The 1,033,334-nt window shown below is 42.0% G+C and overlaps 6 protein-coding genes, 11 long non-coding RNA genes and 1 pseudogene across 90 annotated transcripts; 10 read left to right on the forward strand and 8 right to left on the reverse strand.

The window, feature by feature from the left end:
* Positions 1-1,697: 1,697 nt before the first annotated feature.
* Positions 1,698-176,967, reverse strand: MAP3K20 (mitogen-activated protein kinase kinase kinase 20). Of its 7 annotated transcripts, none has more exons than XM_077883138.1 (21): positions 176,886-176,967; positions 176,477-176,662; positions 162,080-162,272; positions 95,221-95,308; positions 83,566-83,667; positions 79,219-79,284; positions 74,850-74,878; positions 74,585-74,722; positions 68,327-68,413; positions 62,549-62,623; positions 57,038-57,144; positions 49,714-49,849; positions 37,745-37,789; positions 35,894-35,924; positions 35,654-35,793; positions 30,755-30,817; positions 29,672-29,764; positions 13,737-13,853; positions 11,161-11,235; positions 8,131-8,281; positions 1,698-3,934 (listed from the first exon to the last, which is right to left on the reverse strand). In XM_077883138.1, the coding sequence occupies exons 3-21, from the start codon at positions 162,236-162,238 to the stop codon at positions 3,234-3,236; spliced, it is 2,403 nt and encodes an 800-aa protein (XP_077739264.1). In that variant the 5' UTR covers positions 162,239-162,272; positions 176,477-176,662; positions 176,886-176,967; the 3' UTR covers positions 1,698-3,233. The 7 variants fall into 7 exon arrangements, with proteins under 7 accessions (XP_077739264.1, XP_077739262.1, XP_077739265.1 ...); XM_077883136.1 differs by lacking the exons at positions 176,477-176,662; positions 176,886-176,967 and adding an exon at positions 175,901-176,031 and having other exon boundaries at positions 1,698-2,158; positions 3,317-3,934; XM_077883139.1 differs by lacking the exon at positions 176,886-176,967 and having other exon boundaries at positions 176,477-176,784.
* On the forward strand, positions 4,401-30,962 carry LOC144304631 (uncharacterized). The gene is made up of 5 exons (XR_013371556.1): positions 4,401-4,853; positions 13,229-13,420; positions 18,530-18,651; positions 29,749-29,801; positions 30,558-30,962. It is a non-coding gene; the product is annotated as an uncharacterized LOC144304631 (long non-coding RNA).
* On the forward strand, positions 34,112-42,083 carry LOC144304633 (uncharacterized). Its single transcript, XR_013371558.1, has 2 exons — positions 34,112-35,872; positions 39,838-42,083. It is a non-coding gene; the product is annotated as an uncharacterized LOC144304633 (long non-coding RNA).
* Positions 51,372-60,183, forward strand: LOC144304632 (uncharacterized). Its single transcript, XR_013371557.1, has 5 exons — positions 51,372-51,495; positions 52,672-52,785; positions 53,341-53,581; positions 55,861-55,939; positions 60,044-60,183. It is a non-coding gene; the product is annotated as an uncharacterized LOC144304632 (long non-coding RNA).
* Positions 62,559-74,837, forward strand: LOC144304630 (uncharacterized). Of its 2 annotated transcripts, XR_013371555.1 has the most exons (5): positions 62,559-62,665; positions 67,111-67,183; positions 67,615-71,217; positions 71,972-72,646; positions 73,226-74,837. It is a non-coding gene; the product is annotated as an uncharacterized LOC144304630 (long non-coding RNA). The 2 variants fall into 2 exon arrangements; XR_013371554.1 differs by having other exon boundaries at positions 67,615-72,646.
* A 16,045-nt stretch (positions 176,968-193,012) lies between the features above and the next one.
* On the reverse strand, positions 193,013-477,022 carry RAPGEF4 (Rap guanine nucleotide exchange factor 4). Of its 11 annotated transcripts, XM_077883030.1 has the most exons (31): positions 476,863-477,022; positions 429,076-429,218; positions 425,687-425,775; positions 410,929-411,075; positions 316,560-316,632; positions 312,552-312,571; positions 277,970-278,023; positions 277,557-277,663; positions 273,676-273,797; positions 271,449-271,632; positions 256,663-256,747; positions 254,788-254,848; positions 252,823-252,899; positions 252,236-252,382; positions 250,250-250,365; positions 244,481-244,569; positions 240,374-240,452; positions 227,354-227,504; positions 225,580-225,668; positions 224,840-224,870; positions 224,551-224,629; positions 223,230-223,376; positions 221,387-221,484; positions 215,766-215,891; positions 215,169-215,347; positions 211,929-212,019; positions 208,267-208,317; positions 207,398-207,485; positions 206,922-206,986; positions 197,243-197,297; positions 193,013-194,300 (listed from the first exon to the last, which is right to left on the reverse strand). In XM_077883030.1, the coding sequence occupies exons 1-31, from the start codon at positions 476,925-476,927 to the stop codon at positions 194,173-194,175; spliced, it is 3,036 nt and encodes a 1,011-aa protein (XP_077739156.1). In that variant the 5' UTR covers positions 476,928-477,022; the 3' UTR covers positions 193,013-194,172. The 11 variants fall into 11 exon arrangements, with proteins under 11 accessions (XP_077739156.1, XP_077739157.1, XP_077739158.1 ...); XM_077883031.1 differs by lacking the exon at positions 277,970-278,023; XM_077883032.1 differs by lacking the exons at positions 312,552-312,571; positions 429,076-429,218; positions 476,863-477,022.
* Positions 223,718-250,985, forward strand: LOC144304503 (uncharacterized). Its single transcript, XR_013371451.1, has 4 exons — positions 223,718-223,854; positions 240,872-241,107; positions 246,590-246,779; positions 247,070-250,985. It is a non-coding gene; the product is annotated as an uncharacterized LOC144304503 (long non-coding RNA).
* LOC144304506 (uncharacterized) lies at positions 447,667-449,522 on the forward strand. The gene is made up of 2 exons (XR_013371453.1): positions 447,667-447,726; positions 449,043-449,522. It is a non-coding gene; the product is annotated as an uncharacterized LOC144304506 (long non-coding RNA).
* LOC144304499 (uncharacterized) lies at positions 460,990-674,720 on the forward strand. Of its 50 annotated transcripts, XR_013371405.1 has the most exons (28): positions 461,009-461,128; positions 467,005-467,241; positions 478,509-478,616; positions 481,355-481,418; positions 487,918-488,018; positions 516,158-516,311; positions 522,555-522,707; positions 544,267-544,369; positions 555,061-555,139; positions 558,915-558,941; positions 560,888-560,941; positions 561,225-561,257; positions 564,907-565,023; positions 566,137-566,202; positions 566,315-566,529; positions 571,152-571,765; positions 583,465-583,577; positions 595,549-595,977; positions 597,325-597,397; positions 597,622-597,709; positions 598,538-598,614; positions 600,903-601,000; positions 630,092-630,154; positions 645,365-645,502; positions 650,696-650,906; positions 653,620-653,719; positions 658,652-658,790; positions 667,612-668,514. It is a non-coding gene; the product is annotated as an uncharacterized LOC144304499 (long non-coding RNA). The 50 variants fall into 50 exon arrangements; XR_013371435.1 differs by lacking the exons at positions 597,622-597,709; positions 598,538-598,614; positions 600,903-601,000 and adding exons at positions 479,731-479,823; positions 485,968-486,090; XR_013371419.1 differs by lacking the exon at positions 630,092-630,154.
* On the reverse strand, positions 528,490-540,218 carry LOC144304490 (uncharacterized). Its single transcript, XR_013371393.1, has 2 exons — positions 540,142-540,218; positions 528,490-531,257 (listed from the first exon to the last, which is right to left on the reverse strand). It is a non-coding gene; the product is annotated as an uncharacterized LOC144304490 (long non-coding RNA).
* On the reverse strand, positions 567,289-596,701 carry PDK1 (pyruvate dehydrogenase kinase 1). Of its 5 annotated transcripts, none has more exons than XM_077883042.1 (11): positions 596,482-596,701; positions 594,202-594,343; positions 591,252-591,323; positions 588,684-588,868; positions 588,287-588,382; positions 587,175-587,252; positions 585,574-585,650; positions 583,673-583,771; positions 574,904-575,014; positions 572,463-572,576; positions 567,289-569,891 (listed from the first exon to the last, which is right to left on the reverse strand). In XM_077883042.1, exons 1-11 carry the CDS (start codon positions 596,684-596,686, stop codon positions 569,751-569,753), a joined length of 1,320 nt encoding a protein of 439 aa, XP_077739168.1. In that variant the 5' UTR covers positions 596,687-596,701; the 3' UTR covers positions 567,289-569,750. The 5 variants fall into 5 exon arrangements, with proteins under 5 accessions (XP_077739168.1, XP_077739167.1, XP_077739169.1 ...); XM_077883041.1 differs by having other exon boundaries at positions 583,673-583,804; XM_077883043.1 differs by lacking the exon at positions 572,463-572,576 and having other exon boundaries at positions 583,673-583,804.
* On the reverse strand, positions 607,652-610,283 carry LOC144304505 (uncharacterized). Its single transcript, XR_013371452.1, has 3 exons — positions 610,188-610,283; positions 609,530-609,561; positions 607,652-607,779 (listed from the first exon to the last, which is right to left on the reverse strand). It is a non-coding gene; the product is annotated as an uncharacterized LOC144304505 (long non-coding RNA).
* ITGA6 (integrin subunit alpha 6) lies at positions 654,037-735,716 on the reverse strand. 2 transcript variants are annotated; one of them, XM_077883029.1, is made up of 26 exons: positions 735,471-735,716; positions 698,493-698,617; positions 696,955-697,034; positions 695,086-695,341; positions 693,221-693,352; positions 689,850-690,060; positions 688,921-689,114; positions 688,687-688,775; positions 687,885-688,003; positions 682,779-682,877; positions 682,447-682,508; positions 677,639-677,799; positions 677,322-677,465; positions 675,654-675,769; positions 675,357-675,546; positions 675,186-675,269; positions 674,994-675,073; positions 674,767-674,844; positions 674,577-674,679; positions 673,008-673,181; positions 671,235-671,333; positions 671,032-671,142; positions 670,835-670,933; positions 664,043-664,168; positions 660,940-661,069; positions 658,611-658,759 (listed from the first exon to the last, which is right to left on the reverse strand). In XM_077883029.1, the coding sequence occupies exons 1-25, from the start codon at positions 735,650-735,652 to the stop codon at positions 660,962-660,964; spliced, it is 3,222 nt and encodes a 1,073-aa protein (XP_077739155.1). In that variant the 5' UTR covers positions 735,653-735,716; the 3' UTR covers positions 658,611-658,759; positions 660,940-660,961. The 2 variants fall into 2 exon arrangements, with proteins under 2 accessions (XP_077739154.1, XP_077739155.1); XM_077883028.1 differs by lacking the exon at positions 660,940-661,069 and having other exon boundaries at positions 654,037-658,759.
* LOC144304502 (uncharacterized) lies at positions 735,400-788,233 on the forward strand. Its single transcript, XR_013371450.1, has 4 exons — positions 735,400-735,619; positions 773,367-773,415; positions 777,979-778,135; positions 787,935-788,233. It is a non-coding gene; the product is annotated as an uncharacterized LOC144304502 (long non-coding RNA).
* On the forward strand, positions 761,917-765,208 carry LOC144304577 (protein MIS12 homolog; annotated as a pseudogene).
* A 65,379-nt stretch (positions 788,234-853,612) lies between the features above and the next one.
* Positions 853,613-999,752, reverse strand: LOC144304532 (uncharacterized). 2 transcript variants are annotated; one of them, XR_013371484.1, is made up of 12 exons: positions 999,651-999,752; positions 976,116-976,305; positions 975,452-975,643; positions 974,006-974,094; positions 970,837-970,978; positions 962,744-962,867; positions 933,202-933,307; positions 931,959-932,063; positions 886,409-886,557; positions 858,684-858,905; positions 856,787-857,531; positions 853,613-853,997 (listed from the first exon to the last, which is right to left on the reverse strand). It is a non-coding gene; the product is annotated as an uncharacterized LOC144304532 (long non-coding RNA). The 2 variants fall into 2 exon arrangements; XR_013371483.1 differs by lacking the exons at positions 886,409-886,557; positions 931,959-932,063.
* Positions 999,753-1,011,503: 11,751 nt separating this feature from the next.
* On the forward strand, positions 1,011,504-1,014,977 carry DLX2 (distal-less homeobox 2). The gene is made up of 3 exons (XM_077883126.1): positions 1,011,504-1,012,278; positions 1,012,790-1,012,974; positions 1,013,488-1,014,977. Exons 1-3 carry the CDS (start codon positions 1,011,864-1,011,866, stop codon positions 1,013,893-1,013,895), a joined length of 1,008 nt encoding a protein of 335 aa, XP_077739252.1. The 5' UTR covers positions 1,011,504-1,011,863; the 3' UTR covers positions 1,013,896-1,014,977.
* A 9,694-nt stretch (positions 1,014,978-1,024,671) lies between these two features.
* DLX1 (distal-less homeobox 1) lies at positions 1,024,672-1,029,846 on the reverse strand. Of its 2 annotated transcripts, none has more exons than XM_077882984.1 (4): positions 1,029,695-1,029,846; positions 1,028,550-1,029,230; positions 1,027,651-1,027,850; positions 1,024,672-1,026,441 (listed from the first exon to the last, which is right to left on the reverse strand). In XM_077882984.1, exons 2-4 carry the CDS (start codon positions 1,028,860-1,028,862, stop codon positions 1,026,187-1,026,189), a joined length of 768 nt encoding a protein of 255 aa, XP_077739110.1. In that variant the 5' UTR covers positions 1,028,863-1,029,230; positions 1,029,695-1,029,846; the 3' UTR covers positions 1,024,672-1,026,186. The 2 variants fall into 2 exon arrangements, with proteins under 2 accessions (XP_077739110.1, XP_077739111.1); XM_077882985.1 differs by having other exon boundaries at positions 1,029,691-1,029,822.
* Positions 1,029,847-1,033,334: the final 3,488 nt, after the last annotated feature.

Genomic DNA, 1,033,334 nt, shown 5'->3' on the forward strand with positions numbered 1-1,033,334 from the left:
GGAGCCCGACGTGGGATTCGATCCCGGGTCTCCAGGATCGCGCCCCGGGCCAAAGGCAGGCGCCAAACCACTGCGCCACCCAGGGATCCCTATATTTATTTCTAAGGTAGTCCTTGATAACCTCCAGTTTTCCTTTACAGATTTTGGGATTTTCGGACTATTCTTTAGAGGGGGCACCTGGGTGGCTCAGTTGGTTAAGCACGTGACTCTTGATCTCAGCTCAGGTCTCAGGTCTTGATCAGGGTCAGAGTTCAGGAACCCAAGCCCCTCATTGGGTTCCAGGCACAGCATAGAGCCTACTTAAAAAAAAAAGACTCAGGTTACTTCTATAGAATTGCTAATTCAGTGACTTTGTAAGGAGCAAAATATCTTACTTTGTCTGGGCTATGCTTGGAATAATGACTACCTCTGTGGTAGCAACCAACATTGATTTGGTGGTTTCAGATTCTATCAGAAGCCTACTTAAGGACCACTAAACCCCCACATCTAGAGATGCCCAACTTAAGAGAGACTTTAATTTGTTTCTACTGTAATTTTTTTCTTTTCAAATATCCGTTGTTTTTTTTTTTTTTTTTAACTTTAGTCTCTTGGAAATTATATAGTTGGCAACTTAAATCCTATTAATCCTAGTTGTATTCTTATATTCATCTTTCAACCTGGCCAGCAACTCCTAATGATGTTTATTAGAGGAAAAAAAAAAAAAGAACATCCAACTCTTATTTTTGCTTTACAACCGAGAAACAGATTCCTGATTTTGGTTTTGACTGGGAGCATTGATGCTGACAAGTATTTTTCCAAGAGACCTTCCAAAGTGGTCAGATTTGTGGGCTGTTGGAATAACCACTGTGTGGTCGCTAACTAGGACTGAGCTCATGAAGTGATTTCACTACCAGCCTGGATTCTCTAACCCAAAGCCCAAGAAAGCTAGAAGTGAAGAAAACAGCCTGTAATGAGCAATCATTTGCGTAACACTTTTTAAATGAGTCTTAAGTCATTCTCCAGAATGCCTTTTTTGTTTAATAATTAAAGCCATACTCTGTTCCTTTCAGAGTGACTTAGCTAAGCCTCTGTTCTGTGTTCAGGCACTTAACCAAAAGTTCTAATCAAAGAAAATATTTTATTGCTTATTTGGAAGCACCATGCTATTAAGATAGCATACTTTCTATTAGTCTATTTTTCTTTAAATTTGAACTCAAAGGACAAGAGGAAAATAATAATTGAAAACAGACTGTAGTTGCCATAAGCTTTGTGAGAAAGGATCACTGTGGAGCTTACCACCCTAGAGACATTGGTTATGCGGATGGAAAAGAGTACTTCACCCTCTGATTTTACCACTCCCCATTGCTCTTGCTTATAAATGCAGATGGCAAACGATACGACTTAAAAAACCAAGTTGTCGAATCAAGAATCACCGTTTAGGTTACAACTTCCCTCATAAAACAAAGGTCATTTCCTATAACCTTGGCTTTAATGCTTCCCAAATAGTTTCCCCCACCAGGCCCCAGGCACTGTATTTGAGCAGGGCAGCTGCTCTGGGAGTATACACTCCAACTTGATGACCGGTTTCTATCAAAGAGAACTCAACCCCATGGAATTACCAGTGTGGCACTTGAATTTCTACAGAGCATTGAGAAGCCTGGGCAGGGCAAAGGACACTTGCTATTCAGGGTTAGTGAATATTGAACAGAATCTCAGAATATATTGAAAGTCAAGTTTATTTATTTGACATATAAGGCTGTTACCTCTGGACTTTTTGATTTGTAAAATATGAAGCATTTCATAAAGTTGGATCTCACAGTTCCTGTCCCCTACTGCAGGCAGTTTCCTCCCACCTGCACCAGCCCTTTGCCCCCAGCTGCTTAGAGCTTTCTTGCTGCAAGGATGGTATTTACTGTCTTGTGCTAAAGAGGATGTTGGTGATTTTCACATTTCTTTGGCTTATGGCTTGTGACGTTATCACCCTGCCCTGTGTCTGCTTTCTTTCAGATTTTAGATTTCTGACATTCCAAGAGGTCTTTATGGACTGTTGTTTTTCCCTCTTTGCTCCTCCTTTGGTAAAATGTAGAAGAGAATATTCAAAAGCAGTCCCTGGAGAGCTTTGGGAAAGCAGTAACCACACATCTCCTAGGCAATTTTAGATCTTTGGTTTCTGATGAGCCTTAATGAAAGAGATATGCGTCATAATCAACATTAAGTTCAATAACTTTTTTTATTGCCTAAAAATGATAAGCCAAATCACTTCAGCTCTGACCATGATAAAAATCCAAATGCATTTCTAAAATAAATACTAACCAACAGTGTCAGGACTAGACTTGGGTAAGGAGAGGCACTTGCCTCGGGCACAGAATTTCAGGAGGCCTCAAGAAAAACATCAAGAAACCCCCAACACCTCAGTAATCAAGATAAATTATATTTTAATGCAACATTTTTAAAATTAATGCACAAATTCACGATGAACAAAATATCAAAATTTTAAATAGGATCAGTAATAGTGCTTTGCCAAGCCATATTGGAGCCTTAGACAAGGGGAAAAATCAGTAATACCAATCCTATATTTATGTAAAATTTTGATTTTTTGTTTATTAGAATTTTTTTGCATCAATTTTCATTTATTTAAATATTGCATTAGGATATTATGTCTCTTGATTACTGAGCTTTCTGGTGTTCCCTTAAATTTTGCACTCAAGACAAGGGCCCCACTTAACATCACCCTAGTTCAGACCCTGTTAACCAGAATGGCAGTGTTAGGGAAATAAAGTGGCGTAGCCCCTCCTCTCAAAATGTCAATTCAGGGGTGGGGGGATATGTATAGTTATGTTTAAAGTCTAGTTATCATCTTTGGGGAACCACATCCGTAATTTTGGCCCTGGTTTGGCCAAAAATGGTAGTCTCCATTAGAAAGCATTTCCTAAATCCAAAAATGGAAAAGTTGTCTTTTTGTTAATTCTGTCTGAAGGTATCATATTATCAAAATCCATTACATCTTAAAAAGAAGAAGAAGAAAGAAGAAGAAGAAGAAGAAAGAAGAAGAAGAAGAAGAAGAAGAAGAAGAAGAAGAAGAAGAAAAGAAGAAGAAGAAGAAAGAAGAAGAAGGAGATGAAGAAAGAAAGAAAGAAAGAAAGAAAGAAAGAAAGAAAGAAAGAAAGAAAGAAAGAAAGAAAGAAAGAAAGAAAGAAGAAAAAGAAAGAAAGAAAAGAGCAGCCTGTTTAGGAAAACTCCTCTAGTTCAAGTCATCAAAAGTTTCTCCTTCCACGGTAGTTTCCTCTGGCTCTTTCCCTGTTAGTCTTGGCAGGAGAGGGCCTGTGAGGTTTCTTACGGTATTCCACTTTTGTCCATCCTCCTTCGCTGACTTTGCTCTCCTCTTCATTGGCTCTTGAGTCGGTCTCCGTGTGTAAAGGCATCCCTGGTATGGTCCTGGGTTGGTGGCAGTCATTTGGGCTTCTCTTGAGGTCAGGTGACTGCTGCGTATTGAGTGCTGACTGAGAAACCCTGTAGAATTTTCCAGAATATCTTTCTCGTGAAGGAGTGGAATGCTGACTCTTCCCGCTATACCTTCCCCTAGGAGAAGAATTGAGTGATACGCTGCCACGATCATATTTGTTCTTGCTCCTACCTGAGTATCGACCTCTCTCTAAAGAGCTGTCAGTTGGAAGACTGGAAAAGCTACTGTCCCTGGAGTTGAGATGTAGAGAAGAGAAGTTTTTGGTTAGTCCGTACTGAGTAGGAGAGGAGCTTCTGGATTGGTTGATGGGTGTAATCTGTTGATACTTAATGGGCACCTGGGTCCGCCTGACAGCAGCAGCGTAGGAATCCTGATCATTGAAATATGGGAAGAATTGTGACCCCAGAATGGGGTTGCTCTGGGAACACTGTAGAGAAGTATTGGAAGCAATCTGCCGCATCCTCAGAGTATCCAGCCACTGGCGATCAGCACCTGCAGAGGAAATGGAAATGAGCATCTTTTAAGCCACAGTAAAGCTGCATGCCTAATTCATAAGCCTGTCTCAAGAGAATTCAAGCCTGCTTGGGATGCTCCGTGCTTTCCCATTCATAGAAATCCTAGGCGAGGGATAAGGACATATCCTTCATTATTATAAATTCTTCCTTAAAAATAAGGGCATTTGTACTGAGTCTATGCTTGGCATCGTTCCAGAGGCTTTACTGACATGATCTCATTCACTCCTCTCAGTAGTCTCAGGTAAGTGCTAATAATTTTACTCTGTAAACCAGGAGACTGAAGCTTGGGGAGGTCTGGTCGCTTGCCCAAGGTCACTCAGCTAATAATTCCAGGTCCTTCTGCATTTACAATCCCATCTTCTTCCCACTTAGCCATATCCTCACTTCTAGAAATTGCTGCTTGCGTGTGTTTGGATGGTAGGGGCATGTTTAGTAAACGAAAAGCTTTTTGCTAACGGGAACTTTTAAATCCTCAAGAACCCTAAATGCAGATAAAAGAAATTGGATTCCAGGGGTTGAGACAGCTGGGGATTGTCTGGGAGAAAGACAGCTTATGTCTCTAGAAGAGAGATTGTGAGGTTCAGGAATAAGATATGGGTTTTTTTTTTCCATGAAAAATGAAGCCTCATGGCAGACAGGAAGAGAAGGTAAAAGAAAATGGTAAATAAACAAGAACCATTTAGGAAGCTCTGTTTCAGTGGATAAGCAAGTCACACCTTGGATCTTTACTGTCTTCCCCAGGGCCTGAGTCACATCTTTGAGTTCCCTCCTAGTCCTCCCTGAGCTGTCCTCGCACGCTTGCCAGGAGGTTCTAGAGAGGAACAGAGCATGCTCACTCCTGTCTCCAGCAAGAAGCCCCTGCCTCACTGCTCCGCACAGGGGACCGCATCTCGGAGGTGAGTGACTTGTCCCAACACAGGTGACCTCTTGTGTCCAGACCCTCCTCACAGCTTCAACCAAGCCACAGTGCCTTCTTGCCTTCCCCTTGACTTCTCTAGAATTTTAGCTACTTTTTTTTTTTTTTAAGATTTTATTTATTTATTCATGAGAGACACAGGCAGAGGGAGAAGCAGGCTCCCCGTGGGGACTCGATCCTGGATCCAGGGATCATGACCTGAGCCAACGGCAATGCTCAACCGCTGAACCACCCAGGCGCCCCTGAAATTTTAGCTTCTACTGGAGCCTTGGCTTTGTTGGTGGTCCGCCCCCTCATGGGGGCCGAGGGCACAGGGGGTGGGGGGGTGGGGGGGGAAGCTGCCCATATTCTGGCCCTCATGGCCGACTTTGGCCTGCTCAGATGCAGAGGTGTCGTGGTGAGGTACGGACAAGTTGCTCAGTTTCTGGCCAGAGCAATCTGAGGGGTCGTCTGCGGGGTGGGGGGGGGGGTAAGTCTCTCTCACCCCTCCACACCAGAGCAGGAAAGGCATGGGCCCCTCCTGTCCTCTGCTCATTGCCATTTCTTTATACGATGGCTATGACTGTGGAGGAGCGAGGCCCAGGTAAGGCGACATAGTGAGGACGTCAGAGTGGAGGCAAGGAAAGGTTTGCTCCTCGCCCTTCATGCGGGTGAGCCAGCTTCTCTCCCTGCACTCGAGCCCAGCCGTCTTCGGGGCGTCTTCTCCAGGAGATAGCACATTTGATTATAGTTAAAACCCGTGGTTTCAGAACTTTCGACTGCCTACATCGCTGGTCCCTCCCCCCAGTTTCTGACTCTTCTGGTCTGGGGTTGGACTTGAGAATTTGCATTTCTAACAAGTTCCTATTGGTTCTGAGGCTGCCATTCCTGGGACTACACTTTGGTCCATTTGGGAGAAAGCTGGTGGAAGTTGGATTTCCTGTTACTTGCAGCTAAAACATATATCCTAACTGATGCAGGTGGTATCCTTTGAGTTTTTACATCAAAAGGGAAAAAAAAATACGAGGAGGAAGGAAGAGGGGAGGCAAACCAGGTAAAACTGGGGTAAGCCGAAGGGAGGTCACTCCCTCCTTCTATCCTACAACCTCTCCTGTTCATAATAATCAGAGGGAAAGGTTTGTCTAAAGCCATTCCACTGGGAGATTGAAGGCTATTGACCATTCCTAACTCTTAGAGAAATGATTTGCTTTCTCGCCTAAAATTTAGATTTCAGAGAGGTACAGAACACCTGTTAGACATCTGCCCATTGTCTTCTTTGGGGAATGTCTAGTCTATTTCCACTCACATGGCTACAATTCACTGCACACTGTGTCCTTACTGCCTGCATCCCCCACTAGGTACTGCCACCTACCACCACCTCTTCCTGCTGGCAGTGTTAACTGATACAGAGGAGAATGCTTGGGAAAAAAACAGCACAAATAAGTCGTACTCCAGGGAATCTGGAGTTGGGACTGATAAAGTATTTGGTGATTCTCAAAGTGGTGGGATTTGTTTTTTTTTTTTTTTTAAGATTTTATTTATTTATTCATAGAGACACAGAGAGAGAGAGAGAGAGAGAGAGAGAGAGAGAGGCAGAGACACAGGCAGAGGGAGAAGCAGGCTCCATGCAGGTAGCCCGACGTGGGACTCGATCCCAGGTCTCCAGGATCACACCCCGGGCTGCAGGTGGCACTAAACCGCTGTGCCACTGGGGCTGCCCAAAGTGGTGGGATTTGAACCATGTCAACTTCAAGGCAGCTGGCACCTATTTTGTGTCATGTGGGTTGGAAAACAGAAAACTAGCTTCTAGTCAAAGAGAAATACACAGCAGAAGTTGAGAGAGAAGACCCCCACAGATTTCACAAGAGTGTTGTAGGGATCAAATAGGATCATGGCTATGAAAGCCCTACAGAAGTAAAATATGCCCTATAAATATTAATTTACTGGGAGGGGGAAATTAGTACAGTAAGAAGTTCTTTTAAGGCATGATAGGAAGACGCATGCAAGACAAGATGGTTGAATTAGCAAATAGAAGAACTTAGAAATGCAGTGTTCTGAGAGGGCAGCTAGTGAGAATCAAGACCTGGGTTAGTCACGTATAGAAACAGCACGATGTAAGGGGTGTCTGAAGATGCATTTCGTGGCTGAGAAGGCTTGGTAAAAACCCCGGTTCAGTCATGGTGGCCAAGAATACCTTCTCATAATGAGTGTGAAAGAAAACAACTTAATCAACTGTGTTGACAAAGGCAAGCAGGTCCAGCATGCTGTCAAAAATTTTGAGTTCTGAGTACTGCCCAGGATTCTCAGCCCCCTGGTTGGTGGACATAGAAAAAAATCCTATTCTGCTTGGCAAGCCAGTCCTACAGTAGAGGACATATTAGGTAGGGTTGCATAACTCAGTGATACTAGCCATAGGGCTATTTTGTTTCCATGCTACCAAAGAACCTTCTGATATGGCTTTTCAGGTGTATTTTCTTATTGGGAAAAACAATGCACTGATCAGAAAACATGTACTTCTGGTTCATTTGGCAGGTGTAATTCTCTGGGTAAAATTGCATGGGGGTTTATGCATCCAACTCTCACGTGCCTGTTAGCTCGTTGTAGTCCTGCAGAGCCTATCTCTGGGCTGTACTAACTTTCTGGACCTGCCAAGGTGAAGGTCAGGACCTCTTCCCTGAGTCTACCAAATAATGACCAATTTAACAGCAAGTCAGCTGGCTTTCCCCTATGTAATTTCTAATTTGGTTCAGTGTAGCATCTGTAATTACTGTCACCACTGTCCATCATACGCATTTCATGTTTTCTCTTTCTCTATCCTTCCTCATCTTTATTTCTCCCCTCTCCTCTTCCCCTCTCTTCCTCGGGAATCTCACTTCCCCCATCATTCTTATACTTTGATGTATCCATGGTGTTCAGGACTCAAGAAATTGCCCCAGTCATACCACTGGCTTCATAGGAATGTTTGCTGGACCAATTTTGGAAACTAAATATATATGTGTATAAATGTACGAATATGTTCTTACTTACCCATATAACATAATCATTAATTTTCATCTTCTATCATAGTTATCCAAATACTGAAATTTACTGTACTATATTCCTACTTATAAGGCCATAAATACTGCTGTCCATACAGTCTGTTTATAAACCAGTTTCTAAAGATAAAAGAAGGAAGTCTTATAATATTAGAAATCTATGTCTATTTACAGACTGGCACTTATCCCTGGTATGAGAATTTAATATTTAAGTTTTTGGAGTCTGGCATATATCTAACTTACTTGAGTCAGACCTGCTTCTAGAGTTGCCCTCTGAGTTGGGAAGTAATGTCTGAATGGCAAGTTGGACAGCTTTCACTTCATCCTGAGGTTTCATTGTATTCCACTGAATAGAGTGGATGTGCTTCGTACTTTTTGGAGCTCTAACATCACTCTGTTAAAAAAAAGAAAGAAAGAAAGAAAGAAACTCACGACCAACAGCTCATGTTTATAAGATAGGAAGGAAATAGAATCAAATTATCACGCCACTTCAGTTTAACTCCTTAGAACACTATTATCATAATGCATTAGGTGAAATGTTTGTACAGTTTGCCTAAATATGGTAATTTGATTAAAAGGAAAGTTTTAACTAGTTTATTACTTAGCGGATTATAGTAGTTCAAAATGTGGTTGTCTTCTCTCAGAATGTATTCTATTTGGCAAATCTCTACTTACCTTTCTGTTTACTGAGCAATGAAAAACAGTTGTTTCTTCTGCTTAAAGCACTTGAAAACAGATTTGAATACATAAATACCTCACCACTATTTTGCCCACGACTGCTTCAGATCATCTGGGGAATTGGGGGACTGTGGGCAGCTTGGTGGACTAATTATCCCTATGGAGGGTGCACAGTAACAGATGCAAACGTGAGACAGGATAAGGAGTTAAAAATAAGGACTAGAAAAAGGAGAGGACACCTTCTCGTCCTAAAGCCCTTCATCACCAGGTGTTACAAATCAGGTTCAAAAGCTTCTCAGGCTTCAATATAGTTATGAAAATATGTTTTAAAAATTCTGAAGTGACCATTATAGACACAAGTAGCACATCATCACAGACCATGAGAAGAAGGAGGAGGAAGAAGAAAGCAAGGAGAAGAAAAGAATTTGGTGTGGTATGTCTCCACAACTGAGGCAGGCAGAGATGAAATCTGGCTGTTAGAACTGTCCAGTTACTAAAAAGAAGGCTTATCCTGCAAACTGGAGACTGGTCAACAGATTCCAGAATAGTCTAGATACCAAGTTCCTTAGGACCAGTCAACTGTTCTTAGTTAGGTTTTATGTCCTACAGGCAACACTTTTACAATTAATGCTGTTTTTCAGACACCTTCTCCCTGATAACCTATGCTCCCTGGCTGGTGAGGATAAGTAACTGCTCTAATACTCATTGGCTTCCAGCATCAGGTCATCCTGGATAAGTGAGGTGGCCAGGGTCTGGATTTCTAATGCCAAATAAAAGCTAATCTGGCAGCTCAGAAGATCGTCACAATGCCACAGTGCATGGAGTCCAGTTTGAGGCTGAGTTCCTTCATCTTTTATTTTTTCTTAAGGATTATTTATTTATTTATTTATTTATTTATTCATTCATTCATTCATTCATTCATGAGAGACAGAGAGAGAGAGGCAGAGACACAGGCAGAGGGAGAAGCAGGCTCCATGCAGGAAGCCTGATGTGGGACTCGATCCCAGGACTCCAGGATCATGCCCCATGCCGAAGGCAGGTGCTAAACTGCTGAGCCACCCAGGGACCCCCGAGTTCCTTCATCTTACTGCTGGGAAGGGAATGAGTAGGACAGCTGATCAAGAGTGGAAACTGGATTTATAGTCAGAGAATCCGGGTATGACTACACTGACTGTCACTGACTACCCCAAACCTCAGGGCTTCCTTCCTTCTTCCAGCTGCCAAATGAAGCTGATGCTATCTGTCTTTCAGTATGTATACAAAGTTAATGAGATAAAACAGGTGTAGGTTTTTATTACAGTGCCTAGATCATGGTGGATTCTTACTAAATGCTTCCTGAATGAATAATTGAATGAATGAATGAAATGCATGTCCTTTTGATGGCAGATGCACACTGATATCTCCATGTGTAACAAGACTGTGCTCTGTGTGTTCCCCTCCACCCTGTTTCTGCAGGATTTCTCTACCTTGTAGAGCATATGTCCCACCAGCCATGAAGATATTGCTGATGTAAAAAACATATTTATGTTTTTTTTAAAGGTTTTATTTACTTATTCATGACAGACACGGGGCGGGGGGCGGGGTGGGGGGAGAGGGAGAGGCAGAGACACAGGCAGAGGGAGAAGCAGGCTCCATGCAGGGAGCCCGATGTGGGACTCGATCCCGGGTCTCCAGGATCACGCCCTGGGCTGAAGGTGGCACTAAACCACTGAGCCACCCGGGCTGCCCTAATTACGTTATTTTAAGCAGTCTACTGCTTCGTGTTGGCTTTGTGCTGTGTTTTTAGTAAATCCAGATGCATTGCTGTGACCCTGTGAAGCTCTGTGATCTGGCCTGTCCACGGCCCAATATCCTTGTCATTGTCCTCCGTGCCTCAGGAGCTTGGGTTGCCTTTCCTCTGCTGTTTCTTGCCTCCTCCTCAGAGGAGTCTTTCCCTAACCACCCAGTCTCATGTCCCAAGTCTCACTATTTTCACTTACCACTCTTTACTTATTTCCTATTTATTGTCAGTCTTCTCTCACTGGACTATAAACCTCAAAAGAGACGACAGATTTAGTATATCCTAACTATACAACAGTAACTGTCAGTAGGTATTTGCTAAATATATGAATTTTAATTTTAATAGCATATTTTCTTAAAGTATCAGCTTTTCTATTTTTCTATATATAAAATATATAGAATCTGCTTGGAATAGCAGACCTCTCTGCCTACCAGGTAATAGTAGAAGTTGTGCTCTATCCTTGTGAAGAATCACTGATGTATCCTCACCCCTACACTAAGCACCAAGAAGGCAAAGCTCTGTTTTGGTCATGATTGGTCTCCCCCAGTACCTAACATGTGGTATGGCATGTGGAAGATGTTCAGTATTAACTGATGAATGGATGAATGACTACTTCAGTCTTTATCCAGGTGAGAATATCCTGTTCTCTTTCCTTACCAACATTTTGTTAGAGTAATTATGTTAATCTTCCCATATTCATGTTGGTTAAATAGTTTCTCTTCTAATTTTAAGCCCTATGAGGGAGCAAATAAATTCCCACTGAGAAACTGATGGTAAAGCCACCAGCACCCACCCCTCCCCAACACCAAGCTTACCTCATAGGTGACGGTGCATTCTACGGTCTGATTTTCCATTATCCCTACAGTCCACTTCTCCATTACGAATGGGGGCTGAAAAACAAAAAGTGAGGATGGTGTAGAGCCTGCCCTGCTATAGCATGTATCTTTGAGGCCAGCTGTGCCATATGCAATTGGCATATAGGCCATTATGTCAGAGTATCATGAGAATCAGGTTGTTGGTTCACATGTGATTACTCACAGCATGCTAATGTTTTGGATGCTGGTTTTCACAAGACATCTTTTTCTATTATTATAAACAGCTACTCTTAGTCCCACAATTTTCTCTTCTCTGATACACCACTCAATCCTATCATTAGGTCATTATTCATGCTAATGTTTTAAAGCATCAGTAGAAAGCTTTCTCATGTATAAGAGAAAGCCTTAACAAAATATAGACCCAGACATGCCTTCCTTGGGTGCAAGTGGCTGGGTTAGTGGCTTCTACAACTAACCTGTATGCGGGGCCATCAGGCTGTGTGTGCAGATGAAACTGTAGTGACATTTCCCCACTGTATTAAAACAAAGGATTAATGAAGAAGCCTTTCAAGGGGAGAAGATGTCACTCCAAAACACGTCACTTTGGCATGCGAATTGTATTTTCAGCTGAAGGTCATCAAAACCCAACAGACTCAAGAAAAACTTTTACCTCTTCTGTAACTGCCTAAAAGAATTTAGATGGGGCACCTGGCCCCGAAAGAGAGCTATTATCAGAGATAACTTTTTATCTGAAAGACCTATCTGCAAGGCAAGGCAAGCTTCTAATTACCAAACATCTGCTCTTCTTATCTTCCTGTGAATTGCCTTCCTCCCTTTTGAAGGCCCAGGCCCCTGGCTCATTCTTCAGCTCAGGATGGCATAGAAGCCTCAACTGCCCTACTTGCCCTTGAGTCTCATATCTTTGGGGCTCCTGTCTGTACGAAATTAAATTCTTCTATTAATCTATCTACATCAATTTAATTATTAGACCAGCAAAAGAACTTAGAAGGAAACTTTTTCACTCTGACACCTTGGATCCTATTTTAGTCTTGATGAAAATGGTCTTTATTATAAGTGAATCTCCACTCTCTTAACCACCCTCCACCCCTTCATTCTAGTTTTGTTTTTTTTTTTCCTTCATTCTAGTTTTAAGGTTGAAAATGACTGACTGGCCTTGAGATGGGTACAAAGCACGTGTGATAGAGATTTAGCTGGGGTTTTTTTTTTCCTCTTTTTTTTTTAATTAGGATTGTTAACATTCTAACAATGTTAGAATGTTAGTCGATGTTAAAAAGTCTGCAGATTTTAAATGGTCTGCCCCAATCCTATTTTTCCTATGAGCCCAGTTAATGTTGGGGTGTGATTTTGCGGAAGATGTGGTTCTTAGGGAGTGCACATGTGGCATTATACCAGAAACACCTGTATTTGGCTTTACAACTCTACCCCCTCATTTTTGCTGTGAGCAGCTTCCCTTTGTTAGCAGGCAAAGACTAGGATCTTGCTTCTAAATGACAGAGGTTGGGGGGAAGGAGCAAGTATCCGTCCAGTCTTCAAGACATCAGAACATAGTCCCAACAAATGAAAGGAAAGTTAAAACCAGAGCATAACCTTTACAGATAGATAATACCATTGAAATAACTCTCGGTTACTCAGAAGATTCCAACAATGAATATCAAATCAATTGACTTGATGAATACACTTGTAAATTAAAAGGACTTGGATGCTTAGCAATCTTGTGCCTCGGAAGGAACACATTTGCAAGTCTAATGCCGTGGCTTTGAAGACTCTTCACTTCCCCACTTGTGTTTATACCCAGGTTCTTCTTTGCTGCCACCCCATTTTCTTTACTTGAACCAAACACACAGTTCCCAGTGTACTCAAGAATGGCTTATGTGAAGTTGCGAGTGACTGTCCAGTGGATATCATGGCTAGTTACCTGAGTTGTTGACCTACTACTGAAGTCACCTACGTATTTTTTTCAGTATTATTAGGGCAGAACTGAAGTTTTTTTTTCCTTTTTGAGGAGAAGCTAAGCATTTCTCTGAGTCTGTCTTTTGCATTTTAATAGGCATGCTTCTCCCACTGACCCTAAAGTAGTGAGATGTTCTCTGGCCAGAGGTGTGAACTCAAGAAAGCCAGGAAGATGTCAATACGTGCCTCAGTATATAACCCCGCCTCAGTCCATCAAGAAAGTGAAGACAACCAAGAAAGCTTTCCTCCTTACAAGTTTTTCAAAGTTTAAAATGACCCCAAGTCTGAGGTAAATATTTTCATTATTGCCATTTTCTTTCCTTTAGTAAGTGATGGAGTAAGTGTAAAGAAATAAAGAAGAAAATTAAAAAAAAAAAAAGGACACTTTTTGTAGTACTTTTTAGTTCACACAGCATACGTGGAATTTTAACAAAAAACTATTATGATCTCAATCTGCTAAATAAAATGTGCCTTTCAACAGCCAGCTTGAGGCCGAGCTGATGTGAACATCGACAAGCACAAAAGCACACTGCTGGGGGATTTTAATGTCTTTGTTTGATATCTGTGAATTCAAAAAAGCTTTTAAGCCGTAAATAGAACCCTACCTTTGTCATCTTTAAAATCTCTGCATCGGGTAGGTTAGTGTTGAATGTCACATCTTTGATGTAGGTTATTGCAATTTCATCCCCATCCATCTCCATATACATTTTCCACTTACAATCCTGGAATTAAAAGCAAAATTATAAAATTTCAAAAAGTAAAACAGTTTGTTTTAGTCTCAATGTTTTATAACACATGAAGTTTTCTGAATGAACTATTATTGAAGCATTTTTTCCCATTTTCAAAAAAAGGACATGAAATTAGATCTCTTTATATATCTAAATAACCCCCAGTTAGTGCAGTCTTGAGACATAACTCATCAGTATAAATGTTCTATCATAGGAGTTGCAAACTCAAAATCCTAATGGAGCCAGGTGGATAATAAAAATGAGTAAAGCCAGGCAGTTTCATTATAGAGCCCTAAATTGTAATCTTTCAAAGTAGACCCATTTAATTTACATATTAAACATTGTCGGAATATTTTTTCATTCACACAAAGAAATGTGGACTTGCCACTTTGAAATATAAGGCCCTCTTGATCTAACTTTCACTTATTCAGTATTGATAATAATACGGGCTCAAGAAATAGCTCCCTTTCCTCTTAACAGGAAGGAAAACCGCAAATGTGAGATATGGTGACTGATAACTGGCCCATGTGTTGAGGAACTCCCCGCATTGGGAGAGTTAGGATTCTGGGGATCTAAAGGGCATGCGCCCTAAAGGGACAGCTGCCGCTCAGCCTCTGTTGATTGTCCCCATGTGGGATTATGAACTCAGTCTTGCTAGGTCCTTGATATTTCACGAAAAGCTGGATATCTGGATTTTTATGGGAAACCTCTAGATTTTTTCAGTGATGTTAATTAAATTTTCAGTAAAACTACCATGTAGTGAAAAAGTATGCTACATCATTAGTCACCAGGGGAATGTAAATTAAAATGTCACCACAATGAGATACTACTATATGCCCACCAAATGGCTAAGATTGATAACATCAAATGTTGGCCAGGATTTGGAACTACTGGATTGCTGGTGGAAGTGTAAATGGTACAATCACTTTGGGGAAAGTTGTGGCAATTTATTGTAAACCTATATCTGTATTGTATACACATAACATCTATTTAATGGCCCCGAAATTCAACTCATAGGTTTTACTCAAGAGGGATGAAAAATAACTTGTACAATGTTGTTCTGAGCAGCTTTATCATAATAGCCAACCCCTCCCCCCAAAACAAAACAAAACCCTAGAAACGGGCTGAGTGTTCATCTTTAGGAGGATGGAGGAACGGTGATACATTTGTAGAATGGAATGTTACTCAGCAATGCAAAGGAACGAGTCACTGATGCATGCAACAACATGGATAAATCTCAGAAACATCATAGTGAGTGAAAGAAGTCTTATACAAAAAAAGAACATATTAAGGATTCCATTTATATGACATTCTAGAACAGAGAAGACCAATCTGTGGTTTGGAAAACCAACCTATGGAAAACATTGAGAAAAGTGGTTGCCTCTGCAGATGGGGATTGAATGGAAAGGGGCATGGTGAGACTTTCTGACAGTGCTAATACTCTGTTCATCGGGGTTTGGGTTACATAGGCATATGCACTTGTCAAAACTCAGCAAATGTATACTTAAGATGTGTGTATTTCTTACTGAACTGTAACATATTGAGGTATTTAGGAGGAAGTGTACTGATGTCTGCAGATTACTTTGAAATGCATCAAAAAGCAAGGACTGATATATGGCTAGAGTGATAGGTGGACGGATAGGTGATAAGGCAAGTAAAATAAAATGTTAATGGCTGAATCTAGGATGTGGGTATAGGAAATATTGTAAATATTGTAAATATTTTTTAACTTGGCTGTATGAATAATTTAATATTAAAATTATTGAGGGACAAACATGGTGTGTACAATTAAAAGAAAGAAGCTATGTCTTTGGACCAAATTGGACTCTTGGACCATAAATTCACCTCCTCTTATTTGAAGAATGAAAGATTCTGAGAGGTTAACGATAATGTGCCGAACACCTTACATGCTGAAACTAGAAAAGACTCTTAGTGGAGTAGACCTGGAATGTCTCCTGAGCAAGCTCAGACAAAATTCTTATGGAAAAGCACTAACAAAGAAGCTGTTGAAAATTGGTTGGCTTCAACAGAAAGCAGGGGAGCTCAGTGTTTTAGGAAAGCTTCTAGACAAACTGCAGAACCAAGCAGGGCCCAGGCCTGAGGGGAGTGACCCTCTGGCCAGCCACAGTCACAAGATGGAGAGCCAATTAGTGAAGGAAAAGGTCTATTCAATAATGTGAAAACTGGGCTCTTGGCTAACAGAAGTCAAACGAGTCGCTAAGAATGGACAAATCTCTCAGTATTTTTTTGTTTGGGAGCCACTGCTGCCCGGCAACGTGGGCCCGGAGATAACTGGACAGGATAATGACTGGAGTCATGATCGCTCTTCTCTTGAAATGGCAAGAGCCTCCTCAAGCAGTGGCTAGAATGAAAAGCCTTAGAGAAGAGGAATTTATTTCTATCTTTTGCCTGTCTGGTTTTTGGAATTAAGTTAGTCAAATCACAGGTGAAAGACCTCAGGTTGTGTGTAAATGCCTGGTTCCCTCTGCTCCACTGTTACCTCACAGCCCCAGAACTTGCCTTGACCTCACACGCCTGAGATCACACCCTCCTGTGCACACGCTCAGAGCAGATCTCTGTGGAGAAGGGGCTGGCTGGTGGGAACTCACATTTGTGGAGTGCTTAATCTGCTCCAGGCATGCTGCTGGGTTACTTACATTGTGCTGTTTTGTTTGATGTCCACAGTAAACCCTGCAAGTTAGGTTTATTTTCCCCCTTAGGTGAGAAACATGAGGGTCGGATAAATAAGGAACTTTCCTAGGCTTTCCTGGCCAGTAAGTGGTGGAGGTGGGATTATAATAGTGCAAGGCTGTCTAGCTCCAAAGTTGAAGGGGCCACCCTTAGGGAAGGGCTGATGTCCTCACTGGATGGTTTTCAGAGCTCCACAACGAGGCCAGCTATCCACAACAGGCAAGTGGAGAGAAGGACCAGAGAAGCTTTTGCTAATACAACCAAAAAAGCTAATGGCAACAGCTCTTTCCCTGTAGGAACTGCTTCCCTGTTCCCCAGAGTCCAACTTGGCAAAACAAGGATCCCTGTAATAGGGTTACAGAGCTTTTCCTTGTCAAATTTCTTATCTGGAAGAAAGGCTTTTACCTAAACCATAAAAGATAGCACAGAAGCAATAAAATGATACTCAAAGGCATTATAAGACAAGGGGGGCCTTATCCATTTCATTAAATTAGGAAGCTGTGTGGGAAAGGAAAAGAATATGCAGCGTTCACCTAAATTATTAACTTAAATCTGTCAGTGCCTTGCCATCATTGCTAGGTGTTTTTCAGGGCATCTATGATTTCCTGGTTGCCTAGTTAAGAAAAGTAACCCACAAATAAAGTCATGGAGTTCTTTAAATTCTGCTCAATTTCTTATTACCCTCAGGTATTCCTGGCATTTTTGCTGCACATTGAGTCATTAAGTTGTCAATGAGCATTGCTCACAACTACCAGGAATTAAACAAGGTATTGAGTTCCACAGGACCCAACTGAGACGGGATGCCATGTAATGAGTTCTTGACCAATCGATCATTGAAAACCTTTTCATAATAGTAAGGTGAATTAAATCATCAAGCACATCACTAAAAGCAACAAGTCCACGTATTTAGGGGCCTAATATAGAATCTTAAATGGAAAATTGCTACCCTTTCCATTTCTTGGTAGCAGTTGGGACTGGGTCATGGATATGTGGGCTCGGATTCAAAAAAAATTCACTAAAAATAAAAATAAAAAATAAAAAAAATTCACTTTTGCCAGGGTGGAGTATTGATTTTGGCTTGATGTGAGTGACAGAAATGTGGGTATTGATTTCTGAATCGGAAACATTCAAGAGTCACTTTGGACGTCTCGTGAACAGCTCTCAGTCCTGAAAGACAGAAGTCAAAAGCAGACAACTTTGTATCTGAGAGCCTGTAGGGGCCCTCCATGGACTCCCTTTCCAAACTATTTCACCCTGGCAGTCTGCAATGGCTCCATTACTTTCTTATTTGGTTTAAAGTGTTGATGACTATTAAGATAGAAATAATACAGAAAAGAGATATACAGAAAAGAGGTATGCATTAAGCCATTACTGGAGGAGTCGGGGGGATAGCATGGAGTGAGGTGAAAGCGGACAGTTGGAAGTCCAACTCCCTGAGTTTGAATCCCAGTTTTGTCCCTTCTCTTCTTCCCAACCTTAGCCAATATACAACCTGTTTAAATCTCAATGTTTTTAATTCACGAGTGGGTTGTTGTGTGAGGATGAAATAATATAAATAAAGTACTCAGCACAGTGCCAGAGCCAAATGAGCAATTATAATTACTGTTACTAATATTAGTTACCAACACAGCTCCAATGAGTATCAGACTAGCGGGCCCACCGTCTAGCAGCAATCTAAGGTTGGAAATGGGCCAGAAGTTGAGTGAGCTTTCGTAGGCAGGATGGTCCAGCGTGTTTAGAAAAGGGATCTGGCCAGAGCAGAAAGGCTGGATCAGAGCATCCTTCTTGGGTAGGAGTTTAGGGATCCAGAGGGTACTGAGTAAGTCTGGTGCCAGGGAATTATCAGTGTTGCAAAAAGGAAGAAGGTGTGGCCAGTGGCAACATAAGGACTGGTCTTAAGAGATAAATAGAAGGAAGAAACTAGTATGTTCTTACAGAGATGGATTATATCACACCAGTTCTGCTCTTTCTCGTTTCAGCAGATCCTAATGGAGCCCCACCAGTGGGAACCACTGGATGTCTGGAGGACAGTGGCTATGAGATGTGATTGACAGCCTGAGTGCCCTGTCTTGCCAAGGAAACCGAAGCATAGAGAGATGAGGTAATTGGAGCAGGATGACACAGACAGCAAGACGTGGAGTTCAGAATTGATCCTAGGTGGTCTCTTGCTGCTGTAATGAGCAGGTTTCCAAACCCTCAGTCTTCTCTGAATCCTGAACTTTTCCTTGGTACGGGTTCACAAGAGTAAGAATTACAGTACAGAGGAGTCCCATCTTCTAGTGTCAACAGACAACAGTCCAGACTGTCGTGGTGAATTCCTTTGTAAGTCCCCATGGCAGGGACTGAAATACGGAATCTCTGATGAGTCCAACATAGCCTATTTTCCCTCCCTTATTGACAAAGGTCCTTGTTAAAAGTGCAGATGGTGCCATTCCACCGTCTGTATGCTTCTTTTCTTGGTTTATCTGGCCAGTATTTGGAGTCACACACATTTCCCTCCAGTCCTGGCTCAGGCCGCGTGGCTAGGCATGACTTCTGCTTCCACTTCCATCTGGTTGCACAAGCCAATCATGGGGACAGGTCTGAGTACTGTGGATTTTTTTTTTCATAGCTAGATACCCACCCAAGAGGACATTCTCAGTATTCAAATTTGTATCTTGATGAACATTTCAAGGGAATGCTACTACTAAGGAGTAGGAAAAAGACACTAGCACAGGAGTGGTGCTGGGCCCTGGGATGTTCTTTGCTTTCAATAGCAACAAATGATTATCCACACCTTTCCACTCACTGGATCATCTGCCTCTCAATGCAGATCTACAAGACATGAATGGAATTTTGTTGGGAAGAGGGGAGTTTTTGCATTTGCAACTGATGAAAAGAATGACAGTTCTGTTGGGTGCCCAGGATATGTACTATTTATCTGGGCAGCTGCTGAAATACCTGGATAATTTTAGAAGCAAGTGTGTGGTTAATGGAGGAGGAGAAAGCATTCCATTTGCACCGCTTCTGCATTGCCAATTATGTTAAAAAATTTTCTGAATTAAGATTACTGGCCAAGTAAAACAGAAACTCTTAACACTGTGAAGATAAAATCCTAAACAACACTCAGTTAATGCTAGATTAAGTATCTCTTTGTGAGAAATCACTATTACATTCTTTGCAAGCTGTTTAAAATTCTTTGGAGTTCCAAGCTAGTACAAGTGATGCCAAACATAGACACCCCTTCTCCCTCCCACTAAAAAAAAAAAAAAAAAAAGGGAAGGAGGGAGGGAGTACAAAGAAATGATCCATATAGAGGTAAATTTTACAAATAGTAAAAGGGATTGAAGATAGCATTAACTTAAATGTTGTTTCAAGTTCTGGGCAGTTCAGAGACAACAATCAATCGATTGCTCACACTCTGTCTTGCTCTCACTCTCTCTTTTCCTACCAGTTTTATTGCAAATATAAAGAATCTAAGGCCAAGATTATTCAGGACATTTCAGAGGGAAACATATCCCACATTAGGCTGTTAGGCTCCCACAGCTTACTTCTACCTGAAGATTACAGGCAAAAAAATTTTTGATGTGTTTTTTATTGAGGTGTATACTTTGCAAGCAATAAGATGCACAGATTTTTAAGTGCACGTTCAATGAATTTTGACAAATGTATGTACCAGTGTAACCACTCAAACTAAATATCCCCACTACCCTAGAAAGTTTCCTCATGTCCCTTCCCAGCGGATCCTCCCCGCACAAGTGGAAGTGGCCACTCTTCTGTTTCTATCACCATAGGTTATTTTTCCTGCTCTAGAACCTGACAAAACTGGGACTTTACAGTATGCATTTGCATTTGTTTGGCTTCTTCACTTGGCATGATGTTTTTGAGAATTGTCCGTGTTACTTAATCCTTCCATCCTGACCCTGTTGTTGATAGCCCTATCTCTATTTTACAGACGAGTAGACGGAGACTCAGAAAAATGCAGAGATTTGCAGCAAGTTTACTACATTTAGGTCCTGGGCATGCCTGGTCTAATGGTAAAGACATCTGAGTTTCAAAATCCTATCTCCATCTCCTCCCACCCCCTCCCATGGATGGAGAGAAAAAGCGAAATCACCAGGGATTGCTCAAGATTCTAGCAAAGAGGCCCCTCCACCTCAGAAAGGCCTGTACAGAGGAAACATTTTCAAGTATGAAACAGAGGTCGGAATAAACTTTTTAAGATTCAAGAGGGGGGAAGAAGGGAAAACTGTCTCCTAGCAGGTGACTGTTGGAAAATATAAGAAGTAACATAAGATGAAATAAAAATGCGGTAGAAATGTTGGTCATGCTGGCATTAAAAGTAGTAAGATGTTGATGATTTAGGCTTCCGAAGGCTCCTTTACAGGCGTTGCTATTATGTAGCTCAGCTGCTGAAACCTGCTGTTTTAAAGGCAGGAGAGTGGAACATCCCGTGATAGCACCTGGGTTATTTATCATTATGGATAACCCCGCTACTCTCTATTTTATTATGCTGGCTTTAAAAAGAAGATAATGCAAGTACGGTTAATTTGCTTCTCTTCTTTATCTATACGGTGTCATGACCCATCACGGCTTTGTCCCACGAGATTTGTTTTTCAACCAAAAAGAAACCCACAAGAAGCTCTCCCTAAAAATTCCATTAATAACCTCTTTCAGCGCGTATAGGTTGCAGGGTCTGGAACTAAGAATGTTTTAATCTCTTCAGCAAAACAATGTCTCATAATGATGTACAGGACTATTGCTGTACTGATGAAGAATCATACATAATTCAGCACCTTTCACTTGGCACCACTGTGATGTCCTCATTAGCTGTGGCTCACAGTGTCTGTCAGATGGTGTCCATGCGAACGCAGGCATTATATTGTCTTTGAGATGTGCAGCTGCTTCCATGACACTGCCAGTATATAAAAACATGACGCCGGTTTGTTTTATTTAGTGCTCAACCTTCCAGTTTGTAAAAACAAGGCTGACACAGAGCCTGACATGAGGCAGTGAAAATAATTAGCTCTCATTTTCTCAGCCTTCTATTTCCTTCTCCCCGCTGTGTTCTCTTTCCACTAAACCACCACATGTCAGTCGGAATGGGAGGCAATTAGCGGGCTCATTTCAGTCCCCACAACTGTGCTGAAAAGAAAGTATTTATGATGGCACAATGAACAGCTGAAAGATTAAATAACATTTGCCTTTTGAAAAGAAAATGACTTCTAGCTAAATGGGCAATTTTTGATTATTCTCAAACAAGCTTAGAGTAGTTGGTTTTTAAAATACAAGAAAGGAAAATGAGTCATTTTTAGGTGAAAGAATCAAATAAAACTTGACACAGTAATGCAAATAACTGATGTTTTATTGCAAAATATGTAAATGCGTTATACCCTTAACAATGGCTTGTGTCTAAGGCCAGGGCAGATTGGTGCCAACTAGACACCAGTAGAGATAAGGTTGTTATATTGCCTTTTGGGGGGTTGCTATTGGAGTTACGTAGGAAAAAGGGACTTTAGGGATGATGTTAAAATAAAATGAGAGAAATCGAGTGAGACATACTTTCATATGATGCATTACACACTTGACTACCTGAAATGGTTCAGATGTTAGCTGACATGTTTGGAAAGGGCTTTTTAGTTTTAAGGTTTAGTTTTTTTTTTTTTTTAAACGCCATTTAAAATTGGAAGGTACTAGGTATTCATCTTGGTGGGGTGGGGGGAGTAAGTCTTGCTATTGATTTTTGAATAATTAAGAATCTATTCTCAAGACCAGTTTTCTTAACCAATATAGACGGTGTTCTAGCTTACCTAATTAGTGCTTAAGCTTTTTTAAATGCTGGTAAAAGGGCTGCAAATTGACTTTTACCCAGGACACTCCAAATATAAAAACAGTTCTTCTGACTATTAAATTCTCCTCCCTTCCCATGATTTCAGAGGTGATGCAAAAAATTATGACTTTTGGGGGAAAAAACCCCCACACACTGGCCTAGTTAGTAGGCATTATTTACAAGATGAGCTGTTCTCAGTCCAAATCCTGATGTCCAGGATTGATATGGTTGTCCGACATCTTTGCTTTTCCGATGCGGTGCTTTTAATTTCATTTCAAATAATCAGTCCCAACTATAGTTGGTTATTTTCAAGACCTAATTTTTGGGTCAGAAAACACAACTTATTGTGACTTATCAAGGTCTTCTCTCTGCAGTGATCCTCAATGGCTTTGGAAAATCTGCTTCTAAAAGCAAAGATGTCCTCTATTATGATCAATTGCGCCTGTCATCATGGAGCCAACAACTATGACTGTTGGAACATTTTAAAAAGACAATCACAAATTTAAATTTTGTTTCTCTGCCTCCATAAGTATATTCTTAACTCTTTACAAACTCAAATCCTAATCTTTGATTCATAGAATATGGTCAGTGTATTTGTATGAGCCAATCAACGGCAACCCAAGGAAATCTGAGCCAACTATGGATTCACTAGGCAACTGGAGCTCTCTGAGCTAATGACACATATTTTATAACTGGAAACCAACAATAATGTTTGTCTTGTGGTCAGACCTATGCTTTATCATGTATACTTCCTTGCTGTTCACTATTTTAAAAGAAATTCAGGGTCTTGATTAAGAAGACCATGAGTGATCCAGTGGTGTGTTGGAGCTCCCCTCATGAACTGGTTGCTCACACCTCTCCTCAGCTTTAAGATCAGTGACATCCGATTGGTAACTTGAAATTGCCCGTGGTGAAAATATCTGTGCTATGGAGGTCTGCAGACACTACGAGTTCAGGGCTGTTTTCTCCCATCATTAGACATTTTCTGGTGTGCCATTCCTACATGTGGCCATCAATCTATCAGGAAGTATGTGCTGAGCAGTTCTGCTCTTGCTCTGTAGGCAACTGCTTGACCTGTTTGAGAAAGTATAGCCCCATTGTGATTAGAAATGTGCAGCAAGTCATGCAGTCATATTCTGAGCTGCATTTGTTCCTTCACAGTCAGTAAGAAGTTGTATTTCATATAAAACCTTGCCACTGCAAGCTCATATACTCAGGCACACCAACATGTATGTGTACATAGGTTTTTCCTCTGAAAAATAGTTGATCATGGGGAATAAACTTCCTTACACTGCATTTTTAATAAATGCAAGATATATCAAAGTAAAGCTCCGTGTGTATTCCAAAATTTACAAAAAGTGTTGGCTTTTTACTTCCTTACAAAATCCTCTTCTTTATGCCCTGTTATTTTATTCATGTTTATCTATCCATTTATAAAAATTACACAAGAGTGGGAAAAAAGGCCCTATTTGACAGTTTTTGATATTTACAGTACTCTGAAAAAGGGCCTGGAGATTCAATTAAGTTTATTAAATGCAACATTTTATAAGTGATCCACTAATAAAGACCTAAAAGCACAATAGTAGGTGGGAAGTATTTGTAAAAAAAAAAAAAAAAAAAGTGCTTCTAACCTCTAGATGAAACAACCTGAGAATGAACTACTTACTGACTGCATCGCTTCTCGTGAGGTGTAGGAGAAGGGGGCCAAGTGCTGCCTGTGACCTGTGTGGAAGGGGCCAAGGGGACAGGGTGGATGGAAAACTCCTTCTGCTCTGATAGGGGCCATCATTCTGCTTCCGCACCTTCAAAGTGCTCCTCTTAGTTTCTCTTCCCCATTCACTTGCTCCTTCAGAATTCCACTCAAAAGAAAATCAGAAGTGACCATCCTCTGGTAGGAAGTACCGCAGTCCAAAGCCTGTCTCTGTCTTGGGGTCTGTGTAGCCAGGGTGTGTTGGTTCCCAGGCTTCTCCCCTGACCGTCGTGGGTATCAACTCAGACCCACAGGTTTTCTGTGCCTCATTGGAGGGAGGAGGGATTAAGGACTTGGGGGGTGAGGGGGAGTCTGACCGTCCCGTACGCACATGGAAGGCACAGTGCCTCAGATAGTTTCTTCATAATCCCGCTTTTGAATTTTTATGACACAGTCTCAGAAAGTTTCTTGGTGAGAAAACTGCCAGGTGACTGGAGAGTTTATTCCTTGGCAATTGGAGAATCAGTATTCTCGACTGGCAAGTTTATACAAGATATAATAATAAAGTCTATGGAACTGAGTATGTCTGTGAAAAAGGGTGGTTGCCACCCTAGGGTGGCGGTGTGTGGAGCTATCTGAGATTCTGGAAGCCTTTCTCCTTTTGTGCCAGATTGAAGGCCTCAGATTACAAAACACAAGGCATTCTCCACACAAAATAGAAAGTGGTAGTTTAGTATTAGATGACCCCACACACACCAAATTATCTTTTCTTTTCTTTTTTTTTTTTTTTACCAATATGCCTATTTTGAGGGGATGATGATACTTTCCAGAAAGGAGAGTAAGACACAGTGGTTGAGTCATTGGATTGGATCTGCCCCTAACTAGGTGGGGCCTCTGGGTAAGGAATTTTACCTCTCTCTTCCTCAGTTCCTCTTGGACATGAGAGAGGGATAACGCTCCCTGTGATGGTGATTGTAACAGTTACATGAGAAAAAGGTGAAGTACTTATCACAGTGTCTGGCAGAGGTATGAAATAATAATAATTATCATAAGCATCTCGGGCCTGAGCACGGGAGAATTTTGAGCTGAGGAAGACCCAATTTCAAACAGTTCCATTGTCACAAGTTCAGGGTTGCCTCTTCGCGTAGCATTATTTAACTTAGTAACTTACTTTTTTCTAATTAATTAATTAATTAATTAATTTATTTATTTATTTTTAGTAACTTACTTTTTAGAAGTACGTCAACTACATGAGTAAAACCCATTCTCATTTATTGTTAATTTAAGTGGTCAGTGAAACCTCTGGCCCAATCGTATTTGCCCTGCCAGTTTGTCTCACAAAGGAAAAAAAATTCTTCCATCTGTGCAAGAATTCTTAAGGTATGTATGGGGCTTCAGCTGGCTGAGGTCCTGGCCCTCCGGAGGATGTGGCAGTAGAGACGGACCACAGCAGGGCCACACGCGGCACCTGGCCACTCAAGCCAGCATGTAGGCCCTCAGATGTGAATGGCTTTCCTCAGTTGAGCAAAGCAACCTCCCTTTTGTGTCAGAATGCATCTGGTTGTAAAATGAGGCTAAAACATAGAATGGTATCTGAATTCTTAGAATAAAAGGCTGACGTGACAGGTCTTACAACAAAAGGCCTTTTCCTCTACGTGTATTGGTTTATTTGTGTATAAGATCATATTTTCTTTCTTTCCTCTTAGTAGGCCAGTTAACTGAACCAACATACCAATTTGAAGTGGTCGTGGAGCTGGTGGGCCTTCTCAGATGCAATGGGAAAATGTAGCTACTATTTTCATGATACAGTCCCTGTCGTCTGTTATTCCCAGTGGCTGTAATTAGAACCTGTCTTTCATTTTCTTTGTAAAAGAAAAGGCGGAATGGTCAAGCAGATCTCCCTGCTATGCAAACCCAGGTTTGGAGAGAACTTGCAAAGCACCGATGTCCTCTTATAACATGTTCTAGTCACGGAGAGGCTTCACCTTTTCTGTGAAGATGGGTTTATGAGAACTCAGTTAGTTGGGATTTTGAGGATGTCTTTTTTTCTTGGGTTGTACCTTTAAAGGTCAAGGTAACAAGATTTTCATGAGGGGCATTGGGATTGCAATTCAGAGCACGTTTTTTTGGAAAATGTTTCGTAATGCTGGGGTATAGGCTGGCATAATGGGGTAGTTTAGAACTGGACGGTAATTTATTCTAGGATTATTTTATGAAAATTTATGGACGGCTTAAATATCTTGGGTCAGGTATGAGATCTAGCACATGTTTAAGAAGAAGGTAATGATAAAGATGTAATTTCCAGTCCGAGCTCTGTCCTCCCCTTGCCCAAGGCTGCTCACACACTTCCTCTTGCTCTGTTTCCTGATCAGTGATGACAATACTCTACCTTATGCATCTCACAGAAATGCCAGGGGGATAAATGAGATGACATTTATGAAATAACCTGAACTCTTTAGAGAGAAGTATTCTCTAAGCATAAGCTTTAAATACTATATTCAGGAAGTTATCTGCAAATGACCATGAACCTCTTCAAGCATCGTTTCAAAACTCAACCCTTCCAAAAAAAGGTTTTCCTGGTTAACCTTATCCATTCCAGTCCCTTCTTCATACTGTTAGCACCATGGCATTATATCCACTTTGCACATTGCACTCTTGATCTGTTATATCGTAACATCATCTATCCAGCTGCCCACACTAGAAATCTCTATCTTGGCTCCTCTGCCCCACCCCACCACCCCATTTCCAGCTGGTGACGCAATCTGATCAGCTCCATCTCCGAGTCCTTGGACTTGTGGCACTTCCATGGCACTGCCATAGCCTCCTCTCCTTGTCCCCTTTAACCTACTTGTCTGCATTGCCTGCTCCCAATCCTTCTCACTTTAGCCTGTGCATCTGAGAGATATTTATTTATTTATTTAAAGATTTTTAATTTATTTATTCATGATAGTCACACAGAGAGAGAGAGAGAGAGAGAGAGAGAGAGAGAGGCAGAGACACAGGCAGAGGGAGAAGCAGGCTCCATGCAAGGAGCCGGACGTGGGACTCGATCCCGGGTCTCCAGGATCAGGCCTTGGGCTGAAGGCGGTGCTAAACCACTGAGCCACCCGGGCTGCCTAGAGACCTTTTAAAAACAAATCTGATCCTATCTACTCCCTGCTGAAAACTCTTCAAACTCTTTAGCACCTAAGATAGCTCTTTTACTGATTGCCAGCCACTGCTCTGGCCTTAACTCTCACCACACTAGTCCACTCGCTTCACGCTAAGTTCCAGAGGCAGTGCTGTTTGAGGTGAGTTGTGAGATCCCATAAGAAGGGTTCCCCGTGTGTTCATTTTGGCTCCATGCTTCTGAGGCTTTGCGCATGCTGTTCCTTTTGCCTTCCATGTCTTCTCCCTTCAGAATAATTTCTAATGGTTTTAAAATTTTAGCCGAAGCATCACTTCTACCAAAAAGACCTTATGATCCTCTCTGACCCCTTTCTGCATCTGCTTTCAATGCACATCCACTGTGCTTCCATGGAATGATGTGCTGCTGAATGCATGGTTGAAATTATTCCCCTGTAGGCATGACCAAGGATCAGCAGACTGTCAAAAATTGCAATGACTATAGGTCTTGTGAAAACTTACGGCTCAAGAAATTTACACAATTGTGGCCCAAAACAGACCGCTGTATTCAGTCTCAAATATCACTTATACTACCCAGATTTTTACAAAAAGATGTATTTTTTAGTTTTCCACGTTAACAAGTCATTTCTTTGTTAATGGAAAATTATTTTCTTGGTTGAGACTGCTTTCAATAAGTCCCTCTCAAGAAAATCCTTCCCTCTTCTTTTACTACCTACAAGTCATAAAATGGTTTAAACAAAGAGTACTAAGTGCCATGGAGTTGAGGATATCAAAGAAGCAAATTAAAATATATAACGTGTTTACCATCAGATGGACTTGGGAGTGCCCACAGCTACAGAATCTCAGGGTTAGAAGGGCACCGGGTTGTTGGAGGGAGAGGATCTTACTCTCCTGCCCCACTTTCTGTAGCTGCTTCTAACAACAGGAATGAGTAGACAGTGACCCGCTCCCAGAAAGAAAGGAAAGTGTTCGTATACAAGAAATGTGGAGTCAGAGTTTTCAGTCAACCAGTTTCTTTGGCAAAACAAGGCAGGTAAAGATACCACTCAGCAAAAGCACCAGTGTACCTGCAGGTGCACGCAGGATGCTCTGTCAGTGTCTAGAAAGCCTATCTTTTGAAGCCCTGGGTGAAAATCAACCCCTCATAACAATTTCCAGTCACTCCCAAACCCTGGTTCCAGGAATGGCCTGGGGTAAGTGTGGTGTGATCCGTGACAGGCCAGTGGGCCCGCTGAGCCTACACTAGCCCTACAAGAGCAACCGGCTGGGGGTTGTAAGGAGTTGTACTCACAAGATCTCTTGTCTGCCTCAGGGGAAGGGTACAAGTGGTACAGAAGGTTAGAGCTTGGTTCTGGGGTCAGAGAGGCCTGCGTTCAAATCCTTATTCCGCTACTTGCTGGCCTGGTAATCCTTGGGTAAGGCATTTACCCTACAGAGCCTCAGCTCCCTCATTTGTTACATAGGGGGAAGTAGCATCTACACCTCAAAACTGTATGCCTGGAATGCAATAAGCGGTCACTTAACAGAAGTTATTGGGCGCCTGGGTAGCTCAGTCAGTTAGGCATCTGCCTTCACCTCAGGTCATGACCCCAGGGTCCTGGGATCAAGCTCCATGTGCGGCTCCCTGCTCAGCGGGGAATCTTCTTCTCCCTCTACCCAACCCCCTGTTCATGCTCTCTCTTTCTCTCTCTCTGAAATAAATAATCTTTTAAAAAATTAATAGAAGTTATCATTATGACTACCTATTTACGGTGGTCCAAAGTAACATAAACTTATTGTGATTCTAGTTCATATGCCACCTAGGTCAAATAATTTTGCCATACTCTAAAATTAACATAAAGTGAAAGCCTGATGGAATGAGTGTCAGTCAAATGCCCTGCTGTCCTGTTTATTTTATTTTTAAAGATTGTATTTATCTATTCATGAGAGACACAGAGAGAGAGAGGCAGACACACAGGCAGAGGGAGAAGCAGGCTCCATGCAGGGAGCCTGACGTGGGACTCGATCCCGGGTCCCCAGGATCAGGTACTGAGCTGAAGGCAGCGCTAACCACTGAGCAACCCGGGCTGGCCACCTGCTGTCCTGTTTAGAGCTGACAATCAGGCTTTCCATATTGCCTACATGTCTACTCTCAGTGTCATTTTACTCTCAGCATTGTGAAACAGGAGCAGGAAGATGGGATGCTCAAAGCCCAGCAGCATGAACAGCATGCTGGTGCTCCCCCGCCCCCTGTGCTTTGCTGGGAGTTTCCTTGATGGTTTGGGCGGCCTCACACAGGACTCTTCAGGAGTAAGATTCAAAGACTGGATTACATAGGGAGCCGGAAACCTTTCAACCAAATTCTATTTTATAAAGCCCATAAATTTACTCAGAATTGAGTTTTCGCTGGCTGGCCAGGGGCAGGAGGGAAGTGTATGAAATCCTAGAGTTCTGAGAGAGGAAAAAAAAGGGTAAATGAGCTTGAAATTTCTCCAAAGGATTTAAAATGCGACTTACGTGTGGGCCGGTTCCTGGTTTCAAGTGAAAACCAAAAACAAGTTCAAGGTTCACTATTTTTTCCTCATTTTCTTTAGGTTCATCTACTGAGTCCTAGAACAGAAAAACCAAGCTCCATTTATCCTCAATGGTACGTTGTGTTTTTACTTTTACTTCTCCTATAAGAGACGTGATTTCTCAGCACTAGTGTTTCCATTCTTACCTACTGATTCACTTTTGGTTATTTTGGATTAAGCTCCAAATCACAATTACTCAAAGCAAGAGAAATGATATCGTAGGCCTTTGAGAACATCTCTGCGTGCTTGACCTCACGTGCTACCAACCGAATGTCACCATCTTACGTGTTCCACAGTGCATCTTGCATGGTGCAGTTTTACCCTAGAAATGCACTTAGCACCTGGAGATGCACTGAAACTGCACTCTGAGAGTCTCCTAACACATATTTATGAGCTATTCCCGGAGAGCAGCTCTGTGCTTGCTATAGCAGACGAGGAGGAAGGGCCAAGCAGAGGAACAAAATGAAACTTCAGGAGCTTAAGATGGAAAACTAAAGTTAGTGAACAAGAAGAGTTCTGTGCATTAATTGCAAATATCTACTCATAACAATATGCCATATACCTTTAGACTATATTCAAAATAATATGTCAAATATACTAACATATTACTCACACGGTATGCCTCCCACCCCCCCCCCCATGCTAGTGATAGATAATCCAGAGCCCTAGCGTGGGAATCCCTTTAATGACTTATGTGTGGGACAAAGGTCTCCAGAGCCAGGTGGGAGGCCACCGTACTAAGCTACAATGTTCGTACCTACACCCCCTAGCCACTAAGGTAACATGTGTTGTTCTTATCACATATATATTGTTAATATTTCAACTTGCAGGAATGAAGCATGTTCAATTTATGTACATCTGAAGCTTCACTCAAAGGGCCTTTTGTGAGACAGATGATGATTAAATGTCACTTCAAACAACAGTTCCCGACATTGGCAAATTTAGGTGTGGATGTGGCAGGTGCGTACATCAATAAAATAGCACATTCTCGGTAAGACAAAAAAACAAAACAAAACACCTTACTTACCTTAATTAGTGGTGGGAAGTGAAACAAGTTTAGGTAATCATGGGTTAATTTCTCAATGGCTGACTGTAAAGAAAAAAAAAAAGCCAACACGTGATTTTATTAATGATCCGATAGTGCCATGAGAGTTTAAAATTATTGTGCACATATAAAGGCATTCTTTATTTATGTAGCCCATAAAATATCTTGGGGATGTTACTATCCAGCATCTATGGAGAATGAAACTGATTGTTCAAAATATTATAGGTAGTTTGTAATTATTTACTGGAACAGGAAGATATTTTAAAGATGTTAAATCTCAGACCACACAATAAATAGAGCCATTCTTCAAACCCTGGTTGAGTGTCCTAGTGACAAGTTAATGTTCTAGGGTACAGGGTGCAGTTGTTGGCCTCAGCAACTGGGGAAAAAAACAAGGAACATGAATATATCACGAGGGACTTTCCTCAAGGCTGGGACCTCGCTAAAGGGTTTCCCTGCATTGTAAGGGCTCTTCTCCGGGTATGTGTCCAACACTCCCTCGCCCGGGGAAGCACAAAGAACCCGGAGAGGAAAGGAGAATGATTTAAATCATGATTTTTTTTTTTAATACTCATCAGGTATAATCCAGCTTTTCTGTGAACTGAACATCTCACGTAGAGAGTAAAAAAGTGCCAATGTGAGAAAAATTAGATGCATTTTTCAAAGTGAAATGAAAGCTGTTGACACTTGACAATGTAATGAACACTTAGGGATATTCAGCTCTATTCCTTCCACGCGGCCCCTCCACATGCAGGCTTCCGGGCGCAGGGAGGAGGATGCTGAGACAGGCTGAAAGGGACAGCCGGGTGGCAAAAGGGGTAGACAGAAGGACTGTTCACTTTCATGACCTCCCGAAATGGGCTGAGAGTCTCTTGAGAAAGCACACGGAAATGACTGTGCTTTCCTGGTGAGAGAGCAGAGAATGGGGGGCACATTCTCACCATCGATGTGTGTATGACACATCTGACAGGTACCAGGAGGGCTCCTTTAGTCTGGAGGTATTCTTTTTTTTTTTTTTTAAGATGTTATTTATTTATTCATGAGAGACAGAGAGAGAGAGAGAGAGAGAGAGAGAGAGAGGCAGAGACACAGGCAGAGGGAGAAGCAGGCTCCATGCAGGGAGCCTGACGTGGGACTCAATCCCTGGTCTCCTGGAGCAGGCCCTGGGCCCAAGGCAGGTGCCAAACCACGGAGCCACCCGGGCCGCCCAGTCTGGAGGTATGCACCTGGTGCCCCAGCCCCAGAGGCCCAGCACAAAGCGTCATCCTCATAGCCCCATGAGTGTGTACAGGATCTCACAGAGCAGGCTTCCATCATCCCCTTCCCTCAATCTTTCTCTGTCCTATGAGCTTATTGGTTGGAAATACCTATGGCCCACCTGAGTTTAATGGAATAGTGCATGTTAGCTGAGTGGTGACCCACCCCCAGGAGTGGCCAGTAACATAGCCATGCCTTAGACAGTTAGGTGGACCATCCAGATCCCTGACTTTGGAGACTCCCCTCTTTGGGGATGTCTTCATGCGCATATGCATTCTCATCCATTAGTTTCAGGGGAGTCTTGGGTACCCCCCCCCCCCCCCCAGGTACTGGCCTGCTCTTTCTTTTGGAGCTCAGGGCAGACACTGCTTCCTGAGCAGAGGCCCTTGCACTGACCCCATCCCAACTAGTAGCTTCCAATGAGGAAGCTTTCCTCTATGCATGTGTTTCTTGGCTTCTCCGTGGCATTAGACTCTGTTTTTATAAAGCTTTTCAACATTTGGCTTCTGTGACACCATTTTCTCCCCCTTTTCCTACTTCCTGGGTGGGCATTCCTCCTTTCGTCCTGCCCAGGCTTCCACGACCTCTCCTTGCCACATCCATCCTTGAAGGCACTCTGTCCATCAAATGGAGAAAGCTTCCCAGCTGGAAGACCGTTCGTGGTCAGGCGTGTACACGGCTGCACTTTCCTTCTTTTTATTTATTTATTGAGGTGAAATTCACTACCATGAAATTAGCCATTCTAAAGTGTGTTGAGGGACGCCTGGGTGGCTCAGCGGTTAAGCGTCTGCCTTTGGCCCAGGGATCCTGGAGACCCAGGATCGAGTCCCACATCGGGCTCCCTGCAGGGAGCCTGCTTCTCCCTCGGCCTGTGTCTCTGCCTCTCTCTCTGTGTGTCTTTCATGAATAAAAAAGTAAATAAAATCTTTAAAAAAAATAAAGTGTGTTAAAAGAACACCATTTAGCATCTTCACGGTGCTGGGCAACTACCACCTCGGTCTCGTTGGAAAACATTCGAGGACCCTGTGCCCATTAGTAGTCACTGTCCATTCCCTCCTCCACCCAGTCCCTGGCAACCACCCATCTGTTTTCTATCTCTGTGGATTTACCTATTTCCTGGATATTTCATGTAAATGCAGTCATACAACGTTTGACCTTTTGTGTCTGGCTTCTTTCACATCGCAAGATGGTTTGGAGGTTATTCTGTGTCGGGGCGTGCGTTCACTATGCTTTCCTTCTTGAACCTGCAAACCGGTCCCTGATCTGTGGAATCCTTCCTTTCTCTCTCCACATTTTCAGGACACTATGGCTGGGCCTTATCACTTTGTATCATAATCTCCGAACTGGTCTTTCAAAACCCAGCCTCTCCTTTCTAATCCGTTTCACAACTTCCAGAAGCAAGGTTTTAAACATGTCAAGTCTCAAAACTTCCAACACCCTCCACAGCTGGCCAAACTCCAGACCCCTGGCCCGAAGCCCCGAGCTGCCCAGGGTCTGGTCTCGTCTTCCCTCCACTTTCTGAGGGCTTGAGGCCTACGCCCCACTTCGGCTTCCTTCAGACAGAGCCACCTGTTGCTCCTTGCATTGAACCACCTTGTTCTGTTCCTTCACACTCTCTTCTGTTTCCTTCTCTCTTTGCTCCTTATTCTGTCTGGATTCATGCTCTTGCCTCTCCCGCTCCTGTCTACATTCCATATCCTGCACTTTTCCAAGATCCAGCTCCAGGGGGCACCCCACTCCATAAAGCTTTCCCTCTCGATCCCCGCCCCCCCACGGCCCCTCCCAAGCAGAGGTAGTGAATAGCCCCTTTCCTCCCAACTGCCAAGGCTCTGATGAGCAGCTGTATGGACATGTTTTCTCTCTTCTCCAGGACGTACACGCCTCAAGGGCAGGGTTCTTCTCTGTATGCACACAGGCCCAGTCTTGCAGTTAGTGGGCATACACTGATTTTGTTGAACAATAAGAAGTATGGACATTCCTTGCCCTAATGATACCAACCAGCACAGAGGTGGCACTTTGTCCCAGGCCCACTCGGGATATCTAAGTCACTACGGTTTTGTGATTAAAGCTTGCCACCACCAACCCCCCCCCCCTTTCTTCCCAACAGCTCCTTAAGGAATGTTGGGTCCTTATTGAAGGACAGCAGAGGGGAAGGGGACGTGGGAGCATCTTATTTGTCATCTGCCAAATAGGACAAGATTTATCATGCTGCTCTGCTGGAACCCTGAAACTTCTCTGCGCTGAAGAACATAATTTTTCCTATCACGGCCCCTCTCAGAGCTTTTCAGGATGGATGTGCCCATACCCAGAGCTCAAGATTAAATTACTTGCCAGCCTTTGAGAAGTATGTTTATGCATGAGGTTTCCTACCTGTATCCTAAGAGAGAAAATATATGGTGAGGTTAAGGCTAATCATCCAGCAGGTGCTGATGGGGCTGTAAGGATATTCCTTGCATGGGCTCAGGAAACAGAGAGTAGATGGGTTCTCTTTGGACCTCAGAGGGGATTTCTTTAGAAAGTCCACATCAGTGGCTCTAACTGAAGATGTGGATTTGGCTAAGAAGCTGCTTTTCCAACATTTCCTTTGATTTCTTTCTAACCCATGCCCACTCCTCCATCTACCCACACTGGGGTGGAGGAGGTTTGGGGGACAAACTGATTTTATCCTAAGATCTCGCTCTGCCTAATAACAATGTCCACACAGATGCCAGCAATTATTTGCCTTGAATAACTAAAGAACAAGACAAAACAAACAGATCTGGTTGCTAAACTACGGAAAAAAAAAAAAAAAAGAAAGAAAACCAGCAACAAAAACAGGTTTAGCTTTGCAACTGTTCAAGACTTCAGTTTGAGGGGCACGCGTCAGGTTTTTCTGAGAAAACGAAGGATTAAACCCCCATGTGGTGGTGTCAGTTCCAGGTCAGAATTACAGACACTGTGAACTAAACTCATGTCCTCATGATGTGAGATGATCTCATGGCTCTGCTTTTGCTCAGCCCATGGACAGGTGCAGCATCCGCAGGGATTCCCGGTGGATACCTAGCCCCTCTGGCCTTAAACGAAGTCGCCTCCTTTCCTCCTGGTGGATGGCAGTCCTGCGGGCACCACACAGCCATGTTTCCAGGTCCTCTGTGCACTAAGCTTTCTCCCACACCACAGCCTTGTCGCTGGCAGTGCCTTACCCACCCCCCAGCATCTCTTCCCCTGTGCCCCCTTCACCTGACTCATGCCTGCTTATCCTTCAGCTCTCCTTAACTTCTTTGCAGAAGACTTTTCTCACCCCAACCTCCCTTCTCCTTTGTGGCATTTCCTACAAGCTGTCATTTTACCCTCATTGCATGATTAACACCTGTCTTCTCCACTAGTTTGGAGACTTCCTGGGGGCATAGAGTGGTATTCAGGTGTAGCGAGGTGACTTCTGCTGTGCTGGCTGTTAACCCTTTTGCTGTTGGACTATGAGGAGGGAGTCATGGTCCCATGGGGATGGCAGCTAAAGGTCTGCTGGTATGAAAGTGCTTCAGTACTGGAATTTGTGTGTGTGTCCTCAGGCTCTAACACCAGCTCTGCTATAGAGCAGGGGCTCAGGAGAGATTGCGGACCACACGTCCTCCCTCTGTGAGGTACCTTCAGGTGAATGATGTGCCCCTTGGAGACAATGCCCATGTCTTTAAAGTCTTCTTCCTCCAAAAGAAGCAGTCGCTTTCCCGTAATGTTGTTTTCCTTAAACAAGCTCGCGTATATGCTCATCTCGGTTGAAGAGTCCCCTGAAGGAAGGGATGGGAAGGCAGAACAAAATTAGATGAAATCGTGTCCAGAGCAAAGTTAACTGCATGAATTAAGAAGGTAAGTGATTCCACTACTTGCCTTTTCTGACGAGCTGCTGAACCCAAAAATACTGTGAAAGAGAGGACATACATGGTTTTGAAGATTCACAGCTGCTCAGTGGCCAGACTTCACAGTAAAACACATTTTCAACAGATGAAAATGTCTGTAATTCTGCACTTTAACTTTTTGACTCAACCACAAAGGTGAAATGAAAGACATTCTCTTTATTGTTTTAAAACTTCAAGCTTTCCAGTTGGAGATATCCCTCCCTGAGGAAGTCTTGGGACACTTTAGGGAATGTTGGTTTTCCTCCTCATTTGTGAGATTTTTCAAAGTCCTTCAAGAAGGCTCTTACTTATGATTTTTCTTTACGTGCTGGTTGTCCCCGGGGTTGCTGAGGCTCACTGATATACCCAGGAATTGTATGAGGAACAGGAACCACACAGCGGTAGACAGAGGAGAGGGTAGAGAATGTGCCCTGTGTTCTAGGCCTGGTCGGGAAGTAGCTCTGTGACCCGAGACACGTTAAAGCACGGAGTTTCCTGTATAGAGTGAAGTTGGACCCAGTGACCCTCGGTCCTTGAATTTCACTTGGCACGTGTTTACTGGTAGCCTCTCACACAGATAGAAGGGGGGGCCAGACCCAGTCCCAGGAATTCTCTGGGGAGCCCTTGACCCTGAGATTTACTTACATGGCTTAAAAAAAACCACTCAACCTCAAAGACTAAAAATAACTGTTAGAGCTCAGGACTTTTTAAAACATTTCCTCACAAATAGGATGAGCCAACTTTGCAGCAGGGGATAAAGGGATTCTATCCAGGCCCGTAAACAAAGGAGATCCTAAGTTCTTTTTCCTTGTGAAGCAGGATGGTGGGAACCTTATAGTCAAGGAGGCCCAATGGATGGGAAGAAGTGGAGGCAAGAGGTACCAAGTTCTATAGGGTAGTTCTCACCCTATAGAAGCCAAAGAATCTAGCTAACGTTGAAAGCAGTCTTCACCAGAAGACAGTAGGCGGAGAGGGATAATGCCCGTGTCCAGAAACCAAGTTGAGGTGGGTACACAGACCCTCCCAAGAGTTTCAAGTAGTGAGTTTGTATACTGGGCATCTGGTCTGTTCCCTGGGATGGGAGCTTGCTAAAGCTGGCATGACAGCTGGCTTTCATTCAAAGAAACCTTGAGCGTATAAGATGGACATGGAAAGGCATAAGCCCCCGAGGTCTCTGATCAGGAATTCTCTGGACCTTTCACTAAAGACAGAGAGATACAACAAGCTAAGAAGGATTGTTCCTTAGGGTCTCTACCCAAGTGTAAGGTATAGTAGAACTTCCTTTGGGCTTAAGGAATCTGTCCCCACCCCTCTGGCTCCAGCTGCAGAGAATGTCAGGGAGCCCATAGCCATTCCCCCTTGGGAAGGCCAGGATAAGGATGAACCTGTCACTTCCAAACAGTCCTAAGGCAGGAAGGAAACCTTGTTCAGCAGATTCTCAGCTAGCACTGCCTTTACCAGATCTTTCTCCGCTGTGGTTCAAGTCCATCCCTGGTATTTTAGGAAAATTTAAGATCAAATTTTTTTTCATGTATGTTCATTTGGTATCCTGGATCACTCCTTTAACGTTGTCATTGGTATTCATGATAGTATTCTGGAATACCTTTCAGAGCAAATAGGGAGGTGGAATCCTCTTGTAAGATTTGAAGAGATACTTGCTTTGCTCTTGAGGCCTTATTTAAAATCATTACTGCATTAAAAATAGAAAAACAAGGAATTTGTCAACTTCTCCTAGTTTGACTTTCCTAAGGCCCAGACCCCTCTGGCTGCGTTTTTAACTTGTGGACAAATGTCTGAACCACCTGCCCGGGGCCAAGTGAGGCGTTAGCAGAAGCGGGCTTACCACGTCATCTTCAGTCCACGAGCCAATCTCAAAGGAGGGCAGCAGCTGCATGGGAAATACGAATGCGGTGAAACACAAAAGCAAGATTGTCATTGCCTTTTTGGTTTATCCCTTGTCTTCCCATTTTAGCTCTCGGCCGCTGCTCTGGCTCGGTTCCTCCTACAGGTTACGTTGAATGGAAAGCACCTTTCCTGACCTTATGGGGAATTTCTCAGTGCTCCAAGCACTGTGCCCACAGAAGCACGGGGCACCCGCTTCTCTTTAACAATTCACTGCGCTCGGCGAGCTGTTGCAGCAGGCCTGTAGGTCCTGAGATCGTCCTCTCTTGGTATGTGGCCCACCGAGAGGAGTCTTACCTCCCGCAACAGGGCTTGGCAGTCAAGAAGTTTCTGACGTTTTGCCAGATACCAGAGCCTCCCTTGGAATTCTCCATCAACAGGAGAATCATATGATTATGAATGAAAATCCCAAAGCAACCCTTTGGTAATCAGATGACTTACATGCTTCTCAGTGTTCAGCCAAATGACTCACTTGCATTAACCAAATATTAGGACCCACGGATGAAGAAGGACAAGTGAAACTGGACTTCGTCGCAAGAAACTCAGGTTGTAGAGTTTCTTCTAATGGAAACTCAACTAACCTCCCTATCAGGTGGAGACAGGAAAGGTGACTTTGCAAAAGAACTTTGGCCTGCATCATTTTCAAAGCCAAAGGGCTACTAGCCTCAATATATGCCCATGGCCATAGGCTAAGTGATAAATGCCTACATAATCTGAAAAACATTGATGTGTCCTGTGTCTTGAATTAGTTTGCCATAGCCATTAGCTTTAACAAACTTATCTTGCTAGAATGGTTGGATTGCTCATAAGAGAATCATGGCCAAGTGTCTTTCAACCTTTGTTATAAGTAACATTTTTTTTGTGCATGAGTTGAAAAAAAGTTGAATTTGGTTGCTTTTACTATTACTCTAAAAATGAGAGGGTGGGAGAGTTAATCCTTCTAATCTGCAAGTATTTTGAACTCACATGCTCAAAACCCCAGTAGGAGAAGTACTGGGGTTGAAATAGATGTGGATTTTAGATGCAAGAGCTCAAGGCTACCTTCACGTTGGTTTACTCGGTGCCTGGCAGAGAATGCCTGGCCTATAATCCCGGGTTAACTTTTGTTGAACCGTGTTGTTGGATGAATACAACTGCAAGGTACATTTACTAAAATGCTCAATTCTCTGGTATAGAATTCAATATCTGTGAGGCATTCCGGGGAAAGAGGCGGGTTTCATAGACTAAGATGGGGAACAGAAGGCGTGGTGGCTGGAGGTGGGTACTGTAGGGCAAGGAACAGAGAGGTAATTCCAGATGAGGAAAAGCAAGTAGGCCAAACACTGGCAGTAGTGTGAGGGAGAGGAAGAGGGAGGGCATGTTGGCCTCACTGGATGCAGTGTGTGCATGTCCGAGAATAAAGGGGAAATGCTTAACATCTTTGCTTAAAATGCTCAAATTCTCTGGCAATGGTTAACACCTCTGGGGAGCCAAGCAGATTAAAAAAACCCACAAGTTACAATATGTTTGAATGAGTAGAGTGTGAATATTATTGCTAAGTTGCAAAGGTATGAATCACTACTGTGCTACCTGCATCCCCCTGTGCCCTGGTTCCCTCAGGATCGCCCCTCTCCTCCTCTGAAATACTTGATACATGTAGGACTCGCCACACGCACTCACCTGCTTCAGTAATGCAGAAAGGAAAATGACTTGAAGAAAATCTAAAACTGAATTTGATCAAAGGAAACACACGACAAGTTTTTGTCTTCACAGGGCAGCCGAACACAGCTGCAGAAGCATGCCATTTCCTTTTCCCATCACGCAAACAAATGTGAAATAAGGAACTTTTTTTGAAGAGTTCAAAGAACGGCAGACTGAGTTACAGAAATATTTCCCTGCATCAAGGCTAAGCCTCTATAGAGAGTGGGGGATGTATGGTGTTTTGATTTGTATACAATTCCCAAATGTTGCACTAAACATAATGGATAAATAAGTATTTCTTGTATAAAAGTTGTAAACGAAACAACTAATCAAAACTGACATATTTGGTTTTAGGGTCAAAAGGAGGAGGGAAGAGTTCTGTAGCCCTCCGAGGGTGCTCATCAAGATGACGCCAAGGGAAAGGCACAGATTCACTTGGATAATCACTCCAGCAGGATTCTTGCATCAGGCTTGCAGAGATCAGTGAGAGGAAGGCTGGAGCCAGGCACCGCTTCAAGACGGTTTGAATTTGGCAAGACGGGGGTAAGAGGTAATGATCTCCAGCCACATCGTGGTTTACCATTTCCTTAGCACGTCAGTGTATCTGCTGTAGGGTGAGTTCTAAGCATTTCGTTCTTTGGGGATTAAAAAAAATTCACCTCATGACTGGCCCATCACGTTACAACTTCATTATTTACACTCAACTGATTTCGGGAGAGAAAAGCTCACATTCGTGTGCACGCGTGTGGCAGTGTCCTTCCAAGGAAGTCGGAATCCAGTCTAACAAAGATCTGATATACACAGCAACACATAACAAAGGGATTTACTGTCAAAACGTTTATTGCAAAATGGAGTCTTAAAACAAAGAAAAGCAAAGAAAAGTTCACATCAAAATGAAATGTATGACACCAACTTGGATTTCTGAATACATCGTGGACTTTGTGCTGGAGTATCAGATTCCAACTATGAAATCAGTAACCGAGTAGTCTTACCACACACGAGTGAAATGTAATCTTCCATACAAACATTGTACAAGATATTTGGCATAGGATTTGCTCAGAATAACATTGTAATAGAATAGTTGAGAAAAAGGTTCCATTAAAAAAAAAATAAAGTGATAATGCCATCATCTATTCAAAGCTCACACTCAAAGAATATAAATATTTTCTAGTATTTAGTACAAAATTTTTGAAGAGTGCAAAAGCAGTATGTGCAGTGTCTTGTAGCTGACGTTAAAAGATAAACTATTCTGCACATTCTATAAAATAATGTAGGTGCTTAAAACTCTAGTTTTAAAGTCAGTAATCACATGCCAGAAAGCTCCTCACAGGCAATAGAATGCAAGTAGGTTGAAGCCTGAAGGAACACTGCTAGCCCTCCAGATTCCCTGCTACACACTCATTTTTCATAACAGAAATGCTACAGCTTGCAGGCTATGCCACAATCAAAAGAACAGAACAGATTCTTCTCTCTGGCAATGCTTAGAGTCGGAACAGGATAAAAGTCTTACTCAAAAAGCAGCAAAAGGTGCCTGATTATAGAAAAATTATGCTCTATTATAAATGTGGTATGGTGAGACACTGCTAGTTTGTAAAAGGCCGCAACAAGTCTAGTGTTATCAAAAACCAAAAAAAGTATCAATGTTATTTAACTCAGAATAGCTTTTAAGATGTTCTTTTATGAAACACTTACTCCAGGGAAAACTGAAAAATAAAGTTATGTACATCATAATGCTATGAGAAGTCATTCGGGATCTCTCCCAAATCTTACCTCCCATTCCTTGATTTTAATAGGGATCAGTTGTGAATACCTCAGCTGTTGTTAAAGTCTAACAGATTTGCTGCATGTTAAAAAAAAAAAAATCACTGCCTAAAAACTGGCCCTCAACATTTTCAGAGCATCCAAAACAAGTTGTGCTACGTGTCTCCAACCCTTTCCCCTTGGTTATTAATGTAAAATATTAAAATGTGATTTTTCTTAAACAAAGAGTCCTTTTAACCTGCCTGCCCTGCAGAACTGTGGCTCCCTCAGTGATGTTTTTCTTTTTTATTTATTTTGGAATTGGTGTAATAAGAGTGACCCCCTCCCCCAGGTAAACTTTGCTATTTTATAAAGTTTCTACCAGCATTCTTAAAGGGAAAGAAACCATTTCCACAAGTGGAGATTCAAGATAAATGTCACAAACCTATAAAATTCAGATTGTATTAGGTTGTGATTTTTGAAAATGCATCTTTTGACTTGAGAAAGTTTGTTTAAGGAGAAAAAAAAATGAGATGTAGAACTCTAACCGCCAGGCTTAGCAAGTTTCCCAGTGAGGGGAGGGACCAGGCTGTGGGTTTTTTGGATGGAGTTCTTTACTGGGAGGGACTGCCTCAGGCGTGTAGGCTGTTACCATTTTTGGCGCTGGGCACTAAACACACCCCCAGGCACCCTGACAACCAAAACTGTGCCCCAGCACTCTCAAACACCATTAGGGCCCTGGATGAGAGTTTCTGGTAGTGTCATCGAATTCTATATGATGGACTTTATGAATACAGAAAAAAAGATAAAAAAGAGTAGTTGTATTTTCAGTTGTATGGCTCTGACAATTACTACCACAATTTAGAGTTTCAATGATCATTTTGAATCTTTAAATTTATTAGTGTTACTTTAGTTATCCTCTTTATAAATGTACATTTTTGTAAGTCAAGTAATTGGCAATAGACCCAACGTCAGTATATTACCATTTCAAAAACTGATCTGAAAAGTGAATTAGAAGCTGCACGATTCACATCAGCTTTAGAAATTCTGTGTATTAAACAGTTCTTTGAAAAAATAATAGAATAATGGAGTCTAAAGTATTCTAAATAATCGTCACAGATAGAGTGAGACCACTTTAAAATTTTGTTTATACGATTCAGATTTTAGGGATGTTCAAAACCCTAGAAAGACACTGATTTGGAACAGAGTAAAATGATACCGTGCGGTAACTACAATACAGATCCCGGTGGAGAACAGTTTCAAGCTTATCACTGAAGCTTTCAATTCTGCTGTATCCTAAATCCCTGACATTTTTTCTTGGTAGAGTTCTGAGCTACAACCATCTCTGGAATACTGGTGAGGAAAATGGTAGCAGTTGAGAGATGAGGGAAATGTTGCCTAATTCACAGTAAACCTAGCTCTGAGCATAAAGTCCTATGACCTATCTCTTTTGGCCCTAATTGGCTACTTTTATTAACGTGCCAAACCTTTATTGCAATTACAATAGATTTATATGTAAATGAAGAAAAAAATGTCACTTTCATCCTGTTTATATGTTCTAAATTTGATGATGATTCTTAAATGAGAGACAAGGGTTTACATCCTGACGTAAAGTGCACAGATCCCAAAATGAACCCACAGAGATCCCCTTATCGGTGAGACCTTCTCTGGCCACACTATAAAATCCACAGCACTCCTCTACACGTGTCGGCCTCCTTCCCTACTCCCTTTCTCAGCGTGCACTTAGCATACGTTTACATACCCTAGAACGCATTTGTTTATTGTAGGGACCTCTGTTCGCTAGCACGTGTGCTCCAGGAGCACAAGGGTTTCCCTGTGGCTGGTCCCTGGAACAGCACCCGGCACAGAGACAAGGGGGCTCCGTGAGCATCTGTGGAATGAATGACTTTATCTTTACCCAGAAAGATGTGCTTCCCCTTTGGCTCTGCCTTTCACAGTGTCCCCAGGACATGCTGCATAGGCAAGGGCTGAAAACCCTCTCTCTGCTCTGCTCCAAGATGTTCTGCTTCAGGGACTCAACTGGAGTCACGGAGACCTCCCCGTCGGTGTTTGTGCCCGGGCTAGCACTAGGCAGTGGTGTGCGTGTACCTACATACGTTGGCATGGACAGCAGCTGTACCAGATTGGATATGTAGGGAACCCATCTTCTAGGGGGAAGGTTTACCTAGAAACGGGCGGCAGCAGGGCCTGCAGACACCCCAGATACAGTCTTCAGAGAGCAACAGATTAAATTTGTTTGTATTCTAAGAATGTCCTCTGAATCTTTCCTAAAAGCTATTCACTTTAACTTCCGTCCCATACTACTCAACAAACATTATTGGAAATTGACAATTTAGTTTCTCAGGTTACTGTAACCGCTTATTTTTTAGTGTCTTTTCACTGGCATAAATAATAGTAGCTAAGATTAACTGACCACTCACCATGGGCCTGGTATTGTGTTAAGTGCTTTACATGTATTATTTCATTTAATCCTTACAACACTCCTTTGAAGTGGGTACTCTTATTATCCCCATGTCAGAAATGAACAGACAGACACACAGAAGTTAAATAATTTTTAACAGATTGCACAGCAGTTTTGAATCATAATTTGACTCCAGATTCTTCTCTTTATCACTGTAGTATATAGATCGTTCTACATTTCACACCCAGAACATTTTAATAGTTATTTTTCTCCAAATAAAGCTGGCCCAGCATACTGATCATTTTGTGATATTTTTCAGCTGTTAATAGGGATCAGAAGCATGTCATGCTTCAAATTTCAAGAGGCTTTTTATGATTGAATATACTTGGAAATAGTATTAGATAATATCTATGATGATATCCTTTCTTAAATTTCCCATAAAAAGAGCCACCAAAAGTATTTTAGTTTAATAGTCAAATGAATGGCACCTCTTTCCAATACAGGCTAAAAAAAAAGGTTTTATTCTTTTGCCTTTCTGTATGTGTGTGTGTGTGTGTGTGTATATTTTGATTTTTTTTTATATCAATGTTTTATAGTTTAAACCAGCTTTGACAAAGGTGATAACATTCTGAGAATATTTCTCTGGCTGACTAGGTTTTTAGAGCAGCACCTACATTTACTTCCATTTAACACCAGCATGGCTGAGTCAGGGTTAAAATAAAAAAAAAAAAAAAAAAAACTCTAGAAGGCTGGATTTGATAAGAAAGACCCTTCATCCTGTACTTCTGTCTCAGTGAGTATAACTTATCTTTGCTATCCCTTTCATAATATTTAGTTCGCTCTTTAAAACATCAGTACGTGTATTTTGAATCTAGGTTTATCACACCCCTCTGGAAAACAAACACGTATACGCCTTACTGGAAGTGCAGAGCAGGTCTGAGTAGCACTTGTGCTGCCTGGAAGTATCCCTTTAAGACCACGTCCTTCTCCTTTTATAAACTAAGCCTTAGATGCTGGTGTGTTGTGCAGAAGCTTCCAGGGCTAGCACTGATATGAAAGCCTGCAACATCTGCTGCTGGTTTCAAATTAGAGTATTTCTTCTTCCAGTGTACTACTGAGAACATCTCTCAGGTTTTACTGTGAGTAGTTGTGCCATAAGTATTGAAGGTCCTTGGCGGGCAGCCCGGGTGGCTCAGCGGTTTAGCGCCGCCTTCGGCCCAGGTTGTGATCTAGAGTCCCAGGATCGTGTTCCATGTCAGGCTCCCTGCATGGAGCCTGCTTCTCCCTCGGCCTGGGTCTCTGCCTCTCACTCTCTCTCTCTCTCTCTGTCTCTCATGAATAAATAAAATCTTTAAAAAAAGAAAGAAAAAAGAAGATCCTTGGCATTTAGGTATTTCTGAAGAAGCATTTGTTACAGCCTTCTTTCATCTCCATTTTTTTATTGGTAGATTTTGTAGTCACTGTTATTTCTGAAAGTACAGTGTATAACCATAAGAAAAAAAAAATGTAGTGTGTTACAAGAGAATCAGTGTCAAAGAAGAATTAGGAGGAAGAGTGCTTTTTCAAAATGTATTTTTCTTAAGCAATTAAATAAATCAAATACAAACTATAAAGTATTCATTAAAAAAAAAAGCCAGAATGTAATTAGTTAAAACTACTATAATAGAATCACATATTTCTAAAATCAGGCACCACATTTGCTGACTCATTAAATATACCTTTCTGGCTTAATCCCCCCACCCCCCACTTTTTTGTAAGCAGGAAAAAAAGAAGTAAAATCATCAAAGAAATGACTGTCATCGAAATGTGATTGGCCTAAAAATTCAGTGCTCAGTTTTCTAACTCCTTACTGGTTTTTGTACAGACTGAGATAGCAAGTTTCTTTCGCTTTTCCAAACATTTTCAATTTTATCACTTTGCTTTCTGCTTTCATTCACTATTATTATCCATGTCATTATCCTCCTCATCACCGTCATCATCATCATCGTCACCTTCTGACAAGTCAAAATCACTGAACCCCAGGGCCATGTTGACCTTCTTGCCCCTTCTCTTAGATGTGGTTTTGGAAGAATTCTGCTTGGCTTGCATGTTTATCTGCATCCCAGAATGCAGCACAGCTCCTGCTTTGTTCATTGAGAAGATATCCCCAAAGCCCATCAGCATCATGGCCTGCAGACTTTGGTTCATGCCATGGCCCTCCCCGTTACTTGCTGCTGTGATCTGACATGACATCTCTGCACTGTTTGACTCCTCTGTCTTAGATTCAAAGTAAGACTCCTCAGACATTCTTGCAGCAAGAGGCAAGAGAAGCTATCAGGAGGGAAGAAAGGACAGAAGTAAAAAGAGAAATTAGGACCAATTTAAATAAAGGAAACAGATACCACAAAATTAGTGGGTGCTGCGCAGAAGGTAAATGATTAGTGAAATAAATGAATGTAGGGAATTATGTGAGAATTTATTTAATGGCAGGTTTGGCATCAGCATATTTGCCATAATTTATAAATGACAGAGTAAATCACAACCAAAAGTTTGCAAAGCACCATAGCGGGACAAATTTCAAATGGGAAGGAAGTTGCAAGTTTTAAGCCCTCATTTCACTTAAAATAGTTTTGAGGGTTGCACTTAATTTTTCCCCATTTCTCTTTCACAGAAACGTTTAGCTAACTATTAAATTTAAAAAAGAAATTAAATAGAGATTAAATCTCAAGTAAAAATTGAGAAACCTTGTACCAAAGAATAAAGCTTAGAGGAAGTTTGAAACCAGTTCAGTAGTCAATATCCTTCTAAGGAAATCTAAGCCATTAATCTCCTTTTTACCTAGATTACTATTCGACTCTAAACTAAAAACGAGTCTGGAATTCACTAGTTTCCATTTATTATTTATTACAGCCAGATATAATACTAATTATTCAACTTATAATTTACATGTAAACAAATTCTAGATCTGTCTCTAATACTTAAGTTATAAACAAGTATGTAACTACAGATGAAAAGTGGGAGGGCAAATTAGTATTAATTGTTTAGACCGTTGCCTTTTCACTCTATTCTCTAAGTGTCCTTCTTTTAGCAGTTTTTTTTTTTTTTTTTTTTTTTTTTTTTTTTTTTTTTAGGAATTCCCCCTCACAGTGGATACAGATATCAATTTCCTACCTTATGTAATTATTTTGAACAGCTAAGCTATTCCCATAAATGTCAGTCACATTCATTTCAGAGGTAGAACTGTCAGGATCTTAAAAAGTGTTACTGCCTCTTCTTTTGAGGACTAATTAGCAAACTGAGGTTTATATTTTTGGTATTGATTAAATATTGATAAGTTTATGATAAACAATGTACAGGTAACATATGGGATGACCTTTACATCCTCGGTGAAAAGATATTTTTTAGGGCCAATTTCCTAATTTTTAAATTGAGGTTGGGGGACTTGTGTGTGTTTTTAAGTTTTGGTTTTTTAAAGTAATCTCTACACCCGATGTGGGCCTTGAACTCATGACCCCAAGATAAAGAGTCGCGTGCTTCTCCAACTGAGCTTGCCAGGCGCCCCCTGGAGTCGAGTTTTTTTTTTTTTTTTTTTTTTAAATATCTTACTCTATTAGGAATAGAGATACCCAGAGCTGTTAGTTCAGTAAGAACCTCATATGCTTCAGCTAAAAATTAGTACCAGTTATATGGAAGAAAAAAATCGCTTAGATCCTTTATCACTGGAAACAGGATTTTACTTTCCTTGCAGTCCAACCTCCCAGCTTTTCAGATTTGTTTCCAATTGTTAGATTCTCTTAGCACTTTGTTGCTGATTTAGTATTTCATGGGTCCTTCCTCACAATTATGTTAAGTTCTCAACAGAAGCCTCTCAAAAAAGTTTATATGTTGCAAAGAAATTGAATTCTTATATCAAGTTACAGCAATAAAAATAATAAACATTATAACTTAGGTGTGGAGAATTCATCTTCCCAAATACCTTCAATAATGTTTTAGTTTCAGGAAAGAAAATAGTGTCCTTCCTTGAAATAAACCCAATAATACTATCTTTTATGAAGTTCCATAAATGTTAAACTTTTATAATTAAGATGAGGCTACATACATACAGAAAGCCTAAGCTTCCAGCTACTTCCTTTAAAAAGGTTCATTTTATCTTTCGCTCAGAAACTTCATTTAAAGTCAACTAGAAACTGATGTGAGGATAAAAGAAAATACCTGAGCACAAACTTTCTTTCCTCAGAAACACCAGCTCTAAGCAGAAGAGACATTAAAAGCAAGTACTGTTAAGAAAGAAAACTTAGCCTTCATAGAGGAAAAAAAAAAAAAAGGGAAGAAAATCTCTGAGATCATGCTTCATGCTGTCCATTGTTAGATGGTAGCCTTCAGAGCAGTTCCTTTACAGAAAGTTTTCTGGAGTTAAAACGCAAGCATACAACCTACTGAGCACTCCTACTGTTTCATTATTTATTATACAAGTGTCTTACTAATAGCAATAATGTGTGCAAGGCAGCCCATGATTTCTTAGCAAAACGAATGCCAAAAAACCAAAGAAAGATTCTAAGGCATACTGTAATAAGTAGTTTAAAGTTTTTTTCTTACAATGCTACATTTAGAAAGAGTCAAGCCATGCAGTGCTTTATAGCTTAAGATTTAAGTGTACTTAAAAAAAAAAAAAAAAAAAAAAAACCACCTCGCAGCCTTCAGAAGACAGCCGTATTTCTGCCTCTTCTCAGCTCTGGGAGAAGCAGTTCTCCTTGTAGCCCCTCAGGGTAATGTTTTTTGAGTCTGCCTGTTGGTACCAATTCAGCCAGAACAGGAGACTTCCCTTGACTTCCGGCCTGAGAGCCAAGTTAAATTCACTGAACTTCTAAAACGTGGTACCTTTTATTTATTTATTTATTTTTTGTAAAATGTGGTACCTTTTAATGTCCTACGGCGGTCTTATGTATAGCAGTTCAGTTCTGACTTTGGAAGTTCCTGCACAGCCAAAGTCATTTTGGAAAAAGCTAAATCTGATAATAAACATTTAACTTCACTCTATTTTCCTTTTTTGGATATCAGGTTGCTTCTCCACATAAAGTAGAAAAGAGGCAAAGTCTTCTATTCTTTAGACACTGGAAAATACTTTGCAACTGGGCACTGGCTGCTTAAGGAAGATAAAGGCTTATAAAAATAGGAAAGGTTTTTGAAGATCACAAAGAGAAGGGCATTTAAGTTTTTTGTTTTTGCATAACTGCTATAGCAACTATTAAAAATGAATTTAAAATACATAACAAGTTTACTTGTAATCTTATCATTACTTGTGATTTTAGAGTGGACAAAAATTACCCATTAAAAACCCTGAAAAAGCCAATGATAAACTTCTACTTAATTCCTGAAATGAAAAATCATTTCAAAAGAGGGAAGGCTCCTGAACTTCTGATTAGATTTTACTATATCATGGCAACATATAGACACAAGCTAAGAACATAAATAGTGAAATCCTTAAAAAGAATTTTTATTTTCTCCTAAATAGAAGACTTGGAAGAAAACCAAGGTATTTCCTAGATGTAGTTAACTATCGGAGGCTGGTCCCAAGGGAAGCCTTTTTGCATTCTTTCGCTGCAATGATTCTAACACTAAATTGAGCGAGGAATATTAATGCTTGTCGTTTATATGTCACTAAGTTCACTTTCTTTTAGAAGGAAAACTTGGTTAAGTTCTGCTACACGAAGACTCTTAGACAGCTAGCTGCCTCCGTGTTACGCTTATTCATCACGGATGGACTCCGTGGAGTTAATCGGCCTTTAGACGATGTTAGAGCCCCAGTGTTCTGGGGATCTAACAGATGGTGTGCAAATACACTGCATTTTATTTTTGTGATTCTAATACACAAACACTGACAGTAACCGTTCTTTCTTAGAGGAAGAGCCAGAAATAGGCTGAATAAGCCTTTCTTTTAAATTTCTGGCATTTTGTTCATTGAAATGAGAGCTGCGTGCTCCCTGAGTGTGCACATGGGCCCTTCCCCACAGGGGCAGGAGGCAGGATGGGAGGAGGTGGGATTGCACCTTCTAAGTGGGGGGCCGAGTCACCCTGTGGGGAGCACTCACCGGGGTGTTGGACTGCTCCGTCAGCTTTTGCTCCCACATCTTCAGACGTCTTTCCCGCTCTTTGAGCTCCTGCTCTTTACAGCTGAGGTCCCGTTCTAGTTTCTTCAGCCTCTCGAGAGTTGCTTCAATTTCGCACCTGCCCGGGGATGACTGGTTTAGGTCTCAGCTTTGCTCAGGAGTTAGCAAACACTTAGCAAACACATTGTGGCTCATCAGGATGCTTACACCTTGTAAAAGGCCAAAATCCGCGCTTTTATTTTTCACCAGTTTTACCGAGCTATGGTTGACATAGATCACTGTGTAAGTGTAAGGTGTACGGCACGCTAGACTTCCACATAGCATGGCATGGTGACCCCTATAAATTCCATCAGCGCCCATCATCTCATGCAGAGCAAGCCAAAAAAAAAAAAAAATTTGTGATGAGAACTCTCCAGATTGACTCTCTAAATAGCTTTCACATATATAATACATTAAACTATAGTTCTCATGCCGTCTGTTACATTCCTTGGTCTTATGTATCTTATAACTAGAAGTTTATGTCTTTTAGCTGCCTTCCTCCTATTTGTCCCACTGCCGCCACCACCTCTGGTAACCATAAATCTGATCCTTTTTTTCTGTGAGGTTGGGAAAACTTGTGCTTCTAACCAAAACAGTCAATTATCAGAGAATAAGAAATCTGTCGGAGCCTGCAAGAGCAACAGGTTTAGGAAAAGCAGCTCATAATATTTCCTTACTGCAACATTGAGGGCCCAGTGGGGTAGAGCCTGAGCTGTGGGGCTGTGTCCTGGTTCAGCTATTTAGTGAATGCTGATGTTCCAGTAGCCCTTTATAGTCTAAAAAGCACTGTTACATAAGATCTCATCTTATCCTCATGACAACCCCAAGAAACAGGTACTAATCCCATATATAGAGATGGGGAAAATGATACTCCCGTCAGGTGATCCACATCTCACTGCCAGTAAATTCACGTTGGCTTCTTCCCTCGCTGGGTGCCCCCACTCAGCTCATCAATCTGATCCCATTTCCTCAGCTGTAAGGGGTGATGATTATCTTACATCGGGTTCCACAACTTGCCTGATCCTAATAACTACCGGGCAGCTTGTTAACCAACAGATAATACAACACAGATTCCTCGGACCCTTCCTCAGAGCTCATGATTTAGTAGGGCTGGGTGGGGTCTAGGAATTTCCATTATTTAATAACAGACCCAGGTGACTTATAATCAGACAAGTGTGGGCCAGATGAACTCTAAGATACTTTCAGAGTCTAATAATTTTTTTTTTGGAAGTTCCTTCCTTAGTCCCTTTGGCCAACTTGAAATCTGTCCAGTTCTAGGAACCTGTCCTTTGTAGAAAGTGAACTGTGGACATGGTTCAACATAAGCTTGTTTTCTTCCTTCAGGGCTGCGACAGTGTGTAAGTCTCAGTTACGCTCTCAGAGCTCGAAGTCCCTTCCTTGGGCTTCTGAGAGGCCCAGAAACAGGGGACTGCTGGAGGTTGGCTCTGAGGGCTGCTTCCACGGCTGCTTCCAGGTGCCACAGGGACGGAGGCGGGGTACACACACTGCATGAGGCTGGCCGGGGCCCCAGACCCAAGTCACTGGGTATATGTAACCAGCATCTCCCTTTCTATCACCAGGGAAAATTAGGAAAAAAAAAAAAAAAAAAGGAAAAAAAGAAAAAAAGGACAGCTTATTCCAATGCCCTTGTGGACGAGGACTAAATGAAAACCAAAGAGCTGCGGGCATTAACTGCAACATCCAAGACAGGGAACAGCTACTGAGGTGGGTCTGGGTTTGGGCCCCACACTTTCCCTCCCTGGTTGTCTGAAAGATGCCTCAGGGCCAGGGAAGTAGCAGCATCTGCTGTCAAGCCTCCAGCCCCTTTACAGGCGCCATCTGAAAGTAAGAGAACCATATAAGTAGACTCACACTACAGACCCTAAAGAAAGGCACTAAATCAGCAATCTTTCAGAATTACGACTATCATTAAAAAATCCAGATTTTATGCTTCTGGGTGTTTCTGACAAAGGTATATCCTGCCCATTCATAGATAAGTTTGCATTTGTTTTCCAAGTGGAGGATTGAGTGGCGGGAAATCACCGTGGAGATGCTTAGAGGTTAAACTTTTGTAACAAAGGCAGGCAGGATGAGCCATCCCGGCAACGGAGGGTGACAGGACGGTGACGGGAGGGGCTCCCGCCAGGCCACACCGCACCCCTGCCAGGGACACTGAGCCCATGGCCGCTCTTATGTGGCCAGGGTACCCGGCCAGCACCTTCCAGTTCACTTGTAATTTATTTATTTATTTTTATTTTTATTTTTTCCACTTGTAATTTAAACCACGTTTCAGTTCTGGGAGCCGACTGTGATTTTGAGCCCTTCGGGAAAGCACATAAACAGTCAAGCAGGCTGAAAGCTGTGACACGGAAAACCAAACACTGAGTAAAACAGGCCTCCTGGACCCAGCTCCTCAGGCTCACCCCCAGGCGCCCCACACTGGCCGGACCATGGGAGGTTCTGTGCCAGGAGGGATGCCCCGCAAGCCCCAGGGTGGCCCAATGACAGCGGCCACCCTCACTGTCCCCTCGCTGTCCCCCATGCTGCTGATGCCTTGTTTTGCATCACATGCATCTGTTGATGTACCTATATAACCTTCCCGTTCTATAAATAAAAGTGTTTTAAAAACAGTTTTAGTTGATGAAAACTAGGGTTTGTCTCTTAATCCAAATCCAACTAAGGCTGACTTCTCCTAGTATCAACTTCCCATATGCCAGAAACAGGCAGTGAACTGGAATCATCTTTTCAAGGTCAGTTTGTAAAAATAGCCCTATTATATATAGGACGATAAACAGGTAACGTGTATATTAGTGTTATGTGTTAAATGATCTGTGCTAATATCCAAATTGCAGAGATTACATTTTTTTACCTGTTTTTTTGTTTTGTTTTGTTTTTAACAAGGCGTGCCACAGCAAGAGTATTCTGATCACTAAGGGGGAACACAACCAGCAAAGTATTCGGCCAAGAAGCCCAGATCCGAACTCGCCGTCACAGCGCACCACGCAGCTTGCTCAGGTCTGTAGACAGTCACGTGGCAGAATGAAAATTGCCGACACCACCAACAGGGTGACATACTTCCTATTCTGTAATGCTCACTGCTGTTATTGCTAATAAGTCAATAAAAGGAGAAACAAGCTAAAGAGATGGGTAAGAATATGCCCTGACAGATTTCTTTCCTTTCATCTATTAGGTCAAAGGGAAAAGCGTAGTTTCTGTGGTTTTTAATAACCTAGTTTTATAAAGAATTTTAAGAATAACCATTTAATTCTCTAAAACAGGGTGTTTCATCTGGTCTATGTTTAAGGAAGCTCTACCAGAAAACAAGCGTTTACCAGAAACACCACAGATTTCCTACACATGCTTTCCAACCCCACAGCCACATGGTTTCAGAGCCCAGACAAAAGTCAGGGGAAAGAGAAGAGTCTGAATGTGTTGTTCTTAGAAATATCCAGACAGTCTGACAAAACATTTAATTCTTTTTGGTGTGTGGCACAGAGTAGGATGGATGTTTTGCCTTGATCATAACTAAAACAATCATGTTGTGTAATATTTCTCCTAATATTCTCAAAGGAATCAAGTGTACTCTGCATGCTAATGAGTGGAAGGCATGGCACTGCCCACAGGTCCAGCAACAGCGCTGCGTAGACTCTGGGACCAGACCACATGGGTTCTAGTACTGGCTCTGTCTTACTCCATGTGATCTTGGACAGGTGACCCAAACCTGTCCAGGCCTCAGATTCTGTATCTGGGATATAAGACCGGATTGCCATGTGGATTAAAAGAGATGATGCAGACAAAGTACAAGCATCTGGTAAGAATATAATGACTGATAGCTGTGTTCATTGTTACTCTGATTAATATTATTATTTTTATCCCCTATGCTTTTAGCCAATCGCCAAGTTCAGTTAAAACAGCTCTACTTCTCAGACTGGGTTAGTGGTTCAGGTAAAATAGGTATTTTCCCACCGGCTCTCAGGATTAACTAGTTCCTGAAAGAGAGCCAAGAAGGAAGCCAGGAAGGCAACTGTTTGCTTTTTACTAAAATACATTAATGAATTACCAATGTTATTTCCCCCATCTTTTCATCATGAAGTACTTTAAAATGTATTTTTCAACTATCCAGGTTTGTAGGAAATAAAGCTATCCAGAGAGAAACCACTCTCTCATAATTTCATTATCTAATGGTAACACTGGCCTTTTGATACTTTTCTGTAGGTTCACATACCCGACACAGGGACCCTAGCCTCTATTTTTTTAAATCATCCATCGGATCTGTGTTATCAAGAATGGCTCCATCTGTTCTGTATATGGAGACATCATCAGTTTTAAAAACCTGACAAGCACCAAAAACCAAAAACCTTAATTGCACTTTATGCCATTTCTAGTGTACAATTCTCAGTAATGCTGTGCTAATAAGCAGGTGTACATTCTTGGACAACTTTTCCATCTGTTTTCTTAGGAATAAAGCGGGAGTGGTGGAGGGGTCTGATCTGTATTGCCAAAGTGTCCTCCCAAAAGGTGGTATTTTCACTAGCAACATATTAGAAAATTTATAATGCTGGATATTTTCATAATGTAAACTTTTGCCAATCTGATAAATGAATTCTATTCCCTTACAGTTACTTGATTGGTAAATGAGGCTGTTTTTAGTGTGTTTATTGGCCATTTGATTTCTCCTTTTGTGAAATGCCTTTCATGTCCTTCAGAATGAGATTATAATTAAAATGTTATCTTAAGGACAGTAATTCTGTCTACTATTAGTGGTTTTCAGATTTTTCAAAGTGTGCTCTGGGGACCCATGAGAGCTTTTCAAAGGATTCCAGAGCTTTAAACTGGTTTTCAGAATAACATTAAGACTTGATTTGCCTTTTCTACTCTCATTCCCTCATAAGTGTGAGGGAAGTGTGAAGACTTTTTCAGAGACTTCATGATATGTGCCAATGCCACAGGCTGAATGTAGAGGCAGGATTTATTTTCTTAAATGAATCAATAACTACATATTTAAATTTTTTCTCCGTTCTCATTTTGAATGTGGTAAATATTGACAGATGTAATTCATTTAAACAAAAGCTCTTTGTAGTCCTCAAGAATTTTTTATAATGTAAGGGAGTCCTGAGACCAAAAACTTTTAGAACTGTTGAGCTATTACATAGGGGGGAAAAAAGCTGTAGCAGTATGGCATTTGTCCTGGAAGTTTATCATGGGTATTGCTTTGGGCTATATGGAGGTTTTACATTTCTATATAGAAAACTTACCAACTCCCCTATATTCTGACATTGTTGACATACTTTTAATACTGTATCTCAAGAGTAACAATAGTAATGTTAAAATCCCGCTAATCTTTTGGAGAACAGATCAAACAGCATCTCCTTAGGAAATCCTTTTATTACTTTGTCTGACTAGATGAGATTTCCTGGTTGTATACTCTCAGATGCCCAGTATTTGTCATAATACTTATCAAAGTAGTAATAAATAGTTACTTGTATATTTATATTTAGTAGTTCAACATTAGGTACTCCATGTGCGTTAGGGCTGTTCTGCTTAATACCATAGCACAATACAAGAACACATTGCCCCAGCAGAGGTTCAGGAAATATCTGAATGAATGAATGAATGAATGAGTGAGTGAACGTAAGAAGCACACTTGTCATAGTCAACAAATTAGTTTACATATTTCTATTCTCTTGTGTAATATTGTAATACCTTTTAATATTACTACTACCGTGGTGTCTCCTTCCCCTAGTTTTATCAAGCAACTGCTGTGTTCAAGGCACACTCTAGATGCTGAAGGTATGTATAGTAATGAACAAAAGAAATCATCTGACCTTTTTACATTTCAGCCAGGGAAACACAGATCAAACAACAAGCTACAGAATTAATTAATTCCAATGGCAGTAGAGGCTATGAAGGAGATGCTCTCAGGGCACATAAAGTGGAACCTCATCTATCTAGGGTCAGAAACACGTCCTTAAAGACATGTTATTTCAGTTGCTGTCTGAATGATGACTAGGAGTCAAGCTGGATGAGGGTGTCAGGGGAGGTATGCCGCTGAAAGGGGTGAATTTTATACAGAAGAAACTGCATTTGCAGGGACTCTGAACGAGGAAGAAATATGCATCTGTTGAGGAACCAGAAGCCAGACATTAAGAGGGAGAACTATGCTCTTAAGGTAAGGCCACCGAGGTCAGAGCCAAAGGGTCTCATGCGTCTCGTGAAGTGCTACAGCCTTTGTACTAGAGCAGTCCCTTACATGGATTCAAAAGAGGACTCATCTGATTAGATTTGCACCCAATATCTTACAGTAGGAAACAACATTATTACATGTTTTGTTAATTATTGAAGTCCAGAACAAAACCCCTCATACCTACACTCAGGCAGACACTGTGACTTTGGTTTCCCTAAATAAAAATCCATTTAACTCACTGGCCCTGGAGAGAGATTTCAAAAGAATACAAATAAAGAAGGTTATTGTAAAGCCCAATCAAAAAGAAAGGCAAGGAAATGTCTAGGTAACAGGAGTAAACAAGTCCATCATTTCCAGAGTGCCTGCAGTAGGCACTGGGCATCAGCAGGTGGCGTAAGGCGTCGCATTACCGCCTTGGCTCTCAGGAGCCGAGATAAGTTACTTAAATCTCTGCTGAGTCAGGGAGGAATAATGTCAGCTCCCAAACATGCTATTTATATTCTTGCAGCACGTGACCTGGCCCAACTGTCTCATCCCAGGCTTGCTTCTTCCCCTCACACAATACAATTCTCTCATTACTAAGTTTGTTTTACACTTGACAAAATTTAATAGGATTTATAACATCAAAAGTTTTCTTTTAAAAGTGTTTTTATAGTTTCCCTACCCCCTCCATCAACAGACAGAGTACTCTGCAAATCCCTAGGCAAACAGGATTTTTATTTCTCACTGGACAGACGCCAACGCTTACTAACACAGTGTGTATGGTACTGAGAAATGTCTGGTAACTGTCTTTTGTCTCCAAAGAGATGATTTCAATATTCTTACCAAATACTTAAGACATATGCTAAGGCAACAAGCTTAGAGGAATGCTTTTTTTTTTTCTTTTTTTTTTGCTTACATGTGAAATGGAGGACTTATTAGATCTCCAAAAAGAATTTAACATTAAGAAAAAAAACCCCAAAACCCTCTTAAGTTATGCTTAGAAGTCAGGACTGTCCTCTAGTTTCCTGATTGTCTTCTTCAGTGACACTGGTCACCGTCTTTTAAAGCCAGAGGCCATGACTTGGTACAAGGCTTACCTACCTCCACTCTGCCTTGTTGTGCAGGAATGAGTTACACTGGTCGGGAAGGTTAGTGTCATTTGACATGGACTCCAGAATTGAAATGATTTGCTTAAAAGATGGCCGTTTCTGAAGAAGAGAAAATAATCACTTGTTGGGATTTAACAAAGTAGGTCTTTAAGAGAAAATTCACAAGCACAGTAATAAGCTCGATGCACCACAACAAAATAACTATCATGCACATCCTGACTGAGTTCCTTTACAACTGTCAGACCACTCAGGGGGAAGTGGACCATATTCCTTATTTTCAATAAATTATAAGAATAGACACAGATGGGCAGCCCCAGTGGCACAGAGGTTTAGCACCACCTGCAGCCCAGGGCGTGATCCTGGAGACCCGGGATCAAGTCCTGCGTCAGGCTCCCTGCAGGGAGCCTGCTTCTCCCTCTGCCTGTGTCTCTGCCTCTCTCTCTCTCTCTGAATAAATAAATAAAAATCTTAAAAAATAAAAAAAAAGAATAGACGCAGATGTCATTTTTCTATCGTGTGGCCTAAGGTTAGAATAATTACAGGTTTTCTCCAGGTAAGGAAAATACTAATTCTCTTTTGGGTATGATTAAGGATTCCTAAGAGGGAAAAGGCAGGTGCTTTAAAAATCTAGGGGATACAGCAAGTTTAGTAAAAGTTAATGGTAGAATGTGGGTGGTAGGTACACCGGTGTTCACTGTAAAATTCAACTTTTCTGTATGTTTCAAATTCTTATATTAAAATGTTGGGGGAAACCCTAGTTAATCTGTTAGAATAAAATTTCCTCAACCACTTGCTCAGAGAAAAATCCCCCAATTTTCAAGCCATTATGACTCATTGTCCTCAGTGTTTATTCCACATCATAACTAGTTTTGGGGCTAGGAAACTAAGGTACTGTTTACTAGAAATTGAAAAAGCAGTGGTTAGGTGGATTTCTTTGGCTACCAGTAGCTGTACTTGTCTGTTTCTTTAGACTCTAGCCAAGACTGAAACAAAAGGTTAAAACAAAAATGGAAGAAAGATAATAAAAGGATGATGCACATTCTCTCTTCATCATGCCTCATAATTATACCATTTCTGAGCAAATTACAGTTGCAGCAATTAAAACATGCATTTTAATTTAGGAGCACAAAACAAGAAGGAACAATGTTGAGGTGGCTTGCTCTCAAGACTTGAGTGCTTCCTACATTAAGAGGGACAATTTTTCCATTTCTCAGGAATATAAAACTGGGATATTTATTCTGAGTTGTGCCTTTATTGTACACTTTTAAGGAAATGTGTGCCTGTGTGTGTGTGTTTTAAGAAGAGGGTATAAGTAGCTAAATGTCACCGATCTACATTAAGCCTTCTAATCAGCAAAGAAGAAAATGCCTGAAGTACGAAATTTGAAAAATATTTTGTCTTCTTTTAACTTTATTCCTATTTTAATTCCTCCTACTTTGTGTCAAGGTGTAAAAGGAAAAATGTTTTAATTGTTTGCACAGGAATTAATTATATAATAAATATAGGATTTCCATTTTGCATGGAAAAGCAGCAGGAGAGGGTATTGAATTTTTAAAGAATAGTTTTCCCTACATTTAATCATCCTTGAAATAAAGTAAAACTCTTGAAATTAGGTGACAAGTATTCCCAGGAAAACCTTAGTTTTATACATAGAATACACTCTCAGATGTAAATGATCAAAGCAAACATTTAAAAAACAACAATGGAGCATTTTGTGGTGATGGTATTTTTTTTTAAAGATTTTATTTATTTATTCATGAGAGACACAGAGAAGAGAGGCAGAGAGATAGGCAGAGGGAGAAGCAGGCTCCCCATGGGGTGCTGGATGCGGGACTCGATCCCAGGACCCCGGGATCATGACCTGAGCAAGGACAGATGCTCAACCACTGAGCCACCCGGGTGTCCCAGGTGATGGTATTTTATGAATACTCTGGTTGCAGAATCCAACATTGTCTGGTCTGGGCTTAGGATCCTTTTAGTATTATATGTTTTGCTCACATTAAAAAAAATTTTTAACTAGGACCATTTATTAAGCATCTACATACATTATTTGCCATCTTCAATTTATAGATAAGGAAAATCCATCTCAGAAAAGTATGGATTTCCCAGTATCACACAGGAAGCAAATTTCTGAATCAGGGGCAAGGCTCTTAAACCCTTCAATCTGTTTTATCACATGAGGGTAAGATGTTACTTCCTATCAAACTCAGGGCTTTATTTTTTTTTTTCCTATTTAGAAATACCATTTTAGAACTGGAAATAATTCCCACTTTTACTTCCTTCTTCTCTTTGATAAAATACTTTGAGCACCTGATGTAAGCTACTGGCATGATTTGACATTTACCCAACACCAACTTTCTCTTGTATTCCCTTCCTCCTCCTCATTGCAAAAGAACATTTTTCCTCAGGTGAGCTGAGTATTTTAATCTGTCTTTAAAGCAGAAGGGCTGGAAAAGAGAAATAAATTTTTAGCCCATTATAGCTCTCTGTATGCACAGGAGTGGCATCCATTTGTGGCTGAACTGCTACATACTTAAAGCTGGAGAACTAAAATGTGCCTTGGTCTGGCTACTTTAGTCCACACATGGGTCTCTACTTACTAAGTGTATGTGAGGTGCTAAAGGCAGCTCTGTTCCTCAGAGACTGTGGTCCATTTAGGAAGAAGAGATAATTAAAAAATACACCTGCACAAGGTAAGGTAGTGGCCTGGACTGTGGTTTAGGAAAATGAGGGACTAAGTATGGGCTGGCGTAAACAGAATAGCCAGCGAAGGCGTGACAACAAAGTGATCAGGAGAGGAAAGAAGAGAAGAGGGCATGCCTAGGGAAGGAAAGTGTGTAAGGCACGTCTGGAGAACAGCTGCCAGAGAGCAGGAAGTGTGGGCTGCAGTTTGGGGTGTATAATTAAATACTGAGGGGACGTATTAATTGTATCAGAATAAGTTACCTTGAATTTAGGAAATAAAAATCAATCTTAGACTTTCTTTATACTTCCCCAGGGTAGAGAACACAAGATTCCACTCATCCTGAAGAAGGGTAAGCTTACTACTTTATGTTAAAGACATGCCAACTTCATAGCATCAGCACCAGGCCTAATGTCCTTCCTGTGTTAGGTGTTTACACTGTTATTTAATTAATGCACCATAAATAAATATCCTTAGTATTTTAATTAATGAAATACAGAGTTTCTGATTAAGAAATTCAAAACCTGCTTTGCATACTGAAATAGAATTGCAATTATAGAGATCTAGTTGCATTAATCTAATTCAGTGCAAATAATTTCAGGTGAAATTTTTATTTAAAGAGCAGAAAAACACTGCCAAAATGACTACAGATGGCACAGTGGACATAGAACTGGTAGAAAGAGTGAGGAAAAGGTAGTACAATAGCATTTTAAAAACATAAATACTTCAGAGGAAGCCTGCAAATAGCTGCGTATATTTTCTGCTGGATTAGCTGCAAAGTGCAGGCATTTCTCTTAATGCATAAAACCCCCATATTCTGCAAATCACACACTAAAATAAAAGGACCTAAACAGAAGCAGGACAGACCATGCCAAACCTATGCAGCTTTGTCATGGAATGCTAATAAAAACAGTAATTCTAAACAAAAATACGAACAATTAAAAAATGTTAAATTCTTTAATAAAAAAATAATGCTGGGATCCCTGGGTGGCGCAGCGGTTTAGCTCCTGCCTTTGGCCCAGGGCGCGATCCTGGAGACCCAGGATCGAATCCCACGTCGGGCTCCCGGTGCATGGAGCCTGCTTCTCCCTCTGCCTGTGTCTCTGCCTCTCTCTTTCTCTCTGTGTGACTATCATAAATAAATAAAAAATTAAAAAAAAAAATAATGCTAAGTAAATAGAAGACTCTCCTTTTACAAAAGGGTAAAAGTAGTTTATGAACAAGAGTGAAAGCAAAGATGGAAGGCTGCTGGCTCTCAGGGCAAAGGTGCAAGGTACAAGTCCGGGAGGCCCCCACAACACGCCTCCGAGACAAGGCACTGGGGTGGAGAGGCCTCACAGATCCGTGGCTCTTGCTGCTTTTCTTTGCTGCACTACTGTACAAACTACTGTACTTGGTGTTCAGCTGTTCTCACTTAGTGGTGCGGAACCACGGGCTAGGTAACATGTGTGATCCTGCATGGTGAGGACTCAGAACTCACCGGTGGCTTATGCATCCTTTCTGGAGGCCAGATTGGAACTGGATTTAAATTAAGGAAGAAATTCCATTCTTAAGTCTTTGTTTTTAGATCTCTATTTTAAAAACCAGTTTGCAATATATCTATTTCCATGAAAACATGAACAAGTTTGAACTATAAAATTACAGTTCCTTTCTTGAGTCTGTCTCCTTTCAGCATTTAATCTGTGGACGAACCTTTTTTACTTTCTAACTTATCATCATGAAAAATTTCAAATATACACTAATGTAGAGAGAACAATGTAATGATCCTCCATATACCTATCACCGCTTCAAAAATTATCATGGCCAATCTTGTTTAATCTATACCACCATCTATTTCCTTTCATTTTATTTTGAAGCAAATCCAAGACTCGCCTATCATTTTATCTATAAATATTTCCGTATGTATGTGAGTCTTTTAAAATGATCTTTGCAGGGAAAGGAAATGGGCCGTCATGCTCCAATGTGATAACCACATGAAAAGTCTAAATTTTGGAATGTCTCCAACTCTATTGTGATAGCTTAAAAACATGAATCTGGACAAGGAGTACATATCAAGTTTCTCTAGAAGTGCTACTTTTGCCTGGAGTTGGGTTCAGACTGCTTGAGTTTATTCTCCAGTCTCACCATGAACTAGCTGTGGCCTTGAGCATTTCTTAACTTCTGTGTGCCTTGACTCTTCACCTGTAAAATCAGTGTAATAATACAACCTATGTCATGGAGATCTTCTGAGGAATAAATAAGCTAATGTTATGTTATGAACTAACATAAAGTGCTTGGGACAGTTCCTGGCATATAATCATTTTTTTTTTTAATTTTTTTTTTTATTTATTTATGATAGTCACAGAGAGAGAGAGAGAGGCAGAGACACAGGCAGAGGGAGAAGCAGGCTCCATGCACCGGGAGCCCGATGTGGGATTCGATCCCGGATCTCCAGGATCGCGCCCTGGGCCAAAGGCAGGCGCCAAACCGCTGCGCCACCCAGGGATCCCAGTTCCTGGCATATAATAAGCACTGTGTGTGGGCCATTTTGTGCAGTAGTTCTTATTAAAGATTAAAAACAAAGGAATGTAATTCTTTCTATTGAATCAAGAATGCCAGAGTGCTGTAAGAACAGCCAGTAATGAATTTCTAAGGATCAGGATAAGCAGCTATCAACAGAAAGCCTTAAGAGTCCATCTGGGACTCAGGGGAACAGCAATCTGGCTTTGCTTTGTAACGATTCTTATTACTCCAAGTTTTAAAAATTCAAAGCCAAACAAACAAGTGAAATTTCAGAATTCTGAACAACCAAAGAAAAAAAATATATTTTTACTTATATACCTTGGCATCAGCTTCCCAACACTGACGTAACAGCTCAGCAAAACTTCTGGGGCAGCTGCTTGGAATGGTTAATCTCTACCACAGAGAAAGGAAAAACAGAAGGATTTACTCATTAAGGTAAGTAGATATTCACTGCAAGTTCATAAAAGAGTTACTTTAAGGGCACAATCATGTCATTAAATTTAAAACTTCCATCAATTGATATATGGCAGGTGAGAATTTATGTTTAGATTCATCCTATCTAATCTCTAAAGACACTTTTAATACTGTATTTCCAAAAAAGCATCCCAGTGTATGGAGAAGTCGGGTTCAGCACAACAAATCCAACGAAACACAGACTCAAGTCTAAGAGAAACTACATTAAAAATTTTTTTTGAAAAAAAAAAAAAAAAAAACTATAGTAGGAGAAGGGCCGGTGGAACAGAAATAGGAACTCTAAACCCACAAATCTATCACTGTTCTTGCATATGCGGCTATGAAATACGCAAGCAGGCGAGGCAAGTAGGCAACCAGTTCAGCTTTGGCAGTAGGTGTACACCTCTGAAAACATCTTCAGGACAGACCATCACAGAGATCATTTGAGAGAAGTGGGCCTTTTCTCAATGGCCAGTAAGATATTCTGAATGGATGACTCATGGCGAAGCACAAGGGCTGGATACAACAAAGATTATACTGTGAGCATCAGTTCCATTCCAGCATTTTACAGAAGTGGTTCTCTAGAACTTGTCATGCCACTGGAGGCTCTTTAGAGATCTATGGAGGCATTTTTGTTTGTTTTAAAGGCTGGAGAGTTGCACCTGGAGCAAGTGAAGAATGCTAGACACCTTTCACTATGTTGTAAATCCCCAAGTACTCCCTTGCACTCCACCAAACTTAATGCCCCATGTGCAATCAAACAACGAGGTGTATAATTTTCTGGCCCTAGACTCTCTGATTTATAATAATGTATATTTTGAGCACACTTAAAATGCAATGAACTGAGAATGCAACTACCAAATAAAATAAATCAAGGGCAGATTGATCTTTGTATTATTCATAACCTTACCAAGATTTTTGGAAAGTGTCGCCTACAACAGCATTGTTCATGCTGCTGCTTCAATCTTTGACACAGTTCAGCTCTAGCCTGCATTTGTAGCTGTTGAATCCTATTTATCCATGGGGACAAGGCCCTAAAACTTCCATTCCCCCCCTCTACTGTGGTCATGCCTGCGCATTTATATGCCGTGATACAGATTTCATCCATACCTTCCTTATATTACAGTTAGAGCATTATGTTGCCTTTAAAATACAATGTGTGTGGGTCTGTGGTCCTACATCTGAATTTCATTTTAGGGGAGGAGAGGGAGCACGAACAGAGCCGTTATGGCAAGAGGCCTGCATGTGACAGAGCTGAAAATCACTGCACTGTAGCAAGATTTATTCTGCAGTTTTGTTTAGCAAACAAGTTTGGCAAATAAAAAACTTAAACTGAACTTAATTGGATTTGGGGTAGGCTACGTATAAAACCAGAAAAAAGAGTTGCCCTGGCAAGAAAACAGATGATCTATGTTTAGAATTACAGATAACCTTAAAATCAAAATAAACCAAAATAAATAAAACCTGAAAGTTTTAAACAGAACAACCCTCGCCAAGTTGAAGGCTATGCTGATTACATAAAATAGAGGAGATTGGGTAAGCTGTACCCATTTTACTGTAATGTGAACTGGAAGCCTTTTGATGAAGATCAAAAGGAAAATCAGGTGTTTACTTTTTAAAAATATTTATGTAAGATGGTTGGTTGGGAGTGGTAACTAAGAAAAACAAAGTGATTGCAATTATTCAGCTGAATGCACTCCATGGCAAAGTAATTTCTCATAAAAGATAACATTTTCGATATAACTTTTTCACATTTTTCTGAGAACTGAAATGTGACCTAGATGAATATGGGTGTTAATCTTTTTTCTTATTGAAAAACTTAGCTTACTGCATCTGAGACATTATGAAAGATGACATAATGATCTTAAATTATCTGATATACTCAAATATAAGTTAAATCTAGACTCAGACACTAATGTAAGGATTTATTTCAGTACATTAAAAAAGTACCTTAAAAGAGAATCCAAAGTATTTAAGTCCTGATTACAGAACCGTGGGCATTTCTAATGCATGAAAACATCTTAAAATAACTAGATTTTAACAACAGATTAGCCACACTACTTAAAACTCAAATATTTTAAAAGTTTCAAATTTAAAATGAAAATGTTTCCCACTATTAAATTAGGCATGACATTTTTTTAAAGATCATATTCTTTTTCTGCACCTTCCATCTTCTACATAAGATGCAAGAAATTATATTTTGTCGATTATTTATTTTTCCAAAGCATAGTCAACAATGGATTAAGTTTTTTGAAGATTTCTATTAAGAAAAATTTTGGATGCCTGGGTGGCTCAGTTGTTAGGTGACCGACTATTGATTTCAGCTCAGGTCATGATCTCAGGGTCGTGAGATACAGCCCCATGTCAGGCTCCATGCTGCTTAGGATTCTCTCCCCGCCTCTGGCCCTCCCCCTACTTGCACACCTGTGTACATGTGCATTCTCTCTTAAAAAAAAAAAAAAAGTTTTTCTTTTGCTACATAGAGAACAAAACATTTTATATGAGAATCTAAATACTTGTAAAGATAGAAATTCTGTTTTAGAATATTTTGAATGACCACTGAGTTTTATAGAAATTACAAAATTTATTAGTAATACTCTCCTAATTTCATGACTTCTGTAAGGGCTAGTCTTTGTTTTAACTGTGCTTTATGCATCTAGATTTAAAAGAATTTAATATTAAAAAAATATTGTCTGAAGGTCTTACTTCATTATTAGGCATTTAGAAGCAAACACTTTGAGATATTTTTAGAAAGTACTCATTTCCCTACAGACCCAAAAAGCAGTCCTAAATGGTGAAACCGAATAAGGTCTAGAGTCTAGTTAAGAGTAATGTATCAATGTCAACTTTCTGATTTTGGTATTGGCCTATACCTGTATCTCATCAATGGGGGAAGCTGGATGAAGGATACACAGAATCTCTTCTAATATTTTTGAAACTTCCTATGAGTCTATAAGTATTTCAAAACAAAAAGTTAAAAAGAAAAGGTAACTCTAATATTTGGCTTTAAGTCCATTCTAGGGTGACTGGCTTACATTTAAAATGTCTCCCTAAGTTAAACACATCATTCTTTATTTAAATGAGGCCTGTTAAAAAAAAATACAGGTTGCTCTTTTCAACTCAAGAACCTAAATTATTCCAAAGTAGAAATAAATGAAATAATTAGAAGTTGAAAGGATTTTGTAAATTATTTTAAGTCAAAGTCTCAATTTTATCATGAAATGAAATAAATCCTTGGCAATGTTTTCAGGTTTTTAAATTCCAGTTAACATACAGGATAATATTAGTTTCAGGTGTAGAATTTAGTGATTCACCACTTAAGTGCAACACCCAGTGCTCATCACAAGTACCCTCCTTAATACCCATCACCCATTTAACCCATCCCCCGCCCACCTCCCCTCCAGCAACCCCCTCAAGTTTGTTCTGTATAGTTGAGACGTGGCAATTATTTTAATGTTATGTCAACAGAACTTGTTTTGGGAATAAGTGTCTACATTCATAAGATGAAATGAAGACTCCTTTTTGAATGATGACAGTGAAAAGTACACTTAAACTTCATTTCCATATTTTTGACAGATATGCAGAGTGAGAGTAGATAAGTGAGTAGCCTCGCAATACCCAATTTTCCTTAAGTTTAGTAGAAAGCTGAGAAAACTTGTTTCACCTTGTGGGGGGGGTGTTCTCTGAACTTGCTATTCTCTGTACAGAATGGGAGGTATCTGAGTGGTCTCCATCAGTTATTAGCCGATCATCAGGTCACCCCATGGATGAAACATGGATGTTTCACCCCATGAATTCATTCATGGATGAATTCTACCCTAGGGAATCCCTGAGGGAAAGGGGGGTGACTGACACCCTCCTCCTGTATATGTTGAGGTTCTAAAGGTTATTTATGGGTGATTCGTAGCCCTCAAGCCAGCTATCCAAAGACAGCGTCTAAATTCATTTTTTTTATCAGCTTTAATCATCCTTGATGGATATTCCAATGTTTTGAAAGTGCTTTAGATGCACACCTCTTCTGCCATCCTTTAAATGAAATACTGTAAAATACTGTTTCCTGTTACACATATCTGGAGGGTCCAGTTAGCTTTTAAAAAACTTTTTCTAGTTTGCCTTGGAACAACGTAGAGGGGAAAAAGTTACATTGAGTGTTCCGCTCCAAAGTCAACATGAGGTCAATAATTTTCTTCACTCTCATTTGTAAACCCAGGACCAAACATCTAATCATCTCACTTGCAAAAGAAACAGAACAGAAGCAAGTGAGTTCTCATATCATGAACCTATCAGTTATCCTGTGTATGAGGGTCTGATTTAATAGCACACCAGGAATAACCAGGACATTTAATTAAAACAGAACAGCTCCTGTGAAACACTGAGCAGGACACATTCTTGAATATAACTCCTTTTCCTTTTTCTTAAATTGGCAGCTCTCTCCCATCAAGTTCAGCTATCATGAACATTTCATCTGTTCTCAAGAGCTCAGGAGGACAAATTAATAAGGTAGCTGGGTTATATGATCTAAACTATGGAAACTTGGTTTCTCCTTGTCAATAGCAGCTGTTTGGTTAATCTAGTCTGTTCCTGCACTCTCATGGGGAGCAGATCAATCTAATTCTTTTATAGCCTTAAAAAGGGCATATCTCCATGTATTCACCTTTTTGCAAATTATTTCATCCCGAGGTTGCACTCTTACCTTTCGAGGAGGGCACAGATAAGATCTGGAAATGAAGCTTTGTGAACTAAGGTTGTTTTGCATTGCAAAGACAACCGCATGCTTCCATTACTGGATCTAAGTTCTCATAGTACCTTGATACTGGATGCTTCAGCCTTATGCTGAGGATTTCCATGCCTGTGCATTTCAGTCACAATTTTAAACCTTTCAAAATGTAGTTGCTCTCTTTGATATGAATGTACCACGTTCTCTGATGTAGGCTCATAGGTCCAACTAACTGAAAGCCTCAATTTGTGGGAAGAAGAAAAGCGAGGCTGGGGACACAGCACAAACGGTGTTTACGCCACTGAAGTTCTTTTGAAATGGAAAGGCTCTGCATGAAGAAGGGAACAGTTATGCCACTGCCTCGCCAATTCCAGTGAGGAGCTCATCTTCAATGTAGTGTTCAACGTAGGTGGCAAAACTGTAATTTTTCCCTTTTTTGAAACTATTTTTTCTTCTTTTATTTTTGAAATTCTCATCTAAGCGACAGTTTCTTGTACTATAGTGACTCCTGCTGGGAGAGGTAAGTTGAAGTAGCTGAAGGTCTCTTACAGATATATCAACTCCCGGCCAGTAAAAAAGATGTCCTAAACGCAGGAGATGGAGTTAAACTGTTCCCCTACCTTGGACGCAATGGCTTCTTTCATCACTAAGAACAAACCCCTAGGTTTTACAATTGAGACTGAGAAACTAGTACAGTACTTGTACAATTTTTGATCTACAGCATCACGACGTGAAGCTGCAACAATTAGATGTAAAGGGTCCATTCATGAGGAATAACATCACTTTGACCCTTTGTGTTAGCTCCTACTGCTAATCTTTCCATAAGCGTGAACTTACTTTCAATTTGAAGAAGATGAAAAAGTCTTTTGCAAAACCCCAATACTGTTTTCTGATCTATGTACCTGAATGGAGAATCGTAGTCTTACCTCGTTTTTTTCCACTACAAGCCAAGCTACTTGTAATCCTTCCAAACCTTTAAAGGGGACCTCCCTTGTTAGCATCTCCCAGAGAACCTGGAACAAAAAGAAAATGGAATTTTTATTCTTGTACTTTATATTTTTGGTATATTACTGAAACTTTATCTAACATTTAACTGTATCCAATTACCAGACGAAACCAACCCCACCTGTAGAAACTTGGACAAAACATATATATTCATGCACAGGACTTCTTCCAAATATTAAATCACACACACACATTTTATATATGTATACAACACACACACACACACGCATACATACATTTTTTTTGCTCATTTTTACAAAGTTTAGAAATCAGGACATTTAGAGCCAGACTTATGAAACCAATGGGCCTACATAATTTATCTTGTAAGTTACTAGAATTCTCACAGATTCCTACAAATTAGGTTTTATATTTTCTTAGTCAAACTCTTTCTACCTTGAATCACCAATAAATTTCTCTGTAAGATAATAACTGGGAATTCAACCGTATTTTTAAAGGTTCAGTAATGGTCTGATAAAAAATATTGAGCCCTAAATCCAAATCACTGTCTAAACCATTCACCTCATAATGGTAGGTACTTGCAAAACTGTAACATTTAAATTTTGTGTTTTGGAGAAAGTCTCTCAAAATGAGTTGGTCTAAGGGAGTCATTTCTTCCACCTATAATATAATTTAATATATATCCTAAAATGTAATAAATACTTAATGTCATGTACATAAGCTACGGGTGTGTGTGCGTGCGCATGTGAAACTTACGAGTGTGCTCATCTCCCTGCGATCCTTGAGAGGATTTTAAATCTGCACTGAAATGCCCAAAGAATGCAAACTGATTCTAGCAATGCTGAAAACAGCCAAGGATTTGGGTTTTATTTAAAATACTAAGTAATGGTGACTTTTTTACATTCAGTTAATTTTCTCTATTTATACAAATGGGCATCAAAATCGGAGTCTATCAATATTTTGTGAAGTGTGACAACAATTACAATTTTGTCAATAATCATAATAACCACTCATTCGCCGAGTGATTATGTTCCAGATGCCTTATTAAACTCTTTACACATGTTACCATGATTAATATCAACCCCCCCCAACAGATATTACCCTCACTTTATAGATGAGGAAACTAAGGCCTAAGAAAGTGAAATAAACTTGCCCAAAGACACTCCATTATCAAGTGGCAGAGCTAGAATATGAGTTGCTACCTTCCCTAACAGTCAAGCTCTTAACCAGATGTAACTCGAGAAAAGGGAGGCTGCCTTGTGAGAGAGAATGTGACATGCCACATTTCAGGGTGGGGAGCCAGGGCAGAGATGAAAAGCAAATGAATGCAACGGTTTTGATTTCGATTGCTCTTATTCTAAAAACAAAAAACAACTGTTTCTAAAGAAGAATGTAGATTGAGAACATGCACTCTCTTCAGGCAGGTCCTACAAACCTTTAACTGTATCCGCTGTTTCCTCAGCCAGTGCTCAGTCATATTTGACTCAACATGTGAAATGAACTCTGGCTAATAGGAAGATAATTAGCAGGAAAATCAGGGAAATTGGCAGATGCTGCTCAAGCAGGAGGAAAAAAAAATTCACTGAAGCCTCTTTGGGCTTTTAATCAAGTGTGTAAGGTACTTCTTTAGAAGAGCTACTGAATAATTCTATCTGAGTCCCAGAAGTGATTAGGAAAAGGTAAGGGGCAACCCAGAAGGGGCCGCCTGTAGCAGGCACTGTCAGTAAAGGCAGCGTGAGGGCCAGACAGGTATGCGTCCCCCAGGCCCCACTTGCACCTGGAGATGGGGAGACGGGGAAATGGGGAGATGGGGAGATGGGGAGATGGGGAGATGGAGCAGCCCGAGGCCTGGGCAGGAAACGTGCAATTCCCACTCCCCTGGTGCCGAGGCTGGGGAGGGAAAGGACACATAGAGCAAGCAAACTGGTGGCTTTGGCCCTCCTGAGGAGAAAGGGCACAGTGAATCAGCCTCAAATAGATGGAAAGCTCCAGACCCCAAGGTGTCCAGGTAAGCGGCCTCGTGCCCCCTGCCTTCTGACCCGGCCTGCACAGGCGCACACAAGGAGGCTGACTGGGTTTGTCAAGGCCAAATGCAAAACCAAGAGCTTGGGAAGTGACACACAAAGAAGATTTATGTCATTCTTTGTTCCAAAATATTCAGTTGGAAGACATCCAACATCAACTCAAGTCCAAGTTCTATTTCTCCAAGAGTTCTGACCCTGGAAAAATAGTTTCATTCCAGTCCCCCAGTGTGTCCCGGAAGAGCTACTATAGCCACGGGGCCATCTGCGGGTGTGGACACGGCCCCGAGGCTGCTGCGCTGCGGGCCCCAAGTGACTCTTCAGCTCACGTCCAGCAGCGGTGGCACATGCCCACGTTCCCTATTACTGATTCGCCAGGTGGAGGCACGTATCAAAGAGTAGATGGGGTGAGACTGGACAGCAGCTGCTTCTGCACTAAACCTGGTGACGTTCGGCACAAAAAAGTCCTTTGTGGAGGAAGTCATTTGGAGGTCTAAAAATATATCAAACTATGCCTGAAAATATCAGTGATGGGGATGCAGGCCAAACATTATTGTGATCTTTCCCCTTAAAAATACTTTCCAACTCATTCTATCTTGAGACGTGTTCACGTTTCAACTGTGCTCACAAGGAACAATTTCTATTTTCAGTTTGCAGAGAAACTTGGACAAGGCTGTGTACTTTTCCTCCCCTTTCTTTTACAAACAATGGCAGGCCATTACCTGAGCTGGGCTTGTTCTGGAACAGGGCTCACAGACAAGTGACGCAGTGATGCTCGCTCTTAAGCCACTCTACTTTCAAATAGTGGTTCTGGCTCAGAAGCTTCTGAGAAGGTAATCCTTTCTGCATTGTCATTAGGATAGCTTTGTTTTTAAAGAGTGGCTAGGCCTCGTGTTCTCAGAAGGCTTATTCTTTCAATGATTTTTGCTTTCCTTTTATGTGGATAACATACTAAACACTCCTCTGGTTCTGTCCTTCAAGGGAGATCATCATAAGGGGGTAGCACAAGCTCCTTTCTTGTAATATGGGGAGAGAAACAATTGCCTGTCTGGCAAAGTTTATCAGCTTAGAAGCAAGGATCACAAGATCCACTTCTGGCATTTGCAGCACATTTATTTTAAGGCTGTCCCAGGCTGGATAGTCTTGCTATGTGTTAAGAAGCGATACAGATTTATCAAGCTATGGGTTACTAGGGACTTAAGTAATATTAGAGCAAGTCTGAAAAAAACAGAAAAATGAAAGCAAAAATGAAAAGCAAAAATATGTTAGTTTTTATTTTTTTTGAGGTGGGTTTCAAAAAAGGACAACTCTCCCTTACAGTCTTATTCATCTGTATGCAACTATTAAGTGTGTACGTGTGTGGAGGCTCAGTGAATAGGACAGACTTTCAGTGAACTATAGGATGTTTTGTGCAGAGACACTTTACAGACAAATGGTCCTGGCTACTTATCTATTTCTGAAAGGACATCAAAAATCCTAAATAACCACATCACTTTCCTAGATAGCTATCATTTTCAGCCTATGGACTACAAAGTTCTAAAACTAACATGCCCCTACCTTAGTAACCATTCTCTCCTGCTCTTTTAGGTAATACCTACTCTGACCATGTGATGCCTTCTTCATTTTTAAAAAATGTATGTTTGTTTAAACAAAAAGCTCTGGAAAGCATGCCTGGTACCATTTCTTTGATTAAATGGTGTTTATCTAGAACATAATGGGAAGAGGTCAGAATTCAATAAAATCTTGAATTCTCACTTGTAATTAAATTAGTTTATGTACAACCTTCGGTATGGAACTCTGTTGATCTAGCTACGGGTGGAGCCTAACCAGAATTCCAAGTAAACCTAAGATACTGTTTTCAGAGAAATAGAGTCACTGTAATGGCATTCTTTGTTTCTGCCCATCAAAAGAAGACTCTAACATGAACACAGAGTTGATATTCAGAAGCCTGTGGCTGGGGCGGACAGGTTCTGAGCTGCAGCATCTGGTGTGTCAATATAGAATGACGCTGGAAATGTTCAGCGATTGGCTATCAAGTTTGCTACAGTAAGTGAAACTACTTGCTAGAATGATTTAAGCATTTGTTAAATCCCTTGGACCAGAACAAGGGAAGGGTTAGCTCGGCAAACAAGTAGACAGGAAACCTCGTTCACCGAGAGAGATGTTCGAGCCCATCTACTAAGGAGCAGTGCACCATCACTCAAAGGAAGAGCTTTTTAACAAGGTAAACACCATTTGCAGCCTCGGAAAAGTTGATTCAAGGTATGTTGATCATGAGGGGGTTGATGAGGAATGAGCAAAAGGGATTTAAAAAGATAGAGGAAAAAATCCTAGGTGCCGCACAGGGAAGTCCCTAATCTCTTGGACAGTTTGCATGTGAAAAGACATCGGTCCTTGGTTACCAGACCGAGATTCTACTTCAGCTCAGGAAACCCCATGGGTGCACTGCACCCAAAACCCCCTGCTAACTGTAAGGTTTTGGAAGGAGGCAGTGTGAGGTCTGTTTTCATAAATGAGATAATACTGAAACCAAAAGTTCACTCTATTTGGAAGTCATAGTTGTCTTTCAGATCAAACATTTCTGGGACAGGGAGAGTCCAAGGCTTGGGGAGAATTTTCAAAGTAAAAGCACTATACGAGAGGTTGGGGGGCAGTGCTAAGGTGAGCCTCGAGAGTCTTCTAGTTCATATGCAAAAATAATTTAGAAACTCTAACTGCCCGCATCTATGTGTGTGCAGCTACATGCACAGGCTAGTGAGAGTGAGAAGTGTGGGCTCTTGCTGGCTCGCCATGAACGACTCCAGCCCTGATGCTTCCCTTCCCCTTCCTCTTGCTCCACAGAACTTCCTCTGCGAACCGTGGCCTGCTGCAGAACGCACAGTGGTTTTCACGTCTGTGAAGAGTTGTACAAAACAGAAGAGCACGCAGTGGGGATTATCAGTGAGCCTCAGGGTAGAAGAGATTCACTGTCTGGTCCTTTACAGAAAGAGTTTGCTGGCTCCTGTTCCACAGGACAGAAGGCGGCACTGGTCCCGATGAGCAGGCAAAGGACAATTTAACTCTCCCCACGCCGGTGTCGAGTACAGTGCCTGCCACAGTAAATGCATTCCTGCTTAAACATGAAGCAACATAACTTCCTAAGAGAAAAGGATCTCACAGAAAGTCTGAAATTGCAACACATTCCCCCATTTTCAGACCTCCCCAGCAGGTGATTTGTGGGAATGGTCAGAAAGTAAGAACTTATGACCTAGGGAAGGAGTTTTAGAATCGAGTCTCTTCAGGAACTTGGGTTTTTCTCCATCTTTCGATGGGGTTTTATTTGATCACTGTCTACAGTTTATAGCCTTCATTCTTCGAAATACCCAGAATTAAGGAAATGAGATATGTAGCCTGAAGCTATTGTTGTCTTTCAACCTTTAAAATTCTAGCCTTTTGCCAAAAACACGTATTTCATTCTTGTAATGACTTTTTTCAGTAGCCAACAAAATTCATCTCTATTATATTAATTTGATGTACATAAGATGTATTATAATTTGGAAAAGGCTTGGCTGTCTGCCCCCTCACTAAAGATCCTGTTCTTATCTGTGCTTTTCCACTGTGATTTTTACATGATACCTTACATTCATGCTTCCGAATCACACTACTGTATAAGACTTACTGTGGGCTTGGGCAAGGCTAGGGGCTAAAGACCAAGTATGTTTCCCTCTAGTCATTTTAATAGTTAACATTCAAAATTCTCCTATAGTTAATTAAATCCTGCGGCAGACCGACTGGTGTGTTTTGAGCAACTTACTACAGTGAAGTCCCATTCCAGATGACCCACATTTCCACTGAGTTACACAGATACACCACAGTCCTGCGTCCAGCCCAGGAAAGCACTTGTCACAAGAGTGCATCTGGCCTGGCATTACTTTAGGTTCCATCTAATTGCTCTTTGGAAGTAGTGTTGGTTTCTTCTCAACATAAGACAAAATAATTCAGATGCATAAAGGTGACCAGAGTAAACACTCTAGCAATTAGGAAGTGTTCTCTGTGTGGTCACTGCTCTAGGCATTCCACCAGAACCACCACTGTTGTCTTAAAACTGTGTTAAATTGCTGTCCCACTGCTGGGGGTGTTTGCTTTTTTAGATCTCCTTGAGTAACAACCAAAAAAAAAGAAAAAAAAGAGAGAGAGAGAGAGAGAGAGAAATGAACTCACCACACCATAGGAATATGTGTCACAAGTTTCAGACACAGGGAGACTTTGGATAACTTCTGGAGCCATCCATGGGAAAGTCCCAACCAAGGACATGTGTGTTGTATGGTTATGGAACCGAGAGGCACCAAAATCACATATCTGAGAAAAGGGAAAAAACAAGTGATCAACCTTCTACTTACTGATTTATAATAGAATTATCAGTCACAAAAATGTATATCCGAAGTTAACAACCACTTTTGAAAAAAATTAAAAGAAGCAGTCCTACCTTCAATACCCCATCAGCAGCTATAACAACTAAAAAAAAAAAAAAAAAAGAAGAAAAATTATGACAATCATCTAATTTATTTGAGTCATCTCAGATTGAAAAAACCCTATAAGCTTCTATCTTTCATATGACATATGAAAGGTAAAACTGAAGTATTTACTGCATTGAAGATTTTGCAATAAGAAATTCCATGAAGTGCTGACTCAAAGGCTTTCGAAATATTTGTTTAAATAAATGTAATACTGTCCAATAAAAATGGCGTATGTTAGTAGTAAAAAACCCCCAAATTTTTAAAAAAGATTTTATTGAGTTATTTAAAAGAGAGAGAAAAAGAGCACAAGCAGAGGAGAAGGGCAGGAGAGGGAGAAGCAGACTCCCCGCTGAGCTGGGAGCCTGATGTGGAACTTGATCCCAGGACCCTGAGATTATGACCTGAGCTGAAGGCAGACGCTTAACTGACTAAGCCACCCACCCAGGCACCCCTGAGAACCAAAATTTGTCCTTGGGTCTGCCACTAGACTGCCAGCATGATATTGAGGAGGTCACTAGCATTGTTACTTCGTGGTATATGTTTTTTCCTCCCAATCGAAGAGTAATCTTCCAATAGGCAGAGACAACATTCACTCACTCACTTATTCATATATTCACTTACTTAACAAATATCTGCCGAGCACCTCTATGGGTAAGGCCATGTACTATGTTCTGGGAGAGGAAGGTGAGCAACACTGGCTTATCAACGCTCCTGTGGAGCTTACAGTCTAATGAAACCAAGGTCTATTAACCAAGTGGGATAACACCTGAACCTAATATAATACTGTATGTGAATACACTGGAATTAACATTAATTTTTTAAAAAAATATATAATTAAATGGGATAAATTCTATGATGAGAGTTGCAGAGATTGCCTTGGAATCAGGAGTTTTCTGGAAGAAATGGTGATCACACTAAGACCCGAAGAACAAGCTGGAACGAACCCAACAGGACCACTGGAGGAGGAAAGCATTTTTTAGGCAGAAAAAAAGTGCCCTGCAGAAGGTCAGGAGCAGAGGGAAACATGCACAATTTTGGAAGGCAGGGGCCTGGTCCCGAAGAGCCTCTGTGAGAAATGGACGTCCAATGAACAACTTTAAGCAGAGAAATGAAATGGTCAGATGTGCAGAGGGGAGAGCATATGAGAGAAGAGCAGAACTGGAGGCAAGGAGGTCACCATGCACCCAAGTGGCTGTAGCCCAAGAGAGACATGACGATGCCCACATGAAGGCTGTGGCACAGGAGAGAAGTGGACCGAATCAAGAAACACTTAGGAGGCCAAATCAGGGGCACCTGGGTGGCTCAGTTGGTTGAGCACTAGATTCTTGGTTTCAGCTCAGCTGTGACTGCATGGGTTGTGATCTCATGGGTCATGGGATCAAGCCCTGTGTCAGGCTCCACTCTCAGTGGGGACTCTGTTTCCCCTCTTCTTCTGCTCCTCCTCCTGCTCACACACTCTCTCTCTAAAATAAATAAAACCTTAAAAATAGGCAGGGAGGGGGCCCCTGGGTGGCTTAATCACTTATGTGTCTGCCTTCAGCTCAGGTCATGATCTCAGGACTGAGATCGAGCCCCACATCGGGCTCCTAGCTTGCTGGGGAGTCTGCTTCTCCCTCTCTGTCTCCCTCTCCCTCTGCTGCTCCCCTGCTTGTACTCACTCTCTCTCATTCTCTCTCTCAAATAAATGACTAAAACCTTTTTAAAAAAGAAAGAAAAAGAAACACTTAGGAGGTCAAATCAACTAGGTTTGAATAATGAGCAGAGGGTGGGGGGGAGGATGAAGAATTTCTCAAGGATGAAATCAAATAAAGGGGTAATACAGCACAACGGTTAGAACAAGAGCTCTGCAATCAAATTGTTCCTTTTGATCTCATCTCTGGCTTAGGCAACTGGTATTACCACTCACGGAGAAAAGGAATACAGAACTCATTTTTTAGGGGCAGAGAGGAAATGAAAAGATCAATGTGAACATGATAACCTTAGGGTCATACAAATATCTATGTGGCCTCTCCCAATCAACAGACTAGACAAGGGGTTCCGAAGCAGAGGTCTGTTTGGGAGTATTAATATGCAGATGGGGCTTTTATGGGAGTGGGTGAATAAGAGCAGAAGAGGCGAGGAGGTCCAAGATAGACCTTGAAGAACTGTTTTGGCATTTCTTCCATTTTTTATTAAAATTAAATATTTTATTCATTTTAGAGAGAGGGAGGGAGAGGGAGGGAGCAGGGGGAGGGTCAGAGGGAAAGTGAGAATCTCCAGCAGACTCTGCACTGAGCGTGGAGCCCGACACAGGGCTCCATCTCACAACCCTGAGATCATGACCTGAGCAAAAATCAAGAGTCGGAAGCAACTGACTGAGCGGCCCAGGTACCCCTGGCATTTCTTATGTAAGCACACAGCATCCTGAACACAGTAGCTGATCATTTCTTACTAAGCTGTTATTAATGACCTTGCTAAATAGGGAAAAGATAACTCTTTGCATGAAATAGCCTAAGGGTAAATGTGATTTATACATGAACTATAAATTTTTTCAAATGAAAATATAAATTGTTAATAGCATAATCAGTTGCCTTTTAAAATACCTCTACTTCTTTTTTCTCATTAAAAGATTGACAAGTGACTTGATGGGATGAGCAATGGGTGTTATACTATATGTTGGCAAATTGAATTTAAATAAATTTTAAAAAATATGATTAAACAAGTGTTCCATTAAAAAAAAAACTAACATAAAAATGTAGAACATGGAAAATAGAGTCTTGTTATTCCGTTTCAGAAAAAAACTGCTAAAAGGTCATTATTTTTTCAATGTGTGTTTTCCCATCAAGTAACTTGTGAAAATCCAGATAGTCTCCATAGTTATTAGTTTTCATAATGAGCATAGATAAATCCGTAACTTAATCATTCTCATCTCATGAGATATTCAGAATACACTGATAAAATACTGCTTTTAAAAAGAGAAGTCAGAAAAAGAGAAACTCTTTTTTTTTGACTAACTTTCTAGACTGAAATTCTGAGCATGAACTAAACTTTCTAGACTGAAATTCTGAGCATGACTAACTTTCTAGACTGAAATTCTGAGCATGAACTAAAAATCTACAGTCCTAAGACTAGTATTTCCTACTAGATTCTAGATTATTTCCTAACAATTTCCTGTTAGCCGACCCTTCTTAAAAGTGTTTAGCTCCAGGAAGTTTAAGTCTGTGGGGAGTCAAAGGCTAAGTAAGTGATGACCTAGACAGTGGAGAGAACAGCCTGCCACAGCTGACTGGCAGGGCCGAGCTGGTGGTCCAACCGGGACTATTGATGAGTGGCAGTGGCCAGGGACTTCCGTTTGTCCGTCCTCACAGATCTCACAGTCCTGGAGTCCCAGCAAGGGCAGCTGGCCGATCCCCTGCTTCTGTTCCTCCACTTACCTGACCATCCAATGCAAGGATCACACTCTTAGGACACACCCATTTTAACTGCAGTGAGCTAAAGATTTTAAAAAATAAGTAGTTTTCCTCCTCTTTACTTAGAAAGCATATCCGTAAGTAAAGCATGTAAATGAACTGATAGCAAGATTTTTTTTTTTAAGTTAGCAAGCTCTAACATTTACTTTAGTGTGGGCCGGCTAAATAATCCCAGTCACTGCCTTAGTCCATTAACTTTCAAGCGACATAATAGAAGACGCATTGTTACCTTCTTACTGCAAGGTAATAACGTCTAATCCTGTGAGACATTTTAAAATGCACACGTCCCAAATTATAAAATGTAGGATCATAAGTAAACTTTAGAGAGTACAGAAGAAGAGAAGGAACAAAAAGAAAGCCTTTGCTTTCCAAACTCTGAAATGTGTTGATCATTTTTGGGCACTACTCCAGGTAATATGATGGACATGAAAAAAGTTTACACCAGATAATTCAGAAGTAACAAGAACAAAACTCAAAACTGCCAGTACAGAGAACTATCTAAAAATAGAAGACCAGAAGTATATGCTTTGGTCTAGTGATACCTCTTTCAGAAAACAATTCTAGAGAAACAATTAAGGATATGTTAAAAATTTTTGCTGAGAAGTATTGAGCTCAACATTTTTTTATCATAGAAAAAAAATGTAAACGGCCCCGATGTCCACACTCCATGCTATTGATACAATGGAATATTGTGCAGCTTCTTGAAATAACATAAATAATTCTGATGTTTATTAACACTGGAAAGATTTTCCTGGTACCAGTGATGAGTCAAAACATCAGGGTACAAAAGATACGAAAAATATGAAAAGATCTAGAAAAACTATTTCTATAACAAGGCGTATATATTTCATAGTAAAATAGTTAAAATAAAAACACAGGACTACATTACCATTTCTTGACTTGAGATCTCTGTGAATCACCTTGACAGGAGCCTCCATATGTAAATAGTGCATTCCTTTTCATACAAGAAGGAAGAAAAGCTTTAATATCATTTTCCAACACTGCATTAGTACTAACTTTCTATTTTAAAACATCAGTATTACCTTTCATATTTTTGCAGAGGATTCAATAGCAGGAACTAAATTCATGTGTTCTGTTCTTACATGATGGATGAGATAGAGATAGGATCTGTCTGCATTAGGAAAATTTATATGCTAAGGAAAATTTATGTGCTTTAATCTCTTAACGTTGGAATTTGATTGTGGGTAAAGCTATTACAATACCTAATAAGGACACCTTGATTTTCTGGAGTCTGCACAAAAATAGCACAGTTACAACTGGAAGAAGTGCTCCAATGACTGAGGTATTCCACTACCAGTTGCCTTCTAGTTCAGCCAGAGTTCCGACCGAGGCTTTCAGCTTTCATTTGGATGTCTGCAGCTACCCAGCTGCAGCCTGGTTTATTTTCTCTGCACTCATTCCAGTAAGACCCTGGGAGTGGGGCTGGGGGATGGGTGGGGAAATCTGGTTGGATTCATTAGTTGTAGTTGGTGAAGGATTCTATGACCCTCAGAAAAATTTACAATAGTTACAAAATACTCCTTTTACAAGGATGAATCTTTGGGATAGTCTATATTTAAGTACACTCTAAAATTCTCTCCAACATACTCAGAATGTAAATCATGTTACTTCAGTAAATTGAATATATAGAAAGTACAATTTCATTATTTTGAATAAAATATTATACTTTTTAAAAATTATACTTTAAAAGACACACATTTCACAGTGATCCTCTTAGTATTTGACTCTTTTTCTGTATTTATGTATTGTCTACCCCCTTAGAATACAGAAAAAGAACATTTTCTACTGAAATATAGTATTTCCCTTCCCTTCTCAAGCTCTTTTTTGAAATAAGAGCCACAACCAAATAAGCTCCTTTTGTTAATGAATGTCCATTACATGTAATAAGTAGGCTTTGGTTCTTTAAGTACAGAAAATTTCAATTTTATAAAGGTGAATTTTTAAAATAATTATTTTTCTACCATTCTGATTAGATATTGAAGGTCATGCAAGAACAAAGAAAATTTAAAAATTTAAACTCCTGTGATACACAGATATTACTGAGAAGAGTCAAGTTGAGAAAAGTTATCAGTAATTTAAGCGCTTAAACAAGATATAACTAGAAGACAGAAGAGCATTCTTCTAACGTGAAGTTCTGCATTCTACACACTGAAAATTCAATAGCTACCACTTGGATAACTTTTCATGATTTTAGGACTGAATTTCATAGTTACCCCTTTCTTGCTTTAAGAACCAAATTCAGGTAAAATCTGTTTAATTACCACTAGAGGCAGGGCTAGATAGTATCTACACTGGCCGACATGTAAAGATTTCCAAAAACACCACTCAGGTACAAAAAGCTTTAAGTATAGGTATTTTCTTCCTTAAGGCAGATATTATGAGAAAAAACACTGTAAATTAGTCGTGCATAATGTTTTTTAGACATTTTGTTATAATTTATAGGATATTTGACATTTTTAGTGTAATTTCTAAAATATTTAGTGTGCATAAGCACAGTGGTAAGCACAATCACAGAAACACCTATTTGTTTTTATAGAGCCATCCATAATTCTGAATTAATTTTATTGCAAATAATGAAGAGACCTAAAAAAAAAATCATCAGTTTTAAGATTCAGGGTTCTTAAAAAAAGATCTGACTGGTGTCCTTCAGGGGAGATCTGGAATGAGTGAGGACCACTCTGCGACTGGATCACTTTGACCCGCTTTAACTGCCTTCCTTACACACCAGGGAGGGGCTTGCAGATGAACTCGCTGGCTGCCCTCCTGGCTGCCTTCCGCATCCCTTCCTACCCAGAAAGAAGAGAGGCTTTGAGGAGGGCTTCTCTCAGCAGTGATGTTAAGCAATGCCTACTTCAAAATGCATGAATCAACTCTTATTTGAAATGAATTATTCATTCTTTGATTTCTCAACATCTTGTTGCTTCAGTGTCTTCGATCATGGTCACATGAAAGGTACGGCGCTGAATCTGAAACAGAATCGACACCGATGAAGCTCCCTATTTAATCTCCAAGTCCTGTGCGTGGCTTTTAACCAGAGAGAGTTGAAGTCGATCTGCAAGCACTGATTTCTTCCCCCTTTAACTGGCCATTTTAAATATTAAGTAGGATTTGTGATTATAAATAAGTAAGTCTCTTCTCTGCAACACTCTTCTCACCTGAGGCCAAACACATACGAACCCGCCTTTAGGAGCAACTCACCAGCCACAAAAAGGTGATCTGATTGGGCTGCAGTTTGGCCCCCAGCCCCCAGTCCACTCTCATTCCCTCCAGCCCTACCCTACCTCGCCTACCAGCCTGCCACTTAATTAGCCCCGTCCTGTCTCTCCTTTGTCCTGATACGCAGTGCCAGCGGTTTTGAGAAACCCCGGGAATAACTGGGCTGATCTGGAGCCAACAGACAGTGACTGTGCTGGGGAAGGGCCTGGAGGGACAAGTTTGCAGGGTTGGGGCAGTGGGGGGTGGGGGGGGACACAGAAGGTTCAGGAGCATCAGCACAGCAGGAGGCTGAGTGACAGATGTCACTTGATTTGTTTGCTGTCTATCCATCCTAAGTGTCATTAGATAATAACATGGGTGTAATTGGCTGAGCACCCTAAATGCAAATGTCTATAAGGTGAAGTGTTTTAAGGCACAGGCTGTTTGGATATACATTTATATTTATGGGAGCGTATTTCCACAATGCTTCAGGTGGCTCCCAGTAATAACACATCACCCAGCTTGCAAACAGGTGGTTCCTGTGTACTATTGACATATGCAGAAGTGACTATGATGTTACATGAAAACGTCTTGAAGAATGTGAAAATTCAAGGCTGATTTGAAATGCCTGATGCATGAATACACAATTAAGTTAATTAACACAGCCAAAGCCTTAAGTACACCATCCCAAACATAGAGCTTATTATTCTTATAAGGTAATGAAGTATCGTTCAGCAGCAGCATTTTGCATGAAATTTAAAAAAAAATTTTTTTTTTCACTTTCCCTATTTGAAGGATTTGGCAGGTGTTGATGAAACTTAAAACTGACAAGAAAATTCCCCAAAGGAAAGACTGTTACTTTTGGATATCACTGTATGACTTCCCAGTGAAAGCCAAGCATGAGTTACTCTCCATACTAAGTGCTCAATATCTTTTGATTTCTTTGTAAAGAGATGCTTGTAGAGATTGGAGTCGCAAAATGCAAAGGAGTGAATCTCCCTGGTAAAATTTGGACACACTTTCTAGGGGTTGCTAGAATACAAATGTAACTATCAGTGTTCATTATTTAGATTAAGTTGTTTCCAAAGCAACTTTGACAGTTATAAATAAAACTCAGAAACCTTCAGTTAGGAAAATGGAAAAAAAAAGAGATAAAAATAAATGGAATTTAAATTGCTTTAGAAAGCATTAGGAATTTATGAGGGAAAAAGAACTGGGCACCTTGTTTAGGGGTTTTGCATATTAAAGATCTTTCATTTCCAAGGGTGATTTCCAAGTTTACATTAAATATAAAATAAAATCTGAATTGCTTTCACATGGCAGGACAAATAAGACTTTTTTTTGAACGTGGTTACTATTTTTAGCATATTATTATGTATACAAAATGAGTAGAACTAATCCTACAATAAATCACGTTTTCTGGATACTGAGTCTAAGTGGAGACTTGTGGAACTACAGAGTTAGGAGCTTTCCATTTACTGTGTCAAGTAAGCTGGTCAATTACAAAGTCACGAAATGTGCCAAAAAAAGGCTGCTCTGGAGTTACTGATTTTGTTAGAACTTAGTTTTAGGGAAAGAAATAAAGTAAAGAGAGAAAGGAATACAGGAGTGGAAAGATAGTGACTTAGAATATCTATACAAAAACCAAAACCAAAGAAAGACGAACCAAAAATCAGACTCTAAATACTATAGCGAACAGATGGCTACCAGAGTGAGGTGGGTGGGGATGGGTGACATGGGTGAAATAGGTGACGGGGATTAAGGAGTGCACTTGTCGTAATGAGGACTAATATGCAGAATTGTGAAATCACTATATTGTACACCTGAAAGGAAAGTAACACCATACGTTACATAACTATACTGGAAATAAAATAAAAATAAAACATCTGGACAGTTGCAGAATTCTTGCTGTCGGTAATCTGAAAAAGGAACACCTAACAAATCTTATACCTTAAGTCACCGTGTCACCATGGGAAGACATGCCCCACCAATTCTGTAGGAATACAAGAAGCTTTATTACCTTTGGCTACATCAGTGGCCCAGGTCATAATGTGATCCATGTCCATCTCTTCACTTCTGTTACTATTAATGTAATCATAGAGTGATCCCAGAGAAGCATATTCTAGTTTCAAAGGAAAAGATAAGCATACAATTAAAACCAACATGCATTTCAGAAATAAGACTCTGTGTACACCTGAAACTAATATATGTCAACTATACCCAAATGAAAAAACAAACAAAAAACACAATAAGAAATGAAAGGTAAAACTTCAACTGAGGTTGAGTTCAAAGGCCATCTGGATGGAACTGACACACACAGTGAGGAGTTGAAGAATGCATCCGAAACGAAGGCAGGCAGGTACATAGGTATTTCGTTCAAAACTGTCATTTTAATGAGGTAGAGAAGATTAAATACACAGGTCAGAGCACTTATGTGAGAAGGTAAATCAATCCTTATGCATCAGGACTTTTAGAAGAGCCCTCAAAACTTAAGCACACACACAGAAAACCCACAAGAAAGTGTGAAGAAACCTTTAAAAATGGCTTTGAGATGTAAATTACATACCAAAAAATTCACCTCCCATCAGTGTATGATTGGATGATTGTCAGGAGACAGGGCTGGGCAACCACCACGACAATCCAATTTTAGAACCTTTCCACCATTCCGAACGGTTCCCTTGTGCCCATGTGCAGTGAAGCCCCACTCTCAACCCCAGCCCTGCAATCTGATTTCTGACTCTACAAATGTACCTTTTCTGGATATTTCATAGAAATGGAATCATACAACATGTGGCCTTTTGTGTCTGACCTCTTTCTCTTCACATGATGATTCCCAGGCTCATTCGTGCCGTAGCACGTATCACTACTTCCATCCTTTTTATTGCGGAATAATAGTCCATTGTGTGGATTTACCACAGTTATTTCATTCATTCACCAGTCAATAGACATTTGGGCTGTTCCTGAGTATGTCCTATGAACACTGGTGACACTCCTTTGTGTAGAAATAGGTTTTCATTTCTCTTGGGTAGATTCCTAGACGTGGAACTGCTGGGACATATGGTAAGTTCATGTTTAACTTTCTAAGAAACTGTCAAATTGCTTTTCAAAGAGGCCATCCCATTGTATACTCCCACTAGCACTCTGGGAGGGTTTCGGTTTCTTCCCATCCTTGCCAACACGTGGTTGCCAACGTGTTCTTAGTCACAGCCGTTTCAGTGAGCATAGTTCTAGCAGCATCTCTCATTGTTAACTGCGCTTTCCTAGTGACCAATGAAACTGAACATCTGTTCACGTGCCTATGAGCTCCAAGTATATATATATACACACACACTCTTAGGCAAAATGTTTATTTAAATAGTTTGCCCGCTTTAAAATTTGGTTGTTTTATTAATACTGAATTGTAGGAGTTCTTGGTTTATTCTGGAAGCTGGTCCTTATCAGATTTATGACTTGTAAGCATTTTCTCCCAGTCTGGAACTTGTCTTTTTTTTTTTTTTTTTTTAGATTTTATTTATTCATGAGACACACACACACAGAGCGAGAGAGCGAGAGAGAGAGAGAGGCAGAGACACAGGCAGAGGGAGAAGCAGGCTCCATTGCAGGGAGCCCGATGTGGGACTTGATCCCGGGTCTCCAGGATCAGGCCCTGAGCTGAAGGCAGCAGCGCTAAACTGCTGAGCCACCCACCCGGGCTGCCCTCTGGAACTTGTCTTTTCATTCTCTAAACAGTATCTTTCAAAGACCAGAAATTCTTAATTTTGATGAAGTCAAATTCCTCATTTTCTCCTTTACAGATTGTGCTTTTGGTGTCGTATCTAAGAACTCTCTGCCTTACTCAAAAGTATGAAGATTTTCTCCTATTTTTATTCTGCGAGTTCTACAGTTTTAGCTTTCACACTTAGGTCTATGACTCCTGTTGGGTCTATAACCTATTTTTTGTGTGTGATTTAAGGTGAGGATTTAAGATAATTTTTTTGCATGTGGATTTCTAATTGTCCCAGCATAATTTGTTCAAAAGACTATCCCATTGAATTTTCTTGGCACTTTTGCTGAAAATCAATTATCAGTGTCAGTGTAAGATTTTTTTTCTACTACATTCTTACTTTTGTTCCACTGGCCACATGCCTGTCCTTAGGCACAATATTGCTGATTACTACAGATTTATAATAAGGATTGAGATGAGACAGTCTAAGTCTTCAACCTCAGTCCTTTTAAAATTCTAACTCTTTTGCATTTCTTTGTGAATTTTAGGATCACCTCATAGTTTCTTATTTTAAAAAAACCTGCTGGGGTTTAGATAGAAATTGTTTTGAATTATAAATCAATTTGGGGAGAACTGCCATCTTGACCATAATGAATCTTCCAAACCATGAACATGTAAGGTTTCTCCATATTATTTAGATCTATAGTTTCTCTCAGCCATGTTTTATACTTTTCATGATAAAAGTCTTACACTTCTTTATTAAATTTATACTCAACTATTTTATTCTTTTTGAAACTACTGTGAGTGAATTTTTTTAAAAGGTTTTATTTCTAAGTAACTTCTCTGTCCAACATGGGGCTCAAACTCACAACCCCAAGATCAAGAGTCACATGCTCTACCAACTGAGCCAGCCACATGCCTCGAATGAAAGTGTTTCTTGATTTCATTTTTAGACTGTTCATTCTCAGTATATAGAAATACAATAGATTTTTGACTGTTGGTCTTAGATCCTTGTGACCTTGCTAAATATAGCTTTAATAGTCTTTTGTGGATTTTCTACATACAGGATCATGTCATATTAGACAGTTTTATTTCTTCCTTTCCAGCATGAACTCCTTTTATTTATTATTTTGTCTAATTTTTTTGTCTAATTGTACTGACTAGAACCTCCAGTATAATGTTCAATAGAGGTAGCAAGAGCAGAAACTCTCAGGAGTTTCTTAGGAAACTCTTAGGAAAAGAACATTCAATTTCACCATTACATATGACATTAGCTATGGGTTTTTGTAGATGCTATTTATCAGGTTGAGAAAATTCCCTTCTGTTCCTAGTCTACTGAAATTTCTTATGATAAATGGGTACTGTACTATGCAAAAAAATTTTGTCTTTTCATTCTGTTACCTAGTATAATACCTTACATTAATTGATTTCAGATGTTAGGCCAACCTTGCATTTTTAGTATAAAGTCCGTTTGGTAATGGTATATAATCCTTTGTACAGGTGGCTGGATTCAGTTTGCTAATACAGATCTTCCTTGACTTACAATGGGGTTACATCTCAGTAAGCCCATCATAAGTTGAAGATATGGTTAAGTTGAAAAATGCATTTAGAGACACCTGGATGGTGCAGTTGGTTGGGGATCTGACTCTTGGTTTCAGCTTAGGTCATGGTCTTAGGGTTCTGGGATAGCCTTGCATTGGGCTCTGTATTCAGTGAGGAGTCTGCTTGAGGATTTTCTCTTTCTCTCTCTGCCCCTCCCCCTCAAATAAATAAAATCTTAAAAAAAAAAAAAGAAAATGCATTTAGTACACCTAACCTATCAAACATCATACCTTGGCCTAGCCTACCTTAAACTAAGTGCTCAGAACACTTAGATGAGCTTATAGTTGGGCAAAACTGAGAGCTGTGGTTCGTTGCTGCTGCTGCCCAACATCACAAGAGAAAACAGTACCACATTACTATTAGCCCCAGAAAAGATCAAAACTCAAAATCTGAAGAATATGTTTCAACTGAATGCATATTGCTTTCGCACTAACATACAGTCAAAAAATTGTAAATTGCACCATTGTAATTTGGAGACCTTCTGTATGTAATTTAGAATTTTTACATCTATGTTCATGAGGGATATTGATCTATGGTTTTCTTTTCTTACTATGTTTTTGCCTGGCTTTGGTATTGGGATGATACTGACCTTATAGAATGTATTAGTAAGTGTTCCTCCCTCCTTTATTTTCTGAAGAATACAGGAAGGATTGGTGTTTTCTATAAGCATTTGATAGAATTCACCAGTGCAATCATCTGGGGTCTGGATTTTTCATTATGGAAATATTTTAAATTACTAATTCAAATTTCTTTATTTTCTATAGGTCTGTTCAGATTTTCTGTTTCTTCGAGTCACTTTTGATACTTTGTATCTTTAAAGGAATTTGTTTATTGCATCTAAATTGCCTAATTTGGTGGCATAAAATTGATGACACCATTTCCTTATAATCCCTTTAAAATTCTGTTGAGGCCATAGTGCTGCCCTCTTCTTCATTTCTGAGTTTGCTAATATGTATCTTCTCTCTTTTCTCTTGGTCAATCTAGCTAAAGGTTTGTAAGTTTTACTGATCTTTTCAAAGACCAAATTTTTAGTTTCACTGATTTTTCTCTATTATTTTTGTTTTCTATTTTATCATATTCTGCTCTCATCTTTATTATTTCCTTTCTTTGGCTTGCTTTGTGTTTATTCAGTTGTTTTTTATAGTTTCTTAAGGTTGAAACCTAGATTTCTTTCTCTTTTTTAAATATTTTATTTATTAAAAAATTTTTTTAAAATATTTGATTTATTTATTCATGAGATACAAAGAGAGAGGAGGCAGAGACATAAGCAAAGGGAGAAGCAGGCTCTGTGCTTGGAGCCTGATGCAGTACTTGATCCCAGGAACACGGGATCAGACCTGAGCCATGCAGATGCTCAACCACTGAGCCACCCAGGCGCCCCTAGATTTCTTTTTTTGACACTGATGTTTAAAGTCATAAATTTCCTTCTAAGTATTTACCTGTCTCCTATAATTTTATTTTGCATTTTTCATTTCCCTCTGTCCAAAATATTTTAAAGTCTATTGTGATTTCTTCTTTGACTCACTGAGTATTTAGAAGTGTATGGTTTAATTTCCAAATATTTGGGGGGGGGGGGTTTCAGATTTCTTTCTAGTGTTGACTTCTAACTTAATTTTACTGTAGATGGAGAACAAACATTTCAGATGCATCAAGATTTATTTCATAGCCTAACTTATACTCTATTCTGGGGAATATTGGATGTGTACTTGAAAAGAATATGTATTTTTTATTGGGTGGTATATTCTATGTCTGGTGAGTTAGGTAGACTTGATTTTTTTGTCAAGTCTTCTATATACTTGCTGATTTTCTGTCTAGCTGTCCTATCAATTACTGAGAAGAGAGAACTAAAATCAAGTACTGTTGAATTGCCTATTTATCCTTTAAATTCTGTCAGTTTTTGCTTTATGTACTTTGAGTACCTGTTATTAGGTATTAGGTATTACCTTTACAATTGCTATATCTTCCTAATTTATTAGTCCTTTTATCATTTATGAAATGACCCTATTCATCTCTAATAATATTTTTCTCTTAAGTCTATTTTGTCTGAAATTAATATAGTTACTTCAATTTTCTCATTGTTAATTTTTGCATGATATGTCTTTTTCCATCCCCTTACTTTCAACCTGTGTCTTTGAATCTTAAGTGTGTCTCTTAGAGATAGCACATAGTTGGATCTTGCTTTTTTTAGCTAGTCTGATTATCTCTGTTTTTTAACTTGAAAGTTTAGACCTTTCGCATTTAATGTAAGTATAGATATGGTTGGATTTGATTTTGCCATATTGTGTTTTACGTGTCTCCTGTCCTTCTCAGTCATCTCGTCCTCCTTTATTGCCCTCTGTGTTAATTATTTTTATTTATCATTTTAATTCCTCAGTTGATTTTTCCTGTATTTTTTAAGATTTTATTTATTTTTTTTATGAGAGGCAGAGACATAGGCAGAGGGAAAAACAGGCTCCCTGCGGGGGTCCTGATATGGGACTCAATTCTAGGACCCCAGGATTACAACCTGAGCCAAAGGCAGACAGTCAAACACAGAGCCACCCAGGTGCCCCTTTTCCTGTATTTCTTTAGTGGACTTTCTTAGTGGTGGCTAAAGGGAATATAAAATGCATTTTAATTTAGCACAATCTACTTCAGCTTAACACTAACTTAATTCTAGTAAAATACAGAAATTTTTCTCTGATACAGCTCCATCCCTCCTTCATTTTTATACTATTACTGTAAAATATATCTACATTTAAAATTTTTATTTGAGAGAGATAGTGGGGGGGGGGAGTGGGAGGGAGAGAGGAACAAGCAGATTCATGCTGAGTGCAGAGCCTGACTGGCTCATGAACCTGAGACAAAACCAAGGGTCGGACACTTAACTGACTAAGCCACCCATCCAGGCACCCCTATCTACATTTTTTTAAGTAAGCAAAATAGCATTCTAATTATTGGTTTATACAATCTTACGTTTTTAAAGATGTCAGGAGAAGAAATAAGAACAAATATATCTATAGAGTCTTTTATATTTATCATTTCCAGTACCCTTTATTTCTCCTTGAATTACTATCTGTTGTCGTCTTCTTTCAGCCTGAAGAATCAACTGCTTCTAGTATTTCTTGTAAGGCAGAACTAATAGCAACAAATTCTCTCATCATTTATCCAGGCACATCTTTGCTTTGTTGTAATTTTTAAAGGATAATTTTTGCTGGATATATTTTTTTCTTTCAGGATTTTAAATGTCAACTGCTTTTGGGCTTTATTATTGTAGATGAAAAGTTAGCCATTAATCATACTATATTGTTCCCTTACAGGAGGGAAGTTGTTTTTATTTACTACTTCTAAGATTTTCACTTTGTCTTTAACAACACAGTTTGACTATGATGTGTCTAGGTGTGGGTTCTTTTGCATCTATGCTACTTAGAGTTCATTGAGCTTCTTCACTATGTAGATGAATGCATTTTATCAAATTCAGGAAATTTTTTTGGCTGTTATTTCTTCAAATAGTTATCTATTTTTTCCATTTTCTACTTTTCTACTCCTCTACTATTAAACATTGATTCATACACTTGATGTTGTCCAAAGGCTCTGTTCATATGTATTCAAATTTTTTCTCCGCTTCAGAGTAGGCAATTTCTATTGACCCAGTTTTAAGTTCACTGACTTTTTTTCCTCTGCTATCTCAAATCTGCTGATAAGTCACTCTAGAGAATTTTTCATTGTAATTATTGTCTTTTCAACTCCAGAATTTCCATGGGGTCCTATATTTTTTTAAATTCTATTTACTTGATGTGAGTAAATAGGTGACAACCTGAACTTGAAACTGGCATCTGTTCTGAGACTGAACCCTAGCCTGTGATATCTGACGCTGTCTCCAGGTAGATCCTGTTAGAAGTGAGTTAAATTAAAAATGGATTCAGATAATGAAAAAAAAACATCGATGTAGAAGATACATTATGAAATGAAATGGCTTCATGAATGTGAGGCTGCAAGAAAAGCAGCACTGTTACATTATTTCATATAAAATATGATCTTTAAATATGTCAGTGGGTAAACCATTTTAAAAAGGCATATAATTATTTCATCCTTTTGGTCTTCTCATTGGAAATTAAGGACTCATCATATACACACATGATTACATGTTTGACAAACCACTTCACTTCTCCATAGAACACAGTTTGTTGGACTTTGGTATAAAGTATTTGTTTTAATTCTTTTAAAAAGGGGTCATTAGGAACCATATTAAGCAAACATTTCCTTTTCATTTCTTTTTCTTTTCCTTTTCATTACTAAGGTAGTTTTTCCCTTTTAGTTTTATGGCAACCATAGCTGGCTTTGAAAAACGTAAACATATAATCAGTCTTGTCGAAATAAGTAACATTATCAACCAAATTTCTTTATAATAAAATATTACACCAAGCAATCTTAGTTTGGATTATAACTAATAGTACAAATGAATTTAGGTAAATATCTGGAATTTGTTCTAACAAGACATGACATTTGTTTCTAATTGGCTAATAAGAGAAGACCAACACAATACCAAAACATGCAAATTAGATTCATCTGTGCCTAAAGTAAATCAAGTCTGAGTTCAAGGAAATGAGATCAGGCACTTAAAAATTAATGTTTTCCATGGTTGAGTTAAATGAGAATTTGGGCCTATCGAAGAATCATATAGAACTAGTATCCTCTCTTATTAGAGTAGTGATAAGAGGTCATGTACCATCAGCAGCAAATTTAAGAGGTGACAGCAGCCCTAGAACACAAATACGTAATTCCCCAGGGCTCAGAGACCCTCAGCTGCCCTCCTCTGGAGTCCTGGGACTCAGTCTTCCTCTGGGTCCTTTGTGCAGCTGTTCCTGGTCAATCTGGCTACAAAGAACTACATAACCCAGACTCTAACAGCCACAGACTCCCCAGGCATTATCTCACCATTACACTCCTAGCCATCAAGTATTTGTGTAAATACTTGTAAAGGAAAGAAAAAAAAAGATAAAAAAGAATGGGAGTAGTACAGAATTAAGAGGTTTCCAAAGATCAGAGAAAATCTGATCCATTCCTGTTATTGTATTGTTTCTCTTGACTTTGGAATCTGAGGTTCTAGTCACTCTATTTCTTCGTAGATCTGGGGGAAAGATGCTCACCTCCCCTTCAAGGGAAATCAAGCGGTGGCTGCCTCTTGGACTCTTCCCCGGGTCCCCCTATAAGCAGGTTTTCTAAGTCTGTGATGAAAATTTCAATGCACACGCACACACAGTCCCACACATACACACGCCCAGCCCAGAAACCATCTATTCCAATCCCTTCATTCACATGGGAGAAAACCGAGACACAGATCATCAGAGACCCATCTATGCAGCTTTGGCAGAATCATGACAAGACTCACATCTCCCAATTCCCATACCAGCGTGCATTCCATTCCAACATGCCGATAAATCATTCTTTCAAGTGCTCCGTCTGAGTGACAACAGCTGCTTGCCGCAACAACCTTTTCTATTAAGGAACTCAAGTGGAATGAATTCAAGCCATGCAAGTTTTCCCTCTCAGAACCCCAACATCTGAGGAAGATGACAGAGTTCAAAAGAAGGGGAGCCAGCTGAGCTGGGTGATCAAGGCCTTTCGTGCCTCTTTGGCCCTCCTTTCTCTCCGAAGCTCCCCATATTAAGACTTATTTGTGTTCATTTCAAGAGGCAGAATGAGTGCTATCATCCCCAACCCATCTGATCTCCCAAACTAGGCTCTGTTGGTAAAGAGACTGCTGCTACCCATGCACAGAACTCGGCTTGACCTTTAAGCTGCAGAAAGTTGTTTGAAGAGTACAGATATTTCTTTGAGAGATACTTGTAAATAATTAAAACAAGTTTCTCCAGGGGAAAAAATAATCTTATCAAATTAATAAACACCAAAACTTGGCTAAGAAGTGTCTTTAATAATCAGCCTTACAAGTCAATAAAAGAGTTACAAATACACAGTTTACTATTACCTGACAGTTGTGAAACTGGTATTTTAAAGAAATGTTTAATGTTAACAGTTGCTTATTACTGGCTCTACAGGGAAACAGCTATAGATCTAAAAAGAACTAATCAATTATAAACAAAGATCTGGGGTAGGTATAGGTATGAGCAGGGAATGCCAAAGGGGTGCATGAAACAAAGGACTGGCTAGGCCATAAATAAGTAAAATCAAACTTAGTCATCCAACTCTCCTTGGATCCTTTCTTTCTCTTTTGAATAAGACCTGGGTTACGTATGCTGGCTAAAAGTGAATGAATGTGTTTCACCTCCTCCTGGAACTCAGAATAAATTCTTGGAAAAAAGGAATGCACACCATGACTTAAATCCCTTTTTCTATTTCTCATTCTCACCTCAAGAAACTAGAAAACTTCATGAATAGTCCATTGAGTTCGTTAAAACTAAAATGACTTCCACTCAAAAGCGTTAAAGGCCAGGGTTACTAGACAAGAAGCACAGTTTCTAATCTCTTTGGAGTACCACACTTTCATCTGCTAGATAAGAGTAACTTAAGCCACAAACAAGAATCAGACAACTAGATTTAGGGGCGCCTGGGTAGCTCAGTCAGTTAAGCATCTGCCTTCAGCTCAGGTCATCATCTCAGGGTCCTGGGATCGAGCCGCATGGTGGGCTCTCTGCTCAGCAGGGAGCCTGCTTCTCCTTCTCCCTCTACCCCTCCTCCTGGCTCATGTGTATGCTTGCTTACTCTCTCTCTCTGAGTCTTCTCTGAAATAAATAAATAAGATATTTTTAAAAAAAGAAAAGAAAACTGGATTCAAAGTTTTTTAAAATTTTATTTATTCATGAAAGACACACACAGAGAGAGGCAGAGACGGGCAGAGAGGCAGGCTCCATGCAGGGAGCCCGATAAGGGACTCGATCCTGGGACTCCAGGATCACGCCCTGAGCCAAAGGCAGATGCTCAACCACTGAGCCACCCAGGCATCCCTGGATTCAAATTTTTAAGGTAAAACTAACTAGTAAAAGTAAGTATGATGGACTAGGAAATGGTAAGTGAGTCAGAGACAGGATTTAACTTTAAATCAGGAATAGGACTTAAAAGATGAATCGTGGTTTATACCCCCACAATATAACCGATTCTTAGGTGTTCAGGTTAATAGGAAATGTACAAGCTCCAGAACGAAAGCTACCACCTTACCCCGTTTTAGGCACAGATCTAAACAGAGCTGAATGGGGATAAAATTCCCTCCACGTAAGAACTTAGGTACAAATGCTATTTACCAGAATAAAAGCATGTTAAACTGCTTGCTACCTGAAAATGGAAAATAACAGCAACCATGTCGCCGTGAGGGTAAGAACTAAGGCACTCAGCTTTCTGGACTCTAGCCTGCGCCTAGGAAGAGGAGCTTCTGTGGAAGATCAACCTGAGAAATTTATACTAGTGCTTCTACCACTAGCTGGATGACCTTGGGAAAGGTACTTAAAAGTTAGGGTTTTAGTATCTTATTTATAAAATTTATAGAAATTATTTTACCTATCTCGTGGGGTCCTTATAAATATTAGATGAGATCATTTCTAAAGGGTACCTAAGCCAAGGCTCCTTACTGAGGGTGTTTTGTTGTTTCTCTCTGTATAGTCCAGGCTGTTAACGCTGCAGCAGAAAAAGATGGAGTTAATCTTTTAAGGTTTTCTTGTTGGTTTTGTTTTAATCAAAGAACTGTCATGACAAAGAACCTGACAAAGTTACTTCTTATAAATTGAACGTTACACTTATTATGGACCTAAAGCTACTCATTGGATTGTACAATTACAAGCACAAAGTATTAAAAATATGTGTCTTTCTTTGTTGTTATATGGCAAAATTTTCTGTGTGCTCCTCTTTGGAAAGGGTATTCCCATCAGTTATAAACTGCTGCTCCACATGTGATAATTTAGATCAAGGTCATTACCAACCCAGATGACCAAACCTGAAAAATACTGTCCTCACGTCAGAGACCTTGAAGAAAGAATGCTCTAATGGGATTAAAATACCTTGCAAAGAATTACACCACGAACAGCTCAAGAAATCTTAATTTGTAAAAGGTCACAGAGTTACAAAAAACATCGCTCATTTCAGCTAATTAAACGAAATTTTAGTTAAACGGCACCTTTAAATATTGGTATTGCAGCTGCGAGTGCATTTAAATAGCATTTACACAGATATAATTAGCACAATTAAACATGGGTAGAAGTGGAAACACCATTCTTAATTATATTGATATAATCAGTTTTATTAATGCTTTATAGCAACAAAAGTGACATCTGACAGTAGCACACAATTCATGACTGAACCTAATATTAAGCCTTTTAGCATATTAAGGAATCTAAAGCTACGTAATTGGGGGAAGAAAGAAGTCAAATAATGCGTGCCTACCTGTGACGATCCCATAGTTGGGAGGTTCGAGAATTACTCCATAAAACTGGATGATGTTTCTGTGACTGAGGACACTGAGTATTTCTGCCTGTACGAAAATCAAATACAGAGTTACATAAAATTTCATGTTTATGAGTCTCCTAAAATAGGCTTCCCATTCAATTTCCTTTTACATACATTTGCAGAGATACATGTGTGCTCAACAAGTACGTGATGCTGATGGAAGGAACGCTATCCTTAGCAGCATTCTGGAAAGTTTAAGAATTTCTATTGAAGCCTTCTGACCATTTACAAAGGAAATGGGGTTGAAGTGGCTGCAAGAGAGGGTGCTTCATGGCAAGCCAGCACGACAGGTAGAGGAGGAGGGTGACGACGTGGGGAGAGGCCGTATGTGTTTATAGAAGAGCCTTCTTCCTAAGAGTTGAATATGTTTTTTTTTTCTGTATCATACTCCTTGTAGGAGAATCAAGACTGGATGGACTTCTATTGGTTAGATGAACAGTCGTGACAAAATCAACAGATGATTTAACTCTTACTGAAATAGGTTCAGGTCATACTCATTTATATGATTTATCTAATCATTCAGAATATATTCTTGCTCTTGTACTGTATGCAGCAAGGTACTGGGAAGGCTATAAGTAGATTCCTGACCTTCAGTAGTGATTTGGGAAGTAGAAAGCCATACTTTACATGTGAAATGTATTAAATACCAGAAAACTGTACTGCAGAGTGACATCATAAAAAAATATTTATTAAACTTAGTTTTTTAAATGAAAAAACAGAGATACCACAGTGTATATCTGCTAATGTCTACAGAAGGACATTTTCTAAATTAACTAAATCACATGTACTTATTACTTTTGTGGAGCTAAAACATGGCTTACCAGGAATTATAAATACAGTTAGTTACAAAATCACTTAGGTACAAAAAAAATTTAATATTTTTAAATGAAAAGGATGTTATTGTCAGTATGCAAATAGGAGTTTCATAATTCCCCATTCCAGAAAGGGTATTCATCAAGATGGTAAGTAATTAAAGAAAAATAAATAAGACCTGGGGAGAAAGGGGACTTCTCTTTGGGAACCAGCACAATGTAAATTAGTATTATTTGTTACAAATTTTTTGTCACAGGATAGGAATTGGGATTTCATGAAAAACATTGTTTTTAAGGTGGTATAGCTAGGTACAAATGGAAGCTTAAGGGTTTGCATAGGGTCAATATGGAATCAAGAGAAAGGAAAATTGTCATCAACTGGATGAGACATTTATCAAGGTTTCTTTGACAGTGTTTCTCTTTTACTAATACAACTGTTGAAGGAGGCAATCAAAACACTTCTCTCACACTCACTGAGTGCCTACTGTGTGCAGAGGTTCTATGTTCATCAAATGAACTTCTCATAGTTTTCCAAGTAGAAAGAAAATGCATTAACTAAGCAAGACAATTATTAATCCATATGGCAATTCTATTAGAAACAATAAATGAGGGCGCCTGGATGGCTCAGTCAGTTAAGCGTCTAACTTTGGCTCAGGTCATGATCCTGAGGTCCTAGGACTGAGCCCCAACTTGGACTCCCTGCTCAGCAGGGAGTCTGCTTCTCCCTCTCCCTCACCCCTCTCCCATGCTTGCTCTCTTTCTCTCTCTCAAATAAATGAAAAAAAATCTTTTAAAAAAGTTCATGTGAGGTTTGGAAAACCTAAGTACCCCCTATTTTTAAAGCAGAAGAACTCTTTCTGAGTAAAGCATTAGAATTTATTGCAAGTAAAGCATTAGGGTTTGAACCAATATTTGTCAAAATAAGGGAGTGTTATCCTTTGGTATGTTTGGGTATATTCTTTGGGGTATCTAAATTCTGTGAACATTAAAAATGTTTGTATCAAGGGGTGCCTGGCTGGCTCGGTCAGTAGAGCATGTAACTCAATCTCAGCATTGTAAATTTGAGCTCCATGTTGGGTGCAGAGATTACTTAAAAAAATAAAATCTTAAAAAAATATTTGTATCAAGAAAGAATGAATACAAGAATATTCTAAGGGATGCATGGCTGGCTCAGCTAGTAAGTAGAGTTTTCAACTCTTGATCCCATGTTGGGCACAGAACTTAAAAAAAAAAAAAAAAGGAATATTCTAAATCTTTGGATGACCATTTTATAATTCAGCACCACAGGGGATTTTCAATGTTCCAGCTAATTTTCATGTTTACATTTAAGATATTGCCAAGTGATGCCTTGGAGAGACAGAATTTATCTTTCAAGTGCTGGTAAACATTTGCTGATGTTAAAATAACAACCATTATTTTATGTCCCACTGTTATGCTCATTTAAAAATTTTTTAGCGTTAGGAAAAACTAAATTCTTGAGATATAATTTCTAAGTAAAAGAGATTTTCACAGAGTAAGTAAAACTTTAGGTTCTAATTTAACAAACTAAGAATTTGATTTAACATCCCAAAACAACATACTACTTTAGAGTGCTGCACTAGTTCCATGGAAATGATGGTATAATAAGCAGAGATAGACTAAATAAATAAGTGGCATTTGCAATAAAGGAAGATCAAGTGATATTATGATGTTACCAACTCAAGCTGGCTCCAACAGAAATAACTGTGGGATTAACCAAATGACTAAAGTCTGTGCTGTAGCAGTCAGTATCTGACAGCAGGTGGATGTCTTCTGTAGGTTTGCCCTTATAGACACTGACTTGCCAACAGTTCATTAATGCAACAGTTGTAGTAACAGAAAGCTTTTCTTTAAATTGTTGTTTTCCAGATTTATTATTTTGGAATACTCTAGCAAATAGACTGGCCATCAAAATAACAGATTAGTGGTCTAAAAAAGTTCACGGTTATAAAGAACCATAATAACAATCTTTTTTTAAGATTTTATTTATTTATTCATGATAGACAGAGAGAGAGAGAGAGAAAGTAGAGACACAGGCAGAGGGAGAAGCAGGCTCCATGCAGGGAGCCTGATGTGGGACTCGATCCTGGGAGTCCAGGATCACACCCTAGACCAAAGGCAGGCGTGCTGAACCGCTGAGCCACCCAGGGATCCCTAAAGAACCATAATAATGATAAAGGCTAAATATAATGGTCCATGGTGACAAAAAAATATCTTTTTACATTATCAATGTCAACAAAAGTCATTTATTTTCAGTAAATGTAATTTGATGAAAATTGTTCATTTTAGTTATACTGACTTTATAGCTTTATTTTTACTTAATTGAAAAATTGGTTTTGATTTTACAAGAGCTATAAGCATGAAGAGTTCTGGGGTGCTTGGCTGGCTCTGTCAGTAAAGCATGTGACTCTTGATCTTGGGGTTGTGAGTCTGTGCCCCATGTTGGGTATAGAGATTACTTAAAAATAAAATCTTAAAAAAAAGCAGTAGTTCTTAGTTTTATATTGTGTATACTTAAGTTATACTGAAATAATTTTGATCAACATAGGAAATGCAGATGACTTAATATTCTACATAAAAAAATCTGTGTATTTCTCAGATAAGTGTGTGCCAGTGTTTACTGCAGCATTATTCATAATAACCAAAAGGTAGAAGCAACCAAGTGTTATCAACTGATGGACAAATCAACAAAATGCGATATATAAATACAATAGAATATTAATTTAGCTACAAAAAGGGATTAAGTTCTGATACATGTTACAACACAGATGAACCTTGAAAACATTATGCTAAGTGAATAAGCCAGACACAAAATGACAAATTTTGTATGACCCTTCTTTTATGACATATCTTGAATTGGCAAATTCAGAAATAAAGAAAACAGACTAAAGGTTACACCAGTACTGGGGGAGGAGGGAATTGGGGAGATGCTGCTTAATGTGTAAAGTTTCTGTTGGTGTGATGAAAAAAATTTGGAAATAGATTGTAGTGATGGCTGTACAACACTGTGAATGCAATTAATGCCACCAAAGTATACACTTAAATATGGTTAAAATGGCAAATTTCATTCTATATATATTTTACCACAATAAACAATGTTTTAAAAAATCCAGTCAGAATGGCTAAAATTAAAAAGTCAGGAAACGACAGGTGTTGGCAAGGATGCAGAGAAAGGGGAACCCTCTTACACTGCAGTAGGAAGGCAAGCTGGTGCAGCCACTCTGGAAAACAGTATGGAGGAGGTTCCTCAAAAGGATGAAAATAAAGCTGCCCTATGACCCAGCAACCGCACTACTTAGGGATTTAACCCCAAAGATACAAATGTAGTGATCTGAAGAGGTACCTGCACCGCAATGTTTCTAGCCACGATGTCCACAATACCAAACTATGGAAAGAACCTGGATGTCCGTCAACAGATGAATGGATAAAGATGTGGTATATATACACAATGGAATACTACTCAACCATTAAAAGAAAAAAAAAGGAAAAGAAATCTTCCCATTTACAACAACATGGATGGAACTAGAGGGTATTATGTTAAGTGAAATAAGTCAATCAGAGAAAGACAATTATATGATTTCACTCATATGGAATTTAAGAAACAAAACAGGAGCATAGGGGAAGGGAGGGAAAAATAAAACAAGACGAAATCAGGGAAGGAGACAAACCAGAAGACTTAACCATAGGAAACAAACTGAGGGTTGCTGGAGGGGAGAAGGGTGACGGATGGGTAACTGGGTGATGAGCATTAAAGAGGGCACGTAATGAAATGAGCACTGGGTGTTATATGCAACTGACGAAGCACTGAACTCTACCTCTAAAACTAATAATACACTATATGTTAATTAATTGAATTTAAATAAAATTAAATTTAATAAATAAAATAGGAGAGCTCTTAAAAAATTCTATTCGACTGTTATATATATTTATATATATGTATGTGTACATGTGCATACATACACACATGACAGTCATCTCAAAGTTACAGAACTCAAGGTCTAAATATCCTTGGGTAAATAAGTAGTTTTCCAGATTAAGATTTAATGAAGTAAGGGAAGTCTGTGACAGAATACAACAGTTTTAACTCAGCTCAAAGACTCTCCTTAAGGGTCCCAATCTGATATAGAAAGGAGGTAACCACAGTATATCCATAAAAATGACCTCATCACAGTACAAAAATGTCTATACAGATGCTGTGTTTACAGTAAGATGTGCAGCTGCTCCCACTGTTTCCAGCCGGCCTGTTTTCTTCCCAATTCTCTCCCCCTTCCCTCCCTCCCTACTTCTTTTCTTCTTTATTTTTGGGAAGGAATACAGGAGTTTTAGTTAACAGATCCAGGGGGAGCAGGTATTTTGTTAGCTTTATTTTATCTGGCATTTCTGTATGTTTATATGGACAGAGGAGCCATTAATTCAGTTTGCCACGTTTAGGAGTCGACCAACATACCAGTTCCAAATGCCCGATTCAGAGAGATTAAGAGAAGTTAAATATTATAATTTAAACTAAATTTAAGTAAATATTATAATTTAAATAAATTTAAGGGAATTTGAGTTTTAATCCTCTTCCTTTAAAGTACTTCCAATAGTCTTAAAAGAAGATTTTAAATCGATTAGTATTTTCATCTTTAGAGCAGTCCCTTTCCCTCAATTCAAAACTTATTTTCTATTTTGGCAAAACTGCCTTTTTGAAAAAAAAAAAAAAAACCCTGAGATATATTTGACACATAACATTGTATTAGTTTCAGATGTAAAACATGATAACTCAATATTTATATATACTGAAAACTAATCCCTACAATAAGTCATTAACACCCATCACCACACACAGTGACAAGTTCTTTTTTCTTGTGATGAGAACTTTTAAGACCTACTGCCTTAGCAACTTTCAAATATACAATACAGCATTATTAACTGTAGTCACATGCTGTATATATATTATATCCCCATGATTTATTTTATAACTAAAAGTTTTTCAACCTAATCCCAAGTTTAAATTTGTTTAATATTGGAGAGCTGCCATAAAATCCTTAAAGATTGTTTTTAAAGCTTGTTTTACAGTTTCGCGTTCCACTGATACAGGCTATATGTATTTGTGTGACAAATATATATATATATATTAAGCAGGCTCCAAGCCCGCATGGGGTCCAATGTGGGGCTTGAACTCATGACCCTGAGGTCAAGACCTCAGCTTAGATCAAGAGTTGGACACTTAATGGACTGAGCCACTAAGTGCTTCTGTCATAAATATATTAATAAAATTGAGTTGACTTTCTTTTTGAAAGAAATAAAACTACCGACAGCACTCTATTGATCTATAGACAACACTAATGAAAGAAATCAAATCGTTTATGAAGACCCACATCATTAAGCTGGCAGTCTCTACATATTATCTTAGGAACAGGCTTTCCTCCCTGGTTGTCAACAACCATTATCCTCCACATGACAGCAGGATTGTATCCTTCTGCCTATGACGTGATATGACAACAAAGATAGTAGATGTATAAAATCCAAGGTTCACATCTGCTGTCCACGAATGTCAGCTGCTCCTTCTTGTCCTCTGGTGCATGTGACATTTAAAACATTCCAGGGACCTGGCTCTCTGAGGTCCTCACCAATCCTAAGATTCTCTGATTCCCTCAGAATATGATAGTAAAAAAAAAAAAAAAAAAAAAAAAAGAGTTGGCTCATTCGACGCTTCAAAGGAAGTAGTGTCCTTCCCACTGTGCATTCAAGGTCAAAGGCTTTTTCCAAATTACCAATATGATCCAACTTCAGGATATTCCCTCAAAACTTAAGAAGATAGGAGACCATCCCACACTTTTAAAAAACAAATTATGTAAGAGAGACTGAGAAGAGAGAAAATATTAATTATGGTCATCTCTAGGTAGCAGAATCATAAATGATTTTAAATTTGTATGCATTTCTAAAATTCTTTACAATAAACCTGGGCAGCCCGGGTGGCTCAGCGGTTGAGCGTCTGCCTTTGGCTCAGGGTGTGATCCTGGAGACCTGGGATCGAGTCCCACATCGGGCTCCCTGCATGGAGCCTGCTTCTCCCTCTGCCTGTGTCTCTGCCTCTCTGTGTCTCTCATGAATAAATAAAATCTCTAAAATAAATAAATAAAAAATAAAATTCTTTACAATAAACCTATATAATTTTTAAATTTCTAAAAAAAATTTTATTTATTTATTCATGAAAGACACACAGACATAGAAAGAGGCAGAGACACAGGCAGAGGGAGAAGCAGAGGGAGAAGCAGGCTGCCTGCAGGAGCCCGATCCCAGGACTCCGGGATCATGACCTGAGCCGAAGGCAGATGCTCAACTGCTGAGTCACCAGGTGCCCCAATTTTTAAATTTTTTATAAGATTATTTATTTATTTATTTGAGAGAGAGCACACAAGCAGGGGGGAAGAGCAGAGGGGAAGGGAGTAGCCCCACTTTGGGCTCCCTGCTCAGTCCCAGGACCCTGCGATCATGACCTGAGCAGAGGGCAGACACTCAACCTACTGAGCCCCCCAGGCAGCCCTCGGCCTATAAAAGTTTTCAATAACAAAAAGTAGTACACATACATAATATATATGACCAGGAAACACAGATATAAACTGAAAAATATATACTTGCATGGAAATTTTGATTTTCTCCAGGATTGAATCAGGAAAGGGTAAAATTCTTTCCTTACCTTCCCAGAACTACCCTAGACCTATAAAAACTAGTTCAGTTAACCTCTGAGCTGGGAGTTTCGCCTGACCTGGGTCTGGAACAAACTAATATTCATCTGGGCCATTCTTGAAGCAGGCCACAGGTCCTGAGAGGCCTTGAGACCACAGATGCGGGTACAGGAAACTGATATCTAGACTGATTTCAACCTACTAGGTATCTGGCACTTTTATTAAATGATCTCCTCTCCCTTCTTACATTTGCTCTGTGGCCTGCTGCCCTTCAGGGAAGCCTTTTCTACATCGCTCATCTCCCAAAATGGTCTAGGACAGCACCGCAGGAGGTCAAATGCTTTACACGTAGGAAGCACTCCAGCTTTTCTGCAGATCGAACACACAGTTTTTGACGATAATGATAGTTAGTGTGTTTAAATAACTGCTATAGAGAGTCCGCGTTAGTAAATGTTGACTCTGAAGAGCAAAGTGAGAAGAGTAAGATGCCAGCGGGTGTAGACCTGCTTCCTTTTGCATTCCGTTCTTTCACGTGCAGAAGGGTCGTTACTAAGGCTGTGATTTCCTAAGAATGACAGTGGATCAATTACGCAGCCTACCCAGCCGCAGCAGAAGTCCCCTCCGAGATTCATGCTCACCAGCTCACTGCTGATTTAAACTTCCGGAGTGAAGATCTGTACTTTACCTCTGCGGCCTCTGCCGTCCAAAGCTATCACATGAGCACAATTTCTTGAGAGTCCTTTCCTGCTCTGCCATTCTCTCAGCACGCCCTTGTTTGACATTGTACTCCTTTTCAGATTCGGAATGTAGAACCTTGCTTGGTCCTGTACCTTCCATTTCCAATTTTCTACCCAATATATTTGACCATATACAGCCATCCGGATTTGAGCTGCGTGGGTCCACTTATAGTTGGATTTTTTTTTTTTAGGATTTTATTTATTTATTCATGAGAGACACACAGAGAGAGGCAGAGACACAGGCAGAGGGAGAAGCAGGCTCCATGCAGGGAGCCCGATGTGGGACTCGATCCCGGAACATCACGCCCTGAGCTAAAGGCAGACACCCAACCGCTGAGTCACCGAGGTGTCCCAAGGTGGATTTTTTAAAATATAAATACGGTATAGTACCTTAAATGTGTTTTCCCTTCTTAATGATTTTAATAACATTTTCTCCTCTCCAGCTTGCTTTATTGTAGAAATACGGTATACAACACAACACATTCAAAATGTGTATTAATCAACTGTTCACATGATCGGTAGGGTTTTCAGTTAACAGCAGGCTATCAGTACCTAAGTTCTGGGGGAGTCAAAAGTTACAGAGTTCTGACTGGCCTTGGGGCAGAAGGTGATTGGCTCCGCAAACCCCCACACTGTTCAAGGACCAACTCTAGTTCCAAAATCACCGAGGGTAAGCCAGCCTTTTGCCAAGCCCACACACTTTCCGCACCCACTTTTCTACCCGAACACTGTGCTAGGTGCTCCCCCCTCTAGACTGTTTGTATCCTCCCAAAATTCATATGCTGAAATCTAACCCCCAGTGTCACGGCAGGTGAAGGTGGGGCCTTTGGGAGATGATCTGGTTGTGAGAGCAGAGCCCTCGGGAACGGGAACGGGACTGAGCCCTTACAAAAGGGACCCCAGAGAGCCCCCTTGCCCCTCTTACCAGGTAAGGACTCATTGAGAAGATGGCCACCTCTGAATGGGGAAGCAGGCTTCACAGGCCCAGGCCCTGCTAATACCTTGATCTCAGACTTCCCAGCCACCACAACTCTGACAATTATAAGTCACCCTGTCTTTAACGTTCTGTTAGGGGAGCCAGCTTGAGCTAGAGTCCTAGAAGTCTGCAGCGCTTCAACTGGGTCTCTTATGAACAGGACAAAAAGATGCAGCCACTGGTCTTCGTAGTAGAGAATACCTCTTCTCTTCAGTGCAGATCTCTTCTCTTTATCACCACAGACCCCAGAACTACTGCACTGGGCAGCAGGTAAGGGATGAGGGGAAACTCTTGATTTGAAAAGTCCTAAAACAGTATTTACAAATCTATAAGGTCACAACACCTAGCTCTTCCAGGCAAGGCACAGGTAGGACTTATTTACTGAGAGACACAGAGAGAGATAGCAGGGGAAGGAGACAGAGGGAGAGGGGGAGAGAGAATTTCAAGCAGACTCCATGTTCAGCACAGAGCCCAGTGCAGGGCTTGATCTCACAACCCCGAGATCATGACCTGAGCTGAATTCTAGTGAGTCAGATGCTTCTGAGCCACCAGGGTGTCCCAAAAATACTGCTTAATTAACTGCATTTTTACCCCAAGAGTATCATAGTTGGGAGCATTTTCCTCAAATAAAAGCTTTGTTTCTTATATGTATGGCAAGATGGAAAACCAGCCCTTCTGCTCCTTAAAATGTTTTGCCACAAGAATAACTTATAAAGCAGGCCTGGATGATTTTCATATTCAATATTAAATCCCGTATTTATTTAACTGCCAGACGGTCATGCACGGGTCATGCTCTCTGAGTCACCTTAGGTTTAATCAGACCCATTCAGTCCCAGTCATGTGACAAGGAGCAACTCTCACCGTTCTGTAGGTTCTCTTTTAAATGCTGTCCTTTAGAGTAAGTGTTCAGGGAAATAATGCAGGATGAATGCACTGAATTCAGGTTCTATAATATCATACAGTCTATCTTCCTGACAGTGTTTGACACCATGAAGACTTTCCTTTGGAAGGAAAATGGCTAGAAGCACTAAGAAGAAAAAATAAGCCAATCATTTTGCTCACTCATGGTGAACCAACCCAAGATGAAGCCATGTGGGATTTATTACAAACATCAGCAGTGCTGGGAAGCCTGTTGCTCAATGGTTTTCCTGGTGGGTTGCAGCAGACTCGACATGCGGCCGTTGAGACAGCAGCCTGGGCTCCTATCCAGAGGTCAGGGTGCTCTCTGGTTAAGGACATACCCCACTAAGGGCGGGCTAACCTGGCAGGCTAGGAGGGTAGCTAGAACTGAACCAGACAAATAGTGAAGATTTACGAACAGGGATTTAAGAGCGCTTTCCAAATCATCAAAAGGCTATGAGATTTCACATTCTTAATGCTCACAAGAGAGTGTCGCTGTGATGGCATGAAAAGGTCAGGGAAATGTTGTAAACAATCTGCATTCAGTTTGGGTGGCAAAAGTTGCATGTGGTCCATTTCTTCATCCTGTCTACGCACAGTCCTACCCAATTTGAGGGCCCGAAGCACCCTGCTTTTCATAAAACAACTCCTGTAACTTGGTCACTGAGACCACGTGGTGCTAAAATTATACAGAACCTCCCCTCCTCCTCCCTAAAGAAGGGAGGCCTTGAATAGGCCTTGAAGTATGAACTAATGAAGGATTAGGCTTTCAAAAGATTGAACAGCAATATAATTTAATCAAATACTGGGCCAAGTGAGTGGAATTTACATTCTAATTCCAAAATGGGGATGGCCCCAAAGCTGCCTGGTCACTGTGGACCTTGTTCTCTTTGTAGAAAATGACTTTGTCGGACAGAATTATTTTTCAGATTCCTTCCTGCTTTAAATTTCTATCCATTTTTTTTTTAAGTTGATGTCTTATTAACTACTTTATACAGAGTGGGTTCTCAGTAAACATTTGATCAACTGCACTGAGGTAATTAGCCCTGGTGTGTTAGGACAGCCTCTACAGTCAAACAGGCTCGAGCATGAGTGGTGGCTATGCCACTTATAACGTGGAGGCTCTGACGGAGTTGTTAAACCGTTCTGGGCCTCAGTCTCATCATCTGTAAGATGGGGACAGTAATCCCACTCCCGTGCCCTGCAAATGCCAGGTGTTCAACGCTAATTCCTTTCTCTGACAGCTTTCCCCTTCATAATCAATTTATCCTTCAGACTCAAGTCAAGCTTCTGAGCAAATTCAGATCCTTCCCAGCAGTGGATTCTACTGTCATAATGTGCTTGTTTTAATTAGCTTCATTTATTTTACGATGTGTGATTTTCCATGTTCAAATAAAAATATTTCCATGCTTTTCCCTAATCCCTAAAACACTTGTCTTATCTAACCCTCACAAGTAAGTTAGCTACTTTATTGTGTTTGACAGTGAAGAAAACTGGGTCTTTGACTTAAGTTCACTTTCCATAAGCTGAGTTGAAGTCTAATATAATTTGAGTCTAGATCTCCTACCTCTGCTTCTTTTTATATCTTTCCTCCCTCTCTCTCTCTCTCTCTCTCAAAAAAAAAAATCTAATAAAAATATGAGTCCTTTCAACTAAACATTTTTTATTAGAAGCTGCCCTTGCTCAAAGACATTCCAATTTGCAGACTCCTCCACAATAATAGCTACCATTTACTGAGTGCCTACTATGAGCCAGGCCAAGTCACTGGTGCAGATTGAACCTTCCATTCCCCACCGCATCCCCAGAGCCCAGGGCCTACACTATGATCACTCTCACTCAGGGGAAGAAATCTAGGCACAGAGAAATTTTTAAAACTTGCCCAAGGGGTACCATAAATGGCAAAGCCAGACTACACAGGTGGTCTGACGTCCTGCTTAAAATCCCTAAACCATCTCATGTTATTTCATAAACCTGATATGAATATGGAATGGAATGTTAGTTTATAGAACATCCAGAAATTATGAAAGGCCTAGAAAATTCCAACGTTCTCTTTAGTTAGTGACACAAGTGTGAGAAACAATTCCTCATCGACTCCCTCTCAGGGCCCCGGCTGCTGCTCCTGCTACAAATCCCCGCACCTTCCTGACACTCGACTGTGCAGAAGCAAGTCAAAAACCAAGATCCAGTTCTCCACAGGCACCAGCCTGTCAGGCCAGCGAGCAACAACCAAATTTATAGCTAATAAAACCAGTTAATTGCACAGCATGAAGTACCCTCTCTCTATGCAAAAATTACACGGTTAGGAATTTTGAGCGACTCTCACAATCTGATTAGCTAAGTGCTTTATAATATTACTCTACAGTGCAACAGAGTTTGATTATTTACATCCCATAAGAGAAATGTTTGCCACATTTATTATGGAAATCTGCAAAATAATTTAGAAGAATTCAGGCAAATTTAATTTTAAAATAGTCTGAAAAGTCCTTTAATATCTTGTAGACTCCACTTAGACAGTATCTTGAATACCTGGATCCTTCAGCTAAATTAATGATCTCACTATTTGTGGGTTGTGTCAGCATACTCACACAACAACTAATAACAAAGGCATGTATGTGACACCTGCTAGACTACTGATCTTTTTTTTTAAATATTAAACCCTAACAAACATGCGGTAAAAATAAACTGGAGTCACAGACGCCGATGAATGGAAGGAGTTTGAAGTCTTCTAGTCTTTTCTCTCACTGCCCCTAACCACAAGTCCCACCTTAAAGCAATTCCACTTTTAAAGGCAAAAGATCATCCTCCCCTAAAGGTTTAATGAAAAGAGCCTCAAATACCTAATAACCATCAGTAGCAACCACGATAACCTTTCTTTTTCTAACCTTCATGCTGAAATCTAAGTCTGTATTTGTGCTCAGTAGGAGACAGTGAAGAGAACCCCTGAAGGCTACAGTCTACTTTACATGATAGTTTCTCCCAAGCCTCACAATTCTAATTCTTACCAATTTTCTTGACACATTTTATTTTTCAGTCTTTTGGTTATTTACCTACATCTATGCAAAGACAACAGTCATTACGCAAACACAGATTATTGGCTTTAGGTAGAGCCGCCCAACCGTATTCACTTTTTACCCTGATGTTGGGGTATGGTGTAAACTTGTTTATTTTGTTTCTCCCAAAAGCTATCTTGATATTCTCCCTCCACCTAAAGAAAAAGTTTGATTTCTTGTGTTTTGATTATGTAATTCAATCATATAGTTATAATTCAAGTAAAATAATCTTAGTAAAAGAAATATTTCTAATTTTTCTGAACTGACTTGTTTTTACCACTGTTCCTGTGATTATTTTAACAACCTATCGTGTTACATTTTTTCAAGCTGACTGCTGGAAAGCTTATACGAAATTTGTTGCCTACATCTAAAAACACAGAGAACCTCATGGGTGTGTTTTTATCATATTAACTTCATTCCTGCTTCCGTTTTGTTTTTTCACCATGTTGGCTCTCTCTCTCCCATTTCCCTATTTTTAATTTTTTTAACCTCACAATTTGTATTTTTATTAGTTGCTTTAAATCATTTCGACAAGTAAGCATCTCAAATTAGACTTCTTGGTTCCTGATCTACAGACAGATCCTTGGTGACCCACGAAACCAAAATTCAAAGATACACTGGTCTAATTGAAGGGTTACCTCTCTGTGTATAAAAATACTATTTCCTTGACTTTCTCTTCTCCAGGAGACTTCAACAGCATTCTCTTGTCAACCTATGACAATACCTCAGACTGTTTCATTGTCCACCCATCTCAAACGTAGAAGCCCTGTTCTCATCTCAACCTCTTATCCCTACTCCCATTAATACTCCTCTTAGTTGACCCATTGATGTCTCTTATATCTTAATTCTTTTCAATTTTTCCTTTCTAATCCACTGTTCTCCTGAAAGAAGCAGATCCAAAATAACAGCAGTTTAAACAAAACAGTTTATATTGTCTCAAAATAAGAAGGCTGCAGGAAGCCTAATATGGCCACTCCACAACTATACTCCTTCCCACCATCTTTAGCACTGGTTTGCATCCTCAAGGTTACCTAATGGTCACAGTATAACTCCTGGGGTTCCAAGCCATTATATTCACATTCCAGGAAACAGGAGGGAGGAAAGGACGGAACAGTTTCCTCCTAGGTCAGCATCCTTTAAAGAGCTTTCTCAGAAATCTCATCTTATTTTTGGAGAAGGCTGGGAAATGTAGCTTTAAGCTACAGTAGCACATCTGACATTACATGAATCCTAAGGAAGACAAGGAGAATATATATTGGGTAGACAACTAATAGTTACTGCCATATTGACCAAGCTATTGGTGATCAAGTTCATCTAATAAAAGGGTCTTCAGGACACTACACATAACTTTACACTCTTTGGCCAAATATTGCCCAAATTCTAAAGCTCTAGTTCTCATCCTACCAATTTCTAAGTATGGAAAAATCCAATAATTACCTTTCTGTGTTTCTCAGTGCTTTTAAACAAGCTTTTATGAAAGAAATGTCCTGAGACAATTAACATGGTATACCTATAGTCTGTACATTTATCGAAAACTAAAAGATGAATCACGATCATTTCAAGTATCTCCAACTGGCTCCCCCTTTCATCCTCCATTCGCCCAACAAATACTGTCTATGTATCAGGCACAATTTTTGCTGCTGGGGATAGTGATCAACCAGATAGCAAAACCCTTGCCTTGTGGAGCTTATGATCTCCACAAGGGGAGATCTTCTTATGGGGGAAGACAGACAATGAGGATATCAGGAAATAAACAAGATAATTTTCATGAGTCGACTACAATAAACCTCAAGTCTTCTGTCCTTTGGCTAGTCTAACCCCTGTCATCCTCAGATTACTATAAGTGTCCTTCACTGGGGAAATAAACAGGCATAACTGCCTCCAGCTATCCTACCTTATGCTTATGGTCTTCCTTTCTGCCTCAGAGAAAAAGATACCTTCCTTCCCCCAGACCTTAACCTAACACATGTGCTCTTTATATCTCCCTCTCTTCCCTCAGGATATGATACACCGTCAATTTTATCCATTCTGGAATCTTTAATCTTTAAGTCTTTCCTTTAGGTTTAAAAAATGCTTGAGTTTCATCTCTCTAAGAAACAAACAACTTTCCTTGACTCTCATCTCCTTCTCAAGCTACTTTCCTAAACATCAAGACTTCTTGAAATAATTCTTCACCCTAAATTCTATTTCCTCACTTCCTACTCACCCTTTAATCCCATAATACTTGGCTGGGTTTTTCCCTTCTTAAAATTTCCCTAATAACTGAATTCTGGCCTTTTCTTTTAAATATTCTACATAGTTTCTATTCTGAGTTTTCTAGCTAAATATAACCATGCTTCTTCCCCTTAACATTCTGATCTTGTCTTTAGCTTCTATATTTGTGTTATATCCTGATATGAATGAAAACAAGGATGAGACAGGCATTGTAAGTCAAACAAAAATAAATAAACCACTAACAAGATGCAAAATAACCACCAGAAGAACAAAGTGCTGTGGAGGATCCATGTGCAGATTTGATGAAGGTGTGGGCTAATGGAAAGCTTCAACTGGACCATGAAGAATGATTTAGATTTTGATTAATAGCTGGGAAAGGTCTGCCATTTCAAGCAGAAGAAATAGCACGAGCTTTGGTGGAGAGGCAGCATGGGGCAGCAAGTATGAGGAGCAGTAGCACCTCCATTTGGTTGTGAACATGAAGTTTACATGGGAAAACAGAAATAGGTATTGGAATTGCTAAGACACAGCAACATGACAACACATGCCATGCTGACCTTCATGTTGCATTTCACTAGGAGTAACTCCTAAAAAGTGAAAAGACTAATACAGAGAATGTAGTTTCACAATATATTCACATCCTGTTACTAACGCCTCCATGCTCTGAATCCACACACTCGTAAAGCAATGTCTTTGTAAGTCTGTTTCCCATATAACTCACCTACAAATAGAAAATTTTAAAATTGGCAAGTTGGTTTTATTCTTCAGTCAGAGTCAAATATGTTAGTGTGATTTAGCATCCATCCTAGGTCCACCGAACACTGAAGATGAAATTTCTGAACACATAAAGCAAATGCTACCTTACTTGGGAGCTATTTGGATAGCTAACAGCTTTGCCTAGGAGGTACCTTTACTATATCCTTGGGAGCCTTAAGATCTCCTATAGCAGGAAACTACTTTTCATGATAGCCTATTCTAATCGTTTCAAATTACTAGAGCTGACTCATGTAACTTCCTGTGTTCTTGAATTGAACTTGCTTGCTATATCCATTTCAGTTCAGATTTTTATCTCATTTCCAAACACTGCCTCACCCCAAATTTCGATTTTTCTCTTTGCTGGAAGAGTCAGTTGGTGTCCTTAATCTGACTGTGACTCTACTTAATACCTTAATACCTCTGAACAGAAAGGAAGAGAAAGAGCGCCTTTAAAGGCATTTGGTAAATGGTACTTAATGGTACTGTAAATGGATCCATTCTTCCATGCCGGTTGACTAAAGCAGTGTTTGTGTAACGGATTCCTTTTATTTCTTCCAGTGTTGCACAGAACCCTGGAGAGATCAGGGACAGGCCTTAGCTGATATTTGGAGTTCTCCAGGTAGAACTTTTCTCATGTAAAAGACTTCATCACTCAATATCCCAGAGAAAATAAATCAAGATTTTCTGTATAATACTATTTATCAACTACATATGACTCTTAAGAGACAGGAATTGTTTTGCATGTAAATAAATAGAAACCATTTAGAGGATACCATATACCATAGGAGAGGACTGATACCATATACCAACCTGCATCAGAGCAACCTTTTGGCAGCTCAAGGCATTTAACAAAACACACAGAAAGTCATGGCTGAAAATGGCTGAGATGTAATAGTGGGCCCTGAGATAAAGAAGAAAATATATTTATTATAACACGACCATGTTTTAGAAGACAGATAAAATACTGTGAACTATAAAGCATGGGTGTACAGACCCTATTAAGAGCCCCCTAGAAAGCTACACAAATGTCTTTAAGGCTGAGAGAAAGGGATTTCATGCAAATGAACCACATCACAGAAATACTATCATTATTATAATTCTTTTGTAGTCAGTGAATGCAATAACCATGGAGTTCCAGAAGCTATAAGCTGAGTACATCCTTACTCATACATTACACTCCCCAATGCTTACGGAAAGCTTCCTGTGTATCAACACTGTCTCATCACTTTACATCCATTTGCTCATTTAATCCACAAAGTAAGCACTACTACTATCCCCAGTCTACCTCTAAGAAACCAAAGAACAGAGAGATTAAGTAGCCTGCCCATGGTCACATTGCTAGGAAGCAGTTAAAGCAGAATTCAAACCAGGCAGTCTGGCCGGAAAGCCTACGATTTCAACCATGATGCAATATTGCTTCTCTCACAATGAGTATCAATTTCCAAAATCACATAGATGTACGTGTATATACATGTACACAGATGTACAGGCACACATTTTTCTAGATATTACATATGGATAAATAAACTCACCTATGACTATACTTGTGCTTAGGACTTTGTACATAGTAAATACTCTAACGTATTTATTTGGCCCCAAATATGGAAAGAACTCTAGAATCAGAAATCAAGAGATCCTCATTATTCTAGTTTTGCTTCTGACACTTGACAGCTATGTGATTCGGGGCCAGCTTACCTACTGATAAAATGTCAAAATATGGAGGTTATAAAGGATAGAATGAATGATTTAAAGTCTCTTTAACTCTAACATTCTGTCTTAAATCTGATTTAATTAGTATGGGGTGAAGTTCAGGCCGGAGTGCTTCTTGGAAGCCTCTCAGGTGAGTCTAACATGAAGCCAGGATTTAGACCTACTGGCCCAGAGGGTAGTTCTGGGGCCAGGCGAATGGTAGTCCAGTCACTCTGGAGTCAGAAAACCCTGGGGTTAAATATTAGCTCTATCATGTATGAGCTGTGTGGACCTGTGAGTCGCTTAATATTGCTGAGCTTGGTCTTTATCTGTAAAATTAAGAAAACTGATATCTACTTAAAAGAACTATGAGGACCAAATTTAAATGGAAAGTACACGCCAGGCACACGGTTTCTCCTCAATAAATGTTAGCTGCTAGGAATTGTACCTAGAATGAGTCAAAGAAAAAATGTTTAAGATACATGGCCCTGGACTCAGCTATATAGAACATCAGCTAGAACTATGCATCGCTGAAAATAGATCCAAAGACTGACAGCAACAGCACTGTGAAACTCATAAAGGAAAGAGGCCACGAGGGAGGGAAAAAAAGAAAAAAAAAGGAAAGAGGCCAAAATGTAGGTCTGGGCAGGACACTGAGCACAGACCAGGGTCCAATGAATACAGCATCCGTACAGAGTGAAGGCCTATGTCATCCAGCATATTCAGGTAATAATCGTACCCAGCAGAAGAACCTCTAATCCAAAGACCAAAAATACAGCAAGATGACCAAAGGTGTTAGGCCCGATTCTTTAAGCCTCACAATAAATCTCTTAAAGTCTCCTACTATTTAAAACAAATAAAGTGCCAAGCTGAAAGAAACTGAACATTACTTGTCTTTGCCCAAGCTTTTTCAAGCCACCTGTCATCACTCATCATAGTGAAGCTTCTATTGTATTGGTTTAATCAAATAGGCCCCCAAATATGTACTGTATTCTTCATTCAAATATGGAAGGGCCACTGGCTCAAAGTCAATGGCAAATATATTTTTTGAGTTATTTTCCCAGTAGTGAACACAGGTCATAATGACCTATCAGCTGTAAAGTGAAGAGCTTATCCATTGGGGAGGCTGAGGTGGGAAGCAGTGTGCTTTTTTTTACTGAGGTGGCAATGAATCAACTGAGCTGGGAACTTGTGGCCCGGGGTTCCAGGGTCCGGCTTCGCCACTCCCCGGGGTGCTGGACAGCAACCCAGCCTTTCAACCTTTAGAACTCTGTGGAGTAGGGAACAGGAAAAACTTCTAAATAGGATTTAGAATTTTCAAAAATAAACTTAGTATTCTGGAGCAATTTTTAGATTCAGAGAAAAGCTGGGTTTTAGACTGGGTTGTTTTTGTTTTTGTTTTTAAGATTTTAACTATAAATTTATTTATTCATGAGAGGCACAGAGAGGCAGAGACACAGGCAGAGGGAGAAGCAGGCTCCCTGCAGGGAACCTGATGCGGGACTCGATCCCAGGACCCCAGGATCACGCCCTGAGCCAAAGGCAGCTGCTCAACCACTGAGCCACCCGGGCGCCCCAGACTGAGTTCAGATTAAAAGAAGTAGAGACACGTGGATAGCCCTGGCTCAGGGAACAGCTAGGTCGCCGCAGCTCGTTACCAGGAACCTAGCACTTTGGATTTCACCAGGGTCTCTGCTAAGGTCCTCTGTGTGTTTGGGGACCTGCTCCAAGGCGCCACGTCACATGTAGCTGTCACATCTCCCTCGTCTCCTCTGGCTGCATGTCACGGGATTTTGCTAAGAATCAAATAAATATGAAAACCCTTTATAAAAAAAAAAGGAGCATTAGAATATAATTTACTGTCGTTATGTAGTAAATGAGTCCATGCATGTGAAGCACCAAGAAAACTGCCTGGAACGTATGAAGCTCCAAATATGGGTTATGAACATTATCATTATAAATATTTAGACCTATTCTACACTGGGATCAATTCTATGTGTCTTCCACAGTTGCTTCGGGCTCAGAAAATAAAATTAAAAACATAATTTCAGGGGCACCTGGGTGGCTCAGTCGGTTAAGCGTCTGCCTTCGTCTCAGGTCATGATCATGGGGTCCTGGGATCGAGACCCACATCAGGCTCCATGCTCAGTGGGGGAGTCTACTTCTCCCTCTCCCTCTGCCATTCCTCATCTTGTGCTCTCTGGCTCTATCTTCCTGTTACATAAATAAATAAAATCTTTAAAAAAAAATGTTTTTCTGAGTTCTATTAGCCACTCTAGCAAATTAACTGAATCCAAGAAGGGGGTCATGGAAACCTCTGACTTACAATCAGTCAGTCAGAAGTACAGATAACAACCTGGGCTTAGCCTGCGTTATCTGATGCTATCTCCAGGTAGACTGTGTCAGAATTGAGTTAAACTGTAGGACACCCTACTGGTGTCCAAGAACTGCCTGCAGTATGTGTGGAAGGAACCCCTCCCCACACTGGAATTAGGTCCAGGAGCCTATTTAAATAGATACACCCTATATGGATGAGCCCTGAAAACATGCTAAGTCAAAGAAGCCAGTCACAAAAAGCCACATATTATATAATTCTATTTATATGAAATATCCAGAAAATGCAAATCTATAAAAAAGGAAATTATATTAGTCGTTGCTTAGGGCTAGATTGTGGGGGAGTTGAGAGAATATGGAAAATTACTGCAAATGGATATGTATTTCTTTTGGAGGTGAAAGACTCTAAAAGTGATTGTGGTGATAACTGCATAAGTGTGAAAGTACTAAAAAACCATTTAACTGTACACTTTAAATGCACGGGTTATATGGCATGTGGATTATATTTAATTTCATATTCAGTTTTACATATGTGAATACACATGCATATATTTATACATATGAAAGTATTGATTGGTGCTTTGGAAAAAGCCCTTTAAAAGGCAACAGACTTGGCTTACTCCTTTGTCTTTTTTAAAAAACCTGAACTTTGTTTTTTAACTCAGGTAAAATTTATATATCATAAAATAAACAGATCTTAAATAAATAAGGTAAAAAACTTTGATACATGCAAGCATTTGTTTCATCCCAATCAGAATATAGACTTTCTATCTCTCCATGTGCCTTTTTGTCAATATTACTCATCAGCGTTGTTCTGCCTTTTGTAAAAAAACAAGATTTTTAAAAATAACAGATATTTATTTATTTATTTGAGAGGTGGAGAGAGAGAGCGAATGAGCTCACTCACAAGCAGGTGGTGGGGCAGAGGGACAGGGAAAGGATCTCAAGCAGACTCCCTGCTGAGCCCAGAGTTGCATAAGGGGCTCAATTTCATGACCCTGAGATCATGACCTGAGCCAAAATCAAGAGTGGAACACTTAACCAACCGACCCACCCAGGCACCTCAGAATTGTTCTGCTTTCTAGCACCTCTGATTAGTTTTGCCCTTTTTTGAAATACACACTAATGGAATCATACCACATGTTCGATTTTTTTTTTAATTTTTATTTATTTATGATAGTCACACAGAGAGAGAGAGAGAGGCAGAGACACAGGCAGAGGGAGAAAAGCAGGCTCCATGCACCGGGAGCCCGACGTGGGACTCGATCCTGGGTCTCCAGGATCGCGCCCTGGGCCAAAGGCAGGCGCCAAACCGCTGCGCCACCCAGGGATCCCCAACATGTTCGATTTTTTACTAAATAGTATGTTTTTGAGATTTATCTACGTTGTTGCATTTATCAGTAGTTCATTTTATTGCTAATTAAAATTACATTTTATCAATATAATATTGTTTATCAATTTTCCTATTAATGAGTGTTTGAGTTATTCCCAATTTTGAGCTATTATAAAGATGCTATAAATATTCTTACACCCAGTCTTTTTTGAACATACGTTTTCATTTCACTTGGGTAAATACCTATAAGTTGAATCACAAGATCATACGGTAGGGTAGGTGTTTAATTTTTGAAGAAACAGGCAAAAAAACACCCCAAACTAGTCATACCATTTCATACTCCCCTAAATAATATGAGGTTATGAGGTGTTAATCCACATTCTCACCAATATTTGGTGTTGCTGGTTTTAAAAATTTTAGCCATTCTAATGAGTGTGAAATAAATCTCTCTGTGGTTTTAACTTGCATTTCCCTGGAGGCCTGGGTGGCTCAGTGGTTAAGCATCTGACTTTGGCTCAAGTTATGATCCCAGGGTCCAGTATCAAGTCCCACATTGGGCTCCCTACAGGGAGGCTGCTTCTCCCTCTGCCTTCGTCTCTGCCTCTCTGTCTCCTCATGAATAAATAAATAAAATCTTTAAAAAAATAATTTGCCTTTCCCTAATGACTAATATGTTTGAGCACTTTCACATATGTTTACTGATTATCCATATACAGTTGACCCTTGAACAACACAGGGGTTGGTAGCCCTTGTTTGACTCCCCCAAAAACTTAACTACTAATAGTCTATTGTTGACCAGAGGCCTTATTGGTAACATAGACAGTCGATTAATGCATATTTTGTATATGTACTATATACTGTATTTTTATAATAAAGCTAGAAAAAATGTTGAGAAAATCATTAAAAAATACTTTAGAGTACTGTATTTATATATATAAAAAAAATCCACATATAAGGGGACCTGCACAGTTCACACTCCTGTTGTTAAGAGGCAACTGTGTATCTTTTGTGGAATGACTATTCAAATCTTCTACTTTAAAATGTTATTTATCTTTTTAATATTGAGTTGTAGGAGTTTTTAAATATCCTGGATATAGGTCCTTTGACAGATACATCTATTATAAATCTTTTTTCCCCAGTCTATGGTCTGCTTCTTTATTTTTTAAACCATTTCTATTCATGAGCAGAAATTTTAAATTTGATGAAACTCTAGTGATCAATTTTTAATTTTATTAGCATTTTTTGTGATTTGTCTAAGAAATATTTGGCTACCATCAGATTGTAAAATATTCCTTTTGTTTTCTTATAGAAACTTTATGGTTTTAACTTTTACATTTCGGTTTATAATGGATCTTGAAATAATTTTTGTGTATAGTGTAAAGTAGGAGTGTTAAGTTTTTAAAATATGTATACCTACTGTTTCAGAAATATGTACTAAAAATATTTTCCTTTCTGCATTTAAATGTATTGACATGTTTATTAAAATTAAACTGACTTTAATATCAGGGGGCTAAATCTGAAATTCTGTTGCATTGATCTATGTTTCTGTCTTTACCCCAATACCACACAGTCTGAATTACTGGATCTTTGCATTAAGTCTTGAAATGAAGAAGTGTGAATCCTCCAACTATGTTCTTACACAAAATCACTTTTTAGGGGAAAATGACTTTTGAACAACAGTGTCTTTTAGAATCCATGGACATGATCTCTGTCTTATTTAGATCATCCTTAATTTTTCTCAGCAATATTTTGTAGTTTTCAGTGTGGACATTTTTTCATATCTTCCATTAAATTTATTTCTCAGTATTTTTTGTTTGATGCTATTGTAAATAAAACTGTTTTCTAAATTCTTTTTAATTGTTTGCTCCTAGTATATAGCAATATAATCAACTTATTTCCTGTAACTTTGAACACTTGATATTTTCTATGTAAATAATTATCTCATCTGCAAATGAAGGCAGATTTACTTCCTTTTCAATGTTTAGCCTTTTGCTTCTTTTTCTTATCTTACTGCTCTGGTGAGGACTTCCAGTACAACACTGAACTCAAATGGTGAAAGTAGGTAAAATGACTTATCCTGCTTGGGGTTTGCTGAATTTTTTTGGACTTAAACGTTTTTCACCAAAGTTGGGGAATTTTAAGTTATCATTTCTTCAATTCTTTTTCTGCCCACCCTCTCTCTCTTTTCCTTCAGGAACTCCAATTTTATGTTTTAGACTGATTGATATGGTCTCATATTACTGACTTTTCAATTTTTAAGTCTTTTTTCCCCACACGTTCTTCAGATTTGATAAATTCTATTAATCTGTCTTCATATATATTGACTCTTCCTTTTGTCTCCCCTAATTGCTATTAAGCCCCATTTAATAAAGTATACATTTCAAAGAGTGCAATTTTTCATGACTAGAATTCTTAGTTCCCATCTTTCTGCTGAATTTCCCATTCTGTTCTTTCATTATGGCCGTGTTTTCCTTTAAGTTCTTGAACTTGCTAATAAAAGCTCCTTTACATTGTCTGCTAATTGTAACACCTGGGTCATCTCACAGTTTCCAGTGAAACATTTTCATGTTTCTCCACATGTCTAGTAATTTTTTATTGTATGTTGGCCAAGAATATAATTTGCTATAATAAGTAAAGGTAAACAAATACTATTTAAACACAAAATACAAAAGTTACTAAAAGAAATTAAGGGGCTCTCTATAAAATCACACAGTGCCTCAATATACTAAGTTAAAAACCCAAGTTTTAAGATAGTATATACATATGATGGCATAATCCAAGTTTTTAACTTTTTATTTTGAAATAATTATGCAGCTGTAAAATCCCATATGCTCTTTACCCAGTTTATATCCTGCATATAACTACAGCACAACATCATAATCAGGAAATTGACATTGATATAATCCACAGATCTTATTCAGATTTTACCAGTTTTACATGCACATATGTGTGTGTATTTAGTTTTAGAGAATGTTATCATGCATATATTCAAGCGATCACCACCACAGTCAAGATCCAGACAGTTACATCACAAATTTCCCTCATATTACCCTATCCATATGATCCATTTTTATGGAGGGAAAAATATTAGTACAGTTCATACATGCAGAAAGAAAATCAATCTGAAAAGTTACTCATAAACAGGTAAGTTTTAGAGTATAAGATTACAGGGAGGATATGGACTGCTCTAATGTTTGATTTTTTTTTTTTTAGAAAAAACGCATCATTTTTTTATAAGAAAAATAAAATCTGGGAAATAAATACAACATGGAAATATCTGGTTGTAAGTACAGCATAGTGAACAAATGGATAAAAGTAGAAGTTTAAAAAAGAAGCATGATACTGAAGTGTATCAAATAAGATATTTATTCAGAAATCTATATTTCTATTGTTAGTATACTATACCCAAATTATGTTCCTTTACTTATGTTAAGAACTGGTCACTTTTAATACTAGGAAGAGATTTCAAAAAGAAAAAAAAAAACTTTAAAAATTTCACAGAAAACTAAAATGCCACAGTAAATGGAGCTATAGTACTTATTAATAAGAATTAGGGGACAATTAGGCACTTAATAAATATCACTTGGTAAGAGTTTCCTGAGTATAATTTTAATGTTCTTTTTAAAAAATCACATTAAAGTATTACATTATTCCTTTAATGCTGGGCCAAAGATGTACTGTTAGCATGTGGTAGAGACTCAGAATAATTTAGAGAAGAGCTTTCTGATGGTCAGTTTTCCAAAGATGAAATGGATTGTCCCAGGAGGTTAATGAGTTCTCCATCATTAGTAATCAGAAATCAAACAGAAGCAAGATGCTTATTTGTAACAGGAATGTTGCAAAGGAGATTCGGCCATCAGAAATATGGTCAATTAAGGTCCTTGCCAAAGCTGAAGTTCCATCAAGGGTAAACAGCACTGGATCCAGAGCCAGAAAACCCAAGGTTAAGTTCTGTTTTCTCCAGTATAATTTTGGGAATTATACTAAGCCTGTTCCATCACTTATAAAGGAAATGATATAAGTAACAGTCCTCTATAAATGGTAAAAGCACCAGCTGGTTAATATTATCATTTGAGGATAATGCAAGGGATACTGTATTAAAACCCCAACAGAAGTTATTTAAGCCAGTCATTAAGCAGAGTTCTGAATGGTAAGATTTTCCAGAGGGGCTGTCGAATTTTAACAAGAGATACATAATTTTCAGTACCTTCGATGACTTAAATATAATCTTGATCTAGAATAAGAAGCTCAACTGTGATTTATGTGGCACTACTTCCCTGGCTGCTAGAAACACTGTGAAGAAGAAAAAGCAAAATTACCTTTCACTATTTAACGTTCAAGTGTTATCAATGCCTATCGATCAAGCATATTTAACCTTCTTTCTTATAACAAGCATAGGGTAGGCAGCTGAATGTCATTTAAAATATAACACACACAATAGGAACTTAGCAGTGTGCTCTTGACAAGAGCTCCAAACTGGCAAGCCAAAGACTGGGCCCTACAACTGAATTTATTGCTACCCAACATAATATGCTGCACTTCAAATAACTGGTTTTTAAAATGGAGGTTTGGGATTGTTGGACTAAAACAGTTTGAATAGACCTTTTCACAATTATGTGAAAACCTACCCATTAAGCAAAACACCTACCACAATATCAATCCTCCATCATCTTTCCAATCTCCTTTCTCTTATTATATTGATGTGACTACATACAAAATAGTCAAATCTTAACCCATCCATAATTAGGAGTTCACAACACACAGAGAAGAAAAAGTCTCACAGTTCCATAATGAACACTTTTGGATTTTAAATATTCTAAAATTACAAATATTCATTAATTTCATTAATGTACCTAGAATAAATAAAAACTGTTAAAGTAGAAAGAAATTGCTGAGTAACTGTTTGTTTGTTATTTTCTTTTACTGAATCCTTGCTGCCCAAGAGCCAACAGTCCTACTATTAGAAAATTTTATGTGGGTTACAATTTAAGTCACTACTGTACTTTAGACACTAGACAAAATCAAATTTCCTTGTTTCTGCTCATAGACTCTCATTTGTTTCTTCAGACCCACAGATTTTTAAGAATATAAAATGAATAAGAGCAACATATCTATTCACTGAAAGGAAGAGAGCAAAAAAAAAATCCACACACAGTTTTTTACTGCTATATATGATTACTAGACAATCTCCCTTACACATAAAATTACTCGCCCAGAAAAAGATCTTCTCAAGCTGACATTTTAATTAAAATGGATGCTTCTGTCTTCTTGAGCCTGCCTCCCCAAACAGAGAACTTGGGATATTTATAATTCTCTTCTTTACACACCTGCACCACACTGTATGCCTCAATGACAAGGTGACTATCAAAATACAAAAGATTTAATACAGTCATAATCACTTTATTCTTTAGGCCAAGTGTTTTGGCAGATTCCAACTCTGGATTCTGATAGTAAATGGAGAATTCTGCATATAAATTTTATGGCGAATCATGATTATACTTAAAATATTTTAAAAAATGTAATGAAGAGCTTAATAAAATCCAACAGTTTAACACTCCCTAGCAACAAACACAAGAAATCATGCTTTCCCATGCAAAGTGCACAAACACAGCCATGATCCTTTTCGGGTTGAGAGAGAAACTGGGAAGACCAATCTGAATATTTTCATAGCTACTGCTCCTGAAAAGTGGTGCCTCTTGCAAGAAAAGGATAGAACAAAGATCTTAATGTTGCAGGTCTGAAAGATATCCACATCAAAACCAGGTATAGTGGTCCTAACCTAAGCAGCTGGCAGGCCGCAGGACGGATGTGGGCACTCTTCTGCCTAATAAAATCTGAATCAAACACTTTGCATCTGATTCTCCATGTGAGCTTTTATGCAAACTTCTAAAGTGCAAGGAATCCTGGGGTGGAAGAGCTATTCTGAGAGATTTCACATAGTTCATGTAATTAGGGAAACCACTTCCTTTGATTGTAAGTGTTCAAAACAGCTGAATTTCTCCTATCAAAGGCACTCTGTGATTTGGGTCACCTCTTTTACTTTCTCTTTCATGTTTCTCAGGATGAGAGGTGAAGCTGGAGAGCACATTATTTAGGGGAAAGAAAGATCTGCTTTTTGTTTTAGGGATTGAACTTACACTATTCAAAAGACCGTCATTTAGAATCTTTCTTTCTCACCGTCTCTTTCCTTCTCTACCGAGGCTCTTCAGTAGTTACAGAGAACACAATCCAAAATGCCAATTTAAGGCTGATGGGAAATGGTCATATTGTGTGTAGAAGGATTCTAATTTTCATGTTTGGGTTTTAAACATAATTAGAATTGTAGTCTACAGGATCTTGATCTCCATGTTATGAATTTTTGTTGTTATAATAGTAGAATAAGAGAAAAAGACAGAGGGAGAAAGAGAGAACTGGAAAAAGGACCCTTTCTTGGCCCACTCCCGCCTCCCTCCCCCATAAAAAGCACAAGTCACCTGCAGCAGAGTGTTAAAGAAACTACCACCCTGTTCTCTTCCTATATTCCTAGAGTATCCTTTTTCCCCAAAAGTGGAACACAGGCTTATTCAGTGAGGTGGTTCATGCTGCTTCTGCTATAGCTAATCTTAGCACAGATGCTGTTAAGGTATTCAGTTCAACTTATTCTAAAATATCTTGGTCACTTTGGCACAGTTAGGTTCGTCAGTGAACATACAAACTAAAAGGTAAAAAATAATTCATCATTTACCAACCACTTTGATGCTCCTATTTCTACTGAATGTAAAGCAAGATGCACAATAACGTATGTACTACAATCTCTAGGATTTCAGTTAACTTAAATTTCAGTTAATTAAAACTCTAGATGGTTAATAAAAACTAGTGAGGTCAGTCACGTCAAGGGACAAGGGTTTTGAACCATATGAGTAAAATTTGACAGAATTCTCTAAAGCGGCAATAATACTGCTTGCATTCATTGTATTTGATCTTTACAATTCAAGGGAAATATAACAAAGCCAGGAATTACCCCCGTTTTATAGGTGAAGAAATTAAATTCCAGTTAGCTGACTTGCCTTACACCATGGTCAATAAGAGCAAAGTAGAAGTTCTAGAAGTTTAAACAGAGAAGAACAGGGCATGGTCTCCATTGTTCAGGATCCTAACATTCTCTTGTCACAGTCTGAAGATCACATGAGCTTCTCCAGCTCATCACCCTTGAACTCATAGTAAGCCAAACAGAGAGAGTCCTTCCATTGAGCCACAGCTTCCTCACCATCTACTTACACTTGGCTTTTCCAGCGTCTATGTCTACGATGCTGCATTCCCTTCTACTGGCTCACGGCTGTCACCTGTTGAATTCCCTTCAGATTCTTGATCTTATTGTGCCTTATACAATGTCAACTACTCTTCCTACTATCATACTAACTGAGTCAGGTGCTACCTAAATTATGAACGTAAGTGTCGAACAGGCATGAGTAAAATCATTTAACCGCCCAAGGATTAGGTGTTCTTTACATACTTTTAAGAGTCATGTACAAATTCAACCCAATTTGCACATGGAAACTTTATTTCAATATTTTTCTTTCAGCAGCACATAAATTTTGCTTTCCGCATAGTAATCCGTCCTCTTTGTTCCTGTCACTATCATAATCCTTAGCATGATTTTTAGCTCATTGCAATGCACTGAGCACTTGCATTGCACTGAAAACCTATAACCCCCCCGAAGGTCCTCTGAGGTAGGTCCTGTTAGTGTCCTTACTTGAGACACGAGGAAACAGGGCACCAAGGAGCTCGCCTGCAGGGATTCCAACCCAGGTCTGACTCCGGAGCCCCACTTCAATCTGCTGCCTCCGCATGGAAGGTATCCATCTACAAGTTTCTCTCTCCCGGTGCTACCATAAGATGCCTGTGGGTCTCCAAGGGCCAGCGCAACTCTGGTATATATTCAGTCCTTAATAAGAGGCTTGTAAAATAAGGTGAAATCACAGCACAAGAAGGATGGAGAGAGCACTATGGCCTACACAAAAGAAAGTTTTAAAAGGGCATCACATGGGCCACCTGGGAGGCTCAGTGGTTGAGCATCTGCCTTCGGCTCAGGGCGTGATCCTGAAGACCCGGGATCGAGTCCCACATCGGGCTCCCTGCAGGGAGCCTGCTTCTCCCTCTGCCTGCGTCTCTGCCTCTCTCTGTGTGTCTCTCATGAATAAATAAATAAAATCTTTAAAAAAAAAAAAAAAGGCATCATAGCTGTCTCCAGATATCTGAGGGCTGCCAGACGGAGGATGTTCCAGACCCAATTTATGTGGCACCAGTGGACAGTACTGGAATCGATGGGCTGAGGTAAAGGGTAGCAAATTCTCACTGCAACCAACTAAGGCCTTTAAAAGAGAGCAACACAAAAGAAAACTATATGGTTTTCTTACCAGAAGGTTCCTATTATCAGTGGTTTTTAAAGTGTCTAGATGGCCAGATGATGGAGAGAATAATCCCATACTGAGAACCTTAGGTTAAGGAAGACCAGTGGTTCCTAGATGCCAGTCCACTGACCTGCTACATCAGGGATACCGGTTTCTTCACACAGACACACACACACACACACACACACACACACACACACACACACGCCTGCCTAAGCTCTGTGGTGAAACTGCTAAAGCAGAATCGTCCCAAGGAGGACCAGGCTATGTGTATGTTAACAGGCCCACCAGGTCATCCTGAAGACCAGACTCGTGAGGTTCTTTCCAACTTCAAGCTTCCATAATTTTACGGAGATGTGCTTTCGTTTGTTTCTTCACCTTATTATCACTGGATTTGAACTTCTGAGGTACTGCAGGCATCACAGGTCCCCGGCTGACTGTCACTCTCAACATCAAACTCTAGGCACACCTCTCCTTTCACTTTGTCCTTTCTGTTCCAGTTGTCCCGAGAGAGCTGCTGCCAGGAAGTCAGTGTCCATTTGGAGTTTCCCAATTGCCTGTCATCTTTCTACACGTTACCCAATCTGTTTTCAGATCACACCCACGTTTCTGACCAAGCACAAGAACAGTGACATCAGCCTTATGGGTGAGGGACTCTTAGAAGTTTACATTGCTTCGCTGCTGTCCTCTGAAATTTAGAAGTCACATATAAAATATGTATTGTTCACCATACTTCCCCCTCTTAGAGTATACATTTAGGGAAAGCATTCAAAAATAATGTTCCCGGGGTGCCTGGGTGGCTCAGCTGGTTAAGCGTTGGAGCCCTCATTTCTTTGGCTCAGGTCAGGATCTCGGGGTTGGGAGATGGGCCGGCGCAGGGCTCTGCACTTAGCAGAGTCTTCCTCTTCCATCTCCCCCTCCCCCTGTTGTCTGTCTCTCAAATAAATATATCTTTAAAATAATAACAATATTCCCTAAATTTTACATAACTCCATCACCTACGTACCAAAAACTTACTGAGGACTCTATAGAAAAGAGCAGTTTTTAATCAATAAATATTTTTGAGGGTCTACTATATGTAAAGTTCTACTGGGAGGTGGGAAATGGAAAAGATCAAAAAGTTATCCATAGTGCCTTTACCTAAGATTGGTTTAATGCTTACCATGTGCTAGGCACTGTGCTAGATACTTCCTGTGCATTCTGTTTTAATTCCTCTAACAAGCCTATGAGAACTAGCAAGGTTCTCTCCAGCTGGCAAAGGAAGAAGGTGAGACCTGGTGGTTAAGGAACTTGCCCTGGGTCACTAAGCTGGTAAGTGGAATAGCCAAGAGAGACTCTACCCCAGGACGACCACTTTGGAGCCCGTATTTCCAGCCACTGCACTAGGCCAACCCTACTTGTAACCACTCCATCCACATCCTGAGGAGGGAAGGGGAAAGAACGTCTTACAAGAGCAGCCTAAGACCAGTGCCCCACAGAGGTGTAAAGAGAGTTCTATGAAAACACAGAGGGAAAACTGAACTCTGCTGCGGGGAGGGGAGGAGGGCCGGAAGAGCTCTTAAGGACGGGTATTTTAAGGACATCAGGCTCCGCACAGCCTGGGAGCCAGTAGAAACGCTGGAGGCAGGAAAGCGCACTGCCCATTTGGAGAACGTTCTGTCCTCTTATGAAGCTGATACACAGCCTGCAGGAGGAGGAGAAGGCAGCCAGAGACAGTTGTAATTTTGTTAGAGGGCCTAATGTCACATTATGGAGTTAGAATTTATGGATAATGGAGAACTATCAAAAGTTTCTGTTGCAGAAATGACATGATCTGACTTGTTTTTCATTTTCTTTGTTGTTTTTTAATTTGGTATCTATATGGCAGATTGATCAGAAAGGGAGAAAATAGCCAGATGCCGGAAGGAGACATAATAAGGACTTGAATTAAGAGAAGCAGAGATGGAGAGAAGGGAGGACTGATTCAAAAAAAAAAAAAAAATCTTTCCTTTGTCAACACAATTTACATGGCTGAGAATACAGCTAGACAAACACCCATTTCCTCACAAGCTCCGTCCTTCCATTCCAGGGACTTTGTTTTGGAATCCATCTGATTAGAGATGAGAATTCCACAGGCCACGGGGGAGGGGCGTGAGATCAGGGCTCGGAGATGGAGGAACCGGAATCATATGGGTGGAAACTATTCTCAGCCACAGGGGAGGACGTGAAATCATCAAGCCAGTTAGCTGCCATCCTTACCACTGCTTCTACAGTGTCGTATTTGGTCTGAAAACTTGCTCCTTTCCCAAATGATTGCTTTGCAATAAGCCCCCAGGCCACGGAGGGTCCACGATGCGGACTGCACCCGAACAGATGCTCCGAGGACTTGCCTCCTACTGTCCTACTGCCACCCTTCTGTACTTCTACGCTTGAGTTTTTGAGTTTTATTTATCTGTGATTAAAATATCTTCTCTTAAGAACATCTAAATGCCGCATCACTTCCTAGCTGAAATGACAAATTCTGCCCCAGTTACAGTTGTTAATTGATACTCATTTTGAAACGCGTTTTTCTTTTCACTGATAATTTCGAAAACAACAATTTATATTTGTGGCTGATTTAATGGTTCTCCTCTCTGGATGCTTTAGTTTTCAATCCACCTCAAAATGAAATTGTCGAATTCCTAAGCAACTCTTTCCCCATCTCCATCACACTGGGTATCCATGGCAACATGTCCTGAAGACCTGGTACAAGGTGGCATTTCGTTGTTTAATGGAGCACCTAATGTCAATTACTATACATGGAACTTTATATGTGTGTGTGTTACTTAATCTCCTTTATATTCTATAAGGCGCATAGGATAGCCTCTGGATTCACGGGAGATGGTGCATTATCCCCTCTAGCAGGTAAAAGCTGGAGCAGAAAACCAAAATGAGCGTATGCACAAAGATGATTTAAGATCTTTGGACTGCTGCTGGCTCTGCTATTTTCACCAAGTTAGAAGACGCAGCTAAGGGTTTTATCCAGGCAGACAAAAACTCTGCACAAATGCCACTACCATGTGAAGTAATTATATCCCTAAAATTGTATGCACATTGTTTTCAAAGGTGCTGAGAGACAAGTCTTGTTTTAGCCATTGCCACATTTCAACAGAATTTTGGTAGATTCTAAAATCTTGTCAAACTCTGAATTCTGGTACAGTTGAAGTTTTTGTTTTACACTGATACAACAGATACGCCAGTACCGGTGACAATCATCAGCCTGACTATCCCGCTCTCTCACTGCTCATCTCATTTTATCTACTAGACAGTCCAGGACAGAAATGGAAAGCCCACCCCATGCAGAGCACTTTCCTAGCTAGATGTTCAGCTAGGAATCGGCCCCATCACACCTTAGCTGGGCACCACAGCTAACTAGCACACTCTGGATGTGTTTGGATGGGATGCAACACATTCTCCTGTCATATGCAGTTCTGCTCTTTAGTGAAGGTGTATTTTAATTTCAAAACTGGAAAGATGCTCATCATTTTTACCGTTCTATTTTTTTTAGGATTTTTATTTATTTCTTCATGAGAGATGCAGAGAGAGAGAGAGAGAGAGAGAGAGAGAGAGGCAGAGACACAGGCAGAGGGAGAAGCAGGCTCCATGCAGGGAGCCCGATGTGGGACTCGATCCCAGGTCTCCAGGATCACGCCCTGAGCTGAAGGCGGCACTAAACTGCTGAGCCACCCAGGCTGCCCACCATTCTGTTTTTTAACCCTCTCATTTTACAGAGAAGCGAAGTAGAGTGGTAAAGGGACTCCCTCTGGAATCTAGGATAAAATATAAATGCTACTTTCTCCTTGACAGCATAGAAATACTAGTCTCGTGGTGCTTTTCGTATGGTGGTTTTGGTTTTTTTTGTTTTTTTAATAGTAACAGAAATTAAGTGGATATCATCTCAAAACAGTTCTTCACTGGGGCACCTGGCTGGCTCATCGGTTGGGCCAGCTCTTGATTTTGGCTCAGGTCATGATCTCGGGGTTCTAGGATCGAGCCCCATGTAGGCTCCATGCTCAGTGAGGAAGGAGTCTGCTTAAGAGTTCCTCCCCCCTCCCTAAAAAAAAGAGTTCCTCCCTCTCCCTCTGCCCCTCCTCCCACTCCTGCTCTCTCTTTCTTCCTAAGATAAATAAATCTTAAAAAAAAAAAAAGAGTTCTTCATTAAACAAATATATATTGTCCATAAGATGCTTTCTTAGCGGAATCCCTGGGTGGCGCAGGGGTTTGGCGCCTGCCTTTGGCCCAGGGCGCGATCCTGGAGACTCGGGATCGAGTCCCACATCGGGCTTCCGGTGCATGGAGCCTGCTTCTCCCTCTGCCTGTGTCTCTGCCTCTCTCTCTTTCTCTCTCTGTGACTATCATAAATAAATAAACATTTAAAAAAAAAAAAAAGATGCTTTCTTAGAAAAAAAAAACAGTGATAGACTATGGACATTTTTCCATGTCAATAAATATGGATCCAGATTGTTGTTTTCCTTACCAGCTTAATTTTCATTACATGGGAATACCAGAACTTATTCCCTGGTCCTCTGCTGCTGAACATCTCACTTATATCTAATTTTCCATGGCTCTAAAAACATCACTGTACTTTTATCAGAGGCATTTGTTTACCAATAACGTCTGAATATATTCTTAGTTGTGAAATGCCTACTCAAAAAGTATGCACAGTTGATACATAATGCAAAGATGCACTTTAAAATTATATCAACTTATTTTCTACCGACAATTTGAGAGAGTATCCATTTGCCCAGTCCTGAACAGTAGTGAGAATTTGCATTAGTTTTTATCAACAGTGAATGGTCTATTACTTTGTGAAATGTCTTTTCATGTACTTTTTACATTAGTGTGTTTGGCCCTAAGTTCTTGACTCCACTTAAAGCGTGTTTCGACTCTAATTTCTGGTTATGGATAAATTTTCAAAAAGCAATTTCAAATGAATTTTAATAAGTCAAATATAGATAAATCATGCAATAAAGTTTCACTTCAAAATACTCCCAAATTCCTTAAAGAAACCATTTGGGAAAGCACAGATGTAACGGTTATGAACATAACACCCATCATCAGACACCTGGGCTCCAATCCCAGGTCTGCTACCCAATCACCTAGGGATCAGAGACAAGTCATTTCTTTCTCTGTGTCTCAGTTTTACCATATGTAAAACTGGCACTAATGTTGTATTCCATGGATTCTAAGATGTGCGCTTATTTCTCCAGGTATCACTAGCCTTAAGGTTGTATTTAAGTGGGTGTCCCCTTACAGCTTTCAACAGCAGCCTTCCTTCTTTTGTAGTGGCGCATATAGTAATGGCTCACTTTAAATGAAAAGCTTTGGGCAGCCCAGGTGGCTGGCTCAGTGGTTTAGCACCACCTTTGGCCCAGGGCCTGATCCTGGAGACCCGGGATCGAGTCCCACATCAGGCTCCCTACATGGAGCCTGCTTCTCTCTCTGCCTGTGTCTCTGCCTCTCTCTCTGTGTGTTTCTCATGAATAAATAAAATCTTTAAAAAAAATAAAAAATAAAAATAAATGAAAAGCTTCTTAGATTTGGTGAGACATGGTAGTACCAATCTTAAAGGCTTGTACTCAGAATGAAATGAAATGAGGTGCCTATGAGCTTAGCATAATAAACACTGGAGGAATGTTACTAATTATTGATACAGTATTAGATAGTTCTATAATTGTTTTTAATGCTTAAGACTTCTAAAATTGAGGGACACCTGGGTGGCTCAGCAGTTGAGCTTCTGCCTTCAGCTCAGGGCATGATCCTGGGACTCGGGATTGAGTCCCACATGGGGCTCCTTGCAGGCGGCCTGCTTCTCCCTCTGCCTGTGTCTCTGCCTCTCTCTGTGTCTCTCATGAATAAATAAATAAAATCTTTAAAAAAAGAAAGACTTCTAAAATTGAGTTAAAGAATGTTTTTTAGTTCCTTGAATCATATTTTATTGTAAAACAATTAAACATTTTTTCATTTTAAAATTATTACAAGCCCGTGCTAGTGTAATGCAAATTAAAGGAAATTCTATTTGAGCAGGAAGTGATCTATTATTTTGCATATTTAGGAAAGAATCAGCTCAATAATATCTTAGAATTGTGCTCTCACACAGTCACTAAATAACTATGGGAAAAATAATGCAAAGAACAGTATGGAAACTTCAATTAAAGTCAGTGTAACCATAATGTTTTCCACCTGCTGCTCTGTCACAGTGTCTTTCTGCAGATGCACCGCCTCACACAACACTGCTTTTTGGGCTTACAAGCAGAGGGGTACCATGAGAAATACTAGGGAGGGCCTCAAGCAGGAATGTGAGACAAAACTAGGGTTAGAGGGAAAACTTTCCATTGTTCTTTCAATAATTTTCTTGAATTTTTTTGCCACAAAATGAACTCATTGTATCTCTCATTGGAGTCCAAAAGAAATGTATAACCAGGTGTGGGAAGGCTTCCAGGAGCGTGCTTCAGCTAACAGAGGTACAGTTGAACATGGGAGCCAAGACGGTCTGGATTCAAGTTCAAGACACACTATGTGTCTTTGGGCAGTAAGTTCACTTCTCTGCATTTCTTCACCTGTGTATTGGTAACAATACCTAAGTCGCTAAGCTGTTACCTATGCACAAAGAGTGCTGGCATATGGAAAAAGTTTAATAAAGGATTTTGAGTATTATCACTGGTTGTTATGTGCAAATTATGGGGCTTCTAAGTTCATCTCTTACTTCTTTTGCCCTAACTTAAGATAAATTTTATTAACATTGTATTCCAAATCATATAAATATTTCTGGCTAGAACCTTCCTCCCCATCTTCATCTCGTTTAGAAATTAGGCTATTTTTTAAAAAGCTGCCCAAGAAAGAGGGTCTGGTTTATTTACTAAAATATACATTTTAGCTTTTTTCCTATTCATACCAACTTTCATCATTTTTCTTCCCTATCAGAAACTCTTAAAAATATCAACATGCTTATTTTCAGCTGGGGTCCTAAATTTGAAAGATGCTAATTTCTAAAGGTCATCTTTTTAATGGCATCCTCAGAAGAGCAAAATTCTGCTTCTAAGCAAACTACTTACAAAGTATTTCTTCTCTTTCCCCTATTTGGAACAGCTAAACAAGTCTTAAAAGAAAGGGTGAAAGTGTAGTAAATTGTTAAATTATTTAACTATGAACAGAATGTTTAAATGAGGTAGGAAATGAGTAGGAAATGAAATGCAGAAATGGGAGTTTATAATCAGTGTATGTCCATACATCCACCTTTTCATTTTTTCTTAGGCTCACTGAGGTAATCAGAAGGAAATGACCACTAGGTGATCCTCTGCCATGGAAATTTGCTTTCTTACTCCTTGTTTTATTTGTTTTGTGATCAAAATCCTGGTGTTTACTGAGTGGTCAAAATGTTAATCCCTACTTCCTCTTGCTGTCCCCCCCCAAAAAAAAAAAACCCACAAAACCAACCCAGATAGGATTGTGGTTTCGCAAGAAAATAAACGTCCCTTTCAAAACCACATAGCTGTCATGTAAGTGAACAACACTTGCAGGCTCCATTTCACTTTCCCAAATCCAGAAAACACAAACTCCTACTCGTTGTAGTGGCTAATGTCAGAGTTACTGCCTATCTGAATATTTATCCTGCTCTTCCAAGCAAGCCTCACTGTCCAAAACAGTGCAAATGCAAAAGCATTCTGCAACTGGAGTTCTCACTCTCCTTTTGGATTGGCAAAAGAAATAGGAAATGAATGTGCTCTTTGTAAAGAAGCATGCTTTGTTACTTTGGGCACCACCCTCCCCTCCATACCACACTGGAATACCATAGCATTATCTCTTTCCTGTCCTATGTCACTCATTCTTTCCCCTGCTATACAGCATGAAATTCAAGACTCTATACTCTAATTTATATAAATCTTACGGAAGTGCCACGGGTAAAAACATCACACAAAAAAGCCCTTTTAGAACATACATATTTAGAGACGATGTCTCATTCTTTGGATTAAACGTATTAAAGTTCCATAAAGAAATTTAATTATATTGTTTCAAGGCATTTGTTTTTAATCATGCTAGTGGTATAATTTTCGGCTCACTTATAATGTACACTGTACTGCATAATGCACACTGAACTGTATAATGCACTGTAAAACTGAAGTGAAAGCATACATCCCTCAATTTAGAAAATTAAAGGAAGAGAAAACCTTTTGAGAAAACTCTCTGGAATGAAATGCATCTTCTCTTCTCTTCTCCAGCATACTGGTATTTTTAGTGTTTTGGTCTGACACGCTAGTACATTCAATACCATAAGGTTCTATTTCTATATCTGAAATCTGATTTTGCTTTCTATTTTCAAACTATGAGGCAGAGGATTCTAGGCAGAAAAGCACGAGTAACTGAGGCTTCTATCAAGATAATCTGAGATCTTTGTTTTGCTGTGATGAGAGCTCCCACCCAGCTAAAAAGCCACAGACAATATACATTCTTTAGTTATAGTCCCAGACCGTGTGGGGATATTAGTGACTTGAGACTGAAATACATGGATGAGAACTTATTACACTGAGAGGCTGCTTTCTTTTAGGTGGTAAGATGCAGGAGATTCTACAAGGATCTATTTAAAGGTAAATGAAACACGCACATCTTCCACAAGATAAACAAATGACTGGGCAGTTGATTTTTAATGTAGGAAGAAAAAAACAATACATCCGTTTCTTCTCAAAATGCCCAAGTACTTTATATATAAACGCGCCAAGTATGAATTATCTGCCTCTCAGTTCTGCACCTACATTTTGCCCTCCTTTGTAATGCTTGAGCTGGACCCCATAAACATTTCCCCTCAGTCAGTGGGTGTACTTTTAGGCTCGGTTAGTACAGGCCCTGGAGGGTCACTGCAAGGCCGATCAGGGGAAGGGGCTTCTCTTTTCTGCTCCCCAGCTTTTCGCACTCTTACGGCACGGCTGACGGCGGTGTGCGGGAGACCCAGGGGTGCTCAGCCACCAGCAAGCCCCGTCCCCAGCACCCTGGCAGCTGGATTCTTGAGAACGAGCTCTGGCACCGTGACGGGCAGCTCCCCGCTTGCCGACTCTGGCCGCTGGCACCCTGGTAGGTGGCTCTGTGTCCACCAGCTCTGGCCCACAGGTAACCAGAGGGTGGCTGCTTGTGGAAAAACTGGAACCGATGGCACTACAACAAACTTAACCCAGCACCCCGGCAGGCTTGTGGCCCAGCTTTGGCCCAGGGAGCCACAGTAAACGCTGCTGTCACCCGTTCACAGCTACAGCCTCCCCAATGAGTCGGGATCACAGCCTGGGGGGTGGGCACTCGCCAAGCCTGTTCCATCCCTGGCTATCCTCCCTCACCTCCAGGGAGCCGGAGCATTTGTTATTCCCATATTCCTGAGTCTCTCTCACCCCACTTAGCAGTTGGCCACCTTTTAATAGTTAATGATGGTATTAATTTTCCTAATACAGAATTGGTAGTGGGTGTGGACCCAGGCTACAGACCCCCAAAAAGTAGGATGTTAGGGTGTGGTCATGATCTTGGGCTGGAATGCAGGGCTCAGTTTCCTGTCGATGGGAAATGGGCTATTAATAACCCACAGCCTAAAGTGGCATCAAAATCAATCATGCTATCACCTGTGATTAAGTGCATGGAAGTTCCAACTGAAGCAAGGCTGGAAGGTCAAAGTGTCTGCTGTCCTCGACCGTTATGGCAGTAACGGTGAAGAGAAGGATTGTAGGGAGGGACGGATTCTTTTGAGAGCAAGGACATATTTACCAAAGAAAATGACAAGTTTAGGTCCCTTAAGCCCCAGGCCAAGTCATAGTCTAAGAATCTCAAAGCTTCCATGGCAGATCTAAAAGAATCTTTTTTACCTATAGCCACAGGGCTGGGGTTTCCAGAAATCAAAAACAAAATTGATCTTGTGCGTTGCTGAATGACAACATCAGTTGAATTTACAACCTCACCAAGTTCCTTGTATGAAAATTAGCGTACTGACTGGGGAAGAATGGGACCTGACACCTGGAAAGGGGTACCTCTGCATGGATGCAAGACAGAACTAACAATTTCAAACCTAAAAGTCATCCTGAGGCTCCCTTACCTATGGAAATAGTTTGTCCTCCTGTGTCTCAAGAGACTAGCTTTCTCTTGTTGGAACACTTTTGCTGGATAGCCTCACGTGGAGTGGCCACTTTGCAAAGGTATGCTTGTTGTCCTCAAGACCTGCCATAACCACTCATCGTTCTCAAATCTTTTTTTTTTTAATAAATTTATTTTTTATTGGTGTTCAATTTGCCAACATACAGAATAACACCCAGTGCTCATCCCGTCAAGTGCCCCCCTCAAATCTTAACATGCTCCAGAGGATCAGGTACATAGTATACTACCCCCAGAAGGGAGTAATTTACAGCCAAAAAACCTGCAAGATTTTGATTTATATGTATTGGAAAAACTCAGGGAATATGTAGGGGAGTAAACATCAAAAGGTGTTGGAGGATGATGGGAATAAACAGATCACACTGATCTCATGGATATGGATGGATTTCCTAGAGATTCCAGATTAATGTATTAGCTCCTGGCTTATGAAGCCAGGAGTGTCTTAAGAGCTTACTTGGTTCACTGAAACTTGAGCCCAATGGCAGCCTACATGTAATAAGTCTGAGATGCCAGAACTTTCCCGGCATGGCACGGAGGGAGGAATCTAAGGCTTAGCAAGAAAACAAAGTTGGAGTGGATTTATCCTGTGCAAACTGCACATCCACCCACCTACCCCACCAACATCTCCCAAGAAGGACCAGAGACTCTCCCTTCACAAAGACATCTAAAAATACATTAGAAAGGAATACGGCATCTCCAAAAAACTCTGTGGCCATTCTCATTTGTAGACCAGGTATGATCACAGGAGATGCTACTACTGAGAAAGGCTTCTAGAATTCCTTGGGGATGAAGGGATTACAGGAGCGGCGGAGGCCAAGTAGCAGCACTTAATGCCAAAGACAAGGCTGGTGCATTTATCATAAAAGGCAACAGGGACATTACTGATACTCAAAATGCTTTTTTTGCCCACAGAAATCTCCAGTGGTAGATAATTTATCTTGGCGTCTCTAAGAATGAAATCAGCGTGGAGCCTACTGAATATTACGTGATCTATAAAACTGAAGAAATTCTAGATCTGGTGGCCACTAAGTAACACCAGAGAGAGTCACAGCTTCATACCCAGTCTCTAGGCCTGGCCTGGTCTTATAGATCCTGGGCCCTTTGATGACGTGCCAGGTTTCCTTGAGGAAAACCTGCAGTTCTGCTACAGGTCTAGAAAGTCTTCCTCTAAGAGCACATCAAAGGTACCTGCTGCCATTTACTAGATGGAAAGTACATTGGGGAAAAGGAAATACCTAGTGGTTTCAGATGACTAAACACTCGCTCTGAATTGATGCTAAGTTCCCCACCAGTTGACTGAGAAAGAAACCACTTGAGCTCAATTTATAAATGGTTCTGTGTACTATATTGGTACAAACTAGATGTCTGTAGCCCCAGTCAGGGGTAATCCCCGAAGAACAACTTCTCAGGAAAATCCTCCCAGGAGGCAGCACTTGGGCAGTACATTTAGTGACCCACTCTATCTGGAATGAGAGCTGTCCAGAAGTGTGGATTTACACTAATCCATGGATGATCACATATGGTTTGGCTAGATGATCAGGGACTTGAAAAGAACAAGATGGCAAGACTGATAAGAATTTTGGGAAACAAACATGTGGATGGACCTCTCAGATCGGGCACAGACAGTCCCATAAGCAAGCTCATCATCGGGTATCTACCGCAGAGGAGATGCTCGATAATCAGATGAACAAAATCATCCTCTCTGTAGGTATCAGACTCTTTCTTGGCCCCCACAATGCTGGCTCAAGTGGCCATGGTGACAGTGATGGAGACTGTATGTGGGCCCAACAACATGGACTTTCCCCTCCTCAAAGGTGAGCAGCAGTAATGCTTGTAACTGACAGCATCTCCATCAGTTACCCATGGCATGCCTTCTTCACCATTACAGCATTCCACGCTGCACGGCTTCCGAGGAAGAAACCATTCCAGAGCACACAGAAGTGCAGCAATGGGCTCGAACCCCTGGGATGAACTGGTCTCACCACATACCCATTCATTCAGAAGCCAGCCTAACCAAAAGGTGGAATGGCTTAGGAGGTCTCTGTTATATCATCAGGCTGGGAGACACATCCTAAAAGCACTTCTGACTTACATGATGAAGCTTATAGCTTATGCTTTGAACAGAGGCCACTGGATCTGGGAATCAAAAAAGGGCAAGAGAGAGGCGCCTGGGTGGCTCAGTGGTTGAGCATCTGCCTTTGGCTCAGGTTGTGATCCTGGGGTCCTAGGATCAAGTCCTGCATTGGGCTCCCCACGGGGAGCCTGCTTCTCCCTCTGCCTATGTTTCTCCTCTCTCTCTGTGTCCCTCATGAGCAAATAAATAAAATCTTAAAAAAAAAAGGGGGGGGGACAGAGAGGTGTCTGGAGGGGGGTTCAGTAGGTTAAGCGTCCAACTCTTGGTTTTGGCTCAGATCATGGTCTCAAGGTCGTGAAACGGAGCCCAGAGTTGGGCTTCATGCTCAGTGGGGAGTCTGCCGGAGATTCTCTCTCTCCCTCTCCTTCTGCCCCTCCCCCATCCCACTTGCATACACACAAGCACAGGTGTACACTCTCTCTCTCAAATAATTAAATCTTTAAAAAAAAGTGGGAATGGTTCCCCTCACTACTGTATCTAATAATCTATTTGCAGATTATTATTATTATTATCCCAACAACTTTGAGCTCTGCTGGTTTGGAGGTCTTAGTCCCCAGTGATGGAAGTTTTCTACCAGGGGACACAATAATGATTCCAGTGAATTGAAATATGATACCGCCACTTGGCTATTTTAGCCTTTTTATGCCACTGAGCCAACAAACAAAAAAAGAGGTTCCTCTACTGACCAAAGTGATGGATCCCAATTACCGAAGGAAAGTTGGGTTGTTGCCAAACAGTGGGTGCAAGGAAGTCTATGTCTGAAACCCAGGAGATTCTATGCCATGACTCCCAGTACTTCTATGCCCAAGAATAAAACTTAATGAAACACTATGGCAACCAATAATAGGCAGGGCTACTGAGGACTCGGAACCTTCAGGAATGAAATTCAGGTCATCCCAGCAGGTAAAGACTCCCGGCCAGCTGAGGTTTTAGCTGCGGGGAAAATGAAATAGAAAATGAGCAGAAGGAGGAAGCCGGAGATCATGACTAATTACAGAAATGAGGACTGTAAATAAGGATGATAGCAGCTTGGTGTATTTTCCCCTTTGTTTGATATCTGCATATCCATATCTAAAAATGTACACTTATTTGGGTACATCAACTATTTCTTCTTTTTCTTCCCTTTAATTTTTTTCCTAGTTTTACTGAGACTGACGAATAAAAACGGTACATATTTAAAATACACAGCAAAATAAAATAAAATAAAATAAAATAAAATAAAATAAAATAAAATAAAATAAAATAAAATACACAGCATACTGGTCTGATATACACAGGCACTGTGAAATAACCACAGCCATGCTAATTAACACATAACTGTCACCTCGCATACTTGCCTTTTGCATGTGTGTGATGGGACCTCTTAGTAAATTTCACGCCGGCATCAATTATAGTCACCACGGTGTATATTAGGTCTCCAGGCCTTATTTATCTCGTAACTGAAAGTTGTACCTTACGTACCACATTTTCTTTATCCGTTCATCCATCAACTCCACTTCTTAGGTTGTTTCCATATCTTAGCTACTGTGAATAATGCTACAATGAACAGGGAAGCACAGATTTCTTTTCAAGATAGTGATTTCATTTCCTTTGGATATATACCCAGAGGTGGGATTGCTGGATTACATGCTGGCTCTATTTTTAATTTTTTTGAGGAACCCCATATACTGGTTTCCATGAAGGCTGTACTAATTTACAGTCCCACCAACAGTATATAAAGGTTCCTCTTTATCCACATCCTTGCCAACACCTGTTGTCTTTTGACTTTTTGATAACAGCTGTACCAGCATGTGTAAGGTGATACCTCACTACGGTTTTGATTTGTATTTCCCTGATGATTAGTGATGTTGAGCATCTTCTCATATACCTATTGGCTAGTTGTAGGTCTTCTTTGGAAGAACGTCTATTTCCACCATAATTTGTGTACAAGTTGTTAGAGGTTAATTTTATGATTTAGATTTTGGGTAACAGAATATTCAGTGGGACTCTGATGGAATTTGAAGAGAAATTAATAAAGTCAGCAATGGATACAATGACTATTGGGATTGTGTCATTGGGGAAAATGGTAAGAACTTCATTCGTACAAAGGACAGCTGATGTTTCCTGGTAAAAGCACAGAGTTGCTTCATTATGATATGGAAGTTCAAATGTGTGTGAAGGGCATCCATAGACGCTAAGTAGCCAAAGGCATGAACTGTCCCCGTCAATAATTTGCTGCCTCTCAGCACTGTAGCTACTGTTTTTTTGTTCTGCCTTGTGATATAGGAGCTAGACAACCCTACAAGCGTTTTTTTCTTTGCCAGCTGGCATAATGTCAGGCTGTCAGTAAAGGGCACTGGAGGGACACTGCAAGGCACAGCAGAGGAGGAGACTTCTCTTCCTGATTCCTGTGGGATTTTTTCTCCAGTGGCCGTGGTAGCCAGCAGCATGCACGAGATCCAATGTTCCTCACCCTCAAGTGTTTTATTTGCACCCCCAAGGGAGGATTCTTGCGGACCAGCGTCAGCCTACCACACCCCACCAGGTGGCCTCCTACACATCAGCACTGGCCTATGGCATCCCTGAGAACTTCACGAGAATCCCAGCAGATGGCTATTTGTCAGCCAGCTCCAGCCTGTGACACATGGCAAAGCCCTCCAACATCCAGTAGGCTACAGCCGGATCCTCTCCAGGGAGGTCTACCCTTCAGCCTTGTGGGGCCTTCCCTGAGTCTGTTCTCCCTCAGCTCTAGAGGTGCTGGTCGCCCCCTACATTTGCTATTCCTATATTCTTTAGAGACTGTTAAGAGTTAATAGTAGTTGACCTTTTGCTAGTTAATAATTTTATTTTTTTAGTTAGTAATTTTAATATTAAATTTTCACTGTTTAAATTGTGGTTTCTACATCTTGACTGGATCCTCGCTGATATAATCTACTCTTTTGTACTGAAGCATCTCCCATATTGGGGAGAACTGATATACCCCTGGACTGGATTTACTAACTGTACAAACTGCACACTTTCAAAACTTACTTACAACTACTTTAAACAAACCATCATTTTGATAATATTTTATGTGAATGACAGGAAGTTGTACATTTTTTAAAAGATTTTATGTATTTGAGAGACAGAGAGAAAGAGAGCATGAGTGGGGGCTGGGGCAGAGGGAGAAGCAGACTCTCCACTGAGCAGGGAACCCAATGAGGGGCTCGTTCCCAGGACCCTGAGATCATGACCTGAGCTGAAGGCAGACGCCTAGATGACTGAGCCACCCAGGCGCCCCAGAAGTTGTAATTTCTTGAATGAAAGAAGATAGTTTAAAATCAAGTCTAATATGCCATGATGATGCAGATGCAAACAATGAGGGTGAAGTGGCATAATTACTACCAACGTCTAAAACAAGCCCTGCCATTAAGGACTCTCTCACCTTCAAAGAATCCAGTAAGTCTCTTTGTCGAATATATTCTCTGTTTCATACTTTACACTCCAAAATCACTGCATGCAGAACAGAGTCTTGTAAAAAGCTTAGGGGGAAAGTGTGTGGGTGTGCTTGTGCATCTATACGTATGCCTGTGGCTCCTGAGTGTTCACGGCCACAAGGATCAAACTGAGATGCTCAGGCAACCCAAGTAACCAACACATGAAGTACTTTATAGGTTACATTTTTTACTTGCTGCTTGTCTAAATTGCTCTACCACCATAAACCCATCACGCAGGGACAAGAATCTGGAAGTAATTCCGAAAAATTAAGAGGGCCATAGAACTCTGTGGTTAGTTCTTGCTCCCCCAACTAGACTCATTTACGTTACTAACTTCAGATCTTATTCTTTCAGGCCCATCTAGTTAAAGAAAGGCTATTATCCCCTTAAATGTAAACAGGACGATAAACTAAGAAATATTCTGACTTCAAGGAAAATGGCATTACAAAGGGAAAAGAAACAGGACATAATTAATCTTAAGGTGTGCTACGTGGCTAGATCTTTCCATTTGTAAAATGGAGCAAAAATAGCTGGCCTCAGATAATATGCTTTCAGGTCCAAAATTTTCTGATTAAAATTGTATAAAGAACAGAAAATCCCCTGAGGCAAATCCCCTGACATACCATAGACTTAGATCTGTATTCTTGTCACTTCTCTCTCCATTTATCACTCTCCCAAGCACCTGCCATTCCGTCCCCCCTCCTTACCTTGACTAAAGGCAGGTATATTGCTCAAACTAAACAGAGAAGGTGTTTTTCTAATATACCTTAGGGGGAAAGAGGACAATGTCTCATTATCAGGTGCCAAAAGAGATTAATAAAAATTTCTGTAGCCAAAAATGATTTATGTCGGTTTGCCTCATACAGATACATTTTCTAGATAAGCAATCCTCTATACTATCCTAATATTTGTTCTGTACTGTATAAGCTTGGAAAGTATTAATCATTTTTTCTGTACAATTAAGGAATATTTAGGTTACAATCTAAGCAGTGAAATTTTATTAAGAAAATAAATAGCAAAATAGATGATGTGTGTGAGTGCCTTGGTATTACTTTCATGTAAATAATTCAAGTAAATTTCATGTAAATAATTTCATGTAAAGCCAATTCATATAAAATCTTATCTTTTTATTGTTACAAACTTCATCATTAAAAAACTCTTCAATTAACCAAAAATTAAATATGCCAATGCATTCAACATTCCTTATATTTTTGAAAAAAAACTCCTAAAAAGAGCTGTGGGTGGGAGAAGCCTTTCAACGGAATAGAAATGTCTGCTAATTTAATATTCTACTATATAGAAAACGTTATTTTTTCTTTCGCTGTCATAGAAGCAATAAAAACAAGAGGAATGAATATACACAATCTGATCATTCTAGAATTTTCAAAGAAAGATTTTTTTTGGAGTAGCTTTCCTCACAGAGATAACAATGGAGGACAGAAGAGAGAGCTTCATGTAGAAGAAGAAAACGGAAAAGAGACAACGATCTTTTCTTATCACTGGTCTTGGTTTTTGTCTCATTCCTTTATTGCCACTCAAGGACTGGAACAAAAGAATCATTGCATTAACACTTTACTTATTATTAAAAATAATTGCCATGACTGTAGTTCGGGAAAATGAACAAAGGTAAAGAATATACTGTTATCAAATCAGAAATAATTCAGCAAATGTGGACATGGTATTTGCAGTTCTCAAAAAGCTGCTGCTTGCTTAAACGCACATTCCAGCTTTTGTTTTTTACACGTTGCATTTTTTGTAGTGGCACTTACACTTTTTGTGCTACCATGAATTCCAAGAATAAATTTCAGTATGTTTTATTAGGAAAAAAAATAATGAGGAAGTTTAGAAGTTTACAAGAACATATTCCTACTTCATAAAAGAAACTCTTTGGGGCATTCTTAAGGGACTCAGCTTAACGCTCCCTAGTCTTTCAGATATACTTCATAGATAAATATTTTTAAAAGGCCAATTCTTTTATTTTTATTTTATTGATTGCATTGTTAAACGCTAATGAAAATTGCATCTTATTATAGGAGACTTAATTATAAAATTATAGAACCGAACTTCACTAATCCTTTAGAACTGATAGTTCCAGGGTGCCTGGTGGCTCAGTCAGTTGAGTCTGACTCCTGGTTTCAGCTCAGGTTGTGATCTTAGGATTATGAGATCGAGCCCCGTGTTGGGCTCCGTGGTCAGCGGGGAGTCTGCTTAAGATTCTCTCCCTCCGCCCCTCCCTTGAAATGCACATGCTAATAAATAAATAAATCTTAAAAAAAAACCCAAAGACCTGATGCTTCCAAATGACCAATGAAGTCACCAGTGTCACCACTCAACAACACAGATCCAGTTTGCTTTAAAGGAAGTTAGGAATCCGGATTTTTATCTAAAATCATCAAACTTTTAAATGTTGACCATGAATTTTTAAACATTAGACTACTGTGGGACATATCTGCAGGACAGACACCCCCATGAGCTACCAATTTGGACCACGTTCTGAATGACAACCCAGGAGGACTGGCACACAGCTAGCTACACAGCGCAGAGGCTGTGTGATGCCTCCCACTGTGTGATGCCAGGCCAACTTCACTCCCGCAGGTTACTGTGTGTAGATTCTAGAGTGTGCAGCCCTCAAAGTACAGACCTTGCAGTTCTGTTAGTTAGGGTCCTTGGTGGCGTAAATATTTGTCCTCTGATGGTAGGTTTATTAAATTCTGACACAGCCAAAAGTTACTGAAACTCAATCTGTGAACACATATGTTAACATTCACCTGTGCATTAAGAAAAGAAATTCACACTGTTCAAGGTGATGCACAGATGCACTAAGCCACTGCCTTTGTCTTCAAAGAGTAGAAGGTCAAGGAGATGAGGAGAGGGGGATTTAACAGGATTAAGAGGTAAGCACTGAAATAAGTACGTGGTGGGAAACCTGCAGGCGTGGAGGCAAGTGAATCCAAACGGGGGAATCTAGGCAATAATACGGTAGAAACTTTGTATGGTGACAGATGGTGACTACACTTACTGTGGCGAGCATTTTGGAACATACATAACAGTTGAATGACCATGCTGAGGACCTGAAACTAATGTAATACTGTATGTTGACTCTACTTCAATTTTAAAAAGATATTTAAAAAGGGGAGTGCTGAGTTTGAAGAACCCGGGCCAGATGTCATGATAAGGGTAAAGAAAAGCAGAAATGTTGGAAGACTGGATAAGATAAATTATGGGCAGAGAAGGGAAGCTCAGGCTTGTTCTTTTCAAGGTGAAGTAGCAGTTCTAAGCTGTGAGAAGCTGTGAGATGCTGAGGGGTTTACCCCTAAGTGGCTGCAGGACAAAGAAGTGGTGGTGATAGAAGTCTGCAGTCGGGCTCAGAGGGCCGTAGGGTGGGTACCAAATTGACTCAGGATGATGGTCAAAGACAACACAGAGATGTTAACTGAGGCAGGCACTGAAGCCCAGTACAGTGGGAACATCTGCAAGATGAAGTGGTTCAAGTGGTTATATGGAGAGAGATTCAGGGATGAGACATGGTAGCAAATGGAAAAATAGACTAATTTTCTTATATAGCTTATGAACTGATTTAGTCAAAGAGGACATCACTTATTTTGATTTAGAAGTTGTATTAAAAAAGACTCTGGGTTTTTTCTTAAAGTTAAAAAGGTATTAACTTATTATATCTTACTTATTACAGAATTGAATTAATAATATCTTTTTTTAAAGATTTTATTTATTTATTCATGAGAGACATAGAGAGAGGCAGAGATATAGGCAGAGGGAGAAGCAGGCTCCCTGTGGGGAGACCAATGCAGGACTCCATCTCAGGACCCAGAGATCACGCCCTGAGCTGAAGGCAGACGCTCAACCACTGAGCCACCCAGGTGCCCCTGAATTAATAATATCTTAAAAGAGGATCATCAAACATTCCTTTAGAGGAAACACATAGATCACACCACACCTCCAACAAGATTTCCTAAAATACTAGGATGAGAAAGATATTTGCTATATCAATTGGGGACCAAAACTGGGTGGCTCAGTCGGTTAAGCATCTGCCTTTGGCTCAGGTCATGATCCCAGGGTCCTGGGATTGAGCCCCACATTGGCTCCCTGCTCAGCGCAGAGGCTGCTTCTCTCTCTGCCTTTGCCCCTCCCCTACCGCTTGTGCTCATGCTCTTTCTCAAATAAATAAAATCTTAAAGAAAAAAGTGTATTTCTGAAAATGTATTATAGAAATATCTTATAAACATAGATAGATAATTCAGCTAGATGAGCTGAAAGATGGACTCAAAGAGAGAAATAAGAAATTTCGGAAAGGTTTTTGTGTGTAGACACAAATGGTGGGTCCCTGTCTGGCTCTGGGTGCTCTTATCCAAAGCTGACATGGTCGCAGGACACTCTGCCTCTTTTCTAAATTGCTCTCTGGGTGGAAGAGTTAATGGAGGATCTACCTCCCCCCACCCCTTTCTGCAGGCCCTGCTAAGATAAACAGGTGTGAAATGTTTTTCTCTGTTTATATACAGTTCTTAAAAAGGACAATTTCTTCCTAACTCATCCTGACAAACGGCTGTGGGTAAACATTCCAGATCCTTTATGAGTTTGCTAAAACAAAGAGGAAAAAAATCCACAATGATAAAGGAAAAGCCGTATTTCGAATACCACCCAAGTAGTGAGTTAGAAGTTCTTTATACATTTTCACCTACAGAGCAAATACAGATTTCTTCCCCTTATAATTACCAAATCTGGAGCAAGCCAGAAACACAGAGTTCTACAGCCTTATTGGTTAACAAACAAATGTTCTATTTGTATTCCCAAAGAATACTACAAAGAAGGTGCCAAGTGCCCAGATAAATGCAAATTACACTTAACTTAAAATGTCTGTAGTGTTTCTCCAGCTATCAACTAAGGCCTGGAGAAACTCTTAAGTAGAATTCATGTTTACTTTATACCATATGTATGCAGAGCCTCATGACAGCAAAGAAATTGGAGGGAAAAAGAAAGATAAACAAGGAGATTAAAATTCTGGGTCATCAACAATACTGTGGGAGAGGTGAAGCAGAAAATATCAAAAAACATATAAGGAAACTTCAAGCACTTTGCATGATTCAAAACAAAACAGGAGGTGAATTGCCGAGGTGTACAGAACAGGCCAATTATAAAGATATTTTCCCTGTCTCCATGCTAAAAGTAAGATTCCATGCAATTGGTCGGCTCCGCTTTCTTTTATTATTATTATAAAAATAGCACATGCTCACTGTTTCCCATTTTTCATGGCCATACACAACTCTGGATACATTCGCCTGTGCATTTTTTCCAATTATTCCCTTAGAACAAATTCTCAAAAGTGAGGGTTGATGGGTCAAATGACATTTCATTTCCAGACCTCTGTGAATCTCCCAAACCGCCCTCTGGAAGGTCATGCCTGCCATTTTAGACTTCCACTGGAAGTCTACACTTCTCTGAACCCTGCCCGGCTCTCCTCTGCAGGCCTCTCTCTCAATGGCAGCTAGCAGGTCTCTTGCAGCCCTTTTTCCATCAGGGCCTGGAGGTAAGCAGGGGGCCCTCCTCGCTCATTACCACTTCCAGACAGCCCTCCTCGCCTCCTCCCTAGAAGCTGAATGCTATGTCATTCGACTGCATCATCCATAATCCCTCACTGCTGCCAACTGACACCAAGAGATGAGTGTGCCCATTACCTACCCCTTCACCACTGTAAGTGACATCATTCCTTCCCACCTCCACCAATCTTGTATGGGGTTGGTGCGGGGGGGCGGGGGCGGGGAGGATATCTCCATATTGTTCTATGATGCCACCATAAGGATCCTATATGATAAGGATTCTCCACTGGGGGGAAGATACCAACTTCTGGCAGATAGGGAAAGGGGAAAGAACAGGTATATAGTATCATAGAAAACGTGGATTTTAAAAGTTTGGGAAACACTATACTATAGGTATGTAGCTAGTTACTGGCAGCTTTTTTTTTTTTTTAAGATTTTATTTATTAACTCACAAGACACAAAGAGAGAGAGGCAGAGACACGGGCAGAGGGAGAAGCAGGCTCCCTGTGGGGAGCCTGATGTGGGATTTGATCCCAGGACCCTGGGATCACCCCCTGAGCCAAAGGCAGACGCTCAACCCCTGAGCCACCTCGGTGCCTCTCGACAGCTCTTAAAAAAGAAAGCTCTGCTGAAATGTGCTCAACAAGCCACAGAGGAGAGTATAAATACTGGGTGTGTTCACACTGTAAGTTGCTGAACTAACCACTATCACAGCAGTCACAAATGCTGAAAGTGGACTGGGTGCCGGGAAGCGTGCTGAGTGTCCTCAGGGGACTACCCCACCTGGCCCTCATGATCACCCCACGAGGCAGGCCCTCTTATTATCTACATTTCACAGGAGAGGAAACTAAGATCCGGTTAAGTAATGACCAGCGCAGCCTGGAGGTGAGCGTCCACTGCCCGAGTCCGGAGCGCAGGCTCTGAAAGCACTTGGCTCTACAGCTTCCTAGGGACTAAAGCCTCCATCTTCAGCGAAAGACAGACGACTTGGTTTAGAACCGGCAAATGAAAATTCATTCTAGGGTCTTCATAAGTATTTCGACTGCCATCTCAGCCAGCGGACGGATTCCCCGTTAAGGACATGCTGCCAGAAAGAAGTTTTTCCTGGTTTCTCTCGAATGGCCTTGATCTCAGATAGTTATCTCCTCAGAGTCACAGACAATTTCCAGACGACACGTGTCACGCACCCTGGAGTCCAGGAAAATCCCTTCTGTTGTCTCTGGCGGCCAGGCCCGGGGAGCCCTCACCCCCAGCCCTCCCTGCCTCCGCGGCCTACTGGAGCGCCCCGGGCCTAGGCCCCCTGTTCGGGTCTTCACCACGAGACAAGCCGCCCCGGGTCGCCGGGCCCCTCTCCCACCTGCTCACCCCTGTGTGACCGCGCACAGTCCAGCCGGACCCCATCCCCAGGTCCCCCACTTCCTGAAACCCTTGCCCTGGGCCCTCAGGCCAGCAGCTGGACACCCTGCCCCTGAACGTCTTCCCTAACCTGCGCATCGCCTTCCCCGACGGAGGCCGGGCTCCGCTCCACAGGCCGCCCTCTCTCCAGGGCAGGAGCGGGTCCCCCTCAGCACTTGCTCCGTGGGGCCTGGCGGTGCGCAGGGGTCCTCCTCGCCGCTCATTACCTCCTCCTGACCGCTCGCCCCCTCCCTAGAGGCTGACTCTTGCGTCCTCATCAGGCCGCACCATCCCTCATCCTTCACTGTTGCCAACACACACCAACAACTCCCAAGAGGACTCTTCATTTCTTGAGGGTTTTCGCTCCTGGCTCACTGACATCTTCCCCAACTACTATTCTTGTCTCACAGTGTGGGAATGTTCACATGCACGTAAACGAGGCTCTGGCACTTGTCCCCTCAAGCCCTTGAACTCGGCTGCAAGGATCCAGTGCTTCCCCACACCTTAGTCACGCATTCCTTTGCTCACACCCTAGACCCAGTAGTTTCAATCACTGCACACACACCCCCACCCCGCTTCTACTCCCGGCTCCTCCTGTTAGCACCTGGGATCCAGTGGCCCCACGGCCTATGACCACCCGCACTTCCTTCCCAGCTGTCTTACCTTCCTTCCTTACCTAGCTTAAATTCCTTACCCTTCCTTTGGGTGCATCCTCACCTCCCTCCTTGTGCTTTTAACTGCCCTGTACTCAGGAAGACCACAATCCCCCAAAACCCCAGGTCTCGGTCTATTCCACCCCTGCACCTGCTGAGCTGAATGTGCAGCTATCACTGCTCGGCAGCCGTCCTAGGCTTCCTCAGTCCCGTGGTTCTCAGGGTCTTGCACACAGATGCTGATTGTTTCAGCCCCTTTTGTTGAAAACGTGACCCTTGCCTTCGCTGCCTTGCCTTGGTACCTTGGTGCCTTGGTCAAAAATCTACTGACCAAATATGGATCTATTATTTCTGGACCCTGTTCTGTTCCACGGTCGATCTGCAACGTGAACACCACCGAGGCTTGGTGTTGGGGCTTTACAATAAGTAACGAAACGAGGTAGGACATCGTGGAAGGCCTCCAACATGGTTCTTTTTCAAAACTGTTTTGTTTGTGCCACGTCCTTTACGTTATCACACAGGTCTTACAACCTGCTTGTCAATTTCTACCAAAAACTGGCTGGTGTGACAACTGGGCTTGTACCGAACCAAATGGCAAATCCATCTCAGGAGAACCGGCACCTTAACAGCACGTTCTGACCATGAATGTCGTGTACCTCCCCGCTTACCGACGCCTTCTCTCGGTTCTCTCAGCAGCACTTGACAGTTTGCGGTATAAAGATCTCGCATAGTTCTCTGGTTACATTTATCCTTTAGTATTTCATATTTCTTTTTAGAAATAGAACTTTATATTTTAGTTGTGGTACATAATATAAAATTTACCATTTCAACCGCTGTCTGTAAGTGTACGACGCATGACGCATTAAGGACGTTGTTCACATTGTGGCACAAACGTCCCCACGATCCTCTCCCAGAATTTGTTCATCATCCCAAACGGAAATTCTGTATCAACTTATTGATGCTCCCTATTCCCACTGGCCGCTGGGTACCACTGTCTGCCTTCCGCATCTGTATTTGCCTACCCTAGGCACCTTGTATAAGTAAAATCATGCAGTATTTATCCTTTTTGTGTTTGGCTTTTGCTTAGCATGCCATTTTCAAGATTCATCCATGTTCGGGGATCCCTGGGTGGCGCAGCGGTTTGGCGCCTGCCTTTGGCCCAGGGCGGGATCCTGGAGACCTGGGATCGAATCCCACATCGGGTTCCCGGTGCATGGAGCCTGCTTCTCCCTCTGCCTGTGTCTCTGCCTCTCTCTCTCTCTCTCTCTCTCTCTCTCTGTGTGACTATCATAAATTAAATAAATAAGTAAGTAAATAAATAAATAAATAAATAAATAAAAGATTCATCCATGTTCTAGGGTGTACCCCAATTTCATTTATTTTTTAAGGGATGAATACTATTGCACTACCTCCATATACAATATTTTGCTTATCCTTTCCTCTGTTGATGGATATTTGGGATGTTTCCAACTATTTCATAGTTTTATTGTATTGTAAATGGTATTTCTTTAGGGTGCTGAATCAAATTTTTCACCGCTTGTATCAAAAATGAACTCCTCATCTTCTCTCACAAATCTGTTCCACCCACAATCTTCCCTATTTCACAAGACGGCAAATACATCCTCCGTGCCCTCAGAGCAAAGCCTTTGGGCCTTCTGCGACTTTATGCTCACACAGCATGTCCAATCAGTGAGCAAATCTGGTTAGCTCTATCTTTAAAACAAACCCCAAATGCAACCATATCTGAACTGCCTCCATGGCAACCTTCCTGGTCCCAGATACAAATACCTCTCACCAGGATGATAATCCTAACTGGCCCTACTGCCCCTGCCTCTGCCCCATATGGTCTTTTCTCAACAGTTTATCCAGAGTAGCCATATTAAAAACACAAGTCAAATAATTTCACTGCTCTAACCCAAAGCATTCAGTTGCTCACTATTTCCCACCCAAGTTGAAATCAGAAGGTCTTACAGTTGCCTACCAGGCTCTATGCCATTCAGCCTTGCTCCGTCTCCGGCCTCACTTCCTGTTCCTCCTCCCCGCATCCACTCCACAACAATGGCCTCCTTGCTATTTCTCCAATCCAACAGCTATGCCCCCACCTGGCATTTGCCTGTCCCTTTGGGGAGTTTTACCTACATATAAGCACAGGGTTCTCTCTCTGTCTCTCTCTCTCACCTCCTTCAAGTTTGTACCCAATATCCTCTGCCCAACACACCTTAATTTGCAACTCTGACCCCACGCTGGCCCTCCTGGTTTCCCTTACTCTGCTGTTTTTTCCTTATATTTTTTATATAAACTTTTTTAATATAAACTTTTAATTTGGGAATAATTTCAGATCTACAGAAAAGTTGAAAAGATAAGGCAGACAGTCCCGCTCACCTTGTTTCCCCTAAGTTTAACATGTTGCACCACTCAGACTTGTTAAAGCTGAAAAACCACCACTGGTACATTACTAATAACTAAACTCTAGACTTTATTTGGCTTTCACCATTTCACCATTTTCTCCACCAATGCCTTTTTTTTTTTCTCCCCTCCTATTCTAGAATCCAATTCAGGATACCAAATGTTTGCTCTCCTTGCCTCCTTAACCTCTTCTGGATTCTGACAGTTTCTGCCAACAACCCCGAGAGGCAGTGCCCAGGCGTTTTGTAGAATGTCCATCAATTTGAGTTTATCTGGTATTTTCCTCATGACTAGACTGGCATTACAGGTTTTGGGGAAGAAGACCACAGAGATGAGGTGTGTCTCGTCACATCACATTGATGCGGCTTATCCCTAGTGATGCTAACCCAGATCACTTGGCACCTGCCAAGTTTGTCCACTGTATAAAGTTACGGAGCCTAAAGTTCTCAGTTTTTCCTTTTCTATACTCCAGTCTTTGCAACTGAGTCACTAAGTTCAGCCCATATTTAAGAAGGGGTAAGCATCTTATGCTTTAACATACAATTTAATTAATGTTTTATTCCCACATTTGAAGGTAAGCTCTAAAAGGACATGAATTATTGTCTATTTTATCACCGGTATGGCTCCAGTATCTAAAACGGTACCTTGCATGTAATAATATTTGTTGGACAAGAGAATACCAAAAAGGAGATTTCCTAGTAATCTGTTCAGGTCATAGCTTCTTACAACAACAATTATATGCCCCCCACCTAGAAAAGTACATGCTTAGGGGAAAAAATCACATATGTCATTCACTGTAAGGTCTTACTAACATGTTGAGTTACCTTTCTCAGTGGTATGTGCAGTTTTATCAGGAGAAACTTTTTTTTTTTTTTTTTTTTTTAATGATAGTCACACACAGAGAGAGAGAGAGTGAGGCAGAGACACAGGCAGAGGGAGAAGCAGGCTCCATGCACCGGGAGCCCGACGCGGGACCCGATCCCGCGTCTCCAGGATCGCGCCCTGGGCCAAAGGCAGGCGCCAAACCACTGCGCCACCCAGGGATCCCCGAGAAACTATCTTAAAGAGTGGAATTATCAATACCAAAATTTTAGGCATTAGTAATAGGATTAAATAGAGAATATAGGTCTACTGCCTAAAATAGTGGCCGCAAATAATGGGAACTCAAGAAATGCCCACTTTCTTCTATTTCTTTGCCCTACATTTAGGAGAGAGAGATTCTGGGGGCTCAGAGGGTCTTCCCTGGAACCTCAAATATATACTTGTTCTACCTGCCAACAATTTTAAATTATTTTTGAAACAAGGCAGAGTATAAATTTTTAACATTCCACATTCCTGAATCCAGTTAATATTAATCTCTGAATCTCTTACTAAAAGTCTGTTCCTGGTCTGTTCAGCAGATGAGGTAAGTCTACCTAGAAGCAGAGTTTCCCACATATCCTCATTGTTCCGAGACATGTACCCTGGCCCTAGCCACAATTCCCAGGCTCTTTGGAGTATAAACTCTTTCCCAAGGAAGAATGCAGATTACACTTAGGGCCTTAGTTTGTGGTTAAGAACCTGTCCTGAGATTTTAAGGGGAAAACGTTGTCCCAGTTTCATGACTTTAAAGATTCGCCCACAGTTGAACTGGTTTAGGAAAAGTCAGTTTAGATGCCAACAAACCTGTGTACTGTATTTAAAAATACCCATCCGATGACATAAAAACGAATACCTGTTGCTTATGATCAACTGTACAACTACAGTTTTTTTTTAATGTATGTCTTTTTTTTTAAGATTTTATTTATTTATTCATGAGAGAGAGAGGCAGAGACACAGGCAGAGGATCCCTACAACTACAGTTCTAATAACAGAAGCAATTTAGTTTCCCACTGAAGGAAGTGCTGTTCTACATGTTTTAAAAATTTAATGAGTTAAACTGATTCTGTTCATTAATTGCTTAATATAATCTCTCTTTAAAAGCAGAGCAGCCTTATAGTCCCCTCCTCTTTTCACAGAGCCTGCACACACACTCACCAGACATTTCCATCCTTATCAGTGTAGCTGATTTTACCAAGCACTATTTTCTGACAACCAGCAACAGGGATAAAAGTCACATTCTCAAGTCATTAAGATTCCGGCAGTCTCATTTCATTTAGGACACCTTAATTTTTCTCAGGTCATCGATCAATGAACATCTGATATTAACAGAGCTAAGAAAAAAGCATCTTGGATTTCTTTTTTGGAAACACATAAAAAAAAAATGGGGATCCCTGTGTGGCTCAGTGGTTTGGTGCCTGTCTTTGGCCCAGGGCGCGATCCTGGAGTCCCGGGATCGAGTCCTGCATCGGGCTCCCTGCATGGAGCCTGCTTCTCCCTCTTCCTGTGTCTCTGCCTCTCTATCATAAACAAACAAACAAACAAACAAATAAATCTTTAAAAAAAAAAAGTAAGAACCATGGCCAGGAAAATCCTCCCTAGCTGCTATAGAAGCTTTCATTCAAAGACAAATGAATTCATTAAGAACTCAAAAACTCAGCCAAACATGAAGAAGGAAAAGCTACAAAGTAGACTAGGAATGGCAAATTGTATTTTTTCTAGAGTCAGGAATACAAGACCTTTCTGTAAATCTTACAAGTGAAAAAAGCTGAGGTGTGAACACCAGGTTTATTATTTTGTTTACTTATGCCCTATAGATGTACAGATTGTTTACAGTGAGCTCAGGAAATACAAAGATCAGTAAGATCTAGATCCTGTGCTCAAGCAGCTGACATACAGAAGAGGGTAAGATTTGTTCTATGTGGCCCCAGAGCCAGAGCCCATTATCAATGCCTAGAAGTTACACTATAAAGAACTTTCTAAGAATTAAACTGTTCCAAAACTAAACAGCCTGCATCTCACATGTCTTCAAAGGCAATATTCAGACAGGAACTGGGTATCCTAACCAGGAGCAGGAATTAGGCATGAATAAAAAAAAATTAACAAGATGGTCTCTATCTTGGGTAATTTCGTGTGACTTCCTGCCTTCACTAGAAAACAGAGAAGAAAATTCTAGATACCTATTTATTTATTTTTAAAGATTTTATTTGAGAGAGAGAGAATGAGCAGGGGGAGGGGCAGAGCCACAAGGAGACTCCCCACTGAGCTTGGAGCCCAGAGCTCAATCCCAAGACAACAAGATCATGACCCAAGCTAAAGTCAGACACTTAACCAACTGAGCCACCCTGGCACCCCTAGATACCTTTTTGATACCCAAGTGACATAATCCTATTGTGAAGACTAACAGCCAATCATATCTATTTTGAAACTGTCTGAAATACTCATGGATGGCTCTTCTCCAATTTTTCAGTTGTTCTCTCTGTATCTGGCTCTGAATTTCTCAGAAATTCAATTTGTGCTTCATACTATTTTTATAAAGAAAGAACCTACCTTTATATTACACCAGTCAAGATACAACATTTTTATTGGAATACATTCATTGGTTTGATTTCAGCACAATATTTAGAGCACGGCTGGATATTAATTAACTGGATAATATTAACTAACCGAAATGCTTATTGCTTAATATACCGAGATCAATAATACTTTAATGAAGAGTTGAAATAACAGTTTGCAATTAATGTTCCTCACATGGCCAATCAAAAATAACTTCCACATGCAAGTAAACATGTAATCTAACAAAGTTTTGAAAGGACTGTAAAAATGTAAAACAACTGAGCAGCAAAGATAAGGAGGAATAGGGGTTTTTGCAGATTAAAGATTTTTATGGTCACATCATTAATCTGAAGAAAAGCCAAAAGTGATGCTCGTCTGCATGTAACTGCAATTCACAGATCATGATAAGAACATTATTTGTAATTCAGGTGACTTTCTAATCAAATTCAGTTCTAAACCCCCCTGGTTCTAGGAGAAGCCCTTCCTATGGCTTTTCCCCACCTATGATTGATTACCTCTCCTCCGAGGTTTGTGCAGCCCTCAGAAACATCAGCAATACGTGCTTACTCGTTTAACATATACATTTGTTCAATATGTGTCTAATTTCTTAAATCTCTTTTGAGTAGTTCACCTGGGGTGGGGGGGGGCGGGGAGGGAAGGTCTTAAATTATCAGCACCTAGTAAGGAAACTGCCACGCAGAGACAGGCTGAGTGATGGATAGCTGCTCAGTATACCCTTTGTGTGACTTCCTGTCTTCACTAGAAAACAAAGAAGAAAATTCTAGATACCTATTTATTTATTTATTTTTAAAGATTTTATTTATTTGAGAGAAAGAGAACATGAACAGGGGGAGGGGCAGAGGGACAAGCAGACTCCCCACTGAGCTTGGAGCCCGGGGTTCAATCTCAGGATGAGGACTACGTTAATTATGAAATAAGATGAGGGATCCCTGGGTGGCTGAGCGGCTTAGCACCACCTTCGGCCCAGGGCATGATCCTGGAGTCCCATAAGATCGAGTCCCATGCTGGGCTCCCTGCATGGAGCCTGCTTCTCCCTCTGCCTATGTCTCTGCGTCTCTCTCTCTCTCTGTCTCTCATGAATAAATAAATAAAATCTTTTAAAAAATATGAAATAAGATGATTTATTTAACAGTGCTTATTCTCTAAGTGATGATTTACACATGGTGCACCAAAGTAGAAGCATATGACACTCTGAAATGTTTAAAATTTCCTAAGCAGGAGTGGCAGGGCAGCCTGAAGCGTAGAAAAGCTGGAGCATTTGTAAAAATCACACAGCAGAGACCTTACAGAGAAGGCAAGAGCCGGGCGCTCCGGCACCACGCAGCTGAAGGAAGCCACCCACCCCCCTCGGGAGCTCAGGGACAGAGGCGGGGCTGCGGGTGTGCCCACCCAGGACCCTTCCCGAGGACGAGGACGGAGCAGAGGTCAAGGGGCAGGCCCGGGCTGGCCGAGGCGAGGCGGGCAGGGCGGGAGGCTGCGGGTCTCGGGCGGGCTGCCACCCGGAAGGACGGGGCCCAGGGACCGCAGCAGGGCTACCCGGGACAGTGAAGATGAAGATGGTCGGGACGGCGACAGCATCGGGGAAGGCAGAGCCCGCCCCGGCCCTCGGGGGCTCGCCCCAGGGCTGGGGAGGCACCTTTCCCCCCACGGAAGGTTCTAGCAAGCCACGAACTGGAGCTTTCACCAAACGTGACCCCGATCGGCCAGCCTGACCGCAGAGGACGGCTGTGCCGTGCACCTGCCAGCGGACCGTCGTCCCGCGCTTGCGACGAGTCAGCGGCTCTTCGAGCCCCTTCTCTGTGTGTTCTCCCGCGTCACCCTCCTGCGAGCCCAGGGCGTGGGTGCTGAGAGGCGGGTGAGGGCCCGGGACGGGAAGGCCTCGCTCTCGTGCTCGGGGACACGGCCCGGCGGGACCTGTGCCCGCGGCCGGGGGCGACCGCGGGGATCCGACAGCCTCTAGGCCACTGCCGGTTTGACAGGGTCACCTGAAATTCCAAACCACCGCTGACACCCTGAGCACCCGCACGTGCCCTCCAGTGGGCGTCGGGCAGCTCTGGAAGGCTCGGCCGCCCTGCCAGGCCCCCGCGGAGCTTGTGACCCCGCAGATGGGAGGCCCCGGGAGGCGGCTTCTAACAAGCTCCCAGGGGCAGCCTGACGCTTCGGGGCCAAAGGGCACACTTTGGAGGACCACTGACCTAAATGGGAAAAGTCCAGAAGGGGCGAATCCTGCCTGGGGACGGAGCAGCTGTGCGGGGGCTGCCTCGGCGGAGCGCCCAGCGCAGGCCTCCTGAGCGCAGGGGAGGCGCCCAGGCTGGCACCCGGGGCGCGGGCACTGGAGGGCGCAGCCGCGACGGCCCGGCTGCCAGCTCTGCCACGGTGAAGTCGGCCCTCGTGCTGGCGGCAGGTGCCCCGCGGCCTGCAGACGCACCATCCCGGATCAATGCCACACCTGCCAGAACTCCGCGGCGGCTGCGGGCAGCCACAATATCTCCGCTTGCCTCCGTCCTATCAACGTACTTAAACACGGAGAGGATTTACCAAGGAGACACGATGCCGTTTCATGCTTCCCTGCTGTGTTCAGAGTCAGGGGAAAATAAAATAGCGTTCCCACAGCAGACGTCCCACAGCAGACGTCCACGCAAACGACTCTTTAGTAAAAGGTCAGCCCCAGAGCTGCAGAGCAAAGGAAGACGGGTCTCCCCGGGGCTGAGACAGTGATAAAAACATTTGCCAGCCTTCGGTGAGCCACTAAATGCCGTGGTGTTGGTGAAGTCCGTGTAAGAGAAGCTTTTCCTTTTAGTTCTGTGTGTCGATTTCAAGAGTGTATTTTCTGTTTCTCACAGGCATTTCCCCCTTTATACAAAAGCTGCTTGGTAGTTCCTCTTCTTATGTCCTGTTTTGACATTTTGATGTTCTCTCTTTAATTATAGATACAGCATGGGACAGTTTCAAAACCTGAATTTATCTGGATTTCAACATTTCTACAACAAATTTGGTAAGTTTGTTGTGTGTGTGCTTTTAAATAAAGGGAGTGGTGCTTTGCAAAAGGCAAGGCAAAAAATCCTCATATTTCACCTCTTGAACACTCTGTTTCCTTTCAGTTCTTTTGGGGAAACAAAAGGAATCATTTTCATATCTCATACTTAAGTCTGGTTTCCTACTATCAGTAGGATACCCACGGATGTCAAGGTAACATAAATGCTCGCAGGTCTCCATCTCTTGGAAAAACATATCATGTGCAGACATGTCTGGTTTAACATATCATTAAATATACTGCAAGAGCAAAATGAAGCTGTTGTGATTAGCCTTTCTAAAAGGGTCGTGAAGCTGATGAACTAATTATCTGTGCTGTGTGAGGTCAGTGCTTGGAAAGAGGACCTTGACCTGCAATGTCTTTCCCTGCCTTCTCCACTTCCTGCTTCAATTTCTGCCTAAACAATACTGTTCGATCTCAACTCATCTGAGATTTACCAAAAAGATACGATAATGACTTCTTTCCTTACCTTTATAATAATATCCTTCAGATATTATTTTTTTCCTGTTGAAATTCTTAACAAAAATAAATAGTGCACCGTAAGTAAATCTGCAACTAACATAAGCTAAATTATCACTGAAGAATTCTTTGAAAAAAATCGATAGAAAAGTAAACATTAAACATTTTAGGCGCACATATTGAGACAGGAAAATTAGTAATCTGTGACATATTGAAGAATTTTATAAAACTCCATTCACTTGAACATCCTGAGAAAGTGACATAGACTGTCAGAGCTATAATTTTTTTTATTTTTTTCCAATTATAAAAGTAAATATAAGGCTCACGCAGTGTTCATATTTGTCAAAACTGAGTGATCTGTGCACTTCATTGTATGTAAATTTTACCTCAAAAGGAAACAAAACAGTAAACACCTACGAAACTCTGGTAATAATATGCATGCTGAAGTATTTAAGGGGAAAGGTACTGATGCATGCAACTTATTCTGAATTGCATCAAAATGGATTGATGGATAGAAGGACACATAGCTGAATATATATGTGATGAAGCAAGTATTTATGTTAATGACAGACCCTAGATGGTAGACATACAGATGTTCACTAGAAAACTCCTTCAACTCTTCTTTATGTTTGAAATTTTCACAATAAACTGTTGAGGGGAAATATGAGATTATAGAAGAATATGGAAAACAACAGAAGTATAAGAAAAACATAAAAACACCAAACAGACACCAAGCAGACACCCAAGACCTTACTATGTATGTACAATGCTTTGTAGCTTGCTTTACCACTTAGCGACATAATAACGTGCATTTCCTTAGTTCTCTAAATATTCTTCCAAATGCAACAGAATTCCATCGTACAGGTGTAGAATAATTTTTTGCAGCTTTACTGAGGCATAATCAACAGATAAAATTGTAATATTTTAAAAGTATAAAACATAATTTTACTACACATATGTACTGTGTTACTTCCACTGTGTGAATCCTTTCATATCTATCACCTCCCATATTTGCCTATGTGTGTGTGTGTGTGTGTGTGTGTGTGTGTGTGTGTTTGAGAAGTAGCATAATTTAAAAGATAATTTGTTACAGAATACTTGGGTTGTTTCCAGCTCTTCACCATTTTCCATCTGAGATGAGCAGCCTATTCTATCCATCTTTCTGCATATCTCTGATTATTTCCCTAGGATGAAGTCATAGAAGTAAAATTGCTGGCTTAAAGAGAGTAAATATTTTAAGACTTTTGATACATTTTGCTAATCTCTTTCCAAGTAGTTTACCAATTTACATCCCTAACACACGATCACAAATCATAGCTAGCCATATTAATGCTTCAATTAAATGCTTGTATAAGTATAATTTATCTGTAATCATTCTTCCTCCCAAAGAACAAAGGCTCTTTTAATTTTTTTTTTTTTTAAGATTTGCATATCTGAGGAAGAGTTAGTATAGGATAGGGAAGGGCAGGGGAAGAAGAGAATCTCAAACAGACTTTGCACGTCACTCAATCCCACAACCTCAAGATCATGACCTGAGCAGAAACCAAGAGTCAGATGCTAAACCAACTGTGCCCACCCAGGGGTCCCCAAAGGCTTTTTTTTTTTTTTTTTTAAAGCAAGTCTACATGAAGCCAAACGAGTATCCAAATCTTGGTTTCTAAATATCATGGTTTCAAATCAGGTACCCTGAACCTGGGCTTCTTGAAGAAATGGCTGATTGCAGGAACGAGATCAGCCTGGAACATCTTCTTGTGCCAGGAAATAAGGAAATGCTAAAAAGTGATGGAGACATCAAAAGGACACAGGAACTAACTTGAAGGGACTCTTGCATTGGGACATTTTCAGCATGAAAGGGAATAACGACAGTAATATAATGTAACATTTTGAATTTTAAAAAGAATCTAAAAGTCTACAATGAAACAATGAATGAATAGGTGAATAAATAAGTGAAGAAAGGGAGGCTCTCACTTATGCTAGACCTTTTTGCTTTATAATAGTATCTCATTCAAACAAGAATTGCCAACAGATGCTTAAAACATTGGGTAACTTTTGTTGAGAGAAGATATTTACATAGCCTCAGAGTATCTTCCAGCAGCTTAATTATTAATTACAGATGGAAAAGAGGTATTTTTACTATGGAGAAACTGGGTGAACCCCTCTTAGTCGAGGGTCAAAATTAGTATTACCAGTAACAAGACAAATGGACATTGTAGTTTCCCATTAAGATACGCCAAAGGCATATGATCGGTGAAGTATTCCTACTTCAAAACTGCATAACCTTAAACTAGGCAAGAGGAAGAGGAAATCAGATAAACCCAAAAAGAGGGACATTCTACAAAACAGTCCTGCACTCTTCGAAAATGTCCAAGTTTAAAAGACAAAAATGGAGAAAACGTTCAGTTAAAGCAAACTAAACAGATATAGCAATTAATGCAATATGTGATCCTGATTGGATCCTGGGTTGGAAAAAACTGCCATAAAAAGTCCTTTTTTGGACACCTAATTTCTGAATGATACACATTTAGGTTAAAATCAACTAATTTCTGAATGATACACATTTAGGTTAAAATCCTACACAAGAGCAGGACTTTGTAGTTTCCAATTCCTGTTTTCACCCCTGTGCTTTCCTATGTCATTTTCTTAGCTTCTCAAAGATAGTTTAAAAAAAAAAAAAGTATTAATGGGGAGGGGACAAATAGGTTGCAATTACTGTTTTCCTGTCAAAATTTGTTCCATGACTCAAAAAGTCTTTCTCACATTCAATAACCATATTAGAGCATGTGTGTTGTACTGAAGCTGCAAGACCTAATGCTTATAAATATTAGCATGCTTAAATATTTTGAATATAAATGGGATAGAATTGGTTTATTTTCTCCCCAATCTGGTCAACTATAGATTTCAGAGTTAAGAACCACAGAACAGGGGTTCTGATCTCCTGGATTTGAACTGCCCCTCCTGAGGCACCTTAATATATTTTTCAAATCTCTATTTTCCCATCCATAAAATGGGTACAATAATGCTTGCCTGTAAAGGGCTTAAAAGTTCACTAGATAAAAGAAGCTAGGTCCATCCAGAGTAAGAAATGGTTTTACTAATTGGCTACTATTTTTCTACCTAGCACCCTTCTGTATAGTGCGCACACTGGCACTAAAAGCTATCGCTCCATAATGCTTTCCACAACCTCCTGGTACCCCAAGGCAGAAATATCTTAGACCTTCTCATCTGGCTTCAACAACTGGAAACCCAGCTGGTGATCACACAGTCACACAGCACTGCTGGGAGGAAATGCCACAAAGTGCTGCCATTTGGGTTTCCTTCTCTAATCAATTGCTATGGTTCACTGACAACAATTAAGAGGAAAAAAAAAAAAAGAAAGAAAGAAATCATCCAGGGGAGATTAAAAGATATTTATGGAAAGTTCACTTTAAAAAGACATGGGGAAAAAAAAAAGAATAATTAGCCAAAACAGGACATAAATAGAAATGACCAAAGCAAGCTACAGAGGGTAGCTGTTAAAAGCTATCACTGCCACTGAGCCCCTGCAGGTCAGCTCCACAATTAGCTTTACTCTCCAGGTACCAAACTGAACGTGGTGACCAAGCTGTGTCATATTTCTAAGGAAGATGAAGGGCATATGTACCGAAGATGAAGGACCAGCACAAGTCCCACACTCTGGAAGCCAAGACTCTTTTCTGATTTTATGAATAGGGCAGCTCTTTGTCTAGCATCTGTTAATTCTTTATTAAACAAAGTTCACCACTTTTGGCTTCGAGGTGAAATCCAAGAAACTATTATTGTGTATATTTCAGTAGAAAAATAATGCTTTGTATTTTTTAAAAGACAATTCCTGATGGCCACAAAATCACGAAACCCAAAATAGAAAGGGAATAAAATTTTCACACGTTACTCTTTACTGACCCCTCTCGGCTGACCTAGGGAAAAGAAAAGCCTGAAGCCTAAGAAGGGCTGAAGCCTCACCTTCCCCCTCGATGAGAGCTCAGAGAACATTCGGTCTTTCATGCCATGGAAAGAAATCCTCTCAGTTCAGATGACCCCTAGGAGAACTCAACCCTAACACACACGTGGCAGTGATTTCTATTTATGGGGCTCCCAGAATGGAAATTGGGAAACAGCCTCATGGATCAGCCCCAAAGGCCTCTCTTGCTAGGTCCCTGACAGCCTGTGACCTCTGACTCGGTTGAAAAGCTTACATAAGTGCAATCACGACCATTTCTGAGAGCAGAAAAAGACCTTACCTCTTTCTCTATTTTGAGCAGCTTCTTTACAGCCACCTCCTTGTCCTGTGATATCCATCTGGCTCGATATACGCTCCCAAAACTTCCTCCACCGCAGTTTTCAAAAAACTGCAAGTCATCAAATTTAATTTGCACAAAGGAGGTACCGAGAGACGACATCTCATAATGACAAAGTATTAGACTCCCACAAAATCTGCAGAGAGAAAGAAAAAGAAAAGTTGGATTATAAAAATACTAGAACAAATCCTCCGAATCCCATGTTAGGGAATGTGTAGCCAGTGCTGTGAAACTTCCAGAAAGAACCTGGATGACTTAGGAGAAAGGAAAGCAAGGCTGTAAACAAATCAGAAGGAAAACACGTACCCTGGCAGCCCATGCAAAAGTCAACAGCAACTTGTCCAGACTTTGAAACACAGCTGTTCACAGAGAAATGGCTCGGATTTCCCCCCTGACAAAACCTGTAGCGGTGCTTCCTGCACATCGAGAGCAGCTCTGCCTAAAGGCTACTGTGTCACCAGGTCTATCACGAAGCCTGACAAACCGGAGGCATGCTTTCAACAGCAGCCTTGCATAGCTCTTCCGGCATCCGAGGCATGCCCGCTCTCCACGCTGTGCGCACTGCACACAAAATATACATCATAACCTAACCAGCTGGGCATTCTGGCACGAGCAGGGCCACGATGCTGCAGACTGAACGCCAATTTCAGGGTTTATATCCCAAAAGCCAAGGTTCCATTTAGGGATGATAGAGAAGCCGGCCAAGTGTTTTCTACAAGTGGCTCCCTGGACTGTACACCGTAGCAGAATTTAATTAAAGAGTAGAAAATTTGCCCCTGATTACAATATATTAAGTCATCCAAAGAACTCTGCCAAGAATGTTTAAAAAAAAATATTATGTTTGTCTCCAGAGGAACAGATTACCCCTCCCAGAGATTATTACAGTGATAGTCTTCTGCGGTCTAAGGAGTTTTACTATTATCTGGGGAAGTGGTCATTCCTTACACACCGTGCCGAACCACAACCAGCAGGAAAAACAAAATAAAAACATACAAACAAGAAAACAAAGGACTAAAATTTTGAACCTGCATAAAAAAGCAGGTGGATAACAAAAGTGTGTGTGCATAGTCTTGCCAAACTGTAAACCAGAATCTCACAATGAGGGAGCAAAAAGATAAATCCGTATGTATACAAAACACCTGGGGTGGGGTCCTCCTAACTGTCAATGTCATGAGAGTTTATTTTAAAAAGCAGGAAAACTTCTAGCATAAGGAGACAGAAATAAATGTGATGACTAAATGCAAGGCATGACCACAAACTGGGTACTGGAGTCAAAAAACAAAATCTATAGAAGGTATTACTGGGATTTTGGGGAAATTTGAATACCAACTATCTATTAGGTACTATTATTTTATCCGTGGATATTAATGGTATTTTGCTTTGATAAGAGGATGTCCTTATTCTTGGGAGATCTACTGGGGGACACACTTAAGCATTATGCCTACAACTTAATTTAAAATGGTTTGACCACCCCCTTCCACCTCCAAAAATAGTTCATGGGTCTAGAGGGAAAGGAAGCGAAGGTGGCAAAAATGTTCAGAACTGGTGAATCTAGGTAAAGGTTGTATGAGTGTTTCACTAGTCTTTCCATTTCTCTTGAGGTTTGATTATTTTCAAAATAAAAAGGTGAAGGAGGCAGTTTGTATCTATATAAATTGACAAAATTTCTTCATAAACAACTGGAAGGTCTGCTGAGTGATGTACACAGTTGGCTCAGAGATCTTAATGTGCAGCTGACGAGCAATCCCATTTTAGGAACACCATGTCACTGAGGAATGCCAATTTCTTCTTCTTCTTTTTTTTTCTTTTAAAGTAAGCTCTATGCCTAGTGTGGGGCTTGAACTCACAACTCTGAGATCAGGAGTCACATGTTCTACCTACTGGGCCAGCCAGACACCCCGAGAATGATGATTTCTTACACAAAGTCAAACTCTGCTCTACTCTGGGGGGAAGGCAAGAGAGAGAATTGTTTGTTTGTCATATAAAGTTTAAAAGTTAGCTCACTGTCTCCATAAAACCACAGAGGAAAAAAACTTTAAAGCTATACACATATGTGAGTCAACAATTTACCTTACTAACTTTTGCTTCAATTCATATTCAGTTAATTACAGAAAAGAAGAAAGTTTGGGGGCACTTGGGTGGCTCAGTTAAGTATCTGCCTTCAGCTCAGGTCATGATCCCAGGATCCTGGGAGAGAGGCCCACATCAGACTCTGCTCAGCAAGGAGCCTGCTTCTCCCTCTCTCTCTGCCTGCCACTCCCTCTGCTAGTGCTCGCTCCTACTTGCGCATTCTCTCTGTCAAATAAATATATAAAACCTTTAAAAAGAAGAAACAAAAGTTTGAATAATATTTAGGAATGTGCCAAAGGTAAAAAAAAAAAAAAAAAAAAAAGGAATGTGCCAAAGGTAGGAACATAGAATATGCAAGCTAAAAAGTTTGTTCAACAAAATGCAAAACACCACTTTCAAGATTCCCTCAGTGTTACCAATGCTAAGTCTATACTGCTAATCAATCATTTTTATTTTTATCAAAGTATAAAAATAAAATAGGACTACAAAGCTTATAATAAAAAAAAAAATAGAACTCTCTTGCTCTACCCCTCCCCACATCCACATCTCTCTCCAGAGGAAACTAATTTCAACTCCTTTAGCATTTTTTCTATTTACTTCCATATTTCTAAAAAAATGTGCTCATATTGCTATTTCTTGATGTTCCATTACAGATATTATCTATTCATTTCTCCCTGTGGAAGAAAAGGATTTAGTTTCCATATACTCCCATTACTCCTTGCATAAAAATATGTCACATTTGCCCAGTCCTCCCAGCTTCCAACTATACTGTAACATTTAGTTAAATCAATTCAGTAGTCTAACTATTGTAGACAAAGTAAATAATCCCAGGAGTACTGTGTAGAATTCAATGATTTTTCCTTTCTTAGATAACTTTTTGTTTCTCCTAGAGTTATTAGTTTCTCTGTTTTTGTTGTTGGCTTAGCTTCCCACTCCACCCCACCCCCCTGAAAGATTTCATTTATTTGAGAGAGCACGAGCAGGGGTAGGGGCAGAGGGGAAAGCAGACCCCCCACTGAGCAGAGACACCAACACATGGGGCTCAATTCCAGGACCCTGGGACCATGACCTAAGCCAAAGACAGATGCTTAACAGACTAAGCCACCCAGGCACCCCCCGGCTTAGCTTTTTATATTCTTAGCACTTACATACCTCATCAAACTCTCCCAAGAACTGCAAAAACTCCTCTAATGAAATAAAAACATCAGGTAATTTGGGGGAAAGTGTTCTATTGTTTTCTTAGAGACATTCTCCCTGTACTCTTCATCTTGATTCTCTCTGGCTGGATGGTTGCTATCTAGGCCTGACTTGGACTGGGACTTCTATTCACCATCATCCTAAAATTTCCTTCACCTTCTCCTTTGTGAGAAGCCCTGTCCTCGAATCCCCTGGTTTCTCTTTCCTGGTTTATTCGAGACTCTGTCTTAAAACGTCTTCATTCACCGGTAGCCTGGCTGGGTTTGCAATTCTATGGAGGAAATAATTTTCCTTATAATTTCAAAAGTATTATTCATAGTCTTCTAAGTTTCTAATGTGGCTATAAAGCAGCCTGATGCTGCTCTGGTAACTAATTCTTTTTATACTGTTACTTCTCTGAAAGCTTTGAGAACCCTGTGTTCCTTTCCAGAAACCTGAAATTAATAGGACATGTTGAAGAGTGTTTAGAAGTCCTTCCTACCATTCGTTGGTAGGACATTCAGTGAATCCTCTCAGCCCGTACTCTCAGTGAATTCATGTCTTTTAATTCTGGCAAAGTTTGTGTTACTCTTTTACCACTTATAGCTTTTACTTCTTGTTTTCTCATTCCCCATACATACATGAGGAACTACTTGCAGTTCTCAGTTCATGCTAACTTCTCTCACATCTATCCCCATACCTTTGCACAAGCTAGTTCTACTTTGAATGTCTTTCTCTGCCTGGGAAACTCCTGTCCTCAACTCTCTACTTCAAGTCTCATAAACAGAAATAGATTCTCCTCTGTGCCTTAGTGCCTTTCTTTATTCATTCATCTTTCCCACTTACTTCCCACCAGACTATAAATCCCTTAAAGGCAAAACTTTTTTTCTATTTACATCTGGATCTTCAGCACTTAAGTACACAGCCAGGCACGTCGCACATTTTCCATTCAAAAATTGCTGAATGAATGAATAAATGAATGAATAAATAGTTTCTGGCTGTCCTTCCATCATACCTTTTGTAGCTAGAAAGATTTCAAACAGGCTAAGGAAACTCTGAGCTCTGTAGTGTTTACAAGTTCTCCCCAGAGGACTGTGAAGAAAATTCTGATTTGAAAACTGCTGTCTAGGCCTTTTGGGAAACTGAGGAGAGTATATTTGGGACTCCAGAATTGGGCGTCTATGAGTCTAAAGGATAAGGAAGAAAAAGAGGAAGAACAGCAAGAGGGGAAAAAAGGAAGTTCTTTTCAAAACAAACCTAGAGATCTGAACCAGGATGAGATCAATAAATCTAAACGTTTGGTACAGAGCAAATCCAGGGAACATGGATGAATGGAGGCAGGATCAGCTACAGTTGAAAGGGACCTAAGAACACCAGAGGAAGGCTGACCACTGAGAAGTATAGTTCTCCAGGACCTTCCCTCCTTGAGGTGAGGCAACTAATCATGTTCTATTCATGTCCTTCCCAGAATCACTGTTACTCACTTTGTGATACATCCTGCCATTTGGAAAATGGCTATGTGTGAATGGAACTCTGTAATTACTTGAATGTTTTATTAAGACCATAAAAAATTTAGTCCCATCTTATTACTGAAGAGACTAACAATTCCGGGGTATGTGAGTACAGGTTTTAATTCCAGTGAGCTTGGCAAACCATCATGGACTTAGCTGAAAAACCTGATCGAGATTCCCATTGCCATCCGTATGGGTGTCAGACCACATACAGGTTCCCCCCACCATCTGAAAGGAGAGTCTTCCTATGAGACCTTTTGTTACCCAAAATGGTATTAAGCATAAAAGCAACTGCCATTAATTTACATGGAAAAAAGTTTGAGTATTTCCAGATGCCTAAATTGACAATTTTAGACTTTTCTGGTATTTTAGACATACCTTGCTAACAGATGCACAAAATAAGTCAAGATAAATAAAGTACAGATGCTCTCAGACACGGTTTAAAGCTACAGCAGCTGCATGCTGAGATGCTGAGTGTGGTAGGGGAGGGAGGGGAGAGAAGTTTGGGGTGCCTACCGCCTCTATATCAGCTCACTGCAAAACAAACACTGAAGGCAATTTCCCTTCACACCTTTTTTCCCTAAATGTGTAAATCCTCTTCGGATTTCTTTCAGTTAGTAAAAACAGGCACCGAGGTAGGTCTTTCATAAAAGCAAAGTGGTGTGATGCAAATTTTCAAAAAGTGGAAGATACCTGTATATTTATTTTTCCCCTTGAGCTATCCCCCTCTAATTTAAAATCATTATTCTAAGAGGATCAACTTATGATCAGAAGAATGGAAAATCTGAGTTGCTGATTACTTGTACTTAGAGCATCTTGGGGAAGACTACCAGCTAATGAAATTATATTCTCATTTTTCAGATGCATTCTCCAGTGAATAAAGCCGAATTTAACAATGAGTAATCTATATAAATGTATTTAACCTAATATGCCCATCAAATTATGTTTACATCCCACCATATTAAAATAATAGCTTTTACCCAAGAAAGGCAATTTTTCTCCATGTAACATTTCCCAGTCTAATTTTGTAGCATTTTAACTTTTGTTTCATAAACTCTCACAGCTATTTTAAGTATTAATAAGGATCTACCACACAGCGCAGAAAGGTAAGTTAAAGCAGAAATACTACAAAAATCAAAGCTAACAGGGTGTCACAGCACTGAAAATGCTGAAAATCACTAATGTGGTGGAGTCCAATTATTTGAGTACTTGAATAGTAAGACAGACTTTTTCAATTTTTAAAAATGTTAAAATTGAAATTTAAAAATGATTTTTAACTATTAACTAAATTGCTGAAAGCGTATATATACCACCATCAGCAGGAACTATCAAAAGTGAAAACGTGTGGAGGCAGGAAACCTTAAGTGGAGTATTATTTGACTTTAAAGTTTTCAGCTTTCTAATCCAAAAAAAGAAAAATGGACTTTTGTCCTGAATTTAAAACAACAAAATAAAACAAAAAAGACCTTGCTAACATTCTATAAAAAACAAGCAAGATTTAGAATTAGATAGATAATGGGTTTTAACTCTGCCTCTACCTCTTGGTAACCTTAAACCAAACACATTTTCTGACCTTGACATTGCAAATGTCTAAAAGGCCCAATAAATAAAAAATCTGAAATCTATTATTTTACTAAATGACTCACAGTTGCTAGCTCAAAAGTTTGCAGAATATTATCTGACTTGTTTAATGAGTTTTATTTCCAAATAACAGCTATCTCAACACAAAAGCAGCACGGTCCAGGGGAAAGACCCAGCTAGAGCCAGTAGCAAACCTGAATTTACTAGCTGTTAGACCTTGGCCCCGGCACTGTGCCTCTCTGACCTCAGTTTTCTTTTATTTTTTTCTTTTTTTTTTTTTTAATATATATATTTTTAATTTTTATTTATTTATGATAGTCACAGAGAGAGAGAGAGAGAGAGACAGAGACACAGGCAGAGGGAGAAGCAGGCTCCATGCACCGGGAGCCCGATGTGGGATTCAATCCCGGGTCTCCAGGATCACGCCCCGAGCCAAAGGCAGGCGCTAAACCGCTGCGCCACCCAGGGATCCCTGACCTCAGTTTTCTCACTGGCAATAATACCCATCCTGCCTGGTGCTGGAAAGTGGGAGATGCTGTGAAAGTACCTTGGGTAGTACCAGCACCCAGTACACAATACTCAATAAATGGAAATGATGATTGTCAAGGTATCTTAATATTTCTTGTTTTCATATTTAGCCATTTACCTCTTTGGCTTTCATCGTCAGGTATGTTTTCCTCAATAGTTTTCTTCCCTCTGTTTTCAGATCATTTTACACCTCCAGTAGTTTTGCAGAGCAATGATATATAGATAAATGTACTATTTGTTCCCAAATCCCTCTTATCTATGAATGTTTTCATTTTTTCTCGCTCTTCTGTTTGCTGCTTTTGCTTCTGGCCATTTTTGCAAGATCTTATTAGTGAGTAATTATAATTTTCTTTCAAACCTTTTCACAAGAATAAGTTACTAAAAGACAATACTTTTTTTTTTTTTGCACTTTTTAAATAATAGTTTCTAGGCCTATTTATTCAATTATAGTATTCACTTTGGTAGGTTCCTAGAGTTTACCTACTTTCCATGCTGGCCACTGTCTTCCTTTATTAAATGATCTAAGAAACTGCAACCACTTTCATTAAATACCTGCAAATCGGGATCCCTGGGTGGCGCAGCGGTTTGGTGCCTGCCTTTGGCCCAGGGCACGATCCTGGAGATCCGGGATCGAATCCCACATTGGGCTCCCGGTGCATGGAGCCTGCTTCTCCCTCTGCCTGTGTCTCTGTGCCTCTCTCTCTCTGTGACTATCATAAATAAATAAAAATAAAATAAAGATTTAAAAAAATAAATAAATAAATAAATAAATAAATACCTGCAAATCATAACTTTTTTTTCTTAATTAAATCCACCATATAAAAGAACTAACTTTACTAGAAAATAGGTCTTTGGGCTTTTTTAAATTTTTCTTTTAGATTTATATGGGCTTATAATTTCTGAATGCAGATTCTTCCTCTTTTTCTATCCCTAATTTACATTTTCCTTTTTCCCTTCTTCACAAAAGTTACAAGTTTATTTTTGATGCAATATAGGAAAAAAACAAAATTATTTTAGAATGACCTGAATAGGACCAAAAAAGCCTTTTAGAAAACAGCCCTCAACAAATTCTTTTGCCAAACTTGCCGCTCTAATATTTATTTATGCTCGTATTGTTTTTCAGCCTCCTTAACATAGATTACTGAATAAAACAAAAATATGCTTTATCACGTGTATTGAAACAATACCACTTGGATTATGGTTCTAATTATTGACTTGGTCTAATTATTAATATGGTGCTAACTATTAATAATATGAATTCTTTTTTTTTCTACAGGTCTTATCTTTAAAACATGGGGAAAGCTTGAGTTTGGCATATTTGTTCACAACAGCAAGCGCAAAGATTCTAAGATTCTATTCTAGAAAAGGACTGCTCTTCCAGTTTTTGTTTTTAAACCACTCAAAAGGGAAGCCTGGGTGGCTCAGCGGTTGAGCATCTGCCTTTGACTCAGGGCGTGATCCTGGAGACCCGGGATAGAGTCCCGCATGGGGCTCCCTGCAGGGAGCCTGCTTCTCTCTCTGCCTATGTCTCTGTCTCAGTCTCTCTGTCCCTCATGAATAAATACATAAAATCTTTTATAAATAAATAAATACATACATACATACCACTTAAAAAATATCTGTAAGTCTAGCCAAAGGAGATTAGGTATGCAAATAGAACCAACTCATATTGTGTCTACCATAGATATTCCTTCCTTCCTTCCTCCAAGGCTGCCACTGAAAAGCAGCATGTAGAGAACAGGTTGGGCTCAGTGGACAGGATCTTTAGTGATGATGGACAGCAGAGAGAAGTAGACTTTAAGACTCTAAGAAATAGAACAGCTACTGTTTTATTGTGTGTGTGTGTGTGTGTGTGCACGCACGCACGCTTCACCATACAACAAATCCCTCTAATTATAGCTAAGGTTAAAGTAAAAATGAGTTAGCTAAATGCAACATTCTTATTTGTACTGTAATATTTTAATTAATGGAGACAGACTTCTGCAACACACATGTCCATGACAGCAATGTTGTCACTGGAGGCAAAATAGGAATGTAGGAGGCAAGGGCACTTATGCCACAGAAAGACTGTGTGGAAATACGTCTGTGCTCAAACAGAAGCCCAACGAGGCAACATGAAGTAGGTACAATTCCGTGACATGAGGTCACTGCAGAGGGCCTGGTGTCCAAGGACTAGAGGCATGGGAAGAGAGCTGGACCAGAGTCTATGAGTCAAGGAGCACTGCGAGGGCACATTTCCATGGGCCCCCTGGAAGAGGAATCCACAGACGTTTGCAGGTGGGAGTGGTGGAGGCGGGAGAAAACAAGAGTAAACAAGGCTTACTTCACTCAGCAGACCTACCCATCCCTAATGGTGCTGCTACTTGGCTCTTGTTTCTACCCTTGAGCCATTTTCTGTCAAACAGAAAGTATCTGACAAACAGGTACCGTCTTAGACTAATTACCTAGAACAAACGTTCCCTGAAAAGGGTCAATAGGACAGTTAAAACCTAGCAACCCTGATGTAAGATGAAAGCAAATGGGGATTGTTAAAACCAGGGAAGACCCCATAGTATGCGCTGCCGATGTAAAAACCCCAGAGAGAATTCCTGGTTATTAGAGTTGCCTGCGAGAATATGCCAGTCTGTCTAGTAGTGAGCTGCCTATCACTGAGAGGGTTCCCTGGGAGGTGGGTATGTGGGACAGGAGGTTCTTGCAACAGCCAGAACAGCAACCCTAAGAGTATTCTATGACTAATCAACCTACAATAAAGTATGGATGGTCTCCCTTCTGAGGGATACAATCATGAACCTGACCTAAGAGTCCCTGGCAAGGTGGAGGAGCAGTGATCACAATCAGCGATGGGGATGATGGAGATGACTGGGCCATACTCCTCAATTTCTCCTCCCAAACTGGCTGGGAAGGTGTGAGTTCTATTCCAGATTCCTCTCCTATAACCATTCTTTCCCCTCTCCCCTCTCCTCCATTTCCAAACACTTTATTTACGCTGAAAGCCACAGGATAACCACAGAAAATAAAAACTCTTTGGATGATGATCTACTGCTATGCTTTTCTCAGCAAAATGGAACTGCATGACCGCCTTGCGATGGGCGGAGTGGCAAAGCCTAATGGTGCACGTCCCTTTATCAGAACCAGGCTCATGCCCCTCCACACGGGGGGTATCTGGCACTGTGAGGAAGGTGTATAAATAAACCCACGTCCTACAAGTCCATTTTACCTGAACATCCAGGGGAATAAACATGTCATCTGTTTGTACCGGTTGGTTCAATAAAATGAAACAGCACGGCAGAGAATGCAAAATTCACTTGATTTTTAAGATTAAATAAAAGTGCTTAAGGAAAGTGCTTGCTTAGATGGGGGAGTATCTGTGGCTAGGTTTACAGATCCCTGGAGAAATACATTCTTCTGGGGCACCTGGGTGGCTCAGTCGTTGAGCATCTGCCTTTGGCTAAGGTGGTGATCCCAGGACCCTGGGATCGAGTCCTGCAGGGAGCCTGCTTCTCCCTCTGCCTATGTCTCTGCCTCTCTCCGCGTCTCTCATGAATAAATAAGTAACTTAAAAAAAAAAAAGCTTCATAAGAAAAGATTCACTCCACAATCTTTAGATAACGATCCTTGCCTTCTCTTGGTTTTCCTATAGAAGGTCCAGAAAGATGTTAGCCCCTGAAGATAAGCTGTGCTTGAAGCCTTGAATGGATCCAAGTAATTTTGGTTTTGGTCTTCTAGATCATAGCCTTCCCCTACTCATAGAACTCATAGAGTTCTTTAAAATCCGCGTATAGATATTTAAATGCAATAACTTTCAGATTCTTTGACCAAAATATCATAAAGCTGTGCACAAAGCTGTTTTACAAAGAATAAGGATACTCAAAGCAGGAGAGTAGCTAAGAAAACCTCCCAGGCCTGTAAACACACACGAAGTACGTTTTGGGAATGGGGCCAGCTACCAAGGGCAAGCTTTACCTGAGTACAGGTGAGACAGGCAGCTTGCTCTGTGTCTAATTAGAGAATGTGGAAAAATACTCTTCCTACCGCTCAGTCATGGTGGCTGTAGTTTCGGGGGCTGGTTCTTCAGGCATTTCCATGTGCTGCATCACACGCTTATGCAGCAAGCAGGTATTATGGTGCCCAGTTTACACATGAGAAAACGGAGGATGAAGGGGATGAAAGTTGCCCAAGCCAACTACCTAACTTACAAGTAACATGACCAGGATTCAAACTCGGGTCTGACTTCAAAGTCATATCATTTTTTTCACCACGTCTTTTTTTTCCACTCTATCATTCTGCTCTTTCCTTAAAATCTGTTTTTTTTTTTTTTTTGGCCTTAAACAAACCGTTTCCTTAATACAGTAATCACTAGATTGCTTATTATCCACCCAAAGTTCAATTTGAGGCTTTAATTTCCTATTAGCATTTGTGATGCGAGGTTAGGGTGTCAATGCAAGGCTGCTTTGTTCTCACAGAATCTTCTACTGTGCTGGGATTATTTAACTGCTATTAGGGCATAATCGATGCTTCAGCTGTCTGTAGGAGGGTCTGACACAAAAGCACCCATGTATCAGGCAAACCAATCTAAGCTCTAGCATTTACAGTTCTCTTTCCTTAACAGGTACAGTTTTCTGGTCACAGCTGGAACTCTGCTTATTTGTGTGTAGTGGGGCAAGGTTAATAGCCACAAAAGAAGTAGCCTAAATCTTCCCTGCAGTAGGACCAAAAGGTGCCTTAGCTATTCCCATTACATTTAGATAGACAAGACACCCTCCCTGTCAATCTGTCCTGGGTAGAATAAAATGGAAAAACAAATGATCCAAATTGATTTTTATTTTCAATATCTCTGGATACAGACACAAGGCTATCTTATTCCAAGAAGTACTGTGTCACCACAAACATCTTTTTCTGGTTTTTTTTTTTTTTTTTTTTAAATCATTGATTCTCTCCTCTCTTTTCTCTGAATCTAACAATTTCTAAAAACTGTCCATTTTTCTCTTTTACTCCACACAAATAGCTTCACTGTATGTCTGACCTCCTTTCATGAAACATCACTGTAATTTCTCCAGTGTTTTCTCTGACTAGATTAGTCCTCCAGGCTCCTCATAACTCCTGTTTATAGTTTTGTAGCCCTGTCAAAGTCAGTTTCACTGCTCATTCCAGATAGGCTCTCAGCCAATATATTGCCAATAACACTCACTCTTGTGCTAACTTAAAATACACAGTGCAGCTTGCCAAGTTTCCTTATTTGGCAAGAAGGTCCCTTAGTTCCCAAGATCTTTGACCATCCATTTTTAGATCCAAATCCTCCTGCTTAATATCTGGATATTTCTCTCTCCTTTTCTCTTTTTAATGTGTCTTATGTGTTCCGTAAAAGAGTAAGACGAAGAGATCAGTCATCTCTTTGCTTTCCTAGACAAGAAAAGGATCCTTCCCATTGCACTGTGGTCATTGACTCTAGAATTATCACCACTGTAACTTTTGATTCAAACAGTATTTTCTAGGTCAAAAAAAAAAAAAAAAAAAGCCTCCCAGAAAAGTTATAGTAGGAATTCTGTTGTGAGAGACTAAACTGTACACATTGCTTTATGAGGCCTTTTTCTTAATTTGCTCTTTCCAAACAAACCGGATTCATGTTCATTTGCAATCTCCCAAATCTCTCCCACTGGCCGTAGCAGGAACTTTAAACAAAGGCTCTGCAAACGACCAAAACCATAATTAAAATGCATCCGTCAGACTTTTTTTTTTTTTTTTTTTGAAAAATCAAAAAAACGACGTGAAATTTCACTGTGGAGATGGGCCTGTACTGCAAGCAAAAGTCATGGACTCTCTGGAATCACTTGCTTTTGTCTTTCAACACGTCTGTAGGTTTGGATCCCCTGGATCCCGACTGTTCACTTCAGCCGAGGTCAGCGAAGCAAGAAGGGCTCTGACCTCACGCAGCCTCGGAGCTGAAAGCAGCACCCACGGTAGCAACCACCTCGCACGCTCCTGGACGTGGATCCCGCTACATTCCCAGCCGAGAGCGGCCTGCGGCGGATCCCTGGCCCGGGCCCGGACGCCGGCGCTTTCGTTACTGAAGAAACTAACACGACTACCTCCGCACGAAGTCCTCCCCACCCGGGCTTCTGCGGGCCTCTCGGGGCGCGGCGGGAACACACGCATGCAGCCATCTGGCACGGACGGCGCGGTCTGCGTCCTGCGCGTGTGTGTGCGCGTGTGTGCGCGTGCATGCATGTGTACCTGTGTGTGCGTGCATGTGTGCGTGTGAGTGCCTTGCGTGTGCACGTGTGTGCGTGTGCATGCATGTGTGCGCGTGTGCGTGCATATGTGTGTACGTGTGTGTGCGTGTGCGTGTGCGGCAGTTCGGAGCCGGGTCGCCGGCCGGGCGTGCTGAAGTTGGTCTGCGAGCTGTCCGGGCCTCCGCGGGGCCTCCGCGGGGCGGAGGGCGGGGGGCGGGGAGCGGGGGGCCGGGGCCGGGGCCGGGGCGGCGGACGGGTGCGGGCCGGGGGGCTGCTCGGTGTCCCGCGGAGGCCCGGCGGCGGCTCGCGGAGGCAGAAGGCGCCCGGGCGGCTCCCCCCTCCCCGCAGCCCTCGGCCCGGGGCCGCCCGCGCCTGCGCCCCTCGCAGCCCCGCGCCCCTCGGAGCCCCGCGCTGCGCCTCCGGGGCCGGCTGGGCGGCGGCCAGGCGGGCGCTCGGCCCCGGGGGCGCGGGCCGGGCCAGGGGCCGCGGCGGCGGCCGACGGCTGCGCCCGCCCTTCCGGAGGCCAAGCTCGCGGGGCCCTCGGGCGGCCGCCGGGAGCGCGGGCCCGGGGCGGGGCGGGGGCGGCCGGCGGGGCCGGCGGGGCCTGGGCCGGGTGCGGGTGCGGGCGAGCGCCCCCCGTCGCCTCCGCGGCCCCGCGCGCTCCTTACCTGGCTCCCGGGCGGGGCGCGGCGGCGGCAGGAGCGGCAGCAGCAGCCGGGGCGCCGAGGCCCCGCGCGGCGAGGGCAGGGGCGGGGGGGGACGGCGGCCCGCGCGGCTCCCACGCTTCCGCCCGAGTCAGGAGTTGAACATTCCGCCTCTCCGCCCGCGCCAATGAGCGAGCCGCCGCGGCCGCAGCACCACCTACCTCGGAGCGCGGGCGGGCTCCCGGCGGCTCCCCCGGCCCGGCCGCCCCGCGCCGCCCCGCCCCGCCCCCGGCGGCCGAGCACCTGCCCGCGCGCCCCAGGCCCCGCCCCGGGGTGCCCTGCGCCCCCGGCAGCCGCCCCTCGGGCTCGCGAGGTGCCCCCGCGCCCCGGGCCTCGGCCGCACACCTCGCCCTGGGCCGCCGCGCGGGGGAGCCGGGCCCAGGCGGCGTCGGGCCCCGCGGCCTCGGGCCCCAGGTGGGCCCGCGCGGACCCGGGGGCGTCGCTGCGCTTAGGGCCGCACCTGCCCCGGCGGGACCGCCCGCAAACACCTGGGGAAGTTGAGGAGGGGTCCTGGCCCGCCTCCCTGGTTGCTGACCTTACCTAAGCGGAGGTCGGACGAGGACGCTAGCATCGTTCCGGGCGTGAGCAAAATGTGGCACCGAGTCTGGGGAAGAAAAGTGTTGACTGGGCGGGATGGTCCTGCGGAGGAAGAGTGGGGCGAGGGTCGCCGAGGGGCTCACGGCGTCATCCAAGGGTTTGAGTTTGCAATTGGGTCATCTACGGGCACTGCGGGAAGTTAGAGTCAAAGGGTTAAAATAGGTGTTTGTGTTTGCCCAGTGGTGGGGGGGGGGGGGAGAGCGAGCAGGCCACGTGGTTGCAGGATGCGTTGCTAGGACGAAACTGGGAAGCAGCGAGGGAGGTAAATACTGTCACCACCCGGTCAAGGGGTTCTGCGGGCCTGAGCAGCGCAGGAAATGGAGCTGGGAAAGGGGGGATGGAATTGAGAGACCTGTCCCAGGAGGAGGCCACAGAAGCTGGGGGTGTGGAAGAGAAGGAGGAAAGAGTCAGAGGTGATGCCAAGGTTTCAGACCTGGGTGACTGGAAGAGCGATGGTGTCATTGACAGAAATAGGGATATGTCGGGGAGAAGCTGGCTTCCTGCTGAGTCCGAGGTCATGGGAGGAAAAACAGGTAGAGATGCAGCCGTGGAAATATGAAACGGAGACTCAGAAAAGAGGTCATGGGAGAAAGAGCATCGTAAATAGTCGGTTGAAAACATGAAAGCGGAGGGATGGGTGAATATAAGCTAGAAACACCACTCTCTAGTCTGTTATTTAAATTATCAGGGATCCCTGGGTTGCCCAGTGGTTTGGCGCCGGCCTTCGGCCCAGGCCTGTTCCTGGAGTCCCAGGATCGAGTCCCACATCGGGCTCCCTGCATGGAGCCTGCTTCTCCCTCTGCCTGTGTCTCTGCCTCTCTCTCTCTCTCTCTCTCTCTCTCTGTATGTGTCTCTCAAGAATAAATAAATAAACTCTTTAAAAAAAATTATTGAACGTTCCCGGTGGTGAGAACTAGCAACTTGAGTACTGATCGATTCTGTATCAGTAACTGAAGAACTAGGATTGATGGAAACTGTCATACTAACAAAATTCCTGGTCAAATAATTCTCAAAATCACCTAAACAAGAAACAGTAAAGTAAGACTCCAGGATACACCCACGTAAAACGTGACTCCAGTCATGCTACCTCACAAGGCACAGACGCTAGGCTAGGAATCAGAGAACCCGGCTTCTGGTCTGTCTTCTGCCTCCGACCAGCTGGGGTACTTTGCTAGACCAGCCTCGGCTTCCTCCTTTGCAAATAAGTGGGCCCAATCGGATGTCAGCCACAGGCTCCAGCTTTAAAAGTGTGAATGTATTACTTTAAATTTGGAACACAAGCCTTAAGAGTCTTCATATTTTCAGCACTCCCCCCCCTTCCTTCCCATCCGTTTTTTTTTTTTTTTTCCTTCATTCTATTTCCCCTACATAATTAGGCAAAGAGAATAACCAGCAGGGATGGAGAACACTGAAGAGCAGTTTCACAAATGTGCTTAAATGATAAACTGGTAGGCATTCTCTTATCTTCCCAAATAGGTTGCAAGTTCCTTGAAGTCATAATCTTATAGTGTGTCTTATCTGCCCACAGCTGAAATAAATGCATAATTATGTGATAAACTGGTTGCCTCAAGTCTGACTCTCTGGTCAAATGGCCCATTTCCTTATGACTATACTGATCTCTTTAAACCCCAGACCTAATAAATATAGTCTAGTGCTTATTCCCATGGTTGACTCTGGTTTTTCAAACTTCCAAATCTTTTTCGGAGGGCCCATTGGTTAATTCTCACCTGCATAGGTTTACCGATGTGAATAGCAATAGCCAAAAAGACCTAGCCAAACCTCTCTTATCAAGCCTTTCTATTCCTTTACTTCAAATGTCTCCACACTAAAAATAGATGTACTCTCAGCAGTGGGGTGGATTGGGAGTCCTTAGCACCCTCTTATATCCAAGAACACCCTCCAAAATAAATATGCAATGTCAGTAAAAACAGTGTATTTGCTATGCAAATAGAGCTTTAAAAAAGTCTCCTGGTCCCCCATTCCGATTGCTGTCCCTAAGCTCCTCTCGAACAGAAATTCTGGAACTGCCACCGGCTATCGGTGGATCAGAGAAGTGCAGACATAAATTCTATTAAGGATAGAAGGAAAGGCAATTTACAAGGAAGAAAGCATTCTGATTATCCTTCCCTCCCTTTGTGGTGATGAGAGCTCTGAGGCACGCTGGTACCCAGGAGTATTTTCTCTAGCCATCTCCGTCCCCCATGGCAGACTGTGAGTGGCCTGTGTCTAGATCATAGCTAAGAATTACCAGCTTTTACACAAAGGTTGGTGTTCTCCCTCCTGCACCACGCTGGATCCCTGAGAAATGAAGGCACACAGTCACACATCCTTTAAGATAAGCAACCATGACCTTAAAATGATGAATAAAGCCCGGGTCATTGTTTGAACTTAGCTTTCACATCTAACTTAAGGATGGAAGACTTTATGAGAATATTTCAGGTGCCAAACTTGCTTGGATGTTCCAGGGCATGAAAGGAGGAATAGGGCAAGAAGAAAAATTGGGGACTTTTATTAAATTTGTTCAAAAAGCATTTACTGAATGACAGGCACTGCGCTGAACTGTAATTATGACAGTGACCAAGACGTGGTCTCTGTTCTCACAGTTTGCTGAGTGCAATGGAGGGTATTATGCTGAGTGAAATAAGTCAATCGGAGAAAGACCATTATCATATGGTTTCACTCATATGTGGAATATAAGAAATAACGAAAGGGACCATAAGGGAAGGAGGGGAAACTGGAGAAAAATTAGAGAGGAAGACAAACCATGAGAGACTCCTAACTCTGGGAAACAAAGGGTTCTGAAAGGGGAGGTGGGTAGGGGATGGCTTTAACGGGTGACAGCATTAATGAGGGCATGTGATGGTATGAGCACTGGGGGTTATACTATATGTTGGCAAATTGAAATAAAATAATAAAATGAATAAAATAAATAAAATAAAATAAAAAATAAAATAAAATAGGGACGTCTGGGTGGCTCAGCGGTTTGGTGCACGCCCTTTGGCCCAGGGCGTGATCCTGGAGTTCAGGGATCGAGTCCCGCATCGGGCTCCCTTCATGGAGCCTGTTTTCTCTCTCTGCCTGTGTCTCTGCCTCTCTCTCTGTATCTCTCATGAATAAATAAAATATTTTTAAAAATAAATAAAATAAAATAAAATAGAAAGGCCAGAAAAGACACAAGTGATTATTCTGTGGTGTGCTTTTAAGAAGGCAAGGATGTGGGGTTACAGCAGGGCATGGAACACAGTTTTGAGAGGTCAGACAAAGAACCTCTATGTCCACAGGAGAAGAATGAAGTGAATTTGCTGGATAGAAATGTGGGAAAGGTATTATAGGCAAAGGGAACAAGAAGTACAAAGGCACAAGAACATTTAACAAGTTCAAGGAATAAATCCTTCAGATATCTGAGTAAAGGCATTGCCGGGAGGGAGTAATTGTCCTCATGATGGTAGTAATAGTAGCCTACTACAAGAAGAATAATGATCATGGCAATAATAATAGTGATGGCTTCTATTTACTGGGTGCTCACATGCTATGCACTGAACTAAGAGTTTTATACCCACTCTTCATCTGACCTTCACCATGACCCCAGCAGGGAATTGGAATCATCATCCCACGCTGTAGGGCAGGAAAAAGTCCTGGAAAGCTTTAGCAACTTGTTTCCCTCAGGGAGCAGGAGGTGGACTTTAGGGCTTGTTCTTTTAGATCAAGCAATTTTCCAACTTTTTGGTCTCAGGATTCCTTTACGCTCTAGAGTGCTTGAGGGTGCCAAATAGTTTTTGGCCAGGTAAGTTATACCTCTCAATATTTATCACAGTAGAAATCAAAACAGAAATCTCTTTATTTAAAACTCACTTACGCCAGCCAAAATAATGCGATTTAATGAAAAACAAATACTGTGCAAACTAAAAGTAGTGAGAAGAAAGAATGTCATTGTTTTATATTCTTGCAAATCTCTACGTCTGGCCTAAAAGAAGACAATTGGATTCTCAAATCTGCTTCTGCATTCCAAGCATTCCAGTAGGACACCACACGTTTGGGAGAGTGGACTGTTCACTCATAAGAGAGAACAGTGAAAATAACACCTTAGTATCTTTCTGAGATGAGTTTTGACCTCACAGACTTGCTGAAGGGGCTCCCAGAGTGCATTTGGAGAACTGGTATTTTAAAAAGTCTGAGGTGCTCCTTGAGCTGAAGAGAACCAATTGCCTTGTGTCCTTCTTGCCTCAAGATGCAGCGTCACAGGGCAGCCGCCCAGAACAGGAAAGAGAGCACTTTGCTAGACCTCAGCTAATCTGGGATGTGGTGCCAGCCCTGGCCCTAAGCGGCTCTCCCGTAGTTGGGACCATACTGCTCGATGGTCCTGTGCGATGATAAAGGCCTACTCGCCCAGCTCCGGAGTCCTATGCACTCCTTACTCTTTGCTATTGTTTGCCGGGCTATTCTTTAATGTCCCAGATCTAAGATGTGACTGAGGGACACCTGGGTGGCTCAGTAGCTGAGCGTCTGCCTTTAGCTCAGGGCGTGATCCCAGGGTCCTGGGATCGAGTCCCACATCGGGCTCCCTGCATGGAGCCTGCTTCTCCCTCTGCCTGTGTCTCTGCCTCTCTCTCCGTGTCTCTCATGAATAAATAAATAAAATCTTAAAAAAAAAAAAAAAGACATGACTGAATCATCATTGAGCTTGTCATACCCTTTCAGCAGAGCCTTGCCATCTGTCCTATTTGCCCTTAACCCTGCTTTGTTGCAAGAAACTCATATGCTTCTTCCCCAAATATATAACAGTTGGTATGATATTCTGGCAAGATCCTAGAGTAATTACTAAGTGCCACAACTGAATGGAAAGCTGGTAATTGCTTTGACTGCGAACACCGGGAACCAGCATGGATTTATTGAAATTAAGACGCACGAGACAAACCTGGTTTTCTCTGCTGGAATCTTCGAGGACAATGAGGACTTCCTCAGTGAAACATGACAAAGTTTCTCATGATGACTTTATAAATCAGAAGGGGATTTTAACGAATGACAGTACAATACGGTAAATTGCTATTAGACTGAAAACACGTTCAAAGGTGCACCCCCAAAGTGCTGGTGTCGCTCGGGGTGCAGTGTTCCCTTACAAAGGGTTTCTAATGGTATCTTGCTGGGCTCTCTGTTCTCTATCCTGCCCTGTTCAACGTTTCTGCAATTTGGATGAAGACCTAGGTGGCATGTCTATCTAATTAGCGAATAGCATGTATTTGGAAGGAGTATCTAACACAGAACATAGAAAAATCGTATCAAAACTCAAAAACCTTCACTCAAACACTTTAACTGACACGTCGCTGCCTGCTGAATAAACTCCAAGATCCTTAGGGCCATGATCTAATCTAGATTTTCCTCACCAGCATTAATCCCCATCTTCACCAGCCTGATTCTGTCCTCCTCCTAGCACCTCCACCTCCTTCCCTGGATTTTCCTCTATCAGTTCTCATCCTCAGTGTCACACCTGGCCACTGGGAGTAGTCTATCCTCTGTCCATCACACATGTGGCAGGGGCAGATTCTACTCAAAGGGAGCATGAAATCTTAAGGGAAATGGAAAATGTCATGAAAATAGTCATGTTTCTGAAATTGATGGTTCCGCTTTAACGGATCCAATGAATAGACCCGAGCTTTCAGGTAACTCTCTGAGCCCCAGGTGAGCTGGTAGGACATTGGAGATACATCTCCAGAGCTTCTAGGTGACACAGCTTGCTGTTCTTCTGGATGCAGCAAATGCAGGCCGGAATTTCAGACATTCTAAGAAGACCAATGATAGTAGCTCATATGGCGTTCAGAATATCATAAATTTAGTAGAGTTGGGCACCTGTGAGTAAGAAGGAAACTCCTTCTATCTGTTGATCTCTGGAAAAGCAAGAACCATACTTCATAAGGGAATTATTAGTTCCAATGAATAAACGCTCCTAAATAACCAAGTGACATCAACCACCTTTTATATACACATTTCAGGTACCTGTAGATTTTTCATAGCTCCTCTTCATTGTAAACACTATTGGATGATGATACCGATATGTAATCGTGTGTGTCTTCCCTATTCACTCGTCATTCCTTTCTCTTCAATAAGCAATTTTTTTTAGAGATTTTATTTATTTATTCATGACAGAGAGAGAGAGGCAGAGACACAGGCAGAGGGAGAAGCAGGCTCCATGCTGGGAGTCCAATGCGGGACTTGATCCTGGGTCTCCAGGATCAGGCCCTGGACTAAAGGCAGCACTAAACCACTGAGCCACCAGGGGTTCACTCAATAAGCAATTTTTAAAAAATGATTTTACCTGCTCTGGTTGCTTTGTTTTGCTTGCCTCCAAAAGTCTGCAATAAGCAATATAGTTCTTCAGGTCTGCCTATAGAGGGGCTAGATGAGTCAAGGAATGAATGCCTCCTTCCCAGTAGCAGGCCTAGGACCTCTCAAGAGTGGATAAACCAGTTTATCACACTGGAAATCCTGATCAAATTTCAAAGTCACTTTTCCATCCACACTTTTTTATTATTGTTTCTCAAGTTGAAAATTTTTCAATGAATATTTTTTATAAGTTCTATATGCCCCCCTTTTTTGCCACCATTGGCTTTCCCTAACTTTTTAAAGTCCATTTGTATTAAACTCCTGTCCACACTGTTGTTTGTAACACCTTCCAATTTAGTATCATCTGCAAATTTCATTAACATGCTATTTACTCCCTCTTCCAGATCATTAATAAATGCTATTTCTTATGTATTAAATTTTGCGGTCGAATAGATTTAATTTGCTGTTGTAATTTCAATGCATGTTTCCTAAAGATACAATGCAGTTAAGAATGGTCTTAACATAGGCTTAAATCCATCCCCAGTTTATAGTTATTTTACTATTATGCAATCCATTTGTGTTCTCTAATCAGCACTGTTGTGAGCTCCATTGAAGCAATAATCTATTGATTTTCTCTTCGTTCTTTTTCAATACAGTCATCATCTTGACTTTAAATGCACAGCAATAGCAGAGTTACGACTATTGTTGTACTCTAATCCACAGCTATTTATAAAAGGAAATGAAGTCTTTTTTCTCAGTAGATATTCTCCCACTGATATAAGAAATATTCTACATTTAAAAATTATAACCATAGTACTGCATATTCCTATAGTTTCAATGTTCTAAAAAGAGGTAGGTTCTAGATATTGTTTTAAGAAAGCAAATGTAATATGTATGTATATAGTATTTATATATTATATATAGGAAAAGATAATATGTGTATTGGAGAGTGTGGGTGTGTGTTTTCTTATAAATATACTCACTGACTTCTTGACTCCTAGAGAATCTGAGGTGACTTTGTTTTTTTATGATGGGCTTAGCTTAGACCTATTACCTTCAGATCAGTGAATGAGGTTCATCAAGCCTTTGCTTCACTTTATGTCATATCATCTGACTTATTAGGCCTTCTGTAGTGCCAGCGTTCATTTTCGATGAGATGAGGCCTCCTATGTGCTTCATTGCTTTTGTCCACATATTGCAATTTTAAGTCATTATGCATGAGGTTAGTCTTTGTTTTCCTACATATCACAATTCTCCTCATCACTGGGTATCAGGTAAAAGTAAAATAGTTGAAATAGCTGGATAATTGTGTTAGTGTTTTACTTCATTAATACAGAGCAAATCATACCCAGTTGTTATGGCAAGCATTTCAAAATAATTATGTCACATTTGCAAAATCCAACTGAACTATTTCAGTTGAGTAATCAAAATTCAACCTCATTTACCCAACCATGGCCTGTCTATGAAACCAGTTTATCTGGATCATTTTGCCATGCAAATTAGTTGCATAAAGCCCTCTAATGAGTTTCAGTGGGTTAGATTACACAGCTTGTTGTCTATGACCAACATCCCCAGCCTCTGGAGGAAGTAATGTCAGCTGTATCGTATCTCCAGATGATTCAGATTATTTCCGGTCCTGACAGATCGGGATGCAACAAGTTTCTGTGCTGACATCCTGTGAATGATGCTCTTAGGTATTCTTACTTCAGTAGTCTTAGCTCCAATATGTATGTAGGTGGGGATTGACTTCAAGCTCTCACCGTTTCCCAGACTCTTAGTCAGGTTGAAACTTGCGTGGTCTTAATACATGAGAACTTGAGGACTTGATGGATCCCTCAAGACAGATGTTAGTGAGAACTTTGAACTATCTAAAACTCAAAGATGAAGGCTCTCAATGCACCATAGCATAGGGACTAAGAACATGGGCTTGGGAATTAAATAGACCTGGACTGAGGTTTGCTGTTTATGAATTGTGTGACCTTGGGTATTTTATTTAGCTTCTCTTGGTCTTAGTTTCTTCATCTATAAGATGGGGACCATAATAGGTTTTTTGTTTGGATTGAATAAGTAAATATATGCCCAGTGTTTAAAACAGTACCTGGCTCAGAGTTGGTGTTCATTAATGCTATATATTATTACCATTATTATTGGTCCTGTTCCACATGCTAAACATTTGTTATGATTATTGCTGTTATTATTACCATTATCATTATTATTCAGTTACCGGAATTATTTCTGTTTCCTCTAGAGTCAGTTTTTCTCTTTATTTCCCTTTATTTTTCTCTTTTATGGTACTAATTTCCTTGGATAGCATGTGATCATTAGTTATTGTTTAAGAATGAAAAATTAGGGGCCCCTGGGTGGCTCAGTCAGGTAAATGTCTGCCTTCAGCTTGGGTCATGATCCCAAGGTCCTGGATTAAGCCCCACATCAGACTCCTTGCTCAGCGGGGAGTCTGCTTCTCCTTTACCCTCTTCTTGCCACTACTCCTGCTTGTGCTCTCTCTTTCTGTCAAATGAATAAATAAAATCTTAAAAAAAAAAATAAGGAGGGACGCCTGGATGGCTCAGCTGTTAAGCTCTGCCTTCAGCTCAGGGCGTGATCCCAGAGTTCTCAGATCGAGTGCCACATTGGGCCCTCTGAGGGGAGCCTGCTTCTCCCTCTGCCTGTGTCTCTGTCTCTTTCTCTGTGTCTCTCTCATGAATAAATGAATAAAATCTAATAAATAAATAAATAAAATAATTTTTTTAAAATAAGGAAAAATAATATTGACGATTAGCTGGCATGGATTTTCTCTGCTGTTGTAAAGTAGATTTTTCTCCTTTAGGACACTTCCCTGAATGGAAGGTTCAATGGAACCTCTAGTACATAGAGGGACAAGTTGACGGCAGGCATGCTTTAGGATATTTTCGTAGTTGACTCAGCCAGTACAGTAGAATTGGTGCTATCATGCCTTGGATTTTTTCCTTCTCATTTTGTGAAGTTATAACCCATGATAGCTAATGAAAACATATGAGAGACTGTGCTGGAAGTGTACCCAGGAAGAATATCTAGGAAGAGTAACTCAATTGATGAAAAGTTTGCTACAACTTGAGAGGCCAGTTATCCAGATGGTTTAAGATCAGGAAAAAATTAGGAATTGGTAGAAGTCCTTGGATATTCTGAAGGGCATCAAAAATATCATTGCAGCCTCTGAGGACGTATCCAAAATAGCAAGGAGAAAACTATCCCCTAAGCTTATTATGACTTGGGGGACTTTAAGAGAAAGGAAGAGTGATGTCAATGTGCATCTTGGAAAATTATCTCCACACGGAAAGGTAATTATTTTCTTAGGCTCCTGTTGCCATGGATGTATGTCCATGTTGAACGTGAGGTAGGGCACAGCAGAATTACAGAAGACTTTGGCATTTCCCTCTTTCCTTCTTTCCTTTCCCACTGGTTTCTGAAGTGGAGTGTAAGAGGAGAGAGATTTACTGTCCCGTACGAATTAGGACATTAACCTTTAGGAGGCACAAGGAGCTTAGCTAGCTTGGGTTCTAAATGAGACTATTTTATTGATATTATAATGATAAAAAAATTAAATCTTTTATTCTACCTTTCTAAAGAGAATGACCCTGGTAACAGGAGGGTCTTCTGTTTGCCAAGGACAAACAATATCTTCATCCTCAGTTGGAGTGGAGATTTTCACGTTTGGATCTAGGGCTTCCGGGGTGGGAGGGGTGGGGTCTGGGAATCAAGCTGATTTGCATAAAAAAGAAAACATGACTTTGGGTCTCTGAGGATGATCTGCAAACTAGAGGGGTGGAGAATATAATTGAAAAAAAAAAGAAAGATTTGGAAGACAAGATATGTCCTGTGAGGATTTTTTTTAATGAAACACTATGGGTTTCTGTAATATAACCCCCTTCTCCATCTTTTCTATAAAAGTCTCAGTAAATCTACATCCTTTAAAAAAGCTTCAATTTCAGCAGAGTCAATGAAATAAGGCACCAAGAATAATATGAAAACATTCATGGGACGCCCGGGTGGCTCAGCTGTTTAGCGCCTGCCTTCAGCCCAGGGTGAGATCCTGGAGTCCCGGGATCGAGTCCGCATCGGGCTCCCTGCATGGAGCCTGCTTCTCCCTCTGCCTGTGTCTCTACCTCTCTCTGGGTGTCTCTAATGAATAAATAAATAAAATCTTAAAAAAAAAAAAAAAAAGAAAACATTCAGCCTAAGAGATTGTTTCAAAGACAATAGGAGCCCCTTCCTGAAATCAGTGGATTCTTTATGGTTAATGCAGTTAAATGTTATATCCTCTTGTGAAATTAAAGATTTCCCATGGCACATGTATGATACATAAGATATTTATAAAGGGCCCCGCCCACATACACATGAACAGAGTTCTATTTTGAAGACAAACTTTAGAGAGAAATACACCCAAATTTCTTGTCTAAACTCCACTTACAATATTTTGGTAAAAATAATGTCATGCTTTGGTTCCCCAAACTCTTTTCTGTGATTTTTAGTTTATGGCATCAAAAGCCTGAATAACCCGTTCTCCTGGGGGCAAAAAGAGAGGCAGACAGTATGGCCTCATAGTTAACAACATATGCTCTGGAATAATTTAAGCCTGTGACCTCGAGCAAGATAATTCCTCTCAGTGTTTCTTCAGCAGTAGACAGACTATTCATCTCATAGGTGTTTAGAATAAAATACTGCGTGATGTAGCTGCAGACAGTAGGTATTCAATAAATGTTAAGTGAAGCGACAGGTGAAAGGCACTGATTACTGAACCAACATATCCAGAAAATTCTCTCCTAAAGTCAGCAGAGAATCTTGTATTTAAAACCCAATATTCCTTACTGATCTTGCTTCTCTTCTAATTTTAAGTGGAAGTACAGGATTTCCTCTTTTCCCACCCCAGCAATCACCTGCTCTTGGTGCCCAAAAGATTCCCCTGCCCCGTGTTACACACTTTATTCAGTTGCTCCAAAGATGCTTTTTCTAATGCGCAAGTGAACTCGGCACATCGGGCCTATAACACAACTGCATTGTCTCGGTGATTCCCACAGCCCTGCCCCGTGCAAGGCTTTCAATGTTGACTTAATGTTATTCATTTGCTTGTGTTGTTAGTGAAAGCAAATTCTTAATTAAAAGGACCGAGCATCACCTGGCTCACCTAGAGTGCCCCAAGCACTAATCTCTAAATCCAGAATCCGGGGATACAAGCCCAGTGGACGCCGGCCTGTGAGCCTCGGGTGAGAGGAGGTCGGAGCCACTAGCAGGAACTCCGACCTCGGGAGGAAGCTCCTCGCAGCGGCCGACTGTTTGCAGGCGATGGGGCCCCAACATGTAAATGAACACCCAGGTGAGGTTAAAATCTAGCTCCTGCTGTGATCTGGACTCGCGTCGCCCTTGGGCTGGCTTCTGATCCGCTCCTTCGTCCGCGAACATTGGATGTGTTGGTAAAAAGCCGGAGTCCTAGTCTAGCTTCACCTCGGCCCTCTTTCATCCGTAATTTGAAATGCATTCCAGCTCGCTGCACGTAAGTTGTTTCTTAAAAAAAGATTTTATTTATTAAAGATTTTATGTATTTATTCATGAGAGACACACACAGAGAGACAGAGAGAGAGAGGCAGAGACCCAGGCCGAGGGAGAAGCGGGCTCCATGCAGGGAGCCCGATGCGGGACTCGATCCCGAGTCTCCAGGATCACGCCCCAGGCTGCAGGCGGCGCTAACCGCTGAGCCACCCGGGGATCCCCTGAATAAATATCTTTAAAACAAAGAGAAAAAGAAAGCCCTCGGTCATCGAGCGGGCCTCGGGCCTCGTCCAGTTTGGCTGAAGATCTGAGGCGACCCGGCCTGGCCCCCTCAAGCATGAGGGGGTCTCCCCCGGGGGCTCCAGGGCCCCCCCGGAGCCCCCGCCCGCGCACTCGGCAGGTTTCCCTTTCCCACCACCACAGGTGCGTGACCGGCTCCTCAAAATCACCGCCCCCCCTCCCCACCCCGCATAGAGGCCGCAGTGCGGTCTCTGGAGCTGCTGTGGAAGCCCCAGCAGCTGCCACCCTCGCCCGCCCGGGGCACTCGCCCACCTGGAGCAGACTCGGCCTCCCGGGGCACACTCGGCCTCCCGGTGCACACTCGCCCACCTGGTGCACACTCGCCCTCCCGGGGCACACTCGCCCTCCCGGTGCACACTCGCCCACCTGGTGCACACTCGCCCTCCCGGTGCACACTCGCCCACCTGGTGCACACTCGCCCGCCCGGTGCACACTCGCCCGCCCGGGGCATCTCTACAGCCCGCGCGTGCAGCCCCGTCCCCCTCCCGCCGCGGCTCCGGCCGGCTGGTGCAGCCCCCCAGGCCCAGGGCCGAGCGCCCCTCGTCACCCGCGCTGAGCCAGTGGCCTGTGCGCCCGGGGAGGTCAGGGCTCGGGCGCCCCCGCCGGTCCCCGCGGCTTCCAGCTCGGACGCTGCCCCGCCCCGGAGTCGGCCCTCCCTCGCCGCAGTGACCCTCCGGGGCCCCGACCCCTGGGCCCCCGGACCCCGGGCCCCGACCCCCCGACCCCCCGACCCCGGCGAGGGTCGGCGGCAGGGTGGGGGAGGAGGCTGCAGTCCCCCCCGGTGCACACCCGCCGCCGCCCACCGGGGAGCGCAGGCAGGGACCAGGGACGCGGGCGCCGACTGCCCGCCCAGGACGCGACCCCTGCTGGGGGCGGGCGGCCGTGGGGCGCGTGGCCCGGGTCTGGGGGTGAAGGCTTGCGGGAAGGCCCTTACATCCAGGAGGCCTGGGCTCGGAAAGGGTTACAAACGGTGAATTTTTTGTCTCTTGGAACAAAACGTTCAACAGTGGAGCGGAGGGCCCAGGCCAGGAGCGGGGCTGACTGCGAGTGTCCGGGGCACCACCGCTTTCAGGCTGCGGCCTTGCCCACCTTTCCCTCCGCCTTACCTTTGGGCCTGCGAACCACGGCCAGTAAGGAATTGGGGGTGACACCTCGCGTCCCTGCGACGGGTGACCTAAGGCGATGACCCTGCCCCCCAAGGGCTTCCCTCAGCAACGCCAGCCCCTGCCCCAAGCGCTTCGGTGGCTCCCGCTGCTCTTGGTAGAAGGTGAAGCCCCTGGAAAGGCCGGTATGGCCTTGGCCTTGGCCTTGCAGCCCGAGTCTCCTTGGGTCCCCAGCTCCCCGGGGAGCCCTCCTCCCTCAGCCACAGGACATAGTCTTCCCCCTCTGCTTAGTTAGGCCTGCATCCTCCAGGGTACGGTCAACTGTCACTCCCACAGGAAGCATCTCCTCACCTCGGCTTTAATCCCCTTATCACTTGTCCACCGACACCATATCCCTCTCTGGACCGGTTTGCATATTATGTCTGATTATTTGATTAATCTTCGGTCTCTAAGGTGACAAGCTCCAGGAGGACAGGGGCCCTCTAGTGCTCACCGTGGAATCCCGAGCTCATAGCCGGCCTGGCATTATTTGCTAATGAATGAGTGAATAGAAAGTTCACTAACAATGTCTAATTAAGTTAAAGTTTCCTTAGATTAAGTTGAAGGATTAGAAGTCCGTTTAGAAGTAACCCGTCCATCCACCACCACGCTGGTCTCCATGGAGGTGGAGGGCCCCAGGGCAGGCTGCCCATCCAAGATGGGCAACTTCAGCATGAAGAGGATTTTTGAGCTAAAAGCAATCAAATCCCAGCAGATGGGGAAAAAGCTCTTTACCTTCCCCCTCAACTGCCTCAAAGAATATAGATGGAGGACCTGCCCCAGGACGAGGCCTAGCACGGCGCCTGAGTACAGCGTGATACCTACCACCTGGGTGGTGGAGACGGGGAGAAGGCCCCTAGCAAGACCCGTTGGATCAAAGTCCTCTCTCGGTCCCACGGTTCCGAGGGGCCCCGCAAACGTTTGTTTACCAAACATTCATTTTTTTTCATTCTTCCTAAAGATCACATCCCTTCCCTTTGAAGACCCGGCCCCCTATTCCCTGTGCCTTAGTTCAAGATGACATCTGGACCTCATTTTGCCTGACTGTCTTTCAAATGTCCACGTCCGTGTGGGTATTCCCCATAAGTATGCTGCTAAATTTAATTTTCTCCTTTTAATCCGTCTCACGTCAATTTGATTCTCAATCCAGCTAGAAAGAAGGACCCTGAAGCACAGAGGAATTCTTCTGCCCCAACATAAAACAAATAGAGGAAATCAGGATCATTCCAAAGCAAGAAGTGGAATACTTTTTAGATTGACAGTGTAAGGAAAGCTATTCAAGGCTGGGGCCCTTTTTCTTTTTTCTTTTCTTTTCTTTTTTCTTTTCTTTTCTTTCTTTTTCTTTTCTTTTTACCACGCTGTGTAGTAGTCTATGCTGATTTTTTTTTTTTAATTAGAAGCATGTTTTGAAACCAGAATATATTTCTTTTAATTTCCTCAATGGTGGTCATTGACACTGGTGGTCATTGATCCACATTCATATTTAAGAGGAAATGCCACTGAATTCAGGAGAAATCTATTTAACCAGCATGGTATTCAACAATTGCTGGAAAGGCTTAGCTCTTGTACACTGCGCCAGTGTCCTTGCTAAGCAGGTATGTTAAACACTTAAATGTATAATTTTCTACAGGCACTTTGGGTAAAAACAATCTTTCTTCACGTCTTCCAGCAAACCTCATTATCCTTCTTGTGACCCTTTGGGCCTCTTATTTTCTTTTGGCTCGTTTGCAAGTTGAAAAATATTAACTGCATCTCCTGCTTCAGGAAAGGTTGCCTGGCTACTGCTCCCCACTTTTAGAGTGAGAATTCTTGTACTTTGCCATTACTACCTTATTCTCATTTGGAAGACTAAGAGGAATGCATGGAAGGGCATGTGTATTAATTTTGAATAACGTTGAGCCTAAATTAAAAGGCCAAAAGATGTCATTCACCATGAAATTGGGAGAAAGAGGCTGTCAGACATAGGATTCCAGCTTTTAAGTAAGGTAGGGATAAAGAAGAGTAAACAAGAGCAAGAATGCCCAAGGGATAGGCTATCAGCTTCATTTCTCAGCTTTCAAAATTATCAAGAAAAGGAAAACTATAAAATGGTAAAAATTTGCAGTCAATATTGAGGTCTATATCTCATAGACCTCATGGTGAAATCCTGAAAAATAAAGACTTCAAAAAAATTTATTCAGTGACTTTTTTTTTTTTTTTTTTTTAAATCTCTATCTCTAGTGAATTCCAGGCATTCTGATCCACTAAGTGGGAGGCATAACACATGAGACATCCCTGGGGACCTTGAACTAGGAGATGAATGAACACAGAAAGGCATCTGCCTGCTTTAGCATTTCTCAAAGTGAGCTTCTACTGTGTAATGTTTGGAGGGATTACAGTAGGACTTCTCAGAGCCTTCAATATGTTAGTAAACACTGGGAATCATTTCTAAGAATGGGGTATATTATGCAGTGGCTCCCAAATTTATCTGAAGATACCATCTTGGTTTTGTTTTTCGCTTCGCAGTTGTGTGTCTGTTTTTGGAGGAACAGTTTGTGACCTTGCAGACTAGTATAGCCTGGAACACACTCTGGAAAATGCTAACATGAAAAAATAGAGACATATTTGGACTTTAAAGAATTTTAGAAATCTCTTCATCAAATATTTACTAAGTGCTTCAATGACCGAGAAATGGTATGAGGCCCCATCATACCAGGCAGTTCTAAAACTGTGCTTTTTCATAGCTGCTAATAACCAAAAAATGGAAGAACCCAAGTGGCCATCAACTGACAAACAAGAGGTGTGATAGCCCCATGATCAAACACCATTCAGCCATAAAGAGAAATGAAGTACTGACACATGCCATTACATGGACAAAGCTTGAAAGTGTTATGCCGAGTGAAAGAACTCAGACAGATAAGGCTACATATTATATAATTCCATTTATACAAAATGTCCAGAATAAATGCTAAATCCATAGAGACGGAAAGTGGAGAGTGGATAGTGGTTTCCAGAGCCTGGGGTAAGAGGAGAATGTTCTGGCATTAGTGATGATGGCTGAACTCCCTTGTGCATATACTAAAAACCACTGCATTTTACACTTTAAAAGGGTGATTTTTATAGTCTGTGAATTTTATTTCGATTAAAAAAAGATGGAATCCCACCATATCAAAAAGGTTACCCCTCCCATATTTTAGGAATTGAGAACGCCACCACCTTTTCTGGTCAACAGTTATATTTAATGAAGATACTAGCTGTTATTTACAGAAGATATACATACATACAATTCCTACACATGAAAGGTAGCCTAATTGTGAAAAGAGGAAAAAAATGTACTCCAAAATTACATACTAAATAAAATAAATAAAAACTAATCATTTGGCACAATATCTATTATATAGCAAATAAATAACTCTATACCATTGATTGAGTGAACTATTTACAATCTATTTGAAAGTGCAAAACAATTGCTGAAAATCAAGATATTTGTAATAACAATTATGTCCAGAAAATACGCGTGTGTTTTATTTTTAATCTGTAACAATAATTAGCCAATAGTAAAGGTTTTTAATGCCCAGGAAAATACTTTAATTTTGAAAAATGTTTTGTGCATATTGTGCTCTTTTGAAATGTTTTGTTTTGTTTTTTAATCTGAACGCTGGCAATTTTTAGAACCTTGGAGTTTCTTAGTGGAATTCTTATGTATGTAATCCTGATTTGTAAGTTTAAAAAAGTTACATTGTAAACATAAATATTATTCTATATATCATTCAGAAATTACAGACCAGTCCTCCCTAAATTACATAAGTAGTCATCATGTTTTACAGTAATGTGGTCGGGTTTAATTCCTTCAGAGGTAAGATTTAGAAGATGCTAGAACACAGCTTATGCTTTGGATTTATATGATTCCTCAACACTTTCCAAAAACCCCATGCTCCAAATCAAGGTGTTGAGGTAAAAACTGAAACTATGTCACCACAGATGTAGCCAAATAAACCCTATTTGTAGCACATCTCACCTTGTGAACTCTCTGAGAAAAACTGTCAGGGGCTTCTTACCGCTCTTGACAAAGGTATTTCTACCAAACCTTCCAGGTGGGATTTAATTTACATTTCAGCAAAGAGGATGGCACGATTGGGAAATAAAAGTGTGACTACAAATTGGAGATTCCTAAGCTAGAGTGTGAACGCTTTATGTAAGTCAAAGAATTTCTTCTCTTGTCATGACGCTGGTAAGCTGCAGCCCTGACATGTCTCGGGGGGCCTTTCTGCTTGTTTTGCAGAATTTTCTAGTGACAATACAGTCAGTGGTAGAGTACATGGCATTTCTGAAAGATTGTGGACTGGAGGCAACCATTGTTCTGGGCACTTTAAATGTCTATGGTCGGCGAGGCTCTAATCTGTGTGACATCTGTGATAAAGTTCTCTGGTTGTCAATCACATTTAATTGCCGTACATAACTCCGGACGTCCTGATGGTTCTTATTAGCTTGAGCTGCATCAGGATCTGCGGAAAGAGAAAAAGCGCACATTGGTGTTGCCCAATATATGCATATACGATACAGCTTTATTTTCTCCAATTATTTATTCTATCCAATTACTTATTACATCTATCGTGGATCCCAAGGTCTCATTGAAACCTTTCCACATACCATATTCATCGAAATGTTTCCACTTGTTCCCTCTCTCCCACCCTTTTCTTCCCTGGGATCACCTTTTTGATCACTTTCCTTTGTATTATATGTTGTAAAAAAAAAAAAAAAAGGCAGCAAATAAAAGTGAAAGCATCACTTGATAGCTCCTGGTTGTACATTAAAGTCACTTTCTCTGTCCCTCCCACTCGCGTCTGACACTCAGCTCTCCGCCCCCCTTGGATAGGTGAGGACTGATGAGGACTGATGGCAAAAGACACAGTTTTCGTTAGGTCCCAACAAAAGGGCTTAACACCTGGGCTGAAATGAAACAAGGCAGGGCCATCAGCAGGTCCGGCCCTCCAGACGCGGGGTCGGGCACCGCTGCAGCCCTGAGCCCCTTCCCAGGCCTCGCTGACGTCACAGCTGCTGCTAGGCCTTCCAGGGATTCCCTGGCTGATGGGGCCTGTTCTGAAATGCCAGCTACTGCTCTTTCCTCACCTGCTCCCCCACGCACGTGAGTGCCGGAAATCTGAAGGTAACAGATTTCTCTGAAACCAGGCTGAAAGGCCCATCAAGTAAGTGCCCACAGCCCTCCACATGTGTGTGAATGAGGAAAACCAAATGTGAGGGTGATAAACTGGAGACATGGGTCCCCCGGGAGGTGACTTCCCAGCTCCTGCACGTTGCTGCCACGGGCCAATGTGCACCCCGAGTTGCCAGATCTTCCCACTGTTCTAGAGAAACGAGAAGTCTGGATTTCTTTCCTGGGAATTCTTGCCATTTCTTCATGGAGACGTCATTTCCAAGCAAGAGGGGGAAATGGTCTGTTTAGACACAGCACCTCTGCTGCTGGGTCTCCCGTGGGTCACCAGCGGAGGACTCTTATCTAGCGGGCACGGGGAGGGCCGAGCCCGGGTCTAGACTCCCGGCCAGCGTCCTTTCCCTCATAACACCCTGCCTCCTGCAGGCCATCCGCTCTTCCTAGATCCACGCATCCCTCCCAAAGACAGTTGGGCTGCCATCTGCATATGGGGTGGAGAGGAGCCTTGCAGGTCTGAACGCAGAAAAGCAGAGAGAAGATACAAAGGCCCCTACGCACTCCCAGAAGAAACTCATCAGTGTAATTATCACATATAAATAATACCACAGCGCTTAATTCCTCGCTTTTCCCTGGCAGTGTACTCTACATGTACAATATACTGTAATTACATTGTACATATTCCCACAGTGTTTACGAATCTATTCCTATAGCTTTATCTATAGACTGTTGACTTCAGCACTGAGCAGCTGCTGTTTACCAGTAGTTATTGATAACTTCCACAAATGCAGTGGATATTTTATGTATAGATATATAATTCACCGCCCGCCCCCCCCCCCCCCCCACTTCTCTAGGAGAAGATGGAGGAGAATGTAGGATTTACGCTTATGGAACAAAACATATGACAGTTCCTCTGTTCTTAGATCTCATTGAGAACCTTCTCAAGGCTATGATCCCTCTCAGGCAGACAGAATTTGGGTTTCATTTCAGGAATTTCTTGGACCCCATGGAGGGCCATGGATTCATGGGCCTTGTTGTAGACCAACATCACTTACATATTCTCAAATTCACGTGTATAACTGCTTTAAGACCATGTCTTTACACGTACAGTAAATGACTAGCTGAAGAGATGTGAGACACTTTAATTCTTCTAGAATCCTCACAGGAATGGTTGACGATGCACAAGACTATTCTCATTTTGGAAGGACGAGGAGGCACAATCATTTGAATAAAAAGTTTAAAGGTCTACTTCCTCCCCAAGTAAAGATTATTTTTCCTAGTTTTTTCCCCTTGTATATTAAAAAAAAGGAACATTTAGCAGTTCTGGCAGGCTGTGTTAGCAAACTCTCACTTTGGGTAAGTCTTGGGCTGGGAAGGGTAAAGATAGCTCTGATCAGTAAACTGAGAAGCTTTTAGTCTCTTAGCACAAGGTTTACGGGAGGGGATGGTACTGGGAGCCCCACAGTCATGTCCATCTCAAATTATCACATTGGCTTAATAAGCCAAATGACTTCAAGTGACTCATACAATGAATTTAGCAAAGAACTTCATAGGGGCCACCTTCTGACTCCCAACCCTGCTGGAGGTAGCCAAAGCTCCACCCCCACTGAAAGTCCCAGCCCAGGAGACAGTCGCACTGGTCTGGCACGATGATCTGGTGCTGTGATGCAACTCAATCCCAACCAGTTTACAATTGCTATTTATTAGCAGTAATAGTTTTATATTAAAGCATTGTTTAGTACTAGTTATTGTGCTACGCCCAGATTTAGGAAGAACATCTTAAATTTGCTTGGGAATACTAGGAATATAATATGAATTCCTGCTATGGGGCCTTTTGCAAATGTGTTATACACATCAATGCATTCTTGCAACACCTCGAGAGAAAACAAATATTATCTTTCCTGGTTTGTAAACGAGAGAACCGAGTCATCAGGGGTTGATGTGAGTTTCTCAACATCAAGCAGTGAGTCATAAAGAGAGTTGGTTTGAGGCGGGATTTGCTGGCAATCATGCCTTCGCTGTCTCTAGCCACACTAGAAAGAGCACATGTATTCTCTTTAAGTTCATTCATAAAATAATATTCTTATGGTTACTTTCTAGTTTTACGACAGGAAAATCCTTCCACTCAAGGCCTCTATCCCATGGGAAATCAGGGTTCAAACTGTCCCCGACACGATCAGATATTGTCCAGACTTCTAGAACGTCTCAGTAGCCTCGTTATAAAGGACTCAATCACCCAGCTCTCGAGGATATAGCACGCAGCAGCGTTTGACTTACTGAAGGGCTGGCTCCTGCAGAATCGCACTGTTCTGGCAGTATTTGCAATCATGCGCTAGAAAGAATAAAGAAAATAGAAAGAATGAAATGCAGGTAAGCTTAGCATGTAATCCATACAGGAGAACAAACCATTATTTATTTCAGTAATAATTGGGCCCGTGAAAAACAGCCTGTGCTGAGACACCGACCATCTGGAGGCAACGTGGATGTCTAACCGGTTTACTCACATGGAAGAGGCACCTACAGTCACCCACACAAGGTGCCTCTCAGAGGAGGGGTACCAATGGGAGAACTCTAGTCCTACTGTTCTGCTTGTGCCTCTGACATGAAAATCAGTCTGTTGTTTCTGAGACTGTGCGTTACTCCTCGGGACTGGTTTTCACCATCCCTTCTGGAGGTCACTGTGAACGTGTAAGAGAATCCGTGACGATCGGAGATTCGGAGAAGGGTTAGCTTGTCACCTTCCTCGCAGGCAACAGGACTCGGTGATGAGGAATGAGATGACGATGCACAAGCCTATTCCCATTTTGGAAGGAAGAGGAGGCCTGAATACAACCAAAATATCCCACTTATGTGTTTTTGTAAACCCTGTGCATTACTGACCCTTCCAACCTTCCAGCAAAAGTGTGCGTTTTAACGTTAATCTTAATTATTTTATTTCCTCCCTCCTCCGTTTTTCTTCCTTTCTGATTGTAACACTAATGCGTGCACATTGTAGAAAATGGGAAGATGCAGAAAATGTTAAGAGCAAAGTACAAATCACTTAGGATATCACTTCACAGGGTCACTTCATTAATGTTTTGGTGCATTTCCTTCTAATGCCTTAAGAAAAAATGTGCAAAAGCATCTTTTTCAAACAACTGAAGTCATAGTTTACATACGTATTTCTGTTTTGATATAAATTTTTTCACATGGCCTTGTGACTGTTTTTCATGCACTTGCATTTTAAGACATTTAAAAGATGAGTAGGTATTCAGTCTTTCGGGCAGATTGTAATTTATTTGACCTTTATTACTTTTGTCATCAAGTGATCCTCTTAGTTTCTTTGTAATGTTTTGGTTGCCATAAAGATTTAGAAGGGAATTTTTTTTTTTATATATATTGTGTTCAATTTAGCTTAAGACAAAAGAAGAAAGGAGGAAAAAAAAAAAAGGGCAGAAGCATGAGGAAAAACATCAGTAAGACCCAGGCACCGTTTCCCAGCCAGGATGTCCATTTCTTGCTCAGGGTATTTTAAGGGTAGCTGGGACCCCCAGGCTCTGTGTACTGTCTCGGGACACCGTGGCTGCTCAGACTCTAAAGGGGGTCCCGCAGAGACGGGGATTAATTCTAACACTAGCAGAAAATTGATAAGGCTCCAGCCAGGAAAAGAGATTTTCTTATCTCCGAGTAGCTATGTAATGCCAGTCCTTGCTTTCCTCTCTCATGGACCCTTGGCTGCCAAAGTATAGAAAATGACTTCGAGAAAGCGTCTGTAGTGTTAAAACAACAAAAAACAAGCAAACAAAAAGCCCCAGCCCTTTGGCAGGAAAAAAAATTCATAGAGGAGCCGAAGCTTCACAGGTATGTACATGTGAACACTGATAACACCCTGCTGGATACTATGGCTTTGAGGACTCCGGCAAGCATTAAGTGACACGTGTCTGCACTGGATAATTTCTCATACACAAAGAGGCAATCGGAAAAGTTATGAACTTTGTTTTCATAAAAGATCCATGTCCGTTGATCAGCATGAGAAATATGTTATAAATACCTCCAAGAAGACGTAACATACAATGTATAATTAGCCTCTGGTATACGGAGCCCTGAAATAAACAGGAACTATGATAATTTTCCTGCTAATTTACTTTAAGTTGTTTTTTCACTTCTCTGGGCTTTGCATCCGAAGGGCACAAGTATATTTTATGTAGAATTATTGTAATTCTTCAGATATTGAATGGAGTGTAATTACTGAAAACCCTGGGGAATGCTGCCAGTGTGCCCCTCTGAAGAATAATAAAACAATTAGCAGGGGTCAGAAACCTCTTCCTATACCATTTTGTAGGGAGCAATTGTTCTGCGTTTGAGTTTTGAAAGCTAAAACATTTCATTCTGACTTTGGTGGAGGACTACTCTTTACAGCTATACTCGGAGGCTTCGTAATTTTTAGCTCATTATGTGGTTTAAAATGTGAGAACAATTGTTTAAATCAGTAATTTCCAGCTCTGGAGTTCATTCTGCCTTTCTAAATCTTTGATTAATTTCAACAATGGTTTTAATTTTGACGTATCCTTTTTAATTGCACTCCAAGGTAACTTCGGTTTAACTCTGAGATCCAAATCTGGCTTTGCCAACGAGGCCCACTGTTTGCCTTGTGAGGGGGCCACGGTGCAGCTGCCACGTGGGGACCCTGGCCACGGTGCCGCAGTGTGTGCGACCCGCCGCCCGGCCAGGGGACGCTCGGTCCCGGGCTGCCCTCCCGCGCACCAGGGGCACCTGCGGCATGCTGCCAGAACCGCGCCCGGCGACAAGCACCCGGGGGCCAGAGGCTTCGGACGTCCCCTTCCTCACGGGTCTGCAAGGGGCACGTGCCTTTTACAGCCTGCCATCCACGGCAGCCTCCCGCCCGTTGGGGACACCGGTCAGAGCTACTCATCCCCGCCGAGAACAGTCCCTTTCATTTTAGACATCTCTGACTGTTCAGAAATTTCTTCATCGGGGATCCCTGGGTGGCTCAGCAGTTAGCGCCGCCTTCAGCCCGGGGCGTGACCCTGGAGACCCGGGATCGAGTCCCACATCGGGCTCCCTGCAAGGAGCCTGCTTCTCCCTCTGCCTGGGTCTCTGCCTCTCTCTCTCTCTAGCTGTGTCTCTCATGAATAAATAAATAAAATCTTAAAAAAAAAATAAATATTGCCAATTTCTTTAGCAATTTCTCAGTCTAACCATGTAGCAGTTTCGGGTCTCCTCAGGGCAGCCGCGAGCATGGTGCCCGAGATGAAGCCAATCAGGATGCAGAAGAATGATTATTGCCTTCCTTGGTCTGAGGATGCTACGCAGCTGAGCCCGCGTGGGGAGCTGCCGCGAGCTGAGGCCCTGAGCCTGCCGCACGGCCTCCCGCTCCGTAGATGCGCGTCCCTCTCTTGACCCGAAGTGGAAGGTTCTGCATTTCTCTAGAGTCCTCCAGGCCTTCCGCAGACTTGAGCCTTACGTGTTGTTTTGGGCGGCGGACGGCCAGTTATTCGCCGGTGTTGGCAGTTAGGGTTGAGGAGCCACGGGCTTTGCTGTCCAGCGGCCCGGGGCCGGGACGGAGCCACCAGGGCGCCCAGCCCGCCCGATCCCGCCCGATCCCGCCGAGCAGTTGGCCTGCCGGAGCCGCCGGGCAGCTGTGCTGTGACGCGGGGCCGGTGGGAAAAGACCAGGTTACTCCAAGGCAAAGCTGCTCGTCCTTTTTCCCATCTCAGCGGACCTGAGTTCACGACAAGCTCCCTTTAGCGAGTGGCTCATGCGAACAGCCCCTGTGATGTGGGGGTGCAGAGAGCGGGGAGCGTTCCTACAGGAGGCGCCCTGGACCAGCGTGGGGCGCCCACCCCCCTCCTGCCCTGACTTCCCCGGCACGGCCCCCCCCAGGAAAGCAGGGCGCTTAGAAGGCAGGACCTGGGGGAGCGTCTGCAGCCGCACGCAGCCGCCGGTTTTCCGGGAACCACCTGCAGGCCCAGGTCTTCCGCGTTCCTCTGCACAAGCGAGTGCGTTCCCAGGGCGCCCCCCTGCAGGCTGCGACCCAGGGAGGGAGGCTCAGGAGGAAGAGAGGAGCTAGCAAGCCAGGGACTCTGTAACTGCCCTCGTGGTTTTGGTCCCTGAGCTGAGAACAGGGCGACGCAGAAGCAGATGTCCTTCCTGGGCCTGGCTTCCAGAATGCGCAGGACAAAGATGCTGCCCGCAGGACGGGGCTGCGCGCACCCAGCCTGGCACAGGCCACAGCCCTGAGGCCACGGTCCCAAGTGCAAGTGTCCCTCCAGCTCCGATGGTGAGGAATTCGCCTTGGAGCCCGGGAAGGGTCGGAGGGGCTTCTCAGACCAGGCCCTGCAGTCTGGGCCTCCCTGGTGGCCTTCTGTGGCCCCTGCCCGCAGGCCTGGGTTGGCCAACTCATGCCTTCACGCCTATCCAGGCAGGTCGACAGCCCAGCATGCCCTTGCAGCTGGCTCCAGCTCCTCCGTGATCTCTGTACGGATTCTGGCCCCTGGCCAAGCCTTGCCTCAGCTCTCCTGTCCCTGAAGAGGAGCAGACTCCCGAGCCTGTTTTTCCAGTTCAGACCAGCGGGCCCCGCAGGCAGTGCCACCTCGCACGGTCCCACTTTCTCGACCACCCTCCCTCCCACCCACAGCTGCCAGGACAGCCTCCCTCTTGGGCCGTGCTGCCTCTCTGCTCTGAGTCCTGTGAGATGTCAGGCCCCTTCGACGTGCCGCCCCTGAACAGTTTTTGTCTTTTGAAACTTCTCTTGCCCCTTGAGATCTTTGCCAACCTTGTTCTTAATGTTTCCCACATTGCCTTTTCTTTTCATATTTCTGCCCCTACTGATTTGACTCTGCCCCCATCCATAGGCCTATCAAAGAATCACAGTCGCTTTTTCCTTGTGGAACATGTGCAAAACCACACCTACATCACCTGATTATTTTACTCAGATCCTCGTATATTTAGGACAGGAATTTTTGTCCATAAGACCTAGAAATATAGATAGTCTCTCACGTGCAGAGATCATGCCCACGATAGCAACCAAGTAGAATTAAGTGCACGGTAAATTAAGTGCACCAGACATAAGACAAAGCTCCTGGCCCAGGAGCTCAGCCAGCCTCCACTATACACATCATTGGGGAAGAACCCTGAGCCCTGGCCCCTGGCCCTGGATCTTTAATATTCAAGAAGAATGTGACATACAGATATACACAGGTAATGTGCATGATGCTTGTGGTATATTGTACAGATCACGGTCATGGGACACCGGAGCTCAGGTGTCCAGGCACATGTCTAAGCACAGGCTGCGTATTGTTATCTCTGCATTCAGGAAAGGACAGTGAAGGGCAGACACAGCACCACGGAGAGGAGGGAGACAGAAAAATGTCCAGCCCAGAACAGAAGGCTAAGGGAGTCATAGACTATCAGTAATGCAAAATGCTGCTTAATCAAATTTTCTAATAAAATAGAAAAGATTCTTGGGGGCAGCCAGGGTGGCTCAGCGTTTTAGGGCTGCCTTCAGCCCAGGGCGTGATCCTGGAGACCCGGGATTGAGTCCCACATCGGGCTCCCTGCATGGAGCCTGCTTCTCCCTCTGCCTGTGTCTCTGCCTCTCTCTCTCTCTCTCTCTCTCTTATGAATAAGTAAATAAAGTCTTAAAAAAAAAAAAGAAAACATTCTTGGATCAAAGCTTTGATATATAAAATCCGTTAAAAATGCTTCAGTGTATTGTCACTCACTAGGTCCAACACTGGAATATGACTGAGTTATTCTTTTATTCAACAAATATTTCTTGCATACTTATGATGTGCCAGACACCTTTTTGGGTCCTGGAGAAATATCAGTGAATAAAACAGATCAAATACCTGGTCTAGGACACTTACATTCTAGTGGGGAAGATAGACAATGAAGAGGCAAGTAGAGGTTGTTTCAGATTATGAACCCAGCTGTCAGGGCAAAGTGATCTGTCTGAGAATGCTGGGTGTGGAAAATAGGAGAATGTTTGAAGGGTAGGCCACTCGGAGGAGGGGACACATGAGCTGATGCGAGAGAGTCAGACAGGTGAGGACTAGCAGGGAGACAGTTTCAGGCAAAGGTAACAGCTAGTGCAAAGGCCCTGAGGCCAGAAAAAAAAAAGAGAAAACGCTGGTCTTGCCAACTTGGACTGACTACAGAGGAGATGAAGTGTGAGGTGAGGCTGGATGGTGCTCAGGGTAACAAGTCTGGATTTGATCATATTATGTTGTATTTAACATGGTTTTGTTTTCCTCTTGATATAGCTGCATGAAGTTACCTCTCTCTGCATTTTGCTTTCGGTTATCTCCTGTGTTGCGATTACTATCAATATTTCATGTGTTTATGCTTTCACCTTCTTAACTGTATACAATCTCCTAAAGGCCAAAGATTATGTATTGGATTTCTTTATATTTCCAAGCAAAAGCGTTTGCCTGAACAGTCAACACAGATTGCATTGCTTTGAAACATATCTTTTGGAGAATCTGCATTTAGCCCAGTGTGTGAGTTCTATATAAAGAAATAAACTTTCAAGGTCCTCGTGTAGATTTCTGTTGTGTTGGAAAGTTCTGAGAGTTGGATGTATTTGAACATTTCAATTTTCACTTGGAGATTCTTTTATCCACGCTTGATATAAGCCTAGTGCTTTCTCCATGGATGTTGTAATAATATTATCGGTGATAGAAAACATATCGTTACTAATTATGTAATGCCATAATTAGTGACACAGAAATAAAAGGATTCAAAGCTTTTCTCTTTCCTCAATGAATTAGCTTCTGTTAATGTTTCCAGAAGTGAAGAAGCTGGCCCCATGCTTCTCATTCCAAATAAAATGACTATCTTAAAATAATGTTCATAAATAAATACACCTAAATATGGGTATGTCTGAAATAGAACCAACCTCCTAATACAGTAGCAACCGTGGCTATCAGCATGCTTTATGCAGCCTGGGATATAGTGGCAGCCAGCCAGCATATTATCCTCTAATCCATTGCTAGTCTACCTCCTAAATGTTATAAATATTCATGTATGCCATAGAAAGCTACAAAGGGCTTTATTCAAACATTTTTTTGAATACTCCTTTATGTTTCCCCCAAATGAAAGAATGTCTGCTTTTTTTTTTTTTGCATAAGGATCAGAGTGTGAATTCTCTTTTGTTCATACTCATAAATCCTGAAAACCAATATGCAACAAATTCTCTAATCCTCATTTCATACCTCAAGGGTAAAAAGGTTCAAAATAAAAATACTTAGGGCTGGCACAGTAGTCAGTAGTTTGCTGTGTCTGCAATGCTGCCACCAAGAACAGGCATCTGTGTTCCTGGCTACCCTGGTGACTTCTGCCCCTGGCAGGGGCTCCCTCTAGGGAGACCGCCGAACAGCCCCACAAAGGCTGCCAGCTGTGCTCACCACCTCGGCCTTGTGATGAATGATTGGGAAATGGCGTGGACATCAACCTGAAAAGAGAGATGTCTCCTTCCCTAAGACACACAGGGGCAGCAGCAGCCACTAGTGGGAGTTGTAAGTGGCAGTGGTAGTGTAGGGTGGGCTCGTTTACGGGGAGAGAAGGTAGGAAAGCTGACGACAAATGCCAGGTTGGCCAAAGCCAGGTTTAAAAAATATAATCAAATCTTCTCGAAATTCTGTTTCATTTTCTAGTAACATCGAACTCACAAAAAAGGCAATTTTAAAACTAAACTTTCTCATGGTGTATGAATGAATAAAAGGAGTGAAATAAAATTTACAGTTGCTAGAGTGGAGGACCAATAGTTCTCTTTCAGTATCCTTTCTTCCTTCTCTTTCATAGGAGTAGAACCCCTTAATTTTTAGTGGGATACATGGATACCCCAATAAGGGTCACATCTTCTAATTTTCCTTGCATGTAACTAAGTTTCCAGTCAGTCGAAGGTGAACCCAATGGTGAGTGCCACTCCAGGTCATGTCCTTACAGGGAAGGAGCATGTCTTCATCTTGTCCCTCTCCCCTTCCCTCCACCTGACGTGGCGTGGTGGTGGTGTGCCATCTTGGACCATGTGGATGAAGGAATGGCAGGAGAGGAGAAGCCTGGCACCTTGACTGCCTCGTGAGCCATCACGCTCGCTTGGACATTCACATGAGAAAGAAATCCACTTAGCGTGTGTAAGCCATTGTTAATTCAGGTTTCTGCTATCATGGCCAGGTGTGTGAGCGCACACTGCTGTGGACACAGAGTGGACCAATGGCGAAGGGGAACTCTAACAGCCATTGGATACGACTCTTCCTTTGAAGGTTATGGGTATGACACCAAGATCTAAAAGCCCAGAGGAAACAACTCTCATTCTCCTTGACAAATGTTTTTGTTATTCTTGTTTGTCCTGTTGAGTTCACTTTAATGATCAAAAGTTCTAAAGCTCACTCAAGTCTTTGGAGACTCTGTCTTCTACGCCTCTGTGCACATGTATATTTTAGAGTCAAATAGTTGGCTTAGCTATCCCTTAGTTTGCATTTCTGCATAAGTGATCTGGAAGGTTCTTTACCTATTTGCTAAATCTTTCATTTCTGGAAAACAGGTTTTAAGAAATCAGGGAAATGTGTTTAATTCTCCATACTAATAAGTGAGCAAAGAATGTTTTTTTTCCCCCTTTGATCAAAGAATTATTAAACTGACAGTATTAGAGATGCTCGTACTCTGCCGTCAGAGGGGAACACTGCTGAGGGAATCTTTGCCCTCTAGCACAGCGTGTCTTTGAGGAGTGTGGACCCATGGGTTATTTTCTAACGAGCTTAGGGCATGGAAACCTTTTCCCCAGCACTTGCTATACTTCTTTACCAGGCTGGGCTTGCATTAAGCTCATTCCCAGAGCTGGATGGTGTGATCCTTCCAGAACCACCACAGGATGTTTCCAGCTCTCCTGGAGTTGTGTATGCCAGCTGAACTTCAAGAAACATTTGGAAGAACAGTTTTCTGAGAATTCTATAGCACTATATATATATGGCTTAAGGGAATACTTATGGACTTTGGACACAACCAGAATCTCCAGACATACATGGAGTAGGCGTGATCCCCATTTCTGCTGGGGAAACTGACCCACAGAGAAGTTAAGGGATGGCTACCAAGGGACAAAGCTGAGAACTGAACCTCAGGTCTCCTGAACTCCCACGTCCTGAGCTTTTCCTGCAGTGCCATATTCACCACTGCAAACCATAACCCCAGGCAGATGCTTACCCACACGGAGATAACACTGTAACATCCTATCCATCCAGGCTGCAGCCAAAGGATTTAGAAGACAATGGAGCATTCCATTAACATGCACTATGTAGCTAAAGATAGGTTTTGGCATGACCTGCTTTATTGCTTCACGGAAGATAAGAAAATAAACTGCAAAGTAACTAATGCCAGATAACAGCTTTTTCTTGATGAGGGGAGCTGCAAAATACCAAATGTGTGCCAGTTCCACATCTGTTGTTTTTTAAAAATTTTGTTTTTGGTTACAAAGATTTTCAAGTCCCTTCTCTGAACTTGGGCGAACTTATTTATTTATGCATTTAGATGAATGCTCCATAAGAAAGGTCTGCTATGGAGTTGCCTTTTACCTACATGCACTAAAGTCAGGCTCAGCAGATAAACAACTCAAAGGCATCCTGGGGAAGTCTAGCTCTATGAACCTTACAGCAAAACAACAACATGGAAGTCACTCTGGAACATTCGTGCATTTTAGCAACAGGCAGCCAAGGACGAGGCACACAGCATAAAAGCTAGCTGCTGCTGTGAACTGCAGCACAAATACCATTCAATTTTACAAAAGAGAACTGACAGCCTAAAATAGGTAGCCGATTTGAACCAAATATTTCAAAACTCCTTTATGTGTAACTAGTTTTTTTAACACGGCAGCATATATGGAAATTATTTCCTTTATTAGTGCAAATGCAGATTTTATTTTAAAAAAACATTGTGGTTAAGGTTATAATACTGTACGTACCATTTTTTCAAAGTTTACTAGATTGTCAATGAACGTCTTGTTCCCCTCATGAGTAAATGTCATATCTGCACAGAAATAAAAGTCACATTCTAATCACTAACAGAAATATGTCATACAAAGAAACCACAATAGCACCATTAGATTATGCTGGAGGATTTGCATAACACTGCAGTTGAAAAAAGCTGATAATAGTTTCTTTTATGTTGGGTGTTTAACTTTTGAAAGCGCTTTACCCGAGATTGGTAAAATTTCCAAACTAACCCTCTGTTTCACTATCAAGTCTTCCAAATCATAGATCCCTCCTCCTCCAATAATCTTCCCAACCCTTTCTGAAAAGTCAAGGGGGAGAGGAGGTGATGGAGAAGGTGCGGGGATGGGGCCATTCTTTCCAAAGAGATCAGTCTAGTTAGGCTCTTGTTCGTTTTCTTCCCCACATACTCATCCCTGGCTTGACCTGTGTGTTTTCTTAGAATTACCTTTAATGAGCAAAGGCATGAAGGGGATGAGAGGAGGCTCCAGCTTAGCCACTGTCAGCCTGTAGGCCCTGTGGTTTCTGGAAGGATCCTTTAGAGAAACAGAGATTTGGCTGGTTAATGACTAATGACACATATACCACCCCCTCTACCTCCCAACACACCTAGACTTGTTATCCCCACAATCAGATAGTTTTCAACGAAGCGTAGCTATACAAGAAAGGCAGACTTAGCTGAATTTTTATCTTAAAACAACTTCCCGTCTGACATGAAAATGATTTGCTTTGTTTCCGTTTTTGCTCCAGGGGCAGACTTGCCTGCGGGGATTGAGGGGAGAGATTCCCTCTGAGAGCAAATACAACCGGAGTAAAACAAACCCCAACCACGAGATCCCCCTCTCCTGAAGCACGGTCTCCTTCCTGGGAGTTCCAACTCCCCTCTCCCTGCCATTGCCTTGCCAGCCCCTTGCACCCTCTCCGAAACCACCTCATCACTCCTACCAGGTCCCATTCACTCCTTTTCTGACTGTGAACACCTCCCAGCCAATGGGGAACAATAATTTTGGCAAGGCAAGGAAAATGCAGCTTCCAACCCATAGCCAACCTGGGCTAGGCGGAAAGGATCCTATTACACAGCTTTTCTTAGTTACACAAATTGACCTTATGTGGGACATAAGTCCTCTTTAAGTTAGCTCCTGAGGGTGCCTTTCATTAGTCAGACATGCTTGTTTTAGCAGCACTAAAATGGGATCATAAACTTCTTAAAGTCATACAAGGACAGGTAAAATTTCTGAAATGAGAACTTCAATTCAGCTAATCAGAAATTGGATTAATGCAGACAGTGAACAGAATAAAGGAGCCACTGTCACTTACCATTAAACTTTCAAACTCTGCATAGAACTTCTTGAACTTGCTTGGCAGTTTCTGTTAATGAAACAAAAATGCCACACTCATATGTCAGGTTCAACATTGAGATATGTATCCTGTGTTACCATATCTAGGGGGAAAAATGTATTTCTTTGGCTTTTAATCAAACATCTCTCTAAAAAAAAAAAGGCCAGACTGTAATCTGTCTTCCATTTGAGCATAATCTGGAATATAGAGAATTTACCTTTTAAGACTCTGTGAAACAAAAGTAATTACAGATGCTTTGGTCTTACTGTTTTCATAATGTTTTCTAGAAATTCATACAGAGGACTGCGTTCTCAGACCACAAGTGGTTTGGAATTACCTCCTCCCACACCTTTTAAACTCTCAGATTCCCACAATTAGCACATTAGACCAAAGAATATTAGGATTAAAAGTTTTAGAAACTACCTATTTCAATCCTCCTCTTCCCTTACAATGTAAATTACACGAGCACGGAAATTTTCATCGGTTTTGCTTATTGCTATATCCCCAGTGCCTGAATAGTGTTAGGTACGTAGTCAGTGCTCAATAAATATGTATTTGAATAGATTAAACATCTCCTATGGAAGAAATTAGGTCTCACTGTTTAAATGACATACGCAAAGTCGCACAGCTGATGACAGTCAAAGCCTCTGGGATTCACGTCACCTGCCTCCTTTCTACGGCCATTCTCACATGCTCTAGGCTTTTCCACACTAGCATTTCCCCATGTGATCTCTCCGCCCTGCTGTCCTACAAACACTGCTGGTTCTCCTGATGCAGTGCCCGATTTAGGGCCGCCCGCCGGCTGTACCCACATTCCGACACTACTAGGCCATTATGGAGTCCTCTTTCCATCTACTGGTTCTCACTTTGCTTGGGTCCTGAGATCTTCGTAACCCTCAACTGTTCTCTTCTGATAGGGCCACACCAAGACCTCTAGAGCAGCATGATGTGTCTCCACTCCCGACACTAAGTTTTGACTGAGTCCCAGGCCTCAGAGATTCCCAGCTCAGCTCTGCTTCCCGCACAAAGTCTACCGGCTACGACGCATTGACCAATTAGGCCTCTGCAATCACAGAAAAGCTCCTCTCCCTTCTTTATCATGTCTGAATTGGTTTGTCATATTCTCATTTAAACACCTGTAAAAAATCTTATTTTGTTTTTTGGACCAGTCTCCTACATATCCTCCAAGCTCATTCTCCTAGTACCTCTTTTCCGGTTCAGTTTTGGGGAAATCTGATATCCCTGCTCAGGGGGGACGTCCAAAGGGATGAGAACCAGGATGGGCACCAAGGGATGTGAGGATCTCATTCCCCATGTAGTATCCAAATCACCATGGTAGGGGAGATCTTGCCATGGACACGGACCACTTTAAAAATTAGACGTGAATTATAATTTAGGTTAGGTCTATTGCTTGACTTCTCTTTATGTAGCTAGCTTTTGGGTCAAAGGCAGGACGGCATATGGTAATACAGATCTTTGTAGGTCTTAACACTATTATCTACATACATTCTGTGCTTCCAGAGCAGTGGTTCTCAACTGGGGTCAGTTTTGCACCCCTCATCCCACATCCACCAGGGGACGTTTGGTGACATCTGCAGACATTTTTTTAATTGTCACAACTGGGGTGGAGCAGAGCGAGGGGTGCTACTGGTAGATAGGAGGTTGAGGCCAGGGATGCTGCTAAGCATCCCATGTTACACAGGACAGCCCGCAATGAGGAATTATCCTGCCCGCGGTGTTAGTACTGCCAAGGCTGAGAAGCTGCTCTGGGATCTTATTCCCATTTGCTTGCGATCAGATGGGTCTTTCGCTTCCAGGTTGAATGGTTCCCTTTGCCACGTGCTGGAGGTTTCTTTCCCTGTTTCACTCATGGACAGTTTCACTCGTGTTCCATCATTCCTGGGACTTCAGGCCCTGAGTCTCGCCCTGCTCACGTCGGGGCCATGGTGCTCTTGGCCCAAGCTGGATGGGAAGCCCGTGGAGGTTCTTGGCAAGTTCAGGTAGAGAAACCCGAATCAAAGATGCTTACGAATGAAAGTTCTTCCTACAGGACGGTATAATTACATTTTGCCTGGCAGAGCAGAAGCTTCTACACCAGGAGGGGTTAACCTTCTCTTTCAGCATCACGCAAGGCTGGGAACCATAGCAGGCCGAAGGCTGGGCCTCTTCACGTTCCGTGAAAATGAGGGACTGACCAGTTAACTCTTTCTGCTGACTGCACCCTCCTGCCCCCAAGCAGCCTGATTTTTCTCTTTAGACCAAGAAAGGACACTCTGATAGTGTTCCCTGGCATGCTATGGCCTCATGTCTGGCTGCTGTTCTGATCCTTGCACCTGGCCTCCTGGGACCCCTGGAAGGTGTTACACCCTCTTTGATCATCCGCACCAAATCATTTGGTCTCCATCTGGGCATCAGTAGTTGGAAACAGGCCGGGGAAGGCAGACTCTCTGAGGGGAAACCCTAGGTTTCCAGAGATTCTAGGAGCCTTGGGCTCCAAGACAGGGGAGCCTGAACTATGGCTTCATCGCCTCTTTTTTGTGGCAGCCCTAACTCTGTCCGTTTACCAGCTGGAAGATGATACAGCTGCGTGGCACGCAGGCCTCACCAATTCCCTCATTCCTATATTCAGGGGATGAGCTGCTGTGTGCTGCATCTGCCTGGAATTTTAAGAGAAACCCAAGACAGAAGAACTTGTGCGGACCTGTCCTATAAACAATGGAAACATTTAGGAGGGGCAGAGAAAGAAAACAGTTTCAAGAGGGAAGTGGGGAAGGAAATGTTTTAAGGAAAAATATTTAGAAATGCAAACAGCTGCCTTTGGTGCCTTTTTAAAGCACCCTCGCAAATTAAGTCTCTGTTATCTACTCCTTGACCTCTTTTTGTGTCCCACTTACACATACTTTTTTATTTTTAGTAAGAGTCTATTTTTGTGTGTATGTTCTATTAGAGATTAGTATTTCTTCAGCTATATACCACATGTAAGGGGTCGGGCACATTTTGAGTACTTAGCTGATGAAAAATGAAGATGTTTAGCACAAATAACAAACTGTCAACAAACCACTTAATCATATTTGTTCCAGAAATTCACAACACACCTGCACGACTTTTGCCGCAACCTGAATATAGCCAACTGTTGTTCCTCCATACACAGAGAGGTCGGCCAGGCGGTTAAGAGATACTTAGTACTCAGCTGGGCCAAACAGTTGGCCTTTTGGCTAATTTTCCCCAGAGCAAAATGACTACTTGGATAAAAATGGATCTTCTGTCCTCTTTTAATTATAGATAAGGCAATAAGCAGACATTCCAAAGAACAACAGCATCTATGAGCAAAACCTATGAAACCATGCAAGCCATGTTGTTGGCTCATGTTCTACCTAGGAACTAGATGTATTATTATTTACCTTGTACAGACCAAGAAGCCAAGACCCTCACCCGTTCCCCCCAACACGAAAGGACAATACCTTTTTAAATTCATACTCTCAGGCAACTGGAAAGAGGAGACAGGTCACTTCCCTCAAAGTGTCCCACCTTTTCCATTGTTATACCAGTGTGAGTGATATTTCTATTAAAAAAGCTCACTGGTGAGCCTGTGTTTTTATTCTTAAGGTAAAAGTCACAGCTGGATCTCAGCTGAAGCTTACCTCCCACGTGAGTGCCAAGCGGCTCACAGCAACATTACTTAGTCCCATGACGATGGCAAAAAAGGAATTCAGATTTTTGTACTCCTTACAGCTGAAATACAAGAGGCACATGGCTGAGTAAAATGCCACCTTTGAGTGAGATTTAAAAAAAAAAATTAGAGTTCTATTTTCTGATAGTCATTAATATTCGTCAGGACTCTTTATGAGAGCAGGCAATGATAGATTTAATGCACTGTATAAGTTCCACTTGGGTGACCACGTTTGGCTATCTGACTTCCCACTGTAATTTTAGAAAGGTGATGGTTCTGGCCATCTAGGTTCAGGTTTTGAGAAGGAATTTAAAGACCCCTACCCTAGGGATTGTGATGATGACCTCAGAGCTTCCTTAAAAGCCTTCATAAAAGCCTAAAAGCTTCCTAAAAGAGCTTCCTAAAAGCCTAAAAGCTTCCTAAAAGACCTGGACGGAGACATCCCATAGGATAAGACAAGTAAGCAAAATGTCCTTGAAGACTTTGGGACATTGAGCCTGAGACTGGTCACCTCCTGGCAGCCTGAGAGGGCAACGGGATGTCATATTGCTGCAACCGCCATGGCTTCTGATTTGTTGAGAAATAGCAACTTACAAGTCATGATCCCTATAAAGCTGACAAAGAACCTAAACAACTGACCAAAAAAAGTAACCTTAGGGCAGCCCCGGTGGCTCAGCGGTTTAGTGCTGCCTTCGGCCCAGGGCGTGATCCTGGAGACACGAGATCGAGTTCCACGTCGGGCTCCCTGCGTGGAGCCTGCTTCTCCCTCTGCCTGTGTCTCTGCCTCTCTCTCTCTCTCTGTCTCTCATGAATAAATAAATAAAATCTTTAAAAAAAAAAGTGACCTTATCTTCTCTGTGTTTTACTGATGTGGATGAGGCTGGTCATTTTGAATCTGTACTTATGCAACTATTAACCTTAATGAATGTTTATTTGGGAATAAGAATATTGTGGAACAAGGTAAAAGATTCTTACTAGAATGGCAATATTTAGCCCAGGTACGTGATTTCACTTAAAAAAAGAAAAAAGAAAAAAAAAAAAAAAAGAAGGAACGCCCAACTTCTTCATGCCATTTCCTTGAAAAGGGAAAGAATTATTTTGCAACAAGTGCAAATCCTTTACCCCAAATCAGTATAGTAATCTAAGTCAACTGCATCATAATTAAATCCTGTTTGGATGAACATTTTTGCAAAAGGCTAAATTGTTGCTTTTGCTGCCTGGGTTCTCTTTGCAGAGGAAGCAATGAGCGATTCTTAAATGGTCTGTGCGCAAAGAGGAAAATAGATTTCAGAGAAGCTATCGTGTGTCTTATCCCACTGGTGAAAAAGCAAGCAAGGCCTTTGCTGTGCTGGGGCAGTGGCTCTCAGGTCAAGGACTGAAAGCAGATTCAGAGACCCCCCCCCACCCACCCCCGGCCAGGGCTAAAGGCAAGGGGGATCACGTTCCTGTGTTTGCCTTTGTCCTATCCACGTGATCTTGGACTTGCAGGAACACAGGCCTGCCTTTCTGGTCACTGCTCTGGTCACTGTTACCAACTAACTTCATCACCCTAGGTAAGTCATGAATTATCCCCATGCCTCAGTCTCCTCATCTGCAAAAGGAGATGATAGCACTTGAATCCCCCAACTTCATAAAGCTCTGGGCAGGTCGAAGAGCTTACATGGAATTTGTTGAAGTTCTCTAAAAACACCATGTAAAAAATGCTATTGCCACTGGGTTTTGATCTCGTCCTTGTAGATCTTGGTTTATGAGAGTCTACAATCTTCTCCAACGGGGCTGTGTAAACAGCTCCAGTGCAGGACCACACGGCTTAGTAAAGGTTAAATAATACAAGCCAATTTATACCAAAGGCCAAAGCCACCTACTCATTCTCATAATCAGAAGAAAGATAAAAAAGGCAAAAGCATTACAAACAATTCCTGAGTTTTTGAAAGGCTCCCTTTTGTTGCCACTGTAAAATAATAGGATTAGGCCCCGAAAGGCTTTCTGATTCCCCAGCATTGGTGTGCAGATTGCCTTTCTCTTCTCCTTGTGCCATTTAGCACTGCCAGGCTAAGGTGAAGAGAGAATGTGCTCTTTACAACAGGAAAGCATGTATGGTCACAGTTTCTGTAATCCTCTCCTTCCGAATATGCAAAGACACCTGTCCCTTGCAACCAGGGTGCTCAGTCTCCTAGAAAAAAGTGGCTATCCTTTGAACCAGAAATTCATAAGCATCATTTTACCAAATCTTTCTTCAAAAAGGCAGCTTTTCCAAATGAAGAGATACCAGCATTTGAATCTGCAGATTTGGATATCCAGTTGAACCCTCAAATTTTTGGCAAAATGATTCGAAGCATTTGGCAAGTGGATATGTATGAAATGTCAAGCAGCATTTACCTCTTTGTTTAGCTCTGGAAATCAGACTCTGTATGGGATCTAAACTATTTGGCTCAAGAAAATTGCTAGCTGGGGTCACTTGGGCTCCCCACCTTCCTATGCTAGAGCTCCCTGCATTTAGAAAGAAGTCTCCCAGCCATGGGCCACATTTAGCATTTTATTTTTAGCATTGTGGTGATACCAAAAACATGGAAGTAAACAGGAGGTTGTCAGGCATATCTAAGTAGCAGGAGAAGATTAAATTCATGTCAGGGAGAAATCTAACTGGCCCCTGCAGTAAATAAATTGTTTCCCATGAAGTGCTATTAAATGGAATATTTATAAGTTGCTCGCTTTTTCTGATGTTGATGGAGATGATTTTCATACCAGGTTAGCTCGCCTTTATGCATTTTACTGATTTTATTCTGGCTGAGTTGGGTGTGCAGATGTACGTGCATGTTTCCACTGCCCTCTACTGGCAAGAGGGTGTCATGTTGGACATTGACTTGAGCCTTCTCCATACAACTTTGCTACAACACAACTTTGTTTGCCGAAGGACTCTTTAAATTGGAGAAGGCACAAGGCCAGGTAGTACAGAGCAAAAAGAGGTCACGATTTTGACTCCGGCATCAGTGCTCTAAGACGTTGATTGATTATATACTGATGTCCAGTATTTCAAAAGCCAAATGAAACGAATCTTTTACAAGTTCAGTTCTTAAGCCCCTGTCATTGTTCCGTGTGCATAAGGAGATCCTGTATCTTGCCTTTTTTTTTTTTTTTTTAATGTAGCCTAATGGAACAAAATGAAAATGCAGTTCAAACATTCTTCTCTTCCCAAGCTAATGATACTTACTGGGCTGCTATCTTAATAAATTTTTTTAAGAGCTGAACACGCTTGCTGGGCTGGGAACAAAGGCAAATCTCAGTGACAACCCAAAACTGAATTTCATTAAATCTCCTCAGGAACAAATCCAAGTTTGCTGTGGTCTTTTTAAAATTATGCCTTCCAAATGTGTGATAAATTAGCTCCAGCTAGAAAAGAAAAGAAAACAATTTTATTCCTTTGTTTTTCAATCAAAACACCAACGAGCCTTCTCTATTTGTCAAGACAAGTTGACGCTGGTCAGCAAATGTGAATACAATCACTGGCCAGGATTCAACTTGTACTACAGAGTGAGAGGGCTTCGGCGGGGCTTCTTAAATATAGAACTAATCACGAGGTGCCATTGGCTTAACATACTCAGGAAGACATAGCTTACTGTCACTCATGAAGATTTTTCTTTAATACCCAAAGACTTTGTAACAGGCTTTATTAATAAACTCAATATTTACAAGGACGGTCATGTGGTTTCCACATTGCAGCACATACCAACATTTGCAGGTGAGCCATCTGGCAAGCCCCATCCAGAACTGCCAAGGTATCTCTAATGCTCTCAACCGAGCACCTTACCTCATGCACACAGTTGAAGAGTTCCCAATCATAAATTGTCATCTGGTATGCCAAATCTTTGGAGCTCATCAGTTCAAAAGTTCCTACTGTTCCAACAGTTGGGCCTTCTTGCTCTGGCAAGGGAGTCTATGAATAATAATGGAAAAATATATCAGAATCTCAGAACAGATAAGTACTTCATGCTGAATGCTTTAAGGGGAAAGGATTCTGGAGATGCTTTCAGGAATATCTTGAAACTTTGATTTTATCCAGAGGGGAAAGACGCCTTTGTTCTTAATGCTCACTTGCTTCAGTGCCATCCTTAGAGTCATATCATCATTATCATCAATTCCACTGACTGAAAAATGTGGACCATAGCAAATAAGATTAGGGGAGGAGTGACCTATGGAGGTTCCCCTGTGCTTGGGGCTGGGAGATCCCTGAAAACAATTCCTTTTCTCTGGTAGAGATATAAGAAGTCCTTGGAAGTGTTTTCCTCCTATTTTTCACTGGAGCTGTTCCGGAGCAGGTACTGGCATGGGTAGTTTTGGACATTTAGCCACAGCACCACTTACTGTTGTAGGGGCTGGTGACGTGGTGACGCTGCTGCATGTCCAGCTCTTATAACACATGGCCTGAGCTTACTGGGTGGCAGAGGGCTCTGCATACTGACATTGCATACGCTGGCCCATCCCTCCACTCTCGGAGAGAGGCTGAGCAGCAAATGATATCACATGGTCATGGTGTTTTGGGCTTAGGGCTTCAGGAAACCAAATTCTGCTACTTTCTGGAAGACCCTCATTCAAAACTTTCTGATTTACTTATCTCATTTGTATATTGTGAGAAGTGACCGAGAGTGCTTTTCCTTAGTAAAAGGAATGATTTATATACATTGGAAACTTATGTGTAATATATGAACATTTATGGATCTGTAATACATGTCCAAAGCTACAAAAGGCACATGAATTGAAAGAGAATTTCCCTAATGTCATGCTCACCATATTAAAATATTCAATATTTATGTTGGAAATACTAATGTTGTGCAAGTAATAGCATTGTTATTATCAGCATCATCCATAACCACTTTATTCCAGAAATGCTCCCTGCTTTCTGGGTGCTAAAGAAATGACACATCCAGGATGTAAGTGGTCCCTGCAAGTTTACAGTCTAAGGGAGGCTCAGCCCTGACCACGGAGTCCCTCTATATTCAATAAACAGTCAGCTGCTGGCATTAATTTGTGAGTATAAAAGACAGACAAAAGCATCAACACACACCTGATGCCCAGGTACACGGATAAACATGTGGGAGAACAGGAGTAGGCTTTTTTGAGAGTTAATGGGCAATTCAAAGGAAAGTGCAACCTGAAGAGGTTCTTGGAGAAAGAAGCCGGGCTGTAAAAGATTAAACAGACAAACTTGGCTGGGTTAGAAGGGCAAGGTTTTCCCTGAGCACCCAGGACGGTCTGTAGAAAGATGGCAAGAGAGGTAGGGAGGCTGGAAAGCTGTCGGGAGACCTGTTCGTCAGGAACAGAGAGTCTAGGGGAACCAAACAGACAGCTCAAACAGCTTTAGAAAATCTGCGAGTGCCAGACGAAAAGCTGGGTTTTGCAACAGACCAGCTTTAGAGGGCAACAGACTTTAAATGCAAATCTCACTCTAACAACACAGACTTGGATGCTTTCCCTTGTCTCTTGACTGTCTGTTTCCAGTTCTGGGAACTTGGTGTCGCAGTAGTGGGTATGCAGGCTTTTTTTTTTTTTTTTTTTAAGATTTTATTTATTTATTCATGAAAGACACACACAGAAAGAGAGGCAGAGACACAGGCAGAGGGAGAAGCAGGTTCCCGGCAGGGAGCCCGATATGGGACTCGATCCCAGGACCCCAGGATCATGACCTGAGCCAAAGGCAGAAGCTCAGCCACTGAGCCACCCAGGCACCCTGGTATGCAGGCTTCTTAACATGACTGACTGGGAATAATGTCAGTGTTATCAGGTAAGCACAGTCCCCGGCACGGAGGAGGTCCCTATTCCCACCCCCTCCTTCCATAAAAAGTCCCCTCCCGAGAGGTGCTGTGGCAACACAAATGGACAGGAAAGTACAATCTGTGCAATGCCTGGACGTAAGAGCTAAGCACTGTTGTTCCTGACTGGCTCTACACAGGGCATACAGAGTAGGGAAGAAAAACATTTATTCCAATGCTTTGAAGCTTGGGGAACTGACCTGAAGCAATGGGCAAGTAGCTTAGGGAAACAAGTAAGGAGAATGGCTTCAAGCAGGGTAGGTCTTAGGTAGAAAGTTGGGGACACTTTTTAAAAAAGATTTACTTAATTAATTTACTTGAGAGAGAGAGAGAGAGAGAGAGAGTGAGCCAGTGAGAGCGCCTGCAGGGGGCAGGGGTGGGGGAGTGAGGAGCAGAGGTAGAGGGACAAGCAGACTCCGTGCTGAGTGTGGAACCCAAGGCAGAGCTCCAACCCACGACCCCGAGACCATGACCTGAGCCAAAATCAAGAGATGGACACTCAACTGACTGAGCCACCCAGGCGCCCCTGAAGTTGCGGACACTTAAAGTCTGGGTCTGAGGACTCCCTGTCAGGCTCACACAGGCCCCCCACATTCTCTCTCCTCCCTCTTGCTGCTGCTGCTGTGTGCACAGCCCTCTGTTCCGTGCAACTGCCTTCTTGTTCTTCTTCCTTCCCAGCCTACCAAGATCCCATCTCTTTCCGTTGAGGCCTTATGGCTTTCCGTAGAGGGGATAAACGCAGCAACTACAGGGAAGATGCCAATACTAAGAAATATATAAAATTTTTAAGTCACAGATGCTGGTCTATCATTCTTGCATCCCTTTTGAGAGAGTAATAGAATAGTAATTATTTAGAGTGGGCAGGGCTCACCAAAGCCCTCTCCCTCTTTGACATGCTGACCCCGGGCCTCCACAGGAAGCATCCTCTTGCTCCACTTCCTCATATAGTCCTGTGGAGATTTCCTGTCACATGAGGTGCTTGTAGGGTCTGCAGTGCCCAGGCAAGTCTGAACACTGCTTATCCAGAGGCACAGAACTCCCATATACTCTCCCTCTGGGAGAACGGCATTATTACTCTCCCGATTTCCAACTGAAGAGCCCAAGACATAAAAGGATACACTGGCTAATGGAAGCTGCCACCCCAGCATCCCTCTTTCCCCCTCTGTGCCTGGGTCTGCAGTGGCATTCGTCCCCTGTATTCTCTTTATTCTCTGGAGTCCCTCCTTACACTGTGACTTCCCTGCGGCACATGAAGGATTCATCTTCAAGACCATCCCAGAGGGGATCCCTGGGTGGCGCAGTGGTTTAGCGCCTGCCTTTGGCCCAGGGCGCAATCCTGGAGACCCGGGATCGAATCCCACGTCGGGCTCCCGGTACATGGAGCCTGCTTCTCCCTCTGCCTGTGTCTCTGCCTCTCTCTCTCTCTCTCTGTGACTATCATAAATAAATAAAAATTTAAAAAAAAAAAAAAAAAAAAAGACCATCCCAGAGCCAGAACCATCCACAACACCTGGAATGATATAGTAAGCCCTAAATAAAAGTCCAAGAAATTAGGGAATGGATAAGAGTAGAACCAAATCATAGTACAACGGGATTTTTTTATAATTTGCTCTGTACTGACATTTCTGCTCAAATAAAATGTCACAAGAGTAAAGCTCCAGAGACCAAACAACTAGGATAAATGGCTGGCCCTCTGCTATTTCCAGGCAACACAGTTTAGCCCTATAATTTGTTTTGTTCCAGGCCATCTGTGTTAGTCTCGTCTCCCTAACATGACCGTAACCATCATAAGGACAGAATCCCTGGGACGACTGGTCTAGTGTCACACAGAAGCCAGCGTAGCACTGAGTACAAAGCAGACACTTCCTAAGTATGTGTTGATAGATCAAAGGGTTTGGCCAACATTCTGCACTGCAGAGTCATCCTGTGTGTGATTCTTCCTAGAAAGACTGTCCTCAGAGAAATCTTTGGGAAGCTGGAAGAGGTTCCATGTGTCCAGTTTTGTGAGGCAGGTAAGGCTCCACCATTCCTCGGTGTGATGGTGTAACCGCGGCCCCGTGGGCGGCACAGCACCGAAATGGAGGAAGCTAACAAGCTCACACCCCCCAGCACTTGCTGCAAAGTAGCCTTTCAATTGCTTGGGCCTTAAAATGGAAGACTAACAAGGATGAAGAATTCGGAAGGCTGCAGGGTGACGTGCACATAAACAGAGGCTTAAAAGGTTAGTGTCTCCCCTACAGGGAGCTGGAAACAGTCCACACTCTCCCTCCACACACCATGTCATTCATTTCTTGCTGCGGCCAAGGACCAGGTGGCAAGAGAAGCTGAAGGCCGTGTGGCAAACAGACGGCGCGGCACCTGTACTAGGGCTACAGCTAAACTGGCTTTTGATGGTGTTCATTTCCAGGAGAGGGCAGCACGACTCGTTTACGACATCCCCCCCCCCCCCTTCACCCCACCCCAGCCCCTCAGTGTTGGGAACTCTTGCTCTTTTAGAGAGCGCTGCATGTAGAGGACTAAAGGTACAAATGAAAGGACCGGGTACAGACTGAACTTCTAGCACCAGTGGTTGAGGCAAGTGAGAGTGCTCATGGGCCGAGACGGCTGAGGGACAGTCACAGAACAAATGCCATATTTGCCAAGTTCCCCTCCAGCCAGACTCAGGATATGGCAAAAATCCACTTCGCTGCACTGGAGTGAACAAAATGGCTCTCCCCAAACTAGAACAAAGAATTACCAGAGGCCAAACGTTCTTGAGAGGAAAGGAATCTTAATTTACTTCTAATGTCTGATTTGATGACACTTGAGTGCATTTATACAGCACTTACGTGGTTAAACTGTCCCCCTGAAATGTGATGCTGTTCACCTCTGGCTCTTGTGTTGCACTTTTCTTAGTAAAATCAGCCCTTGTGTGTCCCAAGATGGAAAAAGCTGGTTCCCTATCCTCTGAACTGGCCCCACAGGCTTTCCGAGACAGCTTGAGAGCTACTCACCAACATGTCTAATTTTTATAGGATAAATAGAAATGAACCCTACCACCTGCATAAAAGACAGTAGACTACTCAATTGTTAGCATGGGCTGATTAGTCCTTTACTCCAAGAGAGCTGTGTGTGGGCTGGGAACAAGAGTTTTAGGGATGTAGGGAAGAAACTTGCTGGCCTCTGGTATTTCCTACACAAGTGAGAGCACTTTCAGGGAACTGCATTTTTCTTAGATGGGAGAGTAGCTTTGCCCTAATGCCTCTTTACATCCCACAATGGAGCATGATAAATCGCAATGTCTGGTCTTAAATAGTTTTTTTCTCTCCTGGTCTAAGCATTCAGATTTTTAATATTAGTATCTAAATTGGGGGGATTTCAAGGAGGCGATTTACTACACAGTTCTAAAAGCTGAATTATGCCCCAATAGTGGCGCTACTTGGCTAATTTCCACAAAAGAAAATCTAAAGCTCAGAGCATATCAAATGAACACCTGAGGCTTACCTAATAGAGCACAGAAAAAGAAAAAGCCAAGTAGCATTCAAGAGTTTTTAGCAACTAGGTTCAACGTAACTGCAAAATTAAGCTCCAGACAAGTTTTTCTGATTGCAGACACTGCTCTGAGGAGGCCATCCACACCTACCAGTGAATCGAATTGCTCTCGCGGGCAAGCAAATAGGCGTCCATTAATGGTGAGCGTCGTAAATACTGAAACATCATTAGGTTTGAGCACCACCTTTTCTGTGAACATAAAAAGCATGAGATTGCCTATTAAATGCATCTGAGATTTGCTGCACTGCCCTAATCACACCAACAAATTGTCAGCTCAGTGAATTACTGGAACACGCAGAGCGACTGCATAAAATACAGGACTGGAGGGACCCACTGAATAAAAAAGACACAGCATTCACGCAGCCACATGACACTCAGGATGCCGTCGGAAAATGACCACAAAACAGGAATGGAAATACCCGAGGGTCAATTCACCCAGTTCTGCGCTGCAACTGTAATTATATACAAGAACCACACTTGCTATTTATATAACAAATTATCTTTCCAGATGGCAACAATGCCCAGCACTTTGAGATGGAAAGATCACTTTTAGAAAACTTAGGGGGGTTCTGACATCCCAAGTGACTTAAGATGCAAAATTCATTATTCTTATTTTTTTTTCTGATTCCCTAATTTGGAGGGCAGTTGCATGACTTAGATTAAGCCTCCTATATTTTAAAAATTAACTCATTCAACAAATATTTATTTAGCATTTACTATGTGCTGGACACTACTCTAGGCATTGAGGATATAGAAGGGAACAACATGGGAGGAAAAAATATCCCAGTCCCAAAAGAGCTTCTATCACTGTGAGGGATGCAGACAGTGAACAAGACAATTATATCAGAGAATGAGCAGCCATGAGGAGAGAAACTGGCAGGAAAGGAGGCTAGGAAGTGTACGTAAGCAGGAGAGGATACAATTTTAGGAAGGGGATCAAAGAAAGGAAGGAGGGGGCCTCGGCTGGACATGGACATTTGGCTGAAAACCTGAAGGAGGAGAAGGAGGGATCTGGGACAGCTGTGGAGAGAATGTGCCACAGGGATGGGTGAGGGCAAGCATCCTGGATCCGTGTGACTAGGACAGAAGTGGGAGGGGGTATCTTGGGAATCCATGATGCAATTAAAAATCCTGCATCAGTAGAACCACTTGACTTCAAACCTGATCCCGTACCCTCGTGGGTATGAAATCATTTCCTGGTAAATTAGCCTTACTGCTCCTTCTTCCGGGCTCTCGCTGCAATCCATGCTGACCCTCCCAAAACTCTTGCCAGCATGGATTTGTAACTGTTCATTTACTCCACCTCCTTGCCGGCCTAGCAACAGCTTGGGGATATGGCTACACCCAACACATCCCTCCCGTCCCAGTTATACTAAGTAGCCAGTGAATATATAGAGAAAATGAACAAATGACATTTCAAGAAAGCATACAGCAATTGAGTAATCCCATGGGGAAACTATTCCTCATTTAATTCGATGAGTTGGGCTCCTGCCCTCTCTAAGGGGTAAGGAACAGAACCATCATTAGATGGAAAGATCTAGTCTACAATCACCTCCAGCTTCAGACTTTTGGAAACCCATTGCCTATAGGGTCCACATTTCAGAGGCCCAAGTCCTTAAACTTTTTTGTTTAGGGTTTATATATAGAAAGAACTCCAAGCTGACATCCACACTAGAGTCCTCAGCTCTGGCTGCCTCAGATAGATCGCTTCACCTCCTTCTGCTTTATAGTGGGTATAAAATAAAATAGGGCATATTAGACACTTACCCAGCCCACTTCTAACCATATTATTTTGTTATTTGTGGGAGCACACACAGCACCGATTTGTCCCTTTGGATCCTCTTGGAAGTGCCATGCTAACTCCTGGCAGGGTTTCTGTTTGGATGGGATATTCCATTTTGCAGGAGCTACAAAGGGCTAATTAAGGCTGTTACCTCCTCCGGAGCTCATCTTGACGATGATCAGGCCTTCCCCAGAGCCCAGTTTGTCAGCAACTGCACTGATGACTTCCTTCACCGAGGCGGCCACTGGCACCCGAATGGTTGTGTAGGTGTGGTCCATGCAATAGACTTTAAACAGAACTATTGGGAAGGCAGTAACAATATGGTAAATTAGTCTTGGGAGTTCTTAAAAAAAATCAACAATGAGAAAAGTTTAGATATCCTCCCAAATTTGTGCCATCTTCTCATTCTTACTATTGTACCTATTTGTAGTCATTTATGCCTATGCCTGCCCACTTCCAAAACTCCTGACGTTCGCATTGGTCTAATAGGTACACACATGGCTGCCATCTCCAATTCAAGAACCACAGCAGATATTTGTAAAAAACCCATACATAAGTGATGGGGAGCAAATGAAGTATGTTCAGGCCTGTTTGCTGGGTCTGCCCTTGCCTGTGAGTTTCTTTTTCATAATCCAGGAAGTGCTGTGAGGTAGGCTGATTGCTAGACTGCTGCTGTCTGGGGTGGTGGTGGGGAGCCAACAGTAATACCTCGGCAAACCGGAGTGCTGCTGCCTGGGGCATGAACACACGCTGACATTCCTGCTCACTGTTCACAGGTTTGTGTACTTTGGGGCTAGGCCACAGAACTTGGGCAGTAGTGAGCTCAGCAAACCCATATATGGTATGTATATGCTCATCTCTGAACACAAATCCTGGAAGCAATTCCAGCTACTGTAACTCTTGGGTTTAGAGGTGCTCCTAAATGACAAGATCCAGTTGTGGCTTAAAATGAAATTTTTATCATTAATTTTATTTTGGTTGTGAGTCTTTAGACTAAACTTGAACAATGAAATGGTGGTTGTCAGCATGTGCACCTTCTTTGTGGCTGTGAACACTTGTGGTCAGGCCAGAGCCCTTTCTTTGGGCAGGAGTCCTGCTCTGCAGATGGCCCTGGCACCTCCCCTCTGCATGGCATTGCAAAGTGCCAGCCATCTGCTTGCCAGCTCTTCCCAGAGGTGGGCAACCTTGACAACTACTTCCTGAGATAATCTTTCCTTCCTTCGGAGGAAGGTGGTAGGTAGTGAGGGAGAGGGAGAGTCAGGGAAGTGTGGACAAGCCTCTCCACTCCAGGCCCAGAGTTCGAGGATAAATAATTGGAAAGTAAAAGGGCATCTTCAAGCAAACCATCTGGAGTGCAAAGAGATAGTCCAAGAGAAGCTATTCTGTGGGTCCATGTGTTCCCGGGGGTGGGGGAGGGGATTTTATTGACTTTGAGTACTCTACACAACCATGGGTTGGAAGAGAATTCTTACCTTCATCAGAGCCGCGGATGGGCTGGCGCTTCTGGGCTCTCTCATCGCTTGTGTTGAACTGTTGCAAAAGAACTTTGTGCTGTAAAAATAACCACAGCAACCACCATTAAAGGGAGAATGACTGATGCACATTTGCAACTCAGAGGAAACACACTCGAGAAGCAGTCACAGGCAAGAAATGAGGAACATGTATGTATTTTGTATTCACAAACACATCACTTTTATAAACTGCACTGTAATATTTCTGGAGAACTGTACAATTAGAGAATCCCAATCCACTGTCACTTACCTTCTTTTGAGGAGCCTTTGCATCTTCTGAACTACGAGAAACAGAGAAAGCACATTATTTAATACCGTTGGTACTGTTATTCTGAATTACTTCATTGGCGTATAACTTAATCTTAAATTACAAAATGAAATGACAGCAATTCTTGAGAAGCAGTATGAGCCTCGTCATTTTAATACCAAGAGGACACACAAAGAGATCGGCTCTCATCCCAGGCAGACCCCTGCCAGAACAGATGTTGAAATCCAAGATGTCTAGCTGTCAAGGCCTTTCTAGAAGCATATATTCTTTACGTTAAGCTCAGAGCATAGTGTGTGAAACCTTCCATGTTTTCACTGAGGTGATGCAAACATTCACCAGCAACAGCTTTGGTGGCAGAAAGCACATTTTCCATAGAAGTAATTCCTCTTAAACTTTCTTTAAATACTACTGACTTTTTTATTACTGGATTCACTGCTTCAAACCAAAGGGACCTGAGTTTACTGAGTTGGACACCCTACAGGAGGATCTTTCTGCTGGTAGCCGTCCAGCACAGACGGCAACTGAGCAGAATGTCCCCTCTTTACCTGGCCTTATCCCACCACCCAGGCCCGAGGCCCCATCCACTCAAACCAGAACACTGTGTGGCTGCTGACAAACCAGGTTTCACCTTTTAGGGGTGAAGGACTTTTTGGAAAATGTTTTGACTGAGAGGCATGCACTTACTTGATGAAAACACACCCCAAAGCCAAGCCCTTCCTTACATTTGTTTGACAATCTTCTCTAACTCGGGCAGTTGCTCTTTGAGGGCAGTGATCATCCGGGCATCATCTGATACAGACACATAAAACTCCTGTAATTGGCAAAGGGCACAGGCTTTTAATAAGAATTGCAAAGGCACACAATTCTGTAAAGAGCAACAAAGATGGGTCCCTACGTCGTCCGCCTTACTAGCATCACCAGACCATGGTTTCATGACTGGAGACAAACAGGAGAAAGAAAATGTTACAATAGGTCTAAATTCAAAATTGCAAGTGAGAAAAGGTTTTGGAAATAGATTGTAGTGATGGTTGCCTAACATTGTGATTTAATTAATACCACTGAACTGTATACCTGAAGATAGTTAAAATGGCAAACTTTATAATATTTTACCACGATGAAAAAACTCAAAAACATTTTTTTAAATCGCAGATGAATTGTTCATATGATATTTATATGAAAGGCAATGTAATGCAGTGTTTTAGAAAGGAGCTCATACTTTAAGAACATTTTTTCACCTCAATATTTTTTCAGGGCATTTTTGACATTTATTTTGAAAATTATTTTAGCATTTGTTGCTTATTTAATGTTTCCCATTAGTTGTGGTTGATTATTGGTGGTAAAATGCAGGCATGGTCTTCAGTACTGTGCTGACATTATTCTGAGTCTGTATCAACTCAGGACTCTTTACTGACGTCCTTGGAATGATCCTGACCACCAGGCAGCAGCAGCTTGGAACCAGTGGCCTCCACAGCAGAAGGTGACAGCTGTGGCAATGTCAGCTTAACCACCGCTCTGGTTTATCTGCAAAACAGTCCTTATTCAACTGGTAGAAGCCAGGAGTCAATGTACGACATGAGCTACTATTATTCCTTAATATTTTCAAAATACTTCACTCCATAGCCTTGAGAGACACTCATGGTTCCCTTCCCTCCCTTTCCCACCTCTCTGCCGGCCAAATTATATGATTAAAAGAGAGAGAAGGGGTACTTTTCTTTTGGGTAATTCATTCTTGAACATATAGGCTGATAACGTTTGAAAGAGAAGCCTTTTGCCTACATAGAAGATCCTCATTGAAGTTTCGGAGGACAGAGTGAGTCATCAAGGACTTAATGCCAAGGCCAATGCTCCAATGTGGGGCTGGGAAGAAAAAGGGAAGTTCAGCTTAAAGCAGTGTTTATGACATAAATCATGTCCCTTTGGAACTACCTCATGGTCCTAGAAAGTCCTCAATCAAATGTTGTTTCACTCCACCCTAAAAGAGGTACTAATGGATCTAGTAATCCCACTTCTAGGAATGTAACCAAGGACAGACCTGCTTATGCAAAAATATTCACTGTACTATTATTTGAGGAATGCAAATACTGGAAGTGATGCAAATGTCCAACACTATTGAAAATAAGTGTATCTCTGGCAGAGCCACTCAAAAGTCATTAGGAACTTTTATTAGAATGACTGTACTGACACAGAAAAATCCTAATATAAAGTGGAAGAAGCAGCCCACAAAATGATGGGTACCATGTGATTACGACCACAGAAAATATGCAAAGAAAAACAGAGCAAATGAAAATACATTAAAACGCTACCAGTTATTGAATGAGAAAGGCTGGAGAGTGGATGATCTTGTTCTTTACTTCTCTCATAGTACCTTCCTGATGAACATGTTAACAAAGACTAGAATTTGCAATCATAGTCTTTCTGGGGAAGCTGCCGTGCTTTTGGGTAGTCCTGGTAACTGCAGGGCAGAGATATATTCTTGGAAGGGATGACTCCCCATACCTCTAGGAAAGCCACAGCCACGTCATCCTCTTGGAGGACGTCTCCGTACACGGCGGCCCACTGCAACACCAGGCGGATGACTCGCCTCTTATTGTTGAGAGCGTAATCCATTTTTTCTTGTTCTGTTCCTTGTGAAGGCTGCGCGTGGTAAGTGCCGCGGAGTTAAGGAAGACATGTGGTCATTTCACTGAGCTACTTGCAAAAGCAGAGGATGATAGATCCCAGTTTCAGAAAGACAGCCTTTTGGACTGATAGGATCCCTTCCTTGGCCCCTTAAGAAAGCCCTACATACATAAAGATTCTGGACCAAGTGCACAGAAACCCTGGTTCATGTCTGCTGACTTGGATAGGATTGTTGTCCAAGGAATAAAACTTGCACGGCTCCACTGGGACTTGGGTGTTGACAAGGGTTCCTACAGCATCTAGCTCTAGCTCTCGTCACACTCCCTGCCTGCCCTCCGCCTGGACTTTCACTTGTAGGGGAGGCAATGCTTCCGACTGTTGCTTGTCTCTCGGTGCCTTGCCATCCCTTTTTGGTTCCCACAATTCTGCACACATTTCTATAAAGCCACTCACTTCATTGTCTACATTTCAGCTAAACCCTTCTTTGTGGGCATCCAAAGTTCCACTGGAGCCGTGACCAATACCAAGAGTGCATGGGGAAAAGTAAGGATGGAGGAAGACAGGCTCACCTAGAGTTAGGAAGAGCAAAGGTTCCTGCTCTATGGATCTGGTGAGGTACTTAAATACACTATATCATAACTTCTTCTCCTGTCTAGAACCACAATTTAACTCATACTGGCTTTTTGTGCATTTATGGCTAGTCATCTTAACAAAACTATAAGCTTCTGGAGCAACTGGGATGATTTATTATTTGCCCTGTCTTCTGTACCATGCCTAGCACTGTGACTTTCAGCTACCGATTGTATTTATCCACTGATACAATAAATACTTAATTGAGTGCCTTACTGTGGGTCAGGTAAAGGCTTCTGCTCTGTTTACAATCATGTGTGTATTACAGTAGAGAGAATATATTATGTGATTGAGAAAGATTTTCGAGGAGACACACCATTCCTTTTCATTGATTTATAGTGGTTCATGCTGCAGACAATTAGTTCATGGAACCATTTCCTCTTTGTCACTTATGCTTAACCCCAGAGTACCTTAGTGAAGTTCTACTTTATCGTCTTGTGGTGAAAGCATCCTTCCCTTTCTACCAGTGAGCAAACTGACTGTAAAGGAGCACAAATGGCCAGGATCACATGGTGAGAGAGAGTATGTAGCTGGTTTTGACCAAGACTCCTCATTCCAGCTAGTTTTCTTTCCCAGTGTGTTCCCACAACACTCCTGTGCCTCATAGTCAGCTATAAGACCAGCTGTGCCTTAGCTTACGACCATGACTTAAAAGGCTCGGTAGAAAATCCTTGTGCCAGTGATGTGCTTGAGAGCCAAACCAGTAAAGGGCCTTTTCTAAAGGGACTATAAATAATCATGATCAAGGTAAATGACAGAACCTTAAAGCAAAGGTTTACTGCATGTAAATGGGTTGCAAAATGGCTTTCATAAATTGAGCACGGGATTCATAAAAAAGAAAATTGCTCAACTTGTATTGCTACAATTCTCTCTGAACTTACAATAAAAAAAAAAAGGGGGTGGGGGAGAAAGATCACTTTATGTGAAAATTATTTCTTTTCTGATTAACCCTTAGGCCTCTTGCTTATATGCACACATGATTTTTCTTTCCAAAGAACTGCAATGTGGGCACTACATTTTATCACTATTTTTATGGTACCAAGCAACACAGGCACCAAGTGAGTTATTCTTGACTGATTGAAAAACATGTACTGGTTTACCTAAGAGGCAGTAGAGAGAGGGAGAGAGAGAGATTGAGTCTTTTACTTGCATAGACTAAGTTGGTTGGAACTATCAAATTTGCTATCAAGTGCTAACTTTCCAGGTTGTCTTTTTTAAAAAATATTTCACTTATTTATTTTTAGAGAGAGAGAATGAGCAAGCGGGGGGAGGAGCAGAGGGGGTGTGGAGGGAGGGGAAAGAATCTCAAGCCAACTCCATGCTGAGCACAGAGCCTGACACAGGGCTTGATCTCAAGATTCTGAGATCATGACCTGAGACAAAACCAAGAGTCAGAGGCTTAACCGACTGAGCCACCCGGCACCCCTCCAGGTTATCTTGACTTGGATTCAGGAAGCAATGCAAACTCTTGTGACTTGGATACAATGATATCAGTTGCACACCTGTGGCTATTCTACAAGGCCTTAGGGGAGGATACTTAATTTACATTATCTCTGTGGGTCAGGACAAAGATTTTTCCCGACTTCTATGGAGGAAATCTGCTTTTTTTTCTACAATGAAAGATAGAACACATGATTGGAAGGATTAACATAAGAACGCTATAAATGTGTGTGGAGCTTTATGGTTTATAATAAATATGCTCAATGTGCTCATATGATCATATAATGCTCTCTATAAATATTTACAGACCAGAGAGAAGAGATCTGCCCGAGGTTGTTCAGTGAATAAATGGTAGGGCTTATAAATCCAGACATGGCTCTTTCCATAGTCATTCACACCCCTTCCCCCCCAGCCCCCGACAGTGACTATAGTGACTAGATGTTAGTGCTTGGGTTCATGAAATTATTGAGAATGATTACATCTGGGAAACAAAAATCATGATGAGAAAGAGATTTCTTCTTTTTCTTTTTTTTTTTTTTTTCCTTTTTTTTCCCCCCTGAGTTCTAAGTTTCCCAGAGTTGACGAGTACCTAAGTCAGAGCTGAGAGTCCTCTGCCTGAGCATCCTCTGCTTTAATGGGTAGCTCTACAGGCTCCCAGGAGCCAGCAATGACCAAATCCAGAGGGACTAGAATAAGGCTTGCTTTCTTTTCTCATGAAAGTTAAGTATTTTTACCTCTGGAAAAATAAAAGGAAGCACTGATTTGTTTCACAAAATCTCCTTTTCCCCTTACAGATGTTACTGGAGGTGGGGGTAATAGTACTTTTATAAGCTGAATCCATGCATATGCTCAAGGATTCTGTTCCTCCATAGGCAACATATTGTTCCATATCTGAACAGTCGGTTGAATCAGATTCTCAAGGAACACAGAGAAGACTTTTTGTAATTGATTCTACCTGAAATGGTTATAGATGAGGTGTTGGGGCATCTATTGATTTTCATAACACTTTCCCTAGGATTTTAAGAGATTTATGTGATTTATTTTTAGATTTTATATACCTCTTACAAAACAGTGGAGAGAGGGAAAAAACTATATTCCCTTTGGACAGCAGCCAAAGCTGTGTGTGTGTGTGAAGGACAACATCCCACCAGGGCCCTTGTCTCAATATGATGTAAAACAATGCAACCGAAAAAGAGTAACATTTCAAATATAGTTTGTTCATAAATTCAAACACATCAGGAAGGTTGCAGAAACCATCACCTTCTTTGGCTAGAACCAGAACAATACATTAACCATTTGATGGAGAAAGTCTTAAATGGAATATAACCTCATCTCTTCTTGAGGACAAGTCATAATTTAGAAAGGATTGTCAATGGATACCACACACATAAGATACATCCCCCCCCCCCCATTAGATACTTTTAACAACACTATTTGGCTAACTGCTTAAGTGCAGTTAGCAGAGAATATAAAATACATCATAATCCAGTAATTTTTGTCAAATGACAAGGAAATACTTGTTTTAGTCAGGCCATGACAGTTGAGTTCAGGTAAGAAGCAATATGGCTCCTTGAACTCATGGCAAAAAAGACACAGAAAGATAACATGGTCTCATAAAGTGCTAGATAAAAGTCCTTAAGAGAATCTAGAATTATCCACTGAATTTTTATTTTAAATACAATTAAGAAGAGGCCTTAATGGTCAAAATGGCCAAAGTCATCATTGACACATTGAGTGGATTTCAGATGATTCACAGAATCTGTGAGTTGCAAAAGCCTTTTGATTGTATTTCTAACTCTACCATTTCAGAGGTAAGGAAACTGAGGAAGAGTTTAAGAGATTTTTTCCAAATCTGTCAATGGAATTCTTAGGATTAGAACTCTTTCACCACTACTTTGTTTACCTGTTTATGTTGTCACATTTTGTCTGATATTAATATTTCTTTATGGGGCAGCCCAGGTGGCTCAGTGCTGCCTTCTGCCCAGGGTGTGATCCTGGAGTCCCGGGATTGAGTCCCGCATCGGGGTCCCTGTGTGGAGCCTGCTTCTCCCTCTGCCTGTGTCTCTGCCTCTCTCTCTCTGTATCATGAATAAATAGATAAAATCTTATTATGCTAAATGTATTATGCAGCAGAATTAGGTGACTTGATGTTTACTGGATAAGGGGAAAATCAGTCTGAGATGCAGAAATTGATCGCAAAAAAATCCTCAAAAGAAGACAAAGCACGTATAGAAAATTAAGCATTAATTGCTGCAGCTTGCTGACAATCTGATAGTCAGAAGGCATAGCATTTCTAATGTCCAAATTAGATCCTCTCTGCTATTGTTTCAACCAGTGCTTTTGTTCATTGCCTGCTGATTTAGAAAGCAGTGGCCTGGGGGTGACTGGCTTGCTCAGTAGGTGGAGCATCTGACTCTTGATCTCAGGGTAGTGAGTTCAAGGCCCATATTACGCATAGAGCTTACTTAAAAAAAAAAAAAGGCAGTGACTCATCGCTATTAACCAAACATTTGAGAGGATTCAAATCCTCACTTGAGGTTTCTCTTGTTATGGTAATAAGATTTTTCACCATCTGGGAGCATTAAATCAGAAACCTTTAACAGCAGGAACTAGAAACAGAAAAGGCCTCAAATGTTTGTTGATTGACTGGTTACCTTAATTTAATTACACTGTTTGGAGTGCTATATGTAACACAATTTTCTAAACAAACAAACATCACAGCTCTTTAAAACCTTTGTCTAAATTATGTGAAATTCTGTTTTGTCGAGACGTCCAATACAGACCATGGATACATTCTAAGTAACTTCATATTCAATGACATCGTGTGGACAGAGTCCACACAAGTACCAAACATCAGGTGCATCTTTGAAACAGAATCTTTTAGTTACTGGGTATTTAACTTCTAGAAGCACGGACTTTCAGAATGACTAAATCTATTTTAAATTGGACCAGTTCCTTTGGCGTCACACAAACATGGCTGAGGACAAACTGGATCTGTTTTCAGTGAATCAGGTCTGAGGATCAGAAGCAGTGAAGGCCACAGTGAAGGCTACAGTCTTTCTATCCTGCCAACAGCAGGCTTAATATTCCATTGAGTCATTTTCCTCATGCCGGCTCTGCCGTTCAAACACTGTAATTATTTCATATATTTTTACCTAGTTATTATCTTACTCACCACAGGCACCTGTAATTTCTCTCTATTTTTTTTTTTTTTTACTGCTCATTTACTTATTCTTAATTCAGCTAATAATGGTTCCATGTATTAAAATTATCATGGGGAAAGTAAGTGAAAACCTCCTAGGACAGAGAGGCAGCAGATTCATTACAGCCTACAACAGGGAATAAAATATTATGTATACTTTTTGCAGTAAGTACATGCTAATTATGCAGCTATTTATAAAACACTTATCAACATTCAAACTGATACTCTTCAATGTTGTTGTTTTTTAAGCCCTGCTTTGCATACAAGATCTCTGCTTGCAGCTGAAAACAAACTTTGGGGGTCATCTGCCCACTGATGAGACAAAGCTTTGGTATATTCTTTATATTATGCTGTATTCCTTTCATGATGGGTGCAATAATGTATTTATATGGGGCACTATTTATATGGGGCTTTAAGGTTTACAATGTACTTTCACACATAGAGCCTCAATTGATCCTCACAACAGCCTAATGAACTGGGCAAGACAGGTATAATTACTCCTATTATACAGACGGGGTTCAGAAAGGTTAAGGATAATTGCCGAGTAATACACTTTTTAAGATGCAGGTCTTAAACACAGGCCTCCTGACTTCAGAGCTTGTGTTTTTCCCAATGTGTTATGGGGCGTCTTTACCACTCCGCTGCCCTTTGTGGAGCATCCCCACAACCTGAGAACTGAATCTATCCCTTCCTTCATGCAGCAGGTGCCTGGAAGGCAAGTTCTCGAAATTAGACCACGGCGGTTCACAACCAGGCTTCCCTACTTACAAACCGTGAGACCTTTGGTTGGTTAGTTGACTATTTAGAGCCTCAGTCTCTTCATCAGTAAACGTCATAGGATGGCTGTTAAGGATGAGATGAGGCAATATTGGTAAACCATGTAGAACAGTATCTGAGACATATTACGTGCTCTGCAGGAGTTAGTCACCATCATTATTATCGAGCCGCCCCTGGAGAAATAATGTTAAATCTTTAAAATGGGCGGTTTGGGAACTTTTCATAAGACCTGGCCTTTCTGGGTTTAACTGTGATGTTATTCCCACCACACAGCTGCTCCTGTTTGTATGAGCCTACAAACTTGGAGCTCACAGGACCGCTTTCTGTGCTGTCATTTCTCTTTATGTGCCTCCCATTTTCTTGCTCAGAAAAATTTGTTTCTCACTGATTTTCAGAGTTCTTTGCCTTTTTAGAAGCCTCTAGTTCTTAGCTATTCTTTTTAGTCTTAATTCAGGGGCTAGTATTCACAGTAGACAATTAACTAGGATATGGACTAACAACCCACTGCTGGGTTCAGCCCACTACTGTTCTAACACTTACTAGCTATGTAACTAGGGGAAAATCGCCTATGTGTTCAGTCTCCTCCCTTCATGTAAAAAGAGTACACATCCCACGGTGTTGATATGAGGCTGAGAAAATGTAAATAAAATACTTTGTGGAATATCTGATAATATGGTCATTTTCTGAGGAAGAAGACACCATGGTCACAACATACCATCATCAAACCAAGTTTTCCTTATTGGAAATAGTCTCATGTTGCACATCTGCAGAAGTAAATTGCTCTCACAGCAACATATGGATTAAACACTTACAGAACCAAATGGGGGACTACAATGCTAAAATTTGGCTTCAAAAAAATTTAAGATAACAACTTTCCTTAGACATTTAAATAATCTTCCCTAAACACTTAGCTTAATCCAGAGAATAAGAACCTGATACTGTTTCGTAAATCATCAACAAGAAGAACAAATTTTGATAGAAGTTCCTCCTCGGAAACCCAAGTCAACTTATAAAGAGAACATCCCAGGTCAGTTTTACAGAGAATAAATGATGGAGGCTATGCCTTTTCAGTAGAGGAAGCTATTGTGTTTGCTTTGTCTCTGTATAAGGGATACAATATAGGTAAAGGTAGTTTTAGCTAAAATTTAGTGGCAAATCTGTATCTATTTTTTCCTCTTTAAGAAATGAACTCTTTGCATTCCAAAAGCATAGAATTTATGTTGAATACTAAGCCATAAGAAATGAAGATACTAAGGAAAAATATTTGGCCAAGAGTATTGCTGTATTTACATTGTTATAAATTTAAATATAAGCCACTGATCACTTAAGATTCATTCAGCTGTAGTGACAATGTCCTGAATGACAAAGACTTCTATCTGTTGACATAACAAAGAATCCTTGACAAGGTAAGCATCAGGATTGGTACAAGTGCAACGATGCCATATTAGACCCATTTTTCTTTCTGATTCTCATGTATTTCAGCTTTATCATAGGACTTATTCCCTTGGTCACTACAGGAAGGTCAACACTGGCAATTGTGGCTATAAGCTTCCTGCTCTTTTTCTTAAAGGTCGAGAAAGCTTTTTACCCAAAAAACCCAGGAAGCCTCTGAATCTCAGCCTATTTTGGGCATGTGATACGAGAACAAACCATGGCCGAGGGCAGCCAATTACTGAGTAGCCAGACTGACCCACTGAGATGGCACTGATGATAACAACAATGCCCATTGCAACTAGAATTATTTAGTGTCACGTGGAGTTTTTCCAAACATTTGCCTGGATATGTGCAGTTTTAGCTCCATGTACCTTGATTTCTCCCACATGTAAAATGAAATAAATATCATAACGGTCCTTTTAATGCCTTATATGTGGGGGGCTGGGTGCTGGAAAGATAAAGTAAATGATGTGAAAATGCTCCAAATCAAGGATGTAGTTATTAAAATTCAAAATAACATTAATTTAGTTGTGATCACTTACTGAACTGAAATGCCTGCATGTATTTGTACAATAAAAATATGACAGAGTTTAATCATAAAATACAAAATTAAGACAATAAGGGAGCAATGTTGTAGTAAACATCAGAAGCATTCCTCACCTACTTTCAAAGTAAGGAAGTGACTGTATATGTGGGCAAAGATTTTTTTTAAAGATTTTATTTATTTATTCATGAGAGACATAGAGAGAGGCAGAGACATAGGCAGAGGGAGAAACAGGCTCCCCACAGGGAGCCTGACACGGAACTTGATCCTAGGACTCCAGGATCACAACCTGAGCCAAAGGCAGATGCTCAACCACTGAGCCACCCAGGTGCCCCTATGTGGGCAAAGATTTAGGTGAGAGAATGTTGATTTATTCCATCTTGTTTGTTATAGGAAAAAGTTTTGGAAAAAAATGTAAATATCCAATAGGAAGAGGCTAAGAAAGTAAATTATGACATATCTACCATATAGTATTGTGAGTTAATGAAAATAAAAGCATATTTTTCTCATGCATCGGTGTGACTTTGTTGCCTAGCACTATATGACACATTGTGTTTGATAAGTGTTTATGGAATTAACTGAAATAAAGGATGTAGTTTCACTTATATATATAAACATACATATATACATCTGAAAAGATATCCACAACATACTATTAAGTGAAAAAGAACATACTACAAAAAAGCATATATAACATGATCTCAGTTATATAAGATACCTATATTTAGAAAAAAAGTGTGGAAAAGTTTTTAATCGTGGAGAAAGATATTCATAAAATATTTTTTAGTGACAAAGAATACAAAATTACTTACATATAACTCTGTTGTTATATTTAAAAATATACATCTACATGTAAAGAAAAAAGACTGGAAGGATACATACCAAAATGTTAATAAAGGTAATACCTGATAGGGTTATAGGTGGCTTTACTTTTCTTCTTAAAGACCAGTGGAAAACTGAACTAAATTTTAAGTGCAAATCTTAAAAGATTAAAGAAACTGTAGATGAAAAGTACAGAAATTGAACAAATATAATTTAAAAAACTCATTAGAAAGCACTTGTATTCATCAGGTGAAATCATGTTCCAAGCATATCTAATGAATAGAGATCTTCTCTCATTAGCACATAAAAGGCCTGAAATATTAATGTTAAACAGAGTCCTACCATCTTCCTCTGTGCTAAAAGCAAAATTGGAGGTGACATACAATGTGGATTAAGGACAGAAATAGGTGTCAGTGGCTCAGGGCTCAAATCTTTTCTGTGCTAGTAATTACCTTTCTCTGAGCAAATCATAATTTTTCATTATCCTCGTTTATTGATTTGGAAAAAGAGCAGTGAAAGTACCGACTTCTTCATAGGGCTGCTAGGCACAGTCATAGATATTAAGTACTTTGAAAACACTCAGCCAAAGCAACTCACTTTAAATGTGAGTGCTTTAATGGAATGGGGTTAAGTATTTTACTATCCCTTATCTCTTGATAATAATATGGGGGTTAACCCACTCACTCAGCTTTACATTATTTCTCCATGTCGCTTGTGTATGAGGTGTTAAGCAGTTTATGTGTATTTCTTGTTTTGTCTGCTCGTTACCTATTTCTCTATTTTCTATTTTTCTTCACAGGCAGTCTCTGGGGGACTGTCTGGTAAAGTGCTTTTCCTTCCTTTGACAAGATGTCAACAGTGACCAAAGGGCCAACTAGACCCTCCTTCCTAGGATGTAGGAATCAGGTGAGGGCCTATGGTGCTTGGAGCAGATTTGCCCCCCAAAAGCATGGTCTTTACTTGTTGCCCCAGAAGCCCCTTTTGAAAGTCTGGGCTCTTCTAGGACTCCTTCAATTCTTTGTGTGACTCCACATCTCTCTGATGAATTCCAATACTCCTTAACATAGTCACAGTTGGTTTATATTGCTAATGACCAAAAAAAAAAAACAAAAAAAAATAGCCTATATAAGAAGCCCATATAATGTGTTTCTAGAGAGAAAGGGAAACTAAAAATTGAGTCCTCAGCAAAATATAGAGGCACTTACATGATCTTCAGGGATTGAGTCCTTTCTGCTTGCATGCCTGCAACAGGGTGAACCCGTGGCATCCCTGGGATGCCCTCCCTAGGCATTACAGGACAGCAATTCTTCTTTTTTTTTTTTTTTCAGGACAGCAATTCTTGTTTGAGGCTCTCATTCCCAGTATCTAAGAACCAAACTATGTTTGTCCAATATGGTAGCCACAAGCCACATGTGGCTATTTAAATTTAAATCAATGAAAATTAAGTAAAATGACAAAATCAGTACCTCAGTCACAGTAGCAAATTTCAAAGCTAGTGGATACTAGTGTTGTACAGAAACAGAATATTTCTATGATCGTAAAAAATTCTACTGAATGCTTCATTTATTTGGTTTCAGTAAGTTAGGCCTACTTTGCTTTTAATCAACTGAGACACAGATACACATTTATCATGCAATACATTGTCAAGAAATGTTCTTATATCCTAAAGGATAAACTCATAAATAATTTGTGAAGAAAAAAAGTGACACTCCAGGCTTGAAATCCTACAACCTGGACCAGTCCTGACTCTACCACTTGCCTTGAGCTGTGTTTTGAGTCCCAGAATCCTCATTGGTAAAACAGAGCTAATACTAACCCAATAGACACCTGTGAGGATAAAGTGGTATAATATGGGTCAATGCTGTTAGCAAGGTGCCTGACACATAGAGAGTTGATTCAAAATACAGCAACAAACAGGATCTAACTTCTCACAGGACAAAGTATGAAGGAAGTGATCTGAGGGCACTAGGTGGTTTCAATGACACCCAGCCATCCTGGATTCCCTCTATCTACTGAGGAAACAATCAGGATCGGATATCACAGGCCTCCACCCATTCCACTGTTCACTTTCCCGGCTTCTTCTCCTCCTCCCACTACCATTTTTCCCTATACCTCCCCATCTGGACACAGCATGGATTTTCCCTGTAAGAGCCTCTATTTTAAAAACAGAGATCGGGGATCCCTGGGTGGCGCCTGCCTTTGGCCCAGGGCGCGATCCTGGAGACCCGGGATCGAATCCCACGTCCGGCTCCCGGTGCATGGAGCCTGCTTCTCCCTCTGCCTGTGTCTCTGCCTCTCTCTCTCTCTCTGTGTGACTATCATAAATAAATAAAAATTAAAAAAACAAAAAACAAACAAACAAAAAAAACCAGAGATCTGGGGATCCTTGGGTGGCTCAGCAGTTTAGCACCTGCCTTTGGCCCAGGGCACGATCCTGGAGCCCCGGGATCGAGTTCCACGTCGGGCTCCTGGCATGGAGCCTGCTTCTCCCTCTTCCTGTGTCTCTGTCTCTCTCTGTCTCTCTCTCCCTCTATCTTAAATAAATAAATCTTAAAAAAATAAAAATAAAAACAGAGATCAATGACATAAATGTTCTCAATCACCTCTAAAGAATAAGCTAAAAAATGAAGAAATCAGAATTTGCAAAAAAATAAAATAAAATAAAAATAGAAGCCTGAACTTGGGGTTTCTAGTTGTACAGATGGTATGATGTGGCCCGCTATACTCCCTCATTCTTCTTTGTATTTTGTTTGCCTTAACCTTATCAACATGTTAACTGTTGGGAAAAAAAAAAGTAAGTCAGTGGTGGTTTTGATTTTTTCCTTCTTAACAGGTCTCAAAGGTCTACTATTAACGATTCCCATCCATGGAGTTAAAAGAGCAGAGAGAGATCCAGAAGGTGTTAACTTTACTTGAGAAAAGCTGAACATAAGCCAGAAAGAATATATAATGTATGTGAGTCTCATTAAGCTGTCATTACTTGGAAAGATAGTTTCTAGGCAAATAAACACCCAAATCTCACTCTTGCAGTTCCTTCTGAATAACACATTCAACTCAAATCTCCCATCCTCACACATTCTGTTGACTTCAAAGAGAATTATGAGTGAACAAGAAAATGAGAATCAGGTAGGGCAATTATAATTCTGAAAAAGAAAAACATGCAACATTGATTGGGTTGCTCAGAGAAAAAGAAAGCCATTCTCCTTCAATATATTTAACTACTCAAAAAGCCAAAGTGTTCGGGGGTCTGAATTTTTGTTGCTTTAAAAATAAAGCAGAATTGGGAAACATACTTTCACACGACCCCCAAAGTTGAGGGTGTAACTTGATAACATTCACCATTTTTATTCAACTTAATTTTCTGAATGCTCTCTCTCTACCAGATACCCTGTACCAACTGGTCAATTCAACAGATTATTGGAAAGCTGTGCCCCCAAAGCTCAGTGCTTAGGCTGCCCAGGGGAACTGCTATTAGAGTTCCAAGTTTTGTGTGACTTTAGTCAATTTGATAATAATAAAACTAGCAGTGAAGGAATACATTTTGTATCTAGAGGAGAGGATGGACTAGGACAGATGTGAAAGAAAAGCTACTCCATGAGGATAACCTATATTTATGCACAAAGGGATTAATACTGGGGCTCGGAGGAAGAACCCAAGTGGGCCACAGGCCATGCTGCTGGATATCCTGCAGAGCCACAGTCTGTCTCGAAGGTTAGGGAACTAACTGGCCCTACTAATACTCTCTAATAATACTCTTCTCCATAACTTTCTTTAGTCTACCTCCCAAGTATGTATCACCTTCCTGAGGTAACTTGGCTCTCATTTCTCTACACAGGTAATGGGGAGGAGATCCTTAAATGTGGTATGACAAGAACTCTTAGAGAGGGCTGGAGTCTACACCAACTGTGGGAGTTTCAGTTTAACAAAGGTGGAGGGCATGACCTTGGCTGGGCCATGACTTACCTTCAGAAAATGAAATGAGATAATGACTATCTAGTCATGTGGGGTGTCTTCAAGGGAATAGAGACTTCAAACAACAAAAGGATATTGGGCCACCAGGGCTGGGCAAAGCTGGGTATTTGGCATAAAAACACAGTGCATCATAACAAAGTCGTTTAAAACGGAATCTGCAGGGGGAAAAAAGCAAAGCGGAAAAAGAAATTAGGTTTTTGCAGAAATCTTGAGCAAGAGTATCTTATTCATTTGTTCTTGGTCAATGGATCTTATCCATTGGCTTGGGAGATTGTGGTTTTACTGTACAGAGCGGCACTGCATATGAAAATAATAATGTTCACAGAGCTTGAGATCAAAACTCAATTTCTTAAGGCAGTGAACAAATAGTATTTTTGAAAGAGCCTGGTTTTACAAATAGCACTGGTCACCTCAGCCACAACGTATATTAAAAAATACACAGAATTAAAGAGCTACCCATGGGCAGCTCCACGTGTGCAGAATTAACACATGGTCATTTCTTTGTCTGCATTACACCCTATGACTTTTGTCAACATCTGTTTTCCTTTATGTCGTTTCCACCCCTTATTTCCAGAGGGAGCAATGAAAGATGAGAGGACGATGGAATTCTAGAAGAAGGAGGTGATAAGACCAGAAAGTTGGTGAGAGACACAAAAGCAGGACAAGATAAAAAGGACAAGATAAAGGACAAGATAAAGGCTACGGGCAGTGACTGAAGCAAAACAATACAAAACAAAACAAAAGCTCTCTGGTACATGAAGATGGTGGCTGAGGTTTGTGAAACGCATGGACCTTTTCAAATAGAAAATCGTAAGAAATGTGAACGTTTTAATTGAATCTATTAGATTTCCAACATCTATGTTTTAAATTAACTTCTATTTAAAAAATTGAGATATAACTGATATGTAACACTGTGTACGTTTAAGGTGTACAATGTGTTGGTGTGATATATTTATATATGACAGTACGATGGCCATGCTAGCATTTGCTAACCCTCTATCAAGTCACATGATGCCATTATACTTATTTACAGATAAGTGATGAGTAGAAACCTACACGGTCATCACTTGGTATTATCAGTTCATTGAGTCCCATTATTCAGTCCCAGGGAAGAAGCAGAGAAGGTGTTAGACAAGCTGTATGGAACTTTTCCCCTGAAGTACAAAAGGATTTTGGCTCTGTCTAAGTTTAACCCAGGGGTCACTTTTATAAACTTTATATATTCTGGAGATGGGGGTAATTCTTGCTTATAAGAATCCCCAAAGAACTATGCTATATAGTAGTTTAAATTTTGCTAAAGCAGGGATTTGAGTGGGGACTAGCATAGTAACCACCTAGCACCACATTTCAATGTGGCTTTCTTGTTCTCTACTCATAGGCAGTTACCTCTTGAGAACTGACTTAGAAAATCACTTCCTACTAGAAAATAATTTTCTCAAGTCACTCAATAACTAATGCTGATCACAGAAGTAAAAAGTCTAGGAAATTGATAGATCTGAGGCAGAAAACAGATGTTTTGGTAAATTAAGAGAATGCACTGTCAGACCCAGGGGTGTTTATTTCTATGACAAAAACCAGTTTCGCTGTCAACTCTGACATTTCTCACTGTATTATAAACCCAGAAATGCCAAGGTCTCCCTCTCTACTTCTTTATCCATGTTTCATGTACCTGTACTAGTTACTTTTAGTGCCCAGGATGAATTGTGTAGAAAATTCATATTTTTTATCATGAGACAGACGCTGATAGATTCTTTATCTCCAACACATGAACATTACTTGTGAGAAAAACAGAATCAGAAAAATTGCAGAGAATGAAGTTCAATATTAAATTATGATGCAAACCTAGTTCTAACAGTAAAAATGGAAGGATTTGGAATCATATTCCACATGCCAGCCACAGAATGCACTGATTTCTAGGCTTCGATTTTTGAAGAAGCAATAATCTAGTCTCCACCTCTTTCAGAGGTGACTTTAAAAGGAAGGATATATTTGTCCTTCATTGGTAGTAAAGCTCTTACAGATCTTTCCTTAGATGCCATAGTCTCTCGTGTACCAGAATCTTCCTTTTCAGGCAATATTCACTTTACAGAATATGCTGTTTCTTGTGCTAGGCAATCACACATTCTGGGCAAATATTAATCAGAGGGGAAAGATCTGTTATATTTTTCTGAACCCAGGTTCTAGAAATTTGGTTTATTTGGGGTGATGTATGCCTCCTAGAAGCAAGGACTCCCCTTCTAATGGGTCCATTGAGGGTTTTCTTTCTCGAGTTTTTTTTTTTTTTTTTTTAGCACATTCTTTTGCTCAGACATCTTCAACCATTCCCCAATGCTTACTTAGCTTTGCACTTAAGACCCTGTAAGACCTGTAGTCAAATCCTTAGACCTTACCTTCCTCCTCCCACTTATATATATGATTGTCTGGCAGAACCAGACTAAATGGTCTTCCTTACCCATTTCTAGGTCAATACTCATCTTGTCTTTCAGTATGGAAGGCTTTGTCCCCAGTCTTTAGTTACTAGCCCCAGCCTTCCTGCAGGGTCACTTTAAAGGCTATATTCTCCATGACACTTTGCCTGGTCCCCTCAGCTAGTCCCTTCCTGAAGTACTGACCACATTCTGCCTTACGTTCAAGTTATTTGCACATCCCTGTATGTCCTTTAGCAGGTAATAAACTTCCTGAGGACAGGAGAGTAGCTTTTTGGTTCCACCTTGTCTAATCCAGAGTATCCAGCTTTGTGTCTGCCCAACAGGATACTAAACAAATATTGAACCAAAAATGACTGCCCTGGCCTCACAGATTCTGGCTTTTATATGTACCACTCCCCAATTAATTTGCTACATGAAAACAAATCTCAGATAATCTATAAAATGAGAGGCTAGAATGAAGAGATAAAATAAGAAGTAAATCAGCAGCAAGATACTTTTCAGCGGTATATAATAATAATGATGGCTTTACCTTAAGTATATCACAAAGGTGATGGAACTGGGCTTTGAACTATCACTAAATATTTGAGATAAATCTTTGAGCTTCTTTTAGTGATAAAATGTTTATCTATGGGCTCAGTGTGCTTAAAATATTAACCTATCATTCTGAGACATCCAGTAACATAGGATTTTTTTTTTAAGTTGAATAATGCTCTCCAAAATCATGTGTGAGATAGTAACTGAAATGGAGAACAATGTCATAACTCTGAATATGTAGTTTAGTGGTGAAATTCATCTCATTCATCCTCAGATCTCTGTGTCTTAGTCTAAAGGACTGGTTCACCGTAAGGCATTATTATGAGTTGAATTTCCCCCGCCCCCAAAAAGCTATGTTGAAATTGTAACCTGCAATACCTAAGAATGTGATCTTACTTGGAAATAGGGTCTTTGCAGATGTAAGCTAAGAAGAGGTCATTACTGTAGGCCTAATTCAATATGACTGGTATCCTTTCTAAAAAGGGGACATTTGGACACAGAGGCAGATGTACAGAGGGGAGACGATGGGAAGAGGCAGGAAACGCCATGTGAATATGAAGGCAGAGATCAAAGGGATTGCATCTACAGAACAAGGACTGCCAAAGATTGCTGGCAAACCACCAGAAGCTAGGAAAGTGGCATGGAGCAGATTGTTCCTCACAGCCCTCAGAAGGAGCCAATTCTTCTGTCACCTTGATCCTGGCCTTTTAGCCTCGGGCACTGCCAGATGATAAACTGTTATTGTTTAAACCATCCAGTTTGTTATGGCAGCCCAAGGCACACATGGTGGTGCTCAGTTTACCCCGGGGGGCAGCCTACGTTCCACAGCCGAAGGAGCTACAAGGCAGACAGAACCATATTACTCTCAGCTGGAACAAGGTTGTGCTTTTTATGCAGACAGCTTCAAATCCTTCATAGAAATAGGTAGGATTTAAATTATGACTGAATGGACGTCCATGGAAGGCTGGCTCTTCCTATTATGTATGAACAAGACTGCGCCATCTACAAAGGAAAGCCAGAACTGGAGTGGCCAGAGGAGGGTCGGAAGGATTGCTTCCTGACTTGGCCACACAGGAATGCTCTTCTACTGTTAATACATATAACCCCCCTCTGAAACTGGCTACACACTGAGAATAAATTCAGGGTTTTTTTTTTTTTTTTTTTTTTAAACAGTGCCCTGCATAGATTTAATGGGCAGATGAAACTTTCTTGGTGTTTACCTGTTGCTTCATTTAAAGCCGGTTCAAGACGTATTGTTTCTAGAAAATGCTCTAAAATTTTTTCAGGTGTTCCTGACATCACAGTATACCTGGATAAGAAATAAAAATATCATTAGTTTTTCAAAAGTGGGCAAATCATAAATGAATAGCTTTTTACATATCTAAGGTAAGGGTTTTGTGTTTTCTATTTTATTTGGTTTTCATGTATTTATTCATGTATTGAGTCTCAGAGAACCGTAATGACTTAACTTATGGCCCGTATTCTCCTCATGGTAAGAGACATCATGTACCTTGCCAAAGCCACACGGGAAGGCAGTGAAAAATAAAAAAAACCACAAATTGAAGTAGTTCCTAAAACATTATTCTTTTTTCCCTACATGGAACTAAACAAAACTTGGAAAGTGACTCTCGTAGGCTGGGAACTGAGAAACTTCAGCTTTGCTCCGAAGGGAATGGAAAGGAACATGTAAATCACAGGGCACTTCAGGTCAGGCAGGGGGAGACGGTAAGGGGAAGTGACAGTAAACTGGGTTATCCATATATGGGTTATTCGTAGCAAAGTCTCAGTCTCACATTGGATTCCCCTGCCTATTTCTGGAATGCTCTGTCTTTCCCAACTGTACACTGGTATGTGCTTTGGAAATACAGCTAAGAATAAAACAAGAGAAGAGAAAACAAAACCCCAAACACTGATGAGCAAACAAGCTCCAGTAGCATCTGACTAGGAAATAAATCAATGGTAGAAAAATCCATAGAATTTATTTTAACATCAAATACTGTAATTTGGGGGTGGGAGTGTCAATCATTATTTCAGAAGATCCATCCATGGGTTTCATAAGTCCGCAGGACAGAATTTATTTTTTTAAACTGAATGTGGGTTATTTCAAAGTCCTATTAAAGATGGCAACAAAACAGTGAATGAAAACAACAGGCAAAATCCATTAAGATGATCTGATTGATCCTATTCTAAAACTCAGACTTTGTGTTTCTGCTCGGAATTTCACTTAAAGGAAAATGACAGGAAGAAAAACAACAATGAAAATAAAACTCCCTTATGTTCAGAGAGCAGTGGTATAATTTGGCTCCAGGAGAACCCAGATTTCTTTGCCTCCTCATCAACACCCTCTCCCTGCGTGCTTGAGACCTTGCAGGAAATGTGTTGAGATTCCAGGAATATCTGCAACGTAGTAATTCTCAGGGTCTTTACCTCCTGCCCAAAGGAGTATAGAAGAGGCAATCCAACATATAGCCATGTGCACAAGCAAACACAGGCTGAGTGGAACAAGCCTGGGACTGAACAAAGTAGCAAATGCAGGCTCCCTGGAAGGTAGGGTGATCATTACAATGATTATCTGGATTCTCTGTGTGCTTGGGAGTGTGTGTGTGTGCACTCAGGACCAGAAAGAAGCTGAAGCGTTACATCTTTGAGGAAACCTGGCTCTGGAGCCTAGAGGAGGAAAGGGGAATAGAAAAATAAATAATCTATTTTAATCTAAAAAAATATCACTCCTTTCTCAAAATAAATGAGGTGAAAGACAGGATTTTTTCCTCTGGTAGGCAATGGCTATTTGAGGAAAGCAGCGGGTATATCTATAATGACCTTGAACACATAAATGAAGAAAGTGGCTGAGGTCATTCAATAATTTCTGAAATTCATGATTCTTGGGTAGTGCTCTCCAGATGAGCTGAAGATGAGAAGCAGCTGACTACATTAATAAGGAAGCGGGTTGGAGAGGGCATTGGCATCTGTTGAGTGTTTACTATGTCCCCAACAGCCAGGTGGGCACTGAACGATGTCCTGCTTATTCCTGCCACTTAAATATTATCTTCATTCTGCAGAGAGAGAAACTGCTCGGCAAGGGGAGGCTGGAGACCCATGGTCACAGAGTTCCTAAGTGCCAGGTCTCTGCTGAGCCTGGTCTGGCTTTGGAGCACAGGTGTGTGTGTCGTGGTGCTGAGTACCAGGACGCTCGGGGTGGAGGCTACGTCTAGGTACCTGCATGCGTGCAGCTCATTCTGAACGGGAACTTGTCTGCTTCTGAAAACAAGTTTTATTTAAGTAAGAGTAAAAAGACATTGCATAAAACACCCGTTGCTTCTATTTCGCAGGGCGCTGGGTGGCTGTTGCTAGGAGGCTGCAAGCTCTACCACTGGCTATATAATGGATACACCAGTTTGAAATCTGTTCCCTCCTCAAAAGTTTAATTCTGCCTAACATTCTGCTGTTCTTGGTTTGGGCATCCCTTGGCTAGAGTGTAATGTCTGGCCAAAATGAATGAAGACTCGAGGACAAGCCAAGGTAGGAAACTATCACCTCTTTAGGGAGAAGCGACATCTCTAACTCTGCCCACCTGGTTAGTCTCCCACACCAAGGGGATCTCGGTTTTGCTACCAGAGGCTCCCCCTAGTGGTACAGCTGCTGCAAGTGCCTTAGCCCATCCCCTCCGGCCCAGCACCGCAGAGGGCAGAGCAGGTGCTGAACTCTCTTGGGGCAGGGATCCCTCACCAGGAGCTTCTGGCCAGACGTAACCATCTGTGATCCTGCAGCTCGGGACTTGGCTGAAACATCACGTTATTGCTTTGTTTCAGGCTGGACACTGCCAGACGCCCTCTGCCTGACCTCTCTTTAAAAGAGGGACTTGAACACCAGACAGCATGGCTCTTTCAGTTTATTGCATGAAGGATCTACTCCGGTCCAAGTTAAAGAGAACCCCAATTGGTTACATTATCCAAGCTGTGAGCTCTTAAGCTCGTGACAGAAAAATCTTTTCCCAACGCCAAGTCTGGAAATGAGGACACTTCTTTCTGCACCTCGGACAACAATATAAGATGGGGAGGGAGGAGAGCCCAAAAGAGACTATCTTCCTGCAAACAGGATGGAGCTGAGCAGTTGGGTGGTTGACAGTCTAAAGAAAAAGCAACACAGTAACTAAAACAGGAATAGTCACTTCAAAAATCTCTTTCTGGGCACTTGGATGGCTCAGTGGTTGAGTGTCTGCCTTTGGCTCAGGTCGTGATCCCGGGGTCCTGGGATTGAGTCCCACATCAAGCTCCCTGTCGGGGGCCTGCTTCTCCCTCTGCCTATATTTCTGCCTCTCTGTGTGTCTCTCATGAATAAATAAGTAAAATATTTAAGAAAATCTTTCTGTCCTACTAAAATCACATAGCCACAGGGCAGAAGATATCCAAAATGGTAAATGTTTGAGAGCCTCATCGTGAGAGCCTTTATTCATCACAAGAAACATGTCCTGTTATTGATATTTTAATATCACACTGCGAGATGAGTGGCTTGGGCAGTCAGGCAGTTTTGAAAGTTTTAAAATGTATACATAAAGAACTGTTCTGGATTTCTCAGGGGAAAAGTGAATCAGAAAAATGAAACATTATTAGGAGCACCAATGTGGTGACCTTCTTTGAGCTCAAAAAGGATGATTTCTGAAAAGACAGAGGCCCTTGAAGTTCCCAAATTTTAAGTCCACCCTTAGACATCATTGTTGGCATATTATCAAAGTTATCCGGAACATCAGGTCAAAATTCATTTACATGGAGCCCCCTTTAAACTCTGGTGTGGCTTCAGAAAACTTAACATGGGAAACAACCCCTTGAGAGAATGGCTTTTTCCTCTTTAGGGTGCTGATCTTGCCTAGTGCATTATTTTGTGCTGACTGATATTTCTTAAATGGTTTGCTGTGAACATGCACACGTTTTTGAATTATATAAGAAATCTGGACTGGTCTACAGAACACAAAAAAGGAGATATAACGGAAATCAGATCCAGGCCTAAAATAAATTGAATACATGGGCTTCTCCTCTTCTGTTCCCTTTAGTTTGAGTTCATAAAAAAAAAAAATCTATATTTGGAAGGCGCTCTGAATGGACTATGTTGTAACAAGCAAATGCTTTTGATCATTCCCCCATGGTATGAGTAGGTGAAGGAAGCGGGCCTCCAGGGGACTTCTTGGTCAAATGTTTCAAGGGTACGGAGAGTTTTTAAGGCTCACTTTTTCTGGTAGCAAAATTTTCCTGAGACATCTGAGGCATTATTAAAGAATGCAGATTACCACCAAAAGATGGTCTGGATGTATTTAAGCACACTGAAGAAAATCAATGGGGAGGGGCCTAACCTTCACATAAAAAAATGTTTTCATTTTTATCTTCTGTGGGCTGAAAGGATGACTGTTGAAAACATTTGTGTAAGAACATTTTTAAGAATGGATGGTAGTGAAAAAAAAAAAAGAATGAGTTCTGGATGGCAATTTATAGGTCTATAAGTGAAAAAGATAGTTTTTCATATTATCTGTTTTATGTCAGCCCTTTTGAAATATATTGGTCTGCAATGGTTACGTGAGAGTGTTGAGGATACAGTATTTACATCATGTACTTTGCTATTGTAAGCTTCATGGCCGAAAGCACAAAAGCACTGAAGTTGTCAAGCCAGACCTGATGCCAGCTCTACCACTACAAGCCCTGTAACCTTGGGCAAGTAACTTGCTTCTCTGAGACTAAGCTTTTCCCATCCGTTAAAAGGGGTTTGTTGTAAGGATTAAATAAAACATGCAAAATATATTATGGCTATTCAATAATATTCTATTTTTTCCCATCTTCTTTGAAAATATGTTGATTCATCCAGATGAAAATGCCTGAGCGTTGGGCTTTTAGTCTAAACAGTAAAAATTGGGATCCCTGGGTGGCGCAGCGGTTTGGCGCCTGCCTTTGGCCCAGGGCGCGATCCTGGAGACCCAGGATCGAGTCCCACGTCAGGCTCCCGGTGCATGGAGCCTGCTTCTCCCTCTGCCTGTGTCTCTGCCTCTCTCTCTCTGTGTGTGTGACTATCATAAATAAATAAAAATTAAAAAAAAATAGTAAACAGTAAAAATTCATCAGTTACTGTGAGTAGCCTGATTAAAGGGAACACCCCATTTTTGTGGCAAACAAAAGAAAATTACTTAGGAGGCATTCTTTTTCAGCATGTTATTTGGTGACACTGTCTTTAGCTACAGAATTGGTGTTTCTATTATTCCAAGATTGAAGATTAATCTTTACTTTAAAAACAAGATTCCGCAATCTTCTACAATTTCTTAAAGCTACATTTCCTTGTTCTCCTGTCTTACTATTCAAGTGTTGGTACATTTGATGGGGAAAAAAGCCTCATGTGAGAAGTTGCAACAAAAGATGGGACTGAACACAGACATCTGAAAAAGGGATCAAGTTCGACAGGGAACCTGAGAGATGGGAAGCAAATATCCTTTTGATGTTAGCAGGATTGAGTATGGATAAGGCCAAATGGATGCTTCTGGGCTACAATCAACAGACTGTCTTATATTTGAAGTCTGCGTTTCCGGCAAAGATGCTCATTCTGATAAGATGAAAACACTTCTCGGGAAATCCTACACAGGAAATTCAAATACCAGAGGTTCTCATCACCTCGGGGCCTACCTATCCTTTGCGCTGCCTGGCATTCCTATTTCCATTGTTCTTCCCGTCTTAGTGTTCCAAAGCTATTACAGTTGAATACCGTATATAGAGAGCGTCTGTAGAGAAGGAGAACAGTCTCCTCTGAATTAACTCCAGGCAGCACCAAGCTCAACGCAGTGCCAGAAATGGATACATTATCCTCCACAAGATGTGTGATTAGTCAATAGAGAGAAAAAAAAGTCACACACACTGCCGTCTTCCACAAAAAAGGAGAGCATGCTATTGTAGAAATGATGATACCATGTGAAAAGGTTAATCATAGTCTGGCAATTGCAGTGTTGGATGCAAACCTACTTTTGCTGAGGCTGTGAGTTTCCTTGATTAGAAGCCCTGTTCCCTGCTGGGACCTTCTCCAGCACCAAGACATCTTGGTCATGTTCTTTAAGTCTGACTGTATTCGCCTCAACGTCCTGCAAATACAAATTACACCACATACAGATGCTGCTGTTTTCTCAGACAATGAAAAAAATTTCAAATGCTTCAGAAACTCATTTGGTGCTTGTGATGCTAATTGTTGCATCTACAAATTAAGTCATTTTCAAAGTCAGGGCTGGAATGGTCAGAGAGAGGACCAGATGAGGTTTGAGGCATGTGGTTTTAAAACTCTTTTACCCCAGATTCAGAAAAACAGCCAAGTAGAGAGGAGTGTGGTTGTGCTCTGAGAAACCTTTAAAAGAGGGGGCATAGCGGGAAGACGGGGAGCAAGTGCCTTATCCTGACAAAAATATGTGGCAGGTTTCTTCATTTTGATTTTCTTCTGAGGGTGTGTCATTTTCATAGGTGTGTACCTTTTCTCTCTCATCAAAAGGCTCTGTTTATTTTTTTTAAAGATCTGTTTGAAATGTATTAAAAACATTTTTCAGTTATTTTGGACAATTTTATAAATTGTATCAATAATGATCCTAATCTGATTCTTTCAGCGAATTATTTTTGGCTGAGTTGGAAATTTTGTGTGTATCAACTTCAAAGAGCGACTAAAGTTTACCTCTAAATTTCAATGTCATTTAAACAATTAAATTAAAAATCTTAATGTGCTTTTTTCTCATCATTTGGTCCCCACTTTAAAAGAGATCAGTTAAGAGCCAAGTCAAATTCCATGAGGCATTTTTCTCTATATTCTTCAATGGTATAATTCCAATTTAACTCTCCTTGCATTAAGAGATTGCATTCCTAAGACAAACTGTGTTGTCAGAAATTTTGCCACCAAAGGCAAATGCTTAAGGCTGTGTGTGAACAGGTGTTCATATATTAGGAATGGAGAAAGACATTGTAAATCATCATGAAGTAATGCCAAGCATATCAGAAAGCACAGAAACTGCATTTAGGACTTCAGGGTAGGACAGAAAAGGTACTAAGGCTGGGAGAGGCAGAGAAGGGAGTCTGCTCTGTGAGCCAGCAAGGAGGGAAAGAGCAAAGTGATCCTTGAGGGAACCATCTCTCAGGGTGAACTCAAGCTGGGGCAGGGTGGACTGCAGGCCATCTGAGAGGCCAAGGGTGATGGGACACTGTCATCATCCCCAGGAGTTCCAGGGGTTGTGTGTGTGTGTGTGTGTGTGTATGTGTGTGTATAGTGGGGAGTGGGGAAGATCAGGGACCATCTCTTCTCAACATCACCCACGCTCACAAATACTTTAATAAGCTTACATTAGGCGCATTTGCAGAGCCAACTGCAAAGTGCAATCTCATTTCTCTATCACCCCAATTGTTCTTCACCTACTTGCTAAAGTTTGAAATTCCTTTAGTGTGAATCAATTTGACATAAAGCACTTGAAATGAAAATGCTTGGTTGGAGTAACCATGACTGACGTTAATTCCCACTAAAATGTAATCACTCAATAAATCAGGAGAAGGCGTGATGATATGAGAAAGGCTCAGTCTTGGGAAGAGATGGGAGGTGGGTACTTAGAAGGTCTACGATGGAGAAAAAGCTGGAGAGTGAGGGGGGAAGGACACAAACTGGCCAACCTAGAATTGCCAAAGAGAAAGGTCTCAGACTGACATCTGGCCAAGGCGCTCCCTGTTTTTCTTTAATTCTCATGGGCCAGGAGGGGTGTGTGCACTTATCTGGTCCAGCATACATGCCACATTTGCAGCTTTATTGGAATAACCGCTTTGGATCCTGGAACGCACACCGGCATACCAGGTTTGTAACCAAGGCTCTTTGTTCATAGAGTGTTCAGTAGTTACAGGACTAGTCAATTAACACCACACTCTAATCTTTGCTTGTCTAGCAAAAGGAAAAATGAGATGTGCCTCAGCCACACTTTGCCTTGGACTCACCCTTAGGATCCGGTTGAAATCCTCTTTGTCTACTCTTAAGAAGTGGCAATTATCTTCTCTCAAGACGATAGAAGCAGCTCTTGGGGCATCATTCACTAATGCTAACTTGCCAAAGTCATCCCCTTCGTGCAGGGTACACACCACGCCCTGGAGGAGCAGAACATTCAGATGAAGACGGTCCCTGAATCTGAGCAAACACCCACTCACCTCACGCCACAAGACCCCCTTTCCCCCAAAACACTGTATATATAAACGGGCTGCACCCAGGGATGCCAAGGGAGAGTTCTATAATTAGATTATAATGTTTTATTTTTTTCATTGAGTAATGTGGATTATGGCCTAACTTAAATGTACAATTGTATATATTTATTTTAAATCTATGTATCTATAAGGAGATGAGCCCCAGAAAGTTCAATCTACTGAGTATGGTAATTGAGATAATTTATGATTAGAGATGCTATAATGTCTTTTCTATGTTGAGTAACAATGTTGTTGCAAGTCTAATTGTAGCATTGCATTGTTAATACTTAGAGCCACACTAGTAAATGGAGCATAATAAAGTTTCAAAAAGAGAAAGATATATATACCTTGCCATAAATGACTACATTCACCGATCCTTTCAGAATAATGTACCAGGAGGTGCCTTCTTCCCCCTGGTTAAACACTAGATACAAAAAGATGAAAAGACTTATGACAAGAATAGAAGCACATCAATATAAATTACAGCTTATCAAATCATCATTTTTAAGTCCCCAGAATTATGCATTTATTCCAGAAGGAAAAAAAATTACTGGCAAATACTAACTTATTCAGGTGGAATACTGTCTCGTTTTCTATAGAACATGAAAGGAACAGAAATACTGTGTTATTTGCTATGCTCTAAAAGATATGAATTTACTAGAGACCAATGTACCAGCAATCCATTTCTTAAAGCAACACATACACTTTCCCCCACAATTCATCACAACTTATTACGTTATAGAAAATAGTTTTTAAAAGTAACCTGACCACCAGTGTGAAGTTTGAAAACATGAAAATCAGCACTACCTAATGTTTATGGATACCTATGGATATTATTTAAAAATGGGTTGGAATGACAGCCACTACATATAGGGTAGGAGTTATCTTGGTGAGGGAAGAAAAGAATAAGATAAAGGAAGGAACAAAAGGCCTTCAACTGTATCTATATCTATAATTTCATTCTTTAGAAAATATGAAAAAATGGCATAATGTTAGTGTTTGATGAAAATGAAGTGCTTGTAATTATCTCTATTTAAAAAAATATTTTATTTATTTGAGAGAGAGAGCAAACAGGGGAAGGGGTAGAGGGAGAGACAGAGAATCTCAAGCAGACTCTATGCCGAGTGCAGAGTCCAATGCAGGACTCCATCTCTCGACCCTGAGATCATGACCTGAGCCAAAATCAAGAGTTGGAAACTTGACCAACTGAGCCATCCAGACACCATATTTAAATATTTTTAATAAAATGAAAGCAATCAGTTAAGTTTGAATGAAAAAAAAATAGATGAGAAGTTGTAAGTCATCACTGATGATAAAAATAAAATATATTAAAGTGAACCTTTAAAATGTGAAGAAAAAACATTCTTACTAAAATAGATACCCATGTTAGGAATACCACTTATGATGACTGAAAGTAAAATATTGTGAAATGTAATTTTTATAAGTTTTTGGTTTTACAATTCATGTTCCTGCTTATTTGGCTAACACAGTCTGAAAAAAGAACAAGATTTTCCAAAAAACATCTCTTGAAAAGTTAACAGGTGTCCATTTAAAAAAGTGTCCTATGTTTCACTAAATTTAAAAAATGTCAGTTTAAATGGAGCGAACATTTTTCTTTATTGCAGAACTTCCGAGAATCTTGGTGCGCTGGTGTGTCTCCTGATCCTCCATGGGAGGTTAAAGAAGGAAGCATTTCCTGGCTTGAAGAGACCACACACCATGTTTGCCAAGAAGCATTTTGTAGAACTTGGGAAAAATGATGGCTTAAACAATTTTGCTTTCATTTGTTAATATCAAATTTCAATGTCTTGCTTCCAGCACAGAACTAAACAACTTGCATTCTGGAGAGTTATTGATATACTCAGCACTGCTCTAGTATTTGGGGCAAAGAAATTTTCTCAGGCTTGGAGCTGATACGTGGAAATGAGAAGAAAAAGCAAGCAGGGTAGTTTATTGCTGACTAGGGCTCTGGGGAGAAAGACTTGCTCTCCGAAAACCAAACTGAAGTAAAGTCATTGTGAAAAGGTCCCACGTAGGGTCCTTTCTGAAGAGCAACGACTTCATCCCACCCTCTTTAGACACTGCCGTGGGTCAGCAGGGAGCAAGCGGGGACTCAGGCTGGCAATAGCTATCAAGCTGGTACCAGAAAACCACTTTGTGGATTGGGCACACGCTGAGAATAAATGCAGGTCCCGAGAAACCAAACTGCCACATGACCTGCGCCCAAAAAAGGAAAGCATTTGCAGTCAGGTTCCCGGGGCATATGCTCGTGAGAGGCTCGCCAGGCACAATGTTCCATTACGTTTACTTACACACAGTTCCTCCTTTGGCATGAGACTCAAAAATGAGAACACCTGCTAACTCCCGTTTCACCTAGAAGAAAAAGAGAGAGAGAGAATTCCAAAAGGCCAGATTTTGGGGGTGGGGTGGGGACTTGTTTTCCTTCTAAGCAGTGCTGACTGTTCCCTTCTGCCCATACAGCCACCCTCCACTTTGCACTCTAATCTAGAACCACTTTCACTAAATTTGCCACTGGATTCTTAAGGCTCTGACAAAAGCTATTTTACAAGTTAATTTATACAAGACAATCTCCCCCAGAAACCATTTAAAATGTGGCTTCACAGGTATGAACTAGCCAATTTCTCTGCCAGTCATCTGTCTTAGGTATGAAGGCGAGAGCACCTACGATATCAGAGGACTCTGTTGCCATGAGAGGCTCTTCCTTACATCACAGGTAATGCATCACTACACACGTGTTGGAAGAGTCAATGTCTCAGAGGTGAATAGTTAAGCCTAGATGTGTGAGCAGATTTATATTCCTACATAGCTAATTATTTTAAAATTCTAAATTATCGTCCCAAATTTTGGCTCTATCTTCCTAAGAACAAAGTGACCTGAGAACTTCCCACAGTGCCTGGTTGCCCAGGATTTGAGCTAGAAGAGGAGACTCCCCCACAGTCCTCTTAATTCCATCAAGCTAGGCAAGTGACAGCAGGAGCATGCTGGGAATGTGGAACATAGGTAAGGAAAAGGAGTCTCCTCTCACTTCTGTCTACAGCATGAACTCATGATGCCTACACATGCAGGGGAACACCAGCTGTCCCTACTCCAATGGACACAATGAGGATGACAAAGGTAGTGGTGTGCAGGAAAGGGAGCTGGGCTAGACCACACCCCTGAATATCCTACTCAGGTAGGCAAGCAAGCTTCTAGACTCCAAGTAGTGCAACAGGGCAGGGATGGGAGGGCAGTTCCATCTGAGTTGGAAGGGGGAAGGGTTTGGAGCCCTTTCCTTGGAGCTGTGGCAAGTTCCTCACTGCTCTCAGGAGACCTAACCCCCCCACCCTCCAGAGAAAGGACTGCAGGCATTGCAACCATGTGATAGCATAATGCCATCTAGTGAGCTGGGAATGAAAGGAAAATCAGACATGTAGATATTGCTAAGGGGCCTTAGAATATGATTTTTGAATACTGAAATAACTTCTAGATACTATTATTATTGAACTATTAGCATAGAGAAGACTTGTGTTACCTGGAAATCACATTCCTGTATTCCTTCTACTGGAGGAGGTGTTTTCTGTCCCTATTCAGAGGCCAAATCTCTGTCCACTGCCTTCCTAAATAACCTGATCGTGTAAAAGTCAGAATCAGATATAGCGATTGGGCTATTTTTCACCAGTGGGTACTACTATTGTGCTCTGATACATCTGAAGCAATTTTCTCCTGAACCTTCTGCTTCCTTCTTAGTAGGGAGCAAACGTGGGCAAAGCTGGCCCTGTGGGCCAAGACAGGTCATCTTGATTTCTCTCTTTCCTCCTTTTGGTTCTATATTCACGGAAGGGTCTCAGAGCTCTTCTTAAGGCCTAGTTCTCTTGTCTAAGTGTACAGATACCAAGATTCAGGTTTGGAAGAGTCAAGTACATTTTTCAGTCCTACTCACTCCTACTGCTTCAGGGTTTAGGGCACATGGCCAACTATTAACAACGTGATAATACCTGATCCCATTTTGGGATTGTTCTTGGGTATAACTTCTTTACCATCTCATGAGAGAGAGTAGGGGTGATTTATGAGGTAGAATTCAGGCACTCCTTCACCACCACCCCCAAACCATAATACTCTCCTCCACTGCTAACAGGACATTTAACACCCCCACCTCTTCAACCATGCTCAACTAAGAGAAAACCTACTGTGGTAGAAAGATGGGATAAGGCCTTAATGTGAATGAGCTCTTCATAGATAATCTCTAGGTCATCCACGGTCCTCTGGCCAGGTCTACAAAGAAACAAGGAAAAAGAAAACAATGACAAAAAACTCATCGTAAAAGCTTGAAATAAAGAAATGGATTCGGGGATCAGTATGTGTTGAGGGGACTTCTTAGGAGAAATCTCTGTAAAAAGATATTGACAGAGGGTAAGATCACATCATTATAATTCCTAAAGGGATTTTTGAAATGAATGTGCTCCTCGATGGAAGGATGTGCACGCAGTATCCTTCCCTTCCACTCTCAGGGAAGAACATTGTGGTTGGCTAACTTTCTCTCACTTTGTAGATGATTGCTCTAAAAAAACTGTTTTCAGGGATCCCTGGGTGGCGCAGCGGTTTGGCGCCTGCCTTTGGCCCAGGGCGCGATCCTGGAGACCCGGGATCGAATCCCACATCGGGCTCCCGGTGCATGGAGCCTGCTCCTCCCTCTGCCTGTGTCTCTGCCTCTCTCTCTCTCTGTGACTATCATAAATAAATTAAAAAAAAATTAAAAAAACTGTTTTCATTACTATCTGAATCAATAACTACAAAACTTGTCTTTTAACACATATAGGAACAATTGATTTCATCAACTGGATGACTGATCCAAATTCCTTGGGATCTTGTGTGATGTTTTAGCCTAACAGAATAATGCTGCTGTCACTATTGTTTTGGGGAATATAATATGCTTCTAGCATGGAACTCAAATAAAGGGTTAATAGAGACTCAAAATTTCTGACCTATCCCTGACAAAGTCAGGGCATGAGATGAGCAGAAGGCAAATAGTCATGTCTGGGATTAGTCAGAAAGGAAGAGAAGGAAGGTATACACTCTCATTTCCCAAAATTTGTTCCATGGATGACCAGTCTTTCATGAGATGTCAATCACTGTTGTATCTAAAGTTTATTTTTCCTATAAATTATTATAAAACTAGTCTAATAACCTGCCTCCAAGGATAGAATATGCAGGTGTTATGGACACTTTGGCATGGGAGGACTGAGTGGATTCCTAATTGTCTTTCATGCTGGTGATTGTTCTGGAATCACTAATAGTGTTTAATTATACACCAAAGATAATTGACATGACTGGTCAATAATTTGGGTTTTCTACTGCTCTCTACAATAAAAGGAATCCTGGCGAATAGGTTTTTGAAATTTAAAGACAAACATACACACACACACACACAAAATAAAGACAAACACAAGGGTTATTAATCCTCAAAGTGCTATGTGGATGGACAGGCAACATTTACTAATTGATGCAGCTAATTGATACAGTCATGTATGTCACCTCTTAATTACTGTCAGTCTATTTTATGTATCTTGTCCTAAAATTCCAACAATTTATGGTATTCCTCAGTGTTACTGTATGCTAAACATCTAAACCTTCATGAGGTACTGATGGTGTTCCATCCTTAATTACATTACATTTTAAAAAGTGTTCCTTGGTCAAATCAGTTTGGGGAGTCTTGGTGTACTAAACCGAGCACTGGATTTTGAGTCCAAAGATCAAGTTTTAACAGTGCGACCACTCAACAGGCATGTGACATTAGTGTCAGTCTCATTTGTAAAATGGGGACAATATCTTCCTGAGAGAGATGTGGGAGCTAAGGAAGTACTGGATGTAAAGGTACCTGCATATATATTTATTTATTTATTTTTTATTTATATTTTTTTTATTTTTATTCATGATAGGCACACAGTGAGAGAGAGAGAGGCAGAGACACAGGCAGAGGGAGAAGCAGGCTCCATGCACCGGGAGCCTGATGTGGGATTCGATCCCGGATCTCCAGGATCGCGCCCTGGGCCAAAGGCAGGCGCCAAACCGCTGCGCCACCCAGGGATCCCCTGCATATTTATTTAAGTGGAAAAAAAAAATACCTACCCCAGCAAACATATTCAAAGTTCAAACCTTCACTTCAAAAATTAAACAAATTTACAGATAAAGTATGATGTTTGGGCCAGCAAATTACATCTGAAACTTAGCGAGTTATTGGGTAAGTAGTCTGAGTAATCAAAACTGAATTGTAAATATTCTAAAATAGTTGACTGGATTGAATAATTTAAAAAATTAATTTTGCAACCATATTATACATAATATCAGGGACTTGACAGATCAAGTGGGGCTAATTGGAGGAAGAAAGCTCTTTGCATACCATGCACATTACCTCCTCTGTTTCCTAATCCTGACTATTCAAAGGGACGGGTGCTAAGTCCATGACCCAGAGCGATGCCAGGCAGCTTCCCCTCCTGTGAAGAATCGCCACTGAAGGACACCACTGTGCATCAATCGGTGCTTAAGAACGGAACTCAGAAAGAAGAGGACCCAGAGACCCCGAAGAAAAAGCTATGGCCATGGGGGCTCTAAAGGAACCAGGCCTTCTTAGGAAGGGGCCTAATCTAGCACTTGACTTAGACATGGGCATTTTGAAACTGGGACCCTTGGGGATTTAAAAGTCAATTGAGTCACCTCAGTCCATCTCCTGAGATAGCAGCAGCTAATGTGAACGTCTCAGGTAGGCATAATAGGATTACGGCTCTTCAGCACGAGGAGCAGCCCTGCTGTTTCTGCTACTTGACATCAGCTGCAAATAGCATGGACCCTTCTAGAAGCATGACTAAAAGGGAAAACAGTTGCCGAGTCTCATTCTCACCTCCGTGGGGAGGAAGAAAACTCAGTTGGGAAAAGAGGTTAGAATTTAGCACTAAAATCTTGACAGAGTCAAAGTTGGGAACCGATCTCTGAGTTTAGGAGGAGCATTTACAATATTAATCAGTGTGAACTCCATACTGACCAACTCTTACAGATTAAAAAAAAAAAAGTGCTGTCCTTAGGATCTATAGATCCCATTACGTTAGAACTAATTATGTATGCCAACCAGACTCCAAGAGAAAATCAAATGAAAATGGTTATATTTTGTCCAAGAGTTAAAAACCTATGATGAAGCGCGCTGTCAGCTGCTCGACACAGCATTTGACACAGTGGTTCAAGGCCGTCCTTGGAGCCACTCTAGGTCATCTTAGGACCAGCACCGGAGTGTGGGAGAAGAGAGCTGAGGCTGGTAAAGAATTGAAGGAATTATGGAAATCTCTTCAACACCCTGCTGTCCCAAACCGCCGAGCGCTGCCTGGAGCTCCTTCTCCCCACGCTGCCACGCTCCTGGCTCTCTCCTGCCTTCCTATGTGCTTCTCCTCGTCTTCTTTGGTCTGTTGTTTTTTTGTTCATTTTTGGAGCTGTGCTGTATCCCAAGGCTCTGCTGTCAGCCCTGCGTTCAGTGTTCTCTACCTTCTCTCTCTCTCTGGGGGGGACCCCCCCCAACTTTCATCTATGCAATGCTGAGACCTAAGTGTTTATCTCCAAACAAATGTTCCTGAGCTCTGAGGGCTTCCTGGCCATCTCTCTGATAACCCGTAGGTTCCACGAGCTCAGTGGGTCCAGAAAGGCTCCCTCATCATCACACAAGGCTTTGTGAAGGCAGATCTCCATCTCCTTTTCCAGACTCGTCTGTCTCCCCTCTCTCCACACCTTACCTCATGGCTCTGCTCTGCTCCAGCCATACCAGACACCTCTGCATCCCTGCAACATGCAAGGCTTTTTCGTGCCTCTGAGACTTTCCACGTGCCCTTCTCTTTGCTAGATTTTGTTCTGCTGCAAGTCCAACTCAGATCTCATCTCTTCTGGCTAAAATTCATTCTCCAACCCTTATTCTCCCATGGCACATAGTCCTGCCACTGTGGTAACCACAACACACTGGGAAGAATGCTTAAATATTCATAACTCTAGTCTATTCTCAAGAGAAGCAGCACCTGGAAGTGCAAAGGGCACTGACTTGGAAGCAGAAACTCCATTGGAGATCTAAATCGGGAACTTCCTAGGTATGTGATCGGTGTAATGCCTTGTGTCTGCATCTGTAAAGTGGGAATAACAAAGGATTGTCATAAAGATCAAACGAGTTAATATATGCAAAGTATTGATACATCGGGAATATAGCCCAAGTGCAGGATGGCATTGTTACCAGGGTGCATGCTCAATATAGCTCATCAGATGCCCGAACACACATGCTCTTACAATTCATGCTGAATTGAGAGTCTGCCCAAGGGAGAAGGCAGCAGTACTGTGGACCAACTCTTGGTCTGAGGGATATGGGGGCTTGTGCTCTGCTGTCCTTCCTCATGAAGATCAAGTAAGAGGAGGTGCCTGTGACACAACTCATTTTTGATATGGCACATGCTTGTGTCATGGCAAATAATAACAGAGGAAGTGGACGGGATAATACTGAACCTCGCCTCTTCAAATCCCATAAAATGATAGAGAAGACATATTTTCTATAGGATTATGGATTTTATTCATCCAGCTGTGAGGAGGAAGTTACCACGTTAGACCAGCTGAAGTCACTCAGTCTAACTAAATCAAGATCAGTGGCAGCCCGGGGAGAGGTGACCATCGAAGACCAAGCAGCACTTGCGGGGCTCAGCCCTTTGTTGGCTGTATTTTTATCTGCCATGCTAAAGGTCTGATGGGAAAGGTATTTTAAAATCCAAAGCAGCACTGAAAACAAACATGCATCACCATCACCACAAACCACAAAATAGTACAATGGGCAGACCAGAGGGTTGTGGGAATCTTGGGGTGATAGAATAAAATGTCTGGGAAAAGGCCGGAAGCAGCCAACAGCTCCATCCTCACAGATAACCACCACAGGAGGAAGACAACAGAGAAGGCAAGGCAGGTAAGATAAGGGCAGGAGAGGGTCAGACTGCTTCTCCCAGGTCAGTGGGCAGTCGGCCCTCTTTCCCACGCCCCACACTGAGCAGTGGGCAGCAGCAGTTTCCCAGGCTAAAAACTGGAGACCTGCTCTCTAAGACAAATGCCCAGGGAGAAGTCTGCCAGAGAAGCCCTGGGCTCTCCTGCCAGGCACAGAGGAAGAAAAGGAGGGAAATACCCAGAAAGGCTCCATTCCTGAGAAATCCTCCTCAGTTTGGCAGCTAACGGGAGGAAGGGGAGGGGTGGGACTTCAGCCTGTCTGCTCCCCACCTGCCTCTCATACAGCAGAGATCGCCAGGAAACGTGGCCTCCGCTGCCTTCAGGGGCGGCCCTGCTGGGGACGCGGACCACACCTGCACAGAAATCCGTGTGGCGGCCTCTCCTACCCCCCGGACCTCCATCCATCAATAACCACTACAGAGAAGCAAACACTTGCACGAGAACTTGCTGGATGCTGTGGCGAAACCCACGGCAGCTATTTGGAAACGTAATGGAACAAAGTGTAAAACCAGTTTAGTCTCTGAGTCATAAATAACATTCAACATGGAAGGAAAAAAAAAGAAAAAAGAAAAAAAAAGCAAGCAAGCAAGACAGACAGACACAACCGTGTGGTCTCCCGTGGGCAGTGTAATCACCAGGCCAGCCACCGTCGCTTGGCAGTCCACCCAGGTAGCAGTGAACTTTTTTGGTCCTGTTTACAGCACATGTTTTTTTTTTTTTTTTTAAAGATTTTATTTATTTATTTGTTTGAGACATAGAGAGGGAGAGAGGGAGAGCAGCAGAGACACAGGCAGAGGGAGAAGCAGGCTCCATGCAGGGAGCCCAACGCAGGACTCGATCCCGGGTCTCCAGGACCAGGCCCTGGGCTGAAGGCAGCGCTAAACCGCCGAGTCACCCGGTCTGCCCTACAGCACATGTTTTAATGTGATGACGGAAGTCAGGACTGCGAGGTGTGAGTGGACTTACTCTAAAAAAAAGCCGAGTATTTTCCCAGTTAGCAAAGCCACGGAAGCATTTGGGAGAGGTGGGCCGCGAGCAAACTCACTGATGTTCCTGGGGCCTCAACCTACCGTTAGGACTTGACGTTGAGGGAAGTCGTAGGGAGCTGGTCAGGTGGAGCCCAAGTGGCCAACCCATGCCCACCAAAGTGAATCACACTATGAGCCCCTCTCCCCGCACCAGGTGGATCTTGGAGTTTGCGGGACATCAATGACAGGCCAGCCTCTCCCAAGGCCGCCAGCTCAGAGCTGCTGTGCCATCTAGTGTCTCAGAAAAGACTCACCTCTCTACTCTTGATCTTGATCCGCAACCCCCCCAACCCCCCCTCCGCCAAAGGGCACCTGAGCCTTCCCCACCACAATCGCTGAACAAAGTCACATTTTAAAAGCGGGTTTCTCATGGCAAACAGTGGCATTAAGCACCTCTCATGCTTTGGTCTTTACGGGGGTGACAGGGAAAAAAAAATGGAGAAGAGATCCTGCAAATCAGACCCCAGCCTGTTCAAACGGTAATGAAAGGGTCCCAAGGACTGAAGGCAATTTGGCTTTCAAGAGTCAAGGGAACACTGTGCCCCAAGCCGGAGGAGGGAACTCCCATGCACCTTCACAGAGTAACCTATGAGGCTGGGGAAGTGAATTGACTCTCTGGCTGCTCTGAGTGGCAGCCGCTGAATGTACCTGGTCTTTACTTGTCCTTCTCCAGATGTCACAGGGAGAGATATTAGGCAGCCCTGCTTCTTTACAAATCTGCGTGGTGCCACATTGATGTGGATTTGTCGGATCCTGCTGTGGAAAGGCCTAGTTTCTGCAGGGGATGCATTCTGGCGGCAATGTCTAGTTACAGACAAGATAATAAACGGGGATGGATGGAGGAGCAGTTTATACATTAAAGGATGGGAGGGCTCAGGTGATATTGGAAGCTGCTGGTAAATACAGTTTTATCAAGGAATTTATCAAGGTCAGAGATGGAGCTCCTCAGTTATTGGAATGTGGATGAAATGAGGGATTCGTCAACACACCCAGCAGCACGTTGGCGTGGCCAGGGGTAGAATATGCAGGTAAGAAAGTAAATAACCTAGTTCTTCTGGACCTCTTGTCTGGTAGACCTATTCCCTGATGCATGGCGAAAATACCCAGAAAAGTCAATGTTGTAAATATGTAGGAAGCCATGGTCATGCTTCAAAGTAAAGGAAATGCTTTATTTAATTTTTTTCTGAGGGGTGGGGCGGGAATGCTTTATTTTTCTTGCAACACTCCCCCTCATCCCACCTGACTGTTCAGTTTGTAAGTCATTTCTCTAACTTGGATCCTTTTCCAACACTCTGAAGATCTTGAGATCTCACCTCTCCTACTTCCCCTAAAGGAGGTTCGGTGTCATTTCCCACCCTTTTGTCTAATAAACCAGCAAAACGTGCTTCTTTTTCCTCACCTCCCAGAACCCTCGCTTCATCTTCAATAGATCTTCAGGGTTACAGACATTCCAGGAACCTGGTGCCTGGACATTTAAAGTGTCCTGTTTGGCTCTGCTCACTGCCCTGTCATACCACCCTCCCTTTGCCTCATCTTTAACCCAGGAAAGAACATGTTCAGTTTACTTCAGATGAAATTAGGCATTTTTTAGTTCTGATAGCAATGCCTGTGTCCGTGGGATTCTTTCCTTCTTTGTGAGGTTAGAAATGAATACAGTCTACCACTGTAGTGAAGGGCAGATGCTTTAGGAATATTTGTGAGAAATGAAGTCATCCCCATCAGGATATGGGGTAAGTTTCCATAATTAAAGCCCCTGAATGCTAAGTGTTTTTAGGACAATGTAATTTAAGGTTTTTCATATTTAGAAACTGAATATGCCCAACATTCTTCCAGAAAAACTGGTTACTACGGGGACATGCTAGAAACTTAATATTAAACCTTTGAAAAGGGGCAAGTATAAATATTTTCCTTTAAAATACCTAAGCAGTAAGTTGAGAAAAACAAATTTGGATAGCACCAGATAGGATAGTTACTTGTTTGTCTTTGTGTATGACATATATGTGTATCAGATAGCAAGTTCAAACGTTTTTTGAGGGGTGCTATGTAGATGCGTTACTACTTTTTCCTTGCAAAAATTAATTCTTAATCAGGGACAGTTGGATTATCCATATTTCTTTGGATTTTACTTCTCATTCAGTAAATACACTAGAGGGGATGAAGTTGAGGCAAACTAAGAGAGGAAAAAATATTCTCCATGAAAAAAAAAAATGGAAATGAAATTGGATGTGGAGTAAGCAGACATATGGACTCGGTACCTGGTTCAGCCACATATACTTCCGTGTGATATCAAGGAAGGCACTTGACATCTATTAAGCTCAATTTCTTTTCATGCAAATGGTAGATAATGACATAAGTCCTGCTCATTTCATAGACTTGTTTTGAGATTCAATGATGTGAGGACCAATATATAAGGTCACTATATGAACTACAGTGTGATTCATATATTTATTATTAGGTTTTGTTTGTAATTATGGCTAGTGGGTTGATGTGAATATTTTTCTAAGTAGATGATAATGCTTGTATTCCATTCAGGTCTATAAGGTAATAATGGAGTAAAATGAGATTAGTCTGAAGTAATTATTTTTAGATCAAATACCCAAGACATCTTTCCTCATCATTGCTCTAAGAATAAACCCAGGAGGCCGTTTTGAATCCTTTTTGGCCTGAGAAAGGTGGTAGACCACGGTAAATAATACAGATTCTGGAGCCAAACCAATCCTGAGTCCAACACAAGCAGGTGATTTAACCTGTGTCTATTTCCGAATCCATAAAATGGGGGTGATATTAATAACTACCTCATAGTTCTGTTGAAAAAACTGAATTAGATCACAGTGGTTAGCATATGTATGCTCAATAAATGTTGGCTATAATGAAATATAATGGCATTTTTTTTCCTGTTTACAATCTCCTTGTGAAGTTGGACGAGGGTAAACGCACTTTATAGTTTAAGAGATTTGTAATCTAGAGCTATTGGGTACTAACTAGTAGATTTGGTAAGACTAGAATCTGGGGCTCTGCAGCTCAGTCTCACCTTCACTTTATTTAATAGCAGTCTCTTGGGTCCAATGCATGTATCTCAAATGCTGTCATTCAATTCTTCAAATACAATTAATTTTAACCTCAAAGAACTTAATATCTGGTATTGTGTCTTTAGTCTTAACATTCTCCACAGCGAGCAGAGAAAGCTACCTACTGGGAAGCTGATCATCCACACCCCACTTTGAGGTTCTGCGATGGGGCTCCCAATGGCTATAAAATAGATCCAGTGCGCACAGAGTGCAATCTGACCTGGGCCTAAACCTTCAGGCACATTTACTAGCACTCGTGATCTGGGCATTCATTCAGCGTGAAACAGCTTATTGTTCCTGGCTGGAACTTCCTGACATCTTTCTGGCCCCAGTCCCACCCCTGTACTCCTGTCAGGCTAGGAGTTCTTTCTTTGTTCTGGGAAGAAGTGCAATAGAATATTATTTTTTGTTGCTGTTAAGAAAGGGTTTGAGGGGCACCTGGGTGGTTCAGTGGTTGCATATCTGCCTTCGGCTCAGGTCATGATCCTGGGGTCCTGGGATCAAGTCCCGCATCAGGATCCCTGTAGAGAGCCTGCTTCTCCCTCATTCTATGTCTGTGCCTCTCCCTGTGTCTCTCCTGAATAAATAAAATATTTTTTTTTAAAAAGAAAGGGCTTGAGAATGAACGTGACATCCAACAAGGCCTAACCGAATGTAGCAGGGACATTGGAAGGTAGACCACTATGCACCTATTAAAAATCTTGTCCTTGGAAAATATTTAAAGTTAAGGGAGAATATCACAATATATTATTAATGGCAAAAAGTTAGGAATTGAAAAAAATAACCAAGGGACATGCACTAAAATGCTGATAATTATCTCTGGGAGATGTGATTGCAGGTGTTATTTTTCTTTAACTCCTTTTAGTAGTTTCCAAATTTTCTACAATGAACACATTGATTTTTACAATAGAAAGTCATTAAAACCTTGAGGTAATCTTATAATGAACCCTACACTGTAAATGGGCAGCTACATCCATGTTCCCCTCTCCCAAATTTGAATCTCAATGGCAGTAATCCAGTGGTTGGCTTCATGGGCACATAAACATGAAGGTTAAGTAGTAAATTGCCTTTACTAGGGGAGAGGCAACAAATCCAAACCCAAGAAATGGCCTACTTAATGCAATCATTTCTTCTGGTAAATTCTACAAGCTTTCACTTAGAGCACAGCAATCTTTCCAGAAAAAAACAAAGGCAAAGTTTGTCATGCAGTGGAAGAAAAGATTCATAGTGAATTTCTTATTTCGTAAAGATCAGGATCTTTAAGTCGTTTCTTTTTTCATCTGATTTGCATTTGAGGATGAATTTCATAACTTTGAACATTTCTTGGCATATCCCAACAGAAATCAAAACCCTAGGCACCACTGATTTTAGGCTTGCTAATCTGGGATCCCTCGAGGAAGCAAATTTCCCTGTAATTATCAGGATTTCAAATTTCACACCCTCAAAAACAGCTTGGACAGATAAAGAACCTCTTAAAAGAGGCTCTACTAATTTGGAGAAAATACACAGGCTCTCAATTGCCCTCTAGAGCAAGTGTGTGGAACAGCAGGTGGGGGCTGTCTTAATGCAGCCAACTGACCAAGGTGTATTTTCTCATATCACTTAATCATCTAAATTGTTTTCTTTTAAACTTATGCCCTATAGTATATGTTAGAAAATATTAACTTATCACATAAAATAAACAAACTCAAGTTTTGGGCCCATTTGGAAGATGCCAGAATGTGCCAAGAATTCTCTTGTTCATATCTTTGTTACATATATTTTATGTTTATGTATTATTTCTTACATTTAATACACACACACACACACACACACACACACACATTCCATCCCCTTCTGCTCAGGCCAAATAACCACCTATCCCTTTCTCAACTAGTTAAGCTTCTAGACTTTTAGGGAATTTCAGATTTGCAGACCTACTTAGAACTAGATTTGACAAATGGCATTACTTCCTTTCCCTCCCATCTTTAGGCTGGTTTCTTATAGATCTTTCTAAATGGTGGGACATCGTGTCTCACTTTTCTTGGAAGAAGAGGCTGAGAGGAATGTATGTCAAGAGCCTTCTTTGTCTCCTTGAAGCCTCTTTTTATCCACCTAGCCCCAAGTTTATAACATTCTGCTTATCTGGTCCTCTACCTTTTTTTTTTGCCCATGGTCCTCTATCCAAAAGTACCTGCTCAAAGGTAAGCAGAATGAACATTTCTACTGGCAAGGGTCCCCACCATATCTACTTGCTGTAGGGTAACCTCTTGTTTTTAGGCTTATAAACAAAGCAAAATCAAAACAATTAGCTCCAAGAGCTCATTTTAGGTTTGATATCCCTGTCTTTGAGCTGCAACAACAACACTGTCAAACTGTCACTGTTCTGTAGTACTTGCCCCCCAGTGCCATCCAGGTCTGCACCTGTGAAACCAGGATGGGCATTGTGAGTCACTCTGCCTGCCACCACATAAAAAGCTAATTTCACATTCAGAATGTATGTTTTTTTTTCAATACCAATAGCAACAAGAGTATGCCAAAAAATTTCCCCTGAAGCTCTATTCTGTTTTTTAAACTACAGAACATTCTTTCATAGTTTGACAGTTAAAATGCTGCAGTTAATGTAATAAACAGAGAATTTTTCTAAGTAGCCTGTCAAAACAAGTGACACTTTTTTTTTTTTTGCTAGCGAGTCTCAGATTCAGAACAATGGGAAGTACCTTTCAAAGCAACATCTTCATTATACAATCAAATTCTCAAAGTAATCTTCTCATCAAAGAATATTGTGTTATTTCTTTCCCAGTAATTATCAGAGTTCTGCAGCCTCTCTGGCAGTGGTGACTATTATAAAATGCAGCTGTGCTGCGTTAAAAAAATTGAGGGGTCCTGCCCCGGTCGTTATGGAGCCAATGCATCTCATGCCTCCACATTTCCTAATGACTTGACTTTCTGGGCAGTAAAAAGTCAACATTTCCCGGCCCTTTAAACATGCCCTTAAGTTTCCAGGAGCAAAGTGCTCAGCCAGTCTCTTTAAGGATAGTGGTGATACTGGCAATTCTTGATCAATTAAGCATATTTTTTTCCCACTTAAATAAAATTAATAGAAGCTCCAAATGTCATTATCAGGCTGCTCCCCCACGGCCCCCAAAATGTGTGTTTGTATGTGTGTGTAGAGTTTGAAAGTCTGTCCCCCAAATTAGATTTCTTCTTTTTCACTTTCCCATCTCTTAGGGACTGTCATTCCAACAGAAAGAAAAGGAGTACTAAGTCAGAAGAACTGAATCACAAGTTGATTCCACTTTTGTAGTATCATTAAACCTGGAAAGATGGGAACATCCCAAGGGCACCCAAATGATGTGTCTTGGAATACTGGTGAAACCTGTACTTTCCAGTGACAGACTAGAAAAATCCAATCTTTGGAATGTAGTTTTTTCTGAAGAATCCTTGGGCTGCCAAGGATCATGCAATTCAGTGCTGTATGGAGGGAAAAAAGCACAAGCACAGGCTTCTATTTTTAAGGGTCACTAATGAAACTAGCTCTCAGGCTCTTGTGAGGGTGAATCAAGCAATTAGCATGAATGTTTCTGGCCCACAGCAGGCACTCAATAAATGTTTCTTGCATCAGAATCTAATTTGGGAGTGCTTCACCTACTGGATTATAAATTCTCCAAAGGTAGGAACCATTTTATTACTTTTTTTAAAAAAAACCTCTTTAGCAGATGCTCAAATATCTTGAATTGAATGGCATTTCTGCTTCCCTTGAAGCAGCTAAACAGCTGAAAGTACATTAGCCAGGATTATATAGTTGCTGGATCATTCATTCACTCAGCAAATATTTACTGATGGTCTATTGGGTGGAATGCACAGAGCTAGGAATATGGCTTTTCTTAACTTCTATGCCAGATTCAATCCCCATTTCCATATCATACTCTATTAATATACACTACATTTTCCTTTGTAGCATGCACTACAGCTCTTATAAAATGATTCCTTGAATAACTAATTTTTTAAGATCTGTCTCTTGGATGAGGCAGAAAGCTCTAGGAAGGAGGTGCAATGCTCTTGTTCAATGTTTCAGCCTTAGCAACTAACATAGTATCTAGAGCAAAACAGGTGTTTATCAAATATTGGAGAAATGAATGAATAAATGAATGAATGAAGTAAAATGAGATATGTTTTTGCCTTTCAGAAATTCACAGCTTGAAGCAATGTTTCTCAACAGGAGCATTATTTTTCAGACAGCTCCTTATTTTGTAGGGTTCTAGGTATTGTTGGGTGTGCTTAGCATCCCTTGGCCCTTGCCACTGCCCAATGAATGGCAGAGGTGCGCCCCTCATGCATGGACTCAAAATATCCCCCGACCTTTCCAAATGCCCTTTAGGAGGCTGTCCCGCTTCTCATTCAGAACCAATCACTGTTTGGTGTCAACTTGAATGAAAGTGGCAGCCGGAAGGGGATGGATCCAGACAACAGGACAAAGGTATGTGGGGAAGGTAGAGGCGAAGCAGGCTGACATGAAAGAAAGCATGGTTTAGAATGGTGTTCATTTGAGTTCTCTCTGCCCTGATGGTACTCTTGTGTCCCCTCAGCCACTCACCCCTGTGATCCTTCAGAGAGAGCATAAATTGGCTGGGCAAGGTTCTTGGATGCTACCCATAATTAGGTCAGTGAGGGCTGGCTTTTCTGTTTGATAGTTTGGATTTTTCCAACAAATTTGTGTTTGAAGGAAGGGTTTTGGGGTTCAAGGGGCTGAACTAGAACCAATGTTCTAGAGTTAAAAATGATAGCACTAACTGGATCAGGGAAGGGAAGGCCTTTGAAACACATGGTGGTGGACATTAAGACCCAAGAGAAAGTTTTGGCAAAAGGGACATAACACGACAAAGAAATGAAATATGTTGAAGTGAGGAAATAGAAGCACTGAGAAGTACTCTATGTTGGTCTCAGGGGCAGATGTTTGGGGAAGCTGCTCTGAGGGACATTACACTTTTGCAAAGTGCCTCATGGCCATACAAGACATGTAAAGTGTAATGCTCTTGTCAAGACCCACTAATGTGCGGAGTTGCCAAGCCTGTGACTCAGAGCCCACATCCACGGCTACTGGCACTGGTTGCAGGGTGGAGGGCCATTTTATTCCCAGAAAAAAACATAAGCCTGTGTATAGTGGCCTCAGAACCAAGTGCCAACTCATCCTTTATTGAAAAGGATTCCCTGAGATGGGGGCCGTGGCATATGCTTCTTTGCATGGCCTAGAACCGTGAGGAGTAAAACAGGGGCTCAGTACACTCCTGCTGATTAAACACTTCAGAATCCTTCAGTTTAGCTGATGGGCTGTTACTGAGGGTAAGGAGGGGTTTCAGCTGAGATGGAAGGGGGAGAGCATCTCACTGGTGGAAAGGAGGCTTGGAAGCACTAACAGAGCAGTGGTATTCTCTCAAGCATGGGTCTTTCAGCTGAAGAGCAGAAGGTTCAGCATGGCTCGAAAGGATGCGTTGAATGAATGAATGAGCACAAGCACAGGCATGATGTCTGTGGTTCTGACGACCTCCGTCCTATTGCATTAGAAAGAAAGGGGCTGCCGCAGCCTGGCATAGAAACAGAGCAGTTTCTGTTTGTCATTGCCCAAAGGTCGTTTAATGTGTGGACTCAATTTTGACATCCTGAACCAACCACCGAAAATCTGTACAGTTTAAACTCCTACAAAAGGGAAATGGAATTATCTGGCTCAAAAATAAAACAGAAGGGAGACGAACACTGCTGTGTCACCCCTCTGGCCCTGGGGAAAGGCCAGGACTTTTGAAATCAGCCTACTTCCCTGTGGCCCAGGCGAGCGTGCCTGCACACCCCTGCACCCTGGGGACCACCGAGGGCGAGCCCGGTGCCCTCACTCACGGTTTACGGAGGATCATCCTCATGTGGGCGTCAGGGCCCATCTGCGACAGCAGCAGCATGGTGTCCTGCAGCTCCTCATCACACTCCTTCTTCTCCTCCTCAGTAGGCAAAGGGGCATCCTCGTGCTCGTCATCCAGAAATCGATAAAATAAATATTTGTCTTGGAAATGGTGCTCCTGGTCCACTACGTGAAACATGAAGGCAAGCGTCAGCTGTTGTGCGTCTGCCTCACAGCCCCGGTCACCAGAAGCAAGCGGATGGTGTCGGGCAAGAGAGCCGAGTGACAGCCAAGTGGTGAGACTCCTCGCCCCTCTCACGGCACTTCGCCTGGGCCGTGCAGCAGGGAGACCTGACTTCCCAGCTGTGGTCATGCACCTCGCAGCTCTCTCTGACCCGCCCGGCTCCGCTCCCCGGCTCGGGCTCGCCCTACCACTTTCTTATGAGAGCCTGCCAACTCTTCTGAGATGAGCACTCTGACCAGCAAAAATTGCCTTGGTGACATTTTCTAGCATGTGGGACATGTATCCCAAACAGGAAAATAACCAACTGCCAGACCGTGCCTTATAATGGGATTTGAGGGCAGACTTAAAACGACCATACTTTATAGGGATCGGAATTCATGTCTTTTTTTCTGTATGTATTGTTTGTAAATGTGTCTACACTGAAAAAAGAAAAAGGAAAAAACAGAGTAAAATTAATTGTTTGAATGAAACTGATGGGACCAAGCTTCTAGGTCCTATAATCCTAGAAAGAACTTAAGGTAATTTCCATCCAGTTCTGATTTTAAAAGTTTTTTTTTTCCTCTTGTTCCTTTTAAAGAAAAAGAATTAGGGGGATCCCTGGGTGGCTCAGCAGTTTGGCACCTGCCTCTGGCTCAGGGCACGATCCTGGAGTTCTGGGATTGAGTCCCGCGTCGGTCTCCCGGTGCATGGAGCCTGCTTCTCCCTCTGCCTGTGTCTCTGCCCCTCTCTCTTTCTCTATGTCTATCATAAAAATGAATAAATAAATAAATCTTTAAAGAAAAAGAATTAGATCTTGGTAGGACAGTCAGTGAACTCGGCTCAGAATCTCTCATTTCTAAGCCCCCTTTCAGGATGGAGCATCAGCATGGCCAAAAGATGAAGAGAAATGGTAGATTCCTGGTGCTCAAAATATGATCCCCAACAGCAGCATCAGCAGCATCTGGAAGCTCATTGGAAACATGGACCCTCAGGCCCCATCCCAAACCTGCTGAGTCAGAATCTGCATTTTTAAGAAAGATTTGTTAATTTATTTGAAAGAGAGACAGAGCGGGGGAGAGAGAGACAGAGAGAGAGAGGGAGAGAAAGAGAAACCCTGAGTGCGCACAAGCAGGGGGCTGTGTGGAGAGGGGTAGAGAGACAGGGAGAAGCAGATTCCTCACTGAGCAGGGAGCCTGACACAGGGCTCAATCCCAGGGCCCTGGGATCATGCCCTGAGCTGAAGGCAGAGCTTAACCAACTGAGTCACCCAGACACCCCCAGAATCTGCATTTTAACCATAGTCCCATAGGGTTCGTATGCACATTAAAGTCTAAGAAACACTGATGAAGGCATCATTAGATTCTCAGGTATTGTTAAGTTAAATGAATGATTTTAATAGTTTGTCAGTTTGGAGAAATGGTCTTAAAGCAAATGGCATAAGCAGTTCAACTACAGTTCCACTCCAGGACTGACCAGCCACCCTGCCCAATGACAGTCCCTGCGGGAATCAGGGGCTTCAACTGTCGAGCACATTTCTGATCTGCAATACGGTCATCCCATGTGTATACAAATCGGCTCCCCCAGATAACACCATAGTTAAAAGGCAGCTTCTGAATTCATTACTGTCTTTCATGCTATCAACCCAGCCACACATTTCATTGCTCTTCATTCGGCCCCCGCACCAGGATTGCTATGCTCAGAGTATAATCACACTATCAATGAACCATGAATGCAAACTAATAAACATAATTGGAACTGATGCACTTGGGTTGTAATTTCATTTTCCCTTCATACATTCTCCCAAGTTAGGAAGGCACAATGGCGGAACATAGCAATCAATAGCCTCCACTCGCCGCATTTGTATTGCTAAATGGAGATGCTGGCTCTGTGGGCCCCTAAAGGGATCATAATTCTTTTTTTGCCCATGTGGGAGTTTAGTGATGACTTACTAGGGAAATGCACTTAGCATTTCCAGAGGGTTTTCCAGGGACTGTGGCTCATCTTACCGTGATTGAGAACACTGTCCTCCACCAGCACCTGCCACATGCCAACAGCTTGAGTTCGGGAGTGAACGCATGAAGTCTGCTGCAGCATCCAGTCCACCAGCTCAGTGCCCACACAGCATTGCCTAAGGAGAGGGGGGGACACAAAAGAGTGGGAAGTCACCCCCTTGCAGATGAAGGCTGGGAGATGGCTTTTGAAAGACCTTCCCGAAATGCTTGTGCTCTTCCACCCTAAGAGGTCTCACTGCAAACAAAGCACATCCTGGTGTGGCCTCAGGTTCTCAAACTTGTACAAACCAGTAAAACCACTCAGCTCATGAGGGAACCTTCCAGCCAATGAAAAAGCGTTACAAACTGCAGATCCAGGGGAAACAGAATGGCCACGAGTTGGGGAGCATTATCTAGCAAGCTAATCCCAGGGCCAGAAACTCTCTTGCCTTGAGTCGGTCCCAGAAAATCTCAGTGTAAAATGAAGGCAAAGCAAAATTCTGAATTCCTTCACCTGAGCCTTGTGAGGAATGAGTTAATGTTTGTGAGGCACTTGGAGGTGCTCCATGAAAGGCGCTGTATAAGTGCAAAATTATATAGCACTTTATATTTTCAAGTAATACTACTGATCTTCCTCAGAGGGGTGTTGGGAGAAACAAGCAATTAGTGATGCAAATCTCTTTGAAAAAAGTCCTATGTAATGAGCATCAGCACTTCCACAGAGCCTGTCATCTGAGGAGCTCCACATGCTTTCTGTAATAGTCACACATTCACCTGTATGTAAGTTGCCCCTCTGTGGTAAGTTTGTTGGGATGGGCAAACTACATGTGTTAGTTAGGAAACATATAACTATACACACAGACACACACACACGAGGGAACACTGAGGTGGGGTGTGAGAGAAGGGTGGGGTTTGTGGCATGATGGTTCAAAGGTGGAAATGAAATCTTGAAGCCCTAGGAATGAATCCCAGGGATAACATAGGAAGTCACAGAGCAGCTGGGTCTATGTTGCTATGTCATTGGTGGCCTCCCCTTTGTGCTAAGGACAGCACCATCTCTGGGGTGGAGCTCAGGAGCTCCTCTCTAGTTTAAACTGGAGAAGTTTCCTGGTGCTGTGCCATGCTAGGAAGAGGCTTAGCCTGGGAGGGGTCATGAGATACAGCACTCGGTCTACTAGCTAGTAGCTATGTGACTATGGCCATATCGTTTAAGCTCTCTGGTTCTGTTTTCGCATCTGTAAAAAAAACAAGGAGGAAAAGATGGCCTCTAAGGCCACTTCCGGTTCTAATATTCTAGGAAGTCTGAGATCTGTCCAAGCTCCTGGGGTGCCCTGATTCAGATCCTACTATTGAATATTTCACAAGGAAGATGTACTGAGAAGGCCATCAGATTTCTAGGGCTGCTCTGAAAACAGTTCTATACTCATATAAAGAACTTCAATGAGCAAAGGAGGCATCTATGTACTGTTCATTCTGAACATATGACCTGTCAAAACATGCCTCTTCCAATTTGAGAATTTATTAATGGGAAAAGTCATATAAAAGAATAAAAAATTAATTCCATGTGGCTTTTAATTCGATTAATTATCTTTACTAAAAGGAACTGAGATGATCTCAGAGCACCTGGGCCTTTGTACAGGGTATGAGAACCCTGTAGTCAGAATACAGAACAAAGATACATAGCTGGGCCACTTGCAGCTGATGGAATCACTGGGCTGCCTCTAGCCACTTTAGAATCGATGGTGTACCTTAGCATGTGATCATTGGAGGTGACACTGCATCTGAGGAGACTTCAATGCTCTAATACTGCAGCAATGACAAAAGTGGGTAGAGAGTAGGAAGGAGAGAGATGGAACTGGAAGTACAAGATTTGGGGCAAGGAACCCAAACTCTGGTGCAGAAAAAAAATCATCCCTTCGGCTTCCAGTTGAGTCCATGGGCTATTACCAACAGATCATTAATTTGTGTCATAGGGTGTGGAATAGACATGACACCTATATTTCAGGGGTTTAAAATGTTAGTACTATGGAGCAAGAAAGAGTTTATGGTTTCTGACTTCTAGTTTCCATTTTGTCTAAAAGATGACATATTTTAATGGAATTTCCCTAATGCAAGTCAACACTTGGAAAAGCATAGTCACATCCTAAGTCAGGGGAAAAAATAATAAAGACTGAAAAAGAAAAAGGTCATTTTTCTTTTTCATATGAGATTTTGAGATTCACTTAATAAGTTAAACTGTTCTAACTCTCTGTGGAAACATGTGACACATGATTTTTTTTTAAACCTTACTTCTCTTAAAATTATAGCAGTGTGTAGAGACTACAGTCTCCCAAAAGAATGAATTTCCAGGGTTGGAGAGTTCCCAATGCAGTCATCCAAAATGTTAGCTAGTAAATATCAACATTAAAAGGGCTAGGTGTCTTAAGAAATGGCATATGTCTTAAGAAATGGAATGTATCCTGTTTGATAAGACCAAAGTGTTTCTCAAATCCCATCTCATTTCCAAGTTTCTATTCAAGAAAAGGCCAATTAATGTAACAAATATATTGTCAGTTTTGGTCTTGTAAACATATTCATGACAAGCACAAACAGAAGAGTGTTTGTTTTCATGGAATGCAGAAAAAGTGATCCAAAGAGGAAGAAGCCACGTTTTTCCATCTCTTTCCTTGGGAAAGAAACAGATCTTGAGGCACATGTACTGGAAAGTTTACTATAGGTTAATCAGGTCTAATTTTATAGGTTCTGTCATAGTTGACAGTCACTAGAAAGATACATATCTTTTATGATAACTTTAAAATTTGTATTCTAAGCTTTTCACTGTCTCTTATGAATTTGGTTCATGTGCATCAAATGGCTTTTGACTCATGCCAGGTCTGATGGGTTCTGAAATCATGTCTAGGCTAAATGCAAGAGTTGAGTGATTGCTGAAAGAGGGTTATGAGGGTGCTCCATGGGTGGAAAGAGAGGGTGAAGGCTTGTGTGCCATACATAGGCCATTCCAGTTCCTAAATCCTTGTTGAATTGAAAAAAATCAAAAGCCAAAGATCAGTCATGAATCTTTAGTTGACCTATCACTGTTCAGTCATCCCAGAAGATTCAACTAAATAATTTCTTAACTCCAGTGACAGCTATAATGAGTCCTTATTCTAAATGATTACAGATGTGATACAGAGTTGTATATCTCACTATATGTATACTAGAATGAAATCCTACAGTGGAAAGTAAACTCTGTAAAGGACATTGCATAATTTTGTTCACTCTTATATCCTTAGGGCTTAGACCACAATAGTATCTGGTGCCCAGTAGGTACTTAATACTGGGCACCAGCATCTGTGAAATGAATGAATGATAGAATGAATGAAAAGATCACTGCACATGGAAATCAACCAAGGTTGGTTGGTTTAAATCCTGGCTCTACCACTCACTAGACTTGTGACTTGGACAAGGAAAATTATTTAATCTCTCTAAGCATCAGGTTTATCATCTGAAAAGTGGCCTAACACCTACCTAGCAGGATTGTGAGAGGGCAATAGGATAACATGAAAAATGGTCTGGTAGAGGGCTTCAAGCACAAATATATGCTCAGTAAATGTTAGCTGAGTCTCATTTAAATCTAATAGTTTCCCTAAAAAAACCACTAGCAAACAGAAATAAAAAAAAATTTCTTCTACCATAATTAAACCAATGTCCATGCAAATTAGTTTAGGAATAATTTCTCAGAATATTAATGATACTTAAAGTTAAGCAGGGATCAAAGACAAGCTTAGATCTTCCAGAACCTTGAGGATTACAAAACAAGCTGCCCATGGATACAAACACAAGAAAACATAAGGTTGTTCCAATTTCACTAGACATGAATCTGAGGCGGCCATAGCCTTTAGGATGATTGCACGTACCTGTATGTCTTTAGGTGGTATTTTCTATCTCTTATCATGTGAGGAGCTCGAGAAAGAATGGCATTTCGTAAAATTTTTCCAGCCCTGAGGATCTTCTCTGAAGGGACCTGGATTTTAATGAGGTGAAAGAAGAGGAAGAAGAAGGAGATTTTATAGAAGGAAAACAAATCAGATGAATACTTAAATCACTTTCTGACTCTGGCTTGAAAAATACAACTCATTCACGCATTTACATTGTTCACTTGTCTGAAATGTCACTGTTTCATTTAAGAACTGAAACACACTGAATATTTATTGTGTCTAGAAAATGTATCCGAAGTTTCTTGACGTGATGCTCTGACATACTGACCACCTCCAATGGTTACTTAAGAAGCTAGCTCTGATGGCTCATCAACCCACCTACATCCCATTACCTTGGTAATGGTGTTAGCAGGACGAAGAGGAACGTGAGGTTCAATGAGAGGTGTCTGAAAAATAAAATGTTAAGGCAAAAGAAAATTAAACTAAAAGTTCGCTAAAGAAAATTATGGGTTGGGGGGATAATAAGAAACATCCATTTTTATAAAACTCAAAATAGAATTAAAAAAAGAAGGGATAAAATCTGCCTGAAGAACTTGAATGCAGAGGCATTCAAAGGGCAAAATTAGACCTTCAATTTGCCAAAATTTAAATATAAATTATTAAAAATGAAAAAAAAAAACAGGAATGATTAGATGTTTGCAGGCTTAATGAAAAGGGAATCAATATCTACTCAAAGCATAACAAACATCAGAGCAGAAGAAAGAGCAAAACAAGATAAACATGTATGGAGATTAAAATGACCCATCTCAGGGGATAGGGATAAAGCATTGATTTAGAATGAAAATGAGCGATTTCATCCTCTGTCGTGTAGTTAAGATTCTTTTTCTGCAATCTGTATTTTTGGAAAAAAGCTTTAATTGCTAAATGATAACTTCTTGGTGGTTTTATGTACTCAAGTTCCTAGAACCCACTGGGACAGCTAGTGTACTATCTCTTTCATTTGCAAAGTGGTGTATAGCTTTGGGGATTCCGTGACTGTCAGTGCAGCTCTAGGATCTGTATGAGGCCCCCTCCATTATCCACGTTCTTTAGATGAAGCTGCTGAATTGGGATCCCAGGAAAATGCCTTGGTACACAGCTACACAGGTAGGTCCATTGGTCCTAGCAACGCCCCCTCCCTCTAGTTCTCTGTAAGATCTGTCAATGGCATTTCCAAATGGACGAGAAAGATATGAGTGGTCAAACATGGTGGTAAAACCATCAATACAACATGGTTTATGCCACTTCCAGAAGGTAGGAGATGACGATGCATTTAATTATGAGATTGTATAGGCAGAATCATGCCCCCCCCCCACCCAGATGTCCATATCCTTATCTCCAGAACCTGTGGCTATATTAGATTACACAACAAAAGGGACTCTGTAGATGTTAAGTTAAGACTCAAATTAGGGAGGTTATCTTGGTGTTTCCTAGTAGGTCTAGTGCGCTCATATGGGCTCTTAAAAGATAGAAGGGAGAGGCAAAAGCATTCTAACCAGAGAGACAGCAGCATGAGTCAGACTTGGCCTGATTTTGATGGGTTTGCTGATATAAGGGGCCAAGAGCTAAGGAAGGAAGGTAGCCTCTAGAAGATGGAAAAGATGAAGCAATATATGGACCTTCAGAAGCAAATGGCTGCCAACACCTTTATTTTTAACCGAGTGGGATCCATTTCAGACTTCTAACCTACGCACTGTAGAATTAATTAACTTGTGTTGTTTTAAGCCACTAAGCTTGTGGTAATTTGTTACAGCAGTAAAACAAAACAAAACAAAACAAGACCTAATGTAGACATTATTACACTTAATACTAAAAATCCTACTTTTTGCAAATTCAAGCCATTACACTCAAAATGAATTGGTAGATTTTCCCTCTCATCCTAATTAAAAAATAGAATCAATGGAGGAAGTAAAAGTCAATATTAATTTAAAATAATTTACGTACCAAAAAACAAATATACATGTATAAATATATGCCTTTCTTTTTATTGACGGCAAATTTCAGATGAGTTACGACTTTTATATGATTATAGAATTAAGGAAATGGTATAGAATACAAGTTGTAAGAGAAGGACAGACGAGATGCAGATTTACTTTGAATGACTGAAATCCCACTGGCTTACTTAAACATTTCCATCACCTCCCTGACATCAAGGAGACTTTTATTTTCTCCTCTTGAAATCACTAGAGCACAGGTGTCAAGCAATATTACAGTATTTTAGCAGCATACTGTTTACAACCACCATAGACCAAGGAATGTCAGTCTGGGCCAATACAGTAGGAGCTTTAAACAGAGACTGTCTTTGCCCAGAAATAGCCCACATTCCCTTAGGGCAGACCTTCAGATGGGAGAGCAGGCGTGCCCTGTGTTTGTACTACTTCCTCAAAGAAGATAGAGTTGTGTGATCCCAAGTCACCTGAAAAAAAATGTTCAAAAGCTCCAGACCAGCATGCACCAGGGCCCTGGAAATGTGTGCAGTTAAAACATGCTGATTATTTCTGAGTTGTGAGTTCCCAGTAGTCCTGTATCCCACTTCCTTATGTTACACAGCTTGGTTTATATGTCTAGGACTACTCCTGGTTATGCATGTAAATTGTAGAAGCTTCTGGTTATTCTTGAAGATAATAGAAACACATTTCTTCTTCCTGTCTTCAAAGAAAGAGGTGCCGGTGTATGTGGTCTACAGTAGATGGATGTGGGATTAGCTTCTGAGGCAACCTTTGCTTTCCTAGCAAAAGTTCACCTTCTTTTGCAGTAGTATTTGAGATCCTGGCTGGGCGAGAGGTCAAGAAGATGCCCAGGCTTGAGAATTACTGGTGAATATTTATTCTTTGGTAGGTACAATCAAACATTATTTGAAGACTGAATCTTTTCATTTGTTTCTACAGAGATGGCTGTATTTGAACAAAATGCCAAAAGTGGTCCTTAGGTCTGTTAATTTGGATAGTTCCCTTTTTGGTTCCTTGGAGTCCTCAAAAGAAAGTATTACGAAAGCAAGGGAAGCATCAGACTTCAAAAGAATTGTTCCTTTGATTTGCAACTTCTAAAGAGGTAAAATGTACGCAAGGTTGCCATTCAGCCTGATAATCCTAGTACTGGTTCCAGGACCCAGAGACTGTTTAATCTGTTGAAAGGCAGCGTTTTCAGAACCTTTTCCTGGCTCAAAGATTGTAGGTTTAGGGGTAACACAATGAATGGATGCTTTGAGAATGGGACAGTCCTTTTATTTAAATAAAACCTCCAAGGAACCCATGCAGGGTGAAAACAGGGAAAGTTTTATTTTGGGGGAATAAAAATTTGTCTTTGAAAGGAACACTATGTCCAGTTAGGCGAGAATCCATGCTCTATGCCTAGCAGCCAGAGGTGGTGAGACAGAGGGTATCCACGACAGGCAGTCCAGGTCCCTGAGAAACAAAATAAGTCAGTGGCCACTGCCTGTTCAGGGATCCCTCCATTATGAGCATGGCTTTATTGCTTTTGGATCTGCTTATTTCCTTTTTTGGTTTCCCTTGGCTTTCACGTAAAGTTCCTTTTTAAGAATTTCACCTTAGCTGTGCTTTAGAGAAACGAGGAAAGGAGTTTCATTTTACAAATGATTAGGTTAAATAAAAGAGGGAAAGAAGCAGCATGGTGATATTACTGAGAATCAAAACAAGAAAAGAAGCCCTGAAGGCAAGACCAAGCATTTCCTATGTCAGGCCTTTTACACGTTTGTCCACACGTGAACTGTTATCTATGCTATCTCATTTTTTATGGAGAACATTAGGGCCAGACACACATAGGGATCGAACTCACTCAGCTAATATCTGGAAGAGCTCAGGGTTGAATCCAAGTCTATCCCAGTCCAGTGTCTATATGGGAGGTACAATGACCCCCTCCCACCTGCACTTCTCTCTGAAAGACATCTTTGCTCACCCTTTGGGAAAGATAATGTTCTGCTTGATTCAAATCCATCAAAAAAAAAAGTGCATCTAAGGCCTTCTAAGTTATTAGGTATCAGACTTGACCTTATGAGTTTTCAGCAATAAGTATTCACAGTGATCCACTGTGAATTAATGCATCATGCTTAGTTTGAATTAACTTTTTAAAAAAGCATGTTTGTGACAATAAAACATTTGGTATTAAGGAGCTATCCTACTAAGGCTAAGACAAATGTATCAAGGACACAGGTAGCAGCCAAAGGGTAAGCAGGACAATGAAACCACTCAGGATTTACCACAAAGGGAATTTAATGCTGGGAATTGGCTTTATGGATGGTGGAGGAGCTGTGAAGGCAAACAGGTGTCTGAGAAACCAAAACCAGATGTCAGCAAAGAAGGAAGCCCTCAGTGGAAGGCTAGAGGGACCAGAGCCTGAGTTGGGCATCCTGGTGGAAGCTGGAACTGTGGAGGCCTCTATATCCTAGCAGTAGAGCCCCGGTGCCAAGAGTGGGGCAAGAACCCTCCTGCCTTCAATCTCCGTCTAGCCAGAACCCAGAGAAATGAGGCAAAGAATTTCATTTATAAATGATTAGGTTACACAGAAGAGGGAGAGAAGAGAAGCATGGTGGTATTAGTGAGATGATCAAAGAGGGAAAACCAGCCCTAAAAGCAAAACTGTGGCCAGAGGAGCCTGGGAAATGCTGTCTGCAAAAGTTGTCCTCCTTGTGATGCACAGCTGAGTGCAGGACGGGTGAGAAATGCTTGAAGGACAAGCAGACCCAGGACCTGCACGGCAGGGTAGTAGTGGTGACCACGGATCGGTGACAGGGCTGCCGCATCTCCCAGGCTCTCTTCCTGTTGGACCACAAGGAAGGAAGGTGGACAGTGAGCTAGCAGGGTGAGCCTTCATTAATGCCTCCTTGGTCTGTTTTCTAGGGCTGCCCGAAGTTTTGTCCTATAGCCAGAAAACACACATCACAAACAAGCTCCAAGGAACGGACCCCTCTCTGATGAAATTGCATACATTTCAACACATCAATCATGTGTTGAGGATAAAAATTTTTCTCCCCACCTGGGCATGAAAGAATCCAAATTGGTCTGTGAAAATATGATCCTAAAAAGCTAGGCAGAGAGAACAGATAAAGGCAGAGGTATTCAGCTTTCTCTCTGCTTTTCTTGGCTTTCTCCACCAAAGACTTCCCTCAGGATTGACCGTAATTGGTTTTTGTTTGTTTCTGGAGAGGGGATGCATTCTACTGCTTTTTATTATATTTATATTACTACTGAAAAGGAGAAACAGTAAGGGAAAATATTCCTTTTGGCACCAGAGCCAATTCAGAAATACTAATCAGGTGATGAAAAATAGGAATTTAGCCTCCATTACAAAATGCACAATAACTCCCCAGTAGATTATAATGAGGTATAAGGCACAGTAATAGGTCTTGAGAAAAACCATATTCAGGCCCTTTTGAAAGGGGGTAATTCATTTTACTCGAGTGTTTGCTCACAGAAGCCTTTTGCAAGGCACAACATTTTAAGCCAAGAGATAAGCATAACAAGCTAGATTGGGACACAAAGCTGACGGCAGAACTCTGGCAACTGAGTGCAATAAAAAGTCACGTAAGTCTACATCCAATTTAATGCAAGTATTTACGGGTGTGTTGTGTGCAAAGCAACATGCTAGGCTAAAGTAGTGGCTCATAAAGTACCTGGTCTGAATGAGCTCTCGATCTTAATGGGAAGCAAAACTTCTGTGGGTTATAAAAAATGAGGGAGGCAATATGAGTCAATGAATCAAAACAACAATATTCTGGATTTTAAATTCCCCTTTTCAATTTCTAGTGAGGAAATCTCTAGGAGCTGGGGGAAATAATATTCAATTTTTTAGTGAAAATGATACACTCTTAGGAGTTACATTCCTTGGCATTTTGGAATAATACAACTAAGGCCTCTTGCAAACGTATGTCTCATTCTTATAATAATTATCATCTATGTCAGCACTCTTTGGCTGACTAGACGAAATTAAAGAAAGGGGAAGTCAGACTTATAAACAGATTTCACCACTCTGAAATAACTATGTAAGTTTTTCCACTTGTTAAATAATGAAAGAACCATCTATAGACCTCTTTGGCTTCCATATGTAGGCCATTAAAAAAAAAAGTCTTTCTTAAAGTTCTTAGTTCAAAATTGGGTTATAGATTTCCAATTTCAGCTTCTACATGTAAAAAGATTGAAAGTTGCTACTCCTGTCCCTACAACAAGAAAAAGCTAAACAAAGTGAAAATGACTTTTGTTGGGCCCACCAGAGAATGGAGATCACAGGGCAAACTGCTGCCCCCAAGTCCAGAGAGACAAGGCAACCCAGGATCACATTTGCGATCAGCCCACCTGGAACAGAAGCCACAGACTGGTAGGAATCTTCAAATGATGTTCAGTGAAAGGAGAAAGGCTTAGGCTGATGTGGCTTGAAGGCCATGGCAGCCTGCTTACGTAAGCAAACCAAAATCTAAGCCTATACATGTTTCAAGGTTACAAGATTGAAACCTAAGCACAAGCAATCAAACTGCCAACTAGTCTGAAACTAGAGTGAGTCCATAATCTCCCTACTTTGCTTTTACCATTTTATATAAAAGTATCTCCCTGAGATCCTGTCAGTGGACTGCTCTTGACCACTTTTAGTTTGGTACTGCCAGATTCAAATCAATTTTTGCTCAAAAAATTTCTTTAATATTTCTCAGTTTGTTTTCAGAGTGGTAATTTTGATGAATTGCTGGGGTGCCTTAAGAGTGAGAAACTCCTGGGGGAGGCAATCTTAGGTGGGCCCCTACACTTTTATGGGTTTTACCTTCTGGCACTCAACCAGGTTCTCGTGATGAAGAGCCAAGAAAGATCTAGTGGTTCTGGCAGAAGGAAAGAGAGTGCACTGTGAAATATACCCAGAGCATTCTCCATGACAAAGGCATACTCTCCAGGGAGAAGACTTTCCTAGAGTCTTACCTCACCTGGGGGAAGGACATTTTTCTGACTCTAGCCCCTTCTAGTCTTCCTCTCTCACCTAAGGAGGAAAAAGAAGCTATGAAACAGCTCTGAGGGGCACAGTGCAGGGACACAGACCCACTAAATGACTGAGGCTTAATGAAGACATTACAGGGCATTCCCCTTCCCCCACAGGCCCCCAACATACCAGTATAAAAACAGTGGATCACAGCCAAAAGAGTTAAAACGTGCAGACTCTATCTAAGGAGGGTGTTCTTGGGGAAGCCCAACACAACAGAGATGAAAACGGGACACTAGAGGAATTTGAAGACTTGGCATCTATAGCTACAACAAACATTAAACAATGTCCAGCTTCTAGCTAGATTAACATAAAACCTTAAAACCTCACGTTAACGACCTATTGATCCCAGTTCCTATTACCCAGTATATCACATCTGGCTTTCAACCAAACCTTACAAGGCATACTAAATGCAAGGAAAAAGAGTCTGAAGAGACAAGGTAAGCATCAGAGCCAGACTCAAATATGACTTAGGTTTTAGAATTGTCAAAGGGAAAATTTAAATTAACTATGATTAATCCATTAACAATGAAACTGTATTTCATTAATAATACTAATAAAAAGTAGACAATATGTGATAATAGATTGGGTAATGTAAACAGAAAGATAGAAACTCTATGAAAGAAATGTCTTCCTTCTTTCCCTCATTGACCAGCACAGAGAAGGCAGAGGAGAAAGGGGAAGATGTGGAAGAAAGCAGACCACACATCTCTACCCACCAGTCACATTTCTTCAGAGACTAGATGTTGACAAAAGCTAGAAGGTTCTCTTTTTAAAGATTTTATTTATTTATTTATTCATGAGAGATGCAGAGACAGAGAGAGGCGGAGAGAGATACAGGCAGAGAGAGAAGCAAGCTCCCCTCAGGGAGCCTGATGTGGGACTCGATCCTGGACTCTGGGATCACGTCCTGAGCTGAAGGCAGACACTCAACCGCTGAGCCACGCAGGCTTCTCAAAAGCTAGAAGTTTTAAAGATGAATCTGGTAGAGGTGCCTAGGTGGCTCAGTGGTTGAGCGTCTTTGGCTCAGGTCATGATCCTGGGTTCCTGGGATCTTTGATACAATGGAGGCAAGACAATCTTTTCAAGAAATGGTGCCAGAACAACTGGACATCCACATGCAAAACAAACAAACAAACAAACAAACAAACAAACAAAAATGTGGATACAGACTTTACCTCCTGCACAAAAAGTAACTTAAAATATATTACAGGTCTAAATGAAAAATGCAAAACTACAAACTTCCCAGAAGATAACACGGGAAATATCTAGGCAACCTTGGGTATGGTGATGACTTGTTGGATACAACACCAAAGGCACAATAATGAAAAAAATAATTGGTAAGCCAGATTTCATTAAAATTAAAAATTTCCACCCTATGAAAGACAATGTTGAGAATGAGAAGACAAGCCACAGGCTGGGAGAAAATATTCTAAAAGACATATCTGATAAAGGACTATAATCTAAAATATACAAAAAAAACTCTTAAAACTGAACAGTAAGAAAATAAACAACCTGATTTAAACATGTACTGAAGACTTTAACAGAAACCTCACCAAAGAAGATACACAGATAGCAAATAGGATTCAGAAAAGATGTTCCTCATAATATGTCATCAGGGAAATGCAAATTAAAACAACAGTGAGATACCACTACATATCTATCAGAATGGACAAAATCCAGAACACTGACAACACCAAATGACAGCAAGGATGTGGAGCAACCAGAACTCTCATTCTCTGCTGGTGGGAATGCAAAATGGTATAGCCACTTTGAAAGACACTTCGAAAGTTTGGCATTTTCTTACAAAACTAAACATACTCTGATGTGATCTAGCAATCATGCTCTGTGGTAATTACCCAAAGGAATTGAAAGCTTATGTCCACACATAAAAAAGGTGAAATAAGCCATATGAAAAAGCTGTATGACATATTACTCCAACTATACAACATCCTGGAAAAGGCAAAACCTTGGAGACTATATTAAAAATATCAGGGGATTCTGACTCTCCCAGTTGATAGAGCATGCAACTTTGATCTCAGGGTTTTAAGTTCAAGCCCCACAATGGGCATAAAGATTAATTTTAAAAAATCAGTAGTTGTCAGGGATTAGGAGGAGGGATGATAGGCAAGCATGGAGGATTTTCAGGGCAGTGAAAATACTTTTATGATACCATGATGATGGATATATGTCTATATACATATGGGTTCAAACCCATTAGAATGTACAACACCAAGAGTGAACCATAATATATGCTATGGAGTTTGGGTGATTATGATGTATCAATGCTGGTTCATCAGTTATAACAAATGTATCACTCTGGTGGGGAACACTGATAGTGGGGGAAGTTATGTATGTATAGAGGCAGAGGGTATATGGTAAATCTCTGTGCCTTTTCCTCAATTTTTCTGTGAACTTTAAACTGCTCTAAAAAATGAGTTCTTAATATAAAAAATGGACATGACTAATCCATAACTAAAATAAAATTTTTGGTGGTCAAATAAACAAAAGAATTTATGGATTAAGAATGAGATTTTTTATGGTTGCCAAGTACCAGTAAGAAAGAAAATATTCCACTCAGTAGTTAAGAGTGGTTATTAGGGGATGTCTGGGTGGATCTGTGGTTAAGCGTCTGCCTTTAGCTCGGGTCATGATCCCGGGGTCCTGGGATTGAGCCCCGCATTGGGCTTGGAGTGCCTGCTTCTCCCTCTCCCTTGGCTGCTCACCTTGCTTGTGCTCTTTCACTGTCTATAATAAATAGATAAAATCTTAAAAAAAAAAAGAAAAGAAAAGAGTGCTTATTGGAGAGAGGAGATTAATTCATGTGTGTATTTCACTGAGTTGAGACTCCTCAGTCCAACCAAATCAACATGCATATTCATGTTTTTAAAGTGGCTTTTCAATTATAGAAGTGAAGTCTATAGTTTAGCCTCTGGTTGTAGTTTAAAGATCAGAAGAGACTTCAAGTGTACTGAAGGCTGCTTGGTGAGTTCATGAAACTGGAACGAAGAAGAGCCTCTAGGAAAAGGTTGCCCAGATGTTTGTGTTAACTGGTCTGGGAGTACTGTGCTCTAGCAGGTACTAGCAAATGGTTCGAGTTTCTCTCCAGCATATCCTAATGCAATGCGGCGAGATTACATGTTTTTAGAATGATTCTGTCAAGCCTTAATCTACAATAAAGATTGTTTCTAATTTCTTCTAGTAGTGGGAGAGAACCTCAATTAGCTACTAATCTTTCTTTTCACATATAGGATGTTCAGAGTGTTTGCTTTCTAGGAGGTGTGTCTACAAGTCTATTAGATACTCTTAAGCCAGGTATTTGAAGGCAAAAAATGAAATGCTAACTTTCTGAAGAGGAATCCATATTTATTAGTTAAAATTGTTCTCTTTGAGATCATACAGAAAGTGGTTCATTTTTTCCTTATGAATTGACCTGATTAGGCCCAGATTTTCTTATAGTGATAATATACCATATTACTAGTAAATCTTCATTTACTTAGAGTAATAGGAGTAATAGGAGCTAAGAGATGCAAAATAAGTCAACCATAATATTCCACAGAGGTCACTGTCTATTGTGGCATGTTTACCCTCACAACTGTGATTTTCATGACAATATAAACCTATGGATTACTATACTTCCTTTTCCTCCTCTTTCTACAAATTTAAGCCTTGTTTATTGTTTGCCCTCTCTTACAAGAAATTCTGTCAATAAAGTGAGAATTAGGCACTGCCTATCTACCTATTCCAAATTTGGGAATAGAATGTTGAGCACTTTTGGGAAACCAAATGAATGTTAAGATTTAGGGGCATGGTTTAATTCTCGAAAATTTATGGGATTAATGCTCATTAATAAAAGATCTTGAACACCCTGACATTTCCTTTTACATCCTCAAATTTAAATCTGGGCATGGAAGTTAACATTTATTTAACAGTTTATTTTTTATTTCTTTTTTAAAAAAGATTTTATTTATTTATTCATGAGAGACACAGAGAGACGCAGAGGGACACAGGCAGAGAGAGAAGCAGGCTCCATGCAAGGAGCCCAATGTGGAACCTGATCCCAGGACTCCAGGATCACGTGCTGGGCCGAAAGGAGGAGGTCAACCACTGAGTCACCCAGGCATCCCATATTTAACAGTTTAAAATAGAATGAATGTAGGGGTGCCTGCATAACTCAGTTGATTAAGTGTCCAACTTTCTATTTTGGTTCAGGTCATGACCTCAGGGTTGTGAGTTCGAGTTCTGTGTTGAATCCCCTTAAGATTTTCTTTTTCCCTCTCCCTCTCCCCCTCCTCCTCTTAATAAAAATAGAATGAATATAGAAACACTATGATTAAAACTCTACTTTCCCTGAAGCCAGGGGGTCAGAATCTTGCTGGGTACAATTCAAAAGCAGGATAAAAGTTTGCATAACACATTTTAGAAAAATCTCTTGTGTTGAAGATGCTCAATTAATTAATGCATACAAGCCAATATAAATATATATTCTGCCCCCTACTCCTTTTCTACACAAATGGTGTGTACATTGGCCTGACGCTGCTTTTTTTCACTTAAATGTGTCTTCAAGATCTTTTCATATCAGAACATAAAAAAGCTTACTTCATCCTTGTTTTGGTGTTCCTGCATGCATTTTTGGGTATGCCAATGCATGTATATGATAGATAATTTATTTAATAATCGTTTATTGGTAGACACATAGCAGTGTTAACCTGAATCTACTGTATACATAATGAAGGATAAAGCACACAAGAAATTATGCGATATCGAAATTTATCATCCCTGTGTCCTTGAAAACTCAGAATTCTCACTGTGGAAGAAAAGAGATATATTAGGCTTCAAAACAATGACCAAACCAATAACAATGAACATCTTGGGTTTTGAAATCAAGTCTTCTTGGAAGAAATGGCTGATTCCAGGGACAAGGAATGTATAAGATGAGCCTGGCATATCTTGTCATCCTTTGCCCATCCTATAGTATACGGCTATCTACCCCCCCCCCCCCCCCCATATCTGGAACTCTTTATCCCTCTTCCTATAGCACTTACCACACTTGACATTTTATATACTTGTTTCTTATCTGTCTTCTCCACTGAAACGTTAGCTTCATAAGGACAAGAACTTGGTTTTGTTCACTGTTCTATCCCCCAGCTCTTGGCAGCTACACAACAAATATTTATTGAATGAATGGAAGAATTTCTTCATTGATTCATTCTTTCTAGCAGATTTCGTTTGTAGGCGAGTGAAGAGAAAACTGTGAGAGACGGTAAGGGGTAATTTATGTTCAGGTGTGGAGTTTGTGAGGAGTTGGTAAGGGGTAACTTATGTATTCAGGTATACGAAGGAGTTTTGAGGAGAAAATGACTGGTTGCTTCCTTTGCCACTGTGGCGTGAAGAAGTGGGTTCAATGACTTGCAACTAGTAGAAACTTCCTGATAGAGAGGACTATTAAGTTATGTCTCTCTTCCCCTGCCTTTAGTTTTTTCAATGAGCTGGGTTTTGTGTCTGATAAAATGAGGAATAAATCAGTGCTTCTCAAATTTTAGTATCTGTATGAATCACATAGGGGTCTTATTAAAATATAGACAAACTCCATTGGTCTGGGGTGTGGGTCTCAGTAAAATACAGACTTTAATTCCATTGGTCTGGGGTGTGACCTGAAATTCTCCATTTCTGCCAAATGATGTTGATGCTGCTGGACTGTGAACCATACTTAGAGCATTTGAGAATTAGATGACTACCAGTAGCACCCTTTGAATCATTATGTCATAATCCCTTACAAAATGTGAGTGTTTCCTGAAGATTGGGTCTAGTTGATGAAATCATAAGATCATTACCCTAACAACATTTATATTATCCAAGTAAATCACTATGTTTTCTAGTTAAAGGAATAATTTCCAAACCACTTTTATTTATTTTTTTTAAATACTCAAGGGCCTTTCAGGAAAATTAAATGCTTACAATTTATTAAGGAAAATGCATTTGGTCTCTAGGGGTGTTTGAATAATATACTTAAGATTCACAAATAACACACTTTAAAATTTCTAAATTACAAATAACTCATCTCAACCAAATTCATTACATAAACACTTAATAAGGTTTCCAAGCATAGGTGTAACACAACATAATCCTTATATCATCCTCCTCAGGGAGTAAGGTGAAAAGTAATCGCATTCAATATTTATGAAATTAGTATTTGAAAATGAAGGAGTGTTTACAATGTGAATCTAAATATCAATGGCAATTTGCTGTGTATGTCAGTCTCTGTCCTTATTCTGGATGGTTGAGGAAGAAAAGGAATTTATTATAAGATAATAAAAAATTCATAGTATCTCTGGAAGAGCCAAGAGACAAGCTGAGATGACCCAGCCAGGAACCAGGCCCAAATCACACTGCAGGTTCCCCTGGCCCAGTCTCATGGCCTCTGTCATGGGGCATCACTGAGACTCACCACCTGTACATGTTGGATCCCAGAAACTCTGCTACTGTTCACCCTAAGACCCAGACTTTCCCTCTACCCTCATCAAAAGAAATGGATTCTGTAAAGACTGGCAGAGTTTGGGTCACATGCTTGAACTTTAATTTGTGGTACCGAACTTCTAAAAACTGAACTCTGATAAACCCCAAAGTTTGCATTCCCTCTCCAACGAAAACAGAAACAAAAACAAACAAAAAACCCAGGGAGAAATATCTACTCATCTGGGTTGTTAAAACCCAAATGTAGAGAAGAGATTTATACGTATAAATGTGTATTTATACAATATATAAACAAAATTACATCTGCCTATCTATCCTGAAAAAAAGGCAAAATTCCCATCTCTTAAAAACTTGGAAGTATTTTCAAACAATAACTTTCACAAACCCATTAAGTATAAATTAATCCTTAAAATTATGTAACAAAATAACAAGCTTAAAATAACATATAATGAATTACCATGTTATGTAATTCCATTCTGAATAAAAACATGTAAATATCCATTTATTCCATGGATATTTGAAAATGTCCTCTGTACTGTGCTAAGGTGATTCATTAGAATCCAAATGGAATTATTCTGGTAAATTATGCTAAGTTTGGTTATAATGCTAGGTTTAGATTACAAAATGTTTTAAAAGAAAAGGGATTGGCCCAATTGGAGACACCCTCTGATACAATCTGAGAAGGTACAGAAAGCACTTAAAAAAAAATCAGCCCACTACAGGTGATTTTTCTTTCTTTGTGAAGATTTATAATCAATGTATTAGATAAAACAATTTTAAAATCTAGGGAGATTAGGAATTGGGTAAAAGTGTTCCTGAATTTCTTGATTTTGAGGAAATCTATGGAATCCGTTTCCTACAGACATCAATTGTGTCCTGAGTTGACCTCTGGGCCCCTTTGCATTTCCTGACTCTCCATTACTGGAAATATCTCACTGCTTGTGCCACAGTTATGTACATAGCTGTTTCTGAAAGTACAATATGAGTTCCTTAAAGTAAAAAATTGTGTCCTTGTTATCTTGGAATCCCTCTGGTGCTTTGTTCATAGAGATTATTCATTACATATTTATTTGATTAATATGTGGAGAAATCTCTGCAGAGCTTTCACCTGGCTGTGGTATGAAAAGAATGGAAATAGTTTTTCTTCTTTTCATTTCTCAAATTCCAGTTTTGTGCTTCAAGGTTAGTTTTAGACAAGGAAAGACTAAATTTATTGGCTGCTGGCAATCAATTTATGGATCATTTTCCTTTTGCTTCTTCCCTCCTGGGAATAACATTTCTCTTCGGTTCAAAATCTAACGTAAGGTGTTTCAGGTTGGAAGGGACAAACATTAATTTCAAGTTGCCCTTTAGATCAAGGAAGTTCTAGAAAGCAGTTTGTCCTAGAAATAGGAAGATAGGCATTGTTGTCTGTATTAAAACTAATAAATATTAATATGGGACAAATTAATCAATTAAGACAAAAATGTCTAACAGGAAAACACAAATATGTTCTCCTGGTTTTTAAATGCATGCTTTGCAAAAATGCCCCAAGGCACTATTTTAATAGCATTAGTTACTCCCAGTTGGGAAAGGAAAAAAAATTACCATAAAAAAAAGAGTTCTTTGTCCTATACTTTCAATTGAAAATCATGTTCTGAATTGACTTTTTATAGTCTTGTGCATGTAGGTGTATCTGTCTGTATTGATTGGAAATTTTAAGATTTCTTTTTCTGTCTCAAGCAATCCAGTAGGCTAAAGCTATAATAAGCACAATGTTAGTACCCATACAGGACAGGAACATAGAAATGATTTTGATAACCTTTGAAGGCACAGCAACCTGATAGGAGCAGTCCATGTGATTTATGTCATGCAAAATTCCTGGAAGAGCAAATACCTGTTAACGTTTTCAGGAAACCTTTTGAACCTTCTAGAAAGCTCATCAAAACAAAAATTCATCAAAGTTCTAAAAAGCATGTAACATAAATATGAAAACAAGGCAGGAAAGCATACATACTACACTAAGGTACCAGTTCATTTCACAGCTGACTTATAAACCAGGTTCCTAAACACAGTCTTCTTTCTTTTTCTCTTTTAATCATCAAGTTGCACTAGTGTGGATGATGGTGTCAATAAGACATGCCAACTGTGTATCTTAAAAGGCCAAAGAAATAAGTAGTGCAATATATGAAACTTTTAACATTTCATTACTCTCATATTTTTCTTCTTTTCCCTTTCTGTATTTTTCTAATTTTCTGGAGTGTGCATAAGAAGAAGAAACCCAAATTTTAAAGCCTTACTATTACTGGAGAAATAATAAGCTTACGGAGGCTTAATCATACTTTAGAAACCTGGCATTTCTACCTCAGGGTCGGCAGCTTTTTAGTCAAAGTAATTTGAAAGGCTTTAGAAATACTTGAAACATCTGCAAGTACAATGAGAAGGAATCAAATGTTATTGTGTTCTTTTATTGACTAGAAACTTAAACTGTGGACACATTTTTTATTTTTTTGGAAGTAAGAGGAAGATTATAGCTCCCCCTCTGGACATATTTTCACAGCATCTCCTGGAAGGTGCAATGTTCGGGTGCACATAGCAAAGCTACTATAGCCCACGATTAAAGCTTTCGGCCAGACTGTGGTTAATTATTATAAACGATTTTGTGATTAATGGGCTGTTTTTCGAGAAAACACCACGTATCTCATTCTCATCTGCTTCTAGTACATGAGGCTCTGGATTCTGGAAGGGTTGTCTGCAGTCATGCAACACAACAGCCCAAATGTAGGAATGCAGTCACGACTTGCTGTAGGGGGGTGGCAGGCCTGCTCTGGGAGCCCACCTGAGACAGTAAGAGAGGACTCCACTGCTTACCTGTATTCTTGTCTCAACCTCTACCTGGCATTGGAAACACTACAAATTTCTGCTTGGTGCAGCTTAAAATGAAAGAAATGGTAGGCTGCATTGTAGAGATTTATTTATTTTAGAGAGAGAGAGAAAGAGAGAGAGGAGTTGGGAGGGGCCGAGGGAGGGGGAGAGAGAGAATCTCAAGCAAGCTCCCCGAAGCACATGGAGCCGATGGGGGCTCAATCTCACAACCCTGAGATCATGACTTGAGCGGAAATCCAGAGTCTGATGCTTAACTGACTGAGCCGCCCAGGCACCCCAGTAGGCTGCATTTTAAAGTAAATCTCTTTTCCGAGCAAAGACTGAGCTTTTAATGTGTCTTACCACTTAAATCTAAAAGAACTTTTGAGACTGAAAGTTTGATTCTTTTTACACAGTGGGGTTCCCTCCAGAATGCAGAGGAGGGTGTAGCACCAGGAAAGGGAAGGAAGGAAGGAAGGGGACAGCCTCAGCTGTTCACATGTTTTGGCTAGAAGGGATGGAAACACTCTCCATGCGACTTAATCTTGTACTAAGTTATCTTATTTTAAAACTTCATTAAGTCAAATGCCCTAGATGGTTCACTGTAAGTAACTGATCTGTTATTAGTCGGTAATATCATTGCTTTTCCTTACTTGGATAGCCACTTTGAGAATTACTTCTAATTATCATTAGGAGTTTAAACCTCTGTGATCTTACAGTAATTTTTTTTAAAAAGATTTTATTTATTCATGACAGACATACACAGAGAGGCAGAGACATAGGCAGAGGGAGAAGCAGGCTCCCTATGGAGAGCCTCATGTGGGACTTGATTCTAAGACCCTGGGATCATGCCCTGAGCTGAATGCTGACACTCAAACACCAAGCCACCCAGGTGCCCTCTTACAGTATTTTTAAAGCTGGAGCCCATGGGAATCTTTATGAAGGTATAGAGCAGAGAAAACTCTGAGACAGTTCATATGAAAGCTGTTGTCAGGATATAAATGTAATCACAAACTGGGGTGAAAGGCAACATAGTGAAAGTGATTTTCTCCTCTGATTTGGGGTTGTAGGGTAAGGGAAGCTGTTCCATTTCTTTTTTTTTTTTTTTCTTATCTGTTTAGGACCCTCCAGAATAGGAGTATAGAAAAGAAGAGAAAGAAGGAAAGTTTGGGGATTCATCCTATAAGAGACTATTCCAATCACAGGGGAAGATAAGAATAAATATGAATTTAATGCTATGTGCTAAATGCTTCACATGAATTATCCTTTTTTTGGGGGGGGGGGGCAAGGTCATATGGTAATAGTAAGTTTATTTCTTTTTAAAGTTTTTACCTATCTCCCCACTAGCCTCCCCTCTGGTAACCATCAGGTTGTTCTCTATAGTTAAGAGTCTGTTTCTTGGTTTGCCCCCTGCTTCTTTCCCTCTCTTTGCTCATTTGTTTTGTTTCTTAAATTCCACATATGAGTGAAATCATGTCGTGTTGTCTTTCTCTGACTGGCTTATGAAAATCTTGCCAATTGCGAAAACATGGATGGAGCTACAGAGTATATTATGCTAAGTAAAATAAGTCAGTCACATGAATTATCTTATGGGATATTCACAATGACCCTCTGAAGAAGGTACTCTTACCATTACCATTTCACAGATAGTGAAGCTGAGGCTAAGGATCATATGCCTGGCAGCTGGCAACTCTGGCACATGATCCCTCTGTTAAGCCATTACCCTATACTGTCTTCTGCGGAAAATGCCCTTGCCCATCTTCCCTGTGAAGTATGGTGATTTTTAAAAAGAGCCAGTCTTGATCATGTCACTTTCCCATTTAAAACACTTCAATTGGGGCAGTCCTGGTGGCAGTGGTTTAGTGCCGCTTTCAGCCCGGGGCCTGATCCTGGAAACTTGGGATCGAGTCCCACGTCAGGCTCCCTGCATGGAGCCTGCTTCTCCCTCTGCCTGTCTCTCTCTCTCTCTCTCTCTCTCTCTCTCTCTCTCTCTCTCTCTCTATGTCTCTCATGAATAAATAAATAAAATCTTTTAAAAATAAATAAATAAAACACTTCAGTGGCTCCCTACTTTTTCTAACAAATCTAGACTTCTTAATGCTATTTAAGAGCCTCATCATACTTTTGCCTCTTGCCTACCTTTCCAGCCTCCTCTCCACCATTTTCCCCCTTGCTCCAATTGCTCAGAATGTTTTCCAATCCCTTAAAAACACCAAACTCTTCTATTTTGGAGGTTTTGCTCAATCTGTCCCCTCTGCCTTTAACATGCATTCTTCCTTTTTCCTGACTTCCTCACCCTTCAATCTCAGCAATATATGCCAGGTCTTCTATTAGGTGCTTCTAGAACTTTTAGCTAGTCCTACAGGTGACCACTGAGTCCTTGAAATGCGACTCGTCTGACTTCGGATATGAGTGTGAAACACTTGAAGTCTGAAGACTAGGTACAAAAAAATTGTAAAATATATTACTAATACTATTTTATATTGGTTGCATATTGAAAATGAATTATTTCAGATATCTTGGGTTAAAGAAAATATATTATCAAAACTAATTTCATCTGTTTATTTTTACTTTTTAAAATGTGGCTGCCAGAAAAGTTTTATTTTTTTTAAAGATTTATTTATTTATGATAGACAGAGAGAGAGAGAGAGAGGCAGAGACACAGGAGGAGGGAGAAGCAGGCTCCATGTAGGGAGCCTGATGCGGGACTCGATCATGCCCTGGGCCAAAGGCAGGTGCTAAACCGCTGAGCCACCCAGGGATCCCCCAGAAAAGTTTTAAATTACCTATGTGACTAGCATTATACTTCTATTGGACAGTGCTGCTTTAGGGTATTTTGCATTTCCTTTTAGTTGTAGTAACTTGTTTACTTTCTGATTCTTTTTTTACCAGAGGGAGGGCCATCTCTGTTTTATTCTCCAGTGCTGAGAATAGAAACTGGCAAAGCATGCTGAAATTGAACTGCTGACATAAGGCAGGCTAATAAAAAGTGGGGATCCGTGGGGAAAAGGAGAGCAGAAAAAATATTATCTCCTTTAGAATGTGATATGTGAATGTGGCCCTTGAATCTTGATATTAGAAAGGAAGAAAGGAGATAGTACTGATGAATTTGGGCTAAGAAAATTTAAAAATATATTACCAGAAATATAAAGGAGGCAAATCAACTTTATCTTGTTTATAATCAAAAGAATGTAATATTTGTTGAGTGTATGCTATGTGCCAGGTATCGTGCTGTGTGAATTTTATATGCATGTTTTCATTTAATCCTCATGAAAGCTTAGGAGAGAGGTCCTGTTGTTATCAACCCATTCTTTAGATGATGAGCCTGAGTCGTAGAGAGCGGAAGTAATTTGCTCAAGGCCACATAATTAGGAAGTGGCAGAGCCAGCATCTGAACCCAAAGCAGTCTGGCTCCGGACTCCTTGTTGGTTTACTCCTGCGGTATAGAGCCAAAGCCCAGCTTCCATACAAATATAAGGAGAATCTCTGCCCCTAAACACATGCTCTACCTTAACTCCCTTAAACATTTACTTTTCACAAGTCTTAATAATTATTATAACTGAAAAAGCATTTTATCAAGTGTTAGTTTTCTGTCAGACATGGCAATAAGAACTTTCCATGGCTTACTTTATTTACTTTTCTCAATAATTTTCATGAGGAGGGTATTTTTCTTTTCTCTTTCAAAAATAATAAAACTAAAGAATAGAGAAATTAGAAACAACCAAAATATCCCACACTATATAAATGGTTAAAAATAAGTGATGATACATCAGAATTAGGGGGTATTTTGCAGCCATTCTATATATATTATACTTACCACCAAATAATGTCATGGAAGAGTTAAAATATATGGTAAAAATAATTACACTAAAAACCTAACAGCAGAAATGCCCTTTCTCACCACTCCTATTCAATATCATACTGGATGTCCTAGATAGTGCAATAAGACAAGAAAAATAAACAAATGCTATTCAGTGATCAAAGAAATGCTCAAACCATGCAAAAATATGGTATCTTAAATGTATATTGCTAAGTGAAAGATGCCAGTCTGAAAAGGCTGCTTACTATATCATGCCATTTATTTGACTTTCTGAACAGGGTAAAATTATAGAGAGAATAAACAAATTAGTGATAGCTAGGGCTTCAGGTATGGACAGATGGACAAGTGAAGCACAGGAAATTTTTTAGGGCAGTGAAACTATTCTGTATGATACTGCAAAGGTGGGTACATGACACTATGCATTTGTGCAAAACCAATAGGACTTTATAGCACAAGGAGTAAAACCATATATAGAGAGTAAAAAAAAAAATCATTAGGAAGTTAGGAATCCCAGGATAGAATGCAGACTGTGGCAAAAAGAATTTGATTATCCTACAAAAGTATGAAATAACCTCACTGAAGGGAGCGGGGCAAGGGAGGTGGGGAAGGTCCTGACTTAAATAATTAAAAAAAGAGTGGATTATGTAAGACTAAAGGCAAAACACCCTGTACGTGAGCACTCTATTCTAGCTGATACAGAATGTTTCTCATGGGGTAAAGGTAGTAATCAGGCTGAAACCACAATACATGTATAGTGGAATTAGACAAATGGATGGTAGATAGTATGAGTCAGATTTCTCTCTTGGAGTGGGAAATTAAAGATAAGCAAGGAGAAAAGGCTGGACTGCCCCATGTGCTAATGGATTGGAATTAGAGAAGTGAGTGTGAATTCATAAGTAATTAGATATAGATATATACACAAATATTTATAAATATGTCTTTATGCACAGGTTAATATACCACATCTATTTCCTTACTGTCTCAGCTGAAAGAGCAATGATATCTCAGTAGCAACAAGCACACCCACCACCCAGATCTTGGTTTCTAATACCATTCTTCAATGAAAGGAATCAAGAATCTTTGGCGATGGCGATTACTATGATGAGGAAGGAAATACACAAGCATCTAGTTATGTCAGAAAGTAAGGGTCTAAAAAGCATAAAACAAAATAAAATTCCATCATGGGAGTATGTCAAAGAAACTCAGGAGCCAACCAAAAAAATCTCTTAATGGCCAAAACTGAAACAATTTGAGAAATGAAATAAATATGGTAGTAATGGATTATAACCCAAAGTATAAAACAGATATTCATGAGTCCACACTGATATAAATGATTGATTGACTGACTTAATTAATGTGAGAGGAGAAACAAATCTTCCATGCAGAACAATTCCAAATAATTTATGTAGGTATTCACTATCAAGGAGGTAGGGCCTAACTCATTATACTAGACTGTGGGCTGTGCATGGTGTCTTCCATCCAAAGAGTTCAGTGTGGAAAGGGGGGTGTAGGGAGAGTGACTTTACAGTGGAGAAAGTTGGAAAATACCACTTTAACCAGGCATCAAAGTCGATGGTAAATCAAATTGATAGTATGTATTCTTAATATGATGTGATGAAAATGGACTATACCTCTGTGGTCTGTCCCCCAAAATCTATATTCCGAGTCTAATCTTGAAAAAAAATATCAGACAATTCCTAACTGAGAGACATTCTCTAAAATGCCTGATCATTATCCCTCAAATCTGTCAAAGTCATCAACAGCAAGAAAAGTCTAAGAAATGGTAGCAGCCAAAAAAGAGCCTAAGAAGACCTGATCACTAAATGTAAAGTGACATCTGGGATGGTATCCTGGAACAGAAAGAGGACACCACATAAAAACAAAGGAGATATGTAAACAATGGACTTCAGTTAATGATAATGTAACAATAGTGGTTCATTAAAAAATGCTAAAAGATTAAAAACTATCAACCCATAATTCTCTATCCAGTGAAAATATCCTTTAGAAATTAAGGTAAAATAAAGACATCTCAGATAAGGGAAAATTTAGGAGAACTCATATCCAGCAGACTTGTTCTACAAGAATTTTGAAAAGAAGTCCTTCAGACAGAAGGGAAAAAAATACCAGAGGGAATCTTAGAACATTAAAAATGAAAGAAGAAAAACAGCCAGGTAACTAAAAATCATTCCAGAAACGGGAAGGGGATGGTGTGAAACCTAACCTTGACAAGATATAGATAATTGAAAAAAAAAAAAATCATTGCAGAGGAAATTCATTTCCAATACGGTTGAGACAATATTAGATAATAAAAAGTCTGTTAAAAAATCTGATAAAAAAAGTAGAACATGAAACTATGCAGTATGAACTGAATTTTGTTTCTATATGTATATTTGTTTGTATATGTTAAATACAGAAACACACAGAGCTCTAGCTGGTGGTGTCTATGGAAGAGTTTTAAAAATACCTTTATGTTTCCAAATATTCAACATAAGCATTATTACACTTATGATCAGTAAAACATAACTATTATTTAAAAAATTCACTGTCTCACTAGACTTCATTTGAGACTCTTGGCATAAACATTTCCTTTTAGGCACATAATGTAAGCTTCAATGACTCATCTGAATGTAAATTTGGCTCATAGGGTTTAAAGACTTAAAATCAAATAGATAAAAAAAAGAAGAATCTCTGTAATATTCTAGGACAAATGGGATTGCTTATGTCATCTACTGGTTCAGAACCCACATCTAAGTAGCTCAAAAGACTTAACAAGATCAAATCTTGTTAATTTCCACATCATACATGTTAAGAAGACATTGAAAAAGAAATTATGATTCCGACTGAATGGAATGCATGGAATTTCTAAAGCACAATGCTCGTTGCAATCAAAGCTATTGCAAAATGTGATGTCAACATTATTCTCATAAGTGCTTCTGTCCTATTTCTTCATAAACAAGGGATGAAGACTAACCCCAAATGAGATATTGATTGCATTATGTTGTTATCTGAGTACACTAGAGGAAGGGGGACTGATTTTTTAGCAGTCAGCTGAATGTTCCTCTCTGAGGAGGAACAGCTACTATTTCCTGTTCCCCCTTCTTCTGGGCACAGATCTTCTCATTTTCAGACCTGAGCACACAGTGGCATCTCACGCACACTAGTTCAGAGTTGGGGTGGAGGGGCTCCTTTACCCCCACTGGATCAGCCAGTGTCTTTTCCCAGGATTTTCTAAGTGTAAGAAAGGGGAAGAACTAGGGACCAGTGGCAGGCATGTTTCCAGGCTTGGGAAGAAGTAGTAGTAAGTAGAGCCTTTGGCTTCATTAGCAGAGAGCCAGCTCCACACCTGCTCTTCCTGTGGACTGAGGATGTGAGTCCTCAACTTCACCTCTTGTTTGCTTTTGGCCTCCTGTTTGCTTTTGAGGTGGTTTGATATGGATTTTTGTCACCTGTAATTTATATAGTCTGGAGTTATACAGTAACTGCATTCTTGTGAAGAGAGAGAAGAATGTTAGGGGGTGAATAATGAAAACATTTTCTCAGAAATCCTCTGTGTTCAAGTGACATGGCTCTTACAATGCACAGAGAATTTTAGCACTTAACTCGCATCTCTCTCAGCACCACATTCTGATAGAATTTTCTATCCATTTACCTATTTCTCTCCTAAGCTGTTTAGGCTTTTAGACTGTTTGCTCTCTGAAGTCAAAAATTCGTTTTATTGGACTTCACATCTCTAGAGCCAAAGCATGTGCCTGGATGGCACATAGTAGGCACTTAAAATAAATGAGTTGATTTTAACAGGATTACTTTTAAAATAAGATCATTTTCCTCCTATTATGGTATTATTTCAATCCTTCAGGCTTTATTAATCGGAAATTTGTGGCTAGGCTGGAAAAATTAAATTATTTAAGGAAAAGGGGGTTATTAACCCATTTAGTAGTATAAGAAACTATAAAAAAGAGAATGATTAAACTAATTAAGAAAACAAATTGTTTCGAGCGACCATAGCCATTTAAAATCACTGATTCATATAGAAATAATTTGTGGGCTCAGTTAAAATAACATCCCTCTACCTATTCATTAAATTAGGTCCCTGAGGATGTCTATTAAGTGATGCTTTGTTAGCTTGATTCATTTACTATTTGTACTTGATATAGCCCATAAATCAAGCTTTTATTAATTTGAAAGGTGATATCTGCAGTTGTACACAGAGTTTACTTACAAACATAAATTCTCTTAAAATCTACAAAATATAACAGAGGAGGGAAGGTGAACTTAATAAAATCCCTGCTGATTTCTGTCTCATTATTTTTATTTTTTTAGACACATTCTAATTTTATTCATGCCCCAGGCACATGCTACTCAATATAAATACCCAACATCTAATCTCATTTTCCCTCTCTGATGTTTATTATCATTAACTATTGACTAGACAGAGGGACAGTACAAACGCCTAACTATGTTCCTGGATGCTCTCTAATACAGTGACTTTCAAACTAGGTCTCCAAGCTCCCTTTATCTTCAGCTTTCTCTTTTGGAGTTGTTGGGAGATTGCATATTTCCACATGGTCAGGCCCCAAACCCTGAAGTCATCTTTAACTCCTCCTCTCTCAGCTCACATTTAATCCATCACTCTTATTGTCAAAATCCATCCAGAACAGAGCACTTCCCACACCCCTCCTGTCACTATATCATCATCTCTCAACATGTGGTACCACACTAGCTGCCTAGGAGTCAAAGAATTCAGTGACTTTGCTATGTAAAACTTCTTCCTTTTCATTTGCTGATTTATGTGAATGAGCTTTCCCAGCGCTTACATATATAATATCCAAGGAGATCAGAATTGACGTCAAACCCATTGCAGATAATGAATTCACTTTTAAAAAGCATGAAAGTCTTTCAATAAAGCATTTCCAATAATAATTTACTTCAATATTTAAAAATTGTTTATAAAAAAATCTATAAAATATTTAGTTTGGACAGTTGTATACCACCACGGTCATAACTGAAGCCAGAAGAAAAAATTTTAAAGGACAGTTATAAGAAATTTTAAAACACTAAAATTTAAATTCATATATTTCATTTTGATACATGAAAGTATAAAAGGGTAATCAATAAGAGACTTTCAATCATAAAAATACATTACAACATGGACGTGCCATTTAACCCTACGTAGCTTACACTGGGACAGTTAACATGAAGAAAAATGATCTTATTTTAAGACCCTGTTAAATGAGAGCCTTTGTTACTGTGGTTGAATCTGTATATTAACTAACATATTGAGACAATTAAAAGGTAACCTGGTTTGGAAAAAAAAATACATTACAATAGGATAAAATTCTGTGGGGGAAATAGAACGGGAATGTGATTTAAAGGAGGAAAAGAAATAATACAGTATCGCTAACAGTTTAAAGAAGACTGTGTTCACAGTTTTTAAAAAATAGTGAGTAGCAAATTGTCTCCCACAAAACCTAATTCTGGTCTAATACACAGTAAGCATTCTATCAAAGTTGCTGACTAATAGAATCACTTCTTGGGAAGATCTGTTTGACTTACGGACAGGATTGGAACTCAGTATCTTTCTATGGACTTGCAGACCAGAAATCTCTTCTTTCAAGCAACTCAAGTATCAACAACACATTAAATTAGAAGACATAAGTGGATGAATAAATGAATTGGATATCCCAACTAATTTGGAGGTTTCCAAATGCTAGTCATTTTGCAAGTGGAAATAACATTTACTATTAATATTTCCACTTCCACTTTCCACCAAAGATTTCGAGCCGTGCAACTGAAACTTCAGCTTTCAAGTTAGACATGCAGAAACACTGGGATGGCCACCAGAGGGAGCCCAAGTGTTTTTCTGAATAAAGCAGACAGCACAGAAAGAAAACACAAAACACAAAGTGGGGGGGTAGGGGCGGCAAGAAGGCCCACCATTACCTGGATCTGTCGTTTAAAAGAATTTCTTGTTGAATGACAGAGCTATTTTTGCATTTATGTTACAAATTCCTTTACCAGGCTGTTGTACACTGCAATGCTTTGACACTTTTAGGAGGAGAATTGGTGAAATATTTAAAAGTCTCACATACCCTAAAACTAGAAGGTCCAGGGGAGGCAGTCGTGAAAACATCCATGATGCTCCGCTGTGCCCCTAAACAGGCCAGGCCTCTTCTCCAGCTTATCTTCATGTTCCTGTTCTTACTCTATCCTGGTCCATCTTTGCAGTCAACTCTGGGTGTGGTTTCCTCACTTTGTTTGGAACCAGGCTATCAAATTACAGCACTGAGTGAGCACTTGGTGTGACATGAGAATTTTTCATTCTCCTGGCTGAGCCAAATTATAGGAACATTAAGATGAATGACTTTCCATTTGGCATCCTGAAGCCTTCCTAGAATTGAGGACTAGACCAAGTCCTGCCAGGAGTCAGGAGGCCCTCTATAATGCTTCCCCGGAACCAAGTTCCACTTAAACCAGAGCAGACTGGGGGCGCCAGAGTGGCTCAGTCGGTTGGGCGTCCCACTCATGATTTTGGCTTGGGTAATGATCTCAGAGTCATGAGACTGAGCCCCGCTTGGAGCTCTGTGCTCAGGGTGGAGTTTGCTTAAGATTCTCTCTCTCCCTCTCCCTCTGTCCCTTCTCTCTTGCACTCTCTAAATAAATAATTAAATACAATTAAAAAAACAAAAACAAAAAAACCAAATCAGAACACACTGGCCAACCTTAGGGATCCCCCATCCAGGCTGGAGAGATGTCCTGGAGCTGAGACTACAGACAAGGATGTGGTCTTGTTTAGAATCAAACTCTAAGACAATCTGTTTTAGGTTTGAGCACTATGGAATTTTAGAATTTTCCCTGTGCCTTATCTTATTTGATCTCCCAACAATCCTTTTACTGTAGTAGGTCAGAGATCACTATGTTCCTGATGAGGAAACCAGGTCACGGAGGTAGGTGATGTACGTGTGTAGTGCCTCGGCTACCAAGTGTCAGGTACAGAAACTGATGCGTGTCTGGGGACACAGACTATAACAATGACCAAGTACTAATTCAGTCATACGAATGTCTTCTGAGATAGAAAATTATCACCTTCCTTTTCCCTCACGTTACAACTGAGTGAAAAGCATCAGAGACATTAACTTAGTGACTTAGCAATTGTTTTACTCAATAGTTTCATGGTATCTAACTTATTTTTTTCATGTCCAGATGATGTATGCAAATAAATCAGCACACACAAATTAAATTCCACAAGGTTAGGTCCTCTGCTGAAGGTTGCTAGATTTAACATGCTTAGGAATGCCTTGAATATGGACTCAAAAGCATTCTTAATACATTTGACAATGATATCCAACTGGGTGGTGATGGCTGGCCCTTAGGAGAAGTGCGATAAAATTTAAAATGACCTTGACAAATGAAAAAGGTCAAAGGACAAAATTCAACAGAAAGCCTTGCAGAGTGATTCATTCAAGAGAAGGGTGTGTGTGTGTGTGTGTGTGTGTGTGTGTGTGTGAGTGTGTATACGAGGAGGGGAAACAAAGGAGAACCACAGAAATGCCAGAGCATTCCCTGGGCAATTACAACAGAAAAGGAGCTGGAGATCAGAGTGAACAAGAGGCTCTAAAGACATTAGCAATCTAGATCTGTCATTTTTAAAAAAGAAGGCACAATATTGGGAGGTACAAATAGGGGGGAATTCAAACTAATTCCTCATATACATTTTTATGTAGAATGCAATGCAATGCAATGCAATGAGAAGATTTTACTTTAGATCTGATGAAATTAGCCTTGAAAGAGAAAATTCTGGTACTCTCTGTTCCTTGATTTATGCAATGCTCTTGGCCTGGAATGTTCTTTCCCTTCTGTCTGGGTAACATCTCCTTTCCATCTGGAGCGCACACAAGCATTTCTTCTTCTGGGGGGCCTGCTCTGAGCCCCTGCCCCTCTCTCCAAGAACTACACAGACCTCTCCCCACCATGTGTCTCTTGAGAGTACATACCAGGTGCCTAAGCACTTGAAATAAATCATTTCATTAATCCTTCTGGAAGCTTCCTGGGGTAAGACACTACTATTACTTCTGCTCTATAGATGGAAATGGAGGAGTAACGTTAACTAACTTGTCTACCTCCACATGGTTAGTAAGTGACAGAGTTGGGCTGGAGCTCAAGTGTGAAGAACTCCTAAGCTCACCTCATCATGCCACATTCTCTCAACCACATATGCCTGTGACTCAACCTAAGCACTTGTGTTCACATGTCTGCCTCTGTCCATTGGCTCTAACTCTCTGAAGGAAGGCACCATGCTTTATTTATTTTCATGGTCCCACATGGGGCTTTGGATGGATCACTACATGTTTATTAAATTAAAGATTTTCAACCAAACAGATGGCATATTCTGTGGGCATTTCTGAGTCATCCTTTGTAGGATATAAATATATATAAAAATAAAACTAAGTTCAAGTGAAGAGAATTTAAACATTTCTAAAAGCTGGCCATAAGAATTCTGAACAATGCCAGATCATATTAGTAAAGGTGGCTTTATAATTTCATTTTCTGGAAATTTTAAAGAATGAAAATAGTTAAATATATATGTATACACATATATCTGTGTGTGTGTGTGTGTGTGTGTATATATATATATATATATATATATATATATCCATCACAATCATCTATCTTCAAGGTAATTTTACCTAAAGGTAAAGAGAATGACTACAGAATATTATACTATCTATGGACTCAGAGGAGGCTGACACAGAATTGTTGTTAGAAAAGAATCCAAATCCTAAATGACATGTAATCACTATATTAATTTATCCAAACTGAGAACACTACAGATTTCTCTCCTAAACATTAGACATATTTTGCAAATAATTGGGTTCCAATTTCTCAAAACAAGAACAATAAAAATTCAGATACATCAAATTTAAACGATACTATCTAATTTATTCTCACCATCAATTGAGATAACGTGCTAGCAGCCCAAAGTTACTGGTGATGAACATAATTGCCTACAGCACAGTATAAAATATTTCTGGAGACAGCCATACAGTCTCTCATGACTTTGAAATCAGCGCTATAGTACATTATCATTAATGTGACATCGTGTTCCTCACCCCTGCTGCTGGTGGAACTAATTCTCAGCAGCAGGGCCGGTATAGAGCAGCCTCACCTCAAGGCCGTGTCATTTTTTTCAAGTGAGAGCAGGGGAGAAGCTGCTGGCTAGAGAGACTGGGGAAATTTCATTTCTTCTTATTATCACTATTTTTTAACAATTAAACACTCTCATGTTCTCTGTGATAGCTTGCCCAAGTCAAATTCTGGTTACACAAAGGCCTGAGAGGATGTACATTTGCCAAGCTGGGTAAAGTGTGGTAAAGCTCAGTGGCAACCCTAGAAACCCATCGGGATCACAACAACATTAGAAAGTTCTACTCCATTAAAAAATCTAAAAACTGTAGAGAAACCAAGAGAGCACTGAAATAATCACTAAGGGTGAATCACAATTTTATAAAAATAATTCTAAAATATATTAATGAACCACCACCCCTAATATACTCCAATATGTGCCATTTCACCCAGCAAATTCACGGAAAGCAGGTCTTGCCTGTCTTATTATTCAGGTCTTGCCTGAATATTGCCGAGAATATTCAGAAGAAACCAACACATGGCTTAAGTGACAACAGAGGGATCAGGTTTTTAGACTATTACCCACATTTACTATTCAACATTTAGATTAAGGGCAACTATACATCATCCTAAAAATTCAATCAATATATCACTGCAGGAGAGAGACAGAGAGAGAGGGAGAGAGAGAAAAGGAGGGAGAGAGAGGGAAGGAGAGAGAGGGAGGGAGAGAGAGGGCACCATCAGGTTTTATAAAAGAGCAGAGGAACAGATGGAATAAAAATTCATCAAGGGCGTTCTTCCCCATAAAATACATAACTCACAAACACAACAACAAACATTTCTTCAGAGACTGAGACCTGATGTTGTTCTTGGCCCCTTCGACATTAAGTCACTGGTGTTTTTTAGGAGGTGGGGCATGGTAAGTGTTGGCTCACTGAGCTCCCAGTTCCCATAGGACAGTTAAAGAAATGAGTGTTTACACTCTACACAACAGCAGGGATGGAGCCAGCAACACTGCCAAATATAATCTTCACCTGGGCGATAAGCAGTTTGTCCTTTAAAATCAAAATGAGCAGGCTTAGGATTTTCTGTCCTTCGCATTTGGTTCATTTGCCCTCCTCCGTAGAGCTTTGCGCCTTGGGCTGGTTACATAGGTGTTGTTGCTTGGCGGTGACAGCAGTGACAGTGCTAGCTAACCCTTCTCACCCTAGAACAGACGAGATCGGCTGCCAGGCATAAACCTGTGAACTTGGGCCAAGATGTCTTGATAAGCTCTGGACGTGTATCAGTCATGTTTTAAAGCAGGACTGTAAAAACCGTTTCACAGAAACTGTTGGTTTGAATTCAGTAGGTGTTCTAAAACTGGAGTTAAAAGGTTTTACAGGGTTTTTATGGGTTTATACAAGTTTTTTATATTTTAAGTTTGTTTGAGGACACACAATTTCCTTTTTCTTCTTCTGGCCCAGAATCATAGCCAATGTATGATGGGAAAAATAAGATGTTGTTATTTAATAGGTGGAAAATATTTTGTTTTCTTTTTCTTTTCTATTATTTATTTATTTATGAGAGACACACAAAGAGAGGCAGAGACACAGGCAGAGGGAGAAGCAGGCTCCCTGCAAGGAACCTGATGTGGGACTAGATCCCAGGACCCCAGGATCATGACCTGAGCCGAAGGCACTCAACCACTGAGCCACCCAGGTGCCCTTAATTTGTTTTCTTTAACCTCAAAAAAGAGCAGCAATAAATGTTATTATATTCCCTAAAAATGTCTAACATCCCTAACCTTTTGACTAAATAACTAACAATTATTCTCTTCCTCAGATCCTATTCTCCTTAATGAGGATTTTCAAGCTGTATAAATTATTTCCTCCCCATTTGCCATTTAAAATTTGTCTTTATACTAATTTCTAAAAATTATTCTTTATATATATCATTTATGGCTTTTAAAAGTTTGACAAACTGCTGATTTAAGTCATCTTCTTAAAATAAGACCTACCAAATAGTTTTATAAGATTCCCAAGCTTGCTCACTACTAATTGGTAGCATCCAGTTCTTCTTAGTACTTAGAAAACCTTTGAGCTCTGAATTGATTTCAAGTTTTCATTTAAATTCTAGTTAGCTAATATATAGGGTAATATTAGCTTCAGGTATACAATATAGTGATTCAACACTTCCATATAACACACAGTGCTCACAATAACAAGTGTACTCCTTAATCCCCATCATCTGTTTCATCCCTCCCTCCCCTCCCACCTCCCCTCTGGTCACCATCAGTTTTTATGTATAAGTTAAAAGTCTGTTTCTTGGTTTGTCTCTCTCTTCCACCCATTTATTTGTTTGTTTCTTAAATTCTACATATGAATGAAGTCATATGGTGTTTGTTTTTCTCTGTTATTTCACTTAGCATAATACCTTCTAGCTCCAACCATGTTGCAAATGGCAAGATTTCATTCTTTTTTATGGCTGAGTAATACTCCAGCATGTGTATGTGTACACACACCCCACATCTTCTTGATGTACTCATCAGTCAGTGGACACTTGGGCTGTTTCCATAACTGACTGAATTATTGGATTGATTAGTGTTTCAGATTAAGAAGGTACTCTTCCATAATTAGTAGGAATTTCACTAATCACACTGTCAATACTATAACTGCTCTAAAAAATGGGGCCTTCATATGTTCCTTTTGGAAACTAGATATTTATAAATAAGGAAATGGGATTATTCTGTAATATTCTTCATGAGCCTATTTTCTGGCTCCATCTACATTGAGGAGGCAAAGGATAAACTTCTAAAACTACGTAATTCCATAGCAATTGTCTGTCAAAGGATGGAACATAAGGAACAGAATCTACCTAAGTAGCAGAACATGATAGACAAGCTCATTCCTCCAAAAGGCATCTGTAACTTTCAACTCTAAAGTTTTCTTGCAATTGTGATTTTTAGCTTCTGTGTTAAACATGGTCATTCAATAGGGCACATACAGAAGACAGAAAATATATAACTTGCACAGATCAAAGAGAATGATTTATTTGTACAACCAACAGTCCCAAACAATCATAACCCTATCCAAAGAGTCTACTTGCTTTATTGGCTCAATGGCCATTTCTCTAATATCTTATCAACTATTTTATAGGTTTCAGTATCCTGTGTCATCTCAAATTAAATGATGTCTCTATCAATTACTGTAAGTAGTAAACAAAATAATCTAGCAAGTTATTTGCCAGCCCATTTATTTCTATGAAAGTGCAATTTATGAAAAGGAAGTTCTTTTTATCAAGGTGAGGCTGCATCTGGAAATAAAGTAGAGCTGGCAAGGCAGCTAAAAACACCACTTACTGGTGCCTGCATATTTGGTTAAAAGTTAAACATGGTGATTAACAAAATCAAGAGTAGGAGCTGGATAGGAGAATATATTCTCTCCACAAAGAAGCTGTTTGGACACTGAAACAATGGTCTAAGTGCTTTTATTTCAGTCCACAGGCATATTATTGCTATTTAGAAACATAAAGGGAATATAAGATTGCCCAGCATGTAGTTAAAGAAGGTAAAGGATAAAAGAAATCATCATAACAGAACTTGTCTCTTATAAAGGAGAAACTCCAATTAACACCACTTTAAGGCTCTTAGGCTTCTTTTTATCTTTCTAGAGATTCAACTCTATTCACGAATGTCTTTCATCTCATTTGCTTTACTTTGACTGATGGCATTGGAGAGCTTTCTTAATAGCACATGGTGACATTATATCCACTCTATTTGCTGATAGAGAAAAAGGGTGTTTTTCTGTTTGCTAGAGAATTTGATATAGAACGAATGACCCAAACAAATACATGAACATACCCTATGACTATTATCAGGGAGACAGCCTGGCCCACCCCCTAAATTTTCAGGGCAATATGTGGGTAACAACTCAATGTATCTAACTTTCTGGAAACTTCAAATTCCTACTTTGTCACAAAGTGAGTTACAGGATGACAGCTGGTAAGCCTCTGCTTAGAACGTTGTGTCTGTTGTCCCACTGCAGGGAGGTCCAACCTAAAGGTCATGAGGGACCTAGGAGAGACAGAGCTTCCTTTTGAAGCTTAGAACATTTTAGACCTCCTACGGTTTGGCCATTCTGTGTGTGCCCTCCACATCACTGATGGTTCCTTGATGAGGAAGCACCAGGCTCTTTTATCCTCTTTACTTGGCTAGTGATCTGTGTCTTATTTGTTTTGGAGTGCTTTGGGACATCTGTATCCAAAATCGTGTGACAGGATGAATCTGTTCCTGTAGACTCTAAAGCTTTGGTTTTCCATGAACCTGATTATCAAGAGCTATGCTCAACATACAAAGGTATTTTTTAATAGCAAAGATCAATGGAAAGGTTCATTGAAGAAAAATATTTTGAGGAAAACCATGAATGGCAAAAGGATAGTTACTTCATAAAAGGATAGGGCATTTTTCAAAGGAGAAAAGATCTCAAGGAAATTATACAAGTCTCAACAAATTAATAATTACAGTAATAATCTTAACATTTACTGAACTTTATTGGACTAGTCTCTATGCTTTCCACAGATTATCCCATTCAATATTCATAATGGCCTCTTAAAGTGGTCATGACTAATAGCCACATTTAAAGATAAGGCAAGGATATTTTGAGAAGTCAAGTAGCTTGTGAAGGCCCACAGCCAAGAACTGAAATCCTCTACCAAACCAAGCCAAGTGAATTTTGGTGTGACATTCGAAGTGACATCGCTGTGTCTGGAACACAAATCTGTAGTGGTACAACAGAAGGCCAGAATTCCAAATCGGCCCTTGAAACCAACATTATGAAAAGAAGACCTATCAAAAGCTAGTTAGATCTCTGAAAAGGGATACAGAAATAATCTGAATTGGATGAAGATGACATCTCTGTCCACAGACACAGAATCAAAAGCGGGGAAAGGAAAGGAGAATGCTCTGTAATGACTCTGTAACATTGCCACTTGGGTACAGCAATTGGGGAACATAATGGAAGGTAACACAACTGAGAGCCACCAAGCAACACTTCAAATTAATCACTATATATTTCCATCATTAACCCTTCCATGTTGTTGAATAAATTTAGATGTCAGTTAATATATGATTAATGTTATTATTATTTGCATGCAAAGCCAATGTCACAACACCACTACCATCCTTGGAATGTGCACTTGGTACTGGTTCTTGGTCAAAAGTTTGTCCTAAACCTACTTAGTCTCTTATCTTGCTGCCCTAAACAAGTAGAGCAATTACTTATTTTCAGATTCCAAAGAGAAATATTGACTTTAATGCAGCTTGGATACAATTATAAAATCTACCGACCCTGTATTTCATATTTTATATTCCTACTAAGGAAAAACGACTAATTTTCTGTGTGTTGTTAAAGTAATGATTTGTTCACTTGTCTGTATACATCATGGGAAAAAGAAAAACCCTTAGCAATCATACTGTTTGCCCCTAGAATAACCTTTCTTCAGACTAGTTAACATCAAGGACATGTGATGACTATGTCAGAGCAATCAACCTTCTCCCCCCTCATATTTCAAAGTGACTCACCAAAGATGCCAGAATAAGATTAGAAAAATATTTATTGCTCTGTTGAATGTGGATGAAGAGCTCTCCTGGCTGGTAGGGTTACTATGATTATTTTTTACCTTATGACAGTTTTTAGAAGCTAGGCAGAGAGAGTGCTACTCACGTTCTCCTTGTCAGGAATCCCTAGAAGAAGAAAAACAGAGAGAGAGAGAGAGAGAGAGGGAGAGCATGAATTCTAAGACGAATCTGTAAAATGGAACTGAAATCCTTTGCTGAATCAAATAAAGTAAAATGTTGGTGTTTTCATTAAAACTTACATAATGCTGCTTAGAAAAATAGCAGCACCCACCAAAATCTGTAATATAAATAAATCTATGAATCAGGATCAGGGCTGTGTGCCAGACAACAAATCTCACGCTTATTTTGCTTTTCTACCATATGCTTTGCTTTGCCAGAGGTAAAAATCCATCTCTGATTCATTTATACCATAAAAACAACTAATTCCTCTATGCTGGGTATAGAACACTCAGAATTTGGGATAGACATGCCAACTTTTAAGTTGTGCATACTGTATTTTTTACATTTCAAATCACCTCATAATGCTCCAGGGATTTGAATCTAGCTTCAAGTCCCCCATAAAAACCACCAGAACACAACTTCCATTTGGGGCAAAGCTGCCTCCCGAGTCAGGTCTGAGTATGGTAGTATCTGTTTCCAGGGGGCGTCCCAGTTTTCTCAGTGAAAAAGTAATCATTCATCCATTAATGCATTTGTTCATTCATTTACAAACATTTCGTGAGCTACAGGCAGCCCTGGTCCCTTGCACTTCCTTTGGAGCTGTTAACTGTCTGATATGATAATGGTGGCCAGACTAGAAGGTCCACAGCCCCAGCAGAGCTTAATGTCTCAAGTACAGTGTGCCCAAATGGCCTTAGATTGAGAGATGGAACCACAGGTAGTTTGTATGCGTGGTTTCCCCATGGGGCAGTTTGAGGTAGTTTGCAGTGTAAAAATACAGTACATCCAAATTCCAAGGGAACAGAACATTCTGTGTTTAATAACAGAGTACGAAGGATTTATACTATCGGCTTTAAAAAAACTGAGTGCCCATTTTAATAGGCAGTAGTATAGTACATAGAAAGGGTAGGAATGGAAGAAACTATCTGAAAACATTCTCTAATTAAACGTTGACCCTCAAACTGAGATAGTACTAGGACATAAAAAGCCTAGGCAGGAAGCAGGGGAACAAGACATGTTTGCCATTATTTCCCAAATCTATCAGAAGGGGAAAGGTGGCCTAATATCAGCACTCTGAAACTTTGAATCCCAGCCATCCATTCACTATTCCATTCATTTGTTCAACAACCATTTGAAAAGAATGGAGTTGATTGTGTTAAGAGATATGGGGGTGGGGTGGGGGGTGTAACAGAAGCTTCCTTTCTAGGAGTTTCAATAAGATAAATACATAGCAGCACAAATCACCATATCTGAGTGGCTGGAGATTAGGGTCTCTGTAGAGAAATAACACTAAAAAGATGATTTGGAGCCATGCAGGAACCTAAAGTTGGACTAAGGCATTAGTAATCTTGGAATTTCATCTTCCATGGCAGGCAATGGACAATCATTAAAATGTTTTGAGCAACAGAGGATAAGGAGGGTCTGTTCAGGAGAAAAGGAGGGTCTGTTCAAATGAAAAGAGACTTAAAACATAAAAATCAGATGCATGAGCATGGTCCTTGAAGTCCAGTTTGAGCAAAGAGCTATAAAGACATTCCATTTGGAAAATCTGAGTATGGACTCAGTAGTTGATGTGATTAAGGAAAATCACACCAGTTATTAGGTGTGATAATGATGTTGTAGCTATGCATGGAAAAATCTTTATTTCAAAACTATCTGCTGAAGTCTTTGGGGTGAAATGTCTGTATGTGAATAGAAGAAGGAAATAAGGCCAATATTTAAAGTATTAAGATGCATATTGTTATTAATAAATCCTATTTAAGCATTAGAATATTAATGGTAATTAAAAGGATGAAGACATGGATGTTAACCATATCATTCTGTATGTTTGAATTTTTTCACAATAAAAAGTAAATTTAAAAAATTCTATATAAGTCAAGTGTAAGTCAGATGTAGGGTAGACCAAGGGAGAGATACTGAAGGTTCACAGCCAATTGAGTCATTCTTGCCCTCAGGTCAAGAGCGACGAGGCCCTTGGCCTGGTGGCTGCAGAGGGAACAGAAAGGAAAAAAAACATGAACCTTGCAAAGGAAGGAGCAAAGGACCGGATGCGTGATTAAGTTCAGTGCATGAAGGCGACAGAAGTGAGGGCTCTAGAGTGGTTGAGGTTCAGAGCCTGGTACGGGAGAAGAACAGGGCAGGGAGGAATGCAGATGTGGGAGGAGGGATGGGTTTTGTGGGAATCAGGATGTATTCTGTTACTGACACTGTGAGTTTAAGAGACCAGCAAAACATCCAGGTGGAAAGAGAACCAGCAGTCCTTTGGAAAGTTAGGCCACCATGGGAAGAATCGGAGGTATTGGTTCAGGACGTTTGTATCCATTGTAAGAAAGGATGGTCATGGGGAGAGTATAAAGAACAGAAGAGGAAACCTGCCAAGACTGGACTCTTGGGTACAACCTAAACTTCTGGCTGAGAGGAAGAGGTACCTGTGGAAGAGACCAAATGACCAAGTAGCCAGAGAGATACCAGACAGCCAGGATCATGCAGTGGAGCCTAGGAACTAAGGGAGAAGGGAGTCTGAACATGGAAAGTCTTACTCAAAGGCAGAGAGATGGTGAACAATGATGATGGAGGCTGGTGTTGGTTCGTCACTGGAGACTTTAGATGGTTTGAGTCAAGAGATATGGGGCAGAAGTCAGACTTAGAGGGCTTAAGAGTGACCAGTGGGGAGGAAATAATAGCTAATGTCACTGGGGTGCTCACTCTATGCCTGGGGCCTCTAAGCACTTGACATGTTTTGCTTCATTTAATCCTCACAATGGTCTTGTGAGGAAACCAAGGCACAGAGAGAGATGAAGTGTGTTGTCTGAGGTCACACAGAGAGGAGACAGCACAGCTGGGATTTCAACTAAAGGACTCCTCGTGAGCTGGTCATCCCTTCATCAGCCAGGAAAGAAAACACAAGAACACGGGAAGGAAGAACAGGAAAGAAAGACCTATCTTTGAACCACCACCACCACCCCAGCCCCGCCCCTGCCAGACCCCCACCCCAAGGACAGAAGAAAAACAGAGAGAGAGAGAGAGAGAAAGAGAGAGCGAGCAAGCAGAGGCTATGAGGCGGAGGGCAGGGAATGTGATCTTGGTCAAGCAAGGAGGACGATCACCGTAGAGTGACAAGTCTGGCAGTAAGTGGGAACTGCAGAAGCTAGAGAGAGGATTTGAAGGGTGAGTCTTGCTCAGAAGACCCTGGCGTGAAGGCACCACGTGGTTCATCATGCTGTTTAGTTGCTGAAGTGCGACAGCTCCAAAAACCCAGCACTGGGCACCTTGCCACCCATACACGTTCAAGAGCCAAATAAGAGGACTCAGCACAAGCCACTCCCAGGGCCAGTAATGAGCATTAAAAAGATGCTCTTGATACCGGTGAACAGACAGATTCAGGAGGCAGGATTTCTTTGAATCTAGTGGGTACCCATGAGAAAAAGAGTATCGCAGAGAAAGACGTCCCGTCTTTTATGAAAAGCCAGAGACTGGTTGCATAAGAGGCCTGGAATTTGAAGGAGCCATGATTTACAAAGAATAAATAATGACTCACACTGCTTCTCTCCTACACCAATAGCATCAAAATAGCAAGAGGTGGGGCTCTCAGGTGTCTAGATGTGACTGAGACAAATACAATTCAGAAATCCTATTTTTAAAAGAACATAGAAATACTAGGTTTCACCATAAAATGGAGAGATTTTGAGAGAGCACTTTAAGTATGAAGTTCCAACTGGTACCAGAGCATACCTCCATCAGCTAAGACCACAAAATAATAGTATATTAACAACTTTTAAAAATAACTCAAGTGTGGGCTGGCAGGTCTGTTTATCCACAAAAGAGTCTGGAGACTTACTCTGTCAAGCTGGTGTAGGACATATTTTTTTGTCATATGAAAACACATACCGCACGACAAATTTTTAGATACAAAATGTTCACATTTTCCACTTACTGTCATTGTTAGAGCCCGTTTCCATAACACCATAAGGAGGAGCCAGAAGTCCTGCCATGTACTGTCGATATTTCTGAAAGACAAGATTGTAAACTCAATGCACAGATATTTACTCACTCGGAGCATTCATTTATTTACACACTAAAAAGCAGAAATGTTGGGTGTCAGTAGGCATCTGACTCTAGTATTTACAAAGCCATGAAATGTGCTGTCTGGGATCTGTGCTCTAAATAAAGATGCTGTGCTGTAAGAGGTCTTCCTGGATAAGGCTGAAAGCACCCCGTGTCCCTGCCCAGGGAGGGGCTAATACCCCAGCCAGTTCTTTTAAGTACCTGTGACTGACTAACCCAATTGCGTGGGTCTTTACCCTCCCCCTCCACCTCTTGCCCTGCTTTTCACTCTGGCAAACACATGCTCAGGTTTTTGTTGGAGGCAGAGACACTTGGATTTTATAGATGCAGATACAAATAATTGTGCTCCCTTCTTAATAGGTGAATGGCACCGAATCAGCTTTCTTTCAGAGTAAAAAGAAATGCATCTCTGGAAAACGTCTGTTTTGAAAGAAGCTGATTCGCTTCCATTTACCTACTTCCTTTTACACTGTACACCTGCCCGTTACGTGACCCCTAAAGAACTTTTGGTATGTTGTCAAATAGAATGGTTTGGCTTCATTTAGAATGATTTGGATTCCTCTGAATTGTATTCCCCTGATCCTTGGTCCAGGCATGCCTTAAAACCTGGGGCTCAGAGATATCCATTAGCCCCCAAAGTCTGTGCTGTTTTGAAGGGATAAGGTTTGGTGAGCAAAAAGCCACCAGAGAGCATCCACCAAGAAAAGGGTGACGTTTACAAAGAAGGCAAAATGGATATTAGACATTGTGTCTTCTCAGGTAATAAATACAGCCTCCTCCCCTCTTAGAATGAAAGCCAGGCAATTTTATTTATTGCATGGTGTCATGTATATTTATGGTTTATAATTATGATGACACATAAATGTTAAACAGCGTCAAAAGAATCAACACTCTGTAATGTGCTTGTGGGTTACACAGGCGTCAGCAGAAAAGCCTTCATCTGTAGCAATGGGCAGCTGGTGATATGCAGTGTTTGAGCAAACATCTGGCCCATTTGGTAGATTTGAATGGTGTTTGTAATGTAACATTGACAATTTCTCAAAAGAACCTTCTTCTAGTCAAGATGTGACTAGCTTTTTTTTTTTTAATCCCTTTTTTGCCTCATTCTGAGGCAACTATACTAACACCTGCATGCAAACATTAAAAATCACGATTTTCTCTGCCTTTGAGTTAACTAATCACTCAAACATACCCACAGGACTAATCTATCACCCTGAATTCCTGACATTTCCTTTGACAGCTTCCCAGTTCTGATTCTCTTCTTTCTTATGCCACCATCTACTCTTCTTCCTCACGAGAGAGCATTGATTAAGCACGTTTCTGGGCACAATATTATGCTGGACTCTGAACAAAACAGGCTCATAGAGAGCAGATGGGGACTGGGATGTGCTCTAAAAAGATTTTGTGATCCCCTACAGCCTTTTGAGTTATTCTTCTTACTGTTAGCAATTCCTTACCAGGCTCTTTAAAAGAAATAATTCTATGTTAAATTAAAGGAGCAATTTTGCTTTGCTTGGAAATGTTTTGGATGTGGTGGATGTTCTTTGTCTCAGGTACCTCAATGTCAGTTCCCATGAGCTCCATGGAAGGACCTCCCTGACGCCTCAATGAATGGGCCTTTGCCTTCCTTTAGCTGCACAGCACTTGGTCTGTTGTTCATTCATAGAGCACAGGAACAGGGCTGCTGCTCCAGGAACAGAAAATAGGGCAGCCCTTGAGCAATCAGAAGGTGGACCAGATTTAGGATATGTATGTACTGAACACCTACTGTGTGCAGGCAATGTCCTAAGCACAGGGCTCATTGCAGAGAACAAGCAGACAGGCCCTTTGCTCTTGTGAAGTGTCTATCTCTGCAACATATCTGTTGAATTTTAGAATTTTTATGGAGAATTTCAAACATGTATAAAAATAGAATAACACATACCTAATGTCCACCTCAATAATTATTAACTTATGACCAATGTTGTTTCCTCTACACTCCTATCTACCTGCTACCTCTGGAATTATTTTGAAACAAATACCATATATCATGCTTTTTGATTCATAAATATTTCAGTAGCTCTCTCTGAAAGGCAAGAGCTCTTTTTTTTACCCAAACAAAACTACAATACCACTATCACAACTAAGAAATGTAACATTTCCATAATATCCATTTGATGTTCAAATTTCTGTTTCATAAATGTCATTGTGAATTTAACTCATAAAGTACTTTATTTAATAAGACATTGGTTTCAGTAGAATAAATTCTGGTATACAGGGAATGCAAAAACAGGGCTGAAATGTTTGTTTGTTTGTTTATTTATTTATTTATTTATTTATTTATAGATTTTATTTATTTATTCATAAGAGACACACAGAGAGAGAGAGAGAGAGAGGCAGAGACACAGGCAGAGGGAGAAGCAGGCTCCTCACAGGGAGCCCAATGTGGGACTCGATCCCGGGACTCAGGGATCACCCCCTGAGCAAAGGCAGATGCTCAACCACTGAGCCACCCAGGTGACCCCGGGATGAAATTTTAATATGTATCCTAGGGGTGCCTGGGAGGCTCGGTCAGTGAAGCATCAGACTCTATTTCAGCTGAGGTCATGATCTTGGGGTTGAGGGATCCAGCCCCATGTTGAGCTCCATGCACAGCAGGGAGTCTGCTTGAGATTCTCTCCCTCTCCCTTTGTCCCTTACCCACCATGAGTGTACATGCACACACACTCTCTCTCAAATAAATAAATAAATCTTAAAAAAATTTTAGTGTCTATAAATAAAAAGTCAACCTTTTAAAATTGATGGGGCATTTTTTAGAAAACATTCACTACAGCAGGAAAGTTGATTTCTTATGTACCATCGTGCGGTACACCCTATATTAATTAGGATAAAAACAGCTAACTAAAATAAAATCTAAATCAGAAAATAGATCAGAAAATTGGGATTCCTAAATAAATTGCCTACTGCTTGATCTTTGGGCAGCACGTCATTTTCCAAGCACCAGTTAAAAAGCAGTCTATAAAAGAATATATCATATGAAAAGACGTAGAGCCTCATTCATAACAGAAAGGCACTTAAAACCATAGTGCGATGTCATTTTTCACTTGTCAGATTTGATAAAGTTTCAATAAGTTTACTAACACACAATTAGTTATCTCATACATTGCTTCCGGGAGTATAAAATGAGACAATCTCAGCGGAAGGTAATTTGGAAGTATCCATCACATTATATGTCTGTTTCCTTTGAGCATAGAACCTCCCCTAGAGCTCCCGAAATACCTGAATACACATGCAAACACGTGTATCTGTCTGTAACAGCAAACAAAACTACAGCAACGTCAAACAGGAAATAACTCAAATGTCCACAAGCAGATGGCACCTGGGCGCTTCCTGATGAAGAGATGATGCTGGAAATTTTATGTAGCCATGAGTGAAGCAGCACCACCCGCTGACATAGGATGATCTCCACAATATAATGTGAAATTAAAAAAAGGCAAACCATAGCACTGTGTGCGGAGTATGCCACCATTTGGTGGGGATAAAAGAATAGATGTGCGTATGTGAATATTCATAAAGATTTACAATTCTAAAGATTTGTAAATGCATAGACTATCTCTGGACGTATACAACAAGAAAGTTATAACAAAGACTGCCTCTGGGAAAGAGATCTGGGTGGCTAAGGGTCACATGGGAGAGAGACTTAGTTGTCTCTGTTCATCACCCACTGTGGCTGCTGGCATGGACTGGTGGTGCTGGCTTGCAGTGGCAATTCAGCATCAACCATCAGAGTGTGTATGGGGCCTGGCAGCACGGGATAATGATGGCAGTGCACTGGACAGCTCTTCTCTCTTACACATGTGGAGGTGGGAGTAATTCCCTTTATGTGTGTGTTTTTTTTTAAATATTTTATTTATTTATTCATGAGAGACACAGAGAGAGAGGCAGAGACACAGGCAGAGGGAGAAGCAGGCTCCATGCAGGGAGCCTGATGTGGGACTCGATCCCAGGACTGTGGGATCATGCCCTGAGTCGAAGACAGGGGCTCAACCGCTGAGCCACCCAGGTGTCCCGGGAGTAATTCCCTTTGATCATACAATCCTCCAGAGGGGGGACTTGGGGGATTAGATACTGGGCTACCTTGTAATAGCGTTTATTGGCACTAAAGTAGTGAATTGAAAAAATGAGAGATGACTGTATTAGTAAACCTAGATGGTGGAGCCATTCATATCTTCATTGAAGTTTAAAAGCCACTTCAAGCTTTCTGAGAAACAGAATAAAACTAAAGGGAAGTCACCAAGGCTTCCAGCACAAGGCCAGCTTTAATCTTGAGTTGACAGTTTTTCTGAGGTGACTCAGCCACCTTTTCACGGTGGCTACTCAATGTCTCTCCCACATGCCTTCCATACCTTGGCTGCTGGGGTGTGCAGTGGCCTGGCTGAGGCCCCTGACAATGTCCTCCTTGGGGCCCTGGAGGGGCCTCTCTGTGCAAAGCCCTTTGTCTGGATCCCAACACATCCTAACACATCAATAGTTTAAATGGCCTCACTCAATCATTTTAAAATCACCACATGCACCTGGGAAAGGCTATGCCTTTAACTGCCACAGACACTTGTCTTCAATGTGGAAGGCCCCTGGCAGGAGGACTCTTCAACATTTCCATTCCCTAGCCCTCCATGACCTCTGAGAGCAGTTAGGACTTCAGTTCATATGACAAGAAAACCACAAGGGCCTTCGAGGGTCTAAGGAGAATCTGGTACGCTTCATTCTTAGGATCTACTCCTGGCTTTGCCTCTAGTCAGCGGGGTCAACTCAGACAAGTCTCCTGAGCATTCCAACTTCACTTCACCTCAAGTGGGTGCTCTGAATTAGACCCATGGCTCCTTGGACTGAACTCTGGGTTGCTTGGACGACCCTCAGGCAAGGAGGGCCAGCAGAACCTCAGCCCCGATGGCAACTAGAGTGTCTTCCTTTTAACTATTTTAAAAATTGGAGTTCCAAGACCAATTTCATCTGAAAGATGACTTTTGCTTCTTAAAATTAAAAGTTCAAAATCACAAGACAAACTCCTGAACTTCTAAGCCAGACCGATGTCACTCAAAGATTTCCGTGAAGAATCAACAAGGACCAATCTAGGATTTGTCTACCAAGTATTAAGGAGCCTACTCCGTTGGAAAGACTTCTATGGTGGAGAATTGGCCAAATTACAGGTTGCTTTGCACCTGAGAGGTTTATCAACAAAACTGGCACTGGGAATTGAACTGAGACACACCACAGTGCAAGGCTGACCTTCTCCAGCTGAGGCGTGCAGGGCCCTAGAGCGGCACGCAGCAGGGCAGAGGAGATGTGACAGGGGTTAACAGAAGCTCTTCCTGGAGCTTAAATTTTATTCTACGTCAAGTAGTTTAAAGGATTACTTTTATACTTTTATATTACGGAGTAGAAAGCTAAATTTGCATAAATTTTAAAGATTAAAGCATGAGACTTCAAAGAAATTTTGAGCTTGCTGCTGGCTACTTCTAGCTACAAAGGGTCTGGACCCCGGGCAGTATGTATTGATTTCCTCTGCATTCGGGAAACTTCAGTGGAAAAAACCAGAACCTCTGATGTTATGAAAAGCGTGCAGACATCCGAACCGCACAAGAACCGGGTCTTAATTCTGATCCTACCACATGCGATCTGTATGAACTTGAGTAAGTTGGTCACCTCAGTTTCCTGGAATAAAGAGTCCCATCTTTCAAGGCCACTGGGAAAATGAGTAATAAAATCTATAAAAGTACACAGCACATGTTTAGGCACTTAATAAATAGTTGCCGATAATAATAAAAATAAACAACCAAGGATTCATCAAGATAATCACACTGTATTTGAGTTTTCCAAGCAGAGAGCCTTCAGCTTTAGGAAAGAACATTCTTGGCATGACATTCCTAAGGCTGCAGATATATGCAATGTAAAGACTTAATACATCTATTGGCTTGTTAAACAAGGTTGTGGAGGAACAGGAATTTAAGTAATAAATTTATAGGATAAGTAATAATTTTATAGGGTACTGCCGACTTTTATACCTACAAGGTAACACTGTCCAAAGAGAAAGGAAGGGCACGAGAGAGCAAGCCCAAAAATAATTTCACAAAAGTAAGTAGAGCCTTTCAGTCATCAGAACCATTTTATATTCAAAGAATATTTTTTAAAAAATGAACCTGTGAGTTATAATTGGCCAGTTTGTAAAGCCAAGTCAGTGTCTGTGGCTTGGAACAGAGGGAAGAGGGAAAGCAGAATGAGGGGTGTGGCATGCAGTAGAGGGGAGGGACAGCATCCTTGGGCTGGTGACGCCAAAAGCCTGTCCTTAAATCCAGGTGGAGATGTGCTACTGGCTATACTAATATTTTTGAAGAAGGGACAAAAGATGACAATCTCAGGCTGGAAGAGCAACCATGCGGTAAAAGGGGTGCCAGGGGGATAAATCCAGCTCTGCTCCACAAGCCTTCAGCCCCAGCCTGGGGCTGCTCCCACCCAGAGCTAGGGCTGCTTTTCTCTAATTTGCACCAAGTCTCCATATGAACAGCTGTAGTCCAGGAGCCAGAATACCAGAGCTGGGTGGCATCTGCTGGGGGAGGAGGCATAGCCATGATAAGTAACATTCTGAAAGGTCAGTCTGGGTTTACAAAGCAGGACTAACAGAATAAAGGAAGGCTGGCAGCTTGAACCCTAGCTGGACCCTTATGACAAGAGAAAATAAGGTCGTGATGGAGCAAGATGCCCTATTCTGCAGGTGAAGGTCTTCCTGACACACTGTATGGCCTTCTCTGAGTGTTCTTCAAGCTGCAGCCTGCTGCCAAGACCTATCCACAGGCTGCTAGCAGGAGCCTCCACAGGGGAGCCAGGGCAGGACACGGCTGTCACTACATTCCTGCCTGGTCAGAAGCAGCCAGGCTAAGATGTGGGCTCTGGGCATATTCCTTCCCAGAAACATCACCTCTGCTCCTCACCCCTCTTGCCTAGGAGATCAATAGGCTTCAGGGAAAGCATAAGTAGCATCCTTAGCCTGGAATATCAGTGCTAGAAAAGTATTAAAAACAGGAAGCCACAAGGAGGACTGATAGGCATTGCTGTGAACACTCGGGGGAGAGGGGATGTGCTCAGAACAGGGACGTGCTAATAAGAGCTCGTGGCAGGGAGTGACCAGGATTGGGGCAGACTAGAAAAGGGCTGCTAGTGGGGGGGGGGGGGGGGCAGTGTCTGAGACTATGTCTTATCATAATGTCCCACTCATTGTATCTGTACTAGGTTCTCCCAACCTATTAAGGCCGAGTTCATAAAATGTAATGGCAAACAAGTCATCTATACTTTCTCTGAAAGCATTAGAATTTTGGGGGAGAAGAGCTTAGAAAAAGGATCTAACGTTTAGGCCCCCCTTTTTTCTGTTTCTCGGCAAGAGCTTTTTCATGACTTCCATATGACATGTAATGTGTAAAGTGAAAATGGACATGGCACATTGCTCTAAAATCTCAGAAAGCCAGAGAATTCTCAAACATGTGAAAAGTAGGAAAGAAGGGGGGAAAGTAAAGCAGTTGTAAATGGAAACCTTCAAGCAGAACTTTTCTGTTTACCCTCTTAAAGTCATATGTACAGCTTCTCCCACAGCAAATCCCTGGCTGGCCTGGGTTTACCTCTTATGCCAAGTTATTCTGTTTCCTTGTTTCTCGATTTCTATAGCATCCGCATAATAGGGCTCAAAGAACTTCCATTGCCGCGTCTTCAATGATATTTAATTACATCCTTTGGTCCGAAGATAGATATTTCTAAATGGAGACAAAATTCTGCTTGCCAACTCCTGGCCATTTTTAATTCATGACTAACCTGCCAAGAGCAGTAGTTTGGAGCATGATAATCACAACAATAGCTCTAATCTGAGGAAGTTTTCCAACCCAAGTCGTTTAAGAGCCCTGGGCTAAAGCCCAAGCAAGATGACCCTGCAGGTAAGCAAATAAAGTCTCACTCAAAAAGCACCTATTTGAAATTCTCTCTCCTACTGGAGGGCGGTGGAGGGTGGGGCAAATTCAGATTTGAGAGAGGGTGAGAACACAGAATCTGAGGCTGGGGAGCCTTGGGGGTAAGGGGCAGGGGGCAGGGAGAAGAGCCTTCCAGGTAGACAGGGAACAGGTGTGCTGTTAAAGACTAGGCCAGTCTGGCAGGAGAGTCAGGACAAGGGTGCTGGGGGGAGGGGAAGGCGGCGAGGCCTTACCTACCTGGACAGGTAAGGCCCGTGGGTCACAGTAAGGATTCTGCACTTCATCCTGGAGCAACAGGGAGCGGTATAAGTAGAGAAGTGATAAGAACAGATAAGCATCTTTAAAAGATCATTCTGGCTGCGGCCTGGAGAATGGTTTTGATGGGAAAACAAGGAAGGTAGTGGGTCCTGAAGGGAGAGACAGGCCTGAACTAGGAGGAGAGGTGGGAGAGGGGGATGCGAAATAGGAGGTTAAAGTACTTGATTCCTAGAGGTGAAACAATGTCCAGCTACATACAGTGGACAATATTATAGGCTCAGATTTCTTGCTGAAGCACACTCAACACATCTATACTTTTAATATGACTAAAAAGTTTAGACACTTCTGGGAGCTTGCTGGAATGATTATGATTTCAGTAAGTACATACTCTGGATCTTTGAGTAATTAAGTTAGCCATGAGCTTCTCTTAGGGAAATTCAAATTGAAAGCAAGACACACACACACACACACACACACACACACACACACACACAGTAGGTCAATGCTAAGACACTCACAGGGGGTCAATGTTAAGACACACACATAGTAGGTCAATGCTAAGACACACACACAGTAGGTTAGTGCTAAGACATACACAGTGGGTCAATGCTAAGACATATACAGACACAGTGGGTCAATGCTACTTAATTGAGTCATATACTAATTTGCTCAAGAGCTGGTATTGCATAGGCAATCCTCATGGCTCTCCTTTCACTAAGGCTTCACCTACTATAGTCCATCTGATGTATAAATATGACTATGCACGTTGGAAAAAAATAGCCTCTACTTCCTTGTTTATAGAAAAAACAGTTGACTGACATTTTATTTAACCATAACAATCTTTAAGGGTGATGGATATTAATATAGTTATCCTGAATTAGAATGATTGAGCCCAGCACTTATGAAACTAACAGGACTATCAGTAATACATATCATGGAAACATACAAATTCTAAGAACGTGCTATTTAAGCATTTGATCATACAGAATTAGGATGCATTGATAATTTAAAAACCTAAAATAAAGGATCATTTCAAAGTAATAGCCCATGACTGTCATCTCATTAGAGCAAACCACCAACATTTTGCTTTTGCTTTTTGGCTCTACAATATACTGCACAAGGGGTAGTAGCAGAGCAGCAGGGAGATGGTGAGTAGTGACTCAGGGGGTGCTATGGTCTGGATGTATTGTCCCAAATCTGTAAGTTGAAATCCTAACACCTGATGTGATGATGGAGACTTTCTTAAGTCATGAGGGTGGAACCCTCACAAATGGGGTCTTATAAGAGGTCCCACAGTTTCCCCACCCCTCCTACCAAGTGAGGACACAATGAAAGTGCCATGCTGGCACCCTGACCTCAAACTTCCAGCCTCCAGAACTGTGAGAAATAAATTTCTGGTATTTAGAAGCCACGCAGGTTTTGTAATAGCAGCCCATATGGACAAAGAAAGAAAGGAAGACTTTCTGGCCTAAGTAGATATCAAAACTTCCCACTTCAGAGAAATGTCTTTAGTTTCTGGCTTCATCTCTCAAAACCTGAAACCACTGGAACATATGCATAGGCACTATGCATTTCTCCAGGTATTTTTTGAGTAGGTTTTTCTAGAAGCATCCATACGTAACTCACCTATCCTATCTCCTTAAATCCAATCCTATCCTGTGGCCCCTAGTGGGCATACAGTATCCTAGCTTTTGCCCTACACATGCACATTGCTCACTAGAATAGAAACTACACAAGGACAGTGATTTTTATCTATTGTAAACTGATGGAGCTCAATAGCCTGGAGTAGGCTACTTCTCAGTTTCAACTCTTCTTGACTTTTGGAGACTGTCTACATTGATTCACTCCCAACTCCTGCAGCTTTTCTGCCCACATACACATTTTTGCACATACTTTCTTTATCGCCCTTCATTATCATTATTTCTAAGATTTCTGCTTCAAGCTGCCATATACCACCTTGGAGCACCCTTGTCAATCCAATCTAATAGATCCCTACTGCATATATTTGGGAATCATGGTAGGAGAGTTGTGTGGTTTTGGAAGCTTCTGATCAGTATCCAATATTGCACGCCTTGAATCCTTGGAGTGGTTCCCTGGTTCCTATTGTCTCTCCGCTTTAGATAAACTGAACTCTGTTTCCCCTGCAGAGTGTGTTTGCTGGGGCCTCACCCAAGCCCCACACTTTCTGATTCCTTTCTATATCCTCAAACAACAGATTAGCCCCCCACCTCGTCTCCTAGCAGGAACGCTAGGAGGTGTCACTAATGGAGGCAGTGCTTTAGCCATTCTGGAAAACAAAGTAGAAGAGAACAGTATAGGGCCACGTGTCTGAGGGGGTATGAGAGTGGGCAGGCCTGAAAGAGTTGCGGGGGACACAAGCTTTAAGATCCAGGCAGGTGTGGTACCTCATCCTAGTTCTGTAAACCTCCGCCGGAGTGAACAAGACGTGCAAGGCACCACACAAAACTGGCCTCCACCTGTCCCTCCCACCTCAGTTCCCATGCCTCAGTTCCCCAGTCATACTGGCCCCTTTGAGATGTTCCAGCACAATGATCTTTCCCCTTAGGCCTCCTGCACCTTCCTGCTGGCTGGAAAGTGCTTCCCCTCACTGGCTTTGCTGACATCTGCTCCCCTGCGCTTCCACAGAGCTTTTTCAGCTTTTTTTCCCATCCTGAAACTGGGGAGGCTAAGTCCTCAGTTTATGTGAGTCTCTTGTCATTTGCTCTCTTGGCCTCGAATCATTGGTGTCGGTTTGTCCAGGGAATGTGCAGTTATGCCCCATATGTGTGTCCTGGCTTGATGCCTTTCTCCTCTGTTCCACTACAGGCTAATAGAGGCCAGAGGCCACAACTATGTCTCCCGCTGCATGCTTAGAACCCCAGAGCACATAGCCTGCTACTATTTCCTTGAGTGAAGGAATTACTGAGAGAATTTGTTAACCACTCTGAGGTTCAGGTTCCTCAATAGTAAAAACCAGAAATATTACCACATACCCCTTACAATTGAGGGAAGGACTGAATGAGATAACCTACACAAAGCTCCTCCCAGCCTGAGCACACAATAAATATTGGTTCCCAGTCCCTCTACGTCATGATTTTTTTCTTGCCACCGATTCTGCTAAGGGGAACATTCCCATCTAAAACAAAACAAAACAAAACAAAACAAAACAAAACAAAACAAAACAAAACAAAACAAAACAAAAAAAAAACAAAAAACAAAAAACAAAACAAAAGGCTTGAAAGAAAAACACATCTAATGCATGAAGATCTACAAAAGCAAATCTAATGACTTGTAGATATGATGAAAGAAGTTACTTGAGATCATATGATACACATGTTCAAATATCTCTGTGATATTTGTTTGCTTTTCATGAATAGGCTTCTTGCTTTCAGAGAACCGATAGTGGGAGCATGGAGATCAGTTGATGTTGATAAAAACAAAACCTAAATCTAACTCATCAAAATCTATGATACTAATCAATTTTGTAATTTAAAAGGAAGTACTTGGGGATAGAGTGGCCAGTCTGCTCCACCAGAATTAGCACCAAAACACACTCATTATTGAAAATTTAGTTTTAAGAGACCTATGTGTGAATCTTGCTGAAAAAACTGGCAACTTTATATAAATAGCTGAAGGTAGAAAATGATTAATTTTACATATCCAACTTCTTCTTTCCTTCCTTCCCACTTCCTCCTTCCTTCCTTCTTTCCTTTCTTCCTTCCTTTTCTTTTTTCTTTCTTTCTTTCTTTCTTTCTTTCTTTCTTTCTTTCTTTCTTTCTTTCTTTCTTTCTTTTCTTCTTTCTTTCTTTTTCTTTCTTTCTTTCTTTCTTTCTTTCTTTCTTTCTTTCTTTCTTTCTTTCTTTCTTTCTTTCTTTCTTTCTTTCTTTCTTCTTCTTCTTCTTCTTCTTCTCCTTCCTTCCTTCCTTCCTTCCTTCCTTCCTTCCTTCCTTCCTTCCTTCCTTCCTTCCTTAAGATTTTATTTATTTATTCACAAGAGACACAGAGAGAGAGAGGCAGAGAGATAGGTAGAGGGAGAAGCAGGCTCCTCACAGGGAGTCAATGTAGGACTCGAACCCAGGATCCCGAGATCACGCCCTGAGCAAAGGCAGATGCTCAACCGCTGAGCCACCCAGGAGTCCCTATCCAACTTATTTCTTTTAATAATTCTGCTTATTGCTGTTCCTTTCTAAGACACATCATTTTTTAATAAGTTTGCTGTTTGGTTTTATTTCCAACTCCTGTTCTCTTCTTTCTCTTCTTCTCCCTATCTTTATATCCCATCCTCCTTCCCTTTATACACATTTATAAAAATAAATTTTTACTTCTATAAAATAAATAAGAGCACATGATAAAAATTTAACTACAAGGAGTATAAATGGAAAAAAAATAATTATCTCCCTTAGTTACCCTCCACTTACTACTGACCTACCCAGTCCCACTGTCAAGTTAATCACTGTTGATATTCATTTCTTCTGCAATGTCCAAATATTTCTTTCTTCTTTCTTTCTTTCTTTCTTTCTTTCTTTCTTTCTTTCTTTCTTTCTTTCTTTCTCTTTCTTTCTTTCTCTTTCTTTCTTTCTTTCTTTCTTTCTTTCTTTCTTTCTTTCTTCTATCTATCTATCTATCTATCTATCTATCTATCTATCTATCTATCATCTACTGGCTTTAAACAAATGAGATCATTTGGTACATGATGTTTTGTCCCCCCCCCCCCTCTCTCTGTCTCTAATAATGTATTTTGGATGGCTTTTCTGATCAGAACATATTTCCCCATTGCTTTTTTTGTTAGATACCTCATTTTGGGGCCATTTCCCCATTTAACCCAATTGGGGGAAATCTGGAATATACTGAATTTGCATTATCAAAATATCTTCCTTTATGTAAAGCAAAAAAATAAAGATCATATACACAGGTCTTATCAAGTGATGATTTCAGTTATATTCATGAAAATGAGATAGCACTGTAAAAATTTAATTCCAAGACAAACAAATATGCAAGCATATCACTCAGAAAATTTCTTTGATCTCTCTGATGGCTTTATCTAATTGGTGTTATTATGTTGTAACTCCTCTGACTGCCAACTGTATTATCTGTAACCTTGGCAAAGGCTTCCCATGTAATACAGATGAAGAAAAAAATATTGTGTGTATTCTCTCCTTTAACACTGTCAGATGAAAAAAGAAATGTAATTAAATTTTAATCTCTGTAAGTTTAAGAAGAATAGAAGTTGTAGAACATTATAGGTGGTGTTTGAATATTATTAGTGTTAAAAAACAGATTTATAGCTTTTGATAATTGTGGTTATATAAGAAAATATGATTATTCTAAGGAAACATGCCCTGAAGTATTTATTATTTAGGGGTAAAGGAGTATAATGTCTCACCTTACAAATGATTCAGAAAAAGAATAGAGAGAAAGGGAGGGGAAGAAAGAAGTAAATGGGGCAAAAGTAAATGGGGCAAAATGCAAACAGCAGAAGTGGAGTAGAGTCTAGGAGAGTTCTTTGTACTCTTCTTCCAACTTTTCTAGGTATACTTAAAATTATATCAAAATTATAAGTTACCAAAAAAGGAAAGGGAGTTGGGACTTAAAACTTAAAAGGATTACTCTTAATGCATTTATTCTGTCAACATCTGCCTTCCCCGACTCGACCCTGTCACAGGCTCTGCCTGCATTTCATAGGTCCAACTGCCTCTGCCTCTCCACACTTCCTTACTGGAATGGAAGCTCTATACCCACTGGCTGGGAAGGCCCAGAGCTGCCCCTGAGTACCATGTGCCCATGTATCTGGCATGTGGGGAGACGGGTGTAGCAGGTGGAAAGACAGCACCCTAGGACTACAAAGCCACAGCCTTCCCCAAATCCCTCCTCACATGGCCCCCATGCCTGAACTTCCGTTGCCTTTACTCCTTGATGAGTATATATTCTTCTTCTTTTTTTTTTTTTTTCTGGCCCTCAATGTGGTCCACAGCCTGCCTTGCCCTTGTCTACCTCTCTTCTCAAAGGGCTATTTCTTGTCCTGCTAACTCTAGCCTTAAATACTGCCTACACTTTACAGATGACCCAAAGCTATAATGCACTCTCCTAGTTTAATTTTTTGTTCTTTCACTGTTGGCAAACCCTACTCACCAGACCAGAGGATCCCCTTAGTCTCAGTGTCATTCTCTATCAAGCTGGAATTTTCTAGGTTCTTTTAGCAGGCATGCTGCTTGTTGGCCACTGCCCTTACAGCTTTTGTAACTAGGTTTTCTGGGAAGTGCATTCTGGCTTCCATGACGCCCAAGGACACCAGATGTCCCATCTCCAATGTTAATAGAGCCAAAGAGTCTAACTGTCCCACACAGATTAACCTTTGATCACACACAAAAACAAATTTCTGCTGCAATCTAGAAACTCAACTTCAAATGTCAATTCTCCATTCAGAATATGCCTACACTGGACTTTCCTATAAATGATCTCTATAGTGCTAGAAGGGGAGAAACAACTTTTCGACCAGTCAACACAAAAATCTAAGCAAGATGACACAAGTGTGTAATGCTTATGAAAATCCAAAGTATAAAACATGAATGTGTGTTTTCCAATATTTGCAATGCACAGATATTCTTGATTTTATTGCCAGTTTAAATATAATTCCTGATGTTTGTAAAATAACATTACATTTCTCCCCAGATCAATATATCTATAGCTTATAAGTAACATCTATTGAATACAATGATGTGTATTTAAACTTTGGGGGGAAATTATAGCATATTGCATCAGACAGAACAATCTTGAGAAGAGAGAATTTTAGGGAACAGAGGAGTGCATTGTTAAAAATTCCTTAGCAGCCTCACTGGAAAAGGAAATATTGCCAACCACTTTCCTGCATGGTATGCAGCTAACCCAGACAAAAAGGATTCTCCTTCCTTCAGTGAAAATGTCAAGCTGAAAACGACACCTTTAAGGACAGACATGGGGACAGCTCAGGATGAGGGCAGCCAGGTGAGGGACTCTAGTCTGGACCCCAGCTCCCAGAGGAATCTTATCTGAACCTCCTCCAACCACCCCCAACCCCTTCAGGTGATAACATTCTGGTTTATTCTCTGCTCTCTCCTTCAAGTGGAAGTGGGCTGCTCCAGCCTCTCTGCATCCCAGGGAGCTGAAATGCCTAGTTAAGTGCCTCTGTCTCATCTATGGGTGTAGGGAGCTGGCCAAAGGGACAGATTTGAGTCTAAGAGAGTATATTGACCAGAGCCCGTCCAAATGAGCCAACCAAATGACGCAGCCCTGAGGAAGGGATGGAGGTGGTGGAGAGGTTGGAGAAAAGAAAGGAGTAACTAGTGCTGCATCAAGAGAGCAAAGAGGCAGTGGTCTGGGGATACAGAATGTAAGGTGCATGCAATGGTGGCCAGTGGGATTCATTCACAGGGTGCAGGATTCAACAGCCACCTGGCATTTCTTCCTGGCTGTTGACTGTTTACATGCTCTCCACCTCCCTTCCAGATCTCTGTCCCCTTTTCCATCTTGATGTTTAACCCTCAAACTCACAATGCCTGCATGGGAATCATCCTGGTACCCACATTCCTCTTCTCAGTTTGGATCTGCTTCCCCAGACTAGACTCCATATGCTTATTTGCAGGTCACTCAGGTGCCCAGGTTCCAGCCTGTAGGCTGGCCCTCCGATGTTGCCAAATAACACAGCTCCTCTCCCCGAGGCCAGTCGCCAGGGAGCCCCTCCCCGCCTCCCCTCCCCCCCCAACGCCGCAACCCTGTCCTGCTGCCAGTCAAGCCTCTCACCTGCAATTTGACAGACATCACTTTGCACACTGTAGAGTTTGGTACACATGCTATTTATAAGTATCGAATGTAGTTGCTACACCAGGAAGTTAAGACAGAGTGAAGAAGGCAATTCCAAAGATAACTTTCATTTAAAAGCCTCCCATTGAAATGAATGTTCACCTTTGTTTCAGTGAATTAATTTATCCCAATCTGGTTCTCAAGAGACTAACCCGGGTATGGTTGGTCTTTTGGGGGTGATAACAAAATGTTCTGAAATTGATTGTGGTGATGGTTATGCAGCCTACTGACCGCTATTGAATTGTACACTTGAGTGGGCAAATTGTATGGTATGTGAATTATGCCTCGATAAACCTGTTTTTTTTTTTTTTTTTTTTTTTAAAGAAAACACTATAAGGACTTTAGGATGTGAACCTAACCTACCAAATATATCCACCTGGCTGCTAGAGGGAGGGATCAGAAAAAGATGTGGGCAAGTCATTTTCTGGAAATCCTGGGTGGACCCTGCTGAAGCACACAGCCTGATTCCACCTGCATGAAGTCAAGTCTGACCATCCCTCCAGCAGGCAGCTCCCCACACAGGAACACTGCACACCGGGAGAACTGGCATGTGTAGGTTTCTTTGCGCCTATAGCACGCAGAGCTACGCCTACTTTTTTCAGCATTGGATTTTTCCAAACAAAAGGAGAAACCAAGCACATAAAACCCAACAGTGAATTGATGAGCAACTTTGCATATATATAGAATTTCCAGGCAATAAAGCATGCTCTCCAACAAGCTTGTCTTTGTTTGGAGGAAAATTATGCTTTGCTTTCTCACAATGCCCTCTGCCAAGCCCAGTGTGCCCTCCTAATTTAAATTAGTCTTGCAATTGTATGATCTTTCCAAAGGAAACTAATTTTCACTATGCTCATTCAGGGAACTTAACCAGAACTTGAATTTTTTTGGAGGGGGAGGTGGCAAGCCACATAGTAAGGTTTTCTGCTTTGCCACAATCCTAAGATTAATCATTTTCTGAATATCTATAAATATTATTTTGATTATGTGAATGGCTTTAAATAGCTGTTTATGAAAAACTCACAATACTGTAAGTCTGCAAAGAAATAAGCCTAATATAAAATGTGAGCAAGAGAATTAAACACAAATTGCACAATTATATTCTAATTTGTAGATTATAATTCAGTGTGCTATAACGATTTATCCTGAAAACATGCTATCTCAAAAAAAAAACATTAAAAACTGATTAAGATAACTTTTCTCACAAATCCAAAAATGCTTCATTCACTGGGTAATTTCCTTCTGTCCTATCTTATGAAGGACATAGCGAATCAAAGACCTCAAAAGGAGGTTAATAAATCTTGACAGCTTCCGCAGGTTCTGTTTTCTTATTGTATGTTAAATTCTGTATGAAGTTCAGCAGTTCACATAATCTGGCATAAAAATGGAAGATTAAAAAAAAAAGTTTAAAACTTTGATTTCTCATAAAATCTCTTAATGGTGTCTCTCTCTCATTGCTGGGTTATTTCCCAGAAAAGACTCCATTTTCACTATGATTTTCCAAAATAAATCTGATAGAAAAGGATATTAAGGCAATTGGAAATGTGAGAAATCTGATCAAAAGTGGGTTAATTTTTTAAGTTGTTATAACTATATAGCTTATTCTATAAATTCATAATCTGGACAAGACAATCATTCTGAATGACTTTGGGGCAAATTCTTGTTGGCTTTTTTTCTCTGGGTGGGGTGAGTGTTAGTTTTATTCCTCCTCTCCCCAACCACTTCCTTCCCATATACAAAAACGAGATAATCATCTCTGAATGCCCTTGGTGACCCAAGCATATATATTTTGGGGACAAATTATGTCAGCATAAAATTCAAAATTGGCAGTCTCGGAGAACCAAGTTAGAAGTAGATTTGCTGTGTTTAAAATTAAACCATTTTAGTAGTAACTAAAATCGCAGAAAGTTGTGAACAAAACCTCAGGAAATACGTCTTTTTTGGCCTGTTCATGTGAGTTACAAATCAACACATGTGGTTTATCTCAAGTGAAGCATGCACTGTGGACTTTCACCAAAAACAGAGTTGGTAGAAAGCACTCAACCCTTAGATGGGAAGGCTACTAGGGTAAAACAGGATCTCAGACTCCTTGCAAATATCCACTGGCTCTATTTTCTAGCAGTTTGCCAATGGCAAGTTTGAAAAAGCCAAACTTTTAATTAAAAGCTATGGAAAAGTAGTATGCCACATGCTAAAACACACACAAAAAAGCCTCCCAAACCCCCCAACCAACCAAACAAAAAAGCCCCCACCAGAATGACTCACAACAGGACAGGAATCAAGAGTAAGTGCTAAAAGCAGAATCCAGCTGTTGTCTCAAAAAGATTAAAAACAAAGAACAGAAAACATGAAAGCAACAGGGCTGCAGGGATGCTACCACAGAGCATTTAAAACAGACCCACAAAGTAACAACAAATCACTCCTCTCTCCCACCTTCCCTCACATACCAGAAGCTATAGGAGCTCTCTAGAGAAAATTCAAAACACAGTTCTTCTGTTTGGTATTCTTTGAAGACGACTCAATGTACAAAGCATCAATCAGCCAATGAACACGCAGAAAGTTCAAGACAGTTCAAGTCCAATTTTATGATAATTGTTATGCAATGCTCATTGCCCACTTCAAAGGCCAAAATAGTGTGTGCAGATGCCTGTGTAAGAATGAGTGTTTTTTAAAAGGTTGGTACAAACTGGAATAAGAAAACAGATGGCAAGACATTGATACCATTATTTTGGATTTCTCTGAAATGCCCCCTCAAAGCAATGACAGATTTCAGCACCTGCTTATCACAAAGTCACAGATGAGTTTTCTCTTCTCATTAAATCCTCATTCTTGCAGTCAGTCTAATAGCTTATGGCAAACTAAATTTCCATTCAGATTTAAATGAATGTATCATTTTTTTCCTACTTCTCCGGACAGAGTCATTTATATGTGCTTCCAAAATAAACCTTCCAGGTTTTTTTCTTTCACCTTTTACGAAATAACTTTTCTACTCTCTCTCAATAAATCCTTTTCCCTGGAATAAAAAGAGAAAGAAGGAAAAGTGTAAGACCTAGAACTGGAATTTTGTAAAGCTTAGCTCTGTCTACTGTAAGCCTTGCAGTAAAAGGGAGCTTAAAATTTGGAAGAAAGCAACACTGTAAAGTGCAAAGAATCTGGAATCCCTTGCCAGATATATACAACTGTGAAGTGTCTGTTTTTATTTGAAAGCATCCATAATGAAGTTGTAAATGAACTTAAAAAGGCCTTTCTACAGATCTGTATAGGCACCCTTCCGACTCTAACATTCTCCATAGACTACTCCACATCAAATAGGCAGTGAGCAGGTTCCTTAAAACAGAGAAAGAAGTGAAAAAAAAAAAAAGGTGGATGGCATAGTAGTTTATGGGTAAGGCTAGGGATTACTCTGGAAATTACATAGAATGGACAACTGTGACAGGTCCAGCCTACAACACATCCTTTGGGTGCAAAGAGAGGTTTTCTCTGATTCTTCATGTCTTTACATTCAAGGGTGTAAAAGAGATCCTTGCAGTACTGAAGTAAAGCAAGACTTTTCAAGTAGCATCTTTGACAAGGATTTGGGCAGAATCTTCTGCTGGCTGGGACCTAAACAATCAGACCGAAGCACTGTAAATGTCAATATTCAGATGAGCAGGGCTGAAACTAGAAGTGCATTTTGAGGCAAAAAGCTGATGGAATTTGACAACTGTGTCTGAAAGGACTCAAGTTTCAGCAAAGGTGCTTTAGCTGCATACACATTTCTTCAAGCCTTTCAGGCAATCATGGAGCCCTTTCTTCTGAAGAAGACATAGAAAGTTAAGATCTGCTTTGAACACATGTATCATATAGAACAGGACAGCAGTTAATACCCTGTACCCCTGAGGCCCTAACTAAATCAAGAAGTTTATTTTGGAAAAATAGAAATACAGTTGTCATAACATTAAAGAGAATAACAACTAAAAAAAAAAAGAGTTTAGAATCCTGAGTCAAAGCCTTGTGCTCTACTCCCATGGTTAGGGGCAGTCATCTGTGGAGTTGCTCTGCAAAGTGCTATTGTTTCACGATATTTCAGGAATGCTCCTGGGATGCCTGGGTGGCTCAGTGGTTGAGCGTCTACCTTTGGCTCAGGGCCTGATCCCAGTGTCTGGGGATCGAGTCCCACATCGGGCTCCCTGCATGGAGCCTGCTTCTCCCTCTGCCTGTGTCTCTGTCTCTCTCTCTGTGTATCTCTAATGAATAAATAAATAAAATATTAAAAAAAAAAAGGAATGCTCCTAAGCCCCTCACCAACTTCCACTGTCTTTCACATGAGACGTCAGGTGGTGGCTTTCATCTCTTGGTTCTGAGTGAATCTCAAACTGTGCCCCAGCCCGTGCAGGTGAGTGTGTCTTAGCCAGCTTCCCCCTGTCTTGTCACACCCTTCCTCGCTTTGCCCAGCTGGCTTTCACCACTCATCCTTCCCAGCCCCTAATCACGGATGCATAACTGACCACTGCCATTGTGCTCTCATTATATTCTGTGTAGACTTCTAGCATCAAGTCTTTCTGGTGGACCATATGCTCCCATTAGGCAGGAAGCACACTTTACCCTTCTGATTTTCACGTTTGGTTATCAGCTCAAAGTTTGAAGATCTGTACACAAAAGAATGCCATGCCTGAACTCAGACACCCAGAAGGCTGGCACATGTGCATGCTAGCCTGGCCTACACTGCATCCTATTCATTCTCTGGGCATCTTTTAATTTGTATTCCCCTGAAAGAAGAGCTTGAAACTGGGACTTACATGCATCTTTTTTGGGAGGTGAACCCAGGAAGCAGGAGTGAAGGGCAGGAACACTGAGGCAAGGAAGGAGGGAAAGACAGTATGGCTGTGTTACTGAGCTGGTTTTCTTACTGGGGACTCTTGGAGAATGCATCCCAGAGTTCTGTCTCCAAAGCACAGGAGTCTGGAGATTTATCTACAGACTTTCACCCTCCATTATTTGAAGGGTACCTCCAGAGCACTAACTTCCCCCAAACTTCCCAACTGTCCCGAGGTTAGGCTGTGCAAGCTCTTGTGGGTTAGGAAGAAGTCCTGAGGTGTGAGGCTGGGAATAGCTTATGTGGGGCATTGACGGGCGCAGGAGCTGTCCACCCCAGCTGCAGCTGAAATGGAAGGTAGGCCACGAACACATTTAACTAAAGTCACTAAATCAGGCCTTACATCATCTTTTCCAGGATTATGTAGCTAAATAAATAACTTGATTCCAAAACACAATCCATTAATCCATAAAAAGAAAGTGCTTCATGGATGATGTGGACGTCCTAGCTAGACCTTCAGGATGGAGTTCCCAGGAGACCAGGTAGCTTTGCCAGCTTATACTCAGTAACAGCACCCCCCACCATCACCAACCAGCCCTAATTCTCACCCTCTACCTTCCCTTCCATCCCCCATCATTCATAGGGCAAAGGGCAGAGAACTGATATGCATCCTTTCTCACTCACTATGATTTCTTTTTACCATGTAAATCGGTCTTGGTCACTTCATAAAAATGAGTGAGGGGAAGCAGCAGAGGAAAGGAGGGCCCTGCTGCTCTGAATAAGTTCAAACATTTAAAGATAGCTTCCCATCTCCTCTCTCTCTCTCTCTCCCTCTGGCTCTGATAATTGGTTAGGAGGAATTCCTATCCACCTTCCATGTTGGGGGGATCTATAACCAATGACAGCAAACTGATACTACTTAGCTTTCTCCAAGTATATCTGATAAAGCTTCTTGCATTCGTTGTCACCAGAATTTTCTATGCTAGTGGGAAAAAGGGCAGACCAACTGCAGTTTTTGCTATTTTTTTACCTGAACCTCTGTACTACAGTTTCTTTATTGGGTAAGGATGACGTCAGGCACCCACCCGCTGCTCTTCTGTGTGCGTGCACCCTCCATTGATGCACCCCATCTGCTCTGCTCCCACCACGCAGAACAACTGTCAATAAATTTGGCCCTTTGTTTCTTGCAATCAGTCCCACTTTTCCAACATGAGCCTTTTAGCTTCATACTGGCCCGGAATTTTGAGATACACAGATGTCAAGGCAATGAGACGAAGAAAAGGGACACAGAATCAGAAATCAAAGCTGGCTTCTAAAGAAATGTCTTTTATGGAGGAGCACAGAGCATATTTAGGGTGGTGGAAATACTCCGTATGATTCCACAATGGTGAATACATTTGTCCAAATTCTTGTGATGTATGGCAGGCAGCAAGAGCAACATTTTTAAAGTTCAGGTAAGGTCTTAAGTAAAAAAGGTACGAAAAGCTATAAAATCCAGGCTGGCTTCAGGGATGTGGGACCCACGCAGCCACGCCAAGTCCTACATTCAAAAGGGCCCTGTGCTTAGTTTAATGCTTGCTGTTATCAGCTCAGAATTCTTAATAATTTTTAAACAAAGGCCCCATATTTTCATTTCATGTTGGACAAATTATGTATCCGGTCCTGAGTAAAAGAATAGGAAATGTGAGACAAGATCATTCCCTTGTAGGCTAAAGCATAGCAAGGAAGTATTTGCAGGGATATTCTCAGAGCACTCACTCCCTGCTTCTCACTGACTCATGGTAAGTGGTCTCTTTTGGTTTAAAGATGCTCAGAATTTCAGATTTCCACGTGCCTTGTCACATGCATCCAGTGAACTGGCATGTGGGGTGAGGAGGACAGAGGAGGGAACAAGTATCCTGGTAGAGTAGCCCTGAGAATAGGAAGTCTTATGGATGAAGTTCTAAGTGCATGGTATTCTAAACCCCCTTCACTGCTTTTTCCTCATTTGCAAAGTGGGGGAATAATACCTCAAAAAACAGCCAATGTCACGCTTCAAAGTAAGATTCACTTGTGTAAAGCCTAACTTCATTGTTAGAAAATGCTTGGAGGGTCTCCTGTAGTAACAGCCTGACTAGAAATCTACTTTCCTAAAACAGGGCAGAAGAAGCAACAAAAGTCTCCCAGTGGTCCCCAAGGACAGCTGTGGAAATGGCTGTCGCCAGTCATCCAACTCCTGACTCTGAGCCTTGGCTCTTATCAGTCATCAAACTTCCTCTCCTTAAATAGAGCCACTGCAAATGTCACCACCAGCTTTCCTAGGACAAAATCAGGGATTTGGCGTCAGAACCTCAGCTGCCAAAATAAAAACCCTCTAAATCACTTTCCGTTCCTGCCTTACATGTTCTCTGTTCACTGTTTACCGTTGTGATGGTTGATCAAGTCTTGCTTTCAATCCTGCAGGAGTTGGCTCTGGTGGCTTTTTAGCTTGACAGCTGAAAACTATGAAAGCATATATTATTCTTTCTTTTAGGGCCAGAGAAAAATAGCCAGTACACCCAAGGGCATTCTCCCAAAAACCTAGTGGACAAAACTCCAGATGTATAGAACAACCTTAAATAGTTTTGCAAGCTATAGTAAGTTTTCCTTGACAAAATCTTCTAAGAGAATTCGTTTATTATCTAGAAGTTTAAATATTGGCTTTGACCTGAATTTTACAAAATGTCTATCCATATTTTAAAAACTTTCTTGCTGACTGACACTAAAAAGTATTAAGCCAGACACAATCAGAGATGTACTGGTTAGCCTGAATGTATGTATATATATAATTTTTTTTATTTAAGCACATCCTTGTGCATAGACATGTCCTCTTAGGAAACCTTGTTCCGTCAGTGAAAACTGCAAGTTGAAATGACCTCCATGGGAGAAGAGGCACTTGTTATTTGGATGCAATCCTAATTACAAAGTAGCTTGATGAACAGAGACCAAATACTGCCCATGTTTATAGCAACAGGACATAATTTGGTCTCTCAACAATTGAAATCTGTTTGCAAGCAAACAAGACCTCTTTACTGACATTATTACCATGCATAAGTATCATTGCCAAAGCTTTAACAATGAAAATCCAGCAAAAATGGATTTCTTTCATTATAGAACATGCCCAAAAGATGTTAAAAGCCCATTAACTTGAAAGCGGACAGTGTCATGTGACCTCTTCCGCAAAGTAGTAAGGAAAAAAAAGTTGAGTGCCATGACTCTTAAAATGTAACTTTATAAATATTAAAAAAGAGATTTTAGTTTGTGAGTTCTCACTCAAATAGATGTCTGACATGACAAATATGATTTTACTGGTATTTAAAATTAGGTCCAAACTGACTATCAATCTCTGAAATTGCTTGTCAGCACTCACTCTTTCCTTTTGTCTTTTCTTCTTCTTTCCCTTAGTGAAGAGGTGTCTAGGATGTCGATTAAAGTTTATCCTTATCACCCCATAAGCGGTTACCAGCCCCAGGAAGATGGACAACTGGGCTCTTCGCCAGATCAAATTTCCCCCATTAGGGAGTGGAGAGTATGAAACATCCAGCAGGTAACTGGCTCTAGCAACATGAAATCACTATCACTCAGACAAATGTGGGAAACTCTTGAAAAAAGATGCTTTCCATCTTGAATTCGATCTTTCACAGAAGAGAAGAAAAATATTAAGTTGGTCGTAGCAAGCCAGGTCATTAAAACTGCTATTGCAAAGGCCGTGATGGAGTCAAAGCAAGTTTAAACATTCAACATTTACAGACAAAGGTAGAAATGGTATCAAGGAATGAGAATCATCCTTATTTACCATAAATAAAAGCTGAGGGAGATAGAAAATCAACTTATTTGTCCGCAAATGAAAGATGGAGCTAATACTAAAATTCTCTGATCTGCTTCCTGCCCGCCAACATATTCCCTGCTTCTTTGACTACGGAAATAAGTATTAACAATTTTACTAAGCAGTTCACTCTCCAATTAACACACTGTGTCTAGAGAATCCCCACCAACGGTCCCTGTGAGGTGGCGCTTACGAGTCAGCTTGGGTAAGTCCTCTCTTTTTTTCCCATCTGGAAGGGCAGGACAGGGGAAAAGTAGAGTGAGAATAATTCTTAAACACTTTACAATTAAAAATTCTGTAATTCCTCCAACTGCTCTATGTGTCCCTGTTTTAACACCATGCCTTTCCTGTGCACTGGCTAATAACATGCAACCCTCTGACATTAATCAGCCTTCTTGGTACCTACTAGGTGCTAAGCACCTGGGAGATACACTGAATAGAGATATAGAACCGTATCCCCTACAGCTTATACTCTAGTAGGAGATAAAGAAAAAACTAGGAGTTATGACACAAAAAGCAATATAAGTGCTTTAACACACATCTATACACAGTGCTATGGAAACTCAGAAAAGGAAAAAAAATGCATTTGTGGAAATTCAGAAGTTTTACAAGGGAGATGAAAAACCAAGCAGGGCGTTGATAGCTTGCATGAGCTTTCTAAGCAAGAAAGGGGGGAGTACTTTTCTAGGCAGAGGGCACAGTATGTGCAAAGGCTCAGAGACATGAAAAAGTTTGACCGGAAGAGGAAATGGTGAGAACAGATGATCATGGTTAATATAAGGAGTTTCCTAGAGCAAGACCAGCAAATTTTCTTCTGTGAAGTGACAGAGAGTAAATACATGCAAGCCATACAGTCTGTCACAGTCACTCACCTCTGCCATTAACCTAAAAGCAGCCACGGATAATACTTGAATAAATGTGTGTGGCTGTGTTCCAATAAAATTTGTTTATAAAACTAGGCAGCATGTTGATTGGGCTCACAGGCCTTCGTTTTATATCCCCCATCCTAGAGCATCACAGGAGATAATGTTATAAAGGCAAGTTAAAATCAGATCCAAGAAATTCCTCTGGGCATTACAGAGATGCTTGAGGAATTATTACTTTTTTTTTTTTTTTAGTAAAAGTGATAAAATTTGTATGTAAAAAAATGACAGAAACAGGGAGTATATACATTTTTTGCACCCCATATCATTAAAATAAAAGCTGTTATTTTTACTTCATTATACACTGATATTCTAAAAGTAAATCTAGCTAGGGCATGCTTTCCCCCAAAAATATAGAAGTGGGATTCTTTTTAACTAAGTAAGCATCTGGAAAACACTTTATATAGTACACATCACATTCCACTTGGTCTGAAACACCTGGCCAAAAAAAAGGATAGTAAAATCTTTACTCTATAGTAAGAGCATTGATATAAAACTAGTAAACATTACCATGGAGATAGGAATCTGACTTCTGTCTGATAAAGAGCTGTAAGGTGGAACTACATAATTATCTACAGGTCTGGAAGTGTGTTACTTACTACGAATAGCACTGCCACATGCACATACAAAATACACAAAAGAAGGGGAAAATAATAAGGAAAATGGGTAACATTCTCAGAAACTTTGTTTCGAGTCACATAGTAATAAATATTGATTTATGGCTGTTTTTTGTCAGGGGCTGTGTTGGGTGCCAGGTCACAAAAATGAGCAAGAGACTTCTTCTTCAGAATTGATAGTCTAGAGGAGGGCTCAGCAAACATTTTTATAAAGGTCTAGATAGCAAATATTTGAGAATTTGGGCGATCCGTATGGTCTCTGCTGCAAATACTCAATTCTCTGATTGTAGCCCCAAACCACCCATAGATAATATGAAAACAAATGGGTGTGGCTGTGTTCAATAAAGCTGTAATCATTTGCAGATCCCTAGTCTAGAGAAAGACATTAAATATATCATAAAAAATAAGTCATATCATTGTAAATATGCAAAGCTCTTGAAGGAGAGGCACATGCTAGGGACACGTGTTAGAGGGACTGAACTAGGCTGGAAAGGTCCAAGAAGGTTCCTGTGAAGCTGAGAATGTGAAGGAGTGGGTAAGCCAGATAGTGAGAAAGAATAGCCCAGACAGAGGAAGAGCAGGGCAGGGAAGCAGAGACTAGGAGCTGCGGGGTGGGGAATGAAAAATGAAGAGAAATCCCTAGTGGAGGCATCTGGAAAACACTTTACATAGTACATCTCCGATGCAGCTGGAGTGCAGGAGCAGCTAGGCCATTTAAGGACACTAAGCTGCAGCAGCGATCTTGGATTCTATTTTGAGACAAAAGAAAACCATTTAAGGTGTGGAGCTCAGGCAGGACTTGATCAATCTGCATTTCTAAGAGATTTCGAGGTTTCTGGGTTCGAAGCTGGAACCCAGAATGGTATAGCAGGGGAAAATTCTATCTTAGGTTGGCTTCCATTGAGAACACACCCTGAGACAAGGCCTTGGGTTCAGAGTATATTTGGGAGGTGATCTCTGGAAGCACATGTATGAAAGTGGAGAAAGTGAGGCAGGGAAGAGAGAAAAGCCAATAATGGGGATAATGGATATATTAATGAATGGATTACTGCTGCAGGTAACTGGGGCTCCGCCCACTGGGAACCCACTGAGGAAGAGAGTAGGACACACCTTAACATTGTCTTGGAGAGGGTTAAGGAAGCTGGAGCATTTATCCACCAACCCTCACTCCTCATCTGTTGAATGTTGCTGTACAGGCATCAGTCTCTGACAATTTCTGGTTGGCTCGTTGGCTGTGACAATACTTCAGCACCAAAGAAAACTATCAGACAGAAGTAGAGAAACAGAGATGCTCAAGGTAGGAAGATGCCTAAGGGCAGAGGGACAGGCCACTGCCACTACAGATGAATTCAGAAATAGGACAAAGTACATGGAATTGGGCAACAACAGGGTTTGCTATAAATTACTGTTCAGTTTCACTAGAAAGTTGATAAAGCAAGAAAAATACAAGGGATTTTCAAATTCCAAAAAATTTCCTAAAGAAATGTCCCCCTTTTTAACAAAAACTGAAGTCTGCTAAGCTGAAGTATGTTGCATATATTTTATCTGATAAAAGTAATGCTGTATCACAGGGGCCATATTCAAAATATTTAACCGATGACACAGCAAAGGCACTGACCATTCCAAATGGGCCTTGACCTTAAAAAGTCTTTCAGAGCCTACAGGTGTGGACCAGCTGAACACTAGCTCTGCCATATTTTTTAAAAGTGCTCCTGGAGTATGATAGGAATGGAACAGAGAAGGTTCAAATGCAAATGTAGAGCTTAAATAAGAAAGTGCTGCCTGACACAGTGTCACAAGGAAGTCAGAGGGATCTTGGATGAGCTCCTTCAAGAAAAAGCATATCTTCTGGGCAAACTCAGCATTGACATGACAAACATTAATCCAAGACAGGAATGTAGGTTCCAATACGTGAACACCATCTACTGACTGCAAACACAGGTTTTCTAACCAATCTGCCTCCCTGCTGCAAATGGGGAATAAAAGTGCTAGTTATCCAAATTACAGTCCAAGGTCAACATGAGATTAAGGTCTTGTATCTGAAGGTAAAATATTTCAAACCATTTTCATGGCTTCCAACTTGGAGACGCTGTGATTGTAGTGGCCTCCCAGCAAGGAACTGCTTTGTACATTTTAACAGCTCACTGCTGGCTCCCTGGTCCTGGGGTGGAGTTACCTGGGTAGAGTAGAATTTAAACACTGTGATCACAGGTCACTGTTGCAACAAAATTGCTGTGGTAGCAGTTTAGTTACTAGAAGAAGCCTAATCGATGAAGACAAAAATTGGTCTGGTACCAGCTGTTGTCCCAACACCATGTGTCCAATTATTTCACTGACTATATATATCACTCCCCCTCTCTACTCAGAACTGACTCTTATACATGGCTTGTTCTTTTCACTACCCTAAATACAAGTTAAGGAAGAAATGGATGCTCTGCCTTCTTCCATACCATATTTTGCATCTCATTTTTACACTGCCTGAAGTTAGATTTGGGTTGGGCTTTCTGTGGTCCTAAGAACTATGCATGCATTGCTTCTATGGCTAAAGTCCAACCTTAGATATTGCAACTGGAGTACTCTTCCAACCAAACCCACCTTTTCCAAAGACATCTTCTGGGAGAGTAAGAACATCTTCTGGATAAAAACCTAACCAGGTATTTACTCAGCAGACTTTTTCTTAATGGCAGGCCCTATTTTCCTTCTTCTATCACGTGTCTGGCCAACGAGCTCATCTTTCTTTTAAGAGTCTTCCTCCATCTCTGATTTGAATTGTTTTGATCTCTTAGAAGAAAGGTGTGGCCTTAAAGTCCTTGAAGCTGGGGTAGCTTCTTTTTTATATATATAAAACTCACTGATTTAAAACAAGCCTAGTCCTGATGTCTCACCACATGCCTGATCATTTGCTTCCCTGACCTCTATCCTTCCAAAAAAATGGACTATCAGAAGTTAGGCTTAAAATTTAATGATATAACATGGGTAGGTGCAATCATTTGACTTGAAGCCATTAAAAGCAGGAAAATGGCCTGATGTTCCAAGTAGCCAGCACTTCAGAACTCTTGGATCTAGCATGTCTTCCTAACAATGGTGTTGCATCTCACTTAAACTTTACTCAACCTTACAATATAGATAGAACAGATATTATCCTCACATTCACCAAGGAAGAAACTGAATATCCAGGCTGAAGTGACTCACACAGCTATAAATTGCAGGACCAAGATATAAGTACAGACCTTGAGATTCTGAATTCCATATGCTTTCCTCATGGCATACAGCCTCCCCCCTCCTCTACCAGTAGCATCTCATAGTACATTTTGAAATTCTCTGTGGTTTAAATTAAGCCTCCTTGTCTTTCAGATACATGAATTTTAGTCCTAAACAGCTCTTTAAAGTTCCTGCACCCTATTAAACACATAATAAAAAAGGCCCTGAATGGGGCCCATTAACTGCATAATAAAGGCAAAAGTGGGTCCATACTGAAGGCAACCACAGGGTTAGCTAGCCCCAGAGGATGCAGGACTGCAAAGAGGAATTCATTTCAGGTGGATACCCATAGAGGTTTAGAGATTAGGAAGTGAATATGAGAGAGAGAGAAGTGTCAGTAAAAACAAATTCAAAATTGAGAAAGAGAACATTAGCTATATAATCTCTAAGCATTTCATGCTGTGCACACCAGGACAGAAGGTTAGTCCAGAAATAAACTTAATAAATTTAATTTGAGAAGTTTAATATAAATTTAGACAAAATTATTAGATCCACTTAATTATCAACAGCTCCTGATTAAAATCCATAAACACACCACATATGTATTTTAACACTTTCCCATCTGTATGTACAAAAGAGCTTATGGGCAAAATCTATTAGAAAAAGGGATTTCTCCTCTTCTTGGATTACTGAACACCACAGGGTGGTGTTTTCATTACCTATTCTCCCACCTTCCCCCATCGTTCATCAGACAGGAGCTTCACAATGGTTTTATAAAATGTTTTAAATGAGGGTACTTCATTTAAAGGCTGCTGATGAATTTCTCTGATAAGGCATGTATAGAATTCTTTCTCATTCCAGATCCATGGAACTATGATAAACAAAACTGCAAACATGCTGGAGTACCACTAATGCTAGTAATATAATTTTAGCACTTTATAGTAACAAAGTACATGTTAATATAAGTGAAAGTGCTATCTCATTTAAGCCCTACTGACAACTGAGAGTCAATCTTCAAGAAATCAAGTAGCTAATAATCTAGGACTGAAACCCAGTAGCACGGGCTGTTTCTTTCTATTTAGAAGATGTGCTAAAAGCTCTAGCCCAGTCCAAGGGCATTATGTTGAATTCCAGCTAAGACTATAGAACAGAAAATTGGGGCACCTGGGTGGCTCAGTCAGTTAGGCATTCAACTCTGATTTCAGCTCAGATCATGATTTCAGGGATGTGAGATTCAGTCATGTATCAGGCTCTGTGCTCAGCATGGAGTCTGCTTGAGATTTTTTCTCTCCCTCTCCCTCTGCCCCTTCCCCCACTCGCATGCAGTCTCCCTCTCTCTAAAATAAATGAAATCTTTAAAAAACAACTGTAGACAGGAAATAAAACAAAACCTTTCATGTATGGTAGGACTTCATGTGTCACAAATATGTGGAATACTGATGGCAAATAGGAGATAACCAGTATGGAAACTGAAAAAAATCACTCATTTTATTCATTAGAGAGCTCACTGAGAGCCTCATCAAGTCACTCTTATTTATATACAATTAAAACACGCTTGGTTGCCTGATTCCTAAGAGTACAGCATATCAGAAAAGAGAATTTTAGACTGAGAGAAGGTACTAAAAGCAAGCCATTGAGAGTAGTAAGAACTGACAGTTGACCATTTAGGAAGGTCAGACAGAAAAATTCAAGAGGCAGAGAAGCTGGAAAGCCTGTCAACCATACACATGCCTACACACTGGGGCAGTATTTCTCTGTCACGTGCAGGACAAGGACGATCGATTATGAGAATGCTCCTGAGTTGAAGATTAAATTGTTCATTATACTGTTTCAGGAAACAGAAGCCATTTGTAAAAGCTCTATCTCAAAATTAGCTAAATAAGAAACACTTTGGTGTTTAAAGGGGTGAAAGTTAAAGTTGGTCAGAAAACTTGACCAACTAGAATGACTCATACCTTAGTTTCTAGATAATAACAATTGCTAAGAATGAACAATGAATGAACTTGTCTGCGTGCCCTGCTGTTAAAGCTTTGCATTAATTGTCTCACTGAATCCTAATCACCAGCCCAGGAGGTAGATAATTTTGTATTTGGATTTCATAGATGAGGGAACTGAGGAAGAGGGAGGTTAAGGAATTTGCTCCAGTCATCAGCTAGTAAATAGAGGTGCCAGGATTTGAACATTGGCTGTTCACTCCAAAAGCCAAAACACCGAACTAATTAGTTATCTATATTGAACTGTGCCAGTTTTTAACTGTTGTGTTTCTAGGCCTTTCCCTTATTTATATAACCACAGGGATACCCCAGTTCTCAAAAGTTCATTGATAAATCAATTGTTTCAAGTTCAGACATTACATCATTCATTCAGTAGTCATTTCTTGAGCATCGACTGTCAGGGATTGTATTGGTGCTGGAGACACAGAGATGAATGAAACACAACTCCCACCCTGAATGAGCTAACAGGATAAAAGGAAGACTGACACATAAACAATTAATTAACTGTAAAACGGGCATGTATGGAAAGTAACGCTGGTGTCAAGGAAGATGCAGTGCCATGCCTGGTGGTTAGTAGCCTAGAGAAGCGCTTTTTATAGAGCACAAGCTCTCGTGAAACTAAGAATAGCCCTAACCCCCGAGCCTCCCTAAGCTACTCTGAGCTCTAAGTCCACCAAAGCTCTGGAAGCAGCAGGGGAGGGATGTGGACAGTAGGACCCAAGTAACATGTGACGGACTCCCTGATTCCAGCCAGCAAGCGGGCAGGAGATTTCCCTACTCTCTTTAATCTGTAGGTAAGTGGCTGCTTTGACCAGCTATGTACAATGCCTTGCCTCATCTGCAGGCTAAGCAGGTATGTTTCCCAAAAAGTATGGAAAAAAACCTCTCCTGATTCATCATATAAATAGACCAACCACTACCAAAATAAAAAAGGAAAAACTTCCATTACGCCCACCTTTGGTTTCCTGAACAGTCTCTTTGGGAAGCAATTCAGTGTGCTCTTCCCAGAAAACTAAGTTGCAACTTTCCTATTTTTATATAGGTTTGATGAATTTCACAAATAATACATTCTTGTTGTAAAAAAGTTAAAAGAAAGCAAGTTGCCATGTACCCCAGCTGTGGTTTTAGTCCTTCCTGGAAATGGAACAAAGTAGAAATAGGTGTCCTGCAGCTTGCACACACAGAATCCTTCTGTATCTAAACCTCACATGGGCATGAGAATGTCTGGAGGGACGGGAAAGATGAGAATGTGAATTGGGCACATCAGCAACCATTCATCATCACTTTGTGGGTAAGCAGGACAAAGAGAAAAGAAAACGAATGGGGGAGCCTGGGAAGGAGGGACGTAGACAAAAGTGATGGAGGAAAATGAGTCCCAGCACCACCTCTCCATCTCTAGCTATGTGTCGCTGCCTCTTTAACTTTATGCTTTGTTTTTCACACAAGGTGAGTGCAGAATTAATTCATGGGAAGTGCACATTCTAATGCAAAGAGCATGAACTTCAGTAATTCTTTCTAATAGATTCAAAACCCAACTCCCACAGCCAGTTTGTAATGCTGGCTGAATCATGGAGGGGTCATAGATGAGGTTTCTTAATCTATTTGCCTCTATTCTTAGGAATTACCTTAAAGCAAGAAAACAAAAAATAAAGAGGATCTATTCACATTGCAGGCTTTGAGTATGTTTGGGATCACACAGCACTATCTTTTCAGTAATTAGGAGATTCACTGCTCTCCCAAGACAGAAGGTCCTTCATGCCTACTGCTCTCCTGGGTCTTAAGAACAGTTAAGGAAGAGCTTCAGACCAGTCCTTGGCTGGGTGTTTTCCAGGGTGCAGACAGCAATGGCAGAAGGGAGAGGTCTTTACTCTGAGAGGTCAGATCCGAGTGTGCAAGGGGGTTGGGTGAGTTGGTGCCACAGCTCCACAAGATATTAAAAGAAGCCTGGAAGAACAAGGTTTGGCTGGAGTAGGGAGTGGCTTCTTTTCCATATCTTGGACTGGACTTTAAACTCCTTTCTTCTTTCTTTTCTTTTCTTTTCTTTTCTTTTCTTTTCTTTTCTTTTCTTTTCTTTTCTTTCTTTCTTTTTTTCTTTCTTTTTCTTTCTTTCTTTCTTTCTTTCTTTCTTTCTTTCTTTCTTTCTTTCTTTCTTTCTTTCTTCTTCTTTCTCCTTCCTTCCTTCCTTCCTTCCTTCCTTCCTTCCTTCCTTCCTTCCTTCCTTCCTTCCTTCAGATTTTATTTATTTATTTCAAGAGAGAGGCAGAGAAAGAGAGAGCACAAGCAGTGGGGAAGAGGAGAAGGAGAAGCAGACTTGCCACTGAGAAGGAGACCAATGCGGCGCTCAATCTGTGGATCCCCAGAGATCATGACCTGAGCTGGAAGACACACACCTAACTGACTAAGCCACCTATGGGCCACTAAACTCTTTTCTTTAAACTCAACGGCAGCATGAAAATCTTTATTTAAATTGCTGCATTTGTATATATCTTTAGTTTGTGCTAATTGATTCTGTGCAATTGTTGGATTAAGAAGGAAAGGTAGCAACTGAAGGGTCAAGGAGGAAAGACTTGGAGCTGCTTTGATATTTTCTACAAAATACAGTCCCAAGACTGTGCCAAGATTGTAATGAATGGAAGATGAATGAGATGCCTTGGCTTCCCAAGTATTCTCTAATAAATTCTCTTATATTTTAATTGAGTCTTAAATGTGCATGTATATACATACATAGTAGCGCCCCTCTGAACCAAGGTTTCAGTAGGAAACGAGAGTATTTCAAGACAAGATGAAAATAGGATGAATCTTAGAGAGGATTCTTAGGGATCTCCTAAGGCCTAGTCTTGATATCAGCCATCCCTCTTTTGTCTGGCTATATTGAGGATGCAATCATAGACACATTGTATTTACTGTGAAAAAAATCATTGGATTTTGTACTCAATGATTTACACTCTGTCCTCTAAAGTAGCATCTTCAATTAAAGAGCCCCATTACTTCCCCTGAGCTGGTGGTGTATTATAACAATCAATTGCATTTGACTAATGCACCCAAGTAATGGGCATTCAATAAATGTGTTCCAGTCAGTCTGAACTGTTCATAGACAAAGAGAGCCTAAGTGAGATGGGGTTTGCAACACCACTGCTGCTTGGGAAGCTGGAAAGAAAAGCAAGGATTTGCTCAGCTTTTCACTGTCTTGGACAAGATTTCAAAAACATATCTAACTCATGGTAAAGGGAGGGCACATTTGGTGAACAACAGCTTTTATATGCTTGTGCAGCACAGTATGATTTCAACAGAACATACATAAGTATTAAGTCAAACATCATAAAAATATTTTTTAAAGATTTTATTTATTTATTCATGAGAGACACACACACACAGAGAGAAGGAGAGAGAGAGAGAGGCAGAGATACAAGCAGAGGGAGAAGCAGGCTCCATGCAGGGAGCCCGACATGGGACTTAATCCTGGGTCTCCAGGATCAGTCCCTGGGCTGATGGCGGCACTAAACCACTGAGTCACCCGGGTGGCCCAAACATCATAAAAATATAAACCAGGGTTTGGAAACTGGTAGGCCATCCAGTTGGCTTAAAAAGTTCCTTAACCTAAAAGTTGTAAATTATAAAGACAGGCATAACGATGCTAAGATTACTCACCAGAAGCCAGTCCAACCATATACTTAAAAAAAAAAAAAGAATGAAAGTATTGCACATATATGTCTCTGAAGAGTTTTATTAACAGGGGCCAAAAGTACCAGTAAAAACTATCAATAATCAACAAATGTATTTGGTAGAAATAAGAAAGATGAAACAATTTGATTATCTACACTTCTTTTTAAAGAGAAATAGTTGACTCTAGGAGAGAAAGACAAAAAATGTGGAAACTGAGATACAATTTAAAAACTAAATACAGGTATTTTAATTACCCAGTTTTCTCAGAAATTGCATTTTAGACTTATTTTATTTTGGTTCTGTTGTCTTTTAATATCACTTCAAAGGCAGGTAGTATACCAGGAGAAGGATCCAGAAGGCTTGCTCCTGGGCTCTGCTACTGCCTTGCTATGTGGCTCAAACAGGTTGGTTAACTTCTCTAAGCCTCAGTGTCTTTATTCATAAAACCACAAATAGAACAGTAGCCAACTGCCACCCAGCACTACTGGGAGGATTAAACAACCATAGAAGAGTACATGGGAAAGTGTGTGCAATATAGTAATTTCTCAATGAATGTTTTTTTTTTTTTTTAATCCGAAGGGCTTATCCTAGTTTTAATATATATTTGCCTTGGATGGTCATTTGCTTATCTCAATAATGGTATCACCTCAAAATATTGTGGCAACTCTCCTTTAGAATTTCCTTCAGTGCCAAAAGTAATTCATTTCCTCCTTTTGTCAAAAGGTATATAATATCCCTTCAAATGAGATCTAGGAAATGGAGATCTTATTTCTATTTTACACATGAAAGCCCAGCCCAGGCACAGAAGAGTTAAGTGATTTGCTCAAGGATATAAAATGGGTCAGAAGCTGAGATAAATCATCTAGATTTTGTGCCTTGCCCTCCACTACACTCCATCTAACCCTGAACTCTGTGAGGTATTTCTCTGAGTTCATGAAAAGAAATTTCCTATGATTGCCACATTTCACTTGAGTCAGCTCTCTTACCAGCAGACAGCATGCCAATACCCATCAAAACATTCTGGCAAGAGCCTCTACACCTCAAAAACCAGGGCAAATGGAAGGCAAGTGAATTCACAAGTTCCCCTTTTAAGCAACATTCTGAATCCATTCTAAAGTCACCCAAATAAGAAAAGTCTTATTCATGTCTCTCATTCCTGCAAATTAGCAGGGTTTCAGATATGAAAGCCTAGTTTGATAATGACAGAGCCATATGGAAAGAAGTAACTGTCTCTTTTCTTCCTCCTCTTAGAAAATATATGTGACTTTCTGTGAATTCAAAGCAGTGAGATGAAAAAAAATAAAAAAATAAAAATAAAATTAAAGCAGTGGGCCACTGGTCAAGCCACATTTAAGTAAGTTATCTGAACCCTGAGTTAGGCAAGTGTTGTTTATCTTCTTTAATTCTAATAGAAATAAATGTACAAGTTCTATACCAAATTTTAAGTTGAGCTAATGGTGCTATAGCTCTTTTCAAAACATTTCAAAAGTTCTGAATTTTCCCAAACTGCTCATCTGAATAGAATAGCTTAATCTTTAGTATAGCACACATTCAGTTAGATAGCTTTACATAGGATTTTTATAAACTTAAATCTCAATTTATAGATAGGATAAAATCATAAAGTCATTTCAGGAGTAAGAAACAGGCATAAAGGTAAATAACCTCACCTGGCTATATCCATGCATACAGAAGCAGGTTGCTGGAGATATTCCTGGTCATTCTAAAACATTCCACAGCAAATGAAATGAGCCATTGCCATCTAGAATTAATTATATGGGTTTCAGAACTTTGTTACTGAAGCCACAGCCCCATCTTGGGGCTCATCTGCAAGGTTGTGGCCTCTCAAAAACAGGACTAGGAAAACAAATCCTGACATAAACCGATACAGGCCACAGCTGCTTAAGAGGGATAAAAAGCTTAAATATTGAGCTGGCATTTTTTTTTTCTTTCTCCCATGAAGCTTTAAGTCTCCAAAAGTTTAATTGGACTCTCATTTCAAAAGAGACATGATGGATAGCTTCTCAAAACTGGAAACTGGCTTGGTAACGTGTACAGGATATAGATAGAGATATATCAGCTACATACATTTGTAACACAGCATTGTATACAGGGTCACATGTGAAATGCATTTCTGCTATGGGCTGCCTTTCTATGGGATACCATAAAAAAGGCTTAAGAAGCAGTGCAGCAGTTACCTTAAATCCCTTTAATTGGGTAAGCTGTAGGCAAAAGCAGCAGAGACATCACAGTGGGGTTAGGAGGAAGGAAGTGGGAACAGGAATGAGGAGGTGACTCTGGGGTGCTGCAGCATACTCATGGTACCACAGTTGCCAGGATGGCTCCTATTTTGAGCTGAACATTCCCTGGGAGTGAGGAGTTCACCTTTCCCTAAACTACCCAACTACTAAGCACCTATCATTTGCATTGCATTGTCTCCATGAAGGGTGTCAGAAATGGTACCTGCAGCTCACATGAAAAGACATTTTATGCATTCTTTTCATATCTTACATTGTCTGAGCTCAAAATTCCCGAGTTCCGTTTAGACATCAGACACAATCCCTGCCCTCTTGATGTGTGTGTGTGTATCTGACTGAATACATAAAAACAAAAGAATCCCCCATTCAGTAACAGAAATATAGTGTTCATTTCTGAACCATATAGGCCATCCAGTTGGCTTAAAAAGCTGGTTGGCTTAAAAAGGAAACAAAGAAGCCAACTGAGTGTCTAAGTAAATTTTTTTAATATATGTAATTGTCATTTTTGTAGGCTCAAAGTGTTGAATATGTGGAATTTTATATGGTTCAACTTAATAAAAATCACCAAGCGCAATGAGGGACCAAATGGCCTAGCAACTGAACTAACAACCTGAATATTGAATCAAGTTGTTTTGAATACACTGCCCATTCCATATGCCCCACACAGCAACATGGGTGAAGATATCTAAGTATCAGAAACCAAATTTGCGTGATTTTCAATAGACAAAATCTTGCATTAACTCTATTCAAGGTGTTGGCTTCCTTTGTTTTCTACTATTTTCCTCAAAACATATAGGTTTAGAATTACCCATAGGGAAAGAACTTTTAACAAAAAGATTGATTTCTAATATTTTCATTGGAGGGGCTCAAAATAATACATATTAGCTGTTTGTTTTTTAATTTGTTGCTATTCAACAAGAATACAATACAGAAGAATTTATCAAGGCCTCAAGCTTGTTCTTTTTTCCATCATAAACTTTCTATATGAATAGAATCTGTTTATGAAGAGCTTTCCCGAGTTATCTTATTTGCCCCCTAAAAATCCCATGAGGTGAAAATTAGTATTTACACTTTACAGAAAAGGAAATGAATCATTCTAGAGATTCACTTAGTGGGGAAGAAAGCCAGTTTTGTTTTTTAACCCCGCCTTTGGCTTCTGATTAAGATTTTGGCTGGCTTTAGATTCTGTACCACAAACGCTTTCTAAGCACCTACAAGATGCCAGGCCCTTGACCGGGTGTTTTTCTTTGTGTTTCCTCTTTTGGCTAACACTTTGCAGGAAGTCAAGCCTTCCTAAAGTGTGCAAAAACTTAGGAGTCATGACATTCAGTTGGCTCAAAAGTAGATGCCTCTGCTTTTAGAAAAAATTATCTGAGGAGCTCTCCTTCCGTCATGTAGCCTACTTTAAGCTCTTTCAAGAGTCATTCATGTTAAAGAGTTCAAAGATGAGACCTGGGTTGTGTCACTTAAATGTCCTTGTGTAGGCTAAGGTTAAGAGGCATTCCTGGGATTTTATAAACAAAGGATCTAAAACCTCCTGTGACTTAGGCAAAGAAAATTTTCCTTTTCCACATAAGCCATGGACAATATAAAGTGATGATACTGATCTCTTGTGCTAATAAAAGTGCCCTTTGAGGAGGCTTTCTTGGGTAAACACTTTGCCATCATCATAAATCTGTCTTGCTCACTGCTCTAAAGATTGTGCCTAGAATAATGCCTGGTACACAATAGGAGTCAATGGAACTGACTGCACGCATGGAAACAAGCACATGAATAACTTAAAGGGACGTGGGGTAAAGTGTCAGTCCCTCTAAGCCAGTTCCTCTAGGACTGAGGAACATCTCAAAGAACAAATTATTCTTCTATAACTTCTCACCTCTGAAAGAAATTAGTTGGCTAATACTATTAGCTGGGGAATGCAATGTTTTTTTTTTTTAATTTTATTTATTTATGATAGTCACACAGAGAGAGGGAGAGAGAGAGAGGCAGAGACACAGGCAGAGGGAGAAGCAGGCTCCATGCAGCGGGAGCCCGACGTGGGATTCGATCCCAGCTCTCCAGGATCACGCCCCGGGCCAAAGGCAGGCGCCAAACTGCTGCGCCACCCAGGGATCCCTGCAATGTTTGTTATGTCTCAAAAGTGACAAAATAAATTAAAAATCTTAATTTGGGGGCACCTGGGTGGCTCATTTGGTTAGGTGTCTGCTTTGGGCTCAGGTCATGATCCCGGGGGTCCTGGGATCAAGCCCCACATTGGGGTCCCAGATCCCAGCTCGGCAGGGAGTTGCTTCTCCCTCTCTCCCCACATCCCCCTGCCTATGCACTCTCACATGCTCTCTCTCAAAGAAATAAAATCTTTAAAAAAATTAAAAATTTTAAAAAAGCTTAGTTTGATGCTGTGAACTATAGTTGATCGGGGACAGTGTAAGGTAGCCCCTGTCTTATTCCAACTTCAGACCAGCTCTCAACTGTTGTATGGATTTGTCAAAATTGGTTTCCAGCCACCTACCCTCCAATATCTGAACGAATATCAGAAACTCCTTTGGAAGATCACAGTTAATTCTAACGGCAAAATGACACACGTGAATGATTACAGCATTGTTCAGCTCTCTGGAAGAACTGTCGGCCTTACCAGAGGCCTAGAATGGCCTGATTACCACAGGACTCACTTTGCAACCTTGCTAAATTTTGCTGGAAATAAGTGGTGGAGACAAGTTGCTCCACATGTCACTCCACTGCAGAATGAGCTGAGGATGCTGACAAATCTGCCCTGACACTAGTATTTTTGGGAAGACCACATCCACAGACCTTTTCTTCTGCAGTGCTCCAAATGTGACTTAATAGAAATTTGTATTTGCTCCAACACTGAATTTAAGAATTTAGCTAGTTTTTTTTTTTTTTTTTTTAAGAGTCCAAAGACCTTTCTATATTCTCCTTTTAGATTAGGAAAAACTATAGAACTTATACTTTGTTATAGTGAAGCTGAACTATGATTCTGTCCTCTAAATTAACAGGGAGGGTCAGCTTCAGACAAATAGCTGCCTGCAATGCAATGTTTGGATCTCTGTGCAAGAGGCATACATTTAGAGCACAATGAACCAAAGAGAATTCGACACCTGGCTCTCTCCTCCCCTGCACCCAAAGGTTCCTTCCCCTTCTACCTGACCCTCTGCATTTTTCTTTTTGTTTGCTTTCCAGTTTTAAAGATTTATTTATTTATTTTAGAAACAGAGATAGAGGGGAAGGGCAGAGAGAGAGGATCCTCAAGCAGATTCCCTGTTGAGCACAGAACCTGAGGCGGGGCTTGATCTCACCACCCAGGGGATCACGACCTGAGCCGAGAACCAAGTCAGAGACTTAACTGACTGAGCCACCTAGGTGCCCCTCCACAGTTCTCTTTTTAAAACTTAGAATGAAAATGTAGAGATGGTCTGTGTTATGTAAGAGCATGTTATTATGTAGTCTGCTCTAATTCCACAAAATGAAATACAGGACTCATATTTTCCAGAAGCACTGGAATGTCAAAACAAATTTAGAGTTCTGTGAGGATTGCAAATGAACCTTGAAGCAAAGGTCTTTCTTTCAGTTAAGCATTATCATTAAGGATATGAGTTGTGTGAATAATATTGATTAAAAAACATTTAATTCATGCTTTTATTATTTCAGACATTGATTACTGGGATGCTCGTTTTGTTAGGTGGTCCAGTAATCTGTTCATTTGATTCCAATCTGTTCAAAATGCAATTGCATGCCTGGATGATAAGAGCCCAACAACTGAAGCATGTCCCACCTTCCCCAGTTTCTTGGTCACTGATTAACAATTGAAATTTGGATTAACTTAGGTGCGACATGATGTGAATTTATGAAAGGTATTCCACTTTCTTTTTTCATGAAATTTCGAATATATCCTATATTCTTCAACAAAATAGCTTTAAATGTTAAATAAGCAATGTAAAAAGTAATTTTTCTGTTCTAAGTCACTGGACTTCTTCCAAGTCACATGAAACTTTTCCAAAATGTAAAGATCAAAGGTTCAAAACAATTTCTTAAATGTTTACCCTTTTGCCTTTATAGATTGGCCTGGATGAACATTAGTCTGTGCCCATTTGATCAGGGTGAAACTGGACTAGGCCAATAGATTTAGTTCTCTCTTTCACCATCGTTTATTATAAAGACCCAACACATAGCCATGTCCTTGCTTGTAAATCCATTTACTCACAAAGTGCTGAAAATTAGAATCTTCCAATCATTTCTGGTTATAAAGTGATACAGGTACAATTTCAGAGAATGAGGAATCTATTTAATAAAAGAGTACTTTCATGGACCTTCATGTTTAGGCTCAAAAGTCTTTTCTCTTGGATAAGAACTCGGATTATAAGTAAATCCAACTCATTTATCTTCTATTTTCCAGTGTAGGTTAAAATATTAAAGAGTTTATGTCTCATTTTGCCCTGCTGACCCCATGCATTGCTTCAGGATCACTCAATTACTTCAAGGACACAAAAAGACCTGAAGGAAACAAAGAAGCCAACTGAGTGCCTAAGTAAATTTTTTTAAAATCCAAAGCACAGAAAGTTAAAGCACTTTTTATTTTAACAACCAGTCTGGGGACAAAAAAGGCTTTTGAGTTCCAACACTTTGGTTTAATTAAAGGGACAGATTAGATCAAGTTTATTTGTAAACTAAAGAGTAAGAAAGAACATAAGAAGATTTCAGAGTTAGTGTTTCAGCCCCAGAGGAGATCAATATAACAGAATAGATGGTGGTGGGATATCTTTGAGGGAAGTGTTTTGGGAGAGAAGAATCATTTAGCAAATTATTGCTGTGGGTCAGAGAAAGAGGCCTATCTCCCAAATGCCCCATTCTGGGTTAAATCCTTAGTTTGGAGGAGATCTCCAAGCAGGAACCTGCATCTTGCTTCCTGAGGTGAGAGCTGGTGTGATACAAGCATAGAAGTCCATAGCATGTAAATATTAACAGAAGGCTTGGGAATGGATGGAACTCCCACCCTACTCCTCCCAAAGTCAGAAATGAACAGAACCCCTGAATATTATCTATATTTTACTAGTATGTAAAGAAAGATCAACCCACAGAGACCAAGACATAGGAGAGCACAAGGAAGACACAGGAAAACTATATTTCAGAGAAAATGGTGATTTACAAAGTCAAATGCTATAGAAAGATTAAGGACCAAGAATCCTCTTCACATTCAGAACAAATAGGCAGTTGGATGCCTTTAGCTAGAGGGGATAGAATTGGCTGGGGTAGGACTTAAACCATGGTGGATTGAGGAGTGGGAAGGAAGGACCCAACGAATGTAGACAAGCCCTTTGAGAAGTGTAGCTATAAAAGGGGAGAAAAAGGAGAACAGATGAAAGAGTACAGAGGAAAGATGAAGATTTTGATGTGCCTTATTTTGTTTTTAAGATGGGAAGAGCTAGCATCTCTAGGCACTCTGATGAGAAGGAGCTAGTAGAGATAAAAAGGTGAAAGGTATAGGAAATAGAGCAAAGTGTACATAAAACAAACACCCCCAAAAGATGGAGGTGAATGAGGTACAGAACACAGGTGGAGAAATCAGAAGAGGGAAAACCTCTTATTTTAACCTGGGGAAAGGTGAAGTGCATGAACACAAATGGACAATTTAAAAATATGTATGTATTAAATCATCAATATTTGCAATGCCTTGCTCTCACTCAGAAAAAGGATCATTTGTTTGCTGAACTATCTAGGACTTGTGCTGACTGAGGTTAGGGGTGGGAGGAAACGAAGATAGACTAGTCTGTTCTACCTATGAAGGAATGAAATCAGACAGTCAGGAGTAAGATGAGGGGAATTAATGTGGGAGAAGCGTAGGAGGCAGCAGAGGAGGACAGAGAGAGAGGATATATATCTTTCTTGGCTTATGATGGGGTTACACCTTAATAAACCCACTGGAAGTCAAAAATATTGTAAGTCAAAAATGCATTTAATACACCTAACCTACTGCTGAACATCATAGCTTAGCCTAGCCTATCCTAACCATGCTCAGAACACTACATTAGCCTACAGTTCGGCAAAATCATCAAATACAAACCCTATCTTGTAATAAGGTGTTGAATATCTCATATAGTTTATTGACTACTATGCTGAAAGTGAAACACAGAATGGTTCTAAGTGTATTGGTTATTTACCCTTGTGACCACATGGCAATTGGGAGCCCAGCATCAAAAAAGAGTATGGTGCCACATATCCCTAGCCTAGGAAACAATTCAAAATTCAAAATTCAAGGTCTGGTTTCTACCAAATGCATATTGTTGTCACATCATTATAAAGTCACAAAACTGTTAAGTTGAACCACCTTAAGTCAGGGAGCATCTATAAATTGACAGCTGCCATGAAAAGCCAGACTTCGGAAAGAAAGATATATAAAAACAATTTTTAGGAAATCTAGCTATATGTTCCGGGATTAGTCCTCCTTTTGGTCTTGGCTGACTCCTCAAGAAACTTTTAAGTAGAGACCTCCATCATCTTCCAAGGCTTTCTGGTGTCAGATTTTTTTTTTTAAAGATTTTATTTATTTATTCCTGAGAGAGAGAGAAAGAGAGAGAGAGGCAGAGACACAGGCAGAGGGAGAAGCAGGCTCCATGCAGGGAGCCCGACGTGGGACTTGATCCCGGGTCTCCAGGATCATGCCCCCGGCTCTCCAGGATCATGCCCCTGGCTGAAGGCAGCACTAAATCGCTGAGCCACCCAGGCTGCCCTGGTGTCAGATTTTGACTTTCACCATGCTGAACTATCCTCAAGGCAATTGGCTGCATTTGGGATATGCAGGTAATTGATCTGGTGGCAGGAAGCTGAAATCCTACATGCTGAGATGCAAGGCTATCTCCTGACGTGGTTTGGTCAAAAAACAGGAGAAAAGTTGAAAAATCTTCAAAAAAGGTGTTGGGAAGAATGTCAGGAATGTATTAGGAAAACATATAAGGATCACTGAGGTATACTGAGGGGTCCAGTTGAGATTGGAGGTCATAAATTTGTCACAGCATCAATCTGGACAGTGGTATGATTTTTCTTAAGCAGGGCTTAGCAGTCTGATTGTAGGCAGGAGAAAGCACACAACTGTACTGATGAAGGGATAGTATTTACTTCACCTGGTAGGCACCAAGGGCTGGCACAGATGTGTTTTGTTCATTTCTAAGTATCTAATACAATGCCTGACAAACAGAAATCACTCAATATTCTCTATTGAATGGATGAATGGGAGAACTGACAATATTGGCAAGAGGGTGGCTGACATGATAGGCCATGGTACCCCCACGAATAAAGAAAGCAGTGACAAGAAGAGGGGGTTAAAAGGGGAAGTTTAAGGGGATCAAAGTTCCTCTCCTCAGTTGTACCAGTCACATGAACGGCATCGCCTACTCAAAAAAGAACCTGAGTCTTAAGCACTCTCTGGTGGCTGATCCAGCAAGCCAGTAGGCTCAGTGGTCTCCCCTATTTTTTACTCCTTAAGAGCAACAAGCGCATCACACACACTCCTCTTTTCCATGTGAGAACTCCCTTAACTTCCCTTCATGCCATTCATGCCATATCTTTCTCACTCATTCTTCAAACCTGCTCTTTCTCCTCTTTCTTTAACTTTTGTCCCAGCTACCTTAGGTACATCCTGCTTTCCTTCTCCTCCTTTTTATCTCCTTCTCATTCCCTTTCCTTTTTCAAAGAGTGAAAACAATCCTGGTCATGGCACCGTATTATTGAAGGTAAAGTTCATGAAACGAGGACAAGGAAATCCCTACATTTCAAAATTAAAGAAATCAAAGTCTCTTAAAGCCAGTGAAAGTGGACATAAATTTTAAAGTAGCCACATCCCATATCATCTTGTAATTAAGCTGCACTTCTCCAAGTACTGGCATTCAAAACATTTTCCATTCTTATGGTATTGCTTGTGTTTTAATTATTAACATAAAGTCTTTTTTGCTATCAATTTTTCATTGCAAATGTCGGTGACTTCTACTATAGGATGAGTCACATAGACTTTTGAAAAGTAACTGAAAGATGTTTACAACATTGTTCTGATAACGGATTTGCAAATGAACATTTGGACCACCACCTATTTGCCAGTCAGTGCTTTGGCATAGTTTTGATTCTTGCTTGAGTTTCCTGAAAAATCACAACAAATTATTTAAGGAATAACAGTTGTCAACTTTCTGACAAGTCATAATGAATGGTTAAGTTCTGAAAGGTCAACCAGCTATCTTTTGGCTTCCATCTCCTCTTTAGAACCAAGCTATTTTGAGAATTTCCATTCCTCATGCTCTTTTTCTTCCCAACCCTGACACTATTTGTATCCTCTCGGTGGCATTTTTTTTTTAACTCAGGAAAACTTAAATAAGTTCCAAGATTGCAGAAGAGCCTTATTATTTGATGATTGTGGGTCTTGTCTGGGAAAAACTCCAAACATAGATTTGCCATTTTAAGCAATTCCTTTGAATTCTCACTCTATTGTCAGCAACAGTCCTATATTATTGGTTTATTATTGATTTTTTTCTTTCCCTTTACATAAGTTAACTAGGCACTCCAATTTCCTCTTCTCTCTTCTTATGTTCTCTTGGTTTCTAAGTCCCTGAAGAACCGTATTGTTTCAGCTTTTTGGGATTTGAAGAACAAACAAATATCACACACACACATGCACACACACATACCCCGACCTTGTCATTGTCACAAACCCATAATCCTTCCCCTCAGCACCATGGTTATTTCTTCTTTATAATATTCTTCTTCACTCTACTTTAATATAATCAGCTGCCACATTCTGTCAATTTTCCCTTTAAAACATATTTCAGATCATCCTTTTTCTTTGTTTCTGCTCGTACCATCCTGCTTTGGGTCATATTCTCACCAAAGGTTCTGTTACAGAATCCTCGCCAGCTTTCCTGCTTCACTCCTATTCTCTCCCCAAGCCCACCTCCATGCCCAGCACGCATTCATTCCATACGGTGACTTTTCCTGCTTATAGCTTGTGAAGGAGGAAAGCACCGCCTCTGCACTAGGCACAGCCCTGCAGGATGAGTATTGCTTTCTTCATTTCACACACGATGAAACACTCTCCCAGAGGTTAAGCATTTTGTCCCAAATCACCTATCTTGTAAATGCTCAAGTCACTAGCTCTCATATCTGAAGAGAAGAGAGCCATCTTTGTTGAAACAGGAAAATAAAGCATTTGCATAGCAAAGATTTGATATTTAATCTCTTCAAAGTTAAGGAAGTAGTCGGACTTGCAATTATTACCATATCAAGGCAACGGTTTTCAAGAAATGGGATTCATACAAGAGAAGTATAATCCACTCGTCTACTCTCAAAGAGTTTATAATCTACTTGGTTAGCGTATGTATCTAGAACATGCTGGATATACAGTGTGTGCTAAATAAATATTTGCTCAAGCCAGGACCAAGACATAGAAGGAGAGTCCTTGCTACTCTTATTTTGGCTTGCCACTAATCGCATTGTTTAGTCACTGGATGCTTCTTATTATAAAACGCTCTCTACAACACTTCCTCTTGACCTGGTCCCAAGGAATATCAGAACAATACAATGTTAGGGGAAAAAAAAGACATTGAGATTACTGGGCTGCCTTCCAACCCATGGGCCGATTTATTTTTTCCTAACTACAAGATAATTATTGCTGGATATTATTATGGGATTTTTCCATATGTCCTTTAGTTAGGACAGTGATGACCCAACACAGCCTTTTAATGTCTCTGGTCTTGTGCCAGCTCACTTCCTTCTAGCACTTTGCCTTTGGTTTTTATCTTTATGACTATTCAAACTTCCCATTCCCTAATCAATACCTCATTTGGCCACTGCTGTTGACTACATACCTTGACAAAGACTCATTGGAAAGGGTCTTTTTTCCTTGCAGCCGGCTCATTTGAAACAAGCTCTTGCTATGTTCATCATTTTGGCAAACAAGGACAAGTTCAAGGAAATTGGAGGCCAAACTTGACAGAGCACTGGGTGCAGCTGCTGGCCCAGCTGTGCAATGATTCTCAACTGGTCCATTACCTCCAAAACTCAACTATTCAGCACAGCCTTCCCTAGTCCAGCACTCCTGTCGGTCTAATATATTTGGCAACAGCCATTATTTCAGAAATGAATGCTCATGTGTATTTATAGCAAATCGCATGCCTGCTCTATCAACAATTAAAGCGATTAGGATTCAGCAGACATATTCCTCTAATTAGGACAAGATGGAAGACATAATATATAGAATGCTGCAGTTTGGTCCAGGTTTATTCTTCCCTGACAAGACTGTCATGCTGCTTTTCCTCAGTCACACATCCATTCTCCCTGGGGCCACCCTGCCCCCTACAGAACACTCACTTCCTGTGTCTATCCCACGGAATTTTCAGTCAGGGGATTCTGTTCGCAACGGACACTTCAAGTTGCCCTGACCTCCCCTCCTCAAACCACACTTCAGGCTCAGTGGACGGTTTGAAGGCTTGTTTTGAGTAACATGTGGACAGCACCATGTGGCCACTCATTTCATTCAGCTACGCCCTTCCCCTGGAGCCTCAGAGTGTATGTTATACGCTCACACTTCTGTAGTCTTTCCTCTGAACAAAAGCCCGAACTCGGTGTCTGGGCCATAAATCCCATCTTGCTTCACTCTTACCCATGCATTATTTAAGCCATCTTCTCGGGGAGCCGGCGTCAGACTTTCCCTCAGAGTAACAATCAGCAGGCGCCTTATGTGCCGTTTTAACGGGAAATGTAGGATATCGGAGAGAGTTCCACCCATTTGCAGTCTTGATAATGAAATATGATAATCTAATTTGGTAAAAATAAACTGTGAAATCAGAGATTTGAGGCAAAAACTTTAAAGATGCAATTCAGACGAGCAATCAATGCTTATTCAGCTTCTGTACCATCTCAGCTTTCTCCCTGTGCAGATGCTTAAGTGATGCTAAATTAAATAATTGACAAATTTTTAAAACTGCTGGAAATTACCATCTGTATTTAATTTTGGAATATAAAAAGGTCCATAGAAAACACCCTTTATGATTATTTTGTCTAATAACAGATATGAAACAATACAAACATCCCAGTCATAAAATATAATGCGTTCCGAGCAGTCTGGCTTACATATTCAAACACAGTTTTTCAAAACAAAAGACCACAGGAGGAACGAAATGCTGGGTAACCAATACATTTTTTTTTTTTTTTTAGGTGAATGGCAAAAGAACTGAGCTTTTACTTTAAAATCCACCTCTCTAACCTTCATCTCCCCACAAAACAAAAAACAAAACAAAACAAAACAAAACTCACCCACAGGCTTCCTTCCTATAGACAGTAAGGATAACCATCACTTTTTCATGTTTTTCTTTCTCCTGGATAAACACTGGGCTAAACTGTCCTTCTGTTAAGAACTTTATTAGGTTGATATTACATCCGTACAAAATGAAGTCTACGACTGTAAATAAACATGCTTGAAGCTTTCATGAATACACAGAAAGAGAAACAAGCTCCCTGCGTGGGAACACACTGGTAAATACGTGGATAAAACAAGCTGAAACTTACACCAGACACTTCTCCCAGGTCCAGCACGGCAGGAGCCCTAAGGGTACATTCTAGTTTTTTTTAATCCATGTTCTGTTCTTCTCACTGATGGGACTACTCAGGCACATGGTCAAGTTGCAATCGGCTTCTCCCTCAGTGATGTATGAGAGCTGGGCTGATTTATCTTGTCTTTCTGCTGCATATTAGCACTAATGTTTCTGCGTATGCATCCTACCTTTCTTTAGCCGTAGCCCCGGCTTTATCATTGGTAATCTAAATTAAAGAGCCAGTGAACAGAGCAGGGTTGTTGTCCCCCACCCCTCCCTGTTTTCCATGAAACAATTGCCAGGCAGTCATTCCCGGACAAGGATTCCACTGTTTATTCTATTGAGCCTCCCCTTCAATATCCCATTGAGACTAGAAGTCAGTCGCAAAAGGATAGGTCCAGGGAGACTGTCTTAGTTCAAAGGTCTATTTATGATTTATCTTTCAAATGGTACAAATGACCTCAGGAAATATGAGGGAGAGCTGTCATTTTCCAGTTTTTTTAGCCCAGAATACAGAATTGACACTGTTTACAAAAAAAACAGAATAACTTGATACCCCACTTTATTGCCTGTGGTACAGTACACCTTTTGCTGACTTTTTTTTTCTGAGAAATCTCTTTCTTTTTCCACCCATGTTTGTTTTACATATGTATCATTTAATGTTAATTTTAAGGAGGAGTATGAGTGCTATAATTTAGCAAGTTACATACAATCATCATTAACCTTGTTATAACTTGTCAATAAATAGCAGCTGAAGCAGGAGCCAAAGACTATTTAATTCAGGAGTTTTCAATTCCTTGCTTTAAGACACATTTAGAATTTTCTCAATCTCCACAAATGTTTGGGAAGAAGAAACACGTCAGAGTACATTTTCATATGAAAGTTTTTAATTTCGAAAATTTTGCTCTCTTAGCATCTCAACGCTTTTAGCCCAGATTTTAATGCTTCCTGAAATAATATTAGGTTTGTTTTCTCATTTTAAGCGGCATAACTTTTTCACAGCTGTTAAGCAACAGAATTTGGTGGATAATAATGTATAACAAGTTTCATCTTTATTTTTGTGTTTTTGTTACAAGAAAACATGGTTGTTTTCATAATTATAAACACGTATGTTACATCTTTAATTTCGCTTTTTAAAGTTAATAAATTATAACACCCATTTCCACAAAGGCATAAAATATAGACCTGCCATTTTTAGTAGCTTTTTGATATTCAATTCCCTAATTCCTTGATATTTGCATTGCTTTAATTTTTCATTATAAAAATAAAATGTCTCTTTTCAGAAATGCAAAATACATTTCAGGCCCTTGGTCCAAAAAAGAAAAAAAATCAATCTCTAACTTTCTGCTACTCAACATTCTTCAAAATTGCGGTTGAGAAAAATAAACTTGGGAGTTCTGCTTGAAGACTATCTGGGGTATCAGTTCCTCTAAATTATATCCCTGGGTGAAACTTTAATCACTTATATTAATTTCTACACTCTAGAACTCGGTTATACTGAACTGCTCCACAAACATCCAGAGTAATTACTTTAAAAATTTAAACCTGGGCCTGTCATTCCACTGCTTAAAACTGTGCATCGCTTCCGGTTATTCTTAGGATAAAAGCCAAAATCTTTATCATGGCCTTCAAGGACTTACTTTTATTAAACTCAGAAGATAAGCCCACCTTCCCAGAACTGACTGGCTGGGACTCAGAACCATCAATCAATCAAGTATTGAACCTCTGCTCTTTACTGGCCAGTCAGCTTGAGTATGGTATCCGAGCACTGGTGTGGGATGGGAGAGAATTTCAAAAGCAAATACATAGGCCTTTTCCTTTCATTTGAAAGGAACATTCATGAATAAGATTTCACCACAAATCAGTTTACAAACTGCAGTGAAATCAACACGAAGCAAGCCAGACTCAAAAGTGCAAAGTGAAGATAAAATCAAGGGTTAGGGAAATAAGATGAAATGAATCATTTCATGAATGCTAACTGAAACTGACTTAGGCCAGAGGAGGAAAAGGCAAACAATCAGGAAGGAGCAGAAACTCTAAAACAATTATACTCAAGCTTGGTCCTACTGTTATGCTTCCAAGGTCTATGGTTTGCATCAGCTAAATTAATCTTAGATTTACATTTTTTTGTATATTCTTTTATTGGAATTTGATTTGCCAACATATAGTATTTACATTTTTAAAGGCCAACTACCTCATAATTGTGGTCCTGAGTTTCAATAAATAATTTCCATACATTCATTATATTACTGTTGATATACTTTCCTCCAAAAATTCTCTTTATTTTAATCACTAAAAGAACCACATGATAAACTTCACCAGTTTCTAAGTAAGATGGCCCAAGGAGCATATCACAAGACTCTGAAAATAAGAGATTTCTCATAACTAAAGATCTACTTTGCAATCAACCAAGAACAACATAATCCTTTAATATAACATGTAAACTTGTACATAAAATAATGTAAATACTCAAAGACATGAGAAGTATCCAGTGAGTAATGAGATCTTGAGAATGGCCTAGTACATGAGGAATTAACATCATTAAGGCCCCACAAGTCCAAGAGTATTTCCTATACTTCCTGCCATTGTCCTGAAAATCCCTACCATTAAAGTCTACCCTTGCAAGAAATCCTAAGACTCTGGAACCAAACTGCCTGTATTCAAATCACAGTCCTATCACTTACTAACTGTATAACCTTGGGTATGATACTCTAACTTAGTGTAATGTGTCTTTCAAACTCATCCATAAAGTGGGATAATAGACTTCTGCTTTTGCTCTTTCTAAGATTTTATTTACTTATTCATGAGAGACACACAGAGAGAGGCAGAGACACAGGAAGAGGGAGAAGCAGGCTCCTCGCAGGTAGCCCAATGGGGGATTCGATCCTGGGAGCAGGATCACACCCTGAGCCAAAGGTGGACGCTCAATCACTGAACCACCCAGACGTTCCAAGACTTCTGCTTTTGGTCATAAAAGTGATTCATATTAGACCAACCTTCTCACAGATAATAATCATGAACTCTGGATAAAATATTTTAAAACAATAGCTAAGTGAAGACCCTAGAGAGTGGCCAAGAGCAGGCAAGAGCTAACGGGGTGGTGGTGGGGGATGGACAGAGAGGACCACTTGGAAGAACAGCTCTTGATAAATTAGTCATGTTTTATAGCTTCTTATCTAAGAGGAGACCCAATCAGTCAGTTCCACATGGTGGCTAGATCTCTGCCATCTTACTAGCTGAGAAATTAGAGATGACAACAGCTATAAATTTTGGGAGGAAACCCCAGAAAGAAGATAGCCACAGAGAGGAAGCCTCAGATTCAGTACATATAATCTGAGCAAATCACTGAATGCTCCCAATACTACACATTTATAGAGAAGACTTCGACTAGTCCAGCTAAGATGACAAGAACTAAACAGATTTCTACTACTGTCCATCACAGGGAAGACAAAGTTGGAATTTGACTTCTGTTAAATTAACTGCCTACTAAAACAGAAATCAATTTGGAATCTCTATAACATGCCACTCACAATATCCAAAGTACATTCCAAAATTACTAGATATGCAAAGAAACAGGAAAACTGACCCTCAAAAGAAAAGATAATCCGGGATCTTTGGGTGGCGCAGCGGTTTGGCGCCTGCCTTTGGCCCAGGGTGCGATCCTGGAGATCCGGGATCGAATCCCACGTCGGGCTCCCCGTGCATGGAGCCTGCTTCTCCCTCTGCCTGTGTCTCTGCCTCTCTCTCTCTCTCTCTGTGTGTGACTATCATAAATAAATAAATAAATAAATAAATAAATAAATAAATAAATAAATAAATAAATAAAAAAGAAAAGATAATCCATAGAGACCCACTTTGACATGATGCAGATACTGGATTCAGCAGACACAGATTTTTAAAGCAATTATTATAACTATGCTAAAGGATATAAAAGCAATTTCAGCAGAGAAGGAGAAATTATTTTTAAAAAGAGCCAATTGGAAATTCTAAAGCTAAACAAAAAATCTAAAAAGAAAATTCACTGGATGTAATGGTAGATTAGAAAATAATAATAAAAAGCTATTGGTGAACTTTTAGATAGAACAATATAAATTATCCAATTTGCATAAGAGGGAAAAGAACTTTAAGAATGAACAAAGCCTCAGGGTCCAGTGGGATATAATAGTATATCTAACACATGTGTAATTGAAATCGTAGACCAATAAATGAAGAGAGAATGAGCAAGAAAAAAAATTGAAAAAATAATAATCCAAATTTGCCAAAATTTGGTAAAAACAGAGATATAAATTTAAAAAATTTTAAATCTCTGCAAACCCCAAACAGGATAAATAAAAACAAAACAAAATATAAATCCATGCCAGGGCACATATTCAGACAGCTAAAATTCAAAGACAAAGAGAAAATCTTAAAAGCAACCAGGGGAAAGTGGCATATTATATACAGGATAAAACTATACTAATTTTTCATCAAAAGTAATGTAGGCTAGGCCACAGAAGAATGACATCTTTATAATGCCAAAAGAAGCAATAACGGTCAAGCTAGAATTCTATATCTGGCAAACATATTCTTAGGCAATGAATGCTAAATGAAGACATTTTCAGAGAAACAAAACCCAAAAGAGTTAATTGCCAGCAGATCTACACTACTTGAAAGGTTGAAGAAAATTCTATGGGACAAAAATAAATTCCACAAATGGTTATTTGTGTCTACAGAAAGGAACGAAGATCACTGAAAATGGTAAATGGTAAACATGTGAGTAAGTATGAAACACACACACTCCTTTGAAATTCTTTAAAATACAATTATTATTTTTTAATTACAACACTATATTGTAGAGCTTATAACTTAAATAGACGTAACATAAATACATGACAACAACAGCGCAAAGGATGGACAGGCCGGTAAATGAAACTATGCTGTCGCAATGTTCCAATGCTTGACATGAAGCAGTACTATATAACCTCTAAGTAGAATGTGAAAAGCTAAAAATATGTATGGTAATCTCTACAGCAACCACTAAAAACTAATGCAAAGAGAGCCAATTAAAAAGCCAATAGAAAAATGAAAACAGAATTTATGGCAGCCATGAAGGTGCCTCACTTGGATCTCTCTTCTAGAAGAAACTTGCCAATCAGCTGTGAGGAGTGCAGTTAGCTAGCTGACAACATCCAAAGGCAGTACCTTTGGGATCCACTGTGAGTGAATCAAAGCTATATTCTTCACAATTAGCCGATGAGTAAACACAACAGGGATATGCGCACTTGGCTGATTTTGCCCATTGCAACACTCAACTATCAGCAATCTTTGACTAAAATCTTCCATCAGGCTTGCAGAGACTTTCCCAAAATCATAGTGCAGTTGGAAGGCTTTTTAAAAAACCTTTCCTCTTTTCTTGCTCCCTCCTTTCACAGATGTCAGATGCCTGCTCTCTCTCCTCTTTATCTTGCACTTATAACTTCATCTTGGTACCTGCTTCCTGAAGGACCAAACTAATGCAGAGTTCTAAAAAATATTCAATTAATCCAAAATAAGGCAGGAAAGGAAGAGAGAGGAACAAAGCAGTAGATGGGATGAAGGGGAAAGAAAGAGCAATCTGGTAAATTAAATCCAAACTTATAAATAATTATATTAAATGTAAACAGACTAAACATTCCAATTAAAAATGGAAATTGCCAGAATGCATAAAAAATTAAAACTCATCTTTGTGTTCTCTATATGCCTTAAATAAATGGAACAAATAGTATGAAAATAAAAGCATGGAAAAAGAGAAAGCATAAGAAAGCTGGAATGACCATATGAATATTACATGAACTAGATTTTAAGGCAAAGAGTATTACTAGACATAAAGAGAGACACTTAATAATGATAAAAGGGCAATTCACCTGAAAGAAGTAAAACATAATAAATGGATATGCATCTAATAATACATTTTGAAACAAAATTGACAGAATTACTGAATAGACAAATCCAAAATCATAGCTGGAGATTTTTAAGACTGTTTGCTCAGTAACCAATAGAATAAAACAAAAATAACCAGTGAGAACATTGAAGACCTGAATATTATTATCAACCATACTAACCTAATTGACATTTATAGAACACTGCACCCAACAACTGCAGAACACACAATCTTTTCAAGTGTACATGGTACATTCACCAATACAGACAATTTAGTGTGCTATAAACAGTCTCAATAAATTACAAATGACTGAAATTTTATGAAATGTTTTCTGACCATAATTCAATTAAACTAAAAATAGTAACAATTAATAACTAGAAAACCCCAAATACTTGGAAATTGAGAACACACTTCTAAAAAACTTGTGAACCAAAGGAGAAATCAAGGGAAAGTACTTCAAAGTAAAGAGTAATGAAAATGCAATATATCAAAATTTGTGTGCCATAGTCAAGTAATTAGAGGGAAATTTTTAGATATAAATGTTTATAGTAGAAAAGGATAAAGGTATAAAAGCAGTGACTCAAGCTTCCTTCTACCTGAGAAGATAGACAAAAGAGCAAATTAAATCCGAAGGAAATGGAAGGAAATAATGATTCTTTAAAAAGAGCATAGCTTTGGGACACCTGGCTGGCTCAGTGGTTGAGCAGCTGCCTTTGGCTCAGGTCGTGATCCTGGGGTCCCAGGATCAAGTCCTGCATCAGGCTCCCCAGAGGGAGCCTGCTTCTCCCTCCGCCTATGTTTCTGCCTTTCTCTGTGTGTCTCTCATGAATAAATAAATAAAACCTTTTAAAAAAGAACATAGATCAATGAAAAAGAAAACAGAAACAATAGAGGGAAAAAAAGAAAACCAAAAGTTCGTTCTTTACAAGATCAACAAATTTCACAAATTCCTAGATAGACTGATCAAGAAAAATTAAAATGAATGAATAAAAATTACCAGTATCAAGAACGAAAAAGAAATCTTTAGAAATCTGAATATATTGAAGGGGATAATAAATAACTCTAATAAACAACTTTGTGTCAACAAACCTGGAAACTTAGATAAAATGGAAAAACATTTTTTTTTAAAGATTTTATTTATTTCATGAGAGACAGAGAGAGAGAGGCAGAGGCATAGGCAGAGGGAGAAGCAGCCTCCTCTTGCAGGGAGCCCGATGTGGGACTCACTCCCAGGACCCTGGGATCACGGCCTGAGCCAAAGGTGGATGCTCAACCGCTGAGCCACCCAGGTGTCACAAAATGGACAAATTTCTTGAAAAACAGAATTTACAAAAATCAACACAAGATAAAATTATAAGTTTTTATTTTATTTTATTTTTTTCAGTATAGAACTAAGACTTTATTGTTATTGTTGTCAACAATATTTTTTAATAAATTTATTTTTTATTGGTGTTCAATTTGCCAACATACAGAATAACACCCAGTGCTCATCCCGTCAAGTGCCCCCCTCAGTGCCCGTCACCCATTCACCCCCACTCCCCGCCCTCCTCCCCTTCCACCACCTCTAGTTCATTTCCCAGAGTTAGGAGTCTTTATGTTCTGTCTCCCTTTCTGATATTTCCTACCCATTTCTTCTCCCTTCCCTTCTATTCCCTTTCACTATTATTTATAAGTTTTAATAGCTCAATCTCTCTTAAAATAACTGAATGCATTATCAAAATCCTCCCCATAAAAAAACTCCAAGACAAATCATTTCAAACATTTAAGGAAAATATAATATTAATCTTATGTAAACTTTTTTTCAAAAAATGGAGCATGATGGAAGCTTCCTCAACCCATTTTATGAGGCCAGCATAATTCTGACACCAAATCTGACAAAGATACTATGAGAAAAGGAAATTACAGCTCAGTATCTGTGAATATAGATAGAAAAATTCCTTAACAAATATTACCAAATAAAATCTCATAATATACAAAGATAATCATTCTGGGGCGCCTGGGTGGCTCAGTCAGTTAAGCATTTGCCTTCATCTCAGGTTATGATCCTAGGGTCCTGGGATCAAGTCCTCCTTCAGGCTCCCTCTCCCTGCCACTCCCCCTGTTTGTGCTTTCTCTCTCTGTGTCAAATAAATAAAATCTTTTTTTTTTTTTAAGATAATCATCCTGTTTTACATCATGACCAAGGAGGGTTTATCTTAGGAATGTAGCTCAGTTTTAACATTTAAAAATCAATTATTATAATAGATGTATTACCAGAATAAAAGAGAAAAACCATATAGAATTTCAATATGCTCAGAAAAGCATCTGACAAAATTCAATACCAATTCATGATCAAAACTCTCAGAAAATTAAAAAATGGGAAGGGTTATTTCCTCAATCTGCTGTTATAATCTTATTTAATGGTGCTATATTGAATGCTTTTCTCCAAGACCAGTAACAAGAAAAGGATGTCTACTCTCACCAATTCTATTCACCTGGTGCTGGAGGTCCTAACCGGTACAACAAAGCAGGAAAGACCAATAACAGGCATAAAGGTTAGAGAGAAAGAAATAAGACTCCCATTTTCTGCAGATAACATAATTGTTTAGATAGAAAAATCACAAAGACACTAAAATGGGATAATGGTACCTATTTCATACAGTCGTTATAAGAATCAAATGAGTTTAAATTTGAAATGTGTTTAGAATTGTGCCTGACACATGATGAGCACTGCGTAAGCATTAAGCAAAATTTAAAAATGCATATATCTAAATATAAAATCTGGAAGTGTTACATATTAGCTTATTGACACTGAGTATATATTTATTTATTTATCAGAATAGCTAATAGAGAGCTACTTTAAGGTTATCTTCATTCTGGGAACCAGGTTATGAAGAAGTTCAGGGCAAGTAACACCACACTGCCTAGGGAATGGCTAAGTCTCACTAACATCCCTGAAATAGAAAGATGAAGTATGTTATAGTTTGACACTGCCTACAGAGTTACTGCTTTTATATGTGATTTATTATGTCTACATAATTATACAAACAAGTCCAGCTGTTTTTAATGAACACATACCTTGTTGTGATCTATAAGTATTCTCGCAGCAGAATATCTACGAAAGACATTTAAGTACAAAAAAAGTAGTTGGCATAATTGTATTTACAGTATAATTCCATTTTTAAGGCAAAATGATAGGCATATATGTTAAATGCATTAATATGTGCATAGGAGAATGTCTGGGAAATATCCAAATAGAAGTGTTAATAGTGAATAGCCCTCCATAGTGGAAGTAGAAAGGACTTTCATTTCTTTTTACCTCATATCTTTTGTATATGGTTTGGATTTTTAATAGTATTATTGATATTTTTATTTTGCAACTTAAAAAATACAATAAAATCCTTTACTAATGCAAAAAACACACCAACTTTTACAAGTCACAATGTTTAGAGTCCTTTTGTTTTCTACGTCAAACAAGAGGAAAAGAACTCTTCTTTTGTGTTCTTTAAACAGAGGTAGAGTTTTATTTTAGACATCAAGAGCATATTCCAGATATTTGTATCTCTAAGATCCTTCCTAGCATCCCCATCTCCCTCTAACCCATATGGGGAATGAGGAGAGTTACAAACCCAGGTGAGGTCAAAGGGTCAGTATGTGGGTACAGGTGGGCTCATCAGAATGGAGAGCATGATAAGGCAGTGGGCTTGAGGCCCCTATGAGCCAACCTCGCTTCATTCTAATTCATACCTTCTCACTCCACCTGGATTCCAGGAATTGGCTTCCCCACCTCCCATACCTGGATGCAAGGAGACCTGGGTAGGAATATGGATCAGAGATAATCCATTACCACTGAAAACACAGAATTTTAATTAGAATGACCTTAAAAAAATGTCTAATTCATCCACAGGCATCCACTTTCTGTGTGAGGAAACAAGTCCAGGGAAGTAACTTGCCCAAGGTCATAGGGTTACTAAGTCACCACAGCAGGACTCTTGAGCATCAGGATAGCATCCTTTCTGTTACAACAGAGGGTGGGTCTAAAAGTGCATGTCTTATTAATGCCAGACCAGGGGCTGTGCCTTCATGAACAAAGAGAGAAAAGAAGGATGCAGGCTCAACCAGGCTCAGAAAGAGCAATCTTCCTGCCTTTATCATAGACCTTTGAATTGGAGTGCAAACATCAAAAACTGGCTCTGTTATTCATTTACTTTCATTACTAGTGTTCCATAAGATGCATATGCGCTTTCTCTACAAATAATCCATTAGTACAAGAGAGAATGTTTCCTATTTGAGATATGCCTTCTGGCCACATCATTCAGAGATGCTTTTAGTATATAACTAACACTAATGAAAGGCTCTTGTTAGAGTGTTTTCCACATTTTGGTTATAGGCAATAGGAAACCTGGAGATACTTAAATTAATGCAATGTGTTGTATTATACTCTATCAAATTGTTTTGTTGTTGTTGTTTTTTTTAACAGTGGGAACTATGAATCACTTTCTAAAGTTTAGGAGGCTTGGGATTTACTTAAAATCTATAAATCAGAAACTGATTCAATCAGATTATGCTGCAAACTTGTCCAGAACTATGAAGAAATCTCTCATTCCTCCATGCTAAAAAAAAGTAAAGCTCCCAAAGAATAGTCAAAATAGCACTCCAAAGGTTATAAGCGAAGACTCATACTTAATTAAAACTTAATGTAATTGATAAGCAAATAAAAAAATCATCCTTATCTGTTTATCAGTAGAAGTTTTCAAAACTCCTCTTCTATAGGTGGTTGTTTATTAATGCTGATAAATGGTTATAATAATCTCAGAATAAAATCGTTGCCTTTATTCGACATCACATTTTTTTCACCGTCAACAGAAACCCTTTCAACAAATTATCTTAAGAGATGTTATATATACTCTCAAGTCTGCAAGAACATACCTTGGGGTTAAGGAGAGGCATCCTTGCATTCATTATAGGAAGCAAAAGGGGGATGCATAAGTGGCAGTTCCTGGCTGGACTTGAATGCTGCTCACATTTATTATATCGCCACCCCCGACCCCAGACATTTCATCATTAATGATTTTCCAATACTGAAGCTTTTTAAAACCTTGATCTTTTGTGAAAACTCAGTAGGATGATACAAACCTTCCAGCTGAACAAACAGACTAGAGCAGAAAGACCACTGCCTTAGCATTTGCCACAGAAAGTATCATCTGCCCTGACTTCACCCCAGTGTTTCATTAAAGTGGTGTCTTTCAAAATATGCAAATGACAGTAATAATTTGAACAAACAAATGAATTAGGTGAGCCTCTATAGGCAATTTACTCAAGGTAATTAAGAATGCTAAATAAACAAATTATTATTTTAAATGGCAAGAAAGCTTTAATTAAACTTGATTTCTATACTTAAAATGAAATTACTAACTGAACAGAAAGGATCCAGTGTGAATTAAAAGCAAAGTGTCAAGAAGGTAAAAAAAAAAAAAAAAAAAAGAATGTACACTCTGACTTTTGATTCACAAGATTAGTACCAGGTGTCACTACATTTTCATTGGAGCTGGCTCAGAGAGAAGTATCTCTGTATATGAATTTAGAATTGACAAAATGTATTTGAGGTGCCTCGAGCATGAGCACATTTTAGAAGGTAGAGATGCTAAGCAAAAATAGAATCAACCTAAACCCAAGGTAATTTCTCTCCAGTCAGTATCTCAATCTTTCCTTGCCAATAAAAAAATGGGACCCAGCAGGCTATGATCCATCCAGGGATAAAGAGTCCTTCTGTAATAGGTGGAGGGACATGGTAGCTCACAGCAGACCCTCACCAGTAGTTTGATAGCCTCCAGCCATGAAGTACATTTGTATGATGGACCAAACCAATGACCATGGAAATAAAGGAACATCTCCATAGTTATCCCGAAATGGATAAGGCTAAAACACAGTCCTATTAAAGTAGTAACAGTAGATAATGTATTTGTTCTACAAAATAACACAATCTTAAAAATAAGTATAGTCTATTTTGAAAGCTTCAAGTAACCTTAAGTAATCTCCAAGACTAGGCATTTCCATGTCTCTTCCCTTTTTAATGTGTTATCCCAGTAATTTTAATAGGACTCTGATCAGACCCAGCCACCAGAACTGGCAAGCAGTATAGCCCTCTCAGAACCACCTGTTTTCTTCTCCACATGAAACACGTTGCCTGGTGCAGCTCCTGGATCTTCCCTCTTCCACCTTCAGCCCAGTGTCCCACAGGAATACACAGGAGTGTCCTGTCCCCTTCGCTCTTGGCTTTCTGGTCAGGCAGGATGACCCAGGGCAGGAGTCAAGGCGGAAGCTAAGAGCGTGAGCCGGGTGGTGGCAGAACAGAGCAGGGAGGGGCCTGAACACAGGCTGGAGAAGCCATTCTAAGTCACTACCTTTGGCATCTGGGCCCAGTCACCCTGCCATGCAAGACCATTTTCATATTGTTTCCCTAAATAATCTGCCTGGAGAATGATGCTCGGGATACTATTAAAGTATCAATGACAGTGATTAGAAGTTTATGTCAAGCCTGTATGCTAAAGAGTGGAGAGAATTTCAGATTATTGTACTTTCTCTTATGCACTCATGCCTTCACTCTGGAGAAGCAACCATGAACTGCTGATTCTAACTAGAGAGGGAGTAAGTATGTCTAGAAGTCAGGAGATCTGAAGAGGCCAGTGTGTCCCTAATTCTTCTATTTGCTCCTTCATTCCTTCATGCATTCATCAGTAAGAGTCATTCAGTCATCATTCATTTATACGCACAAGGCATATACAGAGACCCCCATTCTATCCTCAGGTTGTTCATGTTCCAGAGATAGAAGACACATCAAACAAAATGTGCTGGAAAGTCAGAATGAAATGGAAGCACCATAGAGGATGCTCCGATGTATTTGAGGAGTGAGAAGTTCAAGGGAGGAAACAGAGAAAGCTCCCTGTGACCAAACATTGGTCCCAATAGAATGTACCTACTCCTTTGACCCACCAGAAGAGGGGCTGTGCATGGTGTGGCAAGAGCTTTGTCTCTTGACTTAGAGCAGAAATTCCAAGAGTGCTGGAACATACCCTTATGTCTAACACAGAGCATGGGATGCTGTGAGGTCTCAACATATATTTGCTGAATAAATGAATGATCTAAGAATTTGGATCTGCCCCCAGGGACTTTTGCTGGACAGAACCTAAGTGAGTGAACACATTAGAGGACATTAAACAATATAACCCTGTAGAATTTGCAGACAAGAAACCTCCTCTAAAATGTTTGCACAGAGTAGCAGAATTGTGCAAAGGAAGTATGCTGGATCCATAAAATGTTTGCAAGTGAATGGGTAGATAAAATGTGGTACATATAATCAATGGAATACTGCAATGGAAAAAAAAAAAAAGAACTGACATATACTGCGCCATGGATGGATTTCAGAAACATGATATTCAGTGAAAGGAGCCAGAAATGGAGACCACATATCACATGATTGACATTGATAAGAAATGTCCAGGAAAGGGAAATTTACAGAGAAAGTAGATCAGTGATTGCCCGGGAATGGGGTGGGATATGATTAACTATAAACAACCATGAGGGATCTAAGCAGGAGGATGAAACTGTTCTAAAACTAGACTGTGGTGATAGTTGTACCACCTTGTAAAGATTCTCTTTGAATTATACACTTGAAATGGTGAATTTTATGATATATAAATACATCTCACTACAGTTGATTTAAAAGTTTTGCAAAGGGAGTCATAAATTATAGGTTTGCCATCATACTACTATGAGGCGACTGCTAACACAATTGTTGGAGAACACAAAGACAAGAACTCAGAGTTGAAAATAACCCCCACCTCCTAATTCCCAACCTCTGGGCCCTTCCTAAAAAAACCTCCTCAGTTGTTGCCAGGGCTGGAAGGCGGTGGGGAATGGGGAGTAACTGCTAAATGGGTATATGATTTCCTTATGGGGTGATGAAAAAGTTCTGAAATGAGATAGTGGTAATGGTTACAAAACATTATGAATTTACTCAATGCCACTGAATCATACACTTTTAATAGCTAAAATGGTCAGTTTTATATTTATGCATTTTACCAAAAGTTGTGGCCATGTCTGAGGAATGTTTTCACATTTCACATTTCCCTTTCATCTGCCAAATCCCTGGTAGCTACGGAGGGGCCAGCAGCTGTCCCTAGCCATCTCATGGCAGGATATCTTAGTTCAGGTGACAACATAGCTCTAAGAAATTTGTTTGCTGTATTCTATTACCTTTCCTCTGATTGGCAAACATCAGATATTAATTTAAAAAAATCTGTGCTTGGCTTGCGTGTTAATCCTGCCCACTTGAAACTGGTTGGCATCATTCAAAACAACACACAGGGATGTTCCTGAGCTTTCAGGCCATTCATTAAATGTTGCTACCATGGCTTCCTGCTCCCTGAAAGTGTAGGAGGCAATGATTTCTCCTGTCATAGATTTAGCCATGGCATATTATGAAACACTGGCTGTTCATCAGAAATTCTTTAGGTCCATAAAGCTCTAAGACTCCCTGTTCCCATATAATCCAAAGCAGCTCCAGCCTGGCCTAGAATGACTTCCACATGATCCCTACTGCAAATGCCCTAAGCCATTAGCATCCACAATGATTTTTAGAGTACTTTGTTCACCAGTATCATTTGCACTAGTATTCCTATCAGACTACCTATAAGGCTGGTTAAAATGGTCTTTCTTTCTTCCCAATAAGAAGAGAAATTCCTTATGAATTAAGTAAGTTTCCCAAGGATGCCAATTTATTTAGGGCTCGAAACAGGGTCTTAACATGTTTAGTAGTATTCATATGATCGGTGGTGTACATAGAAAGTAAGGATTATCAGCTACAAAATATTTTCTACCTCAAAGATGACATTAAACTGATATTTTCATTTTGAGATTGGTTAAAATATGTCTGCAATTGAATGGAGTGAAAAAAAAAAAACACCTCAGCCTTCCATTCGTGAAATAAAATTTGGAGAGCAAGTACTAAATGCCAAATGTCTATAAGAACTCCTCAGAAGAATTACTTCTTCGCTGCCAGCCAAAACTCACAGGGACACACTGTGGCTGAATTTTTTAATTGTGCTTTTTAGATGCTGGATAATTTTCTGACTATTAAAGACAATCATAGCCAAGCCTAACAATAAAAGTAATTGAATCTCATGCTTGAGAGCATACAGCTGATTCACCACAGGGTGTAGGAGAGGAAGGAGGCAAATAAGAGGAGGTGAGAAGTCCAGAAGTAATTTTCGCTCCGTGAAAAGCAGAGACTGCCTTCACAGTAGAAAAACCTGAGATGGAAGTACGTCCTTATTTTCCAGGCCTTTCTTCGGTGTGGCATCGGAAAACTACCAACAGGCATTAGAGACTGAACCCCGGCCTCTGCCCCAGGTCTCATCACCTCTGTTTAGGATGTTGAGATGAGATTTCCAAGAGAGGACAGGGTGAGGCTATAGCTCCTCTGCTCTTGGGAGACTGTGCCTGCCCCAAGTCTCCCCAAATGCTGGACAAGATGGAGCATGTAGACTTAACGGGGCAGTGTACTGACCAACCAAAATACAGCCTGACTTGTATGTACAAGAAGGGTTTATGCCTTACATATGTATCAATTGCATTCAACCTCAAAGATCAAGCTTCTTCTATGTGTAAGGCAAATAACACAAATACTACACAAACCCATCCTTAAAACAATTAATTTTTTTTTAATTTTTATTTTTTATTTATGATAGTCACAGAGAGAGAGAGAGAGAGAGGCAGAGACATAGGCAGAGGGAGAAGCAGGCTCCATCCAGGATCGCGCCCTGGGCCAAAGGCAGGCGCTAAACCGCTGCACCACCCAGGGATCCCAACAATTAACAATTTAATGGCAAAAGTACCAGCAGCTGTTGGATATAAGCTAGCCAGCCACCTGGTGTCCGAACAAGATCTATTTCTGTAAATATTAAATGTGCATAGATTTTAAGATTTAGTTGGTGGTCACAGAGAAGGCCTTCACAGATTAGCCCTTTCTGAGACGAGATTCTAGTACAGGACATTTGGGTAATGAGTTAATTTTCTCTTCTATAAATGGGAATTCAGGGCCATGGTCTCAAAATCAACCACAAATTCAAAATCAAAATGAGTGCAATGAAATATATGAATATGAATATTCACAAATGGGATAGGGATTATAAATATCCTCATGTCCTCAAGAATACAGTCTACAGGGACGCCTGGGTGGCTCAGTGGTTGAACGTCTGCCTTCAGCTCAGGGTGTGATCCCGGGGTCCTAGGATAGAGTCCTACACCAGGCTCCCTGCAGAGAGCCTGCTTCTCCCTCTGCCTATGTCTCTGTCTCTCTCTCTGTGTCTCTCATGAACAAATAAATAAAATCTTAAAAAAAAAAAGAATAGAGTCTATATTTCTACTTAGCTCTAAAGAGTGACATTATCCCTTTTTCTTTACTACTCTTTTCCAATTATTTTTAACATCCTGTATTTCCTGGCAACATCTCTTTTACCTGTCCCATTTTTCTAGACTATACTCACCCTAGGCATGGCCTTATCACAGCATATCTAGACTGTGGTGATAAATGTCCAGTTACTGTGCTACTTTCAACCTCCCCTTCATACTATGGAGCATTCTATAGCCATATCATTTTCATTAATTGTCACTATGATCACAAAAACTTTAGCAAAAACTCCAAAGACTCATTGGTGGCAAAAATCCAAGTCCAGATTCTTTGGCTTAGATTCCTATGTTTTCCCAGGCTCCTACCCACAAAATCTCTGCTCCACCCAAACTGATTCCCTAGCACCTTTAACTTCACCACCTCTATAACCTCACTGATGTAACTCCATGGCCTGTGTGTTTTCCAGACTGTGTTTGGCAGAAGAACCACAACCATATCTCCCACCCCATATGTTCTTCTTACTATTTGACTTTAAGGAGTTAAAGGTTAGGACCATGTTCCCTCTCCTTGAACCCAAATGTACCTGTGAAGATGATCAAAGTGGCAATGGATGACTTACAAGGTAGATCATAAAACTGAAGGACCTTCTGCCTGTTTCTCTCAGGACATTGGCTCCTGTTACCCAGTCTCCTTGTTGGGAGGAAGTCAAGCAGCCATGTGTAAAGGCCACATGTAGGTGTTCTGGCCACTAGCTCTAGCTGGTCCCAGCTGACAGCCACCATCAACTGATAGACTTGCCAGCAGTGAGCCTTCAGCTGATTTCAGCCCCTAGCTATACTCTAGGTTGTCCCCAAAAGATGCCAAGTGGAACAGAGATAAGCTGCTCTCTCCCATTCCTACCCACTGAATTGCCCTATCCATATTGCACATTTGTGAGCAAAACAAAAGAGTGTGGTTGTTTTATATATCACATCTTTTTATCCATTCATTTGCCAATAGGCATCTGGCCTCTCTTCATATTTTGGCTCTTGTGGACATTGCTGCTATAAACCTTGGGGTGCATGTGGCCCTTTGAATCACTATTTTTGTATAAATGCCTAGTAGTGCAATTGCTGGGTCCTAGCATAGTTCTATTTTATTTTTATTTTTATTTTTATTTATTTATGATAGTCACAGAGAGAGAGAGAGAGGCAGAGACACAGGCAGAGGGAGAAGCAGGCTCCATGCACCGGGAGCCCGACGTGGGATTCGATCCCGGGTCTCCAGGATTGTGCCCTGGGCCAAAGGCAGGCGCTAAACGGCTGCGCCACCCAGGGTTCCTGCGTAGTTCTATTTTCAACTTTTTGAGGAAACTCCATGTTTTCCACAGTGGCTGCACCAGTTTGCATTCCCACCAACAGTGTAAGAGGGTTCCCCTTTCTCTGCATCAGCCATCAAAAAGAATGAAATCTTGCCATTTACAATGATGTGGATGGAATGAGAGGGTATTATGCAAAGTAAAATAAGCCAGTCAGAGAAAGACAAATACCATATGATCTCACTCGTATGTGGAATTTAAGAAACAAAACAGATGAACATAAGGGAAGGGAAGGAAAAAAATAGGATAAAAAACAGAGAGGGAGGCAAACCATAAGAGACTCTTAATTCTAGAAAACATACTGAGGGTTGCTGGAGGGGAGGTGGACAGGGAGATGGGATAATTGGTTGGTGCGCATTAAGGAGGGCACTTGATGTAATGAGCACTGGGTGTTCTATGTAACTGATAAATCCACTAAATTCTACCCCTGAAACTAATAATACACTATATGTTAACTAAATTGAATTTAAATAATAAAAAAAAGAGTGTGGTTGTTTTAAGTGACTAATTTTAGGGTAGTTTGTTATGTAGCAATAGATTACTGGAATCCACTAAAATACCATCCCCTTCTTTTTGCCCTTCTCAAGTCCCATTTACATCCAAAGCCCAGTACAGATCCCTCACCTCCTTCATGTTGTTAACCTCACCTAAAAGTGATTTTTGTCTATGTCTCTCTCACTTGAAGTTTGAATAGCATTCAGTAAAAACCTAAGACCTATCATCATCTTATTGAGAAAAAAGACCATGCCTGTAATCTTCTGAGGAACCTATTTTCATCATCTCTCAGAATATCTTACACATCACAGATGGTCTATCTATACTTGCTTCATAACTAATACTCTAGCCCCCAGAGTAGGTACCTAACAAATGACACATATTATGACAGGTGATGAATATAAAAAAATAACAGAAAGAGAGGGACAATAAAAATTTTTAAATGGAGAATTAGGTAGTTATAGGAAATCCAAAAATTCAAGTCATTAAACTGCCTTTATTTGAGTAAAGTAGATGCTTTTTAAATTAATAGTTTATGTTTAGGAGTGTGTGTGTGTGTGTGTGTGTGTGTGTGTTTTCAGCCAACATGTAGATTTGGATGTCTGCTTTGGGAATTGTTCCCTTGTTAATAATTAAATTCTAAATGGGCATTTTGAGAAGTGGTACTATCTACACTGCATGGTCTTGTAATTACTCAAGTGTAATTAGAGTATAGGAGAATTTAGAAATAGAATGTTTCCTGTCAAATGCCATCTGTATCAGGGGTTCTTAAAATGGGGATCATGAAGCCTACTTAGATGGTTGTCACTGGATGAGATTCATGAAGTTCATGCCTGAAATTATATACAAAGTTTTATATGTTTTCATTTATCTAAGGAGAGGGAGGGTCTATGACTCTCATCAGATTCTCAAAATAGTTTTGGAAACACAGTTAATCCAAAGCTTTACCTTAACGCCTGTGCTTTTAACTCCTATTCAGAGATTCTGCTAAAGGGACGGGAGGTGGGCCAGCAGTGAGGAAATATCAAGGCTGGTCTGGCTGTGCCACTGCCTTACATGATGGCCTTAGGAAATCCTTCTAAGTTCTCTGGAGCTGCTTCTAGACCTCTTAACTATGAAAACAGGAGGATGCAAAAGAGCTACCAAGGCATCTCAAGATAGTTTTCCTGAGAAATGGCCTCAAGAGGAAGAAAAGGGCTACTTCACTTGGTGGTTTTCCATTGGATTTTCCTCCCTATAAAAGAACTATAATATTAAACTTGGTTAAAATCTACATCTAAGTATTTATAAATGTTTATTTTGTAAACATAAATTGAGTGCCCACAATGTGACAGTCATTGGCTACGGACATTCTACTCAGTCCTTTAAGACTTGACCACTACTGAGTAGTCCACCCCAATCCTGCACATAATGCTAGGAAGTAAAGTGATAGTAAAAGTATCAAAAATGAAGAGAAAGGCCCAGAGGACCAAAGAACAAGTGACCGCCAAGTGGGTAGAATGAATGTGTAGGAGAACCAGGTTGATTTGGCTGATCTGTCCTGCCCGCTGGATGTACACTTGCTCCTTTTCCTTCCAGAATTGCATGCTCAGTTAAGAGAATAGCTTTTTTCCTCTAGAGGAAAATCTTTCTTTAAAGATGTGTAAGTAGCTACATTCGTGCTCAGAATCTCTAAACCAGTTCTCACATGAATAAAGTTTATGACAACCAAAAAGCAAGCAAACACAAATGCTTAATGGAAAGGAAGACACATAATGAGTAATTTAGACCCAAGGATAATCTGACCATAATTCTCCTCATGCTCAAAGTTTTCAATGGAGGAAGAAAGATTTTACTTAGGCTTTAAATTACAGATGAAACACAAGACAAAGTACTAGAAAGAAAACAGTTATTCAGCACTTATGAGGATGGGAAGTAAGACATAGATCATTTCATCATTCTGTGAACAATTTCCCCCCTAATCTGAGCACTTTTAATTTTTATAGTAATTATAATTTTCATACGTATGTGACATATCTCTTGAATTAGTCATCTCCTTGGGCCCAAGGCACATATATTATAGTTTTTGGATGTCATTTGAATGATGATGTGTCCCTACTAACTACTCAGTAAATATTCTATGGATGAATAAGTGGAAGTTTCTTCTTAAGGCTTAAGACGGTGGAAAAGACTGGCTTTATAAGAAAACTGAATTTCTTTTTAACTCACCATAATTATTTCCACAATATATTTCTTTCATGAACAATAGAAGTATAAATGGGGATCCTCAGTTTGTTGCTAATAATTTGGAGTTGGGGACATGAAAATCTACATTAGGAGGGGGCTGTTTTCTATTTAGGGAAAAGGGGAAGGATAAGGAGACAATCTTATTTATTGTCCATATTTGGAAAATGGCATAATTTGTGGCTCTTAAGAAAAAAATATATAAGTAGTAAAGAACAACATATGGTACAAGTAAATGAAGTTTGATTTTCTCCAATACATGGTTCATGTAATTCTTACTCCTGACCTCTCCCATGACTGTTTGGTGTACTATGTATGTGCCATACCATTCTGGACTTTAGATAAATTTGTACATGTGGGGATGCCTGGGTGGCTCAGTGGCTGAGTGTCTGCCTTTGGCTCAGATCGTGATTCTGGGATCCAGGATCGAGTCCCATATTGGGCTCCTGCAAAGAGCCTGCTTCTCCCTCTGCCTATGTCTCTGCCTCTCTCTCTCTCCCTCTCTCTCTCTCATGAATAAATAGTCTTTTTAAAAAAATTTGCACATGCATAAACAAAATGTATAGGGCAGCAAAAGTGTTTGGTGTGCACAATATCTTCAAATTTTATCAAAAATGTATATACAAAGTCCCCCGGAATCACCTCTAGACCAAGAGAGCTCCTACAATAAAAATTATACTTACGTGGTAAAAGGAGTTAAACTTTTCATCACTGGTATGCTTAGAAAGATCTTACATTTATTTAACATATGCACTTTATACTCCACATGAGAGTTCCTTAGACAAAACTGTCTCTGGATTCTTCTTTACTTTTGGTCATAAATCAAACATCTGAAAGCTCATATAATACATTGTACTTCATTTTCTCTAAGTCAATCACAGCAGAAAACAAGTTGCAGGGAAAACAAAGGTGAGAAATGGTAGATTACCCTTCACCCAGATTCCCAGCACATTTAGAGGCTGGACTATATGATCATCTTAGTATGGTGGGCCATTAACATGACTCTCTTTCTTAAGTGCGCTTAGACTGAAATGGCGAAGTCATTTTTTAGGAGGATGTTCTTTCACATCATGACATATACAGAATAAAAATCATGTCTCAGCTCTCAGGAAACTAGAGGGAATATCCTCCAACAGGCCATTTCTTGTAGGAAATGATATGTAATAGCAGGAGGGGATAAAATAAGAACAGTAGCTTTCTTATTTAAGAGGATGTTCTCTTCTTAAGCATCTCTTGATTTTTCATCTCAGGGTCTCATAAGAAACATGACCAACACAGTAGGCGCTTTATGTTTGTTGAATTTAACTCAATGTTACAGATTCCATTTTCTTCTCACTGTCAGTGAGAATAGTACACTATATTTGGGCTTCTGCTCTCCAATTGAATATAAGCATTTTTCTCACATATATTCCATTAAAGGAGGTTGAAACTGGGTTTTTGTTGTTGTTGTTCTTGTTTGGTTTTGCTTGCTTATTTGGTCATTGGCTTGTTTGGTTGGTTGGCTGGCTGGCTTGTGGCTAATAGTCTTGATCTTAGGACAGTAGGAGAGAGAAACAACATGGTACAAGTTACAACATTTGAAATCAGACAAGACTAGTTTAAGTCCTAACTCCTTTACTTTATTAGCCATTTAACCTTGGACAAGTTCCTCAATCTAAGTCTCAGTTTTCTAGCTTATAAAATGGGACAGTAATCCCTACTGGCCAGGGTTGTCAGGCGGATTTGATGAGACAAATGGCTACTTAGCATAATGACAAGCACACAGTAAGCATTAAGCATATCATTAATTTTACTATTATTACCTCATTAAGTCATAATTAGGGTAAAACAAAATAATATATATAAGTACCTCTTGAAAGACAACAAATGCTAATGCTTATGTTCTAGAAGAACATACTTTAATAGGCAGTATGAGCCATCTTCCTTACACACCTCAGGGAGTGTTCTTGCATGATGGTTCTTCTGGACGCACGCTGCTATTAGAGTACATACATAAGTCTAGCTCAGGTATACCAACACTTCACAAATCTTTCACTCTAAATTAACTCAAAAAACACTTTCCAGTGACCAGAAGTCATAAGAAATAGAAATAAGCATCAGGGTGTTCAGATTTGCAATGAGAATGCTGGTAAACATTACTACTTTGATGTGGTACTTTTGGATGTTGAAAGCACTAAACAACTAGCCTTGGGAGATGCTGCCGTATGGCCATGAGCTATTTCCAGCCCTTCTTGCATATCCCGGCTTTACCTGGATGGAATATGCGCAGATTTGTCATTCATACCATTCGAATAATTATGGCCTGACCCATCTCCTGTGTCACATCCTCAAGTCTCTTCACATGACTCATCATTCAGCTGGAAAGCAGGAAATGCTCCATTTGGGGGAGGAAGTCAAAAGGACGCCACACCTCAGGACAACACCATTCTTGCTCAAACAGTGTATTATTCTCATCGACCAGGCAACACCCAAACAGAGCACGTTTAATCACACCAACAGCAAGGAAGATCAGGGCTGTGAGTTTACACTAGTGTCTCACATCTGAGACATCATGTCACCAAGAGCTACAACCAAGAGGCTGTTCCACTGATCCCCTACCCAGCTGAGTTCTGGTGGTTCCAAAGCACCAAACATCTAACCTCAAAGCACAGAAACCAAAGCCTTCTTCAACTTATTCTAGCATAATCTCTTGGAAATGAAACTCACTGGCAGAGAGCAGAACTAAATGTAGGTAGACAGAAGTGGGTGTGTTTTGCACATATATATGCAAGCCTACATTTCTATACATGAGAAAGTTTTGGCACCAAAGGAAGCTACTATGAAATTTTTTGTTGCCAAGATTGTTTGCTATTTATCTATTCACATTTTTCAAAATAAGCCTGCGTCCACACTGAGATGTGACATATTTAACTGCATGGAGAGTGTATTTTCATTACAAATAGGTCAGGAGTTATCTTGCCTCCCACTTTTATTCAGAAGATCTGGAGTTGCCAGAAACACCATCTTCATTCAAGGTCAGGGAGAGTTTGGAAGAGTGGTACTCAATCTTATCCTTTTTTCACCCTAAACTCATATTCCAACCTGGAAATGGATACTTTAGAGGACTGAAAAACTGGTTAGCCTGAGTTCTTTCATGACTCCAGTCTTTCATGGCTACTAATAATTTGACTTCTGAATTAGAAATGGGTAATTAAGAGAGTTTATTATTGTTATACAATTGTGTGTAGTTTTGTTCTATGATTTATAATTGGATATCAATAAGGATAAGAGACTAGTTTATCATAAATATTGAGAATGTAGCCTAATGATTTACATTTGTAAAACATATTTGAATGAATATGAAGTTACATATACATATATAAAATTTTTATCACTTAATGAAATTCTTTCACTTAATGTTCACCTATGTGCTAGGCACTCAGACACTTTACAAGCATGCAAGCTCTATTTTCTTATTTTATAGATGAGAAAACCAGGGTACAAACCCCTGGCCCAATATCACATACCCAAGAAGCAGTAAAATCTCATTTTGACTCAAGTCTATAGGACAGCCAGGCTGTGCATGTTCAGGCTAGAAATTGCCCCCTCTATGTATTAATGAACTTGCATACTATAGGATAATGTTTACAGGTTGACACATAATTTAGAAATAATGTCTTATAAAGATTTAAATCCCTTCAGCCATACATCCCTAATCCAGAGGTACCTTGTACAGAGCTCCTAATGAATCTAAACACAATTAAGAGCTGCAAATAAGTCACCCAATCCACCAAACCAAATGTGACATTTATTTTACACATCAGAGCTGGAAGATGACACTGCTACAAGTGTGAAGAGCTCACTTCTTCAAGGTCTATTTACTCTTGCTTTAGATACTGTGCTGAAAGAGTAGCTGTGTTGTTTCCCAACACTTGCTAGCAAAAAATCACCAGGGACAGGCGATAAGAGGGGGTTTCTACAGATAAGAATATGGATTGCTATGAAAAGTGAGAGCCAAGAATTTGGAGCAAAGGGGAAAACAGAAAAACTATAGAATTCTGTTACAAAGGGGTGCCATCTAGTGGGAGGGCAAAAACTGCACAGCTTAGAAGCCCCTAAGGGCTTCTACCAGCCAACTGAAGTACAGTATAAGATCATCAACTGGGGATCCCTGGGTGGCGCAGCGGTTTGGCGCCTGCCTTTGGCCCAGGGCGCGATCCTGGAGACCCAGGATCGAATCCCACATCGGGCTCCCGGTGCATGGAGCCTGCTTCTCCCTCTGCCTGTGTCTCTGCCTCTCTCTCTCTCTCTCTCTCTCTCTGTGACTATCATAAATAAATAAAAAATTAAAAAAAAAAAAAGATCATCAACTTTTCAGGATGACACAGTCATTATAATAGAGGAAAACAAAATGTAATATTTTACATAAGACAAAATGGGAGAAGGAAAATATAAAATAATCTATAAAAATTTCTTCCAAAAATACGTATTTTTGAAGAGAAAGGGGGGAAGGGCCAGAGGAAGAGAGAGAAAGAGTTATCTTAAGCAGACTCCACGCCCAGTGCAGGGCCTGGTGCGGGGCTCGATCTCACAACCCTGAGATCATGACCTGAGCTGAAATCAAGAGTGGGTCGCTTAACTGACTGAGCCACCCAAGTGTCCCTCCAAATTTTTATGCTTAAAGGAAGAATATTTCCCTTTACTGAAAACCAATCTTTTGACAGGCTCCTCATTTCTCGAAGAGGCTGAAAGCAGTTTGTTTTTGACAAGTAAACATCTTATCTATTTCCAAGGGGATTGCTGTGTATTAAAAAAAGTCTCCAAGCTTTTCCGGAAGAGGAGCTCACTAGCTCTGCTTTACTGTTTACTGGCACTTTTTACCACCATTTTAGCTTGCATCTCCAAATCAAGTTTTTAATGAAGAGTAGTTCTCTTCCTCTACCTTCATAATATGCATTCAAACAGACATTCCTATCAGTCTCCTCCCCCAAGGTTTTTGGAGCTGCCTCTACTATTTTCCACACATATTATATCCCATTTTTCTAGAACCACTAACAAGCAGTGCATTAGGTATCTGGGAATAATCAGATCCAGGCACGAAAGTGGAATTACTTCATCTCTTGCATCCAGGGTTCTTTAGCTCCAACCCTGAAGACAGTCCCATTAAAAGTATCTGATCTCTAAAGAGAATGAGTACCATGTACTGAAATAGCTAAGCCATTGATATGGCCAGCATTTGATATAATTTTATTTTTTTATTTTAATTTTTTAAAGATTTTATTTATTTATTCATGAGAGACACCGAGAGAGAGAGAGGCAGAGGGAGAAGCAGGCCCCATGCAGGGCACCTGATGTGGGACTTGATCCCAGGTCCCCAGGATCACACCCTGGGCAAAAGGTGGCACTAAACTGCTGAGCCACCCGGGCTGCCCTGATTTTAAAAGGCATTCTTCCCTTTAGTTTCCCTCAAACAGATAAGGATGAATCATTACTAGAAACTGCATTTCGCAGTCAACAGACCTCGCAACCAACTAACTCAACCTCCTGAAGTAGCATCTTCCCAATAGTGAAAGGATAAAAACATTAAATGGGTAAATTGAAATAATTTCCAAGGGAAGTGATTGACAACAAAATGTCTTGAGGGAAAAAAATCAAAAAGCAAGTCAGAAAATGTCTCTCTAGTTTTAAGTGCCTATTCACAAAATATGACACAAAACTTGGAAGATATTTTAATACATACATTAAAGGAGGGCCTGTTTAATTTACAGAGAGCTGTTATAATCTAATAAATTGTAGATACAACACAGTAGACTACCAGACAAAGGATATAAATTGGTCATTCATTCACAGACAAAAAACAAACTATAAAACAAACAAATAAGGGGATGCCTGTGTGGCTCAGTGGTTTAGTGCCTGCCTTCAGCCCAGGGCGTGACCCTGGAGACCCGAGATCGAGTCCCATATCAGGCTCCCTGCATGGAGCCTGCTTCTCCCTCTGCCTGTGTCTCTGCCTCTCTCTCCCTCTCTCTGTGTATCTCATGAATAAATAAATAAAATCTTTAAAAATAAAATAAATAAAAATAAATAAAACAAACAAACAAACAAAAAAATCCAACACCGCAACTGCCAGGAAATATTTTTAAAGATACTTCACCTCACTCATGACTAGGTAAACAAAATAATAATTATAAGATAGCAATTTTTTTCCTGGAAAAATTTTCAAAGTTTGAAATTACACATTGTTAAAACATACAGTAAAGTATGAATTGGTGCCAACTTTTTAAAGTCTAGTTAGAAAATATTCATCAACTTGTAAATTTCACACATGTCCATATAATTCCATAGGTAAGGACTTACTCCATAAACATACATCAAGATACGTGTAGAAGAATGTCCACTGCAGCACTGTTTACAGGAACAAAAGCCAATGTAACTGCCCATGAACAAGGATATAAATAAATTGTGGTAATCCAGCCAATGAAAAACTCTTAGCATAATGTGACTAATCAGAGTGCACTGAGACAGAAGGATCTCTAAGACCCACTAAATGGAAAAAAAGCAAGATATAGATAATATGAATGATGTAATATCATTTGTGGAAGTATATAAGTTTAATGTAATACCATTATAAAGTTATTGCTCATAATAAAACACCCCAAAACTTAGTGGTGTAAGACATGGCTATGTATTATTTCTCATGATTCTGTGAGTTTCCTGAGCAATTCTTCTGTTGGCATCACCTGGGTTTACTCAGGAGGCTGCAGCCCACTGGGAGTTGGTTGGGACTGAATGGACTCACTTCTCTGGGTCCTCAACTGGTATGGCTGAAACGACTGGAATGGACCACATGGTTCTTCTTCTCAGGTGTCTTCACATGATAGAGGAAGTTCCTTGGGCAAGATTAAAACTGTAGGACCTCTGTAGGCTAACACACAGTCAAACACAGTCATTTCCATAGCATTCTCTTGGTGTAAGCATGTCTCAGGGCCAGTCTGGATTCAAGAAGAGGAAAGCAGACTCCACCTCTTGGCTGGAAAAACAAATTTGGCCAATTTATGGCCATATTTTACCTGCCACTCTAAATATGTACATATCTACCTATCTATAGCTACATCCTTCTGAAATGTTATTGAAGAAGCTACAGAAATAATTACTCTCAGGAAAGGAGCAAAGCGGCAAAGGAAAAGTAAGAAACTTATTTTCAGTTAATGCATTTCAGCGCTGCCTTCATAGGCATATCTGTGCAGGTACATAGGGCCTCATGCCCAAGGGCTCTGAGCCCTCGGTGTAATGCTCTATTACCATCTTGAAATTCTTAGTGATTTTATCTTTGAACTCATGTTTTATAAGTGAGGTGCAATAGAACAGTGGAGCATGTATGTGAGCAGAGACAGTGCAATGTGCGTGTCCACTTTTCCTTGACACCCTTTTCACACTGAGTGTTCACAATGCCTGGTGAGAACAGAATTCCAGTGCACTCGTGTGGCATGGGAGTTCAACACAACTCAATGCAAGTACACAGTAAGCATGCTACACCTTTCAATGAGCAAGTCCAGGTACTGACAGCTCCAAGGCCGCATTTTCCATTCTAATCAGAATTTCCTTTGAACACAGAAAAAGTGTGATGGTACTGACAAAGGAACTCTATCATATCCTTTCTTATTCATGCTACTTCCCTGTGTGACCCAACCACTTACATGGAAAATAATGACATAAAGGGAAAAGAAAGCTAGGGCAACCTAGAGTTCCTTTTCCTGAATCCTGCCTTAGTGATCTGTCAGCTACAGATAGAGAGTATGGGTAGAACTATGTGTATCATGAACCGAAATAAAAACAGTTGAATTAGTTTTGTGCATGGTTTCTACTGTCCCGGTAAGAATATAATACACATGCATATACAAGCCAGGAAATATAAATTATATCATTTTGATGAGTCCACATACAAGTTAAATGTCCTTATATGTGCATTTAAAATTGTCATTGCACCATAGGCAAACAAAATTTGCACTAATAATTTAATTTTTTCTTTACTTATAATATTAAATAGCAAATAATAAATCTATGGTGAGTTGATCTAGAAAATGCAAAAGAAAGGAAAAAGACTTTATATTTTAGCACTGCTAGTGATACTTTCTTCCTCTGAGGAGAATAAGGGATGTTCATTTTTATTTTGCGCTGGGCTCCACAAATTTGTAGTAGACTTTGTGCACTTGAATTTGTATATACCTGTCTTGCTTTTCTGCATTAAAAAATAGGTTTCTTTCTACCATACCCCATCCACTCTTTCATTTGACATTTAAGTTTTATGAGCTTTACATTACCCCTTACCTCAAATTGACAGTTTGTTTTAAAAAAATTATAAAAAATAATAAGACCCAGGGAACACAGCTGAAAGAAGACAGGTACCCAAGAAACATTTTCATTAAACAAAGGCAATATTTCATATTGTTATTGCTGCTCTTTTTCTTTTGTGGGCCAACATTCTCTGTGATTTATAGCACTGAAACCATGGTCAGCACAATGAAATTAGGTAAGAATAATATGTCAGATTAAAAAAAAAAACAAATCCAATTTTATGAACTCAATTCATGACAGCTGCACTGTCAACATAAATATATATTCTCTCAAGGGCCATGGATGCAAGGTCATCTACGCCACAAGGGATGCTTGTCTTGATTGGTACATATACATCAACTCAGAAAATGTAAAAGATACGTAGAGATTATTTACAGGGAGAACTTCTTGGAAAATTAATGCCAAAAGAATTTCCCATGTTTTATTTACTAGCATGGTATCAATGTGATATCCCATAGCTATAATGATTAAATACCTTTATTCAAATTGAAGGAGGTATTTCTTTATTTACCTCTTATACTTTCAATATTGCTAATCATGTATATTACCCTGAATTTTCAACAAACTTATTAGTTTGTAATAACTAAAAATTAAAATGAATTTGTATATACTACAAAGACTCCTATAAGCCTGGTTAGGGAAGCCTGGGTGGCTCAGCGGTTGGGCGCAAGCCTTTGGCCCAGGGCATGATCCTGGAGTCCTGGGATCAAGGCCCACATCCCTCCCCTTCGGGGAGGCCTGCTTCTCCCTCTCCCACTCTCTCTCTCTCTCTCTTTGTGTCTCTCATGAATAAATAAATAAATAAATTATTAAAAAAAAAGAAACACAGTCACATTTTGCAATAATGTTCTCAGATTTACAACATCACACCATGTCGATAGAAGAGTCAAGTTGTTGGAATTTAAATAAATAGTAAAGGAAAAGGAAAAAGTAACCTGAATCCCTGGTAGGTATGTTAGAGTCAATTTGTGTGAAGACTGATTTAAAATGTCTTGATATTTCTACAAATTTTTAAACTTTTTTTTCTTTCTCAAGAGGTTGAGGAAAAAAGAATAAAATGTAAGCTTTGGAAGTCTTACCCAATAACCAACCAAAGAGAATATTCGGCATGAAATATTCTACAGAAGAAGCCAGTAACAGTGGGTTGCTTCTGGCAAAGGAGCTAGTGGTTAGCACAGGAGTGAGAGAAAAGCATGTTTTTCATTATATATATATTTTTTTCATTATATGTATTCTACTGTACTTTTTGAGTTCAGTTACCATGGGTATGCATTACCTAGTCTCAATAAAATAAATTTCTTTAAATAAAAAACAAAGACAATTATTGTTTTGCATGATGGGCCATGCTATAGCTAACTTTTAGAAGTACCATTGTCTGAAGGCGTCCAATTAGCATTGTGGGCATTATTATGCGTGGGTGGTGTTGGGGGAGAGGTATGGAACTGAAAATACAAAACCACACTTCATGAAAACTTACTATTAAAGTTCAATCATTTTGGAACTGGACACAAAACACTCAAATGTGCTCTTTTAGAGAGGCGATGGATCCATAAATTAGAAATTTTTATTTTAAAACAGGCTTTGGTAGAACCTCTTACTGCAAAGCATTTGTTTTGAGGCTGGAACTTGGCATTTTTCCTAATGATTTCTTTTCACTACAAGAAGAGTTTCTGGATACCAATGTCTCAGGCTGAAAGCCACAATGAAAATTTATCCATCATCTCCATTCTCACATCACAAATTCTGTAAAGATTCTTTGAGAGTAAATGTTCAGTATTCTCCTACATAAATGGGGAACAGACTCTATGGTCTGATCTATATCCTGATTTTGTAGAAGGTGGTCCTTAATCATTGGGGGGGGGGCGAGAGGGGCAACAGAGCCCTTTCAGATTAGGATGAAAGCTATAGACCCTCTTTTCAGAAAATGCACACACATAAAAATTATCAGAGGTTTGCAGGTTTCTCAGTAGCTCATCTGTGAACTCCCCATATCCCATGAAATCTGGATTAGGGTCACCTATTGTAGACCAGTGCTCTTTTCTGACACCACACATAAACCTATCTGATAATGGACCAAAAAAGTTATCCTATTACTAGAGGGCAAAATGCTAACATTTGGGTCTAATTTTGAATTCTTCCTAAGTAAAGGGAAAAAAGGGCTCTTTATTTCAAAAGTTTCCAAAACTGAATTCTGGATACTTAAACTATATTCTTGAGACTAAACTGATAATAACTTATGACTAAAGAACTAATGAAAAGATAAGAGTGACTTCTGGCACTTATTTGGTGGTCAATAAAATTCATCTTTTATTGTTAGTTTTTATTCACATGCAGAGACCCACCATGTGAATGTAAAATCCAAATGACCACAACGATTTTTAACCAGATCTGATCTCAGATCACGTCACGGATTACCACAAATCGGATGCTCTAGGGGGCTCACCTTCCTTCTCCATCAGATTGAGAAGAACCTGCCAAGTCCCACAGGAACAGAGAGATAAAAAAGGGGGACGCAGAGTGTTCTGTGCCTTCTGTGACCCCTAGGATCCAGGCCAATGGCTACTAGGAACTCTGGCTGCACCAGAATCAGCAGTCTCCACTAAGACCCCCAATTCATAAAGACCTGCAAATCTGGGAGTAACCAAATAGATCCCAGAGTGTGTGTATTAATGGTCCTTAGTTCCCTCTGGGTCAGGTTTGAAGCTACATTCGGCCTCTTGCTCAGGGCTCTCTCAGCCCCAGAACTTCTCAGCTTCAAGGTTTCTCAGTCTTTTGGAGGAATAGCAGAGCTCTGGGCCTCCATTTTCCCTGAACCTTAGCAATCCCAGGTGCTAGACTTCTATTCCCAGCCCCTCACCTGATCTCAACCTGTCTTATGGTCATGATCTCTTTCATCATCTGGACCCTCATCTCCTCTGGAGGCAACCCAGCCTCCTCTTGGCCTTTCATTCACAGACAGATCTGGTTTACAAAACCAACAATTACAAGAGGTAACACCTACGTGAAGGGGCTGTCGTCGTTCATTCCTGGTGTTATTCGGGGGGAGGAGGGGTGGAGACGGAGAGATGTTAGGGGAGACAGCAATTGGGCTGCATCTTGGGACAGGTGGAGAAAAGAGAAAAGAGGTGATAGGAGGTAAAGGGAACACATAACAGAGATGGGGAAGGCACAGGCAGGAGCAGGAACGAGCAGGCCCAAAGATGGAGTCTGCTTGGGGATGTTTCATGAAGGATCTGACCTTCCATTCTCTGGCTTAACACTTTTGGGCTTGCTACATGTTTTTGCTCTAGGGAGCAGAAGAGCGTGGGGGAGGACTTTGGGGACGGAAAAGAAGGAGCTTAAAATCCTGTGCTGTTCTCAGGAAAGGCTAGGTGGCTCCAACAGCTCTTCTTTCTGTGAAGAACTTGAGGAGACAAGCTCGTCCTGGAACTGGGAGGGTCGTTATGAACATGCCTCTGTGTCCCACCAAAACAGACGTGTTCCTGCAGTAGCACTTGTATCCTCTGCTTGTGTCTGGTGGTATTTTTCTGTCTGCCACTTCTCTGTCAGCTCTAGAAGGACAACACACACAAGGGGACTTTCTCTGGAAACCATTCTGACTCTCCCTGGCAGTTACTATCTCCTCCTCCCACTCACAGCCCCTGTGTGCACCTCTGCTATAGCTCATATCATCAGATTTTAAAATTTAGTTTCATATGTTTATCTTCATTAGACTGTGAGCTCCTTGAGGGCCACACGCTATTCACATCTGTGTGCTCAGTACCAAATACAGCACTTGGCCTTTCACGAATGCCCAACTAGTGCTTGCTGATATGATTTAGGTTGAGAGAAATATTTGCATGAATTAATAGAGGTAATATGGCTGGAAAGGATGTACGTCCCTGGGTATCAGAGAAAGTAGTACTAGGCATCTGGGCAGACATGTGTGGATCTGAACTCCATCAGGGCACCTGGGTGGCTCAGTGGTTGAGCATCTGCTTTTGGTTCAGGTTGTGATCCCGAGGTCTTGGGATCAAGTCCCACATCAGGCTCCCCAGAGGGAGCCTGCTTCTCCTGCCTATGTCTCTGCCTCTTTCTGTGTCAGTCTGTCATGAATAAATAAAATCTTAAAAAAAAAATGAACCCCTCCATCTGTATCTATCCATCTCCGCACCTTTACTGGGTGCTTCCTTGGGGCTAAGGGATTGATGGCATTATATCATTTCTTCCTCCCAACCATTTGCAACAGGATTATTGTTAACCGCCTTTTACAAATGAGGAAAGAGGTTTAGGCAGTAAAGTCCTTGCCTAAGGATACAGAGCTGGGCCAGAATGCCTTCCTGATCTGGCTGATTCCAGGCCCTGGTCTTTAAAAACCAAGCTGCCTCCCTTAGCACTGGCTAGATGTGAGGAGAGACAAGGGAGGGAAAAGTGATGATGGGATGGAATTGAAGAGGAAGAGATAAACCACAACTGATGATAAAAGGAGGCTGGGTAGGACACAGAGAAGCAGGAAGGGAAAAAAATGAATCTAAAATACCCAAGTAAACTTGGTGTTTCCTACAAGTCCTTTTTCAGTTTGTGAAATGTTTAAAAGTTTGAATAAAAATTTGGAGGGCAAAAAGATAAGTCCTATATTTCAGACCTAAATGAAGCCAGGAGAAAGGGCTAGGATGAAGGAGAAGAAAGTATAAAGCCACAGGCAGAAAGCAAGAAAAATAATTTCAGGAAGATGGAATACCAACTCTGCTAAAACTTCTCTAAAAATTTCTTAACCATGTCAGGACTCATACTAGTTTTGACTATTATGCACATGCTTGTAATGATTATTATCAGGAAGTCATGTGATGATTTTAATTTATTAAATTTCATGTATTAATTCTTGAATTCAGTATAGCCATTCATTAAGTATAGCCATCTGCTATGTATGACAAAATCTTTGGTAATTACGGAAAGAAAATGTCAATAGAGGTAGTGTGATCCACAATGCAATTTTCAGAGAAGTAGAAGACTTCTCTGGGTTTAAAGCTATTTAAAAAATTTGTAACTTTTTGATAAGTAAATACTTTTTACAGTGTTGTTCACAAAATTGTTTATGTTCCTGAGTAGGCGGATCTTTTCTCTCTTTAAAGATTCATTTATTTATGAGGGGGCAAAGCCCAATGCAGGGCTTGATCTCATGACCCTGAGATCATCCCCTGAGCCAAAATCAAGAGTCAGATGCTGAACCCACTGAGCCACCCAGACATCCTAAGTAGGCAGATCTTTTATTAAATGCCATTTCTGATCATTTTACTACATATTTCCCCTTTTCCAAGTTCTATTATGCTTTTAACAGGGATTAGATATAAGTTGTTACAGAGAGGTTTTTTTTTCCTTTTTCAGTGTATTTGCACTAGGCAATTCCATGAATTTTAGACAAAGTAAAGCATAGACCAAAAATGCCCTCCAAACAAATAAAGCCCACAACAAATAGCAAAGACCTAAAAATAAAAAGCCATTTTCATCAACACTTATTGCTAAAAGCTGTGCTTTCCCTAGAACTACTTTTTTTTTCCCTAGAACTATTAAAGAGGTAGACACAATTCTGGACAGTGAAGAAAACAGTTACAGATGCTCAAAAAAGAGGACTCATTTGGGGTACCTGCCCCTCAAATAAATAAATAGAATAAAATTTAAGAAAAGGATTCAATTCACTAACTTCAGAAGATACCCCAGTAACACTCATGTCTCTCTCAAAGGTTACTTAGAGCAGTGTTTGCAGGTGGGGACATGGGGCAGTGGGAACTAAAGGCTGGAGGGTTCCACCATCAAATCACTGGGATCTTCACCAAAACCAAGCAGAAGAGCAGTGGAAGGGACACAGGTTATGGTACAGATATCCAGAAACGAAATTTTTTTTAAAGATTTTTATTTATTTATTCATGAGAGACACAGAGAGAGAGTCACAGACAGAGGCAGAGGGAGAAGCAGGCTCCATGAAGGGAGCCAGACGTGGGATTCGATCCTGGGTCTCCAGGATCGCACCCTGGGCTGAAGGCTGCGCTAAACCGCTGAACCACCCGGGCTACCCCAGAAACGAAATTTTAAGAAAATTTTTTCATAGTTGCTAAAATAGGGTTATAAGAGATACATTATAATATAGATGTTATAAGAAATAATTGGAGCCAATACATGAATTTATGAGAGCATTTGAAAATGTTTTGAAGAAGAGAGAAGCAACACAAAAAGTTTTTAAAACTCCTTCAATTCATGCAGGCAGCACCACTGACTAAAACACATTATTGCTTACATGTGATTTTTCAAATCAGCTACAAACAAAAAATATCTTTATAAAACAAACTAAAAAAATCTTAAACCACAAAATAGGCTTTTTGTTACGGATCTAATGGATTTAAAATTTATATACTTTGAATTCATGAAAAGTGAAAAGTCAACAGATCAAGATAAAATATTTGCAGGAATTACAACAAAGGGTTAATATCTTGATCAAATGAAGCTTTCATATAAACTGATAAATAAATGCCAATGTATGGGTGAGTAACTTGGTCCTGAAAGAGGAAATATAATCAGGAAAGAAATACATAAGAAAACCTCAACCATCCCAGCAATAATCAAAGAAATACAATGACAATAATAGTGCCTCTTATAATGGAGGAAAATATGTAACGGTCATGCTGGCCAAGGCTGGATGTAATAGGCATGCTCAAATACTCCTGGTGGCGGGATAAAAGCTATTGAAAATAAATGTGATCATACTTATCAAGAGACATAAATGTTTTCATACCCTTCAACTTACTATTCTTTTTCTGGGAATTTATCTTAGAGAAGTGATTCTCAAAGTATAGTCCAGGGACAGGTCACGGATCTCAACATTCTCAGGAGGCCTATGAGCTCAAAACTCTCTTAATAGTGCGATGATATTACTTGCCTTTTTCACTCTCATTCTCTTACAAAGGTACAGTGTAGAATCTTCCAGGAGCTACGTGATGTGTAACGACAAGGTTGTTCTGACAGATAAGAGAATGTGTGCTTATAGGATGGTGGAATTGGGTGGGGGTGAGGGGGACTGGCACCTGATTCTCACACTTTCATTAACCAGACCACACAGGCAACCTCTAATCACAAACCCTCAAATAAAAAACCCTACTCACTGTATCTATTTCTAAAGTACCGATTGCCATTATTACTTAAATCTGGCAGGAACCCCAATTTGGAAGTAGAATGTCTATCTAAGAGAAGGAAAAATCACACTAGGAGATTTTAACAAGGAATAAACATATTGTTCAATCATAGAGCCTTAGCACAGAACGAAAATGCTGGGCAGGTAAATGCAGAAGCAGATGCAAAGGGGCACAGTGCCCACTTACCAAAGCCCACTGCTGGAAGACAGAGGTTCTTAGCCCTGGCTGCCCAGTAGGCCCATCTGGGGAGCTTGAAGAAGCCACTGATGCCCTGGGCCCCTCTTCTAGAGACTCTGGTCTCACTGTTCTAGGGAGGGCCCACACATGGGAATTTCTAACTAGCTTTTCAGGTAATTCTAATGTGGAACTAGTTTTAAGAACTGCAACTGTAAATGATGAAAGATACCAAAAAGTTCTTGCCTTTCAAATGATATAATTTGATACAGTATGAACTGTTGCCTATCCTTTATACTTTCCATTCACATAATTTGTGGCTTTGCCTTCTTGAATTTGCGAACCAAAAAGGAAGGTGGGGGTGGGGGGGAGACTAAATTTTCTAATTCACAGGGCATGTTAAATAATCAACCAACATTTAACTTGGAGCACACCTGATGGAAAGGCAGGATCTAAGTGAAGCTATCTTTATGTTTACAAATAAGGGCCCAGGAGCTAGAGAGCCTTCCAAAAAGTTACCTAGAAGAGTTGGGTTAAACCAGGAATAGATCAGAATTTCAGGGCAGACCATTTGACCGCATCAACAGCCTTTAGAAAGTCTGTCTTGCATTTATTGGTTTGGGCCAGACAGCTCAAAACACTGAGGTTAGTAAGATCAACCATGGGCAAGCCTGCAGGAATTCGGAGAGGCTGACTTTGTGACAGGATTTCCTGCTGCTCCTTCCTCGGTGTCAGACACCCTGCCCCAGTGACTGTGCTCTAACCTCTCCGCAGCAGCCGGGAGACTGCACAGGAGTGGAATTTGGCCCAAACAGAACAGAAAAGTCCCATGACCACAGGGCTTCCTACACATAAAGAGCTTAACAATATCCCCCAGTCCATACCACGAGTTCCTTCTGAGTCTCAAGTTCTTAAAGTTTTCCCAACTGGAACTGCCTTTGCCGGCGGGACCCATTAAACCTCAGAGCGGATTTCTCCAGATGATGACTGAACAACAAACAAAACACAAAGCCAGGCATTTGGAAATGCAACACATGACACCTCAGAGGGCAGGCTGCCCAGGGGCCCCACACAGGAGGAGGCAGACCATGGGAGAGCAGGAGTGCAGACGCCCTGCCCCTTCTGCGTGGTCAGTCCATCAGGACAAGTCTGCTTCAAATGCTATAATTTGGTTAACTGACCCCAATCCTTTCGGGATGTTGAAAGACAGCCTTGTTAGCCGCATAAGAATTCAGAACCAGATTCCTTTGTCTTTGCTCGAAATGATACCCTGGATGGAAACGACTGTCTCTCTGCTCTCCCCTATAATGTCCTCCAGCACACCGTATCTTTCTGATATACCTTCCAATTTGTCTTACATCAGGGTGATCTGTGTTTATGCTTGTCTGTCTTCTCCACTAGATTGTAAACCAGAAGGACAATGTGATACATCTGGCATTTCTGCTTGGTGGGAACCAAGTATATGTTTGTTGACTGTGACAGTTTCTTAAAGATGAAATTTTCAAAGGGGCATCAATTAACATGGAGTTGAGAAGCTCCTCAGCAGGCATGCAGAGTGGTAGGATTGCTGGGAGAGTAATGAGGGCCACTGCAAGATCAAAGTACAAGGGGTGGGGGGCAGTGAGGGGTCAAAAGTGAGCTGGCAAATGCATGGCGTGGGCGGCACTTCAAAACCTCTGCTACAACAGAAACAACAACTTCTACAAGATCCTAGTATCCAGTGCACACTCCTGAAACAAACACCCAGAAGAGCACCGGTCAAGAAGCAATGACTACTGCTTACAGCAACCTGCCAGCAGGCCTACCCGCAGCATCTGGGCATTCTTGGCACCTGCCAGCCAATCCTTGATCTGTTCAGACCCCCTGATCATCTTCTGAGAAATACTGAAATCATAGCTTACAGAGAGGGTATGACTTCAAGTCATCAATAATGTAACAGAGTTCCCATAAACACTAAGGAATTCGTAGTCTGAGAGCTGCAGGCAAGATACCCACTGAGCGGCCAGAGGATGAAATACCATCACTCTCAATCTGTTTCCTTGCCCAAAATTCATTTTTAATATATGCCATTCAAATATGTCACCAGATAAATACCTATATTTAATATTAATGTGATAAATGTAACTGGCTAGTTATGAACAACTATCTATGTTTATCTAGAAACGTATTTAAGATCATCAGGTTAAACAAACATATCCTTCACAATCAGAAAAAGACGAGTCACCACTCCCCCCTCCACACACACACACCCCACAAATAAAGATGAAATCAAATTATGTCAGTCTTATTGTACATATTTAGGTCTGGTGGAACATAATTAGAAAAGCCAGAGATGTTTCACAGTATAATTCCTCAAACCAAAATACAAACTGTGACATATAATATTTCCCCACTAAAGAATAAAAAAAGATCCATTCTGACCTTATAGGGCATATGTCCTTCTTTTTCTGTCTCTCAAAGTTCCCAGACATCCAGGGAATATCTGTCCTTTATTTGGATAGCAAAATACACCTTCATGGCCGATAATTCCTTATTTGTATCTATTAATGTTAAAAGGATCTCAGTCCACAGAGAAAACCAATGCTGGTAGTTCTCCAGAAAAGCTCAGGCAACCAAAGGCAAGAGGAAAAGACTTCCTATATACATATACATGTATTTAATTTTAGTTACCTCCTAATAACTTCACTCCCTTCCTTTCTGAGTTTGAATCATTTCGCCACTCCATGGAAAAGCTCGAAGACAGAGGAGTGAGACCCTGGCGCAGACATAAGGTCCAAGTCATCAGAGCAGGCTTCCGCTTGGTTTAAAAGAATCACAACTGTGAGGAAAGTCAAGAGAACCAGCCAACAGGATGTGTGTGGCTGGAGTTCCTGGCATGAAATCTTGACTTTCATGTTTATTTTTGGATGTATTTTTCTTAGCCCTTTGATGCAAATTTCTGGCCTGGGAAGTAACCCTACAGTACAAGCTCCAAAGTGGCCAAAAGTAAGCACAGACTTCTGACTTGGGACAAAGTAGGTCCCTTGGCTTTTGGGTTTCAGCTAGTCCTGCGATGAGGGTGTGGGTCTGAGGATGGGTCACACAGTCCTGCCTCATGGGCCACGGCCACTAAACTTGTTACTTGAAATACCAGCCCACCTTGGAAGCCTATCATTGAAGTAAAAGTGAAACAACCTGAGATTGTGTGCACACTAAATAAAGTAATAAAACCAGCCAAGGGACTGCTGAGATTTTTATGTTCTGATGTTCTTCTGCTTTAAGTGTTCGGCTTTAATTTTTCTGACAGCCCAAGACAGACAGGAACATCAAGTCTATTCAAGCAGGAGCAGATGCCTCTGAGAAGTATATTATTCTAATAAGGTTTTTAAAGCGCATCAGCAAAGACTAAGCTGCTGTTATTTCAATACTTCCTATTCTCATAGTGACTTGAAAGATTATTAATGGAAAAGGACTTTTTCTCCCTGCATAGTCCAAGAAGAGGCAGTGAATGGAAATAACTAAAAAGCTTTTCAGTCCCACAACTGCCAACATATCTGGTAGCATCAAGAAATAAAACTCTCTGGAAATCAGGGAATAGAGACAGACGTAAAAATATTTCTTCAAAGTATTCATTCTCTTAGATATATTCCTGCTTACAAATTGCATTCTTTTGCTAAAACAGCAGCATTCACTTATTTCCTCATTTTACCATTCAATTTTATATCTCATAAAGCATGAAATAGATTTTTGGTCACTTAAAAATATTTACTGAGGCCACAGATACATTTGGGGAATAAAGTCTCCTGTATCAATCATTACGTCTGACAATGGTTCTCTGACATGGGATCCCCTGGTTAGAATAAAATCACAATATATACCAGAGTTTCTGGGCAACAATTACAGCTAAGAAATCACTTTTATTACAGCATGGGTCAGACTATAAATTTAAAATATTGCTTTTATTTTTATACTCTGTAGTTTTATTGCTGTCTTTAAGTTTCAAATGATTTATTCATAAATACGTATTATTATTTTGAACATGCTCAAACATGGCTCACAATGAAGGAAAGCTTCTGGCCAAATGATGTCCATGCAACTGAAACACAGCTAAACAGGTGGTAGACCACTAGTTCAATGACCTCTCTCTCAGTAGTGTCTTTTATGAATTTGATTGAGAGTGCTTCTTGAATCTACTTCTGTGAATACACTAGACTCACCTCATCATTCAATTTCATGTATTTGGAATATTCTATGTAAAGATGTCAAAACATGCTGTAAAGCTGAAAATATCTTCATACAGACATGATGTTAGATAGAAAGTCAACAAGAAAAGCAAAAAAAAAAACTTTGTTGTGGTCATTTATAACCACTGGAAACCTTATCTTATATGTGCTGTGAAAAAAGATTCATGAAATTGGACAGTAAATCAGTTCTTTATTTAGTCCAAGAGCCACTAGCAGTCATAAATGCTCACAGTCTTGGATCAAATATTAATAACTGACATAAAACTCACAAGCCTACCCTTAACTACTCTGCCATTTAACTTTTTCACTGAGGGTATGCAATGCCACTAGTGCCAAAGAGTTTAAATTATGGTTGTCTCAAGAACTAAACATGGTAGGCGCACCTGGGTGGTTCAGTTGGTTAAGCATCTGCCTTTGGCTCAGGTCATGATCCCAGATACTGGGATCAAGCCCTGCATCCAGCTCCCTGCTCAGCGGGGAGTCCGCTTCTCCCCCTGCCTTTGTGTTTCCCCCTGCTTGTTTTCTCTCCTTCTCTCTCCCTGCCCCCCTATCAAATAAATAAAATCTTTTTTAAAAAAGAATTTTAAAAAAACCTAAACATGGCATTCCAAAGCTTTTCAATTAATTTTCTTCTGAATAAAATTCAGAAACAGAACTATCTCGTGTCTCCTCTTCCTTTCTCTCTTCATCCCCCATATTTACTGAAAAATGAGATGTTTTATACTCTGATTCATATATTTTATTAAGTTCTAAGACCACAGAGGTGTGAGAAGAGGGATGTATTATTGACCAACTCTGAATAAATTTATCATAACTCACTTGAGAAAACATGGCTTTGTTTTTAGGTGAAGCAACACAATGCTCTCAAATCTGACCATAAATTAGCAACTGAAACACGGAAGAAGAGGAGGAAAGAAAGCAGTTTTCATTAGGAAAGACAAAGGATACAAAGAAAAACATCAAGCTGCTTCCTCATTTACATCTTGGGGAATACTTTATTTGCTGTATTTGTAGAGGCTATTGAATAATGCTTCTGATTACATTGATGGGAATAACTTTTTAAAATACACAGGGTGCTACCAGTTTAACTTACAACATAATAGACAATATAAAGCAAGAGGTATCTGGGATGAAATTGAATAGGGTTTTTAAAATCTCACATGTAGTTCCCTGAGTGTGTTCTCTTCCTGTAGCGAGCCGATGAAATTTCCCTTAGGTCAGGAAAGGAAGCAGGATTCCCTAGTTTTGTGTTGCCATTAAAGTCCCAAGTGTAAGATTTAAAATAGACTATTTGCTCAGCCTATTAAAGAGCTACTTTTAGACTGTGCTACCTGGTAGTGGCGACAGATCATAATTCTTAAGAGTTAGAAGAAGTAACTCAGAATGCTGGTGGCTGGTCCTCGTGTTTTATCTTTTGGCCCCCTTAAGTGACAACAGGGCATAAATAAGGAGACAAAGCTAAGCAAGAGGGTGCTTGACATAAAATGGACCTACTGTGACATTCTTCAAAAGTAAGCAGTCAAATGAGATGAACATGCAAATTGAGACCCTAGACTCAGGGTATCTAATTTTTACTATTCCTAACTTATAGCCCAACACTGAGCTCCTTACCTCGCCAACAAGAGAGGCATTATCCAGCTTACCTTTCCGTTGCCTTCTTTCTACTACCTGACTGTTCAGGGAGGCTCCTACCTGAATCCTTCCCTACATAATCCTTTCCTTTTAATGTTTGGCTGGCAGGTCTAACTTAGATTTCAGCTGACAGTGCAAGCTTGAATTTTAATTTTGCCAATGAGTATTATTTACTAGTGTAATAAACAGCTGAGTTATAAACTCTATTATCTGATATAATCAAGGAATAGGTATTCTGAACATCAGATACTTCATAGCACATCAGTCCTATAGATGTCATCAATGGACCACTCATTCAAATAGAAATAAAATCTATTTCATTATAGTTATATATACTCTGAAATAATATTATGACTTGGTAGTTTTTTTTCCTGTATTCTCCGAGTAGAACAGAAGCCCTTCCTGGACAGCAGGAGCTCAGCCAATCTTGTTTGCTGCTACGTCCATACGTGACACAGAGGAGACACTCACTGAATATTTGTTGAAAAACGAATAGGAGAATAAACCTAAGTCAATCTTTTTAATTTAGAAGGTAATTTAGAATCTTACAACTTCTTAGCATTATCACACAGTGTATATATGTACAATTGCTCCCATTAATCAAGTTCTGACTAACACAGATTGCTAGATAATGGAGTTTCTTGCATTTTCATTTTAGCCAACTGTTAAAATGTTGACTGAGCATGTAGTTTGCATTCTCTACTTAGTTACACGAACAAGCAAACAAAATAAGTATCTGACTAATCTCCTACTCACTGTGAGGTTCCAGTCCCCCACCTATAAAATAAGAAAGCAGACAAAAACTCCATCCATTCTTCTCAGCTCACTTAAGTCACTGGCAGAGGAGATCAGAAACCTGCTCTGAGGTTACAGATGAAGGGCTGGACCCACTGAGCTGCAGAATCACATGACAAATTTGGGATACCAAAGACCACCCTGAATATCAGTATCCCCATTTAGTAATTTCCCTTTAAGGGAAATATCTGTGGAAAACAGCCCTAAAATGTCCTCAAACGCAATCTAACTACCGGATCAAAATAAACTAATGCATCACCCGTAGTAAAGCATCCAGACATGACAAGCCTCCCAATGTACTCAGCATCACCTTTGACGTTTTCTTGCCAAAAGTGTTTGATTTGATCTCATCAAGCTTTTAGCACTAAGTTCCATTTATAGGAAACCCTGGGGTAGGGATACCATGGAGAAACAATCAAAACGAATCTTGAATTTGGGAGAAACTGACCTGGCCTTTTTAACAAGTCAATGCCATGGAGAAAAAGAGAGACAGAAGAGAGGAAAGGAGGGAGAGAGGAAGGGAAAGGGAGAGAGAGACAGACAGAGATATAACAACTAAATGTAGTATGTGTTCTTTATTTGAACCGGTTTGAAGTAAAACAAAAACAAAAGATTTATTGAATAAATATTTATTTATTTATTGGTATTTATGGGGAAATTTGAACTGTGGACTGGGTATTAGATATTAGGATATTTTTTTTAAAGATTTTATTTATTTATTCATGAGAGACACAGAGATAGAGAGAGAGCTGGAGACACAGGCAGAGTTCAGGATCCACACAGGGAGCCTGAAGTGGGACTTGATTCCGGGTCTCCAGGTTCAGGCCCTGGGCTGATAGGCGGCGCTAAACCTCTGAGCCACTGGGGCTGCCCTAGATATTAGGATATTATCTTTAGTTTTGTAATGAAATAATGGTATTATGGGGGTATGTAGCAGGGTATTATCATTTTTTGGAGATTATGCTGAATACTAATGATAAAATGTCATAATGTATGTCATTTACATTAAAGTGGTTCAGCAAAAAAAAAAAAAAAAAAAAAAGATGAAGCAACATGGCCAACTGCTAGCAACTGCCAAACTAAATGGGGATGTTTGGGTGTTCAATGTATTATCCTTTTGGATTTCCTGTATGTTTGACAATTTTTCTAATGATAAATGTTTTTAAAATGCTCACAGGTAGCAACTTCTCAGGAACTTCCCTCACAGTACTGTGGGCTCTTAATTAAAATAAAATCTTAAATATCCTCCACAGGCAACTTGAAAAAGTCAGAACAGACAAAAGCAGTGATAATGACATACATCACAGGTGGAAATCATTTCTGTTCTTAAACCAGTTTTCCAAATTTTCTTTTTTGGAAAAGACTTTTTCAGTTTACCTTTTAAACATGAAAGATCTGGGGGGGAAAAAAAGACTTATTTGCCTCAAGCTTGGTCCCTTTTAATTGACAGGAAACCTTTCCACACATACCTCATGCAAACCTACGTTAGCTTTGCCTCCCTAAAACTAGCTTTTGTCTCTGAACTTTACAGAGCAGTTGGAGCTCTTTAATATTTTCTAAGAGGAACATTTCAAACAAGCAACCCCGCAATTTATTCACTACTGCCAAGAATAAAAGTAACAGGTTTCACCACCAAGGCCTTCCAAGGCTTTGCAGGACTTTTAAGGCAAAGCATCACTCATTCACCTGCAGGTTTGCTCTCTTAATGCATCTGTCATTTGTTTGGCTCTGGAGGAAACTATTTGATTACACAAAATTCTTTTTAGATCAAGTTTAAAATCTTAGCCACACCGGGACAAGTTGCAAAGCCTGCCAGCTCGATGGGTTGACACTTGGACATACTGAGCCAAGGACAAAGATAAGGAACAACCACAGGTTAAAATCAGAAGCTTGCAGAACTGAAAAGGAATGAGCGTAAAAGATGCAAGGCTTAGCCGGGCCTTTCTAAGTGCTCCACTTGCCATTACTGCATATAAGATGATTTATTCCCCCTACTTCTTGTAAATGAGTACAGTACCCTAAGGGGTACTGGTAAGCAGTGGTAAATGCAAAAGCCACCAGCACTGGTTGCATCCATCCACTGCTGTGCCACCTATGCATTTTGAAGTTGGCAAGTAACCAGACATCTTTATGTCCCTCATTTCCCATACCTTATTACTAGGCCCATCATTTTTAAAGCATTTAAATGAAGCAGATGTTAACCCCATTCATTCCACTTTACCAGGGAACATGTCAACGATGATTTTTAAAATGCAAAAGAAAATGTCAAAGTATTTTGTTCTCTGGTTAAGAATACATCTGTGGAATAGGAGGGAGGAAATACATAAAACACTCTATGGTCATTCAAGAAATAATTATAAGGTATGTCAAACTACAGAAAATTGAGCAAGCACTAAATTAAAAACAAAGGGGGGGGATGTCTTGTGTCAAAATGGCTTTTTCACTCACTCATTTCAAAAACAAGTTTTGAAAATTAAATTCCATCTACTGGCTCAGAACAGAACACATTAAGGCTTGACTGTAATGCCATTATCCATGTGGCAGTTCCCTTTCTTTTCTGCAACTACATTAATTGACAAAGAAGCCTTGGGGCTCACCTCCCATAGAGCCTTGAAGTCCTTCTGCTCGATGCGGAGCAGTTCACTGCTCTCTCTGGTAACGATGGTCGCATGGCGGGGTGTGTTGTCCAGAATGGACTCTCCAAAGGCCGTCCCAATTCCCAGAGTACAGATGGTCACTGCATCCTGAGAATCCCAAAACTTGGTCATTAGAAAATTAAACATTTAACCGATATGGGTGAGTTGTCTTTTCTTTGAATTTAAGTATACTTTATACTAAATAAAGCAGTTGATTTAATTGCACAGTTCAACCAGTTTTGATAATCTATACATCTGTCTCATCACCAACAAAATCAAGACATACAGCATTTCCTATCACCCCAAAATTCCCCTCGGTATTTCCCAGTCAAGACCCTTCCTTCTGAGGTAATGAGTATTCTGGTTTCTTTCACCGTAAAGGGTTTGGCTGGTTTCAAAACTTCATGTAAAAGGAGTCAGACAGTACGCCCTCTTTGGTGTCTGGCTTCTTTTGCTCAACACATCTGTAAGATTCATCCACATTGTTGCATGGATCAGTAATTTTTTTCTCCTTTTACTGACAAGTAATTTTCCATTGTGTTGATATGCTACAATTTGCTTATCTGTTGTCCTGTTGGTGAACATTTGGGCTGATCCCAGTTTAGAGATATTATGAATAAAGCTGCTAGCAGTAACCTTGTTCAAGTCTTTTTGTGGACAGGATTATCTTTTTAGAGGATAATTCACTGTTTTAAGAGAAAAGGGGGGAATCTTTTGAAAACAAAGAGGTTTTAGTGAGAGGATGCAGTTACAATATTTCAATAGGTAACGGGAAATTGGGATGCTGTGCTGTCAGCCTGCTTTGAAGAGATGAGGAAACCTGAGGGTCGAGGCACCTGATTAACATGGCCCTAGTTCACACAAACAGTAAGTAATGCAGTCAGACTCTAATCAGGGCTCTTGGACTGTCAATTCCAAGCTTTTTGTATTGTGCTGCCTCCTGCAGCCACAACAGAGTAAAAACATCTTCAGATAAAGTACAGTGTGGCTTGTTCATAAAATGCCATGAATCAATGATTTAAAAGTTTCTTGTGGTATACTAAGAAAGGTAATTTCCAATCTGCATGCAACATTGGTGATGATATTCACATTTAATCCTAACTAGTTTCAAATAATACAAATAACCCCTCCAAGTCACCTGGACATTAATTTTGCAGGGCATTATCAACTAAAGGAGATACACAAGGGTAGTCCTGAGTTAGAAAGCACAGTTTTCCTTTCATGCATCTAATACACGATAATAGGCAAATGTTATTAAGATCAAGTTAGTGACTCCGTAATCACATTACTAAGACAAATGCCCATAAGAATCCAGTTCCTTGAACCATAGCAAATTGCTTCTGCCCAGATATTACCATATAAAATTGTGTTCAGGAAAATAAAATCAATACTATCTCAGAAAAGAATGAAAGATTGGGAGGAAATGTAAGGAGAGCTTGCTAATAAATTTTCCAGAGAGGCAGCTGTAAACAAATTCAGTCAGAGAAGTCAGATATTTCCCCAGAACTGTACTATCAATATTCAGCGAGTCCGGTACCTCTGAGTAATTTTCAAATTCTAGTAAAAGCACAGAAGGGATTATGATAAATCACATACTTCCATAAATTCTCTAGAATATCAGGTTCCTTTGAAAATCCCACTTGCCTACTTTCTTATCTGGATCCTTCAGAAAGGATTCTTTTACCTAATTTGTACTTTCTAGTGTAAAATTCTATTTTAAAACTTGACAAGGATGGCCCATTAATGTTAGTCCTGCCACCGTCCACAGAGTTTAAATATCTAATGTTATCTGCAAAGTATAATGCAAAAGAACTAAGATGATCTGTTATTTGTGATCTAGTGGTAGATTTTTTTGTGGATTAAACTCTGTCCTCTCTCCCCTCTTATCTCTGACTATGTAGTTTGTCCCTGAAAGGTATACAAAGAAAGATGTAGGCTGTGAAAATCATATGAGCCTGGCTTTTTGCTAGTGACAGCTCTTGTGATGGACAAAAGATTGAAAGTATTCTTGGCTCTCCCCTGGAGAGTTTAACATTACCTGTGCATTACACATCTACATAGCTGCCAGTGCAGGTCACACGTCAGGACCTTTGCAAGGAGACACGCCCAGCCTCGGCCCTTTGATGGAGTGTCTCGGCTCATTTCCAGTATCCCTTGCTTTCCCACCAGAACTGAGTGTGGGAGCTGTCCTTCCCACATTTCCTCCTTCATACGTGATCCTCTTAAGTTTTTGTTTGCTTGTTTTTTTAAGATTTTCTTTATTTATTTGAGCCAGAGAGAGAGAGCACAGACAGGGGGAGGAACCAAGGGAGAGGAAGAAGCAGGCTCCCTCCTGAGCAGGGAACCTGATGTGGGACTTGATCCCAGGACCCTGAGATCATGACCTGAGCTGAAGGCAGACATTCAACCCACTGAGCCACCCAGCACCCAGGTGATCCTCTTAAGATGAAGGAGGAGGAATCACAAACACAAGATAGGATCTTGAAATTAGGACTGGAAACCCTCGCCTGAAAGGAGTATTACTTCTAGGTTCAAACTTAACTTTCTACAGACTCAGTATTTTTAGGACAAATGTACTAATCTAAAGATTTATCACTACCTTTATGGTCCATCAGTGCTATTTTTTTGAATCCCAGGCAGGGCGTTGTGATATGCTAAGAAGAGAATTACCAAAAAGAGAAATTTGCATTCCAGTGTTCTCTCTTTTAGCAGAACCAAGATAGGTTGCTCAGTATGTACACTGGAAAGCAGGATAAATTTGAGTCATTGTGGTGGAAGCACTCTTACTTTGATCCACCTAACATCTAACCAGGTCCCTATGGTCAGAATTCCAAGTCTGGACCCATGCACGTAGGTGTAACATACGCCTTTGCCTGGGGCCAAAGTGTCCATTTCTAAATGTAGTATTACTGTTTCTTTAAGGTTTACACATACTCTGGAGATCTGCTCATGTCTCCATACTTATTTAATAGAGACTATTCAAACTGTTTTATTTTCTGCTCATTCGCAGATGAATGTGCAGAAAGGCCACCTCAGGAAAATATTTACAGTGACACAGAAGCAGAAGAAACTGGTCAGCACCTACTCAGGGAATATAAAACATTAACAACAGCAAAGAAATGTTCCACTTTGTGATAAGATGGCAATTTAGGATTTTCCAAATATGAAATGTAGATTTAAAACCTTGGAGTACCTGGGTGGCTCAGTCAGTTAAGTGTCTGCCTTCGGTTCGGGTCATGATCCCAGGGTCCTGGGATCAAGCCCAGTGTCAGGCTCCTCGCTCCTCAGGAGAGTCTGCTTCTCCCTCTCCCTCTGCTGCTCCCTCTGCTTGTGCTCTCTCACTCTCAAGTAAATAAAATCTTTTAAAAAATTAAAAAGTAAAACCTTGAACGTCTTCAACACAGGAAGGTAAATTTAACAGATGCTGCTGGAGTCCTACCAGACTCCTTCCTCCCACTTTAGACTTCACCCCACCCCCAAAGTCATGGTAGCTTTATGGACAGTTGCCATATACACATGTGGCTTCCTTCCTCGGGTATTGGCATTGCCCCACCTGAGAACAGAGTACTGCGCAGTCAATGCCTGTAAGGGCCAACTTCCATGAAAGAGGCATGAGAGTAGGAAGATAAATACCCCAGCTTCCTAACCCTACATGGTTTCTTAGATGGTTGCCTGAAAAGAGTGAGCCCAGTTGAAATCCTCTTAACGTGCTTTATTGGCTGTCCTTCCTTCCTTGTCTCACTTGCCCACTTCCTTACAAGGCCTCCTGGGGTCATCTTCAAGAAAACCACTTGCAACTAAATCCTATCTCTAAGTCAGCTTCTAGGGAAACCCAAAACAAGAGAGTGGGCTAGCCAGACATGGCTGTGTGAATCCTAAATTGCACTGAGACCTTTGGGGAGGTGCTAGGCTGAACTTGCATTCTCAAAGGGACTTCTGTCATAGGGACAGACATCAGATTATCACTTAATTGCTTTGCAGCGGACACACAGTAAGTGTGATATCCATTGGGTTACCCATGGAAGGACTTCCTTGTGTTAGTAAAGCATGCTGGGTCTCTGTGGCCAGTTCTATTATATAAGAGGGTGATGGACACTTAAAAAGAGTGACTATGGCATGTCACTGACTTGTCATCTGCTTTCTTCCTCCCATCTGACACAACTCTCCCTTGCCTATCAGCCAACCTGATCCTCCTTCTCCTATCCTCTAAAACAATTACCCACTTACTCTTAACACTATATATCCTATGGCAAGTCAGCATGCATGTGGATCTCCATGTGTGTGAGTAGAGTACCATGTGCCCTGCACTGGGCCAGGTATCTTGACTGCGATGCCTTATTTATTCCTCACAACAGTTAAATGAGATAATGCATTTCAATTGTCTCACATACAGCCTGACTCCAAAGGAATGCATAATAAATTGTGGATATTCTTATTGATGGTAATATTAAAACAATCCTACAACATCATTGCTATTTCATAGGCTGAGGAAAATCAGGCCCCAGAGATATTCAGGAATTTGTCCAGGAGCGTGGCTTCAAAGTGGAAGAGTTAAGACTAGAACTAGTCAGTTTAACTACTTCTTCGTATACCTCTTCAATTATCATATAAAATTTAAGTACTGCTTGCTAAGACTCAGTAGGAAAATCGATCAAAGTAATATTTAAGCCCACACAGATTTTCGTTTTCTCCAGTCAATATATATAATTATTTATATTTATTTATCTCCATATATTAAGTCCAAGTCTCCAGGAAAAGAGAAAACAGCACCGCTCCCCCTCTGGCCTTCCAATTCCAATACTGGGGTCCACTTGACCCTCACCTAGTAGATCAAATCCATGCCAGACTGGGACACCAAACCTCCTTCTCATTAGAAGAAATGTAAACTATCATCGATTTTTCCCACTCTGATCCTGTGACCCAGTTCTAACAGAACAGGAGCTCTAACAGAGCTTCTGCCTCAGCTGGGGAAACTGAGTTTCTGTCTGCATCTCTTCCTTGGTAACCTGCCAGGTATCTTAATTCTTTTCAAAATGGCCAACCGCCTGGTTCTGACAACCCTCCCTGGGCCCCAGTGCCTCTCCAGCACCCTCCTGTGGCCAGGCCTGTTTCTCAGCACACCCAGTTGCCCATGTCCATTGCTGGGCCTGCTTCCTGACTCTCTGCCCGTCACGTTACCACTAGTTAGACCTACTCAACCCTTCACCCTACCAATCTGGGGCCCACGCAGCAACAACGTTTAGCTTCCTCCCATGTTCATGCCCTCTAGACAGCTCTGCCTCCCTCCACCATGAGTGGTCTCCAGTTCCCAGCTCTCCTCCTCTACCCAGCTAAGCACCAATTGAAATCACGAACATTATCTGGGTAAAGGATGTGTTTCAGTGGGATAGGCAGCGTCTCATTATCTCCATTCATACAAGTAGGTGTCAAGTAAGTTTACAAACATGCCAACAAAGCCACCCTGATGGAAGGCAGGGGATATTCAGCAAAGGATATACACCCAGAGGCAACCTGAGTCAGAACACTCCAGCCTTGGTGGGGGAAATCCCCTGGAGGCAGTGAGTGAGAAAAGCATAGCCTGTAGACCTAGATTCAAAATTCTTCTCTGCTAATTACTGATCTTATGGCTTTGGATAGAATGATCCCAGAAATTTCAATATCCTCATTTATGAAATGGGCACAATTTTTCTTACAAGATTATCAGTAGGACTCAATATAAATAAAATAATATATAGACAGGTTGCTGGCACACAGTAGATGCCCCATAAATAATGGAAAAGATTATTTCTGACTTAGTCCTATTTATATACATGTATAGGTTAACTACATTTTTAAAAAGCAAATTATATTTTTCTATTATCTAAAGAACAGAGAATCTCTAGATTCATTTTGTGTTAATCTTCAATTAACAGTGGTTCTTCAACACTTAAATTCCAAGTTTCTCTGTCTCCCAGTCTGGATGTCAAGTGGTTTGAATGATCTGCAAAAACACTTCAGCTCTCTAGGGGAGCTTGTATTCAAAGGAACTCTTCTGACTGAATCCTGCTGTAAATCAAAGAATCCTTTTGTGCTGCTACTAATCACCCCTTAATTTGTCTGCTTTGTACATCTGAATTATGATATACTAGGTGTTCTTAAAGCAGGCATTCTCATATGAAGCATTTTATTTGTCTGTTGCATTATAAACATTGCTACTCTATGAAAATAGGAATGGTGTTAAGAAAGCCAATGGCTATGTATCACTGATATCTGAGTTAATAAATAAGTGCCTTACAAATGTCTATACACATCTGCTGAAATTCAACTTATCCAAGTTACAATCTGGCAAAATTTGAAATAACTAACAATCAACAAAATAGGCATACGAATTCTCTGTGATAAATACATCAAGATTTTTTAACACTCCTGTAACTTCTAGGGATATCAGATTTTTTTAGTAAGCATATTTAAATCATTTCTATATTAACAGCTCAAGAAAAGTTAGCTGTCTCATAGCATATTTATTGTTTTGGCCACATGCTGGGTTTAACATCAAGGAACGAATTGGTCTTTTAAGTGTGTAGATCCTGAAACATAAATTCTTACAAAGTAAATATTTTGACAATTTTTATTTTAGGATTATAGGAAATACTTGCCATTAGGTTTGGTAGTGCTTGGGTTTATTTCATGAGTTTGAATTTAGTACTGGAATTTATTGAGTGCTCCAAGTCGTTTTAAAAAATTAAAATTTAATGTTACTTAATCTCTAAATTTCTCAATTGTATGTGCTGTCTAAAGAATTTATTGCCAAGCGCGAAGGCAAAATACTCCTAAGTCAAATGTTTTTTTGCTAACAGACAGCAAAGACAGGTTTGTTCCTTTCATAGCACTTCCCTGGAATCAGAGTATTAGACACAGCTTAACAAGATCAGACAAGCTGGCTGCAGGAAGTTTTGATGAGAATGGACTAGCATTATTAGCCTTCTGATAACTGAATCAGAGGCCAGCTTCATTTGAGCAGAGAGAGCCAGTTTGTCCTGCACTGTGGCTCAATCTTGCATCCACCCAAAGAATTACATGGCAACAAAACTAACTACAGTACATGGATGCCTCATGTAGGATGCTAAATAAACTCCTGATCGGTTCCTAACCAATAGCATGACCTGAGCAGACAAGTTGTAAGAGATTACAAACAACGACGACAGAGTTGGCAGCTTTCACGTTTCACGGGCTCATTAAATGTGTTCAGAAAATGTTCCCTAATGGCAGTTATGTTCTCTGTCTGAAAACAATGGGGTGAAATCAGAGTAAATGAGAGCACCCAGACAGGCTAAGACAGAATGACAGAGAGAGATAGAGAGAGCCACATGATAGACATACTTGTCCTTCAAATTTCATAACCAAAAATGCAACAACACTTAAAAACATTTTTGTAGAGACAAAGAGAAGGTAAATAAAAGCACATTTTATTTGGGGGGGAAGTACCAGTAAGAGACTGTTTTCCAAAACTGGACCAAAAATTGCCAGAGAATATCACAGAGGCAGATGAGAGGGTGGATAACATGCAAGTGCCAACAGCAGCCAGGATTCTCTGATCCCACGGAATGGTTGAACAATATTGATTGTTGAAGTCTTGCCATTCCAATACTGCGAACATTTCCTGCTTTCTCTATGCTAGCATTGCCCTCTTGTGATAAAATGGGAACACTGCAGGCATCACAACCAGCAGCACTCCACTCTTGGGGCAACAAATGTTTCCTTCTGGAATTAGTAAGATAAAGTACCAGAACCCCTGCTATATTGCAAGCTTTGCATTAAGTGGCTTATAGACATTAATTTATTTAAGGTAGGAATAATTATTTCCAGCTTATAGGTAATCTAACTTGCCTGAGGTCACACAGCTAAGAAATAGCAGAGAGGATTTCAAAAGAGGTTTAATTTTTTAATCACTGTTGCATTAGGTAAACACACTTTAAATAAGCATCTGTGTCAGAGATGTAGAAGTTTTAATGAACTGATACACCATCTTATTCTCTGTTTTGTAGCATGAACTTTGAGTCACTAAGTAGCCATGAGAAATTCTTTCACATGACTGGAAAAATACACTTTTTGGGTGCAAAGATTAATTATTAAGCCTTATATATTTCTAGGATTTAAATATTTGCCACCATGCCAAAAAAAAGCCATTCATTTATAAAATCTGCAGAGAAAAACAGGACCTTGTCTCTCCTTTTCTTTCTGAAACACACATACACACAGATGATTGCCTATTCATTGTTTTTAAGTTTACTACTTGTGTAAAACTTGTTCCAATGTTCACTTCTCACTCTAAATCCATTCAAATACCAACGAGAAAAGAGCACACCCATAGCATTATTCATTCTAGTGGGAACATAAACTCTCTTTTAGGCCATTAAGTTAAATAGGTACCCAAGACAGGCACACTCTTGAGCACAAGAGTTCAGCTGTGGGTGTCTGAAGGCGTTTGTGTCCTGGTTAGACTTAGGTAAGACTGTGTGTGGGGACAGGTATCAGTGGGAACTGGGAGGATTAATCCTTGATACGATTTGTGCTGCCAAGTGGAAATCTACATGAGCATGTGACCAGTTGGGATACTGTAGGTTAGTGGTGGGTTCTGGGGTAGGTCCCTTTGCCAAGAATTCTGAGTTTCAAGGGGTCAGACAAAGAATGGCCAAGGCAGGAAAAACACCTGGAAAGTGGAAGAGGTGCCTCTGACAATTACATAGGGGCATACGGTACAAGTGTTTGGGGAGTAGGTTTTGTTTGTAGAGTAGTAAGCAATATAATTTATAGGAAGATCTTTCCAAGGATAGCAGTCTCTAAAAGTTCATCAAAATAACAGGAACAGAATAGTCTATATATTTCCCAGAATTTTCAGTACAAACATAGTTTCAACATAGTTTTTGAAGTTTCCTTTCAAAGCAAAGGAAATGAAAGCAATGTAGCACCAGCTACTCAGGGAAGGCCTCTGAGAGGTAGGGCCCGTTATCTCTGTCTTCATGCAGAGACTTTTGTCTCTCCCCTCCAGTCCACGCTTGAAGCCTCCTCCGACTGGGGGGACTCACCCGAAGGGAAAATAGGGAAGCAGGACAGTGTTGCCTTGGGGCTCTGATGGAAAGGCCTGTGTGAGGAGAGAAGTCGCTTCTAATCAGCACTCAGTAGGATTTTATACCACTGTCGGATATGTCCTGAGTCAGGCACAGACCTGCAGGGTGAGACAGAATCATGCCTCCCCAGCTGGCAGACTTGTGGTTTCTAAAGTGACTGGGTGGGCCTGCTCCAGGCAAAACTTGGAGGTGAGCCACCCTTGCTCCCCGCAGTTCAACGGCTTTCTATCTCTATCCTCTCCTCTCAGGAAAGGGTCTGAAGTTTATGTTACCACTCAGTGGAGTGTTTATATTTTAATATTTTTCCCAAATGTGGAATCCACAGCTTTCTTGGTCCGAATCTTAGTTAGTTAGGTAGGCACGATCCAAGGGAGCAAAGAAGGATCTAGACACCACTACCACCCACAGACACTAGAGGCACTGGGGAGCAGGGGCCGTTTAAAGACCCTTTACAGACACCCAGGCAAATGGCCAAACATGCTGGCTAAAGGGAAGGATGTCAAGAGCAGGGCACTAGACTGGGTAAGGAAGTCTTGCTGATTTCCAGCTCTACGGGTTCCCACTGTGTCGTCTTCAGCAGACCACTCATTCACCTGGGACTTGAGCAAGATACAACACAGTTGGGTCTGTCTACTAGGGTGGCTCAAACAAAACAATGTAAGTGAAATGCTTTCTAAATGATGAGAGTTATTACTACTATGCTCGTAGCATGCCACCAATGAGATGTAAGTATGACCCTCAACCTAGAATTCAAAGAATTCAAGAATAATCTGACCAAGCTATCATAAAGAAGGCAAGCTCTGTTTTCTTAACCTAGTAAGCAAAAAGGTATAGGGGAATGATGAAAACAGAGAAAAAGTAGTATTATATTAAAACAGGCAGAAAGAGAATATGAATTTACGAGCCAAAATATTTATGCCTTTTGTATTCTTCAAATTTATGTGAAGTTATATCTTCCTATCTCCATATAAAAGAAATAGAGTGATTTTGCTCAGAAAAAAATTCCATCAAATCAAGAATGCCTAATAAGTGTATGACATAAAAATACTATATCAGAATCTATGAAGTGTTTTTTTTTCTTGTGTGCTCCTTACTTCAATTAGTGGCATCACCATCTACCTCTTCATTCAAATCAGGATCCTCACTTTCCTTCAGCCCTCATACATTCCATCAACACAAATGCTAATCCTGTCACCTCCACTTTGTACACAGTGCCTTAATCTCCCCCCCACCCCGCCTTATCATCCGTATGTATCTATCCCACCCTCTAACGCAGAAACCTTTTGAACGGATGGGCCATGCTCATTTAACTCATGATCTAAAAGGTGGAAGGAGGCCTCCGCATCCCAGCAGCAGCCCAACAGAGTGTGAGAAGTGGACCTTCCCCAACAGCATGTCTCATGTGGAGCAAACACCTGTAAGATGGGCCTGGAGGTGAGAGATGTGGAGCTCTGAGCTGGAATCAGGCCAGTGGTTGCAGGAGCTACAGGGGGAAAGCTTCTCCCCACATTCATTATTACTTCTGGTTAGCACCTGTACAACCATAATGGTCAAGAACTTGAGCCCCAGAATCATGGAGAACTGGCTCAGATACCTAATGGCTGTGTGACCTTTATTTAGCGTCTACCTGTAAGATGACACTAATAATAGCACCAAACCAGGAAGGGCCAATTGTAGTTGAGTAGCCAACAAAATAATGCTTGAGAAGTGCTTTTCACACAACTACCTGTAGTGGGTGCTCCATTACCATGGTCTATGTCCACCATTCTGGCTCAGCTAATACCCTACTGAGAATATCAGAGGGTATTTCTGAAACTCAGAGACAGGTTTGGGAATTTATCACTACCATCTTTGACTTCTGACTCTCAGATGAGAAGAAAGGCACACAGGTCAGGGAGAGACTTGAATGAAAATGGAGGGGCAGGCTAGCAACAAACAGCCCTACTCACTTTGAAAGATTTCACACTTCTGTGCGGTTACTTCTTTTCTCTTTCCTTAATTTGCTTTTAGTCTCTTTTAACTTTTCTTCTGTTTCTTCTACTACTGCCCTACTTCCCTTTTCTTTCTGTGTGAACAACAGGAAGAACATGAAATTTGGAGTATGTCAGACCTGAATTCAGATCTTCATTTGGCCATGCACATTTGTGTGGCCCGGGCAAAGTGACACCTCATGTCTCTGAGCCTTGTTTTCAAGCCCAGTTGTAAAATAGGACATGAATGCCTAGAAATGATACACACAGAACCCCTAACATGTAAGATACATGGAAGGCACTTAGCAAAGTTGCTGCTGGTCTCTGAATTCTTAGTTAGCAATTGTAGGTATTTCCTTGCTTTCCTCCTATGGCCCATTACCCAAGCCCATTTCACTACCCACTGGGGTACCTGATGGTTAATTTTATGTGTCAGCTTGGCTTAACTATGGTAACTAGTTGCTTAGTCAAACATTAGTCTACATTTTGCTGTAAACAATATCTTCAGATGTGTTTAACATGCACAATTGGTAGACTTCAACTGAAGCAGATTGTCCTCCATAATGTGGGTCAGTTTCATTCAATCACTTGAAGGATTTACTTAAAAGTAAGCATGTTTCCCTTGAGGTTTCCCAAAGAAGACAGAATTCTGCTTCCAGACTGCAATATGGGAAATCTGCCGGCATTTCCAGCTTTTAGATTCAAGACTGCAGCATCAACTTTTCCCTGATCTCCAGCCATCTGGCTTGCCATACAGATTTCAAACTTACCAACCTCCACAGTCACATGAGCCAATTCCTTAAAATAAATACCTATCTAGCTAGCTAGCTAGCTATCTGCCCATCTTCTATTTGTTCTATTTCTCTGGAGAATTCTGACTCATAGACAATAGTATTCTGATTGGCTAACTCATCACCCTGATTTGGCCACATCCCCAGTGGGCAGAGATCCAGAGCCCATTACAAGGCCAGCACAGGTAGAAATGGCTTTTTTATTTCTCCCTGTCAAGCAACTTGCCATGGGAGGAGATCCAGCCATCTTGGTCATTCTTTTTAGCTTCCTCCTCCCATGTTGCTGCAACCATATCCTTCAAGTGACCAGCTCTGACTTCTCTCTGGAAGGTTGGAGGATATAGAAGTCAATGAGCTTTCTCTTGCATGCATCTCAATGATATAAATGATATATCCAGAAAACCCTGGCTAGACAATACAGGGGGAAGTACACAGAGAAGGCAGTAAGCCAGCTTTGGTATAAAGCTAGAATTCCCAATAACTTAAGAGAAGACCAAGACCAAGCCCAGCTTAGGAAAGTTCTCAGCATAGGTCTGAGGTCAAAACCACAGCTGACATTAAAAGCTTGTTAAGATTTTAAAAATCCCACAGCTAACAACAGAGTATTACTCAGCTGTTCTTTGCTAGGACCCCATGGTGAGAGAGAATTAGTCCAGGGCAATATTCCAGGAGCACCTGGACAAATCCTATTTTAATACCATCAAAATCTCATGTCAGCTTTGAACATTTGATGTGTCGGCGCATCTATGTTGATGTTATTTCTCATCCCTTAGGTACATCTGCTCTGCCTTTCTTCTTTTCTTCCTCCCCGTGCTCTCTTTCCCTTCTCACCTTTCTCCTCCTTAATTCTCATTTCCTCCCCTTTTCTCTCTTTCCTCACCTTCTCTTTTCAGTTCCTCTCTTCTCTCTATCATCACCCATCCAGGACCACCCAGAGGATTGAGGAGAATCATCCTCTACTAGGCCCTGTCTCCTCTACACCTCCACACAGGTGACCTGGTCACGGTAAGCATCAGGAATAGTTCTGAGCAAGGAGCCTGAGGGTTCCCACCGGGACAGCAAGCAGTCTGCGGTGGAAGGTGTGCAGAGATAAGAGACATGGGGAAATGGGAAAAGATGACAAATAGCAGAGAGAGGGAAGTTGCAGGAGTCATCACATTTCTTTTCAGTCAAAAGCACAGAGCCGGGCCTCAGAGCCTATGTTCAGGTGACTGACTTCTTGGGTTTGAGTCCTGTTTCCCCTAATTTCTAGATATGTTACTTGGGGCAAATTATTTAACGAGTCAGGGCCTCACTTCCTCCTCTGTAAAACAAGAACAGTAATATGACCTACTCTGTAGGGTTGTTGTGAGGGATAAAGGAGTAAATAAATACCTATTAGGTGCTTAGAACACTGCCCTGCACATGACAGATATCCAAGAACACTAGCTGTTCTCAGTTCCATTGAGTAACTGAGGCATCTTACAAGAATAAAAATCACCTCTCACATTGGCCTTCTGAACTCTGGAGAAAACTGGCTCTGTGAGAGAGGGGAAGAGGGATAGTCCCAACAAGTTGAAAGGCACAAGTTCCAGGCCGTTTTCAATGGAACTTTCTATGCAGTGATGCACAGAAAAAGTATCTAAGGGTTAAGCAGGACTTGGGCACTGGCCTGAGACTCTAACCATCCATAACAATGGGAATAACACTGGCAACCATATTCTAAACTCCAAATGCCCATTTACCAACATTATCTTTGGGATACTTTTCCATTTTTAGATGGTTAACTGCCCATAACTCCAATATACACACATGTTCCTACAAAATTTAAATCCCAAATTTAGTGCATCATAAATGTTTCTCACATTTGAAGTGTGTTACATATGAAAATGGCTCAGAAGCACTGTCTTAAACATGGTATTTGGCTGCAGGCTATTTGTCCCTTTAACTGATTTATAAATTTATTTTTTATAATTATTTTTATTTTATAATTATCCAATTCCCTTCCCGTAGTTTTTATATGAATGCTGAATACGCAGATAGAAAACTTGGGCCATTTTCAACTGAGGCTTGAAGGTGGCATTTAGAGATTTAAGGTTCTTGGCTCCGAAGTGAAAGTTCTGTACATTTGGGCCCCATGGAAAAAGGATGAGCAAAGGTCACTGCAGATGTGAAAGGATTGTCTGAGTTCAATTTTAAATATTCATAAACACTGTGGGGGTAGGAGGAAGGAGACAAAATCAGTGTTATCTACTAGGATGCTAAGCTTCTCAGAGGTCATTAATGAAGATCAAGCAAGCAAGTTCCACACTTTGGAAAAAAAATATCTTATTGGTTCTTCCACATTTGAGAAGATAAGGCAGAGAAACAGTGAGAGATTTATAGGGAGACTGCATCAACCTCATTTCCCCTGCATCACTGCAGTGCCTCCAAGGCTGATAAGGATATCACTTCCAGGACAAAGGAAAGTAAGGATACCAGACGGAAGAAGAATCTGAGGAAAAACCTAGAAAAACTTGATTGTCCCCTTTGCTTACATTTCAATTTATATGACAGCAATTTATCACATTGCAATTGAATCATTTGCATTTCCAATAGATACCAAGCTCCCAGAAGACAAGCATTGGGTTCCTGCACCTCATGTTCCAACACCTGTCACCATACTCAAACCATGGAAGATATGCAGTATGTATGTTTGTTGGGTGACTTAACAGAAGAATTCAACAAACCCTTGTCAAACTCCTTCCTATGGAAAAGAGGGAAGGAGTTTGAAAATGTAACTTTGATGGCATAAAAGATATAGGCCTCATGTGTCTTTAAAAATAATAATAATAAATCCTACTTAAAGAAAAAAAAGAATAAAGTATCTCACCTGGTGACTGCTGGTCTCAGACACTTTAACATCCAAAGACCCTGCCAGGACAGCATACCAGTTTGTTCCAATATCACCCTGGCGAAATACTGCAAAAGAAACAGTAAGGTAAATATACCAAATGTAAGTTGGTTTTACCGTATGACCACTGATCATTATAAGCTTGACCTGGATCTAGCAAAGCTCATCACCCTTCCTCTATCTGTTCTCATAAAAGCATGACATATTTCTCTTCTCCTCATCTGTCCACAGAGCTGTATCCTATTTATTCTTTGAAGTGGAACTCTACTAAAAGGAACTCTTGGGGCACCTGAGTGGCTCAGTCAGTTGAGTGTCTGCCTTTGGCTCAGATCATGATCCTGGAGTATTGGGATCAAGTCCCATGTCAGGCTTCCTGTTCAGCAGGGAGTCTGCTTCTACTTCTCCCTCTGCTCCTCCCTGTTTGTGTTCTCTCATGCGCGCTCACTCCCTCTCTCAAATAAGTAAATTTTTAAAAATAAATAAGTAAATAAAGGAAACTCTTATATTTAAAGAGTAGTATTAAGGGATGATAATCCTAAATGCTATAAGATCCTTTGAATTTAAGAAGAATTCATTGATGTTTTATGTAATTTATCTTAAATACATTTCATGGTATTGTGATTCTTGGAAAATTATTACTCTAGATGGGGTACATATTAACAAGGTTAGTTGATTCAACAAAATACTAGTCTACAACCCCAGTTTCCTAAATCTACTTATATTAAAAGCAATGTATTTTTAGAATATGTCTCCTTTAAGCTAAACAGCAAATGAGTAAGAAAAATAAAATCTGCCTTCAAAATTTTAACTACCACTATCACTGCTTGTTTTCTTATATGTTTTGTAAATTCACTGCTTTTAGGCATTAGGCATTATCTACTTTTTGGAAATGACTCTCATTAGAAATTTCTGAACCTGATTTTGCTTTACTTTTGTACTCAGAGAGAAAACATTTAGATATTTAGATAGAACTTTAGTTCTCATATCCTCACATTAAGACCAATAATTTCGAAAATCATTCTGAAACACTGTTTCAAAAATCTCATACAAATCCAACTATCCTTTTAAATATTCTGGCTGAATAACTAGATTGAATGATCTGTTATTTTAAAATTCTTTTCACAATTAGAGTCAGAGATCAAGTGACTCAATTTAAATCACATGACAACTCAGTGGGACAGCTGAATTCTGGCAGGGCCAGTGCTCCTTGCATAAGAGTAAGCTCCTAGGAGCCATGATAATGATGACAAGCTGTTCTAAACTCCCAAGACATGCTGTGGAAAGATAAGAACAACAATGGCATCCTAGACAAGTGCAGTAATAAGCTTAAGATGAGAGACTGATGAGTTCATAGCCGGCCTTTCCAGTAACTCTGCTATTCCTAGCCTTTGTAAGTGATTTAGTTTGGCGTTATCATGAACTGCTTGGCCCCAAAAGACATTACCACTTGCCAATCAATTTTACATTACAAAATGAATCATGGAAGATTCATTTTGAAAATGGCCTTAGGAAACAGAAAATAGAGTCTCATCCCCAAATAATAAAGTTTCTGATTAAAAAAAAAAAAATAATAATAATAATAATAATAATAAAGGTTCTGATTATCAGTAAAAAATAAATGCCACTTTGAAAACAGTATGTATCAATAATTTTTTAAATATAAGCATGACCAAGTTTGTGTGTAGACATGTGGGAAGACATCTTGAAGGATACAAAATGTTAATAGCAATTTCTGAGTTTGGGGATTGTGATTTTTACTTTTGCTTGTCTTCCAAATTTTCTACAATAATGTTTGACAGTGTTGGTCTCCCACTCAGAATCATGCCCTTCTCTCCTCTTATCTAAGTTTACACAGATTTTATACAAGTTTCCATCCTCCTCCACAGGACTAAGAGCTCAGAGCATCGAGTTTCTTGCTTGATGTGAGATCCAGTAAAGCAATCATGATTGGTCCAAACCAATTTCAGTCAACCCATTATCTTTGACAGTGACTGGTTTTAATGTGGGTATATGATGTAATTCTGGCCAATGAAACAGAAGTCTACTGGAGGTCTTATGAAAACAGACACAAAAAGAAATAGTCCTACAGCAGGATATCTTTGTATTGTCATGTGATGGGCAAAATATGCCAAAGAGGCATGTTGATTATTTTGAATCAAAGTTATTTGGGAAACAGTCAGTGCAAGGACACTCTGACTCTCCTCTCTGTCCCCTGGAAAGCAGGAAATAAGTCTCCCATGTGAAAGGAACCCTTCGTATATCAGGAGTTACACATTATTACCAAATATACAGAATTCAGGGCCAAGAAGGCTATATAAATAAACTCTGCTTAGTTTCTTCACTAATTAGTATCCAAGTATAAGTTTCTTTGTGTTGTTGTTTTTCCACAAACTTACTGTTTCTTTATCTAAAAAGCATCTAAACAGCTTGCTTTGGTCACATCTTAGATCCCATATCTACGAGGCCACCATATCTATGAAATTTAATATAATTTTTGATCCCATTAAAGTGTTTTATGTCAATTTATTAGCCCAGCCAAAAGAACCACAAGGGGTAGGGAGGATTTTTCCCCTCCCAACACATGTGATGCCTCTAATTGCTATAGCTGTCTTTGAATCACTTGGGTCAAGTCTGAGAATAAAAGTCAACACCTGAGGATTCAAAGCAAAACATATACAAAAACAAAAACAAAATGGGAGAGAGATGTGACCTTAGTAATGTCTTCAAGTCATTTAATTAACTAACTCTGAACCCATCCTATCTCAAGACTTCTTGAATATGTGTAATTGATTTTTCCCTCCTTGTAGGAATAATTGATATTTAACCCCACTGGATGGAACTTCCTGTTACTGCATCATAAAAGTGTCCCAACAGATGGAAAAGCATTAATTTTTAATGAGAAAATACTTTTTTTTTTAATGCAGCTGTCATCTTCTTGTTTTCTTTCCCTGCCCCTTATTCACACCTGAAATAGATTGATACCACTCAGGTTGATTCAAACATTACTATTAACATTCATTAAGAGTCCTTTTATCTTTATTTAAATTCTTACTGACTCACATATTTCTTGGGGTAAAGAAAATAACTATGTTTCTAAGGATTTAGCTGAATCCTTCCAGCTCCATCTTGCAGGCTACCCTGGAAGAACATTTATATGCTGTGAACAAAGTTAAGGAAATGCTTACGTGGAACCAAGTAAACAAAGTAAAGAGAGTAAAAATCAGGTTATTAGCCCCTAACCTAATGCCTTTGGTTGAAGCTCAAATATTTGGCAAATAAATACTCCATGTACTATCTATCCCCATTGGATAACTACAAATGATCACAACCCATACATGAAAATACACCACTGAAGTTGCATTTCTTACATGTTATTCCTTTTTCCAGACTCTCATAATAACCACATAAACAAATCTGATGAAGGAGATTTGGGTGAAATTTCTCAAAAGCTTTAACTTCTTTCAGCCTCGTAAAGATTATATCCACATCTTCACTGGATCGTTCCAATGGTCTAAAAAGGGGAGAAAAGGCATAAAAAAAGCTGTATCAATAAGGATTTACTTCAGTCAACATGCATTATATTAATCATATTCAAATTTATGCAACTACCCCAATTGCAAGTATTTCACTGCAAACATTTATACACCTATCCCCATCACAGGTATTTCCAGGTTTTTGTCAACCAGTTACCTTAAGTCACAACTATTGCAGATGGAGTGATACTCTGATTTATAGTAAGGAATGCATATTTAGTCCCTATCCACTATTCCTGACACACAACTCTTAAAACTCGTGATTTCCTATATAAAGGCCATAGGAGCATCTTTTATTATAATAGTTGATCTTTTGTCCTTAGTTCCTAAAGTGTTTCAGAGACATAAAGGTAAAATGGGTGTCTTGCTATTCATAACAAGACCTTCTCTTTACAACTGCATTTATGTTACTAAGGTAACTTTTGGAAAACCCCTAGGTAACCTAAGGATGGAGGCTGGTTGCCAAGGGAACCATCAATGTGATTAGATGGTTGGAACTTTCAGCCCCACTTCCTAACCTCTGGGGAGGAGTCTGGAGATTGAGTCAATCACTGAAGGCTGGGGATCCCTGGGTGGCTCAGCGGTTTGGCACCTGCCTTTGGCCCAGGGCGTGATCCTGGAGACCCAGAATTGAGTCCCGCATAGGGCTCCCGGCATGGAGCCTGCTTCTCCCTTTGCCTGTGTCTCTGCCTCTCTCTATCTGTGTCTATCATAAATAAATAAATCTTTAAAAAAAAAAATCACTGAAGGCTCATGATCTAATCAGCCATGCCTACATTATGAAGCCTCCATAAAAATCCCTCAACTATGAGACTCAGAGAACTTCCAGGTTGGTGAACATGTGAAGATAGGGGAAGCATGGCATGCTCAGAAAGAGCATGGAAGCTCTGTGCTCCTTCTCATACCTTAAAATATGCATCTCTTCTGTTTGGCTGTTTGTAAATTATGTCTTTTTATTTAAAAAAAAAATCTAGTAAGTAAACAGTTTTCTTAGGTTCTGTGAGCTTCTCTAGCAAATTAATCAAACCTGAGGAGGAAGTGGTACGAACCTTTCCGATTTACAGCCCGATATATACTGGTCAAAAGCTCAGGTGATATCCTGAATTTGTGACTGGCACCTGAAGAGTGTATGATGGAGAGTTTTGTGGGAATGAGCCCATAACTTGTGGGGTCCAATCCTATCTCTAGGTACATAGTGTCAAAATTGAATTGAATTGAGTTGAAGTGTAGGAGACCCAGCCAGTGCCTCAGAATTGCTTGCTGCGGAAAACCCACAGGTCACTGTCAGAAGTGTTGGGTTTCCACAGGAATGGAGAGAATGAAGGAAACACAGGAGGAGTTTTCCCTTTGCAGATGGCTAAAGCAGGAATCAGCCTCCAAGTCGTGAGTTCACGCACAGCTCAAGCTTTTGGGTATTGCTTAATCCTTTACAAGCACTAGAATGTGATAAGAGATATGAAAATAATGGCGAAAGCACAAAGATAAATAAGAACTGATACTGAGCCTCAGTGTAGGCGATACTATAGGGAATGGTGGGAAGTAGAGAGAACTGTAAAGATGGGACTATACAAGGAACAGACCTTCTTTGGCTGTTTTCCTATTACTGATTTTCTGTGCAAACATGGGCCCAGATGTTATCATATCTTCCAGTTGTTCAAGGAAAAATATCTAGATCTTTATTCACATTCCTTAAACATCGTGTTGTTCACACAAATGACATCTACAGTCTAGATCCAACCTGTTACCCACCGTTTTGGATTCTCTGGATTAAGATGATCCAAAGAACCAAACAAATATGGGATAGTTTTGCAGATAATATAAACCGTTTCTTTTCTTTCCTTTGCTCAGTGTCCAAGTCTATTCCTTTAATATGCTTTGCAGGATCATATGATATTCCTTCATAGATATTTTACAGGACACAGAGACTATCCAGCCTCATGGGTGCTCAGGAACCTTCTGGGAATCAGAAGAAATGAGCTAGTCAAGGATGTGACTGAGACCAGTAATTCTCACTAAATACCCGTGTGCTTCCCTGAATTTACCATCTTCCCTTGCAGTTATGTTGGAACCATGCTGTGGCTAGTGGACTGTAAACAAAACCAGCATATATCACTTCTAAGATGAGACTGTTAAGAGCTATTGGATGTCTTCTGTCTCTCTTTTCCTCAGCTACAACTTTGCAGTGCTATGGGTTGAATTGTGTCTCAAAGCAGATCTTTTTTTTTTTTTTTTTTGCTTTCCCTATTTTTTAATATAAATTTATTTTTTATTGGTGTTCAATTTGCCAACATATAGAGTAACACCCAGTGCTCATTCCATCAAGTGCCCCCCTCAGTGCCCATCACCCAGTCACCCCCTCCCCCTGCCTACCTCCCCTTCCACCACCCCTAGTTCGTTTCCCAGAGTTAGGAGTCTCTCATGTCCTATCTTCCTTTCTGATATCTCCCACTCATTTTTTTCTCTGGAAAGAAGATCTTTACAGATATAATCAATTTAATATGAGGTCACACTGATTAGGGTGGATACTAAGTAAGGACTGGTATTCTTACAAAAAGAAGGAAATTGAGACACAGAGACACAGGGAAGATGGCTGTGTAAAGGTAGAGGCAGAGATTAAAGGGATGCATCTATAAGTCAAGGAACCCCAAGGACTGATGGCAACTACCAGAATTTAGAAGGAAGCAAGGAAGTAAGGGTCTTCCTCTAGAGCCTTTAGAACATAGCCTTGCTGACACATTGATTTTGGATTTCCAGTCTCCAAAATGGTGAGAGAATACATTTCTGATTTTTAAACACACCCAGCTTATGGTACCTTGTTTGAGAGTCCTAGGAAACTAATACAGAAGGCATGTATTTCAGATGCTAATGCCATAGGATGGAGACTGTGCAAGTGACAAAACTCCACTGCATGAAGCCACTGAGATTTGGGGTGTGTGTATGCGTGTGTGTGTGTGTGTGTGTGTGTGTGTATGTGTGTGTGATAGGGTGGAGGATTGTTATCACAGCATCACTTAGCATCACTTAGGCTAAGAGATCCAGAGAGGTCAGGACTGGATGTGCCAGAGTCCCAAGGAACTTGGGACACTGTAGGAGGAGGAGAGATCCCACCATGAGAGAAGACCATTTCTGGAGAACATGAACAGATGACCTGTCACTAAAGGGAAGACTCAAATTCATCAAAGCTTACTACACAGGCTTTTCACCTGCCCCCATCACACTTTCAGGCCCAAGAAAACTAGACTCAAAGAGTATGCCCATAACTTTGGCTAGCCTCCCAATAACCTCAACTGAAAGGGCTTGGACCCTGTTTCTCGAAAGGAGGAGGGAAAATCCTGATGCATCAGTGTCTAGTTTATGAGTTTGCAGGCTTTACCAGGGAAGAAATAGCACATCAGGACCAGTGCCTCTTTCTACCTATTAGCCCTCTGTTATGGCTTTATCAATTCCCTATCAGAAGGTATGTTCCCAAAGTGAAGGGGCTTTGAAACAGCAGCTTGAACTTCAGCAGTTAATCAAGGGGTACAAAGGACTTTCAGCGAGTGTCTTTGTGTGCCCAGTGAGAATGCATTTCACAGGCAGTGAGGGTACCAGCAAGCAGCAGAGGCTCCCCCTGGTAAGGAGTCATGCCAGCAGGGGCACACTTCATGGGAAGCAGTGTTGGCACCAGCAGGGAGCCATACCCAGCCACAGCAAGCAGCCGTGTGAACTCCACGGGCTGCTGCCACAGCAGCGCAGGCACTAGCCTGCAGGCCCAAAGCAATGGCAGTATTTAAACGACCACGGAAGGAATCACAAGAACCAGGTGAGCTAGAAATTGACTGGGCACTGATACAGTGGATTCTACTTAGTTATATAGGAAAAAAGATGAGTGGAGGCTAGAATCCATCTTCCGTTAAGAAGGAAAATAGCATCCCATTTTGTGCATCCTCCCTAGAGTGTGTCCCATTTCAGGAAGGCAGACCAGAACAGCTTAAACACATTTTTGGCCCCACATCCTCCAGAAGAAATAGAAAGCAGCAGAAGAAAAACTCATGTGCTTCCACATAGTTCAAAACGAGCACAAAAGAAAGAACTTCAGGATTTGTAACCAGATCGTGTAAGGCCAAGTGACCAAAGACATCTGAAAAGACAAACTTAATTTGAGATAACCAGGACAACTTTAAAACCTCTCTTGCAAAAAAAAAAAAAACAAAAAAAAAAACAAAAAACAAAAAACAAAACACAAAACACAAAAACAAAAACCCTCCTGCTGATATTTTTTTCTTTTTTTTGAAAGATTTTATTTATTTATTCATGAGAGACACACACAGAGAGAGAGAGGCAGAGACACAGGCAGAGCTAGAAGCAGGCTCCATGCAGGGAGCCTAACATAGGACTCGATCCTGGACCTCAGGATCATGACCTGAGCCAAAGGCAAATGCTCAATCGCTGAGCCACCCAGGCGACCCCTGATATTTCTTTAGGCATTCCCAAATTAGTCCTCCCACTGTTTAAACGTTAAAGCCACAGAAACAATGAAAAGCAATGGTTTATCTGTTGTGGCTTTTACCAGGTACTTCCTGGAATGCAGAAAACTGCATTTAGCTGTTAACTAACATCTTTACTAGCTCACCTCCTATAATCTACCACTGGTGAGAGGCCTCCTATTGTCCCTCTCCTCTTGTGAATCCATAATTTCCTAATGCCGCGTGGATTCTCATCTCTGTAGAGGTCATGCCTGGCCCTTCTTTTACAGATCCCACAGTACCAGTAGAGAGCCACACCTGCAACAAGTCCTAGGGGTGTGAGGATGTTCTGTGGCGACCTCAAACTCACTCTTCTTCTCTCCTACATTTGCTACTGCGCCTGCAGTCCTATTTGCAGGCATGGAGCAGCCTCATCCTCACACTCATCACAATCAGGTAATTCTACGAACTCATTGTCTTTCAAATCCATCCCTTCCTCTCAGCCCTTCCTGCCACTGCCTCAGTTGAGCGTGAAGGAAGGACCGATGAAGGCGGTGTCCAGACATGAAGCCCCCTTCCTAGGAGGCTGAAGAGCTTGGTTCCATCTAGTAGCCAGCACAAGTATTTTAAGAAGGGTAGTGGTATGGTTGGATGTGCATTTGAAAAGATCACCTTGGCAAGTCAAGGCAGATGTGAGGGAGTAAAGACCAGCAGGTAAGAGACCAGTTAGGAAGCTCTTGCAATGTTTCAAAATGATGAGGTAGGCTTCTCTAATTATAACTCACTCTAGAATCTTTTCCATCCCCTTAATAATTGTGTACAGCTGGTCCCCCTCATAGACTTCAGGAAAAGCTCCAAGTTCAGAGTCCATTTTTCTTAGCCTGGCATGTGACACCCAGGGCCCATTTTCTAAAACCTTAAATGAACAAACAAACAAAAAAACACCTCACTCTTAAAACATGTTCAAATAACAGGGATCCCTGGGTGGCGCAGCGGTTTGGCGCCTGCCTTTGGCCCAGGGCGCGATCCTGGAGACCCGGGATCGAATCCCACATCAGGCTCCCGGTGCATGGAGCCTGCTTCTCCCTCTGCCTATGTCTCTGCCTCTCACTCTTTCTCTCTCTGTGACTATCATAAATAAATAAAAAAAATTAAAAAAAAAAAAAAACATGTTCAAATAACAGAATCATTTACGAAAGAAGACACTGTAGTAGGCAGAACTGTAGGGTGACCCTCAATGACCCACATCCTTGTACAATTACCCTGAGTGTGGGCAGGATTGTAATTTGCTTTTGGTCAACAGAGCATGGCAAAAGTGTAAAGCTATCACTCCCACGATTATGTTATGATACATGGCAAAGGCAAAGAGATTTTGCAGATATAATTAAGGTCTCTAATCAGTTGACTTCAAGTTAATCAAAAGGGAGGTTTTTCCCAAGTGGGCTTGACATAAACAAGTGAATCATTTCAAAGAGTGTAGAAGAAGTGGGAGCTTCTTTTGCTGGCCTTGAAGAAGGAAGCTGCCATATTGCAAGAGAGTGGCATAGAAAGGAGTAAGTGAGGACCCTGTCTGGCAGTCAGCAAGAAAACCGGGATCTCAGTCCTACAGCTGTGAGGAATTAACTCTACCAATAACTTTGTGCCTTGAAAGATGTCCCCAAGCCCCTGAAAAGAACATCACCCAGTTAGCACCTTGATTTCAGCCTTTAGGATCCTGAACAGAGGATTCAAACAAGCATGTCCTGAATCCTGCCCCATGGAAATGGCCAGATAATAAATGTCTGCTGTTCTGGGCCACTAAGTTTGTGGTAATGTGTTCCAAAGCAATAAAAAAAAAAAAAAATTACAGATACTGTTATTTTCTCACATTGACTCATTTCCTTATAATCAGCTTAGGGTTCACTTCCTTCATGGAGCTCTTCCTTTACAATGTTGCCTCTCTTCCCTGAAATCCAATTGGTAACATTCCTTTTTGGCCTCTTATCTCATTATGTTAATATTTCACATTTTATGCATGTAAATTTTGCCTCCTTGGAGACATTGATTTATTCATTTATTCATTCGTTTGGTAAATACTATTTTATAAACCACTGATTCACCGGTCTCCTACTTTGTTTTGGTATTTTTCTCCTGTGGTTCTTTGGCTCTTCCAGGATGAATTTCAGTCTGTCACTGAAAATTTTCGAAATCAGATAGCAAGGTGAGACAGCTGTTAACCCTTCTAAGTTAGTAAAAAGCACTAAAAATATTTCTGATAAAATGCCATTATTTTAGTACTGTATCAATTGTAATGGTAAATAAGGTCTATTTGGTAGTATCAAAAAATATCATTTTCCTAGGATGCATGTATGATCTTGAGAGGAGTGGTTTTAACAAAACTTTTTATCACATCTAGCTTTCAAATTAATGGCACTCAAATAAATAAGACTTTACTTTGCAGTATAAATTCAAAATCTATGGAATTTTAAATGGCTCTCCACCAAACACATACTTTTCATGAATGCACATTCCTTTATTGCTTTCCTATTGTACAGTAGATACCCTTCCCTGGAAGAACAAGGGTGAACAAGATGATAACCCTCTCCACAAGACGCCCACAATCCATTGGTGAAGGGAGTCATGTAACCAAAATCAGAATACAGTATGGTAAGTACTGCAATGAGGGTATCCATCATATACTAGTCTGCACTTTATTTACTGTAAGAGAAGGTACACATGGAAACTACCAACGTTAGGGGTGCAAGGGATAGCAAAGATTCTGGGTTCCGAGTGTTACCTGCATTCATGATGTAATGTGATAGTTTTATAGGCTCTTGAATGTTAATTCAGTCAATTCAGGATTATCTAATTAGTCTCTGGAATCATCAGAACACAAAATAATAACGCAGACATTTGTGAGGAAAAATGTACAATAACCATAAAATTAGCAAAAAAATCTCTCCTTGGATGACTTCTGTTGTTTGGATATATGATAATCAATATTTGCAAACCCCCTGCCATGCGGAAGGCCACCCTCTTGTCAATCTAACAATCTCAGTGCTAACACCTGCGGGTGCTTTGGGGGACCACCTGGGAGAGTGGATTCCAGAATTCAGAGTCAGAACTGTGGGGGTGCAAAGTGTGGGAAGAGGGGAGGGAATGGGAGAGGCAGGAGGCAGAACTGCTCTCTGCCCAGCTGCCTTCCTACAATCATAAACAGAAGGCTCAGCCAAGAAAAGGACAACACTAACATACTATAGTGGTACTGTCATCTTGTGGGAATGTATGGAATGCTTTATTTCCTCAAATACTTCACTTGTATATTTTTTTTAATTTCCAAATGTCTTGTGAAAATCAGTAAATGTATTTCAGAACACTGGGTATAATGTTAACTAAATACATTTGCATTAAAATGATTTCGAGGTTGGTTTTGACTCATTTTGTTTTAGCAGTAACTTAGGGTTAGAAGAGCTAGTCCCCTCCCCTAATAAACTGTTAAATCCAAGATAATACAGTAATTTTATAAATTATGTAAGGCTACAAAAGCTATTATTATTACTAGTATCATCATCTTCATCATTATCATTAGCCACAAAGACCTTTTACAGGGATCCCTGGGTGGCGCAGCAGTTTGGCGCCTGCCTTTGGCCCAGGGCGCGATCCTGGAGACCCGGAATCGAATCCCACATCGGGCTCCCGGTGCATGGAGCCTGCTTCTCCCTCTGCCTGTGTCTCTGCCTCTCTCTCTTTCTCTCTGTGTGACTATCATAAATAAATAAAAATTAAAAAAAAATTTTAAAAAAAGACCTTTTACAAAAAGTATTTAATGAAAACAAGGAATAAAGTACTTAAAAGCATGTACGATCATTCTCATGTGCTTTCTGAAGCTTTTATAGATAGATGTGCATGCATGTTTTTCTCTTTTTCTATTATAACAACAGTAAGATCTCAGACACTAACTATGTACTTGACAATCTCAGCCCTTTTGTAACCTAATTAACTTTCCAAAGAGCTTTGAAAATTTTGATCATCACAGCCCTGTTACATGAAGCAGGTATTATGAACCCTATTTTACTAGCAAAAACATTTGATACTGAGGTTAGATGAGTATTAGTATACTAAAATCATGTATATTTATAATGCCAATGATGACACAGATATATCAAAAGTCTTTTAAACTCAAGATGTTTACTACTTATCATGTTATCATTTTAATTCTATGATTATTAACCACTTAGAATACTGAAAGGTTTACTCTTTACTAATAACAATTTTTACCAACAATATCAACAAAATTCAGAAAGAAGTTGTTAGAAATGCATTCATTCAACCTGCAAATATTTACCAAGTATATGAGAGTAAGGCACTCCAGGCACAGCTCCTGCACCAAGGAAGTTAAAATTGAATTAGAAAGATTTGTACACATACATCAATTACCAAGGTGAAACGTGGCAAGAAACACAATTCAAAAGGAAAGAAGGAAAAATAAATAAATGAAAATAAATAAAAAGGAAAGAAGGGAATAGGAATTCAGAAGAGGAAAATCACTTAAGAAGTGATCGCTTAAGAAGACACCATTGAAGGATGAAAGTTCTACAAAGGCTTCATGAAGGCAAAATCTTCCTAAAATCAGTTCTTCCTTGAATTTCTGTTTTATGACTACAGACCCACCACTGTTTGGTCATTTAATTCTAAAAATATAGAGTATCGTTATAGCTCCCCCCTTCTGGAGATCTTCTGAATGACTCTTCTCTGTATGAGTTTCTTACCCATCAGCCCCCTCCCCCCCGACACACACAGATACACACACACACAAATGTACAAATAAACATACACATGCATGCTGACAAAGATTATTAGTTGACCAAATTTATGTAGACTTCTGAACCTTCTTTTAGGCCCATCTGTGCACCTCCTTGTAAAATGCAGTTCTAGCAAGAACCCTCTTAAGTCCATGTAACCAGAACCTCCCACCCTCCATATCTGATCACTTTGATCTGATCTAGTTCCTGATGTTCCAACATTGCCCAGGTAATATCTGATCAGCCTTGTCTTCAGCAAGAAGCCTGTTAGGTCAGTTTAGCCAAATTCCTCCTTACCCCTCATGTTTATTCTTGGTAATTTCCTACCCACAGAGTGACTCCCCTGACCCTGCTCCTTGGCTATAAATTCCCACTTGCCCAAGCTGTACTCAGAGTTGAGCCCAATCCCCCACCCTAACTGTAAAATCCTATTGCAGTGGTCTGATGTCTATCACAATGGTCCTACACAAAGTCTGCTTACCATCTTTAACAAGTACCAGTGAATTTTTTTTCTTTAAACACATACATACACACACACACACACACATCCCTCGACTCAATTGCTACCAAAATTCTCTCTAGGCTCCTGATTCTGCCCATGTTCAGGGTGACTCTCAAAAAACTCCCCTTGATGGATCCTGAGACTCAGGAGCAACTGCAGCTTTTTATCCTCACAGCTAAGACTGACTGTCACAAGGCACACCAAGACCTCTGTGACACTTCCAAAATATGGCCTGTACATCTGCCATCAGGGAGCAGAGCATGTAAAGTCTGCAAATTCCTGGGCTTCGTGCCTCCCTGTCTAGAAATCATGCCTGCTTGCTTTTATGTCTTTATGAAAGAAGAAAGTGAAAACTGCCCCCTTGGTGTCCCAAATAAGAGAGTTGTGCCTGCAGGTCACTCTGGACTACAATTTTGGTCCTAGCAGAGCAATACTAGGGGTCAGAATACCTCCACTTCCCTTTCACGGACAACCACTCTGTTTTCTGTCCCACAGTGAGAGATGCCAGGTCTGGGGCCCAGGACTATTCAGACAGTTGAAAGAGCCTGCCTTCAGGCAGAGGGCAGAAACAGCCCTGCTAATATCTAAATAATGCCTACTGTTGTTAGTGAGAAAAGAAAGAGAAAAACCTTTTGACCAGGCTCAGTGTGTTGTCATTTGTCTTATTACCATTAAAATGAAAATATAAAATCAAAGTACAATCTTGTCCAATTTTAACAGACCCTTTAAAAAATCTTTCTCTGATGGCAGATGAGCAACTAAACTCAGTACAGGATCTTCATGCTGGCCATAAATCTCTTTACAACACACCCTCAGCTAGAGGTCCAGGACCCCAACCAAATTGCTTACGGGACCCCAAAGAGCACATAAAGTTTTCATAATTTCCCCTAGGCAATACATCTGTTCTATCAGCATTAAGTTAAAAATAATTTCTTTTGGCTACTTAAATTTTTAAAATGGCTTCTGGTATGACTCAGATAACTGATGCTTCCTTAAAATGCTTTCTAGATAAAACTGATGGCTTTTTTTCTTCTTCCTAATTGTCACCATAATAAGCAGGGGCTCTCGAAAATCATTCCACAGTACCGAGTGCTATACTCAAATTTGAGACGGCTCTATTCAGAACACTGCCACTACTATAATTAAGTATTGGAGAGCCCTCAGGGCCTTAGGTCATGAGGATTAGAGAAGAGGAATCTCTTGAATCAGAGCCCTCTGATAATCTTTTTTTCTTAGCTCTCTATTTCTGGGCAACTCAGAAGGACATCCCTGAAGGAGAAAGAAAGAAAGAATAGGAATATGGAGGATGGGGGGAGGGGTGGGGAGGACACTACTTTACCTAAGAAGAGTGATTCTCGATCTTTTATCCCTCCCAACCTGCTCGAGGCACAGGATACACATGAGAAGCAGCAAAGGGAAGCACATTTTTTAGAAGAGAGTTTTGAAAACACCTCATCTTACTGGATCAGGAGCTAGAACTTTTTGGCTTTAAGAGAGAAGTGGAAAAAGAGAGAGAGAGAGAGACAGAGACAGAGACAGAGAGAGAAGTGGGTATGGTACTATAATAGCCCCCAAGCCCGATACCTATTTCCTTGAGAACCTCCTCTTCGATTACTCCCCCTCCTACGCCCTCTTCTCCAGACACACAAGTGTCTGCTGTACTTTGAAGGCCTTGAGCCACCTTTTACAATCATTATTCCTTCTGCCAGAGATGCTCTGTCCCCAGATCCGGTGTGACTCACCCCACACTTACCGAAAGAAAGTCTGAGCACAAATTCTCAGTGAGCCTCCCCTGCCCGCCCTGCTTAACTCAGCTCTCTCAGCTGTACCTGACTCACTTTTACCCAACATTCATATTTTTTCTACAGCACTGAACACTTCCTAACATAATATTTATAATAACAATAATTATTTATTTTGGCAATTGCCTCCACTAAAAAGTAAGCTCCAGGAAAGCAGGGATTTTTTTTTTTTTTTTGGTTGGATTACTGCTTTAGCTCCAGTACCTTGAACAGGGTCTAGCATATGCTCAATGAACATTGCTGAAGAGTAAGTATACTTTTGTGCTTGTATTTGTACATGTGAGTATTATTATTATTAAAAGTTCATGTTTTAAAGAAAATTAGATTACTTTTTGAATAAGAAAGTATCTATCTATAAAATATTTTGCTGTTCTCTATCACACTTACCAAATCAGAGTAATAATGAATCCTCAGACCACTAGTCTTCTCTGAATGAATGCACAATCATTTCAATAACAGCTTATGTATATACCAAGGTTTCTTAGAGGATCCATTTATATTTTTTTCCTCATGTGAGCCCATGCTAATTTTCATGACTCACTAAGGAAACCTAAATATTAAAAAATGTGATACTACTCAGCCTTTTCTGAAGGTAAAAACCATATGGAAAATGGAAATATTGCAGTTCTAAAACTATGTCCCAGAAACAAAGAGAACAGATACCATTTTCTAAAGAGATACACTCAGAGAAGTCCATTAAACCAGGCCCAAATTCAAAATGGTTCTAAACTAGAATATACAATATAGCACCAACAACTACAAGGGAGTTTATTATTCTTGCATGGAGATACTCAGACTGTTGTGGTAACTAATCTTTCCTGCCCAACAATACTTGTAATGGATATAAGTATATTTAAATTAGGGGGAGATGGGCCTAAAATACACCTTAATTGATAAAACAACAGGATTAGAAAAACTGGTATGCAGACCCATTAGGTGAAGACAGGTCTATATATCAGTGATGAGATTATGGAGGTTTAAGTGGTCAGTTCTCATAAGGAAGACTAGATAACAGGATTCTAGGGCTTTTAGCAAAGAACTCAAACACAGAAAAAAGAACTTATCATGTCAAGGTAAGTACCATTTTGACCTAAAATCAAGGGTTTTTTAAGACAATAGTTAAAGCCCTATAGGTGTCTTTAGTTCATTAACAAAATCATCTCTGTATCTGATACTGCAGATAAGTCATTTATTGAACATGATGTAGAATGGCAGTTTGTTTTTTTAAATATAAGAAATTTTCTATTTGTTAAAAAAAAATCTATTGTTTCAATAGATTTGAAAGAGAACTTCTATTTCTGTTACAATGGAATAACAGATGCCAGATTAACCCTCCCACAGTAAACAATGTAAAAGTTGAAAAAAAAAGACATGAAGCAACTGCTTACAGACATTGGGCTAACAGGTAATATATGACTATGATCCCAGAAAGAAGAGGAATACACGTGGTAATTCACACAGTAGCTCTGAGGCTTTGCCTGGGTCATTTTTTGGAACACAGGCAAGGAAAAAGAGCCTAAGTAGAGCATGGCAGTCTCATGGGGCTGGTGGGGCAGCAAGTAGAATCAATGGATGCTGATATGGCTGGAATCTGCAGTGAAGTAAGCAAAAGAGAAGGGAGCTATTCATAGAAGGAGCTCCAAAATTCAGCATAGGGGTCTTCTTGAGTCATTAACTGCAGGTCAATACTCAAGGAAAGGCCTGGTAGACAATAGTTCGTAAGGAGTAGAAGCTGAATGGAGATTCTGGAGGTCACACAGTGCTAAGCAATATAGCAGCTCTGACCAGCTAAAGTAGACAGATCTCACTGATCAACCCAGACATTCAACTGAGACTTCTAAAAAGGCCATTCTACCCCAAGACCTAAAACTAACTACCCTAACAAGGCTCAAAAATAAGCTTCAATAAAAGCAAATGATTGGTAAGTTAACTACCTATGAAAACAGAAGCTGAGAGTCTTTAAAGAAAGTAACAAATCCAAGACTTTCAGTATCAGAGCTCATAATCTCCAGCGTACAATCAGAAATCCCTACATATGCATGGAAACAAAAAAAAGGGGGCTCATAAGCAGAAAATATCAAGAGAAACAGACCCAGAGATGACCCAGACATGGTGGAAATACCAAACAAGGACTTTAAAACAGCCATTATAAATACGAAAAGAGGGGAAAATTCACTGGATGGGCTTAAGAGTAGATTGGGCACTGCGGAAAAACAAAACAGTGAATCTTAAGGTAGGCAGTAGAAACAATCCCAACAAAGCATGAAGAGAAAAAAAAGGTTAAAAAACAATAAATATTTATTGACCTATGAAATAATATCAAGAGTTTAACCTAAATGTAACTGAAGTTTCAGAAAGAAAAGAGAAGATAGAAAAGAAGAATTTGAAGAAAGAATGGCTGAAATTTTTTCAATTAAGAAGGCAGTAAACACCCCTAAAGAGTCTAAAGTTAAGTTATGAAGCAACATTTCTACTTTTTAAGTATGGCATGCTAAAGATGGCCCCAAATGCTTTGCCATTATCTCGATCAGGAATTGGGACTTATTTCCCCTCCTCATGCATCTGGGCCAACTCTGTGACCAAAAGAATGTGGTAGAAGCAATACCATATCACCACTTAGCATACCACTAACAAGCTGTACTACCTCAAGCAGTTACTTAACCTCTCTACTTTTGGCTTCCTCATATCCAAAAGAGAGGTTAAATTATCTCTCTGATTTTTGTCCATCATTAGAAAAGTCTGAGAAATTATGTAGAGAGCCAACAAATAAATAAAAATGAATCAGGTGCTATGCTCTATAATTACTTTGCATCTTAGCATCTAAATACCTCAATCAAATAAATACCTAAATACTTTGACCAAACAGGATGGGGGCTCCCAGATCTATTGCTAAGTCAAAATGCACTCAGGAATTTGGTTGGAATAATGCTTTCTATATGGTAGAGCCAGCTATAGGCTATAAACTAGAGATTATGTAGCATAGGGTACTGTCAGCTAGTTTTAGTAAACTAAAGATTACTTAGCACACAGTAGGGTGCATTTCCTATAGACACAGTCATATTCTCTTTTCTTTCACAGTGCTCAACCTTTAATAGTGAATAGACTAGTAAATAAATCTAGATAGAGTTGGCTAGTAGAGAAAACACTGAATATGATTTTTTGATGAATTTTTTGTTAGACTAAAACCTTGTCATACCTACCAAATCTAAGACACCTTATTTCTATAGTTCCAACCCTACAAATACCAGAGAAAATAGCTGCCTTGAATTTCACTCTTTTTGGAAACAGCTTCCAGTACCCTTTCAAAGTGTAAAATGGCAAGAGCAGTCCTCACCAACACAATTTTCCAGCATGCCTCACTGAAGAGGATGAAATGCCCCAGGCAGCAACACGATTTGTGCCAAGGACATATGGCAGGGATTATGATTAGTCAGGGGTGAAGATTCAATTTGACAGTCTTTCTTTGCACTATCAGTCATTTTGGTTATCAAAGTGATCAGAATTAATAGTCCAAATCAGGTAGGCTGGTATCTAGAATTCTGGTTTAATAAAAAGAAAGCCACCCTTGCATATAATTTCAGGCAAAATTTGAATGATTGCATCCAGCAATTATGACTACCCAGGGAATAAGATGCCTAGAGACAGAGTTCCTAAAGTGCCAGTGGCTGGCCAATGTCTATATCAGAGAGAGGCTTTGTTACAGTCATGAATGATTCCTTTAGTAATAGGATATTGTGACTCTCTGTCTACACCTAACACATAGCTCTAATTTGAAAGATCATTAACAGCCTTCCTAAATGCCAGAAACTGGTCCACCTCTTCCAGTCCTCTTGTAAGGAACAGGGAACCACTCCTCAGGGCCCTCAAGAATTAGATGCTCATACCCTACACCAGTCCCAAGTCTCTGAGCAAGCAAAACAGGAAGTATCTTTGTCCCACAGCTTTTCTTCACCCAAGCAGAGATAAAGAGCATCAGAATTCTGAATTTCAGTCTCTAATCTCTTTCATTCAACAAGTTTGCTGTGTATGGACCAAGTGCAAAGCTTTTGAGAATTACAGGAAGAATGACATTTTGATTATGTCCTAAAGCAACCTCTGATCTATAAGGGGATCTAAGACCTCTACCTAAATGATGATAATGCAAGGATGAAAGCAGTCTTGGGGGTCCATATAAAGGTATACAGACATCTATATAAAAACACCTGGGGATTGAGAGCTAGACAAGACATGAGTAGAGAAGGCTTCACAGCTAATTTTTTTCTTCCAATTCGCAGCTTCTCACAGCATCTTAGCTGAAAATTGAACTGGGTCATGGGAGGTGGGCAAAAATTGTATAAGCACAAATAGAAGGTAGGTTTCCAGGCAACAAGATGATAAAGCATGAATAAAGACATGGAAGTAAGAAATTACAGGCCAAAAGTACTCAGTAGTTCCAATGGTTTGATGTTCCAATGGTTTCTCAAAGAGGAAAACTGAGAAATAAGGTTGGAATCCTATTGGGGCAGGGCTGGAGTGCCAGCTGGTGAGGGTACAGACTTTATTCTGCTAACCATGGGGAGCCAGTGGAGATTTTAAGGACACTGAAAAAAACTAGAGCCATAATTTAGAAAATTCATCTTCTCACAGGGAATGAACTGGAAGAGAAAGGGACAAAAGGTATAGAGACTAATTAGGACAGAACCCTAGGGCTCCATATGTCATGTTCATTCGGGTATGACAGGAACTCTTCTCTTTCTCTCTCCAATGCCCACTTAGAAATAGTGTGACACTAAGTCCAGTTTTCCTTGAGACAATCATGGCTCATACCTATAGTCCCAGTGAAATTATTAATACTCTCCCATTCACTCTCAAAGGTATCCTAGTTTGGACAATAAATTATACACGCACCTTACTTAGATAATCTCTCTCATTCTGCCTCTCTGCAGGTGCTCTCCTGGATATCAGGGAAGCAGAAACATCTATATAATTCGTAGTCCTTTCCCTTCCTTACTCACCAAACAGTAATTATGTGGTCAGTTTGTCTCCCTCCCCATGTAACTAGGCAATCTTCATTCTTCTGGCTTTCAAGCTTCTGCTGCCTTGTTCCACCACTCCAGGATGGTGGGGCAGAGCAGGATGCAGCTCCAGGTGAAAAGGCACTGGTGTTGCGAGAAGGGGAGTTGGGATGGCAGAGGAGGCACAGCAAGAGGACACAGGGACTCCTAGGGGTAGGGCAGGGAGAGATGGACGGTAGGGCTCTCCAGCTGTTGATGAGTAAGATTCCAGACCTTTGTCTCTTCCCATCTGCAAGTATCAGTGGGTGTGTGAGGATGATGAAAGGGTACATGGAATGAGGAAAACTAAAAATGTGGCTTAACTGCATTAATTATAGTCATTTACTTGAACATCATATGAACCATTTGTCCCTAATTACACTGCTGTCCAAGAACAAATATGTAAATCATAAAAGGTGCCAGATCATTTTTATTGTGGTTTTATTTGATTATAATAGTAATCTTTCTGTACGTGTTTGTAATTATGGTTTGTTACTCATGTGGCATGACCACTTGTTTACAATACTGATTCCTTCTCATATTAATACATCATCTTGCACAGTAAAAAGATGTGAATTCTTCAGATACCTATAAACTTTTACGGGGGGAAAAGGTCAAGCCAATAGGAATGATCTTTGATAAGCAATGTAAATGTACAAAAAGTGGCACTACGTTTCTGGGTGGGGCAAGATTACTAAATGAGAAGAACCCTCTAGTCATTCAGATGGAAGTCAACTTAATGAGTTTAATTCAAGAAAGAGATCAAAAAGTGGTTATTGACATTTCCTAGAAGAGCTAGGTACTGAGCAAATTCAGGAAGCAAGTGTTCAGACAAATTAGTAATCCTGGCTTTATGACCCAACTAGCACAAGTAAATAAAAAACACAAAGTGTTTTGGTAAGAAAATAAACTTGAGTCTTCTCCCAGACTATGGGCAACTTTAGCACAGGGACCACACATCTGACACTCTGGCTGCTTAGCAGAGTCCTGGCATACAGTAGGTGCTTGGTTATTCACATATTCATTCAACAAACACAGTAATATTTAGTGAATCCATAATTCATTAAATTCATTTTATAATGAATTTTAAAATAACACTTTAGTCTATTTTAAATACGTTGATTTTTTATTCTCTGAATTCAAAACTTCTCTTTGTATCTGTCTAAATTTCAACAGTTATTACTTTCTCCTGGATGGATGGACAAATTTTTTTATTTTTCCTTGAGAAACACATTTTTCTTCATAGATTAAATGTACACTTTAACCCTCCCCTAAAGGCTGCTCTATTGTTCATGATAAAATAACTGTATGTTTACCTCATTGTTAGTTTACTTGCTTGCAAGTGCATGCATGTAAATTAACATTTAAAAAATAACACTAAAAATAAAGTTTTAAAAGTAACACTTATTTATCCTCTCTTAATTACCGAAATGCATTTGGGGAAAATATTATGGGAAAAAAATCACCCGCAATTATAACCTCCTAAAACAACCTCAATTTACTGCACATCTTTCCAATTGTTATCTAGCAGGCTAGCTGGCTAAAATCTAAAACCTGTTTCATTTTTCACAAATTGTACCAAACTACATATATAATTCCGTAACCACTGAACATTTTATGCTACAGCTTAACAGAGACTTCCAACCTTTTTAAAAGTCATGGTGCTCATAGAAAATGGCTGTGATAAACAGATCCATTTTCCCAAGCCACCTGCTCACATTCAGGCAACCTCGAAGGCTGAGGGAATCAATCCCTCAGGTCTAAGTACCTGCACTTCAGCTGGGAAGTTCTGTTCTAAAGAACTAGTTCTGTTAAGTGTGATTGTTCAGGAACCAATCAGGGGGGGTTACAATAAGTGGCAACATTCTTCACTTTAGCATCTACCTAGTGCCTACTGTATGGCACCATGACATTCTCCTCCAGGTGGGTACATTCAAATAAGATAGGTCACTCCCTTGGTAAACAATTCAATACAATCTGGCATGAATTATTTTGGAAATAAGAGTAAAAATAGCAGCTGCCATTTATTATATTCTTGTCAGGGGCCAGCACTTGCTTTACATAAATTAACTCATGTAATCCTTCCAATACCTTTTTCAGGTAGGTCTTACTATCCTGCAGATGGGAACACTGAGCCTGGAAGTATGGAGTTCCCCCAATCTCTCTGTCAGTGGAAGGAGTCAGAGCTGGAACCTGGGCCACTGACTGCACTCTTACCCAACCATATTTCTAATCAGGTCCACCAGAGATGAGTGACTTGTCTCAGGCAGGCTGATAACTGGGGGCCACTTCAGACATTCTCTGGCTCTTAATTCACTGTTTACTTAGCAGAAAGACTGAGCACAGGATAGGGAAAGACATGGGAGGAAAACCAGCTGGTGGCAGCCCTTAGCTACTCCTGTGTTCCCTCAAGTAACTCAGCCACGGCCTGGATCTGCATATCCTACTCAGTGAACATACGAACGAACATCCGAATGAAGTGACTATACATAACACACACCACCAACAATGCCAACAAAAACTAAGCCTGCATTTATTTAGTGCCACCTTCTTTAGAAGGGAGTTAAACTGTTAGTCATGAGCATCTTATTAATCCACTCTCAGCACCTCATTAAAGTGGATCTGCCATCCCAAAACAGCATTCTTTGTAGTAAGTGTCATAAGCCTAGGGTTTCCAAATTTTGCAAATACAAAACAGGACACCCACTTAAATTTGGATTTCAGATAAAGGATAAATAATTTTTATTATAATTATGTCCCACTGCAACAACCAGAACATATATGTTAAAATTATTTGTCATTTATCTGAGATTCAAATTTAGCTGAGTATCTTACATTTTATCTGAGAAACCTAGGTAAGGTCAATTTTCTCCACCTCGTATTTCTGGATGCTTTAGAATCTCTCCTAGATTGGTGCCCCAAGACAACTGCCTTGGTCTCACATACAGCAAATGGAGATAGAGATAGAAAGCCTGTGTTCCCCCCCTGCTGTTTGTGCTTCTCAGGGAACATGGTTATCATCCCAGTGGTATTCAGTACTGCCTGAGAATGAAAGGACAGCCGTGGGACAGAGGAGGCTTCTATCCAGAGCATGAATTTTATTAAAAGATTTTTGATATTTTTAAAATTCACTTAAAATTTTGAGATTTGATTTTTAAAAAGAACTTCTCACATGAATATGTAGTAGTTTCTGGTTTTCCGTCTTGGCTAATTTCAAGTTTCTTCATGAAAACCACTAGGCCATAAATATTTTTATGTGCATTAAAAATACTGCACATTTTGTACTTTGGAGTTATATGGGAATCCCCAGAATCAACCCTGCAGTGCAGAAACAGTGAGCAATGTCTTTGGCGAGAACTGATTATGCTATCGTCACCAGCGCGTACAGCTGGCACTCTTCCGCCCGAGTGTTCACGCCAGGAAGTGTGATTTCTTGATGAATCCATAGAAGCTTTTATTTCCATTTTGGCTGCAAAAAATCTACTGGCTTCCACAAAACAGTGCAACTTTCTACTGGAATTGTTTAAAATGTGATAAATCAAATGTTTTGTTTACAAATACCAGTGTATAAAGAGCTCCATTTTCTGTTTTATTAAGTGTCCCTATGACAAAACCAATCAAAATTAAGAGGTTTTTTTTTCTTTAAAAGATGGATGTATTTTTCCTTGTTAATTTTAAAATGGCAATACAAAATAAAATAAAATAAAATAAAATAAAATGGCAATACATTTCTTGTATGAATATCTGTTGGTGCATTCATTCTTTCAATGACCTTGAACTCTCAGTCTGAAATAGCTCCCAAGATTTCTCCTGGTAGAAATTCAGACCTATCTGTGCACAAGCAGTGCATACACTTTGTCCCAGTCAATAAAAAATTCATGCATCAAAACAACAGGAATCACTGAACACTGTGGCACCTAATATCACCCTTTAAGCTTTCCACAATGAACTTGACAGTGAAGATATTGGCACACACAGGCCACAGACAGTTACTTGGTGGCATGTACAAAAGTAGATCTAAGAAGCATAAGATGTGTTTATATGTCTATTTCAGATAGACGTTTTATCTTTGCGGAGACACAAATGAGCCCAAACCTTTTTATATCTTGCTGGGAAAATCCTGAGTTATAACTATACAGAAATGTGACTCTTACAACAACATCCAATTATGCACATTTTGAAGAAAAGTTGCCAGAATTTTTGCAGCTAAAGGCAGCAGACTTGGCTAGAAACAAAACAATCCAAACCAAAACCAAACAAGAAAATGCAGAAATTGCATGTAGCTTTCCTCAAGGATGAAATCGTCTTAAAAGGTAAAACCCAAATGATAGGAAAGAGTGGGTAAAACACACCCTTAAATCGTCTTGAAAGGTAATGGTCTTGAAAGGTAAAACCCATATGACAGGAAATAGTGGGTAAAATATATTACCCAATAGCTATCTCCAAATCTTTTCTTTGCCAAAAAGGAGGCAGACACACTGTAAAGATACTCCTATCAGATAAGTCCATCAAACAGCAAACTGACCTATATTCAAACGGCATGGCTGAACTGGCTAAAAGACAGAGGTTAACAGGATTTTTTTTTTTTTAATCAAGCAGTTGGATAAAAACAGGAAGAGAAATCATTTCCCACAAATAGTTAAAATGGGGTAGATTAAACATATACTGACATAAACAGTGACTAAGGGTTAAAAAGCACATGAACAAACACATGGTTATGAATTTTAACAACAGTGACTAAGGGTTAAAAAGCACATGAACAAGCACATGGTTATGAATTTTAACAACAGACATCTTAACGACAGATAACAACAGAACTATCAGGAGGCCTGAGGCTTGGCCGAGCTGGGCTGCAGATTCAAACTTGGGAGTTCCAGCAGACACATCAGTTAAATCCACGAGGAAGATGAAATGGTTCCCAGAAAGTTGCCTAATAAGAAAAACAAGCTGAAAAATGAAACCCCAGAGAACACTATTTTTCTTCCTTTCTCAGAAAGCAAAGATAACAGTGGTCATGTTGCCAGCCTTCTTTTTTTTTTTTTTTTTTTTAAAGATTTTATTTATTTATTCATGATAGTCACAGAGAGAGAGAGAGAGGCAGAGACATAGGCAGAGGGAGAAGCAGGCTCCATGCAGGGAGCCCGATGTGGAATTCGATCCGGGGTCTCCAGGATCATGCCCTGGGCCAAAGGCAGGCACCAAACCGCTGCGCCACCCAGGGATCCCGCCAGCCTTCTTTTTTAAAAAAAAATTTCAACACCTTAGAAATAAGGGTTGATCAACATGTAAGGTGCAAGAATTTTTCAATTTTTATCTCAAAGCAGCTATCAACGAATATCAAACACAAACTGGGAAAAAGAAGAAGAAAGCAACAATCGACAAGAAGGTTGAAGCACAAAAGGGAATAGTTGAAAGAAAAAAAGGACTCTAACTCACATACAGCACTAAAATACAAAAGGGTCTTCAGATCACAGTTCAGGAAAATCTTGACCTTCTGAAAGTCTGGCTATGCACAGGGTTCAGAAGTGACAGCTACTTCATGTCCTCCCCTGACATTCACAACCCAGAACCCAAGGTCTAAAGATTATAGAAAATTTCTTAACAATATGAAGATTCCCTGCAAATATCAACAGCCACTCAGCTATGTCTCCCATTTCCACCTGCTCACAGTGGAGCCAGAACATAAGAGAAAGGAACCCAATACGCAAGCAGTACACATGAATATCTCCAGGTTCTCTGGTTGACTTTGCTAGAAATAACCCATATCTGATGCTCCTCAGGTCAGTGGAAAATACGAGGAAGTCATTGCCATGGCTAGACCCAGACTCACATACACACAGAAATTCAGCATTCAGCAGTACATACTCAGCACGGCCATAATCACTTTCATCTCAGCTATCACCCTCCCCAGGGCCATGTTGATCTGGATCCTCTATCCTCTGGATAGGAGACGGCACTGACAATGGATATGAGACGGCAATGATAAGGCACTGCAGACAAAAAGACCATCCTGGCCCGCCTTTCTCCTGAGACAAGTGAAGCAGAAGTTGGGTTTGCAGAATAGTAAACAGAAGTCTTCAGAATAGTTTGGAGAAATGGAACAGGTCATTTCTCTTCTGAGTTTTAAAATCACTGTACTATATTGAATAGTGTCCTTCAAAAATTTATGCCCATCTGGAACTCAGAATGTGATTCTATTTAGAAACAGTGTCTTTGCAGATGTAATTAGTGAAGGGAAGGTCATACTAGACTAGGGTGGATTCTAAATCCAATATGATGTCCTTATAAGAGGAGGAGAAGACACACTGAAACAGACACAGAGGAAAGAAGGCCATGTTACAGTGAGGGCAGGAACTGGAGTCGTGCAGTACAAGCCAAGGAATGCCAAGGATTGCCAGCACACATGGAAGCTAGAAAGAAGCAAGAAAGGATCCTCTTGTAGAATCTTTAGAGGAAGCATAGCCCTGTAGACACCTTGATTTTTTTTTCAAAGATTGTATTTATTTGAGATCGAGAGAGAGTGAGCATGAGCAGGGGGAGAGGCAGAGGGAGAGAGTAAGGGAGAAGCAGATTCTCTATTAACTAAAAAAACTATTAACTATTAACTAAAAAACTAAAAAGTCTAAAAAACGAATAGTCTAAAAAACTATTAACTTCAAGAATTGAGAGACAATACTGCTGTTTTAAAGCACCCACTTTGTGTTAATTTGTTGCAGAGCTGTACAAATGAATACATGGTCACATAGAAATTCACCATTCCAGGGCAAATGCTCAGACCTTTGTTCATTGCTGACTCCCAACTTTAATGAAGCTGACCAAACTCTACAATGCCAGGTTTTCAAGGGTTTGCTTCTTCCACAAAATAGAAAGCACCCTGGATAGATTGAAGTTTACATCAGTCTCCATGACCAAAAACAATGGCACCTTAGACAGATGCTGTATCTACACATCATAGAGTACAGCTCCACAAAGTAGTCCTTGAAAAAGGGACAGGTCAATGTTTTCTGGAGTTCAGCTATGCTTTTAATTTAAAGTCAGCTTAAATTAAGGTAATCTCCATAGGCATATGATGTGAAGACTCTCAGCTGTATCTAACAGGATCTAGACTAACTGCTGCCCTGGACAGGTGAGATCACATCTTCCACACATATCCTGCCACACCCATCTTACCTACCATCATTTGAATGAATTTCCATTGGAAAGCCAAATACAGTAAAGGCAAGGAATTCACTGATCTATGTAGGGCTGTAGGATTTGGGAAATGGTACTTCTCCAGGTTCCATGTTTATTCAACCATCAAATAAAAAGGTATCTACTTTGAGGCACCTGGGTGTCTGCCTTTGGCTCAGGTCATGATCCCAGGGTTCTAGGATCAAGCCCTGCACTGGGCTCCCTACTCGGCAGAGAATCTGCTTCTCCCTTTCTCTCTCCCTCTGCCTCTCCCCCTGCTCATACTCACTCTCTCTCTCTCAAATAAATGAAATCTTTGGAAAAAATGTATCTACTTTGTCTTATGTAAGGAAATAAAGTGTGTTTACTGGTGAACAAGGAAGTCTTAAATGGTAATGGTCATGAAATGGTAGTATTAGTTTTTACAAGTTATAGTATTTCCACTAATTTGTATACAAAGCTTATTAGTATGATCAAAAAATACCAACAAATATGAATATGTATACATTCAAAACTTTATAACATATACCAACATACAAAGGTTTAAAAAAGGACAAACTGAACAATAGTTTCATTATATAAAATCAGAAAAGTAACATTAATTCTTTTTTTTTTTTAATTTTTATTTATTTATGATAGTCACACAGAGAGAGAGAGAGGCAGAGACATAGGCAGAGGGAGAAGCAGGCTCCATGCACCGGTAGCCCGATGTGGGATTCGATCCCGGGTCTCCAGAATCGTGCCCTGGGCCAAAGGCAGGCACTAAACTGCTGCGTCACCCAGGGATCCCTAATTCTTTTTTTAAAATATTTATTTGAGAGAGTGAGAGAGAGCAGAAGTTGGGAGGAGGGGCAGAGAGAGAGAGAGAGCAGCAGACTCCCCAATTATCAGGGAACCTGATGTGGGGCTCGATTCCAGGACTTTGAGATCATAACCTAAGCTGTAGGCAGACATTTAACCGACTAAGCCATCCAGGTGCCCCAATATTAATTATAACAAATTATTTTAAACAATCTGCCTATATTATGTAGCCATAGAAATTTGCAGGTCCATTCTTCCTAATCCATATAGCACTGAGTCAAAAAAATCAATTCATATTTTATGCATTCCCAGATAAATGGAGTTTACTGCTTTGATGCCACCTACTCTGAGGAAATCTGATCTGATCTCTCAGACTCAGGTCCACCCTGTGTACATTCTCATAGCCTGATGTGGTCCTTCATAGCAATATGAACATTATATTAAACACTCCTCTGACTACTCATTTAGTGTCTGCATTCCAGGTAACTTCCATAATGGTATATTCTCTGTTCTCTTCTCAGGCATGAGCCTCAGCACCAGAGTCACACATAACATTGCTTGATGTAAGGTCAATGTATTAATATGCATTGCACAAAGGTCTTGTAAAGGATATTTTAAAAACTTATTTACTTCTTTCTGTGTGAGTAAAGAGAAGGAAAATGGCTTGTTCAGTGCAATGAGGATGCAGAAGAAAGTATACACTGCTGAGGAAGGCATGAGGGCAAAGTGACGTTTTGGGATTTGAGGCCTTGATCTTCTTCCAGGATCTCTCCAACTGACTGGCTCCTCCAGTTAGAACAAGGTTTACTTTGTGATCTACACACTCATGCTAGATTCTCATTTTGGAGATCTTGGCTTAAAAAAAAAAAGAGAAGTTAAAGCCTTGTTTTCTTCAGTAACTAGATAAGTTAAAGCCTTGTCTTCTTTAGTAACTTGTCTTTGGAGATCTTGGCTTAAAAAAAAAAGAAAAGTTAAAGCCTTGTCTTCTTAGTAACAAGGCTGAATTTACCACTCGACTCTCATAACAGCACACTGGCCTCCCTGGTCCCACAGGCATATTGTTACCTCACTGTGGATCTTACTCATGGCAAAAGCTCCTAGGTCGAGAGCCAATGTTTTGTCATTGGCTCACTCCTCCCTTCTCTATCTACACATCAACTAAGACAGTGGATCCATGTACATGCAAAGATGTCCACTCCCCAATTTATACCATCTGATTCCTATCCATGATCATGAGTTAGACAGTGGCAGGGTCCAAATGCAAAGTAGAGATATGGGAAGCCTAAAGCTAGGGGGAAATGGAATTATCATCTACCAGCTGGGAGAGTCCACTGTTGGCCATCTCTTTTTCTGTTTTCTGTCTCTGATGGGGCAAAGGTGGAGCCCCAGTCCCAGACAGAAGGTCCTACTCTACCATACAGAGAAATTCAGCCTCTGGGATTCCAAAAACCCCAGATATTTAATAACTGAAAATAATTAATAATTTTTTAAAGATTTTTATTTATTTATTCATGACACACACACACACAGAGAGAGAGAGAGAGAGAGGCAAAGACATAGGCAGAGAGAGAAGCAGGCTCCTTGCAGGGAGCCCAGTGTGGGACTCGGTCCCAGGACTCCAGGATCATGCCCTGAGCCGAAGGCAGACGCTCAACTGCTGAGCCACCCAGGTGTCCCCAAAATTAATAATTATTAGCTGAAGAGGGCATGTGAAAATGAAGGCTGAATGGAAGAGACAGCCCTTGACCAAAGAATTTATTTTTAATCACTTTTGAGACTCCATAAAGAGATCTTAGTGATAAAAGTGTGACCTTTATTAAAGTGTGGTAGAAGAAACAGCAGAGCCGAGGTGAGGGTAATCTATACCTGAGTAGGGAAACTTAGATGCACGGTGGCTGGATTGCTAAAGAGGGAGAATTGCTGGATATAGGACAGGATACAGAAGAGGCTGCACACACTCATCACTTAACATCATTCTTGTACCCCAAGTAGGTGGTGCAAGAACATTTCTGAGTAGTTTCTTTAAAAGATGGGTTTCTGATGCATTGGAAGAAAGCAGTGTGTTCTATAGACAGCACAAACAGGAGGGCACTTGTATTAAGAGTTATCATCCTAATATCCCCTGATATCCAAGTTCATTTGTTTTGCAGGTCATTCAGCTTTAATTCAATCTCCCTTCCTGTGCCCCATATTTTGACTCTTTCCATTGTTCCTTCCTCCTTCCATATTCCAAGATTTCTTCCTTTCTCAGCTTTCTTAGTCATTCACTTAGAGCAGATCTGTTAATGACAAATCCTCTTCGTTTTCTTTTATCTGAGAATGTCTTGATTTCCCCTTCATTCCTGAAGGCCATTTTCACTGGGTATAGAATTCTGGGTTGACAGTACTTTTTCTTTAAATACTGGAAAAATGTACCGTTTCATTCTGGGCTCCATGATATCTGATGAGAAATCCACTGTAATTCTAGTTGTTTTTCCCCTAAATAAGGTATCACCTCTTTCTTGCTGTTTTAAAATACTTTTTACTTGTCTTTAATTTTCAGAAGTTTGATTACCTCGGCATGGATTTCTTTGGGTTTATCCTCTTTGGGGATTCACTCAGCTACCCGAATCTGTAGTTCCATTACTTGTGCCAAATTTGGTAAATTGTTAGCCATTGTTTCTTCCAGTATTTTTTCAGCACCACTCTCTCCCTTACCTTCCAGGATGCCACACGACATGAATGTTAGATCTTTTGTTATAGTTCCACAAGACCCTAGTCTCTTTCTTTTCTTCAATTTACTTTCTCTCTGTTGTTCAAAGTGGGTAATTTCTATTGCTAAGTGGGTATCTTCAAGTTTGCTGATTCTGCCCCCTGTCTTATCAATTCTAGTGTTGAGCCATTCACTGAAATTTTAATTTCAGTTGTTGGATTTTTCAGTTCTCAAATGTCCATTTGGTTCTTATTTATTTATTGTGTTTATTTGCTAAGTTGTTTTTGCTTATACATTGTTTTTCACTTGTTTTAAGTATATTCATAATTGCTCACCAAAGCATTTTTATGATGGCTGCTTTAAAATCCAGGTGGGAAGGACTGCTTCACTACAGTTAGGCAAGGATCAAAGTTGAGGATCCACACTGTCTTCATTGATGGAGGTTGAAGTGAGCCTGCAGTGTTTTCTGTGGTGTTTGGTTAAAGTAGAGCGTTTGTTTGTTTGTTTGTTTGTTTGTTTGTTTGTTTAGAGCAGCTTTTATCTAAATTTTTTTCTGTCTTGCTAGGCTGCCCCTTTGCTTATCCACAGAGAGCAGGCTTTTCTGAAAGCTTTTTTTTTTTTTTTTTTTTTGGCCTGTGTCCATTGGCATTTCTGGATTGTCATCTATTCCAGCAGCCAGTCTGGAATATTTAAGACAGAAAGAAAACTCAAGGAACTTACTACTATGTTTTCTTCAGATAGAGAAGTCCCAACCCAGTTTACCTTCTTCTCTCTACCTTTCAGTCTTTTTCTGATTGTTTTATATATAATGTCCAAGGTTTATAGTTGTATTTAATGGAAGAAATAGGGAGAATTGAGTCCTTTTGTCCAAAATGGTATCGCTGTCTTTTTAGCAGCATTTTTGCTTAGGTAAACTGGGCAGTTACAATTTCACAACTGCCATATGCATCAAAAGCAATGTGCACTAACCAGAAACTCATTTATAGAGGCATACTTTCTCCTGAGAAGAGATGTTTCCAGGGACATGGCAACCAATGAGCCATATGTTGTTTATTTGTTAAATACTTGCCAACTCTGGCTTTATTGATAATATCACTTCTGAGTGTCACAGCAGCCCGCATGCCTCAGCTGTGATAGTTTGCTTCCTTGCTGTTCAGTATTTATCACGGTGATGTTGACTCCCTGTTCTTTTCTCCATCTGTTAGGGAGAAATAACACCCTATGTTTTCATAACTGCATTCATGTTATTCGACCTCTTGTCCTCTATACCTTGATGTTTCATCTTTCCTTAACTTGGACTTTCCCATATACCCACATTTTAGGCAAATGATCTCCTTCTAGTTTAGACCACAGGATTTGCATTTGCCCTACACCTTGTGTGAGAGGTATTTTATTTTTGTTTTCAGTCCTGCTGTCTTCCTCACAACAACATTCTAAGGCCTGGCACAGAGTCTGCAACCCTCCCAACTGTCAACCAGGCTGGAAAAGTAGACCTATTAGCTATGTCATCTGTAAGATATAAAACTTCAAATGCAAACCCAGGCTGTAGTCTTTCTTCTTCCATATGTTTGTTAACATGATTATCTGACATTTGAAGATATGAACATTTGAAAACATCTTTACTAGCCTTTCAAGACATATTCCACATTTTCCTTTTTTTTTTTTTTTTTAAATGGGTTCCACAGCCAACATGAGCCTTTTACTCATGACCCTGAGATCAAGAGTCACATGCTCCATTGACTGAGCCAGCCAGGGGCCCCAATATTCCCCATTTTCTTGTTTTCCTCCTACCTCATTGGTCACTCTACAGCTTCTTTTGTTGGTCATTTCCTCTGCCCCTGAATTCTTGTTGGAAGATACTAGTGCTTAATCCCTAGTCCTCTTCTAACACTCATTTCCTTGATGTTCCCCAATCTCATGGCTTTATATATCATCTATGTATTAATGATTCCCAAATTTACATCTCCAACTCAGACTGCTCCTCTATACTACAGAGTCACATATCAAATTTCCTACTCAACATCACCAGTTGAATGTCTAACAGACATCTCAAACTCAACATGTCCAAAATTGAACTCCTCATTCTCTTTGAATATACCCTATCTCTAGACTTCTCCATCATAACAGATATTCTTCAATCTTTCTAATTTCCCATGCCAAAAACCTTCAAAGTATCCTTGACTCCTCTTCTGACATTCCCACACTCATTTCATGTCCTAGTGGTTCTACTTCCCAAATCCCTCCTACTTCTTCTCGCCATCTCCACTACTGTCACTCTGATCCAAACCACCATCATCCTTCTCCTGGATTACTGCAATAACTTCCTGATAGTCTCCCCTTTCCCACTATTGCTCCCTTCTCCACAGCATCTTCTCAACATTGTGATCATAGTGATCTTGTAAAAATGAAAGTCAGGTTATACCATTCCTCTGCTCAAAACCCTTCAGTGGTTCCCTGTTTCACTCAGAGTAAAGTCTGAGGCTTTTATAATAGCTATCAAGTCCCTATATGACCTGCCTTGAGTCTCTGCTCATTTTCTCTCCTAATCTTTCTCTTGCTCACTATAGTCTAGCCACAAAAGCCTCCTTACTGTTCCTTGAGCAATCCATACATGACCAACTCAGGTCTTTACACTGGCTATTCCCATTGCCAGGATATTATTATCCTAAACATATGCTTTATTAACTCCCTTGCCTCTTTGCTTACATCATACTTTCTCAATGAACCATATTCTGTCCAACTGCTTTAATATTACAATCTTCGCCAACCCACTAGCACTCCTGATCTCTTATTTTAATTGTTTTTCCCATAACACATATTACTTTCAAACATAACATGTAACTTATTTGTTTATTTTGTCTTTTTTTAAAATCTATTTCCTCTGTTAGAATGTAAGATCTAGGAGAAGAGGGATCCACTGTTTTGCTTAACTAAAGAATCCTAAGCACCTAGAAGAGTGTTTCCTAAGCATTCAATAAATATTTGCTGAATAAAGAAATGCTTCAACTATTCAAAAGACATTTATCTGGAAATCTCAGTTATTAAGAAAAAACCACAGAAGTCAGATCATATAGTAAATAAGTTTAAAAGGCTTTGTATAACCAAAATGATAGCTTTAAAATACCAAACCTCTGAAATTCATGTACTTTACTCAGAAGAGAAATCCTCAAGGCCAAAATAGATATAATTGTACTATACATACAGTTCCAAAAAACTTAGTTAACCTGGATTCTAAGTTCAAAGGCTTAGAAGCAGGATATCATGTTTGTGCAAGAAGAGACACTTAGAGGGCAGCAAGCAAGGAGTGACAGCTTCTGGACAATAGGGAAGAGTTGGCCAAAGGAAAAAAGAAGCCTTAAAAAGGGAGGTGGGGAAGTAACACTGGGGTATATTTGGTGCTGAAACAAATTATCTATATACGTCAAAATCACATTATATGTGATACCAATTTATGCTCAGTACACTGAACCTCAATCACCAAGTAAAAGAAGAATTATATTCAGTATACTTTAGAAAAGCAATCATATTAAATACCTCTTGGGAATACAATTAAATATCATTTCTACCAGGATTATTCAATTACACCAAGTTTGAAGGATTAATAAAAATAAATTTGTATAAAATTTATAATGCTGGATAACTAAAGACTCACTGTTGACAACTAAACTGTTTGGCTTTCAGTTGTTTATTGTTGTACATCTAGAAATGAATCTTGTGTTCTAAAACAGATCAACCTCATCAACTTTAAGATTTTATCAGATTTTAAGCACTCTGAGTAATCTGAAGTTCTTGTAATTTAGAAACCATGTACAGAAAATCTTTAATAGGACAAAACACTTGAGAAATAGTACATCTTGGGTAGATATGCTAAGATTAGGGCTACATTAGAAGATGCAAATCTGGATGATGTGACTCAAAGAGCCACCAGCCAAAACAAACATTCTCGTTGTGTGAGTTTCATCCCAATTTCCTTTAGGTTAAAGTTTTGACATCTCTTGGTATCCTTTAAATGTTAAACTCTTTAACACATTAGCTCAAATTATTTTATCAATTGTTAGGGAGTTTGTGAATGTAAGACTCTAAAGAAACAGATGCAAGATAAAGAAGAGAAATGTAGGGCACTGCCCTACCATTCTGTGTCCACCTCCAGGTATGAGCCAGTGTGTCTGTCCTACTTGTCCTATTTAAGAGATTGGCCTTCAAGAGTGGTATAAGACAGGAGACAGGGGAGACACGTCAACCCAAAAAGACTAAACAGAGAGGTAGACAAGAAACAACCCATTAGGAATTACCTGAGCAAATCATGGGTTGACAATGGCTCCTTATATGGCCCTGGAAGCTCACTCAGAGTAGGAAGAGCAGTGTTAGGGTAAGAGTTAGAGGAGACTGTCCACCCTGGCAACCCCAGAGGACTTGAGACACTCAAAGCAGATTCAAGGAGGTCAGACAGAGTACAATGAGAAAGCAGAGGACTAAGGAAGAAAGATTGGAACATAGAGTTCCTCAGTGTTCTACAGCCACAGATCATCTTTATAGTGATGTATACAATGGAATATTACTCAGCCATTAGAAACGACAAATACCCACCATTTGCTTCAACATGGATGGAACTGGAGGGTATTATGCTGAGTGAAGTAAGTCAATCGGAGAAGAACAAACATTGTATGTTCTCATTCATTTGGGGAATATAAATAATAGTGAAAGGGAATATAAGGGAAGGGAGAAGAAATGTGTGGGAAATATCAGAAAGGGAGACAGAACATAAAGACTCCTAACTCTGGGAAACGAACTAGGGGTGGTGGAAGGGGAGGAGGGCGGGGGGTGGGGGTGAATGGGTGACGGGCACTGAGGGGGGCACTTGACGGGATGAGCACTGGGTGTTATTCTGTATGTTGGTAAATTGAACACCAATAAAAAATAAATTTATTATAAAAAAATATATAGTAATGTCCAGGACTGTGAGGCCTTTCAAAAAGATCTTACTGAGGGTGCCTATGTGGCTCAGTCGGTTAAGCATCCGACTCTTGATTTCAGCTTAGGTTATGATCTCAGGGTCGCAAGATTGAGCCCCGCATGGGAGTCGGCACTAAGTGTGGAGTCTGCTCAATATTCTCTCTCCCTCTGCCTCTGCACCCCCCAACACACTTGCTCACACTAAATAAATAAACAAAATCTTTTAAAATTTTTTTTAAAAATTAAAAGCTCTTGGGATCCCTGGGTGGCGCAGCGGTTTAGCACCTGCCTTTGGCCCAGGGCACGATCCTGGAGACCCGGGATCGAATCCCACGTCGGGCTCCCGGTGCATGGAGCCTGCTTCTCCTCTGCCTATGTCTCTGCCTCCCTCTCTCTCTCTCTCTCTGTGTGACTATCATAAATAAATAAAAAATATAAATAAATAAAAATAAAAATTAAAAGCTCTTAATTTTAACTTGACATTTCCCAAATTTTTATCTTGAGCCTTTTTTTCCTTCACACTACCTACCAATATTACAAGGAACATACTTGAAACACCAAAATAGTCAAAAGGGAATGGGGTTTCATCCCACGTTGGTCCCTGGCACTTACTTGCTGGGTGACTCTGGACAATTTAACTTTCCTAACCTTAGTTTCCTTATTTGTAAAATATGGATAGTAGCAGCTATTTTATTTTATGAAAACTAATTTGAAAATACATATAAAAATCTTAAATCTCTTCACATATATTAATAATCTATTTAGTTCTATAGGTATCTCTAACCTAAGGAAATAATCTAATAATCTAAAACACAGGAAAAACTTAATATAAAACATTACAGCATTGTTGGTAACAGCAACAATCATTTTTAAATATCTTAACTGTCCAACAAAAAGAAAAACTTAAGCTGTATAATCCACATCATTTCAGCCAATAAAAATTATATTTAGAAAGAATTTTAACAACCTAGGAAAATGATCATCCAATAATGTTAATTTTAAAAGGCATGAAGTATTAAAGAATGAGCTCAAACAAGTTAAAATACTCAGAAAAAATACTGTAGGAAAACACACTAAAATTTTATGATCATTTAATTCCTGGTGATAGGGTTTGTAAAAGTAAATTAATAATTATAAGGCAGAAATCCTTTGGCTTTGCCCCAATTAAAATATAGTTTAAATCATAGTCCATTATCTCTCATGAGCTCCTGTCATTTTCTTCTGGGAAGGGGAAATACTTGTCAATACATGTCAACTGGGAACATTCAAAAAGAAGCAGGGGATTTGTGTATTGTCGGCTCTTAGCTGCAAGCCAGCAACAGCTCTCACAAACCAAGGGGAAAAAGGAGTGGGGGTAGTAGCAACCATGTCACATGTCACACCAAGAAGCCATGCTGCTGTCTTACATAGCCATTGTAGCATGTAAACATTAGTGGGCTTTTATTTATTTTCTTAATGTTTTCCTTTTCCCCTATAATTTCCTTCCTTGCTCATTTTTCATTGTTTTAAATTCCTTTTAATTCCTTCAATATAAATCCTATGAGATAAAACTCCCATCAATGACATTTCTGCTATATAATTATAGAAATAAGTAGAATTCAGCATACAACATCAATTTTATGCCTGGGTTGCTTGTCCCAATTCAAAAGAAATAGATTCAAATGCAATTCTACTTATTCAAATACTTTCCAGCATTTTAAAAATCATTCCATCCTATTCTTATTTTATTATTACTTATTCTCCCTTCTCCCTACTACTTACACTCTTTCCCTAAAAGTGATGAATAAAATATACATATTTTTAAATTACTTCAATTTGCAATTTGACTACCTTTGATTCTCTTTCAGATAATCCAAACAAAACAATAACAGATTTCAGCAGTGTCCACATTTGATTTCTGTAAGCTCCTTGGAGGAGCAGCGCTGTTGCTCATTTTACCTGTGGATATTTAAGGCTAGGACTTTTAATGATAGAGACAGAAAAGCATTAGTCATCTAAACACAAAGAGTTTCTTTTATTAAATGAGTTTCACTTTGATATCCATAATCTGTTGAATGGTAAGTTCTAAAATGAACCTCTAAAGCCATTAAGATAACTATCCAATGAAGTACTGAAAAGGTAGGAAATAAAGCAACAGAGATAATGTAAAATTCAATTCAGGCAAAGATAAGGTGCATTCACAAGCTGATAATGTACAGTTACAGCACAAGGAGATGAAAAAGCACAATAGAATTGTACTCCCATTCAACCCACTGGCATCCAGGGTTGTCCATGCTTCAGAGATCTGCCTTATAGATGAAGCCACCTTGTTATATGATCCCCTTGCTATTTTTTGTAATTCCATCTTTTTGTCTCAATAGAGGGCTCCCCTTTTATGCTCTGATGATCTGGATAATTAAACAGGGACTCCAGTTTTGAGTATCTGAATTGTTTTCAGTAAATAAAATGTAAAAGCTGGTTATGGACTAGATAGCTCTAACTCTACAAATCAGATCTTTATATACCACCAGGGAGTATTTACAATGAGTGCTGCATCACCACAGAGACTATTCTCAAATTGTCTTCAATTTTTGACATGAGGGGCACCTGGGTGGCTCAGTGGTTGGCTCAGGTCTTGATCCTGGGGTCCTGGGATCGAGTCCTGCATTAGGCTCTCTGCAGGGAGCCTGCTTCTGTCTCTGACTCTCTGTGTCTCATGAATAAATAAATCTTAAAAAAATTTTTTGAGGTGAAAAAACTTACAAACATACTACCATATCGTTTCATTAGTTGATAAGGAAAATATGATAAGAATTCAATTTAAAAAATTATCAAAAGGCAGATGATGCAATAATGACAGAAAAGTTGTTTAAGATAGAGAACAAATCCACAAAATGAGGAATTGTTGGGATTTCTAAGGATCCAAGACCATTTTCTTGCTCTGGTATATATATCTGTGAGGCCTGTTTTAGAGAACACTGACCCCACAGAGGTATTAGACAAATTCATCACTGATTAAACTGGCTAACTATGAAACCAAAAACTCCATTGGTAGGATGGGGATATTGATTCCACTATCCAACCAGCTGTCAACATCCAGTCAAAAGCACACACACAATCTTTTCAACCTCATTTAAATAATCACACTTTTCCTGATCTGTATTACATTCATTAGTTCCCTAGAGGTAGTTTTCTTTTTCCTCAAAAATTATTTAAAAACAAACAACTAAAGTGGGTAGTATTTCAAATAGTTTTACATAATAATATTTAAAAGATAAACCAAAATTTCAATATTTATCCCTTTCACCAAGTTCTGAAATTATCTGTGTCCGTAGTAGATTTTGCTTCTGTATAATATACTGTAATATTACTATAGGCACTAATACACTATATATAAAAGGCACTTTCTCAAAATAAGCCCTTGTTACTAAGCAAAAGGGTAGCATTGTATTTATTCAGCTTGTGTCCTTAACATAAGCACTAAAATACTTCATTTGCCCATTTAATAAAGGGTGGATTACACTAATTTAAATTCATACTAAGTGGCCTCTCAGTTCATTCAAGGTCTTTTTTTTTTTAAGATTTTATTTATTTATTCATGAGAGATACAGAATGAGAGAGAGCGAGAGAGGCAGAGGGAGAAGCAGGCTTCCTGCAGGGGGGCCCAATGAGGGACTTGATCCAGGCCTGGGATCAAGACCTGAGCCAAAGGCAGATGCTCAACCACTGAGCCACCCAGGTGCCCCCAATCAAGGTCTTTGATGAGATGTTGCTTTTGCAGAAAGAACTCACCACTCTCTGTAAAATAACACCATGCCTGAGTTTCTTCCCCTATCCTCTGTTTTGTTTTCCTTTGCTGCTCTTATTACAATCTGACATTGTCATACGATTTGTTTGTTTCCTCTTAATCCATCACTCCATATCCTCTTACCTTTGGCCTCATAGCATTTATTAACACCTACTTTTTCCCATTTTCTTCATCACTGTATTCCTTATTGTCTGGAACAGTAGCACATAGTAGCTACTCCATCCCTACCATGCACAAGCACATGGTAGATACTCATTTTTAAAAACTAAGTGAATTATTTAATGTCTTCTTAGTTAGTATTTAAGTTCATGAGGTCACAGGCATTGTTAGTTTTTATTACTAATCTATCACTAGTAAGAATGTATGATACTTGGAAAGCAGAAAGTAAAATCTTTGAATGAATGAACAGCAGGAAAGTAGAAAACTAAGATCATCTTTTGCCAACAGCACATTTGGGTTGAGGAAAGAGGAAGAGGTGAGGAGGCAAGGAGGAGACAGGTAGAGGAGTGGCAAAAGGAGTGACAAGGGATGCTAAAGTTAGAACTTTCTTATATTCCAAGTTTGTTTAAAGAGTTGACAAAGAAAATGTGTAATATTCAAGAACTCAACTCTTTTATATGTGCTCAATAAATAACCAGTCAATGACTAGAAGAATAAGTTTGTCAGAGCCTCAATACCTGAATGTCTGAAGGCAAAACATTCATGCCTTCATTTGAGATTTAAACAGAATTGAAATGTCATGCATAATATCAATAATCAAAATTTTGGGATGTCTGAATGGCTCAGTCGGTTAAGCATCTGCCTTCAGCTCAGGTTGTGATCCCAGGGTCCTGGAATCAATCTTCACATCAGGCTCCTCACTCAGTGGGAAGTCTGCTTATCCCTATCCCTCTGCTCCTCTTCCCCTCCCCTGACTTGTGCTCTCTTTTGCTCTCTCTCTCTCAAATAAATAAAATCTTTTTTTAAAAAAATAAAATTATTAAGTTCCAAGTAATAGCTACTTTCCATCAACATCTATTTGTTTTCAATATCTCCAATAGTTAAGTCTTTTCTAAGGGCCTTTAAAACTTATTTCCACATTTAATTAGATAAAAGAGAAGTTCTTGAACTTTTAACCAATTTATAGGTAATAATCCTACAGAGCAATTCATCCTATTTAATATGCTTAAATTTCACAATTTTACTCCATGAAAGGATTTTTGGAAAATTATATTGCTCATTTTAAGATTGTTTCACTGCAGGGCAGCCTGGGTGGCTCAGTTGGTTAAGCATCCAACTCTTGATTTCAGCTCAAGTCATGATGTCAGAATCGTGAGATCACGTCCCACATTAGGCTCTGCACTGGGCACGGAGCCTGCTTAAGATCTCTCCTTCTCCCTCTGCCTCTCCCTACCCTCTCTCTCTAAAAAAAATTTTTTTCACTACAATGAATACATGGTCCTTGGTTTCCATGGTAATAGCTAAAGAATATGTAACATTCTCTGTGGCATAACCCATGAGTTTTCAACCACCATTTGCCAATGAAAACTATTTCTTCTGGAGAAGAACAGTAAATCAAGCTGATCCTGGAAAATGCTGACCCTTTCAACCTCATTAAGAAGATACTGTGCAATATGATGAACAGTATCCCAACAGTGCATTCAGCAATGGGCTTCATAAAGCTCTTAGTATATCGTGATAGAATAATGCCAAAGAGACATTAAAAGAGAGTATTACTCCAATATAATAATACAGACTGATTTAATCCCAGGATAGATTTTAGGATATTTTAGAAATGGATGGATTACTTCTTTTCCAGGAAATCCTGCATAAACATCATTTTTCACATATGAGCTATTGATAAGTAATTGAGCAGCAATGACTTGGAAGTATTGGATGAAAACTATTTCTTCTGGAGAAGAACAGTAAATCAAGTTGATCCTGGAAAATGCTGACCCTTTCAACCTCAAGAAGATTGGTACCAATACTTGGTATTGGAAGTATGACTATTTATCAATGAAATAGTTTCATAAAACTATGAAAATAGTTTTCATTGGTAAGTACTAAATAATGAAATAACTGTGCTTTCTTCTTTGTGCTGACCTTGAAAAATCATAGCTCTAGTGCTATATTACAAAAGAAAAATTTTAAATAATTATATAAATTTCCATCTTTAAGGGACGCCTGGGTGGCTCAGCGGCTGGACATCTGAATTGGCTCAGGGCATGGTCCCGGAGAGACTCAGGATCAAGTCCCACTTCAGGCTCCCGGCATGGAGCCTGCTTTTCCCTCTGCCTGTGTCTCTACCCCCCCCCCCCGTGTCTCTCATGAATAAATAAAATCTTAAAAAAAATTTCCATCTTTAAGAAGCCAGAAAAAGAACAAGCTAAACACAAAGTAAGTAGATGAAAAGGGAAGGCAGCATAAATTAATGAATTTCTCAAAAAATAGAGAAAATCAACTAAAAGGATTTTTTAAAAGGTTAACAAAATTGAGAAGCTCCTCGCAAAACTGATTAAGAAAAAAGAGCAGACACAAATTAATAATATGAGAAATGACGGAGAACATCACCACATATTCTATGAACTACATATTCTATCACTGATAGAATAATAACAGAATAGTATGAACAACTCTATGCTAATAAATTTGATAACTTAGATAAAATGGATAAACTCCTTGAAACAACTTATCAAAACTAATACAGGTTGAAATAGAAAATCTGAGTAGCCCTCTCTATTAAAGACAGAATTTGTCATCAAAAAGCTTTCCACAAAGAAAACTCCTGCCCAAATGATATCTATAAAACATTTAAAAAAGAAATAACATCAGGGGATCCCTGGCTGGCTCAGCAGTTTAGCACCTGCCTTCGGCCCAGGGCATGATCCTGGAGTCCTAGGATTGAGTCCTAGGATCGAGTGCCACATCAGGTTCCCTGCATGGAGCCTGCTTCTTCCTCTGCCTGTGTCTCTGCCTCTCTCTCTTTCTCCGTGTGTCTCTCATGAATAAATAAATAAAATCTTAAAAAAAAAGAAATAACATCAATATTGTACAATTTCTTTTTAAAATAGAGGAAAGGAAAAAGAAAAGAAAAAGAAGTATTTTCTCATTCAAGCAAGTTCAGTCTCACACCTCTGTTCCACTTTGCCCTGGAAATCCTAGCCAATGCAATAAGGCAAGAAATGTAAATAATAAAAGACATAAAGATCAGAAAGAATACGTAGAACTGCCAGTATTCACAGACAACAAGATTGTCTACATAGAAAATCCTGAGGAATCTACAAAACAACTACTAGATTGAATAATTTGCCCAAGGTTACACCAGTAATAAAATCAAAACCAGAATGTGAAGCAATACAGCCTGGTTTGCAAACTCTTAACCCCTACACTATGCTCTCTACTTAGAAAGGACCTTAGAAAGGACACTTGCATTAGCCCACAAACCTCAACATAACCATATACTTGGTCTTTGTAGTCTCATTTGATGATTTGGAAATAGAGGTTCAAAAAGATTAATAACTGCCAAGATGATATGGCTAAGGATGAAAGTGACAGAATTTGAATCCTGGTCTGGCTGACTCTAAAACAAAACTTATTTGAATATATCACATGTTCCAAACTGGAAGAAGGAAACAGTGAGAGGAACCAGATCCAGATGGTAAGGCCTTGAAATAATGCAGTAGAATATAAAGGCCAAGAAAAAAATTGGCGACTGGTTAGTAGTAAAAAGGGACATAGGAAAGGTCAAAGTTTTGAGAATTAGAGTAGTTTCAATAAAATAGGAGTATGGAGGAGAAACTAATGGAGAGGAAGGTTAAGGAAGATGAAGTCAGTTTTAGACAAGCTGAATACCAACATGTTAGGTTAGGCATAGTTTTGACAGCAATAATAGCAAACCTAACAAAACGTAGTTTCTAAAAATAGGATTTTGTTTCCTCACAAAACCAAAAATCTAAAGGTAGGCAATGATTACTCTAAACTTAGTAGCTGAACAAAGTCAGAATTGTGTTTCTCCTGGTTCTTTCTTCTGGGATTACAATATGTAGCCAAAGTCCCAGGCCTCAGGTCGTATTTCCAGACAGAAAGAAGAATGGGGGGAGCAAATACATTCGTCTTTCATCAGTAATGCAAAATCTTTCCTAAGAGCCACCAGTAGAACTCTGCTATGTCTCATTGGCTAGAACTGCATCACACAGTCACATAGCCTCTAAGGTGGCCTAGAAGGTAAGAATTTTGTTTTACCAACCCTATAGTAGAGGTAGGTGAAGAAAAACTATCCAATGAAGAGACAAAAAAAAAAAAAAAAAAAAGCCTCTGGTCTGGAAGATAAACCGAGGATACAGAGTTTAAGTAATCTACATATTCAAAGCACAGGAAATGGAAAGGTATTCCAGGAAAGAGCATGTATAAAGAGAAAAGAGGGTAGTAAAAGCACTTTGTTTCTCTTTTTGTGTAGGGGAAGTAAATGGATTACATGGATACAGCTGAGTAAACATGGTAGCTAGGTGCCTCCATTCCAGTCAGATTGTTTGCTTTTCTGTTTGGGTCTTTCTCTGTCATCCTCCCCACCTAGTTACTTCCGACCTCTTTCTCTTTCCACAGTCTCTCTACTCTTAAGGAGGTCTCTCCTCTCCCTTTCTCTTTCCCTCATCTGTGAACTGGAAGTACTGGAGGGAAAATTCACTCTTCACTGCCACTGTTCAAGATGCATAAAGATGGATTTAAGTCTGACTAAAGGAAAACTAGCTGCCTTAGGTTGGAAAGGTGGTCCAGGAAAATAAGCAGCTACTATGAAAAGGCTATTCAATCTTAAAAATTTGTAGAAAATTAATAGGAAATTTGAATTAAAAGGAATCTGCCATTCCTGCCCTCATCAGAACAGCCAGAGTCTACCTGGGGAAATACAAAGTAAGACAAGGAGGCAGAATTTGCTTTGCTGAGCACCACTCTTCCTCTGAAGACTCTTTTGTGCTCCCAGGCTCTGTTCAGGAGACCAGGCTGCAGGGCCAAGGGTGTGATAGACCCTAGGCATCCTTCTCCAGGCCCACTACTCCATGGGCACCCCATGCATCTCATGCCTCCAGTCTGAGTCCAGCTCTGGCTGACCCCTTCCTTTCTGAAAATCCTACGGCAGATAGAATCAGTATCACAGAATTTAACCATGATTACATAATAGGTTGTGTTGTCCTCCCATTGCTTCACATATGTATGTCATGTTCTCAATAAGTTGCAAATAAGATAGTCACCAAGCATTAAACTTTAAAGACAATATATCACTAACATCACAAAAAGTAATCACTTGACATTATGTGCCTCATGATGCAACTATGTAATACTTCTGTGAAGTACTGTTGCCAGAAAATCGTATCTAAATCCAACCAAGCTCTAGATCCAAATGCCAATTTATACAGTATACAGGGAACAAAGGGACTTATTAGAAGACAGCATGGGGGCATAATTAAAATTCAGACTTTAAAAAAAAATCAGTTTCTACAGCAAAGTTATCATATGGAAGAAACAGAAAGATCCCGGAGATTAAAAAAGACTTAGAGACATGATCAACTAAATAGAACCGACCTGGACCCTAATAGAAACAAATTGCAAGAAAGAAAAAGTTATGGGGAAATTTGAACACTGACTAGATATTTGATTATATTAGGGAAATAATGTCATATTTTTTAATGTGTGATAATGGTATTGTTTTCTTTATAAAGAGTCCTTACCTTTTAGATATATACTAAAATATGTATAGATGAAATAATATTATGTTCTGGGACTTGCACCAAAATAATCCTGGGGGTAGTGGGGTATGAATGAAGGGATTAATAAAACAAGATTGACTGTCAGTTCATAATTTTTAGGGGGTGGTCTGTATAAGAGAAACATACTGTTGTCTCTTCTTTTTTTGTCTAATTTGAAATTTTCCATAATAACCTTTTTCTATAATAGATCAGAATAGAGTTATGCAATGTCATTAAAAAAAAAAAAAGTAGTCACATCAGCCAAGGAAACACAAAAGAGCAGCAAAGAGAGATTTTATGGTGCCCATTCAAGGCTTTTAGAAGACAAAGGTCCCCCAAGGACTTCCTTGCAAGGCTGCAGAGACCACTCCATTCCTGAGGAGGAGGATGCATCTGGCCATCTCACCTTCATCTCATAAGCACCTTCTACAGTCAGGGTGCTGCAGTGAAACTGAAGATAAAATGATGAATAAAATAAAAAATCTGGCGTCAAGGGATGCAAAAGAAGTAAATAGGAAATTGTGATGGAATCTGATTGTGATATTACAGTGTTGGACAAAGTGTGCTGTTGGGAGCACATGTAATGGTCATCTAACGGGGAGGTGACAGTCAAGCTGTCCTGAAGGATTCCCAGAACTATCTTCTGATTATAATTCAATTCCCAGGCTCTGTCATTCTAGGAAGAGAGCGAACTGGCCAGAAGTTTTAAGTGTCCTGATATCCTGGCAGCTTTGCTTCTCACTATAAATGTAAAACATGGGTTTCTGGTAATAAATGGCAATAAGTCTCCCACACAGCTTGCCTAGAGAAGGAGTACATCAGCCAAAGGATGTGAGTGTCCGCTCCTCTGATCTTATTTTTAAATTAATGAACTGTCTCTCTGGTTTTACAGTCTCTGAGAGTTTGGTGCTTTTGTATATGCCCCTAAAAAAATGTATTAATTCTTGATGGGCTGACAAACCAAGAATCTGAGGTTGTAAGACCAGCCCTGAACCCTGAGAATTCACCAGGGTAATATCCCCCTGGGACATGCCTGGGTCTGGGTCCACACCGGCCATCCCCAGTGACAGCCTTCTGCTCTTAATGCTTCTTTGATCTTCAGTATTCCTGTAGGGTGGGGCCGTGTCTGAGGCTTCTTTGATTCTGAGTCATCCTCTTTACCATGTCTGCCTCAAAGCATTTTGGTTTTTAACAAATTTCTTCCTTGATTTCTTTCACTTTCATTCAATCACATCAATATAGTTAACTCAACATCTATTTGAGGATTAAGCCAGATGCAATGACAGTGTATAAGAAGCATTTTTTTAATGAAACATCAATAACTTTAAAAATTCCTCAGCTGCGGGATCCCTGGGTGGCGCAGCGGTTTGGCGCCTGCCTTTGGCCCAGGGCGTGATCCTGGAGACCTGGGATCGAATCCCACGTCGGGCTCCCGGTGCATGGAGCCTGCTTCTCCCTCTGCCTGTGTCTCTGCCTCTCTCTCTCTCTCTCTGTGACTATCACAAATAAATAAAAATTAAAAAAAAAAAGAAAAATTCCTCAGCTGCTTTGAAAGATGACAATCTTTTTTTACACATCCATATTGTATTAACTTCATTTTCTGCCTTAGCCTGTGATCACCAGTGATCCTCAAATAAGCCCATCAACTGAGGATGTCCCTCCAAGCTACACTTCTAACTCAAGAATGAGAAACCAAATATTTTGAACTCCTTCCCAGATGAAGACAATTTCCCTCATCTCCAGTGGTTTCTCTGTCAATCAGCCAGATTCTTTCATCTGTAATGGGGCATGGCAAACGTTTTCTTCAAAGATCCACACAGTAATACTTAAACTCTGTAGGCCACACCATCTCCATTACCTCATTTCTGCCAGTGCAGTGTGAAAGCAGCTGTGGACAACATATAATAACCAAACGAGTGTGGCTGTGATCCAATAAAACTTTGTTTATGGACACTGAAATTTGAATTATATAAATGTAATGGGTCACAAAACAGTACTCTTTTTTTGGTTTATTTCCAACCATTCAGAAAAGTAAAAACCATTCTTAGCTCAGGAGACACACTAGCAGCTGGTGGATCTGGCCCCTGCTCCACAGTGATGAATACCGGCAGTGATTCACCATACATATGTGAATGTGTGTGGTATCTTCAAAATACTGCCTCAGCAACCATGAGAATTATGACCTATAAATGGGTTTTAAATTCATAGGTGGCAAACTTAAATTCTTACATGAATGGTATTTTCACAAAAATTAAACAACGATCAGCACACACACAAAGACACACATGCACACACACACACAAATATATTTTACATATCCTAAATCCCAAGTAGTGGGTACCATGTAATACATTTTTAATTACTGCCTCTGCTTAGAAAAAAATTGTGAGATTGATGAAATAGTGGTAAGTTTGTTTTGCTTTAACAATGTCGGCTGAGACTTTTTTCAATGTTTTTTTTTTTTTAAGATTTGGAGGGGGGGGGGGGAGGGAGGGAGAGACACAGGCAGAGGGAGAAGCAGGCTCCATGCAGGGAGCCTGATGTGGGACTCCATCCCGGGTCTTCAGGATCACGCCCTAGGCTGAAGGTGGCGCTAAACCGTTGGGCCACCGGGGCTGGCCTTCAATGTCTTTTTATCTAAATGTTCAATATCTTTCTGATTCTAAGATTAGTATTTGTACAATCTCATCTCCTCAGTACTACTGCAGTCCAAGAACTTGGACACCTGATACATGAAAAACTTTGAATTTTCTTTCTTTAACCTAATCTATATTTCTATATATTTTTCAATCCCCTCCCCACATGCAAGTTTATATAGCATTTCCTGTCTATGACAACTTTCTAGGCATGTCTGTAGAACACTTCAAAGGCTTTATTATCCTTGTTTTGTTTGTTTCAACTTGTGTACTTCTTTACTCATGGACTTTCTACTTTAACCTGTCATTTTATTTCTAACCCCCGGGGTACCTCTTTTTCTAGCTGTCTACAACAGGTGCCACTTGCATGATGCATATACCTAAACTACATTTTGCAGCTACGGAAAAGGTCCCAACACCATATCCCCAAGTAGTACATATGAGTTCACTATGCCACTCTTTTTTTTTTTTTTTTTGTATGTTTTAGGCTTCAAAATGTCTGTAATTGAAAGTTTTAGAAAAATAGAGCATACATTCCTATGCTCTAGATTTGGTCACAAGAGGCATCTGTGGTTGGGAAGAAATTAGCATATTTATATGCCACACCTGTGTGTCTGTTTTTCACATTGCTCCCTTTGCTTGGCACGCCCTCCCCAAATTCTTTGCCTGATAAAATCTCCTTCAACCTTCAAGGTCCAGGCAAGAACTTGTGGGAAGCATCTCAGCCAAACACAGCTGATGACTCTCTCTTTTGCATTCCCAAAGATTTCATACATCTCCATTAAAGCACTTATCATTTGCATTGTGGTTAGTTGTTCATGTAGCTGTCCCACCTTCACCACCCATCCTCCAAGTTAAAAGCAACTCATCCTTTTTTTTTTTTTTTTTTTTTTGCCCTCCCTCACCTCATGCATCCCCAGTGCCCAACACAGTACCTGGAACCAGGTATCAAGATTGCATTTGTCAGAAATCCTGAGAGCAGTGTCCTAACTTCCATCAGCACCCTTAATTTTCTTTCCTCCTCCCCCACAAAATTAAAAGACAATTTAAGTAAAAATGCAACTTCAAAACAAGTCCCCCATGGCCCTCTTACAATGAGATTGCCACTACTAAACTGTTCTTCAAAGGAATTCTAGGGTCAACACTGCAGAAAAGGCCATGTTATCGTAACACCACGAAATAAAGTATTTACATGGTACTTCACAGTTTTCAAAGTACTTTCACCATTTGTTGTTGTTTGGTTCACTAAATCTTGGTAAGACAGATAGTTCTATCCTCCTTTCTCAGACCTCAAGGAAATAAAAGTCACATCTCCGAGATGGGAGCTGGTGACAGCTCTGGTCCTAAGACCCTTGACTTCTTGACCTATCCACTTTCCAGTACTCCATGAATGCTACGCTCAGTATTTGTGAAGGGCTTTTTAGTCCCACCTCTGGTAGATTTTTTTTTTCCCCAATTATGAATGGTGGCATTAGATTGTGGCTTTATGTTCAAAAAATACATTTCAAACAAAATCATTTGGGCAGATACACATTATGAAAAGACCGAGTCAAATATACCCCACTTGTGTTAGTATTGCTCTACGATTTTGCCATAAGTACTTATTGACTAAAAGATTTCCAGTGAATTACTGACTGTTCAAAAAATGGCATGCCATGCATTTCTGAAAATAGAAATATGTAATCTATTATCTAAAAAAAATTCACTCATGCGGAAGCACTACTATTTTTAGGTGAAGTACAAGAGCCTGATTTTTCTCTGCTTTTATAATTCATCTTTCCTAAACTATTAAATTTAGATTACTTATCACATTAGCAGACTCTTCACTTCAATATGCTCTTAGTTCCTCCACATAATTCTGTATGATTTAACCATCACTTCAATTCTTTTCCTATTTATTGCAAGCAATTCTTCTAATATTAGCACATATCATTTTCGAGTAAATAGGGCACTGCCTGCCAAAAAAAAAAAAAAAAAAATCTTGCCACTGTGTGGTAATTGAAAGTAAAGATTATTTCTCAGATATATTAATTTCTCAAATGAGCCACATTTAGCTCTCCTCAAATTACTTAATTTTTTCCCCACAAAGGCCTCTAATAGTAAAATATTCCCAGTATGTCACCCTGAAGATTTTCAAGTTTGATCTGGTTACGAATCTGCTTAATTGTAAAAATTTCAATATGGCAGGGCCCAAAATATTTCACCCAAATGCAAAACAGGGATGTCATGCAGATCGCTGCAAGACGTGCATCACCGCCCTGCCGCATCAAACTCGGAAACCCAGAGGCAGTTCGCTCTGCAGCACCCCTCGCTCGGTTCTTAAAAGTTCAGGCGCATCATCGCCTTTTAACCGGGGTAATAACGCGTAACTGCTAACGCGCCGCGCGGTGTTTGCCGCCAAACCCCACCGTCCCGGCCAACAGAGCGTTAGGGTGTCGGAGCCGCAGACGCCCGCGGCCCGCAGTCCCTCGGGGCCACCCTCCTCCCACCGCGCTGTCCTCGGAGCTACACGGCGTCAGGGCCCCCTTTTTCTTTCTTTCTTTTTTTTTCTTTTTCTTTTTTTTTTTTTTTTTTTAAATACATAAGGGTCTCTCCCCCGGAGGACAGGTACCGGGGGAAGGCGGGGTCCCGCGTGACCCTCCTAGCGCGGCCCTCGGGAGGCGGCTGCGGACCGGCGCGGGGTCTCCGCCAGGCGCCCCGCAGCTCCGCGGGGTCAGGCCCAGGGACCGAGTCGCCCGCGCCCCGCGCCCGCACCCGCGCCGGGAACTCGGAGGACAGCTAGCCCCAGGTCGCACGGCCCCGGAAGGTGCCCAGCTAGCCCGTGGGCCGAGCGCATCCCGGAGCGCAGCCCCGAGCGGGGAAGCGGGAGGAGGCCGGAGAGGGGCGGGGGGGGGGGGGTCGCGGGGGGCGGGGGCCGGGGCGCCAGTGGGTGGGGGGAGCGCCGCGGGGGGGAGCGGGGCCGGAGCGCTTGCGGGGGGACCGGGGCGGTCGGAGCTGGGGGGGCGCGGGGCTGCGGGGGGCGTTGCGGGGCCGGGGCTGCGGGGGGCGCGGGGCCGGGGCGCGGGGCGCTGCGTGCACACCCGGGCGCGCTGCCGTTTCCCCACCACGTGGAGGAGTCGGTGCGGGGGGCGCCCCCGGGCGGCGCGGCCGGCTGCCCCCAGGCCCCAGCCCCCGGCCCCCAGCCGCCGCCGTCCCCGCGCGGACCGGGCGGGCTGCGCAGGCGAGGGGCGGCGGCGGGGCCGGGGCGGGGGCCGGGGCGGGGCGGGGCGGGGCGGGGCGCGGGGGGCCCGGCCGAGCTACCTTTTATCCAGGCAGGCGATCCACTCGGCGGACGAGGAAGAATGGGCAGCGTGCGCAGCGACCATGTTGGGCAGCGGCGTCCCCGGCTGCGGCGACCTCCGCGCTCGCTCCGCCTCCGCCTCCGCCTCCGCCTCCGCCGCCTCCTCCGCCGCCTCCTGCGCCCGCCGCGCCGACCCGCTCCTCCCGGGCCGCCTCGCTCCGCGCGGCTGCGGCGACGGGCCCGCCCTCCCGGCGCTTCCCGGGCCTCGGCGGGGGGGTGGGGGGCCCGGGGGCGGGGCGCGGGGACGCGGGGACGCGGGGACCCGGAGCCGCCCGCCCGCCCGCCCCGCCCTGCGCTCCCGGGGGCTGCGGGAGGGCCCTGCGTGGCCGCGCACCTGCGACAGGTGGCCGCCCCGGCCTGCGGGCCCCGGCAGCGTGGACGGGGCTGTCGGTGCAGAGTCTTCCTGCGGCGAATGCCCCTAAAATGGCTGCTGCCTCCCGGTTTCCTTAGAGACCGCTAGTCTTCCTCAGCGGTTGTCAAAACTTGCGGCTTCTTGCTGCGCTCGCCGGGGCGTCCCCGCTGGAGGAGCGGGGCGGGGGTGCCGAGGCCCGGGCGGGAGCCCCGAGACGGGGCTGGGGCAGGGGCAGGGGTGAGGCAGGGGCACGGGCACGGGCACGGGCAGGGGCACGGGCAGGGGCGAGCGCAGCGGCCGGGGGAGGCCGGGCTCGGGCCTTGAACCCAGCACCTGCTTGGGCGTCCTTCACCTGCGCGACGCCGGGACACACGCGTGCCTTTACCCAGAGGATGCTTCTGGGTGGGACCTAAAGGGAAAAGGACTTCCTATGACGTGTCGTTACCAGGGGCTCTACGTTGACACGGTTTTGGCCCTAATGCCAATAAGAGCCACCATTTATTGAACATCCACCGCGCGTTAGACGCCACGCAGCGTGCTCTACCTGTGTAATCTCATTCAATGTCTCAACAAGCACGAGGACGGCCACCCCCGCCCCCTCCCACAGCCACCCCGCGGCGCCTGCCCTCCGTCCCTGTCCATGCTTCTGAGGCCCGGGGGCCAGGGGGGCGATCCAGGTCGCCCCGAGGCAAGGGGGCCACCTGTCGCAGGTGGGCGGCCACGCAGGGTCGCCCCCCCCTCCCGTCCCCTCCCCGCAGCGGGCGGGACCGCGGGACAGTTCAGAATGGGGAGCAGTGGAGCTACCTGCAGAAGTGGGGGTTGGGGCCTGGGGGGCGGCAGGGGGGGGGGCAAGCTCCCAAGGCGTGTGGGCGAAGGTGGATGGTTGACCCCGCAGGTCACTTTGGCCTGTCTCTGGTCGGAATGCACAACCAATGTTATGCCTAGAAGTCATCTCGTTCTGTTCTGCCAAAAATCAAATTAAGCTCCATTATTTTAGGAATTTGGGCACAAGTTAAATCTTTTGGACCACTGCCAAACACTGTTTATATTTATGGTGTGCAGATAGGGAGAGACAATGGGGCAAAGAGAGGTGGCCCTGCTAACCTCAATCTGGCTTCTCTCTCTCCCCTGCCCTACCCTCACTCAGAGGAGGTGCAAGGAGGCTGGAAAATGAAACAGCAGGTGCATTCTGGAATGCTTTTATCCTAATAAAACTCCTCCAAAGAATTTGCCGTTTTCCCCTCTGTTCTATAGCCAGGATCTGGTTTCAGACCTGCCAGCGTATTGCCTCAGCAACACCTCCCTGTGCTCCAGACTTGTCCCCAGTTGACCTCCATCCTGTTCATTTCTATCACGTTTTAGGTAAGTGACATTTAAAATGTTATACTAAACACAGAGTACCAAAAGGTATTTCTGTTGTTGCTTTTTTAATGACAGGAGTATGAAGGAGGAAATGGGTTTCCTGTATTTATGAAGATTCATTTATAAAGAGCTCTTGAGAACATTTCAAGGTTACCAAATGCTTTCTTAAAATGCCTTTACTCAGAGAATACTTATAGGTAGGGAGCTAAAGGGGAAAATGACTTCATATGACGTGTCATTACCAGAGGCTCTAAGTTGACATAGTTTTTGGCCATAATACTAAAAATAGTCACCATTTATTGAATATCCACCGAGTGTTAGATGCTATGCAGAGTGCTCTACGTGTGTAATCTCGTTTAATCTTTAGAACATTCTATGAAGCCAAGCCAGAAGGTCAGCTGCCCAGGGCACTACTCCACAAAAAGGGACAAATGTTTTTGAAAATGTAGTGAAACAGAGAAAATTATATTTATCAGTACTTTCAGGGAGAGTGTTGATTGAGCTGCAAGGAAAACATTGATGAGCTACTGAAGTGGGAGTGAGAGTGAGAGCTCAAGGAGTCTAATGTGTGTTCTAGGGAGCATAGGCCTAATGAACCACAAGGAATCTGATTTGCTCTATGGAGACTTTGCCCTTCCCCAAAATAGAAGTTGAAGAATTATTTAAAGAATATCCTTTCAGTGGAGCAACAGTGATCATTAACTTGCCTCAAACTCTCACATGTCCCCATTCAGCTGTAGTGGTAGGTACCAGGAACTCCAGTATATCACTAGCACAAGGACACTAGGCCTCAGGAAAAGTTGATAAGTTTGTTCTGAAGAGCCCAGCTACTGGACTGGGGATTCCTGACCAGATTTGGATTTGTCTGGTTCTAAAGCCCTTGCAATTCAGAGATGGAGTCACTGGTTTGGTCAAAAGAATGAGAGTAGAAGTCAAAAGTGACTGCCCAGGGGCACCTGGGTGGCTCAGTCAGTTAAGCGTCTGCCTTTGGCTCAGGTCATGATCCCAGGGTGCTCCTTGCTCATCGGGGAGCTGACTACTCCCTCTGCTGCTTCCACCTGCTTGTGCTCCCTCTCTCTCTCTCTCTGTGTGTCTCTGTCAAATGAATAAAAAGAATCTTTTAAAGATGACTGCCCAGGTGATAAGAACAAAATGATTATAATTGTTGTGAGGAAGAAGGATAGAAGAGACCCTTGAAATGTCAGAAGTAAGTTCACTGTTCTACAAATTACTCTTGTGGTCTAAAAGGGATTTGATTACTGGTCAAGAATTACAGAAATAAAGAGGCTGTTGCATGATTATCCTATTAGAAGAGAAAGAAAATAAGAAATTGTCTTTGGTTTTGATGGGAAAGGCAAAGAACCAGAGAATATTTATTCTCTTCCTTTCTTTAAAAGAATGTAAATCAAGCCAGACTAAAAAAAGATCACATATTGTGTGATTCCATTTAGGTAAAATGTCTAGAAAACATAAGTCTATAGAGACAGAAAGTAGATGAGGCTTTTCCTATGTCTGGAGGGTGGGAATGGGGAGTGACTACAAATGGGCCCAAGAAATCTTTTTGGAAGGTTGGAAATGTGCTAAAACGGCTCCTGGTGATGGATGCACAACTCTGTAAATTTAACGCCATTTATTGAATAGTATATTTAAAATGAGTGAATTTTGTGATATGCAGATTATATCTCAAATAAAACGGAAAAAGTAAATAGTAATCAAAAAATAATAAACCTATCTGACAGGAGAAATAAAAAGAACATGTATTGATCTTTTGGAGAAAAATAAAACTACAGGAGACAAAGTAAAAGTTACCCATAATTCCACCACCTAGAAGTAATAATTTATCTCTAATACTTTAGAGCAATTTATTCTAAATCTTCTAATTTTAAAAAGATACAATAATATACATACTCATTAAAACGTGCATGTAACTAGCTACTTACATTCAATTATGAATACAGTTGACCCTTGAACCTCACCGGTCTTAGGGGCACAGTCATACACACCACACACACCTCCACCGTCGCATCCCTGCCTCCCCCCACCTCCACCTCTTTGCAGTTAAATTTACATATAACTAGTAATCTACTGTTAACCATAAACCTTATCAATAATAGCTAACCCACACTGTGTATACATATTGTGTGCTATATTCTTACAGTAAAGTAAGTTAGAGGAAAGAAAAAGTTATTAAGATCATAAGGAATGGAGGCCTGTGGGGCGCAGTTTGGTATCTGACTTTTGGTTTCAGCCAGGGTCCTAATCTTGGGGATCTTGATATAAGCCCTGCTTCCGGCTTCACACTCAGTGTAGGATCTGCTTATGATCCCCTCTCTCTCTCTCCCTCTGCCCCTCCCCACTGCACATGCAGACACTCTCAAATAAAATATCTTTAAAAATAAAGATCATAAGGAAGAGAAGGTACATTTACTGTATTGCCCATACTTATCAAAATAAATCCTCATATAAGTGTACTGACTGCCTGCAGTTCAAACTCCTGTTTTTCAAGGGTCAATATATGTATAGATATAGATACATGCATTCCTACAAACCTTGAAAGCGTTAATATTTTATAGACTATTTTTTTCTACTTGGAAAAGTGCTTTACATGTTTAAAAATATCCTCATTAAAACATTTAATAGCTACAAAATAATGTATAGATATAATTTTACTTAAAGTATCTTCCTTTGAAGCTTGTTTTTTCATTGGCCAAAAATATTTTTTTAATCGCCTTCCATAGGTTAGTGAATGTCTTCTCTAGGAGACAGTTGAGATCTTCACAGAAGATCTCCAATGAGATGAGGGTAAGTTATAAAACCCAAGTCTGTTAATGCCAATTACTTCTACTTGTAGAATTTTGAGTGAGTTACTTAATGTCCAAGTTCCATTTTGTTCATCTCAGCAGAGGTTCAAAGTTAGGAATTTGAGAGACGGTCAAGATTAAGTTGCAGCTCCATTCTCTACTCTTTGACCTTACATGAATTACCTAGTCTAAGGCCCTGTTTCATCATCTGTAAAGAGGATACATTGATATACACACGCATATGATAGTTACAGGAAATTTAGCGTAAGTTCCAGGCACATAGTGCAAGCTCAGTGACTCTTAGCTATTGGTGTGATTATTAATTTCTGTACGATGCAGATAAAAAGCATCTGCCCTCTGCATTTCATGGGAATCTGGTGACAACCAATTGAGATCTGTTATACTAAAGGGCCTAGGTATCTGTTACTGTAATTCTATCCCTGCCACTGGTGATAGCTTTTTGGTCACTTACAGATCATAGAAAGTACCACAGTTTTTCTATTAGAATGTCCAAACCAATATATTACTAAATACTTCTATCTTTATTCAAAGAGAATTCCCTCTCCCTCCCCATCTAGAGTTGTTTGCAGGCAGCTTCCAGCCTTTAGGAAAGAGGATATGGACAGCTTCTTATTTCCTTGTTCATTGTGCCCCTACTTAATACCTGCTGGATTTTACCCTTTTAGAATCAAAGGAGTGAGGAAGGGAGGAGAGAAAAGGAGGGCAGGAAAGTTCTTCCTTGGCTGGGATAGTTGGCATCACATTTTCCAGACCTGCCGAGTGTATCAAGCCAACTCTTTTTCTCATGGGTGTTTTCATATATTCCTGGGTAGCCTTCTTGCTGGGTCTTCAACATAGGCAAGTGCCACCCTTTTGCCCATCTTCTCCACATCCAAACCTGACTTTCCTGTGGTCACCCCCAAACTGCCTCTTTCTGTAAGAGTCCCAATTTATCCTCCACTCATACCTCAGCTGTCTTCTCGAACAGGACTTATAGGAGCTACAGGATGATTCTCTCTTGTGTGTCTCACATCTGGTCCATAGAAACAGCTGTGCCTGTTTTACCACAGTAAACTCTGACAGCACAGACCAATCCTATCTAAAGCACTTAGCCCCCATTGACAAGAAGTTCACAAATCCTTTCCCCCTGGTCTGTAGATTCCAGGGCTACAGTCAAAAAATGAATCCTCCATGCCCTTGACTTCAGAGAACTGTTATCTGAGTGGCCCATTGAAGTCCTTCCTTTCCCTACCCTTGGTGGTAGGAAACCTAACACAGGTCTCACCAAGAAAATACTCCTTATGAAATATTCCTTCAGTTTTCACTTTTTAGACACTTTTATTTCCTCATGCAATGAGAAGTTGTAGACTCATAAAACATGACTCTGAAATTTCATATCTATCTTATTTTGGTGCCTCAGAGGAAACTTGAAGTTAGTATCTGTGACAGGCTAGTGAAAATTGAATCAAGCCAACTTCCTTTTCCATACTTTCAAAATTAGTGCCTACTCAACCAACACAATTGCCTTTTACAGGCAGAGCTATTCACCTGGGAGTTGTAAGGAATACCACAGTCATTAGGAAAGTGTAACTCACATGGTCTCTTAGGCTTTCTGAAGAAGAAATGCATAATTAAAAATAGCTGATTAGGAGAGGCCCAATTTGTGGGTAATAATAAACTTTGTGGTCTTGATTTAAAACTTTGAAGACTTGTCAATTTGAGGTAGTATATTTGGATTAAAATCTTGAACAATAGGAGAGGATAGAAAAGTGACTAATATTTTGGTTATGATAACGTAAAAATTTTATTGATAAGGCAAAATCACAAATGACCTATATTTAAAACCTTTGATATTAGGCTTCTCTGTGAGTTTTAGAAGCAGAATTGTTTGTTTTTTTGGTATTCATATCACTAGGGAATGTAAGAGCCAATTAGTGAGGAATTAGCTAGGTAGTTTTAATTGCACTTTAAATATATCCAGTTTGGGGCACTGGAATTAAAGTAAACAACAAAATATTACCAAAAAACAGGCTTGGGATTGTCTAGTGACTGCCTTCCAATTTCCAGATTCATAATGAACTAATGTAAAATTTTAAGTTGTCAGTTTTTATGCCCCCTACAAAGAGGCTATGTGTAGTAATAGTCTTCTGTTTTACAGAAAGGTAAATTATATAGTCAAAAGACAAAGTTAAAATGAATCTTCTTGAAAAAAATATTGAGAGTTAAAATTTATGACTTAGTTATGGAAGCAAGTCCTAAAAGAGAAGAAGAATCTCTTGCTCCTAGAAGTAAAATTATATTCTAGAAAAGCATACTGACCTTTATAAAGAAAACTAGGAGTTATTTGTATTAGTTCATTTAACATATGAACTCTTTGCTTAGGGGGGAATTGGCTGTAAAAGCGCTTGAATGCTCCACCTGGCCATGTTTTCAGAAGGGACAGTTCCTCTGCAACCAAGAACTGTGAAAATCATTGATAGCCAAGTAACTCTGGTCTAACTAGGTGCAAGGACTAACCAGGTTCAACACCACCAGAACCAAAGCCTGCCTTACCTTAACAAATGCCACCCTATGTGTGGAAGTGTTCTGTATGCCACTTCTTCAAGTTGGGTTGGTAAAGTGGCAGTAACTAGCTTGGGTAAATAGTTTGGGGTGAGGAAAATGTCACCATGTCATGGCATTAGTCTTAGGCCTATTTATATCTAGTGGAGTATATCTATTTTGGTAAAAATAACAAGCTACCATTGCTTTTTGATAATATGCAAGAGAAGCATAGTATATTATCCAACTCAGAAAATCTCTACCTTTGTTACTATACACATTTTTCACATTAATGGAGAAAATTACCATGAAAACAATTTCAAGTGAATCACAGCCACCTCACATTTGTTACAACCTCTTTTTCATCTGCAATCCAATATGGCCTCCAACATATTTCAAAAGTAGATTACTTTATATAGTGGATTCCATTGGGAAAATAAGCACAGAAAAGAGAGTTTGTGACTAAAAATCTTATTGATTATATTAAACCAAGAGCATGCAGAACTTGAGGCAAAAGAGAGAGATGTCGTTTAAAGCAAGACACAAAATTTTGACTGGGCAAGAAAGTAATGAGTTGAACTCTTTTGCTTAGGTGCACCATTTTTCCACATGAAAAATATGGTAGTGCCATGCTACTGAGAAAGATACGTCTACTGGCATTTCTGGATTAGAAATACTTGTTCAGTTCTAGAGGCAGAAAAGAACTCAGGAGGCTCAGGAAGAGGTCAAGAAGCAAAAACAGGATTCTTTGCCCACTGTGACTCTGCAGGGCAAGGAGGACCACTTGCTTTCAGCTCTCCTAGGTTCTCAAGAGGCAGGTTCTAAATCTGTCAGCTCTTTCCTCTGCCTGATGGCCCAGAGACATCATAGCCCTGATGCTGGCTAACTCCTTACCAACTCCGCAAGTTGCACAATTTAAACTCTGGAAATGGAACCTTCCCTTCAGGTGAACCTAGGTCTGGATCTGTTTATGATAGGCATGTTTGTGTCTAAGATAACCCCACTGCCACCCCCTCAGCTACCTCCCAACAAACTGCAAATGTGGGGCCCTTTTCATTTCTTTATTCATTAATTTATCTAGTTATTCAAGTCAGTAAATACTTATTGAGCTCCTACAAATGTTCCAGGCACTATGCTAGACACTGATGGAGGAGCAGAGAACAGACAAATGCCCTACTTGGATGGAATATTGTAGTGGGTAAAATAAGATATAAGCAGATACACATATAAATATATCCTATGTCCAGTGAGGACACTCTGTGAGGGACAATTAAAACCAGTGAATACAGAGATGGAAAGGGGGCTTCTACTTAATACGAAGTAGTCAGAAAAAACCTCCTTGATAAGGTAACATCTGAGCAGAGCATAGGGCCATCTACACACCACCTGTCTCATCCTCAGCCACTTGCTCTTCCTTGGCTGCCATAGCAGCTGGAAGACTCCATGCAGACCCCTGTGGTTTCCCTGTCTGAGGATCACCAGCCATAGGTCTAGAATATATTGACTCCTCTTCCATTCCTCTTCAAACTCAGCTGAAATGCCAAACCACAGGGCCTTGTCTCCTGAGCAACTGTCAATGGGACTAAAGGATAAAATGCAGAAATGCAGAGGATTTAATTCCCCCTGAATGAACTTTGACTAGAGGGGGATGGGAGACTGGAGGACACTGGGCAGATAAACTTCATCTCCCTTTTCCCCTCTGATGGACTGTTCCAGTACATGATTTCTCCATGCAGCCTGTTTGAGGTCAACCTGTGTGACCAAGCCTATATGCTTACTGAGTATTATAATTTATATTGTGTTCCCCTAAAGTCTTGAAGTCTTAACCCTAGTACATTATTTGGAAAGAGGGTCTTTGCAGATGTAATCGAGTTAAGATGAATGAGATCATTGGGGTGGGCCCTAGCTCAATACAGTTGATGTCCCTATAAGAAGAATAGGCAGAGACACAGAGGGAGAAGACAGCCATGTGATGACAGAGACAGAGGTTGGAATGATGTGTCTACCAGGCAATGAACACCAAGGACTGCCAGCAAACAGCAGAAGCTAGAAGAGACAACGAAGGATCTCCCTTACAGTAGGACCCATGGCCCTGCCAACATCTTGACTTCGGATATCTAGCCTCCAGAACTGTGAGACAATACATACCTATTGTTTTAGGTGACCTCATTAGTGGTACTTTGTTACAGCAGCCCTAAGAAAAATACACTGAGTGACCAGCTGTGTTGGATTTACCTCCCAAATAAAGCACTAACAGTCCATGCCTGAGGCTGTTTTTCAAAGAACTGTGACTGTGACAACCAAAGACCTGAATAAAATGAAGGATGATATTTGAGGGCAGAGATTATTCAGGGAAAAGTCAATGCAAAGGTGGCAGTATGCTTGATGTGTTAGAGGACCAGGAAAAAAGCTAGTGTGTGTGGAGAATGAATAAGGGGAGGGAGGAGTGCCAAGAGATGAAGTCAAAGAGGGAGCCAAAGACATTATTCTAAGGCCCTTATGGACCACAGAAAGGACTGAATTTTTTTTTTAGCAATGTATTATTGAAATGTAATTTATACATAGTGGTAAAGTGAACAAATCTTATGGGTATGGTTTTGTGAATTTTTTATACATTGCTCTGTTTTGAATATATCCCCCCAAATTCATTTGTTAAAACCTATTCCCCAAGGTGATGGTATTGAGAGGTGGGGTCTTGGGCAGCCCTGGTGGCTTAGCGGTTTAGTGCCGACTTCGGCCCAGGGTGTGATCCTGGAGACCCGGAATCGAGTCCCACGTTGGGCTCCCGGCATGGAGCCTGCTTCTCCCTCTGCCTGTGTCTGCCTCTCTCTCTCTCTCTCTCCTTCTCTCTCTCTCTCTCTCTCTCCTTTCCCCTCTCTTGGATAGATAAATAAAATCTTAAAAAAAAAAGAGAGAGAGAAGTGGGGTCTTTGGGAGGCGATTAACTCATGAAGGTAAATATATTATAAAAGACACCCAAGAGCTCCCTTGCCTCTTTCTGCCATGTGAAGACACAGGACGTCTGCCATTTGCTAGAGGGCCATCACCATGCTGGCACACTGATCTCAGACTTTCAGCCTCCAGAACTGTGAGAAATAAGTTTCCATTGTTTATAAGCCACCCAGTCTCTGGTATTTTGTCATAGCAACCCTCATTTGCTAAACATATATGTATTGCCCAGTGTGACCCCACCGTTTTTTTTTAACCTTAAACAAGATAGAAGTTTAATTTGCTTTTACAAAAATGGGATCTAGAGACAGGGTACCCAGGGCTAATGTGGTGCTTCATCATCAGGGGGACTCAGTCTCCTTTCATATTATTGCTGTCCTCTTCAGTCCATAAGTTGTGATCCAATTGGGCTGTTGGAACTCCAGCCATCACGCCTGTGATCCCCAAAATACACACCTCTACCACCAGGAGGCACCATTTACACATCCAATTGGGTGCTGTGAGGCAGCGGCATCCCGGTCCACACCTGGGCAGTGCTGTCTCAGAGCCTCTGGATGTTTCAGGCAGGATGAGAGCCAAAGCTTCAGGTAACTTAACTGAAAGCGGGTGTGGGGTAGAAGACCCACTTTCAGGACGGTTCCTTCCCATGGCTGTCGGCAGGAGGGGCCAGGCCCCAGCCCCAACCCCACCCTCCACCTTCATGGGGCTGCTCTTAGGGCTGAGGTCAAAATAAGGAACGTTTCTATCACCCCCAAGAGTCCTCTCCTATCTTCCAATGCAATTTAATAATCCTGGGGTAACCAGTACGCCCTTTTATCACTACAAATTGGTTTTACCTGATTTTGAAGATCATGTAAATGGAATCATGCAGTATAGACTGCTTTTGCTTAAAATGATGCTTTTGAGATTCATCCAAGTTGGTATAGAGATGCTTCACCTGTTTTTGTTACTGTATAATATTCCATTGCCTAGATGACAATTTGTTTACCTATTTTCCTGGTTATTTGCAGGTTAGGCATATAATTAATGAAGCTGCTAAGAACATCTATGTACTCTTCTTGGACATTTCTTTTGGTGTAAATCTAGGACTGTACTTCCTGGATCAATAGGGGTAAGTTTATTTTAATTTTATTAGTTTTTTGAAGTGGTTGCACCATTTTATACTCCTGCCAACGATGTATGAGAATCCCACTTACTTTACATCCTCATCAACACTTGGAATTGTCAGTTTGTTTAATTTTAGCCTTTCTGGCGTGTGTGTGTGTGTGTGTGTGTGTGTGTAGTGGTATTTCACTGTGGTTTTAATATGCATTTTTCTGATGACTAATAACGAGCTCCTTTTCACATGCTCATTAATCACTTAGACATTTTCTTTTATGAAGTGCTTGTTCAGGTCTTTTGTCCACATTCCTTGTTTTTGTTAAGGCCACATCCCATTTCCAAAATCTGTATTAGTTAATCTATTACTATGTGACAACTTACTCTATACCTTGACAGCTAAAAACAACAAGTCATTATTATCTCACAAAATCTCAGGGTCAGGAACCTGAGAGCAGCATGGTTGGGTTCTGGCTCAGGCACTCAGCTTGCAGTTGAGCCCTTGGCCAGGGTTTTGGTCATAGAAAGGCTGGACTGGGGACAGACTGTACTTGTAAGCTCACTCACATGTGCCACATTGTGAATAAATGTATGATTTCTGTTAGGTTGGTGAAATGTTGAAAAGAGTAAGGACCCCCTACCACTCTCACTGACCTGTTGGTGCCCAGGATCTCAGTTTGAAAGAACTCATCTAGGGGTACCTAGGAGGCTCAATTGGTCAAGCATCTGCCTTTGGCTCAGGTCATGATCTCAGGGTCCAGGAATCAAGGCCCACATCAGGCTCCCTGCTCAGCAAGGAATCTGCTTTTCCCACTTCTCCCTCTGCTCCTCCCTCCCACTCATGCTCACTCTCTCTCTCTCTCTCTCAAATAGAAAGAGGGACACGTGAGTGACTCAGTGGTTGAGCCTCTGCCTTCGGCCCAGGGCATGATCCTGGAGTCCTGGGATCAAGTCCTGTATTGGGCTCTCTGCATGAAGCCTCCTTCTCCCTCTGCCTGTGTCTCTGCCTCTCTCTGTCTCTCTCTCTCTCTCTCTCTCTCTCTCTCTGTCTCTCATGAATAAATAAATAAAATCTTAGAAAGGAAAGAATGAAGAAAGAAAGAAGAAAGAAAGAAAGAGAAAAGAAAAGAAAGAAAAGAAAGAAAAGAAAAAAGAAAAGAAAAGAAGAGAAAAGAAAAGAATTCATCTAAACAAATAGATGGTGGCCAAAAGAGACCCAAGGTCCCCCAAGTAGTTGACAGGGACAAAGCAAGGAAGAGGTGTTAAGAATCTAAAAATATTCAGGGATCCCTGGGTGGCGCAGCGGTTTGGCGCCTGCCTTTGGCCCAGGGCGCGATCCTGGAGATCCGGGATCGAATCCCACGTCGGGCTCCCGGTGCATGGAGCCTGCTTCTCCCTCTGCCTGTGTCTCTGCCTCTCTCTCTCTCTCACTGTGTGCCTATTATGAATAAATAAAAATTTAAAAAATCATTAAAAAGAATCTAAAAATATTCAGACCCAAAGAAATGTAACTGTTTGAAATGGGTCACTTTCATTAAGTCCTCACTATCTCACTAGGAGCTTAAAAGAACGAATCATGGCAGAGTGTTTCTAGTCCTCCAAAATGGTCATTTGATCTGGCAATCACATATGTGAAAATCTATGCCAAGATTAGAATCCACTATCTGGAAAAAGCTACATGAAAAAACACTCTCTGAAGATTACTTATTAGAAAGCTAAATTGTAGAATTGTTAAAATATGAATTTCCTCAAAAGAATACGAAGAAATTATTAAAAGTGGTTGTTTGTGAGTGCTTAACATATATTATAGGAAATGCTTAGGGTATAATATTAGGTAGAAAACTAAATGAAAATTGTTGCAGTGTGATGTCATTTATGTATGTACATAGGAAAACATGAAGGAAGAAAAAAGTATAATATCTGCATTAGAAATGATAGGGTAATGGGTAAATTCTGTCCCTAATCCCCAAATTTTCTATGTTTTTATAACTTAAAACATCTAAAATTACCCATTGCCATCAGACACTAAATTTGATAAAAATAGAAGTTAAATATAAATTATCTAAATTTTTCCTAGTCCATTTATTTTCCTTAACTTTTTAGTTTGAAATTTTCAAACCTACAGTAAAGTTATAACATTGATACAATTCTATTATCTAATATAAAGTTTATGTTCAGATTTCTCCAATAGACCAAAAAAAAAATCTTTTATGTCTTTGTTCTGCTTTATCCAAGATTCAAAGATCACACATTGCATTTAGCTGTTATACCTTTATAGTCTCTTTTGATCTTAACCTCTTAACAGTGTTTTTTCTTCCAATTCCTTCATGACACTGACATTTTTAAAAAACTCTAGGCCAGTTATTTTGCTGAATATCCTTCAATTTAGGTGTGTCTGATGTTTCCTCATAATTAGAAATTGCCTGAATTTCTTGGCTAACATCAATCTTATTCTGTTGAAAGATTACTCTTTCCCATACTGCCAAAATTTTCAAAGCCTATGAAAATAGAAAATCTTTAATGTGTTTTTTTTAACAGATTAAGCTGGTATTTTGGGGGTAGGCAGCATTAGTTGGACTCAGATATGTGTATTTTGTCATCTAGAAAACTAAGTAAGAGCAGATAGCTTAGAATATCCAAGTACTTGATAGCCCCATTAGTAATTTCTAATTCCCACAGCAGAAATTAGGGATCTGTCTGCTTTTTAACTACTTACAGCTTGACTAGGGAATGTTTCCTATTCTTTGTTTCCTTCTATTTTAGGCCAGTCTATAAGCCAAACTGAGAGATGCTTGGTCATAGAATTAAAGATACTGGGTTGCAATTTTAGAAAATAAAACCATTTGCTTTGCCACTTCTCAGCTGGGAGCAGTATGCCTTCAAAATTGTCTTACTAGAAATTCTGAGTCCTGAAAATACCTAATTTCTAAACTAAACAAGCAGAATCTAGGCAGAGGGAAATCTAAATTTCATTTATAACTTTGCCTAACCAGGCTGCCAGAAAACCACACAATTCATATAAACAAAAGCTATGGCAACGATGTTGCCTGAATGGTAAGTGCCTCTTAACTTGAGGCTTAAAAATCTGGGTTATATTTCTAGGAACAGCCTACTGAATGCATCCATGGATATTGGCTTAACCCCAGGGATGACGAAGTTTTTTGAACCTGGGCCATCACTCTTAACCTTATTTGTCCATGACAGTTATTGCCAATTAATCACAGTGTTCTTTTCTATTAGCCTGGACACTGCCTCAGAAAATTTTCCAACACAGCCTTCCTTATAGGCAACTGCTGATAATAATTTGGATCACTACATCACATAAAATATTTATAACACTGAAGAGAAATAAAAGTATTTTTCTAAATCTCATCCAGGTTTTAACTTCTCACCTTCACTTGCACGTGAATGATAAGGACCTAGAAAAATGCTTCTTATGAATGACCTACAGTTAACTTGTAAACCTAGTTTAAAAAAATCTCATATTCAGAGCATTTGACCAGGTAATCGGACAAGGAACGGAAAGGAGAATGTGTTAGTTAGGGTTAGCTAGTTGCTGTGATAAGTTGGAACTCAATGTATATAACAGCTGAAACAAAGTAGAAGTTCATTTCTTGCTTATGAAATAATCCAGTTGGTTCCAGGTTGTGGGGATGGAAGGATGTGAACTCCATTCTACACAGTTATTAGGGACAGAGGCTGATGGAGCCTCTGCCATCTAAAACATCTGACTTCCCAAATCACTGTGGGCATTTGTGTCTAGCTGGTATAGGAAAAAAAGAGCATGGAGGAGCTTTGATTAGTCAAGCCTGAAAGTGGCTTACAGCAATTCTGCAATATTCTATTGGCTAAAATATAGTTACATGGCTGTATTTAACTAAGTTGGGAAGGAAAATATAGCTCATGACAGGGCAAATTCTTCCCAATGGCACTGCACTATAGAAGGGGGCATAAATGCTTGGTGGCCAGCCAGCCATCTCTGCCCACAAAGAGGAACTTTTCCTTGAAGCTCCACGGATTCTTATAGGACAGAGGAACAGTAATAGTGCTAGAGTATACCTAGCAGTATGCCAGTCATAATATTTGTCTGAGCCTTTTAATATTTCTAGTCTATATGGCTCAGCCAAATGTGAAGATGAAATTGAAGATGAAATGTGAAAGTTATTAGTTTCAATGCATTAGTGAAAATTTCAATGAATTTTAGTCTCTAAAATTCTTACTGTATTTATCTTCAAGATAAATACAGTAAGAATTTCATTTCTACCTAGTATATAGAAAACAAACAAAAATATTATTCCCATTCTAGAAATAAGAAAAACTACAGATAAAATATAAAAATAATATTTTTCTTGAATCCATCAGAAAGCTGAAGCCATAGCACAACCAGGTAGCCTAGAATCCAAGGCCTCTCTAAGAATATAGGATACAAATTCTGGCTCCCCTTTGTCAGAGAATAGGAAGAAGAGATGCTGATTGCCATACAAACACATAAGAATTAAGCTAAAATTCCTAACAAATTGTGGCAAGCTGACTTTGATTTAATGAACAGTATGGATCCTCTGGGAGCCATAGACACAAGGGGAGTTCACACTTAAAAGCTTTTCTACACTGGTGCTTGTGAGAAAGACTAAAGTCAGGGCAGAGAATCAGAGTGAGTCTTCCTCGGTGGTACAAGACTGGAGGAGGGGAGTACAGTTGCTGTGGGAAAGTCACAAAGTCCCACTTAAATGCTTTTCTGAAGAGAAAATGCCTTGAGTCACTGGGGAAGGGGCAGAAATTCTGTACCCTCAGGGCAAGATGAAGACTCACTACAACTAGAGTAAGAGTTAAACGTGGATGGAACTGGAGGGTATTATGCTGAGTGAAGTAAGTCAGTCGGAGAAGGACAAACATTATATGTTCTCATTCATTTGGGGAATATAAATAATAGTGAAAGGGAATATAAGGGAAGGGAGAAGAAATGTGTGGGAAATATCAGAAAGGGAGACAGAACATAAAGACTCCTAACTCTGGGAAATGAACTAGTGGTGGTAGAAGGGGAGGAGGACGGGGGGTGGGGGTGAATGGGTGACGGGCACTGAGGGGGGCACTTGACAGGATGAGCACTGGGTATTATTCTGTATGTTGGTAAATTGAACACCAATAAAAATTAATTTATAAAAAAAAAAGAACTTTTTATTGTTAGAGAGGCAGAGAACGGTTCTGGGCTCAGCATCCTACACCAATACCATCAGAAGTGTCCTACCACTTGGAAAGATGCATGAAAGTTCCACACAAGGCTTGCCAAAGATACAAGATAGTTTGGCTGCCATGGAAAAGAAAGGCAGGATCACTTAAACCGTATATTTCTCAGAAATACAAGAAGACTGAGGTTGACGCAGCAACACCAAGTAGCAAGCAACAGCAGTCTCCTCCTTGGGAATAGGCAAGAATGTAGAGAAAGTCACCTTTGTAGTGCAGGTACACAAGGGAGAGCTAAAAGCTGAGGGTAGAACAGCAACATAGAGAAAAACCCCCTGGTACCCAAGGCCCAATCTAAGTACAGCTATTATTATATGACTTTGAAGCCAGTTGTCCACAGAAGCTAACCATAGCGACAAAACCCAAACTCAAACAGCTCAAACTCACACAAAGCCTAGCATAAGAAGAGGTATGTCCATTTCTGGGCAAAAAATGCCATTTATCTGAGTCACTAGTATCCTACATATAATGTCTGAGGTTCAATAAAAAATGATGAGACAAATAAGAAAACAAGGGAAAACAGCCCACTGTCATGAGAAAGCAATCAATAGAACTAGACCCAGAGATGACTCAGACAACTATCAGATAGGTAATTTAAACTATTATTTATGTGCAAAATGTTCTTATAGAAGGTAGACAATATGCATGAACCGGTATGGAATTTCAGAGGAAAGATGGAAACAGTAAGAAAACATCTAATGGGAATTCAGGAAATAAGATGGAAACAGAGATAAATAAGGATTTCTTAAATCTGACACCAAATTAAAACCCACTGAGATGCTATTACATACCTATCAGAATGTTTAAAATTAAAAAGACCCAACTCTGGCAGCCCGGGTGGCTCAGCAGTTTAGTGCCGCCTTCAGCCCAGGGCGTGATCCTGGAGACCTGGGATCGAGTCCCACGTCAGGCTCCCTGCGTGGAGCCTGCTTCTCCCTCTGCCTGTGTCTCTGCCTCTCTCTGTGTCTCTCATGAATAAATAAATAAAATCTTAAAAAAAAAAAAAAGACCCAACTCTACCACATGCTGGTCAGAATGTAGAACAAATGGAACTTTCAGACATTGCTGATGGTAATAGAAAATGATACAGCCACTTTAGAATACAGCTGATGGGTTTTAAAAAATAAATACATACTTGCAATATTAACCGCCAAACCTATATGTGAATATTTATAGTGACTTTATTCATGACTACCAAAAGCTGGAAACAACCCATTGTCTTTCAATTGTTTTTTTTTCTTTTTTTTTTAATTTTTATTTATTTATTTATGATAGAGAGAGAGAGAGAGGCAGAGACACAGGCAGAGGGAGAAGCAGGCTCCATGCACCGGGAGCCCGATGTGGGATTCGATCCAGGGTCTCCAGGATCGCGCCCTGGGCCAAAGGCAGGCGCCAAACCGCTGCGCCACCCAGGGATCCCGTCTTTCAATTGTTGAATGGATAAACGTAGTGTGGCATATTCATACAGTGGAATACTACTCAGCAGTAAAAGAAAAAGCTACTGATACACCCAGCAAGCTGGATTAATATCAAATGCATTATGATAAGTAAAAGGAGAAAACCAAAAGAGCTGTCTACAGCTCTCTATATTCTCTTTATAGGACATTCTGGAAAAGGCCAAAGTATAAAGACAGAAAACAAATCAGTGGGTGCTAGGCTGGGGGTACATGGAGGTCTTGAGTACAAAAGAAACTGTTTGGGGGATAGACTCATTCTGTATCTTGAATGTAGTGGTAGTTATACCGCTTTATGCTTTTGTCCAAATTCATAGAACTGTACACTAAAAAACATCAAACTGTTACACTAAAATATAATAAGCAACTGCAGGATACGATAAATGAGACAGGGACTCTGTGATACAATTTCTTTTCAATCCTCTAGTATACTCTTAAAAAAACGCCAGGTGTTTCTGGCTCAAGGTTACCCATAAGAATGCAGTCCAGCTAGACTGCAGCCATCTCAAGACCCTACTTGAACTTGAGGATCCACTTCCAAACTCACAGGAGCACAGCATTAATTAATTCAACAATACATGGGCCCCTCACAGCAGAGCTTCCCCTAGATTGAGTGATGAGAGGGTGCTCAAGCCGCGTCTTTTATAACATAGTCTCAGAAATAACATACTATAATTTTTACCATATTCTGTTGGCCAACCCTGGTACAAGGTAGGAGGTAACTCCACAAGTTGTGAATTTCAGGAGGTAGGGACTATTGATGCCATCTTGGAGGCTGGCTGTCAGAGGCAGGGATCTCTGCATATCGGCATTTATAAATAAATACAAGTGTGCCAACTCTAACTCAGGTTGTAACTTTATTGAATTATAAAGAATTATTTCATAGAATTTAGAGGAACAGAAAACATTGATAAAGTGTTGTTCCAACTAAGGGGAAACTCCTTAGCAACATGAAAATACCAGATTAGCTATCTAGACTCAGAACACAGTTTATTTGATGTCTATTTCTACCTCTGTATTTTATATTTATTCAGCTGCTAAATGCAAATAAAAGCCCTTTTAACATTGTCACAGGTATGAGTAAATTGAAAAACACTCTTTGAACTCATACACATATATATTGATCCTAGTAATAAGAAAATAGTTTATTAAGTTAGAAGACTAGGCCAACCTAATTAGATAGTTTAATAATCAGTGTATATTTTAACCACACATGCTGAAATGGGTAGACTGACAAAAATGAATGTGAATGTGTAGGCCAAGGAAACATTTTAAAAAATCAAAGCCTTATTTCTTACATAGTCCCACCATCTTTTTATTAACAAGCATGCCATCTATATAACTACGTTACCTAAATCTCAAAGGCAGGTTTTCAATTTTATTCACTTTTGCTATTGGATTGAATTTTTTTATTATAAATGCTTTATAAATTTGTGGCAATTTTAAAATAGAGGATAAAGTCAGGGGCATGTGGGTGGTTCAGTCAGTTAAGTGTCCAACCCTTGATTTTGGCTCAGGTCTTGATCTCAGGGTCCTCGGATTAAGTCCCATATTGAGCTCTGTTCTCAGCATGGAGTCTACTTGTCCCTCTTTCGCTGTTCCTCCCCCACCACCTATACACACACACACTCTCTCTGTCTCTCTAAAATAAAATCTTTAAAAATAAATAAATCATTAAAATATAATGAAATATTTTCTAGTCCCTTAAAAATTTTCAATCATAATTATGATACTTTAGATTGTAATGTACGCATTTATTAAATGCCTTAGAAAAATAGCATGATGATTTTATTTCATCTCTAGATTACTAAAAAGAATCCATTTTTAACCAGTGAAATCCAGCCCTTTGAAACTTCTTAAAACAGATACATTTTTGAGATGATTGTGATCTTGTCTAGTTGTTTCATTACATTCTGGTTTTTATTATACCACTTGTTGGGCAGCCAGTTCACATATAACAACTTTCATTTCTTTCCTTATGGAAATAGACTTTCACTCAAAGATGGGAAGGTATTAAAAGCACTGAATAGTCTTCCACCATGTTTTGTTTGCCCAGTATACTACCCTACTGATTCAGTATCCAGTCAGAAAGGTTGTAGTTCCATTAGGAAAACAGTTGCCACATAACGTTTCAAGCTTATGTGAAGGTCTCTCACAGAACAGCCCAGCAAGGCTTTGTGTCCCTGGGCTTTCTAAAAAAGTTTAGATAACGTATATTGTGGGTCTCAGAGGTCTCTTCAAATTGGGGTTGATAGGGCAGCTGTGTGGGTTTATATTTATATTAATTCTAGTAAACAAGAAAATAGTTTATTAAATTAGAAGATTAGGCCAACCTACTTGTTTAATTGTTTTCCAGGTCCTCAGATTCCATATTAAATCTGACCTGCCTGAGAACATGTGCTTGATCAAGGCACTGTGCCCAGGCTTTTTCCCAGCTTCTCATTCCCAGTCACCTTTACCCTACTTAATAAAGGCAAATCCCTCACTCATTTGGAATTCCCAGGGTACAAGTGCTTCTAGGGAAGCTACCTTGATCAAAGCAGTGTTCTGTGTCTTAGCTGTGTAATTTCAAGAAAGAGGAGATAAAAATTCCCCCAAGTATTTATGCTGATCAATATTACATTTTCAAGAATTAAGAGATGTGTACTACAACTGAGTTAGTATTTTATATTTTCTTATACATTCATTAGGATGCATAAGAGAAAATTTATAATTAACTCATAAAGATAATTACTTAAGGAAAATTTATATTCATTTTTTATTTGGCTGCATTTAATTTCCTGCTTGTTTTCATTGGTCAACCATTTTCTACCAGTTTATTCTGTGATGTACTTCTTAGATGTATATTAGCTTAATAAGAATGGTTTGTGGATTTTACAGTAAATAGTCATTAATACAACTTTTGAAAGCCCTATACATAAAAATAGCTAGCAAAATATTTTTGCTGTCAAGTTCCACAGAATCCAGTCACATTCTAGCAATACAAGTAATAAATATCTATTGATACATGCACTAATTGAAAGAGGAAAAAGGAGATCCACATCATTAAGAGACATAATTCTAGTAACACTTTATTTAATATGTTTAGTAATTATTAAATTTAATAATGCATTTATGTTATGTTCAGTTGTATCTAATAACTGTGATGATAACTTAAATCTAGAATAAAAATTTAACACTCAGCTTTATCAATACAGGAAGCATATTTTAAGTTTCAAAATATAGATATTGTTGCAGAAAAACATGATGATTAATTTTTTTAAACTTTCAAATATAAACAGCAGAATTCTGTAGGTAAAGTGAAAATTCAAGTTCAAGTAGAAAAGAACAAAGTAAATTTCCTAAAGTTAGAAAAAAGATTGCTCATGGTTTTTTTATATTGACATAAAATTGACAAATAACATTAGTTTCAGTTGTACAACGTAATGATTTGATATATGTATATATTGCAATAATGATCACTATAATAAATCTAGTTAACATCTGTCACCACATATTATAAATTTTTGTTCTTGTGATTAGCACTTTTAAGATCTACTCTTTTAGGAACTTTTATGCAATATAATCTCATTATGTTGTCCAGCTGTACATTACATTCCCATGACTTATTTATTTTAGAACTAGAAATGTGTTCCTTTTGACCACTTTCACTCATTTTGCCACTGCCCCTATTCCCCATCCCCTAACTCCTACCCCCCACCTGGGCATCCAATCTGTGTTCTGTATCTATGACATCACACACTATTTGTTTTTCTCTGATTTAGTTTGCTTAGCATAATGCTCGCAAGATCTATCCATGTTATCACAAATGACATGTTCATATGTTTTTAAAAGTAGTACAGTTCATATAAAATCACTCTGGTAATTTTATTATATACACCAAAGAGTAATGTAATAGGTTTTTGTTAAAATATCGATATTTACAAGATTATATTCTTTGCTATTATTTAAATTTACAACAATTTCAGACATTAACATGGGAGTGTGTGAGATGTCACATCATTTTTAAAAATTATTTTAAGGAGTATACAAACAAAAGAGGGAGAGAAGAAAAAAGAAAGAGAGGAAGAAAGAAAAGAAAGAGAAAAGGAAGGATGGAAGAGAAAGAAAGAGAGAGAAAATCATTACTCTAATGAAGTGAAACAAATCAGTGGCTCTAGTATTCTGTGCCTGGATCTATTGTAAAATCAGACATTCTTTTCATTTCTCCATTTGTCTTCATTTTGCCGAATATAAAATGGGCATGATAATAACTTTCCTTGTGATCAGAGATGTGAGTGGAATTCTTACAAGAAAAAAAAAACAACTATGGAATAGTAAGCCACATTGTATACTGAGTTATATGTAAACTACTGACAACAACAAAATATGAGATAGGCAGATGAAGAATTTTAAAATTTCATCTGTCTAAATCTTCTGTAATCTCTTCCCCTCCTTTTAAGCCAAGAGCTCTTAACAGAATTCTAGAAGTTTATAGATACATAGATTGCCTGGACCTCAATTCCTGTTCTCATTACCGAGTGGCACTAACTACAGTTTCTCCATTAAGGATATGAAATATATTATTTTATTTGCACATTTAGCTTTCCCTGTGGACCTAGCCTGTGCTGAATCATTAGGCAGAGAAGTGACATAATCTTCGGTGGGAGCATGAACTGTGGAGCATGGGGTATAGGTACGATTGGGGGTAAAAGAGGAGATTAATGTAGTATCTTGGAACTCAGAGTCTGGAAGTGGATCTGGAAGTTCTGAAAAGAAACCGAAAGGTTATACAGTTCTTAATCTCAGTCACAGGAGATATTTTTAAGTCACTCTTAATATTATTAATATTTCTGGGAGTAATTGTCGAGGCTGAGAGGACAATTACAGAAATTGAATGAGAGAAGAAAAGGTCAAGCAAAATTTGGCATAAGTCAAAAATCCAGTCTAAGCTTAAAGGTGATCATCTCTGAGCTTACCTTTACAATGTAGGAAAAATTTTTAGTTATGCAGTAGAAGCATAAGTAAAAATAGTTGACTTCCAACATCTCTTCCAACAATAGACTTTATCAGGTTACACTCCAAGCCCAGAATTAAATTAAGAGAATTTAGTTACATGATTGTGATTGCTTAATGGCACCAGTCTTCTCCATAATTTGGATGTAACAACTAATCCAACAAAGAAGTAGAACAAGTTGGACTTGCTTCTGATGGGAATGCTCTGCATCCCTCAAGAGTGGCAGCCAAGAGTAGATCAGGGGAGAATAAAAGTTGGAGAACAACTGTGTGTAGTTTGTCTTTGGACAATGTCACTAATTTTTGGCACCTCCAGCAGAGGGCAGGCAGGTATAGGGAAAAGAGAGGAAACACATTTCTCAATTTCATTTACAGATAGTCCTTGCTTTGCACAATAGTGTAGCACCATAAAAATGGCCATGCAAGCTGAAACTTCAAAGCAATTTTTTAAAACCATTTAACTTGTTTTAATGTTTCTTTACAAAGAGTGAAAAATACTAAAGCACAGACAAGAAATAATCATAATGTTGTGGCCAACATTATAAATATGGAATTATAAATTGAAAACATTTTCTGGTTTATTTCCTTTGTTATCAAGAGTACTTTGAACAGTGCTTGCCTTACTGTTGTAGAACTTACAGTAGGAAACAAGCATCTTTTCTGTGCCTTGGCTAATTTCTAAATTTGGATCTGTTTCTAACGTCTTATCGTTTGCACTTTCAATGTCAACATCTTCAAGAGTTCTTTTAACAGCAGCTCATGGGGACTCATGTGCTCTGGAAAGATACATCACACACTGTTTCAACAACTAGCCTTGCCTCGGGTACCAAATTGTGACCCCAGATATGCGTGAGTTTATAAATCTCCCCCAGTCCCTGCCTAGACCCCCTGCTAACTTCTATCTAAACCACCCCATGACTAACTTCTCTGCAACTGACCTTGTTCTTGTACAACCCAAGTACTCAAGCCCTTAAGAAACGCATTTGACTGAATTCATTTGGGCAGTTGCCACCTGCCCAAAGAGTTTCCATCAAACTCTGCTTTAAAAATTTTTTTAATCAAAATATATAATCAGTTTTCTGTCAAGATAATTTTTTAGGGACTTTGATGTACAAATATGGATAGAAACCTCAGAGGAAATGGCTGGCAGACCAGAAAATGGTTGCGTCTGGGGAGCAGAAATGGGGGGGGGGGGCAGTGAGGAAGAATGAGACAAATAACTGTTCATTTTTGTTCTAAATTATGACTTTTTAAGCTATGTGTACCCATTACGTTGTTACAAAGAAAATTTAAATTAAAAAGGGAAATTCTTTAAAAGCACATTTATTTCCTCTGAAATAGAGCAACAATTTTCAGTTAAATTTGGTGAATGTTTGTGGAACACCTATTGCATGCTCAGTACTGTGCTAGGCCATAGGAAAACAAACCTGACCTGCCTGCAAACAGGTCACAGTCACCTGAATTCCACCCAGAGAATCCCCATGGTCTTGTGGAGTGCGAATCCAGTGCATTGCTTTTAACTTTGACAGAGTATTAAAAATTTCAGACAAGGTCTGTATTTGAAATCACGTATCTTAGAAAAAAAATAGGAAAGATTCCATTGTCTATTTGCAGGAATTAAGGGTTATTCCCAAGCCCACATGTATTCACAGCTCAGATTCACTGAGAAGCTCTGGTTTTACTCACTTGAGGTCTCCTGATAATTACTCTCTTGATAGTAAGTTTTCCATACCATTTATTAAGTCCTTGGTATGCTCATACCTTGCAAATTTTTATTCTCTCCTAGAAAATGATACATTTATCTTGCCATAAGAAATTGCATAATTAAATTTCTAGCCACCCAATTGCAGCAACCAGAAATGAAAGATTTGTTATTATGACTACTATAATTCTTTATTGTTTGTTGAATACCAATAAGTTCCAGGGACATGAGACATATACTAATACATAATGGCTTTTGAAATATTTTTAATGTTCCTAAAATATTAAGGTATGCATTCCTTACTTAAAAGATAAAATCTCTAGAAAAGGTTTTGAGTCAAGGCATTCTTTTTAAATCTCACCCCCAGTTGCATCTCTTTTTAGCACCAACTCTTCCTATTGTAGCAGTTCTTGTCCTGGTCACATATTAGAATCCCCTGGGAGCTGCTAAAAGAAAAAAAAGGCAGACAAAAAACAGTCCCTAGGGCCCACTCCTAAGAAATTCTGATTTCCTGGGTCACGGGAGATGTCTAATATGTGCAGGGTGGCAGAGGGAGGCAAATCATAAAACAGACTATTAACTGTAGAGAATAAACTGAGGGTTGCCAGAGGGGTGGTGGGCAAGGGGTTGGGTTAAATGGGTGATGGGTATTAAGGAGATCACTTGTGATGAGCACTGGATATTATACATAAGTGATGAATCATTAAATTCTCTCCTGAAACTAATATCGTACTGTACATTAATTAACTGGATTTAAGTAAAAACCTGAAACAAATAAATACAGTAAAGGGGGGGAAATGTCCACAGATGTTTTAATGTGCAGTCAGAGTTGAGAACTATCACCTAAAACAGTGGTTCTCAAAGTGTGGTCCTTGGACTAGCAGCATCAGCATCACCTGAGAATTTGTTGCCTATGCAGACCTCAGGCCTAACCCACCCCAGTAAATCCCAAATTCTAGGGGAGGAGCCTGGTAACCTATAGTTTAATAAGCCCTCCAGGTGATTCTGATGCTCACTAAAGTTCAAACCATTTTTGACTTAAAAGAATGTAAAGAAAAAATGAATTGTCAGGAGAATGGCATTAAGGAATCAGGGAGAATGGAGCCAGATGGGCTGTCTTCCTGGGGTGTAGGAAGCTCTATAATACTCTGGGTGCAAGAGCAGGCCTTGCTGATGAAGATTCTTTTTATATAATTTTACCCAAGATTCATCATACTTTGGTGAAGTGAGTCATACCAGCAAACTAGCTCAAACTTACCTTATATATTTTTGTATGAAATGAGCTAGATTCTTTGGATAAAACAGGAAGAAGGGAAATGATTGTAAGTCTAGTAAGCATGAAAATTAGGAACTCTAAATGTTTGGTAGAAGCAAGTGGGGGAGCACTGAGGCACACCTGCATGTTAGATGCACATAAACAGAATGAAAAATTAAATTGCTGGTTTTAGGAGATAATTTCATCTAGCTCTCTAAGGAAGGACCTGATGACTCTTTTCCTTATAAGAGTTACACAGTAGATGTGGAGTCCCTTGAGGCAACTAACTATAGGATCATTCATCTCGTACTTGGACTATACTTCAGAATGAACAAATGCTCAAATGCTGATCATTTTGTGGGATTTCCAGTGTGGCATCCTGATAGTTGCCATGTCCCTTTGGACAGTATTTTAAATTCTCCTTATTAGCAAGTAGCAAATGGTGAGTTTCCACTGCGCAGTTTTTGCTAACATAATAACTATGACAACCTACAATATGAGTGATATACAGGCAGTTCAACTCCTGTTGAGTGGAATGAGTACCTTGGAAATGGGGAATTTCTTCCACTATGTGGTCTCAAGACAAAGACCACCTATATTTATTGAATGATTAAGATGATACTAATTGTTTTTAAATGGACCCCCAATCTTGGAGAGAATCTATTTAATTGTTGTGGTTAATTAACATCTCAAACTATCTCAGAAGACTATTTTATTTAGCAGAGACATTTGGAATTGAGTTTGGAATCTAAAGCATCAGTGCTCAGCATATCCTAAAGATTAGGAGGGCAGTCTCTCAATCTGTCATGATTAATATGAATATGATGAGTGCTGTACTCAGTATAATCAAAATCTACAGAATAAATACTCTTCTTGAAATGTCAAAGGTTGTTAAAGCTGGATTTCTGCAGGAGAAAATAATGTTAGGAATCTGCCTGGATAATTTGCCAGCAGATTTAAGACTAAATGCAGTATTTAATCATTACTTTGGTGTTTCTCTGACACTATACAGATAAGGCCAATCACAGATCTTGAGGCACTGGTCACAGAATTATCAGAATTATCTGTTGAATTAATGATTTTGGCCCAGTGGATTTTCCCAGCTAAAGTTGACAAATGAGAAAACTAGATTTTCTTAGGGCAGAAGATGAGTAGCACTCATGCAAAGAAACCTTCTCTACTCAGAGTAATGTCATTAAAAGGATAAATTGGGAAAAATGCTCTTAAACATCTTTTATAATAACTTGCCAATTATACAACCATAGGATAAATGAATTTATATTAACAAAGCAAGAAACAAACTTAGAAAAATACTGTGTGAGGTATAGAAATAAGTTGCAATATATAACTTGTGAATTTTTGGTTGGTTAGTACAAACGTCACCACTCTTCCTCTCTTTTATACATAATATATATTTATACATTACCTATAGTATATAATGCTCTAGAATAATTTTGTGCATACAAAAGTATTTAAATGTGATGAATAGTCTTGTGGAGGATATTGAGAAAATTCAGAGACCTCCTTACGAAAGATGTTGGTTGGAAGAATTTTAGTAATACAAAAAATGAAACAATGAAATTAAATTTAGTCTCTGTAGAAATAAGAGAAATATTACAGGTAGATGGAGTGTATGAATGGGAAGAAAATAAGTCAATAAGGATATTTTTAAAACCTCAGACATCAGTGATCCCTATGTGATCAGACTAAAGCAGATTATGACTGTTATGCACTTTCCTCAACAATCAACCTTTCAAGTAGATTGTTAGAGCAACTAAACCAAAATGGACCACAGTCAAGATACTCTATAGTAATGCCTTGTATTAACACTTTGTAAGTTGTTATGTGGAATTGGAGATCACTAAATAATGAAAATTAGAAGTCACTAAAAATCTATTTGGTAGTTGAACAATGTATTATTTTCTATTGTTGTATAAAATATCACCATAAGGCTAGTGGCCTAAAACAAGACAAATTACTATCTCATAGTTCCTTGGATTAAGAATCCAGGTACAGTTTAGCTGAGTCCTCATTCAGGGCCTCACAAGTGTGCATTCAAGGTGTCAGCCAAGTTTTGCTCTCATTTGGAGGCTCAACTGGAGAAGAATATTCTTCTAATCTTACTAAAGTTATTGACAGAATTCAGGTCCTTGCAGCTGTAAGACTAAGGGTCCCAGCTTCTTACTATCAGGTGTCCTCAGCAACTATAGGCTGCCCAGATTTCCTAGAAGTCACCTGTAGTCCCTGGACATTGCCTACAATTCCTTGTCACCTGGACTTTTCCAAAATGTCTGCTTACTGTATTGAGCCAGCAAGGAGAATCTCTAGATCAATCAGCTATCAAGATGGAGTCTTATTTATATAATACAACACAATTATAGACGTGGCACTCATCACTTCTATGATATCCTGTTGGTCAGAAGCAAGTCCTGGGCATGCCTGTGACTCAATCAGGTGAGCATCTGACCCTTGATTTTAGTTCAGGTCATGCTCTCAGCATCCTGGGATCAAGCCCTGAGTTAGGCTCTATGCTCTGTGGGAAATCTTCTTGAGGATTTCTCTCCTTCTCCCCCTTCCCTTCCTGAGGCTTGTGCTATCCATCTATCATCTATCCATCTATCTATTATCTATCTATCTATCTATCTATCTATCTATCTATCTATCTATCTATCACCTTTTTTATCTATCATCTATCTATTTATCATAAATAAATAAATCTTAAAAAAAAAGTAAGCCCCAGATCTGTCCACACTCAAGAAGAGAGGATTATTCAAAAGCATGAACACCATGAAGCAGGATCGTGGTTGGTGGTGTGGCGGCGGCGGTGGTGGTGAGAGGAACCTTAGAGTCAATTCACTACAGATAATTTATTTAACCTGAATGCATTTATTTTCCCCATCTGTGCAGGAGAAATTATAATCTCTGGCCCATGGGCTGTTGTGTGCATTTATTTTTTAAATTTTAATTCCAGTGTAATTAGCATTAGTTAATTAGTTTCAGGTGTACAATATAGTGATTCAACAATTCTATATATAACTCAGTTCTCAAGATAAGTGTACTCTTAATCCCCTTTACCTATTTCACTCATCCCCCATCCACCTCCCCTCTGGTTTTTGGTTTGTCTCTTTTTTTCTGTGTGTTTTGTTTCTCAAATTCCACATATGAGTGAAATCATGGTATTTTTCTTTCTCCGACTTATTTCACTTAACATTATACTCTCTCTATCCTGGTGTCACAAATGGCAAGATTTCATCCTTCTTGATGACTGAATAATATTCCACTGTGTGTGTGTGTGTGTGTGTGTGTGTGTACCACTTATTTTTTGTCCATTTGCCCATCAGTGGATACTTGGGCTGCTTCCATAATTTGGCTATTATAAATAATACTGCTGTAAATATAGGGGTACATATATCACTTTGAATTAGTGTTTTTGTATTTTGGGGGTAAGTACCCAGTACTGTCATTACTGGATTGTAGGGTAGTTATATTTTTGACTTTTTGAGGAAACTCCATACTGGTTTCCACCTTGACTACACCAGTTTGCATTCCCACCAGTAGTGCATATTTCTTCACATCCTTGTTGACACTTGTTTTTTCCTCTGTTTTTGATTTGAGCTATTCTGACACATCTGAAGTTATATCTCACTGTGGTTTTGATATGCATTTTCCTGATGATGAGTTATGTGGAACATCTCTTCATGTGTCTGTTGGCCATTTGCATTGTCTTCTTTGCAGGAATGTCTGTTCACATCTTCTGCTCATTTTTAATTGGATTATTTGTTTTTTTGATGTTGAGTTGTAGAATTTCTTTATATATTTTGAATACATTCCCTTTATCACATATGTCATTTGCAAATATCTTCTTGCATTCCTTAGGGTTATCTCTTAGTTTTGTTGGTTGTTTCCTTTGCTGTGCAGAAGTTTTCTATTTTACGTAGTTCCAATAGTTTATTTTGCTTATGTTTCCCTTGCCTCAGGAGACATATCTAGAAAAATGTTGCTATGGCTGATGTCAGAGACATTACTGCCTGTGCTCTCTTCTATGATTTTTATGGTTTCAGGTCTCACATTTAGATCCTTAATCCACTTTGAGTTTATTTTTCTGTATGGTGCAAGAAAGTAGTACAGTGTCATTCTTTTGCATGTCCAGTTTTCAAAAAAAACATTTGTTGAGACTGTTGTGTGCATTTAAGTGAAGAGAAAACAGGGCTTGGAAAATAATAGGCCCTCAGTACCTAACAATCAACTCCTCTCTTCCCTCCCTTTCTCTTACAGTGTGATACAGTATTTCTTTTATTTCCTATCTTTCCATTCCTTTTTTTTTAATTCCTTGAAAAAACAGGATCCTAATGGCTTCGTAAAAAAAAAAAAAAAAAAAAAAAAAAGAAGAAGAAGAAGAAGAAATTCAGGATACTGAATTCTTAAATTCCTGCAGGGTCTCTTCTAGTCTTACATCTTTGAGAATATTGCCTTAGGTTAGCAAAGGATACTTACTTAAAGGTAGTATAGTATATAATTTCCTTAATTCAGTGTTATGGATCAAGAACAGTTTTACTCTGGAGACCAGGGAATTCATTTCCTATAATTGAGGGTATAGAGCAGCTGCTTGTCCCTCTGCCCTCCCTTGTCTCCTGCCCTCCTATCTTTCTGCTGTGGTCACCCTCCCAGATATGAAAGACCTTCCCACTCAAAATTGGTTCGGGTGTCCGGACTAGTGATGACACACATGCAGTGCACCAGGAAGGCATGAAGAAGTTTCTCACATGAGGAGTCTTTCCAGGGAGAACAGGGCAGCGTCTCACGTAAAACTGAAAATGGCTTGAGATCAAGGAGGGGAGACTGGCTTTGGCTTTTATTGTGCTTAGGGGGCCCCTGAAATCAGAGTTCAAATTTCACTGACAGCAGACCCTGCAGAGTCTAGGATTGTGGGGATGAAAAGCACAACCCCCCCCCCCCCCAGTGAGTCATTAAGAACAATGCTAAGTGGGGCTACTTTTGCTTTTGCTTTTCGGTCCCAGATCCACACATTTTTCCTTTGGAGGACACAGTGGCATATAGTTCCCTGATTTAAAAGCCCCATCTTACCAATTATCTTGGACTGCTCTTGATAGCACCTGTGTTTGGGTTTGCTAAGTAGCAGATGCTAAGATGGGGTTAGATATGTAAAAGAATGATTGTGGGAAACACCTGGTAAGGATAAAAGAGGAGTGCATAGGAGGAAGAAGGAACCTTCAGACCATGATGCAGGTCTGACACCTATAAAAGGAAGGAAAATGGAGGGAAAGAGCCTTAGCCCTCAGTGCACAGCTCTAGTCCCCTTCCTTGTCATTCACAGGCCAAGTACAGCCTGGCAAAAGTATGGCCTCAGCATGAACACGGTGTAGAATCCAAAGCTGTGGTAGTCAGCTGTGCTCCCTGTAACATGTTGTCTTGAAGGGCATTGGGAACAGTGCACCTCCATGGCTACAATAGATAATGGGATGTGTTTCTGGGGTTATGATTCCTGTTACATCCTTTCAGAGACTTGTGTAAAGAATTAAATTCCTTTTTCCAAAAAATATTTTATTTATTTAATTTATTTGACAGAGAGAAAGAGAAAGAGCGCACAAGCAGGGAGAGTGGCAGGCAGAGAGAGAGGGAGAAGCAGGCTTCCCGCCAGGCAGGAAGCCCAATGCGGGGCTTGATCCCAGGACCCTGGAATCATGACCCGAGCTGAAGGTAGACACTTAGCCAACTGAGCCACCCAGGCACCCTGAATTATATTCCTTTTTAATGACATTTTGGCCAGTTTGGATTTTGCTCCTTTAAATCCAGCAACACGTGGGGTACTGAAAGTACATCATACAAGGCTTCAATTGTCAAATTTAAATATCTAGCACCTAACACAGGTCCTGGATACTGTAGAAATCCAATAAATTTTGTTTAAGATGAACTTCTCAGGAGCATAGGATATATATTAAAGAAATTGGAAATATGAATGCCAAGCTGAGGAATTTGAACTTGATTTCAGTCTTTGGAGACAATGAGGAGTTTTTGAGCAGCAGCATGATGCTGCAAGTAGCCATGTATAGCTTTCTGTTCAGTATCAAATGAGATGGTATGGGGTTTTATAGGCAATTTTATAGAAATAGTTACCAAGATAATTACAATCCCAAAGTGCTGATTTATCATGAACAACAAGTACGTACTGAGTGTATGCATCAGGTTCTGTGCTAAGTGCCAATTTGGTTCATTTACAACAATCAAAACTATCATGCAACGCTAAATGCTTACATTTTATTAACGTGCTATCCTAGTGTTTAACTTAGTTAGCAACATTCCAGTGAGGGAAATATTATGATTCTCATTTTATAAATGAAAAACGGGACTATAATATGTAAATAACATACCCAGCGTGAGGCTGTATCTTAGCCTTCATTTATTCATTCATTCAGCAAAATGTTTTTTTGTGTGCAGAGCTGGTGAAGGGGGGCAGAAATCAGACCATAGAGAGCCCAGAAAGCCAGCCTCAGGATTTTAATCTAGGAGGAAGAGAAAAAGGGAAGTGATATGATAAGATTTGTTTTTAAAAGCCCCCACTGGGGCAGCCCAGGTGGCTCAGCGGTTTAGCGCCACCTTCGGCCCAGGGCGTGATCCTGGAGACCTGGGATCGAGTCCCGCGTCAGGCTCCCTAATGGAGCCTGCTTCTCCCTCTGTCCTCTTCTCTTCTCTTCTCTTCTCTTCTCTTCTCTTCTCTTCTCTTCTCTTCTCTTCTCTTCTCTTCTCTTCTCTTCTCTTCTCTTCCCTTCCCTTCTCTTCTCTTCTCTTCTCTTCTCTTCTCTTCTCTTCTCTTCTCTTCTCTCTCTTTCGAATAAATAAATAAAATCTTTAAAAAAAATAATAAAAGCCCCCCACTGGCTCCAGTGTGGTCAATGAACAAAAGGAGCACTAGGAGGGGTGGGAGGGATCTACTTTGAAGAGACCAGCCAGGAACTGTTGTGTGGTTCAAGTGAGAGGATGGCATAGTGGATGGAGGGGACTGGACAAACCTGAAAGGTATTTAGCGTTTAGGAGACTGAAAGCTTCAGCAGTTAGTGATTCACTGGACTCAGGGTGAGGAGACAGGGTTATTAAAAATAATTAACAGGGATCCCTGGGTGGCGCAGCGGTTTGGCGCCTGCCTTTGACCCGGGGCGCGATCCTGGAGACCCTGGATCGAATCCCACGTCGGGCTCCCGGTACATGGAGCCTGCTTCTCTCTCTGCCTGTGTCTCTGCCTCTCTCTCTCTCTCTCTCTGTGTGACTATCATAAGTAAATTAAAAAAAAAAAATTAACAGATTTTGCCATGGGCAACTGAGTAGAAAATGATGTCACTTGTTGAGATCAAGGGCACAGGTGAAGGACTAGAAGTGGACGGGAAGATTGAACTCAGTTAACCCGTTAATCTCAGCTTGATTAAAGTCACTGAGGTATTGATCTCAAGGTCATTCAAGATGACTGACTCGTCTCCAGCTCAGTATATTGATCTCAGAAATGCCTACTAAGGGACCCCTGGGTGGCTCAGCAGTTGAGCATCTGCCTTTGGCTCAGGGCATGATCCTGGATTCCTGGGATCCAGTCCCCACATTGGGCTACTTGCATGGAGTCTGCTTCTCCTCCCTCTGCCTGTGTCTCTGCCTCTGTTCCTGTGTATCTCATGAATAAATAAATAAAATCTTTAAAAAAATACCTACTAAATTTTCATCTTCTCCAAAATACACCCTTCTCCCTGCCACCAGTTCTGTCTCTAAAACATAGAACTGATTGTCACTGTTGCTCAAAAAATATTTTTATCTCCCTCTTCCCTTTCAGGGAACAGAATCCAAAAATTTCCCAGCTGCCTCCCTCTCAGCTCTTTCCTGTTGGGCCCAGGATTGTTCTTATCACAGTCTCACTGGTTGACACGTCTTTCTCTTGCTCCTAAGAGGCAATTTTGTACGTCCTGATCTTTAGCATGGAGCTTTGCACATCTAAGCATGGTGGGTCAGTGTTTTTCCAGTGCATCACATTCCTTCTTTCTCGCTAGTTTCTCCTACTCAGTCATTTTGCTGATTTCTCCCCATTTGCCCAACCTCGTAAAGATGAAGGGGCCCAGTCCTTTGATCTCTTCTTGTGATTGTCCTCACTCCCATGGTGACCTCACCAATCTACACACCGATGACTCCAAATCACTATCTCTGGCCAGACATTTTCCCTGAAATTCAAACTTACATGTCTGCGTATCTACTCAACATTTTCACTGGGAGACTAAAAATCATCTCAAATATATAGATCCATAACTCAATTTACCCCTTCAAATTTACCCCTTCAAATCTGTTTCATCTGCTGTCTTCCTAACCTTACAATGTATCAACCCCAAAACCATAATATCAGACTTGCCTCCCTTTTTTCTCTTATATACCACATCCAATCTGTCATGAAATTTTGTGGGCTCTAAATTCAAACTATATTTAGGATTTCATTTTGTGCTACCTCTACTCCTACTACCTTGGTCCAAGCCACCATAATCTCTCACCTAGTACAGATTAGTGCCATAGCATCCTAAAAGATCTTCCTGGTTTTGTCCTTGACCTTGGTCTAAGTTAGAGTAGGCTGGGTTGTCATAACAAATGGACCCCCAAATCTTGGTGACTTAAAGAACAATACCTTTATTTCTTTCTTATACAATAGTCAAGGGCCAAGTTCAGGTCTTCCAAACATCTCTCCAGTGCTCATTCAGTTCTCTGGCCAATGGCAGCTCTGTTCTCTCCTAGTCAGATGACCATACCTACATGCCAAGACAGGTAGGAAATATGGTCCCTGGCTGGCCAGCTGCTTCCACTGACCACTCTACACTGTGGAAAAGGGAGGATGGATTTGGGTCACCCGCCAGTCATCTCTGCCATATTCCTTAGACATCATTTTCACATAGTAGGCAGACCTTCGAACAGAACTCAAATAAGTCACTCTTAGGTTTACAGTCTTCTAGGGACTCCCCATATCTCATCTCTTCTACATTCTTCCTCACTCTCTCCCCTTGAACTATAATACCTTGCTGTTCCTCAACCATGCTAGCCAACTGCCCATTGCAGGGCCTCTCCTTCCACATGTCTTCCAAACTCACTCCCTCACCACCTTCAAGTCTTTGCTCAAATGCCATCTTTCAATAAGGCCTATATTTACTTTCCATTTAAAATTGTGACTCCCCACCCTGCCTACTCACACTCTTGTACCCTTTTCCCTGATTTTTCTTTTCTATTATTTATCACTTTGAAATATTCTAATTGATTTACTTATTTAATATTTATTATCTATCTTGCTTGATGAATATAATTTCTCCTTTATTTTTTTAAAATTATTTTTTAAAGATTTTATTTATTTATTCATGAGAGACAGAGAGAGAGAGAGAGAGAGAGAGAGAGAGAGAGAGGCAGAGACACAGGCAGAGGGAGAAGCAAGCTCCATGCAGAGAGCCCGATGTGGGACTTGATCCCTGGGTCTCCAGGATTATGCCCTGGGCTGAAGGCAGCGCTAAACTGCTGAGCCACCTGGGCTGCCCTCTCCTTTATTTATTATTATTTTCCCTGCACTTAGAATATTGCTTGGCCCCATAATTGGTGTTCAATAAATATTTGTTGAATGACAGAACCAAGAGTGAGGCCCAATCCTTATAGGTGGTGATAACTCAAATTCCATCCCCTGATTAGGAACTACTACCTCTCAGATGTGTGTCAAATCTCACAAAGGGAATAAGGAAAGGGAGCACTAATAGACTGGTACAATTCTCTCCCCATTGTAATAACAATAATCAAAATTAAATAATGTACATGTCTGCTACTAGTACCAGGAGTGTCAACTTCATTGGGATTGGGGCACATGATGTAATAAATAGGGACATTGTCCCTGGTTCAGAGCATCACTTAGCCTTCTTTCGATTCCTATCCCCTGTGGCCACTACCTCCTCTCTCAATAAATTAAATACTGTGACTAATCTAAATGATTGCTACTCAATTCTTACCAAAAAGAATGAAAAATCCTCATAGTTATTACAGTCTGAAACAATACAGATCACAATATCCAGTCAGCACATACTAGCTCAGAAATAAGCCAGATTTACTAAGCCTGTTGCCAGGTGAAGGATATAGTGCACTTTCTTGCTATAATTTATATTTCCCCTGAGTTGCTTCATAGCTTAGGCAATGAACTAACAGTCACTGAAAAGAAAGAGATGTGTCAATGCCTAAAGTTAATCCTAGGTTTTTCCTTTGTCTAATTGGCCTGGGCCCTCTGTAGTTGCTCCTGAGACCTGCCTTAAGCTCCCCAAAGCTGGGAGAAATGCCTACAAGCTGTCACAATACCCACTGTCTTGTTCTTTCTGGCTGGAGAGCTTTGACAGTTGCCAAATTCACAAATTTATTGTCTGAGTCAAGTCTTCAGTGAGCACATGTTGTTTTCAGAGACTGGCTCCTGTAGATATAAAGTAAAAAAGAATAACATAATTCATTTATTCATTTATTCAGCAAATATTGATTGAGCATTCACTATGTGCCAAGCAGTGAGTGTGGGGCATTCAATGATGAGCAAAATAGAATAGCAGCTCCCCAGAGCTTGCAATTTAGTGAAAGATACTGACAAGTAAACAGACAACCACATATGAGTAATAAAGGCTGTGACCAGCAGTGCTATGCATAAGAGAAACACTTAGCTGGAATGTGTTATATCAGAGATAGACTTTGGATATCAAGGAAACGTGTCACCAAATAACCCTACTATGAAGAATAGACCCAGTATAAATATTTACTTAAGCACTGAGAAAACATGGTTTCAGAATAAGAAGAGTGGTTTTTAAATTTTTTTGGTTTCTGTGTTTGCTTTTGACAGAGAATTATCCTTAAACAAACTAATTAGATTAGTTATGCTGAGTTCAATGTGACTTCCAATAGATATATCCGTGTTACTACCCTCATTTCTTTCTTGTTTCTGTTTTGCTTCCAGTTCCAATTTTTTTCTCTCTCCCCATTTTTTTCTATGATAATTTCAATTTAGAAGACAAATACACTGAGAAACAATGAGCTACAATTTCATGACCTATTGGTCTCATTTCTACTACAATGACTCTGAACTGGGTGTTTACACTCTGATGTTCATCACCGATCCAAGCATATATAGGACACTAGGTTGTGAAAGTGCTTCCCCAAAGAAAATATGTTCAGTTCCCCTTCCTCAGTATTTAATCTTATTATTCAAACAAAGAAAGAAAAGACTCTTTGGATATGAAAATTTGGGAAAGTTACAAACTAACAGGTATCAGTTTGGCAGCAAAAAACCTTCATCCCTAAAGGTACACATTACAGGCTATGATTTCTAAAAGTTTAGTTATTATCATTTTAGGTACCACTGTGTCATAAAGGGATCTCTACACTAGTGTCAAAATTCTTCCCCCTAAAGTTAAATTTTGTAAAGAAGTCTCCTTCCAAGTTGCCTACAGAATCCCCGGGATAAGCCTGGCTCACCATTACACCTGTACTAGAAAATATTGTCCCATAAACCTGGCTTCTAGAAGGTTTTTCTGCCTTTGAAAATATTACTGAATCTTTATTTTATTCATTAACAAATATTTAATAAGCATCTACTTTTTGCCAAGGCCCTATATGAGACACAAACAGGATAGAGTACCATTCAATTGTACTTTCTTAGAGGAAGAAGCATCAAATGAAGAGTATAAATAAGCATTATAGGAGAATTCAGATGTTGCCTCTTGCTGACAGTAAGGAATATTCTGGCTCATACCAAAAACAATTAGGCAAGATTAATCTAATATCTACATTTTAATTTTTAAGTTGGTAAATACAATGCATAATTATTTAAATCAAATAGCATTAAGATTTATTTTAAAAATCAGCAGTCTCCTGTTTTACTCTCTCCCCATCAATGCCACTTTCTAGAGATACTTTCAACTTAATTAGCTATTTCAATAGCATTTACCTCTACATTTAAAATAATATGCCTATAATTAGGGTGACCATATACCAAATTTGCTTATCAGTTCCAGTTTATACCCATTGTCTTGGCATAATTATCACTATCGTCTTCTTCACTATCAAAAGTGTCTCAATGTGATAAATTACAGCTGCCATACCTACTATGAATCATTGTGGTTTATTGCTAAAAGATAGGATTAGGATCTATAAACCTTCCTGATGGTGTAAGCCCTCTTATACCCTCCACTTTCCCTTGAATTCATCCTCCCAATTGAGCTATATAATTTTGGGTCAAATCCCATAATCAATATTTATCCTATTTTGGATAAGTATTATTTACTATAAGCCAAATACTTCACTGTGATGTTTACCTTCTTGTATAACTTTTTGGGGTTTTTTTGGAGTTAATAATTGCCTCTTTTATTAAGGAGGGCATATGATAAGATGAGCACTGGGTGTTATACTATATGTTGGCAAATTGAATTTAAAAATAAAATAAATTTTAAAAAAATAAAATAAATAAAAATAATTGCCTCTTTTTAAGACTTAATTTTTGTACACTATTATTTTTTCCCAGATGCTTTTAAAACGCTGTGAAATGCATAGGCAACAATTCTTCTAGATGCTCAAACACTTTAGATCATTTTTCCCTTGGCATCATTGTTTCTAGGGCTCTCTGTCTTGCTCCAAACCAGACCCATTTGCTCTCTGGACCTATTGAACAGTTGTTATCCTGGGACTTCTCTTCAAATTCTAAAAAATATATTTTTTCCTTCAAATTCAATCCAGCCAAACAACCAAAGTGTAAAAGCAGAATAAATACATTCAAGGAATCAACAAATATGCTCTAGCCAGTTACTGGAGGAATGACTTCAGAAGTGAAATATATGGGCAGCCCTGGTGGCTCAGTGGTTTAGCACCGACTTCAGCCAGGGTGTGATCCTGGAGACCGGGGATCAAGTCCCACCCACGTTGGGCTCCCTGCATGGAGCCTGCTTCTCCCTCTGCCTGTGTCTCTGCCTCTCTCTCTCTCTCTCTGTGTGTCTCACAAATAAATAAATAAAATCTTTTTTTTTTAAGTGAAATACATGAAGGAGCATAGCCTACTAGTACCCTAATTAATAAAATCTCAGAATTTTTTGTTTCTTCCCAAGGAAGTATATATGCTACTTGCTACACTTTCCAAAAATGGCACAATTTAACACATTGGGACAAAAGAAAAAGATAGGGAGATTCATCTTTTTTATCATGATCTAAAACTACATATCCAAAAATAAATAAAACAAAACTATAAATCCTGATAGTTGTGGAAATATGCTTGAAATTAAAACTGACAAGAACAAACATTTAAATCAAAATCAAATTTACTTGGCAAGGAGTTTAGGAAAGTAGGTATGTCATCTACCAACACTATTTGGTGATTCATGGACTAAAAAAAAAAAATCCACTGAACACATAAAGTTGAGCTATGACTTAGCAAGAGATTTTGTTCTGATGTAATGATGCTAATTTTAAACTTTAAACAGCTTGAAAAGGGAGATGAATGTCTGAAATGAAAATCTCAACTGATTCAGAGATAAAGAATATAAAATCAGTACTTCTGGGAACAAGCCACATTAGTCTTCCTCTCTGCAGACCTACTTGCATTCCAAGAATATTTTTCATCTCTATCAAAAGCAAGTAAGCTCTTTTTATCAATACTCCTATCTCAACCAACTCATTGTGGTCATCCTATTCCTTAAAGTTTTCTATAGAAATGGTAAAAGAAAAAAAAAAACTATTGGGTGTGTTATTCTTTATGTTGGCAAATTGAACACCAATAAAAAACAAATTTACAAAAAAAAAAAGCTATTAACTCTGCTACCCTATCCAGTCAATTTGTTCATTCATAAAATAATCATTCATTGAGAATCCACATTTCTCAAGGTTTACATTTAACTTTTTTCCCTTCTCTTAAATGTATTTAAGTTTTAACTATGTTACTTGTCTTCACTTTCCTTATATCTTATCTGGGGATATCTGGGGATATCCTAAGGGTGACAGTAGAATTTTCTTCTATAACTCTTCTCTTTTCCATCTGTAGTCATGTTAGACATGTAGACAAATAGGGATGTACATACCCTCTTACTATTCATTGTGTCCCGATGTGTGGTTTAATTACATTATCAGTATGCACTATATCAAGAATAGCCTTTATATCAAATATAATAATGTAGACAGTAGTCTAAAAAAGGATCTTAACAGTCATGAATTCAAGTTATTTTTATGATGAGCCCCCAAAATAGTTGAAACGAGTATTATTATTCTCTGAGGAAAGCAACTGGGGCCTAAAATGTTTAGAGTTTGAAAAAATCAAAGGCATTTTCTTATAGGTATATTCCAATCTATTTTAGTTGTTTTAGTTTGAAAATTCCTAAAGAGTAGAAACTTTATCATGACAATTATTTAACAACTATACATTTATATCATTCAAATATCAATTATTTGTGATTATAATTATTTCTAATATTTGTATATACATATTATATAAACATATTTTATGTACACGTATACATATATTTATATATTTATATAAATATAAATGTGAAGATGAAAAAATATTCAGTGTCTCAACAGTTGGTGAGAAAGAAAACAAAGTTACCCAAAGGCTAATGATTTAACTGAGGAAGATCAAGATGACTCAAAATGAGTAGTTGCAGGGCAGCCCGGGTGGCTCAGTGGTTTAGCGCTGCCTTCAGCCCAGGGCCTGATCCTGGAGACCGGGGATCGAGTCCCACATCGGGCTCCCTACATGGAACCTGCTTCTCCCTCTGCCTGCGTCTCTGCTTCTCTCTCTTTCTCTCTGTCATGAATAAATAAAATCTTTTAAAAAAGTGAGTAGTTGCAAAGTAAACTTCTCTTACGTTATACGATAAAGAAAGGAAACTCAGAATAACAATTGCAAAAAAGATATATAAAGCTGTATTTTTTTAAAAAGACACTGAAACAGAGTGGGAAAGTAGTTTTTTATTATCTATACTGTGAAGATGAGCCACTTAGGGAAAAAGATTAGATCATAAAAAATTCCAAACACATTTAATGGATCAAAGTCAATAATTTCAGCAATTTGTAGCTCCTGAAGCAATAAATAAAGTCTAACTGTTTAAAAAAGCTTATCCAATTGGATGGTGAACTCAAATAAGTCACCCTGGCATGCACACATTGTCTTTTATCTCAAGCTCTGAATCATAGATTATTAACCTTTTCCATAACATTAGAGATTTTGAGAGGTAAACTTGTAAAAGAATGAGAATATAAATAAAGACAATTAAATCTAAATACACTATACAAATACTTTTGTAACAAAGTGTACTGATCAGTGTTGTAATTATTGTAATATTATTTCTGTTTCTCTGTTTTTCAATGGGTTTAGAACATTTAAGAACATCTAATATATTAGATTTGTGGCTTCAGTTAGGAAAAAAATTTTAAGTTTAGCATCAATATGTACATATAGAAATTTAGTTTGTTAAATATATGAAATTTTAATTTATAAGTTTTTTAGTAATGTGTGAATATTTGGAGCTATATTGCCTAAATATTTATAAATTGGACTTTAGACAAAGTACAAATGGTGAGCATTCCTTTCCTCACACAGGAGTCCTTTGGGCATTAAAGAAGTTGTTGACAGTGATAAAAAGCTGCAAAGTGAGAAAACCAAAACTATTTTCCACATCTCCCTATTTCATGGCTCCCTAGCCAAAATACTTAAGGTACTCCAATCACTAAAATGTGCAGATATCTATATGTACAACATCTAAAAATCAATGTCCCAAGGGAGAATAATGTATCCACATTGAATCATTACATTGAAGTGGAAAGTGAGAGTTTTGAAATTCTAAATCACAATTGCCATTAATTTTGTAGGTAGTCCCTATTAGGATTGAGCAATCCTAGATTATACTGGTCTTTGATTATACTGTATTGAGTATAGTTTTTGCCTATCAACATGAAAATTTTAGGACAATGCAATTTGTGTTTAAAATTACAAATTAATTTTTAAAAATCTAAGTCTATCTTTAGGCTTTAAAGCAGTTGATCTAGAAAAATAATAGTGCAAAGCTCAAAGGGTGAACCGAATGTGAAGAATCCTGTGGCCTTTGGGATACTTTTTGCTTTTTATACTTTGCTTGATGAGAGAAACTGAAGGAAACACTGCCCCATGAATTTGAACCATAAAAATTAGAAAAATAGAGTTTGTGCCAATAGTTTTGGAATATAAGCAAGAGTGAAAAAATGAGGAACTTAAAAATTATGTCTAAAAACAGAATAAGAAATAATAGATTACCCGTAAGTTCCAAGTGGCTAATAACATAGTATATAATATTAGCAAATAGACCATATCAGTGCAAAATTGCAAAATTGCCATCCTCCATATTTAAGAACAGTGATTTTTTTTTTCTGAATATAAAACCTGAAATTTTGCTGATGGTACTTGTAGTCATTGCTGGAATAGTTAATAGTGGATGCCCACAATCTGTGACTCACTCACTGTGACTCACCTAGGAAATAAGGCCAGTGGAAGTGTCTTCAGCACATTCAGACAAACAAAAAATGTACACACATACCCTAGGGTTCATATATATACCTAGAAAGTAAAGACAAAGTAAAAATGTAATACCAATCTCTCAAGCACCACACTAAATTTTGGCTATTTCTTTAGGCTATGTTCTTGATCTATATCTTAAGGTGAAGTCTCCTGGAGAAACATGGTGTCAGGGGGAGGGGTGAGTAGGTGGGCAGGTTGGAACAGGTAGTGGAGAAATGAAGATATACACCATATTTAGATGGTGTCAAAGATGGTCTTCTTTGATGACCGTCTTTGGCCTAGGGCCAGCATTGATGAGGCTCCGATGGCTGACATGTGGCAGATAAACCACGTGGCTAGAGTCACTTTAGAGCAGTTCTTCTGGTTATACTCCCCATGATTCTCTTTTTGGTTTTTCATTTCCAGAGCCATACACCATTACATTCTGAAATATTACTATTGCCAGCGTCCCATAAAGTTAATTTAATTTTCACTAATGTCAGATTTAAAGGAGTCATGAATTTTAGTTCCTAACTTTTTCATTTTGAAACAATTTTACTATTTTGTGTGTACACAGTGTGTAACTTTTGCATATTTGCTGTCTACTCTCTTCCCCACTGTTGTTTGAGTCTTACATGAGCATTTATATATTTTTAAATGTTCACCATCAGTCCTTTGGCTGAAATTTTTCTAGTCATGATTTGATTTCATGAAATTTATCCTCTAGTAAATTCCCCCCCAAAAAAAGGCTTAAAAAAAGGACACATCATTTCCTAAATTCTGTAAATTGATTTTTCTATATGCTTGATATTTGAAGGACAGGTTGGCTGGATATAAAATACTTGCTTCACAATTCCTTTCACTAAGCTTTTTAAAAATATTGCTCTGTTGTTGCCTAGCTTTATATGTTGGTTTTAAAAGGTCTGATGCCCAGTCTAATTCTTCTGTCACTGTAAGTAATTTGATATTTCTGCCTGGAGACCTTGAGGATTTATACTTGTTTTTGAAATCTAATGAGTTTTGGATTCTTAAGATTTTAAATGCTTAAAAATATGTCTTAAGAGTTTAATTATTTTGGATTAGATTTTCTTGGTACCCAGTGAACTCTGAATGTATAGATATAAGTCTTTTTTTATTCTGTAAAGTTATATTGGATTATAGTTTAAAATATTAGTTCTGTTGGGGCACTTGGATGTCTCAGTCAGTTAATCGTCCAACTCTTGATTTCAGCTCAAGTCATGACCTCAGGGTCATGAGATTGAGCCTCAAGTGCTCCATGGGGAGTCTGCTTGGGATTGTCTTTCTCCCTCTCCCTCTACCCCATTCTCCGCTCCCTTGCTTGTGTGCTCTCTCTCTCAAAAAAAAATTAAAATATTAGCTCTGCTTTATTGTTTTTGTCTTCAGGGGCTCTGTTAACATGAAGACCATTCCCTTTTGCCTGTCTTCCAAGTCGGCCACTCTCCCTCTAGTCCTTTTTACTACTTTATTTAGGCCATTTTCATTCTCTCTAATGTTTTCTCACCCTCTCTCAATATTCCTTATTAAATTTCTGAGTTTATTTTCCCTTGGGCAACTTGTAAGTTTTTCTTTACTTGTGAGACAATTTTGCCTTTTTCTTCTGTTTTTTTTTTTTTTTTCTGAGTGCAATCAACCCTTTTCATTTATCTCTATGTTGTCTATTTTATTTTTAATTTTTGTACTTCTAATTTTACTTCTAATTTATGAGAATACATAAGTCTGCTTGATGTGTGAACTTACAGTTTTCTTCTTTACAGTTTCCTTCTCATTTTTGATTGTTTTATCAGAGGAGAATTTACCTCAGTTGATAGGCATGACATTTCATTTCCTTGTTTTCACTGTATCTCTATATGGATTTTACTTTCCAGTTGTTCATATTTATGGTATTGGGATGTTTTTGAGATTCTTGGTTTATGGCAGCATTTCATATTGGTATAACAAAGTTCAGGTACTTTGGCAGTTTTTTGGGGGTGTGTTTTTATGGAGTAAGGAGGGCCATGAGTCCTTTGCTTTTATGCTGCTTCTTTATCTTGTAGAAACATAAGATTTCCTTTTTTTCTTATCCCCTCCCTTTTTGTCTCTATTCCCTTTTCTACTTGTCAAAGAATATTTCTCCCTTCCCTTTTCATATTTCTTTTTTTCCTCCCAGAGCTATGAGTTTCAAAGGTTGCCATTCAAAATCCTGCCTGTCCCTTTAAATAACCAAAGTTCAAACTTCCTTCCCCAATTTCTCCATTTTTGAATTGTGTATTGTTACAGAAGGGCACCAGGCATTTGTTTTAATTAGGTTTAGCAAGACACACAGAAGCAGAAATGGCTGTCATGAAGGAAGAAGTTTTTTGTACCATGCTCATGCCTGGATGCTTTTTTAGTATTTTCAGGCTTAGAATGGACTTTGTCTTTCTGGTGGTAAAATAATTTCAAACTTAGGATCCTTTACTAGCTCCCCTATTTTGTCTTCCCTGCAGTTCTGGGTCTGCTCTTGCTCACTCAAGAGCCTTGTAGCCGTAAGGTTGTGGTGGGAGTGTGGGAAGCTGCATTCTGGGGTTTGATTATTCTTTTTTTAATTACACTTATTTGAAGTTTGGATATTCTCTATCTCCAGGTTGTGCTGAAATGTGATTGCATATAAATTTACTTTTCCTTTCTCCTGTTTGTACTGTTTGAGGAGGATATATGAGGGGGATGGTGATGCTGCTAGCATTGTCTGAACCTACCAAGAGGTCCATCAACTTCATTTTGTTAAAAAAAATGCAGCAGACACTGAGAGTGGCCTACCGGTTTCCATTTTCTCTTGTTCTTCTCTGCTACCAAAAACTTGATTTGCAATGGAGGGAGTAAAGACATAATTGAGTTGTTGTTGTTGTTGGATATTTGTGTGTTTTATTTAATTTTTAGGCAACAACATAATTGTTGTTGTTGGGTATTTGTGTGTTTTATTTAATTTTTAGGCCCCTGTGGCCAGGTGACAATGTAGTCAAAGAGACAAAAGCAGAAATCTACTGAATGGGTTTTGCAGGAAATTCTGCACCTTGATAGAAATGGTTAGACTCAGCTGAAATGCCTTCTGACCTTTTCCCTTTTTGTCTGGAGTAGCAGCAGCTATCTTAAGACCATAAAGATAAAAGCCAAAAGCTAAGGGTAATGGAACAGAAAAATAGAGGAAGCCTGAGTATTTGAGGAGCTACATGAGCCCTGGATTGCCTATCCCCAGATTTCTGGTTATGTAAGAAATTTAAGCTCCTTTCTCAATTAAGGCACTATTTTGTCAAGTCTCTGTTCAGAGCTATATACCTTGGCTGATACCTCAATTTATTAAGGCGTTTCTTCTTTTTCAGGAGGGATGCAGACATGATCACTTTCATAGCTCACCATGCCAAGGACCACAATAACCTGCTGCATATGCTTCCTTTGTGCATCAGTTATATGTTAAGAGACTAAAGATTTACACTCTCCGAAGAGTTTAGAAAAGATAATAAACATTCCCACAGGTATGTTTCTTCAGTCTCACCTGTGAACTTTGTTTTATACTCCCCTTTGACAACAATCCCACCGATCGGTTATAAATAAGCAAGGGTTAAACGCCCATAAAAACAAGTAACTAACCAAGTTTCTTATTAACTTATTTATTCATAGTTCATGACCTGAAATACAAAACTTGCTTAACCAGGTGTCGGGTGGGTTGTAACGTACCAATGAGAGGTGTGTGAGTGTGGCGTGAGCATGCCAGGTGTGGGAGTAGGTGCACCATGGTGTGATATACACTTGCTAGGGGGAGGAGGAAGATAAGCAGGGAAGTGCTAACATGGGAAAACAGGAAGTAGGGGAGCAGAAAGAAAAAGCAGGTAGAGAGGGCTTCAAATAGGAAAACCTAGAGAAAATGTCAAATCAAAATTGAAAATCAAATAGAAAAATGCTTGTGATATATAATAGTTTCTCTCTTTTATTTCTGTTATAACAAAGTAGATTTACATTTCCTAAAACAACTCCTTATCCATAGGGAGTGCTCAATCATTATTTTTTTAAGATTTTTATTTATTTATTCATAAGACACGGAGAAAGAGGCAGAGACACAGGCAAAGGGAGAAGCAGGCTCTCTGCAGGGACACCGATGCAGAACTCGATCTCAGGACCCTGGGATCATAACCTGAGCCAAAGGCAGATGCTCAACCGCTGAGCCACCCAGGTGTCCCTCAATCATTATTTTTGAATGAAGGATTTAATCAATAAGCTTTGAAGTAGGGAATAGTTTTCAAATGGACTATATCATCTTGAACTATCTAAGTATTTTATACCTTCTTTCTCCATTTTTGAGTAACACATTGTTGTAAAAGTTTACCCAGGTTTTGTTTTCATCACATATGGTAAGACATATAGATGCAGAAAAGACTCATATTTTTATACCCACATATAAACTGGAGGCACAGTACACCGTGCAGGGCCACATGAGGAAGGACCAAGATTGGTCAGGAGGCAGAGAAAACGGGGAAAATATAGCATGGGCCTTTATTGTGGTTTCTGTAGGAAGAAATGGAAGAGATCAGGGTAAGCGGGTTTAAGATCTGCTAGCTTGAATAATTTCAGTAGGCTCTAGGGCATGGAGACTGTCCCAAGTTGTCTGATTGCTGGCCTTAGAGTGATTAGGGCAAGAGTGATTAGGGAAATAGTGGCCTGCAGTGAAAGAGCTTAAAAAGGACTGGAGGGCTCTGCTCTGGATGGTGGCACATGAAAGGGGAGCTGTTTGCTATGTTCAGGATCAGCAAGGCCCCAGATGTAAAGATTGAAAAACAGACATGAGAAAACATTGTTATTATATACATTATGTATATTATATGCATTTTTGCAGTTACTGCAGTTTCTTTTTATTGGTAGATGTGAGCTCATTCATGTTGTAACTTTATATTCTGTAGTGCTATCAAGTATCTAAACTAAAATCTACATACCTTCAGGTACTAATATAGTTTCTGGTATTAGGCTGTCTGCCTTGTGAGCTCTCAGTAAATAAGGTTTAATGAATGTGATAGAGTCTTTCAATAAAATATTAGATGCAACCAATGACCATCCAGTTAACCAGTGGCAAAACTAGGAATTGACCCTAGGCTTTTTGCTTCCTGCATTGTGTTATCCAATAAAATCATGCTTTGACCAGAGTAAAAAAAATCTATGCAGCTGCTCTTGAGAGTATCTGAATCATAAACTTTAGATAAAAATCTTACTTGTGTTCAGAAATCAGGAGCCTATTCAAGAGAACTGACTCTGGGAAGTTCAAGGGACATTCCAGGCAGAATTTTCTCTACTTCTGCCTTTTGGATTTGCAGCGTCCTATTGAATTACTTCCCAAAGATGAATCATGGCTAGCATGATTGACTCTAGACGGAGTCTCCTAAGCATCAATAATAACTTCAATCCAACTGCCGCTAGAGCAATTAGGAAAATCCCAACACCCTGAGCTATTGGTCTCTCCACTTTTTTGGCAACAAATACATTTAAGAGACTCAAAGAAATCTTCAAGGTCATACCTTTATTAGGCTCCAGATATGCCCCTTATATCTGTACTTCCTAGAACATCAAAACAATAATTATCTGAGTCATCAACCTTGTGATTCAGTTCTGTGATTATTATTTTTCTCTAACTAAATAAAATGTATACACCTTCACAATTTAATGAGCTCACAACTTAATTGAACTCAAGTAGCCTACTCTTGCTGCTTAGCTGCAGACAAAAACATGGGTATTAGTATATCTAAGATGTTGCTTTAATAATTATTTTAGTTTCTCATCTTACTCCTATCTCATAGGAAATTGTGGCTTCATTGGATGGTTGCTCTGCAGGGTGCAGGCAGATGTCAACCAACCCCAGTGAAGATTGTTTCATTGATTGGCAACCAGTCAGGCTAATATTATTTGTATTTCCAGCAGAACTCTAAAGAAATTTTAAATCACTACCTTAGGAGTAGCAGAACTCTTGGTTTATAATCTTCTCAATACAGATAGCTCTTTTCCCATTACTTAAGTTACAAAACACCATTCCAGTTATAAACCATTTAAGTATGTATAACTAACATGATTGAAATTATTAGGTTTATTTCTGTGAATATAGAATCAAGAAAAAATGCATAAAATGGGTGTTAATGGTATATTGTCTTTTTTTTTTTTTTTTTTTTTTTAAGAACCATAGTAAGGCCCTTTCTCTTAGCAGGGATAATTCTATATTGCATGGATTTTGTTTTTGTTTATTTAGCTTTTGCTTTTAAAGAAAAAAGACTCATGTTAGGGATAAGTATAAAAATTATCAAAATCTATACAATTGTGAAGCCTCATGGAATTTTATAAAGCACTTTCACATTAATTATTTCATTGTGACTTACACCCTATGAAGGAAATGGGGTAGGCATTACAATTTCTATTCTGGAGTTGAAGAAAACTTATGTGAAAGTAAAAGCACTTTGCTTGCCCTAAAAATTAACAGTAGAGCCAGGGTCAAACCTAGACCTTAAAAGCACGACACTGTGTTTCTTGTTAGTATTGTTTTCTCAATTAATTAAATTTTAATTAAACCATACCCTAGGTATGACTTAAGGATTAATTCTCCACTCAGAAAAAAGTATACCTATTCTCTTTCTGCTCCAACTCCCACTCTCACCAACCTATCATCATCACCTTTCTTTAATGATCTATTACTTTAGTGTCAAAAACCATCCATCCAGCGGCACCTAGGTGGCTCAGTCAGTTAAGCATCTGACTCTTGATTTTGGCTCAAGTCATGATCTCAGTGTTGTGAGATGGAGGCCTGCATCGGGCTTGGGGCTCAGTGCAGAGCCTACTTGAGATTCTCTCCATCTACCCCCCTCCCCCTTCTCAAGCTTGCCTTCTCTCTCTCAAACAAAAAAATAAAATCTTAAAAAATAAATAAATAAAAACATCTATCCATTTTGGCCCTAACCCATCACCAGCCTGTATGGCCATCTACTCAACTGTTATGAATTTGATGAGTACATTGACATGTCAATCAAAAATCACTCCTATTAATTCCTATCAATCTGATAAAGCACTACTAAGCAATTCTGGCCTCTCTCAAACCCACGGGACCTCTTCCCTCACTTCTAGGTTCCATTATTTTCTCCAGTTGCCTAGAATGGTTACCAGATTCCACAATAAGTAGAACTTGTATGTAGGATCAAAATGTCCACATCCCTGTATCTCATTCCTTCATATTCCTGCTAGATGGAGGAAGTTATTAGACTCACGAATAATGTAGCTGGCTAATTCTACTAAGGAGTTTATGATTGATGATAGTTTGAATATATCCCCTTTCCTGAAAAAATGTTGCTCTTTAAAAAAAGCTTTCAGTAACTTACATCAAAGTGATTAATTATGCAGGTATTTTGAGTAGTCTAGGCATTATAGGAAAGTGCTTGTTAGGTTTTTTAAAAGTATATAATTCTACCTCTATCAGATGGAGGCTCAACAAAGGGTTTTAGTTAAAAAAAATTTTTTAGTTAAAAAAAAACTTAGAAATTCTGAAAGCCACTGTTCTAAAATAAAGCTGCCTAATTGTACCAAAGGACAATGTCAAGCCCCAAAAAGGGAAGGATAAAAACAATCTGAAGTGGATTAAAATTCCTAATAAAAGCAAGGTGATGTTTAGGCACAAACTATAAAGGTACAGAGAAAGAAAACTAACATTTATTAATTTATTGAATACCTACTATGTTTAAAGTGTTTGTATATCATAAAGACACCAAGCTTCACACTGAATTTGTGTCAAAAGCAAGCTAGAGTTACTTCTTTACTCCAAACTCTATAGCTACTGGAAGGAAGACAGATTCAATTTTTTTCCCACTCATAGCTTTTCAACATACAAGGAGTACAAACAAAAATATACAAACAAAACCCACCCTGTAATTTTAATTTTGTGATGAAATTTACAACTAAAGGGAAGAATCAGACATAAATCTCAGGAGCTCCACTATTTCCTACCAAAGATGTATTTAGTGATTTTCAGCAATCCTCTCAAGGTGGGAGTTAAAGGTTCCTCAACAGAAATTTAAAGATAGTCTTAGTAAAGCAAATTAACACCAAGAGGAAGTTAGTCATTTGGAATATAAAACAAAGCATAATTAAATTCATCCTGATTGAAACCTGGCTCTTGTTTCTTTTTTTTGTTTTTTTGTTTCCTTTTTGGCTCAGAGTAAGACCACTGACAGCATCTTGTTTGTACAAATAAAACACAATTGGTCCAGAGACAGCTTTCATTCTCACTGAGATTCCTTATCTTTAGATGTTCCCTTATTCCCTAAGTCCTGCCAAAAAAAGAAGCTTAGATTGTTTTTATATCTACTAAATAAGAGACTAATTTTTAATTCTACACATACATTATTTCATGTAATTCTCATAATAATTCAAAAAGTTTACATGTATTACTTGTCTTTTTCTGTCATTGAGGACATTTAGACTCAGAAATGAAGAGACCTGTGTAAGATCAGCCTATTAGTAAATGTCATACCCAGAAATCAAAATCTATCTCCACAACCTCCACTAATTTCCCCATTATACCACTTCCCAGAAAGATCAGGAAATGATCCCCTATCTTGGAAAACACAGATGAGCATCTTTTCACCTTCTTATATGAAAAACAAGTTAAGTAAAACAAAATATAAACTTCTCTGTGCAAATGAGAAATACAATGGAGTGAAATGAGTTTTTCCTATGAGTGAGAATAGCAAAGAGCAACCAAAAGCTGGAATTGAATCAGCTTGGCTTTTAATGATTGGATGTATGACAAAAGATTGACATGGGAAAAATGTGAACACTGCTGCCTAAGGAGCTTTGCATTTAATAAAACACCATCTAAAGAAATAGAATATTAAAGCTGCTACCGAGGACAGGTTATCTCCTTAAAGCAGAGAGGCCCAGGCTGTGGATATCTGCTGGGGCGGGGTGGGGGGTTGTAGGCTGGGTGGCAGTGGTGCCCCAAAGTATGGTCAAGGGGCTAAAGAATTCAACTTATCATCCAAAGTCCCGGAAATTCTGACAGGAGCCCTTGGAGGCTCCCACACTTGTTTAGTCTATGGGGTAGCAACTCATAGTGAGGGGCTGACTGTAGTGACAAAACCCCTATCTCTGGAAGGGCACTGGACTCTTGTTTGTAAAGCCTTCTCTGCTCCTTGTTAGATTACTACCCAAGTGAAACTATTCCTATAGTTTATCCATAGATCGGGGAGGCAAGCAGCAGAGTTGATTAAGTGATGGATTTTCACAAGGAAGAGCACATTGAAGTTTTAAAATTTTATTTCAAAATAATTTTACACTGAAATAAAAGTAACAAAAGTAGTGCAGAGAGTTACCATATATACCTTAACCAACCTTGCCTTAATGTTAAAGTCTTATATGGTAAATGATCAATACCAGAAGATTAACATTGTTACAGTACTATGAACTTAACTAGAGACTATTACTTGAATTTTGGTAGGTCCTCATAATGTCCTTTTTCTGGTCCAGGATCCAATCCAGCATCCCATATTGCGTGTGGTTTTCATTTCTTTCTAGTCTTCTCCAATCTGTGATAGTTCCTCAATCTTTACTTGTCTTTCATGACTTTGACACTTTTTTTTTTAAAAGATTTGTTTACTTTGAGAAAGAGAAAGAGAGAGAAAGCATGAGTGGTGAGAGGGACAGAGGGGAGGAATCTCCAACAGACTCCCCACTGAGCATGGAGCTGATCCAGGGCTCGATCCCATGACCCTGAGGTAGTGACCTAAACCGAAATCAAGAATCACGACACTCAAGTGACTGAGCCACTCAGATGCCCAATGACCTTGAAACTTTTGAGGTCCTGGTCAGTTATTTTACAGCTGACCTCATTTTGGGTCTGTCTGATATTTTCTTATAATTAGATTGAAGTAAATCATTTTTGGCACAAATACTAGAGAAGTGTTTTGTCCTCAGTGCATAAAATCAGGGGGTATGTGATGATATCCTATTACTGGTGATATTCACCTTGATACTTGGTTAGGGAAGTGTCTGATGGGTTTCTCCACTATAAACTTACTGTATTTCCTTGGAAACTAATAAATATCTGTGGAGAAATACTTGAGGCTATGCAAATATCTTGTTTCTCATCAAATTTTCATCCACCAATTTTAACATCCATCAGAGAATCTTGCTTGCAACAATTGTCACTGTAGTGTTTTATAACATTACAACATAGACAACATGATTTTCTATTTCCTTCATTTCTTTTACATTTATTAATTAGGATTTTTCTTTAAAGTATCTCTTATTTATTCATTCAATAATTTATGTATATATGGGCTCATAGATATTTAACTTTTTTCTAAGGGTTATAATGAAATACTGTAACTCATCTTCTTGCTCAAATTAGTACTCCTTTTGCCATTGATTTGCTTCTGTGCCCTTCTGACATGCTTCCATTTTGAGCAATTTGTGTTTTTTTTTTAATATTTTATTTATTTATTCATGAGAGACACAGACTGAGAGAGAGAGGCAGAGACACAGGCAGAGGGAGAAGCAGGCTCCATGCAGGGAGCCCGATGTGGGACTCAATCCCGAAACTCCAGGATCACACCCTGGACCGAAGGCAGGCACTAAACCGCTGAGCCACCCAGGGATCCCCTTGTGTTTGTTTTTTTTATTTAAGATTTTATTTATTTATTCATGAGAGACACAGAGAGAGAGACAGGTAGAGGGAGAAGCAGGCTTGTTGCAGAGAGCCCGATGCTGGACTCGATCCCAGGACCCTGGGATCATGCCCTAAGCCGAAGGCAGATGCTCAACCACTGAGCCATCCAAGTGTCCCAAGCAGTTTCTAACTTGAATTATGTGGTCTGTCTCTTTTCAGCATGTGCTTCAAAATGTGGTAGTTATTAAGTGTCATCTGTCCTGACCAACAAACTGGCCTCCCAAGAGGAGGTGCACAGGAGCCCCTCACTATCACAGTATCTCAGATTCATCATATTGTTTGGGCCCACCTCTTGAGATTCTGATTTGGCAGGTCTCATGTTTGGATTCTGCCTGGATTTTGTAAAAATTTCATCAAGTGATGATTACAAAGCTAACTGTATTTGGAAGCCACTGCCCTATTCCATAGATTATAGGAGTATATTTCTTATTGGCCTCTAGCCACACTACTCAAAGTTTAGAAGGCCAGCAGCCTTGGCATCACCTGGGAGCATGTTAAAAATCAAAGTTCTTGGGGATGCCTGAGTAGCTCAGTCAGTTAAGTGTCCAAAGTCTTGATTTTGGCTCAGGTCATGATGTCAGGGTCCTGGGATCAAGCCCTACATGGGCTCCATGCTCAGCAGGGAGTCTGCTTGAAGATTCTCTCTCTCCCTCTCCCCTGCGGCCCCTCCCCAACTTACATACTCTCTCTTTCTCTCTCAAATAAATAAATCTTTAAAAAAGTTCTTAGGTCCCTCCCAGACTTAAGGAAGCAGAATATCTGGGAGTGGAGCCTAGGCATCAGCATTTTAGTGAGCTCTTCAAGAAATTCTTATGTACACTGAAATATGAGAAGCCCTGAAAATATACTATGTTATAGTTGGTAAAAATCACAGACGGGGGCAGCCTTGGTGGCCCAGCGGTTTAGCGCTGCTTTCAGCCCAGGGTATGATCCTAGAGACCTGGGATCAGGTCCCATGTCAGGCTCCCTGCACAGAGCGCCCCCCCACCATGAATAAATAAATAAAATATTAAAAAAAAAATCACAGACAGGCAAACACAGTTCATCCTTTTGGTCTAACCCTTACCTGAAGCAACTACTCTCAGCTGACTTTTTTTTTTTTTTTTTTGTATTTTTTTTCCTGGAATGTGTTTACCACAAAGATTCTCGTAATCCAGTGCTATATTTTTCTTGGGTGTCATCCAAATTGTTCCAAACTTATGACTAGCTCCTAAAGTTGTCAAATTAGAGAGGAAAAAGTGGATTCTTATTTGCAAAGAGGGATACACACATTCCAACACAGAACACCACTTCCTTTTTTCTCTTGATTTTCAGTATCCTTCTCACAGAAGAAACAATGCTGAAAAAAACAAAAACGTAGTGTATGTGAGAATTAAGTTGTCATTTAAACTTTTTGTACAATGAGAATCACTTTCAGACAGACATATATAAGACATATAACATTCCTGTTATGTTTTAATTTATCAACTGTGTACATTATTATGTATCTATGGCAAACCCTGCAATAAATTATAAAAATCCAGTTGAGGCAGTAGACACTGTGCAATTATGCTATTTTATTTTGTATTTTAAAATAAGCTTTCTTTGCTTCATTATTAAAAAATACACATTTAGAGAAAAAGGAAAGGATAATACTGGGTATTTTGGCCAAGTTTACCCACAATAGCCTGATTCATCAATGAGTCAGTTAAATCCTTTAAAGATCTTTTTAAAATGTGATTAATTATACACATTATTTTACGACTGTATAACCAAACTGATTTATTCAGTCACTTAGGCAATAAACATCCTTCTGCCAGGTATTGTGCAAAATCTGGGAGAAATAAAGATTAATAAAGGGTCCGAAAGAATGTGGTGGTTGTAGGAACCACCACTCCAGTCTTGATGACTACAATGACAAATGCTCTCCTCACTCTGTCCTCTGACATAGTAGAAACTGCTGTCTCTTAGCATCTGTGCACAGCCTAGCTTCTTCTAGTAATACATTATATAGCACCTACAATAGATGTACAGACATACTAAGAATTCAGTAAACAATTAAAGATCTTTAACTTATTTTAGGCCTTATTTTGTGATGTGTACAGTGCTAAGCCTTTTAAATATTTATTGCATGTAATCAGTGCTATGCCTCTTGGGGAGGAAAAGGGCCTGATTTACAGCATTTGCAGATCTCCATGGCAGAAATACTCTGATAATGGCTCATTTCAAGCTACCCAATATTTTAACAAGTGATCTGGAAAAATCCTGAAAATTTAACAGCCCATCAAGAAGAGCTGACTCCAGTACACCACTGCATGCAATCTTCACAGCAAGACTATGTACTAGTATTAGAACTGTTGTTTTATTATTAGTATGTCCATTTTGCAGATAAGAAAACCAAGGGCACAAGGAAGTCAAATAACTTGCTTAGGGTCAGAGAATAAATGGTAAAGCTAGGATGCAAACCAGGGGCCCTGGAAGGTTAAAGCTAGCATTGCATTAAACTGACTGATGGCAAATTTCATTAGCAACTGTGGAGTAAAGTGAAGAGTTATTAAAATTCCCATGTGAATCTTCACAGATGAATCAAAAGCATTTTGGATTTTGACTTCTTTCCCATTGGAACATGAAACCATTGCTCCCTGGCTATGTGACCAAAAGTGTTTTCCTTCTTAGGTTCAGGATGTGTTTATCCTGTAGCTTACAGCTGAATTCCTTCATTGAAGAGTTTGCTTTTTAAAATATTTTTAATTAGTTTAGAGGTAGAATTTAGTGATTCATCAGTTGCATATAACACCCAGTGCTCGTTACATCAAGCGCCCTCCTTAATGCCACCACCTAGTTACATCATCCCCCACCCACCTCCCCTCCAGAAACCCTCAGCTTGTTTCCTGGAATTCAATGTCTCTTATGGTTTGCCTCACTCCCAGTTTTCATATTATTTTATTTTTCCCTCCATTCCCCTATGTTCATCTGTTTTGTTTCTTAAATTCCACATATGGGTGAGATCATATGGTATTTGTCTTTTTCTGACTGATTTATTTCGCTTAGCATAATACCCTCTAGTTCCATCCATGTCATTGCAAATGGCAAGATTGCATTCTTCTTGATAGCTGAATAATAGTCCATTGTGTATATACACCACATCTCCTTTATCCATGCATCTGTCAATGGACATCTAGGCTTTTTCCATAGTTTGGCTATTGTGGACATTGCTATAAAAACTGGGATGCATGCGCCCCTTCAAATCGCTGTTTGTATCCTTTGAATAAATATCTAGTAGTGCTATTGCTGGGTCACTCTTTTTAACTTTTTGAGGAACTACCATACTGTTTTCTAGAGAGACTACACCAGTTTGCATTCCCACCAACAGTGTGAGAGGGTTTCCCCTTCTCTACATCCTCACCAACCTCTGTTGTTTCCTGAGTCACTAATTTTAACCATTCTGACCAGTGTGAGATGATGTCTCATTGTGGTTTTGATTTGTATTTCCTTGGTCCTAAGTGACGTTGAGCACTTTTTCATGTGTCTGTTGGCCATTTGTATATCTTCTTTGGAGAAATATCTGTTCATCTCTTCTGCCCATTTCTTGACTGGATTATTTGTTTTTGGGGTGTTGAGTTTGATAAGTTCTTTATAGATCTTGGATACTAGCCCTTTATCTGATAAGACATTTGCAAATATCTTCTCCCATTCCACAGGTTGCCTTTTAGGTTTATTGACTGTTTCCTTTGCTGTGCAGGAGCTTTTTATCTTGATGAAGTTCCAATAGTTCATTTTTGCTTTTGTTTCTCTTGCCTTTGGAGTCATGCCTAACAGGAAGCTGCTGTGGCAATTCCAAGAGGTTGTTGTGTGCATTCTCCTCTAGGATGTCGATGGATTCTTGTCTCATATTTAGATCTTTCATCCACTTTGAGTTTATTTTTGTGTATGGTATAAGAAAATGGTTCAGTTTCATTTCATTCTTCTGCAAATGGTTGTCCAATTTTCCCAACACCATGTCTTCTTTCCATTGAATATTCTTTCCTGCTTTGTGGAAGATTAGTTGACCATAGAGTTGAGGGCCCATTTCTGGGTTCTCTATTCTGTTCCATTGATCTATGTATCTGTTTTTGTGCCAGTACCATACCATCTTGATGATTACAGGTTTAAAGTAGAGTTGGAAGTCCAGGATAGTGATGCTACTAGGTTTGGTTCTTTTTTCAACATTCTTTTGGCTGTTCGGGGTCCTTTCTGGTTCCACACAAATTTTAGGATTGTTTGTTCCAGTTCTGTGAAAAATGCGAATGGCATTTTGATAGAAATTGCATTGAATGGGTAGATTGCTTCGGGTAACATAGACATTTTTTTTTTACATTTTTTAAAAAGATTTTATTTATTTATGCAGAGACAGAGAGAGAGAGAGAGAGAGAGAGAGAGAGGCAGAGACACAGGCAGAGGGAAAAGCAGGCTCCATGCAGGGAGCCCAACATGGGACTCAATCCTGGGTCTCCAGGATCCCATCCCGGGCCAAAGGCAGCACTAAACCACTGAGCCACCAGGGCTGCCCTAACACAGACATTTTAATAATATTTGTTCTTCCAATCCACGGGCATGGAATGTTTTTCCACTTATTTGTGTCTTACTCAATTTCTTTCATAGGTGTCTAGAGTTTTCAGAGTACAGATCCTTTACTTCTTTGGTTAGGTTTATTACTACATATCTTATGGTTTTTGATGCAGTTGTAAATGGACTCAGTTCCTTGATTTCTCTTTCTTCTGCCTCACTGTTAGTGTATAGCAATGCAACTGCTTGCATTGATTTTGTCATCAGTGAAGAGTGAGTTTGACTTCTTCTTTGCCAATTCAGATGCGTTTTAATTCTTTTTGTTGCCTGATTGCTGAGGCTAGGACTTCCAGTACTACGTTGAACAATACTGGTGAGAGTGGACATCCCTGTCACGTTCCTGACCTTAGGGAGAAAGTTCTCAGCTTTTCCCCACTGAGGACAATATTTGCTGTGGGCTTTTCCTATGTGGCTTTATGATATTAAGGTATGTTCCTTCTATCCCTATACTGCAGAGAGTTTTTATCAAGAAAGGATGCATATTTTGTCAAATGCTTTTTCTGCATCTATTGAGAGGATCATATGGTTCTTGTCCTTTTATTAATGTGATGTATCACATTGATTTGCTGATATTGGACCACCCTTGCAGTCCAGGAATAAATCCCACTTGGTCATCTTTTCCCACCTACCCATGGTATGCTCCCTTTGTCTTACCTAAAGCAGGTGTTCACTATGAACAGAAGAGTTGAGATGCCTCCTCATTATCCCAGGACTCCTTTCCAAGTTCACCTATAAACCTCCCATGCTATTAATCATGGTTTGTAGACGGCACTCATAGAATGCAGTAATGTTAATTGAAGTTTCAAATTTCATATAAGCAGGTGGAACACAAGTCACTGTGGGTGACTAGCCCACCTTTAACATTTGAGGAGCATAGAGCAACAATGTTAATGAAAATCCACATAATATTCATCTAAATATTTAGAATTATAATTCAAACCACTAAGCTGTTAAACAGGAATATATACTCTGTCTTTATAGTGTCTTAGGAAATCAGTTTTTAATATTAGAATTACTGAATTCCTCCAACTTTCTCATAATAGAGCAGGGAGTACTGGTCCCTAACCAAAGGGCTGCTTATCCCCCCGCCCCAACTCCCCCAGCTCTCTCCTTACACACATGGTTGTGGACCCTTCCCAGCCAATACATCCAAGCTTGATCCCCTTCTCCAGCAAAAGGTCCCATAGTCACTCCTTAGCTCTACGGGTACACAATGCTGGAGCTGGGGCCCACCTCAGGAAGGCAGTTCAAAGAAGGAGGCCTGTGTTGGCCTTAGGCATGAGTTCAGGGCTGTTGGGCAAGTAATTCCAGAACTCAGGCACCAAGGGAGGCCTGCATCTGGAGAGGAGCCTGAGCACAGCCCTGCACAGCACAAGGCTCAGGGTCACATTGCCTCTTGCACAGATCTAGTTAGTACTGAGGGTAGGAGCTCAGTACTTGATTGTGCTCTTCCTGGGGCCCAACTTTGACCTTCTGAATGATCTTTTTTTTTTTTTTAATTTTATTTACTTATTTGACAGAGAGAAAGAGAGTGCACATGTGAGTACACACACAAGCAGGGGGAGCAGTGGGCAGAGGGAGAGGAAGAAGCAGGCTACCCCGCTGAGCAGGGAGCCGGGATGTGGGTGCCTGAACCCAGGACCCCGGGATCATGACCTGAGCCAAAGGCAGACATTTAACCGACCTGAGACACCCAGGTGCCCCTGAAAATTAATTTTGAATGATTCCAGTATTTGACAAAAAGATGAAGCAAGATAAGGTAGCAATCTAATATTTATCAAAATTGCCATCATTATGAGCTAAAATTCACCTTTCCAGCCCCTGATGTCAAGTCCAACATTAATGCAGTTTAATCCAATTTGGCTAATTGCTTATAATAAACATTATGGCAATCCAAAAAGAACTTCATTTTAAATGAATGGAAGGCTCCTCAACACTTTCTTACATACAATCTGACTTATTTAGCGCTGCCTCCTTCCAAAGCTCCTCTCTTGAATATGTAAATTATTTGAATAATTTTATTTTAGTTCACTTGAGTGTAAAAGCAAATCATCTCCTAAGATTAAAGATTTGATACCTAAATTTTCTAAACCTTAGCAGCAAAACAACTGAATAAGGCTACTAAGTACCTTGACACAGACAAGGAGTGCCCATGGTTGGGGGCTCAGAGCATAGACACACCTAAGGCTGGGACTGGCTCCTGTCTTGGGGGGTCTCAATGAAGCAACCAGGTTCAGCTCACACTGCTCTTTAGCACGGAAATTCCCCAACTTTTTTTATGAGTCAGACTCACCAGGAGGGCTTGTCAAAAATGCAGCAGAATGTTGGGCCCCACTGTGAGAACTTCTGATTCAATAGGTGTGGGGTGGAGGCTCAGAGTCTGCATTTCTAACAAGTTTCCAAGGGAGTGCTGATGCTGCTTGTCTGGACACCCCATGTTGAGAACCACTGCTCTAGGTTTTTTTACAGATAGTCATGTACTGTAGTCACAGCAGGACTTCAGTCTATCACTGGTCCTCCTCCCACCTACTTAGTTACATAATTGATAACCCATCTTCATACCAAGTAACCATATAGGAGATTAAAATAAACTATGTAAGCAATTTGCATACCCAAAAAAGTTACAATCACGTACAGTTTTCCAAGTTAATGGCCAATTTTAAAAGTAATATAAAAGATAATTATATCTTCCTGTCCTTTTTTGCTATAAACAAACCCCTGAATTTATTTCAGGGTGATTGATTCTGTTCAGCCCTGTACTCTTCCTAGACAGCAGCACCTCCAGAAGATGGTTTATGGGATCTAAGTCCAAAAGTACTGACTTTCATAATTAGCCTTAATAACCCAAACACCTCTAACTTTCTTCCAGATTTGTTCCTTGTGATGTTACCTAAACCCTTGCTGTTTCTATTTTCAGCACATTATAACCTCTAACAAAAACAGTTCTCTCTCCGTGTAAAAGACCAGCACCTATATTATTGGCTGTGAGCAGAAAGGCACATGTTATAAGCACAGACCCATGGTATTTAAGCAAAGTACTGTAAGCAAACTGAGGGAAGCTAAAAGCTGCCACCTGTTTAATTTCTAAAGAACTGTTAAGGTTTAGAGACACTCTATCACCCAAACCATACTTTTTTTCTACCTCTAGCCTATGTCTGTGTTTCTTCTTTGTAGCCCTTTTCCTTCTTTTTAAAAGATTTTTTAAAAAATTTATTTATTTGAGAGCGAGAGAGTGAGAGAGAGCATAAGCAGTGGGGAGAGGCAAAGGGAGAGGAAGAGGCAGATTGCCAGCTGATCAGGGACCCCAGCTCGGGGCTGAATCCAGGAACCCGGGGATCATAACCTGAACCAAAGGCAAATGCTTAACCCACTGAGCCACCCAGATGCCCCAGCTCTTTGCCTTCTTGACCACATCTGCCAGTGGGCAGCCTGACTTTCTCAGGCAGTTTGGTTGGGGTGTCTCTTCAGGACAGGGAGGCAAGGTTCAAAATGAGACATAGCATCACCTCAACCCTAAATATACACTTAAAAATAAATTTAAGATGTCCTTTCCAACTACTCAATTTCTGTACACCATACACTAGTTAGATACCATCCATATCTATAACTTTATTAAAATGTTTAAATTTTCCAGTAAGTACTTTTCTGCCTCTCTTCAAGGGTGGGGTAACCCAAAATGATAAATTTTAAAGATAAAACAAATTTTCTGGTAGTGGCTCATGGTCTCTATCACATTGTACATTTTGCAATGTTTCTCAAGCTTTCTGGTGTGCTCACTGGTTTCTGCAATGCCCTGCTGACCTCCTTGATCATATCCCACACGTCTGTTCTCCTTCTACTTAGAGATTGTGCTGAGGCAAATGTCTGCACTGACTCAGCTTGCTTTGATGGCCATCCCCTATTGACACAGACCAAAGCCAGAGCAATCATGTAACACCTGATGTGTCTTCCCTAAAACACACATACAAGTTGGAGTCCCTCAGGGCACAAGCCTGATGGAAGGGCCAGAGTCCTCATTCATTTTGCCCATTTTTTAGAGGATTCCGTTCTAGCAATATTTCACTTGCACAGCTTTTCATGCAGACTTTTCAAGCTAAATTATTTTTATTTTAAACAAAAATCTATTTTTTTCCAGTGCAGCATGTTTAAGTTAGCATCACTTACTTTGTGAATGAAAATATTTATATATGATTTACTAACTAAAAATCATACCATATTTTGTGCTTTTTGTGTTAGATGCTTTTAATTGCAAAGAATAGAGAACTCTGGCTGTCTCAGATTAGGGAAGTCTATTGTAAATCTTCTTACCCAAATAAGAAAGCAGGGATCTCAGAAACACAGCTAGGACACCCGAGCACCCAGAAAAGTCAAATTCTGAAATCTCACAGGAGAAAAAGGTATGAGCCAGCCCTGATGGGGGACTGGACATGCAGGCCATTCAGGATACAGGTGGCTCCTGTATCCGTGGAATTGCATAGCCCTCTCCATGGCTGGTTACATAATATGCAGGTGCAGACTGAAAATGTGGAGTCTTTAGATCAAAAAGCAGGTAAAAAGTGCCATTATAGGTTCTAAGATACAAAACTTTTTCCTTTCTTTTGCTGTCTCTCTCTCAACGTGTCATGATTTTTAAAATTTGTTAGTTAATATCATTCTAAGTAAAGTGAACATTTTATTTTATTTTTTTTTAATTTTTTAATTATTTATTTATTTATTTATGATAGTCACACACACAGAGAGGGAGAGTGAGAGAGAGAGAGAGAGAGAGGCAGAGACATAGGCAGAGGGAGAAGCAGGCTCCATGCACCGGGAGCCCGACGTGGGATTCGATCCCGGGTCTCCAGGATCGCGCCCTGGGCCAAAGGCAGGCGCCAAACCGCTGCGCCACCCATGGATCCCAAAGTGAACATTTTAGATTATCAGCGTGTTTTTTTTTTTTTTTTACCATTCATCTTTATATGATGTCATGTCAGTTTTCAATGTAAATATAAGAGCATTAAGAGATTCATAGTGGAATCATCAAAATTGCACAATTCCTATCTTGTAGTTCCTGTGGACATATATGTTACATTCTTATCGGAGCAGCGAACATGCTGCACAAAACTAATTCAGTTGTTTTTATTTCACTTCTTTATTTGTGCACATCCTACCAACAGCCTCTACCTCCAGTTTCCCGATGATCAGGGAAGGACTGAAAGAGAAAGGATTAACTTTTGTTTCCTTCCATGTCATCATTTTCAGTGGAAGTGGTAGACCAACATGGAGAAGCAAAATGAGTAAGAAGGAATATGAGAGGGTTCCCCAGTCATTTGTGTTTCTTAAAACATATTGCATTCTGGAACGCCTGGGTGTTCAGTCAGTTGAGTGCACAGGTCTCTTGATTTTGGCTCAGGTCATGATCTCAGGGTTGTGGGATTGAGCCCCGCATAGGGCTCCGTGCTCAGCAAGGAGTCTGTTTGTCCCTCTCCCTCTGCTCTTCCCCCTTCCCTTTTAATAATTAATTAATTAATTAATCAATTTTTAAAAACCACACACATTACATTCTTTGTGTTTTCAAAAACAGTTCTTGTTCTGATGCAAAGTGTGGTCTTTGATGGTGTCAGGGCCCTGCTTACTCACACTTAAACAGACTGCCTTACCTTGTACTTGCTCTGAGCCTTCACACTCTCATGCATCATGGATCCATCACATTCTGTGCTCCTGGGACACTGTAAACATTATACATAAATGAGTACGTAAGGAGTGGCAGACATGCTTATTGTGGCTATCTCAAAGATAAAATTAATATAAATTTCAAGACAAAGACAGCAGAACATTAAATCAAGTGCTGGGCTGTGTTTGTGGTCACATGTTCATGAAGCTGCCTCTGGTCCCCTCACTAGCCCAGCTGTGTCTGTTTCTACTGCTCTTGCTGCTGCCACTGACTACCTCATTTTCTCTGTTTTTCACACTGTCCTAATTTCAGTTTATTCCTGGGCTTTCATGGCCTTTTTTCTATATTTTTTCTAACTTCTTCTGATACCAACTGACCCATTCTCTTTACATTGCCACCTAAACTACTGCAAGAGAGAGACTCAGAAGGTCTTTTTCTGGGTTTCATGCCAGGCGACCCCTTGGATGGGGCCGAGTGGCCAAGGTGGGAGCGGTAGGAGGGGGGAGAAGAAAAGAGAATTGAAGGCACATGAATTGAATTCAGGAACTTGAAATTATTTCCTTTGCCCTTAGATAATGACTTTTCAATCTGTAAGTGAACGACTACGGAAAAATAACTGAAATGACAATGGGTAATTGAAAAGAGAAATACATTTTTATAGACACGTTACAGCTAAAAATCAAATGGTTGCTCAAAGATTTATTAAAGAGATTTAAACATGAATATTTTCTAGTTTCACGCTACAAATCATACCATGAGCTCTTTTGTGGATAAAAACTATTATATAAATTTTGCCCATATGATTAATTTTACTAAAGAAATAATATTATCTGCATGTTAATATTTCTGTGGGATTCAATTAATTTTTAAAAAGAGAGGTTTTTTTTTTTCTTTTCACTGACTTCATAGAAGGGAAAATTTCTGTCTCTGGAAATGTGTGGGAGCAAAAACACAAAGTGGCTATTAAACTTTGGTTTTGGGGATCCCTGGGTGGCTCAATGGTTAAGCGCTGCCTGCAGCCCAGGGCGTGATCCTGGAGTCCCGGGATTGGGTCCCACATCGGGCTCCCTGCATGGAGCCTGCTTCTCCCTCTGCCTGTGTCTCTGTGTCTCTCTCATGAATAAATAAATAAAATCTTTAAAAAAATAAACTTTGGTTTTATTATTCATTTATTTTTATTTGTGGCATGCAGTAATGGATAATATCACCCAAGGCAATCCATGCAAGATTATGAAATGCCATTTTCTTTGTGAATTCATTTTTTAATGAAAATGCCATGTCTGACCATGGCAGAAGGCAATGGTGTTTCTTGGGATCATACTTGAGAATGTTGGTTGACCATCAGTTCCTTGCATGACTATTTCTACCCAATTAACAGTCATGCAAATAAACCAAATACTATGGAATTCTTGTCTTCATCATAATGTTGATGTTATCTGCCTTCTCCACCCCATTTAAAAAAAAATAAATGCAGGCTGCTGGCGTCAAAATAGAAAATGGAACAGATCAGAATGGGAATACCAATTTATGTATTTACTTAACTAAAATTAATTAAATCACAACACCCAAAGAATAAATAATCTAATCAAGAAATGGGCAGAAGACATGAACAGACATTTCTCCAAAGAAGCCATACAAATGGCCAACAGACACATGAAAATATGCTCAACGTCACTTGGCATCAGGGAAATACAAATCAAAGCCACAATGAGATACCACCTCACACCAGTCAGAATGGCTAAAGTTAACAAGTCAGGAAATGACAGATGTTGGTGAGGATACAGAGAAAGGGGAACCCTCTTACACTGTTGGTGGGAATATAGGCTGGTGCAGCCACTGTGGAAAACAGTATGGAAGCTTCTCAAAAGGCTGAAAATAGATCTACCCTACAACCCAGCAATTGCAATTGGTATTTATCCCAAAGATACAAATGTAGTGATCTGAAAGGGCACCTACACGCCAATGTTTATAGCAGCGATGTCCACAATAGCCAGACTATGGAAAGAGCCTAGAGGTCCATGAGTAGATGAATGGATAAAGAAGATGTGGTGTATATATAAAATGGAATATTACTCAGCCATCAAGAAAATGAAATCTTGCTATTTGCAATAACATGGATAGAACTAGAGGGTATTATGCCAAGCAAAATAAGTCAATCAGAAAAGACAATTATCATATGATCTCACTCATATGTGGAATTTAAGAAACAAAACAGTGGATTATAGGGGAAGAGAGGAAAAAATAAAACAAGACAAAATCAGGGAGGGAGACAAACCATAAGAGACTCTTAATCAGAGGAAACAAACTGTTGCTGGAGAGGAGGGGAGCTGGAGTAACTGGATGATGGACATTTAAAAGGGCACATGAGGGGATCCCTGGGTGGCACAGTGGTTTGGCGCCTGCCTTTGGCCCAGGGCGCGATCCTGGAGACCCGGGATCGAATCCCACATCGGGCTCCCGGTGCATGGAGCCTGCTTCTCCCTCTGCCTGTGTCTCTGCCTCTGCCTCTCTCTCTCTCTCTCTCTCTCTCTCTGTGACTATCATAAATAAATAAAAATTAAAAAAAATAAATAAAAGGGCACATGATGTAATAATGAGCCCTGGGTATTATATAAGACTAATGAATCACTGACCTTTATCTCTGAAATTAATTAATTAATTAAACTAATTAAACTTGAGTATAAAAAATTAAAGTGGATTAAAATGGGTGGAAACCAAAAAATATCGATTGATACTATTTCAAAGTTTCCTAAGAATAATGCAATGTTTCTTAGACCAAATAGTACCAATGTTTATTCATTTAAAAAATTTTTTATTTATTTATTCATGAGTGACACATAGAGAGGCAGAGACATAGGCAGAGAGAGAAACAGGCTCCATGCAGGGAGCTGGATATGGGACTCGATCCTGGGACTCCAGGATCACGCCTAGGCTGAAGGCAGATGCTCAACCGCTGAGCCACCCAGGCGTACCTGTTTATTCATTTTTTTGAGAATACAATACATTTGAAGGGAGTTATGTTGTATCCAGCATGGTGTCACCTGAGAGTGTTTGGTAGACATTGAAAGAACATTCAATGAAGTGAAGTTTGGCAGAATAAATAGTAGTAAATGATCTGTCTGGAAGTTCAGGGGTGAGTGTGTGGTATGTTACAGTATGATGGTGAGGAACCCTTTAACTAGATACTGTGCTCCAAAACAGTTGCCAAACTGCTGATGATAAGCTATTCAGAACTGGTCCACGTGGGGATCAAAAAATATTTGTAAGTAACAACCATTCCTTGAAGTCATCTACAAGGCTGCCTTGGATAGAAGTCTAGAGTCAGGTCTATTTTCAGATTCATTCAACTGTCTTACGCTGTCCTTTCTCATAACTGTTACTTAATCTCATTATTGAATACCATATACTATCATATAAACAGCTAATATATTATAAATTGAGACAGAAATTCTGGGGAACTTAAAGTCTGGAGTAGGAAGGAGACTTATTTTTTACTGTTTGCCCCTTGACATACTTTGACTTTTATCTTACTGCATTTTTATCCTTAAATTTTTTTAAAAAAAGGAAGAATATATTTGGAGGACATTGCAGTATAATTTCTGTAGATGATAGAAATGTAATAATTTCTATACAATTAAATATTACTGTGAAATAAATGTACAGTTTATTAAATCTACCCTGTTGCTATAGAAATTGATGTAATATAAATGCTCAGATGCATACTAGATTTACATATTGAACAATGCAGTGATATTGTAGACTTAAGCACATATAACAGAAATTTCAGTATTTTTGATGTAACAGTTCTGTAAATCTGTAGTTGCCAAAGGAATTGTATGGAAAATGACTAGGCTGTGCTTGCTTTTGGTGGGGGGGAAAAATGGACACAGGAAGTTTTCTAAAAAAAAATCATTTCCAATTGAATAAAGTTGACATTTGGATAGGAGCTTTTTCATGGAATGCAGTTACAATGACCATCTTCATTATATTGCACTAGCACGCTGTAGTTATTTCATACAAAGGGGAGATAAGATGTTCTTAGAGCTTTTGTCAATTACATTTTCTTTTTGAAAAGAATAAGAGAACTTATCTATTCTTTTTTCTTTTTAAGAACGGATTGCCTTTATTGAAGAAATAAATGTGGTTCAGGAATTTTTATACCTGAACATGAACAAGGAAACATGTTCAAAGTTCACTGCAGTAATGTCATACAGGTAAAAATTTAAAACCCACCACACAGTATTTTATGTTACTTATGAATCCAGTGGTATGTAATAAAAGTGGGCAAAATGTGGATTGGTGACACTTCAAATTCAAGAGAGTAGTTGCTTCAGAGGAGGTTAAGATGTGAGTATAGAAAGGGAAAAACAGGGAACTTTAACTTTGCAATAATAATTTGGTATTAAATAAAAATAAATTAAATTGATAAATAGAAACTATTATTGATCTTTTATTGTTAAGAAATAGAATGGAACAAAATATAAAATGTCAGCATTTGTTCACTTGGGAGCTCGGCTTATGAGAATTTGTTACAGTATCTATTGTACTTTTCAAAAACTTTTCATTAAAAACACTACAAAGAAAGCAAGAAAACAGATTTATTCTATCTACAAAAAGTATAAAAATGCCCCTTTAGTATTATCAATTATTAGAATAAGTAATGCATGTAATAATTTGGAAAGTGAATGAGTATTTCTAAACAATGGTCCGTTTTGATTTTGATCAGTTGGTGATTTCAAGGGAGTAAACAAAAGAAACCAAAGGGAAAGAAAAGCAACAAGTAAAAAATACCAAATAAAAAAACATACTTTATTTTTTTAAATGAGAAACCATCTATGGTTCAATGTACCATTATTCTAGGGGGCAGGATGGAGGTGAATATTGCCAATATGGCTGCTAGATGTCATCCATCTAAAGATGAATCCTGACTCCAAAGATGTTCAGATTTAAAGCAAAACAAAACACTACATCTTAGAACTGGTAAAATTTAATAAGCTGGTGTTCTAGATCTTCCATCTCAAGTTAACCCAACAAAGAATGCATGGAACTTTTGTTTTTGTTGGAAAAAAAATTTTAAACTTGATAAAAATCTTTAATGAGGTGTGTCTGGGTGGCTCGGTCAGTTAAGCATCAGATTCTTGGTTTTGGCTCAAGTTGAGATCAGTGCAGAGTCTGCTCAGTTCTCTCTCCCTCCTCCTCTCCCACCCCATCTGCCCCTCCCCCCTATTAGTACACACACACACACACACACACACACACACACACTCTCTCTCTCTCTCTCAAATAAATAAATAAAATCTTTTTAATAAAAAGTCTTTAATGGGGGATCCCTGGGTGGCTCAGCAGTTTCGCGCCTGCCTTTGACCCAGGGTGCGATCCTGGATTCCCGGGATCGAGTCCTGTGTCAGGCTCCTGGCATGGAGCCTGCTTCTCCCTCTGCCTGTGTCTCTGCCTCTCTCTCTCTATGTCTATCATAAATAAATAAAAATAAATCTTTAAAAAAAAAGTCTTTAATGAAATCAGACTTAAATAAATGTAGAGATATGCAATTTTTGTGATTTGGAATGACAATATTGTAAGATTCTACTTCTACTCATATTAATTTATAGGTTTAATGCAATTCCAATCAAAATTGCAAGGAGGTTTTCAAGGAGCTTGAAAAACTTATTCTAAAGGTTGTATGGAAAAATGAAAGTCTAAGTAAGGCAAATATAGGAAAGAAGGGATAAGAAGGCTGTATCAACAAAAAATACATTCAGACACAAATATCAGAAAACTGTACTATTATTGAAGCTTACACAGATGAGATGATTTGATTTATGTGTCAAGCTCAGAGGCAGTCTAGGATTGATACTGACAGCTAAACAAAGTTGTGAGGGACCAGGCTCTTTCAGTTTTTCTGTCCTGCCATTCTTAATGTGTAGAGCTTTGTCCGCATGCTTGTTACCTCAGACCACTGTACCTCTAGACCTCATATCTACATTCTAGGCAAGAAAAGGGGGAGATGAGATGAATGGCTTTATCATGATAATTCTTTTTACTTGGAAAAAGATACTGTCCTTAGGGAATTTTGCTTCCATCTCATTATTCGTAACTGTACCACATGGGCAAACTCTGCTCCACAGGAAGCTGAGAAAACAAATATTTTTGGCTAGGGATACTGCTATTCCAAACAAAATAAGTTCTGTTTGTAAAAAAGAAATGGGGAATGGATATTGGATAGGTAATTAAGAGAGTCTGCTTTAAGGGATGACATATTCTTCTGGTAATAAACAAACAACTAAACAGGGTATCAGTGTACTTCTGGAGCAGCAAGTCAAACAAACTGACCATGAGATAGAACAGGATAAGATAGGATTGTATGAAATGGAATGGGATAGGATGGGAAAGATGGGGATAGAATAGAATAGAACAGACTACAATACAGTATATTACAATGCAATGCTCAAAATAGACCCATGTATATATAGGAACTTATTATTTGACAGAGGTGGCCCCACAAATCAGCAGGAAAAGGATAAATTGTTTAACAGATGCTATTTGGAAAACAAGTCCATTATATAGAGAAAAATAAAGTTGGAACTTTATGTCCCTCCATATGTAAAGATGACTTCCAAATAGATGAAAGACCTACAGGTAAAAGGTAAAGCTATAAAGGGAATAGCAACATATGTAGGAGTGGGGAAGGATTTCTTAAGATCCCATGAGACTGTTGGGGTGCCTCAGTGGCTTGGGTGGTTAAGCATCTGCCTTTGGCTCAGGTCATGGTTTTAGGGTCCTGGGATGGAGCCTTACATCAGGGCCCCCTGATAAAAAGGGAGCCACTCGCGTTCTCTCTCTCCCAAGTAAAATAAATATTTAAAATGAAAGATCCCATGAAAATAGATAGATATAAATAGATAGATATAACTACATGAATATTACAGATTTTTGTTTAATGAAGGACACAATATATAAGATTTATAGTTGTTTGATCATTCGGGAGAATATATTTACCATGTTAAAAATTGACAAGGAATGAATATTTAACAGTGCTATCCCTTAGAACTTTCTGTGATGAAGGAAATATTCTGTGTCTGTGCTCTCTATGGTTCCACAATCCACATTGGGCTCCTGGACGCTTGAAATGGGGATAATGTAATGAGAACTGAGTTTTTAATTTTTAAATTTTAATTACTTTAAATAGGAACATGTGGCTAGTGTCTACCTTATTGGACAGCGCTAGGCCTAGAATATTCAAAGAACTCTAGCAAATCAACAAGAGAAATATAAGGTTGTCCAATAGAAAAATATAAATAGGTTGATAGAATGGGAAGTCCAAACAGCCAGGAATTACATGAAAGATCCAAAATCACAAGTAGCTGGAAAAATGCAAACTAACATAATACAAGTAACTGGAAAAATGCAAATTAACATAATAACATAGTATTCCAAAAAAAAGTAGAAAGTCATAAAATACCAAGTGTTGGTGAGGATGTGAGGAAAAGCAACCCTCACCTACTACTGAAGGTTGGGGGTAGACCAATGGCCATCTTGGAAAGCAGTCTAGTGAATTTATGGATGCATATACCAAATAATCAAGCAATCTACCTCACTTTGTGTAGAACAGCTCACACATATGTCATGAAAAAGGTGCATGATCAAAGATGTTCATCATGATGCTGTTGATGATGGTAGAGATTTGGAAGCTGTTATAGGTTCATCATGGTGGAAATAGAGAATTACAGTGCAGTGGAAGCATACTATGGAATACTCTGCTACAGTCAGAAATAATGAACTAGAACTACATATAGACACAGAGCTTAAAAATCTAGTGTTTGGTGGAAAAGGCAAGAAAAAGATCGAGATGTGTAGCATAATCCTACTAATGTATGTTTTCAAAATTAATCATCACAGAAACAGTACTACATTTTTCAAGATAGATACCTAAGGACAAATACCAAGCATAACTGTGAAGGGGGAGGGTGGAGGGATAGCAGAGAGCAGGAATGAAGGAGTAAAAAGAGAGAGAACTGCTGCAAAAAGACTGATATAGTATGGCATAAATGAAAGAATATGATTAACTTCTTTGCACTTGATGTTCAAAGGATGAGGGAGCAAAATATGACCTGGTACCTGAATTCCCCGGATAATCTAATCATTATCTATGGTTTTCTTGATATGGTGCATATTTTTTATGAGCTAAATAGAAGCATATTTTGTGTCCTGTTGCTTCTTTTATGTCAGTGCTTGCTTTAAACACAAGCATGCTTATAATTCATTATATTGTGCTTTCCTGGTTTCTATGAACTCCACTAGCTGCTATTGCTTTTGTACAAGAGAATATTTTATGTTCCACTCCAGTATTTCCCCAAAGAACATAATGCTTTGTGAAACCTCTATTGCAGAAAATATGTGAATACTGAATTGAAACTATAAGAACTGAAGAGCAAAAGGGCCCAGAGGAACAGAGCAGGTGACAATTCACGGATGCTCACGTTAGCTGCTCTAGGTGCAGGTTAGATACTATTCTTTCAGACAAGGTTCTCAGTCGAGTGTATTAGTTAATCCCCTGAACCTGAAATGATTTGCATAATCATATGGCTGGGCCTGGGATTTGATTCCTAGGGCAACTCAAGCTTTTTCAGATTCTCTCTTTCCTTTCTCTCTTTTTCTCTCTAAAATTTTTCAGGAATGGATCTGTGGGGTGTTTTTTTTTTTTTTTTTTAATGTAGAAGCTGATCTTGTAAATCTTTCCCAAATTAAAAAGTGTTGAGAGCTGCAAAGAAAGTGATTGGACACCTGTATTTTACAGCACCTTCCCTGAGGTATTACCATGACCTACCTCCTTGTAAATTAGTTTACCTTCTTGTTTTTGTTTACCTGATTTCCTAAATAAATTAATGACTCCTCCCAAATTACATGTGACTCTTCAATTTCAAAAGTATATAATTAAGGGATCCCTGGGTGGCGCAGTGGTTTGGCACCTGCCTTTGGCCCAGGGCACGATCCTGGAGACCCTGGATCGAATCCCACGTCAGGCTCCCGGTGCATGGAGCCTGCTTCTCCCTCTGCCTGTGTCTCTGCCCCTCTCTCTCTCTCTCTCTCTCTCTCTCTGTGACTATCATAAATAAATAAAAATTAAAAAAAAAAGTATATAATTAAAATGATGGAAATTAATGTCTATATGAATTTCCAGATGATAGCCAGAAAAGTAGTTGCTTCATTTCAATCCTTATAAAGCTTTCCTTTTCTGCAAAATAAGTATGCCTCTGGGTATCTATCATCTCAACTAAGATGACCACATTAATTATCTAATACTATTTAATAATTGCTCCAAAACTTAGTGGCTTAACATAAAGATAATCTTTTGTTGTATCTCATGGTTTCGAACAGTCGGGATTTCAGACAGGCCACAGTGGGAAGCGTGATGGCTGTATCTGGGGCCTCATCTGTAAGACTATAAGTCTTCAGAGTGGAGTCATCTAAAGGCTTGTTTGCTTACTTGTCTGAAAGTCGATGTTGACTGTCAGCTGAAACTCTCGGTTCCCCTTTCATGAGCCTCTCCATGTGGGCTGGTTTGAGTTTCCACATAGCATAGAAGCTGAGTTCCAAGGGCAAGTGTCCTGAGAGAGCCAGGCAGAAGCTGCATCTTTTTCATGGTCGAGCTTCAGAAGCCACATGGCATCTCTCCCATTATTTCCCACTGATCAGGGCTGTGCAAGCCCATCTGGACTCAAGGAAAGAGTATCTAGATCCCATATCTTGTGGGGAGGGGTGTTAGCTACATTTCTAAAAAGAACACGAGAGGTGGGATAAATATATTTTATTATCACATCACAACAACCAACTCATTTTAACTTGGAAAAGAAGCTCAAATCCCAGGATGGCTTTGTGCTCAATATTATTCCTTTCTAGCTAGTGCACCTGCATGAGTCACTCTTCAAAAATAAGTAAATGAAATGAGTCCTCTCTAAGTTGCCAGTGAAAAGATCTCTTACTCAAGGTTACTAGCTCTTTCAAGATAATTATCAGAAAATGTAATAGAGATAAACCAGTAGCATAAAAGAAACTGTCATAGATAATCAATTAGGACTCATTGGGTTGCAAGTGACAGAAATGAACTCAAACTAGTTTAAGTAGACAAGAATTCATTGTCTCATGAATCTGAAAAGTCCAGGCCTTCATATGGATTCAATCATAGCTGGGCCTAACTGGATTCACCAGGAACTCAAAAGATGTTATCAGGCCTCTGTTTCTTCCCATTTCTTGATTTTTCTTTTCTCTGTACTGGTTTACTCCCAGAGAAGCTCTTTTCTTGTGGTGACAAAGATGGTTCCTCAATATGTCCAGACTCACACAGTCTCTAGTGCTTGTGATAATAGGAGATAAGCTTCCTCTAAGCCTTTTCTTGGCATCCCTAATAATCCCTGAAAAAGGATTAGGGTTAGGGTCAGGTGGGGATACCCACTGGACAAGTCATTGTCAAGATTCTCAAGAGAAACAGAACCAACAGGTATGGAGGCAAAGAAGTCCCATGTGCTACAGCACGGGAGAGTTGGAGAGCCAGGAAAGCTAATGGTATAATTCAGTTTTAAGTCCAAAGTCCTGAAAAATGGAGGGCTGATGATGTAAGTCCCTGTCTGAGTCTAAAAACCCAAGAACCAGGAGAACTGATGTCCATGAGCAGAAGAAGATGGATGTCTCAGCTCAAGTGGAGAGAGAAAGAATTTGCCCTTCTTTTGCCCCTTTGATTTGGCCCCTTGATGGGTTAGCTGATGCGGATTGGTGAGAATGATCTTTACTTGGCCTTCCAATTTAAATGCTAATCCCTTCCAGAGACACTCTCACAGACACACCCAGAAATAATGTTTTGCCAGCTGCATGGACATCCCTTATCCTCTATAGTCTAGTCAAATTGTCACAAAAATTAACCATCATGAGGTGGATGGGAAAATTTGGACAGCCAGAGTCATACTCCAGAGGCACAGGTGGGGAGGTCTTATGATTGACAGCCCGATCAGGTGTCAGAGGAATAGCTCCTGAGTCAGTACTGTAGCTGTGATACCAGATGGCAGGGGTAAGTAGCTGAGATGCAAAAACAACATCTGTGACTAAAGCTAGTATTTTTTTTTTAAGATTTTATTCATTTATTCATGAGAGACACACAGAGAGAGGCAGAGATATAGGTAGAGAGAGAAGTAGGCTCCTTGTGGGGAGCCTGATGCGGGACTCAATCCAAGAACCCCGGGATCACGACCTGAGCCAAAGGCAGATGCTCAGTCACTGAGCCACCCAGGTGCCCCTAAAGCTAGTATGTTTTAATGCCTCCTCAAACATCAGTCTAGAATTTTGGTAGAGTTGAATGGGAGAAAGTCAACTTATTAAATCTTAAGTTAGGAGAACCCAATGAGCAACCTCCTATGTTCTTATGCTTTCAAGTGGGGTGACTAAACAATTCCACTTCATAAATCTAGAATGTCACTTTTTTCATATCTACATATTCATTGTTATTTTATCTTTGAAGTGGCATGGTTTAACCTCAGTCTTCAGTCTACACTGGGGGTTTATAGGTCTCCTGTGGAAAGTTGTATTAAATCACAAAGGAAAAACGACCTTCCGTATCCTGTTGGAATATGATTTATGAGTCCATGCTTAAGTGTTTTATTACTATATATCATAACTTTTATTAGTGCTTCCATTAATATTGACAGTCATGAGCCATAAAATTGACTCTGGGTATATCCACAGACTTTTATAAAACTCTTTCTGAATCACTAGTTTTTCTGTAAATCATATAAAACATTTTTTTTTAATGTGGCAATTCTCTTGGTTGTGGTTTAGCACTCTCCTTTTTTTTTAAGAATAGAATCATAGCTGCTTAGAATTGTGTGAGCTCTTGGAAGTCTCCTAATCTCACTCTGTATTTCCCTATGACTGGAATATAGGCAATCTGTACATTTAGTAGAATGAATGAATCTCTTTCATAATGTCATGCTGCTGATCACCTTACAATGTCCTAAGGGTTATTTTCACTGTTTGTTTTTGAGACAAATTCTAATTATCAGAAATTTCCCAGTTTGTTTTTTTCCTTTCAGCCCCACAGAGCTAGCCTAAAAATAGCAGGTGCTTAATTTCCCATTGTTAGGTTACCACAGGTTCCCTGGACTTCTTCAGGCTTCATATTCTCAGTTCTGTTCAACTTTCTTTATGTGTCATAGTTTCCACAGCCACTTCTATCTTGATCACTTGACTTTGACCATGTTCCAGCTCTTATTGGGAATAATGGTTCATCCTACTAGCCCCTCTGTTGTCTGGTCCTCATTTTTGCATCTTCTTCATAGCAGTATCTCCAGAGACTGTCAAACTATTTCCTGCAATCCAGATACCTTATTTTAAGGCCTTTGGTTGACTAGGACAACTACCAAAAAAAAAAAAAAAAAAAAGTAAATGAGATGAGTTTTGTCTGGAATTTTCCCAGACAAATGGGAACATTTGGTTACCAATCTATGATTTGCAGCATCTTTTTTTTTACTTAAAAAAATGTGGAGATTTTTTTTTCCACTGGTCTTTTTTGATCATCTGGTTTTTTTCCCTTCTCCCTAAACTATCAAAGACTATAACAAAGTTTTATTGATCTCATCCACAGGTCCTATTAGGATTCTTGGATGTAATTGTGACAGGATAATATTTTGAGATGTTACCTAAGATTTTCCTTTCTTAGTTTCTTTTACTCTTTGCTTTTAATGCATTTTAGTCAATGCATTCATTGCCTCAGGGAAAGGTTATTACAGGAGAAAAGCAAAGAAAAGGCTTTTTACATTTCTAAAGCTTGTGCCTTTGGACATAAAAAAAAAAAAAATTCTAGGCCCAGAGGGAACTCAGACCAAAAAAATTAGAAGGGGGGGGGGGGAGGGATTGTGTTATCTACAGTCAGGGTCTGCTTTTCTCGACCCTGTCACACCCCCTGCTTTCCTTCCTCTTCACCTGTGATTTATTGAACTGCATAAATTTATTCAGACTGGAGAAAGAGAAGAAACAATATGTTTGGAAATCCAAGAACAGAGGAGAATGTGGGCACCCGCGGGGAAAGAGGCAAGGCGTGAGTGTTTTCTTGTGCTTGGAAGGAGAGGAATAAGTGAAATGTCTTAAGTGACATTTCCAGGCAACCCAGGACAGCCTCACAAATCCCTACTCTCCCCAGTACAACCTGGGGAATAGCAGAATGATTCCCCTGAGCCCGAGAGCAGTGTGGAAGTGGTGAAAGTCATGCTAACATGGAGGCTTAACACAGAAATTAATGAGTAGTAGAAAGGCAGCAAAAAAGGCCAAATAGGAATTTTACTTCTATATGTTTTTCCAGCATGTCTTCTGAGGAAGGCATGGAGATATACTGCTCAGATCCCTCCGCACACCACCCCCCAAGACTTCACAGTGGGCTGTAAAGGATGCAATTAGTCAAATGCTTCATCTGTTGGTAACTTCAGGCTCTGCTTCACTTCTTAAGGTCTCCCTTCTAAGGTAGCTCCCCAGTGAATGACTGAGTGTGGAGAGGGTACCAGCCATTTCTACTCTAAGTCGGGGTCCTCATGATCAGTCTTCGCTCCTAGCCAGCCCATTATTTCAGCCAAGACTGTCAGGCCTGCATCATGATCTGAGGCTCTTCCTGCCCCATACCGTTTCCTCCCCTAAATTGTGTTCTAGTTAACCCTCCCTAAACTTTTGCCCTCCTAACTCTGTCTCTGGGTTGCACATCAGTGTCGCACAGTACCCAAATGACACAACTTTTCTGTAGGAAAGGCTTCAATTAAAACACTAGCTGGCAGTATTTGTTTTTATTGACATGCATATGCAGCATGTATATGGTTGAAGTCCATTCACTAAGGAGAAAATTTACTGGTAAATTTTCTAATCAAACTTTTGATTGACAGTTAATTGGATTTACAAAAACATAAAAGTCTTCCCAGAACATAGGACCTTGCATTTGAGAAACTTACTCATAGCTTAAAAATGCTTTACGTTTTTTTTTATGCTTTACATTTTTCAAATACAAAATTTACCTGTGGCCATAATCAATGTAGAAAACCCCATGACATCATTAGTTTACAGTATTAATACTAATGGCCGTCATTTATTATGTACTTACTATATGGCAGGAAATGTGCTAAGCATTTTACATATTCATCTCATTTAGTTCTAGAGGCTGATGTCTAAATAATATTAATTCATGAATTAGCTAATTACTCTTAAAAGTTTCAACTTTAGCCAGAAAGTACATTAATACTGGAACTGGAAATTGCTATCCTGGCTATATAATAATGTATTCATTCAAATCTTAATGTATAATAACAGATCTTGGGAACAGAAATATTATGGTGCTTATTAGTTTAACCCAGTAAAGTGTATACCATAGGAGTAATTATGAACTTTCCAACTACATTATTTATTTAGAGAAGTACTATTTTCTCAAGATATTTTTAAATTACAGGTTGGAAAATTATGATACAGTAAATCTATGTTTGATTTATACCATTTTCATCCGTGTATTTCTTTCAAAATCTGACCTCTTCACAAAATAAGGCATGAAAGCATTGTGTTTACATAGGGGAGTATCGAGGATGGGTAAAGTTGTGTAAGATCCCAACTAGGGACCCTGGCTATTTTTTTTTTAAGATTTACTTATTTATTTATGAGAGAGAGAGAGAGAGAGGCAGAGGCACAGGCAGAGGGAGAAGCAGGCTCCATGCCGGGAGCCCGACGCAGGACTCGATCCCGGGAGTCCAGGATTGTGCCCTGGGCCAAAGGCAGGTGCCAAACCGCTGAGCCACCAAGGGATCCCAGACCCTGGCTATTTTGAATGTGATTGTATTTCATCAAATGCTTTTTCTGCATCAGTTGATATTATCATGTGGTTTTTTTTCTTTAGTCTGCTTATCTGGTAGATCATGTTGATTTTTAAAATGTTGAGCCAGTCTTACATATCGGAATAAATCCCACCGGATATGGTATGTACTATACTTATGTACTTCTTTATATACATTGTTGTTGGATTAGATTTGTTAATATTGTGTTGAACTTTTGTATCTGAGTTCATGAGAGGTAACGGTCTTTCTTTTTCTTTTTTTTTTTTTGTACTGTGTTTGTCTGGTTTTTGTATCAGAGTCATACTGGCCTTAGGAGTTGGGAAGTGTTCGCTGCTCTTCTGTTTTTTGGAAGAGATTGTGTAAAACTGATGTTGACTTTTTTTAATATCCAGTAGAATTCTCCATCGAAACCATCTGGGCCTGAAGATTCTTTTTTTAAAACTTTCAAATTACATATTCCATTTCCGTAATGGTTAAAGGATAATGCAGATTATCTAGTTCATCATGGTTAAGTTTTGGTATCTTGTGATTCTCTTTTTGACTTTTTTTTTTTTTTAGTACAGTTGACCCACAATATTACATTAGTTTCAGGTATACAACTTAGTAATTTGACAAGTTTATAGATTATGCTATATTCACAAGTGTAGCTACCATCTGTCCCATTACATCACTATTACAGTATCATTGACCATTGTCTTTATGCTGTGTCTGTTATTCCCATGGTTTATTCATTCCATAACTGGAAGCTTGTATCTTCCATTCCCCTTTTTGGCTCTTTTGAAGGGAGAAAGGAAAACAACGAGAAGGCCACATATCATATGAAGATCTGACTAGTAATTTGATTTTACATTTACATTTATAAAATATAAAGTATTTGGTACTCAGGATTTAACTTGCCAAATGGATTTGTCGATCATGAATCCGAACAACTGCTGAAATCAATATTGAGGGATTTGTTTGCTTTTCCTTCTTCCACCCTAAAGCTCGGATTTTATTGGCCCTATTTTTAAATTATTGAAAGTAAATGATTCAGTTCTTTGCCCCAAGATCTTATCAAGTATTTCACTTGAAATCACACATGGAGCCTAGGAAATAAAAACCTTCCTCTGTTGTTGAAATAATGCTTCAGATACATGTTTGTTATTTTTATAGCTGTTTTAGTCAGGGAGAATAATGAAGATAGAAATGAAGTATTTCAAATAGAGGAGATTTAATGTGGGGAATTGATTGCACAGATGATAGAAAACTGGAAGAACAACAAGGTCATTGTGAGGTAGCCCAAAGATTAATACCTGCGAGAAAATAATTTTGCAGTCCCATCTATGGTGGAAAACAAAAGGGAAGACATGAGCCTACAAAACTCTTGGTGCTACAAGGAGTACATGTGGCTGCTGGTGCTGGGACCCCCAAGGGGGTATCATGTGGCTGGTGCTCAGGGCTCTGAGAGGGGGCCTTCAGGGACTGGGGCTGGGATGCCTGAACTCACTGGACACTTATTTGTCTGTCAAGTGATAACTATGGAAGAAGAGGGGCAACTAATCAGTGACATAGTAGGACCCATTTCATGAAGGAAGACAAATCAAGAAGAGCCACTCTTGGGGCACCTCGGAGAGGCTCAGTGGGTTAAGTGTCCAACTTCTGATCTCAGCTCATGTCTTCATCTCAGGGTCATGAGATTGAGCCTTGCATTAGGCACCATACTTGCCATGGAGACTACTTTAAAAATAAAAATAAAAATATAATATAAAATATAATATAATATAATATAATTAATATAATATTTTTTAAAAAGAGCCACTATTGAATGGATCTAAGCCTGAAATAGTATATTACAGAAATCATAATAAAGGTACAGCTGGACAAGAGATTATTCAGCCAGAAATTGAAAGTGAATGTCTATGGCAACTTGTACTCAATGTAAGGAAGCTATGAATTTAGCACAGGGCCTAGCACATTTGTTGAATGAATAATTTAGTTTCGTTTGGGGCCAATATCACAAACATGAACAGCAGGATAGCCATGCCTTTAAATGATAACAAACATTTAAGAAAATGCATATACTTGTTTTATAAACCTAGTACCCAGGAATGTTTCCTTTTACTTCTTTGGGTTGTTTGGGAAATACCTCTTCTGTGTAGTCTTTATTTTGAAGAGTGCTGTGGATAATTTAGTGCCTGCAGCAGTAATACAGCAAATTGCAATAAATCAAATTCATGTCACTTAGAATGCTCCTGAGAAATTTTAATCAAAGAAAAACATAAAATTTTCTTTCTATTATAATTACTATAGTAAATAAAATTTCAGATTGTGCTTTATACGCTACTTAATAGGAAAAAGATCAGTTGTTTACATTGAAGAGTGAAGATCTCTTTTACCTTGTTAAATTAAAGGTACTTGACCAAAGTACCACAGTGTTTTCCCTTCTAAGACAAAACAAAGTATCTTCTACTTGAACATGTTCAGTTTATACTTAAAGAATCATTTTCTGGAAGCTCTCAGTGTATTTGTCACAACATTACACAGAACACCACTGTAAGTTTCTCTTGAATTGGTGCTGCTATCTGCTGATTGGAAATTAAAAGTACATTTAGTGTATCTCAAAAACACCCATTCTTAACTCTTTCCCTGTAGAAAACATAGAGTCTAAGGCAAGGATATTTTTAGTTTTGCCTACTAAGTCACAATAACCTTCCATGATTTGGGATTTATGTGATTTCTCATTACACAAATTCAAAATTATACAATTGAATGTGATTTAGGAAAATATCCAGGGGCACCTGGGTAGCTCAGTCTGTTGAACCTCTGACTCTTGATCAGCTCAGGGTGTGATCTTGGTGTCCTGGGATGAAGCCTGGTGTGGTGCTCCTCATTCAGAAGGGAGTCTCCTGGGATTCTCTCTCTCCCTTTGCCTCTCCCTCGACACCGGCATGTGCACTCTCTCTCTCTCTCTAAAATAAATAAATCTTTAAAAATAAAGTAAATAAAATATTATTTAAAAAAGAAAATACTCAATTATCTATGAACCTCCAAATTTTCTTTTTTTTCTTTCTCTTGTTTTTTTTTTAAGGATTTCAATTATTTATTTATTTATTTATTTATTTATTTATTTATTTATTTGGAGAGAGAGAGAGAGAGAGCACATTGGAGAAGGAGCAAAGGAGAGGGACAAGCAGATTCCACACTGAGCACAGAGCTGGGCATGGGACTCCATCCCAGGACTCCAAGGTCATGCTGAGCTAAAAATCATGAGTTGGATACTTAACCCCTTGAGCCACCCAGGTGCTTCGAGCCTCCAAATTTTCTAACTAAAAATGAAACCCAATCAACTGAGTGACTGTTAAATGATTTGGAGAAAGATAAATTTAATTATGTAACCTAGAAAAGCTATTCTTTTGTCCCAGTGCCTTTTATAATGCCTAGTATACAGGGGGCACTCAAAAATATATTTTAATCGATAAACAATCATAAATTAAATAGACTTAATTTTTTAAAGGGGTCTAAATGCCTCACACAAAAATAAATTAATATAAAATAGAGAAGAACAGAGATTTTAATCAAACAGAAGAAAATTGAATAAGTGAAAAGATAAAACTTGAAAGAATAAAAAATAAGTTTGGGGGTGGTAAAACAACCATTGATAAATCTATGGATTTGGTTTTACATGGACAGACTAAAAAGCACAAATAACCATAAATACCTGCACAATGTAGCATGATGGGACTTGTAAATTTACCTTTTATTTTACCATTTTCTATTAGAAGTCTCACCCTCAAATGAGTCAAGTATTAAATAGGCTATTATTAATGATCCTTAATTCTGACTTTAGCTTCATACTACAAAAACTGCAAACTACATGATACTGAACAACTATAGTCTGACACTGAACACAGCTTTTTTTGAAAATATTATTTTCTAGGGAATTGCCCAAGAAACACATTGGAAAGTAAGTATACACGGATACGGTGGACTGTCCTAAATTGGAAGCTGCAGATTCCAAATGTCAGTTGCCAACTATTATCCCCCTCCCCACATAGGAGTTCCCTCACTCACTGTTCCTCTTGCACCCACTGCTTCCTTCCACTGGTCCTTGAGGTTGGCTGCTGCTGAAACCGCCTCCCTAGGGCTGGCCCTGTTATGCCAGACACAGGACCAGCCTTTACTTGGAGTTTGGCCAATCTCATTCCTAGCGCCATTGTTTTGGGTTTGCTCTCACGTGCCTGCCCTTCCATCTCACTCCATCCCAGTAGTCAGAACGAACAGGGAACATGGCCCTGGCTGACAGCCTGCAGCTTTGGTGATGGCACTGCCCAGGCAGTGAGAGCTGCCTTGCCCTGGGGCAACAGAGCACCTCATTTTGGTGTGCAGCAGGCTGAGGCATAGCAAGACAACTGGAGCCATGTTGAAGTCATAATCCTTGACCAGTTCAAATTATATCTTAGAGAGAAGTGTGACCCATGGTGGTTTTTGAAAGAACTATAGACACGACTTAACCCAATTACATTTTCACAATTGTTTGAATCTATTTCCAAACTCCTAAAAAACCCAATGCACTTACTATTTTGGATTTTTAATTTAAAATAGACTCAAAATATAAGCATGTTGATGTTGGTCTTTGGCTGGTTTGAAACATTCCTTTGAAGACAATATGTCCAAGAGTTAATTTAGGCACAAACTGTTTCTATAGGCTTACCCTTTTCTATTTTTGCTCTTGGATAATTATACTACTGTAGAAAAAAATTCCCGGGTAAGTTCCCAAGAATAATATCGCAAACCATGCCACAAAGCTAACATGGGAAGGAAACTACCACTGCTTAATGGATGCATGGTTTCCTTTGGCGTGATGAAAATGTTTTGGAGCAAGATAGAGGTGGTGATTGCACAAGCTTGTGAATGTACTGAGTGCCACTGAACTGTACTGAAAATGGTTAGTTTTAGGTTTTGTGAATTTCACCAAGAAAAAAAGTTCAAAAAAAAAAAAAAAAAGAGGAGAGGGGAGGGGAGGAAAAAAACCACTACTATTCTTTCTGTCACCCCTGAGAAATCTGGGAACTCAACTTTACTTCAGCATCTACAAACACCAGCCCTGTTGCCATTTCTGGTTCAGACACTTGACCTTGCAACCATGATGCCCTCTTCTGAAAGCAAGATAGATGTGCCACAGCTCATGCCAGCAATATGGGAACCTGCAGACAGCTTGTTTTATGTTGCAGACGTTTCTTACTGTCAACATCCAAGTTACTATCTGTATTCTGGTAGCAAAGGAAGCTTGAGGGAGCAATACTTATAACATGGAGGTTTACTAATATACAGAAAAACCATTCAACAGATGGTGGGCCACCACAAAATTAGCAAGTATTTGTTACATCATCCTTGCCATGTGGATGCTGTGGTGACCAAGAATTTGATTAAGTTCTAAGGGAGAGAAGGACTTGTATCTTTTACATCCCAGATGATGCAGGCAAAAGCTTGGTTTTGCACTAGTACTCAATTTCTGTTCAGGGCAAATCAATATTCAGAGTATGTACTCCAAATTAGACTATATACTGAAATCTGTCATTTATTGTTAAACTGGCCTGGATTCTTCTCTCAGGCATCCCCATGATATGAGATTAACCATTGACCCATTTAGACATAGGACTAAGGAGGAACACCAGAGATGCCACCTTTGGAGTATCCCCAGAATTCAATGATTTATATCTCTAATAGTAGACTTTTATGGTCACAGAAAGTGTGTGTGTGTTTGTGTGTGTGTGTGTATAATGTGGCACATAGAGTTTGGGAAGAATGGTGATCTGCATTGTACAAGTAATGGTACCTACCCTGTTCTTGAGGGGAGTGGTGGTTAGTGAATGTCTATATGCTAATATTCACCTACTTCTTTTCAAACAGGTGGTAAATATCATTCCACTGATCCCATCCCTGTGGTGGCCAGAGAGAAGCCAAGTGGGTGATTTTATTTTGTAACAATTAATACTAGCATTAATGAGACAAAGATGAATAGGCATAGCTTTAATGAACATAGTGCACTGACTCAGATGGAGAGGATGGACCAGTGGGCAGCCCATATAGGTCCATATGCATATCTTTAAGCTCAGAGACTCCTGGAGGCATATGTATCCTACACAAAGGCCCTTGGTGTCCTTGACTGCTCAGAGTAGAATAGAGGGATGCATTATGGTATTCACTTCTGTCTTGTGCCTCCCACTGACTGGGCCTTTACTTATAGGTAGAAGACACAGGACCAAATGAATGGACTCGAGTAAGTTGCTGGTGAAAGTAGTAACTAAATGGGCCAACCAATCCCATGTTTGTTTGTTTGTTTGTTTTCTTTATTGTTTAAAAGGTGGCAGGGAGGGCAGAGGGAGAGGGAGAGAGAGAATCTTAAGCAGGCTCCATGCCCAGTAATGGAGCCCAATGCAGGTCTTGATCTCACAGCCCTGAGATCATTACCTGAACCAAAATGAAGAATCGGATGGTTAACCCATTGAGCTACCCAGGAGCCCCAGCCCATGCTTCCTTCTTAAAGAGAGAGGAACATAGAGGCAAAATTTTTTTTCTAAAAGTCTCAAGAATGTTAAGCATGACATCTACAAATAGCTGTGGGGCTGAGACCTTGAACCTTATACTTGCTTAAGCCATCTCCTGTCTGTCCTTATGGAAATGAGTGACAGAAAGTCATCAGAGTTCAATGCCCCTGATGATGCTTGGATAAGGAAATAACCCATTTAAAGCTCTAAGAGATAATCTCAGTTAAAGATAGAACTAGAAAAATGGTTTGACTACCCCATATTGTAGCACAACACAAGAAAATTTCAACAGCCCTAAGGCAGGACAGTGAAATTATACTGCTGACCCTCCCAAGTGAAGTCAAACAAATGATAGTCAAGATGGAGGGATCTAGAAAGTCAGGCATGGTCAAGTTCATGGCAGCATGACATTGATTAGACATGCTGCCATTTACTCAATAATGAAGACCACGTCAAAGGCCAAAGGAATAATACATGTAAAACTATCTTATTCATCTCTCTAGTCCTCAGTAAAACTTCCAAAGCCATGATTTATTCTGAGGTGATGTGCTGGAGATTTTAAGGGTGACATATACTAGCAATGAACAATTAGAGAACAAAAAGATTTTTAAAGGATATTTATATTAGCTCTGAGAAATGAAATACTTAGATTTCAATCTAACAAAATATGTGCCGGATCTATATGCTCCATGCTACAAAACACTGATGAAAGGACTCAAAGATGATCTAAATAGAGATATATAGATTGAAAGACTAAGTGTTGTCAGGATGTAAATTCTCAAATTGATCTGCAGATTTAACATACCACAATCAAAATCTCAGCAGGATTCTTCTACATATTGATTTGAATGTTTTTACCCATTAATAGTGACAAGGACATCCATTGTACCAGTCAGGTTATAAACTAACTCTCCTTCCCTATGCCTTCAGCAGTTACCCACTCACAAGATAGTCCTGTATCAGATTATGCTAAATCACTGCATCATCTGCTAAATTATTGCAAAACATTACCCTCACAGGTACAAGAGGTCTTACTTTGTAAGACTATCTTTGATGTGCCCTGTCAAGAACAGTACCCTGGAGACTAGATCCACATGTCAGTTCATCAGAGAAACAGTCACTTGGCCCTTGCTGTAAGGGGCCATACCAAGTCCTGTCCATCTCACCCTGCTGACAGTCTTGGATCCATGCTTCCCACTACCAGTAGACTTTGCTTATTGCCTGGCGCAGACAATAAGGAGGTTAATGAAACTATCATTATCCACCAAAGTTTGCTGTCATCACCCATAACCTCCCATGAAATGAATATGAAAACGAACATGACAAAAACATGCACCAATTCCTTGCATTAACCAGGACTTCCACTAGTTTCATGCTCCACTTGATAAGATCCTTAAAACCCAGATTTTACCAGAGTTAACTAATGAGATTTGGATCTCAAGGTCATGGGTGTGCCTGCCAAGTTTACTCTGAATATCAGGAATGGACCTATCCTTGTCCTTCCTAGTACTCTTAGAATCAGATTACCAGATCTAGCTGGCTCCTCACTCACACTTCAACTGGTTTAATCTCTTCAGTTAGTCTTTTGGGATACTGATAGTTTATCCCACAGTCTCTAAACCCTTGCTATTCATTTTTTTTTTTTAAGATTTCATTCATCCATTCATGAGAGACACAGAGAGAGAGAGAGGCAGAGACACAGGCAGAGGGAGAAGCAGGCTCCATGCCGGGAGCTTGACGTGGGACTCGATCTTGGGTCTCCAGGATCACGCCCTGGGCCGAAGGCTGCACTAAACTGCTGGGCCACCGGGGCTGCCCAACCCTTGCTATTCAAAGTGTGGTCCATGACCAGCAGCATCAGTATCATCTGGAGACTTGTTAGAAATGCAGAATCTCGGGATGCCTGGGTGGCTCAGGCAGGTTAGCGTCTGCCTTTGGCTTAAGCCATTATCCTGGAGTCAGGGGATCAAACCCCGAGTCAGGCTCCCTGCTCAGCAGAGAGTCTGCTTCTCCCTCAGCTCCACCTACCCCTCACTCCCTGTTCTCGTGCTCTCTCTCTCAAATAAATACATAAAAATCTAAAAAAAAAACAAAACAAAACAAAAAAAAAACTGCCAAATCTCAACCGCCAGACTTGCTAAATCAGAATCTGTGCTTGATCAAGATCCCTAGGTGCTTCTTGTGCACACTGGTGTTTGAGAAGCATTGCTTACAAGGACTTAACTATACCTTCCACTTGTTAACTCTTTGTGAAAATATACCCTGACCTGAGAGCAAATATCAAGGTCGGCTGGGCACCACAGACAAAGAACGATTGCCTGTGGTTCCTAAATGGTGATTGTTCCTGTTGATTGCTTTTGTTGGTTGTTGAAGGTTGATTTTTGAGATGAAAGGGAGACTTTTCCTCCAAAATGAAGAGGATTTGCTACTCTACACTGAGAAAGCCTAGGCTTTATCAAACAAATGTGCTTGTCATAAATACTAGGCCCTTTTATAAACTTTGTTTCCCCAAACACAAAGACATTGTGTTTCTTTCTTCCATATTTCAAAGTTTTGGACCAGAGTGAGGAGGAGCAATTCCCAGGCTAGAGCTTCTACCTGGCAAATGGTGAAGCTCTGGGTATTGTACTAATTACATCTCTCGTGGCAATGCTAACATGGACTCAACCCAACCCAATTCCAGGGTATGTCTTACATTTGACTACTACTATCCATGGTTTATGGTAACATCCAACAGTGGCCTGATTCATGAGTTAAGCAATTGTAATTATGACTAAAATATAGTTCAAAATAAAATAATACTGAATTTTCCATCTGATTATCGAATTTTAACTTGTAGGAGGATAAATTACATAAATTTTTCAGATGTTGAAACATCTTTGGATTCCTGGGAAGTGCCCCATTTGGTTTGTGATGTATTATTTTTTAGACACTATTATATAAGGTTGCCTGTTTTACTAGAAAATTTTTCCTCTATGTTCATAAGGTTAGTGTGTAAGTTAGTTTTCCATACTGTGCATGATCAGATTTGGCTTTGAGATTTTATAAACTTTATGAAATGGATTTGGTGGCTTTCTTTCTATTCTGCTCTCTGAAAGTTTAAGATAGGAATTATCAGCTTGATATTTTGATAAAATTCACCTTTAAACTATCTTTTCATGAGGTCCAGTTATGATTACTAATTCCATTTTCTTAGTAGTTATTGGTTGATTTAAATTGCCAAAATCTCTTAGATGAATCCATTTCTTTCTTTTACAGTTTCAAAATTTTTTATCATGAAGTTAATGGTATTCTTACAATTATTTTCAGTCTGTATTTGTAGTTGTATCTTTTTGTTTTTATCTAAATACTGTTCATCTGTGCCTTTTTTTTCTTGATTAGTCTTTGCTCCTGGTTTCTCTGTAAGTATCCCCTTCAGTGCAGCCTACAAAGGCTCCCTTGAGGTACCATCTCCAGCTATTTGCTGCCACAAATAGGTAGCCGTCACCTACCCTAACGGTATTTGCTCATTTACTTCTTTATGCTTTGAAATAAATCCATAGCTTTAGTAATGCAGTTTTGCTACTTCTTTACCTTCTTCTGTATTTTATCTCCTTGCTAGGTTCCTTGTGTTGGTTACTACCTATAGTTTTCTTTATTGTACTGATTCATTTTTGAGAAAGGGCACATGTTAAATTCATTATTCATTATGCATTTACAGAATAGACAGTTGTAAGCACCTCCTATGTCCTGGGCATTATGGAAATACTGAGAGTAAATAATGAAAAGAAATAGTTCATATCCAATTAGATGATTTTTATACTGTAATATAGTAAAATAAGAGACATTCAGTTTCTCTTAATCAGATGTATTTTTTCAAATTTTTGGACAATTAGGTATTTTTAATACAATATTATAATTCTATAACTGTTATATTTTGAATTCTATAATGGAAGACATCAAAGTATAAAACCACGGCAAGAATACTGTGGCCTTTTATATTTGAGTTAAACTTTAAAAATGTCCTGGCCTCATAAACTGTTTCCTATAGGAAATTTTCACTATTTTAAATTTATTATAAACAGATGTCAACATTTCCATTCAAAACTACAAAATTCCGGACAGTATTTATTCTATGTGACAACTGCAGGAAGTGTACTTCTAGACTTTCAGAAAATAGCTCCCAAGTGAATGTAACATTCAAATGGAAGTTTGGTTTACCTTCCTGGAATTAAAACTGCACATTTTCGCTCAAAAATCTAATTCAATAGAGTAAAAGATAGCTGTCACCATTCCCTAATGAAAATAACAGCTTTTGAAAAGCAAGAAAAAAGGCCTAAAGTTTTACAGGAAAAATGGGCAACCTTGAACTGGAATGAAAGGACCTAGAAACACATTCCAAACCACTAAAATGCAATCTGATTGATGAAAAAGATTTTTAAATTACAGTTGATCTGTGTATAACTATGTACAATATTGGCCTTGATGAGGAAAGAGTAAGAATGATAATAACATACACCTATATTGTGTTTATTACCACTGTTCTTATAAATATGGATTAAGTTTCATGTTATAAATTAAAAGAAACAAAACTGGCAATCTTGTCTTTTCCTATCAAAATCCTATGGTTAGCAATTGCTAAAGAAATATGAAGACTCTAGGAAAAAGTGAGCAGTATGTCTAATTCTTTCCAAACATGTAAGTAGAACAAAAGGTCAGTAGTCCTAGAATGCCTGAACTAAGCAAACCAGCATGTTCTTTTTTAACATATGTAAAATCCTTCACACCTCATTATACTATTTTTTTCAAGCCCTGGGCTTGACTGTAAGAAGATGAATCATTGGGGCCAGAAGTTAATCACATATGATGAAAAGTTCCTCCAGGAAAAGCCGTTTGCTAACCAGCTAGCTCAATTCTGATTACCCATCTGCTAAAACTTTATGACAAAGCAATTGAAGACACAAACTCAAGTTGGTTGACTGATTTTTGGCTTCCCCTCTGATTAGCCATTCACAGGCCACCAAGGTACAGTAATGATAATGGTTTGTTTGCCCAGTTTTTCACCTATGGAGTTTGTTACGGAGCTTGTTGGGATTAACAATGATGGGAAGTTGTAGTCATATCCCATTATTCAGGAATAGAGATAGGCACCTATCTTTGACTAGATTTAGTTCTGACTTTTCAACTGGTACAGAGGGGACTGCTAGTTAAATTAAGACCTTTCTTATAGGGGCAGCCTGGGTGGCTCAGCGGTTTAGTGCCTCCTTCAGTCCAGGGCATGATCCTGGAGACCCAGGATTGAGTCCCACGTCAGGCTCCCTGCATGGAGCCTGCTTCTCTCTCTGCCTGTGTCTCTGCCTTTCTGTCTGTCTCTCATGAATAAATAAATACAATCTTAAAAAAAAGGACCTTTCTTATAATTACTTATATTATGAAAACTTACTCAAAGAGCACATTAATATAACCTTTCAAAAATCACACAACAGAAGATCTTCACTTGTGTGGTGAGTTGGTCCATCAGTGGATGTTTGGATAATGAAAATCTGGGATAACTCAAACCATACAAATTCTATCTCCTGCCTTTTCCATTAGAATATACACATCGGAAATCTAAGTTCTAAACATTTCCTCAACTGAAGATGGGGAGACTTAGTGTGAGCCATCTAGGTACAACCATTTGAGTGTTTATAGAACACCGACCCTTGATGGAAGAGACTTTAATTGAAAAAAATATATATTATTTAAAAAAACCTAAATCGATCCAATTAATTTTCAAAATAAGAGTTGATCCATGTTTTCAGTTTATTGCCACACACAAAACATTTTATAAAATAATATGGTAGACTTCCACTTTAACATCTTCATGTAAAAACTTCACAGTGCAAGAAAGTGATCACTATTTAGTATGAAGACATCTAAAGCCAGCCAGTAATTTAAGTATAGGTCAGAATATTTTTGCGAATCTTCCTAAAAAATGTTGGCACATTTATTCAATGCCCAGGTATAAAAATCACTTAGTATCCACTTCTTATCCTTCTGTATATTTTTATATCTATATGGCATCACACTAAATGCTGGTGGACAAAATAACCTAAGAATTTAAAAACTTTTCAGGTAGCGCAATGATTTGAAACCACCGAGGAGAATGCTAGCCCCCAGACATTTTTGTATGTAATCTTCTGTCCATTACCACATAATAAAGTAAAAAAGCTGTTATACCTTAAAAAGAAGCTAAAGGAAAACATTTCACTTTTGCTTTAAAAACATCATTTCTTAGCTCATAAATAGAGAAAAGCTTTAATTTGGGGGGGAGGGGAAGTGTTTCAGAAGTAAAACAGCAAGTTTATGTCAGTTGTACAAATGTTTCATTTAGGAAAGAAAAGTATTTTGATTCAAAGAATTCTAAAATATTTCATCATTACAAAAAAAGTGTAATTTAAAGCTAAAAAACGGTAATACCTTGAACTAATATAAATCATCCACTAGCATATCTTATTATTTTTCACAAAATCCATAATTAAGGAACAATCGATTGGGTAAAGGATCTTTTTCCAACATTTGGTCAAATTAGCTAAGAAGCCCTGAGTCTCAGGGCTGTCACCTCTCAAATGAGGGTCCTGGACTGCCCTTTTACAACCCTTCTGATTTACAAATTTATATAGAATTGTTAAACTCATGGAATCCTTTTGAGAATGAGGTGTTGCCACCAGATGTATTTTCCAGATAAAGTTCCCACATTTAAGTAGTAAAGTTGTTCTTTAAAAATTCAAAATCTTACTTTAAAATTTATTTTTGATATATTTCCCTGTCACTTTAAAAGTTGAGTTGTGACTAACCCCATACTCCCCTAACGTCCTCGTGGTCTCCCAGAGCTGGCGGCTGGCAGTGATCCGCAGAGAGAGTTCAGGCCCTGACTCCAATGCTGTGCAACTTCTGGCCACACTCTGAGTCTCAAAACAAGGATGATACCACCCCCTCTGTACCTGTTTTAAAGCCCAAGGGAGTGATCATATTATACCAAAGTATTTGTAAAATGCAAATTATCATATGAATGCAAAGAACTGCTGCTAAGTCCTAGGTGAATTTTTCCTGATAACCAAGTCTAGGTATTTCTCATAAAATAAATGTACTTCGTCAATCCTTGTGCATTTATGGTTCTGATTCTTCAGTTACCAGACTGTCTGCATGTAGTCACTGTGTCTCCTGCTTTTAACTGCACCAGGCCTGAGAGTGTTGGTCTCTCCTGGAGTCTAGAAGTCTGACCTTTCAATATTAAGAATCAAAATCTAAAGATCTCTGTTACCTTAGCAAATGTGGTAACATTACTCACTTTAAAGGAGTAGTTCCCTAACTAGGTGAGGCATTAGACTCATCTAGGAAGCATTCTAAAAATTGAGATTTCTGGGCTCCAGCTGTAGAGTCTGATTATATATATGTCTGGAGTAAGACCCAGAAAAATTCTGTTCAAAATCTCCCCCAGGTAATCTCAATAATTGATAGTTCGAGGACTCACTGCTTTGACCTCAATTTCTTCTCTAGAATTTTAGCAGCTGCTAGTTTGTTTTTAGTGTAAAAATTTCTCCCTGCATTTAATCACATGCATATTCAGAGTAGATTGCCCACCATCTTGGCTTAGCTACATAGGGAACCTATTGCAATCCTTTGCAATGAAATTAAAAAATGGTAAGTCAACTTCAGAGTGAAGATGATACATGTAGATGCTGAAAGGTGGCTGGTGCTAGACTTGCAGAGCAACTATCTTTTGCTTTACTTATAGTTAGTCAAGGGTACATCTGAGGACCATCTTTTTACAATTGTCATTACGCATTAATAATGGAGGTCACAACTCCAAAAACCGGATGGCTAACTAGCTTAATCAGTATCATTAAGAAAATGTTTCTAGCACACATAAATGAAAAGTTCTTTAAAAACCACACAGCTTTCTGTTAGAAACCCAAAGACTTCCATGCTTCTGAAGTCTACCATAAAGAGGAAAGTTGACCAAAACTACAGTTGTTTAAAAATATGTTCAATTAACTGTGAAAATATAAGTGCAAAATAGGTACAATTTCATCCTTTAGGAGGTTTAACAGACATAAATGGAATTCACTTCCCATTTATTCTACCCAAATAGTTAATTTTGAAAATAGCACGTGAAGTATTTGGTATAATGTAGTTCTGAACGTCATCCCTTCCAAATTTAATACAAAAGCCACATTTGGATGTTCGCGGTGTCCCAAGTGTATCTAGGCACTGCGAAATGTTGTCATGTCTTTTGGTTCTCTGCTGGGGACACACCAGTCGTCAGCCTCATGGTTGGTATTGTAATGCTTCCAGGCAGCCTTGTTATACACTGGCAGTCTCTCTATTGATTCTGTTGACAGAGCCTGAAAGAAAAAGTGGGATCTAAGTCTGGCTTTTTTTTTTTTAAATCCACTATTTGAGAAAATATACAGTGGCATAAGGTTACTACAAATTAAACAGCGCTTTATTGGATTTGTATTTCACTAATCATTAACACCATCTACATACATTTTGAAATGGTGTATATATGTAACACATTATTTACCAGTAAGTCCATGGCACTGCTTGTTGTGCATATTGAGTTTTTTTGTTTGCAGTCATTGTCCAGCAGCCTCGAAGCTGCTGAATTGAAATTTTATATAGGTATAGGAGATGCTTCTTATAAAAACATGACCCATAACAGAAGTTGGTTAATTGAAAAAGTCATTTAAGGGGTGCCTGGGTGGCTCAGTTAGTTGAGCATCTACTTTTGGCTCAGGTCATGATCTTGAGGTCCCAGGATTGAGCCCTACATCAGGCTTCCTGCTCAACAGGGACCCTGCTTCTCTCTCTCTCCCTCTGCCCCACTTCAACTACTCATGCTCTCTGTCAAATAAAATCTTTAAAAAAATTCATGTAAAAGCAGAAAAATTGACATATGTTCCTTAATATATAATTGTACAATCATTTAATGGAATCTATTTCAATTATTTTAAGATTTATTTTATTTTTTAAAACTTTTTATTTATTTATTCATGAGACACACAGAGAGAGAGGCAGAGACATAGGCAGAGGGAGAAGTAGGCTTCCATGCAAAAGCCGGAGTAGAACTTGATCTCAGGATTCCAGAATCACCACCTGAGCTAAAGGCAGAGGCTAAGCCAGTGTGCTACCCAGGAGCCCCCTGTTTCAACCATTTGTTAGAAGAAACACTTTTTTTTCATCAGAGTCACTGTACTTTAAAAAAGTCATCATAACAAAATACAATAACTATAAATACAAAACTTTATCTAAGGCATCTTGGCTTTTGATTGAAAAATTCTTAGCCTTGGCTCTGACCCTGTGCCTTCTCCTCCTGCCATTAAGGCCACCAATTTCACTTATAGCATATATGTTACCCACATTGTGCATAATTTCATGTTTCCAACATATCATTACCATTAATTCACTGTTCTATCTCAGATTCCTGCAAATTACCAGAACTTGAGATAAACCATGTTCCTTCTTATCTTCTTTCAGTAGGATTTCAACCTTAAGCCATGGATATTTCCCAAGATATAGAAAATATTAAACAGGAAATTTCATTCTGAGAATAGAAAGGAAAGTCTTTGACATTGATTTTAATTTTTTTTTTTTTTTTTAAGGTAGGCTCCGTGCACGGCATGGAGCCCGACAGGGGCTTGAACTCATGACCTCAAGATCAAGACCTGAACTGATATCAAGAGTTGGATGCTCAACCGATTGAGCCAACCAGGTGCCCCTGATTTTAATGATTTTATAATATTCCTGTCTTCTATTTTTTCCAAAGCGAAATTAAAATCCTTTCACCTACATATTCTCTTTAAATGCCTCAGAATTGCCAGAACCCCTTCATCTATGGGCTAGATAAAAAGTGTTACATTTGGTGGAAAAAATGTTACCTTCATGTTGCCCTTTTCAAATTACTCACAATTGAGATGGTTTAAAAGAAAAGAAAAAGAATTATTATGTTGAAAGAATTTAACCTTTTCGGATAAATTTATTTTTTCCATTATACAGTCCTCAGCATTTCCTATAAAATAGGTGCCATCTAGTGGCCAGAACAAGAAACTGAATGAGGTACCAACAACCCGCTGCTTAACCCATCCAGTGGGGTGGGTTAACCCCTCCAACTGAGCTGATGGGGCTGAGCTGCTCTCCAACCCTTGAAACATGCTGATCTCCCATAAACACAGGAAACATCACAGGCCAGGAGGCTAAGTGCTTCTGCTCCCACCAGGTGAGCAAGACTTGCCAAGAGTCCCCTGTACTTGTTCCCAAATTTCCTTATGCACTTACAGCTGTCATTGTAATCACATAATTTAATCAAGCATTAGCTTAACCAAAATGCAAAAAAAGGGGCCAGAGGGAGGTTCTTTGAAAACTAAGATGAATGCTTTGGAAAGAGTCATGAAGGAAAGTCACAGAAAGACTGCTGTCAAATCTGAGTCAGAAGACATCTGTAAAGGACTACATCTGTATCAAAAAAGATTATGCAGTTGCTTGTCTCTTTGTTTAAAGAAATCAAAACAATGCATTGTAAGTAAAGCTTCTGCAAGAAAGACTGCTGAAACCTGAATCTGCAGACTCATATACAAAGAAAAGACTCAGGCAGTACGTTAAAAGATTGGTGGATCGATGTCCATTCATGTATTTTATATTAAAATTAAATTTGTGTGATATATAACGTTTTATGATTCCCTACTTCAACCTGACTTTTTTTCTGTTAACAACCATAGTCCTGGTCATTACAGATTAGCGTGAGTGTTTCTTTCCCATAGTCAAGGAGATCATTTGTAGAAATAGATGAGATCCTATGTAAAAACCATATTATGATATTTTAATAGTGATGTGGTCAAAGAAAATTTCATTACAGCTAAATATTGGTGTTTTATGACCAAGAAGTATCATTCAATCAAAAAGACTACAGTTATTACCTTAATGTAGATGACTGCATCTGTCCCATAACCCTCTAGAGAATATAGCTTTAGGTCTCCTTGGAAGTATTGGGCATAAAGACGTGAGATGGGCAATCCATAACCAAAACCAGCCTGTTTGATGAGAAAAGTGAAGTTCTATTCAGAAAGCCACATAGCAAAATACTTTTCTAGTTAAAACAAATGCTTCTGAGTATCCTAGAGCTATCAGAGCCTGCATCTAAGAGATTGTTAATACCTAACCACTAATATTGATCGAACTGAAGCCTAGATGGGGTACTACCTGAGATGTCTCTCCTCTGGTCATTTAAACCTCATTTTTCTTTTTTCCATAAAATGATTCCTGTAGATCTAGAACAGCACATTGCTTTTCTTCATTGCCTTGCTCTAGGGCATCCCAATACTATTTTTGACAATAGGAGCAAGAATAGAAAAAAAAAAAAAAGAATAGAAAAAGCCTTGTTGGCAGTCTCAGAGATACATCTTTTGACTTCAGACCATGAATTTCCAGCCTGTATTCTGAACCTGGTTAGATCACTGTTAAGTCCACTGTTACTCACTGGCAAATCACTACCCTCTTTAAAAACCTACCAAGCACAGCAGCACCCACATCATGCCCTACCCACCCACCATCCCCCAACCCACTGCCTTGAGATAAAAATTTAAGCTTCTAAAAAGAGCTTTCAAGACCTGATCATATCAGGTAGGTCTCTTCCGCCCACTTTCTGGTCTAGCTGAACCAAATCTCCAGCTCTTAAGTTCCTCAAACAAATGCTATTTTTCACTTCTGTGTCTTTGCTCATCCTGTTTCTAGTATCTGAAATGGCCTTTACCTGAATAAATCCTACAAATTCTTTAATACAAAGCAAAACACTTGGACTAATGTAAAAACAATTTTTATCACCAACTCAGATGTTCAATGATACTCCATGTAACACTTTAGTTAAGAGCTTATGTCAATTCAGGAATCAGAGTGCTGTCAACAAATGCAGGCTCTCTGGCTTCATCTACCTCTACCATTAATTACTTTTCTAACCAGAGTTTCTGTTTACCACTCCAAATCAACTATCCTTTTTCCACATTACTCCTTGTCCTGGGAGGATGCTATCAATGGATACCCCTGCCCTCAGCTTCCAGTGGGTCTAGCCAATGGGGAACCCAGTAGGAATTTAGAGGGAATTAAGTCAGGGTGTTCATTCCTGTTTCCTTCCCGCTGAGGTTTGCTTCCCTTGGGATTAGACCACTTGAACGTATGCAGCTGCTCTGTTACTGTCCCTTCTTCTAGGTTCTGCTAACTTCTCCTTCTCTCTTTGATTCAGGAGAGTGACAGCTCTACTGCTACCAGCCCTGGATCCCTGTACTCTCCCTGCCCATAGCTCTGTAATTTGTATATGCCACCTCTCCCTTACTTCTTAGTGTAAAGTCAGAATCTAAGACAATGTTCATGTTTATTATTTGACGGTGTCTGCCCACTGGCACATGGATACATATGCATCTGAACTGGAGGAGCACAGTACTGGAGTAATGATTTTAAAAGTATGGTAAGACATGAAGTAGATTACAGTTGTAGTTACAGAATCTGTGCTGTGTAACAGGTGAAACTATTAGAATGAAGTCCTTCTAGTAACTTCTTAGAAAGAATCTAAAAATAGATCCATCTGATACTTCATTTAATCATGTGACAGCGTAACACCAGTACCTATGCCAGAGAGTTTCAAAGCCGTGAAGAACAGTTCTGAGTTACAGGTCAGAGATTTGGCAAAGTGTTTTTCTAGGGGTTAGAGGGCAAGGATGTAGTCAACTCAGAAGCTGATCACATGAAACCTGAAAATAAATGACTGAGGTCAATAAAACATACCACCCAACAATGAAAATTTGAGCCTTTTCCAGGTTGGCAATTAAGTGATCAGAACTCTAGTCTTTTTTCTAAGTCTAGACTATGTGGTATTTCTAATTATAAGTACTTGAGGGAAAAAAAAAATCAACATTGAAGATTAAATCAGCATTGACCAAATGCTAGCAAAACCAGTAACTTAGTCTTCACATTTGACACAGTGTATCAAAATGTGGGTAACCACATGAAACTATGGCTATATCACTATCCACCTTGGCAATAAGAACTGTAAATAATATTCTTTATCTTGTGCTCTTTTCAATCAAAAGAAGAAATGAGCCAAATGCTGTTAAATTCAGAGAAAAGTTTTTTCTAATAGCTTCCCTTCTCCCTCATGGATACTCTACACAATTGCTTAACTGATTTATTTGGTAATTTATTTGGTAGCCATTTGATTTATCTTTTTGGTAATTCAGAGAAACACACTCAATTCTTTCTTCTTTTTTTACATTACTTCTTTTTTAAAAAAATATTTACGTCCAATTTGCCAACATATAGTATAATACCCAGTGCTCATCCCATCAAGTGTCCTCTCTTGATCACATACCAGGGGCACAGCTCTGGACGTCTCAACACGAGGCCGGGGTGCCGTTGAGTACATGTAGTTGAAGAGTCTGTCAATTTTCCTCAAAGGAACACCACCTCCTCGGTCACTCATCTAAGGTGAGAGAGAATCATATCTTATAACCAAGTCCCATAAATAGCAAAACACCAATACATACTCATAGTATCGCAGTTTAACGGCTGACTAGAAAGTACTGCTTTTCTAAAGATTATTTCTCTATTTGAGAGACAGCACAGGAACATAAGCAGCAAGAGGGGCAGTAGCAAAGGGAGAGAGACAAGCAAACTCCCCACTGAGTGCAGAGTCCCACTTGGGGTTCAGTCTTGCAACCCTGAGATCATGACCTGAGCCAAATTCAGATGCTTAATTGACTGAGCCACCCAAGTGCCTGAGGAAAGTACTGCTTTTCAAAGCAAGTACCATGAAATCCAAGTTGTCAGTGTAAACATTTTCCTCACTGGTAGACTTTATAAAACTCCTCCAATATGCACAATTCTAATACATAATAAACTCCATCATACTACAGAGTCAGGGCTGTGGCTCTGCGTATTTACTGGTTGTGCCGAGCAGTACAGCAAACAGATTGGGGCATAAACTAAGTCTATCTGGGATGTAACAATAAATTTGTTATTCCTTTCTGGTGGGCTGTTTGGCAATCAGATTCAAAATACATGAACCCTTTGACCCAACAATGTTTATACTAAAAAAAATAATCAAAGAAGTATGCAAAGTATGTATGAGAATATCCATCACGGCACTGTGTAGAATAGCAAAAACTGGATTATAACCTAAATAGGGGACTATTTAAGTAAACTAATGCATATTCTAAAATAGAAAACCACTGAGCAATTAAATATAATGTAGAACTATATGTGTCAGCATGAGAGCGGTCCACAAAATATGGTTCAACAGCACAGACCCCCAGACAATTTTCTGGTGAGTTTACAAAGTACACTTGTCCTTTGTATTGTTCTAATGTCATTACTCAACTCAAATCATATGGTAGGTTAAATTTACTAATTTATTTAGACTATATTCATTCTGTTTTCCTTTACAGTTAACAGGCCCTTATTTTCCTAGTTATTGTACAGTTCACCTTCCCATCTACTATAGCTATTTTCCTTTGTCACAAAATCTAAATTGATTTTACTATCTGTAACATTAATATACAAACAAATCTGCTTCAATCTGTGTGTGTGGTATACATATATATGAATGAATGGTGCAGTAGATAGATAGATGGTGCTGAATGGCTAAAAAATCAATAGGCCATGGGTGCCTGGCTGGCTTCATTGGCAGAGCATCCAACTCTTAATCTCAGAGTCATGAGTTTGAGCCCCACATGTAGAGACTACTTAAAAAAATAAAATAAAAACAAAAGACTTCATCACAAATTAGTTTAAAAGAGCATTATTTAAAAAAAAAAAACAAAAGAAAACAAAAAAAAAAACGGTCAGGGATCCCTGGGTGGCTCAAGTGGTTTAGCACCTGCTTTCATCCCAGGGCATGATCCTGGAGACCCGGGATCGAGTCCCACATCAGGCTCCCCGCGTGGAGCCTCTTTTCCCTCTGCCTGTGTCTCTGCCTCTCTCTCTCTCTCTGTCTCTCATGAATAAATAAATAATATCTTTAGAAAAAAAAAGGTCAATTGGCTGGATGGCTTATTGTTGAGCTTTTATATGATCTTTAAATATCTTTACAGTATGCATATATACTACTTTCATAAGGAAAATGACATAGGTATTTTAATTTTTAAAATAAAAATCTGCTTTGAAGTACCAGTTGAAGGCTTGCCTCTAATACATCTACAGTTAGATAATTACAGTATAAAAATATACAAAGACTTTAATCAGAACTTGTAATGTAGCGTGCTTGAAATTGTTCTTGGCTATGAATTCAAAGTCCAGGGAAGAGATTTATTTTTGTAAGATTAATAAAGAGCTTTGGGTATTTTCTGAGATCCATCACTTTGTTGATTATTCATTCTTTAATGTAATGCCCTCCTGCATATTTGCTGGTAACATGAGTAAGAAGTGTGGGTGCTCTGTAAATATTAAGTAAACAATATATTAGAATAGATATTAAGATAAAAAAGTAGACTTCAATAAATATTTCCTGGTTTCCCTTAACCTTTGGCCAGAAAGATTATAGCAATCTTGTATGAAACAAGAAGTGATTTCTAGCCAGAGGCCAGTATTAGAAAAACAAAATCAAGCAGAGAAGACAGGAGGTGACTTTGAGAAGCGTCCTCTTATAAGTGAAGGGGCTAAATAGGCTCTAAGAATATAGTTAAAAACTGAAAAAGTAATCTCCTTTCCTTTGCAGCCATAAATACAATAAACTGAAATCAGCAGATTTTTAAAGTGGTCAAAAGAGTTTCCAAGGGAATAGCAACAGAGGATATTATGCCAGAGGATGTGAGTTCTTTGGAAAAAAAGGAAAGTGCGATTATTCAGAGCGAGGAACAGAGAGTTGGTCTGTACAGATTTAAGAAGAATGGCAGTCTGATGACAAATATATTGAGAAAGACATGTGAGAATTAAACAAAAAATTTCTGATTAAGACAATTTGAAGAAAAAAGTCTAGAATCATGAGAAGAAGCCTATGTCAAGGAAATGCAGAGATTATGAAAGAGATGGATTGAATGGAGTAAACGTCAACAGAAAGGCTAAGAAAGAGAAGTTTGCCAATTATTTTTGAAGTTTTTTCTTTAGTATGTGAAATCACCACTTCTCAATGTCATCTAACCAGGAGTTGCCATCCATAACTTCCTGTTCCCTGTAACACTGGCCTCCCCAGGCTAATTCATGTGAATTTCAGGCCCAAGGGAAATGAACCACTACTAACTTGATGACAGCTCTAAGGGCGGATTTACTAACCCTGAAATCACCCAGAGCTCCTGAAGTCTCTTTCTCAAGAGATTTCTCGATGTCAAGTTTGTAAAATCACCAAGACATTTACATTTTAATTTAAAAGACATGTGGCCATAACACTTATGTTATTTCCAGAATATAACACAAAGACCAAACCTGAAAGAGCAACTAGAGTCGTATGCCAGAAAAAAACAATTCTCTCACAGGATTCTTAGAAGAGGGGGGGGGAAAGGTGAAAAATATCACAAATTTGAATAAGCCAGAAAATACAAAGACTATATAAAGACATATAAAAACTCAACTATAAGCCATCCTGTTGACTTTTTAATACATGTCATTCAGCACTAGTTCTCTCTCTATCCAAAGACATATGTTAAAAGCAGACCTTGATCCTGAAAAATCTAGTACTAGTGATGGTGATGTAAACTCTACTGAAGAAAATTAAAGCAAGTATTTAACAGAAGAGGTAACAGGAGCTGATGTAGTCATGTGACCTTCGATATGTGGGGGCAGAGCCTAATACAGGTAGGGCTTTTCTCCGGGCTTCAGGAACAGTCTGTTCAAGATCCTTATAAGCCTTTCTTATCTTTTTTTTTTTAATAGCTTTACTGAAGTAATTCACATACCATAAAATTCAGCTATTTAAAGTGTGAAACTCAATAGTTCTTAATATATTCATAGATATGTACACCCATCACCATAAATTTTAGAATATTTTTATTACTTCAAAAAGAAACCCTGGATTCTTTATTGGTCACACTCCTAAGCAACCACTACTGTTTCTCATCCCTATACACTTGCCAGTTCTGGACATTTCATATAAATAGAATTGCATGATATGTGGCTTTTTGTGATTGTTTTCTTTTACTTAGCGTAATATTTTCAGTGTTGCAGCAGCCATGTTGTAGCAGGTACTCGTACTTCACTTCCTTTTATGGCCCAACTATATTCTATGTCTATACCACATTTTATTGATCTGTTCATCAGCTGATGGACATTTGGGCCATTTCCAGTTTTTGGCTATTATGTATAATTCTGCTATGAACCTTCATGTATAAATTTTGAATATCGCATTCCTTTTGGGTACATAACTAGGAATGGAATTGCTGGGTCATTATGAAACTTCCTTGACATTAAAGAGATGGAATCCCCAAACAAAGCCTGTCCACCAACACAGGACAAGTCTCTGCTAAGTATCTAAGAACTCAGTGAATCTTCATCCATGCTGCAATGGATGACCACAAGTAAAAGTTTTCTTTTTAGCTACAGACCAATACGGGCAAGCACATGAAAGACAAAACAAAAAAAGGTTATGAGAAACACCCTGCTGTAGCACAACTGAGGTCACAAAGCAGAAGACATGTGGGACTTATTTTGAATCAAGTAAACCTTAACAAGCAAGTAGCTGACACATAACTAACCAAAAAATAGACACACATTAGCATCTGGGCTGGAAAAAAAAAGTGATGCATTCCTATTACATTTTTAGCAAACAGATGGCATTTGCCATATATTTATTTGTATGTCACTCTTTTTAAATGAACAGCCAAGAGAGAGAAACAGAAAAAAGAAATTCTGAAGAAACAGTATAGAGAGTTAAGGCATATTAATTTTTTTAAAAAACAGCTATTATTATCCTCAGAGTGATAAAAGAAGATAAAACTAAACAGGATACTATAAAAAGGAATAATAAAAAATAAAAAGTTCCTGGAAATTTATAAGATAATAGAAACGAAAATTCAATAGAAGAGTTGGGAATTCAAAGTTGAGGACATCTCACAGAGTGGAATGAAAAGTTTAAAAAGATAAAAAGCAGGAGAAAAAAGATAAGAAAAATCAGAGGATCAATTCATGAAGTCCAACATCCTCCAAACAGGACTATCAGAAAATGAAGCAGTAGGGAAGAAAGTACCAAGGACACAGTGGAAATTCTAAAGGGCCCAGCTCAATGAGTAAGAAAAGACCCACACAAAGTCACATCATTATGAAATTTCAGAACAGAGCTGAAGAAAAGATCAGCTAAAGAAAAGCTTTAGTTAAAAGAGACAAAACAACAAAACCTGACACTTAAAACCGGTCGTATACAAAGGAACAGGAATTGGAATAAGCATAAGTCTTCTTAAAAGGAATAGCGGGAATGACGTCAGCAAAAATAGTGGAAAAACGAAGTCTCTCATTCATTAAAACACCAAGAAAAAGGCAAATACTATCATAATTAACTTTGTTTAGAACTCTAGAAATTAACCAAAGGCTTACAGCAATCTGAGGAGCAATTACTCAAGAAAAACAAGGGACTCTGTGGTGTTTTAACTCGGCTTATTCCCACCCTCACCCCCACTCCCATAAATAACATGGAATCAGAATGGAACTGATAGCCCAGCAGCCACTGGGTAGGCTATCTTTCTTTGACTTGATTCTGCACTCTCCAATGCAAAAAGTCTTGTATGTGCCCACTTCCCATCCTCAGAAGCATTTGTCAAAAACAATTAGAGATAATGGACTAATTTGAAGGCTCCCTAGGGCAGTGTACAACAATTAAGGCAAACAAGAGACTAACTAAAAAGTGTAATAGGAAAAGCTAGGGAATGAGATGTCTTTAGGGGCTTAGAAAAGCTCAAGGATATCCTGAGAATCCAGAAGGTCATGTGTATGCCCAGGGCTATGTTCATGTTCAGGAAAGTTTTCATCTCTGACTGACCTTAAGGTTCTGTACACATAGGACCTAAGTCAGACTTGTCACCTGCCTGGCTGAGTGTTGAAGGTGTGGCCCAATATGCACATGGAGTCCCTTTACAAAGACTGTGAGATGGCAGGCATTGAAGAAACTCTCAGTCCAATCATCATTTGACCACTAAGCTAACCAAGTAAACTTCAGTGGCCATACACATTGAAGAATACAAAGAATGGTGTAGGTGTATTTTTTGTAATTTTTTCTCCTCTCTTCTTTAAAAGACAAATTCAGAGAATAACAATTATAAACTTAATGTAGATGAACATACAATGTATAAAAATGTATGTTTCAGAAAGTAACAGTACAAAGGATGGGAATGGACCTATCCAGAAACAAAAGCTGTGTATACTATTGAAATTAAGTTGATATTAATCTGAACTAGGTTGTTATACATAAATTAGAATGTTAATTTAATTCTGGGACAAGCACTAAGAAAATAACTCAAAAAAATATAATAAAAGGAACAAGAAGGAAATGAAAATGGTACACCAGAAAATATCATTTTAACAAAAAAGGCATCCATATTAAAGAAATAAAGAATCAAAAGAGACATAAGAGACATACACAATAAGTGATAAAATGGCAAATATAAATTCTACATTAGTGGTAATTATGTTAAATGCAACCAACTTGAACACTCAAATTAAAAGATGGACACTAGCCGGGTGGATTTAAGGAAAAAAAGTATATTCTAACCATATGTTAGGGACACACTTTAGATTCAAAGACACAAACAGGGAATGCCTGGGTGGCTCAGTGGTTGAGTATCTGCCTTCAGCTCAGGTCATCATCCTTGGGTCCTGGGATCGAGTCCTGCATCAGGCTCCCCATAGGGAGCCTGCTTCTCCCTCTGCCTATGTCTCTGCCTCTCTCTCTCTCTGTTTCTCTCATGAATAAATAAAATCTTTTTTAAAAAAAAAACAACAAATGAAGACACAAACAGGCTGAAAGTAAAATCATGGGTGGGGGCACCTAGCTGGCTCAGTTGGAAGAGTGTGCAACTCTTGACCTTGGGGTTGTGAGTTTAAGCCCCACATTGGGTGTAGAGATTACTTTAAAAATAATAAAATCTTTTTTAAAAAAAAGAAAGCAAAATCTTGGAAAAAGATACACAGAAACAGAAACCAAAAGAAAGCTGGGATGGTTATACAAATATCAGAAAAAAATAACCTTAAGACAAAAACCATTAACCAAGACAAAGAAGGACATTTTGTCATAAAAGGCCAATATAGCATGATAAGACATAAAATCATAAACATACATACACTTTAACAACAGAGTTCCAAAATATATGAAGCAAAACCAGAGAGAATTAAAGGGAGAAATAGACAAGTCACAGTAATAGTTGGAGACTTTAATATCCCACTTTCAAAAACAGATAGGACAACAAGATAAAAGATCAACAAGAAAACAAGATCTGAACAACACTATAAACCAACCAGGGCTAAGTACTATCTAGAGAACACTCTATCCAACAACAAAATATACATTTTTCTCAAATACACATGAAACATTCTCCAGGATATGTAACATTCTCCACAGACCATATGTTAACCACAAAACAAGTCTCAAAAAATGTAAAAGGACCAAAATTATACAAACAATATTTTCCGGCCACAATGGAATGAAATTAGAAATAACAGAACAAAATGTGTGAATTAACAAATACATACAAATTAACACACGCCTAAAGAACCAATGAGTGAAAGGAGAAATCACAAGAGAAATTATAAAATACTTTGAGATAAACGAAAATGAAAACACACCATAAAAAAACTTACAGGATAGAAAGCAGTATTTAGAAGGAAATTTATAGCTGTAAAAGGTCACATACGTTTATTGGTTTTGTTTCTTAAATTCCACTTATGAGTGAAATCATATGGTATTTGTCTTTCTCTGACTTATTTCGCTTAGTATAATCCCCCCTAGCTCCATCCACATCGTTGGAAATAGAAAATTTTCTTTTTTTTTGGATGGCTGAGTAACTGAATTATACACTTTTAAAATAAGGAACAATAGATGCCTTCAAAATTCTGCAAGATGATTATTTTCAATCTAGAATTTCATGTATGAACCTAAATACTAGGAAAATAGCAATTGAGGCTGCATTGGGGAGGGAAAGTGCTCTAAAAGAGCTAATTCCTCAGCTACCCTAACAGAAAGCTAATATTTGCTGTTAACAATTTTTATGTTTCAGAAATAGTGATATCAGAATGCTACTTAAAAATATACCAGTAGGAAAAAAAAAAAAATATACCAGTAGGGGCACGCCTGGGTGGTTGAGTCAGTTAAGTGGCTGCCTTTGGCACAGGCCATGATCTTAGCGTCCTGGGATCGAGCCCCGCATTGGGCTCCCTATTCCAAGGGGAGCCTGCTTCTCCCTCTCCCTCTGCTGTTCCCCCCACTTGTGCTCTCTGGCTATCTGTGTCAAATAAATAAAATAAAAATCTTAAAAATATATATACACCAATAAATCCCAGAAAAAATAGCTAAAAGACTGAGTAATGACCCATAAATTAGGCCAGGAACTAATGTATTTGATTTTATACTCTTTGCATTTATTACTTTAAAACAAAATTTAAAATGATTAAAAAATAGAATCATCATACTCCAAGAAATTGGACTATCTGAACAATGCAGTGGAAAAGGCCTGGGGTCAAGGAGCCTGATTTCATGTTCTGTGGTCTTTATTTGCTGTGTAATTATGAGCTAATCACTGTGTCTTAGTTTCCACATCTGTAAAAATCAACAGTAAAATTACCTGTGCTCCTAAGAGGTTTTATGAGAAGCAAATGAAACAACATAAAAGTAGATTGAAAAACATTGTTTAAAAATGAAAAAGTATGTACTATCTACATAAGACTGTAAACACCCAGTATTTTAAAGTATACTTATCAAAGTGGCTATTCATGATTACTGTTAAATTTATCTGTCTTCAGGATTTACTTTTACTTGAATCATCTGGATTAAGGAACGGAATAGAAACAGACTCAGGGGAGAATTTCCATAATCTGCCAGATAAATGAAGGAATGTGCTTATTAGTTATTAGAGGTAAGATTTCTTCCTCCTAAGAGTAAGTTATGTCTTCAGAAAATTATGTGCATGCCTGTACATCAATTAAAACAAAACAGCCAGAAAGCATTTACCTTCACAGTCAAATCCTCATTACCCAGTGTGATGTGGACTTGAATAGGAGGGTAAACGCCTTTGTCAGCATGGTGTTCCATCGTTGCTCTCATCGCATTCTGAAATACATTAGGGTTCCACTCAAAATACAACTTTAAAAAAGAGAAACGAATTATAAATTTCAATATATATGCACAATTTGAAATTTAAAAATGTTTAATTTGTTGGAAATATGCCAAAGTATCATAATTCTTATAATTATATTTAAAGAATTACTTAAAAAATTATTGTCCATTTTGGAGGACTTGTGAGACACTTTGATTTAAAGATTTCAACTAAATTCTATTTTCTATTGAGACATCTCAACACTTTAACTGGTTTACATTGAAGCCGAAATTGTATCCAAATACTTTTATAATTTAGAAGATAACAAGCAAACCTCATTTTTGAAAAAAGTTTTGTCTTTATTTTTAAGAATCATTTTAATTGCCATAAATCACTTTGAGGGGAAAACAATTTTTTCATTTAGTATTCACAGCAATGGTCTTATTATGACGTAGAAACTAATCTAATTCACCACTAATTTGAAACTAAGGATATTTACATCTTAAAACTCTTGATCAATGCCTAAAGGATACACAGTGTACAATGCCAACATATTATAAGCACTAAAAGATAACATGACATGTAGCATTGGAGTAGAAATTGATAAAACTAGATATGGTTAAAAGGCAAAAATGGGACTGCATTTGGAAATAAGAGTGTGTGGCCCTAGTAACATTTTATACTCTTTGCATTTATTACTTTATTACTATCAAAATTGAGTGTCCCTAAGGAGAAGATGCTATCATCTCTACCAAAGGCTATTTAAGATTAGGCTCCAGATGAAAGCCGTTACTAATGACATTATGTAAAATCTATTATATAATATGGTAATATTTCTTATATTAAGCATCATGGGGAATAACATCCTTAGTAACTGAAGTTTCAAGGAAAAATGAATTTTAATCCTTTAAGTGCCAATTGCTTATTTATTGAATCACTTTGAAAGATTTTTGTCAGACATTAGATATGTTCTTGCTATCCTAGAAAAAAGCATTCTTGAACTCTCTCTGTTCTAAGACATTCAGTCAGCCTTTCTGTGTTTCAGCGTATTTTTCTTCTTCATAAGCACGTTGAAAGCCACCTCTGCTCTTTACTAGTTTGCTGCTGGCTGAAGACATGGTAACTAAAGTAAGAGAGATTACACAGGCTTGATTTAGCGTAGTTATTTTCAGCCACAGGGACCTGTACTCCTCATCACTCACTTTTCTGTCAGCAAGTGTCATAGGTGTGTTATTGGGGGGGAAAGTACTCCCAATGTTTCTAGCATAATTTTAGTTTTCGAAATTTTCTTTGTAAAGAGCAAATATAATAGCAAAAGCCCTGTAAATCAATATAAATGACTTTCTCAAAAAGTCCCACAAACATATAATAGTGGGACTCTGTTCTTTTAAAGGTGGAAAATTCAGAATCATTCTCCTAAATATTGTTTTGTAAAAATGTAACTTTATTGAGCACCTACACTGAGCTGCCATTGTACTGGACACCTTCATAATAACCTGGAGAGTATTAGACTCATTTTACAGAAAAAGAAATGTAGCCTCAAAAAGGTTGGCTGATTTGCCCAACGTCACATGCAGATTAAGTGGCAGAACTAGTATTCAAACCCAATCGGACTTCCAGGTGTGCAGCTTACCACTGCACTGAAGTGCCCATCAGTGTGGACAAAAGGCAGATCTCCCCAATGTGACATGACACTGAGCATGAAATGACATCTTTTAGTGAAACTGAGGAAAACCCGTAGAGTACTTCACTTTCAGAGCAGATCCCTAACCTCGGGAAAGGACTGATAAAGGTTATGTAATACTATTTTACAAACCTTGAAAAGTTCAAACACCATGTGATAGAGATGGGATGGTACATAAACCACTTGTATTGGCTGTCCTGGTGATTTTGCTATAGAGCAGAAGAGAAAAATATAAAAGTACAGAGAGATGTACTTAAAGCATTTTTAAGAATATATTGTGTAGTGATGAAAACATTTACTATGGAGGATAATATTATTTGGGGGAGAACTGCCACCCCAGTTCTTCACTGTATTAGGGTTTGACCCCATAGTCACATAGATTTATAACTGATGGTGACAACATGAGTTTGCAGTCATTTTTGTGACCCTGCATAACCGTCAAGCCAACCGAGCTTCCCATTTTCTCTGTGACAGTGAGTCTTTTTAAAGGACACTCAGCCTTAAGGTCAGAATTTTACTTTCCAAAATGAAAGTGTTAAGGTCTATATGTTCCATGGTCCAACTCACATAAATATACTATTTTTTTAAAAGTCATTTTTAAATAAGCACTAAAATGCTTAAAATGGTTCACCCCTGTGGAATGTTTTTGTTTTATTTCAGGCATTTCTATGTATACAGATCTGAATTAAATTAAGCTAGCATCAATTTATCAAGGGATATGAATTCTACATTCAAACATTTTATTAAATTTAGAAGCCCAGCTAGGGATGCAGTGGCGGGGACAGAGGTGGGGGGGGGGGGCAGGTAGTATGTAAAACAGAATTTTTAGTAGATCAAAGGAGTAAGACTCACCATACCTTAGAATTCTAATTGATCCAATAAATTGGACTCTCCTCTGAATAAACCGCCCCGTGGAAACATGGATGGGACACCTGGAAACTGCTCACAGTTCAGGTTCCTAAACTATCATCTGTGCATTGTGATTCTCTACTGAATGGTATTGTTATGAAACAAAAGAGTTAATATGGCTTTAGAAAAACACGAAGCAATTCTATTTTCAACTGAGGAACTTCTTCCATTGCGCTTTCACTATAAGGTCCAGAATACAGCTTAGGAAAAGCCTGTTTAATTTTATTCTTCTTAAAGGGTCGCCTTAACTTAGTAACTGTTCTTCCCTCTACCAAACTACCCCACCCCTCTGAAACACAGTGAGACTTATCAATCTCCTTCCAAGACATCTGAATTTTTTTGTCCAAAAGGCCCTAGTCAGGGTGCAAAGAGCATCAGAGATAAATGGATTTTCCAGCAGATGAGCATCTTTCTTTCCTCCTTACACACCTCCTGTCTTTTTACTTCCTTAACAATAAAAAATGATTCATTACTCAGGAAGTCGATTCTTAAGGGGTGAACTCTACATTATTGAAGTGCCTGTAACAGTCAAATGTAACTAACCAAAAACAGAAACAAAAATAAGGAAAGAATCAACATTATCAATTAGATATAAACAAAATGGGGAAGAAGTCAAATGCATTTCAGACAGAATCCAACTAAATTACACACACGCACACACATACACACACTCTCTTAACATGATTTTCTCCCTGAGCTTTGATATTCAATAAAGAAGTTGATGAAATGCCCTGTTATATTAAGACGTATCTAAATTCTTCTTATCATTCCTTCTCAGATAATCACAACACTGTTCATTGAGGAAAAGACATCATCGGGCTTACCATTTAATTCTTCAAGTTCTAGTTCAGGAGAGTTAATATAATACAAATCACACAGACGCCTAGCATTTTCATAGCCATCTGGTGTGAATCAAAACAAAAAAAAGCATTAAAATAAATTTACTTCTATATCATGCATTAAGATGGAAATAGTACTGATAAATGAAATTTTAGCTATTATAGAAGAAAATACACTTTAATAATCTAGTTTGGGGAAGGTCTTCTTAAGTACGACATGACAAAACCTAATAGCCATAAAGGAAAAGCGACAGATATGATTATAAGAAAAAAAAAAAACATCCATATAGAAAAAGACACCATAGAAAAGTAAAAATAGCAGGGTGAAGAAACTACTTACAATACACATAACAAACATGTAGTTTGAAAGTTTAGGATACAGACACTTTCATTCATTGTTTGGTATCTTTTTGGAGGTATCAAAATTTTAAATGCATTTTCAATGTTTTAAATTTTAGGAATCTTACTTTCTAAAATACTAGCAAAGTCAGCACTTATCTAAAGATGTTCACTGAAGTTTTGTTCGTAATAAAAAAATGAAAACAACCTAAATACGCAACAACAGAAGAATGGATTAATACATTCTGATATACCCATTAAGCCATTCAAAAACCTGAGGTTTATCCATATGTACTGAATGGCTATAAACTTGTGGGTATGATGGCTATAAACTTGTAGAAAAATATACATACAGTACCCCCATCTTCCAAAAACAAACCATGTGAGACCAGCGATTACATATGTTCATGAGTATATGTGGTATAACAGAAAAAAGTATGGAAAGATGCAAACCAAACTATTATGAATTATGGCTCCTAGCGTAGGGTATTAGAAAGGGGGAGGGGGGAGCTTGAATCTTTTTGAAGTGTAACCAACACCCTCATATCACTATACTTTGCCTTAAAAAAGCATTATATCAACAAAATATTCATCCGACACATAACATACAATAACATTATAAGATCAGTCTCAAATCCACACATATTTGCTCCTAACATTTTGTCTCAGGATATAAATAACTGTTTTAATAGCAAGAAATAACACTCAGCTATATTGATTCTTGTATCCTTCCTCAAAGGAGAAATATAACTATTTACCTTTAATAACTTCAACTACATCGCAGTTTGGATTTATGCTTCCAATGTGTTTTCGATGAGCTGGGCTTCCTTTGCCTTTTCCACCAAACAATAAAGCTATCAAAAAAATAAAAATAAAAAACAAACAAAAAAATAAGCTAAACTCTCTATTGCCATTTACCAGATTTGAATATGGCTTCTCCAAATGGTACCAAACAGTAGAACAGATATTTTCCTTACACATAAACATAGTATTTTACATTCCATAAAAATACCTCCTTTGTAGGGCAGTCTGTGTACTCAATAAGCAAAAAAAGTAAAATTAAATGTTTACTAAAAGGAAGTTTCCTAAATAAATTTAAAATATGCCAACACATTCACTTTATTTTGCTTCTTCTCTTGACTTCTGGAGACTTACAGTGCTGATTGAGTAACATTCTAATTGAAATGCGACTCATGTAGAAGCGATCCAAAAAGTACTGAACATTCTGGCTGGTGACAGGATCCACCCCGAAGCTCTCCTTGTATTCAATCACACCCTGCGCCATCGTGGGAATAACATCGTTGTGTCGATTCCTGATCCGAATCACAGTATCTGTAAAGCTTAAAAAAAAAAAAAAAAAAAAAAAACTATCTTGTCAAAACAGCCAAATATTTTGACAAGTGAATTTAATACTAAAATCTAGGTTTAACTAACTTATACTAGGGAAGAAATCCTCATTTCAGTAAAAAGAGCATCACTTATTTAAATATATTTCAGATCATAAATATGTGTAACATATGACAGTACAAAAACTTTCAAAATAAAACTTTTGAAACGTGATTATTTTCTTGGAACTCCTAAAAGCGAGGCTGCCAAAAACATGATCCTAACAGTGTTAAGGTTTTTTTTGTTTTGTTTTTTTTAACCATTATCAACTAAGATCATCTGAGCATTCCCTATGAGGACACTCTTCCAGGGACCTTCAGCATTACAAGAAGACAGAATGCTTGCTTCTAGGGAACACATGCTCTGTAAGGAATAAAGATGAATAAGCCAATAAAGCCTGCCTGTTTTAGAACTATTCCCTATGGTTCCAAAAGAGAAAGAACCATTGAGAACAGAAAAGTGAAAGAAATTCTAATTCCATTGATCCTATAAGTTCAAAAATGGTAGAGAAGAAAAACTGACTGTTGTCTTAAAAATTTTCAAGGCACCCAGCCTTCCCACTTCTGTCATTTAAAAGGTATTACTGCATGGTTAATTTAAAGAACTAAATAAAAGAGAAAAGAAGCCTTAATCATGAAATAACAAAATCTACCTTGTAACATACCCATGGGAATGTACACTTCTGAATGAGTGCTTTCCCATTCATAGTCATCATCTTGAGCACTATTAACTTATTCCAATGATACTATCATGGCTCAAAATATTTTTGGAATTCCTAGTTTGTAATCTGCTTCAAAACCAAACTCTTAATCCAAAATACAAACAACAAAACTCAAAAACAACAAACGACTCATCATTTCTAGTCAGCCTTTCTTTTTTAATTTTTTTTAAATTTTTATTTATTTATGATAGTCACAGAGAGAGAGAGAGGGGCAGAGACATAGGCAGAGGGAGAAGGAGGCTCCATGCACCGGGAGCCCGATGTGGGATTCGATCCCGGGTCTCCAGAATCGCACCCTGGGCCAAAGGCAGGAGCCAAACCGCTGCGCCACCCAGGGATCCCTCTAGTCAGCCTTTTATTTCACTTCTCTCAGCCTTTTATTTCACTTCTCTCTTTTTAAAACCCCCAAAACTGTTATTCTGCTTGACTGCTTTCCTTATTTTTTAGATTCAGCTCTAACCATTTTCAGAAGGTTCTGTAGCATAACGTTTATTTTTAAGTAAGAGGGCATGGGTTCAAATCCTGATCCTACTACTAGCTGGCTATTTGATTTTAATGCTACCTTAAGTTTCTTAACTTTCTGTGCACAGACAGTATTAATTCAATAGCATTGTTTAAAGATTAAATACACAGTGTGCTTCATACCTAGGCATAGAGTAAATCCTTGATGTTATTTTCAGACCAAAACATGTTTAAAAAGTGAAATGTTGCCATCATCTTTAGAGACAGTAACAAAAAAAAGTGTAATAAACTCTGAGGACAGACAACAAAAGAAGTGGTCTTCAAGTTCTGAGCAATGTTCATGGGAATAAGCAGATAACTGCCTGGGAAGATTACCTGGGTTTATTAATGCTGGTATGGTGGTTATTAAATTGGTCATATTACTTCCATTATTTTACAGACCAGAGGTCATAAAGTGAGACCCACAGATATGTTTTTATAAGCCTTCATTCTTTAAAAAAAAAAAAAAAATTTAATTTGCTGCAATCTTTAAAATTGGGAGATTTTACATTAAAAGTCTATACTTGGGGCACCTGGGTGGCTCAGTAGTTGAGCATCTGCCTTTGGCTCAGATTGTGATCCTGGGGTCCAGGGATAGAGTCCTGCATCAGGCTCCCCACAAGGAGCCTGCTTCTCCCTCTGCCTAGGTCTCTGCCTCTCTCTCTCTGTGTTTCTCATGAATATTTAAATAAAATCTTTAAAAAAAATTAAAAATCTAAACTTACTGCTTTTCTTTAAACACACACAAAAATCAGACAATCTAGATGGTGTTTCTGCATTGGCAAGGACTGGCTGGAGCTCAAAGAGGAATGCGCTGTCCAGGTTGAAAGATCTCACAGGTCCCCTATTATCCAAACGGCACCGAGGCCACATCTAGATCATCGCACGTGAACTGTGTCATGTCTTATATTTACTGATTTACAGTATTTGCCTTACCTGTATGAGCTGCTATAGACACGTATACTATAATATGTTCTGGAGTGGAGAGAAACTGACAGTTAATTTCCCTAAAGTAACCCAATAGCAAGCTTAAGCTCAGTACATTTATATTTTTCATATGACATTTAAAGAATATAAAAATTGTATTCAGAATAGGGTTCAAATATTGTACTCACTCATAAATAGTTTTAGCCTCTTCAGCACTTTTGTCTTTAAATTCAAGAAGTTCCTGAAGACTCTGGATATACCTAAAATGCAAATCAGTAGGGTAAATTTGTTCTTTTATATTTTGAAAGTTCAATATTGTGAAAATATAAAAAGGTATTTTTAGTATCTTTTAATATAGAATAGTGCTACAAATTATGGTTGAAGTAGGATTTTTAGACCCATTTACATTTAAGCAAAGTGCCTGGCACAAAGTAGCAGAAGTTTCATTTTCTCCTAAAAACATAGGTTAAATCTGATTTAAGAATTTTAAGATTTTGGGGCGCCTGGGTGGCTCAGTCTGTTAAGCAGCTGCTTCAGCTCAGGTCATGATCTCAGAGTCCTGGGATGGAGCCCCACATCAGGCTCTCTGCTTATCCAGGAATCTGCTTCTCCCTCTTCCTCTGTCCCTCCCCCTGCTCATGCCTGTGCTGGTGCACACTCTCTCAAATAAATAAATTCTTTCCAAAAAAAGAATTTTAAGATTTCCTACTTCCTTTTATATACTTCTATACTCTAAAATAGCTTTTCAGCTTCTTAAATTTACCACCATACACTATAAATGCTGACTGTCACGAGAACTGAGTCTGTTACCATTAACTACGTGATCTGGGGCAAATGATTTAACTTGTTTTAGTTTCAGTAGAATGTGGAGGCCCATCCACCTCAGTCTAACTTAAAATCTGATTGTTAAAATCTCATACGCCTTACAGGCCTTTAGTGTTTTAAAAAATCTTTAATTAGTTGCCGTCTTTCAAAATTGGGAGATTTTTAAATTAAAAATCTAGACTTGTATGAGGCACCTGGGTGGCTCAGTTGTTTAAACATCTATCTGCCTTTGGCTTTGGGTCCTGAGATCAAGCCCTCGCAGGGAACCTGCTTCTCTCTCCTCTCTCATGCTTTCTCTTGCTATCTCTGCACTATCTCTGTCTCTTTCAAACAAAATCTCTCAAAAAAATAAAATAAAATAAAAAGATTTTATTTATTCATGGGTGACAGAGAGAGGCAGAGACATAGGCAGAGGGAGAAGCAGGCTCCCTGTGAGGAGCCTGATAGGGACTTGATGCCAGAACCCTGGGATCACGAGCCAAGCCAAAGGCAGATGCTCAACCACTGAGCCACCCAGGTGTCCCTAAGTAAAACTGGGTTTTTGTTTGTTTTGTTTTTTCACTCTAGACTTGTGGCTTTTCTTTAAGTACACAAAAATCAGCTGATCTGGACAGTGTTTCTGCATTGGCAATGACCAGCTGGAGCTGAAAGTGGTTATCCTTTAGAAGCACATACTCTCCAGGTTAATAGCTTATGTCCAGTCAACAAATATTTGTTAAAAGCCTATAATTTACCACATGGTTCTTTTAAACCATGAGCTGAAGCAAAACGAAAGTCATGAAAATGTAGGTTTTTGATCTACCTAACGATTCAAGGTGGCAAATGGCCTGTTAAGGAAGGAGCAAAATGAGGAAAGCCAAATGACTTTCTCAAGGTTATGCTGCCAAGCACAATGGCAGTACAGGGCCAGAGCTGAAAACACTTCACTATTCAGTGACCTTCGATAATATAGGGTCTGCTTTGGCTGCTCTGTTGGCACTTTATCTACAACTGTCTTTAGTAGGCATTCAGGGGCAATGAAAATGTTTTAAAACTCTGTAAATCCATATGTTGGTTTGAAAAGCTGTTCTTGACAAGCAGCGTGCCTCTCCGCAGTCCAAAACATTCCAAAGATTCTGGTATTTGCTTTAACTCATACGTTTCTCTTCACTGGCAAGAAAAACTATGCTCTTTATTCAAGAGATAATTGAGCACCTACAACATTTTAGGCACAGATCAGATTTCAAAATGCAGCATATTCTATTTTTAATGAAGAATTTAAAAAACAAGAATAAGCTTCCATAGAAAATTATATGTTCTAATTTTATATTCCATCATAGTTCCTAAACAAATGTTTCTTCTTTAAACCACATTTATAGTTGTCCCGTATTTGAACTAGATAGCATCTCATTATCACATATTATAGCAGTCATACTGCTTTCGCTTGTTTTTTAAAATTGAAGTTTCATCAGTTTCTCCTATAAGCTATGATACCACAAAAAAGCGCTAAGATCTCCATGAATCATAACTGGGAAAAATCTTGCAGCTAATTTTTTTTTCTACTTAAGACTCAATTCTGGTAAACTCTTTTGTTTGAAATGGATGATGCTTAAGAGTATAATACTTTGAAATTAGTAACATTAAAAAAATAAAATAAAATAAATTAGTAACATTAACAAAAAAGGCTGTATTTAAGCGACCGCATATGTATGCACTGCCACTGTCATTTTTTAGAACAGAGATCATAGTTTCTTATATGATTCCACTAACTTCTAATTATTTTTAAATGGAAAAAAGATTTTAACTTTCATGTTTGATAAATATAGTTAAATAAAATAAATTTGGTTTGTTAAAAATACATATACACACCCTTTAATACATTTTATCATTCTGACTATAGCACGATAGAGCAGAAAGAAACAAATCGGGGCTTGAATCCCAGCTCCCCGGTACTGCCTTTGGCAAGACACCTGTAGGTGCCTCAGTTTCCTCATCTGTAAAATGGTGATAATGCCTAATGGGCAGAGTTGTTGAAGGGATTAAAGGTCCATCAATACATGGTAGATATTTATTATAACATAACATCCTGCAGATTCAATAACATAAACCGTAAATTTAGTGTGTTTATTTCTGTGCAGTTCTGAATTTTTTTTTTTTAAAGCCAAGGAGTGGTAGAATCCAGGATTCAGGGAACAGGCCCAGACATACCCAAAAGAAGAAGAAATGCTCTTACTACCATAAGATTCCATGGAAGAGTAAAAAAAAATATTTGCTTTCACCTTCAGTAGAGTCTATAAATCCACTGAAATTGCAAACACGAGATAGGAATCTTACCAGCTTTGTACCAATTGAACTGATGGAGTCCTGAGAAGATTATCTGGAAGAAGACTTATTTCTTTCATTATATTTGCCAATCTAACAGGTAGCTCTTGTCGCAGAAACATAAATGAGGTCTTTTCACAAGCGTTCATAGATCCTAAAACCAAACACGGTGCGAACAGCAGTAAGTAGAGGCCATAAGGCAGTAGAAGCCAGAGACAGGGAGAAACAGAGGGAGCTACTGGGCAGTGTCAGAGTGCCAGCATCACCATGATGCCAGGGAAAGGAAGAGGAGGCAAGGGACAAGATAACCCTCTGGAGGGTTGTGAGGCGTCCTAAATGGCCTTCTAATTCCTGAAGGAATTGCTTTGTAGAGTGATAAAGATACTTTCCCCGTCTGTCTCCATCACTTGCACCCTTACTGGGATCATCTTAGACACAAGGCAACCTGAGCAAGTCTGAGCAAGGTGTGGAGTCTAAATAACAGTAGGACCTGCCAAAGCCTTTCCTATGTAACCAGTTGCTGCTACTATTTAGAAAATCTGTTTCCTAACTCTGGGTTTTTAAAGAAATGAATACCTAAGATAAAGAGAGAAATTTTGTCATATGCATGGGAACCACAATAAGCAAGACTCGGTGTAGAGGAGGGCTTTCAGGCAATAGAAAACAAAAAATACCAGGGCCTGTGCAGCGACCATCTTCAAGCTTCAAAGCCCTGCATTCCGCCTCTCTCCCCTCCCCGCCCCCCACCCTCACCCCCGCCCCCCATTCAATTGTCTGATTCCTGGAAAGCAGCCTGCTCTTCTTTCACTCCTATCAAGACGCTAAACAGAGCAGTTGTAGAATAGCCTTTGGCAAGCAGTCCCATTTAAAGTTGAACAAAAAAGTCATGTTATTTCAGCAATGCATTTTAAACCTGAGAATTTAATCTTGCTGTTTTAACAAGAGACAACCTTAGAGAAAACCAGACTGTCCATAGCAGGAATGATGGAATGAGAGGAAAACATTCTCTTGTGAAAGTTTAAGGGCATACTGTGAACAAGGCCAGATTCACCCCTTCATCAAACTACAGTCATTTTAAAGTAAATACAAAAAAACCGAGAGGGCTTTGCGCCAAAAAAATTTTTGGCCCTGTGCACCATAATTTTAAGATAAAGCTGCCAGCTATGCTGGTATCTTTTGAGCCCACTAATGACCCATTACTGACTTAACAGTACTCGCAATGCAGAAGATAAGTCTTGCTACTGATGTTTTATGACCTTCCTGGTTTATTGGTTTTCCCTTTCCCCGCTCAGCACCCTCACATGAGAAGTCAAAAGTCTAACTTTGCCATTTCTCTGCAATCTGTTGCATCCTTTCTAGAGAAAATCAGGAAGCGTCCAGCCGAGGAAGAGGAAAAGTGGACAGTCGCTTCTGCAGAAAGGAGTGTGGCAATCGCCACAGCGCTTGTGCTCACGCACTTTCTGCGTGTGCTGGAGACTTACTTGCTGATGATGAAACGAATGTGCCGCGGATGGAAACACTATTAAGCAAGTGGCAAGGCAAACATTCTGTGAAACGCTCGGGCCAGTTATAACCTGCCTCCCGTCTCATCACGGAGGTTTTACGCAATCGTTTATCATCAGTCTGGAGAGTCGGAACACGACTCCGGGAGGTGCCACTCGGCAGCCCCGGGCCGCAGCCCTGCGCTTCCGAAGGGGCCCGGCGGGGGGCGCGACCCGCACACGTGCGCTGGGGGGCGGGAGGTCCCCGCGCCCGCGGCCCTCGGGGTTGGTTTTGCGACGGTACGAGGTGAGGAGGCTCACGCCCCAGGGGCTCCTCGGGCCCCCGCCCGCCCCGGAGCGCCAGGATCTGCCCGCAGGGGAGGAAGGAAGCACCGGGTGGGGGGGGGGGGAGACGTTAGGGAGGGGGAAGGTTAGGCAGGGGGGTCGTTAGGGAGGGGGTGCGCGGGGGGGAGGGGGAGGTTAGGGAGGGGGGGGTCGTTAGGGAGGGGGTGCGCGGGGGGGGAGGGGGACGTTAGGGAGGGGGTGCGCGGGGGGGGAGGGGGTGCGCCGGGTGGGAGGGGAAGGTTAGGGAGGGGGGAGATTAGGGAGGGGGTGTGCGGGGCGGGGGGAGTAGGAGGGGGGAGGTTCGGGACGCGGGTGCGCGGGCGGGAGGGGGGCGGGTGCGCGGGCGGGAGGGGGGCGGGCGCGCGCAGGGCCGGGCCGGGCCGGGGCCGGAGCCGGGGCCGGGGCCGGGGCCGCGGTGGCCCGCGCAGGGCCGCGCACAAAGGCCCGAGGCCCGGGCCGCACTCACCGAAGTCGAGGAACTGCTTCATGGAAAGCGGCGACGGCGAGAAGCGCGCGTAGAAGTCCACCTGGCCCGGAACGCCGCTGTCGGGCGCCGGCCCTGAGCCCGAGTCCGAGGCGAGGCTGCGGCCGCCGCCGGGGCTGGCCGCCCGGAGCCCGGAGCCCGAGCGGGCGCAGGCGGCCCCGCGCAGCAGCAGCCGCGCCCGCCGCATGCCGAGCCCCGCCGGAGGAGCCGGGCCGGGCCGCCAGGTCGCCGCTCCGCGCCTCGGCCCGGCGCTACGTGAGGGACGTGGCGACCCTCGGGGGCGGGGAGCGGCTGTCACCGCCGCGGCCGCCGCCCCCCTCGCCGGAGCCCGGCCCCCTGCGCCGCTGGGCGGGACCCGGGGCGGGAGGCGGGGCAGGGGCGGGAGCGCGCGGGCGGGGGGGCCGGGCCGGGGCGGGCGGGGCGGGGGCTGCGGCGGGGGCGGGGGCGGGGCGGGGGCTGCGGCGGGAGCGCGGGGGCGGGGCGGGGGCTGCGGCGGGGGCGGGGCGGGGGCTGCGGCGGGGCCGGCAGGTGCGCCCCCTCCCGCGCGCTCCGCGCCTCCCCAGCCTCCCGCGCCCGTGCGGCTGCGGGGCCGGGGCCTTCCGGAAACTCCGCGGCGAGGGAGCCCCGAGGTCCCGGGGGACGCCGCCGCACCCGGAGGGCTGCCGGATCTGACCCTTGCCGAGCGGGGGCACCGGCACCGGCACCGGCACCGGGGGGCGTAGCCCCAACGGCCCGCGGCGACTGCAGACCCAGACCTGCGGCTCTCGGCGCGGACGCCCCGGGGCCCCGCCCCTTGATCGACTTTCTCTTTAACTGTCTTGGCAGCCCCACGGTCTGGCTGTTCCCTCCTTCCTCTTCTCCACTTTCCTCGATTTAGGACGGGGCATCCCTGGATATGGTAAGTTGAAGATGCATTTAATGCACTTAACTGTCCAGCGGCGTCGCGTACTTAGTCCGGCCAACCCGAGGCGTGCTCAGAGCGCTTCCTTCCATTCGCCTGCGGTTGGGCAAAATCGTCAAACACAAAGCCCATTTTATAGTAGCACGGGCTTCATGGAAGTACTGCACTGAAGGTGAAACACGGAGTGCTGGTACCTGGGTGGTTTACCCTGGTGATTGTAGGGCTCGGCTGGAGTTGCAGCTGCTGCTGCAGGACCACAAGAGTAGCGTGCCGCGCTTCAGCTCGCTTAGGAAAAGACCAGAAGTCAAGGTATGATTCACACTGAGCGGGTATCGCTTTTGATCCATTGTAAAGTAGAAAAAAATCATTAAGTTCAACTATTGGAAGTCAGGAGGGAATTGCAAGACTAGACAATTTTTTTTAAAGATTGTATTTATTTATTCATGAGAGAGAAGCAGAGACAGGCAGAGGGAGAAGCAGGCTCCATGCAGGGAGCCTAACGTGGGACTCGATCCGGAGACTCCAGGATCAGGCCCTGGGCCTGAGGCAGGCGCTAAACCACTGAGCCACCCAGGGATCCCCGACAATTTCTTGTAATGGTGAAATTCCCTGCAGCTGCAAAGGCAGCCATCTGTGCTGAAAATCACCACTGCTGTCTCTTCTTTCCACAGAGACTTCCCCATCTGTCCATCCCCAGTGCCTTGGCATGTCTTAGATGCAACAAGATTACTTTTTCATGGGTAGTTTATCAGCAAAATATGTATACATGTGTATCACCAGCAGTTACCGGTCAAGAATAATTCATTTCTCCGTGGTGGTCAGGTCTTGGGTTGTATAAAGATATGATATATGTAAAGGAGATGATAGTCTCTTTTTTTTTTAGGGTGTCTTAGTCCCACAAGTGTAGCCTGAAGGAGAAGAGTGCCCACCTGGAAACAGGTGTAGGTAGTTGAGGGGATGGGTTGACAACAGCACCTGAATATAGTTTCTGAAAGTGGTGCCTCTAACAGGTTTTTCAGGTATCTGTTACCTTGGTTGTTGTTACAACTTTGGTGAAAATATCTTAGAGGAAGCAGGATGAACATAAGACCAGAAAGTAAGGGTGGTATCTGTATTATATGTTTGCTGTTCCACCAGGCATGCTGTGCCCTCCAAATCTGGCTTTTCTTCATCCCTTCTGTGAATGTTTGCTAAATGCCGACTGTAGGTACCAGGTAATGTTCTGGGTGGCTGGGAATAAAGCCAAATAAAGCCATATGCAATTCAGATAGGATCCCATATTCAGATACGTCTGCACTTAGAAAGCATATACTATAGGGTCAGACGTGGGAGAAGAATTTTACACCATATCTTCAAAATATTAGAGCACCTGCTCCATGAACGGATTAGATTTGTTCCGAGTGGCTCAGACAGCTGATGGAAGACTTAGGGACAGAAACTATAGGAAAGCGGATCTGACTCACACATGGAAAAACTTTGGATGGTCATATAGTCATTTGACTACAAGCTGGCAGCCTTAGAGTCCCAAAGGGTCCTTGTCAGTCGTGTAGAGGACAGTTAATGACGCTGCAGGGAGAATGGTAGGAAAGCAGTAATGAACAGAGACTCGCTCCTGGTTTCAAATCCTGACTGTGCCATGTACTCGCCATGTACTCGCTCTGTAGTGTTGAGGGAGTTACTTAACCTGAGCTTCAGCCTCCTTATCTATAAAGGGGGACTGTCTCCCTGGGTGACTGTGATATACATGATATAGCTATCTGGGCATAATGCCCAGGACCTTCTAGACCCTCGATTAACGGCATCTATTTTTTTCATCATCGTTGCTGTTTTTGACATTATTTCCTTATCCTAATAAGGATGAGGCTTTATCAGAATCACTCATACATGTTTGGCCTAAAGCCAACTTTACCAAAGGTTTTGGGGAAAGACAATTTAAAATGAAATATTAGCCATCCTTAAAATCGTCTCTCAATCATTTCTACAACTCTGCTCCAACCTCCTGTTTGGTTGCGTTCCTCCTCCTTCCTTCTAGATTACTTCCTGAGCTCCAAAATCTTAACTATCATCATAATATATTCAGCTCTCGCAACCCCTGTTTGCAACTCTGCTGCTTTCCACTTGAGCATGTGGAGGTGCTCAGCTGAATAGTAACTTCTGTGGAAGCACAAAGGCCCAGCAAACACCTTGAGATTTATTTTAGCAACTTCGTTCTCCCAGAAATCAGTCCAACTGTTGCTTTTATTTTTTAAGATTTTATTTATTGAGACATCTGGGTGGCTCAGCAGTTAAGCTCCTGCTTTCAGTTCAGGGCATGATCCTGGAGACCTGGGATCCAGTCCCACATCAGGCTCCCTTCATGGAGCCTGCTTCTCTCTCTGTGTCTTTCATTAAAAAAACAAAACAAAACAAAAAAAAAAACGAGTTGCGGCGGGGTGGGAGGTGATCATGGAGCAGAGGGAGAGGAACAAGCTGACTGCACGCTGAGCCACACAGGGGGCTGGATCCCATGACCCTGAGATCATGACCTGCTCTGAAACCAAGAGCCAGTTTGGTCAGTCAGCCCAACTGACTGAGTCACATAGGTGCCCCCCGGTCCAGCTGTTTAATAAAATGTTTTTTTTCTCCAAAGTATATTCACCAAACTTCCACCCAATATCCAGAGAATAATATGAAAATACATTAAAAAATGGTATCAACATTTTGCTTTTTGGTCAAAGGCTTAGTGTCCAGAAGCAGGAGAGAACATTAGATTTTTTTCCCCCAGGTGTCTCTTAACATGATGGTTGTTAAGATTATGGTAAAGATATCTTAGAGGAAGCAGTTGTAGGGAAAGGAAAAAAAATGCCCTTCCCTATCAGGTTTTTCCAGCTGGTTTAGGAATTAATTTGACAGGAGACAGATTAATAGAAAAACCCAAGATTTATTATGAGCATATGGAGACCCAATAATGAACTTGACACCCCAAGAAATGACCAAGGCAGGCAGGTTTTACACATTTCAGACAGAGACAATAAATTTGTGAGGAGTTGACAGGATAAAGAAAACATGTTCCAGAACTTTAATTAGTAAGGAATTCTAAGAATTTGGGCTGAGGTTTAGATTAGTACAAACAAGATTTGTTTCTACTGTTTTAAAGTCCCTATCTCTGGTGATAGGGATGTCTTTTTACTTCTTAGTATAGGGAAGGTACCTTTCATGTGGAAGATTTGCTTCCTGCCTTCAGGGGGGACAGGGAAGATCTGTCCTCGCCCCAGCTGTTTCTTCTTCTTCTTCTTTTTTTTTAAATTGGAGTTCAGTTTGCCAACATATAGCATAACCCCCAGTGCTCATCCCGTCAAGTGCCCCCTTCAGTACCAGTTACCCGAACCCCACGCCCACCTCCCCTTCCACTACCCCTTGTTCGTTTCCCAGAGTTAGGGGTCTCTCATGTTTTATCTCCCTCTGATATTTTCCACTCATTTTCTCTTCTTTCCCCTTTATTCCCTTTCTCTATTTTTTATAGTCCCCAAATGAATGAGACCATATGATGATTGTCTTTCTCCGATTGACTTACTTCACTCAGCATAATACCCTCCAGTTCCATCCACGTTGAAGCAAATGGTGGGTATTTGTTTCTAATGGCTCAGTAATACTATCCATTGTATGCATAGACCACATCTTCTTTATCCATTCGTCTGTCGATGGACACCGAGGCTCCTTCCACAGTTTGGCTATTGTGGACATTGCTGCTATGAACATTGGGGTGCAGGTGTTCCAGCATTTAACTACATCTGTATCTTTGGGGTAAATCCCCAGCAGTGCAATTGCTGGGTCGTAGGACAGATCTATTGTTAACTCTTTGAGGAACCTCCACACAGTTTTCCAGAGTGGCTGCACCAGTTCACATTCCCACCAACAGTTCAAGAGGGTTCCCCTTGCTCCACATCCTCTCCAGGAAAAAGGACAGTCTCTTCAATAAAGGGTGCTGGGAAAATTGGACAGCCACGTGCAGAAGAATGAAACTAGACCACTCTCTTTCACCATACACAAAGAGAAACTCAAAATGGATGAAAGATCTAAATGTGAGACAAGAATCCATCAAAATCCTAGAGGAGAACACAGGCAACACCCTTTTTGAACTTGGCCACAGCAACTTCTTGCAAGATACATCTATGAAGGCAAGGGAAACAAAAGCAAAAATGAACTATTGGGACTTAGTCAAGATAAAAAGCTTCTGTACAGCAAAAGAAACAGTCAACAAAACAGCCTACAGAATGGGAGAAGATATTTGCAAATGACATAGCAGATAAAGGGCTGGTATCCAAGATCTATAAAGAACTTATTAAACTCAACAGCAAAGAAAGAAACAGTCCAATCATAAATGGGCAAAAGACATGAACAGAAGTTTCACCAAAGAAGACATAGACATGGCCACAAGCACATGAGAAAATGCTCCGCAGCACTTGCCATCAGGGAGATAACAAATCAAAACCACAATGAGATACCACCTCACACCAGTGAGAATGGGGACAATTAACAAGACAGGAAGCCCTAGCACTTTCTTAAGTAGCTTGAATTCAAAGTAAACAAAATGCCTTTGTGGCTCATTTTAGGGTGGCCTGCCCTGGGCCCTGCAGTCCCCTCTGAAACTTCCCTGGAAACTTCACGTATGAAAAGCTGATCTGGTGATTGTGGAGAGAGAAATGAGTTAGCCCCAGAAACAGATCAGTCCAACAAGATGTCCGTGCTTTATTTATCTGCTGAAAATATTAAATATTTTAACATGTTTAAGTTAGGCATTACTTGTCCCATTTGGTTTACGCGAAAGCAACATTGTTCACCAGTGACTATGTAAGCTCCTCCTCTGCACTGACACTGTACATAGGACCTGACGATTCAGAAGCCCATAGAGGCTAAGCTGTTAACTTCTGACTGGTGTATTTTCAGAGTTCACATAGTGGCATCGAACTCTTAGTTCACTACAGATAGAGATTGAGGATTGCCTCTTCCAATTTATAATCTCCAGGATTTGGGAATAAAAACCCTAAATGCTGAAATGAAGGTGAACTTAGGATGTACCAGCAGAATTTCTATGATTTTTTCACCTGGCGTATTTACACGGCATGATTTCATGAACAAAGGAGCCCAAGTTTGTAATTTGGCATTTGGGGTAGAATGTTGAGTGACAGGAGGAGCCAGGAGCCAGTCCACATTGTCCTGAACATTTAGGTGGGAATCCTTTATACACTTTGTTGCCACATAAAAAGGTGTGTATGATTTACAGACAAGGTTAGGCTGAAACCTATAATTTTTAAAGACTGGAAGATTCCATGACCTTTGTTGTTGATAATGTTAACGTCCGCACATCTGTATTTTTCATCAGTCTATGAGGGCAGAACAGGTTGTAAAATAGCTAACGGAGGTCTGTAGTTTGGTTCTGTCAGCTGTAGGGCTTACTTTTGTCACCCACCCAAGGAAATCTGCAATTTCGATCTACCCAAATATAGTTTATGGTATTGGGCAGCCTAATAAGAGGGGCACCTTGCCATCTACTGTACAAGGCTGACATGTAAACCATTGGGTGACTTGGCAAACTGTTTTGTTAGAGTCCTTTTTAATCTCCTTACAAAGTTTGAAAATGCCATTTTCTGCATCAAACCAGAGTTTGGCTATAATACAAGCTCGGTACATCACCCTGGAGAAGTCCAGTGGCATGTCTGTTTTTGGTGTAAAGGAAAAAATCTTCAGCTATCGTTTTTGCTCTGTCAAGATAATCCTTGAGCTGCCGTAGAGATTTTCTGGGGCCCACATAACTCATCAGGGAAAAAGGCAGAGCGGCTTTCTTGGATATCATGGGTATCACACCCTGTCCTTTACCTATCTCCCAGGCTCGGTCCATCAGGTGTTTACATCGGCAAGAACAAAGACCAGTTCAGGGTGGTTTTTTGCATTATCTAGATGTTGACATAGCAGTCAGGCTGATTAGTAAATATTTGGTAAACTGGCATCAGTGGATGTTTGATCTACGACCAACTTGTTGAGAGATTTCCAAATTGTGCCAACAGCATGGTGGACTCCAGAATCTGTGTAAATAAATAGCAGTTTTCTCCTTCCACCAGTGTGTAAGCTGTACGCTTAAGAGCTATGAGTTCAGCCATTAGGGCTGTTCTACAGTGAGCTGAGAATATGCCTCCATTGTTTTGTGTGGGGAAATTATGGCACAACCCATTATTATGTTTCCCTGGAAATTTTGTTTACAGGAGCAATCACAAAATAGAATGAAGTCTGGATTGTCTAGAGGGATGTCTGAAAAAGCCTCTTGTGGTTTTGAGATCATACTTAGAGTTGTAAGGCAATTGGGGGGAATAGAGTGGGGCTCTCCATTACCAGAGGGGTAGTAAGGTAGCTGGATTTAAAATTTTTCAGTGATGGAAGATGTTGAGTTAGTCACAAGAGCTTATGTGTGAGTGGTCTGTCATTGTGTAGAGAGATGTTGTGTCTTATGAACTTGAAAGAGAGCAGAGACAGCATGGGGAACGCACAAGTGAACAGAGGAGCCTAATGTAAGGATACTGGCTTTGTCCACCAAGGTGGCAGCTGCACCTAGGCATGGGGGCACACCTGATGCCACAGGGTCTAATTGGCGTGAGAAATATGCGGTCAGCCGTACAAGAGAGGCAAAAGGTTGTCCTAGAATGCCTGCAGCAAAGCCATTATTTTCATGGCACTATGGATGGAAAAGCTTAGCAAAATTAGGTAAGCCAGGAGTGTGGACGGAGGTCATTTTAAGACTTCAAAAGAGGTTAATGCCTCTGAAGACCAGAAAATAGGCTCTGGGATGATATCTGAGAAATGAGCATACAAAGGTCTAACAAAAACTGCAAAATTGGGAATCCATTGGTGGCAGTCACCAGCTGTCCCTAAAAATTGACTTAACTATTTTGGGAAGAGAGCTGGACAAAATTGATTCAGAGCATTTTGGAGTGAGCTTTTTTTTAAGATTTTATTTATTCATGAGAGACAGAGAGAGAGAGAGAGAGAGAGAGAGAGGCAGAGACACAGGCAGAGGGAGAAGCAGGCTCTGTGCAGGGAGTCTGATGCGGAACTCCATCCCTGGACTCCAGGATCACACCCTGGGCACTAAACCGCGGAGCCACCCAGGGATCCCTGGAGTGAGCTTTTGAATACCCTGAGCTATCTCATGTTCTAAATAGATAAAGTTGTTATGTACCCGCTGATGTTTAGATTTAGAGGTTTTATGGCCCTTAAGAGAATGAGGGAGTTATAAAAGCTCCCCACTCGGTTTGATTACAGAGTAAAAGGTCATCAACATATCACACTAGGGTGGAAGCTTGGATAAGCTACTCATAGTAGCCTTGTGAACTGTGTGAGTCCATGGCAATTGTCTCCCTTTAAGGAAATGCATAAAGAAATTGGGAGTCTGGTGGGATTGAAAAGAAAGCTGAGAAAGGGTCAATTACTGAAACCAGGCTGTATCAGCAGGACTCCAGGTAAGAATAACAGCTGGATTTGACTATAGGGTGCCAAGGAATCACAAAGTTTATGTCCCTTGGGGATCCCTGGGTGGCTTGGAGACTGCCTCTCCCTCTACCTGTGTCTCTGCCTCTCTCTCTGTGTGTCTCTCCTGAATAAATAAATAAATCTTAAAAAAAGAAAAAAGAGTTTGTCCCTTAAGTCCTATACAAATCAATAAATTTGGTTTCCCTCTAAGTCAAAGTTTGCCTTCTTTCTTTACTGACAAGATTGAGGTGTTATAGGGTGAGGTAATAAAGACAAGGTCATCTTGTTTAAGAGAGGGCCTATTATGCCTGGGTAACATTTAAGTTTTTGATTTTATGGTCTCGGAGGTAATGGGATCAAATCCCATGTCAGTCTCCATGCTCAGCATGGACTCTGCTTGAGATTCTCTCTCCCTCTGCCCTTCCCCCCCCCACCTCATGCACATGCACACATACACTCTCAAATAAATAAATCTTTTTAAAAAAAATTTATGATAGTCACAGAGAGAGAGAGAGGCAGAGACACAGGCAGAGGGAGAAGCAGGCTCCATGCACCGGGAGCCCGACATGGGATTCGATCCCGGGTCTCCAGGATCGCGCCCTGGGCCAAAGGCAGGCTCCAAACCACTGCGCCACCCAGGGATCCCTCAAATAAATAAATCTTAAAAAAAAAAAAAAAAAAAAAAAAGGTGAGGGCCTATTATAGGGTTAATTCCTTGCCCTGGTTTCTGGAGAGATGATTTTGAGCCACTAATGGAAACGGTTTATTCCTTTTCTGAGAAATGAACATAGGCTCTGCACTTGATAGCTCAACTTCATTTGCATGTGTAGCCCAAAGACAAATTGGGCATCTTTTAAAGATTCATCCTCTTCCGAGGAATTTAGATTAAGAGGAGCTTCCAGTAAAGAAAGGAGGAAATGGGATTTGGTCTAAGGGTAAAGAAACAAAAAAGCCTTTCTGGCATTAAAGTGATATAATCCTCTCCCAAGAAAGTTTGCTGGTGAACAACTGGAAACCAGAAAGGCATGATGAGTGTGAAAAGGGCCTAAAGGGGTTCTGGGGTGGGCTGAGATATGGGCAATAAAATAGGTTGCCCTGAGCCTCTGACAGCCTGAACAGCATCAGAGGTGATAAATGGAGGTAAATCTTCCGAGCAGATGGTAGAGAAAGTCACACCAGTGTCAATGAAGAGATGCAGTTCCTGTTTTATGGTAGATCTGGGGGGTCTACTGAGGATCGGCTGACCCTGTCAGTTAAGGGGGATTGTCCCTCAGGAGAAAGGAATTTTCTGAGGGTTGTGGGGTTTCGGAGAATTGCTTATTAAGCCCTCCTTTTTAAGTGCAGGTCAATTTCTCTTCCAATATGTGCTTTTGTTTCCTGCAATATCTGCAATCGTTTAGAGGCAAATAGGGAGATTTCTGAGTGGGCTTTGAGCTATTTTCAGCGTTACGCTTCGCCTTTCCAAAGATGCAAGTTGCAAAGCAAGAAGTATTGCTTTTGATTCCTTGCTTTCCTGCAAACTCTTTTCAACAAATTGAGTGGGGGCCTCCGTTCTTACACTTCACAGTTGCCGCGTCCAACTGACCACATTATCATGGATTTGCTTTTTTAATATTGGGAGGCAATTTCCTGTTAAAGCAGAGGTTAGATTTCTATGTTCTAAAGCTTCTGGGATTAATGCATTGTGCCTTTGAAAAGTTTGTATAAAATGTTCAACGAAGGCTTTTTGGTGTCCCCCTCCTTTCTGAGTGCATATTTCAACCTTAGGCCAATTTATTTGGGGAGAAAAGTCCTCCAGTATTGCCCTATTAACCCTTGAATACCAGCCTCTAGCTGAGCCATCCCCTGGTCATTCATACAGAGCTGGGGAGACACTCTGGCCATGTGTTGACCTTGTGAGAGGACTTTTCTCCAGGGAGCCATCTGGCCTGCCTGATGACCACCTTGTAATCACAGGAGGGAAGAACTCTCCTTAGTAGCCAGTCAAGATCTCTGTGAGTGAGGGGAGGTTGTGGATGGTTCCTAGTCTTTGTAATTCCGCTCCAAATTTGGTAGGATTTTCTAAGAACAGAGGTAAAGGAGGTTTACAATTTAAAAGATCTGTCACGGTCCAGGGGACATGCATTCTTTGCAGTGGACGTCCAAGATACATCCGTAGACGTTGCATAGGAATGCTTCAAACTGGCAGAGCTTGATTACAAAGCCCTGGAAAATATGAGGAATTATAAGGGACAGCGAAATGAGCTTTATGGGACTTCTCAGGTGTCCCCACTAGATTTACTCCCTGAAGTTCAGCAGGTTATTCAAATAACCTGTTTTCCCCAGGCTTAGAGCTAAGGCAACGTGCTTTCTGTAAATCTTGCAAAGAAAGGGAAGTTAAGATAGAAAGCTGGTTGTTGGAATTCTAGGACTTAAGGGAATTGACTAAGGAGGTGGCACTGAGTTTTGAGGGGAAGAGTCTGGACCATGGGCCCAGAGATCCCAAAGATCTTCTTGAAGATCAGTGATAGGGATTGGGGGATAAAAGAGGGGTATAAAAAGGAGAATTTATGTCAGATTTGGTTTCTAGTTCTTGTTTTAAAGCTGACTTTGGGGGACACCTGGGTGGCTCAGCGGTTGAGCATCTGCCTTCGGCTTGGGTCGTGGTCCTGGAATCAAATCCCACATCGGGTTCTCTATGGGAAGTCTCCTTCTCCCTCTGCCTATGTCTGTGTCTCTCATGAATAAATAAAAATCTTTAAAAAAAAATAAAGCTGACTTTGGTTCTTTAATTTTATTAAGGGATTCTCTAAGGTTTTCTGCTATACTTTTTCATGTTTTCCTTTCAATTTGATACTCCCATAAATACCAGTAAGGCAGCTGCTCGGAACCAGAGCTTTCTGAAAAAAAAAAAAAAAAAAATTCAAATGTAGAAATTTTTCCAATTCAAAAGATCTGTCATTTGGCCATTGACATGTAGGATCACCATTAACATATTTATTCCAATAGTAAATATATAGAAGAATCAGGAGGCAACTTTATAGGCTTAGAATAAATCTTTACCATGGATGCAAGAGGTGAGGGCATGGATGCCCTGGAGGGGGCATAGATGATGCAACACCTATGACCCAAAAGTTACTCCCCAAAGTAATCCAAGGCAAACATTTTGTTGTACAGATGGTAAGAATACTGTGTGTATATGGTGTCTCTGGTCTCCCACAAATGTGAGACATTTCTAGTCACGGACCCACTAATCTGTGACAACCAGGCAAGCGTTACTGGAATGGCATTTTTCCAGCTCTGAGAAGCAAGGAAGCTACTCTTAACACCACTAAGACCCTGCAGTTGGAGATCCCAGTGGGCTGACATGGTAAGAACTCTTTCCTCCCACTGGCTGTATGTCAGATGTCCCACAGTCTCTCAGCTCCAGGCAGGGTGAGCAATCTCCAGCAAGTTAGAGTATCCTGCTGACTATGCCAGCTGTGCAGGAGGAAAAAATTTCCTTTTTTCTCTCCAAGACTCCTCCAGCTGGTTTAAGAACTAAATTGACATGAGACATTAAAAAGAGAACCCAAAGTTTTATCATGTGTGCATAGGGGCCCAATAATGAAATTGACACCCCAAGAAATGACCAATGCAGGCAGTTTTTATGCATTTTAGACGGAGACAGTAAATTTGTGAGGAATTGACAAGATAAGGAAAGCAACTGTTTGGGAGCTTTACTTAGGAAGTCTAAGTAGAATTTGGGTTGAGATCATAGATTAGTAAAAGTAACAAGGTTTGTTTCTGCAGCTTTCTCAACTTTAAAGTCTCCACTCCGCTGATAAGGATGTCTTTTTTACTTCTTAGTACAGAGAAGGTACCTCTCGTTTGGGAGATTTATATCCCGCCTTCAGCAGGGATGGAGGAGGTCTGAGTACCCAGGGTGTTTCCCAAGTAACTTCAATTCAAAATAACCAATATGCTGTTGTGGCACATTTTGGGGTGGCCTGCCCTGGGCCCCTGTACAGCATGAACATAACACCATGACATGTAGAGAAGGTGATCAAAACACAGTCCCTCCTTTATATGAGCTTTATCAAAGGGCTGTATTATTTATGTAGATATAAAGTATGATCATATTCTAAGTCTTTAAAAAGTCTTTATCACAGACTTGGGCCAGATCCTCTCAGTTCACTGAGGATTTATGGTTCATGTTGGCTGGTTTGTTTGAAAAAAGTGGAAACAGCAAAGAACAAGCTAGACCGTATCAGCCTGTATCCGTTACTCTCTGGCTTCAGTGGGGCTCAGAGGACAAGAGGAGAGAAAAGTCATATTTATTCTCCTGTCCCTTCCTGCCAGGCCATGATTTGTGTCCCTCTTAAGTGTGGCCACAGCTCCCCCCCCCAATGTCCAGTGGGCCCAAGAGGTGGTACCAGTTCCCCTCTGTTGTTAATTGGGGCGCCTCACATCCTGGCTCCTTAATTCTGCTGACACCTCTGTTAATAGTCCCTCCGAGCACTCTCAGTCTCCCCTTTGAATGTGCTACCATTTCCTGCCCCACAACCCTGACCAATAAATCAGAAAGGCAATTTTTGAAAAAGGTAAAATCATGGCTTTGAAAGTAGCTATAAAATGAACATGTCATTATCACATTTATACTTTAAATACCTTATGATTTTGTCCGTTTTACTTCAGTAGGGCTGAAAAAAATGAACATGCCAAAAACTTAATTAACACATTAATTGAGGGAACCAGAAGATGTGTAACAGCCAGTTCAAAGGAGAACTCAAAAATTAAGAGAAGTGAATTTGCAAAAGGCATCAAAACTAGCTTTCTTCCCCTTAGGAATCAGAAACCCTCCGTCTAACAGTTTGTTTTCATGGATATAGCCAAGGATTATTTGCATTATCAGTTATCTACAATTTACAGAGTTATAAATAGCTCAAAGGGGATGAATCCGAATCAGACACCTTACAAAGTCACACTCCAAAGCTGTGCTTTGTATTTCCCTGGAACATGATTTTTTTTTCTTACCTACGTTTGCCTTCTTTCCTTGAGGGGAACGAAAATTCAACTGAGTACAATTCTTAAAACATTTTATTATTGGATTATAGTTGACATACAATTTTATATTAGTTTCCAGTGTACAACATCGCAAATCAGCAGCTCCACACACTGTGCAGTGCTCAGCCCGGTGAATATGGTTAGTCTTCATCACCATACAACATTAGTACAATCTTGTTGACTAGATTCCCTATTCTGTACTTTCATCTTAGTGACTTATATATTTTATAACCAGAAGTTTATACCTTTTAATCTCCTTTACCTGTTTTGCCCATCCTTCAACCCCTGTCTCATCTGGCAAGCAAAAGTTTGTTTTCTGTATTTGTGAGTATATGGTATGTGTCTTTCTCTGTCTGACTCCACTCATCATAATGCCCTCTAGGTCCATTCCATGTTGTCACAAAGGCAAGATCTCATTCTCTTTATGGCTGGATGGTATTCCTTTGGATATAAGCCACATCTTTATCCATTCATCTGTTGATGGACACTTGGGTTGCTTCCATATCTTGGCTATTGTAAATAATGCTACAATAAACAATCAAATTAGTGTTTTTGCTTTCTTTGGGTTAATACCTAGTAGTGGAATTACTTGGTTATACGGTATTTATATTTCAAATTTTTTGACAAATCTCCATAGTGTTTTCCCAGTAGTGGCACCAATACACCCACTAACAGTGCACAAAGCATTCTCTGTTTTCCACATCCTCACCAACACTTGTTATTGCTAGTCTTTTTGTTACTCGCCATTCTGACTGGTATGTGATACCTTGTGGTTTGATTTGCATTTACCTGACGATTAGTCCTATTGAGCATCTTTTTATGTATCTACTGGCCATCTGTGTCTGGTCTTCAGGTCTTCTGCCCGTTTTTTTAATTGGGTTATCTGTATTGTTGGTGTTGAATAGTGTAAATTCTTTATATATTTTAGATATTGGCTCCTTATCAGATGTGTCATTTGCAAATATCTTTTCCCATTCAGTAGGTTGCCTTTTTATTTTGTTGATGGTTTCCTTTACTATAAAAGCTTTTTATTTTGTTGTAGACCTAATAGTTTAATTTTGCTTTTTGTTTCTTTTGCCTGAGGAGACATATTTATAAATATATTGCTAAGGCTATTGTCCAGGAGATTACTGCCTATTTCATCCTAGGAGCTTTGCGGTTCCTGTCTCACATTTAGGTCTTTAATTAATTTTGAATTTATTTTTATGTGTGTTCTGTGAAAGTGTTCCAGTTTTTTTTTTGTTTTTTTTTTTGTTTTTTTTTAGATTTTATTTATTTATTCATGAAAGACATAGAGAGAAAGAGAGAGGCAGAGACACAGGCAGAGGGAGAAGCAGGCTCCATGCAGGGAGCCTGACGTGGGACTCGATCCCAGGTCTCCAGGATCATGCCCTGGGCTGAAGGCAGGCACTAAACCGCTGAGCCACCCAGGCTGCCCAAGTGTTCCAGTTTTATTCTTTTTTTTAAAAAAAAGATTTATTTGAGAGAGAGAGAGAGAGAGAGAGAAAGGGCAATGGGAGAGGGGGGGTCTTAAGGGGAGAGTCCATGCTGAGCATAGAGTCTGACTGAGGGGCTCTATCTCATGACCCTGACTTCACGACCTGAGCCAAAACCAGGAGTCTGATGCTTAACTGACTGAGCCATGCAGGCACCCCCAGGTGTATTTTGCACATACCTGTCCAGTTCTCCCAACAGCTTTTATTGAACTGACTGTCTTTTCCCCCATTGTATATGTTTGCAACCTTTGTCATAGATGAATTGGTCATAGAAGCATGGGTTTATATTTGGGTCCCCATCCTGTTCTGTTGATCTATGTGTCTGTTTTTGTGTTAGTACTCTAGTGTTTTGATTAATATCACTTTGTAGTATAGCTTGAAATTTGGGATTGTGATACTTCCAGCTTTGTTCTTTCTCAAGATTACTTTGGTTATTTGGAGTCTTTTTTGGCTCCATACAAATTTGTTCTAGTTCTGTGAAAAATATTGGTATTTTGATAGGGTTTGTACCAAATCAGTAGATTGCTTTGGATAGTATGGGCATTTTAACAGTATTAATTCTTCTAGTCTATGAGCATGATATAGCCTTCCATCAGTTTGTATTATCAGTGTCTTTCTTTATCAGTGTCTTATAGTTTCCAGAGTATAGGTCTTTCACCTCCTTAGTTAAATTTATCCCTAGATATTTTATTCTTTTTGGTGCAGTTGTATTTTATTATTTTTTTTTTTTTGGTGCAGTTGTGAATGGAATTATTTTGTTAACTTCTTTTTTCCTACTTCATTATTACTGTTTAGAAATGCAACAGATTTCTGCATATTAATTTTGTATCCTGAAACTTTATTGAATTCACTTACTAGGTTTAATAGTTTTTTGGTGGAGTCTTTAGGGATATATAGTATCATGTCATCTGCAAATAGTGACAGTTTTACTTTTTCCTTACCAATATGGATACCTTTGATTTCTTTTTCTTGTCTGATTGCTATGACTAAAATTTCCAGTACTATGTTGAATCAAAGGATGGGAGTGAATATCCTTGTCTTGTTCCTGATCTTAGGGGGAAAGCTTTCAATTTTCACCATTGAGTATAGTGTTAACTTTGGCTTTGTCATTATGGCCTTTATCATTTTGAGGTATGTTTTCTCTGTGCCCACTTTGTTGAGAGCTTTTTTTCATGCATGGATGTTGCATTTTGTCAAGTGCTTTTTGTGCATCTGTTGAAGTGATCATATGGTTTCTATCCTTCAGTTTTTGAATGTGATATATTATCTCGATAGATTTACAGATATTGAAACATCCCTGGAATAAATCCCTCTTGATTGTGGTAAATGATCCTTTTAATGTGTTTTGAATTTGGTTTGCTAATACCTTGAGGATTTTTTTTTTTTTTTTTTTTTTGCAACTTTGTTCATTAGGGATATTGGCCTGTAGGTTTTTTTTTGTTTTGTTTTGTTTTTATGTAATGTCTTTGTCTGGTTCTATATCAGAGTAATGCCGACCTTTTTGAATAAATTTACAAACTTTCCTTCCTCTCCTGTTTTTTGAAATAAGTTGAGAAGAATAGGTATTAACTCTTCCTTAAAGGTTGGTAAAATTCACCCGTGAAGCCATCTGGTCCTGGGCTTTTGTTTATTGGGAATTTTTGATTACTGATTCAACTTTAGTACTAGTTATGTCTACTCAAATTTTCTGTTTCTTCCTGATTCAGTATTAAGAGATTATATGTTTCTAGGAATTTATCCATTTCTTTTAAGTTGTCCAACTTGTTAGCATATATATATATATTTTTTAGTAGTCTCTTAGAATGCTTTGTATTTCTGTGGTGTCAGTTGTTATTTCTCTTCTTTCATTCTGATTTAATTTATTTGAATCCTTTATATTTTCTTCTTGATGACCCTGGCTAAAGGTTTATCAGTTTTGTTTATCTTTAAAAGAACCAGCTCTTGGTTTCATTGATATATCCTATTGTTTTTCAAACTCTACTTCATTTATATCTGCTCTTCCTCCTACTAATTTTGAGCTTTGTTATTCTTTTTCTAGTTCCTTCAGGCAGAAGGTTGTATTGTTTGTTTTGATATTTTTTTCTTGTTTGTTGAGGTAGGCCTGTATTGCTTAAAGCTCCCTCTTAAAACTGCTTTTGCTATGTCTCTAAGATTTTGGACCACTCTGTTTCCATTTTTCACTTGTCACCATGTATATTTTTAATTTCTTCTTTGATTGCTTCATTGGCCCATTGATTATTTTGTAGCATGTTGCTTAGCCTCCATGTGTTTGTGCTTTTTCCAGTTTTATTTTTTAAAGTTGATTTCTAATTTGATACCATCATGGTGAGAAAAGGTGTTTGATGTGATTTTGGTGTTCCTAAATTTATTGAGATTTATTTCATGATCTAACATGTGATCTCTCCTGGAGAATGTTCCTTAGGCACTTGAAAAGAATGTGTATTATGCTGTTTTTGGATGGATTGCTCTATATTTGTTAAGCCCATTTGTTCTAATGCATCTCTTAAAGCCACTATTTTCTTTTCTTTTCTTTTCTTTTCTTTTCTTTTCTTTTCTTTTTCTTTCTTTTTTTTTTTTTTTGGTCTGGATGATCTATCCATTGATGTAAGTGGGGTGCTGAAGTCCCCTACTATTATTATATTACTGTCAGTGTCTTCCTTTATGTTCATTGTTAATTTGCTTAAGGTATTTAGATGTTCCTGTTTGAGTTCATAAATATTTACAATTGTCTTCTCTTTTTGGATGGATCCCTTTGTCATTATGTAATGTCCTTCTTTGTCTCTCCTTACCGTCTTCATTTTAAAGTCTGTTTTGTCTGTTGTAAGTGCTGCTCCCAGTTTTCTTTTTCACTTGCATTTGAATGAAATATCTTTGTCCTTTCGTTTTTAGTCTGTATGTGTCTTTAGGTATGAAGTGAGTCTCTGGTAGGCAGCAATAGATGGGTCTCATTTTTTTTAATCCAGTTGCCCCCTGTCTTTTGATTGGAGCATTTAGATAATTTAAACTTAAAGTAATTATAGGCATGTACTTACTGCCATTTGGTTAATTGCTTTTTGGTTGTTTTTGTATTGTGTGTTTACTTCTCTTGCTCTCTTGTGATTAATGAATTTCTTTTTTGTTATGCTTTGATTCCTTCCTATTTATTTATTTATTTATTTATTTATTTATTTATTGCCTATTATAGGTTTTTGGTTTATGGTTACCATGAGGTTCATATATAACATCCTAAATAAATAGCAGTCTATATTAAGTTGATGATTCCTTAAGTTTGAACCCATCCTAGCATTATATTTTTCTCACCTTCTCCATTGTTTATGTGCATGATGTCCTATTTTGCATTTTTTAATTTTGTAACTCCTGTAACTAATATAATCAGTTACTACTTTTGTGATTTAACCTTTATACTAGCTGTATTAGTTATTGATTTACTACTCTTATTATATGTTTGCTTTTTAATTCATGAAAAAATTCCCTTTAATATCTTTTTTCTAATTATGACCTCTTTTTTTCCACTGAAAGAAGTCCCTAATATTTTTTCTAATGCCAGTTTGTTGATGATGATCTTTTAACTTTTGTTTGGGGAAACTCTTTATTTCTCCTTCAATTCTGAGTGATAATCTTACTGGATAGGGTGTTCCTGGTTGTAGGTATTTTTCCCCCTTGCAGCATTTTGAATATATTATGCCACTCCTTCCTGGTCTACAAAGCTTCTGCTGAAAAATGAGCTGATAACTATATGGGATTTTCCTTGTACGCTGCTTGTTGCTTTTCCCTTCCTGCTTTTAAGTTTCTTTTTATATCTGTAATCTTTGATGTTTTAATTATTTGTCTTCGTGTGTAACTCCTTGGATTCATTTGTTTGGGTTGTGTCTGCTTCCACGTGGATGTCTGTTTCCTTCCCAACGTTTGGGAAGTTTTCAGCTATTATTTCTTCAAATAAGTTTTCTGCCCTTTTTCTCTCTCTCCTTCTGGAACCCTATAATGCAAATGTTAGTATACTTGATTTGTCCCAGAAATCCCTTAACTTATCCTCATTTTAAAAATTCTTTTCTCTTTTTTGCTGGTCAGCTTGGGTGCTTTCCATTAACCTGTTTTTCAGATAACTGATTTATATTTCCGCAATCTCTAATCTGTTGCTGATTCCCTCTAGTTTATTTTCATTTCAGTTGTATTCTTCAGTGCTGGTTCATTTTTGTATCTTCTGTCTTTGTTGAAGTTCTAACATAGTTCATCCACTCTTCTCTCCAGTGAGCATCTTTATGATCATTATTTTGAATTCTTTATCAAGTAGATTGCTTATCTCTGTTTTGTTCAGTTCTTTTTCTGAAATTTTATCTTGTTCTTTCATTTGGAGTATATTCTTCTGTTTCTTCATTATTCATTTTTTGCTTTGTGTTTTTGTTTTGTTTTTGCTTTCTGTGTTTGTTTCAGTGAATTAGACAGAATAGCTACTTCCTTTAGTCTTAAAGGAATGGCATTGTTTAAGAATGTGCATGGTAGTTTTGGTTTCCTGGCTGGAGCTGAAGTGGATATGGACCAGGGGCACCCTGGAAGGACAGTTTCAACTGAAGTAGACAGTACAAGAGGATCCCAGGATGTTCCCTGCAGGGGACTCCCTGATGAAACAGCAGGAGCCGAAGCAGGTGCAGGCCAGGTAGTCCTGGGCCACTCTCCACTGGGGGCCTCTAGCAGCAAGGCTGGAGCTGATACAGTGTAGCTTGGGAGGCCTCAAGGTCCTTCAGTGGCAGGATAGCTGGAGCCAAAGTGGATGCAGGCTGGAAGGTCCTGGATGTTCTGTGCAAGAGGTGCTCTGGCACATTGGGGCTGAAGCATGCACTCTGGTGTGTCCTGGTGTGCTTTACACCTATCTTGCTTTGGTGACATAGCTGGAGCTATAGTGGGCACTGTCCCTTGGTGTCTCAGTGTGCATCACACTGGGACTACCTTGGTGGAATGGCTGGAGCTTTGGTAGAATGACTAGGGCTTAGGTGGGCAGAGGCTGGGGGGATACTGCTCTCATGGTGTTCTTGGGTAAACTGGGGCCTTGATCCAGCCTGTCCTAGAGATGTTGCTGAAGGTTCTTGGTCTTGTCACAGGCAAGAATTCAAGGACAGACATGACACAGTTGTGTGAGCAACACAAGTGGGGAAATTTATTAAAGGGGGGAGAGAGGCAGGAGCTAGAGAGAGAGTGCTGTGCACCCTGAGGGTTGGGTTGCTATCTTTGGTTGACAGTTGCTAGCTAGGGGTGGAATATTCATTACTCAGGCCAGGGATTTCTAGGAAGCAAGATTTCATCCCTTTTCTTCCTTTTTTGTCAGGAGTTTCCTGTCATGACCCCTGTTATCTTGAGCCTGTCTGATTTGATCCGGCTTCTTGTGGAGCGCTGCCAGGACAGGCCTCGAACTTTCCCAATAGCTGACCATGACTTCTCCTTTCCTGTTAGGACCAAACTAACTATGTTAACATTCCCCCATCAAGGACTCTGGGCCCTAAAAACCTTTTAAGGAAAAATTGGGCGATGGTACATCTTCTATAACTACTTCATGCTGGTGTGGGATGTTGACTGTGCCTGAGGGCTCCAGGAATCCGTGCTAAGTCTTAGGAAAACTGGATGGACAGTAGGGAGTAGAAGGAAGTTGTGGCTTGGTCTAGTGGGTGTTGTTTCTGGGTTTCTTTCAGGGCTGTTGCAGACCAACATCTGGAGATTCACCTGGCTGAGCAAGAGGAAATAAATTTTGTTAGTAACTTTAGAATTCAAAGTCTAAACATCAGAATAAGGAGTATGGTTATTAGGGTCCAAGAAGAGGGTATAACCATGAAAGGCCTGGAGACTAGAAGAATAAGTACCATCAACAGAAGGAGGTAGGGCGGGTTTATGAAGGTCCAGTTAGCTACTGCCCTGGTGATCTGGAGGCTTTTTTAAACTTCTCCAGATGAATTGATGCATACATAGCATGGTATGTTAGCCATCGTGTGGACTTCCCGGAAATTTATAATGTAGTCAACGGCATCTTGTAGTCAAGTGGCTTATTTTGCCTGATTTTATCTATATGGATTCTTACTTCCCAGGAGTAATACAGGTGCAGCAGGCGGTGTTAGCCATCATATAGACTCTGCCTTATTTAGCAAGTAATCAGGTAATTAATAAGAGGCATTTCTATGAAAACAAAAGGAGAACAAGTTAATGAGTAAAGCAGATTAAACCCAATGTCTGAGTCCTGAGTGCTGCCAGTGAGAAGCTTTCTAGGTGTCAGGCTCAAAACATCCTCCAATGCAGTGGGAACAGGCAGTGGCAATCTGATGGGTCCTTCTGGTTTGTAGTTTCAACGTTTCTGGTGATCCTTCTGAGTGGCCCATAGAGCCACAGGCCCTAAGATCGTCCATACGTGAGCTCGGTGGCAATTTCTCTCAAGTTGTCCAGCCCTGTTTGCAGGGCTTCAGGAAAAAGAACAATTTTAGTTTTTAATGATTTTAAGTCAAGAGAATGGGCAGATTGGAAATCTTAGTTTGAAGAGTCCTAGCCAGATATTTGAGGAAATCAGAAGAATTCAGGATCCAGCCCAGTTTTATAGGCATACAGCAAACATTGAAAGACAATGAGAACCAGAATCTAACATGCATAATTATGTTATTGAAACTTAATTTTTCCCTAAAATCACCCACTTTTTCATCAAAGATGAAATTCACTTGTAAAATAAGTGCAATTAACACATTTCCCTTATTTACATGAACTCAACAAGAATAGTGATTGACCATATAAGTTTTCTTTTAATCTATTTTGCCGGAACTTTTATAAGGAATTTCAGATTGAGCCTTTAACAGCCTCTCAAGACCAGAAGCCAAGCCAAATACCTGCCATCAGATTTGCCTGCAATACATGCAGATTTGGGTGAATTCCTCTTCTGGAGGTCCCCAAAATATCCTGAGGTTTCCTGCACCTGTGAGGAAATGACATTCTTTACTTATCTGGTAAGGCTCCTGGGAACTCTGTAAGCAAGGGGCTTAATTAACATTTAACATTTCCAAGTGGTTCTGTTGGCTCCATAAAGTCAACCTGAGTTTCTTTGGCTGTCTGGTCATATCTGAGTCTATGCATGTCTCTCTCAAATATGGCATTCCAGTCAAAGCTTTCATAATATAACCAGTATTTTAAGAACAGATTCTCATTAAACTTATGCAAATAATTAAAACTGCCATAAAAGAACTCACAGGGCACCTGGGTGGCTCAGTCAGTTAAGCGTCTGCCTTCAGCTCAGGTTGTGATCCCGGGGTCCTGCGATCAAGCCCCACATCGGGCTTTCTGCTCAGTGGGGTGTCTGCTTGTCCCTCTGCCCTTCCCCACTGCTTGTGCTTTCTGGCGCGCGCTCTCTCTCTCTCTCTCTCTCTCTCAAATAAATAAAATCTTTTAATTAATCAATTAAATAAATAAATAAATAAAATCTTAAAAAAAAAAAGAAGAATACTCACAAAGAGTTGCTGAATCCTGGATGGCTCAGAGAGGAAGAAATAATAACTGTTTCAATTTTTTTTTCTTTTTTTTTTCAATTTGTTTACAAAGGAATATTTTAGATTTCTGTAAGTTATAGATAACTTAAGAGAAACTTAAATCTGGAAGAACAAACAGAGAACCAGCAATGTTTGAAATAAGTCATAAAAAAATGATCATCTTCTTCAGTTCACTTAGTTCCATGTTATTTATTTTGTTCTGCTTGAATGCAGCTCTCCCATTAGTTCAGAAATTCTTAGCCAGTTTAGTTTTATGATCTTAAAAATATCAGAAACCTGTGTTTGTTAGAAAGTTCTTTTCATGAATCTCCTTGAAGACAAAACACATTTCTCAAGAGTGTCAGGACAATAACTATGAACAACAAAATAAAAAATGGCTATGGTTAGAGATCTGATGAGAGTTCATTATCATGCAGTTGACAAGGAAATCCGATTATTTCTTTTTTATAAATTTATTTTTTATTGGTGTTCAATTTGCCAACATACAGAATAACCCCCAGTGCTCATCCCATCAAGTGCCCCCCTCAGTGCCCATCACCATCACCCCAACCCCACGCCTGCCTCCCCTTCCACCACCCCTTGTTCGTTTTCCGAGTTAGGGGTCTCTCATGTTCTATCTCCCTCTCTGATATTTCCCATTCATTTTCTCTCCTTTCCCCTTTATTCCCTTTCACTATTTTTTATATTCCCCAAATGAATGAGACCATATAATGTTTGTCCTTCTCCAATTGACTTATTTCACTCAGCATAATACCCTCCAGTTCCATCCACGTCAAAGCAAATGGTGGGTATTTGTCGTTTCTAATGGCTGAGGAATATTCCATTGTATACATAGACCACAGCTCCTTTATCCATTCATCTGTCGATGGACACCGAGGCTCCTTCCACAGTTTGGCTATTGTGGACATTGCTGCTAGAAACATCGGGGTGCAGGTGTCCTGGCGTTTCACTGCATCTGAATCTTTGGGGTAAATCCCCAACAGTGCAATTGCTGGGTCATAGGGCAGCTCTCTTTTTAACTCTTTGAGGAAACTCCACAGTTTTCCAGAGTGGCTGCACCAGTTCACATTCCCACCAACAGTGCAAGAGGGTTCCCCTTGCTCCACATCCTCTCCAACATTTGTGGTTTCCTGCCTTGTTAATTCTCCCCATTCTCACTGGTGTGAGGTGGTATCTCATTGTGGTTTTGATTTGTATTTCCCTGATGGCAAGTGATGCGGAGCATTTTCTCATGTGCATGTTGGCCATGTCTATGTCTTCCTCTGTGAGATTTCTCTTCATGCCTTTTGCCCATTTCATGATTGGATTGTTTGTTTCTTTGCTGTTGAGTTTAATAAGTTCTTTATAGATCTTGGAAACTAGCCCTTTATCTGAGACGTCATTTGCAAATATCTTCTCCCATTCTGTAGGTTGTCTTTGAGTTTTGTTGACTGTATCCTTTGCTGTGCAAAAGCTTCTTATCTTGATGAAGTCCCAATAGTTCATTTTTGCTTTTGTTTCTCTTGCCTTCATGGATGTATCTTGCAAGAAGTTACTGTGGCCAAGTTCAAAAAGGGTGTTGCCTGTGTTCTCCTATAGGATTTTGATTCTGTGAAATAAAACATTTCAATAATTAGAATGTCAAATGATGACCTTAAACCAGAACATATTAAAATGTTAGGAATTTCGTGTAATTTGTAAAACAATGATAACCTTTACCCATACAATATAACCTCAGGTTTTTCATTGTTTGTTTAATTTTGCTTTCCTTGTAACTTATACCAAAGAAATAAGCCTAGTTAGTCAAAAGACTTCATTTAGATTTTGAATCTTGGGAAATTTGTTAAAAATATCAAAGTTTTAAAGCACGTACCTAAATAGGATTTCAGATGGTTAACAAAACATAATATTTAATTATCTATTTACCTAAGATGGCAATAAGAGATTCTATGGAAGTTTATTTATATAGTTGGCTAGGAAAACTTAGCTCCTTAAATATTGAGAAGTTTTAGTTCTCTTAAGTAATCGAAGACCTGTTAGAGATAAAACATAGAAATTTTGGTTTTCTGGGAAGATAAAGGAAAAAGAAAAAGCATTGTTTATAATTTCTTATCAAGAGCAGGCCAAAAATCCAAGATTTTGTCTTTAACAGAGAGAAAAACTGAATCTTATACCATGTACTTTTTAAAATCCATTCATTTCAGTCTTTATTCTGATCACACATAAAATTCTTTTCCAAAACTTTCCCTTCACAGACCTTCTGCAACTTTCTTTTTTCGTTGAGATTTCATCAAAAGCCTTCTCTCTCTGAATAACCAGTCTCATTTTAGGAAAAAATTACTTCCTTTTACTGCAACAAAAATGTATTCCTATTCCTCATACCTTTCTTTTTTTTTTCTCTCCCATATCTCTTACTTTCCTACATATGAGTTGCTTTCTTTGTCATTTCCACCAATCTTAATTACATTTAGCAGAATTTTGACTCTTAGAGACCTTAGTCTCCAGTGAAAATTAAGAAATAAGCAATTGTGAGATGTTGAATTGTCTGTTAAACTAGAATTTTTTTAAACTAGAATTCTTTTGATCTAGAATTTGAGTACATTTTATAATTTTTAGAATCCTCAGTTTCTCTGTAATAACAGGCCAAAAACAGACAAACCTATATTCAGTAATTAATGTTTTAGTATTTTATCTTACTTGGAAAAGACTTGAATATCAAATGAATTTAACTCAGTTTATCATTTAACTTAGCAAAACTTCGAAGTTTTAGGTTACCGAAGATTTTGAAAGCTATTTAAAAGTTTACCTATAGGGGGATCCCTGGGTGGCGCAGCGGTTTGGCGCCTGCCTTTGGCCCAGGGCACGATCTTGGAGACCCGGGATCGAATCCCACGTCGGGCTCCCGGTGCATGGAGCCTGCTTCTCCCTCTGCCTATGTCTCTGCCTCTCTCTCTCTGTGTGTGTGACTATCATTAAAAAAAAATAAAAATAAAAAAATAAAGTTTACCTATAAACCTTTTATCTATTTAACTTATTTTTTTTTCTTTTCTTTTTTTTTTTTTAAGATTTTATTTATTCATGAAAGGCACAGAGAGAGAGAGAGAGGCAGAGACACAGGCAGAGGGAGAAGCAGGCTCCATGCAGGGAGCCTGACGCGGGACTCGATCCTGGGACTCCAGGATCACACCCTGGGCGGAAGGCAGGCTCTAAACTGCTGAGCCACCCAGGGATCCCTCAACTTACTCATTCTTAACAATTACCCATGAAAACTTTTATGAGACAAAGTCAACCATCATTATAAGTCATCTTTTGCCGACAAATTGCGACAGATACTGAATATGTTGTACTTGTGTCCACTAAAAATCAACCAATTAGTTCCCCACTGTCAATTGTACTTGGGGCTTCTGTGGGGGAAATCTGAAGTGGGTATTTTAAGTCCAGGGGAGTCTCTGGGCCCCCTCATGCTGATGTGGGACGTGCTCTAGTTTGAACCTCAGAAAGCAGTGGCCCAACAGCTCAGGGTGCTGTTTGCTTCTTGTAAGTTTAAGAGGAGCAGGAGCCCCTGGCTCTTGAGGCACCCAGGATGGTATAGGAGCCCGTTTTGCAAGCCACACCCATGGTGGTGCAGAATAAGAGGAGGGGGAGGTGATGGCAGAGGAGGCGATGTGCCACCAGCAAGGCTGGAGATGGATAAAAGCCCAGAGGGCAGAGAACGAGGACTGCTGGTCCTAAAGCTCATCAGCTCACATAGATGAACAGATGCATGTTTTCTTTCCACCAACTAAAAGCCAAAATTAGCAGTCCACATTGGGCCAAAGAAGAGACTGGGAGCCTCCTTGAAACAAAAAGAATTTCAGCAGCTGCTTGGGAATATTCCTCAAAGTCCCAGACCCAAAGTAGACTGACCACAGACAGTTGGCTCCACTTATCACAGCCATTAAACCAGGAAATGAATGGGGGAGAAGCCCCCCATACAACAAGAGTCACATTCCTCCAGTCCTCTCAAGATATATTTCAGATCTGACACACAAAAGATGTAAACAAAGAGGAGAGGAGACTCAGGAAAAATAGAGGGAGAGAAAAACATGGCACAACCTGTATATAAGAGAGGCAAAAGGGGGCACATGGAGAATGTGACAGGACACGGGAGAGGTGGATTAACAAAAGTAGGCGGGCCTTAGGCAGCTGTGCTGATGGTGGATTGAGGGGTGACTTTGGGCCCCTTACAGGAGTAGGGACAGATCAGGGTTTGGGTATAGGGCCATAAAGGCCTAGCCATATGGACTTTCCATCCACTTCCCTGCTTTTTACAGAAGAGCTCAAGCTATAGTTAAGACTAGCCTATTCTTGTCAGACTTCCCCATCCTCTAGTTTATAGTAGGGCCAAGCGGTGTTACAAAAGAAGGTAAGTACTTTTTCCTTTTAAGCTTTCTAATGGGAGCTGGTCCCAGTTCCCAGTATATCAAGATACATCTTAGGGGAGAATCTTTGGAGACAGAGGTGGAATTTCCATTGTCCTCAGGGAGAGAGTTGATTCCTGTAATGAGAAGAGGAGCAACTACACATGGGCCCCTGCTATTCCCAAGAATGGGCTCTGACCCTCTCCTGGGACCCTTGGTAGAAGCCCAGAGTCCTCTTATCCTGAGGAGAGCTAATCTCTCTCAGGACCTTATTTAGGAACTTTCCCGGAGAATTCTGAGGGCGAGTGGATCTAGCGGTCCATTCGTCCCCTGTCATCACAGCAATGGCTAGCATGCTGCGTGATGACCTGCCCAGCCCTGGCATTGTGGGCCTCATCCCAACACCTTCAGTCACAGGAGTGACACTTCCTGAAGACCCCCACAGGGGAACAGGAACAGTAAGGACAGCGTTGATTAAAGTGATAACCCTAATGTCCTGGGGTGGACATTGTCATTATTCTAAGATCTCGGAGTATCTCATTCCCCTCCTTCTGTGAGGCTGCTCAACAGTTGGCAAACAGTAGCTGCCAGGGATGGCAGCCCCTTTGATTGTCTAAATGTTTCTTGTCTGACCCACAGAAATCTTTTGATCCCTTCTACTTTGTGGCCAGTGCAGGTGGAATTAACCTCGGTTTCCCAGTTCTCTTCTGAACCCAGGAATTGCTTGGGTCAGATGGTGAAAAAGGTAACCCCAAAGGGAAACATGTTGTTGGGCAGGGTCCCTTGCTAGGGAGTAAAATGGCTTATAGCCTATTTTATGGTGACCTGTTCAAACACAAGAGTGTGAGTTACAGAATCTCTGTGACAGAGAACATCCTGCAGGTGTCTTTCCCCAACCATCAACGGAGGAGAATGTGCAAGTAGGTGTGAGAGGAGCTCACCAAGGCTAAGTGAGGGATCAAACCCAGGAGATGTGAAACAGACCTTTTAGATACTGCACAGCACAGGGATGAGCCTCTGCCACTCTCAGGATTACCTTTCAGAGTGAACTCAGGTGCATCAGATCTGCCCGGGGTCTACTCTGAGCCGTCCCACCTCTGGTGGCTGTCCAAAGGAGCAGACACAAATGGGCTGAGAAGAGTGAGCCAGTAGTTGGTCAGAAAAAAAACAAGGGAAATAAGTACAAGATGCTAACACATAAAAGAAGGACCAAAAGAAAGATTTCTGGTGAGGTAGACAGCCTGGGGATGAGGGACAGTTACCTAGGGATCCGTGTAATGGATCTTGGAGTGCTGGTTGTGCGTGTCACTTCCAGGAGTGGCCACGAAGCACTCTCTTACATGTCTTGGTTTCTCCCAGTGGAAGTTTAAGACAACCAGAGGGGCTCAGAGTACTGGGAGATCAGTCCTTATGTGTGCATCCCCAGATGAGCCAAGGTTTTAATGACTAGTGAGGTGGAAGGCCATCTGGGACTGTTGTATGTCCTGAGGAATAATCTCTGACACTTCCATAAAACTCTTAGAGTACCTTTGGGCTGGAAGGAGCAAGTGTTCCTTTATTCTTTGAAGCTGAAAATCAGTCTCTCATAGACGTTACCAGACCATTTGGCTTCCAGGTAGTTTAGAGAGTAGAACAAAGCAGGAGCAGTGACTGAACAACTCTCCAGTCAAAAAAGGTGAGAGTTGGAGACACACTCATTCATGAAGGTCACTCAGTACACTGTTACCTGTCCCTCTGTGGTCACCAAGAAGATGTTGCTGGGTGAACTGGGGAGACCTGGATCCCTTGGGCCTTGATTCAGCCCATCCCAAGATGTCACTGAAGGTTCTTAGTCTTGTCACCAGAAAGAATTCAAGGACAGACCCCACACAGTTGTATGAGCAACACAAGTGGAGAAGTGTATTAAAGTGAAAATATACTCTCAAGATGTGAGAGTGGGTGAGCTCAAGTGAGAGAGCTGCGTACCCTGGGGGTTGGGTTTCTATCTTTTATTGAGAGTTGTTAATTGGAGGGTGGAATATTTGTTACTCAAGGCAGAGATTTCTTGGAAGTAAGGTCTCATGCCTTCCTTATTTGAACAGGGGTTTCCTGTCATGGCACCTGCCATCTTGGGCCTGTCTGGTTTTATCCTGCTCCTTGTGGAGTGCTGCCAGGACAGACCTCTGATTTTCCCAATGGCTAGCCAAGACTTCCTCTTTGCTGGCCTCCAGGTATCCTGTTAGAACCTAACTAACTGCCTACTCTAACAGTGGGACTTCTAAGAGAAAGAGATGGATAATAGATAAATATGTAAGATTACCTCAATGCTAAAGGCTATCAAGATAATAAGAGAAAATACTGTAGTAAATTATGTGTATGTATTGTATGTTGTATGGAGGCTACTTTACAGAGGAAGTCAGCAAAGGCCACTGAGAAATTAAGGCCTTAAGAGGCCCTAAGGGAAAAAGGTGTTGTTACCCCTCCCACTGTGATCCTCAAAAAAACCCAACCCTACTGACTCCAAGAAACAAAACAAAACAAAATCTCCAAGCTTGCTGGCCTTCCTTCATTCATAGTTCAGTACAAAAGTCATTAGGTGAAACTTTCGATTATAATTGTTGTAATTTGCTCAAAATGTATAGCTGGCGTATGGTCACGTCCATTTGCAAATAACCACAGGCAAGGCACAGCCTTTAGGCATTAGCCTAAAGAGCTAATATTTTACTCACTGGCCTCTATACTGCTCAGCCCCTAGCTCTCCTTCCAGGAAACCAACCGAAAACGAAGGCTTTGTTGAAAGGCCCTTTCCCATTTGCCCTTTGCCCACTGAGATGCCCCTGCTGTCTATGCTGTCTATCAGGAAACTGTAACTGAAGATACCTTAAAAATCTTGGAATTATAGAGGCACCTGGGTGGCTCAGTCAGTTAAGTGTCTGACTCTTGATTTTAGCTCAGATCATGGTCTCAGGGTCATGAGATCAAGCCCCATGTCGGGCTTCCAGCTGAGCATGGAGCCTGCTCAAGATGATCTCTCTCCCTGTCTCTCGCTTCCCCTCCCCCACTGTGTGCTCATGTGCACACTCATGTTTTCTTCAGAATGATAAAGTTGCTGTATTTTATTGATACATAGGCTTTTTCTTCTTTCACATTTTAACACTTCACAAATCAGTATGGTCCTAATCCGTATCATTGCCTATGCTCAATCATCAAAACTTGCAGAATGGGTGCTGGCTATCTGGAAGAAAATCCTGGAGATACTAGTGGAGCATTCTCTTAAAAAATGCTGCATCGTAATTCTATTTTTGGGAAAACACATTTATTATTCAGCATTAAAGGTAATTCCAAAGATTCAAGCTGCAAACGTAAAGAGGTATAGAAGTTCCAGGAGAGAGAGTTAACCAATTTATTTATATTTTTCTATTTATGTATGCATAAGGAATAATATTAAGATCTGTTTAAATGTAGTCATGAGCTCTTAATAAAATATAATTCAGATGGATAAGAAAGCATTATGTTATTAGCAACTTTTATTTTTTCAATTAGTTCATAAATGATGACGTCTTAAAATCAATAGCGTCCTAAGTATGATGAAATTTGATTTAACTGTTTCTGTTTGGACTATAAAAGTTCTATGGCTTTTTTTTTTTCTCCACTAAGATCAAATTTTAGACAGCAAGCAGAAAATAGCCCCCTAATCAGAGCTGTATTCCCTCCCATTTTGCCTCAAACTGTCCAGCTCCTGCATGAGCTCAGTGCTTTCATAGGACTGTGCTAAAAACAGCAAGAAGCAGCCAACATATGTCAACCCTGAATCTTTTCTAGTTTCTCCTTGGCTGGGATATAGTTTGCCTTTGAAGGTATCACAGATGGTGGATGCTGTTACTAAATGTTTCATACAGCATAATAAGGAACACAGCATTCCAGCCTGTAACATCTGACTTCTCTTTGCCTCTATCCAAATATTGCCAGATGGGGTTTTATTCTGGGTAGTATTTCTGTCTACCTAACATTTGTATTATTATGGTAAAAAAAAAAAAAAAAAAAAAGACTGGATAGTGGGAGGTGTTGGAGAGGAAAATATTTTCTATGCCCTTGAAGATTGTTCTAACTGGACTAATAATTAAATTGACATGAGACAGATTAACAGCTGAAAATCAAACTTAATTTTGTATGTACAGGGAATCTCACTAGACATGAGATTCCAAAGGACAGGCAACATGAGGTGTATTTGTCATCCCGAACTAAGGAGAAGAGAGTAGGAGTCTAGGACATCAAAGAAAAAGTAATACAATTGACAGGAAGATTAAAAAAGAGTAAATGTTTGGTAAACAAATGTTTTCTGGGCAACTCAGGAACAATTGCACATAGAAGACTTTGATCAAACAGGCCTTGCTATGTTCTGTGTCTACCGTATCTAGTTCATATTATTATGTAGTTATGTATGGTGCTAGCTCTCTTCCCGGAGTAAGTCCTTTATCTAAATTTTTTTACACAGTTGTTGTTGGGGAAAGGGGTCAAAGTTTCTTCCTGAGTCTTGGGCCTTGATTATTTTCAGCTAGTCATAATCTGCATGCCAAAGTGGTCTGTCTTGGGTAGTCTGCCCTTAACCCCTACAGTTCCTTCCTTTGAAATTTACCTGGATGTTTCACACATTAGAAGTTGAATTGAGGAGTGCCTGGGTGTCTCAGTTGGTTAAGCATCTGCCTTCAGTTCCGGTCATGATCCCAGGGTCCTGGGATAGAGCCCTGCATTGGGCATCTTGCTCAGTGCCTGCTTCTCCCTCTCCCTCTCCCTCTGCCCCTTCCCCAGCTCATGCTCTCTCTCTCTCTCTCTCTAATAAAATTTTTAACATCTTAAAAAAAGTTGAGTTGGAAAAAAATAATAAAAAAAAAAAGTTGGTAGATTGTTTCATCTTGTTGAATTAGTCTCTTGGTCCTGACAGTAGGTCAGTTCAGTTGAACTCATTTCAGGACGCGATAATGCAGGTGTGTTGGCAAAGTTAGGCCAATGGTTCAAGTAATCAGGTATTAAATAAGAGGCATTTTTATGAAAACAAAGGAAGAACAATGATTAATGATTAGATCAAATTATGAACCAGTGTCTGAGTTCTGAGAGTAGACAGTGGAGAAGATTTCTAGATGTCAGGCATGAAGCATCTTCAGCGTGAGAGCAGGCAGTGGCAATCTATCAGATTTGCCTGGTTTGTAGTTTGAATGTCTCTGGTGATCCTTTTTGATTGGCCCACAGAGCAACAGGCACAAAGATTGTCTCTATGTGGGCTATTGTGGTGATTTCTCTGAAGTTTACATCAAGTTGTTCATATCCAGTTTGCATGGCTTCAGGAAAAAGGGAAGTTGGAGAAGACGGTATAGGCCCAGTTTCCAAATATCTACCTCTGTCTCTTCTTGTTTTTTTCATTCTTCATGAAAAATTTCTCCCTAAAGTTTGCATTTCAAAAAATGACTCTTAGGCCCTGGAGAAGATGGGGATAGAAAATCCGTATCACAGAGGCACAAAGTATCAAAGAGTTTATCAAGGTGGAGATTTGGGGCATCCTATTATCAGAGATGCTAAAGTCCTTTTAGCATTTTTGTTGTTTGTTTTTGTTTGTTTTAAGTAAACTGTCCTCAGTGTGGAGTTTGAACTCCTAACCCCAAGACCAAGAGTCATGCTTTGGGGGACCGCTGGGTGGCTCAGTTGGTTAAGCATCGGACTCTTGATTTTGACTTAGGTCATGGTCTCAGGGTCCTGAGATTTACCCCCACATCGGGCTCTGTGGTGGGTGTTGAGCCAGCTTAAAATGCTCTCTCTGTCCCTACATATACATGTGCACTCTAAAAAAATTTTTTTTTTAAATCACATGCTCTACTGAGTGTGCCAGCCAGGTGCCCCAATAGTTTGTCTTTTAAAAGTCCTTTCCACACCTTTTTGTTATTAATCTCAGGTGATGTAGGTTATGTTTTCAAAGACACGATAAAATTTATAATTTAAAGGGACAGAATGCAAAAAAAAATCTTTTTCCTAGGAGTTCCAGGGTAATTGCTATTTAAAATGTACCTTTCTTAAGTACAGGACAATTTTGTTCCAATATCCTGATCTTTTATAATATCTACAAGCATTTTGAGAGGAATAGGTGAGGTTTGGGGGATTGGTAAAGAGACTTGTATTTCTGGTTTTGTAGAGATTTGCACAACAAAGATTTTTTTTTTTTAAGATTTTATTTATTTATTCATGAGCGACACACAGAGAAAGAGGCAGAGAGAGAAGCGAGCTCCTCTCAGGGAGCCCAGTGTGGGACTTGATCCCAGATTCTGGGATCATGCCCCGAGCTGAAGGCAGATGCTCAACCGCTGAGCCACCCAGGAATCCCAAAGATTTTTTTTTAAAGATTTTATTCATTTATTCATGAGACAGAGTGAGAGAGAGAGAGAGAGAGAGAGACTCAGGCAGGGGGAGAAGTAGGCTTCCTGAAGGGAGCCTGATGTGGGACTCGATCCTGAAACTCCAGGATCATGCCCTGAGCCAAAGGCAAACGCTCAACCCCTGAGCCACCCAGGCATCCCAGACTTCTTTGTTTTCGATGGCCTTGACAGTCGTGAGGCATCCCAAGATGGTTGTTTTTAACAACCCCCCGCCCCTGCCCCCAAGAACTGACCTGTTACCTGAATATCAAGGGTTTGATCCACCTTTTTAACTAAATGTGGTTCAGGACGATTTTTAACTAAAATGAAATGAAAAGATTTATGCCTTTGTAAAAGTCCATATAAAACATTTTAATGAAGCTTTTTTTTTTTTTTTCCTAAGTACACAGTTCAATTTTGGCTTCTGTTAGTCCCTGAATGTTGGCCTTCTAGAGATCATTTGTAGGTGAGTGAAGTCACCTGTTCCCCCAGGGTGAGGTGGGAATGGGAGGGAGGGCTTGTGAATGGTCATGAGTCTTTCTAATTCCTCTCTAAATTTGGTAGGATCTTTTGAAACTGGATGTAAAAGGGCTTTATAATTTAAAATATCTGCTGCTGTCCAGGGCATATGAATTCCTTGTGTGTGTGTGTGTGTGGGGGGGGGGGTCAAGGATACACCTGCAAAGGACATTGAAGAGGAATGCCTGAAGCTGGCAAAGCCTGATTACAGAGCCCTGGAAAGCAAGGGCCAAGTGAGCCTTACTGCCAGTCCTGGGGGCTTTTACTAAATGCCCTCTTGGCTTTCAGCATTCATGTGAGTAACCTGTATATACTTTGGACCTAGGGATTAGGTCAGAGTGCTTTCTATATTCTGTAGGGAAGAGGGAAGTTAAAACAGTCAAATGAAAAAAAAAAAAAAAACAGTCAAATGTGGCTGGATTCTAAGAAAGGGAATTTATATTGGTAATGTTAACCTTAAAAATAAAACTTCATTATTTTGCCAGCAAAATAGGTTTATTTGAGGATAACAGTGAATTGCAATTCAGGACAAGCAAGTATGAATGGTATTTTATGGAAAAGAGGGCGGAAGTTGGCAGGTGTTGTTCCAAATGAAAGTCCAGTGGAGAAAAGCAAGAGTTCAAGAGTGATGATGGCTTCTCACTGGCTGAGTTGCTGAGGTACTGGATTTCTTGTAGGAAGTGCAATGTAAGTCTTTCTCTGTTGGGATCTGTCATGAATGCTTCTTTCTTGTTGAAGATTCTTTTGCTGGGGTTTGTAACTGACAAGTCTTCCTGAGATCGCTATTGAGTGGTACTGCTCTCCCTTCTTGCCTCCCAGGTCCATTTTAGTGGTTTCCCTTTATTGATTTTCACATTTCCTCCTTTTGATCAAGATCTTTCTCTGAAGGTATCACTGATCAAATCGGGTTTTTTCATATTCAATGGTTTTTTCCCTCTGTGCCAGGAAAGACCTTTCCTTGTGTCAGAGGGAAAGGGCAGAGCAGTTAGAAACAAGGCCACATTTGAGTAACAAAGAGGGTTAGGAGGGAGAACCCTCAGGCATTTATCATCAGTCATTCATGATATGGGAAACAAAGGCAGAAGAAAAAATATTGAATTTTCTTACTACCTACAGCCTATTGACAAGTCCTTGAAACAGGCAGAGCGATCCTCTAGGAACTCAGCTGCCTCCATGTTGATTCTTTGCTAAGGGCACAAGGCAATCTTGGCCCAACTCCCTGGATTCTGTAAGTCATCTTGAACATACAAAATTCCTTTGGAAAGTCCCTTTATCTCTATCCCCCAAGATACATGTTGACAGTCATCCCCCAAGCACATGACCCACCAAACATACATCTGAAGGATCTCATGACTCAGGTTTTATTAGACGGTAGTAAATGACCTTTTCCCAAAAATAGCCAGCCCCCTCAAGGTCCTGGAAGCTTGCTTCCCAAATCCCTTAGAGACTTACGCTCTCCCTCACGCCCTCCCAGCTTGTAAGTATACAATGGGCCACTCCTCATGACTGTGGCACAGCTCTTTCTGCCCATGGGTCTTGTCTCTGTGCTTTAATAAAACCACCTTTTTGTACCAAGACGTCTCAAGAATTCTTTCTTGGCCGTCAGCTTTGTACCCTAACATCTTTCCTATATCAATTTACATTTATCAAGGTCATAAGCATTGGAGATCATCTCCTTATTGGTTACACCATTTTTACAAAAGTTTCAGAGGCAACAAAATACAAAATATGAAATAATTATACAGAAGTGACATAACAATTCCAAATTGTATGGTAGGTCTACAACTGGACCCTAAATCAGAAAGTAGCCAATTGGAACATTTATTGGCACTTATTCAGATTTAGGGGAGAAAGGTTCTTTCTATTCAGTCAAATCCAGAGTTGTATATGTCTTCTGGAAGTCTCTGCCTAAAGGGCCATGAAAGCAGAGTACTGAATACTGCAGGAACACTGAAAGAATTAACAGTGCATTTGGGGAAATACAGTGCCGGTATAGACATGAAGCAATAGTGAATGAACTTTTTGCAAAAGTAGCAGAACATCAAGGATGTATTAAAACAATATGATTATCTCAAAAGCATCATTTGGAACCAAATATGTTATCAGTAACACAATCTGTAAAGTTGTAAATCCAGAAACCATGAATTTGGATAAGAATCCAGAGTTAGTTAATAGTCTAGATGAAAAAAAGACATTCGTGAATCCTGAACCTTCTGATCCTTCAGACAAAGCAAGTGAGAAGATTAGTTTGTCATGAGATCATGATGAGGCTGTTTCCAAAAGGCTGAAAAGCTCCAGTAAAAAGGAGAGGTTTCCACCTTATGCAGGGGCTTGGGAAATGCAGACTAGGACATTGTGTTTCCACAAAAAAAGACAGGAAAAACAGTCAATGAGGAAAAAGATATAGAAGCCTGACCCCAGACATCTTGGGAAAGCTGTCTCATCAGATGTCCTCTGCTTCAGTTCTGGGAAATCTTTACTTTCAGGTCACCAGATGGTGTGCAGGTCCACTCAGGGTTCAATGCTTTGTTTAGATATATTACCCGAATCTGAGTCTATTCCTTGAAACTTGGCAGCACAAATTTTGGTTAGCAGTACCTAATTTGGTTAGCAGTACTTGAGGTCGAAGAGAGTCTTTCTAGAGGTGTCTTCCAGTAGACAAAATTCTCCAGGTTGCAAGGTATGATCTTTTAGGTTTTTGTCTTCCAGGAGTGTGCTGTGAAAAGATTGGTCTACCAAAGCATTATTATTTTAATAGAAGCAATTAGGCCTTTACAATATTGAAGTATATCTCCTTTACCAATTGTGGGTCAAAAGAGTCCAAGTACATTGGTTATATCTATGACCATCTTAAGGGGTGAGAGCCTATGAGTTCCAAAGGGGGTGGATCTGAGATGTAGAAGGACCAATAGCAGTGCTTTGGGCCAAGGTAGTTGGAGGCTCTCTACAGATTTTGCCAGTTGAGTCTTAATAATGCAGTTGGTATATTTGACTAACCCTGGGGATTGAGGATGGTGTGCAAATCAAAATGTTGTTAAACCAAACAGCAAAGAATTGTTGAAGTATCCGACTGGTAAGATGGGTTTCCTGATCATTATGAAGTTCAAGAGGGTTCCCCAGGTAGAGATAATATTTTCTAACAGAATTTTAGCCATGGAAGAGACATTGGCCTGGCAATAAAAGAAAGCTTCGGTTCAGTGAGAAACACAAACCATGACTAAATCATATTTATATCCCTGAGACAGAGAAGTTGTATGAAATCCACTTTTTAAAATAAGTTTCCCTGGATTATACTTTGGACAGGTGGGATAAGTGAAAAGGGCACTTCTGTGACCTTACTAATATTTCCCCACTAACATTGGTTCGCGAATGCTGTCGTTTTGTGAGTAGACCAATGGCTTAGTTTTAGAATTTCTGGTAGGGTTAGATTGATATTGTGGTTGAAATCAGAATTCTCCCATTCTGTAGGTTATCTTTTAGTTTTGTTGACTGTATCCTTTCTGTGCAAAAGCTTCTTATCTTGATGAAGTCCCAATAGTTCATTTTTGCTTTTGTTTCTTTTGCCTTCGTGGATGTATCTTGCAAGCAGTTACTGTGGCTAAGTTCAAAAAGGGTGTTGCCAGTGTTCTTCTCTAGGATTTTGATGGAATCTTGTCTCACATTTAGATCTTTCATCCATTTTGAGTTTATCTTTGTGTATGGTGAAAGAGAGTGGTCTAGTTTCATTCTTCTGCATGTGGATGTCCAATTTTCCCAGCACCATTTATTGAAGAGACTGTCTTTCTTCCAGTGGATAGTCTTTCCTCCTTTATCGAATATTAGTTGACCATAAAGTTCAGGGTCCACTTCTGGGTTCTCTATTCTGTTCCATTGATCTATGTGTCTGTTTTTGTGCCAGTACCACACTGTCTTGATGACCACAGCTTTGTAGTACAACCTGAAATCTGGCATTGTGCTGCCCCCAGATAGGGTTTTCTTTTTTAAAATTCCCCTGGCTATTCGGGGTCTTTTCTGATTCCACACAAATCTTAAAATAATTTGTTCTAACTCTCTGAAGAAAGTCCATGGTATTTTGATAGGGATTGCATTAAACGTGTAAATTGCCCTGGGTAGCATTGACATTTTCACAATATTAATTCTGCCAATCCATGAGCATGGAATATTTTTCCATCTCTTTGTGTCTTCCTCAATTTCTTTCAGAAGTGTTCTATAGTTGTTAGGGTATAGATCCTTTACCTCTTTGGTTAGGTTTATTCCTAGGTATAAAGGGAGACAGAACATAAAGACTCCTAACTCTGGGAAACGAACTAGGGGTGGTGGAAGGGGAGGAGGGCAGGGGGTGGGGGTGAATGGGTGACGGGCACTGAGGGGGGCACTTGACGGGATGAGCACTGGGTGTTATTCTGTATATTGGCAAATTGAACACCAATAAAAAATAAATTTATTATTAAAAAAAAAAGATAGAAGAGCAGCTCCACCCCCCACCAAGTATTTGGAAATGCACAAAATTGGTTTTGAATAAATGCAGGAAAGAAGAGGGGGGAGGGAGAAAAGAAGGAGAGAGGGAAGAGATAAGATTATGTATATTAAAGTAATTTAAAGACTAAAAAAAAAAAAGAAAAGAAAAGAAATCAGAGTTCTCTTTTTATTGAACCAACTGTTACTAGATTTTCAATACTATTTTCCTTCTCCGGGAACAATTGTTGGATATCTCTTGTCAGTTTTTCTGAGTTCTCATTTGGCGGAATATCCCTTTGGACCATAACAGAGATTTGGCTATTGATTTCCTTGAAAGTAGTATTTTTGGTGGAAATATCAGTGAGGTGGTTTCCTTTCGTCTCCAGGGAGTGGAGTCTGGAATGCCCAGGGACTTGAATAGTAGCCAGAACAGCCAGCAAAGCTATGACATTTAATACATTTTGAACATAGGAGCTATTTTTAATTTTATCCCCATTGGAGGTAAGGGCATAGCATTGTTTCCATAATATTCCAAAGTTGTGAGCTACCCCAAAGGCATATTGACTATCAGTATAAATGTTTACAGTTTTGCCCTAGGCTAAAGTACAAGGATGGTTAAAGGGGATGGATCCCATGATTAATTCTTCAGTGACTAAGAGGGCAGTGGTAGGAATGGCTCTGAAGCAGAGGGGTTATCCCCATGCCACGGGGTCAAGTTGTTGGTTTTAATCACTCCTTGGGCAAAAATGGTCGAATTTTGGGGTGAGTACTAAAAAGGCATTTCCTTCCCTCTCACATACAAAGAGGAATAAGGGAAGTTGATAATTAGGATGTCCAAGGACAGAGGGCTTTAGTATTGGGCTTCTTTCTCAGAAGCTAATGTCTTCCCCATCTTTCTAAATAATGGGATCAGGTTTGTCATTTTTTAGTAAAGCATGTAGAAATTGAGCCTTGTTGTCTTCTATTATGGGCTTGATGCTTTGAAGGGTTTCTTTATTTATAGGGTATTGATTAGTTTTGTGGAGATAGCTTGAGGGATCTATTTGAATCTTGATGGGAGGTACACTGTGGATTCTGTGTCAGTTAAAGATTTTGCCAATAAAGGAGATGGTAGCTGATCTATTAGGAATAATCAGTGTCCCAGCTATCATGCTGTCACAGAACAAATAAAAAATGTCAAAGTGTCATTTAATTCCCCTGAGTGCCTGTTTTGATTACTACTATCAAATTTAGAATTATTTCCCCATTTTGGCAGAAATTCCAGAATGATACTTTCCTAAGAAATCTTGGGTCACTAAATGAGTAGGGACAGAAGAACTAAGGAGAAAAGCATGTATATCTCTCAAAGGGCCTTGGAAGAGAATAGGTTCAGAGGCAGGAACCTGTTGAGGTTTATTAGAGACACTACAGTATGAACTGTTTTTATTACTCCGAGGCAGGGGCTGCCCTATAGCTCTGGGATTGTGCATAGACAGTATAGTTCCTATGTCAGTACACAGAGCTATTCATTCCCAACCTGGACAGTGGTTTCTTCAGGCCTACTAGGAAGGAGAATTGGGAAGAGCCTCTGTAGTTCCTTGGAACCCCATCATTGGGAACTAGGAGGACATTGGAAAGAATGACAAGAGGGCTGAAGGTGCCTGGAATGCTCAAGTTTGTAACAGTCTTTTTTCCAATGCCCTGATTACCCACACTAATAGCAGAAATTGGGGGTGGGGGAGTTTGTTCGGGGACCTTTATTTGTCAGAATTGAATACTAAGAATTTTAGTGATCTTTCTTTTAGATGATGACTCATCTAGGATGTGAGCGAGCTGGTGTGCTGTATTAACTAAATCTGGAGCGGGCAGTTACTCATTCCATCCTTGTCCTCTTAACTAAAAGAGAAAGCTACCAATTCAGCCCATTAATAAACAGATTTAAAACCCAGGTGGATTCCGTATCCAAAGGAAGATCAGAATTTTCTTTAAAAGCAATTTGGAGTTGATTATACTAGTCATGAACAGGTTCCTCAGGCTTTTGTGTATAAGCCTAAGTTTTATTCCAATCAGCAGGCTTAGGAAAAGCTACTATAATTGCTTGGTGGGGGGTTTCCAGTGAGTGTTTTAGCATCTTTTTTTTTTTTTTTAAGATTTTATTTATTTATTCATGAGAGACACAGAGACAGAGGCAGTGACAGGCTCCATGCAGGAAGCCCGATGGGGGACTCAATCCCGGGACTCCAGGATCACACCCTGAGCCAAAGGCAAACGCTCAACCACTGAGCCACCCAGGTGTCCCGAGTGTTTTAGCATCTTGCCAAAAGTTAGGGGTTTATACCTTTTAAGTTTCATTCAGGAGATTCCTGTTGGACTAGTTTCATCCAGCTTTTGGCCTACCCTCACCAAGCATGTGGACTAATTGACATAAGTCTGAGAAACCAGGTTGGTAAGTTTGAATTTAACTATGTTAAATTCCTCAGCAAACTTATGGGGGGCCATTAAGTTACGTCAGGAAAATTTTTAAATATGGCTCCCAATTCAGCTTAGTCCGGAGAACATAAGAAGCTTTTAGCTTATTTAGTACCTCAGAAGACTTAATGTTAAGAACAGGTTTTGGAAGACTCCGGAGAGGATAAAGAGGAAGTTCAGCAGAAAGAAAATGATGGTAGAAGCAGGGCCTGAGCAGTGGCTGCCTCATATCTGCAAAGAAGATGAGGGAGGTGAGAAAGAGGCCTCGGAAGCCATTTTGACTTCTTCCTGTAGAAAACAGCATTTTGCAAGGAGAATCCTGAAAACATTTGGAAGCCTAATGTACCAATTAAAATATGCATCTCATTTCATTTTGTTTGTTGTTAGGAGCTGTAGCTTTCTAACTTAATTTTGAGAAAAACAAGTTTGGAGAGGTTTAAAGTGCCCCGTAATGACCATTGAAGTTCTAAATTACTCTTGGTTAAATCCATCCATTCAGTGAGAAATGCATGTAAGGAGGGACTATAGTCTATACACATAAAATCAGGGTCCAGAGAGGTGGGGGCACCCAAAAAGCATTTTGATGGCAGGGATTCCATTTGTTAGAGGTTTTTCCCCAGGGTAAGAAGAAAAGTTCCTAAACAGTACAGTTTGAACAGTCACAGCCTCATTCCAGAAGGAACTGGACCAAAGGCCAGCACAGTTGCAACAGGAACAGTTTGGTTCCAAACAGGAGTTGGACCAAGGCTACCACATTTTTCACAAGGAACGGTCCAGTTCCGAAAAGAAATTGGATCAGAGGCTAGTGCAGTTCCAACAGGCACATTTCCAATGGGAACAGTCTGATTCCTACAAGGAGTCAGATTAAAGGCCATCGTAGTTCTGACAGGCACAGTTCCAACCAGAACAGTCCAGTCCCAAAAGAGGAGCCAGACCAAAAACTGGCATAGTTCCAACAGGAAGAGTCTGGTTCTAAAAAGGGGTTGGGTTGAAGGCCAAAGGAGTATCTCAGAAAGAACAAAGTCTAAAAACAGATCTCAAATAAAGTGTGGAGAGCTCAAACACAGAGAGTAGAGCTTGAAATCTAGGAGAAAAGTACCCCCAAACTCCAGGGCCAGCAAGAAAGCAGTGATCCCAGTTGGCTCCATGAGTACCGGCTCCTGTTTGCTGATCAACTTTAAAGTCATTGGGGATCTTCTCTGGATCCTACTTCTGATCACCAGGTAATGTTAACCTTCAAAACAAAACCATCCGTTATTTCACCAGCAAAATGGGTTTAGTCGGGAATAAACAGAGAATTGCAATTCGGAACACACAAGCTATGGGACAAGCAGAAGCAAGTCTAACAAACAAGGGAAAGGAATGTTATTTTACAGAGAAGAGGGAGGAAGTTGGAAAGGGTTGTTTTGAATGAAAGTCCATCGGAGGGAAGAAAGGGTTTAGGGTGATAACAGTTTCTCATTGGCTGAATAGCTGAAGTAGTCGATTTCTTATAGGAAATGCAGTGTATGTCTTTCCCTGTCGGGATCTGTCATGGATGATTCTTTTCTATTGATGGTTCTTCTGTCACGGTCTGTAATTGACAGGTCTTCCTGTAATCGACATTGACTAGTACTGCTCCCCCTTCCAGCCTCTCCTTCTAGTCTCCTAGATCTATCTTAGGAAAGTCTCCCTTTACTAATTTTCTTAGTTGTGGCCATTACTTTTTGTCTTAAGTGTAATTTCTGTTCTTTAATCTTGAAAGGCAGCCACCTAAGGCTAGCCATTATACTAATAAGACGATCGAGAGCTCTCCATAATTTTTTTTCTTTCAAATATAGCCAATTTATTTTTTTTTAATTTTTATTTATTTATGATAGTTACAGAGAGAGAGAGAGAGGCAGAGACACAGGCAGAGGGAGAAGCAGGCTCCATGCGCCGGGAGCCCGATGTGGGATTCGATCCCGGGTCTCCAGGATCCCGCCCTGGGCCAAAGGCAGGCGCCAAACCGCTGCGCCACCCAGGGATCCCTCAAATATAGCCAATTTAAAGGATCCATCATTTGGCTGTTGATAAGTAGGATCTATTAATAGTCATTCAAACCAGTAAGACTTTTAGTGGCTTAACCAGAGATACAAGAGGCATCCCTAGAGAGGGCAAAGGTGATGCAGCCCCCATTATCCAAAAGTTCCTAGGGAAGCAAAGGCCTTCATTGCACAGGCAGTAAGGATGATGTAGTGATAACAGTGTCCTTGGTCTTCCACAAAAATGTGAGTTGCCTCCAGCCGCAGATTTGCCTGTACCACAGGCAGGTGCTACTGGAATGGGACTGGACAGCACTAACAAGCAATGAAGGTTGAGACCAACAAATGTTCCTTATGGTCTGGGACATGGTCTTACGACAAACTTCCCTGAGAACTGGCATAAATAATGAGACAAGAACCACGAGGAACTCTGTTAAGCAGCTGTGTCAAAACACAGGGAATCACATATTTTTCCTCGCTTTGAACACAATAGGATGACTTACCAAGCCAAAATCACCCACATTTTTGTTTCCTAAGTTTGGATCCACAGGCTATGCAGCCTTCCCCAGATGCACACAGGTGCATGAATCCTTCAGAGCCTATGCTGAGCTCTCAGGACCTACAAGATAAAAGGAAACCTCATCCAGTTTTTCTTATGTGTACATTAACAGCTTTAGCTAAGCCTTGGATCTCTTGGAGACAAACTTATGAGGAGGGATGTGCCATGGAGTTAGAGCTTATATGGTGTTTTACGGTATATCTTGTTGCATGGTAGTTTACTTGAGGTTGACAGGTATAACCTAGTATCAATCTAATACATTCTGTGGTCAACATATCCTAACAAAGGAGCCTTTGAGTTAGGTGGTGAGCACTCTAACAGCTTCTAAGTGTGTAACCCATGCCCACATATTTTGTGGCTTTGGTTTCCAAGATGTCCCTTAGCAACAGCCTTAACCTCATGTGTACATTAACCCACAGCAAAGCTTATCTAAATAGATGCCAGTCAGGTAAGAACCATGAACTTACCTATCTGTGAGTCTAGCTTGAGCAGACTTATAATAGGGTCTCTGCCTGCATTTTTACCCTATGATTTTTCCTCTTAATGACAACACATCAGACAAAGACAAAAACAAAGACCATCTCTGCAAGGAAGTGGATTAATAAAACCAAGAGTACTCTCCCAAATTTACTAAGAGTTGCCAAGTCCAAGGAACTAGTTCTACAAATATTTTCTCCTACTAATCTAAAATTTAGAAAGAGAAGAAGGACTGTTACCACTATTATTCAGTTGGACCCTGTAGATGGAAATTCTGGGAGGCTGACATGATAAGAAAACTTACCTTCTGCTTGCTTGTATGTCAGATGCCCAAGGATCTCAGCTGTAGTGATAGTAGGGCAAACAGTTGTCCCAGAAAGTTAAAGTATCCTGTTGATATGCCAACTATTGGGGAGAAAGAAATGTTATTATGCTCTTCAGGATTCTTCTGATTGAGCTAAGAATTAAATTGATGTGAAATAGATTAACTGAAAATTAAATGTAATTTTGTATGTACAGGGAATTCACATAGACATGAGATTCGAAAGGCAGGCAAAATGAGGTATAAATGTCATCGTGAACTAAGGATAGGGGTCTATGACTTCAAAGGGAAGGAATGCAATTCGTAGGAGGTTGAAAGAGCAAATGTTTGGTAAACAGATGTTTTCTGAGCCATTCAGAAACAATGGCACATAGAGAGGACCTTGTTCAGATAAGCTTGCTGATTCTTCCCTATTTATCATACCAAGTTCATATTATAATATAGTTATCTATGTTGGTAGCTCTCTTCTTGGAGCAGGTCCTCCACCTAAGTTTAGGCAGTTGTTGGGGGTCATGGAGTCAGAGTTTCTCCTGAATCTTTTGGACTTTGATTGCTATCAGCTAGGCATATTCTGCATCCCAAAGTGGTCCAATTTGGAAAGGCCTGATGTTGGCCCCTACAGAGGCTACTCACTCTCTCTAATGAAAATGATAATTGGAGCTATTTAGATCACTTGGAGAATGTATGAGGCAGAGACAGTCCTCCAAAGCAACAGCATTTAAGGGATGACCAATTGTAGGAGCCAAAGGAAGACTGTTTTCAAAAATGAGGGAGCCTTCAATACTGTTAGATATTCCCCAGCAGTTAGGTAAGATGAGAACTGAGAAGTATGCTTTAGACTTAACCAAAATCTTGTTGATGACTTTGGAACGAGTGGTTTTATGAGAACAGTAGTGGAGAAGCAAAAGATAACTGTAAATAAACACAGTCATTGGGAAAAAATTGAATGGGTTTGTGTATTTTACAAAGGGACAATTTTGAGTTCGTCTGAATGCTAGAGGTGAAGGACCAAAGCAAGCAGTATATAAAGAAGGGGGAGAGAGGTTAAGTACTTGAGTAGGGTCCTCCAGGGACTGAAGGATTGCCTCCAATGGGAGGAGGAACATGTCTCTGATTGGAATACATTATCAGGGTGTTTAAGAAATATGTGGAATTGATGTGGACAGACATGCATTGGAATCAAGACATCTCCACTTCCGACCTATGTAACCCTGGCTAAGCTGCTCACTCTCTCCAGAGATATGGCTGTTTCTCTCACTGAGCGCTCTCTATGGTACAGGCACTAACCAGTGAGATAGGGTTGGTTTTGGTTGTTGTTGTTTTACATAGGAGAATGCCAGGGCTGTATAGCTTAGTGGAGAGAACATATTTGTTAAAATAAGTTAGACCAAGGCCAAAATCTAAGCAAGAAACTGAGAAAACCCTTATATGATAATTGACCTTTTTTTATGTTCAGGAGACAGAGTACAGCGGAAGCTAAGGGGAAAGTTGGGGGAAGCCCATTGGGTAAACCATGTAAGGAAAGGAAATTCAGAATAACCAAATATTTTTCTACTTTAGATAATCCTTTCAGTGATTTCGTGGAATTGACAGGTTTTACTTTGTATTAGGCAGGACTCTTACAGATTCCGGTACAGAAAAGCCAATTTCAAACTTACTTAAATAAAGAGACTATTTTGTCTCAAGTCACTAAAAAATTCTTGAGGTGGAACCAAAGCACTGGAGTGTGTCCTACCTTCCTGCTTCTCTTCTTTCTCCCCATATTTCAGCTCTACTATTTAAAAAATATTTTTCAATTAAAAAAAATTTTTTTTTAAATTTGAGCGAGAGAGGGAGAAGGGAGCATGAACAGTGGGAAGAGGGGCAGAAGGAGAAGCAGACTGCTTGCTGAGCAGGAAGCCTGACCTGGGGCTCTATCCCAGGGTCCTGGGATCATGACCCGAGCCGAAGGCAGATGCTTAATGAACTGAGCCACCCAGGTGCCCCCAGCTCTGCGGTTTTGTTTTTGTTTTTGTTTTTGTTTTTTAATGTTGGCTTCAAAAGGCTGACTCTGTCCTTGTCATGACAGAGATGGGCAAGATAGCACCAGCCTTCAGCAGGCCTAGATGTGCAAAACTCCCTAATGAGCACCTCTCTCCTTAATTGCTCGAGGGAAGCATCAAGATTGACTCTGAATAGCCAGGCATGAGCCGTGTTACCTGGAAATTGGGAATAGGTTTGGAGATGTGGTACACATGTGCATACGCGTACACACACACTGCTGAGCCACCGGGTCTGCCCAGGGTTCAGTGTATTTTTTTTTTAATTTTTATTTATTTATGATAGTCACAGAGAGAGAGAGAGAGAGGCAGAGACACAGGCAGAGGGAGAAGCAGGCTCCATGCACCAGGAGCTCGATGTGGGACTCGATCCCGGGTCTCCAGGATCGCGCCCTAGGCCAAAGGCAGGTGCCAAACCGCTGTGCCACCTAGGGATCCCGGGTTCAGTGTATTAAATAGGAACCACTCTAGCAGGGGCAGCCCAGGTGGCTCAGCGGTGTAGCACCACCTTCAGCCCAGGGTGTGATCCTGGAGACCCGGGATCGAGTCCCATGTCAGGCTCCCTGCATGGAGCCTGCTTCTCCCTCTGCCTGTGTCTCTGCCTGCCCCTCCCCTCTCTCTCTCGCTCATGAATAAATAAATAAAATCTTAAAAAAGAGAGAGAGAGAGACCACTCTAGCTATTTTAGCATGAAGATATTTAATTCAGGAAATTAGATGTATATAAAACAGACTAAGGTGAGCTGTAGACTGGACCTCTGAGGATAATTTCTAGAATAATGACCCGCCTGGGAAGTTCTGGGGCAGTCACTGGAAATTGAGGTGAGACATATACTTTGTAGCCGCTGTCCAAGGTGAGGAAAAGGAATGAAGAGTGAACCCTGCTCTGATACTCAGAAAGCTAGAAGACTCCAAATGCTGAAACTTAAATCTCCACCATGCTTGTTAGTGGAAATACCCACTGTGAGTTCACCTTTCAGGTCTCAAATGAAGGTATATATTCATAGACTCTAACTCACATGCAGAACCCTAGCTGCCAGGGAGTCTGGAGATGTCTTTTTTTCTTCCTAGCCCTTCCAACTAGAAGGGCGGGATAGAGCTTGTTGAGCAAGCCGATCCACAGTTATCTATCACAGTGGTTTAGGCATGTTCTTTATTTTTGTTTGTTTTCTGGCAAGAGTAGTTGGACTGTGTATGGAACAGGCAGAGGAAAACTGAAAAACAGTTGCTGCTTGCAAAAGGAAATGTTGAAGTGCAAAAACTTAACTCTTAGAGTGATCCTGAACCTTGTTTCACTCTATTTTGTTACAGATTTAGAGAAGTCACCACAACCAGACTAACACATCCCTGTTTCTGTGGGCCATCTACAAGAACTGGCATGTTGTTCTTCATTCAATTCTAACAGTGTTCACTGTAATGGGATTTTGCATCTAGCAGGGCATGTATCTTAAAGGCATGGGCCACAAAAGTGGCCTAAGACCATTGTCACCTATCCTTTCAAGAGAGTGAACACTACATACTCAGATATAACAAATATTAAAATGTGCCCCAGTTGCTCTTTATCCACATGTTTGAGGATGTTAGGGGGTTGGAAGTTGTATAGAGGTGACTAGGGTGGAGACTATTTCCCAGAGGCCTGGTTATTCCATATACCATTTTATAGATGAAGGAATGAAGTGATTAGAGGTTAGCATATTTTTAAAAATTTCAGTTCCAGTATAATTAACATACAATGTCATATTAGTTTCAGGTATACAATATAATGATTCAACAATTCCATGTCTTAGTGTACTCTTAATCCCCTTCTCTTATTTCATTTGTCTCCCCCTCCACCCCTGCCTCTGATAACCATCTGTTCTCTGTAGTTAAGAGTCTGTTTTTTGGTTTGTCTCTTTTGTTTTCCCTTTGTTCATTTGTTCATTTGTTTTTTAAATTACACATATGAGTGAAATCACAAGGTATTTGTCTTTCTCTGACAGGTTTATTTCACTTAGCATTATATTTAGATCCATCTATACTGTTGCGAATGGCAAGATTTTTTTTTTAATTTTTTTTAAAGATTTATTTATTTATGATAGACATAGAGAGAGAGAGAGAGAGAGAGAGAGGCAGAGACACAGGAGGAGGGAGAAGCAGGCTCCATGCAGGGAGCCCGACGTGGGATTCGATCCCAGGTCTCCAGGATCGCGCCCTGGGCCAAAGGCAGGCGCTAAACCGCTGTGCCACCCAGGGATCCCCAAGATTTCATTATTTTTTATGGCTGAATAATATTCCGTTGTGTGTGCGTGCATGTGTGTGTGTGTGTGTGTGTGTATTCCACATCTTCTTTATCCATTCATCAATTGATGGAAACTTAGGCTGCTTCCATAGTTTGGTTATTGTAAATAAGGCTGCAATAAACATAGGGTTTTATATATCCTGTTGAGTTAGTGTTTTCATAATCTTTGGGTAAATACCCAGTAATGTGATTACTGGATCATAGGGTAGCTCTATTTTAACTTTTTGAGGAAACTCCATACTCTTTTCCACAGTGGTTGCACCAGTTTGCATTCCCCCCAGCAGTGCTCAGAGGTTCCTTTTTCTCCATATCCTTGTCAACACTTGTTGTTGCTCAAGTTTTTGATTTTAACCATTTTGACAGGTGTGAGGTGATATCTCATTGTGGTTTTGATTTGCATTTCCCTGATGATGAGGGATGTTGAGCATTTTTTCATGTGTCTATAGGCCATCTGGATGTCTTCTTTGGAGATGTGTCTGTTCACGTCTTCTGCCTGTTTTTCCTTTTTTAATTGGATTATTGTTTGCTGTTGAGTTGCGTAAGTTCCTTTTTTTTTCTTTTTTTTTTTTTTTAGAGTGTATGCACGTGGTGGGAGAGAATTTTAAGCAGGCGCCACACTAAGCATGGAGCCCAACATGGGCCTTGATCCCATGACCCCAAGATTACAACTGAGCTGAAATCAAGAGTCAGACACCCAAGTGCCCTGAGTCATGTAAGTTCTTTATATATTTTGGATATTAACCCTTTATCAGATATATCATTTGCAAATATCTTCTCCCATTCAGTAGGTTGCCTTTTAGTTGTGTTGATGATTTCCTTTGTTTTGCAGAATCTTTTAATTTTGATATAGTCCCAAAAGTTTATTTTGGCTTATGTTTCTCTTGCCTCAGGAGACAAAAGATGTTGCTATAGCCAATATCAGAGAAATTACTGTCTTTGCTCTGTTCTAGGATTTTTATGGTTTCAGGTCTCACATTTAGGTCCTTAATCCATTTTGAGTTTAGTTTTGTGTATGGTGTATAAGAGTGGTTCAGTTTCATTCTTTTGCATGTAGCTGTCAGTTTTTCCAACACCATTTGTTGAAGAGACTGTCTTTTCCCCATTGCATATTCTTGCCTCCTTTGTCGAAGATTAATTGACTATATATAATCGTGGATTTATATCTGGGGTCTGTATTCTGTTCCATTGATCTGTGTGTCTATTTCCTGGCCAGTACCATACTGTTTTGATTACTATGGCTTTGTAGTAGATCTTGAAATCTGGGATTGGGATACCTCCAGTTTTGTTCTTTTTCAAGATTGCTTTGGCTATGCAGGGTCTTTTGTGGTTCTATACAAAGTTTAGGATTGTTTGTTGTAGCTCTTTGAAAAATACTTTTAGTATTCTGATAGAGACTGCCTTAAATCTGTAGATTGCTTTGGATTGTATAGACACTCTAAAACCATTTGATCTTCCAATCTCTGAACATGGAATGTATTTCCACTTCTTTGGGTCATCCTCAATTTTTTCATCAGTATTCTATAGTTTTCAGAGTACAAGTCTTTCACCTATCTAGTTAAGTTTATTCCTAGGCATTTTACTATTTGGGGTTCAGTTGTAGTTGTGGTTGTTTTCTTAATTTATCTTTCTGCTGCTTCATTATTAGTGTGTAGAAATACAATGGAGTTCTGTGTACATTGAGTTTGTATCCTATGACTTTACTGAATTCATTAATCAGTTCTAGTAGTTTTTTGATGAAGTCTTTTGGGTTTTTTATTTATAGTATCATGTCACCTGCAAAAAGTGAAAGTTTTTCTTATTTCTTATCAATTAGGATGCCTTTTGCTTCTTCTTGTTGTTCCATTGCTGCTAGGACTTCTGGTGTTATGTTGAATAAAAATGGTGAGAGTGGATATCCCTGTCTTGTTCCTGACCTTAGAGGGAAAGTTCTCAGATTTACCCCATTGAATGTGATGTTCACTGTGGGATTTTCATATAAGACCTTTATTCTGTTGAGGTATGTTCCCTCTAAACCTACTTTGTTGAGGTTTTTTTTTTTTTTTTTTTTTTTTTTATCATGAATGGATGTTGTACTTTGTCAGATGCTTTTTCTGCATCTATTGAAATGATCATATGGTTCTTATCCTTTTACTGGTTGATGTGATGTATCACACTGATTGATTTGCAAATATTGAACTACTCTCGTATCCTGTGACTTAATCCCATTTGATCTGGTGGATGATTTTTTTTTAATGTATTGTTGGATTCAGTTTGCTAATATTTTGTTGAGGATTTTTGCAACTATGTTCGTTAGGTATTTTGGCCCATAGTTCTTTTGTTTTTGTGATGTCTTTGTTTGCTTTTAGTATCACAGAATAAATTTGGAAGTTTCCCTTCCTCTTCTAGTTTTGGAATGATTTGAGAAGAATGCAATCCCCATCAGAATACTAACAGCATTTTTCACAGTTAAGACAAACAATCCTAAACTTTGTGTAGAACCACAGAAGATACCATGAGACCCTCCTCTTGAGAAGTATTAGCTCTTCTTTAAATGTGTAGTAGAATTTGCCTGTGAATCTAGTCCTGGACTATTGTTGTTGAGAGGATTTTGATTATTGATTCAGTTTCATTGCTGATAGTCTGTTCAAATTTTCTATTTTTGCCTACTTCAGTTTTGGTAGATTATATGTTTCTAGGAATTTACCCATTTCTTCTAGGTTGTCCAATTTATTGGCATATAGTTTTCCATACTTCTCTTATAATCCTTTGTATTTCTGTGGTGTCAGTCGTTATTTGTACTCTTTCATTTGTGCTTTTGTTTATTTGACTTCTCATTCTCTCTCTCTCTCTCTCTCTTTCTCTCTCTCTCTCTCTATGAGTCTGGCTAAAGGTTTATCAGTTTTGTTGATGTTTTCAAAGAACCAGCTTCTGGTTCCATTGATCTGTTTTGTTATTTTTTTTTAGTTTCTGTATCATTTATTTCTACTCTAGTCTTTATTGTTTCCTTCCTTCTGCTGGCTTTGGGTTTGTTTGTTCTTCTCTTTTTGGTTCCTTTTTGAATAAGGTTAGGTTGTTTACTGGAGATTTTTTCTTGCTTCTTGAGGTAGGGCTGTATGGCTATAAATGTCCTCAGAACAGCTTTTTCTGCATCCCAAAGGTTTTGGACCATTGTGGTGGTGTTGGCATTTCTCTACATGTAATTTTTTATTTCTTCTTTGATTTCTGGTTGATTCATTCATTGTTTAGTATTGTGTTATTTAACCTCCATGTATTTGTGCTCTTTTCAGATCTTCTCTTGTTGTTGATTTGTATTTTCATAACCTTGTGGTCAGAAAAGATACATGGTATGACTTCAATCTTTTTGAATTTGTTGAGAGTTGTTTTGTGGCCTCATATGTGATCTATTCTGGAGAATGTTCTGTGTACACTTGAAAAGAATGTGTACTCTGCTGTCTTAGGATAGAATGTTCTGAATATATCTGTTAAATACCTATGGTCCAGTGTATCATTCAAAGCCACTGTTTCCCTGTTGATTTTCTGTTTAGATGATCTGTCCATTGCTGTAAGTGGGGTTTTAAAGTCCCTTACTGTTACTGTTTTACTCTCAATTAGTTCCTTTATGTTTGTTATTTACTGTTTTATGTATTTGAGTGCTCCCATTTTTGGTACATAAATATTTACAATTGTTATATCTTCTTGTTGGATTGACCCCTTCATATAGCGTCCATTTCTGTTTCTTGTTACAGTCTTTGTTTTAAGTCTATTTTGTCCAATATAAGCATTACTAGCCCAGCTTTCTCTTGACATCAATTTGCATAATAAATGTTTCTCCATTACCTCACTTGCAATTTGCAGGTGTCTTTAGGTCTGAAATGAGTCTCTTGTAAGCAGCATATGAATGTTGTTTTGTTGTTTTGTTTTGTTTTTACCCATTTTGTCAACCTATGTCTTTTGACTGGAGTGTTTATTCCATTTATATTCAGGATAATTATTAATATTTATTACCATTTTGTTGTTTTGTGATTGTTTTTGTAGTTCTGTTGTTTTTGTAGCTCTCTTTCACAGTTCGCTGGCTTTCTTTAGTGATACATTTGGATTCTTTCCTCTTTGTTTTTTGCATACTTAGTAGTGGTTTTTGATTAGTGGTTACCTTTAGATTTGCAAGTAACATCTCATGCATATAGTAATTTATATATAATTGACGGTCACTTAAGTTTGAACCAATTCTGTCCTCCCCACCCCACCCCCCGCCATGTTTTAGGTATATGGTGTCATACCTTACATCCTTTTATTCTGTGAATCTGTTGACCTAATTTTACAGATAATGTTTATTTTTACTGCTTCTGTGTTTCCTTCTTTTTTTCCTTTTTTTTTAAAAAAAAGTTTTTATATAAATTCTAGTTCATTGACATACAGTATAATATTAGGTTCAGGTGTAGAATTTAGTGATTCATCACTTAGATGCAACACCCAGTGCTCATCACAACAAGTGCCCTCCTTGATCCCCATCACCCATTTAACTCAGCCCCCTGCAGTAACCCTCAGTTTGTTCTCCAGGGTTAAGAGTCTATTTTCTGGTTTGTCTCTCTTTTCGACCCCCTGCTATCTTCATCTGTTTTGATTTTTAAATTTCACATGTGAGTGAAATCAAAGGGTATTTGTCTTTCTCTGGCTTATTTTACTTAGCATAATATTCTCTAGCTCCATCCACATCATTGTAAACAGCAAGATTGCATTCTTTTTTATGGCTGAGTAATATTCCAGTGTGCGCGTGCATGTGTGCATGTGTGCACCACATCTTTTTTTCCCTACTTTTCTTACTCATGGTCTTTCCTTTTCACTCAGAGTCCCCTTCAACATTTCTATAGGGCTGGTTTACTGGTCATGAAAGCCTTTAGCTTTTGTTTGTCTGAGAAGCTCTTTACCTCTCCTTCTATTCTGAATGATAGATAGCCTTGCTGGATAGAGTATTCTTGGCTGCAGACTTTTTTCCCTATTAGCACTTTGTGTCTTGTTACTTCCTTCTGGCCTGCGATGTTTCAGCTAAAAAACCTACTGATAGCCTTTTGAAGGTTTCCTTCTTTTCTCTTGGTGTTTTTAAAATTCTCTATCACTACTATTTGACATTTTAACTACTATGCGTCTTGGTGTGGACCTCCTTGGGTTGATTTTGTTGGGCCATCCCTGTGCCTCCTGGATCTGGATATCTGTTTCCTTCCCCAGAATGCAGAAGTTTTTGGCGATTATTGCATCAAATAAATTTTCTGCCCCTCTTCTCCTTCTTCTGGAATCCCTATAATGTGAATGTTATTACACTTGATGGAGTTAGTAAGTTTCCTAAGTAAAGTCTCATTTTGCAAATTTTTTTCTCTCATCTGCTCATCTTTATTACTTTCCTTCATTCCTCTGCTTTTTCAGTGCTGCTATTTATTACATCAAGTGTAATTTTAATTTTATTTCTTGTGTTGAGTTCCTCTTCTCTGATTGGTTCTTTTTTAATCTCTGTGTTAAGGGTCTCACTGATGTCCTCCACTCTTTTCTCAAGTCCAGTGAGTATCTTTGCAATCATTAAATTCTCTATCAGGCATATTTACTTACATTCATTTTGCTTAGGTCTCTTATGCTTTGGTCCTGTTCTTTCATTTGGGACATACTTCTTTGTCTCCTCATTTTGTGTCACTGTTTCTGTATTAGGAAAGTCAGTTGCATCTCTCCTTGAAAGTAATGGCCTTATGAAGAACAGAAGGCCTTATGGCCTCCTGTCGCCCTGTGGTGCAGTCCTCTCCCGTGTACCAAAACCCAGCAGGAAGGGGGTATCTCCTGTGTGTATTGCAGTCACCCTGCTGATGTGTTCTGCGTGCTTTTCCCTTCCGTCTGGGTGTTCAGAGGCTCTCTTTGCTTGTTGTGGCCTGTGTTTTGTCCCCAGCTGGGGTGGGGTATGCAGTTTTAACAAAGTCCACACCAGTCTGCTTATGAAACAAGACCTGCTGAGGCCAGGAGCAGGGCTGGCCTGGGAAGATCCGCAGAGCACACACGGGCAGGGCATGCACCTCCAATAAGGCCTGGCGCTTCTGCAGGGCCCCCCACATCGCCGCCGGACCGAGGACCCGCCAAGCACAGCGCTTGCTGTAAGCAAGGTAAGCAGTGAGCGTTGGCGCCGCACTGTCCGCTGCCCATGGCCGTGACTTTGTGCTGGGGTGTCAGGGAGACAGGGGGTGCCTGCCGGCTGCTTCGTTCCTGGAGAAGCCCCTCCGGGACCTGCTCCTCTGGGACGTGCTGTGAGATGAGCAAGTTACTCCCCTTATCTCCCGAGTCTTTCAGGCGCTCTTGCTGTTTCTCCGCGGGCTTTCGGCCATGCTAAGAGCAGGAGCTCAGCTCCCTTAATCCTCTGGGGTCTCCCAGGATCGAGACCACTGGTTTTTAAAACACCAGGGTTCAAGTCCCGCTGGTTGTGAGGGCTCCCAAACCCGGCCCCTCTCACTTTCAGAGCCGAATGTTCCCGGCTTGGGGTGACCCGCGGGCGCTGTGGCCTGGCGCGCGTCGCCCTTCCCCGTGACCGGGCCCCCAGCCAGCGGCCCTGCAGGGCCCCCCAGGGCCCCCCTCCCGTCTTCCATGCGGCCTCTTCTCTGCATTTGCCAGTGGGGCTGATCGGCGCTGGGGGAGGTCTCGCGGCTTACACTGGGGGGGGGGGGTCAGGGCGCACCTGCCGGACAGGGCGAGGCCTCGCTGCTCCTACTCTGCGTCTTCCCCACAGGTCGGGGGCAGCACATTTGTCCGAGTCCCCCACGTGGCAAGTGACAGGGAAGGGCCTTGGACGGAGCCGGAGCGGGAGCGGGAGCGGGAGCGGGAGCCGGCCCGGGGCCCTGGCCTCGCACCTGGAACCCAGGGACCCGCGGCGTTGCGGCCCCGGAGCCCGCTGGAAGCCTGGACCTGGGGCTGGGCGGAGGCCCCCAGAGGTGCGGGGCGGGTCGCGGGCGCCGGCCACGGGCCACGAGGGGGCGGCCTGCGCCGGGGGGGACACGCGGTCGGGGCCGCCGCCCAGGGGTGCTTTGGTCTTGTTGACTTTGCCTTTAGTGGACCTTCAGTCAGCGACGGGCACACGGGAGGGAGAGGCGGGAAGTTCCGCGGCGCCTCCTTCCAACAGTGCGCTCTGAGGTTCGTTGGGTTGTTTTTTTGAGATTCTACCCATTTATTCACAAGACAGAGAGAGAGAGGGAGGGAGGGAGGGAGGGAGGCAGAGACACAGGCCGAGGGGGCAGCAGGCTCCACGCAGGGCGCCCGTCGCGGGACTCGACCCCGGGTCCCAGGTCACGCCCCGGGCTGCAGGCGGCGCCGGGTCCCGGCGGGAGCGAGCGGCGCTGCCCCGACAGTGCGGCCGGCAGGTGCTGAGGGCGGGCGCCCTCCCGCCAGGCCCGACGGTCGACTGTGTGTCGGAGGACGCGAGGAAGCATCCATTTATCTTTAATTGTATTTACTTGTCGGGGGGGGGGTGGGAGCCCAAGGGGAGCCCGGGGGGGCGCGCACGCCCGCGCCGCCCGGCGCCCCGAGAAGGCCTGGGCCACGGCATCCGCTCTCCACGCTCCTCCAGGTCCGAAGAAAAACAAAGAACAGAACCCCGACTCCGTGCAAGCAGTTTGCAGACGCCACAGCTGTCCGGGAGTGGGCGCCGCCCTGGGTGGGGGGAGGGGGAGGGGGGAGGGGCCGGCCCCGCGGGTGGGGACCGGGTGGGACTCGGGAGCGGCGCCCGCACTGCACGGGCCGGGCCGGGGGGCGCGGCGTGAGCTCGTGGGTGCAGCCTTCGGCCTGCGAGGGAGTCGCGGGGTGTGATGGGCCCGGAGCGAGCAGGGAAGTTCAGGGACGATTTTAAGAAACTGTGTCGCCATCTGTGAAATGGGGCAGCGGAACCAGATCTCTCTGCCCCCCTCCCTCCTGCCTGAACGTCCCGGCGGTTCCGAGGGCGGTTCCGAGGGCAGGTGCAACGAGGACAGTAGGTCACGGCTGCCTCCCAGTAGTCGCCTGCGCCCCTACAAGACCCAGGAGGTTCCTCTTGCCAGTTGCCGTCCGACCGGTGAAGCACCTGAGGCCCGGCCCTGCCAGGCACCGGTCGGAGTACCCGGTCCCACTCAGGGCCCCGCCCCGCCCCCTCGTGGCAAGGATGCCGCTGGCGCCTCAGCTGCGGCCGCAGGGAATGGGGCATTTGCACGCGGACGCAGAGCCCTTCCCGTAACACTGAGGCCACCCGACGACCCGAGAGGTTGCCATCCTGGGCTGCACTTGCAGTCGCTCTGGAGCCCGGTCCCCGAGGCCCGGACGGGCCGGTCTGCGGGGTGTCTGGGCATCGCCGTTTTGTCTCAAATGCTCCCTCAGAACCTCAGATCTGCAGCCCAGGTTGAAAACGACTCCAGATTTCCTGGGATCGGGGTGGGTTCTGGAGGCAAGTTCCACCCGCCCAGGCCCAGGCCCAGGCCCTGACCTTATCTGTCAGCCGTTGGTATCTTAATGCAAGATTTAAAATTTTGCTGCTTGAGATAAAGTGGATTATTTATGCTTGACAGCACCATCTGTTGTTTCACATAAAACTTTTCTTAGAGTCTTTTAGGTATTCCAGTATTTTATACACCCTGTTAGACTTAAAAGGAAGGAAAAGAACACGGGTTAATTCCTCCTGAAAGCAACCATTACATCATTTTAGTCTTTGGGAACTTTTTCGCAAATTGTGATTTGGTCCATTTTACACAAGATATGATAAGTAATATCATTACATAGACAAATGGCAGTGGAGTCTATATTTAAGAGTATAAATTAGCTATTGTGATGTCCATTTTTTTAATTAAATATCCGTTATCGCAGAAGTTCCACAAGAGCAAGAATCATGTCTGTGTTACTCCTGTTTCTCCAGACTTTGGCCTGTAATAGGTGCTATAAGAGGTGCTCTACAACTATTGAATGTGTAAGTAAATGGATTTATTATACCAAATATGACTGTGCCCCACCCCCCCAAATAGCACTTTCATTGAGACCCTCTCTCATTCTTAGAGGTCATATAAAAGGTGTTGGGGAGGGGAGGACTGTAGTAATAATGGAGAGTTTTGGATTGCTTTTTCGTTTTTTTGTTTTGTTTTGCTTTTGATTTTTAGAGGGTGAGGGGCAGAGGGAGAGGGAATCTTAAGCAGGCTCCACACCCAGTGCGGAGACCGACTTGGAGATTGATCTCACAATCTTGAGATCATGACCAGAGTTGAAACCAAGAGTCGGACGCTTACCGACTGAGCCAGCCAGGTGCCCCTTGTTTCTTTATTAAGGTGCAGTTAACACACGGTGCTACATTAGTTACAGGTGTACAACATAGTAATTAGACAACTATATACATACATTATGTGTGTTCAACACAAGTGTAGCTGCCATTTATCACCATAAAATGCTATTACAGTATTATTGGCTACATCTTTCATTTCTGAGACTTATACATTCCAAAACTGAGAGCGTGCACCTCCCACTCCCCTTCACTATTTTGTTTCCTCTCCACACCCCCCACCCCGGCAACCGTCAGTTTGTTCTCTGTATTTATGGGTCTCTTTCTGCTTTGGTTTTTATGTTCTACATCTAAAGGAAGTCACACGGTATTTGTCTTTGACTTATTTCACTTAACGTAATGCCCTCTAGGTCCATCTGTGTTGTCTCAGATGGAAAAAAAATTTTTTTATGGCTGAGTAATATACCATAGAACACATGTACCACATGTTTATTCATCTATCAGTTATTAAACTGCATTTGTCTCCATTTCACAATGATAAATCTTGTTTTAACATTATTTGAGAGAGCACGCCAGTGAGCATGGGGTAGGGGCAGAGGGAGGGAGAGAGAGAATCTTAAGCGGCTTCCCTGCTGAGTGTGGAGCCCGACACTGGGCTGGATCCCAGGACCCTGAGATTGTGACCTGAGCCAAAACCATGAGTCAGACACTCGGCCAAGAGTGTCTAAGCTACCCCAGCACCCCTTAACAGTGACAGGATCTTAACAGAGCACTCACGTAATATTATCTGCTAAGTTCTGGATGATGACGTACTTGCCATCCTTGTAGTTTGAGACTTTTTTTGTGAATGTTCTAGAAGTATGAATAGTAAGTTTTATCTGACCTCTGCTCATGTGGGTCTGTCCTTGCCCATTTCCATGGAACGGTCTGAGAGCTGGCTTCTGGGGAAGGGCAAAGAGAGGACCGAGGCCCTTAAGCTTTGCGGACTCTACAAAAATTGCACTTGGACGCCTCACTCTAGTGTCCTAGTTCAGCATTCCCTGGTCGGTTATGCACTCGGTTGCACCTGCCTCCCCCTTTGCACTGTGCTAGGCCAGTTTTTTCTCATTCTGGTTTCTGTCTTCAAATTCACTTATTCTTAAAGGGATCCCATGGTTAAATCCTCTATCACCTTCCTTCTGGGTGGGTCTGTTGGTTAACGCCTCTGTGGATGTGGCCTCAGCACTGGGCCAGATGCCTTTCAAAGTTGGCAGAACCTGTTTTTTTTTTAAAGGAATAAGAGAAAGAAAACACTAACTTGCCATTTGACCATAAGTAGGAACTACTTACTGAAAGAACAGAGGCCTACTGAAGTTCATTTTCTTCATCTCTTTGGACCTTGCCTTTTCCTCAGTGGGTGAACCATTAGACCCTACCCTTTGGTCTTAAGGAACTGCTTTTAATCATTTACTTTATGCTCCCCCTCCTGATTACGATTTTCATACATTCCTGGTTTCTCGGCCATCAGGTTGTACTTCCGTGGAACCCAGCCACCTGGAGCAGTTCACTCTTCTTCCTTTAAAACAAAATCCCAGTCCATCTTCCCACGTTGTCTTTTCATGAGTTAGTGTACCAGATATCAGTTCTTATTAAGTGGTGTTCATTTAGGGTAGAACACTTGATCTTACCCTTACATCTGTTCATATTCCAGAACAGCCTCAACCCCAAGGGGATGACCCATTGTGAGACTGTGGCAAGTGACCCGTAACCAGCAACAAAATGTTAATGTTTGTCAGTGGATCCAAGGGTATTCCTGTTTATCTACTACTGTCACTCCTAGGATTTTTTAAAGAGAAAGGAGTAGAATCCTATAAAACAGTGCCATGATATCCAGCGCAGGTCATTTATGCTCTAGCCAAACCACAGCTGCTGACACTTATAATGACGATTCCACACCAATCATTAATCTGGGTAGGTCCATGGGACTGTGAATAAAGGTTCATAGCCACTGGTCTGTCATTTAAAAGTACCCCTCAGATTTCTTTGGGTGGTAAAACCTGTCTTGTCTTCAAAGAACGAAGACGACTAAAATTCACTATGTGATACCAAGTACAGTAGAAAACTATTATTTGACAGATAATGCATTTTTTGCCTTGGAAATTTATTCAAGGCCATGGCATGCTATATTATCTGAGCACTACATAGATGCCTTATTTTCATTTATTAGATTGTGATAATCCAACTCGAGAAGGTTCATAAAATTGCTTTCATGAAGAAAATATTTTCAGGCCAGTCAGCTCTGCCAAAGCAATGCTTGGTGATGAGTAATGGCACAGCCGAACTGCTCTCACATCCAAAACATCTAAGAAGAAAGCAACTTTGCCATAAGAACTCTTACTCTTCACACCATGGTATCATTATTTGTAGGTATCTTGAATAAAACCATCTTGTAAGATTTTTCTTTTTTTATGATCTCAACTGAACAGTAGAGCCCAAAGGAAGAAAGAAAACCTTCAATCACATAAAAAATATAAAAAACTTGAGTTTGGTTGGCTCCATGAAATAAGAAAGCAATTCAGGTTATTTATAATTTGAGAGCTTGTGTTACTAAGCAATAAACACTTTCATAAAAAAATTTATTTCACACTTTTATACAAATATCCACAGGTATTTTCTAATCATGAAATAATTTTACAGTGCTAGTTAGTATTAAAATGTATCAAATGCAAACAGACCAGTGACTTGACTTGAGATGACGCTTTTAAAAATAAACACCACTACGTTCTTTGTTGTTGAACCACCCTTCCTTCCCTTTTAGGATATTCTTTTTTCTTTTTTTTTTTTTTTATAACAAAGGTCTATAGACACTTTCAAAATATCAGCTGCTTGGCAACCTATAAAGCCAGTGCATTTGGTTACAAGTTACCTAAGCAAGGATTTGCTTCAAAGGATTTGCTTCAAAGATTTCAAAGGCTAGTATGACCTGTTTTGGAGAAATTTTTGTAAACAAAGTATCAATTGTAAAAATATCTTTGTGAATGAAAATTCCAAAGTTCAAGGAGAATAATGTCCTTACTATCTTAAGGGCATATGATTTCTGAAAAGAAAAAAGCTCCAAAGCAACAGTGACACACAAATACAGTTGTATTTTGTTCTTCTGAAAGATTTGAGATGCTGCTTATACTAGATCCAAATTAGCACCTGTTTGCTATTATTTCCCATATAACTTAACATTTTTTAAAATTCAGATTACCTACCCAATCTCTGTTGAATGTATAGAAATGTTTTCCTCCTCTGCTACTTCATTTTTATAATTAAAACCATACAGTTAGCACAGTCCCAAAGTAATTTTGGGGAATATAGATAAGGAAGGAAACAAAGCAAAAAAAACCCAACATTGACTCACTGATTAAATGATTCCAATAACATTTAAAAACATAAAAGCCATGATGTCCTGACTTTGGTATCAGATACTCAGTAGTCTCACACTGGATCGGTTTGGATCCACCATAGGCACCAACCCTTTCTTTCAAGTCCTGATGATACAGTATTTGCAGCAGGGCCTACGCTGCACCAAAGTTCAACAAACCCATTGTTTCCAAGCATTCTTGAAAGTTACAGCACAAAAATGCAGGAGGTCACACAGGGCTCTACCCTCAGAAATATCCGGTCTGATATAATTAAACATCTTATGGTTAAATCCTATTTCTTAATAGACTTTCACTTAAACCCAAAGTTTGGGTCTGGAGGAAAGGGATGACGGCTATCATGAAGGGAGATATAATAACTTATAAAGGATTAGCTTTATTTTTTTTTTTTTTTGCACTAAATTCAAACCAATGACCTCCCATGTTCTAATTCTGATTGTTTAATCCAACTGGGAGGGTAAACGGGAGACTCTTTGGCCTGTCAGTGACAAAATGGTTTGTAAAAAAGAAAAAATAAATACGATATACAAGTAAGTATAACTAGCATTCAAGTCTTTTGCACCTATGTGTTTCAGTGAACAGAGAAGTGAAACCTGTATGTTATCTGGTGTGATGAGTACTCACACATCTAGGAAATGGGGAAAGATGGCAGGATGGCAACGTCACCTATTGCACATTTAACTTAAGATAGCACTTCGAACTGAAATACAACTACGGCGACGGCAGTGTCCGGTGATGCGGGACAGTTAGCTTGCAGGCTCTCCAGTCCTACGGGAAGGATGGGTGCGGAGACCATGCCCTGGGTGGGGGGTGGGGGGGCCGCTCGGGCAGCGACTGGGTGCCTCCTTCACTTCAGCTACGCTGGGCAGGCCCTTCCCGCACAGGGAGGTCAGCTACACCGAGAACAAAGGCAACCCCAGAAAGTCAAATTAAGGCAGGTAAAGAAAACTCCATTCCAACAGTCTTAAATTTGGTTGTGCAAACCCGGAGCCTCGGGCTACAGGACAAGATCCACAGTGAAAGCTAAGTTCGTACTGTGCGTCGTCTTGTCTGAAATGAACATTCAGGTACAGAGCAGGCTCTTGGGTCCACTGAGACTTCTGAGCTGGCGAGGGAAAAGCAGTTGGGTACTGTGAAGCTTTTTTTTTTTTTTTTTTTTTGGCCCCTTTTAAGAGTAGCTTTCATTTTCATTCCAACTTGTGATCCACTGTTTTTTTTCAAGGTTATCATTGTATTTTTCATCTTTGATCTCCCGCTCTTCCTTCCGGATCCTCACAGCATGGTATCGGGGAACGCTATCATCGTACCTAGAGCGTTTAAAGAATCCGCACTGACGGAGGGGAGAGAGAAGTAGAAACAAAGTAAGTATTGCAAGAGAAGCAAGTGCACAAACTGGCAATGTCTAAGCTTTCTGTTCAGCTACACCTACCTTTGCATGTAGGGGAAAAAAAAAAAAAAAGGTTTCTTTTAAGAAGGAACTAGTAGGTTGAAAAGACCTAACAGCCAGTGGGGATAAACAGAAGACAGCTGTAAAACTAGAAGAAAAGTCTGTTTTTCCATCTTATCTTTATATTTAGTAACCGTGTAGTCTGTTTTTCCATCTTGTCTTTATATTTAGTAATCGTGTAGTAAGTCACCTCTGTACCAACAATTTCAGAGTTCTGGAACAGTGCTTTCGTTTTTTATAATCAACATGATATGTTAAAGACCTAATGATCAGATTATTTAGAACATCATTTCAATTTAAAGAATGAGTTTTTAAAGGACATAAATCAAAGATTTCACACCCCTCACCTACTAACAAAATGGAATCAAATCACAAATATTTTACAGATTATTTGAATATGCCAGTGTTCAAGTGAGTCCATTTAAGAATCTTCTCTCCTCCAAGGCTAAGTACACATCTCTCATTAGCTACAAGGCAGTTTATATTGCCTGGAGTTCCTGTTGTACTTCCAAATTAAGCTGTTTCATTAATAAATCATGTACTATGTCCTATAATCAAATTAATCATGTGCCACAAAGAGCATAGGGAAGTATGACACTGCATTTCAGAGCATCCCTAATATTTTCTTTTGCAAAAGATGTTTACACTTAAATTATTAATATATATTTTATTCATTTTTTAAAAAATATTCCATCTGATCCAAAGTAGACTTTTATTGAGGATATATCAGGAAACTTTTTGATCAAATTGAATTTTTAAAATGAATAAAATATGTTTCATGGAAAATATGTTTTTAATTTAGAAATGCAGTTAGGAGGAGGATGAGGAAGATACTTGGAATGGTCAATGTTCTCATGTAACAGGAGCAGAACATTTATGTTGAATGATGTTATAAAAGTGTCATGGGACAAAGTAAAATTAGATTCAGTCATCACTAAATCAATAGGGAAAATGGATCAAGAAGTTTTTGTTCTAAGACCATTTCCACATGGACTCCTTTTTTAATTTTGCGCAAAAAGCCAAAAACACCTATTATAAAATGTGGCTCTTCAATTTTTAAAAAAAGGAGAAAAATCAAGGGTGGTTTATAGAACTGAAATGGAAATGCTGGGATTCATTGTGACAGTGCCATGGAAAGAGATCACAGGAGTAATTCCATCCTCTTATGCTCACAGAGATGGAAAAAGGAATTATCACCAATTCCTGTTTCCATGGATTTATAAACAAGACAAGCAAAACACGAACTTAAAATCAACTGAGACCCAAAGCTGAGTAAGATCTCTAGAAACATGAAACAAGGTCAAACTCCATTACAACATATTGAAACAGTAACTACAGCATTTTTATATTAGAATTTTGTATAATGAAGGTCACTTTGGCAAAGAACCATTTTCTGAAATTGGCCACCATGTCCACCATGTCAACAGTCATAGTTTGTCGTAATGGTCTTTGACTAGTAGTAGATACGCAGGAAAAGGAAGTTGCATGCTTAGCTAGCAAAAAAACAATTTCTGAGCAACAATAAAAGCATTCCAAGCCATCACTTTATAATAAAGCAAGATCAAAAAGGACAGTGAGAAAGCCTTCTCATCAAGAGAAACACAATGTTTCCAACATGCAACAGGTTAATTAGGCAGTCAACACAAGCTTCTATCTGTGGGAAATTCCAAAGCGGACAAGAAATCTGCAATGATCTCTTATTCATCTTTGAAATTCCAAGTGGGATGCTATGTACTGGATTGACAACACAAGGAAACTGGGCTACTAGGGAGGTGTAATGTCTCCCTTTGGGTGTACACAGATTCCAGTCATCTTCTTTGCTGTGGGTGATGTTTTACAATACAAAAGTAACTCACCTGCAACAAAAGACTCTGTGCATTTAGAAACAAAAACAAAAACTGAGCTTTCAAGTGAAGTAAAATAAATCCAAGCAAGGCAAGCCAGTGTGGACATTTGGAAACATCTGTTAATGGGACACACACAGCAAGCTGTTGCTCTTAAAGTTAGCCACCACAACCATAGCAGGTCCCACAGCTAGCAATTAAAAAACATTGATCAATTACCAATTACAGAAGTAGATCAATACTATGCATCGGAAGTAAGCCTCTCTTTATCAGACGGCTGAGCATGGATCTCAGCCTTGTGATATGTGGCATCATAATGATCTTTCTTATTTCTCTTGAAGAAACCACACTATAAGGAAGCAAGGTATTTAGTCAGTTTTACAGTTTTGTGTATAATAGCTAAACAAAAGAAAATCTCAGATTTTAACCTGTTTTCTATGTATAGCTTGTTACAAAGAGACCACTATGGATCAACCAAAAGTGAACAGCCACCACACTATGTTACACTGTGACAGCAACCAAACCAACTCGATTACCGTGGGTCTCTGGTGAAATAACTTATATAGAGGACATTCATTACCTAATTGACTTTTCAACTTATAACAGAAATCCTAAGGACAAAAAAAAAAAAACGATCCTAAAAGGAAAATTATATACCCATCTGAATGTAGCTTTGGGTGGCTTCTTCATGCAAGAGTATATGAACTCTAGAATAGGCAAAAGATTGACTTCTGCAGTTTATTGCAACAAAGAAATTTGCCAAGATTTAACACAAATACAAATAAAATAGATACTGCAATTTTCTGCCTTTCACAGTAAATTTTATAAAACAAATGCCATCTACTTGGGGCCTTTGGATTTGTGGGTAAATCACAATATTAATTCGAAATATGCCATTATGAAAGAATGATTGCTATCATTTTCCCAAATTCTGAACCACCACGTAACCTCAAGTTACGCTCCTCGGGTTAGTTCACTCTAAATGAACACAGAGATATAATTCCATTTTCTACTACAATTTCCTTCATTCAACCAGGAAGAACTTTTTCTATTTACTTTCCATAAGGCTCCAGAACTGCCCTTTGAAATATAACTTGGTCAAATAAATCTTCCCTCCTGGAAAATTCTGCTTCCTAGTTTGGCAACTCATTAAGGTAAAAATCTAGATCTATTTTGTACAGTATGGCTAACTACTAAGTACATGCTAGCATTCAAATTTAAATTAAAAATGCCTTGGTTGCAACATTCCAAATGCTCAGTAGCCACCTGTGCCTCACTGGACAGTGCAGCTTCAGAACATCTCCACTATCAAAAAAGTTTTATTGGGCAGCATTGGTTTAAACCTTTTATCTTGATATCTACTTGTGACTCTTTGAACACACCCAGCCAACTTTCAATAACACATGCAGTAAATAAGAGTTGAGTGTGTAGGAATGCTTCCAGCTTGGCAACATTCTTAATATCCATAGGCATGAGCATCCTTGTTTGCAAAATGAAGGTGACTTAACCAGCCCGAAGGACTTTTCTACCTCCAAACAAAACCCTATGCAATATCCTAGTATTTAAAGCAGATAACATTAGAACTTCTCTGGTTGAAGTGAGGATATTGGCCCTAGTTCCACCACCTAGCTTAATCTTGGCACCTAAGTGGATGTGCAAAACCCAGTTTAAAGGTCACTGAACTGGAGTCCTTTCTGGCCCTTATGTTCTATGATTTTAAAACATGAAAACAAATAGTTCACTTTCAGAAAGAAGAGTATTAGTAAAGTAATGAAAATGGTCTTCATGTAGGGGTTATTAAGGTTGTCTAATACTTTGCAGTTCCCTTGTGAGTTCTGGACACTTTAGAGCTACAAACAACCCAGGAGATCATACAGTTCAATCCATTACCTAAAGAGCTAAAGCAAACCATGCCCACGGAGATGAATCACCTAAAATTACAGAACTTGGGTTTCTTAATTCTCAACCCATTGCTATGCTCTCATTAAGGACTGCCAATAAGACCTGCTCTGAAAAAGACTGTCCTTGTGACCTCCTCTAGAAAGCACATCCTCAAATATCAAACTTCAAATTCAGTTTTTGATACCAAAATAATTTTCAGAGCATTTCCTGTGCTGGCCAGAGAAACCTGGGGCCTGAAATGAACATCAGAGGTAGGACTGGCTAATACCCAATGCAGGGAGAAGTCTGGGCATGAGCAGTCACCAAGTTGCATATCACACACCAGAAAATTTTCTCAGACTGGCAAAAGGAAGTTACTTGGGAAAATAACAAAAAAGAAATGTCCAATATTTGAAAGTGACAATATCCTGAATCCTTGTCAACTGTACTACTGGATCCAAGGGAAAGGATAAAGATAGTGTTACCCTAGAGATTGTAGAGGTTCATGATCATTTAATCCAAAATCCTCTGGATCAATCTAGAATTTTGGCATTTTAGAAAAGTAATATGCTGCATACATAATGCCACTCTAATCAAAACATTGTTAGTTTCACAGAACCATTAAATAAAGGATAAAAAAAAATATAGCTTCTCTTCACATGTCAAGCTTTGCTGCCAAGTAAGTCATTATAAACTTTCAGAGTTTTCTGCAATTTGTAACTGAGAAGGAACTGTGAACCTCCATTACTCACTTGGAATAATCCAAACTCTACAGGCAATAATCTTTGGCAACAAAAGTATGGATCCACCTCATACACACATTTTTATAATGTAGACTCTTTACTGGCAGAAATCAAGGAGAAGATACTAATTTTACTTGCAGGACCAAATTCTAATGAAAAACATATTAAACCCGGGTCTTCCTCATGTTTGAGAGAGGCTATGAGGATCCCCTTGCAATGGAATTATTAATTTCATGGTTTTCTATCCCTAATCTAGCTGCAACTGTCACAAGCCCCAGTGGCTACCATGAGCGTTTCTTTACAGAAATTGAAATTAACACAGATACAGGTTCAGATTAAAGTGCTATTTAACAATTTGGCTCAGATTCAGAATCTTAGATAAATACTAAAGTCGTAAAAAATTTTAAAATTATTTGCCAAACATGCTAGATTATGCGAAAAACACCAAATTTTTTCTATTTAAGAAACTCCTTGTAATGTACAAATAATACACTTTTAACTATAAGGTACTAGAGTTAGATATACAGGTGTTCACTGTAAAATTCTCAAGTTTGTTATAGTTGGCCTGGTTTCATAATGTTGGGAAAAGGGAAGCATTACAAAGGAATGTGCAGATTATCAGTGTAATAAATTCACTCTTTTAAAAAAGGTCAAATAAAGTTTAAGTCATTAGAACTCAAATGCCAAATAGGACTTACCTTCCATAGTATAAACACCAAGAGAGCAAGCATCAAAATCCCAGCAAGTATAGCCACTAGGATGATCCACCAAGGTACTCCTGAATACTGAGCTACGGTCTTTGAGGGAAACACAGTCACACGAATCTAAGGGCATAAAAGAAAGCACCATTCATTATAAGGGGGTTGGAGTGAGGATTAATACCAGGAGTTTATACTCCTAATTCTGCTTCCAGACACACTTTGAGCAATGCAGCCTATGGATGAAAGAGATGCCTTTTTGATGGGAGATCTTTTCGCAGAAGCTGGAAAATACTGGACTGTGTTTTGACAAAGTGTTTTGTTTTTTGGTATTTTTTTGTTTTGGCTAACTCATCTTTTTGAAACATGCTGAATCAAAGTAGAGAGAATTATATAATAAAACATCATTTTTCATCACCGAGTTTCAACAGTCGTCAGGACACAGCCAGTCTTGTTTCATTTGTATAACCAGTATCTTGTTGAGGATGATCATGTTCCTTTTTTGTTTTCAGTAATGGAAATAAAAGGGCCATTTTATGTACAATTAGCCTGTATTCCTCACTTGGATTTTATTTTATTTTATTTTATTTTTTTTTCCTCACTTGGATTTTAAAGATGTTGTCAAATATAAAAATAGAGAGAGAGCTGCATTGCTGACACCATTTTAACTTTTCCCTAGGATGTCTAAGGACCCTCATGCATAAAAAAATTCCCTGAAATGGCCTGATGCACGTTCTACAATGTATTTAGACAAAGTAGACGCTCAATTTGTTCAGAGGTGCCTCAGAGCTGAAAGCAGCAGCTAATGAAAAACCTAAGCTCTAAATATTGGATAGTTGGCACATACTAATTAAACAGAAGTAGTGTTTACTCAGAAATCTAAAAAGTTGTTTATGGCAATTTGTAATAACTTGGTTACGTGCATTTAGAATTCAAGTGGATTTCCATGATGCCAGGAGACTTTTTCGAAGCTTGTAAAGACCTGATGATTGCTCTGAATATGATTTTGTAAACAGATTGGGGAGCTTCCAGTTTGAAGTTTCAGATATTTCTAAAGTAAGAGAATGTAAAGTGAAAGGTAAACAAAAAGTGTGAGCGCTCAAGTTCTGAGAAGTGTTTTCAGTCAAGTACTCTTAGTATTGAAGCCCGGATGCTGCCTAAAAATGCTTCCATGTCGCTCTACTTCAATAAAAAAAGGGTCTCTGCACTAAAATACTTCCCTTTCTACTTCTACTAGAAAACAGCTTCTCAACCTCATTTGACTTCTAGAATGTATTTTAAAAGCAAGAGAACTGCCTTTTTCTGAACACTTAAGAAGAAAGAAGTCAGTGTTCTCCACAGCACGGCCTGTAACACCTTTATCAGCTACTGTGTTTCCTGTTGTGCTTTCAGTGAGGTTTCCCTCAAACTGCCAGCCAGCCCCCAGGGGGGCCTCATGGTTCACTTCCCCTCGCCTGCCTTCCCCGACAGGCACCCCAACTTTAAGCTAAACCAACCCTTTCTTGAGACTACTGGGTCTAGCACAGGGGCGTATCCACAAGGTGGGAAGCAAGCATGGGGAGAGGGCACCTGGGGGGCCCAGTCCGTTAGGCGTCTGACTCTTGATTTCAGCTCAGGTCATGATCTCAGGGTCCTGGGATTAAGCCCCACATCAAGCCCCAAGCTCCGCTCTGCCTCTTCCTCTTCCCTTCCCTCCCCCACTCATTCTCTCTCTCAAAATCAACCAATCTTTGGGGCGCCTGGGTGGCTCAGCCCGTTATGCGTCTGCCTTCGGCTCAGGTCACGATCCTGGGGGTCCCCTGCATCCATCTGGCTTCCTGCTCAGCGGGGTGTCTGCTTCTTCCTCTGTCCTTTACCCCACTCATGCTCTCTCAAATAAAAACAAAAATTAAAGGAATGTTGAGAGACTCATGATAAAATAGTGCACGTGCCGTGACCCGTAGGCCTGCCTACTCTGAACCAAAACAAGTAATTAGCCTATGCTGTGTCACTTCACTCTGCTTCCCTATCTAGCATGGGGAGCATACAGTACGTCCCCAGGGGCAAGGGGACAACCTGGAAGGGCCATCCTTATTTTTAAGAATATAAGCTCTGATAAATCTGGAAGTGGACAGTGAAGACTGGTCCCTGGCAGGGGAATTGGCCTCATCAACAGACCACGTACCGGAGCCTTTTAAATGGCTGATAAAAAGGGGAAGCCCCTTCTATAAATGGCAGCAGCCTGACAGTATGAGAGCTGCACAAGGTCATTTTTTTGATTGGGTGGGGGTGGGGTGTACACAGAAATACAGCTGAGACAGACGTCTAGCCCCAAGTCTGGCTACCGTTTCTGCCAGATTTTGGAGTCTTTTAGAAACTGTAAAACAACTCACTGGGCATCAAAGACAGGGCTGAAGCCAGGGGCAGAGCCACACTTTTAAAGGGCTGACGTGCTCTGCAAATCCAGGCTGTGTGCAAGGCCACACTGCAGTCCAGGAAGGTGAATGAGGCCAATCCGCCAAGATTTTGTTTCCTTAAATTGTCAGCTAAAGTTTTGTTTCTGTAGGATAGTCGTTCTCCAGCTGGGACTGGGAATAAAGGGGAAGCTAGCCTCAGAATCGGGCAGGGGGTGGGGGGTGACCAACTGTGACCAGCTTCCTAGAGCTCTGGTCACATCTTGCCACAGCAGCTGTTATTGACAGAGACAGGTTAAGGTGAGTAGAAATTACTCCCAACTCCAAAAACAATTTCGGGGTGGGTGGGTGGGTTCTTTAAAATTCAGGCATTTCCATGGGGATGACCTATGTCTGTGAACCTCATCCATTATGTGTCCCTGAAGGGGAACTGGGGCTTAAGCTCTGCTGACACATCAAATTCCATCACGCGTGAGCAGAGCTTAGACCTCATTCACTTACAGCCAAAATGGTTTCCCCGAATCACTCTGTAACGTAATAAATACCCTCTACTCTTACTGAACATCAGCGCAAGAAATCACTCCACGAAGGTATTTTCCCATCTTTCACAAAACTCTCTATTAAAGACCTCATTCCCTTAGTGAGTGTTCCTCCTATCAGAAACCCATCTTATAAAAGGATCCGTATCTCAAATTCTCTGAAAGAAGAAAGAAGCTGAAAAATCACCTTCCCCTGAAAAATCATGTGCCTTTTCTTTTATGTCTGGCAGCCAGGAAGCAGATACTCTTTTCCAACTTCCTTAGGAACGAAGTGGGGGCTATCTAAATACACCCAATAAACAATCTCTTCCTTCCTCTGCTCAATTCAACAATTATCTCTTGGTTCACCATTCTCTAGACCATGAAATTCTTAACAGTTCACAGTGTCTTATTGAACTTTCGCTTCCTTAGAATTTGTGCAGGGAAGGCTGTGTATCCTTAATAAGTGCTTGTAAACTGGATGGATTTAACTGATGCTAAAATGTAACCCTTTTTTCTGGCTCAATTAGGTGACCAGCTCTGTTATAACAATGTGTTAAAAGTGTTGTATTGAGAAGTAAACACACAGCTCTTAAAATTGGTTGGGTTATAAGGAAACTAAAAGGGTTTTGTTTTTTTTTTTTCTTTCTTCTTAAAGCCAGGATTAAAGTAAAAGCAAGGAGAACTTTTAATATGAAGATGGAAAGACAAGACTGAATTACCCCCACCTCTTCGGCTTCTGTTTCCAAAGAAAATGGATTTTCAGGCCGGGAAGGACAGATGCACCAAGATAAAGATGAAACTGAAACCCATAATATGGGAGAGAAAAAAAAAAAGGAAAAGCATCCTGACACTTGAATTAAGCTCAAATCTTTAGGCCCAGAAAAAGTATGCCTTAAATTGCTAAAGAAATCTGTAGATAGGACATTGGAGCTGTTGTCGCTCAAAAACACAAGTCAGTAGAAGAGGTACCAGAAGACTAGAGGTAAGAAAATGTCCCTGTTTTCAAAAGAAATGCATTCTAGACATAAGCTAGGAATCTGTTCATATATCTACCAAGTATTAAACAAGCCAATAGGATCACAGCAGAGATTCCAATTTCCATCAGCATACACGAGTTCTCCACGCCCTCACATGAAATGCCCAAGAGAACTTGACTTGCATGTGTGACCAGCCACAAGACTGAGTACCAGCATCCTGGTTCCATCACCTTCCAGGAAAGAAGAGCACTTGATGAGGGCGTGTGAGCCCAACATCTGGTCTCCCCTCCACATGTCTACAGGTCCTGTGACCCTGAGAGAGAGACAACCTCCCTTGGATTGTTTTCTCATCTGTATTTGAGATCTGGGGACTTGACAGGGAGTACGTATTACAGAACCAAAATGAACAGGAGCCCTGAAAACAACCAGTCTTCCAGGTTTCAATTCAGGACCCCAACTGGCATCCCCCTGCTGTGCCTGCTTCCTTTTTTAGGAGTACAGCATCTACCTTGTCCTTCTGAGGTTTACGGGACTACACACAGATAAAACGCCTAGTAAACTGTGGACATTTTATTAATGCATTATTAATGTTTGTCCCCTTCCTCTAAAGTGTGTGTTCTTTTTCCAGCTCTAAAAACTCCATGATTCTCCCAGTTACTGATTTAAAGTTACAGAAAGCAAGAGCAGCTGCCTCCAGTCAGAGGGGCAGAGAAGGGATCTCACGGAGGTTCTGGCTCAGTTGACAGTCCCTTATGATGCCTTACTGGTACGAGGCAGAAGGGTGGGCTACAGTGGGCATGCAAAGATAATCTAAGGCCGGGGACCATGTCCTGGTGAGCCCGGAACAGTCCTGATTTATAACCCTTGTCCCAGCATCCTGCCCAGTTTAGCATATGCCTCAGACAGATGTCTTCTAGTTTGGATGACAGAATTTTTTTTTTTTTTTAGATTTTATTTATTTGAGAGAGAGAGATTGAGAAAACGAGTGGCAGTTGGGGGGTGGGCAGAGGGAGAGGGAGAAGCAGACTTGTTGAGCACGGAGCCTGACGGGCTCGATCCCAGGACCCCGGGATCATGATCTAAGCTGAAGGCAGACGCTTAACCAACTGAGCCACCCAGGCTGTGACAGCTAAGGGTCACTGTATTCAGAAACCAGGGCCCAGGGCGGCTCACTGCACTTTGAGCTTACTCACAGGACTGAAGCCAAAGCACTTCCTAAGACTACCTTGGGGACAAGGTACTCATAATCTTTCTCCATCCAGTCTCTTTTTGCAAAACACTGTGGTCCATGACATGCATTCTATCTCAAGAGCACGCTACAAGCCTCCATGGGCTCCACCCCACAGGGAGCCCTTCCCAGTGTGCCCCCACTGCCACTGCTGCCAGTTCTGTTCAGTACTTTTCTCAGTTGCCCGGAGGAGGACACAGAAGGCATGCTCCTCAGCTTTGAAAAGGACAAAGCATGCAGGGATGGAAAGCTAAGAGGGGGCAATGGTGGAGACTCAGAAATACTTTGTGAACTGAAACAATGGACCTCAAGAAAAATCACACGAAACGTGAGCATACATTTAAAAGCATGCATTTAGGGGCAGCCCGGGTGGCTTAGTGGTTTAGCACCACCTTCAGCCCAGGGTGTGATCCTGGAGACTTGGGATCGGGTCCCACGTGGGGCTCCCTGCATGGAGCCTGCTTCTCCCTCTGCCTCTCTCTGTCTCTCATGAATGAATAAGTAAATAAAATCTTTAAAAGATAAAATAAAAAAATAAAAAATAAAAGCAGGCATTTAGATTTTTAAAAATTTCTCATGAATGGAATATGGGAGCTACAGCTTGATAACATGTTCTGTTGAAAACACCTGGAAGTTTCAACAGAACAGAAACTGCTAGAAGTTTCTGTTACGAAAGTATAAGTATAAATAAAAACAGTAGCTGCTAGAAGTGCAAACAGAATCTTCTATGTACACTGAAAAGCCAAGTTTTAGACCGACCAATAGTAGCCACAGTGTTGGGAGTCAGGGCCTCAGGGTGTGCCGAACGAGGCAGAGGACACACCCCCACACTACCCATCCAGGAGTCACCCCACCTGACTAGGGCCAGCCCACGAAGGAGAGGGCCTGGCATGACAGGTAACTGAAGAGCTGGAGGCTTTGCTCTGAACAGTGAGAGACCTGTCCAAGGGGCATGCCAGTTTCCTTCAGTTATTCCAAAGACTGCTACGTGGCTGAGAGAGAGAGAGAGAGAGACATGTTCCAAAGGGCTTGTTCCAAGGGGCGTAACCAAGGACTGACTTTGTAAGACTCAAGTCTGGATTCATATATAAAGAGATCTTTTTCTAATAACTACAGCTGGCCACCCATGCCATGAGCTACTCCATAACATGGTGGTTGCCGTCACTGGGGACAGTATCAGACCTGGGGTTTCTTTTTTTAAGAATTTATTTATTTATTCATGAGAGAGACAGAGAGACAGGGGCAGAGACACAGGCAGAGGGAGAAGAAGGCTCCAAGCAGGGAGAGACCGACATGGGACTCAATCCTGGGTCTCCAGGATCATACCCTGGGCAAAAGGCGGCGCTAAACCGCTGAGCCACCCAGGCCCAGACCTGGGGTTTCTATAAAGGTGGGAGACACACCCATTCTTTCAGTGGGCCAGTGGCCCTCAAATCTACCGTGAGTACTGCAGAACTAGAGGAAGGACCCTGGATGTAGTTCTTTTTCCAATGATTCTATTAAAATACAGTTTGGAGTGCAAGTGCCTTAAAGCATCATCTGACTTCTCCTTGATGGGGGTAATGGTGTTGTGAGGGGACAGAGTACCAAGATAGCACGTCCTCATGCTGTGGGCATGGGGTGGAAAAGGAGAGATGTGCTCTGAACTCCGTGAAGGCTGAGGAACCGCTCACCTGAGTGCCAGCATTCGGCAGCTTGATATTCTCGGCAGCGGCGGCTACGTCAATGGAAGCCCGCACGAGAATGTCCAAGTAGTTCATTTTGGAATATTCCTGTTTGGACACAAAGTTGGCAAGTGGGTTAAGGAAGTGAGAAATGTCCTCAGAAATAGCAAGTGACTTCCAGGGGACAGCCTTGGGCAGGGCCAAACCTCTAGAAATGTGCTGTTCCATAACCTCGAGTGCAGAACAACAGAGGCCTTGCTGTCCAGCCCTCGCAGCGGGCAGCTAATGTTCACACAGCGCACATTTGTGCTGCAGTTCTGGGGAGAAGACAGTGAGAGTCAAAACCCAACGGTATGGGGAGGGCCTTCCTGCCGCCGTCTGGCAAATACAGCCATTGAAAAATACTTACAAGGGTCTGATATTTTCTTTCAGCAAATAAGGAAAACTTTCTGCTATCCTCTATCTGTTTTTCAGCAATTTCCCGTTTCCTTCTTGAGTTGTGAGACTCCTGAAAAGAAATTATATCCAAAATAGTTCTACTTAATGTAATTCTTTGTCACTATTGCACAGACCTCCTGAGAACTCCCTCCCAAGTGATGCCAAATTCACACAATCAGCAATTAACATTCACCTATCTCCTGTCACCCAAAGCACATAAATAAGTGAAGTGTAAAATACTACTCTGACTTTATGTTTTTTTAAGGCTTTCCTTATTTATTCATGAGAGACACAGAGAGGCAGAGACACAGGCAGAGGGAGAAGCAGGCTCCATGCAGGGAGCCCGACGTGGGACTCGATCCCAGGACTCCAGGATCAGGCCCTGGGCTGAAGGCAGCGCTAAACCACTGAGCCACCCAGGTGCCCTCCACTGACTTTAAAACTCTGGTGAAGAAAAAGGGGGCTTGCTTTGTTCTTCTGTCTCCTCACTAAGCCGAGCATCCTGGGACGAGGCATCACATCTCATCCCTGTATCCCTAGCACCCAGCTCGAGAACTGACACATGGTAAAAAGTCAGCACATCTTGAATAAATAAATGACACTAAAGAACAGAAAAAAGCCAAAAGGATTAATATGTAACTTATTCAAAGTAGAGCACTGAAAACTAATCTGCATAAGAAGTTGTACAATAGCATTTTCCTTGGAAAATTAATACTGGACTGTCTTGTTTCTCAAAGCTGATGAGCAGAGGATTCTTCTATAAGCTACCAACTGTGAATGCTGATCATACCCAGTCACCTCAGAACCTAAACACAGTAGTCCCCTCACTGCAATCTGTTCATAATCAGCCCTTAACACAAGGGTTTAAAAAAACTAAAAAGAAACAGACATGCAATAACAAAGCAGGTCAAACTGGAGCCTAAATGATAAACCAGTAATAGGAGTGTGCAGCAGCAGCACAGAGCGGTTAAGCATGGAGGCTTTGAAAACAGGCAGGGCTGAGCCTGAATGCAAAATCTGTGTCTTGACTGCCGTGTGATTCTTAGCACGTTAATCTCTCTAAATCTCAATGTTCTCATCTGTGAAATGGTTGGGGTAAGAAAAAGACCTCAGAATGAAATGAGAAAAGGCAAATAAAACGCTTAAGGCACAGTGCCCAAGACACCATCAATACTGGATAACTATTTTAGAAATTAGGAATGAGGGACGCTTGGGTGGCTCAGGGTTGAGCGTCTGCCTTCGGCTCAGGGCGTGATCCTGGGGTCCTGGGATCAAGTACCGCATAGGGCTCCCTGCAGGGAGCCTGCTTCTCCCTCTGCCTATGTGTCTGCCTCTCTGTGTCTCTCGTGAATAAATAAATAAAATCTTAAAAAAAAAAAAAATCATGAATGAAAGCTGAGGTGCCAGTATCTTTTGCAATGAGTTTGGTTCTACTGGGAGCTAACACTGAGTGGATCACCCCAGAAGCACATCCCGGTCCTCTTTCTAGGTCACACTGGGTCCTCAAGCTCCAGAAGACGTCATTTCCCTCCACAAGTACCGAGTCACCCTGGCTAATGTGCCCCAATGGTAGTGAATCAGCAGAAATCCTCAGCCTGACCTCCTTATTCAACTATAAGAGAAACGGACACCAAAGCAGCAGCCGGCATGCCACTCGGTCGCCTTCCTAAGGAAAGTAATGATTTTCTCACAAAAGTTAGCTTCCTTTATTTACACTATGGAGACACAGGGTAAAGCAACATACCTTTAGTTTCAGGAAGTTTATCTCACCCCGTGGCTCACAAGCTATCTTCTCCAATCCTTTGGACTCGACTTTCACCAAATAGAGCAACCATTTTCCATTGCTAATTTCTTTTGGCCACTGGATATTCAAGGTTGCTGTGCCGAGGTTTTTCAGAGGTTTACCCAAGTTAATTACCTGTTAGAAAATAATACGTATTATATCTCAGTGTAATTCTTTCACAAAATTAAGGAGCAGCTCCTGTTGCCAAGGAAAAAAAGCCAAAATACCTGGCATAATCCTACAATGAAAAGTATAGGCTCCAAAAATGGCCTACAGATAAATAAGGGTGCCCGAAATAGAGATTCAGGCCTAGAAAAGGTAAAAGAGAAACCACTGTTCATACAGCCCAGGAACTGCTGTGTGCACCAGAATCCGCAGCTCCGGGGAGGTCACAAGTGTGTGTGCGTGGCTCTGGAACCTCCCTGCAGGGCAGACAAGAGCCTCTGCTACGGTGGTGCACCAACAGCCTGCTCTGGGAAGCCCCTTCTGCGAAAATGACACCGCCTGTCTTCTACTACAAGGGTGGCTGTGGGGAGCTTGGGTAGCAGCTGAGAGCCGGAGTAAAACCATTAGGACACCCATGGATCGTGAGTCCAAGCCCAGAACAGGGCAGCTTCCTGCAGCAAAAGCCGAACGATGTAGGAGCTGTGTGTGTGGGTGTGGGGGGCGGGGGTGCTGGACTGCTCTAGAACCCAGAGGTGCCTCTTTCAGCCACACCTGTGCAGGTGTCAGCACCACCGCCACCAGCACCTGTCACAGCTGTGTCTGTAATGCTGAGACACACAGAGCAGAACTCAGGCCCTTCATCCTGCTGGGGTCAGGGGTGGGCACGTTCTTGCCATCTCAGACTTTCACCTCAACCACGGTCACTATGCTTTCTTGGCTGCTTGGAGTCGTGCAGACCCAAACCCACAGATGAGTTATGAGCCGCCTCTGTACCAAGCACTTACTTAGGTTCAAACAGAGTCACTGTGATTCTTGCTTAGAAATGCTTCAGAGCAATCATTCGAGTTCCTCCCTGGCACTGGGCTTATAAAATGTGAGGGCACATTAACCACACGCAGTAAGAGAGATCACCTTACAACGGAGGAGGAAATAAATCCCAACACTTTCTAAAGCCAGATATAAATTACTTTGAGATTTTTTTCTTTGTTTTACAGACAGACTCTGGGGAAGGGTGGGGTGTTCCTTTGTCCCTACACCACTTAGACATTAAAACTCTCTAATAAGAAAATTATCAAATGGATCTGGATTTTGAACAAAGTCCTATGTTGAATGACAGCTGTGTTCTCCATTCCGGGGGACAGAACTTTTACTGTAAGCCAGCATGTGGCTTAAAAAAATCGGTGAACTCACTTCTAACTAAGCATTTATCATGCTTATTTTGTAGTATTTATTAATGTTGATATCGCATATTGAAGTTGCCTATCTACATTTATTAAAATCACAGTACGTATTACACATATTACCACATGCAGTGTATGTTCGCTGTTGGTAGGTGTAATAGAAAGACCAACTGCTGCAACTTACCCTGAACTCATACTCTATCAAACTTCCCACCTCATCTTCAGATTTCATAGCTTGCTCACCGACAACTGTACCTCCAAAGTACACCTGGGAAGGTTTAGCAACTCTGTTAAATTAAAAAACACCAGTTTTAGCGAGGACTGTAAATGGTTCTTTTAAACACTGATTTGTTATGCTAAACACAAACACTTACCCTGAGACCGATAAAAGCAGTTCGATAACCACTTTTGCCGTAGCTGTAATTGAAGCCAAATTATCTTGATTGCTTGTTCTGAAAATGAAAAGGAAACAATAGGGTTTCATTTTAACAGTTTCCTCATTACAATTACGCTTCTTTTATGAGTCAGAGCAGAGCCAATTCATGGACTGGCTGTGTTTTCATGAAATAATTCTGAATGAAAAGGTTGAAGTAACGCTTACGTTTCCAACTTCAGATTAATATCCAGGTCTGTGGTGTCAAAGGTGACCTCAGTTGTACTTAAAATCAAATAAAAAGTCACCTAAAAAAAAAAAAAAAAAAAAGACAGAAATAGACGTTAGCCCAGACCAAGCAGGTCGACCCGGTGATGGCGTGACACAGGGCACAGCACAGTATGTGAAGGCGTCACCTACACTGGAATTTCTTTTAAAAGGATTTCCAAGCTCACAGTCCACTTGCGAGCCGTTCTGGTTGGCAACACAACTCAGCTGCTTCTCCTGTGACAGAAAAACACGAAATCACCACGCGTTCCCTTGCGCACAGTGCTGGGTTTTCCCTCCTAGCTGCTCTCCAAAATCACTTACAGGGAAAGCCCTCAGTTCTCTGTACGCCGAGTAAGTCAGAGTGTCCGGGAAGGTTGCCACGAGTTTGGCTTCATGAGCGTCATCTCCGTCCTTCGTGGGGTCCCTTGGATTGGAAGGGCTGTTTGTCACCGTTATTTCTAAAGCGATGTCCTTCTGGTCTTTCAGAACTAGTTCTGGGACACCTTTTTGACTATAACACACACAAAAATAAAACAAAAGCGACAAAATCCTCAGTACATTTCCAGTGACCCACTGCAAAGCCGGTCATTTTTACTAGGATGGCAGGGCGATTCTTACATTGGTAAATAAGAAAATTTGTCCTGACTTCCTTCTCGGGTACAAAATTTATATTCCAGTTTAAGGTTGCTGTTACATATGTTGTCGTCTCCGCATCCCTCTTTTAAGAAGTGCACCTGTAGGGAAACAAAACTATCGTAATGCATGCCACTTGGGACCAGCAACAGTGACTGGCTGTTTCGTACAGCCCTTTCCCTTTGCGACATTTACTACGGCAAAAGCTTCCAGGGTACCTGCCTGGCACCCAGGGCCTTTAACTGAACCGTCTTCTAACTCTGTCCTTGAACAGAGCGGTACTTTAAGAACACACACTGAGGGGGCCCCTCAGTATGTTCAGTGTCTGCCTTTGGCCCAGGGCGTGATCCTGGGGTCCCGGGATCGAGTCCCACATCGGGCTCCCTGCAGGGAGCCTGCTTCTCCCTCTGCCTGTGTCTCTGCCTCCCTCTGTGTCTCTCAGGAATAAAGGACTCTTTAAACACACACACAGTGACCAGGCCACTGAGGTGTAGGAAAAAGCATGAACCTGGCAGCCACACAGGTCCACACTCCAAACCTGGCTCTGCCACTTGGCCATGGGCTTTGGGTAGCAGCATTATTATTACTGTACTTCTTACAGTAGCCCTATAAAGTAGGCTTGTGGTATCTCCGTATTACCAATGAGAACATTTAAACTCTGAAAGGTTAAGTGACTTGCCCAAAGCCCCACAGCTTTACTCCCTTAATGCTCACAACAGACGTATGAGGACACTATTGTGGGCTCCATCGTACACACGAGGAAACGGAGTTTAAGGTCAGGAAAACAAACGGCACAGTGCCAATGGGCGCTGAATAATCACACTGACAAGCGGGAAAGCTGTCTCGTTGCTTGTTATGTTCAACAGGACTACAGAGCTAGGAACGTGCATAAATATTCATGTGATAATCACAAACATCCAAATTCTATGGAAAAGGAATATAAAAGCATCAGGAACTACACTTGGTTGACAATGAAGACACAGTGTGTGGACTGAGCCACCATCTCCTAAGCCTAAAGCAGCAAGGACTCACTTCTGAAAGGCTTCATCGGGGGGCCACCACATTCAGAAGCTGGACAATGCCCAATCAGGATGCCACCGCGCCCCAGCCTGTTCTTGTGTCTCAGCCCCCCTGAACCCTAGCCAATAGGCCCCACGTCCCAGGAGGCATACAGCAAGCCATATAATACAAATTGTCTTCCTAAGATTACATAGGCTACAAAGCCACTAAATGACTATTTCATGGCTAATCCTTTTCTGCCTTGCTGAACCTTATCTCCCTTGATTTTAGCGTTCAGACTAACAAGTTTATTTTCTACCTATTAATGTTCTCAATGGTAAAATGCAATTTATTTTTCTTTCTATATATGGCCATAGGAGAAACCTAATGTGAGAGTATGTAGTAAGTTGCTGTGGCCAAAAATGATCAAAAAGAACACTCTCTGGGCTCCAAATTGTATTCCATATGTTTCTATATTCATGGTTAATTTGGGAAACAGATCTCAAACAAACTCTGCATATATTAGAAAGCTTATTTAATACAAGAGAATGGACTTTAAAAAGCAAATCCCTAGTCCCACTGCCTTCAAAGACGTGTGATGTAGCCTAGTAATATGGCAAAAGCTCTGGCAATACCAAAGTCAGGAAGACTTACATCTCTGTGAACTGTCTTGGGTTCGTTTGAATTCAGAATTGGAAGAATTTCTGGAAGCGAATTCACTCTCCTCCGCGTGTTTGGCTCTTGGATCTCTACTGAAGCAGTTATGGGAATGGGACGCAGTTTATCTCTGATGTTTTCCTGAAAAGTATGCAGAGTCAAGCATGGTACCAATGCTACTGGGGAACTCCAGACAATGCTTCCTTTTGTCCGGGATAATAATAGGCTGCTGGTATAAATTTCAGAAATCTACACGTGCCACCATAACACCCAACTTCTGTCCTAACGACTGCCTTGACGTCCGCGGGCCTCACCTGGAGCCACAGGGTTTCCTCCATGCAGGCCTTCTGCTTCTGTCTGTTCAGAGTCAGCTCCTGAGTGTACCGGGGCTCAGAGCCTTGGTTTCGAAACTGAACTCTTGATGACAGCCCAGATTTTCTTCTCTCCTTTTCAGCCTCCAGTGTGCCCAAAATTGCTAGATAAAATGGACAAAGATCACACGAACTTAAAGTGTATCTACGTACAGTTGAGCTAGAAGTACAGTGAGTGCCCTGTCACATTATTTTAATTCCTCGTTCAGAATACTTTTCCCACTGCATGTGTGGCTCTTCATATTCCCCGAGAATGTACATTTTGACTGATTTATGGTGTTTCAAATCAAGCCGTCCTCCCCCCCGCTGTTAACAGTTTTTGAAGTTAAATTTCCACTGGGCCACCTGGGGGAGCTCGAGAATAAGTCAAAACCTCTGAGCAGCAGCCAAGGATTTCTGGCTAAACTTCAAGAACTCGGAGAACTAAAGATAATGCCCCCCACCCCCCACCCTGTAAAGGCCCGCAGACTCCCATCCCATCTGTTCCTTGCAGGGCCCCTCACAGGCATATTCAGCAACAGCAGCTTCTCCTTGGGTCTGCAGGGCGTTCAGAACCTCAAGCCCCAGCCAGACCCACTTAAGCAGAACATGCATTTTAACAGGATTATCAGGGGGTTCTTACAAATTAAAGTTTACAAAACACTGATAAAGAGCAGTTATATAAAATGGGAATAATATATATTAGAGATAGAGAAGTCTTTTGACGACAGGAGATTTTTCACTTAAAAGAACTGAAAGGGGGCAGCCCCGGTGGCACAGCGGTTTAGCGCCACCTTCAGCCCAGGGTGTGATCCTGGAGACCTCGGATGGATCCCAGGTCGGGCTCCCTGCAAGGAGCCTGCTTCTCCCTCTGCCTGTGTCTCTGCCCCCGCCCCCCTCCCCTTGCTCGCTCATGAATAAATAAATTCTTAAAAAAAAAAAAAGAAACAAAAGGTAAAACCTATTCCTCTGGAGTCTAGAGGGCCCATTTGTCCGCTGTGGTATCTCCCACAATGAAAGTTTCCAACCTCCAAAGCCCTAGGAGGCACATCCGGTTCTTGATTACCTCTAGTAACGGGGCTTAGAGGCAAGCCAGGATTTGGATGATCAAAATCTCATTTCTCAACTTCAGAATGCATTCTTTGCTGGTTTGCTGGAGGTAGCTACTCTGTTTCTTTATGGGACAATATTTAAATTATTTTCGTTCATTCATTACTCACTCAGTCACTCACTCCCCATCAGAAGGGGAAGCAAACCAAAGTGTGTACAGGGCCAGAGAAGGCGGCCTCAAGGAAAAAAAATCTTTTCCAGAAAACACAGAAAATGAACCACCCACGTTCTTAATATTCATGTTGGGAGTTCAGAAGAGGCCTCAAAGAACATTTATACTTTAACACCCTCTTCTTGCAAATGAAGAAACAGAGGCCCGCAGACCTAGGTGACTGGCCCAGGATCACACAGTGGGGTCAGCTTTGAAGTCTCTCACAAACACTCAAGACAACTGCTGTATGAAGCCCCTTAGGTGTCCAGGTTCCCACTGCCCCCGGGCCTCTGCCTGAGTCACCATCGTCCTCTGCCAGCTGGCCCCGGCTCACTCCACCTCCCCCTGACTGCCTGGCTAACTCTGCTCCTCCTTCAGATCTCAATGTGGACATCATTTCCTCCAGGAGGACGTTCCTGGCCTCTCCTGGGGGATCTGACAGGATTCCGTTTCCCCAGTCTCTACAATCAGCCACTGTGCTGTGATTGGCCATCTTCCCCAGGCAGAAGTGTGGACAGGGGCCACAGCAGTCTGCTGGCCGCTGCGGTCTCCAGCAACGGGACAACACCCGGTATAAATAGGATTTTTAGAAGAGATGAATGGAAGCGGGGGTGACTGGCACCACATCAGCATACACACCAATGCACATACAGACATGCACGCAAACAACAGGACGTTATTCATCTGCCGGAACAATAGCAATTGAGATAAGAGAAGTCCAAAATTTAGAAACACTGACAGTTTCGATAGTAATTTCTGCCAAATGGAATGTGCTTCCATTTTAGCCTTGTAGCCCTGACATCATCCATTTATCAATGACCTGTTAACTTCACAATGAACCAGATGAAGGCTCACATGCTGAGTGCCCCTCATAGCAAAAGTAGGGGAGGGTGTGGGTGCATTAAAACCGTTTATCTACCAAGCCCACTCTAACCTTCTCTAACCTGCCAGACAGTTCACATCATCTTAAAATCCTTGCAGGCCACCTTTGCTGACCTTTTGAGGGGCAAGCCAAGTAGAATACTCATTAAGGCTCAATTATAAATATCTGTATGTATGGAACACCCCATCTGAGGCCTACTCAGTTAAAATAGCCTGATCAGACAATAAGCTCACATTCTCAGACACTGGGAACAGGTTTTAGCTGTATTAACTTATGCAGCCTTGTGGAAGTTTGATTTGTTTTTTTTGTTTGTTTGTTTTTTAAAGATTTTATTTATTCATGGGAGACAGAGAGAGAGGCAGAGACACGCAGAGGGAGAGGGAGAAGCAGGCTCAATGCAGGGAGCCCGATGTGGGACTCGATCCTGGGACTCCAGGATCAGGTCCTGAGCTGAAGGCAGACGCTTAACTGCTGAGCCACCCAGGGATCCCTGGAAGTTTTATTTATTTTAGAATTTCCCAATACTGAGGAAGAACAGGCAACGAAAAGCAGGGTCCCTTCTAAACATCCTCACAGAAAAAAAGTTCTATCTGTAATACGCCATCAGTAAAATACTTGGCTAATAGAATTGTTAATAAATAATTAGTTAATGGTGTAGTTATTGAATATGAGATTAATACACAGGACACCAAATGCTGCATTAAAAGCCAGAACAAAGTGTGGAATTTTAGGGAAATGATTGATGGATATGGGGGAAGACAAGGAGTGCTCTGATGAGATCTCACATCTATGGTCAGAGTGGTGTGGGGAAAAGGACTAATAGAATAAAAACACTGCCCCATTTCCTCTCTTCATCTATTCAAAGAATCACAACTTCTTGTCTCTCCAGGCTACTCCAAACACAGTGGTCAAACACGCCTGTTAACCAAACAGGCAAGATAAGGTATTGGCGTTTGGGTGGGAACAACACAAACAATAACTAACAGGATGACAGAGTGTGAGGAATTGTAGGAGACACTTTCCTCTCCATGAAAGTCATGCAAAGAATCGTTTCCAATACTCAGTGACATACCGGCCACCTCAAAAGGCCAAGTGAAAGGCCACCCCCACCCTGTGCACAAACCACAATACAGCAACACCAAGCACGCTCCGCATGAGGTCTGCAGATCCCTGGGAGAGAGGCTAAAGCAGGAGACAGCTGCCTGAGGACAGCTTCAAATACGGAAAGATGGAGGCCTGAAATGGGAAAGTGGGCCTGTGACAATGTGAACTGGGGGAAGACAGATTTATTTGCCAAATTCTGGGATATTAGAAGAGATATCTTTTTAATAAAGAAAACAGAGTAATACTTTACATAACAAGAAGGAAACTTAAGAAAACTCATTACCTCAAGGGAAAGTAAAAACAGCAAACCACCCTCTCCCTCTAGAAAGCTTCCCTTGGTGGCATGCTACGCCATCATACCGGGCTGCTGGGACGATTGCCTGACCCAGGATGCAGATCACCTTGCTCTTTGAGGGAAAGCTTTTCTTTAAATTCCCTTGTCCCCATCTGCACTCTGGAGCTAGAGCAAGTAGCTTATACCTGAAAACATATGGCTATTACTAAAACCTACCACAGAAGGCTTTGGCGGTGATCACTACTGCTAAGGTGTCGTTAGCCTTGTCTAAATGTGGAGCAAAAAATCCTGTTTGGGGTCATGTATGTGGCTTAGTGGCTGAGTGTTTCTCATTCACTCAGGTCGTGATCCCGGGGTCCTGGGATCGAGTCCCACATCGGGCTCCCCGCAGGGAGCCTGCTTCTCCTTCTGCCTATGTCTCTGCCTCTCTGTGTCTTATGAATAAATAAAATCTTAAAATAAAAAAATAAAAAAATCTTAAAATAAAAAAATAAGATCCTGTTTGGACTATAAAGAAAAGGAAGCAGAATAATACCTTATAAATGACAGATGGCTTTAGCCAAAATATCTCCTTTGCTCTCCACCACAATCCTATGCAGTATTTCCGATTAGAGGCATTTTTATTACTGATAAGAAAATGAAAACTCAAATGTTGAGGTTTGCTCAGCACTACAGGGTCAACCAGCCTCAGAGCTGCAACCGAGAGCAGAGGCCAAGGCTCTGATTTCTCAAGACCAGCCTTCCAGTCCCCCAGGAGCCTGCATGAAGGGACACACCGTGGGTGTCCTAGGCCGGGGAGGCCTCCGAGAGGGGACCAGGGAATGAAGAGACACTAAGCCAGCAATTCTGCGTAATGCTTAGGCTCCGGCACTCACTCTTCTACAACCACCACCCACCACCTCACAACCACAAAACCAATTTTCCACGTTGCTCTTCAAAGGCAGAAATGGAGGAAACGGTTGTGGTAGCAAATGAGTACTTTTCCAAGGCATGCTGTCCTAAGCCATCCGCTCTGGAAAATTCAAATGAGGACCAAATGGAGAGTTATCCCCTCATGGGCTTCACCCTCCTGATTAAAGAGAAAATGACAGATGCAAGGAATTCCTTAAACAAGACTTTGTGAACCCAGTTTGGCCAGTGCAGTTTTATTTTTTTCTGTTACATATGCAGAACTTTCAACATGGCAGACAGAACATATATATCATTTTTAAAATGTACAAGGTACTTACATATCGAAGGATTGTAACCTGTGGGTTTGGCAGTGTATTCAAAACAGGCCTTCACCTTGAGGCTGTATAAAATCAAACACATATTCTTTAAAGAATGCATGACTGCGGTAGGAAAACAAAACAAAACAAAACAAACCACCCCATGGTCCCTAGCTCTGAAGTCCCTGCACTGCCCACGGATGAGTAAAAGGTTTTATGTTCACTTGACCGAGTCCCTGTCCCCTTGTCCATTTCTGTCTTACTGATGTCTGTGGCTCCTTAGAGCAACAGGATCATCATAAAGCAAAAGTACGAAGCTGAGGGCGTTACATGCATACGGTGGAAGCTCTCACCATATCCCGCTAGGCGCCCCACATAATGTTTTCTGGCGGAGGTCAATCGTGTCAGGTGTTATGGTGACCGTTTTCTGAATATTGATCACAGGCCGGGACCTAAAAACAAAGGAGTAAAACACAGGCTCAGCCTTTGGCTACCTTGAGTGGAAAATGAATTCATATACTATCAGCTGCCTACTACATCTTAAAAATTTACCACAGGGGGAGAAAATCGTTCCCCTATTGCTAAAGAAATTGTTAGCAGGTATCATTTAAAACTTGATTATACCATTTTTACCAAAGGTTTTTAAATATAACATTCATTTATAATTATAAAATGTTTTCTAATTTTAACATTAGAGTTTTTCAATGGAAAGGAACACGTGTAAAATTTGTAAAGGTCCTAGAGCTTTCAGGCAAATCATATGGCTCTGCCGCCACCCAAGCCTCCAAGTGGCCTGGTATGTCCTTCCAGACACTATCAGTGCTACTTTTCTAACATTTCAGCAGCCTTCTCCTGCCTATCCACAGATCTAGTTCCTGGTTTCTCAAAGCTGGTGGTGCTGCTCTGCACCCACACGTCATCAGAGATTTAACCAGCCCCTCATATGAGTAGACATTTACGCTGCTTTTAGGCTTGTAGCTCTGGCAAACGTCCTTCTTGTACATGTTTCTAGGCACATGTTTGAATTCCGCTATAGGATGAACTCCTAGCAGAATTCCTCAGTTGAAGAGTATGTGCGTGTTTAATTACTTATGAGCAATCTTGCCAAAATACCCCCCCCCCTTTAAAAAACTCAAAACCCACATACACCTCGTACCCAAGATGCTCACTATCAGGGTTTCTACATACACATGAATTGTAGTAATACAGGCAATCCCAAGCTGACAGGTCTCCATCCTACAAACGTTTGCGCTTCCTTCCCATCCCCAGCCTTAAGTCTTTGTCCTTCTGCCACCAGAATGGGCTACAACTTTTCTACCCCCACAGTAGCTCCATAAGCAAAAATTCAAGCCTTTAGCCTTTCCCATCTCTCCTCTGCCTAACCCCAGCCTCACAAACACACTCAAGCAGCTGGAATCCCATACCTTTGGCCCTTCTCACCATATAAAAACATCTTGCTGTCCCTTACATCTTCTCCCCTACCTCCCACAGCCAAAGGGGTCAACACCACCAGCCTATTTCTGACCTCTGCCACAAAATCCAAGTATATGGTGCAAGTGGGATGGGGGAGGTAGGCCCCGCTCATCTCCATCACTCCCCAGCCAGAACGCAGAATGGGATCCATGGTCTCATTACCACATGGATCCAGTTAGACTGACTTTCCTGGGCTTCTGGTAAACCAGCCATCCTGGGGAAGAATATTTGATAGGATAATGCATTCCAAATCCCAAATGGCGAGCTGAAACTTCTGGAATCAATCTGTCGGTAGGCTAGAGAAGACCCGAGTACATTCATGGGCAGAGTGGGAGTCTATAAAAGGACAAATACTGTCCCCACATTCCTGTTTATAAATTTCCTTTTACCTCAACTGTTGACTTTTCTATTATTATTTTAGATAGCTGTTAGTTTTCTAAGATACTAACCAGATATTCCTAATTAAAGTTTTGAAAGCATATTTTAAGAAGGAAAAATCCAAATATTGAAAATCCAATTGCTACAGAAGCAACAGTGTTTTACAGATGATAGATTAAGGCCCTAACGTGACATAAATATCAGAAGGAAATATTTTAACACAGTTCTACCTAAAACATTTTTATTTCTGTTTTCTATTTAAAATTCTTTTTACTTTTTTTTTTTTTTTTTTAAGTAAACTCTATACCCATCCTAGGATTCAAACTCAAGACCTTGAGATCCAGTGTTGCATGCTCTTCCGACCGAGCTAGCCAGGTGCCCCCCCCCCCCTTTTTAAACACAACAATATATACAAAATTTGAATGCACAACATATGATGAATCAGGAAAATTGTGCCTTAACACATGAAGCAAATCTTTCTGGTTCAGCTACCTCTCGTTTGTTTGGCATTTATTTATGAACTACCTTGAAGTACTATTATGATTTCAGGGGGAAAAATGCATAGATGTTGTGATCCTAGGCTCCCAGGATCCAGCCTCAAATTAAGCAGTTCTGGGCTTCCAGTTCTCCATTTGTAAAATAAGGGAATTAAGTTCTCCTATTTATATGAAAAGATGTTAAAATTTACTTTTGTGCTATGTTTGAGCAAAGAAGGAACAAGTTCATAGGGTTCATAGTCAACCTACTTATTAGGACACGAATACTTTAATACATGCCAGCTATATTCAGCGGCAAATATTTAACTAAAAATAGGTTATGTGCTGAGAAAACTTGGTAACCAAATTTTGGTATAGGAACTCAAGGCGTCTTGATACCTGAGGGCTATACCTCAACTAGAAGTGCACACTGCATTTTGATGCACACTTAGCTGCATGTTACATACTCTTCTACCTTTTAAAAACATTGAATATTTTAAGGGGTGCCTGGGTGCCGCAATCTGTCAAGCATCTGACTCTTCGTTTTGGCTCCAGTCGTGATCTCAGGGTTGTGGGATCAAGCCCTGTGTCAGGCTCCACACTAAGCATGGAGTCTGCTTAGAGATTCCTTTGCCCTCCCCACTGCGCCCCTCCTGCTTATGTACACGCTCTCTCTCTCTCTCTAAAAAAAAAAATCGTTAAAAAATAAAAAACATTGAATATTTTAAGATTAATACCTATATGAACAAAGAGAAACAGGCATAATATAAAGGCAGTGTTTGAGAACCAGCGGACAGACCAGAGGCCAAATGCTTTAACTTCAGAGGGCACACAGAACCACACACTCCCCAGTGTGACAGCTTAGGTGGCCCCCTGGGTTCCTAGGACAGATATGTATCACCACAACACAAACCACTGCTGATCTATTGATGTTTTCCCCAAGGCTTCGCTTTTCTCAATCACGTACACACGTTCATTTAGTTAACTTTTTTTCCTTTTAACTTTCTTTGTCCTCACTAACATCTCAGATACATTCTTCTCCACTTCTTTTCAGGTCTCCTACTCCTGCTATCTGTAATTTCTGTGGTGGTTCTTCGTTTTCACGTGAAAGGCTTTCACAGATCTTGCCATCTAATCAGAAAACTATTTTTCTATGATATTCTATATACATATACTATATTCTATATTTTTATAGTCTTTTCAGAAGCATCTTCTTGACATCAGTTTCTTACCCCCAGAGGTTTTGCTTAGGATTATATTTTAGATAATGAGACTACATCTCTACCTGACACTTTTCTCGAAGTCTACAGGATAATGATAGGTTTTTTTTTTCCTTTAGGGTTTCACTGTACATTAGCACCCATTTGAAACATCTTTAAAGGGGTTCCTGGGTGGCTTAGTCGGTTAAGAGTCTGCCTTCGGCTCAGATCATGATCCCAGGGTCCTGGGAGCAAGCCCCACATTGGGCTCCCTGATCGGTGAAGAGCCTGCTGCTTCTCCTTCTCTCTCTGCCACTCCCCCTGCTTGTGCTATCAAATAAATAAAATATTTTAAAAAATAAAATGTCTTTAAGAAAAATAGCTATAAAGTAAAATAGTTAAAAAAGAAAGAAAAACCCAAATGGTCTAACAATCCAAGAAATGCAAATTTAGCCAAAAGATGAGGTTACATAGCACATGGGCAAAAATCAAATAGATTCATCATGTTCAATCCTATTATAGGTGTGAGAAACGAGGCTTCTCATAGCTTGCTACCACGAACATAAACTGTCACAATCTCTCTGCAGATATATGTATTAATACAAAAAATGTGCTTTTATCCCAGAGATGCTATTTCCAGGAATTTTTCTTAAGGAAAAAAACCACCACCCTATTACATAGAGATGTATAATATACTGTAGCACACTATTTATATTAGCTACAGGTCAGAGACTAATAATTCCATCAACTGAAAATTAAATGCATAGAATGAAATAATATTAACTTGTTAAAAAAATAAGATGGATGTGTCTATACTGACAAGATTAGATTTTTAAGAATCAAAAGAGATTAGGTTTTTAAGAACCAGATTAGAGAACAGGAGTTGAAAATGGCCCTCAGATGATGCCCTAGAAGCAGAAACATACCCAAAATTATCCAAAGTTATTTTGTGGAAGATGGGAATATTGGGGAACTTGCAATTTCTGAAGTTATGTATTAACTTTTTTTTTTTTACAAGAATGTGCTACTTTTAAAATTAAAAAATGAAATAAATGACTTTTAGTGGTGGTCCCCAGCAGTGATGAGACCACTAGGAAAAAGAGGACTCCAGCAAAGCTCACAGGCAAACCCATACAGCCTTTCTGGAGGTCATTTTGGTGAATCTGAATCTAAAGCCTGAAAACCTCTACGAGCTCCCACTCAGCAAATTTACCTTTAAGGAATTTATCATGAGGAAATAATTCAGGACATGTACAAAAGCTACAAAAGCAAGGATGTTTACCAGCCTGTGTATCATGAAAAACCACAAACCTAGAAAGCAGCATAAATATCCAACAGCATGGCAACTGTTAAATAAACTAGACCTAACCCTGTGACACTTTACAAGTGGCCATTAACTTCATCTCAGAAAAGTGCTCAAGGGCAGGGGGAGAGCCCCCCATGCGCTACAAACTCACTGACATTGAGAAAATGCACTGGGCATTACAAACTGACAAAAGCAGATTGCAAAACAATATGTACATTACTAGCTGTTTTGTTAAATATACACGAACATTCACAGAACACAAAAGACTTAGAAACCAAAATTTTGGAGTTTATTAATAACAGATAGTTAAAGGGGATTCTTATTTCCTTTCTTATTTTCTCTGTACTGTCAAATTTTATGTTTTCTTTTAATCAAAATATAAGGTTTTAAAAGTACCTATGAAGTAAAAATTTTTCACCAGTTGTGACTTTCTTCTCAATTCAAAATTAGTAGGGTATTACAAAATAGGTTTTTATCACGTGGTTATGCCACTGTTGAAAAAAAATCTTCAAAATCCATAAGCCTTTGACTTGAGATATAGGTATTATGATTTTCAATTAAAAAGGTCAAAATCTGAGGAGAATCTGAATACTGAACATACGCAAACTGAAGTCGGCAATCACATACCTGAACACGGTTACTGAATCTGAGAGAGAGCCAACAGCGACATCAGGGTAGGAATTTCTATCAAGGTCCATATTTCCAGCAATTGAATATCCAAAATAAGGGGATTTACCCTCAAGGATCTGAAATAAGCAGGGCATCAGAATGATCAGTGGGCTGATCCACAATGCACTTTTCTATACCACAATGAGCTCTTCTATGCTTTGAAGAAGCCACATGTGTCCTTGTAAACTGCAGGTCAAAAGTTCACTAATATATTATACTAAATGATAAATAAATTATAAGTATATATGTGCTCCAACACTTCATACATTTTATTCCATAGACGTCATCTGCTTTACATTATATCTCAAAGGATCAAAGAGCCAATTTTTGATGAGCTTCTTTACCTGCCCTCCAAATGTCTTATTTTTCTCAAGAGCAATTTTTAATTTTTGGAGTCTCAATTCTCCATGTAATCACAACCATCTATTTCATTTGCCCCATTTTACCTCCAGGTAGTATGCTACTAAAGGAAAGAGCTCACATTTCCATCTATTTATGCTATCTGGGTAAAACTGTCTTTTCCTTTGGATTACTTTGATTCCTAGTTTATCTAAGAAATTGGACAAATAAATGCAATGATGTGCTTATTTTAAATCTCTCTCCAAGCTATCTTCTAATAATACATTTTTAAAAACCCCACAAAGTTCATACTATTCGTAGATAAAACACGAGTAGTGTGAAAATGCACACAAACCCAAATAACCTATTAGAAGGCAAAAAGCGGAGACCCTTATCGTAGAAATCCAGGCTGTCTGGTTACCTGTGTTGGCTTGGTATTTATGCCGTTCGGGGATCCATGATAGATAAAAACCTTCCCCATATCATCATAAGGAGCTCCAACTGCAATATCTGTTGACAACATCACATTTCAACAAACACTACATTTTAAAAATGTTCCAATATGATGATTCAAAATAAGATGCGACAGAATTATTTTAGATGATCAAATAATCCATCTAGGAGCATCATAACTATTTCACAGTCTATTACCTACCTGGGTAGCCATCTTGATTAATATCACCAATATTTTTTACTGCAATGCCAAACATGGAATCTTTGGTTCCATTAAGACGAATTGGCTTGACATTATTCCACCTCCCTTGCTGGTTAATGTAAACATACACAGCACCTCCAACTTCTCCATCTCTATCAAAGTACTGTGGGGCTCCAATAACTATATCCTGCCACCTAAAAACATAATGAGAGATGAGTGAACCATCAGCTAAAATACCAGTGAGCTCACAAAGAATAACGCCATCCCAGGTACTAAGAACACAGAGACAGGATGTAGGAAGGACCTCAAATCTGATATTGATTTCTCATCAATTAAAACATTTTTTTAGGTATGGTTATGTAATGTTTAGATACTGTAATGTTTAGGCACGTAAGTGTTTATGTTATGTTCAGGTAAGACATTTTGCACAGGAGCCTGCAATAAATTCCCATAGAACATCATCAAAGGTAAGAACCTAGAGACAATCCTTAAGTTAGAACAAGAGTGCACAGACTCTACACTCCCCCGCCACCCAAGCTGGCACCACCAGACATAAATATTACTTTGTCACCCATCCCTATTTTCAAAAGGACATTCTGGATGCTCCAACAGCTCCCTAAGCCACAGAACAGAAGAACCACGTGGGTATCATTTTTTGAGTGATTTTCCCCCAAAATTTTAATTCTCACAGACCCATGATCCCAAAACATAAGTAAAAACTGAAAACTGAAATTTTAAATTACCTGGGGAGGGTAATGAATGCTGCCAAAATACAAGTGATAAAGATGTTGTGGCAGGATGGTAAAAATCTGGCAGCAAAAATATTCTTTGAATCAACTAACCTGAAAGGATGGCTCTTCTCAAGACCTATAAAAGCCAAAGAACCAACGGTTTCTTGGCAAAGATAAAATAACCTAAGACGCTCTTACCCATCTTTGTTAAGGTCCGCCACTGCCACGTCATAACCAAATGATGAAGCCAGACCTTCCCCGTCAAAAATGTACTCAGGGAGAAGATGTGCAGACTTCATGTCTCTTTTTAGCAAAACCACAGCTCCACTGTGATTGGCTCTTGGAGCACCAGACACGAAAGTGATCTCATCTTTAGAGACAATACCTTTTCCTGAGTCCAAAGAAAAGCCTAGAAAAAAACAAAATAACAGTTCACATCACCCTATATTTCAGGAGGTATCTAACACTGGTAACCCCATCGCTGCCTTTTCCTCCGGCCTCCCACCCCTTACTTTCTGGGCCTCTCTCCCAGCGATCAGATTTACAACATGAAAGAGCTAAAGAGCTAAGAGGTTTGACCTAAGTACAAAGTAGTAGGCTAGTTCATTGCTTCCTATGGAAATATATTGACTTTTAAATGAAAGCACCCATGCTATTTGGCATATGTGTAAAATGAATCACAAAGCATTCGTGCGTCTTAAGAAGCTGTTTGCAATCCATTTTAATACTGGGACTGTGGTAAAAGGAGATCAAGCTAGATACTAAATTATCACGGGGAAGTATACAGAGGAATACAACAGGACACAACATACCTGGGTGCATGCTATAGGGTTCTGCTATAATGTAATGGTTAGTAACTTCCATATTCATCAATCTCCTTAGTAATCAGGCAGGAACAAACGCTAGCATCATTCATATACCACAAGGCAGCATTTCAATATTGTGGACCAATTTAATTCTCAGACACAAACATGCAAACAAGACCATGATTGGTGAGATAAAGTATTTGAGAACCTAGTATGAACAATAGAGGTGAGCTAGTTGTCACTGGTGACAATTACATACTTGTTCAGAGGGTAGAAAATGCTAGACTCCTAATCACAAATCATCAGGTAGGATGTCAGATAACAGACTAAGTGAGGTCCGGTAGCAAGTGAATATAAACGTCTACGTCAAAACCACTCAAATTAAGCAAATCTTGCTATATTAAGGTGAGGCAGATACAGGCTCACCCTTTTTATTGTGATTTATAAAAAAGCTTCACCACTACTGTTACGGTTCTCAAACTGAAGTGAGTTGAAAAATATGATGAGCTCCAAGTTTAGAACAGGGTGATATAATCAAATCCAGCTCTGAAAACCATCTGGGCAGCAGAGCCTCAAGCATGGCATGCTTTTCATGTGTGCTTCACTTGAAATGAAATAGAAAATAAAAAGATTTATGCTCTGTATGGATCAAAAAAAAATTTTTTTAATGACCATGACCAAGACAATTTTTTTGTCATCTCAGAGGTCACAAACCTAGGTAGCTATTCATCATCACATCAGGGGATGTGTTGGGCTGCTCCCTGGGAGGCTGTGTTTTATAAACAAACTGATCAGGATCTGTATAGGAAACGCTGGTCAAAAACAGCAGGCCTAGACACATGCATGGAACGGAAGAGATTGAAGAGAAAGCAATTATGCTTCGTAAGAGGCACAGCAGCTACTGCTGCTCCCGCTGGACGACGAGGCCGCCGCCACATCTGGCAAGCCACCCTTTTTTGCCAGCTTCCAAAACCTCAAGCAGATCATTTTATTCCTCAAACCACTGATTTTTTGAAATGACAGATGCACAGACAGCATGGACAACAAAAACGTAACAATACAAACTTGACTGTGTCCCCCTCCAGGCATCCACTTTTGAGGGAATTCATTCTTCAAAGTGGCAAACGTGTTTAATAAAATATGCAAAATCTTTTCTTTTTTTTTTTTTTTTTATGCAAAATCTTTTCGAATGCTCTAGGAGCAACTATGTTTCTAAAAATCCAAGGGCATCTATCTTAAAGACGGAAGTGCTGGTTTCCTGACTGGAAAACCGTGACCAGGTTTCTTGACTGTTAAATTGTAATTTAAAATTACTTCTGATCATAAATAATCCCTAAGTACCACATTTGATGGGAGGCTGCCTAGTAAAACATATTCAAATAAGATCCAGGTTTGTTGATGATATTTACCCTGAAAAATCATATTTAATAACCGAGACTGCAAACTGCTGGTGCCTGTATCCCATCTCCGTCCTGCAATGCCACCGACCTCGCTGGCACTCACACACCGAGCTGCTTCCCACTCTGCCTCCTAGTCACCAGACTTTCTTTCCCTGGCTGAGGGATCAGCAAATGTGGGACCTTGGACTACAAAATTAATCTCTCTAAGTCACACTTTTTTTTCAATCAGCAAAAGAGGGACAATCATATTTATTGTATAATATTGATGGGAAAATCAAGTAACACCTGTATAGCGGCAAATACAGCATATAGTCGGCACTTAATAAGTGGTAAGTTTAACTTTTCTTTGCCCTCTTCTATTCCTTCAAACCAAATGTTTAATTTGGAGGGAAGGGGGAGTGTCTGCAAGGCTTGTTTTTTTTTTTTTTTTTTTTTTAATTAACAGTACCGTTCATGCATATCTATATAATTAGAACAGTTTAAGAATATGCTTCCTAACACATTGTTTAGAATTATTCTTACGTTTTTACTTTCACCTTCCACTGTTCCAGTAACCTCTCTAGCATAGGGATACTTTCAAAAAAAATAGGTTATTATTTAGGATTAGGAGATTTTTTACATTTTTTTCCAAGAAATGCACAATAATTATTCTTTATGTCAACTCATACCAAGAATTAAAGCTTTTAAAAGCCTTTGTGTAATTACCATAATGCACATGAATAATTTAGGACACCCATTAGTAATGCAAACGAGCCTTAGGAGTTAGGGAATTGGCACTTAGACACAATCTGGGTGTCCTCAAAGCTGCTCTAGCAGTCCTACTCAGCTTCAGCTGGAAAGCCATGGTGCCACCCGCCAGGGGCCCTGTGACATGGGGCCCCCAATCCAGAAGCAGGGCCGACCCTTGGAGAAGAAGTCACAAGGGAAGGACCTGGAGGTCTTGACCTGCCACTTCAGAGTAACTTCATAAATGTAGCTCTTAAGAGTATCTCTAGAAGGAAGCACTAACTGGAGAGACGCAGCAGCTCAGCTTTCTGCTGAGATCCATCATTTTCCCTCCTGGGCTGCAGGAACAGCCTGTTTCAGGTTACAGGGGCTGACACCAGCTCAAGAGACAGACTTCCCTGCGGGACAATTTTAGGAGAGGGTAGGTTTCCACCTGCTTCAGGGGAACGCAGGTCAGAAGGGAAGGGTCCCAAGCATCAGTCAGGTGACCTTAGGATCACCAAAGCTTAAATCCAATGCAGCCACAGGCCCCTGGCTTTGCCTGGCTACTCTCAGCCTCCAAGTCCAGGGTCCTGGGAGGACAGTGTCACACTGAGGCATCTGCAAAGGCGGGCAAGCCAGCTGCGCTCGATCCTACCTAAGTAACTGTTAGCGGGAACAGGAACTAGACTTTCGTCATGGTCGGTCTCTCCACCAACTTCATAAGGCCCATCTTCAAAGATGTTCATGTCAAAAAAAGTGTTATTCTTTTGCTCTACACGAACAATGCCTAAAGAAATGAAATGGCAAAAAAACAAACAAACAAAAAACACATGAAGATGGAATAAAATAAAAGATGTTTCCTAATAAACATGCCTCACGTTATCACCATAAGGACAGGAAGAAAAGTCTAGACAAAGGGAAAAAGGACAAAGGAAAGAGAAGACTTTTGAGGTTATTAAAGTTAAAAAATCAAGTTCATGTGAATTTTTACAAAGAAATTTGTTCTAGCAATTAAAAAAAAATGCCAATGCCCCATGCATTGTTAGGAATTCTCTCTATAATGCCATAAAACCAGATGGAAAATGAAATGTTTACTTAGTTTTTTTTTTTTTTTTTTTTTTTTTTTTTTTTTTAATGTTTACTTAGTTAAATCTACTTCTAGAAAGTAACTTTCTAAGAATTATATGAGCCTGGTGTGTTTTACATTTTCTGTAATCTATATCAATAGATATAGATCCTATTTTCTGATCCTATATCAATTTACCTACTTTACTATAATGTAAAAATGTTGTGATCCTTTCTCCAAATCACTTTAACGAAGATTTCTTCTCTCTAAAATTTTCACAATTAACAGGTAAAAAGAGAAGATTTCCTAGAATAAGCCCACTATGGGACTTTTAAAAATGGTAATATTTTAAGTCAGGGTTTATAAAGCAGGTAAGACAGGTTTCCCATAAACATATACATACATAACTGTGGGTGTCTTTGTTGTTTTACTCCAAATGGCATCTATTCTTGCTACAATAAAACTATTTCTAAATTCAATGTGTTATTTTGATTAGGTCAATGTAACCTGACAAATACTGTTAAGTTGGGGGTGCAGAGGCCAAAGGAAATTACTCCCAAAGGTTACTATGGATGACAGAAAGAGGAAGGTGTCCTCAAAGATGATTTCTAATAGGAATTCAAACTTGAGAGATTTTTCTGATGCAGAAGGGAAAATATTCCTAAGTTTTTCTTAAGGAGAAAAAATGTTATAATATTTATTTTAATAAATTTCACACAAAAAAATGTCTTATGTCTAAATCCTATGCATTTCTCTTCATTATGCATTAGAGTTAAATTAATTGTCCTGGATAACATAGTGGTTTTCTATGCCTGCCTCATTTCTTCAGAGAAGTTAAACTTTATTACAGGAGCTGACCAGATTTGCCCAAATTGAGAGTCCTTCTCCCTCCCAGGGTCTCCTTTTATCTACATCACAATCCTAATTAAACAACTTTCCTATAAATTTTCTAAAACTATCATCTCAAAATTCCCTGATTTGTCATCTACCCTTCTTTTTTGCTTTATTAGCAAACTACTGCCTTTTAAGATAATATATAATGAAAGAAATGTCTGTATCAAAACACTGTTACTTGTATATGACACCGTTCAATTATTTTGTTTTCAGATCACTACCTTAACATGTTTATTAACATTAAAACTGAAAAAACTTTCAGCCTCAAGAAAATGCGGAAACAGAAAAAACTGCAAATGTTAATTATTATATTCTTAGAGAAAAAAGTTAACTACTTGTATTAATATAAATTCCTGGTAAAGGGGAAAACTATCTTCAAACATATATTCACACTACTGTTTTTGAAATCATGTAATTGAGAGAATATCCTACCTTACTTCTATAATATACAAGTGCCTTATAATACATTTTGGTTTAACCTAAAATATACTCAATCATGGTACATAGAAGAGAAATTATGTAGTCATTCTAATCTCTATTGCTACAAATACATGTCATACCTTTCCAGTTATAAGTGCCCGGGGCTCCAAACACAATGTAATGGAAGTCTTTAGTAAAAGTAGCTGCTACTCCTTGCTGGCAAGAACCAAATTTTTCATGGCCTCTCAATCGGCCATCGCAAAAACTCCAGTCTCCTCCATCCATGTCATCCTCAATCCTGAGATTCTGACTCAGGACGTAACACCTTCCAAAGATATCTCGGGATTCCTGCTTTGTATTGACATGTTGCCTTTTTTCATATCGGTGAGCACATGTCTGCAAACAGATGGAGTAGAGTAGCCTATTCATTTCTATAAACCTCATGTTTATTATTGGACCATTTTATCAATTTGTAATAAAGAGATTAATTCTAAATGGGACCAGATCCAAAACCAGCAACTGCTCCCCAAAGTGGCATATGGAGACCACTGGCTAGCATATAAGAACTAGGACTTTGGTCTCATTCTCACCCGAAGAATAATGCTCCGGTCCAAATACTGGATGTCAATCTGTAATCCACAGGAAATTTATGTGTAATTTTACTTGTCACATCAACAATGGGAAACATCTTATTTTATTTTCTTAACTTAATTAGGCTTTCACATCAGTATATTTATGAAAATATGTAATTATATTCCAGAGGAGAGAAATCAGACATATTTCCATAGGAACCAGGCAAACAACAGTTAAAACAAAGACCACTATTTCCTTATAACCAGTACTAACTTATGCTCTAAATGCCGATTAAGTTTATTTTAAAAGGCAGAGAGAATTACACTGCCAGAAAAGATGGAATAATCTCTATAATTTACAAGGTATTCATGGTTACCCTCCATGTACCATAGGCTGACTACCAGACTTCATGATATCCACGTTGATTTCCTGTAATCCCTTAACTATCAAAATTCAGGGTTCGGTAAAATTCTCATTTTTTTCAAAATCCTATATCTATTTGTAAGAGCAATCAGATTTTGAAAGAGACACAGAGAGAGACCATCATAATCCAGCCTGGAAGGCCACCTCCCGCAATCCACCTGATAACCTTTCCTTCACTGCCGCTTGTATTTCCTTCACTACTGCTTGTATTTGAAGATGTTGAGAACAACCAACCAGAGTTTTAAATTACCTGCTCTTACTTTCCATTACCATTCCCATATTTTTTATAACTCAAAAAGCCATACAAGGGGACACAAACCTGGGACACAAACCATCATCTAGTTGTGTTCTGCATTCTAAAGACCATCTGGTGCTTTAGGGGTATTCAGTGAAGGCTTATTAATAACTTGAGTCTGAAAATTCTAAAGAAATATATCAGAGACGTCTGGTGGCTCAACAGTTGAACATCTGCCTTCAGCTCAGGCCGTGATCCTGGGGTCCAGGGATTGAGTCCCGCAAGGGGCTCTCTGCGGGGAGCCTGCTTCTCCCTCTGCCTATGTCTCTGCCTCTTTCTGTGTCTCTCATGAAGAAATAAAGTCTTCAAAAAAAAGTGTATCAGAAGTCACAGAGGGGCGCCTGGGTGGCTCAGCTGGCTATTCATCCGACTCTTGATTTCAGCTTAGGTCATGATCTCAGGATCGTGAGATTGAGGCCCACGTCGGGCTCCACACTCACTCAGCATGGAGTCTATTTGAGATTCTCTCTCTCCTTTTCCCTCTGCCCCTCCCTCTACTTGCACACACTCTCTCTAAAGTAAAAAAATAAAAATCTTTAGAAAAAAAGAATGCCTCAATTTCTTCCTGACATCAATTCCTGCTTTAAAGCAGTGAGTGTTCTGGAATGCCCCTGTGTGTGGGCAGGACTCTGCCCGTCTTGTTCTCTGCTGTCAGCCTGGTGCTAGCACATGACAGGCACTCCGACATTGTGGAATGAGCCTGCTTCTCCACACTTACCACAACTTTGCCCCCTGGACCTTGGCTCTGCACGGTGACCCCCATCCATTGATCTTCTTTGCTTTCTGATGAAGGGTCAGCTGTGGAAAGCAGCACAGGTTACATACACATAGTTAGGACTTCAAAGTGACTGAAGCAGGCAATGAAGCAAAAGAGAACACAAATACAAGATGGTTTCTAAACTGTCTAGATTCCAAGTCTTGCTCCTCAGCAAATTCAATTACTCAATCCAGAAAAATTATTTCTCCTTTTAAGAAAATAGGGTAAGTGCTTACTGGTAAGAATCTTCTTAAAATTCTTTACATAAAATATATAGCTTTACTTGATGGCCCCATGCTCATTCTGACTGACAACCAGGATCCTGAGTACAAAAAGCTATTTGAAAATTATAAGACTCAGGAGTAGCCTTCCCACAAATGCGACTTAACGCAAAGATGTAAAAATCCAGTTTCCAAACTCCAGTTGCCATCCACAAGAAGTGGATATTTCTCCTCAGACCCAAATTTGTTATTTACATAATAGCATGAATTACTCTTTTCTTTCTTGGAGATGGGAAGACAAGGCCTCAGACTCACTTTAGTTGTTCTATCAATGCCGAAAAAGGAAAGCGATATATTTAGTTTTTACCCCCTTCCCCTCCAAAAGGGAGAAACCATAAATATCATCATGTATGTGTTCATTTCAGCATCAATCTGAACCTACTGTATGACCCTATATCCAAATTTTTGCCTTCCTCAATGAGAAGGCAGGCATGATTTTTTTAAAATCTTGAATCGTTACAAAAATGTGAAAACTAAACAACCTTAAATAGAGAGAAGCCAAAATGTTGAAGAGTGATTATGTCTAGATTACCCATGGGCTTTTGGTTTTTCCCTTATATAGGTTGGTTATCTTTTACAAGTTTCCCCACAATTAACATATCATTTTCTATTCAGTGAAGAGAAAAAAAACCACACAAGTGTTATTTCTGAAAGATGAAAAAGCAAGAGAAGAACATAAACGTGAATCTGCAAATCTACTTAGACCAGATATGTCAAATCTGGCTTGCTTGGAAGCTTCTCAGTACACTAACTGCTCTGCTCAGCATAGATCCCTCCCAACACAAGCCTCTAGTTGAGCCGGTTGGGCAAAATTATCCATGATGGTCAGCTCTCACTTCTGAGAGATCGGATATTTAAGAGTCTCTCTCGCAAATATTTGCACGTGAGAACTTCTGGCAGCTAAGCAGATTTTCTTCTTCGCTGCTCTGAATTCAGTTTAACAACCTCCTGTAGGACCTCAGCCATCACTAGGTGGCGACATCAATACACCATATCCGTTCAGAAAGCAACATCAGGAAAGGCAGCAATTCTGTGCGGATCCCAACATCACTGAAAAAGTAGATGTTTTCAGGGCAAAGAGAAACAGTCAAGACATGTCATTAAAAGAGGCCTCCTCCAAGAACAAACGCTTGGATCCCCTTTCCTTCCTCGTGGAAAGGGCAAATTGGGGTACAGGCGAGCTGGCCAAGGGGACACAGTGAAGACAGAAGAACACACCGTCGTTGTCAAATTCAATCCGTGTGCAAGGCCCTGGGGAGGTGATGTCACAGCTGTACAAGCCTCCAGTTCTGTTGGCCCTCTGCAGCGGAAGGGCCACCGCCCGAGGGGCCCCCACAAGCAACCTGTGGACAAAACAGAGAATTTGGAGACTTGAGTTTAACACAAAATTAACATTTCAGTAAATCAGAACCGAGAGATATTAGGATTATTCCTCCTGGGTCAAGAGATTCCACCCCCAACCCCCCCAAGCGCAGGTGCTGGGGACAGTAAAGGTGGAATCCTGTGACTGGCTCATGCTACACACACACACACACACACACACACACACACACACACACACACACAACTAGACGAGTCAAGCCTGAGTGGAGGGGTTGTTGAAACAAGGTAAAAAGTAGGCCATCTCTCGTGGTATCAGCACCTCTCGGGGTAGGATCCTGGTGTTTTAAAACACACACTTTTCATAGAACATGACCCCTAAGCCTAGGCCCGGGACAAATGGACTTCCACAGACACTCCCACCCCGGAGGGGAAATGGCCCCATTAAACTTAACAAGCGATCATATGTCAATGTCTAACTCTGTGCCTTCCCGAGGTAATTTTCAAAGGTAATTTTGACCATACCCTGAATCTTCAGTTCACATACTGTTAATTAAACAATGAGGCCATTCGGCCTATGTAAGCAAAAATCTCTAAGCCTCAAGGTTATAAAATCAAACCCTAGCGACAACACATCACCAACAGCCAACCAGGCGTCAAGCTACAGCTGATTAAATAATTTTTCTTTGCTTACCAGGCTTTCCCTGGTTCCTGTTGGCAGAGCACTCTTAACCACTTCCAAACTTGCTGCTACCAGATTCCAACCATTTTTTGCTCAAATTCATAAAGCTTTTTAATATGCCTCAGTTTATCTTTTAATAATACTGATTTAGAACCTAATCTTGCCCAAGACACAAGTGAACTGAATCTCTCTCCCTCTACTCACCTCCCCCCCACCCCCCCACCCCCGCCCCTTTCTTTCTCCGCCTTTCAGTGTCAGCCTTACTTTGGGCACTCTTGCCTCGGCCAGGTTCCTCCACGATGGTCCGGGCAGTGCCACCTGGGTACTGGGAATCACAGCAGTACTTCTTCCTCCCATCCCACTAAGAGGGTCCCTAACCGCAACCCACAGTCCTTAAAATCTGTTTCACAGCCAGGAGGCATCCTCATAGATCCACTATCTTTCTGCAGGGTTCCTTCTGTACTCACCATCTTTGGGCCTGGCTGACTCACGGATCAGCTGGGAACAGAAACAAAGAGAAGAAACACACCTGACTGGACAGAGAGAAGGGAGACCGGAGCTGGGGGGAGAAAGGGCAGGGCACACAAATGTGAACAAACAACTTCCCAAACAGAAAATGAGCCACTCCTGGTCTTTAAGAAACCCACGAATCTCAGATGCTAAAGCAAAAACAAACAAAAAACCTGCCTACAAGCAAAACTGTCCCTACTACCTGTCTCTGATCCCAATAAAGGATTTAACCAAAACTATTTTTAAGCCAATACAATGCAGCAGGTGCAAGAGAAGGAAATGCACTCAAGAAACAGGGAGGGGACCCAACTCTCTCCAGGGAAGGCCTGTGAAGCAGGCGATACAGAAGGAGCACTTGGGGGAACACATGTCCCTCGCACTGTCCTTCCTCCCAGATGCCTGGATGGCAGGCACAGGTCCGCTTCCACCTCGAAATCCCTCCTACATTTGAAGGGATGAGCCGCACACACCAAGATACACAAGTGGAACGGAGACTTAGGGACAAGGCAGGGCCCCTGGGTGCCTCGAAGTTCTTGGCAGAGGGTACAGGCAAGGCCGAGGCCACAGGGCGTCTCCTCAGGACCGCCACACACACATCCCACCCATGTGGTCCCAGATCCCAGGAGCTCCGACAAGTAGCTGGGAAGCAAGAACCGGCCTCGACCGTAAGTGAGCAAAGCTCAATTACCTGGCAGATCTGGGGATGCAACCCTGACCCCGGGACCGGGCGGGATTAGCAAAGTGCTGGGGGCCAGAGCACTGAATCACAGGATGTGAGCCCTGGAAACAGCAGAGCATCCAGCCCTCTAATTTTACAGATAAGAAAACAGAGGCCTTCGCATTGCAAGGAGGGTAATTACTCTGCCCCTGAGCTCTCCCAGCTAGATACGTGGGGGGGGGGGGGGGGCAGGACAAAAAATTACTTTGGAGCAATGTTTTTTCCCCCATTCCTGTCAAATGCTTCCTAAAATATAAAACCCCCAGATTTCAAGGCATCTATCACCTTAGCTGGAGAGGCAGAACCTCCAATGAGACAAACGGCTGCTCTGCTACGGACGAGGCTGAGGGCGGGCGAGGGAAGGCCTTACTGGAATGGGCGGGCGAGGCTGGGGAGGCGACCTGCCCGGGGAACCAGCTCCAACCTCCAACGGGAAGGCCATAAAGAGCCGCCCGGGGTTCCAAGGTTGTTCCTGCGTCTTCCCTGCGCTTCCTCTCCTCCTCACCCACGCCCGAGGCCGGCCAGCTACCCGAGGCAGGTGCTGGCCCTGTTATTTCCTGCTCCGTCTCCCTCGCTCACGTCTTCCTTCCACACACCTTCCAGAGCCTTCTGGAACGAGCAAGGGTTGGCCGCCCCTCCCTCCCAGCTCGGCCCTGAGGGAGCCAGGCCCACACGCAGGTGGCAGAGGGCGGCGAGGCGGCGAGGCTGGGCCCGAGGAGGGCGCCAGACCCCGCCTGTGAGGAAGGGGTCGGGGCGCGGCGCTGAGGCGGCGACAGGGGCCTCCTGCTGCTCCAACACCTGAGGAGCCGGGGCCAGGGCACCTCGGGGCAGGCTCCCCCTCCCTCAGGCGCGGCCTAGCAGCCCCCCCTCCGCGCACCACCTTCCGCTGCCCTCCTCCTCCAGAGAGGCTAACTGCGGGTCTTTGCCTGCGCTGAAGATGCCAAACTTTTTTTTTTTCTTTTATGTTTAACAAAATTTATCATGGTGCTATTTAATCTGTTTTTTTTTTTTTTTAAGAGTTATTTATTCATGAGAGACACGCGGAGAAGCAGAGACACAGGCAGAGGGAGAGGGAGGCTCCCTGCGGGGACCGGACGTGGGGCTCGATCCCAGGACCTGAGCCAAAGGCAGACTCTCAACCACTGAGCCACCCAGACGCCTCTCTGGTGCTATTTAGAATAAAAATGCCCAGCTCTTACAGGAGGAGTCCACACATTTTACTTGTAGCAGCTACTGCGGATGAAAGCCAAGTGCACAGAAGAATGGAAACAGCAAGAAGGCTTGGGGGTGGGGGTGGGGGGGCAGGAAACCCAGAAGAGAACCCAGCCAACATGCGAAATGTGCCTCCTGAGGGCTCTGTGGCTGTGTTTCCAGACGGTGCTTCCCCCCAGGTCCCGGGACAGTGGGCACAGTGTGCCCTAGATGGAGGCGGACAGCCCTGGTCTCGGGCCTCAGGCCCCAGTCAGCCAGAGGGGGACACACAGCAGTCACCAGGGAGCCTGCCCTGCCCTGGCTGCATCTGGTTCCCGGGGACCACACTGAATAGGAAGTTCAGGAAAACAATGACCCAGGGGCAGGTGGAAGTTAAGTTGGATAAAATCAGAATCGTAGAAAACAGAAGGAAGCACCTTGATGGAAGAACCCAGTAACTAGCCCCAACCAAGCTCAGCAATTGGCAGGTGTCTTAATCCTCAAGGTAGAAGCAGTTTTCTCTGGATGGGGAAACTAAGCTTTGAAACCAGCCTTAATCAGGAGATCACAGCCCATGAGCAGAGGCTGCGTCTGGAGGGAACAAGTAATCAAAAAGAGCTGTGTCCAGTCAAACAATGGCACCGTCCCCAGTGTAACCCACCTAAAGTCCTATGGGATGGGCACTGGTCTAAGCCATTCAAACACAGCTGCCTCCTGAGTACAGCTCCAAAAGGGAGGGTTCTGCTCGTAGAGGAACGCACAGGCCACACCGAACTCCAGCTTCTGCTCAAATCCCAGCTTTCTCCACTTTGCCCCTCATGCCCTTTGTTTTAAGATTTTATTTATTCATGAGACACACACAGAGAGGCAGAGATACAGGCAGAGGGAGAAGCAGGCTCTGTGCAGGGAGCCCGACGTGGGACTCGATCCCGGTACTCCAGGATCACACCCTGGGCGAAGGCAGGCGCTAAACCACTGAGCCACCCAGGGATCCCCCCCCCCCCCCAATGCCCTTTGATGCTGGCTCGGTGCAAGCAGCACCCACTCTCTGGGCACTGCCAGGATACCCACAGCAATGCCTGGGACTTGGGCAGCAGCTGCTAGGCTGCTCAACTCATCTCTTAAGCAGTGACAGCAGCTGCTGTCATTACTAACCCACCCAGTATGTATGGAGGAATTCAAATTTCAGTAACAACTCACATTCAGAGTGACAGGAACCAGGGGCCCTGTAGAAGTTATGGCCTTCAAAGGGAAATAATGGAAATTAACAGAACGGGATCTGAGAAGCCTATTCCCCTATCAGGGCAAAAGAAAAACTGTCAAGGAAAGGTGAGAATCTAAGTTTGAACTAAGATTGTTTTAGACGCCAAAAGGAACGGGAAAAATGACTTCCCAGATTGCTTTCCACAGGGGAGGTGAACAATCACCTCTGGGATTTTGGAGCTGTAATGACATAAAAACTGCCCTGGGATTCCAACATATTGAAAAGCCACATTTAAAATACAAAACTCAGGGTACCTGGGTGGCTCAGAGGGTTAAGTGTCTGCCTTTGGCTCAGGTTGTGATCTCAGGGGCCTGGGATCTCGTACCTCATCCCTGCATCGGGCTCCCAGCTCAGTGGAGGGTCTACTCCCTCTTCTCCTCCCTAAGATTGTGCTGTCTCTCGCTCGCTCTAAAATGAATTAATAAAAAAATTTTTTAAAGATTTATTTATTTATTTAGAGAGAGAGAGAGAGAGAGGCAGAGACACAGGCAGAGGGAGAAGCAGGCTCCATGCAGGGAGCCCGACGCGGGACCCGATCCTGGGTCACCAGGATCACACCCTGGACCAGAGGCAGTGCTAAACCACTAAGCCAAAAAATAAATAAATAAATAAACCACTGAGCCACCCAGGCTGCCCAACAAAAATCTTTAAAAATAAAATAAAATACAAAATTCCGGGCACCTGGCTGGCTCAGTAGGGAGAGTATGCAGCTCTTGATCTCAGGGTCATGAGTTCAGGCCACACACTGGGTGTCAAGGTTACTTAAAACCTTAAAAAAACCCAAAACCATATCATCTTTAAAGATGAAACAACATGAAATAACAAAATACAATATAAAAGGCTAATAATGACATAAGCGAGACATAAAACTGAGGGTAGGATATGAATTCAGGTCTCTGGAGCCTAGATCAGAATTGCTGGCCAAGATTCAGGACCCACTCACATGCTATTAACGGCAAGGTTATTTCAACCTCAAGTAAGCCACACTCCTACCTCATATCCTCAAGTTCTCCCCCAAAGAGAGCTGGGTATACTTTTGTATAACTAAACTTCAAAAAAGATCTACACACTGGAACGCTTTTAAAACTCTAAGGACAATAGCAGCTTTGCTTCATTGTTTTTGGCAATAACTCATTTCCTCAAGGATTAAAGATTCTGCCTCCAGCCATGCAACTTTGTCCCAGGAAACATGAACTATTGCTTCATTAGAACAAGGACACTATTATCGCTGAATATAAAACACAGCTTTCTTCGTTTGTCCAAATTATGCATTATAAAATTGGAAGATGGCATTACCGTGGCATTGTGTCACCTCTACATTTAACCCATGTTCAAACTCAGTTTTTATTAAAGATTTTATTTATTTATTCATGAGAGACAAAGAGAGAGAGGCAGAGACACAGGCAGAGGGAGAAGAAGCAGGCTCCATGCAAGGAGCCTGACGTGGGACTCGATCCCGGGACTCTGGGATCACGACCTGAGCCCAAGGCAGACGCTCAACCGCTGAGCCACCAGGTGCCCTCAAACTCAATTTTTAACTTTTGTTAAATAAATACAAATCAATGACAAGAAACCAAAAACAAAAAACTTACGAATGGAAGGTAGCAGATTCCAAACTCATCCCAAGCCCCACTCTAGGAAAACCTCTTTAAAAAAAAAAAAAGAAAGAAAATACTGGATTTACTTCTCCATAACTCCATCACCTCTGCTTATCCTTTTATTTCTTGATTTATCCGCTTTGGACAGCAACTGCTGGCCCCACAAACCTGAAAACAGAAGAACTTCTATTTGCTACTTCACTTTCTCGTGTTTAGTAACTGTATATGTTACCTTAGTTCTTCTATTTATTACCCCTAAAGTTTTACACAATATATTTAACCGCCTGTTTTCCCTTCACCGACTTGCAACAAAATCTCTCCGTTCCCTAACTGGTGAGACCTGGCTGTCAGCATTTTGACCCTTTCTCCCAAACGTTTCCCTCCAACTCCTATCATCCATTAGCTAAACTTTTACACTATTAGTCAGACTATATTACCACTTACATTTTGTCTTGCGTAACCACAATTTGGCCACCTGTTCTTTTATGTAACCAGGTAAATGTTCAGTGTTCAATCAAACCACATTGAACTTATCCTCTCTATCTGGGACCAGTATCAGAGCCCTTGGCCTCAACGGAAAACTGTTCCCAGCATCAAGGTCAAACACACATTTCTTACAGTCTATCAATTGCTTGGTGTACTTCACATTTGAACCATGACTTTGGCTTTTCTTGGCATTTCTCATTGCTTTTTTCCTTACACTATTTTTTTTTCCTAGCCTCAATCATTTCTGAGCTCCCAATCATACCTTATATATTTTTAAAGATTTTATTTATTTATTCATAAGACACACACAGAGGCAGAGACACAGGCAGAGGGAGAAGCAGGCTCCTGTGGGGGGCCTGATGCAGGACTTGATCCCAGGACCCTGGAATCACAACCTGAGCCAAAGGCAGACACTCAACCACGGAGCCACCCAGGTGCCCCCCTACTTTGTATCAAATCAGGATTGCTTCCTTGCTGGGTTTTCTCCTCAGAGGCTTTGGACCTCCTGTTACTACACGAACTGTTCTAGGGCTGTTGTCCTGGGTCGGGTCATCCTAGCACTGACCTCCTGGGCTGATATGCTCTGGAAAGCAGGTTTCCCTCTTACTCTAATTATTTTCTTAGAAATCATCCTAAGGTAACAGGACAGGTCAACTTAGTCCTTCCATATATGTCATTATTCTGCTCTTCCCCTTGATCGATAGTTTGGATATAGGACTCTAGGTTGAAAAACATTTTCTTCAGAACTTTGATGCTACTGCTCTTATTCCAGTATCCAGTGAGCCCAACAAAAATTCTACTGAAAGTCCAATTTTCATCTCTTTGAACTGTTAGGCTCTTCACTTACCCTAGGCATCCTGAACAGCACAACCGTGTCTCTGCACATGAACCTTTATTCACTTACTGTGCACTGACTGCATGGCCCCTTTCAATCTATGGACTTAGGCACACTGATCACTTCACGCACCCCATTTTGTGCTCCTTTTCTGGAACCCCTTACCTAGTCAGGTATGGGGCCTTCTGGCCTCCCCTCTCTGTGGTTCTGAGGTTTTCCAACTTGATTTTCTAATATTTCTACCGAAAATTTTAAATTTCAGCAGTTATATTTGCAATCCCCAAAAGTCCTGTCTTGGTTCCTATCATGCCTCTTACATAATAGCACACTCTGTTTTTCATTTGTGGATCAACAGGTTCTTATTCTGAGCATTTTACCTGAAAGGTTTTCTCCCCCACCCCTCAGTTCTGTTCCTGGATTATCTGCTTCTCCCAGTGTTTCTCTTGGTTTACTTTGCCATCCCCTTTCTATGCTGCAAGCTCTCACCACATGCCTCACAATCCTTGGTTCTCCTGTGTTGGTGTTGTCTAAGAAAGGTCCATTTTTGGCTGGGTGTCACCCTGAGCGGGAATTCTGAAGGGGGCCCTGGGTGGCACCTGCCAATGGCAGGATTCACTTTAGGCTGAATGGGTAGGAAGCTGCCATCAGACTGCAAACCACTCGTCAACTAAGTCCTAGAAGAGGAAGCCTTAAATTCTTGGGGTGCCAGCATTCACACTAGAAGCCCTAGCTTTTAGGGTTTTTTAAATAACATAACTGCCTTTTCTACAAGAATCATTTTTGAGCTGTAATCAATTTTAGCTCTGTAAAACCCCTCGACATTTCCATCCCCCTCCCCCCCCCCAAAAAAGTGCTCTGGGGTTTGGTTTAGTTTTTGGCCAGAATGTTACTGCCAGCAGCCTACACTCTGTACAGACATGGGCAATAATTGTGTTATCTGGCATCTGTGGTCCTGCACACACAAACTCCCTTCCAGATCTATACCTCAGTCCCCAGCCCCCGCCTCACCTGACGGTTCCCAAGGTGTCACAGGGCAGACCCTCTCTCACCTTTGCCCCAAGTCCCCATATGACATGCTCCAGACTGTGGCCTCTCTCCTGTAACAGTCATAAGCCAGAGCCATCTGTCTCCTGTCTTGTAGTAACCCAATCTCCCCCATTATGGAGCCTTCAGGGAAACCTGTACACCTAGTCCACCATCTGCAACCTTAATTCAAAACCCAATCATTTCTTGAAGGAATTCAATCTTCATCCCAGCCTTGTTACCTTGCAGTCTGAAGAGGTCTTTCTCCCAACTGTTCCCATAACACCTTTTTATCATTATACCACCCCTCATATATTATGTATGCCTACCAATCAGACTCCTTGCTTGGGGCGGGGGGAAATCCAAAACAGGTTTTTTGGCCAATTTGTATTATAAACTTTTATGAATATAGATGAAATAGTCAACTGACATCTGATTATTTATACAAACACTTAAATAATACATTAAGTATTTAAAAGTAGTTTTACTTATATTTCATGAAGCAATTTAATTCAAACTCCATATGCTTCTTTGACATTACTTTCTGAAACCCAGGTCTAAACCAGTTTTCAGGAGCATTTCCAGGACAGTTTAAAGTTTATAACAACATCCAAGACTTGCAATTATGGTGTCAAATCCTGAGGAATTATTACTACATGGGAGCTATATTTCTTTGCCTCCTTTTTAAAAGCAATTTATTTTATTTAAAGTATCTTAAAACCAGGTTAACCTCTATCCGCATCCACAATTATAACTGATGGAGGTCCTTTTAGGCTAATGTGTTTATAATAAACAGAACTCTGTTGTTCAAAATAAAGTAATCAAGAAGGCAACTCAAAAAAATTTTTTTAATTAAAAATAAAATAAAGAAGGCAACTCTCACAGGAGAACAACTTTACGAGGGTTATAAGGTGTAGTAATTTGGGGGTGAAAAAATAGATCTTGCATTATATTCAAGGGTGTACAAAAAATAACTCTTCAAGAGCCCTGGCCGGAGAGCACCCCGTGCTGTGGACAGGCATCTTAGGAAAGGCCCCTGGGTCACGCCTTCTCTCCTGGAAGGCCTAGCCCCTTCTACACAAAGGCCACCTTGTACGGAGTCATTTTTGCTCATCAGACTATCCACAGAGTGGTTAAAGCTCCCAGCACCTAGCTTGGCTGACCATACACCCAGGTTTTCTCAGGACAGTCCTGGTACACACCTGTTGTCTTGGACCTCCTTCCTCCCACACAAATATCCCAGTTTGGTAAGACAAATTATAAAGTCACCCCAGCCTCAGATATAAAGCTAGCAATGGAACTTGCCTGGTGCAACAGCTTGAATTTTAACACACTGTGCCTGAAATTCCAACTATGTGGTTGGATCTGGCGATGGTTTCACAGCACTGGTGAGTTGCTTTGGCCTGGGAGGTCCTACAGTCAATCTTCACATGTCCAGGCTACCTGAGGACACCTTATCTGGCCACCAAAACTCCACTGGCCTTAGGAGAGCCCCTCTCTCCCAATCAGGCTGACTCTCCAGGTGTCTGCTGATAGATACTTTTCCCTCCCGCCAGAGGCAGGAGAGTGCTTCCACTTTCCAAGGACTAGTGGTCACCAGGTCCATACTCCTGCATCTGCCCTGGTCACCATCAGCATCCCAGGTAGCCTGGCAAGATGGCTGAGGAGTCTTTTTCTTCCCTCTCTTTAAAGATCCTCCTCCCTCCCCTCTCTCTTCTACATGGTAAAGAGAAGCAAGGAGGCATTAAAGATGGTTGTGCTTTTATCTAAGCCCTGCAACTCTGCCTGAGTCAGATTCCTTCAGGGGAGAAAGGACCTGCTTCTCTCTCCTGATTAGAAAAATCAATCATCAGACTAATATCTCCTGTTAGGCCTTTCAGTCAAGATGTGCTTGTGTGTGTGTGTGTGTGTGTGTGTGTTATTAAAGTTATGAAACCTTAAACTGTTTTCCTTATTTTGGTGACTGGTCATTTGGAGATTTAAAAATACATCTGAGGACCCTGCACTCATAAAAATTTATATCCAGCAGTACTGAGCTAGAAATCTCTACCCTCACCAGCCCTCTGTGTAAGTCAGAGCTGTGAGGCACATGGACTGAAGCTCTAGGAGGGCACAGATCTTTCGGTCTTTAGCCCACAGACTCATCCCAAGCTCCTAGAGAGCAGGCCTGACATTTCGCAGTGGGTAATCACTACTTACTGAAGAATCATCACAGCTAACTGCTTCAACATAGGATGTAGAAGCGCCACTCTCCACTGCTCTGTGAATAGCACATAAATTTTCAGAGGTCGTTACTGTACCAAGAAACGACAACAGCTGTTACTTGGTGGCAACAGCCATCTCTGCAATGAGACCTTGACCTGGGCAGGTGTACTGGTGGTTTTCTATGGCTGCTGTAACAGTTATCACAAACTTGATGGCTTAAAACAATACACACTTACTTAGCATCTTACAGTTCCATAGTTCAGAAGTGAAAAAAAAAAAAAAATCAGGTGTCGGCAGTTGCTTTCTGAAGGATCTACAGGAGAATCGGTGTCCTCACCCTAGCTAGCTTCAAAGGCTGCCTGCATTCCTTGACCCTGGGCCCCTTCTTCTTCTGCGAGGCCAACGCTGATGCAGCTCCAAATCTCTTTTGCCTCCCTCTTCTACATTAGGAGGACCCCTCCAATTACACTGGCCCACATGGGTAATCCAGGATAATCTCCCTCATTTTAAAGTCATCTGATGAGCAACCTTAATCTGCAACTTAGAGTGCCCTGTGCCACTTCACCTAACACACTCACAGGTTTGGGGGGTTAGGTCATGGGCGTCTTCAGAGGCATATGCTCTCTACCAGGGCAAGAAGTCTAAACAGTCTCTTCCTTATTCATATTAAATTGTACTCTACCGGGCAGCTTCGGTGGCGCAATGGTTTAGAGCCACCTGCAGCCTGGGGTTGTGATCCTGGAGACCAGGGATCAAGTCCCACGTCGGGCTCCCTGCATGGAGCCTGCTTCTCCCTCTGCCTGTGTCTCTGCCTCTCTCTCTCTCTCTCTCTGTGTGTGTGTTTCTATGAATAAATAAATATTAAAAAAAATTGTACTCTGCCACCAGGAGCTTCAATTTTGATGATAACCTAAAATATTTTTGCTGAGGCTATTTCTGAAGAGCACAGTCTGAATTAAACTTTTCCCTCACTCTGGACCCTTTAACCAGACTGGGCTGCTTCCAAACCCCTCGACCACACATGCTCTCTCCTGGCTCAGGACCTTTGTACATGTCCCACTCTCCCTAGAATCACCCTACTCGACGTAAGTCTCTGTTTAAAAACCTTCCTACACTTCCAGCCTAGGTCGGGTGTCACTTCTTGTAAGTTCTCATTTACTGGCAGCCCCGGTGGCTTAGCGGTTTAGTGCAGCCTTCAGCCCAGGGTGTGATCCTGGAGACCCGGGATCGAATCCCACCGTCGGGGTCCCTGCATGGAGCCTGCTTCTCCCTCTGCCTGTGTCTCTGCCTCTCTCTTTCTGTCTCTAATAAATAAAATCTTAAAAAAAAAAATAAAAAGTTCTCATTTACTTTCCTTCATAGCAATAACCATGGTTAGTCATTAGGTGACTTCATTAGGTGACATCTCCCTATCATGGGGCCAGGTGCATGGGGGCGGAGGCCACATCTGTTCTGCTCCCTGCTGCTCAACGCTTAGCACTTAAAGGGCACTCACCAAGTATTTCTAATAAATGAGCCACGTTCATACAGTAATTTACACAATTCATTTTTTAACAATTTCAACACAGATCTAAAATCTGAGAAAGCTTTAACCTTCAACCATTTCTACAAGTAGCCTTCTAAAAGCAGAGGACGACGGGGAGCATTGCCTGCTGATGCCAGCAAGCCAGACACTCCTCTGAGGGGTCTAGCTTATTCTGAAAAAATGTTTGCACTGTGAGTTTTTAAACATAAAAGTATAAAAACGCGACAGTCTTAAACAAAAACATTTTGTCTATAAATCTGAGTAAAACAACGTGGAAATGCTGACTGCCAGTTTGACAGCATAACCTCTCGATCATCTGTTCACTCCTTCATTCATTCAGCAAGTATTTCCTGAGCTCCTCGTACATGAGTGCTCTGTCCCATGCTGTGACTGACCCACTTCCCCACCTCAACTGGACCTATCAGAGGAGTCAGTTGGTCCTAACTCCAGCGATTCCTACTGATTAAGGCATTTGCAGAGGAAACTGGTCTTTCAAAACAGAACACACAGCAACAACCTTACCCAGAGCGCACTTGGCCTCAAAGGCCCACACCGCATCTGGAAAGCCTAGAAGGTATCCAAGGGTAGCTTTAGGTAACGCAAATGCCCTCAACTCCAAGGCAAACACCAAAATGAGCCCGCTTGGAGGGTTTTGAGAGAGAGCTTTAAAAACTTTGACTTGTCAAACAAAGCTTGAGCTTTGTTTCTGGTTTTAAGCCTACAGAATTCATAGCCCTAATGTTTCTGAAGGTCTGAGTCAACCGATTTTGGCTTCTCCATGGGGCCCCTGACAGAGGAGAACATACAGGGGAAATCACCTATTCCCAACCACAGTCCCCCCTTCTCCACGGTTCTCTTCCCATAGCTCCAGTTAGCCATGCTCAGCCACAGTCCGCAAGCAGGTTGTCCTCCTTCCAACTACAGCCGGAGGGTCAAAGGTCAAGGGCATGCCAGTGCCTGCAGCACTCACCTCGCTTCACCTCATCATGCAGGCATGTTACCTCACATCACGTAAAGGGTGAGCATGCTACAATAGGATAGTTGGAGAGAAAGAGAGAGCACACCTTCACAACTTGCATTATAGTATATTGTTCTAATTGTTCTATTTTATTATTGTATGAATCTCCTACAGTGCCTGATTTGTAAATGAAACTTTCTCACAGGGAGGTAGGGATAGGAAAACACATAGCATATGTAGGGTTTGGTACTGTCGGCAGTTTCAGGCAGCCTCTGGGGGTCCCCCCCAATAAGAAGTGCAGCTGCACTGCAGTGTATGAGGTCAGCACCTGAGCTGGTCCTGTGACACTGCAGCCTCGTCACCTGCCCCTCCACACCCAGATTCCAATCCGACAAACCCCCTGAATGCACCCTTTCCACCACCTCGCCTGCACTTCCATGCCCTGCAGAAGCTCTGCAGATGCTGTCCACTCCGTGCAGAATGTCTGTCCTGTCCCCAGCTCTTCCCCACAAGTTTTCATTCCATTCAAGAGTCCCCCTCATGAGAGAAGCCCAGCCCTTCCTGCCTCCTCCGGGGCTGGCTGCCATGCATAGGCTCACTGAGCCCTGGTTCTCCCTGGGCCAAGCCGCTGCCCGCCGACCCGACCCTCACCAGTCCTTGGTTTCTGGGAGGAGCTCAAGGAGCCCAGCTTGAGCGCACTGGATGCCCTAACTTTAGGGAGACAGGAACAAAGGTTCACAGAGGACCTGCCCAGGTCCCAATGTCAGTTATACAGCCTGCGTTTAAGACCTGAAGAGTCAAAACAATCAACCACCTGGAGAGAGAAACTAGAGTGTCCAGGGAAGGAGGCCTAGGAAACAGACTGCCTCTTTCTGAATCAAATTCTAAACCGCATTTTTTGTGTGTGTGAATATATAGTTATTTGAGAGAGAATGCCAGTGCACAAGTGGAGGGAGGGGCAGAGGGCGAGAACCCTCAAGCAGACTCCCCACTGAGTGCAGAGCCAGATGCAGGGCTCGATCCCGGGAATCGTGAGATGACCATCTAAGCCAAAACCAAGAGTTGGACATCCAAAGGACTGAGCCACCCAGGCACCCCTAACATATTTCTTTACATTGTTTGAGAGGAATCCCCAGAATGTCAAATTCCTTCACAATCTTGGCAGTGTGATTAAACACCAGGGACTCCTCTTCACTGTTAGAGCTTTAAATGATAATTCTAGAAGGGTACCATGTAGACAGAGCCCCTTCTAACCTCTTCTCTGCCCAGCTTAATGGAAAGTGTCTGTTACCTGCATATTCTTCACAGTTGGGAACTGTTGTCCACTACAACCATCCTATCTTGCTCCTCAAGAGCTTTGAGCTGTGGGCTCACTTCCCTTATTTAGGAGGGGAAACACATAAGAGTCTGTGACTTCCCATGTCTAGTTCAATTTTGACCCTTCAATCCTGTCCAAATACGAACTAGACTGGCCTGGCTGAAGAAAGGGCAGCCAAGTCTGCACCAGCCAGTCAATATTTGTCAGACTTAACTCCATTCACTGGCTGCTCCTCCTCCATAAAATCTCTGACTCTCCCCTAGTCTCTAGCTATACTCTCAGTGTAGTGCTGGATAGTCCTTCCATTAACAGAGGACCCTCAAAACAGCTCTTTCCAGCTCAGACTTCTCCCTTAAGCTCCACACTCTAATATCCAGTTGCCTCCTGGACACCTCCACTAGCATCTCACATTGTTTTTTTTTTTTTAAGATTTTATTTATTTATTCATGAGAGATAGAGAAAGAGAGAAGGAGAAAGAGAGAGAGAGAGAGGCAGAGACACAGGCAGAGGGAGAAGCAGGCTCCATGCAGGGAGCCCGACGTGGGACTTGAACCCAGGACTCCAGGATCAGGCCCTGGGCTGAAGGCGGCGCTAAACCACTGGACCACCCAGGCTGCCCGTCACATTATGTTCTAAACAGAGCCCCAGGGACACCTGAGTGGCTCAGTGGTTAAGCGTTTGACTTCAGCTCAGGGGGGTATACAGGGATGGGGGTCCCTCAGCAGGCCCCTCCCAGAGAGCTTACTTCTCCCTCTGCCTGTGTCTCTGCCTCTCTGTGTCTCTCATGAATAAATAAATAAAATCTTTAAAAAAATAAAAAAAAATAAAAATAAGCAGAGCTTCACTCCCACCACACTCCCTAAAACCTTCCCTATCTCGGGAAATGTATACTCTCTACCCAGGTGCTCAGGCCAGGCACCTAGGAGCCAGCCCTGATGGCTCATTTTCCCTCCCATCCCACATCCATGGCATCCCCAGCCTTGGATGGGTTGGCTCTGCCTCCGCATCACACTCTGACCCCTGTCTCTGCTCTAGGGGTCACCATCTGGTCACAGCTGAACAAATGTAGTATCCTTTCAACTGGTCTACCTCTTTCCACTCTTGTCCACCTCAGCCCATCTTCCACAGAGCAACCACTCTTCTTTTTACACCTTAAGACACAGCCTATCAGTCCTCTACTGACCACCCTCCAATCAGTTCCCATGGCCCCTGGCAAGAAATTCAAATACCACTGTGCTCCACAAGATTCTCTGAGAACTGCCCTTCACCTGCCCCAGCTCACTCCCTCGGCACTGGCCAGATTCCTGTCCTTTGAACACACCAACCTGGTTTCCATCTCAGGGTCTCTGCAGTTGCTTCCTTGGGCTCAGAACATTTTTGCCCCAGATCTTAGGCATCCCTGGTGCTCAACACCAGGCCCCACCTCAGAGAGGCCCTACCTTGACCATCCCAGCCAGCGCTCTACCTAGGTCCACTCCCTACATTCGCCCTAGGTCATCATCTCCGCAGTCTTTATAGTACTTGCAATTCGGATATTCCACTCTTTGTTGTCAAATCCCCATCTTTTCCCCAGAATGCTACGGGTCCATGGGTGCAGGACTTCCTTGCTCCCTGAATCCAACAGCTGAAGCAGAACCTGGGGTGGCCCCTGGCATTCAACACACAGACGGACCGCCACCCCCAGGTAGATACTACTCACACATTCACATGCTTTTCTTAGCAAGCGAGCAGAACCTGAGTAGGGGGAGACTGCTTGCATGGATAGGACACGATAATTACGAAGTTACTCACATATACTTCTATTCAAATGTTTCAGTAATCGGCAGGCAGGTGTCTGCATCCTAGAGATGAAGAAACCAAGGCTCAAGACACTGCAGGATAATACCCTTCCTACACGCCATACCCTGCCTGCCACAACTGGGAGCCACCCCCTAGCCATCAGCACAAAGGCCTGGGTGCTCTCCCTCACAAGCTTCCTGCCATCCTGCCCGGCTCCACCACAGCTCTCCTCACCAACAGTTTCCAAACTCCAGCTCCAGGCTTTACACATGAATTTTCCTTCAAGACTCCGCACTCATATTTCACCCTCCCCATCGTAAGCTTCCCTGGACAAGGATATCTCCCAGCCCTGCTTTAATCAGGCTATAAACTCCTCAAGGGCAGGAATTTGGTCCAATTCTGTGTGTGTGTGTGTGTGTGTGTGTGTGTGTGTGTGTGTGTGTGTGACCTTAAGAGTGTTTGGCCAAGAAAAACTAAAACTCTACTTAAAACTGCACTAACTGGCTGATCCAGTTGGTCAAGTGCGAGTTAAAAGTCACAGTGGAACAAATCTGTTCACCTCCTCGCCTCAGGTTTTCACGATTACACAGAAAGATGATTAAAAGGCTGGCGTTTCCTTTTGAACTACAATCTCACTTTCAAAAGACTAAATTTCTAATAACCTTCCAAGAAATCACATAAACACATATCCGACCTGCAAATTAAGGCAAACCAGCTATTATTAAAAATACACTGGTAGTGGGGCGCCCGGCTGGCTCAGCAGGTTAAGCCTCTGCCTTTAGTTCAGGTCATGATCCCGGGGTCCTGGGATCAAGCCCTGCGTGGGGCTTTCTGCTCAGTAAGGAGTCTGCTTCTCCTTCTCCTTCTGCCCTCCCCCTGCTTGTGCTCTCTCCGGCTAATTTTTTTTTTTTTTTTTTAAGGAATACACTGGCAGCTATCATCTCTTATTATATAGGAGGCACTGAGTTCATGAAGAAGCAGATATGATTATCACCACCTATTTTACAAATGTTGATGCAGGTTCAGAGAGAACAAGTAACTTATCTAGTGTCACAGAGCTGGTAAGTGATCAAAGAGGAGTTGTGCCCCATACTCCTTGATCTTGCTCTAAATCACCACACCCCAAATCTTTCTGCTTGATTGCATAACATCACTAAAGCACTTTCATTTATTGACCCTAAAGAAAAAAATTTTTACAAGAGCATGGCCAGTTACAATTAAGGTCAATAAAGTGTGTTGAGCTCCATGCCAAAGAGTACCTGCCACATTTACATGGGCCACAAAACCGGTCATCTCATCCTGGCTATCCAAATATTTTACAAAAGACTTTTTTCCTGTCTTGAAGAAACATGCTGGAACTAAATCCAGTTTCCAGGGACTGTGAAACTCCTGTGACGTTTGGACCTGAAGGTTCTCGTACTTACCTGACTGGGGACATTTTATGATAGGTGTGTCTCTGACCAAGAACAAGCGAGCTCATGTAATAAAGAAACACTCAAAGCAGAAAGTGTTTTTATTATCCACAACATTCATCTCATCTTCCAGCTCAGAAACTTCTACCATCTATGGGGACAGGGGACAGTGAAGACAGGGCACCAATTTCAACTATTTAAATGGCTCACAAGAGTACAAGAGTGGTCAGACCAGCAAATGGGAGAGGGTGTGGAGAAGGAATTCTGGTTCCATCACTTTTTGGAGTGACTTGGGTTCAACGCTGGCTTCAAATCTCCCAACAATAAGAATTTAAATAATCTCAAGGAAAAATACAATTAGCGTCCAACAAGGTAAAAATCGCAAGACTATATTTAAAATGTCCAAGATTTCCACCTCAACAAAAATTGAGGAAGTATAGGTTATCAATATATAACCAGCTCGTTTTAAAAATAAAATCATTAACTGAAAGGACTTTTCAACTGCTCAAGCAACTCATCACTGGTAAGTCCCCACTCAAAGAATTATAATAAAAATGCTGTTATCTACTGCAGTAAGAAAAGGAAAAATGAAAGGTCTCCAAGCAAAACTGTTCTTTCAGTTTGACAAGGCAGCTGCTTGACCTTGTCAAATGTGCCATTTGATCACTTCCCATGTTTCTGAATTATCAGATACCTGACTTTCCAGCTGCCAAACAGAATCACATTTGTCCTTCTAGTGACCTGACCTTTCAAGAAACCAAGTCTAAGAAACTATATGAGCTGGATCTTGAGCCCAGCCTCCCATCCTCAATCTTGACACACTGCTTGGCACACAGTGGGCACACAATTAAATGAAGTTTATTTTATGATTAGTTTATTATATTTAATAATTTTCAATTTGAATATGTTATTACCAAACAGGCTTTTATATGCCAAGTGTGCTGAGCCTCAGTATCAGTGCTAATTCTTAAATTTAAAAAAAAATGTTTAAAGTCTTTCTTAAAAGCTGTTACCAAATAGTTTATTTGCAAAGGAAAAAATGACTTTTCATTTCCCATCAGTCTTCAGTAACATATTTTTATTAAAAACCAGGAAGATAAAAAAGTATATTTAAAAAACACACACCTGGTAAGTCACCATATCCATTTTACTATTCCAACAGCTTAGGAAATCCAAATTTTTCAATGTTTGGAAAAGGAAATTAATACCGCAGAGTTTATTTTCTAAATGAGATAACTGAAACAAGAGGCTTAGTAGCTGTGCCAGACACTGCTGGCTGTGACCCAGGACTGGTTCTCCCCTTTTTCCATAGTGAAAGGATTACCTAGGCACAAGGCCACCCTGAATAAAGATGGCTCATCCTAACTTCCTTATCCAGCTGGACAGGACCTAGAACTTGGTCCAGCTAAAGGGGATAATACATGACAAAGTACCATGCTGCTCATGTGTCTTTGGCTCTACTGTTCATCCCACCTAGAACAGAGATGCTGCCCTCCTGGATTAGGAGGTGGAGACTACACATGGGGGGGGGGGGGAGCAACAGGGAGAGGGAGTTCTGGTTCCCTGGCACCTCAAACCAGCTACCCAGATTTTTATATACGTAGCAAACCAATAAACAACAAAAATGCTAAGCCAAAAGAAGCCGTTCAGGTTTAAAGAGAGAGAGAGAGAGAGATTTAGAAATCAGATACTGTGAACAATAAAAAAAATTTTCAAAAGTGTATGTATATAAATATATATATGGAAGCTACACTCCTAAGTATTCATACTGTTTACTACTCCACTCCTACATTTAAAAATATTTGAAAAATATTTAGCACCAGTATGGCTTGGAAACCAATTAATCACAGAAGGTGGTAAAGCACGGGAGCTGCATCCCAGAGGCCCCTTTGTGTTAACACACTTCGCCTTTAGTTGCTGGATTGTGGGGCAACATGGGATTGGGGAAAGCAGGTGTCCTATAGGAGGAACGGCCAGTGCAGTGTTGATGGATACTCAGGGTGACTGAGGCAAAACTTCTTCTCAAACAGAAGTATTTCAACAGCTTAACACCAAGTACTACTTCACTGGCATACACCGGCTGAACGACAGTCCTGCTTGGATCTGTCATTATCAGCACAATACGGTACATGGTATGTGCTTGTAGCAGCTACAACCTCCAGAGAGCTCATGCCTCCTTATCTGCCCCATAACAGACTAGCAAGCCAAAACCATCATTAGAAATACCATGGGAGTTACTAGAAGACCTGATGGGTTCAAATCCTGGCTGTACCACTTACGGGTGTCATCTGTAAAACTGTTCTAAATTTTCTCATAGTGTGTTGCAAAGATCAAATGAAAGAACATCAAACAACACTATAAACCTTGATGTAGTGATGAAGCACCATACGTGCTCTTGCTGGTGTTCAGCTAACACTTATCCCAATGAGCCACTCTAATTTTCAAGTTTTTTTTTTTTTTAAGCAAGTCTCAGTACAAGTGGGGCACACACGCTGAAGCCATCAGGAATCTAACAGCTTGAGTGTAAGACTGTCAATTATAGTTGTTGAGAAGATTCCAGTAACCCCAAAGTAGTAGCCTGTGACAGTATCGGACAGTAGGACATCGTTTGTGATAGTCATGGAGAGCAGCCAGTCATTCCTCGAGAATCAGCCTGGTTCGTTCTAAGAGCATTAGGCAAACCACTGCCCTAGGAAGGGGCCCTCGACTTAAAGCAAAGGGTTGCAAAGTTCTTCACTGCAGCATTGCTTTTAACAGCAAACAATTAGAAATTGCTGAAATCCAGACTAGTTAAATTAATCATGGTTCATCATTAAAACTGAATACTAGGCAGACATTAATACTACTACTAAGGACACTTTATTTTACAACCTCACACAAACTCTAGAACATGCCAAGGGTGTGGGGGGGGAAGCAAGGTGCAAAAAAATACATATGGTGTGCTATTATATGTGTAAAAAAAATGTATATATTTGCTTATAAACATAGAGGTACCTGTGCAAGGGTTGACAAAAAACTAGGTAACCACTGTTGACGTCAGCAAGTACAGGGCAACTGAAGACCAGGGGTAGGAGGGGGATTTTCACTCTACATCTTTTTATTATTAAGATTTTACTTATTTATTTATGAGACGCACAGAGAGGCAGAGGGAGAAGCAGGCTCCATGCGGGGAGCCCGATGTGGGACTCGATCCCAGATCCCAGGATCACAACCTGAGCTAAAGGCAGATGCCCAACCGTTGAGCCACCCAGGCGTCCCCACTCCATATCTTTTTGTAGTTTTTATATTTGTACCATGTGACTACACTACCTATTGAAAAGAAACTTAAATGTAATCATTTAAATAACGTCATCAGTCAATGGGACACTGGGTCGTTGGAAGTCTTGCAGAGTAAACGACAGAGATAGTCAGGGAGGTTAAAATCCGTGCCCAGAAGTCATGAAGAAAAAAGCAAACCTCGTAACTGCATAAGGCAAGCTCACACATGCTATCTTTACGTCTGCAGCTACGGGCAGGCAAAAGTCAAAGCTGATTTTTACAGCCCATTCCAGAGGCATGAGGCCACATCAATAAAGCAGCATATAACCCCTACCTCCGGCACTCCAGGCCCTGTGCTGGCCATCTGGGCATTACAACAAAGTTCACACGGAGGGCAGAGGTTGAAAGATACGGAGGAGAAGAAAGCCAAGCAGCTGAGAGGGTAGACAAGCTTCCCACCCTACAGTCCGGGGAGCTGCCGAGTGAGCTGCAGTGACGCCAGAGAGGAAGGCGCATCCACCTCGAAGCCCACAGCCCTGCTGACACAGACAACAGCTCGGCTCAGCTCTGGGGGGACATGGACACAAAATTCGCACGCCTCAGGGCCTCCGTTAGAAGGGATCGAATCCATCCCATTCAGGGGCATCCCAACATACAGACCTAAAGTGCGGTCAGCACGATTTATGAACAGCCGCAGGGCTTCAACGCCTTGGCTCCCGTGCTATGGACGCTGGCCATCCACCCTGCAGGAGCCACTGGCCACAGGGCGGGGCGGGAGTGAGTCATGGCCTGAGTCAGGCACCTCACCTTTCATCTAATCTAAAGCATGAATGACAGGAGGGAAGCAAACTAGGACTCCTTGTCCAGGAACAACTAGATGGGGTAGGGATTCATGCAGGGAACACACAACTCCTCCTGAATTTGTGGTCAAAGGCAAATCCAGGCCCAGTTCCTCATCAAGAAATCTTATCTCGGCAACTCTTTCTGAGTTGGCAGCTCTTTCTGATAAGAAAAGATTTTTCAGAGAAGCTTGGTGGGATGTGAACAGATCTGCTTAAGCTTCTGCTGACATTTTGTAGAAACAGAAGCACCTGGGGGTGGAGGTAGAAGACAGGGGTTCAAGTGTAGGAAGTGAGCAGGGAGGAGGGATGTAGGAGCAGCTCTCTCAGCGGCTGGCTGCATGACCTACAACAAATCCTAGGCCTCCACCTCTTGATCTATAAAATGAGCAAGATAGTCTATCTTTCTAGATCATCTACTAGGTTCCTTTCCCAACTTCAGTAGGTGATGAATAGCTCCGATGCAGAAGAAATCCACAAAACCATTACTGGATGACATTACTAGAATATATCTGTTCTCTCTGTAGCGATGAAAACACCTAAGGCTGGTGCAGGGGCCTAGATTTCTTTTAAAGCATTTTGTTTTATTTTTGAGGACTGCCATGTGCCAGGCTCCACATTAAAGCTCTAGGCCAGCACAGCTAAATCAGACCCAACTCTCTGCCTTCAGGCGGCCCACAATTCAGAACCATCAGCGAGCTTCTGACAGTTCCCTAGTAGCTTATTAGAAATTCCATGGTAGGCGGCACCTGGGTGGCCCAGTCGGGTTAAGTGTCCAACTCCTGTTTTCGGTTCAGGTCATGATCTCAGGGCCGTGAGGTCGAGCTCCGTGTTGGGTTCTGGGCTCAGCGCCCGGGATGGCTTGAAATTAGCTCTCCTTCTCTCTCCCTCCCTCCCTCTGCCCCTTTCCCTACTCTCTAAATAAAATAAAAAGAAATTCCATAATAAACACATCAGTAAGAATAAAAGGTCTATTAATAAACTAAATAGAATCCAGGCAATAGAGAAATTAGTCATTAGGAAATCAAAGAGATGAGGAACAGAGAAAGAAAATAAAGCTGCTCCCAGGTAACAGATGAACGTGGCTCCAAAGGAGGCTTGGGGGGATGGGGTGCAGGAACAAGGAAAGAATGTTGGGGGTGGGGTGAGGTGGGGGGTAGGAGGCACGAACAGGGAAAGAATGTGGAAGACAAGCTAAAGAGGGCCTTAGTACTAGGGACAGCTGTTAAGTCTAATCTGATGTTCCCTGAGCACACACCCACTGCCTTTCAAACTTCAACCTGAAACGTGCCATGGTCCGATCAAACCTCAGCTCCAGCCGGACCTCGGTGGCCACAGAGATAGAGCTTTCATTCTAAAGCTGCTGAGTCAGGGAGCAAGAGCAGCAAGACCAAGCGGGGAACAAACGAATGCATTTTGTATCTGCTGCAATCTTCTCTTCCACTGGGTCAGAAGCTGAAGACAGCAAGAACTTTGGCTTTGCAAAGGACAGGTGCTGAGGAGCCGCCAGCAGCAGTCCTTCCCCAAACTGGGAAACGCATGTGAGCTGGACAGGGGACTTCTAACGCCTACCCTAAATGTGTTCCGTGTTTAAATCTGTGGCAACCAACTGACATTAGAATGTCCTATCAGAGGACAGGACGTAGCACAAGTCTCTATTTAGTTATTTTATTTTAAGCTCAGTTTATCAATATTTTTTTAATAAATCAAAGAATTTCCTATCCTTTTGTTAATTTTATTTTTTAAGATTTTATTTATTCATGAAAGATAGGGAGAGAGAGACAGAGGCAGGCTCCATGCAGGGAACCCGATGTGGGACTTGATCCCAGGACTCCAGGACCACGCCCTGGGCCCAAGGCAGGCATCCAACTGCTGAGCCACCCAGGCATCCCTAATTTATCAATATTTTATGGCCACATTAACACGGACATTCAGATTTCTGGACACCCCAAAACATGTTTAAGGGCCAAGGCGTTCACCACCGTGTTGAACACCGTATTGAACACTCCTGAACTGTTAACTGCACACCTAAAATTCACCATCTTAACTATTTTTACATTCTATGTATTTTACCACAACTTAAAAAAAAAAAAAAGTCTCCAAGTGTAAAGATCATTCTTAAAAAAAGAAAAAAGAATTTTAAAAAAGAAAGAAAAAAATCATCCCACCACCTATTCTCTAGAAGTCTTTAATGTATCTGGGAAATTAAATCAACTCAAAGAGCTCAACCAGTACTGCTGGGTACCCACTTCAATTAAATTTGAACCCCAGATGGACAAGCTGTCAGCCTTGCTCTTGAGAAGCTCTCAGACCAGTGGGGATAAGATCCATCAGGAAGACATTTATAGAGTGAGTGCCTTCCATATCAGGGGATTTAGCCAGACCAAGGAGGCAAACAGGTGTTGTCTTATCTGCAGACACCCATTCAGCAGCAGGGGCTAACTTATGCTGACCTGGAGAATTCTGAGACTTGGATGAAAAAAGTGTTATGGTCATTTGGAGCGTCCCCAATGAGCGCGGGTCAAGGGCAACAGTACCTATATATTTGCGATCACTATTCCAGGGAGACATTTAAAAATGTAAGACACTGTTCTATTAAGGGCAAGATTGTGTGGCATAGGATTGATTCCAAGAGCAGGCTACTTCACCAAAATGTAGAAGTACAGCATTGGGTGGACTGGGCCCACGCTGCCATGACCTAAGCGTCACTTGACTGTTCTAAATCCTAGCTGTCCCTCTTTAGAGAAGAGTTTGGGCTGGTCGTTGTTTCTCAACCATTTCCACAAAAAGCACTAAATGACAGAGGAAGGTAAAGGTGTACAGGGGGCATAACCCAAAATGCCCACCAAAAGCTTGAATGGTCTTTAAAGCCTCAGGTTTTATATGAAAAACTTACACATATCCATTCTGCACTACAAAGAGATAACTAAAAAAAAAAAAAAGAAAGAAAGAAAAGAAAGAAAAAACACTCACCACCATGCTGCCTCAGGGAGATGTGCTGTAATTAATTTGTGCCACACCCCAGGGCAATGGATGCTAAGGTCCTAATGAGTCATCCTCTTGCATAATTTCAGAGATACTCTATTTCCTTTCAGATTCAGATTTACCTCAAGCTTATACCACTTATCTTGAAAGAAAAAAACTGAAAATTGGCAGTATTTTGGAACCCAAAGGCCTGGTTTTCTACATTCCTGACAATTCAACAGGGCCATGCATCACTTTTACTCAATACACACCATGACACACTAGATAACGTTGACTGGGATTACAAGACAATCAACCAGGCCCCAGGAGCAGGAAGCAAGGCCGCAGGGCTCCTGGACCCTGCACAGCACAGCACATACCTACCGGTCAATGTCCTGAGGTCTACCTGGGGCGGGCGATGACGGACACACAGACACTATGCCATCCTAGACAGTACCCGATCCTGCAGCTGCATATACTCCCGGGGGAGCAATGCTCTCTCAACACCTAACATGAGCCTTGTAAGAATTTAACAACATAAAAAGCTGTTTATGTTGTTTATGTTGAGCTCTCTGCAACTCAAACGTGGCAGGAGGAACTGGAGATGGTTAAAGGTTTTGATGTGTTGGCATTTTCTCTTCCCGCTTCTCTTCAAGGTGATGCCATAGTTGCCATCGGCCTATGACTCCCCTCCACCCCCAGTACGGCTGTGGCCCCACCTAGTCCACGGGGCAGCTCCACCTGTTGCCCCCAAAGAGCACCACCTGCTGTCCACAACCTTCCAGACTGGAAAGCTACAAAAGCTCCGCGGGAGGGGGGGAAATTCTACACCTATTCACCTCAAGGGGCTGAGGTTCTCTGGAGGTGCTCGGCTAAGTGCTTCATCCTCACCATTCTTCCCCGCAGCCCCAGGGGGCAGGTACTGTTAGCACCTCCTCCTTCCTGGCGAAGTAACTTGCCCAAGGTCAGATCCATGGAATGTAAAGAAGCTGGGATTCAAACCCCACATCCCCCTATCTCTAGAATAGAGTTCTAGTTGCCCCCACAAGGCAAACTTCTACACACATAAGGAGGGCTATGGAGGATGGTTATTGATGAGAAATTAGAAGCAATCAGAAAAAACTTCCCACCGCCTCCCCCCAGGACAAGCACCAGCTGCCCACACCCGAGCCCCCTTACTCTGTACGGTGAGGAGTCACCTGTGCTCCCGTGAGGGTGCTAAGCCCTCCACTGGCACACCCCTCCCACATCACACCAGCATCTCTCTCCTCGCCTGCATTCATGCTTCCTCCTCTACTGAATCACCCTCATCAACAGCCCAGCTCACTGTCACTTGCTTCCACATGAAAACAAATAAAATTCCCTTTTGACCCCATTTTCTCCTCTAGCTCTTGCTCTGCTCCCTTCAACAAAACTCGAAGTTCCTATTTTTTGTCTCCAATTCCTCTTCTCACTAACCCATCCACGAGGCATGGCTCCCAGGCATGGCTCTACGAGTGCTCTGACCAGGCTGCTCGTGGCCTCCACGGTGCTATCCCAGGGATCAGCTCTCAGGGTCACGGACACAACTCATGGATCACTGCCTCCATCCCATGGCTTCCAGGTTAGCACAGAGAGTTCCCCCACTTACTGGCAGGGCCCCTCATCTCCCTAACCTCTGCATGGGAGTGCCCTACAGCTCTGCCCTTAGTCTCTACCCCTGCCCCCTCGGTGACCTCATTCAGCATCAGGCTCCCCTGCTGGAGATATGTCCTAGAGGCTCAGGACTCCACTATTTGTATCTCCCACCCAGACTTCCCCACTGACCTTCAGGTTCTCACTCAACTGCATACTCAGCACCTCCACTGGGATGCCCAGGCGTCTCAAACCTAACGTGTCTAAAATCAAACTCCCACTCATCTCTTAAAATCCATTCCTCTTATGCTCTGACCTAAACCATCATAGGATAAGTTCATCCTTCCAGGTGCTCAGGCCAAAAATCCTGAAAGACATTCTTTTCTACTCTCATCCTGCTGACTCTACTTTCAAAATATATCTAGAATCTAAACACATATCTTCACTGCTACTACCTTGGTCCAAACTACCATCCTCTCGTATCTATCATTATAGGAGCCTCCTAATTAATATTACTACATCTATCCTTGCCCTCCTCCTTGTTTATGCTCCATCTAGCAGCTAGAGAGAACTATCTAAGATCTAAATCAGAACGTATCACTCTTCTCAGAACTCTCCAAGGCTTCTCATGGCAATCAGGAGTAAAAGCCAAAGTCTTTCAATGACTTATAAAGCTCTACAAAATTTGCCTCCAAGGAGACTTGCTATTCTAAATTTGCTAGGATGCTTCTGCCCCAGGGCCTTTGTGCTCCGTGTGATTGCTGCCAAAAACACTCATTCCCCTCCCAATACTAATGTGGCTTGGAGCTTCGCCTTTTCAGTGATGTCTTCCCTGGCTGACCTACTGCCAACCACTCTGCAGTCTCTTTCTCCACTTTCTTTACCTCTGTATCACTTACTACCATCTAACATAATCCCCCTATTTATTTTGTGTCTCCCCCATTAGAACTAAACAAGGACTTTATCTGTTTAGTTTGCTGCCCTATCTTCAGCACCAGAAGGGTGCCTAATATGCAATAAATGCTCAGTGAGTATCTGTTGAACTTATTTCTATAGGAAACCCCCTAAAAAAGTTGGTTATGGTTTCTCTAGAGGTCCAGAACATTCCCTCAAGGGAATGTTTTTTTGTTTTTAACAAGTTTTTACCTATTCTTCATGTTCGAGTAAGGATAAAAATCCCTACTTTCTTTTAGGCTGAAATATAAAATACACATCTATGTATAAATGTGCATACATAGAAATAAATTAGCCTACAAAAGATCAATTTCTTACCCCAGGATAGTGACAAAGCTTCCCAGATGGCTTCTGGCTGGTGGTGCTGCTGAACTTGAGGGATCCTCATCTTGCAGCCCTCACCTCCTGGGATCGTGCTGAGTGGGGGACCCAGGATGCCTCCCCACACACACCCACACCCTCAGTTAATCTCTGTACCAGTCCTGAACCCTTTCTAAATACAATATAAGATTTAGGAAATCCTTTTCTTTCTAAACCGGCTGCTTGGATATGGTGTCTAATACGGCTTTACCATGTGCTGAGTATTAAAACACTTTCCAGCTGGCCCCCAAAGTCCTCCCTTGAGCTTCGGACCATCTTTTCTGGGTCCTCTATCCTTGGGCCTCTAGAAAGCCCAACAGTGTCCAAACCCATCTCTTCTTGCACTTGTGGGTTCATGTGAGACTGCTTCATCACCCAGATCATAAAGCCAACTCTCAACTTTTTCTGAGTATTATCCTAAGCTGGCACCTGGGCCATGTCTCATTAGCAGCCAGAGGCCTCGGGGTCAAGTGTCATTCTCCTAGAATGAAGTCTCTGCTTACCCATCTAATCACATCTGAACCTCTTTAAGCTTTTCCTTGTTTGAAAACTCTTGGGTTTATCTGTGTCACAGCAAAGCAGGATTGCTTAAGCCCTAGACAACTGATTTTCAACATCTTGCATTTGCCCCACATATTTTAAACACCTTTTCCTACCCATCTCCAATTTCACCGAAGCCTTGCACAATTCTAAACATTTCCATTTCACTTCAAAATACCTTTGTTCTCAAGGGACAGTTCTACACTGCCAGCTGGGGGGTGGGGTGGGGGGGGACAGGTCATCATCTGATAGATGTCTCAGTGGGAAATGGACCCAGGAAGCACTGCTTACTCTCCTTAGCAAATAGGACTTCAAACTCCTACTGCTGTCAAGTGGTCCGTTCACACCAGGAACCATCCCACACCTCTGGCTGTGATTCACCTCAATGAGGATCCTCTAATTTTGGATTATGTTGCTTCAGCAGGACCACAGAACACTGTGACCACTTGATCAACAGCAGTAGGTCCTGAAGAGAAAGGCCCCTAACTCTGCAAAGGCAAGAGGTTATTTGGCTCAGGAGACCTACAGTTAAGTGCCATCCAACCCTTATGGGTGTGAAATGTTCATCATTTTGTACACTTCTCCCTATACCCACACTTAACATAACGTCAGTACAAATCAATGTCCTTTATAAAATTCAGAAACTATAGTGACACTGGTATCACCAAACAAAGCAAACATAGACCTTGGAGAAATAGGCATTACTCTGTGCTCTGTTTATTCTTCATATCACTAACCAATGTGCCCCTTTCACATGATTCCAAAGTTTATTTTTAGTTCTGTACTTCCAGGCTTAGGAAGTATATCTTGTTAAAACATTTTCTTATGGGATCCCTGGGTGGCGCAGCGGTTTAGCACCTGCCTTTGGCCCAGGGCGCGATCCTGGAGACCCGGGATTGAGCCCCACATCGGGCTCCCGGTGCATGGAGCCTGCTTCTCCCTCTGCCTGTGTCTCTGCCTCTCTCTCTCTCTGTGACTATCATAAATAAAAAAAAAATAAAAAATGAAAAAATAAAAAAACATTTTCTTATACTGTATCTGAGGTGGCTCTTCAAGAAAAGTAATTTTTGGATTGTGTGACATGCAAAATACATGTAGCTGGTTAGCAAACATGTAAGCAAACATGGCTCCGTGTCACTTGCCTTTGCCTTCTGCAGTTGCTTTAGTGATACTTTCCCCATTCCCCCTACTTCAGAACAGCCTTCTTTGCTATTTCATTGGTTTTAGGAGTCTTAAAAGTTTTCCAGAGTCTTTCTGCCAATTTGGGATTAGGTGAGGTGATAGCAGTATCCAACACTGGAATCCAGCATGTGAGTCAGAGAGAGAGAGAGAGAGAGATATGGGGAGGGTCTGGGACAACACTGTGGCCTGCAAAAGCAAGCAGTCTTTCTACAAGCTCACCAACTGTGGAATAAACAGATTTGGAACTGTCTTGCTTTGTTTACCCAAACAGAAATGCCAGACAACAGCAGATTAGACGGTGATCATTCCACCCTGTTATTAGGCTACCAGGGACCAACACTGGTGAAGAGCCAATCTACCTGTCCCAGTTCAGGGCTAATTAACAATTAATTAGCCTCTTGATTTAGTTCCAAGGGATCACTGTTTCCAATTCCAAGTGCTGGTTTAACAAAAATCTGCTAGACCACACTACTTCCACACTCCGTGCATCTTCAACCTTAGGCAGCTTCGCTGTGAACAATCAGACCCAGCTTTGTACAACTAGACCTACCTACCATACACTAACACCAAAGGACCGGGAAAATAAATCATCACCAACCCTGCCCTGCGTGTAGCGCAAATTACCCAGTCTCCAAGGGATGAGGGTAGGAGGATACTTCCAAAGTCATAAAGGTCTGATAAGAAATGGAAACCAGGAAATTGATATTCCTCATTAACTCCACCCTGTAACCTCACAATCTACCCTCCTGGGTATCCTGTGTACAAAGTCACTGCCCACTCAGCACCTCACCTGCCCTGAAACCCAACTGGTATTCCTCTACTGCTTGGCAGCAGTAGGCTACAAGGCATGGTTCCTTGGAGATGTACCTTCCAACCATGGTCACTATAGAATGGAAGGGAAGATGTACACTTAACCATGATCAGAATCAAACCCAAAAAGAGAAACTATATGCTGTTCAGTCCAGGAAGCAGGGAAGATGTGGACTGAGAACCAACTTGCCCAAAGACACACCGTGACTACATCAGCTCTTAAAGCATTGGTTTGGCATTTATTTCACAAACACAAAAAGTGCTTACTCTTGGTCAGGACTAGTCTAAGATATACTTATCCTCTCTTTACAGTTGTGCAGAGAGCCTAGAAAGTTTAGATTTTGTGATTGGAAGTAAGAAATACATATATTTGGTCTTGTGCCACTGTTCTGGCACAGAGCTCCTAAAACCCTTGGAATTTATTGAGATGAAAACAATTTAGGTGCCTTTTGTTATGCTAATGAGGTCTGTTAGGACACTTTAATGATGGGGGCTGACTGCCGAGAGAGAACCCACTGCTGATTGAAGATTGGGGACTTCTAGTCCCACCCACCCCCATCCTCACCCCACCCCCAGCAAGAAAAGAGGCTGGAGGTTGAGGTCAATCACCAATGGCCAATGACAATCGTTCGTGCCTCTGTAATGAAGCCTCCTTAAAAACCTGAAAGGATAGAGTTTGGAGAACTTCTGGGTTGAACATGTAAAGATTTAGGAAAGGTGGCACAGCTGGAGAGGCCATAGAAGCTCAGTGTCCTCTCCCCATCCTCGCCCTGTGCACCCCTTCCATCTGGCTGTTCCTGAGTTGTACCTTTTTATAACAAGCCAGTAATCTAGCAAGCAAAAACTTTCTCTGAGTTCTGTGAGTCACTCTAGCAAATTAATTGAACCCAAGGGAGGGGGCGGGGGGATGCAATCCATCACAAGCACAAGGGACAACCTGGACTTGCAACTGGCATCTGAAGTGAGAGAGAGTCCTGTAGGACTGACTATAAGGTTTGATGCTATCTCCAGGTAGACAGCGTCACAACTGGGTACTGGAAGGTATGCAACTGGTGGTATGTGGGAAAAACCCTTATACACTGGAACTGGGTGTAGAATTAATAGATGTTCTGCACAATGTCATGGCTAATAAGTGGCAGAGCAGAATCTGATTGAGCGGACTCTAAACTCTAGCTGGGATCTACACTTTACTTCTAGAGTCTGCTCTTATCCACTACATTATGCTACCTTCATGTGAAAAAGGAGAACTCATCTGGCTCAAACCCAGAAAACTTTAAGAAACAGATTCTTGGATCTCATCTATGGAAACTGGTGCAGCAGACCTGGGCTGAGCCTAGAAGTATATACAAATATATATATATTTTTATAAGGCAATTCCCCAAGTTACCCTGATAACCAAGCAAGTTGAAGAATCCCCAAGGTTCCTTGTAGATATAAAGTTATTTGATTTTCAAGTTGCATCCAAACTCAGAAGGGTAAGAAACAGGGGGGCTGGCCCTGCCCCTGGTGCCCATTACAGCAGGGCTGGGTCTTAACTCCTTTCCCAAGAACTCTGGTTCTGACACAAGGCCCAACCAGATCACTATTCCACAGCTCTCACTGGAGGAGGCCAGCAGCTTCCCAAGACTCCCCTAGAGTTACACATATTCAGGATTCCCTTGCTAGCTTTGAACTAAAGCTTTAGCAATCAATTCCCAAGTACACTCACATGCTTACTCCCATTTAACCCCTACACGCCCTTGTCGAGTGCTTTTAGGATCTTGTTCTACAGCTATCCTCTCCATCTAGTCTCATTCTAACTACCAACAAATCCTGAGCACCCACTGCAGGGCAGGGCAACCTGTATCCCTAAGGTTAAGCTCTCAAGTTCCCCTTTAAGCAAAAACTCAAGCATAATTTAAAATCACCCATGAAAAATCCCTTAGCTGGGGAGGTGAGTGCTCAAGAACTCAAAAACCAAGAACTAACATCTTGGGTGTCTATTTGGATTATGCCTTTAGTTTCCCTTCCCCTCAGGGCAGCAGAGCCCAGGGGCTACTATGAGCAGGGAATGGCAAAGGCTTAAGGCAAAGAATTTCTTTCTCCCTGTACCCTGAGCTGAAAGAGTTGATTTTACAAGTTAAATTGAGTGTATGATAGGACTCTGTTGTATTTGCAAGGCATAAGCTAGGTGCTATCAGGCAAAGAAATGAACCTAAAACCCCTGCCCTCATGTAACCTATATAACCCAGTTGGAAGATATTGGCTCATCCTCTCAAAATGGTAGATGACAGTTAAACATGAAATCATCAGAACTGTCAAACATGTGATACTAAGTGCTACAGACATCCAAAGGAAGAAGAAATTGCTATAGTGTAGGCTGGGCTCAAAAGGCTTTCATGGGGAAATTTAAACTGGCTCTGGAGAAACTGGTTCTCAGTCAGCCCATCTTAAGAACGAACATAATCAGTGTTCCACACAAAACACACCCGGTCATCTAAGCATACAATAGTATTTTCTACTATATCTCTACTCTCCCTCTTGACAGTGCCAAATAATTCATTGGCCAACCCTGTCCTCGGTAATATAAGCCAAGGTCCTAGGATAACCATGTGCCATAGTTTGAGTTCTACTTGGTTACTTACCAAAGCTTAAACTAAATCTTAATATTACTGTTATGTTAAAAGTGCTACACAACCAAGAAAAGCATGAGAATTGCTTCCTTACAATGATGGAAAATCTTACATGAGCATTTAACCTGACTTTCCTGACAAATTAGAAGTTTGAGTACTCTGATCCGTTTCTTCAAACCCTAAGTCAGTACTTGGATGGTCTCACGTCAGCCTGTGTTAAAATTAAGCTGGTCTATTTCTCTTTCTCATGGAGTCCTGAGATCTCCTTTAAATCTCCCTGCCCATTCTGGTGCTTTCTCCACTCTCAGGACTCAAGGTGACCGAGCACCAGTCCCTGGATGCTGGCCCTGGGCCACATGGCACTCTGAATGAATGCAAGGAAGCAAGTGCCTAGGTACACATCTTGGATGTGGCTCTGATCCCTGGCTGGCTCCACTCACCCCTCATTGGACTTTTTCAGAAGGGGAGGGAGGAGGGAGTAAGACTCAAAGAAAGAAGGACCCAGAAGCTAATCCAAGGCCAGCTGGAATAAGGGTCAACTGGAAGAGAGTCCAGGCAGAGATATTTAAACAGGCCTGATTTACATGGGAAGCAGTCTAATAAATCAACATAACACAGTACATTTCCAAAATGCAGATGCTGGCCAATTTCTCCAAGACTGAAGGACATTTCTAACTTTTCCTTTAGGAGATGGCATGAGCACAAGTCAGAAATACCAAGTTCAAATCCAGATTCTATTAAGACTCTGCTGAAGCACTTGTGAGACTTCAGGCATTTCCTAACTTTCAGCTTGTTTCCTCAACTATAAAAGCAGCCAGTCCACAGAGATGACTTTTATGACTAGATAACTAGTTAATGATTTTAAAGGCAGGAGCATCACAAGTCTGAGAAAAGTCAAAAGCAAATATCAGAGTCAGAATAGAAGGGACAATGGTTGGGGAGGGCGCCTGGGTGTCTCAGTCGGTTTAGAGTCTAACTCCATTTCCTCTCATGATCTCAGGGTTGTGGGATCCAGCTTGTCAGGTTCTGTGCTCAGCGTGGAGTCTGCTTGTCCCTCTCCCTCTGCTCTTCTCCCTGCGTGTGCACCCTCGCGCTCTCTCCCCCTCAAATAAATAAATCTTAAAAAAGAAGAAGGGACAATGGGCCTGGAGAGCCTCTAGAAGACGATGATCAGAAAGTTCCCTAATAAGATAATGGACTAGGGTAAAAAACCCAGAATTGCTCTCTAAGAATATCTTACAGATTTCTTCCTTCTAGGTTCTGTTCTGCCTAATAGTCAAACACAGATTCAGCTCCTTCCAGAACATCTGAGTGATGATACATAGAATGGACATACCCACAGACATCATTCCACACGGTCTACCTGGCAGGGCTGGTAACTCAACCTTGACCTAAATGAAATGAAAGATCCCAAGGGGCACAGACCCTGACCTCTGTAACTCAGAAAATGATCTCATCATCATTTGGAGTCTCAACTTCCTTAATGCACAGTCTAAAAACCTGAGTGAAGTTTTACAGTCTCTAGTTCAGTTTTACAGTCCCCAAAGTTTTAGGAACACCCAACTCGTTCTAAGGCTCTCAGATACATTATTCTGTCATAAAATCTTAACTAGAGTTCAAAATGGTATTTAAATACTTAAATAGCATTGTAGAAAACGTAACCGGTGAAAACCTATGGCAGTTCCTATAATAGTGCACTCATCTGATATTCCCACACATCTTTACTTCTCCTGCCTCAATAAAGTCCCTTGTTCAGCAAATTTACTTTATCAGTCCAATTAAGGCCAATTAAAGTTAAATTGCTTTGAACATGGGTTTCATAAATGTGACTAAGAATTTAAATTATCAATTACCCCACCTACAACAAACTTTGGCTTTGCTCTTTGGCAGTCAGAATCGGAATGGATAACACCTGTCCAGTAGCTGGCACACAGTAGGAATTCAATTAGTGCTTCCCAATTCATCACCATTAATAGCCACCATTTAGTCAGCAAATACCCATGCTCGGCAGGAAGTAAGCATTGTGCATACGGTCTCTTAACTCCTCACAACTTTACTAAGCAGTAATATCTCCATTTTACAGATAAGGAAACTAAGGCTTAAAATAAATTAACAGCTGCTACATGGACCAGAAGGATCAGGTCTCTTGCTCTCAGCAGGGCCTACTGAACTTTTCCATAGAGTGCAGAGTTGAGGACACTGGACCAGAAGTTGTGAGACTCTCAACCTCACTGACTGTTACTTACACCCACGTTAGTTACAGACAACGGTGACAACTGATGTGATCGCGGCCTGTATGCACTGGCTCTCCTGGGAGGACCAAGGCTGCTCCTGAAGCTGGAACTTTACCAAAAGAAGGGAACGGGACAGAATTTGACATACCCCACAGCCTCCTACAAGGTGGTTCCTGCCACACTCTAAGCTCTAGGGAAAGATACACTCCCGGGTGTGATCGGCCACTCCCCTCTGTCAGCCTCCTAAGCAGAGCATTTCTAGAAGGAGGCAGACTCTACTGACAGGCTTATTCTTACCCACAGGAGGACTTGCAGCAGCTCTAAGAGCAGTAACAGGTTTTAGCAAGTATGCTGCTTAGTGACAGGTTCCTGGCTAAAATCACATTTTGCAAGTCTCCATCCCAAAGATATTTTCTTGCCCCAATACATCCCCTTCACAATGCTGGCTTGAACAACTATTCCAAGGAAGCCATCGCACCCCGTAGGCGTCAGGGGCAAGGGACCATCAAGCAGAACGTATTCCCTCTCCCGGCCCACATCATCGCTGCACTAACCAGTTCAAACTCTCCAGATGGGTGGATGCACATTTACACACTCCTAAGTGTTCAGACACTAAACATCATCCATTAGCTGAGGTAACAGAAACCACCTTTCATTTCAGATTTATAGCTTAACAATTATTTCTACCGAGAGAAGGCAGAGGATAAGCAGCTGGCCAGCCCTGCAGACCACCAGCCCGCAGCCTCCCCACCCCCCACCCGTTTCTTTGCTTCACTAGCAGGTGTTATCAGAAAAACCTGACGTTAGGATTCACCAATTTCAAAATTCTTAGTTGCAGAAATCAAGAGGGTTGTTTTTTTTTTTTTTCTTTCCCCCAGCTCTAAAGTCCCACTGGCCCCCCATAAACACAAAGTCCTCTCTTTAGGTGGCTGCACTTTGCTTTCTCCGGTCTGTTGGTCCTGGAAGGACCTCGGTTCAACTCAAAGCCTCAGGGGAGGAGGGCACTCCTCGGAGTTTATTTTTCAGTAGCACAGATCAAGAATGAAGGCCCACAGCGATCAAGGCGGACTAAGCTCCCAAACCCCTCTCCAGCCTAAATAGTTTGATCATGTGGGAACCAAACACTGTCTAAAGAAAGAAAAAGAGAGGCTAAGCTATGCCAGTCTCCACTTTCTCCCGGGAGGAGCGCCGCTACACTAGGGGAGGGGGAGGGGGTTGTCTTCCAAACTATGTTTGCAAAGCCCGGGCCCAGACCGGATATTTTTTTGCTTTAACCCCTGGGCTCGGGCCTGCAAAACGCAGAGGCCCGAAGGGTCTTCGGGCACCGCCGGGCGCTCCGGGGCCTTGGCGGGGGGCGGGGGGCGGGGCGGGGGGGGCGGGGACCCGCTCCGAGGGTCTTGTTTTTGCAGCTGATCTAGTCGTGCGAACAGGTGCTTGGTCAATTCCATCTTTTGAAAACGGGGTGTTGGGGAGGAATGAAGAGCAGCTCCCGCAGGAGCGCCCGCCGTGCGCGGAAACCCACGCAGGGCAGGATGCAAAGTGGCTGTGCAACTTCTGCGGGGCGCGCGGTGTCGCGGGGGCCGGGGCAGGCCCGGGTCTTCTCCACCGCGGTCCCAGGCAGCCCCCGCCCCGGACACACGCGGGAAGCTCAGCCGAGCGTGCCACCTGCCGGGGTCCCGGCAAACGTGCCCGCGGGGAAGGACCGCCGGGAAGCACTTTGTTTAAAAGAGAAGCAGCAAAAAGAAAAAAAAAGTAAACTCTCCCGGGGCCGAGGGCAGTCCCGCCGGGCAGCGGGGCCGCGGTCCGCGGGGCTCGGGTTTCCAGGGCCGAATCGGGGGCGGCGCGGCGGCGGGCGGGGCTGCTGGCGGGGCTCCCCGGGGCGCGGGGCGCGGATCCGGGCGGGGCGGGGCGGGGCGGGGATCCGGGCGGGGATCCGGGCGGGAACGCGGCGCGCCCGGGTCGCTGCTGGCGCGGGCCGGCGCCCGGGGGGGAGGCGGGAACTTACAGCCGCCGGTCCTCGGGCTGCAGCTGCCGGTGCATGGCGAGCGAGAAGCCGAAGAGGCTCCCGGGCTCCCCGGCTTTCCGGATCACATGGTCCTCGCGGGTGTCCAGGTTGAAGGCGGCGCCGAGCCGGGGCAGGAGCCCCGCCGACAGGTAGAGCAGCCACAGCCGCCCCGCGGCCGCCATGGGCCGGCGCCGCGGAGGGGAGCGGAGGGGAGCGGAGCGGAGGGGAGCGGGCGGGAGCCGCGGCGCCCTGCGCTCGGGCCGGGTTCGAGGCCGCCGCCGCCGCCGCCGCCGCCGCCGCCGCCGCCTCCGCCTGGGGCTCCTCGGGCCACCGCGCCGGCCCCACCCCCGGGACGAGTCGCGCTGCCGCCGGCCGCTCCCCCTCGCGGGCAGCTCCCGGCCGCTCCGCTCAATGAGCCCGTTGTTCTCTGGAGACTCGCCGGCGTTTTATCAAGTGACGAGGCCGCCGGCCCCGCCCCGGCCCTGCCCTCCGCTCCCTCCCCGCCGCCGCCCGCCGCCCGCCGCCCGCCTCCCGCCGCCGCCCGCAGCGCACCTTCCCGGCCCGCCGCGTCCCCGCCGCCCACCTGGCCCCGCAGCGGCCGCGGGAGCCCCGGGCCGGAGGGGGGGGGGGCTCCGCCAACGAGGCCCCGGGCGGGGGGGCTGCAGGCGCGGTCCAGCCCCCGGGCCGCAGCCGTCCACGCCGACCCCGGGCGCACGATGCAGGCAGCGGAGCGCGGCTGTGACCCCGGCCCGCGGAACGCTCCGGTGCGGGGGCTCTTCTCCTCGCACGTCAGAGAACAAGCCCAGCCCTGACCCCGAGCACCCAGGATGTGCCCGGCGGCGAGGAGAGCTCCGGGCGGGAGTCACACGGGGCGCGGCAGTTCAAAACTTGGTTTCTGGGTGCAACGAAGCTCAGGAGCAGCTCCTCGACTGTAAAGGATATGGGGGATTAAGAGGGTTCCGGGCACCTGGTGGCTCAGCGGTTGAGCATCTGCCGTCAGCCCAGGGCGTGATCCTGGGGTCCTGGGATCGAGTCCCGCGTCGGCTCCCTGCATGGGGCCTGCTTCTCCCTCTGCCTGGGTCTCTGCCTCTCTGTGTCTCTCATGAATAAATAAAATATTTTTTAAAAAAAAGTTGATACCTATGGGCTCGGGGGCCCTTCTTTCCTGCCCCCAGATTCGCAGGACTAGATCCTGGCCAGGAGGCAGCTCAGAGCTCTGTGTGGGTGGTCTAAAGCCTCCTGCCTCCAGAGCATGGGGTGTGGCCTCCAGTGAGGTCAGTGAGGTGTTGACCTCTGGGGTAACTATTGGCAAGAGTTCTTGGGCAGGGGAGAGAGAATTCAGGGGTACTGTGAGATTTCGGTGACAAAAAATTTACATTTTTCATTTCACTAAGCCTCTAACATTTAGCATTTCCTTCCATTATGAATGTAGGCAACACAACACAGTGGCAGTAGGGTAAGGACCTATGACTTATTCTCCAGTAGAAACCACAGGGTTTTTTTTACATCACATCATAGATGTTACAATACCTTCGATTACAGTGGTTATTAGGTAGACCCTCTGCTAGATCTTGTTATGCAATAGGTTAATTAAAAAGTAAAAAAAAAAAAAAGTATATATAGGGGATCCCTGGGTGGCTCAGCAGTTTAGCACCTGCCTTGGGCCCAGGGTGTGATCCTGGAGTCCTGGGATCGAGTGTCCCACATCCGGCTCCCTGCATGGAACCCACTTCTCCCTCTGCCTGTCTCTGCCTCTCTCTCTCCCTCTGTGTGTGTCTATCATGAATAAATAAATCTTAAAAAAAAAAAAAATAGGGATACCTGGGTGGCGCAGCGGTTTGGCACCTGCCTTTGGCCCAGGGCGTGATCCTGGAGACCCGGGATCGAGTCCCACGTCGGGGTCCCAGTGCATGGAGCCTGCTTCTCCTTCTGCCTGTGTCTCTGCCTCTCTCTCTGTGTGACTATCATAAATAAATAAAAATTTAAAAATAAATAAATAAAAATAAAAAATAAAAAAGTAAAAAGTACACATACTGCTACAATACAAATTGTTTTTTACATTTTAACTGTATTTCAAGATAATTGGTTTCCTTTGTAATCCCACGTATTTTATGCTTTTAAAAACCTTGTTCTGAAAAGAGATTCATGGTCTTTGGCACCCTGACAAAAGGGTCCCATGGCATTAAAAAAGCTTAAGAAGTGCCTGTCTGTAGGCTCCCGGAATGCCTTGAGGAGCCTGCCTTGCAATCTGATATCCCTGCATTGGAAACAGAAGCAGAGGGCACCGGGTGGCTCAGTTGGTTGAGCATCTGCCTTTGGCTCAGGTCATGGTCTCAGGGTCCCCGGATCGAGTCCCAGGGGGAAGGCTGCTTCTCCCTCTCCAGCCTGCCGCTCTCCATGTTTGTGCTTGCTCTCTCTCTCTCTGTCAAATAAATAAAATCTTTTAAAAAACAGAAACAGAGTACAGTCCCAGGGAAGACCTGGAGTTCTGTGTGTGCATGTGGTGTAGGGATAGGGATGCCCTTCACCTAAAGGAATATTTGTACCAAGGGAGCAGCCTACACTGCACAAAACTGCTGCCTAAGCCTCATCAAGGGTCCTCGGGTGGAACAGCTGCCAGAGCAAGTCCCTCAGCATAGGAGGGGCATGTCCCACTCCTCTGCCGGTCAATAACTCCACTCAACTATAGTCAAAAGTGGGGTGCAGTGAGTTCAAAGTCAGTAGACAATGTTGGAGATCACAGTCTTTTAACAAATGCAAAATAATCTTGATAAGATTGTGAAACTAATCGAGTAAACCAAGAAACATCTGTATTATGATTTTTCAAGCAAGATATCCTTTTTTCTTCATGTTGAACACCTAGTATGGGCAGAGAAACAGGTCCAAGCTATTACAGTTAGATCACAGTGACCCTCACTGCAGGCTGGTACCCAGTGGGAGCCACTGACCTGGCTGTAATGGTTACTGAAATACTTCTAAACTGGTTGATAAAAGCTCTGTCCTGAGCTCCCCAGGTTCAACTTCCCCCACCGTGGCCACTTTCCTAGGACTCACCAGCTTCCCCACAATACAGCAACTAGAGGTTTAAGCTTTTGTGCTGCTAGGTTGGGTGTGCGGGTGTCATAGCAGCTGTTCATGATACTGAATATCACTCCTCTCCTCCAAGGGTTATTCTCTGCACCATTTGCTGCTCCCTTCCCCAGATCCCTTTAATAGATGACATTTGAATAACCAGTTACGTCCTTGATCCCAAATATTGATTGTGCTCAAACTGACATTTTAAATAATGTTAAATTTAAAATAGCAACTAAGTACAGAGTGCTGCTGAATTCAACGATGCTTGTTTGGGAAAAGGAAAGGATAAAGAAAACTAAGGATGAGAGACTTGTTCCGGAGTGTCTTGAGTTCCCATCACAGATGGAAAACCTTCAACCACACTCCTACCTTTCACCTATCTCCTGCCTAGGATGCCAAACATACTTGAAGTGGAATAAAACTCAGACTCTTAACAAGAATCTCTTTGAAGACTGTCAGCTTTTCCTGATTAACTGTAATAATCACGTTTTGTGAATCAGTTGTCATTGCCATGGAAATAGGTCAGGCTAACAGAAGAGAGAAGTACCTTGCGGACGGGAGATGTAGAGGTCTTTCGGGATCTGCTGAAGATATTGTCCATTTCTGGGGAGAAGAAATGAAAGAAGCAAGAAACCTAAAAATTATGAAGTAGAGACCTGGGGAGGGAGGTGCATAGTTTTAATGCAAAAAATAAATCTGAGATAAGAAGACACTTGTCTGGAGGCAAATGGAGAGAGTTAACTTCATGATAAAGGCATGCTGACCACATAGGGCATGGCATGTGTGTGTATGTGTGTGCACATTGCAAGAAGGGCTCTACAAATCCAGTTATGACAAAATCGTGTCATGTTCCCAAAAAGGCTGATTAGAAGACAGACAGGAATGCCTAAGAATATGAATATAAAATCACAGTAGATACTTCTACAAACAAAATTTTAAAGATTTTTATTTACTTATGATAGACATAGAGAGAGAGAGAGAGAGGCGGAGACACAGGAGGAGGGAGAAGCAGGCTTCATGCAGGGAGCCCGACGTGGGACTCGATCCCGGGACTCCAGGATCGCGCCCTGGGCCAAAGGCAGGCGCTAAACCACTGAGCCACCCAGAGATCCCCTACAAACAAAATTTTAAATAAAAAGTCAGTGAAGTCTTTGAATAGATATTTGCTCAGGTGAGAGCTTTTGAAGTATATTTTACCAATACACTTTTCAAAAAAAATTATTTGTTCTATATCCTGCCTTTGGTAGGGGAGCTTTCAAGTAATTTTAAACTATTGGTCACCTGTGGAGAAGTCGGAGAAACCCATGTCATGCCTGAAATATTTTCCATTTCCTGGGACCTACTGTAATCATTTTGCTATCAGGTTCTCTGTTGTACTGACTTCATCATCACCAACAGCAGAGAATATCCTATTTGTGGCTTTTGAGGCAGCATAGAAACTAGCTATTGAAAATTTCTCCTTATTCTCATTTTGTGGTTGCATTATCCTGACAGTTTTGCATGTTTCCTGGAGCACATGGTCCGTGGAACCCAAGACCCTTGCTTCAAATTCTCTCTCTGTTCTAGCATGGTCAGATGACCTTAAACCATGTAATCTCTCTATGCCTCAGTTTCCCTAGCTAGGAAGTAGGGATAATGATAGCATCAACCCCCAAAGAATTGCTTTACCTTAAGGATCAATAAAGTTGGCTAGAATCAGGAGAATTCAAATTGCCAGCTATACCTTAGTTTAAAACCCAGATATATTTTATTTATTTTTCTGGTTTCATTGAAAGATAATTGACATATAGCATTGTATAAATTTAAGGCATATAATGATTAGATACATACATATATATAGTAAATTCCACATGAGATGAAATTACGTGGTATTTGTCTTTCTCTGACTTCTTTCACTTGGCATTGTACCCTCTAGATCCTTCCGTGTTGTTGTAAATGGCAAGATTTCATTCTTTTTTGTAGTTAAGTAATATTCCATTGTGTGTATATGCCACATCTTCTTTAGCCATTCATCTATTTTTTTTAAAAGATTTTGTTTTATTTATTCATGAGAGACACACAGAGAGAGGCAGAGACATAGGCAGAGAGAGAAGCAGGCTCCATGCAGGGAGCCTGATGTGGGACTCGATCCCGAGACTCTGGGATCATGCGCTGGGCTGAAGCTGGGCGCTAAACCACTGAGCCACCCAGGGATGTCCATAGCCATTCATCTATTGATGGACACTTGGCTTGCTTCCATACCTTAACTATCGGAAACAATCCTGCAGTAAACATAGGAGTGTATATATCTTTTTGAATTAGCAATTTCATTTTCTTGGGTAAATACCCAGTAGTGGAATTACATATGGTAATTCTATTTTTAATAGAATATAATAATTTCTTAAATAATTTTTAATTTAAATTTTTTTTAATGATTTAATTTTTTGAGGAAGCTCCATACTGTTTTCCACAGTGGCTGCACCAATTTGAATTCCCACCAACAGTGCAAGAGTGTTCCTTTTTCCCCACATCCTCTCCAACACTTGTTGTTTCTTGTGTTTTTGGTATTAGCCATTCTGACAGGTGTGAGGTGATATTGTGGATTTGACTTGCATTACCCTGATGATGAGTGATGTTGAGCATCTTTTCATATGTCTGTTGGCCATCTGTATGTCTTCTTTGGAGAAATGTCTATTCATGCCTCTGGTCCATTTTTAACTGGATTACTTGGCTTTTTTGGTGTTGAGTTGTAGAAGTTCTTTCTATAGTTTGAATATTAACCCTTTATTGTATATATCATTTGCAAATGTATTCTTACATTTGGTAGGTTGTCTTTTGTTTTGTTGATGGCTTCCTTCACTGTGTAAAAGCTTTTGTGTTGATATAGTCCCAATAACTTAATTTTCCTTTTGTTTCCCTTGCCTGAGGAGACATATCGAGAAAAATGTCAGAGATTACTGCCGATGCTCTCTTCTAGGAATTTTATGGTTTCAGGTCTTCCATTTAGATCTTGAATCCATTTTGAGTTTTTTTCTGTGTATGATATATGAAAGTGGTCCAGTTTCATTCTTTTGTAGCTGTGCAGTTTTCCCAACACCACTTGTTGAAGAGACTATCATTTACCATTGCATATTCTTGCCTCCTTTATCAAAGAATTAATTGACCATATAACTGTGGGTTTATTTCTTTTTTTTTTTGTAGGTTTATTTCTGAGCTTCATATTCTTTCCATTGATCTTTGGGTCTATTTTTGTGCCGGTACCATACTGTTTTGATTACTGCTGGTTGGAGTAGATCTTGAAATCTGGGATTGTGATACTTCCAGTTTTGTTCTTTTTCAAGATTGCTTTGACTGTTCAGGGTCTTTTGTCGTTCCATACAAAGTTTAGGATTATTTGTTCTGGTTCTGTGAAAAATGCTGTTGGTATTCTAATAGAGATTGTTACCTCTATAGATTGCTTTGGGTAGTATGGACTTTTTAACAATATTTGTTCTTCCAGTCCATGAGCATGGAATATCTTTCCATGTGTTTGTGTCATCTTCAATTTCTTTCATCAGTGTCTTATATGGTTTTCAGAGTATAGGTCTTTCACCTCTTTGGTTAAGTTTATTCCTAGGTATTTTATTATTTTTGGTGCAATCGTAAATGGGACTGTTTTCTTAATTTCTCTTTCTGCTATTTCATTAGTAGTGTATAGAAATGCAATGGATTTCTGTATTTTAATTTTTTGTATATTGAAAGGCCACACTTGGAGGAGATACTTTTTAAATTGACTTCTTTAAGGAAAAAATTTCTTGCTTCCTGTAAAAAGCGTCAGTGAAAAGAAAAGAAAAAGAAAAAAAAAAAAAAAAAACAAGCTGATTCTGAGTTAGACCAGTGATCTCTGGAGTGCATCCATTCAGGTCAAGGTAAGGACTCAAAGGAGGCAGCTTAGCCTCACCCACTTCCCAACTGAGGGGCTGGACAAGTTCCTCTACTTCTCTAGGACTCAATTTTCCAATCCATAAAATGGTCAGAATTCTGATCTCACCAGGTTATTATACAGATTAAATGAATTATATACATGAAGTATACAGCACAGTGTCTTCTATTAAGTATGTAGCAAACAACATGGTAGCGATGAAAACGAAGGAGGAGAAAATACACTAGAAAATAATACAAGAGCTGGTTCAGGTAATGCACTTTAAATACAGGGAGAGAGAACATGTGATGTCATTTGTACCCCACATTCACTTCATGTAAATGGTCAGGATAAACTATTCCTTCCCATTAGAGATCGGCAAACAGTCCCTGTCATGGCAGTTTCTCAGTGCCTGACATTGAGGTGGAAGCAAGTTGGTAGTTGACACTGGCTCTAGGTGGCTTGCATCTCTTGCAGTGTTCACAGGGACAACAACTGGCCGCAAACTGGACACCATAAGCTGGAAAGAGAAAAACAGCTCAGAGGACTTGCCAGCTAGGAGGCCTGGTGGGAGAATAAGATGAAAGTTGAAGGACGTTCCCAAACACATTCTTATCTTCCTCTTTTCACAATCTGTTCAACCAGCGGGAGAGTTACTGCAAGGGTTATCCAAAACGACGGCCAACTTACAAATCATTGTTACTGTGTTTGAAGCTTTAGCTCATCTACTACATCCTGCTCACTGAAAATAAGTTGGCAGGGTAGTTAGCGGAACATGCAACTTAGAAAAATTGGACCCTGAACTTCAAATTTTTTTCAAGATTTTTGAATGTGGAAAGCAAGCCATTTGCATGCAAATAACAGTACCCACTATTTAACAAGACACTTGAAGGCAAGGTAATAAATTCTGCCCTGTGAACATACCACCATATAGAACAAAAAACAAAGAAAGCAGGAAAAGAATGCAGAAATTTGGACCACCTAATCACTGAGAATGTTCCTGAAACAATGCCTTTGCTGTTCCAGATCGCAGGATTAAAAGTGAGGGGTCAAACAGTTCTGCATTATACAACGTATTTCTGGGCATTCCTGGTGAAAAAGGAGAAAAATGGGCCTGGTGACACTTATATCACATTTCATTTTGAAAAATCATCAAACATCAAAAAAAAATCATCATAAGTACATTTTCAAAAGGCAAAAGACATTGTCCAAATTCTGTATCCGGAGACATCAAAGCGGAGACCTTTTATAAGAGAGAATTTCAGGGTCTCTGATCAAATTAAGACTCAGGATATCGCAACTTCTGATTTGGTAACCAAGACCACACCTTCTTAGGATTCTTCAGCTTTGGCCCACCAACGCCAATTTCCTGCCCCCCAAACCAGGAACTGTAGCAGTTCACCGAGAGTGAGCTTGATGGAAGGTTCTCTGGCAGGAAAACACCACCAGGAACACTGTATCAGCTAGGCTGGGCTGTTCAGACATAAACACATTTGCATGTTCTTCCTGCCTACAGAAGGGTGGAAAGCCTCAAAAGCTAACCAGGGGGATTCCTGCCAGGGTGGACTTTTTCAGCCTTGGACCCTACCAGCAAATAGAGGCTCCACCCCAATGCTCCAGAAATTCACTTTCCCGGAGTAACCGACCCATCCCCAGTTGCTATGGGTTACAGAAAAGTTTGGGTAAATGCCACATTGGTTGAAAAGAAGGTAACAGAGTATGGGAGACAGTCAGCTCTTTGATTTTGAAGGGCTATTAGAATTTCCCAATTTACACTCTGTAAATAACCAAAATACATTTATTTCTCTGAGACTTTCTTCATGTGCTGACTCCAGTCATCTAGCAATGGCTATCGTGGTTATAAATAACTTCAATCTGTATTTTTTTAAATAATTCAATTGCAGGAAGAATAGTTTTAGTGTTATGTGTATTTTTAAAATATATCCCAAAGTTGAAATCTTTTCAAGTGTTAATTAAAAGGAAATATATATATATATATATATATATATATATATATATTCTAGCCACTAACCACTTACAATAAATATTCAAAGAGGAGAGGAGCACTGAGTAGACACCGTGACCGTCGGCCCACGCACTCCCTTCTCAGACTCCCTCAACACTCTGCATACACCTCTCTCCCACTTCATACTGAGTGATACTGCGATTCATCTGCTTACAGAAAACTCTGCTACTAAACTTAGTTCCTTCAAAGAGGAGGCCGAGCTTTACTCATTCTTGTATCCGTGGTACCAATAACTAGGAACTAATTATTCATGGAAACTACTAAAAAAATGACTGGTTATAATACCTACGGTTTTCACTTTTATGCCAGTACGCTTCTTTGAAGTTTAGGGGTTTTGTGTTTGGTTTTGTTGTTTGTTTGTTTGTTTGTTTTTTAAAGAAAATATGTCACCCTTGTATTACATGCTTAAAATAGAGCATACCCAAGAGTGTATACTTTATTGAAAGGGCATATACCCCCCTCCTTACCCAGATTCCTCTAAAAATCAGTAATTTTCATAGAAATGTAAAACCCCTGCGTCAGGTCAGCCAGTTAACAAGGTCTGGACTCAAGGTCTCTGATGCTCTAATCCCACCAACAATTCAAAGGCAGGAAAATAAATGAAAGTGTACTGCAGAATCTGGAGTAGAAATTCTTAGCAAAGGATTCTGGGGAGGCTGGGCGGAGCTTGAAGAGTGGAGCATGAAGGCTGAAAATCCAGAAGTCCTTTGAACTAAGAAAGCAGCAGGGTCCTTGGAGGGCTAGATCTCCTACATTGGAAAATATATTTGCTTCACTCTTTGATCTGCTGTCCCCAAGTCCTCACAATGCTGCCAGCATCACTGTGCCTCATCCTTTTTTTTTTTTTTTTTTTTTAAAGATTTTTTATTTATTCATGAGAGAAACAGAGAGAGAGGCAGAGACATAGGCAGAGGGAGAGGGAGAAGCAGGCTCCACACAGGGAGCCTGATGTGGGATTTGATCCTGGGACTCCAGGATCATGCCCTGGGCTGAAGGTGGTGCTAAACCACTGAGCCACCCAGGCTGCCCTGCCTCATCCTTTAGTCACCAAATAAACAGAAGACATGGTGACAAATGGGAAGTCACCATGAAGTGGGGAGGGTTCAGGTGATAAGCTTCCCTAACCTCCCCCCGGCTCCACCACCCAATCCAACCAACAGTGTATACCTGAGGCAGTCTGCACACACCCTGCCCTCTCCCCCTTCCAGCTGTATATGCCTAACTGGGAGGAATCTCCATGCCAGCTAGGCCTTCTCAGGAAAAGATTTCTGGGGGAAAGCATGCATTGAGGATACAAAGCAGACCCAGCTGAGGCTCATGAGCTTGAAGCAATACTACTGATGTGATGTTTTTATTGCAATGAAAATCAAAAGACTGGAGAAAATAGGCTTCTGTTTGCACCTGCAAGGATGATATGCTGTGGTTCAGAACCACAACTATAGTTTAGATGGAAATCTGGAGACACAGTTAGTGGGTGAGACAGCATAGTCATAGCAAGAAAAAAAAAAAAGACAAAGCATGAGGTAAACAGTGGGAAAAGGCATCCAATGTGTGAGTCCCAGAGTTTCATCCTTACGGACTAAATTGTTTTATATAAACATCCATTTTCCCTGGGATTTATTCAAGGTTAATAGTAAAACTGTCAGCCAAGAGTTACCTATTTGGAACCTATGCAATTACTCTCAATCATATATTCCATTTAATGGATCTCTCGATTGTTACTAAATATTAATCCCTCAGTGCATACCAGGGTTTACTAAATAGTACTAAACACTCAGTGCATGCTCTGTGTATACATAAGGGTTTCTTGAGTTTTCTTCCATATTTTTTTCATATCATTGGGTAAGAGATTTGAGAAATGAGTTACAATATTGGATTCTTTTTTAGGGTTCTAAGGTCACAAGAAAATGTTTGAGGAAGACTCAAGATGGCCATGGATTTTTTAATTTTCCTCTCCTTGAGAGGTGGGGTCTAACTCCTTCACCCTTGAATCTGAACTGGCCTTAGAGATTTTCTTGACTAATAAAAATTAGCAGATGTGATCTTCTGGGACTTTCCAGGCTGATGCATAAACAGCCTTATAGCCCATTTCTGGGACTCTTGGAACACTCCTTCTTGTACTCTAAGCTGCCAGGTAAGAAGTTCGACTTCTATAGCGGAGCAACCATGAGACCACGTGGAGAGGACATGGTCCAGCCTTCAGCTGTCCATGGCAAAGTGCCAGGTATGGGACTAAAGCTATCTCAGACCCTATAAACCTGCCCAGTCACCAGCTGAATACTACCAAGTAATCCCTGCTGAGACCATGTGGAGCAAAAGCAGCACCCAGCCAATCTCTGCCTGGATTCCAGACCCACAGAACTGTAAGATATTAATAAAGTGGCTATTGTTTTAAGCCACTAAGTTTTAGGGTAGTTTATGTCAAACAATAGCTAGCCAAAACAGATGTAGTATAAAGTCCCCATGTGGGACTCCTCTGATGGTGGTCATCAACTTCTATTCAGCTGACTCCTCCTCTGCCAATCTTTCTCAGGGGGAGCAAGTCCACAGTGGTAGGCCATGGTTGGCAAAACTATTGGGTGATGCTCTCAGAGAAATGAGATCACTTATACTTGCTGAAAGGTAACTAGATAGAGTTTTGAGGGTGATGATTTCATGGCTCCATGACTAATTCTTAATCACTCAATAATAGGTCCAAAGCATGTACAAATAGGGTAGGCTTTGTACAGTTTCTCCCAGCGTCTAGCATGGACTATAGGGAAAAACAAAAAGCAGCTCTGTCTGGCATTGTGCAGTTGGTAATAGCTTCCACTGGTCCACATGGGGCTCCCTGACCCAGTTTTACCTACAAGAGTCTTTTATCATCCCTAGTTCCCAGTAGTGTTATATATATATATATATATATCCATTATAGATTATATATATATCCATTATAGATTATATATATATATCCATTATTAGTACATATTCTGAAATGGCACTGCAGAGGCTGAATCCCAAAGTGTCATTCCAACACGAGCATAAGAATCCCGGCATAAGGGAGGCGGTCTAAAAGCTTAGAAGATCTCCCACCAATGTCTCTCAGCCTCCCTCTTCATTAAAGGCCTTATCCCCCCTCTCCAGCTCCAGTTTCATTTTGTAAAAAGGTTCACTGCCTTATGTGCCATGAGCAGACAAGCTTATCGAATGAACTGTAAATCTAATCAGTTTGGCACAGGGGTTTCATGGGAGCCATGTAAACAATAGCTGGAGTTGTGTTAAGCTTCACTGACTCCAACTGATTCCCAGTTTGGTTCATTTGTGCAGAACAGTTGGAGATACAAAGCCAAGCCCATTAATTTCCAGAGAGCAGAGAAACGAGCTGTCAGTCCCCGGGAGGCTTTCAATCCACACTCTAACTACAAGATTTTATTTAAGGCATAAGGTGTGTCTTCGTGTTACTCAATTTCTTTCCATTTCCTCAATATTCCGTATTTCTTAGGAAATCCCGGCAATTCTTGTTGAAATTGGAATCCTGCGGAGAAATGAGCAGAGAATGTCTCCAAGTTCCCACGGCCCCGCATAAAAGTGATCAAAGTGTGGTCCTGAGTCCCCACCCGAGACTGCTTCTTAACATGCTTGTACCCCAGGTTACCTCCGGAAAAAAAGACTGAATCAGCCTCCGCAGCTAGTTCAGTTCTATTTCTCATTCCTCTACTTCTAGGGCAACACATTCGTGTTTTTCATGTGAATTACACCCTCAAGATTGTAAAGTTTAGTAGTCACAAGGCTGAAGTCACACCACTTTTCAATCTCTTAAATAGCATATGCTTAGTTTCCAGATGGAAAAATGAATATTCACCACAGCTCCATGAGGAATACCAATTTCCCATCACTCCCTAGCATTGGGCGATGCAGTTATAATACTGTGCTAATTTAGGGCATTTTCTGGTCCTCCGAGCCTCATATTTACATACGAGCTGAAACTGCAAATGGAAATGAATGGAGATGATGATATTTGCTTTATCTCAATTTTTCTGTGAGAAGGAGAAAAGCACTTAAGCTTGAAATAAGCAGATGTGAAAACACTTCTCACTAATCAAAATGTTTACCACTAGGTTAGAAGAGGCTGCCTGTTTGGAGGCATAGAACCCGATATGTATACTTAGCAAGATAAGTGTATTTAGTGTGATAGAACCTTGGAGCAGAACTTTTGCAGCTTAGTCCAGATGACAACTAGCAATACCACATTTCTTTATCAGGCCTTTCACAGCTCATGAACTTGAATTCAAGAGTACCTCCTGCGTCTCTTTCACTACAGACTCACACCAACATATTGGGAGTTTCAAGTTACCATACCCAGAAGTAGCAGAGAGGAAAAAATGTCAAGAACAATGAAATGTCACTACAAGATTCAAAGAATTAGCTTTGTAAAAATATGTCATATTAAATTAAGGAAACTTTAATTGGAATAAAGAAAATTAGATATCTAATATTCTGGAAGACCATAAAAATTGTGCAACTGCCCTCAATTTGATCACAGGCAGTTTTAAACATTCATAACAACAGAAGACTTGTGAAATTATATATATGAAGGTGACAGGAGATTGCCAATGTGATTCTATAAAGCGCTTGGCATAACAAACCAGTCTAGAGATCCACTTGCATTTTCTTGAATAAGACCACAGTGGTTTAAAAATCACAGAATCCCACCTCAAACTAGCTTAAGCTATACAATTGGTATTCAACAAAGGTTAGGGAATTATCACAATAATAACTAAAATTTATGGGATTTATACCATGTGATAGGTAGTTCCTAACATTTTACATTGATGCATTCATTTAATCTTCACAATAACGAACATCAGAAATATTCTTAGCGATCCCATTTTATGCATGAGGAAACTGAGGAGTAGCAGGGTCACATAAGTCCCCCAAGTTATACAGATCAGAGGTGTCCAAGCCAGCTTTTGATCCTAGGCAGGCCAGCTCTAGACTGCCTGACTCCACCCCCAACTAATTTCTAGAATATGTGACTTTTTGAAGTTATCAATCAAGAAAAAGCATTACCTTTTGACTTTATTTTGGTATCAGTTGGGATCATGGCTTTCAGATTGAAATCACAAGGCAGTAGTGATCACTGCGACAGTGTCCACCTGTGATGTTCCGAAGAAAGTCTGATTGTGTTTATTCTTAGAATCTACCTCATTCAGGGGGCGCCTGGGTGGCTCAGTCAGTTGAGCACCCTACTCTTGATTTCGGCTCAGGTTGTGATCGTGAGGTCGTGAGATGGAGCCCTGCATCACACTCAGCAGGGAGTCTGCTTGAGATTCTCTCTCCCTCTGCTCACTCCCTCCCTCTCTCTCAAATAAATAAATCTTTGTAAAAAAAAAAAATCTCATTCAATATCAGTATTTATTTGGTAGACAAAAAGAGAATGTATTTCCCCAATGTTTATGTGCTAATGACTTTAGTGAAATTGTTAATAACCTGGAAGACAATAGAAATTCAAACTAACTCTCAGAAAATGGGGAAAATAATTCTATAAAAACTATTCAATCACTTTAGATGCCCCAGAGATGTTTATTAATCACAGTGCCAAATCAGCCACTCCATGCTGCACGTGCTCTGATTGACCACCTCACGTGCCCAGCACAGGTGATGGGATGGGGGCAAACACCTGACCTGGAGGTATTGGACTGCCCTTGGGTCACAGTCTATCCAGAGACTGGAGTGGGCCTAGCAGATCCTCACTCTTGGGAGTTTGCTCTGGAAAACAGAGCGAACCAAGTGGCAACAGTAACTTAAGCTGAAAAGCTACGATGTAGGGAGAGGAAAGGAGAGGCCCTTGTGGCCTTGTGCACACAGGCAAGCCAAAGCTAGGAAGGGAGCAGAACAAGGTGGTCCACTGAGAGAGGAGAATGAAGCAATACAGAGTGAAGAGAAAGGAAGAGGGTGGGTGTCTACACAGATGAACATGAGAAATCAGAGTGTGCTGTGCCTGGTGCTGCTGCAGATTCTGGAGGTTCTCAGTTTCCACTGTGGTGCACAGGCACTCTTAGGAGCCCCGGTGGCCTGAGAACTCAGGCTTTGTTCCTTGCAAACAGAAAAATCTTACCTGAAAGTCAAATGAGTGAAAAGCGATTCACTTTTGGATAAAATCTCTCTACTCCAAAATAGGTTAGGGAACTACTGATACACAAAAAGAAAAAGAAAAAAAAAAAAAAAGACTTAAAATTAAGAATAATTTACCTAAGTGAAATCATGGTTTAAAAAAACAATACAACACTGACCTATATGAACAGGTCATATATATCATATAAAAAATGATTTTTTTTAAGAGGTAGGTTTTAGGGACACCTGGGTGGCTCAGTGGTTGAGCATCTGCCTTTGGCTCAGGGCTGATCCCGGGGTCCTGGGATTGAGTCCCACATCAGGCTCCTCATAGAGAGCCTGCTTCTCCCTCTGCCTATGTCTCTGCCTCTCTCTGTGTCTCTCATGAATAAATAAATAAAATCTTTTTTTAAAAAGAGAGGTTTAAAATAAAACTTTCTTCTCTCTTTTAACCAAATTTTACTTGGCACACAGTGTTATTTTTGCCACCCTTTAAAACAAAGAAAATATAAAGATACAGATCTCCTGGCAAGGGTTCCAAGAATAATTAAAATTACTACTGTATGACTTATAAGTGAAGCTGCAAGGAACTGGGGGCTCTTTGGTCTAGAGAGAATAAAGTTAAGGAGTGACTGGTTATTCAAAGATATGGAAGGTTTTTAATCACAATTATGTCTTGTATTCATAAAAGTAGGAATGAACAAGTGCTTCTGTCAGACAGGATGAGGAGTCCATACATAGGCTACAGAAGGCCAAGGACCGCCTAGTCCTGGAGAGATATTCAAGAAGAAATTTAGAAAACACACGCAAGTCTTGCATGGTTGACAAATAGTACTCAGTAGCATCTCTGGGTCTGAGCTGCCAACAAAAATACACAATGGCTGTCATGAAGTGCCATGGGAAGTCATGAGTCAGATAAGAAGGAAGAAATAGAATATAGAAGAAAAAGAGGAAGAAGAAGAAACAAGCAGATAGGAACGTATGTCGGAGGAAGCGGTCAAGTTAGCATTCACCTTTCAGATGATGTCCAAAGATCACTTTGCTCTCTTATTTTGTACAATATAGTATGTAACAGGGTGGCCATCACCAAACCATAATTGGGTTTAGAAGTGACCCAAGTCGAGCACGACATATAGAGTGGCCAAGAGTTTAGGCACTTCGTGTGCAATTACCCGGCCTCGCTCTCCCCAAGACCTCCCTGAGGGAGATGCCTGACAGCCTGTGACTGACTGACTCATCAGCTACCTTCAGGAACCCACATGAGAGCAGGGATGCCTTGACAGGAATATCACCTATTGTGCCACTCTGCACTGTCCACACTGTGCACAGCTCTGCCTCTGGGCGAAGGTGTCATTTGAAGGACAATGGGCGCCATGACCCTCATTTCTAAGGTACCTTGCTGATGAAGAGAGAAGTGAAGGCAGCTTTGTCTCCACTGAGGCATGGAGGACTAAATCCTAATCCCAAATCCATGTTTATTTCATGAAAAAGCCACTTCTTGCAGTACTCCATTTCCATCCCTATAATACAGGGTAGGCTGTCTTCTCTTTGACAATATATCATGCTACTTATGACATACACATATCTGACCGAGTTGCTGGGTTTAATTAAAGTTGGGCTGTTTAAGAAAGTTGAGCTTTTACAAATGAGAAAGAAACTATGGTACTCACTACTCAAAATACTTGCTTTATGGACCATACTAGAGGTCATAAAGTTTTGTACTAAAGGAGACTTTAGGGGTCATATAACATTCAATCTTCTCATGTGTACAGGGTTGAGGTAACTGAGACCCATAAAGGGTTAGGGGCAGAATCAGGATTAGACCATGAGTCTATCTAATCTCACCAAGTAGTTTCCCCAGCAGGCCAGGTCAGCACAGAGGTGGCATGTTCTTTTTCTCAATGACAACCCAACACACAGAGTTCATCGGGCTCTGCAGTGGAACGTAACCATGGAAGTTCCATTTGCCCACAAATGCTAAAGTTATAGAGCATGAGTATAAAACAGAAACACTTGGCAGAGGCTGAGGTGATTTCATGGCTGTGTCCCGGCATCACATTCTACAGAGGTTGGATCTTGTCTGCCACTGCCCAGGTTCCACCCAAGGGTTGGTAATCTTCCTGGTTTCATACTACTTCTAATTGTTGAGAAGAAACCAAGAGGAGACATGCCTCCCCCTTGTAGAAGTGGCTCTACCCCGGATCATGTCTGTCTCCACGAGTTCCTCCTAAAGTCACCCCATTCAAATCAACTTATTCTAATGTTCCTTAAATCAAACTTGCTCTGGGCTGAGTGTGAATCCAGTTTAATTTTTCATAAGGGGGACACCTGGGTGGCTCAGTGGTTGAGCGTCTGCCTTTGGCTCAGGTTGTGACCGTGAGGTCCTGGGATCGAGTCCCACATCAGACCCCCCCGCAGGGAGCCTGCTTCTCCCTCTGCCTGTGTCTCTGCCTCTCTCTCTGCATCTCTTCTGAATAAATAAATAAAATCCCTTAAAAAAAAAAAAACCTTTTTCATAAGGGAATGAAATTATTCTATATAAAAACAATGTTTTTCTGAAGTTACAACTCACATGCCCAGTATGAAAGCAACTTAGGCAATAGGAGTGTATAAAACAGAAAGTGACATTTTCTACCCCGTCCAATGCCACGCCCCTGAGATAATCATTGTTAGCAGTGGGGTTTACGTCCTCCCTTTTATGCGTGTAGGAACATGTTTATAAATATTTGCCTTTCCAACCTTGCATGATTTAAGGAACTCCTTATTAAAGATCATACGTCAAACTCCCTCTTAATAATGGATTAAGCCCTACCTTGGGGACCCTGAAAACAATAATAATAATGTAAGTTACGGACGAGAGCAACCTGGCTTGCTGTGACTAGTTTAGGCAGGTTTCTCCTAACATGCAAATAAGTCAAATCTGGTCATTTAAAAATAGGACTCCAGCTCTTACTCAAGTTAATCATAAGAACTGCAGAACCGAAGTTATTTCCCATTGCTTTTCTGCTGAGTGGCAGGAAGGTTGCAAGCATAGGAAAACTCTATTTAATACTAACCAGTAGCTTATTTAACATTATTTAGGAATCTTCTTGGCACAGTTTCTCTGGAATTCTATGTTCTCTGGTGAGTTCTTTTGGTTACACTAGTCACTATGTCTAGGCGATGTTCCCCTGATATTTGGGGAAGCGGTTATGACTTGGTCTGATTTGAAGGCACATTCCTTGTAGTCTCGCTGTGACTCAGGCAAGTCTATGCCCAGATACCTGAGGGCTGTGTCTGCACACGCAGTGGTGAGACCAGGTAACCTGAGGTATTGTTTATCTGAAGGGCTCCCAGGCTGCCGAGCACCTGGCAGCTGCTCAAGAAGAAGGGACACCTGTACTTGGGAAAGAACAGTCGCTCCCCATAGTGAGCATTCACCCCTCACAGGGCTATAATTAGTGGATAACACCTTTCAGGCTGACTGCTGGCTCTCGTGGTCTCAGACAAGCGATTAGCTTCCATTGAGTCCTTTCTGGCTGCAACAGGACACACAGGGGTAAGGTGCAGGGAGCATGTATTTAGCACGAGTGCTCGACCAGGCCCCGTGCATTGTGGTCTGTGATACCAAGGAGTCCTGTTTAGCCAGAGCAGAAAAAAACGTAAAGTCTAAGTGATTGTCAGAGCAAGCCAAAGGCTAAGCAATTTGTGCGATTACCACTTGCTTTCCCTCTCAATGAGATACAAACAACTCTGACCTCTAATCTAAATTTCACCACAATTTTCTCTGTGCTCCTGAGTGCCATCGCTGCCTCAATTTCTTGTTCTGCAGAGGAGGGTGAGCAGTGCCTCTCTCCAAAGGAGGATCGATTGGTTTGTGCCAGAGATGGGTGTTGAAAATATAGATCAATGGTCACAAAATGTATTTACAACAATTGCAAAATGCTGCCCCGTTGCCTCTGTTAGTCTGGAATTTTTTTTTAAAAAAATCAATTGCTACTTGAAATAAGCGAGGGTGATGTTTCTCAAACTAAGATTCAGAGTTCTGAAAGAATTCTTTTATAAGATTTATATATTTTTTTAAATTTTTAAAAGATTTTATTTATTTATTTATTTATTTATTTATTTATTTATTTATTTATTCATGAGAGACACAGAGAGAGAGGCAGAGACACAGGCAGAGGGAGAAGCAGGCTCCATGCAGGGAGCCCGATGCAGGACTCGATCCCGGGTCTCCAGGATCACACCCTGGGCCGAAGGTGGGCACTAAACCTCTGAGCCACCCAGGAATCCCCTATGTATTTATTTTAGAGAGAGAGAGTGCCAGCGGGAGGAGAGGCAAAGGGAGAGGGACAGCTTTTCTAGCAGATGCCCTGCTGAGTGTGGAGCCCAGTATGCGAGCTCGATCTCATGACCCTGAGACCACGACCTGAGCTGAAATCAAGAGTTGGACACTTAACTGACTGAGTCACCCAGGCGCCCTGAAAGAATTTTTTAATTTGGCGTTTTCTTTTAGATTATGATCTAAGAAAAGTAATACAAGAGCATTCTGAACCATTGGGATGACCACCTGTGACCAAACGCTATATTGAGTTCAGCACCTGCATTTGTGCTTCCAGACTTGGTGCCGAACTTCGGTGTTGTATACATCACTGCACAAATTGTGTACAAGGAAATGTACTGAATTCATTGGACAACCAATATGATGGATCAATGGATAAAATTTCAGAAACTGTAAAAATTAAAAATACCAGCAGTGACCATAAGGAAGCCTCAAATAATGGTCCTTCATTTTCAAGATCAAAAGAGTCAAGTCAACTGGTGAAATGTAAAACAACTAAACACATCTATGATTAAACCCAACATTAGCAATTTAGTTTCCATAAAATACCATCTATTGCTCATTTGGATTTTACTGGTTTTATAAGTATGGATACTTAATTGATAAATGCATTTTGGTATCATGCTTAATTAACGTTCATAAACCTAAAAAAGTATATACCTAGTTTTGTGTGTGCTTACAGTTCAGTAATCTTACATTAAAAAAATAATTTGAGACTCACTTGGGCTAATATGAATTTTTTTCCATGAAAGCAGTCTATAATTTAATTTGAAAAATGCCTAAGGCATTAACTGCAATTTGGTTTGTTAAATTAAAAAGTATCATTCTAATGTCAACTCTTAGAAAGGAGTTTTGTCAATAACTCTCAGGCAGAGATTTAAAGCTGGTGGATCTTCCTAACATTAATCAAAGTTTTCTTTCCAGTGCACATGTATTCATATAGTCACTTATACACTCATCAAACGTTGAATACCTCTAGGCACTGTGCAGGCATGAGAATGAAGAATATGATAGTATTTTTACCCTCAGGGTCCACAGCATGGTTGATAAACTGAAAAAAAAAAAAAAAATGCCCAGTAGAAATCTACTTGCCTGGGAGGTGAGAAGCCCCTTTGGGGAGGAAAACCCCAACTATGTATGTTTACTCTTGAGCATGTCTACTCAATTGGTAGAGTGACCAAATATGTTATTTATTCCTGTCCTAGGTATCTATACCTGTGATAATACCATTCTGCTTTGCTCAAAATAACTTTGTGATACATTTTTAAGCCTGGGCAAGTCCTACATCATTATTCTACTTTTTCAGGATTTTCCTAGATACTCTTACATGGATTTCTTTGTTAGATGAATATTAGAACATTTTTGTGAAGTTCTCCCTAAAATCCCATTGGCATTCTCATTACAAATTTGTTTAAAAATGAAGCTTAATTGGAGGAGGTTGACTTATTAAAGGGTATTATGTCTACACTGGTAGAAAATAGAACATGTTTCTTCACGGATTCGAATCCTCTCTTACACGTCTCCAAAGGAAACTGGTTATTTCTACAGATAGGTCTAGTGCATTTCTCTCCCTACATAGTTTATGTTTTGTGTGTGTCAATGTCTTACTGTGAAAGATATCTGTATTTTTATTATATTTCCATTTATTGCTTGCACAAAGGAACAGTCTTGATCTACATAATTATTTTATAACTAATCCCCCTAAATGCTTATTCATTCCGATAACTGAGTACTCTCAAGTCTTTTAGCTGAATTCCCCCAATGGCAGATGCCATTTTAACTAATGTTATTAACTCAACATTTCTTTCAGTCTCGTATTTTGCCCATATTTGCATCTGATTCCTCACTACAGTGCTTGTTGTGATAGAGATAAGTTTGGTGATACAATTTTATTAATACAGTTGACTCTCGAGGATGATGTGTCCTACATGGTTCCCAGGTTATTTGCGCCAATGCGACAAATATAATTTGTTTTTCTGTTTCTTCCCTTGGTTTAGACAGTCTTCTAATAGACAGCCTTTCAATTTTTAAAAAAAGGATGATTTTACCTCCTTTTAAATATATATCTCTCATAAAATAGTTTGTCATAAAACAGCAGTGTAACAGGTTCTCAACCTTCACACTACACGCTAGTCAGATGCCTTACATTAACTTCGAATTTAGTGATAACATTGGATAATAACACACTGTTTCATATTTCCAAACAGTGACAGGTCAGAAGCAAAAATCTGGTTGCTAATCTGCTGTGTGCTTGTGCCATGTTAAACTCTGGTTTTCGAGCAGAATTTTGGCATTTTTCTTCTGCTTGCTCACTGCTCTGGCCCAAGGAAATGAGTTGGATGAGTGCCCTCCTTTTTTATTCAGAGATGCCATAGATTAATTTTAAAGACTTCCTTTCATCTACATAACAGAATGGGTTCAGATAGCCTTTTAAGTTATTATCTGCAGTTTGGAACTTTGTGCTGGAAAGTCATAGCAGTCATACAAAAAGGGGTCTGTTAGAAACACTGAACAATGAGAGTTTGACATTTTTCTCCTCCTGCCTCCAGAAAAAAACCAAAGCAACTATTTTATTGCATTTATGTGTTTCATAAAAGAATGTGGGGTTATATTTATACGCCAGCAAGCTTCATGGAAATGACAAAACTGTGCAGCGTGTTTCAGGGGATATTCTCATTAATACCGCATTCCCACTGGGTTGGTTGTGGGAATATGGTCACAAATGATTCCATGTGTCCCGAGAGGCCCTCAAACTGTGTTCTTGTTTAAGTATAAGAAAAATAAGGAGTCATGCTCAATCTGGGATGAAGCTCAGCCTTATTTCGTAGGGGGAGGGCGGCCAGGGAGGGGAGAGGGTAGGAAACAGTGCAGAACACATTTAGAATTTTGGCTGAAATGAGGCTATGTATACAAATATTTTCAACAGAAAGTAAACACAAACGATGTCTTTTTGCCCTTCCATGTAAGTGCTTCTTGGTCGGTCACATTCATTCTCTTTTTTTCTGTTTCCCCTCTTGATTTCATTGATTTTCTGTGAGCCTGCATGTGTGCACATTCTTTGAATATAAATTGCTTTAATTAAAAACCACCTGAGCCAGGAAATTCAGTTCTCAGCTTATCAGGATGAAGATTTAGCAGAAGGTTTTCACGTCCTGGTTGCCCTTCCAGAGGAGCCGTGATTTTCCAGGACAATCTCTTCTTTGAACCCAACATGAAAACATCAGGGTTCTTTTGGGAACAAAGAAATATACATAGGAAATAAAGACATTGTTTTATCAAATCCTCATCTTCTACTCTGACGTAAGCTGGCTAGGAAAGAGAGTGCCTCCTTCCAAGAGGAAAGTGGATCAAGTCTGTTTTCTTCATACCTTATCCTGCTAAACTCGATTGGTTTGACCACTCTGTAGTGTATACAAATATCAGACCATTGTGTTGTACATTTGAAACGAATATAATGTTATCTACCAATTTTACCTCAGTTAAAAACAAAAAAGTAGAATCGAGCTACTGACCCCCCTTCCCTGGAATTTTGTCTCCACCTCCCATCGCTGACCCAGCACCACCCCTGGGCATCCACCACCATTCAGCTAGTATGAACCACGGGCTGCGTAACGGGCCGGATCTGCACTCCTTTATCTGGACTGCTTCGGGCCCATTATTCATCATATTTATTTCAGCTGATTCTGCCTCATTCTGGGATGGGGAGGAGCTTTTGCCGTCCGAATCTGGGCTACTCAGAACAGTTACAGAAGAGCAATAATCCCATTCTATAGCTTGTCTTCCCAAGTGTGACTGCTGGTTGCTTCAGGCCCAAAAGGAGACATTGGGGCGACTAGCCCAGGATACATGTGTCTATACAGTGTCCTCTGACACACATGCTGGGTTTGTGGTGGCCCTCCAGCTTGCCACTGTATGGAGCCAACAGACTAACTGCTTCCCATCCCTTTCAGAGCTCACTCGTTACCCCCCCAAATAATCCCTTTCCCCCCACAGACTCAATTGCAGGTTTGCAGTGACGAGGTCCTTGCTGCATCCTGTTGCTTCTGGGAGTCTTTCCAGTACCCTCCTTCAGGCATCTCCCTCGTTTCCTCTCCCTTCTAGATTCTCTCTCTTTTTTTTTTTTTTTTAAGATTTTATTTATTTATTCATGAAGGAGACAGGCAGAGGGAGAAGCAGGCTCCCTGAGGAAAGCCCGATGTGGGACTCAATCCCAGGACTCCAGGATTACACCTTGGGCCAAAGGCAGGCGCCCAACTGCTGAGCCACCCAGGTGTCCCTCCCTTCTAGATTCTCTACTTGGAATCCAGCTCTTGCTCTCCATGTGGACTTGATGCCAGCCTTACCCCTACACTCATTTTTAGACACAGACTCCAGCCCCCTATACCTCCATCACCGGTCTGAGGTCTTTTTTTTTTTTTTTTAATTTTTTTATTTATTTATGATAGTCACACAGAGAGAGAGAGAGAGGCAGAGACACAGGCAGAGGGAGAAGCAGGCTCCATGCACTGGGAGCCCGACGTGGGACTCGATCCCGGGTCTCCAGGATCGTGCCCTGAGCCAAAGGCAGGCGCCAAACCGCTGCGCCACCCAGGGATCCCCCGGTCTGAGGTCTTAAGACCCCAGCTCAGTCCAAGAGACTTGGGCCCCTTCTGCAAGGCATACCTCAGGACATAAGTCATTATGGCTGTGTGGTACACAGACTACCCAGATTGTATTCATTGTCTCTCAGAGTTCTCATTCTCATTCTAATATCAAGAGTAAGAGAAGTCTAGCCATGCTACTTAACAGTCTGGTACCAGGGGACATTTAAGGAATATCCAAACCAAGTATTGACAAAGTCACATGGTTTAGTTCATATTAAAGTAGTAAGCACTTCAGCAGATATAAACAAAAGGGTACATAATAATCTGCCACTTGGAAACCTAATTTAAGAGATCTATGTTTAAAATATTTTTTTACGCTTACTTAGCACCTACTTCCTATACCACTGGACAAGGTGACAGATAACAGGAATTAATAAAGACATTGTCAGTTACCACAGGAACTGTGCAATGCAATAGGGGAAATAAGACACACAAAGAGCAATGGTGCTCTAATAGATGTGTGCACTGAGCACGCTGATTGGAAGGGATGGGTCATTCTCCAAACCTTTGTCAAAGGCCTGCTGTGTTCCTGAAACTAGGAATAGAGTTAAAACATAGTTCCTGTTTTCAAGAAGCTCACTATCTATGGCAGAGAGCAAAGTAAACAGATGAACACTAAACGATGTGACACAGGGCACACTAGGGAGATAACATGAGATACAATGGAACTCAGAGATGGGGTGCTAAACATAGGTACTCAAGGTAGATACCTGAACACCCAGAACTGACTCCAGAAGTGAACAATTGGCTTTACAAATGGCTAAACCAGTTGATTATGAAAGATCCCTGTCCCTAGCCCAGGCTGGATGGCCAGAAAGTTTCCTGGAGGAAGTAATGCCTGATTAGACACTCAAAGAACAAGTAGAAATTGACCAGGCCAGAGCACTTCAGACAGAGCTAACAGCACATGCAAATGCTTGGTGGGGTGAGCACAGTGCGCATCCAGAAGAATCGGTGTGCCTTCACCAAAACCCCCTGATAAGCACCCAGACTATGTGCACCCACCCAGTGGGGCTTATCAGAGTAAGCCCTATGAAGTGAGGCAGCCTGCTTATTGGAACCATCTAGAAGCCATCAGAGGTGACATTTGACAATAGTCAAGATCGGAAACAACAGTACACACACACACGTGCACGCTATTAATAACCATAAGCCCAAAATACACCCTGATGTTGAAGACCAACCCTTGAGCCAAGAACAAAAAGGGAGAAACTGGTAAATAAAGCAAAGCAGACCACAGGTGGAGGGTGGAAACAAGAAAACCTCAAGAAAAGCCTACAAAAAATTGCCCAAAGGGGGAAAAAAGAGGTTAAGATCAACCCAAAAACTGCTCCAATAATAACCTAATTTGAGACTTAAGAGAAGTTGGCAAGACTGAATGCAGAAATGAAAATTAAATGGAAAATGAATAAATCCAATGTTACAAGTATAGTGAGCATCTGTTGTTTCTGCCTGCTTGGAATCACCCTCATCTGTGTCTCATGGAGCCTCCCCTTCCCGTGAGGGCACAGGGCCACGTGGCTCGAGGGAAGCAGACCCTCCCGGCCCCTTCTCCACCACACGTGTGGGAACGTGACCCAGGCCTGTCTGTGGCCCATTCGCTGTGCCCCCAGGGACGGGTTCACAAGTATGCAAGTGACCAAAGCCTGACCAGACAGTCTCTGCCAGGACTTTTCTGGTGGAGTTTAATGAAGAACCTCTTCTTCACTGGGAGCAGAAAGCAGGTTGCAGGTGAGCCTCAGGATGCTGGAAACCATCTCCACCAGCAGTGAGAGATGGGGTCCTGACGGCATCATTTCAGCCTCTGGAGCTGATGTCCATCCCTGGGTTTCTCTGTTATTTGAGCTCGTTCTCTTTTTTGCTTGAGCTAATTTGAGTAAAGTCTGTTGCTTACAAGCCAAAAGGTCCTGATTAATTCACGAAGGCTCTTAGTCACTAACATCATGTTTGCAAGTGACAGGCATTCCGAGACTCCCCTAAACAGCGAGACCTGATGTACCTCAAGCTCTCACAAATGGAAGCATCGGAAACAAGAGTTAGCTAGGGTTCACAGCAAGCCCTTGGTTCTGATTTATTAAAGAATTTCTGGCTCTCCGCAGCTGCAGGCGCTGGTTTGAAGGCGGTGGCGGGAAGCCGGTGCGCCCGCTCGGATTTTTCATAGTCAGAATTAACCAAACAGGGATCCCTGGGTGGCGCAGCGGTTAGCGCCTGCCTTTGGCCCAGGGCGCGATCCTGGAGACCCGGGATCGAATCCCACGTCGGGCTCCCGGTGCATGGAGCCTGCTTCTCCCTCTGCCTTTGTCTCTGCCTCTCTCTCTCTCTCTCTGTGTGTGTGTGTGTGTGTGACTATCATAAATAAATAAAAATTAAAAAAAAAAAAAAGAATTAACCAAACAAAATAAGCCAAGATGTCTGTGGACCCGATGACCTACGAGACCCAGTTCTTCAGCTTCACACCGCAAACCTGCATGCTGAGAATCTACATTGCATCTCAAGACTACCTGTTTGAAGGGATACAGGCCGTCGAACAGGTCATTCTGAAAAAGCTAGGTGACCTCCCAGGCTGTGAGATCAGCCCCGTCCAGGTTTGTAAATGCGCAGAGAAGTTCCTCGGCTTCATGAAGGGACGTTTCCATAACCTTTTTGGCAGAATGGAGCAGCTGTTTTTGCAGTTGATTCTGCGCATTCCCCCAAACATTTTGCTTCCGGAAGACAAACCCCAGGAGCTGCATCCTTGTAGTGAGGAAGAGTTCCGGCTCCTCCAGGAGGAAATTGAACAGTTACAGGAGAAGTAGAAGACCAAATTAGGCGCTAAGCAGGCCCTTCTCGCAGAATTAGAGGAACAAAAAATTAGGCAGGCCCAACTTAAGCAGACACTGGTTTTGTTTGATGAACTCGAAAATGCTGGCCGAGATTATGGGACTAGTGATTTCAGACTATTAGGGACACTGTGGAATGGGAAGGCAAGAGAATGAAAATACTGTAATTTCTAAGCAGTGACAGGAACCCGTCAGAAAGTAGAATAGGAAGGGATTGATGTGAATGATATTCTGGTGAACTGAATGTCTTACGGGATTTCATTTATTGGCTCTTTCTTGTACTTCGCACTTCCCTCTGTCTGGCCCCACTCTGCTAGGGCATCTACACTACCCTGAACTGATCCTTGGAGCCCGTGTTCCCTAGAGACCTCTCACAGGTGGGAAGGGGTTCCTGGTCCAGCAGCATGTCACCGGGCACCAGGACTGCAGAGAGATCTGTAAAAGCAGTTCCTTGATCAGGGGCTCCTTGTAACCTTGATCCTTCTGACTTATTCTTTGGATGCGATCAAATGAGAAAAAGGTTAAGTGGGCGGCTTTGTTAGGAACCAGCCACTGCATGGCTGGATGGGCGTCGGCACCCGTGGCCTGCTCTCGTCCACGAATTGCCTTACACAGCAAGTTAGCCGATGGGAAGAAGCAAATAGAGAAACACCACCCGTGTGATCCTTAGTAAAGAGGAGAGAAGTTGTTTTCATTCCTAAAATAAATGCTTTCTGTGATCATGAAAAAAAAAAAAAAAAAGAATTTCTGGTACAAAAAGTTCATGCCAACAAAAAGCATTTTGAGTAAGTCAGAAACCCTACCTAATTTGTACCTTCACTCCCTAAACACTTACTGAGCAAGTTGGGGGGCCAGGCACGGTGCACAGTGCTATGCAGAAATGTAAGACGACATCCTTGCATAGAGAAACTTACAGTCTGGAAAGCTGGATGTGTGAACACAAGCAGAGTAAGAGCTATAGTCTGGGACAAAGTGCTGAGGGAGCCCAAAGGGGAATACAAACATCTTCCTTCCATCAGAAGGAAAATCAACCCTTCCACTTTGGGCAGAAGAGATCACCACTCGCTGACCTACCACATTCACTTTAAATGTACTCATCATGGTGGAGAAGAATCCCTCAAGCTTGGAGAAATTTCCATGCTCAGGTGGAAGAAAGGACACCTAGACTGGTTTATTGCCTGTAGCCAGTGCCGGGCACAGTTGCTTTATCTACGTTAAGTCCAAACAGATGGTTTGCAGTGACACAGACGTGCCAGGGCTTTGACGTGTCCTGAGAGCATCTAAACAACAATTCAACAGCTAACTAATGTTATGGTACCGTCACTCAAATACGATTGCCCTGGTCAAAATGTAAGGGGTTGCCAAAGAAGTCAGTAATCAAGATGATTAAGATTTTAATGCAAAAAAATAAAAATAAATGAAATACCAAAATTTTAAATAAAGATGGGATCAGACCCTGTGCAGATGTGGCTTGTCCTCACTTGCCTTACTCCAGTTCCCATCTTGCCCTGGAGATGGTGGCTCTCTGCACCCAGTAAGGTTTGTCAGTCTGTCTCTGTCTTCCTGCCCTAAGTAGCAAAACAATCCTTAAAGTGGGCATGGCTCATGTGCCCCCACGTGGGGCCACCAAAATAATGTGAAGCCAGAAACTGCCTAGAAACCATGCCTCCCTAGGGAGGCAGGCAGGGAGGCCCACCCTGTACCCAATCTAGGCTTGGAAGGAGAAGGAAAACTAGCGTAGATCATGGACCTCTGTCTTCACTGCTTGAGAGAAGGGCAAGGGGACTGGCCTGACTCACCAGGGTTATTGAAAACATGAGAAATGTCGGACCCTCTCCAGGTCCCTGACCAGCCAGATGGCCTGAGGAGTTTTGAAGAGCACAGTGAATCATGAAAGCACGCCATGTCCCCCGTTTCTCCCTCATCCAGCCCGTCATCCAGCCCCACCTTCTGGGAGACCCTGGGGCTCAGTAAGCCAGTTGTAGCACCATCCTCATCAAGCTCCGTGCAAAGCAAAGGGAACGGGGCAGACGTAAAAGGAAAAACTAATGGACTGCCAACTCAGGGTTAGGTGTCTGAAGAGACTGGGACCTAAGATCGAGCCAAGTTCTACCAAACCATCGATTTGTTCATCTCTAAGTTGAAAGTAATGTCTCTCACCCTGCCGTGTGAGGTGTTCCCAAAGAATGAAGACTACAAAACAAAATGGGTTTCAGATACAACAAATCACTCTCTGTATTTAACTAGAGAATTTTTCAAGTTGTTTTTTATTTGCTTTTGACAAAAGGGTAGGGGAGTTCTTGGCATGAACTGTGATTTGCGCTGGATGAGGAAGCATGCCACTTCGTTATCTACATTGCTATGATCAAAATAGCTAACATTTAGGTGCCATACACCCTACTATGTTTATATGTATTATTGCCTTTAAAGGGAGGGTATTTCTTTTAATAATGGAGCTCCAAGAAAGTTAAAGGGAATTTATGTATCTTCTGTTTATTAAAAGATTCATTTTTCATTCATTTACTCATTTGACAAATAATTATGGATGGATAAATAAGTATACAGGTTTTTCCCTTCTACATGCTTAAGGCCTCCAAGGATTACTCCATGTTATCTTAGGAGAGTTTGGAGTTTTATTTGTAAGAAAGAAACCAGTTTAACCAACGATTTTATTATACCAATACCAAAAGTTAACTTGGTCTCTGAACTCATAGCGTTTCCTCTACTGCTACCTTGAGACCACACAGTTTTAAAAATATTTTGACTCGGGCAGGCCTGGTGGCCCAGTGGTTTAGCACTGCCTTCAGCCCAGGGTGTGATCCTGAAGACCAGGGATCGAGTCCCGTGTGAGGCTCCCTGCATAGAGCCTGCTTCTCCCTCTGCCTCTCTCTGTCTCTGTCTCTAATAAGTAAAATAAAATCTAAAAAAATATATATATATATTTGACTCTTGGTGGTCTCATTTTTCGTGGAGAGTCACCCAAATGCCCTGATGTAGTTCATGCAAAGCAGTCATCCGAATGACATTTAGTTAACACCTACTATGTGCTAAGGAACTCTGTGTTGTTCGCTGTGAATATACAGGACAAAATGAGGCACAACTCCCACCCTTCAGGAGATCATTGTTAAATGAAGGAGAAGTACACAAAGAATGATCATACATCATGATTTGTGACAACAGACAAAGTGCTGCACGAGGTGCTGCAGGCACACCAAGGGAAAAAGCACAAAATCCACTTCATCATAACAAACACTGAAGGGTGCCTCAAGAGAAAGATCTACTACAACCAAGTAAGAAAAAGACCCAGGAAGAGTGGTATTTGGAAACCTTACCAGGAAGTGTGGATTATCACACTCTTGAGAGCTGGCCTGTTTTACCCCAGTATGCAAGTTTTTTGGAGTCAGATGGTGAAATCAATCACTGAGGCATCGGATTTCGGAGCCAGCTGGGAAGAACTGGCAAGATTCCACCTCAACGGAATGGCCTGGGAGGGGCAGCCCTCTGGGATAGGCATCTCATGCTATTTGCTTAAACCCTTTTGGGCCTGAGCTGTAGGCAGCAGCTGACTGTACTAGGACACCCCACACACACACACATACACCCCCAGGCATCTCCCAGGTGTCCTGGTCAACCCCACCCCCTGAAGTCATTGAGTCTGGGAGAAGGAGGAGAGAGAGAAACAGAGCACAAGGAAAATTCTCAAATGAGTTAGAAAAATGGATTCTCTATCTCGTGATGCCAGAGGACCCAAATGGACTGAGGCTGGGAGGGGGTTATAATCTCTTCCCAGTTGGCCTTTTATTTTGGTCACATTTCCACAAAATAAGAACTGACATCCATGTGGATTCAAGTCACTTGGAAATAGCCCCTTCTCCTTCTTGCCAATAATTGTAATTCGTTTCCCATACATGCTATTCGAAGGCTATTGACTATTGACACGTTCTACAAGGAGTAATTTGCTGAACTGTGGAAGTGTGGTGAGCACAAGTAAATATCCAGCTGTGAGAAGTCTGAGGCCCAGACAAATGAACTGAAGTGTCACACAGGATGTTAGCAGTAGAATAAAGTGTTGAAGACCATAGCTGAGCTCTGGACTCCCAGCTGAGGGCTTTGGTCAGAAGGCGTCTTGTGTGTTAAGGCTCTCGCTCATATCATAATACTGAAGAAGAAAGAATGGGAGTGCTTACATTTGTGAAGGCTTTTTTTTACATATTAACAAGCTTTTGTGTGCTTTTTTTTCTCTTGGCAAGGCTGGTGTCTCTTCCTAGCTATTAGCTCAGTCCCTTACTGCACTTCAGGTTCTTCGAATCCGGGTGAACAGCCCTAAAGCTCAGCCCAAGACAACTATTCACATTCCCCAGTCTCCACACATCTGCTGTGGAAGGGCTGCCTGGAAGCCTCCCAGGGCAAGTCCTCCTGAGGGAAGGGGAGAGAATACCACCCAAAGAGCTCTGGAGTTCCCGCCACCTCCAGCGCGCTTGTGTTCCTGGGCTCTGGCAGGGACCATCATTGGAATTTAGCAAGAAGCCTGCAGAATAATGACTATTGCTGTGAGGCTGACAGCTGGTAAGGACTCATTAGGGAGTGTCAGTTTTCCATAGGCAACTGCATTTCTGAGAAAAGGGCCTGACCTGGGCAGGGGAGGGGGGAAACCCCCACAAAACCAGCAGCTATTTCTATTTCAAGAGAACAAGTTGTTGAATCTGAAGTGACAAGAGAGTTCACAAACCCCTTAATCGCCCACTTCTGGCACGTGCCATCCACTCTTGAGACTAAGATGTGGGTCAAGACTATAAAAGAAGCCCTTGATGAACCTTCTCTCTCCCACCTCCAAGCACATGCTGAGAACATAGCAAACAGCCTCAGGAATTCTTCACAATCATGGAGGAAGTTGGGGAGACTAGGTTTTGAGAGATGAGACCAACCACATATGGCACACACTTTATATATCCATATCATATATCCCTTAATCATATTTGGGAAATCACCAGTAAGTGCATGTATGGTGGCCAGTGCCTTGAAAGAAATGGGAGAGGCACCAGATACCATCCCTGCCCTGAAGGAGCATACAGTCTGGAATGAGAGCTAACCCCTTGGACAAAAAGGTCAAAACAAGACTGAGCTCTACACATAATTCAGAGATAGTAGTATCTTGTGGCCCGTATAGAGCTTAGGGACCAGCCAGGTCACTAAGAGAGCTGGATGTGGTCCTCAGCCTCCCTTTCTTCAGGCCCTCTCTAGAAACATCTTCTCAGGTGTCTGTCCCTGTCTTCTCACTCAACTAACTCATCTAGTTCGGTGGTTTCCAAGAACCCATTTTAGGACTCTCTCCGTTGCTGCTGGATTCAAATGAGCATAATTCAATTCAATTCAAAAGAGCATAACAGTTGACCTTCATCTTGGCAGCACATTCGAATCATGTAGGGAACTTTAGAGACTACCTGTGCCCAAGCCCTATCCCAGACTGATTGAATCAGAGTCCCCAGGAAAGGGGTTCAAGCATCGGATTCTAATGGGCAGCCAGGTCGAGAACCACCGACTGAAGCAAGAGAGGGTAATTTGCAGACTCATAGAGGAAAACCAGAGGAAAGGCCTGGTGCCGCTGCCCTTCAGGATGACCAGAACCAGGACAGTGAGCACTGTGAAGACCTTCTCTATTCCCCAGCTCATTCTCCCACATATCTGCTGCATCTTCTCAGACCAGTTCCTCTGTGAGATGGGAATCACCACTAGCAGCAGCTCTGACTCACACTCTAGCAGCTAAAGAAGACAGGGTTTCCTTCTCCCAGTTCCATTTTGAACCTCCCAAACCCCCAATTAAAAGAAAGCAAAAACGCTGATTGGCCACACAGGGGTCATGTGGCGCCCCTAGACTTGTGTTGAGATATTATCCCTGGTTCACGTTCAAGTTCCTACCGCTGAGGAGGGGTGCTAGGAAACTAAAATAGAGCCTTGCTATTCAAAGGGAGGGCCATGGACGAGCAGTGTAAGCAATACCTAGGCACCGGTTAGAAATAAAAATTCTCAGACCTATCCCAGAGCTGCTGATGCAGAACCTGCCTTCCAGCGAGATCCCCAAGTGATCTGCATGCACACAAAAGCCGGAGAAGGACCGCTCTACGCTCTGCATCATTTCTCAGGTCGGCAAGAATATAGGTATCCTTTTCTCTTGGTTTCACATCAAAGCCTCAGGAATAGGATGCCACCACTCCCCCGTCTCTGCTTCTGACAGCAGCAGTACCAACCCTGGGTATTGCCCGGTGGGCAAGAAACCCAACTGAGTTCCTTGCGTTATTTCATTTTCCCCTTCTTAAAAGCTGGCTCTGCTGGCCTGTGGGATGGGGTCTGTAGTTTGCTGCAGAAGCCAATATGGAAGAGGAAGAGGTCCAGCAGCTGGTGCTTATCAGCCACACCCCATCATACACGCAGATGTGTCCATGCTGACCTTCCTGGCTGAGGATGTGTGGGAACTCTGAGCTTCCCATGGGAATGGATGAGAAGGTTGATGTAGGTGTGGTGGCACCCTGCCAGTTGTCCTGAGTACAGAGCCCCAGCACCTCTGCTAATCAGTAAGAGGGATTTGCCTCTAAAACCTGGAAGCACGTGGGAAGCACAAACATATCATCGAGGTGTCACTCTGCTCAGTGATGCTCTGTGTCCTCCCCGGGGGATATCATCTTCACCTTGGGTGTGCTCCCGAAGCTCCAAGCCCATCTTCTGTGTCCAGGCAGTCAATCCATTTTTTCTCTTACCTTTTCCTTTCCCGGTCCATCTCCTTTCCCAGTTGCCAGAGGCAAGGGTGAAAATCAGGGGGCACTCAATAAACATTAGTTGAAGAAATAAATAGATGAATACATAAATAAGTGAACGCATCTGCTTTGATGGATAAATAGCTTCCGTTCTGGGAAACTACCCAGAATAACCACATGAAAATCATCACTTCTGTTTTGTTTATATCTCTCCTGCATCTCCATCCTCCACACACGAGAAGTCCTCTATGAATTTGTGCTTGAGACCCTCAAGTTTTTACTGTTCCTCATTCGAGCTATAGGAGAAGCCTGCCTTTGGTCTCAGTGCCTTTTTAGCAGCCATGCCCATAGGGATGAGGATGATTCCCACCCCCCTCACCCCCATCATTTGAGTGTCTTCATCCCAAGAAAAGATACATTTCTACCGCCTCATTGCAGAGCAGGATTAGAACCCAGAGCTGGCCTCGGGACTCTGCTTCATCTCATACAGGAGTAACTGGCCTCCAGGAAGGGACTGGATCTGCCCAAGGCAACACAACCAGGACGGGTTTCCCGAGTTTGGATCCAGTTCTTACTCCTTTTACATCTAGGTGCAGCCTACTGATGGCCCTGCTATCAGCCCTCAGCTTTGGGGCAACCATGCTGTCACTATCCTGTGACTAGAAGACAGCCTATGAGAGGGCCCCTAAATGTGCCACGCAGTGGCGCCGCCTCCACTGGGGGCTGGTGGAAGATGGACCAACTAGGATTCCCAGGGCCAGTTCCACAACCAGCCCCAAGTTACAGACCTGATTTTCCAAAAGCCCATTTTTTTCTGTCTCCTTTAGCCAACCCAAGCAGCAGTAGAGAGGATTTTGCTCAGACTTTCCAAAATAACTTCCCTTTGGGCTACGACCAAGCATATGCAGCTTGGGGCCAAAGGAATATGGAGAAGTTTATGAGCCACTAAAAATAGACAGTTACAACAGAAACTCCCTCCTTCCTCTGCCATTTTCCTTGTTGGCTACCCAACCAGGAAGGCGGATTCCAACCGGGAAGGCTGGAGGGAGCAGCACATGCTCCAAGCTACGGTGTGATCAGATGGGAAATAAGGAAGAGTAGTGTCGTTGCAAGACTAGGTATGACCTAAATAGCACACCTGGACAGTAGAGGACCCATCGGCATATCCTCTGGCCCGAATTCTCCCTCCCACAGCTGGAGAAGGGCCGAGGCAGGGCTAGCAGCAGGACTAAGCCCCGGTAAGAGTGGCCAACCCACCAGAGGCCTCCGCTCATTTACAGGCTCTCATCTCTTTGGGTAAAGGAAGCCAGGTTTAACCATGCAGTAGATTCAAGAATATTCCAAAAACAATTCTAACAGTGCAAACGGTTTCTTCAAAGTATGTTTGGGCTGGTTTTGTGGACTATCCTTTGCCTTCCACCTAGACTAGGTCTGTGCCTGGCTGCTTGAAAGATTGTTTCACTTTATTCACTTTATAGAGTCTGGAAAATAAGCAAGTTAGGTCTTTAGGTCCTGATGTACCTGGTTTCCTGCCAGCTGCATACCAGGAATCCTTGAAATACACTCCCTGAGGTTAGGCACCGAGACTCAGAGGCTTGAGTTAGCCCAGTGTCCACGAGGCCTGTACGACACTCTCTATGGCACTGGGATGAACTTGTAGAACCCACCAAGAATGAGGATCAACCCAAGTGCTTAAGAGGAAGTAGTTGTGTATTTGATGGGTTCTAAGCAAATGACTTATGAACCTTAGGCTATATAGGTATGCCGTAAAACACCTGAAGTTACTGCAAGTAATAAACCAAGAATTACAGAGGTCTGCAGAAGAGAAGGCACACCTTTTCCACCCACTTTGTCCAAAAGGTGAATGGGTCTCTGATATAATTCTCCCAATACTGATTCTCCCCCTGCCAAAGGAATAATTTAAGGTTGAACATGTTCCAAGCATCACCTGTGTACTTCTTACACTTGAACTCTCTTTATGTAACTCTGCACCGAACAGTGACCCACTGTTGTAGGATGGCTCCATTCTTTCTTTTTAAAGACTTTCAGGGGAGAACCAGAGCCCCCTCCCCCCCTTTACTGGCCTTTATAGTGTTTTAACAGCTCTTTACAGAAAATAAAGTCATCCTTATTCCTAACCTGAATCCCTCATGCTGCTGTGTAAATCCATTTCCTCTTGTTTGGGTCTTGGTAAAGATAGGAAACACCTGGCACCCTTCCTGTGTCTGTTGTACATTTTGTCTCAGGCTTCCCATTTTAGTCTTTTTCTGTCTTCTTATCCATCTCTTCTTAGTCCTCTCTAAATTCTTCATCTCCTATCCTTGGTAGGAATTCCAGAAGTGGTCACGACACCCGAATTTGGACACCAGTGTCCATAATTCATGTGATGTAAATAACAGATAAAATAATTATATATGTATATATGCATGTACATAATCTTTTTTTATTTTTTTTAACTCACTTCATCCATTTCTTCCATCCCCCACAATCAGCCACTAGCAATCAGCAATCTGTTTTCTATATCTATCTCCTTGGTTTGTTGTTGTTTGGTTCGATTCCACATGTAAGAGAGATCATATAATATTTGTCTTCCCCTGACTTATTTCACTTAGCAAAATGCCCTTGAGGTCCAACCATGTTGTCACAAATGGCAAGATTTTATTCTTTTTTATAGCTGATTAATATTCCATCATGTGTATATATACACTACATCTTCTTTATCCATGTGTCCATTGATGAACACTTAGGTTGTTTCCATATCTTAGTTATTGTGAATAATGCTGCAGTGAACACGGAGGTGAATAGATCTCTTTGAGTTAGCGTTTTTGTTTTCTTTGGATAAATACCTAAAAGGGGGGTTGCTGGATAACATGGTAGTTCTATTTTTAATTTTTTGAAGAACCTCCATGCTATTTTTTCCAGTGGCTACACCAATTTATGCTTCTACCAACAGTGTACAAGGATTCCCTTTTCTTTACATTCTTGCCAACACTTGTTTTTTCTTGTCTTTTTGATAATAGTCATTGTGACAGGTGCGAGGAGAAATTTACTGTGGCTTTGATTTTTTATTTCCCCTGATTTTGACCATCTTTTCATGTCCCTGCTGGCCATCTGTAGGTCTCCTTTGGAAAAATGTCAACTCAGATCTTTTGTCCAGTTTTTTTATCAGATTGTTTTTTTACTGATGAGCTGTATGAGTTCTTTACATATTTTGGATATTAGCTCCTTATCAAATATATGATTTGCAAATATTTTCTCACATTCAGTAAGTTGACTTTCATTCTACTGATGGTTTCTTTTGCTGTGCAGAAGCTTCTGAGTATGATACAATTCCAGTTGTTTATTTTTGCTGTTGGTGTCAGATTCGAAAAATCATCACCAAGATCGGCATCAAGGTGTTTACTGCCTGTTTTATTCTAGGAGATTTATGGTTTCAGGTCTTACATTAATATCTCTAATCTATTTTGAGTTAAGGTTTGTGTATGGTGTAAGATAGTGGTCAAATTTCTTTCTTCTACATCTGGCTGCTTGGTTTTCCTAACACCATGTATTGAAGAGACTGTCCTTACCCAATGTGTATTCTTGCCTCCTCCATCATGAATGAATTGACTATATATGTGTGGATTTATTTGGGCGTTCTCTATTCTATATTATTGATCTATGTATCCGTTTTTATGCCAATATCACACTGTTCTGACTACTATTGATTTATCACATAGTTGGAAATCAGGAAGCTTGCTGCCTCCTTATTTGTTCTTTTTTCTCAAGATTGTTTTGGCTATTCAGGGTCTTTTGTGGTTCCATACAGATTTTAGGACTACCTTATTTCTGTGAAAAATGCCATTCGTATTTGAGAGGGATTGCATTGAATCTGTAGATTGCTTTGGGTGGTATGGCATTTTAACAATATTGATTCTTCCAGACTATGAACATGGAATATCTTTCCTTTTTTACATGTCCTCTTCAATTGCTTTAACCATGTCTTATAGTTTTCAGAGTACAAGTCTTTCACTGCCTTGGTTAAATTTATTCCTAGGTATTTTATTCTTTTTGATGTGATTGCAAATGGGATTGCTTTCTTAATTTCTCTGTTATATGTGTATACAAATGCTACAGATTTTTGCATATTAATTTTATATCCTGCTACTTTACTGAATTCATTTATTAGTTCTAACTAACTGTATATATATATAATCTTTAAAAAGGATTTTCATTTTCATTAGCTCATTTGAGCCTTGAAACAACATTCTGTGAGATGAGGGAACAACTATTATTATTTCTATTTTGCAGATGAGAAAACTTGGGGAGTTGAAGTAAATTACCCAGGATCACAAATCTAGTAAGTAGCTAAACAAGGAGCCAAACCCAAACCTTTTAATCCCCAATGCAAGGCCCTTTTCCTGACACCTTCTCATCTGTTGTGAGTAAATCCTACCTTGTAGAAGGACTGTGTGGACCAGGCCCCTGTCTGTGTAGACCAGGCCCCTTCCTCCATAGTTCCTCTGCATTCTTTTCATCCTTATGTCAGAGCACAGCAAACACTCCATTCCACTTGCTTTTTACTCCTGGAGGGCAAAGACCAGGTCCTACTCATCTTGGAATCCTGAATCCTCTTACCTTACACAATGGGTTGGCCCCTGTAAATACTCAACAGGCAGTAAGTAAAGTGAATGGTAATGAACATAGGGAGACATGGAGAAGGGTATTTATGTGATTAAGTTTGCTACTATGAGGTAAATAGGCTTAAGGGAACAAAAGATAAAATTACACAACTCCTTTAGAGCATTAAATGAAGCTTCCACCTTGACAATTTTTATGAAATAAGCTTTACTAGTCATGGTGTATTATCCAGCATTGTAACATTCTGATTATAAGTAGGTATTTTTGTGGTTATAAAATATTTAAAATGTATATAACACTAATGTTAAACATTAAATCAACTTTTGCATGTCACTTCAAGTCCAGGAAACCCCTTCCTCATGCTAATGGAGAGTCACATTCTCCATAGTAAAATGGAAAATGGCCCTTCCTTTTTAAAAACGTTTTCCCAGAACATCTCCACACAGTAAATGTCTAATCTATCACTAAGTACAGGGCAAATATTTATTGCTCACACTGATGGGTCACATTTTTATTCCTAACTTCCCATAAGATGCTACGTAGGATAAGCTAGCTTAACATTTATGAAGTATTGCCATCATTTTTTGTCCCATAAAAAAAAAAAAAAAAATCCAGCATATTAGAAAGCCCAACCTCTGTTTAAAGAGTGACCTGGCTCTTAACTTCTTTATGGTTTGGAAGAACCTAAAGTTTTGATAGTTAAAACTGCATATTGGAGCTATGGTTCACATCTAAAAGCATAGTTTTAATCTAAGCACTTTATATATCTGGAAATTTTATGTCCTCAATAACATACTGTAAAAATGGTCTTATACCTTGCTTGCAGAAAACAAAAACCCACATTCAGTTTCATAGTCATGCATGGTTTGCAAATTAGGAGCCAGCAATGCATCAATAACAGTGTCTTCTCACAACTAATGAAAGCCTTAAAAACCATGTACTTATAATATTTAAATTTTCTTTCTATTTTTATTCACTGTGAAAACTTAAGAAAAATAGTAGTGCTTGATGTTATTGCTAAAGTACCATTATAGGATTAAAAGAAAAAAAGCAAAGGCTGAGTAATTGTTTATGTAATTATTTATGGCTTCTTATCTAAGATCAAATTTTTTTAGGTTCTCCAAAGGGAGAAGGGAAGTGGTTGTTTCCTGTACACAAAACTTGCTTTGTCACAATCAACAGTTTGGAGACCATAATAGGTGGTGTAGAACTTGATGGTTTCTCCACCAGAAAGGACATTCCCTAAAGACTTTCAGCTGAGCTCTTTGATTTTGATGAGCCCAAAGTTCCCTTGCTGGCAGCCATGGTAGTGCTCAACAGGAGGAAATTTCTGGCATTTTCAATTCTCACAACTTGGAGATCCCTTTTGGCTCAGAGAAGTCCAGTGTGATTCAAAAAAAAAAAAGGATAGAACATTTCCCACAAATGAAAACCTTGATTTTAAGCTAAAGTGTCATAGCCTGGACTACAATTTGGTACAAGAAATATCTTAGCAAGCTTCTCCCTTAGTAAGGGAGAACACAGTAATTCCTGAGGGTTAGCCAGACTGAAACTGTAGGTAACCAAAGACTGGCTTCCAAAAGATACTGCACTTGCTTGCTTGAGGGTGTTGAGTGTTTGGGGGGGGGGGTGTCATTCTGTCACCCCATTGCAAGACTTTTGTCCAAAGACTTGACTAAGAAACCAAATGAGAGCCAGAAAGTGAGGCCATGGCCAGTGGAAGTTCAGCACTTGGTTTAGACACATCAGGCCTTAGGCTTGATGTTAGGAATCTGGAAAGTTGATTGGTTAGTGTAGACTGCAAAAAAAGCAAATGTAAGAGTGAGCTGACTGGATCCAATGACCAGTCTCTCAGGCTGGATCATGTGGCCTGAGAATGTGTTTGGGGTCAAAGTGCCAAAAGGATAGGGAGGAACAGATGGTACCCACATTAGGTTTGAAGGTCAAGAGTTTGAGAGACATCATCTAGACACAGCATAGGTTGAAAGATGTGAAACTGACAAAGTGGAATAGACAGGAACATAGGTTTGACCTCAGCTCACCTCGTCAGTCTCATCTGAAACCAAACACTCCAGCCATATTGAACACATTACAACTTTCCTGAAGAAGTTAAACTTTCCTTGCCTTGCTTCTGGGACTTTCCACATACTGCTACCTCTGCCTAGAAGGTATACAATCTCCTCACCCCACCCTACGCACACATTCAGGGACTACTTTTTATGGAAAGCTTTCCCTGATCCATGCCCGGCCTCCAAGACGGGATTAAGTGTCCCTCCCCATGTATCTCCATGGCCCCCATGGAAATACTGCCTGAGTATTAGAATAGGGTTTCAACCTTATGTCTAATTAACAGAGCATTCTCTTCAAGAGAAATCTTACTCAGAACTCAATGCAAAAGGGCAGGTGCTCTGAGGATGTGGAAGGAAGAGAAAGAGGGAGATTGTATGCCACCCTGCCTGCTTGGCCCCATTCCTTACCCAAGGAGGTTGCCTTGAGAAATATGCAAGGAAAGGTGAAAGGGGTTCAGAAATGCTTTTAAAATCCCAGGCCTAATATATGTGATTGATTATACATAAAATACAGGCATTCTTCATTTAAAACTGCCCCATGAAATATTTATTTATATTAATGCTATTAATCACTAAAATAGTTCCAATCTGTATAGCATGACACCAACTAATCAGAAAATACACCAGTTATTAGCAACCAGTGTAGCTGTCCCCAGTGCATACTAGATGAATGTAAGAGCTGAATATCCACTGAGTATCCAAAATTCATCCACTAGAAATCTTCTATTAGTGTGTATTTTCTCTAGGCTATGAGTCACTAGCACTCAGCAATACTCTGTTCAGTTAACAACTGTATTTTTAACCCAATGTGGTCTTTCTCCCTGCCCATCATTTTACATTATGGTGAATACCCATCATGGCCAATATGGTGTGAAATTATGGAGTTGGGCCTCCCAAGAAGCAATGGAAGTGATGTGGAATGTAGGATTTCGAAATACACATTTCAGGGCACTCATGCTACCTGTAAACAAGTGGCTAAGGAAACAGTTACATATAAAGATCAGTAGGCAATTAGGGATCAGTACATATCACAGATATCACAGTAGCCTGGGAGGTTTAACCCACAGTTGCACAAATGAGAGTTGAAAAAAATGAAAGCATGTTTGCCACTGTACAAGGGCTGGGGACACCGCTAGAGTGACTCTGTACACTTCAGTCAGAGGTCCCATGTCCAGAAGGCATCTGCTGTATGCCACCCAGCCAGGTACCTGCCTGTGCTTACGTATGCACCCCTGGAAACACTTCAACTAATTGGTTGAAGTTAGTACAGAGGAGAACTGGGAATCTGTACAACAGGAGTGGGAATAAAATGTTTCAACTATAAATCTTTCATATGGGGATCCCTGGGTGGCGCAGCGGTTTGGCGCCTGCCTTTGGCCCAGGGCGCGATCCTGGAGACCCTGGATCGAATCCCATGTCGGGCTCCCGGTGCATGGGGCCTGCTTCTCCCTCTGCCTGTGTCTCTGCCTCTCTCTCTCTCTCTCTCTGTGACTATCATAAATAAATAAATAAAATAAAAAAAAATTAAATCTTTCATATGATGTGAATTTTATAGTTCATATATAAAATCTCTGGTCTTTTTGCCTTGTCCATTAAATTTTAAGTTCCTTGAGGGCAGAAACCATGTCCTATTCATCTCAGTATCCCCTGCACCAAATGCAGAACCTGTTATGTAGTAGGAAAGTAATCAATGGATAGATGGGTGAATGGATAGATGGATGGATGTGTAGATAATGGCAGACCAACAGTTTGAGCACCAAAGAGGCATGACAGCAGGGACCAAGGGCCTGGGCAAAGAGCTGAGGCAGGAGGATCTCCATAGCACCAACCACGTGAGGCTCGAAATCTAACCGTTGAGTGAGTTGGCAGCAGGTGCGGAAGGGTATCATGACAAGACTAACTCCTGCCCAGAGCTACAGGTGGGCACTTCTTAGGGTCCAGGGTCCTCCCAGAGGCTTGGACTAAATGAAACTGCATTGTGCCCAGATTGCCAGGAAAGTCAGTAGAGGGACATCTGAAGCCTGATGCTCAGAGCTTGTAAAGTACTTATCTGTCTCTTACTTAAGTGGCTTTCTCAGCCCCTAGAAAAAAATGAGCCTTATGAAAGGGCCTTAATTGGCCTGGACAGTGCCAATCGTTACATAAGTTACCATGGTAGCTAATGCACACAGTTCCTTCTCAATAAATAATGCCTCCTTATCTGCTTTCCAAAGAATGAATGAAAGAAGAGAAAGCAAAACTACATCTCCTGCAAAAGATGTCCATATCCTTCTGCTTTCACTTTTCTGGATTCCAGCTGCTGTCTGAGATGCTGTTCTGTGATTATTTGGATCTCAAAGAGCAAACAACACTTACTTCATAGCAGATGTGGTAAGGCCGAGCAAAATGGTATTTTACTCTCTTTGGTGGCTGTAAGGTGGATGCCTGTTGAGGCACTGGAGCCAACTGGGAGAATTATGCAGAGCCCACTCATGAGGACATCTGCAGTAATTATGGAAGAAGAAATGGGAACACGAAAGGTTTTTTTGAAATGAATTCTCTCTTTAAAGTGGAAAGGATGATCTTACAATATTTTAGAATGGCAGTATGTGTGGATGCTTTTAAAATTTCTTTGGTGGAGACGATCTGGAATCAGAACCCAACTAGACTAAAGGGCATGGGGGTGGGAGCAGGGTATGAACTTCCTTCTTTGTTTCATGGTTCAGCTCCAGTCTTTCTCCTTCATAGAAACCAGACACAAGAAAAAAAAAAAAACTCTGAGGTCATCTTATGGATGCCCTGCAGGGTCAGCGCCAGTCTATTCTCCTTACGTCGGAGTGAAGTGCTTTATTCAGGCAATTTTGAAAGGATTTAAGTAATGCAGTTCCCACCGCTTCCTTTGGCTAATTTTAGTATTCACAGCCTTGAGCAAAGGTTTGGGGGTTTTTGTTGTTGCTGTTTTACAAAATGGCAGGCAGATAATGGCTGGCTCTTGCTTTCAGGCCAGCAACCTGCAGGCTCTGCCTTTGGTAGAAATGTCCTATATATAATAGGTACCTCATAGGGACCTCACTAAGAAAGAGCAGATGCCCAAGATGCCCTGACATCAGGGGTGCTCTCAGATTGCTGTGCAATTATAGAAAATTTCGTTTTCTTCCCTTTCACATTTGGTCTGAGCCTCCTGCTAGGAGACAGGACTAGGCAGGCAATCCACAAACTGGTGTGTGGCCCAGAGGATTGATTGTTGGTGACAAACTCAGACCAGTCACATTCTGTCTCTTGTAGACGCTTGAATATAAGGTATGAGAGCACTGATTGGCAGTGAGCAGTGAGAGTTCACAAGTGAACCAAAGTTAGAAGTAAACAGAAGTCATGAATATCCCTGAGCTGGGGGCTCGCAGAAATCCTTAACATAAAAAAAAGATAAGGGCACTGGGTGGTTCAGTCGGTTGGGCATTGGGCTCTTGATTTCACCTTAGGTCATGATGTCAGGGTCGTGAGATTGAGCCCTGTGTTGGGCTCAGTGCAGAGTCTGCTTGGGATTCTTCTCCTTTCTTTGCCCCTGCCCCTTTCCCTGCTCGCTCTCTCTCTCTCTCTCTCTGTCTCTTGCTCAAATAGATAAATAAATAGAATTTTAAAAAATGATAATAATAAAAGGACAAGTTCTAAAAACTTGTTCATGAGTTTTCTTTTGGTCATTGGTCTCTACTGGTATGCACCCCTGGAAACATTTCAACTAATTGGTTGAAGTTAGTACAGAGGAGAACTGGGAATCTGTACAACAGGAGTGGGAATAGAATAACTGGCCGTGTGTTTAGTCCGTGGCAAGACCAAAAGAGCCTCTCTCCCCCACAGGGCCCATGTTGGCCCTCAGAGATGGGCTCAGCGTCTGAATGGAAGGCTCCTGGGACAGGCAGGAGGAGTGGGTGTGGAGTCATCGGTGGGCCGCTCCTTTCCCACCTTCCCCTCCAGCACAAGCTTGGGAAGCCACAGACTCCGGAGCCAGCATTACACAGTTCCAGGGTGAATGGGAGCCCTGGGGTTGTACAAGGCAGCCCTGCCAGGTAGCTTTTCGAAGGCCCAGGGGCAGGAGAGCATGGTCCTCCTCTGAGCCTGTCCCTCCACACCCCGTTACCTCCAACTTGTGCCATCTCGCTGGGCTTCCAAGAGCTGGCCCCAACCTGATCATTTTCAAATACCAAAGTCATCTTTCCTTGCCTCCTTTTTCACTCCCATGACAGCCCCTTTTGCTGTGACACAAGAGGGACCCAGAACAATGACCTGAGGCAGCCGTGACTATTAGCCACCGACCAATGGTAACTCTTGCCCTTTCTGAGTAAGGAGCATGGGATGCAGGATCCTCTCGCGAGGGACCAGGGCAGCCATGGGGGTATTCAGTTTGCTCTGTGACGAAAAGAAGCCGGGGCTGCTAAGGAGGGAAGACCAGGACCCACCGAGCAAGCACATCTATCACTAAAATCACTAAATTCCTTTACAGCCATTCATCACTGAAATAAAGTGTAAGGAGAGAACTAGGACAGCTTCAAAAGCAAAACTGCAACTTATTAGTGTGTTTGGTTAGAAGTAGTCACAAAGTAAGGCAAGGTGATGGGTTCATGGATTCTTTAAGCCCAAGTCTATTACTTGTACAGTACGTTCATGTATGAGAAAGTGGCTGGCAAAGATATATACGACTGGAGATATGTTTCAGACTTCTTTTCCAGTTGAGATTTTTATAAGCAATTCCAAAAATTTTCTGGAAATTGTGGCCAAGAAAAGTAGGTGGGGCAAAACGCAGCCCCCTTCTTTCCCACAGCACTGTTCTATTATCAGAATGCTGAATTCCTTAAATCTCCATGCACGGTTCTTGTTCCCAAAATGTAGTTATGAGTTCAAGATGCCTCATCGCTCAGACCCTACAGGCTGATGCTCTATCTTGGCTATGAATTACCCCCAGAGTCCTGGGTCCTGACAGGCAAAACCTCACAGGCCATCACACAAGCCAGCTAGGGTTGCCTGTCTAAAAGGCCGCTCACAGACAGGCAATTCCAAGGGGAATAGTTGGGATCGATGTAGGTACACTCAGGCCCACTTCCTCAAGAAATGGGTGTCCTGGGAGTTTGCATCTAACTGCCACACCCTGCTCTCACCCTCAAAGCCAGGGTGGGCCCAGCAAAAACTATGGAAGTGTCTGCAAGTTGCAGGAAGCTCCTCTGGCTCTGAAAGACAGGACTGTCTCTTAGGACAGCATGGTGTCCTAAGCGATTAAGCAACAGGACCCACTGATGGGGAGAAAAGGAATTCTTGCCTTCATGCAACATTTAAGAATACTTTCACCTGCTGGAACGGAGCAGCTGGTGACCACTGCATGCAGTTGCTTGAGGTAAGACCTCTCGCCAGAGCTGAGCTTGTTTGCAGGAGGCCTTTGCAAGGCCTGGCTTTCCGTCCCATGGCTCCATTCCCAAGCTTTCAGGCTCTCTGAAATTCTTTTGCAAAACAGTGCCTCAAATCCTCTGCCTGTGGGCCTATCAAGATTCTATATGAGGATTTAGAACAAGCTTGGCATTCACTACAATCACCCGGCCTTCTTTTTTCCCCTTCGATTGCTATGTTAATGAGCCCGTTGGACGTCGCGGTGACCTACCAGCTCCTACGCAGCAGGGGAGCCCCGCATCTGAACTCGATCTGTTGCCCTGAGAAAGGAAGAGAGGCCCTGGCCCGGTGGCCGGGATCAGGGACTTGAGGAAGCCTTCCCAAACTCCATCATTGTGCGGAGATGTGATCACAACCCTTCTGGTTACTGAAGCCGAGGAAACCTCCTGGAACGAGCAGCAATTGAGGAGGAAGGGAGAGGCCTGTGGCAGAGTGACCTTAATGGCAGAAAAGCCGTGTGTCACATTGCTGTCATAATTTACTGCAAATATTTCACTGTCTGGGATTTGCCTTTAAATAGAAATCGCCACTGAGGCCAGCTCAGAGACGACACCTATTTAGGCCCGAGCCCTGCTGGTGGGGAAAACTGCAGGGCGAGGTTTCAGAGGTTTGGCGTGAAAGAGCCCAGCTGCTGGAGTTTCCTCTGCTATTTTTTTAAAGGACGGTGGCCCTGTGAGAGTCGTAGCTGCGGATGAGCAGCCTGTAGCAAAGAGGCTCCAAACCAGCTCCAAGTTCTCAGCGGGTCACCGCCTGAATTCTCCTCAGCAGCTCAGACCCCAGGCCCATCTCTCAGAGGTCCCACCTGTGAGGACTTCACGAGAACCGCAGGCCTCAGGGCAGGAGTAGCAGTGTCCACCGGTCTGGACGAAGGTACCCATAGGGCAGAGACCCTCTGGGACCATGTTGGTCATACCCTTGTCCTACTTTCATCTCCATGACTTCAGAGACACTGCTGAAAAGTGTGACTGGGTTGGTTACCTCTTCAACACGGGAAAAGACATGCTCAAAGCCTTAAAAAGCTGGGCAGACAACCCAGAAGTAGGGCTTCTAGGGGTTCAAAGATGGCGCTGTCACAGGGGGCTGGCCACAGGAAGTACTCGATCCAGCAGTGGGCAGACAGTAGTGCCCTAGGCACTCCAGCTGGTAGAAGGAACTGTTGCATCTTTGGCCCTCACCCAGCAAACCCTGGTCTTGGGCCCAGTTCCCTCAAACTGCAGGTCTCTCTGTCCCTCTTCTTATTTGTCAGTCAAGAACCTGCCTCCTCTTCCTCTAGATCTCATGAAAAATTTCTCTCCTTGCATTTCCTCAGGGACAATTTTCCCTGCGGAGAGTTTGAGCTGAGGGAGGGGCTTGACCGGTCATCACATCACATCACAGCATCTTCCTGCATCCACTCCTCCTCCCCCTAGTCAAACAGGGCCACTCTGGGCTTTATCAGGCAGCTTGTGAGGCCCAGGCATTCCATTCTCTATGGCTTGAAGTGAGTCAACCAGGAAACAGGATCTCCTCGATTATTAAGCACATACTCTCTTCATGGGTATTGGGCCCAAAAAGTTCTATTACACAGAGCACACGGACAGAATTCAAAATGTAAAATATTAAAAACTTAGTGGCAAGGATCAGTGGCTCAAAATACACGGCGGTGAAAGGCCACCAAGCATAGGTCATAATTGGAAAGTGTAATAGAAAAAAAAAAGTGGGGGAATCCCTGAGTGGCTCAGCGGTTTGGCGCCTGCATTCGGCCCGGGATCCTGGAGTCCCGGGATCAAGTCCCACATCGGGCTCCCTGCATGGAGCCTGCTTCTCCCTCTGCCTGTGTCTTTGCTTCTCTCTCTCTCTCTCTGTCTCTCATAAATAAATAAATCTTAAAAAAAGAAAGAAGAAAAAAAAGTGTAATAGTGTTCTTAAAGGAGACATCCAGAAAAATACCTTAAAATGCAAAACGTGGCCAGAAACAAGCCCTGATAGCAGGACTTACATATATTGACACACAAGGGTAGGTTTATGTGTGCATGTGCACTTGTATACGTGCATATGTACACACACACGTGCATATGGATGAAGAGAGGGAGGTGGAAGTGAGGAGAGATCTCCTGGCCACCATCCCCTCCTCCATTCTCTAATTCTAAGCAGCCAAGAAATGGGCCTCGAGATTAAATCTTGAGGTCAGACAGGACCCCTGGGTCATTAGAGACAAGGGCATCAGTGCAGCTAATGGCAAATCATTTTACATTCGCATGGTACCACATGACCTGTCTTTACACGGGACCCTGGCCACCCAGCCCCCTCTTCTTCCCCTCAGCTCACTCCCCCACTTCCTCGGCCTTCACATCATTGCCCAGAGCAGGGCAGGTCTCTATGCAGACACACTACACCCCTAGTAGGGAATTATCCACAGGGAATCCTCTCCGCCTGGTTTGTTTTGTTGGACAGCAGGTAGATGAGTTAGTTTCTGGTCCACAGAACAGGAGAGCACAGCGTTGAGCTGGGAAGCAAAGCCATGTTGGCGGAGGTGCCCATTCCAACCAATCTTCTCAGGCAAAGTAGCACACAGGAGTGACAGGTCAGGTGTCACGGGCCCAGAGTTCCATGCTCAGCTGGAACCAAGATCTGGGGGCGGTGGTTCTAAACAGAATCTAGGGCTGCAGGATGTCATGCCTGGGAGCATCTGGAATTCTGCTTCGCTGACCATGGGGATCTGTCACCATTTCAGGGGCTGAGCACTTACTTCCTTCTAGCAACAGGCTCTTGCTGTCCTCAGTGCTGCCTTTTAGTGATCAGCCAGGAAAATCTGCAGTGTGTCGGAGTTAGAATGTTGGACTTCCAAGACATTGTCTGCTCTTCCAAGACATTTGCTGCTTCTGGGCCTCTAACGTTCTTCCAAAAAGTTCACAGGACAATGTAAAAACCAAAAGAAAAAAAAAAAAAGAGGGCGGGGAGAGGAAATCCTGGGGCTCTGAGATGAGGGAATTCATCTTTCTATCCACTCTCTTTATGAGCACCTTTGGTGAACATGCTAAAATCGATAGGTATTTTTCAGGCATTTGGCCAAAATGCCAAGCCACTTTTAAGCTGGACCGGGAGGAGTCATTCCTTCAAAATCGCTAGCTTGATGAATGTTTTCATTTTATCCCCTGGATGGATTTAATTCAGTCATTTGCTTATTGCACTGAAAGATGCAAGCTCAAAGATATTTAATTATGCCTAACCTTTATCCATTAAGTCGATTAAAAGTTGAAAGCATTGGCTGGCCTCCTATATGGCTGATCTGTTAGATACCTATTTTCAATTGCAGCTTGCAAAAAAGAAAAAAAAATTACATCAACCTTAAAACAGTATTTATTCAGGATCTGCTTCTATTGTGAGCTTACACTTGGGCTTCATTTTACAGAGTAAGGAAATAATACAACAATGAAGCCACTAAATTCATAAATGTATTTCTGTTAGTGAGAAAAGCCAAAAGAGCCTTCCAATGTAAATTTACCCTTGGCTACTGAGTGATTACTCTTTTAAGTACTTGGGAAGTTGGAAAGACTTGTGGTTTTGTGCCAGCAGTATTCTTAAATGTGGTCTTAGAGGAAAAAATGCCATGTCTAAGAAATTAGGTGGAGGAATCATTTGGGTGAGGTGTCCCATACTATGGAATTCCTTAAAGCGAACTGAGGAGAAATCTAAGCACTGTGGTGTCTTGTAATATTCATCTACTTGCCCCAATAAGCAGGTAGATAAATATTTGGTAAGAAATTCTTATTGGGAATGATGCATATATAAACTCTTTCTTTTTTTTTTTTTAAATAAAGATTTTATTTATTCATGAGACACAGAGAGAGAGAGGCAGAGACACAGGCAGAGGGAGAAGCAGGCTCCATGCAAGGAGCCCCATGTGGGACTCGAACCCAGGAATTCGGGATCACACCTGGAGCCAAAGGCAGGCACTCAACCACTGAGCCACTCAGACATCCCAAAATAAACTCTTTCTTAACATAAGTTTTGGATATAAGGAACCAGGAGCAGTAGAAGGGGAAGGGGTTTGCTCATAGGATTACAAGTGTCCCATCTAAATATCTCTTAATTCGCTTTCTCCACCTTTCCTCTTGCCGCAGCCCTGACTTGGGCCTTCTTTATCTCTTGTCTAGACTGTGGCCATACTCTCCTCTCTGTTCTTGTTGGTTCTAATCTCTTTATCTGTCTGGTTTTTATATTACTGTGTGAATTATCTTCCCAAATAGAGATCTGATCATGCAAATGAAGTCTAAATGCTTTGGTAAGGCCCATGACATCCTGGCTTTCTAGCCTCCTTGCTCACCATGCCCACCTTATACCCAGTCCTCTAGCATTCCAGCCAAATTCTCTGTTGTTTCCCAAACCCATCGGGCTTTTTCTCATCGTCATGCTCCTATTGTGATATCCTTCTTTCCAGGATAACCTTTCCTCTTTTCTCTTCCTGAAAAAGTCCTAAACTTCCTTAAGTACCCAGTTTAAATGTCACCAGGAAGCCTTCCTGAAATTCTCCATGGAAAGAATGTCCTTCCTGCATATTAATAACACCTTAGTTCATACTTTCACAATTGCAATTATGCCAACACAGGAGGAAAATTTATACATTTATTTCCGTACTAAGCTGTGAGCTCTTTCAGGAAAGGGACAATTTCTTGCATTACCATTACCTAGCTCGTTATTTGGTACATTTTGGACATTTGGCATATTATTTGAATGAGTGATTGCACATATGATCAAATTAATGGTAGCATAAATTTATATGCACTTGTTATGAATTAAGCACTTGACTGGATTATTTTGTCTAATTCATCCCAGAACCATATGAGGTAGATACTATTACTGCAATTTACCCAAGAGGAAACCAAAGCTTAGAGAGTTGAGTCACCCAAAGGTCACACAGGAAATGCTGGTAGAGCCAGTATTTGACCCAGGACATCTGACTCTTGCTCTCGCTCCTATAAGAAACTGCATTCTAGATTGAAAATCTCCTTTTTGCCCCAGTTACTCAGCTATTTCTTTCTTTCTTTCTTTCCTCTTTCTTTCTTTCTTTCTTTCTTTCTTTCTTTCTTTCTTCTTTCTTTCTTTCTTTCTTTCTTTCTTTCTTTCTTTCTTTCTTTCTTTTCTTTCTTTCTTTCTTTTTTTCCATCTAGGATTAGAGATTGACAGCCAGCTCCTACCCTGGAAACCATTGGACATTCCATGAAAATTCAATCCACAATCCCCATTACACCCTTTTTTTTTTTTTTTTGCCCCATTACACCCTTAACTTGAGTTTGGAAGGAAGATCTCTAAGACATCTGGGTGTAGGGCAGAAAAGGATTACTCACCCCTGAGGGCAGAGCCCTTTGGGAGAGCTCTTTTCTGTCCTTCCAGGGTGGGGCTTTAAGATTGAAAGAGCTAGTTTTAATTAGAGCATTTCCTGGCTGAGTAAATATTAAACTTAAATTCACCTACGCCTTTGGTTAGCAAGTACCAGCTTGATGCTTTGCCCTCCATGTTTCCTCCCGGGTTCTTCATGAGGGAAGAGGGTGAGAAGGCAAAGGAAGAATGTAGTCTAGGAAACAGAGACCCCAGGAGTGCTGATGAGGCAGAGACCAAGTCAACCTGTGCTGCAAATCTGTTACTAAACCCCATATACTCAGTTACCCGCTCCAATTGGTTAAATATTAATCCGTGGCACTGTTCCTGCCTTGGGCATTAATTAGAGTTTGTTTAAATAAGTAATTCCGACAATCACCTGCCAAGAAGACTATCTTAAGCAAAGCAAGGTTTCTTCACATCCCAAGGCCAGATGCCTGGCAGTCACAGATAAAGGACCCTGTAGTTGTATCAGGTTATGGGAATGTCGCTGGACTTACTCCCAGTTTTCTCATTTTAACTGGAACACTGGCCAGGGGGGCAACATGAAGAGTGCTACACCTGGAAACCAAACTAGCCCACCCCCCTCTCCTCCTGCCCAAGCTCACAGGAACGTGTCAGACTTTCCAATGACCTGTACGTATTAAGAACTTGGGAACTCAAGGCAGGATGGGCTGACTGGGCACTTTATTTGAGTTGCTATTATTGCAGGAGCTATTGTGTAAACTGATTTGGATCTTTTAGGAAGCTGTGAGTTCTAAAATAAGAAAGGGTAGAAGCTGTGAAAATGAGAGAATAGGGAACTGAACCCAAAGAAGCACTCCCAGGCATTGTTAGTGAAGGAGGCTGGTACCTACAACACTTAGCAGAGAGTGGTTCTTCTCACCAGTGTCCATCCACTCTTCTAGAAGCAGTACTCTGATTTTACCCTACTGACCAGCTTCTCTCCTTGGCTGGGACCATCAGTCAAGGCACCTTGCCCACACCCAGCCAAGGAGAGCGTCTCAGATCCAAGCAAGACTACTTATATACTCTCTCTCAGGAATCGGAAATTTTGAACAAAGTGACAACATGACTGTCGGACTCAGTTTCTCCTAATAGGACAGCATCCACCAATTCTGCTGCTTTGAACGTGCCTTGTGCTTCCACTTAAACCTCACAATTGCTGCCTGTCCAAAGCTGACTTCTCAAACTTCCCTTTTGATTCTATGACTTACTCCACAGCTATTAAGTAAATGCCTTTCCTGTTTGTAAGTCAGAATTTCTTTCTCTTGCTTGGCACCTAAGAATCATAATTGATATACAATGTCAATATATATTTACGTGCTGTATTTATGGGTATGTGGTTAAACATTGTCCTTCTGCACAACTGAATATTTTTCACTTCTGTCTGTTTCAGTGCCTGAAGTCCACCCACTGGATGTAATTTGGAGATTTTTTTTTGTAATGCAGGCATGGAGAAGAGACCAATATCGGGATGACTGGTGCTGGTCAGTTCAATCAGATTGGTTTTCAGCTGCCAAAGGGGAATGAAAGTCTTGCCTGAGCAAAAAAGAAGGAAGTAAATCGAACTGCTTGAAGCCCATGGGGAAATTAAGCAAGTCTGGGGTGGATCTCAATAAAGTCGCCTAAGGGCACTGCTACCCAGGAGGGGCTCCAGGAAGTGAAAGACATGAATAAAGGAAGATCTGGGGCAAATGTCTTGTTTCTCCACTTTCTTCTTTATCCCTGTGTCCCAGCTGTCAGAAATCAGGTTAGCACTATCCAGATTAAGAGGGTGGCTTCATTGTTGACTACCCAGGTGTTTGTGGGAAGGCCTGGAGCTCTAAGGATCTCCTCCCTAATGTTGCTTTTATGGCAATATTGTTTTCTAGTACCAGGGAATTGGTACATTTTCTGGATCACCATTTTCTAAATATTCCCCCGCTGTAACTCCTCCATCGCTTCTGGTATCACTAATCGACCTGGGAGACTTGGCATCATTGCTGACATTGACATTTCTCAAACATTAATATAAATTAGTTACATACTGATATCCCTAGTATGTGTGGGCTACCCATGCTCTGGTCAAACATTTTGGATCAAGATGGGTAAATTCCAAATCATTCCAGTTCATAGATAGTTATTTTTATTTATTTATTTTAAAAAAGATTTTATTTATTTATTCATGAAAGACACACAGAGAGAGGCAGAGACAGGCAGAGGGAGAAGCAGGCTCCATGCAGGGAGCCCGATGTGGGACTAGATCCCAGGTCTCCGGGATCACGCCCTGAGCCAAAAGCAGATGCTCAACCACTGAGCCACCCAGACATCCCGTTAACAGACATTTTAATCTACAGAAATACACTAATGATGTCTTGGAGGTAAAAGAAGCTGTAAGATCAGTTGTCACAGATGAGCCAAAACAGAATACATATACATTTGGCCACAAAGACATTTCTGGGCACTTTCACATTCAAATTAACATGGAGTCATGTTTATATATCACTGGAGTCTGTCACTGTGGCTTTTGTTTAGTCCTGGAACATTGTTAATAGTCATAGGTCAATTTATGAGCCATACAGGCAATACAGATTCTTCTGTCATAGCCCTTACTCATCAGTCATCCATATGGAGATGAAAAAAATGAAGTCAGGATTAGACCTGCCCGGTTAATTAAATTTCCTGAATTGCCTTACGGGGTGATCTTCCAAGCATACATAGCTCTAGGCAATGTTACCTGGGGCTGAGAAGAACAGAAATTCCATTTCCCACTGAGTCATTCACTGCAGTGTCTTGGGTAACTTACCCAACCACCCAAGGATAGGATGAGGATGAGGAAATAAGAATCCCAATACAGACATAATTTGGAGGAATGGAATAGCGATTAGTGACAATATCTGCAAAGGATGACAAGTAGCCACAAATAGCCTCTTTGGGGCAGGAATATTCACAATCAGAAACGTAAATATGCTCTACTATGTATACTCTTCATTCCTATGAAATCTTCTCTCCAGAGACAATTGAGACTTTTATTATCCAAAGACAAACAATTAAGATTTTAACAACCACATTTCATTTGTTCAAAGACACTTCTTACTGCTGCATTTTACCATTTCTGAATTCTGGAAGTGTCTTAAAATTTTAATTTTGAACTAGGGAGGTATCTTACAATTTATGGCATCTAAAGCTAACGATAGATGGTGTTTCTTTTTCCATTTAAACAAATAGGTTTACATAGACTTACCTCCTTCGACCAGTAGGCTTGCTGAAGGGATTGTGGTGCCCTGCTGGCTTTGGAGCCCTGAACTTTTGCAAGGCATTGCTACATTCAGAGGTAACCAGCAGTACACTCAATCCAGTAGGACGAATTCATTAAAGACACAGCTTGATTAGTGAGTACTCTGACAGGTGGACTCACAGAATTCTATGAGACCAGCCAGCCAGATGTGATTGGAAGGGGGGGGGGGGTGGTCATGAGGAAGACTTCCTGGAGGAAGTGATATATCTAAGCTGAGACTGAAAGAAAGGGTTGAAGTTATCTAGGGTTGAAAGATTCTACTCAAAGTGTCCACTAAGGCATCCAAATTGGTAAATAAGAAGTAAAACTTTCACTATTTGCAGATGACATGATCCTACATAGAGAAAACCTTAAAGACTCCACAAAAAAAAAAAAAAAAAAAAAGCAGTAGAACTGATAAATGAATTCAATAAAGTCACAGGATACAAATTGATATACAGAAACCTGTAACATTTCTATACACTAATAATGAAGAAGCAGAAAGAGAATTAATAAAACAATACCATTTATGACTGAACCAAAAATAATAAAATACCTAGGAATAAACTTAACCAAAGAGGTGAAAGACCTATACTCTGAAAACTATAGACACTGATGAAAGAAATTGAAGATGACACAAACACATGGAAAGATATTCCATGCTCATGGACTGGGAGAACAAATATTGTTAAAATGTCCATACTCCCCAAAGCAATCTATAGCAGTAATACTATCTCTATCAGAATACCAATAGCATTTTTCACAGAACCAGAACAAATAATCCTAAACTTTGTATGGAACCACAAAAGACAAAGACCCCGAATAGCCAAAGCAATCTTGAAAAAGAACAAAACTGGAAGTATCGCAATCCCAGGTTTCAAGATCTAATACAAGGCAGTAGTAATCAAAACAGTATGGTACTGGCACAAAAATAGACGCAAAGATCAATGGAATAGAATACAAATCTCAGAAATAAACCCACTATTACATGGTCAATTAATTCTTTGATAAAGAAGGTAAGCATATGCAATGGTAAATGATAGTCTCTTCAACAAATGGTGTTGGGAAAACTGCACAGCTACATGCAGAAGAATGAAACTGGACCACTTTCATATAACATACACAAAGATAAACTCAAAATGGATTCAAGATCTAAATGGAAGACCTGAAACCATAAAATTCCTAGAAAAGAGCATAAGCAGTAATCTCTTTGACATCAGCTGTAGAGACATTTTTCTAGATATGTCTCCTCAGGCAAGGGAAACAAAAGGAAAATTAAGTTATTGGGACTATATCAAGCTATAAAGCTTTTAAACAGTGAAAGAAATCATCAACAAAACAAAAGACAACCCACCAAATGGAAGAATACATTTGCAAATGATATATCCAATAAAGGGTTGATATCCAAAATATATGAAGAATTTATACAATCAACACCAGAAAAACCAAGTAATCCAATTAAAAATAGGCAGAAAATATGAATAGACATTTCTCCAAAGACAGACAGATGGTTAGCAGACACCTGAAAAGATGCTCAACATCACTCATCATCAGGGAAATGCAAATCAAAACCACAATGAGATCTCACCTCACACTTGTCAGAATAGCTAATATCAAAAACATAAGAAACAAGAAGTGTTGGAAAGGATGTGGAGAAAAAAAGAACCCTTGTGCACTGTTGGTCTGAGGGCAACCTGGTGCAGTCACTGTGGAAAACAGTATGAAGAATCCTTGAAAGATTAAAAATAGAATTGCCATATGTAGTTTCACTATTGATATTTACCCAAAGAAAACAAAATTGCTAATTCAAAAAGATATATGCACTCCTATGTTTATTGCAGCATTATTTACAAGAGCCATGATATGGAAACAAGCCAAGCGTCCATCAAGAGATGAATGGCTAAAGAAGAGGTGGTATAGCCATACAATGGAATAATCCTTAGCTATAAAAAAGAAAAAAAAAAAAAAGAAATCTTGTCATTTGCAACAACATGCATGGATCTGGAGGGTATAAGGCTAAGGGAATTAAGTCAATCAGAGAAAGACAAATACCATATGATTTCACTCATATGTGGAATTTAAGAAACAAAAGAAAGGAACAAAGAAAAAAAGGAGATAAACCAAAACATAGACTCTTAACCTACGGAGAAAAAAAAACAGATGATTACCAGCGTGGATATAGGTAGAGAGATGGGTGAAATAGGTGAAGGGGGTTAAGAGTACACTTATGATGAACACTTAGTAATGAATACAATTGTTGAATCACTGTATTATACACTTGAAACTAATATGATACTGTATGTTAATTATATTTGAAATAAGCAAAGTTTTTAGAAGTGTCTGCTAAGTCTTTTGTGAACAGTCTTCCCTGGTTAAGCACGGAAATTGAGAATTAAACATTTAGAAAATTTTATAAATTTAACAAAGTAATTTTATGTCTGTTGATCCAGTAATTTAAAAATTGGGGAGTATTCTTTATTTGTCGGATTTTAAAATTTTAGTTTCCCTGGTAATTAATTTTATCGTATTTTATAAAAGTATTAGGACAGATTGGAAATTAAAAAAAAAAAAACAATTCAAAAACCCATCTGGCTCTTCACCATAGATTTTAGAGAAACACAGAGCTAGGGGCAGCTATAAGGAAAGACTCTGGAGAGGTCAGCAGTGTTTGTGAGGCCCTGACCTCAGAGAGAACAAGAGAGGAAGAGAGAAAGGTGGGCACGAGTGATGACTAATTTTATACAATTTCATGCAGGTCTTAGGAGACTGGAAAGTACTGACCCAAACATGACAAGCTGATTATCTCTGAATGGTGCTATTTCAAGAGATTTTCATGTCCTTAATTTCAAGCTTCTTCACTACAATGAATCTTGTAGTGAATATGGTTTGGTTTTGCCTACTCAGCATCTTTCCCCTTCCAGGGAAAGCCTTCCCAGTTCCCTTCTGGGAAACTTCTGCTCCCCAAAGGTGTGTGGTTGTGGAGGAACCATCCACTGAGTACCCTGCTCTCCGAAGTCAAAGAACGGATGCGGAACTCAGGCCAGAGCAGCGGGGCTGTCTCCCTGGGATTTGCAAGAACAGAGGAGCGCCGGGGCTCCCTCCGCCCTCTGTGGCAGTGTCTATTTGGTTTGGTCAAATAGAATTTCCTTACATTCTCTGAGCTACCTCATTCCCTTCAGAACATTCCCTTTGACTCAAGTTGGTAGAATCAGCTTCTTTGCTTGCATCAAAGAACGTTGTCTGTGAAACATGTATGTAGTATATTTGCAATAAGAAAAGACATTGCTTGTTAGACTAAAGCATATGGGGACTGATAGAACTGTGGAATGGTGAAAAGCATGGGCTCCAGAGCCAGAAGGCAAACCTCAAATCTCCCTCCCACCACTTACCAATTGTGCAGTTTTAGGCAAATTTCCTTCTTTCTTTCTTTTTTAAGATTTATTTATTTAAGAGGGGGGGAGGAGGGGTGGGGCAGAGGGAAAGGGAGACAAGCAGACTCCCTGCCCAGCAGGGAACCCATCATGGGGCTTCATCCCAGAACCCTGAGATCATGACCTGAGCCAAAAATCAAGAGTGGGTCCCTCAACTGACTGAGCCACCCTGGTGCCCCTGGGAAAATTTCTAAGCCTAATCTGTGTCCTTGGGTTCCCTCTTGTAAGGAGAGAACCATAGAAGCATCTAGCTCATGATTCTTGTGAAGACTGACTGAGGAAATATATGTAAAGGGCTCAGAAGAGGGTCTGGCACAAGTGCTGTGCAAGCATTTGTGGTTTTTATTTTGCAGACAGAGCCGTGGACTAGAATGTAAGGCAGCTCTGGACACCGGATGATTTACCTGGAAGTTAATTGGTTCTTACCCCAGGACACCAGCAGTTATGAAGTTCACCCCCCCCCCCCCAACCCCGTCTCCTCTTCTCTTCAGGTTTCTTTTCTTTGCCTGATCCCTAGGATTGGGCTGTGTTTTATATTGGAATCCTGGTAGAACAAGGCTCTGGTTGGCCCAGTTAGTGGCTGTCATTGTCCACATTGGGTGCACGCTGTTGGCAGGCCAGCCTATAGAGCAGCAGCCATTGGGGTGAGGCCTCTGCTCGTGCGACCAGCTCTCAGCTGCGAGGTGGCCAGCGAGGAGCAGGGGACCCCTGCAGGCTGCCCCACCCAGCACCCTGGAGGACCATCAAGGACATCTCCAGGACACAGGTCTAGCCTCCTCACTGCAGCAACATCAGCTCCCAAAGTCCATTGACTTGGTTCTGGTTCCTCAGGAGCTGCCCCGGAATTGTCAAGACAGCTGGCTGACAATGCTGTCTGGAAGCGGGTTCCAAGAGTTTCTTCCAGAACAACTCATAGAATGTTTCCCTACCTTCTCTTCCTGCGGGGGCCACAGGCTTCTTATGTCACTGGGGAGTTTTTCAAAAAATTCGCAAGCAGAATGAGCTTTCATGTGGAAAATAATGGGCTAGAAGGAGTCTTAATTTTCCCCATTTACTTAATTTGGCTGGCTTAGTGTTCTAAAGGCCGGGCAGTTTTATAAGGTCGCTGGGAAGATGAGCACAGGAATTCTGAGTAAGTGTAGTACCCAGACCTCGTAGCGATGGTTGCAGATGTTAAGACATCTGTGGTTTATCAGATCCTAAGTGAAGCAGACACATAGCAGCACCTGCCTGATAGAATTCTTTCAGCGTTGGGGCATCTGGAGCTGGATTCTGCTGACACCACATAAATTTCATCTCTCTATAAAGCTCTCCCCCCTGCCCTCCCCCGGAGAGTACTTAAAAGGAATAAAGATCAGGAAGCTACATAAAATGTGGGCTCCGGCTTCTGTTAGCCAGGCCTGGGAGAGGGGGCAAGCAGAAACAAAGCCCGAGACAGAGGAAGCCCGTTCTAAGGGACTTACCAGGAGACAGGACTAATATCTGGAAAATGGACTATGGTGTTGGTCCCTCCAGCTGTTAGAGGCCTGGTTCCCATACAACAAATCTCACGTAACACGCTGTATTATAATGTGTTTGTGCTATTCGGGGATTAAGGTGTTGAAAATTTCAAGCCCCGTTTCTTGATTTAAGGAAAATCTTTCAGCTTCATTTAGTTTCTGCATGGAAGTCAGGAGCTACAGAGGTGGGAAGAGAAATCTGTGTGCTTCCCAGACAGCATCTGGAGAAGGGAAGAGGGGAAGGTTGAACTGGGAAGGCAGAGGTTTGGAAAAAGGTGTGTTGTGGTTCCCTGAAGCCCCAGGGTGAGGATCATGTTAAGGTTTCCTGGGGGCACCCATTTGGGAGACACATCTCAGCTCCCCATTTGCCAGGGGAGGGGGTCACGGGGGTGGGAATCAGAGTGGAAAAAGTGCGCACAGCTCCTGTCCATTGGAAAGCTTATACCTCCATTCTCATTTTCTCTGTAACAATATAAGAAACATAAAGATCTATCAAGATAGAAAGTCAAATCAAACAAACGATGTGCTCTTTCTGCTCTAAAGTGTCTCAGTCATGCTCTGCCCATGTTTGTCCCTCTTCCGGCCGCACTGAGGACATTAAAATCACACCACTCCTGTTGCTGCCCCATGATCGAGCCAGGGTTTCCCATACATCTTTCCCTTTTGTTTGCACTGCTTTGTTTTTGTTTTCCTGCTTGGAATGCTTTTCCCAGTCCTTTTCTATCTGGCAAACTCCTACTCATCCCCTAAAACCTCAGCTCAGTATTTTGCCTTTCTGGAGAATCTTTTCTACTTATCTGTCTCCCTTCTCCAGAGTAAGGCACTTCTTTCATTGTCTGCATATAGTGGATACTACTAGTTGTCCCCTAAAATTCACCCTTCCCTTCTTTTTTTTTAAAAAAAATATTTTATTTGTCTATTAGAGACAGTGCAAAGCAGAGAGAGCATGAGCAGGGGGAGGGGCAGAGGGAGGGGGTCAAGCACCCTCCTTGTTGAGCAGAGAGCCTGCTGTGGGGCTTGATCCCAGAACCCTGAGATCATGACTGAACCGAAGGCAGACACTTAGCCGATGGAGCCACCCAGGTGCCCACATTCTTCCCTTCTTTAACACAGAGTGGTAACATATGGCCACCCAGCCAGGGACTTACTTTCCCAGCCCACACCTAGCTTTCAGTTATGTGTGACAGACATACAGAACATGAGCTGATGTGATTTATGCCCCTTCCAGGCTTTAAAGCTTTGTTCCTCTATGCTCTATCCCTCTCATGTGAGCTGGATTATGAATGCACCATGACCTAGCTTTGGCCGTTGTGTCAGTGGGTTATCTCTATAACAAATCACCCCAAAGCTCAGACTTAAAACAATAATCATTTGATCTGTCCAAGGGTTGGCTAGGTGATTCTTTAAACTGTTAGTCTGGCAGGACCTGACTCCTTGTTGGGGTTGAGGTCCCATCTGCTCCACAGAGTTCACTCTGCAGCCCAGGATGGAGGCGCAGCAGCTACTCTCATTGTTACAGCACAGGTGCACGGGAACCAGCCTACCCATACAAACACATTTCAAAGTTCTGTTTGAGCCACACCTGCTACCCTTCTAAACTTAGCCAAAGTGAGTCACATGATGGAGTCCAAATTCAAGGGGAAGAGAGCACAACACACCTCCTACTTAGGTTTAGAGAGAAATAGTCTAATCTATTCAACCATGTAGACCAGAATAAAGTCCTAGGATGGAAGGGAAGCAATACTAAAGGAAACTGGATTTCTCAGCGAATGCAGAGCAGCGCATCTTGCCTGCCTACTTCCACTGTCATGTGAGATAGATCCATTCATTTTTTTCTTTAAGCCACAGAATTGTTGGGTCTGTTATAGCTGCTTAGCCTTTTACCATGACTAATATAGCACATCCTCCATTTTAACATTTACATAGTACCGTAGTATCTGCTTTTTTCTTCTATTGTTTTTTTCTTTCTTTTTTAAAGACTTTATTTATTTGACAGAGAGAGAGCACAAGCAGGGGTGCAGCAGGCAGAGGGTGAGGGAGAAGTAGGCTCCCCACTGAGCAGTGCGCCCGACATAGGGCTTGATCCCAGGACCCTGGGATCATGACCTTAGCCGAAGGCAAGTGCTTAACCAATTGAGCCACCCAGGTGCCCCTGTTTACTTGTTCTTCTTTCCCCATTAGAAGTTTCTTGAAATCAACAGAAGAAGAAGAAGAAGAAGAAGAAGAAGAAGAAGAAGAAGAAGAAGAAGAAGAAGAAGAAGAGTCTCTAAATCAACAACTGTGTCTTAATTTTGGAATTTCTAGCACCTAGAACAGGATCTATCATAAAGTGAGTGCTCAGTGAAGACTTGCGAAGTGATTAGATGACTTTCCTGTACGTCTGTGATTTTCATCCAGAAAATAAATATATTTAAAAAGCATTACTTGGGGTGGTGATGGAAATAACAAAAGTACATTCGAGGCCCTAGGTGATAATCCCCTTCAAATGGTGCTAATGATGTAAAGAAATGCCGTTCTTCCCAAGCAAAGTGGCTTCAGGAGGACCTTTATTCACGCATTCTTTCTCAGTGCTTACTATACATCAGGTACAAATTAGGTAATGAGGATACAGCAATGAACAAAAAAGACAAAACTCCCTGCCCTTTTAGAGACAAAGAAAGAGATAACAAACAGATGAGTGAGTAAAAGATAAAGCCGAGGTGCCAGGAATGGGGAGGGATGGAACCCTATGTGAGGATGACATTTGAACAAAGATCTACCTAAGGAGGTGATGGAGCAAATATATAGCTATCTGGGAGAGAGCTTGTAGATGGAGAAAAAGTTAAGTATAAAAGTCCTGGGGTAGGAGCCTCCCTGGTATGTTCAAGGAACAGCAGGGAATGCTAGTGTGGCTGGAGCAGAGCACCCAAGGGGAGGGTAGTAGAAGATGTCCTCTGATTTTGTATCTACCCAAGAAGAAATCAAATGGCCAAATAGGTTTGACCATGTCGATGTCCTTACAGCCTGGTTAGTCAATAAATGTTCAAACAACAGATTTCCATGGATGTAAGGCTGCAAAATCCATACTATTGGAGTGGCACATGGTATACCTTTGCCTCGGTATCTTTGTGACTGATGAATGTAGTGTGCCAGGTACTAGAGCTCACACCCACTTCTATGCTTGGGTTCATTTGTCTACACTCCTTCTCTAAAGAGTGATGCTGGAAAATCAACATGAAGTCCAAGATGGCCCTTTACGTACAGTTCTCAGGCATTCATGTCTCTTCACTATTGCTCAGAGGCAGATGCCACTGACAGAGACACTGGATTGCATTGGGTAGATCCTACCCAGCCTCTGTGTTCATCCTTATCAGCCACACAGATCTTCACTTAGGTTCCAAGCCCATGTGCCTTTCTCTGCCCACCCTTGCTCCTACTTCATTCCTCTTTCTTATTAAAGAAAAGCCATAGCCATTTTTTAATTAATAGGTGTATGTGTGTGTGGTTGTGGGGGGGAGGTTTCTTTTGGGGGAGGGTTTGGTGGAAAGGTGATACTGCAAATCAGAGAACAGATTTCAAGCAGAATCAACAAAATTGGGAGCTTCTGAACATGGTGCCTTAAAGCAACCTCTTGGGACTATTAACTGACTAGAAAAGAAGTAAATTAAAGATGGGAAGGTGGAGTTGAATGCAGCTTTCTCTGCCTTTTTTATACATTCAAGATGGAATAGTTTGAATGGCAAAAGTCAAATGCTGTAAGGTTATTGTCTTCTGAGCCAATCCTATAAAAATATTGTCAAAACTGGTGTTTTCCAGATGTGGTAAACACCGGAGCAGAGGAGGAATTTGGGAAAGGGTGTGCTCTGTTTTCTGAATTCTGACCTGTTTGTAGTCTGTTGTTATGGGTTCTTCAGAATTTGAATGAGTCTCTAGGCTCAGCACTCTGAATCACAGGTCTTTAGATTCCCCAAAGGGGAAACAGCTTTGTTTCTTATAATATATTTGCCTAGTAAATTCTAATTTTATTTGTTCTATTAAGCAGCTGAAGTTCAGCACATTTTTATTCATTTTGTACAATAGGCACTAAATGATTCTGAATGCCAGGCACCTAATCAGATTTCAAAAACCTTCATGTTAGCCAAAGGTTTATGCTTTTGTGCTACAGTGAATTTCCCCATGATCAAATCTGAATGGGAAAGTCAGTTCTTTCTTCTCTAACCGATATCAGGGAAGAAAGTAAAGCAACTCAACGCTTTCAGAGATCTCGCCTCATACAAAAAGCTTTATCAGATATACCCCCAACACCACATTGGTCATTTATATTGGGGCTGAGGGTGGGGAGAATGGGCCTAATTACACAGGATTAAAAGGAAGATTCGAGGCGCCTGGGTGGCTCAGTTGGTTAAGCATCTGACTCTTGATTTCAGCTCAGGTCATGAGCTCAGAATCATGAGATTGAGCCCCACCTCCAGCTCTGTGCTCAGTGTGGAGTCTGCTTGAGATTCTCTCTCTCTCCCTCTGCCCCTCCCCCAGCTCTCTCTCTCTTTTTAAAAGGAAGATTCAATTTAGAGCTCAGCTCTAAAAATCTAAATCTTATTTCATGGTCTATTTTGCTTGTCTATTGATTTAGCAGCCAAATTATATCCTGATATGCCAAAATTGGACTTAGGCTGAATGAAGCTTGTGGCAGCATCAACATCTGTACCCACTCTGCTGGGAAGCTAAGCCTTCAGTCACCTTTCAGAAGAAAGTCAGTTCTACCCCAAAGCTGTGAACCCATGTAAGCAGATGATCTGGGACTGACATCAGTAATTTCAATTTTTGCCTTGATTATACCTTCAGGTTATACTTAGCAATTTGTCATATTAAAATCATATCAAAAATAATAAATCTAAAGTCACAAAACATTAGTCATGTCAAGTTCAATGAAGATTTCACAGGAAGGCAAAAAAAGATTTTTCATCTTATACCACACAAAACCCCCGATAATCTTTCTCAACGTTTTTCTCTGTGGGTCATCATTTCACTTTCCTTCCTCCTTTTCCTTACGCAGCTTCTGAAACTCCAGGGTAAGTCCGTTCTGGTGCTCAGTTTGCCTATCTCACTTAGCAAAATAAGGTCATGGTGGCATACCCATGCAACGAAATCTTACCAGCCTTAAAAAAGAATGAAACGCTGACACCCGCTACAACGCGGATGACTCTTGAAAACATGATGCTAAGAGAAAGGAACCAGATACATATGGTCACATATCGTAAGGTACCATTTATATGAAATATTTTGAGTAGAAAGATCCATAGAGACAGAAAGAAGATTGGTGGCTACCAGAGGCAGGTGGGGGACAGGGGGAGGAGACAATGGGGGTGACTGTTAAATAATAGAGGGTCTCCTCTCAATGAGGTGTGGAAAATGTTTTGAACAAGGCCGCGGTGATAGCTGTACAACATTGGGTGTGTCCTAGTGCCACTGAATTTTTCAATTTAAAATGGTGAGTTTTATGTGCTATGAATTTCATCTCAGTAAAAATGAAAACACGAAAGCATGACAGTAAGCTCTGCCCACTACTTTCATTAGAAAATAGTCCAACAAACATCTATTAATATTCAATCATGTCTCTTATCCTCTCATTTCAGAGAGCTTATGAAAGTATATTCCTAATGAAACTGGTGAAGTAAAACTTACAAGTGGCTAAGAAATTGAGATTTTATTTTTCCCATTCACTCAAGAAAATATCCTAGACAGAGTAGGTCCATACAGAGCAGGCTGTGTTGAAACACTGCTGGGCTGGACCATTAGGCTTCCAAGGAACTTGCCCAGATCCAGGGAAGGAAGTGAAAAATGAGCCAAGTTGGAGCACCAATCCACACTAAAGTGAATCCCTTCAGTGGGGAGGCCAGGAATCACTTCAAGGGTTTAGGTACCTGGATCTATCTTGAGCCATCAGCATAGTGAAGGACCCCTGCTGTGGTGGGTGGGTGGGGGGTGATGAGGCCAATAGGACCAAGGCAGGGGGAAAGAGCTGGCATGCGCCATGTCATAAACCATAATCCTGCCAAGCCAGTCCAGGGTCATTCTTGTTATATTAAATTCATCATAGGTGCTCTATACACTTATCTGTTTCTATGATTTTGTGTTTTGTTATGTTTTATTTTGTTCCTTAATAAAGTTCCTTTTGAACATTTCTAAATTTGTCTTAGATTTATATCATATTGCCTATCCTGGGCTATTTTATCATTGGTGACAGATTCCAGGGACTTAGTGGCATCATTCCACTGCTTGACCAGGGTATATGGAGGGCAGAGGTGGTGATGGGAGGTAATAATAACACCAGCTCGTATTGTATGACATGTTCCATTTTTTATCACATTTACCCTTTGTAATAGTTTGAAACAAATATTATTGTTCATGTGTTAGAAAGGAGAAAACCAAACTTAGATTTAGAGAAATACAGTGACCCACAAACGTCAAATAATATCCAGGAACACTGGGCCAGTTAATGAAGTGAAACTCGAAAGGATCTATTATGGTTTCAGTTGTGACCCTCCTGCCAAAAGATATGTTGGAGTCCTCACCCCCCCCGTCCAATACCTTGGAATATGACCTTATTTAGAGATAAGTTGTTTCCAGAGGACATCAAGCTAACATGAGGTAGGGCAGTCTGGGTGACTCAGCAGTTTAGCATCTGCCTTTGGCCCAGAGCGTGATCCTGGAGACCCGGGATCGAGTCCCACATTGGGCTCCCTGCGTGGAGCCTGCTTCTCCCTCTGCCTGTGTCTCGGCCTCTCTCTCCCTGTGTGTCTCATGAATAAATAAATAAAATCTTTAAAAAAAAAAGTTAACATGAGGTCATACATAGGACCCTAATCCAACAGGAATGCTGTCCTTATAAAGAAGAGAAATTTGGACACAGAGAGAAGCACATCTTTTCTCTGTGTCCAGAGGGAAGGCAATGTGAAGAGACACGGGAAGAAGACAGCCGTCTACAAGCCAAGGAGAGAAGCCTGGAACAGAGTCCTCCTCATAGCCATCAGGTGGAAGCAACCCTGCTGACATCTTGATTTCAGAATTCTAGACTCCAGAACTGGGAGACAATAAATTTCTGATGTTTAAGCCACTCAGTTTGTGGTACTTTGTTATGGAAGCCCTAGCAAACCATACAAGAAGGAAAGAATTGGGATCCCTGGGTGGCGCAGCGGTTTAGCGCCTGCCTTTGGCCCAGGGCACGATCCTGGAGACCCGGGATCGAATCCCACATCGGGCTCCCGGTGCATGGAGCCTGCTTCTCCCTCTGCCTGTGTCTCTGCCTCTCTCTCTCTCTCTCTCTCTCTCTCTGTATGACTATCATAAATAAATAAAAATTAAAAAAAAAAGAAGGAAAGAATTATGGGGAGGCATGGATGTGGATTCCTTACTGATGGGAAGGGGTAACATGCAAACACACCAGAGAAGCTCCACAGCGTACTAGACATTCTGCTGAGCTTTGAGCACCAGCACCCTGAGAAAGGCTGCTCAGGTCGTTCAGAGTTTCTAGGAGGATTAAAGAGTCCCTGTCCTGGAAGGGAATCCTAGCATCAGTGGGAGCCCTGGGAGTCAACTTGTACCAGAAGGTACTGACCATCATGGGCACAGGAAATACAAATGTGAGATGCAAAAGGAAGGGTGGTTGTAGTGGTGACTGGCTTGAGAAGGCATCGTGGCCCCCTTCCCTGTTCCTCTATCCCTTCCCTCGCTCCAACTATCTGGGATCATTTTCCAAGTAAATCAGCATGCACTTGGCTACTCTGAATTGAGTTGTATTAGAAATACAAAATTTGGCTCCTTACAAATTTGCCCAGGGTTGGCTTTCTCCCCCTCCCCTACTCCCCTCCAGAACAAGGCCTGCTCCTAGGAAAACCTAAGGCCTTGCTCTCTGGCTAGTTTTGAGGAACATGTAGGGAAAGGAAGCCAGGGAGAAAGTCCCAGTGGTAGTGTTACTGAGGGACTTTCAAGGACAGAACAAGGAGACCTATTAAATCTATTTGAGTACCTGTTCTGCTACCATGACTCCACCCCTACACACAGACCATCTCTGTAAGTCTTGAGCAGAATCTGCTACACCCCTGTTTCTTTAAAGCAATCAAGGGAAGGGCCTGGATCGCACGAACCTGAGGGAGAAAGCAGCCACAGAAGTGGGATGTGTGTGAGCCAGAGGCCGGCAGGAGGAGGAATGTGGAACCACAAGTAACCACGAAAGCCCTGGGAGTTTCCAAAAGATCTTTGGGAGGGCGTCTGACTTCCCACAGGATGTGTGATAGGGGGCTTGAGCTAATTTTATTTAGATCTCAAGGGACAGGGTGACGTCAACTGACATCTGGGTTATACTTGTTATCAAGGAGTTGAAATGAAGACACAGGAGGCATGCTTATCAAATTTATAGAGGACAGGAAGCTTAGAGGAACAGCAAATACATAATTAGAATCCACAAAAGTCTCAACAAGCTAGAATGCCAGCCTGAATTTAATAAGAGGAAACTTAATAAGGACGAAGGGAATGTCGTGCACTTGAGATAAAAAATAATAATAAAACAAACTATCTGTATAAGGCACATAGAAAAGGGTCAGGGGTTTGCCTCCCATGGGGGGCACCCCAAAGCAGAAGGGACCAGAAGCTATTCTAGTAGAAAAATGGGATGTGAAGGAAGGAGTAAGCGATCAGGTTCATTTTTCCTGGTCAGACCCCTGTAATATCAACTTCAGGTCTGCCCACTGTACATTGAGAAGGATGCAAACTGCAGAGGAAGAATGACCAATGGGACCAGGGAAGTCCAATCCACATAAGATAGGAACAGTGCTGCTGTTGCTGGAGAAATGAAGCATCCTGGGAAAAATAAGAATTCTTTACAAGTATCTAAAGTGTGCCATGTGAGAGGCACCTGGGTGGCTCAGTGGTTGAGTGTCTGCCTTTGGCTCAGGTAATGATCCTGGGATCCTGGGATCCTGGAATCGAGTCCTGCATCGGTCTCCCCACAGGGAGCCTGCTTCTCCCTTTGCCTGTGTCTCTGCCTTTCTCTCTGTGTCTCTCATGAATAAATAAATAAAATCTTTAATAAACTAAAATAAAATAACTAAATTGTGTCATATGAAAGGGATTGGGCTTGCAACATATAGCCCTGAGGAGTGAAATAAAACAGTGGGTGGCTGCTTTGGGGAGCAACTAGAGTAATATATAATAAAGACAGCAAATGTATCCATTAAGATTTATTTAACTGGAAGTAATAGAGAACCTGCTTACTAATAGCTTAACCAAAAAAATTTTTTCCCATTACTTAGGTCAAAACCTAGAAGTAGCCCATAGTTAAGATACCAGGTTTTACCAACCTTCTCCACCAACCTCAGAGTGTTGGTCTCACCCTCCTATCTGTGTCCTCGTGGTCACAAGATGGCTGCTGAAGCTCTAACAACACAAATCAGAGTTCAAAGCAAGAGGGTGGGGCGATGGTAAAGGGGTAGCGAATGAAACAAAGAGGACCTTTTCCTTATTGGTGCTCACCTTTTGTTGAAAGTTAATAATTTCTCAGATGACCTCAAGTATCTCATTGGCCATACCAGGCCATATGGCCCATTCTACCCACAAGAGAGACTGAAAAGGAATATCTAGGTTTTGTAGCCTATATAGTATGAGGCTGGAAAAGGAGAAGAAAATGGAATTTTAGTAGCTCTCAACAGTATTTACCACACACACACACACACACACACACACAAAATCACTATAATAGACTACGAATAGATTTAGTCTTTTTTACATATGTTCATATAAACACATACGATCATATATAACTTTTCACTTTTATGTATTGTAAAAATAGTTTTATTTCTTGTTTTTCAGACTTAATATTTTGAGTATCTTTCCATAACATTTTGAAATTCTTTCAAAATAGAATCTTTAGTAACTGCATAACGTCCTGTATGCTGTTTCACATTCAACCGTCCCCCTACTCTTGGACATGTATGTTATTTCCAGGTTAATAGAACTTTCTAGCCATCAGCTCCAGACACAAAATGCTTTGCCTTGGGAGTCCCACTCTTGGAAGTATTCCACCACAAGGATGAAATAGATGAGACGCAGCTGGGGGTGGGGGGCGCGGTAGTGGACTCTATGACATTTCAGGCCCTTCCCCACCTCTTAAAGATACAGATGAGAGGGTGTAAAAGAAATGGAGACCAGGCAGGGAAGAGCACTGTGCCCTCTCTGTTTCATCTTCCCATTCTGCTGCTGAGCCCACAGGCTGGGTGACATTCCTCTTCTGGATACCCCCAAGGTCAGCACCCCACACACTTGTTACACTATCGCTCTCCCTCTCTCCTGTCAACGAGAACAGTCTGAATCACTCTTTAACATGCTTTAAAATTGCCTGAAGAAAGACAGCAATGCTTCTGGCTCCTATCAATGGGGTCAAACATAAGAACTGACGTGAAGGACCCAAGCCCAGGCCAAAGGGGCCAAGGATAGAGACAACCCAAGACACTAAAAGCTGATGACAACATTCCAGTGATGCTCCTCTGCTGCCTCTTGCTGCTTTGAAGCCTATTCGTGGCCTTCCAGTGTGCCCTGGGGACAGACAGGGATAGGAATCTTCATTACGACTGCTCAGCAAGCACCATGAGGGTCATGTAGGCGAGCGGGGTAATGGAAGCAGTGAGAAGTGTCATCTCTCGAGGTCAGTGTGCTTGGTGGTCACAGACACGGGAGTGGTGTTCGGGGACAGAACAGACACCTGCCTTATCAGTGAAGGCTTTGATGTCAGCCTTCACTATAAATAGTTATGTTTCAAGAGATGTGGTCAGACCTGAATCTAAATGAATTTAAATCTACCTCCCATGAAATAAGTACTCATTCTCTTCAATAGGGTCCATATGCCCAGCCTACAATTCAAAAGCTAGAATTCAAAACCACCTTTTTTTTAAAAGGCACAAGCAACTTGCAAGATGACCAATGAGAGAAAAATAGCCATTTAGCAACTCTGCCAATTTATTCTCAGATATGTGGAGCTTAGCTTATTCCTCCAGCACCTTGCTCTTTTAAGCAGTTCCAGGAAAAAGAATATTTTAAGGTCAAATCATTTAGTGATATAATATTGCTAACACCACACACAAAACAACCCAGTAAGAAAAGCTGTAATGATCTGGTCTCTTTTTTTTAAATGGAGCTCCAGTTGCTGGCTGGCTACATGGAATTGGAAAAGCCCTACACTTTGCAATGATCAGCAACCCCAAAGGCTGTCTTCTTGCCTATGAGGGCATTGTGTCTACCAAGAACACCACACAGCACAGACATCTGTACCACCAGCTCATGAGGGAGAGACCAAAAGCCGGAGCAGGGGATTTTTTTTTTTGAAGATTTTATTTATTTATTCATAAGAGAGAGAGAGAGAGAGAGGCAGAGACACAGGCAGAGGGAGAAGCAGGCTCCACGCAGGGAGCCCAATGTGGGACTCGATCCCGGGACTCCAGGATCACACCCTGGGCCCAAGGCAGGCGCTAACTGCTGAGCCACCCAGGGATCCCCAGGGAGCAGGGGATCTGAGAAGAGGAGATCACTTGTGTCTCAGTTCTGCCAACAACTGCTCCAAAAGCACATCTCTTAATTTCTCCATGACTTAATTCCTCCATGTGTTGGGATCCCTGGGTGGCGCAGTGGTTTGGCGCCTGCCTTTGGCCATGACAAGGATTTGAGCATGAACATGCCCCTCCTCCTATAAAAAAAAAAGATATGGATAATCCAAAAGCTAATAATCCAAAAGGCATTTTTGGCTCTGGGGGACATTGTGAAATGAATATGCTTAGATTGCTGGAATTCATAATGCCTTGAATGAAAGTACAAGCCCACAGCAATGGGAACTTGATTGGAAAAGGCTGGCAAAGACTGTCCACTTCCCTTGTCCCGGCAGAGGCTGTTCTCCTCTGCCCTCTGGTCCTCGTGGGAAATGTAAACACAGCCCCCACGCCCTCCTTACTCCCCAGCCTGCCCACAGCCACCTCCACTATGTCCTGTTTGGAGTGCTACATCTCCCCACCCCACACACAGGTAATTTTTAAAAAGGCTTTTCCTGGTATAGCAGCAAGCAAAAGAGACGTCAGCCTGGGACAATAGTCGATGGAAGAGGCAAGGAGACCAGTAGATTCTTCTTCGAGTTTACCCCCACATCTCTGATGACTTATAAAACAAATAATGCCCGAAGGAGAAGTGAGAGAAGGCCACTTGAGTGGCTGCCTCCCAGCCAACGAGGGTTTCCAGAGTGGTTCAGTAGATTTAATGGAAGAGCCCTGTAGGAAGGACACTGAGGATCCCCCAGAATGAAAACTGCGGAGGGGACAAGCATGAAGAGGTCTCCTTCAGAGCTCTTTGAATGCCCCTTTGGGGGAGGAGTGTGCTGAGCAGGGGTGAGGGGTGGAGGGGGGTGGGTGTGGCGGGAACAATGGAGCAGCAGTTACAAAGGCCGGGTAGGGCCTGTGTTCCTGGAAACAGAATCCACCAATTACACTAGAATAAATTTCTTTGTATAACCCAAGCTGGTCTCAGGGCAAAATAATCCTTTCCTTTTCCTCTTGGCAGGTCCCCTTTGAGTAAAATTAGCCTAGCACACACACTCACACTCTCTCATACACACTCACACACCCTCACAGACACACAGGTACGTGCACGGTACCCCAGGTTCCAGGGCATGTTCCCAGAGTTCCCCTCACTGCTACCCAACACCAACGTCTTGAGTAGTTTGTGCGCCTACTAAACCCCACAGCAACCAAGGATCATGTCTGGTATCTTACAGATACGCACATGTGCAACAGCTTCCAGGTTACAAGGACTTTGTAGGTGGCGACATTTGCTCATGAAACAGGGAGGCTTGCGGGAACTTCATGGAACCCCCTTCCAACGTAATTCCCTCAATTTCCAGATGAAACCAAGGTTTGGTGCAGTTACAAATAATGGTCCTAGTCCAAAGACACCCCTCCTTAACCTTAGACTATTCTTTGTCTCCCAATCTAATAGGACAGGCTAGCCTGGCCTGGCTTCCAGCCCTAGCACATGAGGTTTTGCCAACAGCCCTCACAAATGTCCAGCAGAGAGGTTGCCAAGCTCGGGCCCCACCCTGGCTCATTATCTGCAGGCAGGGTTCTCCCATGACTTTCTGGCTGGCCCTGCTGCCACCTCTCTTTGTGGGACAGCTGTACCAGCTTGGCTGCTGGCGCGTTCAGTCACAGGTCCTGCCTTTGTTCGGTTGATAAGCACGGTCAAGTTCCAAATCCTACTGCTACGGCACGAGCATTCCTGCCCTGACTCTCTGCAAGCCTGCACTACCTTGACACTCTGACACCTGGGCCTAAGGGAACTCAGACCTGGGCTCAGAAGACAACGCTGCAGTGTCCAGTACCAGTACTCTTCAAGAATCACCCTCCTGGGGGCCCCTGAGTGGCTCATTCGGTTACCCATCCGATTTCGGCTCAAGCCATGATCTCAGGGTCCTGGGATCAAGCCCCAGGTGGAGCCCCTCATGGGGCTCTGCACTCAGCAGGGAGGCTGCTTCTCCCTCTTCCTCTGCCCCTTCCCCCACTCACGCTCATGCTGTCTCTCGAATAAATACATACATGCATAAATTCATAAAAGAATCACCCTCCTGCATTTCCTGCCAGTTGGCTCTCTTTAATTTTTCTTTTGTGCTTTAATTATTACAGTTCGCCCATGTCCTGAAAAGCTTCTTTCCTGGGAAACAATTGAACTGTCCAGCAAAAATTAATGAATAGCTTAAAATATTTAGGTCAATGTTTCCAAACTGAGGCCCACACTAGAAACATGAGGTGCTTGGGTGCCTGGCTTGCTGGGTTGGAGAAGCATGTGACTTTTGATCTCAGGGTCGTGAGTTTAAGCCCCATGTTGAATATAGAGATTACTTAAATAAATAAATAAAATAAAATATAAAATAAAATAAAATAAAAATAAAATAAAATGGGTGCTTGTGAAAAACAAAGGCAGAGGGCTCCATCCCAGGCTTTCTGATTTAGAATTTCTTAAAGTAGTACAGCCTGGAAATCCGTTTTGTTAAGAGGCCCTCCAGGTAAATGTGAGGTATACTAAAGTTGTAAGACCCAGTGTGGGTCTGACTCAATTACATCTGGCAATAAGGTGTAGTTTTGCCCCTTAGGACCTCCAGATCTTTTCTTTTCTTTTCTTTTCTTTTTTTTCAGATCCCTTCTTATGAGACTTCTGTAAAAAAAGAAAAAAAAGAAAAGAAAAGAAAAGAAAAGAAAAGAAAAGAAAAGAAAAGAAAAGAAAAGAAAAGAAAAAAACACTTTGCAAATGCCAACTTCATGATTAAATTATTACTATTTGGAGGCAAGAGTCCATTTCTTTCTCTCTGACTTCACCATATCAAGTCCTAGTAGTAGGTAGGATAATTGCCAAAGGAGGATACCTAAAAACCAGGAGCTCATGGACCACCTTCCCTCTCCATTTCTATACAGAATTTTTAGCTCCCTTCTCGCATCCCATGAGACCCATTTTACAGTTTAGTGACCATTTTGGCGGGGGGCACAAATCTATGAACTTCTTTTCGTGTAGCAAGTTCTCTGCCCCCATTGACCTCCATCTTACCTGTTTAGAAAACGAGATAATGTGAAGATTTTGAGAATGGATATCAATTTTTACAAAGAAGTCCACAGGAATACAGAAGGCACTACTCCCTTCAAAAGGCAAATGCTGGCCAAAATACCAAGGTAACTAAATGAGATCTTATTTTTGTGCCCAAAATGACCCTCCATGTGTTGACAGAAGGATAAGAATCCATCTTAGGTCCTCAGCCTTGTTCCAACCATGCGCAAAGTTGACAATGCATCCTACACATCTTTCGTGTCAGTGTCTTGCCTCTGAAGAATTCAAAGCACTTCTACCTATTTCTGTGTGCCCTCTGTCATGTAGGAAGGCAGTTATCCACCCTATTTCATAAGGAATCCCTCTGTGGCCAAAAGAGTATTTGTCCAAGGTAGAGCACTTAAGTAACAGCAGACTTCTAGCAATTAATTAAATAACTTGATCCTTGGGCTAGAAAACCAAGCCACATTCATTCCACATGAAGTTGTCTCTGAGTATTAAGAACATTTTAATCTTATTGGCATTCAGTCTAAAAATAAAGCTGACCTCCCAGTCACACCATTCCTGTATCCTTTTCTCCATCTTTTAGACCTTATTTATTGACATTAGGGTTCTCATAATTATAAAAAGAAAAAAGTTAAGAGAATTAAGAAGAGAAAAAGTAATGAGTTAATTAACATTAAGATGTTAAGGGCTTAACATATTTTTTCTCCTGGAGGTTATCTGGATTATGGAAGAGAAATTTAGTAGAGGATTACCCAAAGAGTTACTCGTTACCCAAAGAAACGACTGGCTAATGGAGAAAGTGTAAGCATCAGTGAGGAAGGGAACTTTCTAGTAGTCCTTTAAAAGTGTACTTATTCTGCCCAAGCAGAATGCCAAGACTTGTCTATCTGAGAGAGCATACTAGAATGAAGAAACTGTCAAACATAACATGAGTTTAAGCAACCAAACTAAAAAACTAAAAATAAAATAAAATAAAAAAAGATAAAGCAACCAAACTCTGTTCCAAATCACCCCAAGAAAGTGATACTGGAGATCTGGAATCATGATATTAAATAAACCTGCAAAAATTATCAAGCCTGGAGACTTCCACTGTGGACCAAGCTGGAGGAACAAAAACCAGACTTATTCTTCTATCCAAAACAACAGGAAAACCAGACAAAATATATGAAACAGTAGCTCTCAAGACATTGGACATCAGGCAGTGAAGGGCAATAAACCCTGAAAGATGAGAAACAGATCAGGTGAGCCCTAAAAGCACTCCAGCTTTTTGCACAGAGAGAATTTCCAGGCCATTGCACAAGGAGGGGGAACCCAGATGGAGTCTGGCTGTCTCCTTAAGGAGAGAAAACTGGAGAGGCCAAGGTGACTGGAATCCACAGGGGACATGGTGGTGGCAGGGGGCGGGGGGGGGGGGTAAGTGGGAGTGGAGAGCTGCACAGAGAGAGGACTCTGGGTTCTGCAGAGGGTCCTCCTAAAGAATTCAGTTGAGTGTTGGGGCACTTGGTGGCTCAGTCAGCTAAGCATCTGTGTTCAGCTCCAGTCATGATCCCAGGGTCCTGGGATCAAGCCCCATGTCAGGTTCCCTGCTCAGTGGGGAGCCTGCTTCTTCTTTTCCTTCTGCAGCTCCCCCTGTTTGTCTTCTCTCTCTGTGTGTCAAATTAATAAATAAAATCTTTTTTTTAAAAAAAGAATTCAGTTGAGTATTGTTTAGGTCTGCCGAGAGGCAACTGCCCAGGACTAGGGAATAGTGTAGACTCCTCAGAATGATCTCAACTCAGTAGTAGGGGAAATGAACTCTACACTTAACACTGCCTCAGTCCCACCTCACTAAGTTCCCTTAAGAAGGAATAGATCATCTGAATAGTCCTATTAAAGAAATTAGAAAGGGTTAAAACCTTTCCCCAGATTAGAAAGGTTAAAACCCTTCCTCAGAAGACAATTCCTGACATAAATGCCTTCACTTGGTAAGTTTACCAAATGTTTAGAAAAGAAATAATATCAATTCTATACAAACTCTCCCAGATAATTAAAGAAAAGGATCAGGCCAGCATGGGTCTGACACCGAAATCTGGACAAAGATATTACAAGAAATGAAAACTATAGACCTATATTCTTCATGCAAAAAAGCAAGGATTCTTAACAAAATTTTAGCAAATTGAATCCGATAATATAGAAGAAGGGTAATACATTATGGCCCACATAGGGTTTATTCTAGGGTTGCATGCCTGGTTTAGCACTTATATGTTAGACATTATTGGTTCTGTTTCTCTGGAAAACCCTGACTAACACAATACAGATGTCAAAACTTATCAAATTGTACTTTAAATATGTGTAGTTTGTTATAAGTCAATTATACTTCAATAAAGCTGTTCTTTTTAAAAAGAAGACAAATAGGGCAGCCCGGGTGGCTCAGCAGTTTAGCACCGCCTTCAGCCCAGGGTGTGATCCTGGAGACCTGGGATCGAGTCCCATGTTGGGCTCCTGCATGGGGCCTGCTTCTCCCTCTGCCTGTGTCTCTGCCTCTCTCTCTCTCTCTCTCTCTGTTTCTCTCATGAATAAATAAATAAAATCGTTAAAAATGAAATAAAAATAAAATAAGACAAAGAAGACACACCTTCTCCAGCCTGTGAAAGGAACACATGGTGGGAGCGCTGCATTCTCCCAGCCTGTGGCGGACATTGCCAGTCAATCACATAGTGGTCCAGGCAGCACTAGCAATCACAGTGAGGTCCTGAGATACAATCTACTTTGCACCTCTGACCCGGGTCAAACAGCTGAATTTTTAGTAAAACTGAGGCCCAAGTGCCAGCCCAATTAGAGCAATTTAAAATTGGTATTGAGGTCTCCTGGTTGCTAGCCCAATGTGCTTTCCACAACAGAAGTTTAAAAAAATTAGAGTAGGAGGTGCCTGGGTGGCTCAGTGGTTGAGCATTTGCCTTTGGTTCAGGCTGTGATCCCGGGGTCCTAGAATCGAGTCCCGCATCGGGTGTCCTGCAGGGAGCCTGCTTCTCCTTCTGCCTGTATCTCTGCCTCTCTGTGTCTCATGAATAAATAAATACATAAATAAATCTTAAAAAAAAAAAAAAAAAAACAAGAAAATTGGAGTAGGAAGGGACTAAAACCAGAATTTAATAAAGAAAGGCTTGTAGAAGACCGTGAGGGGGGGAAAAAAAAGGATTTAAATGAGATGTCAGCTGTGAACTTATAAAGAATACCAATGATGAGTTGTGGTGCTGGTTCTAAATACACCTTTTTTTTCCCATAGGACTGATACTAGTTTTCATGCAAAGGTAAGAATTATCTACCAGAAAATTGGTGGAATTCTTATTTTTTGTATTTTTAATAATGAAAATGTTAAGATTACTCACACTGGTGGGTTTTTAAAGATTTATTTATTTATTTTAGAGAGACAGAGAGTGCGTGCGAGTGGGGGAGGGGCAGAGGCAGAGGGGGAGAGAGGCTCCCAAGCAGACTCCACATGGAGCTGGACATAGGACGTGATCTCACAACCCTGGGATCATGACCTGAGCTGAAATCTAGAGTCGGACACTTGACAAACTGCGCCACCCAGGCACCCCTCCAACTGTTTTTGACCTAACATAAAAGTGATTCTTCAGGCCAGAAAACTGCTTTATTTGCAAATTAGAAGCAAAATGATCTAAGATTACACAAAATATAAGCCAATAAAATCATATGTAGATACACAGAAATAATATTAGTCTTGGTGAGAAAATACATCATTGGTTTGAAATGCAAATATTTCTCTTAAAAAGCAATGACTTAGTAAGCCATATGCTCATTAATTATAATCACATGTGCCTATTAACATAAAGACAGAGCACCGGCTGACAAGAAACACCGAGCAAATCCACAGCCCCTGGGCCTGCCTTTCCAGTGTTATGACTCTTGCGAAGTTCCCATAAGCAGGAGCTAGGTTTTCTCGTCTTCATATTGTCAGGGCTGCCCCAATCCCTGGCATACGATCAGTCCTTTTTTCTTGCTCCCAGCCTCTTTGCATGTGAGAGAATAAATGTCCTTGTTGTTTGAGGCAGTCAAGTTCAAGTTTTCTTAGTTGAAGCCAAGGGCATAAGAATGAGCACAACCACTGCTGAGCTTGTTTCCTCAGTTACAGAAGAGGGATAGTAAAATCTGCTTAGAAGGGTTTTGAGGATAGTTAATGAGCTAATACACTTAGAACTCGTTGCACAGTGACTGTCTCAGTACTAAGTGCGGGTTCCCTTCCTCTTTCTCTCGTACAAAATTCTCCATCTAAATATTAGGGAGACAATGTTCAACACACACGAAGCCTATAGGACATCCGTTATGTCACCTGCTAATCTTGATGCCACCAATTTTTCAAGAATTCATTATTGCAATTAACTATCATTTTCTAATTTTTGTTGCTGTTAAACTCACTAAAAGATTTATTCCGGAAAATTATTAAAAGAGGGTCTTCTGTGAATGTAAACCTAAATTTGCATGAGGAAAGCAACCACAAAAACAACAAAACAACCGAGAAGACTCTTCCTCCCCCAAAAGAAGCAGTTTAGGGCCATGTTCATCCCATGAGGATTTTCAAAAACTTTTTATTTGGAAAACATCAGATCTACAGGAAAGTTGTGAGCACAAAAGAATAGTAACGTTAAGAACATTCATTACCCAGATGTATCTGTTGTCAACATTTTGCCCATTTGCTCTATTGTTCTCTGTCTCTCCATATTTACACACATATTTTTTTCTGAATCATTTGAGAGTAAATTGATGATGATGTCCGTTGCAATAAATTTAAAATTTTATTTTAGAATTTAACAGTCAAAGATATCTATCTATCTATCTATCTATCTATACATGATTTGAACATGGCTCAAAATCCAAAGTGAACAAAAAGGTATAGGAGTTAAAAATTAATCTCCATTCCTTCCCTACGCCCTAGACACCCCATGTCTCAGCATGAGATTTTAAAATTCAGAAAGAAATGTATCTTGAGATTCTCTGAACCCATTCTCTTTCCCAATTATATAAAAATTCCATACATCCAAAACAATTGAGAAAATTTTATGTACCCCAAAGAGTCTAAGAGACCTAATACCTATTAGAACCCCTCAAGAGCCACCACTCTTTTGGTTGCTACAAAGATTTAGGACTTCGGTTTTATTTAGCCATTTATTTCTTCAATCACCTAATGATCCTTTATCAGGTCTTAGGCCCTGTGCTAGTGTGATGGGTGCATTTTCCAACATTTCCCACCCACAAGCTCTTCTCTCAGTGTCACTCTGGCACTCCTCCCATGGAGGGGTGGGATCAGCACTCCCTCCCCAACTTTTGACCACAATAGATATTATTTTGCCTCCAAGGTCAGGTCAAAAAAGGCAATACAACTTCTTCCACTTGGTTCTCCCGGGATATTTGTTTTGGGAACCTAGATACTGTTGTGTGAGAAAGCTGATGCTCCCTTGTGAAGAAGCCTGTGTAGAGAGGAACTGACAGTTTGCAAATTGCCAGCCATGTGAGTGAGCAGTATTGCAAATGTCAACTGGACCCACGTTAGCTGACAGTGCATGGAATGGAAACCAGCTAAACCCTGCTCATACTTCATGAACTAGTTAAATCATGTTTGCTGTTTTAGGCCACTATGTTGTGGGGTACTTTTTTTCCACAACAAGGGTTAACCAGACGGCAAGGTACAGGGGATTCACAGATAGATGAGTTAGGGTGCCTGCCTTCAAAGAGCTCAAGCTCCAATAGGAGAGGCAGATAAGCAACAAAGATTAAATACAAGGGGAAGGGGATCCCTGGGTGGCTCAGTGGTTTCGCACCTGCCTTTGGCCCAGGGCACGATCCTGGAGTCCCAGGATCGAGTCCCACGTCAGGCTCCCGGCATGGAGCCTGTTTCTCCGTCTGCCTGTGTCTCTGCCTCTCTCTCTCTCTCTCTCTCTATCATAAATAAGTAAAAATAAATCTTTAAAAAAATACAAGGGGAAGAGTGCTGTCTATAGAAATACCATTATGATACAGAAATTTAAGAGGTAGGAGAAATTACCTGAGCTTGATGGGGGCCTCAGAAAGGTTGGCAGAAAATAAAAGTTGAGTCAGGTCTTGAAGGCTGAGTAGCAGTTCGTCAGGTAGAGGAAAGAGGTCCTCTCCATCACTGCAGTAGGAGAATGTAAAGAAGGATGGTAAGGAGGGCAGGGCCAGGGGTAGGGTAAAATCAGAGAAAAGAAAGGACCAAAGTTAAGGATTCTGGTTTGAGTGAGAACAGAGACAAGGGAGGAAGCAGGAACTGGGGAGGCTGGCAGAGAAAGATAAACGAGGTCACAGGATAGTTGGGGCTTCCAGGTAGGGCAGGGTTCTCAGAGAGCCCAGGACCAAGATCACTCCCTACTTCTGCCTCCGAGGAGCCACATGAGCTAGTTGTAGGAGCCTGGCAGGGTCTCTTCAGGTCTTGGAACCAGTCTTCCCTCCGTCAGATGAGGGGTTGGAACTTAGGAGCTTTAAGATCCTGTCCAATTTTGTGACACGTCAAAGTCACAATTTTGAGGGTTAGGATTTCTCAAAATGTGGTCCCACCTATACATTCTATCAGTTCCCCAGGTTATCCTGATGCCAGTTATGTTTAAGAAAACTGTCTGTGAGACGAATGAATAAAGAAGACATGATATATATAAAATGGAATATTACTCAGCCATCAAAAAGAATGAAATCTTGCCATTTGCAAGAACATGGATAGAATTAGAGGGTATTACGCTAAGCGAAATAAGTTGGAGAAAGACAAATATCATATGATTTCACTCATATGTGAAATTTAAGAAAGAAAACAGATGAACGTTGGGGGAGGGAAGGAAAAATAAGATGAAAACAGAGAGAGAGAGACAAACCATAAGAGACTCTTAACTCTAGGAAACAAACTGAGGGTTGCTGGAGGGGAGGGGGTCAGCGGGTGGGGTAACTGGGTGATGGGCATTAAGGAGGGCAGGTGATGTGACGGACACTGGGTGTTATATGCAACTGATGAATCACTGACCTCTACCTCTGAAACTAACGATACACTCTGTTCATTAAATTGAATATAAATTAAAAAAAATTTGAATATAAATTTTGTAAAAAAGAAAACTCTATGAACTGAATGGAATCAAATTTCTCTTGTTCTTGGTTTCTTTGCACAGAAAACAAAGGAATTTTTGCATTCTGTGGGCAATGCTATAGAAATGTGACATAAAACTGTGTATGATTTCTTTTAAATACCACACCATTTACCCACGCTGCAAACTGAATGTTTCTTTTCCCCTCAGTAAGATAGTGGTACATCCTTCCCTTTTTCTTAAGGAGGCAAACTCACTTTGGGACACAGGTTAGGAAAGGTCCTCTTTGATATCAGAGGCTGCGGCTACTCCTGGGAAGCCCTGGAAGCCCCAGACAGGGAGGGTGGTCAGCAATTTAGGGTAGACATGTTGAAACTTCCCTCCAAAGGCCTCTGGCTAGGCAACTGCTGAAAGCATTGGCTTTTGTTTGTGGCAGACACTACAAAAAACACTAGCATCTTCTAGACTGTCAGTTGTACAAGAGATGAGGGTGATTGATTTCACTGACAGGTGAAACAGAAGCCATGAGAGGAATCTTCTAGGAGAGAAAATCAGGGCCTGGACAAGCTTCTTGAAATCAGACAAGTAGAAGCAGAGCAGAGGCACGGGTTTTCTTTTCAAATGTTAATGAGTATTCTTAATCAGATAAATGCGGCTTTCACCATGACTTCTGCTCACATACCCTGGTTTGAGGCTGAGCTAGACTGGCATGCACTTGATTACACTCAGCGAGGATCTCATCCAAGGGCAGGCCTGGTGCTTTTCTCTTAAGTCACCAGAAGGATTGTAATTAAGACCAATTCGGGCACTATAAACCCCTCACCTCCCCCAGTCCCAACAAACTCAACGGCACACCCTCTTAATAGATTTTGTCCAAAGAGTTCAACACTTACCCCCAAAATTTATCAGTTTGGATGAGAAAAGGAGAGAAGAGAGAGAAGGGAGAGAGGGTTGGGGATGGAAACGGAAGTGCAGAGCAGGCGATGTAGCCTGGACACTCTCTTGTGCAGGCTCCCTGGCCTGGTGGAGTGAATATGGACCTGAAGCCCTGAAGGAGAAGGAAGCCCTACAGGCCTGGAAGCACTGTGTCCTGGCCAAGGCCCCTCTCACTGCCCTTGCAGGGAGGTTGCAGGCTCACTGCTGGTTCCCGAGGGGCACTGATCTCCTGCAGCCCCTCCTGACATCATCTCCTCCCCTCCCTCAAGTGCCTCACTCAACTGAGTACAGCCTCCCCACCAAATATAAGGGCCAGGGAAGCAGCCCCTTTGGTAAGGCGCTCCAGGAATTTGTGATTCGTAAGAGGGAGACTCCCCCCAATGTGATAACAGAAACCCCAAAGAGATAAGGCTCCACAGCACATATTTTAATTCTTTGTTTTCTCTGAGCTATAGCACTTCCAAGGGGTCTGTCCGTTAAAAATCTAAATTGGGGGACTCTGTTGTTTGTTGCATAATCTAGCTTCCTCCTCTCACACCAACCTTGTCAAGGATTTATTTCCATTGCATGTAACTATTAAGCTTTGGTTCTTCATGACATAATTGCCCAGCGTTGGTTTTTGCAAAGCCAAGTTCGTGCTCATATCAAAGCCAAAAAGGCCTTTCAACTCCGAGGACATCAAAGGCGAGGCTGGCTGTCCCCCATTGGACAGCACAGGGTGCGGTCACCACGAGGGGGAACAATGGGACTCAGCCATTACTCACCACCTGAGTCCATCCCGTCCTTGCAACCCGGGCCAAAAGATAAACACCAAGAGGGAAAAGAACTTTGCATAGATATCGCCATGAAAACAAAGGAAAATGTTCATGTATTTATCTGCCCCTGTGAGCTCGGCACAAAGCCATAGTGGAGACTTCATCCCCGTCCACATGACAGGACAACGCTGTGCCACAAGGCAAGCCCCCAAAACCCAAGCAAGGGGGACCCAGATCGCCTAACGTTGAAGGGGTTATCACATAGCCAGGGGCAGGCCGCCTCCTCCGAGAAGGCAAAGCCACCGAGATCGGGGAATGGGAAGAAGGAAATTGGATCTTTTTTCAACATTCTCCCATGGAATTGATCATCAGTACACAAGTAGATGAGAAAGCCCAATAATGTGAGCCCTATAATATAAAAAGGTCTCCTGTCCCCCTTCATATGCCCCTTTTAGCTATTTCTTATATTTTCCTCCCAGATTTCTAAATAATAAGCTTAATCAGCTATCATTTGATCCATTTGAGACATCATTTATTGGCTTCCTATGATGTCAGAAGATGACTACACCCCCGTCCCTCTGTTGCCTCCCACTATTCTCTCAGTATAGATGAGTCCTCTAAGGACATGTTGAGGGTCTTCTCTTTACTGACAGTTTCTGGAATCTCCGAGTGGTGTCACCTGGTAGGGATCTTTTCAAATCCACGAGGAAATTTTCTGATGTGATTTCCCAAGTCTTTCAACTTCATTTTCTTTATTCCTTCTTTCTGAAACTCCTACTTGGTGAATGTCGTTGGTCCTCCTGGACCAGTCCTTTAATTCTCTTATCATTTCTTTCCTCTTGGCCATCTCTGGTTTTTTGTTCATCTTTCTGGGAGATTTTCCCACTTTATCATCTGCCAAATCTTCTTTTTTTAGCTCTTCTATTTTTAATTTCTAAGAACTCTTCTGTCTTGTTCTTTGATCATTCCTGAATTAAAGCATCCTGCTTCTGATTAATGGGTGCAGCACTGCCTCTTATCTCCCCAAGAATATTAAATATACGTTTGGTGTGTGTTTGAGAAGTTTTACTCTGCTCCCCTGCTTTGTTTCCGCTTCCTCCTAAACTTTTTTCCTACTTGAATGATTTTGGTCTGTTTCATGTTGAAGGCTTTCCTCCAGAATCAGACAACCCTTGGATGTTCATTCATATTGAAGACTAAACTCACACCATCTGATTTGTGGGTTTGCTTTGAGGTATGCGGGCAGGCCTTATCAGCTGGTGAATTTCATTGACAGAGACCAGGCTGTGAGCCCGCCTTTTCAGGGTGGGACCCCAAATGACATTCTCTGCAGGGGTTTTCTCTCTCTGTTGTCACTCAGTTCCCCCAGGACAGAACCCCTGCTGTCCTGATGGAAAAGAAGATTCTGGTTGCCAGCAGGGGAAGGGTCTGGGAGGCAGAAATACCAATTCAGTGATGACTTTAGTACTGATTTTCGCTTTCCCTAGTACCAGCCCCAAACCTCACTGCTGTCCTGTGCTGTACATAATGTGGCTATATTTGGAGTGTTTTTGGTTCCATACTTCTGGAAAAAAAAAAAAAACCTTTCAGTCTATGTGAGCAGGTGGCAGGGGAAGGTAGGAGGGAGGCATTGCCTGGTTGCCTGGGTAGAGGAGGATACTTGGAGATCTAGACCCAAACTTCCCAACGATCCTCTGTATTCAATTCTTCAACTCTTCCCTTCTTCCTGCTTACCTGGTGTCACAGAACCCCCACCTTTCTGGGGGTTCTGCAGGATTTCTTGGAGTGCCCCCCTGCTGGCTAAACCGGTCACCACCTCTCCATCTGTTTTCCATCTGCCAAAACTGTTTTCCATTTGCCATTTCAAAGTCTGTATAGTTCCCTTCCAGGGCATTTGTTTTCATGCATTTATACCTTTTTTATTCTTCTACTGGAATCTTTAGTTGGGATTTTGGAAGAGAAAGTCTTCAATCTGCCATGCTTAACCAAAAGTGCTTTCTCATGCTTGAGATTTCACACTTGCTCTGCAGAAACCTACTTGCCTGTAGTCCACAGAGCACAGCAGAGCTCCCTGGGCTTCTTGAAGTAAGAGACTCTGACCTTGGATCAACGAGGTACTGGATGTGTGCTCTTGGGTTAAGTGATTCACCTCCCTGCGCCTCATTTCCTCCTGTAAAAATTAGGGATAGGGGAGGGCTTCTGTGTATTAACAAAATTTTGGGGGGGTGCTAATTGTTAAAATATCATTAACATAGAACTAAACTGCCCATTGTCTTAAAGATCATATTCATAATAACCAAGTAGGGTAGGTATACAGCATCTCCATTTTTTCAGGTAAGTTCTACAAAAAAGTAGCCTTGATCCTGGTAGGAGATGAGGGGCAATACTTGCTGGTGCCTTGTGACTTAGTTCTTCTTATGTTTCATCTTCCATGTGAAATCCATATTTTCCATTGAAAGGGCATCTTTTTGGGGATGCCTGGGTGGCTCAGCGGTTGAGCATCTGCCTTTGGCTCAGGGCATGATCCCAGGGTCCTAGGATCAAGTCCCACATTGGGGTCCCTGCATGGATGGAGCCTGCTTTTCCTCCCTCTGCCTATGTCTCTGTTTCTCTCTGTGTCTCTCATGAATAAGTAAATAAAATCTTTTTTTAAAAAGGGGGGGCATTTTCTTTTAGCTTGAAAAGTTAAATGTGGTGATTTGGGGGAGAAACAAAAGAGTTCTATGTGATAATCTTTAGGAATATAGAAGGAAAACTAAGGCTTATAACCATGAGGTGGTATCTTAGTCCACTTAGGATGCTATAATAAAGTACCATGGATTAGGCGACTCATAACAAAAGAAACTTATTTCTCTCAGTTCTGGAGGCCAGAAATCTAAGACTGGGATGCCAGCATGGTTGGGTTCTGGTGATGGCTCTCTCCAGGTTGCACCTTTCTTGGTGAAAGGGGCAACAGAGTTCTCTGGGGCTTCTCTTATAAGGGTACTGATCCAGTTCATGAGGGCCCACCCTCATGAATTAAGGCCCCACTTCCATATATTATCACATTAAGGTTTAGGATTTCAACATAGGACTTTGGGAGGGGGAGACACCGACATTCAGTTCATTGCAGGAGGGGATATTCTAGTTCTCTTCATGTCTCTACCTTCCCTTTATTTTAGATGATCTTTCTTTCCTTAGATGACCAATGTCTCCATTTTTAACTTAAAATGGTCTCATACTTCATGATACATTCTTAAGTTAATAGTCATTGAAGAAACAGAAATGTTTTCCCATAGCATTTTTGCCTCTTATCTCCCCAAGAATATTAAATATGTGTTTGGTGTGTGAGAATTTTTACTCTGTTCCCCTGCTTTGTTTCTGTTTCCTCCTAAACTTTTTTCCTACTTGAATGATTTTGGTCTGTTTCATGTTGAAGGCTTTCCTCCAGAATCAGACAACCCCTGGATGTTCATTAATATTGAAGACTAAACTCACACAATCTGATTTGTGGGTTTGCTTTGAGGTATGCGGGCAGGCCTTATCAGCTGGTGAATTTCATTGACAGAGATCAGGCTGTCAATATATAAATATTGACAAAATATATATAAACATATATTTATATTTATATATATTATATTATATAAATATATTTATAAATATTATTATAAATAATAAATATTATATATATTATAAAAATATATATTTGTATTTGACATAGAGAAAGAGAGATCGAGAGAGAACACAAGTAGGGTAGAGCGGCAGAGGGAGAGGGAGAAGCAGACTCCCTGAGCATGGAGTCTGATGTGGGACTTCATCCCATGACCCTGAGATTATGACCTGGGCTGAAATCAAGAGTCAGACATTCAATTGACTGAGCCACCCCGGCACTCCTCTTTCCTTTATAAATGCTACTCTTTTAATTCAATAATGTTTAACAAAAACCTAACAACTAATTACATCAAGAGGAAAGCCACAACCTTAAATATTACATGATTAATATAATACACAATCCAAACTACTTCCCGTCAATATTTCCATCAATCCATGTTCTCATAAAGCATGTCACAGATATGCATATTTTCTGCCCATGGGTGCCAGCTGCTTTGTGTACCTGCAGACTACTTTGTTCAACTTGACAAAACTAGCTCCAATTAATCTCTGTGCTTTCTGATCTTAGCATTGTCTTTGTTAAGGTCACCTGAGTAAGTACAGATCACCTGACTGCAAATATATTCCAATTGTTTGCTTTTGTGTCTCACCCAAACAGACTTGCCGCCACATCACCAGCCATACACTCAGCAAATGTTCACTGCAGGCCTACTATATGCCAGACACTGTTCTGGGGATATAGCATGAGAAAACAAAGACCTCTACCCTTGTTAGAAGGTGAGAAATGCTATGGAAAAAGAAAAATTAAAGGTATGGATGGTCAGGAGTGCTGAGGCAGGTGGGCAGGAGAAGGTAATGTTTACATGAAGACTTGAAGAGGGGGATGGAATGAGCCAGGGAGATATCTGGGCAAGAGCTCTCCCAGGAGGGGGAACAGCCAGGATGAAGTTCCCAAGGGGAGTGTGTGTGTAGTCAGTCAAGGTAACACCACTTCCTGGTGAGTAACATATTGGGGAAAGAATCCTAAGTAAGGGAGGGTTACCATTCCCCAATTCCAGACAGATCCAAAAATTTAAACTTCACGAAAGAAAGAATGAAAAAGTAAGAAGAACCTGGAGGTACAGAATTTGTAGCAGTGGTAGGAGAGTGGCAATGGAAAACTGGAAAACCAGAAAATAGAATTGAGAAATGAAAGTAGTGTTTTAGTTTCAAGAAATCGCCCCAGGTATGGTTCACACTAGGTCTGAATCTCACTCACCTTTGGATTCAGGGCAACTAGAGCAGAGCAGAGCACATGGAAGGCTCAGGAAATGTCTGTGAGATGAAGGAATGGCTAACGAATAGAGCCGCTCTTCACATGTGACTCCTTTTCTCATGCTTTGTGTGGGAAAGGACGGGAATCAGCCCAAGAGCTGTGCTGTGAGGTCTGCTGTACACTCACCTTGAAGCCTAATTTACTGATGAGGAGGATTCACCTCAAAGAGAAGTTTAGCAATATATTTTTATTCATTGATCTAGTCAATCTGCTTAAAACCTAGTCAGGTGTATTATGGAGTCTGAGAAATAAATGTGCTGCTAAGACATCTAGGCATGGGGGGAATTTCAATCTGGTAATTGGACTGAGCTTATGAATGCAGAGTGCGTGTGTGTGTTCAAGATGTATGATGTATGTTAATGGAGTTGGGAGGAATGGATATTAATAGAGCCTACAGACACACAAACCTTTTAAGAAGGTATTTATATACATTCCAGCATGATATTGAGTTACATCAAGGTTCTTTTGGTTAAAGCAACAGAAAGCACTTTAAAGTCACTTAAACAATAATGAGACATTTACTATAAAGATTCAGAGAAACCTTGGGGCAGGATCAGTCAGAGAGTCCCCAGGAACCGAGACCCAGAACTAGCAAGCCGATGGGAACCAAGGAAGCTTCCTTTTTTTTTTTTTTTTTTTTTTTTTTATGGTAAAAACTGATTTTATTTTTATTTTTTTTTTATTGGTGTTCAATTTACTAACATACAGAATAACACCCAGTGCCCGTCACCCATTCACTCCCACCCCCCACCCTCCTCCCCTTCTACCACCCCTAGTTCGTTTCCCAGAGTTAGCAGTCTTTACGTTCTGTCTCCCTTTCTGATATTTCCCACACATTTCTTCTCCCTTCCCTTATATTCCCTTTCACTATTATTTATATTCCCCAAATGAATGAGAACATATAATGTTTGTCCTTCTCCGACTGACTTACTTCACTCAGCATAATACCCTCCAGTTCCATCCACGTTGAAGCACATGGTGGGAATTTGTCGTCTCTAATAGCTGAGGAATATTCCATTGTATACATAAACCACATCTTCTTTATCCATTCATCTTTCGATGGACACCGAGGCTCCTTCCACAGTTTGGCTATCGTGGCCATTGCTGCTAGAAACATCGGGGTGCAGGTGTCCCGGCGTTTCATTGCATTTGTATCTTTGGGGTAAATCCCCAACAGTGCAATTGCTGGGTCGTAGGGCAGGTATATTTTTAACTGTTTGAGGAACCTCCACACAGTTTTCCAGAGTGGCTGCACCAGTTCACATTCCCACCAACAGTGTAAGAGGGTTCCCTTTTCTCCACATCCTCTCCAACATTTGTTGTTTCCTGCCTTGTTAATTTTCCCCATTCTCACTGGTGTGAGGTGGTATCTCATTGTAGTTTTGATTTGTATTTCCCTGATGGCAAGTGATGCAGGACTTTCTTCAGAGAGTTAGAATAAATTATTTTAAGATTTGTGTGGAATCAGAAAAGACCCCGAATAGCCAGGGGAATTTTAAAAAAGAAAACCATATCTGGGGGCATCACAATGCCAGATTTCAGGTTGTACTATAAAGCTGTGGTCATCAAGACAGTGTGGTACTGGCACAAAAACAGACACATAGATCAGTGGAACAGAATAGAGAATCCAGAAGTGGACCCTGAACTTTATGGGCAACTAATATTCGATAAAGGAGGAAAGACTATCCATTGGAAGAAAGACAGTCTCTTCAATAAATGGTGCTGGGAAAATTGGACATCCACATGCAGAAGAATGAAACTAGACCACTCTCTTTCACCATACACAAAGATAAACTCAAAATGGATGAAAGATCTAAATGTGAGACAAGATTCCATCAAAATCCTAGAGAAGAACACAGGCAACACCCTTTTTGAACTCGGCCATAGTAACTTCTTGCAAGATACATCCACGAAGGCAAAAGAAACAAAAGCAAAAATGAACTATTGGGACTTCATCAAGATAAGAAGCTTTTGCACAGCAAAGGATACAGTCAACAAAACTCAAAGACAACCTACAGAATGGGAGAAGATATTTGCAAATGACATATCAGATAAAGGGCTAGTTTCCAAGATCTATAAAGAACTTCTCAAACTCAACACCAAAGAAACAAACAATCCAATCATGAAATGGGCAAAAGACATGAACAGAAATCTCACAGAGGAAGACATAGACATGGCCAACATGCATATGAGAAAATTCTCTGCATCACTTGCCACCAAGGAAGCTTCCTAAAGTCTTGCCATCCTCACTCTGCGGGGCCACATGGCCTCTAATCCCTGTCTCCATTCACATGCAGTCCCTCCTTTTCTCTTGGCCCATCTCCTCCCTTCCCTGCCCATCCACATGGCCTCCCCACCATGTCTGCGTTTACACTACCTCAATTTTAGCAATACGTAGAGCCCGACGACAGTATTTTTCAGTCTTGATTGCAGAAGTGCAAGAGAAAGGACCCAACTGGCACAGCTTGGGCCAATGTCTCGCTCTGTTCCAGGTAACCACTACCAGTGGGAGGGTCACCCATTCAAACGTGGCTGCCAGGGTGTTGACAACCGACCTAAGTCAATCTGGGCGTTCACACTGGTCAGGTTGTTTGTCTACAGCCGATGGTGACCACCATCCCCGCTGGTCTGAAGTACTTGAGAACTACAGTTCCCCTCCTCAGCCACCTCCCTGGGCACTGTGCCAAAATGAGGGCAGGTCTCATTCAGAAGTCTGTGTACATGACTGACGACACTTGTGTGGAGAGTTCAGTCCAGGAAGGTAGAAATGACAGCACTCCAACGGCAGAGTTAGCACCTGGCCCCTGTGCGAGGGAGGTGAGACTAGAGGGCTGGCCTTAATGCCACAGTAATGCAAGGGTATGGGTGCCTTTAAGATGTTTCCAGCCAATCCACCTTTCATTCAGGAAAAATCCTTATGCTAATTAACAGGCCCTCTAGCCAAGATGCGGGTGGTTGTCTTCGCTATGTTTGGAGAGTGCTGACTAGGACCCTTGGAACATACCCGCCATGCCCTGAGGTGTGTGTGTGTGTGTGTGTTTTAAGATTTTATTTATTTATTCATGAGAGACACACAGAGAGAGGCAGAGGCACAGGTAGAGGGAGAAACAGGCTCCATGCAGGGAGCCCGAGGTGGGACTCGATCCCGGGTCTCCAGGATCACACCCCGGGCCAAAAGCTCATGCTCAACCGCTGAGCCACCCAGGCTTCCTGTGAGTTGTGTATTCTTGATTAGGGACTTCAAATCTTAACCAACCAGCCCTGAGTTTAGATGAAAATGAGTACAACACACACACACACACACACACACACACCCTGGGTGGCCGGTGGTGGGTTTGTGCCAGATGAATTGGCCTTCTCTAAAAGGTTGTCTTGGAAGCTCCCCTGTCCTCCATTGCTGCTCACACATTACTGGCCAGCCCCATTAGCAAAAGAGTCTGGGAATGTTCTTTTTTAGCTGGACATATCACAATCTGAACAAGACAGGGGTCTTGTTAGCAAGGAAAAGGATAGAATATGAATCAGGTGGGCAGCCGGCCATCTCAGCTACACTCACTGATCTAAAGCAAACCTCTTAACCCTTGTCTTAGTGTCCTTACCCATAAAATGGGATTATCAATACCCACCCTGCCACTTTCCCAGGGTTTGTGTAAGAAAGAAATAAAAACCCTTTGAAAACTGAGAAGCCTTATTCAAATAGAAGATATCATTTGACAGTTTATACAAGAAACCGCAGTGTTGTATAACCACCAAAACGGTTATTCTTTCAAATCAAAATATAACCACACATAAGCACTTATTCTTGATCCCCAAAGCTTACTTACATTTCCCAGACCATCAGGAAAGTATCATTTTTTTAATGCTAAGGATCCTACATGACACTTCCTAAGCTTACGAGGGGCTGACTGGACATATGCGGAGGCCATATAAAGTTACGTAACATTGATTGGGGCTTGCTCTGTGCTGGCCACTGGGTTTCACACAGATATTCTCACCTAATCCCTACACAGGCTCCAGGGCGGCCACTGCTACTATCCTCTCATCCTGCTGACAGGGAAACACAGACAGAGCACAGTTGGCCCCCAACACAGTCAGAGTGGAAAGTCAGGACTTTATCTCAGTCACGTCTGGAATGCTTGAGCATCATTTTTCAGTTCTAAAATGCTGTGGCTCCTAGTTACCACGCACGTCGGGTAGACCTGTGTCCTCCAAAAAAATACGTTGCAGTCTAAACACTTGGTACCTGTCAATATGACCTTACTTAGAAACAAGATCTTTGCAGATGAAATCAAGGTAAGATGCATTCAGACAGGATTAGGATGGATCCTAATCCAACGACTGCTGTCCTTTTAAGAAAAGGAAAATTGGGGGGCAGCCCCAGTGGCCCAGAGGTTTAGCGCCACCTTTGGCCCAGGGTGTGATCCTGGAGACCTGGGATCGAATCCCACGTCGGGCTCCCTGCATGGAGCCTGCTTCTCCCTCTGCCTGTGTCTCTGCCTCTGTGTGTGTGTGTGTCTGTCATGAATAAATAAATAAAATCTTAAAAAAAAAAAAAAGGAAAGGAAAGGAAAATTTGGACAGACATACAGAGAAGGCCAGATGAAGACAGAGGCAGAGATTGGAGTGATGAATCTATAAGCCAAGGAATGCCAAGGCTGGTGGGCAGACACCAGAAGCCACGAGAGGGGACTGGGGTAGCTCTTGCCTTAGAATTCACAGAAGAGACTAACCCTGCCGACACCTGGATTGTAGTCCTCTGAAGGTCCAGGGCCTTCCAGAACTGTAAGAGAATGAATATCTATTGTTTATAAGCCATCATGCTTGTAGTACTTTGTTAGAGCATCTGTAGGGAACCAGGACAGCATGTGAACATTGGACGGTCCTACAAGAGCCTTGTGCAGCCTGCTCCTGGCTGGACCCCAGGACACTTGAGGTCGGGCTCAGTTCATTGTAGGAGTCACTAGGAGAGGGACACAGCCTCAGCTTCCCAAGGAGGCACTGCCTTCACAAACCAAGCAAGTCCTTCCCAGGCATATTCCTGGGTCTGGGGAGGGAACCCGAATTGTGCCTTGGGCAGAGGGTGGCTGGGTCTCTAAACATACCTGTAAGGTGCTGAGTTCAGTTGGAGTGGCTCAGCCACAACCATGAGAACTGACCCACATGTTCCATTAAGTCTGGGCAAAGGGAAAAGCCTCTGACTTTTCTTTCTATTCCACTTTCATTCGGAATACACTAAAATCTTTCTGGGATGGGGAACCTGGGTGGCTCAGTGTTGAGCATCCTACATCAGGCTTCTCACAGGGAGCCTGCTTCTCCCTCTGCCTATGTCTCTGCCTCTCTCTGTGTGTCTCTCATGAATAAATAAATAAATAAAATCTTTTTAAAAAAAACTTTCTGGGGAACTGGATTTTTCTGCTGAATGGGGAATCATATGCATTTTCAAAGACCAAGATTTCCTATACACTTTGGTCATTCCACCTTCAAAAATATTTGTCAAACTTATACATCATCTGTACTTTTATTTTTTAAAAAGATTTTACTTATTTATTTATTTATTTACTTACTTACTTATTTAGTGAGAGAGGGGGAGGAGCAGAGGGAAAGGGAGAAGCAGATTCCCCACTGAACAGGGAGCCCTACATGGGGTGTGATCCCAGGGGGGGATCATGACCTGAATTGAGGGCAGATGCTTAACCAGCTCAGCCACCTGGGTGCCCCGCATCTGTACTTTTTAAAATGCAATTTTATAATTCTCCCCAAAATGGAAAGCCCGGTCACCTACTGTGAATAAGGAGTAAAAATATTAAAATAAATACTTACCTATTTACTATCTACAAATCAGGGACTACCCTGGCCAGGAAAAAGATTTTTAGTAAGTTGGGGCAGGATCAACTACTCTGATCGTCCAGAGGGTTTTTATGAATAGAACGACTGTGAAAACTACTGGAAAACATGAAGTAACAATATGAAAGAAATTTATTATTGTAAACTTTATTACTGCAGCGCTATGAGTATTCTCAAACCACCACAGATCCACCTGTTTGGCACAACGTTCTATGAAGGGAAAGTTCCAGAATCGAGATAAATCGAACCAGCTTTTAAACACAGAAGGCCCACTGACAGTTAAAAGCACAGATGCTGGGATTTCAAGTCTGAGAAAATTAACAGTATGGACATCTGCCATCTGTATGACCTTGCTCAAGTGTCACTTTATCACCCCCGATAATGACTGGTGATGTGTCTTGTCTTAACTGGAGAAAATAAATAAGCCTACTAGGGCTGAGAAGAGTTCTTTTCATTGTGCTGGGGAGGGGAGAAATCTGGAAACCCAGCCAAAGAATACAGGCTAAGCTTTGTTCGGAGACTCGTAACAAGAGAAAAAAAGTGCTGCTGGGATAAAGAGATATTTGTGTTTCCAGCTTTCGAGAGCAGACAGGATGCACCACTCCACAGCACACAACAGGCCCTTTTGCGACACGAAGGCTTGACACAAACAAGTGTATCTATTTAGGTCTAATATTGCTTTTCCTGGTTTTAAGGTGAAGACCCCTACATGGATGTGATCCCGATATGGAAATACAAGCACGAGGGCCTAGAATGCCGAGCAAGTCATCCAGATCCTAGGCACCAACAATCAAGAGTTTGCCTGCCATTGAAAACAAGGAAGTGATGCGTGTGTTTCCTGCTACCACCTTCTCTGGCGTGTTGCCATTCACAGAGGGGGCAGGCTCGGAAGATGCGAACTGCTCTCTACAATCATACTCCCGAGTTTACCACCAACAGTGGCTCTGATAGGAAACAACTCAGAAGAGCGTATAAAGATCAGGAACGTACCATTTCGCAACAGGGAAGGCAAAGGGGGAGGGGGACATCATATGGCTGGTGCGTAACAGCAAATCTATAGTGATGGTCCTGGCCAGAGAGGGACAACCCGGAAGTTCTGAAAAGACTTTTTGATGAAGAGATCATTATTTGGAGGTACAGCTGGCGCTAAGGAACCAGCAACAGCAGAAAGCTGTTAGCACCCTGTATTCATCTGCTAGAGTTGCCCCAACTAGTTACCTCAGACTAGTGGCTCAACCAATGGCAATTTATTGTCTCACGGTTCTGGAGTCCAGAAGACTGAAATCAAGGTGTTGACAAGGCCATGTCCCTTTTGGAGGCTCTGGTGAAAACTGTTTGAGGTCCCTCTCCTAGATGCTGGCAGTTTCTTGGCTTGTGGCAGCAGAAGTCCAGTCTTCACATGGGATTCTCCCTGTGTGACTATGTCTGAATTTTGCCTATTTTATAAGGACACCAGCCATATTGGATTAGGGGCTCACCCTACTCCAGTATGACCCCATCTTAACTAATAATATCTGCAATTATATCCCACTATTCTAAACAAGGTTATGGTCTGAGGTACCTTCAACACAGGAATTTTGGGGCAGCTCTATTCAACCCATTGCACATTCTCAGGCCTGGAGAGGCAAAGGGAGGAAAAGGAGTCAGACGGCCTGGCTGGGAGCTGAAGCCCACAGTGGCTGTTGTCCTGGAGGGGCTCTGCCAAAGAGGCAGGACCTGCAGAAACAAATATTCTGGCCTCTCTCCCCGTCTACACTCCAGGCACCAAACCCAACCAGAAGACAAGGACCAGGGAGCCAGGTGAGGAGAATGGGTGTGGGTAGGGCAATAGAGGCACGGCGAAAGGAGCACCCATCTACGTGACAGAAGCAAGGGATCCAAATGGGTTAGGGAGAGAAGTTTTACATACGATCTTTCCAAACCATATCTTGGGAATCAGAGTATTTCGAAAATCCTGGGCAGCCCGGGTGGCTCAGCGGTTTAGCACCGCCTTCAGCCCAGGGCGTGATCCTGGAGACCTGGGATCGAGTCCCACATCCGGCTCCTCACATGGGCCCTGCTTCTCCCTCTGCCTGTGTCTCTGCCTCTCTCTCTGTGTGTGTCTCTCATGAATAAATAAATAAAATCTTAAAAAAAAGGGGGGGGGGCTCTAAAGCTATTTGCTGCCTTTAAAAAAGAAAGAAAAAGAAAATCCAGACAGAAAAATCAACGTATGTGATTTCTCCCAAGAAAGCTCTCTGTTGGAAAGTTCTTCTCTTTAACTGAGAGGTCAGGTCAGAGTTGAAGGTCCACAGCTCCAAATGACTCCATGAGAGCTCCTGAGAAAATAGCACTCTCGGGTATATGCACAGAAGGGCTCTTCCCTCAAAGGCTCCTCAGGCATATCCTCTGTCCTCCTAAAACCTGAGTCACCCCAAATGTCTCTTCATTTCATAACCGGTTCACTCCCATGCCTCATCTCCATTCTCCCTGAATGATTCAACATCTCCTGGCTTCTTCCCCTGGGCCCCATACTCCAGCCTCAGTCTCCCACAATCCACGCTTTGCAGCACAGGCTGCAGAGTAAAATTCTGACTCCCCAGCATGAAGGTTGGGGCTCTACACTTGGTCCCTGTCTGCACTTCAGGCCCCATCTCCCTCTCATCGACCTCCCACTCTCCCCTCTGGTTCTCCAATAAAACGAACCCACTATCAGGAAAAACTATGAACATTTTTGAAATGAGCCAAAAAAAGATTACTGGGTGTCCTGTTCAATGCATCCTACCAAATCACCTTCATCTTTTCCTTGTTTTATTTCTCTTTTTAAAAATTTTATTTATTTATCCATGAGAGACACACAGAGAGAGGCAGAGACACAGGCAGAGGGAGATGCAGTCTCCCTGTAGCGAGCTCAATGTGAGACTCGATCCCAGGACTCCAGGATCACGCCCTGAGCCAAAGGTAGATGCTCAACCACTGAGCCCCCCGGGCGCCCCTGAGCTATTTTATTGCTATAATTGGTAGACTACATTTTATTTCCATAAGCTGTGGACTATTTTATATTTTTGTTTCTATATTTTTATTCACTGGAAGTCAGGTAACTGATTCTTGGCCACAGAAAGGCAAACTGTGTCCCCGGAGATGCAGTTTTTGTCCTGTGAATATTGACCAGTTTTGTATCTATTTGTAAATTATTTAAATGATTTTTTTAAAGATTTTATTTATTCATGAGAGACACAGAGAGAGAGGCAGAGACACAGGCAGAGGGGGAAGCAGGCTCCATGCAGGGAGCCCGACATGGGACTCGATCCCAGGTCTCCAGGATCAGGCCCTGGGCTGAAGGCGGCGCTAAACCGCTGAGCCACCAGGGCTGCCCTTTAAATGATTTTCTGGTCACTTACATAGGAATGCTCTTTGAGTTCTCCTTTGAACCACTTGTAACATCTTTCCTGGTTTCCTTATTAATTAATGAGTTAAATAAAACCATTGACAGACATTCGACTTATAATTCTATGAGTATCATGCTTTTATTCTTTTAAAATATTTACCTTTCAATAACTCCTATGGTTCTCTGATTGGACCATGCACTTTCCTGCTTCTCTTTGTACCAGCTTCTGGTGCTGTCCAGAAGATTCTTCTCCACCTCTGTCTGCCTGGTGAACGAACTTTTTTTTGTTTTAATATTTTATTTATTTATTTATTTATTCATGAGAGACAGAGAGAGAGAGGCAGAGGGCAAAGCAGGCTCCATGCAGGGAGCCCAACGTGGGACTCGATCTCGGGTCTCCAAGATTACACCCTGGGCCGAAGGCGGCGCTGAGCCGCCTGGGCTGCCCATGGTGAACAAACTCCTGATCATCCTTCAATCTCAGCAAGGGGTTGCCTCTCCTGTGAAGTCTTCCCTAATTCCCTAATGAGTGCTTCTGAGTTCACGAGCACACTCTACATGCTTGTATTTCCATGCTATTTATATAAGTCCGTTTCTGCTACCCCAGTGGACTTGGAACTCCTATAAAGAGGGTCCATATTCTGCTCATCTTTCCCTAGCACAGAGTAGTACGTAACAACGTCACTAAATATTTACCCAGTACCTTTACCTGGGTTTCCTTTTAATCCTCACAATGGCCTAATGGGGCAGGGACTATTTGTGTCCCCCTTTGACAGATAAAGAAACTCGAGAAGATAGAGTGACTTGCCCAGGGTGGCACAGCACTGGGAAGATCTGGCTTAGTGGCTGGGTCTTCAGACTGAATGTCCTTAACTGCAATGTTACACTGTTTGTGGATTCGGCAAATCCATGGTCTTCAGCCCCTGTTTAAGTTATACTTACACGGAACAACGGTGACTTAGAAAAAGGGTAGACTTTTGGGTTTTGTTCTTTATCAAAGGATGACACATCTTACCAGCTTGGGACAATGAAAAGCAAAATGACTTCCAATATCTTAATTTCTTCCTCCTGAGAGGTTAGCCAAAACATAACCACCAGAGATAATTGGCTATCCGAACAATTTCCTGGTTAATACCACATAGCATAGCTTAAGTGAAAACTGGAGTAGGGTGCCCAGCTGGCTCAGTCGGTGGAGCGTGTGACTTGACCTTGGGGTTGTGAGTTCGAGCCCCATGTTGGGTGTAGAGGTTACTTAAAAAGAAAAAAACCTCCTGTAGTGTCTTCCTCACACAATAAGCAGTTGGCAATTATAGGTACCCAGCAGGTAGGTGTCTGTCTACAGGTGTGTTGCACAAGGGCGTTTCCAGTGCAGGGGCCAGCTGCCCTGCGGAGCAGCCAAAGGCGCCCCGGCCCCTATTTTACCAGGCCCCTCTTGTGGCCAGCGTGCTCCTGCCAAAGGCAGCTCTACTATCAGGAGTGAACCTCAGGTTTAGAGTTCACAGAAGCCTCTGGAGCATTTAAAAAATGCACCCGATTGCTCAATGTTGCTAAGCAGGTGACGAGTGAGACCGCCGCTTCACCACCTGGACAGGTGCCCGGCGTCCCCCTTCACGGTGGCTCGGTGGCTCGGTGCAATCTCACAGGGCAGAGTTGCCCTAATAAGGGAGGTGAGGGGCAAGGCTGCGCTGGGCTCTGGGAGTAGGGTCTCCTGCTGCTCCGCCCAGGGCCCTGGGTGCCGGCGCCGCTGTCCCTGGAGGCTTGGGCCGGGGCAGGTGTAACCGCGACCTACTCGGGACGGTGCGGAGGGCGGGCAAGCTGGGGGGGCACCGACGCCTTTCCCCGCAGTGCCAGGAAAGCTTCCAGTTCCAAAACAAATGTCTTTATCCCTTCCAACGGCTCCGCAGGGCAGGGCATCCTGCCTCGGGGTGGGGCGGCAGCGCGCGGTGGGAACAGTGGCCGGCGGCCAAGGGGACCGTCACATTGCACAGCCTGGGGGCGCCGACTCACGCTTCCCTGCTGGGCACCCAGGCCCCTTCCTAGAGGGAAGCCCGCGGGGGGCAAGTGCCCGCACACTCCCTCCCTGCGGCCCGGGGACCCTGGGTGACCACGCCGCCCCTTCCTGGGGCTCCCCGAGGCTGGACACACTTCAGAGAGAAAAGGAAGTGCCAGTTGCAGTTTCCAAGTGACCCGGACAGACGCCCCACAGAGCCCGCCTTCCCCTCCCACCTGCAGGCTTCACCCCCGGGGTCCTTTCTCCACAGCCTAGACCTCCCCACTGTGCAACTGCAAACTCTCCTGGGGGAGGTTCGCTCCCCTCAACCAGGTTCTTCCTGATTCTTCCCCAACCAGCCAGGCCCGGCCCGCACTTTCTCTTTCCTGTGCTTTGCTCACCAGCCCACAACTCCCCACACAAGCCGGTGCTCTCAGGGGGAGGCTCTCCTGCCCCACCGCCCCCCAGCAGCCCTGAGGCCTCCCTCCCTTCGCAGCCTTCACAGCTTCACCACTAACCCTCACTGTCCCTAAACCACATTGAGGCTTCTTTGAATTCACGCGGATCTCTCTGACCTGCTTAGAAGCTTGATCCAAAAAAGGGCTCTTTCTTAATTCACCTCTTCTCAGGGACCAGTATTGTCCCTGGCACACAATAGGTGCTCAATAAATTAAAAAAAAAAAAAAAAAAGGATGAGTGGACAAATGTCCAAAGCCATCCCCTTTACTGGAGAATCTCTTTTCTTAGGAGGAAGTAATCCAGTTCTGGGCCTCCCAGGGGCCGAAGGACATTTATCTGTGGAAAACCATTTGCAAAAAAAAAAAAAAAAAAAAAAATTTAAAAGAAAACCATTTGCTGGGGACAAATTCTGCTCTTCCCCAATCCCTAGAGAAAGCTCAAAGCAAAGAAAGCGATGCGCAAACTAACCGCTTCCAGATAAACGTACTCCCAGATGCTAACAGTTTTACTGTGTGTTAAGAGCAAAGCCAAACCACACACAGAAGCGAAACTTCCTGAACGTCCCACGCCAAGCATTTAGTTTATTGCTCTGTTGGAATTTTGATGACAATGGGCATCTGAGTAAAGATGCGCCGTGTGAGAACTGAGAGACTCTGACGCTCTGTAAAAGTCTTTGGTCTCTTCACTTTTGGATGCGCGGTACCTTATGAGAAGGTAGCATGGTGTGATATCCTGGGCTGGGCCATTCCTAGGACACTGTGACCCTTTGGCATCAGAACTGCTACTCTCTTCAGAGTCTTCTGCTTTAAAAGGGATTGTTATTATCCTTGTGAAGACTGCTGTTGCTGAAAATCACCTCTTCTAAAAATAAAATAGGCTGAAATCTGAAGCAAGTATTGCAATTTTCCCAGACATAGAATTTATCATTTCAATATTCTTATAGACAGATCAAGGGTCAACTGAGCATCATAAAGTAATATTTATACAGGAGCATTACATTTACAAAGCACATATATATATATATATATATATATATATATATATATATATATATACTCTCATTGATAAGAATTGCTCTAGCTCATCAGTTCCACACTTGGCTTTTGCCAAGTGTGGGGCAAATATTTAAATATTTAAATATTTAAAAATATTTAAACACTTTTCTCCTACCCCCAATACTGCTAAGCATTTCCTCCCCCTCCATGGCCTGCCCCAGGTGGAAAGGAAACCAAATATCCGTTCATTTCTAATACCTCCAATTCCACTACCAGGAAAAGGAAGTCAGAGCTCGGCCTCGGCCGAGGCCTCGCAGAAAGAAGTAGAGTGCCTCCTCCCCATACCCTGCTGCCTCCCTCCTTCTCCAGAGATTTCTCTCCCACCCCCTATCATCCAGCAACAGCCTCCCTGAACTGCTTACAGCTCCCCAATGCACCACACCCTGTCACCTCCAACACCCCTCACCACCTCACTCTGTACCTCCCTCCTGTTCAGCTTTTGGGTCTCAATTAGATATCACCTCCTCCCAGAAGCCTTTTCCTAACTCCCAAGGCTGAGTTAGGACTTTTTCAAACTGCCCCTAGCTCGCCCTGTCCTACTAACCCAACAGTAATCACACGGCCTTATGATTATCAGTTACATGTCCTTCCCACCCTCTAGAGCAGCACTGTCCAATAATAATATAATGTGAGTTCTATCTGTGATTTTTAGTTTTCTAGCTGACTCATTCTAAAAAGAAAGAAGTAAAATTACTTTTAATAATGAATTTTATTTAACCTAATATATCCAAAATATTATGATTTCAACATGCAATCTATATAAAACGATTGTTAATGACATATCTCACATGCTTTTTTTTTTTTTTTTCCTATGAGGTCTTTGAAGTCTGGTGTGTATTTTACACTTCCAGCATATCTCCACTGGGAACTTTCAAGTGCCCAGTAGCCACGTGAGGCTGGTGGCTGCCATAACGGACGGCGGAGTGTAGATCAAACACCCTGCTCAACCTCTCACACTAACACGTCTTGCTCTGTGCTTGACACAAAGATGACAACGTGAATGTCTTAGATCGGGCCACTGTAACAAAAATACCATAAACTGAGTGGCTTAGGGAACATTTATTTCTCCCAGTTCTGAAGGCTGGGAAGACCAAAATACCAGCACACTCAGTGTCTGCTGATGATGACCTGTCTCCTAGTTCACAGATGGCCATTGTCTTGATGAGTCCTCACAGGGGGTGAGGCATGGGGCAACGCAGCTCTCCGGATCTCTTTCATTCGGGCACTAATCCCTATTCATGAGGGCTCTACCCTTAAGACCTAATCTCCTCCCAAAGGCCCCAGTTCCAAGGATCCTCACATTGGAAGTTGGGACTTAATGCATGAATTTTGAGGGGACACAAACATTCCTTCTACAGGAGTGAACAATGTGTATGAATGACTTCATCCCCCCAAGGGAGGGAGGCTGAGTTGTATAAGCGCCTCCCTGTGGCCCAGAGCAATGGGTATCTGCACATGTGAGTTCAGCCCAAATTCTGCTCCAGTGAAACTCTCTAGATAAAAGAGGGGTGGCCAGATACGGGCAATCGCATTCATATTTCAAGCATTACTCAAAATGACAGAAATACCAGTTTAACAAAGCAAGCTAATCAGCCCCTTGGAATTTAGGATAATGTAACTTAACCTTCATATAAGATGGAAACAAAGTGTCTCCAGAAGAATTCCTTTAATGGGATTCGGCCTGAAACATTCTCTACCACAGGACCAGGCGGCAGGAAGTGAGCCTGAGGCTGAGGAGGAAAGACAAGTGTGGCATTATGAGCTGTACCCACTCTTTGTTTCAAGATTCCTAGAGTTTTTATCCTAAAATGTGGCACTCTTAAAACTGCTTTTTAGAAACAACAAAGCAGTGCTGCCAGAAAAATGAATGACATCAGCCCTAACCCCAGAGCGGCAGCCTTCAGGAGGACCTCGGGGGCCCACAAAATGACACTGCAGAGCGCAGAGGAGGTGCGGTCTGTTTTTCCTGTGTCCAGACAGATAGTTCTAGATTCCCAAATATGCAGATCCCAAGGGCTTCTGACAGAACAGTCCCTAAGCCAGCATTTTGTGGGTTTTGGAGGGCATTAGAAACATCTAGGGAGCTGGTTACAAATCCCCATTGCTGGGCCCCTCCCTTCAGAGAGTTTAATTCCGTTATTCTGAGGTGGGCCCGGGAATATGCATTCTCATCAAGGACTTGACGTGATTCTGATAAGGAGTTCCACACTTTGGGAAGAACAACTCCAACTAATGTTAGAACCGTCAGTTACCAATTCACTTTTCTCTACACCTCGCCTTTCTAAGTGTCCCCAGAGTGATGCCGTCTGGGCCACAAGCACCGCTGTACAGCGGCTCCTGTGCTGCTACGTAATAGCTCCCAGCTGGGAGGGTGAGTGGGAGCTGAGGCCTAGGTGCCAGGCCTGGGGTCGTGCCCCCCCAGAGTAATGGACACTCTTCCTTCGGACGGAGGCACCTCCAGCTTGCAAGCCTTAGGCCCAAGTGGGGGGCCGTGTCAGCCCAGAAGGGGAGATTCTTTTTTTTTTTCTCATTCATACAAAGACACTATATTAGACTAGCAGCAGCCCCGAACCTGTCGTCCGATGCCCGGGACACCGCATCTTCCCCAGACCCCAACACTAGCATCCCCGAGCAACCATTGTTCTTGAAGGCTGAAACCAGAAATGGGTTTGACGGCTCATCATCTTCCTTACGCACCGTCCTCCAGGGCCTTCCCGAGCACCTGCGATGTTCTAGTAGTGGCCAACCTGGCGGCAGCTCAGCTCCTCCCTGAGCAAGCCCAGCCGGCTTCCCCGTGTGCATGAGGAGTGCACTGTTGCCTCACCACGTCTCCTTTCTGGAAAGCCACAGCCTTACCGATGTTATGTGCACAGGGCAGATTTCTCCTGGGCTCGGTAATTATTTACCAGGAACGAAGGCTCTTACCAGGAACGGTAATAGCTCTTGAATGAGCCTCCAGGTTACTGGGCTAAGCAAGCAGACTGCTGGGTGGGACGGATGTCCAAGTGGCTGGCTATATTTTCACAAATGTTCTTTTCCCTGTCCTCTGCTTCCCAGCTTTCTCAATTTTTTAAGCCGGATGAACACTTCATGACAGACTGCTTATGTGTCAGAGCAGACAAAGAACGGGTCGACAGATCTGCTGTGAATCTCAGATGCATCCTTGGTGAAGGGAAAGAGGGCTCCCCTGAGCTACTCAGGGTGAGGAGATGCTATCTGTTCTGGGCTGGAAACCCTCAGTCTGCTACAACCTGGCTGATCGCTACTGGGCCAAGAGACAAAGCATAGATGAGAATTTGCAGCTGCAAGAGAACAGAAGTCTGAAAGGGATAGAACAGTTTAGCAAAAAGACAGCTGGAATCTGAACTTACCTCCCTTTGTTCATGGAACAGCTATGAGATGCCTCTTCCCATCCTGTCACTAGCCCTGACTGTCCTAAGTCCAGTCAATGGTGTCAAAGAGTTCACTCACAGATTAGCAAATAATTATAATAAAACCGTGGCAGGAGCAAGAAGGGGGAAAGCGCCAAAGCCTGTGGGTGCTTCCAAGGAAGAAGGCCCCAGAGGATGACGATAGTCCTTGGGGTGGAGCGTGGGGAAGAGCAGAACAGCATGTAAAATGGTACAAAAGCCAAGGAGCATGCTCTGTGAGATGAATCTCAAGCAAACCTCAAGTGCAGCATGAAGGAAGGGGAGCAGCCAGAGACGAGGTAGGCGGCGCAGGCTGAGGCCAGCCGTAACCTTTGCATGATGCCAGAGTACCTGGCATTTCTTCTGGAGAATTCATTAAAGTTTGTTTTTCCTTTTTTTTTTAAGCAAGGGAATAATTAAAATTAAATCTGTATTTTTGTTTGCTTTCTTACTTGTTTAAGTGAAAATTTTGAAAAGCAATTTGTATACATGGTAACAAAATTCAGACGTACCCCAAGTGCAGTACAGACGGACAAGACTCCTTGCTGCTTACTACCACCAAACTCTTAAGTCTTGTCTTTCCAGAAGCAACCTCTATTTCTGGTTTTACATATATTCTACTAGAGGTATATACAAGCATATATATCATGTCCATAGCATATTGTTGTACAGGTTGTGTACTGCCCAAAGCCACTCAGCCCAGGGGACAAGTCCATTGCATACTCACTTCCCAGTTGCTCCATGGCATGGGGCTGCATCAGCTGCCCCAGAGCAAGGACCTTGTCCTAATTTGTTCAAAGGCACTGCATGGGCTGAGGCTACTTATACACATGGCACACACGCATGCACACACATGGCCACATTCTCACAGCCTTTTGTTTACAAAGAAGGGAATATTTTCTACATTCATTGTTTAGCCCCTTCATTGTACAAAGTATCATAGAGATAATTCCACATGGACAAAAGAAGATCAACCTCATTTTCCTTCATGGCTGTTGAGCATTCTTCAGCACCAAGAATCCTTAAGGTAGTAAATATAGGACAACTTACTTCAAACCAGCTGAAATAAGTCATCTAGCTTGCCATCCATAGGCTCCTTCCTCCAGCCACAAATCCTGGGGTTAGCACCTTCTGCAGTGTCCACCTTCAGGTCTTCTAGAAGCTCCAGGCTTTCCTCTCATGGCTGCAGCTCTTCTGACCCTCACATTCATTCTGATTGGACAAGATTTTATTTTATAGGAAATGGTTCTGTGGCTATAGAAATATGATGGACTGACTGGTTCCCACCAATTGGTTCACCCCTGGAGGTGGGAGTGGGGGTCAATACCAACCAACCATTTGGAAGGGGCAAAAAGGAATAGATTCTAGAGGAGTAACCAGCAAGTGGCCCTTACCAATTCCATCATCCAAATATCATTCAGTTTGATAGCTCCTGCCACTGAATGGTCCTTTAGCTTGTGCCCAGTATCTTGTCATTATCAACAATGCCTTAAGTGACATCCTCACTTATAAATCTTTGCGCGTACAAAGATGTCCATAGGACAAATTACTGGAAGTGGAATTTCAAGTCAAAGAGCGCCCGTTTTTATGACTCTGACAGATGTGACCATATTGCCCTTCAAAGGGGTGGCACCCATTCATACCACAGCATCTCTGAGATAACTCACACGCAGTCTTTTCCATGTGTTGTCAACTTTCTTAGACCTGTACTTTCAAAATCCAGTTTGACAACTGTGTGGTTGATGAATAGGAGGCGAAATAAGAGTGGAGGTAAGAAAAGTAGTCATGTAATTACAGTAATAAAAGGGAGAGATGGTAAGGACCTGAACTACTCTGGCTGCCACGTATTTGAGAAAGTAGAGGCTGGATCACGGGCACATTCCAATGTGGCCATAGAAAATATAGCTGTTTTGCTAAAAATTTTGCAGTGATTTTGTCATTGTGACAAAAAGAAAAACAAAAGATTCTGTTGTTAAGAGTTTTCTGGTTGGAAATAAAAAATAAACATGCTAAGTATCAAAGGCCTGAACACAGACCCTACACAGAGAATTTGAGTTAAACACACCTAGATTCCCAAAAACAAACCTAGCAATGAAATAGTGTGTTATCAGAGCACACAATAAATGACATTCTAAAAATGCATCTTATAAACTCTAAACAGTCTACATTGTTAAAAAAAAAAAATATATATATATATGGCAATCATGGTCTTACTAAAGCAGAATAAAGCACTGAATTCTAAGGTCTGCTGTTCAGCTCTTTAAAAAATCTTTTCTCTCAGATCCTTCCCCTTGGATGCTACAGACCAGAGACCGCTCAGCTCTGACCTCAAGATGCCTTGTACACTGCAGGCATCATGGCAAATGCTAGTCGTAGTAGTTTAAGATCAATCTAATAGCTTTCCCTGGTTTCAAAATTATATTCTTGATTATGCATAAAAGCTGCTTGTGAATATAAGGTACCATGTATGATGCACTTTGCTACCGAGGTGCGCTAAATCCTCTGCAATGCTCCCAGTTCTTGGAATGGCTGAAACTATTTTCCTACTACATGCAGTGACAAGGGAAAAGAAGTATTTCTTCTTCCCAATCCCCTGCCATCGGAACTACCCATCCAATCCTGCTTTTCTCATTATTTGCCCCCAACCATTCTGAGATTCTTCTATCCTATAAAATTCTTTTTTTAAAAAAATATTTTATCCATCTATTCATGAGAGACACAGAGAGAGAGGCAGAGACGCAGGCAGAGGGAGAGGTAGGCTCCCTGCGGGGAGCCTGTTGGGGGACTTGGTCACAGGACCCTGGGATCACACCCTGAGCTGAAGCCAGATGCTCAACCACTGAGCCACCCACGTGCCCCTCCTATAAAATTCTTAAAGGAGAAAACAAAAAGGAGAACATTTTTGAAATAGTTGCAAAGTGGAGTGGGGGAGCAGCAATGCATTTTTTAGGTGGTTTAATACGCCCGTGGGACAGAGGGCAGATAAACAAGGTGGGGCAGAGTGGGTGTTGGTCTTGGGGAGAATAGTCCAGATCACATGATGTGTGTCTATCTGGTGGAGGAGGGGCCAGGAGGTTTGCAGACTCAGACATCAGAACTGGAAAGGTATGTACCAGGCCCTCTGAAGCCACGCGGGCAGTGACAGCAAGTCTAGGAGCAAGGCCGCACGCTTGGGCCCAGCCCAGCGCAGCACAGGCTCTGGGCCCCCGGCTCCCTGCCCGGCCCCACCGCCCAGCACAGGGTCTGCGCAGAGGCGCTGCACTCCCCGTGGACATCACGCTTATTTCTCCAACCAGTGAAAACCTCCTGAGCTTCTGCCAGCGTCACCCTCACTTCAGTTTCCCTTATTTCCCAGTACATACGTATGATGGGGGCTTCCTTGCCCCGATACCAAAGAGCCCCGCGTCCAGAGAATTCCCTGAGCCATCAAACCCAGACTGGCCAGACTCTTCTCAAGTATAGCCTTGAGCCCTGGCTCTGGGCCTGCACACTGAGTGCTCAGGGGCCAGTCATCCCTGTCAGGAAGGAGGATCTGGAGGCAGGAAAAGTTTTCCCTCAAAGACTCTACTACAGCCAGGTCGAAAAGCCAGCTCTGGAATGCTGAGTGCTTGGCTCAACCCCAACTCCTGCCCAATTTCCTGTTTCTGTCCTGTCATCCCTCTGGGCCAGGAGACCTGCCTCCTTCGTGGCTCCTCCCTTGACCATCGCCCACTGGAGGCCCTGGCTGGTCCTTAGATCCTGCTGTTCATGATCATCCCACCCACCCCCCAGCAAGTGCGCCAGCCCTTCTGCACCAACATGGTCTTCGATGGCTCCTGGGCAAGAAGCATGGTGCCCGCACACGGCAAACACTTGGGCCATTGCATAAGGTCTGTTTTAGCCTCCCTTAAAACAGCCCAATTCCAGAAAGAATCCAGTGCTTCTCGTAGCTGATCACAAGTAGCTGGGAGTCCAGAGGATGACAAAGTCATCAATTTACTTCCAATCAGTCGCCGTGTAGATCTTAACAGAGTTCAAACTCTAAATCTGACTCAGTTCCTGTTTCCTTGGTTTCCCTGCCCCCTTCCTTCCACCCTCTGCATTATACCCCCACCACGAGGCCTCTGGAGCCTGCCCCTCATCGTCACAGAACTGCAGGAATTCATCTTTCCAAGTACAACCCTCATTAAACAAGCAAACCTCACTCTTGCTAGTAGCACACAACCCTTCACAGCATAATTGTGATGCACTATTGTGCTTTAAAAAGCCCCTTCCACCAGGGCTGAGGGGGAGTGGAATGAAGTAAGTGGAGAGACAGTTCTGTCACAAACAAGCAAATTTCTTCCTTTCAAAATGACTTAAGGAGCTGAAAGGCTCAGAGGAGTTCATGCCCCCAGCCCCACAAAGGACCAAGTGCACCCAGGAGGTGGTATCCATAAGGCCAGCCCCTCTGAAGGGCCTGGAGTCACACAGTTGGCCCTAGGCCAGCGCGGCGGGGGAACGGCCTGCACTCTGCTCCTCCCTTGGCACTGGACTAGGAGGCAATTCGCAGGCAGCCACTTGGGCTCCATCAGGCCCGCTGGGTACCTTGCCTAACCCATATGTTTTCCCTTTCCTTACAAAGCTGTTTCCTCGGCGGGTTCGATGAGGAAACCCCTGAGTAAACAGAGTGTGTGCTGTTGGCCGCAAGGTTCCTCTGAGGTGTACCCCAGGGACACAGGCCCGGGCTAAGCCCACTTCCAGTCCTCTTGCCAGTCCTCCTGCCAGTCCTCTGGCCTGTCACAATTGTTGTTTCCATGAAGGGGCTTCTTTCAACTGCATTCACTTCAGCCTCTGAAGGAAGAGCTTCCATCTCCAGACGGCAAGGCAGAGGAAATCTCTGAGGCAGATGTCTGCTAAAGACACTAAAGATCTCCGCCTGCTTCCCCTGCCAGGGGGCCCTCCCCAGCAATAGAACAATGGCTCCCATTGGGCTGGGGAACTCCACAGGCTTCCAGGTTGGCTCATTTTCAGCATCTGTGTGGTTCAGGGGCCTCGTCTTTGAGGGGGGTGGGGTGAGCAAAAAGCAGCTGACATGTGAGGCCCTAGAGGCATAGATACAGCTAGTAGCCCCATTTCTTAGGTGGGGAACCCACAGCTTAGAGGTCAACAGCTAAGAATTGACGGGACTAGAAGTCCAGCCCACAGCAGTCTAATCTGAAATCCCATATCTTGACCATTGCTCTTTCTCCACACTGGGATGCTTGAGTACATGAGGCCAGGGCCATAAACCAGGCTTATCATCTGTATAGGAAGGCCCTCAATGTACCGCTAAGCTCAAGAACCAGCTTGAGAAATAAGTGGGCTGCACCTCAGCTAAGAAACCAAGGAAAGTGGGGTCTGGCAGTAGCCAAAGACCTTGTTCTTTACCAGGATCATTGTTGCTGGTTTTGGTCCAGAAACCCAAGAAATAGTAGATGATATCCACCCCTTACTGATATAATCTTGAGCAATTATTCTAATTGCTGCCTACCTCAATCTGTAAAATGGAAATATTAGGAGCCTGTACCTCATAGGGTGGCTGTGAGGATTGAGTTAATATGTGTAAAGCACCCAGAGGAGTGCCTGGCACATGGGAAGCATCCTACATTGCTGGTGCTATCTAGCTGTTACCATCACCACCATCCCCATCCTCATCATCACATGACATCATCTTGGTCTGAAACTTCTCCCCACTTCTCTCCAGACAGAGTCCAGCATTCTTGTCCCTAGCTTCCATAGCCTGTAATGACACTTTCATTATAGTCCTTATCACTTTGTATCAATGCCTCTAACCTGAGCAGCAATTGTGACTTTTCACCTGTGTTATTTAAGAGACTTATACAGTGTTGGCACATAATAGATATGCAATAAATGTGTGTTGAATGAATGAAAAATAGTGCTTAATCCTAAAACTAAACTTTCAGATAAATCGCAAAGGGAATCTGACTTTCATAAAACTTTTTAAAAAGATTTTATATATTTATTTGAGAGAGAGAGAGAGAGAGAGAGAGCACCTGTGCATGAGTGAGGGGAGGAGTAGAGGGAGAGAGAGAATCTCAAGCAGACTCCTTGCTGAGCATGGAGCCTGAGGCAGGGCTAGATCTTACTACCCTGAGATCATGACCTGAGCCAAACTCAAGAGTCAGACTGACTGAGCCACCCAAGTGCTCTTATAAGATTTTTTTTAATAAGTTGTTTTTTTTAATTTATTTATTCATGAAAGACACAGAGAGAGAGAGAGAGGGAGAGAGAGGCAGAGACACAGTCAGAGGGAGAAGCAGGCTCCATGCAGGGAGCCCGACGTGGGACTCCATCTGGGGACTCCAGGTCATGCCCTGGGTCGAAGGCAGGCACTAAGCCACTGAGCCACCCAGGGATCCCCTCTTATAAGATTTTTAAATATGGCTCCCCAGATCATGTCTTAGAGATCAGCACATAATAATAGATGATAAGAAAATTCAAAGGCCTTTAAATCGTGATGTGTTAGACACATGCAAGAAATTTGCATTGTGACAATCATTGTATCAAATAACAGCAACAAACTCCATCTGAGTGTCCCTGATGCCTTAGAGGCCCCCTCCCCCTTCAGCATTTGAAGATGCCTAAACAGGCAATCCCTGGAAGTGTCCCCATGAGTCTTGCCCTAAATGAAAAGTTTTTCAAGGAAATCACCATGGTTTGGAAGGTTTTACAATGAATTTTCAAGACAGGCTCCAAATATTAGACTCATGAAATACCGATCAAGTGCCTCTTAAGCGCCAAACACTGGACCTACAAATATGAACGAAGACATGGCATCTAGGAGAGGAAACGGACGTATGAACAGATAACTCATATATGGTGAGAGGTACACAGAGGCACGCCCCATGTTCAGAAAGCGCAGAAGACAGGCCTGATGTAAGGGTTTGAGGAATTAAAATTTTTTAAATTTAAATTCAATTTAATTAACGACTAATAATAACTGTATCATCAGTTTCAGAGGTAGAATTTGGTGATTCACCAGTTGCACGTGATGTGCAACACCGAGTGCTCATGACATCACGTGCCCTCCTTAATGGCCATCACCCCATGACCTCATCCCCCACCCACCTTCCCCTCCAGCAACCCTCAATTTGTTTCCTGTAGCTACGAGTCTCTGACGGCCTGCCTCCCTCTCTGTTGTCATATTTTCCTTTCCCTTCCCTTCTCCTGTGTTCATCTGTTTTGTTTCTTAAATTTCACATGAGTGAAATAAGCCAGTCAGAGAAAGACAAATACCATACGATTTCACTCACATGGGGTTTGAGGGTCAGATGGCGCCGGGGACTGACCCAGGACGCCGGATGCGTCTTCAGGCCCTTGCCAGGGCAGCGGTGGCTCAGCAATGCCAAGGACCACGCCGAAGGCGGCACCTTCTTAGAACGTGCAACTACCTCCTGTAGCCCGTATTTAAGGGTGGGGGAGAAGGAGGAAGCCTCCCCCTGGGCAGAGCTGGGGGGGGAGCTGCAGGCCTGCCCCCCTCTTCCCTCAATCCAAGCAGGTGCTGTCCCCCACTGCCTCCCCACGGAGGCTGCAAGTTCTGCCAAAAGGCCACCACCTCACCTTGAAAATGCTTGCCACCGCCGTGGTCGGTGCCCCGGGGAGCCCAGGCCTGGGCACCCACTGCTCATTGCGGGTGTGCGGCTGCTTTCGACGGGCGGCTACTGTCTGTACTTGGAGAATTACTTTGAAGTAAATGGGGTGCCGTGAGACGTGAAGCCGAGGGACAGCCTCCCATTCACCCTGTGCAGCTAGTCCTCCGGACCAGGAGGACGCATGGGACTACAAAGGGAGCCCCGAGGTTTGGGACTCAGGGTCACCCTCCTTCCAAGGAAAGAGGCTTAGGCCCCTGGTGCAGTATGCGCAGGGCCTCCCTTCCTCACCCTCTAGCTGCCATCCCTATGCAGGTGGAACTGCTTCTCTGGTTCTCAGCTAATTACCCTCAAGTAACCTTTTCCTTTGCTTGTTGGAGGCCCAAGAGTCTGACATAGGCCGCTCCCTGGGGCCTCCAGGCACCTGGCAGTGTGGGGCCAGGGAAGGAACTTAAGGAAGAGGCTGGGCAGGGACCTGAGAGGGGAAGGAGGAGGAGATGGGAGTGAGAGGGGAGGTGGGGGGAGAGGAGAGCTGAGGGGGGAGAGGAGGGAAGGAGGGAATTTAAGAAATAAAACAGATTGCAATAATAATTACGGTGTTTGGTAGGGAACATCTTCCCCCAAATTCTAATTTTTAGAAATGTTTTCTAAATTTCTTGGTTATTCTCTTCCATTCTTCTTATAACTTTAAATCATTGCTATTACAATCCAGAACCCAAAACATTCCAATCCATCTTTAAGTAAATGCTAAATTTAGCATTGACTTTTGTAAACTGAAAAGTGCCCCCAAAGAAATTCTGCATCATCAAGGCGCTGGTCACATGGGGGGAAGGCAGAGGAAGGAAGCCGTGGCTGATAAAATATAGCCCTGTGGAAGAGGCACCAGATTTGTAAAATGGAAAATTTGTAAAAGTGAGATGTTCTAAAAAAATAAGAGAGAGAGAATTGTTCTACACTTTGGCACATTTGGCCGGCTCAGGCATTGAGTGATTTTTACAAATCATGGAATTTAAAAATAATAACAACACATTATTACATGTTTATGGCAAACAGGTGCAAAAACACAGAAAAGCATAAATAGATCATCAAAATCACAAGCAAGAGTAACCACACACACAAGAATAACCACAGTTAATATTCGGTGTCCACATCCTCATCCTTTAGAGCTGCAGCTACCTAAAGCCTAAGGTTTTTGTAGAAAAGTCATGTAATATTGTTACTATAGTCACTCATCCCGCAAATATTTATTGATGACCTACTAATGATAATTCGGTAGGGATGAAGCAATGAGCAAATCAGACGAGTTCCCTGTCCTCATGGAGCTGGTGCTCCTCGTGGGGAAACAGACAATAAATAAATAAACATGAAAATATGCCATATGCCAACAGCAACAAATGCAATAGAGAAAAATAGGGTAGGATAGGGAACAGGAAATATGGGGTGGCAGTGGGTGGGGGAGGAGTGGTTAATATTTTTATATGGAACAGCCAGGATGATCTGGCCCACAAGGTGATTAGTTTTAACTAGAGACTCAAGGAAGTGAAGCAGCAGCTGTGAGGTTATCTTGGGGCAATGTTTCAGGCAGAGGAAAGAGCAAGTATAGAGTCCTGGGGTTGCAAACGTCAGAAGATTCAGGAGTCCAGGGCAGCAGGAGTGGAGTGAGTGAGGAGCAGAGTGGAGAAGATGGGTCGGAATGGGGGGAACAGCTAGGGTGGAGTCAGCTTATGGAAGGCACGTAAGCCACTGTGTATCCTGTTTTGTTCGACTTACTGTTAGATTAGGAACATTTTCCTACTTCATTACGTTTTCTTCAAAAACATAATTTTGTAATGACAGCATAAAATTCCACCAACCTAGACCAACCATAAGGTATTCAAACAATATCTTTTGTGGTTTTTAATTTTTTTTTCTCTGCTATCAATAACATGATGTTTAATACATAAATCTTTAGGAGATCTCTGGTTACGTCCATTTAGTAAATTCCTAGACATGTAATTGTTTGGTCAAAGAATATAAATATATAAAAGGTTTTTGATACCCATTGCCCAATTTACCCAGAAAGGATCTGATGAATTATATAACACTGTATGTGGTCTGATGAATTGTAATTCTGTTATGTGTAACAATTTCCATTTCACCCCGAGTATGACAACTTTAAAAACTTTTGGCAATTTGATAAATGAAGACCTATACTACATTGTTATTTTATTTATCATTTACTTGATCACTACTAAAGTTGGAGTTTTTCATATGCTAACTGGCTATTGAAAATTGTCTATTCAGGCCCCTTATCCATTTTTTTAATGGAGTTTTTTTCTTACTGATTTGAAGAGCTTTTTATATGTAAATGCTCTTTACTTATTTACTGGTGTTTTTTTTCCTCAGTTGTTAATTATCTTTGAAGTTTGCTTTTTTGGTTACTTAAATTTTTAAATTCTTAGGTAGTCAAATATATCACTATTTCTCTTATGACTTCATCTTTTGCTTTCTCATTGCAAGATGAGATCTTTTTTTTTTAAGTAGGCTCCACACGCAGCTTGGAGCCCAATGTAGGACTTAACTCACAAACCTGAGATCAAGACCTGGGCTGAGATCAAGAGACAGACAACTGACTGAGCCACCCAGGCACTCCAAGATCAGATGAAGATTTACTTATATTTTCTTTATTTCAAAAATAGTTTTTAAATCAGTCTTATTGTTTATGGGGATAAATATACAGCTTTTTTCTACTTAGCCAACCAATTATCATCCTATGACTATTAATTGAGCAGTGTCACCTTTTCCTAATATAAAACATACATTTATAAAGCACAAAATTCATATAAATGCTGTGTACACAGTTATCAGGATTTTCTATCTTTCTGTCTTATCAAGATTTTCTTATCTTTGCATTCATTTTCAAGTCTATTCTTGAAACAATGTCAGATTGATCTATATACTGTAGCATTTTTTTAAGAAGATTTTATATATTTATTCATGAGAGAGAGAGAGAGAGAGAGAGAGGTAGAGACAGAAGCAGAGGGAGAAGCAGGCTCCTTGCAGGGAGCCCAATGTGGGACTCGATTCCAGGACTCCAGGATCACACCCTGAGCCCAAGGCAGAAGCTCAACCACTGAGCCACCCAGCCGTCCCTATGCTGAAGCATTTTAATAATTCTGATGTTTGGTAAGGAAAATCTTCCCCTCAATTCTAATTTTTCTAAATTTTCTTGGTTATTCTCCTCCATTTATTCTTCTTACAACTTTGAATATTTGTTATTAAAATCCATAAACAATCTCATAGTAATTTTTATTAGGATGACTTAGCACTGACAAATTAATTGGCAGAGAGAGTACATCTTCACAACCGAATCTTTTATAATGTGGTATGTCTCTAAATTTAGTCTCTCTTATGCACCTCAAAATATGTACTACTTTCCACACATAAATTCTGTACATTTCTTTTAAGATGCTTATTCCATGGGCAACCTGGGTGGCTCAGCAGTTGGGCACCTGCCTTCGGCCCAGGTTGTGATCCTGGAGTCCCGGGATCAAGTCCCACGCCAGGCTCCCTGCTTGGAGCCTGCTTCTCCCTCTGCCTGTGTCTCTGCCTCTCTCTCTCTCTCTCTCTCTGTGTCTCTCATGAATAAATAAATAAATCTTTAAAAATAGGGCAGCCTGGTGGCTCAGCGGTTTACCACTGCCTTCAGCCCAGGGCATGATCCTGGAGACCCGGGATTGAGTCTCACGTCGGGCTCCCTGCATGGGGCCTGCTTCTCCCTCTGCCTGTGTCTCTGCCTCTCTCTCTCTCTCTCTGTGTCTCTCATGAATAAATAAATGTTTTAAATAAATAAATAAATAAATAAGATGCTTATTCCAAGGTATTTTATTTTGTATTGCTACTGTGAATTATTTCGGGGAGGGATCCTTTTTTTTAAGAGTGCAACTGAAAAAGCTGTACAGAAATATATGATGTACCTCATCACAGGTGAACAGCCTTATTCCTCTGCTGATGGATTAGAGCATGTAGCACTGGTGGATAACTTCCTAGCCATGGTCCCACACTTGGGACATGGGGAGATCACGTGCAAAGTGTGTATTAGTTAAACTAAAAGGCTCGGTTGCTATATCCCAAAGACCTAAGAATAGAGTGGAGTAGAGAGCCAAGAAGCTTCTTTCCCTCTCATGTAAGAGTCACAGATGAGCACACCAGGCTGGTGGACAACTCTCATCTATGAGGACAGTCATGGACGCTTGCTCCTTCCAGGTTATTGTATGTCGCACCCCTAAGGCATCATCGTTGTCTATTTGGCTAGAGCTAGACTGCCTCACATCAAGGTTGCCAATGGTGCAAAGGGAGAGAGAGTGTTGGAGGGGCACCCACAGTCCTCAGGTCTAGGCCTGGGAATGACACATGATGCTCAGAGTCCCTCAGAAAGACCTTGATGACACTGTCACACCTACTGTCCAAGGTACAGTCTAGCTGTGTACCCAGGAAGAAGGGGAGGACAGCTGCCAATACTGACCCCTCAAGTAGAAAATGTGGTAAGAGATTACTGATTATTTAAAAGGGCTATGTCCGATCACACAATTACCCAAGTCTGGTGCACCATTTCTCCCCTTCACATCACTATTTCTCTTACAGTTGTGATGCAGAGGCCTACTTGATTGACTACTTTGTCTCTTAGAAGTACACGGAAGAGGGGCACCGGAGTGGCCCAGTCGGTTAAGTGGCTGCCTTCGGCTTGGGTCATACTCTCAAGGTCCTGGGATTCAGTCCCACCCCCACCTGGGGCTCCCTGCTCAGCGGGGAGTATGCTTATCCCTCTCTTTCTGCCCTTCTCCCCACTTCACTCGTACTTGCTTTCTTGCAAGCTCTCTCTCTCTCTCAGATGAGTAAAATCTTCAAAAAAGAAAAAGAAGTACATGGAGGATTCATGATGACCAACCAAACTTATGAGAACATGCCACTGTTCTTTGCATTTGAAGACAACGCTAATTTTCATGCTGTCCTCACAGAATTGCAGGCTGTGGCTTTTAGTATCACTATTGACAGGGTTGTTCAAAATAGGTCCTATTTGTGTCTGTCTGCCATTGTGTCTCACATCTGTGCCACATTATGTGGCAGGGTTAGCAAGCTGTTTGCCAATACCTAGTCTCTCTTTCTAGGGAATAGGATGATAATTAACTTGGTATGGCTGTCAGAATAGACTGCACGTTGTCCAACTTCCTTTGCAGCTAGGTATGGTCACATGACTAGGTTTTGGCTAATGGGATGTGAGCAGAAGGGATATGTGCAACTCTCAAGTTGTGCCCTTAAATAGAAGGAGCATCACCTTTCCTTTCTCCTTTCACATTCCTTCTGCCTGGAATGTGGATATAATGGGGGATCTGAGCACGCCATGAGGAGTAGAGCAGCAGAGCAAGAGCTTGGGTCTCTGACAATTCTACAAGCCGAGCACATACTGGCTTGGATTTTTACATGCAAGAGAAATAAACCTCGATTTTGTATAAGCTGGGTCTCTGTGACAGCAGTGGAGACCGTATCTTAATTAATACAGAGTTTCAGGATCCATTTCTGGTCGCCCTCCAACTCAGCAGAAGGCAGCTTTCTGGGCACCTGGCCTTGGCTGTCCCATGCACAGCTGGGCCGCAAGAGCCGCTGTGTGCAGCTTTGGGGAATTCATTCTTTCCTTCCCTTCCAACATCCACTCCCTCATCCCCTAAATGTGGATGCACCTGCCTGGTGCCAGGCATGGGGCCAGGTTTGGGGAACATAACAGTGAATAAGGCAGGGTCTCCATCCCTTAAGTTGTTTGGAGAAGAGTGGTCACATTTAGAAGCACATAAGCATGAGTTGGTGGAGAAATTCAGAGGGTGAAGAAATTCTGCTGAAAGTAGTTGATATCAGGCTAGAGACCAATAGCCATGTCTCTCAAGAGTCTGCACACTATGCCAGTTCCACAAGAGGGGAAAGTGGTTCTGGAAGAGAAATCCTAAGCTAATACAATTCTTTGCAACCTCCTCAATCGCCTTTGATATGAGGTTCTGCAAAGTTCAGAAGCCTGTCTACAGGGATATAGACTTGACGTTCACACTTTCAAAGATGGTGAAACAAGAATGATTTTAACTGACTCCCCCCGAGCGCTCCCCCCGCAGCCCCTGCAATCTGCAGCCCCCATACCTCTGATTGCCAGTATTGCTCTTTCACAGAAACAGCCGGGCGGGGGGTCCAGCCTGCACTGGCGCAGGGTTGTCCGCCACAACCTCACATCTGACCTTGCTCCAGTCAAACTCGGGGGTCTGGCTGGCTGTGTCCTAAACACGGCTGTGCTTTCCAGCTTGTGTGCTTCTGTTCAGACTCTTCCTTGCTCCCAGAAAGCCCTTCCCCTCAGGCTGCCTGAAAGAATCGCAAATATTATAAGGATTTTCCTGATACCCTAAGTGGACACACATACCAACACACGTGGCCCTGCCTTGTCCCCTGACCAGATTACAAGCTTCTCAGATGAGGGGCCGAGCTGCTGTGTCTTACTGATGCTGGCGGGTTCTTAGCACAGAGCTTTGCATATGGGAGGTGCTTAATAAATATTTGTTGGATTTGATTTGGCTGATTTTCTTCTCTCTTAAGGCATGGTGACTGAGGAAAGGGCACAGCCGGGGAAGCTAGGGCTCAGAGATGATGTGCTCACCCCAGCAGTGTAGCAATGACTTTTTCACGGGTGAAATTGGAATAATGATGACACTTCCTACTTCACAGGGCTTGAGGGAAGAAAATTGTAAATGCTAGCTCTTCACACAACCTATAATTCACTGATTAGCTGTGTGAACTTGATCTTGTCTCTTAATTTCTCTGGGATTCACATCGGGGAATTAAAAAAAAGGAAAAATGTTGGGTAACAGGATAGTTGTTTATTCATTTGAAAAAAGACTATAATTTATGGCCATCATAACAGCCAAGGCCAAGCATATTTAAGATCTAGTTGTGAAAAGGAAAACTTGAAAACTTTTGGAAGAAAACAGAAAATGTCATATGACCTCATTACACTAGGCTACTAAACTAAAGAGTTGCAGGTAGTGGCAGAGCCAGCCTGACAGCAGCTCCACGCACTTCAGCATGAGGTTTCCCAGGCTTTCTGGTTGTCACCATTCTGGCCGGCTCCAGGGGGAGAGAGTGGACATCTAGAAACAAAGACTTTCTCAGAAGCAAGTGAAGCAGGTGCTACACGTAAATCTTCTAGAAGCGCTCCACAGTACGACCAGCCACAACTCTGTTACTGGAAAAGAAGAGAGAGGCGGATGTTATGGACAACTGTCAGTCTCTGTCATATTAAATATAAAGGAGAAGACTGATACATTGAATTATATTGACTTAAAAATTCTATTCAACAAAGACAATGGAAAGGTTAAAAAAAAAAGACAAATATTAGACAAGAAAAAAAAATGTGAGCGACATGTATGATTGACAAAAATTAGTATCCAGAATCTAAGGAACCCTTTCTTTTTTATTTTTTAAAATATTTTATTTATTTATCCATGATAGACACAGAGAGAGAGAGAGATGGAGGGAGGCAGAGACACAGGAGGAGGGAAAAGCAGGCACCATGCAGGAAGCCTAACACAGGACTCGATCCCAGGACTCCAGGATCACACTCTGGGCGCTTAAACCACTGAGCCACCCAGGCTGCCCTAAGGAACTCTTTCAAATCAATAAGAAAGGGAGTAGCAACTTAATAAATTGACAAAAGATGTAAACAATAAGTGCTAAGAAGAAGAAACCCAAACATATTTAAAAAAAAAAATAAGCCTCATGGATAGTCAAGGAAAGGCAAATTAAAACCATAAATGGATATTGTTTCACATCTATCTGCTTGGCATGAAATTTTTAATTTGACAGTATAAAATAAAGAGCAAAGGGAACTTAATCGTTGGTAGTATTATAAATTAATGCAACTGTTTTAGAGAATTCAATAATGAATGAAGTTGAAGTGCACACACCATATGAGCACATACCCATTCTATTTTTCGATTTACACCCTGGAAAAACTTTTGCACCTGGGCACAAGGAGAGTTTTACAAGAACTCTCATAACAACATTGTGTAATAGCCAGAAAAAAAAAAATATATGTAAGCAACCTGAATGTTCATCAACTGGAGAATGGATAAATAAATTGTGACGTGTTAAGATGATGGAATGCTATTTAGTGACTAAAATAAATGAACTCGACCTATACAATGAATGCAGATAGATCCCACAATTACAACTCTGAAAACAAAAGGTTTTGTAGGTTGCAGAAGAAGCTTACAGGATGCCATCATAAATAAAGTTTGAAAATATGCCAAACACTCCACATATTGTTTAAGGACACATAAATTTGTAGCGGAAATATAAAAGAATGCATGGAAGAATAATCATGAAATTCAGAACACTAGTTTTTTAAGGGCGGTGGGACAGGGGAGGGGATATGTACTCAGGATGAGGGCACAGGGAATGTCAATTGAATTGATGATATTTTATTTCTTCAACTGGGTGGTAGACACATAAGTCCACTTAATTGTTTTTATCCTTTTTATACATCTAAAAATATTTCTTTTTTTTTTTTTTGAAAATATTTCATGATAAATTTTAGTCATGTTTTAAGAGAAGGGGCTTGGGGTGGTCAAGATCCAAGATAGTCCCAGTGACCCTGGCCTCCTGGTACTCGTGCCCTTGCGTATCTCCCTCCCTTCAGTCACGCCGTATGACTTCTGATGCCAGGTCGTAGGAGGCACGATGGTTTCTGCCTTGTTCTCTTGCATCACTTGTTCTAAGGGAAGCCATCGTTGGTGGACTCTAGCTCACAGAAACTAAAGACAACTGTATTAGAAGGAGACAAAAATAATTCACAGGATGGAAAGAAGAGCTGAACAGCCCAGCTTTGGGCCATCCTGGAGATCTTGGTAAGAAGTATCCACGGGCATTGTCTCTTTGCACAACTCAACATTGTGAGTTCTTCCCCAGGGGGGAAGTTTCTTCTTCCCCAGGGGATCTCCCCAAAGCTTCAAATCTCTAGCTTAAGGAGTCCAGTGGCCTAATCAGAGCCTTATGCCCGACCTTGGAGGTGGGGGTGGGGGTGGAAGGGGTTGGGAAGGGGGACAGTCCTGTGACTGGCAGCCCTATCAGGATGCAATGATTGGAGATAAGTCAGTTTCTGGGATCCCTGGGTGGCTCAGTGGTTTAGCTCCTGCCTTTCACGCCCAGGGCGTGATCCTGGAGACCTGGGATCGAGTCCCATGTAAGGCTCCCTGCATGGAGCCTGCTTCTCCCTCTGTCTGTGTCTCTGCCTCTCTCTCTGCCTCTCTCTCTCTCTCTCTGTGTGCCTCGTGAATAAATAAAATCTTAAAGAAAAAAAAAAAGAAAAGAAAAGAAAAGAAAAGAAAAGAAAAAGTCAGTTTCCCAGAGAAAGCGATGTTGGGCTGGCCAAAAGAAGAGGCGTCCATTTACCCCCTGGCTTTACATGCTTGTCAGAAGGTTTAAATAAGATCAGGCTTTTTAAATCTCTGTAAAGGTATAGTCTTATTTTCTCTTTCTTGAATTTCGAGGTTAGCAAGGGCCTCTCCTCCGGACACCCCTAGTGCTCAGAGGCCTGGCGGGAGCTGCAGCAGCCTTGGGGGCACCAGGCCCCGCAGGCCCAGGGCTCTGAGCTCCGGAGGTGCAGCTGTCATCAGGAGGGGAAACCTGCAATTGCTTCCAGGAGTGTTGTCTGATGCCAATGATGGGAGGCTTAGAAGAAAGGCAACTGCTTGGCCTTTATGGGAGACGTGTCTCCGAAGGGACCGTTCGCGTCTCCATTGCCGTGTGAGAGCCCCCTGGGGGGAGCCCCCGCGCCGGCAGGCAGGACGATGCAGTCCCCGGCCTCAGCGGCTCTCAGGAGCACGCATCTGCACTGCCAAAGAATTACAAAGAAATCACAGCACACCCATCACCGGGTCATGAAGTACAGATGGCTCTTTTCCCCCTCTTTCCCCCCAGATGCTGTTTCCAGAGCTTTGGCAGACTGGCTTGTCTCCCTCCCACCCCACCTACCTCCTCTCCCTGGAGGTCCTCCGTTTGCAATGTTGTTTTCAGGCTCTCCCTTCCCCACGGCATTGGCCTACTGGCTCCACTTCATCTCAGTGCCAGACAGAACTTGGCAAATAGCATGTGGAACCCGCATTTTGGAGACAAGGGGGGAGAGGAGGAAGCCAAACACGGGCTGGGATACCCCCGTGGAACCACCTCTCTCTCTGAGGCTCCCTGGGGTTTTATGGACAGCATGAAGAAGGGTGGCCAGAGGGGTCACAGCCCCACCTGGACATTCCCATTCGGACCCCAGGAACGCAGGCATAGCACTCCAGTGCCAAACTTGCCAACGTGTACCTGTTCTGAGACACCCCCCCCACCCCCAGTGTCCTCTTCTGGGTCCTGGAGGGGAGAGTTTTCTTTGTTCCCAGTTCCCGAAATGGTAACGATCGTCTTTGTCATCTCTGAGACTTGCAACGTTGTCATGGGAGACAAATGCCTCGGTGCTAGTAATCCTTAGATAAAAGTGCTTTACACGTGTGAAAGAATTATCTTTAATTTTGTCTCTTGGGTGTGTGGTGAGGATTAATTAGTTAATCTCCGCAAAGTGCTATAATTGGCAGGAGGAATTATCAAAACCCTGGGGAAGGAATAGTTTTGAGTGTAGTCACTTAAAACAGTTCCGCCGTTCGTAGCAGCTGACGTAGCAGGTCTAGTGTCCCAGATGTCACAAACCAGCTTGGCTTCCAGCGAGTCCTATATACCATACCTGCCCAGTCAGGGATTAAAAAAAGAAGAAGAAAGAAAAAGTGAAAATAAATTTGAATGGGGTTGAGGAGAGATGTCAACATGCAAAGAAAATGCAGGACGTGAATCAGTCATAGATTCTGTTCTTGCCATTGACCCTCCTCCTGGGGCCCCGAAACACATGTGTGAAGTGGAGTAGGAGGAAAAGAATCCCCACAGAGCTGCTGGGGGGGATGACCCAGCATAGAGCCACCCCCAGGAAAGCAGGGAGAACAAGGAAGGCTCCCAACTCGGGCCCTGCAGCAGACAGACCCTGAATCTCTCTAGGTCTCCACCTCCACCTTTGTAAGATGAAGAGCATGAGCCAGATGTCTACAGATGAGGCATCGTAGGAAGACGTAGCAACAGCGAAATGCTCACGTAGTCCTTGCTACCTGTCAGCCACTGGACTGAGTCTTGAATTCACTCCATACTCATGGCAGCTAGTAGGTTATTTTTGCCCTCACAGAGCTTGATAAAGGCTGGGTGTGAACCCAGCTGGTCAGGTCCTGACAATCCACAATCCATTATAACCACAATGTCAAGCTGCCGCCTTACGTAAGAAAAAAATCTCTTCATGAACCTCGCTGTTCATGAAAAACCTGGAGGGGAGCATTTCAAAAGTACCAAATGTGAAATTCTTTGAGGCTCTCTCCACAATTGAAGCTTGGGCTCACAGAAATAAATAGCTCTGTTATTCTTCCAGCATCTGGACAACGATGGGATATAAAAACAAAGAGATTGAGAGTCCGACAGCTCTCTCCTCTGAGCTTTTAACAATCTTAAAGTGAGTCACATGTTGGCTTTTAAACCTAGACTGTACCCTTAAACTAAAATTGTTGTTTGGACAGCGGTGCTTTCAGCAGTCTCTTAGCAAAACTGGCCAATTATGTGAACCCAAATCGCCAAGCTTATTTGGTTTGTAAACACCATTTGGAGATTCAAGTGCACAGATTTGGGTAGTTTTTCAAGGGAATCATAAGAAGAAATCTAAGCATGAGAATTTTTATCTACTCTTGTCCAGTTCTCCTTTCTAATACCTCAGTCAATCAAAGAACTGTTGACATTTGCATGATGTACTGGGCAGATAGAGGTCCATGGCTGTGCCAAAAATGGCAATTATTTATGTCAGTACCTGATTTTTACTTGCTTTCTTTTTCTCATTCTAGTTTCTTCTAAAGCAAGCAATGTGGGGCACCTGGGTGGCTCAGCAGGTTAAGTGGCTGCCTTCGGCTCAAGTCACGATCTCAGGGTCCTGGGATCGAGCCTCACATCAGGCTCTCCGCTCAGCTCAGCATCTGCTTCTCCCTCTGCTCCTGCCCCTGCTTGTTCATTCTCTCTTTCTCTTTCTCTCTCTCTGTCAAATAAATAAACAAAATCTTTAAAAAAAATAAAGCAAGCAATGTATTTAATAAGTAAACTCTTACTTAGGTGAATTTCTTCAATTCATAATCACTCACTAAAAACTACATTGACCTAGGCTACTGCTTTGGTGGCATGTGATGTGCCTTATTTAATCCGATGCTGATTCAGGATGTATAACGTGGGGTCTGAGGCCCTGCGTTTCTAACAATTCCTAGGTGATCCTGATGCTGCTGGTCCCCTACAAAGCTTGAGTGTCTAGCTCTTGGACCACGCTGAATAGACAAAAAGAGAAGAGGAGGGGATGGAAGCTCCCAGCAGTGGCTTGGGTGACAAGAAAGCCTGAATAGGAGTCAACAGTGGTCTTAAGGGCTTTGCTTAGGAAGAACCTCCCATGTCCAAAAAGTAAAAGAAAAAAAAAAAAAAAACTCATCTGAAATTCTATAGTAAGAAAATTTCTCCTTCATTTCCTTAAATATGAACACTCCAAGAAGAGAGATACCAATTTATTCCAGGAGTTAGGAGTTATTCCTTTAGGAGAGGAGGCTGGCAATTGAGGGCACGGTGGGGTATTTGGGAACACCACAGAGGGAGCTCAGGGATGCTGAGGTGACTAGGGGCTACCGGGGTGAGGGCTGGGCCTGCGTGGCATAGGAGACCCCACAGGCATTCTGTGCCTTCCTAGTGATAGAAGACCCCTGATGAAGGACAATCTGGCCTCAAGCTTGCAGCCCTGCCCAATTCCCTGCATCTTGGAGGTGGTCGAACGTGAAACCTCAATGAGGGACTTTTCTGACACAGAAAGAAAATGAGAGCTCAGAGCTGAAGGCTACGTGAAGTCCCTCATTAGGGCAAAGAAGCAGTAAGGGAATTCCAGGGTGGACCTAAGAGCATAGAACGTACAGCACAGAAGACCACAGGTTCCACATGCAGATGGACTGGCTCCAAATCCTGCCTCAATCACCAACACCACCAACAACTCTACGTCTTAGGGCTTTAACCAACCTGTGCCCTGCTGGCTCACTGGTCAAACATGATGTGAAGAAACTCCAATATCCTCTCTCATCTTCTTCCTTAGAACTCAAACATTTACATTGCTGGCTGGGAAACTAAGACACTACATTCTAGCCTCCCTTGCAGCTAGGTGTCAACGTGTAACTAAATTCTGACCGATGAAATGTAAACAGAAATATTGTTGGGATTTCTAGAATAAAATAAGGTGGCCCTTAACAATTATTTTTTAAATTTCAAAAAAAGTGGTTCTTTTATCCTCTCTTCCCGCTTCCAGTTGCCTGAAAGAGACATGTGATGACCGGAGCTACTGCAGCTATCTTGGACCTTGTGACCTTGAAGCCATGTGCTGAGGATGGTGGAGGAAAAAGATGATATGTTGATGATGCCATGGAGCCACCACATCAATAGTGGCCCGGCCTACATCCAGATGGTTTATTTTTTACATAGACAGGAAAGGCAAATAAACCTCTATCTTAATGAAGCCATCACTGCTTGGGACATTTCTGTATAAGCAGCTGAACTGGATAGTAACTGACTGAGGGGATAACATTATTAACTACCTCAACATGTTTTTGTGAGAACTAAATGAAAGGATATATATAAAACTCTTAGTGCCACTCCAAGCACACAGTAAGTCTCAGCAATTGCTCAGGGGAACTCAGTCACCAATCCTGAGTCCCATATTTTAAAGATGAGTTGACCAAGGCCCAGAGATGCAAAGACACTCGAATGCAGCACCCAGCCTAATAGAAACAGCCCCAGTCTCCTCGTACCTGCTTGCTCCAAAGCCTTTCTCAGAGCAGAGGGTTGGGGGAGGGCTGGCACGAGAGAGGATCCATGTAATCAAGAGATGACCCCTAGATAATAGGACACACAGGTGTCCTTGGGGGACCAAGCGTTTCATTCCAAGGCTTTCATTCAAACAAAATCAACCCACATTTGATTATTTACTTACTATCAGGAAACAAGGAAGAGGCAGGAGGGAATAAGGACAGGTTTGGCTGTATACCCGCCTGTGCAATGTTTGTGGCTGGAGAGCCACGACACTGGGAGTAAAGAAGCAGGCGTCTCTGATGGCCCTTCCTCAGCTGGGCCATCAGCCCAGGACCCAGGGAGTCATGCTTTCTGGACCCTCTGAAGAGTCCCCTCCTAGCCTGACTCCAGAGGCCTCTGACTGCTCACTCCCTCACCTTCCCAACTGTGACCCAGCAGAATCACTTACCTGCCTAACAGCAGCCTATGTCTGTTGGAGGCGTCTTGGAGGACCCAGGTTTCCTTGGGTTTGTAGCAAGACCCCAGATGGCTGAGCCACCCTGATGACCTGAAAGCATCCTGCTCTAATCTGCTCAGAACTGTGGTCTCCATCCAAATTCTCACATGTGCCAATAAAGTGATCCCCAGCAGCTCGAGGAGGCTCCACGACAAGCCCCCAGAGAGCCGTCTGGGCAGGAATGGCAAATGTGTTTTTTTCACGTGCTACCTGCTTAGTGCCGCCTTCCTGGACCACTGTGTTGAGAAGGATCCTGACCCTTAGCGGCAAGGGTTCCCGCAGCATATCAGCAACATCTGCTAAGGGCCACTCAAGAGGGAGGATCAAAGGCTCACACACTTGCCATCCTTAGCCTGGGATTTCAGGTACATGAGACCATCAGCCTCAAACTATATCGCTATCCATCTGTGTCCTACATGTAATTTTAGAGAACCAGCCTGTGGCTCATAAACACATCCCCACTCCTTCTCACCGACACCACTCACATAAAGAATAAAATTCGAGTTGCATCCATTTTTGCCATTTTTGTACTTGGAAGCACTTAATCTGCAGAATTCACTAAAAGGGACAGTGTTGGCTACTTACTCTGAATAACTAAAGCTTAAGTAAAGTATAAAATGTGTGCAATATTACTTTGATCCAACCGCTAGCACTACAGGGTAGTAGGCCCTTCCTTTCTGGAAGCAATTCCTCTTCTCTAGAAATCTCCACTTTCCATCTCCAGGAATGGGTCCCCAGCAAGGGCTCAACCACAAGATCGGGTCTTGTGATCACAGTTGCTTAGTGCTGGGGCGGCTACTCACTTCAAGTTGAGACAATCTGATCCACTCTCCTGGGAATGTCATGTTTGAACCAGAAGTTAAGGAAGTTGGGAGTTGGAGGTGGAGTCTAGCACCAAGCTAGAGGAAGTATCTCAAAATCAGTTCCCTCCAGGGGTTAGTTGGGCAAGCAGGCCATGTGTGATAAAAACAGTCCACTGTGATAACAGCAACTAGCAGTCTGTGTTTGGGGGTTACTAGGGAGTGGTGGGGACTGTATCCAACAGGGGAGACATGCCCAGTCTGAAGGGTCAGCTTCTACTCAGTTCCAGCCAATTGTTGCCCTGCAGGAAAGGGACCTAATGTTGTCATATTATTTTATTTTATTTTTTCAAGAGAAACCTGAAATCTAGATTTTTATGTTGAAGGCCTTCCAATTTTTTTAACTTGTCAACTAAATTTCAAAGCTGTACCAGTCATATAAATCACGTCTTCGGTAAAATATTGCCTGACAGTCAATGATTTCCAATCTATGCTTTTGAGAAGGTTTCTGAATGAGTCGGGGTCCTATCAGGACACAAACTGCTTGCTCAGAGAGGAGGATTTTTATAATGAGACCATTTACAAAAATGTCTTGCAAGGTTAGGACCAGGGTAAAGTGAGTGAGGCACTGGCCTCTGAAAATCTCATCAAGTGAGACAAATAATATTTTAATGCAATAATTTAAAAAATCAAAGTTAACACCAAAAAAAGAAAAAAAAGCCTATGATAAACAAAATGTCAACACTTTAAGTAAAGGCAGACCCTGTACTACTGATATTTCTGATGTGGCCCAGCACAGCACTAATCAAAGTGTAGGGAAACTACAAATGGTAGTGCAACTCTCTGGGGGTGGTAAAAACAGCTGTTACCACAGTAAGGCCAAAGAAATGAAAGGAAAGAAGAGTTACTAGAACGTAAAAGGAGAGCGTCATGCTGAAAAGGCCACCGTAAGATGACCTGTGACTGCTGGCCTAGAGACTTGGCCATCCCAAGGCATTTCCCAAGGTAGGATTTACAGGGAGGAATAATACCCTGACCACACTCTCCATTCTTTCTCTGAGCTCCTGCCAGGATACATCATTGGCCAAACCCAACCAAAAGTCAAGGGAGTAGGAGGCCATTGATGTGGTCCACAGAGCCCACTGATGCACACCATTGAAGCACAAAGCAAGATAAGGATAGAAAATGGCCTGGAAGGGCAAATGGAAAAGCACAGGCCTGGAACTCCTGCCTTGGTCCCCAGGCTCCCTGAAACCTGGGAATTCAGTGATTTCCAGGACTCTGTGAGTTTTCCTAGTATCCTCCCAAAATAGCCCTTTTTCTGCTTAAGCTAGCTGAAGTTGGTTTCCGATATTTGCCACCCCAAGAATCTTACCTAACATACCCAGCCTGGATGAAAATGACTGACCTGCAGACTGTCAAACCCCAGGTAAATTCCACCAGTATACAGCCATCCCTGAGCAGTCCCAGCTCACACACAGATGTACCTTTTCCTGCCAGCCAACAGCATTTGGGAACTTGACTGGCATGGTATTTCCTAACTAATAACCCGTTGAAAAAGCAAATGCTCTTGGTTAATTACCAATCATAAAATAATAAAGTTGTCTACCAAAAGTGGCTTAGGTATATTATAATGATCCTGCCCTACATTTAGGCATTGAGTTACTGCTTGACCTATAATTCCATGGACTTTTCCTTGGGGGAAGGTACCATGGAATCCATCCTGTACAGCATTCATAGAACTTTGACCAAGATATCTATGTGGGTTTTAAAAATACATTCTGGGGATCCCTGGGTGGCGCAGCGGTTTGGTGCCTGCCTTTGGCCCAGGGCGCGATCCTGGAGACCGGGATCGAATCCCACATCGGGCTCCCGGTGCATGGAGCCTGCTTCTCCCTCTGCCTGTGTCTCTGCCTCTCTCTCTCTGTGACTATCATAAATAAATAAAAATTAAAAAAAAAGAAACTTTAAAAATACATTTCTGTAAGTAGGAGATAACACGAGAAAGGCAGAAAACTTACATAGGTTACTCAGAATTGGGGAGAAAAGGCAACTTCACGAGAATAAATTTTTTTCTAAAAGCAATTTTTACCAAGAACCTTGTTTAGACAAGGGTTAATTGTTATGAGCTGAATTCTGTCTCCCAAAAATGTCTTATTGAATTGCAAACTTCTAGCTTCTCAGAAAATAACCTTTTTTGGAGATAGAGTCTCTAAAGAGGTAAGTAAGTTAAAAATAAGGCCATTCGAGTGGGTCCGAATCCAATATGGATGACATCCTTATAAGAAGAGGAAATGTGGACACTGACCCAAGCACAGAAGGAAGACCATATGCAAACACAGAGAGAAGATGGTCATCTACAAGCCAAGGAGAAAGGCCTGGAACCAAGTGTTCCCTCATGGACCTCAGAAGAAACTCAGCCCTGATCTCCAGGCTTCTAGCCTCCAGAGCTGAGAAAATAAATTGCTATTGTTTGAGCCAACCAGTCTGTGTACTTTGTTATGGCAGCCCTAGCAAACCATCACAGGCACCATAGCAACAGTAACAGCAAATACGTGTAAGGGGTTTGCTAAATGGCAAGCGCTGCTTTGAAAGCTGGATGTATCAACTCATTTAGCTTCACAACTTCTGTAGGGGGGAAGCATCATATTCATCATCCTCGTTTCATACATGAGGAGACTGAAGCATCAAGGGGTTAAGTAACTGCCTAATACCACACAAGAAACGAGTAGGAGAACTTGGATGATAAGCCTCCATCTGGATCCAAAAACATGGACACTAAATCCGTGCTTGTAAACACCATACCCTATTGCCCCTTGGGTGTAGATCTTTTCTACAGAGGAAGATTCCTTCCCCTATCTCAACTCCTAAGCTATTACCGGCCAGACAAAATGGAAAATTCAGGTCACATGGATGGATCCATACTCAAGTACCTTTGGTTAATCTGATACATTCAGAGACATTGAAACCACGTTATCATGGATTTAATGTTTATGCCCCCACCAAAATGCATATGTTGAAATCCTAACATCCCCCCACTCTGCCCCATGGGATGGTGTAGGAGGTGGGGCATCAAGAAGTACTTAGATCATGAGAATGTAGCTCTCATGCATGGGCTTATCCTGTTATAAAAAGAAGCACAAGAAAGAGGATTTTTGTGACGGTCATGTGAGGATATAACAAGAAGATGCCTGCAAACCAAGAAGACTGCCCTCACCAGGTGGTAGGTCTGCCAGCACCTCATGCTTAGACATCCCAGCCTCCAGACCCACGAGAAGTGAGTGTTTGTTGTTCGAGCCACCAGCCGCTGGTATTCTGTTAAAGCGGCTAAAGCTAGGACACAGGTCTTAAAAATCACGGTGTTGTTATAAGACGTGGGTGATTGAACCAACTGTGTCCCACATCCTAGGCATGGAGTTTAGGTCCACATGAGCTGATGGGGTGATCCAGTGTGTTTTCCGAGTGCTTATGGAAAGTACCCCTGGTATCCAAGTCCTGCTGGGTATAGCTACTCACCAGGGATGACTCCCAGGACAATTCCGTGTCCTGCAGCTCAGATATTGCCTTTGAAATCCCCTTCTTGCTCCTTGCCAGCATCAACATCCCCTACCGCCACTCCTTCTTGGCACAACTCCCAAAGGGTGAGGGGTGAGACAAACATAATACCTGTTTCATAGGGTTGTTGTGAGAATTAACGAGCCCAGCGCATAGGGGCCTCTCAGGAAATGTTAGTTCTGTTCCCCTTTGCAACCAGTTGTAAAGCCTTGCTCAATGAAGACGAAACTCTTGGTTATAAACTTAGGTTGTGTTTACATCATAATTCGTTTTACTAAATTAAGCCTCCTCTCCTGACTTTTGCAGAGTTCATGATCAATCATCGTATGCGCATGCCGGTTGGAAAGTTACGGGCTTTGCCCAATCTGCACAGTCAGGGTGGGCATGTGAGCAGGATGCTTGCTGCGGGACAACTTCAACTCAGCAGCTGCCTGGAAGGGAAAGGAACTCAGGGCGTATTAGAAAGAGAAAAGAGGCAATCTAAAAAGGATGACCCCGTCCCACCCCGGTCCTGTTTTGGCCAGCCTCTCCTATCTATGAAAAGTGCTCATGTCCACCTGGTCTAAAATACAGGAGTTGTGATTTATTTTGCAATGCACTATGCCAGCCCAGCCCAGAGCATGCTTCAAAATCCTGGTTTTCCTCTTTGCACAAAAGAGTTCGGACAAAACAAAGCCGGGATGAGCCAGGTCACAGGCTTTAGTACCCTACTGGCCAATGAATAGGAGACAAAGGCAAAATAGAGACTGGCTGTCCAAGGCTTTGTGGACCGTGGGAAGTGGCGTTGCCAAGGCAATGATTTAGAGCCAGACCGGAGAAGCTGGTGTTAACAAGGACAGGAGACCTGAGCCATGTTTCCTGAAAGGGAAGAGAGAAACTCAGAGGGAATTCACCACCAATTGGTAGGATTTCCATGTTTTGTCTAAAATATGTATTTCTAGCCTGCCTTATGTTGGAAAATTGTGTTCAGAACTCTGAACTCTGAACACAGTAGACTTATCATATCCTGACTGTCAGAGATAATTTAAAATCAGATGAGAGGGAAGGAAGGAAAGTTGAGAGTCATGGTTGTTGTCCAATTCAAGCCTGATAAAAAGCATTCAATAATGGTCTATTTATAGAGACATGTGGGATGGTCATTAGGAGCAGAGCCCAGGCATTGCACCTCAGTTCGACTGACGGGTTTTGTAAGAGACACTCACTAGTTAGGGAAATCATTTAATCTCTCAGTACTTTAGGTTAGATCACCAGCAAGAATGAGTAAGACCTGTAGAATTTCATACTGGGGGAGAAAAAGCAAAGAAGAGCCTGACTCCACACATTTAGTTTGAAATAATTAAATTAGACCCCTTTCATTTTAAAACCAGACCGCATTGTCAGGCGACACCAAATCAACATGTTTGTTTATTTAGGCCTACCTAATTCATTGACTTGCCTACTGAGGATCACCAGGTGTTCTGATTTCTTTCGAAGGAAAGATTGGGTTTTTCTAAGAGAAAGTCAACTCTAGACAGGTTTATACTCAACCCCAAACTCACCTCTTTACCCCTGAAGACATTTGTCATTTGCTCAGTTCCCTTGGTCTCGAAATAATGGAAGTTATTTATCAGTAAATGAGTTAAGTTGTGGAATAAAACCAGTGGACTGTGTCTGCTATGCAGCCACAAACAGTTTTAGGAAGGCCCAGAGGAAAGAGAGCCAGAGGGCACAGTCGAGGAGCAGTTATTTCTCCAGCAGAAAATCGGATCTAAATAGTTTCTCAGAGTTTGTTATAGACACAGCACAGAATTTCAAAAGCTAGATGCACATTTATGGTTTAACATCATCAAAACAGCAAAAAAAAAAAAAAAAATATTTTACATAGCACACTAATGGCTGACCAAGTGCTCTTACTTATTTTCCTTCGTTTGATTCTTATACCACCTTGAAAAGTCAACAGATAAGGTATTATTATCTTCATTAAATAGAAGGGGAGGGATCCCTGGGTGACGCAGCGGTTTAGCGCCTGCCTTTGGCCCAGGGCGCGATCCTGGAGACCCGGGATCGAATCCCACATCAGGCTCCCGGTGCATGGAGCCTGCTTCTCCCTCTGCCTGTGTCTCTGCCTCTCTCTCTCTCTCTGTGTGTGTGACTATCATAAATAAATAAAAATTAAAAAAAATTTAAAAAAATTAAATAGGAGGGGAAATAGATGCCCATAGAGAGTAAAGTGTCCAAGACAACTGTATACACAGGAATGATGTTGCCTGTGAGGTTTTTATGGCCATCGTATCTAGATCCTCTGATTCTTAGCCATATCTTATCAAATCTCAAGACATGACCACCATCATGACCCAACTTCCAAAATAAGACTTCCTATTCAAATATGAAGGCCCCACTAATAGTCATGACAGCCACTTAAAAGCAAATTCCCTTCTCTGTAGGAGTTTACTTAGATACTACACTACAGCATCACAAATCTTAGACTTGAGAATCATCTCTAATTTGATATTCCTGTTTTATAAACAGATGAAGAAACTGAGACACAGAGAGGTTAAGTAACTTGCCCCAAATCACACAGCTGAATTATTTGTTGCATTGAGTTTTTTGTTTTAAGATTTTATTTATTTATTCACGAGAGACACACACACACACACAGAGAGAGAGAGAGAGAGAGAGGCAGAGACACAGGGAGCCCAATGTGGGACTCGATCCTGGGACTCCAGGATCATGCCCTGGGCCAAAGGCAGGCACTAAACCACTGAGCCACCCAGGGATCCCCTGTTGCATTGCTTAACTAAAATTTTAAGATCAATTCAGTCATTTCACAGTTTACAAAAAAAAATTAGAAAGTGTCCATTTATATGGTGTGAACCTGACTAAACACCATATTGAAGGAATAGTTTAGTGGCTTTAATTTAATTTTACTGGTTCCCCGGTGAGTCAAAGTTAAAAGTTTATAGCACATGCTCCAGAAGCAAGAGACAGGTAAACCAGTCTATACTTTGAGATAGAAATAACAGAGACCCCACTAGAAAAAGCTTAAACAATAAGAAAAAAAAATACATTGTTTCATATAACTGGTCCAAAAGTAGGACAATTCCAAAGTTGGTTAGTTCAGTGGCTGGGAATTCATCAGCTCTCCTTTCCATCACTCTCTGATGGTCAGGTTTGGGGCCTGCATATTCTATTCCTGTACTTAATTATGGCCCTGCCCCAGGTCCAGGTAACACATGTAGACAACAGTGCCCAGGGTCAGAAAAAGGAATGCCACTTCCTAATGCCCCTTCTTTAGACCAGAGAAAGCCATTCCCAGGATCTCCACTTAAGATCTCCCTTCTTATCTCATTGGCTAGAATTGTGTCACATGTCCATCCCTAAACCAATCATCAAAGGGGATGGAATTCCAGACTGGCTTAGAATAATCAAGATCCAGGGATCCCTGGGTGGTGCAGCGGTTTGGCGCCTGCCTTTGGCCCAGGGCGCGATCCTGGAGACCTGGGATCGAATCCCATGTCGGGCTCCCAGTGCATGGAGCCTGCTTCTCCCTCTGCCTGTGTCTCTGCCTCTCTCTCTCTCTCTCTCTCTCTCTCTCTCTCTGTGACTATCATAAATAAATAAAAATTAAAAAAAGATCCAGACCCACTCCTGCCCCTCTGAGTGGTCACCTTCCTACACTTCCATGCAGTTTTCACCAGGGCTCCTGCCAGCCCTGGTCATACAGAAGGTCAGAGTCGGTATTTTTCAAACTGAAGGCTGTGATCCATAAGCAGACATAAAATCAATGCAGTGAGTCACCATCAGCATTTTAAACAAAATAAAATAGCATAAAAATATCATAATGCTTTGCATGCAAGTACAAGTATTGTTTCAAGAAACCTTTAAGTTTTCATATAAATACTACGTGTGTGAGTGAGTACTGCACTGTGATACCTCCTACCGAGGGTCATAATTAAAACCCACTGCCCCAAAAAGTACTTTTACACTTCTGCTAGGGGCAGAGCTCTCCCTTGTTCATTTCTGGGCACTCAGTGCCTGGCCTATATAAGATACTCTAAATATATGTCCGATAAACTGAATTTGGGGCCCCTGGGTGGCACAGACGGTTAAGCATCTGCCTTCAGCTCAGGTCATAATCCCATGGTCCTGGGATCGAGCCCCACATCGGGCTCCCTGCTCAGAGGGAGCCTGCTTCTTCCTCTTCCACTCCCCCTGCTTGTGCTCTCTCTCTCTCTCTCTCTCTCAAGTAAATAAATGAAATCTTAAAAAAAAAAAAAAAAAGATAAACTGAACTGATGAAAAATTTGAGGTTGACACGCTCTCCTCCCAATTTCCTTCCTGAACCAATCAAGGTGCCTTCCGGCAAACGTCAGCCAACCAAGCAGGTCATCTTTCCCATGGTCAAAGTGACCAGGTGCCTACTGTTGGCTGCATAGAAGAAGGACATATGGCATATCTCATTTCATTTCATCTTCTCAGCAATTCCACAAAGTCAGTCATTATTGCCCTACTGTTCTTGCCAAAGACATGACAGTTCAAGGAAAGTTAAGTAAGTGGCTGAGGTCCCAGAATCCGTGGGGGTTGGGGGCAGCAGGTCGATGCGACACCAGACTTATAGACTTCACCCGCTGCCAGCAGTGTGTTGTGTCCACGACCCTTTGCAACCCTTCTGGAAGAGGGGGAGAGGCACAGCTCTGTTCAGGTCAAGGTGAGGAACAACAGGACAAGACACCATAGAATAATGTCCCTTGTCTTCAGTTTCAGAGGAGGAAGAAGGAGAGACACATGCACACACACACCCTAATTTGGCCCAAGGTAGGTTGGCCTTCTTTTTCTCTCCATTTTCAAGACTTAGACACAGGGATGATGGTTGAAACAGGCTCTGGAGAAGAATGTGTTTTCTCCATGCCAAATGCCTTAACTCCCAGCTAACCCTGTGCAGCCATATAATGTTTCTGGATCTTTGAGCAGTCATTTCAGATGTTATAAAAATCCCTCTCCTGTGTAACCTCCTTAGTCCCTTGACAGCCAATATGTGTACGGGGAGAGGGCACATACCCCTGGGGGACAGCCTTGGAGTGTGTTGCTTCTCTGGCAGATTCAGAGCGCAGAAGGTACCTTGAGGGCACTGAAGACCCATGTCATTTTCCCATGAGCCCCTGCCACCACCACTGCACAGAATGTGGAATCACGGGGGAAACACAGAAACAGGACAAAATGGGGTCAGGGAACTGGGGTGCCAATCCCATCTCCACTGCTTACTCTGTAAGCAACATTTAACACATGTACAAACCTCTCCATGCCTCAGTTTAAACATCTGTAAAATGGGAATAATGAGGCCTGCTGTATGATACGGAAAGGGCTTTGTAAATAAGGCATAATAATTTATAATAGTAGCGACATTAAGGAGCCTATAAAGACTCTTCTCAGATTTGTCCTAGTGTTGCGACATCCACTACATTTAAGAGGAAATTTCTTGAAGATAAATTTCATCATCGATGTCCTAGCAGTCACCTTCACCAGTCAAACACCAGAAGCAGACTTGGCATCAGATGAAATATAGCCACCAACATCAGCCCTGAAAGGCCAGGTGGGCAAGACAGTTCGGACATCAAAAACATGGCCCCTCCCCACCCCTCAGCCGTGTCACATCCCTTCACTTAGATTCGCCTTCAGACCACACAGCACCTTGGCATAATTTTAAACTCTATCCTCCCACTGCCTCGTACTATCTGCGTTGCACACTTGGACAGCCTGGTTCCTGTCTGGTGAACCACACTGAAACCAAGGGAATAAGAGCTAATATAATTGGTTGAAGTCATTTCCAGAAATACAGTATTGGGGACATATCAAGAAGGTATCTGGGTTCTAAACAGGAAATCATAATAATTAGAACCAACATAGCATCCAAATTACTTTAAGGAAAACAACTGTTGCAAAATCAGATTACAGACACACCAAACTCCTAGTTGAAAATTGAAAGAAGTCTTGCTTTTTTTATGATATCCCTTTATTCTGGTCAATTCCTTGCTCATTCTAGAATGACTCTTACTATGCATAATCCCTATACTTGTTCATGAAATAACAGTGTCATGATTATACCTACTCAGAAAAATAGCTTGACCCAGGGTTCAAGACAAGTGAGGTTGCTATATTTAACAGCAGCAGCATCATACAGTCTTACATGAAACACATAGGCAGCCCTGAAATTACAGCAACTTTAAACTGGTACCATAGGAAGAAATATATATGCATTTTAACTGACTCTCAAATGGACTTTCCATCAGTATTCTATGCCTTAATACACACACACTCACACACACACACACACACATATGTATATATGTATATTATATTATATATTATATATATAATTTTATAAATAGTTGTTTGGGGGTTTTTTTGAGAGAAAGAGAAAGTGAAGCAGCGTGCAAGGTGGGGAGGGGCAGAGGGAGAAGGAAAGAGAGAATCTTAAGCAAACTCCACTCCCACCTCGGAGGCCAACATGGGGCTCCATCTCACAACCCTGAGATCATGACCTGAGCCAAAACCAAGAGAGGGACACTTGACTGACTGAGCCACTCAGGTGCCCCTATAAATAGTTAAATATATATATATACACGTGTATAGCTTTGAGGGGCAGGGAGTCAGGTGGCATACTTATGAGCACTAACATGCAACAAAATTGAATCTTTTTTCTTTTCTCAGGAAGTGACAACAGATAAGCAATTTAGAAAAATGTGGGCAAATGCAGGAAAGGAAAAAATGAAAGAGAAGATGAAGAAGGAGATGGGAAAGAAAATAACACAATGGCTTTTGTTGTGTCCTAACTGGCCTCTAGCTCATTGTCCTCACATGCCCTCAGGAAGGTAGAAGAGCAGTGTCAGGGCTGTTTCTGGGGGAAATTCTCCTTCACTCTGCAAAAGTCAGGTGTCTTCAATACACTGTAGTCCATTTTTCTCCCGTTTCTTAGCAATGGGCCTGCCTTATTAGTGCTTGGCTAGAAGCAAGTACATTATCATCGACCACCGACAAAGCAACAGGACTTCTTCTATCCCTGGGCACTCACTAGTTACCCATCAATCACTTTTTATTGACTTTGAGCTAAGATGCATGAAATCAAAAACTGCAATTTAAAGTTTTTATAGGCAAACTAATGGTATAGCAATTTACGGAGAGCTGATTCTTCAATAATGCTCTTACAAGGCATAGCCCCCTGCCACTGATGGGGTTCTGTTTTTTGGTTTGTCACTAAGGGAGGAAGGAAGGAACACTTACTAGTCCCCTGGTGTGTGCCAGGCACTGTGTGAGATGCTCTACACATATTATATGGCGTCCAAGCCTCCACCAACTCTAACACTCCTGTCATTTCAGGTGCCACCAGGAAAGCAAAAATACTACCAATGAATTAAAAGATGCCATCCAAAGAGTGTTTTGCTGTGAAGCTAAGGAAGTATAAGCCTCAAGGCCCCATACTTGCATGGACACTTCCAAGATTCCCAGAGGGGCCTCAGCAATGGGTTCACGTGACCATATGTTTTTGTTAAATTTGCAAAAGATATTTTAACTACACTCAGACCACTGTCTCCTTCTACTCTGACTTCCCCTCTGTCACACTTCCCCTTGCATTGGGTGGCACAGTGTGGCCATGGGCAATTTAGGGATCTTCCAAAAAGGGAAGTTGAGTTGGGGATACGTTTAGTCTGGGAGAAGTGGGATAAGCTTATGTGATCATAATCACATCCACATAGTGAAGCTATTGCTAGCCAGCCTGTTTTGCAATGGTTTCCACCATTTCTACCCTCTATCATGCCAGCTTTCCTGACAATGGTACTCTCGGTGCAGGACTCAAGGTTTTACCTAATATAAACATGTCCCACTGCACTCACCAGAAGTATATGGCATGGATAGTGGCAAATAAAGAAGGTCTGAAATGTATGAAGGCAAAATTTAGTCTGTGGAAAATTTTTCCAAATCTTACAGCTCACATGTGAAAGAAACTCAGTGGAGGTTTTCCCAAATTTGACAACAATCTTAAAACTTTATCTGGCATTACCTAAAATAAGTGGTGAAGCTGGAAAACACTTTCTAAATTATGTATGCTTAAAATTTTCTGCAACTGTAGAGAAGGAAGACTGAATTTGTCGATCTATCCTCTCCATAGAAAATGACACAGCAAAATCACTGTTCATATAGCAAAAAAAAAAAAAAAAAAAAAAAAAAGACAAAGAAGTTACAGAAGTGTGTCAAAAGTGCAAAGTTAATAAAAATATGATGGTATTTTGTGGGGTTTTGTGGTGTGATTTATGTGATTTATGTCAGATTTCTAAAATTTCTAATTTGTCGTAATTTTTTCTTCTCTCAAAAGACATCCACATTCGTACTTAATTTTGCATTCTTGATTTTACATTCTCTTCTTTAAAAAGGTCCCCAAGTAATAGAAGTTTCAGGCCACATAAAACCTGGACCTACTCCTGGAAGCCATCTTAATTTCAGAGAACTTTGAGCTTTGGGGGGGTAAGCAGAGTTGCGGGGGAATATGTGTCTTAGAATTGATGAGGTACAGAGTAGGGATTATGTCCTTTAATTCTATGTAATACCATGAAGTAGGTGTCACACTCATTTTACAGACGAGGAAACTGGGCTCAGGTAGTTGAGAACTTTGCCCAAAATTAAGCCTGCAGGGTTAACACTACTGCTGTCATGGTTTCACCAAGCAACGTTTAGAACTCGAAGGCATAAAATGAGGCCTGTGTGTGCTTGGGTGGAATCACTTTTCCAGGATCCTCGAAGTTTGGTAAGATATAGAGGCAGGATTTGAACCATATTTTTTACTCTAACTCCTGAAGCCTTGCCATGACACTGCACTACCGCCTCTCTGAAAAAGAAGGGCTATCAGCCACTTCCTCCTTGTAGAAATGTATGTTTCCTGTTAATGGTCCAAAAAGGCATTTCATTTTCACTCCTATGTAGAATTTTGCAATTAAAAGCTTTTGTCTTCTGTTTAAGAGTTTTAGGAATTTGACAAAGGGACCATCCCTAAACTCTGCTCCCAGCCTCTGTTCCACCAGCCAGACCTGTCAGAGAGGACACCCCTTTGGGTTAAGACATTAAAGTCCCCTTCCTTTCAAAATGGACAGGCTTAAACTAGAAGTAGAAACCCAACAAAGAAGTTACTCTCCATCACTAAGAAGTTAAGAAGACCCTATTAGTCAAAAGCATTAACACCAAAGGATGCCTGGGAGGAAGCTATAGGGTTGGTGCTGAGTAGCCGAAGGATAGCCGTGCCGTGGTCTTCTTCATTTCCATTCTACCCAGCCTGTTGCAGTTCATAAAAACTAATTGATTAGTTCCTACTACAGAACTCCTCTTAGCCATTAATCCAGAACCATCAATCCAGTATTTCCAGGGACTACCTACAAGGAGGCCCACTGCCGTTGCCATCATGCCACACATCATCACCCAACAGCCTAAGCTTGCCATCGCCCTTCCCCAGGATTTGTGGTAAGAAAGCCAGGGTTTAAAACAGGACTTGAACTTGGGGTCCTTGAACCTCCTTGAAATCCACACCAATCTGTTGCCAAAATAAGTTGCTTGTTTAAACTCTAAATAAGTTTTAGAGCAAGAGTCCATAACTCTCATCAGGTACCAAAGAGATCTAAGAGCGAAGAACTGCTGTTTTAGGAGAAAAGCACTAAACCAAAGTCAGTACAAGTCTCAGGGAGATGCTGATACCAAAACATAGTCAACTGCCTGTTTTTCTTTGACCACAAGATCACTCTTTAAAAAAAAAAAAAAAAAAAAAAAAGTGTGTATTTATGTGATTAAGAACAAGCTCATTATGTTTATCTGGCTTATAATATTTCTAACTTGTTTGTAACATCTTTAAGTTGCTAATCAGTTAAGAATTTCTTATTAGTATTAAATTATTAAAATAATGATTTAAGATTTACTCCTTTAATATAGCTTATATTGGGGCGCCTGGGTGGCTCAGCAATTGAGCGTCTGCCTTCAGCTCAGGGCATTATCCTGGGGTCCCGGGATTGAATCGTGCATCGGGCTCTCTGCATGGAGCCTGCTTCTCCCTCTGCCTGGGTCTCTACCTCTCTCTCTGTATCTCTTATGAATAAATAAATAAAATCTTTAAAAAAAATAAAATAGCTTGTATTATCCTAGAGAACTGATCGAACTTCCACTTTTTAAAGCGCTGTACCACTTCATTTTGAGGAATATAGTTGAGCAAGAATCCTACTTTTGGCCTTGTCAGACTACTAAACAAAAAATATTGAGCTGCACAGAAATCATCCCACCCCAGGTTCATTCTGACCTTCTTTTCCTCAGCTACTTTTTATATATCTTTGCTTTGTTTTTAGAAATGCATTATTTATTACTTGAACTAAAGCAGTAATTTCTTTCTTTTAATGTAAAAAAGCTCTGCCAACTCAACCAGCTTCCTGAATCAACAAAAATGAGATCATTAGGCACTACTTAAAAAAAAAAAGCAGGGGCACTTGGATGGCTCAATCAGTATGTGTCCCGACTTGGTTTCAGCTCAGGCCCTGATTGCAGGGTCATGAGATTGAGCCCCACGTGGGGCTCTGAGCTCAGCTTGGAGTCTGCTTAAGACGCTCTCTCTCCCTCACCTTCTGCCCCTGCCCACCTTGCACACAGGCTCACTCTCTCAAATAAATAAATCCTTAAAAATAAAAATAAAAATTTAAAAAGCATCCTCTTTTAAGAAAGCAGCTTCTCTACTCATCCATCACCTTGTTTCCTTGATCCATCTCCCTCTGACATGCAAATGCTTCCATCTCAGATTTCTCTACCTTCAGGTCCTTCCAGTCCTTGATCCGTAGCCCCATAGAAAAAGCTAATTTTGGCATCTGAGTCGGGCCTTTCCAAGTGGCTACTTTGAGGGAAACAACCTACAAAGGCTTGAGAGAAACTGTAAACTGGAGGGACATACACTTCAAGCAGGAATGTTTGTCCGGGGCTGGTTGCACATATGTCCAAACTCCTGTATTTCCTCCCTTCCACGCCAACTCTTGAAAGAGGTTAAGTTCATCACAAATAAAGGAACATAGCTTTCAGGAAGTAGTAATTTTTTCATTTCTTAAATGGTCGCCTTTGGGGTTTCATTGAGGTTTATTTTTTCTCTTCCATTTCTGCAAAGGACGTTGAATCTCTCTGCCCCTCCAATCCTCCTGACCACAGCAAAGCAAACCTCTGATGATGTGAGAGAAAGTGGGTCCAAAATCCCTGATATAATTTCTACAACTGAGGCATATCCCACCTCAGGAGTGCTCACCTACTCTCAAGAGAAGCAAAAAAAAAAAAAGTTCCCTGCTTCCTTTGCAGCTAGGCCTCGCCCGAGCATCAGATGATCTTGCACAAGGCTTCATTCAGAAATGAGTCACAGAGGAAGCCAACTGCGCAGAATCCATTTCCTAGAAAGGGCAGTGGTGGGCATCCAGCTCGCAGGGGCACCAGTGGCATGAGCTGTGCTGTGAGGTCTAGACGTAGAGGCAGCAGCAGAGGCCCCTTGATGCTTCCCTCTTGGGATGCAGTTGGTCTGAGCATTCTTCTGGTGGCCTGACCTCCACACTTGACCCTCTGGTCCACCTGGAGATTCTGAGAATGTCTTAATACCTTTAATAAAGTCCTTTTCTGCTTCAACTGCTGTAAGCGGGTTCTGTCATGGGTAACTAAGGTCCTTAGGAGGCACGGTGCCCATGGAGGCCTGCATGACATCCAGCCGGCTTCTCTTGTTGCATCTGGTGGTGACCTCCCCTTCTCATGAGCCTTCTCCTTCTCTTCCAAGGAGCTAAGCTCTTTCCTGCCCCAGGCCTTCACTCAAGCTGGCCCCTCAGCTGAGAATGCCCTGTCCCTGCTCTAAACCCTGGCTCCCTCCTAAACTGAGAACACAGCTCAAAACTGACAGGTTAGGTCCCCTTGGAGCACATCCTCCTGGCATCCTATACTTACCCTTCATGACACTTATCACAATTGAAATTAAGTACTTAGTTGGCTAATTAGTGTTTTTCTCCCCCAAAGAGACTGTAATAATTATAACTAACATTTGCTGAGTTCTTTCCAAATACTAGGAAGTCTTCTAAGCACTTGACATGGATTATCTCATTTAATCTTCACTGCAACTCTGGGGAAGGTATTATAACAACACCCATTTTACAAATGGGGAAACAGAGGTTTAGAGAAATTAAACAACAAATCCTGAATCACATGAGATGTTCTGTGGATGCCTGGGTTGCTCAGTAGTTGAGCATCTGCCTTCAGCTCAGGGCATGATCCCAAGGTCCCAGGATCGAGTCCCACATCGGGCTCCCTGCAGGGAGCCTGCTTCTCCCTCTACCTGTTCTCTGCCTCTCTCTGTGTGTCTCTCATGAATAAATAAATAAAATATTTTTTAAAAAAAGAAAAGTATGTTCTGGAGCCAGGAAATCTGATTCCGGGGCAACTCTTAATCCCATCTGTGGTCTGCATGGTGGGTGCCTGACCCCACCCCCAAAAGATGTGCAAAAAAGCCATGGGAGGGGGAGGGGAAGGGGAAGAATATAGGGCATTTATCTCTCTGTATATATATATTTATATATTTATTTACCTCATCCTATTTTATGTCCATTTTATAAATGTCTATTTTATGATGTACATAATCGCAATGCATTACATAATTTCTAAGTAAATGAAAACAGCATGAACAGGCTCAATTTTTTTTCCTACAGGGATCTGCAAAGACTGAAGTTTGGAGGCCACTGCTCTCAGCTCTGCGAAAGCAGGACTCTCACTCCCCAGCGTGGCCCCAGCAGCTCACACAGAACCTGAAGACACAGCACATACCCCAGAACCATGTGTTGACTGAGCAACTGCCCTCTCATGGGGCCAACGACCCTCAGCAGTAACTGAGAGGAAGAAAGCACCAATGTCCCATTGGAAAGTTAGGATTTCTGATGTTTTTTAATCTCTGAAGACTTCCTTGCTTGCTCCTCCTTAAATTCTGAATCTGAGACCAATTTTCATTCGTGCTTGTAGACTGCTCTCTGCAGAGAATAATTTTCAGTTGAGCCAGAGGTGTGGGCCAGTCCCTCAGGTGGCCTGTGGTTTCTTAGATCATTTTGCACTGACCTGCTGTCACGGGCTGTGAAGCCCGTGTGGGGACTGCTGGTGCCGGGGGGCAGCTCGAGGACATGCGAGTCACCTGTGGAAAGTCTGCACCCAGTTCCTCTCTCTTTCTGCCCCAGCTGACCTCCCACACACACCATGTGGGCTCCTCCTTTCCCGGAAGTTACAAAGGGTCATGGGGGCCTGCGGGGGCAGGGGGTGGTAACTGAGCAAGGGAAAAAGAGATAAAAACAAGGTTTTTATCAAAGAGTGAAAGAGGCCAACATTCTGAGAACGTGGCCTTTCGTCCCGCTTGACAACGGGGTGGTGGAAGTAGAACATCACTAAACAAATTCTTGCTAAATTAAAACCTAATTAAAATCACCATCCAACATGGGTGAAAAGATGCAACTGGCCAGCCACGTGGGCGTGGATTTCCCACAGGGCCCTTGAAAGCACCGCTCTGGACATAGGTTCATACCCCATCAATGTTATTCTTCAGTCATTTTTAGAATTCTGCAACCGTCGAACTGTTTTTAGATGTCTGCGGGTTTTTTCTTCTTTAAAAATCTAAGAAACGAGAGGCTGTGTGGGGTGGAGGGGCAGCATAAGAGGCTTGCAGAAATATCAGCCCTGACCACCAAAGAGCAAGCGGGGTCAAAGATCTCAAGGTCAGGGAAGGTGAGCCAGTGAAGAGGTCAACGGCTGCATTTACAGCCACAGGTGCGCCCCGCGGGGTCGGTGACCCTAGAAATCGCTTCTGGAGCTAAGGGTGACCCAGGGCCCAGGCTCCCGCTGGCATTTGTCGTCGGCCGGCTCCTTGGATCTCCACCACCTTAAACACTGCCTGCGGGATGCAAGCAATTGCCTGGGTCATTCGTGCTGCCTGTGTTAGTTAGACAGGAAGCAGCTAGTAACTGCCACAGCGTGGAGCTGGGTGTTGACAAAGGCCACTCCTGCGGCTGCACCACTCCTGTGTGTTCGAAAACCCATGAGCTTCGCCGTCCAAGTGTTCCATGCAGGGATAACCCTGAAGCTGGTGTTCGCAGGGCCACCTGCCAGATTCCTTTGAAGTAAATTTCTCATTTATTTAAAATGTACGAAATTTGATGGAAACCTTCAATACATTTTAAAAGATATTTTAAGAATGTCTCCAAAAACACTTCACAAAATACATTTTTAAAATGTTTTCTCGGGATCCCTGGGTGGCACAGCAGTTTAGCGCCTCCTGGAGACCCGGGATCGAATCCCACGTCGGGCTCCCGGTGCATGGAGCCTGCTTCTCCCTCTGCCTATGTCTCTGCCTCTCTCTCTCTGTGTGTGACTATCATAAATTTAAAAAATTTTTTTTTAAATTTAAAAATGTTTTCTCTACAAATATGTATCTGATAGGCACACTCATCAATGCAGCAATCATTTAGTTAGAGCTTGCTATGTGCCCGGCAGTGTGCTAATTGCTGGGAATGTAAAATGCAATAAATAAATAAATACACACATACACATACATACACACATTATGTATACATACATATGTCTGCAAATTCATACCCTGTTAAATTGGAACTGAAGTATTAGCCATCTAATCTTGACATCAAATATATCACTTGGTTAGCTCCCAAAATGAAAATAGGAAAATATCTGTTCTGTTTGGATTATTGCCAAACTAATGGTTCTCAATCAAGTGTATTCACTTGAATCACTTTGGCAGCTTTTTAAAAGCAGTAATGTCAAAGCCCCACCTCAGACCTACTAAATCAGAATTCCTGATAATGGGCCCCAAAAGTACATCCTTTGAAAAGCTCCCAGGTCATTTTGAAGCTTTCCCCCTTTTTCAGAGTCACTGATCTAAATGATCTTAACAGTAGCTGAACAACTAGATCTACATTAGCTATGTACTAGTAGCTGCTTTCAAACCAAATTTCTTTATAATTTTTAAGTGATTGCCATCCAGTGTGATCATGTTTAATAAGCAAGGGCCTCTCTCTCCCTCTGCTGCTTCCCCTGCTTGTTTTCTCTCCCTCTCTCTCTGTTAAATAGATTTTTTAAATCTTTTAAAAAATAAAATTAAAAAAATAAGAAGGGGCTATGTGGTGGGGTGGAGGGTACTTTTGTCTAAAGAGGGATCCAGGGATGCCTGGATGGCTCAGCAGCTGAGCATCTGCCTTTGGCTCAGCTCATGACCTTAGGATCCTGGGATCCTGGGATTAAGGCCTGCACTTGGCTCCATGGGGAGCCTGCTTCTCCCTCTGCCTATGTCTCTGCATCTCTCTCTCTCTCTCTCTCTCTCTGTGTGTGTGTCTCTCATGAATAAATAAATTTTAAAAATCTAAATAAATAAATAAATAAATAAATAAATAAATAAATAAATAATAAAGGGGGATCCAAAACATGCTAGACACCATGACTGAGATGTCCAGGGCAAAGCTGATAAGGAGCCTAGACGGAACATGAGGGAAAAAAGACTACATGAGGGAAGGAGCCCTATATCTAGGGCTAAGGTGGTGCCCCAGAAATAAAATCCAACTCAGACACTGAGAAAGGGGTGTGGGAGAACCACAGATCACATCCAAACCTTACTCACTAGAAGAAAGGTCTATATTCCATCCCCAGTTCAAGTACCAGTTGGGGCAGACCCAATTAACAGCAGGTCCTACTAGCATAGGCAAAGCAAGGGCCCCTATTCCACACACTAAAAAACTGGGGCAAAAACAAAGGAATATTACTAATGCCATTGTTCTAAATGCCTGAAAAGAATGAACCCAATAGTAGTGTTAGATGCCTTCAAGTTGAGGAGCTTGGTCTCAATTAAAGCCGTTCCAGAAAGAAAGGTTTTAAAAAACCTTGTTTTCATCAACAAAATTCTGTTTATGCTCTGTCGGTGTGCCCCTGGCCTTCAGTACATTGACTTTTGACATTCCAGTCATGCCACAGGTCAGTGTGAACACGCTCAGGCCAACGTTAACATTAACCCCCTTAAGTATGATCATGCTGTGATTATTAGTAAAGGATTTTAAACAATGCTCTCCAATAAAAATAGACTGTGAGCCACCAATGTAAGCAACATAGGTAACTTTTACGTTTTCTAGTAGCCACATTAAAATAACTAAAGGTGGGATCCCTGGGTGGCTCAGTGGTTTGGCGCCTGCCTTTGGCTCAGGGCGCGATCCTGGAGACCCGGGATCGAATCCCACGTTGGGCTCCCGGTGCATGGAGCCTGCTTCTCTCTCTGCCCCTCTCTCTCTCTCTCTCTCTCTCTCTCTCTGTGTGTGACTATCATAAATAAATAAAAATTCATATAAAAAAAAAATAACTAAAGGTGGGACACCTGGGTGGCTCAGCGGTTGAGCATCTGCCTTTGGCTCAGGGCGTGATACTGGAGTCCTGGGATGAGTCCCACATCGGGTTTCCAGCATGGAGCCTGCTTCTTCCTCTGCCGGTGTCTCTGCCTCTCTCTCTGTGTCTCTCATGAATAACTAAAATCTTTCAAAAATAAATTAATAAAAATAAAAATAAAATAAAATAAAATAAAATAAAAGGTGAAATTAATATATTAATATTATTTGTTTAGCTCAATAGATCTAAAATGTTGTCACTTCAATATATCCACATGAAAAAATTATTGATGAGATATTTTATATTCGTTTTTCATGGTAAGTCCTTGAAATCCAGTTGCATATTTTATGCATAGCACATCTCAATTAGCTAGCTACATTTTTTAACTTTATCAAGGAATAACCAGGAATAATTGATAAATGTATTTTAAGTTATAAAGCTAGATCATCTCAAGTTCCTCACAGCCACATATGGCCAGTGGCTCCCATACAGGACAGTACAGCTCTAGAGGAAGGTAAAGAGTAGCTATAGGGTCAGGGTCAATATCCAAAACCATCTCTCAGTGCCAATTTTGGAGGATGTAAGTTTTTTTCTCTTTTTTTCTTTTTTAAAGATTTATTTATTTATTCATGAGAGACACACCGAGAGAGAGGCAGAGACACAGGCAGAGGCAGAAGCAGGCTCCATGCAGGGAGCCCGACGTGGGACTCGATCCTGGGTCTCCAGGATCACTCCCCGGGCTGAAGATAGCGCTAAACCATTGAGCCACCCGGGCTTCCCCCTCTCCCCCTTTTTTTTCTTAATATAAGCCACTTTTACTCTCATCCTTAGGCGATAGCAATCTATCACCCATGGCTTGGATGTCTTCTTTTTCAATGGGCATGATTATTTGGGATAATTTTTTTACCTTTTGGTTGGCTCTTACGCAGAAACCCTTTCTTAAATGGGCCAAAGCTATTCCCATCAGGACTCCTTGCCTTGTTTGAGTCTCTGGAATTTAGTGAATCAGAGGCTGTCAACCCTGCCTGGGCCCTTGGAGTATATCTGACTTGCTCCCTAATGAGGCCTGTAAGCTGTTCCACGAAGAGGCCCAACCTTTCAAGGACCCACGATTTTAAACATACAGTTCCTTTTGTACATCCTGAAGGTCCTCTTGGTCTCAGCGTTTGCCTTTCTCTGCAGTTTTTCTCAGTCTGTCTTGATATACAAGGACCAGGGTAGCACTCAGCCTTTTAATCCTAGATGGCATACACTTCAGTGCAAAGATTACTTTTGGGGTTTGTATCTATTTCAGTCAAGACTACATTTTCTGCATTCCCTCATCTTCCCTTTTTTTTTTTAAAACTGTTGTCACACCTCAGTAAGGAAATCACATTCCTAAAATCCAGGATCCTTCTCCATGGGCCTTCTGACTTTTGAAAAACAAATTCTTTGAGAAGGCAGATCAGAATTCCAAAAACCTCAAACATCAACAGGGAGTGGCCAGTCTGACAGTTATTACCATGTACAAACTTGTCTAATATTTTTTTATCCTGAAACTTAATTTGGGTGACTAATAACCCCTGGGATAGGCCAGACACTTGTTTCTTACCCACCCCACCCAAATTCCCAAGTGGTTCTCAAAAACATGCCATAAGAAAGACTGTTCTGTTCATTTTTAACGTTCTAAACCTTCAAAGCCAAAGCTGAATGATGAGCAAAGTACTTCCCCCCTACTGCACCAGATGACCTTGATGTAGAGACTTTGGAAGGACCACTGATGTGGGGCTTGATATTTCAGTCATTGAGTCACCATGATCCATGATGAAGAAAGAAAGCCCAACTTTTGGTACAACACCATTGGCAAGGATTGGGATGTGACTATCAGGATTCTGAGAGGGACTCAAAAAGAGGGGGGGAGGGTGCCTGGCTGGCTCAGTTGGTTAAGTGTGGGACTCTTGATTTAGGTTCAGGTTGTGATCCCAGGGTCATGAGATTGAGCCCTGCATTAGGCCCTGCTCTGGCCATGAAGCCTGCCTAAGATTCTCTCTCTCTCTCTCCCTCTGCCCCTTCCCCTCCTTCTCTTTCTCTGTCCCTCTCTAGAAAGAAAGAGGCAAAGAGAGAGAGAAAGAAAGAAAGAAAGAAAGAAAGAAAGAAAGAAGAAAGAAAGAAAGGGTGAGAGAGAGAGGGAGGGAGAGGAGAGGAGAGGAGAGGAGAGGAGAGGAGAGGAGAGGAGAAGAGAAGAGAAGAGAAGAGAAGAGAAGAGAAGAGAAGAGAAGAGAAGAGAAGAGAAGAGAAGAGAAGAGAAGAGAAGGATAAACGAAAAGAGAAATGGGATGGGCGAGGAGTACTCAGTTGGCTGGTGGAAGAGACACAAGGTTGGTGGATTTAGATTGCAGAAAATGGGGCAGGCAGGCAGGCAGGCAGGCACTGGCACATTCCTCAGGATGCTCTGGTTGGCTCCCTGCAGGATGCCCTTTCCCACTGAAGTCTTTAAAATGCTAAGTATGGGAACAACCGAGAGGGGCTGGGAGGGGAGAGGGGAAATTGGTAATTCCTCATCACATTTCATCTGTTAGACAATGCTCGGTTCCACTGAGGGATCAGCAATTTGACACTGTCTTCCTGCTCTCAGGGCCCACACTTCCTTCTCCCCCCACCCCACCGTGGGGCTCAAGACTTTAATTATAGGGAAGGTGAAGGTTTTGCATCTGTCTGGAAAACAAGGCGGGCATTTTTTTTTTTTTTCTGCTCCTCTTAAATCCTGGGATTTTCCATCATTAGCCATCAAATGAATTCTTAAGGAGTTTCTTGCTAATCCCCGTCTGGGTGATTTTAGACGCGCACACGCACAGGCACACACACGCACACAGCCACAGTATAAATGCAGGTTGGAGTAAACAGCAGGCAGTCCATTACTGCCAGCAGAAATCCTGAATCCTTTTCTTCAAAGAGGAGGACTTTTCCTGGGTTTTCCAAGTAATAAGCAGACAGGAAGCAAGGGCAGCAGTTCCTTGGTGGAGCTGGCATCCACTGTGGTGCTTGCGGCTGCCCCAGGCCGAAGCTGCCCTGGGAGGAACGACTGTTCCACTCCGGCTGACACATGACTCAGTGTGTCATGATTATCTGAGTGGCGTGGAGGTCTCTGGGGGGGCCTATCGCCCATCGGGGGCCGCAATTGAAGGGCTCGGGGAATAAGAAGGCAGAGACCTTGTCACAAACCCTAGGGGCTCTATGTTCTGGTCACAGACCATTCTCTCTCCTACCTTTCAGAGACAATCTGCTGTTAGTTAGCAGAGACCTGATGATTTTTCAACAATTTATTTGACCTACTAAATTCTCAACCTAAGAAAATTACTGACATAGGTTCATGGTTTTTACAGTTTAAAACAGTCCCACGTGGGCACGTGGGTGGCTCAATGCTTATATTTGCCTTTGGCTCATGTTGTGATGCCAGGATCCGGGGATCGAGTCCTACCTACATCAGGCTCCTTGCAGGGAGCCTGCTTCTCCCTCTGCCTGTGTCTCTTGCCTCTTTCTGTGTCTCTCGTGAATAAATAAATAAAATCTAAAAAAAAAAAAAAAAAGTCCCACGCTGGGGGGTGCCTTTGATCCAAGGTTTGCAGCAATATTCAAGAAAGGCCATCAACCAATAAATGGATTTTTTTCACGTGGTCATCCACCCAATGAATATTATTCAGCCATGAAAAGAAAGGAGGCACCAATACATGTAGCAACACAGATGAGGCCTGAAAACATCATGCTAAGTGGAAGAAGCTACAAAAGGCCACCTATTGTCTGATGTCACCTCTATGAAATATCCCAAGTAGGCAAATTCCTGGACAGAACACAGATCAGTGGTTACCAGGGATGGAGGGGACAGGGAAGTGAGGAGCGGCTGCTAAAGAATACACGGTTTCCTTTTGGGGGGTTGAGAATGTTTTAGAATTAGTGTGATAGTTGTACCACGTTGTGAATTTGCTAAGGGTCTCTAATGGTAGATTTTATGTTTTTTTTTTTTTTTTTTTTTTTTTTTTAATGATAGTCACAGAGAGAGAGAGAGAGAGAGAGAGAGAGGCAGAGACACAGGCAGAGGGAGAAGCAGGCTCCATGCACCGGGAGCCCGATGTGGGATTCGATCCCGGGTCTCCAGGATCGCGCCCTGGGCCAAAGGCAGGCGCCAAACTGTTGCGCCACCGAGGGATCCCCATAGATTTTATGTTATATGAGTTTTGTCACATGTTTTTAAAGAGCCAAATGAGTTAAAAAATAAAATGAAAGGAAGCCACGCTAGGTATCATCTTTAGCAGAGGCCTTCCTTCTCTTCATTCCTGAGTTCAGCCTTGTTAAAAGCTTCCTTGAGTTAATCAACAACCAATTTTTCCAATCAGCCCCATAAAGGAACTATCTGATGAAGTGGGCCAATGCCAGACAACCACTGTGTACACTGACCTTGGTCTGTATTAATCATCAAAATGCCGCTGTCTCCACACAAGCCCATGGAGGCCTCTCACAAAGGTGATGGAAAGCAGTCACGCGGAGATTTTCTTCAGACCAGGGAACAGCCTTAAGATTCATTTCACCCTGGGAACTTGTCTTCACTGAAACACAAGGTGGTTCAAAGGTCTGAGCTTTTCACTGCATGATGATAATTTGGTGTGTAAATAAAAAGGCACATCTAAACGGGGAGGTGGATATGGAGGTGCATGTATTGATATTTTTCAAATCAGAAACTTGTCAACAGTGTTACCTAAGGGAAAGAGACTGGGGCAGGGGAATGTATTTGTTATATTGTACTTTTTAAAGCCATTTAAGATCCCCCATATGTAATTATATGATTTTAATAACATATATTTATATCTTATATTTGCACATAAATATAGATAATACATAAATACAATATAAAAAAATACCAGCTGGGTCACTGGACTTTTTCAACTGGGTCTCATTAATTTAATCATTAGAAAACAGTCAATCGAATTCAAATTGACAGGCATTCTCATAAAACGACTCAGACACTTCAAAAATGTCAACAACATAAAGGACGAAAAAAATTGCTGAGGGACCGTAGCAGATGAAAGGGCGCTACAGAGACCTGACAATAAATGCAATGCACGAATCTTGTTGAATCCTGAGTCAGAAAGTTGTTTACAAATTTTAGAAAGGACATTATTGGGACAACTGGAAATTTCAATTTGGACTGTAGATTGATTGGATAATGGTACTCCTGATAAATCAATGTTTAAATTCCTGGGTGTGATAAATGTAAGAGACGGTAGGAGAATGAATTTGCTTTTAGGAGATAAATGATGAAAGAGATGGTTTAACATGTCAACTTCTGTATGTGCGCATGTCTGTGTATGTATGTATGGTGTGCGGACATGTGTACAGATGTGGGTGTGGATGTGTATGGTGTGTACACGTGTGTGGGTGTGGATGTGTGTGTGGCTGTGTATGGTGTGTATATGTGTGCAGATGTAGGTATGAATGTGGGTGTGGATGTGTATGGTGTGTATATGTGTGAGGATATTTGTGTGGATGTAGGTGTGGGTGTGGGTGTAGATGTGGGTGTAGGTGTGGATATGGGTGTGGATGTGGGTGCGGATGTGTATAGTGTGTATATGTGTGTGGATGTAGGTGTGGATGGGGGTGTGGGTGTGGATGTGGGTGTACGTGTGGATGCATATGGTGTGGATGTGTATGGTGTGTATATGTGTGCAGATATTTGTGCAGATGTAGGTGTGGATGTGGGTGTGGGTGTGGGTATGGATATGTATGTGGATGTGTATGGTATGTGTATGTGTGTGGATATGGGTGTGGATGTGTATGGTGTGTATATATGTGAGGATGTGGGTGCGGATGTGCATGTGGATGACGTGTATATGCGTGAGGATGTGGGTGTGGGTGTGGATGTGGATGCACGTGTATATGTGTGTGGAGACAGAGCGATAAAGCAAACGTAGACATCTCTGAATTTTTACCTAAGAAGCGTCTTTGAAAAGAAAAAAGAAAAACTCTGATTTTTATTACATCAGTTGCAGCAACCAAGAGCCGGAAGCAGTGGTGTGAAGTGTCAGCTCTCAGCCACCAAACCGACTTTCAGCACAGCCCCCCTTACCCTCAGCTGAATCACGGGCCCCCCAGCAGAGGAGCTCACTCGGGCCCGGCAGCCGGCGGCCCACTGCCTGCACGCTCTGCCGCTCGCCCCGGGACCCGCGGAAACGAGCCCCAGGAGAGAGCTTTTGCCAAAAGACTGACTTGATAAGCCCACCAGATTCCCATTCTCCTCATTCCATTTATCCCTCACGTTTTCACATACCTGCACATTCACACACATACTTTTTAATACCTCGGATGTTTCTAGGGGGTGATTTGACCTGTAGTTGGCCTCATAATTACAGACCTCTTCAGCCCTTGGAGCAACCAGTCAGATACTGTGTTTCCTAAGTAGACACCCCGGCTTGGAATCTCAGGTCTGCCATATAGGTATTATGCTCATTTGACCAAGGACTTAACCTCTCCAAGCCTCAGTTTTTTTCATCTCTAAAATGGGGTGATGATAATCATTCTCACTCCACTAGGCAGCTGGAAGAATTAATATGATTGTGCAGGCCCGCAGCCCAGCACAGGGAAGACACTTCATAAACAAGAATGTAACTACTTAAAAAAAAAAAAAATCTGTTGTTTCGAAGGGGACTGACTCTAACGTATGAAAATCAAAGATCACTTTAAGAAGTCACCTCAATTGTAGAAAAAGAATTATTTAGTGAGAGATTTAATTTTTCCTGAACTACTTCACAATGAGCAAAATCATTGAAAAATGATACTTTTAAAGGGCAAACTTATTACACAATGACACTTCTAAGGTTTATTATTCCTAGTATTTAACTACTTATCTCTTCAATTTTAACACAAAGCTAATCATTAATATCATCGTATTCTAGAAGTAATTATTTTAAAAGCTTTTGCTGTAATAGCTGAAGCCAACCTGGCTATTCCCGGTACCAAAGAAAGTAAAAGTGTTTATTATTTTTTTTTTAGGACTGACATGAAAGAGATTGATTTTTGATGCCAAGAAATCACTTAGCATTCATGTGACTTGAACTTCACAGCATCTTGGAATATGTTTATCCTTAATCAAAATTCTTCCTAGAGGCAAAATGCCAACACCTTCTCTCTTGTACTTTCCCTAACAAAACCCAAAGAGAAGTGAAAGACAAGGTCATGACCTTCTGCTCATCAGCAGTGCAGGTGAACACTTTGCGATGTCATAAAACCACCATGAGCTGCAACCAGTTTGAGTCCATTTCTTCTCGTCACCTCTGTACCTAGCTTTCTGGTGGGGAAACGGAGGCATAGAACTGCAAAAGGCTGAGATGAGAATATCCATTAAGATGAAATCACTGAGGGGCACCTCAGTGGCTCAGTCAGTTAAGCAGCTGCCTTTGGCTCAGGTCCTGATCTCAGGGTCCTGGGATTGAGTCCTGGGTCTAGCTCACTGCTCAGTGGGGAACCTGCTTCTCCCTCCCCTCTGCCCTTCTCCTCCACTCATGCTCTCCCTCTCCCTCAAATAAACAAATAAGATCTTTTTAAAGAAAAAAGAAAAAGAAAGAAGAAATAACTGAAGGAGGCACCTGGGTGGTAGAGTCTGTTAAGCATCCAACACTTGGTTTCAACTCAGGTCTGATCTCAGGGTCCTGGGATCAAGCCCCACATTGGGCTCCATGCTCTATAGGGAGTCTCCTTGAGATATTTTTCCCTCCCCCTTGCCCCTCCTCCTGCTTGAGCTCTCTAAATAAATAAATAAATAAATAAATAAATAAATAAATAAAATCTTTAAAAATTTTTTTTCAAACAAGCACTTTTATTGCACACTAGCAGGCATTGGGCTGGGTGCTACTGTATATACTATCTCATTGGATCCTGACAAAAATCATCATAAGGGATAGATTCCAATTTTTGTTTAAAAAATTGTTTAAATCAACTATGGAGATGTCATCAAGATAAAAAGCTTTTGCACAGCAAAGGAAACAATCAATAAAACTAAAAAGGCAGCCTCTGGAATGAGAGAAGATGTTTGCAAATGACATATCTGCTAAATAGTTACTATCCAAAATCTATAATGCACTTGTCAAACTCAACACCCAAAAAAACAAATAATCCAGTTAAGAAATGGGCAGAAGATATGAATAGACATTTTTCCAAAGAAGATGTACAGAAGGCTAACAGACATCGGAAAAGATGCTCAACGTGACCGATCATTGGGGAAATACAAATCAAAACTAAAATGAGATACCACCTCACACCTGTCAGAATGGCTAAAATTAACAACACAGGGAACAACAGATGTTGGCGAGAATGCAAAGAAAGGGGGACCCTCTTACACTGTTGATAGGAATGCAAGCTGGTGCAGCCACACTGGAAAACAGTAGAAAGTCCCTCAAAAAGCCAAATATAGAACTACCGTATGGGGTGCCTGGGTGGCTCAATGGTTGAGGGTTTGCCCTCAGCTCAGGTCGTGATCCTGGGGTCTTTGGATTGAGTCCTATATTAGGCTCCCCATGTGGAGCCTGCTTTTCCTTCTGCGTATGTCTCTGCCTCTCTCTGTATCTTTCACGAATAAATAAATAAAATCTTTTTTTTAAAAAAACTACCCTACAACCCAGCAATTGCACCACTAGGTATTTACCCAAAGGATACAAAAATATTGATTTGAATGGTTACATGCAGCCCAATGTTTATAGCAGCAGTGTCCACAATAGCCAAACTATGGAAAGAGCCCAAAAATGTCTACTGATTGATAAATGGATAAAGATGTGGTGTCACACACACAACACCCGTATATACTTATGTATATACATATGTAAACATACAGACACACACACACACACACCATATAGTATTACTCAGTCATCAAAAAGAATGAAATCTTTCCATCTAATGACTTGGATGGAGCTAGTGTATTATGCTAAGCAAAACAAGTTAATCAGAGAAAGACAAGTACCACATGATTTCACTCATATATGGAATTTTAGAAACAAAATAGATAAACATAGGGGAAGGAGGGGGGAAAAAGAGGGAGGCAAACTATAAGAGACTCTTAACGACAGAAAACAAACTGAGGGTTGCTGGAGGGGAGGTAGGCGGGAGGATGGCCTAAATAGGCAATGGGTATGAAGGACGGCACTCTTGTGATGAGCACTGGGTGTTATATGTAAGTGATGAATCACTAACTTCTATTCCTAAAATAAATATTACACTATATGTTAACTAAAAAATTAAAATTAAAAAAATAAAGTTGAAAACATCAAATAAAAATAAATCTAAAAATTTTGTTAAAGTAGTTGAGGGCCTTCATGTCATAAAAATTATGTAGCATGTTACATAGCATTCTCCTCATACATCTTTCACCATTTCATTTTCCCAAAAAAATGGTGAAATAGGAAGCTCAAGAGATTACTATTCCCAGTTTATGATGTGGAGTCTAAAACTCAAAAAGCATAAATATACTTACCCAAGATCACAAGTGAATTAGGTGTAAAAACAAGAAACAAAAGTGAGGCCCTCTGATTCAACTGGTCCCATCATGTCCACCACCTTAAGTCTAATACTTGTTGGTAGAATGATTGGATGTGCGCCCTGGAAGAGGGAGGCCTTAGTGATTACCTAACCCAGTCACCCTCAACCTGGCCGTGCAACAGAATCACCTGGAGAACTTTTAAAATATGTCAGTGCATTGGTCTCATCCCAGACCGATTCAATAAAAACCCATTTGGGTAGGGTTTAGACATCTGTATTTTGTAGACACTCTTCAGTGATTCTAATGTGTAGTCAGAATTGAGAACCAATAATTTAGCCTTTAAGATGGCAAATACGTGTCATTGTCAACGCTAACTCTGATTCAATGAAAATGACAGAAGAAGCTGTCTGAGCAGGACCATGAGCTGGCAATCTGGGCTCAGGGGAGAGCGTGCCGTGAGCAGTGAGCAGTGTCTGCTGTGGGCACAGGAGGGGCAGGCCGTGCGGGAGCTGTGTGCCACCGATCCTGATCCCGATGGAGGAGGAAACCAAGGCCAGAGAACTCACGTGACTTACCACGGAAATGAAACTAGCTAGTGTCACAGCCAAGTCTCAACCCAGGTCTAACATCTAGCTCAGCCCTCCGTTTCTTTATGTAACTAAGCAGCTCCTAAACTGACTCATAACCGTGGAGGTGTCAGAGCAGCCCTGTGGTTTAACCTGACCGTTAAGCATGTGGCACCCACCACACACCTGTTGTTTTGTATTCCTACAACCAGTGTCACTCACACAAAAGTATAAAGAGGTCCCTGAAACAGGTGTGGCCAAGTGGGCAGGGCACCAGGCGCTTTTAGTTCCAACTACTTCCCACTGCTGTTGCCATTCAGGTTGGCCTTAGAGAGAGACACACGGAGAGAGGTAGTGCGGAGCCTGGGGTTGAGAAGTAGTGCCACAGCTTCAGTTTACTACTAAGCTGCGGACAGATGGCTCAGGAGCATGCCTGGCGATGGCACCAGGCACGCCCTCCATGCCCCAGGTATGTCTCTCTGGCATCCTAATCACTGCCTGTATTAGAAGCCTGTGGGGGTAGGGGGAAGGTGACTCACGTGTGTGTGTGTGTGTGTGTGTGTGTGTGTGTGTGTGTGTGACTCAGGGATCTGTCATAAAGGCCCCATGAGTCACCCACTTCCTGACCAACACAGTAGAGACAGCTTCAGGATGCAGAAAAGCACAGGAAAAGAGCCTCTTGGCCAGGAGCAGGTTATATGTTTTCAGGAAACTGGTTACTTCTAATATAAACACACACATACACTCACACACACACACACACACACACACACACACACAGCACCAAAGCTAAAAGTCAACAAGTTTAGCATCTCCTCATTGAGACAATGCTGTCTAAATGGTTTTATTTAATTCTTTTTCAATTGTGGCAAAATATGCATAACATAAAACTTACTATTTTAACCATTTTAAGTGCATAGTTCAGTGGCATGAAGCACATTCACATTGTCGTACAACCACCACCAGTGTCCATCTCCAGAATGTTGTCATCCCCCCAAACTGAAAATCTGCACCCATTCAACACCAATTCTCTGTTCCCGCCTCCCCCTAGCCCTGGTAACAACCAGTATACTTGCTGTCCCTATGAATTTGAGTAAACTCTCTGTCCATAATGTTTTACTTCATTAATCATTTATCACTTCACTGTTATCTTTGGCTTCCTGGTGTCTTTTTTTCTGAATCCCCTGAATATAATTAGAAATAGCTCTCTGGAGTTTTAATTCCTATTAAAACTCCAGAGATAGGGAAGCCATAGATAGGGAAGCAGAGATGACCAAGGGGTGTTCCAAATGAGCAAAGAAGCTCTAGTGTACCCAACCCAACACATTCCAGTCGTTCATAGAAAGAGACACCAGTTTTCTACAGTCAATACTTCCCCAGGTGGGTAACAGTTGCTTTGAAAGGCAATCAGCATGGAAGCCACATCACATCTATAGGGCTCCTATCTTAGCAATTTTCCTGGGAAACCAATGAAAGAAAAACAGGGCAAATAATAAACATCAATGTGTTTGGCCCAAACATTGAACTGGTTGCTAATACTCTCAAAATGCACCTGCAGATCAATTCTGGCTCTGCACAGCTCTGAGGGAAGGGGACGGCCATGCCCACAAGGTCTGCGGCTGCTTCCACTAGCCGTCCCAGGGGTAACCTCACAAAGCACACTGCCTGTGCCTGGCCACAGGTCTCAGGGCCAGTGTGGACAACCCCACTGTGTATGGGCTTGGGAGAATCAAAAAGAAGTTCACTTCAGAGAAGCCCTATTGAGGGTTTAAATGTTTTGAACCCGTGGTCCATGGCCACCCCACCTCACAGCCGTGACCCAAAGGAAGTAAAAAATCTCCTGATCGGTGACTATTTTGAATTCAGACCATGAACAGACCAAGATGAATGTTGGGAGGAATACAAAAACCTATAAAAGTTCACGAGCTGGTTAGGAAACTAGGACCCAGAGCCTGGGTCTCCATGCAGCTGACCCTGCCTGCTGGATGCCTCATCCACACCTCCAGAAGGAAGGTGCTAGCAGAGCTGGGTTCTTGTCAGAAGAAAAGCTCTGGAGGAAGTTGAGTGTCAGGGGCCAATTGTGTTAAAGCCAGTGGCCTTTTTGGAGCATGGTCACATCTGCCAGTTTTTAAAATTTCTGCCCTTTGACCTCTGAAGTGGGCCCCAACCAGGTGCTGGCAAACCCCTGAGCTGCTGATCAGTGAGAGACCCACCTCCTCCCAAAAAGCCATTGCCGACAGGGGGCCACAGCAGCCCAGCGCTCACCACTCCAGAGGACCAGAGGCCCATCAGGGGCCTCGCTGGTGATTCATTTCCACACCTTACTGAGCGCCACCCACAGAACCACTTGCAGAAGCATTTCAAACAGCTCCCACCGAATGCCCTTCCTAACATCCTAGAACAGCGACAAAGGAAATTAATGGTTTCCCAGAGGTTTTTATTTATACAAACATGCAAAAAAAAAAAAAAAAAAAACCTATAAATACCTTCCCAGATTTGTAGACCTCATCTTGCTATTGTTTCCTTCTCCTGTTGCTTGGAATGAAGGAATGGCAACGATGCAGAAATAAACCCCTTTAGTAATAGAGGAGGATGGTAGCTTGATGGCAAATTGTGGACCGTGACAAGCTAACACAGGCACGGCCTCAGGATACACTGCAGCCAGTGACCTTTGCAAAATTAAATATGATCACATCCCCCGCACACCTTCACTAACCATTCCCCTCTGTAAAACCCTTGAGTGGCTCCCCTTTGCTCTTAGGATGAAGGCCAGATTCCTCAATGGGGCTTCCAGGGCTTGCCCACGGCCTCTCTAGCCTCATTCCACGACTTCCTCTCCCTGCCCCACACGCATACCTCCTGCTCCTTCCAGTTCTGTTCTGCACCAGCAGCTCCCTCTAGGCTTGCAACCTTTCTGCATGCCATTCCACCTGCCCGAATACTATTCCTGCTCAGCCCGTCATCTAGTCGAGGCCCTCGCATTCTCGCCACCTCAACACAAACTTCACTTTCTCCTCTCCCTATTCTCTCTCTAACCACACCATCACACCCCTCCCCTTCATGAGCTACATGAGGCTACCACTTCTCCCATCACTTTTCAGACTTCCTGTGAATATTAAGTGAGATATATTATGGGCAGATACAAAAGAGACGTCTATTCCAATGTTCTAAGTGCCTTCCTGTACTGTGATGCTAAACTCTAATTTTTGGACTCCCTTGCAGCTATGCTTTCAGATGTAATTTGGGATCCACCAGTCAGATGTCCTTGCACGGGGCTTGAATTTAAAAAGTTAAGAAGGGAGAGGGGTGAGCATGAGGTATGTACTCTGCTAGCACAGATCAAAATTGGAGTCACTTGGCACTGCAGCTAACAGGAAGGGAGTATATTCTTGGAGCCAACATTTCTGGCAGTGGCTTCCTGATTGAGGCAAAAGTAGAGGCTCTCTGGGCAGGCCGGGTCTGGGAGACAGCTCTGGTAGCCATTCCTGGAGGCCCGGCCTGAAGCCTGCAACTTGTGCACCTCATTCTCTCAATTAAATACCTTAGCTTAAACTCCTCGATTCTGTTACCTGCACTGAATGAACCCTGTCTGCTATATGTGGGAATACACTTCTGGATCTATAAACTGCCATTGAAATGTGGGTAATGGTTACTCATCAAGTCCCTGGAGCTACCATCTGGAAAGGGGCCACAGAAATAGCCCTCAACTATGGAAGGCATAGTTTCAGGGAGAACAAACAAGTGGCCACACTCTGAAAAGTCTCCCCAGGGCCAATAGCCATTTTAAGCCAGAATCTGCACCTGAAGCATGAAGTTGTCTCTAAGTATCATTTTTGGAACCCACTTTCCCTTTTATAGTCTTGTTTTTCCCTCCCTGGAACACAGGAACAGGCTGGAGTTGGCAGTGTGTGGCATTTGGGAGGGTTTTCAAGAGTTGAGCGTCCCCTAAAGCATATCCAGGAAGGGCTGACATTCCTTTATCAGGTGAAAATCTTGTGAATCATCCTAAATGGCTCACACATACCTCTTCTCACTCTGGCAAGTCTTTCCTGTATCCTTGATGCTTGCTCATTCTGCAGTCATCCCTGACTCAGGGAGGGAGGAAGACCAAGGCCAAGGGCCCTGGGTACTGCTCACTAGCTTCACATTTTTCACCACCCAGGACAAGCGTTTCAGCACCTGGTCATGCTAGGCCCAACTGAAGCTACTGGGGTGAGTCCCAACTGGATAATAGCATGGAGGTCTTGCTTCTTCAGCACATTTTTTCTCCAGCTGTCTACGAACTCTGGCTCAGCTACAGAGAGCTCAGCTGGAATGCCCCGGGTGTGGCATTCATGAGCCTGAATGGAAAACCCAAAGCTCAGAGGGAGGGTGGGTGAAACCGAACAAACATCCCCTAAAGCAGCCTCAGGGCCTCTGATTATTTCTCCATATCATTTTACCACTCCTTAAAGGCTTGTGGAGATCACCTGCCAGGATGAAAGCGTCTCAGCTAGAGGAGCTCATGGGGAAGAGGGATAAGTGAAAGATTAAAGACTCAGAGCCCTGGAGATGGGACTCGAGAAGTGGCAGGGAGAAAGAAAGAATAAATCACCATCAGACAAAACTGCATTTCTTGCTGGCATGTGGAAAAATGAACTTGCATCCCTTACCAGGTGGGAAATATCCCTTTATGATGGAACAGGGAGCTGGTCGGTGTTCTGGTGAGACAGGGTGCCGTGGGAGTGGTGTTTTCAGAGGCCCTCCTGAGACAGCTCAGGGCACAGCGGCCTTGAGGAAGGGGCAGCTGAGCTTTAGGAACTGCCACATTCTCCTTATCTTCATCGAGAGCAGTTCCAGCCTTATTTGTTTCCCATGTCAGGCTTCTCAAATGATTTCATTTGAAGAAAGGGGTATATTGGGTTTTTAAAAAGAGAGAAAGCTGGGAAGCCACTGATCTGAGGAAGAATCAGTAGGGTGAGAGTCAGGAAGCCTGGTTCTACCACTAATTTTCTGGGCAACCTTAGCAAGTTACTTCAGCCCTCTGGGCTTTGGCCTCCTCACATGGACACAGGAGAACAGCCAATGTCATACATAAGCTTACTGCAAGGGTTCTACGAGGGACTGGGCCCAAACCTGTAGCCAGTTCCGGCCAGCATCATATTATTACCCAGAGGACTAAACAAAGAGTCTACCCTAAGAGAAAGAGAGGTAAGAAAATATCATTTGGACCAGTGATCGTACCCTAGAATCGATCCCCGTGGACTTCCAGCTGCGTTCTAGGGGGAGGGGACAGAGTAGAATGGGAAGAGCTATTGAAATAAAAATCCATAAGCCATGGGGAGCAGAGCCCCACTGCCCTAGACTCATGAAACAAAGAATAACACAAGGTGAAGATCGGGGACTGCCCTCAACTTATCTGCGAGGCCAATTCAAGTCAGCCGAGGGGACCCCCACAGGGTGAACAGAACAGGCTGGGGAGCCTCATCTCGGTGGCCCTGGTGCAAATGAGCAAACGTAGGCAGGCAGCCTCGGCAGCAGGTGTTTCAGGAACTCTGTGAGCACAGGGGTCTCAGCAGGAGCGGTCACCATCACCAAGAGTCAATGCAGGAGGGTGGGGACGGTGTTCAGACCACCCATGGGCCACCCTGGGGACTCTCAGAAACCATAAGGATGACCTAAAGGGAGACAGAAGGACTGGCCTCAACAGGTGAGGACAGAGCCTAAGAAACATGACACTGACCATTACCTTTCCAGGAAAACCGCAGACTGGCTGTGGCCTGGCAAACACTGGGAACCAGCACGAGATACGGGCAATAGTTTAAAACAAGAATATGATTGGGACGCCTGAGTGGCTCAGCAGCTGAGCATCTGCCTTTGGCTCAGGGCATGATCCTGGAGACCCAGGATCGAATCCCACATCGGGCTCCCGGTGCATGGAGCCTGCTTCTCCCTCTGCCTGTGTCTCTGCCTCTCTCTCTCTCTCTCTCTCTCTCTCTCTCTCTCTCTGTGACTATCATAAATAAATTAAAAAAAAACAAAACAAGAATATGAGAAACAATCTAAGGTAGTCCATGGCTGATGCTTCATCTCTACCCACTTCTGCACATCTGAGTTTGGTCTTGGTGCAGACTAAGGGAAGAGTACTTCCCACTGGTGTCGTTAGGAGGTGTTCCTCTGTGGTAAGCTCCAGCTGGGCCTTGCAGGGTGAGAAGAGCTGAAAAGCTTCCAGGCAGGGGCACCGGGGTGGCTCGGTGGCTAGGCATCTGCCTTTGGCTCAGGTCATGATCCCGGGGTCCTGGATCAAGTCCCACACTGGGCTCCCCTCAGGGAGCCTGCTTCTCCCTCTGCCTATGTCTCTGCCTCTTATGAATAAATGGATAAAATCTTGGAGAAGAGAGGAGAGGAGAGGAGAGGAGAGGAAAAGAGAAAAGAGAGGAAAAGAGAAGGAAAGGAAAGGAAAGGAAAGGAAAGGAAAGGAAAGGAAGGGAAGGGAAGGGAAGGGAAGGGAAGGGAAGGGAAGGGAAGGGAAGGGAAGGGAAGGGAAGGGAAGGAGCTTCTGGGCAAAGCAAGCAGTGTGAGCAGGAGACACAGAAGCAGAACCATGGGAGGCACCTTCAGGGAAGACTTCAAGGCCAGCAAATCGATCACGTCACCAAGGAGCTGGAAGCCAGAGATGCTGGACCCCAGGGCAGGGCTCCTTCCTGAGCAGCTTCAGAGCCAGGACCTCGCAGCAGGATCCCTGGCCCTGAATCACCTGAGCTTCTCGGGCACTTCCCTTCCTTGCTAAACAAAATGAGGACAGTGACACTCTCCATTTACCTCTACATGTAGATTATGAGAAAATTCATGTGCTGATGTCTAGAAAAACGTCTTTGGAGGGCAGATGAAAGGTCTATAACTGATTTTCTAAATCAGAAGTAAACATTTCGAGGCAGAAGAGTCGTAGACAGACCCTTTTGAGATTCTCTAGAAAAATTATGAACTCTGATCATGAAAAATGACTCCGCATAGTAACATAATTCAAAAACTGCTGCAAACAATTTGCAGGAATTCCTGGAACCCTGAAGCTTATCACGGGCCCCTTAAGATCCAGAATGCTCAGGTAGAGAAAGTCCCGTCTTAGGGAAACTATCAATCCTTCATGATACTTTTTTTTTTTTTTTTTTTTTTTGCCATTTTAGACAGCAATACCCTGAAACGAATAGTCAGAAGTATCCTCAGTCATTTCTATTATCAAGTAGAAAGATGAGCTGGCTGAGAACACACATTTTGGGGCCAGCGAGACTGAGGTTTTCAATCCAATCCTGCCACGATCTATGCGATCCACGGCAGTATGACCATTCAACACCTTCTCTGGACACCAGTGGCCTGCCACTCTTAGAGATGGCTGGGAGCTAGGTCTCCTCCCACAGCAACCTGCTGCACAGTGTTATGTTTCAGTGGAAGCAACTGTCAGACACACAGACATTCCTGGCAAAGCGGGCAGAAGCACTGACACACCACATTCCTGTAAAGTTGGATGATATCTCTAGGGGCACCTATAAGATTTTGCATCTATGCTTCACTCAAGGCAAACACAGCCATTGGGAGTCAAGGTCAGCCAGTCTTCTCATGAACCCAGGGACAGAGTGTGCAAGAATGTGGGGGTCCCGGAAATAAGTGTCAGGCCTCTGGGTGTATGAGCCAGCTCCTGTATCTTGTTCCTACAGTGGTGGAAAGGGCTTGCTGTCCTTCTGTCCTACAAACTACTTCACGCCGCTCACATCACTAATGAAAACCTATTTCTAATATGTCTTATACTCATTAGCAGAAGCTCTGCTGAGGATATAGATAATGATATTTGAAGCCCCTGCCTGTACCCAGCTTTAGAGAGCGGGCTTCTAGTGGAATCCTTTCAGTGTTAACCAACCACCTTGGTAGGATGATGAAATGTATCTCAGACGCAAACGTATCATGCTATTCATAATGAAGTTATAAAAGTATATTATAAACAATATAACAGCAAGTTACTTGACTTTCTGGGTCTCAGTTTACTCATCTCTATAATAGGAACAAAGTCCCTACATCACTGCATTCTGCTGAGAAATAAATGAGATACCGACAATAATGGCTAACACTTAGGGAGTACCGAGCGCTGCCTGACGTATTACTAAGTACTGTATATGGATTACCTCATTTCATCCTAAAGGCAACCTTACATATGAGGTAGACACTCTTTCTGTCTCCTGTTTCCAGATGAAGAAACCAAAGATGAGAGTTTAAGTGGTAACGAGGTAAAAAAACAAAACAAAACAAAACAAAAAAAAACGTGTATTTAAGGACCTGGTGTTGTTTGACATACAGCAGGTACTTGACAAATGGTACCTGTTATACTTATCGTCAACATGATGAGCTGTTACATTTGTTCCTAGAAATTTGGCTTTTGAGCTTGACGAACAATATTGCAACCATTTAATTGTGATGCTTGAAATTGGAGTCTGTAAACACCAAACAAACACCAAAATGGTGTGTATTCTCTTGGGGGGAGGGGGGTCATTACTTAATTTTAGAATGGCTCCACTGTAGTATCCTTCCCACAGCAAAATCATCCTTTATGTTCCCCCAAATAAACTTCAGGTAATTAGTTAAAACATAGTGAAAAATCATGCCAACAGGACATCAAGAGACCTGGGCATGTTGTGTGGTATGGTATGGTGTGACAGGTATTATGGTCTGCCCTGGTTCTATTCATACTGGGATCTTCCAAAGGGCTCAGTTTCTTCATATGTATATCAGGGGATTGAAATCAGATGACTTCTACAAGTCTTTCCATTTTAACACTCTATGAACTACAATGTCCTCTTTTTCTCCTATACCCTGCATTTTGGTGTTTGTTTGTTTGTTCAACTAAACAGGTTCTCAACATATATAACAAAACTGGTGTATCTACTTTCTGAATTCCCTTCACACAGTTCTATAAATAAGAGTTTTAATTTTAGCCCAAGTTTGCCCTGACCTGACAGTTCTACTCCTAGAATTTACCATATAGATACATAAAGAGTTAGGGCCTACCCCCAATAACCTCATTTAACCTAAATTACCTCTTTAAAAGACCCAATCTATAAATATAGTCACACTCCAAGGGACTGGGAGTGAGGACTTCAAGCTATGGATTTTGGGGATACAGATTCAGCCCATGCTACACTAATAGAAAATTGGTCAAATGATGGCATTTTCATACAATAGAATACAGTGTAGTCGTTAAAAAAATAAAACAGCATTATAAATCCTGAAATTATATTCCCTTGAATTATCTCCAAGATATATATCAACTCATGAAAAATGTAAGTATAATACGCATAGTATGCTATCATTTGCCTTTAAGAGGAGAGGAAGAAGGACAAATGTACTTTTTCTGGTTGATGCATGGACTATTTTTGGAAGTTAGGTAAAAACAAACAAACAAACGACAACAACAAACACCAGAAAGGTTGTCTCCAAAGAAAGATCCTTAGATCCTGGTAGACTGGGCCATAGGAATGAGAAAGTGATCCAATTTTCACTACAAACTCTCATGTAAATATGAAATGCTGTGCCATGAGCACATTACCTAGTTTTTGAAGTAAATTAAATATTAAAAATTAATGTAAAATGCTGGAAAAGTTGAGGTTTAGAAGGGTGCATAAGCCACATTTAGGATTGTTGTACAAAGCTCAAGCATGTTAAAGGGTTTTGCTTTATCCTCAACCATTCCCCACCCCCCACCCTTGGGGTGTTTTCTACATAAATGCCTCTTCCTGGATGTCAGTCTCCATGGCAGCTGGCCAATGCCCCCTGTTCTCACGTTGGCTTCCATTCTCTCTTTGGCTTGTGTTCTTGCTCTCTCTCTCCTCCCTGCCCCCTGCCCACCCCCACCCCCACACACTAACACAAGTGAAGAAGTGGAGCTTTCCAGAATTTTGGAGAACCGTGAGAGGCTGGACCTTGAGAGAGTTCCTGAATGCACCTTGTCAGGTTATTTCCCACTGCCAAGATGAAGGAAAAGGGGAGGCATTGGAAAAGAAACCATCACTCCGAATAGAATGGAAATGGAAGCACTGCAAAGTAAATCGCTGAAAATTTCACGAGTGTCATTCACCATTCACAAAGACTGTTTTTAGACAACATAATAATCCACTACAACATTTATTCTGTCTGCGGGACTATTACAGCACAATTTTACCTTTCCATCTTCCACAGCATAGTATGATTCTTTAGTAGTCACCCTTTGTCTTCCCCAAGTTTTGGGGTCAGACTAATCCAAATGATGACTTGGGGAAATCAGCGGGGGAGGAGGAAGAAGGGCGGGGGAGAGGCAGCCCGAAAAACCAGGAGAGGATTCTCAAGCTTCAGTGTTCCAACTCAGTTCCAAAAATCACTGCTCTCTAACCAGCCTTTCCCTTGGTGTAATTTAGGATCACTCACTGGCCCTGGCCTGGAATATCTCCCCCTCTACTCTTCCCCCATCCTTAAAGTTCTAGTTCTTCCCAAAAGCCTTGCTTAACCACAGCAACTTACGTTGCATTTTCTCCTTTTGAAGTCCTCATGGTGTAATTCAATGAGTGTGATTCAGGCCCCAACTGCGGGCCATATTGTTGGGGTGGAAGGAATAGCCATTTCCTCAATCTGATTAATGGGGGAGAGGGGGAATTACTCTAAGAATAAATAAAAGGTAAGGAAGGAGGCAGGGATGTCACAGGATCTGATACTAAGCCACAGTACAGCAGTCCTCATGGGAACTAAGCTTTTAAGGTAAGGTGTTCTGGATTTTAGGTGTCTTTAGAGACGTTAGCAGCAAAAAGTCCCAAGCTTCCCTGTGCTGGTGTCCTACCCCTAACAGAGCTGTCACCCTCCATGTGTCTGCTTCTTTCTCCATCTCCATCAGCTGGCCTCCCCTGTTCACTCACAGTTTTGCTGGCATCTAACTTCATTGATTTATCCATGACCTGACTGCCTAGGATCCTGGAATTACCACCTACCATCCTTCCATCTTTTCCCCCCGCTACCAATGGGCAACTTATTTCAGTGTTTTGAACCTCAAATGCCCTGATTTTCCCAGTAAAACTTTTTTGGGCCAAGATATTTTGGGCTTTTGGTCACAGACAGCCAGTGGTTTGGTGGATCTTAGGTGACATGGCTCATCACTGGCTTGGAGATGCTGAGAGATTCTCCAGGGATTTGATGGGGGCTCTGATATCTTGTTTGACCTGAAATTTTCTAAAGATGGTTACTCTGGGGCAGCCCGGGTAGCTCAGCGGTTTAGCGCCGCCTTCAGCCCAGGGCGTGATCCTGGAGACCCGGGATCGAGTCCCATGTTGAGCTCCCTGCTTGGAGCCTCTACCTGTGTCTCTGTCTCTCTCTCTTTCTCTCTCTCTCTGTCTCTCATGAATAAATAAATAAAATCTTAAAAAAAAAAAAAAAAGATGGTTACTCTGGTAGTGGTTGGAGGCTGGTGTCTGCATGGGTCTTCCTCACTCTAAAATCACAAGAAAGGAGCAGTCTCCTACAAGCTTCTCAAAAATACCTGAATGGCCATTTGAAAGAAAGCTCATTTCTGGCAAGTGGACTACAAGGGACTTAAACTGTTACCAGTTGGGTATAAAACAGGACATTTACCAGGCGACTTTTCCAATTAGGCACAGGCTGATGAGATCAGAGACTTTTTTTAAAAAAAATTTTTTTCAATTTTTATTTATTTATGATAGTCACAGAGAGAGAGAGAGAGAGAGAGAGAGGGGCAGAGACACAGGCAGAGGGAGAAGCAGGCTCCATGCACCGGGAGCCCGATGTGGGATTCGATCCCGGGTCTCCAGGATCGCGCCCTGGGCCAAAGGCAGGCACCAAACCGCTGCGCCACCCAGGGATCCCTGAGATCAGAGACTTACAGGTATCAGTTACACATAGATGACCAAGACTTCACCCCTGATGTGTGGAGCCTGTATTAGTCAGGATTTTTCAGGGAAACAGAACCAATAAGTTATCTCTCTCTCCCTCTCTCTCTCTCTCTCTCTCTCTCTCTCTCTTTCTCTCTCTCTCACTCTATATGTATGTGTGTGTACATATATACATAGATATACACATATACACATATATGAACCAATAAAATCTCTCTATAGAGAGATCATATATATATATGATATATACATTTGATATATATCTACATATATAAATTGTCTTTCGTAATTAGGGAGGCCGAGAAGTCTCACAATCTGCCACATACAAGCTAAAGAACCAGAAGAGCCTATAATGTAACTCAGTCCTACTCCAAAGGCCTGAGAACTAGTGGAGCTAATGGTGTAAGTCCCAGTGCGAGTCAGAAGGCCCAGGAACCAGGAGCACCAGTGTCTGAAGGCACAAGATCAATTGCCCAGTTCAAATCAGGAGAAAAAAAAAAATAAGCAAATGCTCCCTTCCTCTGCTTTTCTATTCTATTCAGGCCCCAGTGGATTGGATGATGCCCACCCACACTGGGAGGGCTATCTTCTCTATTCGGTTTACTGATTCAAACGCTAATGCTAATCTCTTCTGGAAACACCCTCACAAGCACATCCAAAAATGATGTTTTACCACCTATGTAGACATCCCTTAGGCCAGTCAAGATGATTCATAAAGTTAACCATCACAGAGCCCCATCTAGGAGGGAAGATTGGCATGTACAGAGATATGTCCCAAAACAGTACAAGACACTGAGACAGCACAAAAGAAAGTAATTCTGTAAGGAAGGCTTCCTCAGGGAAGCAAAGTGTGACTAGCAAGTTGAATTGGCATACGAGGAGGGCCAGACATCCTGGGGAGAGTCATGGAGACAAGGAGACAAGGAGGAAGGTGCGAAGAGGAGCTGTACCCTCCAGGTCAGAGTTGTTATAAAACACGAAGGGAGTGGGAGTAGGAACGGAGGCTGGAAAGAGACATACAGGGACCAGATCATGAAGACCTCCAACCTCATCTAGGAACCAGGAGAGTTTTAAGGAGGAGAGAGGCATAAACGATTTTCCTTTTAGGAAAATTGCTGCAGCAGAAATGTGGAGGACACATTATGTGGAGGCAGGCAGATCAGTTACAAGGCAAGGCAAGGAAGTAAAGAGAAGAATGCAGGTTTAGAAGATCAAGATTGTAGAACGAGTTTAGGGTCGCAGGAGACAATGTACATGTTGAGTTTAAGATGCATCAAGGCCACCCAGGTGTATTTCCAATATAGGATTTGGGACAGATGGTCCCACAGCTAAGGAGAGAGATCAGAGCTGCAGAGAGAAACTTGGAAGTCTTGTGCATCAAAGTGGAGGTTAAAGCTATGGGCTTGAAGGAAATCACTGAGAATGGGAGGTAAGGAGCAGAGTAGAAGAAATATGGAAATGGAATCCTGGCAGTGGAATGCCATGGCGGATTACATGGTACCTTGTAACACTTCTGAATGTTTCTCTTCCAAATTCATTTAAATTCTCCATGTTATCTTCTTTTTTTTTTTAATGTTTTTTTTGGTTTTGTTTTGTTTTTTCTTTTTAAGATTTCATTTATTCATTCGAGAAACAGATAGAGAGGCAGAGACACAGGCAGAGGCAGAAGCAGGCTCCATGCAGGGAGCCTGATGCGGAACTCGATTCCGGGTCTCCAGGATCACACCCTGGGCCGAAGGCAGTGCTAAACTGCTGAGCCACCCGGGCTGCCCTCCATGTTATCTTCTTCCTGTATCCTTACTTCTCTCTTTTCAGCACCTTCTTTCTTTGGGTACTTGGCTTGGCAAGCTGGTTTTGGATAAATTAGGGGAAAAGTGCCCTTCCTTTGGGCTAAGGCAGCCTTGTACCAGTGCAGAGCCCCATAATAAAATGAGGCTTGATTTACCACCTCAACCTGGGTCTTGGTGCAGTGCACAAACTGTTCAACCTTATAGGGCAGCCTTGGCCCCCACCCAACAAGCTTTACACAACAAGATTCAAAACAAGGCCCATAAGAAATACTTGTAGTTGACTCTTAAATTACCTTGTGATTTAAAATTTTTGAAAGCAGCTACCCAGCTCTTAAGAGTTGAGAAATGAAAATATCAGACCAATCTCTTCTCACATACATGCAGCTCCTGGCCCTTGTCCCCAGTTCTAGTGAAGGAAGGCCACGCTATCCTTTCTCTCAAAGGATGGCATCTCTGAGATGCTAGCAACTTTCTACCCCATGGCTTTAGCTTGGCTTGCTCTCAGCCACATGCCATGCCTCCCCCCATGTCTTTCAAGCCTTTCTTTAAAGCAACCTCCTTCTTGCCTTTGCTCTCTGTCCTTTGGGGATGGTCTCTTTCTGAAAAATTGATTTATATTATTATTGAACGTAACTGAAGAATCCTCTACCTTTGAGATCCAAAAGTCATCTTATCTAAAAGGATTTATTCATGCTTCCTATCGACGTGGAGTATGCACACTGTAGCCCTTGAGGCAAGGTCCGTGCTTCTGCAAATGCTCTACCATGTTTAAAATTATGGTGTATATAATTACAGGTTATATTTTGCTGATATTATTAATAATAAATTTCTAATGTGAATTGGACTCTCAAATGCCTGAGGTGGTTTTGAATGGAAAAGAGAAGATTAGAGGGAACCTCAAAGAAGATAGGATGTTGATATCAGTAAACTCTGAAATTAGAAAAAAAGGAAAATTATAAGAAAGAGAAAAAAAGCTGTTCTCAGTTAAAATGAGAGCAGCATAGAAGATATCTGGACCCCAGTTAATTCCAGTAGATTGCCATTCTCATACTTAGCACAAGTAAAAGAAACTCACCCATAGTCCTGCCAGTCATCAAATTAAATTACTTCCATTTTCCTGTGTTCCCTTCTAATCCTTATCCAAATGTATATAATGGGTTTATAGTTTTAGTCGCAGATCCTGGCTAATTTCTCTAGATTTCAAACCCTCTGATGTGAAACTAAATTTAAGTCCATATAAGTATGGATTGGGCATTTCCTATTATTTAATCTCAGCCACCGGGGAGTCAACGAGGCAGGCACTGCCCTGTAGAATTTATTATCTCCTACACAGCTGTGCCAGAGACCAAAGCAAGATGGAATATGGAGGAGGCAGATGTTAGGAAAGAAAACCAGGGGCAGCCTCAGTGGCTTAGTGGTTTGGTGCCTGCCTTTGGCCCAGGGCGTGATCCTGGAGCCCCGGGATCGAGTCCCACGTCCAGCTCCCTGCATGGAGCCTGTTTCTCCCTCTCCCTCTGCCTGTGTGTGCGTGTGTGTGTGTGTGTGTGTCTAATGAATAAATAAAATCTTTAAAAAAAAAAAAACAAAAACAAAAACAGGAAAGAGCACCAGGCTGAGGGTTCTGGCTACTTCTCTTTCACTAAGCAGCTATGATCTTAGGCAAGTCTGCCTTTCTAGATGCCTCCACATCCTCATCCACAAAAGGAAGGGATTGGACTTGATCTTTTTTTTTTTTTTTTTAAGATTCTATTTATTTATTTGAGAGAGTGAGCACAAGTGGGGTGTTGGGGAGGGCAGAGGGAGAGAAAGGAGCAGACACCTCGCTGAGTGGGGAGCCCGATATGGGGCTCCATCTCAGGACCCTGGGATCATGACCTGAGCTGAAGGCAAATACTTAACCGATGGAGCCACCCAGAGGACCCAATCACTGGTCTTTAAACAGCCATTAGAAACAACAAATACCCACCATTTGCTTCGCAGTGGATGGAACTGGAGGGGATTATGCTGAGTGAAGTTAGTCAATCAGAGAAGGACAAACATTATATGGTCTCATTCATTCGGGGAATATAAAAAATAATGAAAGGGAATAAAGGGGAAAGAAGAGAAAATAAGTGAAAATGTCAGAGAGGGAGACAGAATACGAGAGACACCTAATTTTGGGAAACAAACAAGGGGTAACGGAAGGGAAGGTTGGTGGGCGGTTGGGGTGACTGGGTGATGGGCACTGAGGGGGGCACTTGGTGGGATGAGCACTGGGTGATATGCTATATGTTGGCAAATTGAACTCCAATTAAAAAAAAAAAAAAACCTCCACTCTCCAGAGGGCTGCAAGAAGATGCTGGGGCCAATGGTGTGGTGCCATAGAGCTTATTTCTGCCCCCCTCCCTCCACCCAGAGCTGTTCCATCTTTTCTAGTTCTCACGCTGAGCATCTGAGTCTAAAGTGTCTGACAATAGGACAGATCATGTGCCCATCCAGGCTCTCCCAGAAAAGCCAGAACACAGGGTCACTCTGGTTACCAACAACACAGGCAGCCAGAGTTGAAAGAAGAGCAGGAGAGAAAAGGAGAGCTCTGTGGAGGAGGCAGGGCTTGCCAGAACTTGGAAAGAAGAAGTTATCTAGAAAGTCAGAGGGAAGAGGGAAAAGAGAAGAGCATTTCAGGAAAGGCATAGTAATATCTTCAGGTGCCCAGAAGACAGAACCCACTGGAGCCAGCCCTCGGCCTGGGGAGCAGAGGAGAAGGTTGTGGAATAGGATAGAAATTAAGGCCTGAGCACTGGTAGGCAGGCAGATGCAGATCAAATAAATGCAAAACTGACAGGATAAACTCTAAGATCTCCTGAAAATTTCTGAGCAAGGGGATGACATGCTGAAATTGGGACAGAGGGAAGATTAGTCTGTCAGGTTTTCACAAAACAAACATTTCTTGAGGCTTCGGAGGTGCCCGTAGGCACCGAGAATACAAAGCTGGGGAAGGCAGCGGCCGCCTTTGAGGAGCTGGGGAAGGGGAATGCAGAATGGGTCGAAGCACCAGACAGCAATAGTTGGGGCTGGACTGAGGAAGTGGCAGAGAGAAGGGAGGACATGAAAGGGACACTGCTAAATCAAAACTAACAGGACTTGGTGACCAGCTGAAGAAAGTCCTGCAAGGACGAGCATAAATATTAAGTGACTACACTGCAATCCTGGCACTTGAGGGCACCCTCCTCTTCCTCACGGAGCCACAGCTAGAACACCTTTCCCAGCCACCCATGCTGGTGGGTGACTGAGCTCTGAGCATAGACTGTAAAGTAATGGGATTCTCATCTGGGTCTGGTCCATGCAGCCCCCCCATGTATGCTCCTCCGCCCTCCTCCTGCATCCTCCTGATGAATGAAGAGGAGGTCAGATCCACAAGCCTGCAGGAGCCTGGGTCTTTGAATGACTACATAAAGGGCAGCCTGCCAGATACGAACACCAGCTGGGTGTCACACGGTGGTGACTGACATCTCGGAGTCATTTGTCATGGCAGTGGACTTATCCTGAGACCAAGACCGCAGTCATGCCACTTTGACAATGAATACTGAAAAGTGGGATGAATTTGGAGGATGAGGTAACAAATCTGGCATTCTATTTAGGGTTGCTTTGTGGTAATATGGAACCTGACGTAGCTAACATAAGGGGGATAAAGGAGCTGTAGATAACACTTCTGATTTTAGGCATGGCTTAGAAGAAAGCCTTTTCCTCATTTATGAATTTTGCTCTGATTGACCCAACTTAGTCCATGTGCCTCACCTGAAAACTAATCAGAAGAGCCAGGGGATGTGATGCACGGGTTGTCTCAGGCGGGGTGGCATGCCCTGCCCAATACTGGGAAGAATAGGCAACCCACCTCTGAGGGAGGGAGAGGATGATTCCCCAGAGAGAAATCAGGGTGCTAAAGAAGAAGAAACGGATGTTGGATGTTAACCAGTAAAAGTACTTTACTCTTGTTTTGGCCATGTCTAATTATTTGGAATACCTAAATGGAAAAGAAATATGGGAGAAATATGGTTTGAAATATGAAATTGAGGAGCACCTGGGTAGCTCAGTCGGTTAAGCTTCCAACTCTTGATTTCAACTCAGGTCATGATCTCAGGATCCTGGGATTGAGCTCCTCGGTGAGCTCTTGGTTCAGCAGGGAGTCTGCTGGAGATTCTCTCCCTCCCCCGCCCCTCTCTATCTCAAGTTTAAAAAAAAAAAAAGAAAGCAATATGAAATTGAGACCTAGGTAGAATGAACTAGACATACAGTTTAATTAATCCAGGCTATGTGAATAAGAGATTTCCTTCCCTTTTTTGACTCCCCAAATCAGAGAAATTCGAAGAGGTAAAAAAAAAAAAAAAAAAAAAAAAAAAGAATTCCTGGGCTGCCTGGATGGCTCAGTCAGTTAAATGTGGGACTCTTGATTTCAGTTCAGGTCATGATCTCAGACTCATAGAACTGAGTCCCTCATTGTCTGCACTGATTGTGGAGCCTGTTTAGCATTCTCTCTTAATATTCTCTTTTTAGGGGTACCTGAGTGGCTTTTAGTCTACAGAGCCTTCAGCTCTTGCTCTCGGGGTGGTGAATTTGAGCCCCACATTGGGTGTAGAGATTGCTTAAATAAATAAACTTAAAAAAAAAGAATTCCTTTGAGGAATCCCATTTGATGATACGGTTTCATTTTGTGTCCCTTGCCTGTCCTTTCTTTCTTTTTTTTTTTTTTTTTTTTTCCTTGCCTGTCCTTTCTAATGGGTCTTTATCTGAGAGGTCTGTAAATTAAGGAACATATTATAGGGACATGGCTGAGAAACACAAAATAACACATATTTTTTGAAGAATTTGCTGCAAAGCTCACACTCCCATAGCCGTTTATAAAATGCTGGTTTTCAGACTCCATCAATGAGGGCTGCTGAGTTGGGTGGCACAACTTGGGAACCAGCTTTCTCTGAGAATTTTGAGAATATGAAAACGGTGCCTTCTGAAATTGTGCAATATACCAGCACTGGAATTTCTGAATCCTTCACATAAGAAAAGTCTTTATCTGGCCATAGAGAATCTGGCTGACTGTGGTTTGAACCCTACTTCCACATTCTGGAACATCCAAAAGCCCTCATTTGTTTACAAAATGCCTAACCTTACTTCAGGCATTTACTGACTATATTCTACTTACTTCTGGATCTTCATTACTATGACCTCTTGATATTCTGTGCCCCCCAACTCCACTCCTTCATCTGAGTCTGCCATCTTGATTCTGCCCTCTGTGACTTTCTATGACAATTTTACCTAAACCAAGCATCTTCTAGCTTAAGAACTTTTTTGAAGATTTAGTGCTGTCACCGAGGAAGAATTATAGCACATAACAGACAGCAAACAAATTGATAAAAATCTCCATTAGATTTTTCTGCTTTCCCCCACAAGTTCCTCATTATAAGCCCAAAGCCCAAAGTTTGACCCCTTTCCAAAAACCTTTTCCTAAATCTTTACCTGTCATGGTTCTTCTCTAGTATCTCTTCTACTAGACTATCTTTATACACCAGGACCATGCCCTCTTGATTATCCCTGCTTTAAAATAACTCTTGAAATTAAGTCACATAAACCTTACAACTTTGTTCTCCTTTCCAATATTGTTTTGACTCTTCTAGATTCTTTGGATTTCTATTTTTGGTTTACCAGTTTCTACTAAAAAATAAACAAACAAACATCTTAAGATCAAGTTTCTAACCCAGGAACACAGTATATATCTCTCCATTTATTTAGGTCTTTTAAAATTTCTTTCAGCAGCATTTTGTAGTTTCCAGTGTTCAGGTAAGACATATATTTTGTTAAATTTAACCCTACGTATTTCATATTTTATGCTGTTATCAATCAATGGTGCTTTTTGAATTTTTAGTTCCAATTACTCATAGCTTTCATATAGACATAGAATTCATTTTTATATGTTAACCTTAAATTCTACAACCTTGCTAAATAGGATGCAAAATGGTGTAGTCACTTTGAAAACAGTCTGGTAGTTTCTTATAAAGTTAAATATATACTTACCCTATGACCTAGAAGTTTCACTTTTAGGAAGTGGAAACATGTCCTCACAAAGGCAGGTATGCAAATATTCATAATAGCCAAAACTGGAAACAACCCAAATGTCCCTCAACAGGTGAGTGAGTGGGTAAGCAAATTGTAATACATTCATCCATACAAAGGAACACTATTCAGCAACAAGAAGGAACTAACTACAGATACAAGTGGCAAGGTGGATAAATCTCATGGATGAACCTCAAACTGAGTGAAAGAAGCCCGAAAAAAAAGAGCGAATATTATAAGATTCCATTTTTTAACACCCTAGAAGCTACAGATTTAGTATATAAAGACAGAAAGTAGACCCATGCTTGTCTAGAACAAGGGTTAGGAGGAAGAATGACTGGGAAGGGACACAAGGGAATATTATAGAAAGATATCAGACAAGTTCTGTGTCTTCATAATGGCAGTGACTACACTGTTGTTTACATTTGCGAAAACTCACTAAATCACACATCAAAATGAACACATCTATTCTATGTACATTTTACCTCTGAGTAAAGGTATTGAGAAACTAAAATTGCTCAAGCTATGTTTTAGAAAGCAAGAAGCACGTATGCACTAAGAAACAACTGAATTTCAAGAATATCACGTACCAGACAAGTGCTTTGTTCTTGCTTCAAAAACCAAGCAAACAGGACAGAAAAAGAAGGGACATTTTCTTAAATGGTAATCTCTAAACCCAATGCTGTCCCATAGAACTTTCTACCCTCTCCAGTACAGTAGCCACTAGGCATATATGGCCAGAGAGCAATTTAAATGTGGTTGGTGCAACTGAGGAGCTGGATTTTACACTTCATTTCATTTTTTTTTAAAAGATTTTATTTATTTATTCACGATAGACGTAGAGAGAGAGAGAGGCAGAGACACAGGCAGAGGGAGAAGCAGGCTCCATGCAGGGAGCCCGACACAGGACTCAATCCTGGGACTCCTGGATGGGGCCTTGGGCCAAAGGCAAGCGCTAAACCGCTGAGCCACCCAGGGATCCCCACATTTCGTTTCATTTTAATTAAGTTAAATTTAAATAGCCGTGTGTGTCTAGTGGCTCCAATGGGACAGAGAAGTGAGGAAAGAGAAAATATCTCCTGTGTCTCTTGCCTATTACCTAATCTTGGCCCTGGTCACAGCTGTTTAATAAAGGAAAAAGAAAGAGTAAAAGAAGATCCAAATAACCCAACGTACACTGTAGCTGTGCCAAGTAGTAGAACCGACTTAACAGCAGACTTGGCTCCTTTGGTTCCTCTTCTGTTAAAGTAGGGCCTCTGCTCACTCCAGACTGTGAGCTGTGAGCTGACACTCACACTGTCCTTAGGAGGCCAAGATGGGAAAATGCAACCAAGAAGCTCTAGTGAATTGCAAAACACTGTGAAAATGGAAGGTAGTGGAAATAGGAGACTCCAATGAGACAATGCAAGTGCGCAAACTCCTTCACCTTTTACTGCAAAGCGTTGTACGAATGGAAGGTACTGGATGCATTAGCAATGGGGTGGCCGCATCTGGCGCCACCATAGGATTTCAAACGGCAAGATCAAGAGGGCTGTTCTCGGGCCCTCCCGGAGCCACGCAGGAAGGGACTGAGCATATACATGCCTCGGTTTCACTTTGGCTTTGACATGCTAATACTAATCTCGGGGGAGTACAAAGCACCTGCGCCTCATAAACCTTTCGATTCACAGACACCCGTGCGAGCCTTCCCTTCCCGGGGCCTGTCTGCGGTATCGATCGCCGATTTGCAGGGGAGCGCGCTGTGCAACTGCCCAGGAGGGGCTGCCCGGGCGGCAGCGGCGGTGGCCCGCGGGGATTAAAGAGGTGGGGGTCCCCGGGGGGCTCCGCCTGCAGCCCGGGGCGTGACCCTGGAGCCCCGGGATCGAGTCCCGCGTCGGGCTCCCTGCACGGAGCCTCCCTCTCTCTCTCTGCATCTCTCATGAATAAATAAATAAACTCTTTAAAAAAAGAGGAGAGAGAGAGAGAGAGAGAGAGAGAGAGAGAGGTGGCGCTCGCCGCCGGCAAACGCAGGAGAAGCCACAGTGAGTTACTGTCCCAGGCGGCCCCGGGAGCAGAACCTGGAGTCCCCGTTTGCACTCTCCTCGGTTCAAAAGTCGTCCTGCAACCTCCAGGGAACGGCTCGCTCCTCCCTCCGCGGCCGTCTTTTGTCTTTGAGAGCCCGAGACCGACAGCGGATTATTATCTGCGCCCGCAGGTGTGGTTGAAGAGACCAATTTGTGAACAATGGCCCTACCCACGTTGTCCAAACAAGAAGACTGCTCCGCAGCTGTTATTTGCAGAACCTGTCACCGTTCGCCCCGCGCTGCCGCGCAGCCCGCCAGCTGTCCCCGGAGCGGCGGGGCCCCGCCCACGGCTGACAGCGCCGCCCGCCCCCGCCCCGCCCCCCGCCCCGCCCCCCGCGCGCCCGGCCCTTCCCCCGCGGGCCGGCGACTTCCCCGGCAGGCTCCCTCCGCACCGCGCGTGCAGCCGTCGGGGCCCCGACTTGCCCGGCACGCCGCGCGGCGCACGCGTTGCAGGAACAAGCCCCCATCGGGACATTGTTTCAGAGATGTCACGTGCGGATCTACTGGCCCCGTCAAGCGAGGTGAAATCCTCACGATCCCAGCAACGCGACAGTCTAGGGTCCAAAGGCCTTCCCGGGGCGGGAGATGCGGGGCGGGGTCTGTGGGTCTGTGTCCTCCTACCTCCTGACTCTGCACACCATTTTTTTTTTATATATAAAAATTTATTTTTTATTGGTGTTCAATTTGCCAACATAGAGCATAACACCCAGTGCTCATCGCATCAAGTGCCCCCCTCAGTGCCTGTCACCCAATCACCCCCACCCCCCGCCCACCTCCCCTTCCACCACCCCTAGTTCGTTCCCCAGAGTTAGGAGTCTTCATGTTCTGTCTCCCTTTCTGACATTCCCCACCCATTTTTTCTCCTTTCCCCTTTGTTCCCTTTCACTATTTTTTATATTCCCCGAATGAATGAGACCATATAATGTTTGTCCTTCTCCGATTGACTTATTTCACTCAGCATCATACCCTCCAGTTCTATCCACGTCGAAGCACATGGTGGGTATTTGTCGTCTCTAATGGCTGAGGAATATTCCATTGTATACATAGACCACAGCTTCTTTATCCATTCATCTGTCGATGGACACCGAGGCTCCTTCCACAGTTTGGCTATTGTGGACATTGCTGCTATGAACATCGGGGTGCAGGTGTCCCGGCGTTTCACTGCATCTGAATCTTTGGGGTAAATCCCCAACAGTGCAATTGCTGGGTCGTAGGGCAGGTCTATTTTTAACTCTTTGAGGAACCTCCACACAGTTTTCCAGAGTGGCTGCACCAGTTCACATTCCCACCAACACTGCAGGAGGGTTCCCCTTGCTCCACATCCTCTCCAACATTTGTTGTTTCCTGCCTTCTTATTTTTCCCCATTCTCACTGGTGTGAGGTGGTATCTCATTGTGGTTTTGATTTGTGTTTCCCTGATGGCCAGTGATGCGGAGCATTTTCTCATGTCTGCACACCATTCTTGTGTGGTTCCTCCACCAACCCTAAAGCAAAATGCAGCCCTTTCAGTGGTTCCCAAAAGTAAATCTGCTGGCATGAAGTGGTTCCTGAGATTTCACTAAAAACAAGGAGGGGCTTCTCCACAAGAAGGGTCACGTCTTGACGGACACTTGAGCCACTCTCCCCACCCCCTGAGGATGGCCACATCCCTTCTGTGTCAGCTCGGAAAGCTCCAGATCCCTCTCCCCCCTACTATGCACACAGCCCCTCACCAACCTCAGGCCCTTCCCCCAGGCTTTTCTAGCAGGTTCCTACCCAGGGCCTTCCCAGGGCCAGGACTCCCTCTCCTTCAAGGAAGAGGCACTCTTGGCTTCCTGGTACAAAGCCCTTCGGTTCCCGCCGGGTGTCCTGCTGGCATCAGCATGTCTGCTGGGCTGCCAGGCTCTCAAAAAGTTCACTGGCCTCCTGCACTGTTTTCTCATGTCAGGACAGTCCACACAGAGTGGACGGTGAGCTACCCACGGAGCAGGATTTCATGATGGCTTTCAGCCTTGAACTTCCAACAATGATCTTAAAATCAGTTGCTGACTCTTGCAGGAGGAAACTGATAGATTCCTACCCGCTAAATTCAAACTGTCTAGGCTCTTCTAAGTCTGCGACAGGCGACTTCAGTCTTTTCCAAGCTTGTCCAGGAGTTTGTCCATTTCAAGATTATGGATACGAGTATATAGTATTTCTCAGGTTACGGTACTATCCATACCTTATGGTAAAGAATATTTTGAATCTGAGCTGAAAATATTTCCTAAATGTCTTCAGACACCAATTTCTAAGACCTCTACCATCCTCAAGTATGGAGATGTAAAATAAATTGAATAGCCTCAGACCTCTTTGTAACCCCATTTTATGCTAATGATAATGCTCTCTAAAATGACTAGTCGCGTCCTTTATGGAGTAACCTTAGGCCTACTTTCCTAATTTGTAGTTAAATAAATGAAAATGTACATGAAAAGCATGAAGTACTCTCTAATTCCTTCTCCCTTCTCTTTTATCCCAGAAAGGAGACAAAGACCAATCAAAAAAACAATTTTTAAAATCCTGGTCTTAGATAACATCCCTGGGTTTGTTTTGGAATATTAAGAGTCTAAAGGAAAAAGAAGTTACTTGAAAGAAAGTTCGAATCAGCCTTCCAGAAGGAACACAGAAAATTCCAGAGGTTTCCATTTTGCAGGACTCTTGAGAAATACATCCAATATGAGTTCCATGACACTCAAAGGGTGGATTCACCCAGGAGAGGAAATGGGGCTTTCTGAACTCAAGGCAACACTCATCTGATTACAGTTGGTCCTACTCCTTGGTGGCGTGTGGCTGCTTGGAGCAGCAACAAGCCCACGCCTGCCCTCACGTTCTAGGCTGGGTAAGTGGCTGCCGCCCAGGCGCCGTCTCTAAGGCAGGGGGATAGTGTCACTGGCGCTGGGCGGGGAGAGCAGTTCTGTGCATGTGAACAAGCTCAGTGGAAGAAGGCGAACCGTCAGCACCATGTTAGGCTGTGGAAATACAAACTGGATGTCATACAAATATTTATCTTCAGGGACTTGTGAAAGACCTCTGGGGGAAGGAAAATAAATCTCTACACATTTCCTCACAATGATTTCTAACAGGCCCATCTAGACACAAGTCCAGCATTTCATTAAGCGGCTTATTCAATGGCCACCGAGCTGTGTAAACACATTTTAAATAGGGACGCCTGGGTGGCTCAGCGGTTGAGCGTCTCCCTTCAGCTCAGGGTGTGATCCCAGGGTCCCAGGATCAAGTCCCACATCGGGCTCCCTGCATGGAGCCTGCTTCTCCCTTTGCTTATGTTTCTGCCTCTCTCTCTCTCTGTCTCTCATGAATAAATAAATAAAGTCATTTTTTAAAAAACACATTATAAATAAGGGCACAGATCCTCTTTCCAGGGTGGATGGAGGTGTTAATGTTTGTGAGTGGCTGACCATCTCCCACACAGATCCCTCCTCGGAGGGCCCAGGAAGCAAGGAGTTGGCTGAGGATTTTATTTTCTCGGTCAATAGAGTCATTGGTGGAGGGACTTCCATTTTGAAGGCGTATATGCTATTTTTTACACTTTGGGAGAAAACCCGAAATTTGAAAGAAAGGAAGAAGATCTTGGTGAAGGATTTGGTATACCCACCCTTGGCCTACCCAAGGAAGGCGCTAGGATTAGCGAATCCAAGAACATTTGTTGAACGTGATTTAAAAAATGAATTTCCCAGGGTCTGTGTCCTCGTCTGAGTGGAACAACAAGGCTCATACTGCACTTGAGTTTGACCACAAGGAGAAGAGCGTGACCTCAGAGCACGCGCCCACAGCAAGGGCCTCAGGGGATGCTGAGAAAGCACTGGCTTTTGGACGAGGCTCCAGCACATACGTGCACATGCACGCATGCATGCACATGCACGCACACACAGACACACTCGTTCCACGCAATAACTTCATGTAGGGGAAGCAGGGAGATCACTCTCCAGGCTGAAGATTTTCCCAGGTCATTAGTCACTCTTCCCGCCTCCACCCAACTCTTCCTCTCTTGCTGGCAACGGGGCCAGGCAGTGACTCAGGAAGGCAGCAGGGGCTGAAGCTAGCTCACCGCTATGGCTTAAAAAAACCACTGAGGCCCTTTTGAGTACAATTAACTCCTAAGCTAGCCATCTGGTGAGCAAAGAGGGGGGCTGAAGCGGGATGCAGGTATGTGTTTGGGGCCAGGTGGGAGACATGGAGCATTTGGACCATAGGTAATGGAAAAGCAACAGCCCCTATTTTCACAAAGGTGGCCTGTGTAAGCCAGGCTGTAGGTCCTGGCAGCCTCTGCCTGCTGCTCCCTGAGCCCTTCTGCGCCCAGCAGAGCTCAGCCCTGAGGAAGCCGGGTCTCATTAGCACGCAGGTCACCTACCAGAGGAAGATGCCAGCAGCCTCTAGTCATCTGGTCCGTGCAGTGTAACAGGGACTCTAGGAGGAAGGGACAGTTGGGAACAATAGCATGGAACTCAGACCTGAGCCAACAGTGACAGCTGAGTACCAGGAAGTGCTAAGGTCTGATGGAAGAAAAACCGTGCTAAGCATCCCCAAGACTAAAAGAAATCCCCCCGAATATGACAGGTCCCTTCTCTGAGTAGGACACCTAATCTGGCCATCCTGAGAGAGAACAGAGGCCTGGAGGAGACCCAACCTAGCAGCATCCGACGGTTTGGTGGCGCCCCGGCAGCGGCCTGCCCTTCCTCGTCCTTGCACACCAGGCAACGTACCTCTGCCTCCCTCTTCACTCGGACAGCAGGCAACATGTTCCAGGCTAACCCCGTGATGATCACTTCATAGAAAGGCCTCCAGGCCTTTCCCCCTGACCCTGGCCTGTCCCTCCCTGTCGCAGCTGGCTGCTCACACCAGCCCTGACGCGACGCGACTGCTCCAGAAGACGGCTCCAAGAGGGGACCGCTAGGGGGATAACACCCTAAGCTTCTCAGCACGCTCTCCCCAGGCCTGGCGTCCCAGACCCTAGCACCTCCATCAGCGTGATGCGCAGCAGACCTATTAACCAGGTCCCTGCTGCTCCTAGTCCGGCCCAAATACAAAGGAATGAGTAAAAGCTCTTTCCTCCCCAGCACTGTCTTGCCTCCTTGGCAGGTGGAGAGGGTGATACGCGGAATAGCCTGCATCTCCTCCCCATCCTGGGAAGAGAACTCAGTGCACCCCCCTAACCCCCCCTCAGCCCCGTCAGCCAGCCTGCCCGACTGTCCGGGGCAGTGGTGGGCGAGGGGCAGGGCTGGGCCCAGCTGCCAGGGCCCGGACAGCCGGCCCAGTGAGACGGACAGGTGGCCGCTGTGCTGGCTCTGTCCCCTCCTACCCAAACCCCCTGGCAGCCCCAACCCCGTCGGCCCGGGCTCTGTGGTCCAGTCCCCAAAACAAGCCTCCCCCATCCTTATGTGTAATCAGCTGCATTGAAATGTCACTAGAACTTTCTCTAAATGCCCTTTCTAAAAGCCTATCGGTGCCATTAAGCCTGTGCCCTTTACCCACGTATCCTCTGTTGCAATACATGCGTCAGCGCATTCTGATAGGCGCCTAATTAGCTACATAATCTTAATAAAGACTTTCTACCAAATGCTGAAACTTTCAAATGTCTTCTATCCAATTTATTTGTGTTCTTACAAAGCCAGTGCTCTTAGAACCTTGGTTCTCTCTGCAGGGAGAGGCTGCTCACGCCTGGTGTCTCAGGCCCTTCTCGTCTGACCCAGCAATGACCCCCAAGGTCTTTACACAGGGGCCTGGGCTACGGTCTGACTGGTGGGGAAGTGTGGGGACAGAGACTCGTCAGAAGCTGGCTCTGCAGAGCTGGCACCCTGTGTTTACATAGATTTAATGTTGATATGCAGAAGTTCAGAGTGGGAACTCATGAAATCCTGGGGAACCCCCACTCCCACCCCAACCTCAGAGCTGGAGCTGATCCACCCAAGTATAGCCATTGATTATGGTGCCAAGAAACCCCAGAGTCCTTCTGGAAAGACCCTCAGAGGCCAGCCAGCTGCTTTCTGCTGTCAAAAAGGAGGCAACGCTAACACATCCCCTTTCCATTGCTTCTCAGCCTTTTGGCTAAGCTCAAGCCAACACATCCCCTTTCCGTTGGCACAAGGCAAGATTTCTGTGAGAAGATCATTCTGATCATCATGAGCAGCATGGGGTGGGGATTGAACTACTGTGTGGATGTGGCCATAAGCACTGTCATTAAGTTAGCACTTGCCAAATAACAGACTACCTGAGAGCCCTGGCTATACTGTCTCATGTAACCCTCCGCACAACTTTGTGAGGTAAAAATAGCACAATCAATCCCATTTTAGAGATGAGGTGACTGAGCCCAAGTCCTCAGATCCAACAGCAAGCAAGCCAGAGTAGCAGGCTTTGAACCCAGGTCTGTCTAACTGCAAAGTTTCCCTTGTTGCAACAGCCTGCCATAGCCCCCAGTTACATTATCTTCACACTGGATTTCTGATTGTGCTCTTTGTTATCAGCCCTCAAAACAAGACATTTCAGTACCACCCCTTGGCAGGAAGTATGAGAGTCGTTTCCCGGGTTAGGAATGTAGGATAAACAGCTCACCAACCAATGACATTATGCCAGGCCTGACATGCTGACAACTGGTCAGAGCCAGTGGGGTTGGTCTTCTGGAAGGAAAGGCTGGTTTGAGAAGGGGATATTTTCTTAGTCTGATTAGGATGGAATGCAGGGTACCTTAATCAGGCTCCTTTCTGCTTCCAAACAGCTTTCTGCCACTTAGCAGACTTCTTGGGGAGAGAACTGCTTGGTGTCACTTTGTCATCACAAGCCACCACAAAAAAACCCACCAGGAAATGAACCCTACTATCTTCCTGGCACATGCTACCTCACTCCATCTCAGGTCACCAGGCCTTATGGAGGTAGGGTTGCCAGATTCAGTCAAAAGAAAAAAAAAAAAGTTAAATTTGAATTTCAGATAAACAATTTTTTTTCATACACATCCCATGCAATATTTGTGAATACTTACTCTAAAAAAAAATCATTCCTTTGTTTATCTGGAATTCAAATTTAACCAGGTCCTGTATTTTACCTGGCAACCCTACACAGGCTCCCAATATAGCAACAAGTCTTTGCAAAAATAAGCGTGCTAATAAAGGTCGGAAATGATCACACAGATGGCCATTGGAAGGTGACCAAGCCATTAAGGTCCAGAGAGTCCTTACTGCCCCTACTCGGGGAGCCCCTCCTTGGGGCTTGGTAAGAGTATCTTCCCTCCAGGAGGGGCTGGAGCTGAGCAGTTCTGATCTCTAAATACCCTCAAGAAGGTAAACGAGTCAATGCCACATCTCTCTGGTTGTAAATACCCAGCTCCCCTGTCTTCACCTCCTGCTCATGAGGAAGTGCTTCCTCTACAGAAGACAGGGAAGCCCCTTTCCTTGCCCACCCACAGCACATTCTTAACACGGCAACCCAGCTCTCCCCAGCTGGAAGTCCTCTTTCACAAAGATTTGCTTGAGGGAGCAGATGGGAAGAATGGCAGTTTCGGAGCCAGCAAAAATTACACTGGATGCCAGAGCAAGTTCACACTCGTAAACACCAGCTCCGGCCAGAGTTTGCGTTTTTCAAGTGCAAGCATGTTGCTGACATCTACATGCCATCTCAGAACAAGATTCTGAAAGCCCAACAAGTAGGTTTCACTGGCACTTCTTCATTGGGATTTTTTTGCCCTTTTGCTTTGCTCTACAGAGAAATAGCTCAAGGTTACCATATCGCTTTCTATGGAAAGACTTTTGCATTCTCCCTGAGAAGTCTAGAGCCCAACCTACCAGCAGCGCAGCCTCCCCCAAATTCCTGAAACCAAAATTCTGGATGGCCTCGCCTACCTGGCTTCTATCTCTAAATCATGTGCACCACACCCCCACAAAAGGCGATACCTGGTTTTGCAAGAACTTAGAACCAACAGCCTGAACCTGGCTTCCTTTGGACAAGCCGATCGCCCCCTCCCCAGACTACCCACACCTGTAAAAGGGATTCTCAGAGCAGGGACCTGCCCCGTAAGAGGAGCACAAGGAGAACACACATGAGGATGTTTCATTTTTAAAATATATCTTAATAATAAGTCATTTTATATTTGAAAACTATTGTTTTTGCAATATAAACGACGGAAAGGAAAGTGCAGACATTTCTTAAATTTACAGAAACCAATCTTTTTTTTTTTTTTAAGATTTTATTTATTCATTCATGAGAGACACACAGAGAGAGGCAGAGACATAGGCAGAGGGAAAAGCAGGCTCCCCGAAGTGGGACTGGATCCCAGGCCCCCGGGATCATGCCCTGAGCCAAAGGCAGATGCTCAACCATTGAGCCACCCAGGCGTCCTTATAGAAACCAATCTTTCACATTTGGTAGGAACTATAAAAGCTAATATTTGAGAGCCACCTAACCACAGACGTTATGCTAAGTACTTTATATACATTATCTTGTTTACTCCTCAGCTATCCCATGAAATGGTGCTATTATCACCCCTTTGGCCAAGTGGGGAGACAGAGGCACATCCCTGGGATAGGACTGCGACTTCAATGCAGGTGTGTTCTGACCAGAGTCAAACCCTTCCCCACCACTCCACACCATGTCCCAGGACAGGAAGCACAGGGAGCCAAGCTTGGGTTTAACCATGGCTTCAGCCACCACTGGCTTCCTGTCCTGACACAGGGAATTGAGACTCCACTGGGAATTAGGGAAAACAACTATAAAACCAAAATTATGACCCTGACATTTCCAACAGTCTGGTAGACTGTACACATGCTGCAGGGTATCAGTAGAATAACACTAATAAAACTATATGCTGATGTGGCTCTTTCCTATGACATCCTTGCCAAGGAAGGAAACCTTGCAGGGAAGTCCAGGAAAAATCAAGTTCGATTGAAAATCTTCAGTTACTAAAAGAAATCAGTAGGGGACAGCATTATATGTACGCCTTGAAAGAAGTAGGTGCTGACCCATGTTGTTCTGCTGGATTGGGAGAGCTTTGTGAAGGACATTTATTTCTTTGTCCCTACCCTCAACCTTTAAGGTGGACCTAACGATGTCATTCATCCACTAGGCCGGCGTTAATAGAGTTCTATCATGACGAGGTGTCATCCTGGACCATCTGGATAGACCCCAGATGAAGCTGGCCTGTCCATGTAATTGAGAATATTATATTTTATTGGAAAAAATCTATATACTTTTTAAAGACAAATGCACGGGTTTTAGCTTTCTGTGATGTGTTAATAAATCACCACAGCTGACTTTCTCACAGTCATGTAGGTTAGAAGTCTGGGCACAGAGGGTATGTGTCAAGGTGTCAGTCTGGGCTGGGGTCCAGCTGTGGGTCATCTGAGGCCCAGGGTCCTTCCAAGTTTATCCACATTTTTGGCAGGATCTGTTTCCTTGCAGGTGTAAGACTGAGATCCCCCATTTCCTCTGTGATTGTCAGCCAGGCTTCTCTCAGCCCCTAAAAGGCTTCCTCCATTCCTTGCATTCCTTGTCATATGACTCCCACTTCAAGCCATCAAGGGCATGTACAATCCTTTTGCTTCAGATGTCAGACTTTGTCCTCTGCTTTTAAAAGGCCTGCCTGATTAGGCCAAGTCCACTAGGATAATCTACCTGTTCTCATGTCACATAACATGATCATGTATCTCATTGTATGCATAGTTTCTATGCTCATAGTTTCCCCATGTTCAAGGAGACTGGACAAGCATGTGGATCATTGGGGATCTTCTTAGGACTCTACCAGCTATTGTAAGTGTGCATTTATGTAAAAATAGTGTTTTCTCAACCACTTTGACAGTGGTCTTCCCTGGGGTCATTGGGATATGATGCGAAGCAAGGATAATTAACACCCTATAGTAGTCAAAATAGAACTGCCCTGGACAAATGACCCATAGGACCCTCTCTGAGAAACAGTAAACTAACTGAAACAGAAAGAACCTTAAAATTTGATGGAATGCCACAGCCCTTCTTTGAGTAAAAAACGGTCCATTAAAGACAGTAACTTCCCTTTCATACCGGTGGATTCCTCTGAACCAGGCCAAAGAGAAAACAAGTGGAAGAAAGCTAAATAGCCACATAATAATGGAAGCCTAGTTATTCCACACAACAGGACTAAGGAAGGAAATGTTTATTTTTCTTAATGTGATTACAGATTTAATTTTTCACCACCTTCATCCTCAATTAATGTCTGTGGTTGGAAGATGCTTAAATGTAAGAGGTCAACCAATGCAGGGACCAGGCTAACTACTCTTCTCAATGGCAGCTATACTAAAGGAAAACTTGATCTGGAGTTTCATCTCTCGGATTTAGCACACTGCTGTGAGGGCTGGGGCAGGGGGGTATCCTGAAAATGGGGTTATCCTGAAAACGAGGGTCTGTCCTGTGGAAGGAAAGGGATTTGAGGAACAGGAAGCAAGGGAGCAAGGTCCTTCCTACCTAGAGGTTATCAAGCATTTGAGCAGGGTCTCGAAGGATGGGAAGGTTTCAATTTTTGAGATATGGCAGGGAAAAGTTCAGCAATGAAGAGGAGAGCAGCTTAAAAGGCAGTGAAACTAGAGCAGGTTACTTCTTTAAGAGGAAGATGCTGGAGGATGTTTGTAGGCCAAGAATGAGTCCATGGAAGAGAAAAGAAAGAAAATGCAGACTAAAGGTACAAGATTAAGGGGACCATGCAAGATCCTAGGAAAGACAGGACGGGATAGGATGGAAGGTGCAGCGGAAAGAGTGACCTATAGACCCCCTGCTTCTGCAACAGGCAGAGGGAAGAGAGAATGGGTAAAAGCGCAGAGATTTTGATTTGGGTAGGAAGAGGGGAGCTAGGTCGGGTGGCCTCAGTCCTTTGCCAGTGAGGATTAAAAAGTGAATTATATCTTACACATTTAAAAGGGGCCAATATTTCTTCTACACATAGCTATCCCTGCTGTGCTTTGGGTGGGTGGGGGAGTTGGGAAATAATATTAAAATTAAAAGGAGAAAAAGCATCAATAACTAAGGGAGGGAATTAACTTTTGCTGAGTTATTAGTATTCAAACCATGGCATTTCACCAAAAAGAAATGCACACGGAATAGAAGTGTTTCTTAAGGGCAGGAGAGAGAGATCCCCAAGGTAGCCAATGGTCCAAAGGTTCCTGAAAGAGAGGCCCCAGATACTGGCTCCTCTACCCTCCAAACCCTTCCCGGAGCAAAATGTGTCTTCACAATTGAAGAGGTGGGAGCAGCTGCTATTGTGACCGGATGGGTGGAAAGCAAGTTCTGTTTACCCAATTTTTTTATCAATTTGCCTATAACCAGGAGTTCATAGAAAGAGAGAGAAGCCATGGGCCCCACACTCACCAATATGCTAGCTTATAAAATGCTAGCTTATAAAAGGAGGGGGTGGGTGGTTATCTTCCATTCACATTTTGAAGGAAATGTTACAATTTAGAGAAAAATTAGCTATTAGCTATTTAGTCTTTTGTAAAAGGAACAATTTTGTAATGTCCCAAAACTATCTGAACTGGATAAGGGGACTGGAGGAAATTTCACATAATAAATCAGTTTTTCCCAAGTGAGCAACTATAGCAGAAGGAGGGTAAATTAAACGCTTTACCCATGTTCAGTCCATTATGACAATCAGCATCCATTTTCACAATGAGAACACGCACTGCTACCATCCCTCACACAACCTTGGCCTCGAATCTTCCATTCCAACTGACAAACTAGATTTTATTGCAGCTTGGGAATAGAACTTTGGTTCTTACTTGTTTTTAATACATTAAAGACACTTTGGCGTCACTGATTTGGGTCAGACACGTGCCATCTTCAAGGGGAATTGAGTAAAGATGCCACTCATGCAAATGAATGGGAAAATTTTTGATGTGCCAAGTTTAAGAAAAAAAGTAATGAATGTGCAATGGTGTTACCCTTCTAATATTATGAGTAACCAACAGAGTTTGATGTACAGTATGCATTTGCAATAAGGTTTTTATATCAGTCAAACCATATAAAGAGTGATATGCAACTTGAAACAGGACCCAAGGCTTAGCAGAGTATGACAAGATCAAATAGCAATTTAGAAAAGGAGGACTAGGAGAAACAGATTGTTTGGAATCCATTTCTAGAGTTATCGAAGCAGAGTCCAGGCCAGCTTTTTGCAAAATCCTATGAAAGTTTGAGTCATGATGAAGGACTGGTTGGCAGGCCTCTAACATAGCCTAGAGAAATGTATTATGATTCAGGAATATTAAAGAAATGGACTACTCAAAAAAAAAAAAAAAAAGAAAAGAAAAGAAAAGAAAAGAAAAGAAAAGAAAAGAAATGGACTACTCAGCAAGAATGCCATAGCTCTCCCATAGATTAGAAAACTCAGCATGTTCAAGGCTATTAAGGAAAGCCTAGAGCAAAATAAAAGAGAGTAAATCCTGGTACTGTTGGGTTTATAGATATCCTTCTCCTTCCAAATAAAGGCATATGAGGGAAAAAAACACATTTTTCATTTGTATGTTGGCCCTGGAGCAAACTCTGATGTGATTTGCTTTATCCCCGCCTTCACATGTTATGTTGGATGGTTATGAAGAGGGGAGGAGTGGCAGTGTCATAGCTGAGAGATTGGTTGGGGGGTGGGGAGCACAAAGGATGACAGTGTCTAGCAGAGCTGAAACAGGGGAACCAACCATCCTGTTTGGCCAAGACTGGGAGGTTTCTTGGGACTCAAGACTTTCAGTGCTAAAACTATGAGAATCCCAGGCCAACTGAGATGACTGGTCACCCTAGCAGGCATGAAGGAAACTGCAGGAATGGCATTTGGGGGTAACCAAGCAGGCCAAGGCTTTACCACCCCAGGCTGTCAGGAGAAGCAAGACTGTTGTGCCTGCCATGGTCTCACAGACATCTAACCAGATGGTAGTTTGGCTCCCACGTACCATGGAGGAACACAAGTCACACAAACACACAGACATGGACACACACACATTGTGTATCTTCTCTATAAATATATTTACATTCTAGAACACATACAAGTAAGTTATAGGATTCATACAGGTAAGGGGAATTCTCCCATTCTACTCAGAGACAACCACTTTTAATTCCTAGGTGAACTTTCTGCTTTACCCATAGTCCTTAACCTTGACAACATATTAGAATAACCTGGGAAGTATCTCGAAAATAGTAAAGCCCAGGGCAAACCTCCAGAGACTGATTTCAGTGGTCTGGAGAGGTCAAATTTTGTTGGTCTGATCTGATTTCATTGATCTGGCATCAGTATTTTTTAAAGGTTTCCTCAAGGTTTCTAAGACTCTGAGAAAGTTGGGAACCCTACTCTAATCCCTTTTCAATGTGTCAGTCCTCCCCACCTACATAGACATAGACACACACACACACACACACACACACACACACGTTTGTATCCTACCCGGCATGCTGTTTTCTTTTCTGCTTTGTCCACTCAACAATATATAGTGAATGGCTTCCCACATCAATAAATCAATTTTGCAACACCATAGGTGGTAGCACAGTATTCCGATGTATGACTTGATTTATTTAACAAATTCCTATTGTTGAACATTTTTCCTGTCTCCAAATTTTGCTCTCACATCTGCACTGGGAATAATTAAAATTCTGAACTCTAAATCAAATGGCTCTGGTCTATGTCCCAGGCGCTGCCCTCTTAGCCACAAGTGGCCTCAAACAAATCATTTAATCCCTCTGAGCCTCAGGTTCCTCCTCTGTTGAATGAGCTTATAGTGGGACCTACCTCTTTTTTTTTTTTTTTTAAGATTTTATTGATTTATTCATGAGAGACACAGAGAGAGAGAGAGAGGCAGAGACACAGGCAGAGGGAGAAGCAGGCTCCATGCAAGGAGCCCAACGCAGGATTCAAGGATCACGTCCTGAGCCAAAGGCAGACATTCAACCACCGACCCACCCACGTGTCCCAGTGGTGCCTACTTTTTAAATGAGAAAACATATATAAAGAACTAACCATGAGCATTAAAAGCATTAGCAATTGTGGATCTCCTGGGTGGATCAGTCGGCTAAGCATCTGACTCTTGGTTTAAGCTCAGATCATGATCTCAGGGTTGTGAGATCAAGCCCCACATTGGGCTCCAAGCTCAGTGTGGAGTCTGCTTCAGATTCTCTCTCCCTCTACCCCTCCCCCTGCTTGAACTCGTTCACACTCTCTCTCTCAAGTTAAAAAAAAAAAAATTTGTGATTGTGCGACTATTAATCTTTGCCCACTTCCCAAATTATTTGCTTAGGATAAATACCCAGAAGTTCAATTTTTAGTCAAACGGTATGCACATTTTTGAGGCTTGTGATATAATTACCTAAGCACCCTCCCACAAAAGTTTAAATTGAGAGTATCATGTAATTACCAGCATCAACGCTAAGAGTAAAAGGTGACTTTACCCATTTTTTCAACCCCTTACTCATGTTGCACCAATTCCATGTCTTAATTCGCTATACTTTTAATGCATTTTATTTTTTATGCACGAACATAGCAGAATGTTCTGGAAAACTTGAAAATTAAGCATAACATTCCCCTATAATGTATTGAACTGTACATTAAGAACTGTATTATCAAGAACTGTATTGAAAAATATAATAATACCTGTAATTTATTTGTAATTTATCTCCTAACTGTATGGCAAAGAATTAAAAAATTAGGTCATTCACATACATACATAAATACACACACACACACAAATGGCACAAGACAGGTAAAATAAATACTTAGAGGAAAAAAATCTTAATATTTGAAACAAGGGAATACTAGCTACACTAAGAGGATATAAGGCAGTCGTTAATTTCAGCTCTGAGCTTCCTAGCAACAAAAGTAAAAATATTCCCATTCAAAATAAAAGGGAGCAGTTCATCTATAAATAATGTCTTCCTGTTACTAAATCCTAAGAATTACCATGCATTTCCTTACGTAAAAGCCACCATCTAACATAACGAACAATATACTTTGGCATAAACTTGTTGAAGATGTAAAATTTTTCAAGTGAAAAGGCAAGGACATAAGATACGGTTGTATTTCAGTAAAGATGGGTCTTTTGGTTCTAAAATACACCATATATGTTGTTTTTGGTGATCCCAAGTTCGGTGTTTCTCAAGTATGAGTTCAATCACGGTGGTCAGTAGTGCTGTTTAACAACTATTTCTTATTTTCCCCACTTTTCAAACTTACTGTAAGTTTGCACTTCTCTGTCTCCTAAGATTAGGTAAAACCATCTGATATTCTGTAACCTATGAAATGTGAACTTCAGTAAGAAGTTTCAGGTAGATGCTTCAAATACCATGGCACATTTTGCCACAGTATCATCCTGCTGTGGTCATTAAAGGTGATCAACAACAGATTCTTAGATGTGACGCCTAACGCACAAGCAATCAAAGAAAAAATAGATAAATTAGACTTCATAAAATTAAAAACTTTTGTGCATCAAAGAACACTACCCAGAAAGTGGTAAGACAACCCACAGAATGGGAGGAAATGTTCAATCACATATCTGATAAGGACCTAATGTCCAGAATATATAAAGAACTGTTATAGCTGAACATTAAAAAGACAACCTAGTTAAAAAATAGACATTTCTCCAAAGGAGAAATAGGGATAGCCAAGAAGCACATGAAAAGATGCTCAACATCATTAGTCATCACAAATCAAAACTGCTTCCTACAGGGGCGCCTGGGTGGCGCAGTTGGTCAAACATCTGACTCTTGGTTTCAGCTCAGGTCATGATCTTAGGGGCCTGGGATGGAGCTCCGTGTAGGGCTCCACTCACAGCATGGAGTCTGCTTGAGATTCTTCCTCTTTGTCTCCCCTGCCCCTCCTGCTTGTGCTGTCTCTCATTCTCTCTCTCTCTCTCTCTCTCTCAAATAAATAAATAAAATCTTTTTTAAAAAGCTGCTTCCTACATCAAAAAGAAAGACAGTAACATTTGAAGAGGTTGTACAGAAATTGGAACCTTTGTACACTGCTGATAGGAATGTAAAATGGTGCAGCCACTGTGGCAAACAGTCTGGCGGCTCCTCAAAAAGTTAAACATAGAGTTACGGGCAGACCCAGTGGCCCAGCGGTTTAGCACCACCTTCAGCCCAGGGTGTGATCCTGGGGACCTGGGATTGAGTTCCACGTCAGGCTCCCTGCATGGAGCCTGCTTCTCCCTCTGCCTGTGTCTCTGCCTCTGTGTGTGTGTGTGTGTCTCTCATGAATAAATAAATAAAATTTCTAAAAAAATAAAACATAAACATAGAGTTACAACTCAGCAATTTCACACCTAGATATACAGGCAAGAGAATTAAAAATCTATATTTACACAAAACTTACACATGATTGTTCATAGCAACATTATTCACAATAGCCCAAAGTTAAAAACAACCCAAATGTCCATCAATTGATGAATGGAGGGCACCTGGGTGGCTCAGTGGTTGAGCTTCTGCCTTTGGCTCAGGTCTTGATCCCAGGGTCCTGGGATCGCATTCCACACTGGTCTCCCTACGGGGAGCCTGCTTCTCCCTCTGCCTGTGTCTCTACCTCTGTCTCTGTGTCTCTCATGAATAAATAAATAAAACCTTTTTAAAAATTGGTGAATGGATAAACAAAATGTAATATATCTATACTATGGAATATTATTCAGCCATAAAAAGGAATGGGGTTTTGGTACATGCTACAACATGAATGAGCCTTGAAAATATCATACTGAATGAAAGAAGCCAGACACATAAGGCTACATATTTTGTGATTCTATTTATGTGGAATGTCCAAACAAGGGCAATCCATAGAGAAGAGACAGTAGATTAGTGTTTGCCAGGACTGGTATGTGGGGAAGATGGGAAGTGACTGCCGGTAGGTACAGGATTTCTTTTTAGGGTGCTGAAAATATTCTAGAATTAGGTAGTGATGATAAATTAGGTAATAAGTATTACACAACTATATGAATATACTTTAAAAAATCACCAAATTGTACCCTTTTAAATGGCAAAATGTGATGGTATATCTTAATTTAAAAATTTTTAAGCCTGCTAAGGTCAAAATGAAGCCTCAGCTAGCCTGGTTCCCTGAATGACCTCAAATTAGCAAAACCCCTCAACTTCTTTTGAGTTCTGTAACCGAGGTTTTTTTTTTTTTAATATTGTTGTATAAGTTTACCTATCCTTACTGATACAAAAACACAAATTCCTTTTAAAAGGAGGAAGTTGGAATAGGTCCAAAGTTAATATAAATTATTTTCATTATTATGTCACTTAGATATATGCAAATATAAATTTCAGCTTAAGGTTCTTAGGTTTATATATACAAACAACTATAAAGCCAAAACAAGCTTATAAGTTAACACAAACCTACAAAACCAATGAAATTCAAGTTACCAACATGAAATCAATGTGGAAGGTGATGCTGTTTGCTAAAACTGAATCACAGTGACCACTGAGGTCCCACATGTCTGACGTGCATATAGTGTCATACTGTGACACCTCAATTCCCCATCACCCTTCTAGATTCAAACTCCCACAACAATTTACCAATTTACCCAGTCTTCACTCGGCACAAATGCATCTCATGACCCTGTAGCAAAGGAATTCTACTCTATGCCGACACAAAAACTAACACAAACACAAATTACAGACAAAGAAATAGTATGGCAGTATTTGTTTTCAAACTGATTATTTAGGATACTTAGAATATATTTATATTAGCTTTTCTGGATTTTTGTCAAAATGAAACATTTCATTTCTCATTCTTTTAGAAAGATCTCATGTCCCCGAGCACACGTTTGCAGACCCATGGCTCTCAGTTTAAGAAACACTTCTGTAGGATAGACCACTAGACTATGCGCCGGAATCACCTGGGAGGGCTCATTAAACACCGATTTTTGGGTCCTACCTTCAGTTTCCAATTCAGTATGTCTGAGGTGGGGCCCAAGAGTTTACATTTCTAACAATTTCCTAAGTGATACTGATGCTGGTGCTCCGAGGCCACTCTTTGAGGACCACTGCCCTTTATCAAATATTAGTTGGCACCCTAGTAACATTCAATTCAAGACAAATTTCTGTGGAATGAGCCAGACAGCAATCAACTCAAGGATACACTCACCTCTGATGTGGGAAGATCAGCATTCTGTAGGGCTGATTGGAGACAGAATCATCAGCTTTGATCACCAAACAATTAGGCTGAAATGTTAGCCTTCGATAATGAAAACTGCAATTGTTAATTTTACTTGTCAACTTGACTAAGCCACAGGATGCCCAGACATTTTGGTCATGCATTATGCTGGGTGTGTCTGGGAGGGTACTTCTGGATGAGATTAACATTTGAATCAGTGGACTATTAAAGCAGGTTGGCCTTCCTAATACAGGTGGGCCTCATGAAATCTGTTGAGGACCTGAATAAAACCAAAAGGCTGACCCTCCCCCAAGTCAGGAGGAACTGTGGCCCAACTACCTTAAGATGGGACATGATTTTTTCCTGCCTTTGTACTCAGACTAAAACATCCACTTTCTGATCTCAAGCCTGTTGGCATTCAAACTGGAAACACACCACCGCTCTCCTGGGTCTTTAGCTTGTCATAGTCACATGAGCTAATTCCTTAAGATAAATCTCTTTACCTATGTACATCCTATTGGTTTGGATTCTCTGGAGAACCCTGACTAATATAAAAACTAATGAGCCTTTCTTAGATTTTCACACAGACTAAGCCCAGAGGTAGAACGGGGAAATTCTCATTAATAAACCTCCGTGATCCGTCCACCTCCAGTCAAAGGTTTCTATAGCAACCTGAGTTCCAAAGCAAGGCTCAGGCCACATTTTCACAAACTACAGCTAGATGAGTGGAGATAAGTAACCCCTTGTGATCAAAAAAACGAGGAATTGTAATAAAAGACTAGCATCAGTGCCTGAGTTGAATTAATTCACCAAGATTTAGGACACAGGGCACACACGCCTACTCTACCGTAGAGATCACCTAATTGCTTGAGGTCAAAGCAACATTTTCACACCATTACCACTGTTTCATACATGAAAATATTTCTTTTCTTCTTTTTCCCGAATTCATCCAAACTCTGAGAGGCCACACAGTATTGTGTTAACAGTGTGAGCGCTCTGCTGTCTTGTGTTCTGAATGTCAATATCATCCTTCTCTAGTTGTGATGACCTTGAACAAGTTAACCTACACAGGCTTGGGTTGACTCCTCTGCTCACTAGGAATAAGAATTTTAACCTGTATCAGTCAGGATCTAACCAATGAAATGAACTACTTTTAAGTATTTACAATAGGGTGTAATTCGAGGAATCCTTTCTACAGATGAAGGCAGAGCTGAGAGAGGAAACCATTACCTACCCTGGGGTGGAAGACAAGAGAGGAGATGAAGTGCTGGAAGTCCAGGGTCATCTGAGGAAGCCGGGTCTCTGAGGGCTTGTCTGGTAGCTGCTGCCAGGACGGCCACCTGAGGCAGAGATGGGGGTGGGGGAGGGGAATTCTCTGGGATTCTTCTTCCCTCACCTTTCAATCCTACCAATGCCTTCTACCAAGCACACCACCCACACACAGCCCAGGACACCTGCCCTACGAATTGGATCTCGTGTGGCTCACAGCGGGGCTACATCTGAGGCCAAGGGGCCTGTGACTAGCACAAGCCTGCAAGGATTAAGGGACAACAGACATGAAGCCCCTGATCTGCTGGAGATGGCGGTATCCCTTAAATTGTGTTTTAAATTGGGGTTCTTGTGCCTCACCAGCTTTTTCCTCACCCCCTTCAACAAATTTTCCACTCTTCAGTTTCTCTCTGTCCTCCTACTCTCTCATCACCCAGTTCTCCCCTCCTACTTCCTCGCCCACACTCAACAGCAGACAGCAAGTTGGCTGGCCTCCCAAGAAGTCTGAGGGATGGTGGTTTCACAGTTCAGCCGCCAGATCCAGTGATGTCCTCCTCTCAGAGCCTGAATCCCTGCCTCCAGATGCCAGGGCTCAAAGGCACAAGCAGGACAACAGGACACATTGGCCCTTTGTCCTGAACTTCTCCCCGCTGACCCAGGCCCATCCCCAGTTGCCACATTAGAGTGCGTAGCTCACCAATCACCTCCTTTGAACACTTATCTCTACTTATCTGTAAAGAGGAGCAGGGGCGCCTGGGTGACTCAGCAGTTGAGCGGCTGCCTTCAGCCCAGGGCATGATCCCGGGGTCCCAGGATCGAGTCCCGCATTGGGCTCCCTGCATGGAGCCTGCTTCTCCCTCTGCCTTTGTCTCTGCCTCTCTCTCTCTGGCTCTCGTGAATAAATAAATAAAATCTTTAGAAAGAAAGAACAGATTGGCCCCAATCATCCTACGATATTACTATGGTTTACATTCATGTAAGGCTGGATCCTGGTATGTTCCCTGCCTGTGTTAGTCAAAAGCAAAAGTCCCCAAATTCTTGAGACCTGGTACAGAGCAGTTTTCTGTTTCCTGAAGAAGCATTTAAGGTTATCCTCAGAGCAGCACAGAATATAATATTCTCAAATCCAACCCTTCTTATAAATAATTTGTAGATTCAAATAATTCAGAATTACAAAGGGAAAATTAGGGCAAGGAAAGTAATTCCATTGCATAAGGTCTATGTGAACTTGTGTGCCTGTGTGTACCTTTATCATCCTCAAAACCCTATACGTTTCTCTTACATACCTCTTCGCTGGGGTGTATAAAAGAACCACTCCTCTGGCATCGTCCTAAACAACTGGAAACCAGTCCATCAGCGTGAGCAACACATACCAGTTTAAGTCCAACTAGCAAGCAGCTGGCTAAAAATTCAACTTTTGCTTTGTATCAGATGTGATAAAAGTCAGGGCAGGGTTTTAGACATTTCAACTGGCCCTGCTCCACCTGTATTGTGGTTCCCAAACCAGCAGCATCAGCAACACTGTCAGGACTGCAATGCTCGGACTCCACCCCCACCCCCACCCCATTAAAACAGAAAGTGCAGGGTGGGACTCAGCCTCCAGATGACAGTGATGTAGGTAAGATCTGAGAACAACTGTGTTAGGGGGAAAAAACCAATATAAAGCTGATTGATTTAAGTGAAACACATCATTGGTCTTTTTTAATGACCTGAATTTTAATTTAAATCCCAGATCCCAGAGCACCTGCGTGGCTGATTGAGCATCTGCCTTCAGCTCAGGTCGTGAACCCCGGGGTCCTGGGATTGAGTCCCTGCAGGGAGCCTGCTTCTCCCTCTGCCTATGTCTCTGCCTCTCTCTCTGTGTCTCTCATGAATAAATAAATAAAATCTTTCTAAATAAATAAATAAATCCCATTTCTCCCCACAATCTGATATCTACAATCTTCCTAATGCCTACCTTATTCAGTACTCATTGTCCTGGGAAGACTTTTATTATTAAGGGAAGGTAATTGCAAGTAAGAATACAATGGAAATTAGAATGCTGCTACCCTTGTCCTGTCGAAATGAACCAATTCCCCTCCACCAAACCGTCATTTTTTAATGTCTGGGGAGAAAGGAAGGCCATATGCCTTTTCTAGGCATGTCACACTTTTGCCAGTAAATGCCTCTTTCCTATAATTGGGTTAACGTGCACAAGTGCCCTTCTGTACCCACCAAAACATAGCAGGTCCCACCATGGGAATGGAGTCATATTTCCTTGGTCTTTTCGACCTTGTAAAAGCGCTTCCTCCTTTCCAAGTAGAGGGGAGTTTTGGCAAAGAATTCTCCAGAGTGACAAAAAGCACTTTCTCTTCATTGTTTGGTTGTGCTGTTAGGTTTGAGGCCTTTCTGCCCTGAGACAATACACTGCAGAGTTACTTGCTGCTGTTCTCCACCGGGCCTTCTGCAACCCTTACAATAACAGGCCGCCTTCTTAACATCAGAGAACCTGTAGCGGCCGTGAATCTAAGTTGAATGTAAATCAGGCCTGTACTATTACTCCAACTCTTAGCTGGACTGCACTGAGAGGTTTGATTTAAAGAAAGTAATGAAAAAAAAAAAGAAAGAAAGAAAGTAATGTGGCTCTCCAGCTCGAAGGCCAGTGAGCAGGAAATGGACTCCCACATCAAGAGAATGCTAACTACGCTGGCAGGCACACAACCCAAAAACTAATTGGGGAAATTTAGGAAGTCAGAGAAGATGAATAAATAGAGAAGAACCAACCAATTTCCTTTTTTCCTTTTTATAAAGACTATGATTGTAGGCTGTAATCTTCTTCTCATCACTAATGAAATGGAGGAGAAGGGGAGTTTAAAATATGTGGTGGTGTTAAATAACCCATAACTAAATGCCTGGGCAACATCAAAACTATACATCTCAACTGGAAATACAATGAAGGGCCTAGGAATTTGATGTGTTTTTTTTTTTTTTTTGAAATAAAACTTTCTAAAAACAAAAGAACAAATAACGAAACAGAACAAAAAACTCAAAAAGAAAAAAAAGCTCCTTTAGTGCTAAACCAGAAATATATGATATACTTTTAAGCATTGCTTCCAGTTATATAAAACCAGCTGTAACTCTCCATAGCCTCAAGTGAAATAAAGATCTGCTGGTTAGCTTGTTAATTAGATCATTCTAGACAGTCAATCTGGGCAAATCATCTAGTTCCAGAGTTAATGTTTCTCCTTGTAATTATCTTATGTCTGTCTACAACCATCAAATTAACCAAATAATCGCCGGGTATCCAATATGATATGCAGACAAGCCACAGAGCGTCTACCGGGGCTTCTCCTTCTGTTCCTTCTCCTTCCTCCATATATTGCTACTATTAGGAAATAGTTCTGTCCATTTTCCTTTCCAAGTTTACTTGGGCCAGTAGAAGAAGATGGGCTGACCATCTTTAGAAGGATCTATTTGCAAAGTTACAAATCCGCCTTTTTTTTAATTGACACTCCCCCTCTAACGGCTTCAAATGTTTCACCAAAAATGCCCTTTCAGTTTGAAAGAATACAGAGAACACACAAAGACTGACATGCACAGACCTAGTGCTCCACAGTTTTCAGCGTGCTGTCTCATCCTGTGCTTGTCTCATCCCACAGCCCTGTGAGGTGGTGCTTATTTTACATGCATGAAAACTACCTTCTTGAGTGACTTTCCCAAAGCCAAAGGGCGAATAAAGTCAAAGAAGCCCTAGAACTCAGGTATCTTGTTCCAGAATGCTCTGAGGCTGGGCTGAAGTGTATTTCTAGGAGGCAAATACCAAGGAAGGTAGATTTCTTTTTTTTTTAATTTATTTTAGAGAGAGAGAGAGGGCAAGTGAGAGGAGGGGCAGAGGGGAGAGGGAGAAGCAGGCTGAGCAGGGAACCCTTTGAGGGGTCAATCCCAGGACCCTGGGATCACGATCTGAGCTAAAGGCAGATGCTCAACCAACTGAGCCGCCCAGGTGCCCAGGAAGGTATAATTTTGAATCCCTTAACATGAGCGTAGAATACAGAAGAATCACTGCCACGGGGTGGACATGGACAGAAATGTCTGAGCTTGGCTTCTGTATTTATGAGGTTTATGTCTCTGAACTAGAGCTTTCTAACCATGGCATTGACATCCTCCACCCCTGCCTTCTCGATGCCAGTAAGAATGAGAAAATGAAGGTTTCTAGGGTTCCAGGTACAACGAAAATGGATGGCAATTGCAGAACTTCTCAGAACTCCCCTGACAATCTGTATTCTAGGTTTGTAATCCCAACATTTTGGGACATGAGATTTGTTTCATTTCAGAAAACCCAGATCCACACATAACTTTGTTATGTATGATGTTCGAGAATTGACAAAATTTCTGAATACTCCCTTCAAAATTCCTGGAGACAGGAGTCCAGTAAGTTAAGGAGGTTTAGCTTTAATGAGGCTAAGGTCTCACTGGGTACCGTCTTGGCTGGTTTTTCACAGACTGGGAGATTGTTTCAGAGCTGCAAGTTCAAAACCTCAACAGTCAGTTTAACCATAGGTAATTAGGCTCCAGGGAAACTATTCATTCTACCCAAACTCTGTCAGCACTGATTTTTAATTAAGAGCTACTTTACTGAATTAAACTGAATAAAACTTTTCCTATAAATCGACACTTGCAGGTTCTAACCAGGACATCCCACTTCTATAGAAGTTTTTTAGTGAGAATGACATTCTTGGAAAAAGGTAGACATTTGAGGATGTTATGGCAATTATTACATGTGAAATAAGGGTGGGGTGGCTTTAATGCCTGGAGCAAACAGAAAGGACTCTGAAATGTAAAAAGTAGTTGACAGTTCAAGGAGAGAAATTTCTCAAATGCATGCAACAAGGTCCAGGGGAGAGAAATGCCTGTCTTTCTTTCTTTCTTTCTTTCTTTCTTTCTTTCTTTCTTTCTTTCTTCCTTCCTTCCTTCCTTCCTTCCTTCCTTCCTTTCTTTCTTATTTTTGAGAAATGCTTTTATCCAGAAAAAAAGAAATGAGATACTTGAGGGCAACATGAAGACCAGCCACATACAGAATCCCTTAAAGATGTAGAAAGAAGGAAGCCAATCAAGAGACATTGCCCTGGATCCCATGGCAAAGAGGGGATCCCTGGATCTAGTACTTATCCAGTACTCCTTTGTTTCATTTAGAATGCATTTCATGGTAAGAAACAGAAAAATAGGGGATCCCTGGGTGGCGCAGTGGTTTGGCGCCTGCCTTTGGCCCAGGGCGCGATCCTGGAGACCCGGGATCGAGTCCCACCCACGTCAGGCTCCTGGTGCATGGAGCCTGCTTCTCCCTCTGCCTGTGTCTCTGCCTCTGTGTGTGTGTGTGTGTGACTATCATAAATAAATAAATAAATAAATAAATAAATAAATAAATAAATAAATAAATAAAAATATACTCAGACCGGCTAAAAACAATAAAACTGATTTATTGGTTCCTGTAACTGGAAGTCAGAGTTGGATTTGATTTAGTGCATTATCAAGGATCCAGGTTGTCCTTCCTTCTGTCAGATACTGTGGAGGAGCTCAGCTGGGGCTGTCAACCAGAGTGCAAACATGTGGCCTCTCCGCGTGCCTTGGACCTCTGCCACGGTGCTGAGATCAAAGAGGGAGCATCCCAGATGGAGTATTCAAAGGGACCCAGGAGGAAGCTGCAAGGCTCCTTCCTTCCTTCCTTCCTTCCTTCCTTCCTTCCTTCCTTCCTTCCTTCCTTCCCTCCTTCCTCTCTTTCTTTCTCTTCCTCTGACAGAGAGAGAGAAAGAGAGCACAAGCAGGGGGAGCAGCAGGCAGAGGAAGAGAGATGCAGGATCCCCGCGGAGCAGGGAGCCCACTATGAGCCTCCATCCCAAGACCCTGGGATCACAACCAGAGCCGAAGGCTAATGCTTAACCAATGAAGCCACCCAGGCATCCCAGCTTCTTATGACTCAGCCTTAGATATCTCAAAATGCCATTTCTATGTCATTCTATTGGTGACACAAGCCATGAAGGCCAACCCAGAGTTTAGGGGAAGAGGAAAAAACTCTTACTTCTTAAAGGAAAGAATAATATACATGTACAGAAAGGAAGGAACCCTTGGAGACTATCCACCACAAGGTGACATGGCCAAGCACCGTAGAGATGCTGCCTATGCAGAAATCTCGAATTAGCCACCACTGCCAGTGTGCGGAAGACCAAACTCTTGGTCTTTGAGACCCTCTGCCTGACCCAATTTACTTTTCCAGGCTCATCCTCCACTATTCTCAGACACTCATTTTTGCCTAAATCAATCCTGTGTTTTTCACCCTTCTTGCCCCCGACCTGATTATCCCCAGCTTGGGCGATTGCAAACCTCCCTGAACTCATCTACCACAACTGACCAGGCCTTTCCCGTGAAGCAGTTCCCTGGGTGATACACCGTCTTACAGCATGGTGCCAGGAAGGAGAATGGATAAGGAAAAACAACTTTTGCTCATTATTTTCTTGGTTTAATTTTTCACAACCAACATTAGTTTTATAATATAAAAACAAAACGTTTTAAGCAAGTGTAGTAGAAATACATTAGAAAGACTGGTAGGGGCTAGAATAACCCCAAAGTTTCATTTAAAAAATTTTTTAACTCTGGCAATACTAAAAAACAAACAAACAAAAAAACCCCTATCTAAATGGTATTAACTCATGGCTGTATTCTCTGTTAATATTGCACTATTTAGCAATGCATGCCTTCCCCTGGTTTATCATTTCCATACTCTAGCATTTTCCCTGAGACTGTTCAGTGGGTGTGAGGAACAGCCCTAGGAGGATTGGAAACTTTGAGCACTGCACCAGGCATGCCCTGCAATCTGCACAAAGCATTTGACAATTGAGCCATCAAATAAAAATTTGTCCTTAGCCCCGAGCCCGGGCTCACCATCTTTTATAAGCATGGAAAGAGGGGCCAGCTATGAATCATACCAAGGCCACTTCCCTCTTTAGGCTATTTCACAATGGAGACCCTTGAAAATTGCCATCCCAGAAGAGAGAATCTGCTCTTTCCCTGGCTCTGTTTTTTTTTTCCTTTTAATTTTTTTAAATTTATTTATGATAGTCACACAGAGAGAGAGAGAGGCAGAGACACAGGCAGAGGGAGAAGCAGGCTCCATGCACCGGGAGCCCGATGTGGGATTCGATCCCGGGTCTCCAGGATCGCGCCCTGGGCCAAAGGCAGGCGCCAAACCGCTGCGCCACCCAGGGATCCCTCCCTGACTCTGTTTTACACAACCTAAGCTCTGTCAATAGATTCTTTTGCTACTTCGGCCTTTACTCAACATTCACTCCCTTGAGTTAAAAAACAACAAAGCAGGGGCACCTGGGAGCATCTGCCTTCAGCTCAGGGTGTGATCCCCTGGGTCCTGGGATCGAGTCCCACATCAGGCTCCCCCGCAGGGAGCCTGCTTCTCCCTCTGCCTGTGTCTCTGCCTCTCTCTCTCTCTGTGTCTCTCATGAATAAATAAATAAAATCATAAAAAAAAAAAGCAAAGACACAGGGATATAGCTGCCATAAGACGATCCTTCAAGCCTTCCTCCAGTTTTCAGACAGGAGTACGACACATTCCTAACTAATGCAAAGATCTCGGATTTGTCATGGCCTGGAGAAAAGGAAGTCTGTAGCCTCCTCAGGATTAATAACTCTCACTGAGAATGCACACCTCCTTCTAACCCAAATTCATTTTGGTGGGTCCTGGGTTGGTCCGCCAGCCTCTTCATGAGCTCCGTTGAAGGGAAAGCGCTGCAATAACCCATGTTACTTCTCCCCTGTATCTGGTGGAGAAAGCAGATGGTAGACGAGCCCGTCCTTGCCTTTGCAAGGTATCACAGGACATAACTGTCAACAGAGATGCCCTTGATGTCTGTAAATGAGGGAAATGGGTGCTACCCCTGGAAAGAGCTTTGGGAAAAGAAATATGAAAGGGAGTCCCTGAATACCCCCCTATGTCTGTAGCTTAAGCAGGTATTCCTGCAGTGAATAGTGTGAGAAATACAAGTCTCCCTCTTATACTGACTCATCCCCAAACAAGATGCCACCTGGGACATCCAGCTACGACGACAAATCTCCATGAAGCTCCCAATGAGGGGACAGGAAGAGGGACAGCAATGGATAAGCACACCTGGTTATGTCAAGATCCTAACCTATCTTCAATAACCTAAATCCTTCCTGGCAGTGTGGAAAGGGAGATGGCAGAGAGCTACAGAACTTTCTAGAGTAGAAATACTTAGCTATAAAAATGGATCAGAGCCTACTCTCAGGGCAGGGTGACAAGGCCACACTGCCCCCATCCATTAATCTCCATGCCCCAGCCCCCTCGCACATGTTTACCGAGGTGGAAAGCTGGGGGACAAGGGTGTTATGATGAGCCAAACAGCTGCCAGCTGAGTGCATGGCTGTTATATGGTTGTCTAAACTTTTACCCCTTGAGTGATGATGAAACAGATGGACAAACTCACAGAATTTCCTCACAACGAATTCCTCTCAGAGAACTCTACTTGCAAAAACACTTCGTATGATGGAAAAACTCTATTAATTGGGGCTACAAAGGCCAAGTGACTTGCAAGCTACTGTAAAAACAAAGTCACCTGTGGCCCCTGACAACTGCATGGCTTTCTAACCCCATGCAACCCGGGACTCATTGAAAATGTGACTTTAGAGCAAAATCTTAAAGGAAGTGAGGGAATGAGTTACAGGGGCATCTGGATGAACAGCTTTCCAGACAGAAGAATGGCCATGCCAAGGGATCACAGGATTTCTCTTGCCCGCATTCTGGATTTTCACCCCTATGGGCAAGGCAGAGAGGCCAGAGCAACCAACACTTGTGAGGGACGCCCCAAGTTGCCCTTTTAGGCCTTTGGGATGACAGAGAGAAAGGGACTTGGTAGTTCCAGGTGCTTGGACTCCTTCCTTTTTCATGCTCACTTCCTCTCTGAGTAAGCCCATCTCCTCCCCTGGCCCAGACCTCTCCTGTGGTCCCTACTCAAAGATTCTACTTCCTACTGGACATCTCCAGATGGATGTCTGACAAGCATCTGAAGTCCACATTAAAAGGAACTTAAGGGCAGCCCGGGTGGCTCAGCAGTTTAGTGCTGCTTTCAGCCCAGGGTGTGATCCTGGGGACCTGGGATCGAGTCCCACGTCAGGCTCCCTGCATGGAGCCTGCTTCTCCCTCTGCCTGTGTCTCTGCCTCTCTCTCTCCCTGTGTCTTTCATGAATAAATAAATAAAATCTTTAAAATAAATAAATAAATAAATAAATAAATAAATAAATAAATAAATAAACTTAATATCTTTCCCATAAAGCCTTTCCTTTTCCTGCTGGATTCAGAAGCCTACCCTATCACCCAAGCCAGAGACCTGGGAATCCTATTTGTCTCTTCTCTCTCCTTCATTGCCTGTATCCAACCAGATACACTGTCCTATTAATTCTACTTGAATTTCCAGAATCCCTCCTCATTTCCGTTTCCCTTGCCATTATCTTCCATCAGACATTGATCACATTCTCACCAGTCCCTAGCCTGTCCAAAACGGCCTTTCTAAAACCAAATCTGACCATGTCACTTCCTTGTCTAACATTCTTTAATGGCTTTCCACAGTACAAAGTCCTGACCCCTTAGAGTGATACACAAGACATCCTTCCTCTGGGACACAGCCTCTATCTCCTCTCAGCCTCACCTCTGATCATTCTCCCCTTAAACCCTGTGCCAGCCCCACCGTACCACGTGTAGTCCCATGAAACTGCCATTTGCATGTGGATACCTTTCCTAATCTTCTCGGTCTGGCTTATTCTCATTTATTCTCCAAGACAATTGGGACATCACCTCTACTGGGAGGACCTCTTGACCTCCTTGGGAGTCTGTTAGTGCCAGCCAGCCCTCATTGTACTCTATTAAGCACTGTCATTTTCCCCACCTACACCTTGAATTATAACAGTTTCTCTTTCTTTGAACTTATTTAAGACAAGAGCTATTATCCCTGTTTGTCAAACAAATGGGAGCCACCTTAGAGCCACATTTAAAAAAAGAAGAATGGAAGGATTCTTGGCCTACAGGAAAACCCAGGGTTTTCTTGGGCATGGGGGCCAGAGCAACTGGAGATATTACACTAGAAGTGCAGAGGAGAGTCCCAAGGCCCATCAATTCTGGGGAGCAAGATTTGGGCAGGAGACCAGAGCACTTGAGCTTCAGTAAGAGACCAGGGCCTCTGTATTAAAACATAGGAGAATTAATGTTAAATGGTTTTCATTAAAAAGTACAGAGTGTCAGAGAAAACATAAGCAGTAAGGTTTTTATAAGTCCTAGATATATCAAGTGAGGAAATAACACCTAAAATATTCATTTGGATATTAAAAATATCTGTGTTTATAAGAAATGCTCATTGTCCCCCATGGAACACAAAATCATTTCTTTAAATCACTGAACATGTATCAGGTAAACTGGGTTATAAATTTAATTTCATTACAGCAACAAACCCTACACAGGCAGGAGGATCTTCACTGCTTATTGCACACATGGCAAATTTTTCTACTCAAAACTTTCAAAAATCAGAGGTAAGATGTAATTCTCAAGAAGCAGAAGAAAGCTGACCCCTTGATTACACAAGGGCAGGACTATGACTGCCCTTACAAAATAGGTTTTTGTGAAAATAAGTAAGTTTTTATTGTTTAGAATCAAGAACCTCGGCTGATCAACTAAATAATGTTTGTTGAGAGCCTTCTATGTGTCAGGCAATTGTGCTGAGCCCCACACGTGCATCATCTCATTTAGAGAGGGTCATAGTCAAAAAAAAAAAAAATAGAGAGGTTCATAGTCACAGCCAACCATGGCTGAATTGCATGCCTTTCCTTAGAACTTACAAAACATCCTTTCCTTATATCCCTACATGACCCAGGACACCTCCAGTCCCATCTTCCAGCTATTACTTACAGTTAAACCAAACCAAACTGTGACCTAAATCAAGGTTCTGCAGTGTTTTAGATAAGCTAAGCAGAGAACTAGGAAGAAATGCTATAAAACTTAAAGTTATGTTTCAATTTCAAAAGGGAAAAACTTAAGACACACCTTTTCCCTTTGCAAAGTAAGTTTCAGGATCTCAAACAGGATTACAGCCAGGCAAATACACTTCCACATGCTGATCAGTTTGAACCATGATTTCTTTTGGAAACACATTCTAATAAGTCACCTTCACGTGAAAAGAAAGATTTCTTCGGGGGGCCTTGGAGGGGGGGGTAACAGTATTTATTGCAGGGAATAGAAATTTATCTTAATCTAATGAGTACTTTTTTCTAATTGGCCTTCTTGCACACCTATTTGTCATTTTCTGTCTTCAAAATAAAGAACTTCTTCTAGAGAGATGCCCAGCTGGATAAGAACCTGACTGGGTGTGGAACCTATCTCAACAAGCAGCACACTGTCCTCTGATCCTCATCTGCCACAGGACGTGGCTTTCTTTCCTTTTCCCAGCAGGGAAGTTGAATCTGTAGTAAGCCATTGCCCCACTCTTGGGGCTGTTCTTGGGATCAAGTGGGCTTCAAGGTTCGAATGTATGACCTTGAAACGGAGGCATATTCTATATGTGTAATGAGCCAGCTGATGTGGGAATTAAATGCATAAGTTTCAATTTAAGGATACTAGAAAATCAACTCTATATTAAGCAGCATGCTATGGATCATACCAGCCTAGGCATACAAGTAGTCCTAAACCAATTAATCCACAGCTATTTATTATGGAGCATCTACCATGTTCCAAGCACTCGGCTACGTTCTTCAGCTCACAGTGATGTTTAGCATTTCAAACCTGTAAGATCAATTCCTGTGTGCTAATTGATGTTACGTATAAACTGAATACTTTGAAGAACTTTAAGGTTCAATCTCAACTTTTATCCTCCAGGAGATCATGCCTGACCCTCGCAGGCCAGGGCAGGTGTCCTTCAGGACTGAACTATGTGCATATTTCTGTAATTGGGCTGACCTCATTATTTTACAGCTCTCTTTGTGGGTCTCTCTGTTCCAAAACTCAAGCATGAAATCCATGTGGCAAGAGGCTGCTGGCAAATCCTCACAGCTGCACCTAACACAGTGCTGCTATATGGATTTTGGCTGTACTGGATTTTGGTTGAAGATATGGGGGGAAAGTAGCATATAGATGGGGAAAGACCACAGCCATAAATGGACTCAAGTCAAACTTCAAAATTAAGGACTTTTCAGACTATGGTAGTGATTCTTTTTTTTTTGTTTTTTTTTAAGATTTTACTTTTTTTTTTTTTTTTTAAAGCTTTTATTTGTTTATTCATGATAGAGAGAGAGAGGGAGAAGCAGGCTCCATGCCAGGAGCCCAACAGGGGACTCCATCCCAGGACTCCAGGATAACACCCTGGGCCAAAGGCAGGCACTAAACCACTGAGCCACCCAGGGATCCCCTAAGATTTTACTTATTTATCTGATAGAAAGAGAGCACGTGTGAGCACACGCAGGGGGAACTACAACAAGAGAGGGAGAAGCAGGCTCCCCACTGAGCAGGGAGCTCACCACAGGGCTAAATCCCAAGACCCAGGGATCATGACCTGAGCTGAAGGCAGACACTTAACCCACTGAGCCACCCAGGTACCCCTATGGCAGTGATTCTTAAATGAGTTTATTTATTGTCAGATAAAAATCAATAAGTACCAAAGAATTAACATAAACTTACAGATAGCAAGGTTTCATTTGGGAGCACTGAATCCATTTCCTGTAACCTAATAGTTGGCGCTTGACTTTGGTAAATAAATACCACTGTGTTCTCTACACAGCAGGTTACCGCTGAAAGAGGTTACGGTGCAGACTCACATGTTAAAGGGTGGCACCTACTGGCAGGATATCATACTGCAGCTCAGTTCTATTAGACCTTAAAGAAACACAAGGGGGGCAGCCTGAGTGGCTCAGCGGTTTACCGCCGCCTACGGCCTGGGGCCTGATCCTGGAGTACCAGGATCGAGTCCCAGGTTGGGCTCCCTGCATGGAGCCTGCTTTTCCCTCTGCCTGTGGCTCTGCCTCTCTCTCTGTGTCTCTCATGAATAAATAAATAAATAAAATCTTTAAAAAAGAAAAAAAGAAACACAAGGGAAACATTGGTGTTAGTTTGAGAGTTTTTCTGATCCCCCACATCCAAACCTTCTCCCTATTTGGGTGGAATCTGACACTGTAAGAGGCACCAACCTCCACTAGAAGCTGAACAGGATAGACCCTTCTCTCCCCAACCTTGGGCTTAGCTGATTTAGACAGAATCAGTGATGTTGAATCTTAATAAAAGATTCCAGGAAGGGGGCACTTGGGTGGCTCAGTGGTTGAGCATCTGCCTTTGGCTCAGGGCATGATCCTGGGGTCCTGGGATCGAGTCCCACATCAGACTCCCTGCAGGGAGCCTGCTTCTCCCTCAGCCTGTGTCTCTGCCTCTCTCTGTCTCTCATGGATACGTAAATAAAATCTTCAAAAAAAAAAAAAAAAAGAGAGAGAGAGAGAGACAGAGAGAGAGAGAGATTCCAGGAAGAAGGAATAGATTTGGGTTGCAGCAATGGCAGTATCCAGCAGGAACGGAATATTCTAATCAGATTACTTCTGCTGCCAGCCTTCCTTAATTCCCGCCTATGTTCAACATCTGCTTTTCCAAACTTGTCAATTCTGTGAACTATCCAACATCTTCCCAATAAGTTCTTTTTCCATTTAAGGTACCCAGAGTACATTTCTGTCACTTAGAATCAAGAATCCTGAACACTAAAAACGTTTCCTGAGTGCCTTCTCTGTTCAGGTATTGTGCTAAGCCTCACACACATTATCTCATTTAGTCCTGTTTCAGCAGAACGATGTGAAGCGTAGAGGAGGAAATAGAGGCAAAAAGACGAATTAAGTCTCCCAAGTCAAACAACTAGTTTGGAAGAGCCAGATTACAGAATCAGCCAGTTTGACCCTAGAACTAACGTTCTTAATCATTTCATGACCTCACAAAGGAAAAAATTCTGAGGCTTTTGAAAGTACAAAATTGGAAAATAAGGGGTGCCTGGGTGGCTCAGTGGTTCAGTGTCTGCCTTGGGCTCAGGTCGTGATCCCGGGGTCCTGGGATCGAGTCCCACATTGGGCTCCCCACAGGGAGTCTGCTTCTCCCTCTGCTTGTGTCTCTGCCTCTCTCTCTGTATGTGCCTCTCATAAAAAATAAATAAAATCTTTAGAAAGAAAAAGAAAAGAAAAGAAGAAAGAAAGAAAGAAAGAAAGAAAGAAAGAAAGAAAGAAAGAAGAAGAAAGAAAGGAAAGAAAGAAAGAAAGAAAGAAAGAAAGAAAGAAAGAAAGAAAGAAAAAGAAAGAAAGAAAGAAAAAGGAAAGAAAAGAAATTGGAAAATAAGACTTGAAACACAGTCCTACAGTCTGTGGGCCTTGTGAGCTAACAAACTGGGGAAAGAAATCCTGAAAACGTATAAGGAAAATGAAATACTAAGGAAACAATCTTACCCTGAAGCTAATGAAGCTTCTGTGCTCTTCATTTGCAGGGAGCTCCTTCTAAAACTCTAAATTTAACTTTGTATTTATAAATGTGTATCCTTTTCCTTAAAGAAGGCCCCTCAAAATAGTATAAACTTCCGACTCTACAAAACCTGGATCTGTCCCTGGATGAGAACAGGAATTTATCAGATTAGGGACTCATTACCTAGCTCCAGATTTGGAGATCAAGCAGAGAATCACAGACCTACCAGAAAATGGAAAACAGCACAAACATCCTTGAAAACCACTCCTACTCTCCTGTGCCCCAGGGGAGAAGAGAGAAGTAGAAGTTATTTCTCACCACTACAGGCAGGGTTCAGGGCACAGTCAGGAACCCACAGGTCCCCTTTTTATTCAACAAAAAGAAAGGCAAGATGTATATGCACCCAGCAGGTACAACAGCAGCCAGGACTGGGTGTGAGTCTTCTGCCTCAGGCCCAGACAGTCATCTGGCCCTCTTCTCATGAAAAAGCTGGATGTGGTCTCAGCTCTCAAGAAGAGAGGACAGCCAAGCTTCATCAGGGAGATAGGAGGATCTTGTCTTCATATAAAATGTTGATATTTTGTCATTGTTATTTTTTGCATCAATTTTTATTTTTTAAATTTCATTAAAATAGTATGTATCTTGATCACCGAGTTTTTTGGTGCTCCCTTACATTTGGTGCCCAACGTGAGGGCCTCACTCACTTTGCCCACACCATGGTCCTGACGAGATCATCAGACATGGAAAGGCTAGAGTTTCCCCAAAACATCAGTAATTCATTCAGTTACTCACCTATATTTCCAAGATACCACTGCCCCCCAAACTCAAACTGCTGCACTGTAATCCAGATGTACCATCATCTTTATATTTAAGTCTTATAAGCCCTTATTACTTTAAGGGAGAGGCAAAGAAACCAAATCACATTACTAAAGCATTACTGTTTGGAAGATTCTTGGCCCTAGGGCAGGCTTGTCCTACCAAGACAAACAAGGGTTAGGCCACTGGTTCTTCACCCTAGCTGAACATTAAAATCAGTTAGGGAGCTTTTTAAAAATGCCAATGCCAGAGTCCCACTTTCAGAGATTCTGATTTTATTGATCTGAAGTGATTTCCAGGCAGGCTTTTAAAGAAATTTTTATTAAGATATACTTGACAGACCACAAAATTCACTCACTGTTAAGTTCAATAATTTTTTAGTTAATATATGCAATTGCGTAGCCACTACTACAATGACATGCAGATCCTTCTCTTCACCCCAAAAAGCTCCCCGGTCAGTGCCAGTTTGTAGTAAATTCCTGTTCTCATTCTAGTTCCTCATTCTGACACCACTAGTCTACTTCCAGGCTCAACAGATTTCATGCGCCTGTATTTAAAAAAAAAAGGGGGGGGGATCCCTGGGTGGCGCAGCGGTTTGGCGCCTGCCTTTGGCCCAGGGCGCGATCCTGGAGACTCGGGATCGAATCCCACGTCGGGCTCCCGGTGCATTGAGCCTGCTTCTCCCTCTGCCTGTGTCTCTGCCTCTCTCCCTCTCTCTCCCTCTCTCTCTCTCTCTCTGTGTGATGACTATCATAAATAAATAAATAAATAAATAAATAAATAAATAAATAAATAAATAAAAATTAAAAAAAAAAAAACCTTCCCAAGTGTTTCTAGTGTGCAGACATAATTAAGAACTACGATACTAGGGCAGCCTTGGGTGGCTCAGCGGTTTAGCACCTGCCTTCGACCCAGGTCCTAATCCTGGAGACCCAGGATCGAGTCCCACATCGGGCTCCTTGCATGGAGCCTGCTCCTCCCTCTGCCTGGGTCTCTGCCTCTCTCTCTCTTTGTATCTCTCATAAACGAATAAAATCTTAAAAAAAAAAAAGTTAAAAAAAAAAAGTCTTGGGGAGAGGTGCCTGGGTGTCTCAGTTGGTCAAGCATCTGCCTTCGGCTCAGATCATGATCCCAGGGTCCTGGGATTGAGTCCCACATTGGGCTCCCTGATCAGCAGGGAGTCTGCTTCTCCCTCTGCCTCTGTCTGCTGCTCTGCCGATCTGTGTTTTCGCTCTCTCTCTCTCTCTCTCTCTCTCTCTCAAATAAATAAATAAATAAATAAATAAATAAATAAATCAGTCTTTAAAAAAAAGTCTTGGGGAAATGAAATAAATTTTGTGACAAATAGCTTATAGTCAACTTTACAGAAATAGTAAGAAATGAAAGATGCCTGTGTGTCTATCTACACCCCTAATAAGTATAAAATGACACATTTCTACACCAGCCTAGGATACAGAGCTCTTTTTTGTGTGGTAAAATGAGAAGCCTGCTATGCTATCTTCAAAGTCGTATTCATTGCTTAAAAATTAACAAAGAAACATATACCTCAGACTGAAAATTTATGAGATTACAAAACTACTGTCTTTAAATGTTTAAAAGTCCCTCAGGGGGAAGTTTCTAGAGATGTACAAAGTATCTTTATTATTACATTCCACAAACATGGATAGGATAACACACTAGCACAGAAGAATCCTAAAGAAAGTCACTGACAAGTTATCGCGTGGAGCTGATGTCCTTCTGTCATTTTAGGCATGCAGGGCAAGCAAGCACTTGTAAAGGGGTGAGCCTGAGGAACAGGAATGAACTGGAAAGAATTCACAGAAATGCCAGCCCCAGAGGTCTGTAAATGCATGTGAGTAAACCACAGCCAGAGGCTGCTGGATGAGTCAATGCTTTTCAACACAAGCAATTCTTCTGCCTCTGTTGGCCAGAACAGTGAACCGCAGACAGCACCAGCTATCAACACAACCAGTTCATGGGAAATGTTACGGGGTGCAGCTGGAACATGACCCCACCCAGACCGCTCCCTAAAGTTGCAAAGCTTCAACACAGTGCCTCCAGCCACGGAGGTGCTGTCTCCAGTTGGGCCACCAAAGTTCTTGAGCAACAAGGGTGGCAAGAGTCAAGTCGCAGCTTCTGAGGGAAAGTGGCATGTAACTATGGATAAAGAAAGTTTGAGGGATCCCTGGGTGGCGCAGCGGTTTGGAGCCTGCCTTTGGCCCAGGGCGCGATCCTGGAGACCCAGGATCGAATCCCACGTCGGGCTCCCGGTGCATGGAGCCTGCTTCTCCCTCTGCCTGTGTCTCTGCCTCTCTCTCTCTCTCTGTGACTATCATAAATAAATAAAAATTAAAAAAAAAAAAAAGAGATTTTAAAAAAAAAAAAAAAAAAAAAAGAAAGTTTGAGTTTTAGTTGAGGGGACCGTCCAAAACCATACTTTTTCTGTACTCAGGTTTTAATTATTTTTTTAGATTTATTTATTTATTTGACACAGAGAGAGAGAGCGCACGCACAAGCAGAGGGAGCAGCAGGCAAAGGGGAAGGGAGAAACAGGCTCCCTGCAGAGCAGAAAGCCAGATGCAGGTCTAAATCCCAGGACACTGGGATCATGACCTAAGCTGAAGGCTGATGCTTAACCAACTGAGCCACCCAGGTGCCCTGTACTCAGGTTTTAAATTCCCAATACTTATTAAGATATTGGGAAGCAAATATTCAGCTATTTTCTCCTCTGATTATCAATTCTAAATTCTTAGTCCCCAGGAAAACTTCAAATGACTTTTTTTTTTTAGATTTTATTTATTTATTTTGAGAGAGAGAGACTGTGAGTTGGGGGGAGGCACAAAGGCAGAAGAAGAGAGAGAACCTCAAGCAGACTCCCCACTGATCACAGAGCCTGACACGGGCCTCCCCACTCTGAGCTCATGACCTGAGCCAAAATCAAGAGTATGACACTTAACCAACGGAGCCACCCAAATGCCCCCAAATGACTTTTTAAAAAGTCACCTGAGGAGATGGGATAAAGAAGGTTGACATACTCTAGCCTACTCTCCTCACTCCACATCATTAGCAATGACAGAAAATAATTTTAAACAAATAAAACAGAAACAATGAAGGTAAGCAAAGAAAGAAAGAGTCTATGGCAAGAAATACGAGCCATCCCTGAAAGACACAAAACAGGTGAAATCAGATTAAATAGCCTAAAATATATATAGGTGAGTACAGTGGTGGAGATGGCTCCAAAGGGCCTCAAATTAGAAGATATTGGGATGCTGTGTGGATGAGGGGGTTCTGAGCCTTCATCAGAACTGGTTTGGGCCAAAAAGAAAAAAAGAAAAAAAAACTGGTTTGGGCCATTGCAGTAGGAAGAGTGAGGCAGGTGGTCCCATACACATACACACACACACACACACACACACACACACACACCAAATTATAGGAGCAGGAGGCCCCAGAGGCATATTTTGGGCCAGCATTTGGATTAGGAGGTCAGGAGGTCAGGGCAGTGTTTCTGGTAGTTGGTCTCACCCAGAAAAAAAGGAAGCATCTCCCCCAGATAACTCTACTGATTCACCCTGCCCAACCTCACATCTTGCTCCTGTCCTATCACCAGAGGATAGCACATTCTCAGACACACTATCTAAACCTCTGAAATCAGAAATGAAAACACAATCACAAACCACCAAACATTTTAATAAAATCCTTATTGTGACAGAATGAACACAGCAAAAGACAGACTTAGAAAGCAGACATGTGGGATAGAGAAATTTTCCTGGAAAGAACAACAGGGTAAAAGAATGAAAAGTTTAACAGAGAAATAAAGAGTACATCTAGAAAAGAGAGAACCTGAAACATGGAACCCCTCAAAGAAACAGTAGAAGATTTCCCAGAGCTGAGGAAGTACACATATCCTTGGAATAAAAGGATCAACCTTGATATATTATAGTGAAAGTTCATAATACCTAAAAACAAAGTACCTAAAATTAATAAGAATCAAATTAACATCTGACTTCCCGTTGACAAAACCACATGCAGCATAATCAATGAGTGACATTAACAGAAATGGCAGAGTAAGGACCTCTGAAAATCCTCTCCTACATAAAAATAACGAGAACACAAGCAAAAAATGTCAAAATCAGGGATCCCTGGGTGGCTCAGTGGTTTAGCGCCTGTCTTTGGCTCAGGGCGTGATCCTGGAGTCCCGGGATCGAGTCCTACGTTGGGCTCCTTGCATGGAGCCTGCTTCTCCCTCTCCCTGTGTCTCTGCCACTCTCTCTTTCTCTGTGTCTCTCATGAATAAATAAATAAAGTCTTTTTTTAAAAAATTGTCAAAATCAACTTTTCAGAACCCTTTAAATTACCCTTTAAATTACCCTTTAAATTAACTAAAGCCTTGCAACAATCTCAGGAAGGTTCATGTAAGAAAGCAGCTGAATCTCAGTAACAAAGTAGGCTTACAAGTTTTTGTTTCATTTAAACTTGCCTTAGTCCCATCCCTCTGTTTCCAGCCCTGTGGTAGACTTGAAAACCAATAGCCCCACAATTACAGCAAAACACAGCCATCAAGTATCCTCTGAAAAGCACAGAACAAGATTGGAGCTCATGCAAAGCCCAACTCACAGACGACTGTCATTGCTTGATCTAACAGTTCCCTGGAAAAATTCACTCACAAGTCTTGTCTTTATTTGGCCAGCCACAGATTCCACTTAGTACAAATAACATTTTTCCCCAAACATATTTGTTAAAAACAATCAGTGGCAATTGTTTAACACCACAACTATCTGAGGCAGTGACAACAGTTGGAGGAAGCAACCAAACAAATTTAAAAATTAAAAGGAAAAGCTAGGGAATGAGATGTTCATAAGGGACTTTGAAACTTTCCAACATATTTCTGTGAATCTAGAAGGCCACCTATGTGCAATGGGCTGTGTAAAACCCTAAGTTCTTGCCTCTGGCTAATCTTGAGGTTCTGCTCAAGCCAAAAAGTGAAGGCTGAGGTAGGGTTGTAATATACTTACCCAAACATTGAAGGCTTAAAACCCATCAGTAAAGGTTTGGAGACTTACAGGTTTCAAGAATTTAAGGAAATCTTTCCAATTATTAGCTGATCAATAAGCTAACAGAAAAGAGACTTCAGTGGCCACACACAACAAAGAATATAGACTTTACAAACTTAGTTCAGAAAAGTTATTAAACAAACAGCAACAACTAGAAACCACAGAAAGGAAGAAGAATGTGATTTCTAGAGTTGTCACATTAAATTATTTAAAATGTCCATTATCAACAAAAAATTATCGAGTATGCAAAGAAGAAAGTAGGGCCCATACACAGGAAAAAAGTAGTTGGTAAAAACTGTCCCTGAGAAATCTGAGACACTAGACTTACTAGATAAAGACTAAATTCTGCCATTTTAAGAATATTAAAATAACTAAAAGCACCATATCTAAAGAACTAAAGGAAAGTATAAAAATGATGTTTCAAATAGAGAATATCAATAAAAGATAAAAATTATTTTTTTGAAAAATAGAAATTCTACCATTAAAAAGTATAATAACTGAAATTAAAAGCTCACTAGAGGGGCACCTGGGTGACTCAGCCAGTTAAGCATCTGCCTTCAGTTCAGATCATGATCCCAGGATCCTGGGATGGAGCCCCACATTGGGCTCCCTGCTCAGTGGGGAGTCTGCTTCTCCCACATCCCCTCTCCCTGCTCATACTTGCACATACTCTCTCTCTTTCTCTCTCTCTGAAATAAATAAACTAAATATTTTTCAAAAGAAAAAAACTCAATAGAGGGCACCTGTTTTGGCTCAGTCAGTTAAGCATCTGCCTTTGGCTCAGATCATGATCTCAGGGTCCTGGAATCAAGACCCCACATTGGGCTCCCTGCTCAACAGGTAATCTGTTTCTCCATCTCCCTCTGACCCTACATGTGCTCTATCTCTCTCTCCTAAATAAATAAATAAATAAATAAATACAATCTTAAAAAAAAAAAAAAAAAAAAAAAACCTTACTAGAGGAACTCAACAACAGATTTCAGCAGCCAGAAGAAAGAATCCATGAGCCTTAATACAGGCCAATTGTGATTATATCCTTTAAGAACAGCAAGAAAAAAAAAAAAGAACAGCAAGAAAAAGGGGGTCCCTGGGTTGCTCAGTGGTTTAGCGCCTACCTTTGGCCCAGGGTGTGATCCTGGAGTCACGGGATTGAGTTCCATATCAGGCTCCCTGCATGGAGCCTGCTTCTCCCTTTGCCTGTGTCTCTGTTTCTCTCTCTCTCTCTGTATCTCTCATGAATAAATAAATAAAATCTTTTAAAAAGGGGGGGGGGGGTGCAGCCCGGGTGGCTCAGTGGTTTAGCGCCTGCCTTTGGCCCAGGGCATGATCCTGGAGACCCGGGATCGAGTCCCACATCAGGCTCCCTGCATGAGCTTGCTTCTCCCTCTGCCTGTGTCTCTGCCTCTCTGTGTTTCTCATGAATAAATAAATAAAATCTTTAAAAGAAAAAAAAAGAACAGCAAGAAAAAATAATGAGGAAAAATGAACAGAACCTCAAGACCTATGGAACACAATCAAGCATACCAATATACACATAATGGGACTTCCAGAAGAAGAGAGGGAAAAGGAATTATTTGAAAAAATAATGTCTAAAACTTCCCAAATTTGATGAAAAACACTAAACTACACATTCAAGGAGCTCTATGAAATTCATGAATATGGACAGACATAAAGCCAATGATAACAGATTGAGGAGCCCCAAAATAAATCTTTGTATATATGGTCAAAGGATTTTCATCAAGGTGCCAAAACTATTCAATGGGAGAAAAAAAAAACAGTCTTTTTAACAAATGGTGCTGGGAAAACTGGATATCTACATGCAAAAGGATGAAGTTGAATCCTTACCTTACACCATTTATAAAAAATTAACTCTAAATCAAAGACCTAAACATCAAAGCTAAAACTTTAAAACTCTTAGAAGAAAACATAGGAGAAAAGCATCATGGTGTTACACTTGGCAATGATTCCTTGGGCATATCACAAAAAGTACAAACTAAAAAAGGAAAAGAGGGGGATCCCTGGGTGGCTCAGCAGTTTAGCACCTGCCTTCAGCCCAGGGCATGATCCTGGAGTCCCGGGATTGGGTCCCACATCGGGCTCCCTGCATGGAGCCTGCTTCTCCCTCTGCCTGGGTCTCTGCCTCTTTCTCTTTCTCTCTGTGTCTCTCATGAATAAATAAATAAAATCTTAAAAATAAATAAACATGAAAATAGAAATAAAAAAAGAAAAAGATAGATAAGCCAGGCTATGACAAAATTTAAAATTTTTACACACTGAAGGTCACTAGAAGTGAAAAAGTCACCTATAGAATGAGATAAAATATTTCCGAATGACATATCTGATAAGGGGTTAAAATCTAGAATATACAAATAAGTTCTACAACTCAGCCAAAAAAAGCAAACAATCCAATTCAAAACTGGACAAAGTACTTGAAAAGACATTTCTCTAAAGATGATACACTGTGGTCACTGAGCACCCAAAAAGATACTCAACATCATTAATTATTAGGAAAATACAAATCAAAACCACAATGAGATATCATGTCCCACTCACTCATTAAGATGGTTATTATTTTTTAATTTTTTTAAAGATTTTATTTATTTATTTATTTATTTATTTTAGAGAGTATGGGAGAGGCAGAGGGGAAGAGAGAGGGAAAAGGAAAGCATCTCAAGCAGACTCCATGCTGAGCACAAGGCCCACTGCAAGGCTCCATCTCATGGCCCTGAGATCATGACCTGAACAGAAACCAAGGGTCCAATGCTCAATCAACTGAGCCACCCAGGTGACCCAAGATGGTTATTATTTTTTTAAGTACAATATAACAAATATTGGCAAGGGTTTTGAGAAATTGGAACCCTCATGCATTGTTAGTGGGAATAAAAAATGGTGCAGCCACTGTGGAAGAGTATGGTGGTTCAAAAAAATTAAACGTAGAATTACCTCTAACACCACTTTGGGTATATATGCAAAAAAAAAATTGAAAGTAGGGACTCAGGGATTTGTACATCAATGTTCATAGCAGTATTGCTTTACATCAGCCAAAAAGGGGAAACAACCCCAATGTCTATCAATGGTATAAACATACAATGAAATAGTATTTAGCCTTAAAAAAATTATGAAAACCTGATATGTCCTACTACATGGATGAAATTTGAAAATATTATGCTCAGTGAAATAAGTCATACACAAAACAAAACAAAAAAATTGTATGATTCCATTTACATGAGACAGTCAAATTCATAGAGGCAAAAGGTAGCATGATGATTGCCAGGGGCTGAGAGGAGATAGGAATGAGGAGGTAGTGTTTAATGGGTATAAAGTTTCAGTTTGGAAAGATTAAAAAGTTCTGGAGATGGATGATGGTGATGGCTATACAACAATGTGAATGTACTTACTGTCACTAAACAGTACACTTGAAAATGGTTTAAGTATTTAGTATATTTAGTGTTATGCATATTTTCTCACAATAAAAAAGGCTTTACCTTTTTAACTGGTGATTCCAATTTTCAGACTATTTTTAGGAAATAGAAAAAGTAGGCAAAGATTTAGTTGTCAGTATGAAAACTGTCTAAATGTCTAGCAAAAGAAGAGCTTACAGTAAACCATACAACTTCTCATAGTTTGAATAGTATGCAGTATTTGAAGTGTTAATAAAGAATTCTATTAATGCTAGAAAATGCTTCCAATGCTAAGCTGAATTGAGAAGAAGAAAAACAAAATACAAATCAATAGATATATACATTGAAATAGATCATCTAGATCTATATGTCTCAAGAAGAAATACCCCAAAATAGCTTAAACGTTTTTTTAACCTTGCAGATAAAATTAAGACTACCTTATTGTCTTTTAAACTTTTTTGTGGTTTCCTAATTTTCTTCAATGAACATACATTTTTAAAAGACTTTATTTATTTGAGAGAGAGAGCATGAGCTGGGGGCAGAGGGAGAAGCAGGCTCCATGAGGAGCAGGGAGCCCCACTCGGGACTCAATCCCAGGACCCCGGGATCATGAGCTGAGCCAAAGTTAGACCTACCAACTGAGTCACCCAGGCGCCCCAACATACATGTTCTTCAGAGGAAAAAAATTTTAATTACTAATAAGGTCTGAAAAGAGGAAATAAAGAGAAAATCCCTAAAAGCGCATGATGGGTTTCCTAAAGGAAATGAAGAGGAAAGTCAACCAGAACTTCCCTAACAAGAGAGCTATCATAAATGAAAATTAGTCACTAAAAAAGTTCCAGAAATTTTGCCAGGGCTCTTTGAAAATAGGAGAAATCTTAATTCTTTCTGCTTAGGAATAGGAAATAGATCCCCTTACAGCTCCCAGACTTGCCATCTTAACCATATATCAGAGCCAAAGCTGGCCTTGTGGGGCCTTGAAAATTGATTAACATTAAGAGGTTGGACTGTCTTCAGAAGACTATAAAAAGCCAAAGATAGCTTTCGCAGCATGTTTTAGGTGACATTCCAGGATGGAAAACCTTAGGAGGAAATGGCTGCTTTAACAAAGGTCTTGAGGACTGCCATTTATGTCTGTGTCAAGTCATAAAACAAACAGAACCTTCTTTCAGAGCACATTCTTGCAGCCCTAAACCACCGCCCACGGGGGCCTCTGAGTTCTTTGTGCCCCAGTCACCCTAGGGAGGTAAAATCATGTCATTGTACTTGTAATTGTAGGTTCTTCCTTGTGTTAGAGAGAAGCTCAGGAGCGTTTCCAGGGTCCAAAAATATATTGTGGCAAGATGGGGATTGTGCCCAACCTCTTGCACGGCAAGATGCTATTTCCTGGGGTCCTATTTTACATTTATTTGTTTCCCTTTTGTCTGACTGGAGAATTTACGAAACAGTTGAGACTTACATACAACCTGTCCCTATGTGGTTACTTAATGGGATCTGAGATTTTTCAAGTCTACTAGGGGACTGAAGGAAGGAAAACCTTCCATGTAAAAATATAAATATATTTTTTCAAATGTTAAAGCATCGCCAGAACTCAAAACCCAACAAAAGGAACAAATACAGTGATCCCAAAAAAGATGCCAGTGATTTAACGATACAACAAAGCCCAAGTCCTCACAGCAGATCTTGAACTAGATGGATTCAGATTTTCAACAGACGTAGTAAGTACCCACTAGGAACCAAGCATCATGTTCTTGCTAGGAATACAGTGCCTTCTGAGCCTTGCGAGAGGAAGTAGGACAGTCTGGTGTGGAAGAGACAAAGCTTGTCTATCCCAGTACCTCCAAGGCAAGGCCTCCAAGAATGTCCAGGGTCCAGTGAGAAAGACAATGGGCAGTTGGAACATGCAGCAGAGGTGAGGATCCTTTATCCCTGGGATAACTAGAGACACCTGCATGGTGACAGAGCCAAATCTAGAAGATAAGAATTTCAACAGGCAAAACCATAGGGGAGGGCCAATGAAAGGCAAAGAAAGAGAAGTCTGAGGGTAAATGAAAGAACGAGGGACATGACACCTTCTGGTCTTAGATTCTATTTACTAGGTCATCACTACTCTGAAGCTGCTCATCTGGCCAAGGAGACTCCATGAGCTAGAACATTTTTTAAATAAAAAGAAGCCTTTCCTTTGACATGGAAGCTGATGGGAGTGAAGCAGGAAGGGCAAAGGAATATCAGGAGAGAGTTGGGAGATGAAGGGGGGCCAAAGGCCTTTTCTTAATTAAACAGTTGAGTGAAGGAGGGCTCCTTTGCTCGTTCGCCTTCTAGCTGCCCTCATGATCCATCCTGGTCACTAACCTTTCAGCCCAGGCTGCTTTTTAGACAGTCTCGGTAACTTGGTGGCAAAAAACAGACACTGGGGGAATTACGTCTGATACAAGCATTTCCAAACTAGACATAAATTAATTACCTGTGATTCCCCATACCCCAGGCGATGTTTGCAAACAGATAAAGGATATCAAGAAGCCCTTTCAAGGTGCTGGAGAACAGAAGCTACCTGTAATCCTGGAAAATTAGTATTAGTCCCCTCAAGTTTGGCTACAAACTAGAGAGGAAGTCATTACACCCTTGCAATTTTCTCAGACACCTGCCAAACCACTCAACAATGGACGTCCTTTCTGGTTAACCACAGGGAAGGCAGTATTGGTGGGGGGTGAGGGGTGGGAGGGCATTAACAGGACCAGATTCTGGCTCCACTTCAACCCCGAGGGAATGGTGCTCCCTCTGGGAAATCCCTGATGGCATCACTGTACCTGCTGTGTCTACCATCAGTGGGGAAAGCCTGGCCCAACCCCGAGCCACGGGTCCTCCGGCCACACCAGGTTTCCTGTAGGCAGGAGAGACCAAAGAGTGATGCTTTCTTTGTAAAGCACCTTAAAATCCTCTGATGAAAGGATCAATTACACATTCAGACTGCAGAAAATTGTGCAATTGTTAAAGAGGACGAAGGAGCTTTATCAATGCTAACAAAGGAAGATCTCCAAAATATGGCACTGGGCACAGAAAGCAAGTTACAGAGCAGACATGCATGCTATGTGTCTATATAAAATACACATATATTCTTGCAAATACATGGGCAGTTTCTGGAATTATATAAAAGAAATATTCTACTTCTGGAAGTAGGAGAGTGCTTTCCTTTTATATTCTTTTATACTACTTTTATAATAAAAAATAGTTTTGAAGACTTTTCTGAATTATATGATGAAAGAGGCCAAGAAAAACTATTATATATATAATGTCCCGATGCTAACGAAGGCTAAAAAGTATTATCTTCTTACTTTGATCTTTCTAGCCTGATACACATTTCTGTATAAATACTGTGTCTTTGCCAGGCTTATTATGGTGCTGCTTCTGTTTAATGGAGTTTATTTTATTTTTTGGCTTGTTTAATGGAGCTTAAGCTCCATAGTGAAATCTAATGAAATGTGAGCATATGTTTAATACATTTATGGTGAGAGACATAAATATGTCTAAACACCAAACAAATCTATAGCTAATACACTCACACTTCATCCAAAGGTTTTTTAGAGTTAGTTTGGCCCGTTTATCACCCTTTTGCTCTTTGGAACAGCTCTCACCTGACCTCATGGGATCATGGTGAGGTTGTCTATCATGTTGCCCCAGTTGTCCTCCTGCTAAAAAGAGGAGCTCGCAATCCTGGCTGGCCTATCAGGGTACCCCATTCTTCCAGCCACAACTATTTGTTCAGGGATAGACAAGTGTCTTAAGCTGGACCATCAGTATCTTCTCTAAGATTTGACATGTGGGGGCAGCCCCCGTGGGTCAATGGTTTAGCGCCGCCTTCAGCCCAGGGCGTGATCCTGGAGACCTGGGATCCAGTCCTGTGTCAGGCTCCCTGCGTGGAACCTGCTTCTCCCTCTGCCTGTGTCTCTGCCTCTCTCTCTCTCTCTCTCTCTCTCTCTCTCTCTCTCTGTGTGTCTCATGAATAAATAAATAAAACCTCAAAAAAATAAAAAAGAATCAAATGACAAATCATTAAAAAAAAAAAAAAAAGATTTGACCCATAGGTACTAAAACAGATATGTTGCCTCTCTTACTCTTGGATCTTGAGCTGTAAAGACCATAAAGGCTTGAATAAAGCCAGGCAGAGGTAAACAGAGCTGAAAATAGAGTGAAGGCATCACTTCAGTTCATGGATCCAGTAACATCTGAAGTCACAATGATCTCTGCTTGGACTTCACATTTATATGAATCAATAAATTCCTCCTTGCGGCTTAGGCTGGATTTTCTTACCTTTCTCCCTTGCACTCTAAAGGGTCCTAGCTAATTAATATCATCATTTTCTCAGTGAAGGTTTAACAAGCCAGTCCGTGACCGTGACTATCTGCCACATTCAAAATCCAAAATTCAAGTTTATATTCTAATATTCTGAATGTCATTGTTAGGTAGGATATCCTATTTATTCTTCAGGAAAAAGAGGTACAAGGAGTTCTCTATATGGAATTTCTCCCAAGGTCATACAATTCATCAGAAGTCAACTCCAGAGCAAAAATAATTTCCCAGATCTTTAAAAAAAAAACTTCATTCTATGTCAAAAGCAAAGGAGAAAGCTATCTGCAACATCTGCTAAGGAAAGGAGAAGGGAGATGGCTTCTGTCTGAAGATGTCTTAGTCCAGGGGACCGCAGGGACCAAAATAAACCAACTTCGAATTCCTCAATTTCCCAAAAGCCGAGCTCGATCAGACTAATCTTGCTGATTTCTTGTCCTAAAAGAAACTCAACAACTGATGTATGTAGAAGGTGTGCAGGATCCAAGTCAGTGTTTTTTATTCTACTTATCTTCAAATCAATTAGGTAGAGGACTCCAAAGCTTTCATACTGTTTGCCTTAAGCACTATTTGGTAGTGTAAATGAAAGCCCTTATGAAGACAGTTCACAACAATTCTGCTTTCTCAGGGCACCTGGGTGGCTCAGCAGTTAAACATTTGCCTTTGGCTCGGGTCATGATCCTGGGGTCCTGGGATTGAGTCCTACATCGGGCTCTCTGCATGGAGCCTGCTTCTCCCTCTGCCTATGTCTCTGCCTCCCTCTCTGTGTCTCTCATGAATAAATAAATAAAAACTTTAAAAAAGATTCTGCTTTCTCAGTGAGAAGTAAAATAAAAGCCTGATGAGGATCACAGGAAAACCCCAGTGTAAAATAAGTTAAACTCTTTGTGGCAGGAAAATGGTAAACAAGAAAGGAAATCCATAAACGAAACTTTTCAGTGCAAATGGTAGACCTAGGAGGAGAAGGCAAGAACCCTGTATACAGAGATTTCCTCTGAGGCCAGGCATGTGGCACAGCCAGGATTCCCCAGAAGTGTGCCCTGCTCAGAAATTCTGCAATCACAGCTAATAAAAGCCTATGCCACTTCATGGGACTGAGGTGTGAGTCCTGATCAGGGCACATAAGATCTCTGAGCCTCAATTTCTTCACCTGTAAATGAAGGGATTGTACTACATGGCCTCTGACCTTCTCTCACGACATACAAATAATACTGTTTATAGTTTCTCACCCTGAGCTTCAGAGATTTTATATATTTAAAAAGGAAAATTTTTATTTTTAGTCTATAGGCAAGCTCTACAGTGTGAAAATGTTAAGGAACTGAATTGTTGACTTATTTTTTTCCATTACGTGCAAAAAGCATGAATACTTACCCCAAGATACATCAAAGGAGATCAACTGATCATGTGCAAAAAAACAGGGACCAAGGAAGCTGCATCCTGAAGTGAAATTCATATTCTCCTTTCTTTGCAATGCATCGTATGTGTACGAAATTGGCTAAAGTAGAAGAAAAACAGAGGCATGCATATTATCACTGCTGTTTATGACAGTGAAGATTAGAAACTACCTAAATATCTTACAACTTGGGTTAAACTCATTAAGTAACTTGCACAATAAAAATGAATCACCAATTAAGATCACATTTAGAAGAATATGTCCCCTTGGGGCACCTGGGTGGCTCAGCGGTTGAGTGTCTGCCTTTGGCTCAGGGTGTGATCCCAGGGTCCCGGGATTGAGTCCCACATCAGACTCCCTGTAGGGAGCCTGATTCTCCCTCTGCCTATGTTTCTGTCTCTCTCATGAATAAATAAATAAAATAAAAATATTTTTTAAAAAAGAATATTTACCCTGAGAAAACTCCTATAGAATATTGCTATATTTTTAAAGTAAGTTAAAAATATAGACAGTATAAACATATCATATATATATGTACATATATATGTATCATTGTTTATCTCTAATGGTGGAATTACAGATGACTTTTATTTCCTTCTTTATATCATTATACATTTCCAAATTTCCTAAAATGAAAATATATAATCTTTGTCAACAGGGAGGAAATGTTATTTTTTAAAAGACAAACTTTTGCTTGACTCCAAATCATATATTTTCCCCCCGGAATAAAAGAATATTCCCTTCCTTCTATTCTAGCATAGAGTAAGCTGTTTGTGGTACCAGGAATCTCTTTGGAGAGATGGCCAAATTAAAACTTGGGAGCATCTGGTTGCAATAGTTGAGTCAAGAAGGTCTCTGAAAACCCAGCAGCTATAAAGTAAAAGACTGACAAATTTTACTCTATAAATATTAAAATTTACCGATGGTAAATACTGTAAATGAAGCCAAAGACTTAATCAATATGATAGCCAATGATCTGATTTCTTTAATATATAAAAAGCATTTGCATCCATAGGAAAAAGTCCAACATTCTGATAGGAGTGGGCAAAGGACATGAACCATCTGGTCATTAAATTCGAATAGCTTTATTCACATGAAAAAGAATAAGCCTCACTCCAAATTTAAAAGATGTGAATTAAGGGTGCCCCAGTGACTCAGGCAGCTAAGCATCTGCCTTCCACTCAGGTCATGACCTCCAGGTCCTGGGATGGAGTCCCACATGGGCCTTCCTGGTCAGCAGGAACCTGCTTCTCTCTCTCTTTCTCTCCCTTTCCCCCTCTCCACCACTCATATTCTCTCTCGAATAAACAAATAAAATCTTAAAAAAAAAAAAAAAAAGATGTAGGGCACCTGGGTGGGCAGTTAAGTGACTGCCTTCAGCCTGGGTTATGATCCCAGAGTCCTGGGATCCAGCCTGCATTTGCTTCTCCCTCTCCCTCTGCGGCTCTCCCTGCTTGTGCTCTCTCACACTCTCTCTCTCTCCGTCAAATAAATGGATAAAATCTTTAAAAAAAAAAAAAAAGATGCAAGCTAAAACATTGACATGGTAATCTTTCACATTGCGAACATATTTTTTTTAAGATTTCTTTATTTATTCATGAGAGACACAGAGAGAGAGAGAGAGAGAGGCAGAGACACAAGCAGAGAGCAGCAGGCTGCATGCAGGGAGCCGACGTGGGACGTGGGACTCCATCCCGGGTCTCCAGGATCACACCCTGGGCTGAAGGCGGCACTAACTGCTGAGCCACCTGGGCTGCCCATTGCAAATATTTTAAAAGCTCAACATACCTATTGTTAACAAGGTGGGAGATGCGGAGTAGTCACTGAGGAGAGTATGATTTGGTTGTACCCTTAACTGGCAAGGTCTGTAAAATTAAAAATGTTGGTAGGCCTGAGTTGGTTGAGTGTCTGCCTTTGTTTGGTTCAGGTCGTGATCCTGGGGCCCTGGGATCGAGTCCCATGTCGGGCTCCTGCATGGAGCCTGCTTCTCCCTCTGCCTGTGTCTCTGCCTCTCTCTCTCTCTCTCTCTCTCTCTCTCTCTCGAATAAATAAATAAAATCTTAAAAAAATAATAAATAAAGGAGATACCCTGTGTCCTGGCAGGGCCACCACCGGTCCCCGGCCCCCTGCACGACCCCCGTCTGCTGCCCTGCGCAGGGGCCCGCGCGCCGGCGCTCACCTGGGCTGCGCTGGGCCTGGGGGAGCGCCCGCCGCCGCCGCCGCCGCCGCTCCCGAGCGCCCCTGCCCGGCCCGGGCGCGCATCCGCGGGGCCACAGTGCGACCCAGCGGAGCGCGGGGAAACTGCGCCCGACGGCCACCCCGCGGCCGGTGCGCCGACCCCGCCGCAGACCCCTGCCCCCTGAGGCCGCGAGGCGGGCGGGGGGGGGGGGGGGGGGACGCGCGCGCCCTTCGCAGGTGCAGGTGGAGGTGCAGGTGCAGGTGCAGGTGCAGGTGCAGGGAGTCCACCTGTTTGCCAAGACAGCGTCGCCAAGCGGCACAAGCCCTTCTTAGGCTGGCACGTCACCCCCACTGTCGGCGAGCATCAACTTGCAGCGAAGTTGTGATTTCAGACCCGGGGAGTGGGGGGGGGGGGGATTTAGAATTCCAGACAACTGGTGATGGATGAAGTCCGAGGAAGAAACTGTCAGTTTTCATCTGAGGGATCACTCTAGTGATCCAGTAAGGTCTCTGGAGAGGGGCACCCGGGGGCTCAGGGGTTGGGCATCTGCCTTCAGCTCAGGGCCTGATCCTGGGGTCCTGGGACCGAGCCCCGCATCAGGCTCCCTGCATGGAGCCTGCTTCTCCCTCTGCCTGTGTCTCTGCCTCTCTCTCGGTGTCTCTCATGAATAAATAAACAAATATTATTTAGAAAAAGAAAAACTCTTGGGCAGCCCGGGTGGCTCAGCGGTTTAGTGCCACCTTCGGCCCAGGGTGTGATACTGGAGACCCGGGATCGAGTCCCACGTCGGGCTCCCTGCATGGAGCCTTCTTCTCCCTCTGTCTCTGCCTGTGTGTGTGTGTGTGTGTGTGTGTGTGTGTGTGTGTCTTTCATGAATAAATACATAAAACCTTTAAAAAAAAAAAAAAAAAAAACTCTGGATAGCTCAACCGAAATGCCACCTGCTTCCTGAAGTCAGCCACTGCGTAAGTGAAGGTGTCCCCTTGCTCACTGTGCGATTCCCTCCGCGGTGAATCAGATCCGCACATCATGTCCTTTACTGGACCCTGCAAGCTCTCGGGTCAGAGGCCAGATCTTACTCATCTGTACTAGGAGGAGGCGAAAAGGCAGAAACCGTGGAGATGGCAGGAATCAGAAAGAAATCAGAAGAAAGAGTCTGTGTCATGACAGCAGCACGGACATGCCAATTTTATCTGTCATTTTCAGTAGTGGATGGAACAGCGAATCGCCATATACTATGCAGAGCCTTGATCCAGTAGGCCAGCATTTCTCAACGGTCACCCCTTGCACATTAGTTTCAGGCCATATTCATAACCATTTAATTTGAATATCGGGTAACTCTGAATATATATACAAGGGGGAAACACCTCAAAAAACAAAGTTGAGGATTCTGGGAGGTTTTTCTAGCCAACTTGAAAATGATAAATGTTTTGGCAACAGACAAGAGAGTCAAATGTCTGTGTATAGGATTTAACTCACTCATTTAGTCACACATAAAAGTTTAAATCACACATGTAAAATAGTAAGTTGATTTTATAATATTGCTTTTTTCCCCCACTGTCCCATTTTATGAAGAAATTTTATTTAAACTAGTACTTTGGGGCAGCCGGGGTGGCTCAGCGGTTTAGTGCCTGCCTTCGGCCCAGGGCGTAATCCTGGAGATCCAGGATCAAGTCCCACATCAGGCTCCCTGCATGGAGCCTGCTTCTCCCTCTGCCTGTGTCTCTGCCTCTTTTTCTCTCTCTCTCTGTCTCTCATGAATAAATAAATTTAAAAATCTAAAAATAAAAATAAAAAAATTAACTCATACTTTGAGTCTTGCAGTATCTCGGTCACCCCAAGAAGCATTCTTATAGTATCTAACACACTTTTATTTATGTGCAGCATCTTTTTAAACCGTGTACAGCATTATTCTTGGACATTTTTAGTCACAAGCCATAATTATATGAATTTGGGGGGGGAGGTTAAAGATTTTATCTATTTATTTGAGAGAGAGGGAGACAGAGCATGAGCAGGGGGAAGAGGGAGGGGGAGAAGCAGGCTCCCTGCAGGGAGCCGATGTGGAGCTCCATCCCAGGATCCTGGGGTCACCACCTGAGCCAAAGGCAGAGGCTTAACCAAGTGATCTACCCAATTCAGGGTTTGTTTGTTTGTTTTCGAATTTTTGCTAGAGCAAAGGAAAGATTTGTGATGTCATCAATATATTCATTCGCTGTATTGCTTTTTAATCACTACTTATTTACATATACACCCAACACTTGCATCAGGAGGTCGTCGGGAGGAGTGTAGCCTCGCAGAACAGGATCTGGCTGCTGAAGCAGGAAGGTATTTGTGACAGTACCGTCTAACTTCCAGAACCACTGAAGTCGGGGGGTGGCAAGAAACCAACTCCAGGCTGAACCTCCAGGAAGGATTCCAAAGCCACAGCAGGGGACTGGCCGGAGAACAAGAAGGCACCAGCAGCATCGTGCCACCTCCGCCACCATCAGGCACCTGCCAGCTGCACTGAGATGCTGCCGCTGCCTGCACCTCGGCCACCGCCCACAAGCCAACGTGATCGCCCTGTTCTGAAATCAAGTCCCATGCAGGGGACTCTGAAAGTTGTAGCCTAAAGCGCATCCACAGTTCTCACTGCGAGAGGTTCTAGGGGAAAATCCTTCTCAGGCTTCCGGTAGCAGCTGGCTCCTTAGCATCCTAGGCTTGTGCACATATCACTCCAGTCTCTGCCTCGTCTCCGCATCGTCTCTGTTCTGTGTCTCTTTTCTTCCATCTATCTCAAATTTTCCTCTCTTTTTTTTTAAATACTTTTTTTAAAGATCTTATTTACTTATTCATGAGAGCACAGAGAGAGAGAGGCAGAGACACAGGCAGAAGGAGAAGCAGGTTCCCCTGCAGGGAGCCTGATGTGGGACTCGATCCTGGGACCCCGGGATCATGACCTGAGCCACAAGCAGATGCTCAACTGCTGAACCAACCAGGTGTCCCTTAAATTTTCCTCTCTTAAAAAAAAAAAAAAATTTTCCTCTCTTGCATAGACACTTGTCATTGGATTCAGAGCCCACTTGGAGAATTCAGGGTGATCTCACCTCATGATCCATAACTTAATTACACCTGCAAAGTCTCTTTTTCCACATAAGATCCATAGTTTCCAGGGATTTGATGCAGACGTAGGGGCGGGGGCAAGGAATGCACCATGCCACCCACTGCAGCAGGTGAATTTAGAAAATGCTGGATGAAACAAATTAAACCGGCTTCCTTCTGCAGGATTTTGTAAAGCCTTTCACTTGCTAATGTGCAGTGTGAACCTCCTAGAGCAAGATGCACTATGCAATGATTCTCAAATTTGTTTGACCAAAGGGGCACCTGGGGGCTCAGTTGGCTGACTGTCTGCCTTCAGTTCAGGTCATGATCTCAGGGTCCTGGGATAGAGCCCTGTGTTGGGTTCCCTGCTCAGCAGGGAGCCTGCTTCTTCCTCTCCCTCTGCTGTTCTCCCTGCTTGTGCTCACTCTCTCTCTCAAATAAATAAATAACATCTTTTTTTGTTTGTTTGTTTGTTTGTTTGTTTGTTTGTTTGACCATGAAATCCTATTCACAGATGTGATGTTCCACAGAACACACTCTAGCACAGACTTATAATTTACCTTCTGGGTAGGTCCTCAGAAAGAATTGCAGTAAGGATCAGAGAAGCCGAAAATAAGTGACTACACAGCTGAAGGTTCTGAGGATTTGGCAAGAGCAGCTCTTCTAAACTGTGACCATGCATCACCGCTAAAGATCATCACAGCCATAAGATGAAATGAAATAAAGATTCATGTCCAATTATTAGACTGCCTCCTACCAGATTCTGTTTTGGTTCAGGATAAAGTACAAACTCCCAGTCCTTTTGAACCAGAGCCTCTGTCAGCCTTCTCACACCTTCCTGCCGTACATTCATCTTTGCTCCAGCCAATCCCATCTCCTCGCTGAATTTCCTCCTGCCACAACTTCACTCTGAAAAATGTCTTCCCCCTACGTCTCACCTATTAACACAGGTTCAAAGCAGGTTCATTTCAAGTAATACACTCAGTGAAAGCCTCCCTGGTCACCCCAGCAGAAGGGCTCTCTCTCTCTCTGTACTTGGCCTGTACTTGTCAAGTGCCTCATTGTAGAGTTCTTTGCCTGTGGGTTATTATCTTAATCACCTGGTTAGCATAACACTGATGGGGAGGACAGCCCAGGTGGCTCATCAATTTAGTGGCACCTTCAGCCCAGGGCCTGCTCCTAGAGACCTGGGATCGAGTCCTGTGTCAGGCTCCCTGCATGGAGCCTGCTTCTCCTTATGCCTGTGTCTCTACCTCTCTCTCTCTCTCTCTCTCTCTCTCTCTCTGTCTGTGTGTGTGTCTCATGACTAAATAAATAAAACCTTAAAAAAAAAAACACACTGATGGGCAGGATCATGATTTAGACCTCTTCCTGGGTGTTCTAGCACAGTGTCTTTCACAGAATAGATGCTCAAAAAATTTTTCTTCAGGGACTAAACAAATAATCAAATGAATCTTCTCAGAAACTACATGTGTAGATGTAAAAGTGCTATCCAGATTCCCCCAGCCCACTTCATCTCCTAGATGAGAGTAAACTGGAGCCAGAAACCGGCCCAGGTAAAAGGGCTAGAGATTCACCCAATTAGCAGTGGTAGATGGTGGACCCAAAGGCTGATGGCTCGAGAACCTGGGTTAGGCAGAGTTTTCTGTTGTCTTAATGATTTAAAACAAAGCAACAGACCAAAAAGAGCTGAAAGCAAGTACTCAGATACACGTGCATGTGTAGAGGCAGGTCCATACCAGCACTGGTCACAACAGCCAAAAGGTGGGGAACACCTTCAAATGTCCATCAGTGAGTGAATGGATAAGTGAACTGTGATACATACATATAAAGGAATACTATGCAGCCACAAAAAGGAATGAAATCGTGATATATGCTATAAAGTGGATGACCTTCAAAAAAATGCTGAGTGAGGGTCACCCAGGTGGCTCAGTCCATTGAGTGTCTTGCCTTCAGCTCAGGTCATGGTCTCAGGGTCCTGGGATCAAGCCTCACATCAGGCTCCCTGCTCAGCGAGGAGGTTGCTTCTCCCTCTCCCTCTGCCCTTCCTCCCCAATCATGCTCTCTCTTTCTCTCTCAAGTAAATAAGTAAAACCTTCTTTAAAATGATGAGAGAAAGAAGCCAGACACAAAAGGTCACATATTGTATGATTTCATTTATATGAAACATCCAGACTATGTAAATCCGTAGAGACAGAATGCAGACTGGTGGTTGCTAGGGCGAGGGGGAAAGGAAGTATAGGGTTTCCTTTTGGGGTAATGATAATGATTTGGAACTAGACAGAGTTGATGGTTACACAACATTTTGAATGTACTAAATGTTACTGGATCGTTCACTTTGAAATGATTTTCTTATGTGAACTTCAATTTTTTAAAAAATCTGCATAGTATATAAGCAAACCTCTGGGGTACATGGGCAGAATCATAGGGCTCCCAGGAGCACTGTTTTAAAGCCCAGTTTAAAACAGTCATATGTTGTTGGTGCACCTGGGTGGCTCAGTCAGTTCAACATCTACCTTCAGCTCAGGTCATGATCCTGGGGTCCTGGGATCGAGCCCCAAGTCGGGCTTCCTACTCAGCAGAGAGTCTGCTTCTCCCTCTGCCCTTCTCTCTCTCTCTCTCTCTCTCTCTCTCTCTCTCTCTCTCAAATGAATAAAATCTTTTTGAAATATACTATGTTGAAATAACATTTTAACAATTCTTCTTCACTAAAAGAGAAAACAATGAGTAAAACTGACCTTTTGGATGGCATAACAAGTGATGCCAAGGAAAATTTCTGTTACAGAATAATGTTAAAAATATATTACTCACGTGGGGCGCCTGGGTGGTTCACTCGGTTAAGCATGGAACTCTTGATTCTGACTCAGGTCATGGTCTCAGGGTCGTGAGATTGAGCCTCAAGTCGGGTTCTGCACTCAGAGGGGAGTCTGCTTGAGATTCTCTCTCTCTCTCTCTAAAATAATAAATTAATCTTTTTATACGTATGTATGCAATTATATATGTATATAATTATCATAACTGTTATTTCTTTATGGTAAATGGTCACAAAAGCAAATGACTGTGTCTGGGGTTAGTCTGTAGCTATTATTTTAAGCATTAACTACTAGAAACTTGCACCTAAAAAAATAAATAAATAAAATAAATGAAATAGAAAAAGCAGAGCAACAACACAGGTGAACGTGCCCTTGTGCGAAGCTGTGCCCATGAGGCCTGAATGTGGCCAGTGTAAGCCTCGGCTCTGCCCCAGGAGCACATGGCCCTCGTCTGTCTTGTTCCTCACTTATCTCCAGGGTCTCTAACAGTGGCAGGTACATGTATCTGTTCACTGAGCTTCTTAGAGAAATCTGGACTTCTAAGCCAAACCAGAAAGTAAATGAACACCAAGATCAGAAGAGTCAGGGCCTTGTGTTCAGGACCTGGATTCTGCTGAAAGAGACTTAGGGGAGGCCAGTGTCCTACACACACTGAGGCTATTGTGCCAGCACATCCTAGAGGCACCATTCCATCAGCTTCCCTCAGACCAATGCTAATGAGCCAGGAAACAAGAGGTCCCAGAAGAAGACACATGGAGTTAAACCTTCCTTGTGTCAGCCCTGGGCGCACACCTTCTTTGGTCACAGAGGGTTGCACCCCCGCCCATGCTCTTATCATACTCTGATGTATCGGCTACTTACACCTTCCTGGCTACCAGCTGTGGTTCCCACTACAACCACCGAATTTGGGGACTGGACTTTGGACTGGCTCCTCAGGTCACAACCATGCCTAGTTAAGGCTGATCCTTTGGATTTAGTGACCTAGGCACTGGCCTCACCCAGGCTCAAATCCGGCCACCCCAAACTCCAATCTTGGTGTTTCTCATGGACTCCCCACTTCTGTTAAGACGCACCTCAGCCCCAGGGTAGTCATGCCAAAGATACACACTTCATGCAGTCCCCACCCCCTCCACGCCAAGGAGTAAAACAGATTAGTATTCAGTTTTCTCAATAAAGAAGCATAAGTTAAAAATGTGGTTGCAAGTAAAGAGTCAGAATGGACTGTGTGATCACACAGCTTGAATCCAGCTAAATGAACAGAAGGCAATGATCTTTCTCTCCTGCAGATGACAATCACTCCCTGCTTTCTTCCTGTAAATCCCCCCACCATGGTCCCCCTCTTTGGCAGCCCCTCAATCTCTTATCTCCTGGTGTTCAGAGAGAGCTTTCTCTTTTGCATATGTCTCTCATTGCTTTCCATTTCTCTTTCTTCTCTCTCTTTCATCCTTTTCTAACAAGTACATAAAACTGCTTAAAATAAATACTGTAGGTTGTCTTATGTACTGAATTTTTTCATTCAATTTGGAGTCCTAAGGAAAGCATTTGTCAAAATTTACAGAGATGATGTCCTATAAATTTTTCCTATAAAACTGATGTTTCCATACTCTAGCTAAACACTCTTTTTAATGTTTACCTCTTGGACTATGGTGTTTATTATGGGTTGGACTGGATCTCTCAAAAGGATATGTTGACATCCTAACCCTTGGTACCCGTGAAAGTGACCTTACCTGGAAATAGGGTCTCAGCAAGTGAAATCAAGCTTTAAGGCAAGGTCATTTGGAGTAGTTTGGATCCTCAATACAGTATGAGTGATGGCCTCATAAGAGAGAAAAGTCACAAAGACAGACACAGAGGAAAAAGACAGCTGCCCAACAATGGAGGCAGATTGGAGTGGTGCATTTAGAAGCCAAGGAGCAGCAAGGATTGTCAATAAATACCAGAAGCCAGAAGAGGCAAGGAAGCTTTCTCCACTACAGGTGTCAGGAGTGCACTTGCATTTGACATTTCTATCTTCCAGACAATATGAAACAATAAATTTCTCTTCTTCTAAGCCAGCAAGTTTGTAGTACTTTGTTATAGCATTCACAGGAAACTAATACAGTTTCTCTCAAAAGCATTCAGTTGTTGTTTTGGTTTCATTTTGTTTTCTTCAAATGCTTGGGGCTTCTTCGATTATTCTTATTATTGACCCTGGTTATCCATTCTTGATTTAATTCTAATTTTAAGGTCAAGGAAGTGGATTATTTACATACCTTCGAAAGAAATGTAACTAGGGGCACCTGGGTGGCTCAGTCAGTTAAGTGTCTGCCTTCAGCTCAGGTCATGATCTCGGGGTCCTGGGATCCAGCCCTGCATTCCTGTTCAGCACTGAGTCTTCTTCTCCCTCTCTCAGTGCCCCTTCCACTGCTTGTGCTCTCTCTCACTCTCTCTCTCTCCCAAATAAACAAATAAAATCTTAAAAAAGAAATGTAACTAAAATCTGTTGTAAGTTGATCTTATTTTCATTTTATGTGTATGCTCAGCAGCAATGAGCATATCTAGTACTTGGGCCACAGCTTATAAATGTCATTCCCCATAAGGATCCTTTGATAAAATCCTGACTCCAAGTCTGGAGTAGGGAAAACACAAGTGAGCCTGCAACATTTTGTTGCACCAGAAAGCAAGGCAATGCTCAAAGACTAACCAAGACATGCCAAAAGTCTGTAGGGGGCACCCTGAAAGGGCTCCTGCTACCCAAGTGTGGTGCAACTTGAGCAGCAAATAGAATAATGGAGTAATGATGATAATGGATTATAACACAATGAAATGTTCTTGAAAAATAATGTGGTCCACGATGATACTCAAGAGAAAGAAAGAAATTTTCCTTACAGAGGAATGTCAACTAGTAAATATGGAAGGAGTGATACAGGATTAAAAAATGACCTCTTTGCTGGGTGCCTGGGTGGCTCATTTGGTTAAGTGGCCGACTCCTGATTTCAGCTTAGGTCATGATCTCAGGGTCATGTGATAGAGCCCCACCTCAGACTCCATGCTGGGCGTGCTGGAGTCTGCTTAAGATTTTCTCTCTCTGGGGCACCTGGCTGACCTGTTGGTTGGGCATTGGACTCAGTTTTTGTTCAGGTTGCCATCTCTGGGTCATGGGATTGAACCCCAAGTCAGCACCTTACCTGATGAGGAGTCTGCTTGAGATTCTCTGCCTCTCCCTCGCCCACTGCCCCTCCTGCAACTCAGGCACACACACTCACTCTCTCTCTCTCTGGAAAAAAAAAAAAAAAGACTGCTTTGCAAACTGTGATGTAATCATCATTTCGAGCAATGACTAAAACTACAAGGAGCAGTATACTCACATGGACTCAAAGTGTCACTGCACAGAGGATTTATTAAAAAGGGGGAAATGGAGGGATACTGGGGACGTCTCACTAACAGGAAGATAACTGAGTGACCACACATTATGCGCCTATTAGTATGATGCAAAAAGAGACACACAATTTCACATATGTAGTTTTTTTGCCTTAAATTTTCTCCAAAGAGGGCAGCCCGGGTGGCTCAGCAGTTTAGCACCGCTTTTAGCCCAGGGCCTGATCCTGGAGACTTGGGATCAAGTCCCACGTCAGGCTCCCTGCATGGAGCCTGCTTCTCCCTCTGCCTGTGTCTCTGCCTCTCTCTCTCTGTGTCTCTCATGAATAAATAAATAAAATCTTTAAATAAATACATAAATAAATAAATAATAAATTCTCTCCAAGGAGGAAACAATCTGATTGATACAGAGTATGACACATTCTACACAACTGACCTGGTCTCTTCAAAACCCCAGTGTCATGAGAAAGGGAGGTGGGCAACTATTCTTTTTTTTTTTTAAGATTTTATTTATTTATTCATGAGAGACACACAGAGAGGCAGAGACACAGGGAGAAGCAGACTCCCTGCAGGGAGCCCGATGTGGGACTCCATCCTAGGACCCCGGGATCATGACCTGAGCCAAAGGCAGATGCTCAACTACTGAGCCACTCAAGGGTCCCAGTGGGCAACTATTCTATAAAGACCAATTACATAGTAATGAAATATAATGCTTGAATCATGATTGATATCACATTGAAAAAAATACTCATAGGGGAGGAGGGCGGGGGGTGGGAGTGAATGGGTGACGGGCACTGGGTGTTATTCTGTATGTTAGTAAATTGAACACCAATAAAAAAAATAATAATAATAAAAAAAAAAAAATACTCATAAAAAGACATTTGTGGGGAAGTTAAATACAAGCTATAAATAATAGTTATTGTTAATTTTCTTAAGTGTGATCATGGTATTATGGCTACACAGGGGAAATGTCATGATTCTTGAAAGAGGCATGCTAGAGTGTCACAACATCTACAACGTTCAAGTGTTAACAACCGGTAAATCTAGGTGAAGGATGGGTAGGTGTAAATTACATTATCCTCCAATTTTCCTGTAGAAAAATGTAGGAGGTGGAGACTTGAATATGGTCTCAATGGTTTTCTCATTCCCTGCATGATCCTGGACCGTAAAGCATTCCCCATGTCTTTGTAAATTATCTTTTGTTTTAAATGTCTTCTACTCTGACCCTCCGGAAGCACTTGAGGTTGAATACACACCTGTTCCAAGCAAAGCATTGTTTCCACTGCCCAAAAGCGTGCAGGGCTTTCCTCCTCACAGCTGTACGTACCACTGGGAGTACTTTTCTGCTTCGGCACCTCACATGTTTGTCATTTTCGCATGGATGTGTGCAGCTTGAAGAATCTGTCACTGTCTTTTTGGGACTTAAAGATGAATCGTTCTCCCAGTCTCTAAAGAAAGAGATACCATATGACTTCCTCATTGCTGTAGAGCAAGAGGGGGCCACTCCCAGAGCCCTCTGCCCAGACCACTGGTGGATTCTAGGGGTGGCTTCTGAAGTTTCTAGCAGATGCCAAATGTCTTGGGAACACCACGGGGCTGAAAACACGAGACTCCCCTTGGAAAGTCCTTCCACCTCTTAGGGTTTCGGTTTCTTCATGAGTGAAAGGGAATGGTTGGAAAGAATGCATTTAAAAGTTCCCCTGAAACTCTAACAGTTTATCATCCAAGTCCCCCCTTCCTGGAACGTATCTATTGCCACAGCCCAGGAGGCAAAGCCGAGGGTGGTGAGTCCTCCTCCTTGAGAACAGTCCTCAAATTCTTGGATGCTCTCACAGTGAAGTTGCACGCTTAGCTCTTCTCCCAGCAAACCGGAAACATTTTTTAAGACCTAGCCCACCAGCACACCTGGCCTATACTTACCTTCCTTCTGAAAACAAATGTGTCAGTTGGCAACTGGTGAAGCCTCAGAAGAAGAATTAAATCCATATGTCCGTAGCATGCTACATAAAGACCATCAAAGGAGGACACTCTGTGCGGAATATGGTTATCCACTTCCTTTATTCTCCAAAGCTGAAAGTTGTCTGTTAGCTATAGGCCCCCTTGGAAAATTCTGACAGGGCAAAAGGAAAGAAGATGATGGAATATAGGGCAGAAACTGTAGAGGAAATCCATAAACTTTCATCCAGGGTGTGACCAGGGGAGGATAAAGAAGATGAAAAGTTTAAGAAATCGGTAATAAATGCAGAAGAAAAAACATGTTAGAAAATGATGTCCTGGAGACTGATTCATCCCCACACTCAGCTCAACACCCTTATGCTTCAATGGCATTTTCTATCCTGTTCACTTTTATAATAGGTAAGGATGCAAAAACATTCCAACTACATCCTTCCCTGGTTGACCATTCAAGCCAAGCAGGGGTCTGCAAAACTGTGATAGTTCAGTCAAGAAGAATCCATTGCATTTTTATGATTAACTATGGAGGATTAAGGTTTTTTTTATTTATTCATGAGAGACAGAGAGAGCGGCAGAGACACAGGTAGAGGGAGAAGTAGGCAGCCTGAGGGGCGCCGGATGCGGGACTCGATCCCAGGACCACGGGATCACGACCTGAGCCAAAGGCAGATGCTTAACCACTGAACCACCCAGCCGCCCAACTCTAGAGTTTAAATGTGGCTAGCAACAAAGCCCAGAAATGGGCCTGTCCTACCTTGAGGGGACACAGGCCAAACCAAACCCTCCTGTCTTTTGCATGACTTTTGCAAGAACGCATTTAAACAAAGTAAAAAGAAAAAGATTCCCTTTTAAAGGAAAAAACGTAGTCTGCAGGAAACCCTTGACTTCCATAACTGAGAGCCCAGGTGATTTAGTGGTACCGTTTACATATTTTCCTAATTAAATTAGATTGATCATTCATTGCTTATTTAACAAATTTGCCGCAGTCAGTGTATTTGTAGGAACGACAAGTTTAGGTGCTTTGGAGAACTAAATAGCAGTCTGCTGGGGAGAGTTCCCACAGAAGTCAAGGTAAAGACCACTTCTCTTGAATATTTATTGTGAGCTGTATTTGTGCAAGTAATTTGTTTTGTTTATTCTTTTATCCTCTATCTCTTCCATTCAAATGGAAATTCCATAAAGATGGGAACCAAAGGGATCCCTGGGTGGTTCAGCAGTCGAGCGCCTGCCTTTGGCCCAGAGCATGATCCTGGAGTCCCAGGATCGAGTCGGGCATCGGTCTCCTTGCATGAAGCCTGCTTCTCTCTCTGCCTATGTCTTTGCCTCTCTCTCTCTGTGTATCTCATGAATAAATAAATAAAATATTTATTTAAAAAAAGATGGAAGATATCTGTGTTTTTCATGATTTAAACTCCAGTCCATGTAACTCATAACGCAAATGCAATAAGTAAAGAAGGAAGATATCTATAATGTTTGTAATCAGAAGACAAAAAAAAGAAAAAAAGCCTGGTATGGTTCCCCATTAATTCATATCTTTTTTCTTTCTTTTTTTTTTTTTATAAAATCTCAGCAGATTTTTTTTTTAACAGGGATTTTCTTTATGTGGGATCTTGACATAGATCCCACAGCACATCTCATTAAGGTCATTCCTGAATATTTTGTGAGCTTTGTTTCTAAAAACAGACTATCTCTACTTTCTCTCCCTCCCATTATATTTCAGAGCCCACCAATGCTGGTATGTGGGATAGCTTCTGATTTGAGTATATCTATCCTGCTTGCAGCCAACACGCTAAACTCTCTTATTAAATCCACGAGTTGGGGTTCATTTTGTTTGATTCTCTTAGCAGGCTAAGTATAAAATCATTATCATCTGCAAATAATAAAATTTTGTCTTTGCCTATCCAATGATCTAAATCTTGTTTCTGTTTCATCTTTAATTGCACTAGCTGCAAACGGGGAGAGACATGAAATGATCGTGGTAGTGGTGGGTGTTCTATAATCCATTCCTGGTTCTAATGAGAAGTCTCTGATGTTTCCCCGTTCTGATTTTCACAACTGGAGCCCAGCAACCCCTCGTGTGCTCACTTCCTTTAATTTTACTCTTCTTACAGACCACTTAAAATAATCCTAATGTAATAATGTAAGTCTTAATAACACCAGGGCGGTTACCTCTCAAAGAAGTTTCCTTTCTGCCCCCTAAGCCACAGTGTAAGGACATTCTTTTGCCTCTGTTAAACACACACAGGAGGTGTAGCATGTCCAGTCATGCCACCCCTGGGATTCCAGGCTTTGGAGGGTGGAGGGCAGCGCTGATGCCCCAAGGGGTCCAGCACAGCGGCACCACTTGCAGCTAGGGCAGTTTCTGCAGCTCTGGGAACGCCAGGAGCTCACCCCCTTGGCTAACGTGCACATTCTCAGGCTGGCAGCATACAGATAGTAACTGTGTGTTTGTCCTAATCAGCCTAAGAAACAAAAGGAGCATTGAAATGATACAAAAAGAATTCCTTCTGCTCCTGCCCCAGACAATGATGCTGGTGACTCTGGGTCTTTCCTTGGTACACCCACTCGGCTGCGATTGAGCAGATTCTTTTTTTGTCCTTTCTGCTTGCTTCAAAGCAGATTGAGACTGGAAGCCATTTCAGAGCTTGCGGGGAGACACTGGCCTTCTCTGGTCCCACACGTCCTCCATCCTGTAGGCCTCTCCTCCTTTTCAGAATGAAACTCTTCCACTAGCTGCCTCCAGGTGATGAGGACCATGGACACAAATACAGAGGACTACATCAGCAGGTGCAAGGGCATCAGGACCTCGGTATCTGGACCTGATGTGCCACCTGGACAAGGAGGGGTGCCCTAGAGAACCGCATCCTCCAACAGGCCTTCATCCAAGCTCTGGTGCTGTCAGAGCAGCCGTAGGAGAAGATTGGTGTCGTCTCCACCACTCTACAGATCCAAGACTATACCCCTCAGAGAGCCATTATGGGGAGGAGACCTGACAGGTGGTTGACAACAGCAGTTATATTTCCCCTTCTACCAACCTTTGCACCAGCTCTACTGCTAAACCACCCCAGCCCAAGTCTGAGTAACCTAGAACCTTCCTCCCCCCCTTCCTAGCTCCCTCCATGGCACCCTGTTTAGGAGGGGGAGAGGCAAGAGTACATATGCTCTTGGATTGGGGGCAGGAAGGAGGCTGCCTTTGTTCACCCCACCCCACTTCTGCTCCTGCTCCTTGCACCCCTCAGTGAAAGTCTCCAGCAAATGGCTGGCTCATGCTATATTCTAGAGCCAACCCTAATCCCAGCTGTTGTAATGTTTGTCCTCAATCCATGTCCCACTGCCTATTTAGCTTCATTCCAGTCCCCAGCCCTGACCAGCACCTACTCCTAATGCCCAGCTCAGCAATCCAAGCCGTGGCCATACACTGATACTAGTAATCGTAGCTAGCACATACAAGCTAACACACACACATATATACACATATGTTTAATCTTTACAGCAATCCTCTGAACTAGGTACTATTATTATCCCCCCTTTACAGATGAGAAAACTGAGACTGAGGCCTTGTAACCCAAGGCCACATAGGTTAGAAATAGCAGAGCTGAGATTTGAACCCAGGATCTGCAGTTCTAACCTCTGAGCTCGTGCCAACACTGAAAGTTCTAGCCTGCTGTCCCTAGTCCAGCCTCAGCTCTACCTCCAGACTCTCCAGCTCTGGTAGCAGCCTGACTGAGCTCCTTGATAATACAGCTGAGCCCCATGGCCTGCCACTCTCAAGTCAGAAGGCAGGGTATGCCCGCCCCGTGTCCCTCACAGGCTCTCACCCTTTCCCCTCCTACGGACAACACAGCCCAAGTCAATGAGGGGTCGATACTGAGCCAGGCCAGGGTGGTCAGCTCATGGAAGCCCAAGGGAGCCCAGGCATCAAAGCGTCCCAGTTGCTAATGAAAATGAGTTCCAGACATCCAAGACATGACCATGGCCCTCAGGCCCACCTTCCAGAACTGCGGAGGACGCCATCCCATCAAAAGCATTCCTGTGTCTGGAATTGCCTGTGAAACCCAAGGAGTGGGCAGCGGAAGAAGGCAGCGGTGGGAGCACTGGAGGCCTGAGGGTGAGAAAGTCCACAGGAAGGAGGCCTTCCCTTCCGCCCGCAAGGAGCAGCCGTGGAAACCGCAGGTGCCACTGTGCTGGGACCCGGGGCGCTGGCTTCTCTGAGCTGGGTGCCAGTAACCCCAGCCGCCGTTCTGCAACCTCCTGGACTGAATTCTGCTGTCCTGCTTCATGTGGCTCGGCCGGCGAGGAGGTCTAACCTTAGCCACACACCGACTCAGCATCTCTCAGCCCCGTCCTGTCCCTACCCCATCCCCATGGATCCCCATCCCCATCCCCATGCTTCTAGCCACCTCCCCAAGCACTTCCTAAGGTAGTCATCATTATTAATAATCAGATGTACAATTTGTTCAGAATCTATAGCAATCAAGCTAAGTCATTTATTTCTTTTTAAGATTTTATTTATTTATTCATGAGAGACACCGAGAGAGAGGCAGAGACACAGACAGAGGGAGAAGCAGGCTCCATGCAGGGAGCCCGACGTGGGACTCAATCTCAGGACTCCAGGATCACGCCCTGGGCCGAAGGCAGATGCTCAACCACTGAGCCACCCAGGGATCCCCAAGCTAAGTCACTTAGTCCTTATAGTCATAAGCTCCTTTGGTTCTTTGAGGTAGCTATTTTACCCATTTTACAGATGGGGAAACTAAATCCTAAACTCTATTGCCTTGGGGCAAGCAACTGACATTTCACTTTCAGAGGGCTGGTATAACCAAGATTAAGAAAACATCTCTTATTGAGATCAAGGTGATTTTACTTTTGGAATTGCTAGGAGGGCAAAACAAAATATAGCAGCTGGTTTCTCTGGCTTTTGAGACACCAGCTTGAGATCTTTGAGTTCAATAACTCAGATCATCCCGCTCCTGGGCATCCATGCTTTTAAGACCTGGTTATTCCACTGCTGTAATATTCTCTTTCTTCCTATTGAACCCAGCAGATCTAAATTGAGTTGTGTGGGGAAGGAGGCAAAGAATCAGTATCGAAGAATCCCTAGTATAACTCGATGGAGGGACACCCGGGTGGCTCAGAGGCTGAGCATCTGCCTTTGGCTCAGGGTATGATCCTGGGGTCCTGGGATCAAGTCCCACTTGGGGCTCCCCACAGGGAGCCTGCCCCTCCCTCTGCCTGTGTCTCTGCCCCTCTCATGAATAAATAAATAAAATCTTTAAAAAAAGATTCAGAAGAAAGATTCAGAGGAAAATTCCAATTGCCCTACTCCACAATACAAATAAGTCAGGTACAAGACAGAGCCATGTGCAGGGGCCCCCCCTTACTTGGGGGGATGTGCTCCAAGCCCCCCACTCTGTAGACACCTGAAACTGCAGATAGTGCCAAGCCCTATACATACTATGTTTTTTCCTACACTACCTACCTACCATGATGAAGTTTAATTTATAAATTAGGCACAGTAGGAGATGAATAACAACAATAAAACTGCAGGTAACAAACTACAGTGAAACCATGGATAAGGGGGCACTACTGTAGTCTGAAACTTATGCATGATGGGGGGGGGAGCCCTACCTGATTCTTTAAGTCATAATATGGAACATTTCCAAAGAGAGGCAAAACTTGCTTTATTTTTTGTTGGCTTGTTTTTGAGAGAGAGAAAGAGCATGTGCTTGTGGGAGCATGAGTGGGATGAGGGTGGAACAGGAGAGGGAGAGAGAGAATATGAAGCAGGTTCCATGCACAGCACAGAGCCCAATACGGAACTCAAACTCACAATCCTGAGCCAAAATCAAGAGTCCCATGCTTAACCAACTGAGCCCCCGAAGCGCCCCTGCAAAAGTTGCTTTAAAAAATTTTTAAAAAGGGACACCTGGGTGGCTCAGCAGTTAAGCATCTGCCTTGGGCTCAGGTCGTGATCCTGGAGACCCAGGATTGAGTCCCACATCGGGCTCCCTGCACGGAGCCTGCTTCTCCCTCTGCATGTGTCTCTGCCTCTGTGTGTGTGTGTCTCATGAATAAATAAATAAAATTTAACAAAAAAATTTTTTTTAAAAAGAAGGGTGTCTAGGTGGCTCAGTCAATTAAGCATCTGCCTTCAGCTCAGGTCATGATCCCAGGGCCTTAGGATGTAGCCCTATGTCTCACTCCCTGCTCACTGAAGAGTCTGCTTCTCCTTCTCCCTCTGCTGCTCCCCCTGATTGTGCTCACTTGCTCTCTCTCTCTCTCTCTCTCTCTCTCTCTCTCAAATAAATAAATAAAATCTTCTTAAAAGCTTAAAATATTGGGATCCCTGGGTGGCGCAGCGGTTTGGCGCCTGCCTTTGGCCCAGGGCGCGATCCTGGAGACCCGGGATCGAATCCCACATCGGGCTCCCGGTGCATGGAGCCTGCTTCTCCCTCTGCCTGTGTCTCTGCCTCTCTCTCTCTCTCTGTGACTATCATAAATAAATAAAAATTTTAAAAAAAAATTTAAAAAAAAAGCTTAAAATATTAAAGAAGAAAAGCATAAAATACCATCAGAGTCATTTTGTGTCTATTGCAGTATCTCATCAAGAAATGCTTTCCAGGGCAGCCCAGGTGGCCCAGCGGTTAAGCGCCTGCCTCCAGCCCAGGGTGTGATCCTGGAGTCCCAGGATCGAGTCCCACGTCGAGCTCCCTGCCTGGAGCCTGCTTCTCCTTCTGCCTGTGTCTCTGCCTCTCTCTGTGTGTGTCTCTCTCATGAATAAATAAGTAAAATATTTTTAAAAGAAAGAAAGAAATGCCTTCCAGCCACATTCAGTGGACAGGTAGGTGGCGGAAACCAACAGCAGAGGACAAACGTGAAACATGCTCTGGGGAGGTGGGCTCTAACCTGGGGGCCATGGAATCTTTGCTGGGTTCCAGGGGATCCATGCACATCTTGGAAGTTCATTTGAAATTATGTGTATTTGTGAATTTTTCTGGAAAGAAGGCTCAGAGCTACTAGCATCAAGAGGCCAACCAACTCAGGAAACAGCAACACTAAAAAAATGAACTTCTTGTAGATATAAATATCTTCTATAATCCAACAGTATTTTCCCAAACCCAACTGCCCCTCCCTCCTAAAAATTGTGACCACTTCCTCACTGGTGCCAGAGAGTCGCTGAGGGCTCCAGGAACTCAGTGACACCAGGCTTGGCAGCCCTGATGGAGGTTCCTCTCATTCCTGTGCCCACCTAGTGATGCTGGTGACCCCTCCGCAATGGAAGGCCAGGTATGTTCCCATAGTGCCCTCATTAAGCCAAACTGGGGACATTCAAAAGGGCTGAGATGCATAGATTATGGAAAATAAACCTCCAGTCCCCAAGAGAACACAGCTCGAGCAACCTGCGGAATTCCTTGGGGAAGGCTGGAAAGGCTGAAAGGCTGGAATCACTCAGGGAAGCAGATGAGATTCCTGAAGGTTAGGAAGGAAGAGCATATTACATGGGCTGGGCTTGCAGGTGTAACAAGCACAGATCAGAGGCAGGAACAGATTAAAGCAGCAGAGATGCGGGGAAGGAACAGATGGACTGGTCCAGGGCCAGGGCGGAAATGAAAGGCAAGATGAAGGCCAGATCATCAAGCATCGCTGAGAGATGAAGCTTGAACTTTTGTATGGAAGGTGTCACGGATTGGGCAGATTTCAATGGGGAAAAAGACCATGTGACTGGGCTCTAAAGGAGAAGACTGGCTTTAAACGATAGAAAATAGAAGAGAGATATGATTACTGAGAAGATAAATTAGCCAGCACATGGAGTGCCAGGTATTAATTTTGAAGGCACATGGTAGACGAATGGACTAGTCAGCAAGGGGTGTACAAGACCAGATGCAGGTGTGGATAAATGGGGTGACTCGGGACAAAGGAAATTGAAGGACCCTCCCCATCATGCCTGGCGTCCACCTCTACAGAGGTCTCTCAGCTCTATCAACTGATTTTTAATGGAGATTTATTGTGAGTACATGTGATGGTCCCAGCACCCATCTCCGCCAACACTTCATCCCATACCTTTTACGAAAAGGTTAACTGAGTAGCCAGGATTAAAGAAAAATATAAATCACAGCACAAGAAAGCCAGAAAAAGAAGTCTCCTAGTCAATTCTGGAACCTGTTCTACACACTGGATTAGGCGTGCACCCTAATCCTTGATTTATTGGAAACTGAGAAATCTCAACATCCCAATGACCATCAGTAAATGGTGAAATAAGTTCTCTTTTGATCTATACCCTGGAATATTATGCTGCTATTCAAAGAAATGAACTGCATCCAGTTATGCTAACATGGAAAAATGTTCAAAATTCCATCTGGGGAAAGAAAAACAAGTTGGATATGGTACATATGATACAATTCCACTTGTTAAAAAGAATTATGCAAGTAAATATGAACTGTATAGTTGTGCTTGATATTCATCCATCCGTCCATTCACTCATTCAAGAAATATTTATTAAGTGTTTCTGTGTCTCAGGTGCTACACAAAAATTCCTACCTATTTACATTCCAGTGGGGGAGATGCTTAATAAACAAGAGAGCTAAGCATAAGTTATGGGTACCGTGTAAAGAGTGCTAGGGATCAAAATAAACCAGGGGAGGGGAATTGAAGTGTGGATTAGGTATGATTTTTGAAACCACTGTCAGGCCCAGGTGACCTCCTGGAGGTGTATTTAACTAAAGAATGGAAGGAGGTAAGGGAGAAAGGCTTCTATCTGGAGGAAGTGAAGGCTCTGAGGCTGGAGCCTGCCTTGAGGCCCTGGCTGGTGGGCAGGGAAGGAGGGGGAGTAAGCAGGAGTCCAAGTCCAGGGGTAATAGGGCCGTACAGACCGGTAAGAACGCTGCTTTCACTCAAAGTGAGATGAATATGCATGCAAAGGAAAGCTACTAGAAAGACATTAATAGTGATTAATTGAAAAATGGGATTCAAAATAGGAGTGAAAAATCTTTTTGATTTTCACATTATAAACTTTTATACAGGTTTTAAATTTTATTATGAGTATTATCTATGCCTTTTACCATAATTTCTAAACTAATTCAAAATGCAAGATTTCTTTTTTAATGTTAAAAGTCATTATCCCATTAAATACATAAATTCAATTAATTTGCTACTTTATAGTATTCTGTGTTTTCTTAGACTCTGTATTTGTCTTTTGGCATCCATTCATCACGGGATCAATTATATCAACTGTATTTTACTTCCTGTATTCTCAATACTCTGGTGTTTGGGGGTCTCACAGACTCAGAGCGACTCCCCCTTCCAAGGGTTACTAATTCCTAAAGATAATACCAGCTTGCCAAAAAGCACACCTTTCATATGCAAACCAACCAATCCCCAGATCTGTATCCCCAACTAGCTCCTAATCTAACTCACAAAACCTGGGCCCCTATCTCTGCTGCCCTGTGCCCCAAGGCCCAATGGAATTATTCAAACTTGCCAATCCTTAACTGTTTTCTCTGTCTTAACTTGCCTCTCCCCAGAAAGCCCAGTAAAGACTGTGGCCTCATGACCTCCCCCCCGCCCCTCCCCGCTTCCTGTCTTCTGCCTCCAGGAGATCATCTTGGTGTTGGGGCAGGGGTGGAGGGTGAGGGGAGCTATGTACAGTGGTATAAAGGCTTCCTTCAGTGGCAGGGACCTCTAGTATTACCACTCAATCATACCTATATAAATTAAACCCTGGGGATCATCATTTTAGAACGTGCAGCTAATATATACCTTTAAAAATTCCAGAGATTTCCATAGAAATAGGGGAAGAACCACCATTTTGTTTTGTTATTTTCCATTTTTTTAAGATTTTATTTATTTATTCATGAGAGACTTTATTTTATTATGTATTTTATTTTATTTACTTATTTACTTTATTTTTTACTTTATTTTTTTACTTTATTTTTTTACTTTATTTATTATTTACTTTATTTTATTATTTAGAGATTTTATTTATTTATTCATGAGAGACAGAGAGAGGCAGAGATACAGGCAGAGGAAGAAGCAGGCTCCATGCAAGGAGCCCCATATGGGACTCGGTCCCAGAACCCTGGGATTGCCACCAAGCCAAAGGCAGACACTCAACCACTGAGCCACTCAGGCATCCCTTTTTTGTCATTTTAGCTGTTGAATTAACTCCTTCCCTAGTTCATTCAGACTTTAGCCTATGTCTTTGAAAAGTGGGAAATGAAGACCACCAAAAACCATGAAGGAACAAAACTGCAAATTTAAAATTGCTCTAGTGACTGCTAAGCAGACTATTCCCTGGTTAAAAAAATAAAATAAAATAAAAATCACATCTCCTTACTGCCACACTCAACAATTGCTGTTAAGTAGGAAAGCCTTGGAAATACAAAGCCAAAGGATGCATGGCGTGTTGAATTTGAGGAAGTCCGTAGAAAAAGCCAGGGACTTTTTCTAAATCTGATGGGGCTTTCAGCTAGATCTGAAGAGGGGTGGATCACAGAAGAGCACCTGCTACAGCTCTTAAAATTTTACAGAACAGATATTGAGATGCCTAATTTAAGGTGTCAGAGTAGAGACTGAGTTTTCACATAAAGGAAAGTATTGGAGCAGAAGTCACTGGAAACCTAAGAGAGCCTAAAAAATGAACCAAATGTAAATCAGAAACGGTGTATGAGTGGGTGATTCAGAAGTGTTTGTTGACTGGGGTCAATCTTTGCAGAAACATAAAATGCAAATTACAGGTTGGGATTAGGGAGGGGTATGCAAATTTCTGTGAGGGGCCAGAAAGTAAATACTTGTAAACCTCACTGTGTCAGTCACATCAACCGAACTCTACCGCGATAGCACAAAAGTAGCCACCGATACTATATAAATTAATGAGCCTATGTTACAATAAAACTATACTGATGGGCACTGAAATTTGAAGTTGACATAATTGTCACATGTTAGGTGCCTGGGTGGCTCAGCTGGTTGGGCATCTGCCTTCTGCTAAAGTCATGATCCTGGGGTCCTGGGATCGAGTCCCCTGTCAGACTCCCTGCCTGGTGGGGAGTCTGCTTCTCCCTCTGCTCCTCCCCACACCTGCTCGTGATTGCTCTTTCTCACTCTCTCTCAAATAAATAAAATCTTTTAAAAATAATAATAATAATTGTCAGGTATAACAAAGTACTATTCATATGTTTATGTTTCTCAACCATTTGAAAAAGTAAAACCCATCCTTGGGGATCCCCGGGTGGCTCAGCAGTTTAGCACCTGCCTTTGGCCCAGGGTATGATTCTGGAGTCCTGGGATCGAGCTCCACATCAGGCTCCCTGCGGGGAGCCTGCTTCTCCCTCTGCCTGTGTCTCTGCCTCCAGCTCTCTCTCGTGTCTCTAATGAATAAATAAATAAAATCTTTTTTAAAAAGCCATCCTTAGATCCTGAACTGTGACTTAGATCCTGCTGACTTAGGGAATAGAGTTTAGAAGGTTTACAAAGGTCTATAGAAGGAAAAACATGTTGGGCCTTGGTTCTTGTTCTAAACCTGCTGGTGTGGGAAATCTTGCAAAACACCTTGACAAGGAGCTCCTATGCTTCATTATTCTTAATTCTGAGTCTGCCATAGTGTATCCAGTCCTTGCTCTCCCTCTGACTCACCAAAAAGGGTCCTAACCCTCTTTTGTCAGGTTGGTTTGGGTTTCTACTGTGTGTTAGGCCAATGTTACATCCTTAACCTAAAGGAAACATCAAGGCGAGCTTATTTATGAGCCATAAGAGAACTTTTTAGATTTGGGATCCAGAAAAGGCCTTAAAATTATTTGACCTAGGGGCACCTGGGTGGCTCAGTCGGTTTGGTGTCAGATTCTTGGTTTCAGCTCAAGTCATGATGTCATGGGTCGTGGGATCGAGCCCCACAGAGACTCTCTCCCTCTGCCCTTCCCCTATGTGCATGTGTGCTCTATCTCTCGTGAATAAATATATCTTTTTAAAAATTATCTTATCCTATTTGTATATTTTAGGAACTAAATAAATAGAGAATCAGAGAGGCTAAATGGCTTGCCCAAGGCACTATCTCAACAGAAGCAGACCTAAGACAGGAACCCACAGTTAAAACATCTTTCATGTCCCCGTGTTTCCACTCCACTACCTTCATTTGTATTCTTAGGAAAAAAATTATCAAAAAAAAAGAAAAAAATTATGAAGCTTGCTACAGAATATGGGTGGTGCTGGGGAGGGCTGGAGGTAGAGATATTGTAAACAATCCAGCACTTTTTAAAAAGGAACATAAAACAGAATGCCATTACCACATCCATAGAATGTCTACGTTCAGAAAAGTCCATAATAAAAAAATGTTTAAATAGGTTGTCATGCTAAAAAAATGGGAAACCACTCCCCTGAATCATTCTTGATCTAGTCACTACAAATCAACAAGCCATATGATTTTGGCGCAATGAATTTATTTTTAAAGATTTTGTTATTTATTTGAGAAAGAGACCAGAGTGACAGAGAGTGAGCACGAGTGAGGATGGGGGCAGAGAGAGAGGGAGAAGCAGGCTCCTTGCTGCCTGCTAACAATGCAGGGCTGGATCCCAGGACCTCAGGATCATGACCTGAGCCAAAGGCAGATGCTTAACCAACTGAGCCACCTATACGCCTTCAGGGCAGGGAATTTAAATGAGGCCTTCCTTCATAACTGAAACATCAGATGAGAAAAGAGAAACGCTCAGAGCAAAACTCATACCCCAGGAGTGAGTACATTTCCAAGGTAAGCAGGTATTTTAAAAAGCCACCTTCAAAGGGGCCTCCTGCTTTGGGCAGAGCACAGGAGCTATGAAAAGAACCATTAGCTCCTGCGCAAGACACCTACCCAGCTATCTACCAGTGTCTTATCAATCAATAATCACACTAGTCTTCCTTGAAAAGCCACCAGCAGCACTTGAAGGGACCAATACTAAATGTGGAACACTTCATTTGCGCCTGAGCCCATCTACACTGATCTCTTAGAGCAGACAGTTCTTGAAGACAGAAATCAACAGATGCATACTGAAGAAGGATATATTTCCCCCTTATTTCTCCATATTGAACTTTTTTCAAAAATCTGTTGCACAATCATTAAAAAAAGGGATGCCTGCGTGGCTCAGTCAGTCAAGCATTCGACTCTTGATTGCAGCTCAGGTCATGATCTCAGAGTCATAGGATCGAGCCCCGTACCCTGCCACACTCAGTGGGGAGTCTGGTTGAGGATTCTCTCTCTCTGCCCCTCTCTCTGCTCACACACACTCTCTCTCTCTCTCAAATAAATAAATAAGTCCCTTTAAAAAAATAAATAATAAAATCTGTTGCACAAATGCACACTACAACAACTTCGGAAAACAGTTTAGAATTACTTACTAAACCGTACAACACATATATCCTATGATCTATCAATTCCAATTCTCAGTACCTATCCAACACAAATGTATACATGTGTGTACCAGGAGACATGCCAAAGAATATTCTTTTTTTTTAAATTTTTATTTATTTATGATAGTCACAGAGAGAGAGAGAGGCAGAGACACAGGCAGAGGGAGAAGCAGGCTCCATGCACCGGGAGCCCGACGTGGGATTCGATCCCGGGTCTCCAGGATCGCGCCCTGGGCCAAAGGCAGGCGCCAAACCGCTGCGCCACCCAGGGATCCCCCAAAGAATATTCTTAACCAGAAATGAAGACAATCCTCTGTCCCTCAGTAATACAATGGATAAATAATGATATATTTACATACTGGAATATTACACAGCAGTGAACATGAGCAAACTACAGCTATACATACAACATGGATGAATCTTATAAACAAGGAATTGAGCAAAAGAGACATATAAAAGAATACATTCTGTAGCATTAAATAATATTTTAATACCTTGGTATGTTCTAAGACAAAAGATTGAGTACAGAATGAGAAAAAAAAATTACTACCATGCTGGGGAACATTATCTAGCATGGAGTCTAGGCTTTGATAGATGACACTAAGGGGATAAGAAATGGGGTGAGTCACTTAAAAATCAAGAGACTAAGATTTTTCTCAGACTGATATTAGGAAAACAAAGCCTCAGAGTGTTGCTGATGGGCCATGGATATGCAGAATTGTGAGCTAAGTAAAAGGCCTGGGCTGGCTAAGGGAGGTCCCCATATACATGGGGTTACAGCTCCAACTTCAAGATTATGGTTTGGATGCCTCAGTTGCATATATGATGTGCCTCCCTGGGGACTATACTACCCAGCCAGGTTTGCACTGGTGTCAGCAAGCTGGGTAGTGAAGTCAGTATTTGTTAGTATTTTTTTATTTGTGTATAGAATTCAAAAACAGGCAAAACTTTAAAAATCAAGGAAGTGAGGGCATCTGAGTGGCTCAGTCAGTTAAGCGTCTGCCTTCAGCACAAGTCATGATCCTGGAGTCCTAGGATTGAGCCTGTGGCGGGCTCCCTGCTCAGCAGGGAGCTTGCTTCTCCCTCTCCCTCTGCCCCACTCACCTGCTTATGCTCTCTGTCTCTCTCTCTGTCTCTCAAATAAATAAAATCTTTAAAAAAAATCAAGGACGTGATCATCATAAAAATCAGGGTAATTGTTACCTAGGTGGAAGGGGAAGATTGAGAAGGAGGTGATCAAGATAGGACACATGGAAAAGGTACTCAGGGTAAGAGCAGAGTTCTATTTCTTGATCTGGGTGGCGTTTTCATGGCTTTTTGTAATTACATTACTTTATAATTATTCATACTTTGTGTTCCATGCACTTTTCTCTGTGTGTTATAGTTCACAATTAATAAAAGTTTAAAATAAACAAATCAGGGTTCCTGGGTGGCTTAGCTGGTTTAGCATCTGCCTTCCATTCAGGTCATGATCTCAGGGTCTGGAGATTGAGCCCCATGCTGGGTTCCCTTTGCCTGTCCCCCCGCTCGTTCTCTCTCTCTCTCTCTCTCTCAAATAAATAAATAAAATCTTTTTAAAAATAAAATAAAATAAATCAACCTCATTTTATATAATTATAGAAGCGGGACGCCTGGGTGGCTCAGCGGTTGAGCATCTGCCTTCGGCCCGGGACGTGATCCTGCAGTCCTGGGATCGGGTCCCATATCAGGCTTCCTGCATGGAGCCTGCTTCTCCCTCTGCCTGTGTCTCTGCCTCTCTCTCTGTGTCTCTCATGAATAAATAAGATCTTTAAAAAAAAAAAAAAATATATATATATATATATATATATATATATATATATATATATATATATAACTATAGAAGCCCCTCTGAAATTGTTAGACTTGTAATAAGTGTATTAATATAGCTTAATTTTTGCATGAAGGTATTAATAGAAAATGGAAGCCATCTATTTCTCACTTGGCAAATTATCATATGCTATTTTAAGATCTCATGCCTATTGATTTAAATACAGATGAGCTGTAGAATAAGTATGTTTAACACACTATTCTAAAATGGTGACATTTGGGTTCGAAGGTATCCTAAGAACATTCTAAGAACGACTTATAAAAGTGCTGTATTATAACTAATGTTTAATTTGGATCCTCTCCATTTTGCTAAGATTTATACCAATTGAGCTAAGGTTTCCAGGCCATAAAAAGCAATTAGAAAGAACTGCGACATTCTCAAAACACTAGAAAACTAGTGCTCTGGAGATCATACTCTAAAAGTTGGCTCAAGCAAATTCCAATATGCAAATGTATGCCTTAAAATTAAGCTTCATTAAAATGCACTTACGAATTTAAGTGGAGGCTGATTTTGTAACCACATTTGGAATTTAGATTCTTACTACTTTAAAACAAATGCTATGTAAACATGAAAATTAAGTAATCAAATGATTCTTTGCCCTCCTTCAACAATTTCACTTGATACTATTGATATGCTTCAAAATAAAAACCCTCAGAACACCCCAGTGAGGAAACGGAACACCTTGACCGTGGTAATGCAATTCAACCAAGTCAAAAGCCAATTGCCTTGAACCCATGAAGATCACTGGCTCAGGGAAGCCTCATGAAGGCCCTCTGCAGCTCATCGCAACAGCCTTCCCAGGCAAACAGGCCCTCCACATTCTCCTTTCCTTGTCTGCCAGCCTCTGGAGTTGGCCTGCAGTCTCAGAGCATGCTCCTCTTACCTCTTAAGCTCCTCTCTCCCCATGTTTGGCTGCAAAAGGGCCTCTCATCTCCCCAGCACCTCTCATTACAGTCCCAGTTTGAGAAAAGGACAGAGCATGATAAAAGGACAGAACACAGATATTAATTAACACTTGCCCAGCATGTAACACAGTCCACACCCCTCAAAAACCTGACAGGGAAGTGTCATAAGACCTTCATTTACAGAGAAGAAAATCAAAACCCAGACAACTTGTAAAATTGCTTGAGGTCACACAGCTAACAGTGGAATCCAGCCAAGCCAGTGATTGGTAACCCACTTCCTGCTCTTTGCAGACTTGGTGTTTTAGACTGCTCCACTCAGTGGTTCAGAGCTAGGGCCTAGGGTCAGACAGTCCTCACTGGTGTCTCTGGTCTATCATTCCCAAGCTGTGGATTACTAAATCTCTCTGGTTTCAGTTCTCGAAGACAAAGCTCAAAGAATGGTAGCCATTACCATTTCTTTCTCAGAAGATTATCTCTAGTGTGGGCCTCTGTTCCCAAACTTTTCTTTGCCTAGAGATGACCTGGGGGCACCTGTTAGGAAAAGAAATCTGCTTTTAATCTGCCCTGGGAACTGCTGAGCCAAGTCCAAGAAACACCACTTTAATGTTTTTAATGTTTTAACAACAGGCAGAGAGCCAAGCTTCAGCAAATAGCAATCAAGTGTTTCTAGCCCCCATACACATCTGTACATAGATTTGTTTCTCTCAGGGAAACTCTGGCTCTAAGAACTCAAGGTCTTTCTACTGAAATAGATCCCACTCTATATCTACCTTCTAGCTGATGGCTTTCAAACATTTAGACCATAATCACAGTAAGAAACACATGTTACAAAACAACTAAACACACACAAATTTTCCACAAAAGAAGGTATTCACGATGCATATTGCTTTTTCTTTTTTAAAAAATAATATTTTAATGCTAGGCATTACAATTTCCAATTTCATTTCACAATAATAAGTTGCAACCAATAAATGAGCTGCAATCAGTAAAGACCAACACTAGATGAATAAATAGAAAATCTAAGCAAAGAAACAAAACTATGAAAAGGTGCCAAGGGATCCCTGGGTGGCGCAGCGGTTTGGCCCCTGCCTTTGGCCCAGGGCGCGATCCTGGAGACCCGGGATCGAATCCCACGTTGGGCTCCCAGTGCATGGAGCCTGCTTCTCCCTCTGCCTACGTCTCTGCCTCTATCTCTCTTTCTCTCTCTGTGTGACTATCATAAATAAAATAAACTGAAACTTAAAAAAAAAAAGTGCCAAATAGAAATCGTAGCACTGAAAAAAATACATATACAAAATAAAAACTGCACTTAATGGACAGATTGAAATGGCAGAAGAGTCAGCAAACTGCAAATTATTAGTTTGAAAACACAGAGAAAAAAATTGAAAAGAGTTTCAGAAACCTGTAAAATAATATCAAGCAATCTCAATACATATAATTAGAACTTGAGAGTGACCAAAAAGAGAGAAAGAAGCCAAAAAAGTGTCATAAATAATGTCTCCAAAGTTTCATAATTTGGTGAAGACACAAATCAAGAAGATTCAGGAAGATTCAGCAAAAACCAAGCAGAAGAAATAAAAAATACACCTCAGCATATCAGTCAAACTGCTGAAAATCAAAGATAAAGATAAGAATCTTTACAGCACCCAGAAAAAAAAAATGACTCACTATTACAAGGACATATTTAATAGCTAAGTTCTCATCTGAAACAATGGAGGCTAGAAGATAGTGATACAACATCTTTAAAGTGTCTAAAAAATAAAATTCCAACTCAAGGGGCATGGGTGGCTCAGTTGCTTAAGTGGCTAATTCTTGGTTTCAGCTCAGGCCATGATCTCATAGTAGTGGGATTGAAAGTCTCACTCACATGGAGCTCTGCACCCAGTGTGGAGTCTGCTTCAGATTCTTTCTCCCTCCCCATCTGCCCCTCCCTGCTCTCTTTCTCTCTCTCTCAAATAAATAAAATCTTTAAAAAAACCTTCCAAGTCAAAATTCTATATCCAGCATAAATATCCTTTAAGAATGAAAAGGAATAGGAATTCTTCATATAAATAACAACTAAAAGAACTCACCAACAGAACAATACCACAAGAAATGCTAACAAAGAAAATTCAGGCTAAAGGGAAATAGTACCAGATGGAAATTCAGATCTTTGGGGAGAAATAAAGAGCACCAGAAAGAGTATCTTTATATGGATAAATATAAAAGACTTATTTTTTCTCTTAATTTACCTAAGTACTTCTGACTATTTAAATAAAAAGCATAATGAAGTATTATGGTATTTATTTTTTTAAGATTTTAGTTATTTATTAATGAGAGACACAGAAAGAGAGAGAGAAAGAGAGAGGCAGAGACGCAGGCAGAGGGAGAAGCAGGCTCCATGCAGGGAGCCTGGCATGGGACTCGATCCCAGGTCTCCAGGATCACACCCTGCTCTGAAGGCAGTGCTAAACCGCTGAGCCACCTATGCTGCCCAGTATTGTGGTATTTATAGCGTATTTATATTAATAGACATGACAACTGTAGCATAAAGCAGGAATCAACAAACTTTCCCTATTAGGGTCCAGATGGGAAATATTTTAAATTCTAAAAACCATATGGTCTCTTTTGCAACTATTCAACTCTGCCATCATAATATGAAAGCAGGCATAGACAACATATAAAAGAATGGCTGTAGTTGTATAAAAATTAAATAAAAGCAATCAGAGCAAGGTTTGGCCTAAAAGCCACACTTCATCAACCTCTGGTATAAAAGATTGGGGTCAATGAAACTGTATGGTTGCAAAATGTTTATATTTTATGTGAAGTGGTACCATATCTCTAAGTAGACTCTAAAAACTTAAGGATGTATATTGTAATTCCCACAGCAACCATTTGAAACAAAATTGCAAACAAAAATAACTAAAAGCCAATATAAAAAATAAAATGAGGGCACCTGGATGGCTCAGTGGTTGAGCATCTGCCTTTAGCTCAGGTCATGATCCCAGGATCCCAGGATCAAGTCCTGTATCAGGCTCCCTGCAGGGAACCTACTTCTCCCTCTGCCTTTCTGTGTCTCTTATGAATAAATAAATGAATTAATAAATAAATAAAATTTAAAAAGAAAGAGAAAGTTAAATGACTCACTTGCCCAGTGAGTTTTATCTAAAAAAAATTTTTTTTAATTAATAAAAGGGAATTCTAAAAAATATCCAATTGACTTACAAGAAAACAGTGAGGGAAGCCTGGCTGACTCAGTCAGTAGAGTATGCAACTCTTGATTTCAAGGTCATGAGTTCAAACCCCACAATGTGTGTAGAACTTACTTTTTTAAAGTGAAAAAATAGAAACAGAGAACAAAAAAAATTTGAAAAACTCATAAAACCAATAGAAAAATTATAAAAGGATAGACTTAAATCCAAATCTGTCAATAATTTATATTAAACATAAATGAACCAAATACTCCAATTAGAAGGCAAGATCATCAGACTCAAACAAAAATGTAAGACCCAACTATATACTTCCTACAAGAGACACACTTGTACCAATTATCAATATATTGCTTCCCAGCCCAAAATTCATATTTTATTGCAGGCTCTGTACAAATGGAGCCAGGCCCTTTAAAAATCTTCTCTCTCTCTCTTCCTATGTCTCTGCCTCTCTCATTCTCTCTCTCTCTCTCTCTCTCTCTGTCTCTTTCTCTCTCTCTCTGTGTGTGTGTGTGTGTGTGTTATGAAATTTAAAAAATCTTCTCTTTACCACCTGGCACAATATTAAGCTTTGCCAATGGTGAGCATTGAAAAAACAGTGCAGGAAGAGAGAATTTTATTTCCTGGTTACAGAGTGCTCTCTCAGCAGACACCTAGCACTATCAACTTCTCTAGTGCCCAGTTTTTGCAGTGCACAGTGGTCAGAAACACACAGCAGCTTTTCCAGCACCTCTTGGGCAGTTTCATAGCAGAAATTACCCCTAGCAAGACACCCTCTGCATGAACAACTTTCCTCAACACCCCAGAGGGCAAGTTTCTGGCAATATCCAGAGAGTAGATTTTTATCAAGTTCTGTCAATGCAGGATCACATTGATCTCTTTGCCATTCTGTAGGCCATGGCCCCACAATCTCCAACAAAGTCTATCTCTCACCTTTTGTAAGCAGGTGGGAAGTATTAGGAGGGAGAAACTCTTCCTTGGTCACCGTATCTTAGCCTTAGGGAGAGTGGCTGACATTTAATACCTGCTATTTAGAATTTTGTTCACTTCTTACTAGCTGATTCCTCATTATTCCATTTCCAAATTTTACTTAAAAATTCTTTATATTGGGATCCCTGGGTGACTCAGCAGTTTAGTGCCTGCCTTCAGCTGAGGGCGTGATCCTGGAGTCCCCGGATCAAGTCCCACATCAGGCTCCCTGCATGGACCCGCTGCCTGTGTCTCCCTCTGCCTGTGTCTCTGCCTTTCTCTCTGTGTGTCTCTCATGAATAAATAAATAAATAAAATATTTTTTAAAAATGTTTTAAAATTCTTTATATTAAACTTTCCTGGTTGAAATTACTATATAGCTTGTCTCCTGGTTGGACTCTCACTGATACGGCACTTTAAAGACAGATAGGTTTGGGGACACTTGGGTGGCTCAGTCAGTTGGACATTGGACAGATTCTTGATTTCCACTTGAGTCATGATCTTGAGGTTGTGGGATCAAGCCCTGCAATGGGCTCTGTGCTGGGCATGGACCCTACTTGGAATTCTCCCCCTCTCTGCCCCTCTATCTATCCTGCTAGTACACATGTGTGCACTTTCCCTCTTAAAAAAAAAGACAGATATTTTTAAGGTAAAAAAAATACCCTACAGACAATAATCATAGAAAGAACTGAACTGGCTATATTATTATCCTATTTGGTAGTCTTTAGGATACAGTATTAACAGAGACATAATGGGACATTTCATAGTACTAAAAGATTTAATTAGGAAGACATTAGTCATAAATATGCATGTGCCTAAAAAAATGTCAAGATACATAAAGAAAAAAATCAATAAAATTAAAGGGGAAAACAACACAATCATTACTAAAGATTTTCACACCCTTGTCTCAATAATTACTATAATTAGACCAAAAACAGTAAAAATATAGAAATTTTCAACAATACTATCACCCACTTTAATGGACATTTTAGAACATTTACCAACAACTACAGAATATGTGTTCTTTTTGAGTACATATATTCCCCTCACAGAAACAGACCATATATGGGCCATAAAATAAGTCTCAATAAACTTCAAAAGATTAGAATCCTACAGAGTATGTTTTCTGACCACAATGAAATTAAATTAGAAATGCATGCTGAACATATTTTAACTTTCTCTGAGTTACTCAGGACTCATTATTCTGAATATTAACAATTTACCAGATCCATCAGAACCTAATCAAAGTGTGTCAGGACATTCCCCCTATGTTCATTAGCCATTTTTGAGGGTATCCGTCAGCTTTGGGTAGTTTTTCTATCTCTAACCCTGACCATCAGTTTCCTTTTACTTTGCTTTCCTTTTATCTTGAGAAACTTTGAACTCCTATTTCTTTTTGTAAAGTGAAAATGAACATAATATATATTTTCCTAGTAATTTGTAAGGATTAAAAGTAAATAATTTTTTGCATTAATATCCGTCATTTAATTGTTCAATAAATACCAGATAATCATACACATACACACAAACACACCTGCACACACACAATTATATGCCGCCAAATTTATCTCCAGACCAGATCTCTCTTCTAAGAGCCAAATGATACCTGATACTTCTGCTTGGATCTCTCATAGGCATTGTGGTAGACTGATTACAAAAGTGTCCCAATTTTTTATCCCTTCCTATAATCATGTCCTTTGCAATGTGACTTTGTAGTTCTTCCCACCAAAGAGTGGAGTCTACTTAGGGTGACCAGCTATTCCAATTTGCCCAGAACTGAGGAATTTCCTGGGACACAGGACTTAGAGTACTAAAACCAGAAAAATCATAAGCAAACCAGGATGAATTGATCATGCTAATTCTATTTCCCCTTTAGAATCTGGGGTCGTCTTGTGACTTGCTTTGGCCAACAGAACGCAGTGGAAATAACTGCAAATACTAAGCTTAGATCTCAAAAGGCATAGTACATTTTTCCTTTCTCAGAACTCCACCACTGTTATATGAACAAACACAGGTCAGCCCGCTGGATGATGAGAGACATGTGGCCCAGTCACCCTACTTGCCCCAGCTACCAGCCAGCCAACTGCCAGCCATGTGAGTGAGGTCATTCCAGATAAGCCAGCTTCCAATTGACCACTCAGTCCTCCAAAGATACATGCTTATGAATGATCAGATGAACCTGGCACCAATCATCAGACTCCTAGACTTATGAACAATAATAAATGCTTATTGTTTGAAGCTAACAACCTTTAGGATAGTTTGTTATAGCTAACTGATAGAGATACCTCAAACTCAGCATGTTTAAAAGTAAATTGAGAGTTGACCATTATGTGACATGATAGAGGTGCTAACTATTGCTAAAATGATAATCAAATTATAATAAATAATGTTATCAAAATAAGTTACACTCTTAAATTTACACATTATAGGGATCCCTGGGTGGCGCAGCGGTTTGGCGCCTGCCTTTGGCCCAGGGCGCGATCCTGGAGACCCGGGATCGAATCCCACATCGGGCTCCCGGTGCATGGAGCCTGCTTCTCCCTCTGCCTGTGCCTCTGCCTCTCTCTATTTCTCTCTCTGTGACTATCATGAATAAATAAAAAAATTTAAAAAAAAAAAATTTACACATTATATGTCAAATATATTTCAACAAAGTGTGACTGTATTCCAATAAATCTTTATTAAAAATTTTCGGAAAAAAAAAATAAAAAACTTTGGGTGGCTCAGCGGTTTAGAGCCGCCTTCAGTCCAGGGCATGATCCTGGAGACCGTGAATGGAGTCCCACATCGGGCTCCCTGCATGGAGCCTGCTTCTCCCTTTGACTGTGTCTCTGCCTCTCTCTCTCTCTCTCTCTCTCTCTCTCTCGCTCTCTCTCGCTCTCTCCCTCTGTGTGTGTGTGTGTGTCTCATGAGTAAATAAATAAAATCTTAAAAAAATAAAATAAAATAAAATATTAAATTCATAATGTTCTCCCCAATTCGTGCCTCCTACAAGATCCTCTGTCTTGATAAAGAGCACCATCATCAATCCAGTTCTTTATGCCCAAGACCTAGAAGTCAACCTAAAAGCCTCCTTCTTCTTCACCCTCACCAAATTCTACTTATTCTACTGCCTAAATATTTCCAGAATCCACTTACTTCTTAACATTTTCCCTCTCTCCACCTAGATTAAGCCATCATCACATAGCACCTATACTACAAGGAAAAAATTACCTACCTCATCTCTTCACATCCGTTCTTATCCCTCAACAGTCCATTCTCCAGACAACAAGGTATTCTTTTTGAAAAAGAAGAGACGAAAAACTCCGGGAAAGACCCTGTTAAAAAGAAGAAAAGACAAGCTAAGGTGGGAGAAAATATTTGCAAATAACATATCCAGCAAAGACTCTCAAAATTCAATAGTAAAAATGAAAACAATCCGGTTAGAATATGGGCAAAAGATATGAAGAGATAGGGACGCCTGGGTGGCTCAGCAGTTGAGCATCTGCTTTCAGCTCAGGACCTGATCCCAGGGTCCAGAATCGAGTCCCACATCGGGCTCCTGGCAAGGAGACTGCTTCTCCCTCTGCCTATGTCTCTGCCACCCTCTCTGTGTCTCTCATGAATAAATACATAAGACTATTTTTTTTAAAAAAAAAGAGAGAGATGAAGAGACATTTCACCAAAAAAGATGTACATGTAGCAAATAAACACATGAAATAATGTCCAACATCATTCACTGTTAGGAAAATGTGAATTGAAACCACAAAGAGATACCACTATACACCTATCAGAGTGGCTAAAATAAAACAGTAGCAACAGGAATGCTGATGAGGATGCCAAGAAACTGGATTCATACCTTGCTGGTGAGAATATTGCCATTCTGGCAAACAGTTTGAAAGTATACTAGTTTGCTAGGGCTGCCATCACAAAGCATCACAGACTGGATGGCTTAAACAACAGAAATTTATTTTCATACAATTCCAGAGTCTAGGTACGCGTGGGTGGTTCAGCGGTTGAGCATCTGCCTTTGGCTCATGGCGTGATCCCAGAGCACCTGGATCGAGTCCCACGTTGGGCTCCCGGCATGGAGCCTGCTTCTCCCTCTGCCTGTGTCTCTGCTTCTCTTTGTGTGTGTGTCTCTCATGAATAAATACAAATTTTTTTAAATTCCAGAGGCTAGAAGTCTGAGATCAAAGCAAGGGTAAAATTGGGTTTCTTTTTCACAGCTTTATGGAGATATATTTGACATATAACACTGTGTAAATTTTAGGTGTACACTGTGTTGATTTGGTACATATTGCAAAATGACTACCCCCCCCCTCCCAGTGTTAGGCAACATCTCCATCACAGAGTTGGTTCTTTAGGGCCTCTCGTGGCCTACAAATGGCCATCTTTTCCCTGTATCTTCACATGATCTCCCCTCTGTGTGTGTGCCTGTGTCCTAATTTCCTTTTATAGGGATACAGTTATATTGGATTAGGGCCCACCATGATGACCTCATTTTAACTTAATTACCACTTCAAATGCTCAATTTCCTAGTACAATGTGAACATTGTGTGGTACTGGGAGTTGGGACTTCAGCATATGAATTTGGGTTGGGGGCAGAATTCAGCTCATACCTAGAAAGTTATTTTTAAAATTCAACATACGGGCAGCCGGGGTGGCTCGGCAGTTTAGCGCCGCCTTCAGCCCAGGGTGAGATCCTGGAGACCCAGGATCGAGTCCCACGTCGGGCAACCTGCATGGAGCCTGCCTCTCCCTCTGCCTGTGTCTCTGCCTCTCTCTGTGTGTCTCTCATGAATAAATAAATAAAATCTCAAAAATAAATAAATAAAATTCAACATAAAACTACCATATGACCCATCAACCCATCATATGACCCAACTACCATAAGACCCAACACTCATATATTCCAGAGAAACAGAGACTTGTGATAACACACAACATGAACATACATAGATGTTCATAGCAACTTCACTCACAATAACCAAAATCTGACAACCTGGATGTCCTTCAGCAGGTGAATGGTTAAACAAACTGCGGTATATACACTGGACTACTATTCAGCAATAAAAACAAAGGATAAAATACTGATACACACAATAATCTAGATGAATCTCCAGAGAATTATGCTGAGTGAAAAACGCCAATCCCAAAATGTTTCATGTGACTCCATTTATATAACATTACTGAAATGACAAAAATTATAGGAATGGAAAACAGATTAGTGGTTGCCGGGTCAAGGAGAAGGTGGGGTGAGAGCTAAGTGGAGCTGGCTTTTAAGCACAACATGAACAATCTATGGTAATAGAAATATTCAGTATCTTGACTGTATCAATGTCAATCTCCTAGCTGTGATTTAATACTATGACTTTGTAAGACACTGCCATTGGGAAAACTGAATAAAGAGTGTAAAAGATGCCTTTTCATTATTTCTTACAACTGCATGTCAATTTGTAATTATCTCAATATAAGAAGTTTAATTTTTTAAATATCTTAAACCTTTAGATTTTAGCATGGCTCTTAAGCCAAACACCTACATGATCTAGCACCTGCCTACCTTGCTGCCCTAACTTGCAGACTCTTCACACTCACTGTGGGCCAACCCAACTGGGCTTCTTCCAAGTCTTCAAGTGTCCATTGCAGACTCTGAACTCTGCACATGCTATTCCATCTTCCTGTGATGCTCATTTACTTTTTTTTTTTTAAGATTCATTTATTTATTCATGAGAGACACATAGAGAGAGAGGCAGAGACACAGGCAGAGAGAGAAGCAGGCTCCCTGCGGGGAGCTGGATGTAGGACTCAATCCCAGATACTGGGATCATGCCCTGAGCTGAAGGCAGACGCTCAACTGCTGAGCCACCCAGGCATCCCTCTCTACTTTTTTTTTTTTTTTTTTTTTTTTAAGATTTCATTGGGACGCCTGAGTGATTCAGTGGTTGAGCATCTGCCTTCAACTCAGAGCATGATCCAGGGATCCTCGGGTTCTGAGATCGAGTTCCAGGGGAAGCTTGCTTCTTCCTCTTCCTGTGTCTCTGCCTCTCTCTGTGTGTCTCAGGAATAAATAAATAAATAAATAAATAAATAAATAAATAAATAAAATATTTTAAAAATTATTTTAAAAATTTTAAAGATTTTACTTATTTATTTGACACAGAGAGAGAGAGAACAAGCAGGGGAGTGGGAAAGGGAGAAGCAGGTTCCCCACCAAGCAGGGAGCCCGATGGGGGGTTCCATCATGACCTGAGCCAAAAGCAGATGCTCTACCAACTGAGCCACTTAGGCGCCCTCTTCTCTCTACTTTTTCCCCAGCTAACTCTAACTGATCCTTCAAGTCTCTTAAGTTGATACTTTTTTTCATTCAGTCTCTCACTAGGTGATGGGGATCCAGCATAAGGGATACATATGGTCCATACTGACAGAGAGTTTAGGGCAATTGGCTTTCCGGATCCAGGTTGATTTTGATGTTTATTTTCCCTTTTGCTATCCCAAACTTTAGCAAAAGCTTGTTTAAACATCTCAGAACTCCCCTAGCTGTTCTTTGGGTTATGATCCTAACAAGGTCAGACGGTCAGAATATCAAAAGTGTCACGGGAAAGAGTGTACTGGAATCTTTCACTGAGCTCAACTGGGGCAGGAAATTACCGAGGGAGAAATGCTCAAGGTAACATGGTTAAGACAACAGTGGAGGCTATGAAGTCTAGCTGCCACTTCGTTCACCCTTCACAAGATGTGTCCCTCTGTGGAGAGTGTCAGGGTTCGGGTATTTATGTTATAATGAAGCTCTGCTTAGTTTTATTTAATAAGCAAACAGCACTTTCCTTATACTAATATATACAATGTGTTGGTTCTACTCTGAACTGGGATGGTGTAGATGAAGACCGTAAATGACCACTGGGTGTCATCGATGTCTTATACAAGGCAACAGTCTTGGCTTGGCTTCTTAGTGGTCTACCCTCTCCGGAAGGTGGAGATAAATTGTACTGGGTTCTAAATGGAACCAGAGTACATTATCAATCTAGAACTATGTGATAACACGGGCCAGGAGAACGCAGCTGAGGGTTGGAAAATAAGCAAAAACTAATTAATGTCTTGAAATCATCCAAAGTAACACCGCCAAGTCCTTTCACAAATACAAAGTATTTGTATACTTTCTTCAAAGTATGAGGACAACTATTTGGGCCCTGTGAGTGGGAAGTCTCTTGTTTTGTGTTTCTATTTTAAAACAGTTCATTATGGGGCTCAGGGCACGGTCCCAGGATCCTGGGACTGAGCTCTGCATCGGGCTCCCTGCTCAGCAAGCTGTCTGCTTCTCCCTCTACTTTCCCTCTCACTCTGCCTGCTGCTCCCCCTGCTTGTGCTCTCTCTGTCAAATAAATAACTAAAATATATTTTAAAAAATAAAATAGTTCATTATCAGTACTTCTAGCCTTTGTACTGCATTTACCTGGCTCATCCTAAACACCAGTTTGTTTATTTATTTATTTTTAAAGATTTTATTTATCCATGAGAGACACAGAGAGAGGCAGAGACACCCACAGGGAGAAGCAGGCTCCATACAGGAGCCCGATGCGGGACTCAATTCCAGAACTCGGGGTCACACCTTGAGCTGAAGATAGCCCCTCAGCTCAACTGCTGAGCCACCCAGGTGTCCCCTAAACCCCAGTTTAGGTACTGGTATAGACTATAGTAGGTAGTAAGCTTATGACCTCAACTCTAAGCATAATAAGCGTGTGCCCCAAGGCAAGACGACATGGAAGGGAGGGCCCCACAGGGCAGGATGACAAACCTCTGCAACTTGTCACTTTTTATAGGAAATACATATGATTTGGGCTTAGACCTGCCAGATCCTCACTAATGATCATTTTAAGACTTGTGTTCTTAATGATAACCACCAGCTGTGCTAACCTATTTCTTAAATTTTATTTATTTATTCATGAGAGACACTGAGAGAAAGGCAGAGACACCCGCACAGAAAGAAGCAGGCTCTCCGCAGGGAGCCTAACCCCCTGGTTGGGGTCCGGCCCTGAGCCAAAGGCAGACCCACCCAACTGCTAAGCCACCCAGGCGGCCCTGTACTAACCTATTTCTATCCATGGACTGAATGCACCTAGGAATCAAATCGTTTGAGTTCTATGCTCAGCTCCCAATACAAAGTCTGGTTTTCACAGACAAAAGACATTCTAGATTTTTTTTCTATATTTTGCTAAAAAGTCATCACCCGTCTGACTCCAAGGTCATATTAGTTATAGTAGTTAAGCTTATATATCGCCAATGTGATGATTCAAGGCCATCATAGAATTTGCTGGAGCCCAAAAGTTACTCAATCTACTAGGTGACTCCAAAGAAAATGTTTTTTAACAAACAGATTTTTTAAATTCAGTAGCTTAAAATATCAGAAGTTTATTTCTTGGTCAGGTGACCTTCTAAGACAAGTGTTGGACATCCCCCTAAGCGACACCCCTAGGGCCACATCTGCATAGTTGAAGCTGGTTCCAGCCAGTAGATGGGGGGAAAGAGCAGGGAGGAGTCTCAATGCTGTGTTAAAGGTTCCATCCTAGGAATGGCACATGTGACTTCCCCCTCAAGTTCCATTCATTGCCTAGAATTGAATTACATCATTACACCTAACCGCAAGGGAAGCTGGGAAATAGTGGTCTAGCTGTGTTCTCCCAAAAACCAGATCTGGGGAGATAGCAGTTGGTCCACAATTATCCATTACTAATCCAAATCATGAAGTTTTATTCTGATTAAACATTAAATTGAGGCACAGAGCAGTTAATTTTCCCGGTCATACAGCTAGCAAATGGCCAAGTTGGGATTTAAGCTAGAGTCTCTACTTTTAACCACTCTACTATATTTCTAATACTGTTTGATTCTCTAACAACCACTATATATTACTTTGCATTTTTAAAACAATATTCTTTTTTTTTAAGATTACATTTATTTATTTGAGAAAGAGAGCCAGAGAGCACAAGCAAGGGAAGTGGCAGAGGGAGAGGGAAAAAGCAGGCTCCGGGATGAGCAGGGACTCTGCTGCTGGGCTGGATCCCAGGACCTTGGGACCATGACTCCAGCCAAAAGTAGACACTCAACCAGCTGAGTCCCCCAAGCCTCAACAGCTGTTTGTTTGGTTTTTTAATTTTAAAAGGCTGCAAGGAACCAGGGACAGCTAACCAGAGGGACAATTTCTTATGAATAATTTGCAGGGCCCACCCCCACCCCCAGCCCCACTCCCTCTCCCTCTGCATTTTCAGGTGAGCAGAAGCAGCCCGGGCCTGCCACACACGGAGACTAGCTAAGACTTGGCACAGTCGTACCCTGCCCAGCGGACTGCAAGGGCGCACGGGCTAGAGGCGGCCAGGGACCGCCTCCGGGGTGCTGCGCCGCATCCCCCCCCCCCCGCAGCAGCGCCGCACCCCCCCCCCACAAAGCACCTGCACCCCGCCCCGCCGCCCCGCGCCCAGGGCCCGGCCTGCTCCGGTCCCCGGGCCTGGAGGCCACGTCTGCTGTCAGCGCCTGGAGAAGGCGTCGCCTCGCTGGAGAAGAAAGCGCGCGAACCTCTTGCCTTGGCCCCTTCCAGCTGCGGAGCCCGGGTCGGAGGAGCGGAGCCCTGCACGCGAGCAGGGCCGCAGTCAGGAAAACACGGAAGGTGTGTCCCGGGCAGGAACCCCACGAGGGAGGTGCTGGGATTATCACCAGCATTTGCAGATGCGAACAACGAAGCGCAGAAAAAGGAAGTCGTTTCCCAAGGGCCGTGCGGACACAGGGGCTTGACCCCGCAGCACGCGCGAGCGCGTCCCCCGCAGCCACGGCTCTCCAGCGGCTGGAGAAGAAGCGGGGCCGATGCGGAGAAAGGGATCCGCGTCCCCGAAACGATATTCGGGGTCCCGGCGGCCCCCGCAAGCCCTCCCCGTCGGCGGGGACCCGGGGCTGTGCACGCGCGCGCTCCGGCCACAGAGTCCCAGGGACCCGACTGGCTTCGAAGACCCCGTGGGCGGAGGGCAAGACTGGCCGGCAGCGACCGGCGGGCGCGGGAGCCTGGGGGGGGGGGGGCTGTCCCGTCTCCCGCTCCCCTTGGAAGAGCAGCTGCCGCCCGCACCTGACCGCGGAGCCGCACGCCGAGGCCTGCAGGTGCAGCGAAAGGCGCTCCTCGAGGCTCAGCCCGCAGCCTCCCCCCCCCCGCCGCGGAACGCCCCGCCGGGGCTGGGGGGCAGGGAGGGGGGGCAGGGGCGCAGGGAGGGGGGAGCTGGAGCTGCGCAGGGGTGAGTAGCGGCGGGGAGGGTGGGGGCATCGGAGACTGCAGGGGGAGCCGGGGCTGCGGGCGCAGGGCGCCGGGGCTGGGGGTGCAGGGAGGGGGGAGCTGGAGCTGCGCGGGGGGGGGGGGGGGAGCGGCGGGGAGGGGGGAATCCGGGGTTGCGGGGGGGGGGGCGGGGGCGTTTTCTTCCCGGGCGCAGGACCGACCTCGTGGAGAGCCCTTGGCCTGCCCCGTGTTCCAAGCGCTGCTCCGAGCGCAAAGTGCGGGTCCCCGCGGCCTCGGTTCGGTGTCGGTCCTGGCGTGGGGTGGGGGTGGAGCTGATGCCGTCCGCGTCCCGGCTCCCCCCACCTGGTCCTCGAGCTCTGCAGCTTTCAGCCGCGGAAGGAGAGTGCGTTTCCCCCACCCTCCGCTCTTGCCCGTCTCCCACTCAACGGCGAGCCCCCCCCGCCCCCGCCCCCGCCCTAGGCCCCCCCCAGCTCGGCCCAGGCTGGGGGCCCTCGAGGGCCCCAACCCTAGCTTTTGTTCTCTTTAACCACTGAGTAGTCTAGAAAGTGAAATGGGCCTGAACTGGGGGGAGGAGGGCGCGGAGGGAGTGTCCGTAAGACCTAGAAGGCTAAATTGGGTCTGAAAACTCCCGAAGCGTGCTGGCTGAAAACTGCGCTGCAGCTTCCCTGGGGAAGGTCGTGGCTGTGAATGTCGAGCGGCGGCTTGTTCCCGTTCGCGTTTACTCACACTAGCAGGTAGAAAGGTAATCCTTGGTGGAAGCTGCAGGGTGTCCAGCGGCGAGGCGGCGCCTGCTCCGGATCTGCCCTGGGATCACCCCGGGTCGCCCTGGGATCCCTCCCACTCGGTGCCCACGTGCCTGCTAGTCTCTGGGAGAAAACTCTCCCTCCAGTCTGCTCCTGGGACCAGAGGGGTGTGTTCGGGACTGTCAGTGCTCCCTTGCCACCTGCTCCGTGGTGGTCGAGGCACCTGACCTGGAAAGGTGGGGGTAGTGAGGCCTTCCCCCGTGAGCCCCAGGCCAAAACCCCAGCTCTTGCCTCTGTGGCCCAGACCTGAGTTCGAATGGTGACTCTGCTGGGTGTCCCCGAAGGTTTGGTTTTCTCGGGGTCAGCAGTCATTATGCCGTCTTGCTGAATTTACGCAAGAAGAAAAGTGGGGTCCAAGTATGCGCAGGCCCGGAGTCAGAATCCCATCTGCCTAAGGGCCAAAGGGGCTGGGAGGAGCTGACCGCTCCCCGTACCCAAACCCTAGAGGCTCCGTTAGAGATGAGAGGAGAAAAGCAAGTTGAAGACACTAGCAATGCGAAAAGATTGGGCAAGAGTTGTCCCCAACAAGATGCAATGGCCAATGAAAAAGGGTCATGAGAGCAGGCCAGTATGGTCCTGGAAAAGTGGAGATGGGAGGCTCCCATAAATTCTCAACCTCTCTCAACGTCTTTGAGATCTAGAATGAACCCAAAAGAGATTCAAAACAAGAAAGGGGGACACCTGGGTGGCTCAGCAGTTGAGGGTCTGCCTTCGTCTCAGGGTGTGATCCTGGAGTCTCAGGATCGAGTCCCACATCCGGCTCTCCCTCTGCCGGTGTCTCTGCCTCTCTCTGTGTGTCTCTCATGAATAAATAAATAAAATCTTAGAAAAGAAAGAAGAAAGAAAGAAAGAAAGAAAGAAAGAAAGAAAGAAAGAGAGAGAGAAAGAGAGAAAGAAAGAAAAAGAAAAGAAAAAAAAAGAAAAGAAAAGAAAAGAAAAGGAAAGGAAAGGATCCCTCTAGGACCAATGGCCCAGAAACCTGCATCCCCAGGACGCTCTATGGGGAAGTGCAAACTGGGGACAAAGGGCAAGCAGTCCAGCAACAGTGCACGACACCCGCCACCCCCCAGAATAGTATGCGAGTGAGACTGAGCCCTCTGCACCTGAAGGGCGCCCAACGCGCTCCCTCTGGGCAGGAGACATCTGCTCCCCCAGGGGACCCCTCAGTGTCCCTCCAATGGTAGAGCTGATGGGGGGCACTGGGCCAGGTGAAACCCAGGCCGGCCGTAGGTCAGGGGCAGCAAACAGGGCACAGAAGACCTGTTCTCCAGCTGTTCAACCAAGGCTCCAATACCCTGTGATTTGCGCAACAGCAACAGAGAAAGGAGGGGCGCCTGATTCAAAGAAAGTCGGTTCCACCCTGGCCCTTCAGTGTCCCTCTGTACAATGGGAACGAGGATTCCGCCCACATCCGGCAAGGCTTGCAGTGGCTCTCAGGGAGGACACGGTGGGACCCCGAGACCAGATAAAGTGCCGCAGCAACAACCCGAGGGGCACGGGATTCCCAGCGGGCATGCCTTCGTGGTGATACTGGGACGTCCAAGGCCAGAGCGGAAACCCTGAGCTCCCCATTCTTCTCTAGTGCTCGGCAGAGTGAAAGAATGCCCCTGAGGCGGAGGAGGGAGTGTGGCCACACAGAAGTGTTCCCCCAAGCCGGCCCGAGAGCCCCCCTTCACCCCTCTCAGGTTACTGTGGAGCAAGGGCATCCCTCTGCTCTGAACCGTGGACGAATGTGTCGATTCTCTAGGGCACTGTCTCCTTGACTTTAGACCAAAATGAGGAAATCATCAAGATATTGTGATGTGACCAGATCATTTGGGCAAATCCAGCTTTGTGTCTGGATTATCAGAATTAATATTTCAAGTCTTTATTTGATTCTCCAAGTGCCCTTGTAAGTTCTGCGTCTCTGGTTCCCTCGCTCTTGCTGTCTCTCCTTGTTCATTGCCTCTGGTCTTTTCTCTCCCCCCCCCCCCATACAGACTCTTGTTTTTCAGTTAAAGGGAAACTTGGAGTCCTATTTCCTTCCAGAAAGATGCTATTTTCCAGATCTCAGTTGACCTAGACTTTAGGCTATTAATGGAGGTTCTCATAGATAACAGAATACAACAAACTTGCCACCACGAAAAAGCCTAGAGGACATGCTTGAAGTAGGAACAAAGGAGCAGAAAGAAGGCAAAACTGGAGCAACTGTCTCTTTTATATTTGATTTTCACGTGGGGTGGTGGTGGTGGTGGTCGTGTCTGTATCAGGCCAAAGCAGCTACCACTGTGGTGACAGAAAGACTTGGAATTTGGAGTCAAGACACCAAAAGGCAATACTGATGAAATACCTAGAGGTTAGTTTTGTAGCTGGGGCCCACAAGGCAGCAGGCTGAGCGCAGCGCTAAGGCAATGCAGTCCCTTGGTGCTGAGCCCCACCTCCCCAAGCCATTCCAACTAGTGCACCAGCCTCCATCAAGGGGGCTTCCTTAACCAAAAGGAAGGCTGGGAACTAAATCCAGGCAGATTTGAGGGTGGATTACCTTCCTCATTATTCCGCAGAGAGGGAGCTGTGTGGATGCTGGAGTTTTAATTACACACTTGCTTTTTCTGGGGAAGAAGACCCAGATCATATTTTTCAAAAGTATCAACTTGTTTTCCATTAGGCAGTTGTTGAAACAAGTTCTTTCAGCGACATGTTATGTCTTTAGGAAGGGGTGCTTCAGATGGCTCGCACTAGCACAATTTTGTGGCTTTTAATTACTATTTTGTTCTTTTGGGGGGTTTCAGAGACTGGCGCCTCAGCGTGATTAGACCGTCTCCTGGGTCCGCTGCAACCGCACACACCTCCAGCAGGTGGCGCCACAAGGCAAGCACTGCCGCGGGACCCGAGGACTTGGGGGGTCCCGGAAAGGCGCGGGTCCCTCAACTCCGTGCCAGGCCCCCAGCCCCTAGGAAATACTGATATGGAGAAAGTCGCCACTTCAGATTTAAAAGAAGAAGACAAAAAAATAAATAAAAGAGAAGAAAAGAAGACATTGCAATGCCAGGGCGAAACAGGGTCCTTAAATTCAAAAAAGCGTAAAATAGGGTTAAGTGCTTGAGATAAAACTTTTTTTTTTTCTATTTGTTTCCGTAAGTTCACTTGTAGTATCGAGACGACGCTCTCACCTAAGTATTATGCCACTTCTTGGCTGTAAAAACGTAGAGTTTAGAATCAGAGCGAACTTTGAAGGCCATCTGGTCAATCTGGTTCTAGCATTCCAACCCAGAGAGGAAATCCCCGGGATCGCTTTTCGCCTGTCAGTTAACCATCAAATATACATAATTGCTTGAAGTCTCGTCCTACCGGGAAAGCACAAAGTAAAAAAAAAAAAAAAAAAAAAAAAGGTTTCAGATATGCCATTAGTAATAACACTTTCGAATTTATATAGCTTTTCTCGCAAGCAACAAGGGGGAAAAATCATTTAAACATTATCTGATTAGTTGCCTAATATTCCTGTGGGTTGGTTAGCAAGTACGTGGAAGTAGGTATCATTATACGTGGTTTATGGATCATTTAAATCAATTGACTTTGTCAAGTGCGAGTGAGTGACCGGCAAGAGCAACTGCCAGACCCTTCGAGGAAAAGCGGAGCTGGACCTGGCCCGCCTCTCGGCACCGCTTTATTTTGACGGATGCTTGAAGGCAGAGACCCGGGGCGGGAGGGTTCGAGGCGCTGGGACCCAGGACCGGGTGGGACACCCCACTTCTCCTTCCTCGGAGGACGAATGCCCGCCCCGTGCCCGTCCGCACGCCCTCCGTCCCGCAGCTCTGGCCGCCGCGACCCCCCGCGCCCCTGCCCCGCCGCTCCCTCGCCCCCCGGCCCCCCGGCCCGTCTGCCCCGCGCGCGCCGCGCCACCCCCGGCCGGGCGGTCCCGGCTCTCGAGCCCCGCGGCCCGGCGCCGCGGATTGGCTGTTGCCAGGTGACGTCGCCGGCGCTCACGTGACGCGGGTTAAATGCCCGCCCGGCCCGAGCCCGCCCCGCAGACAATCGTAAGGCCGCTCGGGGCCGCTCACCTGCTCCCGCCTCCCGGAGCCCCGGCCTGGCCCCGCCGCCCCTGCCCCCTGCGCGGCCCGCCCCCCGCCCGAGCCCGAGCCGGCCCCGGGCACGAAGCCGAGCGGGTGGAGAGGCGGAGAGAGGATGCGGCCGGCGGCGGCCGTCCCGAGCAGGGCACGGTGATCGCCTCCCCCGGAGGAGGAGTCGCCCAGACCGTTGCCCCATTTCTGGTTTTCCTCCCCACCCTCCCTCACCCCCCCGCAATTACATTGGCTGCCGGAGGGGACGGGGAGAGACGGAGGAGGCGCCTCGCTTCCCCCCTCGCGCCCGCCGCCGCGGCGCTGCCCCGTCCCGGGCCAGGATGACTGGAGTCTTTGACAGTCTGGTGGCTGACATGCACTCGACCCAGATCGCGGCCTCCAGCACGTACCACCAGCACCAGCAGCCCCCCAGCGGCGGCGGCGCTGGCCCCGGCGGCAGCAGCGGCAGCAGCCTCCACAAGCCGCAGGAGTCGCCCACGCTCCCGGTATCCACAGCGACCGACAGCAGCTACTACACCAACCAGCAGCACCCGGCGGGCGGCGGCGGCGGCGGCGGCGGCGGCGGCGGCGGCGGGGGCTCGCCCTACGCGCACATGGGCTCCTACCAGTACCACGCCGGCGGCCTCAACAACGTCCCCTACTCCGCCAAGAGCGGCTACGACCTGGGCTACACCGCAGCCTACACCTCCTACGCACCCTACGGGGCCAGCTCTTCCCCGGCCACCAACGAACCCGGTATGCACCGCGCTGGCACCGAGGGGGCCGAGTCGCTCTAGCGAACTGTTCGGGGCGGGGATCCATCCAGAACCCTGGCCTACGCTGGCCGGCTCTCTGCCCGCCCTGCGCCTTTCACCCTTCTCAAGCACCAGTCTGCAGAGGGCCAGTGGGGACGGTGTCTCGGGGCTCAGCTGGTGGGACCGGGGGGCCCTGGGGGGCCGAGCGTGGGCGCGCGGTGCATGCTTCGTGGCAACCTCCTTTCTTTCCCACCTGCTCTCTTTCTCGCCGCTTGACTCCTCCGCCGCCTTCCCGGAGAGCCCGGCTCCCCGGGCCCACTGCGGCGCGAGTCCGCACTTAGCGAAGTCGAGTCCGGGCGCCCCGCAGCGCCCCCGCCAACCCGCTCCCCGGCTCGGGCCAAGTCCCCCCCGCCAGGCCCTTACGCCCACCGGGAACTGTTGGGTCCCCCCCTCCCCGCGCCCCCTGCCCCTGCCCCCGGTTGCGCTGTGCTCACGATTGCCTTGCGTTGCAGAGAAAGAGGACCTCGAGCCTGAAATCCGGATAGTGAATGGGAAGCCAAAGAAAGTCCGGAAGCCCCGAACCATCTACTCCAGTTTCCAGCTGGCCGCTCTTCAGAGGCGTTTCCAAAAGACTCAATACCTGGCGCTCCCCGAGCGAGCGGAGCTGGCGGCGTCTCTGGGCCTCACCCAGACTCAGGTGAGGGCTCGGGGCCGAGGGTGGGGGGCGGGGGGCGCGGGGAGGGCGCTGGCCTGGGATGGCTGAGAAGCAGGCGGAGTCAGGGCGACGTTTTTGGAAAAGTATTTCCAAGTAATGTTAAGGATTACGAAGCTGGCGCCTTGGGTGGGCGGCCTAAACTTCTGCGCCTGAAACTGAAATCCCGCAGGGTAGGGGGGCGGGGGGCGCCGGGGGAGAAAACGACAGGGCCGGGCGGGCCGAGACCCGCGTCCCCGGGGTTCTTCCGCGCGATCCTGATTAAGCGGGTGAAATAACTGGGCCTCCGGGCCGGGTCCCGCTGGTTGCATCGCCGCAGCGCGCACCCCGCTGCCCCTCCGACTCCCCGGGATGAGCCCCCGCGGCGTGGGAGCCCTCCCAGCGTGGGAGGCCGCGGCGCGCACCCGCTCGCCTGCCGCGCGCGCTTCCCCGCCGCCACCCCTCCCCTGCCCGCACCCCGGTCCTTCCACTAACGCTCGGTGTGCCTCTTCCACCAAGGTCAAAATCTGGTTCCAGAACCGCCGGTCCAAGTTCAAGAAGATGTGGAAGAGCGGTGAGATCCCGTCGGAGCAGCACCCCGGGGCCAGCGCCTCGCCCCCTTGCGCCTCGCCGCCCGTGTCGGCGCCGGCCTCCTGGGACTTCAGCGCGCCTCCGCGCATGGGGAGCGGCGGCGGCCCGGGCAGCGGCGGCAGCGGCGCGGGCAGCTCGGGCTCCAGCCCCAGCAGCGCGGCCTCGGCTTTCCTGGGCAACTACCCGTGGTACCACCAGGCCTCGGGCCCGGCCTCGCACCTGCAGGCCGCCGCGCCGCTGCTGCACCCGACGCAGACGCCGCAGCCGCACCACCACCACCACCACCACCACCACGGCGGCGGGGGCGCCCCGGTGAGCGCGGGGACGATTTTCTAACCCGAGGGAGACTGCGCCAGAGACTAAGAGAGCAGAGACCGGCGATCCTCGGGGCTCGCCCCCAAAGCCAGAGGATCCCTCCAGCTGAACCGCGGACGCCTCCCATCCTCGGGGAGGAGCGGCCGGGGACGGCCCGCCCGGGCCCTGCTCCCTCGCGCGGCCTCCGAGCGGCGGGGGACTGCAAGGTTCCCGGAGGCCCTCGGGCCGCGCCGCCCGCCTCGGCCGCCTTCCGACCGAGCCCCCGCCTGGGACATGGCTCCCCTCCCCTTCCCGCCCCGCGCGGCGGTCGGGCGCCGTCCTCGCCGCGGGCCGCGAGCTGAGTCCGGGGGAGGCACGCCTCCCCGGCCGCGAGGCTTCCAGGGTGCTCTGAGGCTCCTTTCTCCCTGCCCGCCCCCAGGCCCAGCTCCAGTCCCCGGGGCTGACCGACCTCCCCGGCCCGCGCGCCCTCCCCCTGCGCCCCCGTGACCCGGGCTGCCCGCCGCCTCCTTCCAGCCCCGCTGTCTCCAGCCCTCGGAGCCCCCCTCCGCCCCGCCTTAGGTCTCCCCCAGGAACGCGCTCCCTTAGCTCTCTCCTCATCCATCACCAGTGGAGTTTTTTTATTTTTATTTTTTTAAAAGTTTAGGTGCCTTTGCGGATGACCTCATTTTGATGTTGGGGAAAAATGATTTTTTAATATGTGGACACTGCAAAAAAAAATGTGTTTAAATTATCTTTTTTAAGACCTATTCAGGATTATTAGGCTGGACTTCGACATAGAGTTTGTAAATAAAGGTGTCTGTGCAGATTTTCCCACTGATTTATTTGTATAAAAATACTCGTCTTTTCAGACTTTTTGTAAACCCCCCACTTGTGAAAACTGCGGTTTAGCAGTGACCTCAGCAACCTCTCCATTTTTATTTTTCCCTTTGAAAATTTTCTCAGTTACACTAAGCTACTGATTTGGTTTTGTTTTATCTTATCCTAAAGTCTTTGTTCTTGAAATGAAAGGTATTTTGGGGTTATTTATTATGAAAACAACATGCTCTTAATGTTGATTTTACAATATGAAGAGATTATTTAAATAAATTATTGTTTCCATTGGATGTGTGCGCTCGTTCCTTGGTGTCACGACCTGGGACCTGGAGCCGCCGCCCGGGCAGGGAACCTGGCCAGCCGGGAGTGACATCTCCGTGGTTCAGAGGCTGTGACAGCGGGGAGGCGAGGCGAGAACAGGCGCGCCCCGCGCGGGCCTCCCCGAAACGCTCAGGCCGCGCGGGCGCCCGAGTCCTGGCGCGGGGTTCGCGGCTCGCCGCGCGGTGAGTCACCCAGCGCCCGGGCGGCTGCAGCCTCCGCCCGCCGGGCCCCTCCAGCGCCGGCGCCACTGCCCCGCGCCTGGGCGGTCTCGGCCGCCCCCGCGCCGGTGGGGCCCGCCAGGCAGGGCTTCCGAGCCGCCGCGGGGGCCCTGCAGTCGCAGCCCGAGCGCGGCCCCAAGAAGCCGGGCCGGAGGGGGACCCCTGCCTTGGGCCCTCCCCTCCGTTTGCCCCCCGTGGCCCTCCTGGGGCTGGCTAAGCGGGAGAGCTCGGTGAGTCACCTCGGCCCTCTGGGGGAAACTCGGTTGGCTGCTCTGGAATGCAGGGCGACCCCGGCACACAAGGCCGCGCTAAGACACATACAATCCCACACTGTGACTGACGCTTAGAGTCACATCTACGCTATCACATATGCTCATTCGTACACACACTCACAGTCACACTCCCCCTGAGTCACACACACAGATCACTGATAGAAATTCACGGACACGCATATGCATATTCGCAGACACTGGTGCCCAAACCCACATAAGCACACTCGTGCATACAGGCACCTTCGCGCAGAGACTGAGGCACGTTGCTGTGCGAGTGGCATCCTCACGCGTGATACTCTCTGAGGGGACAGGTCCACAGGCCATTCACCTCCGCCTTCCACCTTGGGGCCCACCCAGCTAGCTTCCAGCTTTGAAAGTGGCCCTACTTTCTGTCATGATCTGAGAAGGCCAGGGCTAGGTGGGTAAGTCAGGCCTGAACTAAAACTCCCTTTCCTTCAAAGCGTTGAGGCCTACAGCAGAAGCATCTTAGTTTGCATCACGGACTCGGTGACATTGGGCTCCCCTCCTCCCCCTTACCCTGTCTGCTGCAGTTCCCAGATCTAGGAGATAGGAGAAATAATAACAGCGATCTCCGAGTTTTTGTAAGCATAGGACGAGACGATGATGTAACACAGTGCCTGGCACATGGGAAGCGTTCATTTTTGCTGTGAGTAGTAGATTGTTTTATCCCAATGCCCCCCAAACAGGGAGGCTTTACTTCTGCCTGCGATTCTGAGCCCCGCCCCCCCTTACGGAGGGCACTTTCCCACTTCACCTCCTGTGGAAGAGCACACTCCAGGGCTGAGAGAGCTCAGCTCTGGCCCCTTCTTACAGGAGAACCTGAATCTCAGCCCTCCCCTCTGAAGGGACCAGCCTTTAGGAGAGAGGAAACTAGGGGCAGGCCAGAGAGCCCTGCTAGGGGGACACCCAGGCTTCCTTCCTCTCCTCCAGGATGGCGATTCAGGCCATCCCGTGTGTCTTCAACTCACCTGTGCCAAAAAAACAGACATGAGATGGGGGTGACTTTCTGGGTTCAGTGGCACCATCCTTAGACAAATCCTGTCTTTTCTGACCAGTTTCCGGGCCTGTATGGAGTCTAGCTTCCAACAGAGTGTGGGCAAGGCTCTGGGAAAGACAAGGGAGGCTACAAATCCAGTGTCCATTTCCATTCCTGCATTGTTTTCCCAGGCTAGGACGGCCTGAGCTGAAGCTCATTGACCCCGTGATTCGAGCTTCTCTAAGCAGCGGCTGCCTAGCAGACCCCCATTCCTTCCCTCCCTCCCCCCAGCTCCAAATTCCGTGGTTTTCTTTGAGTGCCAGTAGCTGGTGCCAGCCTTCCTCCTGCGGTTGAATGTGCCCTCCCCTCCTTTGCGCGCACTCCCCTCCCCCTCCTGAAACCAGCGAGGAGAGACGGGGCAGTAAATTGGCTGGTGTCGAGGATCTGCAGCAGACAAGATGATTAAGAGGCCTACGCTGGAGCGCCCGGGGCAGGGAATGTCAGCCCAAGTTGGAATCACGCAACAGGCCTTGGCATGAGCGAGCCTGGGAGCCGGGAGGGCGGGCGGCCCCAGCTCCGGGGTGGGCCGAGGCCCCACAGACTCGCTGGAGTCACCGAACCTGGCACCCGGCGGCGGCGGGGTCGCGCCAGGCCACGGCGCGTCTTTCCCCGGGAAGCCCGGGAAGCAGAGAGCGGGAGGGTGCAGGGGCCAGAGGAAGGGGGCGTTTCCGCAGACGGAGAGCGGGGCGCGCAGACGGCAGAGCGAGGATGCGCCCAGGTCCCCGAAGTGAGGGGGCGGGGAGGGGGAGGGGCGAGCGAGGGGACAGACAAAGCCCGGCTGGGGGAGGCCGGGGCCGGCTCCAGCCCCGCCGGGGGCAACGCGCTGGCAAGCCTTTCTCACAGTCTGGGGGCCCGCCGGGAGACGCGGAGCCCTGTGATCAGCCCGCCGCCGCGCAGACACGCTCCCCCCGCGCGGGACTGCGCTCCCCAAAGCGCGAATGAAAAATGGAAATGGGAAGCCGCGATCTGGGCTCCCTGCACTGGGAAACCGGTCGCGCTCGAACACACATAAATCTTCATTGTAATCCCCTTCCATTCGCTCGCGTGAAATATCAGGCCAGAGACAGGATATGACAGGCGCTGGGAAGCAGGGGGAGGGAAGCCGAGGAGTGAGGGGTGCGCGGCCCTCTCTGCTCCACCCCCTGGCAGGGTTGCTGGGGGACTCTGGCACAGCGCGGGGAGAGAGCTCCCGTTCCAGGGGCAGGCAGCCAGGGCGCGCCCTCTTCCACTTCCCCTCCCATTCCCGCCCCCCCGGACCCCCCTACCCTCCAGCGCGCGCGGGGTGCAGGCCACCCAGCCCCGGGTGCTCCACTGGGCGTAGACACACCCCCCCCCCTCCCGCTGCTCCGAATTCCCGCCGCCCGGCCCCGCGGCTCCCGGGCTGGGGCGAGCAGAGAAGAAAGGGGACGGATCCCGGGGCCTAATCAGCGCGGCTCGCAATGTGGGACCGTTTAGGAGGCTTCCCCCTCGGCTTGCTTTCAGGATTACTTGTGAAAATTGTGAATATCCGTCCTGTGTAAGAATTTCCGAGACTGGTGGGGCGAGTTTGGGGAAAGTATCAGGTTTGATGGGGGCGGAGAGTGCTCCTAGAAAACTGGAGCTTTGTTTACAAACAGTGCAGCGGTGGAAGCGAGGAGGAGGGACAGAGGGGTAAAGGGAGGGGTGAAGACGCGGGGGGATGGTCCCCGCCCGTGCTGGAAGCCCCGGTGCTGGAGGACGATGCTGGGGATCAGAAGGCCCTCTTGCCTTCCAAAAACAAAAAGTCGTGCTCACTGACGGTAAAAGCCAGGAGCAACTCCCCCACGCCCACTCCGCCCACCCCCGCGTGCGCGTCCCAAGCACCAGCTCAAGAGTCAAAAGCCGCCAAGGAACAGCGTCCAGCAGTGCCCTAAACCTGTTTAGGATCAGAGACCTCCTTGAGAAGGAAGCTGCAGATCCTCCCTTCCTCCTAAAATACCTCCCTTGCATTCGATTTTGGGGTCCCCAGAAGCCACGGGATGGGGGCGCTATCCTGCGGTTCCAGTTGCCCGCGCCCCCGGCCGGGTCCGACCAGGCTTTGCGGACGCGCGTGGGCTCTGGCAGGGTCACGACACCCGAAATAGCCCCGAGGGATGCTTCGCTGGGCCGGGACCTCCCTCTGCACCTGGGATCCGCCCCGCTCGCTCCCGGTGCCGCCCCGCCCCCGCTCCCCCCCCCCCCCCCGCGCGCTCCGAGGCCCCCCTGGCGGGACTTCCCCTCGCGGGGACGGCTTTGGCAGTGATTGCCACATTACAAGATGTTACATTCCGCCCTGGGGCCTGGGGCCGGGCCGGGCGGGGGAGACAATGTGTTTCGTAAAAAGAAAGAGCGGGCAGGTCCTGGAAGAGCCGCCACTCGGAGGCTCCACGTGCGAGCAGGGCACGGTCTCGGGAGACCTTCCTCCCCGGGCCGCCTCCGCCTCCGCCTCCGCCCCGGGCTCGGGCTCGGGCTCCCACTGCGCGCGGGGCCTCAGGGTCCCGCCCGACCGCAAACGCCGCGGAGCCTGGCATTTGCGGGCAGAGGGGCAGCGCTCCCGCGACTGTCCAGAGGCCCGTTTGGGGGGATCCTCGGGAGCCCCGGTGCCACCCGCTGCGCCCCGGGTCGGGTCCCGCCCGCACCGGGAGTTGGGGAGCGGGGGGGGGGGGGGCGGACCAGGTGCGGAGCCCGGGGAGGTGGAGGACAGCTGCAGGACGGAGGGTTAGAGCTTAGGGGACGGAGAAGCGGCGACGGGGAGGGGTGCACAGGACTCGGCGGGCGCCGGGGTCATCCCAGGGGCGGGCTCCCCACACTCGCGGCCCTGCCCTCCTGGTGGTGCGCGAGTCTCAGACACCCTAGAAATGAAGTCGTCGCTCATTGAACAATGGGGACCTGTGGCCCTGGAGCCCGAGCGGGCCCGGCTGCTCCGAGAGGTGGCCGCGCACCGGGTGGAGTCCCCCGCCCGCAGCGCCGCGCTGCCCCCTCCCCCGGGGCAGCCCCCGCCCCGCCCCACCCCTCCGCGGCCCTGGCCTCGGCTTCTTAAAGTCGCAGGGTGTCTCGGCGCTGGAGAGAAGCGCCGCCCAAGTGGGGAGTGTTTGGGGTGGGGGCGCCATCCCGGGACGGTGGAGACCCAGGAAGGGCCTAGGCGACGGCGGGGCGGGCCCCGACGACCCTCAGCTTCTTCCCTCCTCGTCCCAAAGCCTCCAAAGAGCAGCAGCCTCGCGTTCACACTAAGTCCTCAATCTGACGCCTGCTCCCGCACCCCGCTCCCCGCCTCCCGCCCCCTGACCTGCAAATTCCTGGGCCCAACCGGGCTGCAAAGCGAAGGAGGTTTTGGGGAATCCGGGAAAGGGGCCGAGGGAAATAGGGGAGAACTGGAAATTAGAGAGGAAGGAGTGTCGGGATGGGGGTGCGGGAGGTCGGGCTCAGTCACTTTCTTAATAGTTGCCTGCACTGAGGGTGGGGGCTCGGGGCTTCCGTGGCATCCAAGCCGGGAAAAGCAGGCACCCGGGGGAAAAGGATTCTCTTCTCGACGTGTTCACCAGGAGAACAGTGAAAATTTGCCTTAGGTGGCCAATTTTCTCATTTGCCCCTATTAAAAGAAAAAGCCCAAGAAATTCAATTAAAGCCACCCTGGCCAAGGCGCTATTTGAGGCATGAATGTCTCCCCTAAAGCTGCAGCAATCATGTGGCATTAGACACTTCCGGAATCCTATAGCCAACCTGAAAAATCCCAGACCCCCTTTTTCCCTAATTTTTGCTCTGATCTGTAATTTTATCCACATTTGCACTAGTTTGAGCATTCTGGCTCTCCCATCTGAAAGCCTGCAATTACTATATAATTCTTCGCAATTTCAGATGTCCTAATATGGACTGTAATTTTTGCGCAAGACAATTTCCTGCTATTTCAAGCATCAACATTGTCAAAGTTGTATGTACATAATAAATGGGAATATCAATGCATAGTTTTTAGCATAACATCTTGACTCCTCGATAATTATATCCGTTCGGAGCCTACGCAGAATTAGCCTGAATTGCATGGTAACTGCTGCTGCTTTAAAATTTTTAAAAATTACTCATAATTTTCCCAAAGATTACCAAGATCTCGAGTGCACAATGTCATCAGCGTAATGAAGAGTAAACATTTATGCTAATAATCTGCAATTTTTTTCATCAGCTATAAAGACAGAGGCTATATAGCCGAAAATTTCAGTCCTATTCTGCAAGCGCAGCGCTGCAAAAAGCCTGCGGCGCTCGGAGGCGCCTGGTCCTGGAGACCTCTTTCCACTCTTTACTCTCAGGATAGGAGGATGGGGCTGGGGGTTTCTTTTTGGTTTTCTGGTTTTGTTTTGATCTGGTTTGGTCGGTTTTGTATTTCCTATTTTTCTTTTTTTCCTTTTTTTTTCCTTTTTTTCCTTTTCTTTCCTGTCATTCTCCCAGCCAAATGCCGCCTTCGACCCTTTTGATTTGATCTAGCAAAGATTGTGTCCAGATTATCTGAAATTGACACTGAAGAAGGTAAGGGTGGAAACTGGTTTCATTTTTCAGAGGGTTGGAAGGCTGCGCTGCGCCCGCCGCGGTGGCTCCCGCTCCGGGAGTAGGAGGGTGGGGGAGTGATTATGTATGCACCAGCTAATTCTTCCATCAAAACTTCTTGTCAGCGATGTCAGGATTATTTTTTTTCCTTTTTATAAAAACACTTGATGTTTCAGGAAGTGTTAATCCCTGAAGGTTGGGGGATGAGGGCGGGGGTAGCAAAGGAGTGGGTGTGGGTGACAGGTTTCTTGAGCCTGGGGAAGGCACCCTTTAGAGCCGTTTGCCTGTCTACACTGGAGTTGGGGTCTGCTGTGGAGCTGGGGACCGAAGGAGGGTTTCTTTGAGTCATGGGAGGGAGAGACCCTTACCCTCCGTACTGTCTTCGATGGAGGTGCCTATGGCTTGTGCAGGATGAGGAGCGGGAAAGTTTGCTTTAGCCTGTGATTTCAGGATGTTTAACGCAGGCGGTGGCTTGACAAAACCCAGATAATTCTGAAATCGGTTTTTAAAAGATACAGAATGAAAGAGATGGATAGCAGAATTTTTTAAAAAAAGATAGCTGGGGACCTGGGTTGCTTCTTTCCTCTCAATTTTTCTTGAGGTCAGGTATCTCAGGTTCTATATCCAGCACACAGACCTACCTTTCCATAGGTGACAGAAATGGACAATTTCTTCAAGAGGAGAGATTTAATTAATTTTCCCATCAAATGATTCTAGGAATGAAATTATATTTCTATGCATATAGATAGAGGAATTTTTAAACTTGTTGTAGCTCTTAAAACCAACGCAGAACAGGAAAGGCTGAAGAGCCATCTGACCCAGCCCAGGTTCAGATCCCGAAAAGAAAGAAAATAAAACATAATAATCAATGAAGGAAAGCTGTGAACTATAAACATGTTTCCATTTCATATTTTTCAAATATTGCCTAGATTTGGAAGCTGGATTCTTGGACAACTATACTACTACTTGCAGGACCACTCAGTCCCAGGCTTATGAAAGCCAAGACCAGCGAGAAGGGGGCTAGGGATTGTTGCTTGTGCCCTAAACCCCCCACCCTTGCCCCTTTTAGAGCTAGTGTGTGTGAGAGAAGACATTAAAGAGGTATCTGTTGTTTGGCAATTTTGCTAAGTCTGTCTTCACTACTTCGACGCTGTGCATTTGCTAATTTGGAGGCCTGGCCATTGACAAGCTTGCTCCATACACCTGCAAGCAATTTGCCGGCTCCGGTACCGGAGAATTGCAGAGATGGCAGCTCGCACCTATTTGATTTTTTTTTCCCTTTTCTCAATGCACAGCAAATTTGGCTTTCAGTGCGTTATCTCTTTTGTTAATGCAAAAAGATTCCCTGGGCGAAAAAATTGCTCATAATTACCAGAGAGATGGGGAAACTGCATTAGAATAAATAAACCTGAAATTACTGTAATTATGTTGTGTTTGATGGGCCCGGCTTGTAATCAAGAAGAGAATACAGTGAAATGATGCTGACCCTCTTGGGTTTGCAGCTGTACGCGCACTTTGGGGTCTTTTTTTGCAGAAAAGAGTCATTTTGATAATCATTAAGCTGTGTGTAACCTATTTCAGAAGTGTTTTAAAATGAGGTTCACATTTTTTGAACAAGGGGAAAAAAATCCCAAAATTGCATTTTGCCATTACAGACTCATACATAAGGAAAGGTTGTGTTTTCTAAGTGACAATTGTTAAGACATAATATTCGAAATCAGTATTTAATCATTATAATGAGGTATTGTTTAAATATAACCACCTTTAGATTATTCATAGTTTAATTAATATACTCATTATGAAAATCTTTGAATCAGATATTTGATGAACTACTTGTCAGTAACAAGGCAGCATTAATTAGGCCTATATTGAGATTAACATTTTTTAAAAGTGCAACCGCTTATAATTATAATAGAGCCTAACTAAAGACCGCCTTCGTTGAGCTAAAACTAATAATTTCTCTATTTGAACTGTTAGCAAGAGATTATTAAATTAGTATAAGCTAATATCTCATAATATTAAAATCCGCTTGACCAAACAGATTTTGCCTGTGGCTTCAGGCACTGGGCCCTGGCTGCTGCACCGGAGTTGGATGTGCGAGAGAGCAACCCACCAAAACCTCCCCTCTAGCAAAGTCACATCTCCAAGGAAAACCAAATCGGGGAAGGTCCCTACCCCGGCGGCGGAACCCAGCCTGGGAAACCGTGTTTCCTCTCAGCTTTGAGGCCAATCCACTCCCTGCCTCCGAGATTTGATCTCCCCAGTTTGCGCCCCGGGTTCTGGAGACCTGCGGGAGCGGTAAAGCCACAGTCCCAGGGCCCGGAGGGGCCCTGAGGTCCCCGGCTCCATCCCCCACTATTTCCCCAGCTCCCTGCATCACCGCCCCTCCACCACTTCCCCTCCCCTTCCCAAAGGGCGTCAGAAGAGCCTGGAGCATCTGCTCTTTCACCAGCACCAATTGAAAAATGGGTGCTTGTCACAACACAGATCACTGCCTTCCCCGCTTTGCTCCCCACCGCGCGCTGCAACGGCCCCCCAAAGGCGGAGGGCCAGCCCGCTGGAAGCAGTGTCGCAAGGCGAGTGCAAGGGATGCAGGAATCGCTCAAAGCAGCCCGTCGGGGCCCGCAGCTTCCCAGAGCTTCCTCCGCTTGGCTGTAGGGTCTGGGGTTGACGTTGGGGTGAAACGCCAGGCCACCGGGTGGAGGGAGCCAGGCTGGTTCTAGTTGCTCGGAGTCCACTCTGTCCTGGAGGGGATTAATCAGAGTGTTCCCCTGGAGGAGCTCCCTCCCCGGCCTGGCCTCCCGACCCTGGGGCTAGAGTGAGGGGTCTGGCCTCCGCCAGCCCCGTGGTTCCAGGAGCCCTCCGAGCCCTCCTGCCCCTCCCTTGGCATTTCCATCTGAGGCTCAGAGAGCAGCTGAGGATCATTAGGCGGGAAGGGGCTTCTCGTCGTGGATGGGCCCGACGGGTGGGAGTGACTGTGGAGGGGCCCAGGTGGCGCCTGGAGACTGTCCCTCGGAGCTCGCTGATTGACTGGGTGTAGCCCGACAGACGAGTCCTTCCGGCCCCTTTCCGGTGTCTGGCTGCGTCTTTTCCGCGTCGGGTTCGAGCGCCCTGCGGGCAAGCAGAAGCCGGAAGGCCAGATCTCCGCGCTGGCGAGGGGGCAAAGCCCTGTGTCTCCGCTTTCAGTCCTCTTGGCTTCGGGCGGTGACTGGGTGTGGGGTGGCACTCACGTCTCCCATGCCGGCTACCTTTGAGCTCTGCTTTCAGCTCCTCTCAGCCAGCCAGCACAGTCCCTTTGGTTCCTGAGACCTGGCTCTGTCACACAGCACCTGTTCCCGACCCCCCCCCTTCCAAGGACCCTTGCCAGACAGTCGCTGCCCACCCTCCTAACCCAGGTAGGGATCAGACCCCTTGGGGCTCAGAAGCAGGGCAAGATGAACGGTCCCCGCCGCTTGGGAGGGCCTTGGGGGTTATTCCCGTAGTCTGGAGCCAGGAGTCCCTTACCCCTGCACTATCTGTCCCCAGAGGAGGAGGCCTGGCCTGGCCCAGCCCACAGCACCCCCTCACACAGCACACCAGACAGCAGTTCTTTCTCGAAACCATAATTTTACTGTCTCAAAGAAACTTTATAACTTATTTACAAAGTTCTTTTTTTCCCAAGATACAAAGCAATAAGTTAACATTCTCAATATAAAACTAAACTTTGACATAGAGAACACAAAACACGGTTGATTTCAATTGATCACATTTTCCAAATTTCACAAGTAAAATGTCAAGATTCTCATTTCACAAAGCATCAGGTTTTACAGCCACACACAACAGAACGGAAAAGAGCTAAGCTTGTGCAACATGTTTACGGAACAATAATAATAACAATAATAATTAACAACAATAATAATATGTACAGCGATTAGACCCTGCACTGGAGACTGGGCGTCCAGGGTGCCGCCTGGTGTTATTCTGTGGTCCGAGCCTCTGGGGATTAGTGCTGCTTTTGTCTTTCTTTAAAGCTCACTGGCTTTAGGGCACTCGTTTATGCCTGCCTGTTTGTTTGTTTGTTTGTTTTTTTCACTGCCCATCGGGCCACTCTTTCTTGCTCCCCAAGGAGGGAATTAGAATTTTCCTTCTTGTCCAGGCAAAGCGACCAAGTGTTTTTCCCGAGATGAGAAAATTGTGTTGGCTTCGTTTCTCCTTTTTTTTTTTCTTTTAAAAATAATACGGGACATGTAAAAATGCAAAGCATTGGGTTCCAACCTCTCCATACCAGCGAAGTACAAAAGTTACTGTATAAGTTAAAAATCACCAGGTCCTCCTTAGTCGTCTTCCCCGGGGGTGCGTTTGAAGTCATCGGTACTATGGGACCCTGTGCTCCACAGAATTGGCCAACATCCACCCTCAGGCGAAGTCCATTCCTCAATAAATAAAACCCCCTCCCTCCAGTTTCCCCCGATTCCCGAACGAGCTACACAGATGGCTAGGCAGGCCCAGGAGAAGGTCCGAAAGGACAAGACGTCCCAGCCTGCGGCGCTGGGCGGCCGGCGGCCCGGGCCTCTTCCGACCTGGTGACTTTTTCAGAGGCCGCAGAACGAGGACAGCGGACAGACGAGGACCTCGACTTCGTCGGCGCACAGATACAGAGCGAAAGGAGACAAGAGACAGACAGAACAGAAAAAAAAAAAAAAGCTTTTGCTTTTTCTACATTTTTTTTTGTGGGTTTTCTTTTTTTTCCTTTTTCCTTTTTTTTTTTCCTGATGGTCCCACGCAGCTGAGGGTCGGCGAGTCGGGGCCAGCTGGCCGGTCGCGCTGCTCTGGCCGTGTCTCGGGCGGTCGCGCTTCGTTCGGAGGCCGCTGTCACCGCGCGGCCCAGGCGGGCGAGGGCGAGGGCGAGCGCGTGGGCGCCGGGGAGTCGCCGGTGCGGACCGCGCGGGACTCCAAGGAGGTGGCGGGCGACCGGCCTTCGCGGTTCCTTCTTCTTTGCCCCTGGGCCCTTCCGGGGGAGGGGGGGCGCCCGGGGCTTGCGGACGGGGCGGATGGACCGGGAGGCGGGAGGGGCCCGGGCCGGGGAGACGGGAAGGAGGCGGGAGGGTGCGGGCGCGCAACCTCACATGAGCTGGGGCTGCTGCATAGCTTCTTGGTGCGCCGAGGGGTACCACGACGTGTAGCTGGGGATGTAGGAACCCGCGCTGCCGCCCGAGCCCTTCCCAGATGAGGAGTTGGGGTTCCAGCCGGGCGGCACGGGCGGGGAGCCGGCCGACAGCGCCCGGCCGTTGGCCAGCGCGCTACCCTCCAGAGCCGCCCCGCCCTGCTTCATCAGTTTCTTGAACTTGGACCGCTTGTTCTGGAACCAGATCTTGACCTGCAAGAGCGGACAATAATGTGACTCGGCTAGGTCCATTGTGCCTACCGTGGTAGTGGGGAGATGGGGGGGACAGTGGAGACAGGATGCCCCTGAGCGACTGGGCAGCGCCTGCTGGGGGAGCAGAGCCCCCCCCCCCCACCTATGGGAACCAAAGCCTGGAGGCCAGGCCGCCGGCCGCAGGTGGCCCGCAAGGGCAGCTCGCAGGGAGCCAAGGGGGCGTGGTGGTGAGGAGTTAGGGGGGTATCCAGGCCTTCGCTTGTCAGGGGCTCAGCCCGACCCAGGCAATCGTCTGGGGGGAAGAAGCAGCGCCTGCACGACCTCGAGTCTTCAAGTCCAATATGATCATCAATAAAAAAAGAATCGAGCGGAGGAAAGGAGTGGAGGAAATTTATTTGCAATGCCACCTGCTTTCTCTTTGCTCCAGCCTTTCTGCCCCTGAGTGAGTTGGGGGCTGACTGAGGCCAAAAGGTTTTTGTTAAACTTTTTCATTTGGACTTACATCAACCTTTCCTTAGTGTCTGTTTGCTCTCCCCAGCTCTGCTCCAAATCCCGGCCCAGACGTTGGAAACCTACGCCAGTCGTGGTCAGAAAGCCCCATGGGCTCCCCAGAGTCTTAGAGCAATCCGGGAAGGAAGGTCCCACGTTCCTCCTCCAGGGTCTGGGACTTGGGAGGTGACAAGGCGGAGGAAAGGACTTCCCCACACCCCAACCCGGTGAGGAGGAGGAGGAGGAGGAGGAGGAGGAGGAGGAGGAGGAGGAGGAGGAGGAGGGAAACAGAGGCTCTGGCCCAGGCCCTGAGTGATTAGCCACACACTTTAAAGGCAAAGAAGGGATTAAGCCCAGCGTCTATTGTTCCAGTTGTTCGGGCACGTGTGACCTCAGAGTCCCCAAACAAAACGTCTAGGGAAATCCTTCCGCGCCCTAATCAGATTGTCCAGGGACTGAGGGCCGGCGGCAGGCAGCGCCGAGTACAGAGTGCAGCGACAGAGCCGGAGCAGAGAGAACCAGGGAGGAAGGAGAGCCATGGGTGGGACACACACACACATACACACGCACACGCACACACACACGCGCACACACGCACACAAGCACGCGCGCACACACGCACACAGTCTCCGACCCTGAGGCCCGGAGAGCAAGAAACGAAGCTCCGGGCGCAGGCCGGCCGCGGGAGGCCCGCTTGGCAGAGGGGCCGCGGCGAGGTACCTGCGTCTGCGTGAGTCCCAAGGAGGCCGCGAGCTCCGCCCTCTCGGGCAGAGCTAGGTACTGAGTTTGCTGGAACCTCCGGTTCAAAGCCTGCAACTGCAAACTGGAGTAAATCGTCCTGGGTTTGCGGATCTTTTTCCCCTTGCCATTGAAGCGCACTTCGCCGCCTTCCACCACCGTGCTCTTCTCCGAGTCAGCCCCTGGAGGGACAGCAGAAGCGGGGGGGCCGCTGTTAATGCGGGGACAGCCTTTAGAGCGGGGAGCCGAGGGCGAGTGGCAACCGAGGGGTGGCAGAGGCTGGGCCGAGAGAGAACGCTCAAGAAAACTCCGAAAGCCAGGGAAGGGTCCCGCAAAGTCCGAGGCCCGGCCCCGGGCCGCAGCAGGCGGACTGGGGCAGTTCCCAGGCGTGCAGTTCCTGCCTTTGCAGAGAAAGTTTGCTATTTTTTGCAGGCGGTAGTTGAGGTTTAATTACCCTTAATTGCATACATTGTTTATAGCGCTACGCAATAAATAATTACTGAGACTAATACGTGCACATGTGGGTTTCTGTTTTCCAAAGGGGCATTGTGTGCTCGGCGCACAGAGCCGCCCAGAGGCCCAGACAGTGCCAGGGGACGCTCTCAGATTTATCCTTTGCTGGATAGTTGCGAGTTGGGTGGAATTTAAAAAAAAAAAAATTTTTTTTTTCTTTGCTCTGACAAGGATCCATACATAGATTGATACCCGAAACCTCCATTGCTCCGGCGCCCTCCCCACCCCCACCCCCACCTCGCTCTCCCCCTCTCCCTCCTCTCTCTCTCTCTCTCTTCCTCCCCCCTTTCCTCCCTCCCTTCCTCCCTCCTTCCGTCCCTCTCTCCCCTGTACCCTGTCCTCTCCCTCTCCCTGGCAGGCGCACGTACCTGGGTCCTCCAGGCGGCTCTGGGCGAGGCTGGCGCTGCCCGGGTAGGACTGCACCGAACTGATGTAGGGGCTGGACGCGTGGCTGCTGACCGAGTTGACGTAGGGGTAGCCCAGCGGTCGGGAGAAAGACGAGGCCGAGCTGTAGGCGCCGTCGGGCTGCGAATGGCCCGCCGAGTGTAAACAGTGCATGGAGTAGTGCCCGTGGGACATGGGAGAAGGAGACATTTGCTGGTTGGGTGGCCCAAACTCCATAAACACCGCCTTGCCCGACACGGGGCTGTTGAGACTTTCTGGCATGGTGGTCATGGTCATCTCTTCTCGCGGGGTCTGGGTGTGGGTCTCTCTCTCTCCTCTGCTTCCCTTTTGGGGGTCTCTGTGTTTCTCAGGACAGGAAGGAACCCAATTTAAGCGGAACAGGGGTTTTCACTTTCCATTCATAAGAAAATGGAGTTTGTCTCTTTGAAAAGTCTAAGCATGATGCTGCCGAGCTCCCCAAACTCGCTTCAAAGCTTTGACTCAGCCAAGGTCATAAATATTCATGAGCTGGCGGAGCTGATTGGTCCGCTGTCTTGCATAATCACCGGGGATTGGTCCGAGGCGCTCCGGCTCCGCTGGACTAGAGCGGGCGAGGCGGCCGGGCCTGGGGAGAACCGCGTCCGCACGTCCCGGCCGGGGCTCCTCTGCAACAGAGCGCGCCGCGTGGAGCGCACAATGGGCTGCGGCGCCCGCGCCGGGACCTCCGCGGCCCGCGGCTCTCGAGCCTCCCGCCTCCCCGGCGCGCCTCACTTCCCAGAAACCCGCCAGCGGCTCGGCGCAGCCGCCCTCCCCCCGCGACTGTCCCCACCCTCCGCCCGCCCCCAGCGCCCGGACCGGGGCGCCGCAGCTCCCGGCAGCCGCCGTGCCCGGGCCCAGCGCTCCGCCAGGGCGGCCCGGGAGCCCGGCCGCGGCGGCCTCGGAGCGCCAAGCCGCGCGCTGCGGCCGGGGGCGGGGGCCACCTGCGGCTCCGCGGAGGCCGGCGGGGCGCCGTGCTCCCGAGCGCCGTGTGCCCGGCGCAGCGCCCTGCGCGGCGGCGCCTCCCAGGCCTGGGTCCGCTCGGCCACCTCCCCGGGGTCGGCTTGGGGGCCCCCCGGGCGAACTCACTCACTCGGCCGCCGCGCCGCCGCCGCCGCTCCCTGGGGCCCGCTCGCATTGCTCCAGGCCCAGCTGGCCGCTCCAGCTCGAGGCTGCACCGGTCTGATTAGAGCAGAGCGCGTGGAGAGCCAGGAACCCGCGCTTCTCCTCCCAGGAAAGGCGGCCGCACCGCCCCCTCCCCGCAGCACACACCCCCTCTCTCCCTCCCAGCCTTCCTCCGCCTCCCCCGCCCCTCCACTCCCTCTGCGCCCAGTGCCCAGGACTCACTCGCCCCAAGGGCGCGGCGCAGAGTGGAGCCGAGGAGCCGGCGGGCTCAGCGCGGCTCGAGCCCCGGGCCCCGGGCCCCGGGCCCCGGGTGGTCATCCTCCGGCCTCCCGGGGCCTGGCGGGAGGGCCCGGGGCTTGGGAGGCCTGCGGGCCACCGGAACCCGCGGCAGACCCGGGCCCGCGGGGGGCTCGCGGAGCAGGTGACGGACACGTCTCTCGTGGTCGCCCAGGGTGCTCCTCATCTCCAGGGGTCAAAGCGGGGCGCCCCTGGGCCTGGGGGCAGGGCTGGCAAAAGCCGCCGCGGCGCCTTCTATCTTCTGGGGCGCTAGGTAGGGGAAGGCGCACAAAAGCCCCCCGCCGCCGCCACCACGCAGCCACCCCCACGAGGCGTGGCGCGCACCACGCTGCCTGCGAGGGGCTGTTGGTTCCCCATCCCGCCAGCCCCACGGTGAATCCCAAATTACTTTGTTAGGTAATTAGAAAGTGTTGATAATTATTTCTTTCATAATTTAGCGGTGTGACGGGGAACGGGGAAATGATCTTGTGAAAGTTCACACGTGCAGATGTATTAGTTACTGATTCATTTGATTAAATGGTAGTCTCAAGTGCTCGGATCCGCAGCTGAAGGCGCCCCATTAGCATAACACTGATGTTTAATTTTCATACGCATAATTAGCCATATATTTAACACTAATAGCAACATGCAGCCTTTCAGCGTTAAACAGCCCGAGATCTGATCTGGCCTGAGCTGAACCTTCGGCGATGCACCTTCCCCTGTCTGGAGTGCGCAGTGATCACAGGACAAACCTCTGTAATCAAGCACATTTTGGCAGAGGGAACACCAATAAAAATGAACATTCAAAACAAATTACATCGGTGCTGTCGTTACAGATATTAGTGGAAGGGGCTTCTCTCTTTTTCAACTTCTGTAGCCGCAGCTGCTGCCCGCGGAATTCCTCTCCTTTGGTTGAAGGGCATGATTTTGGGGGGTAGCAATATTTCAGGCAGCGTGGTTGGAGCAAAAAGAAAAACAAAAGCAAAAAAAAAAAAATCCTTCAAACCAATAACTGGTTTGCCAACGTTTAGAAAGATTTTTTTCCCCCCTTAATCACCGAACCACAGGGTGATGCTTTGTAGCAACAACCAGCTAATCACTCCGCCACCACCAGCCTACTCCCGGAGCCGCTCGACTCCTCTTGATTTCCGTGTTGCACTTGTGGTTTTAATTGCTCCTTCCGAGCGCCTGTCTCGGGGTGTGCGGCGCGGGGCGGTGCGCCCTGCACTGCAGCTCGGACGCCGCCCGGGCCGCTGGTCTTTGCGCGCGCCTCGAGCGGGCCCTGCCCACGTAAGTGATCGCCGCGGCTGGCCGGCGCGGTCGGGGTGGGCACCGGGCAAGCGGCTGCTGACTTCGGGGGCGCAGGGCTGGGCGTGAGGAAACCCGACGGCCGCGCGCCGGAGGACCGCGAGGTGGGGGAAGGGGGGTGGTGGAGAGGCGGCCCGTCTACAGGGCTCCCTGTCCCCATCCGAAAGGGGGAATCCACGCTTCTCCAGCGCGGGGGGACCGGGCTGGCTCCGTGCAACAAAGGACCCGCACGCGCCTCCTCGGGAAAGGTTCTTCAGAGCCTTGTTTATTATAGAAATGAGTTATATGTGGGCGAGGGAGTGTCTACACTGGGGAATGATTTCGGAGCCCCAGAGGCGCAGGTCCCGGGAGGGGCGGCCGAGCCGGGCCCTAGGGCGCTGAGCCGCGGGGCCTCCAGCAGCTTCGCAGCGCGCGGTCTTATCCCCACTCCGTCAGCGCCCAGTGGATCCCTCCACCCCCCACTGCTGGGACGACACCTGTTCTGGAACGTTGGTGTGCCTAGATCATTGCCTGTCCCAACTCTGACAGGCAGCACAACTCCCAGGTTTATCCCGGGTTCCGAGTAGAACCCGTGGGAGCCACCGCAGGACCCGCGTCCAGGGGTGGTGGCTGTGGCCACGCGTGGGCTGGCGTCCCGGCGACCCCGGGTGAGGTCTGGGGCCCGCTGGGCTGGAAGGTGGTGGCGGCGGCGGCGGTGATGCACAAAGTATTTTTAAATCTGCTTTCTAACTTCAACTTCAAAGCCTGTTAAAGGGAGTTCGTTCTAAATCGAGTCTGTTTCCTACGGAGCTGCTGGTAGTGGCTGGTATATACACACACACATAGACACCTAGATGTGTGTATAATGTTTAAACTAGGCTTAAACTAGTTACTTGAATAAATAGGATTATAAACCTGTCCCATAAATACTTCCACCTCAGAATAATTGCTGCACGAACAGCATGTTTTCCCAGTGGTTGGTAAAATCCTGTGGTCCTAATAAAATTATTCTTGGGGAACTTAGAGTAAACTGATCCGTAGATAAGATAAGCGGCTACCCGTTGCACTCTGATTGCCCTAGGAGAGAAGTGAAATCATTATCTGGCAAACGGCTCTCTTCCAAGGCCATCTGGGCCAGGTTCCTTACTACAGAATCGAATTGTCCTGGAGTCTCTAGGCCTTTGCTTGGTGAATGTTTCAAGCCCCCCCACCCCCCGAAAAGTTTTTCTATGGTCCTGGTATATCTTCAACTCCTCCCTCGCTTTTTCCAGCTCTCGGATCCACTTGAATTGGAATCACCTCTGTCCAAATTCTACATCCCCAGGCACAGAGAAGGGGTACTGGAAGGGTTGGAGGATGCCCAAGAGAATCTGAGTTCAGGGGAAAGCTTGAACTAGCCACTTCTCCAAGTGCTCTTATTGGCCTCAGTTTCCTATCTCTTTTCCCACCACTCTGAGTGTCCCAGAGACCACCTGTCACGGCAACTACAGGTGCTTGCATTTCCTTGGTGCTCTCCGGCCCAAGCTATTTTTAGTGGGTGACAACTTTGCAAAAGCGGCTTCAGTAGAAATAGAAGTTTGTACAACCCCTGACTGCCCAGACACCCTCACTGAACTTGCTCCTAAAACCGTGATCACAGGGGGGCTACTTTCTATGTGGTCTACTAAACTCCAAACACCTCTTCACCTGAACCCAGGTGTGAACAGGTGCGGGGGGTGGGGGGGCTTGCGTGCTGAAGAAGGGAGGATATTCTGATCAGAAATGGGCCTTTGGGAAATGCAGAATGTGGGCCTTTGGATTTCCTGCTTCTGAAGCAGGTGGAGCTGCAGGCTTGCCAGCTCCAATCCCAGCTAACTTGGCTCTTGCCCTCAAAAGTTTCCATATCGTCCCCTGCTGGGATCCTTTAGGTCTCCAGAAGGAGAGTGCAGTCTGAAGGGGGACTACGATATGGGGAGAGGTCAGCTTAGGAGCTAGACCAACCACTGTTCACATCTGGACTGGTGGGGCCCATGTTCTAATTTCTAGTGCAATAAACGGTCACACTG

The sequence above is a fragment of the Canis aureus genome, chromosome 34 (genome assembly GCF_053574225.1).
Source record: "Canis aureus isolate CA01 chromosome 34, VMU_Caureus_v.1.0, whole genome shotgun sequence".
Taxonomy (NCBI): domain Eukaryota; kingdom Metazoa; phylum Chordata; class Mammalia; order Carnivora; family Canidae; genus Canis; species Canis aureus.

Coding starts and splice junctions, on each gene's coding strand:
- RAPGEF4 (XM_077883030.1), bottom strand. CDS start 476,927: ATGGTCGCTGCGCACGCTGCCCATTCTTCCTCGTCCGCCGAGTGGATC. Junction 312,572..316,559: donor AACGGGCTCTAACAATGACA/GTAAGTGGAAAA, acceptor TTCTTCTTCTAG/GGATTCCTGACAAGGAGAAC. Junction 271,633..273,675: donor GGACAGTGTTCTCAATCACG/GTAAGATGAGCC, acceptor TGTTTCACGTAG/TGGACCAGGAGCACCATTTC.
- PDK1 (XM_077883041.1), bottom strand. CDS start 596,686: ATGCGGCGGGCGCGGCTGCTGCTGCGCGGGGCCGCCTGCGCCCGCTCG. Junction 588,869..591,251: donor GAGGCTAAAACTATTTATGA/GTGAGTACAATA, acceptor TTTTTTTTTAAG/CTTTACAGATACTGTGATTC. Junction 583,805..585,573: donor TGGTGTTTGAACTTTTCAAG/GTTTGTAAAATA, acceptor TCTTTTTTAAAG/TTGTATTTTGAGTGGAACCC.
- MAP3K20 (XM_077883138.1), bottom strand. CDS start 162,238: ATGTCGTCTCTCGGTACCTCCTTTGTGCAAATTAAATTTGATGACTTG. Junction 35,925..37,744: donor CGTGGACTGAAGATGACGTG/GTAAGCCCGCTT, acceptor TCTCTTTCACAG/TATTTTTGGGTTCAGCAGCT. Junction 35,794..35,893: donor TCAGCAGCTCGTCAGAAAAG/GCAAGTAGTGGA, acceptor CCCTTCCTTCAG/GGGACTCTTCAACCGAGATG.
- DLX1 (XM_077882984.1), bottom strand. CDS start 1,028,862: ATGACCATGACCACCATGCCAGAAAGTCTCAACAGCCCCGTGTCGGGC. Junction 1,027,851..1,028,549: donor GAGCCGCCTGGAGGACCCAG/GTACGTGCGCCT, acceptor CTGTCCCTCCAG/GGGCTGACTCGGAGAAGAGC. Junction 1,026,442..1,027,650: donor TGGGACTCACGCAGACGCAG/GTACCTCGCCGC, acceptor CCGCTCTTGCAG/GTCAAGATCTGGTTCCAGAA.
- ITGA6 (XM_077883028.1), bottom strand. CDS start 735,652: ATGGCGGCCGCGGGGCGGCTGTGGCTGCTCTACCTGTCGGCGGGGCTC. Junction 698,618..735,470: donor CAGCCCGAGGACCGGCGGCT/GTAAGTTCCCGC, acceptor TTTTGTCCACAG/GTTGCTTGTGGGGGCCCCTC. Junction 673,182..674,576: donor TGATAGAGTATGAGTTCAGG/GTAAGTTGCAGC, acceptor ATTTTCTAACAG/GTAATTAACTTGGGTAAACC.
- DLX2 (XM_077883126.1), top strand. CDS start 1,011,864: ATGACTGGAGTCTTTGACAGTCTGGTGGCTGACATGCACTCGACCCAG. Junction 1,012,279..1,012,789: donor CCCGGCCACCAACGAACCCG/GTATGCACCGCG, acceptor CTTGCGTTGCAG/AGAAAGAGGACCTCGAGCCT. Junction 1,012,975..1,013,487: donor TGGGCCTCACCCAGACTCAG/GTGAGGGCTCGG, acceptor TCTTCCACCAAG/GTCAAAATCTGGTTCCAGAA.